The sequence below is a fragment of the Pectinophora gossypiella genome, chromosome 20 (assembly GCF_024362695.1).
Source record: "Pectinophora gossypiella chromosome 20, ilPecGoss1.1, whole genome shotgun sequence".
Taxonomy (NCBI): Eukaryota; Metazoa; Arthropoda; class Insecta; order Lepidoptera; family Gelechiidae; genus Pectinophora; species Pectinophora gossypiella.
This window is the reverse complement of record NC_065423.1, coordinates 10,114,335-11,137,721: the sequence shown is the minus strand read 5'-3', so window position 1 is coordinate 11,137,721 and position 1,023,387 is coordinate 10,114,335. Positions and strand designations below refer to the sequence as shown.

The window sequence follows — 1,023,387 nt, the reverse complement described above, 5'->3', positions numbered from 1 at the left end:
AAACTTGAATCTATGACCCAAGATAAAATTTGCTTGACTGACGACACTTGGTACAAATTTTTAATTAATAAATAATATACAAACTTCTGTTGTACTTCTCGTTCATTTCCTTCTGTCATAGTACCTATATATAATCGGTGTAGTAGCTTTATTAAATTTGTCTCAGTCTGTTTTAACTTACGGATGAATTTCAAGGCACCGAAAGCTAATGTTATACGTGTTACCAATTTACGTATGTTCTGACCACAGATCATATTAGGTATATAATACTAATGTAGTTAAGTTATGACAGAGCAATATTGATAGTATTTTCTTTTTCTTATTTAAGAAGGCAATGGAACACTGCTGTACAGCTTATTCTGTAGTTTCAAGTGAGGTAACTTCAACGCAAGCAGTATCGAAACAGATTGGCAGGTAGACAAATAAAATAATTCAAGCCGGTTATTACAGACTGAATACACTCTTTACTTGACTAGTATTCCCGCCATTGTTTTTTTTTCTAGCCTATCGTTTCCCACTTCTGAGTAAAGGTCTCCCCTCTCCTCTCCCACAGTGCCTTATATAAGAAAATTAATAATTAAATTAAAATGGAAAGACGATTTGGATGCGTTTAAAGGGGATTGGCAGAAAATCTGCCTGAATTCCCATGAATACCTCTTCTAAAACAAGACAACAAAACGCACCAGTGTCGCCGACGTCAACTTCGAAAGAAACAAAACGCATCAGACGTCAATTCAAACCGCCGATCGCCGGTGCTGGCTGTTTCTAGAAAATTCTAAATTATGTGCCTAAATTCAGTGTAGCTGCCGCTCACGTAAGTATTATTTTCTATCTCTTGTTATGACTTTTTATTGTTCTGTCCATTTGCTAACGCAGGTTGAGATAATTTCTACTTGATGTCCCCTAAATGTGGGTAGAATCACAAGTAAACATAAGTACCTACCTTTTTTTAACATTGGGCAATTCAAATTCAAAAATATCTATTCAGTAGATAGTTACACCTTGAATCGTATTTTTTTACATAACGAACGTCTCATCCGCCTAAAATTACTACAGCTTCTCACAACCTGTATAGCCGAGGAAAAGAAGCTGCAAGAAAAACCTCGGAACAGGGCCCCAGACGTTCTTTAAAAAAAAAGCACTTACGCATACCTGTTGCCATGGGGATGACGACGATTTATGTGTATATAGTTATATATTAGACAGTCCGGGTTATCTGGTTTCCCGTCTACCCATTGAACACGAGTTTATCTTGCCGCCTGTAGTGGGCGCTACGGGAACGCATGCGCATACTTCCGCGACTGTACTCTACCAGGATTTCTTCACACTACCTAATTGTTTATACAATAATTTCGGAAAAGTTTACCAATATCTTGAGGAGGGCATCTGCAGCCAACTTAGTAATAAATCACAGCCCGTCCGGGTGCATACAAAAATCTTACCTATCTCACTGTGTGCTGCCTTATCGCGTAAGTGTGAGTGAGAGAGAGGAGCTCGGTGGCGCAGCGGTAAACAAGCTCGGTCTGCGATTGTTGAAGTTAAGCAACTTTCGCAAAGGCCGGTCATAGGATGGGTGACCAAAAAAACAGTTTTCATCTCGAGCTCCTCCGTGTTTCGGAAGGCACGTTAAGCCGTTGGTCCCGGCTGCATAAGCAGTCGTTAATAACCACCAATCCGCACTGGGCCCGCGTGGTGGTTTAAGGCCCGATCTCCCTATCCATCCATAGGGAAGGCCCGTGCCCCAGCAATGGGGCAATGACACCGGCGGTCCTGAGGGCATTTGCAGCCAACTTAGTAATTAAATCACAGCCCGGACACTGCATACAAAAATCTGCCTTATCGCGTAAGTGTGAGTGAGAGATACAATCCACGCATGCTCTACCTAGCTGGCTTACGGCCATTTTGACTAGAGGAAATCCCAGAGAAAGTAGCTTAATCTAACGCCCGATTCGAATTGGTGCGTGGCGGAGAGTTTCCGTTCTATACACAGTTCTTTATTCTATGATTGATGAAGTTCCCAAGTCGAAGTAAGTAGGTAAGAATAGTTGATATACCGTTTATCTATCCGTTGCACTATCGTATTCCATCTGAACCGTGTAGTGTATGCTCGTAAAGTTTTTCCGGCCACAATTGTCTTTAACAAGCTTATAACGCGGCTATAATTGGAGGCTCTCCCAACACTAAGGCTAGGTGCACACCGACCGCTTCGAGGACGCCTAGCGAGGTGTCACGTACCTAATTGCCTCGCGTCTTATCAGATGGCGTTCGCCCACTTATATGCTAAACTAGTTTTTGTTATTGTGAGGTGCAACGCGAAACGTTTCACTGATTTGTGATAAGCAGGCACGGACGCGTTAGATTGATAAATGATCCCGATTGCCAGCAGGTTCCGTCCATTCATGTACCAAGATTTGGGTGTGTAACAACCTCGCGTTTGTCTCGCAATAAAATGATAAGGTGCTGCATTGACGGGACACGCTTGGATAATAAACTCACGATAATTTGGACAAAAAAGTAAACGACTCGCGGAAATACTTGCTATAAGATGGCATCTTGGGTTTGTAATGATAAAAAGAAACAAAAAATAACGTGGCAGACAAGATCGTAAGTGCTTCCGTGGCCACTGAGAAAAACCTAATTACCCCAATGAGAAAAAGCTGTGACTTTATATAATATTCATATTATTATCCTATGGAATTTATCAACAGTCGTGTTTAAGGACAATTAGAAATAAAAGACGAAATATACGACTTGAACCTTATAATGTCCGATGACACAACACTCGGTTTTACATCTTTATTTTTTTTTTATTTAACCAAACAATAAACCGTCTTGGCTTTGTCCTGACTTGCCATCGCTTCATTAGGTATATCTTGTTTTAGAAATTGTTTTACTTAAGTCCTATTTTTAAACAGTGATGTGTTTTATTTCAACAGTATTTCTTTTAATTAATTATTTATATACTTTAGCCAGACAAACTACTACTACTACTTTGGCCCTCAGGCCAGTTGTCTTAAATTTTGTCCTAAAACTCTCAGCGCTCCCCATTTGTCCGGCCACGTAGTTACTCATTAAAAATACAATCATGAACAAATGAAGCATAGCTAAAGATAGAGATATAGGTAAAAGTAGATCAGATAAAGTAACCTGTTAAACTACGTTCACGAACTAGAAGCATGAATGAACTTTTAAAACAACTAAGTACTTAAGCATTTTCCTCCTAGCTTTACCAAGAAGGTGACACATAAAAATTATGAGCGTTTACTCACCTAAAACACAATGTTCGTACGTGATAACTGGCTAGGTGATAAACGCTCGCACGTTCGCGACAAGATTACTATCAGTGTGTACCCAGCCTTAGGGGAAGGCTGGGCAAAGTGAATACCCCGGGCAAAGCGAATACTCCCCACTACTCCTAAAATATTAGATATTAATTCAACACACCACTACTGTTACGTCGGGCCATCTTGGTTTAATACGCGGCAAACATCGAAGCGAGGGGCTGCGTCGTGTCCCGTCCGCGGAGTGGAGATTTGTGTTTTCGTAAATAAAAGATTGATTTTACGCGGTAAGTACATTGATTAATTCTCCTATATTTCTAGTTTTTGATTCTTAGGAATGTCTTAATTCAGTAGCATACCAAAATAGGTTTTTATGGTATATTTAACAGAAAGTCAGAATTATTAGTTTTTGCATGAAATGTGTTAACCTCAAAATTTACCTAGTGGGGCAAAGTGAGTAGGGCAAAGCGGATACCATATCCACTGATGACTTATTATCTAAAAAGGTCTTTTACTTGTTTCAGATGATGAATAAATTTAAAAAAATTTATTCACCGTTTTCACCGAAGATTAGGAAAATATATATAAAAGAAGACGGTAAACTAATTGAAAATTGGATTCGTTGTGACATTTGTCAACAATGGTATCACGAAGATTGTTCTGCTTTTGATGGCACTTAAGGGTATACCTGTGACAATTGCCAATCTTAATTTTATAATTTTATGGTCAATAATAAAAGTTATTGTTTCAGTTTATTAAAGTTATTTCTATATTTTCAGAGACTGATTATGGGTATTCACTTTGCCCAAGTGCTGTATCCGCTTTACCCGGGGTACCGGGCAAAGCGAATACAATCGTACTTTTTTTTATTTTAACTGCAGTTGATTATTGTTTAAATATTCTTGGTTACTGATGTTGGTATTTGTAAGAGCAATAAATAAAGACTAATTTGTGATAATTATTTTGTTTTTGTATTGTAAACCTTTTCTGCTATAACCTTAAATACCTTAAGGTATCCACTATGCCCGGCCTTCCCCTACTAGCACCTTTGCTATTTATAAAATTCCACGAGATAAAAACCCGAGGTATTCGTCTTTGTCTATTCATTTAATTTTATAGTCGACAATGAACTTAAAGTTTCTACTCATTAGTAAAATTGTGATCGATCAATGAATTTCCATTGAGAATAAATTATATTGTTTTTTTTTTCTTTTAATAAAATAGGCTCGCGTTTGACCACAATCTCACCTGATGGTAAGTGACGATGAGGTCTAGGATGGAGCACGCTTACCTAGCAAATGCTTCATTCTAGCCTTGGAGACTCCCAGATTATAACGATCCGTGTTATACCGTTCGTCCGTTGGGTCGTTTTTTTTTTCTGCATTTGACCACAATCATAATTAAAGCACATAATAACGGGTTCTTACCGCGTTTAAATGGGGATATGAGACTCCCGATATTTCGACACTATTGCAAGTGCCATGATCACGGGATGACTGATGAGATTGGAGTGGAGTCATGGCACTTGCAACAGTGTCGAAATATCGGGAGTCTCATATCCCCATTTAAACGCGGTAAGAACCCATTATTATGTGCTTTAATTATGATAATAACCGCGTAAACTTAAAACAATGTATTGACCACAATCCTTTTTGGCTAAAGATGTTACACGCTTCTATAAGAAATGGGTTCGGATCTCGGTAGGGACATACCACAAAAATTGCTTTGTGATACCTAGTTCGGTTAGGACATTACAGGCTGATCAGTGAATGTCACGACCACCTATGTAGTATCGTTAATGGCTACAACTATCAAGCGTATAATCTTTCTGTATATATTTTATTAAGATATGTGATACTACATAGGCGGTTCTGACGTTCACGGCTGATCATCTGATTGTCAGAAAGTAAGATGATCCGCGTTACGGAGGGCACATTAAACCGTTGGTCCCGGTTACTACTTACAGATGTAAGTATGTAGTCGTTATATGAGCCATGTCAGGGGCTTTTGGCGACTCTATAATGAACCTGACACGACTCAGTAATAATCCTGACACCAAGGTTGATGAGGTTGGTAATCCTGACAACCCACACGATAGAAGAAGATAGGAAATGCCTGGTGGGTTAAAAAGGCTACGTTTTACCAATTTTGTTGGCATTGCGCACTTTTATATACCAGGTCTAAAAAGGCCACATCAAAGAATTTAGCGTAGTACAGTCACGAGTACTAATATGTACTATACACTTTGAAACCATGTCACATCAACATTTTTTGCAAATGAAACCGTAAGTCTCATTAAATGTCAAATATGATAGTGCGACAGGATTCTAAAGTGTGTACATGATATTGCTCATGACTGTATACCCACTCGCCAGTTAGGTTTAAGTCCCATGTAATAGGGAACAAGCCTATTGCCACACAGGGCACAAATCGTGGAAACCGCGTGATATCAATTTATTTATGATCCAAACATGAATTGAAACATACCTAGTCTGATTCAGTGACTTACAGCCCGAGCCGGGATTCGAACCCGTGACACTAAGATGTAAGTCTCGCAAGAAAAAAAAATTATCAGTTTTTTTTTTTTCATTTTGCCCATTTGTGTGTCAGGCTAATAAGACCATGTTGCCTAGTCTTCAGTACAAAATTTATCAGTAGAGAGTAAAGATTTTTTTTTGTCTAATTTTCCCCAAGACGGAGCAGGCAAAGGAACATAGCCATACAGCCTGGTCAAATGAAAATTTTCTTCATGTAGTAGAGAGTAAAGAATAAATATTTTTTGTTTTTTTTTTTGCAGAAGAGCAAAGCCAATGGCTACAACTACCTTCGAATCTCCAGAAACTAAAACAACATAAACTTAACTCAGTTGTCACTTTAAATTCGGCGTGAAATGGCATCCGAATAATCCGTGAGTTTCGTGCGAATGAAAAATGAACAAAATCTCTTAACAAGCCATAGGAAAGAAACCCATTATAATTAATCCAAAAGACAGTGTTTATGTAGCGCTGTCCCTTTCTGGCATGAGTGCGGTTGGCATGTGCGTCTCGCTCTAACTTGAGGGTGTAGCATCGTCACAAATCACTGGAGACAATGAGAAGACAGATGCTTGCAGTAGCTGCGGCGCGGAGCTGGGAAGAGTTGGATGTGACCAAACGTAAGTATAAATTAGTCTATTTAATACTAACTATTAAATGTAAGCAACCCTTGACTAAGAATCGACAATATTTACTTTATGGTGCTGTGTACACTGACTTCCATCATTATAAATTCTGCGGGACAAAGATCTATGGGGTTAAAATGGCCACATCGAATCAATTCATCTAAGAAAGCAATATTGCTAGTTGACATTTGTTTGCATTGCGCACTTACTTTTATATGCGCAAATGTCAAATTGTAATATTTACTTTCTTACTAGACTTATATAAGCAATTCTGGGATGAAACATAAAAAAATACCTAATAGTATTTTAAGTTCTTTTTTAAATTGTCTTTCTTGTCATCATCCACCTTCATCCACTTTCTTATTAAAAATGCGGTGAATGTTACAATTTTGACACTCGTTAACATTATGACGTAATGAGACGCTGCGCCGACGCCGGACTGTTATAATCATAAAGTGTGCATCGTCCTTAATGAAAAGTGTAAGCTTACACTAGCGAGGGCAGAACTAGCAGTTAATACCTACTTGGGGCCTATGAGATGACAGGCAGTTAGGCAGCTTCATTGCAACCATAGGCGATCTATCGAGTCGCCTCCTCCACCGCTTCTTGCCTCGTGGTTCGCGGCCACTTTGACAAAGGCACGCACGGTGTCGCAGCCTGAGTAGAGGATCGCAATTAATTCTGCCACTGCTGGATGTGAACTGAGGAGTTTCGGTGCCACACTGACAGGCTGCCTCGATGGGAAAATTGTTATTTGATGGCTTGACCAAGCGAAGAGATTTACTGCCGTGGTGGCCCAGTTGTTAGAACGCTTGCCTCTCACTTTGAGGTCGCAGTTTCCAATCCAGCATAGTCCTAAACCAATGATTGTCGAATTTGTTTTTGAATTCATGTTTGGATCGTAAATGTTTATCACGTGCTCAAAGGTGAAGGAAAACATCGCGAGGAAACCCACATTCCCGAGAAATGCATTTTCGGAGGTGTGTGACCTAACCTGTATTGGGCTGGTTTTCCCTTCGCGGGTTTCAAGGTCAGACAGGCAGTCGCTTCTGTAAAAAACCGGACCTGTCAAATTATCAGGTTAGGTAAGCGGACCCTGTGAAAAACGGGATAATGCTAGGGAGATGATGTCGATTGTCATGCTCGTTTTGCAACTTGGCTAAGGCCCCAGCTCTAGAGAGTATGTATTGTTATGTACGTGTACGAGATGATGACCAAGCGAAGAGATTTTGGACAGATGTGAGGTGGTCAGGAGAGAAAGTTAAAGGTACTACCTCGTGGATAGGACAGGACACGGTCATCGAGAATGGTTTTTATTAAGGGTGACATTAATAAACGAATCTCAGCTGAGACTGCCCTCAAGATCATGCTCAAGTCTCTGTTTTATATAAGAACTGTCACATTGACATGATCTTGAGGACAGTCTCGAAGCCGTGATTAGTCTATTAATACCACCCTAAGACGTGGCTTTTTGTAAATTTGTCTCAGATGGTATTTACTACTTGGCCTGGCAACTGGGGAGCGCTGAGGCTCTCACCCGGTACAGAATGCATACCCCAGGAGGCGCGACCTTCAGCCCAAGGCCATCAGGTACGTCCCAGTTGTGGCTAACATGCCTAATTATTTAAGTAGATACTTTAAGCGTAAAAAACTGTAAAGTTAAAATTCCTAGGCAGTGCACTTTACACAAAGTAAACTATTTTGATCGAGAAAAAACCTAAAAAAACAACCTAAGTATAATTACTTGTGCTTACCTAGTATTTTTAGCTTGCTTAATATTCAAAAATAGTTTGGTTACTAGAGTAATATTTAGTAATCAATCACCATATTTTAGCTATGCAACTGGTCCGCGGAGGTCCGTGTTGCTATGGGAAAAAAATATCACCAAAAACTTAGAAATCCACCAAAAAGTACTGTGGCGTCGCCTCCACGAATTTTATATATTTATTTACTTAAGTACAGTCTTTTGATAGCGCAAACTTTTTACTCTATCGAATATGTCATTCATTCAGAAAAATAAAAATTCTGACATTCCTTCAGTTCGTTCCTTTGGAGAAAAACGTCCTTTACAACTGAAGGAAAAACCGTAATCATACATAATTGATGACAAAGATACGTCATCGAATATATCAAGCGGCCGTATGTTACCGCTTTTTCGACCTTTTCCGGGACCAATTGTTGGCGGCAAAAAATGACAGTTGTTGCCATTTATTCACCCGGGTAAAAACGGGGTAAAAACTTATGAATTTTCGGTCAATTTGGACATTTTCGCCGTCGGTGGCGTAGAATTTTAACGAATGGTCTTCATTTTGGGGGAACGCGTTCCACGTCGAGTTTTTGTCATCCTCAGTAGATTTATTGAGGAAGCAAATCTAGGTGACGGCTTGTGTGAGATGAATTTAGTTTACATGTACTTGACGAAACAGTTTTTAGGAAGATTTAATATGCACCTGGCCAATTTGTAAAATTGAAATTCTCCCTTATCGTAAAATCTGACAGAGTTTATGAATTGTATTCTGCCTAATATTATGGACTACCTACCTACCTATCTAATTATAATAATGTATTTTTAAACCACGCATACTACAACATATTACTTATTTTACGGCATCATTCAAACCATGAGTTTAGATTAAGGATACAATGACAAAAAAAAATATTTTGAAATGCTTTAATTATAAAAAATTGTGGTCTCATTAGCCTGGAATGTAATTAATTGAAAGAAATCGACGTATTGTTGAAGAAAATTACATCAGAATTCAGTTAGGTTTAAAGAACATCAACAAAAGACATACAATGCCGCTTAAATGAGAAAAAGTTATAAACATGAAATGTAAAAAACACACATATAAACAGCCTATATACGTCCCACTGCTGGGCACAGGCCTCCCCTCAATTAACCGGAGGGGGTATGGAGCTTAGTCCACCACGCTGCTCCAATGCGGGTTGGTGGAGGTGTTTTTACGGCTAATAGCCGGGACCAACGGCTTAACGTGCCTTCCAAAATGTAATGTATGTGTGTTGTGTGTGTATGTGTCCTGGAAATGTAGATGAGTCAAATATTATGACACCTCACAGAAACAACTTACTTAATATCTATTAAGAAAACAAGAACACACTGCATCTAACTAGGTATTTTAAACAATTAATTGTGCCATCACGGTGGTCTTATACAAATTTCTATTCATATTGCGGCTATTACCAAAAACTGCATGTCCTATCCATTATGCATGATACCATTGTTGTGTCTGTGAATTATTTCGCACAGGACATCCTCACTCTGTTTAAATTCTATCTAAATTGACTGATAATTAGTTCCCGAGAAAACACGCTTTAAATTCGTCGCATCTTGTTGTTACATATATACATAATTAAACTCACGCCTATTTCCCATCGGGATAAGCAGAGACTATAGAATTCCATTTGCTTCGATCCTGACACACTTCTCTTGCTTCCTCCACATTCATCAATCGCTTCATACAAGAATAGAATAGAATAAAAATTGTTTATTATGTAATTATATTATACGGTTGTTTATTTTGTGCCGAGGTTTTTCTTGCAGCTTCTTTTCCCCGGCTATACAGGTTGTGAGAAGCTGCAGTAGTTTTAGGCGGATGAGACGTTCGTTATGTAAAAATTGACGATTCAAAGTGTAACTATGTTACCAACTGAATAAAAATATTTTTGAATTTTAATTTGAATGACGGAAATTGTTTGTTGGAAACAACATTAGATATACAGTTAGGTATACTTACATAAACTCACCACGCTCACAATGCGAATGGGGTAGGCAGACCCACTCGTAATATAAAGACAACTTGCAGTCAGTTTTTTTAGTTGTATTGATGACTTGTGGCTCTGCCCACCCTGTAAGCAACGCAGGCGTGAAGTCACGTTCGTATTTATAGTATAGTAGTAGGTATTTAGTTTATCTTGCGATGAATGTACCTCTGACTACCCCATTGGGGTATAGTCGTGAGCTTATGTTAGATACAAGAGCAGAATACTAATATACTTTACTGCACAAAAATAGAGTCTTTTTCTTCTATCGTGTGGGTTGCGTGGTGGATTACCAACCTCATCAACCCTGGTGTCAGGGTTACTAAAGAGCCGCCAAAGGCCCCTGACTCGTGTAACGACTGCTTACTTACATCCGTAAGTTGTAACCGGAACCAACGGCTTAGCGTTACTTTTACACACACAGAAATAGGGTAACAGTTACAATAATACTAGCAGTTCTTCATCATCATCAGCCCATTAACGTCCCCACTGCTGGGGCACGGGCTTTCCCTATGGATGGATAGGGAGATCGGGCCTTAAACCACCACGCGGGCCCAGTGCGGATTGGTGGTTATTAACGACTGCTAATGCAGCCGGAACCAACGGCGTAACGTGTCTTCCGAAGCACGGAGGAGCCCGAGATGAAAACTTTTTTTTGTGGTCACCCATCCTATGACCGGCCTTTGCGAAAGTTGCTTAACTTCAACAATCGCAGACCGAGCGCGTTTACCGCTGCGCCACCGAGCTCATCTTACTTTCACACACAGAGAAACAGGGTAACAGTTACAATAATACTAGCAGTTCTTACTTAACTGTTATTAGAGCTCTGCGCCCAGATAGGGGCGTCACGCCTCATCTTCGTGATGTGATCGCTCACGACCATCGTACGTGAGGTCTAAACGTGTCTATCTGTGAGTGCTCTCCTTACTTGCCCTGGTACTTATGAAATACATAATATTATTATGACAATGAGAAGCTTCGCATCGTCCTTCATTATGCGCACTTCTAGGGAGTGGAATTCTCTGCCGTCTTCTGTATTTCCGAATACATATAACCCGGGTGCTTTCAAGGCCGGAGTGAACAGGCACCTTCTACGCGAGCTCGCTCCGTCTTAGGCCTCGTCAATGCCTTCGGGCAAGTCTGGGGCCAAGAGCAATTCCTCTGTCGGTTTTTACGACATGCCCGGGAAGATAAGCAGCTGAACGCGATATAACTTCTATTCAGACGCAAGCGCTTTAGATCTATACCTATGTAGCACACATGCTAGATTGATCTCTGCACTTCTAGGAAGATCTAACGCGATACGCAGCCGAAACAGGAACAGTTCGGCATGTAAGCGCGCGCGCCGAGTGGCGGGTGGCCGATCTATTTCCGACGGCGGCTACCGAGAACGCGATGTCGACGCGATACGCGAAATTAATGGCCGAACGAACGCACGTCGTATCAAGATGTATTAACTTTAGACAGGTCCACTGGATGAGCGTTAGGCTCACGATCCGGAGGTCCCGGGTTTGAATCCCGGTGGGGAAATATCACAAAAATTACTATATGATCCCTACTTTTATTAGGACATCACAGGCTGATCACCTGATTGTCCGAAAGGAAGCTGATCCGTACTTCGGAAGGCACGTTAAGCCGTTGGTCTCGGTTACTACATACTTACTGATGTAATTAAGTAGTCGTTACATGAGTCATGTCAGGGGCCTTTGGCGCCTCAACAGTAACCCTGACACCAGAGAAGAAGTTTAGACAAATAAATTTGTCGCTGAAGAAGTGTAGCATGGTGATGGAGAGAGCTACAGCGTGCCTTACTTTCTTTTTTGACGCGAATTATTGTGTGTGGCTTTAACTACTTGGCCGGACAAATGGGGAGCGCTGAAGGCTCTCACCCGGTAGACGTGCCTAACACTCGTATACTAATATGTTAACTCCAACCTTCCTCGAATCCGTCGAAGGACGTAATATACGGTGATGATCCGATTACTCTAGCCATAGAGGCGGCCAATCATCTCACGTCAACACTTCAAAACCCAGATACCGACCCCGCCAGCGTGGCGACGATTTTCCTCATTCAGAGCTTATCGCTATCGATCCGCTAATATTACTCACTCAGATGCCGTGGTTCGCGCGTAATTTGGTATCCTCAGGCCTGTTGTCTTAAATTTTGTACCGGGTGAGAGCGCTCAGCGCTCCCCATTTGTCCGGCCAAGTCAGGGGCCTTTAATCCACATCAAAGGCCCCTGACATGGCCTCAAGGAAACTACGTACATATTTGGCGACATAAATCCGTCGCTCTTTTAACCCCCATATCCATCTTATCAGAAGCTGTAAAAACTCAATCCATCTTGCGCCGTCGAGCTCGTGCCGTCGCGCCGTGGATAATGTTAGGATATGGGTATAAATTGTTAGCTTAACATATACCAACTAGGTACATAATATTGGGAAATACTTATATTTTAAAAATATACCTTCTTATCGTGTGGGTTGTGAGGTGGAAACTGTAATACCAGCCTCATCAACCCTGGCGTCAGGGTTATGATTGAGCCGCCAAAGGCCCCTAACATGGCTCATGTAACGATTACACACTTACATCAGTAAATAGTAACCGGGGCCAACGGCTTAACTCACCTTCCGAAACACGGATCATCTTACTTTCGGGCAATCAGGTGATCAGCCTATAATGTCCTAACCAAACTAGGGATCACAAAGTGATTGTTGTGTGTCCCCACCGGAATTCGAACCCGGGACCTCCGGGTCGAGAGCACAACGCTTAACCACTGGACCACCGAGGACGAAAATCTACCTACATGTATAGATATACGCACGCATTTTCGGAGGTCTGTGACCTAGCCTGTATTGGGCTGGTTTTCCCTTCGCGGGTTGGAAGGTCAGACAGGCAGTCGCTTCTGTAAAAACCGGTCAAATCTTCAGGTTAGGTTAGCGGACCCTGTGGAAAACGATTCATTCATTGATTTCATTTATTCCGTAAACAATATACATTGTGTTGGAAATGTCTTACAATAATAAATAGATCGAAAATTACAATTATTATTATTCTAGGGATGATGTATATAGACACACGCCACACTGTTTTAAAAAAAATCAAAATAGTGTGTTTCATTATTTTCTATCTTCTAAATAACACATGACGCTTTGTCCAAAGAATTCGCCCTTCACACTTATATAACATAACATAAGCTCACGACTACATCCCAACTGGGGTAGTCAGAGGTACGTCCATCGCAAGATGAACTAAGTACCCACACTTCACTGGGCGTTCTGTTAGACCAACGTGATAGGTGGTGATTCGTATCGCCGTCTATAATGGTCGAGCCAAGTGTGTTAGTGGATAATATATTATAACACACCCACACACTCATTTATTTATTTATTTATTTATTTATTTATTTATTTATTTATTTATTTATTTATTTATTTAATCTTGCAACTATCATTACAGGTTATACCTAATGCGACAGTGTATCTTATATATAATGTGTAACTTGTAATAGCTTATAAATACGATCTTAATTCAACTAAATATTACAACAAATTACAAACAATATTGTCCTTGTGAATTCACTCTGAGAGCATTTCGTATACTTAATAAGAACCGTTTTAGTCTTTAAGTTCTTTCTTCACAATGATAAACAAATTGAAGATCAAACTTAACACCCGAAATAAACCAAATAAACACACAACCAACATAGCTAGCCATCAATCCCTCCGAGCCGCCCTTCGACATGATCGCGTAAATCGCCGCCGACGCAGCCACAAAGTAATTTTCACTCCAATCAATCACCAGAAAAAAACGTCCATGCTCCTCAAGATAATTCCCTAGAATTCCACCCGAGATTTAGTATCGCGTCGCGTGCTAAACTAACCAACCAGCCGCGATATAATGAGCACAGCTCCTTGTGCACCCCAAAAAGACGCGATAAATAACCAAATGAGAATGGAAAAACGGCAAAAATGGTGAAATAAAGGCTTCAATTGGACAAAGGCGCCGAAGAGAATAATTCTTTGGGAATATGCACCAATTGTCACTGTTTTGTCGGACTTTTTATGTCACGGCGGCGACGGCGCGACGGTACATTCGCTCGGACCTTCATTTAACTTAGTGAACCTCCACACAACGCGAACCGATTCGTGCGATATCGTATCAATTTATTGACGACTAGCATTCAGATGACAATACTTACAGACTAATGATACTTTAAATAAACGTTGTCTTATCTATAGAATTAGTATGAAATAATGAGTTGAAAAAGATGGTGATGAGCTGGAATTGGGAGGAGTGGAAAAGAAGAGAAGCCTATACCCTGCAGGGACCCACGTGGCTATTAATAAATAAATAAATGAGATATGATCGTTATAAAATGGTGAAACATCGTACTAGATTGTTCATCTTTTTTCGACGTGATTTATTCCTCAAACGGCTTTAACTACTTGGCCGGACAAATGTAGCGCGCTGAGCAATACTGGCAAGTATGGGCCCGCACCGGCTGAGAGCCCTGTCACAGATCAATGTCACAGATCTTACCCTTATGTCACAGATCAATGCGATATCAAATCGCGCTATGGGGAAGGTCTCTTGGAACTTCATTTAACTTGGTGTACGGGAATGTGTGGACCCTAAATTGCTCCAAAGGGCATTGATAGAGTGCCCATTGAAAAGGAAAAGTTCAGGAGATAAGTTGATGGAACGGAGTAAAGACCTATCTAATGGCTGGAGAGGTGTGGGTTTATAATATACTATACATCAGTGCCTCATGATCATCATCATCAACAGCCTATCTGCGTCCCACAGCTGGGCACAGGCCTCCCCTCAATCAACCGGAGGGGGTATGGAGCATACTCCACCACGCTGCTCCAATGCGGGTTGGTGGAGGTGTTTTTACGGCTAATAGCCGGGACCAACGGCTTAACGTGCCCTCCGAAGCACGGAATCATCTTACTTTTTCGGACAATCAGGTGATTCAACTGAAAAGTCCTTACCAAACAAAGGACAGTCTCACAAAGTGATTTCGACAATGTCCCCATCGGGAATCGAACCCGGACCTCCAGATCGTGAGCCTAGCGCTCTAACCACTAGACCACGGAGGCTGTTCACATGAGTGCCTATAGTATATTATTAATAATACAGCTGTAAATGCGGAATGCTTAAGCAAAGCACATTTCCTAACACTCCTTCGCTTTAGCTAATTCGGCATGTTTTCCCAAAACAGAAAGAGAATATTACGTTTTGACTGTCACGATACCATCAACCACTGCCATTTACGTCCCCTTCAAACGAGAAGTAATTCCACCAGCACTAAACCTCCGTGACCAATTGTTCTGTGAGATATCGAATAAAATCGTTTAATATGCGACACCGCAATAAATGTCCAAATATTTGTCGATGGTCAAAACCGTAACGAAACGTCCCTAAACGATCTTTATAGGATGGGTCAGTCGAGAGTACTTTTGCCGATCTATCGATAATTAAAACACATAATAACGGGTTCTTACCGCGTTTAAATCAGGGATATGAGACTCCCGATATTTCGACACTGTTGCAAGTGCCATGATCACGGGCACCCCCGATTTAAACACGGTAAGAACCTGTTATTATGTGTTTTAATTATAATAATAACAGCGTTAACTTAAAACGATCTATGGAGAATTAGATTATCGATTTTTGACCTTGAAAATCATCAATCAAGACATTACAGGCTGAGCACCTGATTGCCCGAAAGAAAGATGATCCGTGCTTCGGAAGGCACGTTAAGCCGTTAGTCCCGGTTACTATTTACTAGTAGTCGTTACATAAGCCATGTCAGGCGCCTTTCACGGCTCAATAGTAACCCTGACCCCAGGGTTGATGGGATACGTTGGTAATCCACCTCAAAACCCACACGATAGAAGAAGAGCAGCACGGAATCATCTTAATTTTTTAGACAATCAAGCGATTTAATATCATTTACTCCTAAAAAATCCTATCTAATGTTGACAAAACACGACGTAAAAACTTTTTTTTTAATCAAGGGACTCTGTTGTCCAAAAAATTTATTATAATTTGTATTCAACGTAAAGTACCAATTCAGTCCCCTAGCAGCGATTCTTCATGGTGAATATTCGGTGAAGATATTGGACAGTAGATTGAGGGGAAGATTTTATGGCAACCCCGTATCAAAATTAAATATCTAACCGCGTTTGATACGAACATTGATTGTGGAAAAAGTAATAAAAGAAATTTCTCTGATTAACAAACTTCTAACTATCTAATTCGACTCGCGATCTGAAGGACCTGGGTTCGATTTCCAGTGGAAACACGCCTTTAACTTTGAGGTCGTAGTTTCGAATCCAGCACAGGCCTAAACCAATAATTGTCGAATTTGTTTTCAGATTGAAACCGATGACCAGGAGATGAACCAGGAGATGATGACTTGTAGTAGATTTGCTTCCAATGGCATTCACCTCTTGGCCGGAGGTGGGAACACCAACAGACTAGATAGTATTGTGTTCTACTTTTTTTTAAGAAATGTCGACCTACATGCAAATCAAAGCAAGTCAAATAAACTTTATTGTACAAAAAGGTGTGCTATACAAAAGGATTTGTTCTTGCTTTGCATCAATTTCTTCCAGGCAACCAGTAACAGGAAGTATTGTCAGTAAAATAAGACACGGAATACGGAATTCTTACATATTAATGGCCCATGAACATAGATAAGATCACGCCTATAGCCCGGTTGGGGTAGGCAGGTACCATGGAATCCCACCAACTACGACCCAGACACACCACTTTCGCTTAAGTAATTACGGTTAAGTATAATGAAAATGTTTCATTTATAATGAAATGTATGATTTCAATGTTTTTTCAACAAAAAAGGCAATTTCGTAATTAATTTTTGTAATAAACACACAATAACGCGTTGAAACATTGCATTTAGGTACCTACTTTTTGCATCGTAATAGTGAAGCGAAAAAGACTATAAATAACAAAAAAGCATATCTTTTACAAGTTAATATAAATTCTTTCATCGAAATGCATGTCGTAGACACTTACAGTGCATCAAAATGCATAAATAAAATGCATGTTTTACTGTTTATTGTCACTTCTGCAGTTTAACCGTAATAACAGACCCTAGATAATATCGCGTTATGTTTTTAGGTATCTGTCCCACTGCAAGCGATAAAGCTATACAGGGTGCTAGTGACATCGTAACGAAAAAAAATGGAACGTCTATTTGATTGTATTAAAACGATAGTAGGTGTTTTTCTTGTCGCAAATGTGTAATTAAGATTTTGAGTATTTACTGCGCCGCGATGTAAATCGAACAACGCGCACAGCGGCTAGACCTACCTACCTACCTACGCGCTACGTTACACGTGATACGATGTACCTAGGTAGGTATTTTAGTGGAGTTTTCGTTCTCTTTTATTTAGATGCTTAATGGTCCAACTTTTAAAAATTGTATTGATGAGGGATGTCTAATCTTCAGGTTAGGTAAGCAGACCCCGTGAAAATCGGGTTAACGGGTTAGAAACATGGTGATCATGAAGGGTAGGGAGCGCTGGTAATTGTAATAAAACCCCACACAAATAATTGAATGAACTGTATTACTTAGGATTTTAAATTAAATTACAAGATCCAAACATTGAGACGCGTTGGTTTGCTCGCGCTAGAGATGTGACTGACCATAAATGGTAGACTATTAGGTATGTCCCATACAATGGTCATTTGGCGCTTCCATAATTTTGCCTTTCCAGTGACAATATTATTTGACTGCTATTTACCTTTATAGACGGCGATACGGCTCATCACCTATCACGTTGTTGTAACAGAAAGCTCGGTGAGGTGCGGATACTTAGTTCATCTTGCGATGAATGTACCTCTGACTACTCCATTAGGATATAGTCGTGAGCTTATGATATTTTACGTGTTCGATGTGTGGAGACATGAGCCTTGGTAGCACGGTTGGTAGAACGCTTGACTTTCACTTTGAGGTCGCAGGTTCGAATCCAGCACAGGCCTAAACCAATGATTGTCGAATTTGTTTTCAAAAATGATTATTACGTGCTCAGCGGTGAGGGAAAACATCGTAAGGAAACCCGCATTCCCGAGAAATGCATTTTCGGAGGTATGTGACCTGTATGGGGCTGGTTTTCCCTTCGCGGGTTGGAAGGTCAGACAGGCAGTCGCTTCTGTAAAAAACCGGACCTGTCAAATCTTCAGGTTAGGTAAGCGGACCCTGTGAACCTACGGCAATCTACGCCAAAGTCAAAGCTTCGGAACCGGTGGGCGTGTCGAAATTGGCTTTCTTTCTGTTGCCACATATTGCAGTAACTACTTGGCTGGATTTGTTCGGGTCCTTAATACTTACTATTTATTTTTTCAGTTGTCAAATATTCGTTTCTCGTTATTACCGCTAGCTATTATTAGCTGACAGTGCAACAAGCACCTATAGTACGCGATAGCAAGCTTTCTTTGTGTTTTTAAATGCCATTGCATGTCGTTAAAGATAGTTTGAATAATTTATCAAAGCAGCCAACATGGCGACCGGAGAGAACTGGGTTGTGATCAAACATGAACAATATTCATGTTTTAAATCATTCACTAAATGATATGACTATTTGTGACATTTTATGTGTTATTTATTTATTTATTTATAAAAAAGGTACACCAACAGCTTATATAATAAAACATTAAATAAAATAAAAGTTACATCAGGAATTAGACTGTTACATAAGCCAATTATAGGTGCACACAACATTTGCAAAGTAGGACAACGTAATCGTTTAGTAGATAACTAAATAATAAAATTTAAAAAACAGATAATTAAAAAAAGACATAAAAAAGTAAAATATATATTATGCTGGAGGACATAAATATTTATAATTTTTTTTTTATTTTTTTTTTATTTTATTTTTTTATTTATTTTTTTTTTTATTTTTTTTTTGTGTTTTGAAAATGATACTTTAATTTACCATTTTACTTTTCTATTAAGTAAATATTATTTTAAGTATTTAATATTATTAACAGTCTCTCACATAACATTAGAAAATTACGGATTATTAGGATATTATAATAAAAGTATAGTCAACCATTTTAAACACGTTCAAAGACGGATTCGTGCGGAGGCTCCTGACATGGCTCATGTAACGACTACATACTTAGGTACAGCAGTAAGTAGTAAGCGGGACCAACGGCTTAACGTGCCTTCTGAAGCGCGGATCATCTTGCTTTCGGACACGCAGGTGATCAGACTGTAATGTCCTAACCAAACTAGGGATCAGAAAGTGATTTTTGTGATATGTCTCCACCGGGATTCGAACCCGCGGCCTCCTGATAGTATTAGGTATTATGATTTCTCTCTCTCTATTTAAGAGCTGCGCTCTTGTCGGTGGAGTAACCGCCATTCCTCTCTTCTTCCCGCCAAAACCTTCACCTCCCGATACGACACGACCTGCACCTTCTCTTTTATTTGTTTCATAAATGTTATCCTAGGTCTACCCCTTCCTCTCTTCCCTTCAATTTTATCTATCTTCTATTATGATTTATCTAGTATAAAAATGTCTGACTTCTGATTAGGTACGGTTTAAATTGTATCTCTGCCCACCTAATTATGGATCACAAGCGTGAATTCACGTATGTCCTTCAAAGCAATGAATCTTCAGTCTTCATACCCACTATCTTCAAAGCGGTTAGGTTTAATAAGGTCTGCGTTTCCGACCAAATTTGGCCGCACTAACAAAGCCGAAAATGGACGTTCACGTACAGAATCCATTCTCTACCAACTCGTTAGAGGATCAGCTATTTACCCCATTTAGTCGTTATAAAACTTATTTGAAATAGACCACTATTATGGTGACTATAGTAAGTAAAGACCTGTAGGTATTTGGTAGTGCATTGTAGCGATAAGTTAGTTGCTACATAGTAATAGACAGAATTAACTAAGTACTTAGTTCAGTACATTGAGGGACTTTCCACGCTGCGATCACCAAAATATAGATGGCGTTGTACAGATATAACGCAAAAATCACCTGTTTTCTCATTACTCGGGTACACAAGTACATATTCCATAATAAAATGTACTTAATGGCAGAAGCACATATAAAAATACTAGCTGACCCGGCGAACTTTGTTCGAACTTTTGTTGGGTTTGAACCGTGAAACTTAAGAACGGTGGCGACTGCTTTACCAAATCCGCCATATAGACGTTAGAAGCAGACTTCAAATTATGCATCTCTTTTTTAACTGCAGAAGTAACGCCATCTCCTGACGTAGCGTTACCTAGCTGACTGAAACGTATCACCTTAATTTGAAAAAATACAAAAAAAAAAATTAAATTCCTATTTATTTCTGTATTTTAGTACATAGGTTGCTCTTCATTTAAGTACCTTGAGTAATTGCGTAAATCTTTTAATGTTCGGTTAAGTGCTTCTAATGCACGTCTATGCGCCATTGTGCATTCGTCCCAGATGATGATTTTTGATACCGCTAAAACTTTGATTCTTTTTTGTTATACCACGTTTTATAGTGACTGACGTTTCATGTCAAGTCACACGGGAATGCTGTCGAACGGGATAAAAAGTATCCTATGTCCTTCTCCTGGCTCTAAGCTGCTCCCATTTTCGCTTCTGCAACCGTTGAGGTCTTCACCCGTATCCCTGGGCGAGGGTTTTACGTTATACCCCGTAGGTCTGGACCCCTATTCGAACTCAGCCACCATCTCACTCCGGCCTACTGAAGTAAGAGGCGCCCACCCCCGCGGCAAGGACGCGCCGAACAGGAATTACAAGGAATACATTAGAAGGTTAAACGAAGAAAAATATGTACAGCGCCATCTGTATCGTGTTTAAAGGACGTAAAACGCCAAATACGGAAGACTCGACACAAGCCCTCCTACAACTATACCTACGTTTAATTCTGCTGGCCAGTTATTCTGTGCGCCATGTGGCCGAACCTTTAAATCGAAGTTCGGTTTTGATTAGAGCATTAGAGCCTATCATAACATCGACCTGGGATAGACATTTAAGAATCTCCGTCGCCGGACACGGCTTGGATGATATGATGATGATGAAAGAACATAGCCTGGAAAGTCTCGCATAAGTATTAATAATAATGCTCAGGGTATGATGTCGATTATCTTGCTCGTTTGTAACTTGGCTAAGACCCCAGCTCTAGGGAGTATGTTATGTACCTATGTGTAGGAACATGAGAACATTAGAGGTTTGGATGTGGCAGGGTGCGGCGGGTCACGGGTTGGTGACGCACAATGCGCTGGTTTCACGCGTCATCGGCGCCGCAGCAGACACTTCACATAATGCACAATGCTGGTGCTAACCAGACCAGACCACGCGGCACGGCAACATAACCGCGCGCGACGCAAATTGGGTCGTGTAATAGCTTCAAGATCATCATCACTAATTTCAAACCCACTCTTATCGGTGTAGCATTCTCTAAGCTACTTTTAGGGAAAAATAGGGCAATGGTTTCCCACTTGCCTACCGCCCCGCAGTACTTTGTCTGACGGTAGGTTCAAGATAAATTATGAAATTCTGATTATTAAATAAAGGCAGATCTGTAACCTTTTATTTTCGCATGTCATGATTGTTACCTATTGTGTGTACCTTTTAAATAAATAAAATAAAATAAGATCTAAAACTAACGAAAAAAAATTTATTTTTTCTATTTAAACGTAGCGAATTCTATCTACATGCTATCTATAAAGCCCTCGATATAATCCGCCGTGCCGCAAGTCCGAGTCCTAATTTAATACTAGATTCGCTGTCTAGTATTACGTATATAGGTTTCTAAGATAACGTATTATCAAGCCTGTAACGATCTCCGTGGTCCAGTGGTTGAGCGTTGGGCTCATCCGGAGGTCCCGGGTTCGAATCCAGGTGGGGACATATCACAAAAATCACTTTGTGATCCCGAGTTTGGTTAGGACATTACAGGCTGATCACCTGATTGTCCAAAAAGTAAGATGATCCGTGCTTCGGAAGGCACGTTAAGCCGTTGGTCCCGGTTAGTACTTACTGATGTAAGTAAGTAGTAGTTACATGAGCCATGTCTGGGGCCTTTGGCGGCTCAATAATAACCCTGACACCAGGGTTGATGAGGTTGGTAATTCACCGCTCAACCCACACGATAGAAGAAGAGAAGATCAAGCCTGTATCCTCCAAAATGTAGGCTGATGTGTATACTATACACGCACACCTCGCCAGCAGTGTTTAAGTCCCACGTAATAGGGGCCGAACCTATTGCCATCAACCGGGCACGAATCCTGGAAACCATGGCATATCAATTACCAACAATCCAAATATGAATTCAAACTCATAAAGTCGAATTCACTGGTTTCGTAAGGCCCAGATGCCTGTTAAAATCCAAATCCCATTGTTTAACTATTGTGTCTGGAAATCCGGGCCTTACGAGGTTAGATTCCGACCCGCGATCCGAACTTACTACAATTCAAGTCACGCGTACTCCGAACAGAGTTATCACGGCTTTTTCGACTCAATGACCTCCGTGGTCTAGCGGTTGAGCGTTGGGCTCACGATCCAGAGGTCCTGGGTTCGATTCCCGGTGGGGACATGCCACAAAAATTACTTTGTGGTCCCTAGTTTGGTTAGGACATTACAGGCTGATCACCTGATTATCCGAAAGTAAGATGATCCGTGATTCGGAAGGCACGTTAAGCCGTTAGTCCCGGTTATTACCTGAACCAAGTCAGGAGCCTTTGGCAGCTCAATAGTAACCTTGACACTCGTTGGTACTCCACCTCACAACCTACACAATAGAAGAAGAACGGATTTTTCAAACACACATACACACACAGCACAATACAATTCATGTAACCCTGACAGGAAACTCATTATAGGCGATATTTATTTATTAACTTTGATTTATGCATCGACAGTCGATGGGTAAGGGCGCGGTCGCATTGCGCGTCGCGCTCTGTCGACTGCCACTGACAAGGATGAGTGCATCATGGAAGAGACATTTTTTTACGTAGTTTTAAGTTTACGCGGTTATTATCATAATTAAAGCACATAATAACGGGTTCTTACCGCGTTTAAATGGGGATATGAGACTCCCGATATTTCGATACTGTTGCAAGTGCCATGATCACGGGATGACTGATGAGTAGTGAGTTTGGTGCGAGTTCAGATGGTTCCGAATATTCCGATATCAAAAACATAAACAAGCGGCAAAGAAAGAGGGTAGACAGATATGTCTGCCCGTAGAAAATTATGGATCTACCTACTCCACTCCAATCTCATCAGTCATCCCGTGATCATGGCACTTGCAACAGTGTCGAAATATCGGGAGTCTCATATCCCCATTTAAACGCGGTAAGAACCCGTTATTATGTGCTTTAATTATTTTACGTAGTATAAATTCTTACGAACGTAGTCGTTACATGAGATCAGGGGCCTATTGCGGCTCAATTATAACCCTGACACCAGGGTTAATGGGGTTGGTAATCCACCTCACAACCCACACGAAAGAAGAAAAAGAATACTTCACTCTTCTCAAGGAGGGAGTGCCAGTTCTTACCCCGTACCTTGCACCAATGCGTTTAATTTATCTTAAGCGCACTAAAGTCGAAGATGTAGGTATACGAATCGCTAGGCTTAAGCAGAGATGGGCAGGACACTTGGCAAGACGGGAAGACAACAGATGGACTAAGGCTGTTACTGAATGGTAGCGTTTAATTTATCTTAAGCGCACTAAAGTCGAAGATGTAGGTATACGAATCGCTAGGCTTAAGCAGAGATGGGCAGGACACTTGGCAAGACGGGAAGACAACAGATGGACTAAGGCTGTTACTGAATGGTAGCCAAGGGATGGTATGCGATGTCGAGGCAGACCGCCAGCCGGTGGTCGGATGACATTGTGAGGTATGCCGGAAAGCAATGGATGAGACTCGCACAGGACCGGAAAGGATTTCGTGAAAGAGAGGAGGCTTATACCCAGCAGTGGGTGGATAGATACAGGCTGAGTAGATAGAATAGAATAGAATAGAAGCGCAGTTTTCACTAACACAGTTAGTTCGATGATTATACACGGCGATACGGCTCACCACCTAGCACGTTGGTCTAACAGAAAGCACGGTGAGGTGTGGGTACTTAGTTCATCTTGCGACGGATGTACCTCTGATTACCACAATTGGGGTATTGAGATACTCATTTGTGCAAGTCCGGTATCTGAGTTCGAACGCTCCATGTTTCAGAAACAAGTCGATGAAGCACAGGACCACACTGACTTCTTTGACCTACAGATAATGGTACTTATATAACAAAAAAGGCACACGGCCTTCATAGATAACTGAAAATAATTTAAAAATATGCGTCTATGCTGTTCTGGGAGCAAATAAAAACCGACAGAGGGATTGTGTCCTCTAACATTGTGGACTAATGTTATGGGCGATAGGCTGATCCCTTACCACCATAAGGTTTATCATATCCAGCTTACGACATCGTATCAGCAGTGGCTGCAAGTTGTCTTTGATTACTTGTGGCTCTGCCCAACCCATTAGGGATTACGGGCGTGAGTTTATGTATGTATGTAGGTATGTAATTTAAAAATATGATAAAATGTTCATGACTTTTCCGACAGGAACTTCCACTTGATATCGACTCAGAATCGTTTCGGTCTGATTCATTCAGGTCTGAATCATCCCGCTCAGTATTCGTTACGGTACCTATCACTAACACTCATACGTACTTGTAGAGCTACCTGTATGTACTTGTATGGGGTATAAGTGACATCGTAACAATTACTTAGAGAGGTGAATCAGCTAAACTAAACATTCTGAGTTAATATCAAGTGGAATTTTCCATCGTAACAGTATAGCATTGAAAATAATTTAAAAGATATAAAAAAATCGTGAATTTTGCGACGGAAAATTCCACTTGATATTAATTCAGAATAATTTTCGAATCATCCCTCAAAGTTTTCGTTACGATAGCTATAACACTCTGTATGTATTTATTATGCTAGAATACCCAAAAGCCACTGTAATTACAATATCACGCCAAGTAAAAATGTCAATGCGGCAGATCAAAAAAAAAAAAACAAAACGTCACTTCCAGCCAAATTTCCGTGACGCGTCGCGCCGCGTCAGTTTTCACGCGCGGCTGCCGCTATTAATATTCAAAGTGGTGCGATCTGTCGCCGTTCGCCGCCAGTGTGTACGCACCACTATAATTTATCCGCGAACAATGACAACCGGGCCACTCGGGAAATGTTTTTGATTGTACCCAATATAAATGTAGTTTCAAATTGTTCGGTGTCCTCTTTTTGTTTGGGATTTGGGTGTGAATCTTTTTGTGTGGTAAGTACCTGTTGTTAGAGTAGAAGTCGTCATAACTCGCAGCCACTCCTGAAATTATTTTTTCCATAGGTCGATATGATGATCTGAATGGTGATATTCAACAGGACCCAGCACTCACCCACTAGGGTCGATTAATTCTTTCAAATATTTTTCCTCTCAGACGACGCGACGCCCTGAGCCGAGGTTCGCGACCAACTGAGCATTCAGCGCTCCCCATTTGCCCGGCCAAGGCCAATTAATGCCATCTGCGGCAAATCTACAATAAGCCACGTCAAAAAAAAACCGACAGTCAAAAAGTACGATATTTTGTCATGTTTTTCTATGATGCAACCTGGCAACGTGGGATGCTCTTTCATACAAATTCCGTAGGAATTTAAAGAAAGAAAGAAAGAAAGAAAGAAAGAATTTCGAGTTTTGACGTTTAATATAAAGTAACTGATTTGACTAATTGGAAATTAGCCTATTGATGACCCCAATTGGGATCAAATCATGAGCTTATGTTGTTATGATAGAGGATACCAATCTCTGTTGGGTTTGTTTAATGAATACTCGTAATTTCTTTTGCCCTAACATTTCACGGTCATTGGATGCGATCGCTGGACAATCGTTGTACATTTTGTTGAAGAATCGTCCACAGACAATTATTGAACAATCACACATATTAACATAATGCCAGGAAAGAAGATACTATGCGAACTTCACATGTGAAGGTTAAAAAACTAGCTATTACTAGAAGAACTCGAAATTGTCTGGTGATAGTCATTTAAAAAAACAATCTTCCTCTTCATCTTTCCCTCTGTCGTTCAGTGGTTTGAGCGTTGGGCTCACGAACAGGAGGTTCCGGGGTCAAATCCCGGTGGGGACATGTAAAAATCACTTTGTGATCTCTAGTTTGATAGATAGATAGATAGATAAAAACATTTATTTGGTCTACAGACACACATGCATACAAAAAGAAAAAGATTAGATACAGACAGCCAATCAACAGAGACGAAGCTCTGTATTAAACACGCCAGGTATGTATGTGTGCTGTAGCAGCGCAAATCGGTCATAGCTCAGCGCAAGTTTTTGCTCTCACGAACAAAACGCTGATTTTCAGCTACAACACGGCTGGAGGAATCCGCGGGTACGGCAACCGAACCAACCGATGATGGTTGCCAATAAAATTCGATACTGAAAAAGTTGTATAAAATAATAGTATACTGTACATAAATAAATAGTTGTATGATATATAGGTTTTTATTAAAACAATTTTACATAATTAGCACATGTTGTTAATGTAATTAGTATATATATTATATAACTATTATATATATTTGTATATGTGTGTGTATCTATTCGGTTAAGACATTTGGTTAAGACATTACAGGCTTCTTCTTCTTCTACCGTGTGGATCGTGAGGTGGATTACCGACCATCAACCCTGACAAGGGTTATTACTGATGATAACACGACATGCGAGTTAAAAGTGGGAACATAATGAGAACCGGTAGTAAAGCTTACAGTTTTTATCAGGCCCCATTTAACGCTAACTGACATCAGAAAGCGTTTTATAACTTCTAATTGTCCGTATTTATTGCTGACCACCGGCTTGTACCTGTAGGGGACACATACATAGGTACATAAACACTCACTCACTTGCGTGAATGTGACCGACGCGACGCGGTAAAAAAAATCTTATCAGAGGCTAGATAGATAGATGGATAGATAAAATACTTTATTGAGCACAATGGACACAAAATACAGAGGACAACATATACGGAAAAGCACAACAGGCGGCCTTATTGCTCATTGCAGCGATTTCTTCCAGGCAACCTTAGGGTACAGGAAAATTTTGTACAAGTATAATAATAGCGGGTTAGTGCATTCTAACAAAATAAATAATGCTAGTGACTAGAGAATGCAATCCCGATCTCGCGGGATCCCGGATTCGCGAGATCTCGACTAATATTTCGAGATCAATCCCGAAGCATAATATGACGAGATTCCGGCGGATGGGTGGCAGCAATCTTTTTACGGACTTAGGTAGCTTTGTTTTTCCGTACCTACTTTCAAAATCACCCGTAAATACTTTCTTTTCTCCTTGTGGTATACTTTTTGTCATGACCATGCTAATTTCGAAAGAAAATTTAATTATTTAGTTAGTAATATTAAAGATTAAAGGTTTTTATTTTCTTTAAAAAAATGTTTTAATTAACCTCAACATCACACACAAGCAGTTTTCATTGTTTTCAGAGATCCTTACTTACATTATTTTTTATGAAATAGACGAGTTCCCGAAAATTCACGATCTCACGGGATTGATATTTTGAATCACGCGGGATCTCGAATTTGCGATCTCCGAAACAGCCTATATACGTCCCACTGCTGTGCACAGGCCTCCCCTCAATCAACCGGAGGGGGTATGGAGCATACTCCACCACGCTGCTCCAAAGCGGGTTGGTGGAGGTGTTTTACGGCTAATAGCCGGGACCAACGGCTTAACGTGCCCTCCGAAGCACGGGATCATCTTACTTTTTCGGACAATCAGGTGATTCAAGCCTGAAAAGTCCTTACCAAACAAAGGACAGTCTCACAAAGTGATTTCGACAATGTCCCCATCGGGATTTGAACCCGGACCTCCAGATCGTTAGCCTTACGCTCTAACCACTAGACCACGGAGGCTGTAAATTGTTATCTTATTGAAATATAATCAATAATTGTACTGAATTAGTCGTTCTGTTTAATATTAGTGACTACACGTCGTTATCTAGTGCCTAATGGGGCAAAACCCTGTGAAAACAAGGCATTGGTTACGACAATTTGCCATCGCCATGTTACGAGCCACAATTGATTTTACAAAGAAATTACTATTATCACGTCATTACCCTCCTTACAGCAAAAACGCGTCCGTTTGTTCATAGAGCTAGAAAACTTTAATAGGATTGAGTAACAATACCAATATTTTATGTTTATTTTTATTTTTTTAAAGAACGTCTAGGGCCCTGTGCCGAGGTTTTTCTTGCAGCTTCTTTTCCCCGGCTATACAGGTTGTGAGAAGCTGCAGTAGTTTTAGGCGGATGAGACGTTCGTTATGTAAAAATTGACGATTCAAAGTGTAACTATGTTACCTACTGAATAAAGATATTTTTGAATTTGAATTTGAATTGAATTTGAATAACTTGTATAGTCAGTCCTGCGGTGTGCTGAGAAGCGCCGTCGCGTGCTGGTTCGAACACCGGTACCGGACTTGCACCAATAAGTTAGTTCTTCAACTTCTTATCGTGGGGGCTGTGAGGTGGAATACCAACCTCCTCAACCCTGGTGTTAGGGTTATTACTTAGCCGCCAAAGAAAGAAAGAAAGAAAGAAACATTTATTACTTACAGACAGACAGGTACATTACATTCAACACAGGACAGAAACCACACGGAAATCAATAAGTACACAGAAAAAAAAATATCAGAAACAAAAAGAAAAACAAACCAAAATCATAAAAATAACAAAGAAACAAACAAATAGAAAACAAATAAATATAACAAACATCAAAGGCCCCTGACATGGCTCAGGTAACGACTACATACTTACAACAGTAACTATTAACCGGCACCAACGGCTTAACATGCCTTCCGAAGCTCGGGTCATCTTACTTTCGGACAATCCGGTGCTTAGTCTGTAATAAAAAAAATAAAGATATAATAATATGAAAAAAAGAAGTAATGGTAATGTGACTATTGACTAGAGAACTTAAGAACTTAACTGTTAAGTATGTGCGATCGTTTGTCAAATGCGCACTCCTCTAAAATGCTCTAGATCTTTTCACACAACTATTGAATGTAAACACCTCGACATGTTTGATTTATTTGCCGATAACAGAATAGCATGAGAAGACATTACGGCTTACAACACGACTTTTATAAGTCTTGATTTAATACAAGAAAACCCATGTGTAGAACTAAGGCTGTTGCTACGTTACACTAAGTAAAGTATGAAGCGTAATAAAACGTCCTGTTAAACTTTAATCTTTATCACTTAAAGTTCAAAATTTGTGGGAATGTACGCACACATCATCATCATCATCAGCCCATTAACGTCCCCACTGCTGGGGCACGGGCCTTCCCTATGGATGGATAGGGAGATCGGGCCTTAAACCATCACGCGGGCCCAGTGCGGATTGATGGTTATTAACGACTGCTAATGCAGCCGGGACCAACGGCTTTACGTGCCTTCCGAAACACGGAGGAGCCCGAGATGAAACTTTTTCTTTGTGGTCACCCATCCTATGAAAATATTGGCCTTTGCGAAAGTTGCTTAACTTCAACAATCGCAGACCGAGAGCGTTTACCACTGCGCCACCGAGCTTCTCAAACTACGCACACAACAAACTATAATAACATAACATAAACTCACGACTTTAACCTAATTGGGGTAGTCAAAAGGACATCCATCGCAAGATGAACTAGGTACCCACTTTGAGCTTTCTGTTAGACCAACGTGATAGGTGAGCCGTATCGCCGTCTATAATGGTCGAGCCAATTTAATAACTCGTTGGTAATTAATAACTCATAGATAATTTTATAAGTCTAGTACCAGGATTCGAACCTTATTGCTCAATTATCGTAATTTTCACTAACACAGTTGGCTCCGTGGTCCAGTGGTTGAGTTTTGGGCTCACGATCCGGAGGTCCCGGGTACGAAACCCGGTGGGGACATATCACTTTGTGATCCCTAGTTTGGTTTAGGACATTACAGGCTGATCACCTGGTTGTCCGAAAGTAAGACGATCCGTGCTTCGGAAGGCACGTTAAGCCGTTGGTCCAGGTTACTACTTACTGTAAGGACGTAGTGGTTACATGAGTCATGTCAGGAGCCTTTGGCTGCTCAATAGTAAACCTGACACCAGGATTGATGAGGTTGGTAATCCACCTCACAACCGACACGATAGAATAGTTGGCTCGAGCATTATAGACGGCGATACGGCTCACCACCTATCACGTTGGTGTAAAAGAAAGCTCGATGAGGTTTGGGTACGGTTACGAGCATGTATACACTTTGAGTAGGCCCGCTACAAGGTGGACCGACGATCTGGTGAAGGTCGCGGGAAGCCGCTGGATGCGGGCAGCGCAGGACCGATCGTCGTGGAGATCCTTGGGGGAGGCCTATGCCCAGCAGTGGGCGTCAAACGGCTGATGATGATGATACACTTTGGTACCATGTCACATTAACTTTTTTGACAAATTGAACTGTAAGTCTCACTAAATGTCAAATATGTTAGTGCGACAGAGTCCTAAAGTGGGTACATTATATTGCTCATGACTGTACTTTGTACCTCTGACCCCATTTAGGATATCGCTACAAACACGTGACGCGACGTGTCGCTTCGTGTCGTGTCGCGTGACGTTCCATCAAGCGACTTAGTGTAAGCCCAACCTAATTTAATTTTTAATAGTCTATTGAATGTCTTCTTCACACTAGAGAAAATACAACTACTTAGAAATTCCTCAGCTACTAATATGGACAGCGTGCTTTCTTACATCTTTTTTTAACCAACCGACTTCAATTAAAAAGAAGGTTATCAGTTTGACAGGCTGTTAGTGACATCGTAACGAAAATTTTGAGGGATGGTTCAGACCATGATTTTCAGGTGAACTGTTTCATGATTTCAGTTGCTTCTATGCTGTTCTGGGAGCAAATAAAAAACATAGAACACGTTCAGCTGCTTGTCTTCCCGGGCATGTCGTAAAAACCGACAGAGGGATTGCGTCCTCTAACATGATGGACTAATGTTATGGGCGATAGGCTGATCCCTTATCACCATAAGGTTCATCATATCCATCTTAGGACTTCGTATCAACAGTGGCTGCAAGTTGTCTTTGATTACTTGTGGCTCTGCCCACCCCATTTGGGATTACGGGCGTGAGTTTATGTATGTATGTATGTATGGAACTGAAAATAATTTAAAAAAACACAATAAAAGTAAGAATGTTGCGACGGAAAATTCCATCACCCTAAAAGTTTTCGTTACTATGTCACTATCACCCTGTATATATTATTGGAATTGCACAATAGTCTAGGAGGCTTCTAAACACGAGTGCTAAATTTCACAGGTGCATGTATGAATGTATACCTAGTATATAATCTATGTTTGTCCGATTCGATTCCCGGTGGGGACACGTCTAACATAAAGTCACTTTGTGAAAGTGTCTCTAGTTAGCTTGGCCAGATCATGCAGGAAATTACCTGATTGTCCGAAGAATAAGATGATTTCGTGCTTCGGAAGGCATGTTAAACCGTTGGTTCAAATTAATACTACACTGCTATCCAGACTAGTCAGAATAGTCCCCAGCCCACCCCCGATAGTCAAATGGCGTGAAGAATCGTTACATAAAGCGCAAGTACAAGTGCGAGCTGTCAGACGGGGCCTCTAAACACAGGGCCTCGTCACGCAGTATGGTCTAATTGCCCCTTGTCCAACAAACAACAAGTTTATTGGCCACACAGTGTGACATTCACCTACGATAAATACGTAAATGCTTACAGTATGGCAGGTACCCCAACCCACAGTCTTTGACCGAGGTGACAGTACCAACCCTAGTGTCAGAGTTGTATTTAAGCCACCCGAATGAAATAAAATAAAACAGAAAACAATAAAAAGTTTATGTAGGTAAAACCTTCGACACACATAATACAAACGACGACGACGAAGCGACTACGTATAAGGCCAAAAAAAAGAGACAGAGAGAGTGAGTGAGTGAGTAAGTGTGTGTGTGAAAGTGTGTGTGTGAAAGTGTGTGTAAGGACATAAGGCCCAAAAAATGTGTTTTTAAAATCTAATCCCCATTCTTTTTCTCTGCCTCTTCCCTATTTTCTTCGAAGAAAAGAGAAAGGAACTCCATTTTTTTGAATATTGCGTAAATGATGCCGTAAGCTCCACTATGAAAATTAAATAAAATAAATAGAAAGGTATTGGCGGCTCCCTTAAGGCCTGTTGTCTTAAATTTTGTACCGGGTGAGAGCCCTCAGCGCTCCCCATTTATCCGGCCAAGTAGTTAATGCCATCTGCGGCAAATGTACAATAAGTCACGTTAAAAAAAAAGAAGCGGTACCATTTTTTATTCTATGACGTTATTGAAGCTGCTACACTGCTTATATACCCGTGCATAGTGACACAGGTGTTATTCGTAAGGATGGTGTAATATGTGATTTAATAATTATTTCATTCACTCGTTTAGCGACGGAAGTCTTTTGTTCGTCCTGTTGTTCTGTGTGAAAATATTCGCGTGATTATGGACAGCCGCTCGTCGTTTCGTATCGTATGATTTGTTTAAATAATTTTACTATTCAGTGGCTAAGACTGACGATATACATAGTTGAAGACTCATAGATAGACATAAACTTGCGCCGGTAATGCCTATCTACTATCTACTCAGCCTGTGTCCACCCACTGCTGGGTATAGGCCTCCTGTCTTTCACGCAATCCTTTCCGGTCCTGTGCAAGTCTCATCCATTGCTTTCCGGCGTACCTCACAATGTCATCCGACCACCCCGGGTTGGTGGTCTGCCTCGATAACACATACCATCCCTTGGCCACCATTCAGTAACAGCCTTAGTCCATCTGTTGTCTTCCCGTCTTGCCAAGTGTCCTGCCCATCTCCACTTAAGCCTAGCGATTCGTATAAGTACCCATAAAATATACCTATTTAAATTCAAATTTAAATGTCTTAAATATTTGAACCTTGTACACGACCCAATTCAGCAGCTTTCTTGCACATCAAAGATTAGAGGTTATTTACGATGGGGGTTTTAAATGGCCAATGCGAAGTCAATCCAAAAAAGCAATATTGCTATTTGACATTTGTTTTCATTGCACACTTTCTTTTTATATTGCTTTTTTAGATGAATTGCTTCGTTGTGGCCATTTTAACCCCCTGTCCAGGCCAGTCGCGTGATCCGAGGCGTTAGCCGCCACAGATAAGATACGACACAACACATCGCATACCGCACCCCCACCGATCACGCGTGCGAGGTAATCAAGCGGCGACGACGTATGGGGGTCGGCAGATTAGGTTCTGCAGCTGATTAGGGCAATTCGCCCCCGCGATTTGTTGTCTTTTAGAGACTTTTAGTGTATCGAATTTGAAAGAATATTTTGTTTCATAGGCTCTTGATTTATGATGCACAACATGCTGCCGGTCGACATACGTCAGGAGTGCAATAATAAATAATTTCAGTAAATCTTTATTTCAACATTTGATGCAAAAGATCTCTTAGCTATAAGTTAACTGTAAGTATTTTAAAACATATGAAGAAATAGATAATCGGTTTGGATATATTTGGTTGAATATAATGAATAATATAAGGAGCGGGAAAAATAAAACGGCGTCGTTCTTGCTACTCCATTTTGTTTCTATTGTTTTATATAAAATATGTGGTCAGCTAGCTAAATTGTTACATCCCGTTTTCGCTAGATGGCGCTTGTCTGTGACAACATACGAGTAATAACATTAAGCGAACTCCACTCCCACAGACGAACCGAGGAATTGGTTTTGTGGGGTTTTTTGGACCAATATTTTCTGTATTTTTATGAAAAATAAACATTTTACTTATTTATCCACGCTTCCCATATCATCACGGCTAAGACTTTCATGTCGATGGCGCTTGTTTACTAGTCATACACACATACATAAACTCACGTCTTTTTCACAAAGTAGAGACAATGGAATTCAATTTCACTAGTCATATAATACACTTCTCATCAAAAAAATCGAAACACTTCCGTTTTCATTGTTTCTGTCCGAATTTAACACAAAAAAGAATTCATACGATGAAAAAAAATACATAAATGTATAGCTGGCAGTTTGGCCATTACAGTAATAAGCGAAAATTCTAAATTCAAAATTAGAATTTCATTTGTTTATCTTATAAACGAAATGAATCACTGTTTTGAGACAAATGTGTGTTTAGGGTTGGAGTACATTTAGCGTTTAAAAACTAAAAATTGGCGCCTATCCTTAAACTTTTTGTTTTTTATTTCAATACTGTGACTTTGGGACGTCTGAAAAAAGGTTTTTTTTCTAAAACGTATGGATACTTCGCCCACAGAAGCCGCCCAAGTTGTGGCATTGCTGGATTCTGGCCTTAGTCAGCGTGTTGTGGCTGCAAGACTGCATCTAAGCCTGTCATCTGTTCATAGAGTCTATAAACGTTATCGGGAGACTGGTTTGTTCACGCGCCGTTCAGGATCTGGCAGGAATCGGGTCACTTCTGAGCGAGATGATCGATTTATTGTAACAACTTCTTTAAGAAATCGACGCCTTAACGCTTTTCAACTGCAGCAGCGGCTTCGTGTTGTACGAAGGGTGGCTGTAAGTGACTCTACAATTAGAAGAAGGTTGAAGGATCGTGGACTGGTACCGCATAAGCCAGCAAATGGGCCGAAATTAACTGCAGACCATCGAAGAGCGCGCCTTAACTTTGCACGTGAGCACCTAAATTGGTCATACCTACAGTGGAGCAAAGTTCTCTTTTCTGATGAGTGTAAAATTATGCTGTATGGTAACGACGGAAGGAACAAGGTCTACAGAAGAGACGGAGAACGCTATGCACAATGCTGCATTGAAGAAAAGGTCAGCTATGGTGGCGGTTCTGTAGGTATGACCAATTTAGGTGCTCACGTGCAAAGTTAAGGCGCGCTCTTCGATGGTCTGCAGTTAATTTCGGCCCATTTGCTGGCTTATGCGGTACCAGTCCACGATCCTTCAACCTTCTTCTAATTGTAGAGTCACTTACAGCCACCCTTCGTACAACACGAAGCCGCTGCTGCAGTTGAAAAGCGTTAAGGCGTCGATTTCTTAAAGAAGTTGTTACAATAAATCGATCATCTCGCTCAGAAGTGACCCGATTCCTGCCAGATCCTGAACGGCGCGTGAACAAACCAGTCTCCCGATAACGTTTATAGACTCTATGAACAGATGACAGGCTTAGATGCAGTCTTGCAGCCACAACACGCTGACTAAGGCCAGAATCCAGCAATGCCACAACTTGGGCGGCTTCTGTGGGCGAAGTATCCATACGTTTTAGAAAAAAAACCTTTTTTCAGACGTCCCAAAGTCACAGTATTGAAATAAAAAACAAAAAGTTTAAGGATAGGCGCCAATTTTTAGTTTTTAAACGCTAAATGTACTCCAACCCTAAACACACATTCCCAAAACAGTGATTCATTTCGTTTATAAGATAAACAAATGAAATTCTAATTTTGAATTTAGAATTTTCGCTTATTACTGTAATGGCCAAACTGCCAGCTATACATTTATGTATTTTTTTTTCATCGTATGAATTCTTTTTTGTGTTAAATTCGGACAGAAACAATGAAAACGGAAGTGTTTCGATTTTTTTGATGAGAAGTGTATATATATTCTATTAATTGTTTTAAGTTGACGCGGTTATTATCATATTTAAAACACATAATAACGGGTTCTTACCGCGTTTAAAGCAGGGATATGAGACTACTCCAGTCCAATCTTATCAGTCATCCCGTGATCATTCTCTTGCAACAGTGTCGAAATATTGGGAGTCTCATATCCCTGCTTTAAACGCAATAAGAACCCGTTATTATGTGTTTTAAATATATTCTATTTTATGGCAACATGACACCCGTGATTCATAGCGTTGACAGCGACTCTCCGAACGGCGATTCTCGCAGACTCGCCGTAGCGGGAGTCTCTTTACGGCGAGTCCCCTTATTTTCCCTCTACGTCGAGCGAGTTTTGATGTTATAGTACAGTCATGAGCAATATAATGTACACACTTTAGGACTCTGTCGCACTAACGTATTTGACATTTAGTGAGACTTACAGTTCAATTTGTTAAAAAAGTTCATGTGACATGGTACCAAAGTGTATACATATTAATGCTCGTGACCGTACAGTTATGGTAAAAACTGTTTTGCTGTTTTCTTATACTTTTCAGTTCGTTGTTTTTATATAAGTAGTTATATGAGCAACTTGGTGGCGCAGCGGTAAACGCGCTCGGTCTGCGATCGTTGAAGTTAAGCAACTTTCGCAAAGGCCGGTTATAGGATGGGTGACCATAAAAAAATATCATCTCGAGCTCCTCTGTGCTTCGGAAGGCACGTTAAGCCGTTGGTCCCGGCTGCATTAGCAGTCGTTAATAACCACCAATCCGCACTGGGCCCGCGTGGTGGTTTAAGGCCCGATATCCCATCCATAGGGAAGGCCCGTGCCCCAGCAGTGGGGACGTTAATGGGCTGGTGATGATAATGAGTGTTAGACCTATTCTTTTTATTTATGATCTGGTTTAAATTGGGGTAGGCAGAGAACATCGAATTCCACTTACTAGAATCCTGGCACACTACTTACGCTTCTTACACTCTCATCGAAGACCATGCATTTTATAAGTTTTCTATTCAATTCAAAAACCACCATATACGAACTGCCCATTCCGAATCAACAATAGAAATCGAACAAAACACCGATCGTTAAAGCGATTTATAATCGATAGTATAGTAATCGATTCCCATGACATGTGGCGAGTATTGGGGTGCGCAGGCGCATCCAAACGGAACACGGGGATAAATCAACCGCGCTAAATGCTGCCCGCGAAGAAAGCACTTCCGAGTACGATATTTTATGTTCGATATTTTAATTCGGAATTTAAATAAAAAACGTTTTTCTTGTTTTGTTGTGACTTATTGTTGATTTGGCATATATGGCATTAACTACTTGGCCAGACAAATGGGAAGCGCGTTGGCACTCACTCTTAAAAGTTTGAAAATTGCCTGGGAATGTGGGTTTCCTCACGATGTTTTCCTTCACCGCTGAGCAGGAGATAATCATTTATGATCGAAATATGAATTCGAAAATCGTTGCTTTAGGCTCGTAGATTCGAACCTGCGACCTCAAAGTCACGAGTCAAGCGTTATCACAACTAGGCTATCGTGGCCACCACTAAACTTTCTTCTCCACTTTAATATAAAACACATAACCCAAAATACTACCACAAAATGAAATCTTTATAAAAGGACTTTAGTACTTTAATAAATCAACACCAAAATTGATTCCCATACTCCCACAAAATCACATAGGCTTAAGTATACTTTATTTGCGTCCATCCCTTAATCCCATGGCTACGAAATCAAATTCCTGACATACCGTATCGAAAGGGAAATCCCACTAGCCGTGACTGATGGCCTACGGTGGAGAAGTCGGTGGGACAAATAGATGGGATATTTGAGCAATGATACAATCTGTCCGAACCGTGCTGATCTTCAAATCAATATTGGAGATCAAACGACTGGACAGGGATGTTGCTAGAGATGTTATTACCCCTATTTTTTTTCGTTCTAGTACTAAATAACCACGCCCGTACTGAAGCAGCGTGGTGGTGTATGCTCCATAAGGAGGCATATGCCCAGTAGAGGGACGTATATAGGCTATTTCTGTTATGTAATGTTACTACTAAATAAATACATAGCTTCTTACTTCTATGCTGAACTGGGGGGCTAAAATGGCCACATCGAAGCAATTCATCTAAGAAAGCAATATTGCTTATTGACATTTGTTTGCATTGCGCACTTATTTTTATATGCGCAAATGTCAAATTGCAATATTGCTTTCTTAGATGAATTGCTTCAATGTGGCCATTTTAATCCCCCTGGACACATCCCAGACTCCATACAAAAATCTCATCGTTACCGTTTGCCGGCTAATGCGTAAGTGCGAGCGAGATGCAATCCACGCGCTTTCATTCTTACTCATCAGCGATTTACGGCCATTTAGACTAAAGACCTAGAGGGGGCGCCCGATACGAATTGGCTCGGGGTGGAGAGTTACCGTTCTATACGTAGTATTATTTTTAATCTATTACTGGGCTAATTAAAACGTAGAATCGATAGAACCCGTTCAGCTCATTTTCTTCCCGGACATGTCATAGAAACTGACAGAGGAATATAATTCTGTCTGACATCATCGACTATTATATTTTATTATGGCCGATGAGCTCACATATATACATTCATCATATCCATCTTAGGACTTCGTGTGAAAAGTGGTTGCAAGTTATATTCTGATTACTAACGGCTCTGTCTACCTCTGTGCTATTTTCTCCTTTGTTGTTTTAGTCGTCAGAAAATATTTTATCTACCGGTAATATCAACTCTAGATAGATCCCACAACGCCCCTATAAGGAATCGTTCCGTCGCAGAGATAAATATGTAATCTTAATATAATTGCGCCTTGGCAAACAGTCCGACATCGCAAATACTGTCCCTCGTTCATACCCTGCCCGCGACAAATTTAGGGGCACAGTGACGTCATAGAGCAGTAGTACTACTAGCAAGGGTAGCTTTTTAATTTGGTGTCAAAGGATAATGTTTGAAGAGGAGCCATTCTCTAAAGGTTTAGTTGTAACTTTTCATAGTGATAGACTTTTACTATAAAAAAAAAATAAAAATGTTTATTACTCTCACCACAAAAATGTACAACTTCGTGCTGTCTTGGCTTAGAACATAAAAAAATTTGTGGGAGCTGGTTCTTGTTAAAGGCTTTACGCCTGTGCTACAAGTAACCAGGCCCCGCGTCTTGGATATAAATGATGACTCTAAAGTTACAAAAAGAAACATATACTACGATGAAAATTGAGAAAAAAAAAGAAAATAAGTGAAAATAAAGTAAAAACGGTTGAATCAGTTTTAGTTAAAATTAAATTAATAACTAAAACTAAAACTAAAACAGTATCACTGTGTGTGTGTGTGTGTGTTATATGAGTGAGTGTAAATATCTTTATATTTATATTCATATTTATGGGTGAAATATTTTGTGATCTCAGGTAATTGGAGTGAGAAGCGCCTCGGTGTCATCATAAGACAAGTCCTGTAGCCATGCTACTAATTTTCTTTTGCATTCGTATTTGTTGAGTGTATTTATGTTAAGAGTAGCATTTATTTGATTATAAAGAAAGCTGCCCAAGAAACAAAAGAATCTGCCGCTAAAAGCTGTGTGCAAGCGATTTGGTCTCACTGCGACTAACTTATTTCTTTTTGTGGAATTTTTGTCTGGGGGTGTCATAATGTGCTGTTTCAAGGTGGTATACAGTATAAAAAGTTGTCTAACTGTGAGGACCTGACAGTATGAGTACAGGGCTGAAGTGGGAAATCGGTAAGTTTTAAAGCAGGCCACCTTGAGGATGACCCTCTGCGCATGTTCAGCTTTTATGAGATGAGTCTTAGCTGCACCTCCCCAAGAGGAAATACAGTAAGTCAAGACAGACTGACCAAGGGCATAGTAGACCATTCTCATAACATCTGCATCCACCACATGTCGAAGCTGTTTAAAAATGAAAGTGAGTTTTCTTACCCTAGCCGATAAAAGATTGAGATGTTGTTGAAAATTGAGATTAGTATCAATTTCAACCCCGAGGTACCTAATGCTAGACACCGTAAAGTATGTTTCACTGTTAGTTAGGGGGCAAGTGATTGTGATTCTTGGTTGATTAGTTTGCTGAACATTCCATTTTCGTATTGAAAAAGGAACCACTTTAGTCTTTTCAACATTTAATGTCAGCAGGTTGTCATTTAACCACGCCCGGACTGTATCAAAGCCCTTTTGTGCAGATTTATATGCAGTCACCCAACTCTCTCCAGTAAACAGTAACACTGTATCATCGGCGTATGTTATAACTTTGCAATTTTCTAGCTTTAAATTACAAAGACTATTTATGTACGTTAGAAATAGTGTAAGTACAACACCCATAGATTTACTACTAACGTAGATTGAACATCAGCGTTCAAAAAGTGGGACGCAAAGTTACTGTTAATATAGCGACGGTGACAGTACTTTAGTTCAGTGCGCGATTAGGCGCCGAACTGGCAACGCGTGGTAAAAACTTGCAAAAATAGAAGCTGAAATAAGTAATATTGCATTTCTAATAAGTAATGACATTATGCATATTATCATGCCTAATATAAACTTTTAATTTTCGCAGTAAAACCCACCAAAATTATTATTTTAGTTTAAAATACACTAAAAGAAGTACTCCCGGTCAATCCGAGTCGCAGTGCAACCCGACCGGGTTACGAAGCACCACGCGCTAATATACGTAATAAGACGATGCGTACTTTCTTAATTTGACACGATTTTATTGAATGTATATACTGCTGTGTACGAATGTATAGCTAAAGAAACGCCAAGTTTTCGCTGCATTTTTATATCAAGTGCTGTATCTACGGTAGTGGTTAATCTTTGACAACACCTCACTACATAAAGGCCTGTTGTGCCTTTTTGTAGCTGTTGTCCTTATTTCTGTATCGTGTGTCCACTGTGCTCAATAAAGTATTTTATCTATCTATCAATCTAAATACTACCTTTGTATTCATTCAAACATAAGCTCACGACTATATCCCAATTGGGGTAGCCAGATAGTAATCTATCGCAAGATGAACTAAGTATTAATTCAATGAAGCTGTTAGCTCCCCAAAGATAGCTATTGAAATGAAAAAATAACGAATAAAATATATAAATTGGTATCGTGTTAAAACTCGCACTTGAAAAAAAAATAAAAAAGACAACTGAAACGGAAAGGCATTAGTGTGGCAAAATCGCATTACTCTTCGGACGACGGAAATCGGCTCATAAAATATTTCGTTGCCAGTTAAGCGTGACCCCTGGATTGGGAAGACCCGGGCTGTTTTCTATGTGTAGGTAGGGGTAGGAAGGCCAAGTTAGAGTGGCGGGTGCAGCGCCAGACGGTCAATGTTCAATTGATATTAATGATGTTACAACACCTGGTCACACTCGCGAACAAATGAAGTTTGGTTTACATGGAGGTACAGTAGATAAACGATAATTTTCTAAAGGACGTAATGTGTGTTTAGAGAATAAATCCGAATGAAGCACATTCATATTATTTCTCCTATAAATCAGTCGTGTGGATTGTGACCAATGTTATCAACCCTACTGTAAGACTAGAATAAAGAGTAATACTTCATATAGAGCCGACATTACCCCCTCTGCGTCTTACTTTAGACCAGTGCACATTGGGTCGAAAGTGCTATTGCAGGGACTTACGATTCAACTTTCGTTTATCACATATTTGATTATGCCAATAGATAGAGCTAATCAAACACAATAAATGTTATGTTAGGTCATTTTTTCCTAAACTTTATACTTTGGTCGGAAAAAAACATTTTCTGTTTTTTTTGTATGAAACGTATCAAAGACAGTTAAATTTCTGCCAAGTCCATACCGATCCAGCTGCGAGACCTTATTTTCTGTAATCTTTGTCTAGTTGACTACTCAAATGCAAAATCAGCATCTGCCTAAAGTTGCAATTCTTTGAAAGAAATGGGTCAGAAAAGGACAAAAAATTCAACATTTCAAAATTCAGTTTTATGTTTTATTAATTTATTATAAGCTTAGTTCTATGTTAAATACTATACAGAAATACATTACAACACAAGTGACAAAGTTAAAATGAACAAAAAATTATTTTGAAGGTACCTACCCAGAACATATAATTAATGAATAACCTTTTCTTATGTTTTTTCGTTATAAAATTTCTCAAAATTAATTAACTTCTATATATCACTATTGCTCGCCATAAATTGTGACAATACATTCTTACAACTCCTATTAATTGGTTACCTACATAAGTTTTAACAAAATAATAATATAATCTTAAGAGATACTTAAACAAAAATATACTACTTAACTTGTAAAAGACAAAAGATATTAAATACAAAAAAGTTAGCCATTATTTTAAAATGCTATTCACTTCACTATCACTAGAACTATCTTCTAAATTACTTATGTCTATAAATTCTATATCAGATTCAAGCGGATAATGCAGCAAAAGCTCTCTGGCTTCGGAAGAAAGAATCATTCCCTTTTGCTTTGTCATTCGAGGTCTAAGACTCGTTATCACTGGATCAGAAGACAATAGAAGATTATGCAAAATGTCTTCATTTGTCGCTGTCCTACTTATTTTTCTGGAATGGTTCTCTCTGTATTTCCGGAAGTCTTTGTTACGAGCTTCTGCTGCTTCTTCAGATAGTTTTCCTATGGGCATAACACCAAAATGTTTAATTATATCTGCTCCATGGATCAATAGCTCGATGGCATGTAATACCATGGATAATATTCCACATACATATTTGCAGTGTTTTTACAGTACTGAGAAAATTTTGAATTTTATCTATTTTTGGATAAAATTCAAAACTAAGAAGAAGAAAACGAAACTTCTCTAGTGGGAGAAGTTAATTAATTTTGAGAAATTTTATAACGAAAAAACATAAGAAAAGGTTATTCATTAATTATATGTTCTGGGTAGGTACCTTCAAAATATTTTTTTGTTCATTTTAACTTTGTCACTTGTGTTGTAATGTATTTCTGTATAGTATTTGACATAGAACTAAGCTTATAATAAATTAATAAAACATAAAACTGAATTTTGAAATGTTGAATTTTTTGTCCTTTTCTGACCCATTTCTTTCAAAGAATTGCAACTTTAGGCAGATGCTGATTTTGCATTTGAGTAGTCAACTAGACAAAGATTACAGAAAATAAGGTCTCGCAGCTAGATCGGTATGGACTTGGCAGAAATTTAACTGTCTTTGATACGTTTCATACAAAAAAAACAGAAAATGTTTTTTTCTGACCAAAGTATAAAGTTTAGGAAAAAATGACCTAACATAACATTTATTGTGTTTGATTAGCTCTATCTATTGGCATAATCAAATATGTGATAAACAAAAGTTGAATCGTAAGTCCCTGCAATAGCACTTTCGACCCAATGTGCAGTGGCCTGTTTAATAAAACTTACAATTGTAAATTACAACGACAATTTGGTTTTCATTACGTAACTAATATGAAACTGCCAAATATTCGTGATGACACACACCGCAATGTACATCAAATTGTCATTGTAATTTACAATTGTAAATTTTATTAAACAGGCCCCAAGTCGCTAAGGAGTAAAAGGGACAGTGTGTAGATTGTGTCTCTTCTCACGCACTTAGGCTATAGAATATGGAATAGAACGGAAACTCTCCGCTCCCCACCAGCGGCTGGGCTAGGTTTACCTCAGTCGGTCTTACTTTAGTGTACAATCGTATGGCGTCAGACGTCACACACACAGATGCGCGTGTACGGAAACGTCAATGTGTAGTATGTGTGTAAAACGAGGTGTTTTGTATGAAGTGTCCGGTGTGTACTAACGCGTTAGACACACGGTAAGAATGAATTTTTTGTATGGAGAGTCTTGGTTACGCCGCTAGAGACACTTCTGTTTGATACGAAGTCCTGAGATAGATATGAACCGTATATTGACAGGTGATCAACCCATCGCCCTTCAAAAAAGGTCTATTATTAGAAAGGCTACAACCCTTCAATCAGTATTAACGACATGATGAAGATATCATCCAAACGCGTCCTATGTTAGTCACTTTTAGTTCACTCGGTAATGTGTGTTTCTCAAATTTTGTCGTGTGGATTGTTAGGTCGATAACCAATCTTATAAACACTAGTGTGAGGTGAGAATAAAGAGTAATATCGCACCACGCTTTTACAGGGCGCCATGTAAGCCCATTACTTCATACCTCGACACTGCTAAGTATAACAGTAACTCGGTAACTACGGAGTGTTAACGTCTCAATCGACACCTGATGTCTGTAAACTGCTACTAGCGATTTGCCATTAAATGGACCTAAGGTTGGAGAAGTTAGGGTTTAGAGTCTAATATACAAGGTATTATTGACACCGTAACGAAAACATTAGGGGTGATTCAGACCGTAATTCTGAGTTGATATCAAGTGGAATTTTCCGTCGTAAAAATATGGAATTGATAATAATTTAAAAAAGCACTATTCATTAATTTCTCGACAGGAAATTCCACTTGATATCAACTCAGAATCTTAGTCTGAATCATCCCCCAAAGTTTTCGTTACGGTCAGTTAATATCAAGTGAATTCTATTTGTTTCGATCCTGACATACTTCTTTTGCTTTCTCCGCTAAATAGACAGAGTGTCTAGAGTCTAATAACTTTTTTAAATGCAATCATCCTAACAAAAACAGACTAACTGCTCACAGGATTTCGTAGGTATTTATTGTCTTCTAAACGCTTCTAACCCCTAGAGACGATAGGCTTTACCAAGTACCTACGCATAAAAAAATTGTTTGTATATTAAAAAAAATACAAAACGGTTAACAAAGCCTTTGTAAATACAACTTAATGGGTAAGTTAAGGATCAGAGGTAGAAATTATGTAGTTAAAATGTTTACAACCCCCGCTTCTGATTGTTCTCTATTTTACCTTCTGTCTAATGTTAAATTAAATCACATATGTAAGTAAGTATAAACTTATACATAAAGAAATAAAATGATACACAAACAGATAAACTATTATCAAAAATCAATTTCACTTAAAACTAACAATACTATTACCTAAACATAAATTTTGTATAATGACCACACTACGCCCTGAATTTGGACAGCAGTCGAATGGTGACCATTATGTCTCTACTATTGTGTTCTATTGACGTGGACAATGGTAATCAATGGGATACCATTACGGCGATCTTTGGGCAGTCATTGTATACTGTTTAATAATTGGTTTTACTTTAAAGGCGCCTGACAATAAAGGGCTGTACATTTTATTGAAATAGAGTAAGTAGCGCGAGAGAGAACAGAATCGATCGGCCTAATCTCGTGTAACGAACACTCAACCCAGCGGTTACATTAATCTTTATTTTATTTTATTCGATACATTGACAATCACGTCAATGGTGCTAATTCCTGTAAATACCATCTAATTTTATTTTAAGTTATATCTGTCATTTTCATATCCATCGAAAAGGAAAGGGACGGATGATTCACAGCTCCTAATTTTAGGAAGAATGAGTAAAATTCGATTTGTCAAAACCGGAGCTGTCAGTTGGTCGGTCATTCGCATTTGGTCAACTGTCGGAGTGCGAAAATCAAGTGTTTTCGAATTATCATTGTTTTGTGTTCAAAATCCCTTCTGAGCACTCGACTGATACATCACTGTGCTAATGAACGTCACAACACTAGCTTCTGTATTTTGTCTACATTATCTGGGGGCACGCAAGTGTCCCCGCCAAGACTAGCAAAGCGAAGCGCAAGGGCAGGCCGCTACATAACATAACAAATACTTTATTGCATAAAAACAAAAGAGAAACAGAACAAGTGCAATAGGCGGCCTTATTGCTAAGTAGCAATCTCTTCCAGGCAAGCTTTAATAGGAGATATTTAATATTACCTACCTTTTTCTCGAATCTTTATTGACTCACTAATTGTACCTGAACTAGACTAGACTGGAAAACATACATAGAACGCGTTTTACTGCTTAATATCTTCCCAAGATAGTCGTAAACACAGACAGAGGAGTTATGTTTCCTGGGGCATGATGACTGACCATTTGTTCGTTTGTTTAGGTGCTTGTGGCTCTGCCTACCCCATCTAGGATAACAGGTACGTGTTTATATATCTATGGAATCACAAAACACATTTACACCTTACAAAATAACACTGGGAAAGTTTTCCTTTCCGAAACTTAAATAAAACGGAATAGACAACGGATTGCGTGATCTAACACGCTTAGTATAATGAGCTCTAGAATGCGTTACTCTGTGGGGAACTAACGAGGTCCTTTTTTACTTTTTTTACCGAAAAAATGTCAGCGATCATTCAAAAGGGAAAGTTGAAAAATGGCGGCAAAATTCGGGCGGTTAACGAGCCTTGTCTATCAATGTTGCCAACTTTAGTTTTTTAAATGAGGCGAAAACGCACCGGTGATTAGGATAATGTCACCGAGTTGTTTTGTAACGCGATAGTTCAACGCACGTTTTAGTTCTATCTTCAACCGACTTCAAATAAGGAGGTTTTTAATCAGGTAGGTACTTTTTATTACTTGTATTGTAAGTACTACTTACTTAGTCAAGTAAGGATGACAGTTACCTGTAAAGTAAATATTCTGCAAACAGCCCTTTCGTGAGTTAGTGTAAATTGGCAAGGTTGGTACAGCAACTTTTTAATACCTACAGATGCGGGTAGTTGCAACTTACATCAAATATTTACACATTCGACGCAAGGGCTGGAACGATTCGTAGTTACGAATCGGGAAATGCGGGCATTTTTATTATGTCCGAGTTGTCGAGACACTTACTGTTGTTTTTTTTTTAGGTTATGGCACTGGGTCATTTAGGAATACTACCATTCTGCCGTTACTGATGTTCTATCTGTAGGTTTCTATCTGTCAAGAATATCTAAAATATAGAATAGAATAAAATACGAACAAAACAATAACATCATTTACAATTTTCACAAAAAAAGTACAACAAAGAAAAAAAAGGATGTGCGTCGAAATGATCATAAGGTGGTGGTGGACGTCCTGAGATAAAAGGTCCTCACTCAGCACAAGTCGCGGCGTGAACCACGACGCTGGTGTTATGTGGACTCTGGCATGCCCTGCAATGTCAAGATATACAAAGTTTCATGAACACCCCCCAGTTCTACTCTACAACCGCCCTTCAGAAGAAGAAACTCAAGATACTCCTCAACATCACGGTGAGCTTTGTAACAATTCACACAGCAATAGTCACTTCATAATGTGTTGTTAATTCCCAACCAACCACGGAAGGAAATAAAAATGTATTTCAATATGTTGTTGTAATAATTTCCCGATCACTATCTACTTTTATTAACATTCTTTAAAAAAAATATGTGTAAAAACTCATTATTATCAGGCAGGACGCAATGCAACGCAGCTTTTACACCCGCATTATTATAATTATAAGCACAAAAACAACCTATTCTATGACTGAAGTGTGAATGTCATTTCCCAAAGAAATTATAATATAATTGCCGATACATATTGATGGAACTTGGACGTTCAACTCATTAATATACAATATCTCATTAGATAAAAAAGCTGCAAGTTTATAGTGTATTGGAAATGGTACAATAGCCAACAAAGCTCATTAAAATAGTTTAACTCAACGCGTTGACATGTCCGCCATTACAGAATTAAAAACAATAGTTTTATGTCATAAAAGGGACAATTTGAAAAAGGAACTCGGTGAAGTGGAACGTCACTTGAGCGTGTGATGGGGTGACCAGACGAAAATAATTATTTTTCGAATAAAATGTTTATCTATTCCGATTGCTATCGACGACCTACAGGGGCGCGGCAGGTGTCACATGCCAGCTATGAAGCGTCCGGTACAACATACCTTTAGCCTCATCACAACATTGTTCCACTGCATTAGTTTCAGCTGTATTTGAAAAAGTGGACTATTAAAATCTCTTTAGAAAGTAGAGTTTTGTGTAGAGCCTTTACATACCTATGGTAATACTGGCAACTTACGGCCGTTTTTTTTAAAAAGGAATAAGGTTTGTTTCTTACATTACCTACTCCAAAAACAGGCAAAGGCCTTCCACGGTTCAGCCTACAAATACAAAATAAATAAAAATGTATCCACAGATTCATTAAGAAAATGGATTTAGACGTACGCGTTACTGCTCATGCTTGGCCAAACCCTGCTGCCGACATATGTCGCGAACAGTCCGAATGTAACTGAGAGGGGGGACTGAACATTAATGGAGCACAAAATAACATCTAATTACGTATCTACCCTTAAATAAAGTAGATATAGTTACATCGCACTTGCAAAGATTAGATTCGGTCTTAGTTCTTACGAAGAAGGAAGTTAACGGCCTCCGTGGTCCAGTGGTTGAGCGTTGGGCTCACGATCCGGAGGTCCCGGGTTCGAATTTTTTTTTGACGTACTTAATTTATTGTAGATTTGCCGCAGATGGCATTAACTACTTGGCCGGACTAGTGGGGAGCGCTGAACGCTCTCACCCGGTACAAAGTTTAAGACAACAGGCTGAGGGTGCCCAGTTGGGCGCGAACCTCGGCTCGGGGCTCTGAGAAGAAAAATATTTGAAAGAATTAATCGACCCTAGGGGGTCGATAGCGATAAGCGCTGATTGAGGGAAATCGTCGACCACGCCAGCGGGGTCGGTATCAGAGTCTTGAAGTGTTTGGTGTCGCGAGCTGATTGGCTGCCTCTATGGCTAGAGTAATCGGGTCGTCGGGAAACACTTATGAGCTTTTTTTTTAAAACGTGACTTATTGTAGATTTGCCGCAGATGGCATTAACTACTTAGCCGGATCACTTGTGAGCAATAACGTGATTTTTGTATGGAGTGTCAGTCGCTTCGAAATTCAGTATTAGAGTCAGTGTCTGGGCTGTGACGTAACCAAATTATTTAGCATTCTTGACGTGCGAAACTTTTTTAGACCGATACAAACGAGGATTAGGAATTAGGACATTTCACGGTTTGCCAGTTGCCACCGCGCCACACTACTACTAGGGGTGTGCAACGCAGACATCGTTTATAACGCACGGCCGCGCAAACTGAATTGAGTGATTGGCGAGTGTGGTAGACGGTGGTAGACTGTGGTCACGCGTCTCTAGGGTCTTGATTTTGGAGACGACGAGAATCAAAAAGTTTTTTTTTTAAATTCGCTAGTCAATTCAGTTACTTTATATTGAACTTTTTTTACTTTTGATTATATTCGCCGCAAATGACATTAACTACGAGTACGGTCACGAGCATTAATATGTATACACTTTGGTACCATGTCACATTAACTTTTTTGACAAATTGAACTGTAAGTCTCACTAAATGTCAAATATGTTAGTGCGACAGAGTCCTAAAGTGGGTACATTATATTGCTCATGACTGTACTTGGCCGGACAAAAGAGGAGCGCTAATGGCTCTCACCCGGTACAAAATTTACGCCTTTCCTTTTCGGTGGATAAGAAAATGACAGGTATAACTTAAAATTAAATTAGATGGTGTGTACCGGAATCAGCACCAATATAATATCCTAAAAGAAAAAACTAACCATTGACTGTTAAGATTTATTCCGCCACAAAACAAAATAGTTGTAAAACTCGACCAAAGATAAAATCCATCGTTAATTCAACTTGTTTTAATTGACCCTTATCAGCTGGATTTTATTGCACTTCCCGCGATTCCCTTTTAGCAGGAGATTAATGGCAAAGACTATACGCAGGGGACGAGTGACAGATGCAATAAAATGTGTACAAACATCTTTACTTCTTGCGATATTGATCTATCAGACTGCGAGATAGGAATGAATCAACGACAATCGGCGAAACGGTCGAACGTTGAGCTAACAGCACACATCGGACACTTGATACCAAAAACCTCGTTTTACACAGACACTACACATTAACGTTATCGTATACGCACATCTGTGTGTGTGACGTCTGCCACTCACACGATTGAAGACTAAACTATGTTCGAGGGGGTGAGGTAAACCTAGCTTAGACGCTGGTGGGTAGCGGAGAGTTGCCATTCTATACGTAGGATTATTCCTTATTCTATGGAAACGGTCGCACGTCGAGCTAATAGCACACCCCGGACACTTCATACCAAAAACCTCGTTTTACACAGACACTACACATTGACGTTATCGTATACGCGCATCTGTGTGTGTGACGTCTGACACACGATTGAAGACTAAACTATGTTCGAGGGGGTGAGGTAAACCTAGCTTAGACGCTGGTGGGTAGCGGAGAGTTGCCATTCTATACGTAGGATTATTCCTTATTCTATGGAAACGGTCGCACGTCGAGCTAATAGCACACCCCGGACACTTCATACAAACAACCTCGTTTTACACAGACACTACACAAAGACGTTGTCGTACACCCGCATCTGTGTGTGTGACGCATACGATTGAAGACTAAACTATGTTCGAGGGGGTGAGGTAAACCTAGCTTAGACGCTGGTGGGTAGCGGAGAGTTGCCATTCTATACGTAGTATTATTCCTTATTCTATGGAAACGGTCGCACGTCGAGCTAAAAGCACACCCCGGACACTTCATACAAACAACCTCGTTTTACACAGACACTACATATTGACGTTATTGTACACGCAAATCTGTGTTTGTGACGTCTGACGCCTTACGATTGAAGACAAAACTATGTTCGAGGGGGGGTGAGGTAAACCTAGCTCAGCCGCTGGTGGAGAGCGGAGTGTTACCGTTCTATACATAGTATTATTCCTTATTCTATGCCCTCGATCACCCAAAATTATAACGGTTAGATTAGGTTACACAGAATCCATCAGTCGGTTTTCACAACACATTCGAGTAAATAAGCGTCTGGAACAGTCTATTTTTTTTTATATCCACTTCCAGTCCAACACAAAGTCATATTCTTCTACCATGTGGGTTGTGAGATGAATTACCAATCTCATCAACCCTGGTGTCAGGTTTGTTATTGAGCCGCCAAAGGCCTCTGACGTGGCTCATGTAACGACTACTCACTTACATCAGTAGTAACCGGGACCAACGGCTTAACGTGCCTTCTGAAAGTACGGATCATCTTACTTTTTGGACAGTCAGGCGGTCAGCCTGTAATGTCCTAATCAAACTAGGCATCCCAAAGTGATTTTTTGTGATATGTCCCCACCGGGATTCGAACCCGGGACTTGCGGATCGTGAGCACAACGCTTAACCACTGGACCACGGAGGCCGTTAAGTCATGTTTAAGAAAACAGTAGCATATTCCGTATGGGGGTGGAAATGACGTCGCTTTGCCACCAAACAGTAGTGGCGCAACCCCAACAATAATTGACATGGTTTATTACTCTTCCTCTATCTAAGTTGCGCTTTTATCAGCGAATGTCGCGTTTCTATCCCTTCTACCAGTTATAATCAAATTCAACCTTATTTCTAAGCAGCAAAGCTGTTGGGAGATGCTTTTGTAACTTGGCAAATCACAGTTGAGTTTCTACTTAATTTGATGACGAAACTATCGGTAAGTATCGGATTTGAGCATTATCGGGTCTTCTAGTTATGTTAGGCTAACACCACACTCCGGTTCTTCATAGGTGTGATCGAGGGACTAGTATTTTTCAGCGGTGAAATAAAGCATCGTGAGGGTTACCTCACAACACATAACTTAACATACATAAACAGCCTATATACGTCCCATTGCTGGGCACAGGCCTCCCCTCTATCAACCGGAGGGGGTATGGAGCATACTCCACCACGCTGCTCCAATGCGGGGTGGTGGAGGTGTTTTTACGGCTAATAGCCGGGACCAACGGCTTAACGTGCCCTCCGAAGCACCGGAATCATCTTACTTTTTCGGACAAACAGGTGATTCAAGCCTGAAAAGTCCTTACCAAACAAAGGACAGTCTCACAAAGTGATTTCGACAATGTCCCCATCGGGAATCGAACCCGGACCTCCAGATCGTGAGCCTAACGCTCTAACCACTAGACCACGGAGACCTCACAACACATTCCCGAGAAATGCGTTTCGGAGGTACGTGACCTAATCTATATTGGGCTGGTTTTCCCTTTGGTTTGGAAGGTTAGACAGACAGTCGCTTCCGTAAAAAACCAAACCAGTCAAATCTTTAGGTTAGGTAAACGGACAGCTGACCCCGTGAAAACGGGATAACACTAGAAAGATGATGATCGCATTTGAGTATTAGGTATTTTCATACTTTTTAACATATTGTCACTGAAACTGAAAAAGTGAAAGTAAAATAAAAGTTGAAGTGAAGGACAGTGTTTTTGCAGTGTTAAGTGCAGTGTTAAGCGTAGTGTTAAGCGCAGTGTTAAGCGCAGTGTTAGTGTAGTGCTAGTGTCGTGTTTCGTGCTGTGTTCGAGTGTCGTGAAATAAAGTGAAGTGACGGTGATAGGCCCGTGCCCCAGCAGTGGGGACGTAAATGGGCTGATGATGATGATGACGATGACGGAGTTTACCGTGAAACCCTGCGCGGAAGCTGTACCGTGTGTATAGTGAATAAATTCGTTTCTCCCTGGACTCAGCGAGTTTCTTTCCAATCCTTAATCCCACTTCCGTAAAAATATATCTGAATAGGTACCCTCAGCGAGTATCGCAGTGTGAACAGAAGCAAAGGGGAGCCAGGACGTCTTCACACTGTAATTTATGACGTATACCAATTTGTTGGAGTCGTATTAAAAGGCGGACATAAACTGTTGAATGGCCCGAAAAATGGGGTGCCATCCTTGAATAAAGACACACTGTTTACGCGTTCATTATTTTCCTGCGTTCAAATGTTTTTGAAACTTTGAAGGAAGATAAAATAAATAAAGTAACCTCTTTCTTTTTTAAAGTCAGTCAAAACTAAAAAAAATAGCTGAACTGTTTGCTATTTCGTGTGAAATCAACTTGTCTTTTGTTTCTGTGTACAATAAACGAAATAAATAAATTAATTAAAGGATACGGTTTATTTATTCAAAACGTGCGTTTTTTTGTGTTTAAGGGCCTTGTGGATTCATACTAAAGATGACCTTTGAAAAGATTCTCATAAAGTTCCGTCTAAATGTCCTGCGTGTCAACACAGGACCACAATGAATTGCCAGGCTTGCTTCTCAAACGAAAAGTTATCAATTTCTCTTAAACGTAATTGACCGTACTTGTGAGTAACTTCTAGCTTGTGAACGTGAGACTTGTAAGTTTTGATAAACACGGCACAAGACAAATATAATCATGAGAAAGAATAAGAAATAATACTTACTACGTATAGAACGGCAACTCTCCGCTCCCCACCAGCGTCTGATTTCCCTCACCCCCCTCAGACTTCAGTTTAGTCTTGAATCGTGAAGCTGTGTCTGGGTAAAACGAGGTTGTTTGTATGAAGTGTGCGAAGTGTGGTTATGTGTTAAGTTTTGCAAGGCGGGACGATAACGGATAAACCAAGGCAGTTACGTAATTGAGGCCAAAATATGTTTAATGACTCGGAGGCAGTCAGGTGATAGAATTTGTCATGTATCGTGGTTTCCAAGATTTGTGCCCGATTAATGGTAATAGACTCGCCCCCTAGGGCTTAGACATAGGCGAAGAGTGGGTGTATATACAACAGGGCCCGCAGAATACCAGCGTCATGGCTCACGCCGCGACTTATGCTGAGCAAGGTCCTTTTATTCCGGACGCCACCGCAGATGATCGAGCCGTCGCGTCAGTACGTTGTATTTACGATACTTACTTTTATTATTATAATTATTTTCATGATTTTGCTTTGTTTTTTTTTTGTTAATGATTTTTGATCTTGGTTTTTATTTTTGTTTTTTTCTGTGTATTGATTTCCGTGTGGTTTCTGTCCTGTGTTGAATGTAATGTACCTGTCTGTCAGTGTCTGTGGTGTCTGTTTGGCTCTTGGTTTATGTGGACTGTATGTGTAGATGGTGAGAGGTCGAGGGTTCTAATTCTAACTGCAGCGAAACACTAGATTGTTCCTTGTCACTATTTAATTAAATTGTTATTGGTAAAATACACAAATACACTTTCGCGGGAGGCGTCGGCCATTCGATTCGTACAACATTGCCATACCAAAAAATATTAATTATTTTTCTATACTTGTGTTGCCAGCAATAGTGTCCGGAAGTAATAAATGTTTCTTTCTTTCTTTATACTATAGGTACACCTCTACTTATTCGGGTTCTTATGCAGGCATGATGCTATGTTAAGTAACATATCCAAGAGCAACCAACTAAATTGCCAGAACAGTTTAAACACACGATCTGGTACTTAGTCGACTTATCCCGTCATTACATCGCGAAGATGTCACCTGACGACGGATTATGGAGGATCATACTCGAATTTCCAAAAGGTATTACTGTGTCACTACATTGATATCAACCGTAACGGGTCAAGCCGTTATTAAGAAACCTTAATACGGATTCACTTGGTACATTTACTTCGCGCTTTAGTAGTTTTTTGGCAGTCTTCCTTTTGATCCACTTTTTACAACTAACATAAGTTCATGACGCTCCTCCGTGCTTCGGAAGGCACGTTAAGCTGCATTAGCAGTCGTTAATAACCATCAATCCGCACTGGGCCCGCGTGGCCGCGTGATGGTTTAAGGCCCGATCTCCCTATCCATCCATAGGGAAGGCCCGTGCCCCAGCAGTGGGGACGTTAATGGGCTGATGATGATAAAGTTCATGACGATGGAATATATTCCAAATGGGGTAGTTACGGTACATCCATCGCAAGATGAACTCACCCAGCTGACTTGCCCACTACTCACATCTTACCAAGTTTCTGTTAGACCAACGTAATAGGCGGTAGCCGTATCGCCGTCGAGCCAACTGTGTTAACGTACTTAAGATAAATTAATAACTCATTGGTGTAAGTCCACAACTAGGAAAACTTAGTTATACTTGAATTTAATAATATATTTATACAACCTCCATGGTCTAGTTGTTAGTGCGTTGGGTTCACTATATGGAGGTCCGGGTTCAATTCCCAATTCGGAAATTGTCGAAATAACTTTGCGAAACTGGCTTTTGTTTGGCTAGGACATTGCAGGAATCACCTTGATTGTCCGGAAAAGTAAAATGCTTTCCGTGCTTCGGAAGGCAAGTTAACCAACAGGTTAACTTGCCTTCCGATTATAACCCAGACCAACAGGTCTGGGCTATAATCCCATACAACTCCACCAACCCGCAGTGGAGCAGTGTTGTGGAGTATGTTCCATACTCCCTCCGGTTGACTTAAAGATGTCTTGTGTGCAGCAATGGGACGTATATAGGGTATATTATGTTATAGACAGGTATCTAATTAAATTACTTTTAAATTAATTAGTTTTTTAAGTTTACAGAGTACCAACCAGACATTACGTAAAGTTCAACTATGGTTCAACAACAAGGCAGTAAAAGAACAAATTGGAAAGAATTAAGCCGACTGATTCAACTGCGAGCTCTCTTCCTAATTGCGTTGGCTAAACAGCGTGGTGTCGGGTTATAAACCAAATTATAACGCGCCATAACCTCTGGTGACAACTCACTCGTGTAATGGCGCCGCTTTTGGCGGGAACGCGGCTGATGCTACGCAACGGCAACGCGCCGCTCAGCCAGACTGACTAATGCACAAAACGTTAATGGAGGGTGAACAATAAAATACATTTATGCATTTGTTGTGATATTTCATTACTTTGTATCTAGATACGTTGTTGCACAATATACGACGCCTTCAACCCCTCAGCTGGTCCCATTTGTCCGGCCAAGTAATGAATTCCATTTGGGGAAAATCTACAGTATCTCACGTTACTTTGAATTTGGTTTTGCTAGATTTTTATCAAGTTAGTATGTTCTTCAAAAGGTTTCAGAAAAAGTCACTCTTAATAATTACTTAGTCAGAGTCCTGTGGGCTTCAGGGGTTTGAAAACTCTGGTTAATGAGTTGCGTATTAGCCTAAACACTTCCACCAATCCGCACAGGAGCAGCGTAGTGGAGTACACTCCATACTCCCTTCGGTTGATTCAAGGATTTTTTTTTCTCTTCTTTGGAAGGAAATATTTACATAGCAGTGCGAAGGCTGCGTTGGAAGATAGGAATTTTACCAAATGTAAAAACTCTTTTAACGATTTTTTTTTCCACATTCTCATACTATACTGCCTGGCATTTATTTTCTTCTTAATTAGAATGACAGTGATGTCAGCATTGTAGAAAACATTAAAATATTGATAAACAGTTATAAAATTGTAAAAGTGATAAAAAAAATGTGTTGGCTTGGTTGGGCTGTGGCCTTTTCCCTGTTCTCCTACATGTTTCATCAAAATCAACAAAAACATTAATTTTTATTAGCACATTTAAAATAAATAAAGGAATCGTGCTATTAAGATAAAAAATCATTTGAATGTCATCATTTATTTCAATATTCTAAGGTGATTTATCTCAATTTGTATCACATATAGCTATTTTGAATTTTCATATTATGTTATAATCATAAAATAAGTACCTACTTCTCTAATTTTTTTTATAAAAGTTTGATTTCATCCACATTGATTTGTTCTCAGATTGTACAAAACGAGCATGTTATAAGAAGGCTTAAAATAAGAATCTGTTATCTCTACAGAAGAACAAGAAGCTTTTTGTAATGCAAATAAGAATATTTCAATGTACAGAATATTGCAATTCTTGTGATGTCCCAATTCAAAAATGTCCCGAATTTAAAAATATTGCGAGTACACGATAGTAAAATGTTATCGTTGTTTTATTTTTGAATTATTTTTATATATTTTTTATTAGTAATCTTTCACAGCTAAACACAAATATTAGTCATAAATATTAATAAAGTAGTTTATCAATACTTTCATAAATCCATTGTTATCGAAACGAAACGAAACTGTGGCATGAAGAAAAACGAAACGCTATTAGTGACAGTTTGTTTTGTCAATTCTGACAGTTGTCAAGGCTTTTTGGCGGGAAACGGGAACGGGACAGTTGCTTTCTTCATTGAGTAATCTAAATAATTAATACGAAGTGGTGTTTTGTGGTTAATGATCGCATTAAGTTAGTCGGAAGACATTCGCGAGTGTTATTATATTGGAGTATTCAATAAACAAAGTGTATCTGCCTATTTTCGCTTCGTGTCAGGAAGCCGCTTCATAACTCAAAAGTTTATGCGGACTTTTGAGTTAATTCGTTTGGGGTTCGGAGTAGGAGTCTACTCCGAGGGTGGGGGCTTAGGTTTCATCATCATCACCTTTCATCATTTCATTAATCATCAAGAAAAAAAATACGTCAGACATGGCTGTATGGGCATAGTTCCCTTTGCCTTACCCTTCGGGGAAAACAAAAACAAAAACAAAAAACATGACAGTTGTCAAACGATACCTGTTATCGCTAGTGTTGCCGAAAAATCGATAGTTTCACTATCGATAGTAAACAGCCAAAATCATGTACCCAATCGATAGGCCTATCGATAGTATCGATAGTATCGATAGTATCGTTACTTATCAATAGTATCGCTAAAAAATAGCAATCGATACTATCGATACTATCGATACTATCGATACTATCGATTAACTATCGATACTATCGTTTTTTGGTAAACTATCGATAGTTCGATCGAAAACTATCGATAGGGCACTATCGAGCGGCAACACTAGTTATCGCTTTGTTATTAATTTATCATTTGCAATTTTCACCTAAATAATCCAAGTTTACTGTTTAAAAGTTATATTTTTAGTGTAAATTATAAAAGAATTAAAGGTCTGAAGCAATTTACAACGTAATTATGTGACGATAAAAACATTAAACCTTATCAGTGTTCGCGCGGGAACTGTAGTTTGTTTAGTTTTAAACGTTTATTTTTGTTGCAAAAATGTCTTCACCGATCCAAATATCCGATGATGACGAGAGTTTCGACCAAGTAGACTGTGATAATCGTCAGACAACGAGAGATATTCAAGAAATGGTGGATATCAGCAGCGATGATGGCACGGACTGCGAGATTTCAGATGACGATGCTCTTCCCGCTGTGAATTTACGCGGACCTCGGGAGATTTCTAGGAGCGCTGTAATAAGAAATATATTTCCTACAAAACCTCAAAGTAATGCCATTGGAAATGCACCTTCAACCTCGACCAGGGTTCCGGAACATGTCGCGACAAGTTCGGGATTGGCGCCCCAGCGCACCGAGCCCAAAATAGCCGGCACAGTGAGAAGTATAGGTGGAGTCCCAGTACGAATGCCCGTGGAGCCTTACGGTTGTCAAGTTGCTCTTATGGCCAAGGTAAAAATCTTACATTTCTATTTCTGTTTATTTTTGTATTTCCTTTATGTGCAATAAAGTATGTTTGCTACATACAATTTCAATTACATTTTTCTCCTTAGCCTAGATTGTCACATTGGCAGACGACGGCCCTTTCTATGATAAAAAAAATAAAACAAAACGCCCTATTGCAGAAAAAGGAACTAAAACATAATAGAATTAATGATATATGTGGCAGGCAAAATACATTTATCTTCCTGTGCTATTTTTAGACACAATATCTATCAGATGACACATCGAAGCAATCCATCTATAAAAATAATATTGCTAATTGACATTTGAGTGCATGTCACACTTACTTTTATATGCACAAATGTCAAATTGCAATATAAATAATACTCTGTCATACACAGAATTGTTTTAACGTATGAGGAGAGTTTTGGCTCTGCAGATATCTTCTTTATTAAACAAAATGAATTTATATAATTCATTGTGAGACAGTTTCCTATATTTGATAATGAACCGGATGACAGAAATAGCAGACCTAATTTGTTTAAAATAAAATAAAAATATTGCTTCTTTAGATGAATCCCTTCGATGTGGCCTTTTTAACCCCCCCCACCTAAAATCAGTCATTAAGTATATTATTGTAATTTTTGTAATATTTGACAGACATGTTTAATGTTTGAAATATAGAGAACATTGGAGTTTTCTGATACTATAGAATTATAAATTTTATCCAACGTTTATACTTTACACAGTTCATGCTAAAATAATGTAACCTTACAAATATGTTTGATGGTCTGCATTCTAATACAGTTTTCAAGTTCTTAATAGATATGTAGAAAGATAAAATCAAACAGAAAAAAAAAGATCAAATACATACTTTATTGCACACAAATAAAACATACTAACATTTAGCAACAGTACAAAGGCCTTATCCAATCAACCAATCCAATTGGTTTATTGTTTTTTTTTTTTGCACACTGTTTTCTATTTTTAAAAGTGCTGTTAACTTCCCAAACACAACGTAAAATTCAACATTACATACATACTCACACTTAGTTTTCCAACAATTTGTAAGAAATTCATTTTTTAATCTGTTATATTACAAATTAAATGAAATAAATTTATTCACTCTAGTGTGGTACAAAAGATCGTACTTAAATAATATATTGTATTACACAAAAAAGTCCATCACACAACCTTATTTTGATTTTGTTTTGTTTTTATTTTTTTGTTAATAAGTTTTGATCTTGGTGTTTTGTTTTGTGTACCTACTTATTGATTTCCGTCTGGTTTCTGTCCTGTATTGACTATATATATAATAGATATATATTGTATAATAGATATATATATAGATATATTATATTCTATTCTATTCAATTTAATTCAATGTAATTGTTGTTCCTTTGTGTTACTGTGTATTTAAAATTATATATATATTAACCTTAATTGAAGAAAAGGGTTGTGAGTTAAAATCAATTAAATTAATAAAAAAATCAAAATCAAAAATCAAATCCAATCATTTATTTGATTCATTGTTTTGTAAACAGTTGGTAGGTAATAGGCAACTAAATAACGAATTATTTATTAACTAGGTGATAACAGCAATCAAGCAGAGAAAAAACTGCTTACTGGAGAGTCCAACGGGGTCCGGCAAGACATTGGCGTTGCTGTGTGGAGCCCTAGCTTGGCAACAACACGAGACAGGTAAGTTTACTATCATTTTATAATCTATATTTCCAAACAGGAATGTAAATTATCAAGATACGAACGTACGTACGTTAATACGTTATAGAACTCCATGGTCCAGTGGTTGAGCGTTGGGCTCGCGATCCGGAGGTCCCGGGTTCGAATCCCGGTGAGGACATTATAGCCTGATCACCTGATTGTCCACAAAGTAAGATGATCCGTGCTTCGGAAGGCACGTTAAGCCGTTGGTCCCGGTTACTACTTATTGATGTAAGTGAGTAGTTGTTACATGAGCCATGTCAGGGGTCTTACGCGGCTGAATAATAACCTTGACACCAGGGTTGATGAGGTTGGTAATTCACCTCACAACCCACGCGATAGAAGAAGATCAAGATAATTATTTTCTTTGACAATTATCATGATGATCATTATCAAATCTGATAAATCAGTTACTTTTTACTAAACGTCAAAACACCTAATTACTATGGAATTTGTATGAAAAAGCACCCTGTGACGTCATAGAAGAACGTGATAAAATGTCGGACTTATTATTACGTTTTTCTTCATTAAAATTCAAAAGTTAAAAAGAAAAAAATATATTTTCGTTACTTTTGGATCTGTCTTTATTTAGTAATCGGAATTTCATAATTTACCTTTAGTCTTGTTTAAATCACAGATTATTCATATCACTGTGGAGATTTTTTGTTAGCACATAGTTAAGCAATCAGTTTTATACACTATGCTATATTTTGTCTGTAAATCTTCCGAAAAAATATGCTTTAACTCTACTTAAAATTGCTGTGCCCAATCCGGGTCCATATGTGTTACTTACCCTATATTACCAACCTCCTACCATGTGGAACGCAATAAATGATATGATTATGAAAATAAAATAAATAAAAATAATATAAATAAATCACGTGGTTTCCAGAATTTGGGCCCGATTAATGGCTATAGGCTCGCCCCCTATTACACGGGACCTCATGTGACTTAAACGTAGCGAGCGAGGAGTTTCTGCCTACCCCTTCGGGGATACAGGCGTGATGCTATGTTACCTTACTCACGTAACTGCGAGCGAGACAAACAATCCATTCCCTCTGGTCATTAGCTGCTATAACAATAGCAGCTTCCGATCCCAAGACGCTGTCGCATCGTAGGGCTATCACACACACAAACACACATACACACACACACACACACATCTTATCTAATAAGTATTTATCTTTATTTAAACGTTGATTATTTTTGTTAAAAGAAATAAATAGATATATGTACTATCAAAGTTGTAATACCGATTAGGAAGAGCGGGGCTTCCTGACACAGGTCTTTAAATGAGGCTTACTAGGAAGTCCCAATAACGAGGTTATTATATTGATGTACTATTTAAAGCAAATAAACTATTTTGATTAGCAGCTCACGATCATTTCAGACTAAAGTAAGACCGAGAGGGGGTGAGGTCGGCCCGATACGAATTGGTACGGGGGGGGGGGGGGGAGTTGCCGTTCTGTACGTATTATTATTCTTTATTCTTTGCCACATTAGGCATACTCAAACCGAACGCTGTTGACTAAAAAAGCGACAAACTATGACAAGAGGTCGCGTGCGGCCTACAGTATATAAATCAGCCGTGCAGCCGTCGACAGACCAACAAGGCAATTGCTCTTTGGAAATACTGAATGCATTTGGTGCATGCAACCGAGTTTGTTTGGGTACGGAACTGATAACCGCGTGTTTACCTTTTTAATATTTTACTTCGCGGAAGCGTCCACTGGAGCTTTTGAAGGGTTTTTAAGAGTGTTAGGCTGCATTTCCATTGACGCGGAGCTGTGCGGAGATGAGCGGAGATGCGAAGGAATCGACCAATCACCGTGAGGGAGAGAGTGACAGAGTGTCTTCGTTTTTCGCTCTCTCGAACGCTGTGATTGGTCAAATCCGCACATCTCCGCAAAGCTCCGCGTCAGAGCAAACGCAGCCTTAAGGTCGTGCGCAAGTATCACACCTTAAGACACTCTATAGAAAAATCTCGTTTCAACCGTGTACCGCCTAACGCTTAAGAGCGAGCGACAGACAGTTCTCGCTGTCCCCTTTACTCTTTAGCGGCTTACGACCATTTAAACTAAAGTAAGACTCAAGGGGGATGAGGCCGGCGTCCGTTTTAGTGCGGGGCGGAGAGGTACCGTTCTATACGTAGGCTACTTAATAACCTACTCAAATGAGATAGGTACTTTTTACGAAACGTCAGAACGAAAGTTTACTTTGGAGTTTCTATGGAAATACCCAGTGACGTCAAAAAAGCGGTCAAACATCGTACTCATTGTTGGCAATTTCATAAAAGGAACGTCACGTCTCTTTAAAAAAAAAAACGTTTTGGCAGGTGTCCCGAACTTCGGAGGAAAAACAAGTGAAGACAGATTTTGTCCTTGTGAAAAGCGTAAACTGAAAAGCTAGTTTCTGTAATGGTTTTTAGGGTTCCGTAGCCTAATGGCAAAAAACGGAACCCTTATAGATTCGTCATGTCGGTCCGTCCGTCTGTCCGTCCGTCCGTATGTCACAGCCACTTTTCTCCGAAACTATAATAGCTATACAGTTGAAACTTGATAAATATGTGTATTCTGTGAACCGCATTAAGATTTTTACGCAATGATAGAAAAAAAAACAATAAATTTCCCCATACATAGAACTGAAACCCAAAAAAAATTTTTTCATCAAACCCATACGTGTGGGGTATCTATCTATGGATAGATCTTCCAAAATGGTATTGAGGTTTCTAATATTATTTTTTTCTAAACTGAATAGTTTGCGCGAGAGACACTTCCAAAGTGGTAAAATGTGTGTAACCCCTTGTAACTTCTAAAATAAGAGGAGGATAAAACTAAAAAATATATATGATGTAGATTAGCATGCAAACTACCAACGAAAATTGGTTTGAACCAGATCTAGTAAGTAGATTTTTTTTAATACATCATAAATCGTAAACCGTAATTTACTTTTCATTCAATCAACTCAAGTATAGGAAAGATAAAACTAATACTTGTTGTTATGGAACCCTTCATGGGCGAGTCCGACTCGCACTTGGCCGCTTTTTTATTAATATTACCTATTATAATTCGTAGTAATAATAATTGAGTATGTTAACATCATTGTTACTAAATTCATTAATAAAATTCGGAAATAAGTCGAAAAGTAAAATCAGGCTGATTTTTGATCATCTTAGACTGGCTTCTATTTCTAGATTAGCATTGTATATATGTAATTTATCTTTGACCCAGTCAAATGCCTTATTCTTCATTCTATGGTATTACATAAAACTTTTTAGGTGACAAAATGTAGACTTGGATCGCTTTACTTATTTGACTTGAGAAATGGAAAGCGCTGAAAAAGCCGCATACAAACGTAAAATCATAGACTCAACTGGGAATAAAAGTTAAATTATTACGAGTTACGATTTTCATGTACGCAAAAAGGTCATCGATCGGAGTACCGATGCATTTTACACCCATGGTATAAGAAAACCAGGTATGCTCAAAACTGACAGCTAGCATTTTAAGGTTAGCCCAGATGACGTCATCCTACTCTACGTTGCCATTTCATAAAAAAAAATTACCCACGTTCAATATTTTTAATTTACTTTGCAAGGAAATTTTCTACTTTTAGTAAAAGATTCACGTACAGTTTTAATGTTTTTTTGTATATGTGACAAGTAATACTTAGTAATTAAATACATTAGTCAGTAATTCACTTAATTTTCAGTAATAAAATTTACGTCAATAATGGTGGAGATACCTATTAAATGGTAACACTTACGTCATCAAGGGCTAGCAATGGCGGCTTGTCATAGGATTGAGCATACCTGGTCTTCTTATACTATGTTTACACCGATACTTGCCTAGCACTCCAGTTGTCACGGAGCGCAAAATATTACAACACGAACGCTCAACTTTGTAACTCGATAAATTTCGTCGTAACTTCAAAGTTGTCGAATTTCAAAACCGAATAGTAGCTCCTTTTCCAGGATATATTACGAAAAACGTTAACCGACTCCCTGGTTCTGGGAAAAGCTATTGATACACTCGAGGGTTGATTGCCACATCGACACTCGTTTATTCAAAACCGATACAAAAGGAAAAAAGAAACAAAGTTGGAGCAACTTAGGGAATTACGAAATTCGAAATTAATGTCGACATAAAAGTTAAAGCCCGCCACGATTGTGGCGACTTTTAAAAATTGTAGACGTCTGGTGAGAAACGTGTACCACAAACCGTATGGTTTTGGCGGGTGACAGCTGCCTCGAGCATTTTTGGTCACGAAATTCTCTCGCCCAATTTCCCCGTGTCAGGGACTCTGACATCTCAATCGTGACTCGTGGCGAATTTAGTTTTGACTAGCAAATGAAGGTAGTCACAAATTTTCACGGAAATCGAAATAACTTTATTAAACGCTGTCACGGTCAAATTGCTGGTTCGTTCCTCTGTCGTAGTTGTGAAGGGTAAATAGTTTAAATAACGCTGAAGCAATCACCAGCCACGATAGTTTCAGTTCTGATTCCAGATAACTTGTTACTCAAACAATTTGGTTTTGTTTAGTATTTTTTTCTATTCTGTTAGATATATAGTATATAGTCATATCAATCATTTTGTGTAGGAAAGTGAGAATGCTATGTAAGGATAATGAATGGGAATCTGATTGTTTATGGTATGAAAGGAGGATGGTTAATGAATGGGACATAAGGCAGTTTTAAAAAGTAAGAAAGGGAAGTCTTTGTTGCGATGTCGGGTGAGAGGATTTTGGTTTTAATATAAGGTTTGTGTAAAATAAAAGGAGTAAAATTATATCTTATCTGTTGATACAATTGGCTTAAACATCGTATACTTACTTAGGTATAAATCTTTGACCTCTATCTATAGCATAAGTACAATTTTATCACATATTTTGATAACTTAACTATAGATTCTACCTTGATGTCTCTACTCAAAATAGAAAACTACGGTAAAGAAAGCTCTATGAATCGGAGAACACGGTTCATCTTGCATTGGCTGTACCGTCATGAGCAATATAATTTACCCCACTTTAGGACTCTGTCGCACTAACATATTTGACATTTAGTGAGACTTACAGTTCAATTTGTCAAAAAAGTTAATGTGACATGGTACCAAAGTGTATACATATTAATGCTCGTGACCGTACCTGTGACTAGCCCAGTCAGGAATATAGTCATGAGGTTATGTTTGTCGCTCTACACGCCTGTATTCCCAAAGGGACAGGCAGAGGTGTGTAGTCATACCCACTCCTCGCCAGCTACGTTTAAGTTGCCTATTGCCATTAACCGGGCACAAATCCTAGAAATCACGTGATATCAATTACCTATGCATGCAAAAGTCTTCCCCTTTCGAAATGACTAGAACGATTTTTCTTTTTTTTTCTATCACTAGCTCAATCCCCGCAAAGACATCAGGCTTAAGTAGCGCCTTGTAAATTCAAATGGACGACACCCACCGAGTCATCTTAACCCTGAACGCATCTATTACTTTGGACCGCGGAATAAAGTGACAAGTCACCGCCCTTAGACATGTCTCTGGGCCCCCCGCGTTCCTCCGCCGCCCCTCAGAGGTCCTCAATCCCCTCCGTTCCCCGTTTTTGTTTCCGCGAAGCTGACAACCCTTTGGTAAATTGAATTAGAGTTTGTATCAGACAGGACGAGTGAACCGAGGTCGGTGTTACGCGGATTTTAATTAGAGATCATTGTTGGTATTGTTAGTGATAACAGTGGTAGGCAATAGTTTTCAAACCAACTATATTCGCATTTTACCACCTAATCTAATCTAGCCTACAAGATCCCACTGCTGGGCAAAGACCTCCCCTTCCTATTTCCATTTTTCGCGGTCCTGTGCGTACTCCGGCCAGTCCCTCCGGCAAGCGTCCAAGTCGTCACGCCATCTCTTTCGAGGTCTACCACGACGCCTGTACCCGTCATGAGGCACCCAATGCATGACGATCCGTGCTTACCGGTCAGGGTGCATGCGACAAACATATCCGGCTTAATCCTATTTGAGTCTGGCGGCTGTTCGTCCCACATCAGCGATTCCCGTTTTTGAACGCAGAACGCAGAACTGCGTTCAAAAACGGGGATTTCAAAAAAGAATAATATTATGTGTAGAACAGTAATTCCTCGCCCCGCACCGATTCGTGTCGGGCGCCAACCTCAACCCTTCTGAGACTTACTTTAGTCTTAAATGGTTGAAAGCCGCGAAGGAGTAAGCGCTTGGACTGGGACTCCCTCGCACTAAGGCACGCGGTAAGAATGAGATTTTTGTATAAAGTGTCTGGAGTGTGCCACATCCTCTCTTCTCTCGTGTGGGTTGTGATCAATGGACCTCTTCAACCCTGGCGTCAGGGTTACTATTTCACCGCCATAACCCCCTGATGGTACTGTCATGATGTCGTCTAAAAAAACCATATTGTTGCTAATGGCCCCGATTCCTGCAGACACCTCCTAATTTTACTTTAAGTTATACCTGGCATTTTCTTATCCGCCGAAAAGGAAAGGGACGGATGATGGACAGCTCTTAATTTTAGGAAGAATGAGTAAATGAATGAATAACCCGGGCGAATCAAAAAGGTATCTCGCTGGTATTCAAACCGTTTGACGTGTGCTGTCAACTTGATTCTGTCGGATTATTGGCCAATGTAAAATTTTTAGACGGTTCTCTGTAATTTTCTGTAATTTTTTGCTAAAATAATTTTTGTCTTATTGACAATAACAAAAGGTGCAAATAGATTCGCAAAAAAAAACAAATACGTCAGTTATATATAATAAGTCAGTTATTATATATAGTTAACTAAGTCAGTTATATATAATAAGTCAGTTAGCGACGTCAGCGTCGATGTGATCCCCTAATCGACTTTGACAAGGCTGGGATGATACGAGAAGTATAGCTGAACGCATTCTATGATTTTTACCGACTTCACAAGAGAAGGAGGTTATGTTCATATAAGTCCCGAGTGAAGCCACGGGCAAATCCAAGCATACTAAACAAAATAGTATAATTATTCATAGGCATTTAACGGAAGCAGAGACACGGAGTCATATTATAGGTCGTGATCGAGTTCTTAATATAGAGAGATGCCGCGGGAGCATAGCCGGTGGGACCGAGATATGCACAAAACGAGCATATTATGTGATTATTTGTTTTTTTTTGTTTCATTTTATATGATTGTATTAAAAAAACTTTCCTCATACTTACTTCTTTGTATCACGCAACTACAACTAGCGCTTATGTTACTACGCAATTAATCGATGTAGCGATCCAACCAGATTTGTCTTGGTGTGTAATTTAGTCAGGGCATATTTCCCTTATCTGAAGGTCCGAGTTCGATTCCCGATTAATTAAAAAAAATACAAAATAAAACTTGAATTTTGCGACGAAAATATCCACTTGATATTAATGAAAAAAAAGCAAAATTCATGATTTGATTTGTGGAGGATGGTTCAGTGTTAACTCAGATTTATGGTCTGAATTATCCTCCTCAGTATTCTGTACGATATCACTAACACCCTGTATAGGTTGTGTATGTATACCTCCCTTGTTTCTATGATCTGTGGTTGCGATGCAATTAATTATAGTGCAATCAAGCGCCCTTTGACGAAAGTAATTCCCACAGGCTCATGAATATGGAAGGACCACCGCAGTCGGTCGCTGCAAAGACAAGGTAGCAATGATTACTCTGTCCAAGAGTTATTTTATATAATCAAGTCATGGCTTGAGGCAAATAAAACTTAAAAACACATTGGTGCTCCTTCTATCGTGTGGGTTGTGAGGTGGATTACCAACCCCATCACCCGTGGTGTTAGGGTTACTATTGAGCTGTCAAAGGCCCCTGACATGGTTCATGTAACGACTACTAACTTTCATCAGTAAGTAGTAACCGGGACCAACGGCTTAGCGTGCCTTCCAAAGAAGTCTAAGGTGGTAATGATGAAAGGTATAGTGACAGGCGATCATATTAGTCCAAGAATTTATGTAGGTTTGTAATAGCTCCTATTTGAAGACACATTAAGACAATTTTCTCCACACGATACAAGAAGACCAATCGACAAAAAGACATAATTATATCGTCACTATCATCATCAATTTAAGAGCCATTCTCTTGTCGGTGCAGCATTTTCCATGCTAATTTTTAGGGAAAAATAGGGCAGTGGTTTCCCTCTTGCCTTCCGTCCCGCAGTACTCTGTCTGACGCAAGTGGGGTGCCTCCCAGGGTGGTCTATTTCAAAGCCATACTAGGAATCCTGTACTCCGCCTCTGAATAGTACTGACAGTTACTGCTGCCCTCTGTCAGGACACAGACCGCACCTCTGTCAGTGGTGTCTGTCTCTTGTCTGTCAATTATATCGTGAGAATCGATAAATTGACCGTGACAAAATTTTGTCACGCATGTTAGCCCTACTTGTCTCGCTAGAATCGTAGCAACATTCTAAATAGTAGACTTAATATTGTATCGTATCGTATACACCCGATGCATTATGCAGTGAGTAAAAAGAGGGCGAGTTCGACACGGCGGACATCCTATTACGACTGTACGACTGTCTATGGACGTGGTAGGTATGCTAATTTACGTACGCCACGTTGTAGGCCTGGGTGTGCCTCGGTTACTGTGCTGAGATAGGCTGTAAATATAGCTACTGCATACAGCTACGTGTAGTGTTGTCTGCTACTGCATTCGGCCGGTTTCGGGCATAGAATAAACAATAGTTAATACTGTTGGCAACACCAACGGTAAAATATTATTTTTTGATTGTGGCAATTTCAAGCTCGCTCGTAACATGTCGTGTGCAAACATGCCCGAACATGATCCGGCTCGAAGGACCATGTTCGGGGATGCGGTTGTTCTTATTCAAAGAAAATTATAGAAAAAATATTTTTTTTTGCACACGACATGTTACATCCGGGATGGCGTTGAAGGAGGAAGAGAGAGAGCGAGCTTGAAATTGCCACCATCAAAAATTATATTTTATTGTTAGTGTTGCCAACAAATACTGCCTACGTATAGAAGGCATACTCCAGCCCTCACCCATGATATAAGAAAACCAGGTATCCTCAAAAGTGACAGCTAACATCTCAAGTGTCTGCAAATCGGGGCTATTACATACCTACATAAATTCTTAGACCAATATGATCGCCTGTCACAATACCTTTCATAATTACCACCTTAGACTTCATTGGAAGGCACGTTAAGCCGTTGGTCCCGGTTACTACTTACTGATGTAAGTTAGTAGTCGTTACTTGAGCCATGTCAGGGGCCTTTGGCGGCTCAATAGTAACCCTGACACCAGGGTTGATAGAGTTGGTAATCCACCTCACAGCCCACACGACAGAAGAAGAGATCAATCGTTTCATACACGCACGCCGGTTCAGAGTAGATCGTACTGAACCTTTTCTAAGGACATCTCCAATTTGGTCAATGTACGTGCTTCTAGGTCTTCTTCTGACATCAGTACTACCAACCTTCGCTTTATACTGCTTTCCTAATCATATTATCCTTCATCTGTTAGGTGTCCAAACCAACTTAACATTCCCTTCTCAACCTTCTTGGCCGTACAATAAAGTATTTGTTATGTTGTTTGTCCACACAAAATCCCCAAGACGTCGCAATATCGATTAGCAGATGCCATGTTGTAGTGGTATAAATAAAGGAACATGTATTCTGGAGAGCACACCATCATGTCATGTTCTCGTATTCTATCTGATAGCATGGAGACCGCCATACACCTACTAGCACAGCTGTAAAGTCGTTTATATTAAACCACTATCTTTAAAGGTGGGCTCTGTATAAGAAAAACATAAGTATAAGGTGTCATGATCAATCCTTTTCAAACACTTTGCCAGCATTATTTACCTTAATTATATACAGTCCATTTAATATCTTTGTTTCCTCGTTGTTGGGAGTTATGTTCATGACAAACATTCGTACCATTCATTCTCCCCTTCCAAAGTTTTTTATTTAATTTCACCAAAATCTAAGTGCTTCCCTGTTCACTGTAGGGTTAAATATAACATAAGCTCACGACTATATCCCGATTGGGGTAGTCAGAGGTACATCAATCTTTCTGTTAGGCCAACGTGATAGGTGGCGAGACGTATCGCCGTCGATAATGGGCGAGGCAACTGTGTTAGTGAAAACTGCACTTAAGGTAAAATAACGCATTGGTCCGGTATCGGGTATACAAATTATTATATAAGTAAAATTAACAAAAATAAATTAAATAATATAAACATTCATTAAATAACTCCAGCCATATGCTGATTCCGGTACACATCATTTAAATTTATTTTAAGTTATACCTGTCATTTTCTTATCCGCCGAAAAGGAAAGGGATAGGCAAAAAAATTGTGAAACACGCGTCAATTTTAGGCAGAAATTAAAAACACCCAAATAACCTGACAGACTTAAGTTGATAGCACACGTCAAACGAATTGCATATGAGCGAGATGCCTATTCTATTCGCTCGGGATATTCTTTCATTTTAAAATTAACAGTTGTCAATCATCCGTCCCTATCCTTTTCGACTTAAAATAAAATTAGGAGGTGTCTGAAGGAATCGGGGCGAAAAGTTGAGATTTGGGGTTTATATCTACACCACGGACTCCCAAACCGCAAAGACAATACTAATTCGTAAACAAAACGTTCGGAAACGAGTCACGAAACGGGTAATGGCGAACGCCCATCACATTAATAGATTGACGTGCTCCACTGTAAAATTACCATTTGGAATATTCGAGAAAAAACCTTTAAAAAATGAGAAATTGCCTTTTGTAGCGGGCGATTCGACATAAACGCCGATAGACACGAACCGAGCCACAATCGTAATTTTAATGAGTTGTAAACGACTCGATATAAAAATTGACAGTAGGGTTATGATGACAAAAAGGTGGAACGGGAAGAAGGGTTCTTTTTTTATTATTCCACTTTTTATTGTTATGCGCGGTTACGACTTTACGAGAATGATGTTTAGTCTATACCACGACTAATATAGCTTGATTAATTTGACAGCATAACGGAAATCAAACTCAAAAATATCTTTATAAAGAAATAAAGTAGGTAACATAGTTAATAGACACTTTTCATGTATTTTTACATATGTACGTTTTTAGTAAGTAGTCGTTACAAGAGCCATGTCAGAGACCTTTGGCGGCTCAATAACCCTGACACCAGGATTAATGAGGTTGGTAATCCACCTCACAACCCACACGATAGAAGAAGAAGATATACTTTTTACATAAAACACCTTTTTAAAACACCTTGCGAAATGACGTAAATTCAAAAATGTTACATTGACCTTCAACAAGTTTATCCATGATAATTACGTTGAATAAATGATTCTGATTCCGAAAGGACACTATTCATAACACGGTGCTATGTGGAGAATCATGTCAGATTATTATAATGGTAAAATAAATGAGAATGTAGACTTACTAAGTAACATTATACAGGGTGTTAGTGACATCGTAACGAAAACATTGAGGGATGATTCACAACAAGATTCCGAGTTGAAAGTATCTAAATGGAAATAATTAAAAAAAACATATCATGAATTTTCAGACAGGAAATTTCACCTTTTCACGAATCATCCAACCATACGTACTCGTATGGCTACATGTATGTACTTGTACGGGGTGTAAGTGACGTCCTAACGAGTACTGAGGGGGATGATTGAGTTCATTATTCTGAGTTAATATCAAGTGGAATTTTCCATCGCAAAAGTAAAAAAAAAAACAGGAATTTTGCGATAGGAAATTCAGTTTATTATTCTGAGTTAATATCAAGTGTAATTTTCCATCGCAAAAGTATAGAATTCAAAATAATTTAAAAAAACACAAGAAATCTTGAACTCGGAATCATGGTCTGAATAATTCCCCTCAGTATTCGTTACGATGTAACCAACACCCTGTTAGGTTTTGTATGGTAAAATAAAAATCCTCCAAGCAACTCCTAAGTTCCTAAGTTCTTAACTATCGGAGTCGCCTGATCGTAAATACACCGTGGCGTGTCGCGTGATCCCTAACTTTATTTCTAGTTTAATTTGATTCTAATGAATTGTCTTTGTTTGAATAATTATGATTATTTCACTATTAATAAAAATAACTAAGATGAAGAAATATATTTTTTTTTTTTTTATAAACCCGTGCTCTGTCCGGAGAAGGCGTGACTTGCATCGTATCATCACTGCTTCGAATCCTGGCTCGGGCACTAAGCCACTGAATTAGGCTTTATGAGTTTGAATTAATGATTAGGGTATGCAGAGACCACCGGATTCCACTTACTACGATGCTGACACATCACATTCGCTTCTTCCACTCCTGTTTTTCCTTTAAAACAACCTTGATATGATCGCGGTGTATGTAAACCTAGGTCTCCTTATCCAACTCAAACAACCACCAACCCACCACTCCAACTAACCAACTCCAACCCAACCAATCAACCAATTCTAACTCTACCAGTTACACGCATCGTAAATCTTTTTCGTAAGTATACTTTCGTTCATTCTCTACCTACATCTCCGAATCATCTAAACAAACATTTAGTTAAACAATAGAGTTGATTTTAATAAAGACTGGGTGTTTCCAATCCAAACCAAGCATTAACAGTAGATATACGATTATTAGCAATCGTACACCGAAGTTAGTACAACAATAAAGGGGTAGGCAGTTGAATATTTAACAGCCATTTACTCGGGTAATGGTAAAAATGGCCCGATTCCGTCGCGATAGTATTTCACTCGCTTCCGTTATAAATTTTGTCCCGTCTTATTGATGACTGCGTGAAACGAATCGCGGGGACGCGAAGGGAAGCGAGATTGTGATCGGTCGCTGAGTTCGCTTCGGTTAATTGCCGATTTTCGTATTCTTGTTTGACAGTTTTTGTTTCGCAAGCCACGTTAAGCTGTTATTGGTCCTGACTAAAGAATACCTTCTACCTATCAGTGCTATTTTATTAATGTTACTCGGCTATCATTGCATTTCCAAATCTTCTTCTTCTATCGTGTGGGTTGTGAGGCTAATTAACAACCCCATCAACCCTGGTGTCAGGGTTATTATTGAGCCGCCAAAGGCCCCTGACATGGCTCATGTGATGACTATTTACTTACATCAGTAAGTAGTAACCGGGACCAACGGCTTAACGTGCCTTCCGAAGCACGGATTATCTTACTCTTTGGATAATCAGGTGATCAGCCTGCAATGTCCTAACCAAACTAGGGATCACAAAGTGTTTTTTTTTCCAAATAAAATCGAATGCTAATTTTTGTAGGTAAGTATCAGAATTTGAATTTCGATTTTTTTTTTCATTGTTCGAAATCTAGATGTAATCGTAAATCAATTTATTCGTATCACTTCTTAGTTCTTTTTTAAAAACGTTTACAGTAGCGCCATCTTGTAATTAATAGCGGAACCATGTATGACAATAAGTTACGAATTAGCATATTTTTTCTGTTACCTTTTCAAGATACATTTAACATAACATACTTGTATATATTTTAATGATTTGAATATTTTTTTTTACATTTCATAATTATGTAAAGGCAGATTTTTTTGTTTAAACGCCATCTGTGGGTAAACGAAGGAACTACGGTAGTATGTACGGAGCGGCGATGCTAAGTTTGGTAGTCATGACAGCGCCATCTAACGGAGGGTGTAGGTATCGTTTTCGCCGAAAACAGGCAGACCTGCCTAGACTGCAGTCGTCTAATAAAGCTATTCACTCATGCGTTTGAATCGCTCCCTTCTCAAAAGAAACGTCACTCTTCAACAAACTTCGCGTAAGCTGTACTCCCATACTCGCGTTAATATTTTGCCTCCCTACCTACACAAATAATGCCGTGGTTGCTCAGTTGGAAAAACTCTTGACTTTCACTGTGAGGTCGCAGGTCCGAATCCCAGCACGGCCACCAATTTTTTTTTTCGACTTTAGATTTTTTTCGAATTCATGTTTGGCTACATGATGTCGTGCTCAGCGGCGAAGGTAAACATCGTGAGGAAACCCACATTCTCGAGAGACGCCTTGGTATGTGACCTAACCTGTATTGGGGTGGTTTTCCCTTCGCGGGTCGGAAGGTCAGACAGGCAGTCGCTTCTGTAAAAAAAACCGGACCTGTCAAATCTTCAGGTTAGGTAAGCGGACCCCGAAAAAAAAACGGGATAACGCTAGGAAGACGATAAGCACATAAACACTCACACCCCGCATGCCTTAAAAGGGTGGGCAGAGCCACAAGTATTGAAAAGACCTTGGAGACACTTATGATGCGATGTGATGTGATGGTAAGTTAATCAACCCATGGATATGTCTTTTTTGACGTGATTTATTGTAGGTCTGCCTCACACTAACTACTTGGCAAATGGCAAGTTTTAAAAGCTTTCACCTGGTACAAACCCATTTAATGTCCTAGTGCAGAGCACAGGCTTCCCCCTTAATTAATTTATTTATTTATTTTAATCTACCCATTCCTCCACTCCGCTCCACTGCGGGTTAGTGGAGGCGTTTAGGCTAGTAGGAGTGGTCCGGGAACGACGGCTTAACGTGCCTTCCGAAGCACGGAATCATCTTACTTTCTTCAAGTGATTCAGTTTGCAATATCGAAGCCAAACAAAGGACAGTCTTACAAAATGATTTTCGACAATGTCCCCGTCGGGAATCGAACCACCAGATCCAATCCAACGCCCAACCACCAGACGACAAAGCATCTGTTAATCAACCAGTTTTTTTTTGTCATGACTTAATAAATGACTTAATAAACACACACACTCACCCTCGAACTTAAATTCATTATAATCCGTTAAATGTATACATATTATTAACACAGTTAATTTGATTTGATTGTTTAGTTTTAAGCTTATTATTTTTAATATTTTTTGGGGTTCAGCTGAAAATCAACGTTGTGGCTCTCCCTCAATGTAGGAGTGTCACAACATCTTGCTAAGCTGACGTCTCTTTTTAGAGATAAGGTTTAAATTCATTATTTTGTTCATTTTTCTATTGTGTGTACCACCTACTTGTTTCTAAAATAAATGTTTTTCTTTCTTCTTCTTCTTTCTAATATAGATTTGTGCTTTCACCCGGTTATAGTTTAACAATAAAATCAAAAGCATTTTTCTCATTACTTTAACATACATACATAAATTCACGCTTATTCCCCACCGGGGTAAGCAGAAACTATGGCATTCCATTCGATCCTGACACACTTCTCTTGCTTCCTCCACATTCATCAATCGTTCCATACACGCACGCCAGTTCTGAGTAGAGTCACTATTACTTTAAAGTTGTAAGACCGAATGTTCTTTTAAAATTGTGTCTGGAAATCTCGGCGTTACGAGGTTATATCCTCAATTAAACCCTGCATCTGTCAGTTGTGACCCATAGCTTCCCGTCAAAAGGAATAATTAAATGAGAACACCTTATCATCACTAGGTACTTACTTTAAACTTCAAATATCCGTTGTGAAGGGCGCTTTACAAAGGGAAAATATAAATAAAAAAATCTTCATTGTCAGCAACAGCAATTGGCATATCAAAACTATATGTATTATTACTTATAAAGCAACCCTTACACTCCTTCGAATACCCTTTCCACGCTCCATCTGCAATATAAATCGTACTTTATTACTGAAAATGTAAAGCTGCAATTTCCGTAGCTAACCCAACGCAATTAGCATGTCAAAAGCTTTTATTTTGCAACTACCCTCGAAGAATATCCGACTGTATTCGTTGCGGGTTAAAGCTAGTTTTGTCCTATAGGTTGTACGAGGAAGGGTGTGAATTAAGATATTCTCGTGTTTGTCAGGGATAAGGGTGCGTGACGCGAGTGTCGCATTGTCAACCTTATGTGCTTTGTATTGGGCCGAGTGACAGGCGGACATGTTGTGACGTGATACGAGTAGCTTTTAATATTGTCCCGTCGGTCGTTTGAGGGGACTTATGTAGAGATTTGTTTGGGTCGAAATAGGAGGGATTAACAAAGCACCATTTGTTTTGGAGAGAGGCCCAATAGGGTAGCTTCCAACTAGACAAATCACTTTACTTTTCACTAAACGTCATAACACGAAATTACCAAAGCACACTATGACGTCATAGAAACACGTGGTTTTCGGACTTAATACGATTTTCATGATTGAAATTCGTAAATAAGTTAAATATGAGATGGCACTTGAAGAAGAAGAATTTAACATGTTCGCCTAGGACTTCCTCCCACGCACATCTCCTTTATAAATATAGGGTGTTAGTGACATCGTAACGAAAACTTTGCGGGATGATTCAGGCCATGATTCTGAGTTAATATCAAGTGAAATTTTCCACCGCAAAAGAATAGAATTAAAAATAATTTTAAAAAACTAAAAAAAAACATGAATTTTGCGACGGAAAGTTCCACTTGATATTATCTCAGAATCATGGTCTGACTCATCCCCCTTAGTATTCGTTACGATGTCACTAACACCTTGTATGTTTCGCTAATCTACTTTCATTCATTATCATCATCATCACTAATTTAGGAGCCACGCTCTTGTCGGTGTAACATTCTCCATACTATTTTTAGGGAAAAATAGGACAGTGGTTTCCCTCTTGCCTTCCGCCCCGTAGTACTATGTCTGACGCGAGTGGGATGGCGCCCAGAGTAGTCTATTTCAAAGCCGTACTAGGACTCCTGTCCTCCGCCTCCGAATAGTACTGACAGTTACTGCTGCCCTCTGTCAGGTTCCAAGTTACAGTGCCTGTGACACGCCTCTTCTGTCCTGCATTGCCGTACCGGTAGCTCCCAACTCCGCCTCTGCAACCGTTGAGGTCTTCACCCGTATCTCTGGGCAAGGGTTCTACGTTACCCCGTAGATCTGGTTCATTCATTATCAGATAGATGTACCTGATTATGAAGTAGGCTGCAGCTGAAAATCAGCGTCATAGCCTAGCCTAGCTAGGACACTTTCCGAGGTGAAGCCGTTTCGGCATTATGTATAATAATAATCGGTCTACTGGAAGAGATTTCTACTAGAAATAAGCTGAACCTGTGTTAGTCTAATTGGGTAGTTTCCTAGGTCAAAGATAAATTATGAAATTCTAATTAAGTACTAAATAAAGACAGATCTAACGGTGATAAAAAACGTTTTCTTTTTTCTATTGTACCTATTTATGAATTTTAATAAAGAAGAATGTAATAATAAGTACGACATTTTGTCACGTTTTTCTATGACGTCACAGGTTACTTTTTCATACAAATTCCATAGTAATTTCGTGTTTTGATGTTTAGTAAAAAGTAACTGATTTGACTAGTTGGAAACTAGCCTATTGTTTTTTAGGTTCTGTTCTGTGTACAGTCATGAGCAATATAATGTACCCACTTTAGGACTCTGTCGCACTAACATATTTGACATTTAGTGAGACTTAACAGTTCAATTTGTCAAAAAAGTTAATGTGACATGGTACCAAAGTGTACATACATATTAATGCTCGTGACCGTACGAATAAATCGTTAAATAAGTAATAATTATTAGGTATTTTAAATATTTTAAATATGTTTTGCCGAATAAATATTATTTCTTTCTTCTTTCAATACATTACAAAACATAACAAATCAAATTAAACTTAAATTACAGACAAGAAGGGTTTTCAGCATAAAATCTGAAGACTGTCCGCTTTATTACAAAATGAAAACTAAAGATAATGTGTGACTAGGTAGTTACATTAAAGGCTATATCGCAAAATTACTACACATATTTTTACCTAGATCTTATATTAACCTCGTAGCGAAATTCCTCGATCGCATAATGATGATTAGGGTACTAGTTTATACGTTGTTTGAGGTTTACACGGTTATTACCATAATTAAAACGCGTAATACCGGGTTCGTGTGAACAGTGTTGAAATATCGGGAGTCTAATATCCCTGATTTGAACGCGGTAAGAACCCGGTATTGGCTCTGATTCCTGCAGACACATCCTAATTTTATTATAAATTATACACGTCGTTTTCTTATCCGCCGAATAGGAAAGGGGCGGATGATTGACAACTGTTAATTTTAAAATGAATAAACCGGGCGAATAAAATATGCATCTCGCTCATATTCAATCCGTTTGTCGTGTGCTGTCAACTTAATTCTGTCTGGTTATTGGCGAATATAAACTTTTGGAAGGGATTTTTAAATTTCTGCCTAAAATTGACATGTTTGTGTTATGCCTGTTGATTACCTATCCCTTTCTTTTTCAAATAAGAGAATGACGGGTATAACTTAAAATAAAATTAGGAGGTGTCTGCAGGAATCGGGACCATTATGTGTTCTAATTAAGCTACTAGTTCGTTTAGTTTGTCTAGTTTGTGTTTTGTTTCATAAATGTACAGTCAATTACACTTCTGCTTATATCAAAAAAAGTAGACATGCGTAAGAAAAGTCGAAAGAATGAACTCTTTAATGCTTTTATCCCTTTAATAAATGAAATAAAAGAACGACACAAGAAATTCAAACTAAAATAACATCAAACTCGAAATGACATCAAAAAGGATTGCAATTTCTTTATAAACGTCATTGGCTTCCGATTTCTAACAACAACTTTTGTCACAATGCGATATGTTCTACCTAACAATGTTTTTTTTCTCTATAATAAAGTTTAATCCGAAAATCCCCTGAAGCAAGAGGTTGTAGGCCAATTACTTGTGGGCTGAGACGCTTAGAGGTTTTAAAAACTGTGGAGTGCTGTGTGTTTTGTTAAAAGTTTCTTGTAGGCTATGATTAAAATGTGATAGTTAGCAAGTATCAAATTGACGTTTTGTATATAATAGCATCGATCTACTAAATATATATGTTAAAAACAAGGGTAAATCCACCACATTGAAGCAATTCATCTTAAAAAGCAATATTGCTATTTGACATTATTTTGTTGGCATTGCGCACTTACGTATATTTGCGCAAGTGTCGAATTGCAATATTATTTTTTAGATTAATTGCTTAAGTGTGGCCTTTCTAACCCCCAGCTCTGAAATCCGTGTTCTTTTTCTCATGCTTCTAACAAAACGGTATTATGCACTGTGGAACGCCGGAGTTGTGGAGTTAAATAAGAGACGTGTGTCTTCTAAGACGGTCGTTTATTGTCTGTCTCTGGATATGACATTATAACATCGATATGTACATAACATAGGTGTGGAGGTACACACTACAATTAAAGTATGTAAATTGCATCTAACAGTGACGTCATACTCATAATGTACTATTAACCTTTCTTTCGGAATTCCTACTTCCAAGTGGTTATAAGTAACTATTATAGTTTTTAAATAATTTCGATTACCTCACTAATAACTACCCTACTCTGTCGAAAAAATATTTTAACGTACTATCCTCTCCATTCCTTTCTCAAACCTCATCGACATTTCAAGTTGTTCAGACCGTCTTCCTGTCTCCAACAATGGCGTCACAAGGGCCATTCTCAACCCGACATTCATTGTCATTGTACAATTTGTACGATTACCTATACGATATCTCTCCAAAATAAAAAAACTTGCAGAATATCAGCACAAGTTCTAGTGTTACTTTCGATAACATCTTTTGTGTCAATCGCGGATAGCTTCCCTTGCAAATTTAAGTTCGCACTTACATTAATGCTATTTCTATTGACATTGTCAGCATCTGCAACTGCTTTGGCTGCAGTAGTATCTTTGTTAACAGTTTAGATCGTCACCAGAGATTGTATTTTGACATTTTCATCCCATTTCGTCCCATTGACAACGGTTAAGGCTAATCGTCCGTGTGGATGACAATCGTTTTGTGATTTTTTTGCTAAAATTGTGCTTGTATAGTGCCGCAGGTTGTTTGTCTGTCAGTCCCTTTGTTGGTCTTTATTTTTGTTGGCTTTTATTAGAAATAAAAACACTACCTAAATTAATACATTATGTAGATATTCTTAATTATACCCACAATTATTTTGATGGTTGAGTACGTTAAACATAACATAATCTCACGACTATGTCCCAATTGGGGTAGTCAGAGGCACATCCATCACAAGATGTACGGTCACGAGTACAAATATGTATATACTTTGAAACCATGTCACATTAACTTTTTTGACAAATTAAACCGTAAGTCTCATTAAATGTCAAATATGATAGTGCGACAGGGTTCTAAAGTGGGTACATGATATTGCTCATGACTGTACTAAGCATTACATTACACCTCAGCAAATATGTGATAAAACTATGTTACAACGAGTCTATGTTTTTATAACTTTTAACCCGATGTAGAATCTTCACGACATAAAGAAGGTATTAAAACGTATTGATAATATAATGACTAGCTGACGGATCCTAAGAAACCAGTTTAATAAGCTTCTGCAGTTCAAAAACATGCACTTGAACGAAACGGGCACCCGGCATTTGTATTTGAGATTTTAATAACAAATACCAACTTAACAAAACGGAAAGAGATGCTCAAATCTTAGACGACCGGGCAAGATAGAACTCCGCAAACATTCGTATTGGTCCAAATTAGTAAGGAAAGTTTGAAGTGACGCAGTTCAAGTTTAAACGGTGAGCGCCCCAAATAATGGACAAAAGAGGTTCGTTAAAAAGAGCATTGGTTCTAACAAAACGTTATTAAATCTCATTTCTGCTAGGATGAAGATATTTCGAGCTTCAGTGCGTTTATTGTAAGGCTACGGAGTTTTAGCGCCTTGTGTAGTGTTATATATCGAGGTTCGTATTCATCATCTCCCTAGCGTTATCTCTTTTTGCCGATCCGATTACTCTAGCCATAGAGGCGGCCAATCAGCTCGCGACACCAAACACTTCAGAACCCCCATACCGACCCCGCCGGCGTGGTTAACGATTTCCGTCTTTCAGCGCTTATCGCTATCAACCAACTAGGGTCGAGTAATTTCAAATATTTCCCTCTTAGACGACGCCCTGAGCCGAGGATCGCGCCCAACTGGGCACCCTCAGGCCTGTTGTCTTAAATTTTGTACCGGGTGAAAGCCCTCAACGCTCCCCATTTGTCCGGCCAAGTAGTTAATGCCATCTGCGGCAAATCTACAATAAAACGTCAAAAAAAAAGACAGGGTCCGCTTACCTAACCTAAATATTTGACAAGTCCGGTTTGAAGAACAGTGCTATCACGAATTCCCTTTAAGTTCCATGTGGCTCTGTCCACCCCCTTAGGGAGAATGTTAGTTGTGTTTCTTCTTTCTAAAAAGCTAATTTATAAACCTTCGTAGTTATTTTTTCAGTCTATGTTTTCGTCTTTAAAACTTTGACCAAAGCTAATTGTACAAAGCGAACAAAGCAAACGATTGATAACAATAGTTATTGGGAACTCTCGATGACATCGGAGAGGCACCGGATTGCTTCGGTGTACATCGGAATACTTCGTAGTACTTCGTAGCTCAAGTACAATAAGGACCTCTTATCTTACAGGACGTAGATAAGCTTATCGCGGTTTGATTTTACATTCGAAGACGCTTCGATGACCCTTAGGTAGATATTTTGAGATTGAAGTAGACATAAAATGTTTAATGTTACGATGAGAATACTTTTAGAACCAGCCTTTCACATTATGGATAAAGGTATTAACATACTGGCGAGGAGTTGATGTATATACAATACATACAGGGTGTGTATATACCCCCACTAATCATAATGACAACTAAGCAAAACGCCTTTAAACATAACAAAATCGCATCACCTAAGCAAGAGACATGAAATTCCCACTTAACACGTTTAACAAGAAATATCAAAATCCAACTGGGCGAACAGCGAGCTGTAAAGCAAAGCAATCCCCGCTAATAGACTTACCAAATTACCTTGCGCTCTGAAGCTGAAATTCGGTACGCAACTAGAACGAGTTGCGAACATACAGCGTCCAAATTAGGCGCGAAATCGCTCACGAGAGCCGCTCGCAAAAACCTCGTTAGTCGCCGCCATGTTTGTTTGGCGACAGCCCGGGGCGCGCCCCTCTATGTACACAATGACCACTCGACAAATTCACCCTAAACATCCATCCCCGAGTCTTACCCACGGAAGAATAAGGATCAAAATCCGGTGATACTGGGATTATAGTCTGTAGAGTAAACTTGGTCGGGAGTATGTAGCCGAGGGGTGTGGGGATACACACCCTCCGTGTCGCGATTGTGCGACGCAATAGCTTGTATGTGAAATTGATATGCAATGCGATATGAAAGTGATACGCGTTTGTTTTTGCTCAATGCCTGCTTACGAAATTTGGGTTATATGACGGTATTAGCTTTATTTTGTCGTGGAATAAGACTCGTTTTGTTATACCTTTTTACTCTGCATGTTATCAAGACAGTTTATTTAAAATCTAAGCATTGTTGAATTATTGAGTTTGGAATTAATCTTACGAGGTTAAAATGAATCCTATCCTTTGTATTATTTCTCTGACTAGCCCAATAGAGAATATAGTCGTGAGCTTATTATGTGCGCATTTGTTGTTATAATAAGCGTACTTATAACGGAAACGACCTATGGACTAGAAAGTTGAAAGTTGGCATAAAACTTTCCTAATTTCGGAAACTAAAGCAGTGAGAGAAGTCGGGAGCAATCGGGCGCTGGTATTTAGTAAATAATAAAATTAAAAAGAGAAAAAAAGAAAGATATAGCAAGCAAGGTTCTTTTTCCCGGCTATACGGGTTGTGAGAACATGACTTATATGCAGTAGTTTTAGGCGGATGAGACGTTCGTTATGTAAAAATTGACGATTCAAAGTGTAACTATGTTACCTATTGAATAAAGATATTTTTGAATTTGAACAAGCATTGGCAAGAGTGACTAAGTACTATTTGAGTTTGCATGCTCCACCTTAGACCACATCGCTGATTAAGACCAAGCAGGATCGTGGTAAAACGCACTCAAACCTTTAAATAAAAATATAAGTTTGAAAAGTAAAAGCCGACTACGGAAAAATCACTCTCTAAAAAGTATGAAACAAGAAAATTATCGATCGGTTCAATAAATTTTGTCGAAATCGATAACTTTGGTTTTCCCCCTAATATGCGTGTCACGTGATTTTGTTCGTATTTTGACAGAAAGACATGACTTACATGGTCAGAATACATAAAATGACCGTGACAAAATTTCATCATGCACGTTAACCACACTGGTTGGGTTAGGGCATTACAAGCTGATCACCCGATTGCCCGAAAGCAAAATGATCCGTGCTTCGGAAGACACGTTAAGTCGTTGGTCTCGATCTACTGACTGTAAGTAAGTACATAGTCGTTACATGAGCCGTGTCAGAGTCCTTTGGCGACTTGATAATAACCGTGATACTAGACAAGATAGAACAGAAGATTCTTTCATTTTCGTTACCCATATTTTCTAATCCTACAAAACATTGCACTTAAAAACAAATACGCATCGAAAGAGAATTGCCGAATATTTGAAGGCGCAGGCGCCGCATGACGGGTGGCTTGCACAAAGCTCAATCGGAGGTATCAATAATTGAATTTTCGAGTGGGGAGGATCACTTGGGGGTTCAGCCCTTAGCCCTCCATTAATTGCTGGAATTAATTCGTCCCCTCGAAGCGAGAGGGCAGTCGGACAATGAGAACGTTGTGTTCTATGGATCTATGGACATTAAACGTGACTACATGAATGCATTTCTGGTATTACTGTGCTGAGATAGGAGTGAAAAATATAATCAGAGAAAGAAGGATCATCATTTAAGACTTAGTACCTTCTGTATACCTGTGGGTTCTGTATATGACGGGGTTGAGTTTGTGTATGTATGGGGTATGTATTTATGTATACAAGGTGTTAGTGACATCGTAACCAATACTGAGGGGGATGATTTCGACCATGATTCAGAGTTAATATCAAGTGGAATTTTCCGTTGCAAAATTCATGTTTTTTGTGTATTTTTAAATGAAAGAAAAGTGAGTGAGTGAATTGTGTTTTTTAAGAGAAGTGTGTCAGGATCAAAGCAAATGGAATTCTATAGTCTCTGCTTACCCCGGTGGGAATTAGGCGTGAGTTCATGTATGTATGTATTTTTAAATTATTTACAGTTCGATACTTTCGCGACGGAAAATTCCACTTGATATCAACTCAGAATCATGGTCTGAATCATCCCTCGAAAGTTTTCGCTACGATGTAACTAACACTGTACAGTCATGAGCAATTATACCCACTTTAGAACCCTGTCGCACTAACATGTTTGACATTTAATGAGACTTACGGGTCAATTTGTCAAAAAAGGTAATGTGACATGGTATCAAAGTGTATACATATTAGTACTCGTGACCGTACTATGTGTGTGTATGGCCATGTATCACTCGGTGTGCGTCATCCCTTACCCGACCCTAGCAGGGGGAGGGTCTAATCGCAATCGATACGGTCCCTGATGACGCTGACTCGTGGCAGTACCAAGTATTTAATCTTTTCAGGAATCCCTCATATCTCTCCACGTCTACGGAGATGAAAAACATTCCTAACGAGACACAAGAGACAAAATATGAGTTTTGACGGAAAAAATCCGAGAACAAAGGATGGGAATGTTATGACGAACGAAGGGGGGTAAGATTGAAATATAACACTGGCGAGTCGACTCGACAATAACGTAAAAGCTCACGACTATATCCCAATTGGGATAGTCAGAGGTACATCCATAGATAGATAGATAGATAAAATACTTTATTGCGCACAATGGACACAAAATACAGAGATAAGGAAAACATATACAGAACGCACAACAGGCGGCCTTCAAAAAAAAGCCATCAAAGTAAACTAAGTACTGTATTAATGAAATCTGTACTTAAGATAAGTTAATAACTCGTCGCTCCCCGTTTGAGAAGCAATAACTCGGCTTAATAATAAAAAATAATAAAATCGTTTGTTACAAAAACCCTGTTTTGGGCTAGTTTTTCCTTCACGGGAAAGTTGGACAGTTTGTTGAAAACAATGTTATGACTAGATAAAAATACCCGGTGAGCCGTGGCAGCCTAAGTTGGTAGAACGCTTGCCTCTCACTTTGAGGTCGCAGATTCGAATCCAGCACAGGCCTAATTTTGAATTTGTTTTCGAATTTATGTTTGGATCATAAATGATTATCACGTGCTCAGCGGCGAAGGAAAACATCGTGAGGAAACCCACGTTCCAGAGAAATGCATTTTCGGAGGTATGTGACCTAACCTATATTGGGCTGGTTTTCCCTTCGCGGGAAGGTCAGACAGGCAGTCGTTACTATAAAAAACCGGACCTGTCAAATCTTCAGGTAAGGTAAGCGGACCCAGTGAAAAAATGGGATAATGCTAGAGAGATGATGACCTTCGCAGATCTAATGTTAATAATGGTTTTTATCCCGAGATTTATTTGGCAAATTTAATTTAAATTGAATGCCAACTGCCTCCACTGATTGAGCCTTGTTTAGCGCAAGCGACCGCGCCTGTCTGAAAATGTCGACAATTTTCGCTTTTTCGAGAGCCATGTTTGGAAGGGTCGCCAATTAGTCATACTTCCGTCAAAAGAATCTGAAGTATGGACGTGAAGTGTTTGCGTTGAAATATTTCGTGAGCGGTGGTAGAATACCATTGCATTTATTCCAACAATTGTTAACTAAGGTTTTTGATATTCAAATTCAAAAATATCTTTACTCAATAGGTAACATAGTTACTTTGAATCGTCAATTTTTACATAACGAACGTCTCATCCGCCTAAAACTACTGCAGCTTCTCACAACCTGTATGACCGGGATAGTTGTCTATTAAGTCGACTGTGGCTGATGATGTTGTTTTTGGAAACTAGGCTCTAATAAAAACAAGATAGAGGCTAGATACAAACACAAAATTATACATTATGCATATATGTAGCTATAACACGAAACAACTTTAACTGTAAAAAGTTTATTTTTTCAGTTACTTTTTACTAAACGTCAAAACACGAAATTACTATGGATTTTGTATGAAAAAGCAACCTGTGACGTCATAGAAACATGTGAAAAAATGTCGCAATTATTACATTTTTCTTTAATATTCACAAATAAGTTAAATAGAAAAAAGATTGGCAACCTTCAACAAAACTAACATTGTTAATAGCACACACGTTGGTCTAACAGAAAACTCGGTGAAGCGTGGGTAATTAGTTCATCTTACGATGGAAATCGAACCTCTGCCTACCCCGATTAGGATATAATCATGAGCTCACCCTACGCCCAGATTATGGTTCAGCATTATGTACTTCTGGCTATAAAAAGTATGCTCGCCAGCTATGACAAGGAGTAGGTGTATATCCTAATACCCTTTGAGGATACAGGAGTAATGCCATATTCTGATGTTGTGCTGCTAATGGAGCTGTCGTCGAAAAATACTTCGAGGAAAAACTCATCACAAAATGGCGCGTCTTTTCGGGGAGGAGGGAAATCGAATTTCAAACAGGACGCTGTCTTAAAATGCATAAAAGGTTTCGAACGGTGCAAATTGCGAAAGTGATTCCAAGTATGTTACGATGCTTTCTTGTTAAAAGCGTACGCTGATATAACTATTAAATTGAATTACAATAAACAAATATTGTTTGCTAGACTGGGAGCGAATGTAAAACGTACGATAAGCTGCAAAAGTCCAATCAGTTTCTTGCAAAGTAATAAATTAAATAGTTGCACTTAAGACCTCCTGGTTATATGTCGTTTCTGTAATAGACCAAAAACACCTACAAAAACATAAATTTTATAATAATGACAACTAATGGTTCATTATTTCACCACTGTTTACAAATAATTCGCTGTGCTCAGTGACTGAACTTTTGCTCTTTGATTGTACCTAAAACGGATTGAGCGGCTAATTTTCCCGGGCGTATCGGAAAACTCTGATTGTGTCCTTTCTAGCATGATTTGTGTTTACCATTATATGAGCGATGGGCTGATAGGTCATCAGTCCACGGATTAATGAAACGGATCTAATGATGCTGATACCAGTACACACCATTTAATTTTATTTTAAGTTATATCCGTCATTTTCTTATCCGCCGAAAAGGAAAGGGACGGGTAATCGTTAGGCGTAAAATTTATGGAACACACGTCAATTTTGGAGGTCTAACAGAAAGCTCGGTCAGGTGTGGGTACTTAGTTCATCATGATGTGCCTCTGATTAGTCGTGTGCTTATGTTATCTTAAAGTTTAACTATTATCTTGTCAAACATTTCTGATCCGACTACAGGATTCCCTATTACGAACCCTCGCTTCGGAAACATGCGCGTAATAATTAGGTACGTAGGCCCTTTTACCCAAAAAATATTGTCTTCTCATAACCTACATTTTTCGCGAAGTATCGTGTGCGATAAGGCCGCCATTTGCCATGTACTTAGTTAAGAGTCTTTTTGTAATTATTTCTTTTTGTTTTGGTGCAATAAAGTGTATTTGTATTGTATTGTATCTAATCGAAACAAAAAGTACATACATTTGGATAGATACGTACCCCGATTCCTGCACATCCTAATTTTGTTTTATAATAGTAACAAAAGATTGGCAACTGTTAATTTTGAAATGAATGGCATCTCGCTGGCAACTTAATTCTGTCAGGTTATTGACCAATATAAAATTTCGGGAGGGCTTTTTTAACTTTTTGCCTAAAATTGACGTGTGTTCCATAAATTTTACGCCTGTCGATTACCCGTCCCTTTCTTTTTAGAGGATAAAAAATTACAAGTATATAGATGGTGTGTACAGGATGTGGCATCCATGTAGGTATCTCTATTCAAAGTCATCTTTCTTCCTTGACATCTACTGATTTTGGTGTTGTGCGTAACTTGAGAAAGACGCGTTAAAACAGTACATGAAATAGTGCGGCATGGAGCTTGTTCAGTGGGAAAAGCAAGCCACTAGACGCGCGGAATTGAGAGCATGGGTTCACTCTAAAGTTCGTGTTTTTGAAATTCAATGGCGCTTAAAGCTTGATGCCAAGCGCGAGGAATTGAAAGCCCGACCATCTGCGGCAATCAATTACACGTATTTAAATAGTGTGCCCACATGCCCGCAATGTGCGAGGATCTTTCCCAACAAGATTGGTTATATAAGCCACATGCGAGCACATGAACTTCAGAGTTGAAGCAGTCGCCGTAGCCGAAACCGGCTATATCCCATCATCAACTTGTGAAAATATTGTGCCAAATATTTACCGATGTAACATTTTTATGTCTAAATTACTAGTTCGTTTACCAGGACGTGTACCTTCACCCGTGCCAGCATATCGCGCACGGCTCGATATATAAGTCAACAGCGGGGTCTGCACAACATCCTCGCCGTGCGACATTTATCTGCGTAGATTTGTTATTCACTACATCTATTGGTCGAAGCCCTCGATGTAATTCGCGCGGCGCGGTGGGTGTGCAGACCCCGCTGAATATTGGTTAAATTATCGCGTCGCGCGCGTTATGCAGGCGCCGTGCCCGGGATTAAAAATGACTGAGCATTATTATGTTTTTTACCCAAGCCAGCAGAAGTGAAGTTCTTCAAGTCCTTACGTATAAAAAAAGAAACGCACGCGTATGAAATCCCAGGCAGAGTAAGCCAGGTCGATAACCAGTATGTAAGTAGTAGGGTGAATGATACTGTAGGGTGAAAGTACATAGGCGACATCTTTTGTTGCTCGAACGTAGGAACTCTATAATCCACGCGACTCAAGTGTCGCTTGCTCGTCGATATAGGGAGCTGGAAGAGCTTAGCTACATAAATTGAAAATAAAAACATTTATAGTTAACTACCGGCCGGGACTTCGTGCACAGGCTTCGATTATATCGCGAAAAACATTAACGCTAAATCCGTTCCAGTAAACCCTATAACCCGTATTCTAAGATGCTAACTCGAACCATCCTTGATCCTCACTTGAGGCGACATTAAGGAAAACCTCGAACTTAGCTCAAAATCAGTATTCTTAGAGGTCGCTTCAATCTTTTCCCGAGTTTATTCTAGATTGAGTTCAACCTTTATTCGACGTTGAGTGGAGGCATGACGTCATTATTTTCGCATTATTATGTTGGCAGTGTGAAATGTCAACTTAAAATACCAATGCACAGCTGAGGCCGAGTCTAATGGAGGAAGTTTCCAGTTAACATGTTAGAATACGGGTAACTACTTATCAAAAACACGTTACCATAAAAAGGGGTTTAAAGACGCCACATCGAAGCAATTCATCTAAAAAAACAATATTGCAATTTGATATTTGCGCATATAAAAATAAGTGCGCAATGCAAACAAATGTCAAATAGCAATATTGCTTTTTTAGATGAATTCATTTGATGTGGCCTTTTTAACCCCCCAATTCCTTCATTATGCGCACTGCTAGGGAGTGGAATTCTTTGCCGTCTTCTGTATTTCCGAATGCATATAACCCGGGTACTTTCACACAGTGAACAGGCACCTTTTGGGCGAGCTCGCTCCATCTTAGGCCTTGTCAATGCCTTCGGGCCAGTCTGGGCCAAGCAAACGAATCAAAGTTAAAAAAAATAAATGTGTTTTATATTTGAGTTTTACACGCGCCTATAGGACTGTAGTATGTAGTCTGTATCCGTGTGACATGGCAGGCTTACCTCGGGAGCAGTAATTGGCAGTGGAGTGGCAATTAGCTCGCGCTGCCATTGTGGACGATAGCTCTGCATGTTCCGATATCACAGCGCGCTGAGAGTTGTTGGGACTTGGAGTTTTCTTGTTTATTATGGCAATACTGACGTTGGCTGAGAGAATTATGGTAAGGCCAATGCCATATGCCGGAAATCTACAATAAGTCACGTCAAAAAAAGGAATATGAGAAAATGGTGTGTCAGAATCGTAGAGACTGGAATTCCCTGATCTCTGCTTACCCCAATGGATAATAGGCGTGGTCTTATGTATGTGGTATCATATATGCCGACAGTAATATGCTACGAATTGGAGATGTCCTTAAAAGGTTGAGTACGATCTACTCTGTACCGGCGTGCGTGTATGAAACGATTGATGAATGTGGAGGAAGCAAGAGAAGTGTGTCAGGATCGAAGCAAATGGAATCCCATAGTCTCTGCTTACCTTGGTGGGAAATAGGCATGAGTTTATGTATGTAATATGCTACGGAAGATACACGTTAGCTCGACCATTACAGACGGCGATACGGCTCTCCACCTATCACGTCGGTCTAACATAAAGCAAGGTGAGATGTAGGTACTTAGTGACTACCCTAATTGGCATATAGTCGGGCTTATGTTATGTTATGAAGTTACACGTCCTGAAATACAAGCCTATATTAGGAATTTAGGCATAACGTTAATCGCCAAATGTTTTGGCGCAATATTTTCACAACTTAAAAACAAAAACAAAACTCAATCTCCTCATAACTTCACGCATTAGTTCCCCGCCTAACAAACCAACTTAATGCAAACATATTCACCATCGACAATACAGCGTCTAGACTCCCAATAACAAACCAGAAGTCTCTGTCAACTCATTTGACTAATAGATCAGATAAAAGATGCCACACGACATCAACGTTCGACAAAACTTATTCTTTCGTGAACTTTCGGCGTGGAGTGAGCCTATCAGAATGCGGCGTGTCTGTTCCCCTTACCTCAGCTAATTGACAGAATTAATTCTAAGTGAAAAATCATCCCAATTTCACGTGGCCCGCTTACCTAACTGGAAACGTTGACAAGTCTGGTTTTTCACAGAAGCGTCTGATCTTCCAACCCGAAGTGAAAACCAGGCCGCAATTACAGATCAGGTCACGCGTATGGGTACCTTCGAAAACACCTTTTTGGACTATGTCGGTTTCCTCATGATGTTTTTCTTCACCACTGATCATCATTTAAGAGCCAAACATGAATACATACATACATACATACATAAACTCACGCCCGTAATCCGTAATGGGGTGGGCAGAGCCACAAGTAATCAAAGACAACTTGCAGCCACTGTTGATACGAAGTCCAAAGATGGATATGATGAACCTTATGGTGATAAGGGATCAGCCTATCGCCCATAACATTAGTCCATCATGTTAGAGGACACAATCCCTCTGTCGGTTTTTACGACATGCCCGGGAAGAGAAGCAGCTGAACGTGTTCTATGTTTTCTATATGCTCCCAGAACAGCATAGAAGCATGAAACATGAATTTGAAAACAAATTCGAAAATCGTTGGCCCGTGATGGATTTGAACCTGCGACCTCCAATAAGAGTTAACGCTTTCTTCCAACTAGCATGGCTCCAAGGGAAAAATCAAACATTAGGCGTCTATTTAATAAGAAACGAGACATTTTCGATAAGGAGAGTCAGGTCGAATGAGTACTTCAAGAAAGGACCGACTTCGCTGGGAGTAGCGTCCTCCATGCCATATAAACCAAACTCATCTGTTTATAGTCAATGAAACTGTTCGCAAGATAAAACCACAAAAAAGGCGTCTATATAGTTGTATTGTCGATTATAATCAGCATAAACATACGAGATCCTGTACAATGCAGGTCCCATGTGCAGTCTTCGTACAATTTCTAGGGCCACTTGAAAACTTCCCGCGTAATGAAGTTTTAGCGCACCTGCGCTCGCAGGCGTGCACTCTGTAGCTAGGCGATCAAGGATGGCCTAGCCAGAATGTTTTTCACTTTCCTTAACGATAATTAATAGTCGTTGAGCGTTGTGCTCACGATCCGGAGGTCCCGGGTTCGAATCCCGGTGGGGACAAATCACAAAAACACAAAAAATCACACTTTGTGATCCCTAGTTTGGTTAGGACATTACAGGCTGATCACCTGATTGTCCAAAAAGTAAAAAGATCCGTGCTTCGGAAGCCACGTTAAGCCGTTGGTACCGGTTATTACTTACTGATGTAAGTTCGTAGTCGTTACATGAGTCATGTCAGGGGCCTATGGCGGCTCAGTAATAACCCTGACACCAGGGTTGATGTTGTTGGTAATTCACCTTCAGGCCTGTAATGTCCTAACGAAACTAAGGATCACAAAATGATTTTCGTGATGTGTCCCCACCGGGATTTGAACCCGGGACCTCCGGATCGTGAGCCCAACGCTCATACCACTGGACCACGGACGCTGAAATTAGTAGCGATTAGCATGGTGAACGGCATTTCATCCTTACGTTGTGGACATACCATCAATCCGCACTAAACGTTTCGCCTTTTCCTTTTTGATGCGAACAGCAAGGACTGGAACTGTCTGCCGTCTCTTTTCCAACTCGTTATGATCTGATAGCCTTCAAGGTTGGAGTGAATAGGCATTTGCTAGGTAAGCGCGATCCATCCTAGACCACATCGTCACTTATCATCAGGTGGATTGTGGTCAAACGTAAGCCTATGTATTAAAAAAAAGTACCCGGGCTCGGTGGCCCCGAAGACATCTCGTTTCGTCTCTGGCTAGCTGCGTGACTGCTCGTTCGTCGAGGATTTATATTTATAAGAAAAAATAATACATAAACCTAATTCAACTTCGCAATGTTTACTCGGATATGAATTGTTAGTTGAAATATGAATATCGGAACTATTGATATGTTCACGGAAAGTAAATAATATTTTTTGTCAATATTAAATAGGTGCTTAATAATATTGATAAAACTGAAAAATATCTTTATTCAGTTGGCAACATAGTTACACTTTGAATCGACATTTTTTACTTAAGTATATTTATTGTTGTCGTACATTTCATCCGCTTAAAACTATTGCAGCTTCTCACAGCCTGTATAGCCGGGGAAAAGTAGCTGCGAAAAAACCTTGGCACAGGGCTCAACATAACTGGGCTATGTATAAATATTATATATGTGTATACTACTCCATACCCCCTCCGGTTAATTGAGGGGAGGCCTGTGCCCAGCAGTGGAACGTATATAGGCTGTTTATGTATTATTTGTTACTTCATATAAAATAGTAAAAGTGTATTTTGATAGGTAGGTACTTCTATGGTGTGGGTTGTGAGGTGGATTACCAACCTCATCAACCGTGGTGTCAGGGTTACTATTGAGCCGCCAAAGGCCCCTGACGTGGCTCATGTAACGACTACTTGCTTATATCAGTAAGTAGTAACCGGGACCAACGGCTTAACGTGCCTTCTGAAGCAAGGATCATCTTACAGCCTGTAATGTCCTATCAAACTAGGGATCACAAAGTAATTTTTGTGGTAGGTATGTCCCTACAGGGATTCGAACCCGGGACCTCCGGATCGTGAGCCCATCGCTCAACCACTGGACCACGGAGGTCGTAGATAGGTACTTACAACTCGTCTCTCCCCTGCCTAAATTTTCGAGAGATGATTCAAATTCAAACCTTGATTCTGAGTTGTTATCAAGTTAAATTATCCGTCGCAAAAGTATGGAAATAAAAATAGTTATAAACCCTAACATTTACATGGATTATGGAAAATTCTAGTGGATATTAACTCAGAATCGTGGTCTGATTCATCCTCCTCAGTGTTCGTTACGTCACTAACACCCTATACTTTCGTTGAACTATGGAGTGATATATTCATTTTTGAAACAGCTCTTTATATAGCAGTTCTCAACCAAATCGGACCATTCGTTCACTATCGCTACTATGACGCAGTACACACACGCACGCACTCATACACGCACACACACACACACACACACACACACACACACACACACACACACACACACACAGACGACGAGAGGTAAAAAAGTCACGTCCACGCAATAACATAACAATTACTTAGTTTCTATATTATTTCTCGAAAACATCTTTTCAAAAACATTCGTCTGTCATCTAGAAACGAACGTGGATTTATTTTCCCCTCACAGCCCTCCAAGCCCTCCTGTCATGTACCTCTTCACGTGGCTTCAAGGACTCTTGTCTTACAAGCTTACTAGCTGTTGGCCGCGACTCTGTCTATAAAATATCTTTCACGGCACAACATAAGTGAAAAACTAAAGTGAAAACCATGTAAGCGTTTTTTTTTTTTTCAAAATCACATTCAAATTTAAATGTGGAGGAAGCAAGAGAAGTACTCGTATGTCAGGATCGAAGCAAATGGAATTCCATAGTCTCTGCTTACCCCGGTGGGAAATAGCCGTGAGTTTATGTATGTATGTATGTACATTCTTTGAGTTCGTTCAACACAAACTCGTTTCATTCAATTAATTTAATTCCGGGTAAAAATTGAGACCGCAATTTGAAACCATCGTGTCTTGCGATGTTTTGTTAACAAAAATCAAATGCGAATGTGAATTTCTAAAAGACGCTTACGAGCCTATAAGAAACACTTTCAAATATAAAACATCTTTTTCGTAACAAATTAAACACAAAACAAAACATGAAACACGCGTTGCAAAACATGTAAACAGCAATCAGAGTGTACGCAGAATCCTCGAACCCCGGCGTACCCCGTGAATAATGGATGAGCGACAAACTACCCCCCATTACAGCGTATCATTACTCTCTTGTGCGTAATTAATCGCCGGCCTATCCCCGACTTTATTAAATTTTAGCGCCCCCTCATCCCCATCCCCGGGGGGATGAATAGACCCATCACTTTTACTATTCACTTCGTCCCGGATTAGCGAGATGAGTTTCCTGCGCCTGCCTCTAGGGCTAAAATTGTGCATGGGGCGCTATTGATGCCACGCAATTGTGCTCTGATCGTTAGATGTTTAAATATGGCGGCTTGTCTATGTAAAATGTTTGCTTGTGTGATAGTTATAGGAGATAAGTACTCAGAAATCAGAATCATTTATTATACGAAGGTCAATGTAACATTTGGAATTTACGTCATTTCGCAAGGTGTTACGGCTGAGGAGAAGAAATGACAAAAAACTGCAACAGCAACACATCTTTTAAATCAATGAGGGTACATTACAAGTTATTTTATAACTATAGGAACACATTTAATACCAGACATTTTTATCATTTAGGTAATCATTCACATGAGCTTTAAATTTATTTTCTGACAAATTCAAAATATTATCTGGTATTTTATTGTGAAAACATGCATAACCCCAAAAAGAAGAATTTAATGTTCTTGTATGTAAGAACATCTATCTAACTAAACCAACTAACTTACTAGAAACCAACGGTCTCCGTGGTCCAGTGGTTTGAGCGTTGAGCTCACGATCCGGAGGGCCCGGGTTCTAATCCAGGTGGGGACATATCACGAAAATCACTTTGCGATCCCTAGTTCGGTTAGGACATTACAGTAAAGTAAGAGGGCACGTTAAGCCGTTGGTCCCGATTACTACTTACTGATGTAAGTAGTCGTTACATGAGTCATGTCAGGGGCCTTTGGCGGCTCTATAGTAACCCTGACACTAGGGTTGATGAGGTTGGTAATCCAACTCACAACTCACACGATAAGAAGATTAGTAATGACAACATAACATAGTATCATGCCTATATCCTAGAATATACAGTCATGAGCAATATAATGTACCCACTTTAGGAATCTGTCGCACCAACATATTTGACATTTAGTGAGACTTACAGTTCCATTTGTCAAAAAAGTTAATGTGACATGGTACCAAAGTGTATACATATTAATGCTCGTGACCGTACATCTATTCCGCGCCAGCTATGTTAAAGTCCCATGTAATAGCGAGCGTATTTCCATTAACCGGGCACAAGTCCTGGAAACCACGTGATGTCAATTAGGTATCTAATGATTTACAATAAGATTCCCATTGACATTCAGAATTTGCCTTTCAACTGTTTTAAGACAGTAGTTGAACAAAAACTTTACAAAAAAGGTTATTATAAAGTTAGTGATTATTTAGAAGATATGAATGCATGGGATTAACTGTCTGAGAACTGATATTAGGCAGCTAAATTACTCAATTGTATATTAAATTACTTACCCAATATTTTGTGTTTATTTTATTTTTTTAAAGAACGTCTAGGGCCCTGTGCCGAGGTTTTTCTTGCAGCTTCTTTTCCCCGGCTATACAGGTTGTGAGAAGCTGCAGTAGTTTTAGGCGGATGAGACGTTCGTTATGTAAAAATTGACGATTCAAAGTGTAACTATGTTACCTACTGAATAAAGATATTTTTTTATTTTTTACATACATACATACATACATACATAAACTCACGCCCGTAATCCCTAATGGGGTGGGCAGAGCCACAAGTAATCAAAGACAACTTGCAGCCACTGTTGATACGAAGTCCAAAGATGGATATGATGAACCTTATGGTGATAAGGGATCAGCCTATCGCCCATAACATTAGTCCATCATGTTAGATGACACAATCCCTCTGTCGGTTTTTACGACATGCCCGGGAAGAGAAGCAGCTGAACGTGTTCTATGTTTTTTATATGCTCCCAGAACAGCATAGAAGCAATTTTATTTTTTAATTTAATTCAAACATGAATTCAAACTATTTCAAACTCATAAAGTCGAGTTCAGTGGTATAAAGCCCGAGCCATGATTCGACCCTGTGACAACATAGCATAACACATACATAAGCTATTATGGTATACCGCAGAGGTGTATTGTATATTGTCGTACAAAGCAATATATCTATATTGTTCTTTAGTGATTATTTAGAAGATATGAATGCACGGGATTAACTGTCTGAGAACTGATGTTAGGCAGCTAAATTACTCAATTGTATAATAATATTTTATGTTCCTTTTTTAAAAAAAAAAGAACGTCTAAGGCCCTGTGCCGAGGTTTTTCTTGCAGCTTCTTTTCCCCGGCTATACAGGTTGTGAGAAGCAGTAGTTTTAGGTGGATGAGACGTTCGTTATGTAAAAAATTACGAATTAAAGTGTACCTATGTTACCTACTCAATACAGATATTTTTGAATTTGAATTTGAGACGTTAATTTTAAAATGAATGAATAAAATAGGCATCTCGCTGGTATACAATCCGTTTGACGTGCTGTCTACTTAATTCTGCCGGGTTATTGGCTTATGTAATTTTTTATACGGTTCTTTTACATTTCTGCTTAAAATTGACGAGTATTCCATAAATTTTACATAGGTAACTTAAAATAAAATTAAATGGCGTCTGCAGGAATTAGTAGCATTGTCTTCACTTATTACTTTGTAACATACAAATGCTGTGCTTATGACTGTCTGTTGTCCAAAATAAAATAAAAAAGCTTACTACCAATGCGGGTAGTCAGAGGTACATCCATCGCAAGATGAACCACTTTGAGTACCAACACCTCACCGAGCTTTCTGTTAGACCAACGTGATAGGCGGTGAGCCGTATCGCCGTCAATAATGGCGTAGATGAAGACGTCACTTAAAATAATTAGTAACTCATTTTAATTCTTGATTTTAATCCTAATTTTGATTATCATTTTTCTAATTTCAATATTGCACTTAAAATAAACAATTATCAAATAATATATTATATATAAAATTACATTATTATTATACTTAAGATAATACAATCTGTCACATAATCAGAAACATACGTAACTTCGTCACGTCCGTTATTTATATAATCATTTATATAATTTAATTTCTAGTTTATAATTTTTATTTGTATTTGTTATTTTACTATTGACATTATTATGGTGTGACAATATTATGTTATGGGCGATAGGCTAATCCCTTATCACCATAAGGTTCATCATATCCAGCTTACGACATCGTATCAACAGTGGCTGCAAGTTGTCTTTGATTACTTGTGGCTCTGCCCACCCCATTACGGATTACGGGCGTGAGTTTATGTATGTATGTATTGTCTGACAATAAAGTTATTTGAATTTGAATTGTGCAAGTCCGGTACCGAGAAACCCGTGACAATATTACTACGCCAGTGACTGTTGGTAATGAGTGACTCATTGCACAAACATCGCCCGAGGTCCGGCCGTCGATCAACGCTCAGTTGTTATGATTGAAAACTATTTGGCATTGAAATGGGATGGTAATACCGACCAGGGGAGGCTACGCCCTGGGGTGTTACATTTTTCGCCCCAACCGAATGCAGGAGCAGCCCCCTCAGTACCCTTTTGTCCTACACAAAGCTTCACAAAGCCTGTTCGTTATTTTTTTTAATAAACCCCCGTGTAGGGCGCGGGCCCGCGGCGTCGCAATCCCGAATCACACAGTTAATTATTGACACATCCGTTTTTTTACCTCCATTGTACAACAGCGGGCAGCGTTCCTTTTATAACCTAAATGGCTATTTCCTTACCTTTATAAGCGTAGATTTGGCTTCAATAAGTCTTTGTTCGGCGGTATGATTGTTCTAATTATCGGTTATCAGTTTTCTTGATGTCGATTGAAGTGGGTTTGGTATGGGGTGGCGTGGGTATCCTGTTGGTGGCGATAACATAGAAACGCGCGAAAAAAAAAACAAATTATGTATTATGGAGTACGGTTACAAGTAACTTATATGTAACTGTGAAACCATGTCACATTAACTTTTTTAACAAATTAAACCGTAAGTCTCATTAAATGTCAAATATGATAGTGCGACAGGATTCTAAAGTCGGTACATGATATTGCTCATGGCTGTACGCGCGTTTCCCATACTCTATTAAAACGTAGAATGAGTTTACATAATTTTAGAAAAAGGTATGTAAGTAAGTATATGTATCATCATCATCATCAGCCCATTAACGTCCCCACTGCTGGGGCACGGGCCTTCCCTATGGATGGATAAGGAGATCGGGCCTTAAACCACCACGCGGGCCCAGTGCGGATTGGTGGTTATTAACGACTGCTAATGCAGCTGGGACCAACGGCTTAACGTGCCTTCCGAGGCACGGAGGAGCTCGAGATGAAAACTTTTTTTTTTGTGGTAACCAATCGAATGACCGGCCTTTGGGAAAGTATATGTATAATGGCACCAATTTCTGCAAACACCTCGTAATTTTATTTTAAATTATACCTGTCCTTTTCTTATCTTCCGAAAAGGGAAGAGACGGATGATTGACCTTTATCTACCGAATACTGTCGTATCTGCTTACCAAACGGAGATTAAACGTGATCGGTACCTACTTACTACCTATATCTCTACTCATCTCCATAGCATTATCCTGTTTTTCACAGGGTCCGCTTACATAACCTGAAGATTTGACAGTTCCGGTTTTTTACAGAAGCAACTGCCTGTCACCTTCCAACCCGCGATGGGAAAACCAGCCCAATACAAGTTAGGTCACAAACCTTCCAAAATGCATTTCTCGGGTATGTGGGTTTCTTCACGATGTTTGCCTTCACCGCTGACCACGTGATCATTTATGATCCAAACATGATTTCGAAAACAAATTCGACAATCATTGGTTTAGGCCTGTGCTGGATATGTCGTTCTACTAAATCCAGTATTCCATAATGAATATCCTAAACCTAACACAAGTTACATATTGTAGCATTATCGCGCCTGTATCCCCGAAGAGGTAGGCAGAGATGTGCATTACACCCACTCGTCGGCAGCTATGTATGTTCGAACCCATGACACTGCGATATAAGTCACGCGTTCTCTGAAAATTGTTAACAAAAAAAAACGACTTCAAACGCAAAAAAAGCAATAAATTAATTTATTTTTATCTAGGTGTCATAGTTTCGCCAGGCCGTAGGGTGTCTCCCTGATACTGACCAGTTTCCGAAGGTCTGGAAGTTTTCCCGGGGCCTAATTTGACACTAGTCGCCCCTACGATTTTTTAAATTCCCCTCGATTTCTCTGGTCTGACATCATCAGACCCTGACTTCCTTATCATGAGACCACCTTGGGAATATATCCTTTCGAACAAAAAAAGAATTATCATAATCGGTTCATAAACGACGATGTTATCCGCGAACAAACCTAAAAAAAATGTATACAGTCGAATTGAGAACCTCCTCCTTTTTTGAAGTCGGTAAAAAGGGGTATCAAGGAACAGTTACATACGTCTAACACACAGCACAGAAACTGCAATATCGCCGGTAGGCCGTGCAAAGACAAACAAAAAACAAAGGAATTTCTACGAAACCGTATTGCTGTTTGTACGAAAAGAAACACAGATGTACTATCGATGTCGCAATGGAATGTTCACCAGATGATTTATCGACAAGAAAACGGATTTCGTTTGACGATGCGATTTTTAATCAGAAGATCTGAGATAGAGGCGATATGCGCCGCGTCGACACGACCCACCGAAATGAATAATTGAATAACCTTGCCTATAGTTGTGGCTTTGGTTGGGATGTCCGTCTGTTTGTTTTATATCTAACTAGCGACCCGCTCCCGCTTCGCTCGGGTGCAATGCTAAGGTATAAAAATTAAATTATTTACATCACATTAAAATCCTCAAAAATAACAGTATTTCTCCACTTTTTAATGCATGTTATTATACATATAAACCTTCCTCTTGAATCACTCCATCTATTAAAAAAACCGCATCAAAATCTGTTGCGTAGTTTTAAAGATTTAAGCGTACATAGGGATATAGGGACAGAAAAGGCGACTTTGTTTTATACATACTATGTAATTATGATGTACAACTTTACTTCTATGCTGGACTGTGAGCGAAAAACTTTAAATAGTCCTGTAGAGCTAACATGCGCGCCACGTGATTTTCTTCGTATTTTGACAGAACGACATGACTTATTTGGGTACACATTTTAGCACCAATCGACGAAACGACATAATTATATCGTCAAAATCGAGAAAGTGCCGTGACAAATTTTTATCAAGATGCGCATGTTAGCCCTACTGGGCGTGTTGTATGTAACTACCTATATCGTAAGACAAAATTTCGCACTTATTATTACATTTTCATTATTAAAATTTGTAAATAAATTAAATAGAAATAGAAAACGTTTTTCATAATTTCATAATTTATCTTTGACCTAGGAAACTACCCAATTTGGTAAATGAAAGAGTTTTTTTTCCGCAAGCAAATCCGTATGTAAGTGATAGTGAGGGTATAATTTTTGTGGTAATGAAATACAAAGTGCGGGCTCGCGACATCACCCACTACCCCGATCAGATAAAGGGTTGTATCGCATTCGACACGACAGCGATCGACTTTCGATAACGGGGCCTGCGCACGACAACCAAAATATACCTCCTTAATACACATTTAAAAATCGAATAAATGCTGTATTTTTTTAAGAACACTGTCTTTCTGTTTTTAAAATAGATATTTGCTTTTTCTTTATGGCCTATGCTGTGTTACAAACATACCTAATGTTCTATTTTTGAAATGCTTTTCTTTTGGGCACAGCCGCTAGTAATCTGAAGACTATAATGTAGTCTCTTTTGGTACATATGTAGTCCTAATATGGTGCCAAGACTATAGTAACATATTACAGCATGATCCAATACCACAAATTTATATATATATTTAATGTTTTTATTTATTTTGACCATCACGCAGTCTGCTCAAATTTTGCAACACCCTACCAGGGTCATGTACTTACCTTATTAATCATAAATCATTATATCATCCTCTGTAATTATGTACATGAAGCAATAAATAAACTATTAATTTACAAACGGAATAAAGTCGGTACAAAAACGGTAGAGCATAATGAAGCGGCGTCCGCGCAATCGCGGCAGCGTTAAAGGGGTGCGAATCAAAGCGGCATGTAATGTGATGCCCTTAGAAATCGGTGCCAGTACCAAGCTTTGTCTCTCGCCGCACTTTGCCGCCAATCGTATCAAAATAAAAGAGATCTAGAGAATGTATGGAAGTATTGAGATCAGTGATGTGCTGTAAAAAGTGGCAGCAAAAGGGCGTATGTAGAGCCGTGGTATAAGAAAACCAGGTATGCTCAATCCTACGACAAGCCGCCATTGCTAGCCAAATTCAAATTCAAAAATATCTTTATTCAATAGGTAACATAGTTACACTGTGAATCGTCAATTTTTACATAACGAACGTCTCATCCGCCTAAAACTACTGCTGTTTCTCACAATCTGTATAGCCGGGGAAAAGAAGCTGCAAGAAAAACCTCGGCACAGGGCCCTAGACGTTCTTTAAAAAATAAAAATAAACATAAAATATTGGTATACAATTGAGTAATTTAGCTGCCTAATATCAGTTCTCAGACAGTTAATGCAATGAAATTAATTTCATAAAATCACTTCAGAATCTATTTTTGCTAAAAGACGCTTCCGTGGTTTTCACTATAGGTGATAACAATATGTAGATATGAAAATAGAATGGACTGTGGGTTCGAAGGGGTCTGGAATCGCAAAATAATGTGTTAAGGAATAAGTATATATATTTTTTTTTAATTATAAATGTTATTGTTAGTAGGAAAGCACGCTTACAAAATAAACATCCGAATGAACGCAAGGAAAATTTCCAGGATTATAATGATTACAAAGGCACTTTTCCTCTAAAGCACTTTTCCAAATTGAAACGGGGAGTCATCGGACAACTTTTCATGCCCAGCGAAGCTCACCTCTAAATGGAAATGACAAGACTAATGTAACAACTGAAACATCCCGCCGGACCTAACAAAGCATTCATTTTCTGTTGGCGGTAATCTCGCCGAAGGGCGTATTGTTCGTCATTTCCTCGGCGGGTTTTTTTTCGTATTTTCTTCTCGTAAAGAATAAAAATACTGAACAGTATTGTCGACGCCGACGCTCGCGCCGTGATCGCGCAAAAAGGAGCCCTGGATGACAACGAAATGACGGCAGCGTCCGCGGGTGGCCACCCCGCCCCCCTCTTGTAAAAATGTCACCCGGAGGGGCGGCGGCGTGCCTGCGACAAGACGGCATTTTTACACGCCTCACCCGGCCCGACAAATCCTATACACCAATTCAGAATCGACACGAACTGAACCCTCGCGCCGCGCGACAAAGCCTACAACCGCACGCCAGCAACGACCCGACTTTTTAAAACACGAACTTGTGTTTGCGATAAATCGATAAGTATACGTACGCAGTAAGAGCAGAGGGTACAAATTGCACGGATTTTACAGTTCTTTGTGTTGACAGGGGAGGGGCGTCAGCTTCCCTCGACTGTTTTAGGAAATATGAAATTTTGGTTTTTGATTCAGCGCCGTTTCGGCTCCGGTGGCAATTAAGCTGAGTGAAGATGCTCGACGGGATTCTGTGGGGTTTTTGCTAATGATTCTGGCGTAGACGAACAAAACGGACGCATTTGGTGGCGCCATTTATACTTCACTTTTAAAGTAGCAGGAATGACTCGTACGGTCACGAGCATTAATATGTGTACACTTTGGTACCATGTCACATTAACTTTTTTGACAAATTGAACTGTAAGTCTCACTAAATGTCAAATATGTTAGTGCAACAGAGTCCTACAGTGGGTACATTATATTGCTCATGACTCATGACTGTACGAGGACCGCGGGATGAATGGCATTCTCCATCAGATACAGGCTTTTGGAGAATGGCGAAAAAAGTTTGTTATGGAATACACATTCAATTTTAAAGGCTTCAATCATTTGGGATTGGAAGCAACCTTTGTTATGGGCGATAGGCTGATTCCTTGTCAATAAAAAGTTCATCATTTCCATTTTAGGACTTCGTATCAACAGCGAGTTGGCTTTGATTAGGTACCTATGGCTCTGTCCACCCCATTAGGGGTTGCGGGTGTGAGTTTATGTATGTTTACCGTGAACAGTCTTTACTTCTGGGATCGCACATGAAATACAAACTGTATTATAGCTGAAACCATAGTTTTGAAAAAAGGGCTATTTAAAAATGTAAAAGTCAAAATGACCAAAAAAAGAAAATGAAAATAAATAAGTATTTTTGTGATCTTCTATCGTGTGGGTTGTGAGGTGGATTACCAACCTCATCAACCCTGGTGTCAGGGTTACTACTGAGCCGCAAAAGGCCCCTGATATGGCTCATGTAACGACTAATTAATTACATCAGTAAGTAGTAACCGGGACCAACAGCTTGACGTGCCTTCCGAAGCACGGATCATCTTACTTTCGGACATTTAGGTGATCAGCCTGTTTTTAGTGATAAGTCCCCACCGGGATTTGAACCCGGGACCTCCGGATCGTAAGCCCAACGCTCATACCACTGGACCACGGAGGCCGTTTTTGTGATTGTTGATTTATATATATCTTAAACTGAACTGTAAAAATAAAATAAATAAATAAATCTTAATTGTCCTCAGACACCATCGCCCAGTCGCAAGCGCAGCAGTTGGTACAGCAACATCCAGAGCTACATCAAGTATCTGGCGCCGCGACCTACATCGCCTCCCCGCCTAACAAGCAGTTCACTCCGGAGAAGCTCTTCGCTAACACTGTCTTTGGTAAGTCCATATTGTACGGCCGAAGCCCCTAGCAACACGCCCCGGACGCTTCGTACCAAACACCTCGTTTTACACAGACACTACACATAGACGTTATCGTACACACGCATCTGTGTGTGTGACGTCTAACGCCCATACGATTGAAGACTTACATTGCAAGATGAACTAAGTACACATATCTTACCGAGCTTTCTGTTAGACCAATGTGGTAGGTGCTGTGCCGTATCGCCGTCTGTAATAGCAGAGCCAACTGTTAGTGACAACTGCACTGCACAAGTTACATAAAATCACACATACACAGGGTTACCTTCTGCTTTTAAATAGCCACCATCAAAATTATATAATGTCAATATAATTGTGAATAATATGTAAATTGTTGTGTCAGGAAATGAAAAAAATATATTATTATTTATTATTAATCATAGTACTGCTTATCGCTATGGAAGGGCGAATGTAAATCAATAAATCAAAATATATACTTATTGCACACAAAACAAAACATAACAAACATTTAGCAACAGTGAGGAGCTCGGTGGCGCAGCGGTAAACGCGCTCGGTCTGCGATTGTTGAAGTTAAGCAACTTTCGCAAAGGCCGGTCATAGGATGGGTGACCACAAAAAAAAAGTTTTCATCTCGAGCTCCTCCGTGCTTCGGAGGGCACGTTAAGCCGTTGGTCCCGGCTGCATTAGCAGTCGTTAATAACCATCAATCCGCACTGGGCCCGCGTGATGGTTTAAGGCCCGATCTCCCTATCCATCCATAGGGAAGGCCCGTGCCCCAGCAGTGGGGACGTTAATGGGCTGATGATGATGATGATGATGAGCAACAGTAGAAACGGGCGGGAATGCTGACACAAATTATTTTCTTTAAAACAAGTTTTTTTATTACTAGCCTGGTTTGTGGATTGCTTTTTTGTTTGAAACGAGAAATTGGCGAGTGTTGAAAAGAACTTTTAAGTATTTGTACTTCGTAACTCAACTTTAGAACGGTTGCAAAGAATCAATTGTGATTGAAATCCGCTAAGATCGTTCGAACTTTGGCAGTTCGTGATGTTATTAGGTAAACACTTTTTAAGAACCCACACAAATCAAATGATTTATTTGCTCACATAACCCCCGATATCGACCCCGCCGGCGTAGTCGATGATTTCCCTCAATCAGCGCTTATCGCTATCGACCCACTAGGGTCGATTAATTCTTTCAAATATGTTTCCTCTCAGACGACGCCCTGAGCCGCGGTTCGCGCCCAACTGGCCAGACCTGTTGTGTTAAACGTTGTACCGGGTGAAAGCCCTCAGCGCTCCCCATTTGTCCGGCCAAGTAGTTAACACATTAGTCTACTAAGTGGGTTTCCTCACGATGATGATGAAAAATCAAAGATCCAAACACGAATTCGAAAATTATTTAAACCTGCGACCTCTAGATGACAGTCGACCGTTCTTCCAACTGGACCACCACGGCATCATTCATTATTGCTACGCATTCGAATCAATACTCACAAAAAATCGGGTAGGTACTTAAATGCCCACCAAATCTGATTTCCCGACACCCAGACAGAAGCAGCAGTGTAGTATAGCAACGTGCAGCCGCTGCGCGCTCCACTGCGCATCCATATTCAAATCACGCTACCCGTCGATCATCGCGCGCGCATAATACCGTGCGCCTTTACAAGCTTTTTTCTTTTTTTCCCTCAAATTAAACGTATTACGATTACGTTTGTTATGTTTTGTTGCGCGCGCATCTGTCTGCGTTTGTATGGATCGGAATTAGATTTCGTGTGGAGATGAGTTTTTGTGATAATTGTATTGTTGGTAACGGTTTCGGTGTTGTGCGTGTCCTACCTACCGCTTGTAGTGTAGCGGTTATTATTTTTTTAAATTTTGGTACTAACTAACCTGCTGGTAAGTGATAAGTCAGAGGCCTTTGGCGGTTCAATAATAACCCTGACACCAAGGTTGATGGGGTCGGTCATTGATCTCACTACTAGAGATTATTTATTTATAATATTTTATTTTTTTCGGGGAGCTTACAGCCTAATTTACAAAATGTTTTGACTTATAATACTTAAATGCCAATCAACAAGCTACCACAAATGAAAAGAAAAAATATTTAAAAACATAATAAGTCAAAGCCAGTCTTAGTGCTAACATATCAAGTCTGGTTCTCTATGCAGTATCCATTTGATAGTTTGTGTACTACTATAAAACAAGTCAAAGCAATCAACAGCATTATGCCTGTTGATCATCTTTGCCGTGAGATGTACCGGATCCTACTTTTCCCAGGTACCCGGCATGCGTTAGTCATGCGTCAGTAAATCTAACCAGAACGCCCTCAAACACTCAACTAATAAGCAGGTTTCTTTTAATTTGTAATTATTATAGTAAGTCTCGGGATGTTAATTAAGTACCTACCTACCGTAGTCCAACTCCGATGTTGTTTAACACTACTATATGAAAGTGATTGTTTCTCAGTAAGCGAATCAAATGTTTTATTTTGAGAAATAAAGTATCTTAAACCATAAACCTTAATAAACGAAACTCTTATAGAATCACTCTGTTATCCGTTCTGTTTGTCAAGACTTTTTTTCTCAGGAACGCATGGTTGTCTGTCTGTCAAGTATGTCGGTTAACTATAAGACTTGCACATGCTGTTCATTGATTGGAAAAAGGCATACCTATAATCGCGTACCCCGAGGGATTTGTGGTGGCCGTTGAAAGAAAAGAGAATGCAAAAAAAGTACAATCGGTTTCTCACCATAATCTAAATGGGTGAATATCAAAATGTGCTAAGTTTGGTGGCGAACTTTCATATTATTTTGTCGTGAAAAATTGGGTTCCGACATAAAAAAGGATCCAAAAGGATCCTGGGTTCCGACATGAAAATTTTTCACGAAAAAATAATATGAAAGTTCGCCACCAAACTTGAAATTTTGATATTCACCCAAATCTTCTTAATAATAACAATTTAAATACATATGTAAATGCAATAAGCGTTAGTTTGAAGGAACTTATTCTTAGTTGTAGCTTTGAAAAAATTACCCGGCAGCGCCGGGTACAGTCATGAGCAATATAATGTACCCACTTTAGGACTCTGTCGCACTAACATATTTGACATTTAGTGAGACTTACTGTTGTAGTCAAAAAAGTTAATGTGACATGGTACCAAAGTGTATACATATTAATGCTCGTGACCCTAGTCGGCGTATTATCTGGTAGGTACTCGGCAGGATCCTTAAAAAAGTGTCGGACCCGCTGGGTACTGTATCCAAACTGGGTACCCGTCCCATCTCTACTCACAATCCACACGAGTAAAGATGTTGATAGTGTTTTATGATATCGTATAATTTAAAATATCTTTATCCATTAGCAATTTGAATAGTCAATTGTTACATAAACATATTTTTTGTCGAACGTCTCATCCGCCTAAAACTACTGTTTGTTTGTTTGTTTGTAAAAGTTCTTTATTCACATATTATAATCAGTACATGTCGCGACATTGTCAGCGAAATAACAGTCTTAGATAACATAAGATTTCATCGGTGGCTATCGCCTTTTAGAAACGATATAAGAAGAAAAATTGTGTATTTGTATGTACTAGCATATGTTTATAAAACAAACCATGCTAACTTTGGAAAACATTTACAATACATTAATAAATATTTCAGAATTTTATACCAAGGAATAGGTAACAACCAGAATTTGGAAGTACCAAAACTACTGCAGCTCCTCACAACCTGTATAGACGGGGAAAAGTAGCTGCAAGAAAAACCTAAGCACAGGGCGCTAGTTCTTAAAATATATTTCTTAACACGTAACTTGTCATTTAATGGCGAGGCGTGTCGCTGTGCCCGCGTGCCAGCCGGCCAATCAACACCTCTCGCGTGAAATGTAGGCGGGGTCGACACCCTGGTGTCAACACACACTAACAATTTGTTCTCCTGACGTCTTTCATCGCATACAAGTAAACATTTATGCATATGTCGTGGCCAGATCTTAGAATTGATCATTTCATGATGTGTTCGACCATTTCATGAAATGGTCATATTTTATGAAATAGCCAACTTAAGTTAAATATTTCAACGATATTTATGATATTTCAATCAACGTTTGGCCATATCGTTAACACAGGCGGTGTCCGTGTTATGTGGGGTAATAAAAATGCGAATAGTCGATTATTTTATTAGGTTCAAAATTATTTACCTAATCGATATGGAAAATTATACAATTGCATCTATTCATCGATTATAATATCAATTACGTTTTAAATATAATCGACACCAGGTCCCCTACCGGTGGATAATGTTACCAATTTTACGATTATATTATTATTAAGGTATGTAATTTAGACAAAAAAGTAACTTAAAAGAAAACTACTTATCATTAAAATATCTCCTGCAGAATATTTATAAAAGCTTTTAAAAGTCAATTAGGTAGTGTTTTAAGCTTCTTTTGAAATTATTTAAATCGGTAATATCTTGCAAGCCTTTAAGAATGAGAATAAAATAAATTTGGCTTTGGCCTCAGATGGTGTGCACACGGTACAAATTTTAAGACAACAGGCCAGAAAGTGACCAGTTGGTCACTCACCAGCATCAGTTGGTCAGTTACCTGTTGGCTTAAATTTTGCGCTCAACTAAGCCCAAACCGAGAACCTCGGCTCAGGGAGTCATCTGAGAGGACATATTTGAAAGAATCAATCGGCCGTAGAGGGCCGACGTATGACGCTGATTATATTCTGATTATACTTGTTGTTGTTTCATAAGGAATTACACGCGTAAGATATGGATCTTCCTTATGAAACAACAACAAGTATAATCAGAAAACCATTTGCTTATTTTTTTTATACCAATTCTTAGGATGAACCGTATGGTAACAGTTGGTTACCCTTCGCGTAGACAAGTAGGTTGCCTTCACATTCTTGCACCACCTTACCCTACTAAATAACTAACTACTAAATAATACTTAAAATTATTCACTACATTTAGCTTTTAAGTTCGGAAATGTAGGTTACATTACATATTATAATGTTTAGTGAGACTCTTAATAAACCTAAATAGATAAAACATACATAAACAGCCTATAAACGTCCCACTGCTGGGCACTGGCCTCCCCCTCATTCAACCAGAGGGAGCACATTTCACCACGCTGCTCCACTGCGGGATAGTAGAGGTGCTTTTTACCGCGAATAGCCTAAGATTAACAACTAAATAAATAAAACCTTTATATTTTTTGGTGTAACATCGAAAACAAAATGTGATTACAGACTGCGTGCTAAACTCAAGATTTAGACTACAGTAGGTAGCTATCAGATTTCATGTACTATAAATCTAAACATTCCAAACAAAACGGCCGCCCCAGCAAATAACAAATCCTAAAAATACGTTTTGAAATCGGAACAGCAACAGCACCGGAAAAGTATTCACAACATTCAAAAAATACGCGGTTTCCGGTGAATTTTCATCGTACACCGTGCCCGAATGGAGGCAAACAGAAAAAGTGAAAACGTGACATTTCCGTCTACATTTAGGCACCTAAACCGTTTGCAAACAACATTGAGAGGGAGCAGTAAATGAGGGGGGGTGGAGGGTCTAAACAAAAGGTGCGAGGCCCCCTCCCACTCGACGCGACTCGACCTGAGGGGAGGGGTAGGGTGAGCAACTTTACCGAGATTCTCGGACACTCCTCATAAAATAAAGAAATATGACAAAACATAAGCTCACGACTATATCCCAATTGCGGTAGCCAAAAGAAATTAAAAAATATTTCAAATCCCAAACGAGTCCCCAAATGTGGAATGCGTTGGCTAATTTAAACAGTCTTGCACAGGGCTAATATAAAATTATCGATAGATTAAATAAATTTTGTCGAAATCGATAATTTTGTTTTTTTTCCCCTAACATGCATGCCACGTGATTTTGTCATGACTTATCTGGATTCACATATTAGCACCAATAGAGAAAACGACATAATTATATCGTCAGAATCGATAACATGACCCTGACAAAATTTTATCACATTGCGCATGTTAGCCCTACTAGTGAACTCACTTATTCTATTCTAAACTTATTCTGTTCAGCAAGAATCTATAGAAAATCTAACTACCATCTTACTTACGTTCTTCGGTCTCACATCTCACTCACTCACTCATTCCTTCTCTCAAATATTACATTCTCTTCATCATTCAATCTGAATTATCTACGCTCAATCTTACTCATTCTCTACTTAACCAGTGGGGTAAACGCCACAAGTAATGAGGAGATAACTTTTAGTGTAGATATTGATGCACCTTACGACCTATGGGTATATAAATTATAATAAAGAATTATATTACTTATAAATAAGGAAGCAAAAAAAGGAGCAACGGAAGTATGTCAGGATCGAAGCAAATGGAATTTCATAGTCTTTGCTTACCCCGGTGGGAAATATGCGTGTGTTTATGTATGTATATTAGTTACACAGGGGGCAGGTTAGAATTTTAATAAGAGCCCTCATGGGGCATTGCAGACTCAATAAGCACCTACACAGAATGGAGCTGACCGAGTCTCTTTTATGCAGATTCTGCTTAGGGGAAGATGAGACGCCACTACATCTGCTGTGCAGCTGTGAGGCTCTCATGCATAGTAGAAGCCGTACACTTGGGGGCCACATAATGGATCCTCAGGTAGTCATGGAGCTTTCTCCCAAAAAGACGTTGGATCTCTTCGAACGGTTCGGTCTAGAGGAGGATTTTTAAATGTAAGGATTTAGGTCACAATAGATCTGACAAGGTCGCAGTGATCTCGTGGGCTGTATTCAGTCCGGCCCTCACAAATTTTCAAATAAATAATAAAATAGTTACAGAACGATAACTGTCCGCCCCGCACCAATTCGTATCAGGCGCCAAGCAATATCTGCCTCACCCCCTCTGGGTCTTACTTTAGCTTAAATGGCCGTATGCCGCTAAGGAATAAAGGAGAGCTCGCCCGGACTGTCGGTCTCGCTCGCACTCACGCAGTAAGGCGGTAGACGGTAAGAATGAAAGTTTTGTATGGTGTGCTATATAGGGAGGATATAATCTCCGAGTCGACTTTTACGATTTTACGACATACTTTTACGAATGATATGCAGCTGAAAGTATTCTCTGGTTGCTGCGCTTTACCCCCAAATTCCCAGTTCAGCAGAAAAGTATAAAAAACCTTCTAAACAAAATGTGCCTCTGGCCGTATGACATTTATTTTTATAATGTGCCTATGTTATACATATATAATATGCAGTTGGCGTTAAATATATATCAATAAATTATCCCATTTATAAATAGACGGCATATTGCCCCTAACGACAGGGTGGTTGTGCTTTTTCGCAGCGCGTGTCATTTGTGCGGCGGGGCGCGGGCGCGGCTACCGACACTGCGGGCGTCGGGCGTCCGCGTTGCCATGGCGACGACACCGCGACCCTCCCCTCCCTTTGCCCACACACCCCCCCGGGGGGACAACCAGCCCGCACAACCCAAAACCACCCTAAACACCGCCACACACGACTGAAACCGTCGGCCTGAGAAGTGAACACTTATATAAGGGGCCGGTACATAAGGGTCGACTACATAAGACGTACGGTCAGGCGAGGTAAATAACGCGAGATAACTTCGAGAGGGTCTAATGGAATAGGGAATCGTGTTTTGGAAAGTGCCCCGGAGAGAATGTTCTGGGTTGTTAGCCGCGATAAGGGTCCCGCTAAGTGAAAGTCGATATGGGGATTAGGCCCCGAAATTTGATTATACAAACGCTCGTTTAATAGTGGCCGATTGGTTGGGGACCTCATTGCGAATTCTATCAAAAACTTAGCGTTGGCTTAAATTGAAAGGCATGCCAAATTAATAGGCTGTAATTCACAAAGTTGTTTACCTACTGCTTGAAGAACTGATTCTTTACTTAAATTTTATTACAAATTTATTTTGTAAGCACGGTTGTTCTTAAAGAAGTCAGTGTACAAATAAATCCATAAAAAAAAACATAAATATAATTATATTATTACAACAACACAAATACATCACACAAATATTAGTCGAAACTTAAAAAATAAATAAATGAATAACTAATTTCAGTTGGGCTTCAATTTAAACTTTATTTGAATTTGGAATTCTAGCGGAACTCAAGATATCAAACTTTAAACAAACCAGTAAATTCCTTAGGTAAAGATCTATTATAACAATTTCACAGTGGAGCATTAAAAATTTGAACAGAGGTATATTGGAACCTAAACTAGCGATACCCTGTATTATATTCGATATTTTCCAAGATGTATCTTTGCACATTTTAAGTCTTCATTCGAGTAAAGTATATTGTCTCTTCACTATTTTATTTAAACCATCCGCTGTCGTTATCTGAAAAGAGAAAGCATACCATGTCATCATTGTTACTGGCAATGAATTTATTTTATTCTTATTCTTCTTATTCATCATATACATAATGCCAAAAAAGAAACATTTTTGAATGCACGTAATTTTTGTGGCGCAAATATTATTTAACAGTATAGTGACAGTAATTAAGAAATATAATCGTAGCACTGCTAGGGAGTGGAATTCTCTGCCGTCTTCTGTATTTCCGAATGCATATTACCTGGGTGCTTTCAAGGCCAGAGTGAACAGGCACCTTCTGGGCGAGCGAGCTCCATCTTAGGCCTCGTCAATGCCTTCGGGCCAGTCTGGGGCCAAGAGCAAACCCATCAGAGGTAAAAAGAAAAAAAAAAGTTTTTTGACGTTATTTATTGTAGATTTGCCTCAGATGCTTGGTAGATGGCATTAACTACTTGCCCGGACCAATGGCGAGCGCCAAGGGCTCTCACTTGGTACAAAATTTAAGACAACAGGCCCAGGTGGGCGCAAATCTGTCAAAGATAAATTATGTAATTACTAAATAAAGACAGATCTAAAACTGACGAAAAATATTTTCTTTTTACTATTTAACTTTTTTATGAATTATAATCGATAACAACGAAATAATAAGTCCGACATTTTAGCACGTTTTTCTATGACGTCACAATATGCGTTTTCATACAAATGCCATAGGAATTTTGTGTTTAGACGTTTAGTAAAAAGTAACTGATTTGACTAATTGGAAAGTAGCCTATTATACCATTATGTTTAACCTTAGAATAAGGGATAGTAATACGTATGGAACGGTAAATCTCCGCTCCCCACCAGCGACTGAACTAGGTTTACCTCACCCCCGTCGGTCTTACTTTAGTCTTCAATCGTATGGCGTCAGACGTCACAGGCACAGATGCGCGTGTACGATAACCTAAATGTCCAGTCGTGTAAAACGAGGTCTTCTATCTTCTCTGGTGTCAGGGTTACTATTGAGCCGCCAAAGGCCCCTGACATGGCTCATGTAACGACTACTTACTTACATCAGTAAGTAGTAACCTTAACGTGCCTTCCGAAGCACGGATCATCTTACTTTCGGACAATCAGGAGATCAGCCTGTGATGTCCTAACCAAACTAGGGATCACAAAGTAATTTTTTTGTGATATGTCCCCACCGGGAATCGGACCCGGGACCTCCGGATCGTGAGCCCAACGCTCAACCACTGGACCACAGAGGCCGTTGTAAAACGAGATCTTTTGTATGAAGTATCCAGGGTGTGACTTGACTTACAACTATCATTTGATCCGGGAAGAATTCTCGTACATGCGTGGATACCTTCCCGTCTTGTTCTGTCTGTATGTGTGTCATCTTGTTCCCCTCTATTGTGATTACTGCTTTAGCCTGTGAATACATCTTTACAAACTTCTTCTTCTATGGGTTATGAGGCGGATTACCAACCCCATCAACCCTGTTGTGAGGATTGTTATTGAGCCGCCAATTGCCCCTGACATGACTCATGTAACGAATCCGTACTTACATCAGTAAGTAGTAACCGGGACCAACGGCTTAACGAGCCTTTTGAAGCACGAATCAATTTAATTTTCAGACAATCAAGTGATCACAGCCTGTAATGTTCCAACCAAACTAGGGATCACAAAGTAATTTTTGTGATTTGTCCCCACCGGGATTCAAACCTGGGGCCTCCGGAGCACAACGCTCAACCACTGGACCACGGAGGCCGTTAGGGAGATGACGATGATGATAGCTGCCAAAAACTCATCCGTGCAATAAAAACATTGTTCACACAAATATCTATATAAGACATTCTTGAATCTCCTTATCGGCAAACTCTTCAGTGCATCTGGCAGCTTCTTGAACAACTTGACTGCCACATTACAACTATTTAAAAAAAAAAACAGGCTGTAGTAAATGGATGTTCATTGCACACTAATAACATGATACAAGTAAATGAGTAGCGGATATTAGGTCGCTGAGTCCGCAGAAATACAGGGTGTTAGTGACATCGTAGCGAAAACTTTAAGGATGATTCTGAGTTGATATCAAATGCAATTTTCCGGCGCAACAGTATGTAAGTGAAAATAATTAAAACAATACTAAAATTTAATGAATTTTCCGGGAGGAAATTCCGCTTGATATCAACTCAAAATCATGATCTGAATCATCTCCCTCAGTATTCGTTACGGTGTCACTAACATCCATATGTACTTCCCTGGTTACCTGTACAGTCATGAGTAATATAATGTACCCAATTTAGAACCATGTCGCACTATCATATTTGATATTTAATGAGGCTTAAGGTTTTAATTGTCAAAAAAGTTAATGTGACATGGTTGCAAAGTGTACACATATTAGTACTCGTGACTGTACGTACTTGTAGGGAGTGTGACATCTTAACGAATATTAAGAGGGATGATTCATCTCATTATTCTGAGTTAATATCAAGTGGAATTTTTCATCCCAAAAGTACAGAATTGAAAAAAATTTTCACTTTTAGTTTTTCTTTGTACCTGTTCTGTGTTTGTGTGTGCAATAAAGTGTTTATTCATTCATTCATCCATCTTCTGAAGAGAAGATGATTAGAATGATTGATGATTGATGATTATTTGATTTGATGATGAGATGGTTAGAAGAAGTTCTAACGTGTGAGTCTTGAACTGGAATACCAACCCACCCCTGGTGTCAGGGTTACTATTGAGCCGCCAAAGGCCCATGGCTCCTGTAACGACTAAATCTATTCATCGATTCATCCTTTCCATGAAAGTATACCTTGGTGCCATCAGGTTTCTCCTCAACAAACTCCTCTCCAGGTGTGAACGTGATGGCACTGTTGACCAATGTGGACCTTAAGCTGAAGGTGTACGACCCACAATCGTTCGCAACCAGGGCCTGCTCCGGACGCATAGCCAGAGCGGCTTTACGCGCTAGGTAGCCTTTACCTGCAATTTCAATTTTAAAAAAATAACAACTAGCCACCCCATTAGGGACTAGGGTTTGCAGTACCGGAACTGAACTGGATTTTCGAATTCCCGGTACTGGAGCCTATCCAGTACCGGGAATTACCGGGAAGTTTCGAAACTTCGGTACCTACTGAAAAAAAAAAATCGTAATTATTTTATGAGTATGACGAAATTAAACACCAAAACGCTTTTTAAAATATTTAATCAACTTACTACTAAATATACTTACTAGTAAATACTAAATATACTTAGCTTTAAATTTGGTAATTGAGATCACGCACACATTACTTCTACATTAAAAAATAACAAGAAACAATGCAAAAGCCAAAGGAAACTAGCCGTGAACACACTGTGTTTATTTTATTGAATGATTCAAAGCATAAGGTTATTTACGAGGGTTGTTCCGAAAATTTTTAGTAAAATAAAAATTAGCCAAGATATGGTAAAGAAATATTTATATTTTTTCAAAATATTCCCCTCCAACCCCTATACACTTGTGCATTCGGCTAAACCAGCTTTCAAAACATTTGAAAAACGCATCTTGCGGAAGGTCGAAAAATTGCTGTCAAAATTCTTCCACGGCTTCGTCTGCTGTTTCGAATCTTCGCCCACGAAGCATTTTTTTCACCGTAGGACATAAAAAAAAATCGCACGGAACTAGGTCGGGACTGTACGGAGGATGTGGTAACATTTGTACCCCCCAAGTTGACATATAGTCAAAAGTTCTTGCAGCTGTGTGAGCGGGCGCATTGTCCTGGTGAAATAGAATACCACGGACGCCGGTACTTGGGCGTTCATTATTCAACTCCTCGAAAGCCTGTGGCAGACAAATGTTGCAATACCATTCAATTGTAACTGTTCTACGATCTTCTATCGGAATAACAGCAACTGGTCCACTGCTTCGAAAAAAAGCCGCTATCATTTTTTTATTCACGCTCCGACCGCGAACCACATTCGTAGGCAACTCGTCCTGTTCAAACACCCATTGCGTGGATTGCTGCTTTGTGAGAGGATCGTACCACTAGATCCAAGATTCGTCAGATATAAGAATATAGGAAACGTTTTGCGAAGTTCCCCCTTCGAATTTTTCCAGCATAAATTTGCATCAATCTACACGTCGGGACTTTTGCTCATCGGTGAGAGAATGAGGTATTCCTGACTTAGCAACCTTCCTGACTTTCAAGTGTTCATGCAAGATGGTGGAAACTGCCCGGTATCCGATCTTCAGTTCAGCCCGAATCTCTCTATGTGTAATATTTCTATTTTCCTGGATTAGCCACTCTACTCGAATAACGTTTTCATGAGTTACTGCAGTTGATGGTCGGCCGAGTCTGGGGTCATCGTTCAAGCTCTCTTGACCACGTTTAAATTCACGATACCAATAAGTAATCGTTGCTAACGCAGGGGCAGACTCCCCGAAAGCAGCCTGTAAATTTTCCCGTGATTCCTTAAATGTTAACCCTCGTTTATAATCGTACAAAATCATAGCACGAAAAGCTTCCCGCAAGACGCCCATTGTTGTAAACAAAAGAAGCATGACAGCCAATTTAAAAAATGTTTAAAAAAATAACGACTTCTTAGTGGCCAATGATTTTCAGCAAGGACATTAGTGTTGAAATTAGCCGTTAATTCAAAATAGTTTCAGGAAAAAAGAGATTATATTTAAGGTGTGGCTAACAATTTCCGGAACAACCCTCGTATTATGCACAAAATATAACCTACAATATAAACAAACTACCTAGTTCACGATAAATAAACAAGGGTATATTAAAGTACTCACCAGTCTATTACTTTTAAACAAAACACTCACTACATCGTTGCTGTACCAAGATTGGGGCGGCACTGGCATGGCGGAACGGGCCGAGCGGCCAGAAGATGCCAGCGAGCTAACCGAAAACTGCCAAATATTACCGATTACTCTAGAGTACGTACGACTCGTGCACGTACTTCTATCTTGGTTGCGTGCGTTAGCGCGCCTCACGCGTGGTTTTAAAAATTAAAATTTCGTGGCAGTTTAAGTGTTTGTACAGTACCGGGAATTACCGGGACATAGTTTAGATTTCCCGGTACTAAAGATTTTTGCATTTCCCGGGAATTCTCGGTATTTTCAGTACCGAGAATTCCCGGGAGCAAACCCTATTAGGGACGTGTTTGTTGGTAGATACCACGCTATTCCTTACTACGATGTTGACGCTTTCACTTCTTCAACTTTTTTTTTGACGTGATTTATTGTACATTTGCCGCAGATGGCATTAACTACTTTGCCCGACAAATGGGGAGCGCTGAAGGCTCACTTCTTCAACACATAACATAAATTCGCGACTATATCCCAATTGGGTAGCCAGAGGTACATCGCAAGAGCCAACTAAATATAATAATAAATAATAATGAGAGCCAACTGTGTTAGTGAATTATAATTCATTGGTGCAAAATCGGTGCCGGGGTTCGAACCGGCGTTTCCCGGTTGAGAAGCAAGCCAGTAAACCACAAGACCACAATGCGTTTTCGTAATTTATAATATATAGTACAACAATTACTCACCTAAAAACAATAAATAGTCTTCAAAGTTCTCGTGACTAACCAAAACGTAACGTTTCCCGAGAAACTGTTCTATTTCCATTACACACAGTTCTATTTACAATATAGGCAAGACAAAACAAGAAATTAAAAACAAACTAATATTTAAAAATAATAAAATTTAGATTTGACAGCTTTAAAAAATATATCAAAGCTAGTTCTAGTGTTGTAGGAACTAATATAAATATTAAGTTTGAATTTGGAAGAATGGACTTATTTATTAATTTAATATTCTCACTGGAATAATATAATATTATAGACTGCGCGACGACTAGTTAGCACGAGTTATATTCAGATTTGGCATCTTATCAGTTGACATTCACTTGTCCGATAAGAGTTATTTACCTGCGATTAGTGATGTTGCTAGTAGTGATGGGCAAATAAGAATGAAGATCATTTGAATTAATCATTAATTCAAATGATCTTATATGAATGATTCATTCATTCGTTCATGTTTGCGCATCGCTATTAGCAACAAATGATCATTCAACATACATCTATTCATTTTAGGAAAACCAACTAAAAATAAAAATATAGAAAACAAAAGAACATTCAGAAACTCACGCTCGTAAACCCTAATGGGGTGGGAAAAGTGAAAAACAACTTACATTCACTTAAAATTATCATACAAAGTCGAATTATTCGATTGTAGAAAAGGGCCATTCGAATGAGAAACAAATATATTCGGTTTTGCATTATTAGAATGATTAGGTATAAATCATTCCTATGTATTGAAATTAAATAACGAAGTAAAAGTAAAAATATATTCGTTTATTATTCTTAGCACTTCAAAAGGGACTGCAATACGGTAGTTTCCAACTAGTCGAATTAGTTACTGTTTTGTAATCGCAAAACACGAAATTACTATGGATTTTGTATGAAAAAGCACACTGTGACGTCATAGAAAAACGTGTCAAATGTCGCACTTATTACATTTTTCTTTATTAAAATTCATAAATAAGTTAAATAGAAGAAAAAATATCGTTTGTTGCCACCCTTAGGTCTGTCTTTATTTTGTAATCATCATCATCATCGTCAGCCCATTAACGTCCCCACTGCTGGGGCACGGGCCTTCCCTATGGATGGATAGGGAGAACGGGCCTTAAACCATCACGCGGGCCCAGTGCGGATTGATGGTTATTAACTACTGCTAATGCAGCCGGGACCAACGGTTTAACGTGCCTTCCGAAGCACGGAGGAGCTCGAGATGAAAACTTCCCACCCCATCCTATGACCGGCTAATACTAACCCCCCCCCCCCCCCCATCCTTTTAATAGGATGCCAGCTGATGAAGTCATTTCCTCTGTGGCAGGTGAGAGGAGTATCTACGACAAGCCACACCACAACAGTGATGGTACCAACAAGCGACCGGAACCTCTGAATGACCCCGATTGTAGTGGTGGTAAGTTGGACATTCTTCTTCTATCGTGTGGGTTGTGAGATGGTTTACCAACCCCGTCAACCCTGGTGTCAGGGTTATTATTGGGCCGTAGGACCCTGACATGACTCATGTAATCTTCTCATGACTCATGTTGTGACTACGTACAGTCATGAGAAATATAATGTACCCACTTTAGGACTCTGTCGCACTAACATATTTGACATTTAGTGAGACTTACAGTTCAATTTGTCAAAAAAGTTAATGTGACATGGTACCAAAGTGTGTACATATTAATGCTCGTGACCGTACTTACATCAGTAGAGCATTATCAAATATTTATACTGAAAATCACGCGTGGAGGATAGTGAGCGACTTTCCAAGGTACATCATTACTTACTTAGGTAGGTAGTACTACTTACGAAATGTTTTTTTTTATAATAATCAGTTAATATTTCACACACACTCATTCATTCATTCGTTTCATTTATTTGACACGATTCATTTATAACAAACATTATAGAAGGAAAAATTGAAGGGAAGAGAGGAAGGGGTAGACCTAGGATAACATTTATGAAACAAATAAAAGAGAAGGTGCAGGTCGTGTCGTATCGGGAGGTGAAGGTTTTGGCGGGAAGAAGAGAGGAATGGCGGTTACCCCACCGACAAGAGCGCAGCTCTTAAATAGAGAGAGAGAGAGTTAATATTTATTTATTTATTAATCAGAAACAAGAAATTTTGAACATTAAGGTTCACTATATATACACTTCTCATCAAAAAAATCGAAACACTTCCGTTTTCATTGTTTCTGTCCGAATTTAACACAAAAAAGAATTCATACGATGAAAAAAAATACATAAATGTATAGCTGGCAGTTTGGCCATTACAGTAATAAGCGAAAATTCTAAATTCAAAATTAGAATTTCATTTGTTTATCTTATAAACGAAATGAATCACTGTTTTGAGACAAATGTGTGTTTAGGGTTGGAGTACATTTAGCGTTTAAAAACTAAAAATTGGCGCCTATCCTTAAACTTTTTGTTTTTTATTTCAATACTGTGACTTTGGGACGTCTGAAAAAAGGTTTTTTTTCTAAAACGTATGGATACTTCGCCCACAGAAGCCGCCCAAGTTGTGGCATTGCTGGATTCTGGCCTTAGTCAGCGTGTTGTGGCTGCAAGACTGCATCTAAGCCTGTCATCTGTTCATAGAGTCTATAAACGTTATCGGGAGACTGGTTTGTTCACGCGCCGTTCAGGATCTGGCAGGAATCGGGTCACTTCTGAGCGAGATGATCGATTTATTGTAACAACTTCTTTAAGAAATCGACGCCTTAACGCTTTTCAACTGCAGCAGCGGCTTCGTGTTGTACGAAGGGTGGCTGTAAGTGACTCTACAATTAGAAGAAGGTTGAAGGATCGTGGACTGGTACCGCATAAGCCAGCAAATGGGCCGAAATTAACTGCAGACCATCGAAGAGCGCGCCTTAACTTTGCACGTGAGCACCTAAATTGGTCATACCTACAGTGGAGCAAAGTTCTCTTTTCTGATGAGTGTAAAATTATGCTGTATGGTAACGACGGAAGGAACAAGGTCTACAGAAGAGACGGAGAACGCTATGCACAATGCTGCATTGAAGAAAAGGTCAGCTATGGTGGCGGTTCGTGGACGGTTTGGGGAGGAATCAGCGCCGACGGTAAGACAGAGCTTGCTTTCGTGTCTGGGCCACGTCTGCCTGCACTAAACTGTCATCGGTACGTCGAAGAGTGTCTCGAGCCTCATGTGATGCCCTATGCACATTTTATTGGCAACGGCTTCATATTCATGCACGACAATGCTAGGGCTCACACCGCGGGCGTCGTACGAGATTATCTTAACGAAGTCGATATCTCTATTATGGAATGGCCAGCAAGAAGCCGGGACATGAATCCCATTGAACATCTGTGGGATGAATTAAAGAGACGAATTCGAGCAAGAGATCCTGCCCCAGAAACACTTAGCCAGCTGCAAGATGCAATCCAAGAGGAATGGGACAATATACCACAGCATGTGATCGTGACTCTCATCCGATCGATGAAGAACCGTATGGAAGCAGTAATTAGAGCTCGGGGAGGGAATACAAGTTATTAAATAAACGTTTTTTAGCTTTTTTTTTCATTTACGTGTGTTGTTTTATCCATTTCCTTTATACTCCATACGGAATAAAAATGACTCATTTAACAAAATACGAAACCTATGAAAAATTCATTTAAATTTAGAACATTAACATTAAGATTTGATAAGCTCATATTACTCACTATTAAACGACATTTAACATTTATTCCTAAATGTACACATTTTTCTGATAATCCTGACAAAACGTAAACTTGCAAGGTGTTTCGATTTTTTTGATGAGAAGTGTATTTAAATAGGCTTTACACTTAAAAAAATCACTGAACTAATTAATTGCGTACACATTATTTTTACATTAACACTTAGTCTAGGTTAAATTTTATTGCAAATTATTAGCATGTTTTGATGAATAAGTTTCAATAAATTCGTCGTGTCTTATTAAGTGTCCAATCATCTTGCTTCTTCTGTCCTCAATAACTCTCAATATTTGTAAGATTTTATGAATGACCATATTTATATGTATGTGTAACTTATCAGCAGGATCATCTTACAACGACGAAGTGAAGATCCACAAGCGACGTCGTCTTAACGGCAGCGGCGACGGCTCCAACACTAACAGCCCCAGCAAGCTGGCTGCGGACACCACTCCTCAGAAACTGGTTGCGGTCACTCCTGAAAAGACTATCAACCCGGTAGATGCTGGAACCCCTCCTAATGTTCGGTATGGATTTATGAATATTTTTTTGTGTGTGTGTGTGGTTTGGTTTGTGCGTGAGTTTGTGTTGTATATTTTCTTTTGACACTCATATTTGTATAGAATAAAAAATAGAATGTATAGATATAATCGTGCTGATTCCTGCACACACCATCTAATTTTATTTTAAGTTATACCTGTCATTTTCTTATCCGCCGAAAAGGAAAGGGACGGATAATCGACAGGCATACAATTTATGGAACACACGTCAATTTTACGCAGAAAAAAACCTTCCCAAAATTGTATATTGGTCAATAATCCGACAGAATTAAGTTGATAGCACACGTCAATCGGATTGCATATGAGCGAGATGCCTATTATATTCGCTCGGGTTATTCTTTCATTTTAAAATTAACAGTTGTCAATCATTCGTCCCTCTCCTTTTCGGCGGATAAGAAAATGACGGGTATAACTTAAAATAAAATTAATCTTATTATTATTCTGCGTTTCATTTTTAAATTTAAATTAAGTACTTACTATATTCAGACGATAGGAACCCTTGGGAATAACCGTGTGCGAATAAAAATGAGGCAGCAATTTTTTTTTTAATTTTGAGAACGTCTAGGGCCCTGTACTACAGAGACGGAGGACATGAGCCCTAGTACGGCATTGAAATAGACTAGTCTGGGCGCCATCACACTCGCGTCAGACAGAGTACTGCGGGGCGGAAGGCAAGAGGGAAACCACTGCCCTATTTGTCCCTAAAAGTAGCATGGAGAATGCTACACCGACAAGAGCATGGCGGCTCTTAAATTAGTGAGGATAACTTTACCTCGACCTCAGCTATACAGGTAGTGTTCGGAACAGATTAAAGAGAAGGCGAACGTCGTCTCTTATAAGGAAGTGAAAGATTTGGCGTTTGATAGACAAGAATGGAGAATGCTACACCGACAAGAGCGTGGCTCTCAAATTGATTATGGTACAGATTGTGAGGAGCCGTAGTACTTTTAGGCGGATGAGACATTCGACAAAAAATATATTTATGCAAAAAATTACGATTCAAATTGTGACCCAGTTAATAAAATATTTTTTTAAGTTTGTCATCTCGTACTGTATTGCCTTGATTAGAATTCAATACTTGGCCGGACAATTGAACCCCGTATCCCGTGCAAAAAGGATGCATTCATTATCATTGTCGCATTTTGTTTTTTCATTCCTTTTTTCTGTTTAAATGCTGATTTATGTATATACTTTTTTTAATTATGGAGTGTGAGTGTTACTCAAGAAGCTTGAGTGAGGTAGGAACATTCTGTTGTATTAAGTAAGTAGATGTAGAAATCTTTTTTTTATTTTTTTTGTTTTGTTTATTAGTTGTAGTATCATTAAAATGTAGTTTGTGCGTTGCATTTAGTATTCATTGATTCGAAACCTGACCAGTAATATAATATTTAGACACGGAGAAAAGGAGTCCTAGTACGGCTTTGAAATGGACTCTGGGCGCCATCCCACTCGCGTCAGTCAGAGTACTGCGGCGCGGAAAGCAAGAGGGTAACCACTGCCCTGTTTTTCCCTAAAAAATTAACACGGAGAATGCTACACCAAGAGCGTGGCTCTAATATAAACACACAATATAAGCGCTATGATCAATCAGTCAGTCTTGTTAGAAAAGAGTATTTAATATCGTAATATCAATTTAATTCTTGCTACGTAACTAGTTTCGTGAGAAGAAAAAATATTCCTTGTACATAACTAGTTTCGTAGCAAGACATTTTTTCTTCTCATGTAACTGGTTACATAGCAATGGTTTCGCAGGCGGCCGAAGGGGATTTTTTAAACCTAATTTAATATGCTCTCTCTCTCTCTCTCTCTCTCTCTCTCTCTCTCTCTCTCTCTCTCTCTCTCTCCTTGGCATTTATTATTTCCATCTGATGGTGGGGTCTGCCTTCTTCATCTTTCTCTTCCATTTCGCTCTATCGGACGTGTCGTTCTCGGAGACACATTGCACATGCACAGGTCCTTTTTGACCACATCCGCCCATTTTGTTTTTGGTCGTCCTCTTGGTCTAAGCCCTGGTATGTTTAGATTGGCTGTAACATTACCCATATAATCTGGAGGTCTTCTTTTTACGTGCCCAAACCAACGGAGCCTGCTCTCATGTAGCTTTACGGAGATGTCGCGTACGCTGACTGCCGCGCACGTATTCGTTACGGATTTTGTCGAGGCTCGTCACTCCGCACATCCACCGAAGCATTTTCATTTCAGCAACTTGAATGGTCTGGACTTGGCCCTGACTAAAACTAATTTAATATGCTATGATGCCTCAAAGTGGCGATTTTTTTTCTATATTTCTGATCAGGTTTTACTTAGTTTGATAAGTAGATAGTAAGTAGTACAGTAAGATAATGTGTATTATTTTGTTAACGAGAGGGTTTCTATGTATAATCCACACTGACATTATAAATACGAAACTAACTCTATCAGTCTGACGAAACATATTTTATAATAGGCTAGTTTCCAATTAGTCAAATCAGTTACTTTTTACTAAACGTCAAAACACGAAATTACTATGGAATTTCTATGAAAAAGCAACCTTTGACGTCACAGAACAACGTGACAAAATGTCGCACTCATTATTACATTTTTCTAAATAAGTTAAATAGAAAAAAGGAAATGTTTTTCGTTAGTTCTAGATCTGTCTTCATTTAGTAATCAGAATTTCATAATTTATCTTGTACCTAGTACACAACCCGATTGGTTAAGCGATTTAAGCGTGAAAGGTAACAGACAGACTGCTAAGGAGTGGAATTCTCTGCCGTCTTCTGCATTTCCGAACGCATATAACCCGGGTGCTTTCAAGGCCAGAGTGAACAGGCACCTTCTGGGCGAGCTCGCTCCATCTTAGGCCTCGTCAATGCCTTCGGGCAAGTCTGGGGCCAAGAGCAAACCCATCAAAGGTAAAAAAAACAGACAGAAGTTATCTTCGAATTTATACTATTGGTATGGATTGAGAAAGTGATAATATATATAGTAGCATTGCATGATATGAGGTGATGGGTAACTCGAGGGTGGTTGGTTCCAGGGCGCTGTACCACCTGGTGGATCAGCTCCAACTCAGGACATCCATGACCGTTAATTGCAGAGTGCCAATCATATACTACGGAGCCAGGACTCATAAGCAGCTGCAGCAAGTTATCAAGGAGTTCAGCAGAACGGCCTATTGCGGGTCCGCGAAGATGAGCATATTGTCCAGCAGGGATTACAGCTGTATAAGGGAGTTTGACAGGAACCTTTGGACCTCTAAAAATGATATGTGCCGGGGATGTATAAAGGTTAGTGGTCTTGCTTTGTCGTTTTACATCATAGTAAAAAGGTCGATTAATTGTTTCAAATTATAATCCTCTCAGACGACGCCCTGAGCCGACGTTCGCGCCTAACTGAGCACCCTCAGGCCTGTTGGCTTAGGGTGAGATCCCTATCTCACCCGGTACAAAAAAATTAGGCAGCTGAGGGCAGCGCTCCTCATTTATTCAGTACTTGATGCCATATGCTGCAAATCAACAACAAGACACGTCAAAAGAAGGTCTCATTCTCAAAATATATAAAAATTAAGTAAATTAAAAACTAAACTAAACATGTAAAGCAATTTAAACAAAGTACTCAAAACGTATATTTACCAAATTGGAGATGTCCTTATAAAAGGTTCAGTACGATCTGCTCTGCACCGGCGTGAATGTATAAAACAATTGATGAATGTGGAGGAAGCAAGAGAAGTGTGTCGGGATCGAAGCAAATGGGATTCCATAGTCTCTGCTGACCCTGATGGGAAATAGGCGTGAGTTTATGTATGTATGTATGTACTCAAAACGTGTGATCATGTATGAAGATTTTAAAGAGAGTAGAACAAGCGAAAGTTGTGTCAGGATCGTAGCAAATGGAGATCAGCGGTTTCAAGGGACTCACAATGGAAAATACCTAAACATATGTACCAAAACCTTTCAGGGAGAAGTTCCGCTCACGGACAACTCTTCGATGCAAACTTCAGCCAGGAAGAAAGGGGAGAGCAACTGCAAATACTTTGACAACAAACTGGCGTTGACCCACGACCAGCTGGGGCCGGCCTTTGACCTCGAGGATTTGCTAGCCGCTGGTCGAGAGAAGGACGCGTGTCCATACTACGCTGCCAGGGCCATGGCCATGAATGCACAGATCGTCTTCTGCCCCTACAACTACCTCATCGAGCCCAGCATCAGGAGTGCCGTGAGTATTGCCCACCGGGGTATGTTGGGCCAAAGGGCAGAATGTCCAATGTGTCAAAATGCCAAGGAAATAATGTCCTTTTGTTAAAATGCCCAGTGGTCTTAACATCCAGGTGACTTAAAACCAAATTGTTAAAAAGACAAACTGATATTAAGTCCATTTGTCAAAATATCCTATTGTTAAAATGCCCAGTTGTCATAACATCCATGTGTCAAAACAACAAATTGTTAAAATGTCAATTTGTCATTATGTCCAGTTATCAAAACACCCAATAGATAATATGCGCAGCTGTCATAATGTTGAATATCAAAACACCCAATAGCCGAAACGTCTAGTTGTTATAATGTCCAGTTACTGGAACCACAAATCAATTGTTAATTACCCTCCATCTATGCAATTTCTTAGAGCCTTATCACATTTGCGATGTGCGAGCGAATTTCTCATACAAAACTCGTACGCGGCGAACTCGCTGCGTCTTCGCCTTCATATCATCTGGACATTATGACTCCTTGAACATTCTGACTCTTGTACGTATTGACCAAAAGTCTTTATATCATATGGACATTATGAGTCCTTGGACCATCTGACCCTTGGACATATTGACTTATAGACTTTTTAACGTCTAGACGTTATGGCTACTTGGACCCTCTGACCCTTGGACATATTGCCTTATAGACTTTTTGACGTATGGACATTATGGCTCCTTGGACATTATGGCCCTTGGACGTATTGAGCTATAGACTTTTTAACGTCTGGGCATTATGACCCCTTGGACATTCTGCCCTTTGGCCCAACATACCCCGGTGGGGAGTATTGGCTTAGGATGCTGCTTGTTTCTTACAAGCTGTATCTTTTTCTCTCTAGTGAGTTGTGTCTGGGTTACTATTGAGCCGCTAAATCCTTCTATCGTGTGGGTTGTGAGGTGAATTACCAACCTCATCAACCCTACTGTCAGGGTTATTATTGAGCCCAAAAGCCCTTGAGATGGTTCATGTAACGACTGCATACTTATTTAAGTAAATAGCAGCCGGGACCGACTGATTAATATGCCCTCCGATGTACTGAACATTTGGACAATCGGGTGATCAACCAACAATGCCAAACTTGGGATCACAATGTGATTTTTATGACATGTCCCCATCGGATTCAAACTCGGAACATCTGGATCGTGAGCCAACGCTTAACCAGTACACCATGGAGTGCATGCAGACAGGACTCTCGGGTCTCCTCGGCGCCCCGAATGTGTTGTCAAAGTCACAGTATAAAGAATAATGCTTCATATAGAACGGTAACTCTCCAACCCGCACCAATTTGTATCAGGCGCCGAGCTAGATTCTGGGTCTAACTTTAGTCTAAATAGCCGTAAGCCGCTAAGGAGTGAGGAGGAGCACGCAGACTGTCTGTCTCGCCCGCACTTACGCGGTTAGGTCACATACACGCCCTCTCTTACTCACTCACACACCCTTACACACCCTCACACACAAGCGTACATTATAAGTTAATTTTATATTCTTCTTTTGTATGTTACCTAAAGCTGTGACCAGAATTGAGAATGCTACACCGACAAGAGCATTACTCCCTAGCATTACTCCGTTCTTCACACGGTCCGCTAACCTAACCTGAAGATTTGCTAGGTCCGGTTTTTTACAGAAGCGACTGCTTGTCTTACCTTCCAACCCGCGAAGGGAAAACCAGTTCAATATAGGTTAGGTCACATACCTCCGAAATGCATTTCTTGGGAATGTGGGTTTCCTCACGTTTTCCGACCAAACAAGAGTGTGGTTCTTAAATTAATGCTGATGATGACCTAAGGCTATACGTATGTACTAAGTTTGTGTATATAACTGTATATCTGATCTGGATACTGCTTCTCCCCGATGTTGTGGTGGGTGAGAGTCTGCGTGAAGTCCTCCACCTCCCAAGTATGTACAGCTTCGTTGAAGTTCGCCGGCTTGTTGATAAACTATGGTAGCTGGTTCACGAACCTAACCACCATTCACATTAACCATATTAGTAATAAATTAAATAAAAGGGGTGTGATTAAATGACGAATGCTGTACGCTAGGAGACAAACAAGGCGAGCCCTAAGTCAGGGGAGGAAAGAAGGTACTTACCCAGTAGGCGTACTATAAAGTAAAGAGATTCGTTTGTTGCTCATTGCAGATGCAAATCGACTTGAAGGACAACATCCTGATCATCGATGAGGCGCACAACATCGAGGACATCTGCCGCGACGCTGCCTCCTTCACCATCACACAGGAGAACATCCAGGCCTGCATTCTGGTTGGTTCACGTCAAAAGTTTTCTACCCTTAAAGTTCTTTACCTACCCCAATGTTGGTAGATACCACGATATTTCTTACTACGATCTTGACGCTTTCACTTCTTCCACACATAACATAAGCTCACGATAATAACCCAATTGGCGTAGTCAAAGGTACATAGCAAGATGAACCACCCACACCTCACCGCGCTTTCTGTTAGACCTTTATAGGTGGTGAGCCGAGCCGTATCGGCGTCTATAATGGTGAAAACTTCGCTTATAATAAATTAATAACTCATTGGTGTATGACTGGTACAGGACCGCATTCAGATAATTCGCTTCCTTCACTCTTTTCAAAATCTTCATAAATGCTCATACAACCAAATTATGTCTATCAGTCCCAAAAATTGTGGGCATGATGAAAACAATTATATTTTCTTCAATAACTTGTTTACTTTTATTTACCTTACTTTTATGCACAAAAACCTACAACGACCTACTTGACAAACTTTTTAATTGGTTCGTGAATCATAAGCTTCTTTAAATTTCTTTGCTTTGCTGTATAAACTAACCTTATAAACAAACTTATATCAGCACTTATCGTGTTTCAGGAGTTGGAAATAGCAACCAAATATCGCTACGCCAACCAAGACGCTATGAGCTACTTCGATTATTTGCTCAACGCTCTTAAAAACTGGGATCAGTGGTCAGTATGGAACTATATACCTATTGGTGCTAATTCCTGTAAATACCATCTAATTTTATTTTAAGTTATATCTGTCATTTTCTTATCCGCCGAAAAGGAAAGGGACGGGTAATCGACAAGCATAAAATTTATGGAACACACGTCAATTTTAAGCACAAATCTAAACCAACCGTCTAAAAATTTTACATCCGTCAATAACCCGACACAGTTAAGTAGACAGCACGTCAAACGGATTGAATACCATTTGATTCGCCCGGGTTATTCATTCATTTACTCATTCTTCCTAAAATTAAGAGCTGTGAATCATCCGTCCCTTTCCTTTTCGACAGATATGAAAATGACAGATATAACTTAAAATAAAATTAGGCGGTGTCTGCAGGAATCGGGGCCATTACTTATATAAAAATAATGGCGAAAGTTGAGCCGTGGTAGCCCAGTTGGTAGAACGCTTGCCTCTCACTTTCAGGTCTTAGGTTCGAATCCAGCACAGGCCTAAACCAATGATTGTCGAATTTGTTTTCGAATTCACATTTGGATAATAAATGATCATCACGTGCTCAGCGGTGAAGGAAAACATCGTGAGGAAACCCACATTCCCTAGAAATGCATTTTCGGAGGTATGTGACCTAACCTGTGTTGGGCTAGTTTTCTCTTCGCGGGTTGGAAGGTCAGACAGGCAGTCGCTTCTGTAAAAAGCCGGACCGGCCAAATCTTCAGGTTAGGTAAGCGGACTCTGTGAAAAACGGGATGATGCTAGGGGGATGGCAAATAATAACCGGGACCAATGGTTTAACGTGCCATCTGAAGCACTTTATTCTATGACAGTAGAAGTTGACACTTTGACAAGAGCTGCAAACGTAGAACCTGTAGGGTTCTTCGGTAATTAATAAACTGTTTCGTATACTTTTCTCTCTCTTTATTTAAGAGTTGCGCTCTTGTCGGTGGAGTAATCGCCATTACTCCATAGATAGGGCGTGTAGAACGGTGGTTACCCCAATCGCCTTCCGTTCCGCAGTACACCGACCAAATTCTCAATCGGTGATGTACTAGCTAGAGCTCTACCAGAATCCATTTCCTCGGCCTCAAACCAGTACTGATACCGCTGCTGCCCGGCATCAGGGGTGCGCTTTTGAAGTAGCGGCGCCTATACTTTTACTAGCCTTTTATTTCCAAAACTACATGGTTTCAATATCGGATTTAACCACCGCGTACACAGTAATCATTTTGACACTGACAGTGGCAGACGTCTGAAGGACATCCGGGAATAGGGACGCTTTACATCTCTACAGACCCGTGCGGGTCTTTTATTTTCATTGTTACTAATATGGTTAATGTGAATGGTGGTCAGGTTCGTGAACCAGCAACCATGGGTTATCAACAAGCCGGTAAACTTCAACGAAGCTGTGCATACTTGGGAGGTGGAGGAATTCACGCAGACCCTCAACCACCACAACATCGGGGAGAAGCAGTATCCAGGTCAGATATACAGTTATATACACAAACTTAATATATATGTATAGCCTTAGGTCATCATCATCATTAATTTAAGAACCACACTCTTGTGGTCGGAAAATGTGAGGAAACTCATATTCCCAAGAAATGTATTTCGGAGGTATGTGATCTAACCTGTATTCGGCTGGTTTTCCCTGCGCGGGTTGGAAGGTCAGACAAGCAGTCGCTTCTGTAAAAAACCGGCCCTGTCAAATCTTCAGGTTAGGTAAGCGGACCCTGTGAAGAACGGAGTAACGCTGGGGAGATGATGATGATGATGTTCTTTTCGGTGTAGCATTCTCAATTCTGGTCACAACTTTAGGTAACATACAAAAGAAGAATGTAAAATTAACTTGTGTGTGAGGGTGTGTGTGTGTGAGTAAGAGAGAGCGGGTAATGGTGTGTGAGTGAATAAGAGAGGGTGTGTAAAAGTGTGTACTTCTGATTACTTGTGTGGTTGACTTGAGAATTACAGGCTCGGGCGTGAATTTGTGTGTGTACGTGGCCCATAATCCCAAATAGGATGGGCAGAACAACAAGTAATCTTAAGACAACTTGCAGCTATTTTTTCATAATCCTCTCTGATGATCTTACATTTTAACTAAACATTTAAATAGTTAAATGTACTTAATTTATGTAGGTAATTCTTTTAATTATTTATTTTGTTAGAATGCACTAACCCGCTATTATTATATTTGTACAAAATTTGAAAAAACTCAAAGGTTGCCTTGAAGAAATTGCTGCATGTGCAATAAGGCCGCCTGTTGTGCTTTTCTGCATATGCTGTCAATAAAGTGTTTTATTTATCTATCTATCTACGTAAACATTTTTTTTATTTTCTTTCAGAGTTCACAAATGCAGCGGAGGTCCTCTGCCGCCGTCTGCGTGAGAACCCGCAGGCGCTGAAAGGGGTTACACAGACCACCGGCACACTCATAGAGTCTCTCGACACTGTACTTGGTAAGACATATTCACAATATGGTTAATGAGTATTTAAATAAATGAAAAAAAAAAATAAAATAAAAAAAAACCCCGACCAAAAAGAGTGCTCAATTATTATGACAAAAGGTTAAAAATGCTAAACCCTATATAAAGCAAAAAATAACTTATCCCACATATGCTTGCAAGCAAACTGAGCTTGTAACATTCCTATCACACTTAACAAATGACCTGATGACCTTGAAGACCTGAACCGATTTCCACCAAACATAGCTAAGAACACTCTCGACTTATATACCTTTCAAACAAAAAAAACCGCAATAAAATCGGATCATCCGTTTGGGAGCTACGATGCCACAGCCAGACACATACACATTTACACAGACACGCCAAACTTATAACACCCCGTCGTTTTTGCGTTGGGGGTTAAAATGGGAATGCATAGAAATAACCACGAAGCAATTCATCTAAAAAAGCAATATTGCAATACGCTTGTTTCCAACTAGTCAATAAAATCAGTTACATTTTCTAAACGTCAAAACTCGAAATTACAATGGAATTTGTATGAAAAAGCACACTCTGACACGGGAAATGCATTTTCGGAGATATATGACCTAACCTGTATAACCTATATGGGCCTGGTTTTCGCTTCGCGGGTTGGAAGGTCAGACAGGCAGTCGCTTCTGTAAAAAAACCGACCTGTCAAATCCAGGTTAGATACGACGACCCTGAGAAAAACGGGACAAAGCTAGGGAGATGATGATTAATCTTAAAACGTATATTTTGTAGGTTATGTGTTCCGGGAGCAAGGCAAATACAAGGATGACTTCAAGCCGGCACTCGTGCGCACCGTGCAGGGCAAAACGGAGCGACACGACGCCCGCGCCGGTCTGTGGAGGACCTCGGAGTTCAATAATGTAAGGAAGGACGCAGTTTATAATCTTATGGTAGTTACCAACTAGTCAAATCAGTTACTTTTTACTAAACGTCATAACACGAAATTACTATGGAATTGTATCGTAGGTCAAAGATAAATTATTTATCAAATAAAGACACGTCTAAACTGTCGACAATATAATAAATTAAATGAAAAATAAAATGAAATAAATTTAATACATACAAAAATAAACTCACGTATATTTCCCATCGGGGTAAGCAGAGACTATGGCATTCCATTTGCTTCGATCCTGACACACTTCTCTTGCTTCCTCCGCATTCATCAATCGTTACACCCGGCGTGCGAGTAGATCGTACTTAACCTTTTCTAAGGACATCTCCAATTTGGTCAATGTCCTTCTAGGTCTTCCTCTGCCAGCCCTACCATCAACCTACGCTTCATATACCGCTTTCGTAATCCTATTATCCTTCATCCGCTTATAACTAAAAAATAAATAAAAAAATGAATATTATTATTTTTATTTTCATGCCACAGAGCAATCGGCGGGGCGTGAGTATGGTTTTACGTGTTTGTAGTTAAAATAATTTAGATGATTATCGTAGTTAGTTAGTTACCGTACACTTTTAGTCACACTTTCTCACAAACTAACATGACATAAATATTCTGTGTAAACATAACACGATTATAGAATCACATACAGGGTGTTAGTGATATCGTAACGAATAAGTATTAATATAACCCATTAAAGTTAATGGGTTATATTAAGACCATGATTCTGAGTTGGTATCAAGTGGAATTTTCCGTCGCAAATGTATGGAACTTCTTCTATCGTGTGGGTTGTGAGGTAGAATACCACACGATAAGAAGAAAAGGAAGAATACTCCGAGTCAATATGTTATGTACATTTATGTTACAGTGGGTGGAGAAGGCAAGCTTATCCTTACGCCTGGTATGCCTGAACCCTGGTATAGTTTTCGCGGGTTTAAAGTCGGCGCGCTGCATCGTGCTCTCTTCAGGCACGCTCACACCGCTAATCTCACTGCACTCGGAGCTCGACACTCACTTCCCGCTGTGCGTGAGCCCCAAACACGTCATACCGCAAGATCGGGTCAGTTCATTTCACATCATCAGCCCATTAACGTCCCCACTGCTGGGGCACGGGCCTTCCCTATGGATGGATAGGAAGATCGGGCCTTAAACCACCACGCGGGCCCAGTGCGGATTGATGGTTATTAACGACTGCTAATGCAGCCGGAACCAACGGCTTAACGTGCCTTCTGAAACACGGAGGAGCTCGAGATGAAAACTTTTTTTTGTGGTCACCCATCCTATGACCGGCCTTTACGAAAGTTGCTTAACTTCAACAATCGCAGACCCAGCGCGTTTACCGCTGCGCCACCGAGCTCCTCCGCAGTTCATTTATTTAATTAAAAAAAAACTAAACGCTATAAAGAGAATGCCGTGGTAGCCCAGTTGGTAGAACGCTTGCCTCTCACTTTGAGGTCGCAGGTTCGAATTCATGTTTGGATCATAAATGATTACCACGTGCTCAGTGGTGAAGGAAAACATCGTGAGGAAACCCACAAGTCAAGAATCCCGAGAAATGTATGCAAGGATGTGACCTAACCTGTATTGGGCTGGTTTTCCCTTCGCGGGTTGGAAGGTCGGACAGGCAGTCGCTTCTGTAAAAATCCGGACCTGTCAAATTTTCAGGTTAGGTAAACGGACCCCGTGAAAATGGTATACGGGGAAATGATGAATATATTTTTTTAGTTTTATATAATCACGGCGTGGCGTTCTAAATCTAAACATGTTTTTTTTTAAATCATATTTTTTTTATATTTTTTTATTGTTTTTCTTTTATTTTTATGTGTAGATATGGATAGGCACACTGACAACATGCCCGGATGGGCAGCCGCTGGAGTGTACCAATAACCGCACCCGCCTGCCCGCCCTGCAGGACGCGCTGGGCGCGAGCATCCTGTGGGTGAGCCAGGTCACGCCGCACGGCGTGCTGTGCTTCCTGCCTTCATACCAGCTCATGACGACCCTGCATACCAGGTTAGTACTACAGAACAAACAGCCTACTTACGTCCCACTGCTGGGCACAGGCCTCCCCTCAGCCAACTGGAGGGGGTATGGAGCATACTCCACTGCGCTGCTCCACTGCAGCTGGACGTGTTTTACGACTAATAGCCTGGATCTACGGCTTAACGTGCCCTCCGAAGCACGGAATCGTCTTATGTCTTCGGACAATCAGATGATTCAAGTCTCCAATGTCCTTAAACAAACAAAGGACAGTCTCACAAAGTGATTTCGACAATGTCCCCATCGGGAATCGAACCAAGATCTCCAGATCTCCCAACGCTTTAACCACTAAACACCACTCCACAACGACCTCACGGAGGGTGTACCAAAATTTTGTATCACTAATTTAAGAGCCACGCTCTTGTCGGTGTAGCATTCTCTATGCTATTATTTTAGGGAAAAATTGGGCAGTGGTTTCCCTCTTGCTTTCCACTCTATATACAGGGTGTAAGTGACATCGTAACGAATAATGAGGGGGATGATTCAGCTCATTATTCCGAGTTAATATCAAGTGGAATTTTCTATCGCAAAAGTGTAGAATTTAAAATAATTTAAAAAAACACAAAAAAAAAACATGTATTGTCAACGACACCACGAAACCGCACCACTGTGGTGGTGTGGAATAATGAGTTGAATCATCCTGTATATAGGGCGGAAGGCAAGAGGGAAACCACTGCCCAATTTTTCCGTAAAATAGTAGCGTGGAGAATGCTACACCGACAAGAGCGTGGCTCTTAAATTAGTGATACTAAATATTAGTACACCCTCCATGAGGTTGTTGTAGTGGTGTCGTTGACAATACATGAAGAAAAAAACCATGAATTTTGCAACGGAAAAGAAGCGAAATGTATGCTAAGTGCAATCACGGATTCTATTAAACTCTCTTTTTTATTCCAGGTGGCAAGAAACAGGTCTGTGGCGGAAGTTATGCGACATCAAACACGTGTTCATGGAGAGTAGGAACGTTAGAGATCACAACGACAATATGGATGTGAGTATACCGTTTGGAGGGACTTTCTAGGCCGCGTTCCTCAAAGAAAATACAGATGGCGCTGTGAAATGTTTCATCGTTTAATCTTCTAATTTAATGGATAACAGACATAAACATCTTTCATCTTTGTTACTGGCAAATGATGACCCTTGTTATTACAGCCAGACACTTGTTATTTTACATTATTACGGACAGAGAACCAGTAAATATTTAGTACCATCTGTATATAACGGATTACCTTCGACCGTAGTAACTGGAAACATTTCTAAAGTTGTTTTTAGACAAAAATGTAAAGCTTTTTACTTGAATGAACTGGTATCAACAATTTTGGATTAAAATATTGAACCCGAATTGTTAACGTAATCGTAAACTTAGCATCTACTTCTGAAAGTAATATAACTATTAAAATAAAATGTGGAAAAAAGAAAAATGGAGTGACCTATCTGCCAACAAACTGCTGTGCAGTTTGGCGGACGGTACCGATGTACACACCTACATTTTTGAAATAAATCTTTAAAATTTAAATTTAATTTTTTTTTTGTGGTGAAGATGTGTCCCTACCATTGTACTCCCAAAGGCCCACATACTAACATCAGTAAGCAGTAAGTTACACCTGTCAATTTCTTATCCGTTGAAAAAGAAAGGGACGAGTAATCGACAGGCATAAAATTTATGGAATACACGTACGGCCAATAACCCGACAGAGTTAAGTAGACAGCACGTCAAACGGATTACATACCAGCGAGATGCCTATTTTATTCGCCCGGGTTATTCATTCGTTTTAAAATTAACTTGTTGACAATCATCCGTCCCTTTCCTTTTCGACAGATAAGAAAATGACGGATATAACTTAAAATAAAATTAGGCGGTGTCTGCAGGAATCGGGGCCATTATCAATCACAGTACTTATATTACACATTCAAAAAATATTTACACAGTTTTTAGGTACTCCGTTATATGCCTACCGCGGTAAAATCAATAAAATGTAGTTATAATTAAGAAAAACGTAGTCATCAACAGCAGCCGTTTTAAACCGAAAAAAATAGTTTATTTCGGTTTAAAACGGCTTTTTTCGTTTTAAACGGATTGGTTTAAATGGTTTTTTTTAAAAACTGGCCTTACATCTATGTACAGGACTATTACAAGTACGTGGGCACGAGTAAGGGCGCGCTGCTGTTCGCCGTGTACCGCGGGAAGGTGTCCGAGGGTATGGACTTCAAGGACCACCAGGCCCGAGCCGTCATCACGGTCAGTACTGTCAAGGAACTTTCATAAGCTCACGATCAAGATAAATTTATCTTCCTGAGATGGAGCGAGCTCGCCCAGAAGGTGCCTGTTCACTCTGGCCTTGAAAGCACCCGGGTTGTATGTATTCGGAAATACAGAAGACGGCAGAGAATTCCACTCCTTACCAGTCTGTCTGTCTGTTACCTTTTCACGCTTAAATCGCTTAATCATTTCATATCGCTTAATATTCTGATTACTAAATAAAGACAGATCTAGAACTAAAGAAAAACATTTTCCTTTCTCTATTTAACTTATTTGTGAATTTTAATCAAGAATAATAAGTCGTCAAACGTAATAATAAGTCCGACATTTTACCACATTTTTCTATGACGTCCCAGTGTGCTTTTTCATACAAATTCCATAGTAAATTTGTGTTTTGACGTTTAATAAAAAGTAACTGATTTGACTATTTGGAAGCCAATTGTGATAGTCAGAGGTACACCTTACTTGTGAACGTGTAGGCCTGTAAGTTTTGATAAACAGGGCATAGATAATAGGCTGAGAGGTGTTCAACACAGACTTGCCAAGTCTGACCGGCTGACCCACGTCATGGGTGCGGAGGTGTACAACAAACTACCGACACATATCACTGCCGCACCGTCATTGCCCTGTTTTAAATCTCGACTCAAACGCTGGCTTCTTGAGCATACGTTCTATAGTTATAACGAATTTATTTCATAAGTTTATTTTAATATTTAAGAATGACTTCTTTATTACTGTATTGTATTCATTTCATCATATCCAGCTTACGACATCGTATCAATAGTGGCTGCAAGTTGTCTTTGATTACTTGTGGCTCTGCCAACCCCATTAGGCACCACATGCGTGAGTTTATGTATGTATGTGTGTGTTGTATTCATTTTAATATTATTGTCATTTCCATATCTCGGGACTATGAAATCCCGGAGTTTTGGAAGGCGTGGGTGGGGCCGAAGCCAATTTAATCTAAATGTTGTTATTATAATTTTTAACGTGTAATGATATCTACTAGTAGAATGTAACCTACATAATACGATATATGACATGTAATACGAACTATTATGAATAAATGAATATGAATAGATAGAAGAAAAAGCCGACGTCTCGACATACAGGATGGTGAAGGAATTTCTGGTGGATAGAATATGTACTTAACTATAGTTGTGTTTCAGGTGGGGGTACCATTCCCGAACATGTTCGACATGTCTGTGAAGGAGAAGATGAAGTACAACGACAAGTACAGCAGCACACGAGGTCTCCTGTCCAGCCGGGAGTGGCTGAGGGTGCAGGCGTATAGGTACGATAAACGTAATTAGTGACACCGTAACGAAAACTTTGAGGGATGATTCAGACCATGATTCCGAGTTGATATCGAGTAGATTTTTTTGTCGCAAAGACTATATGAAATTAGTACATACATGCATACACAAACTTACGCCTATTTCCCACCGGTGTAAGCAGAGACTTCCTCCACATTCATCAATCGCTTCATACACGCACGCCGGTTCAGAGTAGATCGTATTAAACCTTTTCTAAGGACATCTCCAATTTGGTTAATATAAGTTCTTCTCGGTCTTCCTCTGTTGCTCTTGTCGGTGTAGCATACTCCAGTATTGACAACTACCATATCATTCATGGAACTGAAAGTGAAAATAATTTAAAAAGACATTGAAACTTTCACGAATGTTCCGACATGAAATTACACTTGATATAAACTTAGAATCATGGTCTGAATCATCCCTCAAAGAATTTTCCATCGCAAAAGTATATAATTGAAAATTATTTAAAAAACACAAAAAAGTACAGGATTAGTGACACCGTTCCGTGCTTCGGGAGGCATGTTAAGCCGTTGCTCCCGGTTACTACTTACTGATGTAAGTGGTTGTGAGGTGAATTACCAACCTCATCAACCCTGGTGTCAGGATTATTATTGAGCCGCCAAAGGCCCCTGACATGGCTCATGTAATGACTACTTACTTACATCTGTAAGTAGTTACCGGGACCAACGGCTTAACTTGCCTTCCGAAGCACGGATCATCTTACTTTTTGGACAATAAGATGATCAGCCTGTAATGTCCTAACCAAACTAGGGATCACAGTGCTTTTTGTGATATGTCCCCGTCGGGATTCGAACCTGGGACCTCAGGATCGTGAGCCCAACGCTCAAACACTGGACCTCGGGGCCGTTTTCGGTTCGTGATTATATGTTTATGTCCGCAGAGCCCTGAACCAGGCGGTGGGGCGCTGCGTGCGGCACCGCAACGACTGGGGCGCCGTGCTGCTGGCCGACTCACGCTTCGCCAACCCATACTACACGGAACATCTCTCCAAATGGGTGCGCAGCTTTGTAAGTATGAATCGTTAGATGTTGCATGTCATTTATTTTTTTGTGTGTTGTTTGTTTTTTGTAATATGCAAGTAATATAATAACGACCTCCGTGGTCCAGTGGTTGAGCGTTGGGCTCACGATCCGGAGGTCCCGGGTTCGAATCCCGGTGGGGATATATCACAATGATCCATCGTTTGGTTAGGACATTACAGGCTGATCACCTGATTCTCCAAAAAAGTAAGATGATCCGTGCTTCGGAAGGCACGTTAAGCTGTAGGTCCCGGTTAATTTTACTGATGAAAGTAGTCGTTACATGAGCCATGTCAGGGGTCTTTGGCGGCTCAATAATAACCCTGATACCAGGGTTGATGAGGTTGGTAATTCACCTCACAACCCACACGATAGAAGAAGAAGTAATTTAATGACAATGTAGTTTATTAAAATTATTTCGTAATTAATGTACTTAATGATTGGTGCTGATTCCAGTATACACCATCTATTTATTTATTTATTCATAAAAAGGTACACCAACAGCTTATATAATAAAACATAAAATAAAATAAAAGTTACATCAGGATAAGACTGTTACATAAGCCAATTATAGCTTTCCCTTTCGGCGGAAGATTTGCCGCAGATGGCATTAACTACTTGACCGGACAAATGGGGAGCGCTGAAGGCTCTCACCCGGTACAACGTTTAAGACAACAGGCCTGAGGGTGCCCAGTTGGGCGCGAACCTCGGCTCAGGGCGTCGTCTGAGAGGAAAAATATTTAAAAGAATTAATCGACCCTAGCGTGTCAATAGCGATAAACACTGAATGAGGGAAATCGCCGACCGCGCCGGCGGGGTCGGTATCGGGGTTAGCCGGGATTCGAACCGCTAACACTACGATGTTATGCAATAAGGTATATTTGTTTGCCCACAGCTGGGCACCAACCACCACACGTACGAGAGTCTAGTCAACAGCCCCAACAGTCTGGAGAGCTTCATGCAGAATATGACCATCAGGGAGAACGAGGAGGAACAGGGATAGGAGATACAATACGTACCTACATGAATCAGAGTGGGAAGGTAACCTGCAAAGAGCCTAGGCAAATTGCAAACGATTCGATCTGACGAATGTAATAAACGTTAATACGTTTAATGAAATATTAGCATAGAATAATGACTAACAGCCTTCGTAGTGCAGTGATTAAGCTTTAGATTTACGATCCAGAGGACCCAGGTGCGAATCCCGGTGGGGACACATCACAAAAATCACTCTGTGATCCCTAGTTTGGTTAGTAAGATAATTCCATGCTTCGGAAGGCACGTTCAGCCGTTGGTCCCGAGCTACTAGCCCAAACGCCTCCACTGGACCAACATGGTGGAGTATGAGAAAGAGAAAATTAAATCGAAAAAATCTGACTCAAACGGGAATTGAACCCGGGTGAGTACTATAAAAACAAAAATCCATTATGGTGGACTAAGTATGTTCGCAAAGGAGGCCTTTTTGACGCGACTTCTTGTAGATTTGCCGCAGATGGCATTAACTACCTACTTGGTCGGGCAAATGGGGAGCGCTGAGGACGACTGAATTCTTTATAAATTGACAATTCATGTTTGGATCTTAGATAATTGATATCACTTGGTTTCCAGGATTTGTGCCCGGTTAATTCACTTAATTTTCAATAATAAAATATACGTCCTTGGAGTGTTGGAGATACCAATATAATGGCAACACTAGCTAGCAATAGCGGCTTGTCATAGGATTGAGCGTCATCATCATGTCGTCCAAACCATATCCAGCGACGGCGACTCCTAAATATCTATCCCGGGTCGTTGTTGTGGTGGGCTCTGATGTGGCTGGCGAAACCGAACTTCGACTTGAAGGTCCGGTCACACGGCACACAATAAAGCTGGCCTAACGAATTTTGTGTGTAGTTATAGGAGGGTTTTGGCCGAGTCTTCCGTATTTGGCGCTTTGCGTCGAGATCTTGTAAACGCTTTTCTTCAAATAAATTCACGCTATTGTGAACGATGCGGCGCCATTCCGGTCTAAGACGAGCACGATCCTCCCAACTAACAGTTGGTATCTCCCATGCCACGAGATTGCGTTGGTTGTTGTAGGATTGAGCATACCTAGTCTTCTTATAAGAAGAAGTATAATACCATAATGTATATAACGATTCGTCCGATCGAAACGTTTGCAACTCTGCTAGGCATAGTCAGTGTACTTAAGAAGACTGAAAAGAATGTCTACTCCAGCAGTGCCACCTCTAGTTTTTAATCTGACTACGTGATCTTCTAATCCTTTTATCCCCTGTTGGCATGCTCGAATAACAGATTTCCACTCCTCGCGACCTTTTGCAGCCTCTTTAGCTGGGTGGGATTACGTGATATAACTATGAATAACGTAAACGTATAATAAACCGTAAACACGTAATTGTTATTTACGTAACTATCACATAATCTAATACAGGATGTTAGTGTCATCGTAACGAAAACTTTAAAGGATGCTTCAGACCATGATTCTTAGTTGATATCAAGTGGAATTTTCCGTCGTAATTTTTCTTTTTAAATATTTTAAATTCTATACTTTTGCGATGGAAAATTCCACTTGATAATATTTTAGAATAATGAGCCAAATCTTCCCCCTCAGCATTCGTTACGATGTCACTTACACCCCGTAATAAATACGTACAGGTAGCCATACAAGTATGTATGGTGTTAGTGACACCGTAACGAATACTGATGGGGATGATTCAAACCTTGCTTCTGAGTTGATATCAAGCGCAATTTCCTGTCGGAGAATTCATGAAAACTTTAGTGTTATTTTAAATTATTTTCAGTTCCATACTTTTGCAATCGAAAATTCCACTTGATATCAACTCAGAATCATGATCTGAAGCATCCCTTAAAGTTTTCGTTACGATGTCACTAACACCATTTATATTGCTCTGCTGGTATAAACAAACAAAATGGCGGAATCGAGTCATGTTTGGGGCTGATAATGATGTATAGTTAACATACATACATACATAAACTCACGCCTATTTCCCACCGGGGTAAGCAGAGACTATAGAATTCCATTTGCAATATAAATATATATATATATTTTTATATTTGCATTTGCATGTATAGTTAAGTTCTATGTAATAGAACTGTAAAAGTTGCTAAAGTAATTAAGGGTGCCTTTGTATTATGTCAATCAATAATTATAATGTATTTTTGTAATAAAATAAATAATTGATTGTTAATAAATGTATTTGGACTTTATGGTGTTAAAAACTGAGTATTTTATTGTTTATTTATTTATTTAATAATTACACAGGTACACAGAAAGACAAAAGGCACAACTTACTTATTGTTTTTTTGGTTACTTTACTTTATTGTTTTGTTTTGATGTGAAAAAAATAAAGTACTTAATTCTAACGTTCTGAATTCAAATTTTGATACACGATAACAGGCTACTTGACAACCTCTCGAATGAAATACTTTTTACAAAACGTCAAAACGGAACTTTTCTTTGGAGTTTGTATGGAAATACTGTCCTGTGACGTCATCAATAGAAGTGGTCAAACGTCGTACTCATTGTTACTTAATTCATAAATAAAATTCGAAAATAATGGGAAAAGTAAAATGAGATTGATTTTTGATCGTTATAGACTGGCTTCTGTTCTAGATTAGTATTTTATAATCTATGTTTGACCCTGTAAAATACCAGTCCTGGGAGGTTAAAAAAGCCACATCGAAGCAATTCATCTAAAAAAGCAATATTGCAATTTGACATTTATGCATATACAAGTAAGTGCGCAATGCGAACAAATGTTATATAGCAATATTGGTTTTTTAGATGAATTGCTTCGATGTGGGCTTTTTAACCCACCTGTGATTGGTTGAAACCGACAACTGCTGTAAATTCATTGAAATTATAGCCAATCATAGGACAGGATTCTATATATGTCAAGATAGAAACCGAGTTACACCAACACCCTGAATATTGGTGCCGATTCCAGTACACACAACTAATTTTATATTAACTCACACCTGTCATTTTCTTATCCCGCCGGGAGAAGGGACGGGTAATCGACAGGCATAAAATTTATGGAACACACGTCAATTTTAGGCAGAAATTAAAAACCCTCCCAAACTAAATCTTCTTCTATCGTGTGGATTGTGAGGTGAATTACCAACCCCATCAACCCTGGTGTCAGGGTTATTACTGAGCCGCCATAGGCCCCTAACATGACTGTACGTAGTCGTTACATGAGTCATGTCAGGGGCCAAAATAAATATTAGCCAATAACCCGATAGAATTAAGTTGACAGCACACGTCAAACGGATTGCATATAAGCGAGACGCCTATTTTATTCGCCCGGGTGATTCTTTCATTTTAAAATAACAGTTGTCAATCGTCCGTCTCTTTTCGCCGGATAGGAAAATGACGGATATAACCTAAAATAAAATTAGGAGGTGTCTGCAGGAATCGGGGCCATTATTATCGAAACAAGTGCCACAAAAGAAATGAAAGTTTGAGTTTTAGTATAAATTGTCTATTTATTAGGTATAATATGACATTATTTTATCTAGTGTAAATATCACAGACCTCCTCATGAGGACCCAATACTGCATTTAGTTGAATCTCTTTTTGGCGCTGAAACAAAAAAAATAACGAATTAGTTAAATAGACTACTTTCCAACTAGTCAAATCAGCAATGACGACCTCCGTGGTCCAGTGGTTGAGCGTTGGGCTCACGATCCAGAGGCCCCGGGTTCAAATCTCGGTCCACATACCACAAAAATTACCTTGTGATCCCTAGTTTGGTAAGGACTTTGCAGGCTTGAATCCCCTGATTGTCCGAAAAAGTAAGATGATTCCGTACTTCGGAGGGTACGTTAAGCCGTTGGTCCCGGCTATTACGTAAAAACACCTCCACGAACCCGCAGTGGTAGAATAATTCAAAATTGCCTTGCAAAATAAATTAAAAAAATTAAGTCGTGAGTAATTTATTTTATGCAATATGGCAACGGAGGGTGAGATGACGTCAGCGCGTTTAACCGTGCTCGTCTCCCTCAGTATTCGGTACAGTGTTACCGACACCTTGCATTATCGACAGTGTTGCCAACTTTATTTTTACCAGCCCACCAAATGCGGTCTCTCAAACCACCAGAATTTCACTAGATAACCCAAAGCCGAATCAGTGCAGTCAGATCGTGGGATGTTTTCCCCCCTCTTTAGCGCCGCGTCGTAGGTAAAGACGTGCTGGAGATTATTATTAATAATAATTCCTTAATAATGTACCACATAATTTGCACTTAGCAACTGGACCACCAGTGCTTTCGACTATTTGCAACCCTTTAAAACTGGGTCACGTAACCAACAATCACCAAACTTTTGGGTGTACTGTGGCTTAGGCATCTTGATCTTACTCAATGGCCCCGATTCCTGCAGACACCGCCTAATTTTATTTTAAGTTATATCCGTCATTTTCATATCCGTCTAAAAAGGAAAGGGACGGATGATTCACAGCTCTTAATTTTAGTAAGAATGAGTAAATGAATGAATAACCCGGGCGAATCAAAAGTTACGTCACTGGTATGCAATCCGTTTGACGTGCTGTCTACTTAACTGTGTCGGGTTATTGACTGGTGTAAAATTTTTATACGGCTGTTTTAGATTTGTGCTTCAAATTGACGTGTGTTCCATAAATTTTATGCTTGTCGATTACCCGTCCCTTTCCTTCTCGGCGGATAAGAAAATGACAGATATAACTTAAAATAAAATTAGATGGTATTTACAGGAATTAGCACCAATATGAAACTAATTGTATTTTATCGAATCGAATAGGTATTGTTACTCACTGCTTGGTGCAGTCGACGCTGCGCACGTGCCGGCGCAGGTGCGAGGGCTGCGGGAAACCGCGCCCGCACACGTCGCACACGTGCGGCCGCGAGCCTGAGTGGTACCTGGGGGGGTTACGGTCACGAGTACTAATATGTTGTAGGAGCCCGTTCTTAGTTTAAGACTGGACACCCACTTCTCTTAATATAGTTGATAAGGTAAGTTAATGAAAGATACGAGTGCAATATAGGACGATAATTATTCAGTTATTTAGTTTACAAGATAGAATTACGGTAGAGTATCGCTTACGTTGAGATTAGTTATTACACTAAAGATTATTACTAAGTAAGTGAAATAGTCACGCAGCCTGAAAGTAGGTTGTGCATGACGTAGGTAAATTCTGTGCGGTTCGAGACCGTACATATGTATACACTTTAAAACCATGTCACATTAGATATTTTGACAAATTAAACCGTAAGTCTCATTAAATGTCAAATATGATAGTGCGACAGGGTTCTAAAGCGGGTACATGATATTGCTCATGACTGTACAGTCAAACTCAGATCGGACATTTAGTCCACACACGATTCAAATTCGTTCCTAACTGGGGAATGCAACCCCGATCTCGCGAGATCTCGTCTAATATAGGAAAAATAGGAAGCGGTAGACCTAGGACAACATTTATGAAACAAATAAAAGAGAAGGTGCAGGTCCTGTCGTATCAGGAGGTGAAGGATTTGGCGGGGAGAAGAGAGGAATGGCGATTACACCTTTTTTTTACGTAGCTTATTGTAGATTTGCCGCAAATGGCATTAACTACAACCGGACAAATGGAGAGCGCTGAGGTCTAACCCGGTATAAAATTTAAGACAACAGGCCTGAGGGTGCTACAATATTTTGGTGACATACCTCTGGTGAATGCGCAGGTCGCTCTTCTTATAAAACCTCTGTCCACACCCCTTCGTGTCGCAGGCGTGTGGTAACAGCTTCTCGTGGTCTCTTTCTATGTGGTTCTTTACCTGTAAGGAATATTATTGAACAATTCATTTAGATTCCCTTAAGAACTATCAATTGATCTAAATTACTAGGTATTTTCCGTTTATGTGTGGATTTCTATATTATTTTGTGATTTTTTTCTCATGTAAGCGAATGTAATTCTTTATGAGGAAAATAAAGTTCTTAACCTAGATATGTGGATTTATTTTAGACACTTTTGCAAGTACGGGGTAACAGGAATAGAGTTATTTAACGAATTATAATAAAAAGTACTACCTATGGTAACAATAAAAACATAAAACACAATTTTATTTTAGATATTAGAGGCATTATTTAGAACGAAAAACATAAAGAAATGCTATGTAGCAAGTTCTTTCACCCTAGAAGGTTGCCTGGAAGAAATTGCTATTTAGCAATAAGGCCGCCGATTTTGCTTCTCTTGTCACTTTTGTAATTGTTTTTTGTGTTGTGTTTAATATGTGCAATATTTAAAGCGTTTATGTATTGTACATATTGTATTGCTATGGTCCTGCTCACCCCATTACGGATTACGGGCGTGAGTTTGTGTATGTGACGGCGCGTTTTGACAAGTCATGAGTACGGGAAGGTTTATCGACGATTGCAGTGAAGTTGCAGCGCCGAGACGCCAGGTGGCGTGAAGGGTAGTGGGGGGGGAGGGGAAAGGCCAGTCGGTGCCCGCCAGGTAGCCAGTTACGATCGGAACGCGGAAGGCGACGGACGTTGCCTCGTCGGTTGTTGTGGGGACTCGCATACTGTGAAGTAGGAACCGGCCCGAGCGTGCAAATACTTTTCACATGTCCCTTCGGTCTGTGTGTGGTGTCGATTTATCGTGGAACATATCAATGGAATGCAGTGTGTGGACAATTAATAATGAAGTGAGGGTAGTTAGTCATACACCCACAAGATATTTATAGTGACAATCGCATGCGATTCCAGCCATACTATGATGGCGTCCCGCTGCCGAAACGTCGGAAAAAAACAATTGAAAAGGTAATTTCCATTTTTTTACCGTATTACATTAATTAACACACTAAGTGTGGGTAGTGTTAACGCCGTGGTAGCCCAGTTAGTAGAACGCTTGCCTCTCACTTTGAGGTCGCAGGTTCGAATCCAGCACAGGCCTAAACCAATGATTGTCGATTTTTTGAATTCACGTTTGGATCATAAATGATTATCACGTGCTCGGCGGTGAAGGAAAAACATCGTGAGGAAACCCACATTCCCGAGAAATGCGTGACCTAAGCTGTATCGAGCCGGTTTTCCCTTCGCGGGTTGGAAGGTCAGACAGGCAGTCGATTCTATAAAAACCGGACCTGTCAAATCTTTAGGTTAGGTAAGCGAACCCTGTTAAAACGAGGTAACGCTAGGGAGATGTGTGGGTAGTGTAACATATGAATAAAAGAGATGTGAATGTATTTTATTTCTTAAAAGGCATTATTTATATTGTTCCGGTTGAAATGTGATGACATATTCGGCCCTGGTCTTAGGAATTACGTGTATGAGTTTATGTATGTACTTCTATAAACTTAGGGGGCAGAATCATATAAACTCAGAGAGCAGAATCAAAAGTAATTAGAAAGCAATCTGTATTCACTCTGGATACCAAATCGTATAGTAAAATTGCGAAAGTGCGGAAAATTCAGCCTCCATAGTCTAGTGTTTAGAGCATGGGGTCACGATTTGAGGTCCAGGTTCGATTCTCAAATCACTTTGAGACTACTCTTTGGTAACAAAGGGTCCGCTTACCTTACCTGAAGATTTGACAGGTCCGGTTATTTACAGAAGCGACTATCTGTCCGACTTTCGAACCCGCGAAGAGAAAACCACCTCAATACAAATTAGGTCACATACCTGTACATGTCTCGGGAATGTGGGTTTCCTCACGATGTTTTCCTTCGCCGCTGAGCACGTGATAATCATTTATGTACCAAATATAAATGTGTTTTGAGTTTATTTGATACAAATAAAACTCTTTTCTGATCTTCTTCTTCTTATCATGTGGGTTGTGAGGTGGATTACCAACCTCACCAACCCTGGTTTCAGGGTTACTATTGAGCCGCCAAGGCCCCTGACATGGCTCATGTAACGACTACTCACTTACATCAATAAGTAGTAACCGGGACCAACGGCTTAACAGCAACGGATCATCTTACTTTTTGGACAATCAGGTGATCAGCCTGTAACATCCTAACCAAACTAGGGATCACAAAGTGATTTTTGTGATATGTCCCCACCGGGATTCGAACCCGGGGCCTCTGGATCGTGAGTCCAACGCTCAACCACTGGACCACAGAGGCCGTTCTTTCAGACTCTTTTCTGTTTATAATAAGTAGACTAGTATAGAATACAGACCATCCAAGCAGCGTTGTATGTTCGTCCACAGCCCAACACCTCGCACGTGAAGGCGCGAGTGACGCGGACCTCGTGCGCGGCGACGCGGTGCTTGTTGAGGGTCGAGCGGTAACTGAACCGCTCGCCGCAGACACTGCACACGTGGCGACGGAGGGACGCGTCGTGGGTCGCTACACGGTGAGTAATTTGTTTAAATAATTTTAACATGCAAGGAAAAATAGCTTTTTTTTTTTAAATTTATGTCTCTCATTAAAGTATTACATTGGTGCTAATTCCTGTAAACAAAACACCATCTAATTTTATTTTAAGTTATATCTGTCATTTTCTTATCCGCCGAAAAGGAAAGAAAAACACATACTTCTTGGTATTCGCATTCGTAAAAAATATTCAAAATAATAATAATAAAAAAGTTTATTTAGGTTATTCGTAAGAATTTTGCGAATATCAAAGTCGTATAAATTGTAAACCATTTTATGTCTTTTTTTCGTTTTTTTTTTTAATTTGTGCGTGTGTGTAAAAATAAATTCACATTAGGAAAATGAATCGAAATGGGGTAAATGAAACAAAAATACTTATGTTTTGTCTGGGGTATACGTTCGACATGCGCGGCAAATTGTCAATATCAAGCCTTTGATTTGATTTGATCAAGCCATAATAAACTGTAGGTACTGTTTGTATTCGCGAATATATTTTTTTTCCATTCGCGAATGTGAGTCCAATTTGTTTGTAGAATTTAGGTGCCAAGATGACGATATTATACATACAGTAAGGCAAGTTTCCAACTAGTGCTGCCTATTATATTTAACCTAGGCAACTACCCAATTAATCCTGAAGCACCACACCGGACACTCCTTACGAAAATCGCATTATTTATGTGTAACGCGTAAGTGTGAGCGAGATAGACAGTCCGCGGTCTGACCCTTACTCCTTAGAGTAAGACGACTTACCCATTTGAGACTAAAGTAAGACTCAGAGGGGGTGAGGTCGGCTCCCGATACGTATTGGTGCGGGGAGGGGAGTTGCCATTCTATACGTATTATTCTTTATTAACAGGACATGCAACTTTATGATCTTTTTCAATAAAATTGTGGTGCTTATTCCTGTAAACACCATCTAATTTTAAGTTATATCTGTCATTTTCTTATCCGCCGAAAAGGAAAGGGACGGGTAATCGACTAGCATGAAATTTATGGAACACACGTCAATTTTAAGCACAAATCTAAAACCGGCTAAAAATTTTACACTGGCCAATAACCCGACAGTATTATGTTGACAGCACACGTCAAACGATTTGCATACCAGCGAGATAACTTTTTAGTTCGCCTGGGTTATTCATTCATTTACTCATTCTTGCTAAAATTAAGAGCTGTCAATCATCCGTCCCTTTCCTTTTCGGCGGATAAGAAAATGACGGGTATAACTTAAAGTAAAATTAGGTGTCTGCAGGAATCGGGGCCAATAACTCACTTAAATAAAATACATACCTATATGTGACCTGTAGTTATCCCTCTTCTTGAACACCTTATTACACTTCCTACAAACGAAGAACACCTCCTTTTTACTCTTCGACTTCACTCCTTCGTTTCCCTTCTCATCTGAAGGCACAATTTCTTTACTCACTTCAGTAATCGGCTTCTCAATCTTCACTACTACAGGGTCGAGTTCTGTCGAGATCTCGCTGTGATTCACTTCCGATCTATCTTCATTAACATTACTATTATTATCATTCACTAACTCCACTCCTATATTCAACATATCAGTCAATTGTTCTGCATCAATCTCACTGTTCAAACTTATAATAAACGTATCGTCATCTTCAGTCGAAATGTACTGAACACTGTTTTCACCTATCAACTGATTTAGGTTCGCAGCCAAATTCGTACTCGCTTCTAAATCTACGTCGCTTTCGAAAATGGTCGCGCACTCGTTCACTGTCACTTCAGGATTTGGTAACACTTCACTAGGCTTCTCAGCAGTCACTTCTGGTACATTCAACAGTTCATCGGGCAAATGTTCAGCTTTGACATGGTAGAGTGCGTTCATTATATCTGTATCAATACTCCTGCCTGCATCAGCGAAGTCGAACAATATTTCTCCGTTCCTCTCGTCTGTATATTCATCGTTTGTGTTAAATATGTGGCTGGGTTGGAACGTGTCGAAGTCTATATCGTTGTAGAACAATTCGTCATCCAACGTATGTAACTGGTTCATGTCCTTGAGGAACTCTATGTGCATGAGGTTGTCGTTGTTTTCAGTCTGGTTGTACACGTTGAGTATCTCGTTCTGTGTAGACATTGTCATATAGTCGTCTTCAGCGGACAGAATGTCGTCGACAATGTTGTCTACTGTTCTGTTAATGTCTGTGTTTATTTGACTTGGCTTCTCTTCTTTCTCTCCTTCTGCGTCTTTCTTTTTGTTTGTATGTTGTCTGTAACAAAGCGCATTGATATATCTGTGACCGACTGCACAGTTAGGATGGCTGAAAACGATGAAAACCGCTTTTTTGTGATAGTGAAGTTAATTAAAACCAAATATTTTGTGAAAGAAAAAAAAAACTTTATTCTTCAATATGACTAACTAACTAATTAAGTTTTCTTTGTACATCAGCATAATCAAAACGAAAAAGATAATCCCGTCGCGGGATCTCGTCGTAATTTTAAGCGAACTCCACTCCCACAGACAAACCGAGGAATTGGTTTTGTAGGGTTTCTATTGTACCAATATTTTTTTGTATTCTTTTGTATTCTTATGCGACAGAGACTTGGCTAGGGGATCTTAAGCTGGATATATGATCCACGCAGGATATTTTATTTTATTTTTGTCTGCCATACGCAATAATTCTTATGAAAAATAAATATTTAATTACTTATATTATGCTTCGGGATTGATCCCGAAAAATTTGACGAGATTTCGCGAGATCTGGATTGCAGTCGCTAGTAGAAACGCAACCGTATGGTGTTAGTAGTTTCTTGCCTCTAAGATATGCTTCCACTTACCTAACACAGTGTTCGAGCAAGGCACTCTTGTACTGGAAGGTCATACCACACGCCCGGCAGTAATTCTTCCTTGTGGTGTTATCCGCGGGAGCTTCCGCAGGGACCTTCGCCGCGCAGTTTTGCAGATGCCTCTTCAATGATGCCAACTGTAAAATAAATGATCTGTGTTGTAAATGACACGTTCAGCCGTTGGTCCCGGTACTACTTAATGATGTAAGAGACAGTGAGAGGAGGTCCTAGGTTCGATTCCCGGTGGTGACAAATCACAAAAATTACTTTTTGGTCCCTAGTTTGGTTAGGACATTACAGGCTGATCAACTGATTGTCCGAAAGTAAGATGATCCGTGCTTCGGAAAGAATGTTTAAGCCGTTGGTCCCGGGACTACTTCTTACTGATGTAAGTGAATAATCATTACTTGAGCCAAGTCTGGGGCTTTGGCGGCTCAATAATAACACTAATAACCAGGGTTGATGAGATTGGTAATTCACTTCATTACCCACACGATAGAAGAATTGTAAAATAAAATATTGTAAAACAAATGAGCTTCTATGCTCGACTGGGCGCACATGTAAAATGTACGCAATTCAGTTGTTCATATACCCAGAGACGTTGGAAAAATCGTCGACTAATAATGTCTGCCTAGATACAGGGCGTCATAGGCTTAACGTACGTAAATCACGCTGAAAAGTTGTCTTTGTATATTTGTGCATTACAGACTGCAATCTGGCTCACCACCTATCACGTTGGTCTAACAGAAAGTAGGTCTCTGTGAGGTGTGGGTACTTAGTTTGTCTTGCGATGCATGTGCCTCTGACTAACCCAATGAGGGACCTTCCAGGCTATATGTACCTTTGGAGGCGAGGGTGTGCTGCCGCCAAAGGATGATTTCGGGGTACCGAACTGAGCATAGTACCTGGCTAGCCATAAGTTGGTAGTGTGACTAGGGATCGACGATCCAACGGTGTTATGTTGGAAGTTGTATATATGCGTCTTGCTGTGTAAACTTCGATATCGCGTTTCACGACTGCTTGAAGACTGCAATATTGATTGTGGCGCCATCTGTTGCACGTGGGCGGAACTAGTTGGGTCCGCCACACACCTCAAAAACAGTATAGATGGCGTTATAAAGATTTCCACCTTGTAATTTCATGGATAGACATATGCATCTTTTATCTTTGTTCTTGGTTATAAATGATGACGCGCCTATATTATTAAAAATTGAATACCTGTGTAAACCTAGTCTTGCATCGTGGACAACAGAACGGTTTCTCGTTGTTGTGTCTTAGCATGTGCCGCTTCAAGTTGGATTTGTCAACGAACTTCGCCTCACACACGGTACAGTTATGTTGCTTCACGTCTGAAATCATTGTCATCTCGTAAATTTATCATATTTAATAGTGTTAGATAGCCGTGGTAGCCAAGTTGGACGAACGCTTGACTTACGGTCGCAGGTTCGAATCCAATATGGCCCTAAACCTATAATTATCGAAATCGTTTTTTGAATTCATGTTTGGATCATAAATGATTGTCACGTGCTCAGCGGTGAAGGAAAATATCGTGAGGAAAACCACATACCCGAGATTTCTTCGGAAGCGTGTCGGAAGTATGTGACCTAACCTGTATTGGACTGGTTTTCCCTTCGCAGTCAGTCGCTTCTGTAAAAACCGGACCTGTCAAATCTTCAGGTTAGGGAAGCGGACCCTGTGGAAACGGGATAATGCTAGGGAGATGATGATTTAATAGTATTGCACATAGAACTCGCAAAACATGTAAAACACCGCTCGTATGTCTGATAATAGCTTTCTTCAGATGGTATGGCAAACCTAATAAAAAAAAATAAATAAATAAATAAATAACTGATACTGGCGGACAACCAGGATGCCCTTTAGGCACAGACTGCGAACATATTATACTCCTTACTCACCTTGGGAGTGTACAGATATATTAAACTTTGTATAAGGTTCATTGAGGGACTTTCCAGACCATGTTCCCAAAAAATATATAGATGGCGCTGTACAGTGTTGCCTTCGTTTATCCTTCTAATTTCGTGGATAACAGAAATATACAACTTTTATCTTTATTTTTGGGTATAAATGATGCCCCTTGTTATTACACCCAGGCACAACACATGTTCCAAACACACACACAACAGTTGTTGTTGTGTTGTTTTTGCAGATTGTACTGTATCTATCATCATCTGTGTTAATTTGTTTTGTATGTTGTGTGCAATAAAGTATATTTGATTTGATTTTGATGTTCCACCCATTATAATTCTGAACCAAATATCAAGCAACAATTATTTGCATATATGCAACTGCCATTACAATATATTTTCGAATAACTTTGTAACAGAGCCATTAGAAAAACCATATTTTCCTTTCTGGGAACATAGCCTGGAATGTTCCTCATTATCTTGTGAGGTTATAGAAGTTTTATATATAAAATTAATTAATAAAAAGATACATACTGCTGTGCACATCTTTGTGTTTCTTCAAATCGGATTTTTTGTGAAATGACTTGTTACACAGGTCGCACTTATGAGGTCTGAAATGAGAAATAACAAATAGTAAACATGTTTAAACGCGCTCGGTCTGCGATTGTTGAAGGAAAGCAACTTTCGCAAAGGCCGGTCATAGGATGGGTGACCACAAAAAAGAAAAAGTTTTCATCTCGAGCTCCTCCATGCTTCGTAGGCACGTTAAGCCGTTGGTCCCGGCTGCATTAGCAGTCGTTAATAACCATCAATCCGCACTGGGCCCGCGTGATGGTTTAAGGCCCTATCTCCCTATCCATCCTTAGGGAAGGCCCGTGCCCCAGCAGTGGGTATGTTAATGGGCTGATGATGATGATGCAGGGTTGTTTCATCTTATTCTTCTAATCAAAGGATTAGGGGATAAATGGCTCGAATGTTGAATGTAGGGCTCGAATAACAGATCTCCTAGAGATCTTTTGCAGCCTCTGTAGCTTGCTCCTATGACATGCCGGGAGTTTTTGTTTTGAATTTTTTGTTTTCATTTTCAGAATTATTTTTTATAAACATTATAATGTTAGTTTGCATACCAGGATGTACACTACAGACTTTTGCTAGGTAAAGGTGTCCACTTTAGAAGGTATTGTCACTTACTGTTGTGTGTACCTCCACACCTACAATAATAAATTAATCTGTATTGTATATTAATTGGTCAGACAATAAACGCCCATTTTAGAAGATTCGAACCTGGAATCTTCTGATTAACAGGTTACACACACAGATAACACCAATAGAACAAGAAACTGGCACTTAAATTGTTACGCCTACCAGTCCATTTGTCTCTAAAAATAAGGTCACTTGTTACACCTACCTGTTTATTGTCTCTAAAAATAAGGTCACTTGTTACATCTACCTGTTTGTCTCTAAAAATAAGGTTACTTGTTACACTTGCCGGTCTATTTCTCTCTAAATATAAGGTCAGTTGCTACGCCTGCCTGTTCATTTGTCTCTAATTTGTCTGTCGGTCTGAGAATAGAATTTCAAGGCAACATAAGATTACCTGTAATCCAGGTGCTTTGCAAAGAGATGCTGCTGGAGCCGCCATAATGCTTCGAAAGCCATGCTGCACTGAGGGCAGCGCCACACGCGCTCCAGTGGCTTGTGTGACAGACTGTGTTTCATCAGCTGTTGCTTTGTCGAAAACTTCTGCCCTGGACACTTGTCTGTAACCAATATGGTTGCCTAACTAACTCAAAGATACAATAATATTTTTTTTATTATCATTTTACTTTTTTATTTTATTATTCTATTTTTACTTCAGGTCTGTGTACCTCTCAGTGTAGGCATTTACCAACCTCACAATAAAGATATAGTAATAGCTAAAATTATAAAATTTGATAAGTAACAGAGTTCAATATTATATCATTTTGAACATTAGTTTTATGTTTGTATAATGCAGTAAATAGAACATAGCTTACGCTTATACATATTATTTTTGGTTGGAGTGTACCTAAGGGGGCACTATGAGTTGGGACTTAGAAAAATTTTGATCGATTTTGTATGAAGCAGGGACATAGCCGAATTTTCGAGTGAAATTACTATGGAGCAGAGACTTAGAAAAATTTTGATCGATTTTGTATGAACCATCGACTTAGCCGAATTTTCGAATGAAATTACTATGGAAGCTGGACTTGTAAAATTTTCAAAAGTTGATTCTACGTAGTGTCGCAAAAAGGGTCCGACACTTAGAATAATTTTTGTCGTTTTGTATGAGCAATTTTTTGTTATTTTTGCGTTACGACGCACCGTTTTCGAGATATTTTAAAAAATGCGTTTTATGTAATTTTAAAATATATCTTTAATTTTTTCTATGGAGCTCCGCGAAACACGTCCATGCTCGGTGTCCGCCACGCGTAATTTTTTTTTTACAGGTATCCTTTTGTCACGGGTGCGAGCGAAGCGAGCACGGAAATTCGCGGCACCCCGACACTGTAGATATAGGTTACGAAGGCTGTATGGCAGGGGGCGAGCAAAGCGAGCCCCCTGCCATATAGCCGAGTGGGTTAGGTTACTTGTGACCATCGAGGCCCGAAGGGCCGAGAGGCGGCGGTGAAGATATGTTTCGTTATGACAGCAGTCACGGGTGCGAGCGAAGCGAGCACGGAAATTCGCGGCACCCCGACACTGTAGATATAGGTTACGAAGGCTGTATGGCAGGGGGCGAGCAAAGCGAGCCCCCTGCCATATAGCCGAGTGGGTTAGGTTACTTGTGACCATCGAGGCCCGAAGGGCCGAGAGGCGGCAGTGAAGACCTTTAAAGGTCACTGACTTTGAAGGTTTACTACACAAAGTTGATATAATGCTAATATTTCTGATTTTGGATAAGTGACCTTGACCTTTAAGGTCAATGACCTTGACCTTTGATGTGTCTGACCTACACTATATTTGTGAATAATAAGGGAATAAGGTCATGACCTTGACTTTAAGGTCAGTGACCTCCCAAGGTCATCTAAGGTCACCCGTGGTTTCCCCCCACCCTAATACTCCCACATCCCCCCGGATCCCGAATGTTACTTTTGGCGATTTTTGTTAAAAAATTTCTAAGTCCTAATTTTTCTAAGTCCCAACTCATAGTGCCCCCTTAGGTACACTCCGACCTTATTTTTTGCAAAGAAATAACTACATTTTATGTAAATAAAATGTACCCATTTTATTATACATACGCCTAACATCTCATTATTGAAAATATCAGCAGGAAACCTTACCACATATCCACAGATTATCCTTAGAATGGACTCGCAGATGTCCATAGTACTTCTTGGCATTATCAAACTGCTTCTTGCATATCTCGCAGTGCAAGGTCGTGGGTCCGTTCAGATCGGGCTCCTCTAGGGGCCCGTCGGCCGTCAGGAACTGAGCGAGCACGTCGTCTGCCCCCAGCAGCGACCCATGTGGCTGCAGGTCGTCGTACACACACTCCTGAGGCTCATTCTTGTAAAGTTCCGAAGCCTCAGCATCCACAAACTAAAATACAAAGTAACAAGATTGAGCCCCTTTCTAATCTAGCCGTTTTTGGAAATAAACTAGTTGTTATACTTACTGGAAGACTGAAAAATGTTAGATTGGACTCCATTTCTTTCGATGATAACGCAGTATGTGTGATTTTCTAATTCATTTTGGAGATTTTGATAAAATTACAGAAATAAACACAATATAGGGAAAGCAATTTGTCAGTCGGCCATTTTTTTTTAGGTTTATCGGCTTTGGCCTAGTAGCCTTTTAAGCGTGTCGGCCACTTGCCAAAGAGTTGCCAGACCCATATTTTAGTATTCCCTTATTTTCTCCAAAAAATCCCCATTACGATACTATTTTAGGAAATCCCCAAAACACTTGTGTAGTAAATATTGCTACATCACCGTATATGACGTTATACGTGATCGTTACATTTCAAAAAAATATGTTATGTTAGGCAGGAGCTGAATGAGGGACTTTCCTGAATACGTTCACCAAAAGCTATAATAGATAGCGTTGTACAGCTGTAACGCTTTGCTTTAACGCGATAATTATTTATTTTGTCATTACTCGAGTACATAATTATTCCAAAATACAATGTAATGGCAAAAGCATATACAAAAATTATTGTTGCTTGATATTTGGGTCTCATTATGTATAGAATTATGTTGCTACCTATATTGCTTCTCTTTATTTTGATCAGAATAATAATGGGTGGAAGATGTAATTGTGTTTGGGTGTAATAACAAGGGTCATCATTTATACCGAAAACAAAGGTAAAATATGCTTATGTCTGTTATCCATGAAATTACAAGGTTAAACAAAGAAATATCAGTACAATGCCATCTATACTGTTTTTGAGGAACGTAGCCTGGAAAGTCCCTGATCGCCTAAAACAATGAAGAAATTAATGAGGATTTTTTTTTAATTTCTTCGTTGTTTTTGTTTCCCCAAAACTTCCCGAACAAGTTACTTTTCTCCCAAAACTTGCGAAAATACCACCTATGTGGCAACCCTGTTTTTTTTTAAAGATTTTTGGCCTAATAACAATGTTTTGAGCCATCCATCACACTTAATAGCTGTGGTGGTGTGTAACCCACAGAAACCATAGAAAAATGATACGAGTTTTGCGTGAGAACTTATATTACCACTTTTGACGTTTAACAAAATCAGCTGATTTTCTAATGATGAATTTCACCCGCGAAGATCCAAATGCGTCTTTTCAATAGAACCATTTTAAAAAGCGTAGGCGTAGTGGATTATCTTGAATTACTATAATTGCAAAGCGGGTGAGTAAACCAACTATTTTGTTTGGTAAATTCACAATATTTTTTCGTTTAACCTCTTCAATAACATGAGTTTTTTTTTGTTATTCATATTGAATTGGCTATTGTTTGCGTCTCGTCACAATTACGCTCTGTTTGCGCGGTAAATGCAGCTATTTACACTGGTGTTATCTGCGAGTTCGAAATCTATTTATCTGATAAGAACACAAACAGGTCTTACGACTTTTGTACTTTGAGGTGCGTTTAAATGTCTAAACATTTATTTGGTTTGAGTTTGATTAGAACGCGTGAACTAACGCCGATTGTTAACACATTGAGTAAGTAGTCGACATATTTTATTTACCTCTATAGATCTTGTAAAGATTTTTATTTCTCTAAATATTTAGGCCTAATTAACAAAATGTTATCTGTATTATTGTTCCGCCCAATCATTACATTACATTGTGCTTGGTCATGCTTGGACTGTCCAAATACAGACTCTATCAAGTATATATAAAAAAATGCACAGTTTATTTATCTACTTAATTATTTTTAAATATATAAACTTTTTGTATTATTTAAAAAAGAACCCTACAACTAAAAGCACTTTTTGTACTTCAGTCAAACCAATATTTTAATATTCTATTCCATCTTTCTGTATTCTAAAAATCAAAAGATTAAACATTACATTATTTTCAATATTTTTTTAAACTATCTTTTTTTTCAGGAAAAATGTGCATTTTATTCTTACACAATGGCAGTAAAGACCTAGACAGTGATTACCGTCTAGTGCTAGTGTCGAACAGGGATGAGTTGTATGACCGTCCGTCGAAAGACATGGCTCCATGGAATGAGGATCCAGGTGTTATTGGTGGTATATGATAACATTGTTTTTATCCAATTTTTTATCGAGGCTTGAGCCACTCTTAGTGGTTATGCCAGCCACCACTGCTTTTTACCTCTCTAAATCTGCAATCAGTATCTTCTTCTTTTTTCTATTTACTATGAGCAGATTTGTTATAAGTGTCACAGAGTTTAATGATAATCAAATCGTCACTTTACAAAGGCTTTTAGTTCATATTATCTGGTTGACCAATCCTTTGCCTAAGGGATAGGTACACGAAAGCACCTATGAGGCTAACATGATCACTCAACTCCGCCACGGTGGTCAGTTTTAACTCGGTAAAACGAGTTAAGGCTGGCTAAAGTGCCGGTCCCAAGCCCGGGTAAAGGAGGAGGGCACGGGAGCGCATTGCCATTATCCTTGTGACAATGACAATGTGACCCCACCCATATCCCACTACCCCTCCCACCTCCCATCCTCTTACATCCTTTCCGCTATTCCTGGAGGAGTAAACCTCGACCCCAAAAATCCCCAACCCAAGGTGTCATCCGTACCGTGCCGAGGGGTGCGTGGCTGAGGGGGTGCTCAGTCTCAAACGGAGGGGCTCCGATACCAGGCGACCTCGGAGTCATCGTCAGTCGCCTTACCTCTGCAAGCGGGGCTCTGCAGGGGTGGACCTTCCCTTCCCTAGCTTCTCGTGGGAACTATATGGAGTTCGAAAATTTGCTGAGTAGTTTTACCCAGATTTTAACCGGAGAAGTGTCCATGGACCCTTCTTCGGATGTGATCCCCGGGCCATCTGAGGCCAAGGATCACACAGCTACCCGGGAACCCTCTGGGAACCCGGAGAGCGACATGGTGGACCTGCCCATGGAATCGGTGGAGGATTCGTCCAAAACCGACACACGGACAGACCAGGGCTCAACGGGGCCCAAACCCCCCCCTAAAAAACACAGATCAGGGGCAGAAAAGCGGAGGTATGCCTTGTGGCTCAAGCTTGGGCTACCGAAGGCAGAGGCCGCTAAAAGGTGTGTTCGTCCGCTCGCTGAATTCCCGGAGTTCAGGCAGAAAGCCTCAACTGGGGGGGAGACCCCAGGGTCTCAGCAGCGGACGGACAAGAGGCCCCGATCAACCGAGACCTCCCCGCTGGATCAACCGCAACGGAAGGCAGCGAGAGGTCAAGACGAGGGCACCAAGCCTGCTCCGGCGTATGCTGAGGTCGCTGGGTCCTACAAAGTTGGTGTAATCAACAATGCAGGGCCCATGACTGAGGCTCAGTTGGGGCAGGTTCAGGTGGCCATCGCTGATAGGATACCACACGTGGAGAGTGAGGATGTGGTCAGGCCGGTGTTTGCTGGCTGCTCTGCCAGGCAGGGATGGCTATGCCTGACCTGTCAGGATAGGGCGACCAAGGATTGGCTGGAGAATGTCGTTGGCTCAATCGTGCCTTGGGAGGGAGCATCACTGAGTGTGGTGGGAGAGGATGCCCTTCCCAAGCCAATCATTATAACCGGTTGGGTCAACGACGCCAGGACTGAGTCGAAGGTCTTGTGCGGAAGGTTGGCCGTCCAAAATAAGGGGATGGGCTGTGACCGCTGGAGGCTCCTCAATTGCAAGGCGGAAAATGGCGGGCGCACTCTGTGCTTTGCCATCGATGCCAGCGCATTGAGGAAGCTTCAGCTACGCGGTTATAAGCTAAACCTGAATTTGACAACGGTCACCTTCCGCGCCAAGATCCCGAAGACTGGGATGGTTCAGGATGACGGGTTGGCAATGCCGGAAAGCGCGGGCGACAAAGAGGGCGGAATACTGTCCTCCACGTCCACTGCGCGGGTAGCCACTCCTCCTGAGCCATCCGAGTCGGACGGAGCCGTGGGGAGTATGGTACAAGTCGCCCCCACCGTAGTTAAGGAGCCAAGTCCACCGGCTCCATCAACCTCAACGGGTTCCGTATCCTGGCTGCGCCCCGCACAGACGGTGCAGGCCATAACCCGTGGAGGCAGTAGAGGTGGGGTCGCACAGCGACACCCACAACGCGGTGCCTCGAGTGCCAGATCCAGGGGTGGACGAGGTGGTGCCCCTAGGGCTCGTGGCATTCGAGGTCGAGGAGCTGGTGCCGCGACCAGAGGAAGGCCTGCACAACTGCCCTCCCTGGCAAGCGAGCACAGTAGCAGGAAGGCTGCTCGCAACCCGTTTAATTCCTTCCCCAACCTCCCCCCCCCCCGACCCTAAGAACACTTTTAATCTTCCCGACCCATCCTTTCCCTTTCGGACCCTTCACCCCTCCTATTCCTTCTCACCCTATATATACTTATATAATAAGATATATATTATACAATATATATATATATATATATATATATATATATATATATACATATATATTTTTAAAAAAACCATTCCCAAATATAATATGTTCAAAGTCATTCAAGTAAACCTTCACCACTCAAAGGCGGCTACCGCCGCCCTAAACCAGCACCTGCAACAGGTGGGTATGGACATGGCTTTGATCCAAGAACCGTGGATCAACAAGAACACGGTCATGGGGCTCAATACCTCAGGTAAGTTACTATATAATGTTGGAGGCGTAAGGCCTAGAGCTTGCATAGTCTTCAAGAAAAATGTTAATTTCTTACCTATACCTTATCTGTGCACAGATGATTTAGTAGCTGCCTACGTCGCTCTCCCAAGACTAAATGGAGCCAGGCTGGTTGTCTGCTCGGCTTACCTACCAGGAGAGACGCCAAACCCATCGATGCAGCTGGCTGCCCTCGTAGAGTATTGCGAAGACCAGAAGGTACCACTCCTCATTGGGTGTGACAGTAACGCGCACCATACTGGGTGGGGGAGTACCAATACCAATCCACGAGGTGAGGAACTATTCTCATTTATTATGTCCAATAACCTTGAAATAATAAATTCGGGCTGTGTTCCTACTTTTGTAACAAGGGCCCGACAAGAGGTACTGGACATTACACTTTGTTCAGAAAGGTTCGCCAACCATATAAAGGGATGGCACGTATCGGATGAGGCATCGCTTTCTGACCACAGGTATGTAAGGTTTGATATCACTTTAACCTTGGAGAAAACAGCAGAAGCGTACCGCGACCCGAAGACAACAGACTGGGAAGGCTTCAGAGCCTCCCTACGGCAGGAGCTGAGCAGGCCTTATGGGCAGATCAGATCCCCGGAGCAGATCGAGTCAGCGGTGGGGACAGTAAGGGAAGGACTCCTAAGGGCCTACCAGGACAACTGCCCTCTAAAAACAACGTCCACGAACAGGAAAGTACCATGGTGGAACAAAAAACTAAGTGGCCTACGATCAGAAGCCAGGGTTCTTTTTAATAGGGCCAAGAGTAACAAGGACTGGGACTCTTACGCAAAGGCCCTAACTGGCTTCAACAAAGAACTGAGGAGGGTAAAGAGGAGATCTTGGAGAAAATTCTGCGAGGAAATAAAAGGTACCCCTCACATAGCAAGACTCCACAAAATAGTATCCAAAGCCCCTCCATCCCATCTAGGTTTCTTGAGAAAACCCGATGGGATCTTTACCGGGTCCGCGGAAGAAACACTCAAACTACTAGCGCAGGTACACTTCCCCGGGTCCTCCCCGACAAACCATCTAGGATGCACTCCAGGGACTAGGCCCCCCAAAGCCAGGAGACCACGCACTGAGGACTGGAGGAGAGCATCGTTGGTAATTAGACCTCAGCAGGTAGAGTGGGCGATCGACAGCTTCAAGCCCTACAAATCCAGCGGGGTCGATGATATTTTCCCTGCTCTACTGCAGCAAGGTAAGAACATCATCTTGGGAACTGTGGTCAAAATCTTCAGAGCGAGTCTTGCCTGGGGATATCTGCCCAGCCTATGGCGACAGGTAAAGGTGATCTACATTCCCAAAGGAGGGGATAAGGACCCATCACAACCAAAGTCATATAGACCAATAAGTCTTACCTCCTTCTTACTGAAGACAATGGAAAAGGTAATTAATATACATATTAGGGACACATTCATAAAACTAAATCCCCTACATGTAAGGCAACATGCATACCAAAAAGGTAAATCAACCGAGTCGGCACTTATGGAACTGACTGATCGTCTGGAAAAGGCAATCGAGGACAAGGAAATTGCCCTATGTGCCTTTCTGGATATTGAGGGCGCTTTTGATAACACCTCTACAGAGGTCATGATCCGGAGCATGGAAGCCCGCAACATTGACAGTACAACGGTAAACTGGGTAGAGTCAATGTTGACAACAAGGATAGTAAGAACGAAGCTCATGGACACAACCCTCGACCTGAAGGTTGCTCAGGGCTGCCCCCAGGGCGGAGTCCTGTCACCCTTACTTTGGTCCTTGGTAGTTGATAGTCTACTTAGCGAGCTAAGTTCCGCGAAATATCATACTCAAGGGTACGCGGATGACTTGGTGGTTACTGTAGTAGGTAAGTGCCCTTACACAATCTCAAGTCTCATGCAATCAGCATTCAAAAGAATTGAACGGTGGTGCTTAGAGTTCAAACTATCAGTTAACGCGAGCAAAACCGTAGTCGTTCCTTTCACAAACATGAGAAAGCTCGACAAACTCAGACCTCCTTACCTTTTCGGAAAACAAGTAGGCTTCTCTAGCGAGGTTAAATATTTGGGATTGACCTTCGATCAAAGGCTTACATGGTCACAACACATAGGTAGTATCACAAGAAAAGCCAAATCTGCAATAGGCACCTGCAGGCGCCTAGCTGGTTCAAGATGGGGCCTTAAACCTAAGGCCATGCTTTGGCTCTACACTGCTGTGGTGAGGCCTATGCTCGCGTACGGCTGTGCAGCATGGTTCAAAAAGGCATCTATTGGAACCTACATTTCGGACCTAACCAGCGTCCAAAGAATGGCTTGTATGATAATAACGGGAGCTATGTCGTCCACACCAACCTTAGCAATGGAGGCGGCACTAAACCTGCCTCCACTCCATCTCTACATAATCGGGGAAGCTAGAATAGCTATGCTCCGAGCTAAGGAAAGGGGTAAGACGACATGGGGATCAACTGTCATGAGAAAGCTCAAAGAGGACCTTATGACTGACCCGGTCATGGCGATGCCCTCAGACGTCATGGTCGGGACTCATAACTTTGTGAGGTACTTCAAGGTGGTAATACCAGAGAGAGAGGAGTGGTCTGGAACTGTACCCTCGCCCTTTCCCAGTGCTGATCGGGTGTGGTTTACCGACGGCTCTAAGCGAGACGGGCTCTCAGGGGCGGGTGTATACGGAGGGTGCCCCAAGCGAAGGAGGGTGACCAGCATGGGGGCGCACGCCACAGTTTTTCAGGCCGAGATGTATGCCATCATTGATTGTGTGCACCAAAATTTGGGGAACACAAACAGTAACATTCTCATACTGTCGGACAGCCAGGCTGCCCTTAAGGCGGTGGCGGCGTCTGAAGTAGACTCATTACTCACTCTAGAGTGTATTGATAGTCTGAACAAGTTGGGGGCCTCAAACTCGGTAACACTAGGCTGGGTCCCAGGGCACTCTAACATTAAGGGCAATGAAATTGCTGACGAACTCGCAAGAGAGGGATCGGGCACAAGTTTAACCGGACCCGAACCCTTCTGCGGGATCTCGAAAAGCACCTCTAGATATCATCTGGGGGTGCGACTAGGAAATGAATCCAAGAAATTTTGGTACAACTCAGTTGGCCTAAATCATTCAAAGCAGCTGATTAGACCTTTTTCTAAGAAATTATCATCAAAAATCCTTACTCTCACTAGGGGGCAGGTTAGGTTGTTGATACGGGCCCTCACGGGGCATTGTAGACTCAATAAGCACCTACACAGAATGGAGCTGACCGAGTCTCCTCTATGCAGATTCTGCTTAGGGGAAGATGAGACGCCACTACATCTGCTATGCAGCTGCGAGGCTCTCATACATAGTAGAAGCCGTACACTTGGGGGCCACATAATGGACCCCCAGGAAGTCATGGAGCTTTCTCCCAAAAAGACGTTGGATCTATTCGAACGGATCGGTCTAGAGGAGGATATTTAAATGTAGGGACTTAGGGTCACAATAGATCTGTCAAGGTCGCAGTGACCCCGCGGGCTGCATTCGGTCCGGCCCTCACAACTTTCAAATAATAATAATAACATGATCACTCAGGGTGTTCAGGGCCAGGTAAAAAATTAGAATAAAAAAAAAACACTTTACAAAAAATCAATATTACAACACTACACCCCATGCCGTTCAGGGATTATTTTCATTCTGCCGTTTCCAATCACTTGCTTAATATAAGCCTTCTTCAATGGGCAATATGGGTATGCTGGCAATGTGCCGATTGTCTTCGGACCGATATCTAACGATCTCCTTGGTCCAGTGGTTGAGCGTTGGGCTCACGATCCGGCGGTCCCGGGTTCAATTCCCGGTGGGGACATATTACAAAAATTACTTTGCGGTCCCTAGTTTGGTTAGGACATTACTGGCTGATCAACAGATTTTCCGAAAGTAAGATGATCCGTGCTTCGGAAGGCACGTTAAGCTGGTGTTCCCGGTTACTACTTACTGATGTAAATAAGTAGTCGTTACCATGAGGCACGTCAGGGGCCTTTGGCGGCTCAATAGTGACCCTGACACCAGGGGTGATGAGGTTGGTACTCCACCTCACAACCCACACGATAGAAGATTATACCTAGATTGTACCTCTAATGCCTTACACGCAGGGAGGGACTTAGAGGCTGGATGCGACGGAGGCACGTGGTTAGCGCTGTCACCACTCAGACATAAGATTGGAGTGCTGCTCAACCTGCCCAACATAACACGCCCTAATGCGAAAAGTTAGTAACAACTTCAAAAAATATTATCCAAGGATGCAGTATACAGGGATGTTAGTGACGTCGTAACGAATACTTTGACGGATGATTCAGGCCATGATTCTGAGTTGATATCAAGTGGAATTTTCCGTCGCAAAAGTATGGAACGGAAAATAATTTAAAAAAGGTCTAAAATTTTCATGATTTCTCCGACAGGAAATTCCACTTGATATCGTCTCAGAATCATGGTCTGAATTATCCCCTTCAGTATTCGTTACAGTGTCACTAACACCCATACCTACTTGTATGGCTACTGTATGTACTTGTATAGGGTGTAAGTGACATCGTAACGAATACTGAGAGGGATGATTATTCTGAGTTAATATCAAGTGGAATTTTTCATCGCAAAAGTATAGAATTGAAAATAATTTAAAAAAACTAAAAAAGTAACATGAATTTTGCGACGGAAAATTCCACTTGATATTAACTCAGAATCATGGTCTGAATCATCCCCCTGAGTATTCGTTACGATGTTACTAACACCCTGTATACATGTTAGTATTCTGATTACCCCGGTGGGAAATAGACGTGAGTTTTATGTATGTTCAGAAAAATATTGTGTAAATGAACATTCTCTGTTAATTAGGCAAGTCATACTGTTGCCTCTTTTTCAGCTAGGGGTCGGTTAGTGGCAGATTTCGTGAAATCCGATGCTCCAACAGATGAATACGTCGATTCTATGAAGGGTTACGCATCAGAATGCAATCACTTTGTCTTCATCGCTATCGAGTTGGCGTAAGTATGGCTGCAGCACCTCACAGCGCCTATAGATAGCACTAATCCTAAGCGAGATTGTATTGAGTGATAGAGTGAGAAACAGTGTGATAATAGAGAGATGTGGCGTAAAAGACGATATAGACCACATATAGACTGTGATTGAGAAGGGAATGATAAATACCTATAAAGCGAGGTGGCTGGCAGAGGAAGACCTACATTGACCAAATTGGAAATGTCCTTAGAAAATGTTCAGTACGATCTACTCTGAACCGACGTGCGTGTATGAAGCGATTGATGAATGTGGAGGAAGCATGAGAAGTGTCAGGATCGAAGCAAATGGAATTCCATAGAGCTCACCCCGGTGGGAACAGGCGTGACTTTATTTATCTATGTATGTAAATGTAAGCGAGGTTATGTTATGTTAGGCTTGCCCGGTTTTTGTTAGGATTTTTCTTAGGGTGGCGATACCTACGACGGGCCGGGCGAGGGCCCGCGCGGGCACAGGCGAGCGGAGAGCGAACTGCGTGTAATTAACAGATAAATTTTTTCATCAGCTGTAAAAACAGTATGTTTGGCTGTTCAAATATCATGTCCGGCTCTTAGGACAAAATGCCCCAACAGATGCCTTATGTAGCGCAGAGTCCGGCCTTTGTATTATAGAGCCTGCCAATCCTAATTGTAATTTCAGTTGTCCTACGATAAAAACGTATTGCAACGCGACAGATAAGTTGTCTTCCTGGGAGGAAGCGTCTCTCGGGTTCTCCAACAGTTATCCAGAAACACCCCTGAAGAAGGCAGACGCTGGGAAGATGAAATTGAAGGATATATGTACAAGGCTCAACAAAGTCAGCGATAAGGAACAACTTACACATGAGTTGATAGAGTTCCTTAAGTCAAAAGAAAGGTATGTAATATGTATTAAGCTTCTTATTTACGCGAGTTCGATGACCGATCTCATCAACCCTGGTGGCAGGGATATTTTAGCCGTCAAAGGTCCCTGATATGCTTCTAGTAGGCGGGAGCAAAGACTTCACGTGCCTTCCGGAACATGGAATCGTCCGTTTTTCAGACTATCAGGCGATATGGAGACAGTCTCTCAAACTGAGTTTCCAAGCTCAAATCGGTTCAGGCGGAGTGTTCCTATAATGTTAGGGTTGAACCGCATCTGCTATCTGGGTGCTTAAGTGCAGAAAAATCACACTGCACAAAACAATTAGGAAATGCATTTTAAAATTATTATTTCTTTGTTGTAGGCACCTCCCTGACCCTCAGCTAAAGGCTAATAAGCCTGACGGCGTGTACGAGAAGTTTAGCTCAATATATGTCAGCCTACCAGAGTTGAGATATGGAACAAGGTATTTGTGTACATAAATATTAAATTAAACGAACTATAGTAGAAGAAGTTTTGAAAACATTGACATACGACGACTCTCAATTGGGATTCGAGACACATCCATCGCATAATGAAATAAGTACCCACACCTCACTGAGCTTTCTGTTAGATCAACGTGATAAGTGGTAAGTTGTATTGCCGTCTATAATGGTCGAGCCAACTGAGAAATTCAAAATGATAACGGTTACTGAAAAGTACCCGGCATTAAGTGACAGATGAATCGGGAATCTGCTTCTGGCGCCGAACATCGATTTCTTAGCCGGTACCGATGAAGTGTCAAAAGCACTGATTACGTTCGTTCAATCGGCTTGCCGAACTTCATATGACGTCACGAATCGGGGATCGCCTTCTTGGCTGCTTTACTCCAAACTTGAATCGGCTTTGTGTTACCTGTGTTAGGGGAGATTTTAATGTATAGAAAATATGTTGTGAATTTTCAGTCTTGCATTTCAAACATCTTGAAACCTAATTATATAATCTATCTAAATTATTCCAAGTTCTGCTTATTTTATTTACAGAACCCACACAGTAATTCTAGTCACAAAGTCTGGATGCGTGGATGTCGTTGAAATTACGCTGCAGCCGCCTATAGATTTGGACAACCCCAAATGGAAACGCACTGAAATGCAGTTTACGTTGTAAATATATAAGTAAATTAAAATGTTATTGTTTCACTCTTAATAAAATATAGTTTTCTAAAAAAAACATTTATTTTTATTAAATATCTGTTATATCCTAGGATATTATTAATTAAGAGCCCAATTTTCCACCTTAAACACATCAGGAAGGGAAAAATCGTGATCTTGCTCCAAAACGCAACCCAAAAACTTGGGTACATTAAGAATTGTTCCAGAAATTACATGAGGGAATTTGCTTTGCTTATCTTCAACGTATGTGAACTGTAACCGTTTGCTTATAAAGTCTCCACTCATTGAAACATTCGCGACTTCAACATAATCGTTTAAAGACGTCGAAAACATCTCCACAGCAAGTCTTAGTGACTCCCACATTTGTAGTTTATCAGCAGCCACAATACTCAAGCGGAAATGATAACCAAACTGACCATATGCAACTTTCATAATGTCAATTAGTTCCTCCAGCATCTTGTCCAGGTCGTCAGCAGTTTTTGTAGCTCCAAAAACCTGTACCACAGAAGATTGGCTGACATGAAACAGGCTGTCTTCATCAGATGGTGATGGTATATACTGACGCCCCATTGAAAAGCACTTCAAAGGAAACACTTTAGGATACAAAATGTTTTTAGCGAAGTAAGCTAAATACGAACAAAGTGATCCTCCCCCAGTCAAGTGTAAGCGGTTGTCCACACTGACTTTGGAGTCTTCATTATGATGTAAAATAAATGTTGCATCAGGACTAGTATGATCTCCACCACAACCTTCCACTATTAAGCTCTTCACAAAGTCTGGATTAGAATGCTGGATAAAATCTCGTTTTTTCAGCAAACCACTGAAGTAAAATTTTGCTCCAAGTTCAAATACAGCTGCATCACCTTTGAGATAATAATTCTCATTCTTTTTAAAGTGAAGTAGGTTACGGTCTTTACCAATTTTCAAATGATCTTTTTTGTTACTCGGTGGATTTAGATGAGTGTATAAAACTTTGTCTTTTTCAGGTGTAAGAGAGTGCAAAGTATTTGGTAATTTCAATATTTCTACGATAGCTGCTTCTTCGGCTGACCACAATGGAACCTTGAGTTTTCTAATGTTGTCTTTGACAAGACTGATTTGTAGTTTGAATTTCTTAGTTGCATCACCATCTGGATCTGTCTTAACAAGCTTCCCTATTTCCTTGGATATTTCTGCTTTCTTCTTTTCCAATTCAGCTTTACGGTTCTTCAAGTCTTCATATACAGTCCACAGGTTTTCTATTTTACTCAGATTGACGTCAGATTTTCTTCTGGCTAATTGTTCCTGAATGACATCTCTTTGTTGAATTCGTTCAGAAAAATCAATGTACGGAGTTACATAAGTAAAGGTTTCGGTAGCTTTAGCACCGTTTATGAAGAGAGAGGAGCCTCTTGCTGAAGTTTTGCAGCCACACACCTTAGTAATAATGCCAAAGGGAAGTTTACGTAGCATCTTCGTCAACTTTCTTTTTCTTGTTTGGACTCACTTCGTCTATAATGGCATCGCCGTCTTGGTCTGTGATGTCAGTCTTGGTGTTCTGTGTGACGATCTTCCTCTTGGTTGGAGCTTTGAAGTTGCCGTGACCCGCGGCTCTCTCGGACTCTTCTATGGAGTAAGGTTCTAACTCTAAAGCCTTCAACCTTCGCTTGTGAACTTTCGTCCTAAAATGTTCCTGTAGTGAGCGATCGTCGATGAAGTATCGCGCGCAATGGAGGCAGTAATGTTGCGCCGCACCAGGTAAGTCCAAGTCTACGCTCTGGTTTAGCAATTTCTCAGCTTTTTCTGGAAAAACGTAAAGAAAATCTTCACTATTACACACGAAAATAACCTCAAACCATGTGGCAAAACCCAAACCACGGATGTTTACGTACCTTCCTGTAAGTCTTCGTCAATCTCATCAAGATCCTTCTTCCTGTTTCGCACTCTCCACCGTCTTTTCAGATGAGTGTCACCATTGTGATATTTTTTACGTTTGTATCCGCCAGGCATAATAAAAGCGAAAAATTGAACGAAAAAGATCAACACGCGCAGCGACAGCTGACAGACAAATGTCAAAATCTTTTTTTTTTTGTATTCCTGAACGAAGAGTTAAGATTTTCGCCCATACAGCCATGTCTGTCTTTAGACAAGTGAAAAGACGATGTATCTTAACAGCCATGGCGGATTGCAAAAGTTAAATTACCGTTATTTTTGCCACAAACAAATATTTTTTATGATGTTTGGAGCTATTGCTTTGATTTGCTATTAATTTTATATGCATGATCAATACTTCGTGGTCATTCTATTTCTTATACTAGTCCACGGAATTATGGATTCGAGAAGACTTCATTCGCGCATGTTATAAAATAAAAGACAAGTTCGATTTCTTTTATTTATTCATTTAATATAATCTTACTATAATAAAATTCAGTGAAACAGTATCATACATGAATAAATACAATACTAATAGAACAATGAACTTTTTGCTTTAAGTTAATATTCTTGTTTGTTATCAAAGAAAAAAATAACAATCTAATTTTAATTATTGTTTATAAATTGTTAATGATAGGAATGATTTGAATGAATCGATCGATTCGCGGCTCGCGACTGGTTACGGAGTCGTAACGCGGTGTAGAGTCGACGCGACGTATTTATATATAATAAGTGGCGCAGCGGTGCCGTTGATGAGGCGCGAGTAAATTAATCTCTATAAATAATGAAACTGGATGTACGAGGCCCCGCCGCGCATGACTTACATTATCTAGTGAAGGCATCAATCAAGGTGAGAAACGCAACAGAAGCAACATCTTGCCCGCCGAGCGCTGTGACATGATACAAGGTAATTGCATTGTTTAGAACTGGCTAGTCGGGAAATTAAGTGTTAGCACTCGAGCCCGGCTCCTGGTCGCACGCTCAAACATTACTCAAAAATAATAACATCGTACCACTAATTCTGCCTAAACTAAACCTAGACGTACTAAAAAATATTTATTTATCATCATTAATATAATAATTATAACACTCAAATTATCCAGTGTAGATTTGAATTAACTGGCTCATGTCGATGTCGTCTATGAAAGCATTATATACATATAACAATATAGTCAACTTTTCAAATACGGCATTTTGATGGTTTTTGTACATTAAAGTATTGATATCTCATGCGGGATTTAAATATAATTTATTGCACTAGTATATAACTGAACATCGATATAAGGCCTGGTGGTTTTTACTTATGTTTAATTTTCATAATAACATTAATAATACAAAACCTAGACCACCATTGAGTAAAACCAAAAAAATATATAAAAAAAAAATGGGACGACAGGTGTGGTATACCTATAACAGCTAGTGGTGAGAGTGACTACAAACTTGCCATTTGGTCACAGCTGTTTCCCACAAACCAATACACAAATTATAATGTGATTTGAATAATAACTTTAATCTACTGTTAATAGGTACACGAAGAACGCCGGTGCACAGTGTAGCGCGAACATCTACGTTATGCACGCGGCTTTACATACGTATCGATTCCAATGCGTGTAGCATCGCAGTATACACGCCGCCTAACCAACAGACTACGACAAGCAAAGGGGTTCAGTCTATTGTTCAAGACTTCAAGACGATCGAACTGTATTGAAAATAAAACCTTACCGAGGATATAGAAACACAGTAGCCTGAACCCTTTGGCGCGAAGCTAATCAACTCTCATAACTTTCTCTTTAAAAATAAAGCACTTTGTAATGATGAGAGCTACATTTACAATTCAAATATATTATTTTTGTACAGGCCAACGTGTCGGCCCAAGCTGACTTTAGTCTCTGTGGATTCCCGATGGCTTCAGTATTCACAAAGGAAAGGGTATTAGGCCTTGGATGTGAAATGATGGTGAGTGTAACTTAAACTATTTATAAGACAACTGCAGTAATGAACTGTCGAGGTCGTTAATCCACAGAGTCGGTTCGTCGCGACCTCGAACTTGCGCGCTTGCGTCACATAGTCAACAAGTTGGACGTGGGATGTAAGTAGATGCAGTCATACGTATTGTATGAGACTACCCATCGCCACGCCACAAGCTTCAAACTATTCGTATTCATAAAATTTACAAGTGCTTTTAATTTGTATCGAATTCTAGCATTTGACAAACAAATCATAGATTCTAAATCTATGTCGACTCCAATCTGTGTGTCGCTCTTTTACGCCAAATAGCTTTTGACCGTAGCCTGTATATACTTAGTAAGAATTCGACTCGAAACTTCCAAACGTCGACATTTTATATCCAGTCAGAAGGCGTTAGCGACTGAATTTTTACACAATTTAAGTCACATCTGCGTTTATAGGAATAAGTTAAGATTAATATTAAATAACATTTAAGGTGTTAAGTCGACTAAACTGATTACGGATTCGAAATTTAATACCAAGTGTATATAGGCTGGTCGTTTTATACCCCGTTAAAAATAGCTTGATTGTATTATAACAAAAGGACAGATATCATACAGCCTAGTCTGAAAGGAGATATCAGGAAATACATACTGAGGTTCTAAAAGTCACATTGAATTAATCTTAAAAAGCAATATTGCTATTTGATATTTGTCGATATTGCGCACTTACTTTTTTATACGCGCCAATCCCAAATGCTTTTTTTAGATGAATTTCTTATAGCCTTTTTAGACCCCCTGTTCTGATTGTCATTCTAATTACACGTGAGTTCACGGCTATATCCCCAATTGGGGTAGTCAGAACAGTATCGTATGAACTAAGTATTGGCGTTTCATCGAGCTTTGTCATGCCAGCGTATTAGGCAGTGAGCCGTACAAGTTTGTAATGGTCGATAGCTACCCATGTTTTGTAACATAGATCGGACACAAAATTAACCTACTTTTAGTTACACAGCTCCGTCCTTCACTAACAATATGTGTGAGAAAGAGATGGCAAGTTTTAGTGCTGTCAAAATAGGTTGACGGCCGAATCGACACAATACCAATGTAATCAAGCTATTTTCATTGAGGTATGGATGTCCTCCGCCGGGTATGGTGACGCAAGGGAGCAGGGGCCTAGAAGCGCGCGTGGTACCCCCAGGCCGCGGGCGCGGCGGCCGGGGCGCAGGCGGAGCCCTACATGCCGTAGCCGTGGTAGGGCGCGGGCGACGGCGCCTGCGCCGCGTACGCGTACGGGGACGCCGCGGGCGGCACGCCGGGGTACGCCATGGACGGACCTGCGGGGGCGACACAAAATTACGTAAGTGCGTGACATTTCTCTTCTATTTCTCTTTTGTTAGTGATTTTGCATTTCCTGTGACACAACCATGTTAACAGCCTCAATGGTTTGGTTAGAGCATTGGGCTCACGATCTGGAGATCCGGGTTCGGTTCCCGATGACAACATTGTCGAAATCACTTTCCGTCGGGAATTTTCGGCCTCATAATTGGAACTAATTTCAATTCTTTACTTTTGCTATGGAAAATCGCACTTGATATTAACTCGGAACATTAAACGATGATTCATCATCCCGCTCAGTATTCGTTACGGTGTCACTAACACCGCTGTTTATTTTATTTTTCTGTTTGTTGTGCTTGTCATTACCAAGATGTTAGTGACATCGTACCTAATACTGAGGGGGATGATTCAGATCATGATTCTGAGTTAATATCAAGAGGGACAGGAATTTCCTGTCGCAAAATTCATGTTTTTTTTAAATTATATTCGATTCTATGCGATGGAAAATTCCATTTGATATTCTCTCTCTCTATTTAAGAGCTGCGCTCTTGTCGGTGGAGTAATCGCCATTCCTCTCTTCTTCCCGCCAAATCCTTCACCTCCTGATCCTGCACCTTCTCTTTTGTTTCATAAATGTTGTCCTAGGTCTACCCCTTCCTCTCTCCCAAATTTTTCCTTTTATAATGATATTAACTCGGAATAATGAGCTAAATCACCCCTCTAAACGATATCACTAACACCCTGTATGTTGATAGTGAGCGTACGTACCGGCGGTGAGCATGAGCTGCGGCTCCATCATCATGGCGGGCTTGGCCTCGTGCTCGGCGCTCTCCGTGCTGCGCTTGGCGTCCGCCTCCTCCAGCTTCTCCACCTTCGTCGTCAGCTCGCGCACCGTCTGCGATACAGGTATGTTGCTTATACATTGTTTTAAGTTTATGCGGTTATCATTTTTTTTTACTTATTTATTGAGGATATCCAACAGCTTATTAATTAACTAAGAATAATTACAGTAAGTACAATGTTTGTTCGCCAATCACAGGATACCACAAATAAAACAAATTGTAGAACTTGATGAGAACAGCAACAAAACTAACGATACAATGCTAGGCTTAAAGTATATATTATAAAAAAAAAACCACATTATAAAAAAAACTGGAAATGTTACAAAAAGATTGTTTATAAGCTTAAACCTATATATTATAAACTATTGTCATTATAAGCAGGCACAGACTAAAATTGGTTTACGTGACCACAAATAAATATAAAAATAAAAGATTATTTAAAAATAAATGATTATTTTAATAATTTTAACGTAGTAACGTAATATCATAATTAAAGCACGTAATAACGGGTTCTTACCGCGTTTAAATGGGGATATGAGACTCCCGATATTTCGACACTGTTACAAGTGCCATGATCACGGGATGACTGATGCGATTGGAGTGGAGTAGGTAGATCCATAATTTTCTACGGGAAGACATATCTGTCTACCCTCTTTCTTTGCCGCTTGTTTATGTTTTTGATATCGGAATGTTCGGAACCATCTGAACTCGCACCAAACTCATATTCCCATTTAAACGCGGTAAGAACCCGTTGCTCTTTTAATTCCGTTTTATTTATTCACGTGATATTGTAGATTTGCCGCACATGGCATTATTACCTACATAGACGGAGTCGAATATTGTGGACGTTTATGGGTAGTTCTTGGAACACCAGGGGGGGGTTAAAATGGCCTCATCGAAGCAATTATAAAGTGCGCAATGCAAACAAATGTCAAATCACAATATTGCTTTCTTAGATGAATTGCTTCGACGTGGCCATTTTAACCCCCCGGAATTCAATGAGAGGCTCTCCAAGATACGTTAATTAGATAGCGCTGTGAAGATTTTCCTTCGTTTAACCTCTCAATTTCAATGCATCTTTTATTTGAAATTTGATTTTGAATTTGAATTACGCCCAGGCACAATTACATCTTCCCTCATTGTTATTCTGATCAAAATAAAGAGAAGCATTGTAAGTAGCAACATAATTCTATACATAATCTGATCTAAATATATGCTTCAGCGTGTCTTTATTTAGTAAGTTACAATTTCATAATTCATCTTGAACCTTAGTACCCAATTGCTTTGATGTGGGCTTTTTAACCACCAAATATTTTGTGTTTTTCTTTGTATTTTCCGTATAATTTATATGTTACCTGAATGAGGAAAGGCATGGCGAAGTCCATGATGTTGTGCCTCCACGCCAGCTCGATCACCACGTCGGGTTTCAGCAGGTCGTAACACTGCAACATTCATTATCATGTTAGGGAATAGGGAAATACTATCAAGTTCTTATTTATTTATTTAGAAAAAATGTTCTTTGTTGCTTCTACGCTGTTCTGGGAGCAAATAAAGAACATAGAAAACGTTCAGCTGCTTGTCTTCCCGGGCATGTCGTAAAAACCGACAGAGGGATTGTGTCCTCTAACATGATGGACTAATGTTATGGGCGATAGGCTGATCCCTTATCACCATAAGGTTCATCATATCCAGCTTACGACATCGTATCAACAGTGGCTGCAAGTTATCTTTGATTACTTGTGGCTCTGCCCACCCCATTAGGGATTACGGGCGTGAGTTTATGTATGTATTAGAAAAATTGTTTATTTATTTAGAAAAAAAAACAGTTTTACTACTGCACTAACGGAAAATCCAATGCGTACAGTAAACAGCGAGATGGAACATCTTGAGAGATAATATTAGATAGAGAATGACTTTTGACGTAGTTAGATTGTAATAAAACTTCTATAGGACTGTAATCTTCATGTTGGATTTTTGTACAGAGAAGTAATTTTTGTACGATGAGTTTGTCCAAAACTAACAAATCACAAACATGTGTAACTATAGTTATAAATGGGTGAATATCAAAATGTGCCAAGTTTGGTGGCGAACTGTCATATATTTTTTTCGTAAAAAATTGGGTTCCTTTTGGATCCTTTTTCATGTCGGAACCGAGGATCCTTTTGGATCTTTTTCATGTCGGAACCCAATTTTTCACGAAAAAATAATATGAAATTTCGCCACCAAACTTGAAATTTTGACATTCACCCAAATAATAACTTGTTTTGCCTGCGTTAGTCTAGAATGTTCTACATTATTCTCGATTGTTCCAGTTGGTACCTGGTAGAGGCACGCGGAGAAGCACTCGAAGTTGTCCCGCTCGAGGAACCAGTTGAGCAGCTCCTCGGCCACCTCGGGCTGGCGCGACTCTGACGCGTACTCCATAGCGTCGGCGTACAACGCGTCCTTCTTGCATAGCTCCACGCTCTGCTTCCATCTGTTGTTGCCTGCACAACAAGTGAGAAAGAAAATCGATTATTTTAGTCCTTGGTATATACTTCATCATCATCAGCCCATTAACGTCCCCATTGCTGGGGCACGGGCCTTCCCTATGGATGGATAAGGGAGATCGGGCCTTAAAGGGAGATCGGGCCTTAAACCATCACGCGGGCCCAGTGCGGATTGATGGTTATTAACGACTGCTAATGCAGCCGGGACCAACGGCTTAACGTGCCTTCCGAAGCACGGAGGAGCTCGAGATGGATTTTTTTTTTGTGGTCACCCATCCTATGACCGGCCTTTGCGAAAGTTGCTTAACTTCAACATTCGCAGAATCGGGGGCCATTTATTATATAGTTTAGTTGTATAGTTGCTTATACAGGGTGTTAGTGACATCGTAACGAAAACTTTGAAGGATGATTGGGACCGTGAGATTTTCTGTCAGACAGGAATATTCCACTTGATATCAACTCGGAATCACGGTCTGAATCATCCCTCTCAGTATTATTCGTTACGGTGTCACTAACACCCTGTATAAGCAACTAAACAACTAAACTATACAGGGTGTTAGTGACATCGTAACGAAAATTTTGAAGGATGATTCAGACCATGAAATTTTGTCAGACAGGACATATTCCACTTGATATTAACTCGGAATCATGGTCTGAATCACCCCCCTCAGTATTCGTTACGGTGTCACTAACACGCTGCAGAACGGTAACTCTCCCCCCGCACCAATTCGTAACGGGAACCGACCTCACCTCCTCCGGGTCTTACTTTAGTTTTAAATGACCGCTAAGGAGTAAGGAGCGCGGTCGGACTGTTGTCTCGCTTCCACTTACGCGTTAGGCGGTACAGTCATGAGCAATATCATGTACCCACTGTACCCTGTCGCACTATCGAACTTGACATTTAATGAGACTTGCGGTTTAATTTGTCAGAAAAGTTATTGTGACATGGTTTCAAAGTATTTACATATTAGTAATGGGTGAATTTCAAAATTTCAAGTTTGGTGGCGAAATTTCATATTATTTTTTCGTGAAAAATTGGGTTCCGACATGAAAAAGATCCAAAAGGATCCTCGGTTCCGACATGAAAAAGGAATTTTTCAATTCCCAATTTCCCCAATTTTTCACGAAAAAATTATATGACAGTCGCCACCAAACTTGACACATTTTGAGATTCACCCTACTCGTGACAGTACAAGGTAATGGTGATTACACGTACCCTTGTAGAGGTATGCGGCGATTCTTCTGAACTCTGTGAGCTCGTGTTTCTCCAACTGTTGCGCCAGCGCAATCGTGTCGAAGTTGTCGAAAGCGTCTATCGATGTCCGCAGACCCTGGAAAATATACACATAGTTATGCACCTTTAGAAAACTTTCAGGGATGATTCAGACCATGATTCTGAGTAGTCATCAAGTGGAATTTTCCGTCGCAAAATTCAGAATCAGAATCATGGTAACGACCGCCGTGGTCCAGTGGTTGAGCGTTGGGCTCACGGAGGTCCTGGGTTCGATTCCCGGTGGGGACATATCACAAAAATTACTTTGTGGTCACTAGTTTGGTTAGGACACTACAGGCATTCACCCGAGTGTCCGAAAGTAAGATGATCCGTGCTTCGGAAGGCACGTTAAGCCGTTGGTCCCGGTTAGTACTTACTGATGTAAGTAAGTAGTCGATACATGAGCCATGTCAGGAGCCTTTGGCGGCTCAATAGTAATCCTGACACCAGGGTTGATGAGGTTGGTACTCCGCCTCACAACCCACACGATAGAAGAAGAATCATGGTCTGAATCATCCCCCTCAGTATTCGTTACGATGTCACTAGCGCCCTGTAGTTAGAATTTGTTTAGTGCTGAGACGCTTGAGCGGCTCCGGAATCCTTAAAAATCATGATGATGATGTATGTAGATTTGCAATAAAATAAACCTTATGGTGATAACTAACCTGGTAATCTTCCTCGTCAATAAGCAGCGAGTTGAGCGCCTCATTGACAGCTTTGTTGTTGAGCGACTGCACGGAGCGCAGGTAGGCCTTGACCAGCTGCAGGTGGCCCGCCTTGGTGAAGAAGGCCACGGCCCGCGTGTGGTCCATGCGCGGCGCCAGCACCAGCAGCAGGTCGTTCAGCAGCAGCGGCTTGTAGTCCAGGTAGAACTGGATGGCTTTGTAGTACAGCTCCATGTTCGCCACCTGGGACGACGGGTACAGGCTGGCGTTAGTGTTGCCATCAACAGTTGAAATAAAAAAAAGATCGTATCGATAGTTATAGTGACTAACTATTGACAGTTCCAATAGTGCTTGTGAAATAGTCACAAGGAATAGGTCACAAGAACTATCGATATACTATTGACATAGATAGGCAATAGTCGGAAGCAATACTATTCTAGTGACTATGCATCTAATTTTATTTTAAAATATATCTGTCATTTTCTTATCCGCCGAAAAGGAAAGGGACGGATATTGACAAACATGCAACTTATGGAATACACGTCAGTTTTAAGCACAAATCAAAACAACCCTATATTTTTTTTACATTGGCCAATAACCCGACAGAATTAAGTTGACAGCACACGTCAAACGGATTAAATACCAGAGAAATACCTTTTTGGTTCGCCCGGGGTATTAATTCATTTACTCATTCTTCCTAAAATTAACAGCTGTCAATCACCCGTCCCTTTTCTTTTCGGCAGATAAGAATCACAGTTTTAACTTAAAGTAAAATTAGGAGGTGCCTGCAGGAATCGGGGCCATTGCATGGCTATTGGTCAAAGCTCTCGATATAATTCGCGCGGTTGCCGTGCCGCGAGGGCTGGTGGCAGAACAGAGAAAAAACAAAAGCCGTCATTGTATACATAGTTTTGTACCTTTGTGATGATGTCCTTGAAGTGTCCCTCGCGCCAGGCCTCGGTGGGGTGCTGCATCATGGTGAGCGCCGCGTTGTCGTACTCCTCGTACTTGTCGTACAGGAACACCAGCTCCGACCACAGGTGCGCGTGCTCCGCCGCGCGGAGGACCTGCAGACACGTCACGTCAGGTTTATAACAATCGTCATCTCTCTAGCGTTACCGCGTGTCTCACAGAGCCCGCTTTAACCTGGAAGATTTGACAGGTCCAGTTTTTTACAGAAACGACTGCCTGTCTCACCTTCCAACCCGCGAAGGAAAAACCATCCCGATACAGGTTAGGTCACATATCTCCGAAACACATTTTCATGTTTTCCTTTGGTACCGGGCTACTAACTAGCCCATACTCCTCCACCAGCTTGTTGAGGAATAGCGTGGTGGAGTATGTTCCATATCCCCTCCCCCTCCGGTTGATCGAGGGGAGACTTGTGTCCAGCAGTGGGACGTATACGGGTGGTTCTTCGAACACCGAAAGTCAATATCAGTTAAACGCAAAAATATCCTAGAGTCTTTTGCCTGTTTGCAAATATCTAGTTCCAATAACTTATCTATGTCGCCAACCTACATAACTTCTAACTGGATATTTGTAAAAACCGAAATATTTTGGGATATTTTTGCGTTTACAGGAGATCATCGGGTGAGCGCCCGCAGCGCTCCCCATTTGACCAGCCAAGTAGTTGATGCCATTTGCGGCAAATCTACATTGTCACATGAAAAATGTAATGAGATTGAGTACCGGTGTTCGAAGATGCACCTATGGCTGTTTCTGCTACTCACCTTTGGTATGTTGACTCGTGACCAGAAGAGTTCCAGGTGTTCGCGCATCTTGCCGGGCTTGTACTTGGAGTAGAGGATGGCCAATTCGGTGAACATGCCCATATGTGCTCGCTCCAGCCCCAGCGCTGCTTCTAGTAGCGCGATCAGCTCTTCGAAGTGACCCCGGTCCTGGAAAACGTGTAAGTTATAAAGAAATGTTCTTTTTTTTGTGAGCCTGTCCTTTGTTTGGCTACATTGCAGGCTGAATCACCTGCTTGTCCGAAGTAAGATGATTCCGTGTTCCGGACTACACGCTATTTTTTTTTTACTTTTGATTTTTTTTTTATTTGAACCATAAATTATACATTTTTACACAGCATTCTCTCGCTAAACTGACACCAGTTTGCTGGCGAGTACGCTCTAGCAATTTGATTATACTATGTACATGTAAATACCATTTTATCTCTTGGTTACAACATATGTATCACACTTTACGATGACATTTATTTTTGTGCAGTGATGGGCTCTAGACCCCAGACTTGCCCGAAGGCATTGGCATTTGAAGTCTGGGGCCAAGTCAATAGAAGGGGCAGTGTCAATACACTGCAGCTGTAGTAGTGTACTTTCTCCGAAGGTTGTCTGGAAGAGATCGCTCTTAGTAATAAGGCCGCCTTTGCCCCATAAAATAAGTTTATCCTGTAAATGTTTTGTAAATTTGTGTGCAATAATTTGTACGTCCTTTCCGTATCTCAGGCCTATGGAGTCCCGGACTTTTGGAAGGCGTGAATGGGGCCGAAGCCAACACGTAGAGGCCCTTAGTTCATCAGTGTTACCTGGTAATAATTGATGAGGTCCTCGAGCTCGTCGGCGTGCACCACGATGTGCAGGCCGCACATCTGCGCGAGCCGGAACTCGCCGGCGTCGACGCACGCGAAGCACACCTCCTTCCACGTGCGCGTCGAGTTGGCCTTGCGGGCGCTATCCACCGCGCCTGCAGGGGGGCATAAAAACATTTATATATATGTGGGAATGGAAAGCCGCCTGGCTGGAGTCGCTCGCCGGGCCTCCCTGAACAGGGTCTCACCTGGCGGGCAGACTCGCCGGCGGCACCACTGAATTGACTTCGGGCATACGGAGAGGCGAGCCTCGCCGAGACGGCAACCACACGGGAATGGAAAGCTAAGATGCATGAAAAGGAACTTTTGGAGGGAGAAAATATGAAACAGAGAGAGACGGAAAGAGGAAGCGGAAGTGGATTGACTTTTTAATTTACATTGATTTACAAGATGGCGATATGTGAGGTTGTGTAGTGTTGGTGTTTTAATAGAGGAAGAAGTCCCTTCCTATATTTTTTTCTTTTATTTAAGATTTTAAGAGCTGTCTGGGGTTTTTTTGTATTGACAATATTTGTTACGTGTTATAATAAGAATAGTGCTTTATTAGTTATTACATTTAGTTGTTTGTTAAGTGTTTCCATTGTCATTTGAGTTTTGAAACATTGTTATATTGAAAAGTCTCACTCAATGTAATATTTTGTATTACCAATAAATGATTTAATAATTATGTTTTGCGTCTTTTTTGAACTGGATGCGATTCCAGTGTTGCATAATAGCACTATCCGCCTCCAGTCTTGCCGCTGCCTTCATCAGGGAGGCAATTCACCTATACAAGTGAAGCTATCCTTGCCTCGATATTCTATCCCCCGTGGTCTAGTGGTTAGAGCATTGGGCTCACGATCTAGAAGGTCCGGGTTCGATTCCTGATGGGGACACTGTCGAAAATTACTTTGTGAACGGTCTCACTAAACAAAGAACAACAACATTACTATGACAAAAAAGGCAGGCGTCAAAAAAGCGTTTTGTTGATTTACCTATTCCTTAATTACTCGTCGCAAATGATTTGTTAATGCACGCTTGCCTCTCACTTTGAGGTCGCAGGTTCGAATCCCTGTACAGGCCTAAACCAATGTATGTCCAATTTGTTTTCGAATTCATATTTGGATAATGATTATGCGGCGAAGTAAAACATCGTGAGGAAACCCACATTCCCGAGATACGCATTTTCGTAGGTATGTGGGATGGTTTTCCCTTTGCGAGTTGGAAGGTCAGACGCCTAGTCGCTTCCGTAAAAAACCGTACCTGTCAAATCTTCAGGTTAGGTAAGCGGACCCTGTGAAAAACGGGACAATGCTAGGGAGATGATGGTGATTTGCTAATGTACTAGTGAGCATAGTATGCTGACTCACCCTGGAACTCCTTGAGGTGCACGAGCGTGATGGCGAGTCTGGCGAAGTTGCTGACGTTGTTATAAAGCAGCTTGGCGGCGTTGTACATTTGGTCGTCGAAGCAGCGGTCGCCGATCTTCTGTATGTCGGCGTGGTTGGGCCCCGAGATGAACTCCTCCAGGTCCGCCAAGCGCCCTGTCCGCGCATACGCGTAGATCAGCTCAGACTCGATGTACGACTCGCGCGCCTTCTTGCGGGCCATCTATTGGACAAACGTTTGCTTAGCTTCTGGACCAAGTTTAAAGTTAACAGCCCAATAGGCTAGTTTCCAACTAGTCAAATCAGTTACTTCTTACTAAACGACAAAACACGAATTTGTAGGAAACATCAACCTGTGACGTCATAGAAAAACGTGTCAAAATGTCACACTTATTATTACACTTTTCTACAAATTCATAAATAAGTCAAATAGAAAAAAGAACTTTTTTAGAATAGAACAGAAATTGTTTATTATAAAAGGACGCCACATTTTTTTAGTCATCTTTAATTTAGATCTGTGTTTATTTAGTAATCAGAATTTCATAATTTATCTTTGACCTAGGAAACTACCCATTTTTGCTATAGAAGTACAAAATAATATGAACTCGCAGGGTTGGCTTCTTCTCCAGGCCTTTGGCGGCTCTATAATAACCTTAACACCAGGGTACACCCCGGAAACTTCTTACAAAAAACCTCGTTTTACATAGACACTACACGGATGGCTTCTTTCCTCAACCCTTGTTGGGCCAACAGTGGCCAACGAGTCGATGGCTTGGCTCACCAGTCCCTGTTGGGCCGACTGTGGCCAACGAGTCGATGGCTGACTCACCAACCCCTGTTGGGCCAACAGTGGCTAACGAGTCGATGGCTTGACTCACCAGCCCCTGTTGGGCTAACTAAAACAAACTGTATATTGCAACGTGATCTTACCTGCAAGTATCTGACGAGGTCATCCCATGACTGCTCTTGCGTGGCTGTGGCGACCACATCCATGTACGCCGAAGGGTCGTCGGCCTTGATGTACGAGTCGATGGCTTCCTTCACCAGCCCCTGTTGGAGCTGGGCCTTGGCCAACTGCGACCATACTCCGGGCTCGTTGCAGCGTTCAGCAAACTCGTATGCGCGCTCCAAGTCTTTCACTTGCTCGATTAACACCTGTAATGGAGAATTTAGTCAGATGAAATGATGTTGATACTTGGTACGGGAAGATGGAAAACTTTCTTACACTGTTTTAGCACTAGTACTAAAATTAGTATTTTGGTTGGGAGTCTTCAAGGCTAGAGCAAATAGGCATTTCCTAGACATCATCACTTACCATCAGGTGAGATAGTGGTCAAACGCGAGCTTATTATATTTAAAAAAAACCCAACACCCATAGTATTTGGGCGGAAGGCAAGAGGGAAACCACTGCCCTATTTTTCCCAGAAGTAGCATGGAGAATGCTGCACTGACAAGGCTCTTAAATTAGTGATGATGAACATTCACACCAACAACAGCCTCCGAGGTCTAGTGCTCACTTTGTGAGACTGTCCTTTGTTTGGTAAGGACTTTTCAGGCTTGAATCTCCTGATTGTCCGAAAAAGTAAGATGATTCCGTGCTTCGGAGGGCACGTTAAGCCGTTGGTCCCGGCTATTAGCCGTAAAAACACCTTCACCAACCCGCAGTGGAGCAGCGTGGTGGAGTATGCTCCATACCCCCTCCGGTTGATTGAGGGGAGGCCTGTGCCCAGCTGTGGGACGTATGTAGGCAGTTTACAGAACATTCACACCAAGGGTCACAAGTAATACGATGTGCTAAAATGAATACATCGGACCAGAATGTTCAGGGTTCGCAGATATCTGGGGGGTCAAAAAGGCAACATCGAAGCAATTCATCTAGAAAAGCAATATTGACATTGCGCACTTTGTAGTGCCGTTTCTTTCAGCCTCCGGATCAGTTACAGGGGATCCGTTTTATAGCTTTTTGTGTAGTATTGAACACAGCGCCATCTCGCCTTGTTCAATGTAAGGTCCGGGAGCATCGACTTGCTATCGTTGGGCTCCGCAGTCGGCGACTTTCCACCAGTAACCGGAAGATGGCGTGTGCCGATATTATATAGAAGGCTATATCTTGGAGTCCCTTGTCAAGTAGCTGCTGAAGAATGTTGGTGTCAATATTTAATACACATCGGGAATTTTCGGTCAGTCTCCTGTCCTTGGACTTGTTAATCAGTTGCATTTTTATGTGCAAATGTCAAATTGCAATATTGGTTTTTTAGATGAATTGCGTCGATGTGGCCTTTTAACCATGCAGACACTTATAGATTTTTTTTGTTTAACTACATTCAGTCCACTGGACCATAGTGGACGAAAGGAAGAGCGGTCTTTGCCCTGCAGTGGGACATCGAGGGCTATTAATAATAATAAGGAAACCATTGCGATGTGTTGCGAGGAGCAGGCATCGAGACAAACTTTTGAGGGTTTACTGATTTCTGGATGCCAGTGTTTGTAACATTGTTTTTATAAGAAAATAAATAAATAAAAATAAAAAAGCTGACCTGTATAGCAGAGGTGTTGACATCGAACTTCTTGAAGATCGCGAAGGCCTCCTCGTAGAGCTCGTTGTTGATGGCGATGTTTGCGATGTCGGGCGCGTCGTAGTTGTCCAGCCGGTTGATGTACTCCATCACGCGGGACCGGTCCGCCTTGATCGCTACGAGAAGACGCAGTGGTTAGTGATATTGTTCCGAAAACTTTGAGGGATGATGATTCAGACCATGATTCTGAGTTGATATCAGGATCGAAGCAAATAGGATTCCATGGTCTCTGCTTACCCCGGTGGGAAATAGACGTGAGTTTATGTATGTATGTTCAGTGATTGTTTAGTACATAAGACCCATTTGTACTTTTATTATGATTTCCTAACGGAAGCCGTATCGAAGGCGGAAGCCGAATGCTCCACTGTGGGTTGGTCGAGTTTTTCTTCTATCGTGTGGGTTGTGAGGTGGATTACCAATCCATCTGGTGTCAGGGTTACTACTGAGCCGCCAAAGGCCCCTAACATGGCTCATGGCTTGGTGGAGTTGTTTAATAATTAATAAATTAATTACTCAGCTCAACTGGTTAAGCGTTGGGCTCACAATTCGGAGGTTTCGGGTTCGAATCCCGGTGGGGAAATATCACAAGTCACTTTGTGGTCAAAAGAGAACAAAAGAAGCCAGCTCACCTGTCAAAATAAGCAAGTTCTGCAGGTTCCGGTGGTCCGAGAAGACCGAGTTGTCGAGCACGATCTTCTCGAGCAGTTCGATCAGCTCGTTGGGCAGGTCGGCCGTCATAAACGCCTTCACTGTCACGCTGATGTCCTCTGGGTCTTGCGTCTCCGAGAGGGCTGTTTGTACCACCTGAGGGAACCAAGTATTATACAGGGTGTTAGTGAAACCGCACCGAATACTGAGGAGGATGATTCAGAGTTGATATCAAGTAGAATTTCTTGTCGGATAATTCGTGAAATTTTGTTTTCTCTATTTCTTTTGACTATGACTATTTTAAGTTCCATACTTTTGATATTTGATAACATGAATTATCCTTCAAAGTATTCGTTCGGTATCACTAATACGCTGTATATATGAGTATTACATAACATAGACTCACGACTATATCCCATTTGGAGTAGTTCAAATTCAAAAATATCTTTATTCAGTAGGTAATAATAGGTACACTTTGAATCGCCAATTTTTACATAAGGAACGTCTCATCCGCCTAAAACTACTGCAGCTTCTCACAACCTGTAGTCGGAGATACCCTCGCAAGATGAACCGAGGTTTCTGTTAGACCACCGTGATTAGTGGTGAGCCGTATCGCCGTCTACCGTCCGGAATAGACGAAAGACGCGCGCCATACAACTATGAGCAAATAGTCCATACGTCAACTTTGCACTCCACTCGTCAATAAACTTTACAACGCACGGAGCTCCGCGACAGTATAATAAAAGGTCGTCTTGTTCACTATAATTTGCAGGGAAAAAAAACATCGCCTAATGATGATGAGTTTCAATAAAGAATCACTCACCTGGTCAATCAGCTGCCTCTTGTAGGGGTTGGCTTCGCTGAGCACCTCGAGCCATAGGTCCTGGTCGCGCCTGCGCACGAGGTAGCGCGCCTGCGTCTTAAACAGCGAGTTGTCGTTGCACACGGCGATGAGCTCGCGGTCGCACTGCCCGCGCTCGTACGCCACGCACGCCAGGTGAGGGTCGCGCTTCTCGCAGTAGCGCCCGACCACGCGAGAGTCGTACCTGGGTGGGCCATGTCCATTACAATGAGGGACTTTCCAGGCTACGCTCACGAAAAATACTTTTTTCGAGGAGCTCGGTGGCGCAGCGGTAAACGCGCTCGGTCTGCGATTGTTGAAGTTAAGCAACTTTCGCAAAGGCCGGTCATAGGATGGGTGAGCACAAAAAAAAGTTTTCATCTCGAGCTCCTCCGTGCTTCGCAAGGCACGTTAAGCCGCTGGTCCCGGCTGCATTAGCAGTCGTTAATAACCATCAATCCGCACTGGGCCCGCGGGATGGTTTAAGGCCTGCGTAACGTTGGCTTAACTGTGCCTGATGCTAAACATCGAGAAGCCCTAATTGCAGTAGCAACTGAAAAGCAACGCAATGAGTCAGTTTCGAATCAGTTGCGACTACCATACTCCATACTGGCCTACTAGGCTTATCTTACCATTGGTTCTCCTTGAGGAACCGCTCGGGGTTGTTGTTGGAGTCGATGTATATCTTGGCGAGCGCGTTGTGTGTGGCGGGCTCCGTGCAGCCGTCGTGAACGCGGGTCTCCAGCCACGGCAGCAGCAACTTCAACCTAAAGGCAAAACATACATTTTAATAGTCACTCTACTGTGTGTACAGTCATGAGCAATATAATGTACCCACTTTAGGACTCTGTCGCACTAACATATTTGACATTTAGTGAGACTTACAGTTCAATTTGTTAAAAAAGTTAATGTGACATGGTACCAAAGTGTATACATATTAATGCTCGTGACCGTACGGCCTCCGTGTCCGTCCAGTACTTCAGCGTTGTCCTCACGATCCGGAGGTCCCGGAATCCCGGTGGGGACAAGTCACAAAAACTCCCTTGTGATCCCTAGTTTCACCTGAACGACTGAAAACGTAAGATGATTCCGTGCATTGGAGGAGACGTTAAGCCGTTGGTCCCGGCCATTAGCCATAAAACACCTCCACCAACCTGCAGTGGAGTATGCTCTATACCCCCTCCGGTTGATTGAGGGGGGCCTGTGCCCAACAGTGGTTCAGTTTGTGTTTCCAGTTGAAATCTTGGTATACGGGTGTTAGCACATGGCTTTTTTGTAGTTTGGTAAGCGTATTATATAAGGTGTAGTGACATCGTAACGAAAACTTTGAGGGATGATTCAGAGCATGATTCTGAGTTGACATCGAGTGGAATTTTCTATCCGGCCCGTCTTGTCTACCTGTACGTATCGTCTCGTATTACACAGACACTACACATTGTCGTTATCGTACATACGCATCTGTGTGTGTGACGTCTGACATCATACGATTCAAGTCTAAACTGTGTTCGAAGGGGGTGAGGTAAACCTAGCTCAAACGCTGGTGGGGATGGAGTTGCTGTTCTATACATAGTATTATTCCATGTGCTATGCTCTTATAACACAGACACTACACATTGACGTTATCGTACACACACACGCATCTGTGTGTGTGACGTCTGACGCCCATACGATTGAAGACTAAAGTAAGACCGAGGGGGGTGAGGTAAACCTAGCTCAGCCGCTGGTGGGGAGCGAAGAGTCGCCGTTCTATACGTATTATACCTTATTCTATGGTAATACTGTTTATTGTATGTCAACTAGCGACCCGTCCCGGCTTCGCTCGGGTGTAATGCTGAGGAAAAAATGAAATGACGACATCACATTAAAAACCTCAAAAATAATAGTATTTCTTCAGTATTTAATGGATGTTATTATACATATAAACCTTCCTCTTGAATTACTCTATCTATTAAAAAAAACCACATCAAAATCCGTTGCGTAGTTTTAAAGATTTAAGCGTACATAGGGATATAAGGACAGAGAAAGCGACTTTGTTTTATACTATGTAGTGATGGGTATTGTTACCTGTTCCTCTTCTCGACTTCGGCGACGAGCTCATCAGTGGAGAACTGCCCGCGCACCACCAGGATGAGGTTCTTGATGATGTCCTCGGCGCAGTCCACGTCCAGGAGACCGCCCACCACCACCGGTAGGCGGGACGGGTTCACCTGCGGGGGGACAGGTAGCGGGTCGTATCAAATTGAACTTAACCATGTTTCTTTTAAGAACGTCTAGAATTCTGTGCCGAAGTTTTCCTTGCAGTTTCTTTTCCCCAGCTATACAGGTTGTGAGAAGCTGCAATTTTAGGCGGATGAGACGTTCGTTATGTAAAAAAATGTCAATTCAAAGTGTAACATGTTACCTACTGAATAATTATATTTTTGAATATGATATTGCCCAATAATGTTAGAAATACCACAATCGCTCTATCAGGCTGTGGACATCGGTGTTTCGGCAGAGAAGCCGATGCAGTTTTTATGCCAGCGATGGGGTCACCAGGTCGCAGACAACCTATCTCCGTAGGTTGCAGTGTAACCAAACCGCGATTTTGTGATTTTTGTGACATGTCCCCACCGGGATTCGAATCCTCCGGATCGTGAGCCCAACGCTCAGCCGCTGGATCACGGAAGCCATTATTGAGAGGCTTGTTTATAGACCTTGTTTATCAGACTTAATTATCCACGTACTGACCTTTTGTACGTAGATCTCGATGTACTTCTGCAGGCTGTTCCTGTAGAGATAGAGCACGAGGTCGTGCACGAAGTCGAACCGGTCGCACACGATGATCAGCGGCAGCTGGTCAGGCAGCTTCGCCTCCTTCAGGAAGTTCTTGACGCGCTCCGCGTTGTAGCAGTTGGACTCGCGGCAGATGCGCTCCACTTCCTTGATCTGGCCGGTCTTACACGCGGCCTGCGACATAATAATAATACAATAATAATAACGTTTATTGAGGAGCTCGGTGGCGCAGCGGTAAACGCGCTCGGTCTGCGATTGTTGAAGTTAAGCAACTTTCGCAAAGGCCGGGCATAGGATGGGTGACCACAAAAAAAACATCTCGAACTCCTCCGTGCTTCGGAAGGCACGGTAAGCCGTTGGTCCCGGCTGCATTAGCAGTCGTTAATAACCATCAATCCGCACTGGGCCCGCGTGATGGTTTAAGGCCCGATCTCCTTATCCATCCATAGGGAAGGCCCGTGCCCCCGCAGTGGGGACGTTAATGGGCTGATGATGATGATGAATGTTTATTGAAATAAGTTTATACATTATGCATTGAAACCCTGTCTCCCAAACTAGGCGAACCTGTGTCTTGGGAGACGGTGCCTTCCCAATCTATGTACTTATAAACTAACTAACCTTTGATCTGTGTGTTAAGGATCCTGATTACCCCTCTCGTATGTTTGTGATAAGGATCCTGACCCATAGGACTGGTACCTATTTTTACGTAATTATCCACTCTAATTCTATCGCAAAAGGTTTAATATTTTATTAACAAAATTATTTATTCAATTTTATTTTATATTCTATCATAGACAATCTTCATTCGGATGAAATGTTCAATAGTTCCGCTAGAAAAATCAGTTGAAATTCCGTCTCGACCAGTGACACTTCAACTACCAAAAGTGAATATTAAACAGTGGCAATACTACGGTATTAAAGTAATAAAGAATAAAATAATAAAATTAGGAGAAGTCTGCAGGAATCGGGGCCAATAAACATTTATAAAACAAACAAATAAACAGACATCGTCACTCACCTGAATATACTTGAAGTGGACCTCAGGATCTTGACTGAAGTTGACAATGGAGCCGAGGAAGTAAAACAGCCCCTCATACGTCTTGAAGCTCTCGAAGAGTTCTATGAGCGCTTTGGTAGTCAGTTGCTCGTGGTACTTGGTGGCGATTTGTACGCAAATCTGGAGGTTCTGTCTGATGTTCGCTTGCAGCATCGCCTTGAGGCATTCCAGAGAGTCTTCCACGGAGAGAGAGCCGAAGTAGTTCACCAGCCATTCGGCGGAGAGGAGGTGTGTGTGGACCTGGAAAGTACCGTTTGTACTGTTAGATATCGAACAAAATCGATCGGCCTAATCGACTGATACACGATGATGCCTTTGTCACAACACGGGCTTTTGAACAGTCATGAGCAATATAATGTACCCACTAAGACTCTGTCGCACTAACATATTTGACATTTAGTGAGACTTACAGTTCAATTTGTCAAAAAAGTTAATGTGACATGGTACCAAAGTGTATACATATTAATGTTCGTACTGTATTGAACTAACATTGTTTAATAGTACGTATTCATTTGGAGTACAAAAAATGCTAGTAAGAGTAAGGGAAAAGAGACAAATACTGAGAATTATTGAGGACAGAAGAGGCAAGATGATTGGACACCTAATAAGACACGACGAATTCATTAAAAACATCATAGAAAGAAAGCTAGAAGGAAAGAGAGAAAGGGGAAGACCGAGAAGAGCTTACATGGAACAGATTAAAAAAAAGGTTAACGTCGTGTCTTATAGGGAAGTCAAGGAATTGGCATTTGATAGACTGGAATGGAAAATGCTACACCGACAAGAGCGTGACTCTCAAATTGATGATGATGATGATGACAAAAAATGCTATGTGTGTTTATGTGTTTGTGTGAAAGTGTGTTAGTTTGTAACTAACACATTTACCAGTTCAAGCAAATGTATGCAACGGTCTCCGTGGTCCAGTGGTAGAGCGTTAGGCTCACGATTTGGAGGTCCCGGGTTCGAATCCCGGTGGGGAAATATCACAATTTTTTCTTGTGATCCCTAGTTTGGTTAGGACATTACAGGCTGATCATCTGATTGTCCGAAAGTAAGATGATCCCCTATGCTATTTACTGATGAAAGTGAGTATTCGATACATGAGCCATGTCAGGGGCGTTTGGCGGCTCAATAATGAGCCTGATGCTAGATGAGGCTGGTATTCCACCTCACAACCCACACGATAAGAATTCGCGAATAAATGAATTGGTATGCAGTGGCGATGCTTACGACGGCGCGCTTGATGTCGTAGAGGTCGGTGTAGTGCTCGAGCGCGCGCTGCAGCAGCCCCGCCTTCTCGCACAGCTGCGCCACGTGCGCGCGGTCGTAGTGCGTGAACATCGCGTTCCCCAGGATCGCGTCCGCCACTTGCGGGGCCGACATCAGGTTCATCTCCAGCAGCCTGACAATCAACCAGAAATCAGAATCATTTATTCAACTTATATCATGGATATATTTATATCATGGATAAACTTGTTGAAGGTCAATGTAACATATTTGAATTTACGTCATTTCGCAAGGTGTTATGGCTGAGGAGAAGAAATGACAAGAAACTGCAACAGCAACACATATTTTAAAAACCCATGAGGGTATACTTTGCAGTGCGCTTAAGTTTTAAGTTTTAATATTTTTATACTGTTTTATATAGGTGGAAACCTGTTATTGGCTTAGTTTTTAAGTATGATTTTCTTTTTGCTATAGTTGTTAAGAGCTGTTGGTCTCCCAAATATAAAATAAATAAATAAATAAATACATTATAAGTTATTTAATAACTAGAGGAACATATTCAATACCAGACATTTTTATCATTTAAGTAGTCATTAATCTTATAATAAGCTTTTTTACATAAAGTAAGCTTCACACGAGCTTTAAATTTATTTTCTGACAAATGACAATGGGCACTTTTGTATGAAACTTGGTCCAAGAACCTCCACTGATGAGACTTATATGTAATGAAAGCTTATGCTTTCCCTATGATTCTGGCAAAGTTCTATCAGATTCTATCCCGGGGTTCTTTTTTTACGGCCATGTTTGTCCTGGCTAAAAATGTGATAAAATACAGTGGGTGCTAAAATCGGCTCAAGATTTGTTGCTGGATAACTAAGTCTACATAAATAATTATGTATCATATTGTATATCATTTTAAAGAGGATCTTTTCCAGAATCCGAAACATAAAAAAAAAACAAAAAAAAATCTTTATGTAAGCGAATTATAGTCAATTTACTTCTGCAGCGCCATTGTTTCTCGGTAGCTAAGTTCAAGTTTCATGCCTTTTACCCCTTCCAAAAGTATCTTACCGATTTTTTTTATATTGCTTCCTGAATTTGATCTGAGTGATAATAACAAGAAAAATAAATATACACCTCTCCGATAGAGACCGCCTAAGCTATTGCCTATTGCAAGAAATCGTCATCATTAGCAAGTCATTACGGTATTGCATATAAGCTTATCAGCAACTTGGAACTTGGTCCAAGAACCTCCACTGATGAGACTTGCATGTAATGATAGCTTATACTTGTCCTATGATTCTGGCAAAGTTCTATCAAACTCTGTCCTAGGGTTTTTTTACGGCCATGTTTGTCCTGAGTGTAAATACAGTAGAGGACTGCAAAATCACCTCAGGATTTGTTGTCGAAAAACTATTTAATTAAGTCTATATACATAATTATATATCATAATGTATATCAATTTTAAAGGGGAAGGTTATCAGAATCAGAAACACAAATAAAAAAATGCATTATGTAAACGACTTTTAGCCAACTCACGTCCGTAGCACCATTTTTCTCAGCAGCTACGTACGAGTTTCGCGCCATCCAACCTTTCCAAAGAAGTCTAATAATTTTTTCCTTCTTCTGATATTGCATTCTTAACCTGACAGAAGGAAAAAATGATTGGACTCCTTTGGAAAGGTTGGAAGGCGCGAAACTCGTACGTAGCTGCTGAGAAAAATGGTGCTACGGACGTGAGTTGGCTAAAAGTCGTTTACATAATGCATTTTTTTTTATTTGTGTTTCTGATTCTGATAACCTTCCCCTTTAAAATTGATATACATTATGATATATAATTATGTATATAGACTTAGTTAAATAGTTTTTCGACAACAAATCCTGAGGTGATTTTGCAGTCCTCTACTGTATTTACACTCAGGACAAACATGGCCGTAAAAAACCCTAGGACAGAGTTTGATAGAACTTTGCCAGAATCATAGGACAAGTATAAGCTATCATTACATGCAAGTCTCATCAGTGGAGGTTCTTGGACCAAGTTCCAAGTTGCTGATAAGCTTATATGCAATAAGTACCGTAATGACTTGCTAATGATGACGATTTCTTGCAATAGGCAATAGCTTAGGCGGTCTCTATCGGAGAGGTGTATATTTATTTTTCTTGTTATTATCACTCAGATCAAATTCAGGAAGCAATATAAAAAAAATCGGTAAGATACTTTTGGAAGGGGTAAAAGGCATGAAACTTGAACTTAGCTACCGAGAAACAATGGCGCTGCAGAAGTAAATTGACTATAATTCGCTTACATAAAGATTTTTTTTTGTTTTTTTTTTATGTTTCGGATTCTGGAAAAGATCCTCTTTAAAATGATATACAATATGATACATAATTATTTATGTAGACTTAGTTATCCAGCAACAAATCTTGAGCCGATTTTAGCACCCACTGTATTTTATCACATTTTTAGCCAGGACAAACATGGCCGTAAAAAAAGAACCCCGGGATAGAATCTGATAGAACTTTGCCAGAATCATAGGGAAAGCATAAGCTTTCATTACATATAAGTCTCATCAGTGGAGGTTCTTGGACCAGATTCGCCCATTCTCCTTTAAAATATTATCTGGTATTTTATTGTAAAGACGTATACACAACCCCAAAAAAGATGAATTTACTTAATCTAGAATTTTGAATAACAATTTTATTTTTATTCCTTGTATTGTAAGTATGCCTTTCACAGTTTCTCGGTAGGAGAGACCATAACAAATACGTTATTGCACACACAGGAAATACTTTAAATTAATAGCACACTTCAAACCATGGTGTAAGAAAACTAGTAGGCTCTGAACGGCAACCGCGCCGCGCGCGGCGCGAATTATATCGAGGCCTTCGACCAATAGCCGTTTCTACAGCTATCTACGTAGATAGCATTCGTATCGTTTATTGGTCGAAGCGCTCAATATAATTCGCACCGCGCGCGGCGCGGTTGTCATGCAGACCCCTAACGTCCGTTTGACGACGTAAGTGTTACAATCTCTCTCTCTATTTAAGAGCTGCGCTCTTGTCGGTGGAGTAACCGCCATTCCTCTCTTCTTCCCGCCAAAACCTTCACCTCCCGATACGACACGACCTGCACCTTCTCTTTTATTTGTTTTTTTTAAGTGTTACAATAGTCGTGGGTATTTTTTTTTTAAATGGCAACTGTGAGTGAGATGACTGTCAGCTGGGCTAACCTTGAAATGCTAGCTGTCACTTTTGAGCATACCTGGTTTTCATATACCAAGCTTCAAACGTTGCATATGAGCGAGATGCCTATTTGACCGAATGGGTTTTCACTCGTTCATTATAAAATTAACGCCTGTCAATCATCTATCAGTTTCGTTTTCGACGGATAAGAAAATGACAGGTACAACTTAAAATAAATTTAGCCAATGAAAGTGCGCCATCATACCTAGTCTGTAAAGGCCCCTCTTCAGGACGATTATTCTTCAACGCGTCGAGCAAGAACGCCGTACATTGCTGCACCTGAAATTTGCCCAATTATTATGAATAATTTGCACAATGCCGCCGATTCAGGGAATCAAGTGAGCTGTAGGCTACATAACATAAAATAAATGTATAGATCTTTAATAGATAGAGTGGTTAAAGAGGAAGGTTTATATGTATAATAACATCCATTAAATAGTTGAGAAATACTGTTATTTTTGAGGTTTTTAATGTGTGTGATGTGTTGTCGTGTGTGTGTGATGTGATCTGTTACTGGCAATAAATTTATTTTATTCTTATTCTTAAGAAGAATGTGATGTCGTAAAAATAATTTAATTTTTTCCTCAGCATTACACCCGAGCGAAGCCGGGGCGGGTCGTTAGTAATAAATAAAATAAATAAGTACCATGTTCTGCTCCATGAAGACGTCGACGATCTGATTGATGTCCGCGAGGGGTGGGTCCTCCGCCACCAGCATGCCGGCGAAGCCCGCGCCCTGCTCGGGACTCGTGCGCATCACCGACCGCAGCAGGAATATGTAGTCCGGCGTGTACCCCACCTGGGGAACATACACAAACATTTATGTATCTGCGTAGAGATTGTGACTTGCATGTCATAGCATCTAATATTACATAAGGCTACTAACATTTAGAATAAGCTTATTAACACATATGAGTCATGTTTCTTGAAATAAATAAATATAATAATAATAACATAACATAAATAGCCTATATACGTCCTAATGTTGGGTACAGGCCTCCCTCAATCAACCGGAGGAGTATAGAGCATACACCACCGAGCCGCTCCACTACGGGTTGGTGGAGGTGGTTTTTTTACAACTAACGGACTTAACGTATTCTCCGAAGCACGGAATCGTCTTACTTTTTCGGACAATTAGGTGATTCAAGTAGTCCCACAAACTGATTTCGATAATGTCCCCATGGGGAATCGAACCCGGACCTCTAGATCGTGAGCCCAACGCTCTATCCACTAGACCACCACCACAAGACGAATTTTAAATGATAAGTTTTGATTTTAATACACACTTCCTCTCTTCCCTTCAACGTTGCTGTACCCTACAGGGTCCATGTTATAGTTCCTATGCCTATGTAACACCCCATTATACTACATGGAATGCAATAAATAATTGAATTGTATTGACCACAGCTGTCTGGGAAATAACTTTAACTCACGACTGTATCTCAATTGGCATAGTCATCGCAAGATGAACTTAGTACCCACACTTCACCGAGCTTTCTCTAAAATAATTAGAATAAAAATATACAACCATCTACCGAATAAAATAAAAAGTACTGAAAAAGTTAATTTATTCTCTAATAGTCTAAAAACATTCCTTATTAGTAAATGTTATTATAATATTACAGAATTTTTTAATGATGATATAAATAAATATATATAGTAGGTAGTTATGCTTCAATTGCTCTAAATAAATTGGTATTATTGGTTATTAATTTAAGTGTAAAGTTCCTTAAAATAGATTTAAGATATGTTATAGATTCCTTTTTTATTGTTATTATTTTTAAGTAATCGGCAACTAGTTGCCCCTATTGTTTGCTGTGCCCTAGCAGGGCGTCACATGTACGCATATTTATTACAACACCTTGTATAACTTGTGACTTGCAATAAATTTCTATTCTATTCTATTCTCTTAGATAAACATTAAGTCACATCAAAAAAAAGCGCTGGTTACCTTCTTAGCATAGAGCACGATCTTCTGGAACTGGCCAGTCTCCGCGAAGCACTGTATGACCTTGCTTGCCACGTTGGCCCGCAGGTACACCGACAGCGCCAGCGTGGGGTCCACCTGCTTCACCAAGTCTCCCAGCTCCTCGGAGCACTCCAACTTCTCCTCCTTCAGCCATTTCTCCAGGAGTTGCTTGCGACCTAAAAAAAACACGAAGTTACATAGATTATTACATTGTTTTAAGTATACGCGGTTATTATCATAATTAAAACACATAATAACGGGTTCTTACCGCGTTTAAATCAGGGATATGAGACTCCCATATAAGAACCCGTTATTATGTGTTTTAATCATATAGATTATTGTTATTTATTTATTAACACAAATTACATAGACATTACAGGCAGTCCCAATTCGACTATGTAATGCAATTATATCATTAGTACCTAACTAAAGAATTTAATAACTAACTCCGTGAATTCCGTCAACGAACACGTAAATAGGTCGATGTCAGTACACTGCTGAGAAATATCGTTGATGGTCCTAAGTGCGTGCGCTACTGGAGCATATCTGCCGATGTTGGTGCGCGCGGTGGGCAACACGAATATGCGCGGGGGCCGCCTGGCTTTGCGACCGTCTACCGGCACTAACAACCCCAACGTGGACAGGATCTCTGGATTGTGGATTTCCCTCTGAACACCTTGTATATGTACAATACTAAAGCCGTGTTTCTTCATACCTCCAATTTATAGTATAAATGTTACAGGGTATTGCAGTTAATGTATTTTTGGAAAATAGTTAATAAGAATACTCTTTTCGTAAACTTACTTACTGTTTCTCGTTCAACTTTACTAAGTTCACAAGTGAGCACCTGTATTGGGTCGTGTACTACTTTCAAGATAAATTATGAAATTCTGATTACTAAATAAAGACAGATCCAAAACTAACGAAAAACATTTTCTTTTCGATTTTTAATCAAGAAAAACGTAACAATAAATTCGACATTTTATCACGTTTTTCTATGACATCACAGCGTGATTTTTCGTAAAAAATCCACAGTAATTTAGTGTTTCACGTTTAATAAAAAGTAAATGATTTGACTAGTTAGGGACATACCACAAAAAACACTTTTCACTCAGGCTCATCACCCGATTGTCCGAACGTCAGATGATCCGTGCCTCGGAGGGCACGTTAAACAGTCGGTCCCGGCTACTATTTACTTAAGTATTTATGACAGTAGTCGTCACTGACACCAGGGTTGATGAGGCCGGTCATAGACCTCACAACCCAACGGCGAACCCAGGTCCCCTGACCACTAGACCGCGAAAGATACAAGCTAGTTGAGCTGACCTTGCAAGAGCACGGGTCTGCACAGCTCGAGGGACTCAAACTTGTTGAGCTGCGCCTGGTCGAGCAGTATCCCGAAGTACTGCAGCAGTGGGGAGGTCTGCCCCGGCTGCGTCGGCACTTGCTGGAAGCGCTGGATCGTCTGCGGGGTGCGCAGGATACCGCGCGGCGCCATCGCTGCTACCTGAACAGAACAATAAACTACTCAAGGGTGGTCATACACAATACAATAGAACTGATATTAGGCAGCTAAATTACTCAATTGTATACCAATATTTTATGTTTACTTTTTTTAAAGAACGTCTAGGGCCCTGTTCCGAGGTTTTTCTTGCAGCTTCTTTTCCCCGGCTATACAGGGTTGTGAGAAGCTGCAATAGTTTTACGCGGATGAGACGTTCGTTATGTAAAAATTGACGATTCAAAGTGTAACTATGTTACCTACTGAATAAAGATATTTTTGAATTTGAATACACTTCATTGCACGTAAATATTCAGTAGATAACATAGTTCGACATTCTACTTACTACATACACACATACATACATACATACATACATACATACTTTATTGCTAAACAGCAATTTCTTCCAACCTCGTGATGAATGAAATTGGTAGACACTAAATTACGGGATTGTAAATAAATACATTTCAGCTTTCTTCATCAAGTAACATAGATTACCCGAAAGTAAGATAATCCGTGCTTCGGAAGACACGTTAAGCCGTTGGTCCCGGTTACTACTTACTGATGTACGTAGTCGTTACATGAGCCATGTCAGGGGCCTTTGGCGGCTCAATAGTAACCCCGACACCAGGGTTGATGAGGTTGGTAATTCACCTCACAACCCACACGATAGAAGAAGAAGTGACACCGAATACTGAGTGTTGGGCTCCGGATCGTGAGCCCAACGCTGAACCACTGGACCACGGAGGCCGTTCACTAACACCCTGTATTTACAGGAGCCACACGATAGATGTACCTTGGCCGCCTCGCCGTACTGTCCGTTGGTGAACAGCATGTTGAACTTCCTCACGAACAGCTCCTCCGCGCCGGCGAGGTTGTTGCGCACCGCCAGCCGCAGCGCCAGCTCGGGGTTCTGCAGCACCGTGTTGATGTACGCCACGATCGAGTCCTCTTCCACCGTCACTGATAGCACCTGCCCTTTGCGGTTCACGCCTGGAAGGGGGTTGAAAAAATTACGTATCTGGTATTTTTAGCCAAAGCGATTTGTGTCGAAATTGCAACATTGCTTTTTTAGATGAATTGCTTCGATGTGGCCATTTTAACCCCCCTGATCGTCCAAATGATATCCTTGCATCTTTGGCGAGTTCGGTCATTAACCCACAAGAAAGAACCATATCGCATCAATTTTTGACTAAATAAAGTCTAAATACAATATGCTAGATATATTTTGGTCTTTGGGTTGATGTAACAGAAAGCTCGGTGAGGTGTGGGTACTTAGTTCATCTTGCGATAATAGTACCTTTGACTACCCCAAATGGGATATAGTCGTGAGCTTATGAATAAAAAAAATTAAATACATTTACATACAAATAAAAAATAAAAATAAATACAAATACATAAATAAATAAATATAAATACATTATAAATAAGAAAAAAGAGAAAAAAGAGAAGAGAAAAGAGACAAATACTGAGAATTATTGAGGACAGAAGAGGCAAGATGATTGGACACCTAATAAGACACGACGAATTCATTAAAAACATCATAGAAGGAAAGCTAGAAGGAAAGAGAGGAAGGGGAAGACCAAGAAGAGCTTACATGGAACAGATTAAAGAAAAGGTTAACGTCGTGTCTTATGGGGAAGTCAAGGAATTGGCCTTTGATAGGCTGGAATGGAAAATGCTACACCGACAAGAGCGTGACTCTAAAATTGATGATGATGACATTTTAAATATTTATTTATTTGGAACATCAACAGTTATTACAGTTCAGGTTACAAATTATTGGATTCTGTGTCAAACCAATAGGCTAGTTTCCAACTAGTCAAATCAGTTACTTTTTACTAAACGTCAAAACACGAAATTACTATGGAATTTGTAAGAAAAGCACACTATGACGTCATAGAAAACCGTTATAAAATGTCAGACTTATTATTACGTTTTTGTTAATTAAAATTCATAAATAAGTTAAATAGAAAAAAGAAAGCGTTTTTCGTTAGTTTTAGGTCTGTCTTTATTTAGTAATCAGAATTTCATAATTTATCTGGAACCTAGTACACAACCCAATTGCAAAAGGTGCGAATAACTTTTTATTGATATTGTACATTGATATTTTTAATAATTAGTAATTTTTATTTATTTATTTTAGATGTGGGTTCTATGCAGCTTAAAACACAATATGGGACTGAAAAAAATAAAAAAAAAAACTAAAATTTTCATGAATGTTGCGACAGGAAATTCCACTTGATATCAACTTAGAATCATGGTCTGAATCATCCCTCAAAGTTTTCGTTACGATGTGACTAGCACCATGTATAGTCTATATATTAGTATAGGTCCCGGCAAACTTCTTGAGCATCGACCTTGACTGCGCACAACCGAATTTTAGATCTCTTTGGTGGTGCGGTACGGGGCGCGGGGGCGGGTGAGTCCCGCATCGACCGGCTATTGGGAGATCAGTCGATACTTCCCCCGCGCACTCTTGTTTTCGTCCCTTTGACTCCCGAATACACTTGCGTGCAGTGAAACTGTCATGTTTTTTTTATAGCTCTTTTGTTATTTTTTTTTGTTATTGCTCATTTGTTTAAGTTTAAGAATTAGTTACTAGCACGAGGTCTATGTCTACAGATCCAAAACCTAGCACTAGCTCTGGTATTGCTGGTTTCAACCTCATGGAAGGAATATCATACTTACCTGGCGATTAGTTTTTTTATTAAATATAATAATATAATTTAAGTTTAGTTTTATTTACATAATTAAATAATATAATAATTGTTTTTTTTTGTTAAGAAAATAATCATATGTTATTTTTTTTTGCACGGAAGTGTACGTGCGCGAACTTTCCCCCACTACGACACTCGATACTCAAGAAGTTTGCCGGGAGTTATATGTTATGTTTAAAAATAAAAATAATAAAAGTACTCACCGATAATCCCGCCGCTGGCTTCGTGCGGCGCGGTGACAAAAATGGTGTCTGACGAGATCCTATTCATGTAGATACACGTCCCGGTCTCGATGTCGTACATGTGGATGTAGCCGTATTTGGTGATGAGGTAGATGACGTCATACTTGGGCGACACCTGCATGGCAACGGGGAAGTCGTTCTGAGCCTCCGCGGGGAAGAAGACGTCCACTGCTTTCTTCGGGAACGGCTGGTTACCCGCTGGCGTTTGGCCGACCTCTGTTGGAAGAAGCGAAGGTATTTATTCATTTGTACACAATAAAACAGACACTAGGAACATACAAAGACAACAGACAGTGCAGGTAAACTTATCTCTTAACAAAGGGATTTCTTCCAGCTGACCTATTTACGAGAGATAGTCAATGTATAATATTATTTAGATACTCATACATACGCGTAAAAAATATTTCAAAATTAAATTAATACTAATATAAAACAAAATTTAAAAAAAACCTACAACTCAAATTTAAATTATTTTTATTTTATTTTTTATTTATTCAACAACAGTTGCGATTTACAGCTCTAATCCAATGCGCCTGATTTGGTAAATTAACATAATGCTTGTCTACGACGACAAACTCGCACCCATGGCGCGCGCTCCCATGCCCAGTGGCCTTTAAGTTCATAATATCCAAACAACAAAATGACCAGAGGATGAAGATCCATATCTAGGATTGACCATATCCAAAAAGGCCAAATCCCAAAATGACAATGGCGCAGAGTGTCGACGTCCCAGAATATCCATGTATCTCCTAGAATGACCATCGGCCAGAATGTCCTTAAGAGCCATATCGGTCTCTATTTTACTTAGGTTGGGTTTTAGTGCTTCGGAGGGCACGTTAAGCCGTTGGTCCCGGCTATTAGCCGTAAAAACACCTCAACCAAACCGCAGTGGAGCAGCGTGATGGAGTATGCTCCATACCCCCTCTGGTTGTTTGAGGGGAGGCTTGTGCCCAGCAGTGGGACGTATATAGGCTGGTTATGTTATGTGGGTTTTAATGTTCCTGACCGTAGAAGGCATAAACCTTACCGATGATATGAAGCTTGCCACCCTGCGCGGTGCGTACGGCGAAGCAGAACAGCGTGGAAGGCTCCGCGTTGCCCTCGGCTTTGAAGGTGGCGAAGGACGCAGCGTGGCCCTCGATCGGCTGAGAGCACTTACGCTCCACAGAGTACAGCTGCATAGCGCCCACAACGCGGTTCTGTTGCGCTGAGATACCTGTGAGAAAACACACATTTCATGTATTTAAATCAAATCAAATCTATTGCACACAAATAGGGGGTCTAAAAACACCACATTGAATCAATTCGTCTCTTCACATCACTAATTTAAGAGCCACGCTCTTGTCGGTGTAGCATTCTTCATGCTACTTTTATGGGAAAAATAGGGCAGTGGTTTCCTAATGTTGCGCACATAATAGTAAGTGCGGCGTGCCAAACAAGTCTGTCAAATATTGGTCTCTAAGTCTTCTATATTGGTGTTAAAGATGTGCTCAAAGTGACTAACCCTCAGAAGACCAGAGCAACATAAGGACCACAACAAGTTATACAAACGGCTCAGTCGACTCGGCATATTAAGGTCTATTAGGATTTAGGACATTAGCGATCGTCCATAGATCTTAGGGCGTATACTTGTGCGATGCAATTCTATACCCGAATCGCGCTTATAGAAAGACCGCCGAAATTTCCAGACACAATAGTTCGAAATGGGGTTGGGATTTCAAAAGAACTTTTGGTCTTACGACTTTAAAGTTTTGGACAACTTACCGACAAGCAGCAACCACTGCTGCTTCGGATCAGTGCGGTAGTTGATGATCTGGCAGTCGGCGAGTGAAGAATGCCGGTCGAACATCTTCACGGGCGTCGAGTCTCCCTCCATGGACCAATGGTACACCGACATCTTCGTCACCAGCGCTAGAGTGTTCAGAGAGATCCACTTCCAGAACACGACGTCCTCTGTCATGGTGTGAGCCTTCATCTTGGATTTCATTTCGATATTGAATATCTGGAGGGTCTTTTGGGCTGCAACAATTGGAAAGTTGATAAAAAGGCAACTGTCTCTTAATTTGGTGGGCACTGGCGATTGCTGGCGTTGAGGGTAAGAGCCCGCGGTTCCAATTTGGCCGGCCAAGTTGTGAATGCTATCCACGATTGTCTCTGCAAACCTACAATAGGTACCGTCGAAACCATAAGTTGATGCTGCCCAGCAGTATTGTCTATTGATTCTGTAAAAAAAAACTGTTAATACTGTAAAAATGAGATCACCTCGATCAAGCCAGGCTTTTAAAAAAAAAAAACATGAATAACTTAAAATGATGTCCGTGGTCCAGTGGTTTAAGCGTTGGACTCACGATCCAGGGGTTCAAATCCTGGTGGGAACATATCACAAAAATCACTTTGTGATCCCTAGTTTGGTTTGGACATTACAGACTGATCACCTGATTGTCCGAAAGTAAGATGATCCGTGTAAGTACGTAGTCGTCAAATGAGCCATGTCAGGGGCCTTTGGCGGCTCAATAATGACCTTGCACGAGGTTGGTACTCCACCTTACAACCCACACGATAGAAGAGAAGAACTATCAAGTCAAATTCACCGGTTTAGAGCCCGAGCCGGGATTCGAAGCAGGGACACTACGGTTTAAGTCAAGCTATGATGATTACGACGTGTGTGTATTTCGTTTGTTTAACCTTAGCTCGTGTCCAATCGTTCAAAATCAAGGTTCTTGATCAAAAAAAAGATTAGATTATATTTATTTATGCACGAGTTCGACGCCCCCATTCGTGTTTACAAACGGAATACGGTAATGTATTTCACTGTCATTGTTTCACAAAACAGAGACAATAAGGTCGATATTTCTTTGCATCGTTCAAAGCACGGTGCCAACTTCACGCTAATATTTAGCCGGTACATGTTATTGATGTGAAGTTCGCACGAGGCCTAGCTACTTGGAAATTGTAACAAACAATTGGGGAATTGGCGATTGTCCAAAACACCTCCGCTAATTCGCGTTAGAGGAGTAAAATTGGGTGTTTCTTTGTGATCAATCCTGGTGTCAGGATTATGATTGAGCCGCCAAAGGCCCCTGTCATGACTCATGTACGATTACTCACTTACGTAAATGGTAACCGGGACCAACGGCTTAACGTGCCTTCCGAAGCACGGATCATCTTACTTTCGGACAATCAGGTGATCATCCTGTAATGTCCTAACCAAACTAGGGATCACAAAATGATTTTGTCGATATACCCCATTTATGTGGGTAATACGAAGTTCGATATAAAGGTCAGCAGTTGTGCGAGCTTTTCAATATAATATTCATGATCCCCGTTGGGTCTTCGAGCACGTCCCTTTAGTAATGTCGGCGTTTGTCGCTGCGATGTGACTCGATATACATACCCTACAATACCATACCAAGACCTGTACGAAGCCACTGACAATGCCGTAAGCGTGGCCAATTATTGGTCAGCAAAAATTTAGTTTCGATCGCCATCGACTCGCAAAGAAGAAAAATACCATATACTTTATATTTCTCTTTATAAAAAAATATATTAGCATACACAAAAACATAACAACAACATCCCACAGACAAATTCAAAAATATCTTTATATGTAACATAGTTACACTTTGAATCGTCAATTTTTACATAACAAACGTCTTATCCGCCTAAAACTGCTGTAGCTTCTCAGAACCTGTATAGCCGGGGAAAAGAAGCTGCAAGAAAAACCTCGGCACAGGGCCCTAGACGTCACACACACCTCATCAAACATAATCCGACAGAGGGGTAGTATCCTCTAACATGATGGACTTATGTTATGGGCGATAGACTGATCCCTTATCACCATAAGGTTCATCCTGGTTTATCATGGTTTTGGCCAATATAAAAAAATGGGAGGGTTTTTTAAATCTGCAAGTGTGTTTCATAAATGTTATGCCTGTGGATTGGCCGTCCCTTTCCTTTTCAGTGGATAAGAAAATGACAGGTATAACTTAAAAATACAATTAGACGGTGTGTACAGTCATGAGCAATATCATGTACCCACTTTAGAACCCTTTCGCACTATCATATTTGACATTTAATGATACTTACGGTTTAATTCGTCAAAAAAGTTAATGTGACATGGTTTCAAAGTGTATACATATTAGTATTCGTGACCGCACTGGAATCAGTACCTACATTTGCAATGCGTAATAATCTAATAGTATTTATTTATTTAATTATTAATATTAATTATTCTTCGTATCAACAGTGGCTGCAAGTTGTCTTTGATTACTTGTGGCTCTGCCCACCCCATTTGGGATTACGGGCGTGAGTTTATGTATGTGTATGTATGTGTATTAATTATTAATATTGATAATAATTATTAGTAATAACGTCTATCTACCCCCATATCTAATAATAGCTTTGTTTACCTACTTTATTGTGTTAAGATATCATAGTGTCGTTAACCTGTATTGATTGAAAGGTCAGAGCGGGAATCGATTGCATATCCGCTGAACGTGACTGTATTGATCAAGAGAAATGTATTTTTTAGCTTCTGTCATAGGATAAAGAAACGCACGCTACCGCGACCCGGTCCATAATGTTTTAAAGAAAGGCCAGGGTAGTAGTGTAGCAGAGTACAAACTCCGCACATACTGGCCTTTCTTTCTGCCCGTCAATCATTTTAAATTTCGAAATTCTCATTCCATTCTGCATTTCCTTTCATTTTTACGCTGACCCATTGCATCCCCGACCTTCATAAGAACAACATAAATATATTATACTGTTTAGCTCTGGCCGTGCCCTCTAATTTTGGATTTGATCTTATATCTAAGCATCGTAACAATTTCTTTGTGAAGTGTTGTTAATAAACTGGATATTCCTGCTGAATTTAATACGTTATTTTGTCGTCGTTATTACCAATCATCCCACTACTCTGCCGGCACGTCGGGACTCCATCACCACCCATCGTGCCGCAGTAGTAATAGTTATTCTTTATTCTGTGGTGTTACAATTTATTTTTCACTACAAAATATATAAAAAGGGGCGGCCCAAAGAGACCTGGCGATTAGAGAATACAATTCCGATCCCTCGAGATCTCTATTAAAATTTCCAGATCAATCCCGAAGCCATCTAATGCCATCGAAACGACAAGAAGAAGAATCCCGAAGCATAATATGACGAAATCTAAATCTATTAAAGTAATTTGGTATTATATTATAATGTATGTACACCATTAACACATGTTTATGGAACACGATGTTCGTGCGTCACCCAACAGGGTCCACATAATACCAGCGTCGTGGTTTACGCCGCGACTTGTGCTGAGTGCTTTATCTCAGGACGTCCACCACCACCTTATGATCATTTCGACAAACATCCGTCTTGCTTTTTTTGTAATTGTTTTAGTGAAAATTTGATATGATGTTGTTGTCTTTTTTTGTGTGTGGCGCCCTTTTATAATAAACTATTTCTATTCTAATCTAAATCCTATTCGAGATTGACGGGATTGGACGTATCTCCTTGAGTTATACTTTTTGTTTTGATTATGCTAATTTCCAAAGAAAACTTAATTATTTAGTTAGTTTATAGTTGAAGAGTAAGGTTTTTGTTTTCTTTCAAAAAATATTTTGTTTTAATTAACCTCACTATTACAAACAAGTAATATTCATCGTTTTCAGCCATCCTAACTCTAAATTCTTATATGATCCCGAAATAATCGGGATCTCGCGGGATTGATATTTCCACAATAAAAAAACTAAAATAATTACTACTAAAAAATCAATTATAATACTAATACTACTAATTATTATTTTACTTTAATTTTTATTTTACTTTATTTTATAGATATTTTTTAATCCAGCGGGATCTTGAATTTGCGATCTCGCGTCGGGATTGCGTTCTCTACTGGCGATGCTCGATTGACCGGGAGTTAAGAACTCTCGGCATGTCATGGGAGCAAGAGAAGACTGCAAAAGAACTCGAGGAGTGGAGATCTGTTATTCGAGCCCTACACCCCAACAGGGGATAAAAGGATTAGAAGAGGAGAAGAAGAGACAAAATATAAAAAAATGATACAAAATAAAATATAAAAATTAACTGCTTACTGAGGAGGAGTTCGGTGGCGCAGCGGTAAACGCGCTCGGTCTGCGATTGTTGAAGGAAAGCAACTTTCGCAAAGGCCGGTCATAGGATGGGTGACCACAAAAAAAAAGTTTTCATCCCGAGCTCCTCCGTGCTTTGGAAGGCACGTTAAGCCGTTGGTCCCGGCTGCATTAGCAGTCGTTAATAACCATCAATCCGCACTGGGCCCGCGTGCTGGTTTAAGGCCCGATCTCCCTATCCATCCATAGGGAAGGCCCGTGCCCCAGCAGTGGGGACGCTAATGGGCTGATGATGATGAACTGCTTACTAAAATATGTCACATATTGAATCAAACTTACGACCTCTCCAAACCAGACTCAAAACCACTTCCGACTGAGCCACCATCACTTAAAAAAAAAAAGTAACAACAACACCTATTGACAAATAGCCATTAATGATGATGGAAATAGAACTCTATATGTGCGACAATATGGACGATAATAGCGTGATTAATTAGCGGGTACTATATTGGTTACGGATTACAGCACTTTCACTCTTTACCGTTGTTTAATAGTATATTGGAAAGTGCAAGTTGCATCTGTCTTTCTCTTTCTCGCGGAAAAGGAAAGAGGTGGATAATATACAACATGTAATCGTAACTTTTGATACAAAGTCCTAATATGCATGATCATGATACACCTTGTGATAATCACTGTGGTCTGGTACACCCGCTTGTTTCTCAATCGGGGATCGCCGGTTCGAACCCCGGTAACGGACTTGCACAAATGAGTTATTAATTTATCATAAGTGCAATTTTCACTAACAGAGTTGGCTCCACCATTATAGACGGCGATACCTATCACCAGCCCATTAACGTCCCCACTGCTGGGGCACGGGCCCTCCCTATGGATGAATAGGGAGATCGGGCCTTAAACCACCACGCGGGCCCAGTGCGGATTGGTGGTTATTAACAACTGCTAATGCAGCCGGGACCAACGGCTTAACGTGCCTTCCGAAGCACGGAGGAGCTCGAGATGAAAACTTTCTTTTTGTGGTCACCCATCCTATGACCGGCCTACCGCGATACCTATCACGTTGGTCTAACTGAAAGCTCGGTGAGGTGTGGGTACTTAGTTCATCTTGCTATGGATGTACCTCTGACTACCCCAATTGTGGTGATTTTATGTTACGGTGATAGAGCAGCCCATTATCGCCCATATAATGGACCATCATTTTAGAAAGAAAAGAATCCCTTCGGGATCGAAAGGATAAACAACTTTTTTTTTACTTATACGCATGAACTACTCGTCCGAACAAATGGGAAGCGCTGCGTGCTCTCACCCGGTATATAAATAACTGAACGCGATTGAATCTTCGATATTTATTCTTTACCAGTCAAATTCAAAGTTCAAATATATCTTTATTCAATAGATAACATAGTTACATTTTGAATCGTCATTTTTTACATAACGAACTACTCCGCCTAAAACTACTGCAGCTTCTCACAACCTGCATAGCCGGGGAAAAGAAACTGCAAGAAAATTCTCTGTGCAGAGCCCCAGACGTTCTTAAAAAAAAAAGCAGTCCACCTTAGAAACTTTTCACAAGACACCCACATAAAGCCATTTACATTAGCGACAAAAGAGTACAATGATAATAACGAAGTCAAGAGCAAACCCATCTTAATAAAAAAAAATAGTGTGCTAGTGACACCGAAGCGAATACTACCGAAGGGGGTATAATTGTGAACCGGTATAATTGTGCCCTTCCGGTATTTTGGTTTAGTATGGTGTCGCGTATGTAAATACTTGCGCGTGAGTCACCACACGCGACTGGTCTTGCTGCCGCCATTATGACGTCATCAACACTACAGATTCACGTCCGTAATACCTACCGGGGTGAACAGAGCTACAAGTTACTACAAAACAACTAAGGTCATTTTTAAATATTTTACGTTTACAAGATGAGAATGCGATATTTATCTGTGTATTACAAGACCCGAAACACGGGCGGCCATGATTGAGCATCATGTGACGTCACATTTCACGAAATAAACAAACACTACCTGTCAGGTTTCCAGTAATTTGAAGTAGCTAGTTCGACAGTTTCTTTGTTTATTGAAATATGACGTCACTGCGGTTTTTCGGCGGGAAACGGGAACGGGACAGTTGCTTTCTTCATTGAGTAATCTAAATAATTAATACGAAGTGGTGTTTTATGGTTAATGATCGCATTAAGTTAGTCGGAAGACATTCGCGAGTGTTATTATATTGGAGTATTCAATAAACAAAGTGTATCTGCCTATTTTCGCTTCGTGCCGGGAAGCCGCTTCATAACTCAAAAGTTTATGCGGACTTTTGAGTTAATTCGTTTGGGGTTCGGAGTAGGAGTCTACTCCGAGGGTGGGGGCTTAGGTTTCATCATCATCACCTTTCATCATTTCATTAATCATCAGGAAAAAAAATACGTCAGACATGGCTGTATGGGCATAGTTCCCTTTGCCTTACCCTTCGGGGAAAACCAAAACAAAAAAAAACGTGACGTCACTGCGCAAAATGTCACGTGGAAATTAATAAAGAGAAATGTTTCTTTTTTTTCTTTTAAAGCTTTCTCGAGAAAATTAAATATTTTAAAACGTATAAAATAAGCGTTTGTAATGTTTAAAATACCTATCAGAAAACTTTTAAGTAGCCAAATAATAAGAATGTTTAAAATCAGCATTTAGAAATGAATCTTCTTAATACCGGAGTAACATTCCGCGAAGGTACAATATTACGTGACATGTTTGCTCAATAAATCTAACACGTGCGTTATTAATGAAAATATCTACTCGCATAGTAGTTATATTGAAGATTCCACGTCCTTGAACTATAGTCCCTCGTCATAGACAAAAACGTTGCGATAGATCGCAGTATATTATAAAATTTTTGAGAAACGGTCGATATGTTGAGTGCTTGAGATTCTATTAGCATAGGAAGGCATAGTAAGTAATAATAGCGACCTCCGTGGTCCTGGGTTCGAATCCCAGTGGAGACATATCACAAAAAATACTTTATGGTCCCTAGTTTGGTGAGGACATTACAGACTGATCACCTGATCGTCTGAAAGTAAGATGATCCGTGCTTTGGAAGCCACGTTAAGCCGTTGGTCCAGGATACTACATACTGATGTATAGTAGTAACCCCAATAGTAACCCTGTCAGGGTTGATGGCGTTGGTAATCCACCTCACAACCCACACGATAGAAGAAGACCGGCGCTCTTTATTTTTAGTTTGAGTAGGTTCAAATGTTATTACTATGGTTGAACGTGTTTCCCTATCATGACACCATATCCGCCATGATGTTTATGCGGTCCCCCATGGGCAGATGTCGTCAATCAAATGCGTCGCATGGCGGATGCAGTACACTATACAGGGTGTTAAGTGACATCGTAACGAAAACTTTGAGGGTTGATTCAGGCCATGATTCTGAGTTGATATCAAGTGGAATTTTCGTCGCAAAAGTATGGAACGGAAAATAAATTTAAAAAAGCACTAAAATTTTCATGAATTTTCCGACAGGACAATCCACTTGATATCAACTCAGAATCATGGTCTGAATCATCCCCCTCAGTATCCGTTACGGTGTTACTAACACCCTGTATAGACATTTTTTCAACATGACTTGGCTAAAAGATATGATAGCATGGGATTAACTGTCTGAGAACCGATATTAGGCAGCCAAATTACTGAATAGTATCCCCTAGTGTTATCCCGTTTTCCACAGGGTCCGCTTATCTAACCTGATGATTTGACAGGTCCGATTTAAATTGTATAACAACATGTATTTATTTTAATGTCTAGGGCCCTGTGCCGAGGTTTTTCTTGCAGCTACTTTTCTTCGGCTCTACTCCGAGAAGCTGCAGTAGTTTTAGGCGGATGAGACGTTCTTTATGTAAACATTAACGATTCAAAATGTAATCTGGGTATCCTGACACTGCCGTCCATAGTCGTGCTGCAGGTAGCCACTTATGTGCGCTGTAACCTAGACGAATACATAACGGCTAGGGAGGTGCATGGACGCAACCTGCGGAGTGGTGATAGACTGGTAGGTGTTCGTCACAGACTCGCAAAGTCCGATCGGCTGACCCACGTCATGGGCCCGTCGGTGTACAATAAACTGCCGACACACGTCACTGACGCACCGTCTATACCTTGTTTTAAATCGCGACTCAAACGTTGGCTTCTTGAGCACACGTTCTACAGTTACGATGAATTTATTAATTTGTAATTTAGATAATTAGGTACTGGACAGTACAGTTCAAATATTGTGTAGGTACATTATTTGTATGAATGTATTGATGTAACAATTTTATTTTAATTTTTAATATTGTAATGTGACTAATTTTTATCTTGACATGTAATACGAATTATTACCAATAAATTATGAATATGAATAATCAAATTGAATAAAGACATTTTTGAATTTGAATTTGTAGATTTGTCACAAGGCATACACTACTTGGCCGGACAATGGGGAGCGCTGAGGGCTATCACCAGGTATAAAAAAAAATCAGGCAATAGACCTGAGGGTGCCCAGTTGGGCGCGAACCTAGTCTCAGGGCGACGTCTCTGAAATCAATTAATCGACCCCAGAGAGGCGACAGCGATAAGCGCTGAATGAGGGAAATCGTCGACCACGCCGGCGGGGTCAGTGTCGGGGTAATGAAGTGTTGTTGTCGCGAGCCATATAGCCTGGTGGAGTATGCTCCGTACCCCCTCCGGCTCATTGAGAGGAGGCCTGTGTCCAACAGTGGGACGTATATACATAGAATGTTGAAAGTACGCCTATTAACTAAGAAAAACCTTTGCAATAAAACAGTACTTACATGTACATCAAAGTTTGCAAAGAATCATATTTTTATCTCAAACAGATAACTATAGCAAATAAATTGAAATTAATTTACATGAATTACTTACATTAACTCTGTATTGAATAAATACGCCCCTAATGTCTATGTAAACATACCTACAGCATTCATATACTAAAACCTAGTCACCAACATGGCGTCACATTATAGTAAAAAATAGTAAGCCATTTTTTTAAAATCACATTCAAATATTTTTTTTTGTGTCTAATAAAAATATTAAAGATAGACACATTTATTATATTCGGACACCACAGACAAAGTTAGGACACATTAAACCACCTAAACATTAGGATATAAAACATAAAAATAAACATTGCAAAATAAAACATAAAAATAAAAAAAACCTTGCAATAGACGCGATAGTTTCATGCCGAGTGGAAATGTGACTACATAGTTTCACGCCGAGTGGAAATGTGACTACAAGTTTTTACCTGGATTCGATCTAAAAATCTTATATTAAACTAAATACAATTGGATTTGGTTAGGACCGTGCAGGCTGATCACCTGTATGTCCGAAAGTAAGATGATCCGTGCTTAGGAAGGCACGTTAAGCTGTTGGTTCCGGTTACTACTTACTAATGTAAGTACGTAATCATTACACGAGTCACGTCAGGGGCCTTTGGCGGCTCATTAATAACCCTGACCCCAGGGTTGATGATGTTGATAATCCACCTCACAACCCACACAAGAGAAGAAGAATTGGGTCGTGTGCGATTAATTATGAAATTCTGATTACAAAATATCATATACTCACAAAAGAACCCGGTAAAGTCAGGAAGATGTGCACAGCTTCGAGACAGCTCAGAAACTGCCTTTTCTAGAACTACCCTCCAAAGTCCAATATATGACACTGAATAAAGACAGATCCAAAACTAACGAAAAACATTTTCTTTTTTCTATTTAGCTTATTTCGGAATTTTAAACAAGATAAACATAATAATATGTCCGACATTTTTTCACGTTTTTCTATGACGTCACAGTGTGCTTTTTCATACAAATTCCATAGTAACTTCGTGTTGTGACGTTTAGTAAAAAGTAACTGATTTGACTAGTTATAAATTAGACTATTACTTTAATTTATCGTTTCCTAAAGTCCACGCAGCATATAACCCCATCGACCTCCGTGGTCCAATGCTTGAGCGTGGGGCTCACGATCCGGAGGTCCCGGGTTCGAGTCCCGGTGGGGACATACCACAAAAAATACTTTGTGATCCCTACTTTAGTTAGGACATTACAGGCTGATCACCTGATTGTCCGAAAATAAGATGATCCGTGCTTCGGAAGGCACGTTAATCACGTTGGTCCCGGTTACTACTTAGTGATGTAAGTATGTAGTCGTTACATGAGCTCAATAATAACCCTGACACCAGGGTTGATGAGGTTGGTAATCCACCTTACAACCCACACGATAGAAGATAGCCCCATTGAGTGGGAAACCATAACAAAAGGTCGCGATCCTCAGCAAGTGAGGGGACGACGAAGAAGAACAACGTAAATAACGCACTTTATGGTATAGTGACTTACATGAAATCGTCAGGTTAGGTCAGCTGCTTATTTTCCCGAGCATGTCGTAACTGAAAAGGGATTGAGTCTAACATGATGTGACCATTTGGAGATGAGCTGATCACTGTCACAATACTGTGCATCATATATTCGAGTTGGTATTTTAACTTCATATCAAAAGTGGTGGTTGGCAGAGCCACTATCATGTAAGGCTTTTAGTTTATATCATCTGGTCAGCGCCGTCTTAAACTAGGCTGGGGCCCTAGGGCACAGAAGAATTTGGGGCCCTTTTTGAAAGTAAAGAAAGCAAACTGGAAAGTAAAAAAAGATAAACACTTACATTTTTTACTAAGTACCTATGAACCCATTTATAGGTAATCAAATACAGCATAGGTTTTTGGTTTTTTGAAAAGTCGCAGTCATCGATAATATAATGGCGTAGTATTATGATATGCCTTGTAAATCTAACCTTCTGATAAGATTCCTGATTTGTGAAAAAAGTGTACAACAACAACAACCCTGAGAGATCCGTGATGGTGGATTCTGAGAAACTGGTGGGCGGATACAATGTGCCCCACAAAAATGTTTTGAGAATATATGTGTGAGAGAAATTGTGGATCCTTCGGGGCCCCCCGAGAATGGGGGCCCTGGGCACGGGCTCCGTGTGCCCTTATAGTGAAGACGGTATTGCATCTGGTTGACCAATCCTTTACGAAAGCACCTATGTGGCTGGCATGACCACTCAGGGTCTTCAAATCTAATCTAATCTAGCCTACAAAATCCCACTGCTGGGCAAAGGCCTCCCCTTCTTCTTTCCATTCATTCATTTCAGGGTGTTCAAAGCCTCGTTAAAAATCAGAAAAAAACTAGGTGGTTTGTACCTCTGCCCACTCCATTAGGGATTACAGGCGCGAATGTGACGATGATACTTTCGCTTTTTATTTAACAATACGCCCCGTCGGGTTCAAGTGACCATGTGGAAGTGATAAGCAGTTCGTCTGGGCATAGCAGATTATTCATCCTTATCAGTTAGTCTGTTATTAATAATTTGTTTATTTGTAATCTGCAAATGTTGGGTGTTAGTTTGTGGGATATTGAAATTGTTTTGTATTTCCTGACATGAACGTTGGTAGCCCAGCTGGAAGAAAGCTTGACTCTCACTGTGATGGCCTAAACTAATCCAATGTGGAATTCATTTTCGAATCAATGGTTGGATCAAAAATGATTATCACATGCTCTGCGGTGAAGGAAAACATCGTGAGGAAACCCACATACCTGTGAAATGCATTTTCGAAGGTATGTTTCGGACCGGTGACCTAACCTGTAATTGGGCTGGTTTTCCCTTTGGGTTGTAAGTTCAGACAGCCAGTTGCTGCTGTAAAAATGTTTTTTACACATGTCAAATCTTCAAGTTAGGTAAGCCTGTAATAACTGTAATGCTAGGGAGATAGTCCTGCCTGACATATTTTTTTTATTTTGTGGGTATATTTAATATTTGCCTATCTGTTTTCTAAGAAAAATATCTTATTTGCAGTGGTACTGGGAACAAATGTAGAATTGTGTGGAAAAGGTTGGGGTAATGGGTGAGGAGCTCGGTGGCGCAGCGGTAAACGCGCTCGGGCTGCGATTGTTGAAGTTAAGCAACTTTCGCAAAGGCCGGTCATAGGATAGGTGACCACAAAAAAGTTTTCATCTCAAGCTCCTCCGTGCTTCGGAAGGCACGTTAAGCCGTTGGTCCCGGCTGCATTTAGCAGTCGTTAATAATTATTAATCTGCACTGGGCCCGCGTGATGGTTTAGGCCCGATCTTCCTATCCATCCGTAGGGAAGGCCCGTGCCCCAGCAGTGGGGACGTTAATGGGCTAGTGATGATGAATGGGTACACAGATACCTAAATGTTACTGCCAACTAATGGAATTTGTTTTTTGTAAAAAAGTTATAGAAATCTGGTTGACCAATCCTTTGCTTAAGGGATATGTAAAGCACCTAAGGGGCTGGCATGATCACTGAGGGTTTTTGAAGCCTCATAAAAAAAGTAATGTTTAGCTAATAGATAAAAAAGAAAACTGGTAAAGAAGAATATATGGAAAGCAGAAAATTGAAGACATTTATGACATTTTGTAATATATTTTAGCTACCTACAATATTGTTTTTTCTCCTCAGAATACATGTTTTGAAGCTAAAATGAAATCTATATAGATGCTATCTTGTTCTTGAGTTTGGTTTTTTTTTATGTAGGAACAGACAGGCGGGCCACCTGATGAGAACTGGTCACTGCTGCCTATGGACATTGGCAGTATTAAAATGACACTATTGTAAAACAAGGGTAAAATCCTTACCTTCCACTCCAGCCTTCCCTTTCAGTGCGATGACCTTACTGGCAGGGTTCATAATAGCTGAGTCTGCACTGATGGGACGTCGGATGGGATTGGTGGGGTCCGCCATGTCGATGATCACCACCTCGGCCGTCTCCCCCACTTTCTCCCGCACACAGATGAACTTATCCGACTCCATCGTCAGGGTATTGAAGGAGATGGATGCAGGGTTAATCCCGACATTTGTGAGCTGAAACAAAGTTAAATTTGTAGAGCAATTGTAAACACTGTAGAGGATGTAGTCTACAGAAATAACTACACAAAATCTAATCAGAATTTGAAGAAGAAAGCTCACTTTCAGCATTATAAGGAGTGACTTTTTAAGTTCATATTGTCCTGCAATAGTGCTTTGCCTTATGTAGAAATTATGGTATTGTTAAGTGTGTATATGACAAACAAAACCCATTGAGTATGCTTCATACACCCAACAGCTGATTGAGGGCAGGCCTGTGCCCAGTACTAGGACATATACACTGTTTATATTATGTTGTTTATGTAAATAACAACTGGTATATGCTGAGCACAGAGCTCCCCTAACATGTCAGAAAAGGTACAGTGCATATTCCAGTATCCCAAATGTTATGACTATGTGTTTCTACAGGTATATTTGGGACTTAAAACTTTGTTATCATTATAGATTTTGTTTATGATATCATACAAATGACTCATACTTTATTATGCTTGAACTTAAAACTAGTAAATAACAAAATATTTGTTATTAGATTTTTCCTTAACTTTTTTTTTATTAGATTCAGATTCTTTATTTGCATTGAACATAGGTACATAAAATTTGTATTACAGGTTTAGGTTATAGTTAGTTCACTACACCTACAAATAGGTATACAAATATTTAAATGTAGAAAACTAAGGTGTATTAAATAATAATCTTATCATATGTATTATTAACATTTTTAAAGATAGTATGTCTATAGCCTAATCCCAATTCCAAGTGCCATACTATTATCAATAAAAGGTCAGTGACCAGTAGTTAAGTGTCTGTGAAAGTGTTAAGCGAAATTTTTACTAATGTGTAAGTCATTATCACATTGTAGACAAATATGTAAATAACTACTGGATTGGATCTGACCTAGCTTTGTTTTGGACTAAGCTCATAAAGCAAACATAATCCCAATTGGTTCACACTATTCATAGCTAGTTCTGGTTCACAGTATATCAATTGGTTTCTTATTGGTTATAATTGGTAATTGAATTCTATTTGTTTATAAGAATACTCCTGGCCAGTTCATATTGGTTTCGATTCATAACTGTCCACACAAAGGCGAATGATTGATGTGAACTCTGGCCCCCTCCATGCAGTATTGAAGCACTATTGTCATCTGTTTAGTAATAGTGATAGTGCCAGTGACCTCAATAGTGTCATATTCGGCCGAGTAGTGGCCAGGCCATATGATCCAGAGAATTGGAACAAATCAATACCGGCCTCCTGTACGTAGGCGATGGGGGGTGGAACTGTCATCGGCACAATTGCGCAATGCCACTATACTCTCATTCATACTCCATAACCCCCGGAAAAATGCGCAAAACACCCACTGGACAGCCCTCCATCATCTACTGATAAATGCCTCTTTGACGATGCGCTATCGGCAAAACCAATAGGAAACGATGGGCGTACTCACCTGTAAATGCTCCTGGAACCGTATTGGCAATATCTGCGCCATGATAATTGGCTTTCTCGCACAAAATAAACCAAACCGGATAAAAAGCGACCCTCACAAATCGCGTACTCTGAAACAATACAAATTCAATTCACTGCTGTCTCATCGGAAAACACTTTTGACAATCAACATGGCGTTCATTCATATTCCAAGAAAATTGACATCGACCGGAACTTTCAACGGATTTTACTGTATAAGAAGCAATAACTGAATTTACTCACTAATTGTATTTAGATTCTACATGAAGAAAAAATAAGAGTTGGAACTTTTTTCTACTTTTGGAGAAAATTACGAAAAATCCTCCACCCTCGACTGCCACATATACAAATGAATGAAATGGCAGATGCTACTAGAAAGAGAAAGGGGATGAAAAGTTGCAATTCAAAAAAAAATACTACTTATTTCTTTATGGTAACACATCCACGTCAACTGTCAGGCTGTCAACAAACAAGCACTGTTTTGATTGGTTACTTTTGATTGAATGTTGCCACTTCGTAAATTTTAATATATTGACACTAATGCTTTTTTTTTTTGTTTTGGTTTTCCCCGAAGGGTAAGGCAAAGGGAACTATGCCCATACAGCCATGTCTGACGTATTTTTTTTCTTGATGATTAATGAAATGATGAAAGGTGATGATGATGAAACCTAAGCCCCCATCCTCGGAGTAGACTCCTACTCCGAACCCCAAACGAATTAACTCAAAAGTCCGCATAAACTTTTGAGTTATGAAGCGGCTTCCCGGCACGAAGCGAAAATAGGCAGATACACTTTGTTTATTGAATACTCCAATATAATAACACTCGCGAATGTCTTCCGACTAACTTAATGCGATCATTAACCACAAAACACCACTTCGTATTAATTATTTAGATTACTCAATGAAGAAAGCAACTGTCCAGTTCCCGTTTCCCGCCGAAAAGCCTGACACTAATGCGTATCCGAATTTGAACATAGTCCAATGATTTTTGAACGAAAATCATTCCGTCAAATTGCAAGCGAAAAGTTGAATGTTTTTGTATCAAATTGGTGCATGATTTGCATTTATTATCCCTGTTTTCTTATAATATAACAAACAAATAAACGAAATGGTAAGCTGTCCAGCGCTTTGGGTTGTGTTAAAATTGCGTTAACTTTCCATTATACGCTCAATTACAACGTTTTTAGTTTCAGTTTGGCTTCAACATGTTCCACGAAATTACAAGGCCTTTCAACATGACCTATAGATGTTTCTCTGTATCAATGCTGCCTGGAAATGAGAGACAGGATGTAGAAAGAGGAGGCAAAAGTATGTTTCCGCACAAACTCATAAATATTCATAATTTGCTGATCATTATGTAAAGGGCATATATTTGACAATGTTTATCAATTATCTTTCAGTTATAATGCCTCCGTCTGCTCTGGAGCAGCTCACTCGTCTCAATATAGAATACCCAATGATCTTTAAGCTCACAAATAAGAAAACAAAAAGAATCACTCACTGTGGTGTGCTAGAGTTTGTTGCGGATGAAGGAAAAGTGTATCTACCTCACTGGGTAAGGCAATATATTAAATATAATATATTATAGAATATTTATTTTTTATCATACATTGTCATCCAATAATAACTTGATCAATATCAGTTAATAATTCCATACATATTCAAAGTGGTTCCATATTAGTTAGTTATCTTATGTTAGAAGCAGAAACAATATAATATTGGTTGAAGAGCTATTTGTTTTAAGCAGCTTTAAAGGAGACTGATTTAAAGTATTTTATTTTACAGAAAAGACTTCCATAGAGAATTGGTTTTCTTTGCATTTAATTTTGATAAAAATTGTCACAAAGACCTAAATTAATTTTATGTTTTTGTATTTCTCTTAATTTTTAATCACTCATGCCAAAATGTTACTTTCAATGGCTGATATAGGTATTTAATTAACAATAATAAAATATAAAATAATTATGGATTTAAATATTTATGTTTGGATCACACACAACATTGTGAAAACATTGTGAGGAAACTCACATTCCGATGCTTTTTCAGAGGTATGTGACGTAACATATTATATTGGGTTGGTTTTCCCTTCACGGGTTAGAAGGTCAGACAGGCAGTCACTTCTGTAAAAAACCGGACCTATATAATCTTCAAGTTAGGCATTAATATAAAATATTTATTTTGGTGTTATATATAAAGTGTACTTGTATTGTAATAAACCTTATCCTCATCAGATGATGGCCAACCTAGTGTTAGAAGAAGGAGCACTTTTGCAAATCGAGAGTGTCTCACTGCCCGTGGCAACATTCTCAAAGTTCCAACCACTCTCTGAAGACTTCCTTGACATTACCAACCCTAAAGCAGGTAAAGTATCATCATCGTTACGACATTAAAACATTACTGTAGATTCTGCACAACAATTATATTTTTTTTAAATTTCGAAAATATCTCTATTCATTACATAACTTAGTTACACTTTGAATATTTTTTTTAGCTACTCACAACCTTTATAATGTATTTTGACCTGACTTATTTTTATATTGCCGCCAATAGCATTAATCGGGTTGTGTACTAGCTTCAAGATAAATTATGAAATTCTGATTACTACATAAAGACAGATTTAAAATTAACGAAAAGCTTTATTTTTTCTATTTATGAATTTTAATCAAGAAAAATGTAATTAATAAGTACGACATTTTATCACGTTTTTCTATGACGTCATGGTGTGCTTTTTCGTACAAAGTCCATAGTTTCTCTCAGAGTGGAAATGTGACTACCAAGTTTTACCTGGATTCGAGTCGTGTAGGTTGAAGATCAGTTATGAAATTCTGATTACTAAATATCATATACTCACAAAAGAACCCGGAAAAGTCAGGAAGATGTGCACAGCTTCGAGACAGCTCAGAAACTGCCTTTTCTAGAACTACCCTCCAAAGTCCAATATATGACACTGAATAAAGCTGATCTAAAACTAACGAAAAACTTTTTCTTTTTTCAATTTTTATTTTTTTTTTAATTTTGATATATTAAAAACCTACACTACAATACGTCAAAATACACACACACATATATATATATATATATATATATATATATATAAAAACCATATCAGGCTTATTTTAACTTATTTCAGAATTTTAAACAATATATAATATATATGTCACCGTAAAATTGTAAATAACGTTAGATTATAATCTATCTCGCGAGATTGTGAACTGTCGAAAAATTATGAATCGTATCATATTGCTTACAATTTAACGTATTATTTTTCGGTAGATTATAATTTATCGAAGTGAAACCGTCAAATTGTGATACGAAACGCACCTCGCGTGCTATACCATAGAGTTACAAAACTATTAGAGTGAGCATAATGTTACTTTTGGGATTCTCTTAAAATGCATAAATGTTTTTGTCATAATTTTAATTATCATAATCCTTTTTGCATAACGTTTTTTAGCATAATAGTTTTACTTTCCCATAATAACATCTAGGAATACTGGTTTGTTAGGTATAACTTATTTTTGGGATTAATAAATAGATATCCATAATTCTTTTTTAGAATAATAGTGTTTTGTCATAATTTTTACAAGGCATAACAGTAGGTTAGGGTGCGGCGGGGGTGGCCCTTGGGCCACCCCTATGCCGCCAGCATGTTTATCTTACACACGAAAAGTATACTGAATGATACGTTTCAGATTTTTTAATTTTGATACATTTTTTCTTACCATGTGATGTCAGAATTATTGATTACTTACTAAATAATTAATAAATACGTACTTGATTTCACAATCTTGAAGAGCATTTATTTTATTTGACTGACACCTGTGTTTTATTCCTAACTCTATGGACACAGAACGGTCTACTGTAAAGCCGACCAATCAGGGACAGCCGTCGGACAGTTGACAATTTGACAATTGTAAGATTGTGATTTAACAGTTTTACTTCGATAGATTATAATCTGACGAATAATAATACGTTAAATTGTAAGCAGTATATTACGTTTCACAATTTTTCGACAGTTCACAATCTCGCGAGATAGATTATAATCTAACGTTATTTACAATTTTACGGTGACATATATATATTATAATATGTCCGACATTTTATCACGTTTTTCTACGACGTCACAGTGTGCTTTTTCATACAAATTCCATAGTAATTTCGTGTTTTGATGTTTAGTAAAAGTAACTGATTTGACTAGTTGGAAACAAGCCTATTACTTGGCTGGACAAAGAGGTAGCACTGGGGGCTGTGCAACCCCGATTCCGACCCCGCCGGCGTGGTTGACGATTTCCCTCAATCAGCGCTTATCGCTATCGACCCACTAGGGTCCATTAATTCTTTCAAATATTGTTCCTCTCAGACGACGCCATGAGCCGAGGTTTGCGCCCAACTGGGCACCCTCAGGCCTGTTGTCTTAAACGTTGTACCGGGTGAGAGCCTTCAGCGCTCCCCATTTGTCCGGCCAAGTAGTTAATGCCATCTGCGTGAAATCTACAATAAGTCACGTTAAAAACTTATATCAAAAATTTGTATTGAAATGAAAATGAGGTGCGTGCAAGCCGCAGCTCGATTTCATAGAAGAGTTGTCGCTGTCGCCGACTTCGTGTTTACGGCCTTATACCCTCAGCCGGGGAATAAAAACTCTAAAAAAAGCTACAGAGGCTGCAAAAGATGGCGAGGAGTGGAAATGGCTGGTGGTCTGGTGATGATGATGATGATGTATTGTATTGTAACAATTTTAACTGTTCCCGTCTAGTCCTGGAGAACTGCCTGCGCAACTTCTCATGCCTGACGACCGGTGACGTCATCGCAATCAAGTACAACTCCAAGGCGTACGAGCTGTGCGTGCTGCAGACCAAGCCAGGGAACGCGGTCATCATCATCGAGTGTGACATGAATGTACGTACGATTTGGTAGCTTCTCGATGATGATGAAATTCTTCTAAATGATAAAATGTCTGGTATTGAATGTGTTCCTCTAGTTATTGAATAACTTGTAATGTACCCTCCGATCAACCGGACGGGGTATGGAGCATACTCCACCACGCTGCTCCACTGCGGGCTGGTGGAGGTGTTTTTACGGCTAATAACCGGGACCAACGGCTTAACGTACCCTCCGAAGCCCGGAATCATCTTACTTTTTCGGACAATACAGCAGGAAAAACAAAGGACAGTCTCACAAAGTGATTTCGACAATGTCCCCATCGGGAATCGAACCCGGACCTCCAGATCGTGAGCCTAACGCTCTAACCACTAGACCACGGAGGCTGTTACCCCATCCGGTTGATTGAGGGGAGGCCTGTGCCCAGCAGTGGGACGTATATAGGCTGTTTATGTGTATGTATGTATGTACCCTCATTGATTTAAAAGATGTTGCTGTTGCAGTTTCTTGACATTTCATCTCCTCAGCCATAACACCTTGCGAAATGACGTAAATTCAAAAATGTTACATTGACCTTCAACAAGTTTATCCATGATAATTACGTTGAATGAATGATTCTGATGTTCTCTTCTATCGTGGTTGTGAGTTTAATCACCAGAAGGGGGCAGACCCAGCCAGGGAATGCGGTCATCATCATCGAGTGTGACATGAATGTACGTACGATTTAGTAGCTTCTCAATGACGCTGTTCTCTTCTATGGTGGTTGTGAGTTTAATCACCTGAAGAGGAAGCTGGACGGAAGCAGGACCGATTTACTTCGCGCAACTTGTATCTTTCGAGGTGAACTTCGCACGATTGTGGGAAATAAAAAGTTCCTGAATTTTTTTTTGACGTGACTTATTTTAGATTTGCCGCAGATGGCAAGTACATTAATAAATTTCGTTATTCATCACCAAATTCCGCTTTTCTTATAAAATAAATATTTATTTTATTATTATTTTTTATATGTTATTGCACTAAGTAATTGTAAGCGGATTATAGCGCCGAGACAAACACGTGAGGGGTTTAGCGGTGTTATTTTATTCTTTTTTGTCAATTTTTCGTTGTATTCAATAATTAAAAAGTGTTTATTTCTTGTTTTAAACAACTTACCACGTATAAATCAGGGATATGAGACTCCCGATATTTCGACACTGTTGCAAGTGCCATGATCCCGTTATTATGTCTTAATTAGCAAGGTTAATGCTTGAGTTGGGGATGTTTCGCTCTTACCCTAGTTGTTGACACTTCTTATTAATTTTCTCCCATTGTGTGGGTTGAGAGGTGGATGAGTGCCAACCTCATCACCCCTGGTGTCAGGGTTACTATTGTTATTATTGAGCCGCCAAAGCCGTTCTTATTTTCTTCTCTATTTCTTACCACTGTCCAGGTGGAGTTCGCGCCCCCAGTCGGCTACAAGGAAGATGAGCACGTGTCCAGGAGGGAGCAGCGCGAGGAAGGCATGGACCAGGACCCTTCAGAGCTGATGCCGGAGCCGAGTGGGTTCGTGGCCTTCCGAGGCGAGGGCAACCGCCTCGATGGGAAGAAGAAGAAGCTTACCAGTGAGAGTGACGGGGAGCCTCAGCCCACGGCTTCTAGACAGGTGACGTCAATTATGTTTTTAGCCAAGTCACTGTCTCTCTCTCTCTTTCTTCCCGCCAAAACCTTCACCTCCCGATACGACACGACCTGCACCTTCTCTTTTATTTGTTTCATAAATGTTATCCTACGTCTACCCCTTCCTCTCTTCCCTTCAATTTTTCCTTCTATAATTTTAGCCACTGACGTATGTCATAAACAAATACACTCACAATCGCTAAAGATTTTTTATAAAAAAGCGTCGGAATATTAAGTATGTAATTCCCTCAAACTAAAATGTTATGGCTGTTCAAATAAAGAACAATATCGGTTGTTCAGTGTGGTCTTTTTTTAAGGTTTTTCAGTTCCACACGATATTAACTCAGTACTCAGACCTCAGAGTAACTCAGACTGAAAATTCCACATGATATTAACTCAGCACTCAGACCTCAGAGTAACTCAGACTGAAAATTCCACATGATATTAACTCAGTACTCAGACCTCAGAGTAACTCAGACTGAAAATTCCACACGATATTAACTAAGTACTCAGACCTCAGAGTAACTCAGACTGAAAATTCCACACGATATTAACTTAGTATCATGAATTATCGCCCTCAGTATTCGGTATGGTGTCACTAACACCCTCACACAAAAGAAGGCTCTACTAACAATGTTTAATAACATTTGTTCACTCACCAGCCGTATGAGCGTGGGATCCCCGACTACAACTGGAGTATTGGTACGCTGCGCTTCATCAGGACCTCGCGGCCGACCAGCGCCAAGGAGGAAGCACCTGCAGAGCCCTTCCAGGCCTTCAAGGGCGAAGGCTTCACGCTACGCACCGCGAAATCCAAAAACTAATGAAAATTATAGTCGTAGATTTTATACTCCAATGTGTGAACAGAAAAATATGTCTGAAAACAGGAAAGGTCTTAAAAATCCTTTATTGATATGGGGGAAAGCGCATGTCCTACAGTGAAACACGGCAACTTTGCGCACCCGAGGTAACTTTGCCCGAATATGGGTTTGCTTCTTGTTGAGAATGCATACACAATATCGAGAGCAAAGAAACATTCCGAGCTGATTTTTTATTGAAAAACTGACAAAGACATTTAAGCAACAATGGAACGTAACATAGTTTAGACGTGAATCGTATGGTGCGACACAGATGCGAACATACGATAATGTCAATGTGTAGTGTCTGTGTAAAACGAGGTTGTTTGTATGAAGTGTCCGGGGTATGCACAGATAGCAAAGTTACCACGGATGGCGTGTTTCACCGTACACGGAGCAATAAGAAATGACGTTTACTATTACACTATTAAATTACAAGGGTTCCATTTATCCTTTTGAGGTTCGGAACCCTAAAAAGATAATTATTTTTCTGATCAGACATTAAAATAATTTAAAATGTATGTAGGAGTTATTTAATACCGTAACATTGGGTATGACTGAAGATCATTAAATTTCATAAAAGTCATGTATGCATTGAGCCAACTTTGAATGTGGCTTGTAAAATGGCAACACTAATTCTTGCATTTGAAAATCGACTCCGTTATCCTATAGATGTCAGTAATATGTGATGGAAAGATATTTTATGTCTATGCTGTGGAAATTTATAACAAAAAAAGGTGAGACTTTATTGGAGTCAAGGATTATTGTGGCAACACTTAAAAAATAAACTGCACTAAAAATGTCGTATTTAACACTTTATTGCCATCATTTAGTTGTCTTATTTTTAGATAGTCTCACCTACAATTAAATTTTATTAATATTTCTATCCAGATTGTTTTCCAGATAAGTTAATATACAAACTGGTTTTGTAGACTATAAATTGGTAAAGTAGATTTTATGGAAGACATTGGACTTCCGATTTACCCTACGTCTAAGGCGATTCTCATATTGCCAGTTTTTAAGTAAAAATCTTTTTAAAGTTCGTTTGTGACTGTTTTTGCGTTCCCTCGCAAAAACACGCTATTAAGTTGCACTGGTTTGGTTGCGATGAATAAGTTTGTAGAATTATATATCATCGAATTATCCATATCCAATGCTCGCGTCCATCTGTCGCCATCACAAGTGTGGAAATCGCCTTAGATGATAACTCCAATGATTTTCTTTAGACCATTTATAATAGGTTTAGTTATTTTGAATTAAAAAAATGTATAATTCATTTTGTTGTAAAGACCTGAACTGAAATATAAAATACAGCAATAATATAAAAGAATATAATTTATTAATGCACCTATACAATTTCAAGTCAAATAATAGTTATATCAGAACCATAGACAGTTTTTTGAATTTTGAGCCTTCAAGTTCCTTGCATATTAGCAAACACTACACTTAAACTCTGTTGATTATACCCTTTAAACATGACATGATTCAAAAGACAGCAGGACAGAGATATAATACATCACCTAGCATTAAAGAGATGAGATATAAGTCACTAATCATGCTGTTTTATACTTTGACAGCATGATACAAAGATATGTACGGCTTTGTGTGAGAGAGACGGAAAATGTATCGTACTCACTGTTGTCAAATAAATCAAGTTATATTTAAAGAGGTACAAAATTACAGTACAAAATTCAGTTTCTTATATTTTTACTTACTTTCTCAAAACTCCCAAAGTGGTTATACCAAATCTGACTATGGCTTTGAAGTAAATGCACAATTTATTATCAAATTGGCCGAGCAAGTTATGATACAGTATGGCAGTGTCCTTATCAGGAAACTTGTGCACTATCTCATTATTATCATATGGCATAACTGGGAGAAATTATAGACTCCATGCCATTAAAGTTACTTTGAACAAAAATATTCTTTATCACTTCTATATTCAAATTCAGTCATTTCCTGTTGGCCAGTCTATAGATGTTTAAACTTTACAGACACTGTAGTATGTTTTTTTTATGTATAATGCAAGTATTGGGTGGAAGGCAAGAGGGAAACCACTGCCCTATTTTTCCCTAAAAAAGTAGCATGGAAAATGCTGCACTGACAAGATCGTGGCTCTTAATTGATGATTATGAATGTAAATGTTGTGTTGTGATAAATGAAGCAACCGTAATGGCAAAAATGTGTCAAGTCTCTATTTCCCCCCAGTAAAGCCTTAATTAAATATTTTCATTACACTCTATCATACTAATATCCTTAACTTATCAAAGTAATTCCGATCTTAAACATTAAGTAACATAAAACAAAATATCCACTACGCATGTCTAAGTTAAAAAATCTTCATTTCATAATTTTTATACACATTTTCATAACTTAGAAATACTGCTTTTTGGTTATCACCAAAATAATTTGATAATATACAGAAAAGTTTGTTCATGATAAAATTATATGTTATTAAATTGATGTTGGAAATAGTGCTTTGTGGGAGAGGTCTCATAAACCTATATTAGAACTAGTAATCACATCAGTCAGTAAAATAATGGAAAGTTTAGCTTCTTAGCGTGTATATAGTGAGGTGGTCTGGTTAGAATCTCTTGAGGAATTCCTCGGAGCAGATGCGGGCGCGAGCGTTCACCGCTAACTTCATTTCACTGATCTCCTTATCAATCTCCTCCATGAAGTATATCACAAAGTCCACCAGCTTGTGCTTGTACATCTGCTCCGTGTGGAAGTTTGTGATCAGGAAGCTGATGTGGTATCCGTCCACCGGCTTCCTCCTCAGTACGATGAAGTTCTCCGCCCTCATCATCATGAACCTCATAAACTTTTTACACAAAATCTTCTCTATCTCGTCCGCCTGCTTAATCATTATGCTAACCCTTATCGAGTTTATCGATGACTCAATGAGCACTTTCTCGTTGGCATTACGCGAAATTATCACTGGGTTCAACAACAGCTCTTTACTCGTTCTAACCTCCACCTCCGGTTTGTTGTATCTTTCTACCACTTGTGACGAGAAATGTTCTAAGCACATTGCAGCAGTAAGTGTGTGGCGCACTGCTGTTAAATAAGGCTTCAGTGTAGCCGACATTTTTATGTTTTTGTTGAAAAATAAAGTTGAATCACAGGGTCAGCGCCACACCTAAGTTTGACAGTATATGATTGTGATTTGTGAGTGAATGTATTCTTACGTCAACGTCAAAAGAAAAAGTCGGATTTCTCTTTCACACTTAAGTGGTTAAGCTTAGGTAAAGAGGGACGAATTGCAAGATAGAGCTCTCTTGTCACATCTAATTTGCGTTCGGATACACACAAGTATTAAAAAAAAATACTAGTGAACGAATGAATGAATGAAAACAATAATTTGAATGCACCCGTTATTATTTTTTCTATTAGCAACAAAACATGACAGAGACAAAAATGGCGGACATATTGTAAAGTGACGCAAGCGTAACGTTTTACGGCATGCGTTTTACCAATATTTCTATGGTTCAAGTGGTGTTAAATCAATTTCAAACGTTAATAGTGAACACATGACCAATTAGAGAAGTAGTCACAATAATTTCTAAGCAATGGCGCGCGAGTTTGACCACCTTTTCAAACTCCTGATTATCGGTGATAGTGGTGAGTGAGTGGGCGAGGCCTGTGATGGATGTTGCGACTTCAAAACGGATTTCCAAGCTGTTGCTTATCGGTGTGTTGATGTTGGTATGTTGCAGGTGTCGGTAAAAGCTGCCTTCTGCTACGATTCGCCGACAACACATTCTCTGGCAGTTATATCACGACGATAGGTGTTGACTTCAAAATAAGGACTTTAGAGATAAATGGTGAGCGAGTGAAGCTTCAAATATGGGACACGGCGGGGCAGGAGCGGTTCAGGACGATCACAAGCACGTACTACCGGGGGACACACGGGGTCATCGTAGTGTACGATGTAACCAACGGAGAGTCCTTTGCCAACGTAAAGCGGTGGCTTCATGAAATCGAGCAGAACTGTGATGTCGTCAACAAAGTCTTAGGTAAGTGTACTGCACTTCTATAATAAGTTTGTATAGCCCATGTCCCCCTTTTAGACAGCTCACAGTTTCATTCAATTATCTCCAACACTATCAAACCAATTGGGCATAACAACAATCATAAAACATGCAGACACTACATACCTATTTCACTTATATTGAATCAACAATGGAATAAAACATAACCTTAAAGCTAAATTGGTCAATTAGTGGAGAATGCCAGTTGTGCAGAGGAATTACAATTACAAAATAATTATGCATTATGCAACATTACCTTATTTTACACTGCCACAGGAAGATGTAAAGCACTTACATGCATAAAATATTTAAATTTAGAATGAATCTATTATAATCTTTTATGTCATATACCTACCTATACTGCATGTTCTGTTTGTATTAAAAAAGTGATTTATATGTGTTTAGTATGGGTTATGTTTAGATCTAAAGGAAAATACAAATATTTGGACATAATTAAATAGTCAATATAAAAGAAACAGCCATTATTCAAATCTACTTCCTCATACACACAGGAAAGTCCATTTACTATATTGTTGTATCCTTGTTACAAATGAGTCACTAATATTTATTTAAATTGATAAGATTTTTTTTATCAAGCATATATTATAATGACTTCAATATAATTATACAGTATGTATGGGCTGATCACCCTTTAATATCTTGGAGTTCATACCAAAAGTGGCTGCAAATTGTCCTGAGTGTTATGTGTATGTATGTGATTTGTCTTAACATGATATGCCTCTCAAATCTTAAATCTTTTATTTTCATTTTGTGAATTACTTTATTAATTTAGTTACCGTTTCTTTTTTGTTTATTATTATTTATTTGTGTAATCAGGTCTAAACTGTTTGTCTGGATCAACAAACTTTCATATTTATAATATTAGTAAGGCTGCAAATTGGCCTGAGTGTTATGTGCACTGATGGGGATAGGTAGTGCCATTTGTCTCAACATGGATATGCCTCTCAAATCTTGAATCTTTTATTTTTATCATAATGCATGTTTAGTATTGTGCTATTATATAAAGTGCTATAGTGCATTAACTTGATTGCTCGTTCCACAGTGGGTAACAAGAATGACTGCCCTTCCCGGAAGGTGGTAGTCACAGAGGATGCGCAAAGGTTCGCCAATCAGATGAATATTCCTCTTTTTGAAACCAGCGCTAAGGAGAACATCAACGTAGAAGAGATGTTTCTAACTATCACAAAAATGGTCAGTATGTTTTTGATATGTTTTAATGAAATACTCTTTCACTGTGGTCCTGTGGCACGGGCTTGCTTTTCAAACGGGGAGCACCGGTTCTAACCCTGGTACTGGACTTGCACCAATGAATGGAAAATAAAATTTGGAACTTTTCAGTCACATGAACTTATTCTTTTTTTATCACGAATTTATATTTATATATGGTTACACTATCTAAAAGGATGTGGTGTAATCAAATCTGTTATTAATACATTCATAGTTCTGTTGAGAGGCTTTTTGTGTAGTAATTAAAAAATAATATGGACTTTGGTTGGCGCGGCACGTTAATTTGTTTAATTTTATGTCATTTTCGGGCCTTCGCCAAATTGCCAAAATTTCGAACCGTGACAGTGATAAATAACATAAAAACATATCCATTTTTATTTCTCATGTTATGAATTATAAATAGGTATAAATAATAATGTAATAATATAAATAATAATTTTCCCGTAAATATGTAATTCCAGGTACTAAGATCAAAATTGGAGATGAAGGAACGACAAAATGTACAATCAAACGACACAGTACACCTAAGGAAGAGTCACAAAACCAAAAAGAAATGCTGCTAGTGTCGACGTGCGCCGGCGCAGTGCCGAGGACGTTGCTTACACTACGCTCAAACATTGAGACATTTGTTGCACAACCCTTGTAGACGGACTTTGATCCTACTGTGCGGTCCAAGATACAATATTTTTAGTAACATTTCCGTTTCTAGTAGAGTACCATCACCCCTAAGAGTATACACATACAGGGCTAAGAGTTGTCAATATACCACCGGAAAGAGCTATTTATGCGTGAGGTGATCTACTAAATCCTCACATAAGGTCAGTGTGATATGTTTTTATAATCCAATATTTTCCTAATGTATGTAAAACTGTTTTTGTACTAGATCCCTTAGTACACGAAAAGGAGAGATGTAACATAAGCCCGATTTGTGCCCGGTCAATGGCCATCAGCTCACCCCTTATGAGGGACTTAGACGTAGCTGGCGAGGAGTAGGTGTTCTGTACACCTCTGCCTACCCCTTCGGGGATGCAGGCGTGATGCTATGTTGTTAACATAAGCCGGACTTATCTCTATTAGAGATCTCTTCCAGTTAACTTGGTGAAATATTGCATTATTTTCATTAAATGTATTGTACAAGAAGACCAATCTCACGCTGTGTCATCTTTGATGCGTGACAAGATAAAAGTCCTCATTCAACTGATATGTTAAAGGAAGAGAGAATTCTATAGAATAGTTTTATTATATAATCGAATTGGAAATTGTAATAAGGATGTTATTGGTGCTAATTCCCATAGACACCATCTAATTTTAAGTTACACCTGTCATTTTCTTATCCGCCGAAAAGGAAATGGACGTGTAATCGACAGGTGTAAAATTTACGGAATACGTGAATTTTAGGCTGAAATGTAGACTCTAATAACCCGACAGAATTAAGTTGACAGCACACGTCAAACGGTTAGCATACCAGCGCGATACCTATTTGTTTCGTCCTGGTTAAACATTCATTCACTCGTTCATTTTAAAATTAACAGCTGTCAATCGTCGCTTTCCTTTTCGGCGGATAAGAAAGTGACAGATATAACTTAAAATTAGATGGTATCTACAGAGCGCCATTGTACATTTATTTCAATAGATGTCTAAAAAACATTGCAATGCAATTGTGTACATAACGTCATATCATTTGTAATGGTTGCAGTGTTTTAGTAAAATGATATTTTTTGATTAAGGATGCTGATGTTACTATAATTTCTGTAAACATTGATTTATATAGACACTTGTCTATGATTTTATTGAAATATAACGTATCCTGCCGTAACGGTTTCCTGACGGCCACGGCGCGAATTATGTCGAGGGCTTCTACCAATAGACGTATGATGTTTATCTACGTAGCTTTCGCAGCATCTGTTGGTAAAAGCCCCCGATATCGCATCGGTAACGCTTTTTCAAAATTTTGAAGAAACTATACATTGTATGCTATAAATAAGTCGTTAATTACAAAACTATCCTGATATCAAATGTTATGAGAAGACTGGTTAGTAAACCACAGGGCATAAAAATTACAAGTTTCTTTTTTAAAAATCAATATGACTGAATATTCTTTTTTTTTTTCAAAAATTTTCATCTGTCCTCTTTACGTTTTTAATTATTTAAAAAAATGATATTAATCAAAATTATTACTTCCTTTAAAAAAGTATGTTTTTAATCTTTTGGGGTAGGTAGCTCATTGGGACATTGTATTACAGATTACAAACAAATTGTTGATTTGTCCTTTTGTTTGAATTTTGAATACACAGAACATTGGGATATTTTAGAAGGAATATGACAAATTTAACTGTCCCTAACGATAATGTTATTGATAATAAAAAAATTGTGTCGCCTTAAGGATTTCAGGGGATATGAATGCATAGTTAATGTCTACGGTGTTTTCTCATTGTCAATATGTGATGGAATGTCGTGTATGCAGTGGAATGTATATAGAATAATGTATAACCACTAAATAAAGATATTAATGTTTGAAGCACACAGCGGGGAGAGGCCGGGATGCCAGGTTTTGTGTAAAACCGCAAACGATATCTCACTCCAACCCAGTTGCCTTGATGTGTGAAGCAAGCTCTTGTGGATACGAACTTTCCATTAATTATTTTTTGTCATCTCCTGTATCAAACACCAAAACCAACTTGCCCAAGTCTTAAGTGAGTCTGTAGAAATTCAACACCTGGGTCAACTTGTACAATAACCTACATGCAGGCATCCCAACAATGGGCATGCCTTGCGCGCCATTACTGCTTAGCGAAAAACTGCTTATGGTTGGAAGACCGATCGCATGTTTCAGAGGAAAAAAAATGTCCTGGAATGATACAAAATGAATTGAAAGTTCATTCTTATTTTTTATCAGTACATGCTAAGCCCTAAAGTTATAGCGTAATGTTTCTAAATAATGTTACAATAGTCTAGTTTCCAACTAGTCGAACCAAGGAGTTAAAATGCCACATCGAAGCAATTTACCTAAAGAAGCAATATTGCAATTTGACATTTGCGCAGATAAAAGTGCGCAATGCACACAAATTACAAATAGCAATATTGCTTTTGTAGAGGAATGACTTTGATGTAATCATAATCATTTATTTGTAATTTTATGTGGCCCTTTTAACCGCCCAGTTGCTTTTTAATAAACGTCAAAATGTAATTGGTATGAATAAGCACACTGTGGCATCATAGAAAATCGTGATAAAATGTCGGAGTTATTATAACGTTTTTCTTGATTAAAATTCATAAATTGTATCGAAAAAAAATATCCCGACGAATTGAGACCCTCCTTTTTTGGAAGTCGGTTAAAAAATGTTTTCGTCAGTTTTAGATTTGTCTTTATTAGTAATCAGTTTTCATAAATTCTATTTGAATTATGATACTTACTACCCCATAGGATGAATGAGAAAAAGTAATTAGTGGAAAGCTTCTGAGGGAGGAAAATGTATTCTTTTGAATGTACGAAAACAATCTTGTCACATAAAGATTTTTTTAGAACAATATTGTTATAACAGGATTATATATTAAAAGTATTAATTTATCGAGGAAAATATTAGTTTAAATTAATGATTTGCGTATTTATGAATGTAGAAGTCAATCATTGAGTGATTCCCGGTATTGTAATCTCGTGTTCCACTTGTGTTGTATAGAAACACATTACTTTATACTTTTTCGGGATCCAGAATGTTTATGAAGTGATATCGTATTTATAGTTTTTTAATTTAAAAACATTGGCAAAGTATATGTGAGATTGTGTCCAAAATTCCAAATTAATATGTACTATTTATTTAACGTTTAAAGGATGTTGCATTTTATCTACTATTGAAATGTTATAAAATAAGTTACTTATGCCTATTTTCAATTATCTAGTGTTTTTAGGGTCTTTGTGTATGAACTACTTTTTTTCAAACTGTACCTCCTAGTCTTTAGATAAAAGCAAAAATGGAAGATACACTGTTTTGATCTTGCAATATGTATTCCATTTATGCTTTAATTCAAGATAATAGTGAATTATTTGGATAGTAAGCATTCATATTTTAGTTCAAAAAATTGTATTGTTTTGTATCGTATTTAGATAGGTATGCTAAATTATTTTAAACCAAATATTTCTTGTGGGTCTTTTGTCTTAGCATCAGGTCACCCTCATTTTATTACTTATAAACCTAGAGAGAATGCAACAAATGTATTTAATTTGTGTCAATCATTCCGTACAGTTCTTTTTATGTACAATGTAATACGACATATTTATGCATGTTTCGTCTTGCTCCAGTACTCATATTATTTTAAGGGATATTGTTCATACCAGCATTTTATTTGTTTTAAAAATGTAAATAGACGATATATTTTGCCCATAATAATGGAGGTGTTTTCTTTTTTACCTGTACTATGAAATGTGGGACCATAAAAATCAAGGGATGGATTTTTCCAGTGGGATCCTATAGTACATCAATGGTGAATCAGTCATTTGATTGTACTTCTTACAAGTGACATATCTGTTGTCTCTTTCGTACTAATCTGTATATTGTTAGTGCAAAAGAGATATACGTCTGTCCTGCTATTATTCCAATAATGCTTCATCAAAAGTGGTATAGAGGTAGAGATATGGTCATTAATAGGAAGTAATTTTGGTAACGTAAGCGTCAGCTTAAAAAGTAGAGATTCGAAGAAATTGCTATCCTGACAATGTCATTAGGCTATTCCTTTAGGAAACTTCCTATTATGCGGATATAAGAGATTAACTTAAAAAAATATCTTTACCAAAATTGTCTATGGAAAACACGGGCTGTATGTAGAAGAACCGTTGCCATTCTTTATTTGACAGCTAATAAAAATATAATTGTGTCTATGACATTGACATTCGCAAAATCCTTCGACTAAGAAAAGTGATTTTCCTGAAAATCTTCCAAAATGTCCATGTGGTCGGGTCTAAACCGCGGTATTTTCAAGCGAACCTCCACGTTCTTCATGGCCGTGGCGGCAGGCACCTTCTTCTTTGAAAGGACCTTCGATTTAGTCTCTGAAACCATCTTCGAGAGTATAAACAAGGGTGTAAGTATTATGTAATTTGGCATCTTTTGAGATTTTCTACTCGAAAATTCCAATAAGTGCGATTCCAAATGAATAACGAAAGTAGTGAATTATTTATGTAACATGTTCTGTTTATTTACACTTTATGTAACCTCTCATTTGTCTGACTATGGTGATCAGCTTCGAAATTGGCAGTAGAAGAGAAATATAATCTTGTTTGACCAATTTATGCACTATTTTATTAACTTGAATGAAGCATTATATCATTTTTACCATGTTATTATTAGTCATAAAATCTCAGCATAAGGGTTAGTATTTAGAATTTTGGTACCAAATGTTATAAACATTTAGACTAGTGATCCCTTGATTTCTACAGTAGAAAGTTAATCTCATTTAAGGCATGTTTAAATTTTGAGCTTTTATTTAAATAAAATTATCAATGTTACAGAAACTCTGGAAAGACATCAAAGACAACTACCAGCCGCCAGCAGCTGAATAACTCAAATTATATATGTAATGGTATAATTTATTAGTTTCAATTATTAATTAAATTATGTAAAAACAACATTTTCCACTTTTATTTATAATAATATACAAAATATAACATGTCACTACTTAACCTTACAAATAGAGATACAAAATACACAGTAGTAAAAAAAAAACATTTATATTTTTGACCAGTAAAAATATTTTTTATTAGAACTATTTTGTCCATATAAACTCACAAATATACATACAAGCTAAACCTTTTACTAGTATTTTCTTTTTTTAAGGAAAGACTACATTTGAGCATGCAGAAATACTCTATAGAATTTACCAGTTGTTTGTGTAATTATAAGTATTTTTTCCTTTAAATGTACAAGTTTAAAAGTATACCTATACAACTTTATAAGTATATTTGGCTTCATATATCAGTATCATAATTGAACGTCTGATACTTAAGTAAATTTTCTGATAAAGTAAATGTACCATACTCTGTAACATTAAACCACTAAATGCTTTTCTTAAATTATTTGGTGCTGTGTAAGACATTGCAACAGAAAAACTTGTAAAAATGGATTATAAAATGGGCATAGTAAAGTACTCTAGGTGATTCAATTTGTGTACAAAAAAATGTTCACTCCACCTTGACAAGAGTAGAAACAACATTATGGAATAAATAGTTTATTTGGTATTGACCAATGACATAAAGTATCCGAATTTCGACAAGAGGGCCCTGAGCGATCATTCCCGTACCGGTGCGTGCTCAGTCATTGACATTGACGGTATTTTTTTTTGGCGTACTAGTCCGCTCCCGGTTAACATAATACATCAATACTATGAGGAAACGAAAAGGGTACTAAAAAAAACTTCAACGTTTGCGAAAGTAACGCCATCTAGTGAGAGCAACTCAACCACAAATGGCGCTAATTTTGCGCCAGTTTTCGTCATTATTATAATTTGTTTGATACATAATTATGATAATCGAATACGTCTTAAATTATTAGATTAAACAAGATTTTAATGAATATCATAAGGCTCTCAGACATAAAGTGTAGAGTTTATGAAGAAAACCTGTCTACATTGCAAAGTTTTCAACTTCTATACTAGAAAGCGAGGCACGTGACTGAAACAATATGGAACTGTTGGTAAAACACACTGCAATGGCGCGAAATTCGGAGGTGTGGTTGGGTAATCTCACAAGTGGATCAAGCAAGACTCGAACACTTAAATCAATATTACTCAATATCACATGGCAATTTCCTGTTCCTGGATGTCCGGAAGATATTGCTTAAAACAATAAAGGCCCTTTTGTACTCAATCTAGGTATGTTTTGTACGTGTTTATTGTCTATATTTATGTAATCAAGTTGGTAAGTATATTCAATTTAGATTTGAATGCCACACTTTGAATTATTTAATGAGATTCATAAATGAAAATAACAGCTAATCTAAAAGTATATTTATTATCTGTGATTAGAAAATAATACAATAAACAACATCACCATTACTGACTAGTTTCATAAACTTAAATACTAACTAATACAGATCTATAAAATGAGAAAGTAACATATAACATGACTAATATCGGACACAATCTGTTTATCTTTACTCTCAGTTTAGCAGACGAACAAATAATAGTTATGCGGCTGCGGGGCGGAAGGCAAAAGGGACCACTGCCCTATTTTTCCCTCAAAAAGTAGCATGGATAATGCTACCCTGACAAGAGCGAGGTTCTTAAATTTATTATAAATTAAATATAAATAAATAATAATTAATAATATTTAGATTAAATTGTGTATGAAGCGATTGATGAATGTGGAGGAAGCAAGAGAAGTGTGTCAGGATTGAAGCAAATGGAATTCTATAGTCTCTGCTTACCCCGGTGGGAAATAGGTGTGAGTTTATGTATGTACGTATGTATGTAGATTAAATTGTCATAGGTGTCTCTAAGTGATGGCTTCGGCCCCACTCACGCCTTCCAAAAGTCCGGGACTCCATACGCCCGAGATATGGAAACGACGGTGTCGCAGAGTGGTACGGCGGTTCCTAGACCGCTGCGCTACCGCGTTCTCAATTAAAGTGGCGAAAAGGCCGGCTACGTTCGATGAATCTACAGTGCAATTGATTATTCCTCGTCATAGATGAAATCCGAAATGCCTTCCAAACCGCAGACAAACTTTGAGATACTTGATCACAATCACTTTATCAAATCCAAAAAGGGCGTTTCCATACGCTGTAACAAGTAATTATGAAATGAAGTCGCACTACTTTGTGGCACTAATTTTTACTGTTCAACTGCTACAAAATAACAACTAACTTACCCCGTGACAGGAACTTATTAGAACGCACAAAATATGATGAAAACTGATAAGACCATCGCCAATTCGTCGTGAAAACAAATTCACAACATTGATTTGCGAAAACAATTTCTGTATTAATGCTATCTGTCAGACAAAGAACTTGAAGGTTCGCGGCAGCTACCCTCCGATAAAAATGTCAACAAACCTAAAATATTGAAAATGAGGTTGCCAGCGACATCTGCTGGCAGTCCTGACCATTACAATACATAAGAATAATGTGCAATTAATATTAATTTATTAGTAATTGTGCTGTAGGGCGTTTAAGCAAGAACCATTTTTATATGGTATATATCCGGGGTGTGGTTGTGTAGTAACTTTTATAAATAAATATTGGCATCCCATATTGAAATTAGATATAAAAAAACAACTAAATGATGTCTATGTCGTAGTAAAATTGTCAAAAACGGAACAATTCCGATGTTGTCAATTTTTTTAAACTTATTTTTAACGAAGCTTTGAAAGCTTCTGGCAATCTTAACGTGACATTTACAAATACATTAATCCAACAATAAAATGTAACAGTTACTTAGTTATTTCGGTTTAGGCGCAGCAGGCCCAATTCTCAATATGACAACTGAGTCGTGACCAGGGGGGTTAAAATGGCCACATCGAAGCAATTCATTTAAGAAAGCAATATTGCTATTTGACATTTGTTTGCACTGCGCACTTTCTTTTATATGCGCAAGTGTCAAATTGCAATATTGCTTTCTTAGATGAATTGCTTCGATGTGGCCATTTTGACCCCCCTGTTCTCAAAACATTCTTCTTATTAACATTATTCTTTACTTTGTAGTATTTTTTGTACTTTTTTCTTTTCTATAGTTATTTCTTGTTTTCTTTTCTTTATTTTATATTTCTTTTATGAATTTTTCAAAAATTACAGTTGTCAATTTTGAGATTCGCTCCTTCTGCGCTAAACAATTTATTCCTACTTATATTTTAGTAAATGCACAGCCATAACTTTTAGTTTGACAAAAAAAGTGGATATTACATAATATTAAGCTGCGTTTTAACTTGACAACATTTGACGCGCGTCGTGTTGCCCCACATGTTGAAAGTTAGCGCGGACCTTTTGTTTAACAACGACGTCACACGTTTGTCGCGACAACATATCGCCAGAGGAACTACGTGTTGTTGCGCGTCACGCCTCTACTCAACAGAAATTGGTGCTCAACTAGCGGTACTCTCTAAACAAACAACAAGGCACGCGACATGTTGCGCTTGATCTGGCAATGTCGCGCGCTGTTGTGCAACGTTGTCGTACGGTCACGAGCATTAATATGTATACACTTTGGTACCATGTCACATTAACCTTTTTGACAAATTGAACTGTAAGTCTCACTAAATGTCAAATATGTTAGTGCGACAGAGTCCTAAAGTGGGTACATTATATTGCTCATGACTGTACATGTTGAGCATTACGTGTTGCCGAGGCTTTATGATCATTGGTATAAAAATGTTGCCTACTGTGGCGGACCCAACTAGTTGGCCAGCTAGTTCCGCCCACATGCAACAGATGGCGCCACATTCAATAATGCAGTCATCCACCAGTCGTGAAACGCGATATCGAAGTTTACACAGCAAGACGCATATATACAACTTCCAACATAACACCGTTGGATCGTCGATACCTAGTCACGCTACCAACATGTGGCTAGAGGGATACTATGCTCGGTACCCCGAAAAACATCCGTGGCGGCAGCATGCCCTCGCCGCCAAACCTACTATGGCAAACTAGTTTCGTATTAATTAATAATGATGTTGAAGGAGGAAATTGCTGTACTTTATTGTGTTCATCAAGTTTCGAATTAATTTATAGCTACATTAACGGAGCGAATTCCTGTACTTTATTATGTTAAAGCAGCTATCATAGCGTGCCATAGCGTGCCGCTAGTTTAGTAGCTCTCTCATGCCCATGTCGTTAGAAAAGGATGGCACTATTTTTAAATACAATTTCGAAACACCTTTACAATAGCATTCCACTCTTTTTGCCAAAGAATTACTGTAAAATTACTTTTATATCTTACAAACTATAAATTACTTTTTGGCTTAATTTTTACTAGGTGAGAGCCCTCAGCGCTCCCCATTTTCCGCACAAGTAGTAAATGCCATCCGAGACAAAACTACAATCTAGGAAAATCTACAATATATCACGTCAAAAAGAAAAAAGTTGTCCATTTTGAGGGTAGTCGTGAAAAGTCAAACCAGTATGTTATTTTTGTTGTACCATCCTGCATCTAATTCTATTCTATAATCCTATGGCAGTTTCCAATCATTACTTGCAAATGGCTTTAGAGCAATAAGGCCGCCCTTTTGTACTCCTTTTACGATCTGTGTAAGCATTTATCATTTGTACATCTGTCGCTGACAAGGTTTGTAGGTTTTGTATGACCCTTACTGTCCTTGAAAGTATTTAGTGTATGCACGGCGGTTTTATTTAATCCGGGAATACGATTAAATTTCCCGGGAGTGTCCGGGAATTTGACGTAAAACCTCGGGTATACCCGGGAATTCGATTGTCAGTTCCCGGGAAAATCCGGGAATTGTCAGGAAATTACCCGGGAATGAAACTCTAGTCCGTAGCCACATGAGCCAGGGGCCTTTGGGCGACTCGCTTGTCGCCAGGGTTGTTGTCTACTTCCCGCTGCGGTAACTGGCGCAGTGAGTGACGGAATGCGAGGAGTGTTCGTCAGTGAGGGTGTCGGAGGACGACGATGACGGCAAGGACCGCGGCTGGACCGGCAGCGGCGCGTCGAACTTGGGCTCGTCCGCGAGCGCCGCGATGATGTCCACCAACAGTGGCTGCGGGAGGTTCCTGACTGCCTCCTGTTTGGCCACCTGTTAGGCACAAAAACATTCAATTCAATTATTCATTCATTCATTCATTATTGCAATATTGCTTTTTAGACGAATTGCTTCGACGTGGCCTTTTAACCGCCCAGGTCAAGAGTACTCTAAACCGGCGAGCATGCATGAATTCTCCTTCTCCTTGATGAGCTTGAGTGTGGAGGAAGCGAAGGTGTTTGAGGATCATAGGAAGTGGAATTCTGAAGTCTCTGCCTACCCCAACGGGAAATAGGCGTGATCTTGTGTACTGACCAGTCCAAAGTGGTGCACGATCATCTTGAGCGCGTATTCCTTGATGTCCGCTGCGTTCATGCGGTCGGCCGCTTGTAATATGGCTAAGACGTTCTCTGGAGTCACATTACTCTGCAGGTTGTGCTTGCAGAACACTTGCAGTCGGTTGTTTGTGAACCCTGTGGATTGATGTGGAGTTTTAGGGTTGAACTACATCCTACACTTCTATCTTTTTCTGTCACAGAAAATCTTTTTTAGAACGCGGTGGAATCGGCGAGATGCGGGCGTGACACGGAAAAAATGCTATCGCACGCTATACTGTGCGCAGGGCACTGTTAAAAATTGTGCGTTTAACGCAACATAAATCTCTCGTCTTCGTAAAAAGCAAGTTTTGTGATATTTCCCCACCGGGATTCGAACCCGGGACCTCCGGATCGTGAGCCTAACACTCAACCATATAATATACATCCCCATTGCGCCACCAAACCGTTGTAATATATTGTTTTTTTACTGATATATCGATGGTGAATGGGTGAATATCAAAATGTGCCAAGTTTGGTGGCGAACTTTCATATATTTTTATCGTGAAAAATTGGGACCCAAACCCAGGATCCTTTTGGATCTTTTTCATGTCGGAACCCAATTTTAATATGAAATTTCGCCATCTAACTTGAAATTTTGATATTCACCCGTATCATCCAAACTAATTTATTATAAATGGGAAAATGTATGTATGTGTCGGTCTGTTTGTTTGTCCGTCTGTCGTGATTTCTTAAGTGGAGATGTAAGCGAGCTACTTTTTGTCTCTTTCTACCCCCCCCCCCCCCCCTCCCCCACTTCCCTAAAATGGGGGGTGGAAGTTAGGTAAGGTAAGGAAAAGGGAACCGTGTTATCTCGAAATTATCGCGAAGTCGCGGAAAAAAGCTAGTCATAAATAAACACTTACGCCGGGTTGCCACTGACGATGATTGGCCGAGAAGAGCGGAGATGTGCGTATTTGACCAATCACAGCGTTCGAGAGAGCGAAAAACGAATTTATTGTGCGGGTACTCGCGTTTCACCGATCGGCGTGGGTTGAAAATCAGTGTTGCCCTCTGGGTAAATTTTCACTGAACCCTGGCCTTTTTTGGTGAACTGCGGCACCCATATACCTTTATGTTTTCCAACTAAATATTAATGTTATGTGTGTATATTTTAATGTGGTAAATGTATATGTGTGTCGTAGATTTTACCTAAATAAACTTTTTTATTATTATTATTTTTTTTTTTACGCTCTGTCACTCTCTCCCTCACGGTGATTGGTCGATTCCTGCTCTTCTCCGCTCCACCCAGCTCCGTGTCAATGGAAATGCAGCCTTACCATAGTAAATAGGTGCTTGAAACAAGTAGAGGGCGTCCTCTGTGCGCATGTTGGTGTCGCCATAGTAGATGTACCGCAGCAGGGAATCGAACGCCTCCTCCGATGGAATCGTGTCGCAAATTTGGATCTGAACACGATAGGAAAACAAACAATTAATTATTCATAATTATTTTTTAAACAATTTTTAATACACCGTTCCTTTTACTCTGTGGATGAATAATTGAATTTGAGCTCAAGATAAATAAATACTAATAAGAGTTGATATTGTTGATATGCTGTTCTGGGAGCAAATAAAAAACATAGAACACGTTCAGCTGCTTGTCTTCCTGGGCATGTCGTAAAAACCGACAGAGGGATTGCGTCCTCTAACATGATGGACTAATGTTATGGGCGATAGGCTGATCCCTTATCACCATAAGGTTCATCATATCCAGCTTACGACATCGTATCCACAGTGGCTGCAAGTTGTCTTTGATTACTTGTGGCTCTGCCCACCCCATTAGGGATTACGGGCGTGAGTTTATGTATGTATGTATGTAAGAGTTGATATCAAGTGGATTTTCTGTCGGAAAGCTCATGAAAATGTTACAGTGTTACTACAAAACACAAACTAAAAATAAACTAGGTTTGAAATAATATTTCGCGCCACGAAGTCGACGGATTTTAATGAAACTAACTTGACAAGTCATAATAATTCTATGCAAAATCTGCGACAGAAGCGCCGCGGCCTTCGGGACTTCTTTCGTATACGGATTATATTTTAAACATTGTTTATCTTTTAGTATTTGTTTTGTAATAACACTGATAGTGTTTAATTAATTTCAGTTCTACACTTTTGCCACGGAAAATTCCACTTGATATCAACTCAGGTGTATTTTATCATTTGATAGGTGTATTTATAAAGGGAGCTCGGTGGCGCAGAGGTTAACGCGCTCGAAGTTAAGCAACTTTCGCAAAGGCCGGTCATAGGATGGGTGACCACAAAAAAAAAGTTTTCATCTCGAGCTCCTCCGTGCTTCGGAAGGCACGTTAAGCCGTTGGTCTCGGCTGCATTAGCAGTCGTTAATAACCACCAATCCGTACTGGGCCCGCATGGTGGTTTAAAGCCCGATCTCCCTATCCATCCATAGGGAAGGCCCGTGCCCCAGCAGTGGGGACGTTAATGGGCTGGTGATGATGAGGTGTATTTATGTAACCTCAAAGTTTTCGTTACGATGTCACTAACACCCTGTATAAGTACTCACATTGACAATGTTGTTCTCGGGCGAGAAGGAGCGGAACATGGCTTCGAAGTACGAGGCCCGCGCGGCCAGCACGGAGCGGTGCCCGGGGCGGCTGGCGGCGCCCACGCGCATGCTGATGTCGGCCAGCTCCGCGCCGCCGCCGCTCAGGAACACGCACATGTCCTGCTCCAGCGTCGTGCCTGACACACACGCCTACGGTTATCTATACATCCCCGCATATTGTTTGTATTTTGATTGTGTGCTTGCGCGTATGCCTTAGTGCGTGCGTGTATACGTTAGTGCGTGCGTGTATGCCTTAGTGCGTGCATGTGTACGCGTTAGTGCGTGCATGTATACGTTAGTGCGTGCGTGTATGGGTTAGTGTGTGCGTGTACGCGTTCGTGCGTACGTGTATGCGTTAGTGCTTGCGTGCACGCGTTTGTGCATACGTGTATGCATTCGTGCGTATTGGGGTTGTATATGTGTTGTTGGTGTTTTTGTTCTGGGATGGCGAATTATACACTGTCACTCAATAATAATTTGATTTATTGTTCACTGAAGACTAAATGCCTTAGTGCGTGCCCATTTTTACGATAAATGTTAGCGAAATGTTATGAATGCACGTCCAGTAATTATGATGCGGAAAATTGCACTGAATACGAATTAATCGACGAAATTAGGCCGCACGTGTTATAAGGTGTTCGATTACATCGAACAGTGCGTGCTTATATGCATTCGAGCGTGCGTGTATGCGTTAGTGCGTGCGTGTATTGCGTGCGTGATTACACGTGTAAATGTTACCAAGTATCTCGTCATCAGTGTCGTGGTGCGGGGGCAACTTGGCGGGCGGCTGCTGCCGGCGCCGTATGATCTCCACCATGAGACCCTGCTCCATCCGCTCGAACTCCACCGACATTACGATCGGCGTGAAGTTGTAGTCTTTTACTACGAACCTGAGGGTTTAAAAAGGCCACATCGAAGCAATTCCTCCAAAAAGCAATATTGCAAATTGACATTCCCACATATAAAATGTCAAAGAGCAACATTTATTTTTTACAAAGAGAAAATTTAAATCGAAAAGAATTCTGACTCGGATGGGACTTGAACCCACAGCTCTTGTCAAGCGGGGACGAGCGTGGTAACCATTACACCACCGGGTACTCCTGTCCGTGCGAAATCGTCATTAAACCGACTCCGGCGCCATCTATCTAGAATATTGAGTACTTCTTCTTCTTATAATGTCGATGGCCAACTAAATAGTATCGGCCCAAAGCTTGGCAACAAGTATGGCGCTATCTGCAGCGCTCGACTGTAATAATTTCGATGCCGTTATGGGACGAGAATGCGGTGGAAATTATGCTTACGCCGGGAGCAGCAAACACTGCGTTACCGTGTTTCGGATGTTGGATCTCAGCGATAAGCGTTAGTCCAGCTATGTGTGGGCGACTCTGTGTTAGGCCTCAGAGGATACTAATATTACTTTAGACCGACAAGTCTACAGTAAAGCCATTAAGCCAGTGAACCGTTATATGAAACATCCTCATACCGACAATATGGAATTTTCTATCGCAAAAGTCATCATCATCATCAATTTAAGAGCCACGCTCTTGTCGGTGCAGCATTTTCCATGCTACTTTTCAAAAAAAAAATTGCAAAAGTATAGAACTGAAAATAATTTAAAAAACCTTTACCTTGGGCCGGGTTTCCACTGACGCGGAGGTGGGCGGAGAAGAACGGAGATGTGCGGATTTGACCAATCACAGCGTTCGAGAGAGCGAAAAACGACGACGCTCTGTCACTCTCTCCCTCACAGTGATTAGTCGATTCCTGCACATCTCCGCACAGCTCCGCGTCAATGGAACGCAGCCTTAACCTTTTTAACCTTTAAAACTTTCTTCTTTTTTTTCCTTTTGAACCTTATTATTTTATTTTTTTAGTAACTGTTTTGTTTATGGTGTAAATAAAGTTTATTATTAGCATTTAAAAAATACAAAAAAAGTACATGAATTTTGCGACTGAAAATTCCATTTGATATCAACTCAGAATCATGGTCTAATCATCACCCTCAGTATTCGTTGATGTCAGTAACACCTTGTATAATGCATGGACAGTAAACTGACCTTAAGCAGTACTCCTTAATACAATGCAGGTCCGCGTGGTGAGCGTGGGTCAATGCTGGCAGTACGTTGGTGTAACATAAGTTGGCTCGCAGAAACCTCGCACAAAGGCCGCGCAGCCGCGGTATGCGCAGCCGGAGAGCCAAACCTAGGACCTCCATTACTAGGAGGATCGAAGCTGTTGACGCGGGGTCTTCGTCTGTTGGGAAAATAATAGCAGCGTTCACATGTTTTTTTTTCACGTGACTTATTGTAGATTTGCCGAAGCATTAACTACTTGGCCGGACAAATGGGGAGCGCTGAAGGCTCTCACCCGGTACAACGTTTAAGACACTGAGGGTGGCCCAGTTAATGAATGAGGAGCTGGGTGGCGCAGCGGTAAACGCGCTCAGTCTGCGATTGTTGAAGATAAGCAATTTTCGCAAAGGCCGGTCATAGGATGGGTGACCATAAAAAAAAAGTTTGCATCTCGAGCTCCTCCGTGCTTCGGAAGGCACGTTAAGCCGTTGGTCCCGGCTGCATTAGCAGTAGTTAATAACCATCAATCCGCACTGGGCCCGCGTGATGGTTTAAGGCCCGATCTCCCTATCTATCCATAGGGAAGGCCCGTGCCCCAGCAGTGGGGACGTTAATGGGCTGATTATGATGACGTATAGAACGATAACTCTTCGCCCCGCAGCAAGTCATATCAGCCGACCTCACCCCCTCTGGATCTTACTTTGGTCACACCCCGGAAACTTCATACAAAACACCTCGTTTTACTCAGACACTACACATTGACGTTATCGTACACGCGCATTTGTGTGTGAATGACGGCATACGATTGAAGACTAAAGTAAGAGGGGGTATAAAGGGTGCTAGTGACATCGTAATGAAAACTTTGAGGGATGATTCTGGCCATAATTCTGAGTTGATATCAAGTGGAATTTTCTGTCGCAAAAGTATGGAATGGACAATAATTAAAAAAAAAACAAAAAAAAAACATGAATTTTCCAACAGGAAATTCCACTTAATATCAACTCAGAATCATGGTCTTAATCATCCCCCTCAGTATTCGTTACGGTGTCACTAACACCCATACATACTTCTATGGCTACGTAAGTACTTATTACGGGGTGTAAGTGACATGGTAACGAATACTGAGGGGGATGATTCGGCTCTTTATTCTGAGTTAATATCAAGTGGAATTTTCGATCGCAAAAGTATAGAATTGAAAATAATTAAAAAAAAATAATGAATTTTGCGACGGAAAATTCCACATGATTTTAACTCAGAATCATGGTCTGAATCATCCCCCTAAGTATTCGTTACGATGTCACTAACACCCAGTATATTATATTGGATCGTGCCTCATCGCGAAGACCGACTGACCTTTCTGAGTGGGGTCTATCCTATCGGTGTATATGTAGTCCAGCACCATGCTGAAGGCACCAGGTGACGCGTCTGGTAACTTGATCTTGAGCCTCGGATCTACTGGCTGACCTAATGCTAGCTTGTCTTCCACTTCCTCTCGGGCTTCCCTGAAAACACAACACATATGGTGACAGTCATTAATTACATACATACGTTATCCCTAACGGGACGGACAGAGCCATAACGTAAACCCAGAAGACACCCTCCGTGGTCTAGTGGTTAGAGCGTTGGGTTCACGATTTGGAGGCCCGGTTTCGATTACCGATGGAGACAACGTCGAAATTTGTGAGACTGTCCTTTATTTGATAAGGACATTGCAGGCTGCCAAAAAGTAAGATGGTTTCGTTCTATGCAAGGCACGTTAAGCTGTTGGTCCCGGGGCACTAGTCCAAACAACTGCACCAACCCGCACCGGAGCAGCGTGGTAGACTATGCTCCATACCTCCTCCGGTTTAATGAGAGGAGGCCTGTGCCCAGCAGTGGGATGTATATAGGCTATTTATGTATGATGGATATGCTTACTTGATCCTGTTCCTCAGGTATTGGCTGCGGGCGGCGAGCATAGCCTGGTGCGCCATGACGGGCGTCTGCTGCGGGCCCACCAGCAGGGTGACGTCACAGAACTGCTGCGAGCGCAGGATGTTGCCGAAGTCGTCGTGCAGCGTGCAGCGCGGGAAGTTTGACAGCTGTCAAGGGGATAAACATTTTTTATTTTTTTTCTTCGTAAGCGTCAGGCTAAGATCATGAGACCATACGGCCAGTCATCGGTAATATTTTTTTCTTTGTTAATGAGGATAAAAACTGCCTATGTTGTACATGTTAGAGGACACAATCCCTCTGCCGGTTTTTACGAGATGCCCGGGAAGACAAGCAGCTGAACGTTTTCTATGTTTTTTATTTGCTCCCAGAACAGCATAGAAGCAATAAGTATTACTGACTCACCTGAAACCGGAACAGTTCTCCGCTGCGCACGTTGTTGTCGACCGTGCCGCCGAATATGTAGAGCGCATCCCCCACCACGGCGCCGGCGTGGAACAGCCGCCCTGAAGGTACTTGCGAGTCGGCCGTTGGGTGGATCACTGACCTATTACGTACGGTCACGAGCATTAATATGTATACACTTTGGTACCATGTCACATTAACTTTTTTGACAAATTGAACTGTAAGTCTCACTAAATGTCGAATATGTTAGTGCGACAGAGTCCTAAAGTGGGTACATAAGGAGAGTTAAAATGGCTGTTCACCTGACACTATACTTATAAATGAGTCAATTCCAATCCGCCATCAAGTCAGTGCTGGGGGGTTAAAATGGCCACATCGAAGCAATTCATCTAAGAAAGCAATATTGCAATTTGACATTTGCGCATATAAAAGTAAGTGCGCAATGAAAACAAATTATGTCAAACAGCAATATTGCTTTCTTAGATGAATTGCTTCGATGTGGCCATTTTAACCCCCCTGACTCCAATAAGGAGCCAGCGGTGGCGATAAGAACTGGACTTACACCCGTATTCTAAGATGTTAACTCGAACCTTCCAAGAGTTCTTCCTCAGTTGAGGGCTCGAATCAAACTCGGCTCAAAAAATGTTTGCATTGGGCACTTATTTTTATATGCGCCAATGTCATATTGCAATATTCCTTTCTTAGATGAATTGCTTCGATGTGGCCTTTTTAACCCCCAAGTAGTCTAAATACCACTGCTGGGCACAAGTCTCTCATACAAGTCTCTCATACATACATATACGTTTGTATGTATGTTTGTCCACGCATTTCGCAGAAACGAGAAATCATATGCCATTATTCCAGGTAACACTTAAGACGTTTCGAATGTGTCACGTACCACATGTGCGTGTCCAGGTCCAGGCAGTGCAGGTCGCTGGGCAGCGTGTTGTCGGCGGCGCCCCCGAACACGTAGAGGTGGCGGCCGTGCGCGGCCATGACGTGCCCGTAGCGCCGCGCCGGCGCCAGCCCGCCCGCCCGCAGCAGGTGCTCCGTGCACACGCGGCTCCACCTGCACGCGCACACACGTCTTGGACCAGCCAGCGCCTTGGACTGGCAACACACTCATCCTAACGTCGGTCTCAAATTACCGATTTGGACAAACGTCGTGCATGGTTCACGGGTAAGCTAAAAACGACGAAGCTTCTTCCGTAGTTAGATTGTCGGTGTGAGGAGTGAGATACGATGCGGGCGCGAGGACCTACAGGACCAAGTCCCGACAAATACGTAAATAAATTCTTACCAAGAAATAAATAAATCTCTTCTTTGCAAGTCGATGGCGATCGATATTAAATTTTTGCTAACCAATAATTGGCCACGCTTGCGGCATAATCTCGGCGGATACTACCTCCCATTGACGGTTTAAGGAGATCAAAACAGAACTTTCAAGAACCACCCAGGCTTCCCGTTCCAGAATAGAAGCAAGCGGAGTTTCGAGAACATTCGAGCGATCGTTGCCGCCGTCAATGACCAGTCGGACAACGAGTCGTACACGAGCCAAGCGACAAGCGCTGCGTCGAGGGCAACCGCAGTATCGTATGAATGTAGCGGGACGCTCTCTTCTAATTGGCTCACCCAAAAACCTAAATACGTCTAAAGATCAAGGAACCCCTTCATCTTATTAGGAGTCTAAAGGCTGCTCTGAATTTGTCTTGAGTTTGAATTCATATGTGGTTTTCAGGATTTGTGCCCGAATCATGACAATAGGCTCGCCGCTTATTACATGGGGATTAAACATAGCTGGCGAGGAGTGGGCGTATATACTAAATACAGTTCCGCCTACCCATATGTAAGGGTTGTATAGTCGATGGTAGAGAACCAGATATGTTAGACTCACGAACCTAAACACATCGAAAGGTTATGAAAGCGGTCGCGATTCGTCAATTAAATTATAACCTGAAGGCTACTGAACCGGATACTCACGTTAGAGTCTCGAAGTGGAATTGGAACAGTGCGTTGGTGATCTTGGCGCCGCTCTGTCCGCTGAACACGTACATGTTTCCCCTGGCCACCGCCACCGGGAAGTTGCAGCATGTCGGGGGACACTGCCCCTGCTGATCCACGCGCTCCCATTGCCTGTGCTCACCCTGGAACACACATACAGCCATCTTTCTCGCTCCCTGTAGATTCACCAGCTTATGACTGAGTGGAAAACAATAAAATGCAGTCGCGATCTTCAGCAGTGTGGGAACGACGAAGACGAAGTAGATTCCAGTGGTTGAGCGTCGGGCTCACGATCCTGAGGTCCCGGGTTCGAAGCACAAAATCGCTTTGTTAACCCTGGTTTGGTTAGGACATTGCAAGCTGATCACCCGATTGTCCGAAAGTAAGATGATCCGTGCTTCGGAAGCCGTTGGTCTCGGTTACTACTTACTGACGTAAGCACGTAGTCGTTACATGAGTCATGTCAGGGGCCTTTGGCGGCTCAATAGTTGACCCTGACACCAGGGTTGATGGGGTCGGTAATCTATCTCACAACTCACACGATAAAAGAAGATTACCTCCAGCTATAGAACACCAGTTACACTCGGAAGAAAATCTAACACAGAATTCCACTCCTCGCGATCTTTTGCAGCCTCTGTGGCTTGCTCCCATGATATGCCGAGAGTTTTAACCAGTCACCAGGTCTCTTTGGGCCGCTGTCTTTTGCGTTTTCCATGCGCACACCAGCGCCGGTACCGATTAAGTGTCAAAAGCACTGAAATCATTCGTTCAATCGACTTGCCGAACTTCATGTGACGTCACGAATCGGGGATCGCCATCTTGGCTGCTTACGCGGTACGACATCAAATCGATGTTCGATGTCCTCCATTTTGAATAGGCTTCGTCTTAGCCGGTAGGGCCCCAGGTCAGAGCTCGGAGTATATCTCAAAAATCACTTTGGCGGCTCAATAACAGCTTTGGGACCAGGGTTGACGAGATTGGTCATCCACCTGACAACCCGCTCGATAGAAGAAGACTTCGGTAGAAGAAGACTTCGATAGAAGAAGACTTCGATAGAAAAAGACTTCGATAGAAGAAGACTTCGATAGAAGAGGACTTCGATAGAAGAAGACTTACACTGAGGTTGACAGTCCACATGTCGTTCAGCCGCGCGTTGCCATCGTAGCCTGCGAAGATCCACAGCTTGTCGTCATAGACTGCGGCTCCGTGGGCCGACCGGGGTACCGGCTCCCTATAAAACATTAACGTTACATATTACATAACAGCCCCGTGGTCCAGTGGTTGAGCGTTGGGCTCACGATCCTGAGGTCCCGGGTTCGAATCCCGGTGGGGACATATCACAAAAATCACTTTGTGATCCCTAGTTTGGATACTACAGGCTGATCACCTGATTGTCCGAAAGTAAGACGATCCGTGCTTTGGAAGACTAGTTAAGCCGTTGGTCTCATTTACTACTTACTAATGTAAGTACGTAGTCGTCACATGAGTCATGTCAGGGGCCTTTGGCGGCTCAATAGTGACCCTGACACCAGGGTTGATGAGGTTGGTAATCCACCTCACAACCCACACGATAGAAGAAGACATAAACTTCACGCTTACGCCGCTTAACCGATTTAGATGAAACTTGCTAAGGAGATAGTTATTACTTGGTTTGGTGTTATTTGGTGGAGTTATTTGTTTTATAAACATTCGCATGGTCTGTTTGCAATAAAGTATATCTGTTTTGATTTGAGATAGTTCCGCAGCTGTTAGCTTAGTGGAACACCGTGGTGGAGTATGCTCTATACCCCCTCTGGTTGATTGAGGGGCGGAGAGCCTGTGTCCAGCAACAGGACTTATAATTATAGGTTAATTATGATTTATGTTTGTGAGACAGTTTGGAACTTGTGTGTATGTGGAGTGTAGTGTGTGTGGAGTGTAGTGTGTGTGAAGTGTAGTGTGTGAAGTGTAGTGTAGTGTGTGAAGTGTAGTGTGTGAAGTGTAGTGTGTGAAGTGTAGTGTGTGTGGAGTGTAATAAAATATTTTGCAAGTTTACAGGGTTAATGAGGTTGGCACACGATAGAAGAATATATACTAACTGGCCCGTAAACTTCCACTGGACCCACTGCGCGCTCTGGAACTTGTATTCAAAGAGGTCGTTTTTGTTGGTCAGGTTCGAGTTGGCGAGGATGTCGCCGGTGTACCCGCCGAACACGAACATCGACGACCTGTGCACCTGCCACGAAGAATATTACATCAATTACATACATAAACTCACGCCTATTTCCCACCGGGGTAAGCAGAGACTATAGAATTCCACTTGCACTTGTATTACATCAATTATGTTTTATAATAACTATATAAATGTTCCTAATAAATTGTCCCATGTGCTTACATCAGAGCAACATGCTGTTTTGTTAGGGACTATCTTTATTACTTTAAAAAATACAGTGAAGTTCACCAGAGACAAAATAGGTCATGTTTTGCCAATATACTACATCAACCACAAACTCCAACCAACATGCATAAAAGAAATGCATCAAATATGTGCATTGAATTATATAATAATCAGCCAAATGAATTAAAAATACTAACTGGAAACAATACGCACTTTAGGGAAAAAAAAAACTTATCGATCGATAATTTTATCACGCTTGCGCATGTTAGCTCTGCTGACTGGGGTTTTTGTTAGACCAATGTGATAGGTGGACTCAATACTGTCAATAGCTTCTGACTATTGCAGCAACTCAACTCAGAAATAGAGATACATGGAAATCGCTAGAGGAGGCCTTTGTGTCGAAAGGACGCACTACACACGGGACTGTTAGTACTTAAGTTATATTTATTTATTTTATCATTGTAAACCTGTCTTCTCCCTCTCTCTATTTAAGAGCTGCGCTCTTGTCGGTGGAGTAAGCGCCATTCCTCTCTTCTTCCCGCCAAAACCTTCACCTCCCGATACGACACGACCTGCACCTTCTCTTTTATTTGTTTCATAAATGTTATCCTAGGTCTACCCCTTCCTCTCTTCCCTTCAATTTTTCCTTCTATAATGTTTGTTATAAATGAATCGTGTCGTATCAGGTGGCCAATCATATTTCCACCTGTCACCTGCCACCTGTCTTTTAAACCTGTCTTGTGTTTAGTTAAATAAAAGGCTTTGAAATTAAATTGCAACAACTATTGATACTATTGAGTCTATCAATTGGCAACACTAGAAGGATGTACATACGACAGCAGAGTGGTGGTATCTAGGCGCAGGCGGCGTGCCCATGCAGCCAGTCTTGGTCCACGACATTTCCTTGATGTCGAAGCGGATCAGGTCATTCAGCATCGACTTGCCATTGTCACCGCCGAATACGTAGATCGCATCCTTGTAAGCCACCGCCGTATGCTTGCTGCGTCTACATTTTTTTAAAAAGAATTGGGAATTTATTTGGATATTTTTGAAGATATTACTTTTATATTTTTAAATTAAATGAAAGATTCAGTTACTATAAAAAAACGAATTTGAATATTTTTGCTTTTCATGCAATAGTTATTTTTGTACATCCGTCAGAATGACATCTATGCCTTTGCCTTTGGTTAGTTTGTATTAAAATTTTAATATTGTCATTATGTTAGGGTAATGTGTCAAAACTATGGGTGGTCCTTATGAGTGAGTACTCAGGCCTAATAAGATAGGTTAAAAGTAACATTTTGTATTTTTTTTTATTTCTTTAATAAGTTTCAGTTTGAGGTGATTTAAATAGTTTATGCCTCTATTAGGACACCTTACCCTAGTAATGACCACAGATTATATTAAATTTTATTTATTATAAATGGCATTTGGCAACAATAATCTAGTCTTCCACCTATATATTATTTTTAAGCAATGCTTAACTATCAATAATAAATACCTTGCCCCAACAAATTCATAGCACTCTGAAAGACGCTTCCACTTGTGCACGGCTTCAAACGGGCCAAACTCCATGCGGAGATCACAGTCCAGCTCGTTGGGGTTTCGCAGCTGCTCAGATATCAATTTGGCGATGTTCTGCATTCTTTCACTTGAACCTGAGTGTACAGTGAAACCTATAAATGTTACATCAAAATACATTCTCATCATCATTAAAATTAACAAAGGTTATAAAAGTAGTCCATCACACAAATATATAAAAAAAACACATTCAAAAATAATTCTTCCTACAGAAACTATTATTATCAAAGCCCCCTAAAAGACTACATACTTATTCCAAATTCAAAAATATCTTTATTCAGTAGGTAACATAGTTACACTTTGAATCATATTTTTTTATGTAACAAATGTCTCATCCTAAAACTACTGCAGCTTCTCACAATTTGTATAGCCAGGGAAAAGAAGCTGCAAGAAAAACCTTGGCACAGGGCCCTTGATATTCCTTTCTTTTTTATTTAAAATTATTATAATGTTTTTGTCTATATTTTACATTTTACAATTAACAAAAATTCTTAAAATATTCAGAAAAAATATTAAAAGGACACAGCCATCCGTAAGCTCTGTACCGCCTTAGGTACACTCCATCCAGTACTTTCTTCTCTTCTTACAATTGGCAAATAAAACATTACAAATAAAATAAAATAATATGGAGATAGTAACATAAAAAACGTATTAGTAAAATGAGAAGTGTACATGCATGCACACACACTAATCTCAAATGATAAGAGCAAAAAAAAAAACAAATAGAAAATCAAAATTCATATTTTATCTTAAAAAATATCCTGTGAGTGTAATTACCAGACACAAGTTGACACGAGTATAGGACAAATACTGTGAGTATTTGGAACATTGTCTAGTGTAATAGGAAGAATTCTCAAAATAAACATCGCTAAAATAGGTCGGTAAATAAGTTCACAAGCAGTCATTGACTCTAGGGCGTATTTTGCCGGGATTATAACGGTATCGCACAGCTATAACGACTACACTAACCCATTATAGTAAAAGCTGTTAAGGCCGCCGTTATTTACCTGAAATCTTGCTGGATAAGATGCGTCTTTTGTAGTTTTTATTCACTTAAAATTACATAAACACAAAGGTTTGAGAATCATCGGATGCAATTTACGATAAATGTCAACGTCAAAATTTTATTGTCAAAAGGAGTCCGATCCGTATTGGATCCGTACATCCATGTATTACATGACCTGATATTTAGACGCATGTCGAGTACGTACGACCATTCGGAGGGGAAATTTTCAAAATCATGTATGATAGAGAGCTGAAATGGAAAATCTGCAAGTGATTTTGTATTGTTATTTTTTCAATATTGTATGTTTACGTTTATATTTGTAATTTATTTATTTTACCAGCATAGATATAAATTATTTCCTTTCTTTTTTGAATAGAAGTTGTGTGCAATAAAGAATTGAAATTATATTTGAGTAAGAATAAATAAAAAATAGCTCATAACTAGATGTTATTGATTTGTTTGCTGATCATATCATATACATAGCATGAGCACAACCATGATGATGATGATGATGATGATGATTGACGCACTTTTTGCATTCGGCACCATGTCGTTAGGTGTGTCGTTTGTGTGTGCTGTGAGTGTTAAAAATAAGAACTAAAAATTGCCAAAGAGTGCACCCGCAGTATTACATTACAGCTAGTTGTGTTGAAGAATGTAAAGCGCCGCCGGAACTTTCATTCTGCCGTTCGCGCGTCATTAGTGTTACAAAACGCCTTCTTAATTTTATTTTCAATAATTACTAGTATTCAAAAAGTTTAGGATTATTTTTTTTATCAAAATGGCGTCAATTATGAGTCTTTTTCTATCTGTAAAAATATTTATATCAACGATTACGCTCCTAGATTTGGAACCGAGTAGAAAAAATGTGATTAGTAGTGTATTACCGCCGTGTAGTGGCGTTGGGTCTAAAAGTCACTTTATCCAGGCCGAAAACTTCGAAAAAAAAAACTATCTATTCCGTTTTTGTCGTTTTTGTTCGTTTCCATTGTATGCATTTTTTGCAAATTATATCGAATAAAACTTGCTGAAACTGAAAATCTAGTGGTTAAAAATGTCATCACCGGTGAGAAAGTTATTTAAAATTAAACTGTGTCTCGTTAATTTGTTGTTAATAAATTCAATTTTTCGTAATACGTCTTATCAAGTTTGAATAGTCGTTATTCAGAGGTTGTTATGTCCAATAAGTAAATGGAAAGAAGTGGATTACCATGTTTTTGGAATGCTTAGCATTTTGTTTGACCGTATAGTTTTGAAATGGTGTTATTTTCGGTTATCAGACGGGAGAGAGCGTGCGCCGGAACAGCGAGACAGAAAGTGTGGAAGGCGATGCAGGGGAACAAGATCCTCAGTTTGAGCCCGTGGTCTCGCTGCCGCTGGTGGAGATGCCCACGTTTGAGGAAGATGAGGAGGAGCTGGTCAAGATCCGGGCGCGCCTCTACCGGTACGATACCGGCGACCATGAGTGGAAGGTACTGCGTTTTTATTGCGCCTAACATAAGTCTTATGCGGCAAAGAATATTACGCCAAAAGAGCTTAAACGGGATTGCTGAGATGCTGATATTTTATATTCTTTTTATTTTACTATCTAACTCTACAGACAGATTTTAGCAGCATCCCATTACTGTTGGGTTAGGTTATGTATTAACGGAGAAAAGTTCCGTTTACATCCCCCACATGTAGTAACCTCATGAACCGTATGTTATTATTTTAAACATAACATCTTACAGGAACGTGGCACAGGTGACATTAAACTTCTCAGACACACAGTTAACAACACTGTCCGAGTAGTGATGCGACGTGACAAGACACTGAAAGTGTGTGCCAACCACTTTATCACCCCAGATATACGTATGAATGTGCACTGTGGCTCTGATAAGGCTTTCAACTGGTCCGTATTTGCTGACTATGCAGATGAAACCTGTAAGCAAGAGTTACTGGCAATCAAATTTGGAAATGCACAGAGTAAGTATTTTTAAATAAGCCAAGTTATTTACTCATTCAATCAAAAATATATATATTTTTTTTTTCTTTTTTGTAAAAAAAATTAATACAGGTGGTGCTGTCCAGATTTAACGTGATAATTACCTATTTTCTCATTACTTGGGTACCTACATAATTATTCAAAATATAATGTAATAGCAGATAAAAGTAGGTAACCATTGATTGATATTTGGATCAGATCATGTGTAGTTTTTTTTTTCTTGTGTGCCCTTTGGCAAAGGACAACTGGCAAACTAATGAAAATGTCAGAAAACTAAAAAAAAATACTATTAAGAAAAGCAATTATACACACTACCTATTTCAGGAAACTATATTTATGTAAAAAGTCATAAATAAAGGCTTTTATGTATGTGTAGAATTATGTTGTTACCTATATTGCTTCTTTTTATATCATTTAAGATGTTGTATTGTGCTTGGGTGTACTAAAAAGGGTCATCATTTATACCCAAAAACAAGGATTTTTACTCCTAATATTAAAAATGAGAATTTCTTGAACTTACAGATGCAGTTCTGTGGAAAACGAAATTTGCTGAAGCTCAGGAGATAGTAAGGACAAAGTGCAGTCTGTATTGCCAGGACCAGTCGTCGGATGATGAATCCAGCATCACAAGGAGTGAAGACACTGACACTCCTGAACCTAGAAGTACGGATAAGACAGAGAAGGAAGATAACTCCGACGGTGTAGTTTTAAAACTTAAAGAATTGACAGTGGAAAGTGAAAAACCTGAGTAAGAGTCAATTGATATTCTTTTAAGGGGAGTTATTTCGGATAGACAGCTGTTTACAGTAAAAGTATGTTTTATAAATTTTATAGACAGCAGCATTGTATGAATCTGAATTTGGAATGATTGTGAAGAAAGGTATATTGATAGGTAGTTAGTGTTTATGGTCTGATTGTGATTACAACATTTTATCGGTTTTCAAATTTTGTATAATAAATATCTCATACTCTCTGTTATGTTGGTAGAAGAGCAGTAAAGGTTTTTGCACACCAAATGCGGGTCTGAAGCAGCGTAGTTTGCGTGCGCATGTTATAATACTAGAAACTAATGCAGTGTGTCACACCAAAAGCAATAGCAGCGCAAGCGCAGTTTTGAGCGAGAGCCTCCGCGGTGGCAGCGTAGTTCAGGATGCGTCATGGGTTTCCACGAAAAAATCATGGAATTAAATTAAATATGAAATGTTTACATGATTTGAAAAGAGATTATTACATGTGAAATATGTCATCTGATCCGCACTGAAACTACTATGCTGCTTTTGACTTGCTTTTATTGTGCCAAAGCCTTAATAGATTTAACATAATGTTGTTACTCATAATTTGACCATAAAATCATCTTTTTTTTAAAAGCCAACATGTGTTATTCTAGCATAATATAATAATAAATAGGTATATAATATGCCCTGATAGGATATGATTTTATTTTTTAGTTCCAATGATATTTTTGTACTATTTTAGTGGTCGAGGAGTGTCAAGATTATTTAAGAAGCTATTGAGATTTGTGTTTTTATAAGATAGACTGGAGACTTCTAATTGACCAATTTAAGGGTTGAACTACTCGCGTCGCACGTTGCTTTGCTTCTATTCTTGTCTGTCACACGGAACCGTCATTTACAAGAACGAGATAGCGAACGGGACCGCACTCCGGCCCCCGTCGATTCCACAGTGGTTGCATTATCTCGCTCTAGTAATTGATTGGTCTGAGTCCACTCCGACCTTCCTTTCTGATACCACTCCAGTTGACTGGCACCTTTATTAATGTTATGCCATACAATAAAATTTTGTCAGCCATAGCTTAGTGCAGTTCTAGCTCCCAAGAATATTGTCAAATAACTTTTTCGTTTTAAAATTACCAATAAATTAAAATATTTTAACACTCCTCTATGTTTATCACACTAGAAGTAACATCCACACTACATTTTATCGTTTTTTTTTATTATTTTAATAGAAGTAAGTTGTGCATTGTCTAATGACAACAAATACTAAGTATGTAATTTACTATCTAGTTATAGAAAAACAAAGATTTGTTGATTAATTGAATTTGTGTCCGATGGCTTAGATAGGACTTATACATAGCTGGCGAGGAGTGGATGTATCTACTATACACCCCTGCCTACCCCTTCGGGGATAGAAGCGTGATGCTATGATTTTATAAATTGATTTTAGCGGACGGTATCACTGGCACAGTTAAAGGGTGTGTAATCGTGATTTTTACTTTATAAGGCTTTTGGGTGTTCATTCAAATTCAGATCATACATACATAAGGCCATATTGCTCATTGGGGTAGACAGAATCCCCGGAATTCGACCTATTACAACCCTTCCAATCTCGTGGTACTAAATAGTCCTAAGTCTATGATCCAGTACTGACTACTTTCCTGCCCTGACACTACCACCAGTCTTATCAAAATCTCCAAACTTGCTTGTCAGTTAAGAGTACATTGTTTGAAGTTTACGCGGTTATTATCATAATTAAAACATAATACCGGGTCGAAATATTGGGAGTCTCATATCCCTGATTATACCGCGGTAATAACCCGGTATTATGTGTTTTAATTCAGCTTAAAGTACTTCTGAACTACTTAAAGAAATCAGGGGGTTAAAAAGGCCACATTGAAGCAATTCATCTAAGAAAGCAATATTGCGATTTGTCTATTGGTCTGCGAAAGTTGCTTAATTTCAACAATCGCAGACCGAGCGCGTTTACTGCTGCACCACCGAGCTCCTCACCCACATTCATTCATCCATCACTTTCTTCGTAATATGCCTTGTATCCCTCATTATATAGGCATGTACCTATTGTATATATTATGCTAGCCTGTTACTCCCTTAATACCTGCCTGTACTGTACCTATGATCCACAATAAATATATTTCATTTCATTTCAATATCTCGAAAGAAATCTAATACTAAAAACATGTCAGATATTCATGAATGTACATTTTGTATGACGGCCTCTCTACATAAATTCTAATAGGTGTCCGTTTCTTATGGCGCCGACTGTTTTCTGTATTTTGTGTTCATTGTGCTCAATAAAGTATTTTATCCATCTATCGTAGTAAATTTTACGACGATTTGAATTTGAATGAATGGTCAAACCAAAGCTTTTTCTCGATGAGAAAAAACAAATCTTTCTAAGTCATCTACTGGGGGGATAAAACGGCCTCATCGAAGCAATTCAATTTGACATTTGTTTGCATTGCGCACTTACTTTTGTATGCGCAAATGTCAAATTGCAATATTGCTAGACGAATTGCTTCGATGTGGCGTTTTTAACCCCCCTATAAGAACTGGACTTACCGATATTCTAAAATGTTTAACATGAACCTTCCAAGACTTCTTCCTCAGTTGAGGGCTCGAATCAAACTCGGCTCAAAATTGAGTTCTTACCTTAGCTCGTGTTTACTTCGGTAAGGTAGAGTGGATCATGACGTCATTATTTTCGTATGATTATGTTAGCAGTACGATATGCTCGACTCCAGTGAGCAGTCCTCAAGTCGAGGACGTTTGGAATTAACATCTTAGAATATGGGTGACTTTGTTCAGTCAATCAGTACATAGTCAATCTGATCAGCACTGACTTGATGGCGGACTGGAATTGACTCATTTCTAAGTATAGTGTCAGGTTAACAGCCAGCACATTGCACTAAGCGAGGACTATGTGCTATTTCATTTAGAATCTAATACTTTTATGCGATAATTCAATTCACACTATAGCGACAACGAGGGACCGCACAGCTAAATTGAGGCAACAGAGCGAACATATTTATTTTATACAGGCTCCGTACAGTCATGAGCAATATAACGTACCCACTTTAGGACTCTGTCGCACTAAAATATTTGACATTTAGTGAGACTTACAGTTCAATTTGTCAAAAAAGTTAATGTGACATGGTACCAAAGTGTATACATATTAATGCTCGTGACTGTACATTTGTCCGGCCAAGTAGGTTTGGTCTGGTAGTAAATCAAATAAAAATGCCCATTAATCTTTAGCGACCCATAACAATGCAAAAGTAACTCTGTCTGTATGTTACGCTTTCACGCCAAAACTACAAAACCGATTTGGATGAAATTTGGTACAGAGATAGAGTAGACCTTGGAAAACAACATACAATTGAATGATATAGAATGGTTGAATGTTTCAGACACTCGTAACGTTCGGGTTACGTAAATTCGGGAAGATAGAAGGTGGATTTCTTACCGTGAATTAGGTACTATAGGTTTGTGTTGTATGGCATTTATTACTTGGTTGGACTGGAGCAGACACATCGGCATAAATTGCCCATTCGAAAATATTAATGTGTCTTGGATGTCCTAAGCATTCATTTGATGCTTCCTTATTAACATAAGTAATTAATTATTTCATTATATTCAAGCCTATTATTATTTACGGTTATTTCATTCAAGATTTCCATTTTGCCCGAAGATATAGAAAAGAGGCACCTAGCTGAGGGTACAGCTAAGTATAGTGGTTTCTGTCTACACTCGTTGACGTATAATCCGTCAGACTTATAATATAAACACCATGCGGATACGTACGCGAGGTAGGCGTCTCGTTTCGTACGGTTTATTCACGTTGGCGAGTGTAAAAATGAGCGGTAATTACATTACCCAATCCTGGGTGGATGCGTCAAGGTCACATCGGGAAAATCGACGCTATTACACTAGCTCCGAATCGTGGTTACCATGGTTACTCGCCACCAACTTGCTCGAGATCGTGACGGAATAACCATGGGGTTACGCCCCACCTATTTGCTATTAGACTACACGATCCTGATCGGTAAGCCCGTGACCTTGACGCACCGGGCAGGATGGATTGGAAAGTATAATTAGCGCTAAAGGGCATCTGCCAGTTGGCTAGGCCCTGTAATGTAAGCAACTGCTTCTGTGTGCATCTGGCGCTGTTTGTGTAAGGGTTGAACTACATTTGGCCACACTGCATCACACTTAATGCTTTTATTATTTTCTGACCCTCGAGAATCGTCATTTGCTAGGTGGGAGTGCGACGGCCTCGTCGATTCCACCGCGTGCGGTCGCACTATCTCACTCTAGCAAACGATAGTTCTCAGTGACAGAAAAGGATAGAAACAAAAGTAAGTGCGGTTCCGTGCCGCCAGATCTGGTTCAACCCACATTCGTAAAATTCAATATCGATGGATGGGTGGTTGGGTTGGACTTGGACATAAGTATTCAACAAATCCATTTATGTTGCTGATAATTTGTTACATTCCTTAAAGAAAATGGGCCAATCCACATAGATTAATAGGTACTTGATAAAAAAGTGATTTTTCATAATCGTAAAAATAAAAATGTATTTCATGAAGATTATGGTTTTATTTGAAAGTAGTAAATGATTTTACGAAAAGTAATGTCACAACCCCTCTGAAGTTACGTCCTCTTTTGGTTAGAAATAAACCTTTACAAATCTTTTTTTATACGTAGTTTCTAATAAGTAATGAAAAGAACATTCTCTTCTTATCGTGTCGATGGCAAACTAAATTGTATCGGCCCAAAACTTGGCAACAAGTATGGCGTTTACTGCAGCGCTCATCAGATCCTCCTGCGTACAGGTGTTCGGGCACGCAGAACACGATGTAAGATGTTCCATCGTTTGGGGAACAGTGCCGCACTAAAAAAAACATTAACAAGAACATAAAAACATTAAAATAGGAAAAGAACATTTAAATAGGAAGTTGTCAATAACTTCAGACAGACTAAACCTGAAGAAAGTACTTACGAAGAATTTTTTTTTATTGTCTCGTAGGTAGGTAGGTTTTATTGACCTTCAAGTAGTGGTAAAAATGTGTAGAGCCCATTTAGCTTAGTTTATCTATGACAAAAATAATAACTTCGATCACTTATTGGTGTGGCTACATGTACTTACGCCATCTATTGCTATATATGCTAGGGTACCAAAACAAAAACGACGTAAAATCGCTCTCCAATCTAGCATTAAAAAGCAACCTTTTTGGTTACTTGTAAGTCTACATGTCCAAATGTGGAGTTGCTTCATTATTATTTTTTAACAGACTTAAAGTAGGTTCTTAATTGGTCGGGATCGCTTTTTGAAGTGTTCCGTATTAGAGCCTCCCATCTTGGCCCAGAGGGTCTGGGTGGGAGTCTGGATTGATCATAGTCTACACCCCTCCTGTTGATGTATGTTGGATTATGGAGGAAATACCTACACTTCGTCACGGAAGCGATTATACTTATCAGAGCTATCAGTAACGCGCCATTTGCCACGCGTAAAAAAATCGACGTAGGTATTAAAAGCAAAAATGAATTCAAATTGTTCTTAACACTTTATTGTATGTCTGAAATCTATTTACTGTGCATCAATTAAAATCAAAGGATTTAAAAAAAAAAACCTTCGATTTTGAGTTTCTAAACACTATCAAATTAATTGGCTGTCCGTTTTTGTGCAAAGGAGATTTAAAATGACTAAAACTACAAATATGTAGTTTTATATAATTTCAGTGACATAAAATTATGTATTGCATAACTAGTTTTACTGGAAACACAATGGATTCTAGTTTTATAGCCAGCCAACTGTGAAATAGCTATGAAGCAATCTTTGGCAAGCAAACACAAATTAAATTACATTGAAAACAGTACAATACAAATAGAATCAAAACAGTTAAACAAATAAGGTACTTTATGAGGAATGTCATTGAACATGGTAATAAAAATAAATAGATATTTAACATTTAAAAACTGCTTTACTTACGTAATATAAAAATACCTATATAGTACTGGAATGTACTTAAAAACCTTTTTTATATGCTCAAATTTTTGCGACAAAATGATTTTTTTTTTACAGCAGTTAACTACATTATTGATGGCATACATTTATCAGTTTACTTAGTATGCACCTTAATTAACTTACAGTTTGTTATCTTATCATTGCTTTTAACATTTAAATTGGAGTGCCTTCTAAGTATGAAAGTTATTAAACAATTTTGGTGCTGGGTTGTTTTCTTAGGAGATGATGATGTAGAAATATTAGGTTCAAGGTATCAATGAGAAATATGACATTTATGTTATCTTGTAGAAACAGTAGTAATTAAACAAAGCCCCTATACTTTCATAGAATAATAATTATACAAGTCATGAGTCAAAAAGTCTTTGGTGACTTTAGTTAGCACATTTTCTCCTATCAAATAAAAAATATAAAATGCTTCCAGCTGCTTAGATGTTACATTTTATCATAAACAATTACGAAATAGTGAAACAAAGAATAATATACCTATTAAACCAAACAATGTTAAATTTTTCGGGCCCCTGCGATACAGGCTTATGCTTAGTGCAGGGTCCGCTGTGTTATCTGTCTATATGTAGATTTTCTGAAACTACCTCATAAAACCAGTTTTTTGTAACAGATTACTTTTGTAAATCTCTTTTTTTGAAATAAATATTTTTCTATTTCTATTTTCTATTTATTTAAAGTGAAGTTTTATATTTCTTTCCATCTTTTTTATTATGGTGTATGTAGATGACATTTTTACTTACATACATACACAAATATCCTGTGTACAGTCACAAGTACTAATATGTATAAACTTTGCAACCATGTCACATTAACTTTTCTGACAAATTAAACCGTAAGCCTCATTAAATGTCAAATATCTATGATAGTGCGACAGGGTTCTAAAGTTGGTACATGATATTGCTCATGACTGTACATGCTACTGCTGGGCACAGGCTTCTCCTTAAACAACTGGATGAGGTATTCTCCTCTAGTGGGGGTTGGTGGAGGCGGTAAGTCAAGAAGTACTTAAGTATGCATATTATAATAAGTAAACATTAAAAAATTATATAGGTTCTATTTAATTGTTTGATGTTTCCTTAGCGTCTCTGCCCTGATAGTGTCACTTACACATATAATCTTTAGTGAATCACAGCTCATTCTTCCCTTTGCTCCGCTCAGTGAGAGCATATTGGAAACTCTGCAGGATGTTCAGTCTAGTACCCAGTTCCTTCTTCTTCTCCTCAGATATCTTCCCACTCTGCAACTTTTTGACCCGTTCAGTTTCAACCTTGATAAATTCATCTCCCTTTTCTAGAATCTTCTTCATAATAATCTTGTACACCTCACATGATACAGTATGCTGAAAAATGATATTATTTACTATTAAAGAAATCAAAACTAAAACAGAAAAGTTACAATGATTCTGGTGGTGTGGTTTTAAGGAAGTCAGTACCAAAGTGTGGCTGCAAGTGGCTTCTTGTGGTCTTATGGATTTACCCAATGCATCTGTTTGCAAGTGTATGACTTAAAAATATGTTGAAATATTACTGGCAGAGGGATAAATATATTATGTATAATTGGTGTATATAACATTATGCTGTAAGTATTACTAATATGTATATATCTTAGCAATAAAGCCACTTATTTTACTCATTCTATTTCTATTTTTTGTTTTTTCCTGTTTGTGCAATAAAGTATTTGTTATATTATGATATGTAAATAAAATTGGTACCTTCTCAGGCAGCTGCTTGCATGCTTCCTGAAGTTCTTTGAACACATTGTCCCTGCCTGCTGTTGCGGTCTTCACGAACTTGGCTGCCAGCAGGTCGAGCTGTCGCACGCAGCCTGGTAGGCTCAGGTACAGACCAGTGTTGTCACTTACAAATTTCCGCAGTTCTTCCGTCGTGAATCCCTTCTCGCCATCGAACGCCACTGGTTCGCTTTTACCCTTCAGGAACAGCTTCACGACAGGGAAAGTCTCCTTTGAAGCACCGTACTTCGCCGCCAACGCTTCGTTGTCCTTCTCACCATAATCTTTCACATTTACATCCGCCACCAACAACTCGTCCACCTCTTTAGCTTCCAGCGCGAGCGCTAAAAACGCATCGTGTTTGTCACCGTACGGGTAAGCAACGTCGAACTTAACAAGAGCAGCGTCGAATTTGTTAATAAGTTTTTCGAAAGAGTGCTCATCTAATTCCACTAATCCAGACTTGCTAGCCTTATACACAGATAAAGTGGAGAAAATGACACAAACAAATAGTGAAATTCTCAGCATTTTTAGGATATGTATGTTTCTTACTGGCGGCAGTACTCGCGAGACTAGAATATTCTTATTTTTAAGTTTATCACACGATCGACGGCAATCAAATTCAGCGTTTATTGACAGACAATCGGCCGGTAGTGGGTCTGTTTTCTATTGCTTTTTTTTTTTTTTTTGGTTTGGTTTTCCCCGAAGGGTAAGGCAAAGGGAACTATGCCCATACAGCCATGTCTGACGTATTTTTTTTCTTGATGATTAATGAAATGATGAAAGGTGATGATGATGAAACCTAAGCCCCCACCCTCGGAGTAGACTCCTACTCCGAACCCCAAACGAATTAACTCAAAAGTCCGCATAAACTTTTGAGTTATGAAGCGGCTTCCTGATACGAAGCGAAAATAGGCAGATACACTTTGTTTATTGAATACTCCAATATAATAACACTCGCGAATGTCTTCCGACTAACTTAATGCGATCATTAACCACAAAACACCACTTCGTATTAATTATTTAGATTATTCAATGAAGAAAGCAACTGTCCCGTTCCCGCCTCCCGCCAAAAAGCCTGTTTTCTATTGCCTTCGTTTATTTTTTGTTGACGTTCCTTTACACGAAAATGTTTTTAGAAGGTAATTTAAATTAAAAATATTTCAAATGAAAGTTTAGAATGAAAGGAAATTATTTAAGTGAAGCTTATTTGAAATTATATATTTTATTTATAAATGTATACATGTAACTATTTCCTTGTTTAGCTAAGCTTATTTACCCATTTTTTATTAAAAGTAAATAGAAACGTTTTTTTTTCAGTACGCATGTCATTCATACATTTCATTCGGTATTCGGTCCGTGTGGGCTTTCGGGATTGGTGGTTTTATTATGAAATAATATAATATTTTGAATTACAACAAAATAATTATTATGTATTGAAAGAAAAACACACAACGTCGATATGAAGATTGTTTTGTGAACTTACCCGTTACTCCCGCTATGTTGGTACTATTTACCTGCTTGTCACCTGCTAGGGCAACACTTTCATAAATTTTGAAAGTGTGGTAGCACTGCAATTCTGTCATCTTTTCATAGTCCTTCACCAGGAAGATATTCCTGCGACGTTGTGTGTTTTTCTTTCAATACATAATAATTATTTTGTTGTAATTCAAAATATTATATTATGTATTTGTCTAAAAACACACAACGTCGATATGAAGACCTGTTTGATATCTGCTGGTGACAAACACAAAACGCTATGTGAAAAATTATAATATTTATTGTTTCTTAGAAACTTTTATGAAACAATCAACACATAATAATATTCAAACTTATAAAATTATTATTCAGGCACAACATTATTAAACAGTAAATGAGATGTATTACTCTTTTAAAATATATATATATATATATATTTTTTTAAGTATCTTGACTCTTCAAGTTGCTTCGTGATAGTATGTGAAAAATTATAATATGGGATGATTTTCAACCCAGCTTGCTGAGGCCACAGCTGATCTGAATGATCCTGTGAGAGATGCTGTGATCCCTGCATCTTTTAATACAGATTGTATCCAACTGCCAATAACAGTCCTAGACGCTGGTTATGGTTGTTCTATTATAGTGATAAATAGGTGCTTCAGTTTATCAACCTCATTCCCTTTGTTTTGAGAAACTTCAGTAAGACGTCTTATCCAAGTAACTGGGCACACTTGCTTGCTAGCTAGGGTGTTTTAGGATCTGCCATCCTGACTGCCTATGGATAGTAGTGTCTGTCTTTGAACCAAAGAGATTTCAAATAAAGTATTTTTTGGATATGGGACAACTAACCAATCAAATAATGAACAATCTGGACATCCCAAAGAGGCAGTTTTTTTTTTTTTTTTTTTGATTTGAGTTGTTGGAAGCTGAAATTGCTCTGAATGATGCTGAAATCTGTCATAGTAATAATTGGTCATCAGACTTACGTTCACATCTAATTTTACAAAATGTAAATATTGCAGATTTATGGACTAAAATCGAACTGTATGCAAGTTTTTCCACCAAGTGTAAGTAGGCTAAAAATCTGCATGTATGTGATAAATTTCTGGACTTGTGCTACTAACACGATTTTCGTCACACCACTTGAACCACCGCTTAATTTCAGAAAAATAGGTACTCATTGTGGATTGCCACCAACTGTTATAATATAATAATTGCTTTTCCGATTCTGACCAGTTACTAGTTTGTTGCCCCCAGCTTAAAGTAACCAAGCCTGTAGGTTCAATTGATCAATTTGTAAGGGTGAACGGTTTGTGGCAGTGTCCACTAGGCACTCCGCGAGCCTCTCTATCATAATAGGGGGAACCCATGACCCATAAGGCCCAAGACCTCAAGTCTTCCAGCGAATATATTTTTTCCCGAAGTGGAGGAATTACAATATACAGACCCATGGCGCTGTTCATATGGGCCAGAGGGATGAGGTTGAGGAATGAAATTGGGTGGAGGGAAAGTCCAGCCCAGTTGAAGTTCCCACACTTGAATGAAAGCGTTTGAGAAGAGTGCTGAGCAATCTTTGCAGTCTAATGAGACGTACATGTTGACCACGGCTGTTTCGGCAGACGCGAACAGATCGACGTCTGGTGTGCCCCAACGATGAAATAATCGGTTTGTTGTAGTGGGCAACAGGTGTCATTCCGATATCTGCCGTGCCCGTGAGAGGCGATCGGCAGTGCAGTTGTACCTCCCCGGGAGGTAGTGTGCTGACAGGGTTATGTTCAGCCTGTCTGTCAGCTTCAACAACTTGCATGTCAGATTGAATAAATTGAGAGAGCGCGTTCCCCCTTCCTTCCGAATGTAGGAGACCAATGTTCAGTTGTCGAACTGGACTAGAATATGGGCATTCTGCAGACGATGGATTTGATCCCGAATCAATACATATCTCCAACACAACAGCCTCCGTGGTGTAGTGGTTAGAGCGTTAGGCTCACGATCTGGAGGGCCGGGTTCGATTCCCGATGGGGACATTGTCGAAATCACTTTGTGAGACTGTCCTTTGTTTGGAAAAGACTTTTCAGGCTTGAATCACCTGATTGTCCGAAAAGGTAAGATGATTCCGTGCTTCGGAGGGCACGTTAAGCCGTTGGTCCCGGATATTATCCGTAAAAACACCTCCACCAACCCGCATTGGAGCAGCGTGGAGGAGTATGCTCCATACCCCCTCCGGTTGATTGAGGGGAGGCCTGTGCCCAGCAGAGGGACGTATATAGGCTGTTTATGTATGTAATGCATATACTGCGGACAGCTCTATCCAGATCGAGTGCTTCCTCCTCTGTTCTTTCGACCAAGATTCTGATAAGAGGGTCTTGTCCAACTGAGCTTCCCAACCCGAGTCCACTGAATCGGTAGTCAGTGAGTGGGTGTATGGGGACTTGACTTGCTCCACCACGTCATGTCGTTCCGTACTTGTGGGGATAAAACCAGTAAATTTTTGATTGAATTTAAAATATTTCAGAAAAATTTGAAAGTAACAACAATGGAGGCGGATCTTTGGAATAACAAAATTGGCGAAGTTTGACAGACCTAGTACTGTTTTAACTTCTTTTTTTTTTTTTTTTTTTTTTTTTTTTGCAATGTCTTGTTTTATCTGTTTGCTATGGACTGTTCTGTCTTATTTTTTCTTTTGATAGAAACATTGTGTTCAACTCTGTATTCCAAGTGATCCCTAAATACTCCTGTGTCAACTGTGTGTATACTGAAATCAATTTCAGTATAGATTTTAGATAATTTGTCTGCCATCCCAAGTATTCCAAGAGACTCACAACTTCCGCAGTTTGAGTGATCAACCTGGTGCAGTCTTGATTGACCAGGAGGAAATTGTCTAGGTAGACTAGAACTCGAATTCCTCTCGAACGTAGGATCTCCGCGATCCATTTCGTCAATGCTGAAAATGTGCGAGGTGCAGATGCTAGGCAGAAGTGTAGCTAGGGGATAGATAAGGGGCTCTCTATTGTACACTACGGTTTGGCTATTGGTATGTGTAAGTATGTGTTGAAGTATTAGGCAGAGCCCTATTGACTCATGTCCTAGTGTGAATCATGAGGTTGACTGACACAAAAGTTTCAGATGGTCTCTTCTTTGCCAATGGTTTATTTTCTTTCAGGTAAGATGGAACGTTTAACCAGGAATTTGTGCCTCTCAGTGACTGTATGACCAGTGTCTGGAAGAAATCGCTCTAAGCGATAAGGCCGCCAATTGCCATTTACTCAGTTAAAAGTCTTTTTGTAATTATTTCTTTTTATTTTGGTGCAATAAAGTGTATTTGTATTGTATTATAGATGTTCGGCACTTGGAGGTAATCTCCTCAATGTGTTCTGAAGGTTTTTATTATCTACTTCAGAGATAATCCTTTCCCCTCTAATTTCTAGGCATTCGGCCCTCTTTCCACAAACTACCTGTAACATCTGTTCCATATTTTTGTAATGAGCAGAAGCCGGACCAAATACAGGATTTAACTGATCAAAATTATATTTTAATGTTAAGTATTTTCTCTTGAACCTTGATGTTGGCAGAATCATCGTTTCTGAACGATGCAGCCACAAACAAAGAAAATAGAATAGAATAGAAATTACTATCTTTTCATACAAATTAGTTGGGTTCAACTCAGCCGATGAGTTGTTAGCCCAATTAACAATTTCTTGTAAATTGTCACAGATTATTTCTTTCTGTTCTAGTAAGCCATTAGTAAGCCTTGCCATAATCCTTTCAGTTGTTGCAAGATAATCTTTGCCTTTATTTAGATGGCAAAGTTCAGTATTAAGTTTTTGCTCCACAAAGCCCGGCTTGGCTAAAAGGGTTTGAAGACTGTAGAGTACTTCACCACTTTTCAGCCATCACTATTAAAGTGTTGTAATCGCATTAACTCGTCCACACGCTTTTGAGATGCATTTTTAATGACCTTTGTGGTGTCTGTAATAGTCTGGATTTCCCCCAAATTAAGTTGTACAGCATTGGGTTTGGTTAAAAATTTGTTAGAAGCGGAGGAGCTAACTGAATTAAGTACAGATGAGCCGGGTAATGACGTCGGCAAGAAGTTTTGTACATAATTTGTAAGTTGACTTACTTGAGTGATGAGGGTATCAATGCGTGGATCGTAACCCTCAGTATGTGACTTACGCTTGGATCTCTTGTTTGGACGACGTGAGGGTTGACCCTCTGAATCCGATTCAGTGTTCCCACAGTCGTTACTGGAAGAACTAACATTTTCTTCGTGAGAAATTTGTGGAGGTTCTTAAACCTCGTCTTCCGCAGTAGGCGGGGTATTACACACACTTTCCTCACTCATATTACGGCACAACACAAATTTGGCACGAAAATATACTATTTTACGGCTATTTAACTTGTGATTTTAAACTTTTTACGATTTCGAGAAAAGTTATCAACCGTATAAGCGGGAATCACAAAACGCTATGAAAAGATGACAGAATTGCAGTGCTACCACACTTTCAAAATTTATGAAAGTGTTGCCCTAGCAGGTGACAAGCAGGTAAATAGTACCAACATAGCGGGAGTAACGGGTAAGTTCACAAAACAATCTTCATATCGACGTTGTGTGTTTTTAGACAAATACATAATTTTCAATTACAATTTTTATAAAGAAATGGCGGAAACGGAGGCGGAAACGGAAACCAATAATTTGAAACAACTTGGTTTCGCGGGTAAAACTAATCTTTAAAAGGTGGTTCATATTTATTTTATTTTTATAGTTTTTGTTTTTTATGTTCTTCGTAGAAAGTCCTTTAGCTTTTGTTCCTTTTTTACCTGTCAATTAGTGTAATGAAGTTCTCTATAAAATAATATATACCTATTCGTAATATTGTAGGTACATACATCATGGTACATAAATAAGATTATAACATTGGTAATAAAAATAATTTGATAAAACTATGTGTATAGGTAAGTAACTAGAGTTATAGGTTACTTCGCTTATAACATTTTGATAACATTTGCGAAATAAGATTTACACGTGGCAATAAAAAAAATATATAGCCTGCTCAGGCTTGACGTTCGTAACGCTATAAGTAGTATTTTGTTTTTTTTTTTTAAATAGGTACAATGAAAAGGACGCCAAGTACCGTCAGAATATTACTATGTTTACTAATATATTGTATAAATAATGGTTTGGAAGGGAAACCTTATAAAGGTAGGCATTGAATATTTTAGTAAATATAAGTACTTTATTTTTTCTTAAAAAAAATCATCATTCTGCCATGTACCTATTCTTTTTCGATTCTTCCACCATCCACACTTTTTCTTACCTCTATTACACATTAAATTCTAGACCGTTATTTGAAGCATAATAATATGAGATAGGCATTTTCTGTGTTCCGCTTTATCTTCCTTCCTTGTCTACCCTAGAGTCGCCTTCTCTGTCACTCATGCGTCATCACCAGGCAGCGAGTTGTGGTTATGAAAACCCCAACTAGATTCTGATCATTGGCGTCCTGGTTTCCGCACCGCACGGTCGTGCTCAGGAGCTCCGTTATAATACTTACAATTTTATACCAGTTCCTAGCTTCTTCTGGTTCACGTAAGTTTTTTCCAATTAATTACAGTTTGAATTTTATTTTAAAACTGTTTTCTTCGTTTTCTATTTTTTATTTTTTCTACCCTAGATTCTGTAGTGAGAAATAATAGTATCTAATAATGAACAGTGAAATGGAGGATACAGCGGCTCCTTCTGTAACTAATATCAAAAATAACGGTGAAGTAGCTCAGAAGCATTCCAAACCTAGAAAGCGTGTGAGAGCAAGTAGTACTTCATCATCATCGTCAAGTTCGACGAGCTCGAGTTCATCCTCGTCGTCATCTAGCTCTGCTTCGCATAGCAAACGCAAATTGAAGCGCCGCCACAATAAAAAAAGGGGGGGCAAGCGTGGTCGTCGCCGTGATTATCGACTCGACAAATTATCACAGGAGTTAAGTGAACTTCGTAAAAGATTTACTTTTCGTGACGGCAGCTCTGTTCAATTATCCCAAAATGATGTTTGTAGTATAGATGACAATGTTAGTGGTGATTTATACGTTGAGGAACCTGCAACAATATTACGCGAACCTACGTGTGACGATTCTTTTCAACCAAATATTATTTTTGATATCGAAACTAAACTTAAAGAGCCCACCGTTCCGAAAACGCCCCAAAACTTGTTAGAAATTTTGAATAATATCCAACATTTCAATAGTAACGAATGGTCCGAAGTTCGTTACGCTGAAGTCCAGAAATTATATAATTATAGTCCCGGTTTTGTAGATTTAGACGTTAATGATGAGTTGAAGGCTTATGATTCTTTGAAACATTTATGTTATTCGGATAAATCATACGCAGCATTAACTTATTGTGTACTCAAACAGCGCGAAACTTTGCAATCTGCTTTGAAATATCTTTTACAGTGGGCTCAACATTCTGATTTAACTTTTGAGGGTATAAATGAAAAAATTAACGAGTTGTTCCTAAAAGGCGATCTGTTCAAAGTGTCGTCAGATCTGCTCCAACTAATTTGCGGACATAGGGCTGAAGTAATACAAATGCGTCGTGACGGTATAATAAACCATGTTCGGGACCCGATTCACAAAGCTGCCTTGCGTAAAATTCCTCCTTCCTGTGATCACGTATTTGAATCCGATAAGCTGTTGTCAGTTCTCGAAAAGTCAGGAGGTGTCCGAAAAATATTTTTCCCTCTGAATAGACAAGGTCCTACTGTCTCCGCTTCGCAAGCGATTACAAGTAGCAACAGACCTGCTCGCCTCCCCTCGCAGGGGCAGGCTGTTCGAAACGTACCCTCGCAGGGTGCTATCTCACGTGGTTGTAGTGCTCAATCGCACATTTCCTATAGCTATCAGCCCTCGCAGGGCTGTTCTCATACCCGTCCCTTGCAGGGACAGAGATTTCACGGCAATGAGTCGCGCTCAACGTTTGCCAGTAATGCAAGAGGCTCCTTTGGTCCTAGAGGGGGGAGATCAAATAATAGAGGACGAGGTCAAGATAGAAATAATCGCAAACACGCCGGATCTCAGTCAGACTATAATAACATCAAAAAAAGTAAGTATTGACAATCAAATATTCAGGGCAGGCCGACTACTTCTATTTCGCAATCATTGGCAACACCTAGGTGCTCCAAATTATCTCTTGAAGATAATAAATGGGTATCGCATACCATTTGCAAAAAGACCTCCTCTTGTGTTACCAAAGCTGGAACAAAACAGATTCAGCACAAAAGTATCGCAAGAAATGACGGCTTTAATTCATCAAATGCTAGAACAAGGCGTGTTAGAAGTAGTGAGGCCGTCCCCAAGTTTTATTTCGACCATGTTTATTGTTCCCAAGGGCGACGGTTCTTACCGCCCCATCTTCAATCTATCGGCTCTGAACGACTACGTGATAACACAACGTTTCTCTCTAATAAACGTTCAACGTATCCCGGACTTTCTACAACCCAACGACTGGTTGTGCAAGATAGATCTGTCTCAGGCATATTTTCACCTACCAATTGCTCGGTCACACAGGCGTTTCCTGAGATTGATATACCAACACCAATTAATGGAAATGACGTGTCTGCCGTTCGGCCTATGTACAGCACCAAAAGTATTCGCGTCGTTAACAAATTGGGTGGCTCATACCCTGAGAGAGCAAGGGATTCGTATTATTGTTTATTTGGACGACTTTCTCCTGGTCCATCAGAGTCGACAGGTGTTAGAATCGCATATTCAAATCCTGCTACAGAGGCTTCAGTATCTAGGGTGGCAATTAAATCTGGAAAAGTCGGTATTAATACCTCAGCAGGACCTAATTTTCCTGGGCATTCGCTGGAAAACAATGAACAACGAAAAAGTCCTTCCCAACGAAAAACAAGCCGCAGTGCGTTCCAAAATCTTACCAGTTCTAGCAAGCGGTCTTGTAGACATAAAAACCCTACAAAGTATAGTGGGCCTATTGAACTTTGCCAGTTTCGTAGTTCCAAAAGGCAGGCTTCATCATCGAGCATTGTTATTCCTCCTTATCGATCTAGAGAAGTCTCAAATGGCCAAACGCTGTCTACTTCCAAGACAGGCTATAGAAGACCTGCAGTGGTGGCTTCACAATCACCAGCTCTCATCTCCAATCCATTGGCCTCCGCCTTCGCATTTTCTAACAACAGACGCATCAGATCTGGCATGGGGAGCACAGCTAGACAATCTTTCGCTAACGGGATTGTGGACCGAACAAGAAAGTCTATTACACTGCAATCAGAAAGAGCTTCTTGCTCTGTTAAAAATATTACAAAAACAGCAACAAATTCTGCTTCGCTCCACACTTCTTTGGCAGAGCGACAACCGGACAGCAATCGCTTATATTCGGAACGAAGGCGGGACCAGGTCCAGGGCTCTCGTGGACATAACTGCACAGATTTTTCATCTACTAGACAGATACCAAATCCAAATCGCTGCTCATCATATCCCGGGAAAATTCAACGTACACGCAGATGGTCTGTCACGTTACCGCTCTCCTCCAGAGTGGCATCTTTTACCCAGTTGCACGGAGAAGATTTTCGCAAAATTCGGCGTGCCTGTAATAGATCTATTTGCCTCGGCCAATGCTCATGTTGTAACGAATTATGTAACCCTCAACTTGAACGATCGACAAGCAATTTATCACGATGCCTTTTCTCGTCCTTGGAACTACCATCTAGCGTGGATATTTCCACCACCTTATTTAATACCAAAAGTTCTCGCTCACCTCAATCACGCTCAAGGCATATTTCTATTAATAGTTCCACATTGGGAACGTGTGTTTTGGAGAGCGGACCTCAAATCGAAGGCAGTGACAACACCGCTTACAATTCGGCATCTGGACAAACATTTGATAGACACAACGACGGGCCTTCCACCTCCAAAAGTACAACAAATGGCTTTAGAGGTTTGGAAATGTGGGGGTGGTCACGGAACATCACTGATTGGAACGAGGCTCAATTAAATTTATTACAGTCATCATGGCGTTCATCCACACGAAGAACGTACAAAGTTGCCTGGAACAGATGGTTGTCTTGGTGCGAATTACACAGACTTGATCCTTTTAAGCCTACCGGTTCAATTTTAGCAAAATTCCTGGCAGATCTATTTTTAAAAGACCATCTTTCTTATAACACTATTTTATTACATAAATCTGTTGTTGCTACCCTATGTGATACTGAGATCTCTGGAGGATTAAGCTCTCACGTCCTAGTTAAACATGTACTGAAATCTATTTCCTTAAAAAAGCCTGTGCAACATAAAACAATAATATGGGATACAGACATTTTAACTTCTTTTTTATCTATATATTCATTTGACGAAAACAACATTTTTTCAACATCCCGTCATGCAGCTATTTTGCTTTTATTGTGTTCAGGTAGACGTGTTCATGATCTTACCCTTTTGGCAGTGGACAAGCACCATTACATGGAATTCGATGATCATATAATTATGTGGCCTCTATTTGGCTCAAAAACTGATAATGGTGGTTTCAGGCAGTCAGGCTGGAAGATACTAGCTAATTCTACCAATAAGCAACTTGATGCGGTTTACTGGGTGAAACGCTGTGTCCAACTTCTTCATAATAGACGGCACGAAGCTAACTGTTCGAATTTATTTGTCAATTTGAGGGGACAGCCAAAGGCAGCATCCCAAACTATAATTGCCGGATGGATCAAAACATTATTATCTGAGGCAAACATTTCTGCACCCCCTGGCAGTGTTCGCTCTGCAGTAGCGTCGAAGAGTCGGTCAGATAATGTCTCGGTAGATGAAATACTCTCTCGGGGTAATTGGAAATCTGGTAATACTTTTCAGAAATTCTACAGACGAGAAGTAATATCGCCCCGTAATAATCATTTAAGAGATTCCTTTGTTCCCGTTGATTAACTTGTTCTTTACTATTAATCATGGTAATGATGCGTTAATAAGTCTGATGTATGATCGATATTCATTTCATTATCTACGCTATTTTAACTAGATGCCTTCTCTAATAAATAATTATTTCATAATGTGTGCAGTATTACCTAAATAAAACACTTTATATTTCTGTACAGAATGGTTTTTATTTTATTCTAATAAATCCTTTACAATTACTGGTAACTAAATATCTACATAGTCACCTTATTTTATCTTTTCGAATAATTCTATGCGTCACATTGGCGTCCTTCACCACCAGGCGATAACAAACACGTCTCATATTATTATGCTTCAAATAACGGTCTAGAATTTAATAGCAACGTTTTACCTAAAAATAAAACGTTTATTAAATACTTACCTTATTTGAAGCATAACTTTAAACCCTGCCTGTTGGTTTTTCGACTCAATGATCAGAATCTAGTTGGGGTTTTCATAACCACAACTCGCTGCCTGGTGATGACGCATGAGTGACAGAGAAGGCGACTCTAGGGTAGACAAGGAAGGAAGATAAAGCGGAACACAGAAAATGCCTATCTCATATTATTATGCTTCAAATAAGGTAAGTATTTAATAAACGTTTTATTTTTAGGTAAAACGTTGCTATTAATACTTGTCATTTCTTTCACCCCTTCTCGTATCATAGTATAAGGAATAATGATACGTACGAAACGGCAACCCTCCCCTCCCCATCAGCTGCTGAGCTAGATATATCATACCTCCCCCTCGGTCTTACTTTAGTCTTAAAGTTCCTCATTGATGTTGTCAATTTAATGTTTGTCGTTTTTAATCGAGTTAAAAGTTTTTTTTTATCTAAGTAGATAATAATATAAAATAATAATATAATAAGTACTTAATAGATAAATAAAATAATATTTTAATAAGTATTAAAATAATTATGTATTCTTTCAGCAATTAGAATGGTGGATGATCCTCAATCAGCTGGTGAGTGAAACGTGAAAAGGTCTGATCTTATAAAAGTTAATTATACCTGTCTAAATAATTAATTGCCTCTGAGGTCTAATATTATAATACCATATTCAACGTAATTGCAATGACACATCTATCTCTCGTCTCTTTCGTGCTAAGTAAGTTGTATATTTTAGTGCGAAAGAGACATGTCTCTCGTCTTTTTCCCACTAGGCAATGTACTATATATCCGTCCTACATACATAAATACATAAACTCACGCCTATTTCCCACCGGGGTAAGCAGAGACTATAGAATACCATTTGCTTCGATCCTGACATTCCTGACACACTTCATCCATCATCATCATCATTTGTCATTTTTTCATTCTAATCAAACTACGTTAAATACGGTATAGTAGTAATAATAAATGCGTAAGTACTGTCTGCGTTTATTACCTTTTCACACCTAAACAGCTGGGACAAAACAGCCGATTTGGATGAAAAATCCAGTTCGAACTTAGATAGGTACGTAAGTTGGTACCATACCTATATTTACAACGGGATATTTGAAAAAAAAAAAAAACAAAAGGCTCTAGAATATTTTTGCGGTGACATGTATAATATTGATTCCGCTGCTATAATATTTATCCGAACATTGGTTTTCATACAGATGAGGAAGCTATAGCGCCGTTGAAAGGCTCGAAAAACCTGATAGCGCCGTCGAAAGACTCGAAAAACCTGATAGCGCCGCCGAAAGACTCGAAAAACCTGATAGCGCCGTTAATAGACTCGAAAGAGGCGATAGCACCATTGAAAGACTCGAAAAACCTGATAGCGCCGTCAATAGACTCGAAAGAGGCGATAGCACCATTGAAAGACTCGAAAAACCTGATATCACCCTCGAAAGACTCGAAAAACCTGATATCGCCCTCGAAAGACTCGAAAAACCTGATAGCGCCGTCAATAGACTCGAAAGAGGCGATAGCGCCGTTTAATGAGTCGTATGAGTTAGTGCCGTCGGATGACCCTAGATATTCTAGAGAGTCTGTAGAGCCAAGGGATCCGGAAGATGGGCGTCCGATATACTATGCTGGTGAAGTGGGCCCCATACTGTCGAGGTATCAAAACAAACTATTCAAGAATTTTCCGAGAAAAATGAGTAGTTTGTGGCCCCTTGGAATAGTCTCCTACCATATAGATAGCGATGCGTTTCCATCAGGTAAGCTTGTCTCATATCATTTCATACGTGATAAGTGGTGAGCCGTATCGCCGTCTATATAAAGGTCGCGGCAACTCTGTTAGTGAATATTGCAATTAAGATACATACATACGTAAACTCACGCCTATTTCCCACCGAGGTAAGCAGACACCCCATTCCATTTGCTTCGATTCTGACATACTTCAGTTAATGGTGGCCATACACCATCCTTCCTATCGTCCAATCGGCATGACGCGATCGATTGGATCAAATCGAATTGACCGTATGTGGGCGTGGATTGGCATGTCCAATCTATTTGACGGCCCACATACGGTCAATTCGATTTGATCCAATCGATCGCGTCATGCCGATTGGACGATAGGAAGGATGGTGTATGGCCACCATAAGATATGACCATTTATTATTTATGTTTGGATTTCCCAGTTAATTCTGTGAGTGGCAGTGTACGTGACACTATGAGGTACATTGAGAGCGTTACCTGTGTGCGGTTCAGGCCGGTATCAGTGACCAGTCTCATGCCAACAATATGGTTGAACATCACCAACCCTGGACGAACGCGGGAGTGTTCACACGAGCCTATGTTGACGGAAAACCTTGGAATGGTACGTTTTTTTTTTTTGACGTGACTTATTGTAGATTTGCCGCAGATGGCATTAACTACTTGGCCGGACAAATGGGGAGCGCTGAAGGCTCTCACCCGGTTGGAATGGTACGGAACTGGGGGGCTAAAAGGCCACATCAAAGCGACTATCCGGGCTATATTCCCCAAAAATATCGATTGCGCTGTACAGATTTAACGTGATAATTGGGTCGTGTACTAGGTTCAAGATAAATTATGAGATTCTGATTATCTATTAAATAAAGACAGATCTAAAACTAAGGAAAAACATTATCTGTTTTATACATTGTTTTAAGTTTACGCGGTTATTATCATAATTAAAGCACATAATAACGGGTTCTTACCGCGTTTAAATGGGGATATGAGACTCCCATCCCCAGGGGATAGGAGTATAGATAAGATAGATAAGATAAATGGGGATAGGAGTCTCATATCCCCATTTACACGCGGTAAGTACCCGTTATTATGTGCTTTAATTATCTTTTTTATATTTAACTTATTTGAGAATTTTAATCAAGAAAAACATAATAATAAGTCCGTCATTTTATCGCGTTTTTCTATGACGTCACAGTGTGCTTTTTCATACAAATTCCATAGTAATTTCGTGTTTTGACGTTTAATAAAAAGTAACTGATTTGACTAGTTGGAAACTAGCTATTTTCTCATTGCTTGGGTTCATAACTCTTTATGAATATAACTACCTTTTGCCCGCGACTTCGTCCGCGTGGCGTGTTATTAAAGAGAGATCTTTGTGTGTGTGGGAGTGCATATCAAATTTCAAGCATCTAACTTATGCAGTTTAGATTTTTTCATACATTTTTTCCCCCGCTAACTCCCATTTTTCAAAATACAGCCATAACTAACTTTATATTTACTAAGGTATGCACGCATGCTAGATTGAAAGCATCTATCTTACGCGGTTTCGATTTTTTTCATACAAATGTTTTTTTCTAAGCTTTAAGTTAACTAAGATACCTGCATGCCAAATTTCAAGCGTCTACCTCAAGCGGTTTAGATTTTTCACACAAAAGGATTTTCCCGCTAATTCCCGTTCCCCTGGGAATTCCGGAAATTCCTTTCTTAGTGCACCTCTACGGTACCTAAGCTACGTCCCTTACAAATTTCAAGTGCCTACGTTTAGCCGTTTAGGTTGTGCGTTGATATGTCAGTCAGTCAGTTTCTCCTTTTGATGTAATGGCAGAGGCGTATATAAAAATGATTGTTCCTTGATATTTGGATCAGGTAATATTGCTGTTTTTATTTTGATCGAAACAATAATGGGTGGAAGATCTGTTGTGCCTGGGTGTAATAACAAGGGTCATCATTTATGCACAAAAACAAAGATAAAACATGCATTATGTCTATTATCCATAAAATTATTTTATTTTATTTGGGTAACTTACAGCGATAGTATACCTAAATAACAGAATTACTTAAAAATAGAACAGCCTTTACAAGTTACCACGTACTACAAATTGGTAGGTATCATTAACAATTACAGTAATTAAGTATATCATAAGTAAGTTAGTTAGTTAGTTAGTAAAAAGGGTATACAAGTGCAAGAAGAAGGAAATAATATAACATGATATGGTGTCCCAAGTAGCAACCGATTGTCTTAAAAGAGAATTGTAGATATCTTGAAGGCAAGTAGACTAAATCAAGCCCTTGTCTTGTATAAGTCTTATATGTCTCCAAGATATCCCTCAAGATATCTTGAAGACACAGTTTAGTAAAAGTGGGCACATACTTTAACTCTTATACAAGACAGACTTAAGACAACGCTAAGTCAGACTTAAACCCTACTTTAGACAATGTTCTTGCGTATTCTAAACTTAGAATTCTTGTAGTATCACTTAATACCAAGAATGTATACTTGAAGATATCTACAATACTTAGTTAAGACTATAGGATTGAATTGCACTGAGTCAATTGTAACTTAACGAAGTAAAACTTCAGGTCATACTTAAAACGATTTTTACTTCACGCGTCTTTATTTTAGAATATAATGGCGAACATTTACATTAACACAAGAAATGAAGTCTGTAAGAAAATGGCGACTAAAATACTAGTTGTTATTTTAACAAAAGGTTATTCCGCCGTTTCACATACAGGAAATTATAAACGCATGATTGTTTCTCGTGTAAAATCGATAGAAAGTGTTAAAAAACAGAAGGGCCTTGAATATACCAGAAAAATAATAATAAAATTTGTATTGATTATTCAGCAAATAAAAAAAATGGTGACATATGGTACAGAGAAATTCATTTTCTATTAATATGTGACAGCTGAACGCAGTAATTGTTACTACAACAGAAATATTATATTAATTTACTTCAGTTTTTGACGATAATATTGTCAGAAAAAATTACTTGTTTTCTTCCTGTAAGTGCAAAATGGCGTTAAGTAATATTTTTCTAAATGAAGTAAGACTTTAGAAACAATTGATTTCGTAAGAATCAGTTTAGAAAAGTAAAGTCAAGTTGCACTTCATCAAGTACTAGTTAAGATAAATTTTACTTCAATTGTCTAGGAGTATACCCACTTAAGACAAAAAGTATTTAGTGAATTCCTACTTAAAACTCTTATATCTAAAGTTATCCTCTATTTTGATTTAGTGAAGTAATGTCGTAAAATCATGTTTGTTTATTTTGTGCCAGAATTAGCTATGTAACAAGTAACAATTAAAATCGAACAAGCTTTTAAAACGTATGGAAAGTATGTTTGTTTAAGAGGTAAGTTTTTCGACTCGTGGAAGATAAACAATATTGTTATGCTAAGTTCTTACTTGGATAGGAATGTGATTTACTTAATTGTTTAATATTTATCAGAAATGGAACTAACAAACATAAACTCAATTTGCTAATGAGTCTCCGCGCATACATTCTCATAGGTTACCTACATGGTTCGCTGACGCAAAGTAGGTACGATCACCGCGCTTCTAATTGCCAACGGAAACAATGTGATTATTGTAAAAATTTACGAGTGTCCGTTGAATATTGTATATACGAAGAACCCTTGCAATTTGATTAACGTCGTGTGTGTGCGCGGTAGTTTCTAATCCCACCAAAAACATTATTGTTAATAAAGGCGGCCAAATTCCCGATGACTTTTATCAAGCTAAAAACATATTGGAATCGAATCTAATGCTCACTTTAAATGCATTTAACCATACACAAAACTTAAAATATATTTATGATTGTGAATAAAGCTTAGTTAAAAATAGGTACATTTTTAAAATTATTAAAAGAAATAATGAAAGAAGAAAGAAAAGTATCTAGACACGCGGTAGCGTGTCAAGCCAAGTTCAAGAAATAGAACTGGCGAGCCGCACCGTGTGTAATATTACACGAACCATCTGGAGCCACTTTTGACCCCCTCATAAATCAAAAACTATTTCACATAAACGTATTAAATTTGGCCCATATATTGAGACTTGCAAGATACATATGTGTTCTAAATTTCATAAGCTTATCTCAAACGGTTATTTAGATATTAATATCCAAAAATCCTCATTTTTATCATTGACTGACTGACCTATAGATCAAAACTCTAACCCAGTTGCAGATGACCTAGAAAGTTAAAATTTGGTATGCAGATAGGTAATTAGATGAATACAAAGGAAAAAAAAACTACCAACTTTTAAATAATTAGATTCTATTATGAACGCTTAACATAAATACTTAATTAGTGCCTGTACCTAACTATAGATGTAAGAATCAGTAAGTAATCAAAACTCATGACAGCCGGTCTTTTTGTGGTAGGTATGTAGATTAACTTAACATAACATATCACGCCTATATGCCCTATCGGGGTAGGCAGAGCACTAAGTGATCATGGAACCACTTGATGCCACATTCGACAAGTACTATGAGGGTAGGTAAGCAAGTTGGAACATGTGTTTAGCGGTGATAGGTTGTCAGCTTTTCGCCCATGATACAACACAACTCTCATCCATTTTACTGGCATTTTTTTTAAAACTTAACGTGAGTCTTAAACAAGTTTAATAGGTATTCAAATGTTTTATTTTTATAAAGTCGACTTTTAGTTTTGAATTTGTCCTTTTAAAAGGACCCACGCGTTACGAGGATATGTACTTACCTACAAAAAGTAATGATATCCAATCAAAAACATAAATGTGAAATGAGAGCCAAGTTCAATATTATCGTTAGCAAAGTTTGTTAGTTACAAACAAACTCAATTTGCTAACGAGTCACCGCGCATACATTCTCATAGGTACATGGTTCGCTGACGCAAAGTTGGTACGATCACCGCGCTTCTAATTGCCAACGGATACAATGTGATTTTTGTAAAAATTAATTAATCCGTTCTTCTTCTTCTATCGTGTGGGTTTTGAGGCGAATTACTGACCTCATCAACCCTGGTGTCAGGGTTACTATTGAGCCGCCAAAGGCCCCTGACATGACTCATTTATAACGACTACGTACTTACACAGTAAGTAGTAACCGGGACCAACGGCTTAACGTGCCTTCCGAAGCACGGATCGTCTTACTTTCGGACAATCAGGTGATCAGCCTGTAATGTCCTAACCAAACTATTAATCCGTTGAATATTGTATACACGAAGAACCCTGCAATTTGATTAACGACGTGCGTGTGCACGGTAGTTTCTAATTCCACCAAAAACATTATTGTTAAAAATGGCGACCAAGTTCCCGATGACTTTATCAAGCTAAAAAAATATTGGAAGCGAATCTAATGCCCACTTTAAATGCATTTTACCATATACAAAACTAACACACACACATAGACGTTAACTCATTGATGTTGGATTAATTTAAAAATCATTTAATTATCATTTTGTATCTATGTGTAATTAGACTAAGTTTGTAATTATAAATAAAAATTTAACTATACAAAACTTAAAATAGATATGTTTTTGATTGTCAATGAAACTTTGTTAAAAATAGGTACATTTTTAAAATTATTAAAAGAAAGAATGAAAGAAGAAAGAAAAGTATTTATTTATTATTAGACTAATAGGTACCTACTTTTAAATTTGAACTTAGCAGGTTTTTAATATAAAACTCGATTTTTCATGGTGTAGTGTTGCCGTGCGCTTAGACTAGGTTAGACTAGTTTAATCATTTTTGAGAAGATTTGTGCGAGACGTAGGTACCCGGGCTGCCACACGCTGTATCGGAATTGAAAAACAGGAACTTACGATTTTTTTGACAAAATTAAATGATTGTGTTATACTAATCGATAGAAAAAATTGATAGCAATGAAGAAGATATCGCATCGCTAACAAAAACAGTAGGATGTGCATTATCACAGGTTAATTTTCTGTATTTAATTTTCTGCCTTCGAAAACCACCAGATCTTTTTATTTTTTGAACTTCGTCCATCTTTCTGCTTGCTTCTGTTTCGATTTTATCGTCCAGTGAATAGACTTTTCTTATGTTTTACTTATTGTAGTCAAAAACGAATAAAACAGTCTTGTATAAGAGCAACAAATAATCTCAACTAATCTATTCTCAAAGCTTAGTATTAAAATTGCCTTAAGTATATCTAGGCAATTCATTTTTTACTTTACAAGACTAAACTGATACTTCAGTAAATCAATTTAGTATTAAGTGAGCCTTCAAATAATCTGAGTAAAGTAAAAATATACTTTTAGACTTAACAGTAGGCTGAGATAAGACTAAATAGTTTTGAGAATACTTAACTTGGTTTTGTGTATTCTAAATTATCTAAAGTAGGATTTGTTGAAAACTATATAGTATTAAAGAAGGAAAAGAATTTATGAAGTCCTAATAAGTCCTATTTGATTTGGATAAATCTCACTTTAGCTAAAGTTTAGACATATATGACTTAATCACAATTCTTGTTTGCTACTTGGGGTCTGTGTGGAGTATGTTTGTGTACAAGTGTATGGGGTGTGTGAGAGAGGATGTGTGTGTGTGTGTGTTCGTGTGTGTGTGTGTGCGTGTGTGCGTGTGTCTGTACATAAACTATCTAGTTACTTATTAATTTATCCCGGATCTTATTTTTAAAAGCATTTTTTGAGTTACAAAATGGGTCAATATTTTAAAATAGAAGGTTAAACGAAGGCAACTTTGTACAGCACCATCAAGATTTATATTTTTTTGGGCAACGTCGCCTGGACAGTCACTCATTCATATAAAAAAGCAGTAGGTACTTATTGCTACTTGACATTACCCACATTTATTTTATGCGCAAATGTCAAATTGCAATTTGCTTTTTAGATGAATTACTTCAATTTGGCCGTTATAACCCCCCATTCATTATTTGGTTATGTAAGTATCACACTTTATCTGAATATCTAGATCCCGCTTAGGGACGATAGGTACTGAATAGTATCGGCGCCTGAAGGACTTAATGTACGATCCTGACAACCCGATTACTCTAGCCATAGAGGCGGCGAATCACGCACGATTTCTAGGTTTTTGTCACAACAACCACTTCAGGACCCCGGTAACGACCTCGCCGGCGTGGTTGCTGATTTCCCTCATTCGGGTGAGAGCTCTCTGCGCTCCCCATTTTCCCAGCTAAATAGTTAATGCCATTTGCCGCAAATCTACAAAAAAAATCACACATCAAAAACACCCTATACACGTCTCACTGCTGGGCACAGGCCTCCCCTCAATCTCTGCTCCACTGCGGATTGGTAGAGGCATTTGGGCTAGTAGCCCGGGACCAATGGCTTAACGTGCCTTCCGAAGCAAGGAATCAAATCAAATTAATTTATTTGCGAGAAAACATAAAAAATACAAAAAGGTGGTATATACACTTCTGGACACATTTATTGGCCCACCTTAGAGTTTAGGGTTCGATGGCCCCTATCTAAATAATATGATTGCTAGTTTAAACAAAAACTATTGATGCAGTTTTTAACCTGATTCATTTACCATCTTTTTCGATCGTATTGTTTTAAATTTGAATTCAGAATACCACACCACATGGAGCTACGCCTGACAAGTCGGGTATGCGCCTTGATGAAGGCAATTGATTGTTGAATAAAAAACATGTTTTATCAAATAATAAAGGTTCAATTTTATAACGCGTGTTGCCTCCGTGGGCATCTACGACAGCTCTCATAGGATTAGGCATAGAGTTTATCAACCGCTCTATGAAATTTTGAGGAATCATCTTCTATTCCTCTTCTATGGCAGTTTTGAATTCCTGCATCGTGTGGGCAACTGGCTGACGAGCCCTAACACGTCTTTTTAGCTCGTTTCACACGTGCTCAATGGGTTTCATGTCTGGTATTCTGGCTGGCCAGTCCATCAACAACACAACACAATCCAAGTAAACCAATAAAATTAAGTTTTCTTAGTAAGTATTCGATTGTTTGATGTCAACGAACAGGCTCCAGGCTCCAAATTGTCTTTTGTTTCTCTAAATTCTGTGTTCGAAATTCAAAAAAAAGACTATTGAATGTAATTATGAATGTACCAGGTTCAATAAAACTGCATAAAAACTTTTTACCCGATCTAATGTAAATTTTTAGTTACAACAAACGAAACTGAAAATGCAAGGTGGGCCAATATATGTGTCCAGAAGTGTAATTTACATAACAGTGTTGTGAGGTGTTCGTCCTGCATTCAGGTGTACAAATAATCATCTTTCTTCATAGTAAATCATGTAAAATAATATTTTGTGGTGCAGAGTATCGTGTTGGGGTTGGATTGCTTGTCCCGGACCAATATCCTGCACACCCTGCTACACGGTATCGGTATGACGGACGAGGTCACTCACCCGCTAAGAGACCGGTACATCAGCATCCAGTGGCATAATATACAGCATAGTAAGATCAAAATTATTTTATTTTTAGAAATAACTTAATAAGCCGCTAGCGCGTCCATATAATCGATTCCAAGGATGGTAAGAGCTCATATTTCAGGCTCATATATATTTTTTTCTGTAGCCTAATTGATGTCTCACGCTGGGCAAAGGATGGAGACCAGGAAAAGTCGAGTGAAAATCACGAGGGGTCTCCCCCTCCCTGGATCCGCCCTTGATACCTAGTTGTTTTGTTTCCAGACTTTCGCCATCTCTTCGTGGTTGCTCCTGACGACAAGAATATCATGGTCGAATACGACCCGATGAGTGTCATGCACTTTCATGATAGAGCGTTCACCCGGAATGGTAATCCCACGATAGTGCCAATGGTATGAGGACTCACTGGATTGCCCAAGTTTACTCTCCTTTCTATGTCTTCATCACATTTACCATCTCCTGTGAGCATAGTACCCAAGTATACAAATACATTCACTTTTTCAACCTATTTATCCCCAATGGTAATTCTTCATTTAGATACATTCTTTTCTCTTTCCATCAGCAAAACTTTCGTTTTAATAACTTACTCTCCCTTCTTTTGTAACTCTCCTACCATTAGAGTTACTATGTACTGAAGATCCTCCGCAGATGATGCGGACATGACATCAGACATGAACCTGATCACACAAGAGGCGTTTCAGAAGCAATTAACCCATTCTCACTCCACTCACAGATTCTAAATGTTTTATAAATGTTTGTTTGTGTGCAATAAAGTATATTTGATTTGATTTGATTTCCCCATTTCAGTTACCAGGTATGCATATACAGCCGAGTAGTCAACTCTCTCAGTTGGATATTAAGAAACTGAATTCGGCGTTCGAACATGAATGCAATAGACGTAAAGCAGACGACCTCCTCCAAACATGCAACTCTGTTATACAAAATAAGCATACTCCAGATAAAGGCGGTAAAGAAGCTCCAGACGGTAACGGAGATGCAGATGGTAACGGAGATGCAGATGGTAACGGAGATGCAGATGGTAACGGAGATGCAGAAGGTAACGGAGACGCAGACGGTAACGGAGACGCAGACGGTAACGGAGACGCAGACGGTAACGGAGACGCAGACGGTAACGGAGACGCAGACGGTAACGAAGACGCAGACGGTAACGGAGACGCAGACGGTAACGGAGACGCAGACGGTAACGGAGACGCAGACGGTTACGGAAACGAATACCGAGAACAAGACGAAGAAGGGTGAATATCAACAAGTGCTGATTTTCTTCAATTTTGGTGGCGATCTTCATATTATGTTTTCGTGAAAAATTGGGTTCCGATATGAAAAAGGATAGTTCTAGCTACGAGGAACTGCAATAGTCCTAAGCATATCTTGATTATTTTTCGAAGTATTACAGTTTCAAATGAAGTTAAACCACCAAGATTGAAAATCGACCACCAAAATTGGAATCCGGCCACCAAAATTTAAAGGAAAGTAAATAAATGACTTTTTACTTTAAATAATTGCATTTTAAAGCAACGGCCTGTCTATAATCGTGAGATGTAAGTTATTAAGTCGTGGCCTTAATTACACTAGGCGGCCCGGGTAATCAGTCATCAGCCCACAATTTTCAATCGACAAACACCAATCCAGTCGTCAGTCTACAGTGCGTGTGTGGACTGATGACTGTAAACTGTGAACAGTAGACTGTTAACTGTAGTCTTATGACCAATGCCTGATAAACGGTAACTGGCAACTGACGATCAACAACCAACAACCAACGACCGATGACTGTACTATGCACTAGTGGTCTGGTGACTGTGAATAACTATGGTAGTAAGGATTTCCCTATCACGTCTTTTGCTGGCCACGTCACGTATTCAGTCTGGTAAGCTTATTAAAGAAGCGACAATTCTATTTATAAAATGTATAAGACATCTGATGATTAAAGGAGGCGTTGTTAATCTTTCGGGTAAGAAACCCTGAAGACTCCTACAATTACATGGGTAAAATGAGTTAAAACATTATAAGATATCAATTTTGGTGGCGTAAACTGCTACTAAAGTCACGAAAATTGAGCCATCGAAATTGAAACCAGGCAAGAAAGAATTAATAAAAAATTGAAGTTTTTGGTTATAATTACATTTGGTTATAGTTATAAACATCAGTGATAAATACCGACTCCAAGTCACTAGTTATCGCATGTTGTATTTATTTAGGCTTTAAATTCAACGACTAATCAGTCCACCAAAAATTGAACAAATCTTGTCCCGCGTTGCCCCAAAGTTAAAACTTAGTTTTTGGCGGGAAGACGCAGCGCTATACGTACCTATCAAAATAATTTTATGCACAAGCACTGGCGCTGGAGAGAGGAGTGCGAAATACGAGTATTAGATTGGGTTTGGTCGCAAATCCACAAATTTCACATTACTTAAATATAGATATTTGAAAAAATACCACCAAAATGTAATGTTTTTTGGGACAAATTTTGATCGAGTGTCATATGCATTCAAATGTATTTTTCTATCATTGGTGCTAATTCCTGTAAATACCATCTAATTTTATTTTAAGTTATATCTGTCATTTTCTTATCCGCCGAAAAGGAAAGGGACGGGTAATCGACAAGCATAAAATTTATGGAACACACGTCAATTTTAAGCACAAATCTAAACCAACCGTCTAAAAATTTTACATCAGTCAATAACCCGACACGTTCATTTACTCATTCTTCCTAAAATTAAGAGCTGTGAATCATCCGTCCCTTTCCTTTTCGACGGATATGAAAATGACAGATATAACTTAAAATAAAATTAGACGGTGTCTCCAGGAATCGGGGCCATTGTACTTAACTACTTTTAGATTATGTGTCTTATGTTTATATCTACTTATTTAAAATTATTTGCATACTAAAATACCTTCAAATGACACTTTGGGGACGGAAATTATATCAAAAAATGGAGTTGGGACAGGTCGCCAAACTCGAATTTCGAGAAAAGAATCATTTCTCATTATTTAAACATAAAAAAATATTAGAATGATAGCATCATTTTACACCTTGATTCTCAACACGGACAAGTTAGACTATCGTTCGTATCGCGGAGTTGGAAATGGAGGCGGGAATTTATTTTTATTTTTTATTTTATTTTATTTATCGTTGTTACAATTTAATGTTGACGCTAATGATAAACCTGGAGAAGTAGGAAAAAATGTGTCATTAAAAAAAACATATCCTGTAGAAGAGCTTCAGGCTGAAGCAAACTCAGACGACGATTAGGTACTTACCGAATAAGATTTCAGACGCACGGGATGATGTAAGTATAAGTATTATATATTAGAAGTTATAATAACACAATAAATTGCAAGAAAAAACAATAAAGAGCATCTTTAAAAGTTATTTTTTATTTTGTTGAATAAAAATACAAAAATATTTTTGTAGAATGTCTCTTTCGCACTAGGGTCTACCATACACATCATGTCCAACCTCAGCAATCCTGGTGTCAGGGAGCCGCCGAACGCCTTTTTTTTTTTGACGTGACTTATTGTAGATTTGCCGCAGATGGCATTAACTACTTGGCCGGACAAATGGGGAGCGCTGAAGGCTCTCACCCGGTACAACGTTTAAGACAACAGGCCTGAGGGTGCTCAGTTGGGCGCGAACCTCGGCTCAGGGCGTCGTCTGACAGGAAAAATATTTGAAAGAATTAATCGACCCTAGTGGGTCGGTAGCGATAAGCGCTGAATGTGGGAGCGCCGAACGCCCCTAACATGGCTCATGTAAAAATATGTACTTATTTACATCAGTAAGTAGTAACCGGGGCCTACCCAAAACACGGATCATTTCACCTTCGGACAACCGGGTGATCTGATCACTCTTTTATTATTGTCCTAACCAAACTATGCATGAAGTTATTTTTGTCCAGATCCAGATACTTAATATTTTAAAGTCAGAAAATAAGTTTGAAGCTCATGTGAAGTTTAGTACCTACTTATCAGATTAATGACCTAAACGATAAAAATGCGTGGTATTAAATGTCTCTCTAGTTATTCTATTATAATATATATATCTGTTGCAGTTTCTTGACATTTCTTCTCAGCTATAACACCTTGCGATATGACGTACTTACTTAAAAAAAGATAAAGAAAAAAAAGAAAAATAAAGATTCTGTCTATCTACTTAGTAACAAAAATGTTAAATTTACCTTCAACAAGTTTATCCAAGATAATTACGTTAATTCTGATTCTGTTATACGTACCTATATCCTCAATCCTACTCATCATCATTATTGGCCTTATACGTCTGTTTCAGACGATTTATGACGTCATTGCCTCGAAGAAATGCACTTTCTTTCTTTCACAAGTAGGGTAATAAAATTAATAGAATATTGCAATAATTTTATTAGGTATTTTTCATTAGAAGAACTAAACTGAGTTTTTACTAGAGCCTACCATCCTTCGATGGATCTCTATTTTTTTCTTTCTTTGCTTTTGCGCACTCATCCTTGTACAAGACAGCCAGTTTCTTGGTATCAGTAACGCTCAAACCTTGCCAGTGACCCATGGCCCAGCCATCATTCTGTAAATATACATAATACTATTAAAAAAGATATTATTAAAAATTAAATTAAAAATAATAATAATTATTATTATTAATATTTATTAATAATAAATATTATTGTAGTACTTTGCGCAATCTTCAGCCAATCTCTCCGATAAGCGTTGAAGTCATCACACCATCTGTTGGCTATGGTTTTATAAAAAAGTGTCTTATTTTAATTTCCTAGGTCAAAGATAAATTATGAAATTCTGTTTACTAAATGAAGACATTTAAAACTGACGAAAAACAGTTTCTTTTTCTATTTAATTTACTTATTTATGAATTTAAATTTAATCAACAAAAACATAAATAATAAGCCCGACATTTTATAACGTTGCTCTATGACGTCACCGTGTGTTTTTCATACAAATTCCATAGTAATTTCGTGTTTTGATTTCCGGCCAAGTAGTTAATGCCATCTGCGGCAAATCTACAATAAGTCACGTCAAAAAAAAATTCGTGTTTTGACGTTTAGTAAAAAGTAACTGATTTGACTGGTTGGAAACTAGCTTATTTTACTAAATGCGAACGTCTTTATTTTCCAACTTGACTACCTGGACTTCCGTATCCATATTGAGCCACACAGTGAGTAAAAATTATTTAAGTAGTGTTTATTAAAATTCCACTTGACTTATGGTTGTCTGGAAGAAACATTGTTTATTATGTTTGTAATTTTTTTTAGTGTTTTTCATGTCATTTTTAATTTTATATTTCATTAATTGTTTCTTTTGTCTATTAGTTTATATGTTGTTTACTTACTCATACAGCGCATTTTTGTAACTGTAATGCTGTATGTAAGTACTTTTATAAATAAATAAATAATAATAAATCGCTTTAAGCGATAAGGCCGCCATTAACCTAGCTTTAGCTTCGAACGTTTTTTCGATTCTGCTCCGCACCAGCTAAATCCCCTGGTAGTTGCGGCTTCCGAATACAACCCGCTTAGGGACGGTACTGAAAAGTATCGGCGTCCGAAGGACGTAATACCCATACGATCCCGACGACCCGATTAGGTACTCTAGCCATAGAGGTGTCCAATCAGCTCGCGACACCAAACACTTCAGGACTCCGATAGCGACCCCGCCGGCGTGGTCGACGATTTTCCTCATTCGCTATCGACCCACTAGGATCGATTAATTCTTACAAATATTTTTCCTCTCAGATGACGCCCTGAGCCGAGGTACGCGCGCAACTGGGCACCCTCAGGCCTGTTGTCTTAAACTTTGTACCTACCGGACGAGAGCCCTCAGCGCTCCCCATTTGTCCGGCCAAGTAGGTAATGCCATCTGTGGCAAATCGTGACAATAAGTCATGTCAAATAAAAAAAATTATGCAGATGCTGGCGACTTCTTTTGTAGCGCACAATTTATTCATCATCTCACGTGTGGGTCGTCAGATTTCGTTAACCTGGGGCCTGTATAATAAAACTTACAATTGTAAATTACAACGACAATTTGGTGTTCATTACGTACCTAATTTGAAGCTGCAAAATAATTGTGATGACACACTCCGCAATGTACATCAAATTGTCATTGTAATTTACAATTGTAAGTTTTATTAAACAGACCCCTGGTGTTTGATGCGGACTTTATGAAGTTGGCGCACACTACCGCCTCTACTTTCAATGTCATTAAAGTGATACTGAGGCGGATGAATCAGACCTTGATTCTGAGTTAATATCAAGTGGAAATTCCTCTAGAAAAATTCATATTTTTTTTAGTTTTTCTTTCAAAATTATTTTCAGTTCCATACTTTCGTTGCCGTTACGATGTCACTGGCATCCTATATTTAAAGTTTTGACACAACTTACCCAAATAGGATATATCATGTGTGTGACCCCATCTTTGATTTGCAGCCATGGGTAATGCATCACGCTCTTATAGTCGTACGGGAAGCCCAGGGAGGCCGCGGGAGGCAGCTTCACTTCTAAGTCCTTTTTTACTTCTGAAAGACCATGGAAAGCGAAAAGGGAGTGTCAGGTTCGTAGTAAGCGGAATTCAGTGGTCTTTCCCTTTCCGAATGGGAAATATTTTATTTTATTTGAGGAGATCGGTGGCGCAGCGGTAAACGCGCTCGGTCTCGATTGTTGAAGTTAAGCAACTTTCGCAATAGCCGGTCATTGGATGGGTGACCACAAAAAAAAGTTTTTATCTCGAGCTCCTCCGTGCTTCGGAAGGCACGTTAAGCCTTTGGTCCCGGCTGCATTAGCAGTCGTTAATAACCATCAATCCGCACTGGGCCCGCGTGATGGTTTAAGGCCCGATCTCCCTATCCATCCATAGGGAAGGCCCGTGCCCCAGCAGTGGGACGTTAATGGGCTTAACAGTTAACAACTTATATACTAACTTAATAGCTTCCACAGATTGTAAAAAAAAAACACAAAATTTTACAATATAGTTCTAAGACCTTATGCAAATGGAAAAAAACCTTAAAAATAAGAATATCTAAACAAAAGAGGAAACGAAGTCTCTAACAAGTGCTTTTTTAGCACTTTGAATGCTGCCAGCAAATAGGTCCAAATTTAAGTCATGACTAAGTTTATTAAATAATATGGAACATCTCAGTAAAAAGATGAATGGGTATGATCTATTGTATATGTGTTTCTTTTTTTTTGACTTGACTTATTGTAGATTTGCCGCAGATGGCATTAACTACTTGGCCGGACAAATGGGGAGCGCTGAAGGCTCTCACCCGATACAACGTTTAAGACAACAGGCCTGAGGGTGCCCAGTTGGGCGCGAGTCTCGGCTCAGGGCGTCGTCTGAGAGGAAAAATATTTGAAAGAATTAATCGACCCTAGTGGGTCGATAGCGATAAGCGCTGAATGAGGGAAACCGTCGATCACGCCGGCGGGGTCGGTTTCGGGGTCCATATGTGTGTTTCGTTACGTAGGCTTTAGATGACATTGATTACTTTGCCAGGGGGGCAGGGGCCGCGGGCGGAAAGCGAAGTAATTTGTAATAAAAAAGTAAACCTGGTGTCAGTTCGTCCCAATTTATGTGCAGGTAGTCGTCTCGATCATGCATATTATGCTGATGGTCCAGCCCCAGGATATGTACGAACATGTGAAGTAGGTCGTTCGCAGAGTTAAAACAGTCGGTATTCAGTTCTATCTCCTGAAACATAAGGCCTTTTGAGGAGACGGTTCTACTGGGCTACGCACGCCCCGCGGTTATAAGCCGTGTCACACCTCGGACACTTCAAAGAAAACATCTCGCTTTACACAGACACTACACATTGACGTTATCTGCATATGTTACGCGCATCTGTGTGTGTGACGTCTGACGCCCATACGATTGAACACTACAGTAAGACCAAGGGAGTGAGGCAAATCTAGCTTAGTTGTGGGGAGCAGAGAGTTGCCGTTCTACACATTATTCCTTAATCTATGGTCGTGACTATGTCTATGGGGACTATGGGCACCAACCTGCTTAACAAATTGCCTTTTATCCGCGCACTGCACACACTCAATGAGGTTGCAACCAGGATCGACTTATTTGTTTGTAGTCTGAGTGAATTTCAAAAAGCTACCTTGTATGTATTGTGTTATTTGTCATAAGTAAATATAAAAGTGCTGTACTATCGGATTAGGATGGTCCTGTAATGATAGTTTTAAGTTTTGATAAATACTTGAATAAATAAAAAAATGTCCGATCGTCAGTCTTGTAAGCGATAAGTACTTGGGGTTGGTGAACAAGCTTAGCCGAGACAGACAGTCTGCGCGCTCACCCTTACTTCTTAGCGGCTTAAGACCATTTAGACTAATGTAAGACCCAGAGGGGGTGAGATTCAACTAGCTCGTATCTTACGTGGTTTAGACTTTTTCATACAAACGTTTTTTTCCCGCTAACTCCCGTTCCCGTGGGAATTTTGCAATATCCTGTTGCAACTAAGCTTTAAGTTTACCAAAGTACCTGCATGCCAAATTTCAAGCGTCTAACTTAAGTGGTTTAGATTTTTCATACAATGGGAATTTTGGGAATTCCTTTCTCAGTACACTTCTACGGTACCTAAGCTACGTCCCTTCCACAAGTGCCTACGTTTAGCCGTTTAGGCTGTGCGTTGATATGTCAGTCAGTGAGTCAGTCAGTTTCTCCTTTTATATATTTAGATAATGTGTAATGGTACCTACTTCTTGTAGCGGTCCAGGTGGAGGGCAGGTGCATCCTGACTTTGTTCCTCGTGTCAGAATGACTGTCTTAAATGCGTGTCTTCGGGTATTTGGTTTCTGACTTCGGCCCTTTGTTTTGCTTTTCTTTGCCTTAAGTGGCTGTTTCATTACTGACTTCGAAGATCTCGCTGTGAAAATATAATAAAATATATTTAAGCTCATTGCTTCTACGAGGGATTCTATTTATGAATCCGGTACTGGTCACTTACAGACCAACATTTAAAAAGTAATTACTTACAACGTTTAAAATTAGAACTTTTGCCTGTACGAGTAGAGTAAGAGTCCAGTTTGTTTCCAGTGACTGTCAATTGTTTCACTATTGTGGCGTCATTTTGAAAATCTTCTTCTGTCGTGTGGGTTGTGAGGCGGAGTACCAACGTCATCTACCCTGGTGTCAGGGTGACTATTGAGCCGCTAAAGGCCCCTGACATGACTCATGTAACGACTACTTATTTACATCCGTAGTAACCGGACCCAACGGCTTAACGTGCCTTCCGAAGCACGGATCATCTTACTTTCGGACAATCTGGTGATCAGCTAGTAATATACTAACCAAACTAGGGACCATAAAGTAATTTTGTGATATGTCCCCACCAGGAATCGAACCCGGGACCTCCGGATCGTGATCCCGACGCTCAACGACTGGACCATGGAGGTCGTCATTTTGAAAATAATGAAGTATGATTAGTTGTCCCTAGTCCAAAAGTTAACTGTTGTCAAAATTATCATCGGCTGTTGGATTTTTTTTGACGAGGTATTTACTAAGTACTTCTTACCATTGGCGAATTTTTCTCCGTTTTTCGAATGCTTTTTTGATGCAGATTTTATCTCATTCATTTTCAGGCGCCCACCGGCTGTAAAAGATAAACCTGCTGTTTTTAATCTGTGGTTGTTGATAGCTTAATAGTTGGAGTCCTTCAAAAACAATAAATAAAATTCGAAAATAACTCTAAAGTTCGACTTAGACTGGCTTCTCTTTCTAGATTAGCATTTTTTAATTTATCTTTGACCCAGTCAAATAACACTATCACAAATGACAGAAGGTAGATTTTTTAATTTGAAAAATTCTGATGCCCTTTCATGACATTACGTGCCGAATTTTTCGCTGATGACGTCATATTTTATTTCCAATTAATAAATTAAAATTGAACTTATCTGTTCTAAATGTTCCAAATTCAAATTTTACATTTAATTTAACTTGTGTTTTGTTCGATTTTATGATGACAATTTTCATTCTAGTTTTTTGAAAAGGTACCTTACTTATAAGTAGTTATAATTTGTTAGCAATAATGAAATCTGTATTCTGTACCACTATCGAACTGGTACTGGTACTATCGAGTGGGATTTTGTTGAACAGATATTTTAAAAGTACCTACTCACATTTACGTTGTTCCGCTGTTACTTCTGTTGCTGTGCTCGTTTCTTCAATTAAGTTTGTTTCTTCTGGTATTTCTGTTTCTTCTGGTATTGCTGTTTCATCTGGTATTGCTGTTTCATCGGGTATTCCTGTTTCATCAGATATTGCTGTTACATCTGGTATTGCTGTTTCATCTACCGTTGCTGATACGTCTGCTATTGCTGTTACTTCAAAATCTGTTGTCATTTCTGTCGCCGCTATTGTTTCTGATGTATTTGTTGCTTTTCCACCCGCCTTATCCGAGTTGTCTTGAAACCTAATGCATGTCTCCTTCTCAATGTGTTTGATGACCGCCATGATGTTTTCTATTTCATCAGTAGCTGTAAAAGTAATGATTTATTAGTACATGGTACTTACATACAGGGTGTTAGTGACACCATAAAGGTAATGTTTTTTTTTGTGTTTTTTTAATTATTTTCCATTCTATACTTTTGCTATGGAAAATTCCACTTGATATTAACCCAGAATAATGAGTTCAATTATCTCCCTCAGTATTCGTGACAACCTAACCTAACCTAACTTACACCCCGTACAAGTATTTACTGGTATCCATACAAGTACGTATGGACACCGTAACGAATATTGAGGGGGATGATTCAGATCATGATTCTGAGTTGATATCACGTGGAATTTCCTGTCGAAAAATTAACAGCTTAGTGCCTTTTCTAATTATTTTCAGTTCCATACTTTTGCGACGAAAAATTCCACTTGATCTCAACTAAGAATCATGGTTTGAATCATCCTTCAAAGTTTTCGTTACGGTGTCACTAACACCCTCTATAGGTATCAATATTCATTTGTCATTGTGCATTGGTGGTGAGATAACTCTACCCTGATGACAGAGATGATCTAAGATGACAGATGAAGAAAACTACTTACAAAATTCCAGCGGATCCCTAATTGTGTAGTCTACTATACCAAAAGGCCAGGTTCTATCTTTGAAATACTCTTTGATTTCATCTTGAGAGACTTCTTTAAGTGGCGTTGGCGTCTTGGTAACCATCGGACAAGTCGACAACAGATATTTTTTGTCCCGATCCACACACTCGTTGCCAAATATGAATTGCACTTTATCAACGTCTAATGTACTTAATTCTGTACGTTGACCAAACTTTACACCATTCTGGAATAAAAGTAATGACACATACATACATAACATAAACAGCCTATATACGACCCACTGCTGGGCACAGCCTCTTGACTATTGAGGAGACTTTAGGTTCGTAAATGGAAACAACCATTTGGGTCCTCACCAAACTAGGGATCACAAAGTGATTTTTGTGATATGTCGCCACCGGGATTTGAACTAGGGACCTGCGGATCGTGATCCCACAAAGGCTTAACGTGCCCTCTGAACATCTTACTTTTTCGGTTAATCAGGTGATTCAAGCCTGAAAAGTCCTTACTAAACAAAGGACAGTGTCACAAAGTGGTTTCGACAAATAACCTAACCTAACCCAGACCACCAGATCGTGAACCTAACGCTCTAACCACTAGACCACGGAGGCTGTTATAAGTACACAGTTCACTATATCCCAATTGGGGTAGTTAGACGTAGGTACATCCATCGCAAGATGAACTAAGTAGGTACCCACACCTTGCTAGTTTAAAGTTAGACCAACGTGATTGGTGGCCGTATCGCCGTTAATAATGGTCGAGGCAACTTTGTAAAAAAAGAGAAAACTGCAACTCATTGATGAAAGTTGGGTACCGGGGTTCGACCCGGGGCGGGCGCTCTACGTTTGAGAAGCGGTGTACCACAGGACCACAGCGGCTTAGGTCATCAACATTAATTTAAGTGCCACGCTCTTGTCGGTGTAGCATTCATTCTTCGTGCTACTTTTTTAAGGGAACATCCCTCTTGCCTTCCGCCCCGCAGTACGCTGTCTGACGCGAGTGAGATGGCACCAGAGTAGTCTTCTTCAACGCCGTACTAGGACTCCTGTCCTCCGTGTTTTAGCTACTTAATAATATTAAAAAATACAGGGTGTTAGTGACATCGTAACGTATACTGAGAGGGATGATTCAGCTTATTATTCTGAGTTAATATCAACTGGAATTTTCTGTTGCAAAATTCATATACTTAATAATAATAATAAAACACTTTATTGCACACAAATTCACAAAACATTTACAGGGTAAACTTATTATATGTTCATATGTTAATTTTTTAAATATTTTCAATTCTGTTCTGGCAAGTTTAGCTTTGTTGTAAGTCCATTGCATGCCGTTGTCACCTATAATAGGCTAGTTACCAAATAGTCAAATTAGTTCCTTTTTACTAAACGTCAAAACATGACATTACTATGGAATTTGTTTGAAAAAAGCACACTGTGACGTCATAGAAAAACGCGATAAAATATCGGACTTGTTATTACGTTTTTCTTGATTAAAATTCATAAATAAGTTAAATAGAAAAAAGAAAATGTTTTTCGTTAGTTTTGGATCTGTCTTTATTTAGGAATCAGAATTTCGTAATTTATGTTGAACCTAGTACCCGACCCAATTAGGGTATCAATTACTATGTCATTTTATGAAGATCTTTACTTGACTTGTTGTTAACTCTGTTTGTGACCTTTAATAAATTAAATAAAATAAATAAATGTAAGTAAATAAAATATACTTTAGCAATAGAAAATTCCACTTGATATTAACTCAGAGTCATGGTCTGAATCATCCTTCAAAGTTTTCGTTACGATGTCACTAACACCCTGTTTATAATGGTCATACCATGGCAGTCATGGTTGGTTTCCCGTTTTTGGAGAACGCACGCGGCGGGTAATGCATGATACTCTCATAGTCGTATGGAAACGTGTGGATGTCGTGTCGTTCTCTGACATCGAAGTACTTTCTGTACCCTGAAACGTCAAGCATGTATTACACAAACTAACAACATAACAAATACTTTACTGCACACACATGAAGTACAAAACAACAGAGAAGTAGAAAGAGTACAATAAGCGGGCAATTTATTCCAGTATGATATGGTATGTTATGCTATGCAAGGCTATGCTTTGCAATGCAAGGCTATGCTATGCAATGCAAGGCTATGTTACGCTATGTTACGTTGAATGCTCAATTCAAACAAATTCTACATACATGTAAACAAATTCTACATACATGTTAATTACATAAGTTGTGCACGTCTGTAATTGGTGCAAACACTAGTACTAGCCTTAAGAAAGTTTTATTAATTGTTGTGTGTTTGTACTGTTGATGTGCCTAATAAATAAATAAAAAAAATAAAATAAATGCTCTTTCAAAATGCGTTCTGTGTTTTGTGTTCGCTTCCGTCTGGTATAGAAGCTAAAAAAAATATATTTTACCTGGTTTAATATTATGCCAGTGGATATTGACGTACTGGTCTCTGTCAAATCGGTTCTGCTCATGCCCGAAACCAAGGATGTGCATAACTTCGTGGATAATCTCACCCTGGGACATGCAGTCGTAGCCTAATATTACCAACTGAAATTTAAATACGATTTTATAGGTACTTTACTTTTTAGGTTTAATAGGTACTTTTATTTCGGAGCAATAAAGTATATTTTGTATTGTATTGTATGTATTGTATTGTATTGTTTGTATTGTATAGGGAGTCGCAGTATCTGGTCTGATGTCCTTCCTCTCAGACGACGCCCTGGGTCGAGGTTCGCGCCCAACTGGGCAACCTCAGGCCTGTTGTCTTAAACGTTGTACCGGTTGAGAGCCTTCAGCGCTCCCCATTTGTCCGGCCAAGTAGTTAATGCCATCTGCGGCAAATCTACAATAAGTCACGTCAAAAAAAAAAGAAAGAAAAAGAGTAGATCGTACAAAACCTTTTCTAATTTCCAATTTGGTCAAGATGTACGAAAATAAAAAAAAATGTTAAGGGGAATTTATTTATGTGTCGAAAATGAACCAAATAAGTACCTACTTAATTAAATTACATTGGTATCAGTGCCAATCAGAGGTCAGATAAACAATGCAAGGATCAGAAAGGGTCAATAATGATAATTATTCGGACGACGACCCCGTTTCGAGTGCAGAACTCATTTCAGATTAGGTCGAACAGACTCACATGGCCGAAGAAAAGTAAAAAAAAATCCTATGTATGTATATGTACAGTCATGAGCTATATAATGTACCCACTTTAGGACTCTGTCGCACTAACATATTTGACATTTAGTGAGACTTACAGTTCAATTTGTCAAAAAAGTTAATGTGACATGGTACCAACGTGTATACATATTAATGCTCGTGACCGTACACATATAAATTCTACATACTTATACATTTGTTTTGTAATGTATGTGTAACAAAAGTCAAAAAAATACGTAGAAACAGTTATTTTTTATCAAAATTGGCTGTATAAGTACACGGGAATAATTATAACTCACGTCTATTTTAAATGGGAAATGGAATTCTATAGTCTCTGCTTACCAAGTGGATAAAACCCCCAAACAAATATAATAAATGCCAAACTAATGAGGGACTTTCCAGGCTAAGTTAAAAAAAAAAACAAAATGAGTAGATGGCGTTGTACAGCTTTAACTTGATAATTACCTATTTTCTCATTGCTCGGGTACATAATTATTCGAAAATATTATACAATACAAATACACTTTATTGCACCAAAATAAAGAAAGAAAGAAAATATTTATTTCCATATTGGACGCCACATTTACAAACTTACATTACAGAAATAAAAAAAATAGAGAAAAAAAAAACAAAGACAAAAAGACAAATAATACAGACATAAAAAAAAAATAAAAATAATTAAATAAAAAAATAAAAATAAATAATTACAAAAAGACTCTTAAACTAAGTCATATCATCATATCATATCATATCCATCCAAGCCGTGTCCGGCGACGGCGACTCCTAAATGTCTATCCCAGGCCGATGTTATGATAGGCTCTAATGTGGTATGTTGGCAGCTGCATGTAGGCGGTCTTCTGGCGATGGTCGCTCCATGTCCCGCTTAACTAAGTAAATGGCAAATGGCGGCCTTATCGCTTAAAGCGATTTCCTCCAGACAACCATAAGGTGAGAAAAAATTTAAAAATTGAAAGATTGCGGGTACAAACTATAAGTACAACTTACCAATAAATACATGTAAATAAATATATGACATACTTACATACAAATATATGTACTTATACCTAACGTATATACCAAGACACACAAAAAACCTAATAATAAGCAACTCAAAAGCCACAGAATAATGTATATATATATAGAGGTATAAATATAACTTTTATAAATATTAGAATCGCGAGAAATGCGTTTCAGAGGTATGTTCTAACATCTATTGGTTTTCCCTTCGGGTAGGAAGGTCAGACAGACAATCGCTTCTGTTTTTACAGAAGCTTTCTTTTGACCGGACCTGTCAGAAGCAGTCTTTTGACTGGACCTGTCAAATCTTCAGGTTAGGTAATGAAAGCGGGTTAACCACGGGGGACAAGGAGATGATGATGCTTTTTTGTTTTTTATGTCTTTTTATTACGTTTTTTTTCTCGATGTTAGTGTATTCTTCAATAATCAATAATCATTTACTTATGGGATTTTATTGTATTTTGTGATCCCTAGTTTAGATAGGACATTACAGGCTGATCACCTGTTTGTCCAAAAAGTAAGATGATCCGTGCTTCGCAAGGCAAATTAAGGCGTTGCTGGTCTCGGTTACTATTTTCTGATGTAAGTACCTACGTAGTCGTTACATGAGTCATGTCAGGGGGGGCCTTTGGCGGCTCAATAATAAATAACCCTCACACCAGGGTTTATGGGGTTTAAAGGTTCTGATTATAGTAGCGGATAGCATTACGGGTCATTGTCCACTCAACAAACATCTATTCAATTTAGGGATTTTTTTAAAGAACGTCTAGGGCCCTGTGCCGAGGTTTTTCTTGCAGCTTCTTTTCCCCGGCTATACAGGTTGTGAGAAGCTGCAGTAGTTTTAGGCGGATGAGATGTTCGTTATGTAAAAAATGACGATTCAAAGTGTAACTATGTTACCAATTGAATAAAGATATTTTTGAATTTGAATTTGGATAACGGACAGGCCACTTGGTAGAGGCTGTCTGGATGCAGAAGAAACTGCCCGCCATGTAATTCTGGAATGCACGGGAGTGTCAGCACAACGGGTACAAATCCTCAAAGAAGTCGCTCCGCGAAGCCTGTGAAAACTCCAGGAAGCTTCTGAGCTTCTGTTGGAGTTAGGTTGGCTTACGTAGTCAATAGCACGCATAATGGGCTATCTTAGAGTCTAACGCGGAAAACAGAGACCCTAACTAAAGGTTCTGATTCTGACCTGTACTCCTTTGTTGGGAAACTTTTCGTTACTGTGCACACACTGCCTGATGCCGGTCGGGTTACTGATGTAGATCCACTCCACTTCTTGCAGGGACAACTTGTCCACGGGCTTCTCTCGAAGACGCTGTAGCCGGATGCACGTCGTCTTCTCGAAGTAGTCGAACGCCGACATTATTATATCGACCAGCTGGTCGTCTACGGTGTTGGGTTAAACAAAATAATTATTGCTATTAGTGATGAGCCGTGGTACCCCAGGTAGAACGCTTGCCTCTCACGTTGAGCTCGCAGGTTCGCATCCATCACAGGCCTTAACCAACGATTGTCGAATTTGTTTTCGAATTCATGCTTGGATCATAAATGATTATCACGTGCTCAGCAGTGAAGGAAACCATCGTGAGGAAACCCACATTCCCGAGAAATGCATTTTCGGAGGTATGTGACCTATACCTGATTTGGGCTTCGGTAAAAAACCGGATAATGCTAGCTAAGTTGTTGATGATGATGATTATTGTACTTATTCATTCTACATTTGTTACATAACATAACATAAACAGCCTATATACGACCTACTGCTGGGCAGAGGCTTCTCGTCAATCATTCGGAGTGCAGTATACTCCACCACGCTGCGCTGCTCCACTGTGGGTTGGTGGAGGTGTTTGGGATAGTAGCCCGGGGCCAACCGCTTAGCATGCCTTCCGAGGCACGAAATCATCTTACTTTTTCAGACAATCAGGTGATTCAAGCCTGCAATATCCTTACAGAACAATGGACAGTCTCCCAAAGTGATTTCGACTTTGTTCCCATCGGGAATCGAACCCGGACTTTGCAGATCGTGAGTCTAACGCTCTAACAACTAGACCACAGAGGCTGTCTACATTTATTATTAAGTATTGAAATGTTTGAGTTCTTCTTACCGTATGTCTTAGGATCAACGAAGTATGGTATAATTCCTTGCACCCATCTTTTGGACCATTGAAATACGGGAAGAACAGGTTTCGGCGGCTTGTTAACTAAGTTTTTAGAATCTTTCCCAGGCGGCAGCAACATTGCTGGAGCGAAGTTGTACCTTCTCCCAGACTGTTTAAAGATTTGATTTTTTTTATTTGAAATTATAATTATCATTTGATGGACAAATGTGGAGAGTTGAACTGGTATGGGGCCGTCCATTAATCATGCGAGGCTCGAGAGGGGGGGAGGGATCCACGAAAAAATCACGAAATATCATAAGGGGGGGGTGTAGTAATATATCACGAGTATTTCTATTTTTCGGCAAACGCGCGATACTGAACCGAAAAGGGGCGTTTCGTGCAATTATTTTGGTAGGTACTGTAGCAGAGTACAAACTCTGCACATACTGGCCTTTTGTTCGGACCATCATCATTTTAAATTACGAAATTCTCATTCCATTCCATTCGCATTTCCTTTCATTTTACTCACTTTTGACGCACTGCATCCCTGACCTTCATATAAACAACAAGTGTATTATACTGTTTAGGGCCGTGCCCTCTGAAACCCTCCTCAGTGCCCTCCTTTTGTGAAATGTGTATATTGTGAACTATTATTTTTGTGACTATGTTACTAAGTTTGTGAAGTGTTTTTAATAAACTATACTACTACTGCTTGCTGTTGCTTCTACTTTATCACCAATCATTCCCCTACTCTGCCGGCACGTCGGGATCCCATATCCCCACCTCTCAGCATGCCGCAGTACTAAAGATACACGTGATATTGGATAAGGGGGTGGGGGGGAGTCTTGAACCTCACCATGTATTTATTTATTTATTTGAACACAAAAAGAAACACACAAAGAAATCAGACAGTACAGGTAAGCTTATCTCTAAAAAAGAGATTTCTTCCAGCTGACCTACTACGATAAGGATACATGCAGTGTATAATACTACAGATAGACATACCTACATACGCGTACAAATCTTATGAAATTACAAGAACAATTATACTTACTAATATAAAGACAATAAAAATATAAACAATAAATTTAAGTAGACTTACATATTATATAAAAATACTACAACAATCAATATATATGCCTATAATATATATATATATATATATATATCAATATTTGGGGGGGGGGGGAGGTGGTTTAAAAATGTCAAAAAAAAAACACATGATTAATGGACAGCCCCTAACCTCTCTTTTGCTTTTTTTCCGCTGGGAAATACACATGAATTTATGTATGAAGTATGTATGAATATCTATAGATAGAAAAAAATCTATCGGCCTAATCGATACATCGTATTATTGATTGATACATCACTGTGTTAACGCCACAATACTAGCTGACGTACTTTGACAGTCTTTAAACTGATCGAAGAATGATGTAGGGAGCGCTGGCAATTTTAATAAAACCCCACACAAACAATAGAATGAACTGTATTACTTAGGATATTAATTTAATTACAAGATCCAAACATTGAGACGCGTTGGCTTGCTCGCGCTAGAGATGTGACTGACCATAAATGGTAGACTATTAGGTATGTCCCATACAAATGAATATCATTCATGTCATTCAAAATTTTAACTGTTTTCTCTACTTATATCAATGTTAGTTTTTTAATGAAAAGTTTAAGGTTTTCCCTCAGTATTTTTGTTGGGGTTTTTTCGAACAGAACATAACATAGAAAGAAAGAAAGTATTTATCGTCACTGGAAAGGCAAAATTACTTAAGCGCCAAAATATCCGAAAATAACGGTCCATGTTATAATATATGTTATTGCTAGACATAGAATATGAAAAACAATGTATTCTTACGTTGACGTCATCAAAATTGGATAAATGGGTAAGAAGTTATGATAAAAAATCGAAAAAAACTTTCAACGGCTTTTTCTTCAAATGGCATTTTGGCGCTTACGTAATTTTGCCTTTTCAGTGACGTTACTATTATACAGGGTGTTAGTGACATCGTAACGAAAACTTTGAGGGATGATTCAGACCATGATTCTAAGATGATATCAAGTGTAATTTTCCGTCGCAAAAATATGGAACAGAAAATAATTTAAAAAACACCCACATCTACTTTTATGGCTACCTGTATGTACTTGTATGGGGTGTAAGTGACATCGCAACGAATACTGAGAGGGATGATTCAGCTGATTATTCTGAGTTAATATCAAGTGGAATTTTCCATCGCAAAAGTATAGAATTGAAAATAATTTAAAAAAACTAAAAATAAATCATGAATTTTGCGACGGAAAATTTCACTTGATATTAACTCAGAATCATGGTCTGAATCATCCCTCTCGATATTCGTTACGATGTCACTAACACCCTGTATAGCATCTCGTCTGTGTCACTTCTTTACTCTATGAACATGCAATTGGGTCGTGTACTAAGTTTAAAATAAATTAGGAAATTCTGATTACTAAATAAAGACAGATATAAAACTAGTTTTTTTTGACGTGACTTATTGTAGATTTGCCACAGATGGCATTAACTACTTGGCCGGACAAATGGGGAGCGCTGAAGGCTCTCATCCGGTACAACGTTTAAGACAACAGGCCTGAGGGTGCCCAGTTGGGTGCGAAACTCGGCTCAGGACGTCGTCTGAGAAGAAAAATATTTGAAAGAATTAATCGACTCTAGTGGGTCGATAGCGATAAGCACTGATTGTGGGAAATCGTCGACCACGCCGGCGGGGTCGGTATCGGGGTTCTGAAGTGTTTGGTGTCGTGAGCCGATTGACTGCCTCTAAGGCTAGAGTAATCGGGTCGTTGGGATCGTATATTACGTCCTTCGGACGCTGATAAATAACACTAGCGAAAATACGACAATTCCTTACTTGATTCTTATCGCGCATTGAAGCTATTGTATAATGTCATCTTTATTGAAATATAATGACTAATTGTACTGAATTCATCGTTGTGATTAATATTGTGTATGTACAGTCATGAGCAATATAATGTACCCACTTTAGGACTCTGTCGCACTAACATATTTGACATTTAGTGAGACTTACAGTTCAATTTATCAAAAAAGTTAATGTAACATGGTACCAAAGTGTATACATATTAATGCTCGTGACCGTAAAACTACTAACCTCTTTTGTTTTTGTCGCGGTTGGTCCGGTGAATATCCTGCGTCGGTACTTCACTTTTTGGCCCCTCTCAGACATATCATCGTAAAGTTTGTCGACAATTTGCTCCACTCTCTGAGCGTCTTCATCCAAGCTTCGCTTCACCCTCCTACGTTTGTTATTCATGTAATGTAGAGGTTTCAATTCTGTTTGACGGCTACTTTTCAAGCGTTCATTCTCAGCATTGAATATACGGCACATTTCCAAAGTGTCCAGTCGCTTCCGTAGGATAACTTTGCTGTCAACTAGAAAAAAAAAAAAACATAACATAAGCTCAAGACAACGGCCAGTGGTCCAGTGGTTGAGCGTTGGTCTCACGATCCGGAGGCCCCGAGGTCTAATCCCGGTGGGGAGATATCACAAAAATCACTTTGTAATCCCTAGTCTGGTTAGGACATTACAGACTGATCACCTGATTGTCCGAAAGTAAGATGATCCGTGTTTCGGAAGGCATGTTAAGCCGTTGGTCCCGGTTACTACTTACTGATGTAAGTATGTATTCGTTACACGAGTCATGTTGGGGCCGTTGGCGGCTCTATAATAACCCTGACACCAGCGCCTAATCGCGCACTGTCAACGTCGCTATATTAACAGTAACTTTGCGTCCTACCTACTTTTTGAGTGCTGATGTTCAATCTACGGTAGTAGTAAATCTATGCCTGAAGGAGTCCAGTTGAATCGGATTCATCAGAGAACTGTAGGTACTTTCATTTCAGTAATTTCGACATTGTCCCTATCGGAAATCGCACCTGGACCTCCAAATAATGAGTATAACGTTCTCACCACTAAATCATGGAGGCTGTTGGTTTCATTTATTTATTTTTATTTTATTTTCACTACCAGCAGTTACAGCAAGTACAACAAGATTTCTGGCGAAGGTGGTCTAGAGATTATATCGGACTGCTGCAGACACGTTCCAAGTGGAGAAGTTCCAAAGGCCATGGTCTCCGCGAAGGCGACGTAGTCCTCGTGAAAGAAGACGGGCTGCCCCCGAGCCAAATATAGATAATAAAACAACTTACTTTGTTTCACGGTTAAATCGGGTATTCGGCATTCTACAATAATATATTGAAATATTACCAAAATAAAAACGTTTAGGAAAACTGTCATTTTGCGATAGACTGCTCACAATCTTTGCTGTTTAGTTTTTGCCGCAATAAAATAAAATTGAAGACTATAAAAGTATATTGCAAATGGAATATCCATAATGCAGGTGTACCTACTTGATTACGCAAAATCATACCGAGTAGGTATGCTTCATGTTTCATTTATGAGAAAATAAATGTAAAGCTCTTGTGGAGCTTACTTTATGTAAAATACCTTATTATAACATTAACACTTTCAAGGACAGAACGTCTAATGACGTTCCGATTCCAAGTTGTCATACTCTCATACTATCTATTATGATTATGAACCATCAATGACCCATGGTCTCTGTCCGTGAAAGGGTTAATGATTACCTAAATGATAAAAATGTCTGGTATTAAATGTGTTCCTCTAAGTACTTAGTTATTGAATAACTTGTAATGTGTACCCTTATTGATTTAAAAGATGTGTTGCTGTTGCAGTTTCTTGACATTTCTCCTCAGCTATAACACCTTGCAAAATGACGTATATTCAAAAATGTTACATTGACCTTCAACAAGTTTATCCATGATAATTACGCTGAATAAATGATTCTGATTTCTTGAATATTTTTTTCTCTCTAGCCTATCGTTACACTTTGGACACTCCATACAGAATATGACTCATGTAACGACTACTTACTTACATCAGTAAGTAATAACCGGGACCAACGGCTTAACGTGCCTTCCGAAGCACGGATCATCTTACTTTCAGGCCATCAGGTGATCAACCTGTAAAGTCCTAACCAAACAAACAATTTTCTATTATTTCAGTGCAATAAAGTGTATTTGTATTTGTAACTAATCGACCTACGCCGCCGACGGGGTCGGTATCGGGGTCTTAGAGTGTTTTTGATAACCGGTGTTCGGAAACTTACAGCTTCTTCTTCTTCTTTGCGAGTCGATGGCGATCGAAACTAAATTTTTGCTGACCAATAATTGGCCACGCTTACGGCATTGTCAGTGGCTTCGTACAGGTCTTTAATAGTGCAGGTGTTAGGGCACTTAGGACAGCACAAAAGGTGAGCCATAGTTTGTGGTGATACTCCACACTCGCAATCATCGCAACCATCAACCAGGTATCTCCACCTACAACTTACAGCGATCTTGGGTCATTGTATACAATACAGTAAAACTTTGTTGACCAAACATAATACCTATACTTACAGATACAGGTGGGCACAAAAGGAGCAACAGCAGCTGCAAGTTGTCTTTTTTTTACCTCTGATGGGTTTGCTCTTGGCCCCAGATTTACCCGAAGGCACTGACGAGGCCTAAGATGATACGAGTTCGCCTAGCTCGCCGTAATAGGGTTCATTTGAAGGGCGCTCGTCTCTGACTTCTTATGACTCTATCCAACCCTTTAAAGATTACGGGCGCGATTTTATGTACGTTGTACCTACAATAGGGGCCTTATTTATTAAGTAGCTCCTCCCATGGTGTAAGAAAACCAGGTATGTTCAATCCTATGACAAGCCGCAATTGCTAACCCTTTGATGACGTAAGTGTTACCACTGTGTTACCATTAAATTGGTATCTCCAACATTCCAAGGACGTAACTTTTATTAATGAAAATTAAGTGATTTACTGTCTAATGTATATAATGTCTTCTTAAAGACACAATGAAATATTGTTGTGAAATAAGAACTATGTTGAGTTTCTCTAAACTGAAATAGAGAGTTTTTATTAACACACTTTTTTATAAGTAATTACATTATTCTAATACTTAATAAATAAATCTCACCTGAAATAGAGAAACAACATTCGAAGCAAATAATTTCACATTCAGAATCTATCTTAGTTTTTAGTTCTCTTCTAGAAAATACAATTATGTTTTTGACATTTGATCAGAGAAAAAGATTAACACAGAGAACGCAATAAGTCCATGGATCTCATTTACATGTATTAAAACGACCTCTGTTTACCTACTTATGATTAAGCGGGGGTACTGACCTGTCTTCCGCGTTACCATTTCTCTACCACCTGTCCGAGTCGCGAATTCAACTTTAGAAAGTTCAGCATGCGCGCGCGCTGGACAAGGTTGCCGCTAGTCAGCAAGTGCAGTTACCCACTAACAGTTAGTCGATGTTCGGACGTCAGCCGTACCGCACGCTACTGAGAAAGTGCCCTTACAGTTTCGCGTTCTGTGAACTATCGCTTATTTGAGGATATTTTTATACGTAAGTTTAAGATTATACTTACTAGTTACTTTAAATAGTTCCTTATGCTTCTTTTAGTTTCAATTACTGTTAAAGGGAAATTTTACAGAATTTTAATGATGTCGTAAGAAAGTTGGAAAACAATTTTGTTGACATAACTTTCGGTGTTCATTTTCACTTGCATAAAGAATATCAATACGTGGACTAGATAGGTATGTATCTACGTAGTGAGATAGTATTGTAATTATAACCTTACTTACCTATACAGTGCTTCTATTTTTTTAAAGTCTTAATGTTTAGTTTATATTCTACGTCCCTTGGCAATCATCGCATTCATTTATGTGCCGTTCCGGGAGTGTTCCTGTTTTAAAAATTCCTGGCTGTTTTATTTTTTCAAATTGCTAGTTTTTGTTCTATGATCCTATCTGCCTAAAGGCTAGGTAATAAACCTCTTTTCACATCACTTTTGTGCTTTTTTACTGTCGTGATTATTCCAATTTTCAGAAACGTATCCAGGAACGACACATCACTGATCGCATTTCCGAATACAGCTAATAGGCTACTTGACAACCTAGTCAAATGAGGTACTTTTTACGAAACGTCAAAACGAAAGTTTTCTTTGGGGTTTGTATGGAAACACTGTGCTGTGACGTCACAAATAAAAGCGGTCAAACGTCGTACTCATTTGTCACTTAATTCATAAATAAAATTCGAAAATAACTCGAAAATTAAAATGAGATTGATTTTTGGTCATCTTAGACTGGCTTCTATTTCTAGATTAGCATTTTATAGGTAACTTGTCTTTGACCCAGTCAGATACCCTATTTTCACGATTGTCAATTATATAGATATATCGTGTAGGTACTTATCAGAATTTGAATTTGGAACTAAATGTGTAGTTTATTGCTTTGTTCACGCAAAAAAAAAACAACATAGCGTTTGATTTTCTAGATTTAATGCATGTTCCTTTAATTATAAATTATTTAACATTCATTTTCGCACGCTATATAGTATATAGTTGAGTCATGGACTTTTTTGTTACAATATATATTTAAGATCTTTTGACCACTCTAGAGCGAATAAATTTTATTTCATTTCATCTAAATCGGTTCAGAACAGACAGACTTCGCAATCATAACATTTATATGGACAAGCTTTAACAAAACACTCATTGCTTACAAAAAACAATTACTTAAATCAAAACATCTTAAAACACTCAGGTTGGTAGGGTGTTATCGATAAAAGCGATCTTTCTCAGGCAACCTTTTTGAGGCAACATTCGTCATAAGACATAACTGAAATGTAGCCAATTATTTATTTATTATAAATTCAAAACGTTTTTTTCGATTATGCTCTGCACCACCCTGGTAGTTGCGACATCCCGCTTAGGGACGTTACTGAAAAGTATCGGCGTCTGATGGACGTAATATACGATCCCGAGGACCCGATTACTCTACCATAGAGGCGGCCAATCAGCTACCGACCCGATACCGACCCCGCCGGCGTGGTCGGCGATTTTCCTCATTCAACGCTTGCCGCTATCGAACCACTTGAGTCGATTTTTTTCAAATACAATCCACTTAAACGACGCCCTTAGCCGAGGTTCGCGCCTAACTGGGCACCTTCAGGCCTGTTGTCTTAAATTTCGTACCGGGTGAGGGCCCTTAGCGCTCACCACTTGTCTGGCCAAGCTGTTAATGCCATTTGCAGTAGATTTGCCGCTTTAAGTATAACTAATTATTATTAGGTACTTATTTAATAAAAACACCTCCACTAACCCGCAATGGAACATCAGTGTGGTGGAGTATGCTTCATATCCCCCTCTAGTTGATTGAGGGGCGGTCTGTGCCCACCAGTGGGACTTAGGTAAATAGATATAATAATTCGTATGTTAGGTATGTAAGTATATTATATTAAAATTATGTATCGGTCGAACAATGACCGGCTCGATACCTATATTTTTTTAATTTGACGAGTTCTGAGAACGGAATAAATCAGTCGATGAAGGGTTCTGGACATAGTTGCCAAGATTGAAGCCTCCCGGCCAGGTGAATGCTATTTGATAATCTCATGAATGTAGAAGCTGGGTTATGGGGCGGAAGGTGTGATCATTAAGATAGGATAGAGATAGAGTTGGTTGGTTGTTGGTTGGTGGATAGAGTTTGGTGGGACTTAACCATAAGATTAATTTTAAGACCAAATTGGTGCTAATTCCTGCAGACGCCATCTAATTTTATTTTAAGTTATATCTGTCATTTTCTTATCCGTTGGAAAGGAAAGGGACGGGTAATCGACAGGCATAAAATTTATGGAATACACGTCAATTTGAAGTAGAAATCCAAAACAACCGTCTAAAAATTTCTTCTTTCAGTCTTCTATCTTTTGACTTCATCATCAGCCCATTAGCGTCCCCACTGCTGGGGCACGGGTCTTCCCTATGGATGGATAGGGAGATCGGGCCTTAAACCATCACGCGGGCCCAGTGCAGATTGATGGTTATTAACGACTGCTAATGCAGCCGGGACCAACGGCTTAACGTGCCTTCCGAAGCACGGAGGAGCTCGAGATGAAAACTTTTTTTTTTGTGGTCACCCATCCTATGACCGGCCTTTGCGAAAGTTGCTTAACTTCAACAATCGCAGACCGAGCGCGTTAACCGCTGCGCCACCGAGCTCCTTACTCTTTTGACTTACGGAACCCTAAAGAAGAAGCCTCCTACAAAGTATAATTACATTTAATAATAATCCGTGGGACTACACGGTACTTAACGAAACAAAATACCTATTTCATGTGAAGCGAGTGAATAAAAAAACGGGTAAACATCTAATTGTTAAGGTAAGTACTTACTGCGGTTGAGTTTAATAATTTTATGTTCACAAACTCGCGCCCGCTGTCCCTAAAAGGATGGGCAGAGCCACAACTAAGCAAAAGGCACTTAGCAACTGCTTTCGACACGGAGTCCTAAGATGGATATGATGAACCCTACGATGACAAGGGATCAGCCTCCCATCTTCTTCTATCGTGTGGGTTGTGAGGTAGATTACCAACCTCATCAACCCTGGTGTCAGGGTTATTTTTGAGCCGCCAAGGGCTCCTGACATGGCTCATGTAACGACTACTTATTTGCATCATTAATTAGTAACGACTATTTAGGTACTTACATCTATTTAGATAATAACCGGAACCAAAAAATCCTACTTTCGGACAATCAGGTGATCAGCCTGTAATGTCCAAACCAAATTAGGGATCACAAAGTATTTTTTGTGGTGTGTCCCCACCGGGATTCGAACCCGGGCCCTCCGGATCGTAAGCCCAACGCTCAACCACTGGACCACGGAGGTCGTTATCGCCCGTAACAATTGTTTATCATGTTAGAAAACGCAAAATCCGTCTGTCGGATTTTACGACATGCCCGGGAAGATAAGCAGCTGAACTGATGATTTTTATTCTCCCCCAGTCCAGCATAGAAGTATTATGAGAGATAATTATGATGTTAATTAATATCTATCATTAATTGGTAGATAATTAAAACCACTTTCAACGTGTAACGTTACTAATTAGGACCATCAAGAATCATGACTTTCTTTTAAAGTGCAATTGTTACATATTCAATTCAAATTCAAAAATACGAGTAGGTATCTTTATTCAGTAAGTAACATAGTTACACTTTTAATCGTCAATTTTTACATAAGGAACGTCTCATCCGCCTAAAACTACTACAGCTTCTCACAACCTGTATAGCCGGGGAAAAGAAGCTGCAAGAAAAACCTCGGCACAGGGCCTTAGACGTTCTTTATCTATAAGTAACTCAATACATACAACACTTAAGTATTCGTATACGGGTTGTTAGTGACATCGTAACGAAAGGAATCATTCAGGCCATGATTCGGAGTTGATATCAAGTGGAATTTTCCGTCGCAAAAGTATGGAACGGAGAATAATTTTAAAAGACACTATTCATGAATTTTCCGACAAGAAAATCCACTTGATATCAACTCTGAATCATGGTCTGAACCATCCCCTCAGTATACAATTAAATACTTAAATTGAAAGATTTTTTACAGACTTTGAGATAAATTGCAGTCGCTTTTATTTATTTATTTATTTAATAAACACACGTAACAGGTTACAGACACAAATCTTATGAAATAATACACTTTGTGAGGTTCAGACTGTAGCCCAACTAAACGTTAGCCGTTATTTGCAGATAGCCATTGTCGTATGCAGTATGTCGTACCAGCGTCATAGTCTAGGCTATGGCATTATGCTGAGGTGGAACCGTTTCGGCATACATTCATAACTGTATTATTTTATGTTAATTATGTTAAAACAATAAGTATGTCGAATAAATATTTTTTCTTCTTCTTCTTTTGATAAGAAGTCCTAAAATCTGGTTCTGAAGGTGGTGGTTCTGGTTCGAGTTTGTTTCTTTCCTGGTCTGCTGGAAGAGATTTCTATTATTAAGCTTTCCGTTTGTCTGTTCTAAGAGAAATAAGTTGTGTCGAACAGAAAGCTCGGTGAGGTGTTCATCAGATGATCTTGCGATGGACGTAGTTACCTCTGCTTATGTTATGTTATGTAAAAGATTATCTCTATTGCCTTCTCGTGTGTGTTGTATGGCCGTGACTGTCATTCCACCTAATTATACCCTGTAAAACGTAGCATAATTAGCTTGACAGCAGGACAGAGATATAGTACGTCTAGTGCGAAAGAGATGAGAGATATATCACTTGATAGTCACAATATTGGTAAACGGATTCCAATTTTATCTTCAGTATATTCACGCGAGTAAATTGATGAAAAGAAAAAAATATATACTCACGTTTAAAAACGAAAATTCGATTACGGAAAAATCACGCGCTAAAAATTATGAAACAAGAAAACAGGTAAGAATATTTCTCTGAAATTCTTCCGAATAGTGATGTTTAGGAGATAGTCGTGGTCGTATGTGGTAAGCAAAATCTTTGGCATACGACAATGGCTATCTGCAAATAACGGCTAACGTTTAGTTGGGCTACAGTCTGAACCTCAAAAAGTCTATTATTTTTGATTTGTGTCTGTAACCTGTTACGTGTGTTTATTAAATAAATAAATAAATTTTTGCTTTAACGATGTCGGCTAAAACAGTCAACCATCCTATTGGAGAAAAAGAAAAACACAATTCTTTTTTGGGTCATCAAACATTCTAAATACAAAATTATTATTTTCTTAATTCTACATGGAAGTTAAATCCTTACTTGGGTCGTGTATTAGGTTCAAGATTCATTATGAAATTCTGAATGCTAAATAAAGAGACATCTAAAACTAACGAAAAAAGAAAAACGTAATAATAAGTCCGACATTTTATCACGTTTTTCTATGACGTCACAGTGTGCTTTTTCATACAAATTCCATAGTAATTTCGTGTTTTGACGTTTAGTAAAAAGTAACTGATTTGACTAGTTGGAAAGTAGCCTATTCTAAGAAATAACAACATAAAAAAGTACCTCATTGCTGCATAATGACTTTTACGTTTTTTGCTGACATATTGTTAGTAACCAGCAATATAATCGATTACTTACTCGATTTTATAATATAATCGGTTTTGAACCTTACTTATAACTGGCGAAGTCGGAAGTCAGTGCAGATGTCATTTATTTTTATTTTTTTATGTCGCTTTGTGTATCATGTGTGTGTCGTCTGTCAGGTGCAAAGCCATAGAGGCAGCCAATCAGCTCGCAACACCAAACACTTCAGGACCCCGATACCGACCCCACCGGCGTGGTCGACGATTTCTCTCATTCAGCGCTTATCGCTATAGACCCGCAGGGGTCGATTAATTCTTTCAAATATGTTTCATCTCAAACGACGCCCTGGGCCGAGGTTCGCGCCCAACTGGGCACCCTCAAGCCTGTTGTCTTAAACGTTGTACTGGGTGAGAGCCTTCAGTGCTCCCCATTCGTGCGGCCAAGTAGTTAATGCTATCTGCGGCAAATCTACAATAAGTCACGTCAAAAAAAAAATGACAGGTGCAGGTGACCTAACGACCGAATTACTCTAGCCATAGAGCCGGCCAATCAGATCGCGACAACAAACACTTCAGGACCCCGATCATAGAATAAGGAATAATTACGTATAGAACGGCAACTCTCCGCTCTCCACCAGCGGCTGAGCTACGTTTACCTCACTCCCTCGGTCTTACTTTAGTCCTCAATCGTATGGGTGTCAGACGTCACGCGCAGATGCGCATCAATGTGTAGTATCTGTGTAAAACAAGGTGTTGTAGGAAGGGTCCTTCATGTGCCCCGATATATCAATCCCGCCGGCGTGGTCGATTAACCTTACCGATATGATTACGGTGACAAGGTAATCAACTTATCGTCCAGGACACCGTAATCCTTCTGTCGGATTTTACGACATGCCGCTGGACTGACGGATGAACACTTCAGCCCCACCGGCGTGGTCGCCGATTTCCTTCATTCAGCGCTTACCGTTATCGGCCTACTCGTTTTTTCAAATATAATCCTTTCAGACGACTCCTTTTACAGACACGTTTTACTCCATACTGGGCACCCTCAGGCATGTTGTGTTAAATTTTGTCCCGGTAAGAGCAAACCAGGGATACAGGTGAACACCTCAACGGTTGCAGAGGCGAAGATGGGAGCCATCGGTACGGCAATGCAGGACGGAAGGGGCAAGTCACAGGAACCGTAACCTGGAACCTGACAGAGGGCAGCAGTAACTGTCAGTACTATTCAGAGGCGGAGGACAGGAGTCCTAGTATGGCTTTGTAATAGACTACTCTGGGCGCCACCTCACTTGCGTCAGACAGAGTACTGCGGGGCGGAAGGCAAGAGGGAAACCACTGCCCTATTTTTCCCTAAAAAAGTAGCATGGAAAATGCTGCACCGACAAGAGCGTGGCTCTTAAATTGATGATGTTAATGATGAGAGCAAAAAAGTTTTTTTTTGACGTGACTTATTGTACATTTGCCGCAAATGGCGTTAACTAGGTACTTGACCGGACAAATGGGGAGCGCTGAGCTCTCACACGGTGTCAAAAATAAAGAACTAGTAAAGCCAGCCTGTTGGGCACTTTGCCTCGATGTGACGCATTGGAGGAGGTGTTTTACTTATAAGATGTGTTTGTTTTGTTTTTAATTGTGGAGTAAAGTGGTAAGTAGAAATAACAAGCTTAAAACAACTAGTAAATGAATATGAAGCTAAATGAAGATTGTGTGAATCTCTGCGCATGTCTCGTACCACACCGCTGCACTCTAATGCGTGACCACTAGTCACGTAACTGGCAACGTAAGTACGTAACGGTTACGTTGGAGCCAAATTATGTGCCGTAGATCCAACCGCAAGTCTTTTTACATTAAGTTTGTTTTTTTCTGCTCATGTTTTAACTGCTTACGCATATTGCGTTTCTAAGTTTTTTTATGTCTACTACATATGTATACACTTTGAAACAATGGTGCCGATTCCAGTACATAACATAACATAAACAGCCTATCTACGTCCCACTGCTGGGCACAGGCCTCCCCTCAATCAACCGGAGGGGGTATGGAGCATCACCACCAGGCCGCTTCAATGCGGGATTCCAGTACACATCAACTAATTTTATTTTAAGTTATATCTGTCATTTTCTTATCCGCCAAAAAGGAAAGGGACGGGTAATCGACAGGCATAAAATTTATAGAACACACGTCAATTTTAGGCAGGAATATTTAAATTGGCCAATAACCCGACAGAATTAAGTTGACAGCACACGTCGAACGGGTTGCAAACCAGCGAGATGCATATTTTATTCGGCCGGGTTATTCATTCATTATAAAATTAACAATTATCAATCACCCGTCCCTTTCCTTTTCGGCGGATAAGAAAATGATAGATATAACTGAGGTGTCTGCAGCAATCGAGGCCAATGTCACATTACTTTTTTGACAAATTAAACCGTAAGTCTCATTAAATGTCAAATGTAATAGTGCGACAGGGTTCTAAAATGGGTACATGATATTGCTCATGACTGTACATCTTCGTAAATGGCTGTCTACTTAGTAATCTATCGAGGCTTGATTCCAACAATGTAATGTAACGAACGCCGAACGGTAGTATACCTAAACCTACCTCCTGCATCAGGTATTGACCTTAAGGTCAAGGCAGCAGAACATGCCATGACATACATTACTACATAACTCACGACCATAATCCCTACTAGGGTGGACAGAGTCACAAGTAAACACCACACTAAAAGAGCTACGTTCTTATCGATGTAGCATTCTCCATGCTACTTTTTTAAGGTAAAATAGGGCAGTGGTTTCCCTCTTGTCTTCCACCCCGCAGTACTCTATCTGACGCCAGTGGGATGGCGTCCAGAGTAGTCTGTTAAACAGCACAGCTGTCCTAACCTACGCTCGAGATAATTTGTAGAAACAAAAATGGAACGAGTGGTTATTGACCCCCCAAAAGCCCCTGATGACGCTTATGTAATGACGACATACTAACATACTAAATGTAAGTAGTAAGTAACTGGGAGAAACGGCTTAACGTGCCTTCCGAAGGGTTTATCTGACTTTCAGACAATCGGGTGATCAGTTTGTAATGTCCTAAAGTGATTTTTGTGAAATGTCCCCTTCGGGATTCAAACCCAGGACCTCCGGATCATGAGCCCAACGCTCAACCAGTAGGCTAATAAAGTGTTACTTAATTAAAATACGCGTCGTCGGCTAATAAAGATATTTTATATAGTGAAAACGAAAACCAAGTACTTACATTGACCAGATTGGAGATGTCCTTAGAAAAGGTTTAGTATTATCTACTCTGAACCGGCGTGCGTGTATGAAGCGATTGATGAATGTGGAGGAAGCAAGAGAAGTGTGTCAGGATCGAAGCAAATGGAATTCTACAGGCTTTGCTTACCCCGGTGAGAAATAGGCGTGAGTTTATTTATGTATGAAAACCAAGTAACCGCCATTTCGAAAGATCACATTCTGACGTGGTTACCTTTAGCAAAATTTTTTTTCCATTAATTTCCAAAAGTGCAGCATTTTTAGAATCATGGTCTGAATCATCACTCAATGTGTTCGTTACGATGTCACTAGCACCCTGTATATGTATCTATATTTATATAAGTCGAAGATGGATATCTGTTAAATTGATTATTATTAATTTCAATCATCATTGAACACTGCAATTACGCTGACGAACACCTAGGTGGCGGTGCAAGTCACGGCAAATGATGCAATTCCATAATAATTATACTTAATTATATCTACATGTGAGAAAGATATAGATAACTAGCTTTTCCTCCGCTTCTTCTTCTTCTTATCGTGTGGGTTGTGAGGCGGAATACCAGCCTCATCAACCCTCGTGTCAAGGTTATGATTGAGCCGCCAAAGGCCCCTGACATGGCTCATATTTTGTAATGAATTACTTTTTTGATTTGGAAAGAATAATTGTTATATTTATTAATTTATTTTAGTTTATTAATTTAATATCTTCTTGTCATTATTATTTGCATGATATAATTATAATTTTCATAACTAAAAATGTTGACCTAATGCTAAATGCTGACCATCTGCAAACAGTACCTACCATTTTTAAGGCGAATAAATGAATTATGAATCATGTAACCATTACTCACTTACATCAGTAAATAACCGGGACGAACAGCTTAACGTGCCCTCCGAAGCACGGATCATCTTACTTTCGGACAATCAGGTGATCAACCTGTAATGTCCTAACCAAACTAGGGATCACAAAGTGATTTTTGTGATATCTCCCTACCGCGATTCGAACCCGGGGCCTCTGGATCGTGAGTCCAAAGCTCAACCACTGGACCACAGAGGCCGTCAAGTAGGCCGTTTTCCTTCGCGGTTTCATGTCATACAAACTGTCATGTTTTTCAAAAAACTATCCATTCCATTCTAATGCCAACTTACATGCTTACTTCACCAATCATCGTATTTCCGATTACAAACGAAAGCTAATTAATTTCCATTTTCAGCAATAGGGTATTTAACTGAGCCAAAGATAAATCATAAAATGCTAATCTAGAAATAGGAGCCAGTCTAACATGATCAAAAATCAATCTCATTTTACTTTTCGACTTATTTTCGAATTTTATTTATGAATTAAGTAATAATGAGTACTTACGATGTTTGACCGCTTTTCTGATGACGTCACAAGACAGTATTTCCTTACAAACTCCAAAGAAAAAAGTATCTCATTTGAGACCTTGTCAAGTAACCTATAAAGTACCTACTTACTTACTAAGTTCTTAATTTAAATTCTGATTCGGAAGTTATTGTTTTTTTTAATGAGAAACTTATTTGATAGAGTAGATATCTATTATTGGTTCTACACATAACCCGTCGATAGGCGTAATATTCTTGAAATTCAGTATCTACGTTGCGTGATATATTTCATTAAATTTCCTTTAGTAATTAGCAGTCATTTACCTAACTTTAAAGTTTGCTGTTTTAAAGCGGGGATGTTACGGATATGAAATTTCGGATTTGTGGGTCTACATTATTTTTTTTTTAGTTCATAAAAACACAACAGCCTTAAAAATAAAACGCTCCTTTGAAAAAGACTCGTACAGGCATATATGATATTAGCGACCCGCCCCGGCTTCGCTCGGGTGCAATGCTGAGGAAAAAATGAAATTATTTACGACATCACATTAAATCCTCAAAAATAACAGTATTTCTCCACTAATTAATGAATGTTATTATACATATTATTATAAACCTTCCTCCTGAATCACTCTATCTAATAAAAAAACCGCAACAAAATCCGTTGCATAGTTTTAAAGATTTAAGCGTACATAGGGATATAGGGACAGAAAAAGCGACTTTGTTTTATACTATGTAGTTATTATTTTAGTAAGCTTAGGTAATTTTTAGCAGCTTAGGACAACTTAGAGATCAAAAAAATCAAATTTGAATTTGATTTTAATTTTTTTTCGAATCGAAGGTCAAGTTTACAATATAAAATACATTTATTTATTGATTTTCTGAAGAACTGGGGATCTTAAAAGGCCGGATTGAAGCAAATAATCTAAAAAGAAATTTTGACATATGCTCATATAAAAGTAAGTGCGCATTGTCAAGAAATGTCAAATAGCAATAATTACTTTTTAGATGTGGCCTTTTTAACCCCCCCAATCCTGCTGATTAGGTTAGGACTTTTTTCGGATAAGTATATGTTATTTTCGGTTACGCGGTTGCGTAGTTCCAACTCTAGTTAGAATAATTGTTGTTTAGAGAAATACGCATAATTAACTTCACGGAAAGGATAGGTAAAAGGAAGTCTACTACTAAATTACTTATTTGATTGTTGGACGCGAGTAGGTGTGTATTGAAGTACGGTCATGTCATGAGCAATATAATGTACCCACTTTAGAACTCTGTCGCACTAACATAATTGACATTTAGTGAGACTTACAGTTCAATTTGTCAAAAAAGTTAATGTAACATGGTACCAAAGTGTATACATATTAATGCTCGTGACCGTAAAACTACTAACCTCTTTTGTTTTTGTCGCGGTTGGTCCGGTGAATATCCTGCGTCGGTACTTCACTTTTTGGCCCCTCTCAGACATATCATCGTAAAGTTTGTCGACAATTTGCTCCACTCTCTGAGCGTCTTCATCCAAGCTTCGCTTCACCCTCCTACGTTTGTTATTCATGTAATGTAGAGGTTTCAATTCTGTTTGACGGCTACTTTTCAAGTATTAGCCTTCCAACACTAGTGATTACAACGTACGGCTTAGGATCTGAATGTCCCAGTTCCGTTCTAAGTGAGAAAATGAGGGACTTTGGGGGGGGGGGGACCTTGGGGGAAACACAATATAGATGGCGTTGTACTGCTGTAACTTGATAATTGCTTATTTTTTCATTACTCGGGTACATACCAACACCAGTGTTGCCAGAAACATATATTCGTATAATACATAAACGGCCTATATACGTATACGTCCCACTGCTGGGCACAGGCCTCCCCTCAATCAACCGGAGGGGGTACGGAGCATACTCCACCACGCTGCTCCAATGCGGGTTGGTGGAGGTGTTTTTACGGCTAATAGCCGGGACCCACGGCTTAACGTGCCCTCCGAAGCACGGAATCATCTTACTTTTTCGGACAATCAGGTGATTCAAGCCTGAAAAGTCCTTACCAAACAAAGGACAGTCTCACAAAGTGATTTCGACAATGTCCCCATCGGGAATCGAACCCGGACCTCCAGATCGTGAGCCTAACGCTCTAACCACTAGACCACGGAGGCTGTTGTTTTTTATTCGTATAATATTCGTTAACAAATCAGTAACGACAACGAAACGTAATTAACATAATAATTTTATTATTTAATAATTAAATAAGAGGTGCTTTCCAGAACGCCACACCCAAACTGGGGATCACAAAGTTACCTTTGTGATTAAGTAAGACCTTAGACCTTGGAATCATAATAATAATAATAATAATAAAGTTTATTTAGGTAAAATCTACGACACACATATACATTTACAACATTAAAATATAAGGTAAACGCTCCTATTAACGCCACCCAAAAATCGACATCGTTTACCGCCACCTTTTTTAAATTGCGGATATTTTGGATTGTGTCTGAGATAGAAATTTGATTCAAATGTCAAAAGATACATGTATTAATTGACCATGAAACGAGCATACCCCTGAGCGTTGGCAACAACAGTCTAATTTATGATTGGTCTGTAAGTGTGCAGTGTCCGCGCAAGCAAAGCGCTCCATACAAGTCACTACTGAAATGCATAAGCATACAATATTTTTTTCTTAAGGTTTTGTGTCCTATGAAACATATTTTTCTTCATTTTAGTAATTGTAACTACATCTTAGTACGTTTTAGAAATGAGAAAGCATGCTATATTTGATATTTGTGTTAGTTTTAAATAATTAATTTGAGTTTTAAAATGTGGCGGTGATAGAAGCATACATTTGTAGTTTGGTTCTATTACCGCCACCTATGGCGGCTATCGATTTTTGTATTTTTTAGTTATTTAAGGTAACATGCCCAATCATTCATAATGTTATCATCTTATTTTATAGTATGGTTCATGAACTATATTAAAATCTATTAACGCCACACATTTGGTGGAATTCAAGTATCCTGTGCTGCATATAAGTTAATGTATTCTTTTAAGAAATGTTTGAACAAGTAGTTGAAGTAATTATGAATTTCTAATTTAAATACTTTATGTATTAATTAAAATATGCTTTGAAACTGGTTATTATATACTTATATACATTTTGAATATTTATTTGTTTTCTTAACGCTAATTTTTATGTGGCAGAAATTGAAACACAGAAATTACATACATGTTTCTATTACCGCCACCATAGATTCCCTCTTATGATTTATATACAGGGTGATGCATTATTCAAGAACGTAAACTCGTTTGTGAATCGTTCATTTATTCTATTATTAGGTACGGTACGGTGCAGACAGAGACGGACGGACATACCGAAACCGACGGACAGATAGAGACATACGGATGGACAGAGACAGACGGACGGACAGAGACAGACGGACGGACAAACACAGACGGATGGACAGAGACAGACGAACGGACAGAGACAGACGAACAGACAGAGACAGACGGATGGACAGAGACAGACGGACGGACAGAGACAGACGGACGGACAGAGACAGACGGATGGACAGAGAGACGGACGGACAGAGATAGACGGACGGACAGAGACAGAAGGACAGACAGAGACAGACGGACAGACAGAGACAGACGGACGGACAGAGACAGACGGACGGACAGAGATAGACAGACGGATAGACAGAGACAGACGGACGGACAGAGACAGACGGACGGACAGAGACAGACGGACGGACAGAGACAGACGGACGGACAGAGACAGACGGACGGACAGAGATAGACGGATAGACAGAGACAGAAGGACAGACAGAGACAGACAGACGGACAGAGACAGATGGACGGACAGAGACAGACGAACGGACAGAGACAGACGGACGGACAGAGACAGACGGACGGACAGAGACAGACGGACGGACAGAGACAGACGGACGGACAGAGACAGACGGACGGACAGAGACAGACAGATGGACAGATACAGACAGATGGACAGATACAGACGGAAGGACAGAGACAGACGGATAGACAGAGACAGACGGATGGACAGAGACAGACGGACGGACAGAGACAGACGAACGGACAGAGACAGACGGATGGACAGAGACAGATGGACGGACAGAGACAGACGGACGGACAGAAACAGACAGATGGACAGAGACAGACGGACGGACAGAGACAGACGGATAGACAGAGACAGACGGATGGACAGAGACAGACGTCGATTATGTATGGGTCGTTCTTCTTTTTTATCGACAATAAAAAGACATTTTCTCGATTTATCGGATTTAACATCTTTAAAATTATAACGGCAATAAATATTTTAAAACATCATATAAAGATGTGTCTGTAGAGGACTATTTAGTGGTTCTCTTTATCTTGGTAACATACTTTTCTTTGCAGGCGCATTCCAAAAAATATTGTGACAGAGTGGCCCTTTTCATCGGAGACAGCATTTCAGTTTACCACTCTGTCACGGAATTTTGTGAAAAACGATCAAGCTACGTTAATAACTAATTGAGGAACCGATTAGTATTTTGCTTGTATTTTGAGTATAATAAGATAACTATATTTTTGGACAATCAAAACATGAAATAAAATTCTAAAACATAACTTATCAGAAGCAGAACGAAGGACAGATCATTGTCGATAAAAAAGAAGAACGACCCGTATATAAATCTAAGAAACCAAAAGATTTTTCTGTAATTTATGTCATAATTTTATTCATTTAATAAAAAAATATTTATAAAGTTTATTGAAAACAGTTCGTTTACAGTTTTTGTTGGAACGCTGTCTTTCAAACTAGGTGAACCTGTATTTTGAGAGACAGTGCCTTCCCAATCTATGTATCTATGGTATTAAAACAACCTTTTTTTAAAATAAAGTATTTTATTGTACCTGAATAACTAGGTTAGATATCTGGTTGGCGGTATTCGATGCAGCAAAGGCGGTAATAGAAAGTAACCGCATTTCATGTGGCGGTAATAGAGAAAAGTGGGTTTTCGGACATAAATTTATTTTTTATCCAAAATATTCACTCAAAATTAAAAATTATTGATGTATTTAGCAGAAGACAGTCATAACAATACAAATAAAATAAATAAGCTGCACTAGCAAATACAGAAGTACTTAATTTCTGAGAGGTAATCAGAGCATAGCTTAACCTGGCGGTAATAGGAGCGTTTACCTTACACACATTAACATTAATATTTAAGTAGTTGGAAAACATAAAGGTATATGGGTGCCGCAGTTCAAAAAAGGCCAGGGTTCAGTGAAAATTTACCCAGAGGGCAACACTGATTATCCATATTGTTTGTTCTTTAATCTTTTGTTATTGTATATTTATTATTTTTTATTTAAGTAAACTACCCTAGATAAATTAAAATGGAAGTAGTAAGTAATTTAAGTTACAGACCACATTGTTGTTAATTATAATTAATTAAGGAAACTATAGGTCTAAACTAATTACCATAATGTAATACTTTCATGTAAATGACCGTTTGTTTCTTAATATACATAAATAATTAAAAGTACGTACGTAGTTATAAACTCTTTATTGTACACATTAGTATAGTTGATAATGACAAAAATAAAAATAGATACGAAAAGTGGACTTATCTCTAAAAGAGATCTCTTCCAGCAAACCGCGCATGGTGTGAGAGGTCTATACAAGTGGGAAGGCACAAAGTGCCTAGTTATTAGAAACTATACTTAACATAACATAACAAATACTTTATTGCACAAACAGGAAAAACAAAATACAAAACAAAAGAGAAATAGAATTAGTACAATAGGCGGCCTTATTGCTAAGTAGCAATCTCTTCCAGGCAACCTTTAAGTATAGCAGATATTGAATATACATTGTTTTAAGTTTACGCGGTTATTATCATAATTAAAGCACATAATAACGGGTTCTTACCACGTTTAAATGGGGATATGAGACTCCCGATATTTCGACACTGTTGCAAGTGCCATGATCACGGGAGGACTGATGAGATTGGAGTGGAGTAGGTAGATCCATAATGATCCATATTGAATATTATGTAATATTGTAATATTATTATGTTTTGTATGTTATATTGTGTATTATGTATGTACTTAAAATAGGTTAGAGAATTAATTATAAGAATCTAATAATAAGTGAGTTTAGGTGCGTATGCAAATTATGACTAATACATTGGAATCAAGTTTTAGATCCGTGATCAAAGGAATGTTTTGATGCCATGATATTTGACAAAATCGTTTTTTTCGATGATGATAACGGCCGTTGATCGATAGGATTCGTCACTTTTAACCGACTGCGGCGAAGCAAAAAAAGTGTTATAGACGCTAAGTAGATGATGATGATCATCATATTCCTAGTATTATCCCGTTTTCCCGGTTAGCTTACCAAACCTGAAGATTTGACACTCCTTTCAAATATTCTTCCTCTCAGACGACGTCCTGAGCCGAGGTTCGCGCCCAACTGGGCACCCTCAAACCTGTTGTCTTAGACGTTATACCGGGTGAGAGCCTTCAGCTCACCCCATTTGTCCGGCCAAGTAGTTAATGCCATCTGCGGCAAATCTACAACAAGCCACGTCAAAAAAAAAAGATTTGACAAGACCGGTTTTTACAAAAGCGACTGCCTTTCTCCAACTCGAAGGAAAAAAAACCAAATTACTTATAAAATTAACCAAAGTTTGTAAAAAAATCCACAACTTTTTTCACTTACAGCTTTAGGTACCTTTCGCTCTTAATTTTGAATGCATTGTATTGCAGACGCGGTGGTAAGGTGTGTGCGCGCAGTATGGCGGCGACGAAGTACTCACACCCCTTCATGCGGGGGCTGAAGCCGCTGCCAGAAGGCTACGATGAGGAGATACAACAGATCAGAGAGTGGTATGTACCTTTTGATTCCATAGTCTCTGCTTACCCTGGCGGGAAATAGACGTGAGTTTATATATGTACTTTTTATATACTTCCAAAAATAAAGCCACGGTCGTAATCCCCAATGTAGTGGGCAGAGCTTTAAGTGATTACAAGACTGTTTACTTTTTACCCGGCGAAAAAAAGAAGGGTTATGTGTTTGACCGCTATGCATGTGTGTAGTTTTTTGAGGGTCTGGCTAAAAATCGGCGTCGTATTGCTCCTCATGTGGGTCGATACGACATCAGCCGAGCTAGTACCCTTTTTAGTTTTAAGTCTTACATTTATTTACATTTTATTAAATATGTTCAAATTTCAATATTAAGAAGTTAATGTAACGTCTTACACCTGCCGGGTCTGCATGACAACCGCGCCGCGCGCGGCGCGAATTATATCGAGCGCTTCGACCAATAAACGATACGAATGCTATCTACGTAAGTAGATGGATGTTAAACGGCTATTGGTTGAAAGATTCAATATAATTCGACCCGCGCGCGGCGCAGTTGTCGTGCAGAGCCTACTGAATAAAGATTTTATCTATCTATCACTAGTGCCTAAGTAAGCTCTTTGGTACGAAAATATATCGGCCGAATAGCGGTGTAGGTGAAGGTTCGAGAAACGGGTTTAGGCGGTTACGTCACAAGTACCTTCAGAATACCTTCCTCTACACAGCCCGCAGACGAAACTGGTTCTAAGAAGAGAGGCGTGGTCACTATCTCTACTACGCCGTTGTATAAAGCTCCAAGCTAACACAGGTGGTACAGTCATGAGCAATATCATGTACCCACTTTAGAACCCTGTCGCACTATCATATTTGACATTTAATGAGACTAACGGTTTAATTTGCCAAAAAAGTTAATGTGACATGGTTTCAAAGTGTATACATATTAGTCATCGTGACTTTGTGGACCGGGAAAAGGGAGTTTGTATGAAGCCGCGCGAATTTCAGTGTGAACATAAACAGCCTATATACGTCCCACTGCTGGGCTCAGGCCATCAAACGCAGTGGGTATGGAACATACTCCACCACGCTTGTCCACTGCTGTTAGGTGGAGGGTGGGTGGTTTGTGTGAACGCGTTATACTTATACAAACTCGAACATTTACAATTATTCCCGGCTCAGAGCTCATAAGAGGATACAGTGGTAGATAGATCTCTCTCTCTATTTAAGAGCTGCGCTCTTGTCCGTGGTGTAATCGCCATTCCTCTCCTCTTCCCGCCAAAACCTTCACCTCCCGATACGACACGACCTGCACCTTCTCTTTTATTTGTTTCATAAATGTTATCCTAGGTCTACCCCTTCCTCTCTTCCCTTCAATTTTTCCTTCTATGAATGTTTGTTATAAATGAATGGTGTCGTATGAGGTGGCCAATCATATTTCCTCTCCGGTTCTCTATAGTCTTCAATATGGTTCTCTTTTCTTCGGTAGATAGATAGATAAATAAAATCTTTATTTAGGATAAAGACGTTACTTACAGGAACTGCTAATAGACAATGGCTTTTTTTTAAAAAAAAAATGGTCTAATAAAAACGATACCAGCTTATTATAAATAGAATATCTCCTCCAGCGCGCCACACTGAGGCAGAGCGCCCAAAACGCTCTAAAATGCCAGGCCTACTGTTAATAATCAATTCACGTAAAAAAGCAATATTATTGCTTTTTGATATTTGTTGGCATTGCGCACATACTTTTATATGCGCAAAAATGTCAAATGGAATTGATTGGATATGGTCTTTTTAGACCCAGTGCTTCTATTTTCTTAATGTCCCTCGCCAATTATCACATTTCAGAATACCAACGAATGCTAAATTCCATGTTCAAAAATTATTTTATTTATTTATAAAAAAGGTAAGTACACCAACGGCTTATAATAATAAAACATTATAAAATTTTAATTTTATTGTGTAAGTATTAGAATTTGAATTTATAACTGTTTATTTTTGTTTTGTTTCGATTCCCGTGATTTACTTACTTATTGGAAAAAACGTTGTTTGCTGAAGCAATTGGGTAGTTTCCTAGGTCAAAGATAAATTATGAAATTCTGATTACTAAATTAAGGCAAGTCTTTCTATTTAAAATGCTGTCTGTAAAAAAATCATTATGTATTGCTGTAAGTATGTGTACTTACCTAAATAAATTAAATAAAATAAATAAAGCAAATGTAAAGGTGACAAAACGTTTTTTTTTTCTATTTATTTATATGAATTTTGATAAAGACAAATGTAATAATAAGTGCGAAATTTTGTTACGTTTTTCTATGACGTCACAGGTTGCTTTTTTATACAAATTCCATTGTAAGTAATTTCATGTTTTGACGCTTAGTAAAAATAAACTGGGGGTTATAATGGCCACGTCGAAGCAATTCATCTAAAAAGCAATATTGCTATTTGACATTTGTTTGCATAGCGCACTTTTATATGCGCAAATGTCAAATTGCAATATTGCTTTCTTAGATGAATTGATTTGATTGGAAACTACCCTTTTCTATCCTTTCGCCATTCTCAGACTCGCGCGAGGTTCGCGTCCAACTGGGCACCCTCAGGCCTGTTGTCTTGAAAGTCCGGTAGAAATACCGGACCACCTTAGCGGGACAAATGGGGAACGCTGTGGTGGTATCCACTTAGTAGTGAATGCCATAGGTTAAGTCACGTTAAAAAAAGCACAGTAGCAAAAACAGTGTTGAATGATACAACAATATTTACAGGTAATGTTACATTGGTATAATTCCACCGTTATGCTCCAATAAGGTAACTCGTAAGTATTCGTGAAATACACGAAGTACAAGCTACATTTAGGCAACAGCTGAAATTTCATGAAACCAGTTTGCTGTTAAAATTCTTTCCGCACTCCAATGAGCTGCGCTGGTACACTAACATAAATTAGCTGTGAAGCTGTTATATTCGCAATAATAGATGGTTTAGGTAACACTTCTTTATAGGCGGAACTGTTTAACTTTCGATAGAGTACATAAGTACATAAAATCACGACTTGAAACACGAATATAGGCTGTTTATGTAGGTAATTATCACGATAAATTTAAACTGCGCCATCACATTTTTTGTCAGGAAACGTAACCTGAAAAGTCCCTTATTGCCAGTCTCGATAAGCTTCTTGTCTGTTAGAGCTTCTTTCCCCCGGCTATACAGGTTGTGAGACGCTGCAGTAGTTTTAGTCGGATGAGACGTGCGTTATATAAAAAATTACGATTCAAAGTGTAATATGTTACCTACTGAATAAAGATATTTTTGAATTTTAATTTGAATCCGTTTCTTTTTCCTTCCAGGATGAAGAGCCAGCCACACCTGCCGTACATATCAGATGAGTACGTGACGCTCTTCCTTCACTCCAACTACTACAAGGTGAAGGAGACGAAGGATACCATTGAGAGTTACTTCACCCTCAGAGCCAACACGCCCGATCTGTTCGCCAACCGAGACCCGCTCTCACCGAGGAATAAAGCTATCTTGGATATCACGTGAGTACTTTTTTCCACCATTAAGATGATGATTTTTCATGGAATATTGTCAAGAATACAGGGTGTTAGTGACATCGTAACGAAAATTTTGAGGGATGATACAGACCATGCTTCTGAGTTGACATCAAGTGGAATTTTCCGGCTAATAGCCGTAAAAACACCTCCACCAACCCGCATTGGAGCAGCGTGGTGGAGTATGCTCCATACCCCCTCCGGTTGATTGAGGAAAGGCGTGTGCCGAGCTGTGGGACGTATATAGGCTGTTTATACACAGGGTGTTAGTGACATCGTAACGAAAAGTTTGAGGGATGATTCAGGCCATGATTCTGAGTTGATATCAAGTGGAATTTTCCGTCGCAAAAGTTTGGATCGAAAAATAATTAAAAAAAAAACAATAATTTTTATGAATTTTGGGACGAAAAATTCCACTTGATATTAACCCAGAATCATGGTCTGAATCATCCCCCTGAGTATTCGTTACGATGTCACTAACAGCCTGTATATACTTTTATACTAAAATAAGTAGTTACAAAAGATATTTCTACAAAAAACATAAATAACTCGTTTTATCTATTTTTAAGTATACAAATCGCAAATCGATTTTATAATTAACATTAAGGGTGGCTTGCGTAAGGCAAGCCACCCTAAGTATGCAAGCACGCAATGTTATGAACTTTTGACCCGTTAATCGTATTGGTACATTGGGAATACGTTTTATAACAGAAATGCAAGAGTTTTATGCAAACAAAGGAATATTTTATCGCATTACCTTGACAAAGTTGTTTGGCCTGTTTCCTCGTGCGTTTACCTATAGGAAAACAAAAGTAATTACTTAATAGGTAACAAAAGCCAAACTCGTGTCATTGATGAGAATAACTTGCTGGTCCCGGTTACTACTTACTGATGTAAGTACGTAGTCGTTACAGGAGTCATATCAGCCTTTGGCGACTCAATGATCTATTAGCCGTATTAGCAATAGTAAACCTGACACCAGGGTTGATGGGGTTGGTAATCCACCTGACAACCCACACGATAGAAGAAGAATAGACAAAAAACACCTACAAAAATATAAATTTTATAATTATGATAACTAATGGTTCATACTACAACTAATTTCACCACTATTAAAACACATACTAACGGGTTCTTACCGCGTTTAAAGGAGGGATATGAGACTCCCGATATTTCGACACTGTTGCAAGTGCCATGATCACGGGACGACGATGATCAGGAGTCTCATATCCCTGCTTTAAACGCGGTAAGAACCCGTTATTATGTGTTTTAATTATGATAGTAACCGCGTCAACTTAAAACAATATATAATTTCACTACTGTTGTTGTCTGCTGTTGTTTACAAATATTCGCTGGGCTCAGTGACTGAACTTTTGCTCTTTTATTGCACATGATATTGCTCACAACCCACACGATAGAAGAAGACTTTTGGCTGCAGCAGCATGAATGAAGCTCTTGGATACTCGTATGCCTTTATATTCGATGCAAACTAAAAGCGTATTTTCTCTTCCATTCCAGGCACATGGTGGCACTTCCCAACCAGACAACAGAGGGTTACCATGTATTGCTGTACCGTCTGTCTGAGTTTGACTACAGCAAGTTGAACTTCGCCGACGCCGTGCGTGTGTTCTGTATGTTTAACGACATCAAGTTGTCGGAGGATCACCTCTCTGAGGGCTATATCGTCATCTTCGACATGAAAGGATGTAGTCTTGGCCACTTGACCAGGGTCACACTGCCTGCTTTACGAGCCTTCATGCTTTACATCCAGGTTTGTCGATCTTTCTTTTATCTTTGTCGTAGGTATAAACCAGAAAAGGTTGAAGGAGTTTAGAGAACCGGCTTAAAATGTGAAAAAGGTATTCTAATTAAGGCCGTTTTATTGTTAAAGACATTTCGCCACAGAAATAAATTATAGCAGAGTAAATTCCTCCAAAAAATATCTTTTTAGCCTTAAAATATATCTAGGGTTTTCACTAAGTACTTTAGAAAGTACCTTGGAAAGTATTCTTTGTACGCCTCTGGATAGCGCCTTTAGTCCACCCCTGGAAAGTAATCTATTCCACCCCTGAAAAGTATCCTTAATCTGCCCTGAAAAGTACCTTTAGTCCGCCCCTGGAAAGTAACCTTAGTCCACCCCTGGAAGATACCCTTACTCCATCCTTGGAAAGCACCCTTAGTTCACCCCTGTAAAGTACCGTTATTCCGCCCCTAGAAAGTAACCTTAGTCAGCCCTTGGAAAGCTCCATGTCCACTTCTAGAAAGTACCCTTGGTCAACCCCTGGAAAGTTTGTCCTAGGAAACTTTCGTAGTTTCGATGTATTTATGCATCATCATCACTAATTTAAGAGCCGCACTCTTGTCTGTGTAGCATTCTCCATGCTACTTTTTTAGGGAAAACTATAGGGCAGTGGTTCTCCTCTTGCCTTCCGCCCTGTAGTATTCTGACGCGAGTGGGATGGCATGGTGGTATATATTTACTTATTTACTTTATTTTTACAGTTTTACATTCAGCCATTACAGTAAAAACCAATTCGACTGAAACAAACACATATTATTATAAGACATAACAATTATTATTATTTTAACTAGAACAATAGCGGAATGCCACATCTGTGAACTAGGAATTATTATCGAAGGACGTAATATACGATCCCGACGACCTGATTAATCTAGCCATAGAGACAGCCAATCAGCTCGCGATACCAAACACTTCAGGATCCCAATACCGACACGGCGTGGTCGACGATTTCCCTCAATCAGCGCTTATCGCTATCGACCCTAGGTCGATTAATTCTTTCAAATATTTTCCCTCTCAGACGACGACCTGAGCCGAGGTTCGCGCCCAACTGGGCACCCTCAGGCCTGTTATCTTAAACGTTGTACCGGGTGAGAGCCTTCAGCGCTCCCCATTTGTCCGGCCAAGTATTTAATGCCATCTGCGGCAAATCTACAATAAGTCATTACAAAAAAAGAATTAAAAAGTTGTACGCGCATAGTTGTATGTTGTGCGTACATTAGTCATGTACGCAACAAGTATGACCTATCAACTTGTATTGCAACATGTAATCTACTGTGTCATTGCCAACTAATTATTCAAAGAAATACCTATTTACAATAACGGCCTTGTGCTGTGAGGTGGGTCTCTTCATTGTGATTAATTGTTCTGCAAATTAGTAGTTTATTTATTTATTGTTCAGGTAATCAACAGCTTACCTATATAGTATACATAGTAGTGATATAATATCCTCCTAAGGCCCGGATTTCCAGACACAATTGTTAAACAATGGGATTAGTACTACTAGTAGGGCCGTGGGCCTTAGGAGGATATTTTAAGTAGGTAACAAGAAAGCTAATTATTATTATGGATTACCCCGGGTTACATATGAAACGTGTCGGTATAACTTAGTTTACAATTATACATAGAATACCTTCGATATTATGTATATTATGATCGAAGTAAGAATCAAACAAAATTAGGAAAAGATGTAATTGTGCCTTGATGTAATAAAAAGAGTCCCGACAACAAAGATAAATTATGCATAGGTATGTCTGTTATCCATAAAATTAGAAGGTTAAACGAAGAATCTTTACAGCGCCATCTATATGGTTTTTGAGGAACGTAGCCTAGAAAGTCCTTCATTAACAACAGACGGCACAATACATACGTTTACTAACATTAATTCACGCCTATTTCACCGACTATAGAATATATAGACTTATAGACATTTGCTTCGAACCTGACACACTTCTCTTGCTCAATAATGCAGTAAGTACAACTAATTATCTACTGTTTCATTAGCGTGATTAAAAACCTCATCGGTAAACTTTGTCGCTTCCAGAACGCGCACCCTTGCCGCCTGAAGAAGATCCACGTCGTCCACACCGTCTCCTTCATCAACCAAGTGATGTGTCTCGTCAAGCCCTTGATCCACTCCAACTTGCTCAACCTCCTCCACTTCTCCTCCGAAGGGCCCGAGTCGGTTGTCGACAAAGAACTCTTGCCAGAAGACTACGGCGGCCCTATCGCCCCAGTTAAGCAACTACACGAGGAACAAAGGAAGAATATGGAGGAGAATTATAGAGAATGGCTGATAGAGTCCGAGCAATTCAAGGTTGATGAAAAGAAGCGAATTAAGAAGCCCAGTAAGGGAATGTTCGCGAGCTTCACTAGCAGCTTCAAGAGCCTCGACATTGACTGATGGAGAATCCTGGGACAACTGCTAAGAGACCTGATGACAACAAAGCATAATTTAGTATAAGGTTCGCTTGCTGGTTAAAGGTTAAGCGTTGACGTTAAGGAATGAATTGTCTTTGATCATTGTTTGATCTGGGGGTTTAAAGGCCTATTTCGAATTCAACCGAAAAGCAATATTGCTATTTGTCTTTTGTTGACATTTTGCACTTACTTTTATATCGTACACACACACTTTTTGATCCTTCATAACGCGCACAGCTAAGGAATGGAATGAGCTGCCGGCGTTGGTGTTTCCTGCATATTCACCCGTGACTTAAAGGACTCCAGCGGGCTTAGCATCGTAAGCGCGCGAGTCTTTCTCACCTCGACATACGTCACCCGTCACTCTCTCACAGTACTGCACAGAAAAAGACAGATGATTTCTGTCGCGGCGAGAAAGAGTCGCGTGCTTACGGTGCTAAGCCCGCTGGAGTCTTTTAAGTCACGGGTGAATAGGCATCTTCTGGGTAAGCTCGCTCCACCGTCGACCCCTTCTTTACCTCGTGGAAGAATGGGGTCAAGAGCAATGCCATCTTAATTAAAAAAACAAATTTATAAAAAACAAACAAATGTTAAATTGCAATATTGTTTTTTTAGATGAATTCTTCAATGTCGCCTTTCTAAACCCTCTGGTAACAGTGGTAACCCAATTTGCTCTCGTTTCAATTTCGAGTGAATATGTATGGGAGTTCACTTAGTTCGCTTACCATCCGTGGTGGCGCTGTTCAGATTCCCATACATTTATATACCATTCTTTATTATGATAATTCATGGTAGGTAAATTCGTGCTGGGGTTCTGCAGACCTATTTTGTAACTTTCAGTTTCGCTCTACAATTGAAATCTGTCAAAAATCAAAATCAGTTATTTAATTTGATTTTAATTATCATTAATTAACTATCGAAGGTTCTTTTTATATCGCTTTTTTTTACTTTAATGTATAATAACTTTGAAATTTGACTTTCGACGAAGTCTGTTTTCTTTCGACGAAGTTTCGATATGATTTTTTTTTCTTTTGCCCATTTGTGGGTCAGGCTAAGATCATAAGACCATGCTGCCTAGTCTTCAGTAAGTTTCGATATGAAGTTTTTCTGTTTTATTTTATTTTTGACAGATAAGTACCAAGTTGGATAAAAAGGCCACACCGAAGGCAATATTGCGATTTGACATTTGCGCATATAAAAGCAAGTGCGCAATGCAAACAAATGCCAAATAACAACAGTGCTTTTTTAGATGAATTGCTTCGATGTGAGAGAGAGAGAGAGAGAAAATGTTTATTCAACATCATGTCATACATCACACATGATGTGGCCTTTTTTATTCCCCCTTGTCCACCGAAATTAACATCGTTGGACAATATGGGCCTCGTTAAATATAGGATAATTAGAATGACAGCAGGACAGAAATATAACACACAGCCTAGTGCGAAAGAGACAGGAGCATGTACTGTTCTGACAACTGTCACTCTGACTTTCTGATGGATCAAATCCGATGTCTACCTAGACTGTTAATCAACCCGTTAGGCTCTACCGAGCGGTGCCGGCACGTGACGTCAACACGGCGAGTGACATTGATCCCCGTGAGTCAATCTCTGATGGGGCCACGAAGCACGCTAGTGCTATCGCTCATGAAATACATTTTTTCTGAGTGACTTAATCTGATTTATACATTGTTTTAAGTTTACGCGGTTAGTGGCCCCGATTCCTGCAGACACCTCCTAATTTTACTTTAAGTTAAACCTGTCATTTTCTTATCCGCCGAAAAGGAAAGGGACGGATGATTGACAGCTCAATTTTAGGAAGAATGAGTAAATGAATCAACCGGAGGGGGTATGGAGCATACTCCACCACGCTGCAATGCGGGTTGGTGGAGGTGTTTTTACGGCTAATAGCCGGGACCAACGGCTTAACGTGCCCTCCGAAACACGGAATCATCTTACTTTTCCGGACAATCAGGTGATTTTAGCCTGAAAAGTCCTTACCAAACAAAGGACAGTCTCACAAAGTGATTTCGACAATGTCCCCATCGGGAATCGAACCCGGACCTCCAGATCGTGAGCCTAACGCTCTAACCATAGACCACGGAGGCTGTTTTGTATTTTGGTCTCGTATCACCTAAATATTCCTTTGTCGCTCTGCTGATGGCATTCATCATCCGCTGATCTTCTCACTCCACCTGCCACCTGTTACTGTTGTTTGTAGATGGACTTAAACTTAATTTTTCTACTCCTCTACTTTAATCTGGCATTTAAATAACCAAAAAGTCTAATATAAGTACATACATAATTAAACTCTTTGAAAAAGTGTATGCTCTATGGCCTATAAAAGCATTGTTTACAAAGTGTAACTGTACTATAATGTCGCCAAAAAAGCATTGTTGTTGTTTTTTTTTTTTTTTTGACCTGGAAACTGGCACCTTTACTTTGTTTGGTGCCATAGATATACTATAAAAAAAAAGTATACATTTGCCGCCATTTTCCCGCGCGTTGGAAAATAAATTGGAAAATTTTTGTTTCATTTAAAATTACGTCGTCGTAGAAAAAGTATTGTATGCAACGTTGTATAACTAGGTCAAAAAATGCTCGTGGCGTCTCTTATTGCGATGTTCGCCAAGGCTCACATCGCAACTCACGCCACTCGCATTTTTTGACCCTTCTTATACAACTGTTGCATAAAATACTATTATGGTACCTACTGTCCGAAGATAATAATGCCGATTCTCGCTGACAAAACTTAATTTTATTTTAATCTGACAGTTCTAAAAATCGCACCGTCCTTCATTTACGAGTGCAAGACAGAGATGGAGCTAGTTTCAGAACTCAGGGGTTAAAATCACATCGAAGCAATTCATCTAAAAAAAACAATATTGCTTTTTGACATTTGTTTGCATTGCGCACTTACTTTTATATGCGTAAATGTCTAATTACAATATTGCTTTGTTAGATGAATTGCTTCGATGTGGCCTTTTTAACCCTCCAGACAAACTAAATTAAAATTAAGTTGTTGCGTGCAGAAATCAATGCCATTATTAAACTTTTGTTAATACTTACCTCTAGACACTTATTTATGCACCGTTGATTATTTAAATAAGTATATATTATATTTATTTCGTTATAAAATGCTGGAGTCAAGTTTTTTTGAAGCCCAGCCAAGTTTTTTAATTCTATACCTAGCTAATAAAAATAATTATCAGCAATTTAATTCTGTAACCTAATAAAAAATATCACGACTTTCCATTTAGAATTTAGAGTTCTTGTTGAAATGTTGAAATACATCTTGTTGTTTCTTGTCATAAGTTTTATTAGAATTATACTTTTTATTAATCATAAAAAAATATAAGTACATGAATAATTATCACTGTTGGTTTTGTAACTGTTAGTCACACGACAGAGTTTTATATAAGTGTTTTAGAAAAACTTTTTTAATATATCATTATTAAATGTGATATACTAAGTAGTTACCATTGTCCTGTTTGACGAAAAATGCACGTTTGATGTGTTGTATATAGAAATAGATAATCAGTACACCAACTAAGTTATCTAGCCAGTTTTTTTAAATAAAAATATGTTATAAGGCAAAGTACCTATGTTAAATAAATAATAATTCTATAATTCGTTCATTAGGTTACGTACTCTCTCTATGTAATAGTGAATTTGACGTTAATTTTTTCATTTAATAACATTTATATACTTATGTAAGTATCAAAGTATAATTTATCGAAAAATTAGGGTAGTTTCCAACTAGTCAAATCAGTTACTTTTTACTAAACGTCAAAACACGAAATTACTATGGAATTTGTATGAAAAAGCAACCTGTGACGTCATAGAAAAATGTGACAAAATGTCGCTCTTATTATTAAATTTTTCTTAATTAATTAAAATTCATAAATAAGTTAAATAGAAAAACGAAAACGGTTTTTATTGCCTTTAGATCTGTCTTTGTTTAGTAATCGGAATTTTATAGGTAATTTATCTTTGACCTAGGATACTAAACTACCCGATTCATCTACAAAAAGCAATATTGCTATTTGATATTTGTGTGCATTGCGCATTTACTTTTATATGTTTTTTGTCACCTTTAGATCTGTCTTTATATAGTAATCAGAATTTCATAATTTATCTTTGACTAGGAAACTACCCAATTGCAAGGTTTTTAAATATCGTTCCAATAATATTTGGCGCGGTGCTAGCTGAGATAATGGTCACACTCACACCCCGGACACTTCATACAAAAAACCTCGTTTTACACAGACACTACACATTGACGTTATCGTACACGAGCATCTGTGTGTGACGTCTGACGCCCGTGCTATTGAAGACTGAAGTAAGAACCAGGGGGCTGAGGTAAACTTAGCTTAGCCGCTGGCGGGAACCGCAAAGTTGCCGTTCTATGCGTAGTATTATTTCTTATTCTATGTAATAGTTCTCATTCGGGCAACCACCAACATTATTAACTTAATTTGACAGGAAGTAGCTCTGTCTCTCTCTTGCATACACTTGTTGTAAGGACGGCTCTTGCTTAACTGTCAAATTCATATAAGGTTAAGTTCATGCCCGCCCGAATTGGCACCAATGAAAAAGAATTCCGTTTTTTTTTGAAATGTCAATATATTCGATCCAGTCTAGCTCTAGATAGACGTACGGTCACAAGCATTAATATGTATACACTTTGGTACCATGTCACATTAACTTTTTTACAAATTGAACTGTAAGTCTCACAAAATGTCAAATATGTTAGTGCGACAGAGTCCTAAAGTGGGTACATTATATTGCTCATGACTGCACCGTACATACTTAGTTATTTAGCCGAATTAAATTCATATATTTTTTAAAGTAAGTAAATAATGTACCTACTCCTTTGTAAATATTAGAACAATTCAATTCAATAATCCATATTTACACGAAAAAATAATACTAAAAATTGTTATATTTTGTAAAAGAACTATATTGTAAATAGTTAATAAATATATCTATACCATATTCATAAAATTTTCTTTGATTTATACCATCATTAATTATCATAATATATATTACTTTTCGGACGAAAAGCAAATTATATACTTAAATTAAATTAATTTATTTATTATATTACGGATTCGTCTATCCTACACGTTCAGCAACTTTATTCTGCCTAAATCTATGGTACCCTGTTACATGAGCCATAAGGTGAAAAAATTACTTCAAGCTATCACTTTGGGCAAATAATTTATTGACTGTTCATTGCCATTTTCCGACCTATCTCCGTGATCCAGTGGTTGAGCGTTGTTCTCACGATCCGGAGGTCCCGGGTTTGATTCCCGGTGGGGACATATCACAAAAATTACTATGTGGTCCCTAGTTTGGTTAGAACATTACTGGCTGATCACCAGATTGTCCGAAAGTAAGATGATCCGTGCTTCGGAAGGCACGTTAAGCCGTTGGTCGCGGTTACTACTTACTGATGTAAGTAAGTAGTCGTTACATGAGCCATGTCAGGGGCTTTTGGCGGGTCAATAGTAACCCTAACACCAGGGTTGATGAGGTTGGTACTCCACCTCAAAACTCACACAAGAGAAGAAGATTGCCATTTTATGTATAGTTTTTGTAGTGGGGTCATTCTTCTTTTTTATCGACAATAAGAAGTCATTTTCTCGTTACTTATATCGGATTTAACATCTTTCATTATAACGGCAATAAATATTTAAAAAACATCATATAGAGATGTGTCTGTAGAGGAGTATTTAGTGTTTCTCTTTATCTTGGTAATATACTGTTCCTTGCAGGCGCATTGCAAAATATATTGTGACAGAGTGGCCCTTTTCATCGGAGACAGCATTTCGATTTACCACGCTGTCACAGAATTTTGTGAAAAACAACCAAGCTACGTTAATCACTAATCGAGGAACCGATTAGTATTTCGCTGGTATTTTAAGTATAATAAGATAACTATATTTTTGGACAATGGAAAGATTAAATAAAATTCTAAAACATGCTATGTTATAGCAGAGCGAAGGACAGATCATTGTCGATAAAAAAGAAGAACGACACAGTGTCAAAAACCGACAAGCCCCATATTTTGTTTAACTTAGGGATTGTATAGTTAAAGTGTAGAGTAAAAAGCTTGGCTCGATATGATCTTGTTTTGGCAACATTTTACATGAAAATGATTTTGTTGGGATTCAAATTCAAAAATATCTTTATTCAATAGTTAACATAGAATCGCAGCTTTTAATCGTCAATTTTCACTTTAATAAATTCTCACAACCTGTATAGCCGGGGAAAAAAGCCGCAAGAAAAACCTCGACACAGGGCCCTAGACGTTCTTAAAAACATAACATAACATAAACAGCCTAAATACGTCCCACTGCTGGGCACAGGCCTCCCCTCAATGAACCGGAGGGGGTAATATCGTTTAATACAATTCAGTAATTTCGCTGCCATAGCTTTTACTTCAGTGCTTATTAATATAAATTAAGTAATTATCTTATCTTAGGACAGATAAAAGATAAGTAAGTACTTGTCGTTTTATATTAATAAACCTTCAACAATAAATCATTCGTGGAAATATTGATATACAATCAACATGAAGTTTTCTGTGCAAAGTGAGAAATTTTACGCGTTTTGCAATGAAACCAAATGTTTTAGTTTACTTACTCGCGAGGTTTGGTACAATTTCATTGAATGTTCTAGTAGGATAATTTGTAGATGTAGAGGCAAAAATATGTCCGATATTGTTAATGGGACTGGTGACTGGAATGTTCAAAAAATAAATAATGAAACTTCTAATGGGGGTAGTTCGGTAAATAAGAAATCAATCTCCGTACAAACTGATGACCTCCAAATTAAGAATGAAATCGTTAGTTCTATTCATTACAGTGCTGATAAAAGTGAAAGTGACAATAAAGTTATGGAAAATTATCCCACAATTGAAGTTGAAGTAAAAACCTCGTTAGAAATCCTCGATGCAACAAAACTCAATGAAGACGCGGACGCTAATGGGGAAACCGAAAATGTAAGTAGGTACCTATTCATACTTGGAAGTCAATCATTTTACTATAAGTACTTAATACTTAATAAAAATAAGTAGTTTGGGGCGGCGAAAAGGATTAGACAGATCATCGTCGGATATCGATTGTGCCGCGGCTTTATTTGTCAGTCAGCGGGCCATTAACGGGCTATTACTCAGGGATGGTGGGGCCATGTGACAGCGGGCCGAGTGTCGAGTGATGGAGGGCTGCGTGCGGCGGCGCGGCGGCGCGGCGCGGCCAGTGACGTCACGGCGGCGCCGCGCATGCGTCCCTGTATCGAGCGGCGCTACACCCAGCAGCGCCCCGCGGCCGCGCGCCCACCACCGCCGCACACGACAGCGCCACCGCGCCATCGCGCCCGCGCGCGTCCTGCTAAGCTCACCCAATATGGCAGCCCTAACCGGACCCCGGGCTCGCGCGCGAACCCTCTGACCCGTCAGATTCGTTCGCGGTATGTGCTCGTTATATAAATGTTACGCAAGTTAAGGACGGAGTGCCGAGAAGGTGTTCGACAGGGCGCTCGGCCCGCGAGCTTCGCCCTCGGCCCATGTGACGCGGAGCAGCCCCTGCCGTGAGTACGGAGCCTCGGAGGCAGGTGTGGCGTCGCCAGTGGCGGCGGTGGTCGCGGGCAGTGGCCCGGCGTAGCGGGCGACGGCACTCGCGCTCGGCTCGTGTATCGATCGGTCGTTATCTGGACTCAGTGGATATTATTATTCCCCGATGAAACGGGTTGCCTGTGAAGTGTTGAAGTGCCTGGGTGCCCACCGCGGCACCTAACCCGCTGCCGACGCCACCTGCCTCACTCCGAGCCGATCCTCATGTAGGACATTTTATCGATCCCCTATTGTTTTAGACTGTCTTCTATATTTGATGAACTTGGCATTTCTAATGGTGACCTTTCACAAAACTTGGCCTGGGCATCGAAACGCATTAAGCTTCGAGTCTTGGAAAAGTTTACGAACTTAATTAATGTATTTAATCAGTTTTTAATTGTAACTCGCTTCGCACACGAGTAAAAAAATCAATGATTAATATCAGACAACAATGTTGTGGGTGTAAAATGTGATAGTTTCATTTATAACTAGACACGAATTATAAAGCGTATCATTCCGGGACACGGTAATAAACACACAGTCCCTCATATTACCTGTAATATTACCATCGATAACATGTTCACATAGAATTTAATCAATATCTCACCGAACTACTTACATGTTTTAATCACAAATGCTGGGGTGTAGAATTAAAAGGGAGGTATTTTATTGTATCTTCACTCCATTTATTTTCTCCTTTTTACAAAAACTAAAACCACCTTTACACTCCGACAATAATCATGGACAACCATTTTTATTTTTAAAACATAAGTAATAAAACCTCCTTCCGTCCCATCCATTAAGCATTCTAAATTATTATTTATTTATACCATAAACAACCAAATCTCCATTCATTATCCTTCCATAGTATTCTCTCTTACTTTTTTATCAATCTTACGTTTCATTCTACTCACTTTCCTACTCAATGTATCATCATCATCATCACCCTAGCATTATCCCGTTTTTCACAGAGTTAGCTTACCTAACCTGAAGATTTGACAGGTCCAATTTTTTACAGAAGCGACTGCCTGTGTGACCTTGCAACCCGCGAAGGGAAAACTGGGCTGGTTTTCCCTATACAGATTAGGTCACATACCTCCGAAAATGCATTTCTCGGGAATGTGGGTTTCCCCACGATGTTTTCCTTCACCGAAGAAAATTCCCAATTGGGCGCGAACCTCGGCTCAGGGCGTCGTTTGAGAGGATTATATTTGAAAGAATTAATCGACCCTAGTGGGACGATAGCGATATGCGCTGAATGAGGGAAATCGTCGACTACGCCGGCGGGGTCGGTATCGAGGTCCTGTAGTGTTTGTTGTTATGATTCTGATTGGCCGCCTCTATGATCACTTATGATACCATACATACCTTGATTCCTCTACATTTATGAATAAATCTACCTAAATTGAAGATTTGCCAATTTCGGTTTTTTATGGAAGCCTGAATGTCTGACTTCTCAACCAGCCCAATACAGGTTAGGTTAGATTCCGAAATGCATTTTCTCACAATGTTTTCCTTCACCGCTGAGAACGTTGTAATAATTTATGATCGAAATATGATGTTGAAAAACAAACCATTGGTTAAGACAACTTTTCTAAGATTATATAATAATATGGACCAATTCTTAATTCATCTATTTAATTTCTATTTAACCGATTCCCGTTTTCAACATTAAGTACTTACTTATACTAAGTCCCTTACTCTGAGTTCACATTTTATTCTGTTCTTGTCAAAGTATTGTTTATAATTGTGTGATTTTATAGTATTTTCCAATGGTCCTGCCTTTAGGAACTTGCGTTCTCACTGTGGGAGGCCAGCTTCTTCCAACTGGGCAATTGGGCTCCGTAACTACCAAACCCAAACATTAAATTAAATCGCTAGGAATCGAATCTGTATCCATTTGATTGGAAAACATGCCATTATAAATACCACTAATTAAGTTACTGCTCGTTGCTGTCTAGTGTTTTTGATTTACAAGCCTACGCGATGGTATTTGAAGGTTAGTTTTGTTTGAACAAAATTTGTCTATCCTAGAAGGTCAACCATCTAATAACCCTCAACTACAATGCCAGTCGTGCGGCCGCTACTGTCGCTCTCGCATTGGACTTTACAGCCATTTTAAAAGCTGCCACAGAAACGCTGTTTGAATCATCTGATAAAGATGTAAAGGCCTGAGATGAGAAGGTCAACATCATCTGTTATTGTGTTAATAAAGAGTTTCCTCAGGAAGTTTTCCTTCAATTATTGCTTTGGGCTCACGACCCAACGGTCTCGGATTCGAATCCCGGTGGGGACTTACCACAAACACTTTGTGATCCCTAGTTTGGTTAGGACATTACGATCTGGTCACTCGATTGTCCGAAAGCAAGATGATCCGTGCTTCGGAGTGCATGGTAAGCAGTCGGTCTCGGTTACTATTTCCTGAAGTAGTAGTCATGTCAGGGGCCGTTGGCGGTTCAATAGTGACACCAGGGTTGATGAGGTCCATTGTTGATTTCAAAATCTACACGATAGAAGATTTGTCACGCATCGCTCACTTACCTCCGACTATGACGACGACTATTATGGATTTCCTCTGACCATCTGTGACCGGAAATATTCCACACGTGTTAGGAGAGGGGAGCGATGGGGGTTGGGGGGTTAGGAGGGGGAGGGGGGCATTATCCTGGATCATTATATACCGAGCTGGCTCGTCGCCAGGGTTGAGGTCTGAGGTTCGGGAACATGGGTTGATTGTAATTAAAACACATAATAACGGGTTCTTACCGCGTTTAAATGGGGATATGAGACTCCCGATATTTCGACGTCAAAAACATAAACAAGCGGCAAAGAAAGAGGGTAGACAGATATGTCTGCCCGTAGAAAATTATGGATCTACCTACTCCACTCCAATCTCATCAGTCATCCCGTGATCATGGCACTCGCAACAGTGTCGAAATATCGGGAGTCTCATATCCCCATTTAAACGCGGTAAGAACCCGTTATTATGTGTTTTAATTATGATAATAACCGCGTAAACTTAAAACAATGGGTTGATTGACCAGGTCTGCTCCATTTTAGCTAAATTAGATGAGATATTAGGTAAAAGCATGATTCCGAGTTTCGGAGGGCACGTGAAGCCAGTGGTCAGTGTGGTGGAGTATGTTGATTGAGAGGAGGCCTGTGCCCAGCAGTGGGACATATACAGGCTGTTTATGATATGATGATGATAAAAGCATGACGATTCAAAGTTTGACCATATTATTATTACCTACTGAATAAAGATATTTTTGACTTGACTTAGACAGAACAAGACGTAGCAACCCCAGCGGTGTGGTTGAAGACTTCCCTCATTCCGCGCTTATCGCTATCGACCCACTAGGGTCGATTAATTCTTTCAATTATAATCCTCTCAGACGCCCTGAGCCAAGGTTCGCGCCCTATTGGGCACCCTCAGGCCTGTTGTCTTAAACTATGTGGTGAGAGTCCTCAGCGCTCCCCATTTGTCCAGACAAATATTATTAATACTATTTGCCGTAAAATTACAATAAGTCACGTCAAAAAAAAGAAAAATAAAGCTGTCAACTCAAAATTTCCAGAAATCGCGTGTTCATTGTGAACGAGCCTTTATGCGACTTGCACGCGATATTCCTGAAACCGTTCGAAATCGAAACGTGTTTGTGTACTGACGGTTTACTGCCCACGAATAATTTATACAACACAACAGCCTCTGTGGTCTAGTGGTTAGAAAGTTAGTCTCACGATCTGAAGGTCCGGGTTCGATTCCCGATGGGGACATTGTCGAAATCACTTTGTAAGTCTGTCCTTTGTTTGATAATGACATTGCAGACATAAGCCAGATCGTAAGTCCAGAATTATACGAAAAATTAATTTGTACATTTTTATTTATTTTCATGGGTTAATAAACAATTCATCATCATCTCAGGCCTTTACAATTAAGTATACATGATATGTTAACAATAGGTGTAGGATATTTTTATATAAGTAAATGTACAATCAACCACATTATCCACTTCAGGACCCCGATAATGACCCCTGATTTTCCGAAAGGAAAATCCACTTGATATCAACTCAGAATCATGGTTTGAATCATCCCCCAGTATTTGTTATGCTGTCAATAACACCCATATGTACTTGTATGGCTACTTGTATGTACTTGTATGGGGTGTCACATCGTAACGAATATACTGAGGGGGATGATTCAGCTCACTATTCTGTGTTAATATCAAGTGCAAAAGTATACTTAGAATTGAAAGGAAGTATTAATTTAAAAATAAGAACACAAAACAATCAAGAATTTTGCGACGAAAAATTCCATTTGATGTTAACACTGAATGATAGTCAGAGTCATCCCCCTCAGTGTTCGTTACGATATCATTAACACCTTACTTATATATAAAGTACTTACAGTAAAATTGTGTGAAAACATTAACATTTTCGTGTTAGCTGTAATTACGTCGCTACTTCGTCGAGGACTAATTTGTCAGAAACTGATGCCCATGCTACTTATGCGACAAAATGCAATGGTGGTGCTACACTGCCGCGGTTACAGACATCATCTTTTTTTGACGTGACTTATAATTATTGTAGATTTGCCAGATCACCATAAGGTTCATCATATCCAGCTTACGACATCGTATCAACAGTGGCTGCAAGTTGTCTTTGATTACTTGTGGCTCTGCCCACCCCATTAGGGATTACGGGCGTGAGTTTATGTATGTATGTATGTATGTATTTGCCAGATAGCATTAACTACTTGGCCGGAACAATGGGGAGCGCTGAAGGCTGCCACCCGGTACAAAGTTTAAGACAACAGGCTTGAGGGTGCCCAGTTGGGCGCGAACCTCGGCTCAGGGCGTCTGAGGATTATAATTGAAAGAATTAATCGACCCTAGTGGGCCGATAGCGATAAGCCCTGAATAAGGGAAGTCTTCAACCACACCGCTGGCGTTGCTATCGGGGTCCTGAGATTTGATAACATGTGTAAGCTATTTGTAACAAAATATCAAGTCCCTATATAACATACCTAGTACCTACATAAGCATACTTACAATACAAGGAATAAAAATAAAATTGCTATTCAAAATTCTAGATTAAGTAAATTAAATTCATCTTTTTTGGGGTTATGTATGCGTTTTTACAATAAAATACCAGATAATATTTTAAATTTGTCAGAAAATAAATTTAAAGCTCACGTGAAGCTTACTTTATGTAAAAAGCTTATTATGAGATTAATGATTACCTAAATGATAAAAATGTCTGGTATTCAATGTGTTCCTCTAGTTATTAAATAACTTGTGTTAGCGTACACCTATCCTGGACATTTTTCTAATTGGTTAATGAAAAGTTTGTAAATGAAAACATTTGGTCAACAAGAACAGACTTATTGAATGTCAAGTATAGGTGGCGCGAGTGAGGGTAGATCATTGGTTCTCTGTGGTTCGTACTGGAATGTGAATAAAATTTGTTAAGCGAAAGAAAATTAAAAAATACTTAATAATTCTATTAAAGAAGTCTTTTTCTTAAATTCATACGTGACCCCGAGTCTACTGCAATACTTGTAATGTACCCTCATTGATTTAAAATATGTTTTGCTGTTGCAGTTTCTTGTCATTTCTTCTCCTCAGCCATAACACCTTGCGAAATGACGTAAATTCAAAAGTGTTACATTGACCTTCAACAAGTATAACCTTGATAATTACGTTGAATAAATGATTCTGATTTCTATAATTTTGTAGCTTTTTTAGCACTATTTTGTCAATAAAATTATTTATTTCTTAACAGCGGTCATACCCCGGACACTCAACCTCGTTTTACACAGACACTACACATTGACGTTATCGTACACACGCATCTGTGTGTGTGACGTCTGACGCCCATACGGTTCAAGACTAAAGTAAGACCGAGGGGGGGTGGGGTAAACCTAGCTCAGCCGCTGGCGGGGAGCGGAGAGTTGCCATTCTTTGCATAGTACTATTCCTTATTCTATACTGCAGTGTAGGAGCACCTTAAAAAAAAACTAAAAACTCGACTCATAAGTTTGTGATCACGCCACGTTTATTCTACGAAGCTCACTTTTATGAAAACACTCAAGATTCATTAGTTCTTGGAAAGTATTTTTATAAGTTAGTAAGTACATAATTGCCTTCAAATTGGTCGCGTTGCTGCAGCGCTGAATCCGCGCGACAGTAGCGCTGAATGGAAAATCTATATCTTACTTCTACAAATTATAGGATGGATTTACAATAGTTTGAAAGCTTTTACTAGCTTAAAGTTCTGACATGATCCTTCAATGGACACACGTACCTACACGCTCCGTAGATTTGTAAATTAATACTTGTAGATATAACTATAGCGTTGCCTTATAATGAAAACCGCGTTAAAGTGCCTTTTTGAAAAATAACACTACCTAAGGCTAACGCGCTAAGGTACTAAGGCTGCGTTTCCATTGACGCGGAGCTGTGCGGAGAGGAGCGGAGATGTGCAGGAATCGACCAATCACCGTGAGGGAGAGAGTGACAGAGCGTCTTCGTTTTTCGCTCTCTCAAGAAACAAGAAACATCGAACGCTGTGATTGGTCAAATCCGCACATCTCCGCTTTTTTCCGCCCATCTCCGCGTCAGTGAAAACCCGGCCTAAGACACGTCAAACATAAAAGTGATTCATAGAGTCAAGCAATCTACATCAAAAGAATTTTCAAATTGCATGTGGCTTGTCACTATTGGTGGTCAACTCCTTTATAATGAGGGAATGTCCAACCTACATTCCCTAAAAAAGTACAGATGGCGCTGTTCAGATTTAACGTGATAATTACCTATTTTCTCATTACTCGGGGTAAGTACATAATTATTCACAAATATAATGTAATTGCAGAGGCATAACTAACTGGTTCAAGTCTGGTACCAGGAATCGAACCGGCGAATATAATGTAAACAGGTTTCTTTAATGCAGATATGCAAGCCATCCATAAAAAGAGCGATATCATAGTATGAACGTTCGGTTGTTATAACGTGGACCGGCACTGAACCACACGTGCTGAACAGATGTCCCACTTATATTGGAAAACTTGGCTGTATGGGCCAACGCCGTTGTCTCTAGGAAATTATAAAGTTTGCGCAGTGTAGCCAAAATGGCGCGTTTTTAAACTTCGCTAGCTTGATTAATCTGACACAGAAATTCTTCCATTTAATCGAAAAAGTTACAAAAGTTAACAATAGCTTCAGACTCAGAGTTAAAACTTAATGAAAATAAGAAGGGTTTATGTAATATTTTTTATTATTTGTAGGTCCTTTTAGGTAAGTAGTGGCAAACAGGCGTAGAGCTCATTTAGCTTAGTTTATCTACGACAAAAATAATAATTTCGGTCATTTTAATGCTGTAACTACATTTTATGCGGTGTCAGCAGTGAAAGAAAACATAGTGAGAAAACCCAGATTCCCGAGAAATGCATTTTCGGAGGTATGTGACCTAACCTCTATTGGGGTGGTTTTCCCTTCGCGGGTTGGAAGGTCAGACAGGCAGTCGTTTTTGTAACATAGCAGACCTGTCAAATCTTCAGCAGGGTTATTACGCGCAACGTGAGAAACTTATCGATCGATTCAATAAATTTTGTCGAAATCGATAAGTTTGTCTTTTTCCCTAACATGCGTGGCACGTGATTTTGTTCGTATTTTGATGAAGTTGGTATATCACCTCACAACCCACACGATAGAAGAAGATTATGCGCAATTTGCGTATCCCGCGGTCGATTACCTAAACAAGTGCAAGCTATAAAAATAAGTGAATAAATAGGTACAAAAACCTAATGAAAACTAAATTGAAATAAGATCATGTTCCTGAAACAAAATCCACTTTTCCTGTTTTCCCGCCTCCATAACAATGTTTTTATTTTTGGTTTATGTCAATATTATTGTTTATTTTTAAAAGGGTTTAACACCATTTTAGGGTTGCCACTTGCCACCTTTTTTAAGGAAATATAAAAAAGGAAGGAAATATAGTATTTTTAAAATATAATTAATATTTTCCGAAAATGCAGGGAAATAAGAAGTATTTACTTACTCATATTATTTTCGATTACTTATATCTTATTTGTAAACAATGTAAGATGTTCATTGATCCACAGTCGGGCGATTCAATGGATACCTAATTAAATCAGCGATGAAATAACATTAACGTAATATATTGCTTAATTTCTAAAATATTAAGACAACTTGCTCAAATAATATAGTACAATGCTGTATAATACGGGTGAGGGTGACAACCCTAATTACTCTACGTAACGTACGCACCAAACCGTGTAGCTAAGACATTTACATTAGACCCATTGAAGACTAAGTCTCTAGACGGGCACTAAATCACGAGGTTATGGAATTCCCGACTGCGGTAGCCGCCGTCGCGTCTAAGGACGAACACGGAGGGGAGGTGAGTGGGGGGCGAAAGAGGGGGGTCAGGGTGGTCCCATGAAACCAGGTCAGCGCACTCGCGTCTCGGCGAGACTGGGTGGCGCTACGAAATCCATACTTGAAGAGGTTTCACACGCGGCGGTAACTAATAAAAATACAATACAGTCCCCGGTCATAGACTAAGGAATTCTACTAAATATAGAACGGCAACTTTCGTGAATATTTTTTAATTTGAATTTGAAACGATTGTAAATCCATCGTATAATTTTTAGAAGTAAGATATAGATTTTTCATACAGCGCTACTGTCGCGTGAAGCGGATTCAGCGTTGCAGCAACGCGACCAATTTGAAAGCGCATCATTCGTAGCCTCATTCTAAGTACTAACTTATAAAAATACTTTCCAAGAACTAATGAATCTTGAGTGTTTTCATAGAAGTAAGCTTCGTAGAATAAACGTGGCGTGATCACAAACTTATGAGATGAGTTTTTTTTAAGATGCTCCTACACTGCATTAAAGAATAAGGAATAGTACTATGCAAAGAATGGCAACTCTCCGCTCCCCGCCAACGGCTGAGCTAGGTTTACCTCTGACCCTCGGTCTTACTTTAGTCAATCGTATTGGACGTCACACTCACATATGCGCGTGGACGATAACGTCAATGTGTATTGTCTGTGCAAAACGAGTGTTTTTGTATAGTGTCCGGGGTGTGACTGCAGTTAATGAATAAATCATTTTATTGCCAAAAAAGTGGCACAATGTTTTCCAGTAGTACATAAATACATAAACTCACGCCTATTCCCCACCGGGGTAAGCAGAGACTATAGAATTCCATTTGCTTCGATCCTGACACACTTCTCTTGCTTCCTCCACATTCATCAATCGCTTCACACACGCACGCCGGTTCAGAGTAGATCGTATTAAACCTTTTCTTTTCCAGTAGTAACCTACAAAATTATAGCTACTTAACATTTTGTTACAAATACGAGTAGCTAGCATACGTTATCAAACTTAGGAACCCGATAGGTACCTTACCGGGTGAGAGGTCAGCGCTCCCCATTTGTCCGGCCAAGTAGTTAATGCTATCTGCGGCAAATCTACAATAAATCACGTCAAAAAAAAAAGATAGGTACCACAGCGGTGTGGTCGAAGTCTTCCCTCATTCAGCGCCGTGGTAACGATAACGCTATCGGCCCGCTAGGGTCGATTAATTCTGTCTTCAATCATTGCTCATGACTGTACACAAAGTGTTACTCGTGTGTACAGTCATGAGCAATATAATGTACCCTGTCGCACTAACATATTTGACATTTATTGAGACTTACAGTTCAATTTGTCAAAAAAGTTAATGTGACATGGTACCAAAGTGTATCATATTAATGCTCGTGACCGTACTCTGTGGGTGTTAGTTTCGATTTTGGGCACGCGCCAAAATATCCTTGTCGGTCTATAAAGCTAGGTTACGTCTGTACCACAGACAGATTAGTCCGTCGTTGGCCGTTAACCTTTTTTTCTAAATGCACTTCACGAGATGCACCTTTTGGTATAAAATAGGTACTTACTTAAGTATACAGTCATGAGCATGAGCAATATAATGGTGCTAATTCCTGTAAATACCATCTAATTTTATTTTAAGTTATATCTGTCATTTTCTTATCCGCCGAAAAGGAAAGGGACGGGTAATCGACAAGCATAAAATTTATGGAACACACGTCAATTTTAAGCACAAATCTAAACCAACCGTCTAAAAATTTTACATCCGTCAATAACCCGACACAGTTAAGTAGACAGCACGTCAAACGGATTGCATACCAGCGACGTACCTTTTGATTCGCCCGGGTTATTCATTCATTTACTCATTCTTCCTAAAATTAAGAGCTGTGAATCATCCGTCCCTTTCCTTTTCGACGGATATAACTTAAAATAAAATTAGGCGGTGTCTGCAGGAATCGGGGCCAATGTACCTACTTTAGGACTCTGTCGCACTAACATACAGTGAGACTTACAGTTCAATTTGTCAAAAAAGTTAATGTGACATGGTACCAAAGTGTATACATATTAATGCTCGTGACCGTACAACTTAACGCATCTTATACAAATTAATTGTTTTCCTAATAGTGTTATGTAATCCACCTCACATGTCTGTAACTAGTCCTTTATGTAATACAGGGTGTTAGGGACGAATTTTTTAACGAATTTATTTATGAATTTATTAACGAATACTGTAGTCGGACGACGCTCAGTGGCCCGCTACAAGGTGGACCGACGATCTGGTGAAGGTCGAGGGAAGCCGCTGGATGCGGGCAGCGCAGGACCGATCGTCGTGGAGATCCTTGGGGGAGGCCTATGCCCAGCAGTGGGCGTCGTACGGCTGATGATGATAACGAATACTGAGGGGGATTATTCAGACCATGATTCTGTGTGATCAAGTGGAATTTTCCGTCGCAAAATTCATCATTTCTTTTGTGTTTTTAAAATTATTTTCAATTGTATACTTTGGCGATGGAAAATTCCCCTTGATATTAACTCCGAATCATGAGCCAATTAGCATTTGTTGCATCACTTATGTCACTTACACCTCGTACAGGTAGCCATACAAATACGTATGGGTGTTATTTACACCGTAACAAATACTGAGGGGATAGTTCAGAGCATGATTCAAAGTTGGTAACAGTTCACACCCTATGTAAGTCCCACTGCTGGGCACAGGCCTCCCCTCAATCAACCGGAGGGGGTATGGAGCATACTCCACCACGCTGCTCCAACCCTGGTTGGTGGAGGTGTTTTTACAGCTAATAGCCGGGACCAACGGGTTAACGTGCCCTCCGAAGCACGGAATCATCTTACTTTTTCGGACAATTAGGTGATCCAAGCCTGAAAAGTCCTTAACAAACAAAGGACAGTCTCACAAAGTGATTTCGACAATGCCCCCATCGGGAATCGAACCCGGACCTCCAGATCGTGAGCCTAACGCTCTAACCACTAGACCACGGAGGCTGTTCTGTTCCTCTCGGAAATTTCGTGACAATTTTAGTGTACTAATTTTTTTATTATTTTTAATTCCATACCTACTTTTGCGACGGAAAATTCCGCTTGATATCAACTCAGAATCACAGTTTGAATCATCCTAGTCGTTTGTTAAGTATTGTTCATCTTAGTGTTAGTTATTTCCGTTCAAAGATTAATGTTAAATATATTATACATACATATACATAAACTCACGCCTATTTCCCACCGGGGTAAGCTGAGACTATGGAGTTTCATTTACTTCGATCCTGACACACTTCTCTTGCTTCCTCCACATTCATCAATTGTTTCATACACGCACGCCGGTTCAGAGTAGATCTTACTGAACCTTTTCTAAGGACATCTTCAATTCGGTTAATTCCTTCTAGGTCTTCCTCTGCCAGCCCCACCACCAACCTTCGCTTTATATACTCCTTTCGTAATCCTATCGTACTTCATCCGCTCTGTGTCCAAACCAACTTAACATTCCCTACTCAATCTTCATCATCATCATCAATTTAAGAGCCACGCTCTTGTCGGTGCAGCATTTCCATGCTACTTTTTTAGGGGAAAATAGGGCAGTGGTTTCCCTCTTGCCTTCCGCCCCGCAGTACTCTGTCTGACGCAATTGGGATGGCGCCCAGAGTAGTCTATTACAAAGCCATACTAGGACTCCTGTCCTCCGCCTCTGATTCAATCTTAGTCACTATATATTATCGTCTTTTACACCACATCTCCCTGTATCACATTGTTTCTCAAATAAAATTATTATAAAGCTGATTATAATTATATAATACAGGATCTCAGGAAAATTAACTGGCAAGAAAAAATATTACATTGTTGATATGGTATCAGAATTATATAATGTTTTGTGTAATATAATTAGTGAGTAGGTGCCGAAATGCGGCTCCACGAAGTCTAACACTCCAATTTGATTTAGTAACGCACTAACAAAGCTCTTTTTTATAAATAAAAAATACATCACATCAAAGCTCTTGCTACGAACTATGTAACTTCGTATTATAAATGGCGTCATGAATAATTTATCGATTTTATGTTAAATCGAGTCGATGCTCGCCCTTCGCCTGTATTGACGTCAACACGATAACTCCATACCCTAGCCTCATAGATAACCCATATCGTGCACGTACGTTAGTGACATCGTAACGAATACTGAGGGGGATGGTTCAGACCATGATTCTGAGATCATATCAATTGACATTTTCAGTCGGAAAATTCATGAAAATTTTTTTGTTTTCTTTTTTAATTATTTTCAGTTCCATACTGCGACGGCCTCCGTGGTCCAGTGGTTGAACGAACGGCTCACGATCCGGAGGCCCCGGATTCGAATCCCGGTGGGGACGTATCACAAAAATCACTTTGGATCCCTAGTTTGGTTATAGGACATTATAGGCTAATCACCTGATTGTCCGAAAGTTAGATGATCCGTGCTTCGGAAGGCACGTTAAGCCGTTGGTCCCGGTTACTACTTACCTACTACTAATGTAAGTATGTAGTCGTTACATGAGCCATGTCAGGGGCCTTTGGCGGCTCAGTAATAACCCTGACACCAGGGTTGATGAGGTTGGTATTCTACCTCACAACCCACACGATAAGAAGAAGAAGTTCCATACTTTAGCGACGGAAAATTCCACTTGATATCAACTCGGAATTATGGTCTCAATTATCCCTCAATGTTTTCGTTACGATGTCACTAACACCCTTTATATTACATAACGTAGATCCACGCCCCGAAGGACTCAGTTATTTTTTATGTCGTTGGCCAAACGTTTAACCGGGCCGATCGAGATCTGCCTAGGCAGACCATGATGTGCCGGCATTTTGTGATTTGGTAGCCAGCCAAGTAGTGTAAATATTGTTTCCTTTCACAGAGTATGAGTTACGGCGGCGGCATGTCGGGCGGCGGCGGCGACACGGACACGCTGTCGCGGCGCCTGCGCGAGGCGGAGCGCGCCCGCGCAGACGCCGAACGCGCGCACGCGGACGCGCTCGCGCAGCTGCGCAACGCGCAACGATCGCCGCTCGAGTCGCACAATGCAGAGCAGCTGCAATCGCGAGTGAGAGAGCTGGAGAAAAAGGTCAGTGACAAAAGAGTTCTTATTCACTGACATCCTATAAACAAATAGACTCACATTCAAAGGATTTTTTTTCTAAAAAAGCGTCCGAACTGTATTGTAAATACCAGGCCGTTCAAATAGAGTGCAAAGTCGATGTACCACGTCGTTATACGCCGCCGCTTGTGAGAAAATGCGCCGCGGACACTTTTTTAGAGATGTATTGTCTATTTGTTAAATAGATGTCTAATTGATTCAGAGGACGATTAGAGGAGGCGACTTGTGCAGGCTTTGCCAACTTGCCACACTAGATGTCAAGGAACTAGACATGAAGAGATGCTTTAATCGATAATAGTAACTAGAAATTGTTTTGCTCGTAGAGCCTATAGTTAAATGATCACTATTCCGCGAACCGTTTTGTTTTGTTTCACATTATCATTACATTTAAACCTAGTATATGATAATGTAGTAGATACTATTGTAGTCCTAAAAGTTAATAATATAATGTGTAACACTAATAATTGAATTTCTTATATCTTCTGTTCTGTTTGACACACTATTAATAGGCACCTCTAAAAACAAAAATATCGTCAAACCTATCGACTTATAAGAATTTCTCTTTTCTTTAAGTACCACCTGTCTGTCTTTTAAGTCACTATTACACTGTCCTGCCTACAGTCAACTTATTCTTATTTTCTTCTTCCTCACTTCTAGAGACACTTTGGGCACATTTTTATTTTCTTGTTGCCTTTTTGGGTCTGACTTACCTACTTTAGGTTGGGCCATTGATACTTGGTACTTACGTGAGGCGTGGTGGGCAGGCGGCTCTAGAGACGGTGCGCTGCGAGGAGTTGCAGCTGGAGTTGTCTTCGGCGTTGCGCGCACGCGGCGGGACCAGCGCCGGCGCATGGGCCGCGACGTCCGCGCAGCCTGCTTCCGAGATCGAGCGCATCATGGCTAAGATCGAGCAAGACAACCGTATCCTCGCTGAACTGGAGCACACTCGATCCACCACACATGGTAAGTCCTAATCTCTATCAGGGGGCCCAGCTAGGTTGCAAAAGATTCGATCGAACGAATCAGTCACGTGGTGATCATCAAGCGCGCATTTTGTAGCGGTACCACAGCCCGGACACTTCATACAAAAATCTCGTTTTACACAGACACTACACATTGATGTTATCGTACACGCGCATCTGTGTGTGGGACGTCTGTCGCCCATACGATTGAAGACTAAAGTAAGACCGAGAGGGGGTGAAGTAACCTAGCTAGTAACCTAGCTGCTGGTGGGGAGCGGAGAGTTGCGGTTCTATACGTAGTTTATTCGTTGTTCTATGGCGGTGCACTGCGCGGCGGCGAGGTGGTGATTGTGTGGATTAATGCGAGTTGGCTGACCGCTTCACTGCCAACAGCGTCGGTGCACGGTGTCGTGTGGGAATCGCCTGACCCCCCCGAATGAAATGAACATACTACGACAACATAGATGCGTACTGCAAGACGTGTTGATTCGCGCGGGTTATAGACTACACGTTACCGATTCGTTCGAACAAATCATTGCAACTTGACCAACCCCCTGATTGACTCTACAGGATTGGTTAAACCAAAATTATTCAGTAGTAACAGACAGTCCCGCTTCTAGGCTTCATCCCCATCTCCAACATCGACCGGAGAGGGCACGGACCATACTCCACCCCGCTGCTCCAGCTCCACAGCTGGTTGGTGGACAAAGAAAGTAAAAGAAATACATTGAGAATATTTTTACACCTTCATGTTGTGATACGTTTGAAATAAATACACTTATTAAATTAGTTGAAATACATTAGATGCTAAATTGAATCGTATGATGTGATGTTGTTGTTGTTATGCTGGTGTTGTGTTGGTGTTGATTGTGTTGGTGGTGGCAGGTATGCAGCCGAGCGGGTCGAACCAGGCGCTGGGCATGGAGCTGCACTCGCCGACGCCGTCGCCGCTGCCGCACTCGTATGGCACCACCGTGGGCCACGCCGCCATCTGCCAGAGCAGTACCATGCCCACGCTCTCTTCGCTTCACGCCACCGGACAGTTCACCGCCCCCAGCTCCAATTCCGTCGCCTACTCCATGAGTGCGCACAACCCCACCTCCTACTCCAACCCTGTCCCCGCGTACTCCACCAACTCCTATGGACTGACGAACACGCACCAAGTCACGTTCACCAACCCCGTCACGGCGCCTCTGGTCAATAATATCGGTCAGATATCCAGCACACTAGCAGGGTTGCAGAGTAATCTGCAAAATATTACCGGGAATGTTTCCGGTATGAACTTGGGAGGCGGATTGAGCGGGCCGACGTTGACGGGAACTATGTCGGGCGCGGGGTTAACCAGCGGTCTGAGCAACGTTCAAACTAGCTTATCAGGAGGATTAACGAGTACACTTGGAGGAATACAGTCGACGCTCACCGGAGGGCTCGGGAATGCTCTTACGAACCTGACCGGTGGAACGCAACTGGGAGGACTAAGCACAAGCCTGGGCCAAGGCACGAGTGCATACGGAACTGGGACTTATACGAATCCGCTGCTTTCGAGTGGCTTAGGATCGAATCCGATGAATATGAAAATTAAACCATTAGACGATATTGACCTGGGTTTAGGTAGATATGGAACTACCAGCTCAGGCGTGGGGAGAGTGGCGACCCCTGTGACACCTCATCAACCGTCGTGGAGCTTAGGATTAGATAGCCAATTTGGAACTGATAGACTAGGAGGCTTAGACTCGTCACTCATCCACGACAGAAGTCAACGAGCTTTATCGAGAATCATGCCGAATTCAGGACTTGAAATGGACGGTGAGTAAAATTGATCGTGAAATCGTACTTTTATAAGTTTAAGTGGTATATTATGTTGGTTCTATCCATTTTTCAGTCCGGAATACACATTACATGAATGGTGGAGCAACGACCGAGGGAGGACCGCCGACCGTGGACATGCTGGATATTCCAGGCAAGGGCAGATGCTGCGTCTACATCGCTAGATTCTCTTACGACCCTCCCGAGTATGTACCTTTGAAATTACCTATCTTCTAGAACCAATTTGTCTTTGTTGAACTATCTTTGTTTTTTTGGTTTACTTCTGTATACATTTTGAGTGACTGATAGTTAAGATGATTTAAATAAATAGTGCTTTAATGACAATCACGCTGGGTAATATGAATGGCTGAAAATCGCGAAATCACCGTCAACTTTCGACTTAGCCTTTAAATGATAAAGTGCATAGGTACCTATTTAGGATACAGGTGTAACTTCTAATGATGCCGTTTTCAGCATTGAAAGTGCGGAAGGGGAGTTATCTATCTGCGCTGGTGACTATCTGCTAGTGTGGGGTCCACCTGACCCTAACGCAGCTATGCTGGACGCTGAGCTTCTAGACGGCCGTCGCGGCTTGGTCCCCGCTAATTTCGTTCAAAGATTAGTTGGGGAAGATCTTCTGGAATTCCATCAGGTACTCAGATTTGTGCGATGTACAAATAGTATTCACATGCAAATAGCTTTGAAATTAGAATTATATTTGATACCGATGACTCATGCCATGATTACGATCAACAGGCGGTAGTGGCAACGTTACGAGACGCAGAAGACACTGCCACAACAGCAATCAGTGACTTGTCTCTCAGTAGAGACGTGGCCCGACTCAGTGAGGTCGCTGACATAAGCGAAGGACCTGAAGACGACGACAATGGTAAGTATGACCCACTCATATCAAGCACGAAAACCAAAATAAGTTATGCCAGAAAAATAGAACAAGCAGATTTGTTCTCTTACTAGTTCTTAGATACCTAGATATTTTTTTAACGAAAACCATTTTTATAGATATTTCAAACACAGCCCCATTCACTGAACTGCTAACTTCGCAAGCAACTTTGCAACTCTCATCGACACTTCAAGAATTCGCATGTAATTCCTAAAGTCAATACACATTTTTGTTTACATAATCTAGAATAGTTCGCTTAGCGATTCGATTGTCTAAACAAGTAAACAACCAACGACGGTACAGTTTAGCTTAGAGATTTCGTAGCGACTAGATTTTTACTAGATCCTTTCTCCCCCTGTCCTTGGACTTGGCACGCTTCTCTGCATATCACTCGCACACCGCCTGGCCGCTGCGAATCTTGGACCTGAACAGCCGAGCTGTTTTTCTCGTCGCTAGTGCCCGCACCGCGGCAGCTGACTCTGGAGAGGCAGCTCAACAAGTCCGTGCTCATCGGGTGGACGGCTCCAGAAGGCGTACAGCAGGCGAACATCGACAGCTACCACGTGTACGTCGACGGAGTCCTCAAGACCACAGTCAAAGCGTCCGAGCGCACGCGCGCGCTCGTCGAAGGCGTCGACTCCAACCGGGTGAGCCTCCTTCCTAGTCGTTTCCGTTGGTATAATAAACACTGCTCAACATTTAGTTCGTTCATCACACTGTTCGCTTTTAGTTATCCGTTGACATTTTAGATGATCAAATGTAATTCCTGCCATGGTAGATGTGAACAAGATTTGATCCTTTGGTTCAAAAATTTGCTTGGGTCACAGTTACAAAACGAGTGACGTAAGGAAGTTTCTGCCTCAACCTTGTATTCTACCATGTCTCCAGCAGCTCTAGTGGATTAACTAGGAATGTCCATCTGTTTCTAGCCGCACCGCATCAGCGTGCGCTCGGTTACGGTCACTCGCCGAACGTCGCGCGACGCTGCGTGCACGATGGTCATTGGTCGCGACACCGCCAACATGGGTCCGACGTGCGTGCGCGCAAGTGGCGTCACCTGCTCGCAGGCCGTCATCTCCTGGCTGCCAGCCAACTCCAACCACCAGCACGTCGTCTGCGTCAACAATGTTGAGGTACGGATTGAAGTTTTTATTTAAATTACGGCCTGTGCACAGGGCAAAAGGTGGTGCTTGCAAATAAGTTAGTAATCATGTGAATATTAAAGCTAAATTGTCTAAAGTATTTGCCAAAGTGTAGAAGTGTATTGACGAACAAAGCAGTCCACTGCAGTCTGTCAAAATTACCAATTCATAATTTAGTCGATGATGTCAAAAACAACACAATTATATATTTTTTTGATGATTTCCAAGTGTATTAAAGTTGATAAATATTCGGGATGTAGCTTTACTAAATCGCATTAGGCTTATCTAGTTACATACCGCCTTCTAATTCATGTTACCTCAACTTTTTAGGTCCGCACAGTAAAACCTGGAGTATATCGTCACACCATAACTGGACTGTCACCCAGCACACAGTACCGGGTGACAGTAAGAGCGAAACACTTGCGGGCAGGCCCCCCCTCGGGGATACCCATAGAAGAAGCACCAGGCGCTTACACGGACTTCAGGACCTTACCTAAAGGTCTCCCCGATCCACCAAACGAAATCATGGTACGTGAACACTAATCGAACATCGGAATAAGCATGAACGGAACCTGGCATGTTTTCGACCCAATTTTACATTCAACACAAACACTACCCTCGCTACTACTTACTTTTATTATTATCATAACAACTTTACGATTCACTAACGATTACTGATTTCTCTACGGATGGATGCTTGGTGGAGCTGTGATGGTGATCAAGCTAGGCACACGCACCGAGACAGCTTTAATCCACTAGTGTGTGCCCTTAATATTTTACTCACTGAGACCTACACAACCCCTCTCCTTCAAACGATATCACGACCTCGGCACAGCACGTCCGACATTCGAGACAGTCGCGTCAATCGCAACCATAAATCCAGCGTTAGGACAAAATTTACGCTCCCCCACTCCGTTAGCTTAGCGAACCCCGCCTCTGCGTCGTCCCTCGTTGTGGCTTGTCAATGTTCATATGATACTTCACATGACAGGAGTTCTGTCAGAACCGAATTGGCTAGTGACTGGTTTGGCTGGATTGTTGGTGGTGATTGGTGCGGTGTCGCAGGTGGAAGCGGGCCCGCAAGACGGCACGCTGCTCGTGACGTGGCAGCCCGTGCTGCGGCCGCCGGCGTCCGGCCCCGTCACCGGCTACGCCGTGTACGCTGACGGCAAGAAGGTCACTGACGTCGACTCCCCCACTGGAGATCACGCCCTCATCGATATTGCCAAGTTGATCGGCCTCAACCCCAAATGTGTCACAGTAAGTACATTTGCAGCTTGAGCTACCTGAACGCTGTGTTCTTGCAATGTTCGATCCGCTTTCTTTATCTATTTAAGCTAACCCGTCAGAAATACTATAAGAAGTCTTCACCCTTAAATTAACTTCTGTTACAAGGGTACAGGATCAAATCAGTCATGCTTTACTTGTTGTTTCCAGGTTCGTACAAAGTCTCGGGACAATCAGTCGACTGATAGTCAGCCTACGCCTATTCCTCCGGCGGTGCTGCGTGGGGTGGCGGCGAGGATGCCTCGTAGCGGCCCCATGCCTAACCAGCCAGGCCCGGGGTACCGGCCTCACCAGAGGCCGCAGCCTTATCAGCAGCACCAACAAGTCATAGAGCACGACGAGAATCTCTCCGATAAGGAGATATTCCCCACCACCAACCGCCATGACCAACACCCTGCTCAGGTGACCACTCATTTCCTATTCTCATGTTCTTTATATTTTGAATACTGAATTCTTCATTCATACCAACAATCAATGATGTTAAGTAGTAAAAGTAACTTGATGGACAACATCTTTTGTTTACTTGAAGATTTTATTTGATTTTGCAAAGAATTTATTTTAGTACCTTCATAGTTTCATTAATTTAAATTGGATATCATTAAACAGAATTAAATGATTGTTGTTGGCACAGCACTTTGTCTACATTCGTTTGCAAATCAGTGTCGTATAATTTGTGTGTATTAACTTAAAATTTGATTTTGCCAGTATATTTGTTTAAAATATTGATTACGTATCTATGAGCTTCATATTTTGATTTTATCTCTGATGGTCTTCTTCGTCTGTGTCTTCTTAGCTATCATTATAATGATCAGTGTCATATGCTCTCTTCTTACGTGATGAACCGTTTGTGGTATTAATAATATCAACTATTTTTCATTTCATATTGGGATATTTCTGTCTTTGTTCACACAATTCGTCACACAAATGGTTCGTCCCGTAGTATCGGTGTTGCAAACTGCACTCTTTATACTATCTCCTGTGGTTCTGTCGCTGGCATCTCCTAAATGTCCAGTAGTTCTTTGCCGACCGGTAACACGACACGACCACGCGCGCCATCGACTCTAGCTATGCACTCGGCTCGAACGTTCAAAATTAAATGCATACTGCTTGCGACTAGATCAGTAGTCTCTAGTGCTATTGGCGGATACCCGAAACAACGCACGACACCTACAGATACAACCTAGACAGATAAAGAGCTTGTATTTTGTGACACAGACAATACCGTCCATGGAGCTCATGATATCATGCCACTAGAGTCTAACCTTACCTCGCTCTCACATAACTGTTATACACCTTTCCATAGCCTACGAGCGGATTCGGCACAGGCCTCCTAAAGAGTATATTCGACAAAATAACCCCTTCGGTAAGGAATTTTAACACGTCTTTTCAAGTTATCTTCTTTTATTTCGTTTTGAAGTTTTAACACACTTCTTTTATTTAGCAATCAATCAATTTTACGTTGTTTGAGAGTGGTTTTATTTTCAGTTTTTAGTTTAGCATTATGTTTTACATCATTTTGGATTTTTTCTACACAGTGTGCCCGTATACTAATAGTATCGTAATACATACTAATTTTAGTCATTATAACCAGCATAATGGAAATTTATTTGAGTAATTATGCTTTTATAATTATGAAAGTAGACAAAAACAATTTTTGTAGCAAAAGAGTACTTATTATTAGCTAATTTATGCATACTTGTCGATTCATTTTTCAAATAAATTACATAAGTTATTAAAGATCTTAATATAGTTTATTTGATTAAAATACTTATACATTTTAAAATAGTGAATATCATAGAGAATTATAATTAGAAAAATGTGAATATAAAATTAAATAGTAATTCTAATAAAAACTTTTAATGAAAGGTAGGTTGAGATATGATTTTAAAATCATGAACAAAATTGGTAAAGAAAGAAATGTACGAAACAATCAAACCGAACATTCAGGCATTCCTCTTTCAAGAAAATCATCAACATAATCATCAACAAAACATACAATTACAAACAGCGGTTGACGATCAACTAAAAGTATACGCTTCGTTCGCTAAATCACTTTACAAATCTCGTAATCCGTTTTGACTAGAGAACAATAATAGTATCCAAACGCTTTCACACGAGCAAAGTTCTTTTCCACTTCAGCTTACTGTAAAATACGCCTTACTCCATCTCTCTGATGCAATTGTATACCAGTCTCAGCTATGTGATTCTCTAAAAGCAACTTCGGCGCCGTCCTCGTGGGCTGTGACGCCTGTTAGCTCTTATACAGAAGGCGTATTGACGTCCGCTCGTCCACGGCATCTTCTTTACGTCAATGTAATTTTGACTGACGCTTGTCAGCGTCGACCGCAGCGTTGCCGTTCGTCATTGCCTTAGAGAATCACACTCCTGTATACTTACTCTTGGTGCAGCTTCAACTTCTTCGCTTTTCAAACTATGCATTTGTTCAGAGTATATCCTCTAATTTCGAACTGCTTGCTGTTATAATGTCCTTTCTTGACAACGGCATTAGCTAAACTAAGAGTGTCACAATTGTGAAACCAACCGTTCACTTCACGTCGACGTTCAACATCATCTGTCATAGCATCGATCATGTCAGCACATCCACAGTCTTTTCACTTTCTTTTGTCTTGTTTGAAGATATTTGTTCTATGTTGAGATATTGAACATTGTGTGGTGTGACTGGTATCAGCAATCGGGGATACCGGCCATCGAAATCACTAAAGAGGGTGCGCCGGAGCTGGGTAGCGAGGACGAGGAGCCGCCGCGCCGCCGCACGCAGGTCTGCGATCTCTCTAGTTGTCATCGATGTGCTCTCCATGTGCTAGCACTATTCACTTTGCTCTCTTTCTCTCTTTTGTGCGGACTTTCCCGATCACGAGTTTCCACTTCTTGGTGTTTCTGTGTTGTCATCTTCACTTGTTAATGTACCGTCCTTGATGTTCGACGCCACACTCGACACAGGCTCCCACATGACCCGGTTGAGACACGATTAAAGCACGAATCACAGACCCCGACAATCGACCGTTAGGATGTCCAGACAAGCACTCGCTACAGACACACATCATCACCGAGCATGACCGCGTGTTTGTATGGTTGTTCCTGCATGTTGTCTTGGCTTCGACGCGATACTCACCACTCCTATCACACACCTTCCACACTCAATGTCTCCTAAACCCAAAACTAATAAAGTGAGGTAATCGGGGTAAACATAAAGACGGTTTTTATACTTTTGAATTTCGCAAACAGGTCAATCAAGTTAAACTACTTTGTTTGTTATCTGCCGCTGAAAAGCACTTTTGGAACCAATGACTTTATCTGCTATGAATGATGTGGTTTCAAGTGTAACCGCTGCACGCTAGCTTTCGTTGTGCATGGGGGTTGCCTAGAGCTACAACGGAATGTCTTGTTTATTTACGCCCGAGGAGAAGGTAATGATTTTATTGCTTTGAAGCGCGTAACGCGAAATGACGAGTCTTGGCTGAGAGCTTTATGTTGCTGTTGGCTTTGTTATGGAAAATCTAACCTTATTAATGTGTTGGTTCGTACGGACGTCAGCAGCAACCGTCCCAACCAGCGCCAGCGTCGCAGCAGCCTTCGGGTCAGCAGTACCCGAGTACACAAGGCTACCATGGCACGCAGCAACCCCCATACAGTCAGGGCGGGGGCCAGTTCCCAAGTAGCCAGCCCCCCTACCCTGGCGGCGTCGCGGGCACCCAGCCGCAGCAGTTCCACAACCCGCCGCCCCGGAACCACCACGAACGCGGCCGCCCTCCTAACCCTCATCAGGTTCTATGCCTTTTCCTTCCATTTCTGTTCTTAGTTCTTTAGACCTTTGAACCAGTAACTTTGTATTCTGAATTGTTCCCTTAGATACGTTGTAAAGTATACCCGAGAAACCATTTTTTCAACCTCAATAATAGTATCTATTTGCAACTTGTAATTGATGTTGTATGTCTTGACCGGATTTTCTTAACGAAAGGATTGGATAGAGAAGACAACCATAGACGCCAGCAGTGGGAATTTCTCAATGATGCTGTTCAAGTTGTAATACTGATATCATTGTACAGCAACAGCAGGGTCAGCAGGGCGTGCCGCCGTATGGCCCTCGGGGGGCCCCTCCACAGGGGCCGAGGGGCCCCGTGCCCGGCCAGCGGCCGCAACCAGGCCACCCGCAGTCCAAGAGGAGTCGCTTCTTCGTCGCGCTGTTCGACTACGACCCAGCTACCATGAGTCCCAACCCGGAGAGTTGCGATGAAGAGCTACCCTTTAGTGAGGGTGACACTATAAAGGTTTGTGCTCACATAGGTATTATATATAAAAGTTATGCTAAATTCAATACTAGTTTTCTATCCTTTTAATGCCTCACTGTCATGAACATATTATCGTCACAACCCTACACGTTGTTCTCAATAAAAGGTAGAAGGTTCCATTAGCAATGAACATTACATCCAGAATAGAGACGTAACGCATGCTTGCCAACTAGAACATAGCTAATCTGATCAATTCTTATGCCAATAGCCTAAATAATACGACGGTATCTTTCGCAATAAAGTGCCTATTACTTACCCTCTTGAAATCCTAGATGATTTTGCGGCCGATCAATTGAGTCCAGCGTAAGTACGCCATTTTGCAAGCTTGGTATAGTTGGTATCCTCTTCAAGGTCAGCAGCTTCACATCGACGCATCTTACAAGTGAAGAGTTGCTTAAGGAGTATATCTACCTGTTGGGGATTCAAGAGTCATTCAAGGGCTCAATCGATCGGCAGGATGCCGAGACAACCACCGACGAAGCACGGCCTCGCGTACGACTCCGCTCCAATGTAGCCTGGCAAGCGGTACTATATATCTTGCTACATATAACCTCGGCCTAGCCCAGCGAGGCAGACGTCGATGACACGACCTTTGGCCACGGCTCGACGTAGGGTACAGCATAACAGCACGCCACCTAAAACATGAATTACATATTTTCCACTTTTGTATACTTACGACACGAAAACTTCTTCAAAATTCTAAATTATAGCTTTCGAATACACCGACTTTCGTTGCCAATTGGCTTTTTCATTACACAATTGGCGAAGTCAAGAATTGTGGGTTTTACTTTTCAAGAAATTCTTTTGACTATGGCCAAAGGTTGCAAGCTCACTAAGCGCAACCCACATCAAGGCCGCATCAAAATGGTCCGTTAATATTTTTAGGAGAAACTGCATAAGCCAATTTTCTTTTCGATATTTGGTAGATTAATTTCACTTAATATTCACAAGATTAGTGCTACGTAGCCACAAAGCTTACCAAAGTGTTGTAGGTTGCGCTTTGACATGCGTACCACACTTATTCGCAATTTGAATGGAATCAAAATCTATTCGATTTCGTCTATAACTTGTTAAGTGTTTTCATTGCTAGTATCGAAGAGATTAGAAAGATGATGCGAATAATTGTGTACTTTCTTACCTACGTATTGATCAATATTGTTTATCTTGTAAAGTTTTCATCATAAACCAACCATTATTTTTCAAAAGTTCTTGCTAGTATTGCCAGTAATCTTGCTAGATAGTTCAGCTTAGCGAATTGTTTTTAATAAGTACTTGATCAACAAATTGTGCTGCCCTTATAGAATGAGGCTAAAAACTGCCTATTTCTCCCATCAGGCGCTACTGTTGAGTGTTCTCAAAATGTTGACAGTTCCCCATACTATTTAAGTAAACAAACATATTGTTTCGATTATATTTTTGGTCCGCGGAGGTCCGTGTTGCTCTATGTATTTTTATACTATAAACCTTTGCGCAGCGTTTAACTGCAAAATTATAGTGTTATATTTATTTCTGAGGAGCTCGGTGGCGCAGCGGTAAACGCGCTCGGTCTGCGATTGATGAAGTTAAGCAACTTTCGCAAAGGCCGGTCATAGGATGGGTGACCACAAAAAAAAAGTTTTCATCTCGAGCTCCTCCGTGCTTCGGAAGGCACGTTAAGCCGTTGGTCCCGGCTGCATTAGCAGTCGTTAATAACCACCAATCCGCACTGGGCCCGCGTGGTGGTTTAAGGCCCGATCTCCCTATCCATCCATAGGGAAGGCCCGTGCCCCAGCATTGGGGACGTTAATGGGCTGATGATGATGATTTATTTTCTAAAGATCGGAAAACCTATTTCAACCAAAACTGCCTTTTTTCAACCGGCTGCTTTTCTTTATTATAACTCATCTTTCAGACGGGATACGCTCCACGAAGCTCCACATTTTATAACATTTATCGCGAGCTGGACAGTTGAGAACTGTCAAGGAACACTCAACAGTGCTGCCGCCTACATTTGAGCTTCTAGTTTTTATTTCATTCATCTCAGAGAAGCTATACTAATATAATATAATTATCATGATAACCTCTAGATAATCTACATATGGACCTAATAACAGATCGATATTCCCCCGATGTATAAATTGTTCATATAGCGACAGCGACAATCGAAACTACCGCTGCATCCGTTGGCGGAAGATTTGGACCGGCAAACTTTTAAATTACTTTGGTTAAAGTTCTAATTGGAAATTGTGTAATATGGAGATACCTAGTGCACCAGCGATCTCCTGTCAATGTCATTGAAGTGCCTTAAGATCCTTGTCTACCGAAAGTTGAAAACAAAAGCATCAGCTACACATTTGCTCTTGGCTTATAGGTTTGGGGAGACAAAGATGCAGATGGGTTCTACTGGGGTGAGTGCCGAGGCAGACGGGGCTATGTACCTCACAACATGGTGGTGGAGGTGACGGAGCAGGAGGCGGGGGCGGCTGGAGCCAGCACTCAGAAGCCTCGCGACCGCTGGACGGATGCGTACGCGACGCAACCAGTGCGACGCATGGTGGCGTTGTACGACTACGACCCACAGGAACTGAGCCCCAATGTTGATGCTGATGTACGTATGATATTGTTGTCAACATCTTTATCCATCTTATGGCTTTAAATGATTATCACGTGCTCAGCCGTGGAGGAAAACATCGCATAACCCGATAAATCCATTTTCGGAGGTGGTGACATAATCTGTACTGGCTGGTTTTCCTTTCGCGGGTTGGAAGATCAGACAGGCAGTCGCTTCTGTGAAAACCGGACCTGTCAAATCTTCAAGTTAGGTAAGCGGACCCTGTGAAAAACGGGACAATGCTAGGGAGATGATGATGATCAATCTTACGGCTTCAGTCTCAAGAGTGACTACCATTGTCCTTTCAAGCTGTCCATCTTATTTTCAGTCAATCAGGTGATCAGCCTGTAATGTGCTATCCAAACTGGATTGGAACCTGAGAAACAGGAGTAATAATAAAGTTGGTTTCTGTTTCCAGGCTGAGCTGAGCTTCCAGACGGGGCAGATCATCCACGTGTACGGCGAGATGGACGACGATGGGTTCTACATGGCCGAGATCGAGGGTGTGCGCGGTCTCGTGCCCAGCAACTTCCTCACCGACGCCAACGACCAGTACGGCCCTTCGCAACCTGGACAAGGTAACATTTTCGAAAGGTTCGGGTTCTATATGATCCTACATGGCAATAGACAAAACAATAATACTACGATGCGGCACGCTGAGAGGTGAGGATATTGGTATCCCGACGTGCCGGCAGAGTAGGGGAATGATTGGTGATGACGGGGATAAATTAGAAGCAAGCAGGAATATATACAGTTTATTAAAAGCACTTCACAAACTTAGTAACATAGTCACAAACATAATACGAGTAGTTCACAATATACACATTTCACAAAAGAATCAAGACTTAGGAATTAGAGGGCACGGCCCTAAACAGTATAATATACTTGTTGTTTTAATGAAGGTCAGGGATGCAGTGAGTCAAAAGTGAGTAAAATGAAAGGAAATGCGAATGGAATGGAATGAGAATTTCGTAATTTAAAATGATGATGGTCCGAACAAAAGGCCAGTATGTGCAGAGTTTGTACTCTGCTACAACGATGTATGCTCAATTAGTTAGTTTTGGACGCATGAGACGTTCGTTATGAAAAAATTGACGATTCAAAGTGTAACTATGTAATCCCCGCGGCAGGGCCGGGCGCACGGGCGGCGCCGGGGCGCGGGCGCGGCGCGGCGCCGGGCCCGGGCGCACGCGGCCCGCCGCCGCCGCCGCGGGACAACGCGCCTGCGCCGCGCAACCACCACCGCAAGACCGGTCAGTGCCACCACTCTCTCTGTATACAGCCGCCGGGGCTTTTTACTATCCGCTACCAGACTCGCTTCGTGGAATTCTGGGAGATATTTGGACACTCGGAAGACATGCGATTTCGTTTTTAGTTTATTTCTTATTGTATTTTTTCCCTAGCCTGTTGTGTTATGTTCCATTGCTAAGCAAGGATGGGGAGGAGAAATAGATTATTCTTTTTTATTTAAATAAATAAATTAAGTAGGTATGTTTTTTTGGGTTCACGTCGATTAAATAAGAATCAAAATGAATATCTATTGCCACTTTTGCTTTTGAATTTTGAATTCTCAGACGCCGACGAATACTAGACGACGTTAAACAAATGGGGTTTGGAGTTTAAAAGCACATTCGGTCTTACGAAGTTCTTAAGTATATTTTCGTTGCCGTTTCTGTTAAATTTACTTCCGCATTCTTTGCCTTATTTCGCTTTTACTGTTACGTTTTTAATAGATTCTTTAACTGTGTCTTCAAGAATTTATACTGCTTCTTCTTCTACACTAAACGTCTCGCGAAGACATTCATTACTTACCGTTTTTCCTATTTTCAAAAGCAACAGCTAGAAATTTAAGCTTTATTTATAACATTTCATAAACCGTCTCCCTCGATTCCGACGAAGCGAGTCACAGTGTACTTTCCCTGTTAGCTGTAAAGACGAACTAATTAAGTATCGTTAGGTAAGTCCGCGAAAGACAGATTATCACTGAGAGCTTTGAGTGTTTCATGTTTGCACCTTGGACTTGCTATGTGAAGAGAAGCTAGCTATTTCGCTCCTGATATCCTCTTGTCTATCCTGTACACTAAAGATTGCGACGGGACTCTTGTCAAACTTTCAAATTCAAAATTCACTCGATTGCACCAAAATAAAAGAGAACAGTTACAAAAGAGACTCGACTAGGTACATGGCAAATGGCGGCCTTATCGCTTAAAGCGATTTCTTCCAGACAATAACTTTAATCGTTCCGTTTCGCTACCTTCATCAATCTGTTGCGATTTGATCAACGAACGTGCTGACAGAACCATCCTGTTCCTGTTCTAATAATAATAGATGGCCAATTTTGCTGTTTATATTTTGGCAAACGATTCTCTTGCATTAATTTGGCTTTAGAAATTGGTGGGTATTATTATGCACTGCAACTGTGCTAGTTGCAACTTTCGAATGCATCCCGCTTAGGAATAGTACTTATTGAAAAATAACGGCGCCCAAAGGATCTTGGCGACTCAATTACTCTCAGATATTTCTGCCTAAGACCCTGTCCAGATGAGGCGTTTTACGCGCGTTGTAATACCACAGAGTACTTAACATCGTACGGAGACAGACGCAGATCTCCAAGCATGCAGGAATCTATAAAGTAATCAAATTACTCTGTGGTATGAAAACGCGAGTAAATCGCGCCTTCTGAACTAGGTCTCTTAGACCCGACGACGTCGCGTAGACATCGCGCTGGCGCTGGCACAACGACGACCTTCGAAACTCTATAGTCTGGGGGGACTCTTTAGTTGTGGTGTGTTCCATACATTTTTAGCCCGTTGATTACCCGTCCCTTTCCTTTCTGGCGGATAAGAAAATTACATTATCTTAAAGCATTGGAAGGTCATATTTTCTATGTTAACTTGTAAGTAAAAGTTCACGACTATATCCCAGTTAGGGTAGTCAGAGGTGCAAGATGAATCAAGTACCCACAACTCACCGAATTTTCTAACATGATAGCTGGTGAGCCGTTTCGTCGTGTTAGTTTGTGACGTAGTAAATTCGCGGTACTAATAGTCAGAGTACGTTTCATTGCAAACAATCAAGAGCCGGGAACAGTATGGATTTGTAAAGCACGGGTTTATACAATAATTTAATCAGTGTAGTGAAACGGAATGCTTTGAACGGCGAGTCCGGTTGCAATCTCGGAGCACAAGGACTCTTGGTGTACACTTGGCTAAATTAACACTATCTTGGATTACACAGTCACAAATGGTCTTTGAACAGAATCCGAACGAATGACCGCTTGTATCAAAGTTACACAGTAAGCGATAGGTTTGTGGAGAGTTTATTTTGTTTTCTACGTCTATCCAACTCTCTGTCCTGTTTTTGTTTTGTTCTCGCCCCTCGGGCCCGGCGGCGTCGATGCCGGCTAGTGCGCGACGGTACAAATACACCCAACATGTGACGTGTGATCCAAGATTTAAGTGGTTGTCTGTGGTCACTATATGTTGTGTGTATTGTCTGTTTGCTAGATGCCTGCCCTCTTCCCCCTTCTCAGTTAGACCACAACACATGCGCCAGTAATCCAGAACAGGCGAATTCTCAGGTAAAAATACCGTTTATAATTCGACCCACAAGAATACTTTCAAGTATACTATGCAAGGATACTAGTCGTTTTTGTTAAACTATCACTTCATATCTCTAGAATTTATTGTTTACTTTCACTGTTTCCTTTTCTTGGTTTGTTTGTTTATTTTTTTCCATATCTACGCTCAGTGTGCAGATGAGAGGCGTCTGGTACTGAACTCTCGGGTCCATGGTTCTAGTCCGGGGTAAAGTCACGTTAACACGTCATTAGCCATCATACTGGACCAGACATACAGAGACTAGTACATAACAGACACTGGCGTATACTTCACTCACATATACCATACCCATTCACCATGTCGTTACTGCGAGGCCTGTGAATGTGGTCCCTACTATACGATTACTTCGATCACAAGTCACTCAGTCACTGAACCAGTCAATCAGTGACTACAAGCTATGCTCTATCACTCTCTGTAATCGAATAGTACCTACTCTCTATCTCTATACGAATGCTTTATGTTGTAGTTAACCAGAGCATGATATGTACTTGAAATGAACACATTTTTACTACCAATAGCTTTTGATACAATGCATTATTGAAAACAGTCTAAATCTGAATGGCCTCTAGGTTTATAGATGATTAAATCCAAATTTTCTTATTATTATCAACACTTGCTTCAATGTATGGCATTGCATGTACTTGATATTGCACCTATTTTAATATTTTAATCGAATTTTGAATCTCATAAGTATATTTTCAATATTATAGCTGTAAGTTTTGTAGGCACAAGCATAGATACAGTGCCCTAATATACGTAACAGTGAGAGCATGTACTAAGCAATAACATAGCATAGGATCTTCACCCATATTTTACATTACTTAAAGATCTATATGAAATAGTATCTTCCAAGTAACAAATACCTACAAGATATTAAAATATCATTCATAAAGCTGACAATATATTATAGTTTCCATAAAGCTTCTTGCCGATCGTTCGTCATTTATCATCCAACTTTATTATACTACTAAAATACAAATACTTCTGCCTTTGCATTTACTACGGAACCAATTGTGTGATTGATTGAAACTTAAGACTGACAAACAAGATTGACCGTGAAGCTGAGCTTTCGTTGCCTGTATATAATGTAGGTGCCTATATCAGCTCACGAAGGAAGTCGGCCGTTGATTGTTGTACTCATATTACTAGTATATCTACGTGTTAATGCGGTCAGCCCACCGCGCCGACCGGCATAACGACACACGCCGACCGCCTTCGTGAGTTGTAGGATGACGTCATCAAAAGAGTCATTGGTTCCGTGGTACCAAAGTGGTTGTATTAGAGAGGCGACTGTCGGCTAGAGCGTGGTGTGTGTGGTGTAGCAGGCGAGGGGGAGAGGCGCGGGGAGCGCGGCGCCGGCGACGATCGCGCGCACGAGCGCTGGTAACGCGGCCACGCCACCCGTGCAGTCGCCGGCCGGTGCGGGCGCGGGCGGGATGACCGGCATGGGCGCTGGCATGGGCGCCGGCATGGGCGCTGGAATGGGCGGTGCAATGGGAACTGGAATGGGCGCTGGCATGGGTGGTGCAATGGGAACTGGAATGGGCGCTGGCATGGGTGGTGCAATGGGAGCTGGCATGGCGACAATGGGCGGCGGCATGGGCGCTGCTATGGGCGGCGGCATGGCAGGCGCGACGGGCGTGGGCGGCGCCGCTGGCAGCGCGTCCCCGCTAGCCGCGCGGCGCGCCGGCCCCGCCGTGCTGCCAGCGCCCACGGCACAGCCCCTGCAGCCGGCGCAGGCGCAGGCGCCGCCCACCTCGCAGCCCAATCTCATGCAGAAGTTCTCCGAGATGACGGCCCCCGGCGGAGACATCCTCAGCAAGGGCAAGGAGCTCATCTTCATGAAGTTTGGGCTCGGCGGCAAATAATGCCGGCGCCGCGGGCCGCTCGACGCGGGCGCGAGAGCACTGTAGGGATGTTGTAAATAATTCAATAAACGCACAGTCTAGTGGATATTGGAACGTTAGTGCTGTCTCGACCCCGCCAGTGTCGCAGGCCCGCCAGTGTCCGAGCCCTGAACCCTGAGCCGAGCCCTGAACCCGGGCGTCTGTCTCGTATACCGTCGAGGCCACACAATGAGTGAATTGTTTACACGTTACATTGGAACTGCATTATTCATAATCGTATATAAGGATTGAAATTATTAAAAGAATATTATCTAGTTGTTACTTCACAGTCCTCGTGGTATAGAATTGTTGTGAATTTCTAACGTTACGTTTTCGATCGCTAGCTGTGAGCCCCTGAAATTTGGTATTCGATTTGACTGTAATACATTACAGACTTATTCTTCAGGAAGGTTTCGTGTTGATGTGTCGACTGGTGTACTTATGCTTGGAGCACATAGCGCCAGGAAAGCGGGACAACTGATGACGGCCGGTTTCTTATTCAGTTTAAAAAAATTCGTCACCCGGCCAGCTTATCCCACTTTCCCGGCTCTGCTCTGCAAGCTTAGGGAACGTCCCCATACTATGTGACTCATTTTTTACACTTGTTTACTCCCCCTCGGTGACTACCCGTAGTATATATACACCCCACCCCACCCCCCCTACTGCGCACTATATTTGAATACACTTAGCTCGAAAAACGGCGACTTTTTTCTAAAGACCAAAATCTAACCCCCCCATTGTGACCAAGAGTGGTATTTTGTAGAGCCCCCTCCCCCTGTCCGGGTCACATAGTATGCGTATATTCCCATAGGTATATCGTCAGGTAGCTTAACAGTGACAGTGTCCTCACAACCGTCCTTCTTGACATAGAGTTACTCGTATCGCACTATCATTGTCAATGTCAGGTCGAGTGCATGGTATAAGCAGACCAGGTATGCTTTCTATGACAAGCCGCCATTGCTAGCCCATTTTTGTTCCTAAAGGTTACGGCCTGGATTCAAGTCCTTTGGGCCAAGTCTTCGTTTCATGTCTTTTAAATTAAGTGTTACCATTAAAGCGGCATCTCCAACGTTCGAAGGACGTAAATTTTATTGTGGTAATTTTAGGTGAATTACAGACTAATGTATTTTTAATTACCATTATTTGTCACATATATAAAAATCATTAAAACTGTAAGTAAATCTTTTACTAAAAGTATACAATTTCCTTGCAAAGTAAATTAAAAACATTGGACGTGGGTAATATATTTCTTAAGAAGTGGCAACACACGGTGTGATGACGTCAGCTGGGCTAACCTTGAAATGCTAGCTGTCAGTTTTGAGCATGTCGTGGTTTTCTTATACCATGGTCGAGTGAACGTTTCACGGACAATTTATAACAAGTTTCAACTGCCAGACTTACACTAATCATGGTATCATCTAGATAGACAAACCGTACCAGTTACAGTTAACCTGTGTAACTTTAATGTATATTGGCCCTGATTCCTGCAGACACATCCTAATTTTAATTATACCTGTCATTTTCTTATCCGCCGAAAAAGAAAGGGACGGATGATTGACAACACATCTCCGTCATAAAGCAACCCGTTTGGCGTGTGCTATCTGCTTAATTCTGTCGGGTTATTGGCCAATATAATATTTTGGAAGGGTTTTTTAAATTTCTGCTTAACATTTACGTGTGTTCCATATTTGTTATCCTTTTCTTTTTCAGCGGTTAAGAAAATGACAGGTATAATTTAAAATAAAATTAGATGGTGTCTACAGGATTCAGCACCATCTCCTTAATTTTCCCCTCTAAACACTTACTTTTTGTGTAACAGCATTTTCATTTGAATGTTGAAGCTGTGAGACAGTCATCTTTGATGAGGATTTGACGCCTGTCTTCTCATACGCGCATTGATATACTTAATATACGCTGGTCCCTATAATCTTGAAATAATAATATTCTGTGATAGTAGACGTGATACCATCTTTATCATTCTTATAATAAATATACTACCTACTAAAATAAACTACTGCGTCATTTATTCCTTAGAAGTATTCTACAGTTTTCAGACAATTTTATTAAAAGCTTCCGTTAAACATTCCCTTTAAAAGTTATTGTAGCATAATCATTATAAAAATAATCACATAAGCTTTTAAGATAAAATAAATATTGGTTGTTTATTAGTGAAATATATCCTTATTCCACAAAATGTGAAGTATATTACGTCATTGTACATACTTAGTCCCTGTAAGAATTTGTTTTCGTTAGATGACTTTGTAACGCGAGTTGTTTCACACGAACGCTTCACAACGCCGCGGCCGCGGTAAACGGTGTACCTAAGGCGGTTTAAAAACCGTTATTTCGCATAAAAATATCAGGTATTTTTTACTATTAATTGTGTTCTAAAATTAAATTTAAGTACAAAGAGAAAATGAAATCGAAAATGTCTGACTCGGCCGGAACTCAAAACCGCAGCTTTTATCATCAGCCAGACATTTCCGATTTATTTTCTCTTTGTGAAACTCCCTAAGTACGGGTGAGTCCTTTAAAAACAATTTATTTTATTTTAAAATAAACAATTTAAATTAAGTAATTTATTTGAAAGTAAGTACTTGCTTTAATTCTCACAAACTATGTACTTACTTCATTTTTATGTAATCTTGATTATAAAAGTGATCGCGTTGTAAAGCGCTCGTTTGGATGTCTGTGACTTATAATTGTCTTGTTATTTGTTTAAGTTATATATCAAGTTTACACGCCGCCACACTTGGCACCTATGTAATGTTTAGTGCAACTTGATCCACGTTAGACTGCATCTAGTTGACTGCACTATTATCCCTCTAAATTGGAAGCGTGCAAGCCTGTCCTACCAGTTGTTGTTTATATGCGATATACATAAGGTGCCGCACGCTACAACAAATAAGTATGTATTTTTATTAACGTATCCATGGCTTTGCCTACAATTTGACTGAAAGTTATAAAGAACTCGAAAACGTCATAATGATTTGAATGAAAATCACATCTAGTAGACGTTTGTCTCGTCTGTTTAGACGCAGACGCGGTTAATCGTTGCGGTGTAAAACATCGTGTGTAAATTGCCTACAGTGTTGAAGATAAAGAATTTATGAGACATATATGTAAGGGCCCTATCTCACTAGGACACCATGGGGTTTCGCCACCAACGCGAAATTACTCTAGATTAGGTTGCCGGTAAAAAATTGTATACGCAACCAGGTGAGATACCCTTTATACAACTGCAATAGGTACGTTTTGATAGTGGCGCCAGAATGGTGTGTGTCTTAGTGAAATATAGCCCTTAGCATGACGCTAATTGCATTAGACATTCTGTAGATAACTTGCAGCAGTACAAAACGACTTAGATCCTAAACTAACTTAAATTATAAAGAAGAGCCTTGGTTGTTAGTTTCCTTTTCTGATCTAAACCGCGAAGTATACAGTCTCTTTGTAAAATAACTGTTTGAAACGAAGTCGGAAACAAAAAACGAAGATGGTGGCATCTCCCCTATAACCTATTTGTACGGAGCTGCCACGATGCTTTACAATTACCTCATGGTAGAATAAAAGACGAAAAGAGTCTGTAAAATGTAATTTAACTGAGATACAAAGAGAGTAGCGGGCGAGGCGGAGACGCCTGACGATCTATGTTTCAAGTTGTTGTGTACATATTGTTTGGTAAGGTCGCTTGGACTGTAGGCTACTCGAGATTGCTCACTTCGTACAAGGGATTCTCTATTAAGTCCTTTATATCGCTTCGTATCTATCCAATGAGGTTCTCGTTCTCGTGTATTTAAACCTTTTCACGTATAAATTCAGATTTAGCTTGCGATTCCTAGATATCCGTTGTTGTATGGGATGTATCGAGTCCTGCGCCCCACACAAGTTGTACATACCGTGCGGGGTAGGGGGCGCCATGTTTAGCTAAGCACTGTGCTACATATCTACATATATAACCTGTATTTGAAGTTTTTCTATCATTAATGAATATTCTAGTGTTATTTCTAACACCGTTCGAAGTTGTTCACTTGTTTATACATTGTTATAAAGCTGTATCCATATCTTTTATCACGACATGTAACTACGTGTATGGTTATTTATACGAAAATAATATAAATTATGTATATTAATCGAGCATTCATGTGTGCATAATTTAAATATAAAGAGTTGTATATTATACTTACTTAATGATGTATTATGGCAAACACTGTAATGGATAAATCTCTACAATGTACCAATGAAATATGCTGAAACAAAATAAATAATACAAATGCGGCTTCTTTATTTATTGTATTTTTGCATTGACAGACAGACCATCACTATTAATTACAGTAATACTAGTCACAAACAAAACGAAGGTAACAAAGTTACTTATACTAAAGAACATTATAGCACAATACACACTAATAATACATACAATGCATATCAGGAGGGTTAAAATGGCCACATCGAAGCAATATCTAAGAAAGCAATATTGCTATTTGACATTTGTTTGCATTGCGCACTTACTTTTATATGCGCAAATGTCAAATTGCAATATTGCTTTCTTAGATGAATTGCTTCGATGTGGCCATTTTAACCCCCCTGTTAAGGTCGAATATTCTGTGGCATGATTATTTTAAGTCAGGTAAAGCAGTGGGTGCTATATACCACCAGGTTTAGGTAAATATGTCACCGAATTTCCGACTTGTACACATACTAATGCAGAAGGTAAGACCACTGTTCTATTTTTCCCTAAAAAGTGGCATGGAGGATGCTACACCGACAAGAGTGTGGCTCTTAAATTAGTGATGATGATGATGACATAATACTAATAATAAATAAGGAGTTAATATTTTTTAGTCTTCTTATTTTTTAGATTTTTCTCACATGGCATTCACTAATTAAATATTATGCTAGCATATTATATTGTCTGCATAAATGTAACTGTAACATAATGAAATAGCGTTTAAAATATGCTTGGCGGTTTTAAAACCGCAGCGTTAATGGGCAGGCGTGTGAAATAGCATGAAAGAACTTTTTCATTCCCGCCAAGTTGTGAATGTCACCCGAGGCAATCCTACATTAAGGTGGTAAGGCCTAATGCTTTAAAAATCCAAACCCCATTGTAATATCTACTATTGTGTAAGAAATTCGGACCTTACGAGGTTAGGTAAGTCTCGTCAAAAAATATATACAGTGTTAGTGACATCGTAACGAAAACTTTGAGGGACGATTCAGACCATGATTCTGAGATGATATCAAGTGGAATTTTCCGTCGCAAAATCATGGAATAGAATATAATTTAAAAAAACACTAAATTTTTCATGAATTTTCCGATTGGAAATTCCAATTGATATCAACTCAGAATCATGGTGTGAACCATCCCACTCAGTATTTGTTACGGTGTCACTAACACCCATACCTACCTATAATACTTGTATGGAGTGTAAGTGACATCGTAACGAATACAGAGTGGGCTGATCCAGCTCATTATTCTGAGTTAATATCAAGTGGAATTTTCCATCGCAAAAGTATCGAATTTAAAATAATATAAAAACACTAAAAAAATAATGAATTTTGCGACGGAAAATTCCACTTGATATTAACTCAGAATCATGGTCTGAATCATCCCCCTCAGTATTCGTTACGATGTCACTAACATCCTGTATGTTACGTAATCTACGTAAGTACCTATTGGATAATCTTAACTTAGTCTGAGTATAGTTATTAAATGTGATCCTGTTCAGCTGTGCATCAAGCTAAAAAACCTTTACGTCGCAGAATGCCTTCCTCAAAACGTCCATTGGTTTCAAAATGATGAACATTGGTCACTTTATGACGAAGACAAAAATGCAACGGCTTATTTTACTTGCTGATAAACTGTCTGTAAATGTTGCGACGACGCAACGAAGCTACAACGCTCATGTAGCCTTTCCCTAAGGTCCATGTCATCATCATCAGCCCATTAACGTCCCCACTGCTGGGGCACGGGCCTCTATGGATGGATAAGGAGATCGGGCCTTAAACCACCACGCAGGCCCAGTGCGGATTGATGGTTATTAACGACTGCTAATGCAGCCGGGACCAACGGCTTAACGTGCCTTCCGAAGCACGGAGGAGCTCGAGATGAAAACTTTTTTTTTGTGGTCACCCATCCTATAGCCGGCCTTTGCGAAAGTTGCTTAACTTCAACAATCGCAGACCGAGCTCGTTTACCGCTGCGCCACCGAGCTCCTAAGGTCCATGTAAACAAACAAAATTAATTACTTAATAATTAGGCACGTCAAACCACTGGTAACGTTTTTCGCCGCTTTCGTCGAACGAGTACTCGAGACACTTTGTGTTGAACCATCTGAAAATGAAAATAAAATAATTCAAAATCTCTTCTTCTTATCGTGTGAGTTGTGAGGTGGAATACCGACCTCATCAACCCTGGTGTCAGGGTTATTACTGAGTCGCCAAAGGCCCCTGACATGGCTCATGTAACGACTACATACTTACATCAGCAAGTAGTAACCAGGACCAACGGCTTAACGTGGCTTCCGAAGCACGGATCATCTTACTTTCGGACAATCTGGTGATCAGCCAGTAATGTCCTAACCAAACTAGGGACCACAAAGTAATTTTTGTGATATGTCCCCACCGGGAATCGAACCCGGGACCTCTGGATCGTGAGCCCAACGCTCAACCACTGGACCACGGAGGTCGTTATAATAATCGTTATAATCAAAATAATTAATATTAACTACCTAACGTTCCCAAAAAATGAATCGTTTCGTATCAGGTGGCCAATCATATTTCCTCTCCGGTTCTCTATAGTCTTCATTATGGTTCTCACAAACATCATAGAAGGAAAAATTGAAGGGAAGAGAGGAAGGGGTAGACCTAGGAGAACATTTATGAAACAAATAAAAGAGAAGGTGCAGGTCGTGTCGTATCGGGAGGTGAAGGTTTTGGCGGGAAGGAGAGGAATGGCGATTACTCCACCGACAAGAGCGCAGCTCTAAATAAAGAGAGAGAGAGAGAGAGAAAGTTCCCAAAGTGGGAACATTTCCGGGAACGGCACATCATTAATAACAACACACACAACAACAACACACAACAACAACACACAACGACAACACACAACAACAACACACAACAACAACACACAACAACAACACACAACAACAACACAACAACACGAATACACACACACACACACACACACACATGTAACACAACAATATTTAACTTACCCTCCCTTATGTACGCAACCAGTCACAGGGTAAGCGTTTTTGAAGCACTTAGTTCCTATTGTATTAAAGTACATTTTCCCGACTACCCTGGAGGTACTGCTGTCGACGTTCCGAAGACACTGGCGGAAGGTCTCGTCACATTCACAACTAAGTCTGAAACAATCGAAATTCCTCAGACAGATATCATCATCTTCAGCCTATTAACGTCCCCACTGCTGGGGCACGGGCCTTCCCTATGGATGGATAGGGAGATCGGGCCTTAAACCACCAAGCGGGCCCAGTGCGGATTGGTAGTTATTAACGACTGCTAATGCAGCCGGACAGATATAACATAAACTACCTGTACCTACACGTCCCACTGCTGGTCACAGGCCTCCTCTCAATCAACCAGAAGTATGGAGCATACTCCACCACGCTGCTCCAATGCGCGTTGATAGAGGCGTTTGTGTTAGCAACCCGGAACCAACGGCTTCACGTGCATTCCGAAGCACGGAATCATCTTGCTTTTTCAGACTATCAGGTGATTCGGCCTGCAATGTCTTAGCCAAAGGACAATCTCATTGAGTGATTTGCGACAGTGTCCCCAGCGCGAATCGATCCTGGACTTCCAGATGTTGAGCCGAACGCTCTAACCACTAGGCCAAAGGTTCCCAATCTTTTTCGACCTGCGGCGCAGTTACAAGTTTAGTATTTTGTAACGGCGGCGCCCTGCCCTAGCTAAGTTGTTAGGTTAGGTTACTTCGAGGGAGATAGGAAAACGCGCGCAAAGATGGTAGGTGCCTATCGTCGTTCTAAATTTAAAATCACCGTCGAAAAAGTGTCTCGACGCTATATTATTTACCGATGCGAGCGCTCAAATAAGTACTTACCTGCGAATATTTATGGTTTAAAAAAAATGTTTATTGTCATAGAAAAAGATCGACACAACATTGGATACTATAGCTAGGACACACAAATGCTACAGAAGTATAACCCTGCTACCTGAACTAGGAGACCTGTATCTCAGGAGCAGTGTTCAGCAATTACATCTTTTATAACGTCAGTTGAGGCAGACCATTGTTAAACTGAATTTATTTGACAATAAACTGTGGTTAAATAAGAACAAATAAACATGCATTTTGTATGTTGTGGTTGTGTTTGTGTGTGTGTGTGTGTGTATGTGTGTGTGTGTGTATACATGAGTGTGTGTGTTTGTGTGTGGCTGTGTGAGTGCTTGCGGTTTCGGATAATGTTAGAACTCACGGCGCCCCTCTTTAATTTCTACGGCGCACCAGGGCACCGCGGCGCACACTTTGGGAACCCCTGCTCTAGGCCATGGATAGTTTGTCTACCAAGCCATGTTTCAAGGCAACTGGCAATGCGTAAAATGTTATAGCATCACGTTTCATACGTTATCTGGGAAGGCCTGTGTCATGTCAGTGCATAAACTGCGGCGTTTAAGACTAATTCGAGGATACATCTTAGAATACAGTTGTAACTGTCCAGGTTACAACTATTAAAACTTTGCGCATTTATTTATTTTTTGAGGTGACATCATATGACATTCACTACTTGGCCGTACAAATAGGGAGCGCTAAGGGCTCTCACAAGAACAAAATACAACAGACCTGAGGGTATACAGCTGACCGCGGTTTTTCGATTCTGCTCCACACCGCCCAAATCCCCTGGTAGTTGCGGCTTCCAAATACATCCCGCTTAGGGACGGTACTGAAAAGTACCGGCGTCCGAAGGACGTAATATACGATCCCGACGACCCGATTACTGCTCTAGCATAGAGGCAGCCAATCAGCTCGCGACACCAAACACTTCAGGACCCCGATACCGACCCCGCCGGCGTGGTCGACGATTTCTCTCAATCAGCGCTTATCGTTATCGACCTACTAGGGTCGATTAATTCTTGCATACTTACTTTACAATGTGATGGTTCTACTTACGTGATAATATTTACAATAAAACATCTAACTCCCTAGAGTTATCCCGTTTTTCACAAGTTCCGCTTACCAAACCTGAAGTTTTGACAGGTCCGGTTTTTTACAGAAGCGACTGCCTGTTTGACCTTCCAATCCGCGAAGGGAAAACCAGCCCAATATAAGTTAGATCACATACCTCCGAAAATGCATTTCTCGGGAATGATACCTCCGAAAATGCATTTCTCGGGAATGATACCACCGAAAATGCATTTCTCGGGAATGTGGATCCTTTTTGGGCTAATTTTTCTACCCGTGGTACTACTGACATTTAGTAAAATATATTCTTAATTTTATAGCTAAAGATACCTATGCCAATGCCTTATGTTATGATATGTTGTGACTAACCGTGTATAAAAAGCGGTGTTGGTGAGGTTGTGCTTGGTTTCCCCAGCTGGTATGATGTCAGGACAGTGGTCGTGGTCCCGGCAGCAGCGGTCGGTGTCCTTCGACGGCCCTAGGTCCTCGTCACCGTCTGCTATATTCCCTGCTCCGCACCACTTCGTACCTGGTTAATGTAAGTATTTATTCTTTATTATATGTATGCTTAGAGAGGAGCTCGGTGGCGCAGCGGTTAACGCGCTTGGTATGCGATTGTTGAAGTTAAGCAACTTTCGCAAAGGCCGGTCATAGGATGGGTGACCACAAAAAAAAGTTTTCATCTCGTGCTCCTCCGTGCTTCGGAAGGCACGTTAAACCGTTGGTCCCGGCTGCATTAGCAGTCGTTAATAACCATCAATCCGCACTGGGCCCGCGTGATGGTTTAAGGCCCGATCTCCCTATCCATCCATGGGAAGGCCCGTGCCCCAGAAGTGGGGTCGTTAATGGGTTGATGATGATATGCTTAGAGAGAAGACATTAGGCAAAGGCTGGCTAGCAAAAGCTGTCCAAGAAATACGGCGGCATTTTTTTTTAAATAAAAAAATACAAAACAAATGTTCAGCCGTGGACGTATGAAAATGTGATTTTAGTATTGAGTGCCATATCCAGGATTTCACTATAAGGAACATTTGATAAATGGGTCGTGTCCTAAGTTCAAGATAAATTATGAAATTCTGATTACTAAATAAAGACAGATCTAAAACTAACGAAAAAACATTTTCTTTTTTCTATTTAATGTATTTATGAATTTTAATCAAGAAAAACGTAATAATAAGTCCGACATTTTATCACGTTTTTCTATGACGTCACAGTGTGCTTTTTCATACAAATTCCATAGTAATTTCGTGTTTTGACGTTTAGTAAAAAGTAACTGATTTGACTAGTTGCAAACTATAAGTCATTTTTAAACGAAAGACTAAAATAGGCTATTTCCTATTTTGTTAAGTAGGAAAAAGAAAAGGTTTTTCGTTAGTTTTAGATCTGTCTTTATTTAGTAACTAATCAGAATTTCTTTAGTACACGCACTATCCAATCACTCAACCGTAGGCACATTTATTTAATAGGTAAATTGTATAAAAGATACTAATTAAGCGAACAATTTACCGGGAAATATTAAATTAATTCTCTCCTGCATAATAATCTCGTCAATATCTTCCCCCATATCGGTATTGAATTTCAAATTCCTAGCCGCCATTTCATTTAAATCTACGTCGTTGAACACCCAACTATGACAACCACTGGTTAAAACTACCATTACTATAAAATAAATGACGTTAAAAGTGAACATTTTGGCACTTAACACTGTTAATGGTTACAACTGAGTAATGTAGTGTCATATTTTTACGTACGAGTATATATATCGGGTTTATTTCAGTTTGTGTACGCAAAGATATGGCCTCCAAGCGAAGGGCGGAAGCGTTTTGATAACACTCTTCTTTATTTTCCTTCACGGCATTGATAATTTTATTTAGACATTTTGATAAATACTGACCTACGCGTGAAGAAGGGTAAATTAAATCCAATTTTAAGTATTAAACATAGCTCGCGAGATAATTAATGTGTAGGTATACTACACACCTTTAATGCTAAGTATGAACTATTTTATGCTACTTACGTTTTTCATCATCACTAATTTAAGAGCCACGCTCTTGTCGGTGTACCTCTCTCCGTGCTACTTTTTAAGGAAAAATAGGGCAGTGGTTTCCATTTTGCCTTCTGCCCAACTTATGTTTTTAATCATACATAAAAATAAATTGGTGGTTATTAACGACTGCTAATGCAGCCGGGACCAACGGCTAAACGTGCCTTCCGAAGCACGGAGGAGCTCGAGATGAACTTTTTTTTGTGGTCACCCATCCTATGACCGGCCTTTGCGAAAGTTGCTTAACTTCAACAATCGCAGACCGAGCGCGTTTACCGCTGCGCCACCGAGCTCCTCAATCCGCACTGGGCCTGTGTGGTGGTTTAAGGCCCGATCGATAGGGAAGGCCCGTGCCCCAGCAGTGGGGATGATGATGAAAAATAAATTGGGTACTTACTTAGTTTCCTAGGTCAAAGATAAATTATGAAATAAAGGCAGATTTAAATCTGACGTAGAACATTTTCTTTTTTCTATTAAATTTAGTAACTTATTTATGAGTTTTAATCAAGAAAAACGTAATAATAAGTACGTATAACGTACGTGTACGTATAAGTTCGACATTTTATCACGCTTTTCTATGACGTCACATAGTGTGTTCGTATATTGACGTTTAGTTAAAAGTAAGATTTGACTAGTTGGAAACTACCCTATTATAGCTACGTTACTAAAATTTGTTATTTAAAAATTAGATACTTAAAATAGGTAGGTTCATGTGTTACGTCTGAGTGTTGAAATTTAGTTATGTGCAATAAAGTATAAGTAATTATTTAGACATTTTTATAGATACTGACCTACACATGCACTATTAAAGACCTTTACGAAGCCACTGACAATGCCGTAAGCGTGGCCAATTATAATTGTAATTATTGGTCAGCAAAAATTTTGTATCGATCGCCATCGACTCGCAAAGAAGAAGTAATTATTTGATTTGATTTAGCTACCTACTTATGTATTTGAGAAATAAGTTGCCAGATTCCTTAGTTTATTACCGTCGGAGCAAAAAGCGACACGGGAGGGACATACGACATACAATATATATAGCAATTTTCAAGCTAAAAAATTGGTATGCGGTCTATTTGTGACTACCAACCCCTACAAAGAGGGGGTGAATTTTTATATGGGACTTTTCGCAGTTTTCAAGGTAAGAAGCTAACAATTGGTAAGTACATTAGGAATGGGAAATCCTGTTACCCCTAATTGAACGCGAGCGAAGTCACGGGTAAAAGCTAGGAGTAGACAGTTGGATGGAATTGTTATCATACTTGAACTTTCTCGCGGTTTGTGTTATTAACGATATTTTCCAATGAGTCATTCGTGACTCATTAGTTTATAACCACACACATAATATACATACGCTCCCCACTTGTCCGGCCAAACAGTTACCTAATGCTATTTGCGGCAAATATACACTAAGGCAAAAAAGCGATATTGAATAGAACCTACAGCCTAGCCAGTGTAATACACTAGGTAATCTTCTTCTATCGTGTAGCTTGTGAGATAGATTACCAGCCCCATCAACCCTGGTGTCAGGGTTACTCATGGCTCATGTAACGACTACATACTTACATTAGTAAATAGTAACCGGGCCCAACGGCTTAACTTGCCTTCTGAAGCACGGATCATCTTACTTTCGGACAATCAGGTGATCAGCCTGTAATGTCCTAACCAAACTAGGGATCGCAAAGTGATTCTTATGATATGTCCCGACCGGGATTTGACCCGGGACCTCCGGATCGTGAGCTCAACGCTCAAACCGCTGGACCACAGAGGCCGGTAATAATCATCATCATCAGCCCATTAACGTCCACACTGCTGGGGCACGGGCCTTCCCTATGGATGGATAGGGAGATCGAGCCTTAAACCATCACGCGGGCCCAGTGCGGATTGATGGTTATTAACGACTGCTAATGCAGCCGGGGCCAACGGCTTAACGTGCCTTCCGAAGCACGGAGGAACTCGAGATGAAAACTTTTTTTGTGGTCACCCATCCTATGACCGGCCTTTGCGAAAGTTGCTTAACTTCGACAATCGCAGACCGAGCGCGTTTACCGCTGCGCCACCGAGCTCCTCAACTACCGGTAATAATATGTTCGCTTATTCTTAAACCACACGTAAAAGGTGGATAAAATATTTTACTTAAGATTACTTTTGGGGCAAAGGGAGTGTTACTAGTTTCCTTAGAATAAGGAATAATACTACACATAGAACAGCAAACTCTCCGCTCCCCACCAGCGGCTGAGCTAGGTTTACCTCACCCCCTCGAACATAGTTTAGACTTGAATCATATGGCGTCAGAACACACACAGATGCGCGTGTACGATAACGTCAATGTGTGGTGTCTGTGTAAAACAAGGTTGTTTGTATGAAGTGTCAGGGGTGTATTCATCATCATCATCAATTTAAGAGCCACGCTCTTGTCGGTGTAGCATTTTTCTCCATGCTACTTTTTTAGGGAAAAATAGGGCAGTGGTTTCCTTCTTGCCTTCCGCCCCGCAGTACTCTGTCTGACGCGAGTGGGATGGCGCCCAGAGTAGTCTATTACAAAGCCATACTACGACTCCTGTCCTCCGCCTCTGAATAGTACTGACAGTTACTGCTGCCCTCTGTCAGCTTCCAGGTTACAGTCCCTGTGACTTGCCCCTTCCGTCCAAGTCGTCCGTTCGTTCCGTCGGCGTGCTATTAGAGAGTGTTAATAAAAATCCGTAATAGCTGTGTTCGAAGAACGTGTAACTTACGTATGATCACGGGTTCCAATCCCGGCTCAGCCTCTGAACCACTGAACGACTTTATAAGTTTGAATTCATGCTTGGATTTAGATATTGGATATCACGTGGTTTCCATAGGATTTGTGCCCGGTTCATGGCAAAAGTCTCGCCGCGTATTACATACCTACATGGGCCTTTTTTTTTGACGTGACTTATTGTCGATTTGCCGCAGATGGCATTAACTACTTGGCCGGACTAATGGGGAGCGCTGAAGGCTCTCACCCGGTACAACGTTTAAGACAACAGGCCTGAGGGTTCCCAGTTGGGCGTGAACCTCGGCTCAGGGCGTCGTCTGAGAGGAAAAATATTTGAAAGAATTAATCGACCCTGGCGGGGCAATTGTCGACCACGCCGGCGGGGTCGGTATAGGGGTCCTGAAGTGTTTGGTGTGGCTGCCTCTATGGCTAGAGTAATCGGGTCGTCGTGGTCGTATATTACGTCCTTCGGACGCCGATACTTTTCAGTACCGTCCCTAAGCGAGATGTATTCGGAAGCCTACATGGGACATAAACATAGCTAGCAAGGAGTGGGTGTATTAACTATACAACTCTGCCTACCCCTTTGATGATACAGGCGTGATGCTGTTTATTAGCAGACCCGGCAAATATTGTCCGATTGTAGAGCCACCTTCCCTTTTTTGTAATAAGATAGCCCATTATGTGGGCGATGGGGCGGCCATCATACGGTCATAACTATTTCAGGACCAAAAGTGTCTGAAAGTTGTCTTCTTATTAGTTGAGGCCCTACCCAACCCATTACAGTTTACGGGTGTGAGTTTATGTACCTACTTATGTAGGTATCTTTTTTATCTGTTCGACCGGAAACAAGGAAGTGTAGTCAGACTTAATTATCAAAACAACTAAAAGGAAAGGAACCCCGCCGGCTACTATCTCCTCATGAAAATACATTAACCCACGTTTACACTAGGCGACATTTGTCGAGCGACATGGTGACAATCGTGTGTCACCATCAGTGATGCGTCGTACCCGGGAAAGTTCCCAAAGTGGAAATATTCCTGTCACAAATTGTAAATTGTGGGCACTCTTTGTCTTCACTTATCACTATGTAACACATAAATGCTGTAAGTATTATGACTGTCTGTTGTCCAAAATAAAATAAGAAAATAAAAAAAAAATAAAAACATAATAATAAGATAAGATAAATAAGATAGTAAGGACTCCAGCTGCTTAATTTTTTACAAATTGTTCTTCCTTGTACTCTGTTTCTATCTAAGTACCTAAAGGTTGTCCGGATCGTGAGCCCAACCCTAAAACCACTGGACTCTCTGAAGAGAGTCAGCTGGGACCGCCCACCTTAGCCGCAAGGGAAAGGAAAAGAACCACACGCGGCCTCACTGTGGCTCTTGGATAAAAGCCCACCCTGGAGGGCTCTTGGGTTTCTCTTCACTCCATTATAAAAGCTATGACCCTCGGCAAGGCGGGAACCCATCAGGAGGGTAGAAACCCCTAGGCCAATCTTGGTCGGAAGTTGGAACAATGGAACTTAGTGATACAAGCGAGGTGGTTAATTATTTATTATTCTATCAATGTCAAGGCTATCAGAAATATTTTTAATTGCAATTCAAAATAAATTATAGGTTGCTATCAGCCCGCATGGCGGATTTTTATTAATTAAATTATTCGGGTCATTACCAACAAGATTAAATAAATAATTATACCACTGTAAAAAATAAGTCTTCCTCGATGTAAACTTTTGCAGAGTGGAAGTGGAATTAGTTAATTAGAACTCTATGATATCTGCCCGCCCCAAGGGGAAATAAGCGGGATGTTATGCAAACCTTTGAATTTTTAAAATACGTATGCGTTTCGATGTGCAATACTGCTATGAGCACAACTATTGTACTTGCATCGAAACGCGTAGGGATTTAGGTATTTTTGCTATTTTTTGCATGCATAATATGCAAAATCCGTAAAACAGCAATCATACTTGGTCCTTGAATCATAATTTGAAAAAAAAAAAACGGAAAGATTATTCTACAAATGATGAGGCTTTATGTCTTTAGATCTAGACTTTGCAATGGCAACACACAAAAAAAAATATAAATGTCGAAGTTTGACATTGACAGTCAAGTTAATTGTTTACGTTTTATTTCCACTCAGTCGTTTCCGCATAAAAATTCCGTTATTCCTTGACATAATAACAAAAGGATAAACAAATAAGACTTACTATTAGACGCTAACGAACAAATATTTACAATGGAAAACCTTAAGAACATTTGGAAGCCGGAATGTGAGTTGGAAGGTAGATTGCAATGCCGGAAGAAACATCGAAATTTTGTTTATGTTCATTTTTTTATTTCAGTGTATAGGATTCAGGTGGAAGCGCCAGCTCCTAAGAGAGTGATTTGTGAGAACTGTCCAGACAGGCCTGAGTTCTACGGGAAGGAATATCACGGCGTAATGGGCCACAAAGAAGCCACATTGTTACTTGAAGGGGAACCTAACGGGGCCTTTCTAATTAGAAAAGGGAATGAGTACAACGACTTTTATACTTTAACTTGGAGGTAACTGATGTTTTTTTTTGTTTATTCACTTAATATTTTGTTAAACTGGGGGTAAAAAAAAAACAATATTTCCTGATGATTGGCTTTGTGTAGTTCATAAAAGTGTATAAGAGATTATACATTGTTTTAAGTTTACGCGGTTATTATCATAATTAAAACACAATAACGGGTTCTTACCGCGTTTGAAATAGGGATATGAGACTCCCGATATTTCGACACTTTTGCAAGTGTCATGATCACGGGATGACTGATGAAACGCGGTAAGAACCCGTTATTATGTGTTTTAATTATTGTATAAGAGATTGTCTTTTTATCTATAATGGGAGTTCCATCTTAGGACTTCTAGACTGTCATAGGTGACTTGTGATTCGGATGCATTTTTTTACCGTACATCCTGTATGTACACCTCTTATTAATAATATTTAATATAAAATATGTATATTTATTTAGTTTATAATATTTTCAGATTTGATGACAAAATACACCATTACAAACTTTACTATGATGGCACTCACTATATAAAAGACAAACGTTACGATACAATATACGACTTGGTGGCTGACGGTCTGATCACCTGCCACATGGAGCTGAAGGCACACCACATCCTCGAGATGATCAATTCACGAGCCAGCTACACAGAGAGCCCTTACGTCACGCTTAATCGGAGGAAACTGAATACTCTTACTAAAATGCAACAGTACGTATATTATTATATTTTTTTGAAAAGGTTAAAAAACCTAGCAGTTACCTGCAACTTAGGTGAAACTCAATTACTAAAACTATACAAGTTTCATATAAACTTTTTCACCCTTTTTACCCCCTTAGGGGTTGAATTTCGCAAAATGCCGTCTTAGTCAGTACCTTCTTCCTAAAAGGAACCCCCATGCAAAATTTGTGACTCTGAGAGACTACTTTCTGAGATTTTAAAAATAATAATAATAAAAAAGCCAACATAACGTGTATGTGTGTACAAGTTTAATGGAATTGTACTAAGGCTAAGCTTGAAATAATTAGTATAATATCGAGAGAGAACAAATGAACATCTACATAAGACAGGGATAAGTGGTTGACAGATGACAGAATGTAAAATGTCACACAGTTTGACATTGTGATAAAGGGTTGCCATATTTAACAATCTCATGGTTCTAAGGAATTGTGCCCAATTAATGGTAATAGGTTCACCCCATATTATGTGGGCCTTGAACTTAGCTGAAGAGGACTGGGTGTTTATATCGTACACCTCTGCCTACCCTCTCGGGGATGCTGCCGTGATGTTGAGTTTATTGTTTGTAATTATTTTGCAGGTCTTCCAATAAATCAAGTCCTATAATAAGCAAGACAGAGCACAGAACCGAAGAAGCTGTCAGTAAAATAGACCTACCATCACCGGATGAAAACCCGCTGTTGACAATGAAATATTCAAAGCCCCATAATTTCAAAGTACACACATTCAAAGGTCTGAATTGGTGTGAACTGTGCGCTAATTTCCTGTGGGGGTTTACTGCACAGGGTGTCAAATGTGAAGGTATGAGACTACTGTTTTTTGTGCAATTTTATCCGAGGCCTCAGAGAAAATACAGGGTGTTAGTGACATCGTAACGAAAACTTTGAGGGCTCAATCAGACCATGATTCTGAGTTGATATCAAGTGGAATTTTCCCTTTGATATCGACTCAGAATCATTGGAATTTTCCCCCAAAAGTATGGATCTGAAAATAATAAGGAAAAAGAAAAAAAAATGATAAAACTTGATACAACAGTGTGAAGAGGCTCACCCTATTGCTTGTTTTATACAATTGCATTTAAATAAATGAAACTACGCCGACTGTCCCAATTGGAATGTAGTTGCTAGCTTATGTTTAAGTATATTTCAATAAGTGAAGTTAAAAATAACTTAATATAAAAAAATTATAAAAAGAAATATTTATTTATTTTATTTATTAAATTTTCAGACTGCGGTTTCATAGCACATTCAAAATGCTCAGAGAGAGTGCCAAACCACTGCGTACCAGACCTGAAGAAACTGCGGGGGGTGTTCGGGATAGACCTAACCACGTTGCTGAATGCACACTCCTCCACACTACCCTTCGTCGTGAAGAAGTGTGTCACCGAAATTGAAGCCAGAGGGATGGACTCTGAAGGCATTTATAGGGTGTCTGGTTTCGCGGACGAGATCGAAGCGTTGAAGATGGCTTTTGATAGAGGTAAAGGTGTTATATAAAGTTACAACCCCATTTAGCTGTCGTTCCTACCGTGTGTGAGTGAGACAGACAATCCGCGTGCGCTCCCTTACTCCTTAAAGGCTTACGGACATTTAGACTAAAGTGAGATCAAGGATGGTGGTAAGGTGGTCGACGTCGATACGAAATGGTGCGGGGCGGAGAATGTCCGCCCTTATACGTAATTCCGAACCTAACTAAACTAGGGATTACGGATTACAGTATGTCCCTACCGGAATAGGCTAGTTTCCAACTAGTCAAATCAGTTACTTTTTACTAAACGTCAAAACACGAAATTACTATGGAATTTGTATGAAAAAGCACTCTGTGACGTCATAGAAAAACGTGACAAAATGTCGGACTTATTATTACGTTTTTCTTGATTAAAATTCATAAATAAGTTTAATAGAAAAAAGAAAATGTTTTTCGTTAGTTTTAGATGTGTCTTTATTTAGTAATCAGAATTTCATAATTTATCTTGAACCTAGTACACGACCCAATTTGAACCCAGAACCACACCCCGGACACTTCGTACGAAACACGTCGTTTTACAAACACTACACATTGACGTTATCGTACACGCGCATCTGTGTGTGTGACGTCTGACGCCCATACGATTGAAGACTAAAGTAAGACCGAGGGGGTGAGGTAAACTTGGCCAGCCGCTGGTGGGGAGCGGAGAGTTGCCGTTCTATACGTAGTATTATTCCTTATTCTGTGCTGTGACGGCCGGCGTCGTAAGCCGAGAGCTCAACCAGCAGAGCATTGGACGTTGTGTGATAAAAACGTCGTATTTTGTTTGTAGACGGTGAAGCGGCCGACTTGAGTGTATACAGCAACATCAACGTGGTGGCCGGGGCACTCAAACTGTACCTGCGGTTGCTCCCGGTCCCGCTCATCACGTACGAGGTGCATCCCAAACTGGTGCAGGCTATACGTACGTTTATTTTGCTATTGGCCCCGATTCCTGCAGACACCGCCTAATTTTATTTTAGGTTATATCCGTCATTTTCGTATCCGTCGAAAAGGAAAGGGACGGATGATTCACAGCTCTTAATTTTAGGAAGAATGAGTAAATTAATGTGTCGGGTTATTGACTGACGTAAAATTTTTAGACGGTTGGTTTAGATTTGTGCTTAAAATTGACGTGTGTTCCATAAATTTTATGCTTGTCGATTACCCGTCCCTTTCCTTTTCGGCGGATAAGAAAAGGACAGATATAACTTAAAATAAAATTAGATGGTATTTACAGGAATTAGCACCATTATTATTAAACTAGTATCATATCCATCTTAGGACTTCGTATCAACAGTGGCTGCAAGTTGTCTTTGATTACTTGTGGCTCTGCCCACCCCATTTGGGATTACGGGCGTGAGTTTATGTATGTATGTATGTATTAAAATAGTTTTCATCTCGAGCTCCTCCGTGCTTCGGAAGGCACGTTAAGCCGTTGGTCCCGTCTGCATTAGCAGTCGTTAATAACCATCAATCCGCACTGGGCCCGCGTGGTGGTTTAAGTCCCGATCTCCCTATCCATCCATAGGGAAGGCCCCTGCCCCAGCAGTCGGGACGTTAATGGGCTGATGATGGTTAAACCAACGACCATGCAACTCCGTCTGAGTACATGTCTTTATAAATTGTTTGTGTACCTTTTGTTTTAATGTTGGGAAATGCGTTACGCGTACCACGCCGCCCGGGGGGCGCCCGTGGTTATGTGGGACTCCCCGGGTGTCGGCACCCGGTATACCCACTAAAACCCAACGGTGTTCCTCCTTGCCGCCGTGGTGCTAACCTAACCTAACCTCAAATGATTCAAAAAGAAAAGCAAAGCAACCACTGTCCTTACAATTAAAGAGATTTTACAACGGGAATATTCCCACTCTTTGGGAACATTCCCGGGAACGGCACATGGCTGGTTGATGGGATCCCAGAGAAATCCAGGGCAACCCTCAAATATTTGTCATTTGATATAGTGTAAGTTTTATCAATCAATCAATCAATAATACTTTATTGCACAACAACATATACAAAGGACGGCCTTATTGCTAAACAGCAATTTCTGCCAGGCAACCTTAGGTTAGGTTTTATTTTTGTTTGTAATTGTTTATTTTATATTTATGTAATATTTGATCTACTCTGAACCGGCGTGCGTGTATGAAGCGATTGATAAAATATGTGGAGGAAGCAAGAAGTGTGTCAGGATCGAAGCAAATGGAATTCCATAGTCTCTGCTTACCCCGGTGGGGAATAGGCGTGAGTTTATTGTAGCTGGGGCGTCCTCAAATAATAAATATTTTCTTTCTTTTTTTCTCTATGTGAGTATTATTATGATTCCAGCAGGCGCCTGGATTCCTTTCGTATTTGTAATCAAAAATAAAAAAACGGTATTGGTTTTTGAAAGTGTAATTAGAATACATAACATAAACATAACATAAACTGCCTATATACGTCCCACTGCTGGGCACAGGCCTCCCCTCAATCAACCGGAGGGGGTATGGAGCATACTCCACCACGCTGCTCCACTGCGGGTTGGTGGAGGTGTTTTGTGTAATTAGAATATTTTATTTATTTTCAGAAATGAAGACCACAGTGGTGCAGGTGTCAATGTTGCGAGAGTGTCTGGATCTACTGCCGCCTGCGCACTTCAACTGCTTACAATATATGGTGCAACATTTACACAGGTAACACACAAACTCTACATTGCATAATAATTAATTTAAGAGACTTAACATCTTCGTTTACATAAGCTCACGACTATATCCCGATTGGGGTAGTCAGAGGTACATCCATCGCAAGATGAACTAATTAGAACACACATCGCACTGAGCTCTCTGTTAAGACTACCAGTACCCACACTCGCTTGAAATCGTGGTTACCATGGTTACGCCCCGCCGATTTGCTATTAGGCCTCAAACTGGATGACAGCGGCAGCGGCGCGGCGGCGGCGGTGCGGAGAGCGGCGCGTTCAAATGCTAAGATTTATATTGAAGTGTTCTCGATGGCAGCGGCGCGGGGGGCGGGGTACGAGCGGTGCGCTCTAGTCGAGCGGTGTCTCTGCGTTTGAAACTCGCCTTTTTGTTTCCTTTGTTCATTATAGGGATTCAGATCTTCTTTTGCCCATAATAAATCGTACGAAACAAAAGAACTACAATCGAAAATGCGTTGTCGCCGTTTCGACATCGCGTCCATTTGAGACACAACTGTATACCGCCGCAACACCGCGCGATCTGCCCGCTGGCATCGAGAACGGAACAGCGGCCGCCGCGCCGCTCCCCACGCCGCTATCGCCGCCGCGCCGCTGCCGCTGTCATCGGCAAACGGGAGTTGGTGGGGAGTAACCATAGTAACCACCCGTGACCTGAACTGTAGAAATAACATGCGCAACATAACATTTTGTCACGGTCATTTTTTCGATTCTGATGATGTATATGTCACCGTAAAATTGTAAATAACGTTAGATTATAATCTATCTCGCGAGATTGTGAACTGTCGAAAAATTGTGAAACGTAATATACTGCTTACAGTTTAACGTATTATTATTCGTCAGATTATAATCTATCGAAGTAAAACTGTTAAATCACAATCTTACAATTGTCAAATTGTCAACTGTCCGACGGCTGTCCCTGATTGGTCGGCCTTACAGTAGACCGTTCTGTGTCCATAGAGTTAGGAATAAAACACAGGTGTCAGTCAATTAAAATAAATGCTCTTCAAGATTGTGAAATCAAGTACGTATTTATTAATTATTTAGTAAGTAATCAATAATTCTGACATCACATGGTAAGAAAAAATGTATCAAAATTAAAAAATCTGAAACGTATCATTCAATATACTTTTCGTGTGTAAGATAAACATGCTGGCGGCATAGGGGTGGCCCAAGGGCCACCCCCGCCGCACCCTAACCTACTGTTATGCCTTGTAAAAATTATGACAAAACACTATTATTCTAAAAAAGAATTATGGATATCTATTTATTAATCCCAAAAATAAGTTATACCTAACAAACCAGTATTCCTAGATGTTATTATGGGAAAGTAAAACTATTATGCTAAAAAACGTTATGCAAAAAGGATTATGATAATTAAAATTATGACAAAAACATTTATGCATTTTAAGAGAATCCCAAATTAACATTATGCTCACTCTAATAGTTTTGTAACTCTATGGTATAGCACGCGAGGTGCGTTTCGTATCACAATTTGACGGTTTCACTTCGATAAATTATAATCTACCGAAAAATAATACGTTAAATTGTAAGCAATATGATACGATTCATAATTTTTCGACAGTTCACAATCTCGCGAGATAGATTATAATCTAACGTTATTTACAATTTTACGGTGACATATATATGTCGTTTTGGCGATTGGTGCTAATATGTGAACCCAAATAAGTCATGTTCTGTCAAAATACGAACAAAATCACGTGGCACGCATGTTAGGGAAAAAACAAACTTATTTTCGACAAAATGTATTGAATCGATTGATAATTTTATCACGTTGCGCATTTTAGCCCTGCTGGACGCATCAATGGAATAAGAACATCTGATATGCTCAAAACTGACAGCTAGCATTTCAAGGTTAGCCCAGCTGACGTCATCCCAACCTATGTTGCCATTTCGTAAAAAAAAATTACCCATGTCCAATGTTTTTAATTTACTTTGCAAGGAAATTTTGTACTTTTAGTAAAAGATTTACGTACAGTTTTAATGATTTTTGTATATGTGGCAAATAATAGTAATTAAATACATTAGTCAGTAATTCACCTGATTGTCCGAAAAAGTAAGTTGATTCCGTGCTTCGGAGGGCACGTTAAGCCGTTGGTCCCGGCTATTAGCCGTAAAAATACCTCCACCAACCCGCAGTGGAGCAGCGTGGTGGAGTATGCTCCATACCCTCTCCGGTTGATTGAGAGGAGGCCTGTGCCCAGCAGTGGGACGTATATAGGCTATTTATGTAGTCAGTAATTCACTTAATTTTCAATAATAAAATTTACGTCCTTGGAATGTTGGAGATACCATTTTAATGGTAATACTTACGTCATCGAGGGCTAGCAATGGCGGCTTGTCATAGAGCATACATACGGTCACGAGCATTAATATGTATACACTTTGGTACCATGTCACATTAACTTTTTTGACAAATTGTACTGTAAGTCTCACTAAATGTCAAATATGTTAGAGTCCTAAAGTGGGTACATTATATTGCTCATGACTGTACATGGTCTTCTTATACCATGGACGCATCTACCTGGACAGGTAGATGTAATGACCGCTAACGTTAAATACGGTGTGCACTCGCAATGTATCCCCAGGGTGTCCCAACACGCGTCAGAGAACAAGATGTCAGCGCACAACCTGAGCACCGTGTTCGCGCCCACGCTGGTGGCCACGCCGCCCGCAATATCCGACCTCGCCGCAGAGATCCGCGCACTGCAGACGCTCATCGAACACTGCGCGCTCATATATCACCAGCAACACTAGATAGACACACATACATTTGTATATTCCACACCGGGTGAGTGCCACGGCTATCCCAATTGGGGTAGTCACAGGTACATCCATCGCAGAAGAAACTGCTCCCCATGTAATCCTGGAATGCACGGGAGTGTCAGCACAACGGGTATAAATCCTCAAAGAAATGGGGTCGCTCCGCGAAGCCTGTGAAAACCCCAGGAGGCTTCTGAGCTTCTGGAAGGAGATAGGTTGGCTTACGTATTCGCATAATGGGCCATCTTAGAGTGTAAATGCGGAAAACAGAGGCCACTAACATAACATCCATCGCAAGATGCACTCAGTACCCTTTCTGTACGTATTACTATTTCTATCGTAATGTTTTTTTTTACATAAAGCGTCACATATTTCACACTGGTTGACACATTCCCAGTCAGTGTCTAGCTATTAATCAACCTATTAATCATGGTATAAAAATAACCAGAGGGGTTAAAAAGGCCACTTCGAAGCAATTCATCTAAGAAAGCAATATTGCTATTTGACATTTGTTTGCATTGCGCACTTACTTTTATATGCGCAGATGTCAAATTGCAATATTGCTTTCTTAGATGAATTGCTTCAATGTGGCCATTTTAATGCCCCAGGTGTGCTCAATCCTATGACAAGGCGCCATTGCTAGCTCTTTGACGTGTGTGTTACCATTAAATTGGTATCTCCAACATTCCAAAGACGTACATTTTATTATTGAAAATTAAGTGAATTACTGGCCCCGATTCCTGCAGACACCGCCTAATTTTATTTTAGGTTATATCCGTCATTTTCGTATCCGTCGAAAAGGAAAGGGACGGATGATTCACAGCTCTTAATTTTAGGAAGAATGAGTAAATTAATGTGTCGGGTTATTGACTGACGTAAAATTTTTAGACGGTTGGTTTAGATTTGTGCTTAAAATTGACGTGTGTTCCATAAATTTAATGCTTGTCGATTACCCGTCCCTTTCCTTTTCGGCGGATAAGAAAAGGACAGATATAACTTAAAATAAAATTAGATGGTATTTACAGGAATTAGCACCACTGACTAATGTATTTAATTACTGTTACTTGTCACGTATATATAAAAAAAAAACATTAAAATGTAAGTAAATCTTTTACTAAAAGTTCATAATTTCCTAGCAAAGTAAATATAAAAAAAAAAACAGGAACAATCAGGGCGGGATGACGTCAGCTGGGCTAACCTTGAAATGTTAGCTGTCACTTTTGAGCATACCTGGTATTCTTATACTATGCCTATTAATAATTACTACTTAATTCCTAATAGTAATATTTATGACTGATTTAGTTTTAAAAATAATGTTAAAAACTTCTGTATAAGTATTATTTAAAAACGCATTTATAATTATGAATCCTATTATAATCTCCCAAAATTGTTACATTCATTTTAGCTTGTGTGCAATATATATATAAATATTGGCCCCGATTCCTGCAGACACCTAATTTTATTTAAAGTTATATCCGTCATTATCTTATCCACCAAAAAGGAAAGGGATGGATGATTGACAACTTTTCATTTTATAATGAATGAATAACCCGGGAGAAATGTTATAGGCAACTCGCTGTTATGCAACCCGTTTTATGTTGTCAACTTAATTATGTCGGGCTATTGCCCATTATAGATTTTTGGAAGGGTTTTTAATATTTCTGCCTAAAATTGACGTGTTTAATAAACTCTATACGTGTCGATTACGTCCCTTTCTTTTTCAGCGGATAAGAAAATGACAGGTATAACTTAAAAAAAAATTAGATGGTATTTACAGGAACTAGCAGCATTACCTACATATATCAAAATTAAATTGTGATAATAAAAATAATAATTTATAAGAATAATTGGTCTTTCTAAAAGATATATTTATTTGATTTTTAGAACCATTCCAGGTTGTGTTATTTTAAGATTATTTACACAAAAAACAACCAAATGAGTTTTCTAATTAATAAGTTATTAATATGTATGATTTTTTACTTTTTTATATTTATCTCATATGAAATAAAAAATGAATCAATATGCATTAATGTAATTTTATTTATTCTTAATTTATCACAGATTCTTTTAGCACTTCTTTTTAGACTTCGTAGAGGCTGTTTCAGTGCCGTTTTGGAACTTTTTTAAATCTGCACAAAACAGAACCTGTAAAAAAGAAAATGTATTTATATAATTCTATACTTATTTGTTTTTTAAACAATAATAATAAAATAAAACTTTATTTAAAGGTTTCGTGCGATCTCTCTGGGCGGAAGGCAAGAGGGAAACCACTGTCCTATTTTTCCCTAAAATAGTAACATGGAGAATGCTACACCGACAAGAGCGTGGCTCTTAAATTTGTGATGACGATCTACTCTGAACCGGCGTGCGAGTGTGAAACGATTGATGAATGTGGAGGAAGCAAGAGAGGTTTATCAGATTCGAAGCAAAGGAATTTCATAGTCATTGCTTACCACGAAAATAAAGACGTGAGTTTATATGTACATAAGATCACGCCTTAATCCCTTTGGGGTAGGCAGAGATCACGGAATTCCACTTACTACTCTTGACATGTGCCCTATTTATCAAATTATTACAAGAATGTGTTAATTTGTAAATTACATGTTACAAGTGTCAATATTTATCTCACAAGTACATTTTACAATCCCTCAAATTTTTTGCTAAACGTAATTTACACGAACTTGTGGGTAACTTGTAGCTTGTGAACGTGTAGACTTGTAAGTTTTGATAAACAGGGCACTGGTCTTTCTTTAACACATCGTGGATCTGTGCCGTGTTCATCAAAACTTACAAGTCTACACGTTCACAAGCTACAAGTTACCCACAAGTACGTGTAAATTACGTTTAGCAAAAAAAGTAGAGGGATTGTGTGTAAAATATACTTGTGAAATAAATATTGACACTTGTAACTTATTTATTTATTTAATTTTAATTGGAAGACCAACCAATTGGAAGCTAACGATACAAAATAATAGTTAACAATAAAAACTAACAGCCATTTACAGGTCCTCACCTAAAAAAAAAAATGCTTGTAATTTACATGTGTAGTTTTGATACACACATTCTTGTAAACTAGCGGGCTTAGCACCGTAAGCGCGCGAATCTTTCTCGCCTCGACATACGTCACCCGTCACACTCTCACACAGTACTGCACAGAAAGAGACAGACGATCTCTGTCGCGGCGAGAAAGAGTCGCGTGATTACGGTGCTAGGCCCGCTGGGCTCCTAAGTTTTGATAAACAGGGCACTGATCGTGGTATGTACAGTCATGAGTTATATAATGTACCCACTTTAGGACTCTGTCGCACTAACATATTTGACGTTTAGTGAGACTTACAGTTCAATTTCTCAAAAAAGTTAATGTGACATGGTACCAAAGTGTATACATATTAATGCTCGTGACCGTACGGCTGAGGCGTCCTCTTCCAACCCTACCACTTACACCCACATCATAACTCGTTTCTACTTTCATTCGTTATGTATGTATGTAAAAAAAATATGTTACGTACCGTATGCGCCCAACCAGTGTAATCGCCATATAGCGCGCGGAAATGATCACCGATTTCCACGTACATTTTCTCCGTCACGCTCTTCTTGCCTCGCAGGTGGGGCAGGTAATGTTGGGCCGCTATTTGGTACACGTGGGTGTCAACCGGCAGGGCTGATAGGTGGCCCAGCGACATGAGGCATATACAGTCTGCTACCTGGAAAGTTATAATCATCACGCCTGTATCCCCTAAGGGTAGGCTTAGGCAATATGGCAAATAGACACTCTTTGCTATATTGTCACACAGCTGTTTATAATACTATACATATAAAACTTAATAAAATTATGAAAATTAAAAATCAAAAATAAATAATAGTCAGGCATAAAAATGGAACACACGTCAATTTTAGGCAGAAGTTTATAAAACCCCTCCAAAATTTTATGTTAAGTTGACAGCACACGTCAAACGGGTTGCATAATAATAATTATGAGTGAGACGCCTATTTTGTTCGCCCGGGTTCATAAAAAACTATAAAAACTTAAAAAAAGCGCAAAAAAAAACTTAATAAGATTTGAGAACTGTGCGGCTCCCGCGTAATGTGCGCTCGAAATTTAAATGGTCATTTCGCGCGGTTTTTGTTTATTTATTCATTTCGGCATGGAATATAACATTAGCAACCCAACACCTACCTTGGGCCCTATGCCCTGCAGTTTCATGAGCTCAGCCCTGGCTTCCTTATACTTCATTTCCTTCAGAGCTGCGAACCAGTTCTCGCCACCAGCATCCACAATAGCTGCAGCCGATTTCTGGATGAACTTCGCTCTGTAGCCAAATCCTAGCTTTCTTAGTTCTGATTCTACCTGTAAAAATGCCATGGTATTTTTTTTAATTCAAAAAGGATTAATGGAAATGAGGTTGTTGCGTCGCTTCTTTGGTGATAAGTTGGATGATAGAATTAGAAACAGTGTTAAAATAGAGAGAATAAGAATAGGAGATGCGTAAGATGATATTGTGACTAAGATTGAGAACGGAATGTTAAGTTGGTTTGGACACATAAAGTGGATGAAGGCGAACGAAAGCGGTATATAAGGCGAAGGTTGTTGATAAGTCTGGCCTATAGGAAGACCTAGAAGAATGTTGAACAAATTGGGGATGTCCTTAAAAAAGGTTTAGTACAATCTACTCTGAACCGGCGTGCGTGTATGAAACGATTGATAAATGTGGAGGAAGCAAGAGAAGTGTGTCAGGATCGAAGTAAATGAAACTCCATAGTCTTAGCTTACCCCGGTGGGAAATACGCGTGAGTTTATGTGTGTATGATCTTTGGACAGAGATAACTAACACTAAGATGAACAATACTGAACAAAAGATTAATTCCATAGTCTCTGCATTAAAATTAAGACAGCCACACACAATCGACGCATGTAAACCACACATTACATTAGGCTCGCCTCACACATGGAACTAAAACATAGCTGGCAAGGAGTGCCTAAGGGATAGGTATACGAAAACACCTATGAGGCTGCCATGATAGCTCGGGGTGTTCAAAGCCTTGTTAAAAATTTGAGAAAAAAAAGTGATGTATTATATAATAATAATAAAAACACTTTATTGCACACAAATTCACAAAACATTTACAGGACAAACTTATTCTAAGGTGGGCAAAGGCGGCTAAGAGCGATCTCTTCCAGACAACCTTTGGCAGAGGATATAGTACACTTGTACAGCTGCAGTGTAGCGTGCAAAAAAGTAAAATAACATAAGAGAAGAAAAAAAAAGTCATACATCTCTGTCTGCACCTTTACATGTGTCTATACATGTGTGATGTTATGTTATATTATTAAAAATGAAGAGTGCAGTACCTGTGGCTGTGACAGCTTCTCGGCTTCAGGAAATGCGTGGTAAGTGATTCCCTCATACTCACATATTACCTCCCCATAATGAGTACACAGCTTCTCTACTAAACTGGATATCCTAAAATTAATATTATAACTATTTGTATTATATTATATGTGTGTTGGCACACAGGTTTAACATTTTAAAGCTTATACTTTAAAATGTAACTTCTATGTCTGATAAAAGGCTATAAATAAATATGTGTTATAAATGTGTACCTAATAAAAATTAAATACTTTGTCATATATCACTAATTTTGTGTGTAACCAACTAAAAGTCATATAGTCATCTTATAGCGAAAACTATGTAAGTGCTTTTTTAGAAAAATCACATTCTTATTATGTTTTACTAGCCTGGATTGTCCCACTGCTGGGCAAAGGCCTCTTCTCTGAGCTTCCACTTCTCCCTGTCCTGGGTGATCCCTCTCCCATCCATCTCAAAAGTATCCAGGTCATCTCTCATTGCATTCTTAATACTTATATTTATATTTTTTTCTGATTCTCTTTATGAAACAAACTTATGTGGACACGTCAAGTCTGAGTAACTTAAATCAAAACTAAGTATTCCCAAGGGAAAAGAAATTAAAAGCATATAGTTTTGAATTCAAACAGAAAAATAGCCTTTTCATCAGTTTGTATTTCGAAATAGAAGACTGGACTGTACTACTGTTTTTCCTTAACTTAAATAGGGATCTATTTATGTAACAGATATAGCCAGGAATAAAAAAAAAATGTAACAAGCTTACCTTGATATGTGATTATTCTGACTACATATAAAAGAGAACAAGTTCTCCACGGGTTCCTGATTCAACATTCTGATTCCATAAAACTGTTTACAAACTGATCTGAACAATTCATCTTTTTCAGACCATTCCTTATAATATTCACTTAAATTCACATCGAGACGGAAATAATCTTGAAGCAACTTCTTGTAAAGATCTTCGCTATCAACTTTTGCCACCCCGTTTTTTCTTTTCGTGCCAATTTTAGGCGTATCATTCAATAAACTGCCAATCACTTCATAATGCAAATAATCCTCTTTTTGTCGTAATTTCCAGACAGTTTTCGAGAAAACACCTAGCCATTCATCTGTGTCTTTATTGTGTGTCCATCTGAAAAGGAAATAAGTGTATTTTTAACGTTATTTAAACCAAATTCATGAAAATGAAATGCCATATAAATATTTACCTAAAGCTTTGACCGCCGTTTAATGTACCTATCAATTGAAGTTCTTGGCAATTGCACATTAATTTGTACCAAGTCATATTTAGAAATTAACACACTTTTCATTTAAAAATATCGTGTTATCTTTTTTATTTACAATAGCGGGAAACGTATCCAATCCAGTCGGCCGGCCAACGTGCGGCCAACTTTGACAGTTCACTGACTGACAGACATGACGTTTTATTTTCTTTGATATATTTAGTAGCAAAGAACTACGTTACACACAACCTTGTCGTTGGTAATTGATTTAATATTATTATAGCGTTGTTTAGTATACATATAGCGTCTTATGAAACTGTAAAATTGTTTTGGGTTTCGAACCAGAATTTCGTCCTACCAACTCCTCACATCGGTACTGAAAAGTATCGGCGTCCGAAGGACGTAATATACGATCCCGACGACCCGATTACTCTAGCCATAGAGGCAGCCAATCAGCTCGCGACACCAAACACTTCAGGACCCCGATACCGACCACTGCCAGCCACCTTTCGGATGTCGTCACCCCATCTAGTAGCCCAAGGGCGTCCTCACTACGTTTTCCATAGCGCGGTCTCCACTCGAGAACCCGTCTTCCCCAAAGGTTGCCGGTTCTTCAGAGGATTTTTTATGTTTTTTTTTTGGATGGTATCTATGCTTTTGAATAATTAAATCCTTGACGATCTTCGTCGATTTTGTACCTTTGCCGCATCCTTTTTCTTCTGTCGTGTGGGTTGTGAGGTGGATTACCAACCCCATCAACCTTGGTGTCAGGGTTACTATTAAGCCGCCAAATGCCCCTGACATGGCTCATGTAACGGCTACTACTTAACTTACATCAGTAAGTAGTAACCGGGACCAACGGCTTAACGTGCAGCATTCATTGATAGAGTGTTGTGGATTATTTCTGATTCCCACATGTCGATCGATGTACAAGTTGTCAGATGCAAATGATGAGACCAAGGAAGGAGACGTAGCGTAGGTACATAGTCATGAGCAATATCATGTATCCACTTTAGGACCCTGTCGCACTAACATATTTGACATTTAGTGAGACTTACAGTTCAATTTATCAAAAAAGTTAATGTGACATAGTACCAAAGTATATACATATTAATGCTCGTGACCGTACAGTCATGAGCAATATCATGTACCCACTTTAGAACCCTGTCGCACTACCATTATGTAACATGTAATGAGACTTATGGTTTAATTTGTCAAAAAAGTTAATGTGACATGGTTTCAAAGTGTATACATATTACTACTCGTGACCGTACCTGTACTGCGGCACGCTGAGAGGTGAGGATATGGTATCCCGACGTGCCGGCAGAGTAGGGGAATGATTGGTGATAAAGTAGAAGCAACAGCAAGCAGTAGTAGTATAGTTTATTAAAAACACTTCAAAAACTTAGTAACATAGTCACAAAAATAATAGTTCACAAAATACACATTTCACAAAAGGAGGGCACTGAGGAGGGTTTCAGAGGGCACGGCCCTAAACAGTATAATACGCTTGTTGTTTATATGAAGGTCAGGGATGCAGTGCGTCAAAAGTGAGTAAAATGAAAGGAAATGCGAATGGAATGGAATGAGAATTTCGTAATTTAAAATGATGATGGTCCGAACAAAAGGCCAGTATGTGCAGAGTTTGTACTCTGCTACAGTACTATACCTATAGGGAGCCCCCAAAAGTACCCATCCGTTATACTTTTTACAATTAGCATTTTGATTATAAATTAATGATTCGAACGGAAAAACCTTAACCTTATAGGTAGGTACAAAATTTAAATAATTTATTTATTTATTTATTTATTTATTTTATTTATTTATTTATAAGAAGCAAAGTTGTACAAATTAATTGTTGAACTCTGATAAACCAAACTAAGCACACAGGCCTGTGACTTGGTAATCAGGGTTCAAATTGATACGTATTTTATTTTTCGGAGGGCACGTTAAGCCGTTGGTCCCGGCTATTAGCCATAAAAACACCTGCACCAACCCGCATTGGAGCAGCTTGGCGGAGTATGCTCCATACCCCCTCCGGTTGATTGAGGAGAGCCCTGTGCCCAGCAGTGGGACGTATATAGACAGTTTATGTTTATGTTTTATTTTACGGCGACAACTAAAATTCGAAATCTATTAAGTAATTCCATTCATAACCGGTATTTATTCTGATTCATATATCCACGCTTTTTATAACGAAGGAGATCGAAGGATTGTGGGATTCCCACGGCCCAGCCTTCGGTACATTCGGTACTAGATGCCTATAATAAATATAACTTACATAACATCTACTCACTCACTACTATAGTAGGCAATTCGGTACTAGGGTAGTAAGGTAGGTAGGGTAGGTAGTGGTAGTACTATATTATAGGCAATCTATATCCCAATAAGCCTCCGTGGTCCAGTGGTTTGAGCGTTAGGCTCACGATCCGGAGGTCCCGGGTACAAATCCCGGTGGGGACATTACAAAATCACTTTGTGATCCCTAGTTTGGTTAGGACATTACAGGCTGATCACCTGATTGTCCGAAAGTAAAATGATCTGTGCATCAGTAAGTAATAACCGGGACCAACGGCTTAACGTGTCTTCCGAAGCACGGATCATCTTACTTTTTGGACAATCAGGTGATCAGCCTGTAATGTCCTAACCGAACTAGGGATCACAAAGTGATTTTTGTGATTTGTCCCCACCGGGATTCGAACCCGGGACGTATTGTGTTATGTAACTATAACATACTTAATTAAAGTCGATCTGTCTGTTTGTCCCGAGGTCACGAAGTCACGCCTATATCCCCGATGGGGTAGGCAGAGGTGTATAAGGGTATTACATCCACTCCACGCCAGCTATGTTTCCCATTTAATAGCGGTGTAGGGAGCACGCCTATTTTCACATCTATACGTAACATCTGATAAACAAATGTACACAGAGACGGTTTTAACTCTACCAGCGCTCTGGGCGAGATTTCTACGGCGCCCTCCAACTGTATTTCAAACCCATACGAAAAGAAAGAAAGCATTAATGAAAAAAAATATATTATTTATTTTTTTATTATATTTTAATTATAAAAATAATTTAATTATTAAAAAATAAAATAATTAAAATTATTTATTATAAAAAATAACCACTTATTAGAAAAAAAACTAATAAAATTTTACTTCTCTGGCCTTTCTATCAGCTCTCTTTTCAGCATCTCTTTTGCAGGCTGCGGCGCCCCTTTTATCCGGCGCCCTGGTCGATCGCCCAACCGCGCCCTACCCTTCTTCTTCTATCGTGTAGGTTGTAAGGTGAATTACCAACCCCATCAACCCTGGTGTCAGGGTTACTATTGAGCCGCCAAAGGCCCCTGACATGGCTCATGTAACGACTACTTACTTGCCTAATGTAATAATGGTTTACATGCGTCGATTGTGTATGGCTATCTTAATTTTAGTGCAGAGGCTATGGAATTCCATTAACTTCGATCCTGACACACTTCTCTTGCTTCCTCCACATTCATCAATCGTTTCAAACACGCACGCCGGTTCAGAGTAGATCTTACTGAACCTTTCCTAAGATTAAATGTGAAACTAAACTACACACTTATAGACTTGGTATCTGGCATCCTTTTTACCCGACTGTGGCGAAGCAAAAAGGAGGGTTTATTTTTACGAACTTGGCCTTCTTGGACATTTATGTTTTAGGCAAGATGTATTTTTCTCATTTCTCACTATGATTGGATATTATTGATCGTGTCTTCGTATTTTGGCCACCAAAACTTAATTTAATAACCCGTAAAATAAAAAAAAATAGAGACCTGCCATAAATGGCGCCAAATAACTATTTAAAAAAAAAAACAATACGCACCAAACATAAACCACGTAATTTTTGCAAACTCGTTTTAAATGCCGAATTGTGTTTATTATTCCACAGTCACGGATTGAGGTGAATGAAGTTCCTATTTTTATCATTATTCCATCGGACATCAACGCCAATTTAAAGATCTGAGCCAAAGCTAGTTTCCAACTAGTCAAATCAGTTACTTTTACTAAAAGGCAATACACGAAATTACTATGGAGTTTGTATGAAAAAGCTCACTGTGATGTCATAAGTAACGTGAAAAACGTGATAAAACGTCGTATTTATCCAAGAAAATCCCCCCCCCCCCCTCTTCTGAACTCTAAATCTGTCTCTGCCTCAACATACATTAATATAATCACCATTCACAACGCCATCAAGAACGCCGAACATTTGCTCAGATTGAGTCAGATTCGATAAGGTACAATACAACGGTTAAACAGGTATTTCCAAAACGTGTTACATTGTCCATTTTCCTTATACCTACACAAAGCATCATAATATGAGCATTCACCAGTTTTCAAGGAACGTCTACATTTCTTCTCTTTATTGTATACTTATTCTGCTAAACGGAATGGTCAGGGGTCAGTGTTAATTGGCCTCCCAGGATGTAGGATAAGTTAAACATATTCATAATATTGATGAGATGTCATCGCAATCTTACAATAAAATATATTCTTAGAATTGATAAACCTTTACATAAATATGCACCTATCTAATGTCTAAACAAAGATGCGATTAGATTACCTCACACCCGTATAAAAAACCTAGTCTTTTATAAAAATAGTCGTCTGAGAGTAGTCGGTCGCAGGTTCGAATCCAGCATGGGCCTAAACCTATGATTTTCGAAATCGTTTTTCGAATTAATCTTTGGATCATAAAAGATTATCACGTGGTCAGCGGTGAAGGAAAACATCAGCCCACATGCCCGAGAAATGTGTTTCGAATGTGTCCTAAGCTATATTGGGCTGGTTTTCCCTTCGCGGGTTGGAAGGTCAGACAGGCAGTCGCTTCTGTAAAAAATCCGGCCCTGTCAAAACTTCAGGTTAGGTAAACGGTATCTTTCTATAATGATCGATCCAACTTTATATATTTTATTCTTCTATTCTTATTCTTTCTGTATTAGTGAAAACTGACCGACCGACCGATGTAGACGGCGATATGGCTCACGTTAGTCTAACAGAAAGCTCGGTGAGGTGTGGTTACTTGGTATATCTTGCGATGTATGTATCTCTGACTACCCCTGTTAGTTGAAATGGAACGTAATCTTAGTGTTTAGTGCCTATTTTCGTCACTCGTGGCGCTAGTTCTCTTCCCACCATTTTGTATGTCAAACCAACCATTTTTATTTTTTTTTTCTGTATTACTTATCACTTCACTACATAGTATAAAACAAAGTCGTATTTTCTGTACCTATATCCCTATGTACGCTTAAATCTTTAAAACTACGCAACAGATTTTGTTGCGTTTTTTTTTTAATAGAGTGATTCAAGAGGAAGGTTTATATGCACGTATAATAACATCCATTAAATAGTGGAGAAATACTGTTATTTTTGAGGTTTTTAATGTGATGTTGTAAATAATTTAATTTTTTCCTTAGTATTGCACCCGAGCGAAGCCGGGGCGGGTCGCTAGTACTTAATAATATAACCAGTTTATATACCGAATATCTGTTTTATTCACACTATCCAAATCACAACAACCTCAATTGATATACGAGTACTTAGTCGTGGGCTTATTTTTTATGTCTTAAACATTTCCGACTTTGTCAGCCCTTTGCTATTCAATTGAATTCGCATGAATAATAAAATAGCTTAGGTAGGTGAACTTTGTATCTACGTGTTTCGAATTTATATACGAATCTTAGTGTGATGTGCCGTTCCCGGGAATTTTCCCAGAGTAGGAATGTTCAAATTATAAAAACGCTTTAATGGTAAGGACTGTGGCTGGTTTTTTTTTTCAATTAGTGCTTTCTTGTACTCTGATCTTCATCACCATCAGCCCATTAACATCCCCACTGCTGGGGCACGGGCCTTCCCTATGGATGGATAGGGAGGGAGATCGGGCCTTAAACCACGGTTATTTAGTAAAAGACGGTTATTAACGACTGCTAATGCAGCCGGGACCAACGGCTTAACATGCCTTCCGAAGCACGGAGGAGCTCGAGATGAAAACTCTGAACTTATCCATTAAAAAAAATTGTGCCCTTTTTACTGCTGGGAACCAACGTTATCCCAAAGTGGGAACATTCCCTGAAACGCCCATCACTGCTTGGAGAGAGCTTGATTTCTTATTCTTAAGTACATCAACACCGCACTGAAAAGTACCTACCTAATTAATGATAGAGTTGCCATCCTTCCAAATTTTCCGGGTCAAGTTTGGACAAAATAGGGTTGGGATTTGTATGAATGTATTGACAGCCAAGCCTGTGCTTAGAATTTATATTTAAATATATTAAGATCTACGTTACACAATGATGAATTAATGATTTTCCGTGGTTTAAACTACTAAATCAGGAAACTCGGGTTTTATGAACTGGTTTTGGATTTGTGATTTTATTGATGGTAAACTTTATAAGTTAAGTAAAATCCATATAGGTAACATAATATGGGAAAGTTGGACGTTGTAAATTCCGTCCCGCCCATACATCACAATACAAACTTTACCTCATTGGTACAACAGTATTTTATCGACTGTCGCGATGACCACACGTTTCACCATGTTTCGCGGACGGATAACGTCGAAGAAATAGCGTAAATAAAACTTTTTAAATTTAGAAAATGTGTTCTAGAACTTTTAGTGTTATTTTAGTGTTAGTTAGTGTAGTGTATGGACAGTATCAGTCGCCGTGTCCTGGAGTGTTTGAGTATAAAAGCGACGGGACCGGGGTGTATGGGGTGATCAATGTTAGGCCTTCCGGGCCTGTTTCGACGCTTCAACTGCGAGCAAACTTTACTATAGCTGCTCGACTGCCCTCAGTAAGTATCGCATGAGCTATTTGTCCGCCCAATTGGTGAGTGTCGACGTTTTATTTTTTTATTTATTAAGCATCAGCTCGCAAACGACAGCCCGGGACAACCCGGGATTTTGGTTGAATGCGGGGAGCTTTCCCGGCTTTGTAAATGCGGAAGTTAATACCAACTTTCTTAGTTAACTTTTCGCGTATGGTCTGCATGACAACCGCGCCGCGCGTGGCGCGAATTATATCGAGCACTTGAACCAATACCTAAACGATACGAATGCTATCTACGTAGATGAACATCAAACGGCTATTGGTCGAAGCGCTCAATATAATTCACGCCGCGCGCGGCGCGATTGTCATGCAAACCCGGCTGGATCGATTTGGATGAAAATCCAGGAACGGATGAATAAAGCTACTGCGTACTTTCCATTCCACTCGAGCAAAGTTGCTATTAGGCTAGGATAGGAAACATCGGATATGTACCGTGCAACGTGTGCTAGAGGCTTGTCATCGTCGTGTATTGGTTCGGGCCTGCCGTCTATAATTGGCTACTTGACAGTTGTAACACTAAAATATGAAATAAATGTATCGGAAATGGTAGTTTATTATTTAACGATAATTATCCAATAGTTCTTTTTTATTAAGATCATTTTTAAATATTTTATTGTTTTACAAAATAAGAATGCGATGCGTTTTTATTTTATTTTGACAAAACCCAAAACACCGGCGGCCATGATTGACCTTCGTATGACGTCACATTTCACAAAATAAACAAAAAACTATCTGTCTGGTTTCAAAATTTGAAATTAATAAAGAAAAATGTGTTTTTTCTATTATATAAAGCTTTTTCTAGAAAATAATTTATTTTAAGACGTATAAAAAAACGTCTGTATTTTTTAAAATACTTATTAAATCCGGAAATTGTCAAGTAGGCAATTCAAATTCAAAAATATCTTTATTTAGTAGGTAACACTACACGGTACATAGCTACACTTTGAATCGTCATTTTTATATAAGTAAGTACCTAACGAAAGTCTCATCCGTCTAAAACTACTGCAGCTTCTCACAACCTGTATAGCCGGGGAAAAGAAGCTGCAAGAAAAACATCGGTACAGGGCCCTAGACGTTCTTTAAAATATATTTTTAAGTGATAAGCTGTAAAAATACGTTTGATGACGAATGTTAGCTTGTTTGTACGTTATATTATTATGTAATTTTAAATGACAAACGTAAAGAATTAGGAAACCTGATTTTGAATATGCGTGTCTTTGAACGGAATATGTGGTCATTTTACGCTAAATGTGAAGAGGTCGTAAGATGGGCATTAGGCTAGATTCAACTTGTCAAATTAGTTTCTTTTTACTAAACGTCAAAACACAAAATAAAATAAATTGTAAGAAAAAGCTCACTGTGACGTCATAAGAAAACGCGATAAAATGTCGGACTTGTTATTACGTTTACTTGATTAAAATTCATAAATGAGTTATAAGTAAATAGAAAAAACAAAATGTTTTTGGTTACTTTTAGATTTGTCTTTATTTAGTACTTAATCACAATTTCATTATTTATCTTGAACCCATTACACGACCCAATAACATACTTATTTTAATTCAAATTCAAAACCATATGTTTATCTTGTTTTATCATAACAACAAATAAATATATAAGTCATCATCACTAATTTAAGAGCCATGCTTTTGTGTCCATGCTACTTTTAGGGAAATATAGGGCAGTGGTTTCCCTCTTGCTTTCCACCCTAAGTACTTACTTAGATAAATACATAAACATACGCCTATTTCCCAGCTACAAATATGTGGCGCCTTACATAAACTGCCTATATACGTCCCACAGCTGGGCACAGGCCTCCCCTCAATCAACCGGAGGGGGTTTATGTGGCGCCCTAATATTAGTTATTTATTCACGATTTTTTATGGAAATCTTTGAATAAACTAAAGTTTAAAAGTAAGTACTCTAAATAACGCGGAAGCTAAAGCGGAGCTCGGTGGCGCAGCGGTCAACGCGCTCGGTCTGCGATTGTTGAAGTAAAGCAACTTTCGCAGAGGCCGGTCATAGGATGGGTGACCACAAAAAAAAAAAAGATTTCATCTCGAGCTCCTCCGTGCTTCGGAAGGCACGTTAAGCCGTTGGTCCCGGCTGCATTAGCAGTCGTTAATAACCACCAATCCGCACTGGGCCCGCGTGGTGGTTTAAGGCCCGATCTCCCTATCCATCCATAGGGAAGGCCCGTGCCCCAGCAGTGGGGACGTTAATGGGCTGATGATGATGACTCTAAATAACAAAAGTATGGAACAGCCTCAGTGGTCTAGTGGTTAGAGCATTGGGTTCACGATTTGGAGGACCGGGTTCGATTCCCGATGGGGACATTCTCGACATTACTTTGTTTGGTAGGCACATTGCAGACTTGAATCACCTAATTCCATGCTTCGAATGACACGTTAAGCCGTTGGTACCGGTTATTAGTCGTAAAAAGCACCTCCACTAATGAGCAGCGAGGTGGAGTATGCTCCGTACCCCTTTCGGTTAATGGAGGAGAGGCCTGTGCCCAGCAGTGGGACGTATATAGGCTGTTTATGTTATGTAAAAAATCAATAAAATATCGTGCGTGCGTAATTCTTGCAGCGCACGGCTCATCACCTATCTATCACGTTGGTAACAGAAAGCTCGGTGAGGTGTAAGTACTTAGTTCATCATGCGATGTTTATTTTAGCAGTATATATTAGAGGCATGTGTAAGTGTGAGGCATTTTTCTTGCAGCTTCTTTTCCCCGGCTGTACAGGTTGTGCGAAGCTGCTGTAGTTTTAGGCGGATGAGCCGTTCGATATGTAAAAATTGACGATTCAAAGTGTAACTATGTTACCTACTGAATAAAGATATTTTTGAATTTGAATAAGGAATTACTCAGTAAAGCATATTTACTTACGCAATTTATACTGTTTATCAATGTTGAGGAAAATAAATTAGGTAAGTAAGTATATCTGATGTTTGTTCAGGTCATAAGCTTAGATGACCAATACATACATACATACAGGACACGTCTATTTCCCGTTGGGGCAGACAAAGACCACGGAATTCCCCTTACAACAATTTCGACCACGGAGTAGAAGAAAGCGATTGGAAAGGCCCTAACGCGCATTTTGCATGAGAACCGCTGTCGCCGGTTCAAACCCGCTCTCTTTTACTACTGCTCCTACAAACAGATAACTACGATAGCTCTACTGCTTTTCAAATTCCATAGCCACTTTGCCGAAATGGTCATTACTTTGTCGAAATAGTGTGGTTTATGCTAATTGTGGTGATACTGACTGGATGTGAGACTAAGTATATTATGTGGTTCAGAAGGGCGGCAAATAATAAGTGCGTGTTCACTGTAAGGCGTTTACTAGGTGACTGACATAAAAAAGTTCTTAAAGCTAACTTATCTCTATGTTTACCTTAACAAGTAATATGAGCTACGCTACACTACTTTACTGGCAATGTATATTTTATGTGACAGACTGCAATTTTATCATCAATTTCGTAATAAGTAAACTGCAGACAAATGTATTTTTTTGATAAATAGCCGATCATACTAAGGTTTTTTTTAGCTTTCCTGTGATAAGGAGGGATTTCAGAATCATGGCTTGAATCATCCCTCTCACTATTCGTTACGGTGTCACTAAAATCCATACCTACTTGTATGGCTACCTGTACATACTCGTACGGGGTGTAAGTGACATCGTAACGAATACTGAGAGGGATGATTCAGCTCATTATTCAGCCAAAAAACGAAGACGTAAAAATTCACTTGATATTGACTCAGAATCATGGTCTGAATCATCCCCCTCAGTATTTGTTACCATGTCACTAACACCCTGTATGTCAATATCCGGGGCAGCCGGTGTGTCGTGCACTCTGAGGCACGGATGTACGTTATGTACTTTACTTGAATAATTACCCGTAGGTATATTTAAAGAGGACAGTCATTGACCGTTAAGTGACAAGAACTACTTTCTCTGGGTTTTCGCGTGCGTTTTCCTTGTACGGGCTTTATAAAAATAAAAACATTTAAAAGTATAAAAAGTATGCTCAGATACACCTGTGTTGTCGTGACGGTCGTATCTTCGTACATCGCTTAAGACTAAAGTGCGTTGACCACCGAGAGCTATAATTTATTTAAGTATATTATAATTCTTAGCGTAATCATAGAATAAGGAATAAATAAGTACTACGTATAGAACGGCAACTCTCCGCTCCCCACCAACGGCTGAGCTAGGTTTAGTCGGCTGAGAAATGTGGTGTTGGAGGAGGATGGAAAGAATAAGTTGGACAGAGAGGGTTACAAATGAGGAAGTGCTAGTAAGAGTAAGGGAAAAAAGACTGTCGGCGCTGCAGTAGCTCCGGCGTGGGGTTATTGTTTGTTGTAGCAGATTGATAGGATTGCTTCAATGAAAGCTTTGTTTCTTGAGGGGGATTGTTTATTGACCTGATTGTTTCATTACATTTTGTGCGCGTACGCGATTGTTATAGTCGGTAGTTACGTGACGCGGAGATAGATAGAGAGAGTGAATTGAAAAAGCACAGATAATATAGACCGGGAACGGAAGAACGTCTCGGGGTTGCCGTTTTTCAATATTATGGTGCGTTCACGTTGGCGTGAACAAAGACAAATACTGAGAATTATTGAGGACAGAAGAGGCAAGATGATTGGACACCTAATAAGACACGACGAATTTATTAAAAAACAGAAAGAAAGCTAGAAGGAAAGAGAGGAAGGGGAAGACCAAGAAGAGCTTACATAGAACAGATTAAAGAAAAGTTTAACGTCGTGTCTTATAGGATAGTCAAGGAATTGGCCTTTGATAGACTGGAATGGAAAATGCTACACCGACAAGAGCATGGCTCTTAAATTGATGATGATGGATGAATGTGTAGTGTCTGTGTAAAATAAGGTGTTTTGTATGAAGTGGTCGGGGTGTGGTATAGTCGGGCCGGGCATTTGACCTCTAGGATAGGCCTAGGATAGATAAGCCCTCTAAAACATTGCCTTCTGACCGTCGTTATATAAAATGAGCTGAGTCGTATCTTAGCTCGCGGTGGAGGTTGCACTTACTAAGGTACTTCACCTAGGGCAAGCTTTAAATTACCGACTTAAATAAAAGCAAAATGGTTGTCAGGACGCAATGAGAAATGTCGTTGAGTCGCTTTTTTACCTGTGTAGGTAGATATTATAAATAGTTGAACATGGACTCATCGAGTAGGTAGATAGTAGTAGCATAGAATAAGATAAAAGATATGTTATGTTATGTACGTATAGAATGGTAACTCTCCGCTCCCCACCAGCGGCTGAGCTAGGTTTACCTCACCCCCTCGGACATAGTTTAGTGTTGAATCGTGAAAGCTGCGCGGACCGTTGTTTTTATTTTTTATCAGTTCAGTTTATATGATCGAATTTTTTAATTGATTCGAATATTTGACCTCACAGTAATTGTCCGCACCAACGCGCCTGCGTGGCGCCTATATCCTCGTAAGGCCCGATTTTCCAGACACAATAGTTAAACAATGGGATTTGGATTTTAAAAGGACTTTGGGCCTTACGACCATATTATATTTATTTTTCAGGGTGATTGTTCATCAAAACATGCTTATAATTTGCAAGAAAATGGGACCTAGTTTTTTGTTGACCTGACTTATTGTAGATTTGCCGCAGATGGTTAGGATTGCCGGGATTACGGGCATAACTTTATGTGCGTATGCAATATGTGTTTTGTGTGTCTGTGCTCGACCATTATAAGGTAGACGGCGATACAGCTCACCACGTATCACGTCTAACTGAAAGCTCGGTGAGGTGCGGGTACAGTCATGAGCAATTATCATGTACCCACTTTAGAACCCTGTCGCACTATCATATTTGACATTTAATAGACTTACGGTTTAAGTTGTCAAAAAAAATAATATGACATGGTTTCAAAGTGTATATACCTATATTAGTACTCGTGACCGTACTTAGTTCAACTACCAATGGATGTACCTGTAACTACCCCAATTGAAATGTAGACGTGATCTTAGGTTATATTTAATATCTTCTACATACAAATATTTTTATAACGAAGCCCCATACAAAAGACATCAACGAGTTGTGCGTCTAGATTTTATTTAATTATTATTCATATTTATACCTGTTATTACATTATTATTTCCACTGACTTTTCCCTGAGCATTAAAATAATCTTTATATAAAAAATACAAAAATGTTTATTTATAAATTCAGTCATGCATTAGTTTACTGGAGTTTCCTTTTAAGCAAGAAATTGCCTGTGTTACGAAAAACTCCGCTCTTCCAGGGTTTATACTTATTTAATAATTATTTATTATTTATTTATTTATTTACATTTCGCGACTTTACAGTGCAGAAGCGCCAATGCGCCGTGAAACTTTAAATATAAACAGTATAATAAAAAACATCTGAAACTTAAGTTTAAACAATATAAAAACATATTTAATTTTCACACATCATTCATCACCTCGCAGAACCTCAGACACTCGCGACACACATACGTCCACTCACTCACAAACAGATCACACTCTGGTGCTGATGCAAGGAGTAAAACATTGGCGCTGATTCCTGTAACACCATCTAATTTTATTCTATTTTATACCTGTCATTTTCTTACCCGCCGAAAAGGAAAGGGACGGGTAATCGACAGGCATAAAAACGGATCACACGTTAATTTTAGTCACGAATCTAAAACAACCGCCTAAAAATTTTAGATTGATCAATAACCCGACCTAATTAAGTTGACAGCACACATCAAAGGCTTTCAAAAGCTTTGCGTACCAATAAGATACCTTTTTGATTCATTCGGATTATTCATTCATTTTAAAATTAACAGTTGTTAATCATCCGTCCCTTTCATTTTCGGCGGATAAGAAAATGACGGGTATATAACTTAAAATAAAATTAGGAGGTGTCTGCAGGAGTCGGGGTCATTAATTTAGTTACTTGCATCGTAGTGTCACTGGTTTGAATCACGACTCGGCTTGGATAATAAATAATTAATAACATGTGGTTTCCAGGATTTGTGCCCAGTTAATGGCAATAAACTCGCCCCCTATTACTTAGGCTCACGATCTGGAGGTCCGGGTTCGATTCCCGATGGGGACATTGTCGAAATCACTTTGTGAGACTGTCCTTTGTTTGGTAAGGACTTGTCAGGCTTGAAATGAAATGAAATGAAATTTATTGCAGTAAATGTGTGTGTGTGTGTGTGTGTTGCAATCACTTGATTGTCCGAAAAAGTAAGATAATTCCGTGCTTCAGAGGGCACGTTAAGCCGTTGTTCCCGGCTGTTAGCCGTAAAAATCACCTCCACCAACACGCAGTGGAGCAGCGTGGTGTAGTTTGCTCCATACCCCCTCCGGTTGATTGAGGGGAGACCTGTGCCCAGCAGTGGGACGTATTATAGGCTGTTTATGTATGTATTTCACAGAACTACGTAGGCCGCATAGAACCAGTGGTGCAAAGCCCTACTCTGCTGCAAGATTACAACCGGGGGATGCCCCTGGTGTACCGAGTGGACTTCCCCGTGACGTCGCCCCTCCCGCGACCCACACACCTCACTGTCAACGACAATGTGCTCTGCTACGGGCCTGGCGGTGAGTATTAGCTAAATTGAGCCATAGAATAAGGAACACATAATAACGGGTTCTTACCGCGTTTAAATGGGGATATGAGACTCCCGGAGACTAGGGGAGTCTCATATCCCCATTTAAACGCAGTAAAAACCCGTTATTATGTGTTTTAATTATGATAATAACCGCGTAAACTTAAAACAATGTATAGAATAAGGAATATACGGCAGCCGTGGTAGGCCAGTTAGTAGAACGCTTGTCTCTCACTTCCAGCCTTTGAGGTGGCAGGAATCCAGCACAGGCCTAAACTAATGATTGTCGAATTTGTTTTCGAATCCATTTATTTATACCTAAAGGTACATACAACGTTACAGTGAGGCCCAATCCGCTGTATGACGAGAAAAAAATATAAAAACGAATACAACAAAAATAAACAATGAATGAAAAATTCATATTTGGATCATAAATGATTATCACCTGCTCAGCGGTGAAGGAAAACATGGCGAAGGAACCCACATTCCCGAGAAATGCATTTTCGGAGGTATGTGACCTAACCTGTACCTATTGGGTTTTCCCTTCGCGGGGTGGATGGTCAGACAGTCAGTCACTTCTATAAAAAACCTGTCAAATCTTCAGGTTAGGTAAGCAGACCCTGTGAATAACGGGATAACGCTCGAGAAAATAAATATTGACGAAATAGGAACATTTTCCATAAGCCTAGCACCATTAAGTCTTCACGCATGATGACTATTATTTTTCTTCACTAACTAAATTCGTCATTTGAAGAGTTTTATAACAGAAACTTTGTACTTAATAAATTAATAACTTTAAGGTTTGTGATTATTTAGAAGATATCAATGCATAGGATTAACTATCTAGGGACTGATATTAGGCAGGCAAATTACAAAATTGTATAACAATATTTTATGTTTCTTTTTTAGGCGAATGAGACGCTCGATATGTAAAAAATGACGATTCAATGTGTAACTATGTTACCTACTGAATAAAGATGTTTTCTGAATTTGAATTACAGACCTGGCTGGTCCGAACCAGTACGTGACGATGACAAGCCTCCAGCACACTTTGTTCCTCAAAGGAGGCGGAGGACCAGGGTTCTTCCAGTACCCCCAGACAGCGCAGAAGCCCCAACCTGACCTGGACCAGGACTTCTTCCAGCAAAACGATGGGGACACACAGATCTTCACGTTCGGAGATGAAGGAAACCGGCAGGGCTCTTGGAATTCTGGTGAGTTTCTTCACTCACGGTCATAATCCCTACTGCACACCCTCCTAGGCATTAATGGCCTCCGTGGTCCACTGGTTGAGCGTTGGACTCACGATCCGGAGGTCCCAAGTTCGAATCCCGATGGGAACATATCACAAAAAAACACTTTGTGGTCCCTAGTTTGGTTGAGATATTACAGGCTGATCAACCGATTGTCTATTAAGATGATTTGTGTTTCGGAAGGCACTAACGTGTGTGAAACGAAGCCGTTGGTCTCGGTTATTAAGTACTTACTTAAAAGTAAGTAATCGTTACATGAGCAATGTCAGGAGTCTTTGGCGGGTTAATAATAACCCAGACAACGGCGTTGGAGAGGTTGATCGTTGGAGCGAGCTTACCCGCGACCTTCAGGAGAACATACCTATGCTGCGGTCTTATTGCTTTATTGTACACAAAAGAAACTCGTTACATAGACAATTACAGACAAAGAATTGGTACAAGAGACAACCTTATCGCTAATGTAGCAATTCTTGTAGGCAACCTATAAAGACCTTTAGGCCTTTAAGTGGGATTTATGTACTACCAACCCAAGATTTTTGTTATTACAGTCAGCTACCCCAACCACCCGGAGTTGGAGAGGCCAGCGACCAGGCCTCCACAGACCAGACCGCCTCCACCACCGGAGCCCCAATATTTCCCTGAAGTTGTCACACAACCACCACCGCCGCCACCGCGACCTGTCGTGTGAGTACTGGCACAAACGTCTTTAATCAAACACATGACATGGGCTCACGACTGAACCCCGATACCGACCCCGCCAGCGTGGTCGGCGATTTCCCTCATTCACCGCTTATCGCTATCGACCCTCTAAAGTCAATTAACTCTTTCAAATATTATTTCTCTCAGACGACTGTTGTCTTAAATTTTGTACCTCGGCGCTCCCCATTTGTCCGGCCAAGTAGTTAATGCCGTCTACGGCAAATCTACAATAAGTCACTTCAAAAAAGCCGGGACCAACGGCTTAACGCGCCTACCGAAAATATCGTAACATTGCTTAAAGTAATCGTCACCAAAAACTAACAACGCCTCACTTTTGCAGTGACTGCAGCCTTTATGTTTCCATGTTTGCAGTCAAACCCCGCCGCCTCCACCACCCCAACCAGTATCCTCCAACATCGACTGCGGCATCATAGCAGGAGGCAACGAGCGGCAACCTCTCATCTACAACGGGCAGACCTATGCCAGAGGGGACTGGCCCTGGCTGGTCGCCATCTACAAGAGGAAGGATGGGAGTCTCTCCTTCATCTGTTCAGGGACTTTGGTGTCTGATCGGCATGTTGTTACTGGTAAGATTGGTCCTATATACTGTATCTTTTTTTGACGTGACTCATTGTAGATTTACCGCAAACGGCAGACCTGAAGGTGCCCAGTTGGGCGCGAACCTCGGCTTGGTTATACAGGGTGCTAGTGACATCGTAACGAAAACTTTGAGAGATGATTCCGACCATGATTCTGAGTTGATGTCAAGTGAAATTTTCCGTCGCAATCAGTAACAGTAACTGGGACAAACGGCTCGACGTGCCTTCAGAAGCACGGATCGTCTTACTTTCGGATAATCAGGTGATCAGCCTGTAATGGTGTAACCGATCTAGGGATCACAAAGTGAATTTTGAGATGTGTCCCCAGCGGGATTCGAACCCGAGCCCTGATCGTGATTCCGGATCGTGAGTCCAATGCTATACCTAACGATCCGTTTAATTCCAGCTGCTCACTGCATGCAGCAAAAGAACACATTCTCCTCAACAAAAGACATCGTCGTGAAGGTCGGCGTGTACAACCTGGAGGACTGGGGCGATGACGTCACCGTCACCAGGACATTGAACTCGGCGACCATCCACGAGTCATACAATGCTACGTCTCTTGCCAGTAAGCCACAATTCATAAACGGAGGTTTTCAACTTCTGTCCTGCTGTCACTGTTCATTTGTACTTATTGTATTTTAGTCGACATGTCTTCATGAGCCGTGGTAGCCCAGATGGTAGCCCAGTTGGTAGAACGCTTGCATCTCACTTTGAGGTCGCAGGTTCGAATCCAGCACAGGCCTAAACCAATGATTGTCGAATTTTGTTTTCGAATTCATGTTTGGATCATAAATGATCGTCACGTGCTCAACGGTGAAGGCAAACATCGTAAGGAAACCCACATTCGCGAGAAATGTATTTTCGGACGTATGTGACCTGACCTGTATTGGGCTGGTTTTTCCTTCGCGGGTTGGAAGGTTAGACAGGCAGTCGCAGTCGACGTGTCAAATCTTCAGGTTAGGTAAGCGGACCCTGTAAAAAACGGGATTATACTAGGGAGTAAGTCCTTCAATTATGTTATTACTTATATTAATATTTACTTATTTTGTTCTAACCCAGATGACATCCTAGTGCTGGCTTTCGAGCGCAGTGTGGAGTTCAACACGAACATCCGACCAGCTTGCCTATGGACCGGCAGCGCGGACCTCAGCCGCGTCATCGGCGCATCCGGAGTGGTCAGTATCAGTTCACTACTTGGCCGGACAAATGGGGACACTGCGCAGATTCGGCAGTTTTGGGCCTGTTGTCTTAAATTTCACTTATCAGGCGGTAGCGATAAAACTGACGACGCGAAGTTTGACCAAGTCTGCAAAACCTAAATGAACAACCTGATTTTTAATGTAGACAACACTATAATTTAATGTAGTTATCAATTTCGCGCTCAGTTAAAACTACGCTCTCTTCTCTTCTGGGGGGCCCTTCAAGGTCCATAATGACTACACCTGATCTACCAGCGCCTCCTAGACACTGTATAATTGTCGAGAGTAACCAACCCCATCAACCCTGGTGTCAGGGTTAATTTCAGAAGTCTCACGTCCCTGATAATAACGCGATAAGAGCCCGATATTATGTGTTTTAATTACTGTATAAATCATCCGGAGAAGATGTATTATGAGGCCTTATATTGATGATTTAGAGATTATTTCGACACGCTATTGAATGTGAGTTTGATAGTCTCCCTATGGTGCAGGTAGCAGGCTGGGGCCAGAGCGAGCTGGGGCAAGCGGGAAGGGGCGAGCCCCGCATGGTGCGAGTGCCCATTGTCAGCACGTCATCTTGTCGCGCCAGCAACCCTGACTTCCATAAACTCACCTCCGATAACACCATCTGCGCTGGTACGTATGGCCACCGAGCGATGCGTCGCATCGTGCTATAAGAAAATCTACGGGCTTAGCACCGTAAGCACGCGACTCTTTCTCGCCGCGACAGAGATCATCTGTCTCTTTCTGTGCAGTACTGTGAGAGAGTGACGAGTGACGTATGTCGAGGCGAGAAAGAGTTGCGCGCTTACAATGCTAAACCCGCAGGTGTGCTCAAAAGTGACAGATAACATTTCAAGGTTAGACCAGCTGACGTCATTTCACCTTGCGTTGCCATTTCGTAAAAAGTAAATTACTAGGTATCAATGTTTTTATATAATTACTTTGTAAAGAAGTGAAAAGTTTTAATGATTTGTATACATACATGTGACAAGTAATAGCAATTACATACATTAGTCAGTAATTTCAATGATAAAATTTACGTCCTTGGAATGTTGGAGATACCAATTTAATGGTAACACAGTGGTAACATTTACGTCATCGAAGGGCTAGCAATGGCGGCTTGTCATAGGTTTAAGCATATATACCTCAGAACAATAACTAAAGCATAGAAGGAAGGCTAAAATAAGAATTCAGAAACTATAAACCGGCTCTCTTCTAGCTTACGACACAAACTATGAGTGAGAAAAGGACAAATGATTCGCTCTTTGCTTCATTTTTTCCGAGGTTGTCACAACATGAAATGTCATTTGGACCCTCAGAACAATAACTAAAGCATAGAAGGAAGGCTAAAATAGCAACAGAACTCTATAATTCTGCTCTACTTTATCTTACGGAACCGGCGTAATGTTAGACAAAGACGCATATACAAAAATTGTTTCGTAATTTCGTAGGTTGTCACAAGTTTTTCATTGCCTAGTGTTGGGTTTCACTTTAGTAATATGTCGATAAAATTAAATTTACTTACAATTAATGTCGATAAATTTTTTTTACAAGATTTCTTTTTGTAGGATGCAATTATCTTCTTCTTGATGAAAGGAGACTCTGTCTCTGATAGGTAAGTATCTAACCATTTTTGGATTATATTGTCTGGTTTATATTAGTTTGGAGCTGCAGCTCACATTCAGGAAGGAAAGAAAATAGCCAACTGTTATCGTTTCATCGGTAAGTATTTTGTAATATTCGAATTTATTTATGATGTCATCCGCCGTGCACTGGTGTCGATCGACGTGCCGTGCAAATTGGAACCGCCGCCGCCGGGTCTAAGCCGCACAGACAGTAAGAGGCCCGATGGGGTCACGCCATAGACATAGAAAAGAGTATGGACTGGAAATACCTACAGAAAAAACGTGCCACTCTGTAAACATAAAATGGCGGTCTTTACTAGGGCTACAAGCTGTTTCAATACTAGGATTACCATACTCGTACCTACTAGATATAGCATTATACTTAAAAAAATACGGCATACAAGTATTCATAAGAGAACAGAAAGGGAAAGTAAAAGGTAGGTAGGTGGTGTACTGTATCTTTCGTGTAAAACTTGTAAGTATTGTATGTTGTGTGCAATAAAGTATATTTGTATTTGTAAAGGAAGGTTTAGTCAAGATTTATCTAAGTCGCTTACACAAATCTATAACATTCATTACATTCTTTATTGGGCGCAGTTCGTATCAACCTGGAGTGTTGGAGTAGGAGTAAATAAGAACAGGAGGTAAAATGAAATATAAATTAGATCGTAAATCTGTTCATTTTCATTAGCAAGTATTTATTTCACACGTTATTAATTATGTACATTATATTTACAATAAATACAAATTTATTAATTTCTAAACAGTGTCAATTTGCTTAGAAACTGTCTTTGTGACACCCTGTCACATTGTTTTTTTTTTTTTTTTCATTAAGTCGTTTGATCTTGAGGCGGGACTTGTTCAGCTTTTCTTTTAAATTTTTCATCTCGTCTTCTTGAACTGACTGAAATAAAGTTTAATAATAATGTTAAAATAGTATATGTACAAAATAATCTATAAAAATAAAAGTAAAATATATCTGATTTAAGTGCATTGTGCAGCTGGTTGAATTATACACTCTATATATGTATATCATATTAAAAATATAAAAAAAGAAAATTATTTGATATACCTTTTCATGTAAATCCAGTCGACACTTTTGGATTTAATATCTGAAATCAAAGATAATAATAATTTACTTATATAAAACGTGTACAACTCATAATTGTTTAGACATAAAACAACTACAGACTTAGTATATACTAAGTTTATTAAGTACATAATAATATGTAGTTGAATGATAGATAGTATAAACGTGTTGTGATAACATGATACAAATATCTTATCTATCTATCCAGCAGTGAGATGATGCAGGCTAGGCTGAAATTTAAATTTAAACACCATTTCATCTGTCTGATCTATAATGTTCAATGTAGGAATAGCATCGTCTCGAAGACGCCTCCACTTTGAATTAGGAACACACATAAATGAATCCGCAGTAAAATGTTTCGAGCAAATACGGCTGTACTTATTTGGAATCCAATTTCGTCTATTAATGCGAATTATCCATTCTTTCTCTTTGTTATCGTCTACAGGAAATCTAAAAATTAAAAGTATCGATAATTTTAGTACATCACTATGGACAATCAACATAACCTCAAATCAATTCCGTATTCATCGATGAAACGTATAATATAATGGATATCTCAAATATTTTATGCTACAAATCTATTCAGCAAAACATATTACTTTCCTAAAATTGTTCAGCAGTTCACATTTCACTAGAAAATTACAAAAAACTTACCGATGAAACGACAGAAGTTGTTGGCTATTTTCTTTTCTTCCTGAATGTGAGCTGCAGCCCCATACCACACAAGACATAATGTCACACAGTCGAGACACTCAATTATTTGATATAAATAAAAGTTTCTTTCCATTTATTTGGAAAAATATTGTTAAATTATCACTTAAAACAATCTGAACACAAGACACTCGTAAACACAGTTGACGCGACCGTGTCAAATAGTTCGGTAAATATAAGTAAAATCTTCTTATGTATGTTACTATGTATTTGGCCGAGTTAAAATGAGTCCAATAGGTCCAAATGACATTTCATGTTGTGACAACCTCGGAAAAAATGAAGCAAAGAGCGAATCATTTGTCCTTTTCTCACTCATAGTTTGTGTCGTAAGCTAGAAGAGAGCCGGTTTATAGTTTCTGAATTCTTATTTTAGCCTTCCTTCTATGCTTTAGTTATTGTTCTGAGTTTGGACCTATTGGACTCATTTTAACTCGGCCAAATACATAGTAACATACATAAGAAGATTTTACTTATATTTACCGAACTATTTGACACGGTCGCGTGAACTTTGTTTACGAGTGTCTTGTGTTCAGATTGTTTTAAGTGATAATTTAACAATATTTTTCCAAATAAATGGAAAGAAACTTTTATTTATATCAAATAATTGAGTGTCTCGACTCTGTGACATTATGTCTTGTGTGGTATGGGGCTGCAGCTCACATTCAGGAAGAAAAGAAAATAGCCAACAACTTCTGTCGTTTCATCGGTAAGTTTTTTGTAATTTTCTAGTGAAATGTGAACTGCTGAACAATTTTAGGAAACTAATATGTTTTGCTGAATAGATTTGTAGCATAAAATATTTGAGATATCCATTATATTATACGTTTCATCGATGAATACGGAATTGATTTGAGGTTATGTTGATTGTCCATAGTGATGTACTAAAATTATCGATACTTTTAATTTTTAGATTTCCTGTAGACGATAACAAAGAGAAAGAATGGATAATTCGCATTAATAGACGAAATTGGATTCCAAATACATACATACATTGGCCTTATACGTCTGTTTCGGACGATTTATGACGTCATTGCCTCGAAGAAATGCACTTTCTTTCTTTTTATTCCAAATAAGTACAGCCGTATTTGCTCGAAACATTTTACTGCGGATTCATTTATGTGTGTTCCTAATTCGAAGTGGAGACGTCTTCGAGACGATGCTATTCCTACATTGAACATTATAGATCAGACAGATGAAATGGTAATTACGGCCGAGCACCACACACCCGAAGTCTCGACGGCAAAAGGGACAAAATTGTGGGTCCGTGTTAAATTCCCATATTTCGCCAGTTTTTGGGTAGCGGCCTACTCGGCAGCCGGCCCTGCAAGCGCAGATCGCGTCCCACAATAAAGCACGCCCCCTCTCCTAGGGTATGAGCGTGAGCCCATCGGGCCTTTTACCGTCTGTGCGGGTTAGACCCGGCGGTTCCAATTTGCACGGCACGTCGATCAACACCAGTGCACGGCGGATGACATCATAAATAAATTCGAATATTACAAAATACTTACCGATGAAACGATAACAGTTGGCTATTTTATTTCCTTCCTGAATGTGAGCTGCAGCTCCAAACTAATATAAACCAGACAATATAATCCAAAAATGGTTAGATACTTACCTATCAGAGACAGAGTCTCCTTTCATCAAGAAGAAGATAATTGCGTCCTACAAAAATAAATCTTGTAAAAAAAAATATCGACATTAATTGTAAGTAAATTTAATTTTATCGACATATACTAAAGTGAAACCCAACACTAGGCAATGAAAAACTTGTGACAACCTACGAAATTACGAAACAATTTTTGTATATGCGTCTTTGTCTAACATTACGCCGGTTCCGTAAGATAAAGTAGAGCAGAATTATAGAGTTCTGTTGCTATTTTAGCCTTCCTTCTATGCTTTAGTTATTGTTCTGAGATATATACCATGCGTCGCATAAGTAGTAATGAGATGCGTGTAAAACGCTTCTACGCGAACACTGTATATAGATACATTATAACGATACTTATAACTGTGATTTGAATCGGATTGTTTTTTAATCCAGATTCCGCGGCACAGCAACCGCGCCGCGTGCAGCGCGAATTATATAGAGATTCGACCAATAGACGCAGCGAATTGTGAATGCTACCTACACAGATAAACGTCGTTCTCCTATTGGTTGAAGACCTCCATATAATTCTCGCCGCGCCAGGTGCGGTTGCTTTACCGCGGGGACAGAAGTTTTACTCGTACGTTCATAGCGGGTTTCGACCAACAGTCCAGATGTGTGTTTGTCGACTAAACAGCATTCGTTGGTGTGTATCACGTCGTACGCGATAGAGTAATCCGTGCAGACACTGCAGCATGGAAGTAAATGTACCTACCGATTCTGAAATTAAAGTTGAATAAAGTTAATGTATTTTTTTTGCCTACAGGTGATCGCAACGGCGCAGGACCATGTTTGGGCGATTCGGGCGGAGGCCTGTACCTTCTAGAGGGTGGACGTTGGAGGCTCCGGGGCATAGTCTCGCTGTCCCTCCGCCCTAAGTCCGGGGACAACTCCTGCAACCTCTCCGAGTACATCGTGTTTACTGATTCCGCAAAATACCATGGGTGGATACAAAATGTTATGTATTCCACGTAGAAAATAGAAATATTGTATTTATTATAAAATATACTTATCAACCGATAAATTCCTCGATAAATTGCATACTTATTTATGTACATGTGCAGGTGCGGATCCAGCTTTATGTAAGGGGGAGTCACCAGGTCACAGACAACATAGATAGGTTAGGCTACGGAGATCCGTAGAGAATTATATTCATGGGTCATCCCAACCTGTCGTCCGGGGGGAGGGGGGGGGTCATGACCCCATGCCCATGAACACGTGACAGTATGTATATTATTTCTCGGGGCATCTTTATAGCATAAAGAAAAATATTACCTACTGCGTATAGATTGGTAACTCTCCCCCCGCGCCAATTTCTATTGAGTGCCGACTAGATTTACCTCACCCCCTCTGGACCTTGCTTTAGTAGTCTAAGAGTCCGCTAAGAGGTAAGAGACGCGCACGGAGTCTGCCTCGCTCGCACTTACGCGATACGGCGGCACACGTTAAGAATGAACTTTTCGTATAGTATGAGTGCGCTTAAAGCAGTGGTGGCCCTAGCAAAATATTTAGTTGATGCGTAACCTGAAAGTGGCGCCCCTCAGCCCATCAAAATACCCCCCCCCCCCTCCCCATTTGCTCCCCTCCAGATACGGGGCTGCTGGCCAGGGTGGACCAGTCTTGTTGATTTTGGCGCCCCCTTATTTCGGCGTCCGGTGCGGTCGCACCGCTCGCACTGCCCTAAGGCCGCCACTAGCTTAAATGACGACAAAAGTTGTATATAATTTGAATAATAAATAAATATTAGAATTAAAGTGTATTTAGGTAAGTAGTTACAAAATGAATTATTTTTTAGAATTATCTCATACATATATTTATCATTTAAGAAACTATGTACTTAGAAGTTATAAGTAAATGAAGACAAATAAAATAACTTTAAATAAAAATATTCCAAGGAGTTTTACTTTAGCTTATACATATATGCCTGCATACTTATATCACCAACTTACGATCCTCAAGTCAGGCGGTCGTAAGCATTGATATTTTCTTTATACCTAATGAATAATTATACCAAGCAAGTACTCAATAATTTTAAATGAACACTACCTATTACTTATTCACCTATAAAATTCAAATTATAAATATATAAGTAAACTTGATACTCGCTTAGAGTCATGTTCATCCAAAAGGCAAAACCTAGAACGGTGCAATGGCTTGTTTATAGGATCGAAGTGAAAATAACAGCCTGCTCTGCCTGCTAGGCATCAGGCTGTGAAGACGATTTCGGTATAATTTCTAAACGAAAAAATAGGTACAAAAAATTATGAACGTTATTTTGTATTGCCATTTAAAATACTATTATGTCATCATTTGAATGATATCAAAAGACAATAATGCTTTAAATAATTTGTTTATTTATAGTAATAAAAATAGAGCTCAATAAATTCTGTAGAAATTGAGAATTGTAGAAATGGCGATTGTTTTAGTAGATTTTAGTTTTTATATTGGCAACATTAATAATGGACGTCGTTGCTTTATAAAATAAGAATTTTGTTTCGGCATTTGTTAAATATCCAGTACAAAAATGTTTTTATTATAAATCGTAAAGTTTTAAAACACTGATGAAGTAGAAAATGGTAACGCTTGCTGACGATATAGAAACTTTATCATTGCAAGAGCCAATTTTCAAGGATGTTAAATATTACATCTCTGGCGATGTTTCCGAAAAGGTTTGTTTTTGTTAATTTTTTCATGTTTTATTGTAATAAACAAGTCGCCATTCCAAGTAACCAGTTTGTGTTGTGTGGTGATTGCAGATTATGCACCTTCTGCAGTCGGGAGGAGCGGAAAGTACGAAATATTTCTCTGACTATGTCACGCATTTAATTTGTGGTCAAAATGCGACAGATACGGATCTAGAAGAAGCTCAGGATGTGTATCAAATACCGGCTGTGAGCGAGAGTTGGGTGCTCGCATGCGTGCGGTTGAAAAGATTGGCGAACCCCAGTCCATACTTTCCTAACAAGAACAAGATCTTTTCGAATGTCGTGGCTACTGTGGCAAAAGTGAGTGCGTCGGACGCCAAGACGCTATTTGCTTTGATCACGTATCATGGTGGTAAAGTCAAGTTAAACTTGGACTCTCAGTGTACTCACCTGATCTGTGGCTCTGCCTCTGGCAAGAAGTACAGTGCAGCACTGTCCCTGCCTTCGTCTAGAATAAAGATTGTCACTCCTGACTGGGTGCTAGAAAGCTTGCGGGCTCGGATACAAGCCGTGACAGATATATTCCATCCTAAGTTGTTAATAGTGCCCTTGAAGATGGACCGCATCAGTACTATTACTGGATTCGATTTTGAAGAAAGTATTGCTAAGAATGAAGTCCCTACTCAGAATTTAGCTGAGAATAAAGATGAGAGCACACAAGCTCTGTTAGATAAACTCAAACAAAGGATGCCGTGGAATCACCCACCTTCATCTGCCAATACTGTTGCAACATCAGCTGTTAGTTCTATGGGCTACACTACATCTTCTATACCAACTACTACAGTCATGAGTAAATCTGGGCCCCAAGGTATTGTGACACAAAATATACAACTGCAAAGTAGCCAGGCCAATTCTCCAATGATGCAGAAATTTGTTCAGAATACAGCAGTCTCACAGGCTGCCATGAATATACAGAACCAGCAAGTCAATATTCAACAACAGCAACAGGCATACAATCAGGGCCAACAACAACAACAACAGCAGCAGCAACAACAACCACATGGTCTATCAGCTATACAGATACAACAACAAAAGCTACTTCAACAACACAATCTTAGAATGCAGATGTTACAGCAACAAAATAAGCTTGGAAATCAGCAAAACCAACAGTTTAGCCAACCAAATACATCGGTTGCACAAATAAATCAGAATATATCTGGTCAAATTCAACAACATATTCAACAACAGCAACAAAATCAGCACCATTTGCAGCAGAATCAGAATATAAACCAGTCTCCAAATACATCAATGAGCTCAGCTCAACAACAAATTGAAAACATCAGCCAAATGTTGAGTCAAAGTGCTAATAACTTACAACAACAACAGCTGAATCAACAGAATTTGGCAATGAAACAAAGTTTAAGTCTGAGTCAACAAACTGCTTCACAAGCAGTTCAGAATATAGCTCAACAACTTGCTCAATCGACTCAAAACTTACAGCAAAGTTTGAACGCTAAACTCAATCAAAACATAGGTCAAGCACAAGTCATCAACCAACAAATAATAAGTTCTGGGCAGCAAATGAATTCACAGAATCAGGGAATGTTACAACAGCAAACTGTCCAGTCTCTGACCAATCAACAACAGAATATAAACATGGGTATTGTGACCTCACAAGCCCAGTCTGGTCAACAAGTCCAGATCAATCAACTCGTAGGGAATTCAGGACAGCAAAATGTCATTGGCCAACAGATTCAGTCCGTTCAACAGAGTATGCAAGGACAGCAGGGATCTAATGTCCCTGTGCAAGGAACTTGGAGACAACAAAACATACAAATGGTTCAGGGACAACATCAGATCATCAGAAGTCCATTAGTCCAGACCAGAGCTCCTCAAAATCAAGTAATATTGCAGCAACAAATCATGCAAACCCAACAACAGGCTCTGATCAACAATCAGCAACCACAGTTGAGTCCTCAACATGCGATTCAGCAGACTTCACAGCAAATTCTCCAGCAATCCATTGGGTCTCAGGGACAAACTATAAGTCAGACTCATCATCAGATACTGGTACAGAAGCAGCAGTTGCTGAACAGCTCTGGACAACAGCAAATAGTGCAAGCTCCTCAGCAAGTGTTGATCAACCAACATACTGGGCAACAGCAGATTTTGGTGCATGGAAACCAGCAGGTTACTTTACAAGGAGGCCAGCAGATTGTATCTCAAAGTCAAATAGTGCACCAAGGGGGACAGATAGTGAACCAGGGGGGTCAGCAGATAATAACTCAGGGGACTCAGCAGGTGTTGACTCAGGGTGGCCAGCATGTGATTACGCAGCAGGGGCAGCAGCATCAGGTTGTGATAGCGCAGTCGTCACAGCAGATAGTGACACAGTCTGGGCAGCAGATAATCGGGCAGGCTGTGGCGGGGAACCAGCAGGTGTTGACGCAGGTGCCTCAGTCGCCGCAGCCGCAGCAGTTGTCAGCCGGGGGCGGCATCCAGCAGATCATCACGCACGGCGGCGGCCAGCAGATCGTGTCGCCCGGAGGACAACAGATCGTGCAAGGACAGAACGTGTCCTGGCAGCAACAGCAGTATCTGCAGCAGAGACAGCAGATCGCTCAGCCGGGAGCTGTGGGACCAAGGGTATGAGGCTTTTTGTATAACTGAATTTACGCAATACAATAGTAGTTGAGAAGTATCGAGAATTATACATTGCCTTGTTTCAACACACACTCACAAACTCACGCCCGCAATCCCTAATCGGGTGGGCAGAGCCACAAGTAATCAAATACAACTTGCAGCCACTGTTGATAGGATGTCGTAAGCTGGATATGATGAACCTTATGGTGATAAGGGATCAGCCTATCGCCCATAACATTAGTCCATCATGTTAGAGGACACAACCCCTCTGTCGGTTTTTACGACATACTCAGGAAGACAAGCAGCTGAACGTTTTCTATGTTTTTTAATTGGTTTTAGATACTTTATCAATCATTAGTAGTAATTAATAAGTACATAATTTTCAATTATTTTTATTTATTTAGATGACCAACAGCTTATAAATCAAAACATTTAAAAAAGGTCTTTAAACAACCAACTTTACTTATTAAAAGATTACCCTTAATAATAAGTTAGCTGTCTTCACATCACTAATTTAAAAGCCACACTCTTGTCGGTATAGCATTCTCCATGCTACTTTTTAGGGAAAAATATGGCAGTGGTTTCCCTCTTGCCTTCCGCCCCGCTGTACTCTGTCTGACGCTAGTGGGATGGCGCCCAGAGTAGTTTATTTGAAAGCCGTACTAGGACTCCTGTCCTCAGCCTCTGAATAGTACTGACAGTTACTGCTGAGTTAGCTGTACAGGATTTTGCGATGGATGTACCTGTGACTATCCTAATTGGGATAAAGTCATGAGCTTATGTGTTATTTCACGCTGTGATTTGTGTCAGGTGTCGTGGGCGGGCGGCGGCGGCGCGCGGCAACTGATCCACCTGGACGCGCAGACGCACGCGCAGCTGCAGCAGATGGACCCGCAGCAGCGCGCCATGTTCGTGGCGCAGCTGCAGAAACGACGGCAGCTCTCCATACAGCGCGCCGCTGCGCTCGCGCAACAGGTAAGAGTAGGAATTATACTTAAGATTTAACTTTTTTCGTACAAATCGTATAAGCTCCTATTGAGGATATTATTCAAAAAATTTTGGTCCTCTGGTGTCAGGGTTATTACTGAGCCACCAAAGGTCCCTGACATGGCTCATGTAGCAATTATGCACTTACATCAGTAAGTAGTAACTGGCACCAAAAGCCATATTTTGGTGTGACTACTTTCGTATACTTTCGCAAAATTAGAAAAAAATAAGTTGTCTTGTACTTTTAAATTGTTTGTCAAACATATGTGCCTTTTTCAGAATCATAAAATCTCGTAGGCTATACTTACTTGGTCATAATGTCTTAAAAATAATCTTATTTGTCAAATAAAAAACATAAACAGCCTATACTATATACGTCTTTCTGCTGGGCACAGGCCTCCCCTCAATCAACCGGAGGGGGTATGGAGCATAGTCCACCCACCCTGCTCCAATGTGGGTCAAATAGAAATAGAGTCAATTGGGTAGTTTCCTAGGTCAAAGATAAATTATGAAATTCTTATTACTAAATAAAGACAGATCTAAAGGTGACAAAAAATGGTTTTTTTTTGTTATATTTAACTTATTTTTTATTAATAAAGAAAATGTAATAATAAGTGCGACATTTAGTCACGTTTTTCTATGACGTCACAGGTTGGTTTTTCATACAAATTCCATAGTAATTTCGTGATTTCACGTTTAGTAAAAAGTAACTGATTTGACTAGTTGGAAACCAGCCTATAGTTTTGTGAAAATTTTAAACGATGTTATTGGTGATAGTTCCTGCAAACACCATCTAAGTTTATTTTAAGTTATACCTGTTATTTTCTTATCCGCCGAAAAGGAAAGGGACGGGTAATCGACAAACATAAAATTTATGGAACACACGTCAATTTTTATTCATTTATTTACTCATTCTTCCTAAAATTAAGAGCTGTCAATCATCCGTCCCTTTCCTTTTCGGCGGATAAGAAAATGACAGGCATAACTTAAAGTAAAATTAGGAGGTGTCTGCAGAAATCGGGGACATTGCCTTGTATATATATGTGTGTGGCATCCTTTTATAATAAACAATTTCTATTCTGTTCTTTTCAAATGATATATTGATTTGACCAGTTGAAAACTAGTCTACTCCAACATTGTTTCCAACCTCAGCAGCCAGGCGTGGTAGCAGGCTCCCCGGGGGCGGCGCCGCAGCCCGGGGCTCCGCAGAGCGTGACGTTCATCCGCGGGCAGCTGCCGCCCGGCCTCACGCAGCAGCAGCAGGTGCAGTGGCTGCAGCAGCAGGGGGCGCGCGCCGTCACCGCCGCTGCGCCCGCGCAGCCCCCCCACTCGCCAGGTAATATAATCATATAAATAAAAAGATCATACATTCATACATTGATATATGAGGAGCTCGGTGATGTAGCGGTAAACGCGCTCGGTCTGCGATTGTTGAAGTTAAGCAACTTTCGCAAAGGCCGGTCATGGGATGGGTGACCACAAAAAAAAGAAAGTTTTCATCTCGAGCTCTTCCGTGCTTCGGAAGGCACGCTAAGCCGTTGGTCCCGGCTGCATTAGCAGTCGTTAATAACTACCAATCCGCACTGGGCCCGCGTGGTGGTTTAAGGTCCGATCTCCCTATCCATCCATAAGGAAGGCCCGTGCCCCAGCAGTCGGGACGTTAATGGACTGGTGATGATAAGGAGATCATAATGAATACCTACAGAGGTGATGATGCTCATAACCCTGACATCAGGGTTGATGAGCTTGATTGTTGTTCTCTCAACCACATGAGAGAATAAGAATGTAAAGCATCACGCCTGCATTTTCAAAGGAGTAGGCAGGGGTGTATAGTATTACAACAAATCCTGGAAATTACTTGATATCAATTATTTGTGATCCTAACATGAATTTTCAATTCATAATGTCGAATTTAGTTTAGAGCCCGGGTCGGGATTCGAACCCGTGACACCACGATGTACTTGCAAGTTACGTGTTCTCCGATCAGCGGAGCTGGGAAGGCCCCATCAAAACATTTCATCTAAAAAGCAACCTCAACCTCATCAACCCTGGTGTCAGGGTTATATTCAGCCGCCAAAGGCCCCTGACATGGCTCACGTAACGACTACTTACTTACATAAGTAAATAGTAACCGGGACCAACGGCTTAACGTGCTTTCCGAAGCACGTTATACGCACGCACGTTGGTACTCCACCTCACAACCCACACGATAGAAGAAGAAGACCTAAAAAAACAATATTGCTATTTGACATTTGTTTTGCATTGCGCACTTTTATATGCGCAAATGTCAATTTTTTTTTTTTTTGTGATTTGCTTTGATGTGGCCTTTTTAGCCCTGTGGCTGTCACAGAGTCAGCAAGAAGAATAATAAGCAAATAGCCTGGACGTCCTGCGCGTAACAGCCTCCGTGGTCTAGTGGTTAGAGCGTTAGGCTCACGATCTGCAGGTCCGGGTTCTATTCCCGATGGGGACATTGTCGAAATCACTTTGTGAGACTGTCCTTTGTTTGGTAAGGACTTTTCAGGCTTGAATCACCTGATTCTCCGAAAAAGTAAGATGATTCCGTGCTTCGGAGGGCACGTTAAGCCGTTGGTCCCGGCTACTAGCCGTAAAAATCACCACCAACCCGCAGTGGAGCAGCGTGGTGGAGTATGCTCCATACCCCCTCCGGTTGATTGAGGGGAGTCCTGTGCCCAGCAGTGGGACGTTATGGGTGAATCTCAAAATTTCAAGTTTGGTGGCGAAATTTCATATTATTTTTTCGTGAAAAATTGGGTTCCGACATGAAAAAGATCCAAAAGGATCCTCGGTTCCGACATGAAAAAGGAATTTTTCAATTCCCAATTTTCCCAATTTCCCCAATTTTCTCCACCAAACTTGACACATTTTGATATTCACCCTTATATAGGCTGTTTATGTATGTTATGTAGCCTGGACGTCAATGCTTATTTCCCAATCGGCAACATACACTCAGGCGCCGTATACATCCAGATGGAGCTCATACATAGTAATGTATGTGACGCTTTTTGTCCAACATTATAATTTCAAAACGTTCACTATAGCACATGCGGTGCGAATAGGCTACTTGACAACCCAGTCAAATGGGACACTTTTTACGAAACGTCAAAACTAAAGTTCTTTTTAGAGTTTTTATAGAAATACTGTCCTGTCCTGAGGAGCTCGGTGGCGCAGCGGTAAACGCGCTCGGTCTGCGATTGTTGAAGTTAAGCAACTTTCGCAAAGGCCGGTCATAGGATGGGTAACCACAAAAAAAAAGTTTTCATCTCGAGCTCCTCCGTGCTTCGGAAAGCACGTTAAGCCGTTGGTCCCGGCTGCATTAGCAGTCGTTAATAACCAACAATCAATCCGCACTGGGCCCGCGTGATGGTTTAAGGCCCGATCTCCCTATCCATCCATAGGGAAGGCCCGTGCCCCAGCAGTGGGGACGTTATGGGCTGATGATGATGACTGTCCTGTAACGCGATGAATACAAGCGGTCAAATATACTCATTGTTCCTTAATTCATAAATAAAATTCCGTAATTCGAAAAGTAAAATGAGATTTTTGATCATCATAGTCTGGTTTCTATTTCTAGATTAGTATTTTATAATTTATCTTTGACCCAGTCAAATACCGTATTGGTCAAATGGCTACGAAGCGTCCTATGCTGGCGGGCGAATAAAAAACTTAGAATGTCTCCAAATATATTCAGCTGCTCATGGGATTGTGTCTAACGAGATGGATCATTAGATTATTTTTTATTTGACAGATTTGGAAGTCTGTTTAATTTTTTAAATTACTTTTTTATACACTCCCAAGTCAACATAGAAGCTATTTTGCGAACGTCCAGAAATAGTTTTGAGAATAGATCCTTTATCTACTCAACCGACAAACGGTCATTTTACAGTTTACTCACTATAGCTAAGCCTAAGCCATCTGCTGTATAAATTCAGTGATTTGTTCCCCCAGAAACAAGTGCCCTGAAGAGCATTCTCGAAGTTTATAACAAAGTTTTTAAAAGCAACAAAGTTTATTAATATTATTGTGTAGTGTTTATAAAATGTTGTTAGTGACGTAGACTTGAAATGAATACTCTAGAGGACTTCGAAGTTTTAGAACGTAAGCTTTACATGTTTTTTGAGTTTCAAATTGCGTAGTGTTGTCAAAGATAAATTATGAAATTCTGATTACTAAATAATAACTAAAAGTGACGAAAAACATTTTCTTTGTTCTATTGAATTTATTTATGAATTTTAATTTAGAAAAACGTAACATAAGTCCGATATTTTATCACGTTTTTCTATGACGTCACAGGTTGCTTTTTCATACAAATTCCATAGTTATTTCGTGTTTTGACGTTTAGTAAAGAGTAACAGATTTGACTAGTTGGAAACTATCCTATTGGGTGTATTTATTATTTAAAGATGTATTTGCTGGAAAGGTTAGTGTACTCGTATTGTAAGCGCCTTTTTGAAGTCACATTCGGAATCCAGTTAAAAACTTGTGGTTGGTTTCAATTTTTCCCGAAATGAAATATCAGTGTGTTTATGTATGTTCATATGTATCATAATTTAATTAAAACTTATAATGAGCCATTAACAAACATATTCGTTAAGCCTTTGGTCCCGGATACTATATGTAGTCGTTGCATGAGTGAAGTCAGGCGTCTTCACTAGTAACCCTGACACCAGGGTTGATGAGGTCGGTAATCCACCTCACGACCCACACGATAGAAGATTAGAACTTATTAAACCAGGTGTAATGTGTTTTACTGTAGCTGTATACAGGTTAGTGACATCGTAACGACAACTTTGAGAGATGATTTAGACCATGATCAAGTGGAATTTTACGTCGCAAAAGTATGGAACTCAAAGTAATTTAAAAAAAAGAACACATGAATTTTCTGATAGAATTTTACTTTTGCGACGGATAATTCCACTTGACATTAACTCAGAATCATCCCCCTCAGTATTCGTTACGATGTGACTAACGCCCTGTATTGTATGTTATTGCAGTGGGCGGGTCTCCGGCAGCGGTGGGCGGGGCCTCCGAGGGCGGTCTGCAGCAGCTGCAGTTGCAGCGGCAGCAACAGTACCAGCGCCTGCAACAGCTGCAAGCGCAGCGCGACCACGCCACCATACACCACCAGCAGGCTAAACCTGTGAGACCATTTTCACGTGACTTACTGTCAGTTAGGTCCTGTGCCGAAGTTTTTCTTGCAGATTCTTTTCCCCGGCTATACAGGTTGTGAGAAGCTGCTGTAATTTTAGGCCGAGGAGACGTTCGTTATGTAAAAAAAATAACTATCCTACTGAATAAAGATATTTTTGAATTTGACATTAACTTAAAATAGTGTTGCCTGATTAAATCGATTATTTTCTAAGCCCCTTAATAATATAAATATCGATATGCCTGTCGATACTATCGATTATTAAATAATGAGCGACTCTCCAGGCGACGTTCCCCAATAAGAATACAGATAGCGCTGTACAGATTTCCCTTCGTTTAACCTTCTAATTTCATGGATAACACGCCATCACACATTTGACATTTGCATCTGTTTTTTTTTACCTTTGACCCTTGTTATCACACCGAGGCACAACACATCTTCCACCCATTATTATTCTGATAAAAATTAAGAAAAGCGATATAGTATCTGACCCAAACATCGAGCAACAATTATTTTTATATATGCCTCTGTCATTAGATTATATTTTTGAAAAATGGTCTGTGTACATATCGGCGCATCGAAAACATCGTATGATTTTGCACGTGCACTGCCGATCGAAGCAAACAAATGCGTCACTCGCCCCACTCGCCCCACTACAACCCCTGCTATTTAATGGACGGCAACAGCGCGCGCGCGCCATTCGTTCGATAACGTTCGTAGTGAACGCTTCTATTTTTCTATATTTAATCTTTGAATTGTAATTTGATTATTTTGTAATTGTTTATTATTATTATTAAATAAATTATCAAGATGGAGAATAATGGTTTTGATGGTGAGAACTCCCCTGTTATTACATCAGAAGACGGGACGAATCAACGCCACCAACCAACTGCCGGAACAAGTGCTACAACCCTGGCACTTTTAGCCAACACATTCAAGGACACGATGACAGAGATGATGAGTCAGTTAACACAAGATAATCAGGCAACTCTTTCCGAACTTATAAAATTATTACGACCGCAAGAGAGTCGCCCGGTGCGTATTTCCGACATCTACTTCCCTACTTTTGATCCAGATAAAGGAACTGACGTAAGAGAGTGGGTTGAATTAATAACCAGAACGCAGGAGGAATATAAACTAAAAGACCATGAAGTTCGGCTTAAAGCGGCTGGCGTAGTAAAGGGTAGAGCGCAGTTATGGGCCGATGATTGCCTACTCAGAACAACTACATGGGCCGAGATGAAAGAGGATATGATACAAACTTTCGAACCGGAATCCAGGTATTTTTCACAAGTTCTTAAATTTAGAAGATATTCTGTCGACGATGCTGCAGACATTCCTGAATACATATCTAATGTTTGGAAGATGTTTAAGAAGATTGTAAAACCAGACCCTACAGAAGAAGATGCTGTAGAATTTGTTATCGGAAGCATTGCAGATGACACACTTCGCACCGAACTATTAAATAGCAAATCTAAAACAGTTCCAGAATTAATAGCTATTGCAAAGACAATGCGTAAGCGTAAAAGTCCAACTCCTCGAGATTCCATCCCAAACAAGAAGATCAGAACTGATGATAAGCCAAATGCAGAGTGTTTTGTCTGCGGAAGACCAGGTCACAGAGCTCGATGGTGCAAACTAAATGCAGTTAACTTAAAGAAACAAACATCAACGGAGGTAACATCGGACAAGGATAAGCAGAAAGAATGTTCGTATTGTAACATTCCCGGACACACGTATCAAACTTGTTTCAAGAGGATGTTTGCTGAAAGACGAAACGCTGAAAAGAACGTCAACATGTGTCAAAACGGTGAGGATGATTCAAATATTATTTCTGTCACAATTAATAATAAACATTTTAAAGCTTTATTCGATACCGGTGCAGATTGTTCTCTAGTAAAAGAATCGACAGCCTTATCTTTACCTGGGAAAAGAACGAGTAGGATGACCCACTTGAAAGGAATAGGCCCGACGCCCACCATATCTCTGTACCAGATAACTACAGTATGCTCTGTAGACGGCGTTAGCCTCGACATCGATTTCCATGTCGTCTTGGATCATGAGTTACCTACTGACATTCTTATTGGAAAAGAGGTATTGAGAATTCCAGGAATTGAAGTCACATTTACAAACAATGGTATTACAGTTAGCAGAAATGACCATCAAGAAGAAATAACAATATGCCAATGCTCTTCATCAGCCATTAACACGGATATAACTAATGAAGAAGATTTAAGCAACCTGAAGGAATTGCTGGACAAGTACAACAGTTCGTTCTCAGAAGGGGTACCGGAATCTAGAATATCAACGGGTGAGCTCATTATTCGACTGAAAAATCCAGACAAAATAGTTAACCGCCGACCGTACAGACTAGCACCAGTAGAACGTGAAAAAGTCCAAAAGATGATTAAAGAACTTCAAGACAAAAAGATAATACGGGAAAGTAACTCTCCTTTTGCAAGTCCAATTATCATGGTAAAGAAGAAAAATGGTGAAGATCGGTTATGTGTGGATTACAGAGACTTGAATTCTAATACTGTGAGAGATCATTATCCTCTTCCATTGATTTCCGAACAGCTGGATGCATTATCAGAAGCGAAATATTTTACGTGCTTGGATATGGCAGCAGGATTTCACCAAATCCCAATTTCTCCCGACTCCATTGAAAAAACTGCTTTCATCACTCCCGATGGACAGTATGAATACTTGACGATGCCATTCGGTTTAACCAATGCTCCATCAGTGTATCAAAGGGCAATAAACAAGGCTTTAGGGGATTTAAGAGGCAAAGAGGCTCTGGTATACATGGATGATGTACTAATACCTAGTAAAACCATTTCTGAAGGTATTCGTAAGCTAGAGAAGGTCTTAAAAGCCCTCACTGAAGCAGGGTTTGCAATTAACATCAAAAAATGCTCGTTCATGAGGACCTCCATAGAATATCTAGGATTTATAGTAAGCGATGGAAAGATAAGGCCTAGTCCATCTAAAGTTGAAGCTCTGGCTCGATCTCCACCACCAACAAACGTCAGGCAGCTGAGACAATTCAACGGTCTAGCCGGATATTTTCGCCGCTTCATACCTAACTTCTCTGTGGAAATGGTACCTCTATACGATCTCACTAAATTGGGTGCCAAATGGGAGTGGAGCATAGAGCACGAAGCCGTCCGCTCCAAGATTATTAACTATCTCACATCAGCACCCTTACTCTCAATATTTCAAGAAGGGCTTCCAACTGAACTACACACGGATGCCAGTGCTTTAGGACTTGGAGCAATACTAATTTAAGTAAAGGAAGGACGTCGTCATGTTATTGGGTACTTTAGCATGAGAACAACATCGGCCGAATCAAAATATCATAGCTATGAGCTTGAGACCTTAGCTATAGTAAGAGCAGTAAAACATTTCCGTCATTTCCTTTATGGAAGAAACTTTACCATCATAACGGATTGTAATGCAGTCAAGGCCTCCAGGTATAAACAAGAACTGCTTCCCAGGATACACAGATGGTGGGCTTTCTTACAAAACTTCGAATTTGAAGTAGAGTATAGAAAAGGCGAAAAACTTCAACATGCCGACTTCTTCAGCCGAAACCCTCTTCAAGTTGTAATGAACCTCTCTACAAAAAATGATTGGCTTATAGTTGAACAACGCCGCGACCAAGAATTGTCTAAAATTATTGATGAGCTTCATAAGCACCGTGATCACCCAGAATACGAACTCAAGGATAGTATTTTACACTACAAGGCAGACATTAACGGTAAAACAAAATTGACCAAAGTTGTTCCACAGTCTTACCAATGGAGTCTTATCAACACTTACCATGAGGCGCTCAAACATATGGGATGGGAAAAGACTTTGGCAAAGCTAAAGGAAAACTTCTGGTTTCCCAAAATGTCGTCAACTGTGCGCTATTTTGTTGACCATTGCGTGGTATGCAAAACTACAAAAGGAGCCTCGGGGGCTACACAAAGTCGATTACATCCCATCGAAAAAGTTCCAGAGCCATTCCATACAATTCATATAGACATTTCAGGCAAACTTAGTGGCCCTGCCACTCAAAAGGAATATGTCTTTGTAGCTATCGATGCCTTCACAAAGTTCGTTATCTTACAACACGCCAAGAGTAAAAACCAAGCCAGCGCATTAAAACACTTACAAGAGGTAGTATTTTTATTTGGAGCACCAAAACGCATTATCGTTGACGGCGACGGAGCTTTTGTTTCGCATTATAAGGCATACTGCGTCCAGTTCGGAATCGAATTGCATCAATGCGCAGGATACACTAGCAGAGCAAACGGACAGGTTGAAAGGATTATGAGAATAATAAAGAATGGTTTAACTGTTATCAAACATACACAAAAAACGCATTGGGACAAGTCTCTCGGTACCCTTCAATTAGCTATAAATTGCACAATTTCAAAGACAACGAAACAAACTCCAATCGAATTACTAACTGGTAAAAGGGGCAGCGTACCACCGGAGTTGTTGAGTATAATAGATGAAGAAAACGAGCGCGTTGATCCAGATTCATTAAAAGCGGCTGTATTGGAAAGGATGACCGAGAGGGCTGAAAAAGACAAAGCAAGATACGACATAGGCAAAGCTAAAGTAAAAAGATTCGAGAAAGGCGAATACGTCCTATTAAAAGAACCACCAAGGTTGGGCACTAAATTAAGCATCAAGTATGATGGGCCATTTGAAATCAAAAAAGTATTACCTCACGACAGATATGAGATACGTCGAGTCAATGGTCGTGGTCGATTTAGAAAAGTCTGTCACGAAAACTTGAGAAGCGCCCCCAAGTTTGAGATGCAAAGTAATATGGCTGTATCGGCAATGAATAGAGAACAATCTGAAGGAGACAATTGATTAAAACATTTAAGTTAAGTATGAAATTTATTTCGTTGTGTTATACCAATGTGGGATTCGAGGCTCACTAATTTTAATCAGTTATGTGATAATGTGTTGTACCAATATTAGCGCTGAGGCTATGAGGTCAAATAAATTACTATTATTTGTGTATGCGGTGAGTACCAATATTAGCGCTGAGGCTATGAGGTCAAATAATCTAAAGCTCCAAATATTCGCTTGTCTAGTAATGAGATATATGATTGAGCCTGTTTAGCTAAAATATAGAGACTTGTAATGTGTATCGATATTAAAGTGGTTTTTGTCCTTTCTCTCACAGATAGAGCTAATAAGAAATAGGCGCAGGGACGCGCCGGGTCGCAGAATGGCCGTATCGGCGCATCGAAAACATCGTATGATTTTGCACGTGCACTGCCGATCGAAGCAAACAAATGCGTCACTCGCCCCACTCGCCCCACTACAACCCCTGCTATTTAATGGACGGCAACAGCGCGCGCGCGCCATTCGTTCGATAACGTTCGTAGTGAACGCTTCTATTTTTCTATATTTAATCTTTGAATTGTAATTTGATTATTTTGTAATTGTTTATTATTATTATTAAATAAATTATCAAGATGGAGAATAATGGTTTTGATGGTGAGAACTCCCCTGTTATTACATACAGTCATGAGCAATATCATCACCTCACTTTAGAACCCTGTCGCACTATCATATTTGACATTTAATGACACTTACGGTTTAATTTGTCAAAAAAGTTAATGTGACATGGTTTCAAAGTGTATAAATATAAGTACTCGTGATCGTACGTTTATCGTTCTATCGTTTATTTTTACGTCACGTTTATCTGAACAGCGCCATCTATAATTTTTTTTCGGAATGTAGCCTGGAAAGCCCTAATTACAATATTATGGATTAAATCGATTTTATCGCAATAATCGATTATATCGACGTATTGGTTAGAAGAATATGGAATAATCGTTAGGTGGGAGCGGCCGTGGGTGGTCTTGTGACGCAGCCGGCGGCGGGTGCGCTACCGGAGCCCACCGTGGATGCTGCTTTACTTGCGCAGGCGGCGCCCGACCATCAAGCAGGTGCGTTTTCTCTGATCGTAGTAGTTACAGCGTTTGGCGCACGTATGTCATATGTTTATAAAAAAACACGTATGTCACATAATCCATATCCTAATAGGATTGATAACTGTGTCAAAAATAAAATAACATAAGCTCACGACCATATCACAATTGGGAAGTCAGAGGTACATCCAAGAGGTAAAGTCATGAGCAATATAATGTACCCACTTTAGGACTCTGTCGCACTAACATATTTGACATTTAGTGAGACTTAAAGTTCAATTTGTCAAAAAAAGTTAATGTGACAGGGTACCAAAGTGTATACATATTAATGCTCGTGACCGTACAGCAAGATGAACTACAATACCCGCACATCACCGACCTTTCTGTTAGGCCAATGTGACAGGTGGTTAGCCGTATCGCCGTCTGTAATGGTCGACCCAACTGTGTCAGTGAAAACCGCACTTGAGATATTTAATAACTCATTGGAGCAACTCCGGTACCGGAGAGTTTGAGAAGCAAGCCGGTTTACCACAGGACCACAGTATATTTAGTCACTATTGTTCTCGACGAACTTCACTTCTATAATCTGAACTTATAGCGGTTAAAGCGGTGCGAAGTTAGTCATTATAGCTGTTATTAGTTTATCTTGCCTACTTCCACAGTCTAATGTCGTACGGCATCTTGCTGTGGGGTCATGCTGCAGATATGAACAGCATTTTTGTTCTGCAAAAGCGAGCCATTCGGGCGATTTACAAATTGGGACCCAAGATGTCACTTAGAAATAAATTTAAAGAAATTAATATTTTAACTTTGGCATCACAATATATCTTTGAAAACTTAATATATGTAAAAAAAACATATAGGATTATTTGCAAAAAATAGCGATCGGCACATTGTTAATACCAGGAATAAAAATAAACTTGCTTTACAAGTCAGTCGATTACATAAGATTACTAAATCTTTTAAGGGGCAATGTATACGTTTTTACAATAAGATTCCCATTGACATTCAGAATTTGCCTTTCAATTGTTTTAAGACAGTAGTTAAACAAAAACTTTACAAAAAAGGTTATTATAAAGTTAGTGATTATTTAGAAGATATGAATGCATGGGATTAACTGTCTGTGAACTGATATTAGGCAGCTAAATTACTCAATTGTATACCAATATTTTATGTTTTATCAATCAATCAATCAATCAATAATACTTTATTGCACAACGACATATACAAAGGACATAAACATACGAATAAAAACATAGTTTTATGTTTATTTTTATTTTTTTAAAGAACGTCTAGGGCCCTGTGCCGAGGTTTTTCTTGCAGCTTCTTTTCCCCGGCTATACAGGTTGTGAGAAGCTGCAGTAGTTTTAGGCGGATGAGACGTTCGTTATGTAAAATTGACGATTCAAAGTGTAACTATGTTACCTACTGAATAAAGATATTTTTGAATTTGAATTTTAATTTGTTGACTAGCTTCACTTCTGTAATCTGACTTTATAGCGGCGGTGTGAAGTTAGTCATTATAGCTGTTGACTAACTTCACTTTTGTTATCTGATTTTATAGCGGTGTGAAGTTAGTCATATTGCTGTTGACTAACTTCACTTTTGTAATCTGTCTTTATAGCGGTGTGAAGTTAGGCTTTGTTGTTAATATACAAATAATTCAAACACAGGCGCGGCAGGCGTGGGCGTAGGCGGCGCGGTAGTAGTGAATCCGAAGACGAAGACAGCTCTAGCCAACATGCTGTCCATCCGGCTGCAGGGCACCGCCCCCGCAAGCGAGCACGAGCCCTCCGCCGCCGGCACGCTCAGGTAAATAGCGGTCAACTTATACTGGTCCAACATTTACATTAACAATAGGTTTTCCCGTGGCTTCCCTCGCGTTAATTCTTCTTTGAATTCCTCTTTGAAGGGGACTCCCAGATTATAATGATTTAATTATTATTTTATTGTAATTATTTTCTGTGTTTTTGTATTGTATTGGAAGGTTGGTGATAGGGCTGGCAGAGGAAGACCTAGAAGGACGTACATTGATTAAATTGGAAAATGTCCTTAGAAAAGGTTCAGTACGATTTACTCTGAACCGGCGTGCGTGTATGAAACAGTAGATGAATGTGGAGGAAGCAAGAGAAGTATGTCAGGATCGAAGCAAATGGAATTTCATAGTCTATACTTACCCCGGTGGGAAATAGGCGTGAGTTTATGTATGTATGTACGATAAGCTGCAAAAGTCCAATCAGTTTCTTGCAAAGTTATAAATTAACTGGTTGCACTTAAGACCTCCTGGTTACATGTCGTTTCTGTAATAGACCGAAAACACCTATAAAAAAATGGTTCATAATATCACCACTGTTTACAAATAATTCGCTGGGCTCAGTGACTGAACTTTTGGTCTTTGATGGTATGGTCACGAGTACTAATATGTATACACTTTGAAACCATGTCACATTAACTTTTTAGGCCAAATTAAGTAAAAATAAAAAATAGTATAGTAGTATAGTAGTAGTATAGTAATAGTATAGTAGTTTAAATTAATTAGGTGTAAGTCTCATTAAATGTCAAATATGATTGTGCGACAGGGTTCTAAAGTGGGTACATGATATTGCTCATGACTGTACCTATTGCGATAGACGACTTTTACATCTCCAATCAAGTATCACCAAAGTAGGAGGGGGATTTAGTGTTGTAATATTGTCGCGTGTGGTATGCAGGCTGATGACGGCCGCGCACGCGGCGGGCGGGGCCGTGCGGGCGCCGGCGCGGCTGCTGCTGGGGCCGGCGCACCATCCGCACCAGGTACGCCACCTCTTTCAGACTTAGAAATATCTTCATTCATCAGGTAACATCAAATCAAATCAAATATACTTTATTGCACACAACATACAAAACAAATTAACACAGACACACATCTAACATCACACACAACACACACACACACACACACACAACACAACATCAACGTCATCAACACACACACATACACACACACAACACGTAACATCTAACTTACTGCAGTCTTGTGGGCACATTTGCACATATAAAAGTAAGTGCGCAATGCAAACAAATGTCAAATTGCAATATTGCTTTTTAGATGAATTACTTCGATGTGGCCTTTTTAATGTGCCTTCGATATGCCCCAGGTTGCTTCTCAAACGGGGAGCGCCGGTTTGAAACTCGGTACCAGTGTTGCACCAATGAGTAATTAATTTATCTTAAATGTAGTTTTGACTAACCCAGTTGGCTCGACCAGCAATACGGCTCAACTATCGTGTTGATCTAACAGGAAGTTCGGTGAGGTATGGATACTTAGTTCATGTTGCTAGCTGTACATTCATGTATCTCTGACTACCCCAATTGGGATATAGTCAGACAGATGGCGAGTAGTATCTTTGTTTATACATACATACATAAACTCACGCTCGTAATCCCTAATGGGGTGGGCAGAGCCACAAGTAATCAAAGACAACTTGCAGCCACTGTTGATACGATGTCGTAAGCTGGATATGATGAACCTTATGGTGATAAGGGATCAGCCTATCGCCTATAACATGTTAGTCCATCATGTTAGAGGACACAATCCCTCTGTCGGTTTTTACGACATGCCCGGGAAGAGAAGCAGCTGAACGTGTTCTATGTTTTTTATATGCTCCCAGAACAGCATAGAAGTATCTTTGTTTATAATCAAGTTATACCCGAAAGGAAAACCAGCGGGCTTAGCACCGTAAGCGCGCGACTTTTTCTCGCCTCGACATACGTCACCCGTCACTCTCTCACAGTACTGCACAGAGAGAGATGATCTCTGTCTTACGGTGTTAGGCCCGCTACTCAAACAGGTTAGGTGAGGTTACATACCTCCGAAAACACACTTCTCGAGTATTATGTGAATTTCCTCGCGGTGTTTTCCTTCCGCCAAGTACATGATAAGCATTATTAAAACACAACGAATCCGAAAATAAACTCGAAAATTATATGTTTAGGCCGGTGCTGGATTTGAACCTTCGACCTTCGACAATGAAAGTCGCACATTGTTCGATACCTACCTTATTTCTTCAATAGTAGTTCCGTAACTTGCCACTAGATGTCACCGAACAAAATTAAAACTCATGTTTTCAAGCTGTTGTCGTATGAGCTCCAGTGTACAGATACAACCCCCCCGCAGGTGGCGCCCCCGCCCCCCGCAGGCAAGGTGTACGCGGGCGCCGTGCGGGCTGCGCCGCCGCGTGCGCAGTTCTACGGCCACAACCCCAACCTCAAGCTGCCGCCAGACCTCTTCCTGCTCGGCTGCGTCTTTCACATTGTAAGTGCACTAATTACATTATTTCTCTCTCTTTCTCAATAGGTGTCTCTCTCTCTTTCTCTATATATTTCTCTCTCTCTCCCTCTATCTGTTTCTCTTTTTCTCTATCCACCCCCTTCTCCCTCCCCTCTCCGTCTCCCACTCCCTTTCCCTCTCTATCTTTTTCTTTCTCCTTCTCTCTCTCCCACTACCTCCCTCTCCCCCCTATCTTTCTCTCTCTCTTCATCATCATCAGCCCATTAACGTCCCCACTGCTGGGGCACGGGCCTTCCCTATGGACTATGGATGGGTAGGGAGATCGGGCCTTAAACCATCACTGCTAATGCAGCCGGGACCAACGGCTTAACGTGCCTTCCGAAGCACGAAGGAGCTCGAGATGAAAACTTTTTTTTTGTGGTCTCTCTCTCTTAACATTTATTATTCCCATCTGATGGTAATCGTTGCACTCGGAGAAATTGCATCAACGTAGGTCCTAGAGGACCACATTAACACAAGTAACTGCGGGGCGGAACGCAAGAGGAAAACCACTGCCCTATTTTTCCCTAAAAAAAGTAGCATGGAGAATGCTACACTGACAAGAGCGTGGCTCTTAAATTGATGATAATTGCTATATGTGTGTGTGTAGGTGGAGTACCAGCAATCGTGGGGAGCGGAGCGCGTGGCCCGCTGGGCGGACTGCATCGTGCGGCGCGGCGGGGAGGTAAATAAAAAATAAGATAAAAAAAGCAAACATCTATTCCCCTTCAAATAAAATGGTTTGTTGGCAAACAACTCCTTTGCATAATGAAGTGAAATGTAATTTATTTTAACCAGGTGGAGGCCGGCTACTGCGCACGCGTCACGCACGTGCTCTGCGAGACGCAGAAACACGGCGTCGTTATGCAGGTAACATTACAATATTTATTTCCTAACATTATGAACAAATTAACAAATAAACTTTCTGTAATTAGTATTGGCATAGATTAAGGAATAATACTACGTTCTACACGTAGTGTTATACGGCAACTCTCCGCTCCCCACCGGCGGCTGGGCTAGGTTTACCTCACCCCCTCGGTCTTACTTTAGTCTTCAATCGTGTACAGACATCACACACACACAGATGCGCGTGTACGATAACGTCAATGTGTATTGTCTGTGTAAAACGAGGTGTTTTGTATGAAGTGTCCGGGGTGTGCTGGTAGGTCTTAGTAAGTAAATAGAATAGCAATCTACTTGGTGATTCTCTTGATGAATTTACTGACGTCTTCCGTTCATGTAATAAGCAAATCTAATAACTACCAATCTACTTATGAGGAAGGGAAATTATTTTGTGTTTTTGTATTGCATTTTAAAATTACCTATTGTAGCAGGATGTTAGTTATACAGGGTGTTAGTGACATCGTAACGAAAACTTTGAGGGTTGATTCAAGAGTCATGATTCTCAGTTGATATCAAGTGGAATTTTCCGTCGCAAAAGTATGGAATTGAAAATAATTTCAAAAAACACAAAAAAATCATGAATTTTCCGACAGGAAATTGCATTTGATATCAACTCAGAATCATGGTCTCAATCATCCCCCTCAGTATTCGTTACGGTGTCACTAACACCCATACCTACTTGTATGGCTACCTGTATGTACTTGGACGGGGTGTAAATGACATCGTAACGAATACTGAGAGGGACGATTCAGCACATTATTCTGAGTTAATATCATGTGGAATTTTCCATCGCAAAAGTATAGAATTGAGAAAAAAACTAAAAAAAAATTCATGAATTGGTGACGGAAAATTCCACTTGATATTATCTCAGAATTATGGTATGAATCATCCCTCAAAGTTTTCGTTACGATGTCACTAGCACCCTGTATAAAGGGAAGGTTGGTGATAGGGCTGGCAGAGGAAGACCTAGAAGGACATACATTGATCAAATTGGAGATGTCTTTAGAAAAGGTTCAGTACGATCTACTCTGAACCGGTGTGCGTGTATGAAACAATTGTGTAATATGCAATTCTAATAACTACCTTTCTACTTATGAGGAAGGGAAATTTGTACGTTTGGTATTTGGCGTTTGGTATGAAGTGTCGGGGGTGCGGCAATGCTGTGGTATAGAAGGTGTCGGTGCCCGCAGGCGCTGCGCGACGCGAAGCGCTGCGTGACGGCGTACTGGCTGTCGGACGCCATGGTGCGGCGCGGCGTGGCGCCGCCGTGGCTGGCGCTGCACCTGCCCTGCATGCACGCGGCCCGCGAGCGGCCCGCCAGGGGGCACCGCGTGGCGCTGTCCGGCTGGCGCGGGGACGAGCGCGAGCGGCTGCTCTTCGCCATCGACCACGTCGGCGCTAAGGTATGACGCACGCTTCTTATCTTGTAGGTTGTGAGGTGAAATACCAACCTCATCAACCCTGGTGTCAGGTATACGATTGAGCCGCCAAAGGTGTCAAAATTCATAAAAAAAATCAAAAATATTTATTTTTCAAAATTGGCTTACAAAGTTAGCGCTTTTTGAACGTCAAAAATTTAATTACATATTATGTAACTAGCTGTAAAACTACTACCACATCGGAATCTGTAACGCTGAGGGAAAGACGTGGCCAGAAAACCTCCTACTGTTTCATGTTTTCCTTTCTTTTTTTAAATCCAGTTTGTATTACATAATTTATAAACTTAATTACAATGGTATTCCAACTACAATCCGTGGAAGGAAAGTGAAAAGTAAAGAGTTTATGTGACTTTATCACAAAAACTGTTTTATGAGCTCCCTGACAGAAGCAGGCCTGTCCACATACGCAGCACCCGATCACGAGTCATGTCATGGCTCATGTAACGGTTACTCACGACGCACGCTTCATAACACAGGATTCAATTCTCTACAGCCTGACACCAAAATCCCGTAATCTTACTACGTTTTTTATTAATATCTTATTTAAATATTTTATTTTTACAAAGTAAGAATGCGTATTTTTATCTGTGTATTACAAGACCCGAAACACGGGCGGCCATGACTGAGCTTCGTGTGACGTCACATTTCACAAATCAGTCAAGTTATACTGTTTGACAGTTTGTTTGTTGAACTGTGACGTCACTGGGCGAAATGTCACGTGGCCGTTTTCGCGCGAAATTTAAAATATTTTAAGAGATATAGAATAAGCGTATGTAATTTTTTAAATACTTATCCGAAAACTGTCAAGTAGCCAAGGGGCCGTCCATTAATCATGCGAGCCTCAAGAGGGGGGGAGGGGTCCATGAAAAAATCACGAAATATCATAAGGGGGGAGGGGGGGTGTAGTAATATATCACGAGTATTTATTTTTTCGGCAAACGCGCGATACTGAACCGAAAAGCGGCGTTTCGTGCAATTATTTTGGTAGGTACTAAAAATACACGTGATATAGGATAGGGGGGGGGGTAGTTTTGAACCTCACCATGTATCACCAAGGGGGAGGGGGGGTTAAAATGCCAAAAAAAAAACATCGATTAATGGACGGCCCCCAATTTCCATGTTAACCAGGTGACGCCGTACATGACGCGAGACAACACGGTGCTGGTGTGCAAGCGCGCCGAGGGCAACAAGTACAGGCGTGCGCGGGAGTGGAACATCCCGGTGGTGACCGCGCACTGGCTCACCGACCTGCTGCTCGGGAACATGTCGGCGCTGTCTCAGGTATACCACCGTTCTTCTTCTCCTCTCCTGTGGGCTGTAAGATCAATGACCGACCTCACCAACCCCGGTGTCAGACTATTGACACGTATTTTTTGACGAGAAGTAATATTTCGATTAACACCTCAATGATTTTTGTTCGCAGATTGAAAACGCGAAATACCAGCAGTTCAACATGCCGAGTCCCTTCAGAATGGACTACAGTTTGGTTTCACATTTAATGAGTGAGTAATTTAATTTTTACTAACACAGTACCGACCTCCAGAGATCTCTGGAGGTTGGTACTTCACCTTACAATGTATACGATAGAAGAAGAAGACTAACACAGTTGGCTCTACCATTATAGACTAAGGCTGCGTTTCTATTGACGCGGAGCTGGGCGGAGAGGAGCGGAGATGTGCAGGAACCAATCACCGCGAGGGAGAGAGTGACAGAGCGTCTTCGTTTTTCGCTCTCTCGAACGCTGTGATTGGTCAAAACGCAGCCTTAGAATCCGATCCTTTGTCCCCCACAGACGCGTGGAAGATGCCGATCAACATAACGCAGGAGTCCCACGAGCGCGCCAAGCGCAGCGCCGCGGCCATCTGCGGCGGGCCGCGCGCCAAGCGGCCGCGCCCCTCCTCCCCGCCGCCGCCGCCGCCGCCGCCCCCGCCGCGCCTGCAGCTGGCGCCGCGCGTGCTGCTGTCGGCGCTGCCGCCCGCCGCGCGCCCGCGGCTGCACGCCGCCGTCAGGTACGGGCCCGCGACTCACGGCCGGCATACACTTCTCATTAATAAATGTTACTACGGCACTAGTGAATACATAACATAACAAATACTTTATTGCACAAACAGGAAAAGACAAAATACAAAACAAAAGAGAAATAGAATTAGTACAATAGGCGGCCTTATTGCTAAGTAGCAATCTCTTCCAGGCAACCTTTAAGTAACCCTAATGATACTGATACCTACATACCTTAATGATACTGATGTTACTATTTGAAAAGCTTCCTCCTCTCTTTTAAACTTCTATTTTGTTGTGCCCGAAAGGGTCTATGATGTGAAACTCATATATGTAACTTACAAACTTGTACACCATCATCAAGAATATTGAATATATACACATAACCGGTCCTCTTTGCTTCAACGCGCTCGGTTAAAAAGCCACATTCCTGAAATTCATCTTGAAAAGAGATATTGATATTTGACATTAAGGCAGTTGTCGCACCAACGACGAGAAAACGACTAACTATCGGCTATTTTCTCGCTCAAGAAACGTACAATAGATATACTTTCCGTGTGAATAAAAGAGATGCATATGCAAACAGTTTTGATCGCTGACTGTTCACACTGCCGGCGAGCACTCGCTTATAGCCGAGCTACACAAATATCGGAATTACGCACTCGCTCCCCGCGTCTCGCTAACTCGTTTCTAGTTCTTGCTCTACTCGTTAATCGTTTCCGATGAGACAAGTGCCTTAGGGTGGTATTGGTGCTAATTCCTGTAAACACCATCTAATTTTATTTTAAGTTATATCTGTCATTTTCTTATCCGCCGAAAAGGAAAGGGACGGGTAATCGACAAGCATAAAATTTATGGAACACACGTCAATTTTAAGGACAAATCTAAAACAACCGTCTAAAAATTTTACACCAGTCAATAACCCGACACAGGTAAGTAGACAGCACGTCAAACGGATTGCATACCAGCGACATACCTTTTTGATTCGGCCGGGTTATTCATTCATTTACTCATTCTTCCAAAAATTAAGAGCTGTGAATCATCCATCCCTTTCCTTTTCGACGGATATGAAAATGACGGATATAACTTAAAAGAAAATTAGGCGGTGTCTGCAGGAATCGGGGCCATTAATAAGCTAATCTCAGCTTCGAGACTGACCTCAAGATCATGTCAATGTGACAGTTCTCATATAAAAACAGAGACTTAAGCATGATCTTGAGGGCAGTCTCAGCTGAGATTCGTTTATTAATAGCACCCTAATTGACATTGCGCACGTAACTTTAGTTAATAATTATACAGGGTGTTAGTTCCACCGCACCGAATACTAAGGGGGATGATTTATGATTCATATTTCTGAGGTCAAAGTATAGAATGCAATTTAAAAAAGAACACAAAAAACCCATGAATTTTGGAACGGAAAATCATGGTCTGAACTATCCCCCAAAGTGTTCATTACAGTGTTACTAACACCTATATAATAGTTCTATAACTTCTCATCAAAAAATCTGTAACACAATAGTGTTACAATAGCGTATAACGTTGCTCCCATGTTTTGTTGAAAATTATTCAACACGAGTTTTAATTAAATTTGAATTTGGAACATTTTGATTTAAGAATCATTATTTCTTTATTCATTTAACATTTTGAAACACAATTAAAAACTAACAGTATTACTACAAAACACAAACTAAAAATAAACTAGATTTGAAATAGTATTTCGCGCCACGAAAGAAGTCGGCGGATTTTAATGAAACTAACTTGACAAATCATAATTCTATGCAGAATCTGCGACAGAAGCGCCGCGGCCTTCGGGACTTCTTTCGTATATGGATTATATTTTAAACATAGTTTATCTTTGGTCTTTGTTTTGTAGTAACACTGTAAACCTCTCTCTTGCAGACAACTGGGCGGCATAGTCGTGACGTCAGCAGCCGAGGCGACCCACCTCGTCATGGAGAAACTGGTCCGCACGTGCAAACTGATCACTTGTCTGGTCACTGTCAAACACATACTCTCCCCAGAGTGGATACTAGAGAGCCAGAGGCTCAATAAGTTCGCGGATGAGGCCAAGTACGGCCTAAGAGACGAAGCATTCAACAACATGTTCAAATGCGACGTCTCAGAGGTTTTACTATGCGGAGAACAAAGGAGGAAGCTCTTCGAAGGTATCACCTTCTTCCTTACTCCATGCGTCAAGCCTACAAGGCAACAACTCACGGAAATGATCGAGCTATGCGGCGGCAAAGTCGAGAAGAACAGGAGATCGTACGTGTCCATACAAGAAATGCACAATCAAAGGCCATACAGCTACTTGGTACTGACGGTGCCAAACGACCTGCATTTAGTATACTACCTCCTGCAGTCTGAGAAGACCCTCAACGTGGTGTGCAGCACTGAAGTAGTCCTGTCAGCTATCATGAGGCAAAAGTTAGAAGTAGAAGAATTTCTCGTCAAAATAGACTAAATAGTTTCCTAAGTCAATATTGAGGCGCAACGTTTTTCAATGTGATTTTATTATTACTGAAGACTGATTGAAGGGTTACACCGGCTTACTAAGTGAGATATGGTTTGATCCGGGCAACCACATTCACAGTATGGCGACTGCATTAAGCCCCATTGTGTAAGTGCCCTCTGCACGGGTTCCGGTGGTTGAGGAGCTCGGTGGCGCAGCGGTTAACGCGCTCGGTCTGCGATTGTTGAAGTTAAGCAACTTTCGCAAAGGCCGGTCATAGGATGGGTGACCACAAAAAAAAAAGTTTTCATCTCGAACTCCTCCGTGCTTCGGAAGGCACGTTAAGCCGTTGGTCCCGGCTGCATTAGCAGTCGTTAATAACCACCAATCCGCACTGGGCCCGCGTGGTGGTTTAAGGCCCGATCTCCCTATCCATCCATAGGGAAGGCCCGTGCCCCAGCAGTGGGGACGTTAACGGGCTGGTGATGATGATGATGTGTAAGTGCCCTCTGCACCGGTTCCCAGGTGGCATAGCCGGGCTGCATTGGGTGACGGATGCGGCAGGGACTTGGTTAGGAGAGCTTAAGCTGGATATATGATCCACGCAGGATATTTTATTTTTGTCTGCCATACGCAATAATAATAACCGGCTTACTTCTCAAGCGAGCGCCGGTTTGAACCCCGGTCATACTAAGGAATGATACTGCGCATAGAACGGCAACTCTCCGCTCCCCACCAACGTGTGAGCTAGGATTACCTCACCCCCCTCGAACATAGTTTAGACTTGTACGGTGTCAGACGTCACACACACAGATGCGCGTGTACGATAATGTCAATGTGTAGTGTCTGTGTAAAACGAGGTTATTTAAATGTAGTGTCCGGTGTGCGCCCCGGTAACGGACTTGCACCAATGAGTTATTCATTTCACTAAAACACAGTTGGCTCGACCATTATAGACGGCGATACGGCTCACCTATCACGTTGGTATAACAGAAAGCTCGGTGAGATGGGTACTTTGTTCATCTTGCGTTAGATGTACCTCTGACTACCCCAATTGGGATATGGTCGTGAGCTTATATTATTATTTGGACTGCTTCATTCTTATTTTTCATTTTTTATTTTTTTTAATAAATGTTTCTTGTTTCTTGTTGTTTCTTGCGGTTATAAACGTAACCTAAATATGGCTGTTAATTACAAATACCTATAATATATCTAATATTTTACTGATGTAAGTGAGTAATCGTTACATGAGCCATGTCAGGGGCCTTTGGCGGCTCAATCATAACCCTGACACCAGGGTTGATGAGGTTGGTATTCCACCTCACAACGCACACGATAAGAAGAAGAAGATTACAAATGGTGTGTTAGTGCCTTCAAACTTACTTTTAATTTAGTTTGTCAGTGGCCCCGATTCCTGCAGACACCTAATTTTATTTTAAGTTATAGGAGGAGTTAGTTAGGGGCTCAGATAAATAAACTTAACTATAACTTTTATAAATAAACTTTGAACATTTAAGTGATGGGTTGTTGTTAACTTGTAACAACTGTCCTACAACTGGAGTACCGTTGCCGAGTAACCCCAACAACAGCGCTAATGTCAATCTGAAAGTATTCGTAAAAACACGCATGAACTGTTTATGTGAAAAACGTTGCGTCTTAATTTCATAAAAATCAGTATAGTTTTTTATATATTTTTTCTTGGGTCTCAATCGCAATGTATTTGGATGGTTGTCGACGAATGAATTATTACATTTCAAAAATTGAGAAATCGTTATTCTTCGAAACTGAAGAATATTTTAAAACTTAATGGAGCCAATTATGGCGGTCACGCACTTAATCTAATTTTAATTTGACAGCTCCTTTCACTTATAAGTGCAAGAAAGAGATAGAGCTAATCATGGTATAAAAAAACCAGGTGTGCACAAAAGTGACAGCTAACATTTCAAGGTTAGCTCAGATGACGTCATCCACTACCACCACCTACGACCACTATTTTTACATTTACTTTGCAAGGAAATATTGAAGTTTTAGTAAAATGTTTACTTACATTTTTAATGATTTTTATTATGTGACAAGTAATAACAATTAAATACATTAGTTAGTAAATCACTCAATTTTCAATAATTAAATTTATGTCCTTGGAATGTTGGAGATACCAATTTAATGGTAACACTGACGTCATCAATGGGCTAGCAATGGCGGCTTGTCATAGGATTGAACATACCTGGTTTTCTTATATATGGAGTTAGTATTAGTCCCGTCAAATTAAATCTGTTGTCCGAATCGGCACCATTAACTATTTTTAGTGTGTATAATATTTCGTACCGAATTAGATCTCGAGTAAGAATCCTTCAAAAACTGCAATAATAATAATATTAATATCATTGACATAATATACAGAGCATAACTTGACATAAAATTATTTATTTTGCTTCGATAAAATTATTATAAAAAGGTTCCGAAGCCGCCGATGTTTTTGTATTTTGGAATCTCCTTATTTTCGTTAACAATGTTCCTTTATATTTTATGTTCATTGAAATACATTATACTTTGTTAATTGTTAGAAAATTTAAACTCAAGTTTGAGTTTTAATGTAAGAAGATCGTTTGGAGTCGTTTTTGATGATTTTGTACATAATTAGCTGTAAGATGGTCTGGACCATGTCGTAAGGAGGGCCCGAAATATATGGAATTTAAGATATTATAACTTGTTTTCTAGTTGACTATTTACACCTTTTGTAAAATTCCACAGCCGTGGTAGGCCAGTTGGTAGAACGCTTGCCTCTCACTTGGAGGTCGTCGGTTCGCATCTAGCACAGGCATAAACCAATGATTTGTTTTCGAATTCATGTTTGGTTCATAAATGATTATCACGTGCTCAGCGGTGAAGGAAAACATCGCGAGGAAACCCATAACCACACCCGTTAGGTAAGCGGATCCTGTGAAAAACGGGATAATGCTAGGGAGATGGTGATGACGCGTTTTATAAAAAAATTGTCTAATAAAAAGTTCGTTCAATTCCTATTCCACAAAATATTAACATTCTTGTTAAAACTAAATCCTAAAGACTTCGCCACCAGCAACCTACGTTACCTACAAATTTGGCAAATGTTCCGCCGTAGTTATATGCACGATCGACTATATGACGTCAAAAAAAAGATTTTTACACGTGGGTAGTTACTCTGACAACATTTGTCAAATGTCATTAGTCGAATGTTGTCAGTGAATCTACCCGCGTTTAAAAATTTTCTTTTTTTTGACGTCATAGCCTGCGGTTTGTCCCAACCTAACCGACTATCGGTTAGGTTATATTTTTACTTAACTTTATTATTACTGTCGCTTCTAGTAGTCGTCGAGTCAGATACTATGCTATCCATATAGTAATGTAAGCGATTCTTATCGCCACAGCATTCTGCTCCGCACCACCCAAATCCCCTGGTAGTTGCGGCTTCCGAGTACATTCCGCTTAGGGACTACCGTCCCTGAAAAGTATCGGCGTCCGAAGGACGTTAATATACGATCCCGACGACCCGATTACTCTAGCCATAGAGGCAGCCATTCAGCTCGCGACACCAAACACTTCAGGTCCCCGATACCGACCCCGCCGGCGTGGTTGACGATCTCCCTCAATCAGCGCTTATCGCTATCGACCCACTAAGGTCGATTAATTCTTTCAAATATTTTTCCTTTCAGACGACGCCCTGAGCCGAGGTTCGCGCCCAACTGGGCACCCTCAGGCCTGTTGTCTTAAACGTTGTACCGGGTGAGAGCCTTCAGCGCTCCCCATTTGTCCGGCCAAGTAGTTAATGCCATCTGCGGCAAATCTACAATAAGTCAAGTCAAAAAAAAAATAATATCGCCACAGTGTGCCCGATACTTCGTGAAGTATAAGTTTATAGCTAAGGTTTATAGGAGTAAGGGTGAGCGCCCGGACGGTCTGTCTCGCTCGCGAATGCGTTAGGCGGCACCCTTTAGTAGCAGGAGTCCGGTTATGAGTCCGGTTGGCCGAACTACCGCAACTTTTTGACCAAACCTGTTCGGTCGACCGGACTTCTACTACTAAAGGGGCGGAACACGGTAAGTGTCCGGAATGTGCCTACATGTAAAATTAGTAGCAATTCATGGCTATAATTAAAGATATCTAGGAAAAATTATGAAATTTTGGCCCCCTTTAATAAACCCCCATGCTTTATTTTTACTACAACAGATTAAACATAAAATTTTCAGGAATTTCAGGACACAAAAAAATATTTTTTGTCGAACTGAAAGTAAGTAATTAAAATACTAGTTCTAGTGTATGGTTTCTCGATCTGAAAGGCCCGGGTTCCATTCCGGCTAAGTAAGTCTACAATACGTCACATAAAAAAACTGCGCATTTAAGTTGAAATAAAACTCATGTTGTCTTCTGTTTATTTGTGGTGGGCCACCCTATTAGGGGAAACAAGCGTGAATTCAAGTTCATATTACGTATGTATCGATATCACATTTTCCAAAATTAAATGCATAGTATGAACTAGCCCTATAAATACAAAATAATGCTTTTTTATTTTATACTTAGTAATTTTTTAATATATTTTTGTCAAAAGATCTTGTAGAACAATAACATATTACAAATATTATGTAATAAAAATCACAATCTTTAGACTAACACCCTTTTGGATAAAATCCGCTGTCCGCCCCAGTAGGGAATGCTAGCGTGATGGTTTTATATTCCCGTCTTTTACATGTGGGTAATTTTAATAGATTTCCATGCAGCATTCGTAACAGTGTCGGCTCGACCATTATAAGAAGTGACAGTAATAATAAATCAAGAAAAAATATAACCTAACCGACTATCGGTTAGGTTGGGACAAACCGCAGGCTATGACGTCAAAAAAAGAAAATTTTTAAACGCGGGTAGTTTCACTGACAACATTCGACTAATGACATTTGACAAATGTTGTCAGTGTAACTACCCGCGTTTAAAAATTTTCTTTTTGACGGCAAAGCCTGCGGTTTGTCCCAACCTAACCGATATTTGGGCAAGTTATATTTTGTCTTACAAGCGTAGTAGTAGCAAAGCGGTCAAAACTTCGGGAATATATAAGTTTGTCTTAGAAAGATGTCGAACGGTAAACTATTTAACAAGTTTCCAATAGAATTACAGCCAAAAGTAAGCGGCGAAGCAATCGAATAGTATATTTTGTCGGTCGATGCTTTTTTTTAGTAAAAATAAAGCATGGGGGTTATTAAATTATTATTAAAGGGGGCCAAAATTTCATTATTTTTGCCGAAAAACGCAGTTTTCTAGATATTTTTAATTATTGCCATGAATTGCTACTAATTTTAAATGTAGGCACATCCCGTACTCTTACCGTGTGCAGCCTAACGCATAAGTGTGAGCGAGACAGAGTGTCCGGGTGCTCCCCTTTGCACCTATAAACCTTAGCTATGAACTTATATATCCCGAAGTTTCGGCCGCATTGCACCGACTGTGGCGATAGGCATCAGTTACATTACGATACGACTGATACGGAGCGACAGTAATAATAAAGTTAAGCAAAAATATAACCTAACCGATAGTCGGTTAGGTTGGGACAAACCGCAGACTATGACGTCAAAAAAAGAAAATTTTTAAACGCGGGTAGTTTCACTGACAACATTCGACTAATGACATTTGGCAAATGTTGTCAATGTAACTACCCACGTTTTAAAAATATTTACTTTTTTGATGTCATAGTCTGCGGTTTGTCCCAACATAACCGACAGTCGGTTGGGTAATATTTTGTCACCACAGTCGATGCAACACGGTCGAAACTTCAAAGTTTATAGCTAGATCTCAAACGATAAAACTATTTAACAAGTTGCCTATAGAATTACAGCCAAAAGTATGTCCGTTTTACCAGACTGCGGCGAAGAAAACGGAGGGTTATGTTTTATCGTTCGATCCTGATTGTTTTTTGACGTGACTTATTGGAGATTTGTCATTAATTACTTGGCCGGACAAATGGGGAGCGCTGTGGGCGATACAAAATATAAGGCAACCGGCCTGAGGGTGCCCAGTTGGGCGCAGACTGATTTATTTTGTGTTGTATATTGTATTGTACTTTGCGACCTTATTGTTACTGCATTATGGTCGTAATTTGAATGGGCTATACTCTGTTTGCCAAAAAGCCACGGTTTGTTGCCAATCTTTCGACAACCCCTACTAATACGATCACGGAATAGTAATAACAAAGTCGATTTTTGAAGTCATGATATAATCGTATTTGAAGTGACTTTTTAAAAAGGCCCTTTCGTGGTTTTAAAGATAAAGATTTTTATTTTTATTTATTTGTACAGTTATAAATAATAGTTCCAGTTATAATTGCAAATTACGTCTCACTAAATTTTTACTTTTACTATTTGCTTTAAGTATTTTTTATTTTTTAAGTATTTGCCAGTTTGTCGACCCTACAAATTGCCTAAGCTTATAGTGATATAAATCATCACAAATAAAAACAAGTCAATATTAACATAATTTATTTAACTTCATAAACAAGGTCCGGCTATACAAATGCTGGCTATCGAGCATTTGGAAACAACTTCACTTTACCTTTATAGTTGTAACATGCTATAGATTTGTTTGATACTTCAATTGCTTTTGAAAGAAATCTTCTAAGAGATAAATAAACTTCTACCATTTGAGCTTACGTTCTGTCTAAAATAGGAATGATGAAAGTACCTCCAATCTTTCTACTGACGATTATTTTTTATTTGTCAATGTTTATAGTCTATTATTGGGTAGTTTCCTAGGTGAAAGATAAATTATGAAATTCTGATTACCAAATAAAGACAGATCTAAAATTATAAAAATAAAGTTTTCTTTTTTCAATAATAAAAAATATTTTTTTCTAGAATTATAAAGAAAAATTTAATAATAAGTGCGACATTTTGTCACGTTTTTCTATGACGTCACAGGTTGCTTTTTCATACAAATTCCATAGTAATTTCGTGTTTTGATGTTTAGTAAAAAATAACTGGTTTGACTAGTTTGAAACTAGCCTATTGTTTAGTCTCGTATTTATAACCTAATTTTACTTTGACAGGTCTTAAATTATTGCTCTCCTTTACTTACAATACATGCAAGAAAGAAACGCAGCTAATTTGTCCTGTCAAATCAAGTTAAGATGGTGGTTCCTTGAATCGACACCGTTTCAAAGGCAAAGTTCCTATTTTGCATGTTATTTATCGTATTGTTCGACAAACAAATATACAGCATGCTATGCGCTAACCATACATCCCTATACATTCATACTGGAATATACATTCAAGTCTTTTATAATTAAATCTTACTTTAAATACTTTGAATATCTTAGCCCAACAATATACATATCTAAGAGGCCATTAAGAGATTACGACTTGATGATGGCTTCGTAGGCTTGGAATATACAAGTGGCGACTTCAACAGTGCGCGACTTCAAGCTTAAGGTCGCTTCAGGGTTACCAGGCTGCAGTTTAAGTTCTAGAAGTACCCAGATGTTGTTTGTGAGTTTTAGGGACTGGTATAGCATGTCTTGTCCTTCGACGTTTCGCTTGGCGATTGTGAAGATGTTGTTTAGTGTCATCTTGTGCGCGATGGTGTCTGCGTTGCCGAGGACGTTCGAGAGCGTGTGCTGGACCTCGTTGGCAGCCGGTATCTCCTTCCAGGTGGTAAGGAACACGCGTTTGTCCAGTTGTCCGTCCTCGGTGAACAGGATGTGCGCCGGGATGAGGCACGCGAAGTAAAATACGTCCACGTTGTTCTTGATCGCCACCTGAAGTAGTTTATAGTGTTAAAAAGTGCGACAATGGGTCATGGAAATATGAACGCCTGCCGCTAACATAATAGCAACGCGTCGTGTTGGTGAATTTGACACAGAGCTCTTACAGGCTCTCCCTCTCGTTCGTCCGCTGCTTAACTGAATGAGATACTTTCCAAGCTACGTTCACCAAAAACAATGCAGATGGCGCTGTACAGATTTAAAGTAAATAATTACTCATTACTCGGGTACATAATTATTCCAAAATACAATGTAATGGCAAAAGTCGGTTCCGGCTGGTATTTTACCTTAATAAGTATGTAGTTATTGCATGAGCCGTGTCAGGAGCCTATGGCGGTAACCTTGACATCAGGGTGATGAACAGATGATGTCGGTTATTGAACTCACGAGTCACAACCCACACGAGAGAAGAAGCATTTTATGAGTCATAGGCTGATCACCTGTCACCACACTGTGCATCATACCATGACAATGGTTTTGGGTTGTCAACCGCCAGGGTTGGGACCTCACAACTCGACAGAAGACAAGTTACCGCGACCGGGCTGTATGTTACGAGTGGTGTGTACGATTACGAGCATTATATATGTTTACACTTTGGTACCATGTCACATTAACTTTTTTGACAAATTCAACTGTAAGTCTCACTAACTGTCAAACATGTTAGTGCGACAGAGTCCTAAAGTGGGTACATTATATTGCTCATGACTGTACCTGCAGGTTGTTGAGCGGGTCCATGCGCTGCACGGGCCCCGTGGTGGCCAGCTGCAGCGTGGCCTCGGCCGAGGCGCCCGCCGCCAGCGCGCCCACCGACAGCCCGCCCAGGGGGAACACGCCGAAGCTGAACAGACAAGTCATTGTGAAGCCTGGATAACTGGGATTGTAAGGGAACAGCAAGTTCCTGAGCCTGTCCTTATACTGATCAGCTGACTGTTATTTTTGTAAGTATATACAAACTCACGACTACATCCCAATTGGGGTACTACAAGATGAACTAAGTACCCACATCTCACCGAGCTTTCTGTTAGACCAGTGTGATTGGAGAATAACAACAAAATAGGTACGGTCACGAGTACTAATATGTATACACTTTGATCCCATGTCACATTAACTTTTTTGACAAATTAAACGGTAAGTCTCATTAAATGTCAAATATGATAATGCGACAGGGTTCTAAAGTGTACATGCTATTACTCATGACTGTACAGGTAATTATAATTTAAATAATGAACACAAACATTAGCCAAATCGGAACAGCCTCCGTAGTCTAGTAATTAGAGTATTGGGCTCAGTATCTGGAGGTACGGGTTCGATTCCCAAAAATCTGTCGAAAATCACTTTGTGGGACTGTGCTTTGTTTGACTAGGACATTGCAGGCTGAATCACCTAGTTGTCCAAAAAAGGAAGATGATTCCGTGCTTCGAAAGGGACGTTTAACCGTTAGTCCCGGGATACTAGCTCAAACACCACCAACCCGCAGTGTAGCAGTGTAGTGGAGTATGCTCCATACCCCCTCCGGTTGTTTGGGAGGCCTGTGCCCAGACGTGGGACGTATATAGGCTGTTTATGTTATGTTACCTGTTTTTGTTGAGTTGTATGGCGAACCCGCTCATGGCCTGCATGGCTTTGTTGGTGAACGTCATGTCCATCCGCGGCTGCCCGTTCTGTCGAGTGAACGTGCCCCAAATCTCCAACCCTGAGGATTGTAACAGGTTTGTTAGGGATCCTTGATAGTAAAATAAAACTAGTGGACTGGACAAATTGTTATCCGACAAGATTTTACTTCGGCAATATGAAAATCCGACACTTCTTTATTCCGACAATACATAATTACGACATGTCTTAACTTCAGAAATCAGAATCATTTACTCAACGTAATTATCATGGATAAACTTGTTGCAGGTCAATATAACATTTTTGAATTTACGTCATTTCGCAAGGTGTTATGGCTGAGGAGAAGAAATGACAAGAAACTGCAACAGCAACACATCTTTTAAATCAATGAGGGTACATTACAAGTTATTTTATAACTAGAGGAACACATTCAATATCAGAAATTTTTATCATTTAGGTAATCTTATAATAAGCTTTTTTACGCTTCGATATTCTACCAGACAAAACGTTTTTCCGACATGACGTTACTAATTTACTAATTATGTATGATTTAGAGTATGTCGAAATAGTTTCATGTCAGTGTAGCATTACTGCCGGGGTAGAATGTCACCGTATTCTCATAGATTCTTAGTAAAGTCATGTCGAAAAAGCGTTTTGTCGGAGTAGAGTAGTATCGAAGTTAAGACATGTCGTAATTACCTATGTATTGTCGTAGTTATATACTATCTGTGGTAGCTTGTAATTAGCCTTTATTTATTACTAAGGTTTTGATTGTGTAAATGGGTGAATAGCAAAATGTGTCAAGTTTGGTGGCGACTGTCATATAATTTTTTCGTGAAAAATTGGGGAAATTGGGAAAATTGGGAATTGAAGAATTCCTTTTTCATGTCGGAACCGAGGATCCTTTTGGATCTTTTTCATGTCGGAACCCAATTTTTCACGAAAAATTTTGAGATTCACCCAAATAATGCTGTAAGCTCCCCGAATAATAAAAAAAAAAACAGTTTGTAAGACGTCAGTTTTTAACCCTGTAACTATATCGCTGTCTATTAGTTCCAGAAATTGATTTTGTTTTGTTTTTTTTGACATTTATTATTTCTATTTTCACATGGACATTGCTGTACTTTTTATGTTTTAATATTGTCGACATTGAAGTAATACTTACATAATAATAATTATTCTAAATTCCATTTATTAATCTCGCAAGACTATGATATTTTTAAGTTGACATTTATATGCCTACAGTTGTGATACCTAAATTGTAATTTGTGATGTATTTATTTTGTAAGACATTCCAACACAATAGAAAGAAAGAAAGAAAATATTTATTTCCATATTGGACGCCACATTTACAAACTTACATTACAGAAATAAAAAAAATAGTAAAAAAAAAACAAAGACAAAAAGACAAATAATACAGACATTAAATACAATGTATATTGTTTACGGAATAAATCAAATTGAAATGATTATGAAGCGAGCGCGAGTGACGCGCAGAGAGAAGTGGTCCGTCAGTGTTGCCAACAAGACGAGAGAGCGACGAATGAACGAATGAATGAATAGTATGGGGAATCAACAGTAGCTTCAACCCGCTGCTTTCGAGAACAGGGCCGCTCGTTTTATGTCTATGTCCTCTAGAGGGCGCCACATTGAATTCAGCGTGACGTCATATAGGCTTTTTGGCGGGAAACGGGAACGGGACAGTTGCTTTCTTCATTGAATAATCTAAATAATTAATACGAAGTGGTGTTTTGTGGTTAATGATCGCATTAAGTTAGTCGAAAGACATTCGCGAGTGTTATTATATCGGAGTATTCAATAAACAAAGTGTATCTGCCTATTTTCGCTTCGTGTCAGGAAGCCGCTTCATAACTCGAAAGTTTATGCGGACTTTTGAGTTAATTCGTTTGGGGTTCGGAGTAGGAGTCTACTCCGAGGGTGGGGGCTTAGGTTTCATCATCATCATCTGTCATCATTTCATCAATCATCAAGACAAAAAAATACGTAAGACATGGCTGTATGGGCATAGTTCCCTTTGCCTTACCCTTCGGGGAAAACCAAAACAAAAAAAAAAGTGACGTCATATAGTCTATACAAGACGATTCTAGTGACACCTCATTTGTTAAATTCTGACAAGTTGTTTAGGAGTTCTGAGTGAACAGACGTTTATACACACATATATAAATAGCGACCGAACACATAACCATCCTATTTTGCTTCGCCGCAGTCGGGTAAAAGAGAGAAATTAAGATTGAGAAATAGTCTCACCTTTCCCCTTGTCAGCGGGCAGCCAGCACTGTCGCGGCGGCACGTAGCAGGCGGGCGCGGGGGCTCCGAAGATGTCGCCCAGCAGCCCTGTGGCGCCCGCAGCCGGCTCGGGGCCTCCGCCCAGCTGCAGGCGAGCAACAAACATCATCACAAATAAGATATATGACTAATTGGCTACTTGACAGTAGTAACATAAAGTATGAAATATGGCGAATATGGTAGTTTATCATTTAACAATAATTATTCAACAGTTTAATTGAGATAATTTTTTAATATTTTATTAAAAAAAGAAAAAACCACAACTTCAATTCCACTTGCTTGCACTTATTAAATCAGAATAATGAGCTGAATCGTGGAATTTCCCGTCTGAAAATTCATGAAATTTTTGTGGTTTTTTTTTACTTCCATATTTTTGCGACGACAAAATTCCACTTGATATCAACTCAGAATCCTGGTGTGAATCATCCCTCAAAGTTTTCGTTACGATGTCACTAACACCCTACATAACATGTGTGCATTGTGTTGTAATCTTTCTTGTGTTTTAAAATGTGTCGTATATTTGTATGGGCAATATAGATTATTTGATTAGATGTGTGATATACGACGCACAACTAGGGTGCGTTTGGTTCGGGCTCTGGTGTTTTCCATATTTATGTACGGTGCCGAAACTTGGAGCTTAAAGAGCCACGATTGCAGCAAGATCGATGCTTTCGAAATGTGGCGTTGGCGTAAGTTGCTACGCATAACTTGAACTGCGATGCGTACGAATGAGTCCATATTAAAAGAGCTCAAGATCACGACGCGGCTCTCCTCAATATGCCAGAATCGTGCCCTAAGCTTCTTCGGACATATTATGCGGTCTCCGAAGCCCAGTCTGGAGAAGCAGATCATAGTTGGGCAAATGGATGGCAAACGTGCGCGAGGAAGGGCGCCTGCGAGGTGGTCTGACATCCTGAAGAAGACGGTGGGCGGCAGCATACAGAGGGTGGTGCACGCGGCATATAGCCGTACCGAGTGGAAAACCATAACCTGTGGGCGCGATCCTCAGCAGTGAGAAGACGACGAAGAAGAGAAGTGGTATACGTACGAGCACGTCCAGCCCGCCGGCCAGCAGGTCGAGCGAGGGCGGCGGGGGGGCGGCCGCGGCGGCCGGAGCGCCGATGTCCATCGACAGCAGGTCGCCGATCAGGGACTCCTGTAAGTACATACATACATACATAAACTCACGCCCGTAATCCCTAATGGGGTGGGCAGAGCCACAAGTAATCAAAGACAACTTGCAGCCACTGTTGTTTCATTGTAACAATTATTTTTTGGAAATAAACTTATTATTAAACTTATTATTATTATTGATACGATGTCGTAAGCTGGATATGATGAACTCCTGTAAGTACACGTGTATTATTGTATACATATTAATTACCTCATTGCACCCAAACGACCTCCGTGGTCCAGTGGTTGAGCATTCGGCTCACGATCCGGAGGGCCCGGGTTCGAATCCCGGTGGGGACATACCACAAAAATTACTTTGTGATCCCTAGTTTGGTTAGGACATTACAGGCTGATCACCTGATTGTCCGAAAGTAAGACGATCCGTGCTTCGGAACGCACGTTAAGCCGTTGGTCCCGGTTACTACTTGCTGATGTAAGTATGTAGTCGTTACATGAGCCATGTCAGAGGCCTTTGGCGGCTCAATAATAACCCTGACACCAGGGTTGATGGGGTTGGTCAACCACCTCACACACAACCCACACGATAGAAGAAGATTGCACCCAAATACACATGCTGCAAATTAATTTTGAAGAAAGAAGGAATTTTGCAACATTTTTAATTTTAATAAACATTGAAGGACTATCCAGGCTACGTTAACGTAATAATTACCTATTTTCTCGTTGCTCCCGTTCATTATTAATCAAAAATATAATGTAATGGCAGAGGCATATATAAAAATAATTGTTGCTTCATATTTGACGGTATATACGTACTGAAGACTAGGCAGCGTGGTCTTATGATTTTAGCCTGACCAACAAATGGGCAAAAGAAAAAAAAATGACGGTATATAATTATGTTGCTACCTATATTGCTTCTCTTTATTTTGAGCAGAATACTAATAGGTAGAAGATTAGTTATACAGGTATGATGTATCAAATTCAATAGCCGTGGTAGCCCAGTTTGCAATGCTTGACTCTCACTGTGAGGTCGTAGGTTCGAATCTCGGGCCTAAACGTATGATTTTCGAAATCGTTTTTAAAGGAAAACATCGTGAGGAAGCCCACGTAGCCGAGAAATGCGTTCTGGAAGTATGTGACCTAACCTGTTTTAGGTCGGAAGGTCAGACAGGCAGTGGCTTCTGTAAAATACCGGACTTGTCAAATGTTCAGGTTAGGTAAGCGGACCCTGTGAAAAACGGGATAACGCGGGACAGATGATGATGATACAGGCATGATGTAGCGTGATATGAGTCTGCGTACCTGGTTGGGTATGACGGCGGGCGGCGCGGGGTCGTCGGCCGCGGCCGCGCCGCGCAGCGGGAGCGACTTGCGGACGCCCGCACCGCGACCTGGGGGGGGGGGGGATACAGTCATACAACTCGCCAGCTAGTATGTGTAGAACAATATTGTTTCATAATTAAAACACATAACGGGTTCTTATCGCGTTTAAATCAGGGATATGAGACTCCCGATACTTCTTTGACTGACATTGACAGTCATCCCGTGATCATGGCACTTGCAACAGTGTCGAAATATCGGGAGACTCATATCCCTGATTTAAACATGGTAAGAAACCGTTATTATGTGTTTTAATTATGATAACGGCCTCCGTGGTCCAGTGGTTGAACGTTGGGCTCACGATCCGGAGGTCCTGGGTTCCATTCCCGGTGGGGACATATCACAAAAATTACTTTGTGGTCCCTAGTTTGGTTAGGACGTTACAGGCTGATCACCTGATTGTCCGAAAGTAAGACGATCCGTGCTTCGGAAGGCACGTTAAGCCGTTGGTCCCGGTTACTACTTACTGATATAAGTACGTAGTCGTTATATGAGTCATGTCAGGGGCCTTTGGCGGCTCAATAGTAACCCTGACACCAGGGTTGATGAGGTTGGTAATTCACCTCACAACCCACACGATAGAAGAAGATTATGATAATAACAACGTAAACCTAACACAATATTGTTTCATGCGTAATACATATTTCTTATTCTTACAAAGAGAACATTTATATCGAAAAAACTGATTCAAACGGGACTTGAACCCACAGCTCTTGTCAAACAAGTACTGATGCATTATGCAGCTAACTTATTCATCGACACCGATTAGTCGGGTCTTTTGCCTTTGTCGACTTTAGAAACTCATAACGGCCACCGTGGTCTAGTGGTTAGACCGTTGGACTCACAATCTTGACGTCCAGGTTCGATTTAGACATTGTCAAAATCACTTTGTGAACCTATAAGCATAGTGTTTGGTAAGGACATTGCACACTTCACCTGATTGTCCAAAAAAGTAAGATGATTCTGTGCCTCGGAGGACACATTAAGGTCCCGGCTATTAGCCGAACAACATCTCCATCAACCCGCCGGTTGATTGAGGGGAGGACTGTGCCCAGCAGTGGGACGTACATAGGCTGTTTATGTTATGTTTAAATGTTAGTAACTTAATAATACCGAAATTCAGAATTTTGGACCATAGGCTTAAAAAAAGCCACATCGAAGCAATTCATCTAAAAAACAATATTGCAATTTAACATTAACAGCAATATTGCTTTCTTAGATCAATTGCTTTGATGTGGGTGTTTTAACCCCCCTTACAACCGATACGACAGTTACGTTAAAACTTGCTCTACAAGTCAGTCGATTACATAAGATTACTAAATCTTTTAAGGGGCAATGTATACGTTTTTACAATAAGATTCCCATTGACATTCAGAATTTGCCTTTCAACTGTTTTAAGACAGTAGTTAAACAAAAACTTTACAAAAAAGGTTATTATAAAGTTAGTGATTATTTAGAAGATATGAATGCATGGGATTAACTGTCTGAGAACTGATATTAGGCAGCTAAATTACTCAATTGTATATCAATATTTTATGTTTATTTTTATTTTTTTAAAGAACGTCTAGGGCCCTGTGCCGAGGTTTTTCTTGCAGCTTCTTTTCCCCGGCTATACAGGTTGTGAGAAGCTGCAGCAGTTTTAGGTGGATGAGACGTTCGTTATGTAAAATTGACGATTCACAGTGTAACTATGTTACCTATTGAATAAAGATATTTTTGAATTTGAATTTACCTTCGACGAAGGCGGTGGGCGGCTTGTGGTAGACGCTGGCGAGCGAGGCGATGTGGCAGATCAGCTCGTCCAGCAACGTGGGCTCCAGCAGGTCCGTCTCCTCCGAGATCAGCGGCTTGTCCGCCAGCACCACCTCCTTGGCGGCCGCGGGGTCCGTCGACAGCAGGCGCCAGTAGATGAACCCTCGGTCCCTGGCGGGAAAAAAAAACTTTTAAAACACATTCCTAATCCATGATAGCCCTGTTTGGAGAACATAACCGCACATTTGCGCATTTTGACAGCTCCGCTACACTTCATCGTACGAGACATTTACCTCGCACAGCTCTGGTGGAAACCCTTACACATTTCCACGGCACAGCTACACATCCTCGTACGAACATTTTATTCAAATTCAAAAATATCTTTATTCAGTAGGTAACATAGTTACACCTTGAATCGTCAATTTTTACATAACGAACGTCTCATCCGCCTAAAACTACTGCCGCTTCTCACAATCTGTATAGCCGGGGAAAAGAAGCTGCAAGAAAAACCTCGGCACAGGGCCCTAGACGTTCTTTAAAAAAATAAAATAAACATAAAATATTTTTATACAATTGAGTAATTTAGCTGCCTAATATCAGTTCTCAGACAGTTAATCCCATGCATCCATATCTTCTAAATAATCACTAACTTTATAATAACCTTTTTTGTAAAGTTTTTGTTTAACTACTGCCTTAAAACAGTTAAAAGGCAAATTCTGAATGTCAATGGGAAATAATAGGAGGAATACTCGCACAGCCCTGGTGGAAAAGCAGCCTAAGCATTAACAGTGGCAACAGCTGACTGACCTCAGGTCGGGGTTGTCCGAGTCCTGCGTGGCGAGCGAGAGCACGTGTTGTACCAGCTCCTGCGTGTCCGCGGGCCGCTTCAGGAACAGCTTGACGACAGCTGTGAGCAGCTGCAGCTGCACCTGAGCATTCTCGTCGTGGAATCCCTCCAGGAACGAGTCTAGCAGCTCGTCCGCGTTGTCGATACGCTCTGCGTACTCTCCCACTATCCACACCTTTAAGAAGAATTAATGAATAGACGAATTAGTGCACACACATTTCACATCACTAATTTAAGAGCCACGCTAAAACCCGAAGCCGAGCTGAAGCCGTGGCAGCCCAGTTGGCAGAACGCTTGACTCTCACTTTGAAGTCGCAGGTTCGAATCCAGCACAGGCCTAAACCAATGATTGTCGATTTTGTTTTCGAATTCATTATGGCATTCGTGCTCAGTGGCGAAGTAAAACATCGTGAGGAAACCCACATTCCCGAGAAATGCATTTTCGGAGGTATGTGACCTAACCTGTGTTGGGCTGGTTTTCTCTTCGCGGGATGGAATGTCAGACAGGCAGTCGCTTCGGAAAAAAAAACCGGACCTGTCAAATCTTCAGGTTAGGTAAGGACCTTGTGGAAAATATCTCGTTTTTCACAAGGAATGAATTTAAGAGCCACGCTCTTGTCGGTGTAGCATTCTCCATGCTACTTTTTAGGGAAAAATAGGGCTGTGGTTTCCCTCTTGCCTCCCGTCATGCAGTACACACACACACGTATACGCACACACACACACACACATACATATTTACAGAACATTAAAAAAGAAACGATAACAAGAAAACATTAAAAAGTCGCTCTAACCACTAGACCACGGAAGCTGTTAGTACGTCACAACACATCAGACAAATATAAATCCGTCTTTACCGTTCTATACGTAGTATTAATCTTTGTTACTAGTAGAGAGATAATGTTGTTTATGTGACTAACCATAGACGCCCGGGCCTCGGGCTCGTCGAGGGTGTCGAGGTTCTCGCAGAGCGTGCTGATGATGCTCTCGTACTTGTTGGGGTACTTGCGGAAGATGTCCTTGATCACCACGATGGCTTCCTGCACCACGTAGTTCACTTTCGTCTGGATTAGCTCCAGGAGGGTCGACACGCAGCGCTCCGCTGATGGCTCAACCTGCGTGTTGAAAAAATAAGATTTATTTGCCATAAATGACATAGAAATATACATAAACAGCCTATATACGTCCCACTACTGAGTCCCACCGAGGAGCTCGGTGGCGCAGCGGTAAACGCGCTCGGTTTGCGATTATTGAAGTAAAGCAACTTTCGCAAAGGCCCGTCATAGGATGGGTGACCACAAAAAAAAAGTTTTCATCTCGAGCTCCTCCGTGCTTCGGAAGCCACGTTAAGCCGTTGGTCCCGGCTGCATTAGCAGTCGTTAATAACCATCAATCCGCACTGGGCCCGCGTGATGGTTTAAGGCCCGATCTCCCTATCCATCCATAGGGAAGGACCGTGCCCCAGCAGTGGGGACGTTAATGGGCTGATGATGATGATGAACCTGTCTCTTGCGTGGTTAGTTAAAATCAGAATCGAATGTAATTTTTCAAAAAGCCGCTTGCGTGGGTTTCACAACTGACGTTATGCAAGTGGAGTTCACCTTAATAGCGCACCGTCCGATGGCCCTCACGGCCTTCCTCACGAAGTCCACATCCACCTCCGTCGCATACTCCTTCAGTTCCCCCAGCACTTGCGCGATGTTCGCCTGCGACGCCAGACGGATCATGATGTCCAGTTTCTCCAGCTTCACATATATCGGGTCGTTGTACTTCACGAAGAACACCTGGTGAAGAAAAAATGTCATACGTAAGTGGAATTAATGACAACAGTTCAAGTGTCATCCTTATTACATGAGATTTAAATCGCTGACGAGGAGTGAATGGACGGATACAGGGTGAATGGATATATACAGGGTGTTAGTGACATCGTAACGAAATCTTTGAGGGATGATACAGATCATGATTCTGAGTTGATATCAAGTAGAATTTTCCATCGCAAAAGTATAGAATAAAATTTTTTTTCAAAAATCTAGGGAACTTGGGAAGCGTCTGCGGGAAAGGGGGCAAGACCCTCGCTCCGGTTCATTTCTGGTTCAGCGTATCTCTCTGGCAATTCAGCGCGGGAATGCTGCCAGTTTGATGGGTACGTTTGAGCCAGGAATGATCCGGGGCGGGCTATTCGAATAATGACGAAGCTTGTTGCTGATTTCGGTTTGTATTTAGACGAAACATTTGTGGATTTATGGTTTATTCATGTTTTTGGTTCCTTTTTGACGAAGCCTGTGGTGGATTTAATGATGTATTTTTTTTTATTATAACCATAATTTATGAATTTGAAAAATATAGATAGATATAGCCTTCATTATGGACTTATTGTAACAATTTTTTTTTTTTTTTAGCTTATACATAATATTAAAAAAGAAATAAAGATGTGTTTAATTATGCTCTTCGTCCATTTGTCTTTTGACAAAGGCCTCCTCCATTTGAAAAATATAATTAATAAAATATGGAAGTAAAGGTTTCAAAAATCTAAAAAAAAACATGAATTTTGCGACGTTGTAAGACCTATTACACACCTCTGAAGGAGGGGGAATCTAGTTCGGCGTCCTATAGAAATTGAACTCAAGACTTCCGGATTGTAAGTCGCGGAGTCATCAGTGTCCTGACTGAGTTTCAAGATCGATAAGCGCCATCTATGTTGTATAGGCGGAACTAGCAGATCGGGTACGCCATACTGTGCATACCTTCATCTCGTGCTTGAGTATGTCGGGCCTCTTCTGCACGACGAGGTTGATGTTCCGCAGCGCCACGTACTGCACCTCGGGCTCCGCGCTCAGCAGCGTCACCAGCGGCGGCGCCAGCTTGCGGGACAGCGTGCTCACCAGCTCCGCGTCCCCGGACACCATCTCCATGAGCTTCATCAGCACCTGGAATAAAATAGAGTAGTAGTTTTTAAACGATTATCACAACGGTGTCCGTGGTCCGGTGGTTGGGCGTTATGCTCACGATCCGGAAGCCTCAGGTTCGAATCCTGGTGGGGACAAATTGATCCCTAGTTTGGCTAGGACATTACAGGCTGATCACCTGATTGTCCAAAAGTAAGATGATCCGTGCTTCAGAAGGAACTGAAGTACGTAGTCGTTACATAAGTATGTTATGGTGTATCTTAAATAAATAAATAAATAAGTCACGTCAGGGGCCTTTAGCGACTAAATAATAACCCTGACACCAGCGCTGATGAGGTTGGTCATCCAATTCACAACCTACACGACAGAAGAGAATGATCATCATATCCCCAGCATTAACCCGTTTCTCATGGGGCCCGCTTACTTAACCTGATGATTTGACAGGTTTGGTTTTTTACAGAAGCGAATGCCTATCTCACCTACTAACGCGAAGAGAAACCCTCTCTGAAACGCATCTCGGGAATGTAGGTTTACTCACGATGTTTTCCTTCACCGCTCAGCATGTGATAATCATTTATTTAGACCCGTGCTGGGTTTCGATCCTGCGATCTCACAGTGAGAGTCGAGCGTTCTTCCAGCTGGACTATCACGACATCCATCGCAAGATGAACTAAGCCACACCTCAGCGAGGTTATATATTTTTTTTGTATATAATGTTCCACCTGATTGTCCGAAAAAGTAAGATGATTCCGTGCTTCGGAGGGTACGTTAAGCCGTTGGTCCCGGCTATTAGCCGTAAAAACACCTCCACCAACCCGCATTGGAGCAGCGTGGTGGAGTATGCTCCATACCCCCTCCGGTTGATTGAGGGGAGGCCTGTGCTCAGCAGTGGGACGTATATAGGCTGTTTTTGTTATGTAATGTTCCACCTACTTTGACAGCGGAGAGTACAACAGCGGCGTTAGCGTGCGCGAGGCGCGGCGTGATGCGCTCGCATATGGAGTGCGCCTCGCGCGCGTCCCGCGGCTGGTAGTTGGACAACGCGTCGAGAATAAACACTTGACCCCACTCCGTACATTCGTTCAGTGCTGTAAGCAGCTTGTTAATCGTCGGCGCGTTCATTTCTAGAAACAATAACAATAAACATGGTAAGACTTCTACTAGTTTGGTTAGGACATTACAGGCTGATCACCTGATTGTCCAAAAAGTAAGATGATCCGTGCTTCGGAAGGCACTTTCAGCCGTTGGTCCCGGTTACTACTTACTTATGTAAGTAAGTGGTCGTTACATCAGTCATGTCAGGGGCCTTTGGCGGCTCAATAGTAACCCTGACACCAGGGTTGATGAGGTTGGTAATTCACCTCACAACCCACACGGTAGAAGAATAACTTACCAACCAGAGGATGTCCAGAAACACTAGCCTCGTTAATTTCGGAGAGAGCAGCTACCGCGTTGGCGACCACCATGGGGTTGGAGTCGCTCAGCAGGTCCTTCAGCTGGTCCAGAAAACCCTGGAATATAACAAGGTCCAAGCACTGACATACTATGAACAAATAACTTCACATTTGATAAGGAGCTTTTCTAAAAATCCAGATACACATACCAGATATACATTCAGTTATGTAAGTAGTACAGTCATGAGCAATAACATGTACCCACTTTAGGACTCTGTCGCACTATCATATTTGACATTTAATGAGACTTACGGTTTAATTTGTCAAAAAAGTTAATGTGACATGGTAACAAAGAGTATACATATTAATGCTCGTGACCGTAGATAGTACAAGTTCCTTCCGTCAAATTCAGATATTATGACTGTTCAAATAAAACGCAATATCCGTTGTACAGTCATAAGTAATATCATGTAGTCACTTTAGAACACTGTCGCACTAACATATTTGACATTTAGTGAGACTTACTGTTCAATTTGTCAAAAAAGTTAATGTGACATGGTACCAAAGTGTAAACATAATTAATACTTGTGACCGTACAAGTTCGTTCCATCAAATTAAGATATTATGACTGTTCAAATAAAGCGCAATAACCGTTGTACAGTCATATCATGTAGTCACTTTTAGAACCTTGTCGCATTATCATATTTGACATTTAAACGGTTTAATTTCTCAAAAAAGTTAACGTGACGTGGTATCAAAGTGTGTATATGTCGTGGCCAGATCTTAGAATTGATCATTTCATGATGTGTTCAACCATTTCATGAAATGGCCAACTTAAGTTGACCATATCGTTGAAACGTCAACGTTTAATAATATTTCAATCAACGTTTGGCCAAATCGTTAACACAGGCGATTTTCATGTTATGTGGTGTAATAAAAATGCGAATAGTCGATTAATTTCTTAGGTTCAAAATTATTTACCTAATCGATACGGAAAATTGTACAATTACATCGATTCATTGATTATGATATCAATCAAGTTTTAAATATATTCGACACCAGCGCCAATACCGGTGGATAATGTTACTAATTTTACGATATGATTGCCAACGTTTGGCATGAAGTAATCATGCATTTAGTTGTTCATATCGTTAAACGTTTTGTGTTCATTGATCTGGCCAAACCACATCATGATGTGGCCAACGAATGATATTCTATTTCATGGAATGGTCGAGCACATCATGAAATGATCGATTCTACGATCTGGCCACGACATATACATATTACTACTCGTGACCGTAATGTGTCGTTACACGCCGTCGCTTGTGACAAGATGCGCCGCGGACGCTCTTTTTACAGAGATTGGTTGCCTATTTGTTATACATAACAGTATCCCCTGTCGTCCCTTAAATACTTTGCAGGAATACACAAATAAGTTGAATAACGGTGCTGATTCGGGAAACCACCAACATAATTTCAACTCAATTTGACAGGACTAAAAGTAGTGTCTCTTTCTTTCACTTATTGTAAGTGAAGGACAGCAATACTTTAAGAGCTATCTGTGAAAAGGCACCAATGTGTTCGAAATCTTACCTGATCCTCAACCATACTAGAAGAGATATCGTACAGCTTAGCAACGCACACGGCAGCAGTCTTCCTGACGTACGGATCTTCATCCTTCAAGCACTTGCGCAGCGGCTCGCAGAGATACTCCGTAATCTTGTCTACCCTGATACAACCCATGGTGCGCACTGCCAGGGCCCGGATCAACGGATTGGAGTCTTCGCAGTCCTAAAACATGGAGACATTCAGACCTTGTATTGCGTAGAAGCTGGACAAGCAACGTTTACAAAGCTCTACGTAGGATTTTGGTTTTGGTTCTGCTAGAGCGGTAGACCTGGAAATTATTGAAGACTTTTAAATTGGGGTATTTGAGTATGACGCACATAAACAGAAGTTAGAACGCCAGATTTAATAACTAAAACCCGTGAAGGTTAGTAGGCAATAGGGTAGATGACAATAAGTTCCGACCGAATTTTCGGTTTCGGTTTCGGCAGAAAATCCTGATAACAACCTATTCGTATAGGTTCAAAAGTGCAACAACGTGCTCAAAAGACGCGTCTTACTCATCGTTACGTAATTCAAAATTAAAATTCGTTAATAAGTCGACACAAGAAATAAGAGAAATGAGGTTCATTTTTGAGCATTCAGACTAGCCTCTATTTCAATATTTCGCGTAAATAGGAAGAAAAACTGAATGGTTGCGTACAAAGCCGAACTTTGTGTTAGAACGCAAAGAGAAAGTGTCGATTTCATAGTGGGTTATACAGACAATTAATAATTGAGCAAACTTCTTTGCCCCTAAGAAAAGTACGAGAACAGGACAAATTAATTTCAAGGTCTTTGAAAAACAGTAGAAACTCAAGTATTTATTTTAAATACAATTGTTTTGCCGCAGATGGTATTAACTACTTGGCCGGACAAATGGGGAGCGCTGAAAGCTCTCACCCGGTACAATGTTTAAGACAACAGGCCTGAGGGTGCCCAGTTGGGCGCGAACCTCGGCTCAGGGCGTCGTCTGAGAAGAAATATATTTGAAAGAATTAATCGACGCTAGTAGGTCGATAGCGAAGTGTTTGGTGTCGCGAGCTGATTGGCTGCCTCTATGGCTAGAGTAATCGGATCATCAGGATCGTATATTACGTCCTTCGGACGCCGATTCTTTTCAGTACCATCCCTAAGCGGGATGTATTCGGAAGCCACAACTACCAGGGGATTAGGGTGGTGCGGAGCAGAATAAAAAAAAAACGTTTTGAAGCTAATTTGAGCCATTGGGCAATGGTTGGCAGACATAGTTTTTGATACTTGTCAACTACTCTATACACCTATGCTGCCTCCAGTTTTGATTGGGCGTTTAAAACTAATATATGTTTGAGTTTCTACTGCTTATTGTAACATTAGCCAGTGCTATATTGATTTAAATAATGAGTCGTGAATACAGACAACAAATTACATTTGATTATATATCATTATTATATTATGATTAATACATATAGATTAATATTGAACTTAGTTCAGGTTGAGATACATATTTTATTATATTTCATAAATGTAGATTTACACATTGTCGTAATACTTTTACCATACCAATAGGGTATATTTTCCTGTAGTTGAGGTAGAATGATTAGGACTGTAGGACTGTAGTAGACTTAGTAAATAATTTCTTAAAACTTCAACTAAAAAACACATACACGTAAATTAGAGCACGCCTACTTCCCGTTAAAGTAAGCAGAGATCACAGAATTCCACTAAAAACAAACTAAAATAATTTGGAGGAGGTTTAGGGAGGAAATCTGACCCAGAGAGAAAAAACCAAAATAAAAAGGGTACTCAAGGCCTCATCTCAGGCCTTTACATCTTTATCAGATGATTCAAACAGCGTTTCTGTGGAAGCTATTAAAATGACCTATGCATGTGTAAATCTACAAATAATATATTCATGATCAGATGGGTTTCAGTGCTCGAGTTACCTTAACAAGCTGGTATGTCGGTAGCTCCTTCCACCCATCACAATATGGTACAGTAGACATAAAAAATTTAAGTCACACATAATAACTACACTATTTGTAGTTAATATACCATAAAATTTAAATTAAGAGTATGTAATCTCAAGTCCCCATCCCCAGTCTATGTTAAAAAAAATATAGTAAGTACTTTAATAGGCCTATAATAAACTTCACATTTGAATAACAAAACATGCAAAATTTTAAATTACTTTTGGTCACAAAATTACAAATGTTCAAATTACAAAAAAAAAATATTGTATTGAAATATTATTGTAATTGTAATGATTAACTTCTGTTTTAAGCAAATAACCGTTCCCAAAATTAACTATTTGGCAAATTTATTACACAAATTAATCAATTTGTTGCAATTGCTGAGTAGAAACTTTAACCAAAATCACACAGAAAATTACAAATTAATAAAAATTACCATTTCGGTATGGCGAAAGAAAAATTAACGCTTACCTTAACAAATGTGTTGACGGCCATGATAGCCATATCGGGCTGAGACTTGGCGTAATTCATCAGGTACAGGTAGACCAGCTTCTTCAACTCAAGGTTGTCTGTCTGCATGCAGTTTACTACGTCGGGGAACAGTGCCGAGACATCCTTGCCAACTGTCATCGATGCTATGACCTAAGGAATTTTATTAAAAGATTTTAGTTAGAGATATACATAGACTTATAAAACCATAACTATTTCTTTTCTCTCTTCCATATTACAGTTTTGTTAGCTGACAGTTCAGGGGCCAAGTCTGCTAAAATACTAATGTGCCTACAGTCTCAATAGTGTTTCAACTGAATAGTTTTTAAAATTCGATACCTATTCACATTAACGCCATTTGCATTCTATGGAATTAATATGCCACTGTTGAATAGGCAAATTCAGAAGTTTACGAAAAAGCTATCAAAAATCAATATTTAAAATTTTTCTAAGTCACACACATAGACTCATGTCTGCCATAATCGGCAACAAGGTAGATAATCAGAGCCACTCCCCAGACAAAAATCCACTACAATACACTCCAATACAAAAAACTTACGATTCCATACATTCTTAAGGCTTTTGAAAACTAAAGTAAAACCCAGAGGGTGTGAGGTTGGTGCCTGATATGAAGTGATATTATTCACATAATATTCTTTATTCTACACTCATAGCATATAAGTACTGAAATCTGTAGCATGTATTGCAAAGTGGGTACTTGCTTCCCAGTTATTCTACTGAATGGGTACCTAAGTTTTAACTTTGTCAGGGTAGTTAGAGACTCTGATTCTACTGAGATTATAATTAGATTTTCATATAAATTATTGGATATTTATTATATATGACTCACTTTCTTAACAGCTTCCTTTTTTTTCTCCTTCTTGTCACTGTTGAGCTCCGATTTGAGCTCAAAAATCTCTCCCTTCTTCGTAGTCGTAAAATACTTAGAATCCGTCATTTTGAATGTCTAGCGCAACTTTTCACGCTTTAGATGTGATAAAATACCTAATTATTTACTGCCCCTGCTGAAAAATCGATATTTTCACGTAAATATGACATGCAATCATGTATGATTGTTGTAGGGAAATCAACTAATTACGCAACGAAATGCTCCGTAAGCGAGCGTAAACGCTTTTTAGTTCTATTAAACACTTTTACAAAAGTAAAATCTACGTAACAATCAATAAATTACATTAAAAATTGGAAAAATCTTCCAAAAACGTACATTTGACACGACAGAGGGGCGTAACATAGGGATGGGATCGTGTGAGTGAGTGAAGATTGAGGCTTTTCGGCGGGAAACGGGAACGGGACAGTTGCTTTCTTCATTGAGTAATCTAAATAATTAATACGAAGTGGTGTTTTGTGGTTAATGATCGCATTAAGTTAGTCGGAAGACATTCGCGAGTGTTATTATATTGGAGTATTCAATAAACAAAGTGTATCTGCCTATTTTCGCTTCGTGCTGGGAAGCCGCTTCATAACTCAAAAGTTTATGCGGACTTTTGAGTTAATTCGTTTGGGGTTCGGAGTAGGAGTCTACTCCGAGGGTGGGGGCTTAGGTTTCATCATCATCACCTTTCATCATTTCATTAATCATCAAGAAAAAAAATACGTCAGACATGGCTGTATGGGCATAGTTCCCTTTGCCTTACCCTTCGGGGAAAACCAAAACAAAAAAAAAAAAAAAAAAGAGTGAAGATTGAATCAAATTAATGTCAGTCATGTCATACTTCCATAAAATTAAAGTAAAACAAAACAGAAAATAGATGATTTAAAATTTGAAAAATTGGTTTTAATATTTTTAAAATTTATTATACCTTGTCGGGTAATTACATAGAGATAGGAAATTAATAGTTATAGTAGTATTTATTGATAGATCGAGAGCTAGTTTCAAATCGACTTCATCGGACATCACTAATTTAGTTTTGGTTTTCCCCCAACGAAGAGTAAGGCAAAGGGAACTATGCCCATACAGCCATGTCTTATGTATTATGTATGTATTGTTGTTCGCTTTGGGTCTTACTTTTCCGCGCGTAGACTATCTCGCTCGCACTTATGATATTAAATCTAGCTCGGCGACCGATGCCTTTCGCTACGGGGCGGAGAGTTAGGTATACTTGGTTCTATACGTAGTAGCAATCTTTAATTTATGCAATAAATCATCGCTGATATCGTTAACTGACGTACCTGAAAAAATGGCAAATCTGATTTGCACCTTTTGTTATTGTCAATACGACACAAATTATTTTAGCAAAATATTGCTGATACGAATATTGCTTCAAACGCGGCAAAATGCGATGACTTAAAACGCGGCAAAATTTGTGTGAGAAGAATATTCTGATACTGTTAGTCATCGTATTTTGCGACAAAATGCAGGTCGTGCGGCGCGGATAGGCGCGCGACATTATATACGATGTTATAAAAAGATTTATAAAATGCAATGACTTCGCCGCGTGCGGCTCCTGCGGCGCATCTAGGTTGGTGAATGCGCATTCACCTTTACTAAGAGCGAATGTGTAAACAAAAAACATAAATATATTTTGATCTCAGTTACTTTATTAAATATTTCATTTTACAACCAGTATCGAATGAAGTAACATTTCATCACATTAGCGTACAGTACATAAGTCTCATGGTTATAGACACGCAGGTATACATAGAAATATAAATTTAGACATAAATGGAGTATATAGTTATAATTTAATTAGGTGGATTACAATGGTTCCTAAAGATACACAGATTCGCTAATGACGTTAAAATTACAGAATAATTTGGGGTCTAAAAGGGCCATATTGAATCAATTCATTTTTAAAAGCAATATTGCTATTTGACTTTGCGCACTTACTTTTATATGCGCAAATGTCAAATTGCTTTCTTAGCTGTATTGCTTCAATGTGGCCTATTTAGGTCCCATGGAGAGGATAAAAAGTTATATTCATCTAACAGATATGTTGAATGTTCACTATAAAGCAACAACTCACTTGTAACAAATAAATCATATTATAACAGTCTGATCACACAAATTACAAATTAAATAATAAAATGTATATGCCATCTAGATATTTACAAAAGTTAGCTAACTAAATAACAAAGAAACCTAATATTATTTTGTAAGTTTATCCGCCTTGGGGCCGTCTAAATACTGACTGGCTATGATTGTCTATTGATGACCACAATTGTAAAACGTTCCCATTATGTTCCTAGCTTAACATTCTACTTACGCTTTATAAACTTTTGCTTGTAATTGCGACAAAAAATCTGAAAAATATTCAGATATTTCTATTAGATTTGGATGAGAAGATTATTCTGATAAAACTTATAGATTCGGGTGAGAAGACTATTCTGATAAAACTAATATAGATTGGTCAGCAAAAATTTTGTATCGATCGCCATCGACTCGCAAAGAAGAAGGATATAGATTTGGGTGAAAAGAGCATTCTGATAAAATTAATAGTTTTATTACTAGTTTAGGCTCCAGCCTCTACAAATATTGTATTTCTGTATGTATTTATGTATCCATGTGTTTTTGTAGAGGAAATAAAGATTTTACTTACTTACTTTTTTTGGATGAGAAGACTATTATGATAAAACTATTAGATTTGGGTGAGAAGATATTTAGTACCAAGCGCAAGCAGGGCGTAACCGAACCATAAGGGTTTATCAACAATTTTGGCCACCAATACACAGTTTACCTATCGACAACAATTCTCTACGACAATCTCTAAGCTACATAAATTAATGTCAAAGTCTAATGTGGTGCTAGTGCTTTACAAAACAATAGTGAATCCTGTAGAAGCGACACTCGTTAAGACAAAGAGCCGTTCGGTCACATTTCTACCGAATTTGTTACAGGCAACACTCATAAGTGAATGATGAATAAAATATTATTGGAATGCATTCACCTGTAGAGCTGGTAACACTAGCGCCATTTTTATATAACGACGATTTTATACAAAAATCCGTATCAAACGTGTAAATTGTTCGCTCAGCATTACGAAGCTCAATAAGCATATAGCCTCGTCTACAAAAAAATGTATAATGAGCATTAAAAAGAGCTAAACATATATTATTGTATTTGTTCTTATAATATTACATAATCATGGTCAATATTCGAAAAATTCAATAGTATAACGCCACTCAAGACTAAAGTCCAATAGTGTAAGATAATCACTGTTTAAAGTCCAAAAGCGCTGACAGCTGTCACATTTGACATATCCAATGTTCACTTTGGAAGACCACTAGCGATAATATTTAGGCCATTATAAAAAAGTCGGGTCATCGAGTTAGACAGTCTAGTCAATTGGCCGGAAAATGAACGTGTAGCGCGGAACTGTCAAAGTGACAGCAGCTGTCAAAGTGACAGGTGTCAGTGCGTCGTTCACTCGTTCAGCCATTCACTCGATGACAGTGTGATGGTCTTCTCGTGTCTGTCGCGAGCAGAAGACCGCACAGAGTACGGGCAGGGCGCTGGTGAGCAGCCCGGCGGCTGCGGGTTATGCGAACGACTCCTTCGTGGGGCTCGTCTGCTTGCCGGAGCCCGACGACAGCCGGCTCGCGCGACCCTCGGGCGTTTGGGATCTAAAAAGTAAAATTCGTTAAATTCACACGGATAGGATCAGTGATGTGTCGTTGTGTATTGATATTGCTATCCTTTTCTCGCGCGCATGCGTCATCTGAATACAGAGCTAGACAAACAGTTAATGCAGGACGGTCTGCCTGTAAAGAGTGATGGTGCGTTGGCGAGCCTAATCATGGCAGTGTACACTACAGTTTCCAAAGTGGGAATATTCCCAGGAACGGCACATCACTGGATAGGATGAGGCCCAGACGGTGTAATTGTTAAAAATCGCTCCAGTTGCTTGACACGAGCTGCAGTTTAAAATGAAGTCGATTTTTTATCAGTTGTTATAAATGGAGTAATTTATGGAGATGGTGCACGCTCCTGTCAAAGTCATCCAACTGTCACAAGCAGTGATGTGTCGTTCCCGGGAATATTCTCAAAGTGGGAATTTTCCCGTTGCAAAAACTCTTTAATAGAAAGGGCACTGGCTGCTTTTCTTTTTCAAATTGTTCTTTCTCGTACTTTGGTCTGATCTGCCTAAAAGTTAGTTTTACATAAGTTTTGCGCTTCTTTACTGCTGGGAACATTCCTAAATTGGAAACATTTGGCACACCATTGATCATCACAAGATCCGATTGCGACGTATATCTTACTTCTGCGAGTCGAGGTGCATGCTGGTGCGGGAGGGCGCCGAGGGGCTCAGCTTGTGGTTGGCCAGGAACGTGCCGATAGACTCGTCTGAGCTGTAGCTGTCGTTATCGCTGTGAACACAACATAACATAATATAGCATAGCAGAACATAACATAGCATAGCAGAGCATAACAAAACATAAAATAAACAGGATATATACGTTCCACTGCTGGGTACAGGCCTACCCTCAATTGGGGGGTTACAGAGCATACTCCGCTGCTCCAATCCGTGTTGGTGGAGGAGTTTTTACGGCAAATCTTCGGGACCGACGGCTTGACTTACCTTCCGCAGCACGGATCGATGTACTTTCGGACAATTCAGCCTGTAATGTCCTAACAAACTATCAGTCATCAAAAGTGATTTTTGTAATATTCGCCGGGATACACCGGGATTCGAACCCGGGACCTTCGGATCGCGAGGCCAAAGCTCAGTTGAGCTTATCCAGTAGTTACTGGATAACATAGGCCGATATACAGTTAGAAATACCTTTTTTCATGGAAGATAGGCAAGTCTTTGCCCACAGTCTCAGCTGATGATCAGTGACAATATGGATGGGAAATGCCTACATAGAAAGTGCCTATTCACACTTGCCTTGAAGAGGCTCAGATTGTACTCACTGGGAAACAGATTCGCGGACAGAGAAATATAGACCTTAGCCGTTTCTATTAGAAGCAGAGCTGGTGGAATACTAACGACATACGTAATATAACGAATTGCTTACTATCAATGAAACTACTGAAGTACTTTTAATTAATGGGGATAAATAAGGAGAGTGATCAGGGCCCTCATTGGGTAAAAGGGCAAAATTTAATACAACCAGGGTGAAGGTGCCCAGATGGGAACCTGAACCCCGATAAGGTGAGCGTAGTGGTCCAATAGCGATAAGCGGCATGCCGCCAGGGTCGGTTCCTCCTGGCCGGTCGTCCTGAAGTGTTCTTTGTTGAGTAATTGCGTCGTTACGGTTGTATATTACATCCTTGGTAACCATCCCGTACCTGTCAGTGTCCCTCGAATCTCCAGGACTGGACAAGTCTCCAGCGATGGCTTCTTGCAAGGCCGTGGCTCGCCTCGCAGCCAGCCTCGCCTCATCCCTGGCCGCCGCCGCTTCGGCCGCTGCGGTCGCTGCCGCTGCTTCGGCCGCTGCCTTCGCTCGAGCCGCTTCGCTCAGTTTGGCGTTCAGATTGGAGTTTTCTTCTTTAAGTTCCCTGTGAAGGAAGAATCAGAATTAATGATTGTGTAAAAAAGAGAGTTAAATCATTGACTGAAGTATGGAACTAAAAGGGACAGAGTATTGCTATTTATTAATTGCTGAAGTAGCTCGTAATATCTCACCGTTTCTTTGATATTCGATTCCATGTGGACTTCGGCGCAAGTCAGCCAAGAAGAGCGTGGCACGCATTGTGGGCGCTTGTGGTACGCTACGAGAAATACTATTCAACTCAGCGTACACGTCTCTATATTGCATCTTCCTTTGGTCATCTGCATTGTAATTATTGTGCGTTTCTCTCAGTCGAGGTAGTTGGCCCTCAGGACGTTTGGCTCTAAGTGGACTCACCGTTCATCGTAGATGTGTGAGTACTTTTAAATGGTGGACTCAACGTAAATGTCGCTGTATCTCCACGTGTCCAACTGAAGTATGTTGCTTGCGGCCGCGTGCCGTTGCCAGCTTCTCTCCACCGAAGTAATTGGCCCTCAGCTGGTTTGGCTTTAGGTGGACTCACCGTTCGTCATAGATTTGTGTGTACATTTAGATGGTGGACTCACCGTAAATGTCGCTGTATCTCTCTGTATTCAACTGAAGTATGTTGCTTGCGGCCGCGTGGCGTTGCCAGCTTCTCTCAGCCGAAGTAATTGGCCCTCAGCTGGTTTGGCTTTAGGTGGACTCACCGTTCGTCATAGATTTGTGTGTACATTTAGATGGTGGACTCACCGTAAATGTCGCTGTATCTCTCTGTATTCAACTGAAGTATGTTGCTTGCGGCCGCGTGGCGTTGCCAGCTTCTCTCAGCCGAAGTAATTGGCCCTCAGCTGGTTTGGCTTTAGGTGGACTCACCGTTCGTCATAGATTTGTGTGTACATTTAGATGGTGGACTCACCGTAAATGTCGCTGTATCTCTCTGTATTCAACTGAAGTATGTTGCTTGCGGCCGCGTGGCGTTGCCAGCTTCTCTCCACCGAAGTAATTGGCCCTCAGCTGGTTTGGCTCTAGGTGGACTCACCGTTCGTCATAGATGTGTGTGTACTTTTAGATGGTGGACTCACCGTAGATGTCGCTGTATCTTCCTGTGCTCGTCGGCCGTGTGCTGCTCGCGGCCGCGCGCCGCCGCCAGCTCGGAGGCCAGCTGCTCGTGCGCCTCCCGCAGCCGCGCTAATTGCCCCTCCAGACGCGCGCGCGCCGTTGCTTCCAGCTCCAAGCTTGATTCCAACTCCTGCAAGAATACGACAAATGTTATCATCATCTCCCTTGCGATATCCCGTTTTCACTTGATTTTTATTACTAAAAGTTCAAAATTGTCTTGCAAAGTAAATTCTTCTTCTATCGTGTGGGTTGTGAGGTGGAGTACCAACCTCATCAACCCTGGTGTCAGGATTACTATTGAGCCGCCAAAGGCCCCTGACTTGGCTCATGTAACGACTACTTATTTACATCAGTAAGTAGTAACCGGGACCAACGGCTTAACGTGCCTTCCGAAGTACGGATCATCTTACTTTCGGACATTCAGGTGATCAGCCTGTGATGTCCTAACCAAACTAGGGACCACAAAGTAATTTTTGTGATATGTCCCCACCGGGAATCGAACCCAGGACCTCCGGATCGTGATCAATGCTCAATCACTGGACCACGGAGGTCGTTGAAGTAAATTAAAAAACATTGGTAGTGGGTAATTTCTTTTTTACGAAATGGCAATGCAGGGTGGGATGACGTCAGCTGGTCTAACCTTGAAATGTTAGCTGTCACTTTTGAGCATAAGTACCTGGTTTTGTTATACTATGGCCTATTCATTCATCTCACCTTATTCCTCAACTCAAGCCGTCGCTCCGCCTCGGCCTGCCCGTGCGAATGGCCGGCCTCAGCGTGTGCCAGTCTCGCTGAGATCTCAGCTAGCTTGTCCTTGGCCGCTCTAGCCTCTTCCAACGCCGCGTCGGCTTTCGAAGCGGCTTCCCTGGCTTCAACTTGCGCCGCGCAGAGGGCGCTCGTGCTTGCTCGGTATTTCTTTAAGAGCTGTCGGGGAAATAGATATAGATCTATAGGAGTACGGTCACGAGCATTAATATGTATACACTTTGGTACCATGTCACATTAACTTTTTTGACAAATTGAACTGTAAGTCTCACTAAATGTCAAATATGTTAGTGCGACAGAGACCTAAAGTGGGTACATCATATTGCTCATGACTGTACATAAATCTGAAAGAGACGTATGAGGCCTATGACGTCGTGCATTTGTCCGGCCAAGTAGTTAATGTCATCTGCGGCAAATCTACTATAAGTCACGAAAAAAAAAAATTTGCTGTCGTGTAAGCGCGAAACATTTCCAAGTATAAGTATAAGTATAAAACATGAACTAATACAGCGAAAATTGTTTGTCAAAGTTCTTCACCAAGATGTCCAAGATATTACATTATATCAACAACACGTAAATGGTTATGAACGTATCGGTTGCCTAGGCTGATTTAGGCAGGTTCGAATCCAGCACAGGCCTAAACTTGTCGAATTCGTTTTCGAGGTTCATGTTTGGATCATAAATGATTATCACGCCCAACCCGCATTCCCGAGAAATTCTCGGAGGTATGTGACCTAACCTGTATTGGGCTGGTTTTCCCTTCGCGGGTTGGAAGGTCAGACGTCAGAAGCTTCTGTAAAAACCGGACCAGTCAAATCTTCAGGTTAGGTAAGCGAACCTTGTAAAACACGGGGTAATGCTAGGTGATGATGAAGCGAATGCTCTTGATATCTAAAATATTAAATAAATAAGTACCTCAGCAGCTTCCTCCTCAGCGTCATCCAGCATAGTCCTGGCAGCAGCCGCGTCCCTCGTGGCCTGCAGCGCTCGTTCGGCTGCGTCGTTCCTCGCGCGTGTTGCCTCCTCCAGCGCAGCGTGTGCCTCGGCCGCCTCCGCCTCGGCCGCCTGCTTCGCTTTGGTGGCAGCTCGTACCGCCAGCTCCAGGTCTTCCACCTGAGTTACACGAACATTAGACCCCGTTAGAAAAGCTTAGAGCAAATGCAAAACAGGAAGACGGTATTCTCTTTCAGGTCTAAGAAGTTAGGCTGGAATAGACGTGCATACACACACATACATACATACATAGCGGTCAAACACATAACCCTCCTTTTGCTTCGCCGAAATCGGGTAAAAGGCTACATTGTAGCAAAAGCAATATTGCTATTTGACATTTGTTGGCGTTCCGCACTTACGTACTTTGATATGTGCAAACTTGATGTCTATTTTAGAGTAATTTATTTTTATATTTTTAGAACAACAAAAGGCATTAATAGGCTAATTCCAACTAGTTAAATCAGTTACTTTTTACTAAACGTACTGTTGATGTACCCAATAAATAAATTAAAAAAAATAGGTGGCGCGCTTATTTTAGAAGATATGAATGCATGGGATTAACTGTCTGAGAACTGATATTAGGCAGCTAAATTACTCAATTGTATACCAATATTTTATGATTATTTTAATTTTTTTTAAAGAACGTCTAGGGCCCTGTGCCGAGGTTTTTCCCCGGCTATACAGGTTGTGAGAAGCTGCAGTAGTTTTAGGCGGATGAGACGTTCGTTATGTAAAAATTGACGATTCAAAGTGTAACTATGTTATCTTCTGAAAGAAGATATTTTTGGATTTGAATCTACTCGTTATAAGCTCGTGATAGTTTACGTACCTGGTTCTTGAGTTGTCTGATCTGCGCCTTGCCGCCGCCTTCCTTCTCCTTCTGCTCCAACATGGTCTGCGCGTCCCGCAACAACGCCCTGTACCTCTTCAGGTCCCTGCAATAACAAAACATGGTTAGAACATAAATCTTCTTCTTCTATCGTGTGGGTTGTTGGATTACCAACCTCATCAACCTTGGTGTCAGGATTAGTGCTGAGCCGCCAAAGGCGCCTGACATGACTCACTTAACGACTACGAATTTACATCAGTAACATCAACGGTTTAACGTGCCTTCCGAAGCACGGATCGTCTTACTTACGGACAATCAGGTGATAAGCCTGTAATGTCCTAACTAAACTAGGGATCACAAAGTGATTTTTGTGATATGTCCCCACCGGGATTCGAACCTAGGACCTCCGGATCGTGAGCTCAACGCTCAACCACTGGACCACGGAGGCCGTTGAGTGGAGGAACATAAATAAAACGTTACATATTATTACACTAGAAAAATAAATAAAAACAAATCAAATTAAAAACCTACACATCATCATCTCCCTAGCATTATCCCGTTCTTCACAGGGTCCGCTTGCCTAACCTGAAGATTTGACAGGTCCGGTTTTTTACAGAAGCGACTGCCTGTCCGACCTTTCAACCCGCGAAGGGAAAACTAGCGCAATACCTAAGTCACATACCTCCGAAAATGCATTCTCACGATGTTTTCCTTCACCGCTGAGCAAGTGATAAACATTTATGATCCAAACATGACTCGCGGGATTGATACTCTTTAACCTTCTCTTATTTCTAATAGGTACTTATTCAGACAGACAGACAGAGGGCAGCAGTAACTGTCAGTACTATGCAGAGGCGGAGGACAGGAGTCCATAGCTTTGTAATAGACTACTCTGGGCGCCATCCCACTTGCGTCAAACAGAGTACTGCGGGGCGGAAGGCAAGAGGGAAACCACTGCCCTATTTTTCCCTAAAAAAGTAGCATGAAAAATGCTGCACCGACAAGAGCGTGGCTCTTAAATTGATGATGATGACTTGTAAAAAACTATCCCACCCTTATTATTGTGTACAGTCTATAATTCAAACTGTAACTTAAACATAATAAAATACCTAGCCCCTGATTTGGAGTGTGGAGCGGCTGGTGATCTGTCATACAGGACATCCTAGTACAGACACCAGTCTCTGACACAGATGTTATAGTTATGCCTTTGTTATGTCGTTATGTTGCTTTTCTGTCTGTGTGGTAGAAAATAAAGCTTTATTTATATTTATTTATTTATATGTCGCAGCTTACTGAATGACACAACAAGGAGCAGTTATTTTGTTTATTATTTTTTTTGTGAGGAAACGTCAGGTTTGTACCTGGGTGAAATCAGAGATGGCGTGACTGTCAACTAGTAATTTTAAGGTAAATTTGTTTGTACAAAAATGGCAACACTGCGGGATGTCAAAGTTGGCGGACGAGACGTCAACGGGGTGTGTTACTTTTTAAAAAGGAGTGAGGTTGAACGGTTGCATCGCGCTGTCACTGGGATCACCACGTTTCCATCCTGACCGGTTTGAAGAGACAAGTAACGGGCTCCCGTCGGAGGGGATTCCCCCCCGATCCTCCCATATTAAGTCGTAGGGCTAACGCAAACACTCACACAGTTACACACAAACACACACACACTAATATATACACATACACACAAACCCAATTAACATACAAAATGCATGTTTATTTGTTCTTATTTAAGCACAGTTTATTGTCAAATAAATTCAGTTTAACAATGGTCTGCCTAAACCGATGTTATAAAAGATGTAATTGCTGAACACTGCTTCCTGAGATACAGGTCTCCTAGTTCAGGTAGCAGGGTTATACTTCTGTAGTATTTGTGTGTCCTAGCTGTAGTACCCAATGTTGTGTCGATCTTTTTCTATGACAATAAACAATTATTTTATTTAAAAAAAAATATATATATATTATATTTCCAATCCCGCGGAATCTCGAATTTGCGATCTCGAGTCGGGATTGCATTCCCTAATTCCTACCTCTTAAGCCGCTGCACGAGTTGTGCCTGCTCGTGCGTCTCAGCGCGCGCGGTTTCCTCCAGCGACGCGAGGCGGCGTTCCAGCTCGTGCCTCTCGCGGAGTAGCAAACTCCGCTCAGCGTGTTCGCTCTCCAGTTGGCTCTCCAACACTGTGGGTAATATAAAAACATATTAAAAAAAACCAAGCCTAGAAAGACCGTATGTCCTTTTAGTATAAAAACTCCATTGTTTAACATCATAGAAGGAAAGCTACAAGCAAAGAGAGGAAGGGAAAGATCTGGGGGGTTAAAAAGGCATGTGGCCACATCGAAAAGACCAAGAAGAGCTGGGTGAAAGAAATGGCCTTTGATAGACAAGAATGGAGAATGCTACACCATGCTGATGAGGATTGATTGATTGACCAGGGATATGATAATGGATACAAACTCTTGAGTTTCTTGGCCTGGTTGGCGCGCGTCTCCTCCATCTCGTCGTCACGCGCCGCCGCCTCCAGCCGCGCCTCCTTGCGCTGCTGCTCCAGCAGCATCTCCAAGCGAAGCTTCGAGCTCTCCAGTAACTAGGGACAAACATATTTGTCTCCGTGACCATAAAACTTACATAACATTAAATAGCCTATATACATCCCCACAATCAACAAACAAATCACAGGCCTCCCTTCAATCAACCGGAGGGGGTATTGAGTACGGTCCGGTTCAGGTTCGATTCCCGATGTGGACATTGTCGAAGTCACTTTGTGAGACTGTCCTTTGTTTGGCTAGGCCGAATCACCTGATCGTCTGAAAAAGTAAGATAAGTCGTGCTTCGGAATGCACGTTAAGCCGTTGGTCCCGGTTACTACTTACTGAGGTAATAAAGCCTTTCTGATGCAGTAAAGCCGTGCCAGGAGCCTTTAGCGGCTCAATAATAACCCTGACATCAGCGTAATCCACCTCACAACCCACACCGTATGTATACCTGTATCTGCCCGGCCAGGTCGTCCAGTTCCTCCTCCTGGTCCCGCAGCCGGCGCTCCAGTTCGGTCTTGGCTCGCCTCAGCGCTGTCAGCTCGTCCCCACCGCCGCCCCGCTCCTCCAGCTCACGGGTGGCCGCCGCCAGTCGCTCTTCCTTCAGCTCGAGCTCTAGACGAGCTTCCTGGAAACACGTGTGAAATTTTCGTTAGAAGGTCCCATGTTAGGTTTAAGTCGTTGAAAGGGGGTGGGATGTTTTACCACTAAAGCTACGCATTATATTGGAGCACTATCGAAATCGGAGCATTGGTAACGGCCAACTTGCCCACACTTGATCAATACAATAGATTTATAATCATCATCAGCTCATTAACGTCCCCACTGCTGGGGCACGGGCCTTCCCTATGGATGGATAGGGAGATCGGGCCTTAAACCACCACGCGGGCCCAGTGCGGATTGATGGTTATTAACGACTGCTAATGCAGCCGGGACCAACAGCTTAACGTGCCTTCCGAAGCACGGAGGAGTTCGAGATGAAAACTTTTTTTTTGTGGTCACCCATCCTATGACCGGCCTTTGCGAAAGTTGCTTAACTTCAACAATCGCAGACCGAGCGCGTTTACCGCTGCGCCACCGAGCTCCTCGGATTTATAATAAATGACTTCTATTCTATTCAATAGGTAAGAATCCTAATGTGCGTGATACATCTCTTAGATCTGATGAGGAATCGTTCGTATTATGGTTAATATGCTCGTCCTGACTTGACAAGAGCTGTGGGCTCCAACCCCACTTGAGGCAGCATTTCCTCTTTGGGAGAGCTCCCTTCAATGCAAAAGGTACATTCTGTTTCGGAAGGGTTCCTTCCACTCTTCATGATTATGCGCGATCTCTGGCCAATCTCTCTGATAAGTGACTGAAAAGATGGTGTGACGACCTGGGGGTTAAAACGGCCATAATGAAGCAATTCATCTTTATTTCTTTCTTTTATAAATGAATTGCTTCAATTTGGCTCCCAGCTCTTTTATCCGAGAGAGAGAGGCCGGTCGCGTAGAATTGAGAAGAATCGAGGGATAAGGGGAGCTCCGCGCTCAGAGGTGAGACCTCTCGCTGGGGTCAAAAAAATGCGTCCTGGAGTGTGGTCTGCTACGAATAAGGGTGGTATTAATAAACTAATCTCAGCTTCGAGACTGCCCTCAAGATTATGTCTAGATTTGTGCTTAAAATTGACGTGTGTTCCATAAATTTTATGCTTGTCGGTTACCCGTCCCTTTCTTTTTCGGCGGATAAGAAAATGACAGGTATAACTTAAAATAAAATTAGATGGTGTTTACAGGAATTAGTACCAATACCACCCAAAAAAAAGACGAATGATATAACTCACAGAGAGTGTCTGCTCGAGCGCGTATTTCTCCGCTTGCGCTTGGTCGCGGTCACGAGCGAGTCTGTCCTTCGCCGCCCGCTCCCGCTTCAATTCCTCTTGTGCGCCCGCTAGCTCCGCGTCGAACTTGCGCTGACGTTTCTCCAGCAGATTGTTACGGCAAGTCTGGACAAAAAATTAAAAATCAATAATAATAAAAAAATAATTTGTTTATTATTCTCAGGTTTTCCCTTTGCGAATTGGAAGGTCAGACAGACAGTCGCTTCTGTAAAAAAACTGGTGTCAAATCATCAGGTTAGGAAAGCGAACCCCATCAGAAACGGGATAACGTTAGGTAGATGATGGTGTTGGAGACACCAACACGTGCGCATGCGCGGCTTAACAGGAAATAAACGAGCCGCACGCGCGCTTGTCTGTCCACTACGCTGTCTGTTCTGTACTGATTTTTAAATACAGTATTGTTCTAATTCACTGACTCGTTTTTAATTTAATTATTTATTTTGTGTATCTAGGTTGAATGACGCGTGCATTGTGAGTGTAGCCTTTTTGTACATTTTGTGTTTTTGAGACAGTAATGGTTAACTGCTGACTTTGTTATTATGCCTAGTGTAATGTGCATTAGTGCAAACCTTTTTGTTTGTTTTTTTTTTCAATTTGCTATCTGCGAGGAACTATAATTGGCTTTCTGTTTTTACCATAAGTTGCTACTAAATTAATTATAGCTGTTGTTTCTCCGAACATTAAATAAATAAATAAACGCACTGAGCCTATCTAGATAGGTCTCGCAAAAGCAAAAGCGGTATATTGAAAATACTGACCTGTTCATCGAGCAGTGACCGCAGGTCGGCCATGTCGTTGGTGAGCTTCTGCAGCTTTCTCTTCCATTGAGCAGCCACCGCTCGCTGCTCCTCCACCTCCTCGTATGCATCTTGGACCTGGAGACAATCATCAACAAATCATCAACAACAACAAAATACACTTATGGAAAGTTCCGGTATGGTTACCAATTACGAAGGCACACAAGAGTTACTATTATTATTTTATTATTATGGACAACTTACATGCTACACTCTGCACATACAAAGTTACAAACAATAACAAAAAAAATTTAGAGCTAGCTCAATTATAAGTAGTCACAGCACGCACTGCAACAAGAAAAACAAGATATAAACTATAATATTATGTTTTTAATATAGTTTATTATCTTTGTTTTGTTCTCTTGATTGTGCATGCTACGTATAATATTATTAACAGTTATTATTATACAATTAAAATTTAAAAACATAAATAGCGCTCTATTTTTCCGTAAAAAAGTAGCATGGAGAATGCTACACCGACAAGAGCGTGGCTCTTAACGATGATGATTATATTTATAATTTTTATATTAAAATATTTACTTGGTTACTCATGATGAACAGATTACTCATGAGCCAAAATTGAAGATTCGAAATAGAAGACAATTTGACCCAATCAGCAGAGTGACACAGTGTTAAGTGTGATATGACAGTATCAATTCCAGTCACCTTCACTCTTCAATGACTTTGGTGTTCACATTTTTATTTATAGTGTTTAAAATATCAAAAGACGCACTTAGCTTTTTTTTTTTTATTTTGTGTTTGTTGTAATAGTTTGTTAGGTATATTGTTTGTTAGTTATAGTCCCACTGTTGTTTTAGATTGTAATGTAGTTTAAGCTTGTTTTTTTTTTCTTATTTCCAACACAATATAAAGTTGTTACAAGGAATAAATGTATATGAATGATATATATATTCATATATATATATATATATATATGATATGGGACATTTATATTCTTCACTAGCTGTTACTCGCGACTTCGTTCGCGTGACTATTAAAATTATAGACGTTTCGTACAAACTTTGCCACACAACCTAAAAGGAATCCCGATGTGAGATCTCGTCAAACTTTTCGGGATCAATCCCGAAGCATCATATGACGAGATCCCATTCGAGATTGAATCTCCTTGAGTTCTAAAGAAAACTTAATTATTTAGTTAGTAATATTGAAGAATAAAGTTTTCTGTTTTCTTTCAAAAAATGTTTAGTTTCAATTAACCTCACTATTACAAACAAGCAGGTTTTTTCGTTTTCAGCCATCCTAACTTTACATTTTTTATGAACTAGACGTGATCCCGAAAATTTCGGGAACTCGCGGGATTGATATTTCCAATCCCGCAGGATTTCGAATTTTCGGTCTCGAGTCGGGATTGCATTTGTTAACCTGTAGGTAGTTCTACGATAGGGAGCTTGTTAGTTTGGACACTTATTGGACCGCACCCAAATGGTTGCACGCAAATTGAATTTATTACATTTTAAACGTTTATGTTGCTTATGACAAATTCGCATTTAATGTAATATCGCTTGTATGTCTATGGATTTAATTTATACTGAGGAGGACTGGGCGGCGAATATAGCGACCCGCTCCGGCTTCGCTCGGGTGCAATGCTGAAGAAAAAATGAAATTATTTACGACATCACATTAAAAACCTCAAAAATAACAGTATTTCTCCACTATTTAATATATGTCATTCATTATACATATAAACCTTCCTCTTGATTCACTCTATCTATTAAAAAACCGCATCAAAATCCGTTGCGTAGTTTTAAAGATTTAAGCGTACATAGGGATATAGGGACAGAAAAAGCGACTTTGTTTTATACTATGTAGTGATATATAACAAAAGTATGGAACTGAAAATAATTAAAAAAAAAACACTATTTATGAATTTTCCTACAGGAAATTCCACTAGATATCAACTCAGAATCACGGTCTGAATCATTCCCCTCAGTATACGTTACGATGTCACTAACACCTTGTATACTATACACCCCTGCCTACTCCTTTGGGGATTCAGGCGTGATGTTTATATTTTATAACATTAAAATGTGGACAATAGTATAATTTTAAGAAAGTGATTCAACATTACTCTTATTATTTTCTATACTAGCAAGGTCGAACCTAATTCCCGCGCATTCTTAGTTATTAATAACTTGGCAATAGAAATACTTTTCTACATATTACGACGATTTGTGATACTAATAAACACGGATAAAACCAAGTGTCACTCTTTCAGGGTAGACAGAAAGAATGAAACAAGAAACCGATACTAATCCTTACAATACAAAAACTATTCATTGCGCTTATAATAAACAATAAAAAATAAACAATTATAATCAATAAGCGGCCTTATTGTTACGATAGCAATCTCTTCCAGGCAACTTTTAGGCATAGGAAATGAATTTAATAAAAACGTTCGCGGGATAGACAGTGCAAAATAAAAGTAAAAAAAAAAGAAATAAAATAAATAAGTATACCAACATAAACCTTATGTAATAATATTCCTTTTGCTTATATTTCTCGGACAAGAAATATAAAACCGGGGAATAAATAAATTCTATTCTATTCGACGTTGACGGAGCGATTGTATACTATCTAACTTGATACACTACTTATGTTATGGGCGATAGGTTCATTACCTGTCACTGTCACACGCCTCTGCCTACCTCTTTGGGCATACAGGCGTGATGCTATGTAATAATATAAATTTAAACTTACGGCACTGAAAACTAAATCCTCGCTCAAGTCACCAATGTTTTCTTCCATTACCACAACACTTTTCCTTTTTACTTTTTCAAAGTGCTCTATCTTAATTCCGTTTTTTAATTATTAATCAACTATTTAAATTGAATTTGAATTGAATTTCTTTTAAAAACGACTCTATCAAAGTTCTCTTTTCAACACTGGTAATATTATTACCTTAGTACAGTCATGAGCAATATCATGTACCCACTTTAGAACCCTGTCGCGCTATCATATTTGACATTTAATGAGACTTACGGTTTAATTTGTCAAAAAAGTAAATGTGGCATGGTTTCAAAGTGTATACATACTAGTACTCGTGACCGTACCTACACACAAAACAATAAAAAGCCACAGATAATATCACTTCTAGACACACAATTGAAGCGAGACAAAATATTTTTTACGTTAAATATTTTCCATAAAAATACACTAATGTTAACACGTTACACAGCCTATCTCTATCACCAATCTAACCATATCTGCGTGTTGAAGGATGATGGAGAGATAGGTCTCGAGTTGAGATAAAAACTTCACGTTCTGACCCAGTTATCGCCGGTCGATTTTACATAAATTTCGATCTAAAATGTTTAATTACGTGCTGGGCGTTTTGTAGTAATATCTGATTTACGAATAGCGTTATCTCTGTACATAGAAAACTACTCACTTGTGACTTTATAATTGTTTTCTAATGTTGTGTTTATAAGTATGCAATATACTACCCGTTAGGGAATGCAATCCCGACTCCGACATCCCAAATTCGAGATCCCGCGGGATTGGTAATATCAATCCCGCGAGATCCCGAAATTTGCGGGATCTCGTCTAGTTCATAAAAAATTTAAAGTTTGTGATAGTGAGGTTATTTAAAACTGAATATTTGTTGAAAGATAACAAAAACCTTTATTCTTAAAGATTCAAAGATTAAGAAGAAGAAGAAAAAGAAGAAGAAGATTTAAAGATTTTTCTTTTTAAAGATTATATCTATCTATCTATCTTCGATATTACTAACTAAATAATTAAGTTTTCTTTGGAAATCAGCATAATCAAAACAAAAAGTTATAACTCAAGCAGATTCGCCCAATCCCGTTAATGTCGAATGGGATCTCGTCATATTATGCTTCGGGATTGATCCCGAAAAATTAGCTGAGACCTCGCGGGATTCCGATCTCGCAAGATCTCGTGTAATTTTTCGTATTATGCTTTGGGATTGATCCCGAAAAATTAGACGCATACTCGCGAGATCGGGATTGCGTTCCCTACCACCCGCCTAACCAATAAAAAGAACACAAAAGAAGTGTAGATAGTTTCAATCCAGGTAAAATACTGTGGTCTCCAGTTTTACCCGGCTGAAATTAATTTAAAGAAATTGAGGTGTTGTTGAAGGAAGACACATCGAATTTCATGTTAAAAAGGCACCTACGTGGATCATTAAAAGGCGCCCTTTTTAAAATATATGTTCCTTGATGTAGTATTTAATTATCTATCTATAATAGTAGCATAAATATTATAGTAAAAATCTATTTATTTTCTATTATCTTAATTATTATGTACACGCCTATCTACCTCCTCCTGGTTTAAGTTAGACTCTTTCCCGTTCAGTATTGAAAGAGATTTCTATTAGAAATAACCTGAACTATTTGTCTGTTTTGTGTGTAATTTATGTCTGTTTCTGTGCTCAATAGACTGTTCAAATATAAAATAAGTAATATAGAAAAAACACATACCTTCTTCTCAAGCTGCTTCTTAACAGTGACAAGCTGCTCCAAATCATCTTCGTGCTGTCTCCGGAGTTGCGCCCTGAGAAGTTGCAGCTCCCTGTGGGCTTGCTCGTAGCGCCGTTTGTACTTGTCTCCGACGCCTGAGTCTGCCTCAGAGCCCTCGCTGTCTGAGGGCTCAGCCCCACCGTTGTCTACTGACCGCCAGTGCAAGAGTTCTAGCTCCAAGCGCTCTGATGCCTGGATGGAAAGAACAGAGAATTAAATAATTAATTTTTTCTATCGCGTGGGTTGCGACGCTGAAGGTCGACCACATCTCATCACCTTAGATTGGCTTTTATTATGTCATTAGCATTTTATTTATCTAGTCAATTCGCCATGTCGAAAATGCCCATAAAGGGAGTCTGTGCTGGACCCACGCAACAATTTTAGTTTCAAGCAAAAAATCGGACTTGTTCTGTGGAAAGAGGAACATTTAGGGAAAGAGGGAAACGGTGATTATTCTTCACATGGTGGTTGATCCTAGACTGTCAGTTGCAAGGATATAATTTACTTTATTATAAATAATTATAATAATAAAAAAAAAACAAAAATCATTTATTTCAGACATGATGGTCCATATTAAGTACATTAATTAATTACACACTTAAAAAAAAAAAAATTAAAATCAAAATTAAACCACAATAAAATTAAAATTACTAGTAGTTTTTGTTTGTCAGTAAATGCATCATATAACAATGGCGCATGTACTGACAGTCAAACCTACTCGCAAACACGCTCAGGACGCTGCTGGGGCTGGCCCGCACCCTGCGCACCAGTGATGTGAAATAATGTTTGTGTTGTGTTAGATAAAAAATAATCTCGACTGATACATAACTGTGCTAACGAACGTCACAATACTGACCTCAGTACTTTGAGAGATGTAATTCGAACCGCGCATAATTCGAACTGTACAAGGTAATGGTGTCCGAACTAGGCCACACCCCGGACCCTTCATACAAAACACCTCGTTTTACACAGACACTACACTTTGACGTTATTGTACACGCGCATCTGTGTGTGACGTCTGACGTTCATACAATTGAAGACTAAAGTAAGACCGAGGGGGAGGGGGGGGGGGGCAAGGGGGGGGGGATCAGCCGCTGGTGGGGTCCGGACAGTTGCTGCTTCTTTGACTAGATTGAGCCTGTGTATTGTACTAAACTAGTCGTTCTGTTTCATAGTTCTTTACATCTTTTTGCACAATTAAAGTGTTTAAGTAATGTTTTATGTTGTCTCACCTGTTGCAGCCTCTGGTTGTTGGCCTGCAGGTCGCGGTTGTCGCGCTCGATGCGCAGACGTTCAGCTGCTTCCGCGTCGGCGCGCTCCGTCGCAAGCGCAGCCGCCGCGCGCTCTTCTGCCAACTCGCCGCCGACTTCCGATAGCTGCGGAGGAGTTTCACGTCAAACTCAAAATTGTACTTAATTCACTTATTCGGCGTTATTAAATAATTACAACCTAATTAGCCTTCCGCCTGCAAGTTATATAAACTTTCATCCCCTTGTGAAATCCTTGAAGGGATGAAATTTTATGAATCACGTTTTATGCAATACGCACGTCACCATTCACGTTTGTTTGTGTTTTTGTCTTTTTTTTTATGTATGGCGCCCTTTTATAATAAACTATTTCTATTCTATTCAATATTTCTAGACTCGGCGGCATTAGCTGTGCCTTAATCGATCAGTCTGTCATTTTTTGTTAACGATACTTTGATTATAACGTTACTCGTTTTGTCTGTAACATTTACACGCCAAAACTGCTGAAGCGATTTCGATGAAATTTTATATGGAGATAGTTTGAAACCTAAGAAAGGATATAGGATAGTTTTTAACCCGGAATTCACCCCTAAAGGGATGAAAGGAGGGTGGATAAGCGAAGCAAAGCCACTATACATAGGTCATTCCTAAATTCCTATTTAACTACAGGCTTGGTCCGAGATCGGGAACATAATTTAGTATTGAAGTATTACTGGCTGAACGTTGACGTCATATCCTGCAAAACACCGCTCACGGACGTAAACATGCGAAAAACAAGCTAAACGCAAATAGAGAGTGTAAAGTAATTATATTAGTCTTGTAATTTTTAAATGAATATGCTGTGTGTTTTAACAATTGTAACTGTATGTATATGTATGTTTTCCATACACACACGAAGTGTAAGTATGTGTGTAAATGTGTGTGTGCGTGGAAAACGCAAAAGATGGCGGCCCAAAGAGACCTGGCGACAGGCTCGGTTGACCGAGAACCAAAACCTCTCATGTCATGGGAGCAAGCTACACAGCAAAGATTGTGATTTTGTGTAATATTATTTTTTTCCCCTACTGTGTTTGTATTGTTACTGTGGTGTCCTCTAATAATAATAAATACTTTCTTTCTTTCTTTTCTTTCTTTCAAAGATCGCAAGGAGTGGTCATCAGTTGTTCGAGCCCTACATCCCAGTAAGAGGATTATTATAATTAAAAAACATAATAACGGGTTCTTACCGCGTTTAAAATAGGGATACGAGACTCCCGATATTTCGACACTGTTGCAAGTGCCATGATCACGGGATGACTGATGAGATTGGAGTGGAGTAGGTAGATCCATAATTTTCTACGGGCAGACATATCTGTCTACCCTCTTTCTTTGGCAAAGCAACAGTGTCGAAATATCGGGAGTCTCATATCCCTATTTTAAATGCGGTAAGAACCCGTTATTCTGTGTTTTAATTATGATAATAACCGCGCAAACTTAAAACAATGTATAAGAGGATTATTTATGGAAGTATTTTTGTGCGTATCTAGTACCTACATAAGTACCTACATAATTTGATCAATAACAGGTTATAATTGGATCACTATGGCGAGAGGGTGTGGTGTGCAAAACAATATAACTGCACTTACAAGAAAGTACAGGGATTATTAGCAGAGCTGCCAACATTTAAATAAATGTCATATTTGTCGTCCATCAAATATATTTATTTGTTTTATTAGCAAAAATGGGTAGTTTCCTGGGTCTAAGATAATTTTTGAAATTCCGGTAACAATTAGCGTTATTCCGTTATTCATTCGAATTAATAATATCCGCAAAAAACATTTGAAATTCGAATGATCAATTTTATACATTGTTTTAAGTTTACGCGGTCATCCCGTGATCATGGCACTTGCAACAGTGTCGAAATATAGGGAGTCTCATATCCCCATTTAAACGCGGTAAGAACCCGTTACTATGTGCTTTAATTATGATCAATTTTAATTCGAATAACAAAAGATCTTTCATATGGTTCATTCGAATAGTTCGATTGTAAATTTTTGGAACCCATCACTATAGTAGCTACTATAAGATTCTTGAGGCACTCGGAGCTTGCCAACTGTTTCGTTCATTTCCTGTGATCAATCTGCATACAATAAATACTTCGATAGGTTTATAAACACCTAATATTGCACTTCCACTCGGTACGAAAAGACATTGTTCAAAAAGCGACGAAAGTGACCGATTACCAACGACGGTGTGATTTGTATGGCGTTAATAACCCACCAGCTATTTTTTTTTTGACGTGACTTATTATGGATTTGCCGCAGATGGCATTAACTACTTGGCCGGACTAATGAGGAGCGCTGAAGGCTCTCACCCGGTACAGTCATGAGCAATATAATGTACCCACTTTAGGACTCTGTCGCACTAATATATTTGACATTTAGTGAGACTTACAGTTCAATTTATCAAAAAAGTTAATGTGACATGGTACCAAAGTGTATACATACCTATTAATGCTCGTGACCATACAACGTTTAAGACAACAGGCCTGAGGGTGCCCAGCTGGGCGCGAACCTCGGCTCAGGGCGTCGTCTGAGAGGAACCCAACGAACGGTCGTACGCAAGCTCGTATCGCTTGTTTTCCAGGATTTGTGATTTATTGAAAAAAAAAAAGAAAAGTAAGGAAAACATGAAACATTAGGACTAGGGCCCAGTGCTGGGAGGTTTTCTGGCCACGACTTTCCCTCAGTGTTACAGATTCCGATGTGGTAGTAGTTTTACAGCTAGTTACATAATGGTGCTAATTCCTGTAAATACCATCTAATTTTATTTTAAGTTATATCTGTCATTTTCTTATCCGCCGAAAAGGAAAGGGACGGGTGATCGACAAGCATAAAATTTATGGAACACACGTCAATTTTAAGCACAAATCTAAACCAACCGTCTAAAAATTTTACGTCAGTCAATAACCCGACACATTAATTTACTCATTCTTCCTAAAATTAAGAGCTGTCAATCATCCGTCCCTTTCCTTTTCGACGGATATGAAAATGACGGATATAACTTAAAATAAAATTAGGCGGTGTCTGCAGGAATCGGGGCCATTATGTAATTTATTTTTTTGACGTTCAAAAAGCGCTAACTTTGTAAGCCAATTTTGAAAAATAAATATTTTTGAGTTTTGAATTTGTTGGTTAATGGTAATAGGCTCCGCCCCCTATTACATGGGACTTAAACATAGTTGGCGAGGAGCGGTTGTATATTCTATACACCTCAGCTTACCCCTTCAGATACACAGACGTGATGCTATGTTATGTTTCGTAGGAATCGTTTCGCTTCCTCATTTCTATTACGAACGCTGACGGAACTAAAGTCTGGAATTATCTGTCCGCGAATTAGTTTCCCGAAAAGTACAATCTGGACCTCTTCAACGCAAGAGTCCCAGGAGTACTCAGGAGAAGACTCAGGGGTAAACGGCTTCCGTGAGGGGAGGTCCCGGGATCGAATCCCGGTGGGGACATATCACAAAAATCACTTTGTAATCCCTAGTTTGGTTAGGACATTACAGGCTGATCACCTGATTGTCCAAAAAGTAAGATGATCCGTGCTTCGGAAGGCACGTTAAGCCGTTGGTCCCGGTTACTAATATAAATAAGTAGTCATTACATGAGCCGTGTCAGGGGCCTTTGGCGGCTCAATAATAACCAGGGTTGATGAGGTTGGTAATTCACCTCACAACACGATAGAAGAAGAAGAAGGAGTAAGCATATCCATCTGGTGATATTGTGGTCAAATGCCTATATTCTATAAAAAAAACTGTGTGTAGAAAGTACTTATTCGGTGGCGTTACACTGCATTTTAACGAGATCGTCTTCGAAACGAATTCGTACAAATCAAAAAACTAATTTTACACAAACCCGACAACGTGTTAAAAACACGCACATTTTTACCCGTTTCCTTGAGTGACGAAATTGAAAACACGTAATGGACAGTTAAGATTTTCACGCATTTGTTAAGAGCTTACGACAAGTCAACAATGAAAAAAAATTGGCAACCACCAACATGTGGAGAACATAAGCGCCACCAACAGTTGTGGATAATTTATTCACATCACAATATCGCAGTCAACCAATTTAAAATTGTGCTAGTAAAGTCAAGCTAGTATAATAACGAGGATGACTCATTTCAGACTCATAATAGTTACGGGATTAAACATTGGTACGTTTCCATCACGTGTTGAAGACAACAACAAAATGTATGTAGTTTTTGCGATAAAAGTCGAAAAATTTTTTAGTAAGTACGGTCACGAGTACTAATATGTACACTTTGAAACCAAGTCACATTAACTTTTTTGACAAATTAAACCGTAAGTCTCATTAAGTGTCAAACATGATAGTGCGACAGGGTTCTAAAGTGGGTACATGATATTGCTCATGACTGTACATCTATGTTCTAAATATAATAGGCTACTTGACAACTCAGTCAAAAGAAATACTTTTTACAAAGGCTTAAAACGTAAAATTTCTATAGAATTTGTATGGAAATACTGTGTTGTGACGGCATCAAAAAAGCAGTCAAAAGCTGAACTAATTGTTACTTAATTCATTTAGAATTCGAAAACAAGCCACAAAGAAAACTGAGATCGATTTTTGGTCACCTTTTTCTAGATTCGCATTTTATAATTTATCTTTGACCCAGTCAAATACCCGATTCAATTAAGAATATCTGTCGACAAAATTCCAGAACAATTTACATTAGTAACAGATAGCTATCATCGGACGTTCTTGTTGGAATGAACAATGATTTGTTTTATCTGTAATGATAAATGAACCAAAGCAAACGCAAATGTTGTAGCTATTCAATTACATTCATACGCAGTCCGAACAAACCTCATCCATTTCGGAGACCGTCGTCCGATCTTCTGATATTCCTCTTGAAGACCTGCAGACGCTGCTAGCTCTACTGCCGTTCCTACTGAACAACGTGAACCCTTTTATCATAATGTTAGTAGCCGATTTAGACCTTCCAACTCTTCTCCCTTTTGAATTGTAGTACATATCCAAATCAGCCTCATCCTTATGGCCAAATCTACGCCATTCGTCCATCACATGATCCGTTCTCCTCAAGAAGTTATCGATCTTATTGCTCAAATAGTTAGACGAGGTTCCTTCTTCCATATGCGCAGCTACAGGCTTGAACCTCTGTCTGACTGGTTGTCTCTTGCAACCGAGCACAAATTGTAAATTTGCATCAAAAACTACCGGAGCCTGCTCCTTAGCTCTCAACTCTCGCATATCCATAGCAGCAGAGGTATCACATGATTGAGGGTACATTCTTCTTGGTGTCGGAGTTCTGTTGTAGATGCTAGAATTCACGCTTGATGAACGGGATAAAGGAACAAAGGTTCCATTACTGCTGCAAGTCGAATAGTGGCTTCCAGAACTACGGATGCTGCAGTAAGACGATGGGCTCGGTGACCTTGACACCAGGATGTTACTGCTGTATTCATGTCGTTTGGCAAGTTCTGCTATGGACCCTGTTTCTACGGAGGCTGTCGACATACTCCTTCTGTAAGACGGACTAAGAGAATGTGTGGCCACACTGACTGATTTTCCATTTTCTGGAGCGGTTTGTGGTATCGTATGTATTTCTTTCAACTGTTTCGGCACAAAAAGTTTTTTACAATTGACTAAAGTTTTTGGGGGAACTTTTTCCTCGAAATTAATTGGAAGCGTTTTGGATTTCTTCATAGGCAATATGGGCCTTCCAAAAGGCGCTTTGGGCGGCTTCTTAGGGGTCGCATCCAGTATGGGTGGCGAGATGGGCCCATTGGAATTTGGCGACAGCGTTCCGTTTGAAGACGGGGAGTACGGTCCATTATCCCCGTTTTCCGGTATGAGCAGCTTGAGAGCATCGGTGGCTCCGTTGAGGCTGGTGTTGTTGGCGTGCGGCATGGTTATGTGCGCTCGCGTTTCCTGCAGCGGAAGTCCCGGTGAAAGTCCAGTGCCATTTCACCGGGTGCAGTATTAGAGTGTCGGGATGCGCGGCCGCATCGGAAATAGACCCGGCGCGCGAGGGCTGCGCGGACAAACTGCCAACGGAACCGCCGCTAACTCGGTCGCCGCGTCGCTCGTCGCTCGCCGGGCGCAACCGCTCGACTATTTTAGTTTACGTAGATGTCGAAGTGCACGCGAGACTGCCGCGCATCGGACCTTCGATAACGCGGCCAGCCAATGACAACATTTAGTTGTAACCATTTCGCAAACGCTCATTGTCTAAAGTTATAAATCAACGTTAGATCTGTTCAAAAGCTGACCGTTATTGACGTCATTCGGAGAAATAACTATAACCTTCTGAAATTGTTTACCGAAACGACTTCCGCATATAACTAAACTACGTATAACTGCTAATTCCAGCTATACTTAGTTAACTTCGGTCGGCTTTTCATATATTACACGCAGATTTCCTAAACATACGAAAGCTAATAACTGTTATTTATGACAGCGATTCGGCTTATTACGAGCATCATCAAAGATAGGATAGAAGCAGTCTGTGGAACAAACAAACGCAGCTGCAAATCGGGGTCATTCGATAAGCATGTCAATGGTTCAGTCATGGTGCGGTGCAGGGCGGCGCGTGCGCGTCTGAGCGGAAACCGTGAAGGACATTGCGCAGGTACATTTATGTAATGACAAGGACGTTGAAAATCATTGTTTTCAAGTACAACATTCAACATCTTCCGACCGAGGCTTTAAAACTTAGGATTAACTCACAAAAATATGTTAAGGCCAGTACAAGTATAATAAACTACCACAAGCTTTCATGAAGCAATTCATGTTGACATCACGACAAAACAAGATGTTAAAAACACGCGAAAACAAAATAACTTTGACCAAAATACATCACGAAAACTTGCCAAAATACTCCATAAAATCCGATGGAATTGAAATCAAACCGTATGCTGCTGGCGTTAATGGAACACGGGCGTTATGACGCAAATACTTCACGAGGTTTAGGAAGCTTGTAGTCTAGTTCTTAAGGGAGACAATGAAGAATAAGTAGGATTAATGATTGTATCTGAACCACTGTCAATTGTATGGATATCGTGTGAGTGTAAACGCTTAGTTATCAAGAAACTAAACAAAGACCTTGTTGAAGTCTAGTTAAAACTGCGTCGTAGTAAACGGTTTTAGAGTAACAATATGCAAAAACGATTCTTGGCATTGGCTCGAGGGTTTTCATTGAATAACGTTCAAATAATATCAGATTTAAACGTCAGTTATGTGGACGGGTTACGAGTATCGTTTGGCGCAAGTGAGTAGCCAAAAGTTTGACGTGATTAGCTGTTGCATGGAGTTTTTATGTATAATTAGCTATATTATATTAGTACGAATAAATCATGTTGAAGAGTTTGCGTCAAGAGGGCACAGTTTTGGAGCAAGCAATGTTTTAACGACTGGAATGCCATTAGTCATCAGCAGATGCCCGTCAAAACAGAACTTAAAAATACAAGTGCGTTTTGATATCAAAACGTATACAAACAGACAAACACCGGCAATCATTGAAAAGTAGAGCCAAAAGCCAAGAGACATAAAACAAGATATCTTTTAAGAACCCAAAGATGAGTATCAAGATAACCGTATGATGCCGGGTTACCAGTGACGCATGTTGGACAGGACATAATAGTCAAGTTTTACTATTATGTCCTGTTAATTAACGGTACTGAAAAGTATCGGCGTCCGAAAGACGTAATATAAGATCCCGACGACCCGATTACTCTAGCCATAGAGGCAGCCAATCAGCTCGTGACGCCAAACACTTCAGGACCCCGATACCGACTCCGCCGGCGTGGTCGACGATTTCCCTCAATCAGCGCTTATCGCTATCGACCCCCTAGGGTCGATTAATTCTTTCAAATATTTTTCCTCTCAGACGACGCCCTGAGCCGAGGTTCGCGACCAACTGGGCACCCTCAGGCCTGTTGTCTTAAACGTTGTACCGGGTGAGAGCCTTCAGCGCTCCCCATTTCACCGGCCAAGTAGTTAATGCCATCTGCGGCAAATCTACAATAAGTCACGTCAAAAAAAAAAACCTGTTAATTAAATAATTCTTTCATACACCACGCTGGCTGTAGTGTTCATAAGTGGTACGGTCGGTATTGTGGCTAAAATTTGTCTGCTGGGCCAATGACTGGTGACGTATGATACTGCTCACCCTGATACGGATTCTGGACGCGAACTACATATGTCTGTAGAAGCAGAGGAAGTATGCCGACCTAAATTACACATTTAACATACACAAATGTCAAACTTTCAGATTCTGGATTTTTTTAGCAGACATTTCGTTATTTAATGCAAGGATTTTAGGTCACAGATACAGATAGTATGTCTAGTCTATTTTTTTTTGTCCGTAGCGTGATTAGACTTTTAATTATGTACAGTCAGAGATGTGCTGTTCGCGTTCTAAAAAATATTTAAAAGTAAGGACACTGGTTGGTTTTCTTTTTTCAAATTGTTATTTCTTGTGCTCTAGTTCTATCTGCCTAAAAGTTAAACAATATAGCTCTTTTTAAAGAGGTTTTACGCCTTTTTACTGCCGGGAAGGTTCCCAAAGTTTGTAGGTTTTTTTTTCTTAGGTTTTGGCTTCGCGCGGCTTGCGCATTTGCCACAGACAAAGATAGCGAAACGGATTCGTAGGAAAAACAAGGATCGGAATTTGGAAAAAGGATAGTTTGTAGGTTACTTTTGATATTAGATCTTTTTACAACCTTTTTTGTATATATTTTTTTTTAAATATAGAATATTTTTACTTTTTAATGCGATATATTTTATTTAATATGGAAATAAATATTTTCTTTCTTCTTTCTTTCTTTCTATATTGTTTTTTTTTCTATCTTTGTACTTCTGGTCCTATGCAAGATTGAAATACATAGCATAAACGAAAATTGCGGAGTTATTTCCCCAAATTACTCCTTCTACAACTGAGAACACATTCTAGTTTCAAAAGTTTTTATACCGGGATCATTCCAACTCTGGGAACAATCTCAGAAACGGCACATCACTAGCTGTGCCCAGTAAGTAGTGGACGCATGGGTTTGCTTCTTATGTGATTTCTACACACATACAGACAACGGTATTGTAACAAAAATAGCTCAGCATAGGAACCGATTGCTATTTATAAGCGTTTTCTTATTAGACCGTTGTAACTGCCAGACAATTAGCGACGTCTATCTTAACTGTACTGTGGTCGTAAGGCCGAGATTTCCCTATTGCACAAAAAAAAAATGTAATGTGTGTATGTGTAATGTAATGTAATGTGTGTATGTGTGTGTGTGTGTGTGTATGTGTGTATGTGTGTATGTAATGTAGTAATAAATGTTTCTTTCTTTCTTTCAAAAAAAACAAACTAAAAAAACGCTGCTCCAATGCGGGTTGGTGGAGGTGTTTTTTTTTACGGCTAATAGCCGGGACCAACGGCTTAACGTGCCCTCCGAAGCACGGAATCATCTTACTTTTTCAGACAATCAGATGATTCAAGCCTGAAAAGTCCTTACCAAACAAAAGCATAACAAAAATGATTTTTGTGATATGTCCCCATCGGAAATCGAACCCGGACCTCCAGATCGTGAGCCTAACGCTCTAACCACTGGACCACGGAGGTCGTTTATTAAGTAGTAAGTATTTTATTTCAATAGAAATAGTACAATGTATAACGTTTAAAAATTTCAAAGTCGATCTTTCGTCGCCCCTATACTCGTAGTGTCTAATTAACAAAACAACGGGTCGAGAATAGAACCGGGACCGTTTGGACACGTGACGCGGCGAATAAATCACTGAACCAGCGGATATAGGTCGGTGGTTCGAAACTATAGAAAATAGATTTAATTTTGTATCGGTCTGGATTTTGACCTAATTACGTTTTGATACTATAAGTTTTAATATTGAGTTCATATTAGTTTCAAAGCATTGTATATTGAGTTGTGGGTTGTGTCTTATCATTATCAACATGTTGGACCATTATTAATTTTAATTGGGATTTTTTTTGAGTTGACTTATTGTAGATTTGCCGCAGATGGCATTAACTACTTGGCCGGACAAATGGGGAGCGCTGAAGGCTCTCACCCGGTACAACGTTTAAGACAACAGGCCTGAGGGTGCCCAGTTGGGCGCGAACCTCGGCTCAGGGCGTCGTCTGAGAGGAAAAATATTTGAAAGAATTAATCAACCCTAGTGGGTCGATAGCGATAAGCGCTGATTGAGGGAAATCGTCGACCACGCCGGCGGGGTCGGTATCGGGGTCCTGAAGTGTGCTGATGCTAATTCCTGCAAACGACATCTAATTTTATGTTAAATTATATATCTGTCCTTTTTTTATCCGCCGAAAAGGAAAGGGACGGGTAATCGACAGGCATAAAATTTATGGAACACACGTCAATTTTAAGCAGAAATCTAAAACAACCGTCTAATCATTTTACATCGGCCAATAACCCGACAGAATTAAGTTGACAGCACACGTCAAACGGTTTGCATACCAGCGAGATACCTTTTTGATTCGCCCGGGTTATTCATAACTTACTCATTCATCCTAAAATTTACGACTGTCAATCATCCGTCTCTTTCCTTTTCGGCGAATAAGAAGATGACAGGTATAACTTAAAGTAAAATTAGGAGGTGTCTGCAGGAATCAGGGCCAATGTGTGGTGTCTGTGTAAGACGAGGTTTATATGAAGTGTCCGGGCTGTGCTATAATATAAAGAAAAAAAGACTATTCTTTTTTCGCTCTCCGTCCAGCATAGCAATGTTGCAAATGAACTGAAAATAATTTCAAGTCCACACGCGTGTTATGTAACTGTTCCACAGCGACGCGTATATATACGTCGCGGTCAAGGAACCACGAGGCAAGCACTTTTAGGGTTCCTTAGGAAGATATGCAAAGAAACATTATAATATTTTTTGTACCTCTTGTGCTAACCCTTTCACGGACAGAGACCATGGATCATTGATGGTTCATAATAGGTAGTATGACACCTTTGAATCGGAACGTCCGTAGACGTTCTGTACTTGAAAATGTTAAAGTAACAAACCCACTGCTTGGCACTGGCCTCCCATCAATCAGCCGAAGGAGGTATGGAGCATACTCCACCTCGCTACTTCATTGTGGGTTGCTGAAGGTGTTCTGGGCTACGGCTTAACATGCCTTTCAAAGCGCGGAATCATATAACTTTTTCGTATAATCAGGCGATTCAGCAGCAATGTTCTAGCCAAAACAGTTTGGCAAAGTGATTTCGATTATGTCGCCGACGGAAATCGAACCCGGACCTCCAGATCGAGAGCCTAATGTTAAAACACGTGTTAAACCTGTTAAGGTAATATAATAACAAAAGCGCCCTAGTGTCATTGACATTTCATAGGAATGGAAATAATTGAAATAAATTATTGTTTACGTCCGTTTACATTATTTCTTTATATGATGAGAAGTTTTTTTTTAAAGATATATTTATTCCGAGTAAGAAAAAAAATGTTAGACACTATGGGGGCAGTCAGAGGCCCACAGCCGCAAGCATATAGTCCTCCTTGTCGTACCCGACAACGGCGACTTCAGTCTCTTCTCTCGTGCGCCGAATTAAAAAAATAATAATAAAAAAAAATGTTTATTTATCTCACCACAAAAATTTTACAGATTTAAATATTATTAAGTATATCTTAGGTTACACAACGTAGATTTTTGTGGGAGCTGGTTCCTGTTAAAGGCTTTACACCTGTACTACAAGTAACCAGGCCCCACACCTTGAGCACATGCTAGTATAGGAACACTAAGATTGAAAACAGGTCAAACGAAACGAATGTGGCTGATAAAGCCGAACTTCGTTTTGAACATCCGGTTACATTGGAGGCAGAATGGCTGTCCATCCGAGTTGAGGATGTAGCTATAGATGGGCTTGGGACGATCCTTGCGTGTTTGGCGTTTTTCGTCGAGCTCTTTCAGACAGCCACCGAAGTATGAAATAAGCCGAAGAAGTATGAAAGAAGTCAGAAGCAAATGGAATTCCATAGTCTCTGCGCATCCCGGTGGGAAATAAGCGTGGGTTTATATTATGTATCAGCCGCAATCACTTCTGATGTTGGTCCCAAAATGGATATGTGTAATTTTATAGCCAATACGGAACCATCAAACCTTAACCAAAACTCGTTCTTACCGCTACATTTTTTTTAAATCCCGGTTCAAGTGTGCATGAAGGTTGTTTTGTTTTTCCCACTCCTTTGTTTTTGACGAGATAGCGTTAAACGTTTCTTTGTAATTAAGGATAAGGCTTTTTTGCGGGAAACGGGAACGGGACAGTTGCTTTCTTCATTGAATAATCTAAATAATTAATACGAAGTGGTGTTTTGTGGTTAATGATCGCATTAAGTTAGTCGGAAGACATTCGCGAGTGTTATTATATCGGAGTATTCAATAAACAAAGTGTATCTGCCTATTTTCACTTCGTGCCAGGAAGCCGCTTCATAACTCGAAAGTTTATGCGGACTTTTGAGTTAATTCGTTTGGGGTTCGGAGTAGGAGTCTACTCCGAGGGTGGGGGCTTAGGTTTCATCATCATCATTCATAACCTTTCATCATTTCATTAATCATCAAGAAAAAAAAATACGTAAGACATGGCTGTATGGGCATAGCTCCCTTTGCCTTACCCTTCGGGGAAAACCAAAACAAAAAAAATAAAAAATAAGGATAAATAAAAGAATACCATGCATTATTTAGTTACAAATATTTAAAGCATTTGAGGTTAGTCATAACTTATTATAAAAATATTTTATTTCAGACTAAGATTGTCCATACGATGTTAGTTGTTACACAAACTTAGTATCTATGTTAGTGAGTAAATAAGACAATCAAACAAGTTTAGGCCCCTTTACCGATTTACGCGCTTATGAACATGTAAGTCGGTAAAGCGACGTAGAACAGCCGAGTCCATCCTCTCGGCAATCATCCTCAGGACTCCGTTATCGCTCCCCCGCATTCGCAACAACACCGAAGCAGTCTTTTTGCGCATGATTGTATAGAAATCATCTATGTTGGCATCTGCGAACATACCTGATGCGCTGCAAAAACGTGAGAGCCCCACCAGAATCCTGAAGATATTGTTGTAGAGTACTCGCAATTTTTTTTTTTTTTATTATAACTTATTATGACTAACTTCGTTTTAGGTAATAGGCTACTTGACAACCTATTCAAATGAGATACTTTTTGCGAAACGGCAAAACGAAAGTTTACTTTGGAGTTTCTATGGGAATACTGTCTTGTGACGTCATCAATGCGGCCAAACGTCGTACGGTCAAAAGCATTAATATGTATACACTTTGGTACCATGTCACAACCGGATGAGAGCCTTCAGCGCTCCCCATTTGTCCGGCCAAGTAGTTAATGCCATCTGCGGCAAATCTACACTAAGTCACGTCAAAAAAAAAAGAAAAAAAAGGTACCATGTCACATTAACAAATGTCAAATATGTTAGTGCGACACAGTCCTAAAGTGGGTACATTATATTGCTCATGACTGTACTCATTGTTGCTTAACTCATAAATAAAATTCGAAAATGACTCGATAAGTAAAATGAGATTGATTTCTGGTCATCTTAGACCGGCTTCTATTTCTAGATTAGCATTTTATATTTTATGTTTGACCTAGTCAAATACCCTATTTTTGCCCTTATCATCCCGAATCAGGTCATGGCCCGCGATATACATATAACGCGTCGCGAGTGCTGTACTACGGATGTCAATTTGAACTCAAAGCAACCACTTGATAACATTTATATCCCTGTACAGTCCTGAGCAATATCATGTACCCACTTTAGAACCCTATCGCACTATCATATTTGACATTTAGTGAGACTTACGGTTCAATTTGTCAAAAAAGTTAATGTGACATGGTTTCAAAGTGTATACATATTAGTACTCGCGACCGTACGTTCATAAATAAAACATTTTACAATAATTGCACTTTTAATCTACAAATGAGGAGCTCGGTGGCGCAGCGGTAAACGCGCTCGGTCTGCGATTGTTGAAGTTAAGCAACTTTCGCAAAGGCCGGTCATAGGATGGGTGACCACAAAAAAAAAAGTTTTCATCTCGAGCTCCTCCGTGCTTCGGAAGGCACGTTAAGCCGTTGGTCCCGGCTGCATTAGCAGTCGTTAATAACCACCAATCCGCACTGGGCCCGCAAGGTGGTTAAAGGCCCGATCTCCCTACCCATCTACAAATTAATGAGCCAAAAACACGTACTTACGTGCATTTTATCGGCGCCTCACATCACGCACTGAGAATTGCACTTTTTTAACGAAAACTATATTTTTTTAAAACTTTAATTAACTTTTTAGTAAAGCACCGTTCCATACGAAAGACATAAAGGCACTGTGACATAGTAAAGTACCTGTCAAGTACAACTCAATTCACGAAATATGGTTGTAAACGTTTTAGTTGGTACAATATCTATTGCTGTGTTTCTATGTAATTGAAGTATCAACTTGGATATTGAAAAGCAATGTATCGTGTATTATATGACTTGATTTACCAGTTTTTAGTGTTTGATTTAGGGTAGTGCCAGAATGCTCTATAATACTTATTACAAGCTTTGTAATTAATTTAATATGACTCGATGAAGCTGACATGGCTTTTTTAAATAAGAGTTTCTTAAAATTTAAGAAAAAAGGCATTACAATTGTCAAGTTTACAAGTATCACATGAAACCCTGCCAAGTAGAAATTTACAGTAGGTATAATTAGAAGAAAAGTAGGTAGGTAGATAGGTTTGGTAGGTATTTTTGGTTTGACTTTTTTATAATTTTAGAATGGTTGACTTTTAATTGTGTGCTTAAATTGGGTTTTAGAAAAGTGTTTAAACTTTCTGGAAATTGGTAATAAACAAGATTAGTTAAGTAGATAAGTATCTATTTTAAGATAAAATATTTCTGTACGAGAGAAGACAATTGGGTCGTGAATTAGGTTCGAGATAAATTATGAAATTCTGATTACTAAATAGAGACAGATCTAAAACTAACGAAAAACGGTTTATTTTTCTATTTAACTTATTTATGTAATTTAATCATGAAAAACGTAATAATAATTTCGAAATTTTATCGTTTTTCTATGACGTCAGTGTGCTTTTTCAGAAGTAATTTCGTGTTTTGACGTTTATTAAGGCGTAACGTCTAGGCACCATCAGGCCTGTTGTCTTAAATTTTGCACCGGGTGAGAGAGAGAGAGAGAGAAATGTTTATTTCGCAAAACTGCACACACAAAAATCAAGCAAAAAACAAAGAAGAAAAAAAACAGTAAGATTTTACAAAAAAAATACAAACAAAGAGACATACAAAAGTTGTGTGCAGTCAGGAAAAAGGGGTACGACTCAGCGATGGGTGAGAGCCCACAGCGCTCCCCATTTGTCCGGCCAAGTAGCTAATGCCATCTGCGGCAAATCTACAATAAGTAACGTCAAAAAAAAATAAAGACGTTAAGTGAAAAGTAACTGATATGACTAGTTGGAAACTAGCCTATTATTTATTTCATTTTTCTTCTAGGTCTTCTAGTTACGGGCAGCCCTAGCGTTATCTCAAGGAGATCAGCTTCTGTTCTGGTCTTGGACCTAGAATCTAGACTTGTAGGCGTTCCCCTCCACCGAGTTTAAATCACCAGAAACTATTGTTTTCAAACTCAATACAATCTTCGATTTAATCTTGTTATTTGTATAGGTATTTCATGTTACGTACTATCCTGCTTATAGCAGTTTTTCTCTGTTCGATTGGAACTGAAGACAATCTTCTTCTATCGCGTGGGTTGTGAGGTAGATAAACCTCATAGTGAGCCGCCCAAGGCCCTGAAATGGCTCATATAACGACTACATACTTACACCAGTAAGTAGTAACCGGGACCAACGGCTTAACGTGCCTTCTGAAGCACGGATCATCTTACTTTCGGACAAACCAACAGGGCTAACAAGCGCAACGTGATAACATTATCGATCGATTCAATAAATTCTGTCGAAATCGATAAGTTTGTTTTTCCCCTAACACGCGTGACACGTGATTTTGTTCGTATTTTGACAGAACGACATGACTTATTTGGGTTCACATATTAGCACCAATCGACAAAACGACAAATTCAAATTCAAAAATATCTTTATTCAGTAGGTAACATAGTTACACTTCGAATCGTCAATTTTACATAACGAACGTCTCATCCGCCTAAAACTACTGCAGCTTCTAACAACCTGTATATCCGGGGAAAAGAAGCTGCAAGAAAAACCTCGGCACAGGGCCCTAGACGTTCTTTAAAAAAATAAACATAAAATATTGGTATACAATTGAGTAATTTAGCTGCCTAATATCAGTTCTCAGACAGTTAATCCCATGCATTCATATCTTCTAAATAATCACTAACTTTATAATAACCTTTTTTGTAAAGACATAATTATATCGTCAGAATCGATAAAATGACCGTGACAATTTTTTTTCACGTTACACATGTTAGCCCTACAGGGTCTCACAAAGTGACTTTTATGATATGTCCCCAGCGGGATTCGAACCCGGGACCTCCGGATCGTGAGCCAACTACCACTCCGAACCGGCTCTCCCCGTTTCTGAAGCAAGTCGGTATACTACAGGACCACAGTGGCTAAACCAGCTAATAACACGTCTAAAAATATATTTCCCACTATTTAGCTCTTAATAATTATCTTTACAAGTCGGTCGATAAGTTAACGGTTCCCATAGTTCAGTTCATACAAATCGTGTCATAAAATTGCAGGGTATATGATCAGTAATTACTATACAGTCTTTGTCGCGGCGATATAAAAACTAAACTGGATTTCGGTTTTTATTTTTAGAATCGAACATACTACCCGACATGTTGGGAGAAATGAAATGAAATGAAATTTATTGTCATAAATGTGGTAAGTATATCGATGGAAGTAAAGCTTATAGCGCTCAGCACATTTAGTCATGTTGTGACATACAATAATAACTACAAAAAAATATACAAAAACACTTATCTATATGAAAAAAAAGAGAGAAAAGAAAAAAATCCTATTTATAAACTGAAAAACTCACTTATGCTATAAAACTGCTTCCCCTTTAACCACTTTCTGATAACAAATACGTACTTAGTAAGTACATAATTAGTACTGATTCCTACAGACAAACATTGACATTTCTACTGCCAATCACCGGGCTTTCAAACGCTCCATTGTAAATGTAATTAAGTAAATTATTACTTACTTACATAATAACATATTATTATACCTAATCAATATTTATCAGTGCTTCACATCGTTAACAATTTTCCTCTTCTTTTTTATTTTTTGTCTTTTTCTTTTTGCTATCACAGTTGTTAAGGTCGATCATTCTGTACGTACGACACTTTACTGGTTTTACAATCATGTATAATACCTTATACACTATTAAATGTTATCATCTATTATGATTGTTAACTGTTGTGCTCGTGTTTTAAATAAATAAATTAAGACATCTCTGTGCATCTCCTAATTTATAAGTTACACCTGTCATTTTCTTATCCGCCTTAAATGAAAGGGACGGATGTATTACAGCTGTCTTTTTTTGTGTTTACGGCTTGGATAGAAGTCCTTTTAGCCAAATCTTTTTTTTATAAATTACACACTTCGCTTTGTAGAATGTTTTTAATTGAACGTATTTAAATGAGTTAATCAAACAATAACTTTAAAGCTACTAATTCAAATTAAATACTAAAGCTACTAATTAACGGCCTCGGTGGTCCAGTGATTGAGCGTTGAGCTCACGATCCGGAGGTCCTGGGTTCGATTCCCGGTGGGGACATATCACAAAAATTACTTTGTGGTCCCTAGTTTGGTTAGGACATTACAGGCTGATCACCTGATTGTCCAAAAGTAAGATGATCCGTACTTAAACTGTTGGTCCCGGTTACTACTTACTGATGTAAGTATACGTAAGTAGTTACATGAGTCAAGGGCCTTTGGCGGCCCTGAAACCATAGAATAAGGAAGCTAGTGATGTATATTTGACCCAACCGTGTACGATTGGTCAGCCAACAAGTCGGGCGGTGTGTAGCGCGCAACTAAGATCATCGTCCCGACCGGATGCTGCGCGTGAGACTCGCATCCACTCACTGAACCCGTTCCCATTGTCATCAACCAAACCTGAACCAGCTCGCCGTAAAAACTTAAACCGTCAATGAGTTTGTTTATATTTGCAAGGCTTTTTTCATGTTCCGTTTTTTGATACGATTTTTAATAACAAGTACGTAGGTACTTGTTATAAGTACTTAAGACGTCTTGTATGTCACTTCTCGAACGAATGAAGAAACAAGGGATAATTTGGTCCTATAATGTAGTAAATGATATTTTCTGAATTTGACTTTATGAGCTTGAATTCACGTTTGGATTTAAAAAATAAAGAAAGGAAAACATGAAACAGTAGGACTAGGGCCCTGTGCTGGGAGGCCTGGCCTTTCTGGCCACGTCTTTCCCTGGTAGTAATTTTACAGCTAGTTACATAATGGCCCCGATTCCTGCAGACACCGCCTAATTTTATTTTAAGTTATATCCGTCATTTTCATATCCGTCGAAAAGGAAAGGGACGGATGATTCACAGCTCTTAATTTTAGGAAGAATGTGTAAATGAATGAATAACCCGGGCGAATCAAAAGGTACGTCGCTGGTATGAAATCCGTTTGACGTGCTGTCTACTAACTGTGTCGGGTTATTGACGGATGTAAAATTTTTAAACGGTTGGTTTAGATTTGTGCTTAAAATTGACGTGTGTTCCATAAATTTTATGCTTGTCGATTACCCGTCCCTTTCCTTTTCGGTGGATAAGAAAATGACAGATATAACTTAAAATAAAATTAGATGGTATTTACAGGAATTAGCACCAATATGTAATTTAATTTTTGACGTTCCAAAAACGCAACTTTGTAAGCCAATTTCGAAAAATAAATATTTTTGAATTTTTTTTGATCATATATAATTGATACCACGTGGTTTGCAGGATTTGTGCCCAGTTAATGGCAGTGGACTCGTCTCCTATTACCTACATTGGATTTAAACTTCTGTCTACCCCTTTGGGAATACAGGCATGACGCTATGTCACGTTATGTTGATATTTTTATGTGGGAACGGACCACATTAGCCCTTCATTGTTCGGAGTAAACTGGCCCAGCCTCATGAAACCATTCAGGCGAGTAGATATAAAAAGTGTAAATTCGTCCGCACGCCAGATACTTACAGTGATGTGCCGTTTCCGGGAATATTCTCACTTCGGGAACGTTCCCGGCAGTAAAAAGGCGCAAAACTTATGTAAAAAGAACTTTATTACCTAACCTTTACGCAGATAAGACTAAAGTAAAAGAACGGACAATTTGACAAAGAAAAGCAGCCATTATCTAAGGACACACTTTTAAAAAGTTTTTAAAACGGAAACATTCCCACTTTGGGAATGGCACATCACTGGATACTCAGCGTACGACTTGCCTACCTGCCTACTAAAATTGAGAGGGTTATGTCGGGCTCACACCGACTGAAACCAAGTTATGCCAAGCTACGAGGACGCTTTCGCATTCTTCCGCGGACCTACCTACTAACCTAACCTAACCTTAACCTTTAATTTAGTTTAATTTAAGGCATGCAATTTACAACTATAGTATGTGTTTAATGTTATTAAGTCTAGAAAATACTTCTCGCGAGGGTGGACTTAACCCTCGGGGGAAACTAAAAAAAAAAATACCTAACCTAACCTAACCCTATATACGTTTCCTAAGTAAAATAAAATGTATCACAGTTCCTCTTACCTTATTCTCGAGTTTTTCAGTTTCGTTCTTATAGTGGGTCCTCTCGCCTTCCACCTTATCCAACTTGGATCGCAGCGTTTCGAGCTCCTCCTGTTGACAAATAAAATCATTCATTAAAAACATAAGCTCATGACTATGTCCCAATTGGGATAGACACAGAGGTACATCCGTCACAACATGAACTAATTCACCTCACCGAACTTTCTGCTAGACCAACGTGATAGGCGATCACCCGATTGTCCGAAAGTAAGAAGATTCGTGCTTCCGAAAGCACTTTCAGTCGCGCATGCCGGTTATCCCGCGCGGCACTACATTTCGTCGCCCCTTAAGGGATGGTTACCGGAATAAAAACTATCTTACGTTCTTGACAAAACTCTCATGACCCGCTGCTGGCCATGATGGCGGCGCGCACACACTCGCCACTCCTCCGTGCCGTGCACATGCTTAATGCACTCCTTGCATCAGCACCAGGGGCCTGTTTAATAAAACTTACAATTGTAAATTACAATGACAATTTGATGTACATTGCGGAGTTAGTGATCACAAATATTTTGCAGTTTCATATTAGCTACGTAATGGACACCAAATTGTCGTTGTAATTTACAATTGTAAGTTTTATTAGACAGGCCCCTAAGTGTGATCTGTTTGTGAGTGAGTGGACGTATGTGTGTCGCGAGTGTCTGATGTTCCGCGAGATGATGAATGATGTGTGAAAATTAAATATATTTTTATATTGTTTACAGGTAAGTTTCATATGTTTAATTATATTATTGTTTATATTGAAAGTTTCACGGCGCATTGGCGCTTCTGCACTGTAAAGTGAAAAAAATGTAAAGTAAATAAATGTAAATGTATGTACAACTATTATACCCATTGAGGTAGTCAGAGGTACATCCCTCGCAAGATGAACTAAGTATCCACCCTTCACCGAGCTTCTGTTCTTGGCTGGGACTCAAACTGTAATAGCTTGATCACACCTACCGAGTGGACGGGCGAGACAGTGCGGGAAAGCGCGGAGGTGGATATTCGGCCTAGCAAATAGAACAGGGGCCGAGTAGCTATCTCGCCATATAACTCGGCCGAACGCTCGGCCGTGCACTCGTCGTAATGTTCATACACACCGAGTACTCGGCCGAGCACACTGTCTCGCCCGTCGACTCGGTAGGTGTCATCATCATCAATTTAAGAGCCACGCTCTTGTCGGTGTAGCATTTTCCATTCCAGTCTATCAAAGGCCAATTCCTCGACTTCCCTATAAGACACGACGTTAACCTTTTCTTTAATCTGTTCCATGTAAGCTCTTCTTGGTCTTCCCCTTCCTCTCTTTCCTTCTATAATGTTTTCAATAAATTCGTCGTGTCTTATTAGGTGTCCAATCATCTTGCCTCTTCCGTCCTTAATAATTCTCAGTATTTGTCTCTTTTCCCCTACTCTTACTAGCACTTCCTCATTTGTAACCCTTTCTGTCCAACTTATTCTTTCCATCCTCCTCCAACGCCACATTTCAAAGGTGTGTGGTGTGATCAAGGCATAAATAAATCCAACGCTCAACCACTGAGCCACAGAGCCCGTCAAGTAATTAAATAAACTTATTCTTCTTCTATCTTCTATCGTGTGGGTTTTGAGGCGAATTACTAACCTCATCAACCCTGGTGTCAGGGTTACTATTGAGCCGCCAAAGGCCCCTGACATGACTCATTTATAACGACTACGTACTTACATAGTAAGTAGTAACCGGGACCAACGGCTTAACGTGCCTTCCGAAGCACGGATCGTCTTACTTTCGGACAATCAGGTGATCAGCCTGTAATGTCCTAACCAAACTAGGGACCACAAAGTAATTTTTGTGATATGTCCCCACTGGGAATCGAACCCAGGACCTCCGGATCGTGAGTCCAACGCTCAACCACTGGACCACGGAGGCCGAATAAACTTATTATTAATAGTACTGTTTACGACTGTAATAAAATAACAAGCTTTCATAGCCTGTTTAGAAAGCTGCAAGCAAGTTTAAAGGAAAATTGATCTTATCATACAAATAACTTAAACTAACCTCTACAAGTTTAATAGAATATCACCTAAACCGGCCTTAGTCAAGTGGCAAACGATTACGAAAAACGAATTTTTATTTGACGTGACTTATTGTAGATTAGCCGCAGATGGCATCAACTACTTGGCCGGACAAATGGGGAGCGCTGATGGCTCTCACCCGGTAAAACGTTTAAGACAACAGGTCTGAGGGTGCCCAGTTGGGCGCGAACCTCGGCTCAGGGCGTCGTCTGAGAGGAAAAATATTTGAAAGAATTAATAGACCCTAGTGGGTCGATAGCGGTAAGCGCTGCTTGAGGGTAATCGTCGACCACGCCGGCGGGGTCGGTGTCAGCGTCCTGGAGTGTTTGGTGTCGCGAGCTGATTGGCTGCCGCTATGGCTAGAATAATCGGGTCTTCGGGATCGAATATTACGTCCTTCGGATGTCGATATGATTCGAACCCGTGACACTATGTAAGTCACGAGATTTCCGATGTGATGCTTCCTGGCCGAACCACAATTCAGTACACAATTTCCAATGATATCAATAAAATCTACATAATCTCTACTTTCACATCATTAAAAGAAAATGGATGTGGAAATTCCCGGTAATTAATTCTTCAGGAATTAATTGGTATTATTTTAAGCCATAATTACAAACGTGCAATTAATTTATTAACACCAGTTCAGTTCAGTTCAAAGTCATGGGAACGTTTTTTTTTTAAATATACTTTTTGGTATTTTTCGAGGTTACGTTCGTAGTTCGTCAACCATGAAGTTCATAATCTGTAATAAAAAATAAAAGCTGGCTTCTATGCTGGACTGGATTCAAAACATAACGCGTTCAGTTGCTTATCTTTCCATGCATGTCACAGAAATGCTCTGGGGGTTAAGAAGGACTTAATACGGTAGTTTCAAATCAGTTACTTTTTAATTTACTATGGAATTTGTATGAAAAATTAACCTGGGGCGTCATAGAAAAAGTGTCAAAATGTCGCACTTATTATTACATTTTTCTTTATTAAAATTCATAAATAAGTTAAACAGAAGAAAAGAAAAAGTGTTTTGTCACCCTTAGATCTGTGTTTATTTAGTACTTAATCAGAATTTCATAATTTATCTTTGACCTAGGAAACTATCCAATTGTGGTCTTTTAAGACTGCCTAGACTCAGTGCATCGCCGAGTTAAGAGGCTGATTGACGACAGGAGCCTGGTGGAACTTATTTCTTTTTTGACGTGACTTTTGGAATTGACTTCGCCGGACAAATGGGGAGGCTGAGGGTTCTCTTCTCACACTTCCTAACTTGTTAGACCATTTTTTATGGACTATGGGATGATCACCTGTCACCCCATTGTTAATTATAAATAGTTTATGTCTCCATATCAACAAAGGTATTAATTAAAGTTTACGCGGTTATTATCATAATTAAAACACAAATATGTCATCCCATGGTCGGCACTTGCAACAGTGCCGAAATATCGGGATTCTCATATCCCTACTTTAAACGCGGTAAGAACCCGTTATTATGTGTTTTAATTGCCATTTAACGCGGTAATGCGGCTAGTGTTGTGGGCACCTTTGCTCCGGGAACAGTGAGGGGCGGGTTATTTAATGACTAGTTTTTAAGTTTGTTTTTGTGACGTATTGTTATATTAATTTTTACAATTAAATTGATTCTATGACAGATCTTTATAATAAACGTTTCTTTCTTTCATTAAAGGTATAAGTACCCACCCCATTAGGGCTTATGAGCTTATATATATCTAAATCTAGTGGGATTTGATCCAGGCATCTTGAGTCGCCTAGAACAACCCGTCATTATATAGAGACCCGTGCAAGAATATAATAACTTCCTCCTTATAAGTACTTAACTTAAATTAAAATCACAATCTAACAAGAAATACCGACACACAAGACTGATCAACAGACAATCTGTTGTGGAATCCTGGTAAAAACTCGCAAACATTAAGGCCTCGACACACGAAGGTGTCCGGGAGTAATCCGGGTATTACAGGATAGAGATCATCCCCTTAGCATTATCCGGTTTTTCACAGGGTCCGCTTACCTAACCTGAAGATTTGACAGGTTTTTTACAGAAGCGACTGCCTGTCTGACCTTCCAACCCGCGATGGGAAAACCAGCCCAATGCAGGTAAGGTCACATACCTCCGAAAATGCATTTCTCGGGAATGTGGGTTTCCTCACGATATTTTCCTTCACCGCTGAGCATGTGATGATTATTTATGATCCAAACATGAATTCGAAAACAAATGCGACAATCATTGGTTCACGCTTGTGCATTCGAACATAGTTTATTATTAAAGTACACTCTCGTGAGTAGTGATGGGCAGGGAAAGAAAAAATTGGGTGGGAAAGAAAAAATATCGGGAAAATATGGGAAAATAAAATAAACACCCGAAAAATTCCCGAATCATGGGAAAATATTTTTTATTTAATTATTTTTAATCTTATTATTATTTGTATGTCGTTTCCATGTCTCGGGTCGGGTCTGTCATGGAGTCCCGGACTTTTGGAAGGCGTGCGTGGGGCCGAAGCCAACACGTAGAGGCCCCTTAAGACAATTTACTCTAAATGTGTTGTGACACCAACCGGCGATTATCCCTGTATGCACTATGGGAGTGCACCCAAAGACAATCCCTGGTTCGCGTAGGACTATGGCAGATTATGGGAACAAAATTAACTGGGCTATTGGGTTGGGGGTTAGTAAACCGGGATACTGGGGCTATGGGGGACTATGGCGCCTGCTCGACCAATGTTAATAACAGAGATACATTGGGCAGGCGGTGACTCGTCACTCACTGGTTGGGCCACCTATCTAGCCGACGCGACTGGACGGCAAGGCAGCAACATAGTTGTGAGCATCTCAGGGTGTCAGGGTGTGCGGTTTCTGCGAGGCGGTTTACCCGCCTTACCAACTCGCGACTTATGCATCTTTCACTTCCACCCTGCGAGCGTATAGCTCTAACGCCCCACTCTGGCTGGCCTATGAAGGCAAGCCAGAGGTGAGAGTCCTGCGGCCCCCGCTAAGGTCCACTCCGGCCTGCCAGTACTGTCACCTTCTTTGTTGCTCTTCTTTGGACTCTCTCTAGTAGTGCAATGTCCTTCCGATAGTAAAGTCTCCATATTTGAAACCCATGTTCTAACAGCGGTCTGACGTAAGTAAGTTTTGTGTGTGCGTCAAGCTAGCGGCCTCAAAAAAAAAATGGGCACGAAAAAATAATTTGACCATACCAAAAAATAGTACTCTTATTGAAAAAAATAGTACCTGTTGTAAAAAAATTAGTACCATCACGGTTCTGGATTTATAGCCACGTTTTATTGCACTTGCTAGCTTGACGGTGAGCGAAATTTGGCGAGAGTTAACGACAAGGTCTTTCGCTTTGATTTAAACGCCAAAAAATAGTACCGAAATAGTACTCACCCCCTGCAAAATACCGAAAGTAGTACTTCAACGGTTCCAAAGTTATAAAGGCAGTTCTTTGATCCCGCTAGCTTGACGTTTTGAAAATACCTATTATCTGGGGAACGCTTGCATACTTCAGTATGTAACTAATGTCAATAAACTCGTATGAAATAGTACTCCCTACCATCATAATTTGGACCTGATTCTCTTTGTAGAAATATGTCAAAAAGTCATTATAACCTGTATCATACATTTATCAAGACAAGTACAGTCGCGAACAAAATTATTACACATGGTCAAGAATGTTGTCAGATTTTAGTATTTTTCCCCATTTTTGGGTAAAAATTGGTGAAGTGCCAGGGTTGTCAGATGAAAGTAATATCATTGTTGAAACTCTTTGAGTTATTCTACAAATAAGTACTGCAAATTGTTTATTAACAAACACTTCGATCCGTAACAAATTCAACATGACAAACAATTATAAATTATAAAATAAAACAGCAGATTAAAAATGTATTATGATGTATTAAAATCACAGATTGTTTTCGATAAGAACTAGACCCATGCAGCCATTTTATATTAAAATTAGTGCATATGGGTGTATGCAATAGGATTTTTTTGTAATAGCAGCACTCTGAAGTGCAAAGAAATGGTAGGGTAGACCTCCAAAATGGCAATACTTACGAATAAATTGTGAGGTTATGTAATTGTCTACGTGACTGTATCAACAACAAATGTATGGCATAGGTTATGATGATTTTTTAACATTTCTACAAAGAGAATCGGATCAAAATTATGATGGTAGGGAGTACTATTTCATACGAGTTTATTGACATTAGTTACATACTGAAGTATGCAAGCGTTCCCCAGATAATAGGTATTTTCAAAACGTCAAGCTAGCGGGATCAAAGAACTGCCTTTATAACTTTGGAACCGTTGAAGTACTACTTTCGGTATTTTGCAGGGGGTGAGTACTATTTCGGTACTATTTTTTGGCGTTTAAATCAAAGCAAAAGACCTTGTCGTTAACTCTCGCCAAATTTCGCTCACCGTCAAGCTAGCAAGTGCAATAAAACGTGGCTATAAATCCAGAACCGTGATGGTACTAATTTTTTTACAACAGGTACTATTTTTTTCAATAAGAGTACTATTTTTTGGTATGGTCAAATTATTTTTTCGTGCCCATTTTTTTTTGAGGCCGCTAGCTTGACGCACACAGTTTTGTAAAGCCTAAGAAACAATTCCGTATCTATATGATAAAAAGCTTTTCTAATTATGTATAAGAGGGAGTTATCCTTCTTAGTGATTCCAATAATGTGATCGTCCCACTTTAGATTATGTGTTATCGTTATGCCAAGGTCCTTTTGTTTTTTAACACACTCGAGAGGTTTTGAGTCAATGGTGTAACTCAACGTGGGGTGATTACTGCCAACATGCAACACAGTGCATTTGTCTACGTTTAATGTGATTAGCCAATCTCGGGTCCAAGCAATTACCCTATCAAGATCATCTTGGATTATATTATGGCTAATAAGTGGATTCCCCGTTATTGTCGTGTCATCTGCAAAGAGTGATATATCAGACATGATACCATGTTTAAGATCTGTAAGGTAGATACTGAATAAAATAGGTCCTAACACCGATCCCTGCGGCACACCGCTGAGGACTTTTCTGGGAACAGAGTATGATTCTCCGATGCGCACAGAGAATGTGCGATTTGACAGGAAGTCCACTTCACGACATTGCCTCTGATTCCAAAGGGCTCTAATTTAGCAATCAATGGTGTGACAGGAACTCGATCAAAAGCTTTTTCATAGTCCAAGTAAATAATATCTGTAGGTATTCGTGCCTCCCAATTTCTTGCACAAAACCATGTTGCTCCTCGATGATGACATTCTCTCGTGCCAAAAGCATCCTATATATCCTATAATATGTAGATATCTTTGCATGGAATTATTAAAATCGACCATTCCATTCAAAATATATTACAAAGGAGATCATCGGCTTTCCATACTTTGGCCGGCCCAAATTTGAAAGTGCCGGTCAGAGAAAAAAAAATGTGTCAAACCTTTCGAATAGATTGTTCTGAACATTTTTTACTATGACACCAGACGTGTATGACCATTAGTTTGGCTTTAATTGGATTTTAAAAATCTCGACTTTTCATACATTTTGTAAAAAATAATATTATGTCCGTTGGGAAAAAGAGGTATACAGGCGTATTACAAAGGACCGTTAGAACATTTATTAGTATGGCGCCAAACTTCTATGACCATTATTTGGACTTTCAGTTTTGGTTAATATGTTAAAATGCCGGCCATCGAAAAAAATACGTCGAATCTGTCTAATAGTTGCTTCTCAATATTTTTTAATAACACTAAACATCTATGACCATTATTTTGACTTTTATTGGAATTTACGTTTTTGTTTAAATATGAAAAATGCCGACCAGCAAAAATATCATGTTGAGAGTATCGAGTAGATGTCTGTTAACATTTTTTTCTATAGCGCCAAACTTGTATAACCATTAGTTTGGCTTTTAGTCTATTTTAAAAATCTTGATTTCTTATTTATTTTGTATGAAAATAAAGTGCTTTGGGTAAAAAATGCGGTACGGCGGATTACAAAGGACCTTTAGAACATTTAATAATCTGGCGCAAAACATTTTTGACCGTTATCTTGACTTTTTATTCGTCTCTCTTTCCGTTTTGGTTCAAATGGGAAAATGTCAGCCAGCGAAACAAAAGTCAAATCTTTTGGTAAACGACTTGAACGACGTATTTTTACTATACTACCAAATGTCGACTTTGGCTTTTATTGGACTTTTTAAAAAAAACTTTTTTTTATACATTTTAACAATAACAACAAGCAGAGCTTTCCCAATGACTAGTTATTATTCAGATAAATACTTTGTGTTTTTGTTTTGTGTGTTGTTAGGTGAACTTCTATATTAATACTATCTGATTTTAGATATGACGTTGGCTGTAGTTTTTGCATTCGACTCAACGTTACGGCCTAAGTTTAGGTTGAATTATGGTATTGATTCACCTTGACCGTAAATGGTTACCACCCTCCAAAGATAAGCTTGCCATCTAGTGACGAAACTCGTATATTGGCATGACGTCTGAAGTATCTGTTAGGGAAAACAGGAGTCGGGTAGTTGTACTTTGCATGTATGCCTATTACAATGTCCTGGAGCTACTCGGCCGATAACATAGTAGGTACCTCTATCACCCCACTGTTTATTTCTTGTATACACTTTTCTTTAAAAAAAGTAGTTTCTTAAGCGTGTATCACCATCAGGTAAGGTAGTGGTCAAACGCAAACCTATTTTTCAAAAGACGACCACCATATTACGCCTTTAGCAAGATAGTTCCATTATCACTAGATAAAACTTTTTTTGATTTTTGGAAAATCGAATTAAGTTCAAAATATTGGTCATAGTCGTTTAATGCCATAGTAATAAACATTCTGACGATCTTTTAAATAACGCGTCGGTTATATTTTATTTTTATACAAAATGAATCAAAAATCAAGTTTTTTTTAAATCCAACAAAAGCCAAACTAATTAATGGTCATACACGTTTTTGTCATAGTGAATAATGTTTACAGGTATCTTCTCGATAGCTTTGACATGTGTTTTTTGCTGACCGGCACTTTTCACACAGAAACTATAACGTAAAGTCCAACAAAAGTCAAAATAATGGTCATAGACGTTTGGTGCCCTAATAATAAATGGTCAAATGGATAAGTTCTAACGGGATATACAAATATTGTTTCATGGCCGGCACTTCACATTTTCACCAAAAATGTATGAAAAATACAGTTTTTTAAAATCGAATAAAACCGAAGATATTGACCCTACAGCTTTGGTGCCATAGTAATAAATGCTCATAAGGATAAGATCTAACGGAATATAGCAAAATTATTTTTTGGCCGGCACTTTGACTTCTGGGCCGAAATCCGATGATCTCCTTTAAGTTTTTTAAGAGTTCATACGACACTACGACAGAAGATAAATTGGGCATAAGTAGGCATACATTATATTTAAATGGTCTTTGTTGGAAATCCTTACTTTTAATACAAATATATGCGATAAAAAATATTTTCCCTTGAAATGGGAATTTTTCGGGTTTTTTCCCTCAGAATTGGGAAAATTCCCAAAACGCGGGAATTTTCCGGGTAAGAACCCAACACTACTCGTGAGTGAAAGAAGAGAATTGGGCGTGCCAGGTCATGATCGTAGTAAGTAGAAATTGCCTCTACCTACCCCAATGGGAAATAGACGTAACATGATTCTAGCAGCGCCTCTGTATGCATCATCATCACCAGCCCATTAACGTCCCCACTGCTGGGACACGGGCCTTCCCTGTATGGATGGATAGGGAGATCGGGCGTTAAACCACCACGCGGGCCTAGTGCGGACTGGTGGTTATTAACGACTGCTAATGCAGCCGGGACCAACGGCTTAACGTGCCTTCCGAAGCACGGAGGAGCTCGAGATGAAAACTTTTTTTTGTGGTCACCCATCCTATGACCGGCCTTTGCGAAAGTTGCTTAACCTCAACAATCGCAGACCGAGCGCGTTTACCGCTGCGCCACCGAGCTCCTCTGTATGCATTGAGCTTAAATGAGCAGAACAAATGATCTGTGTGTGAGCGGGTTAATGTTATTATTGGCTAGTACAATGTAGTGCCGGAAGATGGCGCTGCTCGACCCATGCGCACACGCTTCCTATAGCGTCTTGATAACATGACAAGCCGGGATATTGATGAGTGACAGGAATAAATTATGTTTAGGTGATTTAACTTAGTCGTTGTATAGATAGATAATACGTAGATACATTAATTAAAATAACGCCTGTGTCACTATCAGAAACTAAAAAAAAAGGATAATTTGTCCGTTTAGTGGAAAATCAGATCTTAGTCTAGTCCCTAACATGCTGTCACATATTTATTTAAAAGATTTTTTTGACGTGATTTATTGTAGATTTGCCGCAGATGGCATTAACTACTTGGCCGGACAAATGGGGAGCGCTGAAGGCTCTCACCCGGTACAACGATTAAGACAACAGGCCTGAGGGTGCCCAGTTGGTCGCGAACCTCGGCTCAGGAAAAATATTTGAAAGAATTAATCGACCCTAGTGGGTCGATAGCGATAAGCGCCGAATGAGGGAAATCGTCGACCACGCCGGCGGGGTCGGTATCGGGGTTCTGAAGTGCTTGGTGTCGCGAGCTGATTGGCTGCCTCTATGGCTAGAGTAATCGGGTCGTCGGGATCGTATATTACGTCCTTCGGACGCCGATCGGGGTACTGAAAAGTCAGTACCGTCCCTAAGCGGAATGTATTCGGAAGATAAGAAATATTATACTTACCATGTGATATGAAAAAAAAATAGACTTTTATTAGGTACTGTTGCTTATTTTGCGATTTTCTCCTCACATCTCTAAGCTCAACCATCGATATCTGACATTGTTAGTATGAAATCTAACGTTGCAAAAACTGCATAACTGCAGATTACCGCTTGTTACGACGGCATAATTGCATCAGCTAGCGAGGTGGATGTTCCACTGGCTGGAATGTGCTTTAGAAATGATATGGCTTGTTTGATTGTTGAAAAACTAAATAAAAAAGAACTAAAAAATTATACACACTAAATAGATATTTAGTGTGTATAATTTTTTAGTTCTTTTTTATTTAGTTTTTCAACACACACACGTGTACACGATAGGCTTAAACATAAATAAATATAAAGATTTATATTTATTTATGTTTAAGCCTATCGTGTACAGACTTTGTTACATATCGAACACGATTTTGTCGTCTCTACGCTGAAATATGCTAAGTTATCAAGTTAGGAGCTCTACCTACCCCAGTAGCGATATACCGTGAGTCCATTTATATACAGGGTGTTAGTGACATCGTAACGAACACTGAGGGGGATGATTTAGACCATGATTTTGAGTTAACACGTTGACAGTTCAGTGACCCATATACGGGTCATGGCGGACTAGCTCCATACGTCCGTGACCCATATATGGGTCACTAAGAAACGACCTGGTACTCACTTAGGGCTGACTATCCACTTGGATCCCGTTTACATTCATTATTTACGTTTTTAACGTATAAAGATTGAAGTAATATACAGGACTTACAAGGAAGTCAAAACAGTTTGTATGGGGACTGTCAACGTGATAATATCAAGTGGAATGTTCCATCGCAAAATTCATGTTCTTTTTTGTTTTTTAATTATTTTCACTTCTATACTTTTACTAGTATGTATAAACATTATCTGAAATGTTTATGTTAGCAAATCCCTTCACTTGTCTTCCTTAAAGTTTGAAACCACAACATCGTAAATGTGCGCATATTTCTTTTTTGTATTTTATTTATTTTATATATTTTTTTTTTAACTTCCAGTATGCCACACCGTTACGAAGCGAAGCGGGCAATCATAATGCAGAATATGGGAGAATGACCTATTGTAGTATCACATTGTGAGATATCAGAGCCGCGTAGTGTCACATCGTAAAGATTTACAAGAAGCGATGCGTGAAATGGACGATGATGTGAGGGACGGTGCAACAACAACTACTCTATACATCAAATACTCTATAGGTACTCTATTCTCAATTCGTTTGGGGTTCTGAGTGGGAGTCTGCTCCGAGAGTGGGGGCTGAGGTTTCATCACTCATCGTTATCATCTTTCGTCATTTCATTAACATCATCGAGAAAAAAAAAACATAAGACATGGCTGTATGGGCATGTTCCCTTTGCCTTGCCCTTCGGGGAAAACCAAAACAAAACAATATGTCTATTTCTAGTCACTTTTCCGTTTCACACCCGCGATTGCCATCAATGCACATACGACGTTGGTGTAATGAAACGTAATTTGAAGAATCAAAGCAATTACGGTAACTATGTAGATAGAATTTCTCAAAGAAAGCATCGTATCTGCGAACGTGATCGAGATGGGCGCCGGCGTGTGACTGTGCGTGTTTCCTACTGTGACTTATGTGGAAGATCTTTCACGTGTTTTTTGACTAGATTTTATTATCATAATTAAAACACATAATAACGGGTTCTTACCGCGTTTAAATGGGGATATGAGACTCCCGATATTTCGACACTGTTGCAAGTGCCATGATCACGGGAACAAACAAACAATGTATAGATTTTATTATGCTTTATTTCAGTCATCGAACAATTGCACAATACAAAACTATTAACCTTGGTTACGGAGAAAAAACCTCCGTGGTCCAGTGGTTGAGCGTTGGGCTCACGATTCTGAGGTCCCGGGTTCGAATCCCGTTGGGGACATAGCACAAAAATCACTTGGTGATCCCTAGTTTGGTTAGGACATTATAGGCTGATCACCTGATTGTCCAAAAAGTAAGATGATTCTTGCTTCGGAAGGCACGTTAAGCCGTTGGCCCCGGTTACTACTTACGCAGCTTGCTGTAAGCAGTCGTTACATGAGCCATGTCAGGGGCCTTTGGCGGCTCAATAATGACCCTGACACCAGGGTTGATGGGGTTGGTAATTCACCTCACAACCCACACGAAAACAAAGTTAATTATGCAACTAACACCGATAGCCACAGATTACTAAATGTTTTGACATTTATAAATTCTTATTCTTCTGCTACATTCACACGGAAACCTCGGCGAGGCGTGAGTACTTAGTTCATCTTTCGATGGATGTACCTCTGACTACCCCAATTGGGATATACTAGTGTGCTTATGTTATGTTAATAGTAGTATCTATAGCAAATGCTTATCATTCTGACCGATTCAATCTGACTGAATCGATTTAAATGAAATTTTAGTATCGAGATAGCCTGCGACCATAGTATGCAAACAAAAAATATTGAATATTGACCTATGGAAGGTTATAGGATAAGTAGTTTTTATCCCGAAAACTCGGTGAGGTGTGAGTACTAAGTTCATCTTGCGACGGATGCATCTCTGACTACCCCAATTGGGATATAGCCGTGAGTTTATGTTATGTTAAAAGTAGTATTTACCTAGCAAATGCTTATCGTTCTGACTGATTAATTCTAACTGAACCGACTTACATGAAATTTAGTATAGTGATAGTCTGCGACCGACATCGTGAGGAAACCCACATTCCCGAGAAATGCATTTTCGGAGGTATGTGACCTAACCTGTATTGGGCTGGTTTTCTCTTCGCGGATTGGAAGGTCAGACAGGCAGTCGCTTCTGTAAAAATTAGTCCTGTCAAATCTTCAGGTTAGATAGGCGGACCCTGTGAAAAAAGGGATAGTGCTGGGGGGATGATGATGACAGTCTGCTACCTAGGGAAGGTCATAGGGTAGTTTCTATCCCGAAAATCACTCCCTAAGGAGATGAAAATTGGATGGAAAAAAATATGTTAAAACGGCGGTTACGTGATTCTACTTCTAACCACATCTTCAGACGTGGAAACATCAGGAATCGTCGTCTGTTAGCGATCGTATGTCGGTTGCGTATTTGTGTTTACACTAACCGCGAAGATTTTTCGTTATGTAACATGGAGGGCTGCAGTAACTGTCGGTACTATTCAGAGGTGAAGGACAGGAGTCCTAGTACGGCTTTGAAATAGACTACACTGGGCGCCATCCCACTCGCGTCAGACAGAATACTGCGGGGCGGAAGGCAAGAGTGAAACGACTGCCCTATTTTTCCCTTAAACAATAGCATAGAATAGCTCTTAAATTAGCGATAATGATAATGATGAACATGGAAGAATGATGAAATGGGAAATGGGACTGGGCTGGACATGTTGCCCGAATGACCGATGACCTCTGGACCAAAAAAGCTACAGAGTGGGTTCCTGCAAATGCTGCCAGACGTCTTGGAAGGCCATGAAAAAGATGGCGCGACGAGTTAGACCGCTTTTCTTGTGGCACGAACAAGCTGGGGACAGGGAGGAGTGGAAGAAGGGAAGAGAGGCCTTTGCCCTGCAGTGGGACATTGAGGGCTATTAATAATAAAAAAATAACATGGAATAACACCTGTCCTTTTTACAACGTAACTTTGTTATGTAATTAAAAGGCAATAAAGCGTCTTTTTGAAAAATCATATTCGGATGTGTTTTTTTTAACAAAACCTTGCAATAAACAAACTAGTTTCAATCTAGGTTAAAATCTGTGCACTCAATTTTACCCGGATTGAAATTAATTAAAAGAAATCAAGGTTTTCTTCTTGGTTGGTTTCTTCACATCAGCATGTCGTGTTTCAGAAAGGCGGTTTCGTGGTTTTCATTTCACTACATGGCTACGGCAAACAGCCTATATACGTCCTACTGCTCATATGTCTGCCCTTATCGTAAGGGGTATGAAGCATACTTCGCCACACTATTCCACTCTGCGGGACGGTGGAGTTGTTTTACGGTTAATATCCGGGACCAACGTCTTAGTAAGGTGCTCAAGGTGATTCAAGTGATTCAAGCCTGCAATATCCAAGTTCTTATCGGTGCGGGGTGGACAGTGTCCGTTCTATACGTTAACATCATCATCAGCAGGAATCTACCATTGCTTGATATAGGCCTCCCTCAAGGCATAGAATTATGGAATAATACTACGTATAGAACGGCAACTTTCCGCTCCCCACCAGCGTCTGAGCTAGGTTTACCTCACCCCCTCGAACATAGTTTAGACTTGAATCGTATGGACAGACGTCACACACACAGATGCGCGTGTAAGATAACGTTTTTGGAAATGTTAATTTAAAAAATTACCAGCCAGGATGATGTTCCTCGAATAGGACACATCATTACACCTTTGAATCTTTGAGAAAAAGGCTGACTCTAACGGGAATTTTAACGCTTATAACCCTTTAGGCTATAAGGAAAGACCATTTAATCTTTTATAGGCTGTAAATAGATAGGATTTTAATGTTATTTTACAGCTAACGGAGTTTGAATCGTACCTGTAATCCCTTTTAAGGCGGACAGATTCACAACTCTGCAGAAGAAATCTTGCTCAAATATATGCCTCGTCGTTAGATGGATAGATAAAATCTTTATTTAAGCAAGTAAACTTAATGTAATTAGCCTCCGACGCCTCCGTGGTCCAGTGGTTGAGCGTTGTGCTCACGATCCGAAGGTCCCGGGTTCGAATCCCGGTGGGGACAAGTCACAAAAATCACTTTGTGATTCTTAGTTTGGTTAGGACATTACAGGCTGCTCACCTGATTGTCTAAAAAGTAAAAAGATCCGTGCTTCGGAAGGCACGTTAAGCCGTTGGTCCCGGTTATTACTTACTGATGTAAGTACGTAGTCGTTACATGAGTCATGTCAGGGGCCTATGGCGGCTTAGTAATAACCCTGACACCAGGGTTGATGGGGTTGGTAATTCACCTCACAATCCACACGATAGAAGAACGTAATTAGCCAATATATCGTGGCTGACTTTGCTAACTGACGTATCTGCAATGTTTTGCTGAAGTGATTTGAGTCTTATTGACAACTGCAAAAATTTCAGATACGTCAGTTCGCGACATCAGCGACGTCCCGTGTTGTATCGCACGTATTTGTTAACTTTACAAAGCAATAATTAAAGCACATAATAACGGGTTCTTACCGCGTTTAAATGGGGATATGAGACTCCCGATATTTCGACACTGTTGCAAGTGCCATGATCACGGGATGACTGATGAGATTGGAGTGGAGTAGGTAGATCCATATTTTTCTACGGGCAGACATATCTGTCTACCCTCTTTCTTTGCCGCTTGTTTTTGTTTTTGATATCGGAATCTTCGGCACTTGCAACAGTGTCGAAATATCGGGAGTCTCATATCCCCATTTAAACGCGGTAAGAACCCGTTACTATGTGCTTTAATTATGATAATAACCGCGTAAACTTAAAACAATGTATTTACAAAGCAATTATAGCATTATGCCTCGAAAGTGACTGCATGTTTTCTTCAGATTAATTACTCGTGGGCCTACTCCATTAGTTTAGAGTCTATTTTCACCGGAGTCCGACCCTGTTCCCTTCACAAGTGCGTCAGGCAATTATAACAGCGAATTATCCAGGAGCTGGCTAGTCGGGTTGGGCTGGTTATTATGTTTTAGTTAACGAGAAATTATATCGCGGTAGCCTACGAGCATTACGTAGATCAGCCTTTTTTTTGACGTGACTTATTGTAGATTTGCTGCAGATTGCATTAATTACTTGGCCGAACAAATGGGGAGCGCTGAAGGGTCTCACCCGGTACAAAGTTTAAGACAACAGGCCTGAGGGTGCCCAGTTGAGCGCGAACCTCTGCTCAGGGCGACGTCTGAGAGGAAAAATATTTGAAAGAATTAATCGACCCTAATAGGTCGATAGTGATAAGCGCTGATGGAGGGACTTAGATATAGGACGTAAGTTTTTATAACTAATAGGGTAGAGCTGTAAGCAATTGGAAAGCAACTTGCATATACTTTTGATAGGAACTACTACTTTTGATTTTTGTGATTTTATCTCCACCGGGATTTGATCCCGGGACCTCCGGATTGTGAGCCCAGCGCGCAACCGCTGGACCACAGAGGCCTGCTCAATAAATGCATGGGACCTTTCAACCCGCGAAGGGAAAACCAGCCCGATGCAAGTCAGGTCACAAACCTCCGAAACGCATTTCTCGGGAACGTGGGTTTCTTTACCTTCCTACACGTTGTAACATTCTTTATTCTATAACCTAAGTCCCACCCTGCTTACCACCCATGCTTAGTGGGATTGGCCAGGAAATCGCCTACGATTAGCGGCTCGAGCAGGCCCTGGCTAGATTAGACCACATCTATGGCAAATGATATGGTTAGCCAGCTATGGCGAAACTACGCCGCAGTTTCGCGTTACAGGTAAACGGTCGAATGTTGTGTTGGAGATAAGTAGGGTGACGTACAAGTCACTGGTATTAAATATAAATTAAAAACACATGCTTGACATTTAGAAATGCACTGTATTTATTTCTCGCTCTCTCTTTATTTAAGAGCTGCGCTCTTGTCGGTGGAGTAATTCGCCATTCCTCTCTTCATCCCGCCAAAACCTTCACCTCCTGATACGACACGACCTGCACCTTCTCTTTTATTTGTTTCATAAATGTTCTGCTAGGTCTACCCCTTCCTCTCTTCCCTTCAATTTTTCCTTCTATTATGTTTGTTATAAATGAAATGTATTTATTTAAATTAACAAAAAGTGGAAAAAGCAACACCCCATCGCCATGATGTTAGAAGGGTAGAAGAAAGATTAAAATGCGGTGTTGCCATAATATAAAAATGTTAGTGTGTACTACACAATGAGTTTGATTTAAAGTTGGGAATACACTGGACACCACATACAAAAATCTCATTCATATCGTGTGTTATTATGTGTTTTAATTATGATAATAACCGCGTAAACCTAAAACAATGTATGTACATTATTATTTTACCTCTTGTGGCATAAATAAAATTAAGCGTCAGAAATAATGATAAATGAGAAAAAAACTAATTTATTTACTTTTTACACTGAATCCGCTATACGTACGTCATCCAGGTAACGGATAGGAACTCTACACATCTTTTTACTTTTTTGTACACGTGTTGTTTGATGAAGCTGGCAGAGGAAGACCTAGAAGGGCGTACATTGATCAAAATGGAGATGTCCTTAGAAAAGGTTTAGTACGATCTACTCTGAGCCGGCGTGCGTGTATGAAGCGATTGATGAATGTGGAGGAAGCAAGAGAAGTGTGTCAGGATCGAAGCAAATGGAATTAGACTCTGCTTACCCCGGTGGGATATAGGCGTGAGTTTATGTATGTATGTTGTTCACATGTGTGTCTGTAGAGCAAATAATGTTTTTCGAAAGTAAATCTATCATACACAACATGTTCAAACAGTGATTTTATTATTAATGACAAAACCACACGCATCGTCTGACTCACAGCTAAGTCCCACGATAGAATAATGTCGTAAACGTGTCTACTTGTCCATAACTTGATGATGCTTCCTTTACATTGACGTAATGTGCACCAAATGTTTAAGTTTAAGTGCAGTATAGTTTGACAGACAGCTATTTATAGCACTGAGAGATTTATTTGTTATATATCAAAGTAAGAGTTGTGATACATATAAAAGTAAGATGATTCCGTGCTTCAGAAGGCACGTTAAGCCGTTGGTCCCGGCTATTAGCCGTCTATATTTTTGACTTGCTAAAATAGAAGCTCAAAGCGTGTACTTATTTATTGGAAAATTTTTGTGTTTCGTTTCAAAACACTAAAAAGTATAAAATAAAAAGGAAAAATGGATGAAGAACTATTGAATTCTACACCAGAAGAAATTTCAACGTTAGCTCAAGAAATTACAGAAAATTTGCTACCAACAAAATCTAGCAGCCTGTACAATAAGGCCTATAATAATTTCATGGCATGGAAACTGGATCACAAAGCTTCTTCATTTTTGTATAATTTTTGTTTCATTTAAAATTACGTCGTCGTAGAAAAAGTATTGTATGCAACGTTGTATAACTAGGTCAAAAAATGCGAGTGGCGTGAGTTGCGATGTGAGCCTTGGCGAACATCGCAATAAGAGACGCCACGAGCAAATAGTATTAGTATGAGTAGAAAATAGTATTTTTTCTACTCCTCTACTTTAATCTGGCATTTAAATAACCAAAAAGTCTAATATAAGTACATACATAATTAAACTCTTTGAAAAAGTGTACGCTCTATGGCCTATAAAAGCATTGTTTACAAAGTGTAACTGTACTATAATGTCGCCAAAAAAGCATTGTTGTTGTTTTTTTTTTTTTGACCTGGAAACTGGCACCTTTACTTTGTTTGGTGCCATAGATATACTATAAAAATTTTCCATTTTCCCGCGCGTTGGAAAATAATTTTTATAAATAAAATTTTTCTTTGTATAATTTTTGTTTCATTTAAAATTACGTCGTCGTAGAAAAAGTATTGTATGCAACGTTGTATAACTAGGTCAAAAAATGCTCGTGGCGTCTCTTATTGCGATGTTCGCCAAGGCTCACATCGCAACTCACGCCACTCGCATTTTTTGACCCTTCTTATACAACTGTTGCATAAAATACTATTATTGGGCATATCAGTACAAACATACAACAATGAATATAACTTTCTTATAGGCTAGGTACTAGTGCTTGCACCAATTACAGACGTGCACAACTTGTGTTATTAACATGCATGTAGAATGTGGAATAGATAGTTAAAGAAAAAAAAGGAATAACAAAAGGTATTAAAAGTTACAGCCAGGCAACACTACAACAAAAAAAGAAGAATATGTACACAACAACACAAGAAAAAATGACTTTTTTTAAAAAAAAAAAAAAAAAAAAGATCCAGTTAAACGGACGGTCATGACTAGATGATTGCACAATGAGTATCTTGAATTTAGGCAACTGTTATGAAATATGTCAAGATCAAACTCCTTCCAACATTGGTTATACGTTCTGAGCAGTCGTGTACGAATGTATAGCTAAACAAGCGCCAACTTTTTTTCCGCATTTTTGTATCAAGAGCTGTATCTAAGGTAGTGGTAAAATAATGTTTATGGTGCGGGTGTAAGTGTTAGGGTTGGAAGAGGAATGCCTAAGCGACCTAACAATGCGATCAGATCCAGGATGTTTTAAAGAAAGGACAGGGGAAGAGTACTCTAAACCGGCGAGCATGTATGAAGTCTTTGATGAGAGTGGACGGTGTGTCAGACTCGTCATCATCACCAGCCCATTAACGTCCCCACTGCTGGGGCAAAATTTCAATTTTATGAAAAATTACATTCGATTCTGATTTTTGCTAACCACGCAAGAGACAAGTTCATCATCATCATCAGCCCATTAACGTCCCCACTGCTGGGGCATGGGCCTTCCCTATGGATGGATAGGGAGATCGGGCCTTAAACCACCACGCGGGCCCAGTGCGGATTGTTGGTTATTAACGACTGCTAATGCAGCCGGGACCAACGGCTTAACGTGCCTTCCGAAGCACGGAGGAGCTCGAGATGAAAACTTTTTTATTTGTGGTCACCCATCCTATGACCGGCCTCTGCGAAAGTTACTTTACTTCAACAATCGCAGACCGAGCGTGTTTACCGCTGCGCCACCGAGCTCCTCAAAACAAACTCAGACTCGTAGAAAGTGGAATTTCGTGGTGTTTGTCTACCCCAACGGGAAATGGGGCGTGGTCTTATGTATGTATAAGTAAGTCTATCTCTCTCTCTCTCTCTCCTTGACATTTATTATTCCCAACTGATGGTGGGGTCTGCCTTCTTCGTCTTTCTCTTCCACTTCGCTCTATGTATAAAAAAATAGCCTAATATACGTCCCGCTGCTGGGCACAGGCCTCCCCTCAATCAACCGGAGGGGGTATAGAGCATACTCCACCACGCTGCTCCAATGCTGGTTGGTGGAGGTGTTTTTACGGCTAATAGCCGGGACAACGTGCCTTCCGAAGCACGGAATCATCTTACTTTTTAGAACAATCAGGTGATTCAAGCCTGAAAAGTCCTTACCAAACAAAGGACAGTCTCACAAAGTGATTTCGACAATGTCCCCATCGGGAATCGAACCCGGACCTCCAGAGTGAGCCTAACGCTCTAACCACTAGACTACGGAGGCTGTTTTATGTATAAGTAAGTAATAAAGTAATAATATGTGTAAATGTAATCGCAATATTTATTTAGTGTCATTAATGACTAACGGCGTATGATCACGGCATGACGACGGTACAGTGAAAATCATATATTTATTGCACCTAACACTTTCTCCTTTTTTTTACAACTTTACAACTCACATATCTAAATGAGCGCCGCAAATTACAACCTAACAATTTGCAGCATCATTTCTTTACTAGCTGTTGCCCGTGCTGCGCACGCACAGTATTCGGTTATTATTTATTATATAGTAGACTTTTTACGAAAGTGGTTGAAGGATCAATTTAGTTAAAAGTTATATCAGTTAATATGGCAGGAAGTCGGAACACTTGTGGTTAACTGAACGGGATGGGCAGCTAAAATGCTGCATGGCGGTTACCATAGAATAATTTATTTATTTTATTTATTTATTTATTTTGAGGAAGACTTACGGCCATATACATTTTCTAACATAATAACCAGACAATAACTAAAGGCTAATTACAAGTCTCCGCCTAATAAGGAATATTACTTGCTGTACGTAACTTATATTTAAAGTGACATTCAAGGGAATTGGGTGATAATATTTCTACTAACCAATATTTCATTTTTAATTGAAGTAATGGCTTAAAATTGCGTGGTAAAATAACGCTTTTTAGTCAACATGATAATTTATTACTCTTACAAATCTGTAAAAAAATACATAAAATTAAAAAATGTGATAAATACCTCAATAATTTATTTATTCATTTATTTATTATTTATTTATTTATTTTACATATACATAGTCATTACAGATAAACCAAATCGACAATGTATGCAAACTATTTACTAAAAAACTTAACTTACTTAATTATTTGAACTATCATAAAAAAAAGGATAGGAGGTGTTTATCACATTTTGTTTTTATACATTTCCTTAAATCATATTCATATACATAATATCAAATCAAATCAAATCAAAATAATATCATATATATATTTGTAAAAGTAATAATAATAAATCATTATGTTGACCAAAAAGCGCCATTTTACCACCACAGTTCATAGAATTGATCTAAAATAAACTTGTAGTGGTCGAGGTACAGATTTGAAACATAAATCATTGAGTTGGTTCACTCTGAGTGTTTGAACTTAAGAAGGATTTAAATTGTGAGCCAGATAAAAACGCGCCTACGGGATTTTCACTATAATGCGACGTTTAGCCTTAGCCACTAGGGATTACGGGTATTGAATAACAATTTGTCTGTGTAATACAAAACAAGCTCACGGCTACATCCCAACTGGGGTAGTCAGAGGTACATCCATCGTAAGATGATGTAAGTACGGTCCCTGGAAAAAAAAACCAAACACAATATACTGGACTAGCTTTTGCCCGCGACTTCGTCCGCGTGGCGAGTTATAAAAGAAAGATCTTTGTGTGTGTGGGAGTGCATATCAAATTTCAAGCATCTAACTTATGCAGTTTAGATTTTTTCATACATTTTTTTTCCCGCTAACTCCCAGTTTTCAAAATACAGCCATAACTAAACTTTATATTTACTAAGGTATGCATGCATGCTAGATTGAAAACATCTATCTTACGCGGTTTCGATTTTTTCATACAAATGTTTTTTCGCGGTAACTCCCCCTCCCGTGGGAATATTGCAATATCCTGTTGCAAACTAAGCTTTAAGTGAACTAAGGTACCTGCATGCCAAATTTCAAGCGTCTATCTTAAGCGGTTTAGATTTTTCATACAAAAGGATTTTCCCGCTAATTCCCGTTCCCGTGGGAATTCCGGGAATTCCTTTCTTAGTGCATCTCTACGGTAACCTAAGCTACGTCCCTTCCAAATTTCAAGTGCCTACGTTTAGCCGTTTAGGCTGTGCGTTGATATCTCAGTCAGTCTGTTTCTCCTTTTATATATTTAGAATTAGATAGGCAGAGGTCACAAGAAGATCTTTCCATGATACAAAACTTATTCCAGTCCCAGAATCAGAAGAACATGAAGATGAAGCAAGTTTATTGAAAGAATTTTGTTGGACCAACGTGATAGGTGGTGAGCTGTGCACAAACACGGAAATATTAAAATTACAATCTTCTCCGACAAATGAAGAAACACTACTTACTACCAGGAGTACATAAAACCGCGGAGCTTTCCGCAACAGTAATAAAAACAGATCCAATGTAATGCCACTACTGTCATTAGTCGCATAGAGGTGGTATTAACGCGCCTACCAAGCCTGGCGCATTTAATTCCTGTTTTCCGCTTACTTCTGTAGCTTTTTGCACATTTTTTCTGACGCAAATGGCATTAACTACTTGGCCGGACAAATGGGGAGCGCTGTGGGCTCTCTGCCGGTGCAACATTTAAGACAACAGGCCTGAGGGGGCCCAGTTGGGCGCGAATCTTGGGTCAGGGCGTCGTCTGAGAGAATAATATTTGAAAGAAATAATCAACTCTAGTGGGTTAATAATTAGGCTACAGAAAAAAGTGGGTCGATAGCGATAAGCGCTGGATAAGGGAAATCGTCGACCACCCCGACGAGGTCGGTATCGAGGTTCTGAAGTGTTTGTTGTCGCGAGCTGATTGGCCGCCTCTATGGCTAGAGTAATCGGGTCCTCGGGATCGTATATTACTTCGGACTCAAGAAAGCAGGCTTCGTTGGTTAGGACATGTAAACAGAAGAATTATGTGGGTAATGTTACGGCCAATTTGGACAAAACAGCTGGAGCGGACGACCAAATACAAGACGGGCAGATGTAGTCAAGAAAGAAAACAACAAGTCCGATAGAACGAAGTGGAAGCGAGACAGAAGAAGAAGAAGTCAGGATGGTAGGGACCATCAGATGCGAATAATAAACGCCAAAGAGAGAGAGAGGGATAATTTTGTGATGTTTTGCCTTGATGGTAAAATCAAAGAACGAGTTCACGGGATAAGCAATCCAGTGTTTCGCAAGGCACGTTAAGGTATTGGTCCCGGTTATTACTACCTGATGTAAGTAAGTAGTCATTACATGAACCATGTCAGGGGCATTTGGCATCTCAATAATAACCCTGACACCAGGGTTGATGAGGTTGGTCACTGATCTCACAACCCACACTATAGAAGAGTTGCGTATCGTGGAAACTTTATAAGCATATTTTTGTTTTCTTATTTTCTTTTGGCTCTGTCCACCCGATTAAAGAAAGAAAGAAAGAAACGTTTATTATAAAGCGTCACTACAGTAACAAATAAAAACAAAATACGGAATACTACATAACTTACAATCAAAAAACGTAATAAAAACAACTTACACAAGAGACTACAAATAAATAAACTGCAGCGACAGATTTGTATTTTGCGGTGTTTTTATTTTTGTTTTATTTTACTTTTGTTTTATGTTAGATAACTTTGGACGTAAGATTTAATATGGGTCTGAGAAGCCTGCAATGAAACTTTATTTATTAAAATAGACAGTAAACATTAAGGCACATTGTAATAAAGAACACATTGCATATTGTAAGAGTAAGGGAAAAGAGACAAATACTGAGAATTATTAAGGACAGAAGAGGCAAGATGATTGGACACCTAATAAGACACGACGAATTTATTAAAAACATCATAAAAGGTTAGCTAGAAGGAAAGAAAGGAAGGGGGAATTGGCCTTTGATAGATTGGAATGGACAATGCTACACCGACAAGAGCGTGGCTCTTAAGTTGATGATGATGATGATGTAATAAAGTGTATGGACTGGTCAACAATGGTGTCCTTTATAAAAGGGCCTGTCTCAGCATGTGCCGCGTCGCGAGCCACGACGCTGGTATTCTGTGGACCCTGCTAGAGAATGTATGTACGTCCTGCGGTCAGTATCATCAAGTGTCGCAATGTGGTCACAGGTTATCTCCTGCGGGTTACTGCACCACAATAGTCTACAATTGCTTCCTGCTTCTACGAGTTGAGAAATGGGGCATTGACTTGTCTCGACCCGGCTTTGACAATTCTTAAATAATGGTGCTGATTCCTGTACATACCATCTAAATTTATTTTACGTTATACCTGTCATTTTCTTACCCCGTGAAAAAGAAAGGGACAGGTAATCGACAGGTATACAATTTATGGAACACAACTTAATAAGCTCTTCCGAAATTTTATATTGGCCTTTTATATTATATTAACTAATAAGTTGACAGCACGCGTCAAACTCGTTGCATATTTTATTCGCCCGAGTTATTCGTTCATTTACTCATTCTTCCTTAAATTAACAACTGTTATGTCAAAATGTCAATCACCCGTCCCTTTCATTTTCGGCGGATAAGAAAATGACGGGTATAACTTAAAATAAAATTAGGATGTGTCTGCAGGAATCGGGGCCAGTATGTTACTTATTTATCATATCGCTGGACATTTTTTTCCGCATTAAACTAGTGTGTGAATCCGTGCTAGTCTTGTTAGGAGAACGCGCGACTTACATCTTAGTTTCACGGGTTCGAATCTCGGCTCAGGCTTTAAACCACTGAATTAAATTTTACGGGTTTGAATTCATGTTTGGGTCTTAGATAATTGATATATGATTACCAGGATTTGTGCCCCGTTAATAGCAATAGGGACTTAAACATGGCTGGCGAGGATTGGGTGTACATACGCCTCTGCCTACCCCTTCCAGGATACAGGCGTGATGCTATGTCTGAACTATTAAAAGTATGTTTTATTTTTTTTAAATCACTTAGTGAAGTGATCCTTACTTTGTTTAAGACATTACAGGCTGATGGTCGGGAAGAAAGATGATCCGTGCTTCGGAGGGCACGTTAAGCCGTTGGTCCCGGTTACTATCCACTTATGTAGGTATGTAGCCGTTACATGAGCCATGTCAGGGGCCTTTGGCGGCTCAATAATAACCCTGACACCAGGGTTGATGAGGTTGGTTATCCACCTCACAACCCACACGCTAGTAGAAGAATTCCTACCTGAGCCTGCTTGAGCCGATGTTCAGTGCGATGCACGGCGAGCAGTGGGGTAACGCGGACCAGTAATCTCCACCAGGGCCAGTCCCGCACCGCGAGGAACGCGCGCACGTTGCGTTGTATGCAACGCGCAGCCGTGTGTTGCGTGCGCAAGCGCTGCGCACGTCTGCGCGTGAGCAGCCCGCGCGCCCGCGCTTGTAACCGCACCAGCACGCGTGCCAGCGCAGCGTCGCGGCGCGCGTCCAGACCGCCGACGACGCCACCACGGAACATAATCTGAAACAAGGAAAAAAACATAAGTATATTTATTTAGTTAGTATATCCGAGCGTATTTTTCCATTAGCGGTAAAACATATCACACTATCTAAATTCACGCTATCTTTCATCATCATCTCCCTAGATCCACTTTGTAGAGGCTGTCTGGATGCAGAAGAAACTGCTCCCCATGTAATCCTGGAATGCACGGGAGTGTCAGCACAACGGGTACAAATCCTCAAAGGAATGGGGTCGCTCCGCGAAGCCTGTGAAAACCCCAGGAGGCTTCTGAGCTTCTGGAAGGAGATAGGTTGGCTTACGTAGTCAACAATAGCACGCATAAAGGGCCATCTTAGAGTCTAAATGCGGAAAACAGAGCCCACTAATTAAACTAACCTAGCATCATCAATTTTATAATTGTGACGACTAATGTTTCATAACTTTACTGTTTACAAATAACTCGTTACTTACTGATCTTTTGCTCTTTGATTGTACATACTTTCGCACGCGATTTGAAAGCGAGCGATTTGAAAATAAGACCCCTGTTCTCTTCAAAATGAAAACGAAAGTACACGTGTATTGTATAAGTGTGTAATAAAGAAATTATCATCGAATCGGAATTCACTTACAAAACGTACAGCGGCCATTTGGCGTTCGCAAACGTAATGAAAGAAAGTCCAGTTTTCTTTTTACGCAACGCCTCGAGCTGTCAATGTTACCTGCCTACTGAACGGATACTATCAATATGAATGGTGATATTAGGCAGCTAAATAGAATACAATAAAATACAAAATATTTGGTTCACATCAATACCGGAGGAGCTCGGTGGCGCAGCGGTTAACGCGCTCGGTCTGCGACTGTTGAAGTAAAGCAACTTTCGCAAAGGTCGGTCATTGGAAGGGTGACCACAAAAGAAAAGTTTTCATCTCGAGCTCCTCCGTGCTTCGGAAGGCACGTTAAGCCGTTGGTCCCGGCTGCATTAGCAGTCGTTAATAACCATCCGGACTGGCCCGCGTGATGGTTTAAGGCCCGATCTCCCTACCCATCCATAGGGAAAGCCCGTGCCCCAGCAGTTGGGACGTTAATGGGCTGATGATGATGATTATGATGACAATACAAAACTCTTTATTGCATTTAAAACACATATTCACACATCACTAATTTAAGAGCCACGCTCTTGTCGGTGTAGCGTTTTCCATTCTTGTCTATATTCAATATTCTTTATTTGCATATTATAATGGTGTACATTAGTGTACAAGTTTGTAAGTTACATATGAATTTCACATCATAGACACTTTCGCACAACAACTTGTTACTTGGGAACAACAAAATAGAAGTTTAAAAGAAAGAAAGCTTTTCAAATAGTAACATCAGTATCATTAAGGTATTCACTAGTGCTGTAGTAACATTTATTACCTAATTAGAAGTTCATTTATTTTTTTAACAAAGATTTTGACACTCTTTTCTTCTTTTAATATGTTAGGCAGTTTATTATAAATTTTGATGGGCTAGAAGAAGAAAAGAAAAGCTAACCGCTAAACGTCCGGAATGGAGAGCTTTGGTTCACATCAAAGTTCATGACTTTGAACATCGACGGCGCTTAGAGCTTGACTCCAAGCGCGATGAATTGAAAGCCCGACCGCTTACGGCTAACAATTATATATATTTAAATGGTGTGCTCACATGCCTGCTATGCGCGAGGATCTCTTCCAATAAGATTGGCTATGTAAGCCACATGCGAGCACATGAACGTCGGAGTTGAAGCAGTCGCCGTAGCCAAAATCGGCTGGACCACATCATCATCATCAAGACCTGGAGGGGGTGAGGTCTGCCTCTCGATACGAATTGGTGCGGGGCGAAGAGTTACCGTTCTATACGCCGTCTTTATTCTATGATTTTAAGGTCGCCTAATAACCTAATAACACTATATTAAATCGTTAAAACCGAGTTTATAGAACCAAGATAATTTATCACGACCGCTTCTCTAACAGAACTACATCTCAAACCACATTACATTGCGCAGGTGAGGTATGTACAATATGAATTGTCATCGTATTACGGGCAACTGGAGCGCAGATGTTGGATAGTACAGTTATGGCAAGATGGGTGATAAGTTCCGTTCTCGGGGTGTTTTGTTCTTATTGTCGGCTAAAGTAACGTTGAGTGGCTTCATTTGATTCGATAGGTGATTAGTATGACATAATACATAACATAAATAGCCTTTATACGTCCCACTGCTGGGCACAGGGCTCCCCTCTATCAAGCGAAGGGAATATGAAGCATATTATCCTGTATACTATGCTCCACTATATAAAATTCCACTTGATATTAACTCAGAATCATGGCCTGAATCATTCCTCAAAGTTTTCGTTACGATGTCACTAACACCCTGTATGAAGCATATCCTACGATGCTGCGCCACACTGGTTGGTGGAAGCGTTAAGGTGGCAATGTTTATTTTAATCCGCCGAAAAGGAAAGGGATAAAAGTCCCTAAAAATATATAAGATCGTGCGCCAAGCGTAACTTAAAAGGTGAAATAGTCTGCTCATAACAAGAAGCCGACGAAATTAAACTACTAGTAACTTAAATTATAAGGGATATTTTCGACATCATCATCACCATTGGGTGACGTGGGTGGTGGGTGACGAGTTATTTATTTGATATAAGATGCAATTTTTCACTACAAAGTCCATTTTAATTAACACAGCTCGACCGTTATAGACGGCGATACGGCTCACCACTTATCACGTTGGTCTGACAAAAAGCTCGGTGATGCGTGGATACTCAGTTCATCTTGCGATGGATGTACCTCTGACTAGCCCTTTGGTGAGTATATTCGTGTGTGTGTGTGTTTTACGTTTCTTCGACTTTTACCCTCACTTTTCCCTTACGAACACGATTGTAATTTATCGTAGAAAGCTGCAAGTGGGAAGGTGCAATGCAAGTGTGCAAGTAATCACTAAGACTTGACCAATAAAACGTATAATTAGAAACATAACTGCAAAAGATATTTTAGGAGGAGGATGCTGTTGTAAATAATAGCAACTGGGCAGTTCCTATGTATGTTTAATGTGCCTCCTAATTTTACTTTAAGTTATACCTGTCATTTTCTTATCCGCCGAAAAGGATAGGGACGGATGATTGACAGCTCTGAATTTTAGGAAGAAAGAGTAAATGAATGAATAATCCGGGCGAATCAAAAAGGTATCTCGCTGGTATGTAAACCGATTGACGGGTGCAGTCAACTTAATTTTTGTCGGGTTGTTAGCCAATGCAAATTTTGATAGGGTTGCTTTAGATTTGTACTTAAAATCGACGTTTGTTCCATATTTTTTATGCTTGTCGATTATCCGTTCCTTTTCATTTTCGGCGGATAAGAAAATAATAGCTATAACTTTAAATAAAATTAGATGGTGTTTACAGGAATTAGCACCATTGTTACTAACAAATATGGATTTAGGTCTGATATAAAATAATTCATGTAATTTTATTTCAAAAGAGATAAGCGGCGTTTACGCACATTTACAGTGACTAATTTACTCCAAGTTGACAAAATATACAGGGTGATAGTGACACCGTAACGAATACAGAGGGGGATCATTTAGCTCACGATTCTGAGTTAATATCAAGCTAATTTTATTTTATTTTTTTAAGTGGAATTTTCCATCGCAAAAGTATAGAATTGAAAATAATTTAAAAAAACTACAAAAATACATGAATTTTGCGACGGAAAACTCCACTTGATATTAACTCAGAATCATGGTCTGAATCATCCCCCTCAATATTCATTACGATGTCACAAATATCCTGCATAGTACCGGTGAACATATAGTACGGTCCCGACTAGTCACGAGCATTAATATGTATACACTTTGGTACCATGTCACATTAACTTTTTTGACAAATTGAACTGTAAGTCTCACTAAATGTCAAATATGTTAGTGCGACAGAGTCCTAAAGTGGGTACATTATATTGCTCATGACTGTACACACAGTATAGATACGTACATGTTGTTAGTTTAATAGCACCGTTCATTCATTGCAGATGGCTGTATACATACGAATTCCGGCCAGTGCAACGATTTATATGCAAATGAAGCGCATCACTACATTTATGGAAACTGGAGAACGTTAGTTTATACGACTCCATGCTCTACATATCACTGGCTGGTTTCTTTATACAATGGGCGTCTATAAGTATGTGTGTCTATCTGAGGCAAATCGGCGTCTATACAGGATGTTAGTGACATCGTAACGAATACTCAGGGGGATGATTCAGACCATGATTCTGAGTTAATATCAAGTGGAATTTTTCGTCGCAAAATTTATCATTTTTTTAGGTTTTTTAAATTATTTTCAATTCTATACTTTTGCGATGGAAAATTCCACTTGATATTAACTCAGAATAATCAGCTGAATCATCCCCCTCAGTATTCGTTACTTGTCCCCGCACAAGTACATACAGTAGCCATACAAGTAGGTATGGGTGTTAGTGACAACGTAACGAAAACTTTGAGGGGTGATTGAGGCCATGATTCTGAGTTGATATCAAGTTGAATTTTCAGTCTGAATATTCATGAAAATTTTTGTGTTTTTTTTTTAATTATTTTCAGTTTCATACTTTTGCGACGGAAAATCCCACTTGATATCATATCAGAATCATGGCCTCAATCACCCCTCAAAGTTTTCGTTACGATGTCACTAACACCCTGTATGTATATCAGACAGGTAGTCATTAGTTAGCCATTTGTCATGTACTTAGTTAAGAGACTTTTCAATCAATCAATCAATCAATAATACTTTATTGCACATTGACATATACAAAGGACATAAACACTTTTTGTAATTATTTCTTTTTATTTTGGTGCAATAAAGTGTATTTGTATTGTATTGTATTCGCTTCTGTAAAAAACCGGACCCTCTTTGAAGGGGTTGAGGGTATTTCGGGGGAATTCCACAAAAAAAATGATGCACGATTTTTATTGTTATTACTAATGAGAATAGATATTTTTAGCTTTCTACCTTGAAAATTGCGGAATGCTCCATACAAACATCCACCCTCCATTTTAGGGAAGTGAGGGAGTTAGAAAGAGACGAAATATAGTCTTTTTCACTCTCCACGAGGTGGAGTACCAACCTCATCAACCCTGGTGCCAGGGTTACTATTGAGCTGCCAAACTATTGGGTCGTGTGACGACTACTTACTTAAATCAGTAAGTAGTAACCGGGACCAACGACTTAACGTGCCTTCCGAAGCACGGATCACCTTATTTTCGGACAATCAGGTGATCAGCCACACTCCACTTAAAAAAATACGTCAATGCGTTGCTCCGTTTTGCAGTGAAAGACATACTTTCCCATGTTTAATATTAGTATGGATAATTTATTTTTCTTTCTTTATATCTTCAATGAAATCATCAGTTTCATTCACAATTTTTCCATAACTTTGTTATTATCATTTGTCACTCACGCGTTATGCTTGCGTCTTCTTATTTCAAACTTTTCATTGTTGAAATTTGAGATCGGTTTATGATTCATTTGTACGGAACAATTTTACGTTAGCGCAGATAAAATTAAGTGCGCAATGCACTCAAATGTCAATAGCAATATTGCTTTTTTTAGATGAATTGCTACGACGTGGCCTTCCTTTTAAAAAACAGGACCACAGTGACCACTTCTTTCTTAGTCTAACACCCTGTGGTCGTTAGACCCCAAAACAGAAAGCCCTTTCTTAACAGAAAGCCCGGTGAGTTTTGGGTACTTGGTTCATCTTGCGATACATTTACCTCTGACTTTAAATTTGTCAGAGAAGAAATTTAAAGCTCACGTGAAGCTTACTTTATGTAAAAAAGCTTATTATAAGATTAATGATTACCTAAATGATAAAAATGTCTGGTATTGAATGTGTTCCTCTAGTTATTAAATAACTTGTAATGTACCCTCATTGATTTAAAAGATGTGTTGCTGTTGCACTTTCTTGTCATTTCTTCTCCTCAGCCATAACACCTTGCGAAATGACGTAAATTCAAAAATGTTACATTGACCTTCAACAAGTTTATCCATGATAATTACGTTGAAATAATAATTACGTTTAAGGCGGCCTTATTGCTCTAGAGCAATAAGGCCGCCCAAATTGTACTGTTTTCATGTGTTATGTCTGATTGTTGAAATTTTAGTTCTGTGCAATAAAGATTATTTGATTTGATTTGATTTGAATAAATGATTCTGATTCTGATTCTGATACTACTCCGATTGGGTTAAGGCCGTGAGCTTATGTTATGTTAGACAAAGAAAGATAATTTCTTAAAGATAAACGACATAGATAAGAGATGTTTCACTGGAAGCGACATATTGTTACAACATTCCCAAGGGACCTTTAACTGCTTATTGTTATGAAACGTGCGTGTATGTACAGATGTTTGTATTATGTGCCCGACAGTTGCTCCGCCTGGCGTTTAGAATCCTAATATTATTAACAGCAGCAACGACCTCCGTGGTCCAGTGGTTGAGCGCTGGGCTCACGATCCGGAGGTCCCAGCGTTCGAACATAATCCCGATGGGGACATAATATAAAAATCACTTTGTGATCCCTAGTTTGGTTAGGACATAACTGGCTGATTACCAGATTGTCCGAAACAAAGATGATCCGTACTCCGGAAGGCACGTTAAGCCGTTGGTCCCGGTTACTACCTACTGATGTAAGTTAGTAGTCGTTACATGAGCCATGTCAGGGATTTTTGGCGGCTCAATAGTAACCCTGACACCAGGGTTGATGGGGTTGGTAATCCACCTCACAACCCACGAAGATAGGCCCCTGGCATATGCCTCATGCATAACCCAGCGACTACGTACTTACATCAGTAATTAATAAACGCAACCAAAGGCTTAACGTACCTTCCGAAGCACAGATCCTCTTACTTTCGCACAATCAGGTGATCAGCCTGTAATGTCCTGACCAAACTAAGGACCACAAAGTGATTTTTGTATTATGTACTCATCGGGATTCGAACGCGGGACCTCTGGATCGTCAGCCCAACGCTCAACCACTGAACCCCGGAGGCCAGGGGGGATAAGCTTGAGTGTTTTTGTTTTTTATTTGATTCCAGTTCAGTAGAAAATTCCTAAAAAACGTGGGCTATTACATGGCACTTAAACAATATACTATACAACTCTGCCTACCCCCTTCCGTGGTGCAGGCGTTATGCTATGTTATACAAGGTAGTATCAGCCACAATGCGTTCCTACTAGACAATTTACTGGGTTATGCAGTGGTCAGCGAAAGTGGCGTGTGATTCGCGCCATTTGTCAGTTCGCGCCCACTCGGCCACCTGCGCCCGCGCAGTTATACGCGCAGGGCTGGTAGAAGCTGTATGAAGTGTTTTTAATCATTTATAGCAGGTCACAAAGGCCTATACATATTAAAATGAGCAATTAAACTACATATTATTATATTATTGTACAGTCATGAGCAATATCATGTACCCACTTTAGAACCCTGTCGCACTATCATATTTGACATTATACATTGTTTTAAGTTTACGCGGTTATTATCATAATTAAAGCACATAATAACGGGTTCTTACCGCGTTTAAATGGGGATATGAGACTCCCGATATTTCGACACTGTTGCAAGTGCCATGATCACGGGATGACTGATGAGATTGGAGTGGATATGTCTGCCCGTAGAAAATTATGGATCTACCTACTCCACTCCAATCTCATCAGTCATCCCGTGATCATGGCACTTGCAACAGTGTCGAAATATCGGGAGTCTCATATCCCCATTTAAACGCGGTAAGAACCCGTTATTATGTGCTTAAATATTTGACATTTAACGAGACTTACGGTTTAATTTGTCAAAAAAGTTAATGTGACATGGTTTCAAAGTGTGTACATATTAGTACTCGTGACCGTAGATGCTTATGCGTTTTTTTTAATTGAATGGAACAGTTCGTAACCTTTTTGGAACAAAAATTCGTAATTTACTCGTGACCTATTTTGTGAATGTCTCGTTAAAATAAATTGTCACAACCTTCTGGCGAAACTTACTATAAGTATCAGTATAAATGTCAAGACGCAAGGTGTAATTAAAATCTCATAAGAATTTATATAAAACGCTATTATCCTCAGACTTGAAATTTTTAACTACATAAATTATTCATTTCAATTCAAAAAAATCGTGGAAAACATTACAATGACAAAGTATAATTGGGTTATTATGAAATTCTGATTACAAAATAAAGACGGATCTAAAACTGACGAATATCATTTTCTTATTATTTATTTATTTATGAATTCTAAATCAAGAAAAACGTAATAATAAATCCGACATTTGATCACGTTTTTCAGATCTCACAGTGTGCTTTTCATACAAATTACATAGTCATTTCGTGTTTTGACGTTTAGTAAAAGGTAACCGATTTGACTGGTTGGAAACTACCCATTATGAACAGCCTACTTACATGGTCCTTTCATGGACACAGAAAGACCTGTACACCCTAACTTTGTGTACTTGAAAACACAAGTACAGACACATACGGTCACGAGCATTAATAGATATGTATACACTTTGGTACCATGTCACATTAACTTTTTTGACAAATTGGACTGTAAGTCTCACTAAATGTCAAATATGTTAACTTAGTGCGACAGAGTCCTAAAGTGGGTACATTATATTGCTCATGACTGTACATATTTATGAGCACATTAACTTACTGAGTTTCTTTTTTCAAGTCCACCGTTATTGGAAAAGATAACAATACATTATAAATAATATTATACACAACATTCCTCCGTGCTTCGGAAGGCACGTTAAGCCGTTGGTCCCGGCTGCATTAGCAGTCGTTAATAACCACCAATCCGCACTGGGCCCGCGTGGTGGTTTAAGGCCCGATCTCCCTATCCATCCATAGGGAAGGCCCGTGCCCCAGCAGTGGGGACGTTAATGGGCTGGTGATGATGATACACAACATTGACAAATGGCAACCCTACTCGTACTTGTAACCTGTACTCACACCTACAAGTTAAATCACTACAACAATTTGTCTAACGAGAGTTGCAAGTTGCCGACTTACCCATGGGCCGCGTAAACGGTAACTCTCCGCCCCGCACTTCGTATCCGGGCGCCGACCTCAGCCCCTCTGGGTGTCACTTTAGTTTTAAAAGGCCGAATAAAGGGGAGCGTAAGAGCGGAAGAACATTCGCTTCTCATATTCATTTGCATTTTCCACTTAAAAAGTGAAACCACGTTGATTTGACAAACAACAGATTCCATTACAACTACAGTCATGAGCAATAATATAATGTACCCACTTTAGGACTCTGTCGCACTAACATATTTGACATTTAGTGAGACTTACAGTTCAATTTCTCAAAAAAGTTAACATGACATGGTACCAAAGGGTATACATATAATGCTCGTGACCGTACATACCAACACACTGCTACGTACGTACCTAAACTTATGCAGGCTGTTAGTGACATTGTGACGAAAACTTTGAAGGATGTTTCAGACCATGATATTGAGTTGATGGATTTGGAAATTTCCATCGAAAATCTCATTTCTCAATTTCTTGGTCTGAATCATCCTCCTCAGTATTCGGTACGACGTCAGTAACATGTATATTCACACTTACAAATATAAATCTATATCTTAGTATTAAAAAAAAAAACATCAACAGTCATGATGAAAGTGTACAACAAAGCGAGAAACATCAGAAGTCAATCATTACAAGAGATAGGAAGCAAATAATAAAACTTTCGCCGAACGGACGTACGGACAATGCAGCGGTATATATACACGTAACTACATAATTATATCGACAGATTCAGACCTGCCTTAATGTCAGCGATATAGCGGTTTCTTTTTACGTAACGTAATGTATTTTTGCCGCATGTGGAAAAATCAATCATTGGTTTAGGCCTGTGCTGGATTCGAACCTGCGACCTCAAAGTGAGAGACAAGCGTTCTACCAACTGGACTACCACGGCTCCTAAGTGACCTATTTAAGTGACTTAAACATTTCATAATTAATTTATTAACTACGTATAGTACATTGTTTTAAGTTTACGCGGTTATTATCATAATTAAAACACATAATAACGGGTTCTTACCGCGTTTAAATGGGGATATGGCGGTAAAGAAAGAGGGTAGACAGATATGTCTGCCCGTTGAAAATTGTGGATCTACCTACTCCACTCCAATCTCATCAGTCATCCCGTGATCATGGCACTTGCAACAGTGTCGAAATATCGGGAGTCTTATATCCCCATTTAAACGCGGTAAGATCCCGTTATTATGTGTTTTAATTACGTATAGTACGGTCACGAGTACTAATATAATACACTTTCAACTGTCACATTAACTTTTTTGACAAATTAAACCGTAAGTCTCATTAAATGTCAAATATGATAGTGCGACAGGGTTCTAAAGTGGGTACATGATATTGCTCATGACTGTACCTACCATACGCTAAAATGACTGACTCATAGATGTTTTTAGGTATCTAAGTGTTTTTTAAAAGGCCAGGTCAAGAGTAAGGCCAGCAGGGCTAACATGCGCAAATTGAAAAAAATATCGATTGATTCAATAAACGAGTTTGGTGCGAGTTCAGATGGGTAAAGAAAGTGGGTAGTCAAATATGTCTGCCCGTAGAAAATTATGTATCTACCTACTCCACTCCAATCTCATCAGTCATCCCGTGATCATGGAACTTGCAACAATGTCGAAATATCGGGAGTCTCATATCCCTATTTTAAACGCGGTAAGAGCCCGTTATTATGTGTTTTAATTATGATTCAATAAATTTTGTCGAATTCGATTAGTTTGATTTTGACAGATCGAAATGACTTATTTGGTTTCACGTATTAGCACCAATCGACAAAACGACATTATTATATCGTCGGAATCGATAAAATGACCGTGACAATTTTTTTTCCGCTTCTTCTATCGTGTGGGTTGTGAGGTGGAGTACCAACCCCATCAACCCTGGTGTGAGGGTTACTATTGAGCCGCCAAAGGCCCCTGACACACCTGCATCCGCATTCGTATCCGCTAACAGTAGGATTTATAGACATTCGTGGTAATTTGAAGTTTACGTTAAACAACGCGAAACTATTTAGCGGATTTCACTTACAGCATTGTTATTAAACAATACCCGACGTTTAGATACAAATGGACAATATTCGGAGTATTTGATGTTGTTATAATATTAGTACATAAACGCTTGTTGATAATCATTATTGTTTTATAGATTAACAGGTCATCATCATCATCAGCCCATTAACGTCCCCACTGCTAGGGCACGGGCCTTCCCTATGGATGGATAGGGAGATCGGGCCTTAAACCATTACGCGGGCCCAGTGCGGATTGATGGTTATTAACGACTACTAATGCAGCCGGGACCAACGGCTTAACGTGCCTTCCGAAGCACGGAAGAGCTCGAGATGAAAACTTTTTTTTGTGGTCATCCATCCTATGACCGGCCTTTGCGAAAGTTGCGTAACTTCAACAATCGCAGACCGAGCGCGTTTACCGCTGCGCCACCGAGCTCCTCAGATTTATAGGTGTATAACAGTAATTCTCCGCCCGCCCCAATTCGAAAAGGGCTCCGACTTCACACCCCGGACACTTCATACAAACAACCTCGTTTTGCACAGACACTACACATTGACGTTATCGTACGGTCACGAGCATTAATATACGTATATATACACTTTGGTACCATGTCACATTAACTTTTTTAACAAATTGAACTGTAAGTCTCACTACATGTCAAATATGTTAGTGCCACAGAGTCCTAAAGTGGGTACATTATATTGCTCATGAGTCATGACTGTACACTCGCACCTGTGTGTGTGACATCTGTCGCCATACGATTCAAGTCTAAACTATCTTCGAAGGGGTGAGGTAAACCTAGCTCAGCCGCTAAAAAACGAACTAACCTAGTAAATGCCTATAACTTAAATTGCCCTACCCTATCTCCTGATACACTATTAGTCATAACGGCCTCTGTGGTTCAGTGGTTGCGCGTTGGACTCACGATCCAGAGGCCCCGGGTTCGAATCCTGGCATATCACAAAAATCACTTTGTGATCCCTAGTTTGGTTACGACATTACAGGCTGATCACCTGATTGTCCGAAAGTAAGATGATCCGTGCTTCGGAAGGCACGTTAAGCCGTTGGTCCCGGTTACTATTTACTGATGTGAGTAATCGTTACATGAGCCATATCATGGGCTTTTGGCGGCTCAATTATAACCCTGACATCAGGTTTGATGAGGTTGGTATTCTACCTCACAACCCACACGATAAGAAGAAGACTATTAGTCATTACGGGCGAGTGTGCTAATGACTGTGTATATAGTATATATAGTAATAGTGTATATATAATACATAACATAAACTCACGCCTATTTCCCACCGGGGTAAGCGGAGACTATAGAATTCCATTTGCTTCGATCCTGACACACTTCTCTTGCTTCCTCCACATTCATCAATCGCTTCATTCACGCGCGCCGGTTCAGAGTAGATCGTATTAAACGTTTTCTAAGAACATCTCCAATTTGGTCATCGTAAGTCCTTCTCGGTCTTCCTCTGCCAGCCCTACCATCAACTTTTGCTTTATATACCGCTTTTGCAATTCTATTATCCTTCATCCGCTCTACGTGTCCAAACCAACCTAACATTTCCATTTTCTTTCATATAATAGTGTACATATACACTAATACTATATACACAAGCTCTTCTATCAATCTTACGTTACCCTCTAAACAAACAATACAAAGTTTTCTCAGGCCTCAAGCATCGAATTCCATCGAATAACGTTGTAGAAAGGACATGACTTTCCCGCGAGCCTCAGAGAAAGCGAGACGTGATAGGCATGCATCTGCCGCCGTAGTGTTGTCTAAATTATATCCACGGACTCGTAGCTAAATAGCAAACGTGACTGCATAAATTGAAACTTGAAAATATATTCGAACATACACACAAACATAAGAGATAAAAAAACACAAATATACTTTTTGCACTCAATTACCCGTCGCCTGGAAGAAATGCTTAGCAATAAGGCCGACTGTACTTCTGCTGTATTTTGTAAACCCCCCCCATTCCTGTTGCTGAGCGGATAACGATCATTTAAGACTAAAGTAAGACCCAGAACAAACATTATAGAAGGAAAAATTGAAGAGAAGAGAGGAAGGGGTAGACCTAGGAGAACATTTATGAAACAAATAAAAGAGAAGGTGCAGGTCGTGTCGTATCAGGACATGAAGGCTTTAGCGGGAAGAAGTGAGGAATGGCGAATACTCAACCGACAAGAGCGCAGCTATTAAATAAAGAGAAAGACAGAGAGAGATCTATTTTTTAGAAACACCTAAAATTTTACTTGTTTTTTTCCTTGCTGACGTCACGGAAGCATTAATAACAAAATGCCTTTGCCTAAAAAATGGTTTGAGCTTTCTGTACTGGAGGTGAAGGTTTTGGCGGGAATAAGAGAGGAATGGCGATTACTCCACCGACAAGAGCGCAGCTCATAAATAAAGAGAGAGAGAAGACCCAGAGGGGGTGAGATCGGCCTCCGATACCAATTGGCGCGGGGGGCGGAGACCGTTTACCGTTTTAAACGTAGTGTCATTCTTCATTTTATGACTAAAGTACACGTATTGTATGATGAATGTAGTATTTCCACGAGCATCTAGCGAAACAACAAACGTGACTTCATAAATTGAAACTTGGAATGAAATGGGAAATGCAATTAAAATAACGGCAGAAGTACTTACGATTGTGGCACAGAAAGTTACTGTTAGAACATCAGTTTCTAATTGACAAAACATAAACAAAGCATCACGCGTCCCGTACAGATAGGCAGAGATGTCATAGTACAGTCATGAGAAATATAATGTACCAACTTTAGGACTCCGTCCCACTAACATATTTGACATTTAGTGAGACTTACAGTTCAATTTGTCAAAAAAGTTAATGTGACATGGTACCAAAGTGTATACATATTAATGCTCGTGACCGTATGTATCTTTATTTCCAATTCATGCGGCAATCTCATGATGTTTTCATATACACTTTTGAGTTATATTACCTGTAACTATGGCTCTCACTCTTAATGTTAAACAGAATATAATTTACATAAGCATTTTAACGCACGAGGCGTAATTGTTTAAATAATAACATAAGTTTTAGCGTTAACGTTTCATAACTTAAAATTTAAAACTTTATGATAATATTTAAATATCAAGTTATATGACACTGTCTTCAAGTTACTTTATTACCATTGTTATGCTGTGTAATATTATATCACTTAAGGTTCAACATCTTTACTTAAGAGATTGCAGATGTTTTAAAAGTATCGTAATTTAAGAACCAAACCGAAACTTAAGTAACTTGACTAAGGTGCGTACTCAAAAAAAGATTTTTTCCGCAAATTGGGTCGAGTACTAGTTTCAAGATACTCGTAAATTATGAAATTCTGATTACTAAAAAAGACACATCTAAACTAACGATAAACATTTTTTTTTCTATTTGACTTATTTTTGAATTTTAATCAAGAAAAACGTAATAAGTCCGACATTTTGTCACATTTTTCTACGACGTCACAGGTTACTTTTTCATACAAATTCCATAGTAATTTCGTGTGTTGACGTTTAGTAAAAAGTAACTGAATTGACTGGTAGGAACCTAGCCTATAAACGTTAGCTAATTAAAATATGTATAGGAAATCCACACGGAGCTGTTACAACTTAAAAGATTTGAAACAGAATAAAGAGTAATACTACGTATAGAACGGTAACCCTGCGCCCCGCACCTATTCGTATTGGCGCCTACTTCACCCCCTCTTTGTCATACTTTGTCGCTAAGGAGTAAGGGGAGACTGCGTCTCGCTTACACTTACGCATTAACGACCTCTGTGGTCCAGTGGTTGAGCGTTGGGCTCACGATCCGGAGGTCCCGGGTTCGATTCCCAGTGGGGACATATCACAAAAATTACTTTGTGGTCCCTAGTTTGGTTAGGACATTACTGCCTGATCACCAGATTGTTCGAAAGTAAGATGTTCCGTGCTTCGGAAGGCACGCTAAGCCGTTGGTACCGGTTACTACTTACGGATGCAAATAAGTAGTCATTACCATGAGCCATGTCAGGGGCCTTTGGCGGCTCAATAGCAACCCTGACACCAGGGTTGATGGGGTTGGTACTCCACTCGCAACCCACACGATAGAAGAAGACTTACGCATTAGGCCACACACGTAAGAATAAGATTCTTGGATGAAGTGTCGTTCTTCCGGGGTGTGAAGAAAGCATTTCAACAAAAACCTGTACACCTAATTTGCAAGAACTTAAGATCTATTTACATACAAACTATTACGAGGATATTATTCAAAAGAACTTACTTCTAAAGCTTGCAATTCACTTGCAAATCGGTATTCAAGTTGGCAAGTTGTAGAAAGTACCGTAGGTACATTAACGACGTTGAAAAGCTAGGAAATAAAAACATTTGCATTAAAGCCAATTCAATAAGTAAGAAAGGCAATTTCTAGATTTTACGAGCTTGTAGTAACTTTCTGGTGGCCTTAAAAGGGAATCAGCATTTAAACTGGATGTTTTGGTTCGTGTAAAATAAGTAAAATGTTTATTTTTCACAAGAACACAGAGTGCCGTGGTAGCCCAGTTGGTAGAATGCTTGCCTCTCACTTTGAGGTCGCAGGTTCAAATTCAGTACAGCCTAAACCAATGATTGTCGAATGTGTTTTCGAATTCATTGAATAATAAATGATTATCACGTGCTCATCGGTGAAAGAAAACATCGGGAAGAAACCCGCATTCCCGAGAAATGCGTTTTCGGAGGTATGTGACTTAACCTGTATTGGGCATGTTTTCCTTTCTCGGGTTGGAACGTCAGACAGGCAGTCGCTTCTGTGAAAAACCGGATCTGTCTAATCTTCAGGTTAGGTAATCAGACACTGTGAAAAACGGGATAATGCTAGGGAGATGACATATTATTATATTGTGTTTATCAAAACTACACATGTAAATTACATGTTACAAGTGTCAATGTTTATTTTACAAGTAAAATTTACACGTGCTAGTGAGTAACTTGTAGCTTGTGAACGTGTAGACTTGTAAGTTTTTATAAACGCGGCACAGGTCTGCCCCGGTGGAGTAGAAAGTACATTTTCAATAACCACGAGCGCTGTCGGCTCTATCCGCTCCACTACTTCCGGTGGCATATTTTACGTTCATCGTTTCATTATACGTGTTAAGTATTTTATGTTTTTTTTAAGAACGTCTAGTGCCCTGTGTCGAAGGTTTCCTTGCAGTTTTCCTCCTTACAGGTTGTGAGAACCTCCAGTAGTTTTAGGCGGATGAGACGTTCGTTATGTAAAAAATACTTCAAAATGAATTATTATTATTATAGAGGAGTGTGTAAAAATAACTTAATAATGAATTCTATATTTTTCTTTTAAGTAATAGACCTAACAGCCTCGTTCGGAGAATGTGTTACGTACGTCTTATTGTCACAAGTTCAAATCCCGGCCCTGGTTCTAAACCACTGAATTCGACTTTGCTACTTTGATTTGCGTCCGGTTAATGGCAATACCCTACCCCCTATTACGTAGGGCTTAATAAATACCTGGCGAGAAGTGGGCGTATATATTATACATCGCTGCCTAACACTCTAGAGATACAGGCGTGATGATGTTGATGTAGGTCGATAAGTGGGTGTAACTTATCTTCTAATTAATAAGAGATCTACAGGTAGGCCTCTTTATGTGTGAGATTCAAGCAGCAAATGCTTCAACGTACAGTTTGATTGACTTATCTCGCTGTATGACAGCTTAAATACCTACATAATTAGCAAAACGGACGAGCAGTAATTAATGACACAGTAAACGCAAATAGAAAGACAGATAACAATATCAAGCATGAAGACATACACTGTCTATTGACAGTGTAATTATCATAAAGTTGTTTTGTAGTGAAAACCAGCGACTTATTGAAAATTCACATTCTTATGTGATTTTCTTCACATACATACATAAACACATGCCTATTTCCCACTGGGGTAACCCACCACCTTCCCATGGTCCTACCAACCTTTCGCTCATACGGACTTAAGGCTGCGTTTCCATTGGATCCGGATCCGGAAGTCCCGGGTCCCTGATTGTCCGTAAGTAAGACGAGGCGTGCTTCGAAAGGCATTCGTTAAGCCGTTGGTCCCGGTTACTACTTACTGATGTAAGTACGTAGTCGTTACATGAGTCATGTCAGGGGCCAATAGTAACCCTGACACCAGGATTGATGAGGTTGGTAATCCACCTCACAACCCACACGAGAGAAGAAGACAAAAGCGAAATCCAATTTAGCTAGACCCTCACTATTTAACGTCATATTTCGCATTAATATGCAATCATGTAGCGGCTTAGTGCAATATTAACAACTTGCATTCAAGTCGGAACACGTAACTTCTGTCACTGTCAAACAAATAGGGGGGAAAGTTGAACAGAAAGTGACAAGAGATGCGACCACACGTACGGGGTGCGATCTGCATCACAAATCGAACATTTCTGGACGATCGGTGTTACAAAGTGGTTAAAATGAGATGACGAGCGATTTCTACATGTAAACTGGCTTTAAGCAGCTGTGTGATGCTCTAAAAGCGACTTCAGCGCTATTCTCGTAGCCTATAGCCTTTTTCTTCTATCGTGTGGGTTGTGAGGTGGAATACCAACCTCATCAACCCTGGTGTCAGGGTTATTATTCAGCCGCCATAGGCCCCTGACATGGCTCATGTAACGAGTACTTACATCAGTGAGAAGTAACCGGGATCAACGGCTTAACGTGCCTGAGACAAGCTAACATCAAGAGACAGTGATGAATATCCAACTCCTACTCTAAGTGTGAAAGGCAAAATCTATTTATTTCAAGTTACATAAAATGATGAAAATTGCTTTTAGATAGAATAAAGGATCTGTAATCACTTTACGATGCATATTACGTTAGTGATTTGTTGTTTGAAAGTTGCTAAACAAGGAAACGCAGAGATGCTTGTACGGAAATAACGCGACTTGTTCCAATCCAACTAAATAAGTGATTGCATAATATTTTCAATAGTAAACGTGCTTATTAAGCAGTTATAGTTCCCAAATACAGAAAAGAACACGTCGATGACGAATAGGTAAGTAATCTCGCGAGTAATAATCGCGGCGAAATATATTTGGTGAAAGTAAAAGCGTAAATAAAACGTGGACCCAGAAGTGACCCCTGCGGTACACCTGCCAGATGAATGCGCGCGCCGGACAATTTATTATCTTCCGCACCAACGGTGAGCAAGTATCTTCTCGTACAAAACAAACTTTTGAACAAGTTACACAACAGATTAAGCCGTAAACATATTGTACTTTTGACATAACACATTAAAGGAATGCGCCTGTTAACTCTTACATAATTAAAGAATTATGATAATCCTCGAGATAAATTCGTCGTTTATGCTAAAATCATAAAAGGCGATCTTTGTATGTTATGTAACGTACAACACTTTGTTGTTGATGGAATGTGAAGAGATCCGAACTCGCAAGTCGCGACTTTCGTAACTCTTGTGGGCGATTCGTATCAGAACGGAAGCTTATGTAAAAATTATACTTAATTAATTTGTTATGATAATCGAAACCCATCGAACATAGTGTCCATAAAATACTTCAAAAGTTATGCTCGTTTTGTTTTGGTACTATGCATAATTTAAACGGGATTGATTATGTATTTGTGCCGATGCGAAATTATTGGAATAAATGTTTGGGAAAGGACCTTTTACTTATTTAAAATTCGAGTGGTACGCACGTCCGGCGCGTTGGTATGGCGACTCATCACACTCATTGTCCTAACTCATATGCAATTCATAACTTAAAGTCAACAAAAAAGTATTCAAGAAAACGTTTGAATACTTTTTTGTTGACTTCACAGTTATGCCTACCGACGGCATGTGTATTCGTAAACAAATAAGCAGTAGTGTCATTCAAAACAGGAATAGGGTCTCTGACCTATTCGTTGGCTAAGACAGAGTTAATATTGACATCAAGAGCGTCGCTGGTGGACAGCTTTCCAGCGATCTAGTTAGACTAGTTAGATCGGTTGCGGCTAGATAAGGTATCGTCGCCGATCTAAATCGTTCCGTGTTTGCGTCGGGAGAGCGGCAATAGTGATAGAGTTAAACAGCACCTGTAATTTGCTGTTATCGATATGTTAACAGTGTCGCGTACCTGTTCGTCCACTTTCGGAGCGTCGGTGGCGCGGGTACCGCTAGCGACCTCGATGCGGCGCGCGCGCCTCGCAGGCCGCACTGGGAACACGCTCTTCGCGTCATCAGGTACTTCCACCCCGAACTCTTTGGGTCCACTGAATACTTTACAGTCCACTTCGTCCACGCTCGTCGCGGGACTCAAGTCGTGCACGTTGTCGAACGTCGAGTCGTTATCGTTGGCGGCGTCGTTGGAAACGTGACCGGAATCGTCGCTGCAGTCCGAGTGCGTGTCGGATATCTTCTCGTCTGTTTGTTTGTGTACGAGTTTCGCAGCGCGACAAGTTTTCGTGTCATCTCTAGACTCGACGTACTTCACCTGACGGCCGACGAGTGTGCTCAGGTGGTTGTGGAAGGTGGTGTTAGCGATGCACACCTCCTTATGTACCGGCGGGATCACCTTGCAGCTCACGAATTGCGTCGGCTCAGCTTTAAATTCCAAAGCTGTTTTTAGCTCCAGCTTCTTGACAATTGACTTCACAGGTGATAGTGTCGAATCAATCTCATCCGCTTCATTTTCGTTCCGTTTGGGTTTCGAACATGCTACGACGAGATCTCTTTTGTTACATATTTTTTTCTGCTGTAGCTTAGCTCTCACGGCGCTTATTTCGTCAGAATAATCCCTCATTGAAGACTTTGGGGACGGTGATTTTTTGTCGAATGAATCTTTCTTAGTCTTATCGGATTGTCGTCTCGGATCGCTTTTAAGATTAAGTTGTGATTTTTGCCTTATTTGTTTGTTTGTGTCCAGTTTCTCAGTATTTTTCCGCAGCGCATTTGTTTTCTTTTTCTGAGCACACTCTCTGGCCTGGTCTACATTGGATAGATCAACCGGAGTGGGAGAAAAAAGCGCTCTCGTACTACTGAACTTGTTGTGGGACATTTGACTCCTGATCACTGGGATCTTGCTAGGAGAGCCCGCGATAGAAGTCGACGACCTCGTTCTTTCTAAATTAGGTGAAATCATTGATTCGTTTCCTATTTCCCACACACTCTTTGCTTTTTGCATTTTTGACTTGGGCGTATCTTTGCTCTCTAAACCGGTTTTAGTATTTGACGTACCATTATCTGCACTTGTTTTTAGTTTTGTTTTCTTTGGGTCACTCACTTTTTTTTCTACTTTTTTAGCCACCGGTTTGGTCTTGGTGACGACCGGAACGGGTGTCGACGGCGGATTAGATAAAGTTTTCTTGAGTATTCTCGTTTTAACATCCAATTTTTTCAAATCTTCGGTCTTGATGCAGTTCACGCGAGACGGGTTTTTAGATGAAATCTTGTAAGTGGCATACTTGTCTGGATTCATTTTGTCGTTGGGTGTCGATGTCAAAGGCACCAGCGGCGCGGTCAATTCTTTACCTTTCATGTCGTCGAGATTCCACAAACTGGTTGTTTTGTCAATAGAATTATTACGTGCCACTTTATTTCTTGTTTTACCGTCACTTTGAGGATTCGAATTCGCTTTCTTTAATATACAACGCGACTCTATTATGCTACAAGTCTTAGATTTTTGTAGTTTAGGCGGAATAAAAATATTTTTATTAACGTTTACGTCAGGAGTTAAAGAAGTGCTAGCGGAAAATTCAGACAGAATTTTGTCGAAGGACTCCAAGGCTTTATTGAGCTTAGATTCAGCATTCACATTGTTATCCACTTGAGTGTCTGTTGGTTTAACAAAGGGAATATTTTCGTAAATAGAAGAGTATCCTTTCGTCTCATCGAGTAGTCGTTCCTCGCGCGCGTTCCTGTCGGCACCGCTAATGTTTACATTCTCGTACACGTGATGCCGCTTGCTATCGTTCGATTTACCGTTAACTTTAGAATCGTTCACATTGAGTTTATTCAAAAACTTTTGCACGTTATCACTGTTAAGTTTCACCGGTTCACTGATACGCTTCTCGAGACAGGCGGCGATCGCGGTCACTTTAGAGCCTTTGTGCTCGGGCGAGTTTTCGGGACCGACTGAAAATGTCCTGTAGAATTTTTGCATCGGCCCGTGGGGGGCGTGCGCGGGGGGCGAGGGCGGCGGGTGCTTCTCGCTCGATTTCTGCCCGCCGAATATGTTGAAAACTTTCACTGCGGGCATGTCGCGGGCCCGGCGGGCGTCGCGTGCGGCGCGGTGTGAGGCGCGCGTGCGCGGCGGCGAGCGGCGGGCTTGTGTCGATCGACGCGCGGGCGCAGCGCCGCTATCAGCGCCGCGACAATAAGAAAGTCAATGTCACTTCAGCCTGCAGACGTGCGACGCACTCGTAATGATCGACAGGTTCGATACATTTACATCGCCAGTCGGCAACCTCTGACATAAGTCTCTTGTTCCACCCGAGCGCAGGACATTATGCAATGATAAGTAAACAAGAAAGCTTGAGCGGTTTTTTTATGTAACGGATATAAAGTTGCGTGTGCGAACCTGTTTCTTAATTTGGGTAGGAAGTCGAGACGGGTTTCGGGTATGTGGGTTACCTACATGGGCATCGTAAACGTAGACGTAATGGGGTTGAGAATACAATCGTCGAGTTACGGGAAAGAGTTCAATCGTAACCTAATTAAAGTTGAAACACGGTTATTCCGTTACTATATCGTGAAACGTTACGCAGCATGCGGGCGATAAATTAGCTGTAATTTAGGACATTTTATCGCCTTTAGTAATTTGATATTTGGAATTACATCTAACAGTTATGAAACTTGATATTTTAATGAATGCATTCATGCAATGGAATTGTTATTAGGCACTCGTGAACCTAATGTAAATAAGTATAAAATTTTGCCGTTAAACGGAATAGCAACCATCTAGATACTGTGATAAAAAAATCTCACCAGACCAAATTCCAAAGAACTTCGGTAACCATAGCAACCTATCCAAATAATCAAGAACACAAATATAACAATACAACTATAGAAAAACATGTAAATATCAACTGAGCCCGTAATTAAGCGGGCCGTGATGAATACGAGGTGTCATGTTGGCGACTAATCATGAGAGTAATCATGTAATTACATCAACTGACAGCTGTCAGTTGGATTACGCGCGAAATCGACCAATTAGGACGTACATCTCACTCCCAGTGCACACTGGTTTATTTTATTTATTAAAAAAATATAGTCCACAGATAAAAAGACATGAAGCAAGTCGATTATACACAAAACAGTCAAACGGTTCAACTTATTTCTAATTTAAATCTATTCTAAAATATATATACCCGTTTCACGTAGCACATCAGAACTTGTCATTTGCAAGATGTGGCAGGTAGATAAGTACGCATTATCTCACGCGAGTTAAAGGCGAACGATTGAATAATAAGACCCTAGATACTTACGCCGTATGTAAAATTAAGATGATAGAAAATACATTACATAGATTATTATAATGTATGTGAAGATAATAATGCGATATTTTTAAAAAGTGACCGGAACGAAAATAAACTTGCTTTGCATATCAGTCGATTTTATTGCATAAAATCGCCAAATCTCTCAAAGGGTAATGTAATGTATACACATTTTACAATAAGATTCCCATTGACATTCAAAATTAGGCTTTCAGACAGTTTTAAAACCGCATTAAAAGCTACTAATGAATTTTTTTTTCAAAGGTAAAGTATTAGTACTAATTTATATTTCTAAAGATTATACAAACAAACAAACAAACACGTCTTTCATGTTACACATAACAAGTACTTCACACTAACAATTAAAAAATAATCATTTTATTTTCAATATTTTAGACTGACGTTGCTCTAGTTACGTCGTCAAAAATGATTGTCAGTTTTAATCAATTTTCTTAAAACTCGTAAAATTTAGGTGATGCGAATCAGATTATAATATTAACAAGTTGTTATTTTGAGCCGAATCCACAGTTTGGTTTCCCGTAAAATTGAGATCATGAACCCATAAGGTTATCGATCGATAGTACCTATAGGCAACTGTAATAAAAATACTTTTTCTTAATAAAAGAACTCGTGTATGAGACGAATATAAATGTATTAACCTAAATGGTACTTCCTAGGTCTAAAACAAAATAATGCAACAGCAACACATAATTCCATAATGTATTTCGGCCAAGTTACTGCCCCCGGCCAAGTAGCTAATACCATAACAATATTTTATGTTTATTTTTTTTTAAAGAACGTCTAAGCCCCTATGCCGAGGTTTTTCTTGCAGCTTCTTTTCCCGGGCTATACAGGTTGTGAGAAGCTGCAGTAGTTTTAGGCGGATGAGACGTTCGTTATGTAAAAATTGACGATTCAAAGTGTAACTATGTTACCTACTGAATAAAGATATTTTTGAATTTGAACATATACGGCTAATCTACAATAAGTCACGTCAAAAATAACCCATAGTGTACACACCTCCTCAGTCTTGTAACAAAGTGGCTCTAATGAACTAATTGGCTGGAATGGCGTCGAAAGGACGTACGGTCTAATCTGTATCAATTGACGACCACCTGACACATGTGCACTTATTATTATGTATATAAAGACCTCATTTTAATGGTACAAAGGCCAATAGGACGATTGTTTCGCAAATAATTGATGGACATGGAAATTATCATTCGTTCATACTCGGAAATATAATTGCCGATATCTTCGTATTTCCGAATGCTAATATTCATGTGCATCAATTTAAAAGATAAATTAGATACCTAATAAATTAGTAGATTATTAGATTCCTAGGTCAAAGATAAATTATGAAATTCTGATAATTCTTTAAAAAATATTTTCTTTTTTCTATTTCACTTATTTGTACTTACTTGTTTGTTCAAGAGAAACGTAATAGAAAGTGCGACATTTAGTCACGTTTTTATATGACGTCACAGGTTGCTTATTCATGCAAATTCCATAGTAATTTCGTGTTTTGACGTTTAGTAAAAAGTAACTGATTTGATTAGTTGGAAACTAGCCTATTATAATTTTTTTGGGTATCACAATTTGAATTCAGATTTATTGTTCTTTTTACGCGGGAATCAAAACAAAACAATAAAGATTTTAGTTCCAAATTCAAATTCTGATACACAATATAATAATAATAGGTAATAAGTAAACTTTTGATTTCTTCCTTCACTGTATTGACGTTCGTGTCTATGGTTATGGGCTTTTTGGCGGGAACGGGAACGGGACAGTTGCTTTCTTCATTTAATAATCTAAATAATTAATACGAAGTGGTGTTTTGTGGTTAATGACCGAATTATGTTAGTCGGAAAACATTCGCGATAATGTTACTATATCGGAATATTCAATAAATAAAGTGTACCTATCTATTTTCGCTTCGTGCAAACAAGCCGCTTTATAACTCGAAAGTTGCGGACTTTTGAGTTAATTCGTTTGGGGTTCGGAGTAGGAGTCTGCTACCAGGGTAGGGGCTTAGGTTTCAGCAACATCATTTCATTAATCACCATCATGTCTGAATGGGCATAGCTCCCTGTGCCTTGCCCTTCGGGGAAAACCAAAACAAACTAATGTCTATGGTTACTATTTGCGTCCAGTCCAGCATAAAGAACTCTATCGATCTCGTAATCGTGAGATATAACTTTCCAGTTTTTAAAGCCAAGTCTAGTTTTTCTCAGCAACGGTGATCCCAGTGCTATAACTGTCTCTAATTATGGTTCTAATTAAGACCACACGAGGTATTACCGCGGTAGTTGAGCCGTGTCTGGTGACGGCACTTGTGTGCGGTAAGTAATCTTACTAAGTATACTACTTAATTGAAATCTCTGTTCACGCCTGTACTTCCTTTTGGGATGGGCAGAGTAAAAGGTCACTAGAAGACATGAAATATTTGTTGCAATTTGTTTAATAACACGTATGTTAAATACATAACAGCCTCCGTGGTCTAGTGGTTACAGCGTTAGGCTCACGATCTGGAGGTCCGGGTTCGATTCCCGATGGGGACATTGTCGAAATCACTTTGTGAGACTGTTCTTTGTTTGGTAAGGAATTTTCAGGCTTGAATCACCTGATTGTGTGTTTGACTACCTTTGAACTAAAATGCGTTTGGTTTACAAAGCCTGGACAGAAGCGAGGGCTTTGAACAAACGTTTAGAACAAACATGAGCGGTGCTGTGGGTTCATAAGTTCATAGACACGGGACGGTATAGGACGGGCAAACATTCACTCGTGGTGTAAGGTATAAGCGCTCCCCGGACATTCCATACAAAAATCTCATTGTTACCGTGTGTCACCTATTGCCTAAGTGCGAGCGAGACAAACAATCCTTAGTCCTTAGCGAATTACGAACATTCTTTTTCTCTTCTTCTTCTATCGTGTGGATTGTGAGGTGAATTACCAACCCCATCAACCCTGGTGTACGGACATTTAAAACTAAAGAACGACCCAGGAGACAGAGGTGCGTGGGCCAATTAATTGTCTTCCTATTGCTTGTGGGTCTCCGACCCCTTTAGGGACAACGGGCATGAGTTTATTTACGTGGGAGCGGAAAAGTTAACACTGAAGTCTTCATAACCCACTAATCTTCTTCTTATCAACAACCCACAGGTTGTGAGGTGGAATACCAGCCTAATCAACCCTAGTATCAGGGTTACTATTGAGTCGCCAAAGGCCCCTGATATGGCTCATGTAACGACTACTCACTTACGTAAGCAGTAACCGGGACCAACGGCTTAACGCGCCTTCCGAAACACGAATCATCTTACTCTCGGACAATCTGGTGATCAGCCTGTAATGTCCTAACCAATAACCAAGGGATTCGAACCCGGAGCATCCGGATCGTGTGTCTAACGCTCAACCACTGGACCACCGAGGCCGTTACTACGGCACTAATTATTATACTTACTGATGTAAGTAAGTAGTCTTTACGTGAGCCATGTCAGGGGCCTTTGGCGGCTCAATAGTAACCCTGACACCAGGGTTGATGGGGTTAGTAATCCACCTCACAACCCACACGATAGAAGAAAACGGGTCCATAAAGACGAGCCTTCATGTTTGATTGATTTCCTTAAAACCCGCGACATCGTGACAATTAGACCTCAATTAACCCTGAGAATGTCACACGATGGGACATTGAGGGTCTGGAACAACGAACAAATGTTTGTTCATAACAACTGGCTGTCGCTTGCCTTAGTCAACTTAACATCGCTTGAGTTTCGAACGCCGAAGTGTTGGTCGACCAAATTGCAACATGGTTTGTATTTATGTTTCTGTCTAAATTTTAATTTTAATTGTGTTGTTGTTTTGGTAAAATGTTCTCGCGGCGTCCAGTGTAGCGACTCAGTTGGTTATACAGGGGGTGACTGAAAAGCAGCAGCAATGCTGAGGCTCCTCCTTTTCGGCCACAACTGATAATGTGTTAAATTATGTAATTAGGTTTAAGCAATTTTGTAAAAATATTTGTGGTTGAATAAACTTCTTTTATTATTATTATGTTATTTGTAACATTAACTCTCGCCCGTGTCCCTATCGGGCTGGGCAGAGCCATAAATCACCCATCCTAAACTAGAGAAAACTTTTCGCATGGACAGGACCCAGTGGTGTAATGGTTAACACGCTCGTCCCGGCTTGACTAGAGCTGCGGGTTCAAATCCCTTCCGAGTCTATTCTTTTCGATTTAAAATGTTCTCTTTGTGAGTTTCCCTAAGCACGGATAAGTGCTATAAAAACAAAAATCATACTTAACTAGGTTATGATGACTCAAATAGTTCAATCTGGTCCAGTTGAGCATTGGGCTCACGATCCAAAAGTAGGTTTGAATCCCAATGACATATCACAAAAGCACTTTGTGAGCCTCACTAAGGGCATTGTAGCTGATTGCCCGAAAGTGATATGATCCGTGCTTCGAAGGCACGTTAGCCAGTCGAACCCACTAATTTAATTATTTAGTCAAAACACGAAATTACTATGGAATTTGTACGAAAAAGCACACTGTGACGTCATAGTAAAACGTGATAAAATGTCGATTTTTTTTCTTGATTAAAATACATACATACATACATAAACTCACGCCCGTAATCCCAAATGGGGTGGGCAGAGCCACAAGTAATCAAAGACAACTTGCAGCCACTGTTGATACGAAGTCCTAAGATGGATAAAATACATGAATAAGTTAAATAGAAAAAATGAAAACGTTTTTCGTTAGTTTTAAATCTGTATTTATTTAGTAATCAGAATTTCATAATTTATCTTGAACCTAGTACAGTACAATATAATACCCACTTTAAGACTCTGTCGCACTAACATATTTGACATTTAGTGAGACTTACAGTTCAATTTGTGAAAAAAGTTAATGTGACAAGGTACCAAAGCGTATACATATTAATGCTCGTGACCGTACACGATCCAATTAGCAATATAACCTCAACATCTAATAAGTCTAATATGTGGGAGTGAGTAAGTATGTCTAATGAAAATGAAATGTTTTATAGAACAGTTTTACTTTCTAAATACTGGCTTGCGGCTAAATTACACCATAGCAATCGTTCTCAGTAATTAAAAATGTCTAAAGACAAACTGAGTTTGATAATTACAAGTTTTTGTTCTAGTAATGGTATGAGACAAAAGTTCGCACGCTCTCTGAAGGAAAGTGATTCCATCGATAGTCGGAAAAACGTGGCATTGAGGATGTACGAGGCTAAAATGTTGCTCATCATCATTATCATCATCAGCCCATTAACGTCCCCACTGCTGGGGCATGGGCCTTCCCTATGGAGATCGGGCCTTAAACCACCACGCGGGCCCAGTGCCGATTGATGGTTATTAATGACTGCTAATGCAGCCGGGACCAACGGCTTAACGTTCCTTCCGAAGCACGGAGGAGCTCGAGATGATTTTTTTTTTGTGGTCACCCATCCTATGACCGGCCTTTGCGAAAGTTGCTTAACTTCAACTATCGCAGACCGAGCGCGTAAACCGCTGCGCCACCGAGCTCCTCTATGTTAAAAAAAATAAAATGTTGCTAATTATGGCGAATATTAGATACACAAGCTAAGCACTGGAGGCCCTAGCAAAATATTTAGTTGATACGAGATCACACTCCAAATACAAATTTTTCGATTACTTTAAGGAATATACGTAATTAAATCTTTTAAAAATGTCGTTTACGGCCACCAATTAAATCTATGAGTTTTATGTGGCCGCTAAGAGGTCTAATTCCCCCTGTAGACCCTGGCTGATTTTGATTTTTTTAACATAAGTCACGACTATATTCTCAAAGAGCCTTCTGTTAGACCGACTGTACGTAGATTCCCAGTTTGTCCATTATAATCAAGCATTATGCAAGGGGAAGGGCAATAGGCTTGCCCCATTACATGGGATTTAAACATAGTTGGCGAGGAGTGGACGTGCATCTATTATACATTGTTATGTTATTTATTTTCTTATTTATTTATATCAAGTGACATGACTCATTTTAGTAAAACTTAATCTATGGGTTAGTAAAAGAAAACAAACAATAACTAAAATAATACATTCATTATTGGGACATGTAGTTCGCAACAATGCGCATATAAGTCAAGCCTGTCCCCTATCGCCTTCTTATGTTGTGTTAAAACAACAAATGTGTTTTGATGTCAGAAGCGCCATTTTAGCCCCGCAAGCAACTGCAGTAATGGCTCGACGCGTGGGACCGGTGGATCTATCTGGAAACGCGAGCTTTTACTGTTTTCCCTGCCAAGTGCCCATCAGCCATTGCCACGTTGGAAACGCTCATTCAATCACTCAGCACTTAGGTGAGACATCTCACTTTTCTCACTACATTCAAATCAATATAACATAAGCCACCCAACTACACCCCAATAGCCAACTACACTCTAATACCTACACAACTACACCCTAAAACCCAAGTACACTCTAATACCTGCACTATTAAAGACCTTTACGAAGCCACTGACAAAGCCGTAAGCGTAGTCAATTATTGGTCAGCAAAAATTTTGTATCGATCGTCATCGATTCGCAAAGAAGAAGAAGACTCCAATACCCAACCACACCCCAATATCCAACTGCACCCCAATACCCAACCACACCCTAATATCCAACTGCATCCCAATACCTAACTACACCCCAATACCCAACCACACCCCAATATCCAACTGCACCCCAATACCCAACCACACCCTAATATCCAACTGCATCCCAATACCTAACTACACCCCAATACCCAACCACACCCCAATATCCAACTGCACCCTAATGCCCAACTACACCCAACTAAATCCACGCACCCAATATATCCCAATTGGAATAGTCAGAGGTACATCCGTCGCAGATGAACTAAGTACCACACCTCACATAGCTTTCTGTTAGACTTACGTGATTGGTGGTGATCCGTATCGCCGCGCCGCCGTCTATATTCAAATCAAATGCTTGAAATTCCCTGGCAGAGGTTGTTATCATGCTACTTAGCTTCTTTTTATAAGACTTATTGTAGATTTACCGCATATGGCATAACTACTTGGCCGGACTAATGGGGAGCGCAGAGAGCGACGGACTAAAGTGTTCATTATGACAAAAAAAAGTATTTTTCCCAGTTTAACAAACACTTGAAAACTACGTAAATAAAAAGTTGTAGTTACATTCAGCAATATGTTCGAACATGAACGCCTGTGAATAATGTTATAGCATCAACGCAATAGCCGCATTGCTATTTCAACTTAACAGGCGTTTGTGAGTATCATAGGACGGTTGACGACCGCGGCTAAATTAATGCATGTGGTTCCCAATGGCATGCAGCCACTTTTCATATGAAGTCCTAGAATGGATATTACGGTGACAGGTGATCTTATATGTCTTATATTTTTTCCAATGCCCAGGAAGATAAACAGTTGAACGCGTTTTGTATTTTACCCACCGAGCTAGATTCGGGGTGCGGCGCGCGGGAAATGAAACATTCATGGAAATTCGTGTTTGTTTATATTACTACATTTATTTACTAGTTATACCTACATTAATAACTTTGTTTTTTATTCTAACCTTAAGTATTTACGTATACATATTTGTGATATTATTTGTTTATGTACACTCTAATTCTATTAAAGTAATTTGGTATTATATTATAATTTATGTACACCATTAACACATGTTTATGGAACACGATGTTCGTGCATCACCCAACAGGGTCCACGTAATATCAGCGTCGTGGTTCACGCCGCGACTTGTGCTGTGTGAGGCCCTTTTATCTCAGGACGTCTACAATCACCTTATAATCATTTCGACAAACATCCGTCCTGCCTTTTTGTAATTGTTTAGTGGAAATTTGATACGATGTTGTTGTGTGTGTGGCGGCCTTTTATAATAAACTATTTCTATTCTATTCTATTTTGTTCGCCCTCAAGCCAGCAAATAAGCAAGATAGGTAGGGTACATAAAACAAGTGCTAAACGGCTAACGGTGTCGGATCCAGCCTCCTGAGAGACTGTCGCAGTTTATGCGTTCCTGGTCTATTATTATGTTAGCTATAATCCTTCTTAGACACCTGAGTTATGTCGGCAAAGGCCCCTGCTTTATGGACCAGAATGTAGCCGCTTGTTGTGGGTGGAAATGTAGATTACATCTTTTGAATGGGGGAATATGATAATGAATAAGCGAAGTGTTTATCACATGTTTTGAGTTAAAGACTTTGTTTGGATCTGTTTGTTTCTGTACGTGATTTCAAAACTTTATCAATAATTTCAGGCTAGGTAAGCGAATTATTGTGGAAATGCTCCAGAAACACGCAAATTGGCTGGACATATTCCGGCCAAGTAGTTTATTTATTTATAAAAAGGTACACCAACAGCTTATATAATAAAACATTAAATAAAATAAAAGTTACATCAGGAATTACACTGTTACATAAGCCAATTATAGGTGCACACAACATTTGCAAAGTAAGACAACGTAATCGTTTAGTAGATAACTAAATTATACAAATTATATTTATATAATTTAGTTATCTACTAATATAATTACTAATATTATATACAAATATAATTTGTATTAAAATTTAAAAAACAGATAATTAAAAAAATAAATAAAAAAGTAAAATATATATTATGCTGGAGGACATAAATATTTATAAATTTTATCCTTATACTGCCTGAGAGAATTGAAAAATAGGTCTAGATCAGACATTGCGGCACTTAGTTAATGCCAGCTGCGGCAAATCTACAATAAGTCACGTCAAAAAAAAAAAAACTGGACATAAACCACACCAGGAAGGTCGGTATCGGGGTCCTGTAGGCCTAACATGAGCAAAATGATAAAATGTTGTCACAGTCATTTTATTAATTCTGCCGATATAACTATGTCGTTTTGTCGATTGGTGCTGACATGTGAACCTAAATAAGTCATGTCTCCTCTCATGACGTCATCATCATATTTCATGTCATGTGACTCTTCGATAGAAGAAGAGTCATGTCGTTCTGTCAAATTTCGAACAAAGTCACGTGACACGCATGTTAGGGACACTCGTTTCCACGGAGTCCGTTTACTTAACTTGAAGATTAGACAGGTCCGGTTTTTACAGATGCGACTGCTTTCCAACTCGAACGGACCAGTCCAATACAGAGTAGGGGACATTCCTACAAAACGTATTTCACGATGTTTTCCTTCACTGCTGAGCACTCACATCACTTTGTGATCCCTAGTGACACAACGGCTGTGGTCCAGTGGTTGAGCGTTGGTCTCACGATCCGGAGGCTCCAGGTTCGAATCCCGGTGGGGACATATCACAAAAATAACTATGTGATCCCTAGTTTGGTTAGGACGTTACAGGCTGGTCACCTGATTGACCGAAACTAAGACGATCCTTGCTTTGGAAGGCACGTTAAGCCGGTGGTCCCGGTCACTACTTACTGATGTAAGTATGTAGTCATTACATGAGCCATGTCAGGGGCCTTTGGCGGCTCAATAATAACCCTGACACCAGGGTTGATGAGGTCGGTATTCCACCTCACAACCCACACGATAAGAAGAAGACTGCTGAGCACGTGATAATCGTTTATGATCCAAATACAAAAATAAATTTAAAAGTAAAGGCCCGTGCTGGGATCGATCTTGCGACCTCACAATGAGAGTCGAGCGTTCTTCCAACTGGGCCACTAGTAAGATAAACATAAGCTCCCGTCACGTCGTAAAGATATTGAAAAAAAAAAGAAGCAGGAAGTAGCAATAAACATGAGCACAGTAAAGAAATCATCGCGTGTACAACTCGTTCCGCCATACAAGTGCACTAGTGCGGGTCGGGTTTATAGCTCCTGTCCCAATGGGGGCGAGTACCGTTTACCTTATCAAGCTTTTCTCATAACCAAATGGCAAATCGCACACCTAGTTTTGAGGGGTTAAAAAGGCCACATGCAATTATGACAATTGCTCATATAAAAGTGCGCAATGCAAAACAAACGTCAAATAGCAATATTGCTTTTGTAATTGAATTACTTTGATGTGGCCTTATTAACACCTTGATTTAGCCGGCCAAGGAGTTTATGCTATCTGAGGCAAATCTACTAATAAATCAAGTAAAGAAAATGACTTTTTCTTGGATGTCGGTTAAAAAAGGAAATGTGTCTGGCTTCTTCTTCTTATCGTGTGGGTTATGAGGTGGATTACCAACCTTATCAACCCTGGTGTCACGGTTATTATTGAGCCACCAAAGGCCCCTGACATGGCTCATAATATAACGACTACATACTTACATCAGTAAGTAGTGACCGGGACTAACGGCTTAACGTGACTTCTGAAGCACGGATCGTCTTACTTTCAATCAGATGATCAGCCTGTAATGTCCTAACCAAACTAGGGATCACAAAGTGATTTTTGTGATATGTCCCCACCGGGATTCGAACCCGGGGCCTCCGGATCGTCAGACCAACGCTCAACCACTGGACCACAGAGGCCGTTGTGTCTGGCTATTATAAGGTTACATACAATTTTTCCAAAGCGAAGACCGGTCGAATTGCTAGTAAGAAATAAATAGGCACTTTAAAAAGGCTTTTTAGGCGCTATAGCGAAAAGGCTGCCTTTTGCCATGTACATAACATAACAAATACGTTATTGCACAAACAGGAAAAATGAACTAAAGAGACAAGCGTGATATTTCAAAAAAGTAATTAAAAGTTCTGATATTCATCGATATATGGCAAAACTAAAAAGTATCACCGCTGTGCCGGTCGGTGTTAGGTTATTTTCGTTACAGAATTTCTGGATTCAGTCTCCACGCTCAAGACCCACGATAGAAGCTATGCAATAGCTTAAAAACAAAATACAAAACAAAAGAGAAATATAATGGGTACAATAGGCGGCCTTATTGCTCTGCAACCTTTAAGTAAAGGAGATAATGGCCCCGATTCCTGCAGACACCGCCTAATTTTATTTTAAGTTATATCCGTCATTTTCATATCCGTCGAAAAGGAAAGGGACGGATGATTCACAGCTCTTAATTTTAGGAAGAATGAGTAAATGAATGAATACCCCGGGCGAATCAAAAGGTACGTCGCTGGTATGCAATCCGTTTGACGTGCTGTCTACTTAACTGTGTCGGGTTATTGACGGATGTAAAATTTTTAGACGGTTGGTAAAATTGACGTGTGTTCCATAAATTTTATGCTTGTCGATTACCCGTCCCTTTCCTTTTCGGCGGATAAGAAAATGACAGATATAACTTAAAATAAAATTAGATGGTATTTACAGGAATTAGCACCATTACGTACCTACCTAGTTAAGAGTCTTTTGTACTTATTTTTTTTTATTTTGGTGCAATAAAGTATATTTTTATTTTGTATTTAATGAAATACGTCTGCCGCTCAAAAGCCCGCATTGGGAAGTTACTAGTAAACTAACATTTCTCGTTTGCTACCGACACTTTGATAGGAGAAAATGATTGAACAACGCAATACCTACGTTATGAATTACTTCGACCACCTACAACTTTGTTTCTGCTCGCTTACTGCTCACCTCCTTACGGCGCAACTATGATTTTCTGTTGTGGGTTGTGACAAACAAGGATTGTCTAATGAGAGGTGTTATGTGTTTTTACCAATTTTTTTTAACTTATTTTGTGTTTTTTTTTTTAAATTAAAACAAACAAAAACATCATGAGCTTTCCGACAGAACATTCCATTTGATAACAATTTAAAATCACGATCTGAATCATCCCTAAGAGTTTTCGTTACGATGTCACTTCTTCTACCGTGAGGGATGGATGTGAGGTAGATTACCAACCCCATCAACCCTGGTGTCAGGGTTATTATTGAGCCGCCATAGGCCCCTGACATGGCTCATGTAACGACTACGTACTTACATCAGTAAGTAGTAACCGAGACCGACGGCTTAACGTGCCTTCCGAAGCACGGATCATCTTACTTTTGGACAATCAGGTGATCAGCCTGTAATGTCCAAACCAAACTAGGGATCACAAAGTGATTTTTGTGATTTGTCCCCACCGGGATTCGAACCCGGGGCCTCCGGATCGTGAGCACAACGCTCAACCACTGGACCACGGAGGTCGTACGATGTCACTAACACTGTATACATACACCACACATACAAAATGCATGGCGTCTCTACAATAGGCAATTTTACATGTCCAGTTATACCATACATCTCGACCACATAATATCTATTGTCAATGTATGGTAATTTTAGTACTGCAGCGATTGAATAACCGACGCAACCTGCATTGGAGTGCATTGCTTTCTACTACTTACTACTTAGCATGCTAAATACTTACTGGCATGCTGTTGTCAACTGAATTGTTTTGTTCCATGAATATGTTGAATTATTATGATAATAAGTGCGGGGTAAGGAAAGAAATTGGCCATGCTACGATTTTTTTTTATAATTTATTTTGAAAATATAGTCCATTAAGGTATCAATTTCGATATTTTTGTGTTTTATCAATCCTACTTATCTATTTTTTAATGAAAAAGTGCTGGAATGAGTTGAAGAAAAGAGAACCATAATAAAGACTATTGAGAACCGGAGAGGAAATATGATTGGCTATCTGATACTATACTACACGATTCATTTATAACAAATACTTCATAGAAGGAAAATAATAAGGGAAGAGAGGAAGGGAGACTCTCCTAGGTAGACCTAGGAGAATATTTATGAAACAAATAAAAGAGAAGGTGCAGGTCGTGTCGTATCAGGTGATTTTGGCGGGAAGAAGAGAGGAATGGCGATTACTGCACCGACAAGAGCGCAGCTCTTAAATAAAGAGAGAGAGAGATCTATTTTTAAGAATCACCTAAAATTTTACTTGTTTCCCTTGCTGACGTCACGGAAGCAATAATAAAAAAATAACATACATAACATAATTAGCCTATATACGTCCCACTGCTGGGCACAGGCCTCCTCTCAATCAACCGGAGAGGGTATGGAGCATACTCCACCACGCTGCTCGACTGCGGGTTGGTGGAGGTGTTTTTACGGCTAATAGCCGGGACCAGCGGCTTAACGTGCCCTCCGAAGCACGGAATCAACTTACTTTTTCGGACAATCAGGTGATTCAAGCCTGAAAAGTCCTTACCAAACAAAAGACAGTCTCACAAAGTGATTTCGACAATGTCCCCATCGGGAATCGAACCCGGACCTCCAGATCGTGAGCCTAACGCTCTTACCACTAGACCACGGAGGCTGTAATAAAAAAATGCCTTTGCTAAAATGGTTTTTATGCCCGAATAATGGCAATTGACTCGCCCACTATTACATGGGACTTAATCATAACCTGCGAGGAGTGGATGTCTTGTACTATACACCTCTGCCTACCCCAATTGGGGCTGTAGTCGTGTTCTTATGTTGAAAGATATGAACGAACGCAACATAAAGTACCAGGCGCCCATAAACTCGCGGCGCTTCTTAATAAAATAAATGTTAACCGCAGCACATCTGACCCCCTGGTACCTCTGGTGCATCAACAGTATTTCCTAAGAACATTAGTTTTATTTGTTTAAATATCTTCTATGCTGTGTTAGAACTAAATAAACGGCTACTGTGGTCCAGTGGTTTGAGCGTTCGACTCACGATCCGGAGGTCCCGGGTTCAATTACCGGTGGGGACATATCACGAAAATCACTTTGTGATCCCTAGTTTGGTTAGGACATTACAGGCTGATCACCTGATGATTGTCGGAATGTAAGATGATCCGTGCTTCAGAAGGCACGTTAACTACTTACTGATGCAAGTTAATAGTCGGTAAATGAGCCATGTCAGGGGCCTTTGGTGGTTCAATAGTAACCCTGACACCAAGGTTGATGGGGTTGGTAATCCGCCTCACAACTCACACGATAGAAGAAGAAGATTGAATAAAAACCATTGTACGCGTTCGTATGTCGTAAAAGTTTACTAAGACAAAAAAAAACATTAAAAAACTGATCCGTTCGATTAGATCGAGCGTCTTTTTGGGAGAAAGCTCCATGACCTCCTGGGGATCCATAATGTGGCCCCCCAGTGCTCGGCTTCTACTGTGTATAAGAGCCTCACAGCTGCACAACAGGTGTAATGGCGTCTCATCCTCCTTTAAACAGAATCTGCATAAAGGGGATTCGGTCAGCTCCATTCTATGTAGGTGCTTGTTTAGTCTGTAATGCCCCGTGATGGTCCTTATTAAGATTCTTACCCGCTACCTAGTAAGAGTAAGGACCTCTGATGAAAATTTTTGAGAAAAGTGTCTAATCAGTTCTATACGTAGTATTATATTATTATAATTTTTTGTAACAATTTTTGTATTTATTGTTTTTTTTTTCTATGGACGTTATTATGATCTGAAAATAAATTATTTGAATTTGAATTATTTCTTATTCTATGAATGTGGTAAGCAAACCTATTTGCAATAAAAAAAAAAAACATAAGTAGTTGAGTTTTCTGAGCACTAAGTATGTTTATAGCCGTTCTAGATGTGCAGTTTGAGGGGAGTGGTTGGGAGGAAATAGCATCCCGATTAATCACGAGTTTCTCGGTGAACCGGTACCATACTGGGCGATAACGGCGTCTGTGGTCCAGTGGTTAAGCGCTCACGAACCGCAGGTCCCGGGTTCGAATCCCGGTTGCCATCACAAAAATAACTTTGTTCCTAGTTTGGTTAGGACATTGCTGGCTGGTCATCTGCTTGTCCGTAAGATGATCCGTGTTTCGGAAGACGCCTATTTCCCGTTGGGGTTGCAACTTGTCTTCTGATTAATTGTGGCTCTGCCTATCCCATCAGATTACGAGCGTGAGATTATATATGAAATTACCACAGCAATAGGCTAGTTTCCAACTAGTCAAATCAGTTACTTTTTACTAAACGTCAAAACACGAAATTACTATGGAATTTGTGTTAAAAAGCAACCTGTGACGTCATAGAAAAACGTGACAAAATGTCGCACTTATTATTACATTTTTTTTATTTAAATTCATAAATAAGTTAAATAGAAGAAAAGACAATTTTTGTCACCTTAAGATCTGTCTTTATTTAGTAATCAGAATTTCATCATTTATCTTTGACCCAGGAAACTACCCGATTCCCGTTAGAATAAACATGTTCAAGGCACTGCCTTATAAAGGCTGCTATAAATTACTCAACGGACAGACCAACTAGTAAGCTAGATTGTACGTGTCTAGATACTGGATGGACTAATTGACCCTCCCCACAGCGCGATTCGATATCGCATCGCTGTCTTCTCTCGTGTGGGCCTCGAGATCAATGAACGACCTTATCAACCCTGATATCAGTACAGTATATCAGTATACAGGAAGCGAAGAAAACAAAACTAGTTTCTAATAGATTACTTGACAACCTAGTCAAGTGAGATACTTTTTATGAAACGTCAAAACGAAAGTTTTCTTTGGATTTTTCATGGAAATACTTTTCTGTGACGTCATGAATAAAAGCGGTCAAACGTCGTACTCATTGTTGCTTAATTCATAAATAAAATTAGAAAATAAGTCGAAATGTAAAATGAAATTGAGTTTTGATCACCTTAGACTGGGTTTCTATTTCTAGATTAGCATTTTATAATTTATCTTTGACTTAGTCAAATACCCTATTGACCATGTCCGCGCACGTTTCAAGTTCCCCAAAAATATTGGGAAAAACTGCTGAATTCAAGTGAAAATTGAGCTACAGTGAAGTGCTATTTGGTGTGTGGTGTTAGTGGAGCAGAAATTCCACCTTTTTTCCACGGGAAACCTCCTCAATTTCGATTTTATGGCAATAATGAGAGTCCTTGGAATCCTTTCCTCTTTCTGCCACTGCCTATTTATTTTGTAAAAATAAAAACATTATTTTTGACGTGACTTATTGTAGATTTGCCGCTGAAAGCATTAACTACTTGGCTGGACAAAAAAACAACTCCAGTGCCTATCCAACTATACTACTAAGCTGCCAAAAGCCTGATATGGAACTAGATTTTACGACTACATACTTACTGAGGTAAATACTAATAGTAGCCAGGACCGACTATTCAACGTGAATTTTCATTCCAATTCAGTGGAGCAGGTAAGTTGCTCCATACCCCTCCCTGTTGATTGAGGGGAGGATTGTTCCCAGCAGTGGGACGTATAGGCTGTTTATGATTTTTTATGTGTATAAATTATTTCTAGTAAGTTCAATAATCAAGTTTTAAAAGGACAAAAGTGTCATACAATAGACATCAACGCGCAAACATTCAACGCAAAATAATTTGAAAAAATATCACGGTCACTACAAAAATAAATGGGATTTAAGATCATGTTCCTTCCAATTTCAAACAAAAATAATTTTAAAAAAGAAATGGGCTCGTCAGACAAGTTTCTTCGTTAGCGCGCGCGCATGGGCGCATAGAACATTATTCCAAATTCAAACAAAAATAATTGAAAAAAAAAATAATAGGCTCTTCAGACATGTTTCTCCGTTGGCCGCGAAACAGCGTCTGGCTGTAATCGGATCGGTCGGTAAATGATCGCCGGTCACTCAACTCCAAGCGTATTCTATATACAGCGTGATGTTATATTTGACAAGTTAGTATAATACGACTAAATTACAAAGGTGAACTTAAGCTGTAGATTTGGATGGTAATCGGAGCAGACGGCTGTCATAAGTTGTTATGAATTGACATAGCAAAGTGTGGTGGGAGTTTGCCTCCAATAGAGACGCAAGGCTATTAAGTTTAATGCAAAGCATAAAATTAAAATGTATAGTGGATATGATACAAAAATTGAATTATTGAGTGGGAACGGAGCTCAGTCGTGGGAGCGCGACCCACAGCAGGAACAGCGCCGCTAACTAGTAGTACAGCCTGTACAGCCATTCTGGCCGCGACAGCCGTGTGTGTGTATGAAACATGTGTATACGATACATACATAGATGTCATGAGTGGGAGCGCACGGTGGTGCGTCTTGGGAGCGCAACCCACAGTAGGAACAGCACCGCTAACAAGTAGTACAGCCATTCTGGCCGCGACAGCCATGTGTGTTTGTGTATGTTACATGTGTATACGATACATACATAGGAGTCATGAGTAGGAGCGCACGGTGCTGCGTCGTGGGAGCGCGACCCACAGCAGGAACAGCGCCGCGGCCAAGTAGTGCAGCCATTCTGGTAGCGACAGCTCCACGGCGGCGGTCGTGCACCTGTAGGGGACCAGTGCTGGGCAACCATGCGTGTGCGTAGCTATGTATGTGGCCATCATGTTTGTATGTCAAATGAGTAGTTGTATGAATGTTAATGTATTTGTTTGAATATATTTGTACTTCGTTACGGGCAATATACTGTGTAGTAACGTGTATTAAAAATTGAATTGAATAAATTAATTTCGAATGATAATTCTTTTACGAGCATATGACCACTACCTATCACGTTGGTCTAACAGAAAGCTCGGTGAGGTGTGGGTAAGTTCATCTTGCGATGGATGTACCTCAGACTACCCCCATTGGAATATAGTCGTGTTTTTTTATATGGTATGTGTGTTTAATTGTAGATACGTTAATATATGTTTAGTTAGTTGTTGATGGGAGGACCAGGCCAGTGACCGGAATAAGTGGAGGACGTCTTTGGCCGATGGGTGCAAAGAACACGATAAAACCTGGTTCCGGATTCTAGCCGACAAGCGCGAGAGGTGACACAGAAGTGAGAGGGCCGATTTACCACCTGTACCATCTAATAACCCTCAACTACAATGCCAGTCGTGCGGCCGCTACTGTCGCTCTCGCATTGGACTTTACAGCCATTTTAAAAGCTGCCACAGAAACGCTGTTTGAATCATCTGATAAAGATGTAAAGGCCTGTGATAGTTGTTGATAAGAGCTCCACCCCCATTGTGATCATGATATTATGATCATTTTCACGAACATCCGTTTTGCTTCTTTGTGATTGTTTTGTGAAAATTTTAAATAATGTTATTGTCTTGTTTTTATGTGTGGCGTCCTTTTATAATAAATAATTTATATTCTATTCTAAGTTGTATATTCCCTCAAAAGAAAAAGTTCCTTTTGTATAATACATTTATATATTGAAGGTAAATGAGTGTTTGAGTGTAGATAATGAATAGCTAATATAAAAAACATCAACATTACCGAAGAAGTAATATGATCCGTGCTTCGGAAGGCACGTTAAGCTGTTGGTCCCATTTACTACTTACTGATGTAAGTAAGTAGTCGTTACATGAGCCATGTCAGGGGCCTATAGCGGCTCAATCAACCAACCTCAGCAACCCTGACACCAGGGTTGATGAAGTTGGTAATGCACCTCACAACCCACACGATAGAATAGAGAAGAATGACGTTAGTAACATTATGTTTTATTTTAAAACAATTTTGTTTCTTTTTAATAATAATGTAAATAAAAACATATCAACCTCTTCAATTTGGTCGGCTAATGCAGCAACTCGACTTAAAACATCAAGCTGTATCACTGAAATGGCGCCGTTCTCTCGGAAGTGGGGACCACAACCACTAGTTACGTCACATAGTCCACTCCACCGGCTTAGTTAGTCTTGGCCAGTTAGTCTGATAATGATGTTTAAAAAAAAAAACAAAAAAACAAAGAATATTTTTAAGTTGTGGATTGTAACTCAGGCCTGTTTATCCGGCCAAGTAGTTAATGCCATCTGTCTTGACGCTGTTTTCACGCGACTTGTTGTAGATTGGCCGCATACGGCAGTCACTACTTGGCCGGACAAATGGGGAGCACTGCGAGCTCTCACCCGGTACAAAATTTAAGACAACAGGCCTGAGGTATCCCAGTTGGCCGCGAACTTCGGCTCGAAGCGTCGTCTGACAGGATTATATTTGACTGAATTAATCGATTCTAGTGGACGAATGCCGCTTAATGAGGGAAATCGTGGACCACGCCGGCGGGGTCAGTGCTGGGGTCCTGAACCATCTGAGGCAAATAAATAAAATAAAAAATAAAAACCATCAAACCTAAAATCATCATCTCTCTAGCATTATCCCGTTTTTCACAAGGTCCGATTACCTAACCCGAAGATTTAACAGGTCCGGTCCTAAACCTACAATAAGTCATGAAAAAAAATGTGAGCTACAAGATGGTTATAACTCACTTTCTTATTAAAATTAATAAAAATTGAGATAAGATAACATAAACGGTCAATTTAATTAAACAGAAATTTTCATCCATCCCGTAACTGACAGGGCGTGGAGCTAACGAACTAACAGATGTAATAAATTAACTAAAATATTAGAGAAAGTAATTAACTGAATGAGTTTCGATAAAGATGTCTTTGGCAACAAGGTTTCATTGTATGTTGGTTGCTGTATTAGTTTTTTTAGGGTACCCTACAGACACAGTAACATATCACGCCCATATGTCCTATAGGAGTGGGCAGTCACAAGTGTGCGGACAATAAATAGGTCATGATCATCTCTCTAGCGTTATCCCGTTTTACAGGGGGTCCGCTTACCTAACTCTAGCCATAGAGGCAGCCAATCAGCTCGCGACACCAAACACTTCAGGACCCCGATACCGACCCCGCCGGCGTGGTCGACGATTTCCCCACTAGGGTCGATTAATTCTTTCAAATATTTTTCCTCTCAGACGACGCCCTGAGCCGAGGTTCGCGCCCAACTGGGCACCCTCAGGCCTGTTGTCTTAAACGTTGTACCGGGTGAGAGCCTTCAGCGCTCCCCGTTTGTCCGGCCAAGTAGTTAATGCCATCTGCGGCAAATCTACAATAAGTCACGTCAAAAAAAAAAGCTTACCTAACCAAAAGATTTGACAAGTCCGGTTTTTATAGATGGACAATAGGTATTTCTTGTAAATTGCCATTTATACCCATTACTATTTCTTGACGATTTTACTTTGCGATCCCTAGTTTGGTAAGCCTACTCTGGGCGCCATCCCAATCGCGCCAGAGTACTGCGGGGCGGAAGGCAAGAGGGAAACCACTGCTCTATTTTTCCCTAAAAAAGTAGCATAGAGAATGCTACACCGACAAGAGCGTGGCTCTTAAATTAGTGATGTATGAGTTTGGTAAGGACACTACAGGCTAATCACCCGATTGTCCGAAAGTAAGATCATCCGTGCGTCGGCTGGCACGTTAAGCCGTTAGTCCCGGTTGCTACTTACTGATGTAAGTACGTAGTCGTTACATGAGTCATTTCAGGGTCCTTTAGCAGCTCAATAATAATCCTGACACCAGAAGAAGATAGAACACACACGATAGAAGAAGAAGAAGAAGAAGAAGAAGAAGAAGAAGTGCCGTCAACATTACTCTACAGCTGCATTATTTTACCAACACCACGTGAGAAACATCGCCACCACCATCTAGGTGGCACCAGGGCCACACCAGGTTTGCTGACGTTGTTCATCTAGTTGGCAACTCACATGATAGATGTATGACGCTGAGTTCATCCCATGAGGAGTAGAGAGACCAAACGGACACTACACTGACCCCGATTCTTGCAGACACCACCTAATTTTATTTTAAGTTATACCCATCATTTTGTTATCCGCCAAAAAGGAAAGAGACGGATGATTATTGGGGGGATTAGGGGAGGGTTATTGGCCGATGTAAACTTTTTAGACGGTTGTTTTAGATTTCTGCTTAAAATTGACGTGTGTTCCATAATTTTTGTGCCTGTTGATTACCCGTCCCTTTCTTTTTTAGCGGATAAGAAAATGACAGGTATAAAAAAATAAAATTAAACGGCGTCTGCAGGAATTACCACCAATGTCTGTCCATATATTTATCTGTCTATCAGTCTGTCATATCTTTCTAATAAACATCACGTTGGCCATATACGGTCGGAGCTAGTCCGACGGCATAATTACTAGTTTGGTTAATTTATTTTGACAGCTACAATTATTAAACGAAGATTCTATACGTAATTTTCGTAGCTACTCTAAGGCGTTAGTGCCTGGAAACGCAGCGTTAGTGCGTAGTTAATGCCATCTGCGGCAAATCTAGAATAAGTCACGTCAAAAAAAAGACAATCTTCAGATAATTTATAGTGAAAGAAATACATACATAATAATTATTATAGTTTTCCACCGTGTACCGCTTTCGTTTAAAGAATCCCGCATTTTTTAGTTAAAAAGTTTTAAAATTCCACTTCGGCACCGCACATATTTACACTTTACACAGTACTTACATACTAGAAAGACTCTTCACATTTCTCGAATAAATTGTACCTACTAACCGTACAAATATTACACGAACGAATTCCCAATATTTGTAGAGAGCTGTCAATTTGGTGCCCTACGTCAAATTGAGCACGATTTTTTTATGACTTTCCTATTTTACGGGCCTTAGCCAAGCTGCAAACGACTACGAAAAAAAAAGTTTGAAAACTAAAAATGTGAATGTGAATGTGGAGGAAGCAAGAGAAGTGTGTCAGGATTTCAGGATCGAAGCAAATGGAATTCTATAGTCACTGTTTACCCCGGTGGGAAATAGGCGAGAGTTTATGTATGTAAAAACTAAAACCCGACTACGGAAAATCACGTTCTAAAAAGTATGCAACAAAAAATAGGTATACTTCTCTGAAATTCTTCCGAATAGTGTTCAGAACATAGCAGTGGTTATATGCTGTGGTAAGCAAAATCTTAGGACAAATTGGCTTACGACCATGGCTATTTCCTAAACATCCGGGACGTGTGTTAACCAACACAAATACATAGATCGAAAGAATTTCACATGAACCAGAGGACTCGGAGGTGTAATGGTCAACACACTCGTTTCGCCTTGACAAGAGCTGCGAGTTTAAGTCCCGTCCGAGTCAGAATTTTTTTCGATAAAATTTTCTCTTTGTAAACTAAAATACAAGAAGGAAAAAGAGGAAAGGGTAGACCTAGGAGAACATTTATGAAACAAATAAAAGAGAAGGTGCAGGTCGTGTCGTATAAGAAGGATTTGACGGGAAGAAGAGAGGAATGGCGGTTACTCCACCGACAAGAGCGCAGCGAAACTAAGTCACGTCAAAAAAAATATCTACATAATAATATTGTATGAATGTAAACGCATGAAAGTATAGATAAATGCCAATGTCAAAATTATTGCACGCGAGGCCTGCTCAAGGCAATTTCCTTACATTACTCGTGTTAGGGTCAAACCAATTATTTTCGGTGCGGCGCTGTGGTCAGTAAGCGAATAGGAGAGCGATTCCTATTACATAAGAAAGAGTCTCATACCAAAAAAATGGAGATGTCCTTAGAAAAAGCTTAGTACAAATCAGTACAATCTACTCTGCACCGGCCTCCTTGGTCGTCGTAAGTTTTGTTTTTTAATAAATATACTTGTCATGTTCTGTAGTTTTTTTTTAAATGTCAGTTTCGTTCAATATTAAAATCAGCTTTCTCTATCTTTTCATACGTGTGCACTCTCAACAGTATGAAACGATTGATGAAGAAACAAATGGAATTCCATAGTCTTTGCTTACCCGGGTAAGAAATAGGCATGACTTTAGTTTATGTATGTATTTTCAAACTTTTAAGTGTACTTAAATCACTTCGTGATCCTTCTTTGTTTGGCTAAGACATTCAAGACGAATTATCTGATTGTCCGAAAAAGTAAGATGATTCCGTATCTCGGAAGGCATGTTAAGCCGTTGGTCTCAAGTTAGTAGCCCAAACGCCTCCACTAACCCGTACTAGAACAACGTGATGGAATATGCTCCGTACCCCTTCCTGCTGATTGAGGGGAGGCCTGTGCCCAGCAGTGGAACGTGTAGGGTAAATTACTATAGGATCACTCTTACCTAGCTAATGCCTATTCACTCTATCCTTGAAGACTCCCAGATTATAAGGAGTTGGAAAAACAGACGACGGCAGACAGTTTCAGTCCTTTAGAGTTCGCGTCAAAAAGGTAGAGGCCAAACGTTTAGTGCGGATTGGTGGTACCTCTCATTATATGTAGGTATATACCTATGAGTGATAAGTAGTTATGTGTTATAAGAAATAACAAGTAAAATCTGACCTGAGTTAAAATGATGGATCATTACTAAAGTAACACACTTAATATAAATATTAATTAACAAAAAGTTGTCTGTCTAGAAAAATTTAGGTCTTTTTAAAGTCTAGATTCATGAGCTAGAAAGCTAAGATATCAATTTGCATTTAACCTACTTTTTTTAACTGTTAGCTAAAGCATTAATACCAGTTAATTTATAGTCTTTGCATGACTCATAGACATAATTAAAGTTAGACTGTAGGATAAAGAATAATACTACGTATAGAACGGCAACTCTCCGCTCCCCACCAGCGTCTGAGCTAGGTTTACCTCACCCCCTCTCGAATATAGTTTAGAATTGAATCGTATGGTGTCAGACGTCACACACACAGATGCGCGTGTACGATAACGTCAATGTGCGGTGTCTGTGTAAAACGAGGTTGTTTGTATAAAGTGTCCGGGGTGTGACTGCATAGGATAAAAAATAACACTGCATTAGTAAAAAATACTGTATTAGTAAATCTTGCCGGACCTGGTCACAGCCCACTTAATAGACATCTATTCACCATAGGCATTACAGACAACCCACTTTGTAGCGGCTCTCTGAAGGCAAAAAAAGTGCCTCTCACGTGATCCTGGAATGCGCAGTTGCAACACATCATCACCAGCCCATTAACGTCCCCACTGCTGGGGCACGGGCCTTCCCTATGGATGGATAGGGAGATCGGGCCTTAAACCACCACGCAGGTCCAGTGCGGATTGATGGTTATTAACGACTGCTAATGCAGCCGGGACCAACGGCTTAACGTGCCTTCCGAAGCACGGAGGAGCTCGAGATGAAAACATTTTTTTTGTGGTCATCCATCCATGACCGGCCTTTACGACAGTTGCTTAACTTCAACAATCGTAGACCGAGCGCGTTTACCGCTGCGCCACCGAGCTCAACAGTTATAGCACAACGGGCACAAATCCTATAGCAAACAAGGTCGCTCCATGAAGCCTGTGAACGCCCCAAGAGGTTTCTGAGCCTCTGGAAGGAGCTACGTTGGCTAGTACAGCCAAGACTTATTACACGCATAATGGGCCATCAACCCCCCCTATCCATGTTTGTGAATGCGGAAAATTGAGCCCACTACCGCCCATACACCGGTCCAAAAAGTCGAGTGTTTCACACACTTTAAATTAGAGAAGGCTTCAACAAAGTAAATGTTTGCCTAGATGAAACGCCACGGCCAAAGTCGGGCCACATCGCAAGCATATGTAAATTATGCAGACGATACTGGTAAATACATTTGTGGATTGCTATTGAATAATTTATTAGAAGGTCATGGTTGTATTGAGTTAAGATGAATGAGGTATAACAGGCGAAGGTGAGAAGGAAGATCTTGTAGTGATAAAGTTACTTGTGGTGTACGGTCACGAGCATTAATATGTGTACACTTTGGTACTATGTCACATTAACTTTTTTGAAAAATTGAACTGTAAGTCTCAGTAAATGTCAAATATGTTAGTGCGACAGAGTCCTAAAGCGGGTACATTATATTGCTCATGACTGTACCCAGTTCATTGCTTAACAATTATTCATCAAACATATTTATTTATTTATCAAGTGTGTATTTACGTTAACGGCCTCCGTGGTCCAGTGGTTGAGCGTTAGGCTCACGATCCGGAGGTCCCGGGGTCGAATCCCGGTGGGGACATTACAAAAATCACTTTGTGATCCCTGATTGTCCAAAAGTAAGATGGTCCGTGCTTTGGAAGGCACGTTAGGACGTTGGTCCCGGTTACTACTTACTGATGTAAGAAAGTATTCGTTACATGAGGCATGTCAGGGGCCTTTGGCGGCTCAATAATAACCCTGACACCACGGTTGATGAGGTTGGTAATTCACCTCACAACCCACACGATAGAAGAAGAGGATAACGATATTAATACCTATAACCCACATCAGTAATCCCTAACAGGGTGGATAGAACCTCACATAATAAGAGGACATTCTTTGACGACTCGACGTATAAGGTCTTGAAATGTTAATTTTACATAGGTACTTAATTATTACAGGTACTTTATGTTTATTACGGAGCGAAAACCAGCCCAATACAGATTGGGTCACATACCTCCGAAATTGCATTTTTAGGGAACGTGGGGTCACGATAATCCAAACATGAATTCGAAAACAAATTCGACAATCAGTGGTTTAGGCCTGTGCTGGATTTGAACCTGCGACCTCAAAGTGAGAGGCAAGCGTTCTACCAACTGAGCTACCACGGCTTTATGTGTCGTCGTGACCATGAATGTGTAAACATTGTCAATTTACTATTGAACATTGATTTACCTGTATTAGGCAAACAAAAAATTATTTGTGTTTATTTAAACTAAATACTTTATTTCCGTTGAATTTTCTGAGGAATGCGGTTACTTGTAAAACTATAAAAAAGAACATAACCCTACTTCTGTCGCAGCCGGGAAAAAATACGCACATACATACACAAACTCACGCCTTATTCCCATAGGGGTAAGCAGAATGTCACTGTAGATTGTCACAATCGTATGCAACTTGGATAAGGCCCCTGATCGATTGCATCTCTGCCCACCCCCATATAGTACAAAGTGCTATAGGCTATTCGCACCAAGCGCTTCGCATCGTCCTTCATTATGCGCACTGCTAGGGAGTGGAATTCTTTGCCGTCTTCTGTATTTCCGAATGCATATAACCCGGGTGCTTTCAAGGCCAGAGTGAACAGGCACCTTCTGGGCGTGCTCGCTCCATCTTAGGCCTCGTCAATGCCTTCGGGCAAGCCTGGGGCCAAGAGCAAACCCATCAAAGGTACAAAAGGTATTTAACAAATATCCGCTGTATGTAGGTCTGAATCAGAAATAAATAAAGCCAAGCTTTATTCATAAGTATCTCTGAATAATTATTAAGCACAATGTTACAATTAGGCAGATAATATCAATCACGCCACAATAATTCATAGTTCCGTTCGAGCTCAGTATAAAGAACAGTGTGGCAGTTTCTTAGAGACAAACTTAATGTTGGGTTGCACTAAAAATTCAAGTAAAGCAGAATATCATCATCATCATCAATTTAAGAGCCACGCTCTTGTCGGTGCAGCATTTCCATGCTACGTTTTTAGGGAAAATAGGGCAGTGGTTTCCCTCTCGCCTTCCGCCCCGTAGTACTCTGTCTGACGCAAGTGGGATGGCGCCCAGAGTAGTCTATTTTAAAGCCGAATATCATAAATCTTTTATTAATATTTGAAATCCTAATATTTTATTAGGATTATTGGCGCTGTTACTCCAGACACCCCCTTATTTTATTTTATCATTTTCTTATCCGCCAAAAAGGAAAGGGACGGATGATTGACAACTGTACATTTTAAATGCACGAGTGAATGAATGAATAACCCGGGCGAATAAAACAGGCATCCCGCCGATATTCAACCTGTTTGAAGTTGACAGAACTTAAGTCTGTTAGGTTATTTGCCAATATGAAATTTTGGGAGGGGTTTTTTTAAATTTCTGTCTAAAATTGACGTGTGTTTCATAAATGCTATGCCTGTCGATTTCCCTTCCCTTTCCTTCTTAGTGGTTATCGACAGACATCAAATTTATGGAACATAAACTGTAATTTTCTTATGAAAAGTGTGTAGGCAGGCATTATAGTATGCTCTATACCCCCTCTAATTGATTGAGGTGATGTATATACCCAGCAGTGGGACGTATATAAGATGTTTATGTTATGCTATTTTATAGACCATTATCCTATCAAATAACTATTAATATCCAAATAACAGTGAGTCAAGGATTTTTAATAGTTTTTTTCTGCCGAAGTGCATCTAGCTACCTTACTGGTTATATGCATTTGCACACTGGAGAGCGCCCTACAAAGTGATGGGTAGATTACTTACAGCTAAAGAAGTTGATGGATCAAGCCCGGACAGCACTTAAGCTTGTTAACACGACATACTAATGTCTTCTAAGCATAAAATAAAAGATGTATAATTGTGTAACGGTTTTATACGCATTATTGTTGTCATCGTCAACAAATCATACTTTAATTTTCGTGTAAAGTGCGTTAAAATTAATTATAACGTTAGTAAAAACACCTCCACCAACCCGCATTGGAGCAGCGTGGTGGAGTATGCTCCATACCCCCTCCGGTTGATTGAGGGGAGGCCTGTGCCCAGCAGTGGGACGTATATAGGCTGTTTATATTATGTTATGAATAACGTTAGTAAGATTTTGCTTTTTTTCTGACATTTCTGTTTTTTTATTACCTACTTGAGTGATAGAGTGAGAAACAGTGTGATAAGACAGAGATGTGGTGTAAAAGACGATATAGTGGATTGAGAAGGGAATGTTAGGTTGGTTTGGACACGTAGAGCGGATGAAGGATAATAGAATTGCAAAAGCGGTATATAAAGCGAAAGTTGATGGTAGGGCTGGCAGAGGAAGACCGAGAAGGACTTACGATGACCAAATTGGAGATGTCCTTAGAAAAGGTTTAATACGATCTACTCTGAACCGGCGTGCGTGTATGAAGCGACTGATGAATGTGGAGGAAGCAAGAGAAGTGTGTCAGGATCGAAGCAAATGGAATTCTATAGTCTCTGCTTACCCCGGTGGGAAATAGGCGTGAAATTATGTATGTATGTATGTAATAAAAGTGCCGTCGACGACCTCCGTGGTCCAGTGGTTGAGCTTATATGACAATATTTTATGTTTATTTATTTTTTTAAAGAACGTCTAGGGCCCTGTGCCGAGGTTTTTCTTGCAACTTCTTTCCCCCAGCTATACAGGTTGTGAGAAGCTGCAGTAGTTTTAGGCGGATGAGACGTTCGTTATGTAATAATTGACTTCAAAGTGTAAGTAGTGTAACTATGTTACCTACTGAATAAAGATATTTTTGAATTTGGATTTGAAAGAAAAATATTTCACTTTTTTCTCACGGAATGAGTAACAGTGGCAGTAAAAACAGTAAACTCACATTATTCACAAACTCACGTCCTCTGCGTAATCTTTATACCGATCTAGCCCAGTTTCTCTCTACTGTATTTTGACAGATGGTGTTGATAACCATTTAACTTTTAACATTTAGGTATTTGTCTTAAGTAGTTTAGTTTGTGAATTACTGCTTTCTCTTCTCACATCAATCCTTCTACTGAGAGACAGAGTTAAATACATAAATTCACGCATGTAATTAGTTAACGGGTGGTCAGAATTTCAAGTAACTCAAATTCGAAAATTCAAAAAATGTCTTTATTCAGTAGGTCATCTCGAGCTCCTCCGTGCTTCAGAAGGCACGTTAAACCGTTGGTCCCGGCTGTATTAGCAGTCGTTAATAACCATCAATCCGCACTGGGCCCGCGTGATGGGGTAAGGCCCGATCTCCCTATCCAGCCATAGGGAACGCCCATGCCCCAGCAGTGGGGACGTCAATGGGCTGATGATGATGATTCAGTAGGTAACATAGTTACACTTTGAATCGTCATTTTGTTACATAACGAACGTCTCATCCGCCTAAAACTACTCAAAAGACATTCTCCTTCTATCGTATTCTGATTCTTCCTCTATTTTATTTTTCTTCTTCAGAGAAAAGACATTGACGCAAACAAACTCGTATTGATTGATATTCTGTTCTGTTAGCACATTATAGGACGAATCAGCTGATTATCCGAAGAGAACAAAGGTTGGCGCTTCAAAAGGCACGTAAATATGTAGTCGTTATATGAGCCATATTAGAGGCGTTTGACGTTTGGCGTCTTAAAAGTAACCCGGAGTTGATGAGATCCGTTATAAATTTAGCAACCCACAAGGGAAAAAAAGTTTTTTATTTCTACAGCATTCATTATGGTCGAACTAAGCTCTTTCTTTAATCATATATAATCTTATCATATAAACGTAGGTATGTACGTATTTCACCAGAAGAACTAATGCACATGCACAAAAAAGGCACAACTTTTTTATCATAACTACATCAGCCCTTTCATATTAATAACACTAATGTGTTGATCTTATCTATGGACTTCCGCGAGGCCCCATTCACAAAGAAAGTGCGTGATATTTGACAGTAATCATCGACTGCTTCTATGCTGAACAGGTGGCCTAAAGAGGCCACATTGAAGCAATTCATCCAAAAAAGGCATTGCGTACTTGCAATATTGCTTTCTTAGATGAATTGCTTCGATGTGGCCATTTTAACCCTCCAATAGTGAAAGAGAGTGGGGTAGAACCGGCGATAGCGGTTCTCATACAAAATGCGCCTTTTTTTTAGGGCCTTTCCATACTCTTCCTTCTATTCAGTGATTATAATATTTGAAGTTTGATGATCATGTCAGTTATACAAAGGGTAGATAGCAGCAATCATATGTAATTGTAACGCGATTGCAGCCCAAATACACACCGCTAGTAGTCTATAAATCACTGTTAGTTAATTATTACGCGATTGGATATTTTAGAGATCCTTTGGAGAGACAACCTAAGAAAAAGCAAGACAAGTTTATTGTGTAAAATGGACCTTTTTTGACGTGACTTATTGGAGATTTGCCGCAGATGGCATTAACTACTTGGCCGGACAAATGGGAAGCGTTGAAGGCTCTCACCCGGTACAACGTTTAAGACAACACGCCTGAGGGTGCCCAATTGAGCGCGAACCTCGGCTTAGGGCGTCGTCTGAGAGGAAACATATTTGAATAAAACTATTGGGTTGGGTATTTATTCGGTAACGAAGAGATCAAATCAAAAAAAGAAGAAATATTAAATGTTCTAAATCACGGAACCCACTCTGAACACGCAATGTGACCATTATTTTTTACATCTCTCGAATCGATTCATTTCTTCCATTGATTTGTTTCACGTGAAACGATTTCGATTATTCTATTCGACGATAGCTGAATATAAAAGTAATAGCTGCATATAAAAAAATGCGTTCGACTGTTTTATTCGTAATCGTTTAACGTTTCCGATACGTATAACGGATACGATTGAAATTAAAAACGTTTGAAATTGAAAATGTGAATCGGAAAGCAATCACTAGCTTTTATACTGTTGTTTATTTGATTTTGTATTAAGTACCACGGTAGCCTAGTGGAAAGAACGCTTGACTCTCATTTCGAGATCGCAGGTTCATATCCAGCACGGGTATAAACCAATGATTTTTGAATTGGTTTACGACCCTATGTTTAGGTTTTAAATTATTATGATGTGCTAAGCAGTGAAGGATAACATCCACATATCTGAGAAACGTGTTTTCAGAGGTATGTGATCTAACCTGCAATTGGATTTTCCCTTAGGGTTGGAAGGTCAGACAGGCAGTCACTTCTGTAAAAATTCGGACTTGTCAAAATACTCAGGATCGAACGACTCATGATGGGTACAGGCGTCGTGGGAGACCTCGAAAGAGATGGCGTGAAACAACTTCTATGGTGTGAAAAATCATGAATTTGGCGACGGAAAATTCCACCTGATATCAACTCAGACTCATGGTCTGGTACATCCCTCATTATTTTCGTTACGATGTTACAAGCACCCTGTATACGTAATCATCTACCGATAACTATTCGCCAGTAATGACTATACTAAAATAGTATACTATATTATAATCATCTCCTTAGCGATTTATTACAGGGTCCGCTTACCTAACCTGAAGATTTGACAGGTCCGATTCCGACCTTCCACCCCGCGAAGGGAAAACCAGCCCAATACAGGTTAGGTCACATACCTCCGAAAATGCATTTCTCGGGAATGTGGCTTTCCTCAGATGTTGCATCACCGCTGAACACGTGATAATAATTTATGAACCATCATTGAATCATTTATGATTGCAGTATACTGTATTATAATAAAAAAATATAATTTCAGAATAATAGGCAATATATTCGACCTTAACAAGATAATATGACCTTTGATCTACATTTGGTGTGTAATACCAGTAGTTATTCTAATCTACATTTCAAGGATTTTGATCTAGTAATTATACTTAAGGTAGTCTAATGGCTTGTACTATTACTATGCTGAGACTTGCATGTAACACGCAATGTTATAAATGTTTTTGGGTCCTGGTGCCGATCCCAGTACAGTCTAATTTTATATTAAGTTATACGTGTCATTTTCTTATCAGATGAATCAGAAAGGGACGGGTAATCCACAGGCTATGTGCTATAGGCATCAGCTTCCATCTTAGTGTTACAATCAGTTATAGATATATTAGATTGTGAGAAGCCGCAGTAGTTTTAGGCAGACGAGACATTCGACAAAATAATACTGTTTATGTAAAATTATAAAGGACCACGAAGATTACATACATACAATTTACATACATACATACACAAATGCAAATGAAATTCCATAGTTTCTGCTTACCCCAGTCGAAAATAGGCGTGTATCACGGAGATTATTGTCCAAAATACGAATAACAATAATTGGGTCGTGTACTAGGTTCAAGATAAATTATAAATTTCTGATTACTAAATAAAGACAGATCTAAAAGTAACGAAAAACATTTACTTTTTTCTATTTAACTTATTTGCTTATTTCTATTTAAATTATGTGTTTATTCATACAAATCTATACTTATAATAAATCTGTAGAGAGATCAATTCTGTACATTAAATATATTTTCAAAATAACTATCAGGGGGTGATTAGTGATCGATACTGATGCCAAAAATGCAATCAGTAAATTTTTTGTCTGTCTGTCTGTCTGTCTGTCTGTCTGTCTGTATGTTCCTTATAGAAACAAAAACTACTGGACGGATTTTAATGAAACTTGGTACAATTATTCTTCATACTCCTGGGCAGGTTATAGTATACTTTTCATCACGCTACAATCAATAGGAGCAGAGTAGTGAAGGGAAATTTTGGGAAAACGGGAGAAGTTACTCCATTTTTTAAGCTTCCGTCGCGTGAGCAGCCTTAATGGTTAAAGTTACATAGAAATCATGTATGACGGAAATATCTAAATATATAAAAGGAGTAACTGACTGACTGAATGACTGACATATCAATGCACAGCCTAAACGGCTAAACGTAGGCACTTGAAATTAGGAAGGGACGTAGCTTAGGTACCGTAGAGGTGCACTAAGAAAGGAATTCCCGAAATTCCTACAGGAACAGGAATTAGCGGGAAAACCCTTTTGTATAAAAAATCTAAACCGCTTAAGTTAGACGCTTGAAATTTGGCATGCAGGTACCATAGTTAACTTAAAGCTTAGTTGCAACTGGATATTGCAAAATTCCCACGGGAACGGGAGTTAGCGGGAAAAAACATTTGTATGATAAAATCTAAACCGCGTAAGATAGATGTTTTCAATAGCATGCATGCTACGAATAAAAACATGCAGGCATACCTTAGTAAATATAAATTTTAGTTATGGCTGTATTTTGAAAAATGGGAATTGGCGGGTAAAACAAATTGTATGAAAAAATCTTAACTGCATAAGTTAGATGCTTGAAATTTGACATGCATATATTATATACCTTAGTGAATGCAAAGTTAAAAATTTCCCTGGGAACGGGAAGCGAGTTAGAGAGGCTTGAAATTTATAGCTCGCGGTAGTGGCAACCAAGAAACGTCGCGGCCGCGGCGGCGTTTGTGGAGCGGCGACAGCGGTGGCGAGACACGGAGAGGGGGCAGATACCCGAGTGAGCAACCGGAACGCGGTATACGCGTGAGGGCAGACGTCGTTGATGATCGTGTCAAATATTGAATTTTGCGGACGAACTTTTCACTATTCTTGGATGGTTCAAATCTTTCGTAGGTAGTTTTCTGTTGAATTTTCCAGGAGGACGTTTCACGGCGTATTTCTGTTGTAATTTTTAAATTTTGTTTAAATTTTCGAAACTGATCTTATTTTCAAAATATCAAACCAAATCATAAACTAATAATCTAGAAATTAATAACAATTCATTATTTAACTGAGCTACTTATACTGTAACCTCATTTAAAAATAATAAAATTAAGCATTTTTTAACCTTTCTCCCACACACACAAAGATCTTTCTTTTATAACACGCCACGCGGACGGAGTCGCGGGCAAAAGCTAGTACCATAATAATTTCGTGTTTTGACGTTTTATTAAAAAGTAACTGATTTGACTAGTTAAAAACACGCCTAATACCGCTTTAGGCCAGAACTGTTATTATAATTTTACGAATATTATAAATGTGAAAGTTTGTGAGTATGGATGTTTCTTACTCTTTCACGCAAAAACTACTAAATGGATTTTAATGAAACTTTACAATAATGTAGCTTATACATCAGAATTACACATAGTATCTTTATCTCTCTCTCTCTCTATTTAAGAGCTGCGCTCTTGCCGATGGAGTAATCGCCATTCCTCTCTTCTTCCCGCCAAAACCTTCACCTCCCGATACGACACGACCTGCACCTTCTCTTTTATTCGTTTCATAAATGTTATCCTAGTTCTACCCCTTTCTCTCTTAGGATCTTTATAAATTGTATATAATATACTATTGTATTCGGTGTGAATTGTCAAAAATATGATGATAAGTGTCAAGTAAGTAGGAAAAATCTACCATATGCGAGCAATTCCGGCGTGCGCTGACAATACCGTTACACATATGTAATGTATGATGTGATGGAAATGTTTATCTTAAATGGTCCTACAAAAACGCCAGGCCTATGATTAGGGCTGTGTAGTGATTGACCTATATACGATTTTTTTATTTTTTAAATTTAGAGTCTATACCCTTTTGATCATTTAAAAAATCGGAAATTCTTACCACGGAAACCGAAATCCACGCGGACGAAGTCGCGGGCAGCAGCTAGTAGTTTAATAAAAATGTTACTGACTAACCTAACTGGGTTATGTGAATATCTTAAAGACATTAGAGGTAATTTATGATTGTTTATACGAGTTTATATTTAGAATTTTGAGGTCAAGAGCGAAACTGGTCGGAAACTGGAACGATAGACGTTTCTATTATGTGGTCTTCTATCGTGTGGGTTGTGAGGTGGATTACCAACCCCATCAACACGTGGTGTCTGGGTTTCTATTGGGCCGCCAAAGGCCCCTGACATTTCTCAGGTTTTTTCCCTGACTTATTGTAGAATTGCCGCAGATGGCATTAACTACTTGGCCGGAAAAATGGGGAGCGCTCAAGGCTCTTCTGCGGTACGAGTACAACGTTTAAGACAACAGGCCTGAGGGTGCCCAGTTGGGCGCCAACCTCAGTTCAGGGCGTCGTCTGAGTGAAAAAGTATTTCAAAGAATTAATCGACCGTAGTGGGTCGATAGCGTTAAGCGTTGATTGTTTTTTTCATTTTGAATCCGTGACAGCCCTGTTCGTGTGACTAAGGGTGGTATTAATAATAAACGAATCTCAGCTGAGACTGCCCTCAAGATCATGCTCAAGTCTCTGTTTTTATATGAGAACTGTCACATTGACATGATCTTGAGGGCAGTCTCGAAACTGAGATTAGTTTATTAATACAACCCTTTAGTCCCTTACATCATAATGTCACAAATTCGAATCCCGGATCGGGCTTCTTCTACTATCGTGTGGGTGTCAGGGTTATGATTGAGCCGCCAAAGGCCCCTGACATGGCTGATGTAACGACTACTAACTAACATCAGTAAGTAGTAACCGGGACCAGCGGCTTAACGTACTTTCCGAAGCACGGATCATCTTACTTTCAGACAATCAGGTGGCTCGGGCTTGAAACTATTGACTTCGACTTTCCGTGAATTCATATTCGGATCATATACACCACGTGGTTTTCAGGATTTGTGCCCGGTTAATGGCAGTAGCCTCGCGCGCTATTACGCGGGACTTGAACGTAGCTGGCGAGAAGTGGGTGTGTATTGTATCATCATCATCAGCCCATTAACGTCCCCACTGCTGGGGCACGGGCCTTCCCTATGGATGGATAGGGAGATCGGGCCTTAAACCACCACGCAGGCCCAGTGCGGATTGGTGGTTGTTAACGACTGCTAATGCAGCCGGGACCAACGGCTTAACGTGCCTTCCAAAGCACGCAGGAGCTCGAGATGAAAACTTTTTTTTTGTGGTCACCCATCCTATGACCGGCCTTTGCGAAAGTTGCTTAACTTCAACAATCGCAGACGGAGCGCGTTTACCGCTGCGCCACCGAGCTCCTCAGTGTACGTATTGTATACACCTCTGGTATTATTCCTTATTCTATACCTCTGCCTACCCCTGAGGGGATACAAGTTTGATGCTACGTTGTGTTATTATTTAAATGAGATTATAAACACGTGCAACTTTCGACGTATCTGTTGGAGCCTACGTCGTTGCGTAAGACAAATAAGAGCGGCCGAGCTGTTGCTGTGACGTAAGCATTTACACTTCCATGGTGTTGTGGTATCCATTGCTTGTTTATTGGTTTATTTTTTTTATACATAACATAGAAAGAAAGAAAACCAGTTTATTTATTGGACGCCACATTAACAAACTTAAATTAACTTAAAAATATATAAGACAAAATTAATAATAATTATATCAATCACCTAAGCTACACACTGTGGAGGGCGTCCATAATAAAATAAAAGCGGCCAAGTGCGAGTCGGACTCGCCCATGATGGGATCCGTAGCAGCAGCTGTCACTTACACCCCGTACAAGTACGTAAGGGTGTTAGTGACATCGTCAAGTGGAATTTCCTGTCGGAAAATTCATGAAGATTTAAGTGTTTTTATTGTTACTTGCAGTTCCATACATTTGCGACTGAAAATTCCACTTGATATCAACTCAGAATCGTGGGCTGAATCGCCCATCAAAGTCTTCGTTACGGTGTCACTGAGACTCCGTATTTTATTTGAAGAGATCCTTTTTTGACGTGATCTGATTTCAGAGTAAGTGCTAATACAAAAAAAAAAAAACATGTTCTAAACACGAAGTGATCACGTTGTTGTGAATGATCACCAAACCGCAGGACGGACAAAAAATATTTTCAAGTTCATATTATAAGCTAAACTTGTTGTGGGTACCTGCATGCCAAATTTCAAGCGACTAACTTAAATGGTTTAGACTTTTCATACAAAAGGATTTTCCCGCTAATTCCCGTTCCCGTGAGAATTTCGGGAATTCCTTTCTTAGTGCACCTCTACGGTACCTAAGCTACGTCCCTTCCAAATTTCAAGTGCCTACGTTTAGCCGTTTAGGCTGTGCGTTGATATGTCAGCCAGTTTCTCCTTTTATCTATACTTATAATAAATCTGTAGAGAGGTCAATTCTGTACATTAAATATTTTTTCAAAATAACTATCAGGGGGTGATAAGTGGTCGATACTGATGCCAAAAATGCAATCAGTAAAATTTTTGTCTGTCTGTCTGTCTGTCTGTCTGTCTGTCTGTCTGTATGTTCCTTATAGAAACAAAAACTACTGGACGGATTTTAATGAAACTTGGTACAATTATTCTTCACACTCCTGGACAGGTTATAGTATACTTTTCATCACGCTACAATCAATAGGAGCAGAGTAGTGAAGGGAAATCCTTTTCAGAAAAATCTAAACCACTCAAGTTAGACGTTTGAAATTTGGCATGCAGGTACCTTAGATACCGTAGAGGTGCACTAAGAAAGGAATTCCCGAAATTCCTACGGGAACGGGAATTAGCGGGAAAATCCTTTTGTATGAAAAATCTAAACCACTCAAGTTAGACGTTTGAAATTTGGCATGCAGGTACCTTAGATACCGTAGAGGTACACTAAGAAAGGAATTCCCGAAATTCCCACGGGAACGGGAATTAGCGGGAAAATCCTTTTGTATGAAAAATCTAAACCACTCAAGTTAGACGTTTGAAATTTGTCATGCAGGTACCTTAGGTACCGAGGAGGTGCACTAAGAAAGGAATTCCCGAAATTCCCACGAGAACGGGAATTAGCGGGAAAATCCTTTTGTATGAAAAATCTAAACCACTCAAGTTAGACGTTTGAAATTTGTCATGCAGGTACCTTAGGTACCGTAGAGGTGCATTAAGAAAGAAATTCCCGAAATTCCTACGAGAACAGGAATTAGCGGGAAAATCCTTTTGTATGAAAAATCTAAACCACTCAAGTTAGACGTTTGAAATTTGGCATGCAGATACCTTAAGTACTGTAGAGGTGCACTAAGAAAGGAATTCCCGGAATTCCCACGGGAACGGAAATTAGCGGGAAAATCCTTTTGTATGAAAAATCTAAACCACTCAAGTTAGACGTTTGAAATTTGTCATGCAGGTACCTTAGGTACCGTGGAGGTGCACTAAGAAAGGAATTCCCGAAATTCCCACGAGAACGGGAATTAGCGGGAAAATCCTTTTGTATGAAAAATCTAAACCACTCAAGTTAGACGTTTGAAATTTGTCATGCAGGTACCTTAAGTACCGTGGAGGTGCACTAAGAAAGGAATTCCCGAAATTCCCACGGGAACGGGAATTAACGGGAAAATCCTTTTGTATGAAAAATCTAAACCATTCAAGTTAGATGTTTGAAATTTGGCTCGCAGGTACCTTAGATACCGTAGAGGTGCACTAAGAAAGGAATTCCCGAAATTCCCACGGGAACGGGAATTAGCGGGAAAATCCTTTTGTATGAAAAATCTAAACCACTCAAGTTAGACGTTTGAAATTTGGCATGCAGGTACTTTAGTAAACTTAAAGCTTAGTTGCAACAGGATATTACAAAATTCCCACGGGAACGGTAGTTAGCGGAAAAAAACATTTGTATGAAAAAATCAAATCTATAAATAAAAGGAGAATCTGACTGACTCAGTGACTGACATATCAACGCATAGCCTGAACGGCTAAACGTAGGCATTTGAAATTTAGAAGGGACATAGCTTAGGTACCGTAGAGGTGCACTAAGAAAGGAATTCCCGGAATTCCCACGGGAACGGAAATTAGCGGGAAAATCCTTTTGTATGAAAAATCTAAACCGCTTAAGTTAGACGCTTGAAATTTGGCATGCAGGTACCTTAGTTAACTTAAAGCTTAGTTGCAACAGGATATTGCAAAATTCCCACGGAAACGGGAGTTAGCGGGAAAAAAACATTTGTATGAAAAAATCGAAACCGCGTAAGATAGATGTTTTCAATTCAATTAAATTATTTATTGCATTCCATGTAGTACAATGGGGTGTTACATAGGCATAGGAACTAAAACATGGACCCTGTAGGGCACAGCAACGTTGAAGGGAAGAGAGGAAGTGTGTATTAAAATTAAAACTCAATGAACAATCAATTAAAAAAAAATCAATTCAATCAATTAATTCAATCTAGCATGCATGCATACCTTAGTAAATATAAAGTTTATTTTTGGCTGTATTTTGAAAAATGGGGGTTATTGGGAAAAAAATTGTATGAAAAAATCTAAACTGCATAAGTATGCACTTCCACACAGACAAAGATCTCTCTCTTATATAACACGCCACGCGGACGAAGTCGCGGGCAAAAGCTAGTATAATATATTTAGATGGTCATGGGTAATTATTTTTTTACGAAATGGCAACACAGGGTGCCATGACGTCATCTGGGCTAACCTTGAAATGTTAGCTGTCACTTTTGAGCATATTAATGTTATTGTTATAGTTTTCAAGTCCACGCCTTATTCGTGTCGAGGAATAAACATTCTGATCAATTTGACACTTCATCTTTCTAGTACCTAATCTTGTAAGACCTAGATATTAGACTAGACGTTAGTACCTATACAATACATGCCTACTATAATACAGGGTGTTAGTGACATCGTCATCCACCGACAAGAGCGCAGCTCATAAATAGAGAGAGAGAGAGAGAGAGAGAGAGAGAGAGAGAGAGAGAGAGAGAGAGAGAGAGAGAGAGAGAGAGTGACATCGTAACGAATACTGTGAGGGATGATTCAGACCGGGATTCGGAGTTAATATCAAGTGGAATTTACCGTGTAGCATTCTCTATTCTTGTCTATCAAGGGCCTATTCTTTGGCTTCCTTACAAGACACGACGTTCGCCTTCTCTTTAATTTGTTTCATGTAAGCTCTTCTTGGTCTTTCTCTACATCTATCTCTTTTAGTTTTCGTTTTCTCTTTTTCATACCATTTAAACGTTGTTTAAAGAAAGCTTTACACGGTCTATGTCTTTTTTTTTTAAATTTTATTTTCAATTATTGTTCTTTTTAATTTGTTAACTTAGTTTCTACTTTTTATTATCAGTGTCGTGTGCATCTATAATTGGCAGGCATACCGGAACTTTTCCTTAGTGTATTTGTGTATGTACTGCTGTTGATGCACCATAATAAACAAATAAATACATCTCTTTCATTGGGCACCTAATTCAAAATATGTGTAATATAATTATTGAGCTAACAAATGTCGTAAGTACAATAAAAAATCATTGTTGAAAATTAACCTTTGCTAATATACTCGTAAGTTTATCTTTGGAAATTCCGTCAAATAAATAGAGATGGTGGTGGTTTAGGATTGACAGAGACGAATGCAAGAGGAATACATATTGTCCCAATACTTAGGGATAAGAGCAGGAAAATAATGATTTTTATTCGAAAAAAAATATAAAAAGAATTGATGTTTTTAATTTCGGAACACGACCCGCACTGGAGCAGCATAGACTATGCTCCATACCCCCTCCAGTTCATTAATAAGAGGCTTGTGCCCAGCATTGGGACTTTTGTAGTATATTTAGATTTTACCTATTATGAATTGTGGAAGATAAATTCTTATTGAAGTCTTATTGATGAGTGATAAGTGTCCACTTGAAATTGATTGTGTTATTGTCTTGTGTGTGATGGCCACATGCATAGTTTTAAGTTAGGTACATAAAGCTACTGCTGTATTTTTACAAATAGATTGAAATATTATGCAAATAAAACAAGTTTTGTTTTTAAAATTGTCGCTATGTTGTACGTAATAAGTATAGGAAATGAAATTGACCCGGAAATTGGAGAAAAGCCGTGAATTCATTCATTTAAAATGGTAATTTAATTAAGATTCATTATCATACAGACTAGAAAAAGAAATAGATGAAATCACAATACAACACAGAACAATTATTATTTTGATAATTAATAAAAAAACACAATGTCTTTATGCGGGTAGCTTTGTAAAATTACAACTGATAACTTTATGAAACGAACCTCAGAGTCGAATTTTGGGACGCACATTCTTACCGGAAAGCCAATAAGTTACCGAATTTATTGCAATAAAGAATTCTTATTCTGCTTATACATTATATTTATTTATATTCTATTTAAAATAAAATTCAGTAATGTGTTTGTTTTTAAAAACTTTTGTATTCTATTTAAAAGAAACTAAGTTATTATTACAATTTGAATTTGGAAAAGTAAAGCGTACAAGGCTTTTTGGCGGGAAACGGGAACGGGACAGTTGCTTTCTTCATTGAATGATCTAAATAATTAATACGAAGTGGTGTTTTGTGGTTAATGATCGCATTAAGTTAGTCGGAAGAAATTCGCGAGTGTTATTATATAGGAGTATTCAATAAACAAAGTGTATCTGCCTATTTTTGCTTCGTGCCAGGAAGCCGCTTCATAACTCGAAAGTTCATGCGGACTTTTGAGTTAATTCGTTTGGGGTTCGGAGTAGGAGTCTACTCCGAGGGTGGGGGCTTAGGTTTCATCATCATCGCCTTTCATCATTTCATCAATCATCAAGAAAAAAAATACGTAAGACATGGCTGTATGGGCATAGTTCCCTTTGCCTTTCCCTTCGAGGAAAACCAAAACAAAAAAAAAATAAAGCGTACAATTAAAAACAACCTAAAATAGAAAGGAATCTCTATCTAAAACCGTTAGGTGCGAATAATATACATACAAATGTTTTTCTTCGGTTAATAATATTCGCTGTTCTTTGGTGTGAGCAAATTACACTATCTAGGACAACTTCGGAACTAGTTTTTAGACTGTAATTTTGGTCTAATAAAAATCTAACTGGATCTATCATCAAAATGTAGGTGTCTAGACTTTGGTATATATTTTGGAATAGACTTCTTCCTCTTTATAGATGGCTTGCTCCATAACTATACTTCGTTAAATAAAGCTCTATTAATTTGACTTGAGGTGTTCATATCTCTTCGGTTGATTGAGGGGAACTTATGTTTTTTTTGTTTTCCCCGAAGGGCAAGGCAAAGAGAACTATGCCCATACAGCCTTATGTATTTTTCTTAATGATGATTAATGAAATGATGAAAGGTGATGACAAAGAATGATGAAACCTAACTACCACTCTCGGAGCAGACTCATACTCCGAACCCCCAAACGAATTAACCCAAAAGTCCGCATAAACTTTCGAGTTATGAAGCGGCTTATAAAATAGGCAGGTAACACTACCGCGAATGTTTTCCCACTAATTTAATGCGATCATTAACCATAAAACACTACTTCGTATTAATTATTTAGATTATTCAATGAAGAAAGCAACCATGTCGTTCACGTTTCCGCCAAAACGCCCAATGGGACTTATATGGGCCGTTTAAGTATTTAAATTTGACAGCTGTCAAAATTAAATAGCAATGAATGACTTTGCAGGCTACGTCCCCCAAAACCAATATAGGTAGATGGCGTTGTACAGATTTAACGTGATAAATTACCTACTTCCTCATTACTCGGGTAAATAATTATTTCAAAATCCAATGTAATGGCAGAAGCATATAAAATTGTTGCTTGATATTTGGATCACATTATGTATAGAATTGGGTCGTGTACTAGGTTCAAGATAAATTATGAAATTCTGATTACTAAATAAAGACACATCTAAAACTAACGAAAAACATTTTCTTTTTTCTATTAAACTTATTTATGAATTTTAATCAAGAAAAACGTAATAATAAGTCCGACATTTTGTCACGTTTTTCTATGACGTCACAGAGTGCTTTTTCATACAAATTCCATAGTAATTTCGTGTTTTGACGTTTAGTAAAAAGTAACTGATTTGACTAGTTGGAAACTAGCCTATTATGTTGTTGTCTATACTGCTTCTCTTTATTTTGATCAGAATAATAATAACAAGGGTTATCATATATACTCAAAAACAAAGTTAAAAGATGCATGTGTTATCCATGAAATTATAACGTTAAAACGACAACTCTGTAACACGCCATCGCAAAAAAGGTCGCGGGAAGCCGCTGGATGCGAGCAGCGCAGGACCGATCGTCGTGGAGATCTTCCTGAAACTTGGTTTGCTGCCATTACCGGCCTTATATATTTATGACTCATGTGTGTTTGTAAAACAACATCCTGATCTTTTTACAAAAGCCTTTGAAGTACATTCAAACTCTCGGAGTGTTAGAAACCCCTTCAGACTAGTTTTCGAAGAAACGCCGCGGACACGAAAATATAATCTTGGTAGTATGTGTATGTGCGTGCGATTATTCAACAAATTACCTTTTGACATTCAGAAACTGTCGACGAATGATTTTCAGAAAGAATTGTATAAATGGATTTTGGCAAAAATCATTTACAAAATTAAAGATTTTATTGAATTTTGATAACTTTTGACATGAATGTACTTAATATAACCATCATTTTTGACGTGTACCTAACTATTAGAGTATTTTTTTTATTTATTTTTTTATTGTTTGTTTTCATTGTATTTTGACTATTTTAATTTTATTCTTTGACTTGTTAGTACACTAACAAATTTGCATGCCTATGTTATGGCCAAATATGTTGTTCTTAAATATTATTTATTGTTACCACCTTAAATACCATATTTGTGCAATAAATGATTTGATTGATTGATTGATCCTTGGCGTATGCCCAGCAGTGGGCGTCGTACGGCTGATGATGATGATATACCGCGCCATCTGTATTTATTTTAGGGAAAGTAGCCTGGAAAGTCCATCATATTGCTTTTTATATGAATTGCAACAATGTGACCTTTTTAACCCATTTGATGTCAAATTAATCTAACGATATTTAACAGAGTATAGACGATTTATCTGTCAATGTCAAACACAGTGCGGAGAGGAACACAAAATAACTGGAAACTTTTTATTTTTCAAGGATACGTCCCAAAATTCGACCTAAAGCGATAAAAGAATGGAAATATATTTACTTTCGTGTGTAGCACTCATCAGCGAGTGCTCTGGCACTCTGTCGCGACACATGTAGAGCATATCGCACTCCAATGAACGCCAGTATCACTATCATAGTCAACGACAACACACACCACACTCCAACAACCAGGGTCCACAATCCAAGCTCCGGTGCACACCGCCTTCAACACTGCACTATATACAATAATGCACTCAAGCGTCAAAAGCACTTTGAAAAAGAAACGAAAAAGTGCAGCTTTTCTCTGTCCAAAAAGTGCTAAAGGCGCGTGTAAGAATGTAAAATTTCAAAATTCGAACCGGCGTTTCGTACATAGAAGCGAAGACGGCTGACGAAAATAAATGAACGCGCCGAACTTTTGAATTTCGTGTTCTTTTTTCGGAAAATACGGAAATCGATCGAATTGACCGTCGTTCGCGGCTAGGAAGTGGTTGCGGAAGCGCTACGATAGCGAAAGTGCGCGCGAGTCGCATGCGCCTCGGTACAAGACTGTGCGCAGACGCCGAGCGGACGAACCTTTCGTTCACGTAATCTTGCCATTATAGTTTTGTTACACAAATCCGAGTTTGTTGGTGACCTCTACGGTTCTCTTGCATTAGGGGTACTCAGTACTTATTAAGTTATCGGACACGATAAGGAGGACTGTATACTTATATGTTATCTTTAGAGTAATTTAATGATTGCCCTTTATTCTTAGTGGAAATGGGGAGATTAGTACAACTGCATGTTATTGTCCGAGAATTATACTATTTGGGTCTTCATTACGGGAACTTGATTACGGTCTTAAAAACTAAGTGTTTTCTTTTGCTTAGATTTCACTACGTTTATATCATTTCTTCTAGCAATTTTAGTTATTTTTCCGAGGTTCGAAAAAACCACTTAAGGCAGATGAATTTATAATTAAAAAAAATTGCTACACCGAGCTCGAATTGATTGACACATTGATAGACAGCTGAACAATGTAAACATTAGTCAATTCTTTAAGTAAACATTTACAGACAGTTTTAATACTAAAGTAGGCAAATGCATAATGTTTACATTAAGATATGAACTTAAATGTAATCGTGTTCGTCATATCCATTTTTACCCGACTGCAGCGAAGCAAAAGAGAGAGTTATGTGTTTGACCGCTGTGTGTGTATTACGTATGTTCCCATCTAACTTCTAAACCACTTATCGAAATTTTACAAATGAGGTCATAACATTTCACATCTCATAACGAATGGAAAATCGGACATCTACTTCACTTGAAAAAATTTAAATAATAGAACAATTAATGTTTATAATATTTAATATTCTAGCTGTCTAGTGGTTAGAGCGTCAGTCTCACGATCTGGAGGTCCGTGTTTGATTCCCGATGGGGACATTGTCGAAATCACTTTGTGAGATTGTCCTTTGTTTGGTAACGAATTTTCAGGCGTGAATCACCTGATTGTCTGAAAAAGTAAGATGATTCCGTGCTTCGGAGGGCACGTTAAGCCGCTGGTGGCTATTATCCGTAAAAACACCTCCACCAACCCACAGTGGAGCAGCGTGGTGGAGTATGCTCCATACCCCCTCCGGTTGATTTAGGGGAGGCCTGTACCCAGCAGTGCGACGTACGTATATGGGCTGTTTAGTTTATATAATGTAATATTTAATATTATGAAACTGCAATTAAAGTAGCGTAGGTTAATATTTATAAAAGTAAATTTCTAATTTAATTAATGTTTATAATATTTAATAGTATGTAATATTATGAAACAGTGTTTAATGTAATTTGTGTTAATATTTCAAAAAAGTTAAAAGTGTGCGTAAGCTACTTACGTTGAATGAATTAATACCTCTGTTTCGGCTTTCAAAATTACATAAACTTTAAAGTGTAAGTGAAAACAAGTTTATAAATTCGTAATTCTGTTAATCGTACATTTTCTATATAAATATGTTTTTAGTAGGTAGGTCATATTTTATAAACGTACAGTCATGAGCAATATAATGTACCCACTTTAGGACTCTGTCGCACTAACATATTTGACATTTAGTGAGACTTACAGTTCAATTTGCCAAAAAAGTTAATGTGACATGGTACCAAAGTGTATACATATTAATGCTCGTGACCGTACATTCTTCTTCTCTCGTGTGAATTGTGAGGTGACTTACCAACCTCATCAACCCAGGGTTACTATTGAGCTGCCAAAGGCCCCTGACATGACTCGTGTACTTACTTACATCAGTAAGTAGTAACCGGGACTAACGGCTTAACGTGCCTTCCGAAGCACGGATCATCTTACTTTCGGACAATCAGGTGATCAGCCTGTAATGTCCTAACCAAATTAGGGATCACAAAGCAATTTTTGTGATATTTCCCCACCGGGATTCGAACCCGGGAACTCCATCACAAATGATGGAGACGTAATATTAATTATCATTTAAACTACTTTTGTAATCGGAATATACTTTTCCCTAAAAGAGTGCTAAACTATAAAACTTTCTTCGCTGTGGTAGAGGTGAAATATATTATTATCCACAAGAGAGGAAAATTGTTTTTGAAAGAAAGAAAGAAAGAAACATTTATTATTTATGTTTTATGTCTCTTGCTTTTAAATCACTACGCTCAGTAGTCTTTTACAGCTAGTTTGTGATTTAAACCCAGCACTTGCGCAGAAAACATAACTTTCCTCTCTTGTTGAACAAAAAAGTACTAATTTATTGGTTAAGTATTTTGCGATTAATTTCTGTATTTTTGGAGAATGTGCATCCCTATTCAGCATTTTTTTTTAACTTGGACGGCGATCAAACTGGCGAGTCATCTGATTGCAGGTGATCACCGCCGCATATGGACATTTTGCAGCAGCCCAGGTATTGCCGACCTTGAAGAGCCTTTTCCACTCCATATTTGAAGAACCCCATATCATAGCGCAGTAGGAAAATCATTTGATTACCTACGCTTTGTTGAAGATAATGTTACCTAAATGATAAAAAATGCCTGGTGCTAAATGTGTTCCTCTAGTTATTAAATAACTTGTAATATAATATACCTTCATTGACTTAAAAAAAATGTTACTGTTGCACTTTCTTGTCATTTCTCCTCAGCCATAACACCAAACGAAATGACACAGACTCAAAAATGTTAAATTGATCTTCAACGACTTTAAAGCTAAAAATTGTGGGATTCGACATGAAGGAAACAATTATTATTTCTTTACCTTTGTTTATTTAAAAACGTTTTATAATCTTCTAAAATTTCCTCTTTAAAAAAAAACCTTCCGCCATTTCCCTGTCTATCCGCAATCCGTTAATTACGTTGAATAAATGATTCTGATTTCTAATATCATCAATATACCGTCCATTCAACATTTATCAGGGTAGGTAGAAGTACGGCTATCTTTTCATAATAAATAGTTGATTGTCGCATTATATGGTACAAAAACAAGTGGTAATGTTTTAATGGCGGGTGTAATTCGTCGTGAAATGCGAAAATCACGTTTCATCGTACTACAACCGATTGTAAAACAATTTCAACCAATTGTACAACCAACACTTTCGACGCTTTTAAATGGTTGAAGATAATTTTATGGCATCTCGACAACGGCCAGCTCGCAATGACCTTTGTCTAAGAAATGAACGCTATAATCAAAATCTTCAGTTAACAGGGAATTTCACGAATATACCTATTCCCAACGACCGAGCTAGCAACCAAAGAAAACTGTTAAATATATATTTTAAATAAGTACTTATTAGAAGATAGAGAAGAGAGTTATACATATAACGACTCTTTATAAAATTAAAGAATGGTCGTATATACTACTCATGTATCTGACTATCTAGTAAAATAATATAAAACTTTCTTTATGGTACGAGCAGGCAGTAAAAACGCGAAAAAGTGTTTTAAAAAGAGTTTTATTACCTAATCTTAATGCATATAGGATCAGAGTACAAGAAAAAAACAATTTGAAAAAAGAACAGCTACAGTGCATAGTATTAAATAGTTTTTAGAAGAGGAACATTCGCGGCAGTTAAAACACGAAAAGGTTATGTAAAAAGAGCTTTATATCTAGCCTTTATGCATATAGGATCAGAGTACAAGAAAGAACAATTTGAAAATTGAAAACAGCCACTGTCCTTACTATTAAAGAGTTTTTACAAGAAGAACATTCCCTGCAGTAAAAACGCCAAAAAGTTATGTAAAAAGAGCTTTATTATTTAATCTACCCTTTATGCATAAGGATCAGAGTACAAGAAAGAACAATTTGAAAAAAGAACAGCCATTGTCTACACTATTAAAGAGTTTTTACAAGAGGAACAAGCTTTGAGAACTCCCAGACGCGGCACATCACTGGCTACAAGTGATAAGTAAGTCCTAGCTAACGTACTAGCTGTATCATCGAATAAACACAACACTGTGTCTGCGATAGCCCTTTGCAACATTTAAATATCGATAAATTAAAAGAAAAACAGTAGGTACAAAGTTGGAGATAATTTCGTTACACTCATAAAAGTATTTGTTCATAAACATCATCATCATCAGCCCATTAACGTCCCCACTGCTGGGGCACGGGCCTTCCCTATGGATGGATAGGGAGATCGGGCCTTAAACCATGACGCGGGCCCAGTGTGGATTGATGGTTATTAACGACTGCTAATGCAGCCGGGACCAACGGCTTAACGTGCCTTCCGAAGCACGAAGGAGCTCGAGATGAAAACTTTTTTTTTGTGGTAACCCATCCTATGACCGGCCTTTGCGAAAGTTGCCTTTGTTCATAAACAATAACCTTTTTTCGTTATCAATTCACTGTCTACTAGAAATAAGTACAACTGACGTAAAACATAGAGTCCCTCAGCTCAAACAAAGAAGACATAGTGGTAGTAAATCCACAAAAGTATATAATAAATGTCTTTTCCCGGGCTTTTAAGAAACACATTAAAAACATCTGACGATCGCGTTCGACTTTCAAAATTTCGACACCGACCGAATCTTGACAACATTGAACTAGCAATGTGGAACTTGATGCTTTTCGACCGCCTTACATAACCGAAATACAAAATTCAAATCCACAATAGAAAGTGAGTTAGAGCAGAATAATTCGGTGTAGTTGCGAGATAAACCAAATATACCCAAATAATAAGCGGTTACCAGTAAAAGTGTTTGGCTTTCTTACTTTTTGTATAGAAACTAATGCTGATAAATAACTATTATTATTTGAAATTAGATCTTCGCGACTGGTAAGCATTTTGTTTACGCCTATTGTACATTATTTCTGATCTTGTAACACACGTATCTGCAAATTTTGCTAAAGTGCTTTGTGTTTTATTAACAATTGCAAAAGGAGCAAATCAGTTTTGCCAAAAAAATTAAAATGCATCAGTTAGTAAAGTTAGCGGCGATATATTAATACGATGTAATGCATGATAGGAACGAAATAAAAAAATATCTAAACTTAGGGATGGGATCCGTCATTTTTGTTATACATAACATAATATAAACTGCCTATATACGTCCCACTGCTGGGCACAGGCCTCCCCTCAATCAACCGGAGGGGGTATGGAGCATACTCCACCACGCTGCTGCTGCTGTGTAAAATAAAGAATATAAACTTAGGCTCACGACTATTCCTAATCGGGGTATTCAAGAGGAAGAGTTTCATGGCAATAGCGAACCGTCGCACACGCCTCAGTACAGAGTACCTATCGGTCAATCACCGTGTATGTTCGGCAATGCGCATTTGAAAGCAGTGTTTCATGAGTAGAAATTGCTGGGTTGCAATAAATATGTGTAACGTCCTCCTTAGTAAATCGATTAGCCACTTCAACCGTCAAGTAAAATCGATCGATTAGGTGTTAGTACTATTTGAATCGATTCATAAATACGCATAATAAGTCTACAAATAAAAGATTTTCAGGCGTATGAATTGTTCTGCTCAAAATTTTTTAACAAAACACCGACTTCAAACGCAAAACTAAAAAGCAATAAATAAATTTACTTCGCACAAAGTAATAAGTACGTATTTTCAATTAGTTAATTAATTTTATGATTCTGAACTCGGTGCCAAGTAAATGCTACAACGAGATACCGATTCATATATTTCTCAAATACCTACTGATGGTTTTGTGATTTTTTGTTTGACATTGTTTTGTAGCATTTACTTGGCACCGACTTCAGAATTATAAAATTAATTAACTAATTGAAAATACGTACAGTTTATCGGTCGAATTGAGAACCTCCTCCTTTTTTGAAATCGGTAAAAAGAAACACCAAATACAAAGTTCGCATGTTGCCGTTGCTTAAGTTGGACATTTTGCGTAGACGCTCTAAAGTACGTCAAGTGCCCAAGGAATTGACTGTGTCTACTACTGTAATATTTAAACAAGTACAAACTAAAAAAAACACAGTATGTTCAACATAAGCTCATCAATATATCCCGATTGTCAAGTCAAGAGGTACATCCATCGCAGATGAACTAAGTACCCACACCTCACCGAGCTTTCTGTTAAACTAAAGTGAGGTGGTAAGCTGTATCGCCGTCTGTAATGATCGAGCCAAACGTGTTAGTGAAAACTGCGCTTCATCACCTCCCTAGTATTATCCCGTTGTTCACAGGGTCCGCTTACGTAACCTGAAGATTTGACAGGTTTTTTACAGAAGCGACTGCCTGTCTGACCTTCCAAACCGCGAAGGGAAAACTGCGCTTAAGATAAATGAATAACTCACTCAAGTAACCTTGTACCGGACTTGCACCAATGAGTTATTAAGTACAAAGTTGGAGATAACTTTACACTTTTGTTACACTCATAAAAGTAATTGTTCAAAAACAATTAACTTAATTTAGGCTATCAATTCGCCTAATTGGACTCTTTATTAGACTTTGTTCCTAATCATTGTTTTCCTGCGTGCTCAGTGAAGTATTTTATATTGTATTGTACTAAATTGACTGACAATAACCCTGCATATCTTCAGTCAAAGTCCACGATGACAGACAAGATTTTATCTAACACTAAGATTACACATCAAATAAGATGGTGCTAAGTTTAATTACTCTCAATAGTGTCCAACTTAATAGGCAATCAAGAGGACAAATGATAAGGTAATGCGGGGGGTTAAAATGGCAACGAAGCAACTCAACTGAGACAGCAATATTGCTATTTGACATTTGTTTGCATTGCGCACTTACTTTTATAAACGCAAATGTCAAATTGCAATATTGCTTTTTTAGATTAATTGCTTCAATGTGGCCACTTTAACCCCCTTTTAGAGGGTTTCGTGTCATTTAGACGTCGATAGATACTTGACTCTTCTAACATTCCCACCCACATTGGCATCATTCATGGCAATGTTGTCCCACGATCTGGAGAAAAATGCTGGTGCCTGTAAAGGGTCTTTACACTACCCAATCTATCGGCATCGATCCCTACTATACCGATTACTGTATTATTTTTATGTGATTTATTGTAGACTTACCGTAAATGGCATTTAACTACTTGGTAGGACAAATGGAGGTACGCTGAGGGCTCTCACCCAAAAAAATGAGGTTTTGTTACTTGTTTTGTATGTTGTGTGCAATAAAGTATATATATTGTATTGTATTGAAAAACATAGCAAAATGTGATTTTTCAAAATGGCTATTATTACGTAGTTTTCACTATTGGGAGTCGATTTTCTTTTAATTTAAAACACCATTAGTACGTGTTTTTTTGTGGTTTGTATTGTTTCTGTGTGGCGTCCTATTATGATAAATCGTTTCTTTGATGTTTTCTTTCTTATTTGAAAATAATTTTCTTCATTTCCCCTCCCGTTCCGCTTCCGGTCACACGCCAAACAATGGCAATAAGATTTTCCGCACCTTAATAAACCGAATGCACAATGTATCGAAAAATATAGTCACTTATTTACTTTCGTAATTAATCTCAGATGGCTAGTACACCTTAAACGTCATCATTACTATGACAGCAGGACAGAGATATAGGACAGAGACACTTGATTCATGCTACGTCAAAACGTATAGTAAATTATATCACTTACCTGAATCCATCACTTAGATTGTAACGTCGATTTCATGTTTTTATCTCTTACCTGAAAAAGGAAAGATAATAAATAATAAAGTATTTATAGAGAAAAGATTCGGCATACATTCATAATTGTATTATATTTAATATGTGAAAACATTAGTATGTCCAATAAATATTTTTCTTCCTTTCTTTTTTCTTAATATTACGAAAAGTCAAATTACAATAACAATAGTACCTAATATTTGAGAGAATCGGAATCGCTGTGAGAGAGAAAACGTCGACCACGCCGACGAGGCCGTAATCGGTGTCCTGAAGTGTTTGTTGTCGCGAGCTGATTAGTCGCCAGGATTGTATATGCTCCCCTCTCATTGATAAAGGGAGATGACGTTTTATATCGTCAGAAATAGACGTACAAGGCCATTTCAATTCAAATTCAAAAATAGGAAACGTAGATAAACTTTGAATCGTCAATTTTTACATAATGAAAACTTATCCACCTAAAAACACAAAAACTATAGCAGATTCTCACAACCGGTATAGCCGGGGAAAAGACGCTACAAGAAAAACAGCTGCACGGGGCCCAAGATGATAATGTTGATTATGTTTATTGCCCTAATGAAATGCCCATTAAAACGAAACTCAGAAAAAGAAAAACAAGAGAGTTTGTTATGTAAGCTTCCCACTGAGACGAGGCAGCAACGGCGAGAAGCCTCAAGATATTAAAAAATCATAACCGTCATATAATTACTAGTGTTGTCCCGTCGCTTAAAGTAACAGTGACTTTAAAAACTATTACAAAAATCACAGTTACGCGTAGCTGTTAGTATGAAGGAGCGTTTTAGATGCGTAACTACATGCTGGTTGCAAAATTTTGACTCGGACGGGTCTTGATCCTGCAGCTCTTGTCAAACTGGGCTGAGCGTATTAACTATTACGCCAGAGGATCTTCATCCTGTCTATATGACTTTTTCGATTTGTATACTCATCGGTTCAAGAAATACTAATACTTAATGATGTGTAATGGCATAGAACAAGGGATAATACTACGCATAGAATGACAACTCTCCGCTCCCCACCAGCGGCTGGGCTAAGTTTACCTCACCCCCTCGATCTTACTCTAAGTCTTCATTCGCATGGGCGTTAGACGTCACACACACACAGAAGCACGTGTACGACAACGTCAATATGTGGTACATACATACATACATACATAAACTCACGCCCGTAATCCCTAATGGGGTGGGCAGAGCCACAAGTAATCAAAGACAACTTGCAGCCACTGTTGATACGATGTCGTAAGCTGGATATGATGAACCTTATGGTGATAAGGGATCAGCCTAAGCAGCTGAACGTTTTCTATGTTTTTTATTTGCTCCCAGAACAGCATAGAAGCAATATGTGGTGTCTGTGTAAAACGAGTTGTTTCGTATGAAGTGTCCGGGATGGTGTAATAGTTAACACGCTCATCCCGGCTTGACAAGTAGCAGGTATATATTGGAATCTCTAAAAAAAAAAAAAAAACACGTGTGTACTGGTTTGTCCGTCTATTTATAGCATGACATGCTTTCCTCGCATTATGTGATTTCTTTCCCTTCAAGTCTTATTATTTTGTTACATATAGGTACGACGATACATAACACAATATATGCACCATTAATGTAACATTTAAAAAACCTACCTTAGCACTTATACTGATTCCAGTACACACCATTTACTTAATTTTAAGTTATATTTGTCCTTTTCTTATCCACCGAAAAGGAAAAAGACGGGTAATCGACAGTCATAAAACATACGTCAATTTTAGGCAGAAACAATAACCCTCTCAAAATTTTACATTGGCCAATAACCTCACAAAATTAAGTTGACAAAGTACATAAAACGGTTTGGGTGAGGTAAACCTAGCTCAGCCGCTGGTGGGGAGCCTTCATTGGAGTAAACTTAAGATAAAGGCGCCGTCTAGGAATACCGATTTTGAGCTGAGTTCAAGATCTTCTTTAGGTCACATCAACTGAGGACTCCGTAACGGCCTCCGTGGTCCAGTGGTTGAGCGTTTAGCTCACGATCCGGAGGTCCCAGGTTCGAATCCCGGTGGGTACATATCACAAAAAAAAAACACTTTGTGATCCCTAGTTTGGTTAGAACATTACAGGCTGATCACCTGTTTGTCCAAAAGTAAGATGATCCGTGCTTCGGAAGGCACGTTAAACCGTTGGTCCCGGTTACTACTTAATGATGTAAGTATGTAGTCGTTACATGAGTCATGTCAGTGGCCTTTGGCGGCTCAGTAATAACTCTGACACCATGGTTGATGAGGTTGGTACTCGACCTCACGACCCACATGATAAGGAGAAGAGAACTGAGGACTGATCCAGGAAGGTTCGAGAGTTCGTCTTAAAATACGGTTGTTAATGTTGTTAACATTTTCTTCACTTTGAATGAATGATTCATTAAGACCATTAACTGTATCAAGCGGTTATGTAACATTTAGAAATGCATTTTCGTGGTAAAATACGACGACACGGTTGGGTCGTTTTATAGTGAAAGTATCAAGTAGCCATTGCTTAATGTTTTGGTCGCATTGGACGTTGTTGTAGGTCGTGGTCTGAGCTTCAGTCACACCCCGGACACTTCATACAAACGACCTCGTTTTACACAGACACTACACATTGACAATATTAACACGCGCAACTGTGTGTGTGACGTCTGAGGGTTGCCACACATACCTAATTTGACCGTTATTACTTGCTTAGTTATGTTAGGTTTTCTGTAATTTTGTGCGAATTTGTGTTGCCTTCATATGGCAACACTAGGAGAAAGGGTATAAAAAGGCGTGTTTGTCTTTCATTGGGGCTTTTTTTGATTCGAGCACGCATCGAAGGCAGACGTACCATTTTGAACACGTGTACACTTGTGTTTGAGCACGCGTGCGTTTTGGAAATTTAGAGTAAGTAACCAATATATACTTATTATTTATTATTTCAATGGTTGTTTTATTTATAGAGCATGTACCTGAGGCAGCTTTATGTATATCCAGGTATCCGTATGTTAGTTAATGATCATGTTACCGTGGTCCTACTACATTTCAGAAGTGGGATCGTATCCATATGTGTTAATCAGGATACACTGTTTTTGAGATATTTTACTTTGGAAATATATCTGTATAAATATACTAGATGTCGCGTGGTTCGCTCGCAGCAAGCTGCTCGCGTGTCCTGTATTAGTTCGAAGCTTTATTTGGCGATAGAATTTGACCAAGACTTAAATAGGTCTCGTGAAATCAAAAAAGTTCTAGGTGCTATAGTTTTGCCAGGCCGTAGGGTGACCCCTGATGCGGAGCAGTTTTCCAAGATGACGTTCCGGTCACACCCCAATACATAATTTTTACCCCTGAGGCTTTTTTCTGGAAAAACAAAAATTTTTATGGCGGCCATCTTGTTTTTCGGCCATTTTGTTTTTTTTTCACTGGCGATAAAATTTGACCAAGATTTTAATAGGTTTCGTGAAAACAAAAAAGTTCCAGGTGCGATAGTTTCGCCAGGCCGTAGGGTGTCTCCCTGATGCGGAGCAGTTTTTGAAGGTCGGGAAGTATTTCCATACTCAACATGACATTTTGATCACATCCCTCATACATCATATTCACCCCCGAGGCATTTTCGAGAAAAACGAAAATTTTGTATGGCGGCCATCTTGTTTTTCCGCCATTTTGGTTTTTTTTCACCGGAGATTGAATTTGACCAAGACTTAAATAGGTCTCGTGAAATCAAAAAAGTTCTAGGTGCTATAGTTTTGCCAGGCCGTAGGGTGTCTCCCTGATGCGGAGCAGTTTTTGAAGGTCGGGAAGTATTTCCATACTCAACATGACATTTTGATCACATCCCTCTTACATCATATTCACCCCCGAGGCATTTTCGAGAAAAACGAAAATTTTGTATGGCGGCCATCTTGTTTTTCCGCCATTTTGGTTTTTTTTCAGCGGGGATTGGATTTGACTAAGATTTAAACATGTTTCGCGAAAGAAAAATTGCTACAGGTTTTATAGTTTTGCCAGGCCGTAGGGTGTCTCCCTGATGCGGAGCAGTTTTTCAAGATCGAACAGTTTTTCCATACTCAGCTTGACGTTTCGATCACACCTCTCATACATCATTTTTACCTCCGAGACATTTTCTGGAAAAACAAAATTTTGTATGGCGGCCATCTTGTTTTTCCGCCATTTTGATTTTTTTTCACTCACGATAGAATTTGACCAAGATTTAAATAGGTTTTGTGAAAAAATTATCGATCCAGGTGCCATAGTTTCGCCAGGCCGTGGGGTGTCTCTCTGATGAGGAGCAGTTTTTGAAGGTTGAGCAGTATTTAAATTCTCAACATGATTTTCCGATTACGTCCCCATACATTGTTTTTACCCCCGAGACATTTTCTGGAAAAATATTTTTTTGTATGGCGGCCATCTTGTTTTTCCGCCATTTTGATTTTTTTTCACCCACAATAGAATTTGACCAAGAATTAAATAGGTTTTGTGAAAAAAGAATCGTTCCAGGTGCGATAGTTTTGCCAGACGGTAGGGTGTCTCCCTGATGCGGAGCAGTTTTCCAAGATCTGGAAGTTTTCCCATACTCACCGGGAGGTCCCGATCACACCCCCCATACATCATTTTCACCCCCCGACACTCCTTCTGGGAGAACAATTATGTCAGTGAGTGAGTGAGTGAGTCAGTGGGTTTGTAGCTATATATAATATAACTAGATGTCGCGTGGTTCGCTCGCAGCAAGCTGCTCGCGGGTCTTGTTTTCCCGCAATTTTATTACCGCGATAGAATTTGACCAAGACTAAAATAGGTCTCGTGAAGTCAAAAAAGTTCTAGGTGCTATAGTTTTTCCTGGCCTTAGGGTATCTCCCTGATGCGGAGCAGTTTTCCAAGATGACGTTCCCATCACACTCCTATACATAATTTTTTCACCCGAGACATTTTCTGGAAAAACAAAAATTTATATGGCGGCCATCTTGTTTTTCGGCCATTTTGTTTTTTTTTCACCGGCGATAAAATTTGACCAAGATTTTATTAGGTTTGGTGAAAAAAGAATCGTTCCAGGAGCGATAGTTTTCCCAGGCCGTAGGGTGCCGCCCTGATGCGGAGCAGTTTTTGAAGGTCGGGAAGTATTTCCATACTCAATATGACATTTTGATCTCATCCCTCTTACATCATATTCACCCCGAGGCATTTTCGAGAAAAACGAAAATTTTGTATGGCGGCCATCTTGCTTTTCCGCCATTTTGTTTTTTTTCACCGGCGATAAAATTTGACCAGGATTTAAATTGGTATCGTGAAAACAAAAAAGTCCTAGGTGCGATAGTTTTGCCAGGCCGTAGGGTGTCTCCCTGATGCGGAGCAGTTTTTTAAGATCGAGCAGTATTGAAATACTTAACATGACGATCCGATCACATCCCTATACATCATTTTTACCCCCGAGGCATTTTCAGGAAAAACGATAAATTTGTATGGCGGCCATCTTGATTTTCCGCCATTTTGATTTTTTTTCACCGGAAATAAAATTTGACCAAGATTTAAATAGGTCTTGTGGAAAAAGAATAGTTCCAGGTGTGATAGTTTTTCCAGGCCGTAGGGTGTCTTCCTGATGCGGAGCAGTTTCTGAAGATAGAGAAGTATTTCCATACTCGACAAGACACTCCGATCACATTCCTATACATCATTTTTACCCCCGATGCATTTTCAGGAAAAACGAAAAATTTGTATGGCGGCCATCTTGAATTTCCGCCATTTTGATTTTTTTTCAACGGTGATTGAATTTGACCAAGATTTAAATAGATTTCGTGAAAACAAAAAAGTTCCAGGTGCGATAGTTTTGCCAGGCCGTAGGGTGTCTCCCTGATGCGGAGCAGTTTTTCAAGATCGAGAAAAATTTCCATAGTCAACGGGATGTTCCGATAACAATCCCATACACAGTTTTTACCAACGAGACATTTTCTGGAAAAACAAAATTTTGTATGGCGGCCATCTTGTTTTTCCGCCATTTTGATTTTTTTTCACCGGTGATTGAATTTGACCAGGAATTAAATAGGTTTCGTGAAAAAAAATTTGATCCAGCTATAATAGTTGCGCCAGGCCGTAGGGTCTCTCCCTGATGCGGAGCAGTTTTCCAAGATCTGGAAGTTTTCCCATACTCACCGGAAGATCACGATCACACCCCCCATACATCATTTTTACCCCCCGACGCTCCTTCTGGGAGAACAACCCTGTCAGTGAGTCAGTGAGTCAGTGAGTCAATGGGTTTGTAGCTATATATAGTATAACTAGATGTCGCGTGGTTCGCTCGCAGCAAGCTGCTCGCGTGTCCTGTATTAGTTCGAAGCTTTGTATGGCGGCCATCTTGTTTTCGTGAAATCAAAAAAGTTCTAGGTGCTATAGTTTTGCCAGGCCGTAGGGTGTCTCCCTAATGCGGAGCAGTTTTCCAAGATGACGTTCCGATCACACCCCTATACATCATTTTTACACCCGAGACATTTTCTGGAAAAACAATAATTTATATGGCGGCCATCTTGTTTTTCCGCCATTTTGTTTTTTTTCACCGGCGATAAAATTTGACCAAGATTTAAATAGGTTTTGTGAAAACAAAAAAGGTCCAGATGCGATAGTTTTGCCACGCCGTAAGGTGCCGCCCTGATGCGGAGCTGCTTTCAAAGATCGAGAAGTATTTCCATACTCCACAAGACGTTCCGATCACACCCCTATACATTATTTTTACACCCGAGACATTTTCTGGAAAAACAATAATTTATATGGCGGCCATCTTGTTTTTCCGCCATTTTGTTTTTTTTCACCGGCGATAAAATTTGACCAAGATTTAAATAGGTTTTGTGAAAACAAAAAAGGTCCAGATGCGATAGTTTTGCCACGCCGTAAGGTGCCGCCCTGATGCGGAGCTGCTTTCAAAGATCGAGAAGTATTTCCATACTCCACAAGACGTTCCGATCACACCCCTATACATTATTTTTACCCCAGAGGCATTTTGAGGAAAAACGAAAAATTTGTATGGCGGCCATCTTGTTTTTCCGCCATTTTGGTTTTTTTTCACCAGGGATTGGATTTGACCAAGATTTAAATATGTTTCGCGAAAGAAAAATTGCTCCAGGTTTTATAGTTTTGCCAAGCCGTAGGGTGTCTCCCTGATGCGGAGCAGTTTTCGAAGATTAAGAACATTTTCCGTACTCGACAAGACACTCCGATTACATTCCCATACATAATTTTTACCTTAGAGACATTTCCTGGAAAAATATTTTTTTGTATGGCGGCCATCTTGTTTTTCCGCCATTTTGTTTTTTTTTCACCGACAATAGAATTTGACCAAGATTTAAATAGGTTTTGCGAAAAAAAAAATGATTCAGGTATAATAGTTGCGCCAGGCCGTAGAGTCTCTCCCTGATGCGGAGCAGTTTTTCAAGATCTGGAAGTTTTCCCATACTCACCGGAAAATTTTGATCACATCCCTCATACATCATTTTTACCCCCCGAGGCTCCTTCTGGGAGAACAACTCTGTCAGTGAGTGAGTCAGTCAGTCAGTCAGTCAGTCAGTCAGTCAATAGGTACATGGGTTTGTAGCTATATATATTATAATACATATAGGGTTATCTGAAGAATATTTACATGTTCCAATGTTTTCGAGTTCCAGATTATGCCTCTTGAAGACGAGATCGTTCCACGAAGACGACTGACGAGCCGAGCCGAGCCGAGCCGAGCCGAGACGAGCCGAGCCGAGCCGAGACGAGCCGAGATGAGCCGAGACGAGCCGAGCCGAGCCGAGCCGAGACGAGCCGAGACGAGCCGAGACGAGCCGAGACGAGCCGAGCCGAGCCGAGCCGAGCCGAGCCGAGCCGAGCCGAGCCGAGCCGATACAAGCCGGGAGCGCAGCCGAGCCGAGCCGATACAAGCCGGGAGCGCAGCCGGAGAGAGAGCCGGGAGTGCAGCCGGAGAGAGACGTCGCTTCACGCGTCGGCACAACGAGCGACACAGCCAACGACGTCGCGGCGAAGGGCAGGAGGTGCGACGTTCGTCGGCAGCTAAGGGAATAGAAAGGTCAGATAGCCCTACATTTTCATCTAAAGATGTTCTTAATATTGTTGAATCATTAGTTAACTTAAGATCTTAACCTAATCCGACAGCAGTCGCCACATCACATCCTTCCAGTAGTATTATGAACCATGTTACCCGAATTTGGACCCTCATCGAAAAGTCAAAAGATTGATACTTGGTTAAAGAAAGTTAATGAGTGTGCCACTGTTTACGGATGGGATGAGAACAATCGTTATCCACTTCGCAATGCAGAAACTGCAGGAGTTGGCCAGAGTTTGGTATGAAAGCTTCAATTCTATTTTGTACAGCTGGGCAGAATGCGAAAGCAAAAGTGGTTAGACGCATTTCCTTTTGAACATGATTATGGCCAATCCCTGGAGGATACGCTTAGGCGAAAGAGTAGGTTTGGTGAACCGCTAGAGGTTTATTATTATGAAGAATTAGCCATCGTGAACCGGTGTGACATCGAAGGGAAACGAGCCGTGGACTGCATTATCCACGGATTAAGTGACAAGACAATTAGATCCAGCGATAAGCGTTACGATGTACGCAGCCTGATCAACTCCATTTTCTGATGAGTAATAAGGAGAACCAACCGCCGCCCGATCGCTTTCATTTTAATAAAACAAAGTAGTCGACTGAATCCACAGCGGGAAGTAATAATGACAATAGGGATAAATCAGTTAAGACTTCAAAAAAAATTCAAGTTACAAATTATTTTGTTTTAACTGTAGGGAAAAAGGTTACCCGTATCTTAAATGCCCCAAACCTCTGGTCCAATGTACAGGATGTCGTAGGTTCGGTCATAAAATGGAAACTTGCAGAGTCCCTTTTTTTTTTTGAAAACCGTGATAATCTATCTAGGTAACATTCCTAAAATCATGCGCATACTTACCTCTAAGTCGGGCTCAAAATATTTCAATACAGTTAGGGTAAATGACACCTCTATGATATCGTTTATAGATTTCGGTAGCGAAGTTTCGCTCATAAAACAAACAACGACACTGATTTTGGGGTAGACTTGTGATCAACCCCCGACTCCACTAAAAGTTTTGGTAGTGATTTTATTTTGTCCATGGGCAGGACACAGGTTAATTTATGCATCGACGGTGTTAGTGCGGATGTTTTGTGTCACGTGGTTGACAGTAATCTGCTCAATTGTCCGATATTAGTAGGACAGTCCTTCACCGAACAGAAGCAGGTGCTGGTATTCAAGAATGCCAACGAATTGAGGTTTTATTATAATGATGAATTCCCTTTTGCTAACAGTGGTAGTGGTGATACTGCGAGTGTAAAGGTCGTCTCCGCTTCATGCGCAAGATTGAGTGGAGAGGCGATTATCAGAGCTCGTACTGATGTTGTGATTAATTGATATGTTAGGCTTAGCGGAAGAGTCGTGGGGAAGCCAAACCGAGAATTCACGATAGCCGGCGGGTTATACAAAGTAGAGGACGGTCAGCTCTTTGTTCATATTACCCCATTGTCAGCTTTTGTTATATTGATGAAGGTGATATTATGGGTGGATGAAATAGAGTTCAGATTGTCAATCATATTTGTACATCACCCACAGACCTCGTTGGCGAGCATTTAGGTATACAGCCTAAAGATGTTAACTTTAGCAAAAACGCTTGAAGAGCCACATAAACGACGTCTATTTTAACATTTTGAACGAATACAAGCATTGCTTCGCGCAATCATTAGAGGAGTTGGGATGTACAAATATGACTGAAATGAAAATTGAATTGAATATTGAGCGTCCTGTGGTTTACCGGCCTTACATATTGTCGCACAAAGAACGACAACAAGTAAGAGAAATGGTTGGTGAGATGATGAATGCGGGGATTGTACGAGAAATTGTATCGGAATATGCGAGTCCAATTATGTTGGTTCGTAAGAAGGACGGTAAACAAAGGCTCTGTGTTGATTATAGGTTTCTGAATTCAATGACAGTTAAGATAAGGTACCTGATGGCAGTGATTGAAGACGAGATTGCTCGATTAGTGGGGCAGGCCTACTTTATAACTTTGGATCTGGCATCTGGATACTACCAGGTGCCTATTGCAGAAGAATCGAAACCCTTAACTCCCTTTTATCACCCCAGACGACCAATATGAATTTAATCGTATGCCGTTTGGGTTGGCTAACGAACCAGCTGTATTTCAAAGGCTGATGAATAAGGTATTGGTTTCCGCTAGGTTCTCAGAAGCTACTGCTTACATCGATGACGTATTAACTTACGAAAAGGATGTAGAAGAGTGTTTGGATAGGTAAGAAAGGGCTTTACAGTTGATAGAAAAGGCAAGCCTAACTCTGAATTTGGCAAAATGTAATTTCTTACAGCAGAATTATTAACTATTTGGGTTATGATATTAGCGCTGCTGGGGTGCGGCCGGCTGACAAAAAGACACAGTCGGTGTTTGATGTTCCTCGTCCCACCAGTCCACATTCCGTCCGCCAATTTCTGGGACTAGTAGGATATTTTCGGAAAATTTATAAGGAATTACGCGTCTTTATCACATCCGTTGAATAAGTTGCTCAAGAAGGATGTGGAATGGTGTTGGACTGAGGAACAAGAAGCCGCATTTGTTGATCTCAAGAGTAGTCTGATAGATAGGCCAATCTTAGCCATTTACGACCCGACCGCCGAAACACAGTTGCACACTGACGCCAGTGAAGTGGGCGTCAGTGGAATATTGATGCAGCGACGTAATGGAAACGACACCTACCATCCCGTAGCGTACTATAGTCGCCAGACATCTCCAGAAGAGAAAAGGTTTATAAACTTGAGACTCTTGCTATAGTAAGTTCGCTCAAAAGTTTCGGGTGTATCTTCTGGGTCAGAATTTCAAAATCATGACCGATTGTAGTGCGTTGCGGTCCATGCTTTCCAAACGCGATTTGGTTAGATGTATTGCCCGCTGGTGGCTGTTTTTGCTTTTTGAATATCGTGCTGGCACGAAAATGACGCACGTGGACCTTCTATTTCGGAACCCAATTGAGGATCTTAGTTCAATGGAAATTGACGCTGGTCTTTACCCGACGGTTATGTCAATCAATGAGGGGGACAGGTTGTAGACTCTTCAATTAGGTGATAGTGAACTGGGTCGCATTCGGGAATTTCTTACCACTGATATTGATGCAGATGGGTTAAAGTACATAACAGAAAACTAATTCAAATGAGGGCCTATTCCACGTAAACGAAAAGTCGAGGTGCCTTTTCACACCCTGTACATCAATCACCTTGGACCTTTTTGTGCGATCAAAGAGAGGAAAACTCTTACCTATTGGTAGTCGTAGATGCCTTTACGAAATTTAAATTTATCAGGCCAGTCAGAAATACCAAAAACAGTTACAACAACGCGAGAATTAGAAGATATTTTCTATACGTTCAGAAACCCAGATCGAATTATTAGCGACCGCGGTACTTTCTTCACATCGTACGTGTTCAAACGTTTTGCTCGGATAAAGGTATTAGACACGTGTTGAACGCAGTTGCAAGTCCTAGGTCCAATGGACAAGTAGAGCAGTGTAATCGCACGATGTTAGGGTCGTTAACTGCGCAAAATCTTAATTTTGACAAGAACGTCTGGGATGACAAGATAGGTAGAGTCCAATGGGGCATGAACAACACCCGTCGGAAGACAACGGGACGGACTGAGGTAATGTTTGGACTTCAGATGGATGCGGAAATTAATCCTATGTTGAACGAAATAGTATGCGAAACGCAAAATTATACTTTATTGTCAGTTCGGGAATCCCTTAAAGATGTAAAAATTGACGATTCAAAGTGTAACAATGTTACCTACTGAATAAACATATTTTTGAGTTTGAATTTGTTGGGATTGATGACTACTTCATTTAACAAATCGAATGTCACCCTGGATTCACGTTAATGATGATAAAGAAAGTAGTGATGAAGATGACTGATTGTGTCATTATTATATACAATCAAAAGAAAGTAAGTAGAGGTACTGTTTGTTGGATGAAACTGTAAGATGTGTATTTAGTAATAGCTTGAGAAGGAGGGCTCATAGCTATTTAGTTAAGGTGACTTTCAATTTTGTGAGGAGGGTTCAAAATTATTTTAATTATCGTATATAAGAAGGAAGGGTTTGTATACGATAGTTACAAGTGTGAGAAAGAAGGTTCACACTCAATTGCTTTGCAATAGTTCGTGAGAAAGAAGGGTTTGCGAACTATTGCCAACTTGAATAGCTTTATAATGTTATGATTATTTTAATTATCGTATATAAGAAGGAAGGGTTTGTATACGATAGTTACAAGTGTGAGAAAGAAGGTTCACACTCAATTGCTTTGCAATAGTTCGTGAGAAAGAAGGGTTTGCGAACTATTGCCAACTTGAATAGCTTTATAATATTATGATTATTTTAATTATCGTATATAAGAAGGAAGGGTTTGTATACGATAGTTACAAGTGTGAGAAAGAAGGTTCACACTCAATTGCTTTGCAATAGTTCGTGAGAAAGAAGGGTTTGCGAACTATTGCCAACTTGAATAGCTTTATAATATTATTATTATTTTAATTATCGTATATAAGAAGGAAGGGTTTGTATACGATAGTTACAAGTGTGAGAAAGAAGGTTCACACTCAATTGCTTTGCAATAGTTCGTGAGAAAGAAAGGTTTGCGAACTATTGCCAACTTGAATAGCTTTGTAATATTATGATTATTTTAATTATCGTATATAAGAAGGAAAGGTTTGTATACGATAGTTACAAGTGTGAGAAAGAAGGTTCACACTCAATTGCTTTGCAATAGTTCGTGAGAAGGAAGGGTTTGCGAACTATTGACAACTTGAGTAGCTTTATATTATGATTATTTTAATTATCGTATATAAGAAGGAAGGTTTGTATACGATGATTACAAGTGTGAGAAAGAAGGTTCACACTCAATTGCTTTGCAATGGTTCGTGAGAAGGAAGGGTTTGCGAACTATTGACAACTTGAATAGCTTTATATTATGATTAGAAAGAAGAGCTGATGTTTCACCCCGTAAATGTGATTATATGTCGTTGTACTTTTAGATTTTAAGTGAAGCTTTGTAACTGTTCTCGATGAGTGTGGAATCACTTGGCCCGCCGAATGTTAGGTTTGAACATTAGACGTTTTGTCTACGTGCATGAGGACATGCACGACGTCAGGATGGTCGAATGTTAGGTTTTCTGTAATTTTGTGCGAATTTGTGTTGCCTTCATATGGCAACACTAGGAGAAAGGGTATAAAAAGGCGTGTTTGTCTTTCATTGGGGCTTTTTTTGATTCGAGCACGCATCGAAGGCAGACGTACCATTTTGAACACGTGTACACTTGTGTTTGAGCACGCGTGCGTTTTGGAAATTTAGAGTAAGTAACCAATATATACTTATTATTTATTATTTCAATGGTTGTTTTATTTATAGAGCATGTACCTGAGGCAGCTTTATGTATATCCAGGTATCCGTATGTTAGTTAATGATCATGTTACCGTGGTCCTACTACAGTTAGGTTTTTTTTTAATTTAAAATTTTTAAGAGGGTTTTTTCTGTAAAGAATATGCCACCCTCATATAGCTTACATTGAGTTAGAGCTTAACTTAATACAGGTAGTCTGCGATCAGTACCGATAGTTACCAATTTATATTTATATTATTATATTATTTTTTATATATTTTTTCTGAACCTCAAAAAGTGTATTATTTCATAAGATTTGTGTCTGTAACCTGTTACGTGTGTTTATTAAATAAATATACAATGCTCTCGCAAGCGCCGAAGTGGGATTAGCTAGAACACTATGGCAGAAGTCTACTTCTCCACTATAATTGGCCATTACAAGAAATTGTGCTCTCTCCCGTCCATTCCGGACACATTCCATCATTATATGATATGCATCCTCTATTATTTGCTTAGTTAGGTAGGTTGTACTACTTACGAAAGATGCTTTTATAAAAATCAATTGATATTTATTTACCACACAAATCACATAGAACACGTTCAGCTGCTTGTCTTCCCGGGCATGTCGTAAAAACCGACAGAGGGATTGCGTCCTCTAACATGATGGACTAATGTTATGGGCGATAGGCTGATCCCTTATCACCATAAGGTTCATCATATCCATCTTAGGACTTCGTATCAACAGTGGCTGCAAGTTGTCTTTGATTACTTGTGGCTCTGCCCACCCCATTTGGGATTACGGGCGTGAGTTTATGTATGTATGTATGGTTCACAGTTACATTACATTATTTAAGATCTAGCCTACATTAAGCACTAAGCCAAGGTTTAATTTTATTGCAAATTATTAGCATGTTTTGATGAACAATCACCAAGAAGAATAAATATTTACAGGCGCCGCGCATGCGTGTACCCAGCGCGGGCAATTACTGTGGGATCAAATATTCGTCATCATCATCAGCCGTACGACGCCCACTGCTGGGCATAGGCCTCCCCCAAAAGGGGGGGGGGGGTGGTTTGGACCATAAGGTGTCATTTGGAGCCCCTTACATCCCCAGACTAAAGGACATCGGCATCCAATTTCAAAATTCGAACATATAAACCAAAGTGATAAAGAATAAAAACAACGGTCCGCGCGCAGCCTTCACGATTCAACTCTAAACTGTGTTCGAGGGGGGTTGAGGTAAACCTAGCTCAGACGCTGGTGGGGGGCGTAGATTGCCGTTCTATACGTAGTATTATTCCTTACTCTATGCTTCAGTCAATTAGAAGATTTTTTTCTAAAATTCAGAAATGACGAAGAAGATTAGAAAGCGTTATGTTAAAGTAAATTAAATAAGTGGTTTTAGAGCCGTGGTAGCTAAGTTGGTAGAACGCTTGCCTCTCACTTTTAAGTCCCCGGTTCGAATCCAACACAGCCCCTAACCAATGATTGTCGAATTTGATTTCGAATTCATGTTTGGATCATATGATTATCACGTGTTCAGCGGTGAAGAAAAACATGAGGAAACCCACATTCCCGAGAAACTCATTGTCGGTTGAGACCTAACCTGTATTGGGCTGGTTTTCCCTTCGCGGATTGGAAGGTCAGATAGGCAGTCGCTTCTGAACTGTAAAAAACCGGACCTGTCAAATCAGGTTAGGTAAGCGGATGATTACCTTTAGTGTTCGTTTTGTAATAAGGCAGCACGTGTTGTTTTGTTCTCGGGTGTGAATAAATTTTTTTTTTGCTCATCTCTATGAAATGATTGCTTGTCGCTTGGTATCTAATACACCTCTACGACAATAAGCAATCATAATAGTTTTTGACATAGCACAGCAGGGGTGCGCCCGCGCATATGGCTGAACAACTTTATTTGTACAGCTATGAACGTTCTAGTTTTTTGTCTGAAAAGTCAGTCTGTATGTAGGCTACCAATTCAGTGATGTGTCGTCCCCGGGAATGTTCCCACATTGGGAATGTAGGCATGCAGACTGAGCTAGATCTTTAAATAAAAAAATAAATAAAAAAGAATAAAAAAAAAAATAAAAAAAAATCTGCCGATCGTAATACTGACCCTATTAGAGACTTTTTTATATAAAACTTTCCTTTGAAACGAAGAATGGATTTTTAGATCACCAACTATCTTAGTTGCTAATGACATAGTTGTTTAGTCTAGACTAGACTATCGATATTCTATCGGTACTGGACTTCAATCGGCAACACTATATCTCAAATCGATTTGAAATCGATTCAATATAATGATATCACGTTTTTTTTTCACGCTCATTCAAAAAGTGTAGATAGGTATTTCCAAATCAAATCAAATCAAATCAAATATACTTTATTGCACAGAACTAGAATTTCAACAATCAGACATAACACATGAATACAGTACAATTTGGGCGGCCTTATTGCTCTAGAGCAATTTCTTCCAGGCAACCAACAAAAGGAAACAAACATTTACAACTTGGATGCGGGATGGTGCAACAAAAAATAAATAAATAAATACCTAAAAGTAAAACTAAAGTTAATATAATAAATACTCTATACTATACGTACATATATTAATAAATACTCAATTTAATATAATCCATATATACTAAAAATATACCTAACCATAATCTAAAGAAAACTATAATAATAAATAATAGACTATACACACACATACAGGTATTGAAATAAATAAAATACATCAAACATAATAGTAATATCCTAAGAATATCCACATAAGGATTCAAAATGAGCTCGCAACTGGTTTTTGAAGCTCTGAAGAGAGTTAGCGACTCTGATGGAAGCAGGTAAGGAGTTCCATTTCCACTTTTTTATCGACAATGACCTGTCCATCGTTCTGATAAGTTATATATGTTTTAGAATTTTACTTAATCTTTTCATTGACCACAATGTGGTTATCTTATTATGCTCAAAACACTAGCAAAATACTAATCGGTTCCTCAATTAGTGGTTAACGTAGCTTGATTGTTTTTTTCACAAAATTCTGTGATGGAGTGGTAAATCGAAATGCTGTCTCCGATGAAAAGGGCCACACTGTCACAATATTTTTCGGAATGCTCCTGCAAATAAAAGTATGTTACCAAGATAAAGACAAATACTAATTAGTCCTACAGACACATCTAAAAAAAAGTAAAAGTAAAAAATATTTATTTACCAAATAAAGTAAAATTAACACAAGTTAATAGCGGGCCCTGCAGTAGGGTTTCCCCTGTATCGCAATAGCCCTATGGTATAAAATAATTTTTGCGTAAAGATTAAAAATACGAAGAGGAGACTCAGGTATATACATGATCTTTACATGATGTTTTAAAATATTTATTGGTGCTAATTCCTGCAGACGCGATCTAATTTTATTTTAAGTTCGGCCAATAACACGACAGAATTAAGTAGACTGCACGTCAAACGGATTACATACCAGCGGGATGGCTATTGTATTCGCACGGGTTATTCATACCTCTTTCCTTTTTGGCAGATAAGAAAATAACGGGTACCATAACTTAAAATAAAATTAGGAGATGTCTGCAGGAATCGGGGCCATTGTCGTTATATACTTATAAAGATGTCAAATTCGATATATCGAGAAAATGTCTTTTTATTCTCGTTAAAAATTCTTCTTTTTACCGACCTAGGTAACTAGTTTTTTATTAGTGCTCTAGAGGTGGACTAATGTAGTTTAAAACTTTTTAAATAGTAATTGATAGTAACATTTTGAGGTTACGAGTACAAATGAGTAAGACGTCTGGCTAGTAAAAAAGGTATTGCATTTTAATTTGTCTACCACGCTGCTATGTTCAACATAACTTCGGTACGCTCCGCGCTCCGGACTAGTCCGGACTGGTGCCATTGCTGCTTTCCCACTTTGGAACATTCCCGGAATTAAAAGGAGCAAAACTTATGTAAAAAGAGCTTTATTACCCAACCTTTTCGCAGATAAGGTACAAGAAAGAACAATTTGAAAAAGAAAAGCAGCCAGTGTCCTTACTATAAAAGAGTTTTTACAACGGGAAAATTCCCACTTTTGGGATCGGCATATGCCAAATGAGTTTTTTACATGGAAGATTAAGGTATAAATAGGGATTATATCCCAGTAAAAAACCCCACCACCTCCCCACACCTCACCTTATGGTTGTCTGGATGAAATCGCTTTAAGTGATAAGGCCGCCATTTGCCATGTACTTAATTAAGAGCCTATTTGTAATTATTTCTTTTTATTTTGGTGCAATAAAGTGTATTTGTATTGTATTGTATTGTAAAAAAAGGATTTCCCAACATGCCACCAGACCAGACCATTCAGACAAAAACACTATTAATACAACGGAAAAAAGAGCAAATCGCAGTTCTAGACATTTCAAGATTTCATGCTCAATGTTTAGATTAGATGCTCCAACCACGCTCACGAAATAAAAAACCAAAAATGAAAACTGAAAGTAGGACCAATATACACCTACCGGTTACTTGGGCTACATTTGGCACTAAGAATAGATATGCAACCATTTTGCAGCCAGCGAATGGAACGAATAAGCTGGACCGTTGTCTTGTGTGCAATTTACTTGTCTGTTCATTGTTTTAAGTTTACGCGGTTATTATCATAATTAAAGCACATAATAACGGGTTCTTACCGCGTTTAAATGGGGATATGAGACTCCCGATATTTCGACACTGTTGTCATCCCGTGATCATGGCACTTGCAACAGTGTCGAAATATCGGGAGTCTCATATCCCCATTTAAACGCGGTAAGAACCCGTTATTATGTGCTTTAATTACTTGTCTGTTTTTTTCTTGAGAAACATCTTAATTTATTTCGTGTACTCTCCACGCTTTCAAGAAGACTTGACTCTCACTTCTCCTTCTCCCGTGTGGCTTGTGGGGTGGATTGCCAACCCCATCAACCCTGGTGTCAGGGTTACTATTGAGCCGCCAAAGGCCCCTGACATGGCTCATGTAACGACTACTTACTTACATCAGTAAGTAGTAACCGGGACCAACGGCTTAACGTACCCTCCGAAGCACGGATCATCTTACTTTTTGGACAATCAGGTGATCAGCCTGTAATGTCCTAACCAAAGTAGGGATCACAAAGTGATTTTTGTGATATGTCCCCACCGAGATTCGAACCCGGGACCTCCGGATCGTGAGCCCAATGCTCAACCACTGGACCACGGAGGCCGTTATTCTCTGATGACATACATGTATACGAATTATGTTTGGCTTAACAAACAATGGGAGTTGTTGAAGCGTGTTAAGTGATGTAATAGTTATATAATCCTCGGCCTTCTTTCCGGTTCTGTTTGAGTACCGCTTGGAGAGATGACCCCAATTGGCAATGACAAAGGTTGAGTATGACTCAGTAGAAGCACAGAATACATAATAGCACGAGTCGGTGAAAGATAGGACTGTAAAGAAACTTGCAGTCGAGAAGTGGAGTAAAGTGCCTGTTTTGTTTTTGGTTGCTCCTTTTCGTTTTGTCGATGAAAGGAAGCTTATATGCTTCTTCTATCGTGTGGGTTGTGAGGTGGTGGTAATCCACCTATCAACCGTGGTATCAGGGTTCTTATTGAGCCGCAATAGGTCCCAGACATGACTCATGTAACGTGATCCCTAGTTTTTTTGTTGTGTCGTCGTGATTTTTGTGATTTGTCCCTAACGGGATTCGAACCCTGGACCTCCGAATCGTGAGCACGCTCAACCACTGGACCACGGAGGCCGTTGTAGTTTTTCACCAGTTTGTCATCAAGTCGCAGACAACCTATCTCCGTACAGAATTATTACCCCCATAAACCCCCCCAGGATCTGCCCATGATGGCTATCACGGACAGAGCTAGGTATGCTAAGAAGAAATCAAGTCTAGTTTGTTGAGGAGAATCGGTTTGATGTTCTGAATGTACTAACAAACAATTTGTTTCTCTGTACAAAGGAGATTGACCACAGTATGGAACTTGGTCCAAATATGCACCACGAAATAAGGCTACTGACGGCATAATTTTGATTACGATTTGGTATTTATTACTCAGTATTTAGTGTTATATTTCTCTCGTCTCGTTACTTGTAGACATTTGGACCATTTTTATTCAATCCCCTATGATGTAAAAATGATAAATCTTTCTTCGAGGCTCTACAACAGACTGGCCAATATTACTGAGTCATCTCATCGGTAACATGTCTCAGTGTCGATTGAGGTCATAATCACACAAGTGACCCGCGCACAAAGCCACAAAACGGGTCGAGTATCCGAGATCGGAAGAAATGTTATGCAACCACTTACCTAGTTACATCACTATGCTAAAACTCATATCAATGAGTCAACATTTTCGATGCGAAAGTAACTAACTCCGCCCATCTGTTATTATCTTTTCACGCCTTAACCGCTGGATAACATAACATAGCATCGCGCCTGTATCCCCACAGGGGTAGACAGAGGTGTAAAGTAAGTATATACACCCACTCCTTGCCAGCTATGTTTAAGTCCCATGCAATCGTAATCAATTTTCCGTCGCAAAAGTATGGAATTTAACATAAACACAAAAAATACATGGATTTTGCGACGGAAAATTCCACTTGATATTAACTCAGAAACATGCTCTGAATCATCCGCCTCAGTATTCGTTACGATGTCACTTACACCTTGTACAACTACGTACAAGTAGCCATACAAGTAGACAGGGAGAATTCCATTTGCTTCGATCCTGACACACTTCTCTTGCTTCCTCCACATTCATCAATCGCTTCATATTCGCACGCCGGTTCAGAGTAGATCGTATTAAACCTTTTCTAAGGACATCTCCAATTATACCATACCCGGGATTATAAGCAGTGTTTTATTCAACCCCATAATCGTTACATTGATTATAGGCATAAGTTTTACATAACCATTTCACACGCAGGTACTAAAACTACGCAAACAACATAGTTAAAGGTTATTATATTCTATGCCTCTTATTAAAATACCTAACAATGTAACATAATTATTCGGAAGTAACACTTTAGTTACATAACACATAACTCTAGCATGTGGATTTTAGACATTCTAAGTAAGTGACTAAGTATTACGAGATATGAATTTAAAAGATTTGGCTATACACGTACTTCTAGTCAAAAAGAAACCCAATTTTTGTTCAACTGTTTTGTTGACGACTCAATTTTTATATATGAAATTGAAATATTGGGCTGGTTTTTCCTTCGCGGATTGGAAGGTCATACAGGCAGTAGCTTCTGTAAAAAACCGGACCTGTCAAATCTTCATGTTAGGCAAGAGGAGCCTGTGAAAAACGGAATAATGTGTGTGGGGTAAACCTAGCACAGACGCTGGTGGGGAGCGGAGAGTTGCCGTTCTATATTTAGTATTATTCCCTATTCTACGCCCATACGATTGAAAACTAAAGTAGAACCGAGGGGGTGAGGTAAACCTAGCTCAGCTGCTGGTGGGGAGCGGAGAGTTGCCTTTCTATACGTAGTATTATTAATTATTCTATGCCCCATACGAGTGAAGACTAAAGTAAGACCGAAGGGGGTGAGGTAAACCTAGCTCAGACGCTGGTGGGGAGCGGAGAGTTGCCGTTCTTTACGTAGTATTATTCCTTATTCTATCACACCTATTTCCTATAGATACTCTATAGGAAACTCTGTGATTTTATGTCGTATTATTTAAACCCATGCCAACAGACACGACATAATAAATTACATTCACACGCATGGCATTAGTCATCAATTCAGCTTGTGATATTATATTTATTAAGCACAAGATAGATCTTGAAGCACACTTAAAACCTGAATGGGAAATGTTATGTAACTCTTGTAAGTGTTACGTGAACTCTACTGGGTGACTGGCAAAAAAAATGAGGCTAGTTTTTTCTTATATGGCAACGTGTTAATTGCTTGTTTACGTTCGCAAGGTTCGTCGTCAAAATATTTGGCCAAAAAAGTCTAGAACTTTTTTTACGTAACTCAGAAGGCAGACTTCCGGGCCACAAGATGGTAAGTAAATGAATGGATGGTATAATAAATGTTTACTTCTTTCTTTCTTTCTAAGTGGTTACCGTCGCCTATGGACATTAGCAGTACCCGGGGTATTGCGGGATTCTTTTAAAATGCATAAATGTTTTTGTCATAATTTTAATTATCATAATCCTTTTTGCATAACGTTTTTTAGCATAATAGTACTTTCCCATCATAATATCTAGGAACTGGTTTGTTCGGTATAACTTATTTTTGGACTAATATTTGTTGGTATAAATTTGATTCGCATATAAATAGGTCTCCATAATTCTTTTTTAGAATAATAGTGTTTTGTCATATTTTTTACAAGGCATAACAGTAGGTTAGGGTGTGGCGGGGGTGGCCCTCGGGCCACCCCTACGCCGCCAGCATGTTTATCTTACACACGAAAAGTATACTGAATCAGGACCAACAACATGAAATAGTGTCAAAAAATATAAAAGTCACAATTATGAACCAAATGCAGCCAAGGAAAAAAAAAGTTTCGAACATGTTCAAAGTTGTGCCAAAACTTTTCTTATTCGGAGTATAGTTTTTATGCTTATATATCATTATTGTCATTAATTATTATGCTTATAGTAGTTATGAGTTTCAAAATTATGCTAAAAAAGGTATGACAAAGTAATACTCCATAACTTTAAAATTAATAACAGTATGCCATGGTAAATTATTACATAAAATTTTATGAGTAAAAATTGAGAACCGGGTATTGCTCGTATCATAATACCTAATTACCTAACAAGAATATTTGACAGGTCCGGTTTTTTACAGAAGCGACTACCTGTCTGACCTTCCAACCCGCGAAGGGAAAACCAGCCCAATACAGGTTAGGTCACATACTCCGAAAATGCATTTCTCGGGAATGTGGGTTTCCTCACGATGTTTTCCTTCGCCGCTGGGCACGTGATAATCATTTATGATCCAAATATGAATTCGAAAATAAGGCCATTAGGCACTACACGCTCAATACTGCGCACACGCCTACAAACGGAAATAAAAGTGTTATCTTTTAAAAATTCGAGCACTACGGTAGTAAAAATAGTTTTATTTTTGACTTTCGGTCAGTTATATTCTATTTTTAGAATGCACGCGGAGAAAGCTGCTTATGCAAGAATTAACCGAGATGCAAACCGCGACTTGCCTGACTTGGTACTTGAAATCTTCCTGCTTGTGGTGAACGGAAATGGATAATATACTATGTATAACGAGAGTTGAAGTGTTTCTAGATAAACATTTATGCAATGGTGCTAATTCCTGCAGACGCCATCTAATTTTATTTTATGTTATACCTGTCATTTTCTTATCCGTTGAAAAAGAAAGTGTTTGATACACATTCATGCAAAAAAAGAAAAAAGGTGGAAAGGAAGAATCCTAACCACGTGCGCTGTCTCCATACCCTGAAAATAGCCCAGCTCAAAGAAAAAGGGAAACACTTACGTGATCAGCTTCTTCACTCTTTTAACCAGGCCTGGTTTTTGTTGACAGCACACGCAATCACAGCAGTCTATTTATTATTATTCACAATGATGTTTGCAAGAATAAAAACGTAATATATATAAGCAGGCAGAAAACAAAGGAGAAGAACAAAAACGTCACTAACCGTCGGGGTTCACACAATCAATCAAAAAGTTTTTAATTATTTGTTTTTAATTTATAAAGTCTTTTTGGTGTTTCCCTTGGGTAGCTAGGCGTATTAGCAGAAATATAAAGGACAGCACAAGTGGCTCGAACATCATCCCCCACCTTGAAAGGTTTCCTTTCAATAAAGCAGAAATATAACAAAATAAAAATTAACTCTAAGTATAACAAAAAAGCAATAAAAGAAATGAAAAGCGGTGCGTTTCTAATTTAAATGAGGGAGGGGGCATAAACGAACCACAGGTCGTTTGAATGTACCAGTTTTAGTTTTGACTAATGCAACTCTAACTTGATTATCGTCTCCGTAAAAAGTGCGTATTATAATACCTAACGGCCAATGCAAGGGCGGTGAGTTGTCTTTCATCATAACAACTACCGTTCCTTCCTTTACTGGACACGTGTCAGTGTTCCATTTGTCACGAAGCTGAAGTGTATGCAAATACTCATTACTCCATCTTCGCCAGTACGAGTGCACAAGTCTGTCTAGTAACATCCATCGCGATAACAAATTCTGACTCACTGCAGGATCATTAACGGAAGGTAAATGAGCCAGTGGAGCGGTATTCAAAAAGTGAGCAGGAGTTAAAGGTAAAGGTTCACTGGGGTCTTCACTTAATATTCCTAGCGGTCTGGAATTCAGCAAAGCCTCAATTTGACAAAGAACTGTCAATAATTCTTCGTACGTTAAAATCTGAGAACCAATTACGCGAAATAAATGCGATTTAAACCCTTTAATCGTAATTTCCCATCCTCCTCCAAAATGAGGAGCGTTGGGAGGGATCATTTCCCAAGCAATGCGGTTGTTAGCCAAAGTGGCTTTAAATTCAGTATCAAAAGCGTCAGACTGTAAAAAGTTGTAAAGTTCGTTCAAATATGCCTTAGCACCTATAAAATTTGTGCCATTGTCCGAATAAAGTTTTTCTACTGGACCTCTTCGAGATAAAAATCTCTTAAAAGCATTCAAAAATGATTCAGTGCTCAAATCTGTAGCCACTTCAATATGAACTGCTCTAGTTGTAAGACAAATAAATGCGCATAAATATGCCTTTTGGCTTTTGACACCGCGTTTCCTATTTAGGGTAATAAACAGCGGTCCACCATAATCGACGCCCGTATGAGCAAAAGGTTTGGACATTTGCAAACGACATAAAGGTAAATTAGCCATAACAGGCGAAGAAGCAAGTTTAGGGCGTGCCCTAAAACATGGAACACATGAGTGCACTCTAGCACGAACAGTGCGGCGTGCGGAAAGTATCCAAAACCTTTGCCTGAGCAAACACAACATGTGTTGCGGTCCAGCATGGCAAGCAGTGCGATGAACAAAATCAATAAGAAGTTCAGTAATCTTATCTTTATTAGGCATAAGCATAGGATGTTTATGATCGAAAGTCAAGTTTGCATTTTCCAGTCGTCCTCCTACTCGTATAATTCCATCGACTAAGAAAGGCCTTAGTTTTCGAAATGCAGCTGGACATTGCCTTTTAAGTAGCAACGCCTTTAATAAATCTGGAAAATGTTCCTTTTGAACAGCACGAACAATGATCTTTTCCGATGCGTTTAGATCATCAGTGGTAATATGGCCGCGAGTTTTTAAACGTTTCGTGAATCTCAAAACGTAGACGATTGTGCGGAGTAATTTCGACCATTGAGAGATTCGTTTGCTTAATAAGCGTAGAGGCGATTCCTCTTTATCATCAGAGGGTACCGTAACATTAGATAATGTTAGGATTTTAACTTCGGGCAGATCATTATCATTTTGACTAGCCACGTAAGCTTTAATAGGCCACTCCAAAATATCATTGCGTACCCAATAAGGCGCGTTCATCCACGTTGGATGATCAACTAGCTGTGCAGGTGTAAGTTCTCTGGATAAGCAGTCTTGTATCTTTGTGACTCGATTCGCCACGAATGTCTTCAGTCTGTGTGGACTGGAATGAACCCACGTAAAACCAAAAATATTATCAAATTGAAAGCGGTTCGAATGTGAAACATCATTGAGAGACAGACAAGTGTCTGTGGGCGCACTAGCGTCCAACATCATGCGAGTCTTTGTGGTAAGTCTATCTTTAAGATCTTTTTTAGAACTCGTAATTGAGTCACCTAAAACAGAAGGATCTGTTTTAGACGGCAGTGTTACGACGTTTGTACATGTCGAGTCGCGAGTAGTGGTAGACTTATAAATCTCTTCACAGGCCTGTTCATCTTTACTAAACGTAGCAGAGCGCGGGGAAGAAACTTCTTCTATTTCCCAAAATTTCTTCATCATAGTATCTAACGATTGTCCAGTAAAAGCACATAACGTAGTATTATGTGTAACCTGTGCAAGATTGCAGGGAGACCGATTATGAATCGGAGCTTCACCCATCAAAATGAAACCAAGCGGGGTTTGAACTGCATCAGGTGTCCCTTGTGGGCCCTGAATATGTCCCGAAAGCAGTAAGCGCGGAAATAACTTAGCACCAATTAACATTTCAACCTCTCCAGGATCAGAAAATGTGTCATCGGCGAGCGGAGTGCGAGATAAATAGTGTAACATCGACCTATCAATAGGCAATGTCGGTATGCGGTCAGTGATTTTATCAACAACCAGCGGTTGTAGCGGAAACGATACTTTATGATCAAAACGCGAGTGAATTACGACATTAGTAACTCCTTTCACTTGTTTTGAAGACCCACCAAACCCATTCACGGTAATTTGGCCGGGGAGCGTATGCATTTTTAAAGATAAGCGGTTGCATAGCTCAACTGTAATAAAGTCATTCATTGACCCATTATCGATCAATGCGCGTGCAATATATTCGCTACCATCAATATTTTTTATTACAACGCGAGCGGTAGCAAGCAACACCGTTTTAGCGCTTTGATTAAGCAGCGATGTTTGCGAGCAAAGCGACAACTGCGAAAACTCATTCGATGGCGGTTGTGCAGTAGCAGGCGCAGTGACAACGTGAGGTGGAGCAGGAAAAGGCGACGTGACTGCAGGTTGCGGCAGAGGCTGCGCAGGCAACGGCTTAACATCACACGCTGCGGCTACATACACAACACTCGACGGACCGGGTGTCTGTGCGGATGCGGGGGTGCAAGTAGTCGAATCATTTTGTTGCGGAAAATGCAATAATGAATGATGCGTTTTGGAATGGCAAATATTACAATTCTTATTTGAATTGCATGATAATGTTCTATGACTGAAACTAAGACAATTGCAACAACTATTATGTTTTTTAACAACACCATAACGATCTCTGGGACTCAATTTCATAAATTCAGGACATTTATAAAATTGTTCATGACCCGATTTTGAGCACAAAGGGCATAGGTTTGCATTATGCGAAGTTACAAAAGATTTCGTAACTTTTGGGTTGTTAATAATTTTTGGAATAGCTGGCGATTGGAAGCGATTGTTATTGTTTTTATTGCCATAAATCTGACATGGTTTGTTACTAGTACGATCAATTATTTTAATTTGCTCTTTAATGAACCGAATCAAACTATCATAAGTCGGCAGTTTCTCTGATCGTACGGAATTTTCATAAAGGCAAGCAGTTTCCTTGTCAAGTTTTTGCAAAGCCAAAAATAAAAAGATAAAATCAACTTTATCTTTGATTTTTAATCGATCAAATGCACAAACTGATGCGGCAAACTTATCTAAAAAGTTATTAAGCCCATCAGCTATCTGTTGTAAATAGGTAGTTCCTAGCGTACGAATATCTTGATATTTATCAACCAAAGCAGAATAAATTGTGCTATAATTATCAGCAGTGGGAGGAATGTCAGCAATAGTAGTTAACGCAGATTTAGACAAAACTCCTGTCAAATAAAAGACTTTGTCTGAGTCAGTTAGACTTGTGTTGTTATGAACTGCGTTGTTAAAACATTCAAAAAATGTTGGCCAATTTTTAATGTCCCCGTCAAACGTAGGCAAATTAATCGGCGGCAGTTTAAGACGCGGTTTTTCCATTGATGTTGATCTCAATTGGTCTACTGAGACTTGCAGTTGTTTCAAACTGTTTTTTATAGAAGAATAAATATCTTCAAAAGCGAGAAAAGATGAGTAATCAGGCTTATAAGTGGAATCATATTGTATTTTAGCGATATTTAAATTATCTAACGCGGTTAAATACTCAGCGCGTAATTGTTCTATATTTGCAGCTGAACTTATGAAGCGATTTTGCAATTCTTTTGTGGAAATATTCCGTGAAACGTCATAAATGCTTTGAAGTCTTTGAAAGAAAGCTTGCACTCGAGCTTCATTTATAAGAATATTAGGTAGCATGGGGCCCTCGACATCCTCGTCAACAGGTGCCTTTTTAGACATTGTAAATGAAATATAAAAAATGTATCAGCAGTAAAATTATTAAATAATAAGGAACAATTTTTATATTAATGCGATGCGATATAGAATTGGTTCTGCGCTCAATACGTAAGTAAGATGAGTATATCTAGTTAGTAGAATAACTTTAACACTCGTAACAAAATTGTGGACAAAAATATAACAAAATAATGCGTTACGTTTTATTTTATTAAAAATCACTACTGAATATTATTAGCGAGCAGTTTTATTCAAAAAGAATGGTACATTCAAATGCAGATGCGGTTAAGATGCGGTAAAATAATCAGCGAATAGAGAGAAATTGAGTATAGAAATGCAGTAAGTAATAAAGCAGTATAGAAGTAAATAACTACAGCCCCATCGGTCTGTAAGCTATTACCATTTGTTACTTATGAAAGAGCAACAAATTGCGGAATCAAAGAATGCGATTTTGCGGTAAGAAATTACTGGTTCACGGATATGAATCCGTAGTTCGAAGGACCATCTTATGTGTTTGATACACATTCATGCAAAAAAAGAAAAAAGGTGGAAAGGAAGAATCCTAACCACGTGCGCTGTCTCCATACCCTGAAAATAGCCCAGCTCAAAGAAAAAGGGAAACACTTACGTGATCAGCTTCTTCACTCTTTTAACCAGGCCTGGTTTTTGTTGACAGCACACGCAATCACAGCAGTCTATTTATTATTATTCACAATGATGTTTGCAAGAATAAAAACGTAATATATATAAGCAGGCAGAAAACAAAGGAGAAGAACAAAAACGTCACTAACCGTCGGGGTTCACACAATCAATCAAAAAGTTTTTAATTATTTGTTTTTAGTTTATAAAGTCTTTTTGGTGTTTCCCTTGGGTAGCTAGGCGTATTAGCAGAAATATAAAGGACAGCACAAGTGGCTCGAACAGAAAGGGACGGGTAATCGACAGGCATAAAATTTATGGAACACACGTCAATTTTAAGCAGAAATCTAAAATTTCAAAAAAAAGAAAAATATTAATTTTGAATTTTCAAAAAATTTTTCATCGGCTAATAACTTGACATAATTAAGTAGACACGACGTCAAACGGATTGCATACTAGCGAGATGCTTATTTTATTCGCACGGGTTATTCATTCATTTTTAAATTAACTTGTTTCGTCGTCACTCCATCTTGGTAAACTTTTTTTATTGGCATCAGTTATTAATTTAATTGGTTCCTAAATTGTGCGCTAGATAGCGCTTGTCCGTGACACTAATCAATGTTGGTGTCAGCTTTCTATTGAGCCGCTAAAGGCCCCTGATATGGCTCATGTAACCGGTAAATAGTAGCCGGGATAGACTGCTTAACATGCCTTCCGAAGCATGGATCATTTTACTGTCGGACAATCCCTCGTGGGAAATAGGCGTGAGTTAACGTATGTATAACGTTTCAAAATCGAATATATTTATATCGTTTAAGGCGATTCTGAAAGCACAGTGACCTGGCGACGCTCGGTTGACCAGGAATTCGTCAAGGCATGGGAGTAAGCTAAAAAGGGTGCAAAAATCGGGAGGATTGGAAATCTGTTATTCGAGTCCTACATCCCAACAGGGGATAAAGATTCTCACACGACGCGGATTTTGAAGCGGTGCGCCGCGCGGCGAAGTGGTGGTCAGTCATGAGCAATATAATGTACCCACTTTAGGACTCTGTCGCACTAACATATTTGACATTTAGTGAGACTTACAGTTCAATTTGTCAAAAAAGTTAATGTGACATGGTACCAAAGTGTATACATATTAATGCTCGTGACCGTTTATGAGTTAGGCATAAGCGGATTTGATATAAGTCAATGCAGCCTCCATTCCCGCTTCACCGCCAACCACGCCAGCGATTTTTTTTTAACAATATATACTCGCGTTTGACCACAATCTCACCTGATGGTAAGTAACCATATGGTCTAGGGTGGATCTCGCTTACCTAGAAATGCCAATAAAAACAAATGTGATAATGGGCTGATCAACACACGGTTCATCAATTCCATTTAGGAGTTTACACCAACCAAAAGTGGCTGCAAGTTCTGACAACCCATCCAGTAAGGGAGCACGGGTCGACTTGTGAATTTAACATAATTTCTTCGAGAGCTATATACATAATACTATGTATATACGTCCCACTGCTGGACACAGGCCTCCCCTTAATTAACCGGAGGGGGTATGGAGCATACTCTACCACGCTGGTCCACTGCGGATTGGTGAAGCATTTGGACTAGTAGCCCGGGACTAACGGCTTAACGTGCCTTCCATCGGAACCACAGTTCCATACTTTTGCGACGGAAAATAACAGTCTATTAACTCATAATCATGAGCTGAAATTATCCGCCTCAGTATACGGTACGATGTTACTAACATCCTGTATACATATGTTTTATTAATTATCAAGACTTATAAATCGCAGTACACCGACCTTAGAGCAACTAGCATCGCGAATCACTGGTACAAAATAAAGCTAACGTAACCGCGCGCGTTACGTCATAGCGTCATGTCCACTTCCGAACGGCAGTGCATAGAATAAAGAATAACTCTCCGCTCCCCACCAGCGGCTGAGCTAGGTTTACCTCCCCCCCCCCTCGGTCTTACTTTAGTCTTCAATAGTATAGCGTCAGACGTCACACACACACACATGCGCGTGTACGATAACGTCAATGTGTAGTGTCTGTGAAAAACGAGGTGTTTTGTATGAAGTGTCCGGGGTGTGCTAATGGTTAAAACCGGGTGAGAGCCCTTAACGCTCCCCATTTGTCCGGCCAAGTAGTCGATGCCATCTGCGGCAAATCTAAAGCTGATCGTTAACAAGAGCTGCGGGTTCAAGTCCCGTGTGAGTCAGATTCTTTTTTTCATTAAATTTTTCTCTTTGTCTTGTGATGTCCTGAAATAATAAATATTCCTTTCATTTTTTTTCTAAATGCATGTAGCTGTCACACCGTGCAATCAAAGAGCAAAAGTTCAATCACTGAGCCCAGCGAATTATTATATAATTGCACCAAAATAAAAAGAAATAATTACAAAAAGGCTCTTAACTAAGTACATAGCAAATGGCGGCCTTATCGCTTACAGCGATTTCTTCCAGACAACCATAAGGTGAGGAAAAATGTAAAAAAAATATTGAAAGATTGCGGGTACAAACTACGTATAAAAAGTACAACTTATTACCAATAAATACATGCAAATAAATATATAACATACTTACAAATATAATATATACCTAACCTATATACAAAACCTAACATATACATATACCTACTTCTACCATTAGTTGTCATAATTATAAAAATTATGTTTTTGTAGGTGTTTTTGGTCTATTACAGAAACGACATGTAACCAGGAGGTGTTAAGTGCAACCAGTTAATTTATTGCAAGAAACTGATTGGACTTTTTTCTGCACCTTATCGTGTGTACCCGTGTTCCATACTAAATCACGCACTTTCATCTAAACGTCATAACACGATAATGATACGTATGTTGTGTAAACAAGTTTGGAATGGCGTGAATGTAATTGACTATCAAAAAATTACGAAAATTACCCCGTCAAGATTTTGACAGCATGTAAATAAATGTGTGGTTTGCCCATTAAACTTTCTTTCTTTATAACGTTTTGCCCAAGGTTAATGTATGGTAGACATGAAAGTGTATGGAGTATGAAGGGACGGGAAATATTTGGACTTGATTACTTAATTGGGACTTTCCAGCTCGGTGAGGCGTGGGTACTTAGTTCATCTTTCGATGGATGTACCTCTGGCTACCCGTGAGCGTATGTTATTGTGACGGATTGTCAATAAGTGCAGTGTCAAGCCTCGGTGGTCTAGTGGTTAGAGCGTTAGCCTCACGATCTGGAGGTCCGGGTTCGATTCCCGATGGGGACATTGTCGAAATCACTTTGTGAGACTGCCCTTTGTTTGATAAAGACTTTTCAGGTTTGTGATTGTCCGAAAAAGTAAGATGATTTCGTGCTTCGGAGGGCACGTTAAGCCGTTGGTCCCGGCTATTAGCCGTAAAAACACCTCCACCAACCCGCATTGGAGCAGCGTGGTGGAGTCTGCTCCATACCCCCTCCGGTTGATTGAGGGGAGGCCTGTGCCCAGCAGTGGGACGTATATAGGCTGTTTACGTACGTACACAGTGTCAAGTGCAGTGTCGGGTTTTTCACCAACTCATCATACGAGACTCATCACACGCGTGCTGAGTTGGTGGCACGCAAAATTTGCATCACTTATTATTTCGTCAACTCAACACGCCTACATTTTTACGTGTGTTGAGATAGTGAAACTTAAATTAAATCACTTTAATGTGTGCGTCAACTCAACACACTTAGTTTTTTTGCAAAAAAGGGTAGGTACAGTCAGGTCAATAAAGCCTCGTACTTTGAAATGTACAAGGCGATTACATGAAAAATTATTGAAAAGCCCTATCAGTTTCTATTTAAGGCGTTTTGAAGGGCACGTTAAGCAGTCGGTCCTGGTATACAAGTCGTTATAATATGAGCCATGTCAGGTTGGTCATTGTTCCCACAAGAGAGAAGGTAAGTTTTACAACTGTCAAAATAAAATAAAATTAAATAGATGTCTGTCAAAGTCGGCTCCATCCATATCAGCTTTAGGCTATTCTCGCGTTTATCTATGCACATTAACAGTCAATTTCTAACGGTACTTGAGACTGGTTATTAAACGAAATTGATTTTCTCGATTACTGTTATTTAGACGCCAATTTCTGGGAGGGCGGTGCCGATACATGATTTATAGTCATACTGCTTTTTTACATACATACAATTTGTTAGTGATATCGTAACGAAAACTTTGAGGGGTGATTCAGAGAATGATTAACAAAATCTAAAAAAAATATGAATTTTGCGACAATTTTTATCATCACGCGCTCAGCGGTGAAGGAAAACATCGTGAGGAAACCCACATTCCTGAGAAATGCATTTTCGGAGGTATGCGACCTAACTTGTACTGGGCTGGTTTTCCCTTCGCGGGTTGGAAGGTCAGACAGGCAGTCGCTTCTGTAAAAAACCGGACCTGTCAAAATCTTCAGGTTAGGTACGCGGACCCTGTGAAAAACGGAATAATGCTAGGGGTTGATGAGATGTGAACTTTCCAGTAATACTTATTATAGCGGTCCATCATCGTTACAGACGGTAATCTTCGAAACTACGCACAAAATATATTTATCTCTACACATCTTAAAAAAAGAAATGTAATTTGTTTTTTCATTAGCAAGTGTTCACGCAATGTTGAGATTAAGATGTAATTTAATGATTGCGGTTAAGCTATTTTGAGAACAATTCTAGGACAGATCACTTGACAACGTCATATGAGATATTTTTAAGAAACCTCAAAACGAAAATTTTCTTTGCAATTTATATGGAAATACTGTCCTGTGACGTCATCAATAGAAGCGGTCAAACGTCGTACTCATTGTTACTTAATTGTTAATAAATAAAATAAAATAATAAATAAAATTCGTACATAAGTCGAACAGTAAAATGAGATTTATTTTTATTCATCTTGAGTGGCTTCAATTTCTAGATTAGCATTTTATAATTAAAGCACATAATAACGGGTTCTTACCGCGTTTAAATGGGGATATGAGACTCCCGATATTTCGACACTGTTGCAAGTGCCATGATCACGGGATGAGCATTTTATACTTTATCTTTGACCCCTGAAATTACTTTTGTCTATGTGATAATTCTTCTTACCTTATTCAGCCTATACGATCCCACTGCTGGGCAAAGGCCTCCCCTTGATTTTTACACTCCTCTCGACTTTGCGATAATTATGTGGCTTTATTTTTTGTTATTATTAACTAGCATAATTTGATGTCTTAACACAGAAACTAGTGTGAAACGGTAATTTGAATAGTTAATTTGAATTAATTGTAGTGAATGTGGTCGTGCATTGTGAAGCTGTGGTAGCCCAGTTGGTAGAACGCTTCCCTCTCACTTTAAGGTCGCAGGTTCGAATCCAGCACAGGCCTAAACCCCAATGATTGTCGAATTTGTTTTCGAATTCATGTTTGGTTCATAAATGATTATCACCTGTTCAGCGGTGAAGGAAAACACCGTGACGAAACCCACATTCCCGAGAAATGCATTTTCGGATGTATGTAACCTAACCTGTATTGGGCTGGTTTTCCCTTCGCGGGTTGGAAGGTCAGACAGGCTATCGTTTCTGTAAAAAACTGGACCTGTCAAATCTTCAGGTTAGGTAAGCGGACTCTGTGAAAAACGGGATGACGCTATGAGGATGATGACATTGTGATGGCAGTAAGTATTATGGCTTAGCAATTAATAACCACATTTCCGAGATGTACCTAACCATATTTCACTACACAGTATGTACAGTCATGAGCAATATTATGTACTCACTTTAGAACCCTGTCGCACTATCATATTTGACATTTAATGAGACTTACGGTTTTATTTGTCAAAAAAGTTAATGTGACATGGTTTCAAAGTGTATACATATTAGTACTCATGAGCGTACATTAAATACCGTAACTACGGAATATTAAATGGTCGAAAACTACTTTGTAATTCTAATTTAAGATTCAGATTTTTTTATCTTAACGATCAACATTTTCTTCTATGTGAGCGTAGATAAAAATGTACATGTTACCAAATACAAAAACGGTTTTTTTACAAAATGGCTACATCGGTCTCGATGTTATAACGTTTTTCGTGGTGGTAATATTATCGAGCGTGTGCATGTGAGGGAATACGACAAACTTTCGATTTGGATAAAATTTATCGACTCGATCGATAATTTTTGTCACATCGCGCATATTAGGCCGGCAGAGAAGGTTTAAACGGTTTAAACGGTGAGAAAATATAGAAAAGGGTTGTAAAGCTCACGTTGCGTCTTATGCTTCTTCTTCTATCGTGTGCGTTGTGAGGTGAATTACCAACCTCATCAACGCTTGTGTCAGGGTTATTATTGAGCCGCCAAACGCCGCCCCCGACATGGCTCGTGTAAAAAAATATTACAACTGTACGTAAATCTTTTACTAAATGTTGGCATCCCCAACAAAGTTGTATTATTATTTAAGTATGGCAATACTTGCCTTCTTCTTCTTTTAGAATCTGCATAACTAGTGTATCGTGTGTCAAACTTTAAAATATAGAATTAATAAAAGGGCCGTTAATAACACTGTCCAGCTGTATTATTCCGCATTCAATCGAGCAGAGCATCGCCAACACCTAGATGCCCACACCAAACTAGGGATCACAAAGTGATTTTTGTGATATGTCCCCACCATGTATGTTTGTATCTATCTAATGGTAGCCACTAACCTGCGTCAAGCCGAGCCGGTAGCTGGTGACGTCCAGGTCGAGCGCCAACAGCATGTCGTCCACGATCTGCCGGTCGGAGACGGGCGTCGTCTGCGGCTTGTCCGCCGACTCCGTCTCTGATGTGGCCAGGAGCCGGTACCTGTCGAGGGATCAAGAGTTAAGTTATTGTTGAACTAGCTATTAGTGGAAATTGGGAATACAGCAGTAATAAAATTATTACCTCCTGGCAAACTCAGAGAGCGGCATGTGCTCCGGGAAGCCTTGTTTGTACAGCCTTGCCGCGTCTAGCAGTTGGAAACCGCGGAACTGCAAAGATTAAAATATAGTTTATATGACAATTTATTATATAAGGGTGGCCCAGAAGTTCACGTTCAAAATGAAAAATTAGATAGAGGGGCTCATTAGCTATCAGAAACACCCACATAAATGTTCAGCGATTATTTACGGTTTAGGAGATATGGCCCATTTTGTACCTAAAATATATAACATAGTCAAATTAAATACCTACACTAAAATACGTCAAAACACACAAATATATAGAAAACCATATCAGACGTCAAAAAGCCCTCCCGAAAGCGAGCCCCGCCCAAACGTACCCATTATGCTATGCCATTATGTTATGTTATAGTTTAAATTATACACTTAGAATTTTTTCTCCCTTCTTCTTATATCTTGAGGATTGTGAGGTGGGTTACCAATCTCATCAACCATTGATTGCATTTTCGGAGGTATGTGACTTAACCTGTATTGAGCTGGTTTTCCCTTCGTGGGTAGAAAGGTCAGACAAGGAGCCGCTTCTGTATAAAACCGGACCTGTCAAATCTTCAGGTTAGGTAAGCGGACCCTGTGTAAAACGGGATAATGCTAGGGAGGTGATGATGAATCTCGGACCTATGGAGTCCCGGACCTTTGGAAGGAGTGCGTGGGGCTGAAGCCACATAAAGGCCCCTTAAGACAATGTAATCTAAATGTTGTGTGACTATTATTTATCTCACCTGTGACCTCAAAAGTGGTATGTTGACGTCGTCAGCACCCTCTGAGGGGTGGTTGGCTAGTAGGCAGCACACGAACTGCACACCACCGCTGCCGCATCTGCGCAATGTGTCCACTATGCCATCCGCCACGAACTTCGCTTGTAAAGCCGTTGATCGACGCTTCATACCAGCCGTGCCTGTAAGGATATTAAGTTCAATAACGGACTTTCTAGGCTACGTCCCCCAAAATATAGATGGCGCTGTACAGAGTTACCTTCGTTTAACCTTCGAATTTCATGCATAACAGACATCATCATCAGCCCATTAACGTCCCCACTAACGGGGCACGGGCCATCCCTATGGATGGATAGGGAGATCGGGCCTTAAACCATCACGCGGGCCCAGTGCGGATTGATGGTTATTAACGACTGCTAATGCAGCCAAGACCAACGGCTTAACGTGCCTTCCGAAGCACGGAGGAGCTCGAGATGAAAACTTTTTTTATGTGGTCACCCATCCTATGACCGGCCTTTGCGAAAGTTGCTTAACTTCAACAATCGCAGACCGAGCGCGTTTACCGCTGCGCCACCGAGCTCCTCATATAACAGACATATGCATCTTTTATCGTTGTTTTTAGGCATAAACGATGACCATTGTTATTACACCTAGGCACAACAGATCTTCCACCCATATAAAGAGAAGCAGTATAGGTAGCAAAATAATTCTATATATCTGATCCAAATATCAAGCAACAACTATTTTTATATAATTGACAAAGCGCTTCGCATCGTCCTTCATTATGCGCACTGCTAGGGAGTGGAATTCTTTGCCGTCTTCTGTATTTCCAAATGCATATACCCGGGCGCTTTCGAGGCCAGAGTGAACAGGCACCTTCTGGGCGAGCTCGCTCCATCTTAGGCCTCGTCAATGCCTTCGGGCAAGTCTGGGGCCAAGAGCAAACCCATCAATGGTAAAAAGTAGATAATTTACACCCACTTTTATTACTCAACACCCACAAAAACATATCATCACGCCTTTATCCCCGAAGGGTTAGGCGTAATGAAAACTTTGAGGGATGATTGACCCCATGATTCTGAGCTGATATCAAATGGAATTTTCCGTCGCAAAAGTATGGAACTGAAAATAATAAAAAAAAAAACAATAAAATCTCCCTGTCGGTTTACGACATGCATGACAAAAAAGTCCACATGATTTCAACTCGTCACGGTCTGGATCACCGCCCAAAGTTTTCGTTTTCGTCACTAACACCTTGTATATAACTTTATTTTCTGTTGTGAGCGGTATACATACCAGAAGTGAGCGTCCTCCTGATAGAGGAAGCGCGCCTGAGCGTCGAGGCGTCGCCCACGGCGGCCGACCACGAGCTAACGCCGCACGCACCCCGCGCCCACGACGACAGACGGGCTATCTCCTCACTGGCGATACAGACGTACAAACTTAAGATCACGCACGTTTATGGTTATATCGAGGAGCTGGTGAGCCTGGCTTAGCCTAGATAACAAACTAGTCGAATCACGGAATAGAAGAAAGAGGATGGAGTGACCCTGACGCGCATTTTGTATGAGAACCGTCGTCGCTGGTTCAACCCCACTCTCTTTTACTACCACTCCTGCAAACAGATAACTACGATAGCTCTACTGCTTCTCAAATTCCATAGCCACTTTACCGGCAATGTGTATTTTATGTGATATGCCGCAATTGTATCATTACTTTTTGTAAGACACTGCAAAAAAAGTATTTTTTTGATAAATAGGCGATCATACTAAGGTTTTTAGCTTTCCTGTGATAAGGAGGAGTCTCTTTGCATGACAATCAATATTTGACTATTAGCCCTGCAGGTTGTAATGAACAAGACCTTTTAATATACTATCGCAGGGTTCCAAGCGTGGTAAAGTATGCGGACGAGGGGAGTGTAAAGTTGAAGTATAAACTATTTGCTCATACTTGTATGGCGCGCCTTTCGTGCTCACTGGGCCCCTTCATTGCCGTTATATGAGCCATATCAAGTGCTTTATTTTTGAATCGCTCAACTTGAACTCGCGTGCAAAAATATATACCTATCTCATCTTGCAAATGACAAGTTCTGATGTACTACGTGGAATTGGTATATATTTTCGAACGTGGGTCCTTTGGCGGCTCAAAAGTAACCATGACATGAGGGTTGAAAAGGTTGGTAATCCACCTCACAACCGTTGACCCTCCGCTGTTAAAAACAATGGGGTTCGGATTTTAAAGGACTTCGGGCCTTAAGCCATTACCGCAAACCACTAAGCCAACTCAGCTTAAGCCACTGCCTGGGCTACTAGCCCAAACACCTCCACCAACCAGCACTAGAGCAGCGTGGTGGAGTATGCTCCATCCCCCTGCTATATAGGTATATAGGCTGTTTATGTTTTATATGTATTTTAAAAAATATCTTTCAAAGTTTCTTACTTTTGGCTCTCCTGGAGTACGGAGAGGGCCTTCTTGGTGACAGGGTTCTCTCGGCTCGCCTTCACCCAGCCTGTCACGTCGTACAGCACCGGGTTTGTTCCCTGCAAACAATTATGTTGATTAGTTCCATATACAAATGTAAGGCACAGAATAAACAATGACGGACACTCTTCGCCCCGCACCTATCTGTATCTGTGCCGAGCTAGATTTACCTCACTACCTCTGGGCCTTACTTTAGCCTCATCATCACCAGCCCATTAACGTCCCCACTGCTGGGGCACGGGCCTTCCCTATGGATGGATAGGGAGATCGGGCCTTAAACCACCACGCGGGCCCACTGCGGATTGGTGGTTATTAACGACTGCTTATGCAGCCGGGACCAACGGCTTAACGTACCTTCCGAAGCACGGAGGAGCTCGAGATGAAAACTTTTTTTTTGTGGTCACCCATGCTATGACCGGCCTTTGCGAAAGTTGGTTAACTTCAACAATCGCAGACCGAGCGCGTTTACCTAAATGCTTACTTTAGCCTAAATGGCCGTAAACACCTAAATGCTATATGAGTAATTTGGCAATATTTAATCTATGTACGAATATTAACGCATATTTATGGAACACGACGTTCGTGCCTCATAGAGTCCACATAATACCAGCGTCGTGGTTCACGCCGCGACTGGTGCTGAGTGAGGCCCTTTTATCTCGGGAGTCCACCACCACCTTATGATCACTCTAATGAACATCCTCTATGCTTTTTGTATCTCATTGTTGTGTGAAATTTTTTAAGTGATGTTATTGGGTTGTCTTTGTGTGTGGCTTCCTTTTATAATAAATGATTTGAATTCTATTCTATTCTTAACCAAAGCCAGACAGAGAAACAGACTGTCTTATCTCGCTCGCATTTACGCGGTAACGCGGCACACGGTAAGAATGAGAATTTTGTTTGGAATGTCTGAGGTGAGCCTATGTTCGCATTCAGCCCGCTTCCTTCGATACAAAATGGGCAGCGAGGTTGTTAAATGTCTTCATTCTATGACAGAGGGTAAGCAATACTGACAAGTCCAACTGCTTACCTGCAGATGCTGCAAGACGAACTGCCTGGCGTGAGGTGCCTTCTTGATCAGATGCTGAGTGTGGCTGGGAGCCGCGTAGTGTTGGAGCGCGCGCTCCAGGAATGTGTCGTCTGATGAACCTGGGTACATGGATTCTTCGTCCAGCAACCTGAGGAAGTTGATAAGTACAAAATCAGTATCATTTACACATACGATCGAAGGAAGTAATCAATATACGATCCTGACGACCCGATTACTCTAGCCATAGAGGCGGCCAATAAGCTCGCGACAACAAATATTTCAGGACCTCGATACCGACCCCGCCGGCGTACTCGACGATTTCCCTCATTCAGCGCTATCGATCCACTAGACACGATTACTTATTTCAAATATAATCATCGCTCTCATGCAGGGCGGAAGAGGCGAGTCACAAGGACTGTAACCTGGAAACTGACAGAGGGCAGCAGTAACTGTCAGTGCCATTCAGAGGCAGAGGACAGGAGTCCTAGTACGGCTTTGAATTAGAAAACTCTGGGCGCCATTCCACTCGCGTCAGACAGAGTACTGCGGAGCAGAAGGCAAGAGGGAAACCACTGCTCTATTTTTCCCAAAAAAAGTAGCATGGAGGATGCTACACCGACAAGAGCGTGGCTCTTAAATTAGTGATGATAATCCTCTCAGACGGCGCTCTGACCCGAGGTTAGAGCCCAATTGGGCACCCTAAGGCCAGATGTCTTCAATTTGGTATCGGGTGTGATGCCATATTATAACGTAAGCAATAACTTACCACAATAGCCCTCTCCGGTCGCACTCCCTCAGATCAGCTTGAGAGCTTCTAACTATGGTATTCTGTGGGGCCTTGTCCAGGAGTTCCACCATGGGGCCAGGGTTGACCGTCTCTGACAGCCAGTCGTCTTCGGCCCCGTCGTCCAGGGTGATGCCCTCCTGGGCGTAGCGCTCGCGAGGGGCTACCAGAGTCGCGTCGTGGAATACCGCTTGGAGGCGCTCCTGATTAAGACGTTTGTTAGGTTGAGAAAAAAAAAGTAGTAAAAAATATCTTATAAGGTCTTAATATTCCCAATGATGGATTGGACACGCTGTCAAAATTACTTCACCAGTCCAGCAGTAGTACCAACCTGCAGATAGTTGGAGAGCAGTTTGGACAAGGGCGCGCCGCTCTGCTGGCCGGCGCACATTGGGTTGTCGGCGCCAGGGGTGTCTAACAGCAAAATTGAAGCTGATGTTCTCGCTGAGGTTGATAAACTCCTGAAACAAAAAATGGTGAGCTTACTCAATGATCTTCAATTATTTAAGAGTCGCTCTTGTCGTTGTAACATTCTCCAATCTTGTCTATCAAACGCCATTTTTTAGACTGCCTTGTATTGGGTTGTCGGAGGTATATCCATCTCAAGATGAATGAAAAAAAGAATGAGAGACATCATTCGGACATTATAGACTGCGATGCGGCTCATCATCTATCGCGTTGTTCCAACAGAAAGCTCCGTAAGGTATGGATACATAGTTCATCTTGAGATGGATGTACCTCTGACAACCCCATATAAGCGTCTTCTAGACATAGAAGACGTTCGCCTTCTGAAGCTAACTCAATGCTAAACTTAAATTTTTCTACGTGACCGGTTATCAAACGTGATAACTCACAACGTGTCGCTTTAATAGATTTAACAGTAACCCACATGCGCCGCCTTTATAACTCATACCTAAGTAAGAAACCAGACACGAACCTGTTGACAAAAGCGGCGATGATGTTGAAGGTCTCATTGTAGAGCCCGCTGATGAAAGCTTCAAGCGCTTCCGATCCTGTGATCTCTCGCTCATTTGACGGCGATGGAGTTCTGAAATTATAAGCAATATGACAGTTTTATTCTGTTCTTGGTATACAAGTGGTACCCAGTTGGTAGAACGCTTGCCTCACTTTGAGGTCGCAGGTTCGAAATTCGAATCCAGCACAGGCCTAAACCAACGATAGTCGAATTTGTTTTCGAATTCTTGTTTGAATCATAAATGATTAATTATCACGTGCTCTGCGTTGAAGGGAAACATCGTGAGAAAACCCACATTCCCGAGAAATGCATTTTCGGAGATATGTGACCTAACCTGTATTCGGCTGGTTTTCTCTTCGCGGGTTGGAAGGTCGGACAGGCAGTTGTTTCTGTAAAAATCCGAACCTGTCAAATGTTCGGGTTAGGTAAGCGGACTCTGTGAAAAACGCGATAATGCTAGGGAGATGATGATTCTCTTCTTGTACACCACCATTAGAGTCAGGTTGCGAAGTGGTACGTTAGACCCTCAAATGAAGCTTACCTGAGAGCATTGTTCCCAGGCTGCGGTGAGGTGGGCACGGCCGCGAACACGGCCCGCGCCAGCTCGTCCGCACCAGTGCCCAGTAGGCGCGCCGCGCGGGTGGCGCAGCCGCCGTGCGCAAACTGGTACTTAAGACCCGACCCAGTGTTCGCTGTGGACAAATCAAATCGATATTACGATTCAAAGCTTTTTGAACTGAAAATTTAGTAGATATTAATGAAAAAAAGAAAACACTATCATGACTTTTCCGACAGGAAGTTCCACTTCAGCTCAGAATCATGGTCTGAATCATCCCCCTAATAACGAATACTGAAGGGGGATGATTCAGCTCATTATGCTGAGTTAATACCAGGTGGAATTTTCCCCTCATTATTTCTTACGATATCACTAACACCTTGTTTACTAAAGTGGTGTGTGATGTGAAGGATAGAAACAGACACAACACCAACTAAACGCTTTAACCACCAAACCAGCGTAACATTTCAATGCTGTTCATTTTTCTCATCCGTAAGGTTATTTTTATGGGGAGGGGGAGACGCTTAACTAGAGAGATCGCCCTAGATAACTTTAAAAACAACCACAACAATTTACCTTTGGCGACGCCAGCCCACCCCAGATGGCATATAGCGGCGACGATCTTCCAAACAGCCATTTGTTGTTGTTCGGAGACAGCCAGCAGCTTGAGAGCTTCCTTCAGCGCTGAGAACTCTGTGGGCGCGTCTGCCTTCTCCTCACAGCTGATCAGCGGGTTGGCGGAGTTGATGGGCGCCTGGTCGAGGAGCAACTCGCGGCGGAGACGGCCATCGCAGCCGTGGAATAATCTGGAAGGTGACATTTTTTTTTTGACGTGGCTAATTGTAGATTTGCCATTAACTACTTTAAAAGTAAACCACTGCCCTATTTTTCCCTAAAAGGTAGCATGAGGCAATGCTACACCGACAAGAGCGAGGCTCTTAAATTAGTGATGATATATCTAAAAAAAGATGGGGTTATGAATTACATATAAACAGTCTTAATAACACGTTTGTTAAACACTAAGAAGTTGAAGTTGTAGGACACCTCACTTACGTATGAATAGCTCTTATAGAGGCGTAGTGCGGCCTCAGATCAGGCAGCAGGGTCTGCACGGAGGCCGACACCAGCGCGCCGCCGCCGTCGAAGTCAAGAGAGGAGAGTGAGACGAAGCGAGATGCGTGGGGGTTGGGGCCCGTCCTGAAACCAACATTAGATAAACACTAAGGATGCATCCAAAGTACAATAATACAATACAAAAAGTCTTTATTGCACTAAAAACATTAAAAATACCCGTGCCCATTTCGCATTCGGTAATTTTTGTGACTACCTGTCATTATTTGTTGTTCCAAATTTAAATAAATAATTTTGTTACTAATCTCATCATCACCAGCCCATTAACGTCCCTACTGCTGGGCACGGGCACGGGCCTTCCATAGTGGATGGATAGGGAGATCGGGCCTTAAACCACCACGCGGGCCCAGTGCGGATTGGTGGTTATTAACGACTGCTAATGCAGCCGGGACCAACGGCTTAACGTGCCTTCCGAAGCACGGAGGAGCTCGAGATGAAAACTTTTTTTTGTGGTCACCCATCCTATGACCGGCCTTTGCGAAAGTTGCTTAACTTCAACAATCGCAGACCGAGCGCGTTTACCGCTGCGCTACCGAGCTCCTCCCAATACAATACAAAAAGTCTTTATTGCACTAAAAACATTAAAAATATCCGTGCCCATTTCACATTCGGTAACTTTTGTGAGTACCTGTCAGTGTTTGTTGTTCCAAATTTAAATATTTTTAGTTTCTATTTTTAATGAAATAAATGACTATATTCGGCAAAATCTTCAGGTTTTTCAAAATCTAGAAAAAATACTTAAATCTTTTAGAAGTTAATTGTGTCACCAAATATCTTCTCGATACTTTTTGTTGCATCTGTGTAGTCTACGAACTAGTAGACCTGGAAGTCCTTATTGATGCAATTCATTTAAAGATAATATTGCTATTTGTCATTTTTTCACATTACGCACTTAAATGACTTTTGTTTTGATAGCACTTACCCGTGGTTAGGGAAACTCATATACACATACATACATAAACTCACGCCTATTTCCCACCGGGGTAAGCAGACTATACGGGACGGGAGCTGCGGGTTCAAGTCCCGTCCGAGTAATTTTTTTTCGGTTTGATTTTTCTCTATATTACGTACATACTTTTACATGCGCTAACGTCAAATTGCAATATTGCTATTTTAAATGAATTGCTTCAATTTAGCCTTTTTAGTCTCTGGTCTACTCCTGGTCTGGGCGGTGAAGGAAAACATCGTGAGGAAACCCACATTCCCGAGAAAATCATATTTTGGAGGTATGTGACCTAACCTGTCGGCTGATTTTCCATTCGCGGGTTGGAAGATCAGACAGGCAGTTGCTTCTGTAAAAAACTGGACCTGGCAAATCTTCAGGTTAGGTAAGCGGACCCTGTGAAAAACAGGATAATGCTAGGGAGATGATGGAGATTCCCTGGTCTAAATCGTAGGTGGTTAAGTGGTATAAATAGACCGTTGGTATAAAGTACATAAGCCTTGGTAATATAATCTTAATATTCATAGTCAAATCCAACAAATGCTATAGAAAATACCTAGAAGTGCCGAATGTGTAGAGCACGTCGAAGGCAGCGTCCAGTCGCTCGGGGGTCAGTTTGGAGCCCTGCGCGGGGTACGCACTAGCCAGGTACCAGATACAGTGCCGCATGGCCGATGTCTTGCCTGATCCAGACCTGAAAAAAGGAAATGGGAATACGTATATAAAACAAAACACAACAACATAACATGGCATTACGCTGGTATCCTCGAAGGGGTAGACCGAGGAGTATATCGTCACTAAAAACGCAAAATTACGTAAGCGCCAAAATGCCATTTCAAGAAAAAGCCGTTTAAAGTATTTTTTTCGTTTTTAGTCATAACTTTTTACCCATTTATCCAATTTAGATGACATCAACGTAAGATTACATTGTTTTTCATATCATAACATATAGATATCATAACATGGACTACTATTTTATGATATTTTGGCGCTTATGCAATTTTGCCTTTCCAGTGACGATATCGACACTAGTGGGTCGATAGCGATAAGTGCTGAATGAAAGATGTGAGACTGCATGTCCATAGTAGTGTTAAGAAAAAATTACGCACAAACATGGATTAAAGGCATAAACAACATCTAAAGTACCTTGAACTACAAATTACCATATACCATAACACATTATGCAAATGTCTTGACTATTATCATTAATATCTATCTAGCCAGCTTGGCGGCTCATTAAATATCAATATCGAGAACAAAATTGTTAGACATTCTAGATCATGAGGCCTAATAACAGTCTTTACGATCTGATATAAGCGACAGCTTTCGACGGCAGCGTGTGTTAAAAAGAAGCGCGATAGACGAGGGTCGAAAGCGAAAATAGAAAGAAAAAGATTACAGGTAGACAACAGGTGGAGTGTCGAGGAAATGTTGCATGTTTAAAGAAATAAATATACTGACGGTCGCAAGTCAATATATTTATGAAAACATTATGTATGTACGTAAAAATGTATCAAATGTAAAGGCATACTTACAATACAAGGAATAAAAACAAAATTGCTATTCAAAATTCTATATTAAGTAAATTAAATTCATCTTTTTTGGGGTAATGTATACGTTTTTACAATAAAATACCAGATAATATTTTAAATTTGTCAGAAAATAAATTTAAAGCTCACGTGAAGCTTACTTTATGTAAAAAAGGCTTATTAATAATTACCTAAATGATAAAAATGTTTGGTATTGAATGTGTTCCTCTAGTTATTAAATAAATTGTAATGTACCCCTCATTGATTTAAAAGATGTGTTGCTGTTGCAGTTTCTTGTCATTTCTTCTCCTCAGCCATAACACCTTGCGAAATGACGTAAATTCAAAAATGTTACATTGACCTTCAACAAGTTTATCCATGATAATTACGTTGAATAAATGATTCTGATTTCATGAAAACCTTTGTCCCCTACCAGCTTGACGTCTGTAATGCCAGAATTGAAAAGCTACGGTTTATTTTGTAATTTTTATGGTTTTTTGACGTTTGCTAGCTTATTTTCTATTCAAATAGAAATCGATATTTTCTGTTGTGTGTGATACTAGAAGCAAAGAGCAGTGTCAGTTCCGTAGCAAGTAAATTTTGTGGTCTCTGCCTACCCCAATGGTATAAACACACGCCTATTTGTTCCTTCTTCCATTCCATTTGCTTCCATCATTACACACTTCTCTTGCTTCCTCCACATTCATCAATCGTTTCATACACGCACGTCGGTTCCGAGCAGATCATTCTGAACGTATACTGTACGTCCTTCTAAGTCGTCTAGTTTAGGTGAGTTCGTAGGGATCTAATTTATGTTTGTATCTATATTCTGTGATCATATTCATCCATTTTTTCTTCTCTTCTATCATGTGGGTTGTGAGGTGAATTATCAACCTCACCAACCGTGGTGTCAGCCGCCAAAGGCCCCTGACATGGCTCAAGTAACGACTACTTGCTTACATCAGTAATTAGTAACCGAGACCAACGGCTTAACGTGCCTTCCGAAGCATGGATCATCTTACTTTCGGACAATCAGGTAATCACCTGGTAATCGCCTGTAATGTCCTAACCAAACTAGGGATCACAAAGTGATTTTTGTGATATGTCCCCACCGGGATTCGAACCCAGGGCCTCCGGATCGTGAGCGCAACACTCAACCACGAAGGCCATATTCATCCATCCTATCCTAGCTCTTCTTGTAGCTTGTTTCTGCTCACCCCTTTAGGGATAGCGGCATGAGTTTATGTATGTATGGATAATTAATGAAACCTACTTCCCATTAAGGCGATCCATACACGGAACCCAATTACCAGCACATTAACTCGCTTCCTATCAGGCGCCATCTATTGGTACCACAAGTAATTAAACTATCTTTAGATCGGCTCCTACCGTAAATTATGATCATATCTTTTATCTGTTACTAAGATCTCTGTTACTAGTAAGTTGTAGCTTATTAGCGATATTATTATGGTCTTGATTTTCTAATTAATTTTGTTTGAAATGTTGCATTAGATCAATATAAAAGATCTTGTCTTTTGTAGGTTCGGGTTGAAATTGGAACTATTGAATTTTAGAAAGTTTTTAAATATTGGAGTAAAATAGAAATTATCACGCAACAAGACAATAAACATAATTTAAAATTTTCACAAAATTATAATAAAAATAAAAATATGTTCTACAAATTTATCGTCACCACCTGATTGTCCGAAAAAGTGAGATGATTCCGTGCTTCGGAGGGCACGTTAAGCCGTTGGTCCCGGCTATTAGCCGTAAAAACACCTCCACCAACCCGCATTGGAGCAGCGTGGTGGAGTATGCTCCATACCCCCTCCGGTTGATTGAGGGGAGGCCTGTGCCCAGCAGTGGGACGTATATAGGTTGTAAAATTATCGGAAGGTGGTGGTGAACATTGCGCTAGAAGAAGAAAGTGTTTTGTGTTGTTTAGTACCTGCCGAGGAAAACGATGGCGCGGTCCCGGCGCGAGGCCAGCATGCAGCGGTGCGCCGCCTGCGCAGCTGCAAACACGTGCGGCGGCATGTCGTCGGCGCGACAGCCGCGGAACATCGCCGCTACCTGCGCAGATGCATTTTACTGTATTACAATACGGTTACATGAAAAAAAAGTCACTATGGCCCTGTGGTTCACCAGCTTGCTTCTCGGCTTGGTTCGAACTCCGATACCAGACTCGCGCCAATGAGTTATTAATTTATCTCGAGTGCACTTTTCACTAACGAAGTTGGCTCGACCACCTGTCACGTCGGTCCAACAGAAAGCTCGGTGAGGTGTAGGTACCTAGTTCACCTTGCGATGTACCTCTGACTACCCTGATTGGGATATACTCGTGAGCTTATATTATGTTAAAAAAAATACCTGAGGCATAGAATAAAGAATAAGACTACGTATAAAACGGTAACACCTACACCAACCCGCATTGGAGCAGCGTCCCACTGCCTGAGGGGGAGGACTGCGGGAAGGGGTTATGTTTATAAAACGGTAACTCTTCTCCCCGCTCCAATTCGTATGGAGCGCCAACCTCACCCCCTTTGGGTCTTACTTAAATCAGAAATGTGTTTTATGTGACGCAGAGCGCCCGCGCACCTTATCAGTATATGCGGGAGCGGCGCGGCGCGGCGGGCCCAGCACCAGAAGCGCGTGGCCGGCGCGCGCATGCGGCAAGCCAGCGGCGTAGCGCGAGCGCAGCACGTGTAGCGCCCCACACTCGTTCAGGCAGCGCAGCGACGCTATGTCCTCACAGCGCTCCAGCTGGGGAGGGTTGGCCTGGAAGAAGAAAAATAATTTCACAATTCAGATGCATCGTAAATAAATTCGTAGTACTGGCTATTGTATACTAATGAAATGGTTACTGATGCTTATAGCACAGGAATTAATTTTCCTATTTTAAGTGTCAGTAGCTATACCTTAAATATTGTATTAATCTAGCTAAACAATGTAGTGCTAAGTGTTTACTGTGTAATCTACTTTTATACACAATAAAATTTATCTTTAAAAAAATATATATTTTCATTTGTGGAAGAAGTGTCAGGATCGTAAGTGAAATTCCGTAGTCTCTGCCTACTCCATCGTGGGCTGCCACGGTTCCTGAAATAACTTACTTTTAAAATACCTACCTTCTCTAAATCATCTTCATCCACCGTCAAGGTCTCCCCAGTGGCTAGCACACGGACCCTGGCGCGACCAGGGTCCGCGTCTGCTTCCCTCATGACTGCTGTGAACCCTCCACGGTGCGCCAGCCACATGTGACCAGCCTTCAGCCATTCTTTCTCGCAGGCTAGCTGCTCTTCTGATTTTGCCTATGGAAGAAGAGAAAATCTTGTAAGTACAGTGAAGAAGACAAACCAGAAAAAGACGGGGTCAATGTAATAAAGTATATTGGGACCAAAATGTATATTGGAATCGCCTTTTAAACATCATTGCAAAAGGCGAATATCTTTTTTTTTAATGACATGCGAGCTCTTCTTTGTGCAACCTTTATTAAGAGTCGAATTCTTTGCCGTCTTCTGTATTTCCAAATGCATATAACCCAGGTGCTTTCAAGGCCAGAGTGAATAGGCATTTTCTGGGCTCCATCTCAGACCTCGTCAATGCCTCCGGGCAAGTCTGGGGCCAAGACAAACCCATCAAAGGTAAAAAAAAGATTTTAATTGTTGGTAAAATAAATCAGCAAATATTTCGTGACTGACTTCGCAAACTGACGTATCTGCAATGTTATGCTAAATTTATTTGTGTCTTTATTATTGACAATAGCAAAAGGTGCAAATCACATTCGCCAAAAATTTAAGCGAGAAAGCGACGTTAGTGACGATTTGTCCAATGATGGCCGCCATACATTGTCAAATGTTTTAAAAATGACACGTAAATTAAAAAGTCTCAAATATGCACAAATGTGTTTATTGCGTGATGTAGAGGGTCGTGTCTTACAAGGAAGTCAAAGAATTGATCTTTCATAGACAAGAATGGAGAATGCTACACCGACAAAAAGTGGCTCTTAAATTAATGATGATGAAGGGACGATTTAATGGATATTTGCCCTAACGAAATGCATGTGCTAACTCCTTTGTGGACACCAGAAATGATAAAGCACTTTGTGCATTAATTTCCTAAGATCCGCCTTAGTGAAAGGCGTGGGTATCCATTCCAATTACACGACTATGCACGTGGCAGAAGGCTGGTAGTCAACGATCCGTCACACCACTTTGCATTCACCATAGTAATTCGCTTTTACAACCACTATGTTCACATTACTTCCCGATACGTAACTAATTTATAGCTTAAAATTGTTGTTTAGTATACTTATAGGGGCATTTACTATAAAAAAAAACTATCAAATACAATCAGATTCCCACAAAACGAGGAGCTCGGTGGCGCAGCGGTAAACGCGCTCGGTCTGCGATTGTTGAAGTTAAGCAACTTTCGCAAAGGCCGGTCATAGGATGGGTGACCACAAAAAAAAAGTTTTCATCTCGAGCTCCTCCGTGCTACATTAGCAGTCGTTAATAACCATCAATCCGCACTGGGCCCGCGTGGTGGTTTAAGGCCCGATCTCCCTATCCATCCATAGGGAAGGCCCGTGCCCCAGCAGTTGGGATGATGTGATGATGTGATTCCCAAAAAACTAAGCGCTCGGTTTGACTGCACATCATGATCTCCCTAGCGTTATCCCGTTCTCACAGGGTCCGCTTACCTAACCTAATGTTTCACAGGTCCGGTTTTTTACAGAAGCGACTGCCTGTCTGATCTTCCCACCCGCGAAGGGAAAACCAGCCCAATACAGCTTAGGTCACACACAGGCAGTCGCTTTTGTAAAAAACCGGACCTGTCAACTCTTCAGGTTAGGTAAGCGGACCTTGTGAAAAACGGGATAATGCTAGGGTGATGATGAATTATTTGGAAGAAAAGAATATTGACTCTAGCTTGTCTATTACGTTGTTAACAAAAATCACATCCGAATGTGTTTTTCAAAGGCGCTTATGTGGTTTTTCACTAAAAAGCGACATGTGTTCGTAAAAATTGTGGTGTTGTAAAAATACAGAAGTAAGTATTATAGTATCAACATGGACCCGGTAAGGGCACTGCAACTGGTAGAGAGGACAACATACTTAATTATTAGTCAGCGATACAATTTATATTTATCATACTATATTTTAACAATATTATTGCACTTATATTTTAAGTATTGTTTTATATGTTTACTATGATTTAATTCATAAAATATTAATTTTAATTTATCATTTATATACTCATTAACTGTGTAATAGCTTTAGTTGTTTTATAAAAGAATTTTCGTTGGTTTCATTTTTAATAGTACCAGGAAGGCGGTTATATATTTTGATTGACATAACTAATGGGCTATTGGTGTGCAGAGCTAGGCAGGAGGTGGGTAGCATCAGTCTGTCTTTATATCTTAAGGAGTGACCAGTGGACATATCGCCTCGTAGTATATTTCTGTTCTGCTGTCAAATTAAGCAAGCTAAGTGTAATCATGAATTTCCAAGAGATTTTAAGTAAGTGTCTACTTGAACTATGAATACTGTGCAATCTGTATATGAAAGTGCGGTCCATAATGATGGGGGATGCATTAGGATGGCACTACGAGTCATGCCGAATCAATTACGCGGCTGACAACAGCTTAGCGGCAAATTGTTGGAAACGCTCCGTGGTATTTTCACTTAGAGAGCTTAGGGTTGCCAGTTTTACGTACTTACGCAGGGTTTTTTGTAAAAAATAAATAAAAATAATTTAAATTAACACAAGTTAATAGCGGGCCCTGCACTAGGGTTTCCCCTGTATCGCAGTATGGTATAACAATTTTTGCGTAAAGATTATATATACGTATAATAAGATTATATATTGTATCTATTGTGTTTTTCTAGTTTCTAGTTGTCAACTATTTCTTGCCGTCAACTGCTTGGTTTGATTCCACTATGAAGCTGTTCCTTGATTTCTCCTTTTTTTTCAGGAGTTTTGGAATATTCGATATAATACGTTACAAAAGAAGATTATTCGTTATTGTAAGTAGATAATGGCCTTGATTTCTGCAAACTCCTCCTAATTTCATTTCAAGTTATACTTATCGTTTTCATATCCGCCGTATATATGTATAACAATAATGACAAAATGACACAACGACGAACGCAAACATCTATAAACTAATGACCCAATGTAAGCACCAGCCCTATCATCCCGCCATCCACCACGCGGGGTAGACTCAGAGGAGTGCGATTGCAATTTGACTACATTACGGGCTCAGTCACGTCTCGTGCAGTGATGTGCCAATCCCACCTTGGGAACATTCCCGGCAGTAAAAACGCGACAAGTAAAAAGAGCTTAACTACAATACAATACAAATATACTTTATTGCACACAACATACAAGACAAATTAACACAGATGATGATAGATACAGTACAATCTGGCGGCCTTATTGCTAAGCAGCAATTTCTTCCAGGCAACCAGTGGATAGGAAACATTATTACAATTTGGTGCGGGACAGTGCAACATCTAGTATAAAATAATAAATACTATAAATAAAAAACAAATACCTAGCCTTTAGGCAGATAAGATCAGAGTACAGGAAAGAACAATTTGAAAATAACAGCCATTGTACTTACTATTCACATCTCCCTAGCATTATCCTGTTTTCCACGGGATCCGCTTACCTAACCTGAAGATTTGACAGGTCCGGTTTTTTACAGAAGCGACTGCCTGTCTGGCCTTCCAACCTGTGCAAGGAAAACCAGCCCAATACAGGTTTTGTCACATACCACCGAAAATGCATTTCTCGGGAGTGTGGGTTTCCTCGCGATGTTTTCCTTCACTGCTGAGCACGACAATCATTTATGATCCAAACATGAATTCGAAAACAAATTCGAAAATCAAAGCCTGTTCTGGATTACAACCAGCGACTAGAAAGTGAGAGGCAAGCGTTCTACAACTGGGCTTCCACGGCTTCTTACTATAAAAGACTTATAATGGACATCAGGAACATTCATTCCCATTATGGAAACATTCTCGGGAACGGCACACCAGTGGTCCCGTGTTGTGGGACGTCGTATCGCGTCATTATATTGACGAGTTAGAGAACATCTTCTATGCACGCTAATATGTTTGATATTTCCCGGAAAAGAAATTTGTCCTACAAAAACCCTGTTTAATAAAACTTACAATTGTAAATTACAACGACAATTTGATGTACATTACGTAGCTAATATGAAACTGCAAAATATTCGTGATCACACACTCCGCAATGTACATCAAATTGTCATTGTAATTTACAATTGTAAGTTTTATTAAACAGGCCCCTGGTGATCAGCCTGTAATGTCCTAACCGAACTGGGGATCACAAAGTGATTTTTGTGATATGTCCCACCGGGATTCGAATCCGGGGCCTCAGGATCGTGAGTCCAACGCTCAACCACTGGACCAGAGGCCGTTATATAAGGCGACGCCATAAAATAACACCAATACTGTCAATGGTGAATGTTATTTTAGTCAGACACCCACCGCAGGCGAACTGACTCACAGCTTTTGCTAGAAAGCGAAGGACATATTTGTATGTAAACACAGTAGTCATACATACATAATGCCAAGCCTTACTGAGGCTAGGTAAGATAATACACTACTACGTACAGGGTCTTAGTGACATCGCAACAAATACTGAGAGGAATGATTCAGACCATGATTCTGATTTAATATCAAGTGGCCTTTTCCGTCGCAAAATTAATGTTTTTTGAATTATTTTCAGCTAGCGACCCACCCCGGCTTCGCTCGGGTGCAATGCTGAGGAAAAATGAAATTATTTACGACATCACATTAAAAACCTCAAAATAACAGTATTTCTCCACTATTTAATGCATATAAACCTTTCTCTTGAATCACTCTATCTATTAAAAAATACCGCATCAAAATCCGTTGCGTAGTTTTAAAGATTTTAAGCGTACATAGGGATATAGGGACTGGAAAAGCGACTTTTTTATATTATGTAGTGATTTTTATACCTTTGCGATGGGAAATTCCAAATTATATTAACTCACATATACACAGCACTAATCAGCTGAATCATCCCTCTCAGTTTTTGTTACGATGTCACTAACACCCTGTATGATTCTCTTCGTGTTACGTATATTTGGGCGTTATAAAAATGGTCGGAATTTCGGTGGCATATTTTTTAAAACATTTGGTTATAAAGTAGCCCGTATTGCTCCGATTTTAGCAGTACTTATTAAAATAGTGTTGCAAAACAACACTGGCCCTGGAATCAGACATCGCTTTATTTTATTATAAGTTATATCTGTCATTCTCTTATCCGCCGAAAAGGATAGGGACAGATGATTATTAGCTGTTAGTTTTAAAATGAACGAGTAGCCTGGGAGAATCAAATATGTATATTTGACGTGCTGTCTACTTAATTCTGTCGAGTTATTGGCCGATGTAAAATTTTTTGACGGTTGTTTTCGATTTCTGCTTAAAATTGACGTGTGTTCCATAAATTGTATGCCTGTCGATTACCCGTCCCTTTCTTTTTCAGCGGATAAGAAAATGACAGGTATAACTTAAAATAAAATTAGATTGCGTCTGCAGGAATTAGCACCATTAGCAATGTAAAAGTTGAGAGGGTTAAATACCATCTAATTTTATTTTAAGTTATATCTGTCATTTTCTTATCCGCCGAAAAGGAAAGGGACGGGTAATCGGCAAGCATAAAATTTATGGAACACACGTCAATTTTAAGCACAAATCTAAACCAACCGTCTAAAAATTTTACATCCGTCAATAACCCGACACAGTTAAGTAGACAGCACGTCAAACGGATTGCATACCAGGGACGTACCTTTTGATTCGCCCGGGTTATTCATTCATTGACTCATTCTTCCTAAAATTAAGAGCTGTGAATCATCCGTCCCTTTCCTTTTCGACGGATATGAAAATGACGGATATAACTTAAAATAAAATTAGGCGGTGTCTGCAGGAATCGGGGCCATTGACGTGTTATTTTGCACTTTTGTAAAATCAGAGTGCCCTAAAAAAGGCTTGGGCTCCAACCAGTTATCATCCATAGTGGGTACAAAATAAAGACGTCAGAAATAAATGTCAGTAATCAATGAAATAATCAAGCCAAAATGCGATCTGCTTTTGTCATATTATATGTGCACACTGCGCAGACCTGTAATGACAGACACCCACATATATACACAGTAGTGTTGTACCTCAACCTTATCTACGTAGCAAAGTTATATTGACATATATATTTCATCATTAAAACACATAACGGGTTCTTACCGCGTTTAAATCAGGGATATGACACTCCCGATATTTCGACACTGTCGCAAGTGCCCATGATCACGGGATGACTGACACTTGCAAGTGTGTTAAAATATCGGGAGTGTCATATCCCTGATTTAAACGCGGTAAGAACCCGTTATTATGTGTTTTAATTATGATAATAACCGCGTAAACTTAAAACAATGTATATATTTCGTCGTTAGTACGAAAACGATCTCCGCTCCTCACCAGTGTCTGAGCTAGAGTTACCTCAACATACATCACGCCCATAATCCCCAATAGAGTGGGCAGAGCCACAAATAATCCGAAGATAAATTGAGGAGCTCGGTGGCGCAGCGGTAAACGCGCTTGGTCTGCGATTGTTGAAGTTAAGCAACTTTGGGTGACCACAAAAAAAAAGTTTTCATCTCGAGCTTCTCCGTGCTTCGGAAGGCACGTTAAGCCGTTGGTCCCGGCTGCATTAGCAGTCGTTAATAACCACTAATCCGCACTGGGGCCGCGTGGTGGTTTAAGGCCCGATCTCCCTATGCATCCATAGGGAAGGCCCGTGCCCCAGCAGTGGGAACGTTAATGGGCTGGTGATGATGACATTTAATCCTAAAATGAGCCTGTAATTAATTACTAACATTATTCCTAGACTAGTCAAATCGATTCTTATAATAAACAAAACTTTACAGAAAGTTTCGATATCTAGAGCCTTTAAGCTCTATAGCATGAATCGAGATTCTAGTGTGGTGTGGTACATCACTAGTCCAAATCGACTAGGAAGCGAGCGCGTCCCACACTACGCCATACTCGCCGCAATTATAAGTAAAAACTTCGTCGTTTCCGTAATTACAATGTGTAATTGATCTAGTTTAATTGCTTAATCTCAGATAAGTACGTCGTGGAACCGTTGAAGTATTTGGAAAGTTAATTCCGTGACCACTGCTAGTAAATATAAACGGCCTCTGTGGTCCAGTGGTTGAGTGTTGGGCTCACGATCCAGAGGCCTCAGGTTCGAAACCCGATGGGGACATCACACTTTGTGATCTCTAGTTTGGTTAGGACATTACAGGCTGATCACCTGATTGTCCGAAAATAAGTCCCGGTTACTACTTACGTAGGTTGGTACTCCACCTCATAACCCAACGATAAAAAGAAGCTAGTAAATACAAGCAGTCGGAATGCCTGTGCCCAGCAGTGGGATGTATATAGGCTGTTTATGTTAAAGAAAAATGCGAAAAAACTACGTCTAGAACGGCAAGTCCCCGCTCCCCACCAGCGGTTGAGCTAAATTTACCTCACCCTCCCTCGGTCTTACTTTAGTCTTCAATAGTATGGCGTCAGACGTCACACACACAGATGCGCGTGTACGATAACGTCAATGTGTAGTGTCTGTGTAAAGCGAGGAGTTTTGTATGAAGTGTCCGGGGTTATGCTCTAAGTTCATCATATTCATCTTAGTATCAACAGTGGCTACAATTTATTGTTGATTACTTGTAGCTCTGCGCACAAGGGGTTGTTTTATTCATGACTTATGGTCCACCCCGATAGGGCTATAGCCGTGAACACACATAAGTGAAAAAAAAAACCATTGCGTGCCGATATCACAGACTAACCTCACATCGAATCGATAGTAAACATTGGTATCAACCGGGAAAGGAACCTGGTACCGTAAGAACATTAGCCACCTTATACGCTGAGTGTAATGGCTTGCCTTAGAGCGGTACCGTATTGGTGAAGTATAAATGGGATAAAATCGATAGTTTGTCAGGAAATCGACTATCAATTATTGCTTAGTGGGTGGCTGTTGTTTTTTGACGTTACTTTTTGTAAGTTTGCTTCAGATGGCATTAACTACTTGGCCTGACAAATGGGGACGCGAACGGCTCTCATTCGAAACAATTATTTAAATCAACAGGCCTGAGGTTGCCCAGTTGGGCGCGAATCACGGCTCAGAACGTCGTTTGAAAGGATTATACAGGGTGTTAGTGACATCGTAACGAAAACTTTGATGGACTTTTTTTGTCAGACCATGTTTCTGAGATACACCCTCAGAAACATGGTTGATTGAGTGAGTTCCGTATTGTATTGTAATAATTTATTTATTTTATAGGAATTGGTACCATTGTACCTTGAAATAAATGAAATTTATTTTTATTTCTTTAGGATACTTTAAGTATTTTGGAATAACAGAACGTATTAAAAATACAAGCGTTTAGTTTCAGAGCCATAGTAATTTATCTTAATTATCATTTATATTTGGAACGGCCTGTACGACGAAAGTAGAAAAGGAGAAAAGTGGACAGGAATAGAAATGTCCAAATGAGGAGGCCGCTTTGGTGCGCCGACGCATAATACACTACACTACTCACTTCATTACTTCGTTGGTCTCTCGATATGAAGGTTCCAGTAGGTATTGATTTATTTAATTTATTTATTGATTTCCCGGGACATATTACAAAAATCACTTTGTTATCCCCTATAGCTCGATTGGGACATTGCAGAATGATTTGATTGTCTGAAAGTAATCCTTCCTTCGGAAGGCACTTTTAGCAAACGCCATGTCACTTCATTACTATTTTATCGCTACGTGAAATAGTGCTTAAGAAACAAAAAAATATAAATAACAGCCTCCGTGGTCTAGTGATTAGAGCGTTAGGCTCACGATCTGGAGGTCCGGGTTCGATTCCCGATGGGGACATTGTCGAAATCACTTTGTGAGACTGTCCTTTGTTTGGCAAGGACTTTTCAGGCTTGAATCACCTGATTGTCTGGAAAAGTAAGATGATTCCGTGCTTCGGAGGGCACGTTAAGCCGTTGGTTCCAAGCTATTAGCCGTAAAAAAAAAACACCTCCACCAACCCGCATTAGAGCAGCCTGGTGGAGTATGCTCCATACCCCTCCGGTTGATTGAGGGGAGGCCTGTGCCAAGCAGCGGGACGTATATAGGCTGTTTATGTCTGTATGTAGAAATAATAAATAAGGACCTCTAAGATAGATACCCATTGAATAATGGTCGACAATCGCAATGGCCGGCCAATATCTTACCGATAGCGTGGTACCATAAACTAACAATGTAAGTGGTATCACTTGCATAGTGCCACTTTCTTCGCTACTGGCACCTCGATAACACGTTTTACACTGTGGCCATTCATAACAAATGATTACAAATCTAAGACACTTTATCTTTCACTTAAACTTTTTTTTCCAAGTGAAATTCAATTCAAAATTCAAATTCAAAAATATCTTTATTCAGTATATATTTACACTTTGAATCGTCAATTTTTACATAACGAACGTCTCATCCGCCTAAAACTGCTGTAGCTTCTCACAACCTGTATAGCCGGGGAAAAGAAGCTGCAAGAAAAACCTCGGCACAGGGCACTAGACGTCCTTTTTTTTAAAAAATAAACATAAAATATTGTTATAAAACTGCAAATAAGTAATTTAGCTGCCTAATACCAGTTCTCAGACAGTTAATCCCTGAAGCCATAGGTTCCACGGAACCCACTGTGGGAATTGCTGTCCTAGACCAATGTTTTGTATGTATGTATATACGGTTTTTTTTTGTACACTTTGTGCCTTCCCACTTTTATTGACCTCTCACACCATGCGGGGTTGGCTGGAAGAGATCTCTTTTAGAGGTAAGTACACCTTTTGTGCCTATTTTTTTGGCATTAATTTAATTATTGTGTAAATAAAGAGTTTGATAAGATAATAACATGCAGCCTCTATTATAACATAACATAGCATCACGCCTGGATCCTCGAAGGAGTTGGCAGTGTTGTGTAGTATGTATAGACTAGACACCCACTCCTCGCCAGCTGTGTTTAAGTTACGTAGTAACTATTACCTAATCTGTGCTTTAAGTCCCATGTGATAGGCGGCGAGGCTATTACAATTCTCTCGCTTTATTTAAGAGCTGCGCTCTTGTCCGTGGAGTAATCGCCATTCCTCTCCTCTTCCCGCCAAATCCTTCACCTGCTGATAGGACACGACCTGCACCATCTCTTTTATTTGTTTCATAAATGTTCTCCTAGGTTCTACCCCTTCCTCTCTTCCCTTCAATTTTTCCTTCTATGATGTTTGTTATAAATGAATCGTGTCGTATCAGGTGGCCAATCATATTTCCTCTCCGGTTCTCTACAGTCTTCATTATGGATCTATTTTCTTCAACTCTTTCCAGCACTATTACCTACTATTAAGCGGCACAAATCCTGGAAACCAGATCTCTATTATACATATGAATAACAGAAAAAAAACAAAAGTACAAGTTTTAACAGCAAACCATACCAGCTATGAAAAAAGAGAGCTAGTAAAATTTACGCCAAAATTGGGCAACTTTGATCTCGACGCCGACTATATTTAGCCTCCGGAAACTGGCCCAGAGATTACGAAACGGCGCAAGCGCAGCCCACGGGTTAACGACAATCATTTAAATCTGCTGATGAGCTGTAAGCTCGCTCTACTTTTTTATTACTACAGGTTGGAGTGATTAATTGGCAGTTTAGAACTTTAGTAAAGTAAAGTAGGGATTTTGTTTTTCTTTCTTTTGCAGCTTGCTTAGTTTTTAGTTCATGTCATGGCGAGTTTTTAGTTCTCGGTCAATCGAGCGTCGCCAGGTCTCTTTGGGCCGCCATCTTTTGCGTTTTCCACGCGCACACCAGTAGGGCTTACATGACGTGATAAAATTTTGTCACGGTCACTTTATCGATTCTGAAGATTTATTTGTCGGTTTGTCGATTGGTGCTATTATGTGAACCCAAATAAGTCATGTCGTTCTGTCAAAATACGAACAAAATCACGTGACACGCATAGGGAAAAAATCAAACTTATTGATTTCGACAAAATTTATTGAATCGATCGATAATATTATCACGTTGCACATGTTAACCCGGCAGGTCAGAGCTCGTCGGGACGGGTGTTCCACAGGTCTTCTAAGGACATGACCAACTGACTACCAGATATCACCCTCCACAGTATTTTTCACAGTCAATTTCCACAGTTCTATGTTTTTAATAGTTTTAGACCAGAAGATCTCTAATAATTTCCCTGAGTATTTATTAATTAATACAATCATAAGCTTTTATTGTCAACTGATACACTGTCAAAATTAAATATTAAAGGCATCTACGAGTATCAGAAACCCAAAAAGGCTGTGCACGACAGACCTAAACCCAATTCTTTGAAGGATCAGGGCTTGTCTACAATAGGCGCTAATGTCATTTGGCTACTTTTCCAGTTATGGTGGCGTTCTTTACTCATGTTTGGACTGTAATTTATTTATGTTTTTCTACTAGTTTAAAAGTGTCTTGAGGCCTTTGAAATGTGGTGTTGGAGAAGGATGGAAAGAATAAGTTGGACTGAAAGAGTTACTAATGAGGAAGTGCTAGTAAGAGGGAAAAGAGGCAAATATTGAGAGTTAATGAGGACAGAAGAAACAAGATGATTCACTTAATGAGACATGACGAATTTATTGAAATCATCATAGAAGGGAAGCTACAAGGAAAGAGAGGAAGGGGAAGACCAAGAAGAGCTTACATGGAACAGATTAAAGAGAAGGCGAACGTCGGCTCAAAAAATGTTACCGGGTACAAATGAAACTCGATGACAGATTTGTAGCATACTTTGTGACCTGATTATATCCAATCTGTGGTTAAGCGACAATGGTACAAAACGTCCATTAAATGTTCACATAACTCTTGAACGACAACCGGATTCTGGTAAGTTGTGGACCTATTCTAGACTACGGTTAACAGATTCCGAGTCGAATTGTACATGCCAAACACGGCAAGGACGACTTTACACATATAAACATTAACCCTTTCACGGACAAAGACCATGGGTTCATAATAGGTAGTATGACACCTTGAAATCGAAACGTCCGTAGACGTTCTGTCCTGGAAAGTGTTAACTCACCCGTAAGCCCTAATGGCATTGGCAGAGCCACAAGTAATCAAAGATAACTTCTTTAACTTCTTTCACCCTAAGGTTGCCTGGCAGAAATTGCTATTTAGCAATAAGGCCGCCTATTGTACTTATGTTTTTATTCGTATGTTTATGTCCTTTGTATATGTCGTTGTGCAATATAGTATTATTGATTGATTGATTGATTGATAACTTGCAGCCACTGTTGATAGGAATTCCTTAGATGGATATGATCCTAGTCCAGCACAAAAGTTCGAATCGTACGCAAAATAAAAATATAAATAACGCTGAATTGACTCTACAAGTTGGTTTTATTTTTCGTTGAACCTAGGTGCTTTGTATTGTAAGCCGAGAGCTTTAACCATTAGACGTGACACCTATATCCAAAACTAAGTAAGCAACACCCCAGAATAAGTTCCCCTTTGCGTTTCGCTCGATATCTGTCGTTATTAATTGCGCTGTAGTCGTAAATACAGCACAGACCAAATTCTCAAACAGAACAGAATGTTTCAAACAGATCGTAAATTGTCTCAGGAATTTGCTATCTACTGTCCTTAAACAGGCTTAATTAGAACTAAGGAATTAAGCAACGTTAAAATTATTCGCAAGCAGTCGAGTTGTTCTATATTCATTATTAACGGCCTCCGTGGTCCAGTGGTTGAGCTTTGGGCTCACGATCCGGAGGTCCCGGGTTCGAATCCCGGTGGGGACATATCACAAAAATCACTTTGTGAATCCCTGGTTTGGTTAGGACATTACAGTCTGATCACCTGATTGTCCAAAAAATTCGACATTCCCCCTCTTCGAACCGCTAGATTTGCTCCCTCCTTCATTGTGCAAACTGCTAAAGAATGGAATTCTCTCCCTGCGTCATTGTTCTCCGATACATATAAATTGGGAATTTTCAAGGCAAGAGTGAATAGGCACTATAAGAGTTTGCGTGCTCTAAGTTAGACCGCATCGCTGCTGTTGACCAGGTTGGATCGTAGTTACACGCACTCAAATCTTTTAATAACAAGAAAAACTAATGCAAATGCTTGCGACCAATATTAGCATAAGAATAAATTCGTTTATATTATGGATCTTATGATCGATAAACTTTAAGCAGTGACCAAACATTGTACTTAACCATGATTCGTCGAATGAAAAGGTATATCAAATTACAAATAAAAACAAACAAATATACAAACAAGCATAAATCAAAGAAATATCCGCATTACCAAGAATCATTCGCGGCCAATACACAAAATGCAGGCGACCTATATATTAACCAAATCTATTATCATATAAACATTACCATCTCATATTACATTGACCCACTGCAATAAAGCAGTTAGAATACTCAAAACGGAATACAAAATAACCCATTAGGAACCACTCAGAACGTCATCGCATCGGAAGAAGAAATTAACATAAATAACATACTAGTAGAAAACGAGCCGTTAACACGCATAACAGAAAACTAGCCGATGTTACCCTAGTTAACGGCGTTATAATTAAACATTTCTCCGTGTCACAACACTCACATCTCAATCCGTAATGCGATGGCCATGAAGATAGAGGATGGGTGAAAGAAAGATCATCATCCCTAGCGTTATACTGTTTCCCACAAGGTCCGCTAACCTACCCTGAGGGGTTACAATGGGCACATCGAAGCAAATCATCTAAGAAAGCAATATTGCAATTTGACATTTGCGCATATAAAAGGAAGTGCGCAATGCAACAAAATGTCAAATAGCAATATTGCTTTCTTAGATAAATTGCTTCTATTGCCATTTTAACCTGCCTGAACATTTGACGGGACCAATTTTTCAAATGATCGACTGCCTGTTTGACCTTCCAAAGGGGAAACCAGCCCAGTACAGGTTAAGTCACTGTGTGGAATTCTTCACGATGATGTTTCCTTCACCGCTCAGCACGTGATAGCCATTTATGATCCAAACATGAATTCGAAAATTGGATTCGATTCTGCGACCTCACATTGAATGTTCTTTCAACTCGACAACCACGGTTTATGGCATGTGTGAAAGAAAGATAAAATGTAAAATAGAATAGAACAATTGGAAAATTCTGGATTTGGACAGACCTCGAACCTGTGACTCTGTCTGTTACTATTAAACCAACGTGATAATAAATCTGTAATTGTGGAGCCAAATGGGTTAGAGGAAACTGAATTGTTATATTTGGAATTGTCGCTAATTTCATTTTCTTTTGCACCAGTTTCATATTTAGAAAATGATTTTACCTTTTTATATGTAGCATGGAGAATGCTACACCGATAAAAGCGTGGCTCTTGAATTAGTGGTGATGAATATTGTTTGACGTCTTTAGAGGTTCTTTAGTTACAGGACATTTTAAAGGAGCTGCATACGATCTGTGAAACGTCTTTAAAGTTCTTTAGCTTTAAGGACCCGTTAGCTGAAGTCCTTTAAGAAAAACCTTCATCATCATCATCATCATCAGCCCATTAAACGTCCCCACTGCTGGGGCACGGGCCTTCCCTATGGATGGATAGGGAGTTCGGGTCTTAAACCACCACGCGGGCCCAGTGCGGATTAGTGGTTATTAACGACTGCTAATGCAGCCGGGACCAATGGTTTAATGTGCCTTTCGAAGCACGGAGGAGCTCGAGATGAAAACTTTTTTTTATGGTCACCCATCCTATGAACGGCCTTTGCGAAAGTTGCTTAACTTCAACAATCGCAGACCGAGCGCGTTTACCGCTGCGCCGAGCTCCACAAAAAAACCTCCTCTTAGAAAAACTTTTTTGCAACTCACTGTTAGTCACACCGTTCCCAGTTCTCCTAGCCTCAACTAATACTAAACGTACAATGTTATTAGTCACCTGAGAAATGGACGTATCCTGTCCATAGCCATGATTAGTAGAGGTAACAAGATTCCCATTAACCATAATCATAGTTCTAGCTTTGAGAGTCATTCCTCAACGTATTAAAATGAACAGTCAATTAAATCTAAGCAGGCTTCGATATAAGTTATAAAACCAATATCGATATGAGTGCTAATGCCTCAATCGATACTTCAATCGATACTGGCATAAAACTTCTTTTTATTTTTTGTGCCGTTGACACTCCCTGGACATTTCATCATCATCACCAGCCCAATAACGTCCCCACTGCTAGGGCACGGGTCTTCTCTATGGATGGATAGGGAGATCGGGCCTTAACCCCCACGCGGGCCCAGTGCCGATTGGTGGTTATTAACGACTGCTAATGCAGCCGGAACCAACGGCTTAACGTGCCTTCCGAAGCACGGAGGAGCTCGAGATGAAAACTTTTTTTTTGTGGTCACCCATCCTATGACCATTGCGAAAGTTGCTTAATTTCAACAATCGCAGGCCGAGCGCGTTTTACCGCTGCGCCACCGAGTTCCTCATTTCATACGAAGAGGTAAACCTAGCCCAGCCGTTGGTAAGGAGCGGAGTCTTGCCGTGGATTTGACTTGGAATTTTCTAGTAGACGTTTCGTACCATAAATGAGAAGTATATAGTCACTCCGGAAACCTTGCTACATCACAATATAACACTTATCACACACAGATCTAAGTTCTATTCGATTGAAATATGACCTCAACAATGCACATTGTCGCGTGTGGCCGCTAATCCCGTAATAGATGTGCTTACTATTCTTTCTGGACAGTCATTTCATACGATATATACGACGATGCCGCCTACATACTTTACAGGGTTGCCAGAGGTTCTTTTAGGTAAAATTTACTACAACTCTTAACCGCTTTACGAATATAAAATAAACAAGCGAACGACGTATGTTTAAGTGTCGCTTCTGTAAAAAACCGGACCTGTCAAATCTTCAGGTTAGATAAGCGGACCCTGTGAAAAACGGGATAATGCTAGGGCGATGATGATGATGATGATGAACGTATGTTTAAGTATGTGACAGCCAAACAAAATTGAACCCAATTATCAACGTATCGTATAGATAATAATAGTAACCATAACAGTAAAAATCTCATGCAAATTAATTCATGTATTGTCAAGATTAAGATGGATGTGTGGTGTGACCAGAATGGACAAGATTAGGAATGAATATACAAGAGGAAGTCTGGAAGTAGCGCCGGTCACTGAGAAATTGAGGAGCAACAGGTTAGCATGGTATGGGCATGTAATGAGGAGGGATAATAGGCATATAACGAGGAAAGTACCAGTATTAATGTGGATGGATTGTGTAAAGGAGAATATGTCCTGGCCCAGGACAACCCGGATCTTGTATGTACAAGACATAACAATTATTATTATTTTAATTAGAACAATAGCGAAATGACACATCTGTGAATTTGGCCACCGAACAGCTGCACAGGTCAAGGTCCGGGTTGTCCTGGGCCAGGGCGTAAACAAACACATGTTTGTTTCAGTCGAATTGTTTTTTACTGTAAAGGCTGAATGTAATACTGTCAAAATATAATAAATAAATAAATAAAAATGCGTGTGAAATGTGTGAGTACTAAGATGAAGACTTACAGAAATGAATGGAAGAGGAATATATATTGTGCCACACTTAGAGTGGGATAAGGGCAGGAGGATGATAGTTCTCAAGAGTACCCGAACAACAGAGGGCATAGTTCTATTTGAGGATGATAGTTCTCAAGAGTACCAGAACAACAGACATCAAAAAAGGAGGTTCTCAATTTGGTTATTTTTACACTATCAGCAGCCTGCTCTCGGCTTACCCTGGTGGGAAATAGGCGTGAGTTTTTTGTTGTGACGTTGTTATGCTAACAGCAGCCCTAGACACGACATAGTGTCAAGTAAGTGGCACTTATGCCATTTATTGCGGCTATACGACCTGGCATTGCAGTGCTAATAGGCAGTTTTGACACAGTTGGCAGTCGGGGCTTAGCCGCGCTGGGCACTCCACGCATTCGCACTTAAGAAATACAGCTTAGAACCGCGCTTGTTGGGTTCTAACGCAATTTATTATGGGTGATAAATGGTGAACTATTTACAACTACGGTCCTGCTTAGTGCGTTTATGGTTTGTGACGAAAAAGTCCTAAGGTCAGATGTTGCGGAATGGGTGAAGTCTTCGAAGCCGAGTCATCATCACAAATTTAAGAGCCACGCTCTTTCGGTGTAGCATTCTCCATTCTTGTCTATCAAAGACCAATTCCTTCACCTCCTTATAAGACACGACGTTCGCGTTCTCTTTAATCTGTTCCATGTAAGCTCTTCTTGGTCTTCCCCTTCCTATCTTTCCTTAAAAAAAACCCGAAGCCGAGTACAGTAACCAATTAGAAAATAAGCTCACGCTGCTCAATTGAGCCATCACAAGATGAACTAAGTACCCACGCCTCACCGAGATGTCTGTTAGAGTGCTCAGCCGTATCGCCGTCTATAATTGTCGAGGCAACTATGTTAGTGATATCAATAATAAATTATATCGATTCGAATTCGAATGATTGTAATAGGTGCTCAATATTTCCAGATCTCATTCACCAATCAAAACTATCAGCTACTCCTTGAACAAATGCAAACAAATACGTATAACTTCAATTTATCAGCCGGTTACACCTATCTTCTTCTATTGTGGGCTAATAGTACCTATGCAAAATTTTGGTAAAAACCATAGACTTCGTATAATAAATAGACTCAATCTCTGCAAAAGTGTCTGCGGCGCGTCTTGCCATAAGCGGCGGCGTGTAACGACACTGTACAACCGATATTGCACTTTTTTTGAACAGCCATAACATCTTAATTTGACGGAACGATCTTCACTACATTAGTATAAAACAAAGTCGCTTTTTCTGTCCCTATATCCTTATGTACGCTTAAATAGATAAAAAAAAATCTTAAAAAAAACTAAAAAAAATCTTATTAATAAATCTTTAAACGGATTTTGAAACGGGGAGTTTTTTAATAGATAGAGTAATAACATGCATTAAACAGTGGATAAATACTGTTATTTTTGAGGTTTTTAATGTGATGTCGTAAATAATTTCATTTTTTCCTCAGCATTGGACCCGAGCGAAGCCGGCGCGAGTCGCTAGTATACTATATACATAACATAATATATACGTATTTACAACACGGCTCGGTAGTACTAGTAGTATACCAATGGCCAGGTACCATACGTGCAATCAATTACGTGTCTATGGTTTCTAGTAAACGGCCTTGTCCATGCGTGAGGTGAAATTGTATAACCACACCGCTTATGGTCATAGGCCACAATTATGTGGAGGCAACATGCTGGGTTCCAGATTGGTCACACCGCACCTGCGACGGTTGGTATACATCATCACCTTAGGTGGATGGAATTTAGAAGCCAATGAAACTAGGAAACTACCCAATTGTTGTCTCAATTTTGACCCAACTAAGAAATAAAAAAAATAAACATATCGAGGTTCTGCTTTTTTTTTTCTTCAAAAAAGGTTTTATGTGGCTTTCGCCATAAGGCGACCGTGCTTATGCTGAAAATAGACAAAACGTTATCAATATGGCTGCCTTCATTAACTACGAATTGTCTTCCGATTACTGTCCACCCCATTTGGGGCAACGAGCGTAAATTCAAGTATGTGTATATGTATGACTATCTCAAGATGACATTAATAAGTTTTCTTAACATACCTGACCTGCAGTGGTGACATGCGCAACGTCATAAAATTATCGATCGATTCAATAAATTTTGTCAAAATCGATAAGTTTGTTTTCACCCTAACATGCGTGACACGTGATTTAATTCGAATTTTGACAGAACGACGTGACTTATTTGGGTCCACATATTAGCACCAATCGACAAAAAGACGTAATTATATCGTCAGAATCGATAAAATGACCGTGACAAAATTGTATCACGTTAAAACTTCAAATTCAAATTATTTATTTCAGATTAATATCCATAATTATATGTAAATTAGATTAGATAAATTAAAATTAAATTAAGTATATTAAATCAAATAAAATTAAAATTATCAATGTCCTAATAAATAAAATAAAATTAATATTACTAATAAAAATGAAATAAAATACATTGGTGCCCATTCGGGTGCACACAAACTTAACCCAAGTTTAGTTCAACAGCTCTTAAATGAGTGCCCTCCTGCACTTACAATAAGTGCAAGAAAGGGATAGAGCTAATTTTAGTCCTGTAAAACCAAGTCAAAATTAGTATTAGTTACGCATGTTAGCCGTACATGTGTGAAAAATATGTCGCGTAAGATTTTTTTTTACAATTGATGGAATAACAGAAACATGTGTGTTTGTATTGATTCTTGTATGGAAACTTGTATGGAGGCCGTAACTTGACTCATTCATTATGTCAATCGTAGTTAATGTTGCCATGTTTGTTGTAAAGTTGTGGTATTACAAAGTTCAGCCACCTTGGGGAGTGAAAACTTTAAGAAATTGAAGATTTACAGGTACCTAGTTAGAAATCTTCTATCGTGTGGGTTGTGAGGTGGATTACCAACCTCAGCAATCCTCAAATTCTATCATTCGATTATTATATATTATAGTATCCGTTTGTACAATAAAATACCAGATAATATTTTAAATTTGTTAGAAAATAAATTTAAAGCTCACGTGAAGCTTACTTTATGTAAAAAAGCTTATTATAAGATTAATGATTACCTAAATGATAAAAATGTCTGGTATTGAATGTGTTCCTCTAGTTATTAAACAACTTGTAATGTACCCTCATTGATCTAAAAGATGTTGCTGTTGCAGTTTCTTGTCATTTCTTCTCCTCAGCCATAACACCTTGAGAAATGACGTAAATTCAAAAATGTTACATTGACCTTCCACAAGTTTATCCATGATAATTACGTTGAATAAATGATTCTGTTTTCTGATTATTGAGCCGCTAAAGGCTCCTGACATAGCTCTTGGAACGACTCATCATCATTAAGAGCAATGCTCCTGTCGGCGCAGCATTCTCCATGCTACTTTTTCAGGGAAACACAGAACAGTGGTTTCCCTCTTGCCTTCCGCCCCGCAGTAATCTGTCTGACAACTAACACAGTTGGCTCGACCATTGCAGACGGCGATACGGCTCACCACGCATCATCAATGGACACTACCACCATCGTTGACCAGTCCATACACGCAATTATTTGTATTTCTCATGTAAGTTGTTCTTATTATGTGTTTTGATTGTAAGTTATGAGTTACTCGTGTTTTATATTATATAATATTTGTTATTTGTTTTATATTTGTTGTTAAGGAGCTCGGTGGCGCAGTGGTAAGCGGTCTGCGATTGTTGAAGTTAAGCAACTTTCAAGGCCGGACATAGGATGGGTAACCACAAAAAAAGTTTTCATCTCGAGCTCACCGTGCTTCGGAAGGCATGTTAAGCCGTTGGTCCCGGCTGCATTAGCAGTCCTTAATAACCATCAATCCGCACTGGGCCCGCGTGGTGGTTTAAGACCCGATCTCCCTATCTATCCATAGGGAAGGCCCGTACCCCAGCAGTGGGGACGTTAATGGGCTGATGATGATGATGATTTGTTACTGTGGTGTCCCTTTATAATAAACGTTTCTTTCTTTTTATCTTTCTTCTTTCATCACGTTGGTCTAACAGAGAGCTCGGTGAGGAGTGGGTACTTAGTTTCTTCTTCCGACGGATGTACCACTGCCTACCCCAGTTGGGATATAGTCGTGAGCTTGTTATGATGCCATAATCCGTCTAAGCGCTCCATACACGACACTCCATAACAAACAATAAACAAGAATATTCTATCACCAGTCAATCCACCACTTGAGTTCGCGTATAGAATATTTATACAGGCACAGGAAGCACTGCATTCCTTATGGTAACCCTGCCAAATTTAGAAGCACCTCTTTGGAAATAGAGCAAGGAAGGTGTCGTACATTCTAGAAATGCTCGCCTGTCGGAAATGCCTATTGTGTAAGTCGAAGCTCAGGAAACTCCGCGCGCGAGTTGCATAATTAAGTTTTGTTGTTTAAGTAAGGATGTTTTGAGATTTTTTTTATACATATAGATAAGTAATATCAGAGCAACAAGTAATCAATCAGAAAGATAACTTGCAAATATTAAACTTGGACTAAATGACGGCCTAACCAATTGGCAAATGTTCAGTTTTTTTAACGTGACTTATCTTATTGTACTTTTGCCGCATACGGCTTAAACTACTTGGCTGGACAAATGGGGAGTGTTGAAGGTGCTCACCCGGTAGCGAATATTCTTATTTCTACACTTGCTAACGTATATGATTAAGTATGTACTTTAAAAAAAAACTTGGTTTCTGCTAATGAACAGTTTTTCGGGTGCTGTTTTTGATATTTTACCGTGAATGTGTGTGTATGTGGTTGAGCGTTGGGCTCACGATCCGGAGGTCCTGGTTCGAATCCCGGTGGTGACAAATCACAAAAATCACTTTGTGATCCCCAGTTTGGTTAGGACATTGTAGGCTGATCACCAGATAGTCCGAAAGTAAGATGATCCGTGCTTCGGAAGGCACGTCAAGCCGTTGGTCTCCGTTACTACTTACTGATGTAAGTACGTAGTCGTTACAAGAGCCATGTCAGGGGCCTTTGGCGGCTCAATGATAACCCTGACACCAGGGTTGATGAGGTTGGTAATTCACCTCACAACCCACACGATAAGAAGAAGAAGACCGTGAATGTCTGCGCTATTAACTGAATATCCATCCTGGATAATTGTGTCTGGATATACGTTAGCTAATTTAGAAGTCAAATAAACAAACCTAAATAACAACAGAAACAAAAAAAAACAAAACCAGAATTGATATTGCTGTTGTGAATATAGTGTAGAAACATTTCCGCTGAAAAAAGAATTGAGTTGCAATAGCTTTGTTAAATCGTAGTAGGCGTTCTGTTCCATTTTTTATTAACAAACCGCGGTTGAGAAACAAAGAAACCGTAAGTATGCTAACGACGCAGTGGCCCCAAACGCCTGATTTGGGGACAGATTGTTATCTGTCAGCACCTAAGGTAAATGACGCACAAAACTTCGACCCTAAAACAGTCTGACCCTTACCGGTAAACTTTCAGGACAAATATGCTCCTACAATGAACGGAAGCGAATATAAACATTTTCGGCTGCTCATCTTCACAGAGGGATTGTGTCTTTTCTAACATGGTGCACTAACGGTACGGCCTCCGTGGTCCAGTGGTTGAGCGTTCTGCTCTCGATCCGGAGGTCCCGGGTTCGAATCCCGGTGGGGACAAATCACTGTGTGATCCCTAGTTTGGTTAGGACATTGCTGGCTGATCACCAGGTTGTCCGAAAGTAAGATGATCCGTGCTTCAGAAAGCACGTTAAGCCGTTGGTCCCGGTTACTACTTACTGATGTAAGTAATTAGTCGTTACATGTGCCATGTCAGGGGCCTTTGGTGGCTCAATAGTTACCCCTGACACCAGGGTTGATGAGGTTGGTACTCCACCCTACAACCCAATGATAAGAAGAAGAATGTTATGGACGATAGGCTGATCCCTGGTCACTATAAAGTTAATCCCACATATCGATAGTTCTTTTACCATTTTATTGGCTATCAACCAATAATAAAACGGTTCTCGTGCAAGCAGCAATATATTTTACAAGAAGACAAAAGACAAAGTCATTATCAAAAAACAAAGACAATTAAGGAATAAAAAACTATATAAAAGAGGTAAAATTCTATAAAAAGTTGTGCTATTTTGCACATTCTCGCAATTGATGACATTTCTTGCATTGGTTTCTGGAGAATTATTCTAGAACAGTGGACATATTTTCAGGGCATTTTTTTTGACGTGACTTATTGTAGATTTGCCGCAGATGGCATTAACTACTTGGCCGGAGTTTTCAGGGCAACCTCATCTACAAATAAACCGATTCTATCAACTTCACAACTAACATCGTCTTACAAGTAACTTGTAACTACTGAAGTATAATTTGTTTACAAACATTAAACAGATCGCAAATCATGAGACTCAAAATAAACATGATGCATCAAGTAACGATCTGGTTACCGATTACCAATGTGAGAGCATTGACCGCCAGCAAAATATGGGTATTCAGATTGGATTCGGTCAATAAAATTTGCATTTTGTATGAAGACTTAGAAGGTTTTAAAGAACCGAATCAAGAAAACATACATACATAATAAAACAAACAATTTGCACAATACATTTACACAATACTGTGCTATTTATTGCACTTGTCAAAAAGTCCGCCCCTGACTAATCCGGGCGCAAAGGTGCCCATTACACTAGCCGCATTTCATCGCTGCACGGAAATGACAACCTTTGCGCCAAGAACAATCCGGCACGGAGGTCATCTCCACCGTCTTAACCGACGTCCAATTTCCGCTATAAATTTCTTAGCATCGCTACCCCAACAACCCGTCGTGTCAACAGCAAACGGGACAATGTAGCGACCTTCCAAATCCTATATTTATCCAGCTTCCTACGAGCAGCGAACTCAGCCGCGGCGCCAACTGAAACAACCGTGCGACCAAGATGCGACGCTGCAAAAGGTTTTAAAGTATATAAATACGTTATATACAAAATAGGTCGTCATGCATTCATCATTCTTTATACAAACATAAACTCACGCCTCTCTCAACGGGGTAAGCAGAAACAAAAAAAAGCAGAGCAGAAGTGGAGCAGCATGGTGGAGTATGATCCATATCCCTTCCGGTTGATTGAGAGGAGACCTGTGCCCAGCAGTGGGACATATTATATAGGCTGTTTTTGTTTTTTTTTTTTTGAAATATACAATGTTGAGAATTAAAAAACTACAGTTGTTTTGGCATAATTTCGGAAGTAATGGGGTCTAATAAACGCAATTCGTTTTGGTCAAACCCAAAATAATATCTTTAGAAAACCGGTTAAAGCCAGGCAGGTAACATTGGACGTATTTCGAAGTAAACATCTCTGATTTCAATGTTGAAAAGAGAATATATAAGGACTATACTAATAAACTTAGGTCAATAGAGCCAGCGATATTGCATACAGCAAATATGGAAGTGACAAATACGAAACATCCGCAGATAAAGTTAAAAAGTACGTACGTACAGTCATGAGCAATATAATGTACCCACTTTAGGACTCTGTCGCACTAACATATTTGACATTTAGTGAGACTTACAGTTCAATTTGGCAAAAAAGTTAATGTGACATGGTACCAAAGTGCATATTAATGCTCGTGACCGTACGTATATGCAAACTAGTTTTCTTTTTTACTTGTTAATCTGTTTGGGACAAGGCAAAGACAAATCCATCGTAAATCTTAATGCTATTTTTCGTCTTGTCCCAATATTAATAAAGTGGTAAATGCATATCAATGTCATTTTCGTTCAAACATGTAGGAAAGTGAGAATACTATGGAAGGATAATGAATGGGAATTTGATTGTTTATGGTATGAGAGGAGGATGGTTAATGAATGGGACGTAAGGTAGTTTATAAAGTAAGAAAGGCGAGTCTTTGGTGCGATGTCTGACGGGTTAGAGGATTTTGTTAAAATATAAGGAGTAAAGATATTTAAAATATCCCGTGTTATTTCTATATCCCACATACATACATAAACTCACGCCCGTATTCCCCGAAGGGGTGGGCAGAACTAAAAATAATCAAGAAACTATTCGCAGCCACTTTTGATACATAGTCCTAAGGTGGATAATGATAAACCGTATGATGATAGGGGATCAGCCTATCGCTCTTACAGATGATCCAGGTTGTGACTATGAGTCGGTAGGGGATCCATCATGTTCGACAGGACGCTGTCCCTTTGTCGCCTTTTACGACATGCACGGGAAGATAGGCAGCTGAACGCATTATACGTTTTTTATTTACTCCTAGCTAGTCTAGCAGAGGAGATTTTCGTTCATAACAAAAAAAGCCAAGAACTTATGCCCGTATTACTTCTTAAAAAATGTCCACTTCCTAGTAACTTAATTGCCTGGCTTAAAAATATATTACGCATCAGAAATAGGTTTCAGATGTGATCTTCTTCTTATTATCGTGTGGGTTGTGAGGTGAAATACCAACTTCATCAACCCTGGTGTCAGGGTTATGATTGAGCCGCCAAAGGCCCTTGACATGGCTCATATAACGATTACTCACTTACATCAGTAAATAGTAACCGGGACCAACGGCTTAACGTGCCTTCCGAAGTACGGATCATCTTACTTTCGGACAATCTGGTGATCAGCCTGTAATGTCCTAATCAAACTAGGGATCACAAAGTGATTTTTGTGATATGTCCCCACCGGGATTCGAACCCGGGGCCTCCTGATCGTGAGTCCAACACTCAACCACTGGACCACAGAGGCCATTATTATTGTTAACGAATTTGCAAATCTCACAATAGACAAGTTAGTTTCAAACCACGTAACAAATGGTCTCAAATTTTACTCGGATTGAAATTAATTGAAAGAAATCACCACCACACAACGGAATATGATTTTTCAAAGAGGCGCATACGTGGTTTTCATTATAAAGCGACGTTATCTAAACAGCCCTACTTCCGAGAAGCAACTTGAGTGAATCGTGCGCAGCAATCGTGAGTGGCAGCTGATCGACAAATTCGACGCGTTCGGCCGGCGCATGGGCTTTCGAAACGATGCGTGGGCGCGCTTGCCGCGTTCCGACGCTTAGTCGATATTGCAAAATGTGTCACTACACTGCTTAGAATAAGCTATTCCTTTCATAAGAACTTCGATTACTTTGTTGAGATGTCTGTTAATGGAAATAAAATATGTGAATTATGTACATTGCTACTCTTTATGAATAAGTCCGAACTGACCCGCCATCGCTGCGCGCTGGTGGAATCATTCATCTATCACAAGCATGAACCGTGGTAGCCTAGTTGGTAGAACGCTTACCTCTCACTATGAGGTCACAGATTCGAATCTAGCACAGGCGTAAACCAATGATTATCGAGTTTGTTTTCGAATTCATGTTTGGATCATAAATGATTATCACGTGCTCAGTGGTGAAGGAAAACATCGTGAGGAAACCTATATTCCCGAGAAATGCATTTTCGGAGGTATGTGACCTAACCTGTATTGGGCTGGTTATCCCTTCTTGATTTTTGTCATTTGTCCCCACCGGGATTCGAACCCGGGACCTCCGGATCGTGAGCACAACGGTCAACCACTGGACCACGAAGGCCGTAAGCTACGTAGTATGTTATCTACGATAGTTAGACGTCGTTCGACTATTGATGCAAGCCGTCGATATAAGTCGCGTATGGTTGTCGTGTCGCGAGGGCTGATAATAAAAAAAATAATATATTATTATATTGAAATTGTTTTTAAAGGTCGATTGTAACGATAAACTTAAAACCTTTCAATAAACTATACATTTATTACACTGTGACTCCTTAAACAACTTCATTATATTGTAATCAAATAAATAATGATATTATAATGCAGGAAACAAGTCATTTAAGCACAGCGACGTATAATTTTAATAAATATACGTTTTATTAATTTGAAACAGCTTAATTAAAGCTTGGGAACTTAAGATATACTGTGTGTTAGTGTAGTGACATCGTAACGAATACTGAGGTGATGATTCAGACTATGATTCTGAGTTGATATCAAGTGGATTTTCATGTCGGAAAATTAATGAAAATTTTAGTGTTTTGTTAAATTATTTTCCGTTCCATACTTTTGCGAAGGAAAATGCCACTTGATATCAACTCAAAATCATGGCCTGAATGAAATTGGGCTAGTCACAGGTACATCCATCACAAGGCGTACTAAGTTCTCCATTCACCGAGCTTTCTATTAGACCGACGTGATAGTTTGGTGAGCTTACGGAATATACGATAAAAAACACCTATTTTGACAAAATGTTTGAGACTTTGAGACTGGCCCTCAATGCGATCATGTCAATGTGACAGTTCTTATACAAAAACAGGGACTTGAGCGTAATCTTGAAGGCAGTCTCAGCTGAGATTAGTTTATTAATACCACCCTTTCAGTGGCTTGTTATGTTATACAGATAACATAACAAACACTGTCGACTATATCCCAATTGGGCTGGTCACAGGTACATCCATCACAAGACGTACTAAGTTCTAGTCATATCGAGCTTTCTATTAGTCCGACGCGACGTCATAGTTTGGTGGGGGTACGGAATATACGAAAAAAATAACACCTATTTTGACAAATTGTTTGAGACTTACAGTGGCTTGTTATTTTATACAGATAACATAACAAACATTCACGACTATATCCCAATTGGGCTGGTCACAGGTACATCCATCACAAGACGTACAGTCATGAGCAATATAATGTACCCTAAAGTGGGTACTCTGTCGCACTAACATATTTGACATTTAGTGAGACTTACAGTTCAATTTGTCAAAAAGTTAATGTGACATGGTACCAAAGTGTATAGATATGAATGCATGGGATTAACTGTCTGAGAACTGATATTAGGCAGCTAAATTACTCAATTGTATACCAATATTTTATGTTTTATGTTTATTTATATTTTTTTAAAGAACGTCTAGGGCCCTGTGCCGAGGTTTTTCTTGCAGCTTCTTTTCCCCGGCTATACAGGTTGTGAGAAGCTGCAGTAGTTTTAGGCGGATAAGACGTTCGTTATGTAAAATTGACGATTCAAAGTGTAACTATGTTACCTACTGAATAAAGATATTTTTGAATTTGAATTTGTATATGACCGTACTAAGTTCACGTCTTACCGAGCTTTCTATTAGACCGACGTGATAGTTTGGTGAACATACGGAATATACGAAAAAAAACATCTATTTTGACAAATTGTTTGAGACTTACAGTGGCTTGGAAGTACCAAATATCACCCATAAACCTCTAAGATTGCGTGGACAGTTCAATGTTGATTTACGATGTTACAGCATAGTTGCATGAGTAACCGACATCGCGTAGGATGTGTATGGTATTAGTGACACAATAAAAACTTTGAAGGCACCTAATGCATATGGTATGTTAGGGCTGCCAGATTCTTTACTATCGTGTGGGTTGTGAGGTGGATTACCAACCTCATCAACCCTGGTGTCAGGGTTACTACTAGATTGCTGATTGAACTTCAGAAAATTAGGACTGTACAAAATAATTTACTTGTTACTTTAATAAATACTTTACAAAAAAAATAGTACAGTACTACACAACTATGTAAATCAAATCAAATCAATTTATTTGCGAGAACACATAAAAAATACAAAAAGGTGTACTGCTACTGGTTTTTTTTTTTTATTTAATAGTTACGTAATTTTGTTTAATTTACTTTTGTGCGCGCTACATTGCACAGCTGTACAACTGTACTATATCCTCTGCCGATAGTTGTCTGGAAAAGATCGCTCTCAGCGACAAGGCCGCCTTTGCCCAGCTTGGAATAAGCTTCTCTTGTAAATGTCTTGTAAATTTGTGTGCAAAACTTCAGTTTTAAGATATTTTATTTCTTAGTAACGACAGTTACAATGTCTTTTACTTAAGAAACAAGCGGTAGGTAAATTCGATTTTTTAGTTCGCTTACACTATGAGTATGTAGGTATGCATTTGCGTTTGATAGGTAAGTACAATTTTTAGAAACATCTGTTACCACAGTAAATATCAATAAAAACAAAAACACATTAAACTCACTTTTCCAGAACATAACTAGCTAATTTCGCCTTAAATGACCCGAAAGACTCAATATTTTGGTAAACTTTGGTAAAAGAAAACAATTGCAACACGCTAGGGTGGACCATCCCGAATTCTCTAGCCACGTGGCAACCCTAGTTATAACATACATACACATACATAAACTCACGCCCGTAATCCCTAGTGGGGTGGGCAGAGCCACAAGTAATCAAAGACAACTTGCAGCCACTGTTGATACGATGTCGTAAGCTGGCTGGCTGTAACCCTAGTTATAACTGGGACAGATTTTATTGTTATACGTGAAGACGAGTGTCTTCCGTTGCTTGATTGAGAGGTATCGGTAGATAGGGAGAAAAAAAAAGTCAAACAGACAGATAAAACGCCATTTATACCGACTGCGGCGAAACAAACAGGACGGTTATGTTTTTCTTCTATCGTGTGGGTTGTGAGGTGGATTACCAACCCCATCCACCCTGGTGCCCCTGACATGGCTCATGTAACGACTACTAACTTGCATCAGTAAATTAGTAACCGGGACCAACGGCTTAACGTGCCTTCCGAAGCACGGATCATCTTACTTTCGGACAATCTGGTGACAGCCTGTAATGTCCTAACCAAACTAGGGATCACAAAGTGTTTTTCGTGATATGTCCCCACCGGGATTTGAACCCGGGACCTCTGGATCTTAAGCTGAACGCTCAAACCACTGGACCACGGAGGTCGTTATGTTTTTGACCACTATGTATGCACGTATGTATGTTTATACCAACTAACTTCTAAACCACTCGTCAGAATTTAACAAATGAGGTGTCACTAGAAGCGTCTTGAGTGTCCGGTGGTTATAGGCTATGCGACGTTCTAAATTCAATGTGGCGCCCTCTAGAGGACATAAACTGAGAACGTTTTTTTTTCCACTGGTATTGGTGCTAATTCCTGTAAATACCATCTAATTTTATTTTAAGTTATATCTGTCATTTTCTTATCCGCCGAAAAGGAAAGGGACGGGTAATCGACAAGCATAAAATGTATGGAACACACGTCAATTTTAAACACAAATCTAAACCAACCGTCTAAAAATTTTACATCAGTCAATAACCCGACACAGTTAAGTAGACAGCACGTCAAACGGATTGCATACCAGGGACGTACCTTTTTGATTCGCCCGGGTTATTCATTCATTTACTCATTCTTCCTAAAATTAAGAGCTGTGAATCATCCGTCCCTTTCCTTTTCGACGGATATGAAAATGACGGATATAACTTAAAATAAAATTAGGCAGTGTCTGCAGGAATCGGGGCCATTGTGTACCACGGGTCTAATTCTCTTTCAATTAATAATCATCATCATCATCAGCCCATTAACGTCCCCACTGGATGGATAGAGAGATCGGGCCTTAAACCATCACGCTCGCACGCGAAGGAGCTCGGTGGCGCAGCGGTAAACGCGCTCGGTATGCGATTGTTGAAGTTAAGCAACTTTCGCAAAGGCCGGTCAAAGGATGGGTGACCACAAAAAAGTTTTCAATTATTAATATTACTTACTTTTTCAATTGTACTGTATCTCTGTATTATGTATCCTTGTTAAATTCTGTGCAATAAAGTGTTTAAAAAGTGTGTACCTATTTGATTTGCTATTTTTTTTTTTTGTAATTAATATTCTTACCCGACACTCATCAATCACTCTAGAAACGCCAACAAGAAGCCAGTTTCCATTACATTGGCACTCGCCATCCCTCTAGTTCTAATTGAATAGAATGCACCAGTCGGGCGCGTACCCGACCGCACTGATCTAGTGCGGCCATACCTGGACAGTCCGTTGGCGCCGGATTCCAACCAACCTAATGATAAGCATCTAGTCTTAAAACTCGTTGATACACTATAACTGTTACATCTTTTAACTGTAACTTCACTTTTCGGCGGATATGAAAATGACAGGTAAAGTTACATGAACAGCCTATATACGTCCCACTGCTGGGCACAGGCCTCCCCTCATTCAACCGGAGAGGGTATGGAGCATACTCCACCACGCTGCTCTACTGCGGGTTGGTGGAGGTATTTGGGCTAGTAGCCCGGGACTAACGGCTTAGCGTGCCTTCCGAAGCACGGAATCATTTTATGTTTTCGGACGATTCAAGCCTGTAGTTTTTACCAAACAAAGTACATTCTCACAAAGCGGTTTCGATTCACCAACGATATCACCAACCGAAAGTACCCAGCAGTGGGACGTATATAGGCTGTTTATATTATCTGTGTTGTGTAATTGTGTAATGGAGGTGTTCCAACACGCATTGGAGCAGCGTGGTGGAGTATGCTCCATACCCCCTCCGGTTGATTGAGGGGAGGCCTGTGCTCAGCAGTGGGACGTATATAGGCTGTTTATGTTATATATGGTGTCTACAGGAATTAGCGTCATTATGTCTTACATCTTACTTGTACGTGGGTGATTGTCGAAAATCCTTAGGCTTACCTGCAACAAGTAATAAAAATAAATTAATATTGATGTAATAAAATGTACCCGCATTGGAGCATTATGCTTCATAACCTCTCCGGTTGATTGAGGTCTGTGCCCTGCAGTAGGCTATTTTTTTAAATTATTTACTACAGAAGTAGATGATTATCAGGTGCTCAGTCGTGATAGAAATCATCGTGAGGAAACCCACGTTCCCGAGAAATGCATTTTCGGAGGTATGTGACCTAACATGTATTGGGCTGGTTTTCCCTTCGCGGGTTGGAAAGTCAGACAGACAGTCGCTTATGTAAAAAACCTTACCTATAGGTAAGCGGACCCTGTAAAAAACGGGATAATTCTAGGGAAATGATGATGATGACGATGACAGAAGTAGAGCAGAAAGTTGGTGTTACAAACTAGCAAATATTTGACAATGATCTTAACATTCTTGCTTAGTACAAATATCTTTGTTCTCTTGGATTTAAATTAAGCGGCGTTCTTTGGTAAAATTGTGTATTCTAGATGTGTCCGTGATAAAGAAAGAAAGTTGGTTTCCTTTACTCTTGTGTTTATATGCGCGGGCGCAGTGACAAATGAACCTAATTAACAATGAATGAGCAGCTTTCCAGTAGATATAGTAATTTTAGTTCTTTTAATAAAAAGAGATGGTGCTCGAATCACTTTTGGAAGTTTATTCAAGGAAATTAATTAAAATGAAATATCCTAATATTAATTCGCTATAATTTATTTTATTTATAAATAATATCAAAAATTAATAAGTACAGTCATGAGCAATATCATGTACCCACTTTAGAACCCTGTCGCACTATCATATTTGACATTTAATGAGACTTACGGTTTAATTTGTCACAAAAGTTAATGTGACATGGTTTCATAGTGAATACATATTAGTACTTGTGACCTGAGACGAGCATATCAATACTGCCAACATAATAATATGAAATTAATGACGTCATGCTTTACTGGAGTAAACTTATGGTAAGGTTGAGGCGCCGTGTAAGGATATTAATTTTGAGTGAGTTCGAGGTAGACCTTGAAGGTCACCTCAAGCGAGGATGGTTCGTGTGAACAGCTTAGAATACGCGTGTGAGGTTTTTATACCCACAAGTGTAAAAGGAGGGAAATGTCTATGGCAGGATTTTGAATCAAGTCCGTCGCACTTCTTCTATCGTAGGGGTTGTGAGGTGATTACTAACCCCATCATCCCTGGTGTCAGGGTTATTATTGAGCCGCCATAGGCCTCTGACATGACTCATGTAACGACTACGTACTTACATCAGTAAGAAGTAACCGGGACCAACGGCTTAACGTGCCTTCCGAAGCACGGATCATCTTACTTTTTGGACAATCAGGTGATCAGCCTGCAATGTCCTAACCAAACTAGGGATCACAAAGTGATTTTTGTGATTTGTCCCCACCGGGAATCGAACCCGAGACCTCCGGGATCGTAAGAACATCGCTCAACCACTGCACCACAGAGGCCGTCGCACTTGAGTCGCGTTTTTGAATTTGTCTCGCAGTTCCTCGACCTCATACCCAGATTACTATGAACGACTTTCGCTAATGAGCTGACACACCACACTACGCAGAAACGAAGACATATTAATAATTAAATACATCTAATAGGAAACGGCAATAAAATATATTAATTATAACGATAAAACTCCGACGATTAATTAGTGAAATCTAGAAAGATAATTACATCCAAAACAGACTAGTTGTTTGTTATACTAAGTCCAAATGAGGTTAGAATCCTTTTAAAGGCAAAGTTAATGTCTATTGGCTAGATAGAAAAGGTAAAACCTACGATTCTCACGGTATTAGTTTTATGAGCCTAATATAAATAAATCAAATTCCAACTAGGCGTCGGCGGCCATTTTATCCTTATGTTGTGGATATACCATTAATCTGCACTAAACGTTTTGCCTCTTCCTTTTTGACGAGAACAGCAAAGAACTGGAACCTTCTGCCGTCATCTGTTTTTCCAACTCGTTATAATTTGCGTGATGCACCCTAGACCAAATCAAAACCAAAACCAAATATATTGTGGCCAAACGCGAGCCTATAGTAAGTAGCCTAAGGTATAAGTTATTCCAAGTTTATTTGTAGATTGCGCTTATTCTTAGGTTATGATCGGTATAAAAAGTTACACCAGTTTTATTTGTAAGGCCGTAAATAAGTAACTGTTGTTTAGTATTAATACACTTATTCATGAGCTAAATTCATTCTTTTCTAATCATTCTCGCTCTGTCTTTTCACCCGCCGCCACAATACGTGTGATATGTTTGTTATAATTATATGTGACAATTTAAATAAATAATCAGTGCTTATGAAAGTGACTTTTTGTTTTTAACGCCCCACTGCATTTGAACATTTTGTTAACATCAAAATAGTGAACAACCGTCAGAAATCGCTTCTCACATTGCAAACTACTTTACTTATATCTCTACCAACCACTACATTTACAATGTCCTTAATACCCACAGCACCTTTATTTACGATTCAATTTTCTCAACAAACGGCATCACAATAAATTTATTCAAGTTAACAATGCGTACTATTAAGCATGCATGCTATTTTGGCCACGCATACAATTACATCTTTCTGCTGGCTTGCGCAACTTTTGGTATTCGTCGACTCTATGCGAGCAGCGAGTTATGTCAGCGACTAGATGGGTGTGTCTATCATCATCATTAATTTTATCACCATTATAAGCTTTTCATACATACGTAAGATCACGCCTTCTCGCTGGGGTAAGCATAAATAAGAGAATTAAAAAAAAATCGTACCTTTATCACACAAATGTACATTAATTTATTAACAAGCACATTCAAGTTTCATTGTTAACCCCGAGTAGATTATATTACTTCTTCTTCTATCGTGTGGGTTGTGAGGTGGAGTACCAACCTCATCAACCCTGGTGTCAGGGTTACTATTGAGCCGCCAAAGGCCCCTGACATGGCTCATGTAACGACTACTTATATGAGCTATGAGAGCTATATTACTACGATTTCGACACTGCACTTTTACTTCTTCATGGACTTGATGCTGGCTACTCATCATCATTACCTAACCTGAAGATTTGACAGCTCCGGTTTTCTACAGAAGCGACTGCCTGTCTGACCTTGACGCGAAGGACTTGATGCTTGTTACTGACAATTCTATTTCCGTAGCCAAATACTGAGAGGGTGCTATAAAGTCTGCCATTGAGTAGAAAAGAAGAAGACTTTTACTTCTGCCACGTTCATATAATCTTCACACATACTCGTCGGTATAGAGTATTTTTTTCTGGGCTTTCTATAAAACATCCTGAATTTGATCGCGGTAAGTGTGCGGTCTTCCTCATTCGCCTATAGGTATTACTCACCTATGCTTTATTAATGTTTCTGTTAATCTTTTTTCTTTCATTCTGTTTACGTGTCCGAACACTCCGAACGACGTGAGCACACCTTTCTTAATTCTCGTCACTACATCTTTCACATCCTTTACTTAGATAGATACTTCTTCCAATCAATCTATTCATCGCTTATCGCCTACAGTAACACAAACCCGCTTTTAGTAGTAAGTTGTGTCTAAGTTATTCGTGTAGGAGCAAATTATTCTTGACATTACTTTTGACCTTGGTGCATTTAGGTATATCGTCTCCCTTCTAATTACTTTGGAAACGTTAAGTACCTCGCTAATACCGCAACCTTTGTCTTCTTGATTGTATTTGTGTTATTGTACTCTGTATGCATCTGAACCAACACAGTTTGTTATATTTATCTTAAAACCAGGGATGTTGCTCCGTAACCGTAACCGTATCCGAAACAAAAGTTTCGGATATTCAAATTCAAATTCAAAAATATCTTTATTCAGTAGGTAACATAGTTACACTTTGAATCGTCAATTTTACATAACGAACGTCTCATCCGCCTAAAACTACTGCAGCTTCTCACAACCTGTATAGCCGGGGAAAAGAAGCTGCAAGAAAAACCTCGGCACAGGGCCCTAGACGTTCTTTAAAAAAATAAAAATAAACATAAAACATGAAATATTGGTATACAATTGAGTAATTTAGCTGCCTAATATCAGTTCTCAGACAGTTAATCCCATGCATTCATATCTTCTAAATAATCACTAACTTTATAATAACCTTTTTTGTAAAGTTTTTGTTTAACTACTGTCTTAAAACAGTTGAAAGGCAAATTCTGAATGTCAATGGGAATCTTATTGTAAAAACGTATACATTGCCCCTTAAAAGATTTAGTAATCCTATGTAATCGACTGACTTGTAAAGCAAGTTTATTTTTGTTCCTGGTATTAACAATGTGCCGATCGCTATTTTTTGCAAATAATCCTATATGTTTTTTTACATATATTAAGTTTTCAAAGATATATTGTGATGCCAAAGTTAAAATATTAATTTCTTTAAATTTATTTCTAAGTGACATCTTGGGTCCCAATTTGTAAATCGCCCGAATGGCTCGCTTTTGCAGAACAAAAATGCTGTTCATATCTGCAGCATGACCCCACAGCAAGATGCCGTACGACATTAGACTGTGGAAGTAGGCAAAATAAACTAATCGCGCGGTTTCTACATCGGTTATTAAACGAATTTTTTTGACCGCGAATGCTGCTGAGCTGAGCCTTTTGGACAACTTATCAATATGAGGACTCCATTGCAACTTAGCGTCCAAAGTAATTCCCAAAAATACAGCAGTATCCGTGAGGTCCAATTCCTTATTTTTTACAGTAATAGAATCGAGGGGCCTACTAACATTCGATAACGTAAAATAAACATATTTTGTTTTATTTTCATTAAGTAGCAGGTTGTTTACAGTAAACCAATCCACTACCTCTGAAATGGCGTTGTTTACATCGTCAAAGGAATCTTGTCGTCTCTTTACTTTAAAAAGTAAGGAGGTATCATCTGCAAACAGCACCACTTCATGTTTTACAAGACTAGGTAGGTCGTTTATGTAAACTAGGAATAGAAATGGACCTAGAATTGAGCCCTGCGGGACGCCTATACTGACGTTAGATCCACACGATCTGGAGCCATGCACATCAACCCTCTGAACGCGGCCACTAAGGTATGACTCCAAAAGAGCGATGGCATTATCAGTTATTCCATAGTGACGAAGTTTCGCGATCAAGATATCATGACAAACGCAATCGAAGGCTTTGGAAAGGTCGCAAAAGACACCAATAGCATCTTTGGACTCCTCCCAAGCCTGAAAAACATGATTTATTAACTCAACACCAGCATCGGTTGTTGAGCGACCCTTTGTGAAACCAAATTGTTTATTAGACATTAAATTGTTTAAATTGAAATGTTGAAGTAATTGCAGTAATAAAATTTTTTCAAATATTTTACTAAGCGTGGGTAGTATAGATATTGGTCTAAAATTAGTAGGGTCAGAAGTACTACCAGCTTTAAACAATGGAATGACTTTACTGTGCTTCATTAAATCTGGAAACACACCATTGTCTACACATTTATTAAATATACATGATAGATAGGGAGCTATGCAATCAATCACGGAGTTAATGACTTTAACAGAGAGACCATGAAGATCTGCAGTCTTTTTGATTTCTAAAGATTTAAAAGCTCTTAAGACGTCCCTAGGACTCACGTGTGTAAATGTTAGTTTATCTACTTTGGACGTATCTATGTGCTCCCTTACAAGTGATTGAGCGAGTGCAGGAGATGACTTCAAGTCCTTGGTAGTCGAAAATGGAATGTCAGTAAAGAATTTTTCAAAAGCTTCAGCAACTTGCTTATCATTTGTGAGTAGTTTACCGTCAATTTGTAATTGATACTCGAGATCGCGTGCTTTGACTTTCCCAGTTTCGCTATTAATAACTTTCCAAGTCATTTTAATAATATCTGAGCTACCTTTAATTTTACTGCTAACAAACATTGCCTTCGCGGTAACGCAAACACGTTTGAAAACTTTTGAATACTGTTTTACATAGTCGTGAAAAGCTACGCTATGATTGTATGTTCTTTCTTCGTAAAGTTCATACAACCTGTTTCTACTCTTATAAATTCCTACCGTCGCCCAGTCACTAAAAATTGGTGTGTCTGCTTTCTTAATTGTTTTTGCCTTAAATACTTTATTAAATTCCGATTTTGTTAGATTAAATAGGGAGTTATATAACAAATTTGGGTCATCACAGTAAGGAAGTTCTGGTAATTTGTTTGACATATTATCTTTGAATTGTTCTAAACGACTACTTGATATGGGATTGCATGTAACATCCTTTTTCAGTGAGCGGTCAACAAATAAGTTGAAAGATATTTGTTGACCACAGTGATCTGACTTTAATTTATTAATTATTAATTTATCACAAGGTTCTAAGTTACTAAAAATATTATCGATACATTTCGCGGACTGTGACGTGATTCGGGTTGGTTCTGAAAAAAGATTTACAAGATTATAACACAGAAATAAAGATTTGAATGTAGTACTTAATGAGCAATTTTCCAGAATATCAATATTAAAATCACCGCAGACGATAACATGTTTGCTTTTATTACATAATTTGCATAAAGCTTCATCAATAACTTTCTCAAATAGATCATAAGATGAAGCGGGGGGTCTGTATACGCTCAATACAATAAGCCGGCTGAGTTCAATACAGGCTAGCTCAACAGTTCGCTCAACTGAGAGACTTACAATATCCGTTCGTTCCTTATATTTTAAACAATTACGTACTAATATTAATGAACCGCCACGGATAGCCGTCTCCCTGCTGTACGAGCTGGCAACCTGGTGATTATTGAAGCAAACGAACTCATGTTTTTTTAGCCAATGTTCAGTTACGCACATAATATCAACACAATTACTGTTTAAAAAAAGTTCAATTTCAAGTTCCTTGCCCAATATTCCTTGTATGTTTTGGTGTACCAGGTTGATTACATTTGTATTTTTCTTATTGCATTTTATATTTAATATGTCCTCATTTAACTTACTACAGCCAAAGTTTTTCTCTGTTGTCATTAAATTTAATTTAAATTACAAATGTCAGAAATAAAAATAGGCTGCTCAATAGGAGCAGACGCGTTAAAAGCCAACGAATTGGCTGATTCTATTGTAAAAAAAAAGGATAGCGACTTCGCTATTTGTCTTTTGTAAAAGTTAGATAGATAGTAATATCTACCTTTGGTCAAATAAAAATTCCTAACATAGGAATTCGTATCAATGAACTGAAATTTATTATAATAATCGCATACTAAAGTATGCAATGTCAGGTTTAGATCATGCCTAAACTTATTTTCGGAATTAAGCTGACTTTGGCTGAAAGGCAATGCAAACAAAATCACTTGTTCTACATTCGGTAGGCTGTTAAGTAAGGAAATATAATGGGAAAGTAGTTCTTTGTTCGCGTTACCTCTCCTACCGGCCAAGATTATGATTGTACTATTTTTCGAGAAATTATAAGAAATTATTCTTTTTAAAATGTCTAAATAGGAGGCACCCGGCATACAATTATTAATTACTGCCCGCCTCAAGAAATGGCTAAGTTGTAAACCCATTGTTTTGCCAATTTCGTCACTAAACATAACAATATTTTGCGCTTTGTTTACCGGCGCGGGCGCCGCCTGCCCGGTCGCCGACGAGAAGGACGTATTATTGTCATTAACAATTGGTGTGAGGAGCAAGTCCTGCGCCGCCGATACCAGCTGATAGGCCGGCGCGGGCGCGGACAGCGGGGAGGACTCGGAAACACGAGCAGGCCGCTCAGTCTGCGAGGATGAATGATTGCAACTATACTGACGATTAATTAGTGAATCGAAGCGTTCCGCGTTGTGAAAACTCAAATTCACTAACTTATCAGCGGCCAGCTCGTGCTTTCGAATAGTTTTCTGAGCTACTTCGTAGTCCAGTGTCATATTTTCTAAGGATTTTGTCAGTTTTTTTATCTGTGCCTGGAGCTGATCAATTTCACACTCATATTTTTTTGTTTGGTTTTCTAACGTTACGGTACAAGTATTAATTTCGTTCAATAGATGTTGCCCCGTATTAAACAAGTGGTGGTGTGAAGTTGATGCTTGTGGTGAGTCACAAGTGAGGTTACTCTTTGAACACAACACCTCGTGAGATGGGGTGGCGGCAGGGACCAAGTCAGGTGAGTCTGTGATCAGCTCGTCAAACAGCGATTGTGTCCGAGACGTTTTAGAAGTACTGTCCGCGAGTTCAAAGTCCGATATTTGTTTATGCGCGTCGCGCAGCTCGCGTTCCAGAACAACGGTGCGCTTGAGGGCGGTCTCAAACTCATCGCAGCTCCGGTCAAACACATGCACCGTTCTTTGTAGCTGGTCATTTTGGTCTTCCACATCATTTAAACGCTGATGTAAAGCCGCCATCTCACTCTTTAATTGTTTATTTTGTTCTAGTATGACTAATACCTCCTTCTCGCTATCCTCTCTCTCTGATAGTAGCTGCTCACATAACGCTTTAGAATTCTTAAGTTCTAGTAAAGTCAGCTTTAATTGATCTTCTAGCTTACGAGCTGCCACACTGCGAGTAGTCATAGAAGACATAGTACTCATAGTGTTTTAGAGGCAACAAAAAGAAAAGAAAACGTGTCAGTGAGAAGCCACCAAAGAAAGAGTGGTAGTTACTTACAATTTTGATAATCGTTATTCTTTAATAAGTATTTAAAATGCACTATAGATTCCGAAAAGATTACGCACTTTTGAGTTTGTAACGGTTTAACTGACACAAAGACACTTATCACAATTTAAACGCCTTATAGCACTTATAACCACACAAATTTATACAATATTGTTAAAATATGATAAGAATATTATGACGAAATTGGTTTTTTATGAATTTATATACGATAAATTAATTTAAATAATTAAAAACTACGAGAGCTAATTTGTTTACAACTTAACCGTAGGGTTGCCAGAGCAAAAAAAAATAATATCGGATAGGGGCGGAGCCTAATTGAGACACGTTATGACAAGTTGTTTTGATCGGCTGGCCGCTGCCAGTGCCGCTGCTTCACACAAGCCGCGCGCATTGTTTGTTTTTTTCTTCTTTTGTCGTTACAAATAACACCACTTTATTACCTATTTGTATTTTACTTTTGAATTTCATGAAAAAGATAATATCCGTAACCGAAATTATCCGAACCTAACGGATAATCCGAAATAATTTATTATCCGTAACCGTATCCGGTATAATAATCATACTTAAATTCGTATCCAATCCGTATCCGAAATTTCATATCCATAACACACCTGCTTAAAATACATAACATAAATTCATTTGATTTGATTTTGCTACATATAATTACTAACATATTAATTTTTCACTCGAAAGGTTTATCTGAATCATTAGAAATATCTTTACGTTTGTCATTAATAGCAACCAATTACTTTCTCAGGTCTATATAAAGACTACAAGAAATAAGTTGAAGCATTTTTGTTAATTCTATTTCAGTCCAAACGGCACAATGCACCCTGTCGCATTATCACGTTTGACATTTACTACGACTTTGGATTCAATTTGTCTAATAAGTTTAATGTGACATGGTACTAAAGTGTATGCTAGGAAATAACTTACCTTCATCTATGCGTTCATCCCTGACTAAGAGTACTTTCACCTACCCTATATAGGAAGTTATATTGCTAACGAATGCAGGTAAACAGTACTATGCTAATCGGTCATCAATATAACATTTGTCTTCAATAAATTACTCAAGTTGATGTTAGTCGTGATTGCCTATATACGGTATTCAATTATTGTAAACAATTACACGTATTGTTTTAGAATTAACTATTAAAGCATCTATTAAAACTTTAATGGTAATCGATATAGATTGTCGCCATCTTTAAGCGATAAATGTCCTTAGACTAGCCGAAGCTTGGATACAAGAAACGGTCCTAAATAAAGAATTCAATTATCTACGCAATTTAACCAACCCACAATGTTATAGTGTGGTCACACCTCATTCCTCATAAGATGATGGAAAGCAGCCTGAGTACAGTAGCAAGTCGTATGAAGGCTGTTAACATAATAGTACAACTCTGCGGTTCAAAAACCAATCAAATTTTACACTCAACAAACACAACGAGAAACAATGAGGAATTTTAAATGAATTGCCAAGGAGACAATGTGAAATCGTTCAAAAAATTGCTCAATACAATTTAGTGAGTAGGAGACGAATTATACGCGAGATTAGACGTGAGTTTAGAGAGGTTGCGACGCATTGTTTGCTTAGACGAATGCGAGTTGCCAGTGATTCAATAAATCACAAAGGAAAAGTCATAGCTTTGCTTTAGAAATGCTAAATAAATTAAACATTCTGCACTATGAAACAGGACGTAAGACTGTTGAATTACAAACAATAAGTGAAAGTGTTGACTAAGATTATGTAGGCGTATGTCATTATTAAGAACAATAAAGAGACAATGGTGCTGATTCCTGTAGACATCATCTAATGTTGTTTTAAGTTACACCTGTCCTTTTCTTATCCGCCGAAAAGGAAAGGGAGGGATAATCGACAGGCATAAAAGATATGGAACACACGTCAATTTTAGGCAGGAATTTTAAAAACCAACCTTCCCAAATGTATGTATTGGCCCGACAGAATTAAGTTGACAGCCCACGTCAACCGGGTTGCATACTAGCGAGATGCCTATTTCATTAGCTCGGGTTATTCATTCATTTTAAAATTTACAGCTGTCAATCATCCGTTCCTTTTCTTTTCGACGGATAAGAAAATGACGGGTATAACTTAAAATAAAATTAGGAGGTTTCTGCAGAAATCTAAAATAATGACAGTAAAAATAAAATTGAGAACGAACACGAACAAACACCGAAAACATTACAAAATTATGATAAAATGAGCAAGATTCAAAAACTAATTTAGATTTCGACACTAATATAACCGTCGAGACAGGGACAGCAGTAAGATTTGAAAATGACACTATTATACAAAGTATTTAAAACAATTGGGCTGTGGATTATTTAAAACAATTTGAATAACATGCGTAACTGTCATGGCTCGATTGTGTTGGCCTCAACAAATCATTACCCACGCTACGTTGCATAAAGAACATAAGTAGCAAGACATATTTATTTGAAGTAGTGTTGATCTTGACTATCTTAAAAAATGACTATGAAATCAGTAATGAGATTAGGTAGATATTTATTCTGCTTTATGTCGAAAAATAAGAAACCAACTTCTAAAATTACAGAAAGCTCGGTGAGAGATTACAGATGTACCTCTGACTACCCCAATAGGGATATAGTCGTGAGCTTATGTTATGTTGTTGTTTCTGCACCTACGTGCATGGCGTTACAATATTTTCATATTTAATTTATATGTTTCTGTGTTAATGAAACGGATCGTAGAGTCGGACGCACACTGCGTTTCTGTATTGCTTTGATCTTTACACATAGAATTATTTTTCTTTTCAAGACACTTTCAATGAATAATAAATTATCACGCACACTAAAAGTATTAGGTATAGTATAGATGTTAAATTTTGAAGTTCAAAAAGAATTATACGCACTTAACGTAATCTGCTCTAACATCACAATCATGCATAACTTTGTCATTCTAAATATAGACCAGCATAATATGATCGACCGCATCCTTATTCAACGGTAAGTCTGTTTGTGCCTTTATAAAGACAAGTTCCATCGGTAATTCATTAGCATGCGCCTCACTCTCTGTATTATGTAACTATGTTTGTAAATCAGCAACATCGGTGCCTCTGCGCAAGGGATTTGTCGCTTATATGGATATCGGCGACCACTGAGCTGAGATGCATGTTAATCGGCTACTGACTCTTAAAGTGCGTTAAGTTAACCCTAGTCATAGAATAAAGAATAATAATACGCATAGAATCGTAATACTCCGCCCCGCACCAATTGCTAGAATTACTTCACCCCCTCTGGGTCTTATTTTAGTCTAATGAGTAAGGAGTACGGCGGACCGCACGCATTTACCCGATAAGGCGACACACACTAAGAACGAGCCAATTTGTAATATATTCAATTAAACGGCTGTGAAATCTTGCATTTTTATTGATAAACAGAAACAAAATTCAGAGCAGTTTATCCATTGAAACATACTTTTGGCAGTCTATGAGCCTATTTCGATAGCTTTTTACTTAAAGCCGTACATCGAATGTTCTTTTGAAATCGAAACCCCATTGTTTAAGTATTGTTTAGAAATCTCGGTCTTAGGAGGTTAAACCATCTTGGTTGAAAGTATTTTTTTGCTGGCTACTATTTTTACAAATATTTTGATGGAAATATTATTACATTACTAATTAAATTCTAGAATCGATGGCCGACAGAAAGTGTAACACCAATTTATGCAAAACCGATAAACGAAGAAAAAAAATATTACCCAAGGTTAGCAGGTTTACGTTGTGCAATTTAATAAGTTACGCAGTTTCGATGATAAGCATTTCCGGTTTATTGTATATTTTATTAATGCTAAATTGTAACACTAACGTGTCTATAAAATGCCACTTTTCGGGGTCGGGTGTATATTTTTATAATCATCCTCCTGCCCTTATCCCACTCTAAGTGGGGTCGGCACAACATGTATTCCTATATGAATGGATTCATATCGACACGGGTGTACCTCTTACAAACAAAAAAATGATTAAAAAAAATTCTGACAAGGGTAAAGCCGTGTGTCCCAGGTTTACCATTGTACCACCAGGACTTCAGTTATCGCATCTACCGGAACTAACCACCACATATTCTGATGTGATTTTCTTCAACCTCGATTCCTTTCAATCCGGATAAAAATTGTGACCATTACCTGGTATTCAACCTATCTTGTCTATTACGAGGTTTTGTTAACAAAAATCACTTCCGACTATGATTTTACAAAAAGGTACTTCCCTGGTTTTCATAAGCGATGATATATCGTATGCTAAGATCAGATCAATCACCTAAAAAAAAACTCAAGATGGAATTTAATTTAGTCTACCGCAGAAATCAAAATCTAACAATAACCAAGACAAAAGTGAATTTGTAACTGAAGATTCACCTTTACACAGTGCAACATCAAAACATAATCGACATTATCAAAACAAAACAAGCAAGTAAACCACGATCCCACGGTGAAAACCGTAACAGCTCCTGATCACGACCTCCTTCCGCCAGCGGCGGTAACAACCCACCTATTACTGTAATAGTTACAGGTAACAGAAGTAACAGTCACTGTTACCTCATATGGTGACTCCTTACGCGTGACCCCTGATGTAGGAAACCGAAAGTGGTATAGAAAGCGAAAAGGTGTTTTTTTTTGTACTAAGTTGAGTAAATAAGGATATAGAGCGTGGACAAAAGTGCTTTTATCTGAAAACAAACATTGGTGCGTTTACAGATAAGACATTTAGTAGAATATTGTGTAATGGTAACAATAATAAGAATATATAAGGCGTTATATATAAATAGGGATATATGCTAGTAAATTAATAAACACAGAGAAAATGTAAACAGTTCTTCAAACCTATCAAGAATCATTGTACATAAAAAAAGTTTCGAAGAATATATTCTAATTTCCAAAATCGATCTTTAAAAGGCTATTGTTCTCTCACGCCATCACCCGAATCTAACAGACTTCACAAAGCGTATTACATTATCTTCAAGGAAGCATAAACAATTTAAAGTACAAACAAGGTGTCTCGCATTACTTGACCCGAGACATTATGGCGTCAGAACCATGCACCTTATCGATCGGGGGCAATCACCAGCCAAATATGAGGAGTACGAAAGAGCAGTCGGGGCCCGAGGCACGCATTCAATTGACGAACCATTGGTTACCGATCTGGCGAGGAAAGTTGCAAAAGGACGAACGAAATGGAAAACAAAGGAATTGCGTGAAAGTGAAACGATGAATTTTAAAACATCAAATCTATAAATAGTAAGTAGCTGAAGAAATGGAGTGGAATCATTATTGTATTGTAATAGTATGGATACACGCAAAGGAAAATTGTAATTTACATCAGAAAAATACTTATCTTCACGTTCTTTATCTGATTTGAATAATCAGACATTCCACTTTCACACTCAAGGCCGCTTTAGACAATATTTTTCAAGAAAAATTTAAAAGTACTATGGTTCTTGATTATACTTAACCGTAATGAAAAATCGAAATGGCTACATGAAAAAGTTCTTACCGATGGTGGATGTGACTGCGCAGACATCTCCGTCCATGGTCGCAGGAGGGCGCGTTCCGTGTCGGCGCCCACAGCGGTGAAGCTCACTCCACACTTTCTCCAGAGCGAAAGTTCGTAGAGCCTCCGCCATGGTATCCCATCATTTTTGGGATTCTTCTTCCTCACGCTGCCTCGAAGAGACAGCTGTCTTACAAAAGGTTCCGTTGCTATACCGTTCTTGCCTGTACCTCGCCATGGAGGTTTAGTTCCGTTCACAGGACTTTTTCCATTAGCAACGGCATTTCCATTGGCCTTACGCTGCACGCTAGCTTTAGTTTGCGTGGGAGTCTTTCTTTTTTCATCGAATAAGACAGCGTTAGCCAGTTCTTCATCATTATTAGATCCATCTGATTTTACTTCTTCAATAGTAACCACAGCAGATTTCCTCGGTTCTCTATAACTAGCTCGCAAAGGAGTTCTGTTGAAGGCCTTCTTCTCACCATCAATTTCATCACGAAGTGAAGAAATTATGCTATCATCAGCGTATCTCATCCGAGCAGTTTTCATTAAAGATGCCTTTGTGTTTTGAGTGAAGAGTCTCTCGCACGGATCTGCTGCCTTATTCTGCTCGGAGCGACTCTTGAAAGTGTTCTCAGAGTCTGTGTCGCTGTGGCCTTCGTATGAGCTGGTGCTGTTGCTGAAGCTCTTTGTGAACCCGTCACAATTTTTCGGAAAATTGTTTGGAGATTTGTCGGCCTCCTTGATTTCAATGAAACATTCGCTGCGGAAGGATTTCTTCGACTGGAGGCTTGTGTTGGAATCGGATTTAGCAAGAGGGTTGTGCTTGTGGTCGATGCAGCCGTTGGCGTGTGCCTTGCCGGTGCAGTGACGGTGGATCTTGGCGAGCGCGGCAAGGGTCTTGTTGCCGCTGGGCGAGATGTCGTCACCGCCGCGCAGCGACTGCTCGAACGAACCTTGCACGTGGAACATTCTTCTATTTTCCGTTCTCACGCCGGTTATTAGCCACGTTTGGCATTTTCTAGGGTCAGAGTTGAAGCTTTATGGACAGGATCATAGCGAATGTCACTGCGCAACGAGATTTGCTCGAGTTATGATGGTTCAGTGCAGATCGGCGCGATATAGAGATCGTTAGGGTATATCAATGGATCGTGAATATGGTAAATCGTGATTATTCGTGGTCGTGTTTGTCAGGTCTGGTACCAAAATATGGTTAACTGTTTGATCTTGTGAGACTTGCAAAAACTAAGCTGTGTTTCCCGTTACGCCCACTGCCGATTTGTCTGACTAATAAGCTAGCTTTGTTTCAAATGTTGGAATTCCTGTGATTTTCTCTTCACACGTGAAATATTAGCAGCCAATAAGGCATGTCATGTCAAGTAGTGTCAAACATTAGGCTCCCTTCACCTCGTGACCGGGACATAACACCAACCACGCGGCACTTTCTGCACGCAATCATTTTAGGAACATGTTACAGTAAATTGGCTCCGATTAGTGTTGGAATTATGATGCCGTGAAATACGAGCCTCGTAGAATATATTAGAAAGAGTATCTTACTTCAAGACGTGTTCAAGAATTCTCAAGGCGTTAATCGTATTAACATAACTTAAGGACAAAACGATGCTAAAAGTAAAGTTAAGGACTCAACCAATTAACACATTTCCCATGTAATTCTTTTATTTGATAAGCCTCCATATTTTATACCTTAACAAAGCTATAATATATATTTCCGGCAAAAGACGAAAAAAAAGATCAATTTAACGTTATTAACCTTATTTTCAAATACCTATCCTCAATAAAATTAGTAAGTTCCTTAAAATCGATAGAATTATTAAATCAGCTGTTACTTTTTGCTACAAGAACCATTTATTCAGTTACCTAACCGTTTTGCAACACTAACTTCGATCAATCTAATCTTGCACATCTATTAGTACTTAATATTAATTAACATCTGAACGTTGAGACGGGAAATAAACCAAAATGTAACAACTACGTACATACTTTTAAGTAAATAGTTACCGATTGCTTAACGTGCCCTCTGACGCACGGATCATCTTACTTTCGGACAAATGGATGATCAGACTGAAATTTCTTAGCCTAACTAGGGATCGCAAAGTGATTTTTGTGACATGTCCCCGCGGGGTTTCGAATCCGAAACCTATGGATAATTAACCATGGAGGTCGTTAGTATCAAGGACGCTTATATCAAAATGAATGAAATGAATAACACGACATAAACATAAACAGCCGCAGCAGTATACATACGTCCCATGCTGGGCACAGGCCTCCCCTCAATCAACCGAACAAGAAATTAATAAAAGAAAGAAAATATTTATTATAAAAGGATGCCACATACTATAACAATACAAAAACATCTGACTCAAAACTTAAAGAAATTGACAATTAAAATAGAAAAACAATTACGCTGGTCGGAATGTTCACAAGCGATGGACGTTCTCAATAAATGAATTGCTAAATGAATGAATTGTTAAAGAAATCAATGGCTGCAAGCTGTCTTCTGAATTGTGAACACGAATTGTGTATCTACTACCTGCCCTACAAATATAGAAAGGTACTCTCATTCCCACGTCTGCTTGGTGGAAGATAAACTATCCAAATATTGACTTGGTGATAACTGAATTAACGCAGGGGCCAACTCTAGGGCCTCTGCTTTCTATCATGATAATAATGCTTTTACGTTATTCTTGAAAAAATAGATCTTTAGTTTGTTAGTGAAGTTCCCCGGAGAACCTCGGTTCTAATCCCGTAGAGGAAATAATCAACATAATCACTTTCTGATCTCTAAAATAGGCTAGTTTCCAACTAGACAAATCAGTTACTTTTTACTAAACGTCAAAACACAAATTTACTATTGAATTTGTATGAAAAAGCACACTATGGCGTCATATAAAAATGTGCCTAAAATATCGGCCCCATTATTACGTTTTTTTTTATTAAAATTCATAAGTTAAATAGAAAAAAGAAAATGTTCTTTTAAGCAGTCGATCCTGGTTACTGCGTACTTAAGTAAATAGTTACGTAAGTAGTTAAGTAAATAAAAATAAAATGGATAATTAAAACAGCCTATATACGTCCCACTGCTGAGCACATGCGTCCCTCAATAAATAGGAGTGGGTATGGAGCATACTCCACCACGCTGCTCCACTGCGGGTTGGTGGAGGTGATTTTACGGCTAAGAGCCGTAATAGTTATAGATACTTAAGTAAATATGTAGTACCCGGGAGATATGACTCATGAGTCATGTTAGGGGTATCTTTGGGCGGCTCAATAATAACCCTGACACCAGGGATGACGATGTTGGTAATCTACTTCACAACCCACATGATAGAAGAAAAAAAATACAATTAATGTTTCTTAGTCAATCAGATTAGGCGTCCAGAATTCAATTCTGCTAAAAATTGCAAATGTCATTGCAGTAAATATCTCGATTCAAAATAACATTATTCAGACATTACAAACTACCCAGACGAAAAGCCAGCCAAGCAAGTATTTGCCTACAGACTGCAACGATTAATAATGCTCAAGTCAGACCAAGTGTGGGCTGGGACCCGTATTACTCATAATCCTACATTGACACACATAGCATGAATATTTATCAGTTGCCTAGTGCCAAATGCTTTCTGTAACATTAGCAACTTTTACTTTCAATATCACTTGCTCTTACTTTCAATGGTGCGTGTATGAAACGATTGATGAATGTGGATGAAGCAAGAGAAGTATGCCGAGTTCGAAGCAAATTTAATTTCACAGACACTCCTCCGGCGGGAAATACGCGTAGTTTATTTATGTGTATTTTTTTATGGTTGGTACTTTTGAGGAGTTGATTAAGTAGTTGAAGTTATCAACGATATTTTCTCTTTGTGAGTTTCCCTAAACACTGGTGACTGCTATAAAAACAAAAATCCTTATCAACTATATTATTATTATTATGAACGAGAAAACGATACCGTGAATTTGATCATTGTAACGAATACTGAGGGGGATGATTCAGACCATGAATCTAAGTTAAAAATATCAAGCGAAATTTTCAACTCTATACTTTTGCGATGGAAAATTCTACTTGATATTAACTCAGAATACTGAGCTGAATCATCCCCCTCAGTAATCGGTACGATGTCACTTATACCCGTACAAGTACGTAAAGGTAGCCTGCGGATATTAGTGACATCGTAACAAATACTGAGGGATATGATTCAGACCATGATTCTGAGTTGATATCACGTGCAATTTCCTGTCAGAAATTCATGAAAATTTTAGTGTTTTTTAAATTATTTTTAGTTTAATACTTTGGCGACGGAAAGTTCCACTTGATAACTACTCAGAATCATAGTCTGAATCATCCCTCGAAATTTTTGTTGCGAAGTCACTAACACCCTGTATATTGCGATCAAATCCGTAGGTAAACAAACAAAAAACCTTGCAAGTTAAGACTATTTGCTTTACTAATTTTAATTTCTTATCTTGATGTAGTCTTAAAAAAACAGATAAATATACCACCGTAATGAATGACGCTTTGTATACAGATAATGTTGTAGTTGTACGCATTTCATTCTCGACGAAACCACGTAAGTGACTGTTATCATAATTATTGTGATAACACAATATGAATAGTAGCTTTTCTCGCAAATTCAAATAGTGCTTAGTGCTTACTCATTAAATAACTTACTAAATAATTTCATTTTTTCCTCAGCATTGCACCCGAGCGAAGCCGGGGCGGGTCGCTAGTAGATAATAAACCAAACAAACAAACACACATGTTGGTCAATAGTGGATGCAAATTCGGCTGACACCAATCGCATGTGGACTATCATATTGAACGTTACCGTTACGTCATAAAGTGGGTTTCCATTTTCGTACGACAAAAAGATCGAAAATAGATAATAAAAATAATATATTTGTTATTAACATTGGTCGAGCAGGCGCCATAGTCTCTCATAGCCCAGTTCCCTTGGTTCCCATAATCTGCAATAGTCGTACACGGACCGGGGATTGTCTTTGGGTGCACTCCCATAGTGCATACAGGGATAATCGCCGGTTGGTGTCACATCACATTTAGATTAAATTGTCTTAAGGGGCCTCTACGTGTTGGCTTCGGCTCCATAGGCCCGAGATATGGAAATGACATACATAATAATAATAAATACATCATACATAACATACACTTAAGTTGTTTATGGAACGAGATTAAAACAACGTGTCGAATAGGAGAGGAGAGATTAGAGAAGTGAGATCATGTATTTTTATAGTGAAGCCGATCCTGGCAACACTGATTTAGTTATTATGATCATATTTAAAAAATAATTACTATAACAACGCCATGTTGTTTACTAGAATTTCAACCTTAAAAATATATAGCTTAGGTATCTTAAGTAAGCACTTTTGTTTTTTGGCATTTAAATATTTATAAGATCTATTACTTAGTAAGTAAGGCTGTAAGCTCCCCTAATGAAAAAAAAATATAATCGGTGTATTGTATAACATACAACGCATCTAAGGTGACAGTTAGATTACATAATTTGCCCCATTTTTGTAAACCTGGGGGGATAAAAAGGCCACATTGAAACAATTCATCTAAAAAGCAATATTGCAATTTGACATTTGCGCATACAAAAGTAAGTGCGCAATGTCAATAATTGTCAGATAGCAATTCTGCTGTCTTTGTTGAAATGCTTCAATGTGGCCTTTTTAACGCGCCAGGAAAGACCGAAAGCATAATAATTCTGAGGAAAACCGTATTCAACACTGTGTTTTTGTCGACGTCAATTTTTTAATGGATGACGTGTGACAATGGAAACCAACCGCGAGGTGTGACTCGTCAATCCTCTAAGGAGTGATGTATCGTGACCGGTACACTGAAGATCAGATAATATTGAGTATTGAGGAGCAACATCGGTTTCCTAATTGACATCTCTGTTAAGCAACTTAATCCTGATTTGATCCCAAGGCAAAGGCTTGAACGGGGCAGAGAGGATATAAAATCTATGTCTTAAAAATCTACGAATCTTAAGAATGTTTAACACTTACTGATGTAAGTACGAAGTCGTTACATGAGTAATGTCAGGGGCCTATGGCGGCTCAATAATAACCCTGGCACCAGGATTGATGGGGTTGGTAATCCACCTCACAACCCACACCAATTAATTACCAACTTCATCAACCCTGGTGTCAGGGTTATTATTGAGCCGCCAAAACCCCCTGACATGGCTCATATAACGACTACTTACTTACATCAGTAAGTAGTAACCGGGACCCGTTGGTCCCGGCTTAAAACGGGTAAACGTATTGAAACGAACGATAACATAAGTATTGAAGTTTCTTGTAAACTATTAGGATTTGTAAGTAAAGGTAGTGTATGAACAATTCAAATATTGCCAACCGTTACAACAAACTTGGAGCAATACAAAGACGCACGCGCACTACGAGTGGACATTCGTTGCGGTGCGTGTTCTAAATACTGTGTGAACTACAAAGTTATACATGACTCAAGTAACGACTACGTACTTACATCAGTAAGTAATAACTGGGACCAACGGCTTAACGTGCCTTCCGAAGCACGGATCTTCTTACTTTTTGGACAATCAGGTGATCAGCCTGTAATGTCCTAACCAAACTAGGGATCAAGTGATTTTTTGTGATATGTCCCCACCGGGATTCGAACCCGGGAATATATACTGGTGCTGATTCCAGTACACACCATCTTATTTTATTTTAAGTTATACCTGTCATTTTCTTATTCACTGAAAAGGAAAGGAACGGGCATAAAATTTACGGGACACACGTCAATTTTAGGTAGTTTGATTACCCTTCTAAAATTTTATATTGGCCAATAACCCGACAGAATTAAGTGACAGCGAGATGGCTATGTTATTCACCTGGTTTATTAATTCATTAACTCTTAAAATAAATTTAAAGTTAACAGTTGTCAATCATCCATCCCTTTACTTTTCGGCGGATAAGAAAATGACGGGTATAACTGAAAATAAAATTCGGAGGTGTCCGCAGGAATCGCGGCTAAGGTGTATAGCTGTAAGTGATCCATTTAATAAATAAAATAGCTCGGTCTGCGATTGTTGAAGTTAAGCAACTTTCGCAAAGGCCGGTCATAGGATGGGTGACCACAAAAAAAAGTTTTCGTCTCCTCCGTGCTTCGGAAGGCACGTTAAGCCGTGGGTCCCGGCTGCATTAGCAGTCGTTAATAACCATCAATCCGCAGTGGGCCCGCGTGATGGTTTAAGACCCGATCTCCCTATCCATCCATAGGGAAGGCCCGTGCCCCAGCAGTGGGGACGTTAATGGGCTGATGGTGACTGCACATCAATGCGTTAAAGATCAAACCCCTGTATCGAATATCCTTCACACATTTTCTCCGTTACTTTAATGAATAACTGTATCTATTCGTAAACAACTATAAACCACATCGAAATTGGAATGTAGGTTCGTATAGCTTATAATTCGATTACCGACATACGATATTTTAATGGTTCTCTGTTGAAACTACACTATGCAGTGCTGTACCGTTCAAGGGAATGTTCCCACACCACCTTTTTTTTTTGACATGACTTATTATTGTAGATTTTCCGCAGATGGCATTAACTACTTGAGAAATGGGGAGCGCTGAAGGCTCTCACCCGGTACAACGTTTAAGACAACAAGCCCGGGGGTGCCCAGTTGGGCGCGAACCTCGGCTCAGGGCGTCGTCTGAGAGACCCACACCACCGAAAACGCGCAAAAATTATGTAAAATAGAGATTTCCTACCTTGCCTTTAGACAGATAGGATCAAAGTACTGACTACAATAAAGATATTTATAAATTTTATTAGTTTTGTTTTAACTATCGAAATGTTATCAAACATTAAGCTAAGCTTGTTTCACGAATCTATGTCAAGAATGTAATACATTGTATTATATTGTTCTAAAAAAAAGATTTCTTTTATTTCTTAAATCATGTAGGTACATATAGTTTACTCAAAAATTACTTGCACAATAAATTATACGATGCTGCGTTATCTACTGCACTCCAGCACCACACAGAAACAACACTAAGGATACATAGATATAGATAGGTGTAGAGAGAAGACCAAGAAGAGCTTACATGGAACAAATGAAAGAGTTGAAAGAGAAAGAGACAGAAGTCGAACATCGTGTCTTATAAGGAAGTCAAAGAAATGGCCTTCATAGACATAGTAGAATGCTACACCGACAAGAGTCATCATCAATTTAAGAGCCACGCTCTTGTCGGTGCAGCATTTTCCATGCTACTTTTTTAGGGAAAAATAGGGCAGTGGTTTCCCTCTTGCCCTCCGCCCGCCCGCCGTACTAGGACTCCTGTCCTCCGCCTCTGAATAGTACTGACAGAAAAGAGTGTGGCTTTTAAATTAATGATGATGAACACTGAGATGGTAGCTGATGCCTATAGCACAGGCTTCAGTCTGTTTTAGGCATCAGCTGAAACTTACAATACAATACAAAACAAATACAATTTATTGCACCAAAATAAACTTTGCCGAAATAAGATCTCCATTTAAAAGTATAGTTTTTTATATTTTTATTTCAATTTGTAAAAAAAAGCATTCAGCGTCTATAAAGAGTTTCCTACTAAAGAGTTTTACAACAGGAATATTCCCACTTTGGGAAATTTCCCTAGAACAGCACACCACTGACGCTTATTATAGAGTTTAATTACGAAACATTACTTGAAGATATATAGAAATTATACAAAGTTCAAAACGAAATAAGTAGGTTTTAGATTTATGACTCTAAAATGTAAACAGTTCGATTATTGGTTATGTAACTCTTATATAAACATACATACTCGTATATGTAAATTAACGCCTGTAATTCCAAATGGGATGGGCAGAGTCACAAAATAATAAGAATGTTTTGATACGAAGATGATAACTAACAAGACAGAAAAAAAAATCAAAATACATTTAATAAAACTCGTTGAGAAAATATATCGCCCAATCTAATCAACTCAAACCGAATGACAACAAAAAACGGAATTATTAATACATTATCATAAAAACTTAAACATAATAGTATATTTAGCGTATCTCAAATATATTGATAAACAAATTACCCAGTTAATAATCACGAGATGATGAGGAACGATTTATAAGATCGTTTTATAAGATCTGTTTATAAGATTATGTTATCTTTACTTGTATCGCAATATGTTACGTCGTAGTATAGATAGATAATTGAATTTGTCTTGTCTATCTTCAATCTATGTTCTCGTTGCGTTATTACCAAACAAAAAAAAACTTACTTACATAAAACAGAACTTCAAAAAAAAAACTTAAAAATAATATTCACAAATAGACAAAGCCAGAGGAGCTCGGTGGCGCAGCGGTAAACGCGCTCGGTCTGCGATAGTTGAAGTAAAGCAACTTTCGCAAAGGCCGGTCATAGGATGGGTGACCACCAAAAAAAAGTTTTCATCTCGAGCTCCTCCGTGCTTCGGAAGGCACGTTAAGCCGTTGGTCCCGGGTGCATTAGCAGTCGTTAATAACCATCAATCCGCACTGGGCCCGCGTGATGGTTTAAGGCCCGATCTCCCTATCCATCCATAGGGAAGGTCCGTGCCCCAGCAGTGGGGACATTGATGGGCTGGCGATGATGAGACAAAGCCAAAAGTAAGTTGTATGGGAAATCAACAAATCTTAAGAGACCATCAGACAGAAACCCTAGGTTTTGATCTATTATTACTACTATCGTGTGGGTTGTGAGGTGAATTACCAACCTCATCAACCCTGGTGTAAGTTGAAGATACTACAACAACATAGAACATAACGTAGAAAAGAATATCCCGCGACACCACGTATGTACGGTAACGAGCATTAATATGTATACACTTTGGTACCATGTCACATTAACTTTATTGACAAATTGAACTGTAAGTCTCACTAAATGTCAAATATGTTAGTGCGACAGAGTCCTAAAGTGGGTACATTATATTGCTCATGACTGTACGTGGCATCTCTGACTACCCCAATTGGGATACAGTCGTGAGCTTATGTTATATAAATTATCTCAATAGTATACCTATCTACTGTAGTGTAGTAGTATCATCATCAGCCCATTAACGTCCCCACTGCTGGGGCACGGGCCTTCCCTATGGATTGATAGGGAGATCGGGCCTTAAACCACCACGCGGGCCCAGTGCGGATTGGTGGTTATTAGCGACTGCTAATGCAGCCGGGACCAACGGCTTAACGTGCCTTCCGAAGCACGGAGGAGCTCGAGATGAAAACTTTTTTTTTGTGTAGTAGTATAATAATATGTATTTATTAATAATATGTATTTATAAGTTATGTATGATGACTAAGATAGGTTCCATTAATAAATTAGTCTTGAGATGATACTCGGCTAAAAACCAATTAAAATCACAGCGAAGAAGCGACAAGAACCTGTACAACAAAACTGTATTTCCCCATCTCTTTTTAAGTCGTTAGAAAAAAATATTCAAAGTTCAATGTCAAACACAGTCACACGTAACATGTCATTAGCAGTATTGTAACGAAGGCAAATGCCTCGTAAAATATTTATAATCGAAACCGCGACGCTATAAAAAAAAAGGACAAAAGTGAGACAGTGTTGACGTAGACTAAGAAATCATCATCATCATCACCAGCCCATTAACGTCCCTACTGCTGGGGCGGGCCTTCCCTATGGATGGATAGGGAGATCGGGCCTAAGAAATAACTATTATAAATCAATTAAAAACAAAATACCGGAAACCGACAGAGGGATTGTGTCCTCTAACATGATGGACTAATGTTATGGGGTATCCCCCAAAAAAAAATTCTTTGTAAGTACTTTCTTCAGGTTGTGTCCTCTAACATGATGGACTAATGTTATGGGCGATAGGCTCCCTTATCACCATAAGGTTCATCATATCCAGCTTACGACATCGTATCAACAGTGGCTGCAAGTTGTCTTTGATTACTTGTGGCTCTGCCCACCCCATTGGGGATTACGGGCGTAAGTATATGTATGTATGTATGCGACACTATAACTTGTATAATTTATTCAACGGTCTGCCGCGGCGCCGGTTCGCCAGTTATATTAGTTCAATCCTTATATCCTTCTGTGAATTCTTAGAATTATTTGTCTCATCCATTGTGTTACGAGTACTTATGCATTACGAGTGTGTCATTCGTAAGTTAAGATGTTATACCTATGTTTTAAATTTTAAAAAAATGTACGCAAAAAAATAACACAAATATAACAACACAATGGTGCTAATTCCTGTAAATACCATCTAATTTTATTTTAGGTTATATCTGTCATTTTCTTATCCGCCGAAAAGGAAAGGGGACGGGTAATCGACAAGCATAAAATTTATGGAACACACGTCAATTTTAAGCACAAATCTAAAACAACCGTCTAAAAATTCGCCCGGGTTATTCATTTATTTACGCATTCTTCCTAAAATTAAGAGCTGTCAATCATCCGTCCCTTTCCTTTTCGGCGGATAAGAAAATGACAGGTATAACTTAAAGTAAAATTAAGAGATGTCTGCAGGAATCGGGGCCAATATAACGGCTTCTGTGGTCCAGTGGTTGATATATTAACGCGTCCCAACTTTTGAGCGCTGATGTTCAATCTAATGAAGTAGTAAATCTATGCTTCACTTTCTCAGTTCTATACACAAACTCTACATAAACCTATCATTTCCTATCCACATCCCCAATTTATGACATCCTTAAGGAATTAGGTAAGATTTTTTTTAAGAAATATCAAAGCATTTTAAAATCATTTCCTAAGAATTACAGATATAAACACATCATCATAATGATTGAATCTGTGGTAGGTAATTATAATTATTTCTTAGAAGTCATGGGGATTATGGGCGTATGTTGTGTGTGATCGTGGCTTAGACTGTTTATAATATTAATTAATTGATTATATCTTAATTTGATGTGGTGTAAAAGACGATATAGTGTCTAAGATTGAGAAGGGTTAAGTTGGTTTGGAAACGTAGAGCGGATAAAGGATAATAGGATTACGAAAGCGGTATATAAAGAGAAGGTTGATGGTAAGGCTGGCAGAGGTAGACCTAGAAGGACGTACAGTCATGACCAATATAATGTACCCACTTTAGGACTCTATCGCACTAACATATTTGACATTTAGTGAGACTTACAGTTCAATTTGTCAAAAAAGTTAATGTGACATGGTACTAAAGTATATACATATTAATGCTCGTGACCGTACATTGACCAAATTGGAGATGTCCTTAGAAAAGGTTTAGTACGATCTACTCTGCACCGGCGTGCGTGTATGAAGCGATTGATGAATGTGAAGGAAGCAAGAGAAGTGTGTCAGGATCGAAGCAAATGGAATTCTATAGACTCTGCTTACCCCTGTGGGAAATAGGCGTGATATTATGTATATGTATACAGCCTCCGTGGTCTAGTGGTAAGAGCGTTAGGCTCACGATCTGGAGGTCCGGGTTCGATTCCCGATGGGGACATTGTCGAAATCACTTTGTGAGACTGTCTTTGTTTGGTAAGGACTTTTCAGGCTTGAATCACCTGATTTTCCGAAAGTTGATTCCGTGCTTCGGTGGGCACGTTAAGCCGTTGGTCCCGGCTATTAGCCGTAAAAACACCTCCACCAACCCGCAGTGAGCAGCGTGGTGGAGTATGCTCCATACCCTCTCCGGTTGATTGAGAGGAGGCCTGTGCCCAGCAGTGGGACGTAGGTATATAGGCTATTTATGTTATGTATACATATTACTATGTTAATTTTATTGGGAATCGTTTGGTTTGGCTTTTGGTTTCTCTCGCGCGATTCGTACTTCCTAATTAATTAGCTTCAGGTTTAGTTCAAGACATAATTATGGCTTAACGTGCACGGATCATCTACCTTTCGGACAATCGGGTGATCGATCAGCCTGTAATGGCCTAACCAAACTAGGGATCACAAAGTGATTTTTGTGTTATGTCCCCACCGGGATTTGAACCCGGTGCCTCCGGAACGTGAGACCAACGCTCAACCACTGGACCACAGAGGCCGTTATACTCCGCCGGCCTGTATACTCAGTCTATAATACTCAATATAAAGTAGGATTAACATTCCGTCTGGGCAGGAATAGCTCTGCCCACCCCCTTATTGATTGAATTGTGTCCGCTTATTTATGGGATGCTCCGTTGTAAATATAGCACGGCGGTGGAAGCGATAAATATAATACTTTCTTTGTTTTATTGTTGGGATCGACGTGTTTTCAACACCTACTAACGACTTCTGAATACGAGCATGTTTGGTCCTTTCCACTTATAGACTCTATCATGTGGATTGTGAGGTGGAGTACCAACCTCATCAACCCTAGTGTCAGGGTTACTATTGAGCCGCCAAAGACCCCTGACATGACTCATGTAACGACTAAGTACTTAATGTGTAAGTAGTAACCGGGACCAACGGCTCAACGTGCCTTCCGAAGCAAGGCACATTTTACTTTCGGACAATCAGATGATTAGCCTGTAAATCCTGTAATTTCCTAAGCAAACTAGGGACCACATAGTGATTTTTGTGATATGTCCCTCTTACTTATCATCAGAAATCAGAATCATTTATTCAACGTAATTATCATGGATAAACTTGTTGAAGGTCAATGTAACATTTTTGAATTTACGTCATTCCGCAAGGTGTTATGGCTGAGGAGAAGAAATGACAAGAAACTGCAACAGCAACACATCTTACTTACCATAAACATACATAAAACATAAAACGTAGTAGTAATAAAGTTGTAGCTACTCTAAGGTAAAGATATAACCTATGATCCGGTAATAGATATCTCCTTGGAAGTAGTTAAAGTTAGTCTTAAAAAGGAAACGGTGAACATATATCACGTAAAATGAACTGAAGAAACATGAAGAAATAGATATTCGATTTGGATATATTTGGCTGAATATAATGAATATACCTGATACGACACGATTCATTATAACAAACATTATAGAAGGAAAAATTGAGGGAAGAGAGGAAGGGGTAGACCTAGGATAACATTTATGAAACAAATAAAAGAAAAGGTGCAGGTCGTGTCGTATCGGGAGGTGAAGGTTTTGGCGGGAAGAAGAGAGGAATGGCGGTTACTCCACCGACAAGAGCGCAGCTCTTAAATAGAGAGAGAGAGAGAGATAATGAATATAAGGAGCGGGAAAATAAAACGGCATCGTTCTTGCTACTCCATTTTGTTTCTATATTTTTTATAATAAAATATGTGGCCAGCTAGCTAAATTGTTACACCCCGTTTTCGCTAAATGGCGCTTGTCTGTGACATGAACTATTAGAAATACGTCCGTAGCGCACGTCCTTCCATTCCTCTCCTATGAGATTTCTAGATAAGTATCGGATTGACATATTTCTGAGACGATTTATTGCTGTAGTTAATTTGCTATAAATAAATTGTGGTTATACTAGTAGGCGATAGATTGTAGTGATCTACAATTACAATTTATAACAACAATTACAATTTATATATTTTTTTTTAATTTATATTTATTTTTTATTTTATTTTTTACAATTTTTTTTTTATTTTTGTTGAATTTTTTTTATATCGTAACGAATACGGATGGGGATGATACACACTATGATTCAGAGTTAATATCAAGTGCAAAGAAACAGAAAAAGAAGCAGTCGCTTCTGTAAAAACCGGACCTGTCAAATCTTCAGGTTAGGTAAGCGGACCCTGTGAAAAACGGGACAATGATCTTACGTGCAGTTTCCACTAACACAGTTGGCTCGACCATTATAGGCGATACGGCTCACCATATCACGTTGGTCTAACAGAAAGCTCGGTGAGACGTGGGTGCTTAGTTCATCTTGCGATGGATGTACCTCTGACTACCCCAATTGGGATATAGTCGTGAGCTCATGTTGTTATGTTCTCACTTGAATGTCATTCATATAATGTCACAGAAATAAAACGCTGTTGTTACCGTACCATCATAACAAAGTTTATGCAAATACAAATCGCTACACCTGCAAGGATTTGCATACAGACAGATAATTCTGCGTGCCTAGCTAATAATATAAATACTGCAGGGTTGCAACTAGTGCATTTTTTTTAAATTTAAAATAGGCTCGCGTTTCAGAAATCAGAACTCAGAATCATTTATTCAACGTAATTATCATGGATAAACTTGTTGAAGGTCAATGTAACTTTTTGAATTTACGTCATTTCGCAAGGTGAGGAGAAGAAATGACAAGAAAATGCAACAGCAACTCACCACTTCGACCACAATCTCACTACCAAAACTACACATGTAAATTACATGTAACAAGTGTAAATTTTTACATACATACATAAAAAGCCTATATACGTCCCACTGCTGGGCACAGGCCTCCCCTCAATCAACCGGAGGGGGTATGGAGCATACTCCACCACGCTGCTCCAATGCGGGTTGGTGGAGGTGTTTTTACGGCTAATAGCCGGGACCAACAGCTTAACGTGCCCGTAACGTTAGTGTGAATTTTTATTTCACATATTTTACAATCCCTCTACATTTTTTCATAAACTTGTAACTTGCAGCTTGTAAACGTGTAACTTGTAAACTTTGATAAACACGACACAGATTCTGGCCCTAGCTCTACAGTTGTCACGACTATGGAAGACTCAATACATCCACTGCATCGCAATCGCTTTGACTGGTTATCCTTCACACGCCGCCGCGGGCGCATGGCGGACGATGATTTACTTGATTGACGCCTGAAACGTATGGTGACACGATTGATCTATGGGGGAATTTCCATAAGCCCTATTGTTTGTTCGCAACTATGTTAATGGCTGGCATACATAAACATAGGTACTTCTGAGGTAGACAAAGCCAAAGGCTTTTGTATAAGATAGGTATGCGTCACAGAAAGCTGGGTGAGGTGTGGGTACTTAGTTCATCGCGAGATGGATGTACTTCTGACTACCCCGATCTTCTTCTATCGTGTGATAACTTCTTCTTATCGTGTGGGTTGTGAGGTGGAATACCGACCTCATCAACCCTGGTGTCAGTTACTATTGAGCCGCCAAAGGCCCCTGACATGATTCTTGTAACGACTATGTACTTACATTAGTAAGTAGTAACCGGGACCAACGCTTAACGTGCCTTCCGAAGCACGGATCATCTTACTTTCGGACAATCAGGTGATCAGCCTGTAATATCCTAACGAAACTAGGGACCACAAAGTGATTTTTGTGATATTTCCCCATCGGGATTCTATCCCGGGACCTCCGCATTGTTAGCTCGATGCTCAACCACTGGACCACGGAGGTCGTTCGACTTCATGAGTTTGAATTCATGTTTGGATTATAGATAATTGATATCACGTGGTTCCCAGGACTTGTGCCCGGTTAATGGCCATAAATTCGCCCCCTATTACATGGGACTCAAACATAGCTGGCGAGGGGGCTGCCTCCCCCTTCGGGAATACAGGCGTGATGCTATGCTATGTTAATGATAAGTAAACATTTCAACTTCAATACAAAGTCGCATTTTCTTAAACAAACTAATTAAAATTCTACCTACATATCGCGCGGTTTTGCGAAAACATCTATAGAGCAACTGTTTCGTACTCCATACAAAACAGAATTCCATAAATTGTATGGAAAATGAGCGTGAAAACTACCTATATTTAAGTATACATAATCTTGTTGAAAGGGAAAGTGTGGGGGCGACTTTGTTTCTAAGAGAAAACACCTTAGTTTTAAATAAATATTGATACTTAGCGCTCGATGAGAATGCACATAACCGATCATCCATTCATCCATTTTATTTTAATATACTGATACCAGATACCCGCCCAAAGTATTTTCTATTTTATTATATTATAAACGTGTATATTATGGAGATGTCTCTATTGTTTTGTAACCTTCGTCGTAACATATTGTAATGTCTAGTAAAAGTCGATTTGAAGTATAATTTGAACGATTTGATCCAAGCGTTAAGTATTTTATTTTCCAAATTCTTATTTTTCTGTCTTTCCTCCTGTAATGTGAATAATAAACCGTTTTAGATATTGTATTTATATGAATATAAGAAACGCATATGAGGCTAAATATTATAAGAAAGCTATTAATATGCAAATGAAACATTTGCAGAACTAATCGGGACGACAACTTCTTGCTTGTTAGTCAAGGCGACATACGCCAATACTAATAATATCTATTGAAAATATTGAATATAGGCAGAATGTTGACAAGTGTGACTAAATTATATATCTATATGTATAATCAATAGACGGATATATTGATATTTATTGCATGCTACATGCTTAGAATAAAGAATAATACTGCGTATAGGTACTAACTCTCCGCCATACTAAGGACACACCCCGGACACTTCATACAACCTCGTTTTACACAAACACCACACATTGACGTTATCGTACACGCGCATATGTGTGTGTGACGTCTGACGCCTTACGATTCAAGTCTAAACTGTGTTCGAGGGGGGGGTGAGGTAAACCTAGCTCAGACACTGGTGGGGGGCGAAGAGTTGCCATTCTTTACACGTACATACGCGTGTGCGCTTCTATTTTCTTTATGCCCCTCAGCATTCATCGCATTTCCAAATACAAACAAATACTAATTTCCATATTCATCAATTATTACATTTATCATGTATCAAAATTTGAATTCAGAATTATTGTTGTTTTGTTTTGATTCCCACAACAATAAAGTACTAAGTTCTAAATTCATGATACATGATAAATCTAATAATTGATGAACATGGAAATTAGCATTCGTTTATGTTCGGAAATGCGATGCGAGATGGACGTTAAGAAAAATGAAGCACTGTATGTTATTCTCTCTCTCTCTATTTAAGAGCTGCGCTCTTGTCGGTGGAGTAACCGCCATTCCTCTCTTCTTCCCGCCAAAACCTTCACCTCCCGATACGACACGACCTGCACCTTCTCTTTTATTTGTTTCATAAATGTTATCCTAGGTCTACCCCTTCCTCTCTTCCCTATATGTATGTATTCTGTATGTTATTATCTATCTGAAATAAAAAAAATCTCTATGCCATATGGTAGCATTACAGTGTGGGTAGCATTCGAGTGCAGTGAAATTTTTAAGCAAACAAACGTTTTAGTGGCTTGACATACCCAGTTACCCACCCAGTGGCCTCTGACCTTTGGGAGTGGGCAGAGCAAATATACTTTTTCTATTACCTACAGTGTCAACTAAGTGGATTTTGTTTGTTGATTGCAAGTCGTAGTTTGGTTTCGGTCGCTCTATATAACGTAGATCAGACAACCTCTGTGGTCCAACTCCAGAGTAACCTCATGATGATCACGATGATGAGCGGCCAAACGGTTGTAGACTTTGCTCTTTACAGATTTTTAGGGTAACATACATAAACTCACGCCTATTTCCCTACAGGGCAAGCAGAGACTATAGAATTCCATTTGCTTCAACCGTGATAAACTTCTCTTACTTCTTCCACATTCATCAATCGCTACAAACCCTCACACTGGTTCAGAGTAGATCGTACTACCTATACCTTTTCTAAGGACATCACCAATTTGGTCAATGTAAGTCCTTCCTATACCTTTATGTTTTCCAACTACTTAAATATTAATGTTAATGTGTGTATATTTTAATGTTGTAAATGTATATGTGTGTCGTAGATTTTACCTAAATAAACTTTTTTATTATTTTTTCTAGGTCTTCCTCTATCAGCCCTACCATCAACTTTATTTGTAGGGTTCCGTACGGGGGAAATGGCAAAAAAGCCTCTGTCTGTCCTTCTATCAGTGAAAAAACCAAAATATTCAAGACGGTTTATTTTGCATAGTATCGTACCAAGTATCAACTATGTAGTGTCTAACTCTAAGCCCAACATCTCACTAACATGTCATCATGTACTTTAAATAGTTGCAAGCACTAAAGGCGCAGTAAACACAGTTCCATATCCTAGCTAACCCACATCCCGGTGGAATGCGCCGGCGACCAAAATAGTGCGCACACGCACCCATCCCGACGCCATATACAGACAGTTGCCGTGTTGGGTGAGAAGATGTCCCGTTTTTAGCGGGTTCAGATCGGAATTGGTCTGGTTTATCGGTTGCTATAAAGTCTTTACTTGTTAGAGGTAGACACACTTTTAAAACTGGGAAAAATATCTATACAATCTATACCTAGTTGTAAAAAAAAAACTATTTCAAACTGTAAAAGATTTTAAATTAAACACACTTTTTGACTTCCACGTTTAAATTATTGTGAATCTATACTAATATTATAAAGAGGAAAAAATTTTATTTTTGTTTGTATTGAAAAAATAAAAAATTACAGGCCCGATTTCAAAAATACTTTCAACAGGTATGAAATAATTTGAATTAAATGAAATTGAATTCATATTAGTCTTATAATTATGCATGTAATTTACTTATAATGTTCACGAACAATCATAATTAAGTAATTAACTTAGGTAATCCTTGTATCTAACTAGCATAATTTAATTTTCCAAATACTTACTGCATTACAAAACTATCTACTTCATAATCTCTCCTTTTTTCACCTGGCAACACAAATCAGGAGTGGGCCACCGTTAATCGCCTTTTTGCTTTCAAACGATATAAATACATACAAGATGTCGGCCTAATGTTCAGTCGGGTAAGTATTTCAGTCCTTACGGTGACGGACGAATAAATGGGTGTCACGTTAAATTTTATGTTAGGTGATAAAAACATCCTTCTGAGATAGAGATTACCCCTAATCCATACACACTTGTAAACTATACGTACTTTACAGTGCGTCTATTTTACGAGTATTAATGTCCCTAGCCAATTATTGCATTTCAAATATCATTTCAAATATCGAATGCTAATTTCCATGTTCATCAATTATTTTGTTTAGTTTTCCCGCGCGAATAAAACAACAAGAAAGTAGTTCGTTCTGAATTTAAATTCTGATATACGATAAATCTGATAATTGATGAACATGGAAATTAATATTATTCGGAAATACGATGATTGCCGCGTGACATTAACCCTTTCACGGACAGAGACCATGGGTCATTGATGGTTCATAATAGGTAGTATGAGAGTATGTCAACTTGGAATCGGAACGTCATTAGACGTTCTGTTCTTGAAAGTGTTAAGGAAATAGAAGCCTTGTACATACTTATTTACAAATAAAAGGGTAACAGACAGTTCTTCTTCTTCTATCGTGTGGGTTGTGAGGCGAATTACCAACCTCATCAACCCTGCTGTCAACAGACAGTTACTTTCTCATTTATAATATTACCAGCGGCCGCCCGCGACTTTGTCCGCGTGGATTTTAGTTTCCGAGGTAAGAATTTTCGATTTTTCTTACACGTAACATATATATATATATATATATATATATATATATATATATATATATATATATATATATATATATATATATATATATATATGATGATGCGGGCTTCTTTGCAGGACTAAGATAAACATTTCCATCATATCATACATTACATATGTGTAACGGTTTTGTCAGCGCACGCCGGGATTGCTAGCAGATGGTAGATTTTTTCCTACTTACTTGACACTTATCGTCACATTTTGGTCAATTCACACAATATCTTTATAATTGTAGCCTATGCGTTATTCTGATGTATAAGCTACATTATTTAAAAGTTTCATTTAAATCCATCCAGTAGTTTTTGCGTGAAAGAGTAACAAACATCCAAACATCCATTGTTTTAAGTTTACGCGGTTATTATCATACCAACTACCTACCCACTCCAATCTCATCAGTCATCCCGTGATCATGGCACTTGCAACAGTGTCGAAATATCGGGAGTCTCATATCCCCATTTAAACGCGGTAAGAACCCGTTATTATGCGTTTTAATTATCCAAACATCCATACTCACAAACTTTCACATTTATAATATTAGTAAGATCAGATTAGTAAGATGTGGATAAGGTGTAACCGGCCAAGTAGTTAATGCCATAATTTTATGTAGTAAACCCAGAATTTTTTTTTGTACCCTAATTAATATCCCACTGCTAGGCAAAGGCCTCCCCCTTCTCTTTCCAACCCTCCCTTATCTTGGGCATCGTTCTGCCAGGTGTTCTGGTAGGTATCTAGTCCCTCCATCGTCATCTTGGTCTTCCTCGACCTCGACGACCTTGTGGGGTCCAACCAGATGTAATTTCGGCCCACTTATCCGGATGCATACGGCATAAAATTCAAATTATTATTTATTTCAGATTAATATCCACAATCATAAGTACATTAGATTAGATTCTATTATTAAAATTAAAATTAAATTATATAAGTAAAATATATGATCAAACGAACGAAGCGAAGTTCAATCAATATTATACGAGTCGCTTCATTCGAAGATATAAAGTTAACCATGTAGTCCTTTTAACCTACTAGGCACACATCGCACGTATTTTAGAGATATCGATTTACTTAATCGATACCATAATATTTTTCCAGTACCTACATCCCTAACAGTATGGCCAACAAACGTCATTCGTTTAGAGTAAGACTCCGAATAATAACGTTTTGTAAGTGTATGGGGTTGCGGTGGGAGGGTGTTTATATCTTCGAATGAAGCGACTCGTATAATATTGATTGAACTTCGCTTCGTTCGTTTGATCATATATTATACTTCGCCGCTTCATTCGAAGATATAAAGTTAACCATGTAGATGTTTAGAGATTTTTCTATATAAAGAAAAACATTTATCACCTTAGGAAACGTTTATTCGATTAGCACTATCTTTTAAATCTAATCAACAAAAATAAACTTAATTCTAAATAAATTAAGTCTTAAATAACCATAGAGAGGCATCATAAAATTGTGGTATTATAATTCAATAATTACGAATAGGTATAATGAGTATATATACTAAGTTATAATCACGATGAAGTCTCACCAGCCACCGCTCGAGCAAAGACACCATCATCGCTAACAGGCCTATTATAAAATCTGGCAAAGGTTAGCGATGTGCTGGTCCAGCCAGCCGCCTTACGAATGGTGTCGACGCAGACGCCTGCGGTGGCGGCAGCGGAGGTGGAGGCATGTCGCGTACTGTGCGCGCCAAACACGGCAACATCGATGCCGCTCACCGCCAGCGTCTGTTTGATCCAGCGGCCGATGGTCTGAGATGTGGCCTTCTTATGTGGCCTTTTGTATGACACTAGAAGGTTATCTGTACCTTCAGGACGCAAATTTGCTGTAGCCGAGAGATAATCCTCGAGGGTCTTAGCCGGACAAATAGCAGGGTTGGTCACAAAATATGGCAAAACCAAAAGCGGTTGGTCTCGACCTGCTGCTGACGTTTTGACTATATCAGTAATTAAAATTTTTAGTCCCGAAGAAGAAGTACAAATATTGTTAATTTTTATTAACGACAATGTTTGTAATCTATGCCCTGTACAAAGAGCCAGTAACACCACAAGCTTTTTAGTCAACAGTTCGAGGCAAATTTCTAAATTAGGATACCACTGAGAAATGTGATTCAGTACGACTTGCGGATCCCAAGTACTGTTGTATTTGGGACGAGGTGTTTTCAGTTTGTAAACTCCTTTCAATAACCGTTTTACTTGTTCGTCTGAGCCTACGTTATTCCCTACGAGTAACGATAGGGCAGACCGGTGGCTATTAATTGAACCGTATGATGATCCTTTATTATATTGATCTACTAGAAAAGTAATAACAGATGCAATATCAGGTTCAAATAAGTTGATGCTATTTTTATGACAGAATTGCCACCATAACTTATAAGTAACGGAGTATTGCTTCATTGTATTTTCCGATACTGAAGCTAGCATCAGATCTAATGCTACCTCCGGGGTTTTCCGTCTTGTAAGGGCAAGCCTGAGAGCGTCGCGGCCCCCAGGGTAAGACTGCGGTGTAGAGGATGACGCGTTCTGAAACGGGAATGTAAAAGGTCCCTGTTAGGTTTGAAATATATTATTTCTGAAGTAAGCATAGATTTAAGCAAGGGGAACCATGCTTGTCCTGGCCAATAGGGAAAGACTAAAATACCGGTAGCCTTATTATCAAGGATTTTTCTAAGGCATTTCAGAATTAGAAAAAAGGTGGGAATGCATAGAAAAATTCAGACTGCCAGTTAATCGCAAAAGCATCAATAGCTATAGCGTCAGGGTCTGGTTTCCACGAAATGTACCGTTCGCATTTGGCGTTGGTGCGAGAGGCGAACAAGTCAATTTTTGGTTGACCCAGAGTTTGAACTATGGTTTGGAAAGCCCAATCGGATAGTTCCCACTCTGTGTCAATGTTTATTTTTCGAGACTCCTCGTCTGCTTCAATGTTGTCGCGAGTATTTATATACGATGCAAAAAGCACAATGTTTCGTCTCTCACACCACTGCCACATATCTTTAGTCAGGTTATTTAAATGTGGAAACTGGACTCCACCCATGCGGTTGATATAGCTAATAGCTGTTGTGTTATCCACCCGAAGCAAGATAGAGCTATTTGAAATGTTTCCGGCGAAGCATTTTAATCCCATGAAGATAGCAAGTAATTCGAGGTAATTTATGTGGAAAGAGGTCTCGTCGTCTTTCCACCCCCCATTTACGCGATTGCCGTTACAGAAAGCGCCCCAGCCTGTTCTAGAGGCGTCTGTATATATCTCAAGGTCAAAAGTCTCTTTCAATCTCATGGAGTTTTTACCGCAGGTTATATTTTGTTCCCACCAATAAAGATCTGTCAAAATTGAAGCAGGTAATTTAATCTTTGATTCGTAATTGTTGTTCTTTTGTAGGGCTAAGAACTTCACACGCTCCAACGCCTTTGTATAAAGCCAACCATACTTTATACCTGGACATGCTGCTGTGAGAACTCCAATCAATTGTGAAAAATCCCTTATAGTACATTTAGGCAAAGAGGTGAATTTTTTGATAAGTTGCAAAATGCTGGATCGTTTGTCGGATGGTAAACTTAACGACAAATCCACTGAATTGTACATAAATCCTAAAAACCGGCAAGTTTGTTGGGGATTCAATACACTTTTGTTGTGATTAATAACAAATCCTAGGCATTCTAGCAACTTACAGGTCTCCTTTACGTTACGACAACATTCGCTATACGTATCACCTATACATAATATGTCGTCTAGGTACACAACAGATTTATAACCTTTATTCCTAAGATAGTTTGTAACTACCTTCATTACTTTTGTAAAAACTCTTGGAGCATCGCATAGACCATAGGGCAAAGCGTTAAACTCATACGGTTGGTCAAAAATTTTCGGTTATCTTTGGCAATCGGGACTAAAAAATACGCTTCTTTTAAGTCTACCGTAGCTAGGAAGCCATTTCTTGGTATGAGTTTAGCTGCTGTTCTATGGTCTTCCATTTTGAAATGAGTCTTGACTATAAATCTGTTCAACGACTTTAAGTTCAAAATAAACCTTTTATCCCCGTTCGGCTTAGGTGCCAAGAAGAAACTAGATATAAAATCGCCTTTGGACCTATTGCATTCTGAAATGGCACCTAGGTTTATAAGTTTCTTTATAGCTATAAACATATCAGCTTCTTCAGTGGGTGCCACTGAACAAACCGGGGAAGAGGTTTGTAAGACTTCACCGGCGAAGGGGATAGAATAACCGTTTAATATCCATTCAAGAACTACTTGATTGTCAGTGATTTTTAACCAACGATCATAAAAGTGATGGATTCTGCCTGCGTGTACCTCTATTGCTGTTGCGTTGTGGCTCGCTGCTTGCTCTGGTTGGTCTGCTTCGAATGGGTCGCCGTTGGCGTGCCCCTGCCACGACCTGCTGATGATGTCCGTTTCGCTCCCCCCCTCCCCCCTCTGTTCGAGGAGTAACGGGGGCTCGACCAGTTTCCCGACTGACGAGAACGGTTTGTTGACGGCTGTGAGGTTGGAGGATTATTCGGCTTTGAGTTAGATGGAGGGGGCTTCTTAATTTGCAGCCCCTGTTTCTCAATTGCTTTAGATGCTTTGATCTTTTCAGGAAGCTTCTTACTGAAAAGCATCTCATCCCTTTCTACATCTTGTACTATATTTAAGAACGTCTTGTTCAATCCGGGGGTTACAAACTTCTTCCTAGCCTCGGTCTCCGTAAAGTGCACCTCACACAGGAGTCGGCAACTGTCACTTAGATATTTAATGGCTTCGAGCCTATTTTGTCCATCATCTAAAAGGAGTTCCAGTCCTTTATTGAGGGCCGTAATACCCAGGCCTAGCTGCTGTTGAACGGTCTCAACTCTCTTGTCGCGAGCCTTACTAGCTTCCGGTACTACTGCCGATATTTCGGGATTTAATTTTGGTGCCTTCAGTAGAGGGCAGTTTTCAGGTATTAAAAATTGTTTCAGCAATTTTTCTTTTACCTCTTTATCAAGACCTTTACGTAATATTGGCAACCACAGTTGTGCCAAGCTATCGTGTATTTTAGGGCCAAAGTTGGGCGTATCTTGCGTAGATTCACCTAGCGCCGCGAGTATCTCCGGATCAAGTTGGGGAATCTCAACAGAGTCGGCATTGGCGCTGTCTTCTGCAGGCGCGGGGTCGTCCGGGAGTAAGTCCTCCGCGGACTCCGCCGCCTCGACGTCCTTAATCGGTTGTTCATCATCTAAAACCGATATAAGACATAATGTAATGAAGGGTAGTCTTTTATACCATGTCACGTAATGTTACAAATGGCGTATATGACACTAATTAATGTTTTAACTGCTTAACTGTAAGTCAACCCACGGTTTACTTCTCAGTTTTATTGAAACATCATATTTGACTACCCGACGCAGTGTAAACATAAATCAATCATCTTGCTGTTGTGAAGACCCACGGTCGACCTCTTAGCGTTTTAGTTTGACGGTATGAGAAAAAATAATTACTAATGTTAATTGTAGGTAATTATAAAATGCCTACGTGATAACCCTCGGTTACCCTCTTAGGCTAGATGAACTACCATCGTGATGACCCACGGTCAACCTCTAGGTGTATTACGTAACGATACCGTAACCCGTAAAACAAACGGCCAAACAAAATGGGAATGTCATCGTGATAACCCTCGGTTAACCTCCAGACAAGATTAGCTACCTTTGTGATGACCCACGGTCAACCTCCAGGTGCATTGTATAACTATACAAAAAACCAGTAAAAATAAAATTATAACTCACCTGAATTTTTCTCGGAATCCGACGATGAATAAGTTATGACACGTTTTCGCGTTTCTTTCTGGCGAGATTTCTCTTCCAGTTTTCTGATTTTGCGTTTGTAACGCTCAATTTTGTCACCATCATCACAATGTTTTCTTTTCGGCATGATATTTGAAAAATAACGACACTAAGGTATTTAGAACGACGATAAAGTTACAATACGTGCGTGCGCAGCCTCGCACGAAAAAAGAATGACGTTTGTTGGCCATACTGTTAGGGATGTAGGTACTGGAAAAATATTATGGTATCGATTAAGTAAATCAATATCTCTAAAATACGTGCGATGTGTGCCTAGTAGGTTAAAAGGACTACATGGTTAACTTTATATCTTCGAATGAAGCGGCGAAGTATAATTAAAAATAAAATTAATAATAAAATAAAATTAAAATTATTAATGTCCTAATAAATAAAATAAAATAAATATTATTAATAAAAATTAAATAAAATACATTCATGTCCCGCCTATTTCCACTTCAGATTAGCTCAAATCCACAATAATTAACGAGAATAAATGTACAACGTGCATGGTTCTCTTCATTCACAATCAAACGGAGAATACAGCATTCTCTTCGACGCTGCTCCACTACGGGTTGGTGGAAGTTGCGTTCTTTGCGGTCCCATAAATAACTTGAATTATATTTACTATAGCAGCTCAGTAACACGCAACAATAATGTGTCAAACATGCGCTTTCGAAGTAGCTCTGAATCGAGATCAAATAATGCTCAAAGCTCACGACGCAAGCCGTAGAAACCAGACATTATACTCTCAGTTATCAAGTTTATCTATTATGTTTGCTAATACAACTCTACAGTAATCTTATGCGTAATATTTGTCAACAGGTTATGAGTCTATGCAAAGTAACCGGATTAATGTTGCCACTGAGTAAATGTATTTGAGACAAGTTAGTAAAAAGACGGTTTTAAATATCGTTGCCTTAAAGCACACCCCGGAGACTTCGTACAAACAACCTCGTTTTACACAGACACCACACATTGACGTTATCGTACACGCGCATCTGTGTGTGTGACGTCTGACGCCATACGATTCAAGTCTAAACTATGTTCGAGGGGGTGAGGTAAAACTAGCTCACTCGCAGGCGGGGAGCGGAGAATTGCCGTTCTATACGTAGTATTATTCTTTATTCACATATACTTAAGCGTCTTTTTGAAAAATCACATTCGGAAGAGATTGTTTTTAACAAAACCACGCAATTGACTAACTAGTTTCAATCCAAGTAAAATGTATGTCAATTTTTACTCTGAATGAATTGAATTGAAGTTTTCTTGAAGAAAATAATTCCAGAATGTGATTTTTCAAAAAGGCGCTTAGTTTTACACTATGACGCGACGGTATGGTAATAACATAATGATATTTAATAATACTTTATTTATTTAATACTACATACATAGTATAAAACAAAGTCGCTTTTTCTGTCCCTATATCCCTATGTACGCTTAAATCTTTAAAACTACGCAACGGATTTTGATGCGGTTTCTTTAAATAGATAGAGTGATTCAAGAGGAAGGTTTATATGTATAATAAAATCCATGAAATAGTGGAGAAATACTGTTATTTTTGAGGTTTTTAATGTAATGTCTTTAATAATTTCATTTTTTCCTCAGCATTGCACCCGAGCGAAGCCGGGGCGGGTCGCTAGTTTTTTTACAAAGTACAGCCACATCACATACCTACATTAAAACATTTTTATATTTAGAAGGAAACATTTTTACTTTATTTCATGTAACCGTTTTTCGACCAATAACTTTAAAACTATTTATTCTATTTCAATCATTATTTGACTGTTCCTTAAGTTACGTTACATTCATCGATCGTTTCACACACACAATTTAAGACAAATAATGAGTTTTCTAAAAGGCTGGCAATACAGATTATAAAGGCATACAGCTCTAATCTTCGCCGATATGAGACAAGTTCTTACACAACCAATTAGCCAGTAACGAATTAATTATTTAGACGTTTGTGTAACGCCTCTTGACACCACAATCGCGCGGAGACTTGTCACGGTGACATGGACTGTCACTCGCAGAATTGTACAATGACAGTATTATAATACTTAACTATTATGGCCGTAGTAAGATGATCCGTGCTTCGGAAGGCACGTTAAGCCGTTGGTCCCGGTTACTACTTACTGATGTAAGTAAGTAGTCGTTACATGAGCCATGTCAGGGGCCATTGGCGGTTCAATAGTAACCCTGACACCAGGGTTGATGAGGTTGGTACTCCACCTCACAACCCACACGATAGATGAGGGAGAGATGGCCCTTTTTTACATAACCTACTTATTTATCAAAACGGCCATAAGTTATTACTTATACGCTATTGCGTGCCGTTAGTTTTGTAATGTAAAAATGTAATGTAAATGTTTAATTTTGTTTCCTACTCTGCTCCACCACGCTCCACGGTGGGTTGGTGGAGGTGTTTGGGCTAATGCCTAGCCAACGCAAAAAAAAACTATTTAGTTCCCTACTACTAATAAATAATTAAGTTACTTCTCTTTTTAATAAATTATTTAATTATTATTACTTGCTGCGTAAATACCATCAATATTTAGAAATCAGTCATAAAAACATAATATAAAAAAAATCTGTCAATAAAAGATTTGAATTTCAGCAGTACTAACTGCTATTTAGTACCATCGACAATATAGAAATATTGCATTGCCCATGCGCAGAAGAAATCACTCGTAAGATATCTTGCAATTGGACTTTGACAACTTAACTAGCCGTCAACAGTGACAGGCGTAACGATTATGATGAATATCGATTCCGAATCGCCGATCTGCATCGAACATCATAAACAATATCACAATCACGACACTGGCACTTAACAAAACCAATTCTGATTTCAAAATAAACAAAAACTTTTTGAATAAACGAACCAATTTCAAAACCGTTTCAAATTTTAATTTTCGAATATTGTTTAAAATTCGTACACAAAAAATGCTTTAAATAAAAAACTAACCGTTTTAAAACTGTTTAGAACTTTAGAATACACAAGTTCGTAGATTCAAATTTGAAAAGCGGTAACTGGCGCGTCGGCGCGTGCGCTGTGATCGCGGCGCGGATTTTAACTGTTTGTCGACTTCGTTCGCTTGACGCGCGAGACTTGAAGCCGCTACTTATCTATGGAACTACCATGCTGCTTATATGTTATAGGAGTATTGTGCATTTAAGATGTATGATTTTAAATCACTCTTATTCACCCCATCATAATCTTCCCATCTCGCTGGCGTAAGTAGTATAGGAATAAATACACATATATAAACTAACGCCTATTTCGCACCGGGGTAAGTAGAGACTATGGAATTCCATTTATGTCGATCCTGACACACTTCCCTTGCTTCCTCCAAATTCTTTAATCGTTGGGCCCGGGCCACTAGGCCAAATGCCTCTACCAACCCGCAGTGGAGCAGCGTTGGACTAGTATAGCAATGATACTCGTCACCAATCATTCGGAACTTAGGGTGTTCGGTGGACTGTGTCTCCGTATCGAACATCAATTTCTCATTTCAATCCCCGTTAGCCCTTTTGTACTTATTTACATCACATTTTATTTATCCCTGCTCAAGTTCTAAATCTCTGAATTCTAATTTATAAGTATGAAATCATGTTTGAATCATTTATAATTGATATCACGTTGTTTCCAGGGTTTGTGTTAATGGCAATAAGCTCGCCCTATTACATGAAACTTAAAAGTTTAAAACATATGTCGTGGCCAGATCATAGAATTGATCATTTCATGATGTGCTCGATCATGAAATGGCCATATTTCATAAAATTGAATATCATTCGTTGGCCACATCATGATGTAGTTTGGCCAGATCAATGAACACTAAACGCTTAACGATATGAGCAACTAAATGCATGATTATTTCATGATACGGTCAAACGCTGGTGATCTTATCGTAAAATTAGTAACATTATCCACCAGTAGTGGCGCTGGTTTCGATTATATTTAAACTTAATTGATATTATAATCGATGAATAGATGTAATTGTACAATTTATTGATTAGGTAAATAATTTTGAACCTAAAACAATCGACTATTCGCTATGGACACCGCCTGTGTTAACGATATGGCCAAACGTTGATTGAAATATCATTAAACGTTGACGTTTTAACGATACGGTCTATGTATAACTTAGTTGGTAATTTCATGAAATATGACTATTCCATGAAAAGGTCGAACACATCATGAAATGATCAATTTTAAGATCTGGCCACGATGTACGTATATGTGTACATTGTGTGTGATATATAAGTAGGTACAGAGTACCTATGGGTGTTGGTGACATCGTAACGAATACTGAGGGGGATAATTCAGACCATGATTCTGTGTTAATATCAAGTGGAATTTCCTGTCGGAAAATTCGTGAGAGTTTTACTGTTTTTGTTTTAATTATTTTCAGTTTCGTACATTTGCGACGGAAAATTCCACTTAATATCAACTCAGAATCTTGGTCTGATTCATCCCTCGAAGTTTTCGTTACAATATCATTACACCCTGTATACATAGGATCGATCAAGGTCGTATAGATTAATGCCATAAACACCCTGTATATATACAAATAGGAATGATTTTGATAATATTAATCAAAATGTACGTATTAGAACTATATTTTCCAAAATTTATAAGCGACTATTAGTAGGACAACATCTGTAAAACCCTATTTAATGTGAATAAAAAAAAAAATTGAATACTATACACTGCCTACCGCTTCGCGAATACGACTGTGATGCTGCAGCTTGTTATAATGCTAAAATAAACCTCAGAAAGGCTCTTATAAGTCGCCTACATAAATATCTACTCGTTTCTACTTAACAGGTAGAAAGAGTACATTTGAGAAATATCATAAAATTCATAAACATAGATAAAATATCTGTTTACTATGTATTAGAAAGTTTCAAATACACTCCTACCTCAATTTGCGTCTGTTATGTTCGCTTATGTAAACAAATGTAATGTTAAACTAATGTAATATTGCCATTTCGTATGTAACCTAAAGTTCATATCATAGAATAAGGAATGATACTACGTATAGAACGGCAACCGCCGCTCCCCACCAGCGTCTGAGCTAGGTTTACCTCACCCCCCTCGAACATAGTTTAGACTTGAATCGTATGGCGTCACACGTCACACACACAGATGCGCGTGTACGATAACGCCAATGTGTAGTGTCTGTTTAAAACGAGGTTGTTTGTATGTAGTATCCGGGGTGTGCTTTTAGGTTTCAAGCTTATGTTATGATTCTCCAGTAACTAGTACTCTTATTCTCTCTTATATACATATACTCTTATTTATCTGCAGAATTTCCTTTTAGCTACTTTGATGGATCTTCTTCTTCTATCGTGTGGATTGTGAGGTGGACTACCAACCTCATCAACTCTGGTGTAAGGGTTACTATTGAGCCGCCAATGGTCACTGACATGACTCATGTAACGACTACTTACTTGCATTAGTAGTAACCGGGACAAACGGCTTAACGTGTCTTCTGAAACACGGATCATCTTTCTTTCGGACAATCAGGTGATCAGCCTGTAATGTCCTAACCGAACTAGGGATCACAAAGTATTTTTGTGGTATGTCCCCACCGGGTATCGAACCTCCGGATCGTGAGCCCAACGCCCAATCACTGGACCACACGGGTAGGATGAGTAAAAGCGAAAGGTCACTCACTCACTCATCACGAAATCTCAGAAACTACAAATGCTAGTAGTCTCAAATTTTGCATGGGGGTTCCTTTTAGGACGTAGATGCTCACTAAGACGGTATTTTGCGAAATTCAACCCTTGACGGGTTAAAAATGGGCGGCCAAGTTTGTATGAAACTTCTATAGTTTTAATAGTAGGATTTATCAATATGAAGAGTTAAAAAATGTAAGCTGCTCTTACAAAAACAGAATAACAGCCCATCCCAATATTCTGGCCAGGCCGCTCATGGATGAGCACACACAACTGAGACTAAGAAGGAGGCTGCCGCAGGATCTAGCCAACTAAGGCACAAAATAGGAAGCGACACTGGTCGCTTACCTAAAATGATACCAATACACCACATGAAATGCTTATTATTCAAAGGTGAGATTGCGCACAAAAGGGAAGAAAAAAAACCAAATAGTAAGGTGGCACGCGAACGAACAGGTAACAGCTAGTCATTTAATAAAAAAATAAAAATAAACATCTTTTTATTTGTACGTACAACAACGTACAGACAGTTACAAAAGCGGTGGCTGTAGGCAACTGAATTTAAATAGGTCGCATTCATCAGTAATCGTTTAGTGGAATCTTCAAAGGAAAGATCCGAACCACGATGTGTACGTTACATGCAGTGCGCAGGCGTAGTTTTACTAGAAGAGGAAGTTTTATTTTACGTGACTTATTGCAGATTTGCCGCATGGCATTAGCTACTTGGCCGAACAAATGGGGAGCGCTGAGGGCTTTCAGTCGGTACTAAATTTACAACAAGCCCGAGGGGCGCGAATCTCGGGTCAAGGCGTCGTCTGACAGGATTACATTTGAAAGAATTAATCGACCCTAGTGGGCCGATAGCGATAAGCGCTGAATAAGGGAATTCGTCGACCACGCCGGCGGTCGGCATCGTAAATATAGTTTATTGAGCATTGGATATTACACTGCAGAAAGTACACTGAAAAAACTGAACGATCCAATATACCTATAATCAACGAACGCGCAGGAGGAAGTCTCATAGTATCATAGACAAAAAAATCCTATTAGAACTGACCACAGATAAAAATTATAAAAAAGTATAAAAAATATTGAAAAGTAAAAACAAAAATAATAAAATAAATAGTAATATCATACATAGTAATAAATAAATAATATTATAAAAAAATAAATAGTAACAATAATAGTATAGTAGTTTAATATCCTTAATAATTTATGTCTTTTTGTTTCTTTTTTTAAGTAAATGTAAGTTTGTTAATGTGGCGTCCAATATGGAAATAAATGTTTTCTTTCTTTCTTTCTAGTAGTAATAGTAGTAGTATAATTAAATAGTAATTATGATATTTTATTATATTATTTTATAGTAATATTGTAAAGTAAGTATGTTTTTATAAAAATGGAACATCCAGTTAACAATAAACTTTACATCCACAACACTATACTAATTACTACGGATTCCAAATTGATAAGTTATAATTATAAGCAGAACATACTGATCTATATTTAGTTAGAGTTAAAGTTAAAACTGACAATAATTAACTGGAATAGTTAGAATACTATGCGGCTGGCTGTTGTTAATATAACTGTGATTGTATCTGAAGATATACTATGCAGTTATTTTATAAAGAAAATAAATTAATTAAAAAGTTTTTTTTTTTCAGAAACAATAAGAGGAAAGCAACCGTGGAGCCGTGGTAGCCCTGTTGATAGAACGCTTGCCTCTCACTTTGAAGTCGCAGGTTCGATTCCAGCACAGACCTAAACCAATGATTGTCGAATCTGTTTTCGAATTCATGTTTGGATCATAAATATTATCACGTGCTCAGCGGAAAACATCGTGAGGAAACCCACGTTCCCAAGAAATGCATGTGGCTGGTTTTCCCTTCACGGGTTGGAAGGTCAGACAGGCAGTCGCTTCTGTAAAAAACCGGACCTGTCAAATCTTCAGGTTAGGTAAGCGGACTCTGTGAAAAACGGGATAATGCTAGAGGGATTATATATGAATACGTAGAAAGCAACAGAAACAGAAAGCTCGGTGAGGTGTGGGTACTTATTTTATCTTCCGATAGAGTATTTATTTAGTTTATATGCATAATTATACTTTTTTTTTACTCTGATTAGCAAGTTGGTGGCTAGACAGTCAAACTAACTCTGCTGGGCACAGGCCGCCCCTCAACCAACTGGAGGGAGTGTGGAGCATACTCCACCATGCTGCTGCAGTGCTGGTTTTTGGACAACGCGATACCAAATAGCTATGATACAAACTCATAAAGTCGAATTCAATAGTTAAGTGACCGAGCCGATGCAAGTCACACATTCTCCGAACTGCGCTATCACTTCTAAACTTTAATTTTCTATAACTTATTTATTATTTGACGTACGCTCACTTTGTGATCCCTGGTTTGGTTAGGACATGACTGATCACCTTTTTGTCAGAAAATAAGATAATCCGTGCTTCGGAAGGCACGTCAAGCTGTTGGTCCCGGTCACTACTTACTGATGTAAATTAGTAGTCGTTACATGAGCCCTGTTAGAAGCCTTTGGCGGGTCAATAGAAACCCTGGTGGGTTGATGGGGTTGGTGGAACAACCCATGCGACAGAAGAGAGATTTTACGTAGGTACCTTGTAGGTAAGAAGGTGTACTGTATTTCTCTGTCACTAAAGACTAAGGAGGAATGCAGTGATGCAACTATGCCTAATATCTAATCTGTAAGATACAAGACCAAACAGTGAAGTAAGCTCGCTCTATAAGCTCTTTGATAAGTGGCTAATACGTAATGTGATAAGAGCTGATAAGAAAGTTTATACTTACGCAATAAATTTTATCTTATCTTATCTAGCTGATAAGAAAGCTTAGTCCCGTATCTTATAAGAGGGCTTGTTTTACTAAGTGTAATATTGTGAAATAGCATTAATATACAACATTGCTTTTAAAATAAAACACTTATCCTATATCACGCTATTTAAGAAAAGTCGAAAGCGAAAACACCGTCTTTAAAAACAATGATCTTCTTATTATCAGTTCATGTATTAAAAATAATTTGTAAATTGCGTACCTAACATACAAATACTTCATACAAACATTCCCCGCACTTTATGTTTACCCTGTAAGAAGTAAGGCGTGAAGTTGTAAGGAGCTTAACAACGCCATCTGTCGAAAATTGATTGTAATAATATAACTAAAACTCGTTCTATAAATTAGTAATAGATGGCGCATTAGGAATTCTTAACGCCATCTAGTGGGCTGTTAAAGAAATAAAAATAAAATTACATGTATTGAAGCTTTACATAAAATGCCCTCTAGCGGCAAGTAGAAATACTTTTATACGCACTCTGTTAGTACCGCTATTGCCCGCCAAGAAAAGCGCCATAATGTCATACGAACAACCAATAGAAACTCTCATACCGTGTGACGTCGTGTTGCGCAGCGCGTCTATTTTCGTACGTGATAGGTGGCAGACATTTTGTTTTGACGTCTTGACGCAGACGAATTTTGTGTGCTTGAAATGCCTTTGAACGCCTTCGGCTGGTCAAGCGAAGAAGACGAAACATTGGTAGAATTAGTGCAACCTCACACCCATTTGTATAATATTCAAGATCCATCAAGAAAAAACATTTTAGCGCGGGAGACGACATGGCGTACCATCGCTCAAGCTCTGAGCAAACCAGGTGAGTTTTTCATTCATTGGATTGGCTCATAAAAACTCGTGCTGCAATATACTACAGCAAAAGAGGTTATTTAGAATCAGCTGTCTGTGACTTGATTGATAAATCAATTGAAAGTATAAACAAAATAATTAGCCGTTAAATATATCAAAGGAGCCTACAAATTATGTGTTTTGATTACGTACAGGTACGTGACCTACTAGTAAAGATGCACAAACAAGTGTTAATGCTTTCAGTTTCACGATTGTACAGAAAATCGTGACATTTAGTACCTACCTACTAAGAGTTGTAGAAATAATTAGTTCACAACTAAAAAGTAGAAAAAATTAGTTGCGAACAGGCGGTAGGTAGTAAAATGTTATTATCTCGGGATATGATGTTCTTCATATTAGGAGTTCTTAAAAAAAAGTGTAAGTTACCTTCTATTTTTTTTTATTCAGTTCTACCCACCCATGTAAACAAAACAGATCTTAAACATTAAACTAAATTCTACATGTGTAATTACATTTCAGTTGAGGAATGCAAGAAACGATGGCGAGGACTTCGAGATGGTTATATGAGGAGTAAGAGGGTTGGTGCAGTACACAGGACAAAAGCCGGTGTCTTTGAGAAGCTGCAATTCCTTGATGGACTATCCACGGACAGTGCAGAGGAAGTACTTGAAGAGGGTATTATTATGGAGGACGGACATCAGCTAGAAGAAACTATTATGGACACGGAGCAAGTTATAACTGATAATCAGGAGTATTATGAGGTGAGCTGTTTTAAAAGTTTACCTGTGTAGAGTGGCTGCATGTTGTCATTGATTACTTCTGAGTCTGGCCACCCCATTAGGGATTACAGGCATGAGTATGTGTCAAAATAAGCAAAGATTTTAACACAGCATCCTGTATTCCAAAAAGCCATGCACAAAGGTGTATAAATAGACTTGTGCACATCAATATCAAACATAACAAATCATTCATTATTCTTATATAATTAAAAAACAAAAGTATAATAAACTACTTTCATCCATAATTATTGTACTGCCTATTAATTAATCCTACTTTTTCAAATTTTTCAGATAACTGTGGTAGACGGACCTCAGAAGCCATCAGACATCATAAAGAATGAACCATTCATTAAAATCCTGCCCAAGACTGTACCAGAGAAGAAAATTGTCAAGAAGAATGTTGGCAGAAAGAAGTCAACTCCGATGCCTCGGAACATAGCTCCAATAAAAATACTACCGAAGCCTATATCCTGCTTGATGAGTGGACCCAAGATTGTGGGGTATGTTGAGGATCAGAAGACCCCGGAGCAACGGTCACAAGTGATAGACAAACTTATAGAGAAAGTTCTAAAAGAAAACACGAATGAAATTGACGTGTTCTTTAGAAGTATGGCGGCAAGTGTTAAGAAACTGCAACCGAATTTGATTCCTAAAGTGAAAATGGAAGTGTGCAATGTCATTGCTAAATATGAGATGCAGAGTTTTGACAGACATATGCAATAACTTTAATAAACAATTTTAATGTTTGTGCTAATAATAATTCTTAAGGTTATTTATAGTACCTACTGCCAACTTTTCCAAAATGAGTACCTAATACAGAGACTTGAAGATTAATTAGAAACTTGAAGTAAAATTGTGAGTGTGTAAGTAATAAATAGGTACCTAGTTATTGTATTAATACATAATAATTTACTGTAACATACAAAGTATGTAACACGTTAAAAGATTTAAATGTTTAAACTATGAATTATAGAATAATTACTTGTAAACTTAATACCTTGTATCATTCTGGGATGTTCCATTGTGTATGTGTATAGTGTATAGGGATTCACCCATGGCCTTACTTCTAAATGGTCGTACTCGAAAGCCGCTAAGGAGTAAAGGAGAGCGCGGGGAATGTCTCTTTCGCACTTATGCAGTAACGCGGCAGACGGTTACGAAAGAATTGAAAAAACCCGAGGTTTTCGGGATCTCTCCTAGTTATTAAAAAAATTTAAAGTAAGAATGGCTGAAAACGATGAAAACTGCTTGTTTCTGATAGTGAGGATAATTAAAACCAAATATTTTTCAAAGAAAACATAAGTTTTTATTCTTCAATATTACGAACTAAATAATGAAGTTTTCTTTGGATATCAGCATAATCAAAACAAAAAGTATAATTCAAGGAGATTTCCGTCAATATCGAAGGGGACCTCGTCATATTATGGTTCGGGATTGATCCCGAAAAATTAGACGAGATCTCGCGAGATCGGGATTGCATTCCCTACTCACAACCCACACGATAGAAGAGACAAAAACTTAAGAAGAGTGTTTTTGTAAAGGTTTTTGGCGGGAAACGGGAACGGGACAGTTGCTTTCTTCATTGAATAATCTAAATAATTAATACGAAGTGGTGTTTTGTGGTTAATGATCGCATTAAGTTAGTCGGAAGACATTCGCGAGTGTTATTATATCGGAGTATTCAATAAACAAAGTGTATCTGCCTATTTTCGCTTCGTGCCAAGAAGTCGCTTCATAACTCGAAAGTTTATGCGGACTTTTGAGTTAATTCGTTTGGGGTTCGGAGTAGGAGTCTACTCCGAGGGTGGGGGCTTAGATTTCATCATCATCACCTTTCATCAATCATCAAGAAAAAAAAATACGTAAGACATGGCTGTAGGTATGGGCATAGTTCCCTTTGCCTTACCCTTCGGGGAAAACCAAAACAAAAAAAATGTTTTTATTTGAAAGTCACTGTTTCCAAGAAAATAAATGTTTATTTACATAACATACATAAACAGCCTATATACGTCCCACTGCTGGGCACAGGCCTCCCCTCAATCAACCGGAGGGGGTATGGAGCATATTCCACCGCGCTGCTCCAATGCGGGTTGGAGATGTTTTCACAGCTAATAGCCGGGACCAACGGCTTAACCTGCCCTTCGAAGCACGGAATCATCATACTTTTTCGGACAAACAGGTGATTCAAGCCTGAAAAGTCCTTACAAGGACAGTCTCACAAAGTAATTTCGACAATGTCCCCATCTGGAATCGAACTCGGACCTCCAGATCGTGAGGCTAACGCTCTAACTACTAAACCACGGAGGCTGTTAAACGTTTATTTTATTTTTTTATCATACATCGGCAGTTTCTGTGCGCAGTGCATAGAATTTTCAGAGCCGCAATACAGTACAGCTTCATCCCTACAGGTACATATAACATTAAGTAGTTTGTACGAGTGCGGGGACGGGGTAACAACCCTACAAGGTCGGGGGTGAGGGGAGCCGTCTAGACTGACACGCACCTGGGGCGCCCCACCCGACTGCGACAGAACGGAGAGTTATTAGCCGCTAGTTAGACTCATTTTTGGAGGGGACATAATAATTAAATGTAGAAAAATTAAGGATTTCTTGAAAGCCTACGAGAGGAGGCCTATACCCAGCGGTGAGTACAAGCCGAGTAGAAGAACTTCTACAAGATTAGGTAAATATTAGTGGTAATTCCAGTATACACCATCTAATTTTATTTTACGTTATACCTGTCATTTTCTTATCCGCCGAAAAGGAAAGGGACGGGTAATCGACAGGCATCTTTACGGAACACACGTCAGTTTTATGCAGAAATTAAAAAACCGCAAAATTTTATATTGACCAATAACCCGATAGAATTAAGTTGACAGCACATGTCCGATCGCTAACGGGGTGGACAGTGTTACATACAACCGACATACTTGGAAAAATAAAGCTTTTCACGTTCTATCAATTTCTTGTGTGTTTGAGCGTTGTGCTCACGATCCGGAGGTACCGGGTTCGAATCTCGGTGGGGTCAAATCACCCTAGTTTGGTTAGGACATTACAGGCTGATCACCTGATAGTCCAAAAAGTAAAAAGATCCGTGGTTCGAAAAGCACGTTAAGCCGTTGGTCCCGGTTATTATTTACTGATGTAAGTACGTAGTCGTTACATGAGTCGTGTCAGGGGCCTATGGCGGCTCAGTTAATAACCCTGACACCAGGGTTAATGGGGTTGGTAATTCACCTCACAATCCACACGATAGAAGATTCCCGGTAAAAATTGAGACGACAATTTTTGACCTTGATAGAAACTAACATGCGAGGTTTTGTAAACTAAAATCACATCAAAATGTATTTTTTTTTAAAGGCGCTTACATGGTTTTCATTGTTGTAACAGGACCTACTATTTTGTAATCATACATACATATTATATAGGTACAGTCATGAGCAATATAATGTACCCACTTTAGGACTCTGTCGCACTAACATATTTGACATTTAGTGAGACTTACAGTTCAATTTGTCAAAAAAGTTAATGTGACATGGTACCAAAGTGTATACATATTATTAATGCTCGTGACCTTACATAAACTCACGCCTATTTCCGACCGGGGTAAGCATACACATTGTGTTTTACAAGGATATCGTTACATAGCACATCAAAGCGCTGCACAGACAATACGGATCCGCTGAGTGGAGTCAATGGCGCCTGAGTGTAGCCTGGAGAAGGGCTTAGTGCTTACCACGCCGCTAATGAGGTATTGACTATGCTACATTTTTAAAACACGCTTTTAAGGTTCCGCAGATAGATAGATAAAATACTTTATACACATACATAAACAGCCTATATACGTCCCACTGCTGGGCACAGACCTCCCCTCAATCAACCGGAGGGTGTACGGAGCATACTCCACCACGCTGCTCCACACAACCGCCAACAGCCTCCGTGGTCTAGTGGTTAGAGCGTTAAGCTCACGATCTGGAGGTCCGGTTTCGACTTTATACACAATGGCCACAAAATACAGAGATAAGGACAACATACACAGAAAAGCACAACTGTCGTATATTTCATTTTATTATTCATTCCGTAGCTAAATGGTAAAAACGGAACCCTTATGGATTCGTCATGTCTGTCCGTCCGTACGTCACAGCCACTTTTTCCCGAAACTATAACAGATATACTGTTGAAACTTGGTAAGTAGATGTATTCTGTGAACCGCATTAATATTTTTACACAAAAATGGAAAAAACTAAAACAAATTTTGGGGGTTGGCCGTATGTACTTAGAACTGAAACTCAAAAATGTTTTTTCATCAAACCCCGTATGGGTTAATCTGAAGCAAAACCAAAAGTTGCCGAGCCAAACACTGTCTCTGCCTAGCTCCTGTGTGAAATAGGCTTGGGTAACCATTTGCACATTATGACCTAACAAAGGACCCTTCCAATCACATTAGGCAGACAAAAGATATAACTATACTTAATGGTTACGACAATATACTGTGGTGAAACAAAACACGAGCGACAACTTCTTAATGGCCACGAATGTAGACTCAATTCAATCAACTCCAGCTCCCCACTAGGAAGTCATGACCAGTGATGTGTGTGCCGTTCCAGGGAATGTTCCCAAAGTGGAAATGTTTCTTAAGTGGAAATGTTCGCAAAGTGGAAATGTTTCTTAAGTGGAAATGTTCCCAAAGTGGAAATGTTTCCAAAGTGGAAATGTTCCCAAAGTGGAAATGTTTCCAAAGTGGAAATGTTCCCAAAGTGGAAATGTTTCGTAAGTGGAAATGTTCCCAAAGTGGAAATGTTTCTTAAGTGGAAATGTTCCCAAAGTGGAAATGTTTCCAAAGTGGAAATGTTCCCAAAGTGGAAATGTTTCCGTTGTAAAAAAAACTCTTTAATAGTAATGACACTGGCTGCTTTTCTTTTTTAAATTGTTTTTTTATTTTACTATTGTCTTTTCTGCTTGAAATAATTATGTCCTCTTAGACGTATCCGTCGATAGCGACACGCTTAACTAGTGTTAGCGTGAGCCTTTGCATGGGTGCGATCGTGTCTAGCAACACAAAATGAAACCAAACTAAATTATCTGCCTAAAGTTTAGGTAATGAACAGTGATGTCCCGGGAATGTTACCAAAGTGGAAATGTTCCCAAAGTGGAAATGTTTCCGTTGTAAAAAAACTCTTTAACAGTAATGACACTGGCTGCTTTTCTTTTTTAAATTGCTTTTTTATTTTACTATTCTCTTTTCTGCTTGAAATAATTATGTCCTCCTAGACGTATCCGTCGATAGCGACACGATTAACTAGTGTTAGCGTGAGCCTTTGCATGGGCGCGATCGTGTCTAGCAAAACAAAATGAAACCAAACCAAATTATCTGCCTAAAGTTTAGGTAATGAACAGTGATGTCCCGGGAATGTTCCCGTTGTAAAACTCTTTGATAGGAAGGACTCTGGCTGCGTTTCTTTTTTCAAATTGTTCTTTCTTGTACTCTGGTCTTATCGCCTAAAGATTAGGTTAACAAAGCTCTATTTACATAAGTTTTGCACCTTTTACCGCCGGGAACGTTTCCAAAGTGGGAACATTCACGGGAACGGCACCCCACTGGTAATAAAGTTCTTTTTTCATATTTTTTACTGTCGGGAACGTTCCCAAAATGGGAATATTCCTGGGAACGGCACCACACTGGTAATAAAGTTCTTATTTCAATTTTTTTACTGTCGGGAACGTTCCCAAAGTGGGAATATTCCCGAAAAGGGCACATCGCTGGAAATAAAGCTCTTTTTTCATATTTTTTCACTGTCGGGAACGTTCCCAAAGTCGGAATATTCCCGAAAAGGGCGCATCGCCGGTAATAAAGCTCTTTTTCATATTTGTTTACTGTCGGGAACGTTCCCAAAGTGGGAATATTCCCGAAAAGGGCACATCGCTGGTAATAAAGCACTATTTTCTTTTTTTTTATTTTTCATATTTTTTATCACCGGGAATGTTCCCAAAGTGGGAATATTCCCGGGAACCGCACACCACTGATCATGAATCATGACTCATGAGTCATGCGTCCGATAGTGGGGGTCATAACACGGGGGTCGCTAATAACCAACTCTCGGGGGTCACAAACACGCTATACGTCTTGGTTTCGGACGGCGTACATCAATATTAGAAGAAAATTAAATAAAGCCCCTTGATATTTGCACCCTGAGACGAGATTTTATGGTCGAAATAGCCAATTTTACTGTGTCTGGTGTATTATTATATTTATTTTTTATACATACATACCTATGACCGATCGTCGTGGAGATCCTTGGGGGAGGCCTATGCCCAGCAGTGGCTGGCTGATGATTATGATGACATACATACCTACAGCTTCCGTGGTTAGAGCGTTAGGCTCACGATCTGGAGGTCCGGGTTCGATTCCCGATGGGGACATTGTCGAAATCACTTTGTGAAACTGTCCTTTGTTTGGTAAGGACTTTTCAGGCTTGAATCACCTGATTGTCCGAAAAAGTAAGATGATTCCGTGCTTCGGAGGGCACGTTAAGCCGTTGGTCCCGGCTATTAGCCGTAAAAACACCTCCACCAACCCGCAGCGGAGCAGCGTGGTGGAGTATGCTTCATACCCCTAATCTCTATTTGGGTAATTCTACGATAAGAGTTAACTTCTGCATCAATCAGTTAAAATATATATTTTATTCTATTTTGCAATTATTATATCATCTTGAATGTACTTTATACAACAAACACCATAATGTGAATGCTCGAATTAAAATACATTTTTCTATAATTCCTTATTAAAGTCTAAAGCCGTTCGGTCGTTCGTGCCGTGCTTCGGAGGGCACGTTAAGCCGTTGGTCCCGGCTATAAGCCGTAAAAAACACCCCTCCACCAACCCGCAGTGGAGCAGCGTGGTGGAGTATGCTTCATACCCACTCCGGTAGATTGAGGGGAGGCCTGTGCCCAGCAGTGGGACGTATGTAGGCTGTTTATGTTATATTTTATGTTATGTAAAATAAATCACTGATCAGGTAGTGAAATTAGGCATGTAAACTGCTTTCATCATTGTATACAAACAAAGTTGAAGTAAACACGTAACAACTCAGTTTGTTATTGGAAAACATTTGTAAACACAATTCTTTCGGATTTCATTCATCTTACTCTGTCGTGTCGTTTTTCTGTCTGACTACTCTGGGCGCCATCCCACTTGCGTCAGACAGCGGAAGGCGAGAGGGAAACCACTGCCCTATTTTTCCCTAAAAAAGTAGCATGAAGAGTTAGGAGAATGCTACACCGACAAGAGCGTGTCTCTTGAGGGGGTTAAAAATGCCACATCGAAGCAATTCATCTAAGAGAGCAATATTGCAATTTGACATTTGCGCATATAAAAGTAAGTGAGCAATGCACACAATATTGCTTTTTCAGATGAATTGTTTTGATATGGCCTTCTTAACCCCCCAGAGTGCAAGAAAAAGAGCAGACTCAAGAATTTACAACGGGAGCGGGACATCGCTGTACCTCATCCATCGGCGCGAAAGTAAACTTAATAAACAATATAAGAATAAAAACGAAAACCCGATTAAGGAAAAATCACGCTATACATAGGTACATGTTCATACATAACGGTCAAACACATAACCCTCCTTTGTGCTTTGCCGTAGTATAAAACCGCGGGTATAAAAATTAAATTAAAAATTAAAAAAAAAAGCTCCCGACCAAAAAAAAGTACTCAATTATTATGACAAAAGGTAAAAAATGCTAAACCCTATAAAAAGCAAAAAAATAACTTATCCAACTGAGCTTGTAACATTCCTATCACACTTAACAAACGACCTGATGACCTTGAAGACCTGAACCGATTTCCACCAAACATAGCTAAGAACACTCTCGACTATACCTTTCAAACAAAAAAAAAAACCGCAATAAAATCGGATCATCCGTTTGGGAACCACGATGCCCCAACAACCCGTCGTTTTTGCGTCGGGGGTTAAAAATCTGAATAAAATGTGTCTTTTGAAAGCATTTTGCAACAGATCTAGTCCGCCCACTAGGTGTCAAGTTACCTTATAAATGCGCACGTCAGAACAATCAGGCTAGCGGTCAACACTGACTGCTTCAACTGACTCATTCACTCACTCATTGTCATTGATACCGGCTAAAGTGAGAGGTTAATAGCCAGTTATGCATGCCTGGTAGTCTCAAACCGATTCGAAAGATATTAAATGTGAAATTATACCGTTTTGAAAAAACCGTTCTCCGCAGAATATTTAATTGAAGAAATTGATTAAGAATTAATTTCTAGCTGTATAGTTTTGTAAAATTTAAAACCAAAAATAATAATTCGAAATTTAAAATATTATTTGTATTTGGAAGCAGATAGCTAAACAATGAATAAAAACAAAAATAAATCTTCTCACAAGGCTTGTAATGAGGTCAATGACCTTGCCGATATTTCTTTCCATACCTTAAATAAATAAATAGCACTACACAATCAAACATCGTTTCGTAACCATTCTAAATCTAGCTTAAGGCGTAGAAGGTGCCTCTTTTTTTTTGAAGGATTTTGATGCGGTTTTTTTATTAGATAGTGATTCAAGAGGAAGGTTTATATGTATAATAACATCCATTATACAGTGAAGAAATACTGTTATTTAGGTTTTAAATGTGATGTCGTATATAATTTCAGTTTTTCCTCAGCATTGCACCCGAGCGAAGCCAGGGCGAGTCGCTAGTTGATATATAAAGAAGAAACTCCACCTACCTGACTGCTGTGGAACCGACGGCTTCCGGAGCGGCTGAGGGTGCCCCCCCTCACGTTGCTGTCCTCAAGATCCACGTCACCACCACCGTCTGCTGCACGACGACGAGATAACTCGCACAGCTCCGCTATTGGCTGCACCTGAACATGCAATCAAAAAAAAAACTTGATAAATAAATCTTAGACAATCTTGTCAATTGGCTTTACAATTTACGAATGCAAATCTGTCCAAAGAGTTCGCTGTGGTAAGCAAACTCGTAGGACGGTTTGGAATTTCAGAAAAATAAATTCTTATTTCAAACTTTTTAAAGCTCGTCTTTTTCTGGGTTTTACTTTTTAAACTGATATTTTTATTTAAAAATTAATTTGGAATCTTATTTAAATTACGTGCTGACATTACGTTTTTTAGACAATATTTGATGATAAAACCTATCCGAAACATATCTGAGCAGTTACGTTAACAATTAAATTTAATCATCAAGTAAATGCAAGTAAACCCACCATTATCTATGATTCAAAGTATTCAAACATGACTTCAAACCCATAAAGTCGACACCAACATAAAAAATAAAATGCAGTAATTTATATTTTGAATCATTTAATTTTACTTTACCATTACAACTCTCAAAGCGACATAAACAAAGAATTTCATGATAACTAGTTTGAGGAAAGTTTACCGTTTAGTGCATTTGCTAAGATTTCTATAATTATCATGATTGCTATCATATTCTACAACATCATCATTATCATCTACAGTATAATCATCATCATGACATAAATTGCAGACTGCAACGGAATTCTTAAATGATTCAAGTGTTGAATGATTGCTTTTTAAATTTCGTTCCAAATGACATGTGTCAATTATAATTAAGTTATTTCCTCGACTTTTTGGCGGGAACGGGAACGGGACAGTTGCTTTCTTCATTGAATAATCTAAATAATTAATACGAAGTGGTGTTTTGTTGTTAATGATCGCATTAAGTTAGTCGGAAAACATTCGCGATAGTGTTATTATATCGGAATATTTAATAAACAAAGTGTACCTATCTATTTTAGCTTCGTGGCAACAAGCCGCTTAATAGCTCGAAAGTTTATACTGACTTTTGAGTTAATTCGTTTGGGGTTCGGAGTAGGAGTCTGCTCCGAGTTCCGAGGGCGGGGCTTAGGTTTCATCATTCATCGTCATCACCTTTCATCATTTCATTAAACATCATTAAGAAAAAAAATACATAAGACATGGCTGTGTGGGCATAGTTCCCTTTGCCTTGCCCTTCAGGGAAAACCAAAACAACAACAAAAAGTTATTTCCTCGTCTTTTGTTTTTGAGAACGTGCCTGTTCGTAAATCTATTTTAAATAAAATTCTGGACAAGAATAAGAGTCAAATTAATTGCCGACACAAATCATATATTTCAGAAGACAAATTTACTAAAAGTAAGTATTTATTTTTCATAGGATCCAAAAAAATATAGGTATAATAAAAACCAACGGTAGGTAGGTACATACTACGTTGCTCTAACAAAAATTTTAATATGTAATAGAACACATACTACCTTATGGATCTCATAATCACAATGCAAACGGTAGCGCTATCAAAATTGAAAGATCCTTGGGGGAGGCTTATGCCCAGCAGTGGGCGTCGTACGGCTGATGATGATGATGATGAAGTTAACTAGACGACTAGCGAATATTAATGAAATGTGCCTTTTGTGCCAAAGTCTGAGATCTAAGGACCAATTACACCGACCCATCGCATGATTCCAGTCATTTTAGCAACGGATAATAGACTTAGAAATCAACCAGTGGTCTTAACAGAGCCAGTAAGAAAGTAAAAAATATAGACATTAACAGCCAACGACTTTAAAGCAGTGGGCACACCAAAAGCAGGTCAGGAGAAGCGTAGTTTTGGCGCGGGCGGGTAACGGTCTCCATGGTCCAGTAGTTAAGCGTTGGGCTCACGATCCGGAGGCCCCGGGTTTGAATCCCGGTGGGGACATCACACTTTGTGATCCCTAGTTTGGTTAGGACATTATAGGCTGATCACCTGATTGTCCGAAAGTAAGATGCGATCCGTGCTTCGGAAGGCACGTTAAGCCGTTGGTCTTGGTTACTACTTACTGATGTAAGTATGTAGTCGTTACATGAGCCATGTCAGGGGCCTTTGGCGGCTCAGTAATAACCCTGGCACCAGGGTTGATGAGGTTGGTATTCCACTTCACAACCCACACGATAAGAAGAAGCGCGGGTTCACGCATGTTGTAATACGAGAAACTATGATGTGTGTCACACGCCAAAGCAGCGCAGCAGTGCAACAGCAGCTCGGTAGCAGCGCAGTTCAGAGTGCGTTATGGACACGAAAAAGTCATCGGAATAATGCGTAAAAATATATGTTTATTATGATTTCAAAGACCCAGATTACAGGAAGAATCAAAAAGAATATGAATTATGGGAGGAAATTTCACGGGAATTAAATATAACAACTGAACTGGGGAGTTAAAAATGCCAGATAGAAGCAATTCATCTAAAAAAGCAATATGCTATTTTGACGTTCATTGACATTTCGCATTTACGTTTAAATGCAACTAGCTTTTGCCCGCGGTTTCACTCACCTAATGTACCAATTTTTAGCTTTCTACCTTATAAACTGCGAAAAGTCCCATATAAAATTTCACCCTCTCTTAGAAGGGGTTAGGAGCAGATTTAAAAAAAAATGATGCAGAATTTTTTTAGTCACAAATAGTTCTCATACCAATTTTTAGCTTTCTACCTTGAAAATTGCGGGTTACTCCATACAAACTTCCATCCCCCATTTTAGGGAAGTGGGGGGTTAGAAAGGGACAAAACGTAGCCTATGTCACTCTCTATCCGATCAACTATCTCCATTTAAAAAATCTTCAATTCTTCGCTCCGTTTTGCCGTGAAAGACGGACAAACAGACAAACACACTTGCCCATTTATAATCATCATCATCATCAGCCCATTAACGTCCCCACTGCTGGGGCACGGGCCTTCCCTATGGATGGATAGGGAGATCGGGCCTTAAACCATCACGCGGGCCCAGTGCGGATTGATGGTTATTAACGACTGCTAATGTAGCCGGGACCAACGGCTTAACGTGTCTTCCGAATTTCCATTCCATTTATAATATTAGTATGGATATTACTTTTTAAATGAATTCCTTCATTGATTCCTTATGGTTCTCTGGAAGAAATCGCTTTAGGCGATAAGGCCGCCATTTGCCGTGTACTTAGTTAAGAGTCTTTTTGTAATTATTTCTTTTTACACATACATACATACATAAACTCACGCCTATTTCCCACCGGGGTAAGCAGAGACTATAGAATTCCATTTGCTTCGATCCTGACACACTTCTCTTGCTTCCTCCACATTCATCAATCGCTTCATACACGCACGCCGGTTCAGAGTAGATCGTATTGAACCTTTTCTAAGGACATCTCCAATTTGGTCATCGTATTTCTTTTTATTTTGGTGCAATAAAGAGTACTTGTATTGTATTGTAATGTCTTTTTAGGCCAGCTGTTTGTAACGCGGACCCTGCTTCAGCTTTTGGTGTGCCAAAGCCTTAAAGACCTGAACAGAAATGAGCGGTTGCAATAAAGAAATCTTAAAGAAGTAAACATGGAAATTTAAATGCCAGTAAAGATAAGGACCGGTCGTTTCGCGGCCGATAATCTCACGTTATTGACATAATAATGACAATGTTACACAAACCCACATGCACAGAAGCAAGAAAGTCAACGTGAAGCAAGAGAAAGTAACAGCACACGTGTTTGTAAACCTCTTTCAATCGTGTGGGTTGTGAGGTAGTTTACCAACCCCATCAACCCTGGTGTCAAGGTTACTATTCAAATTCAAAAATATCTCAGTAGGTAACATAGTTACACTTTGAATCGTCAATTTTTACATAACGAAAGTCTCATCCGCCTAAAACTACTGCAGCTTCTCACAACCTATATGGCCGGGGAAAAGAATCTACCAGAACACAGGCACAGGGCCCTAGACGTTCTTAAAAAAAAAATATTGAGCCGCCAAAGGCCCCTGACATGGCTCATGTAACGACTACATACTTACGTCAGTAAATAGTAACCGGGACCAACGACTTAACATGACTATCGAAGCACGGATCATCTTACTTTCGAAAAATCTGGGGATCAGCCGGTAATGTCCTAACCAAACTAGGGATCACAAAGTGATTTCTGTGATATGTCCCCACCGGGATCTCCGGATCGTGAGCCCAGCGCTAAACGACTGGACCACGGAGGACGTCAATAAGAAAAGAAAAAAGCTCGCTCAGATTTTTTTTAATTTTTAATTTCGGAAAACGTGCGATTCTCCGCGAGTCTTGAACCTCACCATGTATCACCAAGGGGCAGGGGGAGGGGTTAAAAATGCCAAAAAAAAACATCACATGATTAATGGACGGCCCCTATGCAAGTTACTGTTAGTGAGATTTTTGGTTTTCCCTTGATGTCTATGAATGCATCACTAATTATTCATTTAAGTGCTCGTCTGAGTTGTTAAATCGTGCCGTGAACCGTTACAAACAGTTAGACGGTATTTCGGGGCGTGATGTAGCTTTAACATCTTGCAATCAGAGCCTGTCCATTAAATTATAATTTATTCTACTTAAGATGAAACAGCAGCGTTTGCTTCTGTGACATACATTACGAGTACATAGTCTTTATGATTACAATTCGCTTCAATAAAAAAAGTGATTTTAAACCATCAACCTAACCTTTATCTTGTTAATGTAATTTTTTTTTGACGTGACTTATTGTAGATTTGCCGCAGATGACATTAACTACTTGGCTGGAATTGTTGAAACCAAAACTGATTTTATCGCTTTGGGCCACTCAATCAAATTCACTAAAAAATAGAGGTTCAATTCAATTTTTGTTGGTAACATCCAATCACACAATGTCGGTAAAGTCAAATCATAGCAAGGTAAAAGTATAATTGCCTAAAAAATTCATATTTTAGGAATCATTAACCTAATGGTTTTCTAAAATTTGCATTTCCATCGACTTGTGCGGTATTTTTATTTACAATCACGACCTCTGTGGTCTAGTTGAGCGTTGGGCTCATGATCCGGAGGGTTCATGAGGTTGGTATTCCATCTCACAACCCACACGATAGAAGATTGACGTGACTTAGGTTTGCCAATTTTTCCATGCTTATTGTAGGTGGCTTTAACTACTTAAACAATGAGGCAAGTATGTATGAATATAAAATTTCTTACCTTGACAGTTACAAAGTCCTGGCTGCTCTTGATCAAATCGATCACTTCTTCTCTATTTTTTCCTTCAACACTAACCCCATTTACTTCCAATAATCTGTCTCCTGGCAATAGCCCTGTTTCACTCGAACCTGGATATGAACCTGGTTCTGCGAGAATCACTGCCTTATAAGTCAACTTGCTCGTCAAACCACTAGTCAAGTTACCATTGCACTTGCTGTCACCATTAGTCAAACCATTTTCTTCATGGCCATTCAGATCTTTCAGATTTCCAATGAAAACTCTCTCCTGAATCACAGCACGACGAAGGCTAAACCCAAAATCGTTTCTTGGCGCTTTCTGACGCTGTATAGTCAACACACGGGCCTTAGGTAGTTGAAGAGGAGTGAGAGGTGGTAGGGGCAGGTAGACATCCTCAAAGTTGCTGATCCTAGACCATCTGTGGAAGCCCTGAGATTCACCCACAGGCGAGGTAGAAAATGGAGGTGTAGCAAATGACGAGTTAGTGGTCGTATCCGTCAAAGAATCTGCGCTTGGCGACGTGGACGTCACTCCGAGGTAGCTGTTCCCATTTGTCTTTGGCGCCTCATCAACATCTTGGGTGGTTATCGTTGGATTGGAATTACTCTTGTAATTTTTATATTGGTTTTCCACTGGACTATGGATAACCTTCTTAGTAAAGTTCTGCACTTGCTGCAGATCATCGCTGGAAGAAGTGCTCTTTGAAGCGGGAATGCCGTATGATATGACTTCATTCTGCTGAGTGTTCCTCGCTAAGACGTTAGGATCTTGACCGTTAACATAGTCCGTAGTATCAGTACTTGGAACGTTATTCTCGGTGGAATTAGAACTAGTATTGCTTAGACGTGGGCCCTTGAGGATCCCTCGCTTTGGCGGGCGCGGTGGTATCGGAGGTAGGTTGGGAGGCTGTCGTGGACTGGTGTTAGCGTTGTTGGGGTTGTTCAGCGAGTTGAGGGAGGTCTCTGAGCTGTCCGACTGCAGCACGCCCTCGCGCTTACTCCAGCCTTGCGACGGATAACCAGGCGACAAATGATTGTTCTCGTCGCTCAGGTTCGAGTTAGACCCTGACGTAGGAATGAGCGGGTAGTTGGAGTAGTTGGAATCCTGTTCGAGATGAGCGAACAGCGACGCCGTGTAGTCAGCTGTGATCCCGGACGGCAGTTTCTCTTTCTCTTTGCGCCTGCCCCGCAATTTGAGCGACCGACGGACCTGCGGACAATGATGAGAATTATTAAAATGTGGTACAGACAGTTACGGCTCACCGAGCACTAAAGCCGGATTTGACGGTTAAACGGATTCGTGTTTGTAAATCTAGCGTTCATCACAACTGGACATTTGAATAACATCATTGGAGGACTGCATAATCTGATTACGAACGCTTCGAGTAATTAGCCAGTCATCAGCGCCGTGCCGATCAAATGAATGGAACAAAACAAACGACAGTCATTTATCAAGGCAGCTGAGCGATTGCAACATGTGCCGATCAGATTTGGCCTTTAAGACGTTGCAATAGGTGTTTAAACTTTATCGAGTGGCGTACTTGTGCGTAGTACTCTCAGTTTCGCGACGCAGACGTAGTAGAGACAGTGTAACAGTAGTAGGAACGGTGATGAAACCCGTCAAGTTGGTGCAGTTGCAAAAAACCGCATTCCTGGCGCCCGCGGCTCGCGACTCGTGCCTCGCGACTCTATCAGACAGTAATGAAAGCGCAACCGATCATTGCATACTGGTTTCACTGATCCTGCCGACTAATTGTACCTATTTATTGGCGAATCAGACATTTCAGGTGACTAGGTTACTGGCGCTTATGAAACTGATAATGCCCGTGATACATATCGCACTGTTGCATAAACATGAAACCATTATTGTTCGCTTCGCACGCGGAACTCTTACAATAAATAACATAGATACAATTAGTGACGCACGTCTATGCTTGCATGTGTGAAGCGGAAGACGAAAACTTGTCACGTGTATGTACTGCACCTGTTTTTAATATCCGCGTTAAAAAACATTAAGACCTTCAAGCTGAGAGAAACATTTTGCATCGCAAATAAACAGAAAGGTGTCTGTCTACTCCATTCATACAGTAATTGGATGAAATCGTAGAAGACCTATCAGTATCGCTATCCTAACACTAAGGCTATTAACGCGATTGAAATGGGTTACAGCGTTTCAAATTACGAACTCAATAGAGAATAAAGATACGAAAATGTTACTGTGGTTCTGTGTGTCACAGACATGCCTTTTAAACGGGGAGCGCCAATTCGAATTCCGGTACCGGATTTGCATCAGTGACCTATTAATTTATTTTAAATGCATTTTTCCCTAACACTGTTGGTTCGACCATTATAGACGGCGATACGGCTCACCACCTATCACGTTGGAGTAACAGAAAGCTCGGTGAAGCATGGTATTCTTGAATGCACCTGTCTAGTTCAATAGAGAATATAGCCGTGAGCTTATGATATATGTTGTTGTAACAGACGAAAAGACACTTCGATAAATTTCAGAGAAATGTAGGTACCCAAGTCTGTTCGTGTTATTGTCTCTGTTTATAAGTAAAAAGAGAGACAATGCGCGATAAAAAATTCAATATGCAATGGGGGAAGCTGCAGAAGTTACTGGTAGTTACATAAATCAAAGAAAGAAAAAACAAACACCGTATTTTGTATCCCGACAGACGTATGAGCAAGATCCTTTGTTTTGGAACAGGGGCATATCTTTGGTCCTTTATTACTCTGTCGGTCAAGACAAATACTGTTTCTCAATGACTCGTATTCAAAATTCGCTCCATGTGTATTGATAAAATTATATGCTTAAAAATATAAGGACTCGTATCGGCTGCAGCTGAAATCAGCGCCATAATCTAGCTACAGCTAGGCTATGGCATTTGCTGAGCTGCAGCCGTTTCGGAATTATTTATAATTCTATTGTTAATTAATAACTACCACTTAACAATTTATTTTTCTCTTTGTTTATTTTAGGGGTTTTTATCTATGTGTTAACAATATGTAATTATGTTTTTTTGCCGGATGAATATTTTCTTTCTTTCTTTCTATCAGTTCACGGACTAAGTCGTCAGATCGATTACTTATCCGTTCCATTTTTTTTGTACCTTCTTCCTTCAAACTTAATGACAACATAACATAGACAATTATTATTATGTTGCAAATTGGAAGCGACGATGGTGAATGTCGGTGTACGGACAAACCAAAGTTGGTTTTTGTTGCACCGTCAATTGTAAAAAAATGTATTAAGTACTGTACTTATTTTTAATAAATAAATAAATAATTGATATTACATTGTATCCAGGATTTGTGCCCGGTTGCCATTAGGCAATTAGTTCGCCCCCTGTTACGTGGACTTAAATATACTATACACTGGCTACGCGTTCGGGGATATAGAGGTGTTGCTAATTCATCAATACCTAATAAGTAGTAAACCTATCCGATTAGAATGTACCAGGGTACCATAAGAGAGCACATCATATTCGCTCTAATAAGCCCAAACAGTTTGAAAAGCGGTGAAAGCAGTCGACAATTAGTCAAAACGTTAAAATTCTCCGCTACGCTAGGCTCGTTAGCATACGCGATTGTTTTCAAAAATGGCTGCCAACAACAAAAATGTAACAACAAACTATCTGTGACTACAACTGTTGAAGTATGAGAAACAAATTTTCATCTATTGACATAACAGTTAAGTGATGTTTGTGTGTTTACGTGAATCTTCTAAAGGTGGGTTTAGACCAGACGAACATAGATCGAGAGAATCCTTTGCTGCGAAATTAAAAGTGGTCATTGGCCAAAATGTGGCCATTTTAACCCTCCTGTTCTCTTTTATAGAATGAACATTCGCTTTACAAAATACTTTACTCATATATACATCGATATAACTGTTAAGGCAAGTTAGGGAATTGTTAGGGCAAGGTTGCTTACGGGCAATGAGGGTCTGAGGGCTACGTTCCTCAAAATTAATATAGATCGTCCCGTGATCACGGCACTTGTAACGGTGTTGAAATATCGGGAGTGTCATATCCCTAATTAACGCGGTAAGAATCCGGTATTATGTGTTTTAATTATGATGATGTTGTGATCCAGCCGATTTCGGCTACGGCGACTGCTTCGACGTTCATGTGCTCGCACGTGGTTTATAGCTAATGTTATTGAAAAAGACCCTCGCACATAGCGGGCATGCGGGCACACCATTGGAATATGAATTATGATAATAACCGCTTAAACCTCAAACAACCTGCCAGTACATACCAAAGCATTAATAGCGAGTCCAATCTTAATACGACTGGCTTCAAATCTATGCAGTCTATCCATGTTACTTCCTGCACTAACTAGCACACACTCCTAGGTCCACTCACAGACTGCCATTAGAGAGATGGTGATAATACAATTAGACTATTGTTTACAGTAAACAAAATTATTAGAACAGTAGATGACAATTCGAGTGAGGAATGGCATTGTCATTCAATGGGCTACACACAACAGATTTTTCGTAATCAGCCCTGCCGGATACGGGTGAAACCCACATTCCCGAGAAATGCATTTTCGGAGGTATGTGACCTAACCTGTATTGGGCTGGATTTGCCTTCGCGTGTTAGAAGATCAGACAGGCAGTCGCTTCTGTAAAAACCGGACCTGTCAAATCATTGTCTTACTTTTTTGTTTTTGTCGAAAATATTTGGAATCTCAAGGCAGATGCAAGTCCAAAAGAAGATGGAAAGACAGTTTGAATGTTTTTCAAAGGAATTGGTTGAACGCCTGCGTGGCTAAGGAACTGTGGAAGAGGAGTGTGGAGGCGTTTGCTCAGCAGTGGGACACGATAGGCTAGAGAAAAAAAGTTTGGTATCTCATTCAACACGTTGTAAACTTCGTGGTGGGGGTGGGAGCCAGAGAGCGTATCGTCCATATAATGAGCGCAGCCACCGTTACTCCACCGAGAGCATTGTCTTGTCTGGCTGGCTACTTTACTATGGCTGAAGATGCAATACATACAACCAGTAGTGCAACTGTTGCTCTTAATCTAGAGGGTGTGATTCCTGATGCGGACATTGCTCAAATCACTTTGTGAAACTATCATTAATTTGGTTAAGACATGCACGCTGAAATACCTGATTGTCCGAAAAAATTAAGATGATTCCGTGCTTCGAAGGCACACATTTTTTTAAATTTTAACATAAATGAAACGAAGGCTGAAATCATAAATTAAAAGGGCTATATTGCAAACCGATAATGTTATTTAATTTATTTTTTTCATTTGTTCGCTTGCGAAGTCCAAACACACGTGCTTGTGTGTGCTGTATCCTTGTATTTTAGGAGCTATGTTACTGCATGTATATCTAGTCATTGTTTGAAGACGAATGTAAATTACTATACCTTGCTACTACTTGCGATGCTCGGATTGAATGGTGCCAACTATGTGGGACTGTTTGTTTGATAATGCCTTTCCTCTGTTGTTCTTCTGCTAAGAATACTAATTGGGGAAATAATACTAATTGAACCGGGGCCTTAGCCGAGTTGCATGCGATTGTGATATGTATTGATACCATAGACATTTTTTTTGGTTGATTTTCCCCGATGGGCAAGGCAAAGGGCTATACAGCCATGTCTTATGTATTTTTTTTCTTGATGATGATTATAATGAAATGTGATGACGATGAACGATGAAACCTTTAACGGTTAAAAAGGCCACATTCAATCAATTCACCTTAAAAAGCAATATTGCTTTTGACATTTACTGACATTGATCACTTACTTTTACATGCGCAAATGTCAAATTGTAATACTGTTTTTTAGACGAATTGCTTTAATTTGGCCTTCTTGGACCACCAGTTCATCTTGCGTTGGATCTCTGACTAAAATCGTGGAGAATTTTATTGTGATAGAAACTGGAATTATTTCCCAGAATGACTTCTTCAGGTCATTATTATCAGCCCATTAACGTCCCCACTGCTGGGGCACGGGCCTTCCCTATGGATGGATAGGGAGATCGGGCCTTAAACCATCACGCGGGCCCAGTGCGGATTGATGGTTATTAACGACTGCTAATGCAGCCGGGACCAACGGCTTAACGTGCCTTCCGAAGCACGGCGGAGCTCGAGATGAAAAGTTTTTTTTTGTGGTCACCCATCCTATGACCGGCCTTTGCGAAAGTTGCTTAACTTCAACAATCGCAGACCGAGCGCGTTTACCGCTGCGCCACTGAGCTCCTCTCACTGAGTTTGACTTCTTCAGGTCATTGGCTGTTTATGTTATAACATTACGACTATTAAACTGGTTCGGACCAGTTCTGTAGAATAGATAAAAAAAGATCTGAGAACAGCTGATAAAGTATCAATGGCACAGGTTATCAGTATCTCAGGACGTTAAATCAATAGGCCGTATTAACTAGAACATCGATTTGTTGAAGACAGAGACGGATTCAGGTTTTGTGGCGAACGGGAGTTAGTGAGAAAAAACATTTGTATGAAAAAATCTAAACCGCGTAATATAGATACACGCTACGCGGACGAAGTCGCGGGCAAAAGCTAGTTAATATATAAGCAGAAAGTTGTTTTTTTGAAATATTTTTGAGTCAACCTATTCGTATAATTGGTTCGTGTACTAGGTTCAAGATAAATTATGAAATTTTAAATAAAGACAGATCTAAAACTAACAAAAAACTTTTTTTTTTCAATTTAACTTATTTATGAATTTTAATCAAGAAAAACGTAATAACAAGTCTGACATTTTATTTTTATCACATTTTACTATGACGTCACAGTGTGCTTTTTCATACAATTTCCAAATTTCCATAGTGATTTCGCGGTTTAACGTTTAGTTAGAAGTAACCGTACTTTAGTTTGACTAGTTGGAAACATAAAGGAAAGAATAAATTGTGCATTATATTGGTCACCTCCATCAACCCGCCCGTGGTGGAGTATGCTCCATAACCCCCCTTGTTTGAGGGGCGGCCTGTGCCCAGCAGGACGCAGACCCTCCCCTTTTTTTTTGACGTGACTTATTGTAGATTTGCCGCAGATGGCATTAACTACTTGGCCGGACAAATGGGGAGCGCTGAAGGCTCTCACCCGGTACAACGTTTACAGGCCTGAGGGTGCCCAGTTGGGCGCGAACCTCGGCTCAGGGCGTCGCGCGTCGTCTGAGAGGAAAAATATTTGAAAGAATTAATCAACTCTAGTTGGTCGATAGCGATAAGCGCTGAATGAGGGAAATCGTTGACCATGCCGGCGGGGTCGGTATCGGGGTCCTGAAGTGTTTGGTGTCGCGTGCTGATTGGCTGCCTCTATGGCTAGAGTAATCGGGTCGTCGGGATCGTATATTACGTCCTTCGGACGCCGATACTTTTCAGTACCGTGCAGACCCTCCCCGCCCCACGTCAATTTGTATCGGTTATCGAGCTAGATTCAGGCTGGGCCTCACTTTAGTTAGTCAAAATGGTCGTAAGGAGTAAGAGAGCGCACGGACTACCTGTCTCGCTCGCACATACTGTGACGACACACGGTAAAAACGAGACTTTTGTATGGAGCGAGTCTATGCCGTGGCCTCAGTTTAAGTCCATCCCAGTCTTCAATTGATTAGCATAGATAACCTGCCATCAAGTAGGCCAGGTAATGGCAGATAACTGCTGATAACACTATTTGTATTACCGGCTGATTGGACGAGCCAGATGGTCAATAATGGTCATATACATTATCTTATAAGTACTATGTATAAAGTTAACTAGATACTCATATATCTAGATAGGTACCTACGCATATATTAGGTAGCTCTATGTGTTAGAGAGACATTTATCTATAAAGCCTGGAAGATAAGGCCGTGCACCAGGAAAGTGTTTTTATTCAAATTCAAAAATATCTTTATTCAGTAGGTAACAGTTACACTTTGAATCGTCAATTTTTACATAACGAGCGTCTCATCCGCCTAAAACTACTGCAGCTTCTCACAACTTGTATAGCCGGGGAAAAGAAGCTGCAAGAAAAACCTCGGTACAGGGCCATTATTATACAATTGAGTAATTTAGCTGCCTAATATCAGTTCTCAGACAGTTAACCCCAGTTCTAAATAATCACTAACCTAAATAAATATCGCTAAACTAAATATCGTGAGCTGGAGGACATTTTTTATTTATAGATTTTTATTATTATTTTTAAATTGTTTTTAATAATGTGTGTGTTACAATTGTAGTTAAATGGAATTTATTTATTTATGCATTTTTAATTTATACTTAATAAAATATCTTTGATCCAAAAAATATTTATTAATTATGATTTACATAAATGATTAATTCAAGTGTTATTACAAAACGACTAAAAAGAAACTAGGTTTTAAATATACTTCTTGTTACGATGAAAGTAAGAAACTGGTTAAAGTAAGAAAATATAAGTAGGTCTATGACCTCGCGGTTCGAATCATCACAGACCGCAGATAGTGGCATTAAGCTCACTAAGACATTAAGCTATCAGTTACACCGTCTTCGAAGACCTATTACAGCAATTGTTTCTTAACAGTAGTGTAATACGCCTGTTACATCCTATCGTAAATATTGCTCAATCGCCTCTACTTTTACCGTTTGTGTAGAAGAGAATGGAATGGCAAATTGTTGTAGGTATTGTACGAAATAGGTACCTATTATTCTAAGCTTATTGACAAATTATTATAAATATAATTATAAACGGCTTCCGTGGTCCAGTGGCTGAGCGTTGATCTCACGATTCGGAGGCCCCGGGTTCGAATCCCGGTGGGGACATATCACAAAAATCACTTTGTGGTCCCTAGTTTGGTTAGGACATTACAGGCTGATCACCTGATTCGGAAGGCATGTTAAGCCGTTGGTCCCGGTTACTTACTGATGCAAGTTTGGCGGTTCAATAGTAACCCTGACACCAGGGTAGATAGGGTTGGTTATCCACCTCACAACCCGAACGATAGAAGAAGAGAATTTAATGTACTCGTGCGCAGCCGGGCGAGTCGCTAGTATCACTTATAAAATTACTTAAGACGACAAATACCAACGCAACCTTTAACAAAACACACGTATTTGGCAGTTGGAATGTTGAACTTCGTAGATGGCGCAATCCCTGACCTATTGCGGGTAGGCAGTGCTTTCTGTAAAGCAGGGTAGTCAGTCATTCACAGATAACATAGCGACTATATTGGGATAGTCAGATGTACGGTCACGAGCATTAATATGTATACAATTTGGTACCATGTCACATTAACTTTTTTGACAAATTGAACTGTAAGTCTCACTAAATGTCAAATATGTTAGTGCGACAGAGTTCTAACGTGGGTACATTATATTGCTCATGACTGTACATCCATTGCAAGATGAACTAAGTACCCACACCGCACCCATGGTATAAGAAGACCAGGTATGCTCAATCCTATGACAAGCCGCCATTGCTAGCCCATTGATGACGTAAGTGTTACCCAATTAGTATCTACAACATTTCAAAATTTTCTTCTCCTTGCAAAGTAAATTAAAAACGTTAGACGTGGGTAATTTATTTTTTACGAAATGACAACGCAGGGTCGGATGACGTCAGCTGGGCTAACCTTGAAATGCTAGCTGTCAGTTTTGAGCAAACCTGGGGGCTAAAATGGCCACATCGAAGCAATTCACCTAAGAAAGCAAAGTTGCGGTTTGACATTTGCGCATATAAAAGTAAGTGCGCAATGCAAACAAATGTCAAATAGCAATATTGCTTTCTTAGATGCTATGCTTGATCATCGCACATCATGGATTTGCATAACAAAACACATTTACCTACAAAAATGACAAAATACGCTATATCCAAATCAAGTTTACGTACCTAAGATTTATGTCAGTGAGTGAACGCAATGAACGAAAATGGTACTCGCGAGATTGTATCTAACCACATTGAATAATTCCTAACAAGGTATCCTTCAGATAAGACTCGGAATATGATTGGCATTTCTTCTGCATAATATTGTGCTTTAAGGTCATAAATAATGGTCGGGCTTTGAATAAACGAGCACATAGATATTGGTACTATTCTTCTATCGTGTGGGTTGTGAGGTGAAAACCAACCTCATCAACCCTGGTGTCAGGGTTATATTCAGCCGCCAAAGGCCCCTTACATGGCTCACGTAACGATTACTCACTTACATCAGTAAGTAGCAACGGCTTAACGTGCCTTCCGAAACGCCGCGCGCCGTTGCATTCTGGTCGTCCACTCGCACTGGAGCAGCGTGGTGGAGTATGTTCCATACCCCCTCCGGTTGAATGAGGGGAGACCCATTCCCTATGTTAATGGGTCAATAAACGTCATTGACACCAAAATTAAAGCGATTTGCCTTATAAACATATACCGCGCAATTTAATCTATGCAAAAGATATAAAAAAAATAATCAAAGGAATGAAATATTCAACAGAATGAAAAATGCAATAATCTGAATTTAAATAAATACGTCAAATTATTCACGCTTGTACAACGTTTACCGTTTCCAATTATAAGTAAAAAAATATCTAGTTGACAAACCTGCAGATCCTGTTATACCGATACCTACTATAAATAAGTATTCAATTAATTCAGTACAACTGACCTGCGCAGGCGTCGAGCCGCGCCCTCGCTCGGATACGACCAGATTTTTCATCGACTTGTGATTCAACGCATTTTTGTTTTTAATTTATTTATTCAAATCATTTTTACATACTTACATAATTTTGTTAAAAATAAAACGCTTCTCTAAAAACCTGAATTAGAGAAGAGTGCTTATGCGAATGGAACTTGATCCCTCGAATTATGTCTTCAGCCCCCGCGGCATAGGTTCCGCTAATTATATCGAGGGATAGGACCAATAGATCTGACCAATCGTAATCATTGGTAATATCAATCATTATCCTCAAAATGATTCAGTATCGAACTCATCAACCCAAACTATGAAAGACTGTGTAAGAAAAAAAATATAACATTCAGGACCGTTACCCCCAAAGCTGACACCAGGGTTGATGGGGTTGGTAATCCATCTCACAACCCAGACGATTAAAGAAGAGAAGAGGACTATTATCTACTAGGTTGTACGAAATGCCCGCCACATTAGCCAAGCTGATTTAATTTCTAACTGTGGAATCGAACCCGCGACCAAAGCTCTAACCACAAGACCATTAGAGGCCGTGTTTCCTATAAATTCAGGGTTTACTATAGACATAGTACTAGACGTATCTATTCAACCTAATCTCTCGCATGTTATCTCTATGAGAGTAGGCATGTTATCATATACTTAATTCAATACCCTTCCACGAATAACAACGAAAAATATACCTACTACATTTATGAGCGATAGGCCCCCTTATCACCATAAGGTTCATCACATCCATCTTATGACTTCGTATCAACAGTGGCTGCAAGTTGTAGAAAAAAATATTTTGGCCAGGCTGTATGGCTATGTTCCTTTGAGAAGGAGCAGTCCTTCTTGGGGCAAATTTAACCAAAAAAAAATGTCTTTGATTACTTGTGGCTTTGTCCACCTCATTAGGGAATACCGTGCGTTTATGTATGTATAAGTACAGACTATTTAGATTTCCATTTGTAGATCCGGGTATATTTCTCTTGCTTTCTTCATTCATTAATAGTTTCATACATGCGTGCCGATTCGGTGAATCCATACCAAAAAAAACTAAAAAAATAAGTTTAAAGATTTTTACCTCCTCTAGCCTCAGCGGCTCCTCCAGCCCAGCGGCTATCCGCTCCCTTTTCTCCCTTTCTTTCCTTTCCTTCTTCTCTTTCTTCCGTCTCTCTTTCTCCCCGTCCCGCTCTTCACATCCCCCCGTGTCCAGGACGGTGGATTTTTTCATAAAGTTGAACATGGTTGTCTGTAACAAAAGATGGCACACTATTAATATTTAGGATATAAAATATGCAAGTATAGACTTTTAGTTACATAGGGTGTTAGTGACGTCAAAACGAAAACTTTGAGTTATGATTCAGACCATGATTCTGAGTTAATATCAAGTGGAATTTTCTATCGCAAAAGTATAGAACTGAAAATAATTTCAAAAAACAAACAATAACATGAATTGTGCGACCGAAAATCCCACTTGATATTGACACAGAATCATAAGATGAATTATTCTTCTCAGTATTCGACACGGTGTCACTAACACCCTGTATAAATTATAAATGTTATGATTATCACCTGTTGTATTATAGCTTTTAAAGAAATAAATAAAATACTATTGACTTCAACACGAGTCAACACACCCAACGACCCTACCCTATTGTCTGACGGTTCATAATAGTTTTTAGAATAGGCTCTAAGGAATAGTACCTAAGTACCTCCTTATATAACATAGATATAGCATAAACATTACATCACTTATTTGGAAGTCAGGAATTGGATATGAAAAATATTAACATCACAATATTACTGACAAATTAACAATCAGCATGTTATTTATAAAACTTAATAACGTAGGAAAAAAACAATGAAATATTACACAACAAAATAAACTTTATAGCGCAAAGAAAAACAATAACAGAAGTGAAAGAGAAACAAATTAATAATTTGATAGGAATTACATCACGTGTAGTGGTTAATCTGTTTTCACAAAACAACACAGAATTAGAACATCAAAGTTTGTTTAAACTTTCATGTTCACTGTGAAGTGAACAATATTTAAAGTGAAGATTATCAACATTGAATCCATGTTCAACAATAAATCAATAATAACATCAAACGTAACGACTTTCTCTGTGTTCATAATGAAATGGGCGATTTTTATGAACATAAACAAGAATACTTTTACTTGAGACGCAATCAAGCAAAAATGATTGAATTTTATTATCTTCATTTGGGATGATTAGGATATGCTGTGAGTAGGGTAAAAAGGCTACATCGAAACAATTCATCTAAAAAGCAATATTGCTTTCTTAGATGAATTGCAGCAATGTGGCCTTTTAACCCCAAGGGGGTCTAAAAAACAATTAATTAATTAAGCAATTCATTTAAAGAAGCAATATTGCAATTTGATATTTGCGCATATAAAAAAGTATGTGTGCAATGCAAACAAATGTCAAATAGCTATATTGCTTTTTAGATGAATTGCAACAATGTGGTCTTTTTATTTTAGACCCCTTGTTCTGAGAAAAGATAAAGTGATGGCGATGCCACAGACTCATGCTAAAAATCTTTGCATTACCAAAGTTTAAAATCCAAATTACAGACGATAAGAAAATACTTTTACCAAATTAACCTCTACTTAAAGAATCATACAAAAAACTAAATAAATTACTACGTAGATACCTGAGACTCAATAAGAAATGTGATACTAATATTAATGTATTAGAAGAACTTAAAGTTACTTGCACCGAATCTGCAAAACCCACTAGCTTACAAGTTGCTAAACATCAACGATTTCAAGTGCTAAGTAACAATACTTGTAAGAGTAACGGTACAGTCAGCTAGAAGCATCCTATCCATCCGAGCATCGAACAAAACAAATGAATCTGGATCCGTCCCCTCGGCCGACAAAACACCGTCATTATCCCCATAGTACTTGCAACTGTCACAATAGACCACAGAACCGTTATCTGTTAGAAATCCGTCATGTAAAGCCTCGTCTACAACTGCGAATATATTACCTAACTTTAAATGGTCGACATCAAAACACAATAGCACCTGTTTAACGATAATGATCATTCTAGTGCCTTTAGAATTTTCTTCTAGTAAATTTGCTTTTGAATGTTTTGCATAGTAAGATAGTAACTGGTTGGCCAGTTTTTTTAAATTGCTTATTTCCGGCGTTCAGTAAGCAATACCTCTAATATCTTGATCAGGATTTCTGACTGATGTTTGTCTATGACACGACGGGTTACCATCTTTACTTGGTTGACATACCACTAATCCGCACCAAGCGCTTCGCTTCAACCTTCATAATGCGCATAGCCAAGGAATGGAATGAGCTGCCGGCGTCGCTGTTTCCTGCATCTTGTAACCTGGGGTCCTTTAAGTCACGGGTGAATAGGCATTTTCTGGGTAAGCTCGCTCCACCGTCGACCCCTTCTTTATCTCGTGGAAGAATGGGGTCAAGAGAAACCCAACTTAATTTATAAAAAAAACACAAATGTTTCAAGACTTTTGCTAGTTTCATGACCTCATTTGGTTCCACAGATCAACCTCATCATCAATATTATACCGATCCTTTGAGAGAATTAAATCATGGATTTTAATTTATAACTGTTTGAACAGATTTTCCAACTTCTATGTACACCCTGCGGTGTTAGTGACATCGTAACGAATACAAAGGAGAATGATTCAGACCAGGATTTTGAGTTGATATCAAGTGGAAATTACTGTCGGGAAATTCATGAAAATTTTAGTGTTATTTTAAATTATTTTCAGTTCCGTACTTTTGCGACGGAAAATTCCAATGAGCTGAATCATCCCTCTCAGTATTCGTTACGATGTCACTAACACCCTGTATGTACTTATTTAAATGTTGTTTAGTTGTTTGTTTCCCAAATAAACTAAACGTAGTTTACAGTAGGTACGGTCACGAGCATTAATATGTATACACTTTGGTACCATGTCACATTAACTTTTTTGACAAATTGAACTGTAAGTCTCACTAAATGTCAAACATGTTAGTGCGATAGAGTCCTAAAGTGGGTACATTATATTGCTCATGACTGTACAGTGGCTGTCAAATAAGTGACGTTCGTCACACACTGAGGATTTTGAAAGGAAAATGTGTCTGTGATGAAACTGTATATTACGGTAGTCGTTGAACGTGGATTGTGACGAATGATGGTCGTAATAATACCGAGCTTGTCCTAGCTGTAAGGAGCGCTAGTGTAATAATATAAATCATATGACAGAACAGCGAGACAATGGCCCCGATTCGAATTAGAAGTTATACCTGTCATTTACTTATCCGCCGAATAGGAAAGGGACGGATGATTGACAGCTCTTAATTTTAGGAAGAATGAGTAAATGAATGAATAACCCGGGCGAATCAAAAAGGTATCTCGCATGTAAGCCGATTGACGTGTGTTCCATAAATGTTATGCTTATTGATTACCCTTCCCTTTCCTTTTCGGCGGGTAAGATAATGACAGATAACTTAAAATAAAATTACATGGTATCTACAGGAATTAGCACCAATGTAGAACTTAAGGTGATTCGTTTTCCATACAAAAGTTGATGCAGTGCTACAGGAAAACGGATAGAGGAATATTGTTATAAAACCGATAAATAGTAATATTTTGGTGTATTATTTTCGCAAACTAACAAAAATTTAGGGTCCGAATACGAGAAGTACCATATTTCAGACCCTCAATTTTGATCAATTCTACATTTGTAGTGGTGCAGATTACAGTGTATTTGCTGAGCGTGTAGAGGTGTCAATGTTAGTTTGTGTGCGTGATAGTTTTTTTTTTCTAAAGGCTTTGACTACTTGACAAGTGTAATAGAATGTCAGTGACAATTTATAAAGAGATTTTGTATGAAGAGAATAAATATAAATAAAAAACTAAAAATACTACAATCTGAGAAAAGGAATATTGGAAAAATATTTTTGTAATAACGTATCTTATTTAAAAATTTTTAAATAATGGGTAAATACCGTGTTTTAAAAGAGGACATATATTATAATAAAAAATCAATACATAAAATGAAATGGCTGTATGGGCATAGTTCCCTTTGCCTTACCCTTCAGGGAAAACCAAATCAAAAAAGAAGTTGTTGCATTTGCCGGCCTAAATAGTAGTCATTTATAATTAATTGTTTTTCCATCCAACATACAGATTTATTTATATTCTCTTTGCCGCGGACTTTTTGGTGGGACCGGGAACGGGAAGGTTGCTTTCTTCATTGAATAATCTAAATAATCAATACGAAGTGGTGTTTTGTGGTTAATGATCACATTAGTCGGAAAACATTCCCGATAGTATTATTAAATCGGAATATTCAATAAACAAAGTGTACCTATCTATTTTCGCTTTGCGCCAACAAGCCGCTTACTTCGTTTGGGGTTCGGAGTAGGAGTCTGCTCCGAGGGTGGGGGCTTAGGTTTCATCATTTCATTAATCATCATCAAGAAAAAAAAACACAAGACATGGCTGTATGTTCATAGTTCCCTTTGCCTTGCCCTTTGGGAAAAAAATAAGATAAATTTTGAAATTCTTATGTATAATAAACAAACATCACAGACATCATGACAGATCTAAAACTAAATAAAATCTTTTTTCTTTTTTCTATTTGACTTATTTATGAATTTTAATCAAGAAAACGTGATAATAAGTTCGACAGCAACCAGTTCAGGTCCCCGAAACAGCCCATTTCAGGCCGCGTATATATGGAAATACTACTTCAATACGTCCCAGCCTCGTCTTTTTTTAACGTCCTCGTTATAAAAAGACGTCCTAACCTGAACTAACTAACCTAACAATAAACACCACGCGTAAATATATGTCCAGAAATGCGCTGTGAGTCGTCTGGACTGGGCGCGAAAACAACATAGAATTCGATTAGGTGCTAAGTGTCCCGCATGCTATCACCAGCTGTCACTGACATACGTATGAAGTCCCGCGGATTTTATTGGAACTAAATGACAAGTCATAATAATTATATGCGGATACTGCGACATCAGCGCCGTGCTTGCGGGACGTCCTGAAGCGCTATTACATCTTTCAAACGCGATGCGACAAAGTTTGAACCTACGCAATTTAGGAAAAATCTACCTTATTATTACTGCACTGTGATCGTTATTTGTAAAATCATACAATACATATACACAATTCTTTATACACAATATAATTATTATGACATATTGTGGACTTTTCGGTATACCTACAAAAAAGGAACAATTCAACCATACGTTGTTTTGTTATATCTCAATGGGCTCAGGCAGCGTTTTCGCCGAAAGCTCCAAGTCGGCTATATTTGTAACGATAATTATGTTTGACATTCATCATCATTTTTGAACCATTTTATACAAAAAAAATACTTGTATAAATTATAAACCCTAAAGCACGCCCATGAATCACTCTACTCATTGGTGAAAACCGTATGAAAATCCGTTCAGTAGTTTTTTAGTTAGCCGCATGTTCACTGATGCGATTAATGCCTATTAGAATTTTACAAAATAAAAAATACGGAAATTACGGAAGGTACTTTAGTGCAAAGTAAATTATTGTATACTTAATTATAATATTATTGGTAAAAGTGATACTTTTTGAAAATTCCGTAACAAATAGACGGGTTCGCCAAATTCAATTGTAAAAAAAAATACAAAAAGTAAAAACAATTAAAACATGCAGTTGGGTTTGAACCGTGAACCTTAAGAATGGCGGCTACTGCTTTACCAAATGCGCCATTTAGAAGTTAGAAGTAGACTTCAAATTATGCATCTCTTTTAATAGCTAACCTAGTTCGCATGTGTGTGTGACAGCTTCGTGTTTGTACACAAATTGAAATGACACCAACTTTTGATGCAATGTTTCAATATGATATCTTCAGTAAATACTTCAAAATTGTAGCTTAACTTAAAGATAATGTATGTAAGATTTCGCCACCTAACATTTCACTGGGTCAGAACTCAACACTAAACGAATAAATGGAAAAAAATACGAAAACTGCAGAAGTAACGCCATCTACTGACGCAGCGTTACCTAGCTGACTGAAACACATCACCTTAATAGGTTCAAAATTCATGCTTATGCCTACATTGAAAGCAAAAGTCCAAACGGATTTATACCTTAAGTTGAAAGGGACGTTTGTTAAAGATTTACTATTTTAAACACATGCATACGTCATAATATAACGCCTATTTCCCTTTGGGATAGGCAGAGACCACGGAATTTCACTTACTACGAAGCTGTCACACGACTCTTGCCTCTTCACATCAAAGACTTCATGCATGCTCGCTGGTACTATTTTAAAACTCATTCTACAACACATTAAACTTAGAAGTGCCAATATAATTTTTATTTTGTTATATAATTAAGCATTACTTCAGCCAGTGTGTACTACAGCTAAGCACGTCCAAACCTAACTGTCAACGCGTATGATTGTGTGCAGAATTAAACGAATGACGCAGCGCGCATACAAATTGTCGATCGCGGCATAATAGCTATCGATCGGCGCTCGCGCATCTCATTTGCGCGCCTTTCTTCTGACGGAGCTGGAGCGGCCCGCACTCTGTAGGTTAGGTTGCCACTCATTTGAGGGTGACATCCGTGAAAAAAATAATTGAAACATAAACACATCATAATGGTTTTCAACGGTACTAACCTAAAGCTTGAAGACATTAACCAAAACGAAAATAGCAAACCAAAACTATGCTCCATAACATGCCCCTAACAACATTTGCAGAGATACCTCTCTGAATGGCCAATGAGATTCCTTAAGCCAGAGAAAAGCTCGAAATTTTGACGTCACTGAAAAGGCAAAATTGCGTCACACTATCCTAAAATACCAGTCCACGTTATGATATATATTATTAGACATTGACAATTGGAAATGTCCTGAGGAGACCTGTGGAACACCCGTCTCGACGAGCTCTGACTTGGCGTGCGCGAAAGACACCTTTGTCAATTTTGTAATTGTGTCGTTTTGTCAAAATACGAACAAAATCACGTGACACGCGTGTTGGAGGAAGAACAAACTTATCGATTTCGACAAAATTTATTGAATCGATCGATAATTTTATCACGTTGCGCGTGTTAGCCCTGCTGGCGACACTCGGTCGACCGGGAGTTAAAAACTTTCGGCATGTCATGGGAGCAAGCTACAGAGGTTGCAAAAGATCGCGAGGAGTGGAAATCTGTTATTCGAGCCCTACATCCCAACAAGAGATAAAATGATTAGAAGAAGAAGAAGAGACAAAAAAGGATGCAATTTTATGTCAATATCGTCTAAATTGGACAAATGGCTAAAAAGTTATGATAAAAAACTTTAAAGCTCACGTAAAATTTCCTATCCAAGGACGATATGATTTTCAATTATTTTAATATTATTAATTCTCGGGGTGACACCTTGATATCTGCACCGGGTGTCACCCACCCTAACTGTGACACTGCAAGCCTGGAGTAAATTACGGTTGACGCACTTGTGTTGGCGATCTTCCAAGATGCGCTTGAGTAAGCAGCAATACTTGGATCATGAACACAATTCTGACTTAACGGAACCTGACCATTGTTTTGCTAAAAACCAGACTGAATTACGACGATTCGATAAGCTGGAAACTTCACGAAGGCAAGATCTAAAAGCCTAAGATTTTTCAGAGTACGTGTTTGTCCTCAGAATAACCAGATTAATGAAACTACATATTATTATTTAAGTAAGTGTTCCATTCTGTTAGGCACTGAAATCCTTTTATTACTCGATTTTAGTACTAATTGCTCACGACTGTATCCCAAATGGGGTAGTCAGAGGTACATCCATCGCATGATGAACTAAGTACCCACACCTCACCGTGCTTTCTGTTAGACCAACGTGATAGTTGGCGAGCTGTCGCCGTCTATAATAGACGAGCCAACTGTAGATAAACTAAAAACTTATTGGTCGCACTCCCCTTTTAAGAAGTAAGTGACTGTAAGTCACCACGGTGACAGTGACTGAATACAAAATGTCTCACTTATTAATTAATTACTTCAATCTTCTTTTACCATACTTTCTATCACGCTTCCCATAGGACGTCAGCTAAGAATTCAACCCAGAAATCACTCCTGAACTTGGCCTGTTTATTTAACAAGATTTTTTAAGAATAACAAAACTACGTCAAAGAAAACATCGTCGTTTCCTCTCAAACGCCTTTTAAAAGGCGATAGCAGCGTTGAGAACATCGATGCAACCATACGTGTCTTGTTTAATAATCGGGGAATATATTACGGTCAGTGGGCTGGCCTGAATAGCTCGCGATCCAGACTACGCGACGCCGTGCGCATTGATCTATTGTACCAGAGTACCAGGCTGCCAGCGGCAACAGGAAATGAATGAACGCAGCCGGGAATTGAGATACTACTGCGATTTAATGTGTTCCTGGTACCGACGTCGCGTCATAGCTTTAATTAAGATTTCTAACCTAAATCTTAACGAGGCACAAATCAAAGGATTCAATTCAAAGGGGAAATGCTGTCAGACTTTTGGTCACTTTGCCTCGGTGTGATGCTTTGGAGTTTTTCTTTTTGTAGATAACTGTATGTTGTTTTGTGTTTAATAAATATTTTTTGAAAGAGACACAATTTCATTTTCAGAAATATAAATGTAACCACAGTGAAATAATATAGTCTGAACTCTTAGTGAGACTGTATTATCCATTCGATGGAACCGAAGTTTACTTGTAAAGGGCTAATCTCATTAACAAGTTCCTATAAAAAATATAAGTTTAATAACTAAAACTCGACTACATAAAATTCACGCTCTAAAAAGTAAGAAACAAGAAAATAGGCATATTTCTCTGAAATTCTTCCGGATAGTGTGAGGCTTAGAAGATAGCCGTGGTCGTATGCCGTAGTAAGCAAACTCTTAGGATAGACTGCATACGGCCGAGGCTATCTTCTAAGCATTCGGAATAATTTCAGAGAAATATACCTATCTTCTTGTTCCATACTTTTTAAAGCGTGATTTTTCCGTAGTCGGGATTTAGTTTTTCAACTTATTTATTACATTGGGTCTTATTTATTAAGGTAACGTGTTTTCGTTACGTGTTTTATGCAGTCGGGTAAAAACAAGGAACAATTTTGGATAACCCTTATAATTATAGCACTGCAAAACTAGTACCGGAAGGTAAAACGATACACATGGTTGCATAACTAAAATAGCCTGAACTTCATTAACCTTAAGTGAACACCTTATCAAGAGTCGGAAGAACCCAAAGACACTCCCACACTATAAAGCACCGTATATGACAAACGCATTAGATGGCATGAAATGCGTCAACACTCACATAACGACCATCTAATGGTATTAACTGACGCGACTGGTTTTAATACTACACTCGTAAATCAAAGTAATTGGATCATTTGTTAAGAAAAACTGGTGAACGATGGTAATTACGAATAGTTCGGCCGATATAGACGGTCTGAAGGTAAGCAAGCCTGTTACAGTAATTGCAATTTTTCAACAGGTTATAAAAGGGTCAAATGCGTTAGGCATTGATCATATCGATAAGAGAATAGGAAACGTAATCCCTATTAGGTTTTGGAGTAAATAGGTTGCAATTGACCAGAATATAACAGGCTTAATAGGTAAGCACATACTTGTAAAGCTCCTGCAGATCCAAAAGTCTAAATCATTTATCATAATCTCTTACATTGCAAGGAACTTGACGATGAAAAATACAATGAAGCGATACTCTGATACTCTGTCATTCATATTCACTGCAGAAAGGACGTTGAACCTTCAGATACATGTAAAGAAATGAACCTTATTACAAAAATAATCCAAGATCCTTCTAGAATTGACAATACTTCGCCAAAATTCAACCACCATTCAATCACGTCTCCTAACCGATCATATTAATGAAAAATCCACGAACGCCAAACTTTTTCAACTCTTTAACAAGTTTTTGCGCAGAATCGATCTTTTTTGTCGCACCCCGTGATCTGTCTGCGACAAAACCGCCATTATTCACCACGTCACACTTCGAGTCATTCAAGCATTCCATTCAATTAGATTGGAACTTTTTGTCGATTACGTGATACCAATGATAATGAGCACGGTTGGTGTTTGTACAAAAACTATCTTGACACCTGATTATACATATAAATAGATTTTCATGTAGCTTAGACGCCGATGTTTGCCAAAATGTATATTTGATCAAATAAATTAATATTCCCAACCCCGATCCGCGTTAAGATAAACAGAAACCTCGAGGAATAAGAACTTATACACACACATAAAGTCAAGCGTATTTCCCACCGGGGTAAGTAGAGACCATAGAATTCCATTTGCTTCGATCCTGACACACTTCTCAAGAACTTACACTATTGGGTATTTGTATGACTCTGGAACTCTTAGAGATACAGCCAAATATATTTTTCTATATCGTGTAGCAGATGCTGCATCTATTAACCAAGACGAGAAACTTAGAATTACGAACGTAAAAACATTAGAGAGTTAAACTGCAAAAAGAAATACACATAAAAACCGTTTTTATTATCCAAACATTCTTAGCGTAATTTAAAGCCAGTAAATATTACTGCTGAGCAGAAAACGAAATAGAATATCAGATTGTCTGTTTTCTTCTAATATTCCCTCGTTATTGAATACCTCTTCGCAAATACATCGAATGAATGACAAAACAGTGTTCAACAGTGGTCGAATATTTGAACTAGCTGTTGAATGGTTCTCAAGAAATCACGCGCATGCAACCGTTAGACGCGAACAATCGGAATTACGCCTTTATTTGCTTTGCACGCGCTTTTATATTCATACATTTTAATGTAATGGCTGTGTAACTTCGCATAACGGTATGCTAGTTTGTGAGAATATGTTATTATGATGTTTGTGATGGTATATTTATAATCTGCGTCGGCGGGACTCTCTAAGCTAGCTGCTTAAAGAAATAAATATATTGACGGTCGCAAGTCAATATATTTATGAAAAAAATATGTATGTACGTAAAAATGTATCTCTCCATCCGAGAAACTATGAAAGGCATACTTACAATACAAGGAATAAAATTGCTTCATCAAATTTGCCAGAAAATAAATATAATGCTCACGCTCACGCTCAATGATAAAAATGTCTGATGTTAAATGTGTTCCTCTAGTTATTAAATAACTCGAAATGTATACCCTCATTGATTTAAAAGATGTGTTGCTGTTGCAGTTTCTTGTCATTTCTTCTCTTCAGCCATAACATCTTGCGAAATGACGTAAATTCAAAAATGTTACATTGACCTTCAACAAGCTTTTCCATGATAATTACATTGAAAAAAAAGATTCTGATTTCTGGTACCAATTGTTTTATGCAAACGTGCAAGGATTTCCTTGAACATAATCGGAAATCAAATCAAATTACCTATGTTTCCGATGATAACATTTAGAAAATGGGCAGTTCGAGGACTGGATGTCAACACAATTGGCGCTGTAATTTCTCGTGTGTATGTTTTAAAATTATTTTTGTCTGTGTGTGCAATAAATAGACTACTCTTGGCGCCATCTCAATCGCGTCAGACGGAGTACTGCGGGACGGAAGGCAAGAGGGAAACTACTGTCCTATTTTTTCCCAGAAAAAGTAGCATAGAGAATGCTACACCAACAAGAGCGTGGCAATAAATAAGATTTGATTAGATGTAATTACTACGCCTTATGAACCTATGTTTGATTCAGTCAATACCAATACAGGGTGGATCTTCGAACATCGAACATTAAGCCGTTGATCCTGGCTATTAGCCGTTAAAACACCTCCACAGAAATAAACATTGTTAAGAAAATGAATCATCATGAATTCATCAAGTTAGGCATCCTCCAATGACGTATAGATACCGATATCACACAACAATAAAAGAACCGTGACAAAACCCTTAACCCTTTAAATCCAAAAGCAAAATTAAAGGCCCAACAAAAGTTCCATGTGAAGTTGTCGAGTATAGTAAAGCGGACGGCACGCGCCTGCGCAGCTCACAATAGAGTGGAATGCGGGGCGACGACATAACGAGCTCGATCTTAATTGCCTGGTGACCAACTTGCATGCTCCTGTGGTCTGTCAATGTGATCTGTCAACTATGTAAACTACTGTATTTTTTTTCTGAGAAATGTAATTTAAAAAAAAAAGAAAAACGCTCTTTGAATATTGAACTAAGCTAGAACCACAGAGCACATCATTATGACAATGTGGGGCTATACGGGCTACGATTCCCAAAAAAAAAAATTGATGGCGCTGTACAGATTTTCCTTCGTTTAACCATTTAATTTCATGGATAACAGACATATATGCATCTTTTATCTTGGATTTTGGGTATAAACGATGACCCTTGTTAATACGTCCAGGCACAACACATCTTCCACCCATCATTGTTATGACCAAAATAAAGAGAAGCAACATAATTCTATACGTATCTGATCCAAGTACCATCGGAGGAAAACACTAGGTTTAGTAAAGAAAACATATTTTGAAGCTTTTTTTGTTACCTTTGATGGGTTTGCTCTTGGCCCCAGACTTGCTCGAAGGCATTGACGAGGCCTAAGATGGAGCGAGCTCGCCCAGAAGGTGCCTGTTCACTCTGGCCTTGAAGGCACCCGAGTTATATGCATTCGGAAATACAGAAAACGGCAAAGATTTCCACTTCCTAGCGGTGCGCATAATAAAGGACCATGCGAAGCGCTTTGTGCGAATAGTTGGGATATCTACCAAATAGGGATGGAGCCCGACCGTACCTTTGGAAGTCCGAAGATAAAAGGGGGATGGTGAAATGAGCTCGCGTAGATCACAGAGCTGTCGAATAATGGAAAAAGATCTACAGAAAGATCCAACAAAAACACATTTACTTTTTTACTCAGTTTTTTGCCGACTTAATTGATTATTTTCCAGTCAGATTCCAAAGTTGTACGTATGAAATCGTACACCATCGTTGCTACTTCTCGTAACACTTTCCTAATTTCCGTTCGTACCAAATTCAGTTTCTTGACTTGTTTGTTTTCCGTAAAATTGATCCACGCTGACCCGGAGCCGTATTTTTCAATCGCTCGTTTTCGATTCGCATGCGAAAATATATACCCATTTCACGTAGCACATCAGAACTTGTCATTTGCAAGATGAGACGATTCAAAAATATGAGCCCTGGGGGGAAAACATTCGCGATAGTGTTATTATATCGGAATATTCAATAAACAAAGTGTACCTATCTATTTACGCTTCGTGCCAACAAGCCGCTTTATAACTCAAAAGTTTATGCGGACTTTTGAGTTAATTCGTTTGGGGTTCGGAGTAGGAGTCTGCTCCGAGTGTGGGGCTTAGGTTTCATCATTCATCGTCATCATCTTTCATCATTTCATTAATCATCATCAAGAAAAAAATACATAAGATATGGCTGTATGGGCATAGTTCCCTTTGCCTTGCCCTTCGGGGAAAACCAAAACAGAAAAAATATAATATAACCGCGAGTCACGTGTACGGTACAGCTCACAACTTCTTGTTTGTGCGGCGCACAATTGGTTTCGCACGTTGAGCGAGTACCGAGTACCTACTACGGAGTACGCAACTGAGTTCAATCACCTTATACTTATTACGCAATCGATCTCGCTTGCCGCGGCATTTTCATCTGCTTTATTTTGCCTCCGTAAGGAAATAATGTGTGCGACGTCGAGAATAGGCTATTTGACAACTTAAAATAACGGCCTCCGTGGTCCAGTGGCTGAGCGTTGGGCTCACGATCCGGAGGTCCTGGGTCCGATTCCCGGTGGGGACATATTACAAAAATTACTTTGTGGTCCCTAGTTTGGTTAGGACATTACAGGCTGATCACCTGATTGTCCGAAAGTAAGACGATCCGTGCTTCGGAAGGCACGTTAAGCCGTTGGTCCCGGTAACTACTTACTGATGTAAGTACGTAGTCGTTACATGAGTCATGTCAGGGGCCTTTGGCGGCTCAATAGTAACCCTGACACCAGGGTTGATGAGGTTGGTAATTCACCACACAACCCACACGATAGAAGAAGAAGACAACTTAATCAAAGAGATACTTTTTAAGGGTGGTATTAATAAATCAATCTCAGCTGAGACTGCCCTCAAGACCATGCTCAAGACCCTGTTTTTATATAAGAACTGTCACATTGACATGATCTTGAGGACAGTCTCAAAGCTGAGATTAGTTTATTACTGGTGCTAATTCCTGTAAATACCATCTAATTTTATTTTAAGTTATATCTGTCCTTTTCTTATCCGCCGAAAAGGAAAGGGACGGGTAATCGACAAGCATAAAATTTATGGAACACACGTCAATTTTAAGCACAAATCTAAACCAACCGTCTAAAAATTTTACATCAGTCAATAACCCGACACATTCATTTACTCATTCTTCCTAAAATTAAGAGCTGTGAATCATCCGTCCCTTTCCTTTTCGACGGATATGAAAATGACGGATATAACTTAAAATTAGGCGGTGTCTCCAGGAATCGGGGCCAATACTAACCTAAGAAACGTCAAAGCGATAGTTTTCTATCGCGTTTGTATGTAAATACTGTCCTGGGACGTCATCAATAAAAGCAGTCAAACGTCGTACTCATTGTTACTTAATTCAATATGTAGAAAAGTAAAATGACTTTGATTTTTGATCATCTTAGAGTGGCTTTTATTTCTATTTTGACATTATATAATTTATCTTTGACCCCGTCAAGTACCCAATTGCAAGTATGCAATTGCATACGAGTACTGCGCGCTGTGTAGTCACGAGAACTAATATGTATACACTTTGAAACCATGTCACATTAACTTCTTTGACAAATTAAACCGTAAATCTCATTGCGAGCCGTGGTAGCGCAGTTGGTAGAACGCTTGCCTCTCACTTTGAGGTCGCAGGTTCGAATCCAGCACAGGCCTAAACCAATCATTGTCGAATTTGTGTTTCGAATTCATGTTTGGATCATAAATGATCATCACGTGCTCAGCGGTGATGGGAAACATTGTGAGGAAACCCACATTCCCGAGAAATACATTTTCGGAGGTATGTGACCTAACCTGTATTGGGCTGGGTTTCCCTTCGCGGGAAGGTCAGACAGGCGGTACTTCTGTAAAAAACCGGACCTGTCAAATCTTCAGGTTAGGTAAGCGGATACTATGAAAAACGGGATAATGCTAGGGAGATATGAAGGGGAGGAACCTTAGCCAAGTTGCCAACGATTATGACAATCGACAGTCAATCATTTAAGGTTAAAACATGAATTCGAAAACAAATTCAACAAACAATGATTTCGGCCTGTGCTGGATTCGAATCTGCGACCTCAAAGTGAAAGGCAAACGTTCTACCAACTGGGCTACCACGGCTTCCCCTTCATATCTGTCTATATACATTCGCGACTTTTTCCCACCGGGGTATGCAGAAATTTTGGATTTCCATTCCCTTCGTTCTATTACTGATTTCGCCACATACATCAACAGTATCATACATGCGCACCGTTTAAGAATACCTACACCTTTTTTGGAAAACAGTGGCACCTAATAACCCTATTAGTTAGTTCTATTCAATAAAAGCCTCCAATCAAAGTGGGCGATAGCCCGTTTAGGTGTTTAGTATGCCAATCGAATAATTTCCATGTAATTTTCTAGGTTACACGATCGACAACGGCGCAAGAGCCGTGTATGGGAATAAAATTGTAAACGTATGCAAATGTGGCGCCTTTAACGGTAGCCTGTGTTTGTGGCACCGTACAATCAGATCATTGTTTACAGTGCAATTTATTGCTTCGCCATCAAATTAATCTGCCAATTTTTATCGTTGTAACTTCTTTGCTAAATCTTCTTCTTATCGTGTGGGTTGTGAGGTGGAATACCAACCTCATCAACCCTGGTGTCAGGGTTATAACTGAGCCGCCAAAGGACCCTAACATGGCTCTTGTAATGACTACTTACTTACATCAGTAAGTAGTAACCGGAACCAACGGCTTAACGTGCCTTCCAAGCACGGATCATCAGCCTGTGTTGTCCTAGCCAAACTAGGGATCACAAAGTGATTTTTGTAATTATGTCCCCACCGGGATTCGAATACCAATGCTAGCTACGTAGATGAACGTCAAACGGCTATTGGTCGAAGGGCTCGATATAATTCGCGGCACGTTGACCGTGGAGAGCCTAGTGGGGGGTAAAATAGCCACATCGCAGCAATTCATCTAAGAAAGCAATACTTTTATATGCGCAAATGTCAAATTGCAATACTGCTTTCTCAAATGAATTGCTTCGATGTGGCCATTTTAAGCCCCTAGTACTTGTGGCGGTACTCCTTTGAGCCGGACGTCACGTCATCTGATCTCTGCATCTCGACGAAGCCATTGTTTGCCAGGGTTCGGTAAGAGTACGCACTGCCGGAAGAGCTGCGTGCGTCCACCCGTGACTGACAGGTCAACGTCAACATTGGAGTAGGAAGCGTCTGCAACAGTACCCGCGCCGGCGCCGCTGCCGCATGCCAGCGATCTACGACCGGCGCGGGCGCATGAAACAAAACCGCAGGGTATCGATCCGATGATTTGATGCAGATTGACATAATTGAGCTTAGATCAAATTACGATAGGGAAGTATTTCCTTTATCAAGCCTGTGCTTAAGGGTTAAGTTTCAATGGAATCAATAACTTTGTCATCATATTATAAGTACCTAAAGCCTTAAAAAAAAACCTTACAGCTCATTATCCGTGTGGTTTCTGTCCTGTGTTAAAAACAAGGTGTTAGTGACAACGTTACGAATACTGAGGGGGATGACTCAGAATTCAGACCATGATTCTGAGTTAATTGAATTTTCCGTCGCAAAATTCATGTTTTTTTTTAATTATTTTCAATTCTATGCTTTTGCGATAGAAAAGTCCACTTGAATTTTAAATTTCAAAAAAAATCCACTCAGAATAATGAGCTTCAGCTCATAGTAGACGTAGCCGTAGCCGTAGACGTGGTAGACCCCGGAAATGATGGCGCGATGATCTCGACGGTTATCGAAAAGACTGGATACAGGTCATAATTAAAGCACATAATAACGGGTTCTTACCGCGTTTAAATGGGGATATGAGACTCCCGATATTTCGACACTGTTGCAAGTACCATGATCACGGGATGACTGATGAGATTGGAGTGGAGTAGGTAGATCCATAATTACACAATAGTGGATACAGGTCGCACAGAACCGGGATACTTGGAAAGACATGGGCGAGGCCTTTGCCCAGCAGTGGGATCACACAGGCTAATAATAATGAGCTGAATCATCCCTCTCAGTATACGTTACGATGTCACTAACACTCTGTATAATGACCGTGTCTGTCCTGTCATGTTCCTTGCTGAATACATTATAGACCAAGATGAAGACATAGGCGTCACTTATCGCTTTTACTGCAGGATTACCATATTGAGAATGGCGCAGGCGTAATGCGTGCGTAAGGTTGCCTTTCCACCAGAGATGTGCTATGCAGCTATGTTGCGAAGATGTATAAGCTGCGCTACGAAACTATGTGACCCTTTCCACCAATACTAAGCTATGTAGCTGTGCGAGGAAGATGCGCTGCAAAGATGCGCCTCCGCAGAGTATACTGTAGGGTAGGTGCTCTGCTCGGAACATAGCTAAAGTACGCATCCATAGCACGCATCCATAGCACACATCTATAGCACGCACCCTTTCATATAAAAAACATATCTTAGTAGTTAGTTGGTCTTAGTAGAAGTTATTAGTGGGGGAGCCCTGAAAAGGGCTGTTTGTGGTTGAGTCCTGAAAAGGACTGTTTTAAGAATCCAGGATAAAGCACCGGGAGATTCGCAAGGAACAGTCCGGTGAGCCATTTCAGTCGAGAACGTTTAGCCGGCGTTTTGGTTAGGGGAGCTTCAGCTGGATATATGATCCACGCAGGATATTTTATTTTTGTCTGCCATACGCAATAATAATAATCTTAGTTGAATCCGTTTCCACCGGTGCTATGCTATGTGCACCAATGAATATGATTGGTGGATGTCAAACGCATCCGTAGCATCGTAGCATAGCACATCTCTGGTGGAAAGGCACCCTAAGAATTGGCCTGTGGCCTAGACGCCAGTACAGCCAGACCAGGGACCAAACACATACAGGTTATTGCCAAGTTCGGTTCTTTTATGTCTGGAAGACGATGTACGAAAAGGAATGAAATCTCCATCTACCTTCTTATCGTGTGGGTTGTGAGGTAGAATACCAACCTCATCAACCCTGGTGTCAGGGTTACAATTGACCCGCCAAAGGCCCCTGACATGGCTCATGTAACGATTACTGACTTACATCACTAAATAGAACATAGAACACGTTCAGCTGCTTCTCTTCCCGGGCATGTCGTAAAAACCGACAGAGGGATTGTGTCCTCTAACATGATGGACTAATGTTATGGGCGATAGGCTGATCCCTTATCACCATAAGGTTCATCATATCCATCTTTGGACTTCGTATCAACAGTGGCTGCAAGTTGTCTTTGATTACTTGTGGCTCTGCCCACCCCATTAGGGATTACGGGCGTGAGTTTATGTATGTATGTATCACTAAATAGTATCCGGGACCAACGGCTTAACGTGCCTTCCGGAGCACGGATCATCTTACTTTCGGACAATCGGGTGATCAGCCTGTAATGTCCTAACCAAACTAGGGCCTCTTATGTTATGTATTACATATTTTACAGCCAAGCAAAGTTCAGTCGAATTGTATGATAATTGGAATCAATTTTGCTTGGAGTCAAATACTTAAACCCACGTTCATCCCTGGTTTATTTTTTATTTGTAAGGTTTTTAAAGTCCAAGACAGTGGTTTAGACCCCGAGTCCGGATTAAGTATAATGCTTCAAGTAAAAGTAACACAACTTTTCTAATGAAGTTGTACGAGATATACGACCCCGTGATATCGATTACCTTATAATAGCGAAACCAGAGACACTATAGAAAGCAACCCAGTTTGCGGAGTAGCTGTCACAGGCTAGACTGCAATATTGACAGGTATACTACACGGAGGTTAATTGGTTCGACGTCCTCTGTGGTCCAGTTGAGCGTCGGGCTTACGATCCGGAGGTCCTGGGTTCGCATCCTGGTCATCCATAACACAAAAGCCACTTTGTAAGACCCTGGTTTGGTTAGGACATTACAAGTTGATCACCTGATTGTACGAAAGTAAGATGATCCATGCTTCGGAAGGCACATTAAGCCGTTGGTCCCGGCTGTTAGCCGTAAAAACATCTCCACCAACCTGCAGTCGACCAGCGTGGTGGACTATGCCCCAGCAGTGGGACGGAGGTATATACAGGCTGTTTGTGTTGTTAGTATATGCTCGACTCCAGTGAGTAAAGAGGACATTAATGTCAATTTAAAATACTAAAATCCTAAGCTGAGACCGAGTTAGGTGGAGGAAGCTTAGAGACTTTTTTAAAACCTATATCTAGACTGGTCCCACATTCGTCTAGCCCATACATATGTGTGTCCATCAAAATGTAATAAACTGCCTAACATATTAAAAGAAGAAAAAAGTGACAAAATCTTTATTAAGAAAATAAAAGAACTTCTAATTAATAAATGTTACTACAGCACTAGTGAATACCTTAATGATACTGATGTTACTATTTGAAGAGCTTTCTTCCCCCTTTTAAACTTCTATTTTGTTGTGCCCGAAAGGGTCTGTTATGTGAAACTCATATGTAACTTAGGGGCCGTCCATTAATCATGCGAGGCTCGAGAGGGGTGGAGGGGTCCATGAAAAAATCACGAAATATCATAAGGGGGAGGGGGGGGTAGTAATATATCACGAGTATTGATTTTTTCGGCAAACGCGCGATACTGAACCGAGAAGCGGCGTTTCGTGCAATTATTTTGGTAAGTACTAAAAATACACGTGATTATGGGGGGGGGGGGGGTGTAGTAATATATCACGAGTATTTATTTTTTCGGCAAACGCGCGATACTGAACCGAGGAGCGGTGTTTCGTGCAATTATTTTGGTAAGTACTAAAAAATACACGTGATATAGGATGGGGGAGGTTTAGCCTTGAACCTCACCATGTATCACCAAGGGGGAGGGGGGGGGGGGGGGGAGGGGGGGGGGGGGGTTAAATGCCAAAAAAACATGATTAATGGACGGCCCCTTACAAACTTGTATTGAATATAGAGTTAACATCTTAGAATATGGACGTTAGCGTTTCAATTTGCACAGGCAGAACTTTGCAACGATCAAAATTGCCAAATAGCAATATTGCCTTTAGATGAATTGAGTCAATGTGGCCTTTTTAACCTGATCAGCTGATGTGCTCAGGAGGTAGCGACTAATTGGATCGTTCTCTGGGGTAATAAGCGATATCGCACGATTGTGAGTTGTGGAACAATTAGCAGCGGACCCTTCATTAGCTCTAACGGCCTGAGAATACTACTACCGAGGTTGATTAAATTTTATGGGATTGTAGAGAAATGGAATTCTACTCGGACTTATATTGTTGAGTTTACAAAAAGGGTGTTTTATACAGTGTTTGAATTTGTTCGGATCGCCACCGCAGATGATCGGGGCCGTCAGTGCGTTGCATTTAGAATACTTAGTTTTATTATTATTTTTATGATTTTGGTTTGTTTTTCTTCTTTTTTTTGTTAATGATTTTTGATCTTGGTTTTCTTTTTGTTTTGTTTTTTTTTTCTTTTTTTCTGTGTATTGATTTCCGTGTGGTTTCTGTCCTGTGTTGAATGTAACGTACCTGTCTGCCTGTGTCTGTGGTGTCACGAAGTAACGCGGACGAAGTCGCGAGCGGCCGCTAGTATATTTTATACAATTGTTACACTTCCGCGGGTATTTCACCCACCCTGATGACCTCACCGTCATCAAGGATGGCGCCCGGTACCTGCAGAAGATCTTCGATTCTCCGGTAAGACTGTCTCCGGCCAAGTAGTTAACGCCATCTGCGGCAAATCTACAACAAGTCACGTAAAAAAGCAGGGGACGTCGGCCATTCAAATCGGCATAATATTGCCATATAAATATATTCTTAATTATATAATATTTTCATACTTGTGTTGCCATCAACAGTAGTGTTTTAGACACTGTAATGGCGACTGTACGTCTATAGCGGATTTAATCTCTTGTTTTTACCGATAGGTTAAAAACATAAAACCATTCAGACTTCTAATTTACATTAAATTAAGGCGTTTGTTCATGTCTGTTATCAATCCAAATCAAAGTAATAGTTAAACTTATTTGGAATTTGTGATTACTTCATCATCATCATCAATTTAAGAGCCACGCTCTTGTCGGTGCAGCATTTTCCATTACAGTCTACCAAAGGCCAATTCCTTGACTTCCCTATAAGACACGACGTTAACCTTTTCTTTAATCTGTTCCATGTAAGCTCTTTTTTGTCTTCCCCTTCCTCTCTTTCCTTCTAGCTTTCGTGTGATAAGTATACTTACTGAGATGAAAATATTTTGAATTTTATAACACATGTAAACTCCATAGTTACACATAATTTAAGAAGATTACAAAAACACCTAAACATAACACGAAAAAGGAACTAATATTTACTTCGGTTTATCCCTTATGACTTTTCTCATTAACTTTATCGAGTACAAGCAACTTTTTTTCTCAGTATTCTATCATACTTTTAAATACCTATATATCTGGTCAATGACTTCATAAACTGCCTATATACGTCCCACTGCTGGGCACAGGCCTCCCCTCAATCAACCGGAGGGGGTATGGAGCATACTCCACCACGCTGCTTCACTGCGGGTTGGTGGAGGTGTTTTTTACGGCTAATAGCCGGGACCAACGGCTTAACGTGCCCTCCGAAGCACGGAATCATCTTACTTTTTCGGGCAATCAGGTGATTCAAGCCTGAAAAGTCCTTATCAAACAAAGGACAGTCTCACAAAGTGATTTCGACAATGTCCCCATCGGGAATCGAACCCGGACCTCCAGATCGTGAGCCTAACGCTCTAACCACTAGACCACGGAGGCTGTTATCTGGTACTAAAACAAAAAGCTATTAACACACATTTTATTTTATCTGCAATTTACCATCATAGCATCACTCCTGCATCCCTGAAGGGGTAGGCAGAGAAGTACACTATAAACACGCACTCCTCGCCAGATTAGATTAGATTATATTAAATGGTAATTTAACTAGTACGACGAGTGTACGAGCTTACAATCTCGAGGTCCGGGTTCGATTCCTGACGAGGACACTGTCGAAAATCACATTGAGAGACAGTCCTTTGTTTGGCTAGGACATTGCAGGCTAAATCATCTGTTTGTCCGAGAAAGAAAAATGATTTTGTGCTTCGGAGGGCACGCGCAGTGGAGCAGCGTGGTGAAGTATGTTCCATACCTCCTCCGGTTGATTGAGGGGAGGCCTGTGCCCAGCAGTGGGGCGTGTATAGGCTGTGTACGTTATGTATATATGTGGTAGATAGATCCGACGATCGATTTACCGCTGCGCCACTGAGCTCCTCAATCCGACGATAGATAGATGTTTTTCATAACAAAAATGTACCTAGTTGTAGTTTTCAACATTATACCATGTTTCTGTGGCCTACATTCAGCATGCTATCTTCAATCTCGGAAGTTGCCCACTGTTCTATAATGTACGGCAATGGAGCCAACGCATAGTAAATAAATAACGGTAGGTTCACTCCATACAACCGCCTGGGTAGCGCATGATAAGGTCCAGCTGCACGGTAACCGCGTCGCGCGCGGCGCGATTTATATCGACGGTTTCGACCGATACACGCAGCGAATGCTATCTACGTTGATACACGTCGTATGGCTATTGGTCGGACCTTCGATATAATTGGGTCGTATACAAGGTTCAAGATAAATTATGAAATTCTGATTACTAAATAAAGACAGATCAAAAACTAACGAAAAACATTTTCGTTTGTGTATTTAACTTATAAAATTTATTAATTTTAATCAAGAAAAACGTAACAATAAATGCGACATTTTATCACGTTTTTCTATGACGTCACAGTGTGCTTTTTCATACAAATTACATGTCAGGTGTCAGGGTTACTATTGAGCTGCCAAAGGCTTAGTTAAAACTTACATAAGTAAACGGGACCAACAGCTTAACGTGCCTTCCAAAGCACGGATCATCTTACTTTTGGACAATCAGGTGATCAGCCTGTAATATCCTAACCAAACTAGGGATCACAATGTCATTTTTGTGATATATCACCGGGATTTGAACCCGGGACCTCCGGATCGTGAGTCTAACGCTCAAACCACTGGACCAATGAAGCCGATACGTGGTTGAGGGTACGAGTAAGATGCTACAGCGCTGGTAGGTATTAAGTGTACCTAACCTACTGTTAAATTTTTGCTATGACCGGAGTACGTCAATTTGTCCACTGTGCAGCCCCGTTAGATATCAGCGCGTCCGTCCGGTGTTGTTGACCCAGCCAGGAAGTTGGAGACTTGAAGACTGACGCCATATTATTATGGCGCTAAGGGATTAATGTGGTCTGTGAACGCAATGATTCAATCGATAATTCTGCCTGACTTCTTATTGTGTGTTTTCAAATGATCCAAATCAGTACAAGGATTGACGACCTTCGTGGTCCAGTGGTTGAGCGTTGGGCTCACGATCCGGAGGTCACGGGTTCGAATCCCGGTGGGGACATATCACAAAAAACCACTTTGTAATCCCTAGTTTTGTTAGGACATTACAGGCTGATCACCTGATTGTTCAAAAAGTAAGACGATCTGTACTTCGGAAGGCACGTTAAGCCGTTGGTCTCGATTACTACTTACTGATGTAAATAAGTAGTCGTTACATGAGCCATGTCAGAGGCTTTTGGTGGCTCAATAATAACCCTGACACCCCTCTAACCCTCTGGTTGATGAGGTTGGTAGTTCACCTCACAACCCACACGATAGAAGAAGTACAAGGATTTAGGCGTGAAAAGGTTACTTCCGATAATGGTATTATAGTATTTAACATAATATATCAGCACGCCTGTATCCGCAAAGGGGTAGGCGCGGGGCCAGCCTATTGTTATTAACCAGGCCCAAAACCTGGAAACCACGTGATATCAATTATCTACCAAAACATATAATTTAGGAGGGAACAGACATAATACACACAAGTCATACATAGCGGTCAAACACATGACCCGCCTTTTTTGTTCGCCGCAGTCGGGTATAAATAAAAATTGTTCCTTTCATTTTTCATTTGATGAACTCTATCAATATTGGAGTACAATAGAGCGCAAGTTCACATACAATACAATACAAAACCGCTTTATTGCACATATAAATACAACACTAAAAACAATTACAAATGTGACAGAAGTACAATCGGCGGCCTTATTGCTTCATCATCAGCCCATTAACGTCCCCACTGCTGGGGCACGGGCCTTCCCTATGGATGGATAGGGAGATCTTAAACCATCACGCGGGATCAGTGCGGATTGATGGTTATTAACAACTACTAATGCAGCCGGGACCAACGCCTTAACGTGCCTTCCGAAGCACAGAGGAGCTCGAGATGAAAACTTTTTTTTTTGTGGTCACCCATCCTATGACCGGCCTTTGCGAAAGTTGCTTAACTTCAACAATCGCAGACCGAGCGCGTTTACCGCTGCGCCACAGAGTTCCTCAATATGAACGTCGTATAAAATGTAAACATTGTCAAAACAAGAGCAGTGCACTAGTCTGGTATTAAATTCCAGACTGAAACAATGCAGCAGCAGTTACCATGACTGATCCTTTCACTTTTCCCATGATGTCGTTTTCTTGCACTTAGCTTGGTTTCATCACGCGATTAACGTTTGTTGCTTTCCTACAGTGGGTCATAGAGAGTCAATATTTTAACTTTGGCATCACAATATATCTTTGAAAACTTAATATATGTAAAAAAACATATAGCATTATTTGCAAAAAATAGCAATCGGCACATTGTTAATACCAGGAATAAAAATAAACTTGCTTTACAAGTCAGTCGATTACATAAGATTACTAAATCTTTTAAGGGGCAATGTATACGTTTTTACAATAAGATTCTCATTGACATTCAGAATTTGCCTTTCAACTGTTTTAAGACAGTAGTTAAACAAAAACTTTACAAAAAAGGTTATTATAAAGTAAGTGATTATTTAGAAGATATGAATGCATGGGATTAACTGTCTGAGAACTGATATTAGGCAGCTAAATTACTCAATTGAATAGAATAGAATAGAATAGAATAGAATAGAAATAGTTTATTATGAAAGGACGCCACACACAAAAAGAAAGACAACAATATCATATCTTATTTCCACTAAAACAATTACAAAAAAGCAAGAAGGATGTTAGTCGAAATGATCATAAGGTGGTGGTGGACGTCCTGAGATAAAAGGGCCTCACTCAGCACAAGTCGCGGCGCGAACCACGACGCTGATATTGTATATCAATATTTTATGTTTATTTTTATTTTTTTAAAGAACGTCTAGTGTCTAGGGCCCTGTCACGGTAATACTGTGCCGAGGTTTTTCTTGCAGCTTCTTTTCCCCGGCTATACAGGTTGTGAGAAGCTGCAGTAGTTTTAGGCGGATAAGACGTTCGTTATGTAAAATTGACGATTCAAAGTGTAACTATGTTACCTACTGAATAAAGATATTTTTGAATTTGAATTTGAATTTCAAGTAATTATGGAAGTTGCGACTAAGGTTGATAGCGATTGATGGTTTGACGACTTTCGTTTTTGACAACGGCCTCCGTGGTAGCGTTCGGCTCACGATCCGGAGGTCCCGGGTTCTAATCCCGGTGGGGACATGTCACGAAAATCACTTTGTGATCCCTAGTTTGGTTAGGACATTATAGGCTGATCACCTGATTGTCCGAAAGTAAGATGATCCGTGATTTGGAAGGCACGTTAAGCCGTTGGTCCCGGTTAAGACTTACTGATGCAAGTTAGTAGTCGATACATGAGCCCTGGCAGGGGCCTTTGGCGGTTCAATAGTAACCCTGGGTTGATGGCGTTGGTAATCCACCTCACAACCTACACGATAGGAGAAGTTTTTTTTTATAGTTGACGACTTTTATTAGCAGTGACATCCTATTTTAAATTGACTATGATTGGCTTGTGTAATTAAATAATAACTATTGTCATGTCAATTTGGGAAGACACTGGCTCCTGAAATACAGTTAAACTAGTTTAGGAGCCAGGGCCTTATTTATAATTGTTACTTGTTTGTTGTACTGAAAAAACTTTATTTCTTTCTTATTATGTTGGGAATTGTTTGAGGTTTGCTGTAACGGGAATTGAATTATTTTATTGTGTTATGCATTTAGTGTGTGGCAGTTTGTATTCACTGTTTTCGTTTGTTTTACTGATATATTGTTATTATTATTTTTTGTATAATTTTCGACACAATGTAAAAATTGATCAGAAATAAATAAACTATCCCATACGGGTAGGCAGAGAGGAAACTATAGTATTCCACTTTTTGTTACGACTCTGGCATAGCAGCCCTTCTACTTGATCATCTTCACCTAAACAAGATCTTAAATCCTTATTCAAACAAACCTGATCTCTCTAACAACAAACTAACACTTCAATTAGTACTACAGCACCCTTAGCATGCTAGACACGTCCTGAGGGACGCTATATATATTCTAATAAAGGTTACTGATTATTTAGAAGATATGAATGCATGGGATTAACTGTCTGAGAACTGATATTGGGCAGCTAAATTACTCAATTGTATAACAAAACAAGAAATAGAACATTTTATGTTTCTTTTTTAAAAAAAAGAACGTCTAGGGCTCTGTGCCGAGGTTTTTCTAGCAGATTTTTTTGTTTTTTTTATTATTTAAGGAAAACATACACCTTAAACACATATATATCAATATAACACACTTAAGGTAGTACAGAAGCCAATTAAGTTTTCACCAAGAATTAATGCATGCACTTGGGTATATAAAAAGGAGTAAAAATAAAACACATTATAGGATGAATACAATAAAACACATATAGGATGACAGATTGTGAGAAGCTGCAGTAGTTTTAGGCGGATGAGACGTTCGTTATGTAAACATTGACGATTCAAAGTGTAACTATGTTACCTACTGAATAAAGATATTGTTGAATTTTGAAACAAACCAATAGAATCGCTTTAATGTACCACGTCGCGTCTAGCATGCTACAGGTGTAGACCTAGGACAGCACAACAGTGTACGAAGCACTGAGTGGAGTACGCTATATCGGGACGGGAAGGTCAATGTCTGGCGACCACTGCCATCATTGTGATCGTAAATGTTGGGCCCAGGAATCAGCGACAGGCGGTCAGTCGACATGAGTCTTGAGGGCGCAACAAACAAGTTTGTAGCCGACTTCAGGCAGCAGCAGAACGCGATCATCATCATCAATTTAAGAGCCACGCTCTTGTCGGTGCAGCATATTCCATGCTACTTTTTTAGGGAAAAATAGGGCAGTGGTTTCCCTCTTGCCTTGCGCCCCGCAGTACTCTGTCTGACGCAAGTGGGAGTGCGCCCAGAGTAGCCTATTACAAAGTCATACTAGGACTCCTGTCCTCCGCCTCTGAATAGTACTGACAGTTACTGCTGCCCTCTGTCAGGTTCCAGGTTACATTCCCTGTGACTTGCCCCTTCCGTCCTGCATTGCCGTACCGATGGCTCCCATCTTCGCCTATGCAACCGTTGAGGTCTTCACCCTTATCCCTAACATATTTCATCTTAAGCACAATAAATTTGTATCTGCCCTCAAAACGTTGGAACAGATGTAGCATCAACTTTTCTTTCTTTTTTTGTATTGCTTGCTTAGTTCATTTATTTATTGCTTCTGTCTACTTCTCAGTGATGCATGTATTAGTTATAAGTGGAGACTTCATTGGCTAATGTACAAACTATTTGCATTTTTTAAATTGTTATTTAAGCTGTTTGTTTCCCGATTTGAAGTAAATACCCCCTCCGGTTGATTGAGGGGAGGCCTGTGCCCAGCAGTGGGACGTATATAGGCTGTTTATGTTGTTAAAGTCTAAAGAACTCTCTCTTCTGGCCTGGCCTGTCTCTTTGCTGATTTGGACAGTACGTTACGCACACACACACACACACACACACACCCATGGAACGCAATAAAGTTTTTGATTTTTATAAAAAAAGAAAATCGCGCCCGCTCCGTTGTTCCGCCCGCTAGTTTCACAGCCCCAGTCCAAAACACGGCGGTCGGCTTACGAATTAACGCATGAGTCACATCACATGTGGGTTACAGCGATCTAATCGTAGATTGTTTAGTATTACGCCGATGTTGGTAAGGTAAAACATTCATAGTCATAATACGCGTGAGGCCGATGAACTTCGTTAGCTGTTACGTCTTACGATTTGGGAAGGTAATTTATAAATCGGTGTTGCGAATTTAAATGTTTAGAACAACTGTCTATGTACGTGTTATCAAGATTTTTTTATTAGGCATTTAAAAGCTTTAATAGTAGTAAAGGTATGTTACACTGTGCTGTGATGGCTACAACGCAACTGACCACCTAACCAGAGGCCACATATTCGGTTCTTAGTTAGGTGAATAGGTGAATGTGTTTTTGTGGCCGTGGCGATCCCAATAGGGTGAGGTTAGGCTGTTTTGAGGAGCTCGGTGGCGCAGCGGTAAACGGGCTCGGTCTGCGATTGTTGAAGTTAAGCAACTTTCGCAAAGGCCGGTAATAGGATGGGTGACAAAAAAAAGTTTTCATCTCGAGCTCCTCCGTGCTTCGGAAGGCACGTTAAGCCGTTGGTCCCGGCGGCATTAGCAGTCAAATTTTCAAATTCAAATTCAAATTCAAAAATATCTTTATTCAGTAGGTAACATAGTTACACTTTGAATCGTCAATTTTACATAACGAACGTCTCATCCGCCTAAAACTACTGCAGCTTCTCACAACCTGTATAGCCGGGGAAAAGAAGCTGCAAGAAAAACCTCGGCACAGGGCCCTAGACGTTCTTTAAAAAAATAAAAATAAACATAAAATATTCTATACAATTGAGTAATTTAGCTGCCTAATATCAGTTCTCAGACAGTTAATCCCAAGCATTCATATCTTCTAAATAATCACTAACTTTATAATAACCTTTTTTGGAAAGTTTTTGTTTAACTACTGTCTTAAAGCAGTTGAAAGGCAAATTCTGAATGTCAATGGGAATCTTATTGTAAAAACGTATACATTGCCCCTTAAAAGATTTAGTAATCTTATGTAATCGACTGACTTGTAAAGCAAGTTTATTTTTATTCCTGGTATTAACAATGTGCCGATCGCTATTTTTCGCAAATAATCCTATATGTTTTTTTACATATATTAAGTTTTCAAAGATATATTGTGATGCCAAAGTTAAAATATTAATTTCTTTAAATTTATTTCTAAGTGACATCTTGGGTCCCAATTTGTAAATCGCCCGAATGGCCCGCTTTTGCAGAACAAAAATGCTGTTCACATCTGCAGCATGACCCCACAGCAAGATGCCGTACGACATTAGACTGTGGAAATAGGCAAAATAAACTAATCGCGCGGTTTCTACATCGGTTATTAAACGAATTTTTTTGACCGCGAATGCTGCTGAGCTGAGCCTTTTGGACAACTTATCAATATGAGGACTCCATTGCAACTTAGCGTCCAAAGTAATTCCCAAAAATACAGCAGTATCCGTGAGGTCCAATTCCTTATTTTTTACAATAATAGAATCGAGCGGCCTACTAACATTCGATAACGTAAAATAAACATATTTTGTTTTATTTTCATTAAGTAGCAGGTTGTTTACAGTAAACCAATCCACTACCTCTGAAATGGCGTTGTTTACATCGTCAAAGGAATCTTGTCGTCTCTTTACTTTAAAAAGTAAGGAGGTATCATCTGCAAACAGCACCACTTCATGTTTTACAAGACTAGGTAGGTCGTTTATGTAAACTAGGAATAGAAATGGACCTAGAATTGAGCCCTGCGGGACGCCTATAGTGACGTTAGATCCACACGATCTGGAGCCATGCACATCAACCCTCTGAACGCGGCCACTAAGGTACGACTCCAAAAGAGCGATGGCATTATCTGTTATTCCATAGTGACGAAGTTTCGCGATCAATATATCATGACAAACGCAATCGAAGGCTTTGGAAAGGTCACAAAAGACACCAATAGCATCTTTGGACTCCTCCCAAGCCTGAAAAACATGATTTATTAACTCAACACCAGCATCGGTTGTTGAGCGACCCTTTGTGAAACCAAATTGTTTATTAGACATTAAATTGTTTAAATTGAAATGTTGAAGTAATTGCAGTAATAAAAATTTTTCAAATATTTTACTAAGCGTGGGTAGTATAGATATTGGTCTAAAATTAGTAGGGTCAGAAGTACTACCAGCTTTAAACAATGGAATGACTTTACTGTGCTTCATTAAATCTGGAAACACACCATTGTCTACACATTTATTAAATATACATGATAGATAGGGAGCTATGCAATCAATCACGGAGTTAATGACTTTAACAGAAAGACCATGAAGATCTGCAGTCTTTTTCATTTCTAAAGATTTAAAAGCTCTTAAGACGTCCCTAGGACTCACGTGTGTAAATGTTAGTTTATCTACTTTGGACGTATCTATGTGCTCCTTTACAAGTGATTGAGCGAGTGCAGGAGATGACTTCAAGTCCTTGGTAGTCGAAAATGGAATGTCAGTAAAGAATTTTTCAAAAGCTTCAGCAACTTGCTTATTATTTGTGAGTAGTTTACCGTCAATTTGTAATTGATACTCGAGATCGCGTGCTTTGACTTTCCCATTTTCGCTATTTATAACTTTCCAAGTCATTTTAATAATATCTGAGCTACCTTTAATTTTACTGCTAACAAACATTGCCTTCGCGGTAACGCAAACACTTTTGAAAACTTTTGAATACCGTTTTACATAGTCGTGAAAAGCTACGCTATGATTGTATGTTCTTTCTTCATAAAGTTCATACAACCTGTTTCTACTCTTATAAATTCCTACCGTCGCCCAGTCACTAAAAATTGGTGTGTCTGCTTTCTTAATTGTTTTTGCCTTAAATACTTTACTAACTTCCGATTTTGTTAGATTAAATAGGGAGTTATATAACAAATTTGGGTCATCACAGTAAGGAAGTTCTGGTAATTTGTTTGACATATTATCTTTGAATTGTTCTAAACGACTACTTGATATGGGATTGCATGTAACATCCTTTTTCAGTGAGCGGTCAATAAATAAGTTGAAAGATATTTGTTGACCACAGTGATCTGACTTTAATTTATTAATTATTAATTTATCACAAGGTTCTAAGTTACTAAAAATATTATCGATACATTTCGCGGACTGTGACGTGATTCGGGTTGGTTCTGAAAAAAGATTTACAAGATTATAACACAGAAATAAAGATTTGAATGTAGTACTTAATGAGCAATTTTCCAGAATATCAATATTAAAATCACCGCAGACGATAACATGTTTGCTTTTATTACATAATTTGCATAAAGCTTCATCAATAACTTTCTCAAATAGATCATAAGATGAAGCGGGGGGTCTGTATACGCTCAATACAATAAGCCGGCTGAGTTCAATACAGGCTAGCTCAACAGTTCGCTCAACTGAGAGACTTACAATATCCGTTCGTTCCTTATATTTTAAACAATTACGTACTAATATTAATGAACCGCCACGGATAGCCGTCTCCCTGCTGTACGAGCTGGCAACCTGGTGATTATTGAAGCAAACGAACTCATGTTTTTTTAGCCAATGTTCAGTTACGCACATAATATCAACACAATTACTGTTTAAAAAAAGTTCAATTTCAAGTTCCTTGCCCAATATTCCTTGTATGTTTTGGTGTACCAGGTTGATTACATTTGTATTTTTCTTATTGAATTTTATATTTAATATGTCCTCATTTAACTTACTACAGCCAAAGTTTTTCTCTGTTGTCATTAAATTTAATTTAAATTACAAATGTCAGAAATAAAAATAGGCTGCTCAATAGGAGCAGACGCGTTAAAAGCCAACGAATTGGCTGATTCTATTGTAAAAAAAAAGGATAGCGACTTCGCTATTTGTCTTTTGTAAAAGTTAGATAGATAGTAATATCTATCTTTGGTCAAATAAAAATTCCTAACATAGGAATTCGTATCAATAAACTGAAATTTATTATAATAATCGCATACTAAAGTATGCAACGTCAGGTTTAGATCATGTCTAAACTTATTTTCGGTTTTTAGCTGACTTTGGCTGAAAGGCAATGCAAACAAAATCACTTGTGCTACATTCGGTAGGCTGTTAAGTAAGGAAATATAATGAGTAAGTAGTTCTTTGTTCGCGTTACCTCTCCTACCGGCCAAGATTATGATTGTACTATTTTGTGAGAATTGATATGAAATTATTCTTTTTAAAATGTCTAAATAGGAGGCACCCGGCATACAATTATTAATTACTGCCCGCCTCAAGAAATGGCTAAGTTGTAAACCCATTGATTTGCCAATTTCGTCACTAAACATAATAATATTTTGCGCTTTGTTTACCGGCGCGGGCGCCGCCTGCCCGGTCGCCGACGAGAAGGACGTATTATTATCATTATCAATAGGTGTGAGGAGCAAGTCCTGCGGCGCCGGTACCAGCTGATGGGCCGGCGCAGGCGCGGACAGAGGGGAGGATTCGGAAACACGAGCAAGCCGCTCAGTCTGCGAGGATGAATGCTTGCATCTATACTGACGATTAATTAGTGAATCGAAGCGTTCCGCGTTGTGAAAACTCAAACTCACCATCTTATCAGCGGCCAGCTCGTGCTTTCGAATAGTTTTCTGAGCTACTTCGTAGTCCAGTGTCATATTTTCTAAGGATTTTGTCAGTTTTTTTATCTGTGCCTGGAGCTGATCAATTTCACACTCATATTTTTTTGTTTGGTTTTCTAACGTTACGGTACAAGTATTAATTTCGTTCAATAGATGTTGCCCCGTATTAAACAAGTGATGGTGTGAAGTTGATGCTTGTGGTGAATCACAAGTGAGGTTACTCTTTGAACACAACACCTCGTGAGATGGGGTGGCGGCAGGGACCAAGTCAGGTGAGTCTATGATCAGCTCGTCAAACAGCGATTGTGTCTGAGACGTTTTAAAAGTACTATCCGCTAGTTCAAAGTCCGATATTTGTTTATGCGCGTCGCGCAGCTCGCGTTCCAGAACAACGGTGCGCTTGAGGGCGGTCTCAAACTCATCGCAGCTCCGGTCAAACACATGCACCGTTCTTTGTAGCTGGTCATTTTGGTCTTCCACATCTTTTAAACGCTGATGTAAAGCCGCCATCTCACTCTTTAATTGTTTATTTTGTTCTAGTATGACTAATACCTCCTTCTCGCTATCCTCTCTCTCTGATAGTAGCTGCTCACATAACGCTTTAGAATTCTTAAGTTCTAGTAAAGCCAGCTTTAATTGATCTTCTAGCTTACGAGCTGCCACACTGCGAGTAGTCATAGAAGACATAGTACTCATAGTGTTTTAAAGCAACAAAAAGAAAAGTAAACGTTTCAGTGAGAAGCCACCAAAGAAAGAGTGGTAGTTACTTACAATTTTGATAATCGTTATTCTTTAATAAGTATTTAGAATGCACTATAGATTCCGAAAAGATTACGCACTTTTGAGTTTGTAACGGTTTAACTGACACAAAGACACTTATCACAATTTAAACGCCTTATAGCACTTATAACCACACAAATTTATACAATATTGTTAAAATATGATAAGAATATTATGACGAAATTGGTTTTTTATGAATTTATATACGATAAATTAATTTAAATAATTAAAAACTACGAGAGCTAATCTGTTTACAACTTAACCGTAGGGTTGCCGTAGGGTACCGTAGTACCGTAGGGTAGTCGTTTTATAACCATCAATCCGCACTGGGCCCGCGTATGGACTATACATACATATATATCATTATATTATGTATTATATGTCATCCGTGTCTGTGGTGTCCTAAATAATAAATGTTTCTTTCTTTCTTTCTTTGAACCAGTCTTGGTTGATTTTGACGCCTAGCCCCCCCTTCCCCTTTTCGGCGCCCGGTCCCGTAGCAGACCTCGCATCGCCCTAGGGCCACCACTGCTTACAGATAGTATATTTGTTTATTTAACAGCTGGAAACATAATTCTAGACCAATTTAGGCGTTCTCGTTTCCTTGTGTTCATTGTTAGCAACGATAACCGAGTGACATAATTAGTACTTCCTGTTCATCAATATAAATAACTGTAACACAACAAAACAGGACAATTGCCAACAATTTATCAAAGGAATATTAAGCTCACGACTACACCCCAATCGGGGTAGTCAGAGGTACATCCATCGCAAGAAGAAATATGTACCCACAGCTTATTCCAGCTTTCTGTTAGTCCAACGTGATGATAGGTGGTCAGCCGTATCGCCGTCTTCAATGGTCGAATAAACCCTGTGGTACTAAAATGCTCTGTTGCTAAAACTTACGGTACTAAAATGCTGCGTTGCTAAAATGATGCGGTGCTAAAATGCTCATCCAAGTGTATTTATTGGCAGACGTTGCACATTATGCCGATTCATGAACGGTCACGAGCATTAATATGTATACACTTTGGTACCATGTAAAAAACATAGAACACGTTCAGCTGCTTGTCTTCCCGGGCATGTCGTAAAAACCGACAGAGGAATTGTGTCCTCTAACATGATGGACTAATGTTATGGGCGATAGGCTGATCCCTTATCACCATAAGGTTCATCATATCCAGCTTAGGACTTCGTATCAACAGTGGCTGCAAGTTGTCTTTGATTACTTGTGGCTCTGCCCACCCCATTAGGGATTACGGGCATTTGTATCTAGTTAAGTATCTTTTGTATTTATCAGCATACGTCTGGTAGAAATCTCTTCCAGCAGAGCGGGAAAGAGACAAACATAAACTATAATGTGCACACGCTGACACAGCCTAGCGCCTGCGTGTGAGCATGTGTAACACACTGTCCGCAATGACGTCAGCAATGCAATATGCAAGGCACATGGTCCAGGCATTCTTGGCATTGATCATCTCGTAAAACTGTTCAGCATGCCATCAATAATAATGAAATTTATAAGGTACCTATTGAAATATTGGGAGCTCGGTGGCGCAGCGGTAAACGCGTTCGGTCTGCGATTGTTGAAGTTAAGCAACTTTCGCAAAGGCCGGTCATAGGATGGGTGACCACAAAAAAAAAGTTTTCATCTCGAGCTCCTCCGTGCTTCGGAAGGCAGGTTAAGCTGTTGGTCCCGGCTGCATTAACAGTCGTTAATAACCACCAATCCGCACTGGGCCCGCGTGGTGGTTAAAGGCCCGATCTCCCTATCCATCCATAGGGAAGGCCCGTGCCCCAGCAGTGGGGACGTTAATGGGCTGGCGATGATGAAGGTACCTAACTATTGAATAGGGACAGAAATATAACATAAAATATATCCCAATGGAAGAGGTACATCCATCGCAAGTTGAACTAAGTACCCACACCTCACCGAGCTTTCTGTTAGACCAACGCGATAGGTGGTGAGCCGTATATCCCTGTATAATGGACGAGCTAACTATGTTAGTGAAAACTGCACTTAAGATAAATTAATAACTCATTGTTGCAAGTTCGGTACCGAGGTTCGAACCGGCGAACCCTGATTGAGAAGAAAGCCGGACAAAATGGGAAGCGCTGAGGGCTCTCACCCGGTACAAAATTTAAGATAACAGGCATGAGGGGGCCCAGTTGGGCGCGAACTTCGGCTCAGGGCGTCTGAGGAGATTATATTTGAAAGAATTAATCGACCCTAGCGGGTCGAAATCGGCTACCACGCCGGCGGGGTCAGTATCGGGGTCCTGAAGTGTTTGTTGTCCTGAAGTGCGGATAAAGGGGGGGGGGGGGGTCATGGGTCATCTTCACGGGTTCGAATCCCGGCTCGGGCTTTAAACCACTGAATTCGTCTTTATGAGTTTTATCTCATGTTTGGGTTTCACGTGGTTTTCAGGATACGTGCCCGGGTAATGGCTATAGGCTCGCCCCATCTTGGACTTAAACATAGCTGGCGAGGAGTGGTTGTAGTCGCCTATTTCCTGTCAGGGTAGGCAGAGACCACGAAATTCTACTTACTACGATCACACGACCCTCGCTTCCTCAACTCATCAAAGACTTCATGCATGCTCGCCGGTTTAGAGTACCTACTCTTGACTTGGCCTTTCTTTAAAACATCCTGGATCTGATTGCGGTATGTACGCCTAGGGTTTCCTCTTCCAACTCTACCACTTACACCGGCATCATAAATCTTTCTCATAAAGCTACTTTCATTCATTCTCCTGTATTGGGCTGGTTTTCCCTTCGCGGGTCGGAAAGTCAGACAGGCAGTCGCTTCTGTTTAAAACCGGACCTGTCAAATCAGGTAAGGTAAGCGGACCCTGTGAAAAACGGGATAATGCTACGGAGATGATGATGGCTTTCATTCATTCTCTCTACACGTCTGAGCCATCCGTTTCTCAATTTTCGTCATTGGTTTCATAATAATTTAATCTTTTAAAGTCTATCAAGTCAACTTCGAAAGCAAATACGTCAAGTGGTTGGTGACCGCATAGCAGTAAGCCGCTTACACGAAGGTCTTAAAAGTAAACAAGTCAAGGTTGCCTCTTACACAATATTCTACTCTGTATTAGAAATGAACAGGTTTGTTCATACTAAAGGTTAATTTATTATTATTTTTGACGTGACTTATTGTAGATTTGCCGCAGATGGCATTAACTGCTGAACAAACGAGGAGCGCTGAAGGCTCTCACCCGGTACAACGTTTAAGACAACAGGCCTGAGGGTGCCCAGTTGGGCGCGAACCTCGGCTCAGGGCGTCGTCTGAGAGGAAGAATATTTGAAAGAATTAATCGACTCTAGTGGGTCGATAGCGATAAGCGCTGATTGAGGGAAATCGTCGACCACGCCGGCGGGGTCGGTATCGGGGTTCTGAAGCGTTTGTTGTTGCGAGCTGATTGGCCGCCTCTATGGCTAGAGTAATCGGGTTGTCGGGATCGTATATTACGTCTTTCACTAAAGGTTAACTGATAGATGACTGATAGGTGCTATAGGAGTTACAAGAAGGTTTGATACGATAAAGTTATTCTTCTTCTATCGTGTGGGTTGTGAGGTGGATTACCAACCCTGTGCGTAAGTACGCACACAACTTACATACTCACTCCAACACATATTTTTATTAAAAAATATTGTTATTAAAATAGATGTAACATATTTTTATTAAATTTTATATTTATGTTTCCCAATATACACAGGCTCCGCCTAGTTTGGGAACCTCTGTTCATTTCTACTTCTATCGTGTGGGTTGTGAAGTAGAGTACCAGCCTCATCAACCCTGGTGTCAGGGTTACTATTGAGCCGCCATAGGCCCCTAACAAGACTCATGTAACGACTACGTACTTACATCAGTTATTAATAACCGGGACCAACGGCTTAACGTGCCTTCCGAAGCACGGATCATCTTACTTTCGGACAATCTGGTGTAACAAAGTAATTTTTTGTTCATTTTGTAATACTTTATTGTACCCTGCCCTTCTCTTTGTATTACCTATTATTGATAATAATTCTGATAAAAAAACATTTTTGATTTGATTTGATTATAATAATGTTCTTTATGTCACAATCACACAGCCTCCGTGGTCTAGTGGTTAGAGCGTTAGGCTTACGATCTGGAGGTCCGGGTTCGATTCCCGATGGGGACATTGTCGAAATCACTTTGTGAGACTGTCCTTTGTTTGGCAAGGACTTTTCAGGCTTGAATCACCTGATTGTCCGAAAAAGTAAGATGATTCCGTGCTTCGGAGGGCACGTTAAGCCGTTGGTCCCGGCTATTAGCCGTAAAAACACCTCCACCAACCCGCATTGGAGCAGCGTGGTGGAGTATGCTCCATACCTCCTCCGGTTGATTGAGGAGAGGCCTGTGCCCAGCAGTGGGACGTATATAGGCTGTTTATGTGTATGTATGTCACAATAATTACTGTTATATTACAGGTACACAAGAAATAACAACACAAGAGCGGCGTGTTACCTGTTACCTAATGATCTGTAACATATTGTAACAGATCTATAAAGAGCTCGTAAAACTGTGTGGGAATATTCATATCGACATCAATACGTATTTAGCACGTATTATAAGAACTTAAACTTCCCACAACGATACTTAAGTATATAGTTTGTTAAGGTATTTTCTTATATAACATACTCGAGAGAACACTATGCCAATCTGGGTGGTCAAAATGGAAACATCGAAGCAATTCATCTATCTAAGAAAGCAATATTGCTATTTGACATTTGTTTGCATGGCGCACTTACTTTTATATGCGCGAATGCCAAATTGCAATATTGCTTTCTTAGATGAATTGCTTCAATGTGGCCATTTTAACCCCCTGAACACAATTTACCGTGTCTCACCTAGCAGGGTCCACAGAATACCAGCGTCGTGCCTCGCGCCGCGGCTTATGCTGAGTGAGGCCTTTTTATAAAGGACACCACCATTGTTGACCAGTCCATACACAAAATTACAATTTGCCTTAATGTTTACTTTCTATTTATTTGTACTCTCTTGTGTAAGTTGTTTTTATTACGTGTTCGGATTGTAAGTTATGTGTTATTCCGTGTTTTGTTCTATATTTGTAACTGCGTGTCCCTTTATAATAAACGGTTTTTTCTTTCTAACTTAGTTATAACTATGAGAAGTGGAGTAGTTCAATGCAGGGTTGGCCCCCGTGTCCCGGGCATGGCCGGGCTGCCGGCTGCGCTATTGATTGCGTCGGCAACCCAACACCGAAACGGCTCAAGTCACTACCGGCGAATTTTGCCAAAACCACCACGACAGATGGGGAAAATACGCGGGAAATATGACTGGAAGAGTTAACATAAGCTCACAAATATATGCCAATTTGGGTAATCAGAGGTACGCCACTGGAACATACTCTAAAATACATCCTTAGGTTTATATGTGGTTATATAAATATGTGCCAATTTGCCATCCAAATTGGCCCAGCGGTTTACGCGTGAAAAGGTTAAAGACGGAGTTCGAGTATCGATAATCAATCATATACAGTCGCTGTACTGGAATTCTACTGAAATATATGATGACATGACTTATTTCAACCTAATATCAGTTACGTTTTACTAAACGTCAAAACACGAAATTACTATGGAATTTGTATGAAAAAGCACACTTTGACGTCATAGAAAAACGTGATACAATGTCGGACTTATTATGTTTTTCTTGATCAATATTTCTAAATAAAATAACATTAATATAATTAACAATTCAAGAGTTGTTCCAGGCGCAAAGGTCCCCATTACACTCGCCGCATTACCAGTAATTACCACTTTGTATGACGATGGACAACCTTTGCGCCAAGAAGCCCGTATCTTGATTAAAATTAATCAATAAGTTCAATAGAAAAAATAAAATGTTTTTCGTTAGTTTCAGATCTGTCTTGATTTAGTAATCAGAATTTCATAATTTATCTCTAAATTAGTACACGACCCAATTGTTAAAAACTAGGAATTTAAATACTAAATTAGAACTGCTAGTAATAAACACACTAATGCATAGGTTACTTCAATGTAATGTAAATAAATAATTTGATAAAGGACTGGTACTTGTTATTATATCTTTTAATTTACACAACCCAGTTAGAATTGTGTTTTGTATTTATTTTAAGTGTACCTACCATATTTAATAGATAAAATGTATTAGTACAAGTGTCCTGTCATTATGAACCTTGCGACGCCGCCGCCGGCCGCCACTGCTGGCCGTACCCCGCGGCCGGACCAACCTCCTCAACAAGGCTCCAGTGGCGGATTTACAAATTTGCCGCCAGTAGGCTATTCAATTTTTGCCGCCCCTACTGACCTCTAAAATTCAATACGCTAGTTTAGTTCACAATCAAATTAATTAGTACTTTTATTCTGTTAATAAAATTGCAACTTTCGGATTTGTATTCTATCGTCCTCATTACATCGGCTTTTTCCCGTTATTAATATGATTGTGAAGTAAGTTGTGTCAGTTTCTAGATTTTTTTACAGCAGTCGATTTAGTGAAGTGTATACTGTTGAGCTAAAACAGCAGCATGTAAGTACTAATTATCATAATTCATGTCGTCCAAACCGTATCCGGCGACGGTGACTCCTGAATATCTATCCTGGATCGATGTTGTGGTGGGCTCTGATGTGGCTGGCGAAACCGAACTTCGACTTGAAGATCCGGTCATACGGCACACAATAAAGCTGGCCTGACGAATTGAGTGTGTGGGTTTTGATCTAGTCTTCCACATTTGGCGCTTTGCGTCGAGATCTTGTAAACGCTTCTTTTCAAATAAATTGACGCTCTTGTGAACGGCGCGGCGTCATTCCGGTCTAAGACAAACACAATCCACCCAACTAACTGTTGGTATCTCACATGCCACGAGATTGCGCTTAAGCACGTCTTTGTAACGCAGATATTGCCCACCATGTTTTCGCTTTCCGCTAGAGAGCTCGGAATAGAAAACTGCTTTCGGTAGTCTGCTGTCATCCATTCGCAAGACGTAACCGCACCATCTCAGTCGATGCTTTATGATGAGCGCTTCTATCCCGGATAGACCAGCACGACGCAAAACTTCTGTGTTAAGGCCGTTTATACACTCGTTCACAGTGTCCTGCATAAGTTGATTGCCGATGCAGCTTGGATGTCAGGTAAACTGAGAACCGTGTTTATGTATGATGACCATAAGAGTCGTCCATTCTCATACCGGTTACGAAAGATGTCCCAGCACGAGTCGTAATTGTCGGCGCTGATATTCAAATGCTGTACGAGCTTTTCTGGTTCACCTCTCAGTTTAGATTTCAGTAGCTGCACTTTTTACGACTTCGTTAGCATATAAAAATCGCAAAAAGACACCCACTTGTTGTAGTTTCCGTTAAACTCGGGTATATCAATTTTAGGCGTTGTTTTCTGGCGATTAGTGTCTCGACGTTAATTTTAAAAGCCGATTTTTCAAAAGCACATTCTTGTCTTTAGATGAACTTGCCGTTTAGTTATCTTTCATTTGGACATCAGTTGTAGGGCGTGGCGACATGAGAGATATAGATAGTTTTTCCTTGAACATCTTCTGTCGTGTTTTGTCGTATAAAGCTACCGTTTACTTGAATGACGTAGTCCATGTCAGGCGTCACGAGTGGTGCAAGTTTCCCGTGATTCATGCTAAACTCAGCTCAGTGAGCCTCCAAAGCCTCTAGACGTTTTTCTAGATAACTGAAAATCTTCCGTTGAACAGTATCCTTGGCGTAGTTGGAGGTGATTTGCTTGATGTTATCGTAGTTCACCTTCTGTTTCTCGAGGAGTTGATCTATGTTAGTTGCTATCGTGGCGTCAATTGTTAAAGCTTCGCTGGAAGAAGAACGTGCTAGTTACACAGTGATATGTGCGCTTTCTCAATGCAGTTGGTGAGACCCGCTTGCGGCAGGCCAAAAGCACCGATTCGCTATCACAGTCATTAACACAACATTCCACTATAGTAGCTCGAAGGACCAAACGTTATAAGGGCCAATGCTGGGTTTCGGCTTCAGCGCTCCACCTTCAGTTGTAGTTGTAGGATTTGATCGTTAACTCAAAGATTCGTTTAAGTAGGTTTATTTTTTTATTTGCGCTCGTGGCTAGTACGTATCGTTTACGTTGAGTGACCGTTTCACCAGCGGCGTAGCGTGGGTGTCGGCTGTCCGGGGCGGAAGACAATTTTGCCGCCCTTTTATTTAGATATTTCAATTTACAAATGACCACAGATTTTTTGTTTTAAATTTAATGATGTCTATATTCGTTACGCGCGTTTTTTAAAATATGAAAAATTAAATGTATATTTTTCAATCCTTCTGAGATTTTTTCTTAATATTTTTTCCGTAAGAACCTTGTACAGATTATTAGAAAACTACAAAAAAAAATTGCCAAATCGGTCAAGCCGTTTCTATGTTATGTCGTGACAACGGAAAACGGGTTTCATTTTTATATACGGGTTTTTTTTTTGGGTTGATGAGGTTGGTAATCCACCTCACAACCCACACGATAGAAGAAGAATTTTATATAGATTATAAATTGTGAAATTTTGCCGCCCCCTAAAAACCCACCCGGGGCGGGCCGCCGCTGCCGCCTCCACTACGCTACGCCGCCGCTGCGTTTCACACTAATAATAATCGAGTGCACAGCGCTACCAAAAGCAGGGCGTAATGTTAGCAAAATATGTTCGGTTGAAGCCCGTACAGACGTAAAAATGTTCAGTATACTGTCCATTATACTAAAATATTAAAATTCTTGTCACTTGTTTCTTTATGTACTTACTTATATAATAATGTCTTTTTTATTTCTGTAAGACAAAAAAAAATTTTAGGCCAAATTTGCCGCCCCCTAAAATCTGCCGCCCTAGGCTTCAGCCTACTCAGCCTACTGGTAAATCCGCCACTGCAAGGCTCCATTAACGCGAGCACTCTGCACTCTGAACCACGTAGCGGAAAAAACTGATCTATTTGTTTGTGCTCTGAGTGAGTTCACAAAAGTAGCACTACTGATTATTTGTTATGAGGTTTTTGACTTAATTAATTAATAAGGTTTATTATTATTTATTTTTATTTTTTTGTTATATACCTACTTAATAATAGTTTGTTTTTGACACCTGTATAGCGCATTAGTATTTTACTGTAATGCTGTATTGTGTGTGGTAGTAGTAAATAAATAAATAAATAAATAAATAAAAAACTGGTATTGGAAACTTATATATGATAGAAATAAGGTGTTAAGTGTAATATACACACATAAAGTATAGTATACACACATAAACTACAGTATACATACATAAATATACACATAAAATACACAAATAAATAGGCGCACCTATTTCCCACCGTGGTATTCAGAGACTAAGGGATTCCATTTGCTTCGATCCTCACACACATCTCTTGCCTCCTCCACATTTATCATTTGTCGGTTCAGAGTAGATCATACTAGACCTTTTTTAACGACATCCAGCAAAATTATAACAAGAAATAGGTATTCTTACAGTTACAATTTTATGTTTATAATTCAGCATTTTCACTTGATAGGGTTATCAGTTAAATGAAAATAAAATCTTAAAAGTTTTTTTGTAGTGACTTCTTGTAGATTTGGCGTAAATGCTATTAATTAGGTACTTGGCCACAAAAATGCGGAGGTAACACTTAGCTCACATGAAAATACTATGGCTAACATGGCTATGAAAATGGCAATATTTTGGCGCAATAAAGTACCTTCCCACTGTATTGCATTTATGTACTATTGTTAAGAAAAATACAATTTCAATTCTATTATTATGACAATATAAACTGTTAATTACACAATGAGCTATGACTTTTGTTTTGATTCCGTATAAATATGTAGAAGAAACTTTATGACGTAATAATAAACAAATCATCATTAAATACCAATAGTAATGGTGATCATCATTTGTTTTTTTTTTCATGATTAATGTTATATCATGGCTGCCTTTGCTAACAGGAGTATAATGTAATTTTTTGCTAAAGTGATTTGTGTCTTATTGACAATTGTAATAGGTGCAAATCAGTTTTACCAATAATTGCAGATACATCAGTTAGCATTATTAGCGTCGATATGAGATCGTGTAAGGTATATTTATTTTTAAATATAACATTATTTTCCTCTATAAATTAGTATATCTTTAAATTATGTATAATTTTCCTTGCCATGTAGGTATTCCACAGCTGACCAACTTATTTTAGTTTCCAATACCTATGTATGCTTATGTGCCACTTTACACATTTTTATGCTAATTTATACCTAATTATTAAACATAAACATTTTATTAGTGGTATTTACGTAAGGCTGCCTGGAAGAGATTGCTACTTAACAATAAGACTATTGTACTCTTTCTATATCTATTTTTTTTTGTATTTCCTGTGTGCGCAATAAAGTATAATAATATGTTATATACCTTCTTGGCAAAGAGTAAAGACTAAGTCCTATTATGGTATAGTTTATTGATTTCGTTAATTATATAGACACATATTTCGAAGGTTTCTGAAGTAGGTGGCTGAAATCGGGTACATTATGAAATAGCATAAAATAAACTTCATTTAATGGTAAAAGAATGAAGGTAATCCTGTAAATTTAATTCATCTTTTACAAGTTTAAAGTTACATTAGATTATTAGCATTTCAGATGTGGATATCCGTTCATATTGTCCCTGTAAGTTACTACTTTTTACGTTCCCAAAACAATGAGCAAGTAGTTAATATAAATATTTACTTACTTGAGCGTACTTTTACTCCAAAAGCAACTGTGTAATCCGAACAGACACTAATCAATTATACACAAAACACATTTAAACAACCAGCCTTGCATTATATCCACATAGCTTAACGTAACATGAGGATAGACACAGTAATTCACAAAAAATTCAATCAAAAACACAAATTAAACACAAAATTCATCACTTTCAATACACTGAATTCCGGAGATATGTTTGACAGATGTTGTCGATAATAAAATCGCGTTCCGAACTATTATCGCGATCCGAATAAACTAAACATAAACGAAACGAGACGAGCAACGCCCGCTACTCGCTCAACCACTATAACCCATACTTGTAAAAAAGTACGGCACAGTGCTGTAAACTACTTAGCTCTTAGGCACTCTGTAATTTGCTCGAGTAAAGTGCACCGAGCTCATTCTTGTACATGTATTGAAGCTTTACATAATTTAATTCGTACTTGACATCTAGTGGCAAGTAGAAAAAGTACACTTTCAGTTTGGATCGTTAGATGGCGCTGTTTTTTCTAACTGCCATCTAGTAGCGAGTAGATGTACTATTTCTTTAGTACCGATTATTGTTGATAGATGTCGCTGTAAATTATTATTTTTTGACCTGGATTCTCTGCTAACTTATCTATGATGCACAATTCTTCTCTCGTGTGGGCTGTGATCATCTCACTTTTGGAGACGATTGCTCCGCTGAACACCCAAAGTGTGCTCCTGGTGGTAGAACGGGTAAATTCTAATGCTCTGTTGTGCCCCTTTAGTGGTACAGAAGGGAAACTTTTGAGTTACCTGTCGTGCTCGTTTTAAGTTATGAACACATTGGAGGGACTACTAAAATGAAATAAGTACTTGAAATATTTGTTTTAAATGTATAATGTTAAGTATTTAAAGAATAAAGAACATTTAATTGAACCAAAACTTATAAAATAAAATAGTCATCATGTGTTCCATCCTTTGTAGGGGTAAAGTGGAACCATAAATATAACGACATAAGATGTGCTCCACCAAACCACCAAAGGAGCACTACGGATCATACAAAATTTACTCGTTCTACCACCAGGAGCACACTTTGGGTGTTCAGCGAAGCAGTCGTCCTTTTGGACAATCGGACAATGTCATTACCAAACCAGCAATCTTAAAGTATTTTTTGTGATATGTCCCCACCGGGATTGGAACCCGGGACCTACGGATCATGACTTATTTAGTAGGAACACGCCGCACGAGCCCGGAGGAAGCAACAACGCTGTCACTGGGTTACAGTAGCAGTTTATATATACTTATGTACAATAAAACAAACCCGTAAAATACAAAACGATTTTATTTAAATATGCACTGAAAAACTTATACAACAGCGGTACATTTAGAAGACTTTCAACCTTTATAAACCTAACTTTGGCAAATACACTGCGTACAAAAATAAACTTTCGAGTGATGTTATTTAGAAACCAAAGTCATACATTTCCTATCTTACTAAATTGGTGGTACATTTTTAGAGAGAAGCTCCTTTCAAACAAAAATAACAATTTAATTCACATCTATCTACCAAAATCTTACAAAACCTTTTTTTAAGATGTAAAAATAGAGTTGCCAATAACGTCGAGAGTATCGACACTATTTTAAGGATTTATTATCGAGTCAATCAAACTATCGATAGTACGGCAACACTATGTAAAAGTAAAAACTTAAAATAACCTCTAAAAATGCTTCCACCAACGCCTCACAAACCTAAATAAACATAATTTAATGGATAGTTGTGCAAGGATAACATAGGAAGAGATAGGGCTCCGCCCCGCAGTCTTGTCGCGTCCTACTGCACCTTGTATAGCCGGGTGCAGGTCACGTCCTTAACGGTCATCGTCTGTAACAAACAAACAATACAGTTTAACTCAAATAATGGTATTAAATGTTCCTCTAGTTATTAAATAACTTGTAATGTATTTATTTATTGAATGTTATTTGTTGAATGAACGACAAAACGACATAATTATATCGTCAGAATCGATAAAATGACCGTGATAAAATTTTATCACGTTGCGCATTTTAACCCTACAGGTGTAACTTTGAAATTAATTAAAGCATACACACATCTTTCAGACCCGTGGTAGCCCAGTTGGTAGGACGCTTGCCTCTCACTTTCAGGTCGCATGTTCGCATCCAGCACAGGCCTAAACCAATGATGTCGAATTTGTTTTCAAATTCACGTTTGGATCATAAATGATTATCACGTGCTCAGCGGTGAAGGAAAACATCGTGTGGAAACCCACATTCCCGAGAAATACATATTTCAGAGGTATGTGACCTAACCTGTACCTATTGGGGTGTTTTTCCCTTCACGGGAAGGTCAGACAGGCAGTCGCTTCTGTAAAAAACCGGACCTGTCAAATCTTCAGGTTAGGTAAGCGGACCCTGTGAAAAACGGCATAATGCTGGGGAGGTGATGATGATACTCACAGCTTTCAGCTCCTCGGGCCCGAACTCGCGCACGTACGACACCTCCACACCGTCCGGGGACTTCTGGACCTGCTTCAGCACGTTGCCCTCGAACGTGCACACCGACTTGACCTGCAAACATTCATATAAACAGATCAACACAAAGTCCATTATACACGAAAGTGTACCAATGTTGGAAGGAGTATGATCTTGACATATTTGGGTGAATCTCAAAATTTCAAGTTCGGTGGCGAAATTTCATATTATTTTTTCGTGAAAAATTGGGTTCCGACATGAAAAAGATCCAAACGGATCCTCGGTTCCGACATGAAAAAGGAATTTTTCAATTCCCAGTTTTCCCAATTTCCCCAATTTTTCACGAAAAAATTATATGACAGTTCGCCACCAAACTTGGCACATTTTGATATTCACCCATTTGATAACAGTTTGCCTAAATTCAAGAAACTCAATCATTTAGTCATGACCGTTAGTTTTAATAGTTTTTTCTTGTACCTATTCTTCTTTTTTTTTGTTGTAGTGTTGCCTGGCTGTCACTTTTCATACCTTTTGTTGTTTCGTTCTTTTTTATATATACATATTAATTACATAAGTTGTACACGTCTGTAATTGGTGCAAGTGTTAAAAGGCTAGTACTAGTGTTAGTACTAGCCTTAAGAAAGTTATATTAATTGTTGTGTGTTTGTACTGTTGATGTGCCTAATAAATAAATAAAATAAAGTGTAGGCGTCGTAGCCGACAGAGGAAAAGATGTCGTAACGAGATGGATCACTACCTTCTATCTACTCAGCCTATGTCCACCCACTGCTGGGTATATAGCCTTCCTATCCTTCACGCCATCCTTTCCAGTCCTGTGTAAGTCTCCATTGCTTTCTGGCGTACCTCACAATGTCATCCGACCAACGGTCACTACCTTACCCTCTCATTTTTATGTCACGCATTATTTTATTATGTTGATTTGTTAGTAGAATTGCATTATCAACTCACTATCTGTATTCTAAACTAAGTGTTTTAAGTCTATTATTGCCAGACGAGAACTTTATGCCCATCAAGGGTTTCAGTTTCGTAATGTATGAATTTCATGTAACGAGAAACTTTCCAGGCTACGTTCAAAAACAATGTAGATGGCGTTGTAATTTCATGGATTGCGCATTTGCGCCTTATTGCTCTAGAGCAACTTCTTCCATTTGTTTTTTTGTCTTTTTGTAATTATTTATTTTTATTTTGGTGCGATAAAGTGTATTTCCCTAAGTAAGTTACTTAAGAGATGAAACTAAAACTAATCTAAAAACAATGCTAATTAATTTTTTAAATGATAAGTTTTAATTTTAATACACACTTCCTCTCTTCCCTTCAACGTTGCTGTGCCCTACAGGGTCCATGTTATAGTTCCTATGCCTATGTAACACCCCATTATACTACATGGAATGCAATAAATAATTGAGAATTGTATTGTATTGTATCATCATGTCGTCTTCGACTTGAAGGTTTCACACGGCACACAAACTGACGTCACAAAGCCATCATCATCATCAATCACTTCTTCACTCACCTTGGCGCCATCAGCGCGGTCCTCATCGAACTCTTCACCAGGCTTGAACTTCATCTCGGTAGTCTTGAAGGTGGATGACGTCACCAGGTTGTACTGGTCTCCTTCCTTCTTCAGCTCCACCGTGGGCGTCACGGCGTTGGCTGCCTTGCGGGTGATCAGGCCAACACCTGGAGACGGATGGAGAAAGTTGGTTAGATTTCCGCACTTTTAAGAGTTGTCATCAGTTTATGTTTATTACGGAAAGAGTTCCGCGACCGCAGCGGCGTCTAGTGGCGCAGATTATGCTTGAAGTTATTTAACATAAGCCAACGAATATATCCCAATTGGGGTAGTCGAGACATCCATCGCAAGGTGAACTAATGCCCACACCTCAGTGTTTTCTTTTAGACCAACAATACCCGATTACTCTAGCCATAGAGGCGGCCAATCAGCTCGCGACACCAAACACTTCAGGACCCCGATACCGACCCCGCCGGCGTTGTCGACGATTTCCCTCAATCAGCGCTTATCGCTATCGACCCACTAGGGTTGATTCTTTCAAATATTTTCCTCTCAGACGACGCCCTGACCGAGGTTCGCGCCCAACTGTGCCCAGTTGGCCTATTGTATTAAACGTTGTACCAGGTCAGAGCCTTCAGCGCTCCCCATTCGTCCGGCTAAGTAGTTAATGCCATCTGCGGCAAATCTACAGTAAATCACATCAAAAAAAGATTTAAAATAATTTTTTTAACTCATTGGTGCAAATCCGTTTTCGGGGTTGGAACCGGCGCTGCCGCTTTGAGAACCAAACCGGTGAATCACAGGACCACAGTGGAGTATAATTTATTACCTATAACTATTATTTGTTTCGTGGCGCAGATGATATTTTAAACCTTTGGTGGCAGCGAGTATTAACGACAGCCTCCTTGGTAGTCTTTAAGTTTTTTTTATATACTTGTCAATTTCAGTATGTTCCATTGTTTTTAAAAATGTCTGTCAGTTTTACAATAAAAATCAGCACGTAATGTTTTTTGCTTTCTACAACCATTTCATATGTATGCACTTAAGGCGCAAAGTCCTATCAAATTAAGTTCACCTCAGTTACCTCAGTTATGTTAATAGAGAACCATGCAACCACCCACCTAAGTACTAATGCTTTCATGAACTCATCAAATTTCTCCGAGGTTACCATCTTATATCTCTTGCCTAACCACGGCAGATCGCATTCCATCATATTGCGGTGGAAAGTGGATTCAACTCACTAAGAAGTCACTTTATGTACTTTCTAAAGGGAAAAGGTTCATTTATTACACTTAAAATCGAAGAACGAAGCTTAAAATTTGCTTAAAATAAACGGACTCCGCGCCTGTCCGGAAAATAATAGAAAATATATGTCAAGAGTTTTATTTTTAAAGCGCCTGTCGTGGAAAAAGTTTGTATATTTCTCTGGAACGGACTTTCGGAATGAAATCTTCTTGCTTGTATATATTCTCTTCTACTTCTTTTCAGTTCAAATATGGTCCAAATTGATTCAAACATGTTATATATGCACAAACATGTTATACTGTCCTTTGTTTGGTTAGGACATTGCAGACTTGAATCACCCGATTGTCCGAACTTCCGTGCTTCGGAAGACACGTTAAGCAGTTGATCCCGGCTATTAGCCGTGAAAACACCCTCACCAAGTCACGTGGTGAAGTATGCTCCATACCCCCTCCGGTTGATTGAGGGGAGGCCAGTGCCCATTAGAAGGATGTATTAGGCTGTTTATATTTATGATAATTACGATTGAATAAAATCCCTCTTGTTTATCCCTTTCACGGGCAGAGATAATGGGTCATTGATGGTTCATAATAGATAGTATGACACTTTGGAATCGGAACGTCCGTAGACGTTCTGTCCTTGAAAGTGTTAAGCACTAAAATAGTTTAATTCTTATAACGTAATTTAATAATTTGCGGAAATGTAACGCTTGCCAATCGAGGGTAATATCAATATTTTACAACCCGTGTATATTTTACCCGTTACTAGTGCTTTAATTATCAATATTTTAGTTCTAAAGAATTGCTTCGTGTTAAGTGAAGTCAAACCTTACGTCTCGCATCGACTTCCTCTGTCGACAAACCATTAGGTAAGTATACGACCACGCACAGTCCATATTAAGATAGGAATAGTCCATAATCCCTGGGGATAGAGCTGTGAATAGGCAACTATAGAATCCTACGTGACTTGGCTCCCAATGATTGGAAGTACCGCGTTGGTGAAAAATAGCGGGAATAGAAATTGATATGTTATGGCTAAGTAGCGACAGTTCAAGTTTAATTCTATCCCTGATAGCCATGGGGGGTTAAAATGGCCACATCGAAGCAAGACATTTGTTTGCATTGCGCAATTACTTTTATATGCGCAAATGTCAAATTGCAATATTGCTTTCTTAGATGAATTGCTTCGATGTGGCCATTTTTAACCCTCCCTGTTCGCAGAACACGTGACTTACATCGTAGCAACGCAGGTTCGAATCCTAGCTAAGGCTCTAAACCACTGAATTCGACTTTATGAGTTTGTATTCTTTTGGATCAAAGATATCTGATATAAGGTAGTTTCCAGGATTTGTGACCGGTCAATGGGAATAGGAGCTCGGTGGCGCAGCGGTAAACGCGCTCGGTCTGCGATTGTTGAAGTTAAGCAACTTTCGCAAAGGCCGGTCATAGGATGGGTGACCACAAAAAAAAGTTTTAATCTCGAGCTTCTCCGTGCTTCGGAAGGCACGTTAAGCCATTGGTCCCGGCTGCATTAGCAGTCGTTAATAACCACCAATCCGCACTGGGCCCGCGTGATGGTTTAAGGCCCGATCTCCCTATCCATCCATAGGGAAGGCCCGTGCCCCAGCAGTGGGGACGTTAATGGGCTGATGATGATGAATGGTAATAGGCTCCCTCCCTATTACATGGAAGTCAAACATAGCTCGGCGAGTGCATATACAGAATGGCCTAGAAGTTGAAAATGAGTCATATCTAAACCCTAAATAATCGCTGGACATACATGGGGGTGTTTCTAGTAGCTAATAAGCCCCTCTATCTACTTTTTCATTTTGACCGTGAACTTCTGGGCCACACTGTATATTCCATACACGTCTGCCTACCCCTTCGGGGATTCAGATGTGATGATGTTATTGCAACGTAGAGTCAGTGCTAATTTCTCTGTTCAAACAGACTACGGATGTGTCAAAATTGGCAAATTATTACTATGCAGTCATGACCTTCACACTTCACTATAACACGTATATGCATACAGGGTGTTAGTGACCACGTAACGAAAAGTTTGAGGACTCAGAGACCCGACACTAGCGTCTTTTCAGCGTCGTCGTCGTGCAAGCGTCCGCGCAACGTCCACGCGACGTCGTCGCCGCGGCGACGCGACGCCAGCGCTGGCCGGCTGCCGAACGCCGCACGCGCGCGGCGCTGGTGTCTCGCGGACGCTGGCACGACGACTACGATGGAGAGACGCTAGTGTCGGGGTCTCTCAGACCAATTATTACGTTGACAGCGACTCCCCGAACGGCGATTCCCGCTACGGCGAGTGGCTTGACGCCGCGCGATTTTTTTACCATGATTCGGAGTTGATATTAAGGGTGGTATTAATAAACGAATCTCAGCTGAGAATGCGCTCAAGATCATGCTCAATCTGTTTTTATATGAAAACTGTCACATTGACATGATTTGAGGGCAGTCTCAGATTAGTTTATTAATACCACCCTAAGTGGAATATTCCGTCGCAAAAGTATGTATTTAACTGAAAATAATTTTAAAAAACAAAATTTTCCTACAGAAAATTCAGCTTATTATTCTCAGTCAATATCACGTGGAATTTTCCATCGCAAAAGTATAGAATTCAAAATAGTTTTAAAAACACAAGATATCTTAAACGTCAATTCAATTCAATTCCACTTGATATGAATTCGGAATCATGGTCTGAATAATTCCCTTCAGTATTCGGTACGATGTCACTAACACCTTGTTTATTTTACAAACTTACATTCTGATACCAGGAATTAAAATGGTCGTCACTCATTGTTTGAAGTCCTATAGTCGGTATAAATAGAAGTATAGGGTTCATACAAGAGCAACTATTACATTTTCATTTATGACATTAGGGTAAAAATAGCCGACTTGGCGATAGAGAGGCGCCGACTGACCAGTTACAAATATAATTAGAATATAATCAGGGATATTAGGGAGCTCCGTAACCGTAACCAAATCCGAAATAAAAGTTTCGGATATGCGCGGAGCCTAATTGAGACACGTTTTGATCGGCTGGCCGCTGCCAGTGCCGACACACAAGTCGCGCGCATTGTTTATTTTTTTTTTCTTTTTTTGTCGTCACAACATATATAACTTTGTTTTTTCTTATTTTTAACGAGGCTTTGAACACCCTGAGTGATGATGCCAGACAGTATAAACTAAAAGCCTTACATGATAGTGGCTCTGCCAACCAGCAATTGAGTTCGTTATAAATAAAACCGCTTTATTAGGTACCTAGTATTTTACTTTTCGAAATTCCTTAAAAAATAATATCCGTTACCAAAATTATCCGAAACTAACGGATAATCCGAAATAATTTATTATCCGTATCCGTAACCGTATCCGGTATAATAATCATTCTTATATCCGTATGCAATCCGTATCCGTTTCATATCCATAACATCCCTGAATATAATTATCTACAGAAGCTAATAGCAGTAAGGTCGCCGCAGTCTATACTTAACTCTCAACTTTGGCCCTAATTGTAATTGCTGTAGATGTACTATACTAACGGAAGTCTGACTCAGAATCGCCGGACACTCGTATGTTAAATGATTTTTGTTTTTATACCACTTACCCGTGCTTGGAGAAACTCACAAAGACAAAATTTATATCGAAAAAAAAGTAATATTAGTACTCTATATTCTAGATAGATTGTTGAACATGTTCAAAGATATGTTTTTTTATTTTATGAAATTATCTTCGCCCTAGCATTATCCCGTTTTTCACAGGGTCCGCTTACCTAAACTCAAGATTTGACAGGTCCGATTTTTACAGAAGCGACTGCCTGTCTGACCTTCCAACTCGCGAAGGGAAAACCAGCCCAATACAGGTTAGGTCACATACTACCTCCGAAAATGCATTATGTTTTTATTATTTTTTTTAATATTAGCGTAAGATCTTATTCGCTGTAATCCCAGTATAAGATAACGGCCGAATACCGAAAACCAAGTTATAAGTAGACCTACTTACAGATAAGCAAATGTTATTTAGAACGGCGGGTCGCAAACCGGTCCTTTCGCATTAGCACACTGTGCGTCGAGGGAATGCGGGCCCCCGCTAGCACCCCCCTGCCGCATGCATTCGTAGGATTGGCAAATTTATATCGCGGAATACGGGGACATAGTTTAAAAAAAAAAGTAAAAACCTACCACACGATATTTAAAAAGGAAAGGCGAATTTGGTCGGTCAAAATGAAATCAGTCAGCCAACTGTGTTTTTTTAAAGTGATTGTAGATTCGTCGCATATGGCATTTAACTACTTGGCCGTACACCGTTGAGCGCTCTCACCCGATACTTTTAAGACAACAGGCCTGAAGGGAATCAGTCTTCTTCTTCTTCTGTCATGCGGGATGTGAGGTGGAATACCAACCCCATCAACCCTGGTGACAGGGTTACTATTAAGCCGCCAAAGGCCCCTGACATGGCTCATGTAACGACTATTAACTTACATCAGTAACCGTAGTCAGACACGAACATCGGTTCAGATTGTCGTTTGAGATACACAGCACCACGCCTGTATTCCCATAGGAATAGCCAGTGTATAGTATATACATTATCGATGGGACTTCAACCACGGCGAGGTGTGAGTGAGGACTACATTACATCTGAAAGAATTAATCGACACTCGTGAGCCGCTAACTCCGCCACGCTGCTGCGCTTGTTAACCCTACTTCTTCTTATCGTGTCGATGGCAAACTAAATAGTATCGGCCCAAAACTTGGCAACAAGTATGGCGCTATCTGCAGCGCTCATCAAATCCTCCTGCGTGCGGGTGTTCGGGCACGCAGGACACGATGTAAGATGTTCCATCGTTTGGGCAACAGTGCCGCACTTGCACTAGTCCGAGCCATCCGAGAAACCCCACCTGAACAAATTGTCCTTACTTCGGCCCACCTGAGTCCGAAGTCTATTTAGAGACTTCCAGGTAAGCCAAGGCAAATCAAGACCTGGCGGAGGTCTCTCGGACGGCGAAACAAAAGGTTTTGGGAGGTGTACCCGTTCCTGCCAGATCCTGCATCTACTGAAGTTGTTGTTAAGCCAACCAGCCAATTGTGGCAACCCTACGCCGCACGAAAGCTTACACGAACCGTTCCCACATTCCATCGTGTTCGGTCCTGATCTTATAAGGAGTGGGTTGTATCACTGGGTAAGATTACGGCATGTTATCAATGCGATAACGTTACTTGCCAAAAATAGCACCTACTGCACTGATATTATATGCCAATATTTAAGTAGGGAGGAGCTCGGTGGCGCAGCGGTAAACGCGCTCGGTCTGCGCTTGTTGAAGTTAAGCAACTTTCGCAAAGGCCGGTCATAGGATGGGTGACCACAAAAAAAAAGTTTTCATCTCGAGCTCCTCCGTGCTTCGAAAGGCACGTTAAGCCGTTGGTCCCGGCTGCATTAGCAGTCGTTAATAACAATCAATCCGCACTGGGCCCGCGTGACGGTTTAAGGCCTGATCTCCCTATCCATCCATAGGGAAGGCCCGTGCCCCAGCAGTGGGGACGTTAATGGGCTGATGATGATGATTTAATCAGGTATTTAAGATATGCGTCTTACCTACGCAACCAACCCCAACCATACTAAAAAACGCAATATAGGGATCCCTATAGGGATAGGTGATCAGCTTGTGATGACCTAGCTCCTAACCAAACTATAGGGATCACAAAGTGATTTTTGTGACATGTCCCCACCGGGTTTTGAACCCGGGACCTCCGGATCGTCAGCACGTGATCGTCAACAAGAAAATCCACCTGGCAAATAATAAAAAAATAAAAATAATAAAGAAATTCAGAGATGAAATCTACATCATATCGTTTAAACGAAGCATACCTAAGCATGACTCAATTGATCTATAACTTCGATAGAAGACGAGACAAAAAAAACATCTAGAAAGACGATGACACATTATCAAGCCTCAAGACTACCTACTCTACCTACATAAACTACTTTAAATATGAGAGCTAGGTATCTACTTAGTCACCTAAAGCTGGGTCCACATAGGCAGATACGTATTAGTAACGAAACCCCTTATCGTCGGTCGCCTTATGAAAACCAGGGCCTTTTTGAAAATTCACATTCTAATGTTCACTTCGACAACAAAACTTCGATTTATTTCAATTAATTTCAGTCTGAGTACAAATTGAGACCCGCTGTTCAGATTTAACGTGAATTATTTATTTTCTCACTGCTCGGGGTATATAAATTATACAAAAATATAATATAATGAGGAGCTCAGTGGCGCAGCGGTAAACGCGCTGGGTCTGCGATTGTTGAAGTTAAGCAACTTTCGCAAAGGCCGGTCATAGGATGGGTGACCACAAAAAAAAAGTTTTCATCTCGAGCTCCTCCATGTTCGGAAGGCACGTTAAGCCGTTGGTCCCGGCTGCATTAGCAGTCGTTAATAACCATCAATCCGCACTGGGCCCGCGTGATGGTTTAAGGCCCGATCTCCCTATCCATCCATAGGGAAGGCCCGTGCCCCAGCAGTGGGGACGTTAATGGGCTGATGATGATGATAATATAATAGTACAGGCTTACATACATTCTATATACGTCCCACAGCTGGGCACAGGCCTCTCCTCAATCAACCGGAAGGGGTATGGTGGAGGTGTTTTTACGGCCGATAGCTGGGACCATCGGCATAATGTGCCGTCCGAAGCACACAGGCATATATAAAAATGTGTTATAACAAGTGGTGGAAGATGTGTTATAACAAGGGCCATCATTTTCACCCAAAATCAAAGATAAAATATGCATTATGTCTGTTATATCCGTGGTCACTAGACCACCACTAGGTTAGAGCGTAAAGCTCACGATCTGGAGGTCCGGGTTCGATTCCCGATGGGGACATTGTCGAAATCACTTTCTGAGACTGTCCTTTGTTTGGTAAGGACTTTTCAGGCTTGAATCACCTGATTGTCCGAAAAAGTAAGATGATTCCGTGCTTCGGAGGGCACGTTAAGCCGTTGGTTCCGGCTATTAGCCGTAAAAACACCTCCATCAACCCGCATTGGAGCAGCGTGGTGGAGTATGCCCCATACCCCCTCCGGTTGTTTGAGGGGAGGCCTGTGCCCGGCAGTGGGATGTAAATAGGCTGTTTATGTATGTATGTCTGTTATCCATGAAGTTAGAAGGTTAAACGAAGACACACAGCGCCATCTACAGTGTTTTTTGGAGAACGTAGCCCAGAAAGTCCCTTATTAAACTTTAGCTGGTCTATCGTGAGGTCTTGTTAACAAAATCCTGTCTGAATGTGGTTTTTCTTAAAGCTATAAGGCGGTAATACCATTTAGGAGTGGGTAGTGTGATAAAGCCTTAATGTGAGGATTAACATGTCTAGCCACGTGGTTAGGTCATCAGCCGTGACTAAGACGAGTCTAGACTCAGAAAAACTAGGCACGGAATGTTCTGGACTATTGCACTTCCTTCAACCGACAAACACGCAAGGAGTTTTACGATTCAAGTTAATGAGGGTTTTTTTTTACTTTTTCCATAGTTTTTTGTGATTGGAATAATAATTTATTAAATAATTAAGTCTTTTGCATAATAAGTTTATTAACTACTTACTCATACAGGGTGTTAGTGACATCGTAACGAAAACTTTGAAGGGTGATTCAGACCATGAATCTTAATTGATATCAAGTGAAATTTTCCGTTGCAAAAGTATGGAACTGAAAATAATTTGAAAAATACTAAAATTTTCATGAATTTTCCGACAGACATTTCCACTTGATATCAACTCAGAATCATGATCTGACTGAATCACTCTCCTCAGTAGCAAGTGACATCGTAACGAATACAGAGGCGGGTGATTCAGTTCATTATTCTGAGTTAATATCAAGCGGAAACACAAAAAACATTTGTTTTGCTACTAAAAAATTCAACTTTGTTATCTCAGAATCATGAGCTGAACTATCGCGCTCAGTATTCGTTACGATGTCACTAACACCCTGTATAAAAAGGAATGAAGATGAACTTTTAATTATGAGACATATAATGTTTATTACTTTTTAATGGAATTACCCGATAAAAAAACTAACTACTGTTGCATATCGATAGGCCACTATTAATATAAGAGAACGGCCTCTGTGGTCCAGTGGTTGAGCTTTGGTCTCACGAACCGGAGGCCCCGGGTTTGAATCCCGGTGGGGACATATCACAAAAAAAAATCACTTTGTGATCCCTAGTTTGGTTAGAACATTACAGGCTGATCACCTGATTGTCCGAATGTAAGATGATCTACGGAAGGCACGTTAAGTTGGTTTGGACTCTTTGGACACGGATGCAGGATATTACCTATACCCTAAGGCTTACGAAAGCGGTATATAAAGCGAAAGTTGGTGGTAGGGCTGGCAGAAGAAGACCTAGAAGGAAGTACATTGACCAAATTGGAGATGTCCTTAGAAAAGGTTTAGTACGATCTACACTGAACCGGCGTGCATGTGAAACGATTGATGAATGTGGAGGAAGCAAGAGTAGTGTGTCAGGATCGAAGTAACTGGAATCCCATAGTCTCTTGCTTACCCCGACTTTTATGACGATACAGACGTTTTTGACAGCTAAGTATGGCCTGCCTACTCCAAAAATGACTATGTCCATAAATTGTATAAAACATTTAGTTTCTAGTAAGCACCTACCTACGTAGATATCATAGTAAGTAAATTAGTATAGTTACTTTAAATCAGCCATTCTATAACCATGTGATTGCCTGTTGCACGCAGAATCCCGCCATCTCATCTCATATCTACAATGCTCAAATGAATCGATAAATAGCGAGCGTTCCGATTGGTCGAGGCGAGGGCGCGGCGGCTCCTGATTGGTCCGTAACGATGGTGTGACGGTGACGTCAAGGCTATTGACCTGTGTTGGCGCAATTTTTCAATTTAGAACCCATTGATATGAGAATTTTGAATCGTTTATTTTCTTGTCTGCGCCTATTTCTTTATTGAACCTCTTTTCTTTGTACGTTGTGAGCCTATTACATTTTTTTTTTCTTAATTTGCAGTATATTTTATGTTGCGATAAAATAATGTAACTCAATTTTCTTTATTTTTGGGGGAACGCATTATTTTTTAATCAATGTTTTTTCGGGGTTTTTAATGCAGTAACTAATTTAAAATATTTGTTTTTGGTCACAATTTTCCTCGAATTACAAAAGTCAATAAGTGAGAATGAAATGTTTTTAATTAGGTATTTGTTGTTTTAAATGAAGTATTTTTGGTGCTTTCCCTTGAGTAGCTAGGCTTATTAACAGAAATATAAAAGAGAGCAAGTGGCTCAAACATCACATTGGTTGGAATTAACATATATTTTTGTACTGTGTCACCGTTTCAAAGTTCAGTGGTGTATTTACATAAACAGAAACAAGTACTTAATAATGAAAAGCGACGTAACGTAAGATAATAATAGAGGTTCAATGTCCAACGATGCGTCGCGCCAGCGCGGTTTGTATTTTTAATATTTAGTTTAACGGCGAAAATGTTTTCGTTTCTTTTTTATCTCATATTTTTGTTGATAGACAGATAGATAAATGACACAACCGACTCCCGTAATACCTATTAGGTTGGCCAGGATCAGCCTTCAAAGTACCACTTGCTACTACATACAACTACTGTAAATATTATTCATAATTCAAGGTTATATTTACGTGTCTAAGTTACCGCCTTGGGCATATGCCTGTATGGTAACTTATACGTAGTTGTAATGATTAAATAAATAAATGAAATAATGAACCATTATGGTTATAGGCTACCGTTATAATCTATCGCAGTTTGTTGTTTTTGCAACAGTCTCGGTATGATAAAACATGGTATTTTACACTTATTAATTTACATGCAATCTAGTAGATAAGATTGCTATAAACACGCAATTCACAAAAAGTAGGTACAGAGTATAAAGTGCATTTAATTGAACGATTATTTTTTTATTTCTAAGCCGTTAATTTTACGATAACAATTAAATACAATAACATTTCTTATCAAGATCTGTTACAAGAACAATGAAAATCGTTAATGTAAAATTATAAACCTCTGATAAGAATTAAACGACACGAAGTTGAAAAAAACCTACTTAATAAATAATAAAAGGTCGCAAAAAAAGCGCTTTATTATCTAGCATTTTGGCAGATACGATCAGAGTACAAGAAAGAACAGTTTAAAAAAGCAGCCTATTAAAGAAATTTTAGAGCACGACATTGCTTTTAGAACATTACTGGGAACGGCACATTAAGTACTACTCAACTCCCAAGATATAAGATTATATTTTAATAACAGAATACTTTTCTATACATTATAGATTGTTAATGAATTTCCATTTATATAAAGATTTTATTATTTATTATTTGAAATATTCCTTCAAATATAAAAAGCACAAAATACATAAAGAGGGATGTTCTCCTTTTAATAAAGTATTAGATCATTTTGGAACATACATTTTTATGAAAACCACGAAAACAGATATCTAATGACATAAGTAAATTGAAAATTGACAGAATGATATATTATAAAGAAAAAAATACAATTAAAAGAAAGAAAAAAAAAGGGGTCTCAGAATTCTCAACGAACGGACGCCCCAAGGGTCAATTGACTGTCATTAAACGATTAAAGGAATCTTTATGTATCAGCCCACAGTCGTGAATGTCAAGTTCATCACGTATGATACAGATTGCGCGTAGGTAGCTCGACATCCGTTCTATGAATAAAATATACTTGCATCTTTGAAAGAATGCATGCCCTGGGGTATGTTGACGTCATTCGGACGTGTTGGATCGTGGCATTGATAAAGATGTATAAATAAGACTAACATTACTTCGGAACTCGGAAGAGATGCTCGGCCTATACACAGCTCCGGTTCGCTCATGTATGAAGCATAATTTTCAGCCCACTAGGGTCAACTAATTATTTAAAATATATTATAATCTTCTCAAATGACGCCATGAGCCGAGGTCCACGCAACTAGGCACTCTCAAGCCTGTTGTCTAAAATATTGTACCGGGTGACCTTAGCGCTTCCCATTTGTCCGGCCAAGTAGTTAATGCCATGTGCGATAAATCTACAATGAGTCACGCAAAAAGTATTACTTATAATGTAACCAGTATTTCTACTGTTTGTCAACCAAAAGTAGATTGAGTAGAGTTAGGTCAATTTCATTTCATTTCATTTCATTTCAATATCATTGAGCTGTTTAGTCTGGGTCGCAACACTAATAAAACATATGTGCATGTTTATTATATTATGATCTCATCCAGGAACATTGCGTTTTAATTATACTCAAAGCAAATTAGTTTTATCTAAGGCGATAAGGAAAATAATTAAATTCTCCAATAAATAAAATGGCTTTCTAAAACAAATAAGGCTATGCTTATGAATCATTTTTACGGAATAAATATATCTATATTAGGTACACGCCGTGTTAAGAAACACAAATAGTGATGCATGCTTTGTTTTACCATTTTTTTTAATTAATCGTATGTAACAGAACACAAAACGTCACGCATTTTCTTGTACTGAACTGACTTTACCATCCTATAACATCTTATATCTAATTCGACGACTTTTCTAACCTAATCCAAAGACAATTCGATATACTATCAAATGCACACATCTCACAAGTTGTACAGTCATGAGCAATATAATGTACCCACTTTAGGACTCTGTCGCACTAACATATTTGACATTTAGTGAGACTTACAGTTCAATTTGTCAAAAAAAGTTAATGTGAAATGGTACCAAAGTGTATACATATTAATGCTCGTGACCGTACTATTGAACCAGCTTCTGCGCCAGCACCAATTGCTTGCATTCAGACTTTCAATCCTATCGTTTATGATGTAAAAATAGCATCAATTGATGTATTCAAAAACGATATCAACGGAACGGTCGTCGTTCTTATTCTCCTTCGCATATTGCCGCAATTGGTCTTGATTGTCCCCCATTCTGTCACAATTGGCCGACAGACGGACCAATAGCTTAATCGGTAAACTATGCTGGCTATTCTCATGCGATCCGCATTAATTGAAGCTTGCGGTAGGTCTTTGTGGTTTCATAAGCGATGTAATAATGTACTCGTGGGTTGATCATATAAAGTCATTCTTTGACGTTGCTTTGCGTCGAATTATAAAGCTTTCTTTAAATTTCAATCTATTTTTATTCCAGTATAATGTAGGCTAAATAACTGTTGTATGGAAGTGCAGTTATTTGTAGAATAAAACTATCTGCCTTTATTTCTTTTAAGATCTTAAATATATTAATTTCACCAATTTCAATCTTTGCTGCTTTGCTTTTTAATATGTTTGTACTGTCCCTTAAATCCGCTGTACTATCTTACAATATAATCCCGTGTAAAACCACAAGATATCACTTAACACTAATATCAATTACAGCAGTACAGACCAAGCAATCAATCGTATTAGATATTCCGAAAGAGTTATCTTTACTTCGCGGATTAATATTGTAAATATTCGAAGAATAAACACAAAATAAAGTAAGCCAACTTTATGGTTGTTGGAATGTCCCATATTTTATGAGTCCAATGTACTCTTCGTTATTATCACAAACATTGATAACAATGGTCAAATATCTCGAAGACTTGTAAATCTTGATGATAACGTGGTCATAGTCATGTTCTGACAGTGTTTTGGATATCTATAGGTGGTCGAAGAGAGATCAGATTGGAAAAGTGCACATAGATATGTACATACATACATTAACTCACGCCTAATTCATTTATTAAGCAGGGACTATGGAATTCCATTTGATTCAATCCTTACACATTTCATAGATATTATCTTTTAACTTTAACTCGTGTAAGCAAAAAGAAACAAAAATATTTATTTAAAATCATAAGTCTTTTTATAAAAGCTGCATCTGAAGAATACAGACATTGCTAAAATATAAAAAAATGAAGTAAAAAATTAGGGAAAAGTCGTATAAGATAACAAAATTCAACGAGTTCAAGATTAACGTCAACTCTTCAAAGACTGGATTATTTTGATGGATGAATTTCATAAATCACCTGCTGGCTGATACGATAAATTAAACTATATCTACGATGAACGTTACATTTGACAAAATCTACACTTGTCCACTGCGACCGTTGGCAATATTCCGAGTCCAGGTTTGCGATTAAAGTCCGAGATACAAGGCCAGAGTTTTTGTGGTAGATTCTGCCGTTCTGCTCAATCATTTTGTTTTTTAGGACTACCACAGTGTTGCAGGTGCTTATAGGTATAGATGTACCAGAATCTGATGGCAAATGGGGAAATACGATTTCTATAGTAAGCAACACTCGGGTAGTTGGATGAAAACGTCTTGATACTTTTTAATTTTTACCTATTGACGGCCAATATGGACGTAATATAATGTATACAACGGTTTTGTGCTTCACTATAATACGTATATCACTATATATTATTTTGCTTATTTAGGTATTAGAATGTTGTTCATATAAAGAAAAAAAATATCTCAATTAGAAGTAGAAAATGATTCCAAAAACTCCACCTGCATGTATTCATCAGATGAAGAAGATGATGATGACAAGGAGGTATTTATAATAAATCGTTCCTCTTGCATTTCAATCAATTTATCTTGCTCTATGAAATCGTTTTCAATTTTTATGACATGTTGACAACATTTTCGCCATTCTCCTACTTCGATTTGTGAAAAAGCTTCCTCCGTTAATGATTTAATATCACTTGCAGGCCTATTTACATTTTTCTCGGCAACTTTTTGCTTCATAATACCCCAAATCATTTCAATGGGATTTAACGTGCAATGATAAGGTGGAAGCCTTAAAACTTCGTGACCGTACGATTTGAAGATTTCATCTATCTCATATACAGGTGGTGACTTGTTTAGTTGTACTGCTTCAAGTAATTGACATTTACGCCACTGATCATCAAAATGTATATCATTGGTACGGAGCCATTCTTTAATATCAGCCACACGGTTGGCTTGTGTAGGTGATTTATTCACCTGTACTGAATGATAACTTGCATTATCCATGACAATCAGTGAAGGTCTTGCAAGATTTGGAATCAGCTTCTCCTTGACCCATTTCGTAAAATTGTTCTTATTCATGTCATGATGGTAGTCGGCAGATGTACTTTTTGACCTATACACTAGGCAACAGTTTGGCACAAATCCATTTTCTCCACCAGCATGTACAATGATCCATCTCGCCCCTGCAGAAATACTTTTAGATGGACCTGGAACATCTTTGCTTTGCCAACACTTGTTCACTGAACATGAACCATGTATATAAGTTTCATCTAAATAAACTACATCTAGTTTATTAGGCTCTTGAGATTCACGGTTCTTCATCATACGGTCCAAATAATTGAATCTTTGTATTTTTACATCATGTCGCTCCATCAAAATAGTCCTTTTTGACTGGCACTTTACGAATTCAAATCCGATTTCTTTCAGTATGAGCCTGTTAAAAAAAACAGATTCTGCAACCGTTCTAATATTGAACTTGGCTCTCATTTTACATTTATGTTTTTGATGGGATAGGTTTAAGTAAATTTGTTATGTTCTATAAATGATAAGTCACTTTAGGTAATTTTAAATTGGATTTTATTTGAGTCTGACACTGTTACATGGTAAAAAAAATGTAGATCATAAAAAAAAACGTGGGTTACTACAGTAAAATTATGTGTGTATCTAACAAAATTAAAAGAAGATACTTAAGCAACTAAAATTAATAAATGGGTAGGTATAAAGTCACCTCAACGATTCTCTCCCTCCATTGAAATCAATTTCTTCTCGAAGAATTTGTAATATTTTCATTACAGTTGGAATTTCTTTTCGCACAGAATAAAATTCTTTTATCTTATTTCTAATAATTTCCATATCAAAACTGTCCAGGTTTATTTTTTTCTTTCCACCTCTCCTCTTTTTACCGGGCGTACTAAATAGACTTCCATTCGATCTACCTTCAGCAATTATTCGTCGTATGGTAGTCTTAGCAACTCCTATAAACAGGTCACAGGTTAATAAGTAATAATATAGGAAAAATATATTCAAGTATACCGCAATAAATAAATAAATAAATAAAATAAACAAAGTATTAAGACTAGTTAGTCCTACTTACCGGTCAACTCTTGCACTCGCTCCAAAATCGAAGATTGCGGTTGATCTCCAACTGCTTCTTCACTAATTTTACAATAAACATTGTAAACAATCTTTCTTGCTTGTGACCGAAGTGGTTTTTTCGACATTTTTACGAAATTTAGAATAATATCAAGGAATCTTTGGAAAATCTCAGTATTGTTGACAAAACTCGTACTTTCACTTGACAGGTGAAAGTTTAACATTACCATAGGAAAATCAATATTTTTTTTACTTTTTTTATGCCATCAGATCCTGGTAGACCTATAGGTAAGTAGCGAAATTCGTTGGTCAAGTCACGCTAGATGATGTAAGATGATTAGAGTTGTACTGTAGTGTAACCAAACGCAACGTATAGGAAAACCGAAACGCAAATGGTACAGACAGCCATGTTGACAGTTGTCATTGAATAATATAATAAAGATATAAAAATGGTTAACCTATAATGCGTGGGTATAGACTACGGACGCCTCTAAAAAGACTGTAAGACAAAGCTTTATGATTTAGCGGGAAATTGGCCATTGTACGTAACGTACGCGTTGTAATAAAGATTGTTCATTTTATAAAATAAACCAGTGCTTCTAACATATCCGTGTTTAATTAATATTAACAACAAAACAGAATATACTACATGGCGCAGTCGTATACAAGAACCTGAATAAGAAAATTGTATAACCTATGACGGACTTAAAACAACCTTGTGAAGAATTCTCGGAAAAATCAAGTCAAGAAATGACTAGCCCAATTGAATTTAAGATGCCGTTACCCCTTCAATTTGATTTGGTGGGTGATATGCTAATGAAATGGACGAGTTTTAAACAACAGTTTCGTGTATTTTTACTAGCTGCCGGTTTAGAAAGAGTGAGTGAGACAAGGAAGTCTGCCATTTTGTTAAACTGCATGGGATTGGAAGGACAAAACATTTATTACAACATTTTAAAAAAAAACGATGAAACTCCCAAATATGAAGAACTACTGACAATATTTGATGAATATTTTGAACCAAAACAGAATGAGCTCATAAACACATACAATTTCAACAACAGAAATCAAGAAGATGGAGAAACATTTGATACCTTCTATTCAGAAATAAGAAAACTGGTAAAAAATTGTAACTTCAAGGAAATGGAAAACCGAATGCTAAGAGACAGAATTGTTATGGGTATTCGAGATAAACAACTACAACGAAAACTTCTGGAGAATAACAAATTAACTCTTGACATAGCAGTGGACCAGTGCAGAGCAGCTGAATTGTCACAAGAACATGCTAACATCATTCAGAAGAGTGAAAATTCCTTAAAGATTGATGCTATCCGGAACAAACAATTTGAAGCTAAGTATAACAATAATTATAGCAAAGTGCCGAGTTCCAACAAGCAATCTACTTACAGTAGTCTGTTTTATCATTGTAAAAAATGTAACAGAGAGCATGGACCGAGACAATGTCCAGCTTTTGGGAAGACTTGTTCAAATTGTCACAAAATTAATCATTTTGCTCAAGGTTGTAAGAATAAGAAAATAGACTTTATTGAGGAAACAAAATGTGATGTAGACAACTCAGTTCATGATTTGTGACTAGTTAAAATATGTCATTCTATTCAATGTAAAAAAAATCCATGTCTAAATGAATGGTTAACAACTTTAAGGACTGAAAATAAAAAAGTAACATATAAGTGTGATACAGGGGCACAGGTCAATGTTATTTCGTTACAAGATTTAAAATTGATTGTCGATGATGAGAATCCTAAGTGGTCTGAGACAACAATTTTGTTAGAAGCATTTGGGGGTAATATTCTAAAGCCTTTAGGGAAAATAATACTAAAAATATATCTTAATGAAACTGAAAGCATAAATATTGAATTTTTAATAATAAAAGAGAAAGTAAGGCCAATATTAGGTTTAAGTACACTATTGGAATTAAAATTATTAAAAGATGATAATATTAATATTAATTCATTAGAGGAAAATAATATTAATATTAACAAGGTTAATGTGATAAACAAAGAAAAAATTGTTAATCATTATTCTGAACTATTTCAGGGCATAGGACAATTTCCAAAGTCACTAGAACTGCACACTCAACCAGATGCACAGATAATAGTGAAACCACCTCGTCGAGTACCACATGCTCTGCTGGGACGTCTGGCTGATAAACTAAAATGTCTAGAGGAACATCAGATTATTGAGAAGGTTGAACATCCTAGATCTTTTGTAAGTAATTTAGTAATTATAGAAAAAAGTGATGGCAATTTGAGGATATGTCTAGATCCACAAGATTTAAATAAAGTATTAATTAGAGAATATCATCTAATTCCAACACTGGAAGAAATATTAACTAAATTAACTAATAAGTCAGTTTTTTCTGTACTGGATTTGTCAGAAGGTTTTTATAATATAAAACTAACAAGCACATCAACCGACTTATGCACATTTAGTACTCCATTTGGCTGCTATAAGTTTTTAAGATTACCGTTTGGTCTGTCTGTTGCACCAGAAATTTTTCAAAAGTACAGTGAAAGTACATTTGGGGACATTCCAGGAGTAGTTATTTACTGTGATGATTTGATGATTTGTGCTGAAAATGAAGAGGAACATGATAAAATATTAAAACGTGTACTGGAAAGGGCAAAAGAAAATAATGTAAAATTTAATAAAAGAAAGTTTCAGTATAAATTGTCTGAGGTTAAGTATTTTGGTCATATATTTTCTAAAGATGGAATGAAAATAGATCCGGAGCGGGTTAAAGCCATTTTGAGTATTAAAAGTCCAACTAGTAAAAAAGAGTTACAAATATTCTTAGGAATGATTAATTACTTGAGAAACTTCATTAATAAATTGGCAGATTTGACAGCACCATTAAATAATCTCTTAAAAAAAGATGTTGGTTGGTTGTGGATGGAATACCATGAAAATGCATTTTGTAATATTAAAAAATGTATAAGCACTGCACCTTTATTGCAAAATTTTGACACTAGATTACCAATTACTATTCAGTGTGATGCAAGCAAGGATGGCCTAGGTTGTTGTCTAATGCAAAATGGAAAACCAGTATCATATGCATCAAGAAGTCTTACATGTGCAGAGAAAAATTTTTCGCAAATAGAAAAGGAACTATTAAGTGTTGTCTGGGCTACAAAGAAATTTCACTATTACATTTATGGAAAAAAATGTACTGTTCTTAATGATCATAAACCTTTAGAGAACTTGCTAAAAAAGGGCATTCATGCTATTCCCTCCGCAAGATTACAAAGATTAAAACTAAAGTTATTAAAATATGACATAATATTTAAATATCAGAAAGGTCGTTTAATGCATATTGCTGACTTGCTGTCTCGCTCATATTTAGAGGAAATTGATGAGGATCAGTCATATATGTATGAAGTAATACACTGTATAGGTCTTGCTAATTATCTGCAATGCACAGATGAACAAAAACAGGAATTAATTTTGGAAACATCAAAAGATTCGGAATTAAGTCAATTAATAACTTACACAGTCGAGGGTTGGCCAGATAATATTAAAAAGGTACCAGATAATTTGAAACATTACTTTAAATTTAGAGAAAATATATCAGTAGATCAAAACCTATTGTTCATGAATGATAGACTCATTGTTCCACATTCATTGAGATTAACAATTCTAAAAAAGTTGCATGAGGGTCACTTAGGAATAACAAAAATGAAACAGACTGCTAGGGCATTGTATTATTGGCCCCAAATTGATTCGCACATTGAGACTTTAGTAAAAAGGTGTTTCATTTGTCAGACCTACCAAAACAATAACATAAAAGAACCATTATTGACACATGAGATACCAAAACTACCATTTGCAAAACTTGGGATTGATATATTGGATTTTAAAAGAAAAAGTTATGTGGTAATCTATGATTATACCACTAAATGGTTAGAAATAAAATTAATTACTAATAAGTCAGCACAAAGCATAATTAATGCGTTAACAGATGTATTTACTAGTTTTGGCATACCATCAGAGGTAGTGGCGGATCACATTCCATTTGACTCCAGCCTATGCAAGCAATTTGCAAGAGAGTGGGGTTTTAAATTCACATATTCTAGTCCTAGATATCCGCAATCGAATGGTATGGCAGAACGGGGTGTACAAATAGCTAAAAAGATTCTGATTAAATGTAGTGAGGATAAGACTGATTATAGAATGGCTTTATTGCAATATAGATCATCTCCGGTCTCTGGCACACAGTTTACACCAGCACAATTATTAATGAGTAGGAATTTAAAAACTAAACTGCCATCAAGTTTTCAATATTTAAAACCAAAGTTGAATTGTGAGGTAGAGACCGAAATGAATAAGTCTATAAATAGAAATGTAAGTAATTACAATAAGCATGTAAAGGAAAAAGATATTTTTCATTTGAATCAAAAAATTTGGTTCAAAAAAGATCCACAAAATAATAAATGGTTACAAGGTACAATTGTAAATAACAACAAGAAAGATTTTAGATCATATGATGTTTTGGATTGTAATGGAGTCTTATACACAAGAACTTCTTATCATATTCGACCTCAATAATCTGATGATTCAAAAATGAGTGGGTGTGCAGTTCTAACTTTACAGTGTTCATGTTTAATTTGATTGTACTTTATGTTTAAGTCATAACTTATTAGTGTAGTAACTTAATTTTGAAATGTAAACAATTTACTTTGTTAAGTTTTTTTTTATTGTTTTTTTTTATGGAAAGGGGTATGATGTACTGTAGTGTAACCAAACGCAACGTATAGGAAAACCGAAACGCAAATGGTACAGACAGCCATGTTGACAGTTGTCATTGAATAATATAATAAAGATATAAAAATGGTTAACCTATAATGCGTGGGTATAGACTACGGACGCCTCTAAAAAGACTGTAAGACAAAGCTTTATGATTTAGCGGGAAATTGGCCATTGTACGTAACGTACGCGTTGTAATAAAGATTGTTCATTTTATAAAATAAACCAGTGCTTCTAACATATCCGTGTTTAATTAATATTAACAACAAAACAGAATATACTACAAGAGTCATTAGGCTGTAGGTATCATTGATACTAGTCAGTTTGCTATTGTGGAAATGAGACTGATAATTTTAGATCTCAACGAGTGTGAATCTATTATTTGATCGTTTTTTGTTCAGTGATCAGGTCTCATTGAACTCATTTTTTGTTTCAGTTACTAGGCATTATAGAATGTGGTCTTTCATTATTTGGTTTATATTGTAAATTAAAATTTCTAAATAAGTTTGCATTAATGGCAATAAACAGATATGTTTACGTAAGTAATACCCCCTGAACATTATCAGAACAAGAAAAACACATCCATTTTGGTAATATCACATCCTTTTAGATTATGTCCAAAGATCGTATCATGAAATTATCAGTGAATGCATTTGAATTGTCCACCTGTTTGGGACACTGCAATCAAAGATTAGCAGAAAAAGCTTATCAATACAATGGAAATAAACAACAGGGTCTTTCCACCAAAATAACTTGATAGCCGAACATAATTCAATCGAATTATTTGATCATTCGATGTAGATACCAATTCGTGGTAAAGCTGCAATTTTTGCGAAGAATTATTCACTCGAAGGCTACGTAATCAAAGAGCTCTTTTCAAATTAATCAGTAAAGGCTGGTCATGAAGCAGGAATGTTTCAATTTGAGTCGTTTAGCGACGTCCAACACAGTGCTATTCATTGGTTTTATCAAGCAATTGCTATGACCGCCAGTTGCAAAACAAGGAAAGTCAGTATTCTATCGAGTCATTCGGCGAATGCGAACAATGATACGTTTATTTGGTAAACTAATGCTGCATAACAAATATATGACTGGGAAAGTGCTTGGTGAAGGTCAGGTCAATGGTCATCGTATTGCAAGGTATGTGACATGAGACGGAGAAGTGTGCAGGACGGATGACGTTAGATGAGATTAACCAACGACAATGACCAATATAAATGATGAATCTAGATGGTGAAGCTGGTGGCAATATACAGTGTGTTTTTTGGGTTCGAATTTTGGCTGAATACATTAAAGACTATGTTTAAAACGTTTATGCTAAACCTTGAACTGTCTGAGCATCTTGGACTGAAGCATCATCACTGATTGACATGCAATAACAGTGTTAGTACCATAATTATGCAAGATTAAAGTACCAAGTACTATATTAAAGCCGTGTAATAAGACATAACCATAATAGGTAAATATTTTCCAACTCTTTATCAGTCTCACCTCACCTGTTGCCATTACGTCCGTTATATATCTTTATGACTCTGTTGCTTATTTTTATCGCATTAAAATTGGATAAATAGAATCATAAATCATCAAAATGTTTAGAAATGGGTATGTCTTAAGATTATCGTGTTGAGTAATTTACCTAACTAAATTACCAAGACCATGTATTATCTATCAGTCCCACCTACATACTGCAAATTAATAACGCGATAACTGTTTTAAATTAAGAAAAAACAAGCTAACGATTAAAGCTCACCCTAGTCACCTCCATTTTTTTATCATCTTCATACATTTTATCTTGATACATTGTCTCAGTAACATTTATTCACGTGAAATGATAAAATATGGTAAACAACGACATAAAACTGAATCATGTACAGATCTGAATTTATAATATGTACTTATATTGAGTACTGCACAATAGAAATTGAAATTGGTTAAGATCTTTTAATGTGCATTAAATTAAATAAAAAGAACGTCCTATTATCATATTTATTAATTATTTATTTAATTATAAGATGGTAGACAGTCCTAGAAAGCAGCTGTGATCCAAAATGGATCAAATTTAAGTTTGATATCACCAAATACGGAAACTGGGAACCACGTCATCAATAATTACAAAAAAACGTTACATAATTCATACCTATCACAGAAGCCAAGCAAAAAAACCCTATTAACTACTGATGACGACCGGTAATAGAATATGGCAGTGAAATTAGTTTAAAATACAAGTAATACGGAACCGGAAATTTATTAAAAAAAAAAAAAACAAATTCTGTCTTAAACTGTGCATGCATATAAGTCGTTTCATCTGTCGTAGTTTACAAGACCTTGACAATCTACTAGATTCGTCATACGCAGTGAGTCCTATAAAGCGTTGGAAAATTTTATGTAGGTAGGTATTTGCTCAGAAAAATAGAATCAGAATTTTTACTTTCAGCAAATATCATTATCATCATCAATTTAAGAGCTACGCTCTTGTCGGTGCAGCATTTTCCATTCCAGTCTATCAAAGGCCAATTCCTTTACTTCCCTATAAGGCACGACGTTAACCTTTTCTTTAATTTGTTCCATGTAAGCTCTTCTTGATCTTCTATTATTGACCTTCTTGATCTTCTTGATCTTCTTCTATTATTGTGACAATTATTAATAATAAATTTATATCTTTAATAATGCAAAAAATATAATAGGGCATGCATAATTAGTACAGAATTCTAATGTTTAATTCGTTTATAATATTAATGTTTAATTAATTTATGTTTGTACGCCGACTGGCAGATCACAGCGCTCTAACCTATATATATGTATAACAACCTACTCTACCTGTGTTTCACAAATAAATCAATTTGTAATTTGTAATTTGTAATTCCCCTTCCTTTCTTTCCTTCTATGATGTTTTTAATGAATATCGAAACATCTTATTTCCATTAATACATAAACTGCCTTTTTACGTCTCACTGCTAAGCACAGACCACACCTAAACCAACCCGACGGGGTTTGGAGCATACTGCTACCATCATGCTGCTCATCTGGGGCAATCACCCCATGATCAAATTACTTGTAATAGGTAAGTAGTGAAGAAAAATGTAAAAGTAAATAGTTAAATATCCACATTTATTTCTTTCAATAAGTACGTAAGTAAATAAGCTAACAACTTGCAGGGAAAAATATTTTAGGTAGGTAGGTATGCTCGTAAATAAAAACATATAAGTTCCCCACAATTGAGACCATAGCTTTGATTGATACAGATTGACAAAAACAAGTTGATTAAAAAATGACGCTAGGGCGTTGGCCCGATCGATTTTATTAATATAAACGATGTGGACGTCAACGTCCTAATGATTGTTTTATACAATCAAAACTGCCGTAACCTTATAGACTTGAAATTCTATACCTACGTATATTTTTACCACAGGGATGAAAAAAAAAAAGGAAAAAGCAATGTTTGTGACAACCATTAAATTGGCAGTTAAAATTGTGATTACGCGACATGCACATCGTTATCACAGTAAAAAACACATTCAAGGTCAATGATTGAATTATCATTCATCCGAAGACAAAACAGCTTCATTAAGATAGTACAAACAAATAAAAATACTAGCCGGCTAAACAAATAAAAAAACCGGTTACATCTACCTACTTGCTTTTAAAAATTTTTGAGTTACGTCATTTTTGATTACCTAGTCAAAAGTTTTAAATAAAGAAACAACTGAACAAACTAGTTAAAGCAAAAACATTATGGTAGTTAGGTATTCATTTTAGCTTTTAAGTCATCTGCAAACCACATTAAGTGGTGGGTACCTACAATGAATATTTTATTTTAATGACTCCATTTAGGTATGTGAACGAGTGCGTGACCCGCGATTAGCATTGAAATATAAATAATAGAACAATACGGGTACTTTATATCATTATTTAGATATAAATCAAGTTTCTGTACTATAGTGTAACACCATGAACGTACCCCACGCTTAAAAATATGTGGCGTATTCAACGCAGCGCGCCGGCCGGCAGTAAACGCGACATCGATTTCTCGGAAAAAAGTAATTATAATACGTAAAATAACTCACCAATAGCCTTCATGAACTCATCGAAGTTCTCGGAGGAGACCATCTTGTATTTCTTGTTGAGGAAATCCATGTTTAATATATTATTTTTTTATTAAAAGCGGGAGTAAAATGTGTACGACGTATGTACCGGCTAACTATAGAATGATGAGTGAATGTCGCATGGGCGACTCGCTTTCGTGAACGAGTGAACTGGCGATGGTTGGCGGGGCGGGCGAGTTTCCTTTTTATACTCATTCATACAAGTCATTCATTCCTGTAGTCTACTGAAATAACAAGATGTTGCGTAGATGTGACGCGACGGAATCGATAGACGTTGATTGATTCGTTGTTAGTGCACTTTAGACTTTGATTATGCGCGCCACGGTGCGTTTTTAAGGAAATCTTATACTTGAATAGTAGGTACATACTTACAAATTTTTAATAATAATAAAATTGCAGTTTAGACTTTGATACTTTTATCTTATGATATGGCTTACTAGTAACAGACACTAATCATGAACTTTGTACTAAGTCATTTAATTTCTATTTTTATTACCTACCTACTTACCTACTAATGATAACTAATGGGATAATCGCCTGATATAAGATGATAGCGTTGAGAGCTTAGCATTTGATATGAAGTCCTAGGAAGTTTGATTATGTTATTAACCCATTGAGCAGTGTGGTAGGTACCTAATGGGATATTTTTATAGGTTCGTGCTTCGGAAGGCACGTTAAGCCGTTGGTCCCGGTTACTACTTAATGATGTAAGTAAGTAGTCGTTACATGAGCCATGTCAGGGGCCTTTGGCGGCTCAATAATAACCCTGACACCAGGGTTGATGAGGTTGGTAATGTACCTCTCAATCCACACGATAGAAGAAGAAGATAGGTTCGGACAATATAGGCTGATCACCTGATTGTCCGAAAGTACGTCAAGCCTGTTGGTCCCGGTTACTACTTTCTGATGTAAGTAAGTAAGTAGTCGTTACATGAGCTATGTCAGGGAACTTTGGCGGCTCAATAGACCACCAGGGTTGATGGGGTTGGTCAAACTACCTCACAACCCACGCGATTGAAAAAGAAGACTATAAGGTGGCGATTTGCAGGTTGACATTAGGTTGACACACTACCTGCTTTAAAATTAACATAAATTAATCAATTACCTTTATTGTACTAGCTATAACTTATCATCACCAGCCCATTAACGTCCCCACTGCTGGGGCACGGGCCTTCCCTATGGATGGATAGGGAGATCGGGCCTTAAACCACCACGCGGGTCCAGTGCGGATTGGTGGTTATTAATGACTGCTAATGCAGCCGGGTTGGCCGCCCTATACAAACTTATTGATTCAAAGGGGTCCGATAGTTCGCAATTACCAATTCATGTTACGCGGGAACAAGAGATTAATTCAAAATGGAAGGGCTAGGGGTCTAACCAGTTTGTCTGTCTCTTTCTTACTCGGGTATTAATATTTTCATCTCTTTCTAACGTAAGGGGCCCGTGTGATATGAACGCCGGGTTATTAAGGTGGCTACATACAGACGGACTGTGGACTGACTGTCATAATTGTCGGACACGATGAATGAAATTTAACCAAGTGTCGTCATCTCCCTAGCGGTATCCCATTTTTCACAGCCGCTTAACCTGAAGATTTGACAGGTGCAGTTTTTTACAGAAGCGACTGCCTCTCTGACCTTGGGGAAAATCAGCCCAATACTTAATAGTTGTTTTTTTAACGTGATTTGTACTTACATTTGCATCATATGGCAATAACTAAGTACTCAGCAACCCGCATTGGAGCAGCGTGGTGGAGTATGCTCCATACCCCCTCCGGTTGATTGAGGGGAGGCCTGTGCCCAGCAGTGGGACGTATATAGGCAGTTTATGTAAGTACTCAGTAGTTTATAGAGAGAAAGAAAGAAAGTATTTAATATTAGAGGACGCCACAGTTTTTAATTAGGGACATGATCCCTAGCATTAGTCCTACCTTATTAGTCTTACCTAACCTGAAAATTTGACAGGTCCGGTTTTTTACAGAAGCGACTGCCTGTCTGACTTTCCAATCCAACCTGCGAAGGGAAAAGCAGCCCAATACATGTTAGGTCACATACCTTCGAAAATGCATTTCTCGGGAACGTGGGTTTCCTCACGATGTTTTCCTTCATGATCCAAACATGAATCCGAAAACAAATTCGACAATCATTGGTTTAGGCCTGTGCTGGATTCGAACTTGCGACCTCAAGTGAGAGGCAAGGGTTCTACCAACTGGGCTACCACGGCTCTCCACACGAAATTTCACGAAGTGTCCAGGGTGGAAATTCCTGCTGTGTGAAATTAGATGTCATTTATTAATGTCATTATGGACATTATGGACAACTTTGTAAGTTGTCTTTGTAAGCTACACTGCACATGCAAAGTTACAGACAATAAAAAAAAGATTAAGAGTATTATTGTTATACTTGTATGTAGTTACATATGAAGAGTGTTAGTGACATCGTAACGGAAATTTTAAGGGATGATATTTTCCGTCGCAAGTATGGAACGGAAAATAATTTAAAAACACACAAAAAATGACATTAATTTTCCGACAGGAAATTCCACTTGATATCAACTCAGAATCATGGTCTTAATCATCCCCTTGAGTATTCATTACGGTATCACTAACACCCATACCTACTTGTATGACTACCTTATGTACAGTCATGAGCAATATCATGTACCCACTTTAGAACCCTGTCGCACTATCATATTTGTCATTTAATGAGACTTACGGTTTAATTTGTCTAAAAAGTTAATGAGATATGGTTTCAAATATTAGCACTCGTGACCGTACTGTAAGTATAATGTACTGCATGACTACCGTATGTAAAGTGGAATTTTCCGTCGCAATAGTATGGAACTGAAATATGTATATCACACCCGACCATCATGTCAGCTGACCGCGTCTGACCGTGTGTCAGTGTTCAAGGCAAACCGGTCAGGCTCGTAATACTACACTAACTTCGCATCCGCACACCACGTTGGATGGTCGGGTGACAGTCATAGTTGGAAATATAATTAAAATTATTGCTTTTTACGTGAGTTATTGTGAGTTTGCCTCAAATGGTATTAACTACTTGGCCGGTAGTTAATACCATTTGAGGCAATTCAATTTCTCTTGTAAAAAAATAAGACAACAGGCATGAGGGTTAAGTTACTTAAATAAAATTCTTAGGAAGCTCGGGAATCTATCTCGATCGGAACTGACGATAAATAATGTTTAATATTTATGAAAAAAAAACAATTTGCAGTTTGTCTAAATCCTATAATCGAGCTTCTTCTATCGTGTGAGTTGTGAGGTGGATTACCAACCCCATCAACCCTGGTGTCAGGGTTATCATTGAGCCGCCATAGGCCCCCGACATGAGTCATGTAACGACTACATACTTACATCAGTAAATATTAACCGGGACCAACGGCTTAACGTGCCTTCCGAAGCACGGATCATCTTACTCTAATCGAGCTAATCAAGAGTGATATAATTGCAACGTAATTTTACCTTGCTTGTGACTATACTGAGAGGAATGATTCAGACCATGATTCTGAGTTAATATTAAGTGGAATTTTCTGTCAGTACACGTCAAACGTCACACAACTTTCTTTTTCAGCGGATAAGAAAATGACAGGTATTATAACTTATAATAAAATCAGATGGTGTGTACTGGAATCTGGAGGTTGGAAGCGTTTTAGATGTGGTGTTGGCGAAGGATGGAGGGTATAAGCTGGACTGATATGGTAAATATTTTGCTAAAGCCGGCACTGCCTAAAACACAGGGTATCCTACTTTAGGCTTCAGCCCAAATATTACCATGTATTTTTGTAGAGGATTTTCTTTTTAATTTACTTACTATTTAAATTAGCTTGAGTTGAAGAAAAGAGAACCATAATGAAGACTATAGAGAACCGGAGAGGAAATATGACCCACCTGATACAACACGATTCATTTATAACAAACATCATAGAAGCAAAAATTTAAGGGAAGAGAAGAAAGTGTAGTAGACCTAGGAGAACATTTATGAAACAAATAAAAGAGAAGGTGCAGGTCGTATCGTATCAGGAGGTGAAGGATTTGGCGGGAAGAAGAGAGAAATGGCGATTACTCCACCGACAAGAGCGCAGTTCTTATTTAAAGAGAGAGAGAGAGTACTGGAATCAGCACCAATGTCTAGATAACAAAATGGGAGTGAGCAAGTCGAAGGATATGAAAATTCAAATGAAAAAAACTTTTTATTGCTCATAAAAGGCAGCTGTAAACAAGGTTACGGTGTTCAAGAGTCTTTTATTTTAGCTGTTCCTTTACATCCTGATTTTACGACCCTGGATCCTTGTAAGGGGCCCTTGGGATTTTCATTGTGACTGTACATCCTCACCTAACTCTCATCAATATGTCATACTACTACTTACTTCATTCATCTCCAGAGCATTATCCCGTTTTCACAGGCGGACCCTGTGTTACCTAACTTGAAGATTTGACAGGTCCGGTTATTTACAGAAGCGACTGCCTGTCTGACCTTCCAACCCGCGAAGTGTAAACCAATACAGATTTCCTCACGTTTCCTTAAAGGAATGTGAAGAAAGAAACATGAGCTGGATTCGAACCTGCAACCTCAAAGTATTATTATTATACAACGAATTCATCATACACATATAAAAGTGAGTGCGCAATATCAACAAATGTCAAATAGCAATATTGCTTTTTTAGATGAATTGCTTCAATGTGGCCTTTTTAGACCACCTGGTCTTTTTAAAGCCGTAGACTACAATACGAGTAAGTTGTTTTCAATACAATAAGTTTTATTTTTGACTTCCTTATTTTTCAAGGAAAGAGAGGAAGCGGACAAAAATAGGAAAACATTATGAAATAAGTAAAAGAGAAGGTGCAGGTCGTGTCGTATAAGAAGGTGAAGGTTTTGGTGGGATGAAGAGAGGACTGGCGATTACTCCACCGACAAGAGCGCAGCTCTTAAATAAAGAGAGAGAGAGAACTTTCTTCGCTGGATATCTTAGCAGACAAATGGAGAGCGATGAGGGCTCTCACCTGGTACAAAATTTTAGGACAACAGGCCTGAGGGTACTCAGTTGGGCGCGAACCTCGGCTTAGGGCGTCATCTGAGAGGATAGTATTTGAAAAAATAAATCGACCGCAGTGGGCCGATGTCTGGTACTACATGTGCATACAACTCCACGCCTAATTACTACAATTTATATTTTGCTTACACTCTGAATTTGTGCTTTTAAGGGGCAGTTTTGTCGGAACAGATTGCGTCGCTGTCGCTTCGATAGCGCTCATCCGTCTTCTCCCGTATATCGTCAGCTTATAGTGAAAGCCAGATTTGTAAGTACGTGATTTTTCTTCATAAAATTACTATTCGTATCCGAATTTATATTGATTGAAAGAAAACCAGGATTTTTAAAAGAAAATCACATCAGTTTGTGATTTTATGTGGTTTTCAATATAAGGTGACGAATATGCAGGTGTCAAAGTAATAATTCGATAGATTATGTTATGATAACATAACATAAACAGCCTATATACGTCCCACTGCTGGGCACAGACCTCCTCTCAATCTACCGGAGGGGGTATGGAGCATACTCCACCGCGCTGCTGCACTGCGGGTTGGTGGACGTGTTTTTACGGCTAATAGCCGGGACCAATGGCTTAACGTGCCCTCCCTGTATGTTATGACAACTTACTTAATTTAAAAAAAAAAAAACTACCAAATAACCCTTGCCAAGTACTTAGTACGGCATGGCACGTTAAGCTGTTGGTCCCGGTTACTACTTACTGTTGTAAGTACGTAGTCGTTACATGAGTCAAGTCAGGGGCCTTTGGCGGCTCAATAGTAACCCTGACACCAGGGTTGATGAGGTTGGTAATCCACTTCACAACCCACACGATAGAAGAAGTACTTAGTAGCAACTTACCATCTGAGTCCCTCAAATCTACAGTACATACATAACATACTATAAACAGCCTATATACGTCCCACTGCTGGACACAGGCCTCCCCTCAATCAACCGGAGGGGGTATGGAGCATACTCCACCACGCTGCTCCAATGTGGGTTGGTGGAGGTGTTTTTTACGGCTAATAGCCGGGACCAACGGCTTAACGTGCCCTCCAAAGCACGGAATCATCTTACTTTTTCGGACAATCAGGTGATTCAAGCCTGAAAAGTCCTTACCAAACAAAGGACAGTCTTACAAAGCAATCTACATTAAGTCACGAAAAACAAAAAAACATTTTTCGCATATTTCCCACGTCCAGTCGCACTTGTACGACTGCCCCTTTAACCCCTGAAACATCAACAGCGCATGCGCGGGGCTGAAACGTCCCATACTCCCATACAGCATCCTCCGTCAGTCGCCGTACGACCTCCGAGGCCCTCCCACGCCCTCAGTAGCTCTGCGCTGACCATTTTTGACAGCCCAAAACTGCAGTGACGGGACTTTTTAAACGAGGTATGTGACTTTTTGTACTAACGGTTGTTAATACCAATATTATATTTTAGTAATATTGTACAAGTGTATTTTATTATGAGAATGAACAATGAACCGCACTGGATTTCCTCAGATATTGTTTTCTATTTAAACATATTTTTTTTAGATATCTTTTATAATATATATAAGTAACTTAAGCTCACGACTATATGTCAATTGGCAATAGCCAGAGGTTTCAAGATGATGATGATGATGTGTGATCCAGCCGATTTCGGCTACGGCGACTGCATCAACTCCGACGTTCATGAGCTCGCATGTGGCTTATACAGGGTGTTAGTGACATCGTAACGAATACTAAGGGGGATGATTCAGACCATGATTCTGAGTTAATATCCAGTGGAATTTTCCGTCGCGAAATTCATGTCTTTTTTTGTTTTTTTTTAAATTATTTTTAATATTATACTTTACAGACTCAGAATAATGAGCTGAATCATCCCTCTCAATATTCGTTACGATGTCACTAACACTCCGTGTAAGCCATACAAGTAGGCATGGGTGTTAGTGACACCGTAACGATACTGAGTGGGATGATACAGACCATAATTCTGAGTTGATATCATGTGGAATTTTCCGTCGCAAAATTCATTATTTTTTAAGGTTTATCAAAATTATTTTCAATTCTATACTTTTGCGACGGAAAATTCCACTTGATATCAACTCAGAATCATGGTCTAAATCATCCCTCAAAGTTTTCGTTACGATGTCACTTACACCCTATATAGAGATGGTAGTCCTCCTATGTACTTCTGTCTTTCTTCCTGTTAAACATCTTATTGTCTTCCTCTTGTACTTTTAGTTTAAGCACCCCAAGATACATCGCAAGATGAACTAAGTACCCACACATCACAAAGCTTAATATAGATACATTGGCCCCGATTCCTGCAGACACCGCCTAATTTTATTTTAAGTTATATCCGTCATTTTCATATCCGTCGAAAAGGAAAGGGACGGATGATTCACAGCTCTTAATTTTAGGAAGAATGAGTAAATGAATGAATAACCCGGGCGAATCAAAAGGTACCTCGCTGGTATGCAATCCGTTTGACGTGCTGTCTACTTAACTGTGACGGGTTATTGACGGATGTAAAATTTTTAGACGGTTGGTTTAGATTTGTGCTTAAAATTGACGTGTGTTCCATTAATTTTATGCTTGTCGATTACCCGTCCCTTTCCTTTTCGGCGGATAAGAAAATGACAGATATAACTTAAAATAAAATTAGATGGTATTTACAGGAATTAGCACCATTGTTGTTTTATTGCGTACTTCGGAAGGCACGTTAAGTCGTTGGTCCCAGTTACTACTTACGGATGTAAGTATCCACGTCAGGGACCTTTGGCGGCTCAATAATAACCCTGACACCGGGGTTGATGAGGCTGGTAATCCACCTCACAACCCACACGAGAAGAAGAGAAGAAGACTTGTTTTATTCATTTTTATTTTATGGAATTCGTTTTATTTAATTAGGTATGTATTTAAATGTTTGTAGAGGTATTCTGTAAATATAACAGCACTAGCTTTTGCCCGCGACTTCGTCCGCGTGGCGTGTTATAAAAGAGAGATATTTGTGTGTGTGAAAGGTTAAGAAATGCTTAATTTAATTACAGCCATAATTAAACTTTATATTTACTAAGGTATGCATGCATGCTAGATTGAAAACATCTATCTTACGCGGTTAAGATTTTTTCATACAAATGTTTTTTCCCGCTAACTCCCGTTTCCGTGCAAATTTTGCAATGTCCTGTTGTAACTAAGTTTTAAGTTTACTAAGGTACCTGCATGCCAAATTTGAAGCGTCTAACTTAAGTGGTTTAGATTTTTCATACAAAAGGATTTTCCCGCTAATTCCCGTTCCCGTGGGAATTTCGGGAATTCCTTTCTTAGTGCACCTCTACGGTAGCTAATCTACGTCCCTTCCAAATTTCAAGTGCCTGCGTTTAGCCGTTTAGGCTGTGCGTTGATATGTCAGTCAGTCAGTTTCTCTTTATATATTTAGAAAAAAAAAAATCTCTAGAACACCGTTAACGATAAAAAATATTGCGAAATTTTATGTTATAGGCGTATTAATTTATCTTAAGTGCGGTTTTCACTTACACAGTTGGTTCGACCATTATAGACGGCGATACGACTCACCATCTATCACGTTGGTCTAACAGAAATCTCGGTGAGGTGTGAGTACTTACTTAGTTCATCTTGCGATGGATGTACCTCTGACTACCCGAATTGGTATATAGTCGTCAGCTTATGTAATGTTGTTATTTATTATTTTTTAATGGAATATATTTTATTTAATTAGGAATAATAAAGTATTATGTAAGTAAGTATACTGTAATAATCTCTAGAACACCTTAAACGATAAAAATATTAAAAAGGTTACCTACTTTTAAAATATTTACCAATTTTATCAAGTGTAACCAACCAGTTACTTAGATATATTTAAGTTTTGAGATTCACACGAATGGTTTCGCGGGCGGAAAGCTGATAACGAATATTTTCGTTAAATACATAGATACAAACATACTAGATAATTATATACGTGAATAATAAAAATATACATGGAGATTAGATTAGGTTGAAAGACTTAATTAATTATATTGTTTTGTATGCAAATTGTTTACATGAAAGGTATGGAGATATTTTGAGACCTAGGGAAGAGTATAATATATGATATTTTTTATACCAAAACTCACCCCTAAGGGGATGAAAGGGGGATGGAAATAAGATGCTGCGCGCGATAATCGGTCTTCAATAAAACTACGTCAAAAAAAGCGTCGATATATTACATGTACATAATTCGTGATAGCCCTGTTCAGAAAACGCGTGACTTACATCGTAGAGTACCTAATAGGTTCGAATTCCGGTTCGGTGAAATCGTAACATATACTGAGGGGGATGATTCAGACCATGATTCTGAGTTACTTTGATATATCAAGTCGAATTTCCTGTCGAGAAATTCATGAAAATTTATGTGTTCTTTTTTTATTTATTTTCAGTCCCATACTTTTGCGACGGAAAATTCCACTTTATATAACTTAGAATCATGGTCTGAATCATCCCTCAAAGTTTCCGTTACGATGTCACTAGCACCCTGTATACTGTACAGTCATGAGCAATATAATGTATACGTATCCAAACCACGATTCTGAGTTGATATCAAGTGGATTTTCCTGTCGGATAATTCATAAAAATTTGCATTTTTTTATTATTTTCAGTTTTTAGTCGTCACTTTTGCGATGGAAAGTTGCACTTGATATCAACTCAGAATCATGGTTTGAATCATCCCTGAAAGTTTTCGTTACGATGCCACTAGCACCCTGTATACTGTACAGTCATGAGTAATATAATGTACCCACTTTAGGACTCTGTCGCACTGACATATTTGACATTTAGTGAGACTTACAGTTCAATTTGTTAAAAAAGTTAATGTGCCATGGTACCAAAGTGTATACTTAATGTCCGTGACCGTACACCTCTGCCTACCCATTTGGGGATGCAAGCGTGATGCTTGGTGTGTTGGTGTGTTAACAGCCTTCGTGGTCTAGTGGTAAGAGCGTTAGGCTCACGATCTGGAGGTTCGGGTTCGATTCCCGATGGGGACATTGTCGAAATCACTTTGTGAGACTGTCCTTTGTTTGGACTTTTCAGGCTTGAATAACCTGATTGTCCGAAAAAGTAAGTTGATTCCGTGCTTCGGAGGGCACGTTAAGCGGTTGGTCCCGGCTATTAGCCGTAAAAACACCTCCACCAACCCGCAGTGGAGCAGCGTGGTGGAGTATGCTCCATACCCTCTCCGGTTGATTGAGAGGAGGCCTGTGCCCAGCAGTGGGACGTTTATAGGCTATTTATGTTATGTATATATAATCACAACATAACATATAAGTACTGTTCACATTCCCACTCAATTTAATTAACTAGGCTTTCAAAGGTAAGTATGCGTATTTTGTATATTTCCTTTCCTTCCTTCACGTTTTAGCGAATTTCAGAGAGCCCCGGAAATCAATATCTTCGTCTTTACTTTAGGTAATGAAAACCACCTTAGCCCGTTTTTGAAAAATCATGTTCAAATGAAATTCTTGTTACCAAAACCACGCAATAGTCAAGCTAATTTCTCTCTCTCTTTTTTTTATTTAAGAGCTGCGCTCTTGTCGGTGGAGTAATCGCCATTCCTGTCTTCTTCCCGCCAAATCCTTCACCTCCTGATACGACCCCTTCCTCTCTTCCCTTCAATTTTTCCTTCTATGATGTTTGTTATAAATGAATCGTGTCGTATCAGCCAATCATATTTCCCCTCCGGTTCTCTATAGTCTTCATTATGGTTCTCTTTTCTTCAACTCAAGCTAATTTCAATAGTAAGTCAATTAAAAATCTTTATTTCCACTTCAAAAATTTCTATGCGAAATATTAAACAGCCTACGAGAACAATGAGTACCACCTTAAATCATATCAAATATATGTACTTTATTGCACCGAACTAAATTTCAACAATCAGACATAACACATGAATACAGTAGGTACAATTTGGGTGGCCTTATTGCTTTAGAGCACTTTCTTCCAGGCAACCACTACCAGGAAGCAAACATTAACCAAACTTGGATACGAGGCTGATTGATCTAAACCGATTATATGAAACTAATTACTCGTAACTAGTACTCGTAATGTGGGGTTAAAAAAGCTACATTGAAGCAATTCATCTAAAAAGCAACATTTGCGCATATACTTAAAAGTATTTTTTTAAGAACGTCTAGGGCCCTGTGCCGAGGTTTTTCTTGCAGCTTCTTTTCCGCGGCTATACAGGTTGTGAGAAGCTGCAGTAGTTTTAGGCGGATGAGACGTTCGTTATGTAAAAATTGACGATTCAAAGTGTAACTATGTTAGCTACTGAATAAAGATATTTTTGAATTTGAATTTGCGCCTTGTCAACAAATGACAAATTGCAATAATAGGCTACTTGACAACCTAGTCAAATGAGATACTTTTTTCGAAACGTCAAAACGTCAGAACGTTTTTTTTTTTTTTTTTTTTTTTGACGTGACTTATTGTAGATTTGCCGCAGATGGCATTAACTACGTCAGAACGAATTCTTCGTTGTTTGTATGGAAACACTGTCCTGCGACGTCATCAATAAAAGCTGTCAAACGTCGTACTCATTGTTACCTAATTCATAAATAAAATTCGAAAATAAGACGAAAAGTAAAATGAGATTGATTTTTGATAATCTTAGACTGGCTTCTATTTCTAGATTAGCATTTAAAAATAATAATAATAAAAAAGTTTATAATTTATCTTTGACCCAGTCAAATACTTATATCATTTTTTTTAATGTAATTATGTTGTCTGTTTGTAACTTTTTATGGGCATCGCCTGAAATAAATGCTTTTTATTTTATTTTATTTTTTATTGAAATACCCTATTGTTAAAGTAAGTAATTGTCTCAATTCAGCCTTTTTAACCGTGATCTATAATGCTTCTAAATTTAAACATCTGCAACAAATATGACTGTTTATTTGTTGTTCTAGGACCGAGCGGGCGTGAGAACGCCTGCGCCGGCGCGACGAGCAAACACACAAACATATTCTCCGCAGTGAACAACTTCTTCGCTGATTCGCCGCTGGTGAATCAGCTCAAAGGGATCATGGTGAGTTTCTAACAGATTTCATTATGAAAAAAAAAATAGGATACCATAAAGCTCCGTACTAAAAACTCTCGTCATGACGTGGGAGTAAAAGAGACAGAGATAGAGGCTGCAAAAGATCGCGAGGAGTGGGAATCTATTATTCGAGTCCTACATCCGAACAGGGAATAAAAGGATTAGAAAAAAAGAAGGCCATGTATGTATTGCCGCAGTATTCCGTCAATCAAATAACGATCATAGTAGGTATAGTAATAATTATAAAAGCTGGTTGGGTGGTAAGCATTAAAACAGCAGGGCTTCACATACGAACACTGGTGCTAATTCCTGTAAATACCATCTAATTTTATTTTAAGTTATATCTGTCATTTTCTTATCCGCCGAAAAGGAAAGGGACGGGTAATCGACAAGTATAAAATTTATGGAACACACGTCAATTTTAAGCACAAATCTAAACCAACCGTATAAAAATTTTACATCCGTCAATAACCCGACACAGTTAAGTAGACAGCACGTCAAACGGATTGCATACCAGCGACGTACCTTTTGATTCGCCCGGGTTATTCATTCATTCACTCATTCTTCCTAAAAATAAGAGCTGTGAATCATCCGTCCCTTTCCTTTTCGACGGATATGAAAATGACGGATATAACTTTAAATAAAATTAGGCGGTGTCTGCAGGAATCGGGGCCACTGTATTGTCTTTGTAAACACTAATGTTGTTAACACGTCATAAATATAATGGATAGAGTGATAGAGTGAGAAACAGTGTGATAAGACAGAGATGTGGTGTAATAGACGATATAGTGACTAAGATTGAGAAGGGAATGTTAGGTTGGTTTGGACACGTAGAGTTTATGAAGGATAATAGAATTGCAAAAGCCGTATATAAAGCGAAAGTTGATGGTAGGGCTGGCAGAGGAAGACCGAGAAGGACTTACGATGACCAAATTGGAGATGTCCTTAGAAAAGGTTTAATACGATCTACTCTGAACCGGCGTGCGTGTATGAAGCGATTGATGAATGTGGAGGAAGCAAGAGAAGTGTGTCAGGATCGAAGCAAATGGAATTCTATAGTCTCTGCTTACCCCGGTGGGAAATAGGCGTGAGTTTATGTATGTATGTATGTAAATATAATGGAATTGTACTGAGGTCTTGGATTACATTGTGAGAGAATAAAAATACCAATGTATGACAGGCAGACATGGTTGCAGAGAGATAATAGGAAGAAGTATAACGTCACCTAGTTTGACATTATGGTAAAGGGCCATATTTAACAATAATAAGGTCGGTTTTTGTTTGATTGGTGGATAGATGTATACCTCTCGTATGATGAGTGTCTGGTAGTAGTGGTGTGTATGTCGCAGTCGGATTGTATAATCCGCTGTATTACATTACGGCTAGCTGTTTTTAAAAACAGGGCCGTTTTGTAATGCGGCGGTTCAACGATTAGCCGTATTGTCATTGCGATACGTTCTCCAATAAAGCGGTCCACGTTTAGCCGCATTGTACTACTACTTAAAGTAGCTAAACTTATGATCAGTATGATTTTATGAGCTATACAGCTCAGACGTAGTCTGGAAAGTCCGTCATTGGCCTGTGTGCGGATGCTGCGGTGCAGTCGATCTGACGTCACAGCCTTTATACCTTAATTACCGCTTCTAGCTCCTGCTGGCAAGTGAATGTGACAGCCCTAATGAGTTTCTTTAGGTAAGTACTTGTCATTAGTGACTAATCACTCTGTAAAATGTTCGAAGCGCTCGTAAGGAAGTTTGTATGATATTATAATGTTTAGACTGAAGTAAGACTGAGAGGGTAAGGTAAATTAAGCTCAGCCGCTGGTGGGGAGCGGAGAGTTGCCGTTCTATACATAGCATTATTTCTTATTCTATGGTATTTATCATCATCATCATCAGCCGTACGACGCCCACTGCTGGGCATAGGCCTCCCCCAAGGATCTCCACGACGATCGGTCATGCGCTGCCCGCATCCAGCGGCTTCCCGCGACCTTCACCAGATCGTCGGTCCACCTAGTAGCGGGCCTACCCACTGAGCGTCGTCCGACGCGTGGTCGCCATTCAGTGTCCCGCCCACTGCTACTTCAGCTTTGCAATTCTCCGAGCTATGTCGGTGACTTTAGTTCTCGTGCGGATCTCCTCATTTCTGATTCGATCGAGCAGGGAAATACCGAGCATAGCTCTCTCCATTCGACACCGAGCCTCCTCACGAGACCCATAGTAAGCGGCCACGTCTCACTGCCGTAGGTCATCTATGGTATTACTACAAAACAAAATAAAATAAATAACTTAATGATATTTTGGTTGATCAGACGAGACAAACGAGTAGCACGGGAGGGGAGCCGGGGCCTCCAGACGAGGGTCATGCGCATCGCCCCGACAGCCGCGGACCACCCTCCCTCGCCATCAGTCCCTCGGAGAGGTAAGTTCACAGTTTTAAACTACTATCAACAAGCAGGGCCTGCACAACAAACGCGCCGCGCGCTTCGCAACTTATACCGGCGGTTTCCACCAATAGACGCACCGAATGCTATCTACGTAGATAGACGTTGTACGGCTATTGGTCGAAGCTCTCGGTCTAATTTGCGGCGACGATGTTTTCCTTCACCGCTGAGCACGTGATAATCATTTATGATCCAAACATGAATTCGAAAACAAATCGGCTATCATTGGTTTAGGCCTGTTCTGAATTCGAACCTGCGATCTCAAATTGAGAGTCAAGTGTTCTACCAACTGGGTTACCAAGGCTCAATTAATCTACAGTCAGCTTTCTATTATATTTCTTTTTGTAGGTATGTAAGTACTTACTTATGTCTAATTTAAAATATTCATTGGCCCCGATTCCTGCAGACACCTCCTAATTTTATTTTAAGTTATATCCGTCGTTTTGATAGTTGATTCGGCTTGCAGTATCCTAGCCAAACAAAGGACAGTCTCACAAAGTGATTAGAACATTGTCCGGGAATCGAACCCGGACTATATTGAGAGTCTAACGCTCTAACAACTAGACCATGGGGGCTGTTAAGACGTTAAGCCTAATTGGAATAAATTTATTTTCATGACAGTTTCCAAGGTCCCTTTGCTCAGAATCCCGGAATTCTTTCGCTAACAAGCGAAACTTTTACCGGGCAATAAATAGGGTTAAAGATAGGGCCGTATTCAGGGTTTGGCAACAGGGGCACAACCAGCCAAGCTTTTTTATGTAGTTTTTAAAGGAACCTCTATGGTATGGATGTAGAGGTACCTCTATGGTGCGCTCCGTCTATCTGTCTGTTTTAAACAATTGCTGTTTCGTCTTCGATACCTACGGTCTTCAGTCTACATCGAAGCATTAAAAAAAACTGAAAAGTAATTTTATTATCAGAAAACAATACAATGAGGCATATAAAATAGGATGGGTACTTATATTAAGAATATATCCAAGTGAACAGAGGTTCCCAAACAAGGCGGAGCCTGTATCTTGGGAAAAAAAAGAAACAATATTGCTATTTGTTACTTGCGCATGAAAAAGTAACATACATACATACATAAACTCACGCCTATTTCCCACCGGGGTAAGCAGAGACTATAGAATTCCATTTGCTTCGATCCTGACACACTTCTCTTGCTTCCTCCACATTCATCAATCGCTTCATACACGCACGCCGGTTCAGAGTAGATCATATCGTAAAAAGTAAGTGACGATGATATTGATTCTTCTTATTCCATATCACTATAAGGTTTCATGCGTATCAATAGTGGCTCCAAGTTGTCTTTTGATACTTACTTGTGGCTCTGCCCATCCCATTAGGAATTGCAAGCGTGACTTCATGTAAAGTATATATTGGTGCTAATTCCTGTAAACGCCATCTAATTTTATTTTAAGTAATATCTGTCATTTTCTTATCCGCCGAAAAGGAAAGGGACGGGTAATCGACAAGCATAAAATTTATGGAACACACGTCAATTTTAAGCACAAATCTAAAACAACTGTCTAAAAATTTTACATTGGCCAGTAATCCGACAGAATTGTTGACAGCATACGTCAAATAGTTTGCATACCAGCGAGATACCTTTTTGATTCGCCCGGGTTATTCATTCATTTACTCATTCTTCCTAAAATTAAGAGCTGTCAATCATCCGTCCCTTTCCTTTTTGGCAGATAAGAAAATGACAGGTATAACTTAAATTAAAATTAGGAGGTGTCTGCAGGAATCGGGGCCGTGAAGATTGAGCTTTATATTAAACAGTGGATCATAGCGTATTTTTCACATGTTAAAGTATATTAAAAATTTAAAATCACTAAACATTAGATAAAGCACACTCGTTTTGACAAAATTTACCATAATTTTTGAAAAAAGAACAAGTAAAATCTTTTTCCCGCGTCACTAACGACCGCCATGTTTGTTTACTAGAAGGTATCTTAAAAATATATAAGTACCGTATGTATAATAGGCATGAAATTACTATAAACATTTGTTCGGACGTTATCATAATCAGAGTTTTGCCACTCTGTTATATATATACGCTATATTTTAAAGTAGGTACTATTCACTACTACTATTCGCTACTTTGTATGTATTGTGAAACCCTTCGACGGCCCTGTCTGGAAGGGTTGAGAAGTTGAGAATTTGTATCGATTGCCCGTCAAGTACTTCGTGTGCCGTTCCTGAAGGGAATTCATGGCATCTCAAAAGATGTTTCATTACAAGATAACGTTGCCAAGAGCAACTTGAAATTCCTCAAGGATTCATTAAGTTAATCTACTTCTAATTTATACATGTTTTACAACAAATAAAATATTTATAAACAATAAAATAACATACAAAAAAAAAGAAAAAAATGCTGGGATTGCGAAAGCTATTAAAAAGTTGATATAGGTAGCTGATAACGACCTCCGTGGTCCAGTGGTTGAGCGTTTGGCTCACGTTCCAGAGGTCCCGGGTTCGATTCCCGGTGGAGATATATCACAAAAATAACTTCGTGGTCCCTAGTTTGGTTAGGACATTACAGGCTGACTGTCCGAAAGTAAGATGAGTCGTGCTTCGGAAAGCACATTAAGCCGTTGGTCCCGATTCCTACTTACTGATGTAAGTAGTCGTTACATAAGCCATGTCAGGGCCTTTGGTGGCTCTATAGTAACCCTGACACCAGGGTTGATGAGGTTGGTACTCCACCTCACAACCCGCACGATAGAAGAAGAAGAAGTAGCTGTTTTTTTCAGTAGCTAAGGACCTACAATCACTATTTGAAGAAAGGACAGTTTCCGGCCAAGTAGTTAAGGGCCAACTGCGGAAAATCTCAAGCCACGTCAAAAAAAAAGAAAATATCACACATAATATCACACACACACATACACACATAGGTATACACACAAAGTTAGTGGTAGCTGCCATGGTGGCAGCTTCCGAACCCGAGATAATAGATTATATATCGTAGGGCTATCTACACAACATACATATCTATCTACACACACAAACACACACACACACACACGCACACATATATACACTTCTCATCAAAAAAATCGAAACACCTTGCAAGTTTACGTTTTGTCAGGATTATCAGAAAAATGTGTACATTTAGGAATAAATGTTAAATGTCGTTTAATAGTGAGTAATAATAATGAGCTTATCAAATCTTAATGTTAATGTTCTAAATTTAAATGAATTTTTCATAGGTTTCGTATTTTGTTAAATGAGTCATTTTTATTCCGTATGGAGTATAAAGGAAATGGATAAAACAACACACGTAAATGAAAAAAAAAGCTAAAAAACGTTTATTTAATAACTTGTATTCCCTCCCCGAGCTCTAATTACTGCTTCCATACGGTTCTTCATCGATCGGATGAGAGTCACGATCACATGCTGTGGTATATTGTCCCATTCCTCTTGGATTGCATCTTGCAGCTGGCTAAGTGTTTCTGGGGCAGGATCTCTTGCTCGAATTCGTCTCTTTAATTCATCCCACAGACGTTCAATGGGATTCATGTCCGGGCTTCTTGCTGGCCATTCCATAATAGAGATATCGACTTCGTTAAGATAATCTCGTACGACGCCCGCGGTGTGAGCCCTAGCATTGTCGTGCATGAATATGAAGCCGTTGCCAATAAAATGTGCATAGGGCATCACATGAGGCTCGAGACACTCTTCGACGTACCGATGACAGTTTAGTGCAGGCAGACGTGGCCCAGACACGAAAGCAAGCTCTGTCTTACCGTCGGCGCTGATTCCTCCCCAAACCGTCCACGAACCGCCACCATAGCTGACCTTTTCTTCAATGCAGCATTGTGCATAGCGTTCTCCGTCTCTTCTGTAGACCTTGTTCCTTCCGTCGTTACCATACAGCATAATTTTACACTCATCAGAAAAGAGAACTTTGCTCCACTGTAGGTATGACCAATTTAGGTGCTCACGTGCAAAGTTAAGGCGCGCTCTTCGATGGTCTGCAGTTAATTTCGGCCCATTTGCTGGCTTATGCGGTACCAGTCCACGATCCTTCAACCTTCTTCTAATTGTAGAGTCACTTACAGCCACCCTTCGTACAACACGAAGCCGCTGCTGCAGTTGAAAAGCGTTAAGGCGTCGATTTCTTAAAGAAGTTGTTACAATAAATCGATCATCTCGCTCAGAAGTGACCCGATTCCTGCCAGATCCTGAACGGCGCGTGAACAAACCAGTCTCCCGATAACGTTTATAGACTCTATGAACAGACGACAGGCTTAGATGCAGTCTTGCAGCCACAACACGCTGACTAAGGCCAGAATCCAGCAATGCCACAACTTGGGCGGCTTCTGTGGGCGAAGTATCCATACGTTTTAGAAAAAAAACCTTTTTTCAGACGTCCCAAAGTCACAGTATTGAAATAAAAAACAAAAAGTTTAAGGATAGGCGCCAATTTTTAGTTTTTAAACGCTAAATGTACTCCAACCCTAAACACACATTTGTCTCAAAACAGTGATTCATTTCGTTTATAAGATAAACAAATGAAATTCTAATTTTGAATTTAGAATTTTCGCTTATTACTGTAATGGCCAAACTGCCAGCTATACATTTATGTATTTTTTTTCATCGTATGAATTCTTTTTTGTGTTAAATTCGGACAGAAACAATGAAAACGGAAGTGTTTCGATTTTTTTGATGAGAAGTGTATATATAATATATACACACACTTATAAATGCACCCATGCTTTAGGTATTTTGTATTCTTGTTGAAGCTTTATCCACTTAGATTGGTCAAAAAATAATAATTATAATGTGGTTAACTATAATTGGTTTCACAAAAATTGTACTCCCTTAATTAAACATAATAATATATAACAATGAACTGTTGTTAACCCGAATATGTAAAAATAAAATAAAAATAAAATTAAAATAAAGAAGAAAGGACATAATGAGTAACACATTGTCGCATTTTTACTGCCTTTACGTTTCGTACCTGCCACGTTAAGCCGGGTTGGAGGCTCGGAGGGCGTAATAAATAAAACAGAAAACGCGATCAATAGTTCCTCTTGCGTATATGAGGGTATTTGTAAAAATGTTCACGTAGCCTAACACTTAGGAAGGATACAATAAGATTCCCATTGACATTCAGAATTTGCCTTTCAACTGCTTTAAGACAGTAGTTAAACAAAAACTTTACAAAAAAGGTTATTATAAAGTTAGTGATTATTTAGAAGATATGAATGCTTGGGATTAACTGTCTGAGAACTGATATTAGGCAGCTAAATTACTCAATTGTATATCAATATTTTATGTTTATTTTTTTAAAGAACGTCTAGGGCCCTGTGCCGAGGTTTTTCTTGCAGCTTCTTTTCCCCGGCTATACAGGTTGTGAGAAGCTGCAGTAGTTTTAGGCGGATGAGACGTACGTTATGTAAAAATTGACGATTCAAAGTGTAACTATGTTACCTACTGAATAAAGATATTTTTGAATTTGAATTTGAATTGGAAGCACTCGACTATAAGCGCGGCTTTGTTGAAAAACGTTTTGTCTTCTAATTGCTCGTGGCCATTGAATTGAATTACGAACTTTGGGTTAGAAAAGGTGAATCTGATGATGAAGATTCATAGCTCATCATCATCATCTCCCTAGAATTATCCTGTTTTTCACAGGGTCCGCTTACCTAACCTTAAGATTTATTACATATTTTGTATGATTCCTTTGAATGTTTTCTGTATTTTTTATTATTTTTTTCTGTTTTAATGCGACGAATGGGTGCCGAGACAAACCTCTGTGGTTTAACGGCATCATTCAAACCATGTATTTAGTTTAAGGATAGAATGAAAAAAAAAAGACAGGTCCGGTTTTTTACAGAAGCGACTGTCTGTCTGACCTTCCAACCCGCGAAGGGAAAACCAGCCCAATATAAGTTAGATCATATACCTCCGAAATACATTTCTCGGGAATGTGGGTTTCCTCACGATGTTTTCTTTCACCGCTGAGCATGTGACAATCATTTATGATCCAAACATGAATTCGGAAACAAATTCTTGGCCTATGGTGGGATTCGTACTTGCGATCTCAAATTGAGAGTCAAGCGTTCTACCAACTGGGCTATCATGGCTCAATCAATCTACAATCAGCATCCGGATCTCCGGAGATCTCTTTTCGGAACCAAGAGGTCGTTAGTTTACGATCTGTGATAATTACTTTAAACGTTGGTTTTGGTAGATATTTACTAACATTCCCGACGGCCTATAATTTTCCTCACAGAAATTCAATTTAATAAATCGATTTGCTCAAGGCATCCAGCGTTTCAGTGTAAATACTTAGTACATAAAAGGTCACTCGGGAAAATTCTTTAGCAAATACATTGTTTTAAGTTTACGCGGTTATTATCATAATTAAAGCACATAATAACGGGTTCTTACCGCGTTTAAATGGGGACCTCTCATCATCACCCTCGCCATTTGAATGCGGTAGTAACATCCTTAACCAACCGAGCATATGACATATGCGACAATGAGCACATAGACGCTGAAATTAGCCATGTACAGGAGGTGCTTCGAAACAATGGTTATAGGATAGATGTTAGAGCCTTGCGGGCAAAACCAAAGGTCAAGACGACCGTACCCAGGGTTGAACGTCAGCCAGCATTTCTTCCATATCTGAAGGGAGTTACTGATAAGATAGGAAATATTTTAAGTAAATATTTAATAAAAACTATATTTACTCCTTCAAAGAAAATTGCACAGAGTCTACGTTCCCCGAAAGACTGTTTTCCGTTTGAGAGCCCCGGCGTATACAAAATAGACTGTAGTTGTGGTAGTTCGTACATCGGACAAACAAAACGGTCTATTTCTTGCCGGATTAAAGAACATATTAGTGCCATGAAGAAAAACGACGTGCAGAAATCTGCTATAGCTGAGCACGTACTGGAGTCGGGCCCTAACCACTGGATCGAGTTTAACAATCCACAAATATTATCGACAGAACGTCATTACATCCCCAGACTCGTAAAAGAGGCTATTGAAATCAGAAAACATAAAAATTTCAACAGGGAAGACGGGTTCAAGTTGTCGAGTATGTGGAATCCAGTAGTAGGTGTTGTAAAAAGCTTGAAACGGCCTAATGTGGTGAAAAAACGTGAGGACACAGTGAGTGCGGTTTGTCGTAGTGAGTTTCGTGCGAGTTCAGATGGTTCCGAACATTCCGGTATCAAAAACATAAACAAGCGGCAGAGAAAGAGGGTAGACAGATATGTCTGCCCGTAGAAAATTATGGATCTACCTACTCCACTCCAATCTCATCAGTCATCCCGTGATCATGGCACTTGCAACAGTGTCGAAATATCGGGAGTCTCATATCCCCATTTAAACGCGGTAAGAACCCGTTATTATGTGCTTTAATTCTTTAGCAAATAGTATATCGATTTTATATTTTGTCCCGGGGTCGACGTAAAACAACGATTCTTACACAGTCATGGACGAAAAGACAACCTAACATCCGTAGAAGGTAGAAATGTAGGTATATTGTACTTACTTACGTATATAGGTATACACCCACTTTCCAGCTATGTTTAAGTACCATACAATACAATACAATACAAATACACTTTATTGCACCAAAATAAAAATAAATAATTACAAAAAGTCTCTTAACTAAGTACATGGCAAATGGCGGCCTTATCGCTTAAAGCGATTTCTTCCAGACAACCATAAGGCGAGGAAAAATGTAAAAAAAAATTAAATTGAAAGATTGCGGGTAAACAATAAAAATGCAAACTATAAGTACAACTAGTAGGTTATTATTGGGAATTCTAAATCACTTTTCGCTCCATTGACCTCACCATTGACCTCGCCTCTGTTCGATCAACAGAGCTCCAAGCGATTTAAAATTCCCAATAATTATTTTGATACATATCTATATCACTTCATACAGAAAACCAATATATTTATAATTCCAGTCAATGATTCGATCGCACATACCTTCCAGATCTACTTACTATACTTTGACATAACCTGAGCCGATTGCTCCAGCCTTGCTAGAGCGTTGAGGTAAATAGATATGTCGAGGCTATTCCGACTGTTCCGTATCTAGACTGATGGCGATCACTTACAATTTTTAACGGGCAATCTGATTCGACAGTCTAGCAATTGAAAATCTACACACCTGTGTTTATTTTGAATTTTTTATTTTGATGTTTCGTTCTGGAATCATTTTTAACCTTTATACGTAGGTCAGCAGCCCTCGAAGAATTCATTTTACTACAGACTTTATTACATGACAGACGGCTCCGGAGTACACATGTGTGATGAAATTTATTAAACAGAAACATTCGTTGAACCTAAATAATGTTTGTCCTCTTACGAATGGGACTAAAGTTCACCGTCACGGTAAACTATTACCAAATTCAATTCGATGCATAGTTTGCGGTCCGTCAAATTGTGGAAAAACAAATTTAGTGATAGGTCTTTTATTACATGAAGACGGTGTGCGTTTTGATAACTTATATATTTATTCAAAATCTCTTTATCAACCAAAATATACCTTCTTAAAAAAGGTATTACAATTGGTACCAAATGTAACACTTGAAAACTATGCTGAAAATGAAGAAATTTTGAGTCCTCACCATGCTAAGCCCAATTCCATAATCATATTTGATGACGTAGCCTGCGAAAATCAAAACAACATTCGAGATTACTTTTCTATGGGTAGACATAAAAATATAGATTGCTTTTACTTAAATCAAACATATACTAAAATCCCAAAGCAACTAATTAGAGACAATACGAATCTGATTGTGCTGTTTAAACAAGATGACATAAATTTAAGACATGTTTATGATGAACACGTCGGATGTGATATGTCCTGGTTACAATTTCGTGAAATGTGTTCTAACGTATGGAAAAAGCAATACAGTTATGTTGTGATTAATAAAGACTGTGAAAAGAATGATGGGTGTTATAGGATGAAATGACAATGGGCACTTTTGTATGAAACTTGGTCCAAGAACCTCCACTGATGAGACGTATATGTATTGAAAGCTTATGCTTTCCCTATGATTCTGGCAAAGTTCTATCAGATTCTGTCCCGGGGTTCTTTTTTTACGGCCATGTTTGTCCTGGCTAAAAATGTGATAAAATACAGTGGGAGCTAAAATCGACTCAAGATTTGTTGCTGGATAACTAAGTCTACATAAATAATTATGTATCATATTGTATATCATTATAGAGAGGATCTTTTCCAGAATCCGAAACATAAAAAAAAACAAAAAAAAATCTTTTTGTAAGCGAATTATAGTCAATTTATATCTGCAGCGCCATTGTTTCTCGGTAGCTAAGTTCAAGTTTCATGCCTTTTACCCCTTCCAAAAGTATCTTACCGATTTTTTTTATATTGCTTCCGGAATTTGATCTGAGTGATAATAACAAGAAAAATAAATAGACACCTCTCCGACAGAGACCGCCTAAGCTATTGCCTATTGCAAGAAATCGTCATCATTAGCAAGTCATTACGGTATTGCATATAAGCTTATCAGCAACTTGGAACTTGGTCCAAGAACCTCCACTGGTGAGACTTGCATGTAATGATAGCTTATACTTGTCCTATGATTCTGGCAAAGTTCTATCAAAGTCTGTCCTAGGGTTTTTTTACGGCCATGTTTGTCCTGAGTGTACAGTAGTGGACTGCAAAATCACCTCAGGATTTGTTGTCGAAAAACTATTTAACTAAGTCTATATACATAATTATATATCATAATGTATATCAATTTTAAAGGGGAAGGTTATCAGAATCAGAAACACAAATAAAAAAATGCATTAAGTATGTAAACGACTTTTAGCCAACTCACGTCCGTAGCACCATTTTTCTCAGCAGCTACGTACGAGTTTCGCCCCTTCCAACCTTTCCAAAGAAGCCCAATCATTTTTTCCTTCTTCTGATATTGCATTCTTAACCTGACAAGTGACAACAACAAGAAATAAAATAGATACCATTCCGATAGAGGCCGCGTAAGCTATGGACCTATTGCAAGATAACGTACTCAAAGGCTAGTCATTATAATCCAACAGACGTAACATGATTAGAATGCGGCGGGACGGAAATGTAGTACATCGCCTTATGCGAAAGAGACGAAATATGTGTCTCTTTAACACTGACAGTATACAGCTTAGTACGAGAGAAACAAGAAATAAGTCATTCTAATCAAGATTCAATACAATGACTCTATTGTATACAAAAGAAACACATTTATTAAACAAGTTCAGGCAATAACTGGTGCAAAAGGCGGCTTTATTGCCAAGGTAGCAATTACTACCAGGCAACCTTACGTTTACGATACGTTTGTTGTACCATTCGGCATTGTTTATAATACAAGATATAAGCCTGCATTAATAAAACAAGATTGTGGTGAAAGAAAACATACTACATTTGCGTCCTCCCGCATTCTAAACATGTTACGTCTGTTGGATTATAATGACTAGCCTTTGAGTACGTTATCTTGCAATAGGTCCATTGCTCACGCGGCCTCTATCGGAATGGTATCTATTTTATTTCTTCTTATTTTTTTTTCTTTGTTGTCACTTGTCAGGTTAAGAATGCAATATCAGAAGAAGGAAAAAAATGATTGGGCTTCTTTGGAAAGGTTGGAAGGGGCGAAACTCGTACGTAGCTGCTGAGAAAAATGGTGCTACGGACGTGAGTTGGCTAAAAGTCGTTTACATACTTAATGCATTTTTTTTATTTGTGTTTCTGATTCTGATAACCTTCCCCTTTAAAATTGATATACATTATGATATATAATTATGTATATAGACTTAGTTAAATAGTTTTTCGACAACAAATCCTGAGGTGATTTTGCAGTCCACTACTGTACACTCAGGACAAACATGGCCGTAAAAAAAATCCTAGGACAGAGTTTGATAGAACTTTGCCAGAATCATAGGACAAGTATAAGCTATCATTACATGCAAGTCTCACCAGTGGAGGTTCTTGGACCAAGTTCCAAGTTGCTGATAAGCTTATATGCAATACCGTAATGACTTGCTAATTAATGATGACGATTTCTTGCAATAGGCAATAAATAGCTTAGGCGGTCTCTATCGGAGAGGTGTCTATTTATTTTTCTTGTTATTATCACTCAGATCAAATTCCGGAAGCAATATAAAAAAAATCGGTAAGATACTTTTGGAAGGGGTAAAAGGCATGAAACTTGAACTTAGCTACCGAGAAACAATGGCGCTGCAGATATAAATTGACTATAATTCGCTTATAAAAAGTTTTTTTTTGTTTTTTTTTTATGTTTCGGATTCTGGAAAAGATCCTCTTTAAAATGATATACAATATGATACATAATTATTTATGTAGACTTAGTTATCCAGCAACAAATCTTGAGTCGATTTTAGCTCCCGCTGTATTTTATCACATTTTTAGCCAGGACAAACATGGCCGTAAAAAACGAACCCCGGGACAGAATCTGATAGAACTTTGCCAGATTCATAGAGAAAGCATAAGCTTTCATTACATATAAGTCTCATCAGTGGAGGTTCTTGGACCAGATTCGCCCATTCTCCTTTGATACATTTATTGTCCTCGATTGAATTGGTATATTAAATACATCATTGGATTTTGGCTTTCATTTGCATACTAAACAGCACCGAAGTCAATCCCAAATGGAAAAAGACCTTAAACAACGAATCATAAAATCTGCATCTGCAGTGAAGAAAAAAGTGAAGATGATGAGGAATATTAAAAATAATAATGAACAAATTTTAGAAACTATTTTCGAACCAATATCCAAACCATTGAAGGAAATCGCAGCTAAGCCTGCGAAAGACCATATAAACGATTTTGAAAATAGTTTTAAAACTGAAAAAGAAGAATCAGTCGAAAGCGATAGTAGTTACGATTGTTCGAGCGAAGATGATTTAAAAGAAGCTACTCCTAAGCCCCCACTCCTAAGTACTCCAGTCAACGACTCATACGGCAGTAATAATTTTAGTAATGAATCATTCAAAACATTGGAGTCGGATTCAAGTCCACTTAAAAATGTATCATCGTGGTCTTTATCATCTGATGTTATACAAGATGTTCCTTTTGGATTAAGATATGATCGTGGAAAGCTTATGATGGGTATTACACGAGTGTCAGATGAAGAAGATGGTCTACATATTGGTAATCTTAATTTCGAAAAAACTCCAGGTTTTATGGAATTATTAACAAAAAAGACACCTAATCTGTCATTAGTTACAGAACAGGATAAACAAGCGTATAAGGTTGCGTTGCTTGAAACCAACGCGCATCGTAGAGACTATGATCAAAAGAAACCAATAAAGAGCAATAAGGGTTTAAAGTATTTACGTATTATAAAACCGCTGTTCAGACATTCAAAAGAAAGAGATTTTTCAAGTACCGAAAATCTTACACAAGGAAGAGGTCTTCCCCTGTTAAAGAAAGTAAATCAAAATACAGATTTCGTTTATTGGGATGATCCTAACGAATTGGTAGAAAGGTTAAAATTGCTTGTTGCATCCCGTGACGCTGGCAACACTGGGTTGGATAATGAAATTATTTCAATTATAGAAGAATTGCGTCAAGCTAATATTATTAAATAAAATAAGATATAATGACAAAATTTGTACAGTTGACTTCTATTTGTGCATTTGTTAACACAAAAAATGAACATAGATAAATTTGGTCATCACGTACATAAACGTTTACGTCTATCAGATTATTTCGAAGCATTAAATGATACTTTAGTGAAATCAGATACAGGAGACTTTGATTTAAAGCTCACACGCTTACGAGGACTACCTTCTCCGTCATTTAATGATGAAGCAGTTAATAAACAATACATTGAAACGAAACTGAAACAAATATATTCTACCAAAGAATTTGAACAGAAAGTTAAAAGTGAAATAGACTCTTATTTAAAACAGTTTAAAGAACAATTATATGTAGCTTTGTCAGCTAGCTATTATAATAAGCCTGAAATCGATAAAATAATTGCAACTATATCAAACAAAAATACCTCTAAAAAAGCAGCATGAGTAAACAGAGTATCGTGGAAGAACTACATAAACCTGCGAGACGGAATTTTCCTCGTCGACCAACAGTTATTAAAGGAATCGATGATTTATGGCAAGCAGACCTTATTGACATGCAAAAATTTTCTCATTATAATAGTGGTTTTAAGTACATACTGGTTGTAATTGATACTTTTTCTAAGTTTTCTTGGGCTATACCAATAAAATCAAAAGCAAAAAATATGATTGTGCAAGCTATGCTAAATATTTTAGATAGTTCTGCACGCACTCCTTCTTTTTTACAAACAGATCAAGGAAAGGAGTTTTTTAACGCTTCTTTCCAAAATTTGATGAAGCAGTATGGTATTAAACATTATTCAACATTTTCTACAAAAAAGGCCTCAATAGTGGAGCGATTGATCAGAACGTTAAAAAGTAAACTGTATAAATATTTTAGCTTAGAAGGCAAATATAAATGGGTGCCGAAAATTTTAAATTTAGCTGTTACATCGTATAACAATAGTGTGCATCGTACTACTAAATTTAAACCGATAGATGTAAATAAGGAAAATGAACACATTATAAAAGAAAACATCCTCAGTTCACAAGTTAAAAGAAAAAAAACAAAAGCAAAATACCAAATTGGTGACCAAGTACGCATTAGCAAGCACAAAAGTGACTTTTATAAAGGGTACACACCGAACTGGTCTACAGAAATATTTAATATAGTGAAAGTTAACAACACTAATCCCATAACCTATCATTTACAAGACAAAAATAAAGAAAATATTCTTGGTTCATTTTACGAATATGAACTACAAAAAACAAAATTTCCAGATGTGTACTTGATTGAAAAGGTTATTAAAAGAAAAGGTAATAAACTTTTTGTAAAATGGTTGGGATTAAATAAAAATGAGAATAGCCGGATTAGCATAAATGATTTGAAATAGGATGTATAAAAGAAAGATAACCGTTATATTGTCTCATTAAATTTCTATCAATGAAAGGAAGTGGTCTTCTAAATAACATAATAAGTAATTTGCCAGTCGAGTTACATTTACCAGGTTATCAATTCTGCGGCCCAGGAACAAAACTAAAGAAAAGATTATTGAGAGGCGATAGAGGAATAAATAAGTTAGATGAAGGTTGCATGCATCACGACATAGCTTACACTAACAAGAATTTAGATATTAGACATAAAGCAGATTTTGAACTAATGAAAATTGCGCGTCAAAGATTGAGATCGAAGGATGCAGGAAAGGGTGAGAAAATGGCTTCATGGTTAGTAAAGAATGCTATGAAGGCCAAATTAAAAGCCGGTGCTGGTATTAATGCATTTAAGAATGGCGTTAGTAAAATACGTACACATTTGAAAAAAATAAAATGCAAGGACAACAAAACGGCAATAAAGATTGCTTACCTAGCAGCAAAAAAGATCTTCAACAAGAAAAAAGGAGTACATTTACCGCGCTTAATTCCCATTCCAAAAAAGACTGGTGGAATATTACCATTGATACCTATATTTGCTGGATTATCAGCACTTGGCACTCTAGCTGGTGGTGCGGCTGGTATTGCTAAAGCAGTAAACGATTACAAATCAGCACAACAAAATCTTAAAGAATCTGAACGACACAATAAGATGATGGAATCTATTGCTATTGGAAAAGGGCTTTATGTAAAACCCTACAAGAAAGGGAGTGGATTATATCTAACCCATCCAAAAAACTGAAAAAGCGGCTACCCACACGAGCTCTAACCAATATCGACATATTAGAACATACTCAAAACTTGCCTTATTTTCGTGGTGTTTTTATGAGAGATAGTCTGCCAAGAAAGCCCAGAAAAATTGAATGCGCTGTTTTGAACCTAGATAGTTCTAAAAATTCTGGTACTCATTGGGTAGCTTACGCTAAAGTAAATAATTACTGCCAATATTTTGATAGTTTCGGTAACCTGAAACCTCCTCTAGAGCTAATTCACTACTTGAAGGACACTTTGATTAATTATAATTACTGTCAATTTCAAACATTCGGTACCACCAATTGTGGTCACTTATGTATTAAATTTTTAAAAAACTTTTGGAAAGAGTATAAAATAAAATGATACACAACACGTATTAGTATTCATTTCAACAATGGCTTTCACTCTGTCTATAACTGGATGCGAATCTACGTTGACGACATATTATTCACCAGCTCTGGATTTGAAGGGAGAATATGAGTGTGCATTGTTATATTTTTCGACATTTAATTCAATACCTAACATCGATTCAGAAAATAATATGTTCTTTTACGGAGAAAATGGAATTCTTCAACTACCGGAGGGTTCGTATGAACTCCAAGATATATTTGATTATTTAAAAAAAAACGTTAAAGATTGTGTATTAAGATTATCATCTAATAATAACACATTGAAAACTAAACTTTATAGTTCAAAAGACATACACTTTGAAAAGGACAATTCGTTTGGTGACCTATTTGGTTTTAGTAAAGAAATATTAAAATCAGAAACCTTACATGAGTCGCACTTTCCAGTTAATATTATAGCTACAACTATTGTGCGAATAGAGTGTGATATTGTTAGTGGCTCCTTCGTTAATGGAGTACCCAGTCATATAATTTATGAATTCGTGCCTAATGTACCACCAGGCTGGCAAAACTTAATTTATTTTCCTGTTAATCAAAACTCAGTTAGCCAAATAAATATAAGACTGCTCGACGCAAAAAACAATTTAGTTAATTTACGCGGTGAGGAAATACAGTTGTATTTACATCTCAGGAAAAAATGTTAGTTTACAATAAAACCACGACAACAATTCAAAATACTGTTAGTTTACAAAGCGCTTCGCGAAAAATAACACCTACGAAAAGGCTTAAAAAAATATCTAAAGAAAATAAACAATTTCTTAAATTAATTGGTTTATTAAAATGAATATTTTAAACGTGTTAGAGTCCCCAGTGTCTGATAACAGCATTGAAAGTTTCGAATTTCATTCCTACAAACCATATGTAACAAGTTTCAACAAGAACGATGAAATCCGGATCCCTATTAATCAGCAAGATTTGTATGTGTTGCCTTCCATGAGTACTTTATTCATAGAGGGTAAAGTAAACGTATACAAAAATGATGATAAAGCAACGGTTACAGACATACATTTTATCAATAATGCTATCTTATTTTTGTTCCAAGATATTCGTTACGAATTAAATGGAATAGAAATTGATAAAATTAAAAATGCCGGTATAACAACAACTATGAAATCATATTTGTCTATGAATGAAAATGAATCAAAATCAGCAAAAATATGGGGTTGGTCAATTAATGGTTCTAAGAATATCAATAGTGGAATATTTTCTGTATCTATACCTTTAAATAAAATATTAGGTTTTGCAGAGGATTATAAAAAAATCATAATAAACTGTAAACACGAGTTGGTTTTATTAAGAAGTAATACTAACTTAAATGCTTTACGACTGAGCACTGGAGAAGTAGTAGATGATATTATTATCACCAAAATAGTTTGGCGTGTACCTCACATTAAAGTTTCTGATCGCGAGAGAGTTAACCTACTGAAACATTTAGAGAGAGACCGTTCTATCACCTTAGCTTTTAGAAATTGGGATGTTTATGAGTATCCTTTGCTTCCTAAAACGCAAAAACATACTTGGTCAATCAAAACGTCTTCTCAAATAGAAAAACCACGCTTTATAATAATTGGATTACAAACGAATAGAAAACAAAATGTAAAGAGTTCTATGTCAGAGTTTGACCATTGTAATGTAACTGGTGTTAAAGTGTTCTTGAATCAAATATATTATCCATATGAAAATTTGAATGTAAGTTTTTCTGACAATAAAATATCTTTATTATACGAGTTGTATACAAGATTCCAACAGTCGTATTACGGACGACGTGCTGAGCCGTTGTTAAGTCTGAAAGAATTTAAAGATATTGCCCCCCTTTTTGTCATTGACTGCTGTCGACAACAAGAAACTTTAAAAGGCTCAGTAGATGTCAGAGTTGAAATAGAAGCTGACCAAGATATACCTGATCAGACTGCAGCTTATTGTTTAATATTAAACGATTGTATTTTTGAGTACAAACCTTTAAGCAGCATAGTAAAAAAAATATCATGAACACAAACATCATCTTCGTTGATCTTCAAGGATTTAAAGATATTAATAATAACTTTATTGTGAAGGAGTGTGCAATAGCAACAAAGGTGTCTACTCAAAATTTTTTAGTGAAACCACCCTTTGCATACTCTACTTTGTCAACTGAAGAAAGAAAACAAGTGAGGTGGTTAGAAAGGTATCGAGGACTATTTTGGAGTGAAGGTTTCGTAGACTATCGTGAATTTCTACGTTTAATACCAGTTTACTTAAAAAATAAAAATGTATTTGTTAAAGGTAGAGAAAAAATTAAGTGGATTAAAAACTTGTGTGTAGATTGTAATATTGTTGACATAGGAGAGGAAGGTTGTCCAAGTTTGATTAAATTGCATGAAAAATACTGTATTATTAAAAACTTAAGATGTGTTCATCATTTAAAACAGTGTGCACTTCAGAACGTTTTATGTTTAATAAATTGGTATATAGACAATAATGTGTATCTTTTCAAACATTTTTATAACAATAAAGATAAATGTGACTAAGATGATTTGTTTGATTTAATATTAGATATTAAGGTAGGCATGAAATGAAACATCTACTTCTTAATTCATTATTTATTACATATTGATGACAACGTTGTCTATTTTCATAACAACAAATTAATAAAAATATACAGTTTAGTAAATATATCAAACAAAAATACAAAATATTCCTTTAAAAACTGTAAAATATATCATCACTACTCAACTTTTTTGATATTTTGTTAACTATGCTTTCTGTTTGGTCGAAAATGTCATCAACGACGTCTTTGACAACGTACTGCGCACTTAACACAACACTGTCACTATTTGCTGTCTGGGATGATGATAATGCTTCTTCGTTCAAGTCCTGGATGGTTATTTTGATAAGACGAATTCCTTTTCTTAGCTCTTTTCTAATTACAAAAGATTGAAGAGGTTTATTTTTATTCGAGTTTCTTTTAATTTTGAGACAACTGTTTGTATTAGGGTTTTCGCCTATCCTTAAAGATTTCATGATAAATTAATAGTAGGTAAATTTCGCAATCCAGAAATCTGCGCAATCACCGGTTATCTGAAACAAAAGAGAAATAAATTAATATCTACTCGTTGCTATTACAAAAACACATCTTTGAACTTAAAACTCACTAACACTTACTATAAGTTAAATAAATAAAATTGATGACACGTTGTAGACCAAGAACGGCTAATTACTCACTAAATAAAAATTATGAATGCTTACCTGATGGTGAGTACGACTGGTGATGAGTCTGTACTATATTGCCTGAACTTTCGTTTCTTGCTGCCACTTCAGCACCCATTTGGTACATAAGCCGAAGTGCCTTGTATAGGATGTTATCATGTTCATTGTGAACAACGTACTGAGCTTTCGAGTTAAGTTTCACGTTTACTTCACTATCTGTCTCTTCCGCACGCAAGATTTCTAGCCTAATTATATATTTAGGGATTTCTGGGCTCATATTTATGATAACCGAAGCTTCTGGCGAAGATAATTGTTGCTGCCTTCTCGACATGATTAAGTAAATTGAAAATTGGACAGTAGAACTGGTTGATATGAAAGTAGACGACAGAATGAATTAATGATTTTAAAACACAATAAATCTGCTGAGTCTAATTACACTTGCGAAATCCAACTAACAGAGCATAATTTAACGAATAAGCAATAGTATAACTTATTCATTTTGTCATACAGGATTCGCCTTATAGCTCATGTTACAAATAACTGTATCAGTTGGACTGCTATGTAATTAATCTACCTACTTTTAAAATAACATGTCTCGACTTGTCCAAAAAGAAAATGAAACTTGTTTTAACTTGTTTAGTAGAATGGATGGTAATTTAAATAAAACAATAAACATAAGGTACATTAAACACTTTATTAGATTAAACTTACACTAAAATCTTAAGTATAAATCAAAACCTTACTCTAAACACACAAAAATTACAAACATAAACTCTCAACTGTTTCTCACTGGGTATAAACAGAGATTATGGAATTCATTTTATTGTTTCTTTTTGTTTCGATCCTGACATAATAAATACAATATGATTTATATAAACAAGAAACCTTTCGGTGGCACCTAATTTCTTAAATACTATTTACACATAATTACAATTAGATACATTAAAATACTTAAAGTAAAATAGACTCATGACCCCACGAGAGAGTAGAGATTTTGTCTTTTAATACAATGCGCTTATCGTCGTTAAAGGACAAAGCTACTTTTTTAAGCGACTGTGTAAATATCTCATGCTTCAGCGATTTAAATATCAGATTTTTCTTCTTTATTAAGCAATTATCTAGTAATACAGTCTTATAATCATCAAAACTAAGTTTTTTGATGACAGCTTTTTTGGTACCTTTAGCTTTTTTTAATTCTGTTGCTTCTGTTTTAATAGAGTAAAGTTTAGATCTTAAACCAACAAATTCAACAATAAGTTGCCCTCCTAATTCGTCTTTAAATAATCCAGGTACTTTTTTATTCTGCTTCATTATACCAAAGATATTGTCGTCTTTATAATTACTTGTATCAAAATACTGCTGAAAATGTTGTCTTATATCTTGATATACATCTTTTGTTTGTATAGAGTATAAAAAACTGTCTGTATCCGTATAGCAAAGCTTTAAGTGGGAACCGTAAAAAGGTTTAATGACAGAATAGTGAAAATCATACATATGACTTTTTGATATTTCTAATACGGTAAATCCTATGTAAATAGGTTTGTCAAGAGTAATTATTTCAGGTTTCATTTGAATCGCTACCAAATTCTCTGTGAATATAGTGGAACTGTGGTAGTTGGGCCTAGCTATAAGTTGCTCTGCCGTATAACGTTTCTTGGTTTTATTGTGGTTATCAAACCATTGGTTTATTAGCTTCACATTTAACCTTTTTTCGGTGTCTTCTAAAGTTTTCCCGAAAATGCTGTTATTTAGTAGCTTGAAGAAGTCTTGTTCAAATTGCGATTTTGCTTTTTGCCGCAACTTTGTGTTCAGGTCTATGTACTGTCTCAAATAAGGACTCTGTTTAAATTTGATAGCTCTATGAATATGCTTTAAATGTAAGCCATGTTTTAAACATGTTTTCAGATGAATGTAATGTATAACATACTTGAACTTGTCATACAAATTTGGTATCAATTTACAAGTTTTTGATCCAGGCGGTGTAAACTTTTGAGGACAAAAAGGTATGTCATTATGAAGATCATGTAAATGGTCAGGGTATACTAAGTCTACCTCTAAAATATAACCAACTTCTGAGTCATCTGGTATATTTAGTATATCTAAACATTCTAGTTTAGGGTTTTCAATTAATTCAAAATCAGAATATGGTAAATGACTACACATAGCATATCCATATAAATTATTACAGTCTATGTAAAGTAAATAGTTATTTGCGAAGTTGGGTTGTAATTAGATAAGTACTTATTATTAGCTTTAGCGTAACGTGTGGAACACAAGCAAACACCCCCACGGATGCCGCTTTGAATCATCCGAATCATTTCGAGGTCATCGATTAGTTCTAACTTAACTCCTGTTTTGAGTAACATAGCATCAAGACTCAAGCTAGGCGCAGACACATAAAAAGCAGGGTCCAGTCTATAATTATTTTTACAGGTGTGTCTGAAGCTTTCAAAAATATCTGTCAGTAAAATAACATCAGATTTTAAGTATAAGTCCGTATATTCACCAAGATTTTTTAAATGAAATGTTTTCCACACTTTATGAGTATGTGCATAATCAGACTCTGAAATAGTCTCATCCGTTAAACTACTATAAAACTGATGACGAGGCGGCAATTCGACTTCTGTATAACATTTCCAATCGCACATATATTCATAGGGGTAAATGCCTTTGCGCGTTAATAAATCAAATTGTTCTTTTAATGGATAAAAATGCGATAAATGGATAAAGTCACTTTTATTTAAATTCTCTGCCGCTTTCTCTAAACTCGTACCCAAAAACCTAAAAGAATCTACAAAACGTATGGGCATATACTGATTGTTACCTAATGAAAATAATTTAGTAAAAGAAATATAATTTTCTTTTGTTTTTGCTAGTAAATTGAGGTTACCTGGCATCTCACCTAATTCTCGAATAAATAAATGACTGTCGTAACCTGACAAGTTGTGAAAAAACACAGGCAAAAATTTTGGAAGCTTGAACTGAATATTACAATAGGAATGAGCAGGACCTCGATAACGACCTGTCAAATGACAATGATCTCTAACCTTATCTTCAAATAATAATTTATTACACAAGTAACAATTTTTGGATGTTAAAAAACTTTCCAGTTCTTGTTCGGTCAATGGCAACATTTTATGTTGATTTTGTAAAATTGTATTTATCCAAGATACATCATTTTCTAGATTTTCAATAAAATTTTGAACACAATCGGGCCCTCGGAAAGATACGTACTTATTTAAAGATGAATCATACGAGCAAACTATGTAGTAACCAAACGCCGCGGGAACGTGTTTTTGAATATTTTCGGTACATTCAGAGTTTTGCGCGTCAGGGGTCGGTTGTAGCAGAGATTCGAAATCAGCATAAATTACAAACGGCATATCTTGCATTCGTTCGAAGTGTTGAAACTGTATCAATGAACCTTTTTCAGGCAAAACTGTTTTGACTCTTCCGCATGCATGAGAATCTAATTTGTTTTCGCTAGAAAAAAAGTTCATACAGTCATCACAAAAAAATATTTTTCCATGATGCTTTGTAACCTGTGTTCTAATAAGTCGACTCAAATCCTTTATCAAACAATAATGTGATCGTAACCCGTTTTCGAGTAATAACAAATTAACATGCTTTTTCTTTTTATGAACCGACTTGTACAAGGGACCTACGACAGTTTTTTTGTTTTTGAGTCCATAGATATTCACACTAACTCTTGGGTTGTTTTTTTCAAAAACCTTGACATCAGACAAACTTACGGGGAAAGTCATACCTTTCGTACTGAGTGTAGTTTCAAAATGAGGATAAGAAGAAGGTCGATTTGAATTGTACTTGGTTGGAAACAATGCCGCCATAATGCACCATAAAAAACAAAAATTATCATTATTTTTTATGTTTATACAGGCGCGTTTCATTTTAATACTTTGTGGAAGCTCAATAAACCCAGATGCTCTCAAAGGGTTATATTTATTAATATTTATTTCTAAATACAAATTACCAACGAAATACCAACCACTATCTCTTTCCTGAAATTCGTCAACTTTAGTTGCAATCAAATTTACAACTTTATTAAAAATGTCATTAAAGTCGTACGTTTTATGAATAACTATGTTTTCAGTGTTGAAAGATTTGACTTCTCGTCTATCATCCTGGGGCAAAGAAAATTCAGCAAAAAGCTCAAAGTTTACTTTAATACTATCAAAGGCATCACGTCGGGCATCGATAAGCTGCCTAACATTCTTACGCAGAGAGCGTAAAAACGTCTCGGGAGGGCACGCGACCGCTGACCCTACCTCGCTATTTTCACTGCTCCTCAACCTATACGATGCGATACGGCTACGAAACGCGCTAGATATTCTCTCAATGCAATCGGACTCCCTAATAGAACTATTATTTTTATGCAGTGTGCTACGTAAATGAGATGAAAAAGCTTTATTTTTTATGGACAAATCACAAATAGAGCAATATACTGATTTAGTTGGCATATTGCTAAAATGTAATCAAGAAACTTCTTACGATTCAAAATCAAATTAGGTTTATATTTCTTAAGATATTTTAGACTAAAGACTTAGGACAACCTGATACCTGGTAGCACTATTTTAATTAATTACCTATAATTTCAAATAAACAAAATAATACGAGTCAATAAAAATAAACTCTGCCTACCCAAGAGGAAAAACAGACGTGAGTTATTCTTTTACGTCCTTATCTGCGAAAAAGTAGCCCTCAGTCCCGAACTTGGGTTTACATTTTTTGAGAAACTGTTGGAGTAGCTGTAACTCCGGCGCATTATGGTCCGCCTGATACTTTAGACTGAGGACTGCTTTCTCGTAGCGTTTCCTTACGTCTACGTGTCTGATGTCGGCGACCTGGTATAGCTTAAGCTCCACGAATAGGTCTCCGTTCAGCTTGGCGGTGCGGCGCACGGTCCCGTCGGCCACCCGCTTTGAGTAGGAGGATTGCAACGCGTTCTTGGAGCGCTTGATAACCTCCTCGTCCTCGCTCTCCGAGTCGATCACGCGCCACTCCTCGCCGGGTTTCTTTACCGCAGAATACTTTCTCTTTGGAACCAGCTTTTTCTTAGCCCTGAAAATTACAATAATTAATTAAACGCATGATCATCTAAGTATTTGAACCTTAAATTTAAATATTTATTAAAGTGAAAATAGGAGCATCATAAAGTTAATGTTGAGAATTTAGCAGTCATCGTGAATTAATCACAGCATGTGTAGAATTAAGTTACAACAAGTAGATTAAGTTAAACAACAAATAGATATTTACCTCGGTGTCTCTCCGTCAGATTCCACTGCTGTGCGCTTGGCAGATGAACTGAGCTTGCTTTCCTTTTTCTTCTGCCTGAAATTAGCAATATATATATATATATTTAAATTTAATATACAAACATTAACAGCAATAGATATCCTTAAAAATATAAAATTAGTATATTCACCTTGGTATCTCTACGTCCGAATCCGCACGCTTTGCGGCGGAGTTTCTCGAACCGATAGATCTTGATTTATTTCTATAAAAGCCCAGAAATACATTTCAAGTTTTATATAAGAATGTTTAGTAACACAAATAAAGTTAGGTCATTTTATTTTAATAATGTTATTAATATTTACCTGCTAAAAGCTATCTCGTCCTCCGAGTCAACAAATCCTCGACCGGCGGATTTGTTGGATGTTTTAGAATAATATTCAGAGTCCGACCTGAAATAACAATAAGTAAATAATGTTTAAAAATGAATGGATCTTAAAATGTCTCTAGAAGTCACAAAATAGCTTAATAGTCACTAGATCCATTCCGACCCGGATTGGTACGAAAACAAGCGATGCTAGTAGGATTTATTGTGATCTAGGTAAAAAAAACAATAACTTCAAATTGGCGTCTGTCATTATCATCAAGTTATCAAGAGAGAATCTGATCCGAAAATTAAATGAAAACTTACGAACATTATTTGTGTTGCTCGAATCCTCATGTATCAAACAAAAAAATCAGCTCAGACGGCGCGGCGGTAGGATGGAGCGGGAAACAGCAGGGCGACTCTGCACTGTCACTAATTCGTGGACAGCAGCAGCGGGGTGGTGATGGGGCGTCGAAGATGGGGCACGTACCACTTAGCACTCGCGAGCGATTCAATCACGTCGAAAAATAATTATGGTAACTTACACATAAGTTTAGGGTTTTTATGGTAGCAAGTTGCACAACAGTCATCAGGAGTTGACAACATTTTTCTAAAACCTCAATGAGGTACCTTTAAATATCTTAGTATTTTTATTTACGTTAAGTAATGTACGTCTATTCCAAACCTTGTAAAAACTATTTTTTATGCTCATGTAAAATGTTTGTTATTTCTGTACTTACACAGCAATTTTCGCAAAGTGTGAAAAACAAAAATATTATATTTCATTTCGAAATCATTTATCGATAAGTAACTTGAAGCGCATCAGTTCAATAAGACCGCCGCCGCTGACGGAAACCCAGTACAGTTCACAAAATATTTTATTTGTATAGATCTAATAAAAAATGACGTTATCCATACAATACATAATATAAACATCCTATTTACGTCCCACTACTGTTGGGTACACCTTAAATAACGGGTTTGTGGAGGTGGTCTTCCGCCTAGAGGCCGGCACCAACAGTTAAACGTGCCTTTCGAAGCATAGAATCATCTAATCAATAAGGTAGTAAGGTGCAGTAAGGTACGCAACGTCATGAATGTACCTTTTATACCAATAATAATATGTTTAACTAGCTTAGTGACGATCGAATATGTGTATCTATTTAAAATAAGTAGGTAAACTTCATGGAATTATTTTGTAAACTGTACACAGACACAAACACCTTACTGGTCAGCAAAAAATGAACGCTGCATTACAATAATTATTAGGGATCTGCAGCTATTTTGAAACATCGGTGTTTGACGTTCTCTTCGAAGCACTGAAGTTTATTTACTATATTAAAGGAAATTAAAATATGAATAGTCTTTCTTATCGATCGCAGTTATCAACCATGTCAACAATTTTTTTCCCAGTGTCAATTCTGAGCACGGTTGCCCTTATTATTTGACCAATAAGACGCAACTTTTTTCTTAAAGGCCAAGCAGGGATCAATATAGAATTATATTCCTCATATCCAATTATTTGTACATAATAAAATTCGCACAAAATCCACACACGGGCGAGAATTCTTACTTCCAACACACTATCAATTTCGAGAGCCTGCTGCATTGTGTTTTCCTAACAAATATTCGTTATAATTTGAACCACATTTTATAATTGTCACCTTATATCTGGGGCACTGTAGTGCCCCGCCATCCTTTCTGGAAGCCATTCATGGTTACTATACTGTTCCGCATTCCAATTCAAATTTTAATTCTCCACATCTCAGCTAGACAAGGAGGAAATATCGTAATCATATCTTACAAAAATGTCTTATCCACATGCTTATTTCTTTGAAAAACTTTATTGATGTTCAGAACCTTCACTTTATAAACTAGTTGCGCTTTCTTGTTTATAGCAAGACAGCAAAACTTGGATCCCTATTCTATACCTACAAGCTTATGCTGTCGTTTGTATCGGTAAGGACTACACTTATCAATGCGACATAAACATGTTACTGTATAATGAAAACGTATGACGAAGTTTTAGTATCGTAGTTTCTCTTCAGAATAATACTGTTTGATCGAAGAGGACTCTACAAGTTCTCACGGCGATTATCGTTCATTTGGTCTCTAGTGTTAGAACGTAGATGATGTCTGTGGCGATACTAAGTACACGATGTGGAACAGTTACTGTTAGAAGTTTACGAACTGGTCTAGACAAAAAAAAAATCTCTATTTATGTACCAAGTATAGGGTTCGAACAGCCTCGATGTATCTGTACGCCTCTATACAGCGCTCTAGCAGGCATGAGCAACCGGCCCAGAATACATCAAAGCTTAGTAAACCTGCGAAACGTACGGGCTGCTGGCCTAAATACAGAAAGTTTGTCTAGCACCTAAGGACACTTTGTCTAGATACCAAGTGTGGCGGAACGAGAAATTTAAAACGCGTGATGGTCTCGCCAACGTCTGGGGACCAAGTGTTTCTTAATGAACACGCCTGGTTTCGGAATCTAAAGGTTCGAGAGGTCGAGATTCGGTTCCTGGCGTATATAGAATATGAGTCCTACCTGGGCTGCCACAGCAAACCGCTCCGGGGTGATGGAATTCCTCTTCAGCCGGCCGGCGCACGTATCGAGCTGAGGCTTCGAATTGATGGTGGACTCCAATGCAGGATCAACTTTTATCACCAATTGTTCATATAACACGTAGAATATGCTAGTTTATTAGCTTACAAGCGGATTTACGGATTAAATTAGGACAAAATGATTTATTTATAAGAGAGCGCGCACACGCGCGTCCATAGTTTTTTTCTTCACTCCAGGGGCGCGGGGGGGTGGCTCCCGGTTGTCATTAGTAGGACTCATAGTGCGCTAGATGGCGCTACACGTTTAGAAACGAATCTCGACATTCAATTTCGCGGAAAAATATAAAATGAAATTATGAATACGATACATCACCGCCCACCAAAATACGGCTAGTATTTTCGAATTTACTATTTACAAAATAATACGAACAGTCTGTGCTAATTTGTCGAAGCGAATTTAAAGAAACTTACTTACTAATGAACTTGTTTTGTAAACGTATGGGGAATTAATCGGATCGCGTAGGTAACGGACAAAGCTTAGTTAAAGGCCTTGTCAGGAAAACACCGTTTGCTAATCTAACAGTAGCAATGCGCACGACCCCATCAGGGCTTGAATGTAGCTCATGAACGCGTGCTAACGGCCAGTGCAAAGGCGTAGTCGAGTCTGTCTTAAGTATTACCACGGAGCCTACGGATAATGGTTTTTCCGATGATGTCCATTTTGCGCGTTGCATTAAAGAATTGAGGTATTCATTCCTCCAACGGACCCAGAAGTCACGTTGAAAACGCTGTATTAATTGCCATCGCCCGAGACGATTTAGGTTAAGATTCGAATAATCCTCATCAGGAACGGTCGTCATTGGTTCTAACGTAAGAAAATGACCGGGTGTTAGAACGGTAAGATCGTTGGGATCTGAACTAATCGGGTATAATGGCCTCGAGTTAAGCATAGCTTCGATTTGGACAAATAATGTTGTTAATTCCTCGAAATTAAGGGTTTGTGTACCGACGATACGGTAAAGGTGAGTTTTCACAGCCTTGATCTGGATTTCCCACACTCCCCCGAAGTGAGGACTCGATGGCGGATTAAAACGGAATTCGATGCCCTCACTTCGAGCGGCTGAGTTCATCAATGAATTTAGGTGGTTACTCGCGCCTACGTAATTCGTACCACAGTCCGAGTGAATAATGCTGACTCTACCACGACGGCCTACGAATCTGCGCAGTGCGGCAAGAAATGCGTCTGTCGAGAGGTCGGAAACGACTTCGAGGTGTACTGCTTTTGTGCTGAAGCACACGAATAGGCAAAGGTAAGCCTTTCCGATTTTCGCACCACGATGATTTCCTAGTTTTATGCGGAATGGACCGCCGTAGTCAGTACCGATTATTGAGAATGGTTTCGCTTGATTAACACGTACAAAAGGTAAGTCACTCATATACGGTTCAAGAGGAGTGGGCTTCATACGATAGCATTTCAAGCACTTAGATAAACAATGCCGTATGGCACGTTTGGGTGAAAGAAGCCAAAATTGCTGAGTCAGCAAATACAACAAAGTGTTCACTCCGGGATGACCATTCTCGGCATGGATCTCTTCAATGATCATGTAGGTAAAACGTGAGGACCGAGGCAGCAAAGCGGGATGCTTGTGCTCGAACTCCAAGCCGGAACGAGAAAGCCGACCGCCCACCCTGAGAACACCATGATCATCCAAGAAAGGGCTGAGTTTCCTGAACTGCTTAGAAAGAAGTTTTTGTTCTTTTAACTGAGCAATTTCTTTTTCAAAATGTTGAGCTTGAACGTGACGAACGATAACTAGAAGCGCATGATGAAGCTCAACTCTACTTAAAGGACATGACGACAAAGATTGAACGCTATCTTTGCGTCTCGAGTAATGAACGAATCGAATTAAATAGCACAGAATACGCTGAACCTTCCGAATTGAAGAGTATCTCTCAAGAAGCTGATCGATGATATGACGAATGTCATTGTTAACGAGCAAAGTCTGACCTTTCTCTTCCTGTAAGATTTTGTTGTTTTGGGTCTCATCATGACCAGCGCTAGGCCATCTATCTAAGCTATCAACAAGCCAGGCAGGACCCGCCCACCATAACGAGTTGTGAACGAGCTCGGTTGGCATTTGACCACGAGAGGCGACATCTGCCGGATTGTCGCTAGAAGGTACATGATGCCAGTTTGTTCCAGGTATGGACTCCTGAATATGGCTGACTCGGTTGGCAACGAAGGTTTTCCATCTACAGGAAGGAGATCGAATCCAAGCTAAAGCCACAGTAGAATCGGACCACGCGTAAGTATCGGTGATCGGCAGCAATGGTAAGTATAATTCTTTGATTATTTTCAGGAGATCGGCGAGAAGGACTGCGACACACAACTCCAGACGCGGCAGAGAGACCTTTTTCGTGGGAGCGACGCGAGACTTTGCAGCAACGAGATACACCTGAATATTTCCGTCAGGGTCACAGCAGCGCAAATATATTACAGCACCGTATCCGGATTCAGAGCTGTCTGCAAATCCATGAAGCTGACAGGACACTGGTGTCGGTGAAGCAAGACAGCGTGGAATTCTCAGGGATTTGACAGTAGGCAACTGGTCGAGCATGAGTTCCCACTGTTGAACGATTTCAGGCGGAGGTTCATCATCCCATGACACGTTGAGTATCCAAAGCTTCTGTACTAAGATTTTAGATGACAGTGTTATCGGAGACAAGAAGCCCAATGGATCGAAAATACGAGCCAACTCACTGAGGATTGTGCGGCGGGTACACCTTCGTATTTGCGGTTTAACTTCGAAAGAAAAGGTGTCACTTTGAGGATCCCAAATTAAACCAAGAACCTTTAAAGTGTGAGACTTTTCAACGTCCATCGACACTTGGTTAGTGAGGCAATGCTCCGGAGGTAAGTCGGCGAGCAGCTCAGGGCAGTTACTTGCCCACTTTCGCAGTTCCATTTGGCCTCGGCCCAAGAGGTCAATGATTTCAGATTTAGCTTGTAAGGCCTGCTGAAAGTCAGGAAAGCCGGTAACAACGTCGTCGATGTACATGTCGGATTGAACGATGGAATGTGCAAGATGGAGATCACTTTCATCCTCAGAGAGTTGCTTGACAGCACGACACGCCAGGAAGGGAGCTGAAGAAACACCGTAAGTGACGGTGTTCAAGCGGTACTCTTGAACTGGTTGCGTAGAGTCGGAGCGCCAGAAGATGCGCTGAAAATCTCGGTCCTCTTCCTGAACCAAAATTTGTCGATACATTTGACGCACGTCGGATGTGAAGACTACAGGGTGAATACGAAACCGGATAAGAATTTCCAAAATGTTCGTTTGCAATTTTGGACCGATGAGTAAAGTTTCGTTTAACGATTTGCCTGTCATGTCTTTAGCGGAGGCATCAAACACGACGCGTAACTTCGTAGTGGCACTATCAGGGCGAAGGACACAATGATGAGGTATATAATACCTCCCTTTGGTCAAGTCTACGGGCGATACGACATTCATGTGACCACTTTGGAGATAGTCATTCATGAATTCCGAGTATTGTTCTTTTAGAACCGGATTACTGTTGAGTTTACGTTCGAGCGCATGAAAACGACGAAGTGCAATATCACGTGATCCTGGAAAGGTGAGATTTTCTTTACCCTCTTTGAAAGGTAAAGCAACGGTATACCTGCCGGATGTGTCACGTGAATGGTTGTTCGAAAAGATGTCTTCACACTTCTGCTCATCAGGTGAGAGATGTGAAGATTGCGGTATAGAGTCTAACTCCCATAGCCGCTTCACCTCATTGTAGAGTTGTTCATTCGTAATAAGAAACGAATTAATCTCAGTTTCGGTATCCTTCCCGCAGCTAGCATTGCCGAGGAGAATCCAGCCGAAGACCGTGTTCAACGCAGAGGGCTGAGTAGAGCTTCCACCAACCTTTCCAGGAAGTAGAAGAGACGAGAAGACTTCAGCACCTAGGAGCACGTCGATCGGACCGGGCCTACAACAGTTAGGATCCGCGAGAGGTAAGTCGCGCAAATGCTGCCATGATGTCGCGTTCAATCGCACGTTAGGTACATATCCGCATATATTAGGTATAGTTAATGCATCGAGATTGAACACAACCTTATCATTTAATCCGATTTTCAGCTTGACCACTCCAGACACGGAAGCCGAAGATTTGCCTAAGCCACTGATGGTTCGAGCCGAGGGAACGCAGTCAAGCCCCAAGCGATGAGCGGCGCGCTCGGTGATGAAGTGAGCCTGACTACCACAGTCGATTAAAGCTCGAAGGGAATGAAACTGGCCCGACGAATCCATGACACTGATTACAGCAGTTGAAAGGAGAACCACGGAACTGTCGCCAATACTCGTAAGCACACGGACTTGCGGAGAGTGACACGAAGCCTCTTGAGAGGTAGATACATCTTCAGCAGGATGACTGTCATCATTATGAAGAAGCGTGTGGTGTTTTTGGCGGCATTTCTGACACCTGAAAAGAGAATTGCAATCCCTGACGCCATGCGAACTCTTTAGGCAGTTGAAGCACCAATGATGATCCTTGGCGTAGTCGATGCGAGCTTGTAACGGGAGGTTAGTGAAAGTAACACAACGTGCAATGGAATGATCCGAATTACAATATGAACACTTCACACTAACAGCGGATTGAGAAGCCGGTACGCTTGAAGGCGAAGAAACGGGCGAGGAGCTCTTGACCTGCGGATTGGGTTGCTTGACAACCGGCTTTTCAGATTCTTTGTTAGTTTTAGACAAGAACACCGAAGTGGTAGCCTTGTGTCCTTGATTGGATTTCTTCGAGTCTAAAGTGCGGGGATTGTTGCTGCTACTACGAGCTTGAGAAGAGAAATGAGTGTCACGAACAAGGGCTTCGCATTTTGAATACAGAAAATCCTTCAACGTAGCATAACACGGTAATTCCGTTGTCGGGTGAGCCTGTTCGAACTCACAGCGGGTTTTGGAATCGAGCTTAGAAAGCAACAAGTAACACAGAACAAAGTCCCATTGAGCCGTCGGCAAACCAAGTCCTTTTAATATTGTAAGATTCTCATTAAAAGTATCGAGAACACGGCGGAACTCGAGTGGTGTGTTCGCCTTAATATTGACGGCTTGCATCTCTTTCCAACACGTGAATGCTAGCTCGCGCTTATCACGATAACGCGCGACCAATGTACGGTAGGCCTCTTCATAGTAAATACCTTGAGCGGGAAAAGTACGGATGAGTCCCAAGGCATCGCCGGATAATGTTGAGACGAGATATTGCATCTTCTCTGTATTGGAAAGAGATCCATTTTCGTGTATCAATGCATTAAATATGTCGTAATATTCGGGCCATGATTTAATGTTACCCGAAAATTTCGGTATTTCGATCTTAGGTAATTTCACAGTAGGCGCAGAAGCAGGTCGGTTAGGAGCTGTGGATTGGCTCTCGGATTTACGAGTTAACTGCGAATAAACAGCTACAATGTCAAAATACATCGAGTCGAACTGTTCACGATAACTATCTTCTTCTTCTTCGCACTTCTCGTCCAGCAAGGTAAGTATATCGCCATGGGCGTCTTCAAAACTTTCTATTAGCTTAGAAACCGACGAGTAGTGCGCGAGAAACAACTCTGTATCATCAGGCAGAGAGGTGGATTTCGCTTGCAGAGCAACATCGAGTATCTTTTTCATACGATTATAGGCTAAAGTACGTTTCCGACGGAGTGATGGTAAGTCGTGTATGGTAGGAGACTCCTCCTGAACTGATTTAGTCATTACTTTAGGTTTAGGTATGCTAGTACGCTTAACTCGATAAGTAGCCATACTGAAACACCTATAAATCGAGCACAGACAACCGTTTATGTAAGTACAAACGCGCGCGAATACTGAAGAAACTCAAATGCACTGATAAACTGATAACGAGTTTACGATTATGAATAATACCTACACCGGAACGAAAACCTATCTAAACAAAGGTAAGTTTACAAGAGAAGTCGGTATTAACGAGTTGAAGTCTGAGTAACACAAGTGGTGTCTCTAAAATAAACAATTGATACGAAATGAGAACATACCTATGAAACCTAACCTAAACCTTGTTTGTTTCGGCCGGTGTACGGATGATATAGGTATATAACGAGTTACGATTATAGCTACGTAAATAAATAGGTTAAGAATAAATTGTTGGTGCGAATAATGACAAGTATAATCTATATGCACCGGCTAGTTAAGAGAATTTGCACAAAAACTTACTTGTCGAAACAACAATCTTTTTCTTTTACCAATTACGCACTATTTACACTAGAATATTGTTTATTTTACTAGTATAGATAACACTCAGTAACACCACTTGATTTATTAACTAAAATAAAGTGAATAATCCGCTTGAAAGACAAATAAAATACGATCTCGGACAGAATGTAAACAAACAATAACGCGACAGATTTACGGAGGTCGTTCAAGACGAGTGAGGTCTGTGCGTACGCTTGACTTTCGTAACGAGTCGGATTATACGAACAACGGCAATCCGATTTAAACAAGTTCAATTGTTATTTTTCAAATAAATTGATATGATTCTATTGCTAAAAGATCTAGAAACGATTATTTTAATGTAGTAACACTTTTTAAATAGCAAACTGTTCGTATTTTAGCAAAAAATTACAAAAAATATTTTGCTATGTAATTGTTGGAAATTAGATGAAAGTTATGCAAATGGCGAAAGATGGCGGACGGATTTGAATGTAATTAGACAAAATAGCGTCGGTTTGAAAACTATATTTTAGAAAATGAATTAGATCAGATATGACTCTAATAAGATTAATTTAAATGGGAACCGCCTAAGTTCCCGGGTTTCGGCACCAAAAAGATGTGGCGGGACGAGAAATTTAAAACGCGTGATGGTCTCGCCAACGTCTGGGGACCAAGTGTTTCTTAATGAACACGCCTGGTTTCGGAATCTAAAGGTTCGAGAGGTCGAGATTCGGTTCCTGGCGTATATAGAATATGAGTCCTACCTGGGCTGCCACAGCAAACCGCTCCGGGGTGATGGAATTCCTCTTCAGCCGGCCGGCGCACGTATCGAGCTGAGGCTTCGAATTGATGGTGGACTCCAATGCAGGATCAACTTTTATCACCAATTGTTCATATAACACGTAGAATATGCTAGTTTATTAGCTTACAAGCGGATTTACGGATTAAATTAGGACAAAATGATTTATTTATAAGAGAGCGCGCACACGCGCGTCCATAGTTTTTTTCTTCACTCCAGGGGCGCGGGGGGGTGGCTCCCGGTTGTCATTAGTAGGACTCATAGTGCGCTAGATGGCGCTACACGTTTAGAAACGAATCTCGACATTCAATTTCGCGGAAAAATATAAAATGAAATTATGAATACGATACACCAAGTACAGAGACAGAACAGAACGGCTTCGACATATACTGTATGCCTCACATAGCGCTCTAGCAAGCATGAGCAATCGGCCCAGATTATGTCAAAGCTCAGTAAATTTGGATCTGGAAGGTATGAGCTACTGGCCTAGACAAAAGCATGTGATGTGGTTGATATACAAATGATTTATAAATACAGTAAAGATGTGAGTTAATTTTCAATTGCAATTGTAAGTGGCCTCCCAAATATCGAGTCAGATGTATTTATATTCGAATTATTGATTAGGAATTCTATATTCTTTTCCGTATGAAGTGATCTAAGTGACATAGGTATGTATCAAAATAATTATTGGGAATTTTAAATCGCTTGGAGCTCTGTTGATCGAACGGCGCGCGGGGCGGCGCCGTGAGGTCAATGGAGCGAAAAGTGATTTAGAATTCCCAATAATAACCTACTACAACTTATTACCAATAAATACATGCAAATAAATATATAACATACTTACAAATATAATATACATATACAGGCCATAATGTACCTAATAGGGCGCGACCGACCCTACTGCTATTAACCGGGCACAAACGTTTAAAAACCACGTAATATCAATTATCTATGATCTAAACATGAATTTTTTTTTGTTCAAGTTTGGATCATCGTGAGGAAACCCACATTACCGCGGAAGTATGTAACCTAACCTATATTGGGTTGGTTTTCCCTTCGCGGGTTGGTAGGTCAGACAGGCAGTCGCTTCTGTTAAAAACCGGACCTGTCAAATCTTTAGGTTAGGTAAGTGGACCCTGTGGAGAAACGGGATAATGCTAGGGAGACGATGACTGTGGCGTCCTCTAATTGGTTGTGAGAAGCTGTAGTTGTTTTAGGCGGATGAAACGTTCGTTATGAATACATTGACGATTCAAAGTGTAACTATGTTACCTACTGAATTCCTGAATAAAGATATTTTTGAATTTGAATTTAATATTAAATAATTACTTTCTTTCTTTCTCCCATATAAATTAGTGAATACTTAGTTATTGCCATATGAGATAAATGTAAGTACACTAAATCACCTCAAAAACAACTAAACGTAGTTAATGAATCCCTTGTTCTCTATACAGTTGAAAATGTGTGTTTTCCAGCGTGATGTCAGATCGGTCTTCCACCGCGGCCAGGCAGCAGCGCCAGGTGACGTTCCTGAAGCCAGCTGCGGACACCAACCTGGACAGGAAGGCGTCCATCGTTGACGAGACCACTGGTATCACGAGGACGCAGATGAAGGGTGGGTAGCTCGTAATGTGCTTGTGACTTGGTACCAACGGGTTAGCTGGTACCAATCAGCTAACCCTTGACACCCATTGATATACAACTGGGCACTCTCGTTAGCACCAATCGACAAAACGACATACATGGTGTTAGTGGCATCGTAACGAAAACTTTGTGGGATGATTCAGACCATGATTCTGAGTTAATATCAAGTGGAATTTTCCGTCGCAAAAGTATAGAACTGAAAATATTTAAGTGACATCGTAACAAATACTGAGAGGGATGATTCAGCTCATCATTCTGAGTTAATATCAAGTGGAATTTTCTATCGCAAAAGTATAGAATTGAAAACAATAAAAAAAAATTACCGACGGAAAATTCCACTTGATATTAACTCAGAACCATGGTCTGAATCATCCCCCTCAGTACTCGTTACAATGTCACTAACACCCTGTATATCGTCAGAATCGATAAAAACCGTGACAAAATTTTATTTCGTTGCACTTGTTAGCCTTTTATATAGGGTGAGAGCCCTCGGCTCTCCCTGTTTGTCCAGCCAAGTAGTTAATGCCGTTTGAGGCAAATCTACAATTAAGTCACGGCAAAAAAATATCGAAGTTAGCGTCAAGTTTTTACCGTATTTTTGTATGACGCGCTGATTCTAGTGTTGATAAATCAATGATTGAAGCATACCAGTAGCTAAAGGTCGGTTGCCATCTTTTTCAATTTATCATCGTATCATTTCTGCGTAGCACTTTTGTTCGTGGCGGTATACCGCAGTAACAGGCACGGTCTATTCAATTATCTAATAATAAGGTACCAATAAGGTACCTAACTATAGGTATAGTTTGTAAGTTATAGGTATTAAATATAAGGAAACCATTGTGACGTGTTGCGAGGAGCAGTCATCGAGACAAACTTTTGCGGGTTTACCGATGTCTGTATGCCAGTGTTTGTAACGTTGTTTTTATGAGAAAATAAATAAATAAAAAAAATCCTGTACCGATATCAAATATGGAACTGTCAGGAAAATACACTTAAAGCATAGAATAAGGAATAATACTGCGTATAGAACGGCAACTCTCCGCCCCCCGCCAGCGTCTGAGCTAGGTTTACCTCAACCCCCCTCGAACATAGTTTGGCCAGACGTCAATGTGTGATGATGATGATGTGATCCAGCCGATTTCGGCTACGGCGACTGCTTCAACTCCGACGTTCATGTGCTCGCATGTGGCTTATATAGCCAGTCTCATTGGAAAAGATCCTTGTCTATGTGAAACGAGGTTGTTTGTATGAAGTGTCCGGGGCTTAAAGGCGGTGTGCATACATCAGTGGGTTCTTTGTGACTGTCAAATGGCTTTTACATGGCATTGGTAATCGGGCAAGGAGATATTGAATAATGGTTGTAGAACGTTTGTTTTCCTAAGATAAGATAAGATTCTTTATTTGCCATAAATGCATTATATATAAATGCAGATGTTACAAAAAATATAGTTTACCGTGCATTTAAATTACATAAATCATGCAAAAAGAACACCACACCACACCACCACACCACCACACCCACACCTATACATAAAGTATTGGGTAAATATTAACGGCCTCCGTGGTCCAGTGGTTGAGCGTTGGGCTCACGATCCGGGGGCCCCGGGTTCGAATACCGGTGGGAACATATCAGAAAAATCACTTTATGATCCCTAGTTTGGTTAGGACATTACATGATCGCCTGATTGTCCGAAAGTAAGATGATCCGTGCTCGGGAAGGCACGTTAAGCCGTTGGTCCCGGTTACTACTTACTGATATAAGCATGTAGGCGTTACATGAGTCACGTCAGGGGCCTTTGGCGGCTCAATAATAACCCTGACACCAGGTTTGATTAGGTTGATATTCCACCTCACAATCCACACGATAAAGGTGGGTAATGACTGGTGTTACGAGGCCTAATGTTATGTGTTACACAGCGAGCGTTTGTGCTGTCAGTACAGGGAAATAAGGCGCTCGTAGCGAGCATCAACACTGATTTTAAGCATATGACGTAACATATCATGCTCGCTGCGAATGGTACAATACGCCTCGTAACACCGGTCAGTACCCACCTCAAGAAGAAGACTGGGTAAATCACACTTCTACTCTGAAAAGGCGTGCGTGTTTGAAATGATTGATGAATATTGTAACAATACCCGTGTTATTCTTCTACAGAATTCCGCGAAGCCTTTCGCCTGTTCGACAAAGATGGAGACGGGACCATCACTAAAGAAGAGCTGGGCCGAGTGATGCGCAGCCTGGGCCAGTTTGCCAGGGTCGAGGAGCTGCAGGATATGCTGCAAGAGGTGGACAGCGATGGTGAGTGTTGGGTTAAGTACCTTTTTATTTTTTTAAATTTATTTGCTCATAAAACATGGTACATTGAAGGTATTAAGTGCCCTCAACGCTCCCCGTTTGTTACGGGTGAGAGCCCTCCAGCTCTCTCCATTTGTCCGGCCAATCTGCGGCAAATCTACAGTCATCACTAATAAAAGAGCCACGCTCTTGTCAGTGTAGCATTCTCCATTCCATTAGTGTCACCGTAACGAATACTGAGGGGATGGTTCAGACCATGATTCTGAGTTGATATCAAGTGGAGTTTCCTGTCGGAGAATTTATGAAATTGTTTGTGATTTTTTTAGTTATTTTCAGTTTCATACTTTTGCGACGGGAAATTCCAATTGATATCAACTGAGAATCATGGTCTGAATCATCCCTCAAAGTTTTCGTTACGATGTCACTTACACCCTGTAGATGGTGCTGTACAGTTTTTCGTTCGTTTAACTTTCTGATTTTATGGATAACAGACATGTGCATCGTTTTTGGGTATAAATGATGACCCTCTTTATTACATCCACTCACAATACATCTTCCACCTCTTTTTATTTTGATCAAATTAATACACACATAACATAACATAAACAGCCTACATACGTCCCACTGCTGGGCACAGGCCTCCCCTCAATCAACCGGAGGGGGTGTGGAGCATACTCCACCACGCTGCTCCACTGCGGGTTGGTGGAGGTGTTTTTACGGCTAATAGCCGGGACCAACCGCCTAACGTGCCCTCCGAAGCACGGAATCATCTTACTTTTTCGGACAATCAGGTGATTCAAGCCTGAAATGTCCTTACCAAACAATGGACAGCCTAACAGAGTGATTTCGACAATGTCCCCATCGGGAATCGAACCCAGACCTCCAGATCGTGAGCCTAACGCTCTAACCACTAGACCACGGAGGCTGTTAACCCCACGCAACTAATGTTGTTTTTTTAATTAAATCAGGTGACGGCAACGTGAGCTTCGAAGAATTCGTGAGCATCCTGTCCAAGTCGATGTCGGGCGCTGGCGGAGGCACCAGCTCTGCTGAACAGGAGGAGAGGGAGCTCAGGGACGCCTTCAGAGTGTTCGACAAGCACAACCGCGGGTACATCTGCGCTTCCGACCTGAGAGCCGTGCTGCAGTGTCTCGGCGAAGATTTGTCGGAGGAGGAAAGTGAGTGTCTTTATGGTAAAGCCCTTTTAAAATCCAAACTTCACTGTCCAACTATTGTTCTGGAATAAGGAATAATACTATGGAACAACTTCTATCCTGTTTGTTCTGCGTGAACTGCTTCTATGCTGTTCTGGGAGCAAATAAAAAAAATAGAAAACGTTCAGCTGCTTGTCTTCCCGGGCATGTCGTAATAACCGACAGAGGGATTGTGTCCTCTAACATGATGGACTAATGTTATGGGCGATAGGCTGATCCCTTATCACCATAAGGCTCATCATATCCAGCTTACGACATCGTATCAACAGTGGCTGCAAGTTGTCTTTGATTACTTGTGGCTCTGCCCACCCCATTAGGGATTACGGGCGTGAGTTTATGTATGTATGTATGTACTATGGCACAACTCTCCGCTCCCCACCAGCGGCTGTGCTAGGTTTACCTCACCCCCTCGGTCTTACTTTAGTCTTCAATCGCTGAGCGTCACTCACACAGATGCGCGTGTACTATAACGTCAATGTGTAGTGTCTGTGTAAAACGAGGTGTTTTGTATGAAGTGTCCGGGGTTGTGTTATTATGCCTAGATATCTGGTCTTTAGGAGGACTATAGTCTTCTTATTCTTTTTACTGGTAAGGGTTATTGTAGAGCCGCCAAAGGCCCCATACACAGGTCATGTAACGACTACTTACACCAGTAAGTAGTAACGGGACCAACGGCTTTTAACGTGCCTGTAAATGTCCTAACCAAACTAGGGATCGCAAAGGGATTTTTGTGATGTGTCCCCACCGAAAATAACAAACGGCCCCCGTGGTCCAGTGGTTGAGCGTTGTGCTCACGATGCGGAGGTCCCGGGTTCGAATTCCGGTGGGGATAAATCACTTTGTGATCCCTAGTTTGGTTACGACATTGCAGGCTGATCACCTGATTGTCCGAAAGTAAGATGATCCGTTCGGAAGGCACATTAAGCCGTTGGTCCCGGTTACTACTTACTGATGTAAGTAGTCGTTACATGAGTCATGTCAGGGGCCTATGGCGGCTCAATAATAACCCTGACACTAGAGTTGATGAGGTTGGTATTTCACCACACAACCCACAGGATAAGAAGAAGAAGACCGAAAATAGAACCTGGGGCCGGGGGGCCTAACAGCCCAATGCTCAACCACTGAACCATAGAGGCCGTTATAGTCATCACTCATCAGTCAGTTATCCTCGCTGAGAGCGATAATGGTGACTTTTCCGTATTGAAGTGGTGGACTTTTGCCCATGTGGGCGGACCCCGATACCGACCCCGCCGGCGTGGTTGACGATTTCCCTCATTCAGCGCTTATCGCTATCGACCCACTAGGGTCGATGAATTCAATTCAAATATTTTTCCTCTGAGACGACGCCCTGAGCCGAGGTTCGCGCCCAACTGGGCACCCTCAGGCCTGTTGTCTTAAACGTAGTATCGGGTGAGAGCCTTCAGCGCTCCCCATTTGTCCGGCCAAGTAGTTAATGCCATCTGCGGCAAATCTACAATAAGTCACGTCAAAAAAAAATTGCCCATGTGGACTTTCATCTAACATGACTGAGTCCATGATATGTAGTACCCTATTATTAAGTCTGTACCTACTTTCTAGTAATCTACTTCCTTCTTCTCTCGTGTGAGTTGTGACACCAAGAACCGACGTCATGAACCCTGGTGTCGGGGTAACTTGAACCGCCGATAGACCCTTGACATGGCTCATGTAACGACTAATACTTACTTAAGTAAATAGTCAGGACATCTAGATGCCGGGATCTAGTTAGGTACTTGTAACAAAATGTACGCTTCACCATTCATCCAATTTTGTTTCCAGTCGAGGATATGATCAAGGAAGTCGATTCTGACGGCGATGGACGCATCGACTTTTTGGGTGAGGATATTCTATTTTTGTTACATTCAATATATAGGAAAGAGATGGGATAGGTACTTTAGGACAGACAAGACAAGGTAGCATGAAGACAAATAGAGTGAGATGCAACATATCAACAACTTAAAATTCATATTATTATTATAAACCTTCCTCTTTAATCACTCTATCTATTTAAAAAAAAACCGCATCAAAATCCGTTGCGTAGTTTTAAAGATTTAAGCGTACATAGGGATATAGGGACAGAAAGAGCGACTTTGTTTTGTACTACTTATGTAGAGTGATATACAATTTTCTGTACCTACTCAATTATTTTTGTTGCAGAATTTGTCAGAGCTCTAGGCGAACCTGAAGACGCGTGTGATGACGAAGATGATGAGGACGCAACGGACGGAACAGATATCCCACTGCCCAGGGCAGTTGCTGCCATGTAGACATCATTTACATATTCGAAACTCGACGCTACTCTTCAAATATGAATGCCTAGTTACCCTCAACCTAACAGCGAAATGTATCGAACTTAAGTTAAATGATTTCTTGATCTAAGCTTCATCCTTGGTGTCATACCACTTTTTTAGTATATAGATAAGTATTCAGAAATAAGGAAGACTCTTTGGGGCCTACAATAGGTTCGATCGCAGTGTAGTGGCCGACCAATTCTTCCCAAGGCGAAGGTGATGGATAATAATTAAAACAGTAGTCAGTGTCCAACAAAAAGCTGTAATTTAAACTTCGTTACAGAAAAGTCCAGAGCCGAATAACAGTCTCATTCGCAACCAGGCAGTGTTGCCATAATAATAATCATAGAAATAAGGACGATATGCCCTCAGCATTAAGTTACACGAGTCCGCTTTGTGCCTTTTCAGTCACGTCGGAGTATGAAGCGGCCGCACCAAGAAATTTCTGGCTGGACGGCTACCTCGATTTACTCGCCGTTCGTTGCCTAGCAACAAGCGCTAGTTGAGGTTGCGCGACACCCAAATAGTTTGAAGGAAAGTTTTACAAAACTTAAAAACTTTTATTTCGTGACTTATTGTAGATTTGCTGCAGATGGCATTAACTACTCGGTCGGCTCAGGGAGCGCTGACGGCTCTAACCCGGTACAACGTTTAAGACAACAGGCCTGAGGATGCCCAGTTGGGCGCGAACCTCGGCTCAGGGCGTCGTCTGAGAGGAAAAATATATGAAAGAATTAATCGACCCTAGTCGGTCGATAGCGATAAGCGCTGATTGAGGGAAATCATCGACCACACCGGCGGGGTCGGTATCGGGGTCCTGAAGAGTTTGGACGACATGATGCTGATGATAAGTATCTACTTCAGATTTTCAAGCCAAGCCAAAAAGGGACTTCTAAAGGGAGAAAGGGACCCAAAATCTTAGAATCCCCGATGCTCTTCTTAAAACTACAATGTAGAATTTAATTCTTATTGACAATATTATTGAGATATTTGATACTTCATTCATTCTGGTATGAATTTTCCTATCTACGTAAGTTTTTTCTCAAGAAATACGATTTGCATATTAAATGTTGCATTCCAAACCGCATAGATTTTGCCATTAAAATAGGAGACAGTAAAGTTACATACTTATTCAAAAATTACATTTTTAGGCGCTTAAAAAGTTTGCGATTTCCATTAAATACATAAGTAGAATATAATATAGAAACTCATAACTTTTTTTTCTCCTTTACATTCTGTAAAATGTATTTAGTGAGTTAACCAAATTCAAATCTTTTATGTAAATAATGTTTCATATTTATTAAAAAATAAACAATTGTATATCTATATAAGTAATTAAATATTCCTAAATCCTAATCGAGCTAATCAAGAGTGAGATAATTGCAACGTAATTTTACCTTGCTTGTGACTTTATAACTATAGGTATCTCAGATAGCGACCCTCCTCACAGCACGATGCTAATCGTACGGTTGTGAAACAAGTTTTGAGTATAGGCATAGACTAAGGAATAATACTACGTATAGAACGGCACCTCTGCGCTCCCCACCAGTGGCTGAGCTAAGTTTACCTCGCCCCTTCGGTCTTACTGTAGTCTTCAATCTTATGGGCGTCAGACGTCACACACGCAGATGCGCGTGAATGATAACATCAATGTGTAGTGCCTGTATAACAAGGGTTTCGTATGAAGTGTCCCGGGTGTAGTATAGGTTACATCAGTAGTTCTCAAAGTTGTCTGAGCTACGACCCATCTAACAAGTTTAAACATCGGAACCCACTTGTAGGAAATTTCACTGTTCCTAATAAAAATACTTAAAGGACTTTTCAAATAACGATCAAAGTTTGTTACTGGGGCAAAGGTGTGTCATGATGTGTGGCAGGGCCTACTCCATATTCTTTTGCGAATTACCAGTGGGTGGACCTATAGTTTGGGAAATCCTAGGGTAGATGACAACTTAGATAAATAGGTACCTAGAGTACGCGCCACGAAAGAAGTCCTGTGGATTTTAATGGCATTTGAATCGCCAAAACCTGTGTATGTATGAATAATGAGTTATAACGTCCTCAAAAATGTGTGTGTAATGAGGTCTATCACTGGTAAACCTACCCTAAAATAGCACATCCGTGCGATACCCGATCGTTTCATGAGGAGGCGATTTCTTAGATTATTAAAATACACCTAATTTTCCTAAATGTAACCTGACATATCTTTAATGAGAGTTTATTTACCTAATACCTACCTAATATTACGCCGAATTTTAACAATGTTTTTATTAAGAACCTACCTACTATTAATTCTATATTGATGTTGTAATATATTAAGCATTTCATATTACAGACCAATGTAGAAAATAAAATCTATCTAAAGCAAACTGTTTTTGATTTTTTCATTATTTCACCAATTCCTTCATTATGGTAGTGTGTGTATAATAATGTAGGTGCCCGCGGGCGCCAGACCTATTTTATAAAAACTTGTTTGTCTCATCAACCTTGGAAGCAATGATTATTATTTGCCAAAGCCATGATGATTCGAGCTTTATAGTTGCTCATTGTAATTAGGTACGGTCGTGAGCATTAATATTTATAAACTTTGGTACCATGTCGACAAATTGAAATGTAAGTCTCACTAAATGTCAAATATGTTAGTGCGACAGAGTCCTAAAGTGGGTATATTATATTGCTCATGACTGTACCTTGGTTGGGGAGGGAAATAACGAAGATCTGTCGATTGCGGGTTCTTAAACTATACGCGTGATTTTCTTTGTTTTGCTACTCTAGGATGTCTAGAATCTCTTCTTCTTATCGTCAACTCTGGTGTCAGGGTTATTATTGGGCCGCCAAAGGCCCCTGACATGACTCATGTAACAACTACATAGTACTTATATACTTACATCAGTAAGTAGTAACCGGGACTAACGGCTTTAACGTGCGTTACGAAGCTCACCCACTGGACCACTAGACATTTGTCTAGAATTGAAGTAGACAACTTTGGTTTTTGACTTGACTTAAAATGCGCTCAGATCTTAGCCAAAAAGGAAAAACTAGGTTGCATGGACTCACGTTCTTAGCCTGTTCTTTAAACGAGCGAAGAAAAAAAATGGGGCTTTTTAGCGGGAAACGGGAACGGGACAGTTGCTTTCTTCATTGAATAATCTAAATAATTAATACGAAGTGGTGTTTTGTGGTTAATGATCGCATTAAGTTAGTCGGAAGACATTCGCGAGTGTTATTATATTGGAGTATTCAATAAACAAAGTGTATCTGCCTATTTTCGCTTCGTGCTAGGAAGCCGCTTCATAGCTCAAAAGTTTATGCGGACTTTTGAGTTAATTCGTTTGGGGTTCGGAGTAGGAGTCTACTCCGAGGGTGGGGGCTTAGGTTTCATCATCATCATTCATCACCTTTCACCATTTCATTAATCATCAAGAAAAAAATACGTCAGACATGGCTGTATGGGCATAGTTCCCTTTGCCTTACCCTTCGGGGAAAACCAAACCAAAAAAAAAAAGAAAAAAAATGGCTGACGACCTCAGCTGACGACCGACCATCCCGACCATCCCCGTCCGACTGTCACGTCACTGTCATTTCGACTTGTAGAGGTTAGGTTATCCACCGACACGAATTTAAATGTGAGGTGTCCTAGAATAATACTCGCGATCGATACCACTTATATTGTTAGGTAAATGTGTTATATATAGCCATTTAAAGGTTTTCTTTAAGCTAATAACTATGGCTACGTTCTCAAGATTCCATAAATTGGCGCTTATGAGTCTAGGCGCCCTAGGTGGTGGATTAGCATATTACCATTTAAACAATAATGATGACGAGAAAAAATTACGAGTCCACAACAACGCGTGGCCAAAGAAGAACTGTAACTGTCCTACTACGAAGTGGAACAAAAACTGGGATTGGTAAGTGGAACTTTCTTAACGTAAACATATGTTAGTTATAGGTTATGTTGACCGACTTTCAGAGCACTTTATTTATAGTATATCTGCAGTGGAGCAGCTTGGTGGAGTATTCCCTATACCCCCTCCGGTTGATTGCAGGAAGGCCTGTGCTCAGCAGTGGGATGTATTGTGGTTTATGTTTATGTGTAGTGATTATTTTGCGTCCACAGCCTCTAATAGTATCCAAAGTAGCTGTTATTCCATCATGATGTGTTAATATACTTGCAGCCGTGACCCAGAGAGTTTAGTCAAGCCACCGTGCCCTGGTAATGCTCAGGATGAGAATCGGTATAATGAGGAAATTGAAAAAGTACGGAGTACGGCAACCAGGCATCTGATACTTATAAGACATGGACAGTACAATGTAAGTGGGGAAACGGACAAAGAAAGAGTGCTGACGGAATTGGGTAAGTAGAAAAAGAAATGTTTTAGGTGTGTTTCAGATATAAATAAATCATAAGTAGGTATATTTAGAAATGTTTGTATCATGTAGATACTTTATTTATTTTTTATTTTATTTTATATTCACTTATTAATTTCAAACTTCTGTTTTCCCCCTTTCAAATGTTATGTTTGCCAACTTACCATTGATTCTTGAGATACAATAATTGGCTATGAAGTCACAAAAACAAAGGATGACTTTTGACATTTGTGGCAAAGCCTGTGGTGGATAGTCTTTTTGTATTGTAATTTTTTCTTAAAATAAATATTTTTATAATATAAAACACAAAAGAAAAAAAAAATTTGCTCTGTAACTTCCAGGCAGACGTCAAGCAGAACTAACAGGGGAGAGATTAAAAAACCTAGATATCAAATGGGACCTGCTGGTACGGTCGACAATGACCCGAGCACAGGAGACAGCAGAGCTTATAGCAAAGCACCTCCCCGAGGACTTGCTAGTGAAGAACTGCCAGCTGATAGAAGAGGGGGCTCCGATACAACCGGAACCGCCTGTCGCTCATTGGCAACCAGAACTCAAAGTAAGTTGCTTAAGTGATCGACTTGTCCCCTTAACATGCATGCTATAGACTTAACTGCTGCTCTTAATGGATGAGACTATAGGGAGAAGAGTGTGGAGGCATTTACCCACGAAGGGGTTCATATCTCAGAAAGGACAATGAGTCAAAACGTCTCCCTCCACCAGACATATTTCATTAGAAGTGGCTTAGCGAGTTGATATTTTTGTTTTATGGCGACTCTCAAATTATATGGGGTTTTGCCGGAATTCGGATTTTCAAGTATGATTTTGGGTATCTCCTGGCACATCATTGTTTCAACCAACATATTTGAGACATGAGCATTTATAAACATTTATAGCAAATTACAAATAAATAATTCAATTTTGAAATTAGTTTTGTTAACTAATGAATCTACTTACACAAAGTATTTGTTGGTAAGGGGAGGATGGGTCTCATACAGTTACGGTCATGGTCCTATAGCAATACTAACAATATTTTAAAACACTCTTTACTAACATTCTAGCCATTTGAAATGTAAACTGTAACGCTATGTTCACACGGCATTTATTTATACGATTTTAATTAATAAAATATGTATTGGTCAAAGATAATACAATACAATGCTAATCTAGACATAGAAGTCAGTCTAAGATGACCAAATATCGTTATCACTTATTTTGGGCATTTATTTATGAATTAAGTAACAATGAATACGACGTTTGACAGCTTTTATTGATAACGTCACAGGACAGTATTTCTATACGAAATCCAAAGAAAACTTGTTTTGATGTTTCGTAAAAAGTATCCCATTTGACTAGGTTGTCAAAAAGTAACCTATTTCTATTTGTTAGCTTTTGCTTGTAACTTCTTGCAAGAAAGTAGGTATTAACTCATTTCTTACCATTACCCTCATCTATAATCACATTTCAGAAAATAACCAAATGCTAATTTCCTTCTATTTACATAAACAAGTAACATCAAACAAAGCAACAATAAAGTATATTGTATTATTAACATTGCTTTTCATTTTATCTTTTGTATAATGATAGATAACTGGCCAGTTTTGCATATCTCATTCCACAACAGTATTCATTTAATTTACAGCATAGGAAACATAGTTTTGTTTTTTGTTTGCATGAGATGTTTGTTTTAGTTTTGATAGTTTTTTCGTTTTAGTAACAAGGAACCCTTATTTTTAGATATACTTATTTTTTCTTTTCTTTACTTCCACTTACTACAATTTTTATCTTTTATTTTGCTCCAATAAAAGGATGCGTATGAGAATGTGATCTCCTTTCTATATTTACCGTAATATTCGAGAAAGGAATACAACCAATTCTTGTTTTCTTTTTTTAAAAACAAAATGCGATCGTTATGTCGGAGGCAAATACGCAAACCGCGTCATGCCAAAAAAATTTTTTAAAAAAAAAGCAAAAATTTAAAAAAAAAGCAATCTCTTTTCTAAAATAATACATTCGAAAAATGAAATATTTTATAAGTATTTGTTTTTTCTATTATTTTTTTTTTGATTATTTTTCAAGCTCTTCTAAATTCAAATCAATAAGGAGGTATAGCTAAAACTGGTTGGTACTAAAATAGTATGGTTTGGTACGGTAGCAGTTCTTCCAGGATAGCGCTAGGATCGAGGCGGGCTACCGGCGCTACTTCCACCGAGCTCCCCCGGACCAGGCCAAGGACACGTACACGTTGCTCGTGTGTCACGCCAACGTCATACGCTTCTTTGTGTGCAAGTGAGTGCTCTTATTCTATTATCTACCTTTGGGCTTTTTTTTAACTGCTAGAGCGTTAGGCTCACGATCGGGAGGTCCGGGTTCGATTCCCGATGGGGACATTGTCGAAATCACTTTGTGAGACTGTCCTTTGTTTGGTAAAGACTTTTCAGGTTTGAATCACCTGATTGTCCGAAAAAGTAAGATGATTCCGTGCTTCGGAGGGCACGTTAAGCCGTTGGTCCCGGCTATTAGCCGTAGAGTTTTTCTTTTTTTTAATTTTATAATCCAACTTACCTTCCAGAGCCCTCCAGTTCCCCCCAGAGGCGTGGCTCCGTATGTCCCTGAACCACGGGTCCATAACGTGGATATCGATCCTTCCATCTGGCAACGTGGTTCTGCGCTGCATGGGCGAGACGGGCCACATGCCGCCACAGTGCGTCAGCGCACGGTAAAACAAGGTAACCGAGTCTCTACTTACTTGTTTGGGAGTTTCTTGCTGATGTTTTACTTCTGGTCTCTTTGAGGTTTGATGTTTTGTTGTAACTTTATTAAGTAGTTTATTCACCATACAGGGTGTTAGTGACATCGTAACGAATACTGAGGGGGATGATTCAGACCATGATTCTGAATTAATATCAAGTAGGTATGGGTGTTAGTGACACCGTAACGAATACTGAGCGGTATGGTCCAGACCACGATTCTGGGTCGATATAAAGTGGAATTTCCTGTCGGAAAATTCATGAAACATTTTGTGTTTTTTTAAATTATTTTCTGTTCCACACTTTTGCGACGGAAAATTCCACTTGATATCAACTTAGAATCATGGCCTGAATCATCCCTCAAAGTTTTCATTACGATGTCACTAACACCCTGTATGTCGGAAATTCGCTGGAATGTACACCTAAAGAGGTAGTCCATAATAATACTTAGTCCGTAGATACAGCAATATGTTGGTCTAACAAAAAGCGGTAAGGTGTGGGTACTTAGTTCACCTTGCGATGTACCTCTGACTACCCCAATTCGGATATAGATGTGAGCTTACGTTATGTTACGTCCATATAATAATCAAGGGATGGCGAACCTTTTTACATCCATATATAATTTTTTTCCAAAGAATTGTTCACTGTAGCCACGATATGCCAATGTGATTTATTGTAGATTTGCCGTAGATGGCATTTACTACTTGGCCAGACAAATGGGGAGCGCTGAGGGCTCTCACCCGGCTACTACTACTTATCGTGTGGGTTGTGAGGTGGAATACCAGCCTCATCAACCCTGGCGTCAGAGTTATGATTGAGCCGCCATAGGCCCCTGACTCGAACTCCACTCCCACAGACAAACCGAGGAATTGGTTTTGTGGGGTTTTTATTGTACCAATATTTTCTGTATTTCTTATGAAAAATAAACATTTTTACAATAATTACAATTTACAATACATGGCTTATGTAACGATTACTCACTTACACCAGTAAATAGTACCCGGGACCAACGGCTTAACGTGCCTTCCTAAGTAAGGATCTAACTTTCGGACAATCAGGAGAACAGCCTGTAATGTCCTAAGCAAACTAGGGATCACAAAGTGATTTTTGTGATATGTCCCCACCGGGATTCGAACCCGGGGCCTTCGGATCTTGAGTTAAACGCTCAACCACTGGACCACAGAGGCCGTTAGAGGATTATATTTGTATTAATTGGACCTTAGTGCCGTTGGTTCGCCATCCTTGGAATAGTCATGTTAGAAAGGGACACAACAAAACCGGGAAAATGAAAAAAAAATCTTATTCGCTCCCTGTCTAACAAAGAAGCAGTATATATAGTTTTTGTTATTATATTGCCCCGTAAATTGCTAGTTTGAATGCGCTTGCTCACAATCACTAATATGCTAACGGTGCTGTGTATATACTTGTGTTGGTTTGCATATTTTCGATTGTAGACTAAATCCTTTCATAAATAATGAAATAAGACCAACGTTCATATTGTTAAAAACGAACCGCTTAAATACAAAACGAAGACTTAATCTAAAAAAAATCCACGGATTTCAATGGAATTAATTGATAAGTCATAATAATTCTATGCAGAATTTACGACGCGGCCGCGGGACATCTGTCCTAGCGCGAACCATGGTATAATAAAACCGGGTATGCTTAAAAGTGACAGCTAACATTTCAAGGTTATCAGATGACGTCATACCGCCCTGCGTTGCCATTTCGTAAAAAATAAATAGGCTAGTTTCCAACTAGTCAAATCAGTTACTTTTACTAAACGTCAGAACACGAAATTACTATGGAATTTGTATGAAAAAGCAACCTGTGACATCATAGAAAAACGTGACAAAATGTCACACTTATTTACAAGAATTTCTTGATTAAAATTCATAAATAATTCGTAAATAGAAAAAAAGAAAATGTTTTTCGTTAGGTTTAGATGTGTCTTTATTTAGTAAATCTGAATTTCATAATTTATCTTGAACCTAGGACACGACCCAATGACCCACGACCACGACCAATGTTTTTAATTTAGTTTGCAATTTTGAACTATTAGTAAATGAATTACTTACAGTTTTAATGATTTTTATATTATGTGACAAGTAAAAGTAATTAAATAGATTAGTCAGTAATTCACTTAATTTTAAATAATATTTACGTCCTTGGAATGGTGGAGATACCAATTTAATGGTAACACAGTGGTAACACTTACGTCATCAGACGGCTAGCAATGGCGGCTTTTCATATGATTGAGCATACCTGGTTTTGCTATACCATGGCGCGGACTATATTTTAAACCTGGTATTATTTTTAGTCTTCGTTTAATAATAGAGCGGTAGATATTTAGTCATAATAATTTATGTACGTTATTTCATTATTTGTCCAGAGATCTATGAAGCTAGAAGTAAAAATATAGAGAAACACCCGTTATTGAGTAGTAGCAGACTCTAGATGTAAGACAGCATGATCTGTGTCTATGTCGTCACTAACTATACAGGGTGTTAGTGACATCGTAACGAAAACGAGGGATGATAACTAAGAATAATGGTCTGAACCATTATTGTTATAATGGTCTGAACCATTATTGTTAGTTATCAAATTAAAATTTTCATTAATTTTCCTACAGAAAATTCCACTTGATATTAACTCAGAATCATGGTCTAAGTCATCCCCCTCAGTATTCGTTACGATGTCACTAACACCTTATACATTAGAGGACTGTCAATCGCCATAATAACATTATTTAAGAGCAGCGCTCTTGTCGGTGGAGTAATCGCCATTCCCCTCTCTTTCCCGCAAAACTCCTGATACGATACGACCTGCACTTTCTCTTTTATTTGTTTCATAAAATAGTCTTTAACCTCACCAAGGGGGGGGGGGGGGGGGGGTTAAAAATTCCAAAAAAAAAAAACATCACATGATTAATGGACGGCCCCTATGACAACGCTCATAGTTGTCAACGCCATCTAGGCATTCAAGAAGAGAACAATATTAATGTCGTATAGCGCAAGCAGAGGCGCCCCTAGCGGATAAATGAACGCAACTAATATCCCGCTGCGCTGGAAGAAAAGCGACATCTAGTTCTAATACGGAATTTTAAATTATTTCCGTGTTACGCGTCAGAGTACGGCGATTGACACCCAGTCCTCTAGTATAGTTTGTCCATGATTTCGAATTCTAGTCCAAAATTATCATTATTTGCGCTCTAGCGTGGTGCGTATCATAGCGGGACAGAAATATAAAGCACAGCCCAGTGCGAAAGAGACAGACCAAGGAAATCTATTATTCTGACAGGTGTGGTACGCACCACACTACGCTATAAAGCAAAAGATATCGTCGCCTTTTTGAAAAATCACATTCGTTTGTGATTTTTGCTAACAAAAGTATTTGTTTTTTGGACTATAACTCAAAATTTGTTTGTAGACTGCACTATAAATGTCAGGTTGTATACACTGTATATACCGGATGTTAGTAACATCGTAACGAATACTTAGGGGGATGATTCAGTCCATGATTCTGAGAAATGTCAGGTGAAATATTCCGTCGCAAAATTCGTGATTTATGGGTCTTTTAAATTATTTTCAATTCTATAGTTTTGCGACGGAAAATTCTACTTGATGTCAACTTAAAGTCATGGTCTAAATCATCCCTCAAAGTTTTTGTTACGTTGTCACTAACACTCTGCAAAGTAATCGGGCAACGGGTGACGAACGAGCATTGCGGTACCCCGGAGACTCCATACACAAATCTCATTCCTACCGTGTGCCGCTTTATCGCGTAAGTGCGAGTGAGACACATTCCGGGTTCTCCCTCTTACTCCTTCCGTACGGCCATTTAAACTAAGGTAAGACCCAGAGGGGGGTGAGGTAAATCTAGCTTGGCGCCCGATACGAAATGGTGCGGGGCAGAGAGTTACCGTTCTATACGTAGTTTTATTCTTTATTCTATAATTGCGGACCGGGAACTGAGATTTTGTATGGAATTTGGAGTTCTGTGTCTCCAGTACTGTTTCTGTGTGCATCGAACTTAAGGGTGGTCATTGGTTGGGTGAATAATACTGCTTTGACGGACGTGTCATATTAATACATACCTGTCCGCGCGCAAGTTGTTGTCACCGCCTGAGGTTTTCTTGCGGTGAGATGTGGGAGCAAGCCGACTCAGTCTGCCAATTAGTCCTTAGCAATTTTTTCCGCCCTGCTGTGAGTATACCTCAAACGCTGAAAAGAACTCGCGTACGGAAAGAACTTACGCACGGACAAGAACTCGTGGGAAGACATTAATGGGGATGGTCATATGGGTGAATTTCAGTTAAAGATTAGTATTTTTGTTTTATTAAAATATTCGGTTGGAACTTGATATGATGTATGTGACGAAGATGTAACTGGGTAGGATATTTTATGAGGTGACTTTAATATTGCGGAAGCCAATATGCTCTGAAATTCACCTATATCCAGAAGTTGTGAAAAGACGCCTATTGCAATATAATATAGCAATAATATATAGTTTTATATTAAGTTTGTGCATGAGGTATAATATCTTGTATTTTATGTATTTATTTAGATTTAGTGCTCGATTATAACCGCCTTAAAATACTTATGATTTATGTACGGTAAAAGTATTTAAAACATCTTTTTCGAGAAAAAATATATAAATAAAACAGCTACCTATTCGTTTTTGGGGATCGGCCTTGGGACAGGGCATTCATTTCGTCATGAGCATCAACCATTTTCGGGTGATTTAACACGGAGCCAGAAGTCAACATAATTGGCATCAACGCAAAAATATCGTAGAATCTTTTGTCTTTGGCAAATATCCATTAAGAACTTATGCATGTTGCCAACATATTTATCCGCATTTTTTAATTTTCTTTTTTCTCTACCTCAGGAATATTGGGAGGAGGAAGAGGAGGTCGAAGAACAAGAAGACTAGTACCGTCTGAACGTATTGTAAGTGCGCAATGTACGGCCGAGGTAACTTATACAGGGTTAAAAAGGCCACATTGAATCAATTCATCTTCATCATCATTTTTTCACAGGGTCCGCTTACCTAACCTGAAGATTTGATAGGTCCTTTTTTACAGAAGCGACTGCCTGTCTGACCTTCCAACCCGCGAAGGGAAAACAAGCGCAATATAGGTTAGGTCACCTCCGTAATGCATTTCTCAGGAATGTGGGTTTCCTCACGACGACGTTTCCCTTGTGTGCATTTGATTCAATCTATTCCCCTAAAAAGCAATATTGCTATTTGACGTTTGTTGAGATTGCCGCACATACTTTTATATGCGGAAATATCAAATTTCAATATTGCTTTTTTAGATGGAATTGCTTCAATGCGGCCTTTTTAACCCTCCCAATTCTGTGGTATTTTTTTGGGGTAAATTCAAAAATTATTTAATAAAGCGATCAGTGCCCTAACATAAGTAATCACTCTAAGACATACATACATAAACTCACGCCTATTTCCCACCGGGGTAAGCAGAGACTAAGAGTCCCCTAAGACACAAGATCACTCTAAAAGTGCCGTAATAAACTTGTATACTTGATATCTTTTAGTTCTTTCTTTTCAACAATCTGCTCACGTAAACACGCTGCAGATTCATCTGAAATTCGTTTTTCAATATCTATTTTCGCCCTATATATATCTACTCAGCCTGTATCCACCCATTACTAACTATACTTATGCTGTTTGAGGCCGGGTTTCCGCTGACGCGGAGATGGGCGGAGATGTCCGGATTTGACCAATCACAGCGTGCGAGAGAGCGAATAACGAAGACGCTCTGTCACTCTCTCCCTCACGGTGATTGGTCGATTCCTGCACATATCCGCTCATCTCCGCGTCAATGGAAACACAGCCTAATGAAACTAATAGTTTTTGATACTTATCTACTACCTTATTTATACATTGTTTTAAGATTACGCGGTTATTGTCATAATTAACACACGTTTATTGGCACTGGCAACAGTGTCGAAATATCGGGAGTCTCATATACCTGATTTGAACGCGGTAAGGACCCGTTATTATGTGTTTTAATTACCTTATTTATGTTAGTGCACTGATTGTACATAGGCGATACCAGGAGCGTACCGCGTTTTCTTAAGATTGTTCGTTTATTCCCTTCCCCGGTACGCTCTTAGTGCCTCTAAACTTACGACGTTAATTCCTCGTAATAAGTCTTACAATACAGTATAAGTCGTTACCGTATAGCTTTACTACTGTTCAATTAACATTAAGTAGGTGACAATATTTTGATGGACACGTTATGTGAGCTTTAAAAATAGATAGGAACTCAAAGCCCCGGTTACTTAGTCCCGGTTACTACTTACTGATGTAAGTACGTAGTCGTTACATGAGTCATGTCAGGGGCCTATGGCGGGTCAGTAATAACCCTGACACCAGGGTTGATGGGGTTGGTAATTCACCTCACAATCCACACGATAGAAGAAGACTCCAGCTAGAGTGGGATTAGGACAGGAGGATGATGAACGTTCACAGTCACATTGTAATATTGTCTGTTTTTTTTTTTACAGACGAGTTATGTTTTCTTTATGTTTTTTTTATTTTGTGCTCGAAATCGGTACATTCTCTGCTAAGTAGTAATTTAATGTTACGTTCAAGAGATCCGAGATCTCGTCGTCTCCTTGCGATCACTGCCTCGTACAGTTAGTGCCCTAACATAAGCAAATACTTGCCCTAATAGAGCCCTATTTTAGCTCATTATTATCATTAGTAAGATGATCCGTGCTTCGGAAGGCAAGTTAAGTCGTTGGTCCCAGTTACTACTTACTGATGTAAGTATACATGAGCCATGTCAGGGGCCTTTGGTGGCTCAATAGTAACCCTGACACCAGACACGAAAATCTGACACAATAGAAGATTATCATTAATTTAAAAGCCACGCTCTTGTCGGTGTAGCATTGTCCACTCTTGTCTATCAAAGACCAATTCCTTATAAGACACGACGTTCGCCTCTTTAATTTGTTCCATGTAAGTTCGTTTTGGTCTTCTATGATCCCATAATAATATGATGTTGTTAATATTATATTCGTCGTGTCTTATTAAGTGTCCAATCATCTGGCCTCTCCTGTCCTCAATGTCTCCTTTCCCTTACTCTTATTAGGACTTCCTCATTAGTAACCGTTTCAGTCCAACGTATTCTTTCCATCCTGCTCCAACACCACATTTAAAACGCTTCGAGTTTCAGAACGCACGTTAAACCGTGGGTTCCGGTTACTACTTACTGATGTAAGTAAGTAGTCGTTACATGAGCCATGTCAGGGGCTTTTGGCGGCTAAATAGCAACCCAGACATCATAAGAAGAAAGACCGATAGAAGAAAAATGCTTTGAGTCTCTCTCTCTGTCTTTTTGTGTCAGTGTCCAAGTTTCACATTCATGTTTTTAGAGCTGCCAGACTAATGTAAAGTCTTCTCTCTCAGAATCGACGCCATTATGCTAGCTATGCTTATGTTAGTGCACAGACAGTACATACAATAGGGTAAGCGGCCAAAAAATGAACATGTATTATGTAGATAATATGAAATATTTAACTTGTTAAATACATTTATTGAATAAAAGTACTGATTTAAGCTTAATGCACACGAAGTCGAGAAAGCGGGAATACCAGGCCGGGGTTATTTGCGGTTATATACAAAATCCCGGGTCCCGGTACGCTTGTCCCGCTTTTCTGGTTCTGTACGCAGCAAACGTGAAAGTCTCTGGCACTGGTATTACTACAAATAGTCCTCGATATAACCAGTGACGTGCCGTTCCGGGGAATGTTCCCAAAGTAGGAATGTTACTTTTTAGTCAAATCTGTTACTTTTTACTAAACATCAGAAGAATAAATTATAATAGAATTTTTATATAGTACTTATGTTCCGTTTCTCTTGATTAAAAAAAAACTTTTTTCATTTATTTTAATCAACAGAAACGGAAGACTTTTGACCTGATAAACTTCCTAATAAATGAGTGTAAAGTGTACCAGAGACATCTAGCGTATAAATATCGTACTGAATTGTACATAATTGAATGTAACATCATGTATAAAAACCTAAGCTGTAAATATTTTGTATTTGTATGTTAATAAAAACGCATTTATAATAATTAATGGTACTTTTATTTATTTCTAAATTGTGCCAAGTTTAGAAAAAAATAAAAACATCATCGCAAAAACATTTTTATAAAAACAATACACCTAAAACTAAAATTTTTCAAAAAATTACTATGTATTTTAAAACGAATTTTTGTGACGAAGCCTATGGTGGATGCCTAATCGTTTATTTTTTTTAAATATTGTTACCTAATTTTTTTTAAAAACATTACACCTAAAATTAAAAAAAAATAAAAAATTACGATGGGTTTTAAAACGAATTTTTGTGTCGAAGCCTATGGTGGACGCCTAATCGTTAATTTTTTTTAAATATTGTTACCTAATTATTCATTAATAAAATGTATCTATTTTAAAACGTAATATAAAATATTGATTTATAGTTGCTACATTTCACCTCAACGCTAGACCTCAATGGTTGCACAGGCGGAGATGGGAGCCATCGGTACGGCAATGCAGGACGGAAGGGGCAAGTCACAGGGACTGTGACCTGGAACCTGACAGAGAGCAGCAGTAACTGTCAGTACTATTCACTAGGACAGGAGTCCTAGTACGGTTTTGAGGGGGGTGGAGTCAAAATCAACCAAGACTGGTTCAGCCTGGGGCCTGTTTAATAAAACTTACAATTGTAAATTACAATGACAATTTGATGTACATTGCGGAGTGTGTGATCACGAATATTTTGCAGTTTCATATTAGCTACGCAATGAACATCAAATTGTCGTTGTTATTTACAATTGTAAGTTTTATTAAACAGGCCCCTGGCCGCAAGCTTAGTAACTGTCAGTACTATTCAGACGCGGAGGATAGGACTCCTAGTACGGCTTTGAAATAGACTGTTCTGGCTGTGGTGCGAGCTGTGCCACCGTAATTTGGGGGAAATCAACCAAGACTGGTTCACCCTGGCCGCAAACCAACTTCATCGGGTTAGATTGCGGCTACATAAAACACATACCGGGCGGCCGTAAACTAATCGAAAAATTATGGCCTGAGGGGCGCCACTTTGAGGTGTCGCACCGCCTAAATATTATGCTAAGGTCGCTACTCTACTCTGGGCGCTATCCCACTTGTGTCAGACAGAGAGAAAGAAAGAGTACTGCGGGGCGGAAGGCAAAGGGAACCCACTGTCATATTTTTCCCTAAAAAAGTAGCATGGAGAATGCTACACCGACAAGAGAGTGGCTCTTAAATTCGTCCCTGACGTCGCTAACAGACTGACGTATCTGAATTTTTTGGCGAATCTGATTTGCACCTTTTGCTATTGTCAATAAGACAAATTATTTTAGCAAAAAAATGCAGATACGTCAGTTTGCAAAATCGGCCGCGAATTAGTGATGTGAGTTGGTACATCTATTGTCTCATTATCAGAAGGCGTAGTGAAGTGGTGAACGCTTTTCCAAACGCTATTTTTTAAATCGCTAACGGCTTTGCGAGTCATACACCTCGGTATAAGGTATTTAACGCGAGGTCTAGTTAAAGCAGACAGTTTTCATTAGCCGTATTATTATTTCGTTAGTAGCGTCCATTGAAATAGAAATGCTTTCGCTTACCGCTTGGCCCTCCGCTGCAAGTAAAACTTGTGTAAATGAATTAGACACCTCTACAAAGGGGTTGCATACTAGAGAGAGTTCGTTTTAATTCGCAGGGGTATACTTTGGGAGTCCAAGCACACCCCGGACACTTCATACAAAACGCCTCGTGTACACAGACACTATACATTGACGTTATACGTGTGTGACATCTGACGCATAACTACACGATTTAAGATTAAAATCACGGTACAACAAAACAAGATGCTCAATCTTATGTGAAAGCCGCCATTGCTAGCCATTTGATGACGTAAGTGTTACCATTTAATTGGTATCTCCAACATTCCAAGGACTTAAATTTAATTATTGAAAATTAAGCGAATTACTGACTAACGTACTAAATCATTAAAACTGTAAGTAAATCTTTTAGTAAAAGTTTAAAATTGCCTTGCAAAAACGTAAATTAAAAACATTAAGTCGGGGAATTTATTTTTTATAAAATGGCAACAGAGGGTCAGATGACGTTGGCTGGGCTAACCTTGAATTGTTAGCTGTCTCTTTTGAGCATGTTGTACCATGACTAAAGTAAGACCGAGGGGTGGGGGGGGAGGTAGCTCAGCCGCTGGTGGGGAGAGGAGGGTTGCCGTTATATACGTAGTATTATTCCTTATTCTATGGTTCTAGTATTCATTGACGTAGGTCAGATATTTGCTCGGTATGTGGCTGATTTCGCCCACGGTCCACACTATCTTGTCCCCGTTGGGCTTGATCGAGATCCACGTGATACAGCCGTGGTAGAGACCCATGTGCAGTAAGTTTTCAATTGGACAGCCAAGGGCCCTGAAACAAGAATAGGCCGCATTAACCCCTTTTTTTAGTTACTTAACTACATATTACATTATGAGCCACGGTAGCCCAGTTGGTAGAACGCTTGCCTCTCATTTTAAGGTCACAGTTTCGAATCCAGCACAGGCCTAAACCAATGATAGCCAAATTTGTTTTCGAATTCATGTTTGGATTAAATGATTATCACGTGCTCAGCGGTGAAGGAAAACATCGTATTCCCGAAAAATGCTTTTCGGGGGTATATGCGACCTAACCTGTATTGAGCTGGTTTGCACTCGCAGGTTGGAAGGCGGGCTGTTGTTATAACTGATCGTTCCCCCAGCATTATCCCGTTTCTCACAGGCTCCGCTTACCTAACCTGAAGATTTGGCAGGTCTGGTTTTTTACAGAAGCGACTGCCTGCTGCCTATCTGATCTTCTAACCCGCGAAGGGAACACCAGCCCAATACAGTTCAGGTCTCATACCTCCGAAAATGCATTTCTCGGGAATGTGGAATTCCTTGCGGTGTTTTCTCTCACCGCTGAGCACGTGATAATCATTTATGATCCAAACACGAAGAAGATGGTCACTCTCACCTGCATACAAAGTACCGTATGACGTTGGAGTGGCAGACGAGTATTGAGAACGTTTGTTCTTTCTGGTCCTCCGGCGGCGCGCGTAAGTAGTGTTGGTATGCCTTTTCCATTCTTTCTTTTTGTTCCGGCTGACAAAAACGAAAAATAGGTAAATACTTAAGTACCTATATTATCGTGGAAGAGTTGTTGAGGAGCTCGGTGGCGCAGCGGTAAAGGCGCTCGGTCTGCAATTGTTGAAGTTAAGCAACTTTCGCAAAGGCCGGTCATAGGATGGGTGACCACAAAAAAAAAGTTTTCATCTCGAGCTCCTCCGTGCTTCGGAAGGCACGTTAAGCCGTTGGTCCCGGCTGCATTAGCAGTCGTTAATAACCATCAATCCGCACTGGGCCCGCGTGGTGGTTTAAGGCCCGATCTCCCTATCCATCCATAGGGAAGGCCCGTGCCCCAGCAGTGGGGACGTTAATGGGCTGATGATGATGATTATTGTGCAACACAGGTAACTAAGCTATTCACGGCGTCGATCCATCGAGTTTGTTCTTTCGAGTTTTTGATACTTCGATGAGACAAGCTATCGAGATTATTTGTCGATCTCAGGGGCACTCGAGTTATCGTTTTCGAGCAATTCATATTCGACCAAAACGGTATTCTGTTCCAAGTAGGAAATCCCATATAAGTACCATAGTACTTAGATAGTAATGATGGTAACTACCCCCTCATTCAGCGCTTATCGCTATTGACCTACTAGGGTCGATTAATCCTTTCAAATATTCTTCCTCTCAGACGACGCCCTGAGCCGAGGTTCGCGCCCAACTGGGCACCCTCAGGCCTGTTGTCTGAAACGTTGTACCGGGTGAGAGCCTTCAGCGCTCCCCAATAGTTAATGCCATCTGCGGCAAATCTACAATAAGTCACGTCAAAAAAAGATGGTAACTACAGTACGCGAGGTGAAAATAGGCTGGAAGTAAGTAAGTGTGCAATGCAAACAAATGTCAAATAGTTTTAATGTCTTTTAGATGAATTGCTTGATGTGGCTTTTTTAACCCCCGCTTTTGTACGTTTCGTGAGCGAGAAAATAGCCAATAGTCAGTCGTTTCCTTGCCGGCGGTGGAACGACAAAACTACGTAATATTTATTATTACGTACGATGTGTCGGTCCGCCTCAGATATCAGATCGGAGTACTTGATGGCCAGGTTCGTTTCTTTAGCTATGATTTCAGCTGTCTCTTTCACTCGTACTGACGTGGAAGCGACCAGCTCCTGCCATGGCGCGGGCAGATCTCCCAGCCTCGCCGCTGTTAGTTTCGCTTGTTTTTGACCTACAACATATATCAACATATCCTGAAGGACGTCTATACGATCCTGACGACCCGATTAACTCTAGCCATAGAGGGCCAAATCAACTCGCTGCAACAAACACTTCAGGACCCGGAAACCCCGCCTTCATGATCGACGTTTTCCTTCATTCAGCGTTATTAATTCTTTCAAATATAATCGTCTCAAACGACGCCCCAAGTTCGCGCCCGACTTGGTACCCTTAGGCCTGTTGTCTTAAATTTTGTACGTGATGAGAGCGACTACCCCAATTGGGATAAATGTAGGAATGGTAGGCCGAATGAAACGTAACGCAAGGTTGTGTGAAAGAGAGAGCGACGAGTGAGCGAGAGAGATGAGGGAGTTGCGGAATGACAGAGAAATGGCTGACGGTAGTTCAGCTGCTTGTCTTCCCGGGCATGTCGTAAAAACCGACAGAGGGATTGTGTCCTCTAACATGATGGACTAATGTTATGGGCGATAGGCTGATCCCTTATCACCATAAGGTTCATCATATCCATCTTAGGACTTCGTATCAACAGTGGCTGCAAGTTGTCTTTGATTACTTGTGGCTCTGCCCACCCCATTAGGGATTACGGGCGTGAGTTTATGTATGTATGTAGTTTTTAAAAAGGAAAACGTAGAAGACTATAAAAGTTTAAAAATCAACAAAGGTAAAGAAAGAATAATCGTTTCCTTCATGCCCTAAGTTATGTCTTACCAATTTTTGTAAGGACGCGGGTTTTTGGGTCTTTCCCTCTGAAGTTGAATTCTCCACGTCTTACGAGGATAACATTGTGTCTTGGATTGCCGAAGCCATAGAAATGGTTCTGGGGTACACGAGCATGCTCACTGGATTGTTTGTCACTTTCAACCGGTTCCGGGCTGCAATTAGTTATGATATTTACATAACGTAACGAACGTCTCATCCGCCTAATACTACTGCAGCGTCCACAACCTGTATAGCCGGGGAAAAGAAGCTGCAGGAAAAACCTCGGCACAGGGCCTTAGATATTCTTTAAAAATATAAAATTTAGTAATTTGGCTGCACATTAAACACTCACAACATATGTGTGTTGTGAGTGTTTACTCACTTCCACACTTAGTCCACTCACTCACAAACAGATCACACTGGTGCTGATGAAAGGAGTGCATTAAGCATGTGCAAGACACGAAGGAGTGGCGAAGTGTGTGCCTATCTAATTACCTTACCTGCCACACTTCTCTAACGTCTCTACAGGGGGCGCGTTTTGAAACTGGCACGATTTAGGCTTTTCTCTCGCCGTTGGTATCTTATTCACCGGACATTGATTATTCAAATAGCAATAATAGTAATATGCCAGCCCGCCACCAAACGCGCCCAGCCCTAAAAGCGCTTGCGCCCGTTTCGTAAGCTTCACCATATTCAAAAGTTATAGGTAAACTCGAACAGAGTAATTTAATGTGGTAATTTTCACTAGAATCTTGGTTTTTGACACATTTTCGTGTCCGTATATTATACTTCGCAAAAAAAACGATCCGCATAGATTTTTCTGTAAAATCTAGACAGCTTTGTTGATTTACATAACATAAATTCACGACTATATTCCGGTCATTTTATCGATTCTGACGACATAATTATATCGTTTTGTCGATTGGTGCTGATATGTGAACCCAAATAACTCATGTCGTTCTGTCAAAATACGAACAATGTTAGGGAAAAACAAACTTATCGATTTCGACAAAATGGAATCCATCGATAATTTTATCACGTTAGCCAGGTTAGCCCTGCGTGTGGGTTTAAAACGCCACATCGAAGCGATTCATCTAAAAAAGCAAAATTGCAATTTGACATTTGCGCATATAAAAGAAAGTGCGCAATGCAAACAAATGTCAAATAGTAATATTGCTTCTTTAGATGAATTGCTTCGATGTGGCCTTTTTAATTCCCCAGAACGATTATAAAAGCATCTCTCCGCTGCGCTTTGCTGAAGTGTGACTTTAATTCATTAATTCGTCCCTAACTGACGTATTTGAAAATTTTGGCTAATCTGATTTGCACCTTTTTCTATTAAGTATGTGAGACACAAATTATTTTAACAAAAATATGTAGAAACGTCAATTTGCAAAGTTAGCCAATTGTAGGTTTAAAGGGTACTTAATTAAATTAATAAAAACAGCATAGATTGGTATTATGTAAGTATATTATAAGTTGATTTTATTTATTTCCAAATTTTTTACACGATTACAGGTTTAACAATAAATACGACAGACATAAAAAAGTTGGACAAGAATATTAAATCCTGTTAGTTTAATATACTTACAGAGTGTTAGTGACATCGTAGCGAATACTGAAGGGATTATTATTACTATACCTTCACCGATAAACTGTGAAAGGCATACTTACAATACAAGAAATAAAAATAAAATTGCTATTCAAAATTTAAGATATTTTTTGAATTTATAATATAAATAAAATAATATAATATTTTAATATAATATAAAATAATATTTTAAATTTGTCAGAAAATAAATTTAAAGCTCATGTGAAGCTTACTTTATGTAAAAAAGCTTATTATAAGATTAATAACTACCTAAATGATAAAAATGTCTGGTGTTGAATGTGTTCCTCTAGTTATTAAGTAAGTAACTCATTAGTTTTTAAAAGATGAGTTGCTGTTGCAGTTTCTTGTCATTTCTTCTCCTCAGCCATAACAACTTGCGAAATGACGTAAATTCAAAAATGTTACATTGACCTTCAAGTTTATCCATGATAATTACGTTGAATAAATGATTCTGATTTCTGATTTCTTTATACTAAGTCGCGGTGTGACAGTAGGACGACAGCAACGCGACTAATTAGAAGGTGCCCTTACGAAATAGGAGCTTTAAATATATTGGAGTAGGACATATTCTTCCGCGGCATGTGACTAATTTCGCCGACACTCCAGACTTTCTCGTAGCCATTAGGCTTGATCGTAATCCATGTGATGGACCCGTGGTGCAGGGTTATGCGCAGGTAGTTCTCTACGGGACACCCGAGGGCCCTGGAAAACAACGGAATTATTTTTTAATATTTTTTTGACGTGACTTATTGTAGATTTGCCGTAGATGGCATTAACTACTTGGCCGGACAATGGGGAGCGCTGAAGGCTCTCACCCGGTACAACGTTTAAGACAACAGGCCTGAGGGTGCCCAGTTGGGCGCGAACCTCGGCTCGGGGCGTCGTCTGAAAAATATTTGAAAGAATTAATCGACCCTAGTGGGTCGACAGCGATAAGCGCTGATTGAAGGAAATCGTCGACCACGCCGGCTTGTAGATTTGCCGCAGATGGCATTAACTACTTGGCCGGACAAATGGGGAGCGCTGAAGGCTCTCACCCGGTACGGACCGGGCACAGAGCACTAAACTCTATATAGATAAATATAAAGGTATATCACAACCAGTGGTGTTGCCCACTCCCGACGACCCGATTACTCTAGCCATAGAGGCGGCCATTCAGCTCGCGACACCAAACACTTCAGGACCCCGACACCGCCCCGCCGGCGTGTTCGACGATTTCCCTCAAACTGCGCCTATCTCTATCGACCCGCTAGAGTCGATTAATTCTTTCAAATATTTTTCCTCTCAGACGACGCCCGGAGCCGAGGTTCGCGCCCAACTGGGCACCCTCAAGCCTGTTGTCTTAAACGTTGTACCGGGTGAGAGCCTTCAGCGTTCCCCATTTATCCGGCTAAGTAGTTAATGCCATCTGCGGCAAATCTACAATAAGTCACGTTTAAAAAAAAAGAAAAAAAAGTACTCACCTGCAAATAAAGTATCGAAATACGTTTCCGTGTCCCACAAGTATGGTGTACGTATTGTCCTTCTGGTCAGCCATGGGTGGGTGGAAGTAAAGTTTATACGCTTCCTCAACTTTTTCTTTGTTGGCAGACTGAAAGAACCAAAGTATTCTTCATTCTCTTTAACAAACGAAGTACGAAATACGTGGTCTAGCGGTCGAGTACTGGGCTCACGATCCAGAGGTCCCAGGTTCAAATCCCGGTGAGGACATATCACAAAAATCACTTTATGAACCCTAGTTTGGTTAGGACATTACAGGCTGATCACCGGACATGCTTCTGAATGCACGCTAAGCCGTTGGTCCCGGTTACTACTTACTGATGTAAGTAAGTAGTCGTTACATGAGCAATGTCAGGGGCCTTTAGCGATTGAATAATAACCTTGACACCAGGGTCTTCCTTTCTTCTTATTTCGTACCTTATCAAGATTAGTCTCATCTAGGAGCTCGGAGCTTATGACGGCCAGTTGTTGGGCTTGTTCGTCAGCTATGATGGAAGCTGTTTCTTGGGCTCGCAGCTTCGTGGACGAGACCAGCTCTTGCCATCGCATGTGCATCGCGTTCAGCCTCGCCGCTGTTAGTTTCGCCTGGTATTGACCTGCAAATAGTGTTGTCAAATAATCGACTCAACGGCCTCCGTGGTCCAGTGGTTTAAGCGTCGGGCTCAAGATCCGGAGGTCCCGGGTTCAAATCCCGATGGGGACACATCACGAAAGTCACTTTGTGATCCCTAGTTTGGTTAAGACATTACAGGCTGATCACCTGATTGTCCGAAAGTAAGATAATCCGTGCTTCAGAAGGCACGTTAAGCTGTTGGTCGCGGTTACTATTTACTGATGTAAGTGAGTAGTCGTTACATGAGCTATGTCAGGGGCCTTGGCGGCTCAATAGTAACCCTGACACCAGGGTTGATGAGGTTGGTACTCCACCTCACAACCGACACGATAGAAGAAGAATCCTTACCAAACTCTGTAAGTTGACCATTTTCGTCGTATTCCCCGTGCCTTATGAGGAACACGTTGTGACTCGGCTTCGGGTATTCTCTGAACTCAGCCTCATCTGCCTCGTCGATTTGGTGTAATCGTTCTTTTTTAACTAGCTTAGAGCTGCAACTGTCATGAGCAATATAACGTACCCACTTTAGGTCTCTGTCGCACTAACATATTTGACATTTAGCGAGACTTACAGTTGAATTTGTCAAAAAGTTAATGTAACATGGTACCAAAGTGCATACATATTAATGCTCGTGACTCTGAATTGAGGGGCTGATGAGTGCCACCGAGGATGCTGTTCGAGTGGCGGAATACTGGGCTGAAGAAATCTTATGCCATCGAAACGACAAGAAGAAGAATGCTCGTGACCGTACAGGACTGCAGAATCGTTTATGTACAACGCTGCCGTAGTTAAAACAACTTTTGGCGTATAGCGTATGCCTCTGTCCTAAGAGTTTGCTTACCACGGCAAACGATAATGGCTATCTCCTAAACATCACTCATCATCTCCCTAGCATTATTCCGTTTTTCACAGGGTCCGCTTACCTAACCTGAAGATTTGACAGGTCCGGTTATTTACAGAAGCGACTGCCTGTCTGTACTTCCAACCCGCGAAGTGAAAACCAGCCCAATACAGGTTAGGTCACATACCACCAAAAATGCATTTCTCAGGAATGTGGGTTTCCTCACAGTGTTTTCCTCCACCGCTGAGCACGTGATGATGATTTATGATCCAAACATGAATTCGAAAACAAATTCGGCAATAGGTATTTGGGTTAGGCTTGTGCTGGTTCTGTGCTAGACTTCTATTTTGTTGTGCCCGAAGGGGTCTATGATGTGTAACTCATATACATGTAATAACTTATAAACTACACCATCATAGTATGCAAATATTGAACATTGGTTTCGAACCTGCGATCTCAAAATGAGAGGCAAGCGTTCTACCAACTGGAATACCACGGTTTTCTCCTAAACTAAATATTCGGCAAAATTTCAGAAAATATAAACCTAGTTTCTTGTTTCATACTTTTTCGATCTTGATTTTTCCGTCGTCAGGTTTTAGTTTTAAAACTTTTATTTTTTTGTATGAAGTGTCCGGGGTGTGCTTACCTGCAACTCTTATTTGTTGGCGTTACTGAAACATCATTCTTCAGCCGGTACGACTTAGAGTTCCTCGGACATTGATTATTCAAATAGCAATAGTAATATGCCAGCCCGCCACCAAACGCTCCCAGCCCTAAAAGCGCTTGCGTCCGTTTCGTAAGCTTCACCATATTCAAAAGTTATAAATAAATTCGCACTAAGTAATTTAATGTTGAAACTTTTACTAAAATCTTGTTTTTGGACATATTTTGATGGCTATTCCTCGCTAAAAACGCTTCACGTCAATTTTTCTGTAAAATCCAGACGGCTTCCCTTATGCATTTATTTATTATTAAACATTTTATTCAAACTTCCTTTTATGCAAACATAATAAATTTGCACTTATAATCCATAATGGAGTGGAGAGAGCCACAAACTAAGTGTTATGTGAGTCTCAGAAGACTGAAGAAGAGGAAGAATATTATAGAGCTAAAAGATGTCGGTATTTTTTTTTGGTTTTATGTAAATATGGACACCACTCTCAATTTTATATTCTTTTAATTTTTTATTATTTTATTTTATACTTTAGAATATACACTACTATGGCACTAAGTTTGCCGTTAATAGGTACCTATTATCGTTTTTCTACAAAGTAAGAAAAAATCAATGAAAAAATCGTTTCAAGTATAAGGACCCCTCTAAATAAACTTTTCGAGATTTTATTATTTATCTTTCTTGTTTCCAGAGTAAACTCTAGTTTCGTTCTAAATAATGTATTATCGTATGTGTTGTCCTTTTTTTTAAGGAGCGAAGCCAAAAAGACGTTGAAAAAACGTAGCACATATGGGGCGTACCTTATTTTTTTCACTTTCTGATTTTTTATTCGAAACAGAGTCGTGGTAGACCTCGAAAGAGATGGCGTGACGACTTGGATGCTTGCCGGAGGGATTGGTCGGAGTACGCACAGGACCGCGAAAAATGGAAAGAGGAAGGGGAGGCCTTTGCCCAGCAGTGGGATCTTGTAGACTATATTAGATTAGATTTCTTATTACTTGATGTAATACTGCGTACTTACACTATAATAATGCATATTCTGTGCAAGTTTCAACTAGGTATCAAATATGGATCAAACGTTGCAGCCTTTTATAGGTTCTTTTTTATATTGGCCAAGTATGTTGGCTCAACTATGCCTTGGTTGAACTTTGAGACCCTCTGACAGATAAACAGACAGACGCAAGAACTGTTTTGGGGTTCTAATCGAAAGCCGTCTCTTAAGAGAACCAGAGAAGTACTTTATATCCATGTTTCGTTCGAATAAAAACACACTTTTTATTTTTTAATTGATCGAAATATTTATTTGCCCATCTCAAGATGTTTAAATGACAGTTACTTAATCGTTCACAACGACAATTAATTATTGCTTAATCTTACTTAAACCATCACAACTTTCTATAAAATTAAATAAAAATAGTACATATGCTACTGGCTGAAGTTCGTCCTAATTATATGTATTGTAATTATTTTAATCGCGTCTACGTCGATAACGTTCGTAGCCAGTGTTTAAAGAAACACTATTTTAGGACTCCTCAGAAACATTAAGGTATCACTTAGGTACCTTACACTTATAGTTACATTGATAGAAGACAAAACGCACACAGAAAAAGTAAAAATATAACAGATATTAAGTAAATAAGCTAAAGGGGGGTTAAAAAGGCGACATCGAAGTAATTCATCTAAAAAACCAATAAGTACTTATTGCAATTTGACATTTGCGCATATAAAAGTAAGTGCGCAATGCAAACAAATGTCAAATAGCAATATTACTTTTTTAGATGAACTGCTTCGATGTGTCCTTTTTAACCCCCAGATCTTTATGACTTCGGTAATAGACCTAATGACTGTTAGTTTTAGATGTCCTAGGTATCAGCGACGCGTGGAAGCCATCGACAGACACCACGGATATAGCGATGGCGAGCTTCAACTCATCGTAAGTCTTCTCAGAGGCCACTCTGAACTCCTGCAGTATTCTTACACAGATGGTTTTTATAAGCTTCGTGCCGAAATATCGCCCTGAAAAAAAGAAGTTTTGTTGAAGAAGGCACTTGATCCGGAGGTCCCGGGTTCGAATCCCGGTGGGGATAAATCACTTTGTGACTTTGTCCCTAGTTTGGTTACGACATTTCAGGCTGATCACCTTATTGTCCGAAAGTAAGATGATCCGTTCGGTAGGCACATTAAGCCGTTGGTCCTGGTTACTACTTACTGATGTAATTACGGTCACGAGCATTAATATGTATACACTTGTCACATTAACTTTTTTGACAAATTGAACTGTAAGTCTCAGTAAATGTCAAATATGTTAGTGCGACAGAGTCCTAAAGTGGGTAAGTACATTATATTGCTCATGACTGTACCTAAAAGTTCCAAGATGTTAGTGACATGGTAACGAAAACTTTGAGGGATAGTTCAGATCATAAGTCTGAGTTGATATCAAGTGGAATTTTCCGTAGCAAAAGTATGGAATTGAAAATAATAAAAAAAAGACACAAAAATTTTCATGAATACCGATAGCCGGTAGGAAAATCCACTTGATATCAACTCAGAATCATGGTCTGAATCACCCCCTCAGTATTTGTTACGATGTCACATACACCCTATACAATTATATATACAAGTAGCCATATAAGTGGATAGGGTGTTAATGACATCGTAACAAATACTACGAAAAATCCACTTGATATTAACTCAGAATCATGGTCTGAATCATCTCCCTCAGTATTCAAGTCTGTTGTCTTAAATTTTATACCTGGTGAGAGCTCTCTGCGCTCCCCATTTGTTCGGTCAAGTAGTTAATAAGTCACGTCAAAAAAAAGTAAAATAATGTGCATTAGTAATAAAGACTCCCACCCAAACAGTCCATAGGTCCCAAACTAAAGGGTATGTAGCAGTAGGGGTGTCGTTTCGTAGTGTTCTCAGGGTTGAATCTCTCCGGGTCGAAAGCGTCCGGGCGCTCCCAGTGTCGAGGGTCCCGATGGAGGTGGTAGATCGGCACTACTAGCGAGCACCCTGCTGGCAGGATTGCTGAGCCTGAAAATAGATGAAAGAAATCATTCGTTCATTCCATTGGGCTTGGCCTTCATTCCTACGGACGTTCCAAATTCGAAATATTTATTGCCTGCGCTCGGAGCGGGCCAATCAGCTCGCGACACCAAACACTTCAGAACCCCGATACCGACTCCGCCGCCGTGGTCGACGATTTCCCTCAATCAGCGCTTATCGCTATCGACCCACTAGGGTCGATTACATAACATACATAAACTGCCTATATACGTCCCACTGCTGGACACAAGCCTCCCCTCAATCAACCGGAGGGGGTATGGAGCTAGGGTCGATTATTTTTTTCAAATATTTTTCAGACGACGCCCTGAGCCGAGGTTCACACTCAACTGGGCACCCTCAGGCCTGTTGTCTTAAAAGTTGTACCGGGTGAGAGACTTCAGCGCTCCCCATTTGACCACCGGCCAAATAGTTAATGCCATCTGCAGCAAATGTACAATAAGTCACGATCAAAAAAAAAGCTCGCAGCGGCATTTTGTGATGGCCGTTTTGGTATTTGTCCCGGCATCAAGTTTCGTATTAATTAATAACTACCTTACAGGAGCAGCTGTACTCTGTTAATTATGTTATGTTCGGACTCTCAAAGACAAGAAGGGAACCTATCTCTCAATCTATCATTCCCTCTCCCTTTCTCTGGGCCTCTTATAATAACATATGCTCATTTTGGGCATACTTCAGTCCCACCGGAATCTCTCAGCTGTACGGACTTCATTAAAAAAAATGAATCATTCAGACGTACTAATCGCTATATCTTCGGAGATTGTTCTCTGTAGCAACGCTCCGATGGGATACAGGCGCAGTACTTCCTTGAACACCATCTCCAGGTAAGGCATCCGCTTCAAGTCCTCGTCCGTCACGGCTCGGCCATCCTCTCCCATGACGCTCTTTATTTCAGCGTATAACTTTTCCTGAAAACGATAAGGAAATCCATCCATTACTTACCTACTTATACCAACAGATAAGAACCATGTCATAGATTAAAGAATATTATTAAGTACGTATAGAACGGCAACTCTCCGCTCTCCTCCAGCGGCTGTACAAGGTTTACCTCACCCCCTCGAACATAGTTTAGTCTTCAATCGTATGGGCGTCAGACATCACACATACAGATGCGCGTGTACGATAATATCAATGTGTATTGTCTGTGTAAAACGAGGTGATTTGTATAAAGTGTCCGGGGTGTGACCATATCACATTAACTTACTTAACGCCTAAGTACATTGAAACTTAGTATCAATAAATATTAAATTAGTAAGTATGTTATTAATGCGACAAGGTTCTAAACTGTGGACCTCATGTCATCAGTTACCTACCTGACAATCAGGATGATATGCCATCATCAACAGTATGAACGAGGTAATCTTCGCCGATGCCTCCTGACTCTATAACAATACAACAGAAATATATAAATAAATATAGAAAACATTGATAACTGAAATAAATATATTTATTTCTTTCAAAATATATCTAACATAAAATAATCCACTCCAGTACCCTGTATGGTCCATTATATTGTCCTCTGATGGTCTGATCATCCCAATAGGGATACCTAGTAAAGGTTACTATTTAAAAAACTTACATAAACTGCCTATATACGTCCCACTGCTGGGCACCGGCCTCCCCTCAATCAACTGGAGGGGGTATGGAGCATAGTCCACCACGCTGCTCCACTGCGGGTTGGTGGAGGTGTTTTTTACGGCTAATAGCCGGGACCAACGACTTAACGTGCCCTCCGAAGCACGGAATCATCTTACTTTTTCGAACAATCAGGTGATTCAAGCCTGAAAAGTCCTTACCAAACAAAGGACAGTCTCACAAAGTGATTTCGACAATGTCCCCATCGGGAATCGAACCCGGACCTCCAGATCGTGAGCCTAACGCTCTAACCACTAGACCACGGAGGCTGTTAAAAAACTTACCGAAGTAAAAATCGTGAAGGTCTCTTTCAACAATTCCTCACTGTTTAGTTCTTGTGAGAGAATAAACCGGTCTATTACACTGAGCTGGGTATTCTTCAATGAGTCTTCTTCAGAGTTCATCAGGTCTACCTTCCTCGTCTCTTCCAAAGTATTCAGATGTTCTACTCTGTGCTGTAAGATGGCCGAGCTGAAAGCAGTTATCTTTGATACGAAGCTCTTCTGCTGTTTGTAGAAGTTGGTCATCCAGAAGACTGGGTCTATTTGGAGGTACCACTTTGTCATCCTGTCGAAAACTATGTCGTAAAGTCTGTAAGGAATGTTACAAATATGTTTAACAGGTTTATGAACACATTAAATTATGAAAAACGACAGTGACAGTGATAAAAATGTGTGGGATTGACATAAGATGACAGTGATAAAATGTGTGGGATTGATATAAGATGACAGTGATAAAATGTGTGGGATTGATATAAGGTGATAGTGATAAAATGTGTGGGATTGACATAAGGTGACAGTAATAAAATGTGTGGGATTGACATAAGGTGACAGTGATTAAATGTGTGAGATTGACATAAGATGACAATGTTAATAATGCGTGAGATTAAGATAAGGTGACAGTGATAACAAAATGTGTGGGATTGACATAAGGTGACAGTGATAAAAATGTTTGGAATTTATATCTTAGCTACTTACTTATATTTTTATTATTGGCACTGTCGCTTTTCGAAATCGTTTGCAACTTGGCTCGAAGGCCCCAGAGCATAAGTATAAAGATTTAACACAAGAACGACAAACGGTAATCTACAATAAGGCAGTTTCCAACTAGTCAAATCAGTTACTTTTTACTAAACGTAAAACACGAAAATATTATACAATGAAAATTGTATGAAAAAGCAATCTGTGACGTTATACAGGGTGTTAGTGACATCGTAACGAAAACTTTGAGGGGTGGTTCAGGCCATGATTCTGAGTTGATATCAAGTAGAAATTTCCGTCGCAAAAGTATAGATTGGAAAATACTTAATTAAAAAGAAAAGAAAAATTTTCATGAATTTTTTGACACGAAATTCCACTTGATATCAACTCAGAATCATGGTCTGAACCATCCCCCTCAGTATTCGTTACGGTGACACTAACACCCATACCTACTTATATGGCTACCGTATGATGTACTTGTACGGGGTGTAAGTGTCATCGTAACGAATACTGAGAGGGATGATTCATCTGATTATTCTGAGTTAATATCAAGTGGAATTTCCATCGCAAAAGTATAGAATTGAAAATAAGTACTTAATTTAAAAAAACTAAAAAAAAATCATGAATTTTGCGACGGAAAATTCCACTTGATTTTAACTCAGAATCATGGTCTGAATCAACCCCCTCAGTATTCGTTACGATGTCACTAACACCCAGTATATACAAACGTGCCAAAATGTCACACTTATTACATTTTTTTTAATTCATCAATAGTAATTACAAGTTTTAAAGTAAGTACAACTAATCAACCTAGCCAGGCGTTCACACTTACATTGGAGTTTCATCAATGATATCCTGTATGTACGGTAGACTCATAGTTTGCTCCTTACTCAAGCCCATTAGAGTACCTGAAATATTAAACTTAATTTTAAAAAATAAGTCATGGTGATCCAGTGTTTCACTGCCTTGCTTATCAAAGGGGGAACGCTGGTTCGGGCTTGCAATTGCAAGAGTTATTACTTTATTGTTCAATAGCAACCCTGACACCAGGGTTGAAGTCGGTCGGTCTTAGAATTTACATCGAACCGACGCTCCCCGATTGAGAAGCAAGCCGGTGTACCACAGGACCACAAAGGTGCTGACTCCAGGGGCCTGTTTAATAAAACTTACAATTGTAAATTACAATGACAATTTGATGTACATTGCGGAGTGTATGATCACGAATATTTTGTAGTTTCATATTAGCTACGTAATGAACATCAAATTGTCGTTGTAATTTACAATTGTAAGTTTTATTAAACAGGCTCCTGTACACACTATCTAATTTTATTTTTTAAGTTAATATTTACCTGACATTTTCTTATCCGCCGAAAAGAAAAGGGAATATTAGGCACAAATCTAAACCAACCTTCTAAACATTTTACATTGCCCAATAACCTGACCTAATTAAGTTGACAGTTCACTTTAAACGGTTTGCACACCAACGAGATACCTATTTGATTCGCCCAGGTTACTAATAGATTCACACGTTCATTTAAAAAAAAAAACAGTTGTCAATCATCCGTAAAGATAAAATAAAAATAAATCAGACATAAAAAAAAAATCCGTCTCTTTTTGGCGGATAAGAAAATGATGGGTAAGTTTATACTTACCCGTCATATCTTAAGTTTAAATTCACTTCTTTCATCCTAAGGTTGCCTGGCAGAAATTACTGTTTAGCAATAAGGCCGCATACAGTGCTTATTTTTATCCGTAAGTATGTTTATGTCCTTTGTATATGTCGTTATGCAATAAAGTATTATTAGGATGTGTCCGCGCAAGGATCGAGGCTAGTGACTACCTACTCAGAATTTAGGTACACGAAAGGAGTGACTCACGGCAGACGGAATAGCTGGTGGTCTGCACGATGTACCGGTACAAGTCGACTTCCTTTTTCATTCCGATGGACAGGGCTGCAGGCCTGTAGTGCTGCAGCAGCAGTTCAGCCTCGTGGTTGAACACGTCACTGTAACTCTCTATGGCACGCTTACCGTAGTTTGGGGTCGCTATCTTACGGTGCTTACGCCATGATGGACCTGTGACAAAAAATACCAGAATTTATTTGCATTTTGTAATAATTGCAGCTTTTATTATTGTTACGTATGTGGGTAGTTTTTTATCCATATATATATATATGTCAGTGGCTGCGTCCACATACCTATCATGTTTAATAAATAAAGCAGTTGTTAACGCACCGCCGTGTTTGTTAGTCGACTCTGTCGCTCCTAGTTGCCCCCCCTCGAACCTACATAACATATTATAGACTTCCTTGTTCGGCGCGTCCTTGCCGCGGGGGTGGGCGCCTCTTACTTCAATAGGCCGGAGTGAGATGGTGGATGATTTCAGATAGGTACCCAGACCTACAGGGTACAACGTAGAACCCTCAGCTCAGGGAGACGACGTTAACGGTTGCAGAGGCGAAGATGGGAGTTATCAGTATGGCAATGCAGGACGGAAGGGGCGAGTCACAGGGACTGTAACCTGGAACCTGACAGAGTGCAGCAGTAACTGTCAGTACTATTCAGAGGCGGAGGACAGGAGTCCTAGTACGGCTTTAAAATAGACTGCTCTGGGCGCCATCCCACTTGCGTCAGAGTACTGCGGGACGGAAGGCAAGAGGGAAACCACTGCCTTATTTTTCCCTAAAAAGTAGCATGGAAATGCTACACCGAAAAGAGCGTGGTTCTTAATTAGTGATGATGATTATAGATTATGCAGGGTGATAGTGACGTCGTAACGAATATTCAGGGGGATGATTCAGACCATGATTCTGAGTTGATATCAAGTGGAATTTTCCGTCGTAAAAGTGAAAAGTATTTTTTTAAATTATTTTCCGTTCCATACTTTATTTTAAGAATCATCCCTCAAAGTTTTTGTTACGATGTCACTAACATCCTGCATACTATCTCAGTGCTGGGCACAATAATGGGTATGAAGCATAGAGGGTGCGTTCGACGCCCGATACGAATTGGTGCGGGGCTAAGAGTTACCAAACTATACGTAGTAGTATTCTTTATATGTACTTACTGACCTGATCTCCCGACGACCCGATTACTCTAGCCGTAGCGGCGGACAATCAGCTCGCGACACCAAACACTTCAGGACCCCGCCGGCGTGGTCAACGATTTCCCTCAATCAGTGCTTATCGCTATGGACCACTAGGGTCGATTAATTCTTTCAAATATTTTTCCTCTCAGACGACGCCCTGTTGTTCTCTTAAACGTTGTACCGGGTGAGAGCCTTCAGCGCTCCCCATTTGTCCGGCCAAGTAGTTAATGCCAAAAATAATTAAAAACTGACCTGATCCACTGAGTATCCCTCCACCCAATACATTCGCCATGTACCGGTACTGAGGTCCTTTCACGCTAGTCTTCTTGTTAGACAGTAGAATCTAAAAAAATGGAAGTTATCAACTCAATACAATGCCAATTCTCATCATTGTTATTTGTTATATTCTCATTAAAGATTGTACAAAACTATTTCCTTGCCTTATGGTTGTCTGGAAGAAATTGCTTTAAGGAATAATTCCGACAAAAAAAAATGTCATGTACCTAGTTAAGAGTCTTCTAGATATTTCCTTTTACTTCGGTGCAATAAAGTATATTTGTATTGTATTGTTCGTAAAACATAATAAAATCTTTAATCCCTTTATCCCTTTTAGAAAATAAATATAACAAATTATAATATTATAAATGGATAAAAGAAGCACAATTTTCCGAGTTTATCACTCAATATAATTTATTCCAGGCTATTAACTTACTGGATTTTTACCCAAAATGGCTAATACTACAGTAGGTTCTGCACGGTAACCGCGCCGCTTGCGGTGCCGATTATATCGAGGCCTTCGACCAATAGCCGTTTGACGTCTATCCACGTCAATAGCATTCGTATCGTTTAATGGTCGAAGCGTTCAATATAATACGCGCCGCGCGCGGCAAGGTTGTCATGCAGACCCGGCAGGTAGCCAAAACTAAAATAATGTTATAAAGTTATGTACCTTCAGGTCATCAGGGTTGCTGACGACGACATTGAGGTCAGGTCCGAGCCAGAACCGCAGCACGTCACCATAGTCGCGCATTAGGTCCCTGATAACCTGGATGAATTCTGGAATGCAACCATAAGCACTATTGATTGTGATACATGGTTGTGAGGTGGATAACCAACCTATCAACCCTGATCAAGGATATTATTGAGCCGCCAAAGGCCCCTGACATGACTCTTGTAGGACTACGTACGCAAGTACGTACGTATTTACTGATGCAAATCAGTAAGTAGTAATCAGGACCAACTTCTTAACGTGCCTACCGACGCACGGATTATTCTAGAAACCATGTGATATCAATTATTTATTAAGTACCTAAACATTAAACATTTTTGCAGCTTTAATGGCAGAGAGCCTTAAAAAAAGCCGTTCTCTTCGGTCTGGGTCAGTCTTATTTATTTGTACCTTTTGCATAAGTAAGTACTTAACATTTATTACCATAACATACTGGAAATTGGATTATTGGTAAATGGAATTTTCAGACGGAAAATTCATATTTTCTTTGTGTTTTCTTTATTTATTTTAAGTTCCATACTTTTACCACCAAAAATTCCACTTGATATCAACTTAGAATCGTGGTCTGAATCATCCTTCAAAGTTTTCGTTGCGATGTCACTAACACGCTGTATTATATATAAATGGAAGCCGGAAAATTTGACAGCGCTGTGGGCTGTAAAAAAATTAAGACAGCAAGCCTGAGGGTGTCAACTTGGGCGAGAACCTCGGCTCAGGGCGTCGTCTGAGGGAACTACCTCTATAATCACAAACATCACAAAAGCTTTAACCTGCAATTATACCTCCAGACTGCGTCTAGACATCGGCAACATTGTAACCATAGTAACATTTATAAGTACATTAATGCAACATTGTATCGAAATTGCCCTACGTGATGTTCAAGCAAGATCATATCATAACCCCTTTTTGCTTTCGCCTCGGTTCAAATTGATCGCAAGCATTTGCTTATTGAAGCTCGCAGTTATGTTTATACTCTTGAACCGTTTGGTTCGCTACTAGGAGCTTTTCTTTTTTTATTAGTTTGTTGTGGACTCAGTAACTTGTAAAATGGCATTCATTACTTGACGGAACGCAAAAAAAGACGACAAAAAAGGTGCTAAGGTGAGCACAAACCTTGGCTCAGGGCGTTGTCTGACGGGATTTTCTCCGGAGTGCCTTCAGCGCTGCCCATTTGTCCGGCCAAGTAGTTAATGACATTTGAGGCAAGTCTAAAATAAGTCACGTTAAAAATAAGATGATTTTATCCGAGAAAAGCGACCTTTATTAGACCGATTCTAAATAAAAAGCGCTGAAAGACAAATGTCGAAGTCAGGCGCGGTCAGTATTCGAAAGTTAGTTAGTTATCACAAGTTTTTATTTATTGAAAACATAATACAGCTGTCCCATGATATTAAACAACGAAGTGCCTTGGAACTTTCGACAAAAGATGACGTGGTTTCTTTTGCCGAAGGTTCTGAGTTATTTTGTCTTGTTCTGCTCAACGTTCCCCGGAGTTGGTTTGTGCTACAACTTTGCAAGTGGAGTGAATTTTTGGTGAGTAAAGCTTTTCTTTAAAATAATTATGTACTTACTTACTTATTGTGTAATAAAAAAAATCTTTTATTGGCAACAAACAAAATACAATCAGCTAGAGGCTGAAGCGTTCTTTTCAGCTTATTGGGCCTGTTGGAAGGCACCGCTCTTCGAAAGTAGGTAACAATAACATTTTATGCTTTTTTTATTTTTATACTTCTACCGTGCTTACACATTATTACTTAAATTATAATTTACATACTTACATGCAAAGGAGGGATGTGCCAGTGTGTGTGTGTGTGTGTATTCGGGTTTGAGTTATTGAATTAGTGTAATAAAAGTCTTCTTCTTCTATCATGTGGATTGGGAGGTGAATTACCAACCTCATCAACCCTGGTGTCAGGGCTACTATTGAGCCGCCAAAGGCCCCTGTAACGACTTCATGTAACGACTACGCGTAGTAACCGGGACCAACGGCTTAACGCGCCTTCCGAAGCACAGATCGTCTTACTTTCGGACAATCAGGTGATAAGCCTGTAATGTCCTAGGGATCACAAAGTGATGTAAAAGCAAAGAAAATTATGACCATTCTATTCGTCATCATCTCCCTAGTGTTATGCCGTTTTTCAGTTGCCGTTACCTTCAGGTAACTTCCGACTAACTTAATGCGATCATTAACCACAAAACACCACTTCGTATTAATTATTTAGATTATTCAACGAAGAAAGCAACTGTCCCGTTCCCGTTCCCGCCAAAAAGCCCGTCCCATAGAGAGCGAGCCTATTACCATTAACTAAGCACGAATACTGGAAACCACGTGATATCTATTATCTATGGTCCAATCTTGAATGCAAACTCATAAAGTCGAATTCAGTGGTTTACAGTATGAGCCAGGATGTGACGAGACAAAACGTCAGAACAGAGCTATCAAGGATTTCAAATCGTTATATTCAGGCAGACAGGCAGTCGCTCCTGTAAACGGCCAATCGGCTCGCGACACCATAAACACTTCAGAACCCCGATACCGACCCCGCCGGCGTGGTCGACGATTTTCCTCATTCAGCGCTTATCGCTATCGACCCACTAGGGTCGATTAATCATTATATTTATTTCAAATATTCTTCCTCTCAGACGACGCCCTGAGCCGAGGTTCGCGCCCAACTGGGCACCCTCAGACCTGTTGTCTTATCGTTGTACCGGGTGAGAGCCTTCAGCGCTCCCCATTTGTTCGGTCAAGTAGTTAATGCCATCTGCGGCAAATCTACAATAAGTCACGTCAAAAAAAAAACAGAAGCTTCTGTAAAAAACCGGACCTGTCAAATCTTGAGGTTAGGTAAGCGGACCCTGTGAAAAACGGGATAATGCTAGGGAGATGACCGTCTCTAAAGTATCTGTGTTTACCGTCTTACTTGTTCCTCTAAAATAATAATTTATTTTTTTTTACTTGTTCCTCTGCCCACCCCATTACGGCTCGTCTGACACTGAACAGAATCATAACATTGGCCTCACTTAGTCAGCCTATCTGTTGTCAATCTTACGGTTTATTATTTCCTAATTACAGTGTTTAAGTAAGTAACTCTACATAATAAACCTCGACACGGTGATCTGCACCTCTTGATCCCATAATGGACATGGAATTAGACCATGGAACGCAATGGAGCTAACCCCAGTACACGATACACCATCTAAGTTTATTTTAAGTTATACCTGTAATTTTATTATTACACTTAGAAGAAATAAAGAGAAGAAATATAGGTAGAAACAAATTTATATACGTATCTGATCTAAATATCAAGAAACAATTATTTTCATGTATGCCTCTGCTATTACATTATATTTTTGTATAATTATGTATCTCGACTAATCTCGAGTATTGTGGGAATCAAAGCTTATTATGAACGTGATGTGTATGAGGTGAATTTTATGAACGTGTTCTGAGGGGGAGTGAAAGGGGAGAGAGGAAGGGAAAGGAAGATGGCGACGGTGTACCCGTCGAAAAGCTTTTGAAAGCGAGGTTGTGCTCTGTATAATATCGAAAAAAATAAGAGAAAATATAAGAAAACTTTAAGTATTACACAGTTATTTCAATTTTACTCCACCAACCTACAACTGCTCGTTGAGAATAGGTAATTACCACCCGTTAAATCTGAACAGTGCCATCTATATTGTCTTTGAAAAACGTAGCTTGGAAATTCCCTCATTGAATACATTAATTTCATCTCACAGTTTGTAATGATTTCCCATGAACCGTGCGAAACTGGAAGAAAATGGAATTACGAATATTGAGATATTAAGCTGTGAGAACTGACACCAAGTCACGCGGTCAGATCAGCACAGCTGGACCGGTTCGAACATGATTACACTTGTTTAAACATGTCTAACCAATAGGTTCATGTTCGGATTGCAATTGAACTAGGCATTATGGTACCTACCTAATTACTTACTGGATTTTTCTAGCGCTTATTTATCTGTTTGCTGATTAACTAGTATGGATAGCATTTATATAGCATCACGCCCCCGAGGTGTAGGTAGAGGTTAGGTTAGGTAGTATACGTTAGTGACATTGAAACAAATACTAAGGGGGATGATTCAGACCATCTTCTGACAGATTCTGAGATTCTTCTGACAGATTCAAGTGGAATTTTTCGTCGCAAAATTCATGATTATTTTTATTTATTTCGGTACAAAAGAGGAACACTGACTCACCCTCTGGTCGGCACATGAACCGCAGAGCGTTGCCCACCCCCGGCAGAGGGGGGGGACCGGGGATCTCCCGCGCCATCTTCAACAGTCTGCTGTTGTTGCGGCGCCAGCGCAGCCAGCAGGTTAGAAGGATCAGGAAGACTATGAGCAGCCAAGACATTGTGCTGGAAGAAAGATATAGATATACAAGTGTTTTTTTTTAATAGGTATAATTTTGTGTAAGTTTTTTTGATGTTCTTGTATTCTGTGTCAAACTATTATAATATTACGGCCTCCATGGTCCAGTGGTTGAGCGTTGGGCTTACGCACGATCTGCTGGTCCCGGGTTCGAATCCCGGAGGGGACACATCACAAAAATCCCTTTGTAAGCCCTGAATTAAATTGGTAAGAACATTACAGGCTGATCACCTGATTGTCCAAAAAAGTAAGATGATCCGTGCTGCGGAAGGCACGCCAAGTCGTTGGTCCCGGTTACTAGTTACTGATACATCAGTAAGTAGTAGTCGTTACATGAGCCATGTAGGGGCCTTTGGCGGCTCAATAGTACCTTGACATCAGGATTGATGGGGTTGGTAATCCACCTCACAACCCCCACGATAGAAAAAGAGAAGACTTCAAAAAAATACGCGTTGAATGAAGAACCTCCTTTTTCGAAAAAATTGTTACGCAAATTGTGTTTTGAACTGTACATGTAAATGACAGATGTGATGTCAAGCAGTCGCCGTTCCGGGAATCGCTGTCCACGCTACAATTCAAGGTTATGTTATAGAAATAAATTAACCAACATTATAATACAGCACGCGTTGAACTCTTTTGTACGAAAATATTTTTACATTCGATTTGACCTGTATATAACAGCTTTTTTTAAAGTGACGCACATTTGCCGCAGGTATTAACTACTTGACCGGACAAATGGGGAGCGCTAAGGGTTCTTACCCGGTCTGAGGCCTCTCACGCGGTCACGTAACAGCAAATGTAACATAAACATCATATGTATTTCTCTGTGGGTTTCCTCACGATGTTTTCCTTCAACGCTGTTTTATCAACTCTGGTATGATGGTTATTTTTAAACCGCCAAGGACACACATGACATGGCTCGTATAACGACTACGTAGTTAAACTAAGTACATCAGTAAGTAGTAACCGGGGCCTACTGCTTAACATGCCTTCCAAAGCACGGATCATCTTACTTTCGGACAATCATCATATTCTATAATTTCCTAAACAAACTAAAGATCACAAAATGCTTTTTGTGAAATGTATCCACGAGGATTCGAACCAGGGACCTCCGGATTGTAAGCTCAACTCTTAACCACTACACCAGCCGTTAGGTACATCTTGTTACTAACGCGCTATATTATTAAATAAATAACATAACATTATAGTCATGCTTAGTTTAATAATCGATAATAGCCGAGAAGACAAGCCAGTAAGGCAGTACCTGTACAATTATACAGGGTGTTAGTGACATCGTAACGAAAACGGCCTCCGTGGTCCAGTGGTTAAGCGTTGTGCTCACGATCCGGAGGTCCCGGGTTCGAATCCCGGTGGGGACAAATCACAAAAATCACTTTGTGATCCCTAATTTGGTTAGGACGAATTGTAGCGTTGACAGCGACTTTCCGAACGACGACCCGCGCTACGGCGAGTCTTTTTACGGCGAGTGGCCTTATTTTCCCTCTACGTCGAGCGAGTTTTGATGTTATTGTACAGTTATGGTAAAAACTGTTTAGCTGCATTACAGGCTGGTCACCTGATTGTCCAAAAAGTTAAAAGATCCGTGTTTCGGAAGGCACGTTAAGCCGTTGGTCCCGGTTATTACTTACTGATGTAAGTACGTAGTCGTTACACAAGTCATGTCAGGGGCCTTTGGCGGCTCAGTAATAACCCTGATACCAGGGTTGATGGGGTTGGTAATTCACCTCACAATCCACACGATAGAAGAAGAAGAAGAACGAAAACTTTGAGGGATGATTCAGACCATGATTCTGAGTTGAAGTGGAATTTTTCCGTCGCGTAAGTATGAAACTGAAAATCATTAAAAAACACAAAAAAGTCATGAATTTTCTGACAGGAAATTCCGCTTGATATCAATTCAGAATCATGGTCTGAATCATTCCCCTCAGTATTCGTTACTGTGTCCCTAACACCCATACGCAATTGTATGACTACCTGAACGCATTATTATTCTGAGTTAATAAGAAGTGGAATTTTAATTAAAGCACATAATAACGGGTTCTTACCGCGTTTAAATGGGGATATGTGTCGAAATATCGGGAGTCTCATATCACCATTTAAACGCGGTAAGAACCCGTTATTATGTACTTTAATTATGATAATAACCGCGTAAACTTAAAACAATGTATAAGTAAGTGGAATTTTCCATCGCAAAAGTATAGAATTGAAAATAAGTCAATGTGGGGAAGACCGTCTGGGCTAAAAGACCGTATATTGCAAATAACTTCTAAATTTGAATAACTAGCGCCTTACGTCTCTGTCTATAAAACAGTCCCTAAAGAGCCAGTCCGAACTAAAAACCGTAGACGGCGCTAGTATGATTAGTATGGACAATATCGGTCCTGCAATTTTTTTTACCATTTCGCGCTTCAGAATGCAGTAGCCAGTGGCGGATTTTTGATCAAAAAAAGTGGCAAATCGGAGGATTTTCAGAAGTTTTTCTGATCACTTAGGTTATTTATTGATCCATTAATATATTCGTTAAACAGAATGCAGGAATATAGCTTTTATTTAGAATTTATACCCATGTGAAATTTTAAATTAGAAAATATAATAGTTGGGAAGACCGCCTACATTAAGAGAGGGAAGTCCGTCATATGCCGATCTTGCCTCAATCCAGACATTGTCAACTATTACAGCAGAGCGTATTTTATGCAAGACTAGTGAGATAGCATTTTGTGTCCCATTCTGTTAATATTTTGTATTTGTGTGTGTATTAAGTAATATGTGTACGTCACATAGTCTACCACCAGACAATCAAGACGCTTTTTAGTGACACCTCATTTGTTTAACTCTGATAAGTGCTTTAGGGGTTGGGAGGGAACAAACGTGTATACACCTATACATACATACATAGCGCATAACCCTCTCTTTGCTTCACCGCAGTCGGGTAAACAATATGACGAAATGTTTACAACCACTGTCACCAAAGATATGCCGGTCTTGCCTTGTTTTACAAAATAATCATTTATCTGTGTAATGAAAGCCTTATTCATAAATCGGTAATGTACGTATCAGAATGGCATTGCTGGTTCACCGCCTAAAAGTATTTTCATACGTCTAGGCCTACGATTTCTTACTAATAATGCGTTTTTTCTTTTGTGGACGGACTTGCCTCACACTGCATTGGAAGACCGTCTACTTGGCATGTTTTAAAAAAACGATTGTATATCAAAAGATTACGGCGCTTTCTCTTATATTTAGACTTATAAACATAGCCAAGTAAATTATCTATCATACCCGATCATATAACTTGATCTACAAATGATATCTTCTTCAATAAACTTAGTCAAACTTAAATTTTAGAACAGTATGCCGGTCTTCCCCACATTAACATTTAAAAAATCATGCAGTTTGCGACGGAAAATTCCAGTTGATATACTCAGAATCATGATCTGAATCATCCCCCTCAGTATTCGTTACGATGTCACTTACACCCTGTATTTTGTTTATAGTTGTTGGACAGGTTTAAAGTCAGTTTATGTACAGTTGTATTGATAAATAATGCTGCTTTTTAGCCCTCACACACGAACAGCACACATACAGCGACAACCGGTTACTTGACAGTTGTAACAATACAATATGAAAAAAAAATGTGTTTCAGTTCTTAGTATGGACAACCCCCAAACTTTATTGTTTGTTTTTCTATTTTTGTGTGAAAATATTAATGCCTTTCACAGAATACATCTACTTACCAAGTTTCAACAGTATAGCTCTTATACTTTCGGAAAAAAGTGACTGTGACATCTGGACGGACGGACAGACAGACATGACAAATCCATAAGGGTTCCGTTTTTGCCATTTGGCTACGGAACCCTAAAAAAGTAGGAAAATACGCTTTGTTTTTCTACGCGAAGTTAGGAACCACGTACACTCTCTGCCATTAAATCCAACAAGAGACTAGACCAGCTCATGAGTCAATCGGTAATTGCATAAAATGTGCGTCATTAATGCATGCCTCGCAATTTTATCAGAGCAGGCATTCTATTAGAAATGAAATCAACTGTGGTTATGCCTGTGTTCTCTATATTTACCCTATCCTGAGCTACCTATAAGATTTATAAGTTTATCTTAGTGCATTCGCTAACACAGTTGGCTCGATTTCCCTCGTTCAGCGCTTATCGCTAATTCGCTATCGACCCACTAGCATAGAATAAGGAATAATACTACGAATAGAACGGCAACTCTCCGTTCCCCACTAGGGGCTGAGCTAGGTTTACCTAATTGTAGGTATTGAGTTGATAACTTCCATTTTTTTAGATTCTACTGTCTAACAAGAAGACTAGCGTGAAAGGACCTCAGTACCGGTACATGGCGAATGTATTGGTTGGAGGGATACTCAGTAATAATAACTACGTATTGTAGTAAAAATACGGAAGAACAGTAATCACACTTATTTATTCTGGTATCAAGAAAATAACACTTAACTTGGTAAACACATCCGATGTCGTCAAGGTCCCCAACGCAAGAGAGCGTGTATCAATCCGTCCGATTTGACAACCCCATTCTTGTGTTGCCATTTATAGAAAAATGTCTTATAACTGTCGACGAACAATTCAGCCTAACAGTATAGAACGGTAATTCTTCGCCCCGCACCAATTCGTATCGGGCGCCGAACGCACCTTCTATGCACAGAATCTTCTTCTTCTTCTTCCTAGCGTGAATCCCGCCGTCTTGCGCCGGGGTCCGCTTTCCTACTGTTCTTCCTCCACTTTGCTTAGGTCTCAGCTTAGGTCTTCCTCTACGTCGCTGACCAGTAATATTGAAGTCGAGTGCCACGTTGCCAATGTACTCAGGCGGTCTTCTTTTAACATGCATCGCTTTAAGCGATAAGGCCGCCATTTGCCATGTACTTAGTTAAGAGACTTTTTGTAATTATTTCTTTTTATTTTGGTGCAATAAAGTGTATTTGTATTGTATTGTATTGTATTGTAACATGCCCATACCAACGCAGCCGCTTCTATGCACAGAATAAGGAATAACACTACGTATAGAACGGCAACTCTCCGCTCCCCACCAGCGGCTGAGCTAGGTTTACCTCACCCCCCCCCCCCCCACCCCTCCCCTCGAACATTATTTAGTCTTGTATCGTCTGGCGTCAGACGTCACTGTAACGTCAATGTGTGGTGTCTGTGTAAAACGAGGTTGTTTTTATGAAGTGTCCGGGGTGTGCTACCAGGGTCGATTAATTCTGTCAAATATAAACACCTCAGACGTCGCCCTGAGCCGAGAGTCGCCTCCAACTGGGCACTGGGCTTGTTGTCTTAAGTTTTTTATCCGGTGAGAGCCCTCAGCGCTCCCCATTTGTCCGGCCAAGTAGTGAATGCCATATGCGGCAAATCTACAATAAGTCACTTCAAAAAATAAGAGTGTAAGTAAGTAAAATATAGTACCTAAAGACTAAAATTCTCCTACTTTTTGTTAATTTGTTTTTAGTTTAAATATCCCATCAAAAACATAAATGTGAAATGAGAGCCAAATTCAATATTATGATATACCTATGCCTTCGTTGTCTACTTCAACGACAAAAGAAGTGAGATCTAAATGGGTGCCCAGTTCAATGGTCAGTCCTGAAAATTTATAAGTAAGTAATAGTATAACATAAAATATCTTCTTATAACATAAGATAATTTATTGTAGCCTAAGGTCTGTCTTGGCTAGTTTTCATATATGAATTAGCCTTCACAAGTTCTAAACCTACAAGTATTTGTCGATTATAACAATTTAAAATATAATTTCTTCTTATAACTTAATTGTAACTTGATTGTTGTTGTTGTGTTATTGTTGTTTGTTGTTGGATCGAGGCAAATGGAATTCTATAGTCTCTGCTTACCCCGGTGGGAAATAGGCGTGAGTTTATGTATGTATGTATGTACTTAATTGTAGCCTAAAGTCCGACTTGGCTAGTCGCGTGTATAGATACCTAGTAAAGACAACAACAGCGCAACCAAGGTTTAGTACGCCACATAATCTAGATAAACTGGAGGTAATTATCGCTAATTAAGCTTTGAGTAACATAATTACTGGAAGTTACAACAATAGACACTATTCTTCTTTTTATCGTGTAGGTTGTGAGGTGGAATACCAGCCTCATCAACCCTGGTGTCAGGGTTACTATTGAGGCGCTAATAAATAAATAAATAAATAAATAGTAACCGGGACCAACGGCTTAACGTGCCTTCCGAAGCACGGATCGTCTTGCTTTCGGACAATCAGGTGATCAGCCTGTAATGTCCTAACCAAACTAGGGATCACAAAGTGATTTATTTGTGATATCCCCCACCGGGCTTCGAACCCGGGGCCTCCGGATCGTGACACACTATTTACTATGACGTAGACTTGTGATGAAATGACGAAAAGGGATTATTATCTGTATTCGATAGAGCTAGATGAAATCCCTCAGCGCTTACTATGGCAAATCAAACAAGGCAAATCACGTCAAAAAAATAAAATAAATAATGCGTTTGATAGCGTCAAACAGAATATACTTAAGTAAGTAGTAAAAAAATATGTAAGTAAGTATTCGACCTTAGGGTTAAAAAGGTCACATACTTAACAGAAAATTATCTAAGCAATATTGCTATAAGACGTGTGCTCATTACTTTTATCTTTGTTTCTGTGTAATAAATTGAACGAAACTAACTAAAAGTTATTAGTTAGTTAGTTACAGCAATATTGCTAATGTCAAATACCTAGCTATTGCTGTTTAGATGGGCCTTCATTGTGTTAACGATTAATATTTTTGAGTTACCTAAGTGTATCTGTAGCTATGCGAATGTAAAAACAAAAGAGAATTACAGCACTGGTACACAAACTCACGCGCAAATGTTTATTGGGGTGGGCAGAGCCACAAGAAGCCAGAAGAAATAGTAAAGGGAAACTATACAATTTTCCTCAAAATATATACAAACGTTGTGTTTAAACCAACTTACCTTAATATCAACCACGAGAAGAAAGCCTGAGCTCTGTTAAACTTTACATTTAACTAACAGAACTACTTTGTTAACCCCTTTTTATTTTTTTTACTATTGTTTACACTTAAAAAAATCCGCGACCCTGCGACACAACGATCTAGCTATCTCATACGCACTGTTATGTGCGACACTCATAACATAGTTGACAATTATCTTGATATAAAATGTGTAGCGAAGCGTGCGTGAGCGCATGATGTGCCCTACTCAAGGATCGTGTTGCGCGGCATACATACATAAACTCACGCCTATTTCCCACCGAGTAAGCAGAGACTATAGAATTCCATTTGCTTCGATCCTGACACACTTCTCTTGCTTCCTCCACATTCATCAATCGTTTCATACACTCTCGCCGGTTCAGAGTAGATCGTGCTAAACCTTTTCTAAGGACATCTCCAATTGGTCAATGTAAGTTCTTCTAGGTAGATTTGATAATTTTCAATTATATATGGAATTATGATCACTATTCAGAACAGATAAGGTAGATTTATGTGTTAGTTTGGAATGTCATCTTACTTTTCCGGTTAATTCAGCCTGCAATGATCTTACCAAACAGAGGACAGTCTCACAAAATGATTTCACCAATGTCCCCATCGGGAATCGAACCCGGACCCGGACTTTCCAGGCTACGTTCCGCAAAAACTATAAAGATGGCGCTGTGCAGATTTAACGTGATAATAACCTATTTTCCCATTGGTCAGGGCACATAATAATATTATACACTAATGGCAGAGGCATACTTATATAAAAATAATTATTGCTTGATGTTTGGATCAGATACGTATAGAATTATGTTGCTAAGTACCTATATTGCTTATCTTTATTTTGATCAGAATAATAATGGGTGAAAAATGTGCTGTGTCTGGGTGTGATAAAAGATCATTTTGTATAGTCTTGTCACTTTCAGGCCTTTTTCGTAAAGTTCTTGTCATTCACACAAAATGTTAAACGAAGCAGAACAGCGCCATTTGTAATTATTTTTTTTGGGAACGTCGCCTGGATGTCCCTATTATTATGTGTGTGAAAATATGAAATCGTGTACCGAGTTGCACCAGTATATTCCACACTTTTCCTCAACTTACCAAAGTTTTTAAGCAGAATAAGGTGTGACTTGAATTATTTATGTTGTTATTAAGTATATAACTGACGCTTTTGGACTTTTTAAAGTGCTTTTTTATCTTATTTTACATACATTACATTATCTTAGAAAAACAAATAACATAAGCTCACAACTATAGCCCACATGACCCCATGTGGGCTATAGTGATTCAGAGGTACATACCTATACCTACCCTACCACCTATGGTACCTATGAGCCTACCTTCACTCAAAATACGAGAAGACATGACCTGGTCTGTCCTACAAGATTACTTAAAACAGCTTTTTCAAAAAGATTCTATGATTTTCTAGGATCTTACCTTTATAACAAATGTAACAAAGATAATAAATAATATTTACCCATTAAACATTTACCAATGTAAAAAATCAGTAGCTGTATGGTTACAGAATTTTAATTATGACGAAACAGAGAATCTATTAGACATAATTAAATAGAAGTGAGACGCACACACGCACGCACACACGCGCACGCACACACACACACACACACACACACACACACACACACACACACACACACACACACACACACACACACACACACACACGCACACACACACATACACATACAAGCATTTATTGATTTGATATTTTCTTTTTAAGAAATGTTTTATTACTTAGTCTATTTTCAAAAAAAAATCTATTTTTTTATTTTTTCTTGACCATGACTTTCTGGGGGTGGAGGCCTGGAGTCCTAAAACACAGGTTATCCTAGTTTAGCCTCCAGCCTCTACAAATATTGTATTTTTGTATGTATTTATGTATCCATGTGTTTTTTGTAGAGGAAATAAAGATTTTACTTACTTACTTACTTACATCCATCGCTACTACATCTACTTCTTCTATCGTGTGGGTTGTGAGGTGGATTACCAACCTCAGCAACCCTGATATCAGGGTTATTATTGAGCCGCCACAGGCCCCTGATATGGCTCGTGTAGCGATAACTCTCTTACATCAGTAAGTAGTAACCGGGACCAACGGCTTAACGTGCCTTCCGAAGCACAGATCATCTTACTTTCGGACAGTCAGATGATCAGCCTGTAATTTCCTAACCAAACTAAGGATCACAAAGTGATTTTTGTGATATATCGCCACCGGGATTCGAACCCGGGACCTCCGGATCGTAAGCTCAACCAATAGACCACAGAGGCCGGCTAATCTACAATGAGTCACATCAATAAAAAAAACGACAGTGGTTGCGTGGTATCCAAGTGAGTTTGGCAGTTATCTCGGGGTCATTGGAAACATTTTCGACATCCAATATTATGACCTATAAGGAACATCTTGCGACCTTGTAGACGTCATAACTACGAGGTCCCCGATGCCATGAATTTTTATGGACACATTTGAATCGTCATCTGCAGAACAAATAGGTAAGTACATGACAATGTTTAATGTCATATTTTCTAATTACTTACCCGACTTCAGCGAAGCAAAAAGGAGGGTTATGTGTTTGCCCGCTGTGTTTGTATGTATGTATGTATGTACGTCTGTTCCAACACATCCAACCAAACTTCTAAACCACCTAGCATTGTCCCGTTTTTCACAGGGTCCGCTTACCTAACCTGATGATTTGGCAGGTCCGGTTTTTTACAGATGCGACTGCCTAGCCTGTCTGACCTTCCAACCGTCGAAGCCTCGGGAATGTGGGTTTCCTCACGATGTTTTCCTTCACCGCTGAGCACGTGATAACGGCCTCCGTGGTCCAGTGATTGAGCCTTAGGCTCACGATCCGCAGGTCCCGGTTTCGAATCCCGGTGGGGACATATCACAAAAATCACTTTGTGATACCTAGTTTGGTTAGGACATTACAGGCTGATCACCTGATTGTCCAAAAAGTAAGATGATCTGTGCTTCGGAAGGCACGTTAACCCGTTGGCCCCGGTTACTACTTACTATTGTGAGTGACTAGTAGTTTCATGAGCCATGTCAGGGGCCTTTGGCGGCTCAATAGAGTAACCCTGACACTAGGGTTGATGAGGTTGGTATTCCACCTCACAACCCACACGATAGAAGAAGACGTGATAATCATTTATGATCCAAACACAGAAGACGAAGAAGGAGAAGAGAAGGACGCAGTATTATTAAAAAAAAAAACAAAAAAGACTTCTATAAGTGCATTTATTATTATTAACTATGCCCCCGCGGTATGGCTCTAAGGTTGTACCCGTGTGCGGAACGAACGGAGATGGCGACGTGGAGGGGCAGAGCCTCCATGCTGCCAGCCGCCACCAGCCGCGTGTGTCTCACCACATGCACCACCATTATCTTTATCATGGACTCCGCGAAGATACGACCTGGAAAACATGATAAAACACAAATACATACACACATACATACATAAACTCACGCCCGTAATCCCTAATGGGGTGGGCAGAGCCACAAGTAATCAAAGACGACTTGCAGCCACTGTTGATACGATAAAACACAAATGAAATCCTATAAACAAATAGACTCACAATCGCTAAGCACAATTTCTAAAAAAGCGTATACAGGGTGTTAGTGACATCGTAACGAATACTGAGGGGGTGATTCAAACTATGATTCTGAGTTGATATCAAGTAGTTTCCGTCGCAAAATTCATGGTTTTTTTAGTTCTTTATTTGTTTATTTTCAATTCCACTAGATTTTAACTCTCAATATACGTTACGATGTCACTTACATCCCGTGGTAGTACATACAGGTAGGTATGGGTGTTAATGACACCGTAACGAATACTGAGGGGGATGATTCAGGCCATGATTCTGAGTTGATATCAAGTGGAAATTCATGAACATTTTTGGGTTTTTTTTTATTATTTTCCGTTCCATACTTTTGCGACGGAAAATTCTACTTGATTTCAACTCGGAATCATGGCCTGAATCATCCCTCAAAGTTTTCGTTACGATGTCACTAGCACCCTATACATTTAGTTATGTAGATAGTAAAAGTTCGTTCCCTCAAATTAAGATGTTATGGCTGTTCCAATACAGTGCAATATCGATTGTACAGTGTCGTTTCACGCTTTGATTTGAAGTCGGTCAAAAAAAATATTTTTACGTCGATTATGTTAACTATTGCATACAGTAATATCTTCAAGATCAGGTGCAATTGTGGTCAAACGTGAATCAATTTCATACAAAAACAATCTGCCCTGGTGTCAGGGTTATTATTGAGCCGCAAAAAACCCCTGACGTGACTCATGTAACGACTACGAACTTACATAGCAAGTAGTAACCGGGACCAACGGATTGACGTGCCTTCCGAAGCACGGATCATCTTACTTTCGGACACTCAGGTGATGTCGTAACCAAACAAGGCATCACAAAGTGATTTTTGTGATATGTCCCCACCGGGATTCGAACCCGGGACCTCCGGATTGTGAGTACAACGCTCAACCACTGGACCACGGAGGCCGTTAACGGTTCTGAGTAACAAAAAAGGATAGAAGTGTAAAAAAAAAGAAAAAAAAAAGAAATGAAGTGTGGGTTAGGTTAGACTAGGTTAGGTTAGTGGATGCGGTGCTGACAAAATGTGCCTTGATCATTACCATAGACCTTACCTATACAATCCATGGCGCCTAGACTAAAAGGCACGTAAGCGTTAGGATCGCGCTTGCGCACGTTCTCTGGCAGAAATCTCTCCGGCTTCACTAAGTCCGGCTCATCCCAGTACTTAGGGTCGCGATGGAGGGGATGAATCGGTATTACCACCGTCACGCCAGCTGGTAGAGTGATGTCTCCTGAAAATCATCATCTCCCTAGCATTATCAAATCAAATCAAATCAAATATACTTTATTGCACACAACATACAAAACAAATTTACACAAATGGACGATAGCAGCACAATCTGCATCATTATCCCGTTTTTCACAGGGTCCGCTTACCTAACCTGACCTGGCAACCATTGATTTTGATTTTTTTATTTGATTTGTGATATCGCCTGAAAATATTTAGTTAATAACAATACACATACAAATATACAATCAATCAATATTTTTTATTGCACACATCACCGCTGACGTCACTAACTGACGTATCTGAAATTTTTGGCGAATCTGATGTGCACCTTTTGCTATTGTCAATACGACACAAATCTCTTCTTCTATCGACCCTGGTGTCACGGTTACTATTAAGCCGCCAAAGGCCCCTGACATGACTCATGTAACGGCACAAATTATTTTACCAAAAAAAATCAGATACGTCATTCTGCAAAGTCAGCCACGATATAACATATACGACAGTAACAACCGGATAATATAAGCACAATAGGCGGCCTTATTGTTAACTAACAATTTCTGCCAGACAACCTTAGGGTCAATACGTACATAAACTCACGCTCACGCCCATTTCCAAAAGTAGTAGAATTTAAAAGATGTAAGTAATTTAAAAAAACGCGTAAAAAAAACATGAATTTTACGACGAGAAATTTCAGTTGATATTAACTTAGAATCATCCCCCTGAGTATTCGGTACGGTGCACCGTGGTATCACCAACCCCTATGGAGGTAATATTACTTTAAGAATAGAAATAGACATCCTCGTACCATTTTTAATTGTGATCTCTTCCTCCACAGTCCTTTGTATGAAGGCTGCGATGGGCATATATCTGAAAAAATGTATGGTTTTTCAACAAAATAATACATCATCATCAAAATTGAAGGGAAGAGAGGAAGGGGTAGACCTAGGATAACATTTATGAAACAAATAAAAGAGAAGGTGCAGGTCGTGTCGTATCGGGAGGTGAAGGTTTTGGTGGGAAGAAGAGAGGAATGGCGATTAGTCTACCGACAAGAGCGCAGCTCTTAAATAGAGAGAGAGAGAGAATACATCAAGGACGGTACAAGCTTGAATCACCTGACTGTCCGAAAAAGTAAGATGATTCCGTGCTTGGAAAGGCAAGCCCAAAACACCACCAACCCGCAGTGGAGCAGCGTGGTGGGAATATGCTCCATACCCCCCCCCAGGTTGATTGAGGGGAGGCCTGTGCCCAGCAGTGGGACGTGTATAGGCTGTTTATGTTATGTTAAAATAATCCATAACTAATAACGTTGGTCTAATAAGTCACGTTGAAAGACCGGTCCCAACACAGCCTCTATGTGCATTCTTCTCTTGTGTGGATTATGAGAGCAATGACCGAGCTCATCAAACTATGCGCATTTTACTTTAAGAACTATCACATAACATAAGCTACACTACTTATATCACAACTCAACACCAACCTACCACCACCACCACCACCTATACCACCCACCACCACCACCACCTATACTTACCATTACGATTACAAAAAAAGAAGCAAAACGAATGTACAGTCATGAGCAATATTATAATGTACCCACTTTAGGACTCTGTCGCACTAACATATTTGACATTTAGTGAGACTTACAGTTCAATTTGTCACAAAAGTTAATGTGAAATGGTACCAAAGTGTACACATATTAATGCTCGTGACTGTACGTCGAAATGATCATAAGGTGGTGGTGGACGTCCTGAGATGAAAGGGCTTCACTCAGCACAAGTCGCGCATACTTATATTATTTCCTGTAGGCTCTGCACGGAATTATATAGAGGCCTTCGTCCAATAGTCGTTTGACGTCCATCTACGTAGATAACATTCGTATCGTTTATTGGTCGAAGCGCTCAATATAATCCTCGCCGCGCGGGGTGCGATTGTCACGTAGACCCGGCTGGAATATCAGGAAATTAGTGTTTACCTGATAGCTTCCTTGTACACCATATCCAGGCACTGCAGACGTCGCACATCCTCCCCGGTCACGTAACCATCTTCTCCCAGCACCTCCACAATCTCATTGTAAACTTTCTCCTAACAAAAATCGCAGATATAGACTGTTATTTTATTAATAACATTTATTGTATGTGTTTTTTCTATTTTTATCTTTTAAATTTAGTTATGTACACGCCTATCTGCCCTCTCTTACTTTTAAAGTATCTCTTTCTCGGGCTGCTGGAAGAGATTTATACTAGAAATAAGCTAAACCATTTGTCTGTCTCTAAGTGTATTATATACCTCAGGTATAAAGACGTTCAGAAGCGGCATATGAGTAGGTGCAACATTGAGCCTTCTCAATGGGAGGGTTTGTGATGCACACGGCAAACGACGCTAAACGTGACGAGTTGAAGGCCCGTCGCCGCCTTTCCCCCCCTGCCGCTATTCATTATAATAACCGAAACGGTGTGCTCTTGAAGTGAAGATAGGCTACATACTTATGTAGATGACTTCATCTTCAGGCGCATCAGCGTCGTGCCTAGGAGTCGAAGTGGTCGACATGGCCGAAATCGGTCGGAGATCATCATCATCATCACTTTTATAAAAACCTACATCATGGTTATTAGCTATATTCGGTACTTATTTTTGTATGTTATTTTCGTGTTTCTTACCTGCCATTCAGGTAAATGAGCTAAAATTAAAAGAGCGGCAGCAGCTATTTTCGCTGAAGCTTCTTGACTCTGAAAATAAAACGAATTTGCTCGTATTAAGTACCTAAGTACTTATAAAACTACGCAAATGGGACGGTCTCATCTTGATAACGGCAAGTCAAATTCCAAAACTTATCCCATCAGCACCACAAGGAAATCAAATTTTTGTATGGAGTTTCTGGGGAGTGCAGTAGGTCCCGGCCACGGAATAGAAGAAGTTGGAAGGGCCAAGTGAACGCGAAACGCGCGCCATACAAGAATGAGTAAAAAGTTCATAAGTAAGTACTTCAACTTTGTAATCCAGTCGTCCGCAAACATTACGACGCATAGAGCTCCGCGATAGTATTATTAAAAGATCGTCTTGTGCATCATGCAAGGAGATCCCTCCTTATCACAGGAAAGCTAAGACCTTAGTGTGATCGACTATTCATCAAAAAAATACTTTTGTATGAAGAAACTTGAGGAAGGAAGAGACTTGAGGAGCTCGGTGGCGCAGCGGTTAACGCGCTCGGTCTGCGATTGTTGAAGTTAAGCAACTTTCCCAAAGGCCGGTCATAGGATGGGTGACCACAAAAAAAAAAGTTTTCATCTCGGGCTCCTCCGTTGGTCCCGGCTGCATTAGCAGTCGTTAATAACCATCAATCCGCACTGGGCCCGCGTGATGGTTTAAGGCCCGATCTCCCTATCCATCCATAGGGAAGGCCCGTGCCCCAGCAGTGGGGACGTTAATGGGCTGATGATGATGATGAAGAAACTTACGAAAAGTACTTAATGATAAAATTGCACCCTATCACATAAAATATACATTGCCGCTAAAGTGGCTATGGAATTTGAGAAGCAGTAGAGCTATCGTAGTTATCGGTTTGCAAGAGTGCGGTTGGACCGGCGACAGCGATTCTCATACAAAATGCGCGTTAAGGCCTTTCCATTTTTTCTTCTATTCCGTGGTCCCGATATGCGCCTCAGTACGTTCTACTTTTTTACCAAGACTTTCAATGTGGTAATGTTACACTTATCGCTTTTTGAAGCCTTTGGCGAATCAACAGTACATCTCAATTGTATACCAATATTTTATGTTTATTTTTATTTTTTTAAAGAACGTCTAGGGCCCTGTGCCGAGGTTTTTCTTGCAGCTTCTTTTCCCCGCTATACAGGTTGTGAGAAGCTGCTGTAGTTTTAGGCGGATGAGACGTTCGTTATGTAAAAATTGACGATTCAAAGTGTAACTATGTTACCTACTGAATAAAGATATTTTTGAATTTGAATTTGAATCCGACACCCGCCTTGGTGAGTTCGGTCATCACAATGAAGAACAATACATACTTACAGCAGTAAAGAAAGTCATGATCTCCCATTTAATCTCCTGGTCCGTCAATTCCCCTGAGAGTATGAACCGGTCTACCACCCCCAACTCTTCCTCAGTCAGGGTCTTCTCCGAGAGCGCTTTCCGTCTCCTCGCTAGCATGTCTGACGTCATCTCGTCGATGAGTCTGAGGTAGTACCGCTCAGTCGTTTTCCGGCCGAGGAGCCAGTAGACTACTGGTATGTGGAGCCACCAGCGCGTCATGTTGGTGAATACGAAGTCATACATGCTGTGGAAATGGTTTATTAGGTACTTATAGTTATTACAATAAGATTCCCATTGACATTCAGAATGTGCCTTTCAACTGTTTTAAGACGTAGTTAAACAAAAACATTACAAAAAAGGTTATTATAAAGTTATTTAGAAGATATGAATGCATGGGATTAACTGTCTGAGAACTGATATTAGGCATTTTATGTTTTTTTTTTTAAAGAACGTCTAGGGCCCTGTGCCGAGGTTTTTCTTGCAGCTTCTTTTAACCCGGCGGTGAGACTGAAGTTGCAGTAGTTTTAGGCGGATGAGACGTTCGTTATGTAAAAATAAAGATATTTTTGAATTTGAATAAATTTGAGTTGAAAGACATTATGAAATTTTGATAACTAAATAAAGACAGATCTAAAGTGATACAAAACGATTTATTTTTTTCTATTTAACTTCTTTATGAATTTTAATAATAAGTGCGACATTTTGTCACGTTTCTCTAACACGTCACAGTGTGCTTTTTCATACAAATTCCATAATAATTTCGTGTTTTGACGTATAGTAAAAAGTAACTGACTTGATTACTTGGAAACTAGCCTATTGCTATAGTCCTTGCACTATCATGGTGCGTACAACAGGACAGAAAGATGGAGTACAGAATAATGTACAGAATGATGATTGAGAACACGATTTTGAGTTGACATCAAGTGGAATTTTCCGTCGCAAAAGTATGGAACTGAAAATAATTTAAAGAAACACAAAAATTGACATGAATTTTCCGACAGAAAATTCCACTTGATATCAACTCAGAATCATGGTCTGAATCATCCCCCTGAGTATTCGTTACAATGTCACTAACACCCTGTATATAGTAGCTAAGTTTATTGAAGTAGCACACATACTCACTTGTGTGTCTCGTTTAGAATATCGTCCATTGATTTCACAGTTCCAGTTTCTTCTTTAGATAGACCCACAATTGTTTCTGAAAACAAAATGTTCGTATGAACAAAGACACCATGGCCAGGTCTCCAGCAACGTCGCTAAACAATTCAATATGTAAATGGATTCGTTGCCAAAGCGTCGCCAACTGATTTGCCTACGTAACATAACATAGCTTCACGGCATCACGGAAGGGGTAGGCCAAGATGTTAGTAAACCCACGTCAGCATGTTTAAGACCGCAAAATAGAAGAAAGGGGTTGGAAAGGCCAAGGGAGTGCGAAACGCGCGCCATACAAGTATGAGCAAATAATTCATACTTCAAGTAGGTTTTTTTTACGTGAATTCTTGTAGATTTGCTACAGATGGCATTAACTACTTGGCCGGACAAATGGGGAGCGCTGAAGGCTCTCACCTGGTACAACGTTTAAGACAACAGGTCTGAAGGTGCCCAGCTGGGCGCGAAACTCGGCTCAGGGCGTCGTCTGAGAGGAAACATATTTGAAAGAATTAATTAGGGTCGATAGCGATAAGCGCTGATTGAGGGTAATCGTTGACCACGCTGGCGGGGTCGGTATCGGGGTCCTGAAATGTTTGGTGTCGCGATCTGATTGGCTGCCTCTATGGCCAGAGTAATCGGGTCGTCGGGATCGTATAATACGACACTGCATAAGCTAGTTATTAAGTTAAATTATAAGTTCTCTTCTCGTGTAATAGTGACTGTATGTCTTTTTGGGAATAAAGTATCTTTAAACCGAGATAAAGCAATAAAAAACTATTAACTCACGACAAACGCACTGTGTTGTGAATCTTACTACGTCCCAGTAGACATTGAAGGTAACATCCGGGTTCTTCTTCCTCAGATCAGCCACCAAGTCTTCTGCGCAGGAGTTGAACACTGTGGCGTAGCGCTGCACTGTCTTCTTACTATACGACGGGTGCGCTATCTTGCGGTGGTTGCGCCATACTGGGCCTGAAATAAATTATTAAGTACCAGTCATCATACAATGTATGATTATACCAATGTATAATACCTATCTTTCATAAGGTCAAGGCCTTCGTGGTTCACGATCCGGAGGCCCCGGGTTCGAATCTCGGTGGGGACATATTATCACAAAAATCACTTTGTGAGTAGTTTGGTTTGGACATTACAGGCCGATCACCTGATTGTCTGAAAGTAAGATGATCCGTGCTTCGGAAGGCACGTTAAGCCGTTGGTCTCAGTTGCTACTTACTGATAAGTACGTAGTCGTTACATGAGTCATGTCAGGGGCCTTTGGCGGCTCACCCTGACAGGGTTGATGAGGTTGGTAATCCACCTCACAGCCCACACGATAGAAGAAGGTCGAGATTACCAGAGACTGCAGTAGTTTTAGGCGGATGAGACGTTCGTTATGTAAAAAAAAATCGATTCAAAGTGTAACTATGTTACCTATTGAATGAAGATATTTTGAATTTGAATATAAGACTTGGTTCGGATTTTGAAAGGACATTCGTTCTTACGTCTACAAGTTTTTATTAGAATAATTTTGGGAATAGAGTAATTCTGTTAATGTTGTATGCACGTTTTGAGTGTTTTCAAATATACTTAAATTCTTACTATCTGTCTTCTTCTAAACTACTTAGCGATGGACGAACATGAATGATTCATTCGAATGCCTGGATATTCGAATTGTTCGAATGGAACATTTGAATTAATTTGCATCATTAGAATCATTTCTTCACACTCTTTGCACTTTCATAATTTAACACTTTCAAAAATATCTTTAACTAATTCTGACCAAATCACAAACAAAATAAGATGAAAGGAATCAATGTCTTGTTGCACACGTTCAGTAACAATAAATCATTCGAATAAACTAGTTTGTCCAAAATCATTCGAATGACGAATTATCTATCGAATTACCAGGTTTGGAGTGACTTGAATAATTCGATTGTTAATATTTTTAGGAAAATCGCTCATAACTAAACAAAACTTTTTCAACTTCTAATTTAGTTGTGGGCCAAGAAAACCCTAGAATGGAGACCGAGAGCAAACGCGAAGAAGAGGCAAACCTGGAGATTGGCTTGGAAGACGATGGGTCGATGATATCCAGGGATATGCAGGCCACGTTTGGATGCAAAGGGGGAAAGACCGACGGAATTGGAAAAGAGGAGGGGATGCCTACACCCAAAGCTGGATAGATGACGGGACATTATGATGATGATGATATAAGAAAAAGAGGTTAGAGGGAGGAAGGTTTGTGGTAGAAAAAATATTAATTTTACTAACCTCCTTCTGACAAAACTCCGGGTCCGATGAATACTTTCATAAACTCATAGAACGGCCCTTTTATATTTATTTTATTACTTGTTAATAATAACTGAAAAAAAAATCTAGACTGAGAATTAAAAACATAAAAATTAGTTCAACTTTCAAGTGTTAATTTGTCAATTCATTGGGCTTGTAAATTGAGAGTGCGTACGTTAGTACGTTACACGCGCCGAACTTAGGAGCTGAGGAGCTCGGTAGTGCAGCGGTAAATGCGCTCGTTCTGCGAAGGCCGGTCATAGGATGGGTGACCACAAAAAAAAAGTTTTCATCTCGAGCTCCTCCGTGCTTCGGAAGGCACGTCAAGCCGTTGGTCCCGGCTGCATTACCAGTCGTTAATAACCATCAATCCGCACTGGGCCCGCGTGATGGTTTAAGGCCCGATCTCTGATGACCATTCATAGGGAAGGCCCGTGCCCCAGCAGTGGTGACGTTAATGGGGTGATGATGATTAGAATATTTCAAATTAACTAAACAAACATGTTCTGCAATAGCGACTCTAATTCAATGCAATGAGTCTGTATGGGTTTTCAGCTAGAGGTTTGCCTTACCCTGATATCAGCTGGATTCTTGACACACACCATGAGTTCCGGTCCCACCCAGAACCGAACGTACTCTCCATATTGCTTTACAGCCGTTGATAGAACATCTAGTAAATCTGAAAGAAAAAAATGTTGTACTTCTTGTAAGTTCTCCTCGGAGAGTATTCAGAATAATAAAGTGGAATAACGGCCACAGTGGCCCAGTGGTTGAGATCTGACTAACGATCCGGATGTGCCGGGTTCGAATCCCGGTGGGGATATGTCACAAAAGTGATCTGTGATCCCTAATTCGGTTACGACATTACACGCTGGTCACCCGATTGACTAAAAATAAGATAATCCATGTTTCGGAAAATTAAAATTAAGCCGTTAGCCGTTAATTAAAACGTTAAGCTGTTGGTTCCGCGTAGATTCAGCCTGCAATATCGTAACCAAACAACGGACAGTCTCACAAAGTGTCTTCAGCAATGTCCCCATCGGGAATCGATCTCGGACCTCAAGACCGTGAGCCCAACACTGGCCTCAGTGGCTATTTGGCAAAATTAGCAAATTAAGTTGTATCCACCTGCAGAAGTGGCCATGAAAAAGAGAGCATTCCCGAGCAGCGGCCAGGCGGGCGGCCCGGGCATGCGCGCCGCCAGCTTGATCAAACGTAGGCGCGTGCGCACCCAGCCCCGGAAACTATATGCCACCACCACGGAAACCGCGCCGATCAGTAACCAAGGGTACATCGTCACTGTATTATGTTTTTTACTGGAAAAATGCGTTATTTGTCAAAAAAGGTAAAATTGCATACCTACTTTTAAAATGTATCGTTGGTTTGGACGTGTCCGTGGACATCGTTGGCATATATTTTAAGTCGCGGTTTAAAATATAGCCCACGTCACGAATGAACTCCACGAATTTTAATGGAACTAAGCTGATAAAATATTATAATAATTGACAAGATATTTATCAAATCTAAAAATATCTCGAAGCGCGAACTATATTTTAAATCTGGTATTATATTTCGTAGTTTAAGTACCCAGTAAATCTTGCAGTGACGATTTGTAAGTACTTACTTGAATTTTATCTAAGATGCACGACTATGATAGAGATAATCATAAAAAATAATCCTCTCAACAAAAGATATTCAGTACTGCATGACAAAATTCATTAGTGAAAACTTAAACACGACTGCATGTTGAAAACTTAAAAGACAAATGAACATTGTGTTAAAAGATACTACAGTCAATATTATTCCTGCCTGTAAAGAACTTTTTAAATTAAATGACTTCTTTCTTAATTTAACACATTTTCCGGCTTTAATAAACAAAAAAAGACTAAATAAAATTGTCACTAGTGAAATCTTTATGTGGTTTTAAGCTTATTTTTATGTTTTTAATTTTACTTTTCCTGCTACAACATTTCCTGAAGCGCATAAAGTTGAGCCTTCGGACTACCCTGCCTTGAACCCAATGGACCATAAGCCCATTACTACTCACGCCCGCTATCCTTAACAGGTTGATCAGAACTACATGTGGTCGTAACTTCCAATGTACAATAAATGTTAAACAAAAAAACTTACTAAATAAAATAAAAATCGTGTTAATCTGTCGCTATCTCTTGCACTACTGCAAGCAAAGATATCTTTCAGGCATACATCAAGTACTCTAGCCAACTGGCCATACCAGATTAGTTCAAACGAGATAATAGTAAATGCTTGGACAAATTCCAGGTCACCAAGTCAATTGACACATAATTGCCATCTCTGCCCTTACAGAGTCTTTACAAGTACAATATAGTAATTAAATTATTATATTTATTTCCTTATGTCTGGGGCAAAGTATCGGTTAACATATCGTCGCCTTAAAGCAAAACTGCGCAAGCGCCTTTTTCAAAAGTCACATTCGAATGTGATTTTTACAATACCTCGCAATAGACACGCTAGTTTCAATCCAGGTAAAAATGCGTAATCCCAGTTTTTAATAATAATAATAATAAAGTTTATCCAGGTAAAATTTTCGACACACATTTACAACATTAAAATATACACACATTAATATTTGGTTGTTGTTGTTTGTTTTTACCCAGATTCAAATCGATTTATATTAAAATGTTTTGTTAAATAAAATCACATCAGGTTGTGATTTCTGATAAAGGCGCTTACGTGTTTTTCACTATATATAAGACCCAGCGCGAGGTAAATCTATCTCGCCTTCCAATACCCTCCCAACCTTTGACTCTAGACGGACGGACCGCATTTCAACTGCAATCCAACCGCAAATTTCAGTTCAGGTGCAGTTTGAATGCAGTTGACACGACTGCATTAGAACTGCAAACCAACTGTGCAGCACGACTGCACGCCGACTGCAATCGGACTGCCCGATGCCCGATTGGTTTGCAGTTCTATTGCAGTCGTGTCAACTGCATTCAAACTGCATCGGAACTGCAATTTGGCAGTCGGATTGCAGTTGAAATGCGGTCCGTCTGTTAGAGCCTTAGATCGAAGCTCCCAACATTATCTCAGTTACGAAACTGAGTTTCTGTTCGAGTAAAATTATATACTTACCTATAACTTGATGAATTACGAGAATCACGTAATTCACTATATGAAAGCGTGATTGATAGCACTTATTATTGTTAGTTCTACTCTACATATTTATATGATGACAGCAAACACGTTTTCAAATTATAAACCAGACAATTGGTACTCGGAAGTGTTTATTTCCCTGTCCAAGTAGGTAGGCAGCACGTCTAGTGATGGGAAACTGATCCAAAAATTTACAATCGAATTATCCCGTACCTGGCACACGAAAGATCAATCGTCATTCGAATAAAAATGAATCATTCGAATGATAATCCGATATTCGAGTTGTTTTTGACGTAATTCATTCGAATGAAAGTATAAGATGAATCATTCGAATGATTTATTGTTTACTTAACGTGTGCAAAGTGACATTACTTAATTGCTGTTTTCTTGATTTATTTAAATAACACAGGTGTAAATTATTATTACTTTTTTATTCAAATTTACAAACACGAAAAAAGTTATGTACCTATAACATGATGAATTACGAGAATCACTTAATGAATCAATTAATGAGGAGCTCGGTGGCGCAGCGGTAAACGCGCTCGGTCTGCGATTGTTGAAGTTAAGCAACTTTAGCAAAGGCCGGTCATAGGATGGGTGACCACAAAAAAAAAGTTTTCATCTCGAGCTCCTCCGTACTTCGGAAGGCACGTTAAGCCGTTGGTCCCGACTGCATTAGCAGTCGTTAATACCATCAATCCGCACTGGGCCCGCGTGATGGTTTAAGGCCCGATCTCCCTATCCATCCATAGGGAAGGCCCGTGCCCCAGCAGTGGGGACGTTAATGGGCTGATGATGATGATTCAAATTTAATTAGGAGTTTTCATTTTATGCAGGCGTTGGTGAGGCAGCCGTAACTACTTTAGTGTGTCTTTGTAATTTCTAACTGACTAATTTTTTAAATTTTAATTTTAATGATTGTACTTAACTGGGTCGTTCTTCTTTTTTATCGACAATAAAAAGACATTTTCTCGATTTATCGGATTTAACATCTTTAAAATTATAACGGCAATAAATATTTTAAAACATCATATAAAGATGTGTCTGTAGAGGACTATTTAGTGGTTCTCTTTATCTTGGTAACATACTTTTCTTTGCAGGCGCATTCCAAAAAATATTGTGACAGAGTGGCCCTTTTCATCGGAGACAGCATTTCAGTTTACCACTCTGTCACGGAATTTTGTGAAAAACGATCAAGCTACGTTAATAACTAATTGAGGAACCGATTAGTATTTTGCTTGTATTTTGAGTATAATAAGATAACTATATTTTTGGACAATCAAAACATGAAATAAAATTCTAAAACATAACTTATCAGAAGCAGAACGAAGGACAGATCATTGTCGATAAAAAAGAAGAACGACCCAACTAACAAATGAGCCTAAGTTGCCCGAATAAATACATATCTTATTAAATTAGTTATTTACGCATATTTTTGAAATCGTAAAAAACATACATACATACATAAACTCACGCCTATTTCCCACCGGGGTAAGCAGAGACTATAGAATTCCATTTGCTTCTATCCTGACACACTTCTCTTGCTTCCTCCACATTCATCAATCGCTTCATACACGCACGCCGGTTCAGAGTAAAATTGTAAAAAAAGTGTAAAAAAAAAAACATTTTAATAATGCAAATTAGTTTGAATGATTATATTTCATTTGAATAGTTTCCAATAGCTCTAAGTATATCATTCGAATGAATCATTCAAATTCGATCGACACTAATACATGCTGGTACGTAGGTCTATAACTGTCTACCTAGGTATGATTATGGTATAATTTCATAGGTCAATGAGTGGTGACACTGGCAACATAAGTTTTATACACTAACTGCGCCTAATTACAGACTTCGTAGGCTTCGTCTGTTATAATAAATAGGCTTGAACGATACTGAATTTGCCATTATGGAGATAAGGCTTTATATGGAAATAAATGATCGCGTGCGGCGCATAACATATTAGTCTTCTACCGTGTGGGTTGTGAGGTGGATGACCAAACCCATCAACCCTGGTGTCAGGGTTATTATTGAGCCGCCAAAGGCCCCTGACGTGAGTCATGTAACGACTACGTACTTACGTCAGTAAGTAGCAACCGGGACCAACGGATGAATTATTTCTGGACAATCTGGTGATTAGCCTGTAATGACCTAGTGGGTAGATAGCGATAAGCGCTGAATGAGGGAAATCGTCGACCACGCCGGCGGGGTCGGTATCGGGGACGGTGGAATAAAACTGCAAGATTATATTCTACAGATTTATTGTTAAACATTATCTAACTTACTTACTTAAATTATTTCGTAATAAGATAGTTACATAGGTATTAATATAAGCGTAAAACTTACACACTTTAAAAATTCAAGCGAATAAAAACAAATACGGTTCAGGGGGGTTAAAATGACCACATCGAAGCAATTCATCAAAGAAAGCAATATTGCTATTTGACATTTGTTTGCATTGCGCACTTACCTTTATATGCGCAAATGTCAAATTGCAATATTTCTTTCTTGGATGAATTGCTCCGATGTGGCCATTTTAACCCCTCCAGAAGAGGAACAAGTACCCACTTGTTAAAAACTCTTCTTTGGGAAAAGTAGAGAACAGTCGCGGAAATCCCGGTACTATAAATCCCCGGATTCATATATAAGTACACATATTCATTTTTATCACATATTTAGGGATTCCCGGGATTTGCTAAGAAAATCCCGGGAATAGGAAGAAAAGTAAGAATATAAAGAAAAGATTTCGATGTAAGATGTAATTGTAATATTATAGCTGTTTGTTTCCCAAATAAATAGAAAAGAAATGCCGGGAGAAAATAACTAAGGGTCCGGGATTTATGGTACTCTAAGAAATGGACATGAGTTTATCGCCAGCCCTATTTGACTTAATGGCGTACTTATATTGAAGTATTGTCTACCTATATTCTAAACTCTCGGCCGTGCCCTTAAATTGTACCCGTCAGCAAATTTGACGGAGATGGCCACATTTAAATCCAGGTCTTCAATGTTTCCATCTGCCTCCAGCTGGACTTTTCGGAGAACTCGCACCACCAGGGTTTTGATCAGGGAAGTCGCGTACACACGACCTTTAAAGATACAAATACAATACAATACATAACTCTTTATTGCACTTAAAGAGTTACAAAGAGTGAGAGTTAGAGTTACAGAGTTAGAGAGTGTTAATCACATCGTATCGAATAATGAGGGGGTGTTCAGACCATGATTCTGAGTTAACATATAGTGGAGTTTTCCATCGCAAAAGTAAAGAATTGAAAATAATTCAAAAACACAAATAATGTCATTCCACTTGATATTCTCACAATCACGAGCTGATTAGTTACGGTGTCACTAATACCCTGTATACAAATAAATAGATAAATATATTGCGGGAACTTGGCTTGCACATTGCAGTGCGCTTAGATAAGCTTACTATAATCCCAATTGGTCGTTGGTCCCGGTTACTATTTACTGATGCAAGTGAGTAATCATTACATGAGTCATGTCAGGGAACTATAGCGGCTCAATAATAACCCTGACACCAGGGTTGATGGGGTTGGTCATCCACCTCACAACCCATACGATAAGAAGAAGAATTGGTCTAACAAAATTCACAATAGAGTCAAATCCGACAGAGGGATTGTGCCCTTTCTAACATGCCGGCAATATACATCATATCCGTCTTTGGGCTTCATATCAACAGTGGCTGCAAGTCGTCTTTGATTAGTTATGGTTCTGCCCACCCCACTAGGGACTACGGGCATGAGTTTATGTATGTACGTGGCCTAACCAGTGTGGGCATCTAGGTGTTAGCGATACTCTTCTTGGCGGAATAATACAGCTGGACAGTGTTATTAACGGCACTTTTATTAATTTTATCTTTTAAAGTCTACATAACTTGTTGACACACGATACACGTTAGTTATGTACATTCTAGAAGAAGTAAAAGGCAAGTATTGCCATACTTAAAAATAAAATATAAATTTTGTTCTCTCTGTGGCCGCCTTCGCCACAAATGATTGAATTTTATTTTAATTGTATTTAGATTTGTCGAAAGTTTTGAAGTCGAGGCAGACCGCGTAAAAGTTGGTATGACGACCTCAATGCTTATCGGAGGGATTGGCCGGGGATCGCGCAAAGTCGAGAGGAGTGGAAAAATCAAGAGGAAGCCTTTGCCCAGCAGTGGGATCGAATATGCTAGATAAAATGTGATAAGAATTATGGATTTATGAAATTGTCCGAAATAAATTGTTGGAATTTGAATTAATAACTTCGACTATCTTTCATCGCTCGTAGATACAAAGCCATTCTCTCTCTCTCTCTTTATTTAAGAGCTGCGCTCTTGTCGGTGGAGTAATCGCCAATCCTCTTTTCTTTCCGCCAAAACCTTCACCTCCTGATACGACACGACCTGCACCTTCTCTTTTACTTGTTTCATAAATGTTCTCCTAGGTCTACCCCTTCCTCCCTTCCCTTCAATTTTTCCTTCTATGATGTTTGTTATAAATGAATCGTGTCGTATCAGGTGGCCAATCATATTTCCTCTCCGGTTCTCTATAGTAAAAAAAGCCAAAAAAAAGACATATCATATAAAAAGCCATATTATTATTATTAGCCTGTGTGATCCCATTGCCCCGGGCAAAGGCCTCCCCCATGTCTTTCCAAGTATCCCGGTTCTGTGCGAGCTCTATCCAGTCTTTTCGATAACCTTCGAGATCATCGCGCCATCGTTTCCGGGGTCTACCACGTCTACGGTGTACGTCCTGTGGTGGGTCGTTCTTCTTTTTTATCGACAATACATACATACATAAACTCACGCCCGTAATCCCTAATGGGGTGGGCAGAGCCACAAGTAATCAAAGACAACTTGCAGCCACTTTTGATACGATGTCGTAAGCTGGATATGATGAACCTTATGGTGATAAGGGATCAGCCTATCGCCCATAACATTAGTCCATCATGTTAGAGGACACAATCCCTCTGTCGGTTTTTACGACATGCCCGGGAAGACAAGCAGCTGAACGTTTTCTATGTTTTTTATTTGCTCCCAGAACAGCATAGAAGCGACAATAAAAAGTCATTTTCTCGATATATCCGATTTAACATCTTTAATATTATAACGGCAATAAATATTTTAAAACATCATATAAAGATGGGTCTGTAGAGTATTTAGTGTTTCTCTTTATCTTGGTAACATACTATTCTTTGTAGGCGCATTCTATAAAATATTGTGACAGGGTGGCCCTTTTCATCAGAGACAGAATTTCGATTTACCTCTCTGTCACAGAATTTTGTGAAAAACAACCAAGCTACGTTAATTACTAATCAAGGAACCGATTTGTATTTCGTTAGTATATTTCTGGACAATGGAAAGATTAAAATTCTAAAACATATAACATATCAGAGCGAAGGATAGATCATTGTCGATAAAAAAGAAGAACGACTCTGGTACCCACAAACCCAAACAAAGCCATAAGATAAAATAAATCTCCCTTACCCAGACAGTCCATAGCGCCAAGGCTGAAAGGCACAAAGGCGTTAGGGTCGCGTTCGCGGACGGTTTCGGGCAGAAACCTTGCTGGGTCCACCTTGTACGGGTCCCGCCAGTAGTGGGGGTCGCGGTGGAGCATGTGGATGGGGATGATCACTGATGCGCCTGATGGGAGGGTCAGCTCACCTGCGGATAAGTGGTGAGTAGAGTTGCCATGAATGGTGATTCGACCACCACCACGAATTGACAACGCTGTCGGCTGAAGCGCCGAATACTTATTTATCAAAAAATACTTTTGCAGAGGGATTGCGTCCTCTAACATGATGGACTAATGTTATGGGCGACAGGCTGATCCCTTATCACCATAAGGTTCATCATGTCCATCTTAGGACTTCGTATCAACAGTGGCTGCAAGTTGTCTTTGATTACTTGTGGCTCTGCCCACCCCATTTGGGATTACGGGCGTGAGTTTATGTATGTATGTATGTACTTTTGTAAGTATGCATCTCTCTCGTCTTATAAAAATAAATGATAATCACTTGTTATTTAAGAAATTGTGGGCACTCATTGTCTTCACCCTCTAGCCATAGAGGCAGCCAATCAGCTCGTAACACCAAACACTTCAGGACCCCGATACCAACCCCGCCGGCGTGGTCGACGATTTCCCTCAATCAGCGCTTATCGCTATCAACCCACTAGGGTCGATTAATTCTTTCAAATATTTTTCCTCTCAGACGACGCCCTGAGCCTAGGTTCGCGCCCAACCCCAACTGGGCACCCTCAGGCCTGTTGTGTTAAACGTTGTACCGGGTGAGAGCCTTCAGCGCTCCCCATTTGTCCGGCCAAGTAGTTAATGCCATCTGCGGCAAATCTAAAATAAATCACGTTAAAAAAAATGTCTTCACTTATTACTTTGTAACATACAAATGCAGTATTATGCCTGTCTGTTGTCCAAAATAAAATAAATAAATTTGCAGCCTTTCACATAAAATATAGAATAGAATAGAAATTATTTATTACAGAAGGACGCCACACACAAATCCAAGATAATCACTTAACATTTTCACAAAACTATTACAAAAAAGCATAGAAGATGTTCATTAGAATACATTGGCTGGAATATGAGAAGCAGTAGAGCTATCGTGCAGGAGTAGAGTTTGAGCCGGCGACAGCGGTCCTCATACCTATATTATACGAAATGCGCGTTAGGGCCTTTCCAACCCCTTTCTTCTATTCATACCAGTAGTAGGATCATCCTACCTGACATACTTCTCTTGCTTCCTCCACATTGATCAATCGTTTCATATACGCACGCCGGTTCAGAGTAGATTTATTTGATTCAGTTTAAGTTCGATTCGTACTAGACCTTTTCTAAAGATCAGTCAGCTCCTCACCATTCTTGACTGTGACCTCCTCTTCCACGGTCCTCTGGATGAAGGCTGCAATGGACAGGTACCGAAGGGTCTCCTTGTACACCATGTCCAGGCAATGCAGCTTCTTGAGTTCTTCCTCTGTGACGTCACAGTCCACCGGACCCAGGAGTTCTAGTATCTCGTCGTGTACTTTATCCTGAAACAAAACTTAACATATATACAGGATGTTAGTGACATCGTAACGAAAACTTTGAGGGGTGGTTCAGGCCATGATTCTGAGTTGATATCAAGTAGAAATTTCCGTCGCAAAAGTATGGATTGGAAAATAATTAAAAAGAAAAGAAAAATTTTCATGAATTTTTTGACACGAAATTCCACTTGATATCAACTCAGAATCATGGTCTGAACCATCCCCCTCAGTATTCGTTACTGTGTCACTAACACCCATACCTACTTATATGGCTACCGTATGTACTTGTACGGGGTGTAAGTGTCATCGTAACGAATACTGAGAGGGATGATTCATCTGAGACGAAAAATTCCACTTGATTTTAATTCAGAATCATGGTCTGAATCAACCCCCTCAGTATTCGTTACGATGTCACTAACACCCAGTATACATAGCATAAGCTCACGACTAATCCCAATTGGGGTAATCAGAGGTAGATACAGCAAGCTTAGATGAACTATAAGCACGTCCAATCAAAGAGCAAAAGTACAGTCACTGAGCACAGCGAATTATTTGTAAACAGTGGTGAAATTATGAACCTTCTTCTTCTTCTTCTTATCGTGTGGGTCGTGAGGTAGAATACCAACCTCATCAACCGTGGTGTCAGGGTTATAATTGAGCCGCCAAAGGCCGCCAAAGGCTCATGTAACGATTACTCACTTACATCAGTAAATAGTAACCGGGACCAACGGCTTAACGTGCCTACCGAAGCACGAATCATCTTACTTTCGGACAATCAGGTGATCAGCCTGTAATGTCCTAACCAAACTAAGGATCACAAAGTGATTTTTGTGATATGCCCCTACCGGGATACGAACCCGGGGCCTCCGGATCGTGAGTCCAACGCTCAACCACTGGACCACAGAGGCCGTTTTAGTTAATTATGAACCATTAGGTGTCTATTACAGAAACGACATGGTAACCAGGAGGTCTTAAGTGCAACCAGTTAATTTATTACTTTGCAAGAAACTAATTGGACTTTTGCACCTCATCGTATCAACACCTCATCGAGCTTTCTGTTAGACCAACGTGATAGTTAGTGAGCCGTATCGCCGTCTCACTCACTGTTTTAGCAAAAACTTGCAATATCGAAAAAGTACCATTGAAACTCAATCTTTCTATGATAATTATTCGTAGGTAGTTTTGTGTACTTAATTAAGTAGGCATTTCATGACGTTAAATCGATCATAAGATCACGGTTACATTCCCAATCGGGGTAGTCAGAGAGAGGTATAGTAATGATGAAATTATGTACGGTCACGAGCATTAATATGTATACACTTTGGTACCATGTCACATTAACTTTTTTGACAAATTGAACTGTAAGTCTCACTAAATGTTAAAAATGTTAGTGCGACAGAGTCCTAAAGTGGGTAAGTACATTATATTGCTCGTGATTGTACCTAAGTACCCACGCCACGTTTCATCGAGCTTATTAGAAGTGGTGACTGGTGAGCCGTACGGTATTGTTAATTAATCTTCCTTACCTGCCATTCGGGTAAGTGGGCGAGGATCAACAGCACCCCAGCCGCTATCTTGGCCGAGGCTTCTTGACTCTGCAAAAAGGGAGAAAGCGTAGATGAAGAATGAAGCCTTAAGAAAATAACGACAGACACGCACACACACCTTCATACTTTTTGAATGATTATTATGAAGATATTGGTACAAATTCCTGCAGACACCATCAAATTTTATTTTAAGTTATACCTGTCATTTTGTTATCCGCTGAAAAAGAAAGGGACGTGTAATCGACAGGAAAAAAATTATGGAACACACGTCAATTTTAAGCAGAAATCTAAAACAACCATCTAAAAATTTTACATCGGCCAATAACCCGACAGAGTTAAGTAGACAGCACGTCAAACGGATTGTATACTAGCGAGATGCCTATTTTATTCGCCCATTATTTATTCGTGACTTATTGTAGATTTGCCGCAGATGGCATTAACTACTTGGCCGGACAAATGGGGAGCGCTGAGGGCTCTCACCCGGTACAACGTTTAAGACAACAGGCCTGAGGGTGCCCAGTTGGGCGCGAACCTCGGCTCAGGGCGTCGTCTGAGAGGAAAAATATTTAAAAGAAATAATCGACCCTAGTGGGTCGATAGCGATAAGCGCTGATTTAGGGAAATCGTCGACCACGTTGGCGGAGTCGGTATCGGGGTCCTGAAGATAGGGGTAGTGTAATAAATATCGTTATAATAAGTCCGTAGTAGGTATTATTCTCGTCGCGCGGTGAAATCAAACATACAGCGATGTATAAGAGCATTCACGACAAATCGTTGTAAAATACTCACAGTAGTAAAAAGCGTAAAGGTCTCCCATTTCACCTCCCTGTCGCTCATCTCCCCAGACAGAAGGAACCTGTCAACCACGCCTAGGGTCTCTTCATCAACCACAGGACTCTCTTTCATGGCTCTCCGCCTCTTCGCCACTACATCCGAAGAGAAGTCGTCCAGCAGCCGAAGGTATTCGTCTCCTATCTTCTTTCTTCCTGTCAGGCTGAATATCAAGGGTATCTGGAGCCACCAGTGCGTCATCTTCGTGAAGATGAACGAGTATATTCTGTAAATGTGAAATAAATATTTTTTTTCAGGCGGACATGCAGCTGCTTCTGTAAAAAACCGGATCTGTCAAATCTTCAGGTTAGGTAAACGGACCCCGTGAAAAACGAAAATTAATGGGATAACGCTAGAGAGATGATAATGATGTTATAACTGGCGAGAATTGGGTGTTTTTATACTACAGACCTCACAACACACATGCAACACGTATGCAACACGCATGTATCCCTATACATGCGTGTTTTAAATTATGTCTCTTCTTCTTATCGTGCGCGTTGTGAGGTGGAATACCAACCTCATCAACCCTGGGCTATTACTGAGCCGCTAAAGGCCCCTGACATGGCTCATGTAACGACTACGCTGGCTCATGTTTATGTAATGTTAATGTTAAAATTTCAAATCTAAGTGGACAAAACTTTCGATTCGGAACAAAATTATTATTATAGTAACATACCTACATAAAACTCATTAAAATGTAGGTATCTGTACTGTAATGTACGCATCACTATTACTTATTAACCTACTAAGTAAAATTATAATAAAATACTTTCTTTCTTTCAGAAATTAACAGCTCCCAGGGACATTACTATTCCCATACGGCCCCAAATCAATAATTTACTTATCAAAAATGGTTTTGTTACAGAAATATCTAGCTACTACATACAACTTACGTTTGCGTTTTATAAACCAATTCCTCCATACGTTTTACATTGGTAGAGTCTTCTTTAGACAAGCCCATCAATGTTTCTGTAAGAAAAGTATGATAATTTTCGTTAATTAAACAAGAAAATAGTCTCAAAATTTAAGTATATAAAGCAACAAATAGTAAGTATATATAGAAGTCGATATAGTCGAGATATAATATTTATTTAATATGGAGGGGTTGACCAATAGACGCAGCGAATGCTATCTACGTGGATAGACGTGACAGATGTCGTATGGGTATTGGTCTTAACCCTCGATTTAATTCCGCGGTTGGCGTGCCGCGAGCCCTGGCGGGTTAAAAAGGCCACATTAACGCAATTCACCTAAAAAGCAATATTGCTATTTGGCATTTGTTACCATCGCGCACTTAATTTATTAATATGCGCAAATTTCAAATTGCTATATGCATTTGATATGAATTGCTTCTCTGTGGCCTTTTTAACCCCCCTGCAGGGTCTGCATGACAACGGCGCCGCCCGCAAGGCTAATATTGAGGGCTTCGACCAATACCTAACTAACCATCTTCATAGGCAGAGTGTTAAGAGAGAGATGTGGTGTAAAAGACGATTAGTGACTAAGATTGATAACGAATATTAAATTGATTTGGACACATAGAGCGGATGAAAGATATAGGATTACGAAAGCGGTATACAAAGCGATGGTTGGCGATAGGGCTGGCAAAGGAGATGTCCTTAGAAAAGGTAGAGTACGATATACTCTGAACCGGCGTGCGTGTATGAAACGATTAATGAATGTGGAGGAAGCAAGAAAAGTGTGTCAGGACCGAAGCAAAGGAATCCCATAGTCTGGGATAAGCAGATCCCGGTGGGAAATAGGAGTTTATGTATGTATGTATGTTCGCGCAATAAACGCAGTGAATGCTATCTACGTAGATAGACGTCGACCGGCTATTGGTCGAAGCGCGGCGTGGTTGCCGTGCCGCAACGGCTGGCCGCACCACAGATAAAGAGCGGAAATCAACGAGACGGTCGTTATCTCGCTCTAGTTTATGACGGTTCTGAGTGACAGAAAGGAAAGGCCAATGCGGTAAAAGAAACATGATACTCACGACAAACGCATTGCGTGGTACAGGCCACTACGTCATGGTAGACATCAAAGGTTCTCCCAGGGTCCTTCTTTAGTAAAGCCTCAGCTAGCACCTGGGCCTCTCTGTTGAAGACTTTGGCAAAGCGCACGACACACTTCTTGTTGTAAGACGGCGTTGCTATCTTCCGATGGTTTCGCCAAGTCGGACCTGAATTTAAAAAGGATATATGTATAGCTCGTCGTGTGGGCTGCGAGGTGGATTACCAACCTCATCAATCCTCGTCAATCATGGTTATTATTGAGCCGCAAAAGGCCCCTTGACATGTAATGACTACATGTATGTTACTCAAATTAAATAGTATTTTATATGGAGAACTGTCAAAATTTAAGAACGCTCAACGTAGCGACATCTGATGGGAGAATTAGGCAGTTTTTATCTTCATTCGCACCGCGCGCGGCGCGGTTGGTCGTGCAGAGCCTGCACTACTCTTAGCGTTCCCTCTGCCCGGCCGGGGCAAATCTACAAAAAGTCAAGTAGATAAAATATAAACAGCCTATATACATCCCACTGCTGGGCACAGGCCTCCCCTCAACCAACCACACAACAACAAAAAACAGTAGGTAAAACAGTTACTTATTAAATACAGACCTCCTGTTAAAATACCCGGTCCAATGAACTGCTTCATGAACTCGTACAGTGGCCCCTTCTGGTTAATCTTATTGCTGGTTAGCAGCATCTGAAATATGTACCAAATTTTGGTTGCATTAATTACCACAGTAATTACTACCACATTAATTACTAAAGTCACCGACATAGCTCGGAGAATTGCAAAGCTGAAGTGGCAGTGGGCAGGACGCATAGCGAGGAGAACCGATGGCCGATGAGGCGGAAAGGTTCTGGAGTGGCGACCACGTGTCGGACGACGCTCAGTGGGTAGGCCCGCTACAAGGTGGACCGACGATCTGGTGAAGGTCGCGGGAAGCCGCTGGATGCGGGCAGCGCAGGACCGATCGTCGTGGAGATCCTTGGGGGAGGCCTATGCCCAGCAGTGGGCGTCGTACCGCTGATGATGATGAATTACCACAGACCCTCGATAACTAGAAATGGTCGTCAAAGAGAAACTTTCCAGACTACATCCCCAAAATAATATAGATGGCGCTGTAAAAAATTACCTGCGTTTAACCTTCTAATGAAACGTTTCTTTCTTTCTTTCTTTCTTTCTTTCTTTCTTTCTTTCTTTCTTTCTTTTTTTCTTTCTTTCTTTCAAATTTCATGGATAACCAATATAAGCATCTTTTATCTAGAATACACTGGTCAGCAAATAAACCGGGCCACCCGCTCCCGTAGCACTCTAATTCGATTTCCAAAAAAAGTATAAAACTTACAACGGTTTAAGTTATACCTAAAGAAAGTGCATTTTATGTTAATTATAATGACTTAAAATTTATTCTAAACTACCATCAATTCACATTGAAATTAAACAACAAACACAATACTAACGATTTACCCTCTTTTGCCTAGAGTTTTCGATTTCCGTTTCTTTTTCTTCAATGAGGGTAGTCGGATATTTTTCATAATTTCTTTAGTTATCTTTCATCACTTGCTCCTAACGCGTGTATTTTTGCTACTTTCTTCATTCAATGATGAATACGACACCTCAGGAAGCCGTTCAAGCTGTTGCATTACTTCAAGCAGGCCTTTCGCAACGTGAAGTCGCTCGGAGACTTCGAATCAGCAGATCTTCGGTACAACGGGTTTACAGACGATACCTAGAGACTGGAGCATTCGACCGTCGACCAGGTACTGGCCGACCTAGAGCTACATCAGCAGCAGATGATCGTTATATCCAACTTACTGTTTTGCGAAATCGCCGCCTTAATGCTGTTCAAGTCCAACGAAGCCTGCGTGACGAACGCCAAGTGGTCATAAGTTCAGATACTGTCAGAAGGAGACTTGCTGAACGAAAACTAACTCCAAAAAGAGCAGCAACAGGCCCAAAATTGACGGTAGCCCACCGTCGAGCACGACTTCAATTCGCTCGAGAGCATAGAGATTGGACATTAGAGCAGTGGGGCAATGTACTCTTCACTGATGAGACCAGGGTCAGCCTACATGGAAGTGACCGACGCCAGAGGGTATATCGTCGCCCAGGAGAACGTTACTCTCAGTGTTGTATTGAAGAAACAGTTGCTTATGGAGGGGGATCTGTAATGGTCTGGGGCGGCATCTCATTAACCGCACGTACCGCGTTAGTTTTCGTCGAACCGACGGGCGGTACACGAGGATTGACTTCTCATCGATACATTACTGAAGTCCTTGCCGATCATGTGATAACTTACGCTGGATTTATCGGGCAGGATATGCAACTGATGCATGACAATGCACCACCTCATGTTGCACAAGTGGTGACCCAGTACCTGCGTGACGTCGGCATTCGTACGATGGACTGGCCAGCTCGAAGTCCGGACCTTAATCCAATAGAACACTTATGGGATGAGCTAAAACGTCGAGTTCGGGCCCGATCACCTGTTCCAGCAAACCTTCAGGAGCTGCGAATCGCTGTTGAAGAAGAGTGGAATGCAATTCCTCAAGATTTTATCGTCAGGCTCGTGAGGTCGATGAATACGAGAATGCTGGCAGTTATCCGAGCAAGGGGAGGGAATACCGAATACTAATCAAAAACTTTTTTAAGCCTTGCGTTTCATTTTTTGCTTTATTTTTGTTTTTTGTTTTTCCGTTTACCAATGATTAAACAGTCCGGCAAATGAGTCTTTATTGTAATTGCTTAATAAACACTTAATAAAAACGATAAATTTCAATAAATTTTCAATCATTTTAATCGCCACAAAATGCACTTTCTTTAGGTATAACTTAAACCGTTGTAAGTTTTATACTTTTTTTGGAAATCGAATTAGAGTTCTACGGGAGCGGGTGGCCCGGTTTATTTGCTGACCAGTGTAGAATAGAAATTGTTCATTATAAAAGGACGCCACATACAAAGACAAGACAATCTGGGCATAGGCCTCCCCCAAGGATCTCCACGACGATAATACAGACAAGACAATAACATCACTTAATTTTTTTCTAAAACAATTACAAAAAGCATAGGAGGATGTTCATTACAATGATCATAAGGTGGTGGTGGACGTCCTGAGATAAAAGGGCCTCACTCAGCACAAGTCGCGGCGTGAACCACGACGCTGGTATTATGTGGACCCTGTGCTATCTTTGCTTTTGAGTATAAATGATGATCCATTTTATTACAAGCACAATACATCATCCACCCATTATTATTCTGTTCAAAATAAAAAGAAGCAAATATAGATAACAACATAATTCTATACATAATGTAATACAAATATCAAGCAACAATTATTTTTAAATGCTTCTGGCATTAGATAGATAGATAAAATACTTTATTGAGCACAATGGACACAAAATACAGAGATAAGGACAACATATACAGAAAAGCACAACAGGCGGCCTTATTGCTCATGCAGCAATTTCTTCCAGGCAACCATTGGGTACAGGAAAATTTTGTACAAATATAACAATAGCGGGTTAGTGCATTCTAACAAAATAAATAATTAAAAGAACTACCTACATAAAATAAGTCATCATCATCAAGTTAAGAGCCACGCTCTTGTCGGTGTAGCATTTTCCATTCCAGTCTATCAAAGGCCAATTCCTTGACTTCCCTACAAGACACGACGTTAACCTTTTCTTTAATCTGTTCCATAAAATAAGTGCATTTAACTATTTAGATTTATAACCGCTTCTATTAGATTATATTTCTGAATAAGTATGTAATACCCGAATAATGACAAAATAGGTAATTTACGTTAAATCTGTACAGCGCCATCTATTTTAGTTTTGGGGAACGTAACCCGGAAAGTCCCTCATTGCCTCATTGCCATTGGATGCGCGTGCGCGCCCTTACTCTTTAACGGGACGGCTGCAATAGAATAAGTGGCATCAATCGTGAGTAGGACTAGGTAAATCAGACTCGTGTTAATGCGGGGCGAAGAAAGCGCCTTCTTTATATTATCATCATCTCCCTAGCATTATCCCGTTTTTTCACAGGGTCAGCTTACCTAACCTAAAGATTTGACAGGTCCGGTTTTTTACAGAAGCGACTGCCTGTCTGACCTTCCAACCCGCACGGAAAAGCAGCCCAATACAGGTTAGGTCACGTACGAAAATGCATTTCTCGGGAATGTGGGTTTCCTCACTATGTTTTCCTTCACCGCTGAGCACGTGATAATCATTTATGATCCAATCATGAATTCCAAAACAACTTTGACAATCACTGACCAGAGCCCTTTTTGCATATATTAGGTATTATTATGTATTCTAATAAATTATTTTATGTAATTAGGTACATACTCTTATATCAGCAGGATCTTTGATGCAGATATTGAGGTCTGGTCCCAGCCAGAACCGCACATAAGGACCATATTTCTCGAAGAAGCCCGTGATAATGTTCAATTGATCTGAAAAATACAATTACAGGTTAAAGAAAGTTGCTCTACTTTACCATTCCAAACTCTAGGTAAAGAAAATAGCAAAAGTAAACTTAATGCTCGTGAAGTAGGGTCTGGAACTGATTGTAGGTAGGTACAATTGTTTCTTGCCCTTATGGAATAAAAGGAAATATGTCATCAAAAACTCGCAACGACTCAATTTTGCGGAAACTGTTAATATTGTACCTCAGTACCTATGTAGTACTTATACTTAATGATTTATTCTATGCCGTAGGGAATTAAGTAGCTTATGGGTGCGCCGTGCGGTAAATTAAAACCTAGGGAAATGTATGAGAGCGTTCATAGCGCGTTCCACGTTTGTGTTGACCTGCTATTTGCGGCAAATATACAATAAAAAATAAGTCACGCCAAAAATAACTATGACTAACCTTGAGGACTAGCCATGAAGACGAGCGCGTTGCCAAGCAACGGCCAGGCGGGCGGGCCGGGCATGCGCGCCGCCAGCCGCACCAGACGCCGGCGCGCGCGCACCCTGTCGCGCCACCACCAAGCATACTCCAATATAGTTGACGTCACTGTTGTGCAGTATGCTACCACGGCCGCTATTGCCGCGCAGAGTAACACTTGCCAAGTTGATAGGCCCAGCATTCTTAATCTGTAAAGAATATCATCATCATCAATCATCATCAGCCCACTAACGTCCCCACTGCTGGGGCACGGGCCTTCTCTATGGATGGATAGGGAGATCGGGCCTTAAACCATCACGCGGGCCCAGTGCGGATTGCTGATTATTAACGACTGCGCTAATGCAGCCGGGACCAAGGCTTAACGTGCCTTCCGAAGCACGGAAAATAAATAAAGAAATAAGTTGAAATCTACATGTAATAACTTAACTGTAGACTTATTGATATTTTTATACACATAAATTAATATGACTAAACACATTAACAAAATAATAACTACCTACCCCATTAGCGATCAAGGACATTTTTTTTGACGTGACTTATTTTTTATTTTTTTTATTGTAGATTTGCCGCAGATGGCATTAACTACTTGGCCAGAGGATCAAGGACTGTGTTAATGATTCGCTTGTATGCGGAAATATTTAGCGTTCTACGTCGAGTTAGCACTTAGATCTATTAACTGACTTATTTCTATATCCGAGGTAATTATCTAGGGCCGATGTCTGTAACAGATCTTGTGTGATTATTACGTGATTTATTCTGTGTACAATACACACATATAACATCACGCCTGTACCCCGAAGGGGTAGGCAGAGGTGTGTAGTATGTACAAGTACCTGTCGCTGGACGATTAAAAAATGTTTACTCGAAATGGCCTGATCTTACTGACGACCACAATATTTTAAACTGGCTCAAAGGGTATCCAATACCGTTCAAAGAAGTATCTGTACAGATAGTGCTACGTAAAAATAGTGCTTGCAATTCCCAGAGAGCCTTCATACCGGGTGAGAGCCTTCAGCGCTCCCCATTTGTCCGGCCAAGTAGTTAATGCCATCTGCGGCAAATCTACAATAAGTCACGTCAAAAAAAAAAGCAATTCCCAGTCTCAAATTGCTATAAATTGTCATAATTGATAAATGCATTGTGTATACACCTTTGGTATTGGTTGGTAACTAATAAATTCAAATTCAAATTCAAAAATATCTTTATTCAGTAGGTAACAGTTACACTTTGAATCGTCAATTTTTACATAACGAACGTCTCATCCGCCTAAAACTACTGCAGCTTCTCACAACCTGTATAGCCGGGGAAAAGAAGCTGCAAGAAAAACCTCGGCACAGGGCCCTAGACGTTCTTAAAAAAAAATAAACATAAAATATTGGTATACAATTGAGTAATTTCTCTACCTAATATCAGTTCTCAGATAGTTAATCCCATGCATTCATATCTTCTAAATAATCAGTAACATTATGTATATTATGTTTATTTTTATTGCACCATCCAGCGCTCCAATGCATAAACTTCTTTCATCCTAAGGTTGCCTGGCAGAAATTTCTGTTTAGCAATAAGGCCACCTATTGTGCTCAATTTTATTCGTATGCATATGTCCTGTGTAAGTATATGTTTTGTGCAATAAAGAATTATTGATAGATACACCCGCTACGGTGGCCTATGCCCAGCAGTGGGCGTCGTACGGCTGATGATGACACCCACTACACGCCCGCTATGTTTAAGTCCCATGTCATATGTGGCGAGTTTATTGCCATAATAGAGCCTTCAATGAGGGAGAACCCAGGCCACGTTTCCCAAAAAAAAATCTAGATGGCGCTGACTAACTAACTGACTAAACGTGACTAACTAGAACGTCACGTGTGACGTGTTATAACTTTACACATACGGTCACGAGCATTGGTACCATGTCACAATAACTTTTTTGACAAATTGAACTGTAAGTCTCACTACATGTCAAATATGTTAGTGCGACAGAGTCCTAAAGTGGGTACATTATATTGCTCATGACTGTACATACATATGTATATAAACTCACGCCTATTTCCACGCCTATTTATTTATTTGTACACAATGAAACAGACACAAGAAACATACAAAGAAAACATATAGTACAGGCAAGCTTATCTCTAAACAAAGAGATTTCAAAGAAGAAGAGATTTTAGAGATTTGTGTTGTGTCTGATTGTAATATTTTTTGGAGAAAATGGCCTGGATAATCCCTCAGCCAAGTAAATCTATCATACCCGATCATATGACTTGGTCTACAAATAATATCTTCTTCAATAAATCCAGTCAGACTCATGTTTTAGAACAGTATGCCGGTCTTCCCCCACATTGACCTTAAAATTAATTGTTTATGATAACAATGGAAATGCACCTTACCTTCGAAACCCGCTAATCCTTCACACAGTCACTGAACGACACTTCGACCTACGCTTACCTTTAAAAGCAAGATCTTAAAAAAAACAAACAAACATGTATCACATGGTATAGAGCAGCCTTCCTGATGTCAACTATAGTGTCACAAGGGCAGAACCTCTGAGCTGCGCCTGCGCAGCTCGCGTGGCGTGACACACGGTCATAATGCGAGCGATTTACCGGCCTTTAGTCCATGTGTAGTAGCTAAAGATGACACTCGGACATTACTTAAACTGCCCAACAAGTCACTGGGTATCAAGCCTAGAAAGAAGAAGTAGGTATGTGACCAATGAGACGTTAATATCATTAGTGTCAATAGTTATTCGGTTTCTCAAGTTATCTGCTTACCTAACCTGTAGATTTGACAGGTCCAGCTTTTTACAGAAGCGACTGCCTGTCTGACCTTCTAACCCGCGAGGGGAAAACCAACCCAATACAAGTTAGGTCACATACCTCCTAAAACGCATTTCTCGGGAATGTGGGTTTCCTCACGATGTTTTCCCCCTGTGATAATAATTTAATAGTCCAAACATTAATTCGAAGACAAATTCTAAAATCATTGGTTCAGATCCACGCTGGGCTTTGAACCTGCGACCTCATAATGAGGGTCAAGCGTTCTTCCAAAGTTCTTAACATAGTTACACTTTGAATCGTAATTTTTTACATAACGAACGTCTCATCCGCCTAAAACAACTACAGCTTCTCACAACCTGTATAACCGGGGAAAAGAAGCTGCAAGAAAAATCTCGGAACAGGGCCCTAGACGTTTTTTAAAACACAACCATAAAAATAATGTACTTAACAAAAGCTTACTTCAGCTTTATACGAAAATTTCTATATAAAATTATTACCCGCAACACACACTTAACACATTACAGAGATTGTCCGGTAAATTACCTATCTTACCTGCCCATCTTATTTTTTATTATAGAATAAAAGCCTGCAAGGAATTATAATAAATTATAATTATTATTAAAATAAAACTGATCAGACTTTTTCTTAAGTTCCTGAAAGTCTGTTTTCCGTTTCGTGTACCTGTGGTGGATCTTAGCGAATCGACTTTTGGGGTTTGCCCGTCCATAACAACATAACATAACATCACGCTGTATCCCCAAAGGGGTAGGCAGAGGTGTAGAATATACCTACACACTCACTCCTCGCCAACTATGCCTAGCACTGGGACGTACATATTATATACAGGATGCTAGTGACACCGTAACGAATAAGGAGAGGATTCAGACCATGATTCTGAGTTGATATCAAGTGGAATTTCCTATCGGAAAATTCATGGAAATTTTAGTGTTTTTTTTAGTTATTTTCAGTGCCATATTTTTGCAAAGGGAAATTCCACTTGAAAAATCACTCACATCCGGTACCGGACTTGCACCAATGAGTTATAAATTTATCTTTTAAGTGCAGTTAAGTGCAGTTTTCACTAACACACTTGGCTTTGTATTTGTATTCGACCATTATAGACGACGCGGCTAAGCGACTAGGCGCGGCTAGGCGACCACCTGTCAAGAGAAAATTCCTTAGAAATTCCTTTAAATTCCTATCTTTCTTCTGACAACTTTTGGCATTCAGAGCTTGAGTTGTGTGCCCAAATTGTCTGTGTCACTTTTGGCCACGGCTGCCCAAATTTTACATAAAATGTTACGCCTGCCTACCTAGATACCTACCCAATTTGTATTCCTTTCCTTCATCTTATGATGTGTAATACAGTTAGGCGGATATCACACGACGCGGTCGCACGGTAGGCAGCGAAGCGGTCGCCATTATTTTTTGACGTAACTTATTGTGCAAATTGCATTAACTAGGCCGGAAAAATGACAACAGGCCCTGAGAGCGCTCAGTTGGGCGCGAATCTCGGCTCAGGTCGTCGCCTGATTATATTTGAAAGAATTAATGGACCCTATCGGGTCGATATCGATAAGCGCTAATTGAAGGAAATCGACAAGCACGCCGCCGCCGTTTTGCTACAAAAATCACCTATACGCAACCACCAACCGCGACCGCGTCGTGTAATAACCGCCTTAAGTAATAGATTATTATTCAGAGCAGCATAACCAGTTATTACATAGCTTAGTCACATGGAAAAAAACAAAGGAAAACTCATATCGTGATACGACGAAACGCGACATAATATTATAGGAACAATTACCTACAAATACTTATTTGCTAAAAAATAAAACGTATCTGCTTAGAACTTATTTATGGGGATGAAAATTCATCCGACATAGGGAAAATTTATATTAACTAAGTATTTACTTCATTTACATAATTGTTTTCGCAAACGTTACAGCTTATAATAATCTTTATTAATGTTGCGATGATAAAAATCTTATACTAGCCAATTGGGTAGTTTTCTAAATCAAAAATAAATTATGAAATTCTGATTACTAAATAATGACAAATCAAAGGTGACAAATACGTTTGCTTTTTTTTCCATTCAACTTATTTAGTGCGACATTCTTCTATATTTTTCTATGACGTCACAGGTTGTTTTTCATAGAAATTCCATAGTAGGTAATTCGTGTTTAGACGTTTAGTAAAAAGTATCATATTACTAGTTGGAAACTACCCTATTACAAAGTTTTACAAATTAAATTGTATACAAGCGGAAAGTGAAAGATAAAGATTAATTACAGTAACTACAATAATATGTGATAATACTACTGCTCTCAGGTGGGGAGGTTCTAATCAAACAATTCAGCAATTCTTTTGAATAATGTTATGCTCGTTGTAATCAAACAATTCAGCAATTCTCTTGAATAATGTTATATTTTCATAAACAATGTTAACTCTCCAACTCTTCATAACAGATTACCGCAACCGAACAAAATTTCACGTCACCGCCTTTTAAAAGGCGGGAAAACGTTCCCGTTCGAAAAAGAAGAAATCAAAATAAAAACAAATGAAATAATATGCCAGTTCCAAATTAAAAATAATAAAGTCGTGAATCTGTGTGTTATTCCGTCTGTTATTAAGTTATATAATCTAATAATAATTAAATAATAAAATAAACATTACGAACCCTAACAAATAACTAGCATAAATGAAAAAGGAAATAAATGAAGGAAAGAAGAGGAAGGGTTAATGTTCATTATTATACAGGGTGTTAGTGACATCGTAACGAATACTCAGAGGGATGATTCAGACCATGATTCTGAGTTAATATCAAGTGGAATTTTCCGTCGCAAAATTAATGTTATTTTTTTAGTTTTTTTAAATTATTTTCAATTCTATACTTTTGCGATGGAAAATTCCACTTGATATTAACTCAGAATAATCAGTTGAATCATCCCTCTCAGTATTCGTTACGATGTCACTTACACCCCATACAAGTACATACAGTAGCCATACAAGTAGGTATGGGTGTTAGTGACACTGTAACGAATACTGAAGGGGATGATTCAGACCATGATTCTGAGTCGATATCAAGTGGAATTTCTCTGAATCATCCCTCAAAGTTTTCGTTACGATGTCACTAACACCCTGTATGTGGTGCGTCACGGGTTCGAACCCTGCCTCAGCTTATAAACGGGTTGGTCTCAAATTGTCTAGGTAGCAATATGACTAACTATCGCAAAACAACTAAATATCATTTCACCTTGTCGCAAATTTATTGATCGTAAAATAACCAAGTAGGCATGAGGTTTGTCTAGTTTGTGAGATAGGTAGGTAGGTGTATAAATTAATACTGTTACACCTCTGCCTACCCCTTCTGGGATACAGGCGTGATGCTATGTTGAACTACGCATATAATTAATGCATATAATCATCATCATCAATTTAAAAGCCACGCTTTTCGGCGTAGCAATTAGCATTATCCATGCTACTTTTTCAAAATAAATAGGGCTAAGGTTTTCATATCTTCCGCCCAAAATTCCAAAGTAATGTATCTATTCTGCCAGTCCGCTCTCGCTTCCGTGCCACACGACATTGTAAACCAACCCGTAGAATAAAATCTCTTATGCACACTTTCAACAGATCTAAAACAAAAAAACAATTCTATGAATAGAGTTAAGTGAGTACTTTTTATATTTTATATTGCGTAAAATGTCGCTAACGAGTAATTTATATTCTAGTCACAAGTGTATAATAATTTTGAAATAAGCAGAACTGGCGGCAAACTGGTCTTCTACGTTGCAGTTATATTGTATTTAAAAGCAGATTATAGTAGACTAGCTAGTTAACTTAGATTTCCTTTTAGTAAAAGTACCTACCTATGTAGGTACCTATTCCAATACTTGGTCTTTGATTCCAAGAGTATGATGCTGGTTGACCTTATGTGCGTATATATGCAGACCCGTACCCCAGGATTTTTTATGGGAAATATCCTAAGTAAGTGAAGTCTATTGATGTACGGTCACGAGCATTAATATGTATACGCTTTGGTACCATGTCACATTAACTTTTTTGACAAATGGAACTGTAAATCTCACTAAATGTCAAATATGTTAGTGCGACAGAGTCCTAAACTGGGTACATTATATTGCTCATGACTGTACCCATGCCGATAGAAAATTAATCTCCTGTATTTTAGAAAATATCATGTTATTGAAAAAAAATCTGCATACATTGGAGCGTAATAGCGGGTGCGATTATTTCGTAAGGAAATTGTGCTAGTTCATGTTTATAATGTTGCATTCCATTGTTGCTTTGTGCCTCAGAATAATAACTAAAGCATAAACTGGCCTTCTTCTAGCTTACGACACAAACTATGAGTGAGAAAAGGAAAAGTGAGCTTTATGCATTCCTATTTGAGATCCTATGTAACAAAGACCTTCTATGTAAACATCACTGTGTTACATTTCTTTCTATCTTTTCAAGTTACACTCAAACAGAACACCAAAACCGGATATATCACAAACGTCATTTCAAATTTTCAAAATAGAACGGTCGGTCGCCGTAATTTATTCTAAAAGCGTGATTTTATCTAATTTTTTAATAAAATATTTAATTAAAGAGTGAATATTAGTGTAAAATTATTCCTTAATCGTAAGTGTACCAGTTTAAACTTATTTCTGATTAATTTGTACTAAACTAAACCCTACATACAGTGATGATTCATTTTATTGATCCCTATTTTGTTAGGTTTATGATTCGAATGAGTAATTAATGAAAACTCTCGTAAGTATTTTCCAAAAAAAATCTTACCGGATGATTAAACATAAAAAAAACAAAATTTGCTACAGGTACATCAAAATATTAATCTAGATTTTTCGCATTCTCAGATTTAAACACCCAAAATCACGCCCGTTACACTTGTTCTCTTGAAAAGTAAAATATTGATCTAATTTCTCTTATAAAACTTCATGACATGACATTACAGATGCCAGCAGTATACTCCTTCACCCGATCACACCAGGACACCTTACAGCAACTGATCCGTGTCTTCAGCTCGGGCGGCACGGCTCGCGAGCAATGGAGTCTCCAAGCAGAGATGCTGGTTGAACCCGTCGGCTGGGACGGACTCTGGAAGCTTTCTAAAGAGTTTTGTAAGAAATTTGGTGAGTATCAACTTTAAATTAGTAAGTCAATTAAACATTGCCTAGAAAAATCACTTTTAAGGATAAGGCTTTTAGCCACTTTAGTCTTAAAATACGGACAAATAGGTCTTCATTCAGTTTAATATTAAAAAATATGGTTCCATAAGGGTTCCATGCACTTTTTATTTTACTTCTTTTCTTTTTATTTTATTTTTACTTTTTCATAATCATGGTATACTCATTGATGCTTTCTTGTTATGTTATCTTAGACAAAGAATTGGTCTATGAGATTTTTTTATCTATTAATAAAAAAATTAAATAGATTTTATAAAAAAAACAAATTGCATTAATCAGCAATAGCATTTAAGGTTGCCTGGAAGAAATTGCTGCATGAGCAATAAGGTGCTGTTGTGCTTTTCTATATAATATGTTGTCCTTATCTCTGTATTTTGTGTCCATTGTGCTCAATAAAATATTTTATCTATCTATCTATCATTTAGTTTGTAGGTGCCTCTGCCCATTGGCAAAGGCCCTCCCAATTGTTTCCACGTTGGTCCATCGGTCCATGGTAAATTAAATGATTTTGTTTTAATATTATAAATTCTAGATCAAGAAAAAAAGAACCGAAGAAGAGAGATATTTTTTAAGATCGTTGGAAGTGGAAAAACATGGAAGAGGCCTACGTCCAAAATTGGATATGAATTTAGGCTAATATACATAGATAGATAATAAATTCTAAATTGTTCTTTTCCAGAGGTACGGTTTCCTTGTGTAGCCTACATCTCCGTCACATCAGTGGACTTTGAGGGCCTGTCTGCGAATGTAGAAGTACTGAGTGTGCAACATGAATCCGTCACTTTACCAGAGTCCATTGAAGACGTCCCATTGATTGAGCTCTGGCCAACAACGAAGCAACGGGAACACTGCATCGATGTCGCTACCACGGCTGAGTTTATTGATTTGATGAGGTATTTAATATAGGATAATAAGCCTTTATTTCTGTCGTTTTTACATAAATATAGTTTCCTTAAATAGTTCGTATAATTTTTTTTTCTTAATAGTACTTTTTTTATTTACTGACATCTCATTTTAAAACTATGAGGTATATAAATTATCCTGTAAATGTTTTGTGAATTTGTGTGCAATAAAGTGTTTTATTATTATTATTATTAAATATAAGTAAATATTTTTTCTGTTCACTTAACAGACCTAAAACATTCTCCATTTTGTGGATATTTTAATGTCAAAAAAAGTGCAAAAGGGGGGGTGGTTCATTTCTAATTTATTTACTCCTTTTATAAAATAAATTCCTATTTCTTATTGCTTTATTAAAATTTTTCATTTTATGTATTACACCACCCCAATCTCCAATGCATAAACTTCTTTCACTCTAAGGTTGCCTAACAAAAACTTTTTAGCAGTAAGGCCACCTGTTGTGCTTATTTTATTTGTCTGTACATGTCCTGTGTTTGTTTTTGTGCAATTAAAGTATTATTCATTTTACTGCTTTTATATATGTATATTTATAGATTTTCTATTTTCCTTTTTTTGTGTCTTGAATGTACTCCGAGGTTACTCTTATATCCTTTTTTTTTGTTTTTTTTTAAAGGAAGAATTGTTAATGGTTCTGTTTTTATAATGAAGTGTCATCGTCTGAATCTCTTGAGTTGCTTATCATTACGTATTTTGTGTGTACTATTTATATAAGTAGGTATATATGCTAGGTTATGTATATAGGTTAGGTATATATTATATTTGTAAGTTGTTATATATTTATTTGCATGTATTTGTTGTTAAGTTGTATGCATAGTTTGTACCCGCAATCTTTCAATTTTTTTTTTTTTACCTTTTTCCTCACCTCACATGGTTGTCTGGAAGAAATCGCTTTAAGCGATAAGGCCGCCATTTGCCATGTACTTAGTTAAGAGACTTTTTGTAATTATTTCTTTTTATTTTGGTGCAATAAAGTGTATTTGTATTGTATTCATTGATAAAAATAAGTTATAAGTCTTTATTTAGGACTTCAATAAAGATGTAAGATGTAGCCAATCTGACGACTTGTGGTTTTCTGTATACATATTATAGACGTGAATATGTTTGTCAGTCTATTTTATTATTATTTATTTATTTATTACTATTAACGCCTTAAATAACATTGGTATAAATGCAATGTTTTGCAAAATTACATAAGCAATTTGACTGCATGATCAGAGTCTCACTAAGACATGGTTTAATTACAAAAACTAAGAAATAGGAGAAAAAAAGAGAAAAAAGAAGAGTAAAAAAAAAAGAGAAAAAAAAAAGAAAACAAAGAGTAAAGAGTATACAAACAAACAAACAATAGGTACCTGCTAAATTTTGTTTTGCCAAATAGTTTTATCCCCTTCAGATTCTTCTACAACAACATCTGGATGCCCTGGGACGATCAGGACGACAAAGTCCTGCTGCCCAACACGATAGAAGAGCGCATGCAGCTATGGACGGAGCTCCACGACGGCAGTATCCCCAACTGTGTGGCTCGCTCCATCGTGCTGCTACGGAATAGCGCCATCGATGCTCACAACAAGCTCAAGCAGCTGGACTCTTCGCTGTGCGAGGACGATTCGGGTGATGAAGACGGTATGTTTGTTACATACTACATAAGCAATAGGATATTTGACTGGCTCAAACATAAATTATAAAAGGCTAATCTAGAAATACTATTTGGAGACTACTACTACTTTGCTACTTTTTTTAGGGAAAAATAGGGCAGTGGTTTCCCTCTTGCCGTCCGCCCCGCAGTACGCTATCTGACGCAAGTGGGATGGCGCCCAGAGTAGTCTATTTCAAAGACTCCTGTCCTCCGCCTCTGAATAGTACTGACAGTTACTGCTGCCCTCTGTCAGGTTCTAGGTTACAGTCCCTGTGACTTGCCCCTTCCGTCTTGCATTGCCGTACCGATGGCTCCCATCATCGCCTCTGCAACCGTTGGGGTCTTCATCCGTATCCCTGGGCAAGGGTTCTTATGTGTTCTACAGTGGTATATTTCATTCGTTACAGATTCCCTCCTGCCACCAAATTACATAACGCTCTGCGCAGAGTTGACGGCCCGTCTGGATGCGCACATGTCTAAATGGACGCTGTACGAGAAAGCGCTCATCAGAGAACAATACTTAGCTAAGATGAAGAACAAATGGCAGAACAACAAAACTAAAAGAAATGTAAGTAGTTAAATAATATTAGTAACTGTCATGGTTCCCTTTCTTCCATAGTAATGTATGTATATATTTACGTATTTATATACAGGGTGTTAGTGGGATTCTCTTAAAATGCATAAATGGTTTTGTCATAATTTTAATTATCATAATCCTTTTCGCATAACGTTTTTAAGCATAATAGTACTTTCCCATAATAACACCTAAGAATACTGGTTTGTTAGGTATAACTTATTTTTGGACTAATATTTGTTGGTATAAATTTCATTCGCATATAAATAGGTATCCATAATTCTTTTTTAGAATAATAGTGTTTTGTCATAATTTTTACAAGGCATAACAGTAGGTTAGGGTGCGGCGGGGGTGGCCCTCGGGCCACCCCTACGCCGCCAGTATGTCTATCTTACACACGAAAAGTATACTGAATGATCACCAACAGCATGAAATAGAGTCAAAAAATTTTAAAAGTCACAATCATGAACCAAATGCAACCATGGAAAAAGTAAGTTTCGGAAATGTTCAAAGTTGTGCCATAACTTTTCTTATTCGGAGTATAGTTTTTATGCTTATAATACTTATGCTTATATGTCATTATTGACTTATGGTAGTTATGAGTTTCAAAATTATGCTTAAAAAGTTATGACAAATTAATATTATGCGTAACTAATAATAGGACAAGTAACATTATGCCATGGTAAATTATTACATAAAAAATTATGCGTAAAAATAGAGAACCGGTGTTAGTGACATCGTAACGAAAACTTTGAGGGATGATTCAGGCCATGATTCTGAGTTGATATCAAATGGAACTTTCCGTCGCAAAAGTATGGAACGGAAAATAATTTAAATAAGCTCCAAAATTTTCATGACTTCTTCGACAGGAAATTCCACTTGATATCGACTCAGAATCATGGTCTGAATCATCCCCTTCAGTATTCGTTACGATGTCACTAACACCCTGTATTATTATAATCATTATTTATTGTTTTCTATGTATTGTTTTTAATATAGTTTATCTAGTTATAAGTACTTATATTTTTCAACATTTTATTTCTTTGATCATTTTACACTGGCCCCGATACCTGCAGACACCACTTATTTTATTTTAAGTTATATCCGTCATTTTCTTATCCGTCGAAAAGGAAAGGGACGGATGATTGTCAACAAGTTAATTTTAAAACGAATGAATAACCCGCGCGAATAAAATATGCATCTCGCTAGTATGTTATCCGTTTGACGTGCTATCTACTTAACTCTGTCGGGTTATTGGCCGATGTAAAATTTTTAGACGGTTGTTTTAGATTTGTCCTTAAAATTGACGTGTGTTCCATAAATTTTATGCTTGTCGATTTCCACGTTATACCCGTCCTTTTCCTTTTCGGCAGATAAGAAAATGACAGGTATAACTTAAAATAAAATTAGATGGCGTTTGCAGGAATTAGCACCACTGTATGTCTATAACCCTCAGGTGGTGGTGCTCTGGCAAGGTGGTCCAGCCAGCGAACTTCAGCAAATCTCTTCACGAGTATCCTCGCTGGTGTCCCCGCAACAGCTAGTGTCGGTACGCGCATGCGCAGAACAGGCTCTCACTTTGGAGCCGGAGCTACTGCTGCTGTGCAGTCCACTATGTGAGCTGCCCGAGGTGCCACTCTCGCTCATACAGATAGCTAGCTTCAATGGTGAGTGAAGTAGTTTTATTTATTACTACTGCCACATTACACATTTTCTTAAGTATACAGGGTGTTAGTAACATCGTAACGAATACTTTGATGGATGATTCACACCATGATTCTGTGTTGATATCAAGTGGGATTTTCCGTCACAAAAGTATGGAACTGAAAATAATTTTAAAAATACTAATATTTTCATGAATTTTCCAACAGGAAATTCCACTTGATATCAACTCTGAATCACCATCCCGCTCATTATTCATTACGGTGTCACTAACACCCATACGTACTTGTATGGGGTGTAAGTGACATCATACTGTAACCGTAACGAATACTGAGGGGGTTGTTTCAGCTCATTATTCTGAGTTAATATCAAATGGAATTTTCCACCGCCAAAGTATAGAATTTAAAACAATTTTTTAAAAAGCATGATTTTTGCGACGAAAATTTCCACTTGATATTAACTCAGAATCATGGTCTGAATCATCCCCCTCAGTATTAGTTACGATGTCACTAACACTCTGTATACTACCAAATTTCAGGAGCAACACTAAAAGCATCGGATATGCGCTCCTGCCTGCTGATGTTAAGCGAAGAATGTTCACTACGAGACCTGCAGCTGCACTGTACACACGTCAACACAGTACTGGTGATGCGAGCTGGCACCCTCCACGTACACGGCTGCAGCTTACTGGATGACTCCACCACCTCACAGGTCAGTTGTACAGACGCGTCGACTAGTAGAAACGGCTCTATCGATAGTGAACAAATGTTATTATAATTTATAGCTATAATTTAGCTAAATTACTCAATTGTATAAAAATATTTTATGTTCATTTTTTTTTTTTTAAAGAACGTCTAGGGCCCTGTGCCGAGGTTTTTCTTGCAGCTTCTTTTCCCCGGCTATACAGGTTGTGAGAAGCTGCAATAGTTTTAGGCGGATGAGACGTTCGTTATGTAAAAATTGACGATTCGAAGTGTAACTATGTTACCTACTGAATAAAGATATTTTTGAATTTTGAATTTGAATTTTGAATAGGAATAATGATGCTAATTCCTGCAGACGCCATCTAATTTTATTTTAACTTATACCTGTCATTTTCTTATCCGTTGAAAAAGAAGGGACAGGTAATCGACAGGGTTAACCCCTTAAATGCCGGAACGCGGATCTCGACCAGACACAATGTAAAATCTATTGTGTCTGGTATCTCGGCATATGAGAGGTTAAGTAGACGAACGGATTGCATACCAGCGAGATGCCTATTTTATTCGCCCGGGTTATTCATTCGTTTTAAAATTAACTTGTTGACAATCATCCGTCCCTTTCTTTTTCGGCGGATAGGAAAATGACGGATATAACTTAAAATAAAATTAGGATGTGTCGACAGGAATCGATACAATCGTATCTCTAATCTTTTCGCAGAGTGACTTCGCTCAAGGCGTCGTAGCAATGTCGGAGGCAGTGGTGCTCATTGAAGATACCACCTTCGACAACTTCTACTCCGGCATCGTCGTACACAAAGGAGCTCATGTATGTAGTGAGACTTACAGTTCAATTTGTCAAAAAAGTTAATATGACATGGTACCAAAGTGTATACATATGAATGCTCGTGACCGTACTCGTCATCATAATCATTGTTATTCACAACTTTGTTACACGTCAGAAATCAGAATCATTTATTCAACGTAATTACTATCCTTTGTTTGGTAAGGACTTTTCAGGGTTGAATCACCTGATTGTCCGAAAAAGTAAGATGATTCCGTGCTTCGGAGGGCATGTTAAGCCGTTGGTCCCGGCTATTAGCCGTAAAAACACCTCCACCAACCCGCAGTGGCGCAGCGTGGTGGAGTAAGCTCCATACCCCCTCCGGTTGATTGAGGGGAGGCCTGTGCCCAGCAGTGGGACGTATATAGGCTTATTATTACTTTATGAATTATCATGGATAAACTTGTTGAAGAACAATGTAACATTTTTGAATTTACGTCATTGCGCAAGGTGTTATGACTGAGGAGAAGAAATGACTAGAAACTGCAACAGCAACACATCTTTTAAATCAATGTGAGGAATACATTACAAGTTATTTAATAACTATAGAAACACATTCCATACCAGAAATTTTTATCATTTAGGTAATCATTAATCTTATAATATGCTTTTTTATATAAAGTAAGCTTCACATGAGCTTTAAATTTACTTTCTGACATATTTAAAATACTGTCTGGTATTTTATTGTAAAAACGTGTACACGTTTTTGGATTTATGTATATAAACCCAAAAAAGATAGCAAACTCCAACATTGAACGTCAAATTAAATTCATCATCACTAATTTAAGAGCCACGCTCTTGTCGGTGTAGCATTCTCCATTACTCCATGCTGCTTTTTTAGGGAAAAATAGGGCAGTGGTTTCCCTCTTGCCTTCCACCCGGCAGTACTCTCACGCGAGTAGAATGGCGCCCAGAGAAGTCTATTTCATAGCCGTACTAAGACTCCTGTCCTGCGCGTCTGAATAATACTGACAGTTACTGCTGCCCTCTGTCTGTCTGTTCTATTATCTCTCTTTATTTAAGAGCTGCGCTCTTGTCGGTGGAGTAATCGCCATTACTCCATAGATAGGGCGTGTAGAACGGTGGTTGCCCCAATCGCCTTCCGTTCCGCAGTACACCAACCAATTTCTCAATCGGTGATGTTCTAGCTAGAGCCCTACCAGAATCCATTTCCTCGGCCTCCAACCAGTACTGATACCGCTGCTGCCCAGCATCTGGAGTGCGCTTTTGAACTAGCGGCGCCTACTCGCTACGTCACAAGATCGTCATAGAACCTAAGTAGCATTTTATAGGTTAGCCCGTCCCAGTGAGCTACCCACTACGTTCTGCTAATCCGTTCTGCTGTTCTATTATGTCTATGAGTATTTTATTATTAAAGCGATGGCATCTCAAACAGGTGGAGCTGCGAAACTGCACGATAAAGAACTGCGGCGTGGGCATACAGATGTACTCGGGGTCGTTCGTCAAACTGTCCGGCACCACCATCACACACTGCTCCGAACAGAGCATACGCTGTGAACTAGACTCCACAGCCGAGAAGACCAACAGGTACACAGTGCTCTGTTGAATTTAAAACGTTATGTTATTTTGTCATTGTTATCACCAATTATCCCACTACTCTGCCGGCACGTCGGGATACCACTGAGCACGTGATAATCATTTATGATCTGAACATTAATTCAGGGATAATGCTAGCATTCTTCTTCTATCATGTGGATTGTGAGGTGAATTACCAACTTCATCAACCCTGGTGTCAGGGTTATTATTGAGCCGAACTTACATCTGTAAGTAGTAACCGGGACCAACTTAACGTGCCTTCCGCAGCACGGATCATCTTACTTTTTGGACAATCAGGTGATCAGCCTGTAATGTCCTAACCAAACTAGGGATCACAAAGTGATTTTTGTGATGTGTCCCCACCGGGATTCGAACCCGGGACCTCGGGATCGTGAGCCCAACGCTCAACCACTGGACCACGGAGATCATTAACAGGAGATGATGAATTTTTAAAATACTTATCCGAAATTTATCAAGTATACCTTTATCGACTTTGATGGATTAGTTGTATCATAATCTATCTACTCCTTTTCGTCCATAGTATATGCAGTAGTTTAAGTAGTGATATTTATTTATTATAACAATTATAATTATGTGTATTATTATTATGTAGTTTATGTAGTCGAAAGTGTATTTATTTTTATACGTACAAGTATTCCCATGCTGCACTATCCCGCTATATTACATAATATTCAATATCTCCTATCCTTAAAGGTTGCCTGGAAGAGATTGCTACTTAGCAATAAGGCCGCCTATTGTACTCATTCTATTTCTCTTTTGTTTTGTATTTTGTTTTTTCCTCTTTGTGCAATAAAGTATTTGTTATGTTATGTTATATTTACTACTTTTGTTTCAGCGTGGACGGTCTACACATACTGCCCAATTGTACGATCGGCTCCGGAGATATGAACAAGGAGGTGCTGATAGTACACCAAGACGTCGACTTGTAACAACAACTTGAGGTGATATTCCATTGGCAATAGTATTAGTAGTCTCTCTTCTCACCGTGTGGGTTGTGAGGTGGAATACCAACCTCATCAACCACATTAATTAAAGCAGTAGAAGTGGTAGTAGAACTATTGGGTTGTTTCCTAGGTCAAAGATAAGTTATTAAATTCGGATTACAAAATAAAAACATATGGTAAAGGTGATTAAAAACGTTTTCTTTTTCTATTTAACTTATTTACAATTTTTAATATAGAAAAATGTTATAAAACGTGCGATATTTTGTCACATTTTTCTATGACGTCCCAGGTTGCTTTTCGATACAAATTCTATACTAATTTCGTTTAGTAAAAAGTAACTGATTTGACTAGTTGGAAACTAGCCTATTGCCACATCACTGGATATGCAATGAGGAATTGCAAAAGTTATGTAAAAAAGAGCTTTATCGCCTAGCCTTTAAGCGGATAAGATCACAGTACAGTCATGAGCAATATAATGTACCCACTTTAGGACTCTGTTGCACTAACTTATTTGACATTTAGTGAGACTTACAGTTCAATTTGTCAAAAAAGTTAATGTGACAAGGTACCAAAATGTATATATAGTAATGCTCGTGACCGGACGCCCAGACCCAGAGGGGGTGAAGTCGGCCCCCAATACGAATAGGTGCAGGGCTGAGAGTTACCGTTACTCTGTATGTTTATACCTTATATATAGAAATAAAATATTTGATTACACTTCATTTTAATGTATTTAAAGTGCCTTATTACCTTTAAATGATCTTGAAGCATCATCGTGCAGCTTTAATGTAATGTTAATAGGTTGATGGTAGATAGAATGTACCTTTTTAAGTTTTTATAACGTTTATCTCACTAGATGGTAATATTTGTGATGTTTTTAATAAGATACTTTTTAATTATGTAACATGTTCTTTTTGTTTTGATAATATAAAATACACTTGAGAAACTATTATGTTTTTATTTGTCATTGATGTGTCCAGCCATTTTATACGAACACCGAGAATATAAGATGTTAACTCGACACTTCCGCCACTCGACACTTCCTCCACTCACACTTCCGCCACTCGACACTTCCTCCACTCGACTTCCTCCACTCGACACTTCCTCCACTCGACTTCCTCCACTCGACACTTCCTCCACTCGACACTTCCTCCACTCGACACTTCCTCCACTCGACACTTCCTCCACTCGACACTTCCTCCACTCGACACTTCCTCCACTCGACACTTCCTCCACTCGACACTTCCTCCACTCGACACGTCCTCCACTCGACACTTCCTCCACTCGACACTTCCTCCACTCGACACTTCCTCCACTCGACACTTCCTCCACTCGACACTTCCTCCACTCGACACTTCCTCCACTCGACTCTGCCTCCATTTACGTCCTTGACTTGAGGACTTTACTCACTGGAGTCTAGCATATCATACTGCCAACATAATCATATGAAAATAATGACGTCATGCCTATACTCGGTGAACATAAAAAATAGAAGCTCAAACGTAGGCGGCAGCACTGTTTAGTGTTCCTAAATTTTGACAGTTCTCCATTCAAACTGTCCAGCTAAAATTGGTGTAAATTGATATAAAATGTGGAGCAACGTAGAGTGTATCCCGTCTGAAGGATGACTTACGAAAAAGGAAAGCAATCTGGTGGAAAATGACAGTTTTGAATGAAAATAAGTTTTTCTTAAGTTTTCTTCTTTCCGATCTTTAGGGAATAAATATAACACTATGATTTTGCAGCGCAAAGAGTTATAGTGTAAAAATGTAACCAAAACAATTAAACATAATATGTTCACAAGTAAAAATATGTTCACACGACTCTCAAAAGCGATGTCTAAGAAGCGCCTGCTATTTATGTTTTAGAAGAGTCGCGCTCGCATTAGGGCTTCAAAATAAACGGTCAGGCGCTGGCGGAGACGTAACAAAAAAATCGATTGTTTTTTCATAGTCTCTCATCCCCCCAGTGAAATCGTAACGAAAACTTTGAGGGTTGATTCAGGCCATGATTCTGAGTTGACATCAAATGGAATTTTCCGTCGCAAGAGTGGAACAGAAAATAATTTAAAAAAAAAAACAAAAATATTCATGAATTTTCTGACAAGAAAATCCACTTGATATCAACATAGAATCATAGTCTGAATCATCCCCCTCAGTATTTTCGATGTCACTAAAACCCTGTATAGAATACTATACCTCTCCCTACCCCTTCGGGGATATAGGCGTGATTGTATGATGTGTTGTGTTATGATTGTTTTTACTAGATTTTCCTTGATAATAAATCTACATTAGTCTTGTTCAATTTCTTAGAATATTTTCGCTCACCGAATAGCAAATGTAAGACAATTGCTTACTGCGAATGGGTCATATAATTAATAGTGTGTTAGTGCGCTGGGTTTTCCCCAAAGTCCACGTCTGAGATGAGTGGCGGGAGATGACCTCATACTCTTGTTTGGGTGCCCTCCTCTCGCTTTTAGGTTGAGGCATTGACCTTGCGAAGTCTTTTTTTTTGGATACTTAACTCTTTCTTACTTTTGTTGGCAGAGTAGATTGAGCAGAGGAAGGGCGCAGCACTTAATAGGGTGATGACAATAAAACTCAGCGGAATCTCAAGCCCAGCATCGCCATTGTATTTTCATAAAACACATGATGAAGATGAAATTGAAACACGTCACACAAAATTGTATCCCGAATAACATCCACGAAGGCAAACAGTCACACTTACAATGTCACGAATTAAATTAACGCTTGATTATAATAATACGTCCGGATTAAATTAAATATAATATTGCAACGGTTACGTTATATCGATGTCGTCAAAAGGAGAACAAGAAGAGGCAAAGACAATACATAGAATCATATGAAACATAGACAATAACTTTATGATAGATAAGAATGCATTCAATTTAAGACGCATAGGTCGTGTTCAATTTTTATCAACTTTAAGCGCAATGACCTTGAACTCTGGACACTCATCCATACGTTAGTTTTCTATGGAACTTCTATGGATTTTATGAGCCAATATATAAAATGATAACTGCTCGTAAAATTATGCACCATCGTAAATCAGTCTTTTTTAAGTACCTACCTACATATTGTTTAAGCAGTGGTTTTCAAAGTGTCGCCATTATTATAAATCGTTATTTATTTAACGAATAATAAACTTTTTATTTTACATGTCAAGGTTATAACTGGACCTTAACAGGTAGACCTACTTAGTCCAACAAACCGCTACGAATCACTCCCGTTGGGAAAGTGAACGTACGGTAATCTACGTAGAATTATTCCTTATTCTATGTCAAAACGGTGGCGGCGTTTCCGCTCTGGATTCCCGGTTATTAGCCGTAAAAACACCTCCACCAACTCGCAGTGGAGCAGCGTTGGAGTATGTGCCATACTCCTTCCGGTTGATTGAGGGGATGCCTGTGCCCAGCAGTGAGACGTATATAGTCTACATGATCTTTATCTGCATACAAATAAAAACATAATCAAAAGTTTTATCTGTGTAAAACTTTTTTAAGTACATACATCATCATCCCTCAAAGTTTTTGTTACGATGTCACTAACATCCTGTATATGCTCCATGATCTTATATCTGTATAGTATAAGTCATCATCATCATCATCCAAGCCGTGTCAGGCGACGGCGACTCCTAAATGTCTATCCCAGGTCGATGTTATGATAGGCTCTAATGTGGCTAGCAAAACCGAACTTCGATTTGAAGGTTCGGCCACATGGCGCACAGAATAACTGGCCAGCAGAATTAAACATATAAGTACAGTCATGAGCAATATAATGTACCCACTTTAAGACTCTGTCGCACTAACATATTTGACATTTAGTGAGATTTACAGTTCAATTTGTCAAAAAAGTTAATGTGACATGGTACCAAAGTGTATACATATTAATGCTCGTGACCGTACGTACTTAAAAAAGTTTTACAAACACTGACTTTACGATGGAGACAATACGAATGTACACTGTTCTATAATTAATGGACATGAATGAATCACCATTCGCAGAAATGTACTCCGCCTTCTTAGGAGTTGTAGATGTAAACAGCGCCAAATGTATTCATAATATGAATGAAACCTTTTTCCTTATACCTAATTTGTTTATGTTTACATTTCTTATGCGTAAATTGCTATGCTATAGTAAAGTCAAGGAATTGGCCTTTGATAGACTGGAATGGAAAATGCTACACCGACAAGAGCGTGGCTCTTAAATTGATGATGATGATGATAGTAAAGTACTCATCATAACTAATTTAAGATCCACGCTCTTGTCGGTGTAGCATCTTCCACGCTGTTTTTTTGGAAAAATAGAGCAGTGGTTTCCCTCTTGCCTTCCGCCCCGCACTACTCTGTCTGACGCGAGTAGGATGGCGCACAGAGTAGTCTATTTCAAAGCCGTACTAGGACTCCTGTCCTCTGCCTCTGAATAGTACTGCTGCCCTCTGCCAGTATCCAGGTTACAGTCCCTGTGACTCGCCTCTTCCGTCCTGTATTGCCGTACCGATGGCTCCCATCTCCGCCTCTGCAACCGTTGAGGTCTTCACCCGTATCCCCGGGCAGGGGTTCTACGGTCTGGGTCCTTATCCGAACTCAGCCACCATCTCACTCCGGTCTACTGAAGTAAGAGGCGCCCACCCCCGCGGCAAGGACGCACCAAACAGAAATTGCTCCAGTGGAGGGCAGAGAAGATGACTCTGTCATGAAAAATAGAGCAGTGGTTTCCCTCTTGCCTTCCGCCCCGCACTACTCTGTCTCACGCGAGTGGGATGGTGCCCAGAGTAGTCTATTTCAAAGCCGTACTAGGACTCCTGTCCTCTGCCTCTGAATAGTACTGCTGCCCTCTGCCAGTATCCAGGTTACAGTCCCTGTGACTCGCCTCTTCCGTCCTGTATTGCCGTACCGATGGCTCCCATCTCCGCCTCTGCAACCGTTGAGGTCTTCACCCGTATCCCCGGGCAGGGGTTCTACGGTCTGGGTCCTTATCCGAACTCAGCCACCGTTATTCTTGTATAACACCAAAACCAAAGGGGAAAAAAATAAGTAAAGTAGTAGGTCATTATAAATTTAAGAGCCACGCTCTTCTCGGTGTGGCATTCTCCATTCTTGTCTCATCATCACCAGCCCATTAACGTCCCCACTGCTGGGGCACGGGCCTTCCCTATGGATGGATAGGGAGCCTCGAGTCTCTCTCTCTGTTTTTCTGTGACGTGTCCAAGTTTCACATCCATAGAGGGCTATACTCCATAAAGAAAGTTTTGATGCATGTGATCCAAATATCAAGCAACAATTATTTGTGTACATGCTTCTGCCATTACATTGTATTTTGAATAATTATGTACCCGATTAATGAGAAAATAGGTAATTATTACGTTTAAACTGAACAACGCCATCTATATTTGTTTAAATGTGTGTGGATTGATTATTTCACCACTCGCAGACTGTATTAAAAGAAACGCTAATTGTTTAGCCACTTCGTATATAATTCGGTTTTAGTAGATAATTACAAAGGTTACAAACACGTCCGACAATAAGAGAAGTTCGATGAATACAAAAGTAATTTAAAAATAGTAAAGAATTAATTTTTAAAAGGTATTTTTATGTTGCAATTGTCAACAATATTGTTTTTGGTCAATTTGGTGAACGGACTTTCCAGGCGGAAAGTGCCTTATTGTTTCATTACAGTTCATTAGACTTACGACCTTGAAGAGTACCTAAATTATATAACAAAGAAATCACAAAACCTAACAACAAGTGCATTTATCTATACGATAGGCATCTAAAAAATCGAAGTACTTACTTTGTTTTCAATGTCTAATAAGATGATCTTCATTGATTTCCTCACTCACCTACAGTTCACATTGCGTTAAGTAATGATTTTATCTGTCACAATGCCAAATATTCTAGAACTTTTTTTGTACTTATAGAATATAAAATAATTTAAAAAGAAACAAAATTAGGATGAATTTTGTGACGGAGAATTCCACTTGATAATAATCATAGTCTGAATCATCCCCCTCAGTATTCGTTACGATGTCACTAATACCCTGTATAGGATAGTTACAGACTTGGGTTATTTATATACGTAGGTACTTATTTTATTTTTGTCAAGTCATACTAACTATTCTAAAAGCGGAAAGATACCTACTACTTATCACGTAATATCCCATAACAAGTTATTTTTTTCTTTATAGTCGGTCGGTATTCGGTATTTAGATAATGGTTAGGTACAAAGGTTATGTGTGATGAGTTGAAACTGTTCTTTTAAAAGAAGATAGTTTTAGAGAAGTACCATTAATCCGGCCCCAGGAGGGACAGAGTCATCTTCTCTGCCCTCCACTGGGGCAATTCCTGTTCGGCGCGTCCTTGCAGTAAGCCGTAGTGAGATGGTGGCTGGGTTCGGAACCCCTGCCCAGGGATACGGGTGAACACCTCAACGGTTGCAGAGGCGGAGATGGGAGCCATCGGTACGGTAATGCAGGACGGAAGGGGCAAGTTACAGGGTCTGTGACCTGGAACCTGACAGGGCAGCAGTAACTGTCAGTGCTATTCAGAAGTGGACAGGAGTCCCAGTACCACTTTAAAGTAGACTACTCTAGGCGCCATCTCACTCGCGTCAGACGGTGGACGGCGAGGCATTCATTGTGCTATGATTTGAACCTAAGACCTCGCAATGAAAGTCGAGCATTATTCCAGCTAGGCTATCAGAAAAAGAAAGAAAGAAAATAATTTATTATAGAAATAAGTAGGTAGATACTCAGAACAGAGTGGTGAACAGACTAATTAAACCTTAAGTATCTCTAAAAAGCAACATCAGCTCAGCAATGTGTTGTGACTCTCTGACATTGAGGGTGTGCCACAACGCTGATTTTCCACAGACTGTGCCCCAAAAATATTAAAACACAAGAAATAATAAGCTTAAATCTAAACAAAAATCAAATCATATTACGGCTCTCAAGACAAGTGTATGTGTGTGTGTGTGTGTGTGTGTGTGTGTGGGGTGGCAAGAAAAGTGTGTCAGGATCGAAGTAAATGGAATTCTACAGTCTCTGCTTACCCCGGTGGGATTGCATGAGTTTATGTATGTGCCCAAACACACACTTTTTTCACCATAATTGGTCGAGCCATTTCCGAGTTTTATGCAACACTCGGCAATATAGATTTTGATACTTTCAGAATATAACTCTTTGTTGTCTATTTTAAATCATTAACTTTGACTCTATCGGGCAAGCACTGTGTCATGCAATAGATGTCTTGCTTCAAGGGCGACTAACCACAATCTCACTAGATGGAATACTCCGATTACAACGATTTGTTTTGTTTTTAATTTGTTTTTTTTTTTGACACGTAGACAAGGAAGAACTAAAATTGGCTCCAGCCAGGTGAGCAGGGCTCGATCGATTCAATAAATTTTGTCGAAATCGATAAGTATGAAATTGCTCTAGAGTAATAAGGCCGCCCAAAATGTACTGTATTCATGAGTTATGTCTGATTGTTGAAATTTTAGTTCAATAAAGTATATTTGATTTGATTTGAAGTTTGTTTTTTCCCCTAACATGCGTGCCACGTGATTTGGTTCGTATTTTGACAGAACGACGAAATAAGTCATATTTGGGTTGACATATTAGCACCAATCGGCAAGACGACATAATTATAATATCATCAGAATGTCCGTGACAAAATTTTATCACGTTGCGCGTGTTAGCTCTACAGGTAGACGGCTTACCTATCACGTAGGTCTAACAGAAAGCTCAGTGAAAAAACGAAAAAGTGAAAAAACACATTCTTCTCTTCTATCGTGTGGGTTTTGAGGCGAATTACTAACCTCATCAACCCAAAACACATTGATGGGTATTCATTCCTTACTGGGTATTTTGTTAGTTGTCTCGCTCGCTCCTCGCATTATAACGCAGTTCTTAGTATAGGAATGCCGCGTGAGCATAGTCGATAGGACCGAAATATGCACAAAACGAAATGTTTTACACAATACGATACAAGTATACTTTATTGCACAGAACATACAAATCATGTTTTACACACACATGGACGAAAGATACAGTACAATCTGGCGGCATTATAGCTAAGCAGCAAGCAGCAATTTATTCCAGCCAACCAGTGGCAGTGGTGGGTTTTATTGGAAGGAAAGAAAGAATAAATAAAACTTTCCACGTCATTCATTGTTTGCTATCACACAACTTTTTTTAGATTTGCCGCAAATGGCTTTAACTACTTGGCCGGACAAATGGGGAGCGCTGAGGGCTATGACCCGGTACATTATTTAAGACAACAGGCACGGTAATACTATCATACAGTATTCCAACTCCATACAAACGGGCGAAACGCGAGTTATACCTACGTGCTCGGATCTCAGCATGCGCTCGGCATGCAACCAGTCGCGAATGTCGCACAGTGACGAACGGACGGTGTGTTGTATTTTAAAAGATAACCGCGCGATTTTTCATTAAACTTAAAGTTAAAATAAGTACAAGTGCATATTTAATATGACGAGTAGGACATATTGTGCTGTATTTGGTTGCATGAACTCATTTCAGGCGCAAATATTTTTCGGTCGCAAATTTATAAGACAAACATATATTTTTTAAATTAAAACTAAGAATAAAAAAAAACATGCATTTTTATTAAACACTTCCTATTCCAATTACAAAGTATTTTATTTGTTTAAATAAAAAATCATAATTTACAATCACAAAACTAGATAGAAACTCAAAGTAGGCAGATGTAATTAAAATTCTGTAGGTGGGCAGCCATATCGCATGTTTACGTACCGCGCGGGTGTAGGCATTTATTTCAAGGACACGGCCGAGTTACAATACTGTATGATAGTATTACCGTGCAACAGGCCTGAGGGTGCCCAGTTATCACACAACCACAACTAGCGCTTGTCGCATTGAATGACGAGCAAATCCATGTAGCCGTCCAGCCAGAAATGTCTTGGTGCGGCCGCTCCACACGCCGATGTGACTGAACAGGCGACATGCGGACTTCTTCTTCTTCTATCGTGTGGATTGTGAGGTGAATTACCAACCCCATCAACCCTGGTGTCAGGGTTATTACTGAGCCGCCATAGGCCCCTGACATGACTCATGTAACGACTACGTACTTACATCAGTAAGCAATAACCGGGACCAACGGCTTAACGTGCCTTCCGAAGCACGGATCTTTTTACTTTTTGGACTAACCAAACTAGGGATCACAAAGTGATTTTTGTGATTTGTCCCCACCGGGATACGAACCCGAGACCTCCGGATCATGAGCAGAGATTCTTTTTTTTTCTGTGTATTGATTTCCGTGTGGTTTATGTCCTGTGTTGTATGTAATGTACCTGTCTGTCTGTGTCTGTGGTGTCCGGGAGTAATAAATGTTTCTTTCTTTCTTTCCTTCTTTAAATTAGGTAGTGCTGAGGGCATATCTCCCTTGCTTCTATGGTCTGTGTTGTGCACGTTAAAGCAATCAAGCCTAACAAGACACACCGGAACACGAATGCGGGATTCCCTGGGTAAGGAGAAAGATGCGTTTTCGCGGGCATGTGCTAATATTTTCCTTATTGATTTAACTTGGGTAGAGCCGTGCTGTAAAAGTTAACTGCACATAGAGGCAACACAGGGCAATAGGTTATAGTAAGTGCACTAGCTAAGTATATTCGGGGTAACACATTTTTTTTAGACGTGACTTATTGTAGATTTGCCGCAGATGGCATTAACTACTTGGCCGGACAAATGGGGAGCGCTGAAGGCTCTCACCCGGTACAACGTTTAAGACAACAGGCCGAAGGGTTCCCAGTTGGGCGCGAACCTCGGCTCAGGGCGATGTCTGAGAGGAAAAATATTTGAAAGAATGAATCGACCCTAGGGGATCGATAGCGATAAGCGCTGATTGAGGGAAATCGTTGACCACGCCGGCGGGGTCGGTGTCGCGAGCTGATTGGCTGCCTCCATGGCATTTATAGTAAATGGGTCGTCGGGATCGTAGATTACGTCCTTCGGACGCCGATACAACCGGGGTAACACAATTCCCCTTCCCTAATGTACCAATTCTTAGTTTCCTAACTTGAAAACTGCAAAATGACCCATATAAAATTTCACCCCCTCTCTGAAGGGGTTGAGGGCAATTTCCAATAGAAATGATGCACGATTTTTTTTAGTAACAAATAGTCCGCATACCAATTTCTAGCTCTCTACCTTGAAAATCGCGGAAGGCTCCATACAAACTTCTTGATGAGGCTGGTATTCCACCTCACAACCCACACGATAAGAAGAAGACAGAAGAAGTACACCCCGATAGTAACAGGCGTGAACTGTCTCTTAGTCTGTTTAATGTCTGCCAAAAAAATCCAACGACCGGCGACCTACGGACTTGATATGTCGATCTGTGTCATCGGTTTAATTGTTAAAGTTATCTTTGATAAAGTGTCAAAATAAATAAAAGATAAGATATTTTTATCTATAAAGAATCTCCTCTAGGTACCTGCTATAAATTACTTCCTATGATAATTGGCAGCGTACTCGTATCGGCGTCTGCGCTTGTAGTAGATACCTACAGATAGTTATAATCAGTTCGTAAACGAACGCCAAGACGTATGGTCGTGTGTGGTGGCATCTTTATTTACCTCCCGTGATCTTATTTTTTGCGCGACTTTTTTGTCAAATTATTTTAGACACAAAACACGTTTGTGCTTTTGAAGATATTGTACTTTGAACGCGGAAGAAACACCACTAAATTATCCATTCAAACGGTTGGAAAAATCGAACAATTTTGCAAACTTGAACTTTGAATTTTGTTTGTGTTAAAAATGACGGGCAAAATAGACCTTTATATCCGTAACAGTGAGAGTGAAAACTATCACCTGGGTCATTTATTTATGGACTTCATGAAAGAGAAATCACCCGATGGGATTTTCCAGGTAAGATTTTCAGTTTTCAGTATTTACGTTAGTACCGGCATGTTTAATTTGTCATCACTTATTTAAGCCACGCTCGTGTGGGTGTAGCATTCTCCATTCTTGTCTATCAAAGGCGGATGTTTTCCTTTTTTGCTTTTCTTTCATGTCTAATTATTAATATACTTAAATTAATTAATTATGTCGATAACTTACTACCCTACTCACAGAGACGGTAATAGTGATGTGCCTGTAATGTTCCTGTTGTAAAAACTCTTTAACACTTTCAAGGACAGAACGTCTAATGACGTTCCGATTCCAAGGTGTCATACTATCTATTACGAACCATCAATGACCTATGGTCTCTGCCCGTGAAAGGGTTAATAGTTACGACACTGGCTGTTTTTTTTTTGAAATTATTATTTCTTGTACTCTGATTATATCTAAGTGAAGGCTAGGCAGTAAAGCTCTTTGAAGCATAACATTCGAGATTGACGGGATTGGGCGAATCTCCTTGTTTTGTTATGATTATGCTGATTTTCAAAATCTTAATTTTATTCAGTTAGTAATATTTAAAATAAAGGTTTTTGTTTAAGAAAAAATATTTTATTTTAATAAACCTCACTACATTAGAAATAAACAGTTTTCATAGTTTTCAGCCACCCTAAATTTTATATTTTTTTATGAACTAGACGAGATCTCCAAAATCCCGCGAGATCCCGAAATTTTCGAGAACGCAATCCCGACTCGAGATCTCGAATTCGCGATCTCGAGTCAGGATTGCGTTCCCTAGTGGAATGACCATTAGGTGAGGTTACGGTCGAACAAGAGCCTATTTTCAATAAAAATAAACCTCAGAGATAGGTACTTACTTATATATAACTTTACGATTGACCACAACTCCAGGCAGTTACAATACAACCAACCAGATTGTAGTAAAACCGGCCAAGTGCGAGTCGAGCTCGCGCACGAATGGTTCCGTACCATTGACTAGATAAACAACAGTAGGTACACAAAGTGTTTTTGTGGCAATGTTGCCATTATTGATATCGAGGTGAATACCAACCTCATCAACCTTGGTGTCATGGCTCACCAAACAACCTACACGATAAGAAGAAGAAGATTGATATCGAGCAAAAATGGGCAAAACAATCGCATTTGTTGTATCGAAGCAAATGGAACTCCATAGTCTCTGTTTACCCCGGTGGGAAATAGGCGTGAGTTTATGTATGCATGTATGTTGTATGGGAGCCTTTCTTACTTATCTTCTTTTGTTTTAATAAGCACTTGTTTTTAGTAAGCACAAATTATGTATTTCTGTTATAGCGGCAACAGAAATACATAATTTGTGTAAAATTTCAACTGTCTAGCTATCGAGCTTCGTCAGATACATTCTGGTTCTTCTTCTTCTATCGTGTGGGTTGTGAGGTGGAGTACCAACCTCATCTCATCATCTGTTGTTAGGGTTACTATTGAGCCGCCAAAGGCCCCTGACATGGCTCATGTAACGACTACTTACTTACATCAGTAAGCATTAACCGGGACCAACGGCTTAACGTCCCTTTCGATGCACAGATCATCTTACTTTCAGCCAGTAATGTCCTAACCAAACTAGGGACCACAAAGTAATTTTTGTGATATGTCCCCACCTGGAATCGAACCCGGGACCTCCGGATCGTGAGCCCAGCGCTCAACCACTTGACCACGGACGTCGTTACACGTGTGTCGTACGGTCGTACATTCTGGTGACAGACAGATAGACAGACAACGAAGTCTTAGTAATACGGTCCTTTTAACCTTTGGATACGGAACCCTAAAAACCCACGGTTGCCCTAAAACCTGATCTAGATATGTACCTAATTACCACCTTGTAAGGATAGATATAGTCACTGACCATAGTTCTTTTTTTATTTATATTTCAGACTCAGTATAACTAATTATAAACTCTAAGGAGAACTCGTCCTTAAAGTTTATTTACTTATAATTTTATAGTGACATTGTAACGAAAACTTTGAGGGATGAAGCAGATCATTATTCTGAGTTAATATCAAGTGGAATCTTCCATCGCAAAAAATAGAATTGAAAATAATTTTAAAAAACCAAAACGAAATCATGAATTTTGCGATTACGTTTTGATTTTTGTGATATGTCCCCACCGGGATTTGAACTCGGAACCTCCGGATCGTGAGCCCAACGCTCAAATCACTGGACCACAGAGGCCGTCAAACAAAACAATTCAAACAATTTTAAATAATGACATACCTACTAACTCCGTAAGTCGTGGGATTTTTTTTTTTGATTTGATTTAGGCTAATCACCTAAATCTTATAAATACTCCAATAAGATAACATAACATAAACAGCCTATATACGTCCATAATAACATTTTACAATAGTATAAATAATAAGATAACATATAAGTAAGTATAATAACATTTTACGATAGTCTCAATGCGCGGTAAGAATTAGTGTTCGTAAGCTGGTGTTTACGTTTTATAACAGATAATCATTCATCACTTATTTTACTAAACCAGACGCTGTGTTTTAATAGTAGGTAAGAAAATACATAATATTATATTATTTTAAAAGTTTTGTTGTGTAAATGAGTACTATTTGGTACTCCACCACGCTGCTCCAATGCGGGTTGGTGGAGGTGTTTTTACGGCTAATAGCCGGGACCAACGGCTGAACGTGCCCTCCGAAGCACGGAATCATCTTACTTTATCGGACAATCAGGTGATTCAAGCCTGAAAAGTTCTTACCAAACAAAGGACAGTCTCACAAAGTGATTTCGACAATGTCCCCATCGGGAATCGAACCCGGACCTCCAGATCGTGAGCGTAACGCTCTAACCACTAGACCACGGAGGCTATCTATACGTATCGGTGTGTGGCCGTTCGTTCTATACGTATACATTATTCCAAGGTGTTGACCAGTAAGTAGATGAAGTTGGTGGTAATGAACCCTCGCAATTGATGGCAATCTTGAATTGACTCAATTGGTTTCCATCACATAGGATGTTTTCATCATGAAGTCATCACTCGGATTAACTCAGAATCATGTTATTCGAATTCAAATTCAAAAATATCTTTATTCAGTAGATAACAAAGTTACACTTAGGATCGTCATTTTTTACGTAACAAACGTCTTATCCGCCTATAACTACTGCAGCTTCTGACAACCTGTAACTTATAGCTGGGGAAAAGGAGCTGCAAGAAAAACCTCGGAACAGAGCCCTAGATGTTCTTTTAAAAAAAAACTGTTATAAGTACAATTTAGTAATTTGGCTGCCTAATATACTGATACATACATACATACATACATAAACTCACGCCCGTAATCCCAAATGGGGTGGGCAGAGCCACAAGTAATCAAAGACAACTTGCAGCCACTGTTGATACGAAGTCCTAAGATGGATATGATGAACCTTATGGTGATAAGGGATCAGCCTATCGCCCATAACATTAGTCCATCATGTTGGAGGACGCAATAATAATATACTGATATTAGGATATTAGGGATAGGCATGCATGGGATTAGCTGTCTCGGAACTGTCCGAGACAGCTAATCCCATGCATTCATATCTTCTAAATAATTATCACTAACCTTATAATCATCATCATCATCAATTTAAGAGCCACGTTCTTGTCGGTCCAGCATTTTCCATGCTACATTTTAGGGAAAAATAGGGCAGTGGTTTCTCTCTTACCTTCCGCCTCCCTAACCTTATAATACCTAACCTTTTTTACAATTTGTTTCTTACTGCACAATATAGGTACTCGTAGAGCCACTAAGGAGGGGCAAGACAGCAATTTTTGTCGTGACTGCTTCACTACTTGGCCGGACACTAGCCAGGAAACAGCTAACAAAATCTCGCGACCCGGCTCGCTTTGTCGCGCTCTTTTGACTTTGTATGCAACAAGCTTGATTCTGGCGGACTAAGGCCGAGAAGAGAGATGGGCGGAGAAGAGCGGAGATGCGGATTTGACCAATCACATCGTTCGAGAGAGCGAAAATCGAAGACGCTCTGTCACTCTCTCCCTCACGGTGATTGGTCGACTCCTGCACATCTCCGCTCTTCTCCGCACAGCTCCGCGTCAATGGAAACGCAGCCTAAAACTGTTATATTTTAGTTTATATGTTTTAAAATTAGAACTTCCATCTGTAGAGTCATGCCGCATGCCATAATCTCTAAAGGGTAAATTTCACTTGGACACCATGATGGCGCCACCACAGTTGCGCCGCCAACAAAATGTATATGGTTCTTACTTTGACACCTGGTGTCTTGGTTGTGCAACCTGTGATGCAAAGACTGTACAAATACCCTCTGTATTTGACTGGGTCAAAAATAAATTATAACATACTAATATAGAAATAGATCTTAATAGAAACCAGTCTTATTTTCTAATTTTATTTATGAAAAGTAACAATGAGTACGACGTTTGACCGCTTTTATTCAGGATGTCACAGGACAGTATTTCCATGCAAGCTCCAAAGAATACTTTAGTTTTGACGTTTCGTTTGTGAAGTAATTAGCCTATTTCGTATCGGAATGTCCCTTCTATGCATATTTAGTTAGTACTTATTGTCGTTTATTCTATGATTAATTATTAAAGCGAATTGATTTTTCCGATCATACAGATAGACGCGTCAACGGACGAACACGAAACCAACGGGTCAGTGTGGCAGAGGTCTACTCAGCTAGCGAGGGCGCTGCGCCAGGTAGGCCTCCGCCCTGGGGCTCCGCTGGCGCTTTCCGGGGCCAACCACCTGGACATCCACATCCCGTACTACGCTGCACTGCTTAATGGATTGCCTGTTGTTGCAGTCGACCCTTATTTCAAATATGGTACGTTCTTTAAAACTAACTTTTTGGACGTGGCTTGCTAAAGATTTGCCTCGAATGTCGTTTAGTACTTGTTAAGGTTCAAGCCTCACGTTCGCCGCTATTGTAGCGCTTTGGAGGCTACAATGGCGCCCAACGTGGGGCTCGAACATACGACCCTGAGATTAAGAGTCTCATGCTCTACCGACTGAGATGTTGTGTACGTCTAGCTATAAAAAAAATACAGGCGTTACACTACACTCCATAAGAATAGAAATAGGAATCATTTAAGTAAGTTTTTTTTCTTTTATTCATGCCCGGAACAGAGACACGTAAGTAAGTAAATAATTTTACCAAGTGACTAAATCGGTGTCACAACACAATGCTATCGTAAGATAGTTATGGTAATAATACTTTTTTTTGTTGTTTTGGTTTTCCCCGAAGGGAGAGGCAAAGGGAACTATGCCCATACAGCCATGGCTTACGTATTTTTTTCTTGATGAATAATGAAATGATGAAAGGTGATGATGGTGAAACCTAAGCCCCCACCCTCGGAGTAGACTCCTACTCCGAACCCCAAACGAATGAACTCAAAAGTCCACATAAACTTTCGAGTTATGAAGCGGCTTCTTGGCACGAAGCGAAAATAGGCAGATACACTTTGTTTATGGTATACTTACTCCAATATAATAACACTCGCGAATGTCTTCCGGCTAACTTAATGCGATCATTAACCACATAACACCACTTCGTATTAACTATTTAGATTATTCAATGAAGAAAGCAACTGTCCCATTCCCGTTTCCCGCCAAAAAGCCTGGTAATAATACTTTTTTGACAATTTATTTTTGCGAAAACAGCGAAACGTGAGTGCTGAGATGAAATGAAATAGGTAATAGGCTACTTAACAACCTAGTCAAATGAGATATTTTTTACGAAATGTCAAACCGAAAATTTTCTTTGGAGTTTGTATGGAAATACTGTACTGTGACGTCAAAAATCAAAATCAAAAAAATAAAATCATCAATAAAAGCGTTCAAACGTCGTACTCATTGTTAATTAATTCGGGAATAACATTCGAAAATAATTCGAAAAATAAAATAAGATTGATTTATGATCATCTTAGACTGGCTTCTATTTGTAGATTAGCATTTTATAATTTATCTTTGACCCAGTCAAATACCCGATTGCCTTCAATTTTAATCATAATCAATAACTTCTAGTTATTGTTTTTACCCGTGCTTTTTTACCATAACAAATTATGTTTAGACACACTATAATTATAATTGTTACAGGTAGGTACTAAAAAATATAACAATAAACCGCAAATAATATCCTTGAAAATAGTTTACGGTTCATTAAACTCTGTAGTATTTTAAATTACTTAACGTTTTTTTTATTTAATTTTATTTAAGTAGGTAGAATAGAATAGAAATTGTTTATTATGTGTTCTCATAAAACACACAGTGTATTATGAAGAAGCTGTCTATGAATTTCACCTTTTATAAGATAGAAGAGTACAAACATACCTGAATTCTCCTTGTGTTTGTGTTTTCTGTCTCTTTCTTACTCACCGCAAGGCGCCCCCGTCATTCTTCGTCAGGCGCATTACTTGTCAAACATAGCGTTTAAGAATTTCGCCGCGAAATGCACGTTAAGTTTTTTCTGTGCGCAATTATAGTGTTTTAACAGTGTAAAACTATCAATATTTGGATTTTTTGTGTTGGAATAGCGAGTGTCGGTGAGTACACTTTAATAATGAGCGAATCTGAGCTACGGGAGACTACCGGTGCTTCGGATGGAGACCGCGACTCTCGCCCCGCGGAGTGCCGGCAATCAACAGACGAAGAGAGCTCTTCCTCTTCTTCGGAGGATGAGGAAAGCTCTGCTTCGGTGCCTCCTAATAAGCGGAGAAAATGTAATAACTTCTCAGACCCGCGAATAGACTCGTTGATCCAACAAGTAGGGTTTATATCAGGTTATCTCACACAGTTACCGCAGTGTTTATCCGCTACTAATACTTCTCAGAGTAACATTGATCAACCGGGACCTAGTTCTAGTAGGTTCGAACAAAATCAAACACCGTTTCTCACAAATCCCACCACTCCATCGACATCCAATCTTTCTTTGGGATCTATCAAGCTAGATTTTGATGAAAAAAAGATAATACCAACAGCTGATAAGGATAGGCTTAGTGAACTTTCGCAACTGCAACAGTTTAATAGTCAGGGATGGAAAGGAATCAGGTACAAGAAAGCATTGCAATCCTATGTTGCCACTCCAGGTTTTATCGGCCTGAGGGTCAATGAAGAATTTTGTAATATCACTAAAACAAAAGACTATTTGGCATCTACTGAC

General features: G+C 39.5%; 37 protein-coding genes, 2 long non-coding RNA genes and 2 other non-coding genes across 78 annotated transcripts in view; 18 read left to right on the top strand and 23 right to left on the bottom strand.

Moving 5' to 3' along the window:
* The first annotated feature begins 3,363 nt into the window (after positions 1 to 3,363).
* On the top strand, positions 3,364 to 4,239 carry LOC126376347 (uncharacterized). The gene is made up of 2 exons (XR_007567708.1): positions 3,364 to 3,568; positions 3,806 to 4,239. It is a non-coding gene; the product is annotated as an uncharacterized LOC126376347 (long non-coding RNA).
* A 53,300-nt stretch (positions 4,240 to 57,539) lies between these two features.
* LOC126376202 (Fanconi anemia group J protein homolog) lies at positions 57,540 to 142,524 on the top strand. 4 transcript variants are annotated; one of them, XM_050023446.1, is made up of 20 exons: positions 57,540 to 58,160; positions 59,741 to 59,852; positions 103,821 to 103,961; positions 119,170 to 119,259; positions 121,888 to 122,068; positions 125,121 to 125,370; positions 126,041 to 126,298; positions 128,462 to 128,581; positions 129,172 to 129,266; positions 130,615 to 130,742; positions 131,604 to 131,717; positions 132,486 to 132,613; positions 133,129 to 133,143; positions 133,511 to 133,702; positions 134,471 to 134,655; positions 135,580 to 135,673; positions 136,808 to 136,921; positions 138,112 to 138,236; positions 139,160 to 139,286; positions 140,194 to 142,524. In XM_050023446.1, exons 1-20 carry the CDS (start codon positions 57,750 to 57,752, stop codon positions 140,299 to 140,301), a joined length of 2,988 nt encoding a protein of 995 aa, XP_049879403.1. In that variant the 5' UTR covers positions 57,540 to 57,749; the 3' UTR covers positions 140,302 to 142,524. The 4 variants fall into 4 exon arrangements, with proteins under 4 accessions (XP_049879403.1, XP_049879405.1, XP_049879402.1 ...); XM_050023448.1 differs by having other exon boundaries at positions 121,885 to 122,068; positions 125,181 to 125,370; XM_050023445.1 differs by having other exon boundaries at positions 121,885 to 122,068.
* Positions 103,666 to 103,738, bottom strand: Trnav-uac (transfer RNA valine (anticodon UAC)). Its single transcript has one exon. It is a non-coding gene; the product is annotated as a tRNA-Val (tRNA).
* Positions 111,942 to 118,168, bottom strand: LOC126376324 (fatty acid-binding protein, muscle-like). Of its 2 annotated transcripts, XM_050023652.1 has the most exons (5): positions 117,822 to 118,168; positions 115,090 to 115,259; positions 113,593 to 113,703; positions 112,555 to 112,639; positions 111,942 to 112,319 (listed from the first exon to the last, which is right to left on the bottom strand). In XM_050023652.1, exons 1-4 carry the CDS (start codon positions 117,898 to 117,900, stop codon positions 112,565 to 112,567), a joined length of 435 nt encoding a protein of 144 aa, XP_049879609.1. In that variant the 5' UTR covers positions 117,901 to 118,168; the 3' UTR covers positions 111,942 to 112,319; positions 112,555 to 112,564. The 2 variants fall into 2 exon arrangements, with proteins under 2 accessions (XP_049879609.1, XP_049879611.1); XM_050023654.1 differs by lacking the exon at positions 112,555 to 112,639 and having other exon boundaries at positions 117,822 to 118,167.
* Positions 142,525 to 143,769: 1,245 nt separating the features above from the next.
* Positions 143,770 to 157,193, bottom strand: LOC126376211 (zinc finger protein 90 homolog). The gene is made up of 11 exons (XM_050023465.1): positions 157,029 to 157,193; positions 156,694 to 156,952; positions 154,989 to 155,151; positions 153,926 to 154,002; positions 152,685 to 152,815; positions 151,458 to 151,603; positions 149,946 to 150,889; positions 148,462 to 148,631; positions 146,002 to 146,111; positions 145,113 to 145,217; positions 143,770 to 143,904 (listed from the first exon to the last, which is right to left on the bottom strand). Exons 1-11 carry the CDS (start codon positions 157,059 to 157,061, stop codon positions 143,883 to 143,885), a joined length of 2,160 nt encoding a protein of 719 aa, XP_049879422.1. The 5' UTR covers positions 157,062 to 157,193; the 3' UTR covers positions 143,770 to 143,882.
* An 891-nt stretch (positions 157,194 to 158,084) lies between these two features.
* Positions 158,085 to 168,688, top strand: LOC126376295 (transport and Golgi organization protein 2). 2 transcript variants are annotated; one of them, XM_050023617.1, is made up of 7 exons: positions 158,085 to 158,229; positions 158,933 to 159,079; positions 165,755 to 165,868; positions 166,519 to 166,639; positions 167,310 to 167,525; positions 167,875 to 167,976; positions 168,533 to 168,686. In XM_050023617.1, the coding sequence occupies exons 2-7, from the start codon at positions 158,938 to 158,940 to the stop codon at positions 168,654 to 168,656; spliced, it is 819 nt and encodes a 272-aa protein (XP_049879574.1). In that variant the 5' UTR covers positions 158,085 to 158,229; positions 158,933 to 158,937; the 3' UTR covers positions 168,657 to 168,686. The 2 variants fall into 2 exon arrangements, with proteins under 2 accessions (XP_049879574.1, XP_049879573.1); XM_050023616.1 differs by lacking the exon at positions 158,085 to 158,229 and adding an exon at positions 158,289 to 158,543 and having other exon boundaries at positions 168,533 to 168,688.
* A 17-nt stretch (positions 168,689 to 168,705) lies between these two features.
* LOC126376260 (serine--tRNA synthetase-like protein Slimp) lies at positions 168,706 to 170,113 on the bottom strand. Its single transcript, XM_050023559.1, has one exon. The coding sequence runs from the start codon at positions 170,111 to 170,113 to the stop codon at positions 168,761 to 168,763; it is 1,353 nt and encodes a 450-aa protein (XP_049879516.1). The 3' UTR covers positions 168,706 to 168,760.
* LOC126376322 (zinc finger protein 593 homolog) lies at positions 170,103 to 170,704 on the bottom strand. Its single transcript, XM_050023650.1, has 2 exons — positions 170,533 to 170,704; positions 170,103 to 170,443 (listed from the first exon to the last, which is right to left on the bottom strand). The coding sequence occupies exons 1-2, from the start codon at positions 170,648 to 170,650 to the stop codon at positions 170,103 to 170,105; spliced, it is 459 nt and encodes a 152-aa protein (XP_049879607.1). The 5' UTR covers positions 170,651 to 170,704.
* A 314-nt stretch (positions 170,705 to 171,018) lies between these two features.
* Positions 171,019 to 218,766, bottom strand: LOC126376188 (clathrin heavy chain). Of its 2 annotated transcripts, none has more exons than XM_050023411.1 (30): positions 218,649 to 218,766; positions 218,389 to 218,497; positions 216,716 to 216,941; positions 203,667 to 203,921; positions 202,930 to 203,118; positions 201,864 to 202,118; positions 199,737 to 199,933; positions 198,763 to 198,943; positions 197,419 to 197,612; positions 196,114 to 196,266; positions 195,673 to 195,746; positions 192,228 to 192,399; positions 190,959 to 191,237; positions 189,896 to 190,114; positions 189,230 to 189,372; positions 187,798 to 187,932; positions 187,148 to 187,370; positions 186,306 to 186,480; positions 185,638 to 185,792; positions 184,031 to 184,255; positions 183,083 to 183,323; positions 181,671 to 181,828; positions 180,859 to 181,026; positions 180,043 to 180,192; positions 179,126 to 179,368; positions 178,404 to 178,518; positions 177,018 to 177,184; positions 176,054 to 176,140; positions 174,625 to 174,751; positions 171,019 to 173,855 (listed from the first exon to the last, which is right to left on the bottom strand). In XM_050023411.1, the coding sequence occupies exons 2-30, from the start codon at positions 218,428 to 218,430 to the stop codon at positions 173,755 to 173,757; spliced, it is 5,049 nt and encodes a 1,682-aa protein (XP_049879368.1). In that variant the 5' UTR covers positions 218,431 to 218,497; positions 218,649 to 218,766; the 3' UTR covers positions 171,019 to 173,754. The 2 variants fall into 2 exon arrangements, with proteins under 2 accessions (XP_049879368.1, XP_049879367.1); XM_050023410.1 differs by having other exon boundaries at positions 203,667 to 203,925; positions 216,717 to 216,941.
* A 631-nt stretch (positions 218,767 to 219,397) lies between these two features.
* LOC126376289 (ubiquitin recognition factor in ER-associated degradation protein 1) lies at positions 219,398 to 226,862 on the top strand. Of its 2 annotated transcripts, none has more exons than XM_050023608.1 (7): positions 219,398 to 219,516; positions 219,599 to 219,713; positions 219,806 to 219,960; positions 220,637 to 220,766; positions 223,162 to 223,304; positions 224,716 to 224,928; positions 225,605 to 226,862. In XM_050023608.1, exons 1-7 carry the CDS (start codon positions 219,514 to 219,516, stop codon positions 225,764 to 225,766), a joined length of 921 nt encoding a protein of 306 aa, XP_049879565.1. In that variant the 5' UTR covers positions 219,398 to 219,513; the 3' UTR covers positions 225,767 to 226,862. The 2 variants fall into 2 exon arrangements, with proteins under 2 accessions (XP_049879565.1, XP_049879564.1); XM_050023607.1 differs by having other exon boundaries at positions 219,593 to 219,713.
* Positions 226,863 to 227,116: 254 nt separating this feature from the next.
* Positions 227,117 to 228,971, bottom strand: LOC126376317 (actin-related protein 2/3 complex subunit 4). The gene has a single exon (XM_050023646.1). It carries the CDS (start codon positions 228,888 to 228,890, stop codon positions 228,384 to 228,386), a length of 507 nt encoding a protein of 168 aa, XP_049879603.1. The 5' UTR covers positions 228,891 to 228,971; the 3' UTR covers positions 227,117 to 228,383.
* Positions 228,972 to 229,214: 243 nt separating this feature from the next.
* On the top strand, positions 229,215 to 235,466 carry LOC126376314 (ras-related protein Rab-35). The gene is made up of 4 exons (XM_050023643.1): positions 229,215 to 229,423; positions 229,519 to 229,818; positions 230,897 to 231,045; positions 231,543 to 235,466. Exons 1-4 carry the CDS (start codon positions 229,372 to 229,374, stop codon positions 231,642 to 231,644), a joined length of 603 nt encoding a protein of 200 aa, XP_049879600.1. The 5' UTR covers positions 229,215 to 229,371; the 3' UTR covers positions 231,645 to 235,466.
* Positions 235,467 to 235,941: 475 nt separating this feature from the next.
* LOC126376334 (cytochrome b-c1 complex subunit 9) lies at positions 235,942 to 236,701 on the top strand. Its single transcript, XM_050023667.1, has 2 exons — positions 235,942 to 236,157; positions 236,585 to 236,701. The coding sequence occupies exons 1-2, from the start codon at positions 236,017 to 236,019 to the stop codon at positions 236,633 to 236,635; spliced, it is 192 nt and encodes a 63-aa protein (XP_049879624.1). The 5' UTR covers positions 235,942 to 236,016; the 3' UTR covers positions 236,636 to 236,701.
* A 3,192-nt stretch (positions 236,702 to 239,893) lies between these two features.
* On the bottom strand, positions 239,894 to 256,553 carry LOC126376207 (leucine-zipper-like transcriptional regulator 1 homolog). 2 transcript variants are annotated; one of them, XM_050023459.1, is made up of 16 exons: positions 256,078 to 256,553; positions 254,991 to 255,165; positions 254,324 to 254,495; positions 253,191 to 253,327; positions 252,229 to 252,343; positions 251,092 to 251,255; positions 250,010 to 250,180; positions 249,112 to 249,253; positions 248,692 to 248,855; positions 248,128 to 248,276; positions 246,760 to 246,955; positions 245,441 to 245,592; positions 244,661 to 244,839; positions 243,417 to 243,543; positions 242,078 to 242,235; positions 239,894 to 241,816 (listed from the first exon to the last, which is right to left on the bottom strand). In XM_050023459.1, exons 2-16 carry the CDS (start codon positions 255,131 to 255,133, stop codon positions 241,613 to 241,615), a joined length of 2,373 nt encoding a protein of 790 aa, XP_049879416.1. In that variant the 5' UTR covers positions 255,134 to 255,165; positions 256,078 to 256,553; the 3' UTR covers positions 239,894 to 241,612. The 2 variants fall into 2 exon arrangements, with proteins under 2 accessions (XP_049879416.1, XP_049879417.1); XM_050023460.1 differs by having other exon boundaries at positions 254,991 to 255,147.
* Positions 256,554 to 257,011: 458 nt separating this feature from the next.
* On the top strand, positions 257,012 to 263,403 carry LOC126376309 (ran-specific GTPase-activating protein-like). Its single transcript, XM_050023638.1, has 4 exons — positions 257,012 to 257,142; positions 257,357 to 257,548; positions 257,807 to 258,041; positions 258,583 to 263,403. Exons 1-4 carry the CDS (start codon positions 257,131 to 257,133, stop codon positions 258,810 to 258,812), a joined length of 669 nt encoding a protein of 222 aa, XP_049879595.1. The 5' UTR covers positions 257,012 to 257,130; the 3' UTR covers positions 258,813 to 263,403.
* A 1,632-nt stretch (positions 263,404 to 265,035) lies between these two features.
* LOC126376301 (protein windbeutel) lies at positions 265,036 to 267,184 on the bottom strand. Its single transcript, XM_050023626.1, has 2 exons — positions 266,561 to 267,184; positions 265,036 to 266,188 (listed from the first exon to the last, which is right to left on the bottom strand). The coding sequence occupies exons 1-2, from the start codon at positions 267,104 to 267,106 to the stop codon at positions 265,976 to 265,978; spliced, it is 759 nt and encodes a 252-aa protein (XP_049879583.1). The 5' UTR covers positions 267,107 to 267,184; the 3' UTR covers positions 265,036 to 265,975.
* On the top strand, positions 266,188 to 290,040 carry LOC126376240 (zinc metalloproteinase nas-8-like). Of its 6 annotated transcripts, none has more exons than XM_050023517.1 (10): positions 272,691 to 272,792; positions 272,937 to 273,010; positions 273,165 to 273,257; positions 278,930 to 278,962; positions 279,599 to 279,756; positions 279,817 to 280,147; positions 280,571 to 280,749; positions 288,416 to 288,554; positions 288,791 to 288,918; positions 289,334 to 290,040. In XM_050023517.1, exons 2-10 carry the CDS (start codon positions 273,001 to 273,003, stop codon positions 289,784 to 289,786), a joined length of 1,524 nt encoding a protein of 507 aa, XP_049879474.1. In that variant the 5' UTR covers positions 272,691 to 272,792; positions 272,937 to 273,000; the 3' UTR covers positions 289,787 to 290,040. The 6 variants fall into 6 exon arrangements, with proteins under 6 accessions (XP_049879477.1, XP_049879475.1, XP_049879474.1 ...); XM_050023516.1 differs by having other exon boundaries at positions 279,599 to 280,147; positions 289,334 to 289,547; positions 289,584 to 290,040; XM_050023514.1 differs by having other exon boundaries at positions 279,599 to 280,147.
* A 2,918-nt stretch (positions 290,041 to 292,958) lies between these two features.
* Positions 292,959 to 312,185, bottom strand: LOC126376406 (uncharacterized). Its single transcript, XM_050023732.1, has 13 exons — positions 312,167 to 312,185; positions 309,054 to 309,334; positions 305,911 to 306,073; positions 304,995 to 305,191; positions 302,032 to 302,170; positions 301,436 to 301,563; positions 299,585 to 299,828; positions 298,669 to 299,025; positions 298,065 to 298,142; positions 297,250 to 297,416; positions 296,092 to 296,233; positions 294,928 to 295,061; positions 292,959 to 293,096 (listed from the first exon to the last, which is right to left on the bottom strand). The coding sequence occupies exons 1-13, from the start codon at positions 312,183 to 312,185 to the stop codon at positions 292,959 to 292,961; spliced, it is 2,187 nt and encodes a 728-aa protein (XP_049879689.1).
* Positions 312,186 to 312,294: 109 nt separating this feature from the next.
* On the top strand, positions 312,295 to 339,335 carry LOC126376294 (retinaldehyde-binding protein 1-like). The gene is made up of 5 exons (XM_050023615.1): positions 312,295 to 312,393; positions 329,251 to 329,370; positions 332,683 to 332,874; positions 334,405 to 334,657; positions 336,729 to 339,335. The coding sequence occupies exons 2-5, from the start codon at positions 329,279 to 329,281 to the stop codon at positions 337,086 to 337,088; spliced, it is 897 nt and encodes a 298-aa protein (XP_049879572.1). The 5' UTR covers positions 312,295 to 312,393; positions 329,251 to 329,278; the 3' UTR covers positions 337,089 to 339,335.
* Positions 316,882 to 431,971, top strand: LOC126376242 (serine protease gd-like). Of its 4 annotated transcripts, none has more exons than XM_050023532.1 (9): positions 316,882 to 316,896; positions 421,837 to 422,002; positions 423,012 to 423,224; positions 423,812 to 423,947; positions 424,335 to 424,549; positions 424,968 to 425,129; positions 425,624 to 425,739; positions 426,255 to 426,399; positions 431,604 to 431,971. In XM_050023532.1, the coding sequence occupies exons 2-9, from the start codon at positions 421,903 to 421,905 to the stop codon at positions 431,810 to 431,812; spliced, it is 1,296 nt and encodes a 431-aa protein (XP_049879489.1). In that variant the 5' UTR covers positions 316,882 to 316,896; positions 421,837 to 421,902; the 3' UTR covers positions 431,813 to 431,971. The 4 variants fall into 4 exon arrangements, with proteins under 4 accessions (XP_049879489.1, XP_049879488.1, XP_049879485.1 ...); XM_050023531.1 differs by lacking the exon at positions 316,882 to 316,896 and adding an exon at positions 412,571 to 412,585; XM_050023528.1 differs by lacking the exon at positions 316,882 to 316,896 and adding an exon at positions 414,092 to 414,365.
* On the top strand, positions 344,466 to 381,046 carry LOC126376191 (RIMS-binding protein 2-like). 11 transcript variants are annotated; one of them, XM_050023414.1, is made up of 22 exons: positions 344,466 to 344,697; positions 358,019 to 358,225; positions 358,978 to 359,221; positions 360,106 to 361,026; positions 361,103 to 361,232; positions 361,501 to 361,678; positions 361,783 to 361,915; positions 362,360 to 362,574; positions 362,857 to 363,060; positions 363,400 to 363,597; positions 364,135 to 364,329; positions 364,507 to 364,758; positions 365,660 to 365,719; positions 367,046 to 367,135; positions 367,915 to 368,142; positions 368,424 to 368,645; positions 369,018 to 369,191; positions 371,017 to 371,253; positions 371,675 to 371,834; positions 372,387 to 372,509; positions 374,763 to 374,836; positions 376,199 to 381,046. In XM_050023414.1, exons 2-22 carry the CDS (start codon positions 358,022 to 358,024, stop codon positions 376,742 to 376,744), a joined length of 4,788 nt encoding a protein of 1,595 aa, XP_049879371.1. In that variant the 5' UTR covers positions 344,466 to 344,697; positions 358,019 to 358,021; the 3' UTR covers positions 376,745 to 381,046. The 11 variants fall into 11 exon arrangements, with proteins under 11 accessions (XP_049879371.1, XP_049879381.1, XP_049879380.1 ...); XM_050023424.1 differs by lacking the exon at positions 344,466 to 344,697 and adding an exon at positions 375,007 to 375,062 and having other exon boundaries at positions 357,936 to 358,225; positions 376,202 to 376,460; XM_050023423.1 differs by lacking the exon at positions 344,466 to 344,697 and adding an exon at positions 375,007 to 375,062 and having other exon boundaries at positions 357,936 to 358,225; positions 376,199 to 376,460.
* LOC126376404 (phospholipase A2-like) lies at positions 383,012 to 387,492 on the bottom strand. The gene is made up of 4 exons (XM_050023731.1): positions 387,435 to 387,492; positions 386,298 to 386,457; positions 383,983 to 384,135; positions 383,012 to 383,096 (listed from the first exon to the last, which is right to left on the bottom strand). Exons 1-4 carry the CDS (start codon positions 387,490 to 387,492, stop codon positions 383,012 to 383,014), a joined length of 456 nt encoding a protein of 151 aa, XP_049879688.1.
* On the top strand, positions 392,828 to 401,365 carry LOC126376261 (beta-chimaerin). The gene is made up of 8 exons (XM_050023560.1): positions 392,828 to 392,987; positions 393,060 to 393,261; positions 393,728 to 393,958; positions 394,566 to 394,786; positions 395,213 to 395,464; positions 396,285 to 396,416; positions 398,055 to 398,160; positions 400,793 to 401,365. The coding sequence occupies exons 1-8, from the start codon at positions 392,954 to 392,956 to the stop codon at positions 400,959 to 400,961; spliced, it is 1,347 nt and encodes a 448-aa protein (XP_049879517.1). The 5' UTR covers positions 392,828 to 392,953; the 3' UTR covers positions 400,962 to 401,365.
* LOC126376403 (N-glycosylase/DNA lyase) lies at positions 403,035 to 407,709 on the bottom strand. The gene is made up of 6 exons (XM_050023730.1): positions 407,539 to 407,709; positions 407,097 to 407,462; positions 406,318 to 406,429; positions 405,145 to 405,315; positions 404,477 to 404,671; positions 403,035 to 403,112 (listed from the first exon to the last, which is right to left on the bottom strand). The coding sequence occupies exons 1-6, from the start codon at positions 407,613 to 407,615 to the stop codon at positions 403,035 to 403,037; spliced, it is 999 nt and encodes a 332-aa protein (XP_049879687.1). The 5' UTR covers positions 407,616 to 407,709.
* Positions 431,972 to 433,301: 1,330 nt separating the features above from the next.
* On the top strand, positions 433,302 to 462,037 carry LOC126376190 (PAX-interacting protein 1). 2 transcript variants are annotated; one of them, XM_050023413.1, is made up of 16 exons: positions 433,302 to 433,506; positions 433,594 to 436,128; positions 436,936 to 437,100; positions 438,268 to 438,448; positions 442,128 to 442,273; positions 448,137 to 448,245; positions 449,901 to 450,039; positions 450,939 to 451,023; positions 452,387 to 452,524; positions 453,150 to 453,224; positions 453,338 to 453,409; positions 454,633 to 454,845; positions 456,010 to 456,162; positions 456,305 to 456,383; positions 456,674 to 456,890; positions 458,779 to 462,037. In XM_050023413.1, the coding sequence occupies exons 1-16, from the start codon at positions 433,411 to 433,413 to the stop codon at positions 459,341 to 459,343; spliced, it is 4,968 nt and encodes a 1,655-aa protein (XP_049879370.1). In that variant the 5' UTR covers positions 433,302 to 433,410; the 3' UTR covers positions 459,344 to 462,037. The 2 variants fall into 2 exon arrangements, with proteins under 2 accessions (XP_049879370.1, XP_049879369.1); XM_050023412.1 differs by having other exon boundaries at positions 438,265 to 438,448.
* Positions 462,038 to 465,814: 3,777 nt separating this feature from the next.
* Positions 465,815 to 485,752, bottom strand: LOC126376203 (AP-1 complex subunit beta-1). Of its 2 annotated transcripts, none has more exons than XM_050023449.1 (17): positions 485,711 to 485,752; positions 485,336 to 485,510; positions 484,468 to 484,638; positions 482,033 to 482,230; positions 480,439 to 480,556; positions 479,979 to 480,169; positions 478,884 to 479,066; positions 477,741 to 477,923; positions 477,060 to 477,254; positions 476,100 to 476,314; positions 475,273 to 475,463; positions 473,463 to 473,551; positions 472,078 to 472,185; positions 470,991 to 471,114; positions 468,687 to 468,804; positions 467,823 to 467,949; positions 465,815 to 467,105 (listed from the first exon to the last, which is right to left on the bottom strand). In XM_050023449.1, exons 2-17 carry the CDS (start codon positions 485,441 to 485,443, stop codon positions 466,704 to 466,706), a joined length of 2,721 nt encoding a protein of 906 aa, XP_049879406.1. In that variant the 5' UTR covers positions 485,444 to 485,510; positions 485,711 to 485,752; the 3' UTR covers positions 465,815 to 466,703. The 2 variants fall into 2 exon arrangements, with proteins under 2 accessions (XP_049879406.1, XP_049879407.1); XM_050023450.1 differs by having other exon boundaries at positions 485,678 to 485,711.
* A 1,270-nt stretch (positions 485,753 to 487,022) lies between these two features.
* LOC126376186 (unconventional myosin-XVIIIa) lies at positions 487,023 to 825,412 on the bottom strand. Of its 4 annotated transcripts, XM_050023404.1 has the most exons (36): positions 825,138 to 825,412; positions 780,864 to 781,031; positions 769,167 to 770,393; positions 763,911 to 764,048; positions 673,585 to 673,767; positions 673,055 to 673,234; positions 672,405 to 672,529; positions 669,484 to 669,621; positions 667,907 to 668,050; positions 667,430 to 667,659; positions 666,839 to 666,989; positions 666,259 to 666,369; positions 665,653 to 665,782; positions 665,304 to 665,524; positions 664,538 to 664,685; positions 663,469 to 663,569; positions 662,326 to 662,450; positions 661,036 to 661,211; positions 660,261 to 660,346; positions 660,041 to 660,179; positions 551,408 to 551,680; positions 525,406 to 525,495; positions 505,578 to 505,721; positions 504,307 to 504,537; positions 499,802 to 499,918; positions 498,987 to 499,148; positions 497,613 to 497,789; positions 497,085 to 497,214; positions 496,660 to 496,807; positions 494,627 to 494,732; positions 493,720 to 493,917; positions 492,754 to 492,963; positions 492,003 to 492,169; positions 490,736 to 490,945; positions 489,703 to 489,810; positions 487,023 to 489,066 (listed from the first exon to the last, which is right to left on the bottom strand). In XM_050023404.1, the coding sequence occupies exons 2-36, from the start codon at positions 781,023 to 781,025 to the stop codon at positions 488,982 to 488,984; spliced, it is 6,471 nt and encodes a 2,156-aa protein (XP_049879361.1). In that variant the 5' UTR covers positions 781,026 to 781,031; positions 825,138 to 825,412; the 3' UTR covers positions 487,023 to 488,981. The 4 variants fall into 4 exon arrangements, with proteins under 4 accessions (XP_049879361.1, XP_049879362.1, XP_049879364.1 ...); XM_050023405.1 differs by lacking the exons at positions 780,864 to 781,031; positions 825,138 to 825,412 and adding an exon at positions 773,447 to 773,536; XM_050023407.1 differs by lacking the exons at positions 763,911 to 764,048; positions 769,167 to 770,393; positions 780,864 to 781,031; positions 825,138 to 825,412 and adding exons at positions 718,854 to 719,918; positions 748,007 to 748,125.
* Trnav-gac (transfer RNA valine (anticodon GAC)) lies at positions 584,701 to 584,772 on the bottom strand. Its single transcript has one exon. It is a non-coding gene; the product is annotated as a tRNA-Val (tRNA).
* LOC126376297 (uncharacterized) lies at positions 754,148 to 756,159 on the top strand. 2 transcript variants are annotated; one of them, XM_050023620.1, is made up of 3 exons: positions 754,148 to 754,396; positions 754,906 to 755,147; positions 755,457 to 756,159. In XM_050023620.1, the coding sequence occupies exons 1-3, from the start codon at positions 754,234 to 754,236 to the stop codon at positions 755,886 to 755,888; spliced, it is 837 nt and encodes a 278-aa protein (XP_049879577.1). In that variant the 5' UTR covers positions 754,148 to 754,233; the 3' UTR covers positions 755,889 to 756,159. The 2 variants fall into 2 exon arrangements, with proteins under 2 accessions (XP_049879577.1, XP_049879578.1); XM_050023621.1 differs by lacking the exon at positions 754,148 to 754,396 and adding an exon at positions 754,613 to 754,803.
* A 1,033-nt stretch (positions 825,413 to 826,445) lies between the features above and the next one.
* Positions 826,446 to 854,522, bottom strand: LOC126376328 (sodium/calcium exchanger regulatory protein 1-like). The gene is made up of 4 exons (XM_050023659.1): positions 854,349 to 854,522; positions 829,146 to 829,312; positions 827,597 to 827,707; positions 826,446 to 827,003 (listed from the first exon to the last, which is right to left on the bottom strand). Exons 1-4 carry the CDS (start codon positions 854,416 to 854,418, stop codon positions 826,953 to 826,955), a joined length of 399 nt encoding a protein of 132 aa, XP_049879616.1. The 5' UTR covers positions 854,419 to 854,522; the 3' UTR covers positions 826,446 to 826,952.
* Positions 854,523 to 860,743: 6,221 nt separating this feature from the next.
* LOC126376300 (neo-calmodulin) lies at positions 860,744 to 910,019 on the top strand. Its single transcript, XM_050023625.1, has 8 exons — positions 860,744 to 860,829; positions 866,383 to 866,501; positions 868,825 to 868,934; positions 903,993 to 904,132; positions 906,317 to 906,460; positions 907,426 to 907,635; positions 909,469 to 909,525; positions 909,847 to 910,019. Exons 2-8 carry the CDS (start codon positions 866,499 to 866,501, stop codon positions 909,954 to 909,956), a joined length of 774 nt encoding a protein of 257 aa, XP_049879582.1. The 5' UTR covers positions 860,744 to 860,829; positions 866,383 to 866,498; the 3' UTR covers positions 909,957 to 910,019.
* On the bottom strand, positions 886,768 to 887,979 carry LOC126376332 (uncharacterized). Its single transcript, XM_050023665.1, has 2 exons — positions 887,331 to 887,979; positions 886,768 to 887,162 (listed from the first exon to the last, which is right to left on the bottom strand). The coding sequence occupies exons 1-2, from the start codon at positions 887,620 to 887,622 to the stop codon at positions 887,152 to 887,154; spliced, it is 303 nt and encodes a 100-aa protein (XP_049879622.1). The 5' UTR covers positions 887,623 to 887,979; the 3' UTR covers positions 886,768 to 887,151.
* Positions 892,346 to 895,248, bottom strand: LOC126376351 (uncharacterized). The gene is made up of 4 exons (XR_007567711.1): positions 892,907 to 895,248; positions 892,735 to 892,806; positions 892,566 to 892,640; positions 892,346 to 892,370 (listed from the first exon to the last, which is right to left on the bottom strand). It is a non-coding gene; the product is annotated as an uncharacterized LOC126376351 (long non-coding RNA).
* A 3,524-nt stretch (positions 910,020 to 913,543) lies between the features above and the next one.
* Positions 913,544 to 925,209, top strand: LOC126376291 (serine/threonine-protein phosphatase Pgam5, mitochondrial-like). Of its 4 annotated transcripts, none has more exons than XM_050023612.1 (6): positions 913,544 to 913,888; positions 914,156 to 914,334; positions 914,690 to 914,907; positions 916,516 to 916,637; positions 916,921 to 917,067; positions 921,989 to 925,209. In XM_050023612.1, the coding sequence occupies exons 1-6, from the start codon at positions 913,707 to 913,709 to the stop codon at positions 922,041 to 922,043; spliced, it is 903 nt and encodes a 300-aa protein (XP_049879569.1). In that variant the 5' UTR covers positions 913,544 to 913,706; the 3' UTR covers positions 922,044 to 925,209. The 4 variants fall into 4 exon arrangements, with proteins under 4 accessions (XP_049879569.1, XP_049879568.1, XP_049879567.1 ...); XM_050023611.1 differs by having other exon boundaries at positions 916,507 to 916,637; XM_050023610.1 differs by having other exon boundaries at positions 916,504 to 916,637.
* A 2,130-nt stretch (positions 925,210 to 927,339) lies between these two features.
* Positions 927,340 to 930,874, bottom strand: LOC126376402 (serine/threonine-protein phosphatase Pgam5, mitochondrial-like). Its single transcript, XM_050023729.1, has 5 exons — positions 930,684 to 930,874; positions 930,193 to 930,356; positions 929,304 to 929,476; positions 928,161 to 928,288; positions 927,340 to 927,578 (listed from the first exon to the last, which is right to left on the bottom strand). The coding sequence occupies exons 1-5, from the start codon at positions 930,872 to 930,874 to the stop codon at positions 927,419 to 927,421; spliced, it is 816 nt and encodes a 271-aa protein (XP_049879686.1). The 3' UTR covers positions 927,340 to 927,418.
* A 1,448-nt stretch (positions 930,875 to 932,322) lies between these two features.
* Positions 932,323 to 935,559, bottom strand: LOC126376401 (serine/threonine-protein phosphatase Pgam5, mitochondrial-like). Its single transcript, XM_050023728.1, has 5 exons — positions 935,396 to 935,559; positions 934,257 to 934,405; positions 933,713 to 933,891; positions 933,259 to 933,386; positions 932,323 to 932,497 (listed from the first exon to the last, which is right to left on the bottom strand). The coding sequence occupies exons 1-5, from the start codon at positions 935,557 to 935,559 to the stop codon at positions 932,323 to 932,325; spliced, it is 795 nt and encodes a 264-aa protein (XP_049879685.1).
* A 1,359-nt stretch (positions 935,560 to 936,918) lies between these two features.
* Positions 936,919 to 956,780, bottom strand: LOC126376244 (cytochrome P450 4C1-like). The gene is made up of 11 exons (XM_050023537.1): positions 956,581 to 956,780; positions 949,415 to 949,575; positions 945,137 to 945,243; positions 944,440 to 944,530; positions 942,978 to 943,175; positions 941,933 to 942,008; positions 940,405 to 940,711; positions 939,799 to 939,867; positions 939,225 to 939,393; positions 938,276 to 938,455; positions 936,919 to 937,438 (listed from the first exon to the last, which is right to left on the bottom strand). The coding sequence occupies exons 2-11, from the start codon at positions 949,569 to 949,571 to the stop codon at positions 937,260 to 937,262; spliced, it is 1,533 nt and encodes a 510-aa protein (XP_049879494.1). The 5' UTR covers positions 949,572 to 949,575; positions 956,581 to 956,780; the 3' UTR covers positions 936,919 to 937,259.
* Positions 956,781 to 959,862: 3,082 nt separating this feature from the next.
* Positions 959,863 to 971,110, bottom strand: LOC126376251 (cytochrome P450 4g15-like). Of its 3 annotated transcripts, none has more exons than XM_050023545.1 (12): positions 970,997 to 971,110; positions 970,078 to 970,265; positions 969,522 to 969,628; positions 968,932 to 969,022; positions 967,447 to 967,632; positions 966,628 to 966,703; positions 965,485 to 965,749; positions 964,119 to 964,187; positions 963,434 to 963,543; positions 962,264 to 962,325; positions 961,280 to 961,459; positions 959,863 to 960,035 (listed from the first exon to the last, which is right to left on the bottom strand). In XM_050023545.1, the coding sequence occupies exons 2-12, from the start codon at positions 970,241 to 970,243 to the stop codon at positions 959,869 to 959,871; spliced, it is 1,479 nt and encodes a 492-aa protein (XP_049879502.1). In that variant the 5' UTR covers positions 970,244 to 970,265; positions 970,997 to 971,110; the 3' UTR covers positions 959,863 to 959,868. The 3 variants fall into 3 exon arrangements, with proteins under 3 accessions (XP_049879502.1, XP_049879505.1, XP_049879504.1); XM_050023548.1 differs by having other exon boundaries at positions 961,280 to 961,456; XM_050023547.1 differs by having other exon boundaries at positions 971,080 to 971,110.
* Positions 971,111 to 974,328: 3,218 nt separating this feature from the next.
* On the bottom strand, positions 974,329 to 991,012 carry LOC126376245 (cytochrome P450 4C1-like). The gene is made up of 11 exons (XM_050023539.1): positions 990,836 to 991,012; positions 988,407 to 988,633; positions 987,881 to 987,987; positions 984,143 to 984,230; positions 983,516 to 983,701; positions 982,413 to 982,488; positions 981,475 to 981,742; positions 980,665 to 980,733; positions 978,970 to 979,144; positions 977,582 to 977,761; positions 974,329 to 975,173 (listed from the first exon to the last, which is right to left on the bottom strand). The coding sequence occupies exons 2-11, from the start codon at positions 988,624 to 988,626 to the stop codon at positions 975,013 to 975,015; spliced, it is 1,530 nt and encodes a 509-aa protein (XP_049879496.1). The 5' UTR covers positions 988,627 to 988,633; positions 990,836 to 991,012; the 3' UTR covers positions 974,329 to 975,012.
* Positions 991,013 to 995,763: 4,751 nt separating this feature from the next.
* Positions 995,764 to 1,006,247, top strand: LOC126376247 (protein nessun dorma). Its single transcript, XM_050023541.1, has 10 exons — positions 995,764 to 995,872; positions 996,207 to 996,384; positions 997,118 to 997,331; positions 998,753 to 998,982; positions 999,403 to 999,563; positions 1,001,026 to 1,001,236; positions 1,001,770 to 1,001,942; positions 1,002,651 to 1,002,758; positions 1,004,170 to 1,004,321; positions 1,005,187 to 1,006,247. Exons 2-10 carry the CDS (start codon positions 996,207 to 996,209, stop codon positions 1,005,278 to 1,005,280), a joined length of 1,521 nt encoding a protein of 506 aa, XP_049879498.1. The 5' UTR covers positions 995,764 to 995,872; the 3' UTR covers positions 1,005,281 to 1,006,247.
* Positions 1,006,248 to 1,015,818: 9,571 nt separating this feature from the next.
* The window catches only part of LOC126376236 (luciferin 4-monooxygenase-like), a 23,406-nt gene continuing 15,837 nt past the window's right edge, over positions 1,015,819 to 1,023,387 (top strand). The window contains exons 1-2 of the mRNA XM_050023507.1: positions 1,015,819 to 1,016,229; positions 1,020,846 to 1,021,053. Of these exons, the coding sequence (XP_049879464.1) occupies positions 1,016,119 to 1,016,229; positions 1,020,846 to 1,021,053 (319 nt within the window). The 5' untranslated portion in view covers positions 1,015,819 to 1,016,118. The remainder of the gene's footprint in view (positions 1,016,230 to 1,020,845; positions 1,021,054 to 1,023,387) is intronic.

Coding starts and splice junctions, on each gene's coding strand:
- LOC126376202 (XM_050023445.1), top strand. CDS start 57,750: ATGTCTTCACCGATCCAAATATCCGATGATGACGAGAGTTTCGACCAA. Junction 58,161..59,740: donor AAGTTGCTCTTATGGCCAAG/GTAAAAATCTTA, acceptor TTTATTAACTAG/GTGATAACAGCAATCAAGCA. Junction 59,853..103,820: donor TTGGCAACAACACGAGACAG/GTAAGTTTACTA, acceptor AATTGTCCTCAG/ACACCATCGCCCAGTCGCAA.
- LOC126376324 (XM_050023652.1), bottom strand. CDS start 117,900: ATGGAAATAGAACAGTTTCTCGGGAAACGTTACGTTTTGGTTAGTCAC. Junction 115,260..117,821: donor AGACTATTTATTGTTTTTAG/GTGAGTAATTGT, acceptor TTGAAATTGCAG/GTAAAGGCTACCTAGCGCGT. Junction 113,704..115,089: donor AGAAACCTGATGGCACCAAG/GTATACTTTCAT, acceptor ATGTATTCACAG/GCTAAAGCAGTAATCACAAT.
- LOC126376211 (XM_050023465.1), bottom strand. CDS start 157,061: ATGGAGTCCAATCTAACATTTTTCAGTCTTCCA. Junction 148,632..149,945: donor TAACTACAGGTCACATATAG/GTATGTATTTTA, acceptor CTCACCGTGTAG/CGACCCACGACGCGTCCCTC. Junction 145,218..146,001: donor GACCTGCGCATTCACCAGAG/GTATGTCACCAA, acceptor TAACCCCCCCAG/GTACCACTCAGGCTCGCGGC.
- LOC126376295 (XM_050023616.1), top strand. CDS start 158,474: ATGTCTAAACATTTATTTGGTTTGAGTTTGATTAGAACGCGTGAACTA. Junction 166,640..167,309: donor TTCATCGCTATCGAGTTGGC/GTAAGTATGGCT, acceptor TTGTAATTTCAG/TTGTCCTACGATAAAAACGT. Junction 167,526..167,874: donor TTCCTTAAGTCAAAAGAAAG/GTATGTAATATG, acceptor TCTTTGTTGTAG/GCACCTCCCTGACCCTCAGC.
- LOC126376260 (XM_050023559.1), bottom strand. CDS start 170,113: ATGCTACGTAAACTTCCCTTTGGCATTATTACTAAGGTGTGTGGCTGC.
- LOC126376322 (XM_050023650.1), bottom strand. CDS start 170,650: ATGCCTGGCGGATACAAACGTAAAAAATATCACAATGGTGACACTCAT. Junction 170,444..170,532: donor TGACGAAGACTTACAGGAAG/GTACGTAAACAT, acceptor ACGTTTTTCCAG/AAAAAGCTGAGAAATTGCTA.
- LOC126376188 (XM_050023410.1), bottom strand. CDS start 218,430: ATGGCGCAGATATTGCCAATACGGTTCCAGGAGCATTTACAG. Junction 198,944..199,736: donor AGTACGGCGAGGCGGCCAAG/GTACATCTATCG, acceptor TGTTCTGTTCAG/GTAGCAGCGATGGCGCCGCG. Junction 184,256..185,637: donor TCAACACCTCTGCTATACAG/GTCAGCTTTTTT, acceptor TCTCCATTACAG/GTGTTAATCGAGCAAGTGAA.
- LOC126376289 (XM_050023607.1), top strand. Junction 219,714..219,805: donor TGTAGAAAGAGGAGGCAAAA/GTATGTTTCCGC, acceptor ATTATCTTTCAG/TTATAATGCCTCCGTCTGCT. Junction 220,767..223,161: donor CATTACCAACCCTAAAGCAG/GTAAAGTATCAT, acceptor GTTCCCGTCTAG/TCCTGGAGAACTGCCTGCGC.
- LOC126376317 (XM_050023646.1), bottom strand. CDS start 228,890: ATGTCGGCTACACTGAAGCCTTATTTAACAGCAGTGCGCCACACACTT.
- LOC126376314 (XM_050023643.1), top strand. CDS start 229,372: ATGGCGCGCGAGTTTGACCACCTTTTCAAACTCCTGATTATCGGTGAT. Junction 229,424..229,518: donor CCTGATTATCGGTGATAGTG/GTGAGTGAGTGG, acceptor GGTATGTTGCAG/GTGTCGGTAAAAGCTGCCTT. Junction 231,046..231,542: donor TTCTAACTATCACAAAAATG/GTCAGTATGTTT, acceptor ATGTAATTCCAG/GTACTAAGATCAAAATTGGA.
- LOC126376334 (XM_050023667.1), top strand. CDS start 236,017: ATGTCCATGTGGTCGGGTCTAAACCGCGGTATTTTCAAGCGAACCTCC. Junction 236,158..236,584: donor TCGAGAGTATAAACAAGGGT/GTAAGTATTATG, acceptor TCAATGTTACAG/AAACTCTGGAAAGACATCAA.
- LOC126376207 (XM_050023459.1), bottom strand. CDS start 255,133: ATGCAGAACATCGCCAAATTGATATCTGAGCAGCTGCGAAACCCCAAC. Junction 246,956..248,127: donor GATAGACCCCACTCAGAAAG/GTCAGTCGGTCT, acceptor TTTTCCCAACAG/ACGAAGACCCCGCGTCAACA. Junction 242,236..243,416: donor TCAAGCACCTATTTACTATG/GTAAGGCTGCAT, acceptor ATCAATCCACAG/GGTTCACAAACAACCGACTG.
- LOC126376309 (XM_050023638.1), top strand. Junction 257,549..257,806: donor CCGGCGACCATGAGTGGAAG/GTACTGCGTTTT, acceptor AACATCTTACAG/GAACGTGGCACAGGTGACAT. Junction 258,042..258,582: donor CAAATTTGGAAATGCACAGA/GTAAGTATTTTT, acceptor TTGAACTTACAG/ATGCAGTTCTGTGGAAAACG.
- LOC126376301 (XM_050023626.1), bottom strand. CDS start 267,106: ATGCTGAGAATTTCACTATTTGTTTGTGTCATTTTCTCCACTTTATCT. Junction 266,189..266,560: donor GCAAGCAGCTGCCTGAGAAG/GTACCAATTTTA, acceptor ATCATTTTTCAG/CATACTGTATCATGTGAGGT.
- LOC126376240 (XM_050023514.1), top strand. Junction 273,258..278,929: donor GGAAGGGAAACCTTATAAAG/GTAGGCATTGAA, acceptor GTATTCTTTCAG/CAATTAGAATGGTGGATGAT. Junction 280,750..288,415: donor TGACGGAAAACCTTGGAATG/GTACGTTTTTTT, acceptor TTTGTGGTGCAG/AGTATCGTGTTGGGGTTGGA.
- LOC126376406 (XM_050023732.1), bottom strand. Junction 298,143..298,668: donor AACAGCGGAACAACGTAAAT/GTGAGTAGGTAC, acceptor TATCTTTTACAG/CCGGTGGGCGCCTGAAAATG. Junction 293,097..294,927: donor ACATGATATATCCTATTTGG/GTAAGTTGTGTC, acceptor GTATATTTACAG/AATGATGGCTGGGCCATGGG.
- LOC126376294 (XM_050023615.1), top strand. CDS start 329,279: ATGGCGGCGACGAAGTACTCACACCCCTTCATGCGGGGGCTGAAGCCG. Junction 332,875..334,404: donor AAAGCTATCTTGGATATCAC/GTGAGTACTTTT, acceptor CTTCCATTCCAG/GCACATGGTGGCACTTCCCA. Junction 334,658..336,728: donor CCTTCATGCTTTACATCCAG/GTTTGTCGATCT, acceptor TGTCGCTTCCAG/AACGCGCACCCTTGCCGCCT.
- LOC126376191 (XM_050023414.1), top strand. CDS start 358,022: ATGAGTTACGGCGGCGGCATGTCGGGCGGCGGCGGCGACACGGACACG. Junction 358,226..358,977: donor TGAGAGAGCTGGAGAAAAAG/GTCAGTGACAAA, acceptor TACCTACTTTAG/GTTGGGCCATTGATACTTGG. Junction 368,143..368,423: donor GCCCTCCTAACCCTCATCAG/GTTCTATGCCTT, acceptor ATCATTGTACAG/CAACAGCAGGGTCAGCAGGG.
- LOC126376404 (XM_050023731.1), bottom strand. CDS start 387,492: ATGGGGGAAGATATTGACGAGATTATTATGCAGGAGAGAATTAATTTA. Junction 384,136..386,297: donor AACACCGCTTTTTATACACG/GTTAGTCACAAC, acceptor CGATTGTTTCAG/ACTTAGTTGTGAATGTGACG. Junction 383,097..383,982: donor GGTTGCGTACATAAGGGAGG/GTAAGTTAAATA, acceptor TTTCATTTTCAG/ATGGTTCAACACAAAGTGTC.
- LOC126376261 (XM_050023560.1), top strand. CDS start 392,954: ATGGAAAACCTTAAGAACATTTGGAAGCCGGAAT. Junction 394,787..395,212: donor ACAGGGTGTCAAATGTGAAG/GTATGAGACTAC, acceptor TTAAATTTTCAG/ACTGCGGTTTCATAGCACAT. Junction 398,161..400,792: donor ATGGTGCAACATTTACACAG/GTAACACACAAA, acceptor ATGTATCCCCAG/GGTGTCCCAACACGCGTCAG.
- LOC126376403 (XM_050023730.1), bottom strand. CDS start 407,615: ATGACTTGGTACAAATTAATGTGCAATTGCCAAGAACTTCAATTGATA. Junction 406,430..407,096: donor CAGAATAATCACATATCAAG/GTAAGCTTGTTA, acceptor TATTAATTTTAG/GATATCCAGTTTAGTAGAGA. Junction 403,113..404,476: donor ACACTGGTTGGGCGCATACG/GTACGTAACATA, acceptor TCTTTTTTACAG/GTTCTGTTTTGTGCAGATTT.
- LOC126376242 (XM_050023528.1), top strand. CDS start 414,168: ATGTGTTCTAGAACTTTTAGTGTTATTTTAGTGTTAGTTAGTGTAGTG. Junction 424,550..424,967: donor TGATCGGCATGTTGTTACTG/GTAAGATTGGTC, acceptor GTTTAATTCCAG/CTGCTCACTGCATGCAGCAA. Junction 425,740..426,254: donor TCATCGGCGCATCCGGAGTG/GTCAGTATCAGT, acceptor CCTATGGTGCAG/GTAGCAGGCTGGGGCCAGAG.
- LOC126376190 (XM_050023412.1), top strand. CDS start 433,411: ATGGTAACGCTTGCTGACGATATAGAAACTTTATCATTGCAAGAGCCA. Junction 437,101..438,264: donor CCGCTGCGCTCGCGCAACAG/GTAAGAGTAGGA, acceptor TTCCAACCTCAG/CAGCCAGGCGTGGTAGCAGG. Junction 442,274..448,136: donor ACCACCAGCAGGCTAAACCT/GTGAGACCATTT, acceptor AATAATCGTTAG/GTGGGAGCGGCCGTGGGTGG.
- LOC126376203 (XM_050023449.1), bottom strand. CDS start 485,443: ATGACGGATTCTAAGTATTTTACGACTACGAAGAAGGGAGAGATTTTT. Junction 477,924..478,883: donor TACTCAAGCACGAGATGAAG/GTATGCACAGTA, acceptor TTTCTTCACCAG/GTGTTCTTCGTGAAGTACAA. Junction 467,106..467,822: donor ACCCGCTCAACAACCTGCAG/GTACAGTCATGA, acceptor AAACTACTTCAG/GTGGCGATCAAGAACAACGT.
- LOC126376297 (XM_050023620.1), top strand. CDS start 754,234: ATGCCTTTGAACGCCTTCGGCTGGTCAAGCGAAGAAGACGAAACATTG. Junction 754,397..754,905: donor TCAAGCTCTGAGCAAACCAG/GTGAGTTTTTCA, acceptor ATTACATTTCAG/TTGAGGAATGCAAGAAACGA. Junction 755,148..755,456: donor ATAATCAGGAGTATTATGAG/GTGAGCTGTTTT, acceptor CAAATTTTTCAG/ATAACTGTGGTAGACGGACC.
- LOC126376186 (XM_050023404.1), bottom strand. CDS start 781,025: ATGTTCAACTTTATGAAAAAATCCACCGTCCTGGACACGGGGGGATGT. Junction 673,235..673,584: donor ATGAAGATGATTTAGAGAAG/GTAGGTATTTTA, acceptor TTCTTCTTCCAG/GCCAACCCTCCCCAGCTGGA. Junction 663,570..664,537: donor TCGTCTTGCAGCATCTGCAG/GTAAGCAGTTGG, acceptor AATTGTTTGCAG/GGAACAAACCCGGTGCTGTA.
- LOC126376328 (XM_050023659.1), bottom strand. CDS start 854,418: ATGGATTTCCTCAACAAGAAATACAAGATGGTCTCCTCCGAGAACTTC. Junction 829,313..854,348: donor TGAGTTCATGAAGGCTATTG/GTGAGTTATTTT, acceptor ATCCGTCTCCAG/GTGTTGGCCTGATCACCCGC. Junction 827,708..829,145: donor ACCGCGCTGATGGCGCCAAG/GTGAGTGAAGAA, acceptor GAATGTTTGCAG/GTCAAGTCGGTGTGCACGTT.
- LOC126376300 (XM_050023625.1), top strand. Junction 868,935..903,992: donor GCCATCAGTCCCTCGGAGAG/GTAAGTTCACAG, acceptor TGTGTTTTCCAG/CGTGATGTCAGATCGGTCTT. Junction 907,636..909,468: donor AGATTTGTCGGAGGAGGAAA/GTGAGTGTCTTT, acceptor TTTTGTTTCCAG/TCGAGGATATGATCAAGGAA.
- LOC126376332 (XM_050023665.1), bottom strand. CDS start 887,622: ATGTCGAGAAGGCAGCAACAATTATCTTCGCCAGAAGCTTCGGTTATC.
- LOC126376291 (XM_050023610.1), top strand. CDS start 913,707: ATGGCTACGTTCTCAAGATTCCATAAATTGGCGCTTATGAGTCTAGGC. Junction 914,908..916,503: donor ATTGGCAACCAGAACTCAAA/GTAAGTTGCTTA, acceptor TTGGTACGGTAG/CAGTTCTTCCAGGATAGCGC. Junction 916,638..916,920: donor ATACGCTTCTTTGTGTGCAA/GTGAGTGCTCTT, acceptor CTTACCTTCCAG/AGCCCTCCAGTTCCCCCCAG.
- LOC126376402 (XM_050023729.1), bottom strand. CDS start 930,874: ATGGTGAAGCTTACGAAACGGGCGCAAGCGCTTTTAGGGCTGGGCGCG. Junction 929,477..930,192: donor CCGCGTCCTTACAAAAATTG/GTAAGACATAAC, acceptor TATATGTTGTAG/GTCAAAAACAAGCGAAACTA. Junction 927,579..928,160: donor ATACGGTACTTTGTATGCAG/GTGAGAGTGACC, acceptor TTCTTGTTTCAG/GGCCCTTGGCTGTCCAATTG.
- LOC126376401 (XM_050023728.1), bottom strand. CDS start 935,559: ATGGTGAAGCTTACGAAACGGACGCAAGCGCTTTTAGGGCTGGGAGCG. Junction 934,406..935,395: donor CCAACAAATAAGAGTTGCAG/GTAAGCACACCC, acceptor TGCTCATGACAG/TTGCAGCTCTAAGCTAGTTA. Junction 932,498..933,258: donor TTTCGATACTTTATTTGCAG/GTGAGTACTTTT, acceptor GTTGTTTTCCAG/GGCCCTCGGGTGTCCCGTAG.
- LOC126376244 (XM_050023537.1), bottom strand. CDS start 949,571: ATGTCTTGGCTGCTCATAGTCTTCCTGATCCTTCTAACCTGCTGGCTG. Junction 944,531..945,136: donor GCAACCCTGATGACCTGAAG/GTACATAACTTT, acceptor CCATTTTTTTAG/ATTCTACTGTCTAACAAGAA. Junction 938,456..939,224: donor CTCCGAAGATATAGCGATTA/GTACGTCTGAAT, acceptor ATCTATTTTCAG/GCTCAGCAATCCTGCCAGCA.
- LOC126376251 (XM_050023545.1), bottom strand. CDS start 970,243: ATGTACCCTTGGTTACTGATCGGCGCGGTTTCCGTGGTGGTGGCATAT. Junction 966,704..967,446: donor CACAACACAGTGCGTTTGTC/GTGAGTTAATAG, acceptor TTTTGTTTTCAG/AAACAATTGTGGGTCTATCT. Junction 962,326..963,433: donor GTGTACAAGGAAGCTATCAG/GTAAACACTAAT, acceptor ACATTTTTTCAG/ATATATGCCCATCGCAGCCT.
- LOC126376245 (XM_050023539.1), bottom strand. CDS start 988,626: ATGCTGGGCCTATCAACTTGGCAAGTGTTACTCTGCGCGGCAATAGCG. Junction 980,734..981,474: donor CCTTTACGCTTTTTACTACT/GTGAGTATTTTA, acceptor CCCTTTTTGCAG/AGTCAAGAAGCCTCGGCCAA. Junction 975,174..977,581: donor TGGCGCTATGGACTGTCTGG/GTAAGGGAGATT, acceptor GTATCTTTAAAG/GTCGTGTGTACGCGACTTCC.
- LOC126376247 (XM_050023541.1), top strand. CDS start 996,207: ATGCCAGCAGTATACTCCTTCACCCGATCACACCAGGACACCTTACAG. Junction 996,385..997,117: donor AGAGTTTTGTAAGAAATTTG/GTGAGTATCAAC, acceptor GTTCTTTTCCAG/AGGTACGGTTTCCTTGTGTA. Junction 1,001,943..1,002,650: donor ATGACTCCACCACCTCACAG/GTCAGTTGTACA, acceptor ATCTTTTCGCAG/AGTGACTTCGCTCAAGGCGT.